The sequence below is a fragment of the Cervus elaphus genome, chromosome 9, assembly GCF_910594005.1.
Source record: "Cervus elaphus chromosome 9, mCerEla1.1, whole genome shotgun sequence".
NCBI classification, from domain to species: domain Eukaryota; kingdom Metazoa; phylum Chordata; class Mammalia; order Artiodactyla; family Cervidae; genus Cervus; species Cervus elaphus.
The window spans coordinates 94,604,739-95,603,797 of record NC_057823.1 but is presented as its reverse complement, the minus strand read 5'-3'; the positions used below and the strand labels follow the sequence as shown (position 1 = coordinate 95,603,797).

The window sequence follows — 999,059 nt, the reverse complement described above, 5'->3', positions numbered from 1 at the left end:
TGCCACGATTTCTTATCTCTAGAAGCAATCCTTGTACAAAGGGAATACAAACACAAAGCCATATGAAGGGATAATATTTGCTTGCTAAATGGTACTGGTTCATAACGATTAACTCCACGGAAAACTCTTTCAACTTTGCCATTTTTTTTCTTTTTTTGAGATCAGTTGATTTTTTCAGCCTCTGAAAAGTGGCAAAGGTGATATCAAAGATCTTTATTATTAGTGATCACATTCATAAACAAGAGACGGTATAATACCAACAGGCTTCATGCTATATATCTGTGCCTCCAGCCACTCATTCTATGCTTTGGGAATTTTCATGTCCATTAAAAATATCACTTTGGAATACATTATATTAGTGATACCCATTTATTTTAGGAAATTTGGACAACACCAAAGAGAAAAAAAAAACACTTGGAATCCTACTAGTCAATGGTAACTATTGTTATAATTCTCACATAATTCTTTCCAGATTATGTGTGTAAAAGACAAACTAGACTTGTGTATTGACAAGATTGGAATCTCACTAAACTATTTTCCCAGACTGTTTGAAACTTGTTCAATGATAGACACTTAGTCAGTGAGTAGAAAGACTCCACGGTCTGACTAAGAGAAGTTGCCTCTTTCCCACAGAAAGGTGTGCCGAGAAAACACACAGACACACACACACAGGCTGGTATCAGAACACTACCCCTTGAAGCAGCAGTGGTTATTTCCTCATTACACCTATAAATATTTGTGGCAAGCCCTAGTATAGCACATGGATAAAAGGTCCAATAATAATCCAGAAAATGTACAGAATGCTTGGGAGCAACTTAGATCTGGCCAAAATAATGTTGCTTACATTTCTCTGAAAAATTAACAAAATTATTGTGTTCTGGGAAAAACAAAACAAAACAAAACCCTAACATCTCTCTTCTTTTCTTCCAAAAAGTTATGTTAAAATAATATGAGAGGAGAAAGGAATCTGAACCTTCATGAGGCAATCAAATGTAGGAGAAAGTAGCATGGATTTGGGTTGAGACAGGTCCAGATTTAAATAATAGCAATGCCACTTTACCTCAATAAGACCTTGAGACTTTCTTTCCTATTTTGAAGGATGGGGGGCATAAATACTCCTTGGAGCGTTGCTGGGATAATTAAATGTGACTGTGAGTGTAAAGCTATTTGTCGAATGGGTGCCTCACTTAGCTGCTATTTTTACCATTACTGACTTTGGAAAGAATCAACCCAAGGGCCCCATGCTCAACCCCATGTATTTTACTATCCTATGAATTTAGCATTGTCAGTTAGCTTTAATGTTCTCTTTACTGGCTGCTATGGAATTTCTGAAAACAACCGCCATTACTACATTTTAGATTCTGTGACCTGTCAGCTAGACACAAGCACAGAAGCAGACAGTTAAGAGCATCAGGTTATAAAAATTACTGAGGTACACTGCATATGATGCAATTTGTGAAATACCAGAAATACAATCTCTTTGTGGAGGAAAACCAATTTATATCTCCTGCGTAATGAGGCATTTCACAAAGAGACACAATTGGACAATGACTGCTTGGAATTCAGCAAACAGCACTACATGCTCCTTCTCCATCAGGGCTAATGTACTCTACCTGCTAGTGCTTCTCCCTGCAGTATACCATCTCCTTCTAGAGGGTTCCACAAAAGATGAGTCAGCAAATGGCAACTGCCTGCACAATGCAAATTCTGCTTTTTCTTCCTTGAGAAAAAGGCCTTGCTTTTCAGTCTAAAATGAAGATACCTCCTAGTTTAGTTTGTTCTCAATGCTTTCTTTAAATACAGCACTTAATGATTCCTAAACTCTTTTCTAGTCAATCAAACTCACATATCTAGTGGTGTTTTCACCCTGGGTCAGAGCCATGATATTTATGAAGCCAACTCTAGCACTTACTTATTACTATTTCTAGCTTAAAGGTTGATTTAGTTCATGGACTTCACTTCTGAGATTAAACCTTAATGTTAGAGAAAACCATGTGTCCATAGAAAAAGAATTTCTTTAGCATCAGGCCCAATACTATGTGCATTGCACCCAGCTGACGTCTTTGGTAAAGTTAGCTCCAGCTTTCGCATAGCAACTGAGCTGAAATGATTTGCTCCTTCTGGGACAAGCTAGAAATTGTCTCATAAGATTTATTTCTCCACAGCAATCAGCCACCACTATATTACCAATTCTAAGTCATGAGCTGAAGGCTCATTGGTCATTTTATATTTCCTATGTGAGTCACGATCAATAAATGTTAGAGAAGAAATAGCTTCTGTTCTTAAGAGTTCCTGGCTGCTTTCAGAATTTAATTTCATTACAGAGATGAGGAACAATCAGAAGCTATATATAGAACCTAAGAGAAGACAATAATCCTTAAACCCCCAGATAAATGAAAAGCCTATACTGTAGGTTTTTAAAGTCCTGAGATCAAACATCCTTTGGAAATCTGACCCAATGATTAGTGACTGAAGCAAACTCTTGCAATAGCTTAATTCCCTTCATTCTTTCTTTTAATGATCATTGTAGAGTGATTAAATTTGGGCTGGTCACCAGAACAAGGAGACAGAGAGACCTGAAGCTATAGTGATTCTAGTCAACCGGCCTCCAGGGAAAACGACAAAAGCTTTCACTAAGAGTAGGTTCCCCATTTGGTACATTTTCTAGGTGCATGCTCCCCTTTCTTCCTTAGTATGTGAGCCCTGATTTTAGGTAAGGCTGAAATCTACCCAGAAAGAAGTCTATTTCCCAATATCTTTTGCAACTGGTGGTAATCATGTAATTAAGCTCCGGCCAATGAGATGTGAACGTAAGTGTGAACGTAAGGGAAGGCTGCTCAAATGGGACTGACTCAGTAGTCTGACTCTGAGCTCTTTACCTTTCCTCTTTCTCATGCCTTAAATGGTCTGTAACAATGGAGCTCCAGCAGCTATGGGGACTAGGAAGTGACCTTTAGGATGAAAGCCAGCTCTGAGCAGAAGGGAAAGACTGACAGTGCTTTGGTCTATGACAGCTGTAGAACTGCCAAACCTGGCCTTGCAGGAAGGAGTGGAAATGAACCTCCACCTTGCTTAACTGCTGCAATCTTAACTGTTTGCTTTTAAGAGCAGCTGAATTTCGTGGAACTAATATAGCCATCAAAGAGTCAGACTTCCCAGTGTGGGAATTTCTTTTGCGTGTATGTGACTCTGTGACCCCCACAGACTATAGCCTGCTGGGCTCCTCTGTCCACTGGATTCTCCAGGCAAGAATACCGGAGTGGGTTGCCGTTTCCCTCTCCAGGGGATTTTTCTGACCCAGGGATCGAACCTGTGTCTCCTGCACTGCAGGCAGATTCTTTACCTGTTGAGCCATCAGGGAAGCCTTGGAATTTCCTTTTACAGGGAGACAAGGCCTTGTATGTTACAAGACATTTAAAATGCCAGCCCTTTTAGGAGTTTCTTTTGAGTCACTTAAAGTACAGATGTCTGCTAGCAACTCCTGAGGGCAGAGTTTTGAAGGGAAAGGCAGAGAATCTGAGGTTCCTGTGGGAAATTTCAAGAGTTCTAAGAAGGAAGAGAAAAGAGTTTAGAAAGGGAGTTAAAGGTTGATTTAGCTGCTATCACATTTTAATCTTGGGCTTGTCCTCCTCACTCCAGATGGATGCTGGGCTTCATTACCTGCCCGAGAGGCCCTGGGAGACTTGGAGGAGGGAACTGTAGGAATTCTAGTAGCCTCTAGTAGTTCAGTTCAGTCACTCAGTCATGTCTGACACTTTGTGACCCCATGGACTGCAGCACGCCAGGCTTCTCTGTCCATCACCAACTCCTGGAGCTTGCTCAAACTCATGTCCATCGAGTCGGTGATGCCATCCAACAATCTCATCCTCTGTCATCCCCTTCTCCTCCTGCCTTCAATCCTTCCCAGCATCAGGGTCTTTGGCTAAGAATACTGTTAAGTAGGTTAGGGGTATTAAATGCATTTTCTACTTATGATACTTTCAACTTATGATGGATTTATTGGGATAAAAAGTGAAAGTCACTCAGTCATGTCTGACTCTTTGCGAACCCATGGACGATATGGTCCATGGAATTCTCCAGGCCACAGTACTGGAGTGAGGAGGAGCACCATTGTAAACTGAGAAAGGCCTGTACATGCATTTGTGTGCGTGTGCTCAGTCATATCTAACTGTTTGTGACCCTATGAACTGTAGCCTGTCAGGCTTCTCCTTTCATGGGATTCTCCAGGCAAGAATACTGGAGTGGGTTGCCATGCCCTCCTCCAGGACATCTTCCTGACCCAGGGATCAGACCTGCGTCTCCTGCATTGGTAGGTGGATTCTTTACCTCTGAGCCACCTGGGAAGCCCTGGGCATGTGTTATCACCAATCTAACATTCATAAACTCTGAAACACAGGGTTGATAGCCTTAGTTTACAGATGCACAAGCTGATGCTCAGAGAGAGTAAAGATCTTCCGAAGGTCACTGTCCAGGGCTCAAGTTGGGTGACCTACTAACTTGGTTTGCCTGAGACTAGGGTTTCCTGACATGTGAGACTTTCAGGAGAGCATCAGGCAAACCAAGATGGTTTGTCACTCTAGCAGAGTCATGGCAAAGCTCTGTTATACCATCTTTAAACCCCAAGGAGCACAGAGCCCAGACAGAGCACCTCAAGAGCTGACTCTAGCCTCCTGAGATGCTCAACTTGGCCTTGGACTCGGGAATCCACTCCCCTCTCAAGAGGTGGACTCTGGAGTAGCCCTAGCAGTACTGTGCGATGGAATCAAAGTCTCCCCTGGTCTGTCCCCCCAGCCCAGGCTAGGATCCCCCAACTCTACATGCCCAGGAGCTGACAGCCAGGGAGAGCCCTATCCTGTCCAGGGAGCAGGTCCATGTGTTCTGTGGGGCAGAGCCCAGGTCCTTGCCCCACAGTGAAGTGTCCTCCAAATCCTTCTCCCTCATTTTTCACTTGATGCAACCACTTCAGACAATGAAATTACCTTTAACATTTTCCTATGAAAAGGCTTCTTCTAGAGATTTTAAAGCACTATTATTTATGCTCACCTAGGCCACCTCATGTGAAGAGTTGACTCATTGGAAAAGACCCTGATGCTGGGAGGGATTGGGGGCAGGAGGAGAAGGGGACGACAGAGGATGAGATGGCTGGATGACATCACCAACTCAATGGGCATGAGTTTGAGTAAACTCCGGGAGTTGGTGATGGACAGGGAGGCCTGGCGTGCTGTGATTCATGGTGTCGCAAAGAGTCGGACATGACTGAGCGACTGAACTGAACTGAACTGGAAGGTGTAAAACGTATGAATTCAAGATAACCTCCAAATTCTGTCCCTTCCTATTCTACCTTATTCTTACTAAAGGGTGCCAGTGGCATTTTGTGAGTGTGCCTCAATTTAAATATCCCAACTAATGGCCATCTAAGGCAGGGGTTCCCAGCTTGAGGTTTCAGGATAGAATTCAGAGGGCATATGAGCCTTCCTGAAGTTGTGTGTCCACGTGTGTGTGTGTGTGTGTGTGTGTGTGTGTGTGTTTTACAGGGTAGGAGGTCTGTAGCTTTTTACTACATTCTCAGGAGAAGCTATGACCAAAACAGAGTTGAGAACCACTGGTAAGATAACAAGAATTAACTGAGGAGAATTTTTATTTTTTTTACAAAAGATGTCTTTGTTTTCTGAAATGATTCACAGTAGCAACTAATCCCAGTGTATAAACCTGTGACTCAGGCTATGGTCTTGACATATATCAAAGGAAGAAGGTATAAAGCCATAAGGAAGGGGTGGTCAAAGCCACAGCAGGGAAATGTGGCTGAAAGTTCCAGAGGCCAGGGCACCACGCCTCATGGGGACAGAGCCAGAATCCTCAGACCCAGAAGAAAGCCATGGGGCTCAGAGCTGATTGTCCAAGATCTTCTAAGTCTTGTTGCCACTCACCTGTCTCTAGATGATTGGTTTCTTATTTCTGGTGTTCTGTGTGTGTGTGTTGCAAAATAAATGAATTCAGTAAAACAACTATTGGGGGCTGTAGCCCAGAGTCTGAGAACTCACACATTGGAGTCCTGTGTTCACAGCTCAGGCTACACTTTGCAGCCATAGGATTTGGAGCAGTGGCCCTGACCTCTCTGAACTTCAACTTTCTGGGCCTCACTGGCATGAAAGCAGTCCCCTGAGCCCTCCTTCCCAGCAAAGGCTTGAAGCGGTGGTCCTTAACTAAAAGGGCCAGTGAGAGCCTCACCGCCATGATCCTCCGGCCAGCCCTCTTGGGCTCCCTGGCCTGCCTGGTTTCTGGAGCAGCAGACTGGGTTATATCCTCCTTCAGGGCTTGTCTCAGCCAAGCAGAGCCTCAAACAACACTTTTCGGTTTGCTTCATTCTGCATGAGCTCATGTGCCCACTGATGAAGCCATCTGAGAGATGAAGGCAGAGTGCTTGGAGAGATGCGTGCTGACTACACGTGTGGGGGCGATGGTTACTGCGGAATGAGGACCATGAGGAGGTCATCCCCAGGGACTGAGCAATACCTCCCGGTGCTCGAGCCTTCTCAGGGTACCCTGGGGCCTCCCCAGGGCCCAGGCTCAGGCTTGTGAGTCAAAGTTAGGAGTCTGTCACTCTTCTGCTTTCACCTTCCCAAGCTCAGGACGGGAACATGAGAATTCCTCTCCATAATTAATCTTCTTCAGGTTCAGAAAGTGAAAGTGAAGTCGCTCAGTCATGTCCGACTCTTTGCAACCCCACGAACTGTAGCCCACCAGGTTCCTCCATCCATGGGATTCTCCAGGCAAGAGTACTGGAGTGGGTTGCCATTTCCTTCTGCAGGGATCTTCCTGACCCAGGGATCAAACCTGGGTCTCCTGCATTGTAGGCAGACGCTTTACCGTCTGAGCCCCCAGGGAAGTCAGGTTCAGAAGAATTAAAAAAAAAAAAAGAAGAAGAAGAAGAAGAAAAGAAGAACTGAGTAAGAGGGATGGTCTGAGGACCCTTGGCAAAGCTGGGTCTGGGCTCCTACCTGAAGCTACTGGTCTGCCCATATATTCCTTGAATTCCCCCTGAATCTTTGGACTCTACTGCAGGTTTATCTGTCTGAACAGTTTTCCCTCCCCCCACCCCCGCCCCGTAACGAATGAATCATTTCCTCCTCTCATATCCTGCCAAACATTTCAAATCATGCCTCCAATTCTTGGTTAAGTGCCTAAATTGACCTTACTATGATGAAACAGTAAAGGGTAGGAAACAATTTTTCACTCTCATTTACAAGTCTCTTGAAATAAGCTTTCTGAGAGGAGCTGTGGGCATGATACCCTGTGCTTAGCTGGATGCTCTTGCTAACAACCCGTTGTCCACAGTGAAGCCCTGTGGTAGGGAGGGGATCACAGAAACGCAGGGAGAAGAGAACAGGATTCCTTTTCTTGAAGTAATCTAAGTCAGACATCTGCCAGGAGCAATCAGCAGGGAAGTGGAGTCAGTCCAATAAGTCAGTTCAGTCGCTCAGTCGTGTCCGACCGTTTGTGACCCCATGAACCACAACACGCCAGGCCTCCCTGTCCAACACCAACTCCCAGAGTTTACTCAAACTCATGTCCACTGAGTTGGGGATGCCGTCCAACCATCTCATCCTCTGTCGTCCCCTTCTCCTCCTGCCCTCAATCTTTCCCAGCATCAGGGTCTTTTCCAATGAGTCAGCTCTCCGCATCAGGTGGCCAAAGTATTGGAGTTTCATCTTCAGCATCAGTCCTTCCAATGAACACCCAGGACTGATCTTTTAGGATGGACTGGTTGGATCTCCTTCCAGTCCAGGGGACTCTCAAGAGTCTTCTCCAACACCACAGTTGGAGTTCCACAGTCTCCATAGTTCAAAAGCATCAATTTTCGGCGCTCAGCTTTCTTTATAGTCCAACAGTCCAGGTAATATAATGAGCTTCTGCTGCCATCTGGCGGAGTTCTCCCCTTTAATCGCTGTTAATTAAAGTGTCCCTTTCAGAGGAAAACTAAAGAGCCGTGCTTGTCCAAGTGAGCTCCTTGGACCAGCAGTACGGGCATTACCTGGTCCTTTACTTACTACCTACTCAACTGGTGAGTAACTTAATCTTTTCAATCTTAGTTTCCTTAGTTATAAATGTCTAACTCACAGCATTAATGAGGATTTAAACAGAAAACATAGATAATACAAGCAGGGATAAAAAAAGATGTTAAGGAGCCTAGCACTAAACCTAACAAAAAACTGGTAATTATGAAAACAGGTATAACATTTCACTAAAAGATACTTGTGGATACCTACATAAAAGAGCTCCTCAGAAAAGAACCTCAGACTCTAGACCTACTAGATCAAGAGGAACACTTAACAAGGTCTCCAGGTCATTTATATAAACATTAAGGTGTGAGAAGTACTCTTCTTGATGTTTTCCCCAGAGAGATAGATGTTTCTTCTTCTTCTTCTTCTTCCTTTGCACTTTTAAACACAAAGTTGTTTAATTTGAAAATGCTGTCACTGAAGAAACTCATCACAATACAGAGAATGGACTGAAGGTGAAGAGCCCTGGACTGGGGAGTCAGATAGCACTTACTTTGCATCCCATCCCTGTCACTTGCCATCAATGACATATGATGAGTTATTTAATCTTTTTGAACCTTACTTTCCTTAGTTATAAAATAAACAAGAAAATATCTAATTCATAGCATTGTGGAAATTTAAAATGTGAGTGAAGTGAAAGTCGCTCAGTCGTATCCGACTCTTTGTGACCCCATGGATTCGTCCACAGAATTCTCCAGGCCAGAATACTGGAGTGGGTAGCCTTTCCTTTCTCCAGGGGATCCTTCCAACCCAGGGATTGAACCCAGGTCCCCTGAATTGCAGGCGGATTTTTTTACCAGTTGAGCAACCAGGGAAGCCCAAAAGTGTAACATAAGAAAAATAGACAGTGCCTACATTAAAACTAACAAAAGATGTTCAACTGTAAAAAAGAAAAGAAAGTACAAAATTTCTTTGAAAGACATTAAAGAAAAGACTTAAAATAACGTGAGAGAGGAAACCAGGTTCAAGGATAGGAAGACCAAATATTGTAAAGCTGTCAGTCTTCTTCAAGTTCATCTCTTCTAACAAAGTTCAAATGACAACTTTAACTGGGCCTTCTGTTGAACTTTTACAAGCTCATTCCAAAGTTTATGTAAAATAAAAGGGCTGGGAATAGCTTAAACAACTTTGAAAGAGAAGACCAGATGGGAGAGTCACTCTACCAGGTACAAAAACTTGCTACACAACTATTAATATAAAAATAATTAAGGCAGTGTGGTGTGACACAGTGGTGGATGCAGTGACCAGTGGAACACGAATAGAGTTCAGAAACAGTTCTGCACATATTTGAGGATTTGGTATATGACAGTGGTGGCGTTATAAATCAATTTGGCATGACCTTGTAAAGTTAACAGCAAGACCTTATAAAGCCATCATTCCCACTCCTGTGGGTCTGTTCTGGAAACACTTTAGCACACGCTCCCAATGAGGCATTTACAAGGATTTTATAGAAGCTCTTTTCTTGTAAAAACAAAAATATTGGGAAGAACCTAGAAGCATACTAACATAGCAGAATAGATGAATACATTTTCTTGCAGTATTGACTACTATACAGCAGTTAAAAAAAAATGGATTAGAGATGCATATAACAACACATACCTCAGAAGAATAACATTGGGGGAAAAAAGGCAATTGTCAAAGATATAGGAATAAAATATCATTTGCAAAATTTCTAACCTGCAAAATATTATTGAAGTATTTCTGTGTCTATACATATGCACTAAGAAGTAATATACGCATATGAATAATAATCACCAAATTTAGGATGGTAGTGGCTTCTGGAAAGTGAAGAGGAACTAAAGAGCTTCTTGATGATGTGAGAGCTGGACCATAAAGAAGGCAGAGCACCAAAGAATTGATGCTTTGGAACTGTGGTGTTGGAGAAGACTCTTGAGAGTCTCTTGGACTGCACAGAGATCCAACCAGTCCATTCTAAAGGAGGTCAGTCCTGAATGTTCCTTGGAAGGACTGATGATGATGTTGATCCAATACTTTGGCCCCCTGATGCAAAGAGCCAGCTCATTGGAAAAGATCCTGATGCTGGGAAAGACTGAAGGCAGAAGGGGAAGAGGGCGACAGAGGATGAGATGTTTGGATGGCATCACTGATTCAGTGGACGTGAACTTGGAGAGTTCATATCTGGGAGATATCTTCAAACTCCGGGAGATAGAAAGGGACAGGGAGGCCTGCATGCTGCAACCCATGGGGTCACAAAGAGTCGGACACAACTTGATGACTGAATCACAGCAACAATGCCGCTTTTGGAGAGGGAGAGGTCTCCTTACTGGGAAATGATCTGCAACGCTGAATAATTCAGTAAGATATGTATCATTTAATAATTTAAGGTCAGTGATAGATACTCTAAAACAATATTTTCTAGAATTTTTATGTTTGTAGGGATCCCTGGTAGCTCAGGTGGTAAGCTATCTGCCTGCAATGGAGGAGATCAGGGTTTGATTCCTGGGTCGGGAAGATCCCCTGGAGAAGGGAATGGCAACCCACTTCAGTATTCTCACCTGGATAATTCCATGGGAGCCTGGCAGGCTACTGTCCATGGGATCACGAAGATTCAGCCACGACTGAGCGACTAATATATACATACATATATAGAAAGAAAGACAATACATAAAATGAATGACACATATTAAAATACAGCTGTAATCATATCTGGGAAGGAAGTTTTTAAATTTCACCTTAAAAGCTCCACCTTAAACCTATTTTGCTTTATGAACATGTTTACAGAGCATACTAATCAACAAATAACTTTTTTTCTGGGCACCTGTCAGGGGTCTAGTAGCAAGCTACTCACTATGGGGAGGCTACAAGGGAAAGAACAGCCAGCCTGTAACATATCTGAAATAAAGAAGAAAAAAAGAAAAGAAAGAAAGGGAAGGGGGAGGAGGGACAGGAAAGAGAGGAGGTGAAGAGAAGATGAAAGGAGGAGAGGAGGGAAGGAAAGGGGAGGAAGAGGAGGGAAAATATCCCAGGCAGGATGGAGTCAACTTGCACATGGCTATTTTAACAAGCAGACTATTTCACAGATAAAAACGAAGTCAGTGCAGCCCCTCGTGATGTGAGACATTTATCCTGATGATTTCACTAATAAGGCATTTCTGGAACTCTTTATAGAATTATGTTCAGAATATATACTACTCGAACTTCAGTTTCTCTAATGGGGAAGATAACTGGGAGATGCATTTGATTTGGGGAAGAGTCAAGAAGAGTGGCCAAGTCAGATAAAATGGCTTCTGGTCAATAGCTCAGCTCAGTTCAGCCTCTCAGCCATGTCTGACTCTTTGCAACCATATGAACTGCAGCACACCACTTTCCTGTCCATCACTAATTCCCAGAGTTTACTCAAACTCACGTCCATTGAGTTGGTAATGCCATCCAACCACCTCATCCTCTGTCATCCCTTCTCCTCCTGCCTTCAGTCTTTCCCAGCATCAGGGTCTTTTCCAATGAGTCAGTTCCTCGCATCAGGTGGCCAAAGTATTGGAGTTTCAGCTTCAGCATCAGTCTTTCCAATGAACACCCAGGACTGATCTCCTTTAGGATGGACTGGTTGGATCTCCTTGCTGTCCAAGGGACTCTCAAGAGTCTTCTCCAACACCACAGTTCAAATGCATCAATTCTTTGGCGCTCAGCTTTCTTTATAGTCCAACTCTCACATCCATACATGACCACTGGAAAAACCATAGCCTTGACTAGATGGACCTTTGTTGTCAAAGTAATGTCTCTGCTTTTTAATCTGCTGTCTAGGTTGGTCATAGCTAGGTATGACCAAATACAAGTGCCTTCCCTGCTCCCCACCCCATCCCCAAACCACAAAATGATATTTGCACGGCACACTAGATACAACGGATGAGGCTGTTTATGAGCAAACGTGGTAACCTGGGGAGGTTCCTCTGATGCCACAATCTCTGCTGGCCCACCCCAAGGGGGAAGGACACGGTGTCTCCACTCACCTAGCACCAAGCACTGCACTTGGCCTTGCACTGGCTGGGAAGCTCGTTGTAACACATCCTGTGAAATGACTCTGGCAGACCCTGGCAAGCACTCACCAGCACCATTTCCTTATCTGGGTGCAGAGATTTGCAGGATCCTGTGTGCAGTCATTCCGGTCCTGATCATAGTGCTCCCGCACCACTGTCCGTGCTCCCCGGGACTCCTTAGCCGGCAGCCCAGTGTTCCAACACGCCAGAAACACACACTGGAAGGACCCTTACCTCCTGAGTCAGTATTTGGAGAAGGGCCTTCAGGAAACACCCCAGACCTGCCTTTAGGCCAGGATGCCACTGAGAAATAAACTTGTATAGCATTCAGTCAATGAGGTATTAAAAATATTTTCTGTCATGTGACACAGCCTAATATGGGCTAATAGAGAGACAACTCCAAAAAAGGTAAAACAAGCTCCAAACCTGTTTGAGGCAGTGGCAGCACCATCATAAACCCATACATACATGCATGCAAGCTCAGTCATTCAGTCATGTCCAACTCTTTGTGACCCCATGGACTGGAGCCCACCAGGCTCCTCTGTCCATGGGGATTCTCCAGGCAAGAATACTGGAGCGCGTAGCCAGTTCCTTTCTCCAGGGGATCTTCCCAACCCAGGGATCCACCTGTGTCTCCTATGATTCCTGAATTTGCAGGAGGGTTCTTTACCACTAGCGCCACCTGGGAAGCTCCATAAATCCATAAGTCTCTTCAAAGGGCATGAAGGACAACACAGATTGCCAAGTGTATCAGTGCTTGTGGTTTTACTTAAAACGTGATACTGTTATTTAAGAATCACACCGTGCAAACTGGTGTGGTAAGTCACTCGTGCTGAGCAAGATTTCTCCTAAAAGAGCTGGATGTTGAAGTCAGGTTAGGATTTGCGTGGCTGAAAAAGGGAAGGGAGGGCTTTTCAGGTGAAAGGTATGACGAAGCACTTGGGTCAGCGCCTTCGATGGGTGGGAAGCAGCTCCTAACAAAGAGGAAAAATACTCTTCTTCTCCCATTTTTTAAAACACAAACAAAGCAGTTAAGAATAGCCAGATCTTGTAAACATCCCCTAGCTTTGAAAGACACAGATTTTATATAATGTCTACCTGATTAAAAATTCTGAGTTTTGAAACAAATTTTAGATTGTTATTAAAAGCACAAGACTTCTGGAAGTTCCAATACTTAAAGCTAATGCCTACTGAATATTTAACATGTCCCAGGACATAAGCCCTGTGCTTTTAACTGGGACAAGCAGCACAGATGTCCCTGGGGAGCGTGTTGGAAACACAGGAGGTCAGACCCCATCTCAGACATACCGGATCGACCCATGTCTGCCTTTTAACCAGAACCTCGGGGGATCTGTATACATGCTGAGGTTTAAAAAGCACTGTTCTGGATACTTTATTAGAAATCCCACAAAAACCCTATTATTCACTTACATCTTCTTACTTCAAAAACTGACACGTGTTTTATATCTCATTGAGAGACTTCTGGAAGTCACAATACCAACAACAGGTAGAATTTATTGATTATTTAACGTGTTGTGCAAAAATCCCATAAGGTAGGCACAGGTATTAATTATTAATCTCATTTCAATAGATAAGGAAATAAGGGTCTCAGAGATTACTACTGAGATTATTACTCAGAGAGCAATTCACCCCCAAATACAAGTTTAATGTCTCTCATAATATATATACATACATACATGTATATATAATGAAGCCCATGGTGGCTGATTCTAGACTCTAAGCTTTTACACCCTGCACTGGTGGTCTCTCCTGGTACAAAAGGCACTGTGAGTGGGAATTAGGCTCACTAGGAACAGACCAACCTGACTGGAAAAACACGCCTAATTGGGAAGTGCAGCGGAGTAACCTACAACACCTAGAGAGGTGGTTGTGAAAGGAAATCTTTGCAAAGATGAATCAATAATTAAATATATATTTGAGCATATGAAAGGACACACATTCATACACAGGGAAATATGGTAATTTGTAACTTTAAGTCTGAGAGCTTTAGCAACTGAGGTCTAAAAGACGATTTTCTGTTTCTTTCTGAAGGAAAATTAATTGGGATATTCCCCCATTTATAAAATTCATTGAGTCAAGAAGACAAGATTTAGGATACACTAGTGAATGAAATACAAATTTCTGTGGTTTTGACTTGTCGCTGTTTTCACTGCTGAGGGCACTTGCTCTAAGACTTCAGTACAGTGGGTCTCAAACTTTAGCATCAAAATCAAACTCTTGTAAAAGAGTTCACTGGGCCCCTTCCCCAATCTCTGACTCAGTAGGTCAGAGGGGAGGGGTCCCACAGTGTCACATTTCTAATAGATTACCACACAATACTGGTGCTGCTGGGCTGGGGACATCTTGAGGACCACTGGGATGGGATGACGTTCCAGAGGAAGTTTCAAACCCAAGACCAAGGTTTCAGGTTGTGCACAGGTACTGTAAACCTCCCCAGGTCAAAAAAAAAAAAAAAAGAGAAAGGTGACGGAGCACCCTGGTGTTCCACACTGTAGAGCTTCCTTGGGGGAAATTGCTCATTCTTTCTGAGCCAACCTCTTGCTTTGAACTGGATTCCAAGACAAACATGAGGAGCAGGATACATGGCTTTAAAAGGTGGAGGCAGCCTCAGTTGGCTTTGTCCCACCCTTTCCCACCTCTCCTCTCTGCTCCTCCAGCCCCTTCTTCTGTCTTAGCCCCTCAGCCAGGCTCTCAGTCATTCCATCAGCATGGTCTGCATGGGGAACTGGGCTCTCTGTATCCCTAATCCTCAGGGTTACTCCACAAAATAGCTATCTCACTTCTTGCACAGATGAAACGCTGAGACCCAGAGAAGTTAAATAATTGACAAAAAATGACAAAACCCATAGGTACTGAAGTAGAGTTCAAATTCAGGTTTCAGTTCAGTGGCTCAGTCATGTCTGACTCTGTGTGACCCCATGGACTGCAGCATGCCAGGCCTCCCTGTCCATCACCAACTCCCGGAGTTTACTCTAACTCATGTCCATCGAGTTGGTGATGCCATCCAACCATCTCATCCTCTGTCGTCCCCTTCTCCTCCTGTCTTCAATCTTTCCCAGCATCAGGGTCTTTTCCAATGAGTCAGTTCTTCCCAACAGGTAGCCTAACTATTGGAGTTTCAGCTTCAGCATCAGTCCTTCCAAAGAAATTCAGGACTGAGTTCCTTTAGGATGGACTGGTTGGATCTCCTTGCAGTCCAACAGACTCTCAAGAGTCTTCTCCAAAACCATAGTTCGAAAGCATCAATTCTTTGGTGCTCAGCTTTCTTTATAGTCCAACTCTCACATCCATACATGACTACTGGAAAAGCCATAGCCTTGACTAGATGGACCTTTGTTGTCAAAGTAATGTCTCTGCTGTTTAATATGCTGTCTAGGTTGGTCATAACTTTTCTTCCAAGAAGCAATCAGGAGAAAAGGAAAAATAAACCCACTTGAATGCAGAGTTCCAAAGAATAGCAAGGAGAGATAAGAAAGCCTTCCTCAGTGACTTTTTTCCCCCTTCAGAAATAGAGGAAAATAATAGAATGGGAAAGACTAGAGATCTCTTCAAGAAAACTAGAGATACCAAGGGAACATTTCATGCAAAGATGGGCACAATAAAGGACAGAATGGTATGGACCTAACAGAAGCAGAAGATATTAACAGGTGGCAAGAAAATGCAGAAGAACTATACAAAAAAGATCTGCATGACCCAGATAACCACGATGGTGTGATCACTCATCTAGAGCCAGACATCCTGGAATGCAAAGTCAAGTGGACCTTAGGAAGCATCACTATGAACAAAGCTACTGGAGGTGATGGAATTCCAGTTGAGCTATTTCAAACCCTAAAAGGTGATGCTGTGAAAGCACTCACTCGGTATGCTACCAAATCTGGAAAACTCAGCAGTGGCCACAGGACTGGAAAAGGTTAGTTTTCATTCTAATCTCAAAGAAAGGCAATGCCAAAGAATGTTCAAACTACCTCACAATTGCACTCATCTCACATGCTAGCAAAGTAATGCTCAAAATTCTCCAAGCCAGGCTTCAATAGTACATGAACCGTGAACTTCCAGATGTTCAAGTTGGATTTAGAAAAGGCAGAGGAACCAGAGATCAAATTGCCAACATCTGTTGGATCATTGAAAAAGCAAGAGAGTTCCAGAAAAACATCTACTTCTGCTTTATTGACTATGCCAAAGTCTTTGACTGTGTGGATCACAACAAACTGTGGAAAATTCTTCGAAGAGATGGGAATACCAGACCATGTGCCTCCTGAGAAGTCTGTATGCAGGTCAGAAAGCAACAGTTAGAACTGGACGTGGAACAACAGACTTTTTCCAAATCAGGAAAGGAGTACATCAAGGCTGTATATTGTCACCCTGCTTATTTAACTTATATGCCGAGTACATCATGAGAAATGCTGGGCTGGATGAAGCACAAGTTGGAATCAAGATTGCCGGGAGAAACATCAAAAACCTCAGATATGCAGATGACACCACCCTTATGGGAGAATGTGAAGAAGAACTAAAGAACCTCATGATGAAAGTGAAAGAGGAGAGTGAAAAAGTTGGCTTAAAGCTCAGTATTCAGAAAATGAAGATCATGGCATCCGGTCCCATCACCTCATGGCAAATAGATGGGGAAACAGCAGAAACAGTGTCAGACTTTATTTTCTTGGGTTCCAAGATCACTGCAAATGGTGACTGCGGCCATGAAATTAAATGATGTTTGCTCCTTGGAAGAAAATTCAGGTTTATCTACCTGCAAAGCACTCTCCTCGGGGCAGTGCTTGTGCATGCTGGTTAACTATCAGGGTCTACTAATGCCAGGTCCCCACCCCAGATCCATTAAATCAGAATCTCAAAGCTGGGACCAAGGGTGTTATCATTTTTTTTAAAAACTCCACAAGTGATTCAAATGTGCTGTCAGGATTGAGAACAGCTGCTTTATGGGTATCTGTTTGACTCCATTACAGATCATTACAGATATATTCGAATACACAGACACATATATACATATAGATTTTAAAGTGATACTGCCCCTTTGACAATGACCCAAAGGAATAGAAATGGTAGAATGCTCCCATATCTGTATATTTAAGGGATAATTTCAAATCTCACCAGCAGGAGCAGTTTTGTCTAAGATATCCAAAAGCTTCTTGAAAACATGTTGTCACAAGCTGTTTTACTAGGTGGGGACATTATGATATTGAAAGACTAAATTTTTACAACACAGTAACTAGATTCAACAGCAGACATAGAGCCCCAATCTCTCTATATAGAGTGTGCTGTTTAACATAAAACTAATAATGATGGTTATTCACTGTTCTAAAGTTATGGTTTCTTATTAGCACAATATCTACTTCACCTGTGGGATGGTATAGTTGTTTCTACAGCCTAAAAGGCAGAACGCAAAAAACTGGGTTCTGTTTGTTCTGTTTGCTCACCGCTCCCCTAGAAGAATTCAGTTATAAGCCTTTGAGCATGAAATATATGAAATATTCTTGTTATTTTTTTCATTTTCCCTAAATAACAATGAAGTGAATAACCTAAAACTTCTCTTTTCAGGCTATTATTTTATATACCTATTTAAACACTTAAGCTGAATTGTCCCTCAAGAAATAAGGAGGAAAATGTAAGTGCAGGAGAAAGCAAAATATGAAAAACCATGCAGATTTTAGAATCAGGCAAAACTGGATTCAAATTCTGGTTTAGGCCCCCATTAGCTGTGTGAATGTGGGAAATTTGAGTGTCTGAGCTCTCACTCTCTTTTTTTTAATCTGAAGAATGTGGCTCCTGATATCTGCTTCAGTTGTTATAAAACTTACCAGCACATGGCAGGCAGTGAATGAAAGGCAGCTATCAGCATGTTCCATAAAGTGCTGGAGACAGCTCTCAGCTGCACGGCCTCACTGAACATTTCCCTGAGGTCTCACACCTGATGTGTCAGAAACTTAAATTTACTCTTTTCTCAGTTTTCTACCTCAGTGTGTGGCCTCACCACCCCTTGACCCCCTAGACAGTGAGAGTCCTTGGAGTCAACCTCCGTGCCTCCTTCCCCTTTTCACCCCTCTTCTCTTCATCTCGGAGGTCTCCCAAAACCATCTCTCTTTTGTTTTCACAGGCACCAACAGAAGTCAGATTTTTATTTTCTGCCTGCACAAATGGCCAGCCGACAGCTAAGGGATACTTTGTCCGCCAGCCTTCTTGGCCTCTTGTCCACTGAGCTCATTCTATGAGCTGCTGACAAAGACATTGTTTTGATCACGCCTCTTTGATGGATTGCCATGGCTACAGAACAAATTCTAGGCCCTCTGCTTGGACATTGAGTGGTCTACCTCCTGCCTTCTAGGACTTTAAGCCTAATTTTCCATCAATCCCCAATTCTTTGCCCCACTACCATCCTAATGGACTCAACGATTCATTCCTGCAAGATGAGTCGATGTTCCTTGCCCTGATTCTTTAGCACGCCTCTTCAGTCCTTTAATGGGCTTCTCTAGTGGCTCAGACGGTAGAGTCTGCCTGCAGTGCGGGAGACCCGGGTTCAGTCCCTGGGTCGGGAAGATCCCCTGGAGAAGGAAGTGGCAACCCACTGCAGTATCCTTGCCTGGAAAATCCCATGGACAGAGGTCTCTTACCTGCCCTGTCCCCTGTCCCCTGTCTCCCTCCTTCACCTATTCAAGCTGTTCAAGTCCTATGAAGGCAGTTCCACCACTATGACCTCAGGGCCCACCTCCCGCAGATCTCTAATCACTGTGAATTGCTTCCTCCTGAATACATCTCTGCCGCATTGTTTAAAATTCACCATGCAGCCCTAGCATCATCATTATCTGGACACATTTATCTGTTCCAGTCCCAAATTTAAAAGGTCTTAAGGTCAGGACCCAAGTCTCATTCATCGCCTTTTCAGACATGGTGGAATCCAGATATTATTGAGAATCAAGTGATTGCAGTACATTTTGACCATAATGCGGACTGAGGTCCTGTCTTCCCCTCATATTCCCAGTACAATAAACACTAGTCATGTTGATGAGTGAATACATGGGGAAAATAAAGAGGAACTCTATGCAGTCTAGAACGGTATTTAATATTTTGCATTCAATCGTTATTGTCATTCATAGTTTTGTCCAAGATTGAACCCATGTTCAGTAGTTAAATGTTCGTTTTTATGTCAAAAGCAATGGAATATAGAACTTTCTCCCAGAAGTGGATGCTGACCATGCTGAAGACAAGGCGGTTAGCCAGAGGGACACACACACACACACACACACACACACACAACTGAACTGCAGTGTCATAAATATTGAAGGAGAAGGTATTTTCCTATCACAAGTTAACTAGCAGGAGAGCATTTTGTAGGACGCTTTAGACGGAAGTAAAGTCTTCTTAGTGCAAAGGATGCCAAATTCTATGTGAGCTAACAGAAACAGTTGATGCAGAGACTCAGATATGTTTGTTAATGATATCACAAAAGAGTAAAATCTCAAGTGAACCAGTTCAGGACATAGAAGCATATCAACAGAACCTGGGTCAAGAAAGAAGAAAGAATCTTGTTGGGAAAAGAACTAAGACTATCCCTAGCTATGTTCAAGCTAACAGAACATTTTAAATTCTTCAATGAGCATATACTTCAAATTAATATCAGAAACTCAGTGGTCATGCTGAATGAAAAGGGGATAGGAGGACAGGGGGACCAGCTCAGAGAGAGTCGCTGGCTCATCAATATACCTCACCAGAGGGGACATTAGCCAAGACTCTCTGCCCCCAGATATCATTTAGGGGAGAATCACCAGGTTTCATTTCCAGGATTTTTTTTCCTTTCTGTATTTTAATGGCTGAACAAGATTCAGAAAAAACACGTTCTTTCTTTGGGTAGTATTAATATCACTCAATCCCTCCTTGTCTTTCTTTTTTCTTTTTAATCTGAAGAGACATCTTACTGACATGCTAGCCTTCGTATGATGTGGCATATTTCTTTTCTCATTTCTGATAGACAAATCAGAGTGATATTGATATCCGAGTGGCCATGTTCCCATTCCCACATAATTCCTCTGCATTTGCCTGGCCACGGGGGTGGGCACAGGACAAAGGCTTTCTGGGCCATAAGTCCTCACTTCCCGGACCACAACCATCGGCTCGAGGAGTAAGACAAAGTCAAGGTAATCAGAGTCCATCCCTCTGTTTTTCAAACTGGGTTGGGAGGAAAAACCCTTTGTTTCTTGCTTGATTAGGATGCTGTATGAAGCTCAGAGCTACCAGCATCTATGGTTGGAGCCTAGCGCTAGGACAGACTGACTCTGCCACGCACACAGAAGCAGAGAAAGAGAGCCGGTGACATAGGACCCCCGGCTCCAGCAGCCCCAGACAGTATTCTTTCTGCTTCCATGAAAAATCGTCCAATAAAAGCCTCCCCTAGCAACTTTGTTTTCTCTTAATTTGGTTTGATTTAGATTCCTGTCTCTTAGAACCAAAGAGTCCTGATAAATATATAATCCATCATGTACTAATCTCAAAATTTAAGTCTCAGAGGACAGTTTTACGCCTTCTCCTGTCCCAAATTGGCAAAATTTCAAGAACAAACACCATTCTGTCCCCTTCACCCCACTTCAGATGTTGACACACTGTCCTTTTCTCTGGCCCTTGGACATGCCAGGCTCCTTTCTTTCTCCAGATCTTTGCACTTGCTGTTTCCTCTGCCTAGAAGGGCCCTCCCCAGCCACTTTTCCACTTGGCATGTTCTCATCATGTGAGTCTCATTCAAATGCCAGTTTCTGGCGGAGGTTTTCCCTGGCCACCTTAAACAAAGCTGTCAAGAAAGTTTACCTGCCGACCCTGTTTACTTCCTTTATATATACATCCTAATATGAACTTTTCTTGTTTGTTACCCATCTTCCTCACTTCACTTTCCAAGGGCGGGACCCTGGTCTGACACTGCCTGTCTCATTCCTCATGCCCAGCCTGTAGTCGACACATAAACATTTCTGAAATGTTAAGTGAAAACACAGTTTCACTCACTGCATATAATCATTGCTGAGGTAACCTGTCACATAGGCTGCATGCGTTTTGAACGCTTCTCATGCCATGTACGTTTTGCCCATTCTCAGCGCCCCCGGCTCCCTGTGAAGTTCTGAGTCGGCTCACTCCTCCGGATGTGAGGCTCCGGAGAGGATGTGAGGCTCACTCCTCTCCCGTGCAGACCCCGGGACCCCACCTGACGTCACAGGTGGGATTCTGCTGCTCACAGGAGAGGCTGGGCCTGGCAGCCTCTCATAAAGGGACCTGTCTGCTGCCCAGAAGAGTCTGAACTAAACCCAGAGCGTCCGACTGGGAGTTCAGGGGGAACCTGGCTGCAGGCATCACTTACTGCAGTTTTTTAATTAAGACACTAGGTGGCAGATGACTATGCTCTTGGAGACAAAAGAGCAATTAGCATTATAATGCTTAACAAACCATGGATAACTTTCTCCAGTGACATTAATGTTACCAGGAATTATAATCATTTGCCAGGACGGTAAGAATTATGACTGGGGCCGTGGCCCGAGCCTATGAAGGGTAGGATATATTCTGAAACTTTTTACTTTCAGGTCCATGAAGGAAATGTGCAGTATGGAAAAATTAAAAGACTAATCTAGCAGAAAGATTTATATCAGCTACAGGGGACCACAGAGAGAGCTAATGTCTATATAGTAACGCTAAAATTGCTAATTGCACAGTAATAAGAATTCTGTACCTTTCAAATTAATAATCTAATTTAGAAAATAATTGATCACATCTTTCTCTTTCTGTTCTCTTTTCTACTTAAACACCAGGGAGTGTTTCTTTCTTTCTTTCTCTTTTTTTTTTTAAAGTCTTTCAAATAGAAACTGATCAGAGAATCCATTGTTTCCCTGGTAACCTTCTATGCACAGTCCTGGGCTTGGAGAGCCTTTATTTTCTGCCAAGGCCACAGCGCATGGCAGAAAACAATCAGAGGGATACATGCAAAAGTGGATTGCATTGGTATTTCTTTTAATTAATCACAAATAAAATGCTCAGATCGCCTGCTATTAAATTAAGAAAACAAAACACAAAATACAGTAAGCACAAGAAACCCCAATACATATCTTTCCTTTTCCTGTGCGGTCTTTAAAGAATGGCAGCGAGGAAAGAGATGGGAGGCGAGGCAGTCAGGGAAGAAAGAGGGTGAAAGAGTGAGGGAATGAGAGGTGCAGAAGGGAGCTGGGGTGGGGGGACATTGACGCAGAAGGGAGAGACCGAAGGGAGATGGAATGGGGAGAGGCAGAGAGAAAGGAGAGTCACACAGGGAAAGATAAATCGTAGAGCGGGGGCGGGGAGCAGGAACAGAAAACTATAAGGGAAGCAGAGGAACACAGAGAGGAGGAGGAAAAATCCAGAGGAGGAGGAGCAGGGGAGATGTCTAATAGTTTTCGAGATGTTTTCATCGGCGCCTATTTCTCCAGAGCTTCTTAACCTTCAAACTTCAGAAAGAGAAAAAAAGAATCACCTGTTATTTGCTGCCCTTTGAGATGTTTATTAATCATGAATCATTGTTTACAGCTCTTTGGCTACCCTAATACTTAAGCCTTGGGATCTCGCTTCAGACAGATGTGAATGAGCCTCTCCTAGGTTGCAAGGACCAGAGCGAGGCTCGGGTTGAGTCAGGGGATTAGAGAGTGTGGAAGGGATCTGCAGAGACGGAAGGAAAACAGGAACCACGTGTAGCAAGGCACTTCAGACAAAAATCGGATCTGGAGGATCTTTTAGGTGAGAACACTCTGACAGCTCAGTTGGTAAAGAATCCGCCTGCAATGCAGGAGACCCTGGTTCGATTCCTGGGTCGGGAAGAGCCGCTGGAGAAGGGATAGGCTACCCACTCTAGTATTCTGGCCTGGAGAATTCCAGGGACTATATAGTCCATGGGGTGGCAAAGAGTCGGACACAACTGAGCGCCTTTCACTTTCACTGTTCCAGCCACCACATGCCCTGTTGCTGGGTCAGCAGCACAGATCTGTTCTTTCTTGGGTTCTTCTCCACTCCTGTCACTTCACTTTTCAGCTCTGCATCTGCAATTCTCCCCGTTATCCACCATTTTCTCTCTGTCTCTGGACTCAAACTGGGTAAGGCAGAGGATCCAGGCGTGGTCATCACCACCCACTTAGGGTGCCCTTAGGGGCAGAACTCTTTCTTGAGGCCATTTCAGAGAATGGCGGGCCTTGGGTTAGGTGTTGACACGTGGTTCAAGTAACTCTCACCAGGGTAGAAGGACTAGGAGGTACAACATGTATGTGAGAGACCTTTCTGTATTATGGAGTGGGTATGGCAGGAATCCAGAACGGGAAGGAATAAAACCAAAAGGCACATTGGTTGGTAGGACCAGTGCATTCCACACTTGCCCATCAGGAATATAATTTTTTTTAAAGTGGGGGTTGGGGGGCAGATTCGGCTTCAGTAATGCCCACATTGTACTAAACCTGATTAAACCTCACAAACCCAGGGTCAAGTGTAGCCACTACATTCAGCAGATATAACATGAATAACTTCAAACCTGCGGTCTGAAGCCAATGACCTTTGAGTGTTTTTGAAACCTAAACCCAATGAAGCAAAAATGCAGAATGTTTTGAGTAGAGGGAAAGGGAGAAATACAGGAAGGGAATAAGCTCTTTGAGAGAAAGAGGAGGGAAAGAAAAGAGATCTCCCTCTGGTGAGAGAGGGAGGGCGGTCTGTGGACCTAATTGCGCCCACACCTGTACCCAAGGGGGTGGCAATACTTCAGAGATGACGGTGGGACCCCTTGGGAGGGGGATTTCCAGCCTCTGCAAACACTTCTGTACCTCCCATGAGGCTGACTTCAAGTGTGGGGACTCTGACAGACCAGTACGGGTTTAAGCAATGCAGATGTCATGGCGTCCTTGATGGCATGAGGGATGAAGACCCCAGAAAGGCAGATAGCAAACAGATGTTACAAGCTACTGTAGGCTGCCAGGTTCTCATCAGACCTAAATAGGAAGCCAGTTCCAATATTACCTGAGGTGAATTCCCTGACAGCTTGGGAAGATGTTTGCTTAAATTTATATTTCATTTGATTTATAGAAAATAAACTAATAGAGATATTTTTGAATCTCTGAGTTTAGAGACTGAAAATTATACCACTTGAACATTTTTAAGCCTGGGGAACAGATTGGGATACTACTCTTCAATGTCCTAAATTAGGATAGGCCTTGGTCAAATCATGATTTTTCACGTATCTATTTGTTTGGTGACTTAAGATTTTTCTATAAATACAACCATACCTCTAGAAGTCTCACAAAAGTTCTGTATCAGTGATTCCTTGGTCTTCTCGGGATGCTACAGCAAACACGCCCTAGATTAGGTAGCTTGTAAACACCAGAAGACTCTTGAGAGTCCCTTGGACTGCAAGGCGATCCAACCAGTCCATCCTAAAGGAGATCAGTCCTGAATATTCATTGGAAGGACTGATGCTGAAGCTGTAACACCAATATTTTGGCCACCTAATGCAATAAACTGACTCATTTGAAAAGACCCTGATGCGGGGAAAAATTGAAGGCAGGAGGAGAAGGGGACAACGGAGGATGAGATGGTTGGCTGGCATCACTGACTCAATGGATATGAGTTTATGCATGTTTTGGGAGTTAGTGATGGACAGGGAGGCCTGGTGTACTGCAGTCCATGGGGTCGCAAAGAGTTGGACACGACTGACTGAACTGAACTGAAACACCAGAAATTTATTTCCTACTGTACTACAGGCTAGAAGTCCAAGACCAGGGTGCCAACATGCTCAGGTTCTGGTGAGAGCCCTTTTCTGGGATGCAGATAGTCAACTCACCCTTGTATCCTCTCACAGCCCAGAGCAGAAAAGGAAGCACCGCTCTCATGATTCTTATAAGGTCTCTAATCTCATTCACAGGGCTTCCCAGGTGGCGCAGTGATAAAGAATCCACCTACCAATGCAGGAGATGTGGGTTCAATCCCTGGGTCGGGAAGATCCCCTGGAGGAGGAAATGGCAACCCACTCCAGTATTCTTGCCTAGAAAAATCCCATGGACAGAAGAGTCTGGCGGGCTACAGTCTGTGGGGTCACAAAGAGTCGGACAGGACTGAGCAACTGAGCACTAATATCATTCACGAGGGTTCCACCCTCATTACCTCTCAAAGCTACCTCCTAATACCATCACCTCCTAAGACCACCACATGGTGGTAGTTTGCTGTAGATTTCCTTGTCCCAAATGAAATGAGAGAAGACCCTTTGGTAGGCTTTCAACATATGAGTTTCGGAAAGACACAAACATTCAGTTCATAATAGTGACCATCATCACTTTTTCATATAGAAAAATAGGAGCAAGACAGTATTTATTGGCTTGCTCTGTGGCACCCAGCCAACGTGGTCCAGCTGGGAGGGAAAGTAAGCAGAACCAAGCCATGGCCTGCCTTCCCAAAGATCAAGGCTGTTGTCCTAGAGAAAGCGCAGCTGGGAGGAAAGCTGGTTTCCCATTTGTTTCTCCCAGTGGTGGCACGGCTGGGACGTGACCATCCTTTTAGGTCCTGAACATGATGGAGGCGGAGTGCAGGGAATTGGCTGGCCCGTGCACAGATTTAGGGCCCTTTCTCAACTTGGGTGGGGAGAAATACATGGGACAAAGGCAAAAAAAAAAAAAAGAAAAAAAAGGGGGTCTTTTGTCATTTCACTTGGGACAAGGAAATCTACAGCAAAAACAGAGCATATTTTCCTGTAGGCTGACTGTAAGCTCTCCTTAGGCATAGAAGACAGAGCTTATTTATAGAACAGAGTTTCGCCGTGTCTGGACAGCTAGCCTAACCAATTCTCGTCAAGCCAGTTGCACAAGTTCCTGTTACAATGGATTCCCATAAAATCACTCTCTGGGCTGAGCATCTCTGGGGAATGTGAAGGACGATACTGACTCAGGGATGGCAGAGATGAGCTCAGCTGGCTGCACCGCGGCTTCCCCCACCTGCAGCTTTGCCGCCTCCTTCCTCCAGCCTTCTCTCCTGTTCCCTGCCCCTTCCATGCCTCCGGATGCCCGCTGGGATGACTCAATGCTAGTGCGGAGCCACATCACTGCCCTGCGCCTCACTTTATTCATTTGTAGAGGGATGATGTCTACTTACTCGGATTACAATGAGGCTGAATAAAATAGCACATATGAATGTCCTTGCACAGAGCGGACACTGGATAATTATTCGGTAGGAAATAACGACAAGAAAAGGCAGTAGTTTAAGTGCTACCCAGCACATAGAAAGATAAATCACTCGATGGAAGGTTCATCGGGTGGCAGGATGAGAGGAGGGTGAGTCAGGGCAAACTAATGAAGGAGGGTGATGTTGGAAGTTTCAGGCTTGTCACTGCTGCTGCTGACGTTATTTGAAAGAGAGAGAAGGCGACATCTCCAGCCGGTGTTAATTAGTGGCGCTCCCTAGGCATTTTACGTAGCTGGGATGGTAAACCCTCATGTCCTGCTTGAGACCAACTCCTGTTTGTATAATTACCTCCTGACAGCCGGCCCTCGGCTTTATGGTTTTTACAAAAAGATAGCAAGCATCTCTTCTATTGTACTCGCTGTAATTAACCTTTCACAAGGGTGATGAGGAAAAGGTGACAGGATGCAATGGGGTCCCCTTCTCTCTCTTAGGGCAGATGAGTGAATTCTTGGGCAGACTGTGGCATTAGAAAGTCTTAAGAATGCATGAATATTAAAAGGTGTTCTGAAAGTATTTTTCATATTGTTCCCTGATATGGTCTTCATCACAATAATAACTATGAGGTCATGGACCCTAGAAGTAAAAGATGGTGCTATCCTGCCTGTCAACATCTGATGCGGACTGAATTGTGCCCCCCTTGCCAACCCCCATTCATATTTTGGAGTGCTAAAAGCTATGGTTTTTCCAGTGGTCATGTATGGATGTGAGAGGTGGACTATAAAGACAGCTGAGCACCGAAGAATTGATGCTTTTGAACTGTGGTGTTGAAGAAGACTCTTGAGAGTCCCTTGGACTGCAAGGAGATCCAGCCAGTCCATCCTAAAGGAGATCAGTCCTGGGTGTTCATTGGAGGGACTGATATTGAAGCTGTAACACCAATACTTTGTCCACCTGATGCAATAAACTGACTCATTTGAAAAGACCCTGATGCTGGGAAAGATTGAAGGCAGGAGAAGAAGGGGACAACAGAGAATGAGATGGTTGGATGGCATCATCGACTCAATGGACATGAGTTTGAGTAAGCTCCGGGAGTTGGTGATGGACAGGGAGGCCTGGCGTGCTGCAGTTCATGGGGTCACAAAGAGTCGGACATGACTGAGCTACTGAACTGAACTGAATCCCCAATGTGACTGTATTTGGAGACAGGCTCTTTAAGAAGGATTAAAGCCCAGTGAGATCATAAGGGTGGGTCGGACAGGACTGGGGTTTGTAAGAAGAGACACAAGGGACATCTCTCTCCACACGCACAAAGAGGAAAAGCTCTGTGGGGTCACGGTGGCAGGGCAACTTTTGGCAAGCCAGGAAGAGAGACCTCGCCCCAAACCAAACTCCCAGCACTCTGACCTATCCCAGACCTGCTGGCACCTGAGGGCTCGGGACACTGGGCTGTGGGCTGACTGGGGTGAGGTCGAAGCCCCCGCCATGATCCGTGTGGAGCACCGAGGAGGGGAGCGGGTCTCAGCAAGTTCCATCACGCACTTGGTTGCATCTGGTTTTACTGGCATAGCCGCCGTGATTGCAAAGGGCTCTGTACCTTAGTCCATGTTCCTTAGCGCCTTTGTGAGCTTACCGTTGCTGCTGTAACAGATTGCCACACTCCAGTGGCTTAACACGACACAGATTTATTCTCTTACGGTTTCGAAGGTCAGAAAGTAAAAACTCAGTCTGACTGCTAACGTCAAGGTGGTCACAGGGGTTCCCCCTGGAGGGTCTGAGGGGTAATCTGTTTCCTTGCTTTTTGGGCTTTTGGTAGCTGCCTGCGTTCCTTGGTTTGACGTTGCTTCCTCCATCTTCAAAGCACGTCACTCCAATCTCTGCTTCCCTCTCCTCTGACCTGGCTGGCATCTGTCTTCTAAGGGCCACTGTGAATTGCTCTGAGCTCACACAGATAATCACCCTACCTCATAATCAGATCTCATCTTCTCATCTTCTGTGAGCTAACGCTCACAGGTTCTAGGACCTGGCCATGTATGGAGGAGTGTCAGCCTACACACTGACCTACACTGGGTTCTGTACTCCCAGGCAGAGATCCTTTATGGAGATCACTGCCATGGAGATCAGCTTCCTGTGGGTTCATTACAGCCCTCCTGCCCGGACTGAGTCTCTGTAACCTGGATATTCAGGTCTCGTGCCACCTCCTCCAGGAAGCCTTCACTCACTCCCCCAATCCACTTTGACATCGAAACTACTTATAACGTGAACTTTGTGATTTGGCTCTAATGTGTTATGCTGAGTTCAATCCTATTTTATTCTGCATGTGTTTGCCTTATTTCTGCAACTAAACTGTAAGTTTCCTATCTAAGTTTTGTGCATCTCCCCTGCTTTCTTCCCCTCCATTCCTTAAACAGTTTCCTTAGCCTCTAGGTCACCTTCTCAGCTGGACTCACTGATGCCCATAGGTTCTGTGTCACCCCCAACTAAGTACCCGAATGCACCATGGTACCTGATTGTTCGTTCCCCGTATTGCATCCTCAGCTTTGGGTTGTGGGTTGGTCTCCTGCTCTGGTCCTGTCTGAGATCCTATTCTGAGAACCTTCCTGAATTGTTGAACCTTCCTTGACTCCACTGGCTTCCAAGGCTGGGGTCCGGATCCTTTGGGTTGTCCTTCCTGGGACCTGCGGTTCTGCTGTTGAGTCTCTATCTTCCTGGTGACCAGGCCCCAGGTCCACACACACAAACACTCCAGACAATACCTGCTTGATAGGAATCCAGGGGCTTGGGATAGAGCCTGGCCCTGAGGCTGAGCCCAGCCCATTTACCAGGACCCTTCCACCTCACTGAGTTGCCCATGCAGGAATCACGCTTTTCTCTGTGTACATAGACACCCACTTTGGTATCTTAGGCAGGTTTCCTGGCCCCTGGTTCCTGTGATGCTGCATTTATATACATACCTCCTATGAGCATTAAACCCTCACCATTTATCCTGTTTCTGGCAGGAAGCAGCCAGACCTCACGGTGGACTCCTAGATACAATGTGACTCTTTCTTGCACACCTAACACCGAGACAGACGGTTAGTGTTCAAAACCAGCACCAACTGCCTGCGGATTTGGTTTTCTCCCCCCTACCCCATATTGGCACCCTGAAGACAAAGTGTACTTTGTTAGGCACTCCTTCAGGGCTTCCCTGGTGGCTCAGAGGGTAAAGCGTCTGCCTGCAATACAGGAGACCTGGGTTTGATCCCTGGGTCAGGAAGATCCCCTGGAGAAGGAAATGGCAGCCCACTCTGGTACTCTTGCCTGGTAAATCCCATGGATGGAGGAGCCTGGTGGGCTACAGTCCATGGGGTTGCAAAGAGTTGGACAGGACTGAGAGACTCACTTTCTTTCACTTTCATTCTGGCAAGAGAGTTGTTTATTTTGTTACCCCTTTTCTGGAAACATTAAAATTAGCCACAATTGCCTTTTAAAATTCATCATTTGAGAGTTCACTTCATGAAAGCACTAGGGATACTCAGGTGAAAAACACTCTCCCCCCTTCAGGAAACCTCTAATCTAATATGGCACACAGACAAGGAAAGCGGAGATTATGATTGGGTCAGCGACATAAACGGCAGGGTCAACTGCAGAATGAAAGTGTGACGCCTCTCATTAAAAAGTCAGAATAAAAGTTCCCATTAACACTAAACTGTAAAGCTTCTTGCCCCGCGTGTACTCTCTGCCTTTAGTTTCCTGGCGAATCAGGAAGGGCTGGAAATAGAGGGACTGTGGGCTGCCTACCTTTCCCTTTTATCTCCTATGCTATCATTTCTGGTGTGGGTGGTTGCTAACACAGGGATGTTGAGAAGAGTAGGAAGGAAGATAGGATTCCTAGCTCATTCTTCCTTCTTAGAACATCACTGGCTTCTTCCTGTCTTCAAAGCAAGTTCTAGCTGGAAAAGAAAGCATGTCCTCTTGGGCTTGTAAACACCACCGCTTACTCAGGAGTAGATGTGCACGCTCAGTAGCTGAGTCATGTCTAGTGACCCCATGGCCTGTAGCCCACCAGGCTCCTCTGTCCATGGGATCTTCCAGGCAAGAATACCAGAAAGGGTTGCCATTTCCTTTTCCAGGGGAACTTCCCGACCCAGGGATCGAACCCTTGTCTCTGACACCTCCTGCAACAGCAGGCAAATTCTTTACCACTGAGCCACCTAGGGAGTCCCAGCATTACCAATGTTTAGGTGAACGGGGCCGTTTAAAGAATGGCTGATACACACACTGCATGGGTGTCCTCTGCTTAGGGGTACGTTCCATTGTCCCATGGGACCTCATTTCAAAACACAAATTTAAAGACGAAATTATCAGGAATTTCAAAGGGGTGCTACCAGAGCGTTAGGTAAAGTACAGGGCCCTTCAGGGAGCAGGGTTCTGTGTAACTACACAGCTTGCACGCTCACAGGGCTGGTCTGAATGACAAAATCCTGTGAGAAATCCATGATCAAGACATATACAGGGCTCCAGAGGAACAACTCGGGAGAAAGGAAGAAAAGAAGAGAACTTTCTGAGAGGAATTGGCACTGGGGCTGAAGCCTCAAGGATGAGAAAGGTTTACCCAAGTGAACAAAGGAGAATAGCATTATAGCTGAAGAGACGGCAGATGCAAAGAAGGCATGAGGCATCGTAAAGTTCTGCACGTGTGGGGAACTACAGCTGGACGATGTGCCTGGAACGCTGGCGGGCGTGAGATCGTAAAGGAAGCTGAGACTTAAGAAATACCATGAGCATCACATGAAGGAGTTTCAACTCTCCGTAAAGCGAGGCAATATCACCGGAGAAGTATACACAGAAAGGTGGCATTAAAGGATTTGTATTTGCAAATTTTCTCTCCGATGGTCATGTGGGTGATGGGGTTGGAAAGAGGGCAACTGAAGCTAGAGAAGTCAATAGGAGGCCATGGCTGTGCTCTGGGAGGCCAAGACTGTGGAATTCTTTAGTTTTGTCCCTTTAAAATTAAAAGATACACGTATTAATTGAAAATGGCCGACCCATACTAAGGAATAAGAGTTAAAATATTAACCAAAAAATTTACAAAAGCACAAGGCCATTTACAGCAGTAACAATCGCGATGGAGTTGGATTGTTATATCACCATCAAAGCTGCTCTCTTCAAAGCACAGGACAAATACTTTGACAAATACAGCTTAGAGAAATGCTTTTTCTGATTTGGTCTATATCATCTTATTCAGTGATCCTTCCATTGTCATTGTCAAGGATTCACTGCTGAAAAAATGTATGCATGTTTTTGGCTCTGCTACTTTATCTTAAGAGCTATGAACGACAAATCCGCCAGGCAGGAGCTATTGTTCCAACAACACGTGATTATTGTTTAAGTTCTGCTTATTTAACTATGTGAGGAGTTGGAGAACTAAAGCAAACCTTGTCTCACCCTGGCTTCCTCACTTCTGATTTATCTGTGCCCAGGAGCATCGGTTTCCCTTGTGGCTCAGATAGTAAAGAGTCTGCCTGCAATGCGAGAGACCCAAGTTCGATCCCTAGGTGGGGAAGATCCCCTGGAGAAGGAAACGGCAATCTACCCCCAGTACTCTTGCCTGGAAAATCTCATGGACGGAGGAGCCTGGCGGGCTACAGTCCATGGGGTCGCAAAGAGTCGGACACGATTGAGTGACTTCACTTTCACTTTCTTTCTAAGAGCAGTGGTTTACTGCTTCTCTACACTTTCTGTCTCTAATCTTTCTCAGGAAAATATCCCCCCATTAAATCTAATTCATCTGAGCTGCATTCTGTTAGCTTTCCATGTAACAGCGCCCACAGCTAACGATGATATCTGTCTGACACACGGGGGTTAATGGGCAAGGTCACCTGCAGCTGTAGGGCTGCCCTCGGGGGTCCTGGCTGCACCACTCCCCACCCTCAGGCGGTTGTTACTTCCGTGCACCTGCAAACTATTTGCCTTGCCGCACCGCAGCCTGCCTCAGCACATAAACTGGGACACTCTCTGCAATAAACATTCTTTAGCCCTTCCGAGTACCCACGTTCACTAGTATGCTGCTTCTCAAACGTTAATATGCTTATGCAACACCTGGGAGACTCATTAAAGAAGAGCATCCCACAGGTCTGAGACTGCATTTCCTACAGACTCCCAGAGGACACCAGGTGGGTTCCTGGACCACACCCTGTGTAGCAAGGAGCTAGATAGCTCATTAACTCAGCTTGCTCTGGAAAAATAATGATATTTTGAAAAATTATGTGTGTGTGTTAGTCCCTCAGTCATGTCCGATTCTTTGCAATCCTGTGGACTGTAGTCCACAAAGCTCCTCTGTCCATGGAATTTTTGAGGCAAGAATACTGGAGTGGGTTGCCAAGCCCTTCTCCAGAAGATCTTGCCAATCTGGGGATCAAACCGGGGTCTCCTGAGTTCCAGGCAGGTTCTTTACCCTCTGAGCCACCAGGGAAGCCTTGAAAAATTATAAAATTTCTTGATTTTTAATATTAGCTACTAAATTAGTTACCAGAATGCCAGAAATAGTATAAAACAGCTTCTTTCAAAGTGTAGGTAAAGTCCAACACTCTTACTTGGCTAAACCTGCCTTGGTTCTGTTATACACATCTAATTAGAAACTTCAAATTATTGTTCTTGGTAACACTCTTTTAAAACCTATGTAAAGTGATTATAACTGACAGCTCCTATTATACAGAACACTTGTCTGGAGTGCAAAGGACTAAATTTGGCTTTCTTGTAATCAAAGAAAGATTCTTGTCAAAGAGAGGTGAGAGCTGGTTATTTAGCAAGACTCTTGTACTAGATTGAACATACTCAAAGAAACTCATAATTATGTTAAAAATTATTATATTGTCATGGTCCTTGATGCAGAGAAGTTCTGCCATTAAAAGAATCCCTTGACCTGAAACAAAATATCCTTTCCTCCTAAGATAGTGACTAAAACGTTTGCTCTAGAAACTGTTCCTGTTTCTTCCCAACTGTCAACAAATGCAGACTCAGATGAAATGTTCTATTTCCAAGTGGAAATAAATTTAATGGCAAATGTAAAAATGACTTTCAGACAAAGTGAAAAGTGGCATTTAATATAAACTCAATGGCTTTATAATTTCTTGAAAGAGGAAATGAATTCCCAAGACTCAAAACATTTTGAAAATGAAAACTTAAACCTCCTATTTTTACACATACCAGTTTTCAAATAATAAAAAGCACTGACACGCTATGAGACTGAAAGTGAAATATACCTCTATTCAAATTCAAATTGTGGAAAATTGGGAATTTTTACAAAAGTGTTTATTTATATAAGACCCAAACACTTTACTTCAACCTCTTTGAAAAGTTTATGGAACATTTGGCAATTTAGTACATCAATTTTTGTAATAAGAGCATTAGATGAATCTAAATTGATTCACAGGGAGTGAATTTAACATTACTTAGAAATATACTATCTTTAAAGTATTGTAACTGAACTCACTGTTTCTTGAATGAAAAGGTCATTGGGAGGAAGGGTAGTTGAAGTAATAAGCTAGAAAAGTTGGAAAAGAAAATTTTTATCTTTACAATAAACAGGGAAGAAAAAAGAATATGTGGGAAGACAACTTAGTGATTCTGGAGCCCTTAAAAAATTACTGTTTTCATTTTCAAATAAATTATGAAAGTGAAATGCAGAATTTTCTTACCATTTTTATGGAGGTCTTCCTTCTATGCAGAGCTAAAAAATGGGGGTGGGGTTTTCTCTATATGGAGTAACTAGTTGATCAATTTCACACCAATCCTTTCTCAGAAAATTGCATTAAGAAATCATGGCACAAAATACTTTGACTATGGATGAGTAGTTTTATAGTCAATAAATTGTAGTACATGGTGTTTCACATTAGAGAAAAGGGCAATCAGATTTCATGCTTCTGAGTGTAAATGGATTACTCTCTTGGGATCTGAATATAAATAATTTTTCTGGCCATTTTACTGAATTTCATCCAGTTGGTAAAAGCACCTTTTTTTCTTATCTGCATTGAAATTATTAGACTTAGACCACTACAGGTATCAAATGGAAAAACCTCCTGAACTGCTATCCTATTTTAATGAAGAAAATATAAATTTAACATGGGTTAGAACATCTAATTTAATTGTATGTATAAGTTTTGGTTAATAAAAGAAATAACAGCATTCTAGAAGCTATTGTTTCCTTTGAAGTGATTATAGTTTAGGTAATTACACCCGGATGGTGGCTGGATCGTGGAACAAAAGTCTGAACAGCTAGAGTTTCAATAAGAAGAAAGCTGAACTACACCTGTGACAAGCACTGCACTCTGTACTCTACATATAATACCACAAGAAAGATTATATGTAAGAAAGACTACTTTCCACGAGAACTGGAGCTTTTCCAAGACAGCTAAGCAAATCTTCCAGAATACTCCTCATTTAAATATCATATGTTATTAGAAACAAAGAATACCCTCATCTTAGTGGTATCAGGAATTGATCTTCAGTGTTCCTCCATCAACAGTTTCCTCCTGATTGATCACGATCTATTTCTTGAAGATATAATTTCTTTGAATATGTCCATAGAGCTGAAATTGTCAGTAGATTTACCATGCATCATGATTCATTAAGCTCAACATTCTTATTACTCATTTTCTACCCACTTTTCTGCTCAAGATACAGATTCATTTAACAAGTCAAAGCAACAGCCATTTTGTTCTGTGCCCAAACTATTCTTTACTCACAAAGAGGACACTCAAAATATTTACCAACTTATATGTGTAGCAGCCAATCCAGAAATAATATTTCCAATGGTTTCTTCTTATACTTACCAGCATGACTATCTTTTCACTAGCCAGAAGTCTTCATTGGTCTCCCCAGTCAACCACTTTCAATCCTAGGTCTTTACCCTTTGAAAGACAAAATGCATTATTATGTTGTTGCAACTCTAGGCACCTGCAATAGACCTTCTGTGCTACAGAGACAATGGCCCTGGCAGCTAATACAGGTTGCTATTAAATATAGGTTAATTTTGCTTTCTATACAAAGAGCTGCTTTACTAGCTGATGTGGTGAATTGAAAATGAGGGTCTTATTTTCTGAAAGCAAAACTCTATTGCTTAAATAACCAGAGCAATTATAGAAACAAATAACACTCCATGTTCAGTAATAGCCGAGGCAGCTTGACACAGTGAAAAGATCATAGGCTTTAAACTCTAATAAATCTGGGCTTGAAGGGAGCTTTCTACCTCAGTGATCTTAAGCGTGTTGTGTAATATGGAGATAAAAATACCTTAGGGTGTTTTGTTTGAGACTTACATGGTATACATAGCATATAGAGAGGGCTTAACACAGTGACTGGCTAACACTGTAGGTGCCTGGCCAATTGGAGTTCTTATTATTCCTCTTCTCCTCTTCCCTTTCTGAATTAATCCCAGATTAATTCCTAGTAGGTAGGCATGCTTCTAGTCCCTCTGCAGATTTTTATGGGACACTTGGAAGATGGGCCAGTTCTCTCAATGTCCTAATTGTCTTTTAACTTTTAGATCCTCTATCAGAAACAGAATGCTGAGTGGAATTCATCATAGAACTGATGGATTGTGGTAATTCCTCCATTTTATACACATTTTGCTTTTCTATAGCTCCAAACTCTAAGCCCTCACCCCTCAACTACCTTGCTATGTTTGATATTAAGACAAGGGCTCTGATCAATTTCAGCAGATGAGATCTGGCAAGACAGACAGAGGAGAAGCAGCTTGGAATTTACACACAGGAATTTGGGCATTATTCTACAGGTTATAGGAAGTGAATTAAGAGGCTTAAGCTGTGGAGTAATCGGGGTTATTCTGTGTTTGCAGTCAGGATGATCCGAAGGTAGGAAAACCAGTGGTAGGGAAATCAACTGGGAATAATCCAAATGGGACATAAGAACCTAATGCAGTGGAAATGAAGACAGATAGGGGCTGAAGAGTTGAGATAATATATAATGTAAATAGCAATAAAAACAGTTGGATATAATGGAGTCTAGAAGACATCCAGTATAAAATAATTGCTTCTTCTGTAGCACACGGTATTAGTGGGCTAGGGATACTGTAGCAAAATACTACCAACAGAGTGGATTAGACACCACCAATTTATTACCTTACCATTCTAGAGCTTAGAGGTCCAACAGCAAGGTATCAATCGGCTTAGCTTCACTCTCAGGCTGCTATCCTTGGCTTGCATATGGCTACCTCTTTTGCTGTGTCCTTCCATAGCTGTCCCATCTGTGTTGTCTGCTTCCTGATCTCTTGTAAGGACACCAGTCATGAAGGACTCGGGCCGACCCCAACCGCCCCCCTGACCTTAATTACCTCTTTAAAGGCTTATCTCCTCATACAGTTATATTCTAAGGTACTAGAAGTTGGGGTTTCAACATATCAGTTAGGAGGGACACAATTCATCCTGTAACACAGGTCTTATATATTAATCGCGCTAACCATGACATTGCATGCGTACATCAGGGCTGGTTATTAAGTGACTGCCTCTCAGCTCCAAACCAGCCTGTGAGGCTGGAGCTGGGGACTCTGCCATTTTCTGCTTTGTCATCCAGTTGCTATTGAGGCTCTGCCAATAGAGGGCGCTCGAGAGAAATGACAAGGCTTGATAAGGGAGGAGGGATCCCGCCTCCTCCTCCAAACTTCCCGGTTAATGATCCCAGATTCTGCCCTGTGTTTCTCCCGGTCCTAGCAGTGAAATCTGCTTCCTACACTGACTTTCTCTGTATTAACTCCGTGTGTCCCCATTTGCCTTTTCAGTCCTCCTGAAGTGGACTTTCAACCAATTTCCTATATAACATTTTGTCTGTTAAGGTAACTGAGGTTATTTTGTTTTCCCAACTGAAGTAACATCTTCCTTTTGTGAAATTCTTTCCTCCTCTGCTTCATGCAGTGAAGGGATTATCAACTATCTTATATTTACACAAAAATTAGTATCGGAGGAGTGAAGAATGGCCAGCATTAGTTATCATCTAGGGGGCATCAGAATTCCATACCTATGAAAAATAATGAGCAGAAAAAACCCAGCAACCTATCATTAACTTTCCCAGCTCTGTCTTGCAACTATGACAGAAGGCACACCATCGAAGAAAGGGTACCGTTATTCAGTCACTAAGTAGTGTCCAAGGCTATGCGACCCCATGTGCTGCAACACACCAGGCTCCTCTGTCCTCCACTATCTTCCCAAGTTTGGTCACCCCCTTCACGGATCACAGCCTTGTCCTGGCGAAGGAGCTGGTGTAACTCAGTGAAGCTGTGAGCCATGCCATGCAGGCGACCCAAGATGGACAGGTCATAGTGAAGAATTCTGACAAAGTATGGTCCACTGGAGAAGGAAATGGCAACCCACTCCAGTATTCTTGCCTGGGATAACTCCATGGACAGTATGAAAGAGCACTAGATTTCCATTGCTGCTGCTGCTAAGTCACTTCAGTCGTGTCCGACTCTGTGTGACCCCATAGACGGCAGCCCACCAGGCTCCACTGTCCCTGGGATTCTCCAGGCAAGAACACTGAAGTGGGTTGCCATTTCCTTCTCCAATGCATGAAAGTGAAAAGTGAAAGTGAAGTTGCTCAGTCGTGTCTGACTCTTCGCGACCCCATGGACTGCAGCCTACCAGGCTCCTCCGTCCATGGGATTTTCCAGGCAAGAACACTGGAGTGGGGTGCCATTGCCTTCTCCGAGATTTATGTTAAAAAACCTCATTTCTATCTGCTCTCTTCTACCTTCATCACTTGATGTTTGGTGTCTTCTCAGAACCTGGGTTCCTACTCACAAAGTTTTATTGAGGAATAAAATAATAGATGCAAAAGTCTTATGACAATTCTATAGCATAAATGATTGCACACAGAGTGCCTCTTAGCCTTCCCCTTTATTTTTCTTCTTGGTATCCATTGTTCTCATAGTATTTAAATTTGGGCAAAAAATGTGTAAAACAATAGTGGCATTAATATTTGTGGAATGCTTATCACATGCTAGATACCACACTAAATACTTTCTGGATATTGTCTCCTTACACAAGAACCCTGTGGTGATGGTGCTAATATTATCCCCAAATTGCTGGAAGGGAAACAGCAGCACTTAGGAAAGGTGCCCATGTTACGTTTCACCTTAAAGATGGTGGAACTAGAATTTGAACCAAAACACTCACACTCTAGATCTGTGTTGGGAAGTTTCCTAGCTCACTTAATTTCTCAAAATTTGTTTGCAATAGAAAAAGAACTGTTTCAAGAGGAACTCCTTTCTTTCAAATAGAAACTGTTGTGCAAGTCATTCACCAACATTTAACTTAACTCCAACTCCCAGTAACAACTCCCCTTTCCCCCCTAAATGACAGCGTAAAATAAGAATGAGAGAAGAATGATCAGATACTGAAAAGAACAAAACAGATGTTCTCAAGTGGGATAAAGAGCTTTTATGTTTTAAGGTGGGCCGTTCTGAAGGAAGTAAGGACCATTTAAAGATTTGAGCACTAAGGACTTCCCTGGTGGTCCAGTGGTTAAGAATGTGCCTTGTAATGCAGGGGCCATGGGTTCCATCTCTGGGAGGGGAGCTGAGATCTCACATGCTGCAGAGCAACTAAGTCAGCTGCAGTTGCTGAGCCTGCAACTCCAGAGCCCTTGTGCCATAAGTACTGAAATCCTTGAGCCCAGAGCCTGTGCATCACAACTAGAGAGTCTGTGCACTGCAACGAAAGATCCTGCATGACACAATGAAGGTCCTACGGGCTGCAGCCAAGACCCAATGCAGCCAAATGAATAAATAAATAAGAAAATGAAAGATTTGAAAAGATGCTCAACATCACTCATTATCAGAGAAATGCAAATCAAAACCACAATGAGGTACCACTACACGCCAGTCAGAATGGCAGCTATCCAAAAGTCTACAAGCAATAAATGCTGGAGAGGGTGTGGAGAAAAGGGAACCCTCTTACACTGTTGGTGGGAATGCAAACTAGTACAGCCACTATGGAGAACAGTGTGGAGATTCCTTAAAAAACTGGAAATAGAACTGTCATATGACCCAGCAATCCCACTCCTGGGCATACACAGTGAGGAAACCAGATTTGAAAGAGACAGTTGCACCCCAATGTTCATCGCAGCACTGTTTTTAATAGCCAGGACATGGAAGCAACCTAGATGCCCATCAGCAGACAAATAGATAAGGAAGCTATGGTACATATACACAATGGAGTATTACTCAGCCATTAAAAAGAATACATTTGAATCAGTTCTAATGAGATGGATGAAACTGGAGCCCATTATACAGAGTGAAGTAAACCAGAAAGATAAAGAACATTACAGCATACTAACACATATATATGGAATTTAAAAAGATGATAATGATAACCCTAAATGCAGGACAGAAAAAGAGACACAGATGCATAGAATAGACTTTTGGACTCTGTGGGAGAAGGCGAGGGTGGGATGTTCTGAGAGAACAGCATTGAAACGTATATTATCAAGTGTGAAACAGATCGCCAGCCCAGGTTGGATGCATGAGACAAGTGCTCGGGACTGGTGCGCTGGGAAGACCCAGAGGGATGCGATGGGGAGGGAGGTGGGAGGGGGGATCAGGATGGGGAACACATGTAAATCCATGGCTGATTCATGTCAATGTATGGCAAAAACCACTACAATATTGTAAAGTAATTAGCCTCCAACTAATAAAAATAAATGAAAAAAAAAGAAAATGAAAGATTTGAGAATTATGTGAAGAAACCATTCTAACAGAAATGTTTTGAGCTTCACTCATCCTACCTTTACTTTTCTGTTTTCCCTTACTTGTGATTTGGAGCAGGGATTATCAAGAGCCTTAGCAGTGAAATTTCCTATCTTGCAAATGATACTGAATCATAAAGCAAACAATAGAATTTTAATACACAACCTTATTTCATGCTTTGACATTCATGATACTTACTTGTTAAACAGCCAATCAGTGAGAATGTATATTCATATTTTGATGGTTTCCAGTGTGTTAAAATTGGATATGTATCACATTTCAATGTGTTTGCTAGCTAGTTTTTAATTACAGTCTTAAAAATAACTATTTGAACATATTTCAAACACTTGCAACGAATGCTTGCTGGGCCCCCGAAGCACCTCTGAGGAAGTATCACAGATTGCAAATCACTGATGGGGGGAAATGCAGGCGTCCGGCTGCTCACCCCCGTCCAGTACATAAGGAGATGGCTTTCTCTGCTTCCTGAGTACATTTATGCTGGCCCACGCTCCTGGAAAAGGAGCAGGCGTCAGGCTCCATCCATCTTAGACACAGAGTCACTTATCCATATGCTCAGGGTGTTTAATGCTGTGTCCCTGCGCAGTCACAAATTAGTCACTTTCTGCTAGTGACTATGAATATAAAAGAGGCATTTTTTGAAATATGGATCTTATTTCAACAATTAGGCATAGAGAACCAATAACCATTTGTTCTTCATTTATTATATATCTAAATGAAATAGCTTCAGTTTGTGGCCTGCATACATGCTAATGAAAATATTTCACCCCTTACGACTGCTCCCTAAGTCCCAATTCTAAAATAAGGAGAGGAGATAAAAATAGGGTAGAAAACTTGCCTTCCTTCCTTTCTCTCACTGAGGCCACTGTGCTGAATTTATAGAATTATAGAATTTCTGAGTCAGAAGGAAACTCAGAAATCACACAGACTAATATGTTTAGAATTATCTAAAAGAATTCCCCAGAAAGCATTTCTGACAGCCTTTGATGGAACATTCTAGTACAAGGAGCTTACTACCTCATTATTCCACCCTTGCAAGGCAAGTATTTATATAAAGTTCTCTCTTTGATTGCATATGCCACTGTTTAGCCAATCACTAGTTGATGGACATTCAGGTTGTTTCCAAGCTCTTTTCACAAAAATGTTACAGTAAATGTATTGGTGAGTATATTCCAAATTCTAGGTTTATTTCATTAGTGAAGACTGTCACAATTGGAATTGATAAGATAAAGTATATGTGCACATTTTATTTTAACAGATAATGCTGGGTTACTTTTCAAAAAGGTTGTGGTAATTCATATTCTACCCAAAAATGCCTATTTTCCCATTGGATTTTATCAAGTTTTTAAACTTTTGCCTGTCCACCAACTGAGTTTTTATTATTATCTGTGTTTGGTCTTCTGTGATTTTTTTTTTATTGTCATTATAGAATTGTTCATTAGTTTGTCTTTGGATGGTTTATATTATCAATTTGAAAGAGCTCTTACTTGATCAAAGGTTGATCTTTCTACAGATACTCATGGAACTTAGTGTCTAACTTCTTTTTCTGTCATTGAAATATTTTTATTAAACATCTACAAGGAAAGGAAATAAATCTCCTTTAGAATCACGCCAATCAGAGATGACCATCATTTCCAATTTGATCTACTTTCTTTTTTAGTGTCTAACTTATATCCAGCTTTATCTTCCCTGAACAAATTCATTTCTCAAAGATTCTCTTAAGATGTGGTACTTGCTCATAAATGAATATCTTACCCTAGAAGTGATCTATATGTTATAGGACTTTGCTCCTCAAAGTGTGGTTCCCTGATCAACAGAACCAGCATCATCTAGAGATTTTTAGATCACAGAATCTCAAGCCTTATGCAGTGTCTACAAAATCAGAATCTTCTGTACAGGATATCCAAGTAATCTGCATACACATTAAAATTTGAGAAACACTGTGATAGAGCATGAAGTTCCAGTTCCAAAATTTTTCCCCAGTTCCAAAATTTGTATTAAAATTATCATAGCTTTTTAGGTCACAGAAGCTAAGTCTTTTATTCTGGTTATCAAATAAAACTGTTGATAAATTGCTTCCTGGCCTGTATTCACTTAGTAATATTTTGTACCTAAATATATGATTTTACCTTTATTCTCATTAAGTTTTATTATATTCATGTCAAATCATAATTCTGATTTATGATACATTTGTTGAATACTGAACCTGCATTTTAATATAGAGGCTCTCATTATTCAGTTTTGGGGGAAATTAATCTAAAACCTTTAGTAAATAGGTTTGTGGTAAGACTCCAGATAAGTCTCTTTATGTTTTCCTTTGTCTTAGTGAAAGTGAAAGTGGCTCAGTCATGTCTGCCTCTTTGCGACCCCATGGTCTATACAGTCCATGGAATTCTCCAGGCCAGAATACTGGAGTGGGTAGCCATTCCTTACTCCAGGGATCGAACCCAGGTCTCCTGCATTACAGGTGGATTCTTTACTAACTGAGCTACCAGGGAAGCCCATTCCTTTGTCTTATGGACACATTAGATCCAGTTAAGATGAATTTTAAGACAAGGCTTACGGGAAAAGAGAAGGAAGGCCGTGTTCATAACATAAACATTTATTTTATTTTATTTTTTTTAGCATGATAATTTACTATTTTATTTTTTTCATTTATTTTTATTAGTTGGAGGCTAATTACTTTACAATATTGTAGTGGTTTTTGCCATATATTAACATGAATCAGCCATGGATTTACATGTGTTCCTCATCCTGATCCCCCCTCCCACCTCCTCCCCATCCCATCCCTTCGGGTCTTCCCAGTGCATTTATCCATGTGGTGGGGCTTGACTGACTTTGTTATTTGTTTTTCCCCAAACAATCACCTGTTGGCCACTCATCCTGACCAGCTGCTTCTATGACAGATCCAGGCACCAAGTCACAGAAGAAACTTGGGGATCCTGTGGCTGCTTCAAAGCAGCAATGGCTGGGAACCACAAGTGTAAAAATGACTCTGGTCCCTGGAATGATGAAGTTTCTAAACACAGATAGGAGACATTTGAGAATGAATGACAACTCCTCTTTTAAAAATATACACAACCTCTGGTCTGGACAGAGTGGTGGAGACCTCTTTCTCCTTGCTCATTCCCCTAAATATAAACTGCACTGGAAAAAACTCAAGAGACAACCAGAAGAGAGCCTGATGGATGATAAGAAGAAGGGAAACTTGTTGGGACCCCAGACAGATGAAACAACCCAACGGCAAGGCATTTTGCAGGTCCTACCCAACAGAAGAAGGTGATTCAAACTTGGCGTTTCCCTGGCCCCCAACCTAGCAATAGATGGCAGCCCAAGTCGACTCATTCATCCTCTGGGTTGAAAGGGAGTTCCTCTGAAAACATCCTTCTGAAGTCAGTCTGACACGTTGGGCAAGGGGAACAGAACTAGAGACCCTCTGAATAATACATGGCCAAGAAGTTCTCTCATTTGCTGTCAGGCTAGGGACTACCCTTCCACTCCCCCCAAGTATCAAAGCTAGTGGCAGAAACAGGCAAAAGGGACCCATTACAACATGTGCCTTGGCTGCAAAGCCTCTCTGATCCCATATACTCTGCCCAGGGTCATCATGGAGCTGGGGTGGGGGGGTACCATGAAGGGGACCCTACCACAACAAGTGCCTGATTAAGATGCCTCTCTACCTCCTCTTGAAAGAGACTCCCCTTCTGCACTGGGACAATTATCAAAATCAGGAATGAAATGGCAGATATCACTAAAAATCCTGCAATTATCAAAAAGATAATAATGGCCTAAATCAAATCCCTTACGATTATACAGTGGAAGTGACAAATGGATTCAAGTGATAGACAGAGCGCTCGAAGAACTATGGACGGAGGTTTGTGACACTGTACAGGAGACAGGGATCAAGACCATCCCCATGAAAAAGAAATGCAAAAAGGCAAAATGGTTGTCTGAGGAGGCCTTACAAATAGCTGTGAAAACAAGAGAAACAAAAAGCAAAAGAGAAAAGGAGAAATATTCCAATTTGAATGCAGAGTTCCAAAGAATAGCAAGGAGAGATAAGAAAGTCTTTCTCAGTGATCAGTGCAAAGGAATAGAGGAAAACAATAGAAAGGGGAAGACTAGAGATCTCTTCAAGAAAATTAGAGATACCAAGAGAACATTTCATGCAAAGATGGGCTCAATAAAGGACAGAAATGGTATGGGCCTAACAGAAGCAGAAGATATTAAGAAGAGGTGGCAAGAATACACAGAAGAACTGTACAAAAAAGATCTTCACGACCCAGATAACCAAGATGGTGTGATCACTCACCTAGAGCCAGACATCCTGGAATGTGAAGTCAAGTGGGCCTTAGGAAGCATCACTACAAACAAAGCTAGTGGAGGTGATGGAATTCCTGTTGAGCATTTCGAATCCTAAAAGATGATGCTGTGAAAGTGCTGCACTCAATATGTAACCAAATCTGGAAAGCTCAGCAGTAGCCACAGGACTGGAAAAAGTCAGTTTTCATTCCAATCTCAAAAAAAGGCAATCCCAAAGAATGCTCAAACTATCGCACAATTGCACTCATCTCACACACTAGCAAAGTAATACTCAAAATTCTCTAAGCCAGGCTTCAACAATACATGAACCATGAACTTCCAGATGTTCAAACTGGATTTAGAAAAGGCAGAGGAACCAGAGATCAAATTGCCAACATTCGTTGGATCATTGAAAAAGCAAGAGAGTTCCAGAAAAACGTCTACTTCTGCTTTATTGACTACGCCAAAGCCTTTGACTGTGTGGATTGCAACAAACTGTGGAAAATTCTGAAAGAAATGGGAATACCAGACCACCTGACCTGCCGCCTGAGAAATTTGTATGCAGGTCAAGAAGCAACAGTTAGAACTGGACATGGAACAACAGACTGGTTCCAAATTGGGAAAGGAGTACGTCAAGGCTGTATATTGTCACCCTGCTTATTTAACTTATATGCAGAGTACATCATGAGAAATGCTGGGCTGGATGAAGCACAAGCTGGAATCAAGATTGCCAGGAGAAATATCAATAACTTCAGATACGCAGATGATACCATCCTTATGGCAGAAAGTGAAGAAGAACAAAAGAGCCTCTTGGTGAAAGTGAAAGAGGAGAGTGAAAAAGATGCCTTAAAACTCAGCATTCAAAAAACAAAGATCATGGCATCTGGTTCCATCACTTCATGGCAAATAGGTGGGGAAACAATGAAAACAGTGATAGACTTTATTCTTTTGGCCTCCAAAATCACTGTAGATGGTGACTGCAGCCGTGAAATTAAAAGACACTTGTTCCTTAGAAGAAAAGCTATGACCAACCTAGACAGCATATTAAAAAGCAGAGAAATTACTTTGACAACAAAAGTCTGTCCAGTTAAAACTATGGTTTTTCCAGTAGTCATGTATGGAAGTGAGAGTTGGACTATAAAGAAAGCTGAGCACTGAAGAATTGATGCTTTTGAACTGTGGTATTGGAGAAGACTCTTGAGAGTTCCTTGGACAGCAAAGAGATCCAACTAGTCAATCCTAAAGGAAATCAGTCCTGAATATTCATTGGAAGAACTGATGCTGAAGCTGAAACTCCAACACTTAGGCCACCTGATGTGAAAAACTGACTCATTGGAAAAGACCCTGACGCTGGAAAAGATTGAAGGCGGGAGGAGAAGGGGACGACAGAGGATGAGGTGGTTGGATGGCATCACCGATGCGATGGACGTGAGTTTGAGTAGGCTCCAGGAGTTGGTGATGGACAGGGAAGCCTGGAGTGCTGCAGTCCATGGGGTTGCAAAGAGTTGGACATGACTGAGCAACTGAACTGAACTATGATACTTTATGATCTATGATCATAAGTTTGATAACTAGGAAGAAATTAATCAATTACTTGCAAAACCTCAAAGTACCAAAAGTCAACCAAGATGAAAAAGGTGATCCAAATAGTCCTCATAATAATTTTTAAAATTAAATTCATACAGAAAAGTTTATGAAAAATAAATCTCCAGACTCAGATGGTTTAACTGAAAAATTCTACCAAGCACTTACAGAAGAATTAACACCAATTTTACACAAACATTTTTTTAGAAAATAGAAGAGGGAATACTTTCCAAGTCATTTTATCAGTCCATTATTACCTTGATAACAACCAGACAGATATAGTACACAGAAGAAACTACAGATCAATATTTCTCATGAATTTAGTTTTTAAAAAAAGAAATCGTCTAGCAAATCAAGTATGAACATGATTTAAAAGAATTATACACTACGATCAAGTAGATTTATTCCAGGTAAGCAAGACCGATTCATCATTCCAAAATCAATCAGTGCAATTCACCATATCAACAAAGTTGTTTAAAAATCAAGAAAAATCATATAGTTGTGTCAGTTGACACAGAAAAAGCACTTAATAAAATCTAACACCCATTCATGGTAAACCTTCAGTAAGTTAAGGAACTATCTCACCTTGATAAACAGAAAATCCTACAACTGACATCATACTTAATGGTGCAGAACTGAGTGCTTTTCCTCTAAAACGAGGAACAAGGAAAGGGCATCTACTCTCAGCACTCTATTCAACATAGTACTGGAACTTCTAGCCACTAAAGTAAGTTAAAGAAAAGAATTAAAGACATTTACAGACTCAAAGGGACAAAATGAAAAAATTTCTGTTTGCAGATGACGTGACTGTCTACATACAAAATCCTAAGAAATGAATAAAAAACAATCCTAGAATTAGTGAGTTCAACAAAGTCATAGCATACAAGATCAACACACAGAGATCAATCTCATTTTTATATCCTAATAATAATCTGTGAAACTGAAATTAAGTTCAAAATACTTACGTATACACTTAACAAAACACATGTAGCATCTGTATGCTGAAAATTAATAAATGCTGATGAAAGAAATAAAAAAAGACTCAAATAAATGAGGGGATATACCCTTCATTTGGAAGACTCAACAAAGGGAAGATTGCAATTGTCCCCAAAGTAGTCTATAGGTTTAATTTAATTCCTATCAAGACCCAAGCAAAATTATTTATTTGTTTACGACATAGACAAACTTATTCTGCCATTTATTTGAAGAGCACAGGCAGAGAGATACATAAATCAGTAGAACATAACAGAGAACCTAGAGACAGACCCACACAAAGATTCTGACCTAGTTTTTGACAAAGGTGCAAAAATAAACTTATGGAGCAAACTAGCCTTTTCAACAAGTGATGCCAGCCAGAGCAACTGATCTGTAGGCAAAAGGATGAATCTTGATTTAAACTCCATACCTTATATAAAAATTAACCAGAAATGGGTCATTGACAGAAATGTAATAAAACCATTAGAAAAACAAAAAGGAGAAAATTTTGGGAATCTAGGGCTAAGCAAAGAGTTCTTAGACTTGACACAGAAAGTACAATCTGTAAAAGGAAAATTTGATACAATGGACCACATCGAAATGAAAACTATTGCTATGTGAAAACCCTTCTTAAAAGATGAAAAGAGAAGCTATACAACAGAAGAAAATATTTGCAAACCACATATTTAATGTATGACTAGTACCTAAAATATATTAAGTATCATCAACAGAACAAAACCAATCAATCCAATTAGAAAATGGGAAGTGGGATGTTCTGAGAGAATAGCATTGAAACAAGTATACTATCAAGGGTGAAACAGATCACCAGCCCAGGTTGGATGCATGAGATAAGGGCTCAGGGCTGGTGCACTGGGAAGACCCAGAGGGATGGGATGGGGAGGGAGGCGGGAGGGGGGATCGGGATGGGGAACACATGTAAATCTATGGCTGATTCATGTCAATGTATGGCAAAAACCACTACAATATTAAAAAAATAAATAAATAAAACCATTTTGTCTCCAAAAAAAAAAAAAAAAAAAAAAGAAAGAAAAGAAAATGGGAAAATACATGAAGGTTTAGATAACAAGTTATTTATAATGGAATATCATTCAGCAGTCAACTTACATTTAATGAAATACTAAGGCATATATCATAGGAAAATCTCAAAAGCATCATACTGACCAAGAGAAAATAGTACACGGTTTTACTCTAGAACAGACAGAACTAATCTATTCCGTGGACTCAGAAGTGGCCGTCTGAGGGAGCAGTCGGGGGGATTACCTGTGAAGGGGCACAAACGAACTTCCTAAAGTACTGTCACTGTTTTCTATCTTGCTTGCAGTGTAGGTTACATGGGTATGCACATCTGTCGGTATTCATCAGACTGTACATTTATGATTTGTGCTTGACATTTCATATAAATTTACTTCATTAAAAAGCACAAAAAGACAAAATAAAAAGAAGAAAAAAACAACCTTAATTACTGAAGATGCCTTGAAGTTTAATTTTTTTATCTTCCGGGGACTCCCATAAAGATCTGATAGAAAACCATCTGGCTCTTACCCAGTTGAGTCATCACACCCAGTGTACAGTCCAAGGGCATAAACCATAAAAGACAAAAAAAAAAAAAAAAACAAAACCTCTCTGTAATGGAATAGACTCAGCAACCTCAGCAGTCACCTACATCTTTGTCCTTCAATATCACTCTTCCTGTCCTTCTCCCCAGCTAGTCATCAAGTAACCTGTTCCTGTGACCACTCAATACCCTGCCTGGCTTATTTCTATTGCATCCTGAACACACTTGTTATGCATTTGACCTTTCTCCCTGCTGTTTTACCAGGTCCCGCCAGGCTGTGCATAATGCTGTGAGCCATATCCTCCAGGGCTGCAGACAGCTGGTAGACAAATACAGACTCCCTTCAGCTCTGGCAGCTGCTCTGCTGGCTGGCAAATAACTAAGGCAAGAGGAAGCCTGTCCATGGTGCAGAGACCGGCAGCAAGCAGGCTTTATTTTCAGGCAAGCGAACTACGCAAGTCTTGTTTTCACGTCCAAGTCAGATGTAGTTAGAGGGGATCGGGAAAGGGAGACCAAGAGATCCCAAGGTTCAATAACAAAGGTATTATTGAATGGTTTCTCTAAAAAAACCCTCTCCAGGATTGCAGCTTTGAAGCATATTAAACTACCTGACTTACAGCTTTTCTACAAAGTAACATGTCATAGAAATAGCACAAGTTATATAATCAGAAAGAATCAGCTTCAAATTCTTTATCTGTAACTTACTGTGTACATATTTCTGGGGCAAATTCTTTAACTCCTCTGAGCCTCAGTTTCCACACCTGTCAACTCTAGAAAGCAACACTTAGGTGACAGGGTTGGGATCGGATTTAAATGTTTAATATTTATAAAGCTATCATTGCTGGAACGTGGTAGATGTCCATTCATTTATGAACTAATTCACTAATTCCATTCAACAATTCATTCACTAATTAATCCTATATTTATATATTCAATAAAAACAGCACCTCGTACTTGCTAGGCACCATTTTAGGATACATCAGTGAACACAGCAAAGCTCCTGCCCTCAAGGAATTATATTCCATTTGGAGAGATAGGCAGTGAACAAGTAAGTAAATAAGCACATACTATAATAAGCATGAAATATAAGAGCGATTAAGGAAAGTAAAGCAGGGTAGGGTATAGAAAGTGGCACAAGATGCTATTTCTGATCAAAATCCCTCTCTGTGGAGATCACCTGGAAGAGAAGGCAGACTGGCGTGAAGGAGCAATGAACTGAAAATCTGTGACTCCTTTTCCCTGGAATGGTTACTGATATCAGAAGACTTATCAAGCATACTGACTCCATTCAACGGTCTGTTCAAGCAATTATAACCATTCCTGGGTGAATCAACCTAGACCAAAACTTAACACATTTCTTTATCAACTTCACTCTCCTACAAGCCCCATCAATAGCTATATGGAATAGTCTCAAAATTCATAGCATTGATATGTCAAATAAATCAAGAACAACGAAAAGATGACCAGAGACTACCTGTGTGAAGAAGAGAAATCAGTTTCTACTCTTTTTCTGATCAAAGTGGAAAGGCATTAATGAGAAAGGGAGCTAAGCCTCCTGAGATGTTTTTAAGTCACAAATGACAGAGTAGCTTCTTTACATGTCCTCTCTGCAGCCCTCCCTTGCCCCCAGCTTCAGTATTGAGCCCTGCAAAACATGGAGCCAGAATGAGATCCAGCTTTTAACATTTTATCTATAGCTCTGAACTTGGACCCATTACAAAGGACAGCTCTGGCTTCTGAGACCACTTCTCAGGGCTTACCATTCAAAATCGGAGGCTAAGACACTCCAGCAGTTTGACAGAATTAATCTCTGTTAGCTAACCTCTGCTTCTCCCTACATGGACTCACCCAGTATGGCATCATCACACAGAAAGACCCTAAATTCATAACACCGTTCAGAGTTCTGGGGATCACCAGATCCTGCTAACCAAAAGTCAGGAGCCATCGACACTGAGTTTTTTGGTCCCTGAGGATCATCTAAGTTCACCCCTCCACTTAACCAAGTTATTCTGTCTACAAATCAGATAAACTCGGATCATCGTGCAGTCAGTTTCAGCACTGTATGGCATTCAAAAGAAATATCAGTTTAACATTCTCCTCAAAGTTGTGAAAATGGATGTAAACCTTTACTGAAGTTGCTTAAAGAAATGCTGAAGTGGTAACTCATTGGAGGGTACCCTGCACATGCCCTAAGGATCCTCTTTACCTTCCTTGTATTTTCACTGCAACAGTACAGAATATTCATTACAGAAGGGTCTCCCCTGATATCTATATATCTATCTTTTATCTATCTATCTATCTATCTATCTATTTTCTATCCCTTCTCCAGCTCTATCTTTTTTAGCTTTTCTCCTTCATTCCCTCTCTTTTTCATCTTTATACTCAATTGTCCTTATGTGAGTTTCAGATCCATTCTAATGTGAACTAACTTAGCTTTCCCCCAGTCCTTCCAATTCAACCACTGTTCTCATTTCCCTGATCTCTGCGAAGTAATCTAGGCCACAGCTCCACAATCGGTGAAGAAAAATTCCTTCTTTCCCAGCTAGCATGATGGGAAAAAGTTGTGAATAGATAAATGCTATATTTTTATTGGTCTCAAAAGTCATTTCATAAATATTTTTGAGGACCTCCTCTGTTGGATACCTGTTCACCATGGTAAACAAGTCACAAGCATTTTTTTTCCCCAAGGATCTTAAGGCTTTCACAGTCTGGGGAGGCAGACAAACAGGTCTATAAATGTGGTTCTCAACCGCACTGCTGTTCAACATTCACGAGAGCTACCGATTTTAGATCAAGCTATAAATTTATTTTTGTTATAGCTGAGGATGCAACCCGTCACTGTGATGTCAGTCAGATGGAATTAGACTGAGAAGGTCTTAGACTGAGAGATGTGATTGAGAGACAGGTGCCACCTGCTCTAGGCGACTGAAACAGGTGAGGCATAATGTCAAACAGGAGCGATAATCAGATGTCTCGTTTACTGATTCCAAGCAGAAATGCACTCTGCCTATTACACAGAGTGAAACAAGTCAGAGAGAGGAAAAATATCATATATTAATGTGTATATATATATACACGGAATCTAGAAAGATGTACTCATGAACCTATTTACAGGGCAACAATGGAGATGCAGATGTAGAGAGCAGAGTTGTGGACACACTGGGGGAAGCAGAGAGTGGGATGAGTTGAGAGAGCAGCATGGAAACATATGCATTACCTTGGGGAAAGCAGACAGCCAGTGGGGATTTTCCGTCTGATGCAGAGAGCTCAACCCAGTGCTCTGGGACAACCTAGAGGGGCGGGACGGGGTGCGGGGTGGGAGGGAGGCTCCTGAGGGAGGGGACATATGTATACCTACAGCTGATTCATGTGGATATGGCAGGAACAACACAATATTGGGAAGCAATTATCCTCCAATTAAAAATAACTAAATGTAAACAATGCACTTTGTGCACATGTAAGAGGGTAGGCAGGAGGGAACTGCTCTCTTCAAACAGTGAAACAGCATTGAGGGGGGTACAAAGGAAAGATGCAATAACTGTGGGTGCTTCTATGGCCAGCTGGAGATATTCGACTGGAGCCGTCATTATCTTGTCACTATTGATGACTTGTTTATGATTGTTTTGAGACTTTTAGTCCCTTTGAAGGAGACACCTGCCCAAATCCGAGTATTCCTAAGTTAGCAGTGAAACAAAGCAAACAGAATCACAAAAGGGGAAACTGAAGATTCTTGTGGACCTCGGGGAGAGGGACTGTGGAGAGGCTGGTAGGTCTGGGCCAGGGTGGCAGAAGCAAGGGGATGTGACGGGCAAGGACAGCCAGAGGGGGCCGGCCTCTGGGTCTCAGAAACAGGGTGCTTATGGGTCTCCCAGGGGGTTTTCCTTCACATGCATGAGTCACAGGGAGCAAAATAATAGCTATTCCTGTTGTTCATTTATCATCAAGCAGGGCTTCCCTGACAGGTCAGTTGGTAAAGAATCTGCTGCAATGCAGGAGACCCTGGTTCGATTCCTGGGTTGGGAAGATCCACTGGAGAAGGGACAGGCTACCCACTCCAGTATTCTTGGGCTTCCCTTCTGGCTCAGCTGGTAAAGAATCCGCCTGCAATGCGGGAGACCTGGGTTGGGAAGATCCCCTGGAGAAGGGAAAGGCTACCCACTCCAGCATTCTGGCCTGGAGAATTCCATGGACTGTATAGTCCAAGGGCTCGCAAAGAGTTGGACAGGATTGAGCGACTTTCACTTTCACTTTATCATCAAGTGGCTGAACCAGAATTTGAACTCAGCTCCATCTGACCCCCAAGCATGCATACTTTCCCACTCTGACGTGACTGCCATACAGGCCACATTTTTGTGACAGAGACAGAACTCTGAGTGAGGAGGTCTCTCACTGCATCTGTTCTTTCAAGGGTTAGAACTTTGGGAGTGTTTTTTAAATGCCTATTTCAGCAAATAGGCATTCCGTAAAATGCAGTTTTATTTCTCTTGGTTTGGCATCAAGAAACCCTCAGGGAGTTTCCTCCACTCATTACCCTAAAACGTGTAACAGCAACAGCTGAGGAGGAGGCACCTTAGGCTTGTGTCCCGGGGGTGGCAGGTCCAGAGGAGAGCTGGTCTTTCTGTACGGGGTGTCGCCGCTGTGCCGTGCCAGGGCCTCTTCTATTCTGGGCTCTGACAGAACAACAAAGGCTGCTTCTGTGCTGGTTTCTCACACGTGTATTATTATTCCCTTTCCATACAATTTTCAATGTCCCTTCTGTTTGGCTTTTATGCTCATCTAGAACATTGCTACGCAGAATATTGTTCACAGTAGTCTACGTAAGTACAGACTGAGTTATGATACGTGTTGGCAGACATCCAGTCATTTTAGTTGCCTTTTACCAGCCCTTTGAAATATTCCCTTGTGCAGCACACACAGGAAGGAAACATCCCCATGAAAACGAAAGAAATATGCACAGAAAGGAAAATGAAGGAGGAAGCACCTCACTTCTCGGTACCTGAAGGCAAACCGTAATGCCGGAACACTCCCCACCCTGCTCGGTATCAGAGGGATAAACCAACCACCTCTACTTTCAGCCTCTTAATGACAAGCGAAAAGTGAAACAGCATCTGTCCGAGGTGTACCGTGGTGTGAGTCTCTGGAGGGCTAAGCCATCCACCAGCGTTCTGGTGTGGATTCATCCTTGACTCAGAGCTAGACACCTGCCCGTCCCTACCCACTCACAAACATTAAATTTTAATTTAATATTAAAATTAATATAAAATAAATATATAATAAAAACATTATATATTTTCCTACCCAGAAACAGAGGTCCCAAATCAGGTGCAGTCAAAAAGTGCTGTTTCTTCAAAAGAAATTTTGCCCCGAAGTCCAAGAAGTCTAAATCTGTAGAGTCAATAAAAGTAAACCTGCCCAGGTTAAATCAGGAAAAGGCATGTCACCTGTCTCCTCTTCTATCCCCTCCCCTTCCATGGGACTCAGAAGCTCTGCTAAAGCAGGGTTTAATGAAAAGTCCAGATCCTTAGGTGACTCTGAAACATCTGTATCATCTGATTCCAAATTATCTTGCCCATGTATATCAGGCCCTCCCCACCTTCCAGATACTGCAAAATTGAACATCAAACTCGGAGATCCCGACAGGTCTTCAGTTCCCCCCTCTGACCTTGCTCACCCATCTCTCCCACCACGGTCAACCAGTATTTGTTGAATTAATATGCTAGGGGAGCATATACACGAAAAGACGATATGAGCCAGAGCCTGTGCTCAGGGGACACTTTAGTCAAGAGACACACCAAGAGCATGTAAGGAAAACAGTGAACAGTCGAGAGCGGACGCCCCCCAGTCCCATTTCCAAAATCAACGGCCAGAGGACACCCCGTGGAGGAAGGGGAGTTTCAGTTTCCCAAAGGATGAGTGAGGATTGGGTAGGCAGAGGGAAGGTGTGGAGGTGAGAGAACTGGTAATGCCGTTTTGTGGTTAGGGAGGAGAGGATATGGTCTGGAAGGAAGGAAGGGTTAGCATTGAGAGAAACAGAGGCTCAGGATGGACAGATGTGCTGCAGCCAAACTGTGGAGGGCGTTACAAATTGGGGAGAACTAGCTGTGATTTGGTTTTCAGTGGGGAGCCATCATCTAGCCTTAACTAGGAGAGTGACATGATAAAAGTGGTAAATGAAGATCTTGAGGAGAGGAATAATGTGATTCGAGTCATAGACTAGAAAATGAGTCTAGCGGTGTTATGCTGACGAAAGACGGAGGCTAGAAGCCTGCGTTAGGAATGAATGAGTTCCCTTCTTTCCTGCTGAGAGAGAGATGTATCTGCCTACACTCAGCTTCAGAAACGCCCACGTAATCTGCAGCAAATGCTGACACCCATTCTTGTGGCCCTTCTTGTGCAGATGAAAGCAACCCAGTGTTGGGTTTAAAACAAATTCACATGTTTGCAAACAAGTCCATGTGGGGGGGAAAAACATAAACAAAGCATTCTTACTATTTCACAAACTCAATGACAGTGTCTACTTTTAAACTCTGTTTGTATATTCAATTAAAGTTGTGGCAGCTTTAAAAAAATTTTTTTATCAACTTCAATTTTCTAAACCTTCCAATTGTAAATGCATTGGTCTCCACGCCTGTCCTGGCAGGGGCAGAGGTCATGTATGGTTTGTATGTAGTTTTTAGGTTGCTAACAACTTTCCTTCCCTCTGTCAGCTCTAGACTTTAGATGACTTGAGCTATTCTTTCTTTGTTATACCCCCTTTGTGCCTGGCTCAGTGCTCTGAGAAGAGTGACCAGCACATGAACATCTGGACTGTGATGCTCTCAGCTCATATTTCCAACAGGTTCCCTCTGTCTTTGCAGAGGTTTCTAGCTTTCTTGCTTAACTGCCTGTGGTTCATCCTGTTTGAAGAAGGGGCAGATATTGCTTCTGGTTGTTTTCTCCAATTTCATGTCATCAGTGATGGATTTGCATCACCCTGTCACAACTTCTCACTCATTTTTTCCCTTCCTGTTTGGCTTTTGGGACTCATCTGCTTCATTGCGATCTTAATTTGGAAGAGAAGGGATTGCATTAAGGGAACAATGGAATCAACAAGTCTGATGTATGAATCAGACAAATTCCTAAAGTGCTTTTCTCCGAGGCAGAATTTGCACACAGAAATTCACATTCATTAAGCTAAAGGCAGAGCGTGTCAAGCTAGTTGCAGGTTTAATAGAGAGGTCAGACCCTTTTGTCTCCGTCTTTCCTACTGAAGACATCATTAGAGCTACAGTAAAATAAGAGAATGTCACAGAATGTCAGCCTAGTCATAGTGCAACTGTTCTGTTTTCATTAGTGACTCAGCTGGTTGCTATGGCAACCCCACTCTAGTATCAAGGATACTAGGGCTGATGCTTTTCCGCCTCTATTTTCAGTTAGGATAAATTGTGCTCCCACCTCATGGGCTCCAGCCATGATATTTATATTTGGGTCATGATAATGGAGCCAGTTGGAAATATGTCTGTTGAAATTCTAGCCAGGTAGAGAGCCTTCCCACTAAAAGGGAGAGTGAATATAGGATTTCTAGGTTTGATTTGAGCACCAATTATCCTGTAGGAGGGAAGGTATTCCCTTCTGCCCTGTCTCGTGGGCAGACTGCAGACCGCTCATGTACTCATTTTTAGTATATGTACTGCTGAAGCGAGTGCTCTCATGTACTCATTCTGCACTTTCTCTAAACTGGCTGACAGGCTCCGGAAAAATTAGGCAATCTATTTTCCATGCTCCCTGACTCACCCAAGGCTCCGCCCATTTAAAAGCTGCCTTCTGAGTGTGCTCAATTTCACTTCACTTATTTATTCCCTCATTTATTTATTAACTTCAGAGTAATTATAATGGGGGCTTCCCTGGTAGCTCAGTGGTAGAGAATCTGCCTGTCAATGCAGGAGACATAGGTTTGATCCCTGGGTTGGGAAGATCCCTTGGAGAAGGGAATAGCAACCCACTCCAGCATTCTTACCTGGGAAATCACATGGACAGAGAAGCCTGGTGGGCTACAGTCCAAGGGGTTGCAAAAGAGTCCAGAATGACTGAGTGACTAAACGACAACAATTACGATGGACCAAGCATCATTTTAAATAGTTTGGGGTCTAGTACTCACAACAGCTAGAGGGCAGGCCAGGGAAGGAAGCAAGAGTATAAATAAAAGCTTATCATACCATATGACACATGTTTTAGTTGAGGTCTGGGAACATTTTCAAAGGAAGAAGGAGACAGTAACTCTGCCTGGAAGTCAGTGGGCAGATACTTCGGAAAGGAGGTGATATTGAAGTTGGAGTCTTAGCGAATGTGTTCTCCAGTTGAACGTCTCACTGATTCAGAGCTGAGACGAGCCTGAAGGACTTCGGTGACCGTGTTGCCTGGTTGAAATTTAGCTTGTTCTTTAAAAGTATATGAATTCTCTTGAATCCAAAAGTATCTGCTGGCTACCAGGATGAGTGTCTGTTTTAAAAAGGAAAGACTCTGGAAAGCAAAGCCAGCTTCAGACAATAGTCTCTGGAATCAAAGTACACCCAAGTGAGAGAGTCAACGGATGCGAAGATCTTGTTGTCAGTTAACCTTTTCCCTGGAATTGATATATCATGAAGGCTTCGATTATATCTCTGAAGCAAACAAAGAAAATAAAGACTGAACAACAAAGAAAATGATACTGAACAAAAGAGTTCTATGGTCCTTAGAGCTGGCCGGCTATAAAAGGATCCTTCTTTGAACCTATTTTCTACAAAATTCAGCATTTGGGGACCCTGTGGGATAAATAAAAGCATCTCTTTCTCCTGCATATCAATCATTGTTCAGAAGTGGCGGCAACAGCCTAATGAAGCCATTGCATAGAAGACAGTGTTCTTCATGAAATGTATTGTGGACCAGGGCCTCTTGACGGAACCAACGTTATTTACCATGGACTGGAAAAGTCCTTTCCTACTGAGCCTGTATCACTATGTAGCTCAGATATTCAAGCAGCACCTTCTAAGATGAATGCTCTCAACAGCCTGCCTACAGCAAAGAGTATTGCCAACATGTTCAGAGAAAGGCAAGAAGCGTGCGTCATTGTGTCTGCAGAACAGATCAGGACACAGGTCTGTGCAAGATCAAGAGGCCTCGCCCGCATCCTCTGCCATGAACAGGGTGGGCAGACCTGGGATGGTGAGGATGGTCCTTGCCAAACTGTGCTCCTTAAAATCCAATTAACAATAGAGTCCAGCAACTGCAGCAGCAAGCATCACTGGTATATTGCAAGCATTAAAAAATAATTTACAAAAGTGACTTATATTTTTGCATAAGTAATATATGCCATATGGTACAAAATTCAAAAAGCATCTAAATGTGGACACAGTTCAAGCATGCCTTGTTCCATTCCTGACAGTTCAACATTTTACTTCCTTGGAGAAAACTGCGATTACTAGTTTCCTGTTTCCAGGGATCTCATGCTTGTAGATACATATAAATATTTATGAAGTAGTATAATATTATGCAAACTTTCTGCACTATGATTTTTTTTTCACTTAAAAATATTTCTGGACATCATTCCACATTCCAAATGAGCTGCTTCCTTTTTTTATTTTTTTTAATGAGCCACATCATATTCCACTGAATGGACATATAAGAATTTAACCAACCCCATCTTAATGGATATTGTCTTAGCCCATTTGGGCTGTTTTAACAAAATATCACAGAATGGGCAGGTGATAGACAGCAGAAATTTATTTGTCAAATTCTAGATGCTGCAAGTCCAAGGTCAGGATGCCAGCATGGTCAAATGAGGGCTCTCTTTTGGGTACATAGCCTGCACTTTCTTACTGTATCCTCACATGACGGAAGGGGAGAGGGGTGAGGGGTGAAGGATCTCTCTATTTTATAAGAAAATAATCCATTTCATGAGGGCTCCATCCTCATGACCTCAGCAACTCCAAAGCCCCCACCTCCTAATACCATCATCCTCAAGGGTAGGATTCAATGTATGAATTTTATGGCATTCAAGCCATAGAAGACATTGAAGGTCATTTCGATCTTTCACTATCATAAAAAATAGTGCCATGAGTACATCAACCGTAAAATTTGTAGAAGTGCAAAGTGCTGAGGGAAAGTGTGTGTACATGTAATTTTAATAATTTTGAACACCAGTTTTGAATAATTCATTATTCCCTGCTTACTTAAATGCTTAATTTTTCATATGCCAAATGCCAGAAATCTGTTTGGTGTTTGGGGTCCGTTCCACTGACTTGTGTGTTATTCACATGCTAATAGTGCAGAGTTTTATCATTTGTATCTCTGTCAGTTATTAGAGGCAGTTTTAAGTGAAAGTGTCAGTCACTCAGTCATGTCCGACTCTTTGTGACCCCATAGACTGTTGCCCGCCAGGCTCCTCTGTCCATGGGATTCTCCAGGCAAGAATAGTGGAGTGGGTTGCCATGCCCTTCTCCAGGGGATCTTCCTGATGGAGGGGTCGAACCCAGGTCTCCTGCATTGCAACGGGCTTACTGGTCTAACTCAACTCTTTCCATTCATCAGTCCCTATTCACCAGTGGCCCAGAAGGGGGTTCAGTCTATCCTTTATTGCCCTGCTGGTGATGTGGGAGCTGGTTCCGGTAAGTATTTCTCCCTTGCCAGGAGAGGGTGCTGGAGGGTCAGTGCAGGAAGAAGGAGCATCTTTTCCTGATTTCTTGGCTTGCTCCTGTGACAATGATGCTTACCTTCAAGCTTGTCTGGCCTGGTGTGTGGCTCCCTGTGCAGCAGTCTTAGTGAGCTAGTCCTGGTGGCGTGATTTCCTGCCTTCAGTTCCCTACCCCGCCAAAGAGTCTGTCTGCCAGCTGTGAACTAGCTCTGGCCCGGGGAGAACTCCGGGACAGAACAGGGACATATTCATGCTACATTTTTTGTTATTTATCTGAAATTCAAATTCAACTAGATATCTCTCTCTCTCTTTTTTTTTCTTCTAAATCTGGCAATCCTACTCAGAATACATACTCACTTCACTGAAGCACTGAGAAACAAATCAGAGAGTGAAGTACTGCACCCTTGAAAATGTTATAGTTGCTCCCTATGCAGGCTGTGGTCAAAGGGGATTCCTGCACAGGATCCCACAGATCTTTGGGGTGTCTTGTGCTCTAGAGGGGATGTCTACTGGAGTATTAGTTGGTCTGTATGACAGAAAACTCTAGCTATGGTTGTTAAAAAGATGACTAGCCTCACCATAGTGGAGAATCAACAGCTTCAATGACAGACTGAAGTCAATTAATAGACCCTGAATTCCTTGGTTGGAGGGTAATTTGGGTCTTGTCTTGTTGAAGAGGTACATGATGTAAATCTTTCTCTAAGGCTTCTCCAAAGGACTTGGAGGAAAGTACCCAGATATTAGGGGGATTACCACCCATTGCTCTGAACTGACTGAGTCCCAGATGCCATTGTGACCCATCAACCAGCATGGAGGCTACGATTGTAGGTAACAGATGACATCTTACATCTAACAGTGACCATGTAGGCCCAAGGACTCACCTTGTGTTCATTCCTCCAGTACTTGATGTATAATGGGGACAGACATGCTTAGCAATGGATGGAATCCCCACATTGGATTTCAGACCCTGGAATTTCTTCTACTTCCTACCAAAGTAGTGAACCAAAACATGGCATCCTCAGGGAAACTGCTGATATTAACACCATCAAAGACTTCAAGGAAGCAGGGGTCATGAACTATCATTGCCCCATTTAATTTACCTGTTGAACTTGTTCAAAAGTAGGATGGATCTTGGAGAAAGACTATGTACTATCATAAACTTAATCAGGGAATGACTTCCAATTTCAGTTCCTGTCCCAGGGGTATTATCTCTACTAGATCAAATCAGTATGGTCTCTGGCACTTGATTTCCAGCTTCACAAATTCCTTTTTCTCCATAGGAATTTGTAAAGACCACGTGGAGCAGCTTGCTTTTATCTGGTGTGTCATGGGTCAGTTTCACAGCCTTGCCCTTGGGCTGTGTCGGTCCTCCTGCTTCTTGCTGTAATACAGTTTAGAAAGACCTTGATTACCTTGACATTCCACAATGTCAGTGTAATGGAACACATTGTTCCATTACACTGATGACATGTGCTACTTGGAACTGATGTGCAGAAAATAGCAAGCACTTCAGATGACTTAGGAAGACCTCTGAGAACTTAGGAAGAGAGTAGGCGATAACCCCAAGATGATTCAGGAGCCCCCCACTTCAGTGACATTTCTGAGAGCTCAGTGGTTCTGGGAGTGTTGAAATACCTACTCCAAGATGAAAGACCAGTTTCTGCCCCTTATATCCCTGCCACTAAAAAGAGGTGTGATGTTTGATGGACTTTTTGGATTTTGGAGGCAATATATGCTGCATCTGAATCTGCTGCTTTGATCCACCTGGAGTCTAAGAGAAGGCAATCTGCTCCATGACCTGAGATCCACTAATACTCGTGGTGTGAGGCAAATGAGAGATGGCATATGGATCTCTGGCAAGCACCAATAGAGAATCACAGTGAAGCCTAGGATTTGGGAGCAAATACCTTTCTGAAAATTTTTTTTTAAATTTTGTGAAGCAACTTTTGACTTTCTAATAAGCAATGGTAAAGAGCTTGAATCCCTGGTCATGTGTCATCAGATTACCATGTGGCCTGAGCTTGCCATCATGAAACTAGCTGTTTCTGACCCACCTAGCCACAAGGTTTACTGTGCTCAGAAATAATACATCATCAGTTGGAAATGGAATATAAGAGACCAAGCTTGGGGAGATCCAAGGTAGCGGAACAGGAGGCCCAGATGTGGAACACTTAGCCACTATTGCATCATCCCCTATCTATCAGTCCATGGCTTTGGTCACCTGGGATGTTTCTAATAACCAACTATCTGAAAAATAAAGAAAAAAATTCTGATTTACAAATGGGGTCCACCGATCATATTAATATGACCCCAAAGAGGAGAGCTACAGTATTATTCTCAGAAATAACCTTGTAGGGCAGTAGTGAAGGAAAATCAGTCGTAGTGGTCAGAACTATAAGCAGTATATTTAGCTGTATATTTTGCCAGTAAGAGACAGCCAGAAAAACAGATATATTCATAGGTGGTGGCTAACGGTTTGGCTGGATTGTCAGTAACTTAGAAGGAACAAGGGTGAGAGTTTAATGACAAAGAAACCTGAGGAAGAAACATGTGGCTGGACTAAAGATGGTGAACAGTCACAAACAGTGAAGACATCTGTGAACCAAGTAAAAGGTCATCAAAGGGCCTTCACTCCAGAGGAGGCTCTTAGTCAGATGAAGAAAAGGACACGTTTTGCATGTCAGTCAGCCTCTTTCCCCCAATGCCTGCTCAGTAGGCCTCTGAGATAAGTGGCATCAGATAAGTGGCATGGTGGCATGGATGAAACCTTACATGGGCTCAACAACATGGACTTCCTCGTACTAAGACGGACCTGGCTAACTGCTGCGGACTGTTGTGATGTGTGTGACACACATTTGGCAAGTGAGCATATGAAAAGATGCTCAACTTCATTTGTCACAACTGCAAATTAAAAGAGCAGTCACATACCACCGCACACCTTTTAGAATGTTAAAATCCAGAAGCCGACAATCTCAAAGGTGGTGATGCATCAACAGGAACTCTCATTCATTGCTGGTGGGAATGCAAAATGCAGCCCACTCTGGAAGAGAGTTTGACAGTTTCTTACAAAACTAAACACAGTTTTGTCTTAACATATTATCCAGGAGTTACAGTTCAGTTCAGTCGCTCAGTTGTGTCCGACTCTTTGCGACCTCATGGGCTGCAGCATGTCAGGCCTCCCTGTCCATCACCAACTCCCGGAGTTTACTCAAACTCATGTCCATTAAGTCGGTGATGCCATCCAACCATCTCATCCCTGTCATCCCCTTCTCCTCCTGCCTTCAATCTTTCCCATCAGGGTCTTTTCAAATGAGTCAGCTCTTCGTATCAGGTGGCCAAAGTATTGGAGTTTCGGCATCAACATCAGTCCTTCTAATGAACACCCAGGACTGATCTCCTTTAGGATGGACTGGTTGGATTTTCTTGCAGTCCAAGGGACTCTCAAGAGTTTTCTCCAACACCACAGTTCAAAAGCATCAATTCTCCAGTGCTCAGCTTTCTTTATAGTCCAACTCTCACATCCATACATGACCACTGGAAAAACCATAGCCTTGACTAGATGGACCTTTGCTGGCAAAGTAATGTCTCTGCTTTTTAATATGCTCTCTAGGTTGGTCATAACTTTCCTTCCAAGGAGTAAGTGTCTTAATTTCATGGCTGCAATCACCATCTGCAGTGATTTTGGAGCCCAAAAAAATAAAGTCTGACACTGTTTGCACTGTTTCCCCATCTATTTCCCATGAAGTGATGGGACCGGATGCTATGATCTTAGTTTTCTGAATGTTAAGCTTTAAGCCAACTTTTTCCACTCTCCTCTTTCACTTTCACCGAGAGGCTCTTTAGTTCCTCTTCACTTTCTGCCATAAGGGTGGTGTCATCTGCATATCTGAGGTTATTGATACTTCTCCTGGCAATCTTGATTCCAGCTTGTGCTTCTTCCAGCCCAGCGTTCCTCATGATGTACTCTGCATATAAGTTAAAGAAGCAGGGTGACAATATACAGCCTTGACGTACTCCTTTTCCTATTTGGAACCAGTCTGTTGTTCCATGTCCAGTTCTAACTATTGCTTCCTGACCTGCATACAGGTTTCTCAAGAGGCAGGTCAGGTGGTTTGGTATTCCCATCTCTTTCAGAATTTTCCACAGTTTATTGTGATACACACAGTCGAAGGCTTTGACATAGTCAATAAAGCAGAAATAGATGTTTTTCTGGAACTCTCCTGCTTTTTTGATGATCCAGCGGATGTTGGCAATTTGATCTCTGGTTCTTCTGCCTTTTCTAAAACCAGATTGAACATCTGGAAGTTCAAGGTTCACACCTAGGTATTTACCTAATTGAGCTTAAAGCATGTCCACACATGAAGGTTATGGCAATTGCATAACCATTGCCAAAACCTTGAAGCAACCAAGATGGTCTTCAGTAGATAAACAGATAAACAGGTACATTCACACAATGGGATATTATTCAACCATATGATTCAGAAATGACCTATTAAGCCATTAAAACGTCACGGAAGAACCTTAAATAATATCGCTAAGTAAGGGAAATAAGTTTGAGATGGCTATATACTGTATGTCATCAAATTAGATGACATTCTGGAAAAAGCAGAACTATAGAGACAATTTAAAAAATCACTGGTTAGGAGTTTGGAGAAGAGAAAATTGAAAAGGTAAAACATGGAAGAAGTGAAACATAGATGAAACTGTTCTTTATGATGCTGTTAGAGTGGGTACATTGACATGTGTTTGTTAAACCTACAGAATCTTAAAATACAAAGAGCAAAACTTAATGTATACACATTAAAGAAATCATTTATTCCCCTGGTTCAGGGAATCCCAGGGAAAAATGCAGTTTATTACAAGAGAACCTAAGTGTATTACAAATGTATGAAACAACCTCAAAGAAAGGGGTCAAGGAAAAAGTGCTGACCTAAATAACTGTGGAAATGGAGTTGTTTTTGTTTTTTTAAGATTAAAGGCCAAAAGAATTGCACAGAAGTCCTGACTCTAGTTGATACAGCTTTTTCTCCCCTGTCATGGGTGTATGTATTAATAATTTTGACTCTGCTTTATGCATATACTGGAACTAAAACTTAAGTAAACAGATGGCAGATGGTGGGATCTAGGCTTTTCACTGTTTGAGGGAAAATATACAGATCAGCAAAAAGAGTGGGCTAGCATGGTCCACTTGGTAATAAAGACATCAGTAAGTACTCAATTTAATTTGCAATAGGTACTGGTGATTACATTTAGAAATGTATACAGACATGTGTAGACAGCACATGTAGATACACGTCAGTACACACACTCATATTGCTTTGTCAGCTGAGAGGATCTAAACAGAATGACACCCCTTTAGCATCAGCATATAGCACCCAGATCTGGGTTTCTAATCCATCCCCCAAGAAAAGGAAACAGGGCTCTTTGAAGAAATGCCTGTCTTTAGGACTTGGGCAGGAAAAACACAAGATGAGCTTAGAGTGGCTTGTTAGCTTGAAGTGCCAGAGATAAATAAGTGCTCAAAAACAGATAAAGGAAGACACTGATGAATGGCAAAGGGGCACAGGAGCCAGAGGAAAGAGCTCCTGCCAGCCGAAGCTGGAACACTTCAAACGACAAAGTAAAGTAGTATTGGATTATAATCCAAAATATAAAATGGACATTCATGAGCACATGCTGATACAAATGACTGAAAAATAAATAAATAAGGAAGGAGAGACAAATGTCTCATATAGAAGAATTCCAAGTAAATCACACTGCTACTCCTAAAGGGGACAGAGTAAAATGCCACCCCTTAGCTGTATTCTTAATAAGGAAGGAGAGACAAACATCTCATACAGGAGAATTCCAAGTAAATTACATAGATACTCCATCTTAAAGGGAACAGAGCATAAACCCTACCCCTGAGCCTTATGATCTATTCTCAAAGAATATAGTATGGAAAGACAGAAGGAAGAGGAATCTTACATTGGAGAATCCTGACAAACTCTACTTCAGCCAGTGATCAAGGGCAGTATTGTCAGTGATAAACCATATCAATAGTATATGCCCTTGATATCACGTAACTAAAATATTAATTTACCTCTGCTCTTTCTCCTTAAAATCCTAAAATCCATGTGTGCGTGCTAAGTCGCTTATGTCGTGTCTGACTCTTTGTGACCCTATGGTCTGTAGCCTGGCAGGCTCCTCTGTCCGCGGGGATTCTCCAGGCAAGAATACTGGAGTGGGTTGCCATGCCCTCCACCAGGGCATCTTCCCAACCCAGGGATCGAACCCACATCTCCTGGGTCTTCTGCATTGCAGGTGGATTCTTTACTGCTGAACCACCGGGGAAGCCCCCTAAAATCCATCAGTTCAGTTCAGTTCAGTTGCTCAGTCATGTCCAACTCTCTGCGACCCCATGAATCGCAGCACGCCAGGCCTCCCTCTCCATCACAAACTTTTGGAGTTTACTCAAACTCATGCCCATCGAGTCGGTGATGCCATCCAGCCATCTCATCCTCTGTCGTCCCCTTCTCCTCCTGCCCCCAATCCCTCCTAGCATCAGGGTCTTCTCCAGTGAGTCAACTCGTTGCATGAGTTGGCCAAAATACTGGAGTTTCAGCTTCAGCATCAGTCTGTCCAATGAACACCCAGGACTGATCTCCTTTAGGATGGACTGGTTGGATCTTCTTGCAGTCCAAGGGACTCTCAAGAGGCTTCTCCAACACCACAGTTCAAAAGCATCAATTTTTCAGCACTCAGCTTTTTTCATAGTCCAACTCTCACATCCATACATGACCACTGAAAAAAACATAGTCTTAACCAGATGGACCTTTGTTGGCAAAGTAATGTCTCTGTTTTTTAATATGCTGTCTAGGTTGGTCATATCTTTCCTTCCAAGGAGTAAGCGTCTTTTAATTTCATGGCTGCAGTCACCATCTGCAGTGATTTTGGAGCCCAAAAAAATAAAGTCTGACACTGTTTCACTGTCTCCCCATCTATTTCCCATGAGGTGGTGGAACCAGATGTCATGATTTAGTTTTCTGAATGTTAAGCTTTAAGCCAACTTTTTCCACTCTCCTCTTTTACTTTCATCAAGAGGCTTTTTAGTTCCTCTTCACTTTCTGCCATAAGGCTGGTGTCATCTGCATATCTGAGGTTATTGATATTTCTCCTGGCAATCTTGATTCCAGCTCGTGCTTCTTCCAGCCCAGCATTTTTCATGATGTACTCTGCATGTAAGTTAAAGAAGCAGGGTGACAATATACAACCTTGATGTACTCTTTTTCCTATTTGGAACCAGGCTGTTGTTCCATGTCCAGTTCTAACTGTTGCTTCCTGACCTGCATACAGGTTTCTCAAGAGGCAGGTCAGGTGGTCTGGTATTCCCATCTCTTTCAGAATTTTCCACAGTTTATTGTGATCTACACAGTCAAAGGCTTTGGCACAGTCAATAAAGCAGAAATAGATGTTTTTCTGGAACTCTCTTGCTTTTTTGGTGATCCATCGGATGTTGGCAATTTGATCTCTGGTTCCTCTGCCTTTTCTAAAGCCAGCTTGAACATCTGGAAGTTCACGGTTGCTGAAGCCTGGCTTGGAGAATTTTGAGCATTACTTTACTAGCGTGTGAGATGAGTGCAATTGTGTGGCAGTTTGAGCATTCTTTGGGATTGCCTTTCTTAGGGATTGGAATCCCTAAGATCCTAACCCCAGTCTAATAACGAGGGAAAACATCAGACAATTTCACACGCAGGAGCATCCTACTATTCTTCTTAGAAATTGTCAAGGTCATCGAAAACAAGGACAGTCTAAGAAACTGAGTCGGAGGAAACCTGAGAACTATAAGTATACGGTATCTTGGATGGGATCCTAAAATAGAATAAGGACATTAGGTAAAAACTAAGGAACTATGAATAAACCATGGATTTTAGTTAATAATGGCATACCAATATTGTTTTATTAGTGCAACTAATGTACCACACTAATGTAAGATATAAATAATAGGGGAAACTGTGTATAGAGAGATATATGAGAACTTTCTGTATTACTTGGTTTGTTTTTCTATAAATCTTAAATGGTTCTAAAAGTAAAGTCTATTGATAAAAAATATTGAGAGAAAAATATAAAGATGGAATAAATGTTTTTTTAGACTTACAAAACCTGAAAAAATCCATCAGCAGCAGATATGCAGCACAAGAAATGTTAGAGAAGATCCTTTAAGCGGAGGTACAATGATACCAGATGGAAACCCAGACCTGTACAAAGGAATAAAAAGCACCAGAAATGGTAACTTATGTGGGTAGAGTTTTTTCTTATTATTTAAATTTCATTTAAAAATAGGAAACTCTTTTAAACAAAGACAAAAATGATATACTGCAGAGTTTATAATATCTGTATAAATTTTATGCCAGCTTGAGGATAAAGGCAAAGAAGGGAGAAACAGGACTAAACTGTTAAAAGATTTTAACTCTATAAATATTAAAGGTACACTGTAATAAGATAAAGATACACACTATATCCTAAAACAACCATTAAAATAACAAAGTTATGTCTAATAAGCCAAAGAAAAAGATAAAATTAAATAATAAATATATTCAATTAAGCTATGACAAGGCAGAGAAAAGGAAAAGGAAAAAATGAACAAAGATAGATGGGTCAAATTAAAAAATCAAGGTGATAGATTTAAGCCCAATGATATCAATATTCACATTAAATATAAATGGTATAAAAACACCAATGAAAGGTGGAGATTGTTAGATAGCTTAAAAAAGGAAGACCAAACTTTTAATATAAAGACATGAACAAGTTAAAAGTAAATGAATGGAACACATTAACACCAAATGAAAGAAAAGTGAAATGACTATATTAATATAAAGGTAGATTTCAGAGCAAAGAATATTACTCAGGACAAAGACCATTATACTGTGATGATAAAAGTGTCAATTAATCCACACTATATTAAATTTTAAATATTTAAGAACCTAATTACAGAATATAAATTCTCATTATTCCACTTTTTCACTTTCAAAAAGTTGGCAAGATATAAGGATTGTATGGTCCATTCGAACAGAACTAAGTGTATTGTCTCAAGACTTTGACTATCAAGTTTTGCTGGTTTTCTCAGCCATTCAATATATTATTCAATTTTGAACAGTATGAGTCAATGCTGATGAATTTTTAAAAGGGTGATATTCTGACATTTGCTGTGATTGTCTTCATACATATTTTATGAGAAAATACAAATAAGGGAGAACAGGGTCTGCCTTTACTTTAACTTCAAATGTTAGTTGTTGATGGGACGAATCAAGGATTATTATAATGAAAGTTCTGTGGTATTTTTCACATAAAATTCGGAATGGTGTGGTGTCACCATATTGACCGAACATGAAGAGGTTCCTCTTAGGGTGACATGACAGCAGCAGAACTGTTAAAAATAATGCCTCTGTGAGTCATTTGACATTGATTTTTTTTTTAATCTTCACTTCCTGAGGATTTTTTTAAAGTCTTACACAGCCAGAGTGCAGTAACATGATATTTCTATCCAATGGTGTGAAACAGAGATGATATCCCAAAAGTCACTCCATTTCTGGCCAGAAGACTGTACATCTGAGGGAGGTCTGAGAAGTCTTACAAGTGACTGATGACATAATAATTCAATATTACACTTATTGTTCCTTTTGATTTCAAAAGACTCACATTACAAAACTTTTAAGACTGAGGTTAGTCTTGGACCTATTTCTAGCTATTTGAACATTTCCTGGTTTGCCTACTGATTCTACTGACAATTCAGAAATTCAAGAGATGTTACAAAGTTTAATAATATTTTCCAAGATTTTGAAGGTCATTGGTCATGGCTTTGCTGGTCCAGTGTTTATTATTCATTTACATACTTTTAAATGTTTTCCAAACCTCACTGGTTTCCAAAGGACCTCTCAACCATTTTCTATCCTAACAAATGAATACAGAAGAGGAATTTCCCTTCTACAAATAAACATGATGTAAGGTTCACGTCCACATATCCTTATATAATTTTATATCTATATCAATCACCATTAACTGACCTACTTTCCTAAATAACTTCAAATTAACTAGTGATTGTAAATTTAGCCCTAGAACCTGATAACGGCTCTCGATAACCTCTGTGGTTGAAAGGAAGCTATTCATTGGAGGGCCTAAAGGATACCACGTTACCCTGGTTTGTCTAATGAAGCATTTTTCTTTTGCAAGCTGTTGTGCTTGCCTTGTGTGTAAATCACATGAACTGAACAGGGTTTTCAGGGGGCTGAGGGAGAGAAGAGGCTGAGGAGTGAGAGATCAATGGGAGACAGGGCTGGAAGAGTGGAAGCTACTACAGGAAGATATTTTAGGGGAAGAGCTGGGATGATCTACGGACATAAAGGATGCTTTTGGTGTATGATGTGCAAACAATCCCTTCATGCCCCTCAAAAACAAACTAGCAAACATATATATTCAGTTCAGTTCAGTCACTCAGTCATGTCAGATTCTTTGCCACAGCATGCCAGGCCTTCCTGTCTATCACCAACTCCTGGACTTCACCCAAATTCATGTCCATTGAGTCGGTGATGCCATCCAACCATCTCATCCTCTGTTATCCCCTTCTCCTCCTGCCTTCAATCTTTCCCAGCATCAGGGTCTTTTCAAATGAGTCAGCTCTTTGCATCAGGTAGCCACAGTATTGGAGTTTCAGCTTCAACATCAGTCCTTCCGATGAACACCCAGGACTGATCTCCTTTAGGATGGACTGGTTGGATCTCCTTGCAGTCCAAGGGACTCTCAAGGGTCTCTCCTACATATGTATTAGACATCTCTAGTTTTATTTGGGGATGCATGCTAAGACTGGACTCAGGGAGAAAGAAGCATGGCCTGAGGGGCTGAGTGACAATCAGATTACTCCTGGAAGCAGCACCTCCAAAGCAAAGGAAAAGAAAGTTGTCCACTTTTTATGGCTGCTCTTTCATTTCTCTGCTGCTTTCAAGATGCCAGAGTTTATAGGTGAAGAAAAGAGAAATGAGAGTTTATGGAGAAATGAGATGAGCTTAACCTCTTTGGAGAGGAAATGATGAGTCATTTGCCATGAGAGTTGACTAGATAAGGATTTTTTAAAAAAATTCTTCCTGTGTTGCTCACAGAAACAGAATAACTGAAGTGTTTTAATAAGTTCTCATTTCAGTGGCTAATCATACACCGATGTGACCGCAGTAGAACAAAGTAGAGGGCTTTTTTAAACCGTAGCACAACTCAAGGGGAAGAGAGAGTGCTTGGAAAGCCTAAATGGGGGCAAGATGGCTTGCATGTTGTTCCAACGAGAGAAAAATGTGTTCAGACATTTTTACAAAATCTGCTGAGAAGAGGTAAGCTGCTTTTATATTTTTTTTGGTGAAGAAGCCAGTTCAAATTCAATTCTGAGATAAGGCTTTGGGGGAAGTGACGCATAGTGACTGAGCTGAGTTAGGGGTGCAGGGGACAGAGGTCAGCAAGGGTAGGCTTCAATCCATCCTGAAGCCTATAAGCTGGTCAACAGTCAGGGGAAATCTGACTAGCTACTATAGTGAAGCTTTTCTTCCTTGGAACCTGGCTCTATGTCTCAGTCAAATTTGTATTCCCCTAAGACTTTACATATTCAAGCACTGGGTAGATTTAAATATGAGAGCTAGACTTCCAGGTTCTCAGGGAAGAAGACAGTCTGGTTTGGTAACTTTTGTCAGTGAGAATGGGATCGTAAACTCCCATCCCAGGCTCACCTGTGACAAATATGTGGCAAATCACTATATTTAATTTTTACTCACTTCTTCCTTTCTATAAAGAACGTTCACATTGTTACAAACATTCCTCCCCCTAAAAGTTGGACCCTTGCTTACTAAGCTATTTGGGGGCAGGAGGGGTCACTTCCTGTGGCATGATCCCAAATCATTGTTAGAATTTCCTTTATAATGTGGCACAGATTTGAGATGACATCTCAGAAATGGATTACTCTAAGGTATGTGGTGGCTATACAGAAAGAAAAATGTATCAGCAATCCTATAACCAACAGATTTTCTTCAAATCTCATATCTATGCCTTCTTCAAATCTCATATCTCTGCCTTACCTTCCTCTTCTCTGATTCTATAATTACCTCTCCTTCCTCACTTTTTGCTCACTTGTGAATCTACTGAAATCCAGGCTGCAGATCCATTGCTCCACTAAAACTGTTCTTGTCAAAGACACCCTTGAGCTCCACATGGCAAAATGCAATAGACAAATCTGCCAACCTCATCTATTGAAACTTCACTGGCGCTAGATAGTACTGGCCCAGCATCTTCCTCTTTAAAGAAGAAAAAAGAAAAAACTTAAATATTTTACACATGTTGATTAACATGTGGTTTTATAAATATATTTGGTTTTCTCTGTTGTGATTTATTTATACTTAGAGTCATACTATGTATATTCTTTTTAAAAGTTTTTTATTGGAGTATAGCTGCCTTACAATGTAGTGTGAGTTGGTACTGTACAGCAAAGTGAATCAGCTATATCTGTACATACATCCCCTCTTTTTTGGATTGCCTTCCTATTTAGTTCACCACAAAGCACTGAGTGGATTCCTCTGCTACACAGCAGGGTCTCATTAGTTATCTGTGGCTATATAATTTAAATGTGCAAAAGGGCCCATCATTAAAAAAAAAGAAAAGTCCATGCAGTTTTTGATTTAAAAAATAAAAATACAGGATACCCAGTTAAACTTGAATTTCAGATAAACAATGCTTTTTTAAAATATAAGTATATCCCATTTAATATAGGAGGTATATTATGCTAAAAAAAAAGTATTTGTTGTTTATCTGAAATTCAAACTTAACTGAGGTATTTTGTATTTTTTCTGGCAACTCATGCAACCATATCCCATGCCTTATCCAACTCTCCAGAAGCAGTGAATTTTAATTTTTAAAAAGCAGTTTCTTCTGGGAATGAGCTCCTTATTTCTAAATATTTTAAAACCTCCTGATTTTTTACTTTATCCCTTTGCTTCTGTGATGATGAATGAGGATTTAGTTCCCTTGCATGATTCCCTTTCTCCTTTCCCCACTTTTTTGCAACAGAATCATACTTGCTATGTTAATTGCTGTTTCCTTAACAAGCTTTCTAAAATACCAACAGCTTCAAATTCTTATTCCATCAACTACAGGTCTTCTGACTTTTTGTAATGTGAGGGAATTAGTGCTGCTGCCCTATTCTTTATCTCTTCTTTCCACTTCCACCTCCTACTTTCTGTCTTCTGTACTCATTCTATGGATAAAGCAAGGTTGATGGTATTTACCATTGGTTCTACAACAGGAACTAGGCTTATATTTTGATTCTAAAAACTACAAGTCAATAAAGTGCTTACATTATTTTGACACCCTACCAATGCAGTTTTCATACTCTGTTACATTAAAATCTATTGATCTCATACTTTTGGGAGCTCTTTTGCTTGTGTGTGATATAATACCATGCACTGGTTATTTAGACAATGTTGATTCAGTGAGTTATGCATATCTTCCAAATGTTGACAATATCAATATTTTACAATATCAAAAAAATAACATTTGTTAATACCACCACTGATCTCATCAGGAAGGTCTTTAAGTATCGAGAATCTGTCAGGTTTGTAGTAGCGGATACAAGTTTTCCAAGATTGTCATTTCTGCTTGACAGTTTGCATTTTATCAGTGGCAATAAATACTGTCAGTCCTTTTCTTTGAAGCGATGGGCTCATTTCATTCATTTTAGGAAATGTCTGCCAAAATTCCAAGTTTGAATAATCAGAGTTTGTCTATCAATTGTTCACTCAAGTAAAAATAGTGCTTCATGGCAAAAGCATCTAATTTAGCTCACAAACAGCTGCACAAGTGCTTGTCCCCAAGAACACCTTCATGCTGTGGTTGATGGAGGGTTCTGCACGTTTGTTTTGATGTGAAGAATATTTAAAAAGACATGCTCAAGAGTCAAGATGAATAAAACTAACAATTTTTGCTGCTTTGTCTATGACATTTTAAAATAAAGGGTGGTGGGGTTTTTTTTTTCGTTTGTTTTTATTTTTGGTTGTTTTCACCAGAGTGCATGGCAGAGGAGAATTCAGTGCCTGTTAGTACTGCTTGGTAGCACCAATTCATTTATGCTAGTAAGCAGTTTTAACCATCTTGGCTTATGCAAATTTCAAAGACATGCAAAAGGCATATTTTAGCAGTATTATGAAGAGTGTCAATCTCAGATCTCCATCTCACAGAGTCCCTGAAGATGTCTCTGTGTTTCCTAGGAATCTGTGGAGCCCAGTCTGAAATCCAGTCTGGGTCTGGAGACCTCCCTCTCAGCACCCTCTAACTTCCTTCTCTTTGAGCAAAATCCCCAGACCTCCCTTCACAGGCGTGAGTTAGCAATTCTGTTATTTGGATCCCATGTCATCTTTTTGTTGTTATTTACCCCTTGATTTATTACCACAGGAAAAAGGCATAAGGGAGGCAAAGTTTTCTGAGTCCTTGTATACATAAAGTATCTTTATTCTCTCTTCACACATGATGGTTTAGCTGGGTATGGAATTACAGCTTGAAAATCATCTTCCTTTGAAACTTTCCATTGTTCTACTGTCTTCTAGCCCTTGGTCTTGCTAATTGCAAAGTCTGATGACAGGGTGATTCTTATTTCTTTATAAGTTGTTTCCTCCATATCCCATTGAGAAAGCATTTCAGATCATGTTTATATCCTTGGTGTTTCTACATTTCAACGAGATGTGCCTAGGTGTGGGTCTTTTATTTCTTTCATCCATGTAGGACTTCAGATCCTGTAAAACCCGTAGACCTTTAAATCTGTCTCTCTGAAATATCCCTGCATTATTTCTTTGATAGTTTATTACTTGTTTTCTCTTTCCAGCACTTCCATTAGTCAGTTTTTGTATCCCATGTCATCTTTTTATTGTTATTTACCCCTTGATTTATTACCACAGGAAAAAGTCATATGGGAGGCGAAGTTTTCTGAGTCTGTAGTTTTCCTTTCTTTATTATTTCTTTCTTTCATGTTCTTTAGTTTTCTTTCTATGTTGCTTATTTTTATTTGTAAATAGCATTTTCTGTCTCTGACTTTTTCTTCTACTTTCTGATATTTCCATTTTGATTTGTAATGCTTCTATTGAATGTTGTACTTTGGCAGTCATATTTTATTATTCAAAACATCTTTCTTTTGTTTTGATTATTCCTTTTTTTGCTGCAATCTTTTTGAAGATTTTTCTGTTCCATATATTAATATTTCACTTCCTCCAGTGTCATATTTACCTATTATTTATCATGATCTCTTTGTGTTGGACACTTTCTTAAAATCTAGTGATCTTTAATTGTCTATTCATATTTAAGAGTGAGGCAATAAAAAGTTAACTGGGTGCTCTGGGTACATGGAAGACCCTGTCATCTCACAGATTTAGATCAAGGTTAACACGCTTTATTAAAGCATGTTATTTCTCCATGCTTCAGGTTCCATTCTCCAGGCTCCAGGCTCCAAAATCACTGCAAATGGTGACTGCAGCCATTAAATTAAAAGACGCTTGCCTTGGAAGAAAAGCTATGACCAACCTAGATAGCAGATTAAAAAGCAGAGACATTACTTTGCCAACAAAAGTCTGTCTAGTCAAAGCTATGGTTTTCCAGTAGTCTTGTATGGTTGTGAGAGTTGGACTATAGAGAAAGCTGAGTGCCGAAGAATTGATGCTTTTGAACTGTGATGTTGGAGAAGGCTCTTGAGAGTCCCTTGGACTGCAAGAAGATCCAATCAGTCCATCCTAAAGGAGATCGGTCCTGGGTGTTCATTGGAAGGACTGATGCTGAAGCTGAAGCTCTAATACTTTGGCCACCTGATGCGAAGAGCTGACTCATTGGAAAAGATCCTGATGCTGGGAAAGACTGAGGGCAGGAGAAGAAGGGGACAGCAGAGGATGAAATGGTTGGATGGCATCACCGACTCAGTGGACATGAGTTTGAGTAAACTCCGGGAGTTGGTGATGGACAGGGAGGCCTGGTGTGCTGCGGTTCTTGGGGTCGCAAATAGTCAGAGACGACTGAGCGACTGAAGTGAACTAACATGCTTAGTAGGAAGGTAGACTTTATTTAAAGGAGGTCACTTCTAGGAACTGTAGAGTATAGGCCTTCAACTTACAGAGAGGAGGTTTTGTTTGTTTGTTTGTTTTTTCTAGCCAGAGATTCAGAATGCAGGGGTGAATGTGGTCGAAGAGCAACAGTTATGTATATTCTTCCTTTCAATGCATTCCTCTCTGTTCAACCCTTAGCCTCACTTCTGTTCTCTGTGGTACACTTCTCTAGGATTCCGCAGGGCAGGTCGGGTCTTCCTGTAACCCCATCTCTTGCACGTGTTCTCTGCGCTGTGTCTTCCTGGGTCACACTCAGTCACTCTTCCATCTCCTTTCCATCCTCCAGAAATCACCGACATGAAGCCACTGACGGTTCTTCCCCATGTCTTTACTGCAGTCACATTTATGTCTTTTCTAAAACCGTGTTACTAAGATCGTTTCCTAGGTCTCAGGATAGAAAGGGGAGTGGGAGATGTGCTCATCACCCCACCATCCTTAACCAGTAACTCTCTTCTTTTGACTCCTATGACCTCTGCTCTCCCAGTTCCACTGGGCTCACTCTTTTACTGGTTTGCTCTTCCGTATTGATGGCTTCTTGTAGGAGTTTCTCTTTTCTCCCTACTCTCTTCCAAGACAATCTTATCCACTGGATCATTTTTAAATGTTTATCTATATGCTGGTTGTTCCTCATCTGCACCTCCCTCCCAGACATGACTTCTGGACTCCAGGCTCTTTATCCAACTGCCTATTTGAAATCGTGAGCATTTCAGACCCTTCCAAGGCTAGTTTCCAACATTCCCCTCTCCAGCTTGCCCCCGTCTCAGTAAAGGGCCCTTTCCCTCTGCAGAGATTTCCACTCTTGTTTCCTCTTCCAGGAAGGCTGCCCTCTTCTCTACCTGCATGGCTACTTTCTTCTCAATCTGAGGCAAAACTTCCCTAACTATACAAAGTTTCTCCCTCCTTCCCACACTGGTCTTTTGTCTCTTGGCAGCCTGCTATCAATCTTCATAAAACTTTTTAAACTTGAAATTATGTATTAATATTATGCTTATTTTCTCCCTTTCTTACTAAATGGTAAGGCCCACTACAGGTAGGGACTGTGCTGTTATATTTGTCACTGCTCTTCTAGCACTACCATAGTGCTGGACATGTAGAAAGAATTTAACAAATACTGTAAAATCGTTAGATACAGCTTAAAACGAATGCTGAGATCTCAAATGTTTTCTTATTTATAATCATCTGAAAACTGCCCTAAAGGGCCTCAAAAATATTCTAACTCATCCCATCACTTAATTTTTAAAATTTTTACTTGCAACCTGAAGATATAATTCATTTAAAGCAGAATACTGTATTGATAGAGCCATGATGGAGAAGAGTATGGGGGTTCCTTAGAAAACTAGAAACTACCATTTGACCCAGCAATCCCACTCTTGGGCATATACCCAGAGAAAATCATAATTCAAAAATATACTTGCTCCCCAGTGTTCATTGCAGCACTGTTTCCAATAGACAGGATATGGAAGCAACCAAAATGTCCAGCACCAGAGGAATGGATAGAGATATGGTATGTATATATATACAGTGGGATATTAGCCATAAAAAGTAAAAAAAAAAAAAAAAAAGTATCATTTGCAGAGAGATGGGCAGACCTAGAGACCATCATACAGAGTGAAGTAGGTAAATCAGAAAGAGAAAAACAACGGAGGAGCCTGGTGGGCTGCCGTCTATGGGGTCGCACAGAGTCAGACACAACTGAAGCGACTTAGCAGCAGCAGCAGCAGCATAATATCACTTATATGATATGGGGACAGGGAGGAAGGGAGAATGAGGTGAATCGGGAGATTGGGATTGACATATATACACTACCATGTATAAAATAACTAAAGAGAAATTACCGTATGGCACAGGGAATTCTACTTAATGCCCTGTGGTGATTTAAATGGAAGGGAATCTGGAAAAGAGGGGATGTAGGTATACATATGACTGAGTTGCTTTGCTGTACAGAAGAAATTAATTCAACATTGCAAAGCAACTATATTTCAGTAAAAATTAATTAAAAAGACAGAATACTATAATACTTGTGAATACAGTTTAGTCCAGAGAACAATGTGAGTGACTTTTAAGGCATGTATCACTTCTTGAAGTGATATATGTCATCTTTTTTGATATATGCCATCTCTCTGCCATCTACAGGGTAAGAACTCCAAGCGAATTTTCTCTCAGCTTTTTCCTTTTGTCCTTACTTGACCCAACTTTATGAAATTGATATGGCTTGCTTGATTAGGGCCATGAATATTAAGTTCAAAATGGATTATGAATCATGACACCACCTGAGAACACAGGAATGAAAAAGCAGCAAGACTTTTCTGCTAGAGCCAGACAGCTCTCTATATTTCACTCCTTTAATTCTGCCAAATAAAATGTCATGAAATAGATCAGATAGATCTAGAGGATCTCACTGTTACAAAGAGCCATATTCATCAGATATATGTCAATTGTCCTGCTACAGATCCTTGGCTTGATTCCTGACACCTACTTCTTCAGGGAAGACACAGAAACACAAAGCTGCTTACACAGAGAACTAAGCCCTAGGAACTGACAGAGTAAGATATTATTAACGGCTCTGAATATGTATTTTGGCCAGACCAGTCATCACCACAAGATCCTTTTATTACCTCTTGGCACTAGAAAGAATCACTTGGACTAAGCTTATGAATGCTACTAGCTGTCAAAGGAAAAGAATACCTTTTATGCTGTAATTCTTGATTTTAATGGGAAACAAATTCTTGGAAACTATTCTTTAATTCAGTTTTTAAGGTACATATTTGATATAGCAATAAGAGCTGTTTTGTGTAGTAATAAGAGCTTGTCTTATCACATCTGAAGAAAACCAACTGCTAGGGAGATTCTCTTTCTGCCCCTCTTATCCTGTAAGACCCTTGAAACATGTGCCCTAGTCTCCGGCAGGCAGCTCCTATCCTGTGGGAATGAGCTTCAGAGAAAATCATTCACCTTGTAAGGCCTTCCTCTGGTCTCAGGGAAGCTATAAAGGAAACCGGGAGGGGCTGGTGGAGGGGTGGATGATTGCTTGGAGAGGTGGCTATTGACAGAACCATGATGCGGAGGAAGTTGTGCTAATTAACTGGATCTGTGTCTACATCATTGTCTCCCGAGCCCAGGACACTTGGCTTCCTCAGTGTGCTCTGGCTAAGCTCAGAGATACTTCCTTAGGAGGAGACCAAATAAATCCAGCTTTTAAAGTCAGACCACTCAGATTTGAATACCAGTTAAACCACTTTTAGGGCTTCCCTCATGGCTCAGACGGTAAAGCATCTGCCTGCAATGTGAGAGACCTGGGTTTGATCCCTGGGTCAGGAAGATCCCCTGAAGAAGGAAATGACAACCCACTCTAGTACTCTTGCCTGGAAAATTCCAAGGACTGAGGAGCCTGGTAGGCTACATATAGTCCATGGGGTCTCAAAGAGTCAGACATGACTGAGCGACTTCACTTTCTTTGTTTAAACCACTTTTTGGCTGGGTAACGTTATCAAGTAAACTCAACTTCCCTGAGTTTCAATTTTTTTTAATCTGAACATGTGCATAAAATCAGAACCTCTCTCTGTGTTTCTTTTTGTGTGTGTGTGTGAGTATTAAGTGAAAAAGTTCTCAGAACTGTGAAAATATAAATCAAGTGCTAAATACATATTGTTAGTTGCTGTGAGCATTGCTGCTATCTTTCCATCATTCATTCTCCTTCTCCTGGAAACTATCCCATTCTTGTTTGGGTTTGCATGACCAATACTATAAGATCTTTGCATTTGGGTCTTAGCTCAATATTCCTGGCTCAGGCCTTAAGTGACACAATCCCAACCTCCTGGCCATGGTTCTTGGTCCTAGGGTGGGTGTGTGATCTACTTTGGTCCAGTGTGACTTGAAATGATTGCTGGGGAATCCTGAGAAAGAAACAGTCTCGCTTTTCCAAGAGAAGTTTCCGAGGGAAGTGGCATCATCACTATTAGCTCTATTTCTTTTATTATTATTATTGCAGATGACAATTCTAGGTTTTCTGGAGGGACTTGACCTTTGTCTTCACCAACCTGCTATAGAGGGAGGAGTCAAGTTGGACACAAAAGTGGATTCAGGGAATTTACTAAACTTCGCCACTGAGCATAGGGACAGAGACAAGGTTAGAACCTCCACAAGAATCCTCACAGGTCAGACACTGAGATCATGTTAAGGAAATTAAAATGGAACTAACCTTGTTCATGCTTCAGAAGTAGGACAGCGGGCCTCTGAATGACTTCTGACCCTGCCTAAACTGCGTGCCTGCCTGCAAACACACCAGTCACTACCAGCAGGTCAAGTAGCACTTTAGGTTAAAAGAGGGAGCGGGTCTTGGATTTTCTTGAGCTCCTGGAGGCCTGGCTAGACCCCTGGGTTCAGAAAATCTTATGACTCGCAAGGTGAAACAAACAGCATTGAAAAGTTAAAGGAAAGTCAGCCGCCTTTTTGCTCACAAACTGATGATACCACCAGTTCGTAGCCTGGGGTTATATGCAGGAGCCCCCAAAACTGCAATCTGAAGTCTCACTCATGGGGTGGATGCACCGCCTGGGACCCTTTCCCCATTGGGACTCCAGATTGCGGTTAACGAGGGACTTCCCAGAGCTGTTTAAGTTTGGATGTTGGTCAGCCCAATTTGGTGATGTATGTGCTGTTACTTTTCTCTATTATTTCTGTTGCTCTTCTTTCAATGACTGTACATTGAAATTAAGTTAAATAATCCTCTATTAAATATTGAAATTGTTTATTGTGTGTGACATGTAGTTTTTTTTGATAATGAGTCCTTTGAACCTAAAACAAAAGTAAAACTTTTGGCAAAACAGATGGCAGCCAAGGTGTTGTGCAACTTGGGGCCCCATGTTATATATCAAGAGGCTTCTGAAAATGCTTCATGAATTTCTTGAGGGGAGTGAGGAGAGATAAATTAGGAATACGGGCTTAACATAAATACACTGGTATTTGTATAAATAGGTAAAGGACAAGGACCTACTGTATAACACATAAAACAATAATCAACATCTTATAATAACCTATAATGGAAAAGAATTTGAAAAGGAATATATATATATGTGTGTGTATTTATATATATATATAACTTAATTACTTCATTAACACAAATTTTAAAACACAAATTTTAAATTAACTATACTTAAAAAGAAAAACATTGCTTTATGAATTATTAGCAGCAAGACAGCAGGAAGTTATAAGACATTAACAATCCTGAAAAAGCAAGTTCTCCAAGGTCCTTGCCTTCCTTCCAATAACTTGGCCACAAAAGGGGGAAATAGTCTGATGCCATAGTAGCAAAAGCAAAGGCATCTCAGGGAATATTGCAGTTGCAAAACTTGCTATCTGAAACCCAGTAATGTGGTACAGATGTAGGCACCAGCAATCTGTGGCATGTGGGCCAATTATGAGACACAGATCAGCTCTCATTGTCAGGGGATCAATTGCCTCTCACTTTCTCCTTTCCGGTTGGAAACCAAAGTTCCCTCTGATCGAGAGAACTATCATGGGGCAGGAAAAGCAGTCACTGACAAATGTCTCTAGCCTCATTTTAGCTGTTGGTTCATCCACCTTGGGGAGACAACCCCAGCAAGCCAATTTTCAAAGCTTGCCAAGCTTTGTAGCAAAGCACAGTGAAACGAACTGATGTTTATATTTTGTTTTATTGCTTGATTCCCTGTAATGCTTATATTTTTCTTTAGCTTAACTAAATGATAACCAGATTCTTGACTCAGTGGAAACACCATATTACAACTCATAGGCAAAAGTGAAGACCTCCAAAGGCAGTGAGTCATAGAGACAATATTTAAGTTAGAAAGGGCAAGAATGTGACTGAGCCTGATTCTCAACAGCCTTTTGAAAATGCTTCATGAATTTTTAACTGCAAGAGGGCAGAAACTTGTCTTTGTGACTCAGCTGAGGGATGAATCCTCATAACCCACTGGTTTCATTTGAAGTTCAGAAAAAGAACATCATCTACTAAATCATCAATATCACTGGTTATAACACCTTGGGTTTCCCTTGGAGACTTGGCTCTGACGTATAATTCTATAACAAGCCCCAGATTAGGGGAAACATGGTGAGTGCCTAACGAATTTCACCACGATGAAGACATGAGGAAGGGTCAATGGAACAACAGACTGTGTGAGCAACATAACATGCCTTGGACCATGTCATATAGTCTAGACCGAGTACCTGCCTTCCAGGAGTTGATAGCCTAAAAAGCGACTATGTAGGATTAAATCAATGTGGGAAAACAAAAAATGATGAGCCAAGGCAGCAGGCTGAGGAGTTAGGATGAATCACTCTTCAGTGATCAATATGGTTCCCACTTCTAACCTTGGCCTTCAGAGACAGCAAAGCTGCAACAGCAGATTGCAAGGTTATTACTCAGGAGGCCTGAGTTCTATTTTTAGCCCTATCCTTACAGCAGGAATAAATATTAACTGACAATATGTGGTTTAAAAAATATTAATACTCTGTTGGGAAAAAAACATTCTCCCTAAGTTCCTACCTGCTCGTGGAGGAAAATTCACCCTTGATCTCATTTTGGGCACTGCCTCTACTTCTCCAGGGTTATAGGATAGTCTCAGTTCACTTGTAAGACCAGAATAGAGAGGGGACACCCTACTGTCTCACTTTCACTTTCACCAGACCCACTCCCATAATATACATTTTCCTGGAGAAGGAAATGGCAACCCACTCCAGTACTCTCGTCTGGAAAATTCCATGGATGGAGGAGCCTGGTAGGCTACCGTCCATAGGATCGCAAAGAGTCGGACACGACTGAGCGACTTCACTTTCACCCTACTGTCTGGATCACCCTGGTCATCTCTCTGGAAAACGGGTTCTTGAGCAGAGAAAACATTTCCAGCCTTGGGAGGTACTTTACGACTCACATCTGGGCTTCCTGAGACACACACATGGCCGCTGCTCTTAGGATGTGCTCTGAAGGCAGTGCGCAGCTCTGGTCCCTACTAGCTGCTAGACAGCCCAAACCCTGACCCCTTCTGCCTCAAGGAAGCTTCAACACCTCTCTCCAATCCACTTCTGCTTTCCCCAAACTTTGGAGCTCCTCTCCCATTACAGGGACTTTGCTATCATTGTTTCCATGAGTTCATGCCATGAAAGCAAAAGATGAGGCCGGGTTTACCTGCTGAGTACCTGTCAATGTTGGCTCTTGATCCCACAACACAAGAGCCTGTTAGACATGGGGACAACAGCTGAGCTACCTTTTCACGACAGGGAAGGGAAATGCATCAACAGCAGTGAGATGGAAGTATGAATTAAATTATCAATAGGTGATCCTCTCACATACACTGGTGTGGATGGCACAAGCAATTCAATGTGCCAGGTTGAAATCTATAAAAGGGGAGGGAAAAAAATCTTCTCTGTTTTGCAGAGACTCCCTGATCTCTTTGATTATGTATTCTTGGCCTCCTTCCTGGGAGCAGAACTGCTGATGTGGCTGGAAACCTGGACACACACAGTAAAGGGTTCATTTCCCAGCCTCTTTTGCAGCTAAATGTGGCATTGCAGCCAAGCTCTGACCCATCAGAGGTAAGTGGAAACCCAGCATGTAAATTCTGTGAGTGTAGTGTCCTTAAAGAGAAGGGGCATGTCTTTCTAGGTCCTTCCTCTTTCCTGCTGACTGGGATGCAGCTCCCGATGCTCCAGCAGCAGCCTGGGTTCTTGCAGTGGACACCGCGTGTTGAGGGCGGAGGACCAGAGCTATGGTTTAGGCCCTGGTGACCTCACAGAGCTTCACCACCAGGCCTGGACTGGCCTAGCTTCAGACTTCCTCCACCCTACAGAGAAACAACTGCCTATCTTGACAAGCCTAGCTATTATTTGGAGATATCCCAGCTGATATTCCTCAAGGTAAATGAGATAACATCAGGTTTTAGATTCTCAGAAGAATTCCACAATACCAGCAATTTCACAGTACCAGGGGGAAATAGACTAAACTCACAAACATGTGAGTTTTGCATTCTCTCTGGCAATTTCAATAAGGACATGTACCCATGTGTGCACATGTTCCTGAAGTGTGCAGAAAGAAAGCTAGCTTGAGTGTCTACAATGAATTTCTAGGCTGATCCAACAGGCATGTGTATTTGAGTGGCTGTGGAACCTCTGGGCCTGAGCCCATCCTAAGCAAGGAACAAGTCAGGTCCACAAGCTGGGTGTGGTCCCTGGACTAGAGGGAGAGTTCCAGGATGCTCCAAAGATAACACTCAGCTCGTGTCTGAACATGCTTGGATTGTACTCAGGCCACAAGGTGAGAAGCATCTGAAACGAAAATACCTATGTTCCTTAAAATATTTGGTGTGATTGGGAATTGCGTTTGGGGGCCCGCATGGTCTAACTAGGGGGCATCAGGAGGAGGCGATGCTGGTGGCGGCAGGAGGCGGTGGGTCATGGCGGATGGAGGCGGCAGGGACGGGCGGCGGTGACGGGGGCAGCAGCACTGGAGCAGCAGCGGTGCGGGGTGCAAGCGGACGAGGCGTCAGCTCACGGCATCGGTAACCCAAGGAAGAGGACGGCTCCAACGGCGGCAAGACGCGCTGCTACAGATTACAAGTCTGTGGAGAAAATGGACCCTTTAACACAGTTGGGGGGAATGCAAACCAGTGCAGCCGCTATGGAGAACAGTGTGGAGATTCCTTAAAAAACTGGAAATAGAACTCTCATAAGACCCAGCAATCTCACTGCTGGGCATACACACCAAGGAAACCAGAATTGAAAGAGACACGTGCACCCCAGTGTTCATCGCAGCACTGTTTACAATAGCTAGAACACAGAAGCAACCTAGATGTCCATCGGCAGACAAATGGATAAGAAAGCTGTGGTACATATACACAATGGAATATTACTATTAAAAAGAACGCATTTGAATCAGTTCTAATGAGGTGATTGAAACTGGAGCCTATTCTACAGAGTGAAGTAAGTCAGAAAGATAAACACCAATACAGTATACTAACGCATATATATGGAATTTAGAAAGATGGTAACAATGCCCCTATATGTGAGACAGCAAAAGAGACACAAATGTAAAGAACAGGCCTTTGGACTCTGTGGGAGAAGGCGAGGGTGGGATGATCTGAGAGAATAGCATTGAAACGTGTATATTATCATATGTGAAACAGATCGCCGGTCCAGGTTCGATGCATGAGACAGGGTGCTCGGGGCTGGTGCACTGGGATGACCCAGAGGGATGGGATGGGGAGGGAGGTGGGAGGGGGGTTCCGGATGGGGGACACATGTTCACCCATGGCTGATTCATGTCAATGTATGGCAAAAACCACCACAATATTGTAAAGTAATTAGCCTCCAATTAAAACAAGCAAATTAATTATATATAAAAAAAAGATTACAAGTCTCCAGTGGTGCTGGGAGCCATGGAACATGGCAGAGCTGCTCTGTGACAGCAGGAGCCATCAGACAACCTGGACGGCAGAAGCCGGGTACCTGCAGCAGTAGGTACCCTGGAAATGAGAAGAGAGGCCAGGAGAAACACGGTGGGGGCCACGTGGAGGCTGAGAACAGCTAACTGTTTTGACACATTTTCATCACTTCACTTAGGGCCCCTCAAACTTATCTGAGGATTGAAGAGAAGGTTTTACAAAGAGTCTGAGATCCTATGACATTAAGCAGGGGGTCAGAGCAGAGAAACACTGCTTATTACTACTAATGTTGCCTCATTTTACCCTGAGGCTCATGTGGCCTGGGGAAAACATAGGTTACATTTTTTTTTAAAGGCTCTTTATGCTGACTCTTATGATTTTTTTCACTGTGCCACATTCAGTTCACTGATAGATGGGTTTGAGACAGGCTTAAATGATCCTTTCCAGCAGCTACCTAAAGGCATTTTAAATTGGGTAAGAGAGACTTGCCTTCAAGAAACTAATATTGTCTCATGTACGTAGCATGTAGGAGGCAATAAGTGGGTGACAAGACTGACATACTATTCTGCTAGAAATGGGAAAGTGAAACACTGCAAGGACAGATTATTTCATCTTTTACATTAGAGAAGCAGCAGAAATGAAGAGCAGGTGGTCAACACTTAAAAATAAATCTTCTAATTTGGTTTGAGAATAAGACCTTGAATTGTATCTTTTGCAAAAACATTGAGTAAACTAAGGTTTAACCCTTCTTTTGTCATCCTACGTAGTACAACGAAGAGTTATAAAAATCTATTCATTAAATCAAAAATTACCTGATCAAATGCTATATTCTAAGAGCTGAGATATATACCATATGAAATTAGAGGCAAGTTAAAGATTAATAAGATACAATTCCTGTCCTTGAAAACCTCAAAGCACATGGAATAAGGAGGGGGAGAGACAGACACACAGAAATAGATGGTTACAATATAAGGTCGTAAATGAATCCAAGTGACTCTGTGGGTACAGGACTGAACATGTAACATATGAGGGTGTGTGATCTTTGAGTTGGTTATGAACAACAAACAAGGTTGTATTAAAGGCAGACTCATTGCACAGAGCATTTACTAGTAGGCCTTGAGAAATCCTAGAGAAGATTATCTGGGGAGCAGGAGACACAGTATGGTGTGGCTGGAGCAAAAGGAAATGACTGGGACCTGGGGAAGGAGAAACCAGGAGAAGACAGGGCCAGCCTGAAGGACACTGTGTGTCCATCTAAGGAGCTTGGACTTAAAATCTTTAATAGTGGTGAGTCAGCAAAGGATTTTAAGTAGCAGAAGGGCATGATCAAATTGGCTTAGGTTAGTAGCTGTTCAGTCAACACTTACTGAGTTTTTCTTAGGTGCCCCACACCATTAGACGGATAAAAGGAAGAACGCAGCTCATGGATCCTATGGTTCCATGGCAGCGGTGACAACACAAACATCCTGGGGTCGCACTCACAGGATGTGCTGGGCTCAGCCAGCCTGGGAGACGCAGAAGAGGTTCAGGAGGACCCACGCTGAGCCTCGGAGAACTCATCTGGCTGGTGTGCATCTCCAACTAGAAAGGAGTCTCTTGGACTGGAGGAGGTGCCCCTGGCACACAGTCCAAGTAACATTCAATACATTCTTAAATTGAGAGCAAAGACTTATCTGCCGTGGTCCATGTCTGGAACAAAGCCTGCATAGAGCAGGTACAACACAGATATCTGTTGAGAAACGAAGGCAGGCAGGAAGCAAGGGTGGGCCGAGGTGAGGAAAAGTATTTTAAGTAGAAGGAACAATATGCACAAAAGCATGGATGCATGAAAGAACAGAGGGGGCATAGCTGACAACAAAGTTGGAGTCTTGAGGAGGAGTGCGTATCAAGGCCAACAAGGAGTTCGGTGGCTAAACGAGGTACTCTGCTAAAGGGCTGATGTTCACCATGTAGACGCCTGGAAGCCAGAAGGATTTCTAGAAAGGTGTTATCTTTCAGACATCTCACTTTGAAAACAGCTTGGAGAATGGGCTGAAGGGATAAAACTGTATTCTGTTCAGCTATAGCAATAAAATGATGACAAGGAAGGGATAAATCTGGATATTTAGGAGGTGGAACACCTAAAAGCTTGGATATTTATCAGGGGAGAGAGCTGAGAGAGTGAGAGCAGTCAGAACACAATCTTCCATCTTCCTCGGTTATACAAGGAACACACACACACACATATATGCACACACACGTATACACACATGCACACATGCACACACATATACACACAACACATTTGGTGGGGGTGAGGTGTTTATTTCAGATGTTGTATGTTGAGGCTCCTGTAGCACGTCTGAGCGTGTGTGTTCACAGGACTGTTGGCAATACAGATCTAACTGAAGAAGGGAGGAGGGGCTACCTTGGGAAGATGACACATGAACACATTCACCAGTCTTCCTGACTCACTTCTAGAAACAGCAGAAGAGACGAGAGAGTAAAACAAACTCAAATCAGCGCTGGGAGATACGATGGGACACTCTTAGGCATTAGAAATCATGAGAAATCTTTGAGAGATGGAAGCAGATGGATTGATTGAAGATGAAAATCCCAGCTGGCCTAAAACTCAGACAAAAGTGGAATTGGTTTTGAGGGAGCCTTGAGCACAGCCAGAACAAATCTAGGGACCAGGGGTGCTTTTGAAACAACAGAAGAGAGGTTGGGGTATCACAGGAGTGCCCAAGTGGGTGGGGGGTGGGGTTACCACTTTTTTCCAAAACTGGATATAAGCATGAAAAAGTGCATGTAAAATGATGAGATGAGCTACAAATATTTTTTTTAAAGAAAGAGAAAATAGATTACAAAGATGAAATAAGGTGTGTAGTATATTAAAAGTCATGCTATGGCAAGGATGACACACAAATTCGTGAAGCGTTCCATATTTTTATAAAAGAAAAAAAAAAAGTCATGCTATGAAATCCCACACACTTGCTAGAGAGAGTGTGTCACAAATTAGGCTATAAATTTTCATTCAATGAGAAAAGGAAAACAGAATCTCTTTACATAGCTACCAGCAACCAAAGGGTTAAACACATATTAGCTGCTTTTAATTTGATTTCCACAAGTTCAGCCTGGAATCTGTTCACATTCAGAGAGGAGCCAAGGGGTTAGATGCAGTGGAAGAAATGAACTATCAGTTAAAACATGCCTGCCTGGTGCCAAACACTACCCCCATATTCTCCAATTTGATATTCAAACAACTGTTCTTAGTCCAGATCCTGTGGGCTTTCCATCGTCCTCTGCTTTCCTTCAGGAAGAAGAAGCTCCCATGTACTTTGCTGTCTGCTGGGTCCTTAGTACAAAATGCAGGTTGATTCCCATGGTATGTATCGATAATTTGTGAAGGAATCTTCCACGAGATGTAAATCAAAGGACTTTATCCAAGATGATTGATACTTGCAGCCATCTTTTAAGATTACAATACATTCTATTAATCCTTGCTGTCAGGCAAAGTGCAATACTATTCCTTCTCAGAGAGGGTTGCTTGACCCAACACAAAGCTTCCTCCTGGATCATCAGGAATGCCTTATCCACAGTTTTGTAACAGAACAGCGTGCCCATGGGATGCTGTCCACAAGTGTTCTGTGAGGTATTTGAATTTATGGGGAAAAGTTAAGTGTTTTTCCAACTGAGTCCAACCTTTGAGTCAATCCACCTGAAAGTGTAAATGTACATTTTTAAGGTAAATCTGATATAAATGCCTATTAACAGCCCAGATGTACACTGAAACAGCAGGCAGTATAATTAGGGTTCTGTAGCTTTCAAGGATGATTCTCTGATCCTCCCAGATAGCCTATGACTAAACTGATTCCCTTTAGTATATTCCTTTCTTTCAGCTACCTAATGTGGATTCTGTCCTCTGCAACGAAGAACTCCAGTAGTTGATATATATCTATCTGTAGAGGAGAAAGAGGGAAAGGAATAAGATTCACATTGTACACTAAGGGCTTCCCTGGTGGCTCAGATGGTAAAAAGCCTCCCTGCAATGCAGGAGACCACCCAGGTTCAATCCCTGCATTGGGAAGATCCCCTAGAGAAGGAAACGGCTACCCACTCCAGTGTTCTATCTGTAGAGGAGAAAGAGTTAAAGGAATAAGATTCATGTTGTACACTGAAGCTATAATTAAATACCAGGTGAAATGTGTATAGGTGCTAGTTCCCTGGTGTCTCTCTTCATTACTTCATTTCCTTAGTTATATTTGAATTGCCTCAAAGACAAGGACATCTTCTCATGAGAGTTTAGTATTTAAGAACATGAGCTCTGCCACCAGACTGCCTGATAGGAATCCTGGCTTTATCATTTTCCAGCTGTGTGACCTTGGACAGGATATTTAACTTCTCTGCACCTCAGTTTCTTCATTGGTAAAACGTTCAAAGTGATAATAATCATAAAGAGCTTGTCACCATCTTGGCAATGTTATAAGACTGAATAAAGACTGCTATCCTTATTATCTTGATTTTATCTTGTATCAGGATTGCCAGGAGAAATATCAATAACCTCAGATATGCAGATGACACCACCCTTATGGCAGAAAGCAAAGAGGAACTAAAGAGCCTCTTGATTAAGGTCAAAGGGGAGAGTGACAAAGCTGGCTTAAAACTCAACATTCAAAAAACTAAGATCACGGCATCCAGTCCCATCACTTCATGGCAAATAGCTGGGAAACAATGCAAGCACTGACAGACTTTATTTTCTTGGGCTCCAAAATCACTGCAGATGGTGACTGCAGCCATGAAATTAAAAAATACTTTCTCCTTGGGAAAAAAGCTATGACAAACCTAGATGGCATGTTAAAAAGCAGACATTACTTTGCCAATAGACGTCCATACAGTCAAAGCTATGATTTTCCAGTAGTCATGTATGGATGTGACAGAAGGACCATAAAGAAAGCTGAGTGCTGAAGAATTGATGCTTTTGAACTGTGGTGTTGGAGAAGACTCTTGAGAGTCTCTTGGACTGCAAGGAGATCCAACCAGTTCATCCTAAAGGAAATCAGTCCTGAATATTCATTGGAATGACTGATGCTGAAGCTGAAACTCCAATATTTTGGCTACCTGATGTGAAGAACTGACTCATTGGAAAAGACCCTGATGCTGGGGAAGATTGAGGGCAGGATGAGAAGTGGGTGACAGAGGATGAGATGGTTGGACAGCATCACCAACTCAATGGACTCGAGTTTGAGCAAGCTCCAGGAGTTGGTAAAGGACAGGGAAGCCTGGCGTGCTACAGTCCATGGGGTTGCAAAGAGCCAGACACAACTGAGCGACTGAACAACAACAATTCTTATTATTACATGCTAACTCCAGAGAACTTGCTATAACGACAGTGATGAATAGGCAGTGTCAAAAAAGGAGTTGTACATGAATGGGAAACAACTCAGATCCCACAGTATCTTAGAACATGAGGAAGCACACTTTTCTCACCCTCTGAACTTTGAGGCTTTCCCTCAAGTTCTTTTTCCTGCTCATTGGCAGTGGAGCAATGGTGAATGCAGAATCTGTCAACTTACTTTGACATCCCTAACCTTACACAACTCACTCCAGTCATATAGCTCCTTTTACACACCCTCCTCCCCAAATCTCTTCTACATCTGATTTCACAAGGAGATCATTACAGGCAGAGTGTTTATGCAAGTCTCCATGGTGACAATCCCTTCTCTGGTCTCCACGGTGACACTTGCAAATAACTCATAACCTCTCCAATTCATTTTGTTTATCTGAACCGTCTACTGATTGTTATCAGCCTAAGCCATGTATAACAACACAAATTTATGCCTTTCTAGGAATAAAAAGGGAGAGAATAAAGTAAAATAATATTGAGGGCATGTCTCATATGGGAATAATCCTCTAAAAAGCATATGGGGAAACCAAAACTCTAAATTTTATTTCATCCTTTAAATAGAGAATGCATAATTAGCACTTACAATTATTTACAAATTGTCTTCAGTGGTAGGACAACCATAATCTCAGTAAAAAACAAAGATGGGTGGGACAAACATCACCGAGTCAGTAATCAGAGGACCCGAAATTGAGACCTAACCTTAAACTGACCAACCATTCCAGGATCAAGGGGGCTTCCCAGCACAGGAGACTTTCATGCTAAAATCAGGCCAGTTCTAAGTGTCCTCATTTCCTTCACTGTTATGGGGGTGCTGGAGAGAACCAGTGCTGTGGTTCCTTCCAGACTGAGTGTTTTGTGATTGTACAAAAGAGAGCTGGCTACTTTTCCCCCAGGACCACCCAAGTTCACTGTGAGTGCGGTAGATCACACTTTATTTCCCAATTATAAACACATATTAGAAGTGAAAAGTGCAGTTCTCTTAGAGCTGTGTGCTTAGGTACAACAGAGGTCAAGCAACTAGTTAAGTTGTAAATTATAGCAAACTGCCTTAAATCATATGCATTCTTCTCACTTGCGCTTGTCCCCTAACATTTTCACCAAATAAGGAAAATCTGTTTTGGGGATTAACAGCGAGTAACATTTATTTTTCAAAGCAACTGTGTTTTTAACCACCAGTAAGAAAGTCACTGGTGTGCAGACTCAGCCTGAGAAATAAGAATGGATATTAAAAGGTGCTAGGTCAGTATACCTCTTTGCTTCACAGCAAGAGAGAACACATTATGTAAAAAATAGAAATAATTCAGAACCAATCTCTTTTATTTTCCCACACCTGGAAGGTTCACCATGTTATTCCAGACTGTGGAGATGGGTGAGTCAAGCAGAGATGTTTTGAACAGAAATAATGTATTGGTATGCTTCCATTTCAGTTCACAGCATTGAATGTCCCTTGCAACCATTTTTACGTGAAGAAAAATTGTTGTTTTTGTAGAAGGACTATGAGCAAGATTTTTTCATTCCCCTGAAATTCATGTTTACCATGTTAGGAGAGGCTTCTTTCTTCACAGATAATTCTTTTGCAACTTGGTGACTCTGATGTGAAGACTTGCTCACCAGCAGTTTCATAATTGATAGGCTGGGTTGCCTAGCAGGTTTATCTGTCAGTCTCTAGATGTCTATCTTGAAGAATGTTCTTTATAAAAGAACAGTTACATGGAGAAATATTAAAGGAAAAAGGACTTTTTAGTTATAAGGTTCTCTCTTAGAAATCCTTTGGACTTATCCATCTCTGTTTATTCCAATTCTATGTCCCCTAAAACTTTCTAAAATTAATTTTACTGATTTTTTCCTCATTAGTATAAAATTAATCTGTTGCTTATTCTCTTCTGCAGCAGGATGGGGTCTGCTGTCACCAACTTTTTTATTTCTCCTCACTCTTGCCCTTGAAGGGAGAGGACAAGGACGTGCAGACACTGAAGCTGCGTGATGAGAATTGATCAATATTAGCAAAAAGAGTTTTGTTTGCTTATATCAGTGCAGCTCACTAAAGGGTTTAATGCTCCAGTTTTGTCTCCTTGGGCTGGAAAGAGGGACAGGTTTTGCCGGCCGTGATCACAAGGGGCAGGGAAGATTGCAGGCAGCGGAGAGAATCCAAAGGGAAAAAGAACTTCCTAGTGTCAACAGCCAGGGAATTCTGTGTGGTTTGAAGGGCAATCTTTGTGGGAATGAGAATTGAATATTTGAACCATCCTCCAAACCCTTTGCATGTGTGCGATCACCTATGAATACATTTGAGTTCATTCTTGAATTATACCTTATGAACGTGGAAGCGGGTGGCCTTGCAGAATTATAGAACAGGGACTGGCCACGTCTGGTGAAATAAGCCAGGACCGCTCTGCTATGGTAGACAAGTGATGGGCAGATTCAGCCTGAGCTGCTGGTGCATCAGGGTATCCTTCCATGACGAGGAACGTCAAGCACTGAAATCTGCTGTGTGGATAAGGGCTTAGCAGAAATCTAGAACTGTGCTCTGATGTGAAGGCTCATCAGTATGATTCCACAGAATATTTCCTACAGAAGACGCTGGCAGAGTGGGAAATATGGAGTCTCACAGCGGCCAATGTAGATTTTAAAGAAGGTGAAATTAGTTCTTGGCAGGACAGGAAGGATACAAGTGGAATGCTGGAGTTGGTGGGAAGGCCTGTGACCATCAAATCTGGCCTCTCAGCCTCACACCCGGCAGGACAGTGGAGCAGAAAGTGGGAAAGCAAGGTGTTTGTGGAGACTGTGGATTGAATGCCAAAGGGAGGAGTATAAACCACTGCTTGCACACATTTAGGAAATACTCTAGGAAACAGACTGTCTCAAAGAGCAGATAATGCAGGAAGATCATGGTGAGACCCCAGGATTCCACTCTCTACCTGGTCCCAGGGACAAAAGCAGAGAAGCAGGGTGCACATGGGACTGTCTGCCGGCTCCAAGGAGAGTCTGTGACAGTGATGTGATTGCCGACAGCAAACACCCAGCACCACCCAGGAGAGATGAGACCTTCTAGTTTGCTCTCTCAAATTGGTTCAGAAGGTTCAGGAAAGGCTCCGATCTGGCAGGCGGAAGCCACCAGTGGCCAGGATCTGTGGGTTTAACTGCGGCATTGACAGGCTTTAGGTCTTAGAGGCTTCTTCTCTGCTGCTTCCACAAACTCTGATGGGAGATATAAGAGGCAGGCTTTGTGCTCGGCTGGGATTTCCTCTCTCCTGCAGACCTTGGTGCTGGATCATTCTGGGTCCAGTCAGAAAACAGACAGTCAAAAAGGGCATTTTATACAGGCATTTGTTACACAGATGATGAACGAGCTGAGAAGCTAAGTGGGATTCAGTGAGAAACCTACTGATTAGCAACTGGAGGAAGGCCCTCCGACCTCCAGATGCAGAGATGAGCGGGATGGTGATGCTGGGTCCCAGGAGCAGGGACCACAGGACAGAGGTGGAGCTTTCCCTGTGGAGAGAAGCTAGTCTGGAGTGAGTTAGCCCTATATCCACTGCCTCTCCTGCAGCAGAGAGAAAGGAGAAGACAGACTCAGGCTTTTCCCCTCCTCCGGCCCTCCCGGATTCAACCAGCTCTTCCTGTTAGCTGACTCTCTCTGGAAAGCAGAAGGCAAGAGAGCCTGGGAAATGTCTTTCCCTGAAATAGACAGCAGAACTTCCCAGGTGCCCGTAGTGATAAAGAACCTGCCTACCCATGAAGGAGACATAAGAGACGCAGGTTCCATCCCTGGGTCGGGAAGATCCCCTGAGGAGGGCATGGCAGCCCACTCCAGTATTCTGGCCTGGAGAATCTCTGTGGATAGGGGAGTCTGGTGGGCTATAGTCCATAGGGTCACAAAGAGTTGGACATGACTGAAGCGACTTAGCACAACAAGGGAAGGAGAAGATAGAAATATGATTTGCACTGGGGTTGAAACAAACCAGAGACTGCACTTTTCCTTTCACATGAGGGAAGTATGGATGTAAGTTGTCCGATGTTAATATGGTGACTCCAAGATATTAGCAGGAAGCCAGACTACTTCTCTTTTGCCACCACCCTCCATGTGTAGCTTTCATTATTGATACCCCTTTACGGTCCCAAATGACTGCCATTGCTCCGGTTGTCACATTCACCTTCTAGCATGAAACAGGATGGTTGAATAGGACATAAAGAGCTTTCCAGAAGCCATGCCCCAAGATTGCCACTTACATCTATTTAGCTATTCTTGCTGGTGAACAAGGCTTGAAAGTGTTGTTTTTCAGCTAGGCAAATTGCCCTCACATTCTGCCTTTAAGGGATATTAGGTAAATCACAGGCAATCTCTGTCACAGAAAAAGAAAGACTGGCATTTAAGATCGAGTGAAAAATAGAAGAGGGTGGTTGGGCAGCATCTCAGGGCAGTGTCTCAGACACAGGCCCAAGTCTCACGATCCACAGAAATCCAAGGCAGAGGAAGGAGGAGGGGAGTGCCAGGTTAGGAGCAGGGTTACTAGTCTATACAGCTCTGTCCAAATTTGAGTAGAAACCTGCAGAGAGTATTGAACGTTGAGTACAGTCTTGATCGACTGCAAGTAAAGATCAGCTGCAAGTAAAGATAGATTCTTTCTGTGCTAATAGAATAGTATTCTAGATTATCTGGTACATAAAAGAAATATCACCATTCATTCATCTACTCATTACTTCAGCAAATACTCGGCAGGCACTGCGCTATGGGTCTCAGAGACAAACAAAGAGAGCCATGTCTATCTAATCGAGCTTACAGTCCTTTCTGTAGACTTCTTAATGTTTGGCCTGAAGTTCCCAAGTGAATAAGCTGTGAGTCACCTATATGATTTATTTCTTCCAGAGTATTAACTAAGGCACTATTTTTTAAATGCATACTAATTGATAGCTATTATGAGCTAAATTTTGTCTTCCCTGCAAAATATACATTGAAGTTCAAATCCTCAATACCTTAGAATGTGACTCTATCTGAAAAGAGGGTCACTGCAGATGTGATTAGTTAAAATGAGGTCAACTGGTAGGATGGCCCTTTAATTCAATATAACCAGTTCAGTTCCGTTGCTCAGTCGTGTCCAACTCTGCGACCCCAGGGACTGCAGCACGCCAGGCCTCCCTGTCCATCACCGGCTCCCGGAGTTTACTCAGACTCATTTCATTTGAGTCAGTGATGCCATCCAACCATCTCATCTTCTGTCATCCCCTTTTCCTCCTGCCTTCAATCTTTCCCAGTATCAGGGTCTTTTCCAGTGAGTCAGTTCTTCCCATCAGGTGGCCAAAGTACTGGAGCTTCAGCTTTAGCATCAGTCCTTCCAATGGACATTCAGGACTGATCTCCTTTAGGATGGACTGGTTGAATCTCTTTGCAGTCCAAGGGACTCTCAAGTGTCTTCTCCAACACCACAGTTCAATATGAGCAGTGGTGTCCTTATATGAGGGACAGAAGAGTCACATGTGTGCTTTCCAACCCATGGAAAAGAATTCTCAAAAAAGAACATATATATATATATATATATATATATATATATATATATATAACCAAATCACCTTGCTGTGCACCTAAAACTAACACAATATTGCAAATCAATTTTAAAAAAATCAGATTTTTTATTTCTCTTGAAAGACAGCAGATCTGGCAACACTGACCCAAATCTCACATGGGTGAGTGCTGGAGCTGAGAAACCACTGTATTCTCCAGTTATATTAACTGTCTGGTTTATTTTCCACAGCTCTTAATAGGAATTTGCACTTGTACCCCACTGTCTCCAGCTTTATTCTGTGCTTTTGGTCACAGCCTTATCTGATGGACTTGACATATGAATTCTGTGTTGTCAAAGGGCAATAAGTATTTACTTAAATCTCAGTGGAGATTTCTCTGCCCATCCTATTTACTATTGCTACCCCACACTCTATTCTCTGCTTTGTATTTCTTTCTTTCTATACATCTAACTATCTGAGCTTATTTACTTTTTATGGTCGATTTTCAGTAGAACATAAGTTCCCCAGAGGAAGATATTTGTCATTTTTGTTCACTGTGGCAGCCCCAGTGCCTAGAGAAGTGTCTTGTTGTGAATAAAGAAACTATGGAATGTGAAAGCTATAATAAATCCCAAACATGAACTAACTTGATCTTAACATTTTAATTCTCAAGGAAACTAACCAGGCTGAGAGAGGACATGATTTGAGAAAGGTCATATAGCCAATTAGCAGTGAAGTGAGTCAGGATTAGGACTGAGGTTTTTCTGCCCCCAGGGCCAGTGATCATTCTGTGGTTCCGGGCTGCCTCTCTAGTGATGTAATCATAGTATTTGAATTTTAAGAGTTAAGAATTTTAATTTTACCATCAAAATGGTAATAGAGAAATGATAGCTTTAATGTATTCCATCTAACTATTTATCTGCTAAGTGTTTTCAGAACAAAACTGAAAAAATATTAATCACATTTCTGATATCTGAAAAGGTGACAGATTTACTGCTTCTTTATGATTATTCATAGTAAAGATTTAATTGTCATAGCTTAGTAAATACCATTTTGATTTCAGCCTCAGAAGAGAACCCAGCTGATTTCTTGATAGCTATGTTCTGTCTTATTAAAAAGGTAGTTAAAAAAACAAAACTACATTTCCATCCACCAGGTTGAAACACAATATGCCGGAAACTCAAGTGATGGTTTTTCAGTAATTAACCCATCTAATCTTTCTAAGGAAGTTCAGTCTGGTTGTTGAAAAGAGAATATCACATCACAAAGAGCTGGTATGTGTTCACAACTATATGTCAATCATTCATTCATTCAGGAAAAATGTAATGAGGTCTTGCCATGTGCCAGATCTCTCCAATGACTAAAACTAGATAAGGTACCTACTCGATAAAGCTTCCCTAGTGACTCAGCTGGTAAAGAATCCACCTGCAATGCGGGAGACCAGGGTTTGATCCCTGGGTTGGGAAGATCCCCTGGAGAAGCGAAAGGCTACCCACTCCAGGATTCTGGCCTGGAGAATTCCATAGACTGTAAAGAGTCAGACACAACTGAGCGACTTTCACTTTCAGGTAAATCTTATGTTCTAGAGCAGTGTTTTCCACAGCTGCCTAATCGGAGGAGGCTCCTTGGCACCTGTAAAACATGCAGATTCCTAATTTCTACTCTAGACCTACAGAATTAGAACCTCAGGGGAAGACTTGGGAATCAAGTGTTCAGCAAGCATGCAGGTTCAATTTCATCAGGAGTGCCTGGGCGCTTAGTCGCTCAGTTGTGTCCATCTCTTTTGTGACCCCATGGACTGTAGCCCACCAGGCTCCTCTGTCCATGGGATTTCCCAGGCAAGAACACTGGAGTGGGTTGCCATTTTCTCCTCTAGGCAATCTTCCCGACCCAGGGATTGAACTCATCTCCCCTGTATCCCCTCATTGGCAGGTGAGTTCTTTACCACCGAGTCACCGGGAAACCTTTCATCAGGCAAGTTTCAGCAAAACTTTTAATGGGAGCTATAGACATTAACCAAGTATTTATACTAAAGCATGTGTGGTTCCCAAAATAAGTGCTATGAAAAATTGTATACAGTGATTGTTCACTAACTGTTCATTCGATATGTATTTATTGAGCACCTAACATGTGCTAAACACTGCTTTAGATGCTGAGCATACAGCAGTAAATAAAAGAGATATGATTTCTGCCCTCACGGAGTTTTCATTTTAGTGAGGGAAACAGATCATGAGCACACATTCAAATGAGAAAGCATGGTTGTGAGCGCCATTCCCTTTGGGGAAGTCTTTCTGTGCCCGGTAATCAGGCTAGGCAGAAAAGGAAGAGAAGCCCAAGAGGCTGGCTGTGAAGGGTTTAAGGACTCAGGTGTGTCTGAGCTGATTTCAGAAAAAGTCCTGGTTTGTCCTTCTCTAGGCCCATCTGAAAAGATTGTGTGCTTCCCAGAGAAGCCCAGGAGTTAAAACTATTCACTACATCCAACAGGTAGGGGGCAGAGACTAAAATCGGCTGAGAAACGTGCTTAAAAGATTGTATGGAATATCCTCTCTGCTCCATTGATTCTCCATGGCTTTCTCCTGGAGTGTTAGGGATCTAGACATTTCTGTGTCTGGGGCGAGGGGGTGGCATGTGGAAATAACTGAACATATAAGCTGGTGAGTCAGTGATGCTGAGTAGGTGGCATCACCGACTCGATGGACACGAGTTTGAGCAAGCTCCAGGAGTTGGTGATGGACAGGGAGGCCTGGTGTGCTGCAGTCCACGGGGTCAAGGAGAGTCAGACACGACTGAGCCAGGGAACTGAACTGAACTGATGAGCTGGTGAACTCACTGGCCAGGAGGGGTCGCTGCGGACAGGCACTATGGCTCTGGAGCTGGGAGCCACAGCTTGGGTCCTCCAAGCCCCAAATCTACTGGCCTTCAGAGCCAGGCCTCCAAGCATCAGCAGCACAACCAAAAGCAAAGAAAAGAGAGGCAAGGGGGAAACCATCAGGGTTCAGCCACGACGTGCTAACCTGACTCAATTCCGAAAGTCACAGTCCTCTCAAAGGCAGGGGACCTAGAGAAGAGAATGCCCTGAGGGTCAGACTTTGCACCATCCTCTATTCCAACAGGAGACACTAGCCATATTTACAAGGCACTATCTTGAAAAAGAGGAGAGAGAGACTGCTTTGGGTTAGAAAGGATTTTTTTAAAATTATGAATATTTTGAAACTTGAAAAATAGAATAGTATAATAAATTCCATATATCTATTATTCATATTATAGTTTTTGTCATTCTTGTTTCCTTAACAACTCAATTCTTTTAAAAAAAAATGTTTTACAGCAAATCCCCATGCCATTTTGCTTCTATGGACTTCAGTAGGCATATCGAGAAATACAATTTCTAACATTACCTCAATGTCATCATCACACTTAGGCAATTAACAACTATTTTATGAATTATCTAATATGCAGTCCATTTTAAACGCCTCCGATTGTTTCAAATTGCCTTTTTCTGTTGGCTTGTTTGAATTGGGATTTAATCATGGGTGACATGTTATGTTTGGTTGTTACGTCTCTTTAAGTGTCTCTTAATTTAGAGCAACTCCCTTGAAATCATCAGAGCAAGAATTTAAGAAAACAAGATCAATTGGAAAAAGCATATCATTATCCTATTTTGCTCACACGAATCTGAGGGTGTGTATTTTGACCCCACAACAAGAAGAAGCATTAATAGTCATGTAGAATCTCAGGCAACTGGAAGGTACCTTTAGGAAATCTTTCTAGGTAAATTACGTTAAAAAGCAGCAAGAATGTACTGGAGCAAAGGCTCTTATCCAGAAAATATTTTTCTGCACTATTACAAAGGCCACTGGATGAACATGCTTCCTCAATTTCTTCCTTGCCATCCTGTAAATCCTACAATACTCATTATTAGCAGCACCTACTCTGACTCACAGACTATTAAAGCTTATTGAGAAATAACCTGGACTTCCCAGAAGACTAATTTACGTCAGCAAGCAAAAGGATAATCACAGCCATAAATCTTAAACCGATCCAAGAGTACAGCTGGTTAAAAAAAATTCCGTAGTATTTTGTTACTTTCATCCAAAAGGCTTTGGTTTTCCTTTCTTTAATAATCCATAATGTCTTAAAAGCCACCCAGTTTTATTGATGTTCCTTTCCTGCTACTGTGCAGGGTAACATCAAATGTTATGGCTGAAGGGCCAAAGTTCATTGTTAGCTTCTCTCTGTTTGGTTTTATAGGTTGTTGGGAAACCAGAGAATAAATACTTGGAAGGAAAACAGAATTTAGATGATGGTACACATAAGTATAGAGAAACCTTCACACAAGCAAGTATTACCAGTCTTCATTTGTGTGAATTCCCATTTTTAGAAATTGAAGCCATTCCCTCTTATCGGTTTATTGGTTAATTGCTTCAAAAGTGCCTCTGGGAATAATTCCTAAAAATGGTGATTAAAACAATCTCCTGAAATGCAGATGCTCCCCATCGCCAACCCAGCTCATTCCTCTCTGTGTTCACGTTAATATTTCTCTGGCCAGTGTCTGGTCAAAGACAGATTATTTATAGCAGAAACACCAGAGCTCAAAGCATCCTGCTTACCTTGTGTTGTCAAGGTAACAACTTAAGATTTTTTTTCCCCTTCTGTTGAAAGGTCAGATCTCTGATGATATGAGTCACAGAGCTCAAGGGGATTGTTAAAATTGAGATAGCACTTTGTCAAAGCCAAATTAAAAATAAGGCTTTATACACACCCAGACCATTTTAAATTGGATTGAAACCACTAGGTGGTTTATAGTACATAATTAACCCTGCCGCCTCCCTGGTTGGGCTCTGGGAGGTGTGGCTCAACCTCCTGGCCACTCGAAGAGCTTTCTTCCCAGGACGGCAGCACTCTCAGCTACTTACTGACTCTGTTAATTGCAAACAGAACTGCTAATTCTCATTTGCGTGAGACATGACAGAGACTCCTAAAGATGTTTTTTTTTTCCTTTAAATTTCATATTTAGAAACTTTGAAAACTACAGTGGGGAAGGAGATTTTGGAGCTGACTTTGAAAGGGAATCGGAGACCAATGCAATAGGAGGTAAGAGCGACTTGAAGCATTATCTGTGAACTAAATTCTCAGAACAACTGTCTAAGGTAGACAATATTCATCTCAAATCCTTTTCTTCTTCTTCTTCTTCTTTTTTTTTTTTTAATAAACACAGTCGGTGAGACGCAGATTGAGTAAGTAACTTGGCCCAGGTCATAGGAAAACTTTAGGGAGAATTTGCTCCCAACAGTTCACTTGATGTCTACATCCTCACAACTTGGCCAGAATTCCTTTTCACAAGCTCATCTCTCAAACTGAGTTACAGAAAAGCCCTAAGGTGGCGTCCCGCTCAGGAGGAACACAGGCAAACTGTACGCTTGTGCTTTCCTGGGACCCTCCAGCGCCCACACACCTCCTCCAGGATAGGGCCCCCACTTCCACCCTGCAGTGCCCAACGGGGAGCCTATTAATTTAGCAAATAATAAATCAGGGACATAAATAGTTGAGTACCTCAGTCCAACCTTGTCCAAAACAAAGTTTTGAAAATTTAGGTGCGTCATGTTAGGGGCTTTGGGCAAGGGACTGTCTCCTTTGACCTGACTGTAAGCAATGGACATGAAAGGGAGCAGACTTTTTAGAAAGATAAATAATCTTGAGCAAAAACAATATTTACAATACCTGCTAGTTGTTTTGTTCCGTGTGTACATGTTTTTTTTTTTTTTCACAATTAACTGAAGGAGCAGTTTGTTCCTGACAATAAACTTTGTGTCAGAGGTTTACAGAAGACAGGCTGAGGGGTACAGGGCATCTTCCAGAACCCTCTCAGAGGAAAATAACCACAGATCCCCTCCCTTCCTCCCTAAAGTCAGTTTAACCACTGTTTTCTGCAGCATCTCCAGGCTCTAATATTCAAAGAGAGATCGAGAGCACCAAAGAGTTTTAGCTAAATCGATTCTTCTGGCCCTCCCATATAGCTACACGACAGAGGTTTGTTCAGATTTATAAAAGATTATTTGGATCCTAGGAACATCTGACTCATGTGTGTTTGAGATCTGCATAACTACAGATAAGATTCGACTGGATGCGCCAGTTCATACATCAAAGAAATAATTGCTACCGAGCGGAGGATTATTACACAGATTCGGATGAGCCACCGCAGAAGTCACATTGCCCCTCAAGCGTAGCATCTATAATTAGTTAAAGCCTGATGGAACAGAGCGGGGGACGAATGAACATTTATTTAGCTTGTTGTGTGCTCCACCTCCCCCCACCCCTCCCCCCTGCCCTTAGTCCGGGGGGCTCCTCTCTGTCCTCAGCTCAGGCCTCCCCTCAGAGGGCGCCAGCTGGGGCACTCAGGCCAGTGTAGGAGCATCTGCTGTCCTCCCGCCCCAGACTCTGCCCCGCATCCACCCGACACTTTCAGGGCCCTCATCACAATTTGCAGTGAGGGATTTTTTTGTTTGTCTATGTTCTGCCTACTCAATAGCTTGCAGGTTTTTGTGAAGGCAGAGGCCACATCCACGCTTACAGCAGCATTCAGGAGTTTGGCTCCTGGCCAGAAGCCTATGTTGTGATTTTTTTTTTTCTTTCTAAGCCCAACCACAGGCCTTTACCAAGGCTCTGCCTGAAAGTCTGATGGAGAAAGTCTGCCTTCCCCATATCAGACTCACATCATCAGTCACAGACCCAGCTTTCCTGCCCCCTACCCCTGGCTGGTCAAGCTCTTACAGGTATTTATATTTGCAGCCAAGCAATCTTTACTTGGAGGTCTCTTTATCAAGACCCTTAAGTAGAGGCCTTGTTAGGTGCCTCTGAGAGCTGGGAGTGGGGTTGCAGGTGGCGGGAGGTGGGGTAGATGCTGGGGAAAAGAAAATCTGAAGACATTTTCTCCACGCTGCTCAGTACCCAGTGATTCTTCTCTTCTGGCTATTCCCTCTCCTCCTTTATCACTCTCCCACCCCATGGCTCTGGGGTCCTTAAGGGCAGGAGTCTTTCCACCAGGACTCTTGATACTGAGACAATTCCCCATGTCTGGGCTAGCCTATCTAACCCTCACCAGTGTCCTTCTCTGGGGAAAGTGGAATGATGGGGGAATCTGTGCTTTCTCTACTATAACCTCACGCTAACATTATCACAGTAAGTGGTTAAAGGCTAGGCCGTTTCATTTTGACTTGTCTTAATCAGCTACTCATATGTTGGTGGCTTAGTTTAGCTCTCAACAAACATACAGGAGGTACTCAATAAATATTAAACAAAAGATTCAATGAGTGAATGAATGAATAATCTCTATAGGTATCACGTATTACATTAAGTACTTTAGTCACTCTGTAAGCATTTGCTAAACATGCCCTATGTGCCTAACACTGTTCTAGGCTCCTGAGATTCACACAAAGATTTCCTGCCATCAAAGACCTTACATTATATGCATTCTATCATTATCCCAGTTAATCCTCACAGTAACCCTGTCAGGTAAAAATTGAAAATAAGCAATTTTTAAAAATTGCTTAAGGTCCTAAAATTGTAAGTAGCAGAACTGCAGTTGAAAAATCGTTTTCCTTTGTGGCTGTGGCCTTGTCTTCCCAAACCCCCTGGCTGAGGACTAACTTCTCTCCTGATCTCAGGAGTCCACAATCTACAGTCATCACCCGATTACTGTAGCAGCGTCCCCTTTGCTGGTGTCCATAGGACCAACAAGGCATGTGCACCCAGAATCCTCCGTTCCTGCTCCCTAGGAAGGCTCACTGGAGTCTTCTTAGCCAACGAAATCTGAAAGGGGCGCCTTCAGTGGTGGCCCACAGAGGCAGGGCAGGGAAAGTGGGGACCAAAGGACTGAGAGCCGCTGGTGACTGTGTACTTTTCCTTTGCCAGTAGAATTCTAAGGAGCTCTTGGATGAAGACTGAGAAGGAATGGAAGAAAACAAGACTGCTCCCTTCCCTTAGTTCTGTTACTATGACTGCCCATAATTCCAATCCTAAAAACTGCAAAATGATGCTCAGAATTTTTATTTAGTTCCTTTAGACTGGGTAATTTCATGACAAAATGCGACCTTAAAAAGATGAGAATTATTAACAAATGTCTTCAGAATCCGTTTGACAGTTTTTGAGAGAGTTAAACATACACTTCCCACATGATCTTGCAACTCTACTACTTGGAATTTACCCAAGAGAAATGAAAACACATCTACACAAAGACTTACATGCAAATGTTCATAGTAGAGGTGCCATAGTCAAAAACACGGCACAACCCCAGTGTCCGTGAGGAGGTGAATGAATCAATGAAATGTGGTATAGCCATGCAATGGAATACTATGCTGCTGTCATAAAGAATGAAACACCGATACAGGCAACAGCATGGATGGACCTCAAAAGCATAATGCTAACTGAAAGACGCTAGACACAGAGGACTGTGTACTATGAGATTTCACTTATATGAAACTTCTAGAAAAAGGCAAACCTACAGAGACAGAAAGCAGATCAGCTGTTGCCTGGGTTGGAAGTAGGAGCAGGTATCAACTCCGATTATCAAGGGGGAAGTTTGGAGGTGATGGAGCTGTTCTACAACTGGATTGTGGGGATGACTGCACAATTACTTACCAAAGTTCACTGTAACGATTAGTTACCAAAAGTTTACAAACTGCACACTTAGAATGGGTGAGTTTTTATGGATACCTGACACCTCAATACAGCTCTTAAAAGAGGGAAGGGGCAGAAACTGTTGAGGTACGGTCTTCCTTTAAGAATTAAAACAAAAGAATATTAGACTAAGAAAAGAGGAGTATCCTAAATGCAAACTCTACTCTTGGGATATGGTTTAATTTTAAAATCTGCTCATAGATTAATATTTGCTCAAACGCAGCTATCATCTGACATTTCAAGCTGGTCTCTGTGTGGGCTGAAATATGCAAGCGCCTTCATGTTACCCTGTTCTTGGAATTCTCTGGAGGACTTCCTGACAGGATCAGAGAATAAACTGCCACCACACACAGGAAACGAGGAAAGACAAACAGGAACTGTGCTGAACTGGACGTGCTGGTTCACTTCTAGAGCAGCTGATGGGGCCAGACCGAGTGGGGAGGTGGGAGGGGAGGAGACTGAGGGGCTGGGCGCGGGGCTGTGTGTGTGTGCTCAGCCGTGTCCGACTCTCTGCGACCCCGTGGACCGTAAGCCACCAGGCTCCTCCGTCCGTGGGATTCTCCAGGCAAGAATACTGGAGTGGGTTGCCATGCCCTCCTCCAGGGGATCTTCCCAACCCAGGAATCAAACCCATATCTCTTGTGTCTTCTGCATAGTAGGAGGATTCTTTACTGCTGCATCCAGCTGGTGGCAGGGTTTTAATCTCCTCCCTACAACTGACCTGTTAAGAGGGCTTAGGGACAAAAGCCGCAGAAGCATGTGTCATAAATCCTGCATGTGAATGGTAGTCAACTGGTCCTCAAAGAAATCAGACTCTGGCCCAGGTGGCATTTTAATAAAAGCAGACAGCTGCCTCCTGCCTGCGGGTCAGCCTCCCCACAGCCTCGAGACTCACTCTTCTCTCTCTGTGGGAAAGCCTGCTGGGGGCATATTGGCTGCAAGATGAGGTTTCTTTGCCTATTTTTTTTTCCCACTTTTTAAAAAACCAGCTTGAAGCTCATTAAGATTAGGAAAGTGAGTGAGACACTTGTGAAATAGGAAAAGTGGGGTGCAAGGCGGGGGAAGAAAAGACAGATGCGGACATATGTGAAAAGGTGGAATCAAAGGGTGGTCAGGGAGGGCAGGGGCCCTGTCATTTCGGCTGCGATGCTTGGGGCTTCTATTCCCTCAAGTGAGACTATCAGGAGGAGTCCACGTCTTTCAATAGACCAGCACGACATTAAGCGGATGGTTCCTGAACATTGGCACTCCAGACTGCAGGGTCTCTGCAGGTGGGTTTTATGCTGTGTTCTTTGGTTGCCAGAATATAAATCCCCCATGAAGTGTGCAGCAGCGGCAGGTTTCATGGATAGCAAAGAGGATTATGTGCTCTGGGGAAGTGCTTTTCTCCCCCTTTCTTCTCTTTCCTTTTTTTTAAAAAAATTTTTTAAATGGAAGCATTCAACTTCCCAGAGAGATGGAACCATCTCTTTACAGCCAAAGTGAAAGGGAGGTTTGAGGCAAAGCCATAAAAACTCAGGTCAAAGAGGATTGTCTTGGCCACCCCACCTCCTCCATCACTTCCATCTCACATAAAAGAATATACAGTGAACAAGTATTTCTAAGACAAAAAAGGAGAAAAACGGGCAAAGAATAGAGACAGACAGCTCACAGACAAAATTATGTAAATTACAGCTAATATATGAAAAGGCTTATTGCCCCTGGTAATTAGGGATATGCAAACTAAAGGAGCAATGAGATACTGGTCTTCACATTTCAGAGTGACAAAAATTAAAAGGTACAATAGTACACAGAAGGTAGGAAGCAGGCCCTTCAAAATATTGCCTGTAGGGATGTGAACTACAACAGGCTTTCGGTAAGACAAAAAATAACATTTCCAAAAAAAATATTTTTAATTGAAGGATAACTGCTTTACAGAATTTTGTGGTTTTCTGTCATACATCAACAAGAATCAGCCATAGGTACACCCACGTGCCCTCCTCCTGGGCCTCCCTCCCATCCCCCTCCCCAGCCTATGCTTCAGTCTGTCACGGAGCCTCTGTTTGAGTTCCCGGAGTCACACAGAAAATTCCCGCTGGCGATCTGTTTTACATATGGTATTGCAAATTTCTATGTTACTCCCTCCAAACATCTCCCCTTCTCCCTCCTCTCCTCCCACCACCTCCATAGCTAGAACATGGAAGCAACCTAGATGCCCATCGACAGATGAATGGATATGGAAGTTGTGGTACATATACACAATGGGGATACTACTCAGCCATAAAAAGGAACACATTTGAATCTGTTCTAATGAGGTGGATGAAACTAGAGTCTATTCTACAGAGTGAAGTAAGTCAGAAAGAGAAATATAAATATCATATATGGACACATGTATACTGAATCTAAAAAGATGGCACTGATGAATTTATTTTCAGGGCAGCAATGGAGAAACAGACATAGAGAACAGAACTAATTTTTAAAGTTAAAAAAGGACTCCCAAATTCCCCTCTTGTTAACTTGTCCTACAGAGAAGAAAAGGCACCATGTTAGGAGGCAGAAAAACTGGAAACCTCAAACAATCAATCAAAAAGGGATGAAGAATTATGAGGCATCTATATTATAAAGTGTCATGCAGACAAAAGGAATGAGTTGGATTCATATATATTAATCTGGGAAAAATTTTCATGATCTGTTCAATATAGAAACACTTCTAACTAATGTAATATAGTATATCTAATATTCAGTAGAAAAAATCCTTTACTTCCCCTCAAACAATATGAATAATTTTGGACAGATAAATTGGTATATAGATAGATATAATTAGGTCATCTGGACCACCTTGAAAGGGAGGGGGAGACAGAAAGCTACATTTTTTTTCATACATCTTTGGACTGCTCACTTGTAACAATGAACATGCATTACTTTTTAATTAAAACAAGGAAATTTGTTTAGTTAATCTCTGTGCTTAGTTCCTCAGTCATGTCTGACTCTTTGTGACCCCATGGACAATAGCCAGCCAGATTCCTTTGTCCATGGGAATTCTCCAGGCAAGAATAATGGAGTGGGTTGTCATGCCCTCCTCCAGGGGATCTTCCCAACCCAGGGATTGAACCCAGGTCTCCCGCATTGCATGTGGATTCTTTACCATCTGAGCCACCAGGGAAGCCCAAAAATACTGGAGTGGGTAGCCTATCCTGTCTCCAGGGGATCTTCCCAACCCAGGAATGGAACCAAGGTCTCCTGCATTGCAAGCAGATTGTTTACCATCTGAGCTACCAGGCAAGGCCTAGTCAATCTTTAATTTGCTTTAATTTTAGTAGGGTCTTTGCTGAGGCCCTACTAAATTTTAAACTGTATTTCTGCCATCAGTTTACTAAACTACTCCAAAAATATGAACAAAGAGAAAAAAAAACAGAAAAATAAATGACCATACATGTCAAGATACTCTGTCCCTTTGGAGGCTGGAGAGCTATGTGGGCCAAGGCAAGAGGGTAGAACTTTGTATTTTCTTGGGGGAACAACAGAACCAAGATCTTCAAGTATAGGATTTGTGTTATGGGTGGTGTGGGAAGAAAAAAGTTGAATATACATGGTGGGATTATTAGATTGATCTTGCTGACTGTGTTTTTCCAAATCTTCCAAAGCATTACTGACGGTTTTATCTTTAAAAATTACTAAAAGAGGTATATTAACATTTCCTACTCTGACGGTGAATTTGTTCCTTTCTTTCTATTATGTAAATTGATTGGTAGATACAAGGGTCAGTTAATTGCTTTGTTGACCTTTACACCTTGCACAACAAACATTAATTGATAATCATCTGACATATATAGAAACAAAACAAAACTTTCTTCTGGTTAAGTTTTGGCATTTTTATGACTATTATAAATTCAGTATTTTTATATCTTTCTGTCAATTTAAACCTATTATGAATTATGTGATTACTGTTTTTATTCTTAGTAACCCTTTATTACTTAAAATAAATTTTGTCAGATATTGATATTGTTAAACATGTTCTTTTGATTGGTATTAAACTGGGATGACAAGTTGATGCCTTTTCATACCTGCCTTTCATGTATGTGTCTGGTTAACTGTTTATAGATAACATTTTTAAAAATTCATATTTCTAATCTTTGTCTTTTAACTGAAAACAACGTTAGTTCATGTACATTTATCATGTTTACTGACATACCGATGCTTGTTTGTACCATATTACCTTGTTTGTATATTTGCCCCAAGGTTTCACATTTAATAACTTCTTTCTGGGTTTGATGCCTCTGGTGTCTGAACTTTGTCCTTTATCTGGATCAAGCCTCTTGGCCTAAATTTTCAGGTTGACACCTCAATTAGGCTTACATACACTACCTAACTTTTAGTTACATCTTTCTTAACTTGCTTCTACTTACACTTGGTACCACAACCTGCAGCCCACTGCACCCCACTCCATACTGCCCTGGGACCTCAGGAGGCTGATTAGATCCAATATCTGGGGCTACTGCTTCTCTGGGAGGAGCTATTAGGCATTCTTGTCACCCAGGCTCTAATTATTGGGTTTACCTTCATTTCTGTCTTTTGCAGTCCACAAAACTCTGACCATTGTTCCTTTAAAATCTATCTTTATTCCACCCCCTATTTCCATAACCACGACCCCAACCTGAGTTTAGGTTCCTAGTGCTTCCTAGTTATGCATTTAATAGCAACTACAGTGGCCCTGCTAGACACAGTATTTTCTCCTTATGTCTCACCGCCATCATGTTCATCTTCCATTATCACGATCTGGTCATATCACTCACTACTGCACTCAAAAACTTTCTGTTGCTCTCCAAACAACTTAAATCTGCCCTCATTGTAGAATTCCTAATCTACTATTTCAGCTTTATCTAATTACTCTCTAATTGATTTTCTAATGTTAGTTCTATTCCCTAACCTAGATTATAATCTTTCACTGTAGGAAATTCCATCTTGTCCGTTTTTTTAGTTTTTCTTATCTAATCACCTTGATTTCTTACTCACCAGAATCTTGATCATACCTCAAAACTATATTAGATTGTGAGATCCTTGAGGGTTGACACTGATGTCTTCATAATTGTATCTTATCATAACACAGGTAACAGGAACAGAGTAGTTACTCAAAGAAGGTTTTCTTACACACTACTATGAATTGGTTGTCCCACTGTGGGAACAGGACTGCCATTGTCATACTTAATATTTATATACCTAGTTCCAATATCTACCTGTAATAATACCTGGTAGACCCCTTAATTCAGAACTTTATGAAAGTACCTGTGGCACATGGAATCTGTTGCCATTTCAACAGGCAATATTCCCTTCTCTCATGTTAAGAGAATCCCTATTTTGTCTAGGTATTAAGAACCATGGCACATAAGGAAGGCCACCCAGCCCCAGGGGACAAATCATGATGAGTCTAGATCAGGAATGGTCTATTCTCATCAGGGATTAATTTTTCCTTTAGGCATTTGACTTTGTTCTGACCAATGAGATACAGCAGGATTGCTGAAAGATTCTCAGAAAAATTTCTAAGAAAAAAAGACACTTGAGGAGAAATGGGCTTTTCTGTCTTGGGGTGTAATTGCATATAGAAGGGATGCCTGAAACTGAAATCACCATCCTGTGACCATAAGGAGACAAGCTTCAAGAAGAAAATCAATATGCTCAAGATGAGAGCAGAAAGGTAGAAAGAGTCTGGGTTATGGATAAAATCGGTCCGGGAACCAGCTACATCCATGTTGGACAGTTTCTGCCAATTATAGGCAAGTCTTCTGGCTACAGCACAAAAACAAAATAGCTTAGACTGTGAGAGCTCTCACTATTGGTTGAATCTATTTGTAAACATATTTACTATACAGTTAACTTTAATCATATACCAGTGAAGTGACCCAGTCATGTCCGACTCTTTGCGACCCCTTGGACTGTAGCCTACCAGGCTTCTCCAATGGAATTTTCCAGGCAAGAGTGCTGGAGTGGGTTGCCATTTCCTTCTCCAGGGGATCCTTCCAACCCAGGGATCGAACCCAGGTCTCCCGTATTGCAGGCAGACGCTTTACCGTCTGAACCACCAGGGAAGCCCCCAAAGTAATTATATAAAGAAAACCATAATATCAATAAGGAGCTGGATGTTTCTTTTGATACTAATTTCACTCACACTAATTTTCCACCCTAAAAAACTTTTTTTTATTACTAGTTAAAAAGGTTTAGCAAGTATAGCTTAAGAAGACTGTTAATGGTTTCATTCTTTTCTTCTTGCTGTTCCATGCTCTCCATGCCATTATGTCCTTATGTTGGGAGTCTAATTTGCAGATAAAGACAAATCTCAGCCCCAACTCATGTGATTACTTGTATTTCATTTTAAATTCTAGACATTTTCTAAGTATGGATAAGGATGGGTCCTCAATACCTGCTGAAAACTACCCGGCACGAGCTACCATTACCTTTGTATTGTGCTTCTACAAGGGAGCTGAGTATCCTCAAAGAAACCTGAGGCTCTGTTCTTAATCTCTTAGAAATGGGTCAGCCTGTTTGCTTGGCCTTGCTGCTCTCGGACTGTCTCTGATCCCGTCCCGTTCTCCACCTCTATGCCTTGTGCTTAGCAGAAGTACAGACACCGAAGAAGAGTTAAAAAAATCGAAATGTTTTGTATTTCAGCTCTTTTCTTGGTAAATTTCAGTGAATTTCCTCACTGCAAAGAAACATGGATCCTCTGTTATTCCGCAGAACATCATTAAACCTCCTCCCTGCCGTGTTTGAAGCCCACTGTCTCTTAGTATGCACAGCACAGGGCTCGGGGTTGCTGGGAGTACGTACTGGTTTAGAATTTTCAAGGGACTGAACTACATTTGAGGTTTATTTTTGCAGCTTGCCCAACTTCTAACTGGAGACTGTAATTTAGTTGGTGAGGAAATTGAACCCACTTCCCTTTAATCTCTCTCTGGTGAAGAGGCAAGACAGGGGTAGAATTAGATTGTGAGGACAAAGGGAAATTTCACTTTGCTCCATTCCTGGGAGAGCTGAGTACCTTACCCCAACTGAAGAGGAGAAAATGAACAAATATTTAAACCTGAAGTGAGAACAGTATAAAAATGTTATGAAAAGGTATATACAAACAATAATTTCAAAGTAAAACTAAATCAGTGTTAGGGTATTTTTCCAGAGGGTTATATGACTTCTTGAATGGCAACTGTTTTCTCCTTGTTTTTACAAAATAAATCAATTTTACAGAAGCGTTGCTTCTGTTAATTCAGGAAGAATATCTTGGTATATAGAGAATAAAATTACACGTAGCTTTTATCTGCAGTTTTATTTTATTGATCTTTTAAAGCATTTCTTGATTATTTTTTGTGGTAAAAATAGGGTCAACTTCAAGCGAAATATGAATTAAAAAAATATTTTCCCACTCCAAAATCAATTGGCCTGTTGTTTTGGATTTTCAGCTGCGTCACTGCACCTCACTGAAATGTTTGCATGCATCTCTATTGTTCCACTCCCATAATTAATCACTTCCTTTTTGGTGATTCGGCATGGGACCTCGCATTAGCTTGACATTTAATCTATTCCCAGCTCATGTTCTTCAGTTTTATCTACTGTCTTACATGTTCTTCACTGAAGTTTGTATTCATCATTCGGTCATTCCTTAGGCTCTGGCACTGGGATGGAAGAGGATATAATTGGCTGGTGAGAGTTTGGTGTGAGAGGAAAAAGTGAATATCTTTAGTTGCAAGGAGAGAAAAATAGAATACATAAGGACGTACTCCAAAGATTCAAGTCACTGGAAAGGGAGCTTTCCAATGTAAGCAAAGAGCTCTGATGATGATGTTTCCTTTCAGTTCAGTTCAGTCGCTCAGTCGTGCCTGACTCTTTGCGACCCAACGGACTGCAGCATGCCAGGCTTCTCTATCCATCACCAACTCCCGGAGCTTACTCAAACTCATGTCCATCAAGTCGGTGATGCCATCCAACCATCTCATCCTCTGTCATTCCCTTCTCCATCTGTCTTCAATCTTTCTCAGCATCAAGGTCTTTTCAAGTGAGTCAGCTCTTCACATTAGGTGGCCAAAGTATTGGAGTTTCAGCTTCAACATCAGTCCTTCCAATGAATATTCAGGACTGATTTCCTTTAGGATGGACTGGTTGGATGGTTGGATCTCCTTGCAGTCCAAGGGACTCTCAAGAGTCTTTTCCAACACCACAGTTCAAAAGCATCAAAGATGTTTCCTTAGGGGGCTAACATACTAGACAGAGTAGAAAGAGACTACACTGGCTGCTGATTTGCTTTGGTACAAATCAGGTTTTATAGTCTATAGATTTTTAGAAAAAGAATTGTTTTATTATGGAAGATTAAAGACAAATACAAAGTTAGAAAGAATAACATAATGAAATCACATGCTACGCATGGTCCAATGGAAACAGTTATTACTCTCCAGAGATCTCCTTTTCCTTCTAAACAGTGTCCCCAGCAGCTTCCCTTGGCTAAGTTTGAAGAGAATCAGGCCCTCCCTCAAACAAGAATAAGTGGCAACATTGCATATTCCTTCCCCAAATACTTTCATTAAAAGTGAATTATCTTATTCAAACGTTGCATATGTAAAGTGCACAAATCAGCTGTATAGCTTGATGACTTTTATAAGCTGGGCACACCTGCATAACCAACACACCTAGGTCAAGACACAGAATATAGCCAGTGCCCCAGAACACCCTACCCCATGCTTCCTTCACTACTGCCCCCCTGGAGATGAGTATTACATGGACTCTATCCCAGTACGTTAGTTTTGCCTGTTTTAGAACATTATATAGATGGCTGAATTGTGTAGTATGTACTACTTTGGGTTTCGCTTTTTTCAACATTGTGAGATTCATACACTTTGTGTAGTTTTATAGTTTATTCATCTTCATTACTTACAGTGTTCCACTGTCTGAATACATCACGATATATTTATCCACTCAACTGTTGATAGACAATTGGGTTGTTTTCAATTTGGGGTTATTATAAATGCTGCTACTATGAATATTCTTATGTATATTTCCTATATATGTCGATACCTAGGAATGGGATTGCAGTGTCATGGGTTTTGCTTATAATCAGTTTTAAAAAATACTGCCAAAGACTTTCCAACCGGGTTGTTTCTATTTATGCTTCCACCTGCAGTACATAAAAGTTCAAATTGTGTCAATCCTCACCAGGATTCAGTATTGTCAAGCTTTTAAATTTCAGTCATTCTGATGAGTGTGCAGAGATATCATATTATATTATTTTTACATATCTCTGATGACTAATAAGGTTGAATAACTTTTCATGGTTTCTATCCTCTCTTATGTAAAACATCTTGTTGAATCCCTTACCCATTTGCTTTATCGGTTGGTGCACCTTTTTCTTATTGAAATAGAGGGGTTACCTATTTTTGATACATCTGGATCTTCTGTCAGACCATTTAAATTGCAAACATTTTACAAGTGGCTTGCCTTTTTACTATATTACTGCTGTTCTTTGATGAACAGGTTCGTTTTTTTTAATAGCTAGTACTTTTCATATCCTATTTAAAATTGTTTTGTTTATCCCAAAATAATCTCCCATGTTTTCCTCTAAAAATTTTATGGTTTCTCACTTCATATGTAGATCTATAACATTTCAAATTGGTTTTTGCATATAGTAAAAGGTGGAGGTCGAGGTCCATTTCTTTTCTGTTAGGGATGTGCAATTAATTCAGCAGCATTTGCGTAATGATGATCTTTGCCCTCCTGTCCTGCAACATGATTTTTGTCATCGTTTATATGCACATGTGTGAGTCTGTTTCTTGACTATTTATGTTCCATTAGCCTATTTGTATATGATTATGCCTACACCACACTGTCATTATCACTTCATAATATGCCTTGAGAGTGCACACTGAATCTCCTCCAGCTTTACTCTTCTTCAAGACTGACTCTGAGCTGCTATCCCTGGCTCTTTGCATTTTACATGCATTTTGGATCAGCAAGCCAAAATGACAGTTTACACACACACACACATATCCCTCTGTTGAAATTTTGGTTGAAAATTGTTGAATATTTGGATCACGTGGGTAGTGGCCTATTGTCTTCTCTATATATAGCACGTGGGAGAGTCAGAAGAGAGAAGGCTGGAAGGTTCACCGGTCCAGGTAAGGAAGGTGAAATAGATCATGTTAGGTATTTTGAGCTTTGTTCCCAGAGCAATGAAAATCCACCTCCAGGTGATCTGATAATCACTGGTGATCCTTATCAGGCCCTCTCCAGTGGTAGGCTTGGTAAGGAGGCAGTTCTGCCCTGTGGACATCTGAAGCACATACATCCAAATGTCAACTCTTACGAAGTCTTGTCTTCAGCTGCATTTCCTTTTCATTACTGTCTAAAATGACATGGAAGTGACCTCCAGAGGTCATCAAGTCCATCTCAAAGGACTAGATTCTTTCTTATTCCCTTAGCCTCAGATTCACTGTTCCTGAACTAAGTGGCACTAATAAGCTGCAGTCAGTTTAATTGCCTGTGTCTGTGTGACAGGAGTCTCGCCTCTAAGCCCAGCTGTGTGGAGAGAGCGTGGCATCTCCTAGAGGCTGAGGGCCATTATCTACGTGCTGTCACAGCCTGTCAGCAAACAGGAGGGCCTACATGTTGTTACTGACAGTCTTGGGACGGAAGAGGGGGCGAGGCTGGGAAGGGCAGGAAGGGAGAAGGATAGCACACAGCCAGAATCTTGTGTCTGACATCCCACCCAGCCAAGATTCTGCACGATTGTGTTGCTCTAACACACGATGCACCTCGGTGACCCAGGTGTATGGCTCACTTTTTACTATGGATTTGTGTACTGAGTGCATATTATTTACTATATATTATAGTATATATTATACATAACATAATTTTGGAAATGTTGTGAACTAGTCACAATCTGCATTACCAGGAGAACCACTCCCTTTGTATTAAATGAGCAGGGGATTCCCTGTGGTTGTTTATTACCCAACTTGCACATTTAAAAATGGCAGCCATCATATCCCATGAGTTTCTTTATCCATGGAAGAAGAGGGGCTTGACCTCAGAAAAACCTAACCCTTGGTACTCCCTAGTCACCATCAGGTCTGCCTCAACCTGGCTTAAAAAGCAAACTAGAAATTGTTACGCCTGTGAATCTCTGTGGAAACCTAGATTTATGTTTGCAAGGGCAGGACAAGTATTTGTAGTTATACTCTCAAAACCTCACATTCCTTTACTCAATTTGTCCAGAGAGCTTTGGATAGCTGGGCATGTGTTATATAAACTAAAGGGGGCTTCCAGGAATTTTGTGAACCCAATTATTGGGCTGAGTTAAATTCTTCCAAGGTGAACTCTGTACAGAAGTGGTGGGTCTGATATTGATCCTATTCACCATTATATGCCCCCCTTCCCTCATGCCAAACTTCTCTTTGGTATCCTTGTTTTTTTTTCTGCCTGAAAATCTCAGTTTGTGCCATGCCCAAACATTGTAGAAGCTTCAGTAGAGTTGAGCCTCAAAAGGAGACAGAGGGGACTTGTCTTGCTTCTCTCCAAAAGGACATTATACTCTAGGTAAATTTATTAAACTTTTTCTAGTGGCAGGGAGAAATCTTTGTCAGCTCACAGAAGGTTCTGCTACATCCTTCCTCCAAGATAACAGTTACCACTTACTTCTTGTATTTGAATAATAACTCCAAATAACTCTAATAAATGAAGCTTTTTCCAACAAAGATCTATTTTAAGGAACATGCTATCTTCATCTAGAAACAACTATCTGATGACTTCTCTAGATTAAAAGAAACACTACATCTCACTGAGCACTCTGCAATATGTAAATCACTTGACAAAGTGCCTTGTTCATATCCAGTCCTCAAAAAATGGCAGTCACTATTAGGCTGCTATTATATTGAGGTCTTGTATTTTTCCACATTGAAAATACATTGTTGGATGTTAACAAAAATAAGAAAATGGTTCATCAATGTTCCTTGCAAATACTCAGTTTTTTGACTGCTGCTTTTTTATTCTGGATATTATTAGATACTGTTGTACTCATGACTTCTCATCACTCAGGAAGAAATATCTGTTTGTAATAGAATACTGAATTCACAGAAAAGTGAAAGTCGCTCAGTCATGTCCGACTCTTTGTGACCCCATAGACTATACAGTCTATGGAATTCTCCAGGCCAGAATACTGAAGTGGGTTATAGCTCCCTTCTCCGGGGGTTCTTCCCAATCCAGGAATCGAACTGGGATCTCCTGCATTGCAGGTGGATTCTTTACCAGCTGAGACACCAGGGAATCCTCGAAGATTAATCACTTCAACCCTGGGTTAGACTATTGAATCAAAGGCAGTCCTTCCCATAACACATTGAATTAGCAAACAGTTTTCTCAAAGGAATTATTTTTCCTAACTCTACTTGGTTCTTTTCTGAAGCATAAAGTTGATGATTAATTACAGTAACAGGTGATATTTTTAGTCATGTGTCCAACTGTATTAAAATTTTATGAGTTAGTCATACTCTATAAGATTCTCATAAGTAAAGTTACATAAAAACAAAAAGGAAGAAGTTATTAACAATGAGTGGAATGCTAGAGAAAAATCTTGCATAAAAGTGTTTGCAGGACTTCCCTCATGGTGCAATGGATAAGAATCTGTGTGCCAATGCAGGGGACACAGGTTTGATTCCTCGTCTAGGAAGATTCCACATGCCTTAGAGAATCTAAGCTGACGCACCACAACTACTTATCCAGCACTCTAGAGCTTCTGAGCTGCAGCTACTGAGCCTGTGAGCTGCAACTACTGAAGCCCATGTGCCCTAGAGCTCATGCTTTGCAACAAGAGAAGCCACTGCCATGAGCAGCCCAAGCACCACAACTAAGAGTAGCCCCCACTCACTGCAACTAGGGAAAGCCCACACAAAGCAACAAAGACCCAGTGCAGCCAGAAATAAAATAAATAAAAACTATTTTAAAGGGGTTTGCATTTTTTGTTCCTAATGTATTATGCCATATACCTTAATCTTCTATTCAACACGATGTGTTCAGTGCCATTTCCAGATGCCATCCAGATTCATAGTGATGGCAGAATATAAATTAAGTTTCATTCACACGCTTTCAAAAGCCATACTCCAAAATTAAATCTTTAATCTGCTCTTGGCCAAGTACTTTCTACAGGAGGAATGTTTGTGTTATAGTTTGGAATAAGGTTCAGGTTAAGGCAGTGATATACAAGGAAAGGTCAGAGGCCATCCAGAGCCTTCTAAAAGTAGCTTAAACTTTGTGGTTTATTCTAGATTTGTTTCCCAGGTGGCTCAGTGGTAAAGAATCTGCCTGCAATGAAGGAGACGTAGGTTCAATCCCTGGATCAAGTAGATCTTTGATTTAGGAGTCCTTTGTTCTACAAGATCTGAAGCCTGATTCAGTGTCTAAAAATAGATCTGTCTCACAGACCAACTCACAGTGACCCAAACTGTTGAGATACTAATGGCTAAGAACCTGTTAGCTAATATATTAATTTACAATGAGACTACAATTGATGTAGGGTATGAAACAGTCAGCAGCAGATACATATGAGCCTCTAAATGATGCTCAGAAAGCACGGAATTAGGAAATAGTGATTTAATTCTATGTTTAATGACTTCCTTGTGTGTGAAGTCAAGGGGGCCTTAGGAAGCATTACTATAAACGGAACTAGTGGAGCTGATGAAATTCCAGCTGAGCTGTTTAAAATCCTAGATGACGATGCTGTGAAAGTGCTGCACTCATTATGCCTGCACATTTGGAAAACTCAGCAGTGGCCACAGGACTGGAAAAAGTCAGTTTTCATTCCAATCCCAAAGAAAGGCAATGCCAAAGAATCTTCAAACTATTGTACAATTGCACTCATTTCATATGCTAGCAAGGTAATACTCAAAATCCTTTGAGCTATGCTTCCAGAGTACGTGAACTGAAAATGTCCAGATGTTCAAGCTGGATTTAGAAAAGGCAGAGGAACCAGAGATCAAATTGCCAACACCTGCTGGATCATACAAAAAGCAAGGAGTTTCAGAAAAACATCTACCTCTGCCTTATTGACTACACCAAAGCCTTTGACTGTGTGGATCACAAAAAACTGTGTAAAATTCTTCAAGACATGGGAATACCAGACCACCTTACCTGTCTCCTGAGAAACCTGTATGCAGGTCAAGAAACAACAGTTAGAACCGCAAATGGAACAATGGACTGATTCATAATTGGGAAAGGAGTATGACAAAGCTCTATATTGTCACCCTGCTTATTTAACTTCTACACTGAGTAGATCATGCAGAGTGAAATGCTGGGCTGGATGAATCACAAGCTGGAATCAAGATTGCCAGAAGAAATATCAACATCCTTGGATATGCAGATGATAACTACTCTAATGGAAGGAAGGGAAGAGGAACTAAAGAGCCTCTTGATGAAAGTGAAAGAGAAGAGTGAAAAAGCTGGCTTAAAACTCAACATTCAAACAATGAAGATCACGGCATCTGGTCCCATCACTGCATGGCAAATAGAAGGAGAAAAAGTGGAAGCAATGACAGATTTTATTTTGGGGGGCCCCAAAATCACTGCAGACAGTGACTGTAGCCATGAAACTAAAAGACACTTGCTCTTTGGAAGGAAAACTATGACAACCCTAGACAACATATTAAAAAGCAAAGAGATTACTTTGCCAACAAAGGTCCATATAGTCAAAGCTATAGTTTTTCCAGTAGTCATGTATGGATGTGAGAACTGAACCAGAAAGAAGGCTGAGCACTGAAGAATTGATGCTTTCAAACTGTGGTGCTGGAGAAGACTCTTGTGAGTCCCTTGGACTGCAAGGAGATCAAATCAGTCAATCCTAAAGGAGATTAATCCTGATTAATCATTGGAAGGACTGTTGCTGAAGCTCTAATACTTTGGCAACCTGATGTAAAGAGCCAACTTAATGGAAAAGACCCTGATACTTGGAAAGATTGAAGGGAAAATAAAGGGGCGGCAGAGGATAAGATGGTTAGATAGCATCACTGAGTCAGACATGAATCTGAGCAAACTCCGGGAAACAGTGGAAGACAGAGGAGCCTGGGCCTACTACAGTCCACGGGGCCACAGTGAGTCGGACATGACTTAGTGACTAAACAGCAACATTAATGTTATGATGCTATGACGATATGATGTACTAATTTATATAAACAAATCTGCATTCTCTAACCTCTACGGAGAATTTTAGGAGTATTCCCCATGATTTACTATGTTAAGAGAATAGACCATTGTTATACAGTAGTTTTAAAGTATAGTATTAGCCTTCTGGTAGAGAGGCCCAATCTCATTTTACAGAACTGTCTAGCATATTACAGATGTTTAGCATTCCTGGCCCCTAATGAGATCTCAGTGATGTTCCCCAATCATTACAGCAGCCAAAAGTAGTCTCAGATACTTTCAGGGTTCCACTTTCCCTGCCTCAACTCTAGCTGAGATCCACAAGTTTAATGGAAAGAATCAAGAACTTAAAAATCTCCACCTTGTGCATGGTATGCCCACTTTTTGATTGGCTTTTTTTCTGAGATTATACGACCTGTGCTTCTCTTTTCTTAGAGAATCTCTCAGAGGCCCACATCATAGATTAGGTAAGATACCAATGTACTTCAATTGGAGGCCACCTGGGGACCGTGGAAGAGTCCTGGGGGAGGATCCAAGTTGGCTTTATCAAAGCAGTGAAGTTCTGTAAATTTTTTAGGTGCAGAAACTGTCTCCAATAGATCCTACACGGAACTGCAGTGTAATCTACAGACGAAAGTGAGCTACTCTGGTGGAAATGGTGATGGGGTAGAGGGGAGGTTCTGCTTGTTCAACTTCCCTGGCACTCCTTGAGGCAGTTCACAGGATAACTGCATGAACCCCTAGGGCCCTGAGGAACACAGTCTGAAAAATTCTGGTCGCAAAGAGTTGGACACGATTGAGTGGCTGAACTGAACTGGGAATTTTATTGACAGTACAGAATAGGGGTAGGAGGAATGTGAGAAATGGGTTGCACTAATTGGCAGAGCAGAAGTAGGAAAATCCTTGGTCTGTGGCCATAAAAACAATGATGAGTCTCTTTACTTCAGTTCAGTTCAGTCGTTCAGTCATGTCTGAGTCTTTGCAACCCCATGGACTGCAGCACGCCAGGCCTCCCTGTCCATCACCAACTCCTAGGGTTTACTCAAACTCATGTCCATTGAGTCAGTGATCCAACCAGTTCATCCTCTGTCATCCCTGTCTTCTCCTGCCTTTAATCTTTCCCAGCATCAGGGTCTTTTCAAATGAGTCAGTTCTTCACATCAGGTGTCCAAAGTATTGGAGTTTCAGCTTCAGCATCAGTCCTTCCAATGAACACCCAGGATTGATCTCCTTTAGGATGGACGAGTTGGATCTCTTTGCAGTCCAAGGGACTCTCAAGAGTCTTCTCCAACACCACAGTTCAAAAGCATCATTCTTTGACTCTCAGCTTTCTTTATAGTCCAACTCCCACATCCATATATAACTACTGGAAAAACTATAGCTTTGACTAGATGGACCTTTGTTGGCAAAGTAATATCTCTGCTTTTTAATATGCTGTCTAGGTTAGTCATAACTTTTTTTCCAAGGAGCAAGCGTCTTCTAATTTCATGGCTGCAGTCACCATCTGCAGTGATTTTGGAGCCCAAGAAAATAAAGTCAGCCACTGTTTCCCCTGTTTCCCCATCTATTTGCCATGAAGTTATGGGACCAGATGCCATGATCTGAGTTTTCTGAATATTAAGTTTTAAACCAACTTTTTCACTCTCCTCTTTCACTTTCATCAAGAGGATCTTTAGTTCCTCTTCGCTTTCTGCCATAAGGGTGGTACCATCTGCATATCTGAGGTTATTGATATTTCTTTCTGCAATCTTGACTCCAGCTTGTGCTTCATCAAGTCTGGCATTTTGTATGATGTACTCTACATTTAAGTTAAATAAGCAAGGTGACAATACACAGCCTTGATATACTCCTTTCCCAATTTGGAACCAGTCTTTTGTTCCATGTCCAGTTCTAACTGTTGCTTCTTGAGCTGCATACAGATTTCTCAAGAGGCAGGTTAGGTGATCTGGTATTCCCATCTCTTTAAGAATTTTCCAGAGTTTGTTGTGGTCCGCACAATCAAAGTCTTTGGCATAGTCAATAAGGCAGAAATAGATGTTTTTCTGGAACTCTCTTTCTTTTTTTATAATCCAACAGATGTTGGCAATTTTATCTCTGGTTCCTCTGCCTTTTCTAAATCCAGCTTGAACATCTGGAAGTTCACAGTTCACATACTGTTGAAGCCTAGCTTGGAGAATTTTGAGCATTATTTGCTAGCATATAAGATGAGTGCAATTGTACAGTAGTTTGAGCAATCTTTGGCATTGTCTTTCTTTGGGATTGGAATGAAAACTAACCTTTTCCAATCCTGTGGCCACTGCTGAGTTTTCCAAATTTGCTGGCCTATTGAGTGCAGCACTTTCACAGCATCATCTTTCAGGATTTGAAATAGCTCAACTGAAATTCCATCACCTCCACTAGCTTTGTTCATAGTGATTTTCCTAAGGCCCCGTTGACTTTGCATTCCAGAATGTCTGGCTCTAGTTTGGTGATCACACCATTGTGATTATCTGGGTCATGAAGATCTTTTTTGTACAGTTCTTCTGTGTATTCTTGCCATCTCTTCTTAATATCTTCTGCTTCCATTAGGTCCATACCATTTCTGTCTTTTACTGAGCCCATCTTTGCATGAAACGTTCCCTTGGTATCTCCAATTTTCTTGAAGAGATCTCTAGACTTTCCCATTCTATAGTTTTCCTCTCTTTTTTTCATTGATCCCGGAGGAAGGCTTTCTTATCTCTCCTTGCTATTCTTTGAAACTTTGCATTCCAAAGGTTATATCTCTCCTTTTCTCTTTTGCATTTTGCTTCTCTTCTATTCACAGCTATTCATAAGGCCTCCTCAGACAATTATTTTGCCTTTTTGCATTTCTTTTTCTTGGGGATGGTCTTGATCCCTGCCTCCTGTACAATGTCATGAACCTCCATCCACAGTTCTTCAGGCACTCTGTCTATCAGATCTAATCCCTTGAGTGTATTTGTCACTTCCACTGTATAATTGTAAGGGATTTGATTTAGATCATACCTGAATGGTCTAGTGGTTTTCCCTACTTTCTTCAATTTAAGTCTGAATTTGGCAATAAGGAGTTCATGATCTGAGCCATAGTCAGCTCTCAGTCTTGTTTATGCTGACTGTATAGAGCTACTCCATCTTTGGCTGCAAAGAATATAATCAATCTGATTTTGGTATTGACCATCTCATGATGTCCATGTGTAGAGTTGTCTCTTGTGTTGTTGGAAGAGGGTGTTTGCTATGACCAGTGCATTCTATTGGAAAAACTCTGTTAGCCTTTGCCCTGCTTCATTCTGTACTCCAAGGCCAAATTTGTCTGTTAGTCCAGGTATCACTTGACTTCCTACTTTTATATTCCAGTCCCCGATGGTGAAAAGGATATCTTTGGGGTGTTAGTTCTAGAAGGTCTTGTAGGTCTTCATAGAACTGTTCAACTTCAGCTTCTTCAGCATTGCTGGTTGGGGCAAAGACTTGGATTACTGTGATATTGAATGGTTTGCCTTGGAAATGAACAGAGATCATTCTGTCATTTTTGAGATTGCATCCAAGAACTGTACTTCAGACTCTTTTGTTGACTATATGGCTACTCCATTTCTTCTAAGGAATTCTTGCCCACAGTAGTAGATATAATGGTAATCTGAGTTAAATTCACCCATTCCAGTCCATTTTAGTTTGTGGATTCCTAAAATGTCAATGTTCACTCTTGCCATCTCCTGTTTGACCACTTCCAATTTGCCTTGATTCATGGACCTAACATTTCAGGTTCCTATGCAATATTGCTCTTTTAAGCATTGGACTTTACTTCCATCACCAGTCACATCCACAACTGGTGTTGTTTTTGCTTTGGCTCCGTCTCTTCATTCTTTCTGGAGTTATTTCTCCACTGATCTCCAATAGCATATTGGGCAACTACTGACCTGGGGTATTTATCTTTCAGTGTCATATCTTTTTGCCTTTTCATACTGTTCATGGGTTCTCAAGGCAAGAATACTGAAGTGGTTTTTCATTCCCTTCTCCAGTGGACCACAATTTGTTAGAACTCTCCACCATGAGCTGTCCATCTTGGGTGGCCACACAGGGCATGGCTCATAGTTTCACTGAGTTAGACAAGGCTGTGGTCCATGTGATCAGATTGGTTAGTTTCCTGTGATTATGGTTTTCAGTTCTGTCCTCCTTCTGATGGAGAAGGATACTAGGCTTATGGAAGCTTCCTGATGGGAGAGACTAACTGATGAGTCTGATAAGAGACTGATGAGTCTCTTAGCCCTACCTTAATATCACAGGCTCATCAGATTCATTTTTCAAGCCCCAAGTATCTTGAGGGCCAGAAATATTCTCCAATCAAGAAGAAAATTTATTCTCTTTTTCTCCTTAAATCATATGTGTTAGAAAAAGAAACTTAGAAAACTCAGTTAAACTCAAATGGTAAACCTATCAATAAAAAAATGAGAATCATGAATGGTGGAGAAGTCCAGGCTTATCATTATTTAGTATCAATTTACCATCTGTTCCAGACTGAGTAACCCATCTGGTGTCTACTGCCAACAAGTATCAACACATCTTCCAGATGCCTCTGCTGAGCATAATTATGAAAGCTTGTACTTGATTTAAAAGCAGATGTAGAAGGGCAGAGTATACATGTTTCACTACAACTGAAATTCTGATGGCTTCACTTTTCAGACAACTCTAATCTGCTCATAGAAAATCATTAGCTGGACTGAAAGTGTCTTTAAGAGTAACAACAGACATGTGTTGGGGAAACTTAACAGTTGTGAATATGAGCAAAGCTATTGGTAATGGTAACCATAGGCATATGAGATGAATATGCTCAAAGAAATTCCAGCCCTGTATGACACACAGAGAATCTTGGTAATGTAAAAAGATCGACAAGAGTCCTCAAACGCATGTAACAGGCTTATTAAACATGCATTTATGCAGATTCTTTGAAGCTTGGAGCATAAGAAGATGGACACAGCACTAACAGAATTGTCAGTAAGCTTACAGTCTGCCCCAAATAAAGTCTGGCATTGACTTCATACCAGCAGTCAAGAAGTTGCGTGGTGTAAATAGAACATAGCACTGGACTTGAGTCCACATGATGTGGGTGTGAGTTTTGACTCTGCACTTTACCAGTTGTCTGATTTTGGCAAGTTACTTGACCTCTCTAAACTTGTTTTCTCAATTTGCAAGTGTTGTCACAAGAATCCCGACAGCTGTTTGTAAACTACAAATCAAGACAGAGTTGTTTCATATCTTTTAGAACAAGTCAGATACAAAAGGATTTTGCTATCAGTAAAAAGAAATATATTTTTTAAAATAACTAAAATGTTATTTAATCAAAAGAAAAAATAGTGAAGATCAAATTTAAATCAAACAACAGATGCAAAAACAGAAAAATTTTCATGGGGAAGAAGTCAGAATAATTATTTTATAAATCCTCAAATTGATCATTTTTAATTCAACTTTTTTCTTCCTAATTAACCTCACCTTTGCAAAAATGACCAGGTTAACATACAGTAAGAGTTTAATTCAATCAATATTAATGAGCATTTACTACATATAAAGTTCAGTGCTAGACATTACAGAGGAGGTAAGACTGATAATCATGCTGTAAACACTGTCACAGTTACCTCACTTGTCGGTAGTCAGCACACATCCTTACAGCTGATGCTTGTTCCGTGCTGATTTTGAGGATATGCTCTGAATACAAATATGGACAAAACATAGTCCCTCTTAGCCTTTGTCCACATCTTAGGTCATCTCAGTTTTCCAAATGCACAGTTGGTACATAGCACTACTTAAAGTATAGATAGTTGAAGTGCTAGTTAGGTTTGACCAATGTGCTAACTGATTCATTGGCTGACAACAGGAGTTTGGCCATTTGAATCTAACTTTGTATTTTACAAACAAATCTAAGTTTGTATTTTATTGGGGAATCTGTGGCTTCTTATCTTGACCCACAGTTTCTTTAGAGATGTTTTCATTTTCTTGACTGTTTATAATAGTTTCTACTTATTGTGTGTGTTATGTGTGTGTAAGTCGCTCATTTGTGTCCGACTCTTTGCAACCCTATAGACTGTAGCTCGCCAGGGTCCTCTGTCCATGGAATTCTCCAGGCAAGAATACTGGAGCAGATTGCCATTCCCTTCTCCAGGGGATCTTCCTGGCCAGGAATTGAACCCATGTCTCCTGCATTGCAGGCAGATTCCTTACCATTTGAGCTACAGGGAAGTCCTTTTCTATTTATTATTAAACATCAAATATGTACTTATTAAACATCAAATACCAGATGATATACTAAAGTCATCCTTATTATCTATAAATCATGGCTCTGAACCCTCTAAGGGTCATCCAAACCAAAACAGATTGAAGCACAGTTCTAGAAGAGGGGTGAGGGAATGACAGGCAATTCTCATCACCCTATTCTATTATATAAGGCCCTTATTATACATGGGCACTGAATGGAGGGCTTTCATCCATTGCTTCATGTAATTTGGTGGCTTAAACGAATTTCTTATCCTCCTTATAGACAACCTTGCAACTCTGGTTCAATGACAACTAACCATGTGCTAGCCTGTGCTAACCTTTATGAGTCCTAGTTTTTCTCATTTCCTTCTCTTCCTCTCTAGTACTAGCAGGATTGTGTTTGACAGATCATATTGACAGATTGCTTCCAGGGGATATTTTTAGCACTATGGATAAGAAAATCTCCAGAAAAGGTCAGATCCTTCTGTTTTAATTAAATTGCAGTAGAGAGAGATTATATCATAAGGGTGGCCAGTCAGCTAACTCTACAGCAATATACACAAAGCCATCACAAGTCTCCTTCGTTAGCATGAGTGCGTAAGAATGACGTGGGCACCAGGGCCAGGTTTTAATTTAAAATGAGGCTCAATAATTACTTAGAGTTTTCTTCAAAATTGTTGTCAAGGGATATTTAATAAGGTTTTGCAGATCCACAGTGACTGTGATTATTACTTTTTATTGGTATGATATTTTATTACTTCCCCTTCAGACATGAGTAGGCAATTTTTAACCAGTAGGATTTTATCTTTAGTCACTGAAGGCCACTAATTTAAATCCTTTCAAAAGTATTTTTCCACTTATTTACCTTTTCATGTATTCTGCAGATGGGAAAATTGTTTGAGTTCATCTTGAAATCAAATACCAAAGAGAATATTAAAGACTGTTCCTGAAATGTTATGGCTATGAGGGGGTTGAAATATTGCTGCTTTGTAAATATATACAAACATTCTCACTTATGATACCTCTGCTTCTTATTGGACCCCAAGCAGGCCATAACCCAGCTCCATAGACAATTCAGCTCAAACTGCCTTTTAGACAGAGTGGGCAATAAAGAATTTTTACATTGGTTTCCTTGGGTTACAAATTGGGTATCAGCATATTTACTCAAAAGGCCAGAAGATATTGTCAAAACCACGTTTAATGGATGTAAAAGTAGGCTCTGATCTGATTTAGAATCACCTGTCATTTGGCTCTTGCAGATTCACAGTAAGTTTGATTTTGTGAGCAAAGAGAGAAGCCGTTGAGCAGAATATGACAAACAAGAATTGGATATTGACTGTGTGAAAACAAGACAGCTACGGTTAGTGACTCTTGGTGATTATTCCTTCTCATGAGGAGTTCCTTTTTCTCCAGAATAGAGCGTCTTCTTAAATGGAATACACAGCACATTCAGGAGAGGACTAGAAAGGGGGGCAGGGGAAGAGACAGCATGAATCAAAATGTAAATCTATTTGCCCTTTTCTACTTATTAAAGATAGTGAGGAGGATCCCAACATCCCTTCACTGCTTCCTTCGTACACATTCTTTTTTCTGGTTGAGAGCTCTCTCTCCACGTGCCAGTTCAGCTGTAGGCCTCCCTCTGGCAACGACTATGAGGGGTATCCATTAGTGCCAATGAATTCAGCTCCAGTGACTGTCTTGTTCTCTAGAAGGCTATTTGTGGTCTAAATCTGGCCCCCCTTTAACTGCCATCCTCATTGCTTCTTCCCCTTGATGTCCATAGCACTTGATAGAGCTGTTCCCACTATCTGCATGTGCTTGCCACCCTTTAATCAGCTCTCTTCTAATTTAGCTCATTCCTGTTCCATTTCGCTGAAACTGCTTTCCAAAGGTCACTGGTTGCATCTCCTTGAACCATGACCATAGAGACTCCTTGTCCTTCCTACTAGATGCTCTTCTCTTGGTTTCCATGGCACCAAACACCGGCTTTTCTTCCTGCCTCTTTAAGCACTTCCTGGGCCTTTATGAAGTTCAGTCCTCTGCCCATGTCTTGTACGGAATGGCTCAGAGTTCATTCCCAGGCTGTCTTCTCACTTTCTCTGGATGATCTTATCCAATTGCCTAACTGCACCTCCTACGACTGTAAATGTCAATATTTCCAGATCTCTAACTTCACTTCAGCCTACTGCTGGAGTAACTCAATCCACTGATGCGATGGCCTACAAGTCGGATCAACTTAGATATATTCGTAGGCACTAAAAAGTCAACCTGCCCAGAATAGGATTCATCCTGTCCCTTTCAATCCCAACCATTTCAACACATGGTGTTCTTTATCCATCATGATGTACAGCAGTTTACTAGGATAAACCTGGATTCCTCTGTACCTCATTTCTATATTCAATTCCCTTCTCCCCATTTCCATTGAACTACCTCAGTCCAGGCCACCAAATTTCCCTGCCTGGACTCCCCAGTGACTTTCCTAATTTTTCTAACTCCTGCCTTAATTCTCTGCAAACCATGCTCCACACTGCAGCCAGAGTCAACTTACTTCTCTGCATATCTGATGGTGGGTTTTTTTCTCACTTAAAACTATTAATGTCTTTCTAAAGGTCTTAGGATCAAATGCAGCTGTGTAACATGACCTACACTTGCCTGGTTGTTCCTCTGGCTTCTTAATTCTCTAGCCCCTTCTGATAAACCCAGCATCCACCCTCTCCAAAAAGTTCTCCCGCAGAGCTTGGCTGGTCCTTATCTAGGGCTAGCTGCCCCCACTGCCTGGACTGCTCCTGCCTTCCTCTTCACCTAGTAATTGGATTTTCTCCCTTTAGACCTCAGCTGTATTTGCCCTCTTATAATTTCTTGTAATTTCCCTCCCCGCTCCAAAATATCTAAGAGTGTTTGGCTCATGGTAGTTACTCAGTATATCTTATATCAATGATTGAATAAATTTCAAAGGCTAACTTCACAGCAACCTTTCCCTCAAATATTTTCACTATGCACACTTACTTTCAAAAAAGATCTGTTGAATTAGTGTTGCTAAGTTGATTGTCTGGTAGTTTAATTAAATAGACAATCAAATCCAGAAGCAGCCACTAATGATATGAGTCCTTCTAGCAACGCTGAGTTTTCAATGCACCATGTACATGAGGTCTCCAAGTCACCTGGGAAGAGACTCCACCAGGAGGATGTCAGGCTCCAGGCTCCTAAATGCAGCCTCCTCCCAGGTGACTTGGGGACCTGACCTGGGTTCTGTAGACAGGTACCCTGCTCTGTGCATCCTGCCAGTGCACACTTCTCACTTCTTCAATTTCTGCTACGGTTCAGTTGCCTCAGTTACATCCAATTGACATCACAGTTCCCTTTTCATCTCCTTTATCTCTATCACCAGCCAAGCCTTGTGTACCACTTCACGTGTTCAACTGGTTCTATCAAGGATGCTGTAAGAACTAGTCCTTACCCCTGATTTGATAAGGAAGAGACTGAAGCTTGTGATCATAAAGCTATGCAGTGGCCGAGCTGGGTTCTCACTCCAACTCATTTTATGCTTTCCGGAGAGAAGAGTCTTCTTAATACATCTTTGTCACCAGTCATGTGCAGGACATAAAGTAAGTACTCAGTAAATGCTTATTGGATAAATGTCAGTAAATAAATTAAGATGTTAGAAACAAGAAAGAGTGTTCTTTTCCACTTTATGTTAATCTGTTTAAGTGTAGTTTCTTAATGACTCTATATATGTATATTAAGCACAGTCATACTCAAATAATTAACCAGATGAAACATCAAAGACAGAAATGGTATGAAGGCTCATCTTGACCAATAGAGTAAGGCCCAAAGACCTTCCAGAAAACCAAGGACAGATTGTGACAAGATGATTAGAAACAATGGGACAATTTTCACTTTGCAGTTAAATCCTATAATTTTACCAATATACATTTGTATCAAATGTGCTTCACTTCAACTGATGTATAATATTTAAGATGTATAAATTTGATGTGGGGTAAAATGAGGCATAAAATGCACTCAGTTTTTATTCTATTAGTTTTTCATAGAGAAGAATTACACAAATATTTCATTTATTAGGGATACTATTGGTTTTCCAGTAGTCATATATGGATGTTGAGAATTAGACCATAAAGAAGGCTGAGCGCTGAAGAACTGATGCTTTTGAACTGTGGTGCTGGAGAAGACTCTTTAGAGTCCCTTGGACTGCAAGGATCAAACCAGCCAATCCTAAAGGAAATCAATCCTGAATATTCACTGGAAGGACTGATGCTGAAGCTGAAGCTCCAATACTTTGGCTACCTGATGCAAAAAGCTGACTCATTGGAAAAGACCCTGATGCTGGGAAAGACTGAAGACAGGAGGTGAAGGGGGATAAGATGGTTGTATGGCATCACCAACTCAATGGACATGAGTTTGAGTAAACTCCAGGAGATGGTGAAGGACAGGGAAACCTGGTGTGCTGCAGTCCATGGGGTTGCAGAGTCGGACATGACTTAGCCACTGAACAATAACAACAAAATTGGTTTCTACTGGGACCTTGTTAGGATAGATAATATACTCACTTACTTAGACATAAGAGCATGAGAAGGGGATTCATACTTTATTTTGATAAAGCAAATTGCAATAAGTTATAAAATGGTGAACTTTTAGAAAATACAAATGATTTAAGTTTCTTAAAAAGAAAAGTGAGATATTTGCCTAGAGTCATCAATTATCTGGAAAATATATCACTGCTTAAAAAGAAATACTTCAATTAGCAGCATGAATCAGGGGCATAAAAATGGGTGTGTGAACATTTGTGTCTCTGGGTAGCATGAGCTCTCTCGTCTCACTGCCTTAGAGTCTAGTTATCATCTCCAGCCTCTGAGCCTGAAGGTGCCTTCTTACATGGTTTGTGTGATGAGGAAAATCTACAAGCCCTCCTATCCTCCCACTTTCTCATCCTCTCTGATGCTCTCTATCCTCATTTTAGAACCCTTGATTATATGTTCAAATTTGGCATTTGCAACCTGGATAATTGAATCACATTGGGGACAGAAAATGAATATTCTCACCTGCAAAGGACTAGGAAGAGAAGACATGCAGATTTTTGTATCAGCATCTCTTAAAATAGCCCAGCGGTGGCACTGAGAGCATGTATAGCCTGTACCATCAACCCAGGAACACTGGGCACCATCGCTGGATGTTGCAGCGCTACGGGTCAAAATACAATGGTGACTACTGTCAAAATAATTGCTGATAATGTGAGTGAAAGCAAATTGTCAAGGTGGTTGTCAAAGTTTTCCAAGAAGTAACTATTTTGTAAGAAGGCGTCACAAAGGCACAACTTAACCTAGGTTGATGGATCCATTTGGAAAATAAAAAGAAGAAATGAATGGGCCACATATAGACAGAGCCAGTCTAGAGAGCCTCATACTGTGTGTATGTGTGCCTATATCTCTAGCACTCTCTCCCCATATATCTATGTATTTACTCCCTGATGTAAATTATCAAAAATCTGATTAAACTGGAAGGACAAATATCCTGCCAAGATTATGGCGATCTTGCAAATTTTCAGCAGACTTTGTACATGTTTGCCTTATGAAACATAAAAAGCAGTCTTTTGAATTTGCTAATTCTGTGAAACTTCCATTTTTTTTTTTTTTTTGCTCACTTATTGATCTACCAGTTACCAGATCAACAGCTGTGAAGGAAATAGAGATTGATGTCTAGCTGGGATATTTGGACTTAATTAAAAGAGCGCTAAGAATAGACTTTCTTTTTAGCTGTCTACATCATGACTGGTATTGATATGGCTTCTTTCTACACTAAGATCGGTCCACTTATTATTAGACAACTGTGAAGTGTATGTGCAGGAGGATGTGTTAAGAGTGTGCATGTGTGCTTGAATGAAAGAGGAAAGAAATGTATTATATTGCACAACTATCTTCCTGCTGATTGGAAGTTGGACTAATTTGCCATGAATATCAGGACTGTCCCACAGGATACTCATGTGGATAGCCTTTCAGGTTAAGCATAGAGAATGGGCTAGCCAAGGAAGTGATGTCTTTGAAATGCATTTATAACTTTCTTGGAGCTTCCATTTAAAATGTTCCAAGTGTTTGGAAAAATAAAAAAAAACAAAACAAAAAACAAGAAATAAAGAGGTAGAGTGATACTGCTCTGCCCTGGCTTTAAAAATTTCTGAGCATAGCTCTAGCTAAAACATCTTTCTGGATAATTCCTAGCATCATTTCAGAAGTGTTGCTGAGATGATGGTGAGTGGTCAACTTGGCATCAGATAACCATGACATTCTTTCAAGTGAACAATTGTTAAGAAATAAACAAGTGATGCAAGCAAGCATGAACATGGAGAAAAATGAGTTTAGTGCTATCTGAAAATAAAAACAAAAACCCTTGGCATGAAAAAGATCAATAAAAATAAATTTTAATGCAAAATGTAGTTGCATGTTAAATTTACTCATTCTAACCCTAAATGTGTACCTAAAGGACCAGCTTTCTTATTTTCTATGGTAGAAGTGATTTTCCTTATGAGGTTCCCATCAGCAGGGAGAAGACTTGCCAATAATATAGTATTTTACTTTCTTCTAAATGTTCAATCACAAGTGAAGAAGGGCTGAAATCGCCTCTTTTGGAAACTACCTTTTCCTGATCAAAATAAAGCAACGAAATTCTGGTATATGAAGGGAAACGAACCGTGACCCTATGGCAGGGGCAGCTGGACTCTTAGACCCACTGACTGTACGCTGGATCCTCAACTCTCTCTACTGTTCTGTTCTCTTCCTGCACTGCTGACATTTAAGCTGCAACTGGTTCCATCTGGTCATTCGAGAAGATGAGCTGCCCCCTACTCTTGGGAGTTGTAGTCCTAGAAACCTCCCGTTTCACAATCTTTTTAGCAGCAACCTCTTATTTCACCCCCAATCCTTGGCCCATCCATGTCCCCTCATTTGAGGGCATGGGGACTTTCAGGATCCCTCCTGCCACTCACGGACCCAGTAATTTGCCGAGTGATCTGTGTGGTCAATAGGGAACCCCCTGACCCACTACTGCCGCTCCTTGCTCACCCACAAACCCCAGGGCACTCAGCCACTCTGATCGGCTTTGCAGCGTTTGCTCATTATTTAACAAGAAAAGCAGCTGGGTCTGCTAAAGTTAGTATCCAGGTTCCTTTCTTATGCATTGGTGTGAGATGGAAAGAAGAATATCCAAAGATTTTCGTTATTTATGACTTCCTGCAACAAGAGCTGGGGCTTAATCTTAGTGGGATTTAGAGATTTCAGCTCCTCAGGGGCAGCAGGAGAAAAGCAGCATGGTGACAAATACTTTTGAATTCATTTCAGATGAAGATGCTACTGTGAGGGGTAAAGATGGGGAGGCGTGGTCCCAGCCCCTGTCCTCAGCTACTCACCCTAGTCTTCATTTCCCCAAAGGCTGAGATGAGGGTTTACTCTGGCAGACCCACCACTGGCCAGGAAGAAACATCAGATTCTGGGCAATCAGAATGACCAAGGGGCTCTGGGAGATAACAGAAAGGGTGTACAGATGTACAGGCAGTCCCAAGTGAAAGAAGACTGTAGTCAGGAAGAGGGGGGTGGAACAGCGTTTGAAAGGCGGTTCAAAGGACGAATCCCTCTCGTGGATCACAGCCTTGTCACAGCAAAGGGGCCTGCAGAACTCAAAGGAAGTTATGAGTCATGCTGTGCGGAGGCCACCCCACGTGGATGGGTCAGAGTGGAGAGTTCTATCAAAACATGGTCCACCGGAGAAGGGAACGGCAAACCACTATAGTATTCTTGCCATGAGAACCCCATGAATAGTATGAAAAGGAAAAAAGATATGACACCAGAAGATGACCTGAGCTCTTTAAAATCCTAAAAGATGATGCTGTTAAAGCGCTACACTCAGTATGTCCGCAGATTTGGAAAACTCAGCAGTGGTCACAGGACTGGAAAAGGTCAGTTTTCATTCCAGTCACAAAGAAGGGCAATGCCAAAGATTGTACAAACTACCGCACAATGGCACTCATTTGACATGCTAGCACCATTATGCTCAAAATCCTTCAAGCTAGGCTTCAGTAGTACAAGAATCAAGAACTTCCACATGTACAACTTGGATTTAGAAAAGGCAGAGGGACCAGAGATAAAATTGCCAACATTCATTGGATCATAGAGAAAGCAAGGGAATTCCAGAAAAACATCTACTTCTGCTTCATTGACTATGCAAAAGCTTTTGACTGTGTGGATCACAACAAACTGTGGAAAATTCTAAAATAGATGGGAACACCAGACCACTTTACCTGCCTCCTGAGAAACCTGTATGCAGGTCAAGAAGCAACAGTTAGAACCAGACATGGAACAATGGACCAGTTTAAAGTTGGGAAAGGAGTACATCAAGGCTGTATATTTTCATCCTGCTTATTTAACTTATACACAGAGTACATCATGCAAAATGTTGGGCTGCATGAATTACAAGCTGGAATCAAGACTGCCAGGAGAAATATCAACAACCTCAGATACACTGATGATGCCACTCTAATGGCAGAAAGTTAAGAGGAACTAAAGAGCCTCTTGATAAGGGTGAAAGAGGGGAGTGAAAAAAGCTGGCTTAAAACCCAACATTCAAAACACTAAGATCATGGCATCCAGCCCATCACTTAATGGCAAAAGGGGAAGAAGTGGAAACAGTGACAGATTTTATTTTTTTGGGCTCCAAAACCACTGTGGATGATTACTGTAGCCATGAAATTCAAAGACTCTTGCTCCTTGGAAGCAAAGCTACGACAAATCTTAGACAGCATATTAAAAATCAGAGACATCACTTTCTTGACAAAGCTATGGTTTTTCTGGTAGTCAGGTATGGATACAGTCTTCCCTATAGCTCAAACGGTAAAGAATCTGCCTGCCATGCAGGAGGCCAGGGTTCAATCCCTGGGTTTGGAAGTTCCTCTTGAGAAGGGAATGGCAATCCACTCCAGTATCCATGCCTGGAGAATTCCATGGACAGAGAAACCTGGTGGGCTACAGTCTGTGGGGTCACAAAGAGTCAGACACTAACTGACTGACAGTAACTAACACACACACACACACACACACACACACACACACACACACATTGGTATGGATGTGAGAGTTGGGCAATAGAGAAGGCTGAATGCTGAAGAATTGATGCCTTCAAATCATGGTGTTGGATAAGACTCTTGAGAGTCCCTTGGACTGCAAGGAGATCAAACCAGCCAATCCTGAATGAAATCATCTCTGAATATTTATTGGAAGGACTGCTGCTGAAGCTTCAATGCTTTGATCACCTGATGTGACGAGCCAACTTATTGGAAAAGACCCTGATGCTGGGAAAGACTGAGGGCAGGAGCAGAAGAGGGCAACGGAGGATGAGATGGTTGGATGGCATCACCAACGCAATGGTTTTGAATCTGAGCAAACTCCGGGAGAATGGAGGACAGAGGAGCCTGGCAAGCTACAGTCCATGGGGTGGCAAAGACACGGACACAATTTAACAACTGAACAACAACAAAAGGAGGAACTACCTGTGGGGTCTGTTCTCAGGGAATCAAAGCTGTATTTAGGGCTTCCTCTGGGGGCAGGGGCAGAGGTGGGCTCCTGACCATCTCCCCCACATGGGGAGTGAACGTCTGATGCCTTTGACCGAGAGCACCAGCCAAGAGGCAGAGGACTGGCAAGGCCTTGTCTCCACTTCTCGTCTTCTTGTCCAACAGCACAGTTCCTCTTGTTGCTATCGTTTTTAAAACAGGCCCAGAAGGGCGAAATATCACAGTCGTCTCATTCCACAAGGCAGTTTGGCATCATCCAGAAGACCCATGTCTGGTCTCAGTGTCTGCACTATCTCCTCATGGGGAGGCATTTCCTGAGAACAAGACCCTAACCAGACACCAGGGTGGTTCCTCTTCTGAAATTCAACCCCCACCTCCCACTTCCTGACCACAGTCCTCTTCCCTTCCCTCAGGTACTTCCTGGACATCCTTTCTGTGATCTCAGAGTCCCTTGGCCATTCTGGTTGCCCAGCATATGAAGCCTCTTCCTATGTTTGGGGGAGTTTCTTGGTAAGAATAACAGCCTCTTCTCATGTCAGAAGTTTAAAAAACAAAACAAAACATAGCCAGTTATGCAGACTTTCTTGCAAGCTCGAATTCAGGCCCATGACAGGGGCCCCAAGACATCAAGACCTCTTGCCCAGACTTTGAGTTGGGAGGTGACGCAAGTTGTAATTAGCAAGGAAGTTCAGCAGGGGAACCTCCCCAGGCCCCCAGAAGCATGGCTTACGGGGTGGCTTCTGGTGCCTGGTGGGGTCAGGGCTCAGCAGCGGTGGCAGCGGCTGCCTCACTCATCAGTTCTGCATCCTGATTTGGACCTTCTTCCCAACAATGCAGCCCTATGTGGTTCTTTAGGTCTGGAAAAGTCTGTGAGCTCGCTCAGAACATTTGAATACTTTCCTTTTCTGCTTAAAACAGCCAAAGTTGGTTTCTGATTATATCCCCAAGCCCCAAATTATATATATGTGTGTGTGTGTGTACATATATATATATATATATATATATATATATATATATATATATTAATAACTTTGTTCTTTAGTCACTAAGTCGTGTCCAACTCTTTTGCAACACCATGGACTGTAACCTGCCAGGCTCCTCTGTCCGTGGGATTTCCCAGACAAGAACACTGGGGTGGGTTGCCATTTCCTTCTCCAGACCTACAGCTTACTGGACCTTTTATGATTCAACCACTACTTTACTTCCTAGATTCATCTCGTAGTGTGACTTCCCACCGCATATGCTGCAATTTAAACATAGAGTATTTCATCTTGCTAGCTCTTTCTTACTTCCAGATCTATAGAAACACTCTTCCTTCCTTCCACCTGGAAAACCCCTCTGCGCCCTCTGCACTTACTTATCCTCTGAGTCTCAGCTTTGGCACCACCATCACGGGGACAGCTTCTATGGCAGAATCTGCTAGTTCCCCTCCTCCCTCTATGTCATTAACAGAACTGTGATCTTGTGCAGACTGGTGTGGGCCCAATTAGTGATGGTCACCTCCTTAGCCTCTCTGAAACTATGAACGGCTATGTGACTCAGTCCTTGTCAATGAGCTCCAAATAGAAGCTGGTCAGGTGGGGTCTCCAGGACATGAAGGGTCAGACCCAGTCCACAGATGCCCTTTCCCTGTTCCTTCCCCTTTTACTTGTAATGCAGACCTGATGTCCAGCTTTGAAATATTTTGAGGCCATAAGAACCATAGTAGAGGAGAAGGAACTGATTTCCTGGCATGGTTGCACCAGATGTGGACTGCCTACCTCCAATTTCCTGTTAAGTAATACAAATAAATCTCTCGTTAGGCCACTGTTGTCAGACTTCGGAGCAACTCTGAGTCCCTCAGGCACTCTGACTAGGTACTCTTTTGAGTTGTTTTCACAGCATCCTTTATTCCCCCTATGGATTTCCTATTTACTTATCTGTATCTTCACTTTCAATGGTAAGCTCCATGAGGACAATGACTAGAGTGGGTTGAGTTGTGTCCCCTCAAAGTTATATTCTAATCCTAACCTCCAGCACCGGTGGATTGGGATCTTATTTGTAGCTCAGCTGGTAAAGAATCCACCTGCAATGCAGGAGACCTGGGTTCAATCCCTGGGTTGGGAAGATCCCCTGGAGAAGGGAAAGGCTATCCACTCCAGTATTCTGGCCTGGAGAATTCCCTGGACACAGTCCATGCGGGTCGCAAAGAATCGGAAACGACTGAGTGACTTTCACTTGGAAATAGGATCTGTGTAGATGTAATCAAATTAAGAGGAATCTCACTGGCTTAGAGTCCTAAATGCAGTGACTGGGGTCTGTGCAAGAGAACAAAGAGGAAGGCTTGGCTACAAAGACACATACAGGGGAGCAGGGCAGGTGATGATGGAAGCAGAGACTGGGGTTAAGCTGCCACAAGCCAAGGAACACCCAGAGCCTCAAGAAGCTGGAAGAGATGAGAAGTCTTCCTCCTAGAGCCCTCAGAGGGAGTGTGGCACTGTGGACACGTCAGTTTTCAATTTCTAGTGCCTGGAAATGAGACAATATAAGCATCTATTGTTTTAAGCCACAGAATAGTTGGTAAATTGTTAACAGCAGTGCCAGGAATCTAACATGGTGCCCATGCCTGCAACGTTCAGATTTGCACCACGTCACCTTATGTTAGAGTCACCAACGCTAGTACTTCTCTGAGAGCAGGTCAGTCCTCAAGCCATAATGCGGGTGGATCAGAGCCAGAGGAGATACTGGGCCTGCTTTGTGAGCCAACAATTGGCTAATTCTGTATGCTATGGCCTGGCATCCTCACAACGAAGTCAGCAACTAAGAAACTACAATTCAAGGATGGCAAACGGGTCTTCACTTTGATTGCCTAGAGTACCACATAGGCAATGCAGTACATAGGATTGCATTGTACCACACTGCGGTACAATGTGTTGCACTGGATTCTGAGGCTGCATTTGAGTCACTTTATTCAACGGTTGTTTACAGAATGCCTACTATGTGAATACACCAGGAAATGTCCTGGGAATGTAAAACACACAAAAGAAAGAAATCAGCCAATCTATAAGTCCTTGTCTCCATAGAGCTGATACTGGAAAGAGTGTCCTGACTAAGTAAAGATGTCTTCCATAAACATGGGAGGCAAGAATTGAGACAGATTACCTTCCACCTACCATCCTTCCAAACCCTTAGCATTGGATTTTCAGGCAATTTCACAATTGTCTGTATCTCTTCTTTGAATCTCATTTAAACAGTTCACTTCAATTAGGTCAGATTGCAGCTCTTTCTTATTATAATGTTTAAAGAGCACCAGAGTGGAAGACCTCAGTTTGATGACCAAGTTCAATGCTTGGTGCCACATCGGACAGATTGCTAGAACCCAGGAGAAGAATTTAAAGACATTCTCTTGCCTAAATCACAATCTCAAGAAATTCAGAGTGTACCTCAGTGAAGCAAAGAATTTCATTTTCCATCAGAGAATAAAAGCTAGATGTCGGAAGGTATGTAGATAACTTTAAAATAACAGCTGTGGAGAGCTGTCCAGAACAAGCCTGGTAGGAGGTTGACCATGTCTTTAGTTGAACTTCTGAGAAATAATAGGAAAAAATGCAAGCTAAATTTAAAGACTTAATTGGTTCAGTTTGCAAATGCAAAATTCACATATACACATACAGCATACATTCAATTTGAAAAGATAACTATAAAGAAAGCTGAGCACCAAAGAATTGATGCTTTTGAACTGTGATGTTGGAGAAGACTCTTGAGAGTCCCTTGGACTGCAAGGAGATCCAACCAGTCAATACTAAAGGAAATAAACCCTGAATACCCATTGGAAGGACTGATGCTGAAGCTGAAGCTCCAATACTTTGGTCACCTGATGTGAAGAACTGAATCATTTGTAAAGACCCTGATGCTGGGAAAGATTGAAGGCAGGAGAAGATGGGGACAACAGAGGATGAGATAGTTGGATGGCATCACCGACTCAATGGACATGAGTTTGGGTAAACTCTGGGAGTTGGTGATGGACAGGGAGGCCTGGTGTGCTACAGTCCATGGGGTCGCAAAGAGTCGGACACGACTGAGTGACTGAACTGAACTGAACTTAAGGTGTTCTCTTGATCTCAATCAAGTTGGCTTTAAAATTTGATGAGAGCCAGGAATCAACTGGAAACAGATGCTCTGTAAACATATCTATTTTTCAGGTTAATAGAATATTACTGTCTGTAAGTCATAAATTCTTCAGTCTGTGTGGAGAATTTTTATATCATCATGCCAGACACCTCAATACATGATATATCACCTCCTCTTGGCTGTACCTAAGGCCTTTTTACAGTATTTGAAGAAAAGTAATTTTTTTTTTCATTATAATTTGCTTGTGAAAAGAGGAAATGGAACATAATTTTGGCTGGAGGCTGAGGAAATATGAGGATATTATGGTAGTCTCAGGGGGACACTTTGGTTCTGACACAGGAAGACAAGAGTACACCCATTATGGAAGAGGAATGGGGACTGGCCTTGACCAATACAGACCCTGCAAGCTAAAGAACAAAGACCTTGGGGGCCTGACTCCCAGAGGAAAAAAACTAGGCTTGCAGGGATAAAAGATGAACTTTATTCCTGTTATACTGATGAGTATACCTAGTTGCCATGAGTATACCTAGAGCGGGACTTCCCCAGTGGCTCAGAGGTAAAGAATCTGCCTGCAACGCAGGAGCTGCAGGAGATATGGGTTTGATCCCTGGGTCAGGAAGATACCCTGGAGGAGGGTATGGCAATCCACTCTGGTATTCTTGCCTGGAGAATCCCATGGACAGAGGAGCCTGGCAGGTTACAGTCCATGGGGTCGCAAAAGTCAGACATGACTGCAGTAAGTTAACACACAGAACACATACCTAGTGAGAGTTGGGCCATGAAGAAAGCCGAGCACTGAAGAACTGATGCTTTCAAACTGTGGTGCTGGAGGAGACTCTCGAGAGTCCCTTGGACAGCAAGGAGATCTAACCAGTCAATACTAAAGGAAATAAACCCTGAATACTCATTGGAAGGACTGTTGCTGAAGCTGAAGTTCCAATATTTTGACCACCTGATGTGAAGAGCCGACTCATTGGAAAAGATCCCGATGTTGGGAAAGATTGAAGGCAAAAGGAGAAGGGGGCGACAGAGGATGAGATGGTTAGATAGCATCACTGGCTTAACAGACATGAATTGGAGCAAACTCTAGGAGATGGTGGAAGGACAGGGAAGCATGGTGTGGTGCTCACAAACTGTCAGTCATGACCTAGCGACCAAACAACAACAACAACAACACAGTTGCCACAACACAAGAAGCTCAGCTATAAATTTCTACCTTATCTGCCCCTGTGCTTTCTTGCAGAAAAGTCTCATGCATTTCTTTCCTCTCAAAGAAGTGCTCCCTATTCCTGACTGCCACCATGGAGATGCCTGCTACTGATCAAAGAAGTTTGATCATTTCTGGAAATTATCAGTGATCAAAAGACAACCCTTCTTTTTGACATAAAAGCAACCCATCCCTTCTGCTTGGGGAGCTGGCATTTTTTGCCCCCACCTTCTTCCTTATGCACAAGCTCTTTTAATAAAAAAAGCTTTGCTTGCTAAGAGTCTTGTGGCAGCTGTATTCATTTCTATAATATTGCTATTCAGGAATCTGGAAAGGTCCTGGTAACAGATCAAGGTGAAATATGGCTTGAACTTTCTGTTGAGTATTCTGGAAAGCATTCTATTCTCTGTCAGCTGATATCTGTGGAATATGACTCTGGGAGTTACTGAGTCAATGTTCAGAAATTATGGAACTGCACAAATTTGACCTGTCTTTAATCTGGCTTGTGACCTCAGTCAAGTCACTTATAACTGCTGTAACCCTCAGGTCCTAACACAATTACAAAGACCACCACGTCTGTCTAATCTGGCTGCAGAGCTATTGGGAGGAATGTCCTCTCCCCATAGCCTCAAGGCCCTTTTCAATTTCGTAATGTGTTTTTGTGCTAAGAGGCCCTGAGGTCAGCTTAACCAATGACAACTGAGCACTGAATTTCATTAAGCTCTTAACAGTGTGAAAATCTCAGACCAAATGACATGTGACATCTGCAGACACTAATTTCTGGGTGCTTTAAAAAATATGCACTTTCCTTTTGGCCACGTAACCAATGACTCTTAAAGTAAGCTCCAAGGCTGTAAGTGAATTACTAGTATCAAACACACATCCCTGGAGGAGCCAAGATGGCGGAGGAGTAGGACGGGGAGACCACTTTCTCTCCTACAAATTCATCAAAAGAATAACTGAACGCAGAGCAAACGTCGCAAAACAACTTCGGATCGCTAGCTGAGGTCATCGGGCGCCCAGAGAAGCAGCCCATTGTCTTCGAAAGGAGGTAGGACAAAATATAAAAGATAAAAAGTGAGACAAAAGAGCTAAGGACGGAGATCCGTCCCGGGAGCTCTTAGGCGGCATTGCTTGGGGTAGGGTCCGGGCCGAGTGCCCTGAGGACAATCGGAGGGAACTTCTGTGAGTTGCCAACTTGAACTGTGGGAGACCAAAAGAGAGAGAGTAAATTAACCGGCCCGAACACACTGCCGGCCATTCGCAGAACAAGGAGACCGAGAGGGTCCAGAGAGGAGCTCCCAGGCTGCGGACCGGCCCAGCCCCGCCAGAGGCAGGAGGCAGGAGGCAGGAGGCAGGGGGGAGGGGAAGGTCGCGGCGAGACACAGGGCGCAGGCACCCGACCGGCGCGGGCGGGGACTGGGGCTGGGGACGCGGAGGGCGGAAGGCGCGCGCGCCCGACTGGCGCCAGCGGAAACTGAGACTGGGTCCGCGGAAGGGAGTGGGCGCGCCACACCTGGGTAGAGTGCGCCCACCAAGCCCCTGGCTTCCTGGACCGCTCTGACGGGGAAGGCACAGAGAGCAGGCGCAGCTTCTCCTTCCGCGCTTTTGTGGAACACCCGAGGGCTGGAGCCTCGCGCAGCGCGGGGCGCGCTCCATATAGAACAGCCGGGAGCCTGAGCAGCGCAGACGGAGAAAGCAGCGTCAGCCGCTCCCGGCAGCCCCAGCCCACCCCCGCGGCGCAGGCCTGTCCGCACGGCGCCAGCCACTCCCTGCAGCGCAAGCCCCTCCCTGCCCCGCAGAGCGACGGAGCTAGCTACCTGGGTGAGAGTCCACCTCCGCCTGCCTGTGTCAGGGCGGAAATGAGGCTCTGAAGAGACCGGCAAACAGAAGCCAAATAAACAAAGGGAACCGCTTCAGAAGGGACTGGTGCAACAGATTAAAATCCCTCTAGGAAACGCTGACTACACCGGAGGGGCCTGTAGATATCGAGAAGCGTAAGCTGGAACGAGGAGCTATCTGAAACTGAGCCGAACCCACACTGACCGCAACAGCTCCAGAGAAACTCCTAGATATAATTTTACTTTTTTCTCTTTTTTTTGTTTTTTTAATTTTTTTTCTTTTTTTGTTTTTTTTCTTTTTTCTTTCTTCTCTTTTATTTTCCTTTAAAATCCCCTATTACTCCCCCATTACTCCTTAACTTTCATTTCCACAGACTTTTACGATTTTTTAATTAGGGGGGGAAAAAAAAATTTTTTTTTTCTTTCTTTTTTTTTTCTTTTTCTTTTTTTTTTTCTTTTTTTTTCTTTCCTTTTTCTCTTCTATTTTCTATTTTTCTTTTTCTCTTATTTCTTTTAAAGTCCTCTAGTACTCCTCTACTACTCCTTAATTTTCATTTTCAATACACTATAACCTTACAAAAAAAAAAAAGAAGAAAAGCCCTATTTTTAAACCGAAGATTATTCTCTCCCAATCTTGACTCTCTGTTTTCTACCTCAGAACACCTCTATTTCCTCCTTTCCCCTTCTCTTCCCAATCCAATTCTGTGAATCCTTGTAGGTGACTGGGCTACGGAGAACACTCTGGGAACAGACAGCTGCGTAGATCTGTCTCTCTCCTCTTGAGTCCCCCCTTTTTCTCCTCCTGTTCATCTCTATCTCCCTCCTCCCTCTCCTCTTCTTCATGTAACTCTGTGAACCTCTCTGGGTGTCCCTAACGGGGGAGAATCTTTTAGCCATTAACCTAGAAGTTTTCTTATCAGGGCTGTATAGTTGGAGAAGTCCTGAGATTACAGGAAGAATAAAACTGAAATCCAGAGGCAGGAGACTTAAGCCCAAAACCTGAGAACACCAGAAAACTCCTGACTACATGGAACTTGAAGTAATAAGTGACCGTCCAAAAGCCTCCATACCTACACTGAAACCAACCACCACCCAAGAGCCAATAAGTTTTAGAGCAAGACATACCACGCAAATTCTCCAGCAACGCAGGAACATAGCCCTGAACATCAACATACAGGCTGCCCAAGGACACACCTAACACATAGACCCATCTCAAAACTCATTACTGGGCACTCCATTGCTCTCCAAAGAGAAGAAATCAAGTTCCACGCACCAGAACACTGACGCAAGCTCCCCTAACCAGGAAATCTTGACAAGCCAATTGTCTAACCCCACCCACTGGGTTAATCCTCCACAATAAAAAGGAACCACAGACCTCCAGAATACAGAAAGCCCACTCCAGATACAGCAATCTAAACAAGATGAAAAGGCAAAGAAATACCCAACAGGTAAAGGAACATGAAAAATGCCCACCAAGTCAAACAAAAGAGGAGGAGATAGGGAATCTACCTGAAAAAGAATTTAGAATAATGATAATAAAAATGATCCAAAATCTTGAAAACAAAATGGAGTTACAGATAAATAGCCTGGAAACAAAGATTGAAAAGATTCAAGAACTGTTTAATAAAGACCTAGAAGAAATAAAAAAGAGTCAATTAAAAATGAATAATGCAATGAATGAGATCAAAAACACTTTGGAGGGAACCAAGAGTAGAATAACGGAGGCAGAAGATAGGATAAGTGAGGTAGAAGATAAAATGGTGGAAATAAATGAAGCAGAGAGGAAAAAAGAAAAAAGGATCAAAAGAAATGAGGACAACCTCAGGGACCTCTGGGACACTGTGAAACGCCCCAACATTCGAATCATAGGAGTTCCAGAAGAAGAAGACAAAAAGAAAGGCCATGAGAAAATACTCGAGGAGATAATAGCTGAAAACTTCCCTAAAATGGGGAAGGAAATAGCCACCCAAATCCAAGAAACCCAGAGAGTCCCAAACAGGATAAACCCAAGGCGAAACACCCCAAGACACATATTAATCAAATTAACAAAGATCAAACACAAAGAACAAATATTAAAAGCAGCAAGGGAGAAACAACAAATAACACACAAAGGGATTCCCATAAGGATAACAGCTGATCTATCAATAGAAACCCTCCAGGCCAGAAGGGAATGGCAGGACGTACTGAAAGTAATGAAAGAGAATAACCTACAACCTAGATTACTGTATCCAGCAAGGATCTCATTCAGATATAAAGGAGAATTCAAAAGCTTTACAGATAAGCAAAAGCTGAGAGAATTCAGCACCACCAAACCAGCTCTTCAACAAATGCTAAAGGACCTTCTCTAGACAGGAAATACAGAAAGGTTGTATAAACGTGAACCCAAAACAACAAAGTAAATGGCAACGGGACCACACCTATCAATAATTACCCTAAATGTAAATGGGTTGAATGCCCCAACCAAAAGACAAAGATTGGCTGAATGGATACAAAAACAAGACCCCTATATATGCTGTCTACAAGAGACCCACCTCAAAACAAGAGACACATACAGACTAAAAGTGAAGGGCTGGAAAAAAATATTTCATGCAAACGGAGACCAAAAGAAAGCAGGAGTCGCAATACTCATATCAGATAAAATAGACTTTCAAATAAAGGATGTGAAAAGAGACAAAGAAGGACACTACATAATGATCAAAGGATCAATCCAAGAAGAAGATATAACAATTATATATGCACCCAACATAGGAGCACCACAATATGTACGGCAAACGCTAACGAGTATGAAAGAGGAAATTAATAGTAACACAATAATAGTGGGAGACTTTAATACCCCACTCACAACTATGGATAGATCAACTAAACAGAAAATTAACAAGGAAACACAAACCTTAAATGACACAATGGACCAGCTAGACCTAATTGATATCTATAGGACATTTCACCCCAAAACAATCAACTTCACCTTTTTATCAAGTGCACACGGAACATTCTCCAGAATAGATCACATCCTGGGCCATAAATCTGGTCTTGGAAAATTCAAAAAAAATGAAATCATTCCAGTCATCTTTTCTGACCACAGTGCAGTAAGATTAGATCTCAATTACAGGAAAAAAATTGTTAAAACTTCAAACATATGGAGGCTAAATAACACGCTTCTGAATAACCAACAAATCATAGAAGAAATCAAAAAAGAAATCAAAATATGTATAGAAATGAATGAAAATGAACACACAACAACCCAAAACCTATGGGACACTGTAAAAGCAGTGCTAAGGGGAAGGTTCATAGCATTACAGGCTTACATCAAGAAACAAGAAAAAAACCAAATAAATAACCTAACTCTACACCTAAAGCAATTAGAGAAGGAAGAAATGAAGAACCCCAGAGTTAGCAGAAGGAAAGAAATCTTAAAATTCAGGGCAGAAATAAATGCAAAAGAAACTAAAGAGACCATAGCAAAAATCAACAAAGCTAAAAGCTGGTTTTTTGAAAAAATAAACAAAATTGACAAACCATTAGCAAGACTCATTAAGAAACAAAGAGAGAAGAACCAAATTAACAAAATTAGAAATGAAAATGGAGAGATCACAACAGACAACACTGAAATACAAAGGATCATAAGAGACTACTACCAGCAGCTCTATGCCAATAAAATGGACAACTTGGATGAAATGGACAAATTCTTAGAAAAGTATAACTTTCCAAAACTGAACCAGGAAGAAATAGAAGATCTTAACAGACCCATCACAAGCAAGGAAATCGAAACTGTCATCAAAAATCTTCCAGCAAACAAAAGCCCAGGACCAGATGGCTTCACAGCTGAATTCTACCAAAAATTTAGAGAAGAGCTAACACCTATCTTACTCAAACTCTTCCAGAAAATTGCAGATGAAGGTAAGCTTCCAAACTCATTCTATGAGGCCACCATCACCCTAATTCCAAAACCAGACAAAGATGCCACAAAAAAAGAAAACTACAGGCCAATATCACTGATGAACATAGATGCAAAAATCCTTAACAAAATTCTAGCAAACAGAATCCAACAACATATTAAAAAAATCATACACCATGACCAAGTGGGCTTTATCCCAGGAATGCAAGGATTCTTTAATATCCGCAAATCAATCAATGTAATACACCACATTAACAAATTGAAAGATAAAAACCATATGATTATCTCAATAGATGCAGAGAAAGCCTTTGACAAAATTCAACACTCATTTATGATTAAAACTCTCCAAAAAGCAGGAATAGAAGGAACATACCTCAACATAATAAAAGCTATATATGACAAACCCACAGCAAGCATCACCCTCAATGGTGAAAAATTGAAGGCATTTCCCCTGAAATCAGGAACAAGACAAGGGTGCCCACTCTCACCACTACTATTCAACATAGTGTTGGAAGTTCTGGCCACAGCAATCAGAGCAGACAAAGAAGTAAAAGGAATCCAGATAGGAAAAGAAGAAGTAAAACTCTCACTGTTTGCAGATGACATGATCCTCTATATAGAAGACCCTAAAGACTCTACCAGAAAATTACTAGAGCTAATCAATGAATATAGTAAAGTTGCAGGATATAAAATTAACACACAGAAATCCCTTGCATTCCTATATACTAACAATGAAAAAACAGAAAGAGAAATTAAGGAAACAATACCATTCACCATTGCAACAAAAAGAATAAAATACTTAGGAGTATATCTACCTAAAGAAACAAAGGACCTATACATAGAAAACTATAAAACACTGATGAAAGAAATCAAAGAGGACACAAACAGATGGAGAAACATACCGTGTTCCTGGATTGGAAGAATCAATATTGTCAAAATGGCTATTCTACCCAAAGCAGTCTATAGATTCAATGCAATCCCTATCAAGCTACCAACGGTATTTTTCACAGAACTAGACCAAAGAATTTCACAATTTGTATGGAAATACAAAAAACCTTGAATAGCCAAAATAATCTTGAGAAAGAAGAATGGAACGGGAGGAATCAACCTGCCTGACTTCAGACTCTACTACAAAGCCACAGTCATCAAGACAGTATGGTACTGGCACAAAGACAGAAATATAGATCAATGGAACAGAATAGAAAGCCCAGAGATAAATCCATGAACCTATGGACACCTTATCTTTGACAAAGGAGGCAAGGATATACAATGGAAAAAAGACAACCTCTTTAACAAGTGGTGCTGGGAAAACTGGTCAACCACTTGTAAAAGAATGAAACTAGAACACTTTCTAACACCATACACAAAAATAAACTCAAAATGGATTAAAGATCTAAATGTAAGACCAGAAACTATAAAACTCCTAGAGGAGAACATAGGCAAAATACTCTCCGACATAAATCACAGCAAGATCCTCTATGACCCACCTCCCAGAATATTGGAAATAAAAGCAAAACTAAACAAATGGGACCTAATGAAACTTAAAAGCTTTTGCACTACAAAGGAAACTATAAGCAAGGTGAAAAGACAGCCCTCAGATTGGGAGAAAATAATAGCAAATGAAGAAACAAAGGATTAATCTCAAAAATATACAAGCAACTCCTGCAGCTCAATTCCAGAAAAATAAATGACCCAATCAAAAAATGGGCCAAAGAACTAAACAGACATTTCTCCAAAGCAGACATACAGATGGCTAACAAACACATGAAAAGATGCTCAACATCACTCATTATCAGAGAAATGCAAATCAAAACCACAATGAGGTACCATTACACGCCAGTCAGGATGGCTGCTATCCAAAAGTCTACAAGCAATAAATGCTGGAGAGGGTGTGGAGAAAAGGGAACCCTCTTACACTGTTGGTGGGAATGCAAACTAGTACAGCCGCTATGGAGAACAGTGTGGAGATTCCTTAAAAAACTGGAAATAGAACTGCCATATGACCCAGCAATCCCACTTCTGGGCATACACACTGAGGAAACCAGATCTGAAAGAGACACGTGCACCCCAATGTTCATCGCAGCACTGTTTATAATAGCCAGGACATGGAAGCAACCTAGATGCCCATCAGCAGATGAATGGATAAGGAAGCTGTGGTACATATACACCATGGAATATTACTCAGCCATTAAAAAGAATTCATTTGAACCAGTCCTAATGAGATGGATGAAGCTGGAGCCCCTTATACAGAGTGAAGTAAGCCAGAAAGATAAAGAACATTACAGCATACTAACACATATATATGGAATTTAGAAAGGTGATAACGATAACCCTATATGCAAAACAGAAAAAGAGACACAGAAATACAGAACAGACTTTTGAACTTTGTGGGAGAATGTGAGGGTGGGATATTTCAAAAGAACAGCATGTATACTATCTATGGTGAAACAGATCACCAGCCCAGGTGGGATGCATGAGACAAGTGCTCGGGCCTGGTGCACTGGGAAGACCCAGAGGAATCGGGTGGAGAGGGAGGTGGGAGGGGGGATCGGGATTGGGAATACATGTAAATCCATGGCTGATTCATATCAATGTATGACAAAACCCACTGGAAAAAAAAAAAAAAAACAAGTCAAAAAAAAAAAACTATAGTCCACCTAGAGGGATGGGATGGGGGAGGGGGAAGCTTCAGAGGCTTGGGATATATGTAGACATGTCTGATATATGTTGTACAGCCGAACTTAACATTGTAAAGCAATTATACTCCAATAAAAAAAATACTTTAAAAAAAAAACAAAACACACATCCCTTCCCAGTTCTCACGTGCAAGGGATACACAAAACCATAGACTTTTATTTTCACATAGGACTTAAGGCTGTTTATGGCTAAATTAATGGGTGAGCTATTAGAGTTATTTAAATTTGATATTTGCAAAATAAATTAACACATTAACTGGGCATATCAAGGACTTAAATTCAGTATTCTACTCTGAAGACCATGCTATGTTATCAAATGTGGCAGAGTTTGAATATTTCATGCATATACGTAATTTAATTCCAGTATTGCTGCAGCACCAGTGTTGGCTTAAAATAGATGTCATTTCAGATGCTGTTCTTTTTTGCCTTTCCATTCTAATTTATCATTATTTTAGCTCCACTATTATGTTTATTTATTGTGGTAGCTTGGTTAATCCTATAATGCATGGTGATACATATATGCATAAATAATATTTTTGGCCTATGACCCATGATTTCTATAATGACTAGATTTTATGCATCTCTGTTATGTGGTTTTGGTATGAATCATCCATTCTACCATTTCTAAAATCAGAATGCCTTCTCTTTCTCTGTTTTTCTCTCCCAGTATGTGTTTGCTTATATAGTGATACTTCCTTCTCTTCACCTCATTCTTTCTCCCTTTGCGAAGTGGGACATGGGTGTGGTGGCTGGGGTGTCAAGGCTCTTGGGTCTTGCCAAAGAAAGCCACACTGGAGAAGTCTGAGATATAATAACACAGACTTGGGTGCAATATAATAGAACAAGGTAGAGATAACAGATTTATGAAAAGCTGATACTCATGTTTTACGTTTGTAATCACACCATGTTTTTAGCAATTTTAAAGTTTTTGGAAACTTTCTATAAACACAAAATACACATCTATTTGCCCCTTTCTCCCGTTTTATTTGTGAAGGATGCTTCTTTACAGAGATACAATTTTTCCAAAAGACTGAAAATCATCATCAAACTAGAAAACAGTGTCTGATGTAAATCATATGGATACATGTATACATGTAGGGTATATTATTTGTATAGGACCTTGACAGTTATTTCCAAAGCATTCTATTGCCTCCATTAGAATGAGACAAGAGGTGGTTTGATCTCAACTTGTATTTGATTCCTCAAAGTCACCTAGCTGAGAAATCACCCAATTGGAATAAAATGACCAAGTTTTCTAAATATGCAAAGTTGGTTTCTAATCTTTAGAAATTCCTAGATAAAAGAAAAAAAAATTAACCTTGGCAGTTTAATTCTCTTTGGAAGAAGGAGGTCACTTCATATTTTACTTTTTAGTCCAGAGCCTGACTGGCATAACACCATCTCACCACAGAAAACATAATTATCTTCAACGTATTGTGACGGGTGTTTTTGAACATCTAGACTCTCAAATTAGAGTTGTACAGGCTACATGATGATTCTGAGAACAAACACTTGCTCCTGTGGGAGTGCATTTAATCACGCTGATGTACTTTACCACCTATTTAGAAATTTGAAATCACTGGGTGGTTGAGCTGCCACAAAAATTACTTTTAGACACAATACTCGTGAATGAATCATAGCTATGGTCTCCCTTTCACCTCCTGCCTGATCAGCAGTGGAGTAACAGACACAGAGACAGAATTCTTTTGTAAGGGGTTCTGAACAGTAAGTGCGCTTTTAGCATCAATCTATGAATTGAAGTCAAAAGCGGGGGAGACATTTTCTGGCATAAAATTTAAATTCGTGTATAAGTCAAGCACATATTATTTTTAGTTTAAGTGAAGTGAAAGTTGCTCACTCATCTCTTACTCTTTATGACCCCACGGACTATACAGTCCATGGAATTCTCCAGGCTAGAATACTGGAGTGGATTGCCTTTCCCTTCTCCAGGGGATCTTCCCAACCCAGGGATTGATCCCAGGTCTCCCGCATTGCAGGCGGATTTTTAGCTTAACTGGAATTTTAAAAAAATCTGTTCTAGAAGAGATCCCCTTCATTTCTGCTTTCTCTAGTTAGTTTTGGAATGCCAAAGAACAATGCATTTTCTGTCTTTCTCTTCTATTTGATGTATTCTCCTCCATTTGACATATTTGACATATTTCCTCCATTTGATACCTTTTGGTGTGGGCAATGTACTAATGTACCCAGAAGTTACTAAACATACAAACAACAGCTCCCTTTACACCCTCATTCCTACTGTTCTTTGTAATATCTCTCAAAAATTACTTGTTTCAAATAAACTCTAATTGTACTTTCATCGCAACGGCACTTCAATTTTAATTGCACTTTTAGCTTTTAAATCTTTAGTATTTTATCACATGTTGGCCTGTAACTGATGTAAAATAGCTTTATGAATATAGTGACTTATGATCCTAGCTGGTTTGTTTCTGCATGTTTGTAGTCATTATCATGGGATGGATGAGATAGGCATTCCCCATGGGATGGATGAGATAGGCGTTCCCCATGGGATGGATGAGATAGGTGTTCCCCCTAGGCTCATGCTTCCTGGGGTTTGGCTTCAAAATAACACATGGGTTTGAGTACAAGGCAGGTTCCTGAACCACACCAGACCCACTCAGCTAGAATATCTAAAGGACAGGGCCAAGGAATCTGCCTTGTAAGCAGCACACCAGGAGAGTTTCATGAACACTAGTATTTGAGAATCACTGCTCTAGACAGTGTTTCATCCAGATACACTGAGCCGACAGACAGTAACTGTTTAATAAGAAGGAAATTAGCATTTATTAAGTGGCCAGTGTAGTGTATAGGTTACATCATTTAAGTTTCACACCAGTATTTTGAGAGAGAGATTATCAACAATTTACTCAAGAGAACATAGAGTCTCAGATATTAATGCTCTTTTCTGTTATAGGATCCAATCCAGGGTAGAACACTGCTTTTAGAAAGATGGGCTTCTAAATAAATGGTGCTGAGAAAACTGAGTAGCCATTTGGAGAAATATAAAGCTAGGTCCACACACAAGAATGAACTCCAAGAAGATTAGGGACAAATACTAAAAATAGTATTATACATACATGCAAAAATAAAACCATATAAATATTAAAAGAAAAACATGAGTGAATTTCTCTTTAATCTCACTGTAGGAAAAGTTTTTCTAACTATGTTTTAAAATACAGATGGAATAAAAGAAATGACTACTAAATCTGATGACAACAATAAGAATTTTTACATGGCAAAACACACACACACACCATAACAAAGAAGAACTGGTAATCATAAGAGAAGTGAACTCAGAGAAAATATTTTCAACCTATGTCACAGACCAAGGACAAACATCCGTAATGTAAAAAAAAATTCTTAAAATTTAAGGGACAAACAAAAATGGAAAGCAAATAGGAAAATGGGGAAAAGACATGAAAGACAGTTAACAGAAAAAATAATATAAAACAGCCCTTAAGCATCTGAAAAGATGTTCAAAACTACTAATAATTAGATAAATAAAAATTAAAACACTAAGATAACATTCTTCATTTATACAATCAACAGCTATTTAAATGTATGGCCATATACTCTTTAGGCAAGGCTGTAAGGGACACCGCTGGAGCAAACATTAACTAGCACAACCATTCTAGAATTTGGCAATTTCTAATCAATCTATGTATGCATTTGCCTGTTAACCAAGTGATTCCACTTTTAGGAACTTACATTCCCAACAATACAAAAATATATGCATATGAGGTTATTTATTTTTGTACTGTTTGTACTACAAAATATTGGGGATACTGTAAGCTTCTCATAGAGTAGCTGAATAAATTATGGAGTACTATGTAGCAGTAATCACAAGGACGATGAAGAGATTTATGAACTGATATAGTGTGACTTCCAGGATAAATATACAAAAGCAAAATTTAAGAGTACCTATGATAAGATTTGGAGAAGGCAATGGTACCCCACTCCAGTACTCTTGCCTGGAAAATCCCACGGATGGAGGAGCATGGTAGGCTGTGGCCCATGGGGTCAATAAGAGTCGGACATGACTGAGCAATGTCACTTTCAGTTTTTCACTTTCACGCATTGGAGAAGGAACTGGCAATCCACTCCAGTGTTCTTGCCTGGAGAATCCCAGGGACGGGGGAGCCTGGTGGGCTGCCGTCTATGGGGTCACACAGAGTGAGACATGACTGAAGCGACTTAGGAGTAGCAGCAGCATGATAAGATTTCTTGTAAGGGAAACTGTTTGCTCATTTGTGCAAACAATAACCTCAGACATGCAGATGACACCACCCTTATGGCAGAAAGTGAAGAACTAAAGAGCCTCTTGATGAAAGTGAAAGAGGAGAGTGAAAAAGTTGGCTTAAAGCTCAACATTCAGAAAACTAAGATCATGGCATCTGGTTCCATCACTTCATGGCAAATAGATGGGGAAACAGTGGCTGACTTTATTTTTCTGAGCTCCAAAATCACTGCAGGTGGTGATTGCAGCCATGAAATTAAAAGATGCTCACTCCTTGGAAGAAAAGTTATGATCAACCTAGACAGCATATTAAAAAGCAGAGATATTACCTTGTCAATAAAGGTTCATCTAGTCAAGGCTATGGTTTTTCCAGTGGTCATGTATGGATGTGACAGCTGGACTATAAAGAAAGCCAAGAGTCAAAGAATTGATGCTTTTGAACTGTGGTGTTGGAGAAGACTCTTGAGAGTCCCTTGGACTGTAAGGAGATCCAACCAGTCCACTCTAAAGGAGATCAGTCCTTGGTGTTCATTGGAAGGACTGAGGTTGAAGCTGAAACTCCAATATTTTGGCCACCTGGTGCGAAGAGCTGACTCATTTGAAAAGACCCTGATGCTGGGAAAGAGTGAGGGCAGGAGGAGAAGGGGATGACAGAGGATGAGATGGTTGGATGGCATCACTGACTCAATGGACATGGTTTTGGGTGGACTTTGGGAGTTGGTGATGGACAGGGAGGCCTGGCATGCTGTGGTTCATGGGGTCGCAAAAAGTCGGACATGACTGAGCGACTGAACTGAACTGAACTGTGCAAACAAATACAGAAAGGGTAAAAGAGAAAATGAGATAGGTTATCTACAAAGGGTGAGTGGGAATGGGTTGGAAAGAATGGGAGAATAAAACAGAAAAGAGGAATAATCTGAGTGACACTGCTCTGAATGTACCTTTTCATACAGTTCTGGCTTTTAGAACCATGGTAATGTTTCACAACCATTAATTTAATCATTTTGTGTCAAAAATTTTAAATTAATTGACACATGAAAGCAACTCCAAACAGAATAAAAAGAGTAACCAAATGCACCTAACTATAAAACAAGTCAACAACAACAATAAAATCACATTGAAGAGGGTTGAGGGAAAAGAAGAGGAACCTAAGCAATTCTTTAAACAATATTTTCACAGTAATTCCAAGGCTAAGGACAAAAGGAACTATATGCAAATACAGTACTCTAATTAGTAAATTTGTTTTTGCTTTTTTTTTTTTAAGGGTTATGGGTTAGAAAATCTAAAATTACTTTATATTCTAGGATTGAAAAAATAAGTATATTGTGGATAATGAGATCCAGGTTTTTCCTGAAGGAAAAATTACATATAAGGCAAGGAGAAAGGCTAGAATTAACCCTGTGTATGGATTGGAATTGGATGTATCAGTTATGAACTCAAAGGTATGCAAACCCACACATACACACTCTTTCTCAGATACACACATGTCTCTCTCACGCACAGATGGATATATATACGTATATATATTCATATATACATGTGAGTGCATCTACCCATACCTGTATTGCCCAGCTCTTTTCACTAAAATGGTTTAGAAGCAATGAGACTCTAGTTAAGAGTGAGAACCTTCACACCTAGATCTTAACAAAATTCAATATCCATCATGATTTAAATACTAAATCCCATATCAAATGAAGGGAAAAAAATACCCAAAAGTCCTTATTGGACAAAGATTATCTATAAACACCCATCACATACATTATGCTTAATGATAAGAAAACTGGAAGTCTCTCTTTCCAGATAGGAATAACACTTGTATTTCATTTTATGCTGGAAGTCCTAGTTGGTGTTGTAAGGTAAGAAAAGAAAATGTATAAGGATTAAAAATGAAGATCAATAATTATTATTGATGAATGGTTTTATACATTAAAAATCTGAAGGAATCTATAGCTGAGCAAGCAGCAGGATAAAAAAATCAATACACAAAAATCTATTTTCTTTCTAAATGACAAAATATAAAAGAGAGAGATAAATAGAGATAGTATTTACAGTAGTACAAAACATCAAATGGCTAGGGGAAAAATCTTATCAGTGTCCAAGATTTCTGTGCATAAAACTGTAAAATTTTGACATAATTTTTGTAAGATCAAATACTTTGAAATAAATCTTCTAAAACATATGCCAGACTTCTATAGAGATCATTGTAAAATTACAGGAAAAAGGCTTAAATAAATAATAAATATACTCTGTTCTCCATATCAATCTATAAATCCAATGCAGTTCTAATGAAAGCCCCAGCAGGAATTTTGTTAGAACTTGAAAAACTATGTCTAAAATGTAAACAGAACAACAAATGGTGAAGAAGGAATCCACACCAGAAGGACAAGTTGGGAGGACTTGCTTTGTTGTATGTTATCTTAGTCCATTTGGGCAGCTGTTTAACAAAATACCTCAGGAGAGCTTATAAAAAAGAGAATGACTGTCCTCACAGTTCTGGAAGCTGGAAGTCTGAGTCCAGGGTTCCAGCATGGTCAGGTGAGGGTTCCCTTACATGGCAGAAGGGTAGGACCATTAATCCATTCATGACAGCTCCAGTCTCATGACTTAATGACCTTCCCAAAGCCTCACCGACCAACACCATCACCTTTGGGGCTAGGGTATGAATCTGGGAGGGAGACACAAACATTCAGACCAGAGCAGATGTCCAGATTCCTGTAAAGCTAGAGTTGGCGATGTTATACTTCTTGACCTATGTCATGACCATTCAAGTATTTACAATATAGATTAAGCTATACATTTAGCTTTACTCACTTTATTGTGGAATAGACTTCTATTGTGCTATGTTTCACAATAAAAGGGTTAGTTGACAAAGAAATATGTTTTTTTTAAGGTTTTTTTTTTCTCTTTCTGTCATTACAATCAAAATTAATTAGTGGGCTCAGGGCTGGTGCACTGGGATAACCCTGAGAGATGGGATGGGGAGGGAGGTGGGAGGGGGGTTCAGGATGGGGAATACATGTACACCCATGGCTGATTCATGTGGATGTATGGCAAAAACCACCACAATATTGTAAAGTAATTAGCTTCCAATTAAAATTTTAAACAAATAAAAATTAAAAAAAATTAATTAGTGGGTATTAAGCATTTGGACTACAAATGGCTCAAAGCAATGTAATATGTGACTCGCTCAATGGTATTTTGATTATATGCTCTTTGACCTACATGGAATAAGCTATGGAAATCTCAAGTATACTTACATTAATATGTAATAAAAGACTATGTAAAACCTAGGACTTTTACCAAAAGACACACACACACCAGGTATAGGACGTGGTGCCCGGCTCTTTGCGACTCTATGGACTGTAGTCCACCAAGTTCCTCTGTCCATGGGATTCTCCAAGCAAAAATACTGGAGTGGGTTTTCATCTCCTCCTCCAGGGGATCTTCCCGACCCAGGGATTGAACCTGTGTCTCTTATGTCTCCTGCATTGGCAAGTGGGTCCTGGAAAGCCTGGTACTTGAATTCAATTAAATAACTACCCCTTACATGAAACCTACAAATACATCAGAGACAGTATGTATATACTGTCATTTTCAGCTGAACAAAAAGAGTTCCCAAGTAACAATGGGAGAGAAATAACCCAGGAAAATACTTTGTTTATAGTTGTCTATTTCAAAGAGGAAGTGAGCTTACTAAAAAGTCAGATAGCATGTTTCTGCAGTTCTTTTGCAATGATGGGAAAAGTGTGCTGATGCCTAGCTTGGGTACTTTTTCTTTAAACACTCTAGTCTTGCCTTTCCAGAAAATGTATCATGTTTTTATAAGATAACACATTAGCAAATGTTTCTCTGAGTAGCTTGTCCTTTCACCTTATGCTCCCCAATCACAGTTATCTTTGCTTCTACATCCTCCTCCAGATTTTCCTTTTCATTCTTCTACTTTTTCCTCCCTTTTCTCACTATCATCTTCTGAGTCCTCATGTTAAAACAGAATGGTTAAAAGGTTTGAAAAAGAATAAGAGATGGAGGTGAAACAAAAGTCAAGTGATCATAGAAGGTTAAATAAAGAAAAATAAAAGAGAAGTGAGATGGAAAGTTCTGCTTTGGATAGAGGAGGTGAAAGCGGAAGGAGAAACACAAAGATTGCGGGAGTGAAATTTACCTATGAGGCTCAATTGAGGCACTATTATCTATGTTCCACTAATGCATTTATGATTGACAAAGCCATATGGATGCCCCTTTAACATAAACCAGTATCAGTATAAATGAACAGAATCAGAGTAACAGCTTTTCTCTAAGTGGAGGCTTGTTATTTTCAAGAAAATACTTCCAGAAGAGCAGGAATTAATACTGGATTTCTCTCTTGGGTAAGACCAGGGACTCAGAAAGGGCTGGTGTTCATCCTACCACATGGTTCCCCCAAGGAACAGTGTGTTCTGAAAGTCACTTTGGGACTCTGATAAAATCAATGATAATAACCTTTCCTAAATCAAAAAGTGACCAACCCACAGGATTTTGATTTCACCAGAAAGGACACTTGACATTTTCTTAAACTTTTCTCAGCTCATTCTAGTATTTCACTGTGTATCATCAACATACAAAAGGAAAATAAAGCTGAGTTTCAAATCACAAACGAATTTAGAGAAAAATATCAGTTGTCAAATGGTATTTTGTCTTCACAAATGAAACTGGGTACTTTCATTGTTATCAAGCTCCTACATACATGTGTCAACCATACCATCCTCCTCAGAAATGAAATATTCAGAACCACAATGGGTAGGGGTTATCATGCTAACAAACATACTATCAGAATATTGGCACTGGGAAGCATGTTAGGAAGATGCTCATTCAGACTTCTTAAATTTTTATTAAGAAATTGGTATCTCAGAGAGTGGGTAGTTTCTCAAAGAGTTAAACATATAGTTACCACATGATCAAATAATTCCACTTCTATGTACCCAAGATAACTGAAAATGTATATCCACACAAAAGCTTGCACATGGATGCTCAAAGTAGTACTATTCACAATAGCCAAAAAAATGGAAACAATCCAAACATCAATCAACTGATGAACAGAGAAATAAAATATGAGATATTCATATGCTAGAATATTATTTAGGCCCAAAGTAATGATTTATGCTACAACACGGAGGAATCTTGAAAACGTCATAATGGGTCAAAGAAGCTAGACACAAAAGGTTACACATTGTATGATTCCATCTCTATTAAATGTCTACAACAGGCAAATCCACAGAGACAGAAATCAGGTTAGTGGCTGAAGAGGTTGGGGGCAGAAATAGAGAGTGACTCCTACTGACATGGGATTTGGGGGGGATGAGGGATGAAATGTTCTAAAATTAGGAAGTGGTGAGAGTTGTACAGCTCTGAGAATATATGAAAAAGCTCCACTGAACTGTACACTTTCAAAGGATAAATTTTACAGTACAAATTATACCTCTATAAAACTTCTAAGAAATTATGTCTAACAACATACAGTTTATACAAAAGTCCTGAAAATAGCTTATATTTTTACATATTTCTACCCACAAAACAAAGTATAAAATTGAGGAAAATGTGAGATAATTCAAGCCTAAAAATACTTTTTACCATGAATATGCAGCTACTTTTTGCAAGCATGACTTTTTCCATCCCATTGCCCTTGTTCTCCACTTCATTTCCATTCACTGGCATAAACAAGGCGACTGGACACCACTTTTCATTCTGCTCTGGCTCTTTGGAGCCGAGTTTTATTTCTCCTCTGATCATATCCTTCTTGCAATTCTACCATCTCTATGTTCTCCATGCCCTCAAGCAACTCTTCCCCTTCTTCTGTGATTCTCAGAACATCCTTCTTCCAAGCTAGGTCATGAGAACACCCTGTCAGAGTGTAGTTAAAGTGCATGATATTGAAACTCCAAACACTTGAAACGAGTCCTCCCACTGGATCAGAGAGCCTCTTCCACTTGTCTGATGTCAGCACTCTCAGTGTTTAACCGTTGCTGTGTATTTTCCACCCCTTTTGCTTGAATGGGCCTGGAATTGTTAAGCAAACAAAAGGAGGCTGGTTGCTAAGTCTGGAGAGACCAAAGCAGTTCACGGACAGCTTCCTGTTTGCCCTGCATGATGTGGGCAGAGGGTAGCACACGGCCCCCTTATGCTTACGTCTGTGTGTACAGAAGATGAGGAAAGTTTTTTGTGCCTTGCTTACTCAGATACACTCACTCAGAGCTGCTTCCAGGACTCCTCTGTGGTCAAATCTGAAAATGTGCTATGCACAATTACACAAGCAAACACAATGTCCCAAGACAAATATGCCCTATTAGTAAGCGGGCCAGAATTGAAGTAAAAACAGGTGTTTCTTGTATTGGGTCTGATTGCCTACATGTGTGGCTACTCTGAAATTATTTCTTAATTATGTCGAAGGGTTAGCTCCAGCAGAGATGGAGAGAGAAAGCTCCGCAGGAGTCTGAGGGCTCTTTGGTCTACTGCCGAATTAAAGCTTAAGCAGCTGAATCCTGTAATTAGTTCACTTTTTTTTTTTTTTTTAAAGAGCCATCATGGCCAATTTTTCCCAAGCCAGAAATTATATATTTCAACTACTATATTAATTTTCCTCTCAATAATCACAGGCTTTATTAACTCAGTTACCCATTTTGATAGGAACCTCAATTTGTGCCATAAACATGGGTTAATATGCAGTGTCCCTTAACTTGTGATCTATATTATAGCATCTGACCATTCAGTTTCAGTTCAGTTGCTCAGTCGTGTCCAACTCTTTGCAACCCCATGGACTGCAGCATGCCAGGCCTCCCTGTCCATCACCAACTCCTGGGGCTTCCTCAACTCATGTCCATCAAGTCGGTGATGCCAACCAACCGTCTCATCCTTTGCCGTCCCCTCCACCTCCTGCCTTCAATCTTTCCCAGCATCAGGATTTTTTCCAATGAGTCCTTCCTTCACATCAGGTGGCCAAAGTATTGGAGCTTCAGCATCAGTCCTTCCAATGGATATTCAGGATTGATTTCCTTTAGGATGGACTGGTTGGATCTCCTTGCAGTCCTAGGGACTCTCAAGCATCTTCTCCAACACCACAGTTCAAAAGCATCAATTCTTTGGCTCTCAGTTTTCTTTATGGTCCAGTTCTTGCATCCATACATGGCTACTGGAAAAACCACAGTTTTGACTATATGGACCTTTGTCAGTAAAGTAATGTCTCTGCTTTTTAATATGCTATGTAGGTTAGCCATAGCTTTTCCTCCAAGGAGCAAGTGTCTTGTAATTTCTTGGCTGCAGTCATCATCTGCAGTGATTTTGGAGCCCAAGAAAATAAAGTTTGTCACTGTTTCCATTGTTTCCCCATATATATGCCATGAAGTGATGGGACTGGATGCCACAATCTTAGTTTTCTGAATGTTGAATTTTAAGCCAGCATTTTTACTCTCCTCTTTCACTTTCATCAAAAGGATCTTTAGTTCCTCTTCGCTTTCTGCCATAAGGGTGGTGCTGTCTGCATATCTGAGGTTATTGATATTTCTCCCTGCAATCTTGATTCCAGCTTGTGCTTCTTCCAGTCAGGCATTTTGTATGATGTACACTGAATATAAGTTAAATAAGCAAGGTGACAATATACAGCCTTGACAAATCCTTTCCCAATTTGGCACCTGTCCGTTGTTTCATGTCTAGTACTAACTGTAGCTTCTTGACCTGCATACAGATTTCTCAGGAGGCAGGTCAGGTGGTCTGATATTTCCATCTCTTTAAGAATTTCCCACAGTTTTTGTGACCCACACAGGCAAAGGCTTTGGCGTAGTCAATAAAGTGAAAGAATATGTTTTTCTGGAATTATCCTCATTCTTTGATGATCCAACAGAGGTTGGCAATTTGATCTCTGGTTTCTCTGCCTTTTTTAAATCCAGCTTGAACATCTGGAACTGCTCAGTTATCTGACCATAGGAGAAATGAATTATATAAAAAGAAGTAAAAGGAGGTATTCTGCCATGATTGTGTTGCTAACACTGGACCATGCTAAGCAGCCCTGGAGAACAGTCATCTATTTCTAGTAAGTAGAAAAGACTTATGACTACATTTGTTTCTCAACCTCAGTATTTTCTTTGGATAATGCAGAAGAGATGTTGAGAGCCAGGAGTCTGCTGCATCAAGGGGACTAACTGTACATGTATAGGAGCACTAACTGTATTTTTGGTATTATACTAGGCACCAAAATGGTCCAAAAATGACAAACTGTAGTCTCTGCCTTTGAGGATATTAAGACTAATTTGTTACTGGAATGTACAAATAAAGGCGATGAAAACTAAATGCCAAAACATGGGACATATCCCCATGCTACGGGAATGCTCAGTATGGTGAGATCAGAGGATGTGAGCTGAGTGAAAATAACATGATAACCTAGAAACCTTTCATTTTATTGAGATAACACTAAAAAGATTAAGTCTTGAAATTTTTATGACATCCTTTAAATTAAGGAAATTAAAGATTAAAAGGGCTAAGTAATGAGACCTATTTTCCACAGATATAGGAAACTGGACCTTGGACTCAAAGGAAACTGGACCTTGGACTCAAAGGAAACTGGACCTTGGACTCAAGCCAATTAGGTTTAATTCTAAGGCCCCATGCTCTGAAATGCACAATATTATCTTTATTCTATGAGTATGTTCATTCTCATTTCTTTGTGCTATAATACACTTCCTTTTGTTAAATTCTGGTGATAAGAGCAGCATTTGTCTGTCTTCACTTGGTAAGAAACTAAATGTTGGCAGGCCCTGTGTTTGCTTCCTCTCCTCTCCTATTCTTTAATTTTACTGATCCAGGAAATCCCAAAGTCCAGTAATTATTTCTCTAGATTTAAACTTCTGTAAAGGGTGAGATAGTAAATATTTTAGCTTTTGTAGGCCATATGGTATCTTTTGCAATTCAGTTCAATTGTTCAGTTGCGTCTGACTCTTTGAGACCCTGTGGGCCATAGCATGCCAGGCCTCCCTGTCCATCACCAACTCCCGGAGTTTACTCAAACTCACGTCCATTGAGTCAGTGATGCCATCCAACCAACTCATCCTCTGTCCTTCCCTGCTCCTCCTGCCCTCAATCTTTCCCAGCATTAGGGTCTTTTCCAATGAGTCAGTGCTTCGCATGAGGTGGCCAAAGTATTGGAGTTTCAGCTTCAGCATCAGTCCTTCCAATGAACACCCAGGACTGATCTGCTTTAGGAGGGACTGGTTGGATCTCCTTGCAGTCTTTTGCGATTACTCAACTCTGTTACTGTGGTGTAAAAGTAATCCCAGACAACACCTAATCAAGGAAGTGTAGCTGCTTGTTAATGGACACAAATATGAATTTCATAAACTTTTCATGCACCACAAAATACTATTATTTTTTTGATGTTTCAACTATTTAAAAGTGCAGTGACCATCCTTAGCTTTCAGACTGTATATGAATAGGTTACTGGACAGATTCAGCCCTTGGTCCATAATTCTGTGACAGGAGACTGGAAAAGCTGTTAGTTCATGAAAACAGGGAACATGACTTGACAATCTCCTTTCATGTAAATATATATATATATATATATATATATGATTTTAAATCTATTTTCCACGGCAAAGTCATCAATATAAGAAAGACGAAATGCATAAAGTTTCAAAGCCCAAATGAAACCTGCACCAATGAGATGTAAACCCAGCACAAAGAAGCCCGCCTTCCTGCCTAGGTGGGCTTTATCAGGTGCATGTCCCAGCAGAATAGCTTTGCTGGGAGGGGTGGCTTCCAAATGGAAGACAGTAACTGATCCACTCCGAGTTCAGGGGGAACAAGGAACCTTCTGGTCCCGTAAAGGAAACGTGAAAGATAGGAGGGTCAGGAATTCTAAGGGACCCACTTGTACAAAGTTGTGTGGGTAGGAACACATGTTGAGTTTGAAAGACAATGCATAAGTCATAGGCTGGGATTTGGGTTCAGGAAGAATTAAATATACATTTGCAAGCGTGGTTGGAGGAGAGTTTAAGGAGGGCCAGAAATATGTATGTTACTGTGGAGGGCAGAGGGTAAAAGGAATTGTCAGGAGCTATACCTGATATATGGATGTTTTATTTAGTCTCTATAGCATTTTATAAATTTGAGGCAATCTTTCAAAATCCGGTTTCTCTTGAAAAATTAGAAGATCTGCCAATAATAGCCCAACATTCCTATGATCTTATAACAGTACGAATAACCCAGTATCCCACAGTACCAATTCTTAATGACTCATTTTTGTCTCATTTCCTTCATTTTTTACTACAACCATATAGAAACTTCTCTCAGATCCTTGGAGCTATCATGCTTTCATTTGCCTCTAGGTGTTCACACACACACACACACACACACACACACACACACACACACACACACACACACACACACACACACACACAAACTCGTCATCCCTCTACAGCCCAACATCTCTTAGTTATCCTTCAGAGCTAACATTAAATATGGCCTCTTCCAAGAAGCCTTCCATGATGTTCCAAGTCCGGCTGAGATATTTCTAGATCATCCTGTATCTTCCAATCATTCATCCATTCACAGACATTTATTGAGAACCTACAGTGCCAAGTACTATTCTGGGCACTGGCAATATAAAAGTTTCCAAAATTAAGTCTCAATTCCCTTGGAGTTTAAATTCTAGTACAGGGTGACAGATATTAAGTTAATAAACAAATAAGTAGGAAGACAGTGACAAATGTTATGGGAAAAATAGAGTAGGATAAGGGGGCTGCGTGCTGCTCCTGTGAAGTGTTTAGGGCAGGCCTCACTGACAAAGTGACATCTGAGCAAAAACCAGAAGAAAGGTGAGGGAACAACTCATGTGAACATCCAGGAGAAGACTGTGCCAGGTAGGGAGAATAAGGTCAAAAGCCCTGAGGCCCACTTGGCAAGTCCATCATCATCATCAAAAGTTGCTTTCAAGAAGGGATATGGAATGTTTTCATGTTAAACTATACTCACTAGTGGGAGTTAATGTTACCTTTCTTGGTGGAGGTGTATTTATATTTTAATAGTAAACCAAACTTTTATTTGACAGAATAAATTATCTGTGGCGCACTGACATGAATCAGTAGAACTCATGGAGGCTGGAATGTGAAGACGTCGTTACCTCTGAAAGGATGCACTTGGGTAAAACAGATTCGACCTTGGGAAATCTGTCTGCAGTGCAGGAGACTTGGATTTGATCCCCTGGGTCAGGAAGATCCCCTGGAGAAGGGCATGGAAACCCACTCCAGTATTCTTGCATGGAGATTCATGGGGTCACAAAGAGTTGGAAACGACTGAGCGATTAACACTTTCACTTTCACTTTTCACCTTGGGAAATCACTTGGCACATGCTTAAATTCAAGCTGTAAAAAAATGAATGAGCTTCAAAATATTATTAGGCTGTACTTAATTTAATGTTTATACCAGCACCCTACTTGTTCAGCAGTTATTTATCTGGAAACTCCAACTAGACTGATCACAACAGGGAATGAAGAAGAAAAGAAAATGGTTCTCAGCAGCTAAAACAAATGTCACAAAGCCCACATATTAAGTTCATGCCACACTCTCCTAATCATGTCATGAAAAAGCTTTCCCCTGCTTCTCCAGAGCACTGCGGTCCAACCAGAAGTAGTATATATGTATGTATGTGTGCCTATGTGTGTGCTTATATACATATTATTGTTGTTCAGTTGCTAAGTTGTGTCCAACCCCTTGGGACCCCATGGACTGCAGCACACCAGGCTTCCCTGCCTTCACCGTCTTCCATAGCTTGCTCAAACTCATGTCCGTTGAGTCAGTGATGCCATCCAACTATCTCATTCTCTGTCATCCCCTTCTCCTCCTGCCTTCAATCTTTCCCAGCATCAGGGTCTTTTCTAATGAGTCAGCTCCTCGCATCAGGTGGCCAAAGTATTGGAGTTTCAGCATCAGTCCTTCCAATGAATATAGGGTGGATTTCCTTTAGGATTGACTGGTTTGATCTCCTGGCAGTCCAAGGGACTCTCAAGAGTCTTCTCCAACACAAAAGTTCAAAAGCAGCAATTCTTCAGTGCTCAGCCTTTTTCATGGTCCAACTCACATCAATACAGGACTACTGGTAAAACCATAGTTTTGACTATATGGACCCTTCTTGGCCAAAGGATTTCTCTTCTTTTTAATATGCCGTCTAGGTTTGTTACAGGCTTCCCTCATAGCTCAGTCGGTAAAGAATCTGCCTGCAATGAGAGAGACCTGGGTTCTATCCCTGGGTTGGGAAGATCCCCTGGAGAAGGGAAAGGCTACCCACTCCAGTATTCTGGACAATTCCATGGACTATACAGTCCATGGGGTCGCAAAGAGTCAGACACGACTGAGTGACTTTCACTTTCAGGTTTGTTATAGCTTTGTTTCCAAGGAGCAAGTGTCTTTTTTAATTTCATGACTGTGATCATTGTTTTATTTATTTATATTGAATAGTTACATATCCCAGAGTTCTAATAAGCTTAGTTATCTAGAAGCAGCCATTCTAGAAGTTTTAAAGAAAGCTGTTGAAGTCAGGTACTTTGACAGTGAAAAATAATGATACCTGACAGTCTTATAATAATGGTTCAGTTCAATCGCTCAGTCGTGTCTGACTCTTTGTGACCCCATGAATCACAGCACGCCAGTCCTCCCTGTACATCGCCAACTCCCAGAGTCCACCCAAACCCATGTCTATCAAGTCGATGATGTCATCCAACCATCTCATCCTCTGTCATCCCCTTCTCCTCCTGCCTCAATCTTTCCCAGCATCAGGGTCTTTTCCAATGAGTCAACTCTTCGCATCAGGTGGCCAAAGTATTGGAGTTTCAGCCTCTACATCAGTCCCTCCAATGAACACCCAGGACTGACCCCCTTTAGGATGGACTGGTTGGATCTCCTTGCAGTCCAAGGGACTCTCAAGAGTCCTCTCCAACACCACAGTTCAAAAGCATCAATTCTTCAGCGCTCAGCTTTCTTTATAGTCCAACTCTCACATCCATGCATGACCACTGGAAAAGCCATAGCCTTGACTAGATGGACCTTTGTTGGCAAAATAATGTCTCTGCTTTTTAATATGCTGTCTAGGTTGGTCATAACTTTTCTTCCAAGGAGTAAGCCTCTTTTAACTTCATGGCTGCAATCACCATCTGCAGTGATTTTGGAGCCCAGAAAAATAAAGTCAGCCACTGTTTCCACTGTTTCCCCATCTATCTGCCATTGATGGTAGAGAAAGAAAAATATTAAAAGGCAGTGGCAAAAGTCTGGAAGGTTTATCCACATGGGCTGGTGAGGGAACCAACTTCCTGAGGCTCACAGCACCTGAGAAGGCCAGTGTTTGTGTTGCTATGCCTTAGTTATTCAATTCTCCTAGTGACAACCCTGATACATGGAGGTAACATCATGTCGTGCTCTGGAGAGTCTATTTTAGAGACTGAGGAAGAGTGCAAAACACTGTGGGACAATTTCTTCCTGGGATGATTATAGGGAATCAGGAGCTTAAGTGGCAGCCTGCATTGATTCAGTCAGCACATATTCAGGACTGTTTACCGTACGGTCTCGCGGCAGAGAGACAGAATCTCACCCTGATGGAGCTGACACAGGAGGATCAGCACGGAGAAGGTGTTTAAAGCCAGATGACGGGATCAAACCACCAAGTTGGGATCTAGGATGTTTGCTTTACATGGCATGTACATTCTCAGCTAATGCTGGGTAGGAGGACCATCATTAAGTTCCCCATATTTGCATCCTAAGGGAGAGAATTTGTACTAAAGAAGGTCTTTAGTTCTTTAGTTACGACAACATCCTCAGTTGCTTAGTTGTGTGCGTGCTCAGTCATGTCTGACTCTTTGCAACCCCATGAACTGTAGCCTGCCAGACTCCTCTGTCCGTGGAATTTTCCAGGCAAGAGTACTGGAGTGAATAGCTATTTCCTGCTCCAGGGGATTTTCCCAACTTAAGGATCAAACCTGCACCTCCTGCATTGGCAGGCTGCTTCTTGTGACATGTATTACCTTCATATTCTGGTTTCATCCCTTCAAATGAAGCTCTTAATTAGTAGAACTTTGAAGTCAAGGTTCGTTATGTTATCTTTTTATAAACAACTTCATCTCATTTCCAGAGGTTATTTATAGTTTACCTAGAACAAAAGTCACTGATTGGTCACTCTATTTATGACAGCACCTAATTATCGCGAGCAAGGCTTACACGATTAATTTTTTTTTTAATGCACAATTTCTCTTCTGTAAAAAAGGACTTCCTACTTGTTCATCTTTGTAGAAGAAGTTGGGGACATCTTCGCCCTGCGACTGAGCTGGAGCAGAGTCTAATTCAGGACCTGCTGCAGGATGGGCTGTCTGAGACCCTGCCTATTCTCTTCAGGTTGTATTTCAGTCACTCAGGTTCTGGGTTGGCTATTTTGCCATATAACTGTACTATTTTTTTTTAACATGTATTATCACCATGTGTCTGTATTATTATTTTATAAAATATCATTACTTCATTTGACTCACTTTTTAGCCTGAATTCATTTAGAATGGACAATTTATATCACTGTCACAACATCAACTGTTCTAAATAGAAGCTACTAATAAAATAAATGCTCTATTGCTTGCCAAAGCCTCTGAATCAAATACCTGCTTTCACTTCATTGGCAAAAGAGATTAGCAGGAGTTTTAAAAAGCATGCTAGCATCAAGCTGAGCCATTCTTCTTGATGGTCCCTGGAAAGACAGAAAAGGGAATACATCTCTCTTTGAGATTCAATATTATTTAATTTAGGGGTCAGTGGCCCACCTAAAGTCATTTCAACTGCCACTGGTGAAATGCTTGGGGAACGAGGGAATTTTTCAAAGAAACAATGTCTGTTTAGCTTACCAAGGAAGAGGGCTGGATGTTTCAGTATTCTGTGTGTCCCACTAGGCCCAACACACAGGGAATTGGTCATAAACCCCATAACTGCCAACTTGACAACTACAGTTCTATCCCTGCCTCTGCCAGACATCCACAACATTGCATCTTTTGGTTGCAAAAATTTGTGCACAGTAAAATGGCTGATCTCCTGGATAATAAAATCACAGTGCTGCATCTGCTGACAGTGAACCAATAACCAACACCTCTTTTATATTATAATGACATGAATGTAGCAATATAGCATTTTAACGGGGATTAACTTTGGGCCCATGTTCCAATATTTACTTAGAAACTCACTGGTTTCATGACCTTGGCCAGATTATTTAATCTCTCTGGCTTGGGTTTCCTTGTCTGTAATATGGGTCTGATAAAATCTTTCTCTTAGAGATGTTATCAGGACTAATGAGGTATACATATATGATGGTTGTCACATAGTAGGGTTGCAACAATATGGAGCTATTTTTAGGATACCAGATGGATAGGCTTCAAAGGCTCCAAAGCCTTATATAATAGCTAAGCAAGAAAAAATTATATCTGAAGAATTAGACAAAGTCAAAAAAGCATTTCCATGGATACAAATTAGAGATAAATCTTGAAAAAATTATGTAGGCATTTCAGATAAGAAGTCCTGCTCAGCAGAACCTAAGGAAAGCCAGTTTGCATTTTGATTTTTTTTTTTTTTACTGTCTGGCTTCACCTTGATGATTTCCTGAATTCTCCCTTTGGCAGCACGGACACAGTTCTGGTGTGAGCCAACAGATGCAGTGCTCTGCCCATTTGTGTTTCAGGGATGTTTTTGCATACTTAAGAATTATTTTTAGGTTTAAGGCTTTTACTTGCTGACAAAGTCTTTCTTCTGATTAAATCAATATACCACTTTTGATTGCGTCTACTTAGCTGAAAGGTCAATGAATCACACCCCATGTACACTCTGGAAACAATTACACATTCAGACCTCAGCTCGCACTGTCATAAAGTGAAGTTGATCAGTCATGTCCAACTCTTTGCAATTCCATGGACTGTAGCCTACCAGGCTCCTCCATCCATGGCATTTTCCAGGCAAGGGTATTGGAGTGGGTTGCCATTTCCTTCTCCAGGGGATCTTCCCAACCCAGGGATCGAACCCAGTTCTCCCGCACTGCAGGCAGATTCTTTACTGTCTGAGCTAGTAGGGAAGCCTGTCATAGTCAGCAGAAAAATCACACTTGGATCTCCCGCAACAGTGCTTTATGGTGATGCCCAAAATATCTCTTGTAGCTACACTGACACAGTACTGTGACAGAGCCAGGATAGCCATTTTCTTTTTCACACTGTTCCATCCTTTATTTCATAAAGCAATTCTATTCCCTTAAATAAAATTAAAATTCACAGTTTACTTACAGTCCTCTCTAGAACTCTGTTAAGGTTTACCACACATGCTGCTGCTGCTAAGTCGCTTCAGTGGTGTCTGACTCTGTGCGACCCCATAGACGGCAGCCCACCAGGCTCCCCAGTCCCTGGGATTCTCCAGGCAAGAACAGGAGTGGGGTGCCATTTCCTTCTCCAATGCATGAAAGGGAAAAGTGAAAGTGAAGTCGCTCAGTTGTGTCCAACTCTGAGTGACCCCATGGACTGCAGCCCACCAGGCTCCTCCATCCATGGGATTTTCCAGGCGAGATTTTATATATATATATATATAACCTTACTGATTATATATTCTCCTCAAATACAATGAATAACTCTGCCTGAATCAATGCCAAATAGGATTAAAATTAGATTTATGTATATACATGATGGGGAAAAATAATTACTCAACTGGCATTTAACTTTGTTTTAATTGAAATACAGTTGGTTCACAGTGTGATATTAGTTTCAGGTGTATAGCATAGTGATTCAAAATTTTTACAGATTATATTCCATTTAAAGTTATTATAAAACAATAACTATACTTCCATATGCTGCACAATATGATCTTGTTGCTTATTTATTTTATATGTGGTAGTTATTTGTTTTATATATGGTAATTGTATCTCTTAATCCCATACCCTTATCTTGCCCCCCATGCCTTCCCTCTCCTCTCTGGTAACCAGTGGTTTGTTCTCTATATCTGTGACTCTGTTTATGTTTTGTCATATATATTCATTTATGCTATTTTTTTTAGATCTGACATAAGTGATAACCTAGAGTATTTGTCCTTATCTGCCTAACTTATTTCACCAGGCATATCTCACATGGACCTCCAGGTCCATCATCTTGTTGCAAATCACAGAATTTCATTCTCTTTCATGGTTGAATAGTATTCCGTTGTGTATATATACCACGTCTTCTTTATCCAGTCATCTGTTGATGGACACTGGGTTGCTTTTATATCTCAACATGCAGCTTTGAACATTGGGGTCCCTATATATTTTCAAAATAAGTGTTTTTAGATGTTTTTTTTAGTGTTTTTAGATGTTTTTAGATGTTTTTTTTTTTGGTCTATTAACCCAGAAGTAGAATTATTGAATCGTATGGTAGTTCTATGTTGTTTTTTTGAGGAATCTCTATAACACTTTCCATTGTGGCTGTACCAATTTACATTCCCACCAACAGCGTACAAAGGTTCCCTTTTCTCCACATTCTTTCCAACATTTGTTATTTGTAGGCTTTCTGATGTTTGGCAGGTGTGAGGTGATATCTCATTGTGGTTTTATTTTGCGTTTCTCTAATAATCAACAATATTGAGCATCTTTTCATGTGCCTGTTAGCCATTTGAATGTCCTCATTGGAAAAATATCTGTTTGGGTCCTCTGCTCATTTTTCAATTGAGTTTTTTTAGATATGAGTTGTATAAACTTATATATATATTTTTTGGATATTAACCCCTTACTGGTCATATCATTTGCAAATACTTTCTTTCATTCAGTAACTTGTCCTTCCAAATTGCTTTAATTACTGTGGCTTTGTAGTTTAGTCTAAAGTCAGGGAGCAACTTACCTCCAGCTACGTTCCTTTTTCTTAAGACTGCTTCAGCTATTCAGGGTTTTCTGGGGCTTCCCTCGTAGCTCAGTCAGTAAAGAATCTGCCTGCAATGCAGGAGACCTGGGTTCAATTCCTGGGTTGGGAAGATCCCCTGGAGAAGGAAATAGCAATCCCATGGACAGAGGAGCCTGGTGGGCTACAGTCCACGGGGTCCTAAGAGTTGGACATGACTTAGTGACTAAACCACCACCATCATGTAAATTTTAGGACTATTTATTCTAGTTCTGTGAAAAATGTAATGGGTATTTTGATAGAGATTGAATTAAATCTATAGATTTTTTTGGGTCGTATGGATATTTTAACAATACTTATTCTTCCAATCCAGGATCATCAGATATCTTTTCATTTATTTGTGTCATCTTCAATTTTCTTCATCAGTGTTTTATAGTTTTCACAGTACAGATCTTTCACCTTCTTAGCTAAGCTTTCAACTGGCTTTTTAAAATAACTGCTGCTGCTATGTTTTGAAACTCAGAAATAATAACTTTGAGGCCCTATCTTTCATCATATTTTATAGGCCTATTTTTTCTGCATTCTTTCTTGGTTGAAATTAAACAGTTTTTCTTTTTAATCTATAGCCGTTGGGGGTCATGGTTGTTCACTGGCTGAAGTCATTCCTTAGCTACCTGGAATTTCTGTGACCTGATTTATAAAATACATCATTTCATCACTTTCTTTCATTTATGTATTCACTCAACAGACATTTATTAAGAACTAGGCAGTGGTGGGCACTGAGTTAGATTTTTGAGATAATATGTGGGTAGTAGGTGGTACACAAAGATATATGACTAGGTCCCTGCCTTTCAAGAGTTTGCAATCTAAGCTCATATAGAATCCATATAAGCACTAAAACATATAACACATAGGTAAATAATAGATGCACTGAAGTACCGTGGGGAAATAGTAGAAGAATCAGGAGAGGACACAGCTCAGATCTTGGAGGAAAGGCAGAGTGACAGAATGTCAAAAATACGATACAGAAGTAGAGAAGGAGGGCATCCCAGCAGGAGAGAATTTTCTTAATATGGACTCCTTCAGTTTTGTCTGACTGAGCCATCATTTGCAGAGCAACTACTAAGGATAAGATACTTGGGACTCTGAGAGATAAAATCATGAATGGGAAATAAGCCCAGAGCATAAAAATGACCAGTCCAGGAGGTCTAGCATCCAAATAATAGACAGAAGTCCTACAAAGAGAGAACAAGAAATATTGATGGGAAGGAAATGAGTTTCTAGACTGTCCTTCAGATTTCCTGATGGGCATGAGTTTTCAGATTGAAAGATATATGTAATGCCCAGTACAATGGACACCAAAGTTCTTCACTGTGAAATTTCAGGATACTGGGGATAATTCTCAAAAGAAAATGTAAGACCTCCAGAAAGAAAAAATAACAAACAACAGGAATCATAAATAACTCTGAACTCGTCAACAAAACTTTTGCCAGTAGTATCACATTAGAGCAATGTTTACAGTTTTCCAAGGAAAATTATTTTTTCCAATGTGAAATTACACATCCAACTAAATTCTTACTGAAATGTGAGGGTAGATCTAAGGTATTTTCAGATATGTGCCCTTTTTCAGGACTATATTTTAAACAGTACTCTATAAACACAAGGGAAAATAACAAGAAGAGAGAAGAGATAGAATCCAGGAAACAGGCTCCAACTTAAGATGATGGTGAAGAGACCTTCTGATGATGAAGAAGGCTTCCCAGATGCATCAGGTACAAAGAGAGTCCTGTCCCAAGAGGATAGACCAGGAGGGCTCTGGAAGAACATCCCCAGGAAGATAAGACAGACGGATGTGTTGATGCACTTGAACATAACCAGAGGAGAGGAGATTTAGATAAATCACGGAGAATTTTGAGATGAACTGGCGATAAACATATAGGAAAGTAAGCAGAGAACACACATGACAGAGTGCAGAAGAAGGGGAAAGTAAATCATAGTAAACAATATGCCTCAGAGGTGAAAAGACTTTACATGATCGAATCATGTAAACACTGAATAGGTGTTTAAGTAGGGTTGTGATATAACTGTATAGAGAGACAGAAAGTACTGTACATGGCTGGAGTGCAGTGGTGGTTAAAGAAAATTAGAGGCTTTTAGGCTGGATAATGCATAAAGTGAAAAATCAACAAAAAGGAAAATAAGATGATTTAAAGATATGGAAATAAAATGAAGCCCAAATACTGAAAGATAAGAAGGTGGAGATGGGACAGACTCCTCATTTCATAATGAACCCAGCAGAAAATAGTCAATCTAACTATGTGTATAACTTGATACACATAAAGTGCCAGATATTTTTAAAGATACTTATGCACAATTCATCACAATTTACCCAGGAGTCTAGGTCTAGGGCATGGTTGCATTTTTAAATAGCATATGATCCAATTAATCAGCAAAGAGAAATGCTTTTGAGGGTCTCTGCTGGCCTACCTGTTTTGATCAGTGATATAATCCTTGTGTCCCTGTGTTTTTAGACCAGAATCCTTCTTTATGTGAACGTGATAACCTACACAAGCTGTAGATATTCTGAGTTTTCCGGTTTATCTTTCCAAAAGGGACTAAATGCCCTAAGAGCTTCAAGAATTTAAACACTGTTAGAAGCACATCCACTTTTCGCCTTTTCATACTGTTATGTGGTTCTTGCAGCAAGAATACTAGAGCGGTTTGCCATTCCCTTCTCCAGTCGACCACGTTTTGTCAGAACTCTCCACTATGACCCATCTTTCTCCGGTGGCCCTGCAAAGCATGGCTCATAGCTTCACTGATTTACACAAGCCTCTTTGCATGCATCACTGACTCAATGGACATGAATTTAAGCAAACTCTGGGTGACAGAGAAGGACAGAGCAGTCTGGCATGTTGCAGCCCATGGGATCGCAAAGAGTCGGACATGACTTAGCAACTGAACAACAGAAACATACCCAAACATTCTCAGCTTGTTCTGCTCTTGAAAAGGCAAAAGCACTTATAGTCCCAAGGATTCATGTAAGGATGTCATGGTCAAGAGAGCCGGGAAACTGTTTCTAAGCACTATGCCTGGTACTTGGTGAAAGCATAATCATATGTTGCATGAGTGAATGAGTACATGAATACATGAATGAGTGAAATATGGCAAGTTCTTCTGAGAGAGCTGACAGGATGGTCCGCATATGCCAGAGTAAAACTTTCACTTCTCCTTTAAATCCAGCAAGGGAAGGACTCAGGTGAAGTTATAAGCCCAAGGGACATAATTAGAAACATTCTATGCACAAATTTCCCATTCCATTTGGAATTAAACCTAGGCCTTTAAGATTGATAGCACCCCCACCCATTAATACACTCTCTGTAACATATCCAGTGGCACGGATAGAGCAATGGTTTTCAAAATTATGTTCTTTACATTCTTTATGTTCTTATTCCATGAAGATACTCCAGACAGATGCCCCGAGTTGCTTCCTGGTCCCTCTTCTCTGCTTAGTCAGGGTGATCCTGCTTTCACCATTTTTTACACATGAGAGTTCCATCCCACAGGACATCTCTACCACTTCCAATGTCTGAAACCACTGATGCAGAAATGTGCTGCTCTAGCAGAGCGGCGTCCTACTTCTTGTGTATTTTCTGGAGAGGCTGGAACAGAAATGCAGTCTCACCGCACAGTGGACAGCAAGGGAGCAGATTTAATTAGAGCTGCAAAGAGATGTGGGCCCCTCAGCTGACACCTGGGTTTTATAAACAAGTGCATAAGCACCAGCGCACACGCACACCTGATTAGGCACCCAGTGGGTAAAGTACATCCTTATTTATCAGTACATAAATGTAATGTTTATCACAAATCCACAATGCTGTCTAAATGAACAAAACCTGATCAAATACAAGTAATTTGTACTTGTTCCCAAGAACATAGTAAAACTATTGCTCAGCTATTTTAAGTCCAAACTTGGGCAATTATAAGACTCTGCCTTTCTCTATTTTCTCCCCTGAATGACGCAGAAATTTCAGAGAGGGTTTGACAGGGTGTGCGGGTGTGTGGTCAATAGGCATTCTCTATTCTCTGCTGGCATCAGCTGCTATTTAAATTGTCTTGCCTACCCTTTGGAAATTGGACGTTATGCCCATGACTTCTGCTACTGCCTGAGCTCCTAACATGGGTTCAAGCTTCTTAGAGTTCATTGGGCCTCTCAGCCACTTCTAAGCCCCCTTGGGGCTGCACACTTCCAGCTGTCACCATATGGCTGGAAGCCTGAGAGAAACCCAAAGAGGTATCTTATGCCTTCTCATGCCTTAGCTCATTTATTTTATTCCTCTCTTGACACTGTCCAGTGAAATGCATACACAAGGCTTCTGCCACCATGAATTCTCGAATGGAAATCAGGCATCACTGCATTCTGTCCAATCTGTTATTTAGCCAACACACACTCCAGAATGATCGGTTGCTCTGATTGGCTATCTCTTCTAATTGGCCAATCTTTGTGCTATTCTGGTTGTTAAACACCTAGAATGATGACTATACTCTCAAATCTCTGAAACGACAGGAAGCTCAGTCACCTCCTTTCTCTCCTAGATGTTGGGACTGGAGCTGAAGTCTCATGTCTGTATTCTGCTGTTGCTTTTTCTTCAAGGTAACTATTTCCCCTAGCCTAGATAACCTTTATCTAGTCCCTAGGATAGGGCACCGTGACTTGTTCCCCAATTTCTTTCCATTCTATTGTCTACAGCACAAACCCTATGTCCAAATTCCTTTGGGGCTTGGCCTCTTGCAGCTCAAAGGAAACTTGAATATCAAAACCCTTGTCTATATAGATTATTTTCTTTGTAGTGAGGGTGAGATTTTATTTTTAGAGATTCAAAATGAAGCACTGACTGCTTATTCTCTTTTTGTATTCTTGGTATAAAACCCCACATGTTCTCTGAAGCAATGCTTGCTACTGACTGCATAGGAGAGGAAGTCACCGGTAGGTACTTGCTCAGCTGTGTCCGACTCTTTGTGACCCCGTGGACTGTAGCCCTCCAGTCTCCTCTGTCCATGGAATTCTCCAGACAAGACTATTGGAGTGGGTAGTCATTCCCTTCTCCAGGGGATTTTCCCAACTCAAGGATCGAACCTGGGTCTCCTGCATTGCAGCCAGATTCTTTACTGTCTGAGGCACCAGGGAAGCCCCAGAGAGGAGGCTGGACCCTGGCTAATATCTCAAAATTTGATCTTGCCACACCAGTAAGAGTGATGGGCCTATCCAGTCCTTTTTTTTTTTTTTCCAAATACAGAAGAAGGCCAAGAAATCAGAGAGAAGCAATGGGCCATGGTACCCTTCAAAGTCCTGTTAAGAGTAGAGAAGTTTATAATGTGACTCGGGGTCATGAGTAAATGGTTCCTGCACCACAGTAAAGAGTCAGGGTAACGACAGAAGGATGGCTTTCTTATACAGACTCAATGAAGAGTTCCAGCAGGGAGGGAATCTGATGCTTTTTCAGACACAAAATTATTTTGCAATTCCAAATAGAATCCCAGTACCCTTTACACCATACCCTGATATCACACACAATAATGAGACTTCGGTTCAGTTTTTCTTAGAACCCAGGATGCTTCTTTTCATTTTACAAAAACTGAATCATATACTACACATTCTGCTTATTAATTTATAAAACAGGCTGTGACTAGACCGATCTATGGAGAACCACTAAATACACATAAGTGGAAGACCACTTAAAGACACATAAATACACATAAGATCACTTTTGTGATCAAGCAGATCACAAAAGTGTGTCATCGTAAGCATCTCTGTACCTCGACCCTGGACATAGCCAGGTGGTAGGACTGCTGAATACCTTACACAGTAGAACAAGTTGTTTCTGGGCAATGAAATGACCTGGAAGCATAAAAGCAAACAAGCCCGACCACTCTTTGTCCTGGGCCTCTCAGACTTGTCAGATTTCTCACCTGCTCAAGCTGCAAACCACTGGCTTCTCCCTGGAGGAAGAAGAGGAACACTAGAGGCTATGCTTGGTCAGAGGTATCCTAGTCAACACGGTTCTCATACCCTTTTGATGCTGGATACAGCTGTGAATAGAACTCAGTGGTGCCTGTGAGTTCTCTGTCATTTTTGTAAAAAAAAAAAACTGGAGTATAACTGCTTTGCAATGCGGTGCTAGCTTCTGCAGCACAACGGTGTGAGTGGGCTCTGTGTGGAACATGTGACCCCTCCCTCCGGCCTCCCTGCCCCCTCTGCATGTCGCCCTCCAGCCCAGCACAGAGCACGGAGCTGGGCTCCTTGTGCTAACAGCAGCTTCCCACGAGCGATCTATGGGGCTTCCCGCATAGCTCAGTCGGTAAAGAATCCGCCTGCAATGCCAGAGACCCGGGTGCAATTCCTGGGTCCAGAAGATCCCCTGGAGAAGGAAGTGGCAGCCCACTCCAGTATGCTTGCCTGGAGAATCCCATGGACAGAGGAGCCTCGTGGGCTACAGTCCATGGGGTCGCAAAGAGTCGGACACGACTGAGCCACTAAACCACCACCACCAATGTATATACGTGAGTGCTACTCTCTCAGCCTGGCCCAGCCTCTCCTTTTCCTGCCACACCCATGTGTATTTCTGTCACTTTTGAACCCAGTCTTCTCAAATCTGGGCCAAAGACCCTGTGATTTGGGGCAGATTGCTTCATCTCCCCAAGCCTCAATTTCATCTATGAAATGGATAATAAAGATAGCATCCTTATAAATTCTGGGAACTTAGCAAAGCGTGAGGCCAGAGAAAGTGCTTTGTTAGGTACTATTACTAATACTATTAACCTGTCATTTTCCACATGGAATTTGGTATGTGACTATGTCAATAACTATTCATTGGCATAATCCTTTAATGGCTGAATGGTCTTCCATTTTATGAGAGCCCCCCTTGGACAGAGGGGCCTGGTGGGCTACAGTTCATTAGGTTGCAAAGAGTTGACAACAACTAAAGTGACATGTGCATGGTTTATTTAACTAGTCAAATATTGGGGGTTATTGAGACTGTGTTGTCTATTATCCTTTTAGGTAAAGTTAGCTGATTAAATATATGTATCTATATGCACTCCCTCCCCAAACCTCTCAAAAACTACAGGGAAGGGATTTTTTTAAAGGCACAAACTCATTGGAATGAGAACAGGAGTGGAAGCACTAACAATAGAATTATGGAAGCAGAAAAATAAATAATTAAGCACACCCAAGAAAATGGAGTCTTAAGTCAGCAGAAGGGAAAGCTAAGAACTAAACCTTTCTACGTCTCAGAATTCCCCTAAAGCTTGGGAATCGGTGGCACCAAATAGCTATGGAAGCTGAGATGAAAAAAGATGCAAAAACAAAACGGATTACTTGAAAGTCTGTTTCAGAAGCAACCATACTCAGATCCCTTCGTCACTCTCAGAAAACCACTCATTTGCTACCTTGGCCAAAGACTGAAGGATTCTTCCCTAGAGAGAGTAAAACAGGAATTCACCAGGACACAGCACAACTAAAGGTGGGGTTTTCATATGGAACTGAGTGAGGCAAACGGATGCTAAGTTCCTCAGGATTCTTTTCCCTCTGCAGCCAGCCCTGCTCCCTCCACACTGAAGGTTGGAGGTTAGAATCTTCTCTGTGGCACCTGAACAACCCAAGAGGAAAGACTTAAAGACCTGGCATCAGAGGTTTCTCACCTCAACTATCTGCTAGGCCATCCGATGGCAAAGGTCATGGTTGCCAGTTCCCTCCACAAGGACCACAGCTTCCAACCATCCTTTCCTTGACAAATCCTTTCCTTGACAAATAAAAAGGGAAATTCATAAAACAAAAAGTATCTCTTGGAAATTAACAACATAATGGCAAAAATGAAAATGAAGAACTCAGTGGAAGAGCTGGAATATAAGAAAAAATTCCAGAACTAGTAGTAAAAAAAAAAAAAAAAAAGATTGTAAATGAGAAAGTTTTTTTTTTAAATCTATTTCAGAAAATTATTTGGTGGAAATATTTGAAAGAAAGATTTTAAACTATATAAGCCAACAGATTTCATAGTATTGGATACAAGCAAAAAAGAATTCAATTCCCAAAAGGTTTTGTACCTTTAAAATACAGAAAACAGGAAAAGTTTATTCTCAAGTACCAGAACATCTAGGTAGACAGCAAGTACTGGAACTCAATTAGTGATCTTTCTAAATTAAGTAAATTTGATGCCTAGCACCTGCAAAGTTAAAAATCTTTTACATGAGGCACATTGGCAAATCATGATTTCAAGGCACCTATTTTCAATGAGAGCTTAAAAGGCCTAAGCCAAAAATGAAGACCAGGGCAAAGAACAGCCTCTTTATGTAAATCTTTCCAGCTAATCTTCACAAACTCCAGAAAGGGTGAGGTGGAGTAAACGAACTCTCAGCTCCTGTGGCTGCTTCTAGGACTACTTGGATTCAGCCATGAGAAATTACTGACCAGCAGATGCAACTTGCCTTTTGCCTTTATTCTTTGTATTGGTAAGATTCACATGGAATGTCCTTGCGGTTCCACATACTGTTCGGTGCTCAGAGTATTTTGACAAGATCAAGTATACCCTAGCAAAATGAAACGGAAAATTGTGGCAATCAAGAAGAAATCCTAGACCAAGTATTTAACTTTCCCTAAAATATACAGGAATTGAGGGTAAAATGTTCTAAAATTATCTGCTTTAGTTTATTTCTAATCTTAATCTGTGCCTCAGCCTTGCAGAGGGAGGCAGAAAGCTGCAACTGTCAAGTAAATCTGACACAGGTATATTAATAACTACCCCTTGATACTCAGGAGAATTCTTAGTGAAACTGCTAGGTGGTATTTGGTGGGGTGGGGGGCTCCAAGGAGCTCTGGTTTGTTGTTGTTGTTGTTGTTATGTTTCAGTGCAGAAAGAATTCAGCAAGAGGCAAAGTGATAGATAAGAAGTGATTTACTAGATAGATTAGGATTCTTGTGAGGTTTACAAGCAGGCATATGAGAGGGTCCCTTGCCCTGAGAACTTAGGGGGCCACAGTTTTATAATCAAAGGAAAAATGGGGAGGGGGGAAAAGGCCATCTTCTTCCTCATTTTTGAGTGGACATCATGCTTCCATCATCAGTTCGTCTTCCACATTGGGCAGGGGGGTTTTCTTGTCCTTACATGATCAAGTTGGGACTGTCATGGTGTAATGGAAAGTGGAGGTGAAGTCACTCAGTTGTGTCCGACTTTTTGCGACCCCATGGGCTGTAGTCTACCAGGCTCCTCCGTCCATGGGATTTTCCAGGCAAGAACACTGGAGTGGGTTGCCATTATGAGCCAAAAATCCATCACACATGCTATAGATGGTAAATCAGCTCAGGTTTTAGTACACTGTCGCCTTTTGCTTATATTTTTGTTTTTAGTGCACACAAAGGAGCATGTCCTCGGAATCATTAACTTATTAAGCTCACTGGGTAGGATGTGGGTCTCATACCAGCATTGTTTTATTATTTAAGGGCGTTTGTTATATTTCCATTAAACTGTTTTGTTGCTAAGTAAGCCTTCTTGGTTTTCAGTTAAGCAAACCTGCTTTTTATTTTGAGTAATCATTAACTTACAGGGGTTTCCCATATTTTCTTTTTATTTACTATCCCCTAGTCAGATTAACTATTTAGCCACTTACTTTGTCCCTTTACTCTGTCCCTATCACTGGCATCCTCTTCACAGACCTTGCCATGACGAAGAGGCTTGCACAATTCAATGAAGCTATGAGCCATGCCATGCTCATAAGATCATAGCACCCAGCCCCATCACTTCATGGCAAATGGAAGGGAGAAAAGTGGAAGCAGTGACAGATTTTATTTTATCAGGCTCCAATATCACTGCAGACAGTGACTGTAGCCATGAAATTCAAAGATGCTTGCTCCTTGGAACGAAAGCTGTGACAAACCTAGACAGCATATTATAAAGCAGAGGTATCACTTTACCAACAAAGATGCATATAATCAAAGGTATGGTTTTTCCAATAGTCATGTATGAATGTAAGAGCTGGACTATAAAGAAGGCTGAGCACCAAAGAAATGATGTTTTCAAACTGTAGTGCTGGAGAACACTCTTCAGAGTCCCTTGGACTGCAAGGAGATCAAACCAGGCAATCCTAAAGGAAATCAACCCTGAATATTCACTGAAAGGACTGATGCTGAAGCTGAAAGTTCAATACTCTGGCCACCTGATTCGAAGAGCTGGCTCACTGGAAAAGACCCTGATGCTGGGAAAGATTGAGGGCAGGAGGAGAAGGGGACAAGAGAGGATGAGATGGTTAGATGATAGCATCACAGAGTCAATGAGCATGAATTTGAGCAGACTCTGGGAGATAACGGGGGACAGAGGAGCCTGGTATGCTTCAGTCCATGAGGCCTCAGACAGTCAGACATGACTTAGCAACTGAACAACAGCAGCGTCAGTAGCACGCTCTGTGACACATAATTCAATCACAATCTCCAGGTGTAAGGCCACGGCATTAATGCTGTCTAAAAGCTACTTAACTGACCCTAATGGACAGAAAGAACTGAAAACCGCTGACAATCACATCTATAATTTGGGCTAAAAACACTTTGAAACTCATGCTTTGGATCAGCTATTTATATTTCTTTCAAAGCTGGTAATTGCTAAATATCTACTTACTCTGAAGCTATCTAGATATAGTGTCCAAATAGGTGACCATACTTTGTTAAAGTGGTTTCATAGCTAGCACCTGGTTCTATTCTCTAGTTTCTCAGCAATAAGGTGTAATAAGCCGAGGGTTGGAATGGGGAGAGAGGAACCCAGAATATCTTTCTTGGGATGCCTGAATGATTCAAAGCAAAATAGCAAAATAAGTAAGATTTCTATTGGATTGTTTGGATAACAATCCTATACCTGTGTGGGTGTGCTTAGTCGCATCGTAATGGGAAAGACTTTAAAATTTACTGTCAGGGCATTAAATTGGGGTCTAACATTGATAAGCTCAGGAAATAAACATGTGCTATTTTACTCTTTGTGAGAGGGCCAGAGTCTTACAGTGATGTGAGAGCAAAATGATCACTTCGACTTAATGACTGTCTTCCTAATTGGATCCAGGGAAGCTATATATATATATATATATATACATATAATTTTTTCCTTTGAGTAATTACTCTGTATTTTTCCCCCAGGTTCAGTGGCATTTTCTCTAGAGAGATAATAATAGAGTTAGTGTAATAGTGGAAAATAACCTCAGGCAGTCTATTTGAAAGGTGGGGGTTGGGGGTGGAGAAGCAAGCAATGAGAAGATAGAGAAGATAAGGTGATGAAGAAGACAATGGTCATGATGGCAAAAACAAAAAAAGAGGAACAGAAGGAAAGGGAGTAGGAGAAGCAACAGCAGGACAGGAGCCAACACTAGTTGAGGGTCTTTCAGAGTTTCCTATGTCCTCCAAGGGTATTGGTTAAAGTTTGCAGATTCCTGGGCCCCATGTTATCCAAGAATCAGAGTGGGAAGGGGGACACCCAGCAATCTGCATTTTAGACAAGCAGCTGAGATGAGCTTTATGCAAAGTAAACTGTTTGAAAGTTACTGGCCTAAGATATACCTGGTACCAATGGTCAGGGATGCTGTTCGATTTAATCTATCTATTTTTTGAGCTCCCGGTCTTTCCAGAGCAACAAAGGATAATCATTTTTTTCAGGTAATATAAACCCAGGAACATAGTGTTTCTAGGATTAATCTCAAACCATGGGCAGTTCTCTTTGCTGCAACATCAAGAGAATGACCAGAGAAGACAAAGAGGTAATCGTAATAGTTAGCCTTTACTGAGCACTGACCATGTGGCAAGCCCTGTTCTAAAAGATTTACATGACTGAGTCACCTCCAGCTCTTATGAAGAGTAGCCAGTATTATTTCCCCTGGGGCACAGATAAGGAAGCTGCAGTTTCAGGTTAAGGAAACTGTGCTAAACAACAGTGCCAGTAAGGGGCAGGGGGACTCTTACCCTCAACTGCTTAAACTGCTGCTGCTGCTGCTAAGTCGCTTCAGTCGTGTCCAACTCTGAGACCCCATAGACGGCAGCCCATCAGGCTCCCCCCATTCCTGGGATTCTCCAGGCAAGAACACTGGAGTGGGTTGCCATTTCCTTCTCCAATGCATGAAAGTGAAAAGTGAAAGTGAAGTCGCTCAGTCGTGTCCGACTCTTCGAGACCCCATGGACTGTAGCCTACCAGGCTCCTCTGTCCATGGGATCTTCCAGGCAAGAGTATTCAAACTACTGAACATCAAAATATTCCATGAAATGAAGACAGAAGTACTGCACGCCTGAGTTCTCCTTTTAGCTCTATCAGATCAATTAGGCAAACTCTGGTGGACTCAGCCTGTGACTTAGGTTACAAGTCTGTAAAATGGAATTGGTGATACTGGTGTAATGAGAAGCTGGTAAACGTTAACTCCTTATGAAGAGCATACAGTACTATATAAATGCCAGTTATCATTATATTCCGGTAATCATGGTGCACATGGGCCAGATCTAAACCTTCCCAGATGAAGTAAAGAAATAGAAATGAAGTGACTGTGTTATTGTTCAATCACACAGGTAGAATCACAGGCAGGTTCTAATAGCAGGAGGGCAAAATGGAGGGGTGAAGTCAAGTTTTCTAAAAGGTGCGCTTTTGACTGTTGTCTATGCATGCCTCAAGGCCTGCCTGTCACTCTCGATACTGACTGTAGGATCCACCGGGCTCAAGCTTTCACAATACATTGCCATCACATTTCACACATCAAGTCAATATAGTACCTAACTTTTTTAAAGTGCCATTTTTAGAGACTGTGTTTGGAGGAGCAATTTTCTAGTCTTTCTAGTTCTTCCCATTAGCCTAAACTCAGCGATTATTTTCCACCATGAAATCACATGCCAAGAGCTCAAAGAGGAAGGAGCTGGTACCCTGGTCACGCCAGCTGCATGAGTCACAGGTAACTCACTTCAGTTCAGTTCAGTCGCTCAGTCGTGTCCGACTCTTTGCGACCCCATGAATAGCAGCACCCCAGGCCTCCCTGTCCATCACCAACACCCGGAGCTTACTCAAACTCATGCCCATTGAGTTGGTGATGCCATCCAACCATCTCATCCTCTGTAGTCCCCCTCTCCTCCTGCCCCCAATCCCTCCCAGCATCAGGGTCTTTTCCAATGAGTCAACTCTTTGCATGAGGTGGCCAAAGTATTGGAGTTTCAGCTTCAGCATCAGTCCTTCCAATGAACACCCAGGATTGATTTCCTTTAGGATGGACTGGTTGGATCTCCTTGCAGTCTAAGGGACTCCCAAGAGTCTTCTCCAACACCACAGTTCAAAAGCATCAATTTTTCGGTGCTCAGCTTTCCTCACAGTCCAAGTCTCACATCCATACATGACCACTGGAAAAACCATAGCCTTGACCAGACGGAGCTTTGTTGGCAAAATAATGTCTCTGCTTTTTAATATGCCATCTAGGTTGGTCATAACTTTCCTTCCAAGGAGTAAGCGTCTTTTAATTTCATGGCTGCAATCACCATCTGCAGTGATATTGGAACCCAGAAAAATAAAGTCAGCCACTGTTTGCACTGTTTCCCCATCTATTTCCCATGAAGTGATGGGACCGGATGCCATGATCTTAGTTTTCTGAATACTGAGCTTTAAGCCAACTTTTTCACTCTCCTCTTTCACTTTCATCAAGAGGCTCTTTAGTTCTTCTTCACTTTCTGCCATAAGGGTGGTGTCATCTGCATATCTGAGGTTATTGATATTTCTCCTGGCAATCTTGATTCCAGCTTGTGCTTCTTCCAGCCCAGCGTTTCTCATGATGTACTCTGCATATAAGTTAAATAAAAAGTTAACTCACTTCACTCTTCTGCATTTCAGCTTGCTGGAGCCCATCAAATCTGTCTTGTTTCTCTAAGCAGGATTACAGGAAAAATCTACTGAGAATATGCAAGACTATGATTGAAAGAAATAAGAGGAGGGGAGCATGTTGGAGTAGGAGAAGAGAAGTGAATGATATGTGAATCAGGTGCCAGAGCCAGGAAGGTTTAAGCTCAGAAATCACACAATCCATGTGCTTCCACAACCGTACCACATCCTCCCCACTGGAAAAACGTTCTGATAGCAAACTGTGGCATAACTAAGGTGCTATTTTCTCAATAAAAGTAACTCATTAACTTGCACTAGGTATATCATATAACTGCATCAGGTAAGTTACCATTACAGCCCTTTTTACATGTGAAAAAGAAAGCACACAAGGGTCAAAGCCATGACCAAACATCCCAAGGGAATAAAAGTGGCTGAACTGGGATTCTACCCCAGACGGTCTGGCCCCAGAGCCTGCTCTTGCCTCTGCACTTACTGTTTTTCAAAAGAGTGTCCACGTCGAGTTTGGGATCCGTTTGTCAAATGCTGTCAGTTTTCCAGTCAACTCTCAATTCACCTTGCAAATAAAATTAAAGGCACTGCTTCTGCTTTTTCTCGTGATAAAGCACCAGGAAAGAAGAAACTGGATCACCAGCCACTGCCCTCCACAGACCCCTTTCTCAAAGCTATTTTCCCCAAGCTTTCCCAGTGACAAGGCCGCGTATTTCCCCAAGTGTGGGTGTGGCCCCACCCCAGAATCCTGATCAACCTGAAGAGTCAGAATAACATGAAGAGCCTAAATTGACTCCTTCACCTTGCTAACATCTGTTCCATCTCCCCTACCAACACCCACGCACCCACCCACCCTCCCCTACACACACATACACACACACACAAGTCCATCTCTTTCTCAAATTTGTGGGCTGGGAAGGAACTCTTGCCACAATTATTTCTGCACCGAAATATTCTTTCTCAAATAGTAATTTTGTAGTGGAGAATAATCTGGATAATGCCACTTAACTCAAGTGATTAGAGATAGCATCTCTAGTAATTTAGAAGTGGATATCTGTACCTCCTGATACCAGCAATGAAACTGACATAACATCACTTCCTGGGATGTAACTTTCTTCCTGGGATATAACAACCTAGACCTGGCCAACACACGTGTGCTTAAGATATTGGACCTGTTGTCCTCTTCCTTGTTGAGTAAAGAGCTGTGGCTGCAGTGTGACCGGGTTTGGACAATGCAGGAAAGAGTCTGCCGGAGGCTTCAGGGAAAAGGGTACAGACACAAATGCTCAGTAGAGACAGGCAGATACCACAACTGATGGAGTAAGTCAAGCGTAAGACAAAGTTTTCTTCAATCTCTGATTCCTTCTGCTCTGCTTTGTTTTCCTACTTTTGACAGAGTATCAAGGATACCTAAACTTTATCATAAGGAAAAAAAAAGTGGAGGTAAACATAATTGCAGAAATATACACTTTGTCTCAGTGTCTGATAATGGTAGGAATTCAGACCCGTATTTCTTAGTCTTTTTTTTTTTTTTTATGTCTTTTTTAAGAAGCCAGAAAAGCAGATTTGCATTAGACAACTTCCAACTTTAAGTGTTAGAAATCAGCTCAGAATTTTAGAGTAATGTGCTGTGGACCGATTCTACTTTCACAGACTTGTTTTCTCTTTGCAGTCAGTTACTGGTGCTCAAAGAGGCCTGGGAAGGCAGCTGAGGACAGAGACATCCGTGCTAGGGTGGGACGAAATCTAAGATCCCCCAGCATCAGTTGTAGGATTGGTTATCTTCAGGTTATCTTTCTAACAGAGCCACTGAGGGATAAAGGACAGTAATAGATTGAACCTAACTTTTCCTTTGCTTCTCATCTCCTTCCAGTGAATGCTGGGATTAATCTGCCTGTTGTTTAAATAAACGTAATCCTTGAAGGACTGCACTGAAGCTGTTGTAAATAGGAAAGGAAAAGCAGGCCTCAAACAATTGTTTCTAACTGTGGTTCTAAGAGTGGACCAACCCTGATCCCAGATATGACAAGTGAGAAATACATTCAGTAAGACTGAAAAGCCATCTCCTGGCATGTGGAATAATAAATAATGAGGATCACAAGGTACAAGGGCCCATGGAAGTGAAATTATTTCCATTTTCTCAAATTGGATATTATTAATATACTTCGGTTCTTTTCATCACGGCTTCAACAATTATTTTTGCACTGAAATATTCTTTCTCAAACAGTAATTTTGTAGTGGAGAATAATCTGGATAATGCCACTTTATTCAAGTGATTAGAGATAGCATCTCTAGTAATTTAGACATGTGGATATCTGTACCTCTTGATACCAGCAGTGAAAATGACATAACATCACTTCCTACTAAAAAAAAAATGCATAATTCTATTCTAATCATGAGAAACTTGAAGAAGCTCTTTAGAATAGCTAATAATAGTATATCAATGGTAATGTCTTGGTTTAGCTAACTAGTACTATAGATATATAATATGGGAAAACTGAGTGAAAGATATATGAGCCCTATATACTGTTTTTACAACTTTTTGTAAATCTAAAATTACTTCAAGATGAAAAGCTAGAAAAGATCTTGTGTTTATAACCTCACCCTTAAGTCTTTTTTAAACAATTTAAAAGGATTTAAATCTACTACATTCTGTATTTATATTGCTTAAATTAACTAATTCAACATCGGTATTTGCTTTTAAATGTTGAATGATGCTTCAATGCATGAACCACAGGAGAGATAATACCACAGAATGGGAAAATAGGGATTGTCAATGACTATTTTTTACTTGCTTCCTGTCTGCTGAAGGGCATGGTGATTGTTTATGCTTCTAGACATTTTTTTCTTCTTTTATTATGGGAACTTCCTTTTGTTTCTAAACACTTTTCCTTTCTTTGTTATACAAACCTCCACTTCACCCTTTCTTTGGAGAATTGCTCTTTCCTTACTGAAAACGCTGAAATAATGATGTAACTACAAGTCATACTAAAGCTAATACCCTCCTTACACGTTCAAATACAGTGTTGGTCACATGGTCTACATCTAGCCAGTCAGAACACACTGACTGGCCCAGGGAGAAGGTATCAGTATCAGTCAAGCCTCGCACCCATAGTTTTGCTCTGGGACTTTCACGCTGAGGACTGAAAGGAAGTCCTCTTTTCCCCCTTATATTATGAACTCAAAAGCTGTGGTCTCAGAAGCGGCAATGGTCACATATGTCACCCTGTGGAAACGCCTGAGAAATGAGAACTATGAAGATGTAGAAGCTGAGAAATGAGAGAGGGGATGAGGAGGGCACTTGATAAAAGCTGTTTAAGTCTCTGATTCTAGTCTCTTGGGCCAGTTCTATATTTCATTTTTTTCATGCTTTAATAACATAACCCAATATATTTCCCTTCTCCTGCTTAAGCTAGTTTTAGTTAGGACACAGCTCTTTGTCTTTTGAAACCAAAATAAGTTTGATTCATCCATGATGACTTTTGTTGTATACCTCTACTACCTGGGACTAATTCAAGGGGAGGGGACAGATAATATGGGTAAATATCAATGAAGAATAAATTCATTATAAAAGGGAGACACCTGAACCAGTGTCAAATATTACTGAAGAATATTAGAAGGCAGAATAAAGATCAGTGCTGAAAGATGAGCTGGTCAAAAATTCTCAGTTCCAAGGATGAAAAGAAAGTAGGTTTTATGAACTAGATCAGTGGACGATCACCAGTTTCAGATCAAATTATTAAAGTTTTGGTTTGAATTACTCACAAAATAAATTTTGATCACTGACACCCAGCATGACACGGAGAGAGTCAATCCTATAGCAACTGTATATCTAGACTTCCACATAACACGTAACAAGGTCTTCTGCTACCCTCTTGAACAGTCACTGGTGAGGGAAAGTTGAAACTGCTTCTAAAGCATACTATTATTAAATTAACTTGTAAGAAAGTTTCTAGTAGTTCTATCTTTTCTCTTTCAATAAATTAACTAAATCTTTTTATTAATAACCTGAACAAAGCTACTAATAGAAAGCTAACTTCATCTGTATATAGCATAAAGCTCAGAACAAATCAGTGAATGATAAAATCAAGATTCCCAACATCCTGCATCCATATACACAGATAACAAGAACCCCAAAACTGCAAATCAGGGTGGAAATGTGGCTTAATAGCAGCACATGTGCCTATAAATAGAGATTATTGTAAGCTATTTGTTCAACAAAGAAAAAGTAAAGCTTAACTCAGTTTTATGCTATCGTGGCAGAGGGATAGTTTCCATAAAGAGGTGAAATGCTTGCTCTAATCAACACAGCTTTGGCCAACTGTATTATATTTAATTCTTGGTACCACATTTTTAAAAGTATGTTTAAAAGATCCTGTTCAGACAAGAGTAACCAGAATGCAAAATCATGAAAACAGATTGAGAATGTTTAACCTAAAGTAAGAGAACTTAGACAAGACATAATAAATCTGTCTTCCAAATCAGAAAAGCTGTCACACACAAAAAAGAGCTTAATACCTACCAGTGTGGTGCAGTAGGGAAAAAATAGCATGACTGGAGGAAAACAATGAGCAAAAATTTGTGTCATTATAAGGAAAGGTTTTGTAACCATTTGAGCTAACCCAAACCAAAAAACAGGCTGTTTTGGGAGAGACCCTGAATTACCTACTTGATAGAAATATTCCTTTCTAAAAATTTCTAATTTTATTGGCATATAGTTGATTTACAATGTTGTGTTAGTTTCAGATATACAGCAACGTGACTCAGTTATACATACACATTTATTTCCTGAGATTCTTTTCTCACATAGGTTATCACAGAGTATTGAGTAGAGTTCCCTGTACTACACTGCAGGTCCTTGCTGGTTCTGTGACTTACACATAGTCGTGTGTGTGCATTCATCCCAAGCTCCTGACTTACCCCCTCCATTTCCACTTTGGTAACCGTAAGTTTTTTCTCGCTATCTGTAAGTATGCTTCCGTTCTGTAAATAAGTCCATTTTTATCTTTATTTGTGTATTAGATTCCATACATGAGTAATATCACATGCATACCTTTCTCTGTCTGAGTTACTTCCCTTGTTAGGGTGATCTCTAGACTGATGGTGTTATTTTGTTTTCTATAGGTAAGTAATATTTCATCATTTATTTGCACCATGTATTTTTTATCCACTTAAATCAGTAAAATTTGAAGTCACAGCTGACACTACAGAAATTAAAAGAATCATGAGACTACTACAAATAACTACCTACCAAAAGATGGACAACCTGGAAGAAATAGACAAATTCTTTAAAAAGATAAAACCTTCCAGGACTGAACCAGGAAGAAATAGAAAATATGAACAGACCAAGCCCAAGTACTGAAATTGACACAGTGATTTAAAAACTTCCAACAAACAAAAGTCTAGGATAAGATAGCTTCACAGGTGAATTCTATTAAACATTTAGAGAAAATTTAACACCTATCCTTCTGAAACTCTTCCAAAAATCACAGAGGAAGGAATACTCAAGCTCATTCTATGAGGCCACCATTAGCTTGATACCAAAACCAAAGATAACACACAAAGAAGAAAATTATAGGCCAATATCACTGATGAACATAGATGCAAAAATACTCAACAAAACCGAATCCAACAATACACTAAAAGGATCATATACCACAATCGAGTGGCATTTATCTCAGGGATGCAAGAATTCTTTAATATCCACGAATCAATCAGTGTGAAACACCACATTAACAAACTGAAGAATGAAAACCATATGATCATCTCAACAGATGCACAAAAAGCTTTTGACAAAATTCAACACCCATTCATGATAAAAATCTCTCCAGAAAGTGAGAACAGAGGAAACTTATCCCAACACAAAAAAGGTCATATATGACAAGCCCATAGTTAATGTCGTTCTCAATGGTGAAAAGGAATATTCCTTAGGAGTTTCATATATTTAAGACGTGTTAACTAGATCAATGCTTCTCAAACTTTAATTGTATATGAATCAACATGGACTCATTAGAAAAACCAGTTCTGATTCAGTAGTGTCGGGGTGGGGGCTGATAGACCAAATAAATTTCTAAAAAGCTCCAAAGTGATGCCTATCATGTAGTATGTGAACCACACTCTGAGAAGCAAGGAACCAGATAACTGTTAAGGTTACTTTTTGATACTGACAGTCTATAATTTTCACTAAAAAAAAAATACACTTCAGGAACAGCTAAAGCAATTATATTCTGTATTTTGCATATGAAAATGGTGGTGTTTGAGAGCACAGAGGAAGCAGGAGCATTGCCTGGAAACGGAAGAAGCCATATTTCAAAACTTTCTCAGTAAATGTAAATTTTTAAGGAACCCGTTCTAAAGTAAAAAAAGAAATGTCAATGAATATTTGTATATGACTACATTTAATTATCTACTTTCACTAGGAGTGACAAGTCATGTTCAATAATGGGAATTAATAGCACTCATTTCTTCAATTTTAATAATTCAACTTTGTATTAAATTCAATATTCTGTTTGTCCAGTTCACTCACTAAGTCCTTTACTCATCCACTCTGGAGCCTTTCGGTGTACAGACTTTGCTTCATTATCCTCTTACCTTCATTCCTGTAGATTAGAAATTCCTAGCCTGTAGGATTATAGATGTGCCTCAAGATATCTGGTCTTTTCACCCTTTGGGAGGGCTCCTGGGGAGAAGACACAACCAGATCGGCAATTAGTCAATCATGATTAGTGAGTGACACCTAGCACTCTTTGGTTTGGCCTCAAGGGAGTGAGCTCAGCCAAGCTGGGTGTCTATCTTGCTATCACCTTCAGCAACTTGCTGCAAGCATGTCTGTTTTTATCTTAGGAGAAGGAACTATGGATCTGTTGGAGAAGTTCATGTCCTAAGTGCTTAATTAGCATAGCAGCCCCACCAAAATTTGGCCACAGGAGGTTAGACAATAAGAAGCTTTTGGCAGGTATATCTTTAGGGAATGGCACCAATGTCAAGTCTTCCCATGCATTAAATACCTTTATCCATTTGTGGCAAAATAGGCTCATGGTAACATTTCTAAAAGGCACATGTATTTTTCAATTTAGAAAAATGATTTTGTAATACTTTATACAATTTAGGTTAATTCTAAATTTACGGCAACTTCTTATGAAATTCCAAAGGTAAATTTAGCAAGGATCTAAAAGGAAGACTTGCTATATTTAAGATCAAATGTTGCAAATTTTTAATGATTGTAAAAGTTGTTTCAAAATTTTTATTCTCTTCTACAAAATTTTTTTTTCATTGACAGTGGCCATAAACAATTCAAAAAGATCGACACTGTAATGTTTTGATTAGAAATGATCTAGGCTTTCAAGCATAAAATCTGAGATTAAACAGTTACATTGGTGGAAGTATATTTACAGTTCTTAATGTTATCTATATTCAATTTTAATATATTGTTCCAAATATTATATTTTATTTTCTTGTCAAAACTGTATCACATTTTTTAAAATGCAAAAAATAGCTTTAGTAAGTGCTGTACAGATATTCCCAAATGTCTTCCAGCTTACCCTGTGTGTCATGCAAATATTATAATTTTCTATTTGGTAAAAAAAAATACTGCTATAGGTAGATTTCCCTCTATAATATGTTCTGTTACCAAATATCTCTAGTATAATTACAGACTAATTAATCATATACTTGTCTTAGTATATAGCTACTATTACCCAAAGAAAACATGAAGTCTACATACAACTGGAAAATGTTAGACCTAATTTATTTCCTCACTTCTTCCCCTATGCCTCTTGAAAAAAAAAACTGAAAAATTACTCTGAAGGGCTGGCAATACTCTTTTTCTTGACCTGAATGGTTATATGGTGTTCACTTTGTGATAAATCATTGGGTACATGGTTTTATACACTTTAGTATACCTACTTTATTTCACTGTAAGAAAAGGTTTGAAGTTTTTATTTTCCAATACTAAAGAGATATGGTGATCTACAGATCTCTGAACATCCTTTACCTCCTGTTCATAATACCTCACTACCCTCCAAGAAAACCTAATAAATGATTAACTGTATCACTGGGCAGTTGGGAGAAGTCATGAAAGGCATGAGACTTACTTGATAATTCATAATAGAAACAGTACTTTGCAGTTTCTGAATTATCCTGTTTCCTACATAAATTAATCAGATGAATCAAATGCTATTAAAACCAACTTAAGGGTGATAATTGGGATTTCTAATTCATGATACAAAATCTGACAGTGATGGGCCTGGAGGTTATTACTATGATCTACATAGCAGGACAGGGTTAGCTCTTGACATGACAAATTTAAGATGACTCCTACATGTATATTTGCACCTCTAGCCTTGGCAAACATTCATCCCTCCTGCATCCCAGAAACTGTGGCAATTAAGGTCCAACAGATAAAACTGAGAGAATTTCGAAATAAATTACTGATATATATATTTTTGGATGGGGATATTATCTTTCTACTGTGAGAATTTAGTTTGCCCTTTTAAGTATATCAACCAAATATTTATTCCAGGTGTTTAGGGTGCTCCATTTAAGATAAATGATTCATTAATGAGACACTGGCCTCAATGATTTACTTGAACTGCGAACTGATTTACTTGAAGAACAATAAGGGCAAACACGTTCCTGCTCTAACCATTCCTACCATTATTAAACATTTGCAACAAGTTTCTCTTGTTTTGCTAGCACACAGTTAGCATCTGTCTGCTGCAAGAATGAAATACCCTAGAGAGCTTGAGTCCACAACTCAGCTGAGATACGAAAAGACAGCTCACCTAGCCATCAATACTCACACATGTAAATTTACAGTGCCAACAGAAAAACTATCATTCTGTCCATTCTACAGCACCTCATGTGAGAGTTACATTATTGTAATAGACTTAACTGCATCACATGGTTTACTAACATTGCATTTGTTCTCATTAAGAAGCTTTATGTTTAAAGAAATTATTGATCTCCTCCACATTTCTGCAAACATGGAGGCAGAAGAAAAATCAGTCGTAGCCTTATCTTCCACCAAGCCTCCATTCAAGAGGTCATCTCTTGCTTCCTTTCTCCACAAGCGCATATGCTTTCTCCCACTCATCCCTTTTCTCTTTTCTCTAGAATAGGCTGCGCCCCCCAGCGGTTGGGAGCTTTAAAAAGAAAAACAAGAAGAAAAACCTTTATCGGGCAAGACTTTGAATCCCCTGCAATTTTGTTTTGGGACTGAGTGCATTGTGTTCCCGAGAATTCCAACGCAATTAGTCACGATCATGACCTAAGCATACTTCTCCTTTGTGGTCAAGTTCCTGTTTTTTTTGTTTTTTTTTTCCTTTTTAAAGAGGGGGATGGCACCAGTCAAAAGGAAATAGTTTGATTCTTGGGGGCACGGCGATTCTTGGAACTCAGAAGCGGAGCTCGCGCTGGCAACCCGTGCTTGTGGCGCTGTCCACTCCTTGGTGCTGAATTCAGAGAGACCCTAGCGTTTACCACCAGGCTCAAAGTCTCGGAATCAGAAAAGGTCCAGCCACAGTACACTGTACCCATTTCCCTTTTCTGGGATAGAGGACCATTTAGACATCTTATTCTATTTCCATAAGAAAACACTCTAACACCAAAAGAAACCGTGCCTCTTACGGGAAAGTAATGGCACAGTTTCAGTTCAATACCAAAGTGAAATGGTCTCCTGAAGGAAGAATGGAAATTTCAGAATTAATGAAACCTCCTCTTCCTCTCTCTGAACCAACACAATTCAACTTGGATACACTTCCTTGTTAATAAATAAAGGAACCTGTTTCTTAATTGTATGATAAAAATAAATAAAAATTTAAAATAATGTGATTAATCGTTTTTTTCTGATAAAGACTGTAAAGTGGGTGGTACTGGGCGCTGCAATATCTGAGACAGAATTTTAGATATTGTTTTACTCAGGCTAAGAAACAGAGGAGAAAAGGATGTAAACTTGTTAACTAAGGTGGTTTGAATGGCTAAAAATATGTTCTTTAAAATGTTGCTTTAACATTGTCATCCCAGAGGTGCTCATTCTCCTAGGCAAATTAGGTCAGAAGCTTCCCTTCTGGGCTCTGTCTCTCCAGCCTCTGTCCCATTTGAAAGACAGAAAGGCCCTGTTCTTCATAGCAGGTGTCGTTATAAAAATCCTCCTCTCTCCCTTCCCCCACACAGGAGATAATCAAGCAAAGATCAAGAAAATGGACAAAAGGGACAAAAGGGAAGGAAAGTGTGCTGCGCTCCAGGTCTTTGATTCTTGGTAGTTATATTCAAATGGGGGGCACTTCTCAAAGAGAAGTGAAGGTGTTTCTCGCGGCTGCAAAATTTACAGTTAGAAAGGGAGTCGACTTAACCAATACCAGCAAGTGTTTCTTCCTTTTCTTAATCCCTCGCTGCTTATTTTAGCAGCTTCTCCACCCCGCCGGGAATACCATCCAGATCTCAGTCCAGGTAGATCTGACGTCAAGAGATGGCTTTCGTAGATTTGACGTGTAAACACTCATTTCCATTCCTCCTCGGAAGGGCTGGGGCTCCACTCGGCAGGGAGACCGAAACGCTGCACTGAGCGCTCGCCACCGCCCAGCGTCTCCTGCGCGTCTCTTATCTCATCGCAGAGCAAGCCGGAGCGAAAGTGGCCCCGAGCCCCGCAGTGGAAGGGGTGCGCGTTTCTGGCTTCCCTGGCGTGCTCCCCGCTCCCCTCCCTCCCCACCTGGGTGCGAGCCGGCGTGAGAGCGATGGAGCGGAGAGCCTGGAGTCTGCAGTGCACTGCGTTCGCTCTCTTTTGCGCTTGGTGTGCAATGAATAGTGTCAAAGCGAAGAGGCAGTTTGTGAATGAATGGGCGGCGGAGATCCCCGGGGGACCTGAGGCAGCCTCGGCGATAGCCCAGGAGCTAGGCTATGACCTTTTGGGTCAGGTAAGAGTTTGCACTTTCAAGAAACTTTCTGGGGCCCGAGGGGACTGGAGGGACTGGAGCGCCATCTCCCAAGTGGGAGTCCCACGTTGCACTCTCCGGAGCCCAGTGGCAAAGAGCAGGAGCTTTTCCGGCTCTCGCCCCTGGCGCGCTTGGAGAAGCCTTGCATTATTTATTGTTTGGGCTGGGCGCAGCCAGGCAGAACCCAGCCGCTGCAGCTGGGTACAGCTTAGTCTTGGCTGTTGTCCGTTCTGGAATTGAAATCCGTTTCCCGCGCGGTTTGGAACAAAAATCCCTCCACTGTCGTTCACGCAACTTGAGATGCATGCAGGCTCGTCCCAACCGGCGCCAGGGCAGGTGAGAGGCAGTGCGCGGTGTCCCCCTGGGTCTCAGCAGGTCTGCGTCAGGAGCCGGCTGTTTCCTTCTTTTCAATATGGCAGCATCAGATCCAAGTCCTGCTGCAAGGGGCCAAGTAGGCTTGGAGATGTTCGCTGCAGCATTCTCAGATACGCTCACGGCTCGGCTCTCTCTGGAGAGGGCCAGTGGCCTCGATTCACAACCCGGGGCTCGGGGGCTGCGGAGTGGTAGATGAGGTGGGTGAGAGGCAGGGGACCAACTCTCCAGCCCTCTACTGCGAGCTCCGGACTCTCACTGGAAACTTGCAAAGTCCGAGCTTCACAACTTTGCTCGGTCAGTTCCCCTGAAGGGTCAGGCTGCCGAAGTGACGGTGGGGAAAGGATTTCTTTCTTGGTCCTCAGCCAGATGTGTTTTAGCTTCCCAGGGGTTTCCATTTGTGTGGGGGCTGGGGGTGGGGATGGCGGGGAGAAACTGTTGCCCGTTCAAGTGAGGACTGGGTTAATAGATAGCTGGGGGGTACGGGCGTCGAGCCATTATGTAGGGGGCTGTGAATTCTCATGGAAGCTTTCCTTTCCCTTGGCTCAGAATCAAGCCCTTATTTCTTGCCTTGTAACTTGTTCGTGGAAATGGGGGAGGAGGGAGTTGTAAAACATTTTGGCGCGTTTTTTCTAGAGGTGGTGGTAGAGATGCTGTTGAAGTCAGGGATGAGTAATCCGTGTGGGCGTTGCGATTCCATAGATTGAAATCCTCTGGAGAATGTGCCTTTCCTTGCCAGAGGCTTCATGCTCCAACTTTATGAGCCAAACTGCCTGAAATGCCCAGCACGAAAGTCAATGCCCATATTGACTTCTCTTCTCTGTGTACCAGTAGCAGACCAATAGTTTTGCTTTTGCCAAGTCCTTGTTCTGTGCTAGGCTCCGTGTCGGGGGCTAAGAAATAATAGGAGGAAAAGAAACCTTCAAGGAACCAAGACTCTAGAGACTGGTTTTAAAATAAATGATTGCAATTGCAAGTAATTGGTATAGCAACAGAAACTGTTGCTGCAGTCTCAATACTTGTTGATTGAAAGATTGAAGATGGAAGGGAATTGGGAAGGGGGAAAAGAAGACAATCCAAGGAGGAAACATTTGCACAGGGTTTAGTAAGAAGAGTCAAAGGTGGGAACACAATGAGACTGGGGAAGGCACCCAAGGCATAGGAAATGGCTTGTGGGGAAACAGGGAGATAGAAAGAAAGTGGCTTACTTAGAAGTCAGGAAATTGCAAGGAATTCTTGGAGTCTAAAAAGAGAGTGAGTAGTGGGTAGAATTGTACTGGTGGGTACTGTGGGCACCATGGACATCTTGTGAGTCCTGTGAAGGGAAAAAAAAAATCTGGGAACTTAATCCTTTGGACTGAAGCTAAATAGCATTGGTAACTGTGTGGAAGGAGACTGGAGGAGAGAGCAAAAAATAACTCCGTCTTCCTTTTCTCACCTATTAGCCTCAGACATTCACCCAAACCCAGACTATTCATTGTGGGAACTGCTTTTTAAAATCACAAGTCCCCCCCCCCCGCCAAAAAAATAAATAAAATAAAATAAAATAAAATCACAAGTCCCAATAAACAAATAAATAACAGTAAATCAGTACTGTTGATAGGATCTTCAAGGAAGGCATAGTCACAAGAAAGTTTAGCAGAGTGGGGAAAACCTACCTAGAGTTGCATATGACTTGCATATACATATTTCCAGTTAAATGACATTACTAATAAATGTTTTTAAAATAATAATTCCTTATAAGAGACCGATGGTGCTTTCCTGGTTCTGTTTCTTTTCTTTCTTTGTTTATACTTAGATGCATCACCATCTTGAGCTTCTTAAGGGCTTAAGATAAAGCTAGGATAGGGAGAGGGTGACAAGAGGCAAAACCACTGATAGCAGAAACAGAGCTAAGCGCTGGTGATCTTTTCTCAAGGCTGCTATTCTCTCTCCCCAACTCCACGTAAAGCTTAGAGCAGATTCACTCCCAGAGGTTCAGGCTTGGAGCAGAACCTAAGCATCTCTATGAAAAAAAACCCTCTAGGTGATGAGAAACATCACTTTAAAGAAAGCAATTCTTCTGAAATAACCCATTGTCAATTGCTGGTCTCAATTAAAAAAAAAAATATAGGGCATCTACAGAATTTAGTAGGTTCAAATTAAGTACTATTTGGAATAAAGGGAAATTATCTTAAAAGAATAATGAACTTAGCTCTGAAGGGACCATTTGTATCGACACCAAATGTATTGATAGTCATCTAGAGAAATTTACACACTCTAAGGTAGAATACCTGTCCTAAGTGTAGCATGCTGGCTTCTTCCTCAAAGCTTTGAACTACTGGAAAGTCAACTAGTCATTCCTAGTAGCTTATAACAATCATCACTATGGATTCAATCACTATGTTTTATAACAACAAATTGTTCTAACTGAGTGTGGCACTACACAAGCATAGGACCAGGGAGTTTGCCTGCTTTCTGCACATTATCATTCTGACACGATACATTTTATAGGGTGAATGTATTTTTTAGAGATGTCTAGCTACACAATAACGTCACCTAGAAAAGAAAATGCAGTTCCTCTGAAATATAAAAGACAGAAGCATCATCAGCCTTTAAGAATGCTGTGACCCCAAGGGATAATATTGGGAAGCTCATCTCACTGAACAGACTAAGAAGCAAAGGAAGGCTTCTAACAGTGCCTTCCTCATCAAGAAAAAGGTAACCTTCAAGTACAAGAAATGCACTTAATAAAAATTGCCTGTTTGCAAGTTAGCTGGGTTTCAATCTGACCCATACACACTTATTTTGGAAAGAGGATTTTTATTTTAATTTTTTCTTTTATAGATTGGATCACTTGAAAATCACTACTTATTCAAACACAGGAACCATCCTCGGAGGTCTCGAAGGAGTGCCTTTCACATCACTAAGAGATTATCCGATGATGATCGTGTAAGTGTTGTGCATTTGTCTTTTTAAACCAGTAACCTGACTTATCTGCTTTTTCTTTGTGCTTGCTAACAAGAACAAAAGAAAATATTATTCTTTTTTCTTGTTTTCACAATTATTTATCTGTTGTGTTTCTTATCATTTCCATAGGGTTATAAATGCACATAACAATAACTGAATCTAATTGGTTGACTACATTATATGTGTGTATACACACACACACACATGAACTATATAATACCAGTTCACAAATTCAGTCTAAGAGCATGAAAATGAATACTGAGAATCAAGTGGCAGCACTAATGAACTGTTTGACAATACAATCAATCAACAGCCTTTTGTTATATGCCTATCTATGTACCAAGCATTTTGATATCCAGTGTAATGATGCCAAACAAATATAATACAGAAACTCTGCTCTTAATAACATTTCAGTGTAATCTGAAAATACATTCTGCTGTTTCTATCTGGTTTGGTTATATAGGGAACTAGTGTTTCTGAGAGAGTTTTAAATCCATGTCTTCAGGAGGCAAATGTTTCCATAAGTATTGTATTATCTGACCCAGAGTATTTGATCTCCTTTTATTCTGGTTTGTATACATAGTCAATGATTAGGTACCAGCAGGAAAAGTCTAGAATGAATATAGGTAAAGTGTGGGGCCAATTTCATGTATATCTAATGTACCTTTTGATTTTTTTAAATTAATTAATTTATTTTAATGGGAGGCTAATTACCATATTGTAGTGGTTTTTGCCTTACATTGACATGAATCAGCCACGGGTGTACATGTATTCCCCATCCAGAACCCCCCTCCCACCTCCCTCCCATCCCATCCCTCAGGGTCTTTTTGAAGTCTGTTTTTGAGGTCATAAACATCAATAGAAATGCTGATATGAAATAAAAATTTGAAGTATTGTTATATACACAGTGTTGCCTTTTCTCAAGAATATGCCATACTGATGAAAATTTATCCTGGGGAGCCTGATATCTGCATACATGATTTCTGTTGTCTAGGACATTCCCAAGAATTATGAAAGTTTTGTGAGAGATAAAACATACACTTTCAACTTCCCATAAAGAAAAGTAAAAATGACAGAACAGAGCTAAAATTGTTGAAAGTTCGTGGGCATCACAATCGCTGTAAAATAATTTGCTACTTTGTTATGCATATGATAGAATTTTTAAAAGAAGAAGAAAAAGAAGACAAATTATGAGAGTAGGAAATGACTGGGCCTGGGTTACCAGTGTTCCAACATGAAAGCAGCAACCAAACCCAGACCAAGACGTTCCATCAGGACCATGGACAGCAACCCACAGCTCATAAACATCCGTTGCTGGCTTTTTTTCAAGTAAATGGCTAGAAGTGACAGACCTAAGCAGAGGCCCTTAACATCATTTTAAAAGTTTCTTGTCCAATAAAATCTTCCTTTCACTGTTCCAAGGCAGATGGCTAATTGTATATGGGCTCTGAAAGTAGGACAACTTTCAGTACTCTAGCTAGGCTTAGTCTTTGAGCAAAAAAACAAGAGAAATAGTTCCTTGTCTGCTAAATGCATCCCTGACATTAATGTACAAGGAAGTCACACTGACCTCCCTTCTCATCTTCACAGGAGAAAACTGGATAGAGTAAAGCAGATCTAACTGTTGTTATTCAAAGTATCTCACTAAAATGAACAGATGGCCCAGTTCTATTCTTTAGATAATTGATTTGTAATTCCTTAGTAATTGACTTGGGGGAGAAATCTCAAAACATAGTGAAGAAGAGCTAAGAATTTACTCTCCAGCATAACTTCATTAGAAAAGAGTCTATATAATCCTATGAAAGTTATCCCCAGAATAATTTAATTTCAGGAAAAATTCTAGAACCCATTGAAGCTTGAAGTGGAAGGTTGGACTAGATGCTTTTTAATGCCCTTTTCAAAGGGCATTAAATCCCAAAAGGATTATTTACCATTAAGTACATGATACTTACTATATATACAATAGAAGGATGCTACCAATTTGCTTTCTTCCATTTGGTCTGCTCTTACAGAGACTAATATGGGATTCAGAGTTAATGACATTAATCATAACTCTGTTTCCACCAATTGATTGTTTACCTGATCAGAGTGCCTCTTCTTTGATTCCACTTTTTAAAAAAATGCTCTTGATTTTCATTTTATTGCTCTTTTTTTGATAGGGATAATATTCTTCCAAATTAGCACTCTGAAGTGCACCAATACGCTATCTGTAAGTCTGCTAATGAAATCTGTAAGTGACTCTCTCCCTCAAAGATTAGTACTTGTTCCCTAGCAGCCAGCTTCCAAAGACCAATTCAGATGGCAGGCAGTATATTCAAAGCATTGAGGTATTTTAAGCCAAAACAATTAAGCTTGAAAATACAGGCACTTTAAAAATAAATTATAGTGACTAATTTTCAACACTCAAGTCCCTCCCAATGTTTATAATAGGTTTGCAGTATGTTTTCTAATTGGAAATTCAGGATGGTCTTGCTGGATGGTTTTATCCTTTAGTTGCAAGTTATTTTTCAGTTTTTATTTTTGGATCTGACTCATTAGTGTCCTCACATTAGCAATATCCTATCACACACTGGACTATCATCATGTGTACGAAAGAGAGGATATGTTTTGGGTAGGAAACAGTCATGTTGCTCAGCAGAATCAGAGCACGGCAGTATCTCATAATGAATATAACCACAAGGCAGCCCCTCACCTCTTGGGGCCTCAAGTATAATAGGATTACGCTATAAATGTTGGAAAGGTAATTTTTGTATTGTCAGATCTCCTTGCATAATACATGAAACGAAATTAATGATAAGTGTGCATGGTCAGTAGGGCTCATCCATCATCCCAGATCTGTTTCTCATATTAAATATTCTTAAGCAGAAGGTTGAAGCACAGGGGAGCCAGAATTTTGAATCTGCAAAGACGCAGCACCTTTTCCATCTTTTATCACATCTGCAATTTCTATTTTTGTGAATAAAGAAAGAGAAATTAAGGTGTATGAGCAACATAACAGCAGTCTCTGAGATCTCTTAGCCTGTTGACTCATTCCGTGCAAGTGGACAAATTTTCAGCTACGGAACCTTGGAACCTCGATATAAAAATGGGTATTATGGTCCATTTGCTGATGAAAGCAGGCTGAACTTCTACTTCCACTGGAATCACAGTGTCAATAATTTGAGGGAACCATCACTTCCCTGACTACTTCTCCTCCTCGTAAAGGCACACTTTACTGTAATAGAGGAAATGGTCATCTCCCCAGTGGGTAACCCCTTATTCTCACTGAGCTGCCAGGGTGATCTGCAGTCAAGTGAAAACACTGATGGAGAGAATCCTAGAGCTAGTTAGAGGGAAGATGATTACACCAGAGGTGGCTGTTTAACTGTTGATTTTCTTGCCATAAAACTCCTGGTAGGTGATATGGGCAGAACAACAGTATGAAAAAGAGAGGAGTAAACGCTCCGTTCTAAGAGACTCAGCTCTGGATCTCTTCAACGATCCAATGTGGAATCAGCAGTGGTACTTGGTAAGTACCTGCATGAGGACTGTGTAGGCCCTGGGTTACTTGTTGTCTCTGAATAGATACTTTTAAGTAACAGATAATTCAGCATGGGGCTGTGTTACCCGGAGATCAGGGTGAATGAGACCTTCCATGATCTGGATCTTCTGTTTGGCTGTGTGAGAACGTCTGAAAACACAGATCTTTAGCTTCTACAAGAGGAAGTCTCCTTACGTTTATCTGGAATAAGTACAGAAGAATTGAGTCTTGCAAGGTAGGGTTGCAAAAACAATATTCATGGCAAAAATCAGACCTGCTCAAAGTTACTTCTGAGAACTCTTTAAATCACCCAAAGAGGACAGTGAACGTGATTCAGTATATACAGCTCTGAATGACAAGTCTTACATGCTCCCAGGTGAGAATCTCTGAACTAGGCTAAAGGAAGGAACATGAGGAAAGACAAAAGGCATCCATCTGTGAATGTCTAGACTTGCAAACCAGTTCTACCTTTAAGGGGCTTCCCTGATGGCTCAGACAGTAAAGAATCTGCCTGCAATGATCCCTGGGTCGGGAAGATCCCCTGGAGAAGGAAATGGCAACCCACTCCAGTATTCTTGCCTGGAGAATCCCATGGACAGAGGGGCCTGGCAAGCTGCAGTCCATGGGGTCGCAGAGAGTTGGACATGACTGAACAACTAACACACACTTAGTCTGCCTTTAAAACAATTACCAAATCCTTACTGGAATGTGGGCTGTGAGTGGAGAAACTATACATGCTCCTGCCTGCCTACAGAGTGCTCCCCCTTCTGTTTTCACATTAAGCCTCTACTGTAGTAACACAGGTGAATAGACGTGCTTATTGTTGAGAATATTGTAAAAGATAAAATTTCATAACCATAAGCTGAGGCCTAGATATCCTTGTTGCAGAACGAATGGGAAAGATCAATTCTTGAAACTCCTCTAAGCTAAGTGATACTTGCTCACTGCAGAAGATACTCATTAACACTTGTGCATCTACCATGTGCCAAATATTAATACCATCCTAACTGTTTGACATGAATTAACTCATTTAGTTCTCACGCAACATTGTGTTGTTCATATAATAAGTATTCCCTTTTAACAGATGAAGAAACAGAGATATTGGCAAGAATCACATGATTCTTGTGGTGGGGCCATAGTTCATATCTCCAGAGGCCATACTCTTAACAGCCAGACTCCGATTGTTCCTCTCACTGACATAGAGTCCTTCTCTGGCTTTGGCCAACAATCTGTGTGCAGTTCCAGCCTCCTGGGACTCAGCTTCATGTTGGCCTAGAAAATTCTGCTTTTGCTCCTCCTCTTTCTGATGGGCATCAGCCAGGGGGCAGTGCATTCACTGATACTTTTGATTGTTGTCATTTTTAAGATTCCTGTTGATCCATTCAGCTAAAAACCCGGCTCTCTTCTAACGCATCTCTCTTGAATGCTTGGGGATGTGCTCATATCTGTATTCCTTTGCTGTCCAATTTCTCTTCCCTGCAGCCCTACATACTGTAACTCTCAGAAAAGTTACCTGAAAAAAAAAAAATCCTAAATCACCTCTCACAGATACTGACTCTCTAAATCACTCATACTTGGAAACAGGCAGTTCAATTCCAAGTCCTGGTAATACCACAGCCTTGTGGGTATCCAAGTTCTGATTTTTCTTTTAGAAAAGTTATTAAAAAAAATATCCACGAGTAACTGAACCAGACAAAATAAAGTACGTTCAGTGTGGCAGTAGAGGTTTAGGATTTGGGGGAGATGGAAACTTGGGACAGCAAATAAAGCTTCGGTAGATGAAAAGCTTGAGCATGGAATTATAAATGAAAGCAACTTAGGGATAAACTTCTTCAAAGCCACACAGCTCAAAGACAAGGGGCACAGGGTGATTCATCTTTTCGAGTGATTTTCCATTGGAACAACTGGAAAAAGAGCAGAACTACAATGATTCACTTGGTCCTCCCCTCAACTTTGTCTTTTATTTCACCTAATTGCCTGCTTCTAAAGAATAGAATGACCCCAGGAAAAAGAAAGATGGGTCTCAAGACTGGAGCTTCAGTTCTCATTGTGCAGCAAGCAAATTATGATTTTACCAATGCTTCTTTGTTCTTTTTTACCAGCAAGATACAAGGATGACTGCAACCCTGCCCAAGCTGGATCTCCATGTGATACCTGTTTGGCAAAAAGGCATCACAGGCAAAGGTGTTGTTATCACTGTACTGGATGATGGCTTGGAGTGGAATCACACAGACATCTATGCCAACTATGTGAGTCTAAGCCCTCCTATTCCTGCAGCTTAGGGTGCTGTCTATACAGACATACAGTTAGGGCTTCACTTCACTCAAGCAGGAGGTGCTCTGAGTGAGCCCTGGGGTTGATGAGCCAAGCTTTGGCTACTTCCCTCACCCCTCTGCCAGTGCACATAAATTTCTTTCTTTCTTTTTTTTTTTTTTTGTATCACTAGACATTGAAAGAATTCATTGAAGCTGAGGACTGTACAAAAGTTATGTGTGTTGGGGTTGGAGGAGGCACTTACACCAGCTAGATTATTAAAAAGCCATTCAAATTCTATGCCACTCAGTACTGGGGGACATGAAAGCAATCAGATCAAGCCTCACATCTGAGATCATTTTCATAGTCATCCTCCTCACATTCCCTGTGGGTCAATAGCTCTCACATTGTGAAGTTATATGAATGTGACTCCATCCATGCAAATCAAAGCATGTACTTCATAGTGCAAAAGTGACAATCTGAGAAAAGTTTACCAAAAATGGGAAGTAGGTAAATTACTTACTTGTTTATGAAGTTCTCCATAATATTTTAGGTCTTTAGGGGACTCCCCTGATGGTCCAGTGGATAAGACTCCATGCACCCAAAGCAGGGGTCCTGGGTTCGATCCCTAGCCAAGGAACTATTAATAGATCCCACATGCCACAACTAAGAGCTCGCATGCTACAACTGAATATTCCACAGGCCACAGTTAAAAGATCTTACATGCCGCAACAGAGATCAAAGATCCAATGAGCCACACATAAGACCCAGCACAGGCAAACTAATAAATTTAAAATGTTTCAGGTCTTGATTTAAAGATCCGTGTTTTATCTTGAATACTACCCCCTGTCTTTATCCCAGCCTTTCTACTCAACCAACGTTCCAAAGCTAAAGAGCAAAGAAAATGGGGTGGAAAAGAAGAGATGAAAAAGATTAGCAATTATTAAGACAGAGAAACATAAAGAACAGCAGGAGTGGTGACACAATTATTAAAAGGTGGTTGGATCTCCTTGCAGTCCAAGGGACTCTTAGGAGTCTTCTCCAGCACCACAATTCAAGAGCATCAATTCTTTGGCACTCAGCCTTCTTTATTGGAGGAGGGAATGGCAATCCACTCCAGTATCCTTGCCTGGAGAATCCCATGGAGAGAGGAGCCTGGCAGGCTACAGTCCATGGGGTCACAAAGAGTCGGACACGACTGAGTGACTAAGCATCGGCAGCAGAGAAATACAGAGAAGAGCAGTCTGTTTGAAGTCTATTTAGTGTAACTGGGGTGGCTGAAGGAACTCACTGTAGACCTGAGCCCCACCCCGCTGCCAGCTCTTTGCACCTGTATCCTTAGGAAAGATGAGTGTCAAAGTGTTACTAACTAGCTCTACAGCCCAGTCAAACCATTCCACTTCTCTGGACCTCAATTTTCTCATTTGGAAAATGACAAGGTTGAACTAAGTAAACTCTGACCCCTCCTGTTCTAACAGCCTATGAGATTCTGTAGGTTTGGAAACCTTCACTGAGAATTGTTGGCTCACTTCTCTGTGCATGTCATCTCTGCCTGGTTTCCGGCTCTGATGAATGATCAGCAACGGGGCCAGAAACTCTAAACTGCAGGCTCTCAAGCCAGCAGCCAGGATGGGAATAGGACAGGGGTAGAAGGACTGATGTTGAAGCTGAAACTCCAATATGTTGGCCACCTGATGCAAAGAGCTGACTCATTGGAAAAGACCCTGATGCTGGGAAAGATTGAAGGCAGGAGGAGAAGGGGACGACAGAGGATGAGATGGTTGGATGGCATCACCGACTCAATGGACATGGGTTTGGGTGGACTCCAGGAGTTGGTGATGGACAGGGAGGCCTGGCGTGCTGCATTTCCTGGGGTCACAAAGAGTCAGACACGACTGAGCGACTGAACTGAACTGAACTGAAGAAGATTTGGGAAGCACTGCCTTTTTTTTTTTTTTTTTTTTTTTGATGCTACAGTGTTATTTTTGCTTTCTCTTTAGGATCCAGAGGCCAGCTATGATTTTAACGATAATGACCATGATCCATTTCCCCGATATGATCCCACAAATGAGAACAAGTAAGTAAATGTGGATTTGGGGGTGGGGGTAAGTGCTTTAAAATGCTTTCATCTTATTTGAGAAAATTACACTATAAATATGATCCACATTTTTGCTCTCAGAAAATGCTCATGTACACCATCCATACAACAACATTTTGTTGCTTTTAAAACAGGAAACAGAAGCTTCTATTTTTATATTCCTTTTGGCTTACGGGACTATATTTCAATTAAACTTTCTTCTTATACTATGAAATGTACCCCTCCAAATGTTACTGAATAGCTATGACTTTAGAAGAAATCTTTGGGACATTTGTTGCTGCTGTTCAGTCACTAAATTGTGTTTGACTCTTTGAGATCCCATGGACTGCAGCACACCAGGCTCCCCTGTCTTTCACTGACTCCCAGAGCTTGCTAAGACTCACATCCATTGAGCTGATGATGCTATCTAACCATCTCATCCTCTGCTGCCCCTTTCTCCTTTTGCCTTCAGTCTTTATCAGCATCAGGGTCTTTTCCAACAAGTCAGCTGTCCAATAGGTGGCAAAGTATTTATTAAAGCCTCAGCTTCAGCAACAGTTCTTCCAATGAATACTCAGGGCTGTTTTCCTTTAGGATTGATTGGTTTGATTTGCTTGCAGTCCAAAGCATTAAAGAATAAAAATCTTCACTCCATCACCATTGCACCTAGTTCCTCTATGAATCGTTCACTATTAGCAACATGCTTGTTGCTATCCATGAAGAGAAATACAGATGGCCAAAATAACAAATCCCTACGACTTCTTACGGTAGCCACAACCATGCTCACTACTTCCCTCAGAAGAACATGGCAAGACACCAGACAAGAGAAATATACCATAAGGTTTGGCCCTCAAATCCAACACAGTCTCCAGGGCATTGGGCTAATTAGCCTGTTCCAGTTTTCTTCTGGGTATTTTAACTCTAAAAGGAAGAGGCAAAGGACATCTTCTGACTCCTAAGCTAACTCCCCATAGTATCCACAGGGTGATGAGAGAGGCTAAGAGCCAGACTTGGCAAAGCAATGAAGCAAATGAAGACCCAAAGGCAAGAGACATTTTAACCTTTTTGTTAGCTCCGAAGGAACTTTACCTTCTAGGCACACAGCCTCTCTCAGACTTGAAGGAGATATTTCACTCTTTCCTCTTCATTTGCTTCACCCAAAAGAAACTTACACCAAAAGAGAAGAAAGTCAAGGCAAAATGAGCACTGCTACAAGAGGGGATGGAAAGATCAATCAGGGAAAAGCTCCTGTGGCTGTCATATAATGTACTTCCCGTTCCTTTCTTCCTCCCTCTTGGATTAGTATCCAACTTGGGTCCATCAGTTCTCTCTCGTTCTCGCTTTCACCTTCCCTCCCAGTTTCTCCCTTATTATCTCAGAATTCCCATGTGGCTGGTGCGGTAATGTTGACCTAAAGCAGTTACATTGGATTGTCCTCCTCCAGAAGGCCAACAAACCCCAGGAAGGGAGTCTGGAGCTCAAGGACTTGGCTTCAACTTCTGGGTGTATATTTCTTCCCTCGGCAGGGAAGGGGAGGCTTGAGGAGGTACCATTTACTTTCCTTCAGTACCACTTATTTCTATCTTTTAAAGGGGTCAACCACAAGCAGCCCTAGAGGTAGAATATTCCAGTAACAACACAATAGGAACCATGAGGGGGGCCCCTTTGGAGGAAAGTGGGATGTCTCAGAAACTTAGAGCAGGACTCCCCCAGACAAATATTCAGCCATATTTCTGAGTGAGGGCAGTGTGGGACCAGGGGGAACATCCATCCTTTTACAGCAGGACCTTGCAATGTTAGCCTGGCCGGTAGTGAGAGCTTTGCCCAGTACCAGAAAGGAGGCTGGCTTTGAGGAAGTCACTCACCTCACTCTGTCTCTATTTTTGTTTTTATTTTGTCCCCCCAAAAGGTGACAAAGTCCCTGTTTACCTACACTCCTAAGATAAACTACCTAAGGAAATGGGCAATAAGTGCTAAGAAGAAAAGGGAGGGCACTCTTTCTAGAATGAGCTAGAAGTGACAACTCTCATTCCTTTCCCTTGGTCAAGACTAAGAGGGAAATTTGCTCCCACCCACATGGGTTCAGCTGAGGAGACTGTTAGCTGGAAGTGTCAGCCCAGCCTCCTTCCTAGGCAGTGTGCCTTGGCTCTGGTCTAGGATCCAATGTGGGTGATGATTTGTGCGGCAGACGCATGATAGGCGAATACCTGGTGAAATGATATTCTTGGAGTTTTGTACTTGTGAAAAGGGGAACTTAGGTATCCTCCTTTCCCCCTGCCAAACAAGAGGGACTTGCCACTCATGGTACTGATGATAGCCAATTCACAGAGTTTCAAAGGCCCCAAGGTAGCAGCCTATACAATTTTATTTAATTTGTGCCTAAAAACTGTGAGCTTCCAGAGCATAGCAGACCATGGACCATGCACATAGTATAGGATTTGGGTAGCATAGCCAAACACTTGGGAGCACAGACTTTGCAGTTAGATTTAGATCAAATCTAAGACCTTTCACTTAATAGCTGAGTGACCGTGAGCAAATTATTTAACTTCTTTGTGACTAGTTTTATCATCTACTGTGACAGATTTTTATTTTCTTGGGCTCCACAATCACTGCAGGTGGTGACTTCAGCCATGATAGTAAAAGACACTCACTCCTTGGAAGAAAAGTTATGACCAACCTATGCAGCATATTAAAAGGCAGGGACACTACTTTGCTGACAAAGGTCTGTATAGTCAAAACCATGGTTTTTCCAGTGGTCCTGTATGGATGTGAGAGTTGGACCATAGAGAAGGCCACACCAAAGAACTGATGCTTTTGAACTGTCATGTTGGAGAAGACTCTTGAGAGTCCCTTGGACTGCAAGGAGATCAAACCACTCACTCCTAAAGGAAATCAATCCTTAATATTCACTGGAAGGACTGATGCTGAAGCTCCAATACTTTGGGCCACCGGATGCGAAGAGCTGACACATTAGAAAAGACCCTGATGCTGGGAAAGACTAAAGGCAGGAGGAGAAGGGGATGACAGAGGACGAGATGGTTGGATGGCATCATCGACTCAACGGACTTGCGTTTGAGCAAACTCTGGGAGATGGTGAAGGACAGGGGAGCCTGGGGTGCTGCAGCCCATGGGGTCGCAAAGAGTCAGACACCACTGAGCGACCGAACAACAACCAAAGAGATAATGATGGTACCTATTTCATTGGGGATTTGTGGGGATTAAATAGGTTTATATACATAATTGACTTGGATAGTGTCTGGTACATAGAACAAGTTAAGCATGTACTATGATAATGATGATTAAGGCTTCTCATTTAGCAACTAAGGTAGAACTCCTTTCAGTGAGAAAAAAAGCATGACAAGAATAATATCATCTGATAAGAGCAGAAGCAGAGACAAGTCAATTTTCTGAGCCAATTCAGAATTTGCTGTTTGAAAATTACACAAAAAGCAACTATCTCTCAGGGTCCTTTTGATTATCAACCAAAAAACTAACATCCCCATCATTTATCAAAAGGCATAATAAAAAATAAGAGTTAGTTACCCTTCCAGCATAGTGTCAGAAATAAATCCCCTAGGTTTAGAAAATGAATTGCCCCATTTTGTCTTGGCCTTCGTAGCAGTTAGAGACCTATTATCTCCCAGTTCCAAGGGCTTTATCTCTCCAAATTATCTGTGTTGCTGCTGTTCTTTATTACTATGTAAATGAAGTTAATAAAAGCTGCATTTGAATTCTCCTCTGCAAATCAAGAGAGGCATCACTAAATAACAAAATCTTCAAAGTGCAGGTAACTCTTACTAGTAATCTAGCATGAATTTGTAATCAATATTTCAACAAAAATTTCAGACTATTTTTCTAGCTATATAACATGTATGGCAAGGATATTTTAACAAGTGCCATGGTAGTCTTTAAATTATTTTCTGAAATAATTTTTTAAAAATCAATTTGTTTAAATGCCAGTTACAGCCATTATTCTAAGATAACAGAGGGTGCTTTTACCCCAGAGGCTGATTTAAGGGAAGAAAGCCATAGGTCTAAAAAGAATGACATTGAAGCGCTTTGATAAAGTCTTCTTTTTTCTCAAGGTACAGAGGTGAGAAGTGAGGATAAGAGGAGGAAAAGATATCAATTCCTATTTGTACATGATCCTACGTTTTTTAAAGAAAATAGTCCTTAGTATGTAAAGAGAGATAAATAATAGGTAGTGTCACGGTGCATCATTTTTAGGACAGAGGTATAGTGCTGGAGATGTCTGCTCACAGGTTGATTCCGTAAGCTCTATCTATCCACCTGGAGACTTTGCTATCTTGGGCCCAGTCTTCCATTTTGTATGAACAGAAATTCAGGTGGTGGTGACTTCTGGTAGCATATTTCTCAGAGGATGGCAACTGAATTTTCCCTTCTACAAAGGCAGAGAGGGCTAAGCCCCCAAAGAAGCATAAGATGCCTTCTTCATGTTCAATATGCACGAATTTTGCAGAGAATGGATGTATTGGTCGGAACAGCTTCAGTTGCAAGTGAGAGAATCCTAACTTGAAAATTAAGTAAAATGGAGATTTTAAAAATATTTTTTACCCAAGAGATGATCAGCTGCAGGCATGGTAAGATCCAGAAACTCAAATAATATGCCTTCGGACAGCAATTACTCCATCTCCATCTCCTAGTGCTGCTCACCTCCACTTAGCTTCATTCTCAACAGAGAACGCCTCATAGCAAGATCCATAAGGCTCACATGGAACTTAAAGCATCAGATTTTGAAAGCTGTCTGGGAGGACAAGTCTCATGATAGAGACTCACAAGGAGTGGCCAAGGGTTACTTCTCCAAATGGGAAAATGCTAGAAGACCAAAAAGAAGTCAGTGCCTACTACATCAGGGAAGACTGTGAATTGCATTGTTCTGACTTAGGACTCCTATCCAGTATTAACATAAAGGAGGCCATCATTCAGTGGAAAGAGACAAGGAAATCATCTTTGGTATTTTAGGTAAAAAAAGAAAAGTGAAATAGGTTTATTTTAAAAGACCAGTCAATTAAGAATTTTTATATTTCATCTGGCCTAAATTAATAGATGTCCAGTAGAGCAGTAATCAGAAGGAGCTGACTTACATTTGCTCAGACCTAACCCTTGCTCTTTTTCCCTCTGTGTCAGCATATGTGGTCAGCGGCTCCTCCAAAGGCGTCCACAGCCTTCATGCTGCTCCTGGGAGTTTTCACAATGGAATAAAGTCATGAAGCAACCAAGTTCACATTAAAGTGCCCTCAACTTATTTACCTTCCTGAGGTCAGGAAGGTGACAGGAAAACATAATCACTCTCTCTAGAATTTCAGAAATGACACTTTAACAGTAGACTTTGGTCTGTTTAAGAGATGGATTTTCTTTTCCCCCCAAATGCTCTGAAGTCGTAAATTACCCTCATTGTCTGGTTGCAAGACTAGTCTTGTTCAGGCTTCTGGTCCCAATTAGAGTTGCAGGAGCACCCTGGCATCCCAAATAGCCTTGGAGTGCCTTGTTAAAAATTTCGAAATCCTCTTGGGACCAGGAAACCTTCGGATGTTTTAGTCTGGTATATGGTTAGAGGAGGAGAGGAGAGCTTGAGAGGGGACTCTGTTCTACATATCCCCCTAAGACTGGTCCAGATTAACCTAATCCAAGGAAGCCACAAGTGAGGGGGAAGGGAAGGGGTCACTTCAACACCAAAAAGCATGGGATCAAAACCATTTCTTTCAGGTGGTTTCTGAAAGTGTCAGAGATGCTCATAGCAAGTATTAATAGCTAACACTTCCTGGTTCTTTCTGCATCCCAGCCACTGTTCTAAGTGTTCTGCATACTTAGTGTTTCATGGGATGCCACAGCTTTTGGAGGACCAGTCACTTATCCAAGGTCATATCACTAGTTAGTGGCAGAAGCTAGAATTTAAACTCATATACTTGGGCTCTGGTACTTGTTCCCTTCACTTATCTACACGTCACCTAACACTGATGGGATAAAAACTGGCAACGAGGCTGACAAGAAGTTAGTTAATATATCCATGGACCGTCGATTTGTATGCAAAACCAATGTTTGCCCTCATTTACATTTTACAAATTCTATTTTCTCATCCTCAGACATGGGACCAGATGTGCAGGAGAAATTGCAATGCAAGCAAATAATCACAAGTGTGGGGTCGGAGTTGCATACAATTCCAAAGTTGGAGGTAAAGCAGAGGGTTGTTCCCATAGATTCGAGCTTTGAGTCTTGTGTTAACTGGTGTAAATGGGGTGGGCTGAGGGAAACTTTTTAACAACCAGAGGAAGAAGTGAACCCCATGCAAAATTTATCTCTCCAAATTATCTACAGAACTTGAGTGTGATTTGAAATGTGCAAATCAATGGATCTGGGTTCTCAGATAATGATACCTGAATAAAGCCCATACATCTCTGTTGGGGGGAGGGGGCAGGGATGGAAATGTTGAATAGGTTTCAAAGCAAATCTAATTTTCTCTGTGTTCTGATTTAGAAGGGCTTGTTATTGAGTGCTCGCTAAGAGAACAGAAGGAAAAGGTAAATTTAGGCAAAGATTTTCCCTGCCTCTCAGTTCTATAGTCCTTCAGTTCACAATGAAGAACAGTCAAAAAATAAATAAAAAGAATGCATATGAATTACAGAAAGAAGACAAAGGTTATCTGTAGCAGCAAGAATTTAGAAACTCTGCTTGTTTCAATGTTTTTATGGGTAAGCATATGGCAAGTTCCATCAGCACAATTTGATAAAAGAACTATTTACAAGAGTTCAAGGGAACCAACAAGTGACTGTTGTAAGCAGATGTTTCCACCTTCAGACCTAGTGGAGCAAGGGGAGGAAGTAGTCATGGAAACTGGGAAGAGAAAGCTGTGGCCACACGAGACAGCCCCAGGACAAGAGCTGGGGCCGGGAGTACAATACCAGAGCTGCTTCGAGGCAGGGAGGATCCTGAAATGAGCACTTCATTCTCCCCTCACCCCAAAACCTCCTGCCACTGTGTCAGTCGGCTGACACCAACGCAAAGATGAGAGAACCCACTGCTGCCATCCATGGTCCTGTGGATCTGCAGGGGATGAGAGAGAATAAAGCACTTGCCTCTCCTCTTCACACTAGCCAGTCCTCAGGAGCTCGTGGTTACACTATTAGTTTTGCATTTAATTTATTTCCTAAAACCACAACAAAAAAGATTCGTTGTAGAACATGGCCATGTCAGTGAGACTCCTTCAAGCTCTACATGAGCATACCTTGAATGTGGTTTTGTAATCCTTTTCAGAAATCAGATAAATACACATCCTGGCATACAGAATGCATCTCTCACTAACACAGCACATACTCCCAGGTTTTAGGGGTCATTCCTCATTCCTTTGATGCCAGTGTTGTCAGAGATGCGTTAATCTACAGAAAATGAAGGCAGGAGCACAAATTACATAATCACCTAGAAAAAGAAAGCATGCTCTAAGGAAAGATGAACAAAGTAGCTATAGTCTGTGAGAGAATCATCTCACCCTTTCATTTTACAGAGGAGGAATCAGAAGCAAGATCCTCAAGGAAACTAAAACACACCTACTGCGTGTCCATCATCTAACTCCCAAGACAGGACCCACATCCTGGAAGTTAACAGGATGGATCTGAGTGCCAGATTTCTGGGCTTCAAGTCCCAGCTTCCCAGTTGCAAGCCATGTGGCCTTGGGCAAGTCCCTGTCCCTCTCTGACCTCAGTCTCTCTCCCTGGGAAAAATTACAGCATCCACCTCAAATGGTTGTCACATGGATAGATAAGTTCACACATTTAAGGCCTGTGTAATGGCAGCTGCATACGGTATATCCTCAATGCACCTGAGCTGTGATCAAACCCATTTTACAGTTGAAAAAACTGAGGCACAGAGAAGTGGCTTGCTCAAGATCACAGAGCTAGCAAATAGTAAAGCTGGGATTTTTTTTTTCCCCAAATGCATTTTAAACAATTTTCTTAAAAAAAATAAATACGAGTTCTACTAGTCAGGTCAGCTCCACGTTCCTTTACCCATGCTCCATGGTAAACAGTAGTGTGAAAACCTAAGGCTATGCGTTCCATCGCATCATTAGCCTGAAGCCAGCAATAACCAGGTAGCTGCCGATATGTCTAAACCGCTTTTGCCTTCCTGGCTCTTGCGTCCATGAGTCTGATGATGGGTGACAGCCTGTTGGGAAGCACAATGAGCCACTGCATCTGCCTTCTCCTGATGAAAAATGATTCCCCCTCAGGAGTGAAATCCATGGCAATGATTTCATCCTTGATGTTATTTAGGAGAAAAGGAAGCATGTTCCTTTGCAAATGTTTCTTAGCAAACACATAAAAGAAGGGCCTCTGGGTTATTTTTAATCAGTGCTTAGAAACAGGAGTTCTTTCCCTATTTGTTAGTCTCCTTTTGTAGGTAGGTCTTCTCAAGCTGCACGGTTTCTCACATGGAGCCCTTTGTAAAGCTCTGGCTGGGCCATAGCCGTTCATGGTACAGTCATGAGCAGGCATGTTGACACAGGGTTGTTTGATGCCTCTTTCTGAAAACTATCCCGTCTTTTTCAGGTTATTAGGTCAGCAGGGGGAGGGGAGACATTTTTTTCCAGTGGAAAAATAAGCCTTTATTCTTACTGATTATATTTTAGCTTTTTATAAAAGTTTTCATTTTGTATTGGGGTATAGCCAATTAACAAACAATGTTGTGATCATTTCAGATGAACAGCGAAGGGACTCAGCCATACATACACATGTATCCGTTCTCCCCCAAACCCCCCTCCCATCCAGACTGCCACACAATACTGGGCAGAGTTCCCTGTGCTACACAGGAGGTCCTTGTTGGTTACCCATTTTAAATACAGCAGTGTCTGCACACCCATGACATTTTTATAATCGACAACAACCGTGCCCACTGCATAGCACAAATAGTTACCTCAAGGGCAGATGAAGAAGGCTTCTGGAGGCAGTGACTGGGATCTTCCCGTGGCGCTGTTTGCAGCTGGGTCACAGGCATTTGGGACATACAATGGTTATGCTCTCTTTGACTCTTTGGAGAGTCCTTTGAAACATAAAATAATAAGAGCCTTGTGCCATCCTGCATGCACACAGTGACATCAACATATTTTGTATTTGTCTGTTTTGCTGTTCAGGCATAAGAATGCTAGATGGCATTGTGACCGATGCTATTGAAGCCAGCTCAATTGGATTTAATCCTGGGCATGTGGATATTTACAGTGCGAGCTGGGGCCCCAACGATGATGGGAAAACTGTGGAGGGGCCTGGCCGACTGGCCCAGAAGGCTTTTGAATATGGTGTCAAACAGGTGAGATGCTTAACGCAGACCCAGTTGAAATGAAACCTGACCACTGGAATAAGAAGAGAAGGGAAGAACACTTGGCTTATGTGCAAAGAAATGGTTGTGAATTTCTCATTGCTGTTAATGATTTGAACTGCATTTAGAGAACCAAATCATTCTTCAGAGGGATGGAAGTTAATGTCTTCCCCATTTGGGCCTGATGTTCAACAGATATTCATTCCTCTTAGAATATTTACTTTAAAAAAATAGTCTGGCTAGGTCCTCATTTTCCTGCTGCTTCTGAATGTATACACTAGGTACACTACTCCCCGGACTTCTTTCAGATACTCTGAAAAGGCACCCTTCAATTCAGCAATGTGCCGCCTCCCTCTCTTCACGTGCAGGACGGACACTTTTGCCTTGATTGTGTTGCTCTGACACTGGGGTTGACGGCATCCTTGCCAAGATTCTAAGGCCCAGTTCTGCACAGGATGAAACAAAAGTAGAAACTTTGGAGAGCACAAATTGAAAAACCATAGAAAGAGTAGCCTTGACGAGTTCCATTCAATTGATGAGTCCCTTTTAACGCAGCTGCAAAGCAGATCTGAATAATGCCTGATTTTGTCACACTATCAGTCAGCCAGAAGATTCAAGCAGAAAGGAAGAGAGGAAGTTCAAAGACTCAAATGGAGTGACATAAGCCAAGGGAGTGGCCAAAAAAAAAAAAAATGAGTGAGTGCTAAAGGCCAGAATCCACATAATAAAGGAAAAAAAAAAAAAGAAAAGAAAAGTCCTCACCCTGTGCCATCCCAGAGAGAAGGATGGAGGAGGACCAGCAGGCCAGAGCCCACCAGGGGCTTGTAACACACAGTCTCGGGAGAGTCCTCCTACTGGAGGACCTGGAGATGAAACTGATCAAATTCCTGTCTCTGAGAACTTCATGCATGCATTTATATTCTTGTTGGGGGCTTTATTGGGAGATGACAGCGACCTCAGCAGATGATAACAGACGTGGTAAATTTTGGCTTTTCCTTTAGGGGAGACAAGGAAAGGGTTCTATCTTCGTCTGGGCCTCCGGGAACGGGGGGCGTCAGGGCGACAACTGTGACTGCGACGGCTACACGGACAGCATTTACACCATCTCCATCAGCAGTGCCTCGCAGCAAGGCCTCTCCCCCTGGTACGCAGAGAAGTGCTCCTCCACGCTGGCCACCTCTTACAGCAGCGGCGACTACACCGACCAGCGAATCGTAAGCTGCTTCTGTCTGCCTCTCTCTGCTTAGGTAGGAGAGCGCAGTTCGCCTTCCAAAGGATCCTTGGGTCAGATGGATTTGCTTAAGCTTCCTGTCTCAGTTGGGGAGACTTGCACGTTACTGACCTGAAGGGTGGGTATGTATTGGGAAGGCTTCTCTCTCAGGGATAGCGATACATCTGCCAAGATGCTCTTGCCTCTCGGTCATGTCTAAACTCAGCCCTGAGAAGCCACCAACTTGTCATTCAACTACCGAGACTCCAAATGTCTCTTCGGCTTGTGCGATGCCTCTCTGAAAACGGCCTTAAAGGAGATTTCAGAGTTGTGGGGGCTTTATCACCCTGGTACTTGTTGATCCTGTAATAGCAGGGAGAATGTCTGACTTGCCCTTTAGCAGATGATAAAAGTACAGAGCATGCACCAGCTATGTCTCCTAAGAATGGACAACCTACAGGAAAATAACAGCCTAAGTTTCCCCTGAGGTGAACTTAGCATCCGAATAAGCAGCTTTAGGAAGGTTATATGCTCAGAGAGCATCTCCAGCCCACGCTTGGCTGTGCCTTCTCTTCCATGAGTCAGACTGCCAAGGGCAATTATTGGATTTCCCTTCAAGGGCATGATGATGAAGGGCCATTTGGGGGCTTTGAGAACAAAGAGAGGCACTTTTAATTTAAAATGTAAAGCCTCAAACTTAACTGCTGACACAGAGAAGAACCAACTAGCTAAAGCATGCAGATCTTAATCTCAAAGTAATAGGTCAAGATCCAATTAGATTGTGGGTCAACCCCCTAATAATTGGCCTTTGGAATGTGTGTAAAATTCATATTAATGGCATCTCAACACAGTTGTCAGAACTGAGATCTTCATGCAGGATCCCTCTGCTAGAACTCTGTCTCTGCAACCTACTCTAGTTAAGTAAAACTGGGGTCTCAATCGGAAGCCCTGGCCTGCCTCTCATTCTGGTATTTTCAATTACTCAGAGACGGTGACATTCTACCCAGGGGCTCTTGACAGCAGAGATAACTTAGAGCCTTTGAAAGAAGCCTATGAGACATGTGTCCTGCTTGCATGCACAGCCTCTGGCTCTTAATGATCCCATGGATGTCCAGAGTAGCTTTTCAAAAAAAAAAAAAATGGCCTGTTGTCCATTTCAGAGTCACCATTTCATAGACAGACCCTCATCTGAGCCACTGTGCTCTGAAGCAAGAGGAAGAATTTGTATCTTTGTAACGATCCCTCTTTAGGTACACCAGCCATAGAAGAGACAGCTGGTGGCTTCTATTTGAGACAGTTGCAGTAACACAGCCTTTATCTTACGCAAACCTCTTCCTCAGCACAGTCATCTCTGGGGGCTTACTTGCGTCAACAGGTAAAAAGGGCAAACTTGCTTCCGCAGGCCTCGGAGGAACAGAGCCACTATCACTTGAGATATTCAGCGACTCCAAGCGGGAAGCCAAAGGAGGTGATAATGGAACAAATTATTTTTTTACACTTCCCTCCCACACATTGAAATCTCTAGCTAAAAATCACAGTGCAAGAGCCTGGGTGGGTGTCTTGCTAGCAATCCTTTGGCCCAGCTTCTGGTTCAAACAACACTGTGGTCCTTAAGGAAGACTAATTGGAAGTCTTTTTGGTTTTTTCCCTTCGTTTCAGCAACCTCTTCAGTAAGCTAAAATTAGCCTGGGTAATTCCTTACGTGTAATATCACTGTGTGAAAATTTGCCTTCACAGACAGGATCTCATTTCAGTTTCAGAAATCTGAGTCAAGAAATATCAACCTCACCTGACAGACAGAAAACCAAGTGACTTGCCCATGGGACGCATCTACTGAGTGGCAGGTTTAGAATTTGAGCCCAGATCTGTGTCTAGCACACTTGCATTTGAAAAACTCACCATTTTCAAAGTACCAATATGACACTAACTCCTGGCCATCAGAAGACATCAACAGTGCGTGCAAGCGAAACACACTCAACACGTTTTGCGCAAGTAGTCCAAGTGGCCAAAATCAGCACATCTTCCTTTTGCTGAAGAGGCAGTCAAATGTCAATCTGAAGGCAATGGGGAATTGGGCGTGAGGCAAAATTTCTAAATATGTCAGGCCAAACACAATGGACCTGATGATTAATGGGCCAGCATGATTCACAGTGATTCTGAAACAGTCCCTTTTTTACAGACAGCATTTCATTTGGGAATCTCAGTAGAGAAAAAAAAAAAAAATTCACAGTGGGAGGACTTCATCCCCAGAAAAGGCATTCTGATGCCAGAATTATAGACAAGTTGCATATAGAGGAGAGGGAGCTAAAATATCAGCAGATGGCAAACATCCGCCTGTGGTTCAGAGGAGGAAGTAGGGAATCGAATCAGCTGGGCTTCCTGATCAGAGCGGATGCAGCCCTCGGTAGGGTTAGCCCCCGGGGACAGGATCACACACCTCACATGTTCTCCCACGTTTCTTTCTCTCCTGATGCCCCCTAGACGAGCGCTGACCTGCACAATGACTGCACGGAGACCCACACGGGCACCTCGGCCTCTGCACCCCTGGCCGCCGGCATCTTCGCTCTGGCCCTGGAAGCAAAGTAAGGCCCAGAAAGCATCTAATCACCTGTAAAAAGCTGCTTCTCCTTCTTTTTAAATAGCATACATTCTTTTCTGAATATACGGCTATAGTAGAAAACTACCAAAAATAGTAAGTTCTCTTCCAGTTAACATCTCGAGGTAGGTTTCATGCACACACTTGTCTTGCAAAATTGGGATCTTAATTCACACACTAGTCTGTAAATTTTTTAGTGTGTCTCTATTAAGAGTACTTTCTCACATCCAAATCAATCTTCCCTGACCTTTAAAAACCCATGCCTTCCTCCCACTCAGCTCTAAGGCCTTCTCACTTCTGGTTATTCCCACCGAGGCAGACTTTGTCCAGATAGTTTCCTGTGGGTAGTATTAGGAATAACATGTTTTTAAAAATATCCTTTTTCTTTATAGGTTGTATAAGCCCAGTCCTAGAGCTGACATAACACATCAGGGGACATAAGAATTAAAAACAGGACTTTTATCTTTTTTGTAGTATACCATTATATAAATGCAAATCTTACTAAAGCCATTCATGCTTAAACACCCTTGTCCATATCAGTTACTGTTTCTGATAATTTCCTTGAGATAGACAATTACAACTGAAATTTTGGCATCAAAGGGAATGCATGCTTTAGTGATCTTGATACATATTGTCAAGTTAGTCTCAAAAGACTGTACCATTTTATATTCCCATCAGCAATATATGTGTGAAAGTGCCAGTTTCCTAAACCCTTATCAAACCTGTATTTATTATCTTTTAAAATGTTTGCTACTTTGATAGGTGAAAATGGCATCTCATCTTTACATGCTTTTATTTCATTACTAATGAACATCAATATTTTATATTCTTTTGCCATTTATCATCTATGATTGCTGTTTATGACCTTGATTTTATTTTATGGTCTTAGTTAGAAAAGCTACTAATGCTTGGTTAGTTGACATTTACCTCTTAATTTTATTTACATGTAATTTTTAATTTAATGAAGTTACTATGTATACAGTTACCTTTATCAGTCTCTAAGTTCTTTTTTTTCCCTTTTTTTATGCTCAGGAAAATCCTCACAACCCCAAATTATATAAATATACATTTATGTATCTTTTATTAATGTTTCTTTATGATATTTATTTTCTAAATCCCCCTGGAATTTATTTTAGTGTATGCTACCAAAAAGGGATCTAGCAACATTTCCCCTTCAAAATAGTTATTCAATAGTCTAATACTTAATACGGAGGGGGAAAAAAGTCTGTCTCACACTGTATGTCCACACCTTTTTATTCATCCTTATTTCTGCTTTCTGATGTGTGTGGTGAGAAATCTTTAAATGTTAAGTCAGGTGCTATGGTTGAGTGCTAGAGGAAGTGTTTAAACTTATAGATTACTATTATCCTTCCTATTAGGAAGGTTATCCTAGAACATCATCCATATTCTCTACAGAAAAGACAAAGCAGTCCCCTCATGTCATGTTCAGTAGATAAGTTTCACGGTAGAGGAAGAACAGAGCACCTTGGCCTGGGCCATAGCTGGAAAAGATGTGCAGTGGCTAGAGAGCCCAGCATCACTCCAGGATCCCTGTGGCCACCTGTGGAGTTGTGGTTTAGTCTCTGGTATCTCAGTTATGATGGCCACGGCAGCTAAGCAAGACAGGCCGAGTGAGGCTCGTACCAAAGCCTACCTACTTGGAGGAGTTGGAAAGATATCTGATTAGGGAAGAGCAAATCCAGATACTCAATCAGAAACAAGCAAATCTGAAGCTCTTGGGTCCAGCAGAAAAGCCGTGCTCAGAATCTGAGTTCAGTTTTAACAGGTGGACAGAAAGCAGTTTTAACAGATGGACAGAGTGAAGTCTACAGGCCCAAAGTAAGACTAGCATTGGCAGTCCCAAACCAAATTTAAGGAAAGATAATCTAAGCAGTGAAAAGGGCAAGGAACACCTGGCTTCAAGTCCCAGGCATACCACTAGCTATGTGACCTTAGGCAAATTAATCTCCAACTGAGTGCTCAATTTATCATCTATAAATCATCTATAGGGGTCAGATCAGATCTTTTTTTTTCTAGCCTTTTCCTTTTAAAAGGATCCTCCAATTTGAAATTGAAGGTGTTATATAGATCATCTCACATGAATGGCTGAGATTGATGGGAAGAGGTACAGAGTGGAAGAAGTAAGGTCCTATGAAGGCAAATAGTTACACAGGTGGTGAAAAAAGAGCATGTTATTTATGATTTTAGGATATAAGCTTTAGCTCCAGGGAGCTTTTAGAAGAAAACTATCCTTAAAAATCTTGTCTTCCCTATCCAACACCTATCAGATGCATGCAAATATAAGCAGCCAGACCTAACCATCTTGTCTAGTGACCAGAATAGTAGAAACGTTCATCTAACTGAACAGATGTAATGTTATTTTGACTAAGAACTGAAATTTTAAAATTTTCATCTCTGATTTCTAAAATTTCAAACTTCTTTCAGTATAAAGAGAAAATTATCTAAGGATGATCTAGCCTCATTAATCTCAGTCAATTCCTAATGGATTACTTTATAAAGCAGGGGCTCCACAGATTGTTAGAAAACATATGGGATCCACGAACTTCTTTGCAACTAGATGCAGAAATGTTTAAGAGTGTATGTCTGGCATTTTGGGGAGAATGGTTTGAGGTTCCATCAGATTCTCATGCTGCTCATGATTTAAGAGACATTAAGAGTCTATGATCTCCCTGGTGCACATAGTAAGAATTTAATTCCTTTCATTTTGATTCAGTCATCAGTAAAATGGACATAATCTATCTTAACATTTATAAACTTCCTTCCAAAGTACATACAAATTATTGAGATGTCTGTTCTCAGATGGACAGTTTGCTTTGCTCTATTCAGTTGTCTATACCAAGATGATTATTTCAGAAAGTCTGAATGCCAGAATTTCTAGAAGAGTCTGTAGACAAACATGATTGGGAGAATCATTTAACCATGTGTTCCTCCTTAAGTAACAACCATGGAGGATGAAAAACAACTCTGGGTTAAATTTATCATGAATAACAGCATTCAGCATTTATCAGGCTACTACTATGGGCCATAACCTGTGCTAATCTCTTTATATACAATGCTAACTCTAATTCTTACAACATCCTTGTGACATATAAATCATTAGTGGCATTTTATTAAGGATGAAACTGAGACTTAGAGAGGTTGGGAAATGTAACCAAGAAATGACTAAAATCTTTAACGTCCAGGCTTACCTAGTTGTGATTACAGGCTAAACCAGGTAGACTCAGACTTTTTCATCTTAGAATTTTGTCTCCAGATTACTTTACCTACACTCTCCTAATTAGAAGCAATGCTTAATTTCAATGTTTAATTGCAAAGCCCTTATTTTCTGTAAACATATCCTTGATTAGCAAACCAATGCAGATTTTAAAAAATTTAATTATTGTGGATGCCATTGATGAACGAGATGCTAATTAACAGAGGAAGGCTGTCAGGAATGAGATGCACTACTGTTAGAAGGTCCTTTTCACATTATGAAATGCAATCACTCAAATGAAAAATAACTCTGTTAGAGAAATAGCCTTAATTTTCCTAACTGCCTGACAATGAAGCCTCTTTGGATATTTTTCAAAGAATAGGTAAAAGAAAATAATCAAAAATAAAACAAAACCTGCAACTGAATAAAAAACCAATGCCCTAACTATAGAAATCTGCTTCGTGTTTGATTAGCATGATTATCATGCTAAGACCATGACTTATACCTCCTTAGTACCTATCCTCATCCCAACACACACACACACACACGCACACACACAGACACACACACATCCCACACCCACTGAGAGTCCAAGGGGTAAACGGGCATGTGGCCCATAGACAACCTTGATGAGACTACCTTTGGTAAGAGGCTTTTACCTAAAACTCCTTTTAAAGAACTAGAAGGAAGCAAGAATTTCAATAACATGCTACATAGGTCAGAATTAGTTTCCACATGGAGAAAACAGCCATTTCTGCTCAGCTAGTTAATTATTCCTCAACGTGGGATGGCCAATGTGGATATGAGATCTACAATGAAGTATAATATATGTGATATTGGGCAGATTGGAGGTCAGACTGTCATACTTGACCTCTTATCTTAGAAGTAAGTCCACTCAGGCCCAGGGAGATGAAGTGGCTTGCTTAAGGTCACACAGGTCCTTAGTAACAGAATATAATTTAATGTGCTTTTTACTACTCCCCATTCTGATGCCATGATTCTGACCCCAATGACTTCTAATTACCTTAATTAGACATGTACTTGTATTCTTTCTTTCAACTCCTATTATTGTAGCTGTAATGCAGAACTGGCTAGACAGCTTTTTCCAATATGAAATCACTCCCTACCCTCAGACATTTTGGCTCAGCAGGTTCAGGGTGGGACTCAAGAATTTTCATTACTTACAAGTGTACCAGGTGATTATGATGCAAGCAGCCTCGAACCTTGGAGAATCACTGAACTAGAGTCTTTCCAAGGGCTCTATCAGTCACTCCCTGGGTTGAAGCATTACATTTGTCAGGAGCTCAGCTGAGCAGAGAGAGGGAATATTAAGCTGCTAGGTGTCAGAGCAGCTTTAAAGTAACACACCAAAAATGAAAGAGTTAAGCCTTCAGTCACTTACCGTGAAGGTATAAGCCAGAGTCTAAAACCAGAGAAAACACCAACTTTCCCTGTTCCATTGCCCCCCACCCTCTCCCATGGAAAGGGCATCAGCTGAAGGTCAGGTTAAAAGTTTGGACATGGGGGCTTGTTGTCTCACTGTTGAGGGAGCCAACGCAAGCCTCTGGTTTTATGGACTCTGGGATAGGGTGGGGGTGAGGGGGAAGGCTGGAAGTGGAGAAGTCCTGGGCACTGAGTCAGAGTGGGGAGAGGAGTTTTCAAGGTTTCCCCCTCTGTCGCCCATCAGGAGGCCTTGGCCGAGGTGCCCAAGACCTCAGATAAGAAGGCCCAGGAATGTAAATATGCTAAGAGCTTGCTGGGAGAGGAGGACCAGAGGCCTTGAGTACAGCTCCCTTCAGAGAGGGTGATGCGTGGTCTTGGCACCCAGGCTGGAATGCAGAGGGCAGCGTGCCCCCGAGGCCACCAGATGCAGACTTTGTAGAGCTTGTTGTGAGGACTGGGATTTTAACCAGGAGCAGACTCCTCCCTGGAATGTGCACTGCCCCCTGTTGTCCCCAGCGGATTGTTAAACCAGTCCATGACCAGCTCTGGGGAGAAAACAGCAAATTGAGCCAGATTCCCCTGTTGGCTGTTTCACAACCTAGTGGTAAGACAGAACCCTGGAGGACTCAATGCTTAGGCATTTATTTATCTAAATAAGGCTTGCAGGTCTCAAAGCTAAGGGAAGGCCTGAGATCATGAAAGATTTCTAATGACTAGTGGCAGTAAGTTTTAAAATTGTATTTAAGGCTAGTTAACACTTAGACACGTTCAACCATACAACCAGCTAATATTTACCCAGCACATACCCTGTGCCTGGCATTCTTCTGACTGGTTGGTGCATGTCAGAGAACAAGAAGGATAAAAATCTCAGCCCTTTTCATTGCTGATTCTAGAAGGGGAGACAGACGCTAATAACACACAAAACAAATGAGTTGCTCAGTATGTTAGAAGATGATAAGCACTATAAAAGAAAAAAAAAGTACAGCAAGATAAGAGAGCATAGGAGTATTTGGGGGGAGTTGAAATCTTAAATAAGGTGATCAGGGAAGGCTTCGTCTTCATTATTAACAGGCCCAACACTCCCATGCACCTCTGATTTATCCTTATGTTGCTATTAAATTAATTTTACCAAGACTTCTGATTATACCATTTCATTGCACAAAAATCCTCGATGGCGCCCCCTTGCCCAAAGGATAGAGTATAAGCTCCTTTTCCTGGCATTCAAGGTCCTCACCACATGGCTCAGTGATCCTCCTCGCCTCTTCCCTGCTCCAGTAAACCAGACTGTTACTGTACTCTGGGCATATCCTATACATCCCCTGCTCTGAGGTTTTGTTCCATTGCCTCATCTCTCTCCACTTCTTAACGTTCTGCTGCTGCTAAGTCACTTCAGTCATGTCCGACTCTGTGCGACCCCACAGACGGCAGCCCACCAGGCTCCCCCGTCCCTGGGATTCTCCAGGCAAGAACACTGGAGTGGGTTGCCATTTCCTTCCCCAATGCATGAAAGTGAAAAACGAAAGTGAAGTTGCTCAGTCGTGTCCGACTCTCAGCGACCCCATGGACTGTAGCCTACCAGGCTCCTCCGTCCATGGGATTTTCCAGGCAAGAGTACTGCAGTGGGCTGCCATTGCCTTCTCCGACTCTTAACGTTCTACCCATCCTTTAAAGTTCATCTCAAAATATTTCCTCCTAGAAGAGCCTTGCTAGAACCCTTCCATCCCCAAAGAATTATTTCTCCTTCAAAGTCCAACAATGCATTATGCTATGAATACAGGATTCAGTAGATATAGTTACTAAAAAGACTTAATTCTTTTACTGGATTAGAAGCCTGGCATCCTGCAGTCCACGGGTTCACAAAAAGTCAGGCATGACTGAGCGACTGAACTGACTGAAGCTTCTTAAAGCCATGAACTACTTCCTTGCATATTCCTGCTGCGTTCAGCATGGTGCCTTGTAAGAATGATCTCAAGTCGCTAAGAGCTTCTTGACACTTTTGCCATATTAAAAAAAGAGAGAGACAAAAAAATATTTAGGAGTGGGTAACCAGTCTATGTCTAAATCTGAGTCTTCCTAAGAAGGAAGTCAAGACCTCGACTGTGGGTTCATAATGTTGAAAATTCTAAGGTCGTTAACAGATAGCATAAGACTGGAGGACACAAAGAAGTGTCATCATTTTTAATTTTTGCTCCAGTCAAGTGTAAGTCATTAGAACTTGGTCCTACATTTCTACAGTACTGAAAACCAAAATTTAATAATTTCTAAGACTGTATTTTTAATTCTGAATGAGAGATATGCCAATAGTGATACACACTAAAATTACAGAGGTACAGTTGCAAAGGACACCTTACCATCTGGATGGAGATGCTTGCTTTTAACACTCGCATTTGCAAGGAAAATCCTTTTTGTCCCTGAACATTCTTTCGGTCACTCCTCCTCTAGTCCAAATCTCACCTGGCGAGATATGCAGCACTTGGTTGTATGGACCTCTGAGTATGACCCATTGGCCAATAACCCTGGGTGGAAAAAGAACGGAGCAGGCTTGATGGTGAACAGTAGATTTGGATTCGGGCTGCTAAATGCCAAAGCTCTGGTGGATCTGGCTGATCCCAGGACCTGGAGCAGTGTGCCTGAGAAGAAGGAATGTGTTGTCAAGGACAATGACTTTGAGCCCAGGTAAGTGTCTCCAGGAATTTTAAACAATTGTGTGCCATAGCACTGTTGCTATGATGCTTGTCACTCTGCCTAATTTTTTTCACCTACACTTCTGAAGTAGATGGGGATGGCATTTGCCAGCGTTTCCTGTGGCTCCATGAGAGGTCACAGAGACCAAAGATGTGCAAATCATGTTAACACAGTTGTATTTTTCTTTCATAGCCCACCTCTAACAATATAGCAGTAAGCTAATGTGTACCGGCTCAGTGGATATGAGTTTGAGCAAGCTCCAGGAGTTGGTGATGGACAGGGAAGCCTGGCGTGCTGCAGTCCATGGGGTTGCAAAGAGTCAGACATGACTGAGTGACTGAACTGAATGTGCTGCACTGTCCTATAGACCACTAAGAAAAATCATTGCCAATTAAACTATTACAAATCATCAATTTATTAAAATTCATCCCCAATTCAAAGATGTTAAAATGTGGGGTTTTTTTTAGTGCACCTTAGAATTGATGAGATGCAGTAATTGCCAACCAGTGTTACCCAAAACCTACTTCCAAAAGAACCTGGCTTTATGCCCCAAGGCTTTCGTTTAGAATATACTTGTCTATATTTCATTTAGAATATACATCTAGGTGCAGAAGCAGAATCTGGTATCAAGACAACCACAGTTACACTGAAGGTACACTCATACAAAATACCCAAGGGTGGGAGGCTTGGAGGGCATGCATTAGGGGGGTAAAATCATTTCTGAAAAAGGTATGTTTCAGTAATGGACCATTTTTGGATTAATATAAGACAAACCTGCTTGAATTTGATGCCATAACAAATAGTTTATTGCATTCAAGTATCTGTGTTTGTGTTCCTTACCATTTACTTTTCTTCTCTTATGTTCAGAACTCAACATGAGATCTACCTCCTTAAATTGTTAAGTGTACAATACATAACTGTTAACTATCGGTATAATGCACAGCTGATCTTTAGAACTTACTCATCTTGCTTAACTGAAACTTGATGCCCACTGATTAGTAACTCTCCATCCCTCACCCCAACAAACCCAAGGTAACCAACATTCCACTCTCTGATTCTACGAATTCAACTATTTTAGACATCTCATATGAATAGAATTACACAATATTTATCTACCTGTGACTGGTTCATTCGCTCAGCATAATGTCCTCACGTTGTATCCATACTGTCACATATAGCAGAATTTCCTTTTTTTAAAGCTAATGTGCCATTGTATATAAATGTCATATTTTCTTTATCCATTCATCTATTGAGGAATATCTAGGTTGTCCCCACATCTTGGCTATTAAGAATAATACTGCAATGAACATGGGAATGCTAGTAACTCTTTGAGACCCTGATTTCAATTATTTTGAGTAAATATCCAGAAGTGAGATTGGCTGGATCATATGGTAGTTTTCTTTTTTAAGGAAGTTTTATAGTGTTTTACATACTGGCTGCACCATTTTGCATTCCCACCAACTATGCAAGAGCTCCAATTTCTCCACAACCTCACCAACACTTGTCTTTTCTTGTTTATTTATTTTTTTAAGTAATAGTTGTCCTGATCTTGATGGGTATCTTGATTTGGGTCTTGATTTGAATTTCCCTGATGATTAATTATGGTGAACTTTGCCCCCCACCCCCCACATATCTATTGACCATTTGTATGTCTTCTTTGGAGAAATGTCTATTTAGGTCCTCAGCTCATTGTTTTGAATCAGATTGTTAGGATTTTTGCTATTAAGTTACAGGAGTTCTTATGTATTTTAGAGAATAATCATTTATCACATATTGTCTACTGTTCTTAAGTTGCCTTTTCAGTTTGTTTCCTTTACTGTGCAGAGGTTTTTAGTTTGATGTGGTCCTACTTGTTTATTTTTATTTATCTTTTGCTGCCTGTGCTTTTTTTTTTTTAATTTTTTTATTAGTTGGAGGCTAATTACTTCACAACATTTCAGTGGGTTTTGTCATACATTGATATGAATCAGCCATAGATTTACACTTATTCCCCATCCCGATCCCCCCTCCCATCTCCCTCTCCACCCGATTCCTCTGGGTCTTCCCAGTGCACCAGGCCGGAGCACTTGTCTCATGCATCCCACCTGGGCTGGTGATCTGTTTCACCATAGATAGTATACATGCTGTTCTTTTGAAACATCCCACCCTCACCTTCTCCCACAGAGTTCAAAAGTCTGTTCTGTATTTCTGTGTCTCTTTTTCTGTTTTGCATATAGGGTTATCGTTACCATCTTTCTAAATTCCATATATATGTGTTAGTATGCTGTAATGTTCTTTATCTTTCTGGCTTACTTCACTCTGTATAAGGGGCTCCAGTTTCATCCATCTCATTAGGACTGGTTCAAATGAATTCTTTTTGACGGCTGAGTAAAATTCCATGGTGTATATGTACCACAGCTTCCTTATCCATTCATCTGCTGATGGGCATCTAGGTTGCTTCCATGTCCTGGCTATTATAAACAGTGCTGCGATGAACATTGGGGTGCACGTGTCTCTTTCAGATCTGGTTTCCTCAGTGTGTATGCCCAGAAGTGGTATTGCTGGGTCATATGGCAGTTCTATTTCCAGTTTTTTAAGGAATCTCCACACTGTTTTCCATAGTGGCTGTACTAGTTTGCATTCCCCCCAACAGTGTAAGAGGGTTCCCTTTTCTCCACAGCCTCTCCAGCATTTATTTCTTGTAGACTTTTGGATAGCAGCCATCCTGACTGGTGTGTAATGGTACCTCATTGTGGTTTTGATTTGCATTTCTCTGATAATGAGTGATGTTGAGCACCTTTTCATGTGTTTGTTAGCCATCTGTATGTCTTCTTTGGAGAAATGTCTGTTTAGTTCTCTGGCCCATTTTTTGATTGGGTCATTTATTTTTCTGGAATTGAGCTGCAGGAGTTGCTTGTATATTTTTGAGATTAATCCTTTGTCTGTTTCTTCATTTGCTATTATTTTCTCCCAATCTGAGGGCTGTCTTTTCACCTTACTTATAGTTTCTTTTGTAGTGCAAAAGCTTTTAAGTTTCATTAGATCCCATTTGTTTAGTTTTGCTTTTATTTCCAATATTCTGGGAGGTGGGTCATAGAGGATCTTGCTGTGATTTATGTCGGAGAGTGTTTTGCCTATGTTCTCCTCTAGGAGTTTTATAGTTTCTGGTCTTACATTTAGATCTTTAATCCATTTTGAGTTTATTTTTGTGTATGGTGTTAGAAAGTGTTCTAGTTTCATTCTTTTGCAAGTGGTTGACCAGTTTTCCCAGCACCACTTGTTAAAGAGGTTGTCTTTTTTCCATTGTATATCCTTGCCTCCTTTGTCAAAGATAAGGTGTCCATAGGTTCGTGGATTTATCTCTGGGCTTTCTATTCTGTTCCATTGGTCTATATTTCTGTCTTTGTGCCAGTACCACACTGTCTTGATGACTGTGGCTTTGTAGTAGAGTCTGAAGTCAGGCAGGTTGATTCCTCCAGTTCCATTCTTCTTTCTCAAGATTACTTTGGCTATTCGAGGTTTTTTGTATTTCCATACAAATTGTGAAATTCTTTGGTCTAGTTCTGTGAAAAATACCGTTGGTAGCTTGATAGGGATTGCATTGAATCTATAGACTGCTTTGGGTAGAATAGCCATTTTGACAATATTGATTCTTCCAATCCATGAACACGGTATGTTTCTCCATCTGTTTGTGTCCTCTTTGATTTCTTTCATCAGTGTTTTATAGTTTTCTATGTATAGGTCCTTTGTTTCTTTAGGTAGATATACTCCTAAGTATTTTATTCTTTTTGTTGCAATGGTGAATGGTATTGTTTCCTTAATTTCTCTTTCTGTTTTTTCATTGTTAGTATATAGGAATGCAAGGGATTTCTGTGTGTTAATTTTATATCCTGCAACTTTACTATATTCATTGATTAGTTCTAGTAATTTTCTGGTAGAGTCTTTAGGGTTTTCTATATAGAGGATCATGTCATCTGCAAACAGTGAGAGTTTCACTTCTTCTTTTCCTATCTGGATTCCTTTTACTTCTTTTTCTGCTCTGATTGCTGTGGCCAAAACTTCCAACACTATGTTGAACAGTAGTGGTGAGAGTGGGCACCCTTGTCTTGTTCCTGATTTCAGGGGAAATGCTTTCAATTTTTCACCATTGAGGGTGATGCTGCCTGTGCTTTTATTGTCAGATCCATTAAATCACTGCCAAGACCAATGTCATGAAACTTTTTCCCTATGTTTTCTTCTAGAAGTTTTACAGTTTCAGGTCTAATTGGTGGGTTTATTTCTGGGGTTTCTACTCTGTTCTATTTATCTGTATGTATGCGTGCTTGCATGCTCAGTCCTGACTCTTTGAGACCCTATGGACTGTAGTTTGCCAGGCTCCTCTGTCCTTGGAATTTTCCAGGCAATATTACTGGAATGGGTTGTCATTTCCTCCTCCAGCGATTTATCTGTCTGTCTTCATGGGGTTCTACTCATAACAGAGATAACAAGCCTAGCTGAGTATCTACTTTAGAGTGCTGTGTATACATTTCCATAAAATGTAAGGAAGAGATACAACTTTGTTCACTGATGATTCTTTAATGTATTTAGAGCCCTGAAAGCTAATGGAGAAGTCATCATAGAAATTCCAACAAGAGCTTGTGAAGGTCAAGAAAATGCTATCAAGTCACTGGAACATGTGCAGTTTGAAGCAACAATTGAATATTCCCGCAGAGGAGACCTTCATGTCACCCTCACTTCAGCCGCTGGTAAGTTTAAAAAAAAAAATTCAATTTATTCTAAACTATGTGTTTAAATTTTTAAGCATATATTAAATGATTTCAAATCAATGATTGATTTTTGCTTATATATAGGCCTAAGTCTTTCAATAAATACTTTCAGGTCTTAAAAAATATGCTTTGTGTTTTTTGGCATCAGAACTCTACCCTGTTCATTTCAACTGATCCTTACATAAGAAAAGAATGATGTTTACTCAAATAATACCAATTTATAAATGCTCTGAGTTATGCATTTTCAAACTGTGTGCATTTTCCCAAGTCACTGATCTATATCATTCATTTCTCTCATTAGTGAAAGTTAGTGTAATAATTAAACTGACAGATACATCAGACACATCCAAGAAATTAATTAAACAACTGAGAATTCTGATCTACAAGAGTTGAGAAGACTAAAGAATCTTCCACAATTACATAATTAAGGGCATATGATATGATATATTGACATTTGTCTTTTCCTGAAAGATTACTAAATCAAACAAGATCATGGGTGGTAAAGAGTTTGTGAAATATAAGCTACAATCCAACCAGGAGAAGCTATCCCAATCCTTTTTTATACTTCAGCAGGATTCAACTGACTAAATTCAATTACTTAAGTGATGTATGAAAAAGATGAGCTATCTCTATAACATCCTTCTGGAATATGAACTTACTAGAGGTTTGGAGCTGGCTCTGTTAATTTTGGAAATATGCTTTCTTAATATCTGGGAACTGGCCCCAAATATTGGTAGAATGCTTTTTCATAGACATTTTCTCTTGAAAATATTATTTACTGATCTATAGAGAACTTGGATGTGAAAATTTACAGTAACTCTTACTAGGAATTTTTATATCAAAAGAGATTAGTAAATTATACATGGTTTTATTATGTCTATGCTACATTATAGACCCAGGAACCTATTAAATTTTAAAATTTTTATCTTAAACTTCAAAATGATAGTTCCATTAATATGTATGTTAGGTCTCTGACTCTCTTCTTTAATGTAGTTTATAAACATAGTTCTCTGAGTTCTCCTTATTCAAATAAACCTTACTCAATATATCCATCCATTATTTATTTTTCTAGGATATTTACTGAGAACTTATTATATGCCAGGCAATGCACTAAGTACTGTGAATAAACTTTTTTTCCCTTGGGAATGTTGCCATCCTGGCATTATATCCAAAGGGAAAATTAAGAAGGCTTATCTCTCCCACTTTCATTTTTAGTTATCAAATGCTGGAGTGTGTCCTACTATCAATTCTGTCATTACACTCATTAACTTGTGTTTCTTGCATGAAAACAGGAACCAGCACTGTACTGTTGGCTGAAAGAGAGCGGGACACATCTCCCAATGGCTTTAAGAACTGGGACTTCATGTCTGTTCACACATGGGGAGAGAATCCCATAGGCACTTGGACTTTGCGAATTACAGACATGGTAAGTGTGAATGAAAGGATACTGAACCACAAGCTCACTTTTAAACACTCCAAAGCACTTTTAAAGTTAGTGCATCAGTAAGGACCCAAAGGAACTTTGATCCTCTTTAGAGAGGCCAAGGAGAAGGTATATATATTTTAAGCTCTGCCCACTTGGCTATAAAGATAATATTTTTTTAAAAAATTAGGCACCAGCCATCTAATAAGGAAGAAAAAATATTTTGATACACATCGTGACAGTCTGTGAGACAAAAGTTTCCATGTCAGAACACAGCCAGCCACAAGAGCTACTCAGACACCAGAATCAGCTGTATTCACAAGCATGGCTGTGGATGCTTCACCAGCTTTACTATGACAGTCTGCAGGGGGCAAGGCTTCCCAGGTGGTGCTAGTGGTAAAGAATCTGCCTAGCAATGCAGGAGATGCAAGAGATGGGGGTTCAATCCCTGGGTCAGGAGCATCCCCTGGAGTAGGAAGTGGCAACCCACTCCAGTATTCTTGCCTGGAAAATCCCATGGACAGAGGAGCCTGGCAGGCTACAGGTTCATGCAGGGAGTTCTCCTTTTTAAATTAAAAACAACCAGTTTGTAAACCTCTGAACCTGTCAGCTATTTGTTTTCATAGCAAGAATGAGTCTAGTGATTTACGTCTTTGCACACAGAGCCCTACACACAGAATGCACAGAATTTGAAAATTAGGTTTTCACTATAAAATCTCTCAGCTGTTTTGAAGCCGTTTATTTATACTGCTCAGAACACACACTAACATTATGTATGCTTATTCGTTAGTCTGGAAGAATGCAAAATGAAGGAAGAATCGTGAACTGGAAGCTGATCCTGCACGGGACCTCTTCCCAGCCAGAGCATATGAAACAGCCCCGGGTGTACACGTCCTACAACACTGTTCAGAACGACCGAAGAGGGGTGGAGAAGATGGTGGATTCCAGGGAGGTCTGTGTGGCTCTGTTCTTCCTGGCATGTTCTTTTTGGAACTGGGCTTCCCAGGTGGTGCTAGTGGTAAAGAACCTGCCTGCCAACGCGGGAGACATAAGAGATGTGGGTTCAATCCCTTGATCAGGAAGATCCCCTGGAGAAGGGCATGGCAACCCACTCCAGGATTCTTGCCTGGAGAATCACATGGACAGAGAAGCCTGGTGGTCCATAGGGTCACAAAGACTTGGACATGACTGAAGAGACTTAGCACGCACACACAATCAAGAGTGGGTGAACCTACCCTAACTTTTAGGCAGTAAGTGAGTTAAAACATGGGTTGGGAGGAAAGGGAGAAGAAGTGAACTTTATTTTCAATAGGAAATTGTTTCACATATTCTTTTATCCAAAATTTAGAAACTAAAATGAATGAATTCAGTATTATTCAATTCTCGAACATGAATTTTCTCCATTTATACCAGTATCAAATTTTAAAGAAAGCTATCTTTTTGTATGCTCACATATACCTAATGTTTGTATTGCACCTAGTTTTGAAGGATTTTCCACACTGTCTCATTTAACTTAAAACCCTTGTAACCTAAAAAGGATAGATCTCAGTATGTCCATTTTACAGAAAGAAGACCAAGGGTCAAGTGACCAAATCATGCACGCTTCTCTTTACTAATTCCTTAAACTGATGCTTCTTGGCAATTCCAAGGGGAGCTACAGAATCACAGTCTTTCTTAGAAAATTGCTGAGGAAAACTGAAGTCAGTCAGTTACATTCCCAGGTCTCAGCCAGAAGCCACTGGCTTCTCCCTTATCAGATGGGGGGGGGGGGGCAGAAAACACATTTTCTTTATCTGTGTATCCCCCAGGCCTCTAGCACTGTGCATCAGATCGTAGCAGGTAGGTTATCAGAATTTCCAGGACAACCTTCCCTGAACAGGACTGGCTCTATGACGGGTGTTTTGGAAGATACAAAGACATTCTTTATTCAAGAAATGTATAAACTAGCTGTGTGAAGGCCTCAGCTCACATTTTGGCCACGTTTACATTCTGCAAAACAGCTTCTGCTGGGGCCCTATCCCGGAGGCCTCCTCGTCACAGTCCTGGAGGCAGGGGGCACCGTGGGGGAACTTCTTCCTCCAAGATTCCCTAAGGGGTAATAACAGAACCCTTTGATTGTTAAGGACTTCCCTGGTGGCTCAGACGGTAAAGAGTCTGCCTACAATGCAGGAGACTGGGGTTCAATCCCTGGGTCGGGAAGATCTCCTGGAGAAGGAAATGGCAACCCACTCCAGTATTCCTGCCCGGAAAATCCCATGGATGGAAGAATTGATAGATTACAGTGTTGGACACGACTGAGCGACTTCACTTTCACTTTTCTTTTGAGTGTTAAAATAGTGAAATGCTTCCACAACAGGTGACCAAGAGATGCTTCTCTGGTCTCTCCAGCGTCCCCCCTTTCCTGGACCACTGCCCGAGTCTCTTCCCAGACCCTTTCTGACAACTCAGTGGCTGAAAGGGCAGCTCCGAACAGAAAGGGCAGCTCCAGAGAGCTGCCACACGACAGCGTTACTGGTGCCTCTGCAAGAGTTCCTGCCTGTCTTAGCAGCAGCTCCTTCCCAAAACACGATGGGAGGAAAGGGACTGGTAAACTGTTGATTTTCCATGGGATAAGAGCGTACTATCTTTTACAATTAACTTTTCCATCCAGAACTTAAGACATTAAAATGAATGAATTCAATGTTACTAAACCCCCTAACATGCATTCTACTATAGCAGGCTGACAAGCGAAGGAAACCAACAGGTATGCACATTCACCTACATCATCCCATTCAGGCTTCAAAACCTACAAGAAACAGAGGAACTCTTACTGCCATATGATGGGGGAAGTTCAGGGAGATTAAAAAGGTGCCAAATCCCCTGGAGAAGGGAAAGGGTCCCCACTCCAGTATTCTGGGCTGGAGAATTCCATAGACTGGATAGTCCATGGGGTCGCAGAGTCGGACACGACTGAGCGACTTCCACTTCACTTCACTTCAAAGATGCACTAATGAATGGGAATATGCAGGCGGAAACCCCAGTTAGTGTGAGTGCAAGCTTTGCACTCCTCTGCTCCCCAGACGGCCTCGCGAGGGACCAGCAGTAGGTGTGTGCTGTGGCTGCCTTGCTGGCTCCTAAATAACGAGCTTTCTCCCCTTGGCCGGTGGCTTTCTGTGTTTCAGGAGCAGCCTACACAAGAGGACCTGAACGGGTACGCTCAGGCATCCCAAAGCCCCAGCAGCGGTGCAGTCGGGGGCAGAAGGGATGAGTTGGCAGAGGGCGCCCCTTCTGAGGCCATGCTGAGACTCCTGCAAAGCGCTTTCAGCAAAAACTCACCCTCAAAGCAATCACCAAAGAAGTCCCCAAGTGCGAAGCTCAACATCCCCTACGAAAATTTCTACGAAGCCCTGGAAAGGCTGAACAAACCCTCCCAGCTTAAAGACTCTGAGGACAGTCTGTATAACGACTATGTCGATGGCTTCTACAACATGAAACCTTACAAGCACAGGGACGACCGGCTGCTCCAAGCTCTGGTGGACCTTCTGAGGGAGGAAAATTAAAATGTGTGCTGGTCTGAAGCTGGAGATAGTCACGCTTCTTCCTTCCCCCTTAGATTTTGCCTGTGTCTGAAGTGGGTGTTTTGTCATTGATTCTTCTGCTTCTAATATCCTTTGCGGTACTTTTTCTTTTTCTCCCTAAACTGGATATTTGAAAGCTAGGAGCTCAAGCAGTAAATCCAACTTCCTGAACTGATTACACAAAGCACGTCTTCCCTGCTTGCACAAGTCAAATGTTTTGTTCTTTCTGGGGCCACAGTTCACACCTGGCCCTTGTGCCACGCGAGAACGCCTTCTCTGGCCTCCCATTTCATGTCTCAAAATAGAAGGTACACAGGGCAATAGATTACTTTGAAAAAGCAACCTGCAAAAAAATGAAAGGAAGGAAGACAGGTTCTAATAGCTTGTCCCCTGTCTTTGTCATATGGTTCTTCAAATTTTGATGCCAAAGAAGGGCTTGGAAAGTTTCTCATGAAGGAGCTCTTAATTAGATTCATATCCCGGGCTTTTCTGCTCCAAAGTGCTGCTCATTCAGGAAGAGGCTGTTAGGTCATTTTGGGGAAAGGCTGGGTTACTTAGATCCAGAAAAAGGCCTCAAACCCTGCACTGGCTGTGTGAGCAGTTTCAGAATATTCTTTGCTTGATGTACCATGGAGAGGCCTCCATGGATCTGAAGGTGATCACGACTCAGGCTGTGAGCACCCGCCTTCCTCTCCTCCCCCTTACCTTCTCCTTTCTCAGCCACAAACTAAATACTGAGGGAGCTATTGATACCACTTTCTTAGAACAAATTTGTATTAGGGACTTGGCCAATTCCTAGTCATAATTTTCTTTTTTTAAATAGTCATAACAGGAAACCACCACTCATAACATGGAAAAGCAATGTAATAACAGGAAAATGTTCATCATAGGGAGAGGCAATGGGAGGTTTTGTTGTGTTTTAAATTACATTCATTAGAGCAGATTTTTCTGGATCTTTGAGTTTTCATTCCTTGATACCGAAGGCGCTTCTCCAGTCTTACGGATGATAGTCTCCAAATTCTCAAATTGTTTCCAAGCTTCAACTCAGAGGACACAAGCTGGCCGCCCACAGGCAGCGTCTGACCCTCAGCTAGATTTTGCTTGGCACGTTAAATGTTTTAAAAATGGGAGTGATTATTGAAACTATGAGATTTCACATAAAGCCTGACTGTCAGATGCATCTTCCCTCATAGCAGGAGCTGACTGGAGCTGAGTAGCAGCTGCCTAGAAGTTACAGACTTGGATACACGTCCCCATGGTACCCTGTTCACCCTTGCTGCTTATCACAGCCACCTGACTGGTCTGCATTCAATAGGCATTTGATTTTGCCTATTCCTGCACTAAACGAACATGCACAGTGTAAAGGCATTAGGAAAAAAAAATCCCCAACTTCTTTCAGGTAGGAACTATATGATAATCAATAATTACAAGAATTTGTCATGATCTAATTTACTGGCCAAAAAAAAGAAAAGGTATTTTAGACCCTTGAAAATACCTCTGAAATCTTGTTTGACTTACATGTTTTATCTCACCTCACCCAGATGCTCACTTATTCTTTTTCATGAATTGCCAAGCCCCTAGGTTCCCGCTCTCCCAAAGGCTCCGGTCACTGACAACACTGGCATTCTCCCCCTCAGTCCGCTGTCTGCAGTTCTTCCGTGAGGTCTGAACTTCATTAGGCCACTGGACCCAGAAGAGAACTCCACTGAACTAGATCAGGAGAACCCAAGTCTGTCACTTGCTTTAAAGTGAATTTGGTAAGACAGATGTTCACCCCCAATTGTGCAGAATGAGGGTATTTCTAGAGCAATACGCACGATGTATTGAGGATGTCCCCCTGAAAGAATTGCAGTATGCTCTCTATCATGGAAATATCACATGTTGCATGATTCACAGTGTTAAACAGAATTTTGGAAAATTGCAGCACATCAAAAAGTATTACCTAAAGCTGAAAAGTACCAGAGTTATTATGAGAAAAATAACTAAGTTTTCAATGAGTTAAAAATAAATCAATGAAAAAATAAAGCTAAGTCCCAGAGAGGCCAATAAAAAATAACAGATGAAAACTTCTCCTGACCCCATTCCCAAACTAATGCTAATTTGTATGAAGCTTTCTTTTTCATCCTTCTAACAGTATCTTTTTCTGGTTAAAACCCCCACCAACCATTGGACCGTAGACCAAGGTTCAATCAAGAGAAGCTTTAATAGTTAAACAAAGTCATGTTTGAATGTTTCCAACCTGGAACATATTGTTCAGACTTGAAATATTTTTGTCAGTCTTTCTTAGTGCCTGTGTGGATTTTTGTGAAAATGTAAAAAGAGGACACTTATATATTTCCCTCAGAATTTTAAACTATATTTTCTTTACAGGTATTTGTAATGCTTTACCAAATGCTTTTATCAAACAGAATTTTAAAAGGCATAATAAATTATATTAAAAACCAAAATTTTCCTGAGAGTAAGAACATTTCATCCAATAAAATATTTTTGAAAGGCATGTTCCTCTGTCAGTGAGAAAAAAAAGTGTAATATGTATATGTTGTGGTATTAAAAGTGACATTTGTCTCATAATAATATAATGTGTAGCTGAGTTTAACATGTGTGGTCTTAGCATTTTTAAAGGAACTCCCACATTATACGCTTGATGTATTAACCAGAATATGTACAATATGCTTATAAATCTGAAGAATAAATGGTTTCTCACTAAGTTAAAAAGAAAATAGAAGCTTATGTTTCCAACAAAAACAGGATCTCCTTCTCTTATTATATTTCCTAAATGAATTGTAAAAACTAAAAGGTAAAGATTTACATTAAGTTCAATGGGCTTTCTTAAAAGCAATTTAAGAATCTAATAGGTATATTTCATCTTGCTTTATAGCCCAGTCTTTCACTTTTTTTTTCTGACAGCGTACTAAGTTGTATGACTGAGCATTAACTGAAATGCTGAGAAAAAAAAAAAACTACAGGGACAGCATGTGAAAGCAGTCATTTGTAACAGTTTAATAATTGTGACTTTGTTTACCAGCCAGATTATAGCAACTCAGCATTAAATTCTTCCCAGGGGGCCCCTCATCAGAAGCACCCCAATTTCTAATTCTGACCTCCTATTTTCAGCCCATTTTCTCTCCTGCTCCAAACCCTTATTCCAGGATTTTCTACCCACCATTTCAGAATCTGACGCCTTCCTACACAGAGGTTGGTTTCCCCCCAAACTCCATTCCCCCTTCCTAAGTCATAAATACTCAGTAAAACCAAAATGATTTCTCAAGAATTCTAGAAGGACTGTTCAACTGGCTTTTGTTCTCCACATCTAGCCATCTTCAAAGTCTTCCCACCTGGGGGATTAAAGATAGTTTGATTTCTTTGGAATGTCCACTTAGTAAGTCCTGGAAAAACCAAGTGTAGGCTGCAAGTACAAACACAAATACACACACATGTCCCAAGGACAGGCATTAATTCCTAAATATAAATTTAAACCCAGAAGAAGGAAGAGGAATGTTTTCCTAACTGCCTCATAATTTTGCAAGGCAAAATAATACCATTATTATTTTGGTGGTAAAATAATACCAAATGCTTTTATCAAACAGAATTTTAAAAGGCATAGTAAATTATATTAAAAACCATTTAGTGGTAAAATAATACCACTAATACACATGATGGTGATTATTATTTATGCTACTCTCTCTGCCCTGGTGGACAGTGTACTTGTCTGGCCTATGGATGCTAAGCTTGATCCGCTTTGGTCAGTGAAATATTAGCAGACAGGAGGCGATCAGGGATCTTAAATCAGCTCCCACACTTTGGTTTGGCTCCTGCTTTCCAGTGCGCCAGTGCTATGAGAAGAGCATGTTTCTGGGAGCTACAGCCCCTTCAGCCTGTTTCCAGAACAAATGTGTACGAGGCAGATTCACATTCTAGAACTAAATCCAGGCAACTCACAGTCTGAAGCAGAGCTGTCCAGATGAATGCAGCCTAAATAAACTGAACTTGTCACCTTGACAACTGAGTCTTCGAGTAGTTGGTTACATAGCCTTACTGTATCGCAAAAATAATGAAAGAAAAAGTTCCACATGTCCATTCCACTACCAATTCTATCCCTTTCGCACTGTGCCTTCCTGAGCCTAGAGTACAAAAAGAGAGCTAGTATTAAGCCATAAACCTGTTAATACTGATCCCAAGGATAAACAAAGACCCTGCCCAAGCTCTGAAATTTTCATCTTTAAAGATCTTAGTTCAGCTCCTACTAAAAGGAGAGCTTCAGACAATGAATGACTGGGTACAGGTAGTTTATTTAGGAGGTAAATAAAAGCAGAGAGAAAAAATGACTCTCACGTATCTGCAAGGAATAACACAATGGAGTAACACAACAGAGCCACACTGACCAGCACGAGACTGCCCAAAGACTAGAATGGATGTTTCAGCTGACAATGGCTTCAGTAGAAGGTAGCTCAGAGCAGACATCTATGCTCCCCTCTCTCCCTCATCCAACACTGTCACAGTCCACCAGCCTCTCTCAGAAGCTAGATGAAACCCCAGGGTAAGGGAAGAAAATGTGATTGGCTGAGATCAGGTTCATACCACTTATTAGAAAAGCAGCTTTTAACAGAAATAAAGTTATGTTACAAAATAATGAAGACGCCTTTGCTCACTTCCGTTTTAGCCTGCAGTTTGCACATTTGTATAATTTGTACTGCTTGTATATTGCTACACAGAGACATTAGGTGAGCCCTACTCACGGCTTCCCTAGGGGCTCCGATAGTAAAGAACCTGTCCACGATGCAGGAGACCTGGGTTCCATCCCTGGATCAGGAAGATCCCCTGGAGCAGGAAATGGCAATCCACTCCAGTATTCCTGCCTGGGAAATCCCATGGACGGAGGAGCCTGGCGGTCTACAGTCCACGGGATCACCAAGAGTCAGACACACCTGAGTGACTAACACATACACTCTTATCACCAGTTCGTGACAAAGAGGTGACTATGGCCATTATGTGTCCACCATTCCCAGGGCATGTGCAAAGGAGGCAAAAATCACTTCCTGGTTTCTAAAACAGGCCTCCACTGTATTCCAAACAGTTAGCCTGGGACGCCACAAAGCACTTTCACTCTCATCCACAGCCACACACCCTCCACCTCCATAGAAGCCCATGTTGTAGGTATCTTCATTGAACATTTACCTACCTGGGGACGGGCCCACAGGCTCAGAAAGGGTTCTTGTTCATAGGAGAAGGTAGGGGAAACCATCTCAGGTGTTTCTCCAAGGCTGTCATGACTGTTCCCGTCTACCGTTAGCTCCGTCTCTTGCAGCCCCAGCAGCAGATGACTTACAAATCTAGATGATGTTTTGATGTGAGGAGAGTAGCCTCTCTGCCTGGTCCTGCCTTATATCCTTGACAGTTACTTCTTGCATCATTATTATTAAAGGGCAAAAAGAAAGTCTGAAAATGCAACAGCAACACAAAGCGGCTAAAGGTGTAGGTTCTTCCATCAGCCGCAAGTGAATGTGAATTCCAACTCTACCGTATTCTAGCTGTGTGCCCTTGAGAAGGTTACTTCACCTTTCTGAGTCCTGCTTCTTCATTTATGACAATGAAGTCTACCGCTCATAGGTTTGCTATTAGGATTAAATAAGATAATGCGGATAAATTATTTAGTATGTTTCCTACGCCTAATAAATATTCAATAAATGTTAGTTTTTATTATTAGTGAAACTACTGCTCTAATTATTATTGCGGTGCTGTGAAAAGAAAATGGACATGAGAGTCAAATAGATGTGAATTTGCAGTTCTTATCTACATATTTAAGAAAGAAAAAAAATTAGAATCAATAAAGAAGATGAAAATACCGTAAATTATTGCTGATCAAGGTGATGGTGCCTTGGGAATTGTCATTCCAATGGGAAATTTCTCCTAGGGTCACAATGGAAACCATTTGATTGTAGCCAATGAAGACTGGACCACAATGAGAAGGGAGTGTCAGAGAACAGCTACCCAAAGCCAGAGAAAGCTAGAGGTGACAACTGAAAAGAAAGGAGATGAAGAAAAAAGGAAATCATGAGCTAAATTTGTCTCATGGCCAATCACTTTTTGTGTGTGCAATGAGTTGGGAATTTTCAAACGCAAGCATTTTATAAAATATTGAGAAATGTTTACGTTAGAAACAATGAGTCCTTAATTGTATCAGCAGCACAGTGCCTTGCTTAGCTGAAGGCACCCAGGAATTGCAAAAGAAATAGGAGATAAATAATATGTGTCCCTATTTTTAGATTAGAGAATTGAGGCAGAGAGAGGTGCTGTGGTTTGTTCAAGGTCACATAGACAACAAGCAGTAGAAATGAGATTTTTAACCTGGCAGAAATTTTAGGCTACTGCCTTAAATTAGCAGGGCAAAAGGAGGACATGCATTTTAGAAAATATTTATAGCATGGGAATCAAATGAATACTGTGTCTTATACTATCAGTTCTTTTCTGCTATTAGAATGAATAGAAATAGCTTTTTATTAAGTGAACATTTACTGCATATTAAGCATATGGGTTCTATATTTTGTCAATAATGAGATAATTCATGAGAGTGGATGTATTATTTCTAATGCTTGCATTATGCTACAAGGGAAATGTTTTTACAGATACTGAAAATGAGATTCAGAGAGGTGAGGTCACTGGCCCAACATCACAGAGCCAAGCCAGAATTTTGAGACTGGTCTATCTGACCCTAACTCTTCACTACGTCATCCTCTTTGACTTTTCAGTTGTAGCTCCAAATTTTTCAAACTGATGCCTTAATAGAAAATCTTATACTTCCAGGAACAACTAGATTTATGCTGCTTCTTTACTCACAATTTCAAATCTCAATATATTGAAAAGTGAGAGAGGCAGTTGTCCTTGTCAATAATCACTTTGACCTATTCTGAAATGAACCAAAGCCCTTTTCTTAAAGGACCAAGAGACCAACCCACTAGCTCAGGTATCCTTTGGATCACGAATCAGCTCCACGTGAATTTATGTGTAGTCCAGCCCAAGAGCTACCAAAAGATATTGAAAACCAGGATGTTGCTAGTCTGGACATGAACTCTAGGAGTTTTCTACTATGGTCGGCCATTTTATTTCTCTCCCCATTCCTTGCCCTTCCTGCCTTGGTGCTAATGTATCTTTTTATCCCCCAAAGTATTCTTAATCTGTGGTGTGTGTGTGTGGGAGGGGGGGTTGTCTTAAAAAAGGACTCGCCGGTCATGTGCAGCAGTGAAAAAGTGAATGAAAAAGTGAGTTTTTGTATTCCTTTACTGTATAGGAGTTCTAAGAAATCCTCTCAAAACAATGCTTTGCATCCTAACTCTTCAAGAGGGATATTCATTTCTCCAGACATAATCCTTGTTTCCTGGACCATCTTCCAGGATTAGGGTTCTCTCAGCTCACTTGGGGAGATGTGATCTTCCAGGAAACCATCTCCAGTTCATACTTTCCCAGCATGATTCTGAGTTCTATCACAAATAAGGCTTACAACCACCACATGCCTGATTATTTCTGAGCATGTACAGCTCGGGCCTCCTCCTTGCCTCAGAATAAAATGCTGCAGCACACATTAGCTGACAGAAAACAGGTGCCAACCGTTACCAATGAGGGGATGAGTCAGAGTCCACCCACAGTGATCCCAGAAGAGCTGGAACTCATCTTCATGAGGGGTGACAACTGAGAAGTCAGAGAAAAGAGGGTACCCACCCAGTCATTCATGTCCATAATAGACAGAGTGGTCGTCGTCCCAGTTTGTTGAGTACCACTCAGTTCATCTCTGTTGTCCAAGCATAAATTATTCTTTCAAAAGTATCTTGTTAAATAATTGTATTTTGCTACCAGAGCATGGGTTTGGATTGCCTTCTTGTCTCACAGATAATGCACCTGCCTAAATTGTTTTCTACCCGCCACAGTCAGAGAAGTCTTAAAATTGAAATGGATCATCTATTTTTCTATCCAACCTCCTACACTTGAGAGAAATGCTGCAAAAGATTCTGGGGAAAGGGTTGTCCCTCGATAAAATGAGCTGCAGGAAAAGAAGCCCCTTCTCTTCATCATCTCAACCTCATTGAGTTCTGCATGCAAGGTCTCGGGACCTTCCTTTACACAGAAAATCAATTTCTGGAGGAGCTTCCCAGTTCCATAAGCTTCAGGTCCCACAAAATAGGATCGGCCTCCTGCTCATCTACTTGATCTATGTTACCGAGTCTATAAAATCTATCCCACAGGTATATCTTTCAAATCTACCCAATTTTCTCCACCTCCAATTCATTATCCTGGTCTACACTGCCATCTTTCAGCAGAGTACACCTGTGTGTTCTTTCACACTCTGATTTTTCTAAACCGTGTATCTTATCACAACACTCTTTTCTGTAAACTCGACTGGAGTTAGGGGAAGACCAAAATGCTTAACCTGGTTCTGAAGTTCGGATAACCTGGCCCTATCCTGTCTCAGCTTCATGTACCTCACTGCCTATCTCACCCACTGCGTGTAGTACACTGGCCTTCTTCCTTTTACTGCAGTGTCCCGAGTCTGTGGTGGGTACAACTATTCTGTCAGAAAGGTTCTCAATTTATTGTGTAGTTAATTATTTTCTATTTGCCCTTCAGAGCTCAATTAAAAAATCCCTCCACTGGGATAGACTTTCTGACCACTCGATCAGATTAAGTTAGAACTTCTGATAAATGCTTGCATACAGCATTCATCACAAAGGCAAATCACATTAATTTAATTAGCAGCTGTCCCCCTGGATGGGGTGTTAAGTTTCAATAACATCTCTCATGTCAACTGATACATCTGCAAACATTAGTACAGTGTCCTATTCACAAAGGTGAATACTCAGTAAATACTTAGGACATGTTTTGTGGAACAGCTGGATTACCTGCAGTGTGATGACACTCTTTAGAAACTAGAAATTAAGGATCCCAATGCATACCTCTCAAGCATCATGACAGCTAGTGTTAGCCTTCCTAGAGACACAGCATACCAACTCCAAGCTGAGTCAAGTTGAGGTGGTTTCAATTCTGATTGTCACTTACTAGCTAGGTGACATGGAATAAATGAATCTTCCAACCTTTTAGTTTACCTGAAAAATGGTAAGAGTAATTATAGTTACCTCATAGGCTGATTATTTGATTTTGGCACACATTTAAAAATATCTACTCTACATCAGACACCTGGATAGAGGCTAGGATTAAAATAATATGCTACCTGGACAAGGCATCTGCCCTTCTGGACACTGTTTTCATTCATCTTGAATCTCCTAACTCGAGCACAATGCCTGGTATATATTAATTTAATATGCACTTGTGGAAGTATCTAACATAGTTCTTTGTTTTTCCTACTCATTTAAAGTACAGTTGAGATAAAAGCACCAATGAGGAAAAGCAGGGCACAAGAGTCATGGCTGATATCCATGGTGGACTCACTGGTAGCAGGCAGGATGCTAAGCGTGGTACATGGATTGTTTCACTAAATCTTCATTCAGTGATGTAGACTCACTCATTATTATCTCCAGCATAGAGAAAGGGAACTAAAGCACAGACAGGTGAAGTTGCTTGATCAAGGTCACATAGCTAATAAGCAGCAAGGACACATTTGAGCACAGGTGACTTCACTGTACCGACGGCACGCTTTAAGTTATATCAAACTCTAGCTGAGAAGCCAGAGTCCCAGGGAGAGAGGAAATGAAGAGATACATTCAAAGCTCAGAAAAAAAGTGCTGACATCAGAAAAGCAGCAGGAAAACATCTTTCTTTTCTTTCTCTGGCTATTTTCACCCAGCTGCTTTCTCTCTTCTGTTTTTATGCTCTGTATCAGGTAATAATACAGTTGACTATGTTGAACTGTATAGTTTTATTCAACTCTGTATTATATGCCATCAGTAAAAGCACTGAATCCTAAGAATGTCATATAATGCTATGTATTTTTGATAAGGAAACCCACTTAAAACAGAACTGTAGTCTGCTGATGATTCCACATACTAGTCTCAAAGCTCCCAGTGAAATGACGTTATGAAAGGTAGACAGAGAAACAAGCCGTATGTCGGAGGTACTAACACAAGGAAAGCAGACAGAAGACCAGTATCGGAGATCAAAAAAGCATGTATGTGACGTGGCAAAGCAAAGAGCTTCCCTAGGAGACCAAGAGCGGCACTTACCATCTCGTGTCAGTAACCAAGCTCATCGGTGTTTAGTGCACGTGAACAAAGTGTCAGGCTTTTTAAAGCTTTGTTTTGCTTTTGGACTTAATTACTTATGTGACTGACACTGATTGTTATTTCCAGTTTCATATCCAAATTGGGAGGTCATTCTAATCTACTGCTGACTATAGAACTTGCTTGGTATAGCCTCATAATAGTGAAATGCAAAATTACCCAAGAATGATTTATTAAGGTAGCATTTAAAAATTCTTTTGGAACCAAGTCTGTTTTATACTCAGTATTACTAAGGACCTCAAAGAGCTTTTGTTAATGTGAGTTATATCCACTGAAACTTTTTTAAATTAAAAAATGTTTAAGCTATTAATTCCAGAATTACAATAATAATATCATTGTATACTAACATAAATGACATAATTTTTAAAAATAATAACTATTTCCAAAACAAAAAGTTAGTGAGAAGAATGCCATTGTTTTATACTTTTGCAAATCTCTTTACTGTCTGTCTTAGTAGAAGAAGGTTGGATTCTGTTACCTACTTCAGCGTTCTGCCTGCTACAAAATTATGTTTTGGTTGAAGTATATAAAGAAAATGTAGTCTAACAAAAATATACATGAAAAAGGAAGAAAGGAAGAAGTATACTTATGGATATTCTTCTTTGATGATGCATCAAAACTCAACAAGCAGCTTCTTGGAGTAGAAGCAAGTAGACTCTGAAACTGTATCAAACTTTTTGCATTCTCTAAGACTAAAATCCATTGGTCTATATTAAACTTTAAATAGAATTTTCACCCACACATACTTTTCTAACACTATGCACTGTTATTTGGAAAATACTGATTCAGTGAGTCATATACACATTCCAGCTATTGACACATTTTTATCATACAATATTTTTTAAAAGCACATTAGCTATTATGATTACAATCTCATAAAATTCTTTAAGTATTAAGAAGTTGTCAAGCTCATGATGGTAGATACAAATTTTCCAAAATTTTAATTTCACCAAAGAGCTAAAATTGTATCATTTGCCACAAATACTGCCAGGTGTTTGCCATGAAGTAACAGGCTCCCTTTATTCATTTTCAATAAATCTCTGCCAAATATCCAATTCAGAATAACTAGCTTGTCTTCCAGTCACTCTTTTTTAAGTAAAGATGGTATGTCATGAAAAACAAACAAACAGCTCATTCAACATGCAACTCAAACAACTACACAAATGCTCTTCCTCAAGAAACCATGATCATTAGGTAGACATCAAAGTGCTCCACCAAGGGTGTTCTTAAGTGTCATGGGATTTAGGGGATATTCTTAACCATGAGTTCATCATGGTGAAGAACATAATGACTAGTGATGTAGTTGGTGCCACTGATGATCATTATTATTCATGCTGCTCTCTCCGCCTCAGTGGACAGTGTACTTTCATGGCCTATGGATGCTAAGCTTGATCTGCTTTGGTCTATCAGTAGACATGACACAATCAAGGTCTTAAATCTTTCCCCACAGTTTGGCTTGGCTCTTGCTTGTCAGTATGTCAGTGCCATGAGAAGAGTATGCTCCTGGGAGCTATAGCCCCTTCAGCCTGTTTCCAAAACAAATGTATACGGAGCAGATTCACATTCTGGAGCCAAATCTAGTCAACTCACAGTTTAAAGCAGGGATGTCCAGATGAGTGTAGCCTAAATAAACTAAATTATTTAGCAATAATAAGCAATTATTATTCATTGCTTTTGCACCATTAATGCAAATGTTAAGGGAAAAAAGGCAAACAATGTTAGGATTATTAGGAAAATGGTTTTGTCTTTGCAGACACCCTCATAGGGTTTCAAGGGTTTGGGAACCTCCAAAGATCTGTGGACTATACTTTGAAAAGACCTCTAGGCCTTCCAGCACTATGACAAATAGGTGCTGTGAGAGTGAGAACCTGACCTTAGAGGAAAAGCTTTAAAACTTTCACCACTGAGTGTCATGTTAGATGTGGACTTGTCATACACAGTCTTTATGATGTTGAAATACACTGCCCTCTACACCAAATTTGTTGAGAGCTTTTATCATGAAAGGATGTTGATTTTATCAAATGCTTTTTCTGCATGTACTGAGATGATCATATAATTTTGATCTTTGATTGTCCATCTATTAATGTGATGCTTCATATATTTATTGATTTGCATATGTTTAACCACCCTTGGATCCCCAGGAATGAATTCCACTTGATCAGAGTGTATGATCATTTTAATGCACTGTTGAATTTAGCTTGCTAGTATTTTACTGAAATTCTGCAGTATCACACTTCCTGAGTTCAAACTATACTACAAAACTGGCAATATCATAGTTTCTGATTTCAAACTATATTCAAAACTATAATACACAAAACAGTATGATACTGGCATCAAAACATTTACACAGACCAACAGAACAGAATTGAGAGCTCAGAAATAAACCCACACATATACAGTCAACTAATATTTGACAAGAGGACCAAAAACACTCCACGCAGAAAAGACTGCCTCTTCAAAAACTGATTCTGGAAACGGAATGTTGACATGCAACAGAATGAGACTGGACTATCGTGCACCACTCACAAACATTAAAAAAAAAAATGGATTCAAGACTTAAAATGTAAGACTTGAAGCTATAAAATTCCCCAAAAAACATGGGGGAAAATCTCCTTGTTATTGGTCTTCACAATAAATTATTGGGTATGACACCAAAACATAAGCAACAAAAGTAAAAAAAAAAAAAAATGTCCAGTGAGACTATGTCAAACTAAAAACTTCTGCATTGGAAAAGAAATGACCAAGAAAATGAAAAGGCAAACTATGGAATGGGAGAAAACATTTACAGATCCTATACCTGATAAGAGGTCCATATCCAAAATATGTAAGAAACTCACACAACTCAATAGCAAAAATAAACAAACAAAAAACAAATAATCCAGTTAAGAAATGGACAAAGTAACTGAATAGACATTTTTCCAAAGATATACAAATGGTCAACAGGTCCATGATAAGGTGCTCAACATCACTAATCTCAGGGAATTGCAAATCAATGCCACTGTTAGATATCATCTCATTCCTATTAAAATGGCAGTGGTTATTATCAGAAAGACAAATAATAACAAGTGCTGTTGAGGATGTGGAGGAAAGGAAACACTTGTGCATTGTTGGTACAAATGTAAATTGGTATAGGCACTATGGAAAACAGTATGGCGGTCCCTAAAAAAATTAAGAATAGAATTATAATATAATCTGGTATTTCTACTTCTGGGTATATATCTGAAGGAAACAAAAACACTGTCTCAAAAAGACATCTGTATCCTCACATTCACTGCAGGATTATTTACAATAACCAAGAAGAAGTTACCTGAGTGTCCACTGACAAATGAATAGAGAAAAGGTGAGATAAATAGATAATAGAGATATAAGACAGAATATTATTCACCCATAAAAAAGGAAATTCTGCCATTTGTGACAATATGAATGAACTTTGAGAGCACTGTGTTAACTGAAATAAGTTAGAGGCAGGGGGAGGGCAGCAGGGAATGGATAAAAGTGGTCAAATAGCACAAATTTCCACTTATAAGATGAATAAGTTCTGAGGATCTAATGTACAACATGGCAACTACAATTAGCAATACTGTATTTTTGTACGTGAAAGTTGCTAAGACAGTAGATCTTAAAAGTTCTCACTGTACGTATACACACACACACACAAAAGATACCTATGAAGTGATGGATATGTTAACTAACTGTATTGTGGGAATCATTTCATAATACAAACATGTGTCAGATCATCATGCTGTTCACTTTAAACTTATACAACATTATAAGTCAACTGTATCTCAATAAACCTGGAGCATAAAAAAAGCTAATAATAAATTGTCCCAAATGATGAATTTAGACAATTTTTATTTCCTTCATACTATTTTACAAGCCCTTGAAAATACTCAAGATTTTTTTCCCTAGTGCCTTTTCTTGTACAGCTATGGGAAAAGTTAAAGGGGAGAATCTCACATTTAATTAAGAAAAGAACCTTCAAATTTGAAGGCAGATGAAATCTATCAGGTTTTTTAATTCTATGGACACTTTGACTCTTCCTTTTCTGAAGCACTTCTAGTCTATTTCTGCTGAAGTGAAACTACATCTCCGTTACCATGTTTTGTGTTGAGAACCTCAAGGAGAAGCAGAGAATTAGTCTTACAAGGAGAATCAGTGAGTAATCAAGTGCTCAAGGACAATAGCCATCCACCGATGGGGAAGCATCCTGATGAAAATAGCACTGCTGCAGCCGCCCAGGGCTCACACTGAGCGAGCCGGGACCGGGCGTCAGATGAACAAGAGCCCATCTGCCACCACGCTTGCCAGGAAATGAACCCAGGTGGGAGCACATCCCAGCCTTGTTCCTTCCTCATCCGTCTCCGGTGCAGGTGTGTCCAAATGAGGAAATCTAGGTCATGAGCTCTTTTTGTACCTTAGGCAGCAAGGGATTCTGGTGCAGACATCTGCATTATGTCTCAACAGGCAGAACAAAAAAAACGGGGACATGATCAAGACAAACGACAGTGTTATCAAAACACATTAAACAGCCATAGGTGCCTACTGTAGCCACAGACACATAATTATCCAGATTGAAACTGATAATATGCTGAGCCACAAAGAAGACTCGGGATGGTATTCGCATTGTCTAGCATTCCCAGCCCCCACAACCTGAGCCTGGAGAATGGAAATCAAATTATTTCAGTCTACAATGTTTTCTATTACACCTTCTCTATGTCCAAAGTATTTAATCTATTCTGAAACTTACTATGGGCATACAAAGGATTTTTTTCTAGAATGTTCTTTCCTAAAGGACTGACCTGTTTTCTGGAAATGGATCTGTGTTATGTGGTCCTAAACATTTCCTGCTGTCTTCTACTTTGTCATAACAGCAAAATTCCAATAAAGAATGAGAACATTCTGAATTTAAAAAAAAAAACACCTTGTATTTGTATTGGAAAACATATGGTTCAGGCAGACATTGCTTCGGTGCCATGGAAACATCTGTTCTCCACCAAGTGTATCTAAATAGCCGGCAATTATCCAATTTTCAGTGGTGCAAAAGAGGTTCTCTACACAAGGTACCCAATCTTAATGTTTTTACGCATGTTTTATATCAACATCATATGCTAAATGAACAGCAAGTCCTACTGCCCACATTCATAATAGGCAAAATGTCAACTCTTTTCAGCAAAAACAACCAGTTTAAGATAGCATGCAAAGCTATCCTCTGTCCATGGGATTCTCCATGCAAGAACACTGGAGTGGGTTGCCATGCCCCTCCGCCCAGGGGATCTTCCCAACTCAGGGATCGAACCCTGGTCTCCTGCATTGCAGGCAGATTCTTTACTGTCTGAGCCACCAGGGAAACCCAGAGATTTTTGGAATCCTGGGAGGCTGAAAAATCTCAATCAGGTTTCTTCCCACCACTCAAATTGGTCAATAATTTGTCAAGGTGCTTCTGCCAGTGACTCAAAGAATGACAAGACTTTGCATTGCTCCAACAACTCAGGTTCTACCGACAGGAAATCACATGCTCCATATCCAGAAAAACCAGCCTCACCAATGACAAAACTGCTCACGCTGTGCCTTTGAACATTACAGTTCCACTCTTAGATGTGAAGCTATTCACAAGTCTTCAAAGCAGTGACTGCTTTTATTCCCTAGGGAAGCTTCTACAAGGCTGTAAATCTTCTGGGATAATAAGCAATTTTCTGAAAGCCCTACACCTTAGTAAGAGAGGAAAACTTGGTGTTCCTGGGAGCAGCGGGGAAGTGGCTACACTCTCTGTAGAATATTTTGGCAACATAGTGAGGATTAAGTTGATCTGCCAGCATCTGAGAGTTCAGGTGCATTTGTCCACCTACTTTAGCAGGAAAAAAACAACTCTCTGTTACAGAAGCTACCTTACCCAGAGAAGTTATTACTCATTATGAAGAGTCCCTTGGCGCTCTCTGCCATCTCATTGGCAGGTAGAAATGATCCTGAAGCCTTAATTGCTTTCCATAGGTCATCATCACTGTCATCCAATGCTCTTTAAGGAACAAAATTTTAAAGGCATCTAACATTATCAGCTGTCGGAGGGTTCAGCTCTGCCTTGTAAGACAGTCCTGCCTGTCAAATGGAGAGCAAGCATCACAGTGGAAAGATAGGCCTGCCTGCATTCAAGCAGATGCTATGGATTCTCTCATAGGAAGAAAGCAAAGAAAATGGAGGACCTGTCTCAGAAGAAAGAGGGCTGCATGTCCTAATTCACAAACAACTTCTGCACTAAAAAAATTACGAAGCCAATGAGAAAAGAACTGCTGCAGTCCAGCTTGGGAGCCTGATCAGGAAGAACAAAGAGGGGGACAGGCTGAAAGCAAGGTGTCAGTGATGTGAGGAACAGAAAGCAGCCCTGCCTTCCAGAAACGTTGGTGTGGCTCCATTCCTGTTCCAAAAGCTTGGCAGAGATAGACTGTCAGGAAGTCAGTGAAACTCTGTTTCTTTGGGCTAGAGTATAAATTGATGAAAATGGCATCTAGGAGCTAACCTTCTAAGACAATGAAGGTGCTCTCTTCAGCGTGCCCTGATGGGGCCCGGGGCTGAGGGCATCCATGAAGCAAGGGAGAAAGACCCCAGCAGAGAGAGGAGATGAGAGCGTGGTTCCCAAAGAACAGCCCAGGGAGAGGCAGAGAGATGGCAGACTTCAGCCAGGATGGTGTGAAGGAAGCCCCAGCAGAGTGTGTTGCTTTTGTAGAGACAACAACAACATTTAAATCTGGAAATAAGACCTCCTGGTTAACCCTTCACCTTGGCATCTGACTGGCTCATCGTCTACCCAAGCCCATGATATCCACATTTGTGACCAATGCCACGCTCCCTGGTGTGTCTTTGAGCAAGTGGAGTTAATCTTCCCCCAAGGGCTGGTTTCTCATGGCTTCTGAAGGGCAGCTACCACAGTGCTCATTGGCTGTAAGATCCAACTCTACCCCAGGTCGGGTCAAATTCTAAAGGTCGTGGGTGCAACTTCAGGGTCATCAAATTCATGGGTCAAAGAAAAAAAATGCAAGACTGAAGAACAAAGCTCTCAGGAAATTCTATCCTACGTAGAATTCAAGAGGATGAGGTATGTCTAGGGAGCACTAAAGTGGTCTTCTGATGTTTGAGAGACAGTGAGATATAGCAGTCAAGCAAGCCTGGGTTCAAATCTTAGCCATTCTATTTACTACCTATGGGAAGAATTACTTAAACTCTCAGAGCCTCAATTTCTTTATCTCCAAAATAGTGATGGATTCTGCTTCCTGTAATTTACAGGGGAAAACAAAGATGAAGCATCTTGGCAGAGTATCTGTAATTAATAAATGTAAACTTCAAGAAAAGAATCTTAATCGAAGGCAGTTTATTAGAAGGAAAACTAGAAAGTGAGTTAGGGAATTTCTATCAGTGATAACAAAGGCAGCCAGATATATTTCCTAAGTGTTAGATTATCAAGTGCCATTTACCTCTATATTAACTACAAATCCTGTTGTGTTTAGGGGTTTTTCCTGCTTGTCTTTATTTTTTATTCCATTTTCAGCCTATATCTATATGTCTAGTGTGCTATTTAAAGACTTCTACAGACTGACTATCTAGGCTCATGACCAAAAGTCCTCCCAGTGTACGTACACAGTTCATCCATACTTCCAGCCAGTGGGTATTACTGAGCACCTACTCTGTGTTAGACACTACAGCAGGCAATGAGGATCCGATCCTCAGAATGGTTCCTTCCTTCCTGGAAAGTATATTTCAACAGGTAAAAGAGACACAGAGATACCTATTGTAAGATAAGTGAAGAAAAGTGCTATCTCACCCCTTGAGAGTCCGTTTACCTTATAAAACACTTCATCCCCACATCACTGGCAAGAATGTTCCTGAAAGAAGGAAGGGAAAAGGAAGGGAGAGAGAGGAGGAAGTGCGCCATCGAAAAATAACATAAACATGGATGTGCTAAGCTCCTGGCTCATACTTCACTGACATTTGACAGCAGTCCAAGCAGACTTCCCCTCCCCCACTGGCTGCCATGGGATTAGTAAAGTACCTCCAGGTGGTGGGGAGTTTATTGAATAGCCTTGTTAATGACAACCTTCCTGGAAACTCTGCCAGAATCTCTGAGCAGGTTTTTACCCTCCTCTGAAGCAATCATGCTTTATCAGTTTTCCTATATAATGACCTATGGCAATAAGACGATCATGGCAATATGACTCCATTTACTTCGCTCTGAGCTACAAATGGCCCGGCCGACAAGGTGAGCTAATGGAAAACTAACACACGGTGGCCCAGGTTAACAGCTGTTTCCATTGTAACTGTGGCCTGCGACACACAGGTATACTTCACAGGCCCTGATGCAGACTGCCATCTGCTCACTGAATGTTTTTCATTTCCCCAACATGAAGACAGATACCAAGAATTGGAAGTGTCATGGGCATCAACCCTTGCTTCTTTTAGGCCCAGGTGTCTGGAGAGCCCTCCTACTCGATTTACGTCGTGAACAGGGGAGTCTTTAACTTAGCACCCCAAGATTTCCCATTGATCTTCTGTGGGAGAAATAGGAAGGTTATGTACTTTATTCTGTCATTTTGCTTGAACATTTAGTATTTATGTACACTCATAATTTCACCACATTAAATCTCTCTGGAGTCATAATTGCACCAAGTTGTAGAAGCATTCAGGATGGGCACTTACAATCCAAACTCCTTGAACCATATCCCCAGTCTGAATAGAGAGAGAGTGCGGATAAGGCCACAGTGCTTTTGATTCCGAGAACTATCCTTTACCGTGATCCGGGGCCCTCTCCCTGTGAACTTCTGTAGTCTGAGTGCCCAGGCTGGTTGCAGCTGTCAGGGTGAGCGCTGAAGGACCAGTCTGACCCTGGAGGGGCATCTGACAGCTCCACATTGCTCTCATTAGTTTATGAGGGCTCACGTGGCCTACTGTCTGAGGCCTTTAGCTGAAACTGCAAGATACTGAGAACAATTCCACTCAATGTCCTCGTATGCTTGTGTGCTTGGTATTTGCGTCTCTCACTCCCAGAAACACCCAGCAGGGCCCGTGTCATACTTCAGGCAGGGGCTTGTCCCCAGAGCCTCCAACAGGGCCTGGTACATAGAAGACTCTGGTCTTGGTTCCACACTGCCTAATACAACCTGGTCTAGAGCCAGTCATTTAACTTTTCTGGGCTTGAGTTTCCTCATTTACTATTTACTAATTACTTTCATACAATACACTATAAAAGATATTCAATATCTCCTACAATTACTTCCCAGTCACTAAGAACTCTTAGCCATGAGGATGCTCTTTTATTTCATTTGAACTATATGAAGTTGCATGTTGAAGGTCAAAAACAGCTGAAGAGCAGAAATTTCATGTGATTTAACCTATCTCATTACATGCATTTTTACTGAGCCCCTCCTACATAAAACATTTTATTGTCAGATATTGGGTATTCAGTAATGAACAAAATGAGACACTGGCCTTACATTCTACTTGGAGAAGACAAAGAATAAAAAAACAAATGAATATATCATGAGTCATGCAGAGAAGGGCACCAAGAAGGAAAACAAAGCAGGATAAAGAGGCAGAGAATTACTTAAGAGCACGGGTACATACTGAAACTGGAGAGACTGAGAGAAATTTACCTACTGAATGTGAAGAACCTCAGCATCTTTCCTTACTGTGATCCAGATTTCTGGCAGGAAGGTGACAGATATCAGAAAAGCAACTATTAGGATACTGTTCTCTGAGCAATATGATTATCCCAAGAGAAAAGATCTAAAGACACTAATGTTGGATGTTAATATTAGTGGCTAATGTTTGTTAACAAAGTGGCTGACCCAAATCATGTTAAAGTGACGCCTAGTATACAGCTTCCAAAAGAGTTTTTTTGGTGTCTAATACTTACATATGTCTTTTTAAAATGCAGTTCATGAGGTTCTCACAGCAAGTGTACTGGGGTGGTTGGCCATCCCCTCCTCCAGTGAATCACATTTTGTCAGAACTCTCCAGTATGACCCACCCATCTTAGGTGGCCTGATGCAGCATGGTTCATAGCTTCATTGAGTCATGCAAGCCCCTTCACTATGACAAGGCAGTGATCCATGAAGGGTGAAGTCAAGTGGGCCTCAGGAAGCACCACTGTTAATAAAGCTAGTGGATGCAATGGAATTCTAGTAGAGCTATTCAAGACCCTAAAAGATGATGCTATCCAAGTGTTGCACTCAATATGTCAGCAAATCTGGAAGACCCAGCAGTGTCCACAGGACTGGAAAAGGTCAATCCTCAACCCTTCACAAGAAGGGTAATGCTAAAGAATGTTCAAACCACAGGACAATTGCACTCATCTCCCATGCTAGTAAGGTCATGCTTAAAATCTTGCATGCTAGGCTTCAGCATTATGGAACCAAGAACTGCCAGACATCCAAGCTGGGTTTAAAAAAGGCAGAGGAACCAGAGATCAAATTGCTGACATTCTCTAGATCATAGAGAAAGCAAGGGAATTCCAGATAAACATCTACTTCTGTTTCATAAACTACACTAAAGCCTTTGACTGTGTGGATCATAACAAACTGTGGAAAGCTCTTAAAGAGATGGGAATACCAGACCATCTTACCTGTCTCCTGAGAAACCTGTATCCGAGTCAAGAAGCAACAGTTAGAACCCTGTATGGAACAACTGGTTTGTTTAGGATTGAGAAAGGAGTATGGCAGGTCTGTCTGTTCTCACTCTGTCTATTTAACCTATACGCTGAACACATCATCAGAAATGCTGAGCTGGATAAGTTACAAGCTGGAATCAGGATAGATGGGAGAAATGCCAACAACCTCGGACATGTGGATACCACTTTAATGGCAGAAAGTGAAGAGGAGCTAAAGAATCTCTTGATGAGGGTGAAGGAAGAGAGTGAAAAAGCTGGCTTAAAACTAAATACTGAAAAAACTAAGATCATGGCATCCAGTCCCATTATTTCATGGCAAACAGAAGGAGAAAACGTAGAAGTAGTGACAAAGTTCCTTTTCTTGAGCTCTAAAATCACTGCAGATAGTGACTGCAGCCATGAAATCAGAAGATGATTGCTTCTTGGCAGGAAAGCTATGACAAACCTAGACAGTGTGTTGAAAAGCAGAGACATTACTCTGCTGACAAAGGTCCATATAGTCAAGACTATGGTCTTCCCAGTGGTCACATATGGTTTGGATAGCTGGACTGTAAAGAAGGCAGAGCATCAAAGAATTGATGCCTTTGAACTGTGGTGCTGGAGAAGACTCCTGAGAGTCCCTTGGACAGCAAGGAAATCAAACCAGTAAGTCTTAAAGGAAATCAACCCTGAATACTCATTGGAAGGACTGATGCTATAGCTGAAACTCCAGTATTTTGGTCACCTGATGTGAACAGCTGACTCATTGGAAAAGACCCTGACTCTGGGAAAGATTGAGGGCAGAGAAGAAGGGGATGACAGAAGATGAGATGGCTGGATGGCATCAGTGATGCAAAAGACATGAACTTGGGCAAACTTCAGGAGATGGTGAGGGACAGGGAAGCCTGGCATGCTGCAATACACAGGGTTGCAAAGAGTCAGAAACGACTGAGTGACTGAACAACTCTTAAATATAAACAGGCATCCAGGACTGACAGGTGTTTGAGGATAGCTGCTCATCTTAAGGTCAGGAGAAAAAGCCAATAAACAGTAACTTAGAGGAAACAAAACTTCACACACAAAAAAAAGGTCAAAGTTCTTTGATGTCTTCAGAGAGAGGAAAGAAGAAATGGATACTTAACTGTTTAAAGAAAAATTTGGAAAATAAAATAATTCTAAGAAATAAACAAATCTATACTGGAGATGAAGGAAAAAAACTCAGTGAGATGGTTTTGCAAATCTCCTAGAAAATAACTAAAAATTATGGAAAATAGAGGAATGTAAACAAAGATGAAAAATCAAAAATAGAAAAATATATATAGGTTAAAAAAAGACAATCATCCACAAGGTCAATATTCAAATAATGAAAGTTTTAAAATGGAAGAGAATATTGGGGAGGAGGGAATGAAATTTTCAGTTAAATAATTCAAGGAGTAACCGAAATCATTGTGAAGTTTCAGAACTCTGGGCACAAAGAAACGAGCGTTTTCAGAAAGAGGAGAAGACAGGTTTCACACAACAATCCTGGACTATACTGGAGGAAATGAAACAATACTTTCTCCAGACTGGGAGAAATTCTTTCCAGCTTGAAATTTCTTACCCAGGCAATTAAACGCAGAAGTCAAATAAAATTATTTTTAGACATGCAAGGTTTCAAAACATTACTTTAAAACTTACTCAGAAAAGTAATACAATAGACGTTCCATACAAAGGAGCAAAACAAGAAAGATTACAAAGGATACAAGGAACAGGAGCTTGTTGACAGAGGGAACAAGAATCCCAGGGAGATGGTGAAAAGAAATGCCAAGCTCACAACTCTGCAACCTGGCTAGAGAACTCAGAAGACTCTAGGATGAAGACCTGGATATGCCTGAGATTTATACACAGGAGAGTGAGTTTGAGCATAATTACACAGAAATATAAGTAAATATAATAGCTCAGTTGGTAAAGAATTCACCTGAAATGCAGGAGACCCAAGTTTGACTGGTTGGGAAAATCCCATGGAGAATGGATAGGCTGCCCATTCCAGTATTCTGCAGCTTTCCTTGTGGCTCAGCTGGTAAAGAATCTGCCTGCAGTGCAGGAGACCTGGGTTCTATCCCTGGGTTGGGAAGATCCCCTGCAGAAGGAAAAGGCTACCCACTCCAGTATTCTGGCCTAGAGAATTCCATGGACTGTATACTATATGGGGTCACAAAGAGTTGGACATGACTGAGCAACTTTAGAAGAAATGAAACATATTTATACATCCCCATATTATTCAAAGAAATAAAGGTACCAAATTTCTTCAACTCTGAGACAACTTTTTTTGCATTTCAACATGTCCATAATCAGGATATGTCTCAACCCATGGTGTAACACAGTGTAACTGGCAGCTTTTATAGTATCATATAATCATAGACATTAGTGACTGAATGAAATGTGGCCAGTATTAAAGGAATCAAAGGCGGGCTGCCTGCCTCTGGGAAGCAGTAATTGGGAGGGAGGATGAAAGGGACTACTGTTTAAGTAACACACTTTTGAAATGGACTCTTTAAATTATGTCCAGGTATACATTATTTTCTCTGTTGGCTTAGATGGTAAAGAATCTGCCTGCAGTGCAGGAGACCTGGGTTCAATCCCTGTGGCAAGAAGATTCCCTGGAGGAGGAAATGGCAAACCACTCCAGCATTCTTGCCCAGAGAATCCCATGGACAGAGGAGCCTGGCAGGCCACAGTCCACGGGGTAACAAAGAGCCAGATAGGACTGAGGGAAAAAACACTTTCACTTTTTTCATACATTATTTTAAAAGACATATGTTTAAAAAAATTCCTTCAACTGCCTTGTGGAGAAGTGTCCCTAAGAGGACAAGACTGGGAAGAAGGAGATGAGTAGGAGCTTGTTCTCAGTTCAGAAGGGGACTGGGGATGGCTTGGACTAGACTGAGAACAATGGAGGTGGTGATAAGTGGCCAGATACAGAATATATATTTAAAATAAAGCTGCTCAAATCTTCCCATGCATTCAGCGTGAAAGAGGAGAGTCAAACGTAACTAACCCCAAAGTGTTCGGCCTGAGCAGACAGAAAAATGAAGTTTCAGTTTCCAGCAATGGAAAGTCTGCAAGGAAAGCAGGTTAAAGGAGGAAAACATCAGGAGTGCAGGCAGGACATGGACGTCAGGATCCCATTAGATGCCCAAGCGGACGTGGCTGGCAGGAAGACTGCCTAAATCCGGAGCTCTGTTCTAGCTACACTGAAGGTCAAGTTTGGCCTTGTTTCTTCATGTTCCTACAACCCCCCTTTAACAGGATGGTAATTTTTTGCTTGCTTTTATAGATAGTAATAAAGTAAGCCTTAGTTTTTGTTTGAGCACATACTCAAACAAAAGTAGTTTTCTTTTTTATCAACTGCTTCAGCTCAGTTGCTCAGTCGTACCCGACTCTTTGCGACCCCATGAACCACAGCACGCCAGGCCTCCCTGTCCATCACCAACTCCCGGAGTCCACCCAAACCCATGTCCATTGAGTCAGTGATGCCATCCAACCATCTCATCCTGTGTTGTCCCCTTCTCCTCCTGCCCTCAATCTTTCCCAGCATCAGGGTCTTTTCAAATGAGTCAGCTCTTCGCATCAGATGGCCAAAGTATTGGAGTTTCAGCTTCAACCTCAGTCCTTCCAAAGGACACCCAGGACTAATCTCCTTTAGGATGGACTGGCTGGATCTCCTTGCAGTCCAAGGGACTCTCAAGAGTCTTCTCCAACACCACAGTTCAAAAGCATCAATTCTTCGGTGCTCAGCTTTCCTTATAGTCCAACTCTCACATCCATACATGACCACTAGAAAAACCTTGATGAGACGGACCTTTGTTGACAAAGTAATGTCTCTGCTTTTTAATATGCTGTCTAGGTTGGTGTTGGTCATAAATTTCCTTCCAAGGAGTAAATGTCTTTTAATTTCATGGCTGCAATCACCATCTGCAGTGATTTTGGAGCCCAGAAAAATAAAGTCTGACACTGTTTCCCCATTTATTTGCCATGAAGTGATGGGACCAAATACCATGATCTTAGTTTTCTGAATGTTGAATTTTGAGCCAACTTTCTTACTCTCCTCTTTCCCTTTCATCAAGAGGCTCTTTAGTTCTTCTTCACTTTCTGCCATAAGGGTGGTGTTACCTGCATATCTGAGTTTATTGATATTTCTCCCAGCAATCTTGATTCCAGCTTGTGCTTCCTCCAGCCCAGCATTTCTCACGATGTACTCTGCATATAAGTTAAATAGGCAGGGTGACAATATACAGCCTTGACGTACTCCTTTTCCTATTTGGAACCAGTTTGTTGGTCCATGTCCAGTTCTAATTGTTGCTTCCTGACTTGCATATAGGTTTCTCAAGAGGCAGGTCAGGTGGTCTGGTATTCCTATGTCTTTCAGAATTTCCCACAGTTTATTGTGATCCACACAGTCAAAGGTTCTGGCATAGTCAATAAAGCAGAAATAGATGTTTTTCTGGAACTCTCTTGCTTTTTCAATGATCCAGCGGATGTTGGCAATTTGATCTCTGGTTCCTCTGCCTTTTGAAAACCAGCTTGAACATCTGGAAGTTCACGGTTCATGTATTGCTGAAGCCTGGCTTGGAGAATTTTGAGCATTACTTTACTAGCATGTGAGATAAGTGCAATTGTGCAGTAGTTTGAACATTCTTTGGCATTGCCTTTCTTAGGGACTGGAATGAAAACTGACCTTTTCCAGTCCTGTGGCCACTGCTGAGTTTTCCAAATTTGCTGGCATATTGAGTATAGCACTTTCACAGCATCATCTCTTAGGATTTGAAATAGCTCAACTGGAATTCCATCACCTCCACTAGCTTTGTTCATAGTGATGCTTCCTAAGGTCCACTTGACTTCACATTCCAGGATGTCTGGCTCTAGGTGAGTGATCATACATTGTGATTATCTGGGTCATGAAAATCTTTTTTGTACAGTGCTTCTGTGTATTCTTGTCACCTCTTCTTAATATCTTCGATTTCTGTTAGGTCCCTACCATTTCTGCCCTTTATTGAGCCCATCTTTGCATGAAATGTTCCCTTGGTATCTCTAATTTTCTTGAAGAGTCTTTCCCATTCTATTTTTTCCTCTATTTCTTTGCACTGATCACTGGAGAAGGCTTTCTTATCTCTCCTTGCTATTCTTTGGAACACTGCATTCAAGTGGGTATATCTTTCCTTTTCTCCTTTGCTTTTCACTTCCCTTCTTTTCACAGCTATTTGTAAGACCTCCTCAGACAGCTGTTTTGCTTTTTTGCATTTCTTTTTCTTGGGAATGGTCTTGATTACTGTCTCCTGTGCAATGTGACGAACCTCCGTCCATAGTTCATCAGGCACTCTGTCTATCAGATCTAGTCCCTTAAATCTGTTTCTCACTTCCACTGTATAGTCATGTATGGCCTAAATCAAATATGAATGGTCTAGTGATTTTTTTCCACTTTCTTCAATTTCAGTCTGATTTTGGCAATAAGGAGTTCATGATCTGAGCCATAGTCAGCTCCCAGTCTTGTTTTTGCTGACTGTGTAGAGCTTCTCCATCTTTGGCTGCAAAGAATATAATTAATCTGATTTCAGTGTGGACTATCTGGTGATGTCCATATGTAGAATCTTCTCTTGTGTTGTTGGAAGAGGGTGTTTGCTATGACCAATGTGCTCTCTTGGCAGAACTCTATTAGCTTTTGCCCTACTTCATTCTGTACCCCAAGGCCAAATTTGCCTATTACTCCAGGTGTTTCTTGACTTCCTACTTTTGCATTCCAGTCCCCTATAATGAAAAGGACATCTTTTTTGGGTGTTAGTTCTAGAAGGTCTTGTAGGTCTTCACAGAACTGTTCAGCTTCTTCAGCGTTACTGGTCGGGGCATAGACTTGGATTACCATTACAGTGAATGGTTTGCCTTGGAAACGAACAGAGATCATTCTGTCATTTTTGAGATTGCATCCAAGTACTACATTTCAGACTCTTTTGTTGACTATGATGGCTACTCCATTTCTTCTAAGGGATTCCTGCCCACAGTAGTAGATATAATGGTCATCTGAGTTGAATTCACCCATTTCAGTCCATCTTAGTTCGCTGATTCTTAGAATGCTGATGTTCACTCTTGTCATCTCCTGTTTGACCACTTCCAATTTGCCTTGATTCATGGACCTAACATTCCAGGTTCCTATGCAATATTGCTCTTTACAGCTTCAAATCTTGCTTCTATCACCAGTCCCATCCACAATTGGGTATTATTTTTGCTTTAGCTCCATCCCTTCATTCTTTCTGGAGTTATTTCTCCACTGATCTCTAGTAGCATATGGGGCACGTACTGACCTGAGAAGTTCATCTTTCAGTGTCCTATCTATTTCTTTTTCATACTGTTCATGGGATTCTCAAGGAAAGAATACTGAAGTGGTTTGCCATTCCCTTCTCCAGTGGACCACATTCTCTTAGACCTCTCCACCATGACCTGTCCATCTTGGGTGGCCCCACACAGTATGGTTTAGTTTCATTGAGTTAGGCAGGGCTGTGGTCTGTGTGATCAACTGGCTAGTTGTCTGTAATTGTGGTTTCAGTCTGTCTGTCCTGATGCCTTCTCTCAACGCCTACCATCTTACTTGGGTTTCTCTTACCTTGGACCTGGGGTATCTCTTCACTGCTGCTCCAGCAAAGCACAGCCACTTCCCCTGACCTTGGGAGTGAGGTAGCTCCTCTCGGCCGTACTTGCGCGCCGCTGCCGCAGCCAAACATCGTCAGCAAATGTACATTGTGGCCAAGTAAGACAGCATACTTGTCCAGTAAACATAAGCATGTTTCACTTAGACTTTGGTTCTTTTAGGCAGAATCATTCTACTCTAGGTATTGTGTTGAAAGGGATGCTGTAAACCCTGTTTGTGAAAGTGAATACTTCCTGCTTAGAGAAAAATCTAAAACCAGGTCTTCTTACTGCATTGAATGATGGATGCCACATCTCTTAATTAACCCACTGGAAGCTCTTGCAAACAGCTGACTGGTCAATAACATCATGTCTAATTTCTTGGCACTCCCTCCACACACACACATACACACTCTGCAAAGCAATTAAAGATAACTACATTCAAGTCAGATGAAGCAACTCAAGGTTACTGTCTCCAAAGATCACTATAGTCAGGTCCTGCTTTTACCTTTTCAGACCTTTTTTGAGCTATAATTGACATGTGCAACATGTTGATTTGATACATTCATATATGATTACAGTCAACAATACTATACCATAAACTTCAGAATTGCTAAGAGATAATACCTTAACTGTTCTCCATATTTTATTTTGTTTACCACACACACACAAAAAAAAACTACATGATATAACAGAAGTCTTAGCTAATGCTATGGTGGTGAGTGAAAGTCGCTCAGTCATGTCTGACTCTTTGCAACCCCTTGGGTATATATAGTCCATGGAATTCTCTAGGCTAGAATACTGGAGTGGGTAGCCTATCCCTTCTCCAGTGGATCTTCCCAACCCAGGAATCGAAGTGGGGTCTCCTGCATTGCAGGCAGATTCTTTACCAACTGAGCTATGAGGGAAGCCCTGCTATGATGGGCTGTAATACTGTAATACCTCAACACATCTCATCTGACTTTTCAATTCACATTTCACTCTGAGGAACACTCTAAGAGACATAAAGAAATCCTTTTGAACCAAGAAAACATGTTGACCTGATAAGGTCTTAAGCAATTACAGAAAGGCTCTTTGAAGACTTTTCTTGAGTTCTAACTAGTTTTTTGGCTGTCATAACTGACCTACCTCATGTGTTAGGGGCAGATCTGATAGATCCCTTCATTATTCCAAGCATTAGAATGATCCTCTAAGATGAGCCAAGTAAAGTGGGTTGACATTCACAGGCTAATTCTAGATGAGGAGTCAGAAAAACACCCAGCCAACAGTTTTTTTTTGGCTCTCTGCGGTTACAGACATCTCTATTAGTTCACACTTCTTTGATCCTTTTAGAAAATCCAGAGAACTTTCCATTTCTTTGTACATTTATTATTTTCAAGTTCCAACTCCTCCACCTCCTTCTCTACCCCTAAGCACTTGAAACAAAATATTTGATCATTTTTATAGCAGTATATAGTTAAACATGAAAGAACAAGTAGGCTATTTTCACCAATTTCTAGTGACAATTTAAAGACTATTTTCTACCAAATTTTCCTGTTACACCCACACTGCCTACCCCCCCAATGTTTCTTTCTTATAAAAATTACTCCATATATATAATAGAGGTGTGCAGTAGAAATATACACCTTTTATCAGTCAAGATAGGTTGACTACGTTGTGGTAACAAACAACTCCAAATCCCAGTGGCTTAAAGCAGCAGAGGTTTCTCTCTCGCTCATAATACATTTATGAGGACACTGGGTGTCCTCACCCAGTGATCCAGCCGGAGACGATACAACTGTCAGTTGCCAAGGCAGAAGAGAAGGGCAGCCCTGAAAAAATGCACTGGTTCTTAAACGTCCACTTGGAAAGGACATGCACATCACTGCTATCACATTTCTTCGAACAAAGCAAGCCATGTGACCAAACCTCATTTCAAAGGGTCAGAGAAGCATTAACATTTTTGCAAAAGGGGCACTGAATGTGAGTAAGGAGTTATACACCCTATTATTCACACCCTACACCCGAGTTACAGTGCATCTGATCTTAAATCGCAATCCCTAGTAATAGAGGAGGACATTTCTGTTCATTTTTGCCCAGATGTTTTTCAGAAAAACGTCTAAATTCTGAGTTTCAAATCATCATCTCAACCTCACTCTGTGTGTTTGGCTAACACACTCTGTGTGTTTGGCTAATGGTGTCACATTCTGTAGATAAATAAAGGTCATCATCTCATTAAATGAGTATGTTTCAGACCACAGGAAAATGTGTGACACGGTTACCAAGGTTCTTCACTTATAATGAAGGTCTGAAATGTCAGCAGGGGAGACCAGGAGCCAATTTCAGGCTGGCAGAATCCTTTCCAATTGCAATTGTGCAACAGTAATCATGCAACTGTTTTCCCTCCCTTCTCCCTAATGTTATGGGTGTCAGGAAACATGCTGTTCTTTCTGACACAGAGTCTACATGGCCCAGGGAGATATTTGGGCGCATGTGGAGAAGGATTTAATTGAAGTGGGAGCAGTGAAGTTCAGGAATCATGACCTTTCTAGTATAATTTGACAAATCAGGCAGTTTACCCAGTTGCCAATCAAGTGTGGGTTGTACATCCATAGCTTACTCCATCCTCATCTGTGATATTGTGATACGGTAAGAAATATTTTGCTCTTGTCTCCAGTTCCTGGCACAGCACTCCTAAAACCCTTGAAATTTCTTAAGTGGCAGGGGTAAGAGGAGCAGCTTTTGTTGTTCATGAGAGGCCCCTTTCAACCATACCTGTGTTGATGCTAATGTGGTGACTCCTGGATGGCTGGGCTGGGCGCAAGATGGCTGAACCTTGAGAGGTTTGAAATTTTCAGTCCTTCCCCTTGAGCTGGCTGGAAGTTGAGTTAATCACCAGTGACCAATGATCTGATCAATCGTGCCAATGTAACACAGCCTGCGTGAAAATCCTAACAACTAAAGGGGCTCAGAGAACTTCCTGGCTGGTGAATGCATGGAGGTACTTGGAAGGCTGTGCCCCTGGAGAGGACATGGAAGCTCCCCTCCTTTCCCCCATACCTTGCCTTGTGCCTTCTTGCATCTGAGTTGTATCCTTTTATAATAAAAGGATATAGTAAATATATAGTATATAAATATATAAGTAACAATAATAATATTATATATTAATATATAGTGAATAAATAGTATATATAGTAGATATACATATAGATATATAGTAAGTAAATTGTTGTTTCTGAGGCCTGTCCTGTGAGCCATCCCAGCAAATTGTCAAACTGAAGGGGAGTGGGGATCACAGAAGCCTCTGATTCATAGCTGGTCAGCCAGAGCACAGATGACGGCATGGAGCTGTGACTGATGTCTGACGCTCTGTGGGGGGTGTGGGGCAGCCTTTGGGGACTGAGCTCTTAACTTGTGGGGTCTAAGCTGACTCCAGACAGTGTTATAACTGAATTGTAGGGCACCTACCTAATCGGTGTCCAGGAAGTTGGAAAATTGGTGTGGGAAAAAAAAAATAGACACTTGGTGTCAGAAATGTTTAAAGTAGAGGAGAAACAAAAGCATTTTGTTCTTTTACCATCTTTGTATGGTATCTTTCCAGGTGGCACTAGTGGTGAAAAACTCGCCTACCACCCATCTTTGTACAGTGGTCATTTATATAGACTCAATTCGATATTTCTTACCTAGACTATGTCACTTTTCTTTTGCCTCGAGTTTCTCTGTCTTTCCCTTTTCACTCCAACTTCCACAAAGCAGCCAAGAGTTATCCTACTGAAGTTCAGTTCTGATGGTGAAAGTCACCATCAGCAAGGAGTTTAGCGGCACCTTTTTGCTTACAGGATGCAACACAGAATCATTTACAGAGACCCTAAGCACAACATTCTATCAACAATTCCGATCCAACCTACTTTTCATTCTTTATTTTTCAAAACACTCAGGTTTCATGCAGTATGAAATTGACAATAGTGAATGCTTCTCAGCTGCAAACATTCCCTGAATTTGAAAGATAAAGGTATAGCTGCTCTTCTGCATAAACTTGTATGTCTCTCTGGGTTCAATCCAGGGTTGAGAAGATCCCCTGAAGAAGGAAAGGCAACACACTCCAGTATTCTTGCCTGGAGAACTCCATGGACAGAGGATCACATGCAGCTGCAGCCCAGAGGATCACAAAGAGTCAGACTCAACTGAGTGACTTTCACTTTTCACTGACCCAAATGGTCTTTGAAAGACTTGTGATAACAGGCCTCCAGACAGAAATGGAATATCTGCAGCCAGTTTTTGATGAACAGTTATATATGTTGCATTTAAAAATAAAAAGTAGATCACTTAAAAATTATAGCAAAACAGTCATATCAGAGTCAAGTCAAGGAGAGAAAAAAGAAATGATCATATTTAGTTATCATCACAGCAAAAATGGTATATTTTAATACCCAAACATGAATGTAGCCTTAAAACCAATAGCTTAGTTTAGACCTGAGCAACTAATAAACTTCAGTTCCTGGTAAGATTTATTTTAATTTTTCAAGTAATCCCAATGGGCTACACTGGCTAACGAACAGTTTATACTGTGGAGTAGAAAACAGTGGTGTCTTCACTGGTTAAAAGAGACCAGAAAAAAATTTTAGAGTGTTTTTGTTTGTTAGCTTATTTGTATAATGCTCTGTTTTCTTCTCTCTGTTCTTGGGTATTAGTGGCTCAGTCATGTCTGACTCTCTGTGACCCCATGGACTGTAGCCCACCAGGCTCTTCTGTCCATGGGATTTTCTAGGCAAGAATACTGGAGTGGATTGCTGTTCCCTTCTCCAGGGGATCTTTCTGACCCAGGGATCGAACCGGGGTCTCCTGCACCGCAGGCAGATTCTTTACCTTCTGAGCCACCAGGGAAGCCTTCCCCCTCACCTTATATGTGCTCTAATCTTTGCTCCCTTTGGGTTTTCCCTCTAGGAGGCCCAGCTCTATGACAAACAACTCCACAACGTCAAACTTAGTGCTCTTCTACTTTCTGCAATAACTAAACCCAGCCTCTTCTAACCTAACCTCTAATCTTCCTCTAACTAAACCTAATACCACTTCCTTTCTAATAAAAGTTGCATATTTTCTAGTTTCCCAAGTACCCCAGGGTTGGCAGCATGGCCATGCTTCAGACAAGTATTGTCTACCCTCTGCCAACCCTGGACCTGCTGAGCTGCGTGTTACCTGGCATGACCACTCTCTAACCCTCATTGCTGATGTCATCTGCCCACCTTCTGCACACCAGCTGAGCTTCCTTTCAGACACTGTCCACCATCCTCACACCTCCTACTTCCTCTGACCCTTAGACTCTTCTCAAATGGCCTTAACTCCTACTCAAGGAGAATAAGCCATCAGATTGAAATTATATAATTTCAGCTTCTCACACCAAATCCCTAAACTATCCCATCCTCCCCCCTCCTGTTTCAAAGCAGAGGTTGCCTCTTCCCATCAAAATCAAACCATCCATCCAGGCTTAAATTCTCCTCTAGACTTTTCTTCTCCAAAATTATGCACAAAAGAATCTCAGTTTGCCTCTCTCTCTCCCCCCTACCCTGCCATTCCCCCCACCCCCATGTCTCCTAGCTCCTTCCCACTAGCTTTTAGCCATGCTCATGTCTCTGCAAACTTTTTTCTTTAAAAATCAAATACAAAATAAAACCCTAGATAACCCCATAGTCTTTCCATCCACCACCCTAGTTCCTTCCTTCTGGTGTTATTTTTTTTTTTTTTTTAATTTGGCTTCATTTTCTTCTCTTCCCCTCTTCATTTTAAATCTGGCTCCTGGGCTCACTATCCCACTGACATTGCTCTCACCAAGGTCATCACTTGACACTACATCCATTGAAGATGTCTGAGATCTCAGCTAACTTAACGACTTCAGTTCAGTTCAGTTGCTCAGTCGTGTCCGACTCTTTGCGACCCTATGAATTGCAGCACACCAGGCCTCCCTGTCCATCACCAGCTCCCAGAGTTTACTCAAACCCATGTCCATCGAGTCGGTGATGCCATCCAGCCAGACTTAGCACCTGCCAATCCAATGGAATAATCCCTTTTTTCCCCACCTGAGCATCATCTCTTATGCAACTTTATTCTTGTCTCATTTGTTGGTAGTCTCTTCTCCTTAACCATTGACTGTTGGGGTCATGTTGGGAGGGCTTTATCTGAAATCCTTGCTCTTCTCTGTCTGCACTCTCCTCACATCATCCGCCCCTATGACCCTGTAGTAGACATCATGGGGGATCTGCTGGTCCCCTCAAATCGCTTTGACCAGCCTGTGTGCCTCTCCCTTGGTTTGGGGTCTTTTATCTTTCAGTGGCACATCCAGTTTCCTTCCAGCTTTGGAGCTGGTTCTAATGCATTTCTGAGCTGACTCTTGGGACATAAGTGTCAAAGACACTGCTTCATATGTTAAATGAGGTGAAGCTACCAGGACAGTCTCATTAGAGTTCCAAAGAGAAGACCTGAAGGCCCCAAGATGTGGGCATTTTGGAATGGCCCTGTTATGTAATACCCGAGAACCCATCTAATGATGGAGGAAGAAAGTAGCTAGGTCTGGGTCATAGGTGGGTCAGCTTGGTACAAACTAAACACAGACGTCTGCTCGTCTCTCACATACTGCATAACCCAGACATTGCTGTCCTGAAGCAGGCTGGAATAGCTTCATGAAGGGACAACTAAGATTACAGCCTGGAGATGACACCCAGTGAGGTCAGGCTGTTGCTTTCAGGAGGTAACATGTACCTTCTGTAACATGTACCTTATGCCAGTGTTCATTATGTGTTATTCTGTCTCCAATATGTAAAATGGATGAATTCAGGAACCAGGGTAGAATTAGACTGTACTCACCCCATTCCCAGTGACCTCTTCTCTCTTGGGAAATGTGCACTTCCAGGGACCCAGACAGACTTTAATTACCATCCCCATGCTGACAAATGCAAGCTCTATCATCTGAATCAAGGTCACTGGGAGAAATATCAACAACCTCAAATATGCAGAGGATACCACTCTAATGGTAGAAAGAGAAGAGGAACCAAAGAGCCTCTTCATGAGGGTAAAAGAGGAGAGTGGAAACATTGGCTTAAAACTCAACATTCAAAAATTCATGGCATTCAGTCCTATCACTCCATGGCAAACAGATGGGGAAAAGGTGGAAACAATGACAGATTTTATTTTCTTGGGCTCCAATCACTGTGGATGGTGACTGAAGCTATGAAATTAAAAGACACTTCCTCCTTGGAAGAAAGCTATGACAAATGTAGACAGCATATTAAAAAGCAGAGACATCATTTTGCGATAAAGGTCCATATAGTCACAGCTATGATCTTTCCAGTAGTCATGTATGGATGTGAGAGTTGGACTATAAAGAAGGCTGAGCACTGAAGAATTGACGCTTTCACACTGTGGTGTTGGAGAAGACTCTTGAGAGGCCCTTGGACAGCAAGGAGATCAAACCAGTCAATCCTAAAGGTAATCAACCCTGAATATTCACTGGAAGGACTGGTGCTAAAACTGAAGTTCCAATACTTTGGCCACCTGATGTGAAGAGCTGACTCACTGAAAAAGACCGTGATGCTGGGAAAGGCTGCAGACAGGAGGAGAAGGGGATGACAGAGGATGAGATGGCTGGATGGCATCAGTAACTCAATGGACATGAGTTTGAGTAAACTCCAGGAGACAGTGAAGGACAGGGAAGCCTGGTGTGCTGCAGTCTGTAGGGTCACAAAGAGTTGGACACGACTGAGCAACTAAACAACAATCATCTGACCCATAGCTTTCTTATGAGCTCCAAATCTGAACAGAGGACCACCTGTCTGACTTTCAAATTAGACACTGCAGAGTCACCTGAAACCTAATACGTCCAGAACTGAACTCATCTCCCTGCTCCTGCAGCATGTCACTGTAAGTGAGCAGTGCTGGCGTCAGCTCAGGTGCTCAGGCCTGAAATCTGCAGTCTTTAAAATCTCTCGTTTCTTTATCCACCATATCCAAAGCAACTATCAAGTTTTGCCAATTCTGCCTTCTACCCCCCAAGGTCAAACTGCATCATTTCTGAGTCAGATCACCGGAACAGCCACATGGTGGCAGCCGCTACGACGGTCCCCAGGGACTCCCTCCCTCTGGTGTTCACACTGTGGCGTGGCCCTCTCGCCCTCCACCTCTAATAGAACACAGCGACATGATGGGATGCCACCGCTGAGAGGGCGACAAGATTACTCGAGCTTTCATTTCCTTCTCATTCTCTCACTTGCTGGCTCGGGAGGAATCCAGCTGCTGCTGTGCTGAGAGCTGCCCCGGGGAGACCCAGATGGCACAGAACCGAACGGAAGCCTCCAACAACAGCAATCATACAAGGATCAGAGGCCCCCAGTCCAATAGTCCCAGAGGAACTGATTCTGGTCAACAGCCACATGAGTGAGCGTGGATGAGGGGTCCCCCCTCCCGTGGGCCTGAGATGTGACATCGTCCTGGCACACACCTGGGCTGTAGCCCTGTGAGGCCTGAACCAGTGTCTCTAGGCAAGCTGGGCCAGGATCCTGACCCACGAACTATGAGGGTGTTTGCTGTAAGCTGCTAAGCTTTGGAGGGATTTGTGATGCAGCAACAGTAGCTCAGTTGGTAAAGAATCCGCCTACAATGCAGGAGACCCTGGTTCGATTCCTGGGTTGGGAAGATCCGCTGGAGACGGGATATGCTACCCACTCCAGTATTTTTGGGCTTCCCTTGTGGCTCAACTGGTAAAGAATCTGCCTGCAATGCCAGAGACCTGGGTTCGATGCCTGGGTTGGGAAGATCCCCTGGAGAAGGGAAAGGCTACCCACTCCAGTATTCTGGCCTGGAGAATTCCATGGACTGGGTTGCAAAGAGTCTGACACGACTGAGTGACTTTCAACAGGTTGAACACAGTCACCTTACTGGTCTATGCATTCATTCTTACCTTCTCTAATCAATCTCCCCACTGAAGCTGAAGTCTCACTTTACAAGTGAAAAAATTACAATTGTGTTGCTTTCTTTATTAAAAAAAATATATATAAACCTTCAAATTGCCTATTGCTGTTGGGATTAAGGCCAAAAATCTTTACTCTGCTCTTTGAGGCCCCTGCGATCTGGCTCTAGCTGGTTTTTTTTTTTTTTTTTTGTCTCATTTCACATCCATTTTCCCATCCACTCACCCTGATCCAACCCCTCAGGCCTTCTTCCAGATTGTTGGGGTTGTTGCTGTTTTGTCTTTAACAAGCAATGCTTCTTCCTCTCTTCTGTACACTGTTCCCTCCGTCTGAAACACGCACCCCCTGTTCTCCGCCTGCTCACTGCCACCCTGCTCTCAGATTGCCTCAGACGTCGCCTCCCCCAGAAGGCTTTACTGCGTCCATCTCAGGCTAAGTCGAGCGTTGCCCGTGACACATTCCCATAACACATCACACTAACATGACAAGGGACATTTGTCATTATTTGTTCTGTCTGCCTCTCCTGCCAAACTGCAAACGCCCTGAGGGCAGAGAAGATAACTCCCTGGTTCACATCTTCGTCACCAGGGATCACACAAGCTCTGGTACACGGCAACAACCTCATAAATCGATTAATCATGAAGGGAAGCCACGGACAAACAAATTGAGAAAAATATATCATCTTACAGCATGACAAAATATGGTCGATTATTTCAAACCACCTTACACATGAGGAAGCACACCAAAAAGCATCCTGTGCTTCACATGCCAAATGTCTGAGATTGATTGTTCACGCGAAAGCCTTTACAACCTATGATGTGAAAGCAGTGAGAATCAATCAGAGTTTAGACATTCAAGTGCATATGTTTGTCCAAGTGCTCTTTCTCTCCACAAATGTTTATTGAATGTCTGCTCTGTGACGGGAAATTTTCTAAGCTGAGAACAGAGATGATAATTAAGTTTCTTGCCTGAGTAACCAGATGAATAGTGGTATTGGTAACCAAGACGGGAAAGTCTAGGGAGAGACAGGTTATGACAAAAGTAAAAATTCTTTTAATGAATTAAAAGCATTATAAAAGCTTACATTGTTAATAATTATTTTTCTTACTTCAATTTGGGGGTCAATATAATTACTTACCAAACTATAAGAAATTTGAATTGAAATGATTACCAAATGACCAGAGACCCAGGTGTGGCTGGTTAGCTAAGTAGCCTAAAATTCCTTTCTTTCTATTGTATACAATTACTTGTTTGTAAAACAACTCTGAATGTTGCCTAAGATCTCTTGTGGCTTAAAAATGCTATTACTGTTTCATTCTAAACTTTACAAAAGCATGAACATTCTCAGAACACACGAATCTAGATTCTATATGTGTATTCAATTCTCAGGAGAATCATTAAGCAATTGAAAATACAGTATCCTTGACCCAATACCTCCACTCCTAGGTACTTCCAACAGCAATGCTTAGCAAGTTATAGACCACCTCATGTGTGTATCTCAGTAACAAAATAAAACAGCTTCCTGTACTCATGGGGAACCTCCTGTGCAGTCCCCATAAACCATATGGCTTTTAAAAAGGAAGTGTGGAAGAGGGGAAAAAAAACCTGTTAACATATTAACCTTATTATTTTGAAACTAAAAGATATTTTAACTCATTACTCCACTCTCGAGAAATGAAAACTTACATTCACAGAAAAACTTGTATGTAAATGTTTATAATAGTTTTACTCACAGTCACCAAAAACCAGAAACTACCCAAGTGCCCTTCAACTGGTAAATCGATAGACTATGGTACAACCACATGATGGAATACTAGCAAGCAATTATAACAATAAAACAACAAAATTATCGGTGCATGCAACATGGATAAGTCTCAAATGCATTGTGTTAAATGAAAGAATATAGACTCAAAGGTTGTGTATATCATGTAATTCTATTTAAATAATGTCTGCAAGAGGCAAAATTATGAGGATAGTGAACAGAGCAGTAGCTGACAAGGATCCAGATGGAAGCAGAGGTTGACTCAAAGGTGAAGCAAAAAAACACGTTTCAGGGTGACAGAATTTTCCCTCACTGTGGTGGTTTTACATGACTATTTACTTGTCAAAATTAATAGAAATTTTCACCAAACAGAGTGAATTCTCCTGTATTTTTTTTTAATTATGAGGAACATACAGCATGCCCCAAGACATACTGTAGCATGCACTTGCACTGAGTTAGGAATGGCAGTGACAGGGCAGATCCAAAAGCAATGACCATCCAAGGAACAAGCCCATCTAAAGAGACAAAAGAGCTGTACTCTGAAAACTATGAAGACAATGATGAAAGAAACTGAAGATAACATAAAGAGATGGAAAGATATACCACATCCTTGGACTGGAAGAATCAATGTTGTTAAAATGACTATGCTACCCAAGGCAATCTACAGATTCAATGCAATGTCTGTCAAACTATCAACACTATTTTTCACATAACTAGAATAATTTTAAAATTTGTATGGATGGGACTTCCCTGGTGGTCTAGAGGCTAAGACTCTGTGCTCCCAATGCAGGGGGCCAGGGTTCAATCCCTGGTCAGGGAACTTGATCCCACATGCTGCAGCTAAGGCTGGGAACAGCCAAATAAATAAATAAAATAAATAAATATTTAAAAAAAAAAAAATTTGTATGGAACCACAGAACACCGCAAATAGCCAAACAATCTTGAAAAAGAACAGGGCTGGAGGAATCATACTCCATGACTTCATAACGGATTACAAAGTTTGACTTGATTACTATATAGTAATCAAACATTATGGTGCTGGCACACACACACACACACACACACACACACACACAAACCAGATACATAGACCAATGGAACAGGATAGAAAGCCTGGAAATAAACTCACACCCTTGTGAGTTTACAACTAAGGAGGCTAGATCTACAACTGATCTACAACCAAGGAGGCTAGAATATACAAGAGAGAAGAGACCATCTTTTCAATAAAATGGTGTTGGGAAAACTGGACACCACATGTAAAAGAAAGAAATTAGAACACTCTAAAACTATACACAAAAATAAACTTAAATTGGACCAAAGCCCTAAATGTAAGCCTGGATACTATAAAACTCCTAGAGGAAAACATAGGCAAATACTCTTTAACATAAATTGCAGCAATATTTTTGAATACATCTCCTAGAGTAATGGAAATAAAAACAAATGGGATCTAGTTAAACTTAAAAGCTTTTGCATAAAGGAAATCATAAACAAAATTAAAGACAATCTAAGGAATGGGAGAAAATATTTGCAAATGGTGTGACCAAAAAGGGATTAATTTCCAAAATCTATAAGCAGGTCATACAGCTCTATATTAAAAAAAAAGAACCCAGTCCAAAAAAAATGGACAAAAGCCCTAAATAGACATTTTTCCAAAGAAGACATACAGTTGCCCTTTCAGGTACATGAAAAGATGCTCAAATTGCTATTTAAAAAATGCAAATCAAAACTACAATGAGGTATCACTTCACCTCATCAGAATGGTCATCATCAAAAAGTCTACAAATAATAAATGTTAGAGAGGGTATGGAGAAATCCCCTACACCATACATCCCCTACAATCCTACACCATTGGTGGAAATGTAAATTGGTGCATCCACTGTGCACAATAGTCTGAAAGTTTCTTTAAAAACTAAAAATAGAGTTATCACAAGATCCAGCAATCCCACTCCTGGGCATATATATAGAAAAAAATGAAAACTCTAATTTGAAAAGATACATGCACCCCAACATTCATAGCAGCACTATCTATAATAGCCAAGGCAGAAAAGCAACCTAACTGTCCATCGACAGGTGAATGGACAAAGAAGATGCGGTGTACATACACACATATATATGTGAAAGTTGCTCAGTCGTGTCTGACTCTTTGTGACCCTATAGACTGCAGCCTGCCAGGCTCCTCTGTTCATGGAATTCTCTAGATCAGAATACTGGAGTGGGTAGCTGTTCCCGTCTCCAGGGGAACTTCCTGACCCAGGAATCGAACCAGCATCTCCTGCATTGCAGGAGGATTCTTCACCAGCTGAGCTACCCGGGAAGCGTGCACACACACGCGCGCACTCACACACATGCATGTGCACACACACACACATGCACAGACACACACACACACGCAAAATGGAATATTGCTGCTGCTGCTGCTACTTAGTCACTAAGTTGTGTCAACTCTTTGCAGCCCCTTCCTGCCAGGCTCCTCTGCTCACAGGATTTCCCAGGCAAGAATACAAGAGTGGGTTGCATTTCCTCCTCCAGGGGATCTTCCTGACCCAGGGATTGAACTCAAGTCTGCTGCTTGAAAGGTGGATTCTTTACTACCAAGTTACCTGGGAAGCCCACAATGGAATATTACTCAGCCATAAAAAGAATGCAATAGTGCCATTTGCAGCAACATGGATGGACCTAGAGATTATCATACTAAGTGAAGTAACTGGAACAACGACAGATGTCATATGGTATCACCTATAAGCGGAATCTTAAAAAATGATACAAATGAACTTATTCGCAAAGCAGAAATAGACTTAAAGACATAGAAAACAAACATGGTTACCAAAGGGGAAAGGCCAAGAGGGATAAATTAGGAGTTAAACATTAACAGATATACACTACTATATATAAAATATATAATCAATAGGGATCTACTGTATAGCACAAGGAACTATATTTAATATCTAATAATAACCTGTAATGGAAAAGAATCTGAAAAAGTAAATACACACACATTTATAACTTAATTATTTTGTGGTACACTTGAAACACAATGCTGTAAACCAACTGTACTTCAACTATAAAAAAGAGCCATGATCATGAAACCCAATGCTAAGTCAAAAGTCTGAAATAAACCCAGAATCAATATACAGTCTCATTCATCCCACGGCCCTTTTTCTTGGCAAATTGGCATCAATAAAATAGTGCAGTCTAGGAAATCATCCAAGACATTTATTAAGCAAGCACAGATTAAAGACTTCTCAGTTTAAGAACCTCTTTTAGCGAAAGGAAAATTAATATAAATCAAGAGGTGACTGAAGCTTTCTGAAACCATGGCAGGGGCGGGGGGCAGTAATACTGGGAAGACTCACTGTCAGACACCATTTCCCACAGCACTAGCAGACTGATTAAGTCTAAAAGGGAGCCGTCTACATTCTAAACTGGAAATGAAAGCGGTGTGCAAAATACAAATTACACCCTCTCACACATAAGCACAGCAAGCCCGTGAAAAGCAGCAGAACTGAAGGCAAACCCTCACCCCATTCATCTGTGTTGAAATGCTGACCTCTTGTGTCGAAGAGACGTTGCAGCCTGTGATTCCACGCTTAACCACTTGATGTGGTTTTTCAGAGGTTTGTGTTAAGAGAAAATGAAAGAACCAGTGCAAACAAATCTCAAATATAATCCAGCCTGAGAAACTGTGCTTGACACAGAAATTATGTCTGCTCTACTTCTCACTTCAGCGTGCCTGCCATCCACTTTCCAGGTATTAGTCACTTATTCCAGTCCCAAGAAAAATACACTCAACAAAAGCAAATTAAGCCACATATCCCCACAAACCCCAACAAAAATAAATGAGGACATAAAGGAAAAGGAGATTATGTTTAATTTCTCATTAGATCATGGTCCAATTGTCAGAATATTAATTCTGTCTACCTGATTCTCATTCATTCTAATCTGAATTCTCTTCATGGCATATGAGTAACTGCTTGCTTTTGTAGTTAATAAGTGATTTCCTTCTCACACCGTTTGGTTGATACTCATGTTTGGCCCTGGATGAATAATGAGATTAATACTCAACAAAGGTAACTATTAGCTAATGAGAAAAAAATTCGTATTGGGGGAAATTTTCAACTGTTCCACATTGCTCATATATTCAACACATTTTAGCACTAACTATATACCAGGCTATACAAGAAGAGGAGCTTCCCAGGTGCCTCAAGTGGTAAAGAATCCACCTGCCAATGCAGGAGACGTGGGTTTGATCCCTGGGTTGGGAAGAGCCCCTGGAGGAGGAAAGGGTGACTGAACAATATTAGTTCTATCAAGTTCACAAGGGTAAATATAAAGTGATAGTCCATGTAGGAGTTTTAATCCAAGTTCTTCAGCGATCAATTCATTCAGCACATATGTATTGAACCTGGGTTCATCCAGGTGCTGGGATGACTGATCAAACCTAAAGCATCATCGCCTGTATGCCACACCACTACTGAACCACTAAGAAAGGTAATGTCAGTTGAACTGTGCTGCAATGCCTGAAACAATCATCTAGTGACGCTGACATTTATCCCATGTATTCTCAGGGATTTCGAAGTTTTTTCTGCTTTCAACTGCAACACTTTTCAGGCTATGGTCATACTTGCCTATCACAGTAGCAAAATGAAATCTTGTTTTATTCATATAGTCTCTTCATATAGGCTCTATGAAGCCCATGGTTGTTGCTTTAAAAGGAAATACGGAAAAGGGGGGAGCTGTTCTGTATTAACATCATTATTTTGAAACTAAAGAATATAACTCTCTCTAATCCAAAAAATGTAGAAAGGACCTGATTCAGAATTCAGAACTTTTAACTGAAAAGTTTATTCATAAAAAAAAAAAACTGTCCTTACTTTCACATTTTTCCATGGATCAAGAATTCATTTTGGCCAGATGTCGGTTCTGTGAGGACCATTTGGAGAACTGCAATGTAGAACTAAGGTCTTCAATTTTTTCACTTCTGTATTCCCCTAAAGGAATTTTTAAATTTCTATGTATGCCTTATTTTTGAAAGTAACATTTTCACCATCATTTAAATGGCTGTATTATAAATGTTACTATTTTAAGTTAAAAGTATCTTAATGTCATAGCTTTTTAGAAGTACAGAATTGCTATCACTCTTCTTGTGACAAAATATTTGCTTCAATACCAACTGTAAGACCCAGTGTCCTGTTCCCACGCTTTTCTTCATACACTATCACTTTTTGTTTAGGTGCTCAGTCACAGGACCATCATTTTAAAAACATTTTAAGCCACAAGGAAATCCACTCGGGCAGTACCAAAAGACGCGCAAATAACTTGAACAACTAAGACCGGATTTGCACTATGACCGACAACGCCTGTGAAATACACATCAGTTTCAGAAATGCAAAAATGAGGGAAACGCGCACCTTAGGATTGAGAAACACGGTGGCCTGACCTCAGTGCAAGGGAGCCGTCCAGGTAGCCACGAGGGAAGAGCTGTTCTAGCTTAAGATAGAGAATTAAATTCAAACTCATTTATGAGATAGGCTGCCTCTCCACTTTGGAACTAGGATCCACGCCCACATAACCTCCAACAGGCACCTGGGGTGAAGGCAGGCAGATACCGCTCCTCTCCTCTGGACAGGGGTTCATCCCAGTGCAATCGCCAGACCTGCAGCCTCGGGCTCTGGTGGGCGTCTCACGTCCCAGCACAGACCTACTGAATCAGAAGACGTTGGGGTGGGCTCCGCACGCTGTTGGTTCAACAAGCCCTCCAGGTGATTTCCATGCAAGTGAAAGTTTGAGAACCACTGCCTCGGGGTAACTCCAAAGATAAAAAGGCAAAGGAAGTTATCCTGCTTATTTCCTTTCTGTTATCCCATGGGTTTATAATTTTATGTAAATGTCCAGTCTCTTCCCAGATGTCCCCAGAGGAGTGAAGAAGAAAGACTCTGTTCCTACCTGAACCAAGATGTCCAGGGGACACATCCCGAGGCCACCCTGGTGGCAAGGGCAGCAGCAGTGAGAATCCCCAAAAGGAAGGAGACTTCTGGAGAACAAGAGCCATAGGTTCAACGTGCTCTCACTTGGAGAGTTGTACACCACCAATGCTGGGAAAGACTGAACGCGGGAGGAGAAGGGGACGACAGAGGATGAGATGGTTGGATGGCATCACCGACTCAATGGACATAAATTTGAGTAAACTCCCGGAGTTGGTGATGGACAGGGAGGCCTGGTGTGCTGTGGTCCATGGGGTCACAAAGAGTCAAACATGACTGAGAGACTGAACTGAACTGAACCCCCAGTTTTCAAACATAGTGGTTTTAATAGGGTTTAATTCATGTTTTTTTCAAATCCATACTTTTATTTATTTTCAAGAAGTTTAAATCCTCAAAGGGTACAGCAAAAATATGGAACAGGTTTAATTCATTTAACAAGGTATTGTTTTCTAAGCTGAAGGTGACTTGGGGCTAGGGGAAGGTATTGTTGTTATTCCACCATTGCTCAGTCGTGTCCGACTTTGTGACCCCACGGACTGCAGCACGCCAGGCTTCCCTGTCCTTCCCTATCTCCCAGAGTTTGCTCAAACGCATGTCCGTTGAGTCAGTGATGCCTTCCAACCATCTCATCCTCTGCAGCCCCCTTCTCTTCCTGCCTTCAATCCTTCCCGGCATCGGGGTCTTTTCCAATGAGTCGGCTATTCCCACCAGGTGGCCAAAGTATTGGAGCTTCAGCATTAGCACCACTCAAGCACATTGTGAGAATGTTTTCTTACACTCTTTTCAGTTGTTCTATACTCTTCATTACATCTAAAGAAAGCCTCCATTTAGTGTCTTTAACTCTCTACAAAAAAGAGAGAGACCAAAAGATAGAAATCCTTAGGCTCAAGTGCCTTGGTAGGCTCCTGTTTCTAGCTGGAATTCAATAATATTTTCTTGTTTTCACCATTATTTCTTTTCATGGTTACCTTCTATTGTGGCAGGGAATTCTGGTTTTTCATCTGAGGTCATTATCTAAAATTTCCACTTAAGGAAAGTTTATTTAAGTGAGAGATGCATCATTTTAAAGAACAACATTAAGAAAGTTATAGTAGAGGTAGTCTGAGGATACGGTATGTAAATGGAACCACTATATTAAGGAAGACTGTGGGTTGTTATTCTGGCACTTACACTAATGAGAACTCAAATTCAGCTCCTCTCCTCAAAGTGCAAGTTGTTATCCCTAATTCAACCTTCGGGCTGGCTTACAGAGAAGCTACGTTGAGCTTAATCAACTGTTACGACAGTTGATTTAAACAAACAAAACAAAACAGAGTCAGACAAAAAGTCATTCTACAAAAGGAGATTGTAACCAAAATTTTTAGAATAACATTTTTATGATAAAAATGTGAATTATGGTAATGTATCCTTTTTAATGAGAAGGGGACAAATAAGATACAAACTCTTCATTACTAGTGACAATTAAAATGCAAATAATTCTCACAGGGAATCATGATTATTTCAATGCTATGAACAAATTATCCTTCTGCAAGTAATCATTTAGGCAGTTGGGTTTAACAAAGTAGGGTTTTATTAATCCTAGGGCCAGAATTTCTCTACTACACTGTTTTGATTTTTCCCATTTTAATACATCTCAAGTACACTCACTAATGCTTCCCTCAGCATACATGGTGATGGTAACGCTTAGGTATAAATTACTGACTACTCAGTTAATTTCCATTATTCTGCATAAGGCTCAGCACATAGAGTTACAGCAGTTATATAAGTTAATTTCTAATCAGAAAATCATCATAGCATTTTCTTTGTAGAGCTTGGAACCAAATCTGGTATGGTTACTGGTTGGGAGGATATGACAGTTTCCTGTAAAATAAAGTAAGTGATAAGAAAAGAGGACAGTCGCATCCTCCTTGGAAGGGAGAATGCTTCCATGAGGGCAGAGCTTATGCAATCAGAACTCTCTTGGCAACCAAAGATGCTTTGACTGGATTCTACTCTTTGGCCATTTCTCCTTCTGGGATCCAGTAGCCACCTGAGTAAATAAACACATCATGACTGTTACTGGATTTCAGAGTCTATTAGGAGCCAGCAGGCTGATTCAATCCTTACTGACAATCCACATTCAAGAGATTCAGAGCCAGGATCACTGAGTTACTAAGCCATTAAAAATTAACAGAAATAAAAATTGAACCAGACTGGTATAACTTGGAACAAAGATGAAAAACAAGGTAACCACCAGGGGGAGGTGAGGGCAAAAGGAACCAGTGGTTTTCGGCATCACGCTCCTTCCACAAAGAGACCTGGGTTGAAAGGGAACTGTTAGCCAGAGGGCCCTCGAGATAAAAGTGGGCTCCTGCAGGACGTGTTCCAGGTCCTGGGAGACAGCAGCACAAATTAGATAATATTGTGTCCTTGTTTAATTGTTGTCATTATGTGTTGCAAAAAATAACCTTGGGGCAAACAGTAAAGACAAGACTTGGCTGAATTTCCTTCTTTCTCTTCATACTGAAGGCTCACAAAGTCTTGCCCAGCCATCTTTTCCATTCCACAACCTGCTGTCATAAGGTCTTTCTGTAATTCTTCTCTGGTTGAAAGGTTTTAAGTTCAAGCCAGACTTCAAGTGTCTGGGGGGATGAAGTTTAGAATCCCACCATGCAAAGCTCAAGGCATCTGTCCCTTTCTACCTGCAGCCTCTCCCCCCAGTCTTCATCAGGAACCTGGGGGGAGTTCCCCAAGGTCACCTGCTCCCTGCACCCACAAATCAATCATGGAAAAGTCTCATCCTGAGCAAGTCCCACCTCCCGTCTCCTCCGAAGAAAAGGACTGTGGGGATTCCATGTGCATTGCACCAGTTTAACTATACTATTTGTCTACATGTCTGTGAATTCAGGGTCTATGTTAAGGGTCCTTGTCACTTTAAACTCCGGGGCTTTGCCCAGATACAGCTGCGTTTCTTGATGAAACAAATATACCTCTTTGCTTTTAGGGGTTTTCCCCAGCTCATTGTGTGGCTTTAGCTTCATCACTTAACTCATCCACTCTTTCATTTCCCATTTACAGTGTGCAATGTCATGGCAAAGAATGAGTGACAGCAATAACTTGAGTTTAAAATGGGCCCTCCTTCCAGGAGACTTAAAATAATTCATGAGGACTACCTGGCATCCTTCTCAAAGTCCTAGTGAGGAAGGTTTTGTTATTCATACTGCTTTTACATTTTGATTCCATTTTACTGATACAAATACCAAGCGCCAAGCTGTTGGAAAGATTTTTCTTGGGATCATTAAGCTATTATCCTCACTTTGCACTATGTTATCAAAAGCCTCTGATGGTGCTTTCCTGGTATATATTATTCAAGTTACACAGCTAAAAGTATTCCTCGTCAGTATCTGACAATAGGCAGAAACTTTAAAAATCGCCATTAAAGCCGGAAACCTATCCCCTCGTTCTTTAGGCAAGAATTAGGAAAGAAGCTTTGTTACTTTTTTGCTCAAGTAACAGTTTCTATTTCTGAGTAAAATGCAGGTTCTGTTGCTACTTCGGAAACAGCAGAGAGAGTCCAAGCCATCTCCACTGCCGCACCACGCACATAACCAGAGCCAGGCGAGCACACGCATCGAGACAGAAACACAGGTGGCCTTGCCAAGGTCCAAAGGTCTGCGCAGAAAAACACCAGAAGCCAAGTCTCCAGAGCACAAACAACCAGGCAGAAGGTCTCCCAGGAACAGGATGTTCTCCTGCATTTCCCATTACCCTGGCCTCTGGGCACGGTGTCCATTTCCTGCTCACCACACGCCCCCTCTGCCAGGAAAAGAAATGGGATCTCCCTTGGAAGAGCTGCTGGACCATCCACCAAACCAGGGTCCTGACATTGGAGATGCAGTCTCTTTAGACCGGATCTTATGGGATTGCCCTGGTGGTCTGGGGGTTAAGACTCTGCCCTTCCAACACAGGGAGCATGGGTTCGATCTGTGATCGGGGATCTAGGATTCCACATGCTGCACGTGTGAAGTGACTCCCCCCACCCCTACCACCACCAGAAATATAGACTGAATCTCAGAGAAGTAAGTTTTTGTGGGAGAAGTGATACAAATAACTTTTCCTCCTCCAGACTTAGCATTCCATATTATCCAGTATCTAAATATACTTAGGTCTTACAAGCAACCTATACTGTGACCTCACTCCATCAAACTTAAACTTCTATTAATAGGGTAAATCAGCACTACGAAGAAAAAAGAAAGGAAAGAGGAGGATAATAAGTAGCACAAAACATGACAAGGGCGGAGGTAACGGCCTACGGTGATTGTCAGAAATCAGAACGATGGAACAGCAAGCAAAGACTCTTACCTTCACAGTTACTTGGAACCAAACTTTGAAATGCATTTGAAATATGAGAGCAGGATAAAATTCAGTTCTTGTATTTTGGTTTCTGTTTCTTTGTTTTGGTGTTTTCAGCCTGACACGTGGAAGATGACACGGAGCATTTCTCAATGACCGTGGTCTAGCCAACTGTTGTGCCACGATTTTCTGGAAGGAAAATTTAGGCACCATTAGTCAAGTCTATTCACTCTCTTCACTTCTCATTCCAAGACCTACTTCCCAGTTGTGCCTCCAGAAAGGAATTCTGAGTAGAGTAGGTCAAGGCCCCCGAAAGATTTTTAAATTTTTAAATTCCTTAGCTACGGAATTGTAAGAGATAATTTTAAGTAACCGTGCCTTGTATGTGTTCAAAATGTTTGGGATACTCTCTTAGGTACATCTCTCCAATACTGTCCCCAGGACTTTGGCAGTTTACAGAGAGTGAAACTGATGAAGAGAGGTAAAATGATGGGCTTGATGTGAGAAATCACGTCCAAAGATGCCTAGACACGTAACTGAGAAGAAGATTCCACCCAGTCAGTCTGCCGAACCGGTCTCCTGGCACAGCAGGCCAGCCTTGACCTTGGCAGCATCTTCCATCTAAAGAGGCAGATGCCAAAGGGAGCATTAGCATTACACAACACAGAAGCAGCATTGTAAGCACAGCATATAGATGTGGCCCCCTGCAATACAGAAGATTTCCCTGGTATCCCCAAACCCCCAGCGGACTCACAAGAACACAGACCTCTCGTCTCCCAGCTACTGTGTTCTGGGCTTTGTGGCTTCTTCCTTACAATCTGACTATGAACACAAATGGTACTTTAATCATTTTTCCCTTTCTCAGGGAAAATTCAAAGAAATTCTCAGGAGTTCACTGCCATTGTAAGGTAATAAGTATAATTTTACCTGTCATCACTCATCGTTACACAGATACAGAGAAATCACAGTTGGCTCAGTCATTCAATGAAAGACTTCCTTTATCTTCTTTTGGTTGAAAACAGAGGAGGGAAGATCAGGCTAAAGGTGGTTTATACCAGAGCTTACTGACAAATTAAAGTGTGTATGCGTGTGTTTGTGCGTGTGTGTGTGGTTGTATGATTAACTTCTGCTTTCATATTGTAATAGACTCTTGTAAACCTCAGAGTAAGTTTTAATTTGTTGTAGTTCTGTTTCATTTTCAAGGTCAGGGTTAAACTCATCCATTTAAATTGAAACCTTGAATGTCTTCCAGATTCTGTTCAAATATTTTTCATTTAACTGTCTAAAGATCAAATGTAAATATATCACCTCTGCAAAACAGCTCTTAGCCTAGTGCCTTGTATATGCTTAGTGTATAACAAGTATTTATTGGTAAGTCTGTTCCCAGTTTTACTGCCAAAATATAATTTCAGATGATTCAGTTTTCTGGATGGGGTCTTGAACTCCTTGTTTAACAGGTCAGAGATCTAAGTTCGGAGACTTTAGCCGAACAACTTGAACTGTAACTTGAGTTCTCTAAGTCCATATTGAGTTCCCCTGGAGGTACACTGTGTGCTTTATCCCCAAACCCTATTATGGAAGCACATAAAAATTCTGTGAATCAAAATGATGCAAGGGGAAAGCGTATTTTGGACAGATAGCAATAATAGTCAGGTCTTACTATGAAGTCCTTTCACAGGACAAACTGCAGAATGTGTTCGTTGTGTGGATATCGTTTGTCTCCGAAAGCCACCTCTAGAGGGTAGCACACCCCTCGTAACAAACAAGAGTCTCCTCGGTTTGGAATAAGCCTGGAGTGAAAACCGAGCGGTGTTTGAAACACTTAACAGCTTTAAATAAGGAGAACCCACATATCTATCAAGCCCAGTATACTTTTCGTCTGTGTGGGGGAGAAAGGGGGCTGAAATGAGAGTGTAACTGTGAGCCTTTTCTCTTTCCTCCCTCCCAAGCACAGAGCTTCTAATAGTTAATAGCAGATGAACTTGAAACTTCCCTTATAATACCAGCCTGACACTTAATTTTAAAAGCAGAAGCAAAGAACAGAGGGAAAATGAGATGTGTACAAGGAACTACCACCGACTGAGTGTTGCTGGAATCCAAGTGGTAGGAGCCGAGGGCGGAGAATTAGGCAAGAGACGGCCACAGCGGGCCATGTGTGCCCGGAAGGGAAGCGGAACTTGCTCATGTAGATTCCAGGAAGCAGTGGAACAGCTTAGCAGAGAAGGATGGGGTCAGAGCTGTGTTTCATGTGGATCATTGAGGTAGCTCTGAACTGAGCAGAATTGAGGGCAGCAAGTCTAGAAACCAGGAAGCCAGTTTAGGTGGCTGGGCCAGTCCAGGAAGAGAAGGCACATTTGATGACGGGAGCAGTGACAGATGGGAGGATGGATTTTAAGGAATCCATGGGAGGGAGAACCAGCAGAATGTAATGATCAGTTGGATGAAGAGAGTGAGGAAGAGAAATGTTAAGGCTATTATTTTATAACTTGGATCATCGGGTAAAGCGGAGGTGATACAACAGAGAGAGACCGAGTTTGGAGGGACGTGTACCTGGTTTTTGAAAAATCCAATCTGAAATGTCTGATGAATCCCCAGGGAAGGTACCTGACAGGTAATGGAATTGGTGAGTCTGAAGCTTGGGGAAGGAATCTGAGTAGGAGATCGAATTAGAGAGTCATTAGCATACAGGTGGTAGTTGAACTCCAGAGAGGAGATAAATTCACCAAGAAGAGTAGCTATAATGAGAAGCAGTGAGCTGGAAACAGACACCTAGGGAACATAAGCATGTGAGTGGTGGGTGCAGAGAGAGGAGTCTGTGGTTAAGAAGAAACAGAAATGAATGAGACAAACTGGGAAAGATACCGTTACCTCGGGGGAGCAGCAGTGCACATAATCCACGTTGCCAAATGCCCCAGAAATGTATCGCAAAACAAAGATTGGAAAACATCCATTGAATTTTGCTATTAGAAGAATACTGGGGGCCTTAACAAGGGCACAAGCCAGATTGCAGGGGGTGCAGAGTGAATGAATGGCACCTCGAGTGGTCACACTGAGTATGTACAGTTACTCCTCTAAGAAGTTTGGATAAGGGAGAAGGGGACAGGGGATATTTTCCAGGGAACATGAGGTCACAGATAGATTTCCTTTTTAATGAATGGCAGGGAAACGAAGAAGCTTACCGTCTGAAGGGAACACACACCTACAAGAGGCAAAGATGGAGTTTCAAGACAGAGAATGGCTTTGGAGCCTGATCCTGGCAAGTCTGACCGGCTGGGCCCAGAATGAAAGGGGGCAACCCCTCTTAGGAAACTGGAGGAAGAGTCTGAGAGCTGTTAGTGCAGCTCCATGTCCGGGTCTAGAGGAGGCGAGAGATTGAGGGAATTCATGCCCCACTGCTTCTGTGGCAGGGAAATCCATTGAGATATCACTTTGGATATTGCTCACGTTACTGTAGTAATCTCTAGTGAATGAACAAGTCAGCCTTTGTGTTGTGTTTCCTGGTCCCGCCTCGAAGCACTGGGATGACTTTTGTGCTTCTGGGGCTGTAAGCGAGTCTCTGGGATACCAGGGTGGCAACTCCCTCCCAGCCTTTCCTTTTAAGTGTTTATTTAATTCAGTTCAGTCGCTCAGTCGTGTCCAACTCTTTGTGACCCCATGGACTGCAGCACGCCAGGCCTCCCTGTCCATCACCAACTCCTGGAGCTTGCTTATATTCATGTCCATCGAGTCAGTGATGCCATTCAATCATCTCATCCTCTGTCATCCCCTTCTCCTCCCGCCTTCAATCTTTCCCAGCATCAGGGTCTTTTCCACTGAGTCAGTTCTTCGCATCAGGTGGCCAGAGTATTGGAGTTGCAGCTTCAGCAGCAGTCCTTCCAATGAATATTCAGGACTGATCTCCTTTAGGATGGACTGGTTGGATCTCCTTGCTGTCCAAGGGACTCTCAAGAGTCTTCTCCAACACCACAGTTCAAAAGCATCAATTCTTTGGTGCTCAGCTTTCTTTATAGTCCAACACTCACATCCATACGTGACTACTGGAAAAAATAGATTGGGCTTCTCCAAATGGTCATTAGGAGTGAAGAACCCTATGGTGTGACTGGGCTCACAGCTGAGGTCAGAGGAGAGAGTTGGTGTACTACAGTTGAAGAAGGTAAGTGTGAGACCCTGGGGGTGGCTTCCCTGGAATGAAGAAAGGGGCCAGACGAGGTAGCAAGTTGTGCAAGAGGCTGAAAGCCACGCAGTTCCCTGAAGCAGTTCCTTGAAGACAGCAGGCTCTCTAGAGAGGTAGTGGGTAGCTGTGAGCGGTCCTGAGTTCCCCAGCCACGAGAACCTGGCCACCTTGCCTGCATTGAGCAGAGGTGGAGTATGGGAGTAGGCTTGGGGAACGAAGCCTCCAGCCTTACCAGGGACCATTCTGCCCAGATAATAAATGAACAGCAGTAAGTGACCCTGATAAGCTGGAGGAGGACGGACTCTCTCTCTGAATTTCCTGGGCTGAACCATCCTCCAGGGAGGCCTGACTGTCCCTAAAGAGAAGGCACTCCGTTAATGACTCCTACTGAGCATTACCACTCTTGAGGGACAATTTGTAACTTCAATTAAAAAAAAAATTGCAATATGACCATTCTTGCACCTGAGCATCATGGAGAAACTTCATCCCCAACACATCGCTATTTTCTTGACAAAGCGGACAGAAAGTTTGCTCAAAGTGAGGAGAACATGGAATGGATGTTGAATGAAGGGTCTGAGTCACATAAAATCAGTTTCTAAATATACAGTCTGTAGACTCATGGGATCAAAGAACGCTGATATTGGAAGAGATCTGCTGAACTCAGTCTAGGTTTTGCTGCGTCTTTTGAAGACATAATATTTTACCAATGAGAATAGAGTTCAGAGAGGCTCAGGAGTCTATCTAAGGCCACCCAGCATCACAGCGCTTCAGCCGGTTTAGTCTCATCCAGTCTATCCTCAGAGAAGCCGCCCCTTCCAGTACCCACCTCCTGGCACCAGCATGCAACCCTTCACCCACCACGGTCCCCCTGAACAAGGGTGCCCTGACCTCAGGGCTCACCACGCAAAGTGACACCAGCTTGGGCTGTCCGGCTGCCTTCCCACAGCTGCCCTCCAGCCGCAGGACAAAGCCATCCCAGCTTTGGACCTGGTTTCTGGCCCCGCCCGACAGCCCCGGGCAGCCCCCGCCAGTCTCAGCTGCATGCTGAGGAAAGGATGCTGAGGAAGGATGATGCTGAGGAAAGGAAGCAAGGCGACCACCGCAGCGCCAGGCTGAGTCCTCGGCCTCCCGGGGCTTTCACTTCACACCAGAGGCAACGGAGGCCTCTGAGCAGCGCAGGGGCTTGCCCACACACCTAGGGAGCCTTAAATCAACAGGAAAAGTCCGCTCATTCCGGCTTTTCTCTTTCCAAGCTTCTTTTCCAAACACGCAGCTCCTCAACAGACTGTGCAGAGGACAGCAGAAGCCGCCCCGGGTTAAACTCCCCACCGAGAACACACTCTCCAGGTCACCCTAACTCAGGCCCATGCTGAGTCCTGGGAGAGCTAGCAGGGCCTCCAGTTAACTGGGTCAGGCTCCACGCTGAGAGAGGACTGGGGAAAGCGGCCTTCTTTGCTCAGCTGCTGGCATGTGAATGGAATCAAGGAACGGCAAGGAAAGAAGCTATAAAAAGACTAGGGCTTCCCCTATAAAATGAGCACCCCAAGCCCTGGGTCCTTCAGGAGAGAAAGGCCAAACAGCAAGGACCAAAGCAGAAATCTACACTGTGAGTGCTGGTGGCCAAAAGGAAACTCAGCAGCTGAAGCTCAAGGCATAGATGGGGCCCAAACCTGGAGACTGAGCTGGGTGGGAAGGGAGAAAGGCTGGGCAGGGCTGGCATGGACTCATGTCAGTTTGCTGTATGAGGCAAGACAGCTTGTTTTTTGTTTTTTTTGATTACCCTCTCCCTGATTGGCAGCTAGAAATAAAACCACTCCAGTGCAGTCATTCCTAGAGATTCCCTGCCATTGCTCCATCCCCAGGTGGGACCTACACCTCGGTTTCTAGGATCTCCATGACCAGGGTATCTCATGGGAGGGTCAACATGCTCTATATGCAAAATGATCTTAAGGGTACACAACGATTTTCATTTTAATAGTTACATGTCTATAAGTTCAGTTCAGTTCAGTTGCTCAGTCGTGTCTGACTCTGCGACCCCATGGACTGCAGCACGCCAGGCCTCCCTGTCCATCACCAACTCCCAGAGCTTGCTCAAACTCATGTCCATCAAGTCGGTGATGCCATCCAATCATCTCATCCTCTGTCACCACCTTTTCCTCCCGCCTTCAATCTTCCCCAGCATCAGGGTCTTTTCCACTGAGTCAGTTCTTCACATCAGGTGGCCAGAGTATTGGAGTTTCAGCTTCAGCAGTAGTCCTTCCAATGAATATTCAGGACTGATTTCCTTTACGATGGACTGGTTGGATCTCCTTGCAGTCCATTAACTATGACGATCAATACTAAATTTTCTGTTTATCAGGGGGAAAGTTACTCAAAAGAAAAAAACTCTGAGGCAACGAAGACAGCATTATTCTGACAAAAAGAAATGAAGGTGATATACAACAGCCCTGAATCTGGGAAACACTGCCCAGGATCTGCCCAAGCAGGGACCAGCGTTAGCTACAGTCTGCTGTGGAAGAGTGCCAGAGAAACGCAAGGTTTGAAATAGCATAAAATAACACGTGGCGTGAATTCTCCCACTCGGCGTGGACACCCCGGAGGTTCGTTTCTGTTGTGTGTGCTTGTGGGGGGCTCTTTATTGATCTCTTGTTTAACTTTCCAGATAGCAACATTTTATTTTCCCATATTACAGTGGCGGGGTGGGGGGGGGGGGCGGCGCTCTGGAGCCTCCTTCATCCCAAATCACTTAACAGAACCAATTATAGAAGAGCCATGAAGGGCTTCTGATTCCAAAGGCCTCTCTCTTTCAAGAGGAATAGCCAAGTATGAGGATTAACTTCGCCATCTTCTTCCAATGACATGCTGAATGCCAAATGGGGAGGCTACGTTAATTTTCACATGTGACATAAGACAAACATTGGCCCATGAATGGTTATACCCCCGCCTTTCCTTGCCATCTCTTCATCATTTAAGGATGGAAAAGCAAAACCAGTTAGACAAGGATTGGTCTCTAGTAACCTCCGCATCGTAAAGCCTTCCAAATCAGTGACATTTAAGTCTACATACCCACCAGGCAGAGATAGTAACTCGGTTCAGTGCTGGGATAACATTGAAATGTAGTAAATGTTGAATGTTGTCAAGGAAATAATTTCCTTAAACTCTGACCTCTGTTTCAGCTGGTTTCTTCCAAGAGAAGATAAATAAAAGCAAGAAGAGCTAGAACCATATTAGTGCTGATGAATATGCAGAAATAAGGAAAAGCGGCTACAATAGAGCACAAGTTGGTTGATCCAGCTGAGAAAAAAACATGAATAATTTGATATTTTGGCTAAAAGAACTGAATTTTTTTCAACAAATTGACCAAGTTCTTTACCACTTTTGGTGTAGACTCTGCCTGCATCTCCTAGTTTGGATGTGGAAGATCCCACAAAACTCCCCGTTTGTCAGTTTTTCCTCCCTCCCCCTCCAGTTTGGTTTTATCAGGCTCTGCCTGTAAGGAAAGGAAGGAGTTGTTGTGGTTTTAGTTGCTGTCGTGTCTGAGTCTGTGTGACCCCATGGACTGTAGCCCACCAGGCTCCTCTGTCCATGGGGATTCTCCGGGCAAGAATACTGGAGTGGGTTGCCAGTTCCTTCTCCAGGGGATCTTCCCAACCCAGGGGTCAAATCCACATTTCCTGCATTGGCAGGTGGATTCTTTACCACTGAGCCACCTGGGAAACCCAAGGAAAGGAGAACGAGACATATAACCTGACACTCAAGGAAAAAGAAGAGAAATAGAGGTGGAGAAGACAGAACAGAGCTTGAGCCTCTCTCCACTGTGTGAGTGAAAGTTTTCTACTCTAGGGAAAGCTCCTGCGTCTGCCGGGCACTCGGCTTTCCCACACGTAAATAAAGTAGTAGGCTTCCTTCATCGCAGATTCTTAATATAGAATTCACAGATTCTGTAAGAGCGACATAAATGTTCTTAAAACAAGTTCAAAGTATAGTGAATATATAATTTAATTTTTGTGGGTAGAGAAGAATCCATAGTTTTTTTGTCTGAAAAAAAAAAAAAAACAACTCTTAACAACCACTGTCCTAGATGACTTATATGGTCACTTTCTGATCTTGTATCTTATTACTGCCATAGGCAGAGAATCAGAGGAAGCAGTAAACAGCCATGGGTCAGAATGACAGAAAACACAGAAGGCAGAGAAATTATTGTTTTCCTTCTTCTACCACCAATACTGAGCACCTAAGGCTTGTTCACCTTTCCCTAAAGTCACTCCAGGGTCTACATATCCATAAGTCATGGGCTATCTCCTCAAAAGAAAGGAATCTTGAGTGCAGAATACAAGGTGTACTAGTTTTATGTCAATAATTCATAAAAGAATTCTTGGACCTTCACAAACTAGATTTGCACAATTCCTAACACACATTATTTTCATTAGCTTTGACAGAAAAGAAAATCCTCATGACAGCTTCAAGTCAAACTTCAGAATGACTCAAGCCACAATGCTGATGGTTGACGCTTCTTGCAAACCATTTTGATCACCATCTCAAACTGCAGAGGTTGTTAATCTGAACAGGAATTGAGGCGGACAGGGGTGGGAAGAAGCAATAATAAAATAATGAGCTGCTGAAAAGATACCGTAATTAAAAACCCCAAACTGGCACAATTGCCTAAAAAATGAAGCCCCTTGGAGACACTACCATAGTCACTCTGTCCTTAATAAGCTAATGAGAAAGCTAGCTGGCATCACCCCTCCCCCGCTTCCTGTTGGCACAGAGACATAATTGGGAGGAAGCCAGCTGAAGCGTCTCTTTTGTGTCCACCTCTGAGGGGCCAGCTAACACTCACCAGACACAGAGGGAAAGGATATCCTAGGGTGAAACATATAAACCACTATTTTTGTAAATAAACGCTGGTCAAATATTGGCAATATCATATGGCTCAACTAGTATGCAGAATACCTCCAAAGAGGACATTCTAGCCAATTTGGCATTAGCAAGGTGCTCCTGACTCATCTTTCATTGGCAAAAATAATTGAGACTCTGGAGAAAAAGACAAGAGATGGTTAACTCACTGTGAAATCAAGTCGGTCCATCCTCAATGATCATAACAAAGTGTAAAAAGAAATGTTCAAACACCAAAACATCTCTGAAGCCAACTCAGAAATAGTTACGTGTCTTGTAGTATTCAACTGAACAAACCTCTGTGCAGAACCTACTGTACAAAGCACAGGCTGCTGGCTATATAACCACTTGGGATTAATCTTAGAGGAAAGGAGAAAGAAACCCTTCCATGAACGGGGAAGAGCTAATACCTCAGGAATTATTTGCTAACAAAGAAAGTTTTCTGGATTATCACCATCATCTTCAACATTATTAGATTTTTTAAAAAGTAATCTTTTGTGCATGTAAGCACAACAGTCATCAGTCTGGATATATTAATATCATAATTTAACCAATTCCCAATTGCTGGATATTTATTTCTAATCTTTTTATATTATTAATTTTTCTGTAAATAATACTCTTGTATATTAAAAATAGTACAGTTTGGCAAAGGCTATTTTATGTCAAGGAAGTTTGACAACCACTGGAGTTTAAATGTTAAAGTTTAAAATTTCCTATGAGTTTAGGAGTGGAAGGAAGAAGCATTCAGGTCAGCTGCTCAGCCTCTCACAAGGACAGAATCTAGTGGTTCCTCTCAAGTGAATTTCAACCAAGACTGTGAGACTAAGGATGGTCCTTATCCCCACAAACCCAAGGGAAACTCTGATTTCACCAGCTTTATAACATTTTTATTTAAATTATTTTTCAATTCAAAGTTCCCAGTCTTTTCCTGGAGAATATACCAATTTAAAAGATCATTTTCCCTATAAGAACCTACTGGCTATCACAGGGAATCCTATTCAACACGCTGTGATGACCTATATGGGAACAGAGTCTAGAAAAGAGTGGATAATGTGTATGTATTACTGACTCACTCTGCTCTACAGCAGAAGCAAACACAACATTGTAAATCAACCATACACCAAAGAAAAAATTCATTAGAATAAAAAAGAAAAATTAAAACAAAATGTAAGCATATTGAAGCCACTGAAAGCAATTGGTTATAACTAGAGTAACAGGTAGAGACAGGAATTTGGGTAAGGATGGTATTTAACATATTTTTTAGTATTAGATAATGGAGGTTCCAGTATGCCATACTTGTAATTTGAATTTACCTTGAATAAGCTAGCAACCTAATCAGCAATTTATGTTTTACCAATGACCTGTTAGGCTACAGTCCATGGGGTTGCAAAGAGTCAGACACGACTGAGTACATACAATGTTTTGATATAATTATTTTCAACAGTGTTGATAACAGGGTTAAGAATTAATACTAGGTATATTATATAGATGAGGAAGCAAACAATATGAATGGAGTTTCTCAAAAAAGCAAAACTTTTAGTGTGGCAGCTCTAAGTAATTTGTCTCTGACTTCAGATCTAATATTCTTTCAACGAAATATCTTGCATTTAACAGGTACTCAATTAATGTACTATGAGCTGATATTTTACTAACAGCAAGAACCAAGTAATTCAAGAGACCCAAAAGTAAATAAATAAAAAGGTCATTTTTCTAACAGCTAATTTAAAGCATTGGGTATGTCTGTTTTGCCAGTTTTACTGATATATATAACTGACTCATAGCATTGTTTAAGTGTATGGCATACAACATAATGATTTTACATATATATTAAAAAAACCTCATATAGGTATAACTTTTTTCCTGTATGAGAACTTTTAAGATCTACTTCCCTTAGCACCTTTCAAATACACAATATATTACTGTTAGCTACAGTCACTATGCTGTATGTTATATTTGCAGAACTTCTTCATCTTACAACTAGAAGTTTGTACCTTTTCATCACCTTCATCCACTTCCCTCAGCCACTACTCCCTGCCTCTGGCAACCAGCAATTACTCTTTGTATTCATAAGTTTGATATTTTAGATTATACATATAAGTGAGATCACAGAGTATTTGTCTTTCTCTGACTTATTTCATTCAGCCTAATGTCCTCCAAGTGTGAGGTGATACCTCACTGTGGTCTTGATTTGCATTTTCCTAACGATTAGTACCTTTTCATTTGCCTGCTAGTCATCCGTGTGTCTTTTTTTGAAAAACTGTCTATTCAGTTTTTCTGCCCACTTTTTAAATTGGAGTGTGGGGGTTTTTTGTTGTCGTTACCGAGTTGGATGAGTTCCTTGTCTATTCATATATCTTTTATATGTATTAATATATTTTAGATGTTAACCCCTTATCAGATATAAAAGTTGCACATATTTTCTCCCGTGCTGTGGGTTGCATTTTCATTTTGTTGATGGTTTTTATTGCTGCACAGAAACTTTTTAGCGTAGTGTGGCTGACATGGTTAGATCATGACAGTAACCATTAAGGCCATGTTAGGAGGAGAAAATTTTAGGAGCATGGAGAGTAGACCTGAACTTACTGTGCTAGTGTTACTGGTTATTGGGCATCCCAAAGACAGGTAACAAAGCCAGACTTCGACTTTATTATTTCTAAATATAGGAACATAGGGAAACTGGGTAGTGGAGCCTATATTCTAGAGGGGTCACCAGTAAAATTTACAACCTCTGCCAGCAGGGGCAGGGCTCTTCTCCAAGGAAGGCCCATTTGTTTGTTCAGCATTATCCTGAGGGAGCCAGAAAGGGACAGCTTATTAGAGAGTTTAACAGTTTCATATGTTAAACTCTCTAATAAGAGCAAGCTTGGTGGTTGAGTCAAAACATTAAAACAGATAATATGCTGACATGCATACAATTTTTAAATTCACAACTTATACTGATTTAAAAGTACACACATTGTCACATTGTTTTCCAAACATTTCTTTCCTTAATGCAATAGTGAAGCCAACTGCAGCCCCACATATACATATGTGTGTATGTATACATATACACATGCATATGCATATACATATATCCATATCCATATATAGAGTCTTCACTAGATCCTCAGTAACAGTGAATCCACAAGTATTGATAATAATGATAGTAATAGTATACAGTATTAATTATTTTATAATAAACTACTATAATAATACAAGACCAGCTAGAATTCTATACTGAGAAATAAAATTTAAGATATGACTCTTGCCATGTAAGTTAGAGAAAAAGAACTCATAAAATTATTTTAAAAGTTACCAGATGAGCTATTGATGGGACTTAGAGCAATAATTCCTGAAGTGTATAACAGGGCCAATGAACAGTATAGGGGGAAGAGAAATTCAAATGGGGGCTGGAGGAGTCAAGAAGCACTGATGAGGTAGAGCATTAATCGTCGGCTTCACATTGACTTTCATTTTTCCATGGTGAGAGAGGAAATGTAGAGGTTACCAAGTGGAGAGCCAAGACAAGCAAAAATAAAAAAGCAGGAAATGGCATCTCTGGAAGTTGGTGAGTATAGAATAGTTTGGCTGGAATAAAGGGCCAGATTTTTTCTGAGAGTAGGTAAGACCTAAGCCTGGTGGGCTGCCGCCTATGGGGTCGCACAGAGTCGGACACGACTGAAGCGACTAAGCAGCAGCAGCAACTCTAGTTGAAATACTAGAATTTGAAATACTCTTTTAAGTCATAAGTCAGAGTTTGAAATACTTACAGGCAATACAACTTTTGTCCCAGTAATGGGTTAGTACCAAATACTCAGTTTTGTAAAGCAGTTCAGCTCACATCCACAAAAGGAAATAATACTAATTTCACTCATGTTTCTAACCTGCAAAGACAAAGGAAAAGATAGCTCCATTCAGCACATTTAAAAGACTCATCTGGGCCTCCTGGGGTATCCCCTTTGGTCTTGTAGCTTGGTACTGCTCTGGCAGAGTGGACAGATGCTTTGAGTTTTTAATATTTTTCAGAAAAGCTCTTAGAAATAGTAACTGGGATCACATGAATAAATCTTCAGCAGTTAATGAAAAGACCTTGGGAAACCCCAAAGCACAAGAACAGAAGACAGAAAGAGAACAGATAAGTGTTGGGCAGTTCTAACCAGAGCCACTCAGTTCCTCATTTCTGAACCAGCTGTACTGCTGGTAGACATCTGGGCTGAGGAGTGCCATCTGGTGAAGGAAGTAGGATCGCAGTAGAGCAGAAAAACCATCATCAAAACAACTAGGATCTGTATGTCACTTATAAATTGTCAAACACTTTCAAGACACATGATGTGATTTAAAACTCTCCAGAACTGGCGAGGTCAACGGGATGGTTCTTATCCCCATTCTAGAGATAGGGACGCTCTCAGTGCCTGTGTAAGTAACCATCCTAAGCTATTCCCAGAGTTATTCATTAACCTGGTCTTCCAACTTCTAGTCCAATGGTTTCTTTGACTACAGAATTGTTTTCCTCTACCTTAGAGGCACAAAATAGCAAAAGAATGAATATAAAGAGAATTTTGTCTTTTATTTTGCTTAATCAAAGATGTTCTTAAGTGTCTTGAAGACTTTATTACTGATTCTAAAAAACATATTCCCAGCCTAATAGCCAGGTCATTAGAAAAGACCCTGATGCTGGGAAAGATTGAAGGCAGGAGGAAAAGGGGATGACAGAGGATGAGATGGTTTGATGGCACCACCGACTCAATGGACATGAGTTTGAGCAAACTCCAGGAGATGGTGATGGACAGGGAAGCCTGGCGTGCTGCAGCCCATGGGGTCGCAAAGAGTTGACACGACTCAGTCGACACGACTGAGCAACTAAACAACAATAACAGCAAGCCTAATATCCTGCCAAGTTTAGGCCAGTTTGTGGGGGTCACCCTGCCTTTTTTAAAGGGGATAGAATTAACACCTAAAGGCACTCTTTATACATAATGGATTAACTAACATCTCCCCTATGCAAAGAATGGCACTGGTCATCCTTAGGAGAGCTGACAAAACTGCTTCTCAACTATTCCTGTTGTTCCATGGATTGGATGAGGATCCTGGCAGTACACTTATTTTTGAAAAGGAACCCCTAGGCGACCAGAAGGAAGTATTGCACTTCGACCTGCCTATGTGCTATAGAGTCTTTTATAGTAAAGGTGATGGGAACAATAACAACTGTCATTTACTAAGAATTTACTATACGCCAAGGACTGGCACACATGCTGTCCACATATCTTATTTCATCTTCAGAAGAAAATTGGGAAGCAGGTGTTATTACCATCTTACAGATAACAAATTTGAAGCTCAGAGCAGTCAATTAACCTTGTCCAAAGTTACACATGGAACAAGGGGCAGAAATGAAATTTAAGCTGAGATCAATTTTACTCCAAAGCCATCCCCTGACCCCGTACACTACACTGCATCGGAAGGTACATTCTTCCGTTCTCATTGCATGAGTTGACTGCTTCTCCTCCTGCCCACCCTCAACCGTTTCAGAGAAAGAACAGACTTGCAAGCAAGCTAACAAAAACAAACGGCTGGGCAACAAGTTGGGCCCTGACATCTGAATCAATGTTGAAACCAAAAATAAGTACAAAGTCATGAATAATATAAGAGTGGAACTTGAAGGAATCTCAAGAAATTAGAGACTCATTCATTCCAATAATATTCACTGGGAATCTACCATGTGCTCTATAATGCACTAGAAGCTGAAGATGGAAAAGAGAAAAGTCATCCCTCCTGCCTTGAGAACTTACATTCTAAAAGGAAATACAGGCACACAAATGGTTGCCATATAGCTAATAAGTATGTACAAATTAAAGAGGGGGCTCAAAGATGAGAACGATCCACTCTGTTTGGGGCCCCAGTCCCAGTCTGGATGCTTGAACTGGGTCTCGAAGTATGAGTATAAGTCTGACAGATAAAACTTTGTGGGAATGATATTCCAAGATAAGAGAAAGAAAAGATTCAAAGGGATGGGATATAAAAATCACACTGGAGTTTGGGGGACATGCGAATAGTTCAACATGGCTAAAGTGTTGGCATAGAAATAGAAGACTAGGGAGGCTTGTCACGGAAAGCTTTGTAAGCAAGTCACCCAGTGGGAGTGAGATGCTGGAAGAGAGACTATTGCAATAAATCGGGAAAGAGAGGATGAGGGGCTAGGCAGAGGCAGCAGGACCAGAAGAAACCAGTTAAGGAAGAAAAGTAATAAGGAAGACAAATCAACAGAGCTGAACTTAATGACTGATCAGAAGAAAGAGTTTGTCAGGTGATAGGGAGAGGGGAAGGGTCAGAAGGAAGACACTCAGGTTCTGCATTTGGGTTGGATGAATGAATGGGTAAGGCAGGAAAAAGGTGAGGAATTCAATGGGGAGTAATTTGAGATAGTGGTATCCATAGAATCACTTTCAGTGTCCTATCTTTTTGCCTTTTCACACTGTTCATGGGGTTCTCAAGGCAACCATTCTCTTCTCCAATGGACCACGTTTTATAAGAACTCTCCACCATGACCATGTCCATCTTGGGTGGCCCTACACAACATGGCTCACAGTTTCACTGAGTTAGACAAGGCTGCCTCCTAGAAATCTGTATGCAGGTCAAGAAGCAACAGTTAGAACCGGACCTGGAACAATGGACTGGTTCCAAATTGGGAAAGGTGTACATCAAGCCTGTATATTGTCACCCTGCTTATTTAACTTACATGCAGAATACATCATGAGAAACATTGGGCTGGATGAAGCACAAGCTGGAATCAAGATTGCCAAGAGAAATATCAATAATCTCAGATATGCAGATGATACCACCCTTATTGCAGAAAGCTAAAAGGAACTAACGAGTCTCTTGATGAAAGTGAAAGAGGAGGGTGAAAAAGGTGGCTTTAAACATTCAGAGAACGAAGATATGGAGCAGAAACTGGCAACCCACTCCAGTATTCCTGCCTGGAGAATTTCATGAACAGAGGAGCCTGGCGGGCTACAGTCCATGGGGTCGCAAAGAGTCGGACATTACTGAGCGACTAACACACACACCTTTGTTTCATAGCACTGTGGACCCATGAGTAGCATGTGTCTTTATGAGAAATATGAAGGCTTGACTTACGATACACTTTCACATATAAGGAGACAAAGATATAAATGTATGAATGAACCCAATTTACTGAAATAACAGTTATTTTTGAAACATCATGTGTCATGTGTCTTTAACCAGCCAACATTCATACTTAATCTACTTACTTTTTTATTTGTCTGTCAGGTGAGGAGGACAGTGTAACTGTGCAACCTTCCCAGATGAATCCCAGTTCTTCCCTCTGATTCCTCCTTAGAGAGGCTTCCGGAACACATCAGAGATTTTCTCAAGGTTGAATTGCAGCCACAACAAAACAAAACAAACAGCTAAATTAAGCTAAATGATAACAATACCTTCAGAGAAGGAATCTCATTTTTAATCTTACAAAAGATTGCATGACGATTCCCTGTCAAGTAAAGTGACTAGAATTTTAACGGCTGAAATAAGCATGTGTCAGTAAGGGTACAGGTAAGTTCCACAAGTGTCGCCATTGGCTTAGTTCCAGTATAAGGACTAATGACTAATATCGTTTGCCCGGGTATTTTGAGATTCCTTCCTTTTATTTTTTTAAGCAACATGTGATAGTATTACCTCACGTTAAGAAATATACTGTACAGAAAGACATAAAAATAATCATGTATTCACTCTGAACCCTTTTCAAGGCCTTTCAAATGACTACGTGTCTAGTTTTTGTATGGCCATTGTAGGCCATGTCGTTTCTGTTGTGTTAATTGATGGCATTATTGTGAAGGCCCCTCTTCATGTTTTTTCACGTCTTGTCTAAGAAGTCTTCAGCAAGCTCTGGGTTCTTAAATCTCTGATACATGTTGAGTTACTTTTTGTACTAACCATGTGCAGTTTAGGTAGTGGGTTTTTTTTTTTTTTCCCCCTAAGGATGTTCAGTTGTTCTGGCACCAGTTGAATAATTGAAAAGACTATCCTGCCTCTACTAAACTGAACTTAGTTAAAAACAAAAAAATCTGCTGGGCATATTAATTTTTGGTCTGGTTCTGAGTTCTTTATGTTATCCTATTGATCTGTGTATTTAAGCCTCTGCTAATACCACATTATCTTGAATACTGTAGCTATCATTAAATCTCAAAATTGGATAAAGTACTTCTATTTTCTTAATATTTTTTAAAATTGATTTAGCTTCACATGTCAATTTTTCTTTTGGTTTTCTGTATAAGTTTTAACATGTGCTTGTCTATAAATTAAAAACATCTTGGGGGCTTTTCATAGGAAAGAAAAAAAAAACAAAGATTGTGGCATCCAGTCCCATCACTTCATGGGGAACAATGAAAATAGTGACAGACTTTATTTTCTTGGGCCCCAAAACCACTGCAGATTGTTATTGTAGCCATGAAATTAAAAGATGCTTGCTCCTTGGAAGAAAAGCTATGACAAATCTAGACAGCATATTAAAAAGTTAAGACATTACTTTGCTGACAAAGGTCCATATATTCAAAGCTATGGTTTTTCCAGCTGTCATGTATGGATGTGAGAGTTGGACCATAAAGAAAGCTGAGTGCTGAAGAATTGATGCTTTTGAACTGTGGTGTTGGAGAAGATTCTTGAGAGTCCCTTGGACAGCAAGGAGAGCAAACCGGTCAATCCTAAAGGAAATCAGTCCTAAATATTCGTTGGAAGGACTGATGCTGAAGCTGAAGCTCCAACACTTTGGCCACCTGATGTGGAGAACTGACTCATTTGAAAAGATCCTGATGCTGGGAAAGGTTGAAGGCAGAAGGAGAAGGGGGCAACAGAGGATGAGATGGTTGGATGGCATCACCGATTCGATGGACATGAGTTTGAGTAAACTCCAGGAGTTGGTGATGGACAGGGAGGCCTGGTGTGCTGCAGTCCACGGGGTCACAAAGAGTCAGACACGACTGAGCGGCTGAACTGAGAGAATCTCTGGTGAATGTTCTGCAGTGCGTAGATACATGGAGAGACTCATTCATGTAGACTATTCAATTGGATCCTTGAATCCCCAGCCAAAATAAAATCTGTCCATTTATGGCATCCAGGTGACCCATTTTTCTCACCATGAAAAATACTGGCATTTTAAATTTATATTATCCTTCCTTCTAAGATTTTGGAGCTGACTTTTCCCACAACTGCAAATAAACATGCACAGGAATTCTCTAACTCCTTTCCATCGGTTTGTTTTTTTCATGGAGATTCTCGTGTTCAGTTCTAAATTCCTGCCAGTCAAGCATTTCTAATACAAATACCCAAGGAACTGTATGGAATAATGACCAACTTTTACATAAGGACCTGTTTACTCTTATCACTTCATAGAAGTTAAATGGCACCAGGGCCAAAGGGTGGGGTTAACAGTAATGTACCCGATCATGAAGAAAAAAAATGAGTTCTCAAGTAGCACACATTAAGAGACTATCTTTATATATCAAAACTTGACTTAAAAATTGTTTTTAAATGTTTAATTGGCATCAGGCCTTTAGGGTGCAGTGTTACAGTAAAAACCCAAGAGCTAAAACACATTCATGTTTACTCTCCTATAATTGCCTTGAATTGCAAATAAAGGATTACTGCAAGGTAATATGAGAGAGGAAATTCCTTCTTTGTTAAAGATTTAAGAGTGCAGGTAGGGTGGAAATGAACTGATAAGTCTCATGTATATCTGAATGAGCAAGAAAGGTGTGCAAGAGAGAAATGTTAAAGGACATTCTAATTATGATTAGGATAAAGGCCCGTTCAGCAAAGCAGTCTCATCTGGCTTCTAGTGATATCAGTCTGCATAATGGAAATAATAAGTTAAGGTCATGAGATTGTTGGAGTCTCTTGTGAATATTAGGCTTATTTCCTCAGTGAGTCAGAGTTAGAATGTCAGAGAGATCAATTTATGTGAATACAATTAATAAGGTAATTAAGAAGTAGAGACAACTCAAGAGGATATTGCCTGATAATTAATAACCAGCTGGAAAGGATGAAGATCCTAGGAAACAGTGAATTAAATAAAGATTGGCATGGAGAATTTCCATCAATAAGATATGGGCTATTGTTTAAGGCAGCTGGGGTTAGTATCTGCTGCCATCTGCTTAAAAAAATAAAACTCAGATTAAACAGGGCTTCTTGGAATTTTATGGCTTCTAATTTTATGTCCAATAATTTTACATTCTAGAGAGCCCAAAGAAAGGGGCCCAGAAATAAGGAGAAGGAAAGGGGGTCACAATGTCCTACATGAAAATAGCACCTGGTCTAGAGTGAGGGTCTGGGTTCTACTCTCATCTCTAGAGATTAGTTGCACAATCTGAAACAAAGCACTTCACGTTCAGGTCTCCACTTCTTCATTAGCCAAACAGGGTGACTGAACTCTGTGACCTCGACAATTTCTTGCAGCTCTGAAATCTGAATTATAAACACAGCTCCTTAACAATGACAACCACAAAAAGTTGAAATATGAACACTCAGACCAGAGCCTGGGGTGGTAATTGTTGGCTGAGGGTGTTGAATAGGCACCAAGAGGTACTGAAGACCCAGATTTTAAAGAAAAAGGAAAAAATTTGAAAAATACAAAAGAAATAGTCCCATTTTCTTAAGTCACGTGTTTGAAAATAAGCATGAGAAATAAAAGTGTGGGGCTGTGGTTTATTTCTCTTTGCAACTTCTGAAACTTGTAAGCAGATGATTTACTGATGTAAGGGGTCTAGCTACAAACGAAATGCCCCTTGTTATAAAAAATAACATAAACCATTCACCTCAAAGTTCAACCCACTCCGTGACAAGGTTCTCTGGAAACCAAAGTTTAAAAATCCAGGAACTTATTCAACTACAGAGTCTTTGCTACAGATACTCCTTGGTTAAGCGAACACTTCTTTGAAGATGGATATAAAACATCTCTTGGATTCAGAGGAAGCAAGAAAGCAGACAGCTGCCTGTCTGCCTGGACCTCAGTATATCTCCTGTGCATGCGTGCTAAGTCCCTTGTTATCCCCCAGGCTGGAGGCTGCTGCACATTTGGGGAGATGGGAAGAAATGAAACGCCTCAATGCCAGACCCTTCCCCAGGGTCTCCAATGGCATGTTTGCTCTTCTCGGAAAGCACCCAGGCACCAGTAGAACTTGGTAAGGATGAGTAGCAAGGCCAGTTTTCTTAGGGGAAATGAGTCACTTTGCAGATGGCACCAGGCACCTTGCAAAGCACGTGTATGCAAAGAAAGGCCCAGGTTAGGGTTGAGAGGGATGAGGGACAGGCTGTGAGGTGGGGGAAAGCTGACTGTTCACACCCATGCAAATGACCGTGGGAGTTTCGGGTACCATCTGTCAAGGCTGCCTCCTCTCTCAGACTAACCGCACAGCCTGCCTGCCTCTGTAGCACCCTAGAGGTCAAACGGGGGCTTCTCAAAGATGCCACTGAAGAATCCTAACCCAACTCCAAAGTCCTACTTGCATCTTTCTTTTCCAAGCAGAGCCCGGGGCCTGCTTTGTGTGGTGATGTACATTCCAAGAGCAGACACCCAAATAAAACAGGGCAGAAAAGCCCCCTCTGACTTCCTTCTAAGGGGCCTGCACTCCAAAGGGGAGCCTATTCTTTCAGGTCCCCAAGCAATGAAAAGGTCACTTTGGCAGTTTATTTGGAGAGGTGAGGCAGCATGTCACAGCAGCACACAGAAATAATTATAATCGACCTGAAGTCACTGAGAAAAGCAGCCAAGATAAATGTAGCTAAATTCAGTCAGCAGGACATCTCTATCTCATGCGTAGATTTTTCCTTTATGGCTCAAGTGTTTGATGTTGTGGAGAGAATAGTTAAGCTGGGGGTTTGGATCTAGATTGTGTTCAAGCCATTAGCCAGTTGTACGAGCGGGGCAATTCATCTCCTTGGGACTCACTTTTCTTACCTGTAAAGTGAGGACATTGTGATCTTTAAAATTCCTTCTAGTGTCAATTAATGGTCCAATAATATTGGACTGTGATTTTTAAGAGGGCTGGAGGGCTGGATGTCCCAGCCTGGTCAGGAATTTCAAAACAAGCACACAGTCTGAGCAGTCTCTGCAAATTACTCCCCATTGTGACATTTTGAGCATAAGAAAGGAACAAGGCTAATGTGTAAGAACTTACAACACTGTTTCATTAGCTTGCAGAAGCTAACGTCCTTGGCTGCTATCTACTGAAGCCATAGGCATTGGACAATGTCTGGGGACATTTTTGATGGTCTCCTCTAGGGTGAGCTGAGTGGTGAGGGATGGGGGATGCTGCTGACAGGACAACCCCCACCCCAAAAAAGGATGATCTGGCCCCAAATGCACGAATACTGAGGTGGGGCTCTGTGTGTACAATTTGGAGCAGGTAGCTGAGGTGGGAGACTGGGAGGTAACCGGGAGAGGCAGGCTGTGACCTCTCACCTCGTCCAGGTTGTAGCCATGTAGGGATGAGGGCCTCCTATTGTCAAGCCTTCCAATTCCTCCAACGTCATAAATCTAGACTTTTACTGAACTCATCTGGTTTTCAACACTGGCAATGACTAATTGCCAGTTCTTTCAAAATACCAGAACTCCAAAATACCAGGGCTCCAAAATCACTGCAGATGGTGACTGCAGCCATGAAATTAAAAGACGCTTGCTCCTTGGAAGAAAAGCTATGACCAACCTAGACAGCATGTTAAAAACCAGAGATACTACTTTGCCAACAAAGGTCAGCCTAGTCAAGGCTGTGGTTTTTCCAGTGGTCATGTATGGATGTGAGAGTTGGACCATAAAGAAAGCTGAGTGCCAAAGAATTGATGCTTTTGAACTGTGGTGTTTGAGAGGACTCTTGGGAGTCCCTTGGACTGCAAAGAGATCCAACCAGTCAATCCTAAAGGAGTCAGTCTTAAATATTCATTGGAAGGACTGATACTAAAGCTGAAACTCCAATACTTCGGCCACCTGATGTGAAGAACTAACTCATTGGAAAAGACCCTGATGCTGAGAAAGATGGAAGGCAAGAGGAGAAGAGGACGACAGAGGATGAGATGGTTGGATGGCATCACCGACTCAGTGGACATGAGCTTGAGTAAACTCTGGGAGTTGGTGATGGACAGGGAGGCCTGGCATGCTGTGGTCCATGGGGTTGCAAAGAGTTGGACACGACTGAGTGACTGAACTGAACTGAACTGAAAATACCAGACTTCCCTAGGCCGGGGGCAAGGCCAGATCAGATTCCCTAGGCAGGGGGCAAGGCCAGATCAGATTCCGGCTGCAGGCTGCTAGTCTGCCACTCCCTCATCTCACAGGACTTCCCTGGTGGCTCAGATGGTAAAGTATCTGCCTGCAGTGAGGAGACCCGGGTTTGATCCCTGGGTCAGGAAGAGCCCCTGGAGAAGGAAATGGCAACCCACTCTAGTACTCTTGACTGGAAAATTCCATGGACTGAGGAGCCTGGTAGGCTACAGTCCATGGGGTCACAAAGAGTCGGACACAACTGAGCAACTTCGCTTTTTCTTTCGTCTTACATGGCAAAAACTAACTTCCAGCATTCCCTTAGCCTTAAAGAAAAAGTGTTCAAAAGAAATGCAGCCACCTGAGCTGTTGTACAACACTACAAGATCGGTTTAGATAGAAGTTGAGGAGGGGGGCAGGAAACGATCTAATTGCATCACTAGGAGAAACACACAGCAAATGACGGGTAGCTGCAACGGAATGCTCTATCTTGAACTCAGCCCACAGTCAGGTTTGGCTTGGTTTTGATGCACATTTGGTTTGCTCTTTCTTCAAGTCCCATTCAACCCGGGAGCACCAAGCTCAGGAGATCAGATGATGAGGCAAAAGCCTTCCCAAACCTGGCCATGCCCTTTACTGAGTGACCCTGGGCCTCAGGTTCACAGATTCTCTGGCTTGCTCAGGAGGAGAGGTACAGGCTAACCCTTCCTGCTTCACCAGGACTTGAAACCTGGAGATTCCAGAAGCTTTTTCAGCTGGATGAGCCCCAAAGGATCTCTGACACATCTAGTACAGAAGAAAGGTGTGGACACCCCTTCATACCTGAGAAGGCTCTTCATCTGTATCACAAATCAAAACCCACCAGGCTGGCCACAGGCATTTCACAGCATGTGAGGGGAACTTCATCTGGCCTTCTCTGGCTTCAGTCATATACCAGATATTTGCACTTTGGAGCACCTAATGTTTACTTTCTTGAGTGACTTAATACTGATGCAGTGATTCACCTTTCTAGCACGTACATCATCTGATAAGTTCTGGAACCCAAAGGTGACGGCTGTTTACTAACAACACTGCATGTATGGTAACACTGTACTATTTTTTTTAAAGCACTTTAAGCATCTCTCATGTTGTCATCACATCTGTTGGGACTGTGATACACAGAACATCCTGTGAAGACAGTAGGTGTGGTCTTATTACACCCATTTCACAGATAGACTAGCCAAACTGTGATCCCTGTAACACCCTCTAGGGCAGGTAGTGGGGCATGGGCTCTGGAGCCAGACTGCCTGGGTTTAAACCCTCACATTGACTCATCAGCTGTATAAGCTTGCATAAATCACTTTATTTCCCTGTGCCTCAAATTTCCATATTTGAAAAATAAGAATAGTAGTATCAGACTCTACCTCAGAGTTGTCATGAGAATTAAATGAGTTGATAAACACGTAAAGCACTTTGGGAATGGCCTGGGACAAAGTAAGCACTGTAGTGTTAGCTGTTACTGCCATCATCTTCCAGATGAAGTGACCGAAGCACAGTAACCCAAGTGATCTGAGTCCAGGGTTTGCAGTCATTTCACTGCGGCTCAATGAAGACACCGGGAAAGGAGGTGCTGAATGATATGTCAGCCTTTCATCACACAAGGATATGGAATCCAGGCCTCTTGACTCCAGTTCTAGCATCTTTTCCACCTCACCCTGTAACCCGTGGGTATCACAGCATGTGGGAGAGAACAGGCGATGAAAGTGAAAAGATGTGGACCACACAGCAGCTGGTCCCCTCTCACAGAGCTGAGTGTCTTGAAGGACTGAGGTAGCAGAAGGGCACAGCCCTCTGCAACCAAGCCCAGTAGGAGGAGGAGGAGAGTCCATCAGTCCAGAAGCACAGCTCCCTGTAAACTCATCAAGCTATTACCACTGTGAGCTGGGATACGTGTGTTCTGACATGAGCAAAGAAGGGCTCACCCCCCACAGGAAGTTCTTTCAGTTCAGCCAAACACACTAAGTATGTTTTAAGTCAGAATAATTGCCCACTCCTGCCCTGGAGAGTTTCAAAGACACAGTGACTTGCTAGATGTCCTGAAATTGATCACTTCATCATCAAACAAGCCAGCCAGGGGAATAAACGCTTTGGCAGGAAGGCTAACAGGCAAACAAAAAAAAATGAATCATCTTATGGTTACTAATGTTTTTGCTGCTATGACTAAAGATTGCTGTGATTTTTTTTTTTTTTTTTTTTTGAGGGGGGTAGTTAAGATGCCTGGATATTTTACTGCTGAAAATGTCAAGCCACTGAGCTATTGCGATGATAACTGAGCATGCCATGAGAGCATTTCAGGACTGCTTTTCTGTTGTTATGCAGTCAGCATTATAGATTCAGAATAAATTTGAGCGACTGCTGATCTGCCTTCCAACATGCAGCAGGACTGGCTCTGAAGGAAGCATTAGCTCTGCAGGCTGTAAATGTATATCATGAATGACGCCAGGGCACGGGTGTCACCAAACCTCTGGGCGTGCTTTCTATGTGCTCTTTGTCCCCTGACAAAACTCTTTAAGGCGCCCCCCTGCCCCCGCAAGGGGCCCACCTTAGCTGACCCAGGAATTCACTCCACCTATTAAGTTAATATAGCAACCTGCGCAGTCAGAGCTTCCTGAGTGCTGCTGCATGCAATGGAGCGATGGGATGTGATGGTTTTTAGAAGTGGCTTATTTAAAAGGCTTTGCACTTCCTTGGAAGAGGGTTTCATGTAATAGGACTAAATAATTATTATAATCATCATCATACATATTCATTAAATGAGATTATTTTTTTCAAGTACATACAGAATAAAGTATGCTAGATTTTAATTGTAAAATTCTAATGCAGTGCTCCTCAGTTAAAACAAACCAGTGGTTTTTCTGAACAGCTGAATGTGTGAAAAGTTTACCTGGCAATGCCCAACTCTCCGTGTGTGTGTGTGTGTGTGTGTGTGTGTGTGTGTGTGTGTGCATGCTCAGTCACTTCAGTCGTGTCTGACTCTGTGCAACCCCTTGGACTGTAACCCGCCAGGCTCCTCTGTCCATGGAATTCTCCAGGCAAGAATACTGGAGTGGGTTGCCAGGCTCTCCTCCAGGGGATCTTCCCAACCCAGGGATCAAACCCCCATCTGTTACATATCCTGCACTGGAGACGAGTTCTTTACCACCAGCCCCACCTGGGAAGCCCCAAGCCTCTCCTTCTGCTGCTGCTGCTACGTCACTTCAGTCGTGTCCCTCTGTGTGACCCCATAGACAGCAGTCCACCAGGCTCCCCCGTCCCTGGGATTCTCCAGGCAAGAATACTGGAGTGGCTTGCCATTTCCTTCTCCAATGCATGAAAGTGAAAAGTGAAAGTGAAGTCGCTCAGTCGTGTCTTAGCCACTCTTAGCGACTCTTAGCGACCCCATGGACTGTAGCCTACCAGGCTCCTCTGTCCATGGGATTTTCCAGGCAAGGGTACTGGAGTGGAGTGCCATTGCCTTCTCCAAAGCCTCTCCATAGGCATCTGTTATTCAGGGCCCTTAATGATTCAAACATAGTCTCTCCCTTGGTACCAAGAACATAACTAGGTAATCTTTTGAGACCACCCAAGTTTGTGTACTTCTCATTCAACCATATCTAAAACAGAGACCTTATGTGTAATAGCAAACAAACAACCTTACTTAAAAAGAGCCTTAGTAAAACTAGAAACAGATTTACTTGACAATTCCATTAGATGCATATCACATACATATTACAGCATCTATAACCCAGGTGTGGTCTTATTTCCACTCTCCTCACTAAGGAATTAGTAAAGTCTTCTGGCCCTGGGTGGCTTGGATCGGAGCGTCAGTTCCCTTCTTGCATCATTCGCCTTTGGGATTCCCATTGCACCTCCCGTGGGGAGTTTTCAGACTCTCTGCATTTTCTCAGCCTTCCCCTCTACCTGCAGAAAGTCTCCTGGAGACAGCAAGTGTAGCTGTCGGTGATTTCCGCTGGAGTCTTGTTACCCACTGCACACTGATGCTTCGCTTTCTCTCTCACTGACAGTTCTGCTCCCCTGCCTGCTCTTCTCTGCGTCTCATCCCAGGTTTGTACATTTTCTTGTCGTTAACCTGACTCTTGGGTTAGCTCTCAGACATATGTTAGCTGGAAACATATTCTCAGCTGGACTACAGAAGGTCTCGGGGCCTCTGGGGAGTTGGGAACAAGAGAAGGACAGAGAAGATATCACTCTGGACTCCTAGCTATGACTCAGTTTTGAGCTCTAGCACATGTAATGCTATTGGTTACTGCAAGTATGATTTCCTTGGCAAACAAGCAAACGGAGAGGTTTGAATACTCCGGTGATCAAAGGCACTCCTTTCTTAACTACGTCACTCCCGGGTCAGGAAACTTACTATTTATGTTCACTGTTCTGATTATCTACAGCTGGGTTACAAAAGCTTCTAAGATGCAGCAGCTTAAAAAGACACCCTATTGTCAAATCTCCAGATGTCATGGGTCAGAAATTCAGACAAGGTTCAACTGGGTGATTCTTTTGTTCCAAGTGCCATTGAAGGATTTGCTTGGTGACACTCAACTCTCAAGGTCTGGAGGGTCCACAACAGCTCACTCATGTTACTTGATAGGGATGGCAAAAAGGGTGAGCTTAGCGGGATCTGTCAACAAAAGTTTCCACTCAAGGCCTCTCTAGGATGGCAGTGTCAGAGAAGATGGACTTCTTGTATAAAGACTCTCAGCTCCCAGAAGAGGATTCTAAGAGACAGGAAGGAGAAACCTAGAGACAAGTAGGATTCTAAGCTCAGAAACTGAAACAGCGTTATTTCTATTATCCTATTAGTTAAAGCCGCCTACCTTCAAAAGGAAGGCAATAGGCCTCTCCTCTCAATGAGAAAAACAGCATGGAATATGTGACTTCTCTCATCTACTGTAGATACAGACCTTTGCATGACCCGAAGGGCCTTGGGTCAGTGACTTCACTGATTTCTGATCTCAGTTTTCTTTCTGGTCTTGCATCCTATACTGGCTAGGATGATCAATCCAATTAAGTTTTCTTTACTGGCAAACCTGGGTCAATAATAGTATTGTCCACTATATATTTCAGAACTAACTTCCAAGAGCACTATTTCCTACTATTCATTACACTGTGTAAAGAGATTTGTGTTGGCTAGGGTTGTCAGATAGTATACAGGACACCTAATTAAATTTAAATTTCAGATAAACAGAAAACTGTTTTTCAGTATAAGTATGTTCCAAATATTACATGGGATATACTCATACTAAACAATTGTTTGTTTAGTCCCAAGGCCTAACATTTTGCTGACATGGGTAAAGCAATTATATACATATCATAATCTGATAATGGAGATAGGAATCAAAGAATTCTTTTAATGCTTTGATTTTTCTTTCCTATTAGAAGAGGTTTATAACTACATCTATTAGATGAGAGTGAAAGGAATCTAGTGCTAACTGAAATCAATTGAATCTTAGAACTACCATTTTGCCAAATTATTGATATATGTGAATGGCTTTTACGCAACAAAAATATCTATTAAGCAGATGCTTCTATCATTCCTTTTCTAAGATGAAGAAATCTCTGCATTTGTCAAAAATTATTTATTGAGTGTGTATTATGCGTTAAGCCCACGACAATTAACACGTGGCTCTTGCCTGAAAGGAGTTCAGAGTCTAGGAGAGATACAGAAATGTTAACAAATAATCACAAGGCAATGTGATAAGTCTTCAAACAAAACAAGCTCAAAGTTCAGTGGATGTGGCTAACAGGACTCAGGGGATTTGGCATCATAGAGGAGGTGACATTTTATCTGATCTTGAAAGACAAGTAGGATTTTGCAGGCAGAGAAGGAGAACAAAAACATTTTAAACAGTGTGTAGGTGTGTGTGGACAAGGGGTGGAGGGGAAGCAAAGGACCCGTCATGCTTATGTAACAGAGAAGGTTCTGATCTAGTCAAATCTGGAAAGAAAGGACCAGAGTTCTATTCACTCCATCTCACTCATATCACAAGTACACACAGGAAGGGTGAGGGGGGACCTCTATCCAAGTCAAAGCTTAGTATCAGTTGGAGGAAGAGAAATAAGAGCAAGTGAACACAGGGCCGAACAAAGAACCAAAATAGAGACCAGAGGAAAGACGCACAACTCCTGTAAGAATGAACAGTTAAGTGCTATGGTAGCTCCAGCAACTTTTATTTCATTCCCCTCTCATTGTGGCAAGAGCCAATTTTCTATGTGAGGCTAGCTTGGAGAGCTGCAGAAAAGAATTGGCTGCTTTTCCGTTTTGGAGATGATGAGCAGAAATATTCCCCTGGTAGGCATTTCCCTGATACACTATGTGGAAAAAAAAAAAAGGAGTAAAAAGCTTCTGGCGATTCTGTTATAAATCCTCTGATACAAGGATCCCAAACTGGCTAGAAAGTAAAGACACTGTGCCTGCTGAATCTATTAATATGTATGCTAGGGTACTGAATAGCTATAATTTATGATTAGTGATAGCCCAGAGGTTGCAGCACTGGTTGAAGAAGATGGTGAACAGCCAGTGTCCAAGGCTAACAGAATCTGTCTTTCTGATGTCTGACATGCCTTCAATTACTTAGTCTGTAATTCAAAGCCTATCTTATAAACTTAACTATGAAAACTTGAAAGACACAATGAGATACCATTGCACACCTATTACAGTGGCTCAAATTAAAAAACGCTGATAAGGATGAAAAGTAGCTAGAACATTTAAATTTTGCTGGTGGGAATTCTACTTTGGAAAAAAAACTTGGCAGTTTCTTTAAAAGTTAAACTTATAGGTAGGTATTTTTCCTAAAGACATGAAAATCTATATCCACAAACAAATCTGCATATGAGTGTTTATAGTAACTTAATTAAGCACTAAAAACTAAAACAAACGAAATGTCCATCAACTGATAAGTAGATAAAGTATGTTATCTGTTGATACATAGCAATTTTTTAAAAAGATCTAAAGATATACAAAACAATATGGATGAGTCTCAAAAGCATTATGCTAAGAGCGAAAAAAGTCAGACTCAGGTAACTACATATGGGACTTCCGTGGTGATTCAGTGGAAAAGAATGCCTGCCAAACCTGGGGACATGGGTTCAATCCCTGGTCCAGGAAGATTCCTCATGTCTCGCAGCAACTAAAGCCCGAGTGCCACAACTACTGAGCCTGTGAGCTGCAACCACTGAAGTTCACATGCCTACAGCCTGCGCTCTGCAACAAGGGAGCCACTTAAGGGAGCAGCCCGTGCACTGCAATGGACAGAGGGCCGGTTCACTGCAACCAGAGAAAGTGAAAGTGAAGTCGCTCAGCCATGTCCGACTCTCTGCGACCCCATGGACTGTAGCCTACCAGGCTCCTCAGTCCATGGAATTTTCCAGGCAAGAGTACTGGAGGGGGTTGCCATTTCCTTCTCCAGGGGATCTTCCCAACCCAGGGATTGAAGCCAGGTCTCCCTCATTGCAGGCAGATGCTTTACCGTCTGAGCCACCAGGAAAGACTCTAGAGAAAACCCACACAAAGTGACAAAGATCTAGCACAGCCAATTTAAATAATCTTTAAAAAATAAAAATAAAAAAGAAAGTACACAGTGAATGATTCAATTTATGTGACATTATAGAAGAGGAAAAAACTAGAAAAAAATCAGACCGGTGGTTGCTGATAGCTGGAGGTGAGGGAAGGGAATTTACTATAAAGGATTATGAGGAATTATCCTTTATCTTGATTTTGGTGGTAGTTACATGATTGCAACCGGCTTTCCTGGTGGCTCAGTGGTAAAGAATCTGCCTGCAATGCAGAGACACAGGTTTTATTTCTGGGTTGGGAAGATCCCCTGGAGAAGGAAATGGCAACCCACTACAGTGTTCTTGCTTAGAGAATTCCATGGACAGAGGAGCTGGAGGGCTACAGATCATGGGGTTGCAAAGCGTCAAACACAGCTCAGCAACTAAGCATGCACATGATTGCATAACTTTGTCAAAATTCCTCAAACTTTACACCTAAAAAAATGTGAATTTTACCATCTGTAATAAACAGCAACCAAATTAACTTGTATATCTAAAACAAACAAATAACAACAACAAAAAAAAAAAACCTCTGAGAGTTGACGGAGGCATTATCTTGAATTTTTGTTTGACTATTTTCAGCTCTGAAGGCTTTTGATCTTTAGTCTTTTATTGACCGTAACTTGTACCCTATAGTTCTTATCCAACATTCAAGTAGACTTGAATGTCTCTTAGTGATATTTAGACAATTTTGAGAGAATTAAGCCCTACTGGCTATGGTACCCACTGTATATAATGAACAAACTTCTCTCCAATGCATCTTTGAAGGGATTGAGGATATAGTCATTCACATCATTTTCTGTTTTATGGTTAAGAGGAGGAACTCCAACTGAACCTATAGCTTAGAGAGATTATAGCAGCAAAAAAGAGACTACTTGGGGATATTCATACAGTGGTAGCCCAAGTAAGTCATGTATTTTAAGCACGTCTTCATTTCATGAAGTAGTTCTGAGTACCATAGAGGGGAAACATGGAAAGAATTATTTTACTACTTTTTCTCTGCTCCAGTCCTTTTGCTTTCTTAGTAAGAACATTGATGAAAACAAGTCTAAAGCACAAAACCAAAACTAATTCACCAGGGCAGCCAACCTTGCCTTTCCAAAACAGGTTTCTTATCTCCTTTGTTTTGCTCGTGCTGGTGGGGGAATGTACAATTCCTGGGGTGTTCCTCCAGTGGACTGGGCTGTGCTTCTTTTATGAATAGCTAATCTAAACCCATAAAATGCTCATCAAAGGAGCAGAAAAAAACTAATCAGTCTTGACAAATACAACGAAGGAGTAACCTTTAGACTAATTTCCTCCGGCAACATCTGAGGCAGGTCAGGAGGCATCTGGCAGTAGGTTTACAACCATGTACTCATCAAATGAGAGGCAGGGAGAAAATTAACCTTAAAATCCAGGTAGCACGGAAGTTATCAAGCGGAATCTTATTGAGGCAAAATTTTGACTTGTGGTGCTGTGGATGTGTTTGTGAGCCGCTGGTTATAAATATTGCTTTGCATCATATATCATTTATATTATACTGGTCTGCTACCCAGCGACTTTCCTGGTGGTTCAGACGGTAAAGCGTCCGCCTGCAATGTGGGAGACCCTGGTTCGATCCCTGGGTCAGGAAGATCCTCTGGAGAAGGAAACGGCAACCCACTCCAGTATTCTTGCCTGGGAAATCCCATGGATGGAGGAGCCTGGCGGGCTACAGTCCATGGGGTGGCAAAGAGTCGGACAGGACTGAGCGACTTCACTTTCACTTTCTTTTTCCACCCAGTGACTCTGGCAGCAGGGCTCTTAGGAGTTGTGCAAGCTCCAACAGAGCAGAAGGCAGTGTGTGGTGGAGCAGGCAAGGGGGTCACAGCCAACATGAGGCGTGGAACACAACTTTGCCAAAGAGTAGAACATTTTGATGTCTCCTAGCACTGTGATTTGCTCTCCCAACCATTTCAATTAGCTAATGGAAGCCACCATCTCAAAGTGAATTTGCTAGAATATTTCAGTCTTTTTACCCTGCCTTCTCTTTTGGTGCCCTGCTGATTTTGATCCCAGGTGCTGAATCAATTGACAAATGAATAGCCCTTCCTATAAAGAGAGAATCCCTCTGCTCTATCTTAATCTTTGACATACACACACATGCATGCACCTCACTTAAGGTCCTGAGAGTTTTGTAGTTTTCATCAATCTTCCCCCTTACTGAAACTGCTTAAAGAAGTTAATATCTGAACCCATTATTTAAAACTTTGGCATTATAACTTTTGTATTAATTTTAATTTTTCAAGTCCTAAACATTTATTTACAGACTAAAGACCCTCATCATTCAATTCATAGCCAGTAGTTTCCAGAAGTCTGTTTGGATTTGTCCTCAGATACTGGAAAGTGACATTAATATTCCTAAATTATAAAATTAATTAATAATAATAGCTAACCACATGTCAGACTCTGTCCTAAGCACTGACTTATACTAACTTCTGTGGTCTTCATAACAGTCCACTGAAGTTGGTACAATTACTTTGGGATGGGATGGGAATGGAAGTCACACATCCTTGTGCATAAATGTGTCTCTGCCATCTAGGTGAAAAGTTACACTTATTCCATGTTAGACAATGAGAAACAAAAGCTGCCAAATAGCAATTTGAAACAAAGACGAATGGACTGCAGTGCCTGGAAAGAAGAGCCTGCATTACTTTGATGCAATCAGTTCTCAGCAAGCAGCAAGTAGATGGACTGGATTTAGAGCCAAAGTAGAGAAAGGCATCACTCTGAGGCCAGGCCCCAACACTGCGGATTGCTTCCATCCTTTCTTCGCAAATGTCACTTGCAGGTTTTATGTCAAGGGTAATACAGAGAATCCTGCTTCCAAAAATATCTAAAGAAGAAGTGTAAAAAGATTTCCACAGGCCTAGGGTCAGCCAGCAAATGTAATTCTAAAGTGTAGTCAGGTTTCCATTGCCTGTCCAGCAGATAGCACGGGCCAGCATGACAGCTGCATGTTGTGGTCAGACAGGAGTCTGCTGGAGTAAGATGTACGTGAGTCAGATGCCTCTACCTCTTTCTGTTCTCTGAAGGCACAAGCACACTCGCTGCAGAAAGGCCCATAGGCGATAAGCTCCAGGCATTGTTAACTTGCTCGTGAGCTTTATATTTGAAAACTGTTCCCAGTGCTGTCAATGACATGAGAGATACAGTGAGCTGAGAAGAAACATCTTCCTGTGGCTACTAGGACTTTGAGACCTTGGCAGACAGGCATGGCCGTATCAATACCCAGGAAAAAGGGAAGACAGAATAAAACGAAACAGAAACAAGACAGCTATTTCAGACCACCTAAGCCTGGTCCATCCTTGGCTCCTCTGTCACAAGCAAAGCATACCTTTCCAATTCCCACTGCTCCAGATTATCTTCCTGCTTAGTCAACTGCAGGATGTGAACAGACGGTAAGAAATTCGTCGCCAGCTGATTCAGCTCCTGCAAACTGCCACCCCAAGAACCATGTTTCACGTCAAATGCCTCCGCTGGGTCAGGGACACGCAGGCATTACACTGGAGCTCCCTGACCACCAGCAGAATGCCATGGGGGCACCACACCCATGAGACACGAACATGCATACATCTGGCTTGAAGCGGAGAAAAACCTTAATCAGGGTAGAAATAAGAAATTATCTATTAGGTAACTTCCCTCCCTAACCCCCATTTTTCCCCCTCAGATTATTCTTTTGTACAGAGCAACTGCTACCTGAATTTCTCTTTCAAAACTAACATCCCAGGAGAGGACAAGCACCCAGCACCATATTAACTCACTGCTGAAAACTCTCTGGCTGACGCTGACCCTTTGCAAATGCCACATTTCAGTGAGTAAAGGATCTATTAAAAAGAGAGAGCTTCTTAAATATTAGTTAAAAAAAAAAAAAAAAAGAACCAACTTCCAACCTATGCATTACAAAGCCTTTCTAAGAGACCATAAGTCATTGTTCACAGTGAAAATATCCTCTAACCCTATGACTCTGAGTCTACAATCAACATGGAAAGACATAAAAATAATTCAAAAGAGCACAATATCCAATCACAAAATACTATCTAATATAGAGGAGCAATAGAAAATTATTAATTAGGGTGTGAGAACCCTAAGAAGGTGGTCAGCAAGCCATTATGACATCTGAAGTTGGACCAGTGTTCTAGGTTCCTCTCTCTGCAAACCAGTCAGTCTGTGATGAAAAATGAGAAGCAGATAGCCAATATATCATGTCCTCCAAACCCACAGTATTGCAGTAGTTTGGATGTAATCAACACAACTGAGGAAACATTGGCAGGAAAGACTTGATTCATCCAACAGCCAAGAGTTTAGAAGCTGACCAAAATACCTTTGCTCAGTATTTCTCACAGGATTCTCAGTTCATCTGTTACTACATATTTTCAGCCACTTAATTAGTATGAATTCACTCTTACAGTTGCTTAGTAGGAAACAAAAATGACGAAACCCTGGCCTATGTACTCTGAGAAATTATCCGCCAGATACAGAATGACACTTCAGTAGAAAATCATATGAAAAGATGATACAGCAATAAATAAAGAGGATAAAGAATTATAAAACAACAACCAGGAAGTTACCTTTAAAATTAAACACACAAGAGCCAAAGATTTGCATAAAAAAGCAATCAAACCGAGACAGGTTGAATCAGAAAAGAACTGCTAAAGGAAGGGAGTTTTTGGACACATTTTAAAGGGACTCAAAGACAGAAATTTTCAGAGAGAAGAGTGGAAAGCACCAGCAAAAGCAAAGATACTCTATTTTTTTCTAGTGGAAAACTTGGATGTGGAGCAATAAAAGAGGATTTACCCAAACCAGAAAATGTAGCAAACCCTATAGAAGGAAATAGTGTAATGAAGAATCTGTAATCCAACTTGAGTTTTCTATGTTGGGTGATTATACCCTTAAAACAATATAGTTCTTATGTAAAAAATACTATTTAAAAAATTTGTATAAAACTTTAGCTATTTTATAGCATTTACTTTCCCTCTAGTTGTAAAAGTAACAACTACTCATGGCAGAAAACCCTATACAAAAAAGAGATTTAAAATCCTCCATAATATCATTATTTAGACATAACTACTGTTAGGGCTTCCCAGGGAGCTCCATGGTAAAGAATTCACCTGCCAATGCAGGAGACATGGGTTTGATCCCTGGGTCAGGAAGATCCCCTGGAGGAGGCAATGGCAACCCACTCCAGTATTCTTGCCTGGAAAAGTCCATGGACAGAGAGCCTGGTGGGCTACAGTCCATGGGGTCACAAAGAGTTGGACATGACTGAGCACGCACACACTGTTAACACTTATAGCCTTTCCATAATTTTACTGTGTATGTGTCTCAGTAATATGTCTTATGATAACATAAAATTGGATATCTCACTGCACATATTGTTGTATATTTTTCCACTTTCAATATTTTAAAACTAACATCTGCTTTATAGGACTTTTTCTGTTGGTCTGATTTCATTAATGGCTTTTTTCCCCCCAATTCCCATTATGTTTGGCAAGTAAGAGCAATTACAAAATAAAATTCCTAGTTTTATAGTCTGAAAGTAATAACCCTTAGCTGAATTAATCGCTTATCTTCATATTGGCACATTTTGGTTTCCAAGACTAAGATATTCAGAAATAAATTTTTATAGATGGTTGGATGGCATCACCGACTCGATGGACAGGAGTTTGAATAAACTCCAGGAGTTGATGGTGGACAGGGAGGCCTGGTGTGCTGCAGTCCATGGGGTCGCAGGGTCGGACATGACTGAGCAACTAAACTAAACTGAAATAGTTAATACATCCTGATCTGAGGAGCAACGAAGGACTAACCCTTTATTACTTGTTCCAAATTTCTTCTGGGCTTCTATAGTGTTCCTGTTTCACTTTGGAAACTAGAAGTCTTGTCTTTAAATTAATGAGAAGATAATTTTCTTTCCCATTGTCAATGTCATTATCAAATCTCATATGAATGAGCTGAATCACACCAAAGGCATAAAGTCCCCAGTGAGCCCACTGATTCAAAATGCTGCACTGGGCCACTATTCCATTGCTCCCTAAGTACTCTGACATAGACTAAAGTCTAGCATGCCCCTTCCAAAACCAGCTTATCCTGCTCACACACAAAAGCAGTAGTTCAGTTTTACTACAGTACCATGGGTGGTAGGGGGCATACAACTCAAAAGAGAGATTTAAAAAGCACCACTATGTTCAATCTGGCTATTCAAGATGACAATTCTTTTTCTACCTGAAAAGGAAGTTCTATCCATTTGTGCAGTTGAGTCTCTTATTCGAAAGTTCTATCTATAGCTTGCTTACTTCAGTATTCACCATAGAAACAGACTTAGAGAACTACCTTATCATTTTGTAGTGAGTGTTTCACAAATTAAAAAAGGTAGTATTGATGAATGTTTCCCTATTAACTGATGAAGCTTTCCTCTAGAGATGCTCATGTGTCCAACAGCCTTTGGCAAAATGTCATGAGCAGACAAATATTTTATACCTGGGTCTCCTGTTTCTGGAAACTTAAGGCAATGTTAAGGAGATTGAGCATTGCAATGAAGATTAAGTCCAGGAGAGATGTATCTATGCTGGCCACAAGGCAGAAGTGGGTACCTTCCTCTACCGTGTAGAGTAGAATGACCTTTACAAAACTTGGTGACTAGAAATGTTCAGTGAAAAGCTAACAATCTTGGCTGATGACTTAGATTTTTCATTGTAAAATGTACAGAACATATTGGTTATACAGGCCACTTGCAAAAGTATTACAAGATGAAGTATTTTCAGACCCCACAAAAATTGCTTACCTGGATTACTCCATTAGACACCACAAAGGGAAATTTTCAGACTGGCAATTTCCTCTTGTGCATAGCAATATGTGCTCATTCTCTGTAAATAGGGAAAAAGAAATCATCTTTTTCAACTTCCTGGGCACTGGGATGAGAACTGGTTCAACTGGATCAATACCAGTCAAACAAAAGCATTCACTTTAAAGCCAAAAGTAACAGGGTTTGCAGAATTCCAGAAAACTTCTGAAGTGAGTTATGTTGAGGAAGAATACTGCTAAATTTTAAAACTGTAATAAGAGGCCAGTTTTCTTCTCTCAGATTTCTTCCCTGTGTCTCTTCAAACCACTCAGTAAGTACACAAAGGAGCAAGATACAGAAATGAAACAAAACCGAACAACCCCTCCAAAACAGAAAAGACTTAACCCAAGTCAAGCATGGATACAAAGCAAGAATTCCCTAATTTTTTTAAGTTGTAGCCAGTTGAACATTTCAGGAAACAGTACAGTATGAATCCTGAGTCACTATGAATTGATTCAGTAAAAAGTATTTTAATAGAATGAAACTTAAAATAAAAATAATCTGACATTTACTTAAATTTTGCATCAAGTAGGTGGTAATGATGCCTAAGCTTAAGAAATACACATATTCTAAATACTATTTCAGTTCAGTTGCTCAGTCGTGTCCAACTCTTTCAACCCCATGGACTGCAGCACACCAGGCCTCCCTATCCACCACCAACTCCCAGAGTTTACTCAAACTCATATCCATTGAGTCAGTGACCCCATCCAACCATCTCATCCTCTGTCATCCCCTTCTCCTCCCAACTTCAATCTTCCCCAGCTTCAGGGTCTTTTCTAAGGAGTCAGCTCTTCACATCAGGTGGTCAAAATATTGGACTTTCAGCTTCAGCATCAGTCCTTCCAATGAATATTCAGGACTGATTTCCTTTAGGATGGACTGTTTGGATATCCTTGCAGTCCAAGGGACTCCCAAGAGTCTTCTCCAACACCACAGCCCAAAAACATCAATTCTTTGGCGTTCAGCTTTGTTTATAATCCCACTCTCACATCCATACATGACTACTGGAAAAACCATAGCTTTGATTAGACAGACCTTTGTTGGCAAAGTAATGTCTCTGCTTTTTAATATGCTATCTAGGTTGGTCATAACAGCATAGCCAAATTATATGCTTCTGGAGTTTTCTGGAAGAAGAAGAAACAACTGAATGGAATCACTGAAGAGGAATCTACAGAACTGGGCCTGCTCATTTTGGGAAAATGTGACCACAGGGACTACATGTTTAAGAACTAAGAACCACAGATGCTCTCTCCTATCCCACAGTCACCTTCCCTCAAGGCTACTTTTCTGCCCACCTCTGGGGAGCAACATTCATGTAACAGGCATACCTTGAAGAGGTTCGATTCCAGACCACTGCAGTAAAATGAATATTGCCATAAAGCAAGTCACATGAATATTTTGGGGTGTCCTGATGCATACAAAAGTTATGTTTACACTGTACTTCAGTCTATTAAGTGTGCAACAGCATTATATCTTTTAAAAAATATGCACACCTTAATTTAAATAACATGTGTGTGAGCTCAGATGTCTGACTCCTGGCGACCCCATGGACTATAACCTGCCAAGTTCCTCTATGAGATTTTCCAAGCAAGAATATTGAAATGGATTGCCATTTCCTCCTCCAGAGGGTCTTCCCAACCTAGGGATTGAATCCACATCTCTTGTGTCTCTTGCACTGGCACTACAACTTTATTGCTTAAAAAAAAAAAAATTGCTAACCATCAACTGACAATGCAGGCTTGCCACAAACCTTGAGTTTGCAAGAAGCATGGTATCTGTGAAGTGCAATAAAGGGAAGAATAATAAATTGAGATGGCATGCCTATACAGTCCACGTGGCCAGTGGCCACTGGGACTGGGCAGCATGGCAGAGATGTCTCCCAGACAAAGGAAAAAGTCAGGAGGAGTTGGCTACTGTTTGCTCGCCTCCCTCCACGCACACTTGAATCTTTCACTCCAGCATTAATTCAACAACCATTTGTACAGAATTGTATCCATCAGTTCTCAGTAAGAGATGTCAGACAACCTGACTCAATCTGGCTTAGTCAAAAAAAGAAAATCACCTTTTCCTGTGATGGACAGTCCAGGAGTACACTGGCTTTGGGTGAACTGCTTGTGTCCTCAGAATCCTGTGTGCCTCCCACCCCCTGACTTTGCTTCCTCTGCGTTGACTTATGACAGTACTTTGTGAATTATTTAGTGCTATGCAAAGATGGGCTCAATAAAGGACACAAATGGTAGGGACCTAACAGAAGCAGAAGATATTAAGAAGAGGTGGCAAGAATACACAGAAGGACTGTACAAGAAAGATCTCCATGACCCAGTTAATCACGATGGTGGGATCACTCACCTGGAGCCAGACATTCTGGAATGTGAAGTCAAGTGGGCCTTAGAAAGCATCACTATGAACAAAGCTAGTGGAGGTGATGGAATTCCAGTTGAGCTATTTCAAATCCTGAAAGATGATGCTGTGAAAGTGCTGCACTCAATATACCGGCAAATTTGGAAAACTCAGCAGTGGCCACAGGACTGGAAAAGGTCAGTTTTCATTCCAATCCCAAAGAAAGGCAATGCCAAAGAATGCTCAAACTACTGCACAATTGCACTCATCTCACACGCTAGTAAAGTAATGTTCAAAATTCTCCAAGCCAGACTTCAGCAATACATGAACCATGAACTTCCAGATGTTCAAGCTGGTTTTAGAAAAGGCAGAGGAACCAGGGATCAAATTGCCAACATCCACTGGATCATTGAAAAAGCAAGAGAGTTCCAGAAAAACATCTATTTCTGCTTTATTGACTATGCCAAAGCCTTCGACTGTGTGGATCACAATAAACTGTGGAAAATTCTGAAAGAGATGGGAATACCAGACTACCTGATCTGCCTCTTGAGAAACCTATATGCAGGTCAGGAAGCAACAGTTAGAACTGGACATGGAACAACAGACTGGTTCCAAATAGGAAAAGGAGTACGTCAAGGCTGTATATTGTCACCCTGCTTATTTAACTTACATGCAGAGTACATCATGAGAAACACTGGGCTGGAAGAAACACAAGCTGGAATCAAGATTGCCGGGAGAAATATCAATAACCTCAGATATGCAGATGACACCACCCTTATGGCAGAAAGTAAAGAAGAACTAAAGAGCGTTTTGATGAAAGGGAAAGAGGAGAGTGAAAAAGTTGGCTTAAAGTTCAACATTCAGAAAACTAAGATCATGGTATCCGGTCCCATCACTTCATGGCAAATAGATGGGGAAACAGTAGAAACAGTGGAAACAGTGGCTGACTTTATTTTTCTGGGCTCCAAAATCACTGCAGATGGTGATTGCAGCCATGAAATTAAAAGATGCTTACTCCTTGGAAGGAAGATTATGACCAACCTAGACAGCATATTAAAAAGCAGAGACATTACTTTGTCAACAAAGGTCTGTCTAGTCAAGGCTATGGTTTTTCCAGTGGTCATGTATGGATGTGAGAGTTGGACTATAAAGAAAGCTGAGCACCGAAGAATTGATGCTTTTGAACTGTGGTGTTGGAGAAGACTCTTGAGAGTCCCTTGGACTGCAAGGAGATCCAGCCAGTCCATCCTAAAGGAGATTAGTCCTGAGTGTTCTTTGGAAAGACTGAGGTTGAAGCTGAAACTCCAATACTTTGGCCACCTGATGCGAAGAGCTGACTCATTCGAAAAGAACCTGATTCTGAGAAAGGTTGACGGCAGGAGGAGAAGGGGACAACAGAAGATGAGATGGTTGAATGGCATCACTGACTCAATGGACATGGGTTTGGGTGGACTCCGGGAGTTGGTAATGGACAGAGAGGCCTGGCATGCTGCCGTTCACGGGGTTGCAAAGAGTTAGACACGACTGAGTGACTGAACTAAACTGAACTGAGACAAACTACCAAAAGGTAAAATTCTCCCAGTTAATAGTCATCATTTTCTCCTACCTTTGTTATTAATTCTAAACACAATCATCTTGTGAGAACATTAACCTATTAGTCAATACATAAATAAGTACCTTGAAGAACAAAAATGACCACACCCTTAAGTGAAATGGAGGCAATTTAGTCTGAATCAGAATCACTGGGGTGGAGCTTGAGCATTTTTAGCAGCTCTCTAGATGATACTTCTGAGTAAGATCACTAGTCTGTATAGTCAACAAATAGCACTGAGAACTAACTTGCCTGAAGTTGTGGAATGTTTAAAAGAATTCAATAGTTATTGTGATATTAAAAATGTATCTAAATTATACTATTGTAAAAGTTTTATTTGAAGAGTCCTTAGAATAGATATTTCAAGTTTTCAAAAACACCTAGGACCCTCAGAACTCTGTAAGCTTTCCTTAAATTTCACTCTTAATGTCTATTCCCACCTTCAGATAACTTTTATTCACATATAATTTTAGGGTAATATCCAGAGCAAACTTGAAACTCCTGCTTTATTTTAAATATGTTGGGATATTTTTGAAATGTTAAGATGTTTCTTTTTTTCTCCCAGTGTTCCCGTCTTTCCTTCACTTCATTCAAAGAAAGAGGATGCCTAAGAGGGGTAGTGAAATAAAGGCAAAAAGCAGAAAAAAAATCTAAGAGTCTTTCTGACTTTTCAAATGTTTAAAAATTTAAATAGAAAACATTTGGGATAGAGAAAAAAATTTGAAAGAAACAGGAAGATGTAACACTTATCACCTCCATTCACCCCCACCACACACACACACATAAATACACACACACACATAAATACACACACAGATAAAAACAGAAATGAGTCCCCTAGGTGATGATAATAGTAGAGATTTTGGAAGGTCCTATAAGGATAACACTATCACATGACTCTTGGTGGACCTAAGTCGACAAGAACATAGAAAGTTCAGAATCTCCCATACTTATTCCCACCCCCACACAGAAACAGTTAAAATTCTCCTGAGTCCCACTTCCCCACTTCCACCAAAAGTGGTACTTGGAGGAATTGAGAGAGACATGTGGATACCAACACGATAATTTTGGACTATCTTGCTTCAGCTGACTAAAACTTTTAGTCATTTGCCATGCGCTCTCTTCTGGGGAAAAAGAAAAAAGACTTGATAAATACGGACTACTGTTTGGAGAGTGCAGAACCACAAAACTTGAGCCATTCATTTGCAAAAGATAATGTATATATTTTATAAAGGGACAGGAAAGAATTCAGGGACTATCAACAAAGTCTTCCTATCCACTCAGATACAAAGTATGTCAGTATACTAACACGCTGTGTGTATTGGTTGTCCATCGCTGAGTAACAAATTACTCCAAAACTTACTGGCTTAAATTACAATGACTCTGTATTATCTCATACAGCTTCTGTTGGTCACAAATTTGAGAGTGACTCAACTGTGTCATTTTTGGCTCAGGCTCTCTCCTGAATCAAAATGTCAGCGGCAACTTCATCTGACAGCTGAACTGAGTCTGAAAGATCTACTTCCAAACAGCTCACTCACAAGACTAGCAAGGTCACCTTGGCTCTTAGCAGGAGGGCCTAACTAGTCCCCACGGAGTTGCTTGAGGATTCTTCCAAAGTGAGGAAACTGGCTTCCCTCAGGAGAGAGACCTGAGAGAAGGCAAGGTAGAAACCACAATGTGGCTTTTACGACCAAGCTTCAGAAGTTGCACACTTGTCATTTACTCTAGGATTCCATCGGTTACACAGGTCAAGCCTACTGATTGCAGCAGAGGATTAGCCAAGCTGAAAAATATTACGACATGGCTCATTAGGAACCATCTTGGAGGCTGGCTACTACAGCTTGCTACTTTGTAATATTTCCACTAGGGAATAAAAGAGGCTTGCCTCAAATGAAAAAGAAAACATTCTAATTAAATGTCATCCCTGTCAGTCAGCTCAGATATAAAAAAAGGTAGGCAGTTCACTTCATTTTCAAAAGCAAACAATGAGTTATGTTGCACTCTTTGAACTGGACTCTGAATAAACTTCTTCTGGTCTGTCTTCCAAATAGAAGGCATCAGGTGCATATGGGAAGCTTCACCTTTGTGGCTGAGACCAAAGAAATAAAAATGAAACCGCATGAGTAAAGCAATGAGAAACTGGCATGGATAATATCTGATTTTTATTTAATATTATTTTGAATGGAAAATAAAAGGGGCATTGCTATAAAAACCCTTCAGATTAATGTCTGTTTCTTAAAACCCTGAAACTTTCACTTATTGCTCTATGAAAACATCCAACTAACTAAGGACTTGGCAAGGAGAAGGGCGTTTTTCCCGATCTTTGTCCAAGAATTTCCAGCAGTGACTGGTGTGTACTAAAAACTAAGGGAAAATCTGTCCACCCCCATCCCTGTGCCCTGGTATTGTATAAGCCCCCCAGACCTGTATGTAACCCTGGAAAGGTGGGCAGAAGCTCAAACACCACAATGAAGGCATAGCTAAAATTAAGTTGCAGAAAAAATGTAGGTTATATTTCTTTCACACATGTCTAAAATACCAAGTATTCTGATAAAAATTAAACCAATGCTTGAGAGGTGAAAAAAATCCCTAATGCTATCTACATTAAAAAAAAAAAAATGGGTAGCTTAACCCATTTTGATCATGCCATTTAGTCAACTCAATTTTTCAAAAAATTTTCAAAGAAAGTTTTAAATGAAAGTAGATAGCAGAGTTTTGCCTCTATTAAAAACAGAAATTATAAAATAAATCATTTGTATGCCAAGAACCACATTAGGCATCTTTTTTCATCTCATTTGTCTCCCGACAAAACTGAGAATTTTGCATTTTTATTTCCAATTTTCAGATGAGAAATCTGAGAGTCAGGAAGTTTAAATAACTTATCCAAGGATATTTATTAAAGCCAGGTTGGAATTCCTGACTCTAAAACCTATTTTCATTCCACTAAGCATACTGTCTCTGGTACCGTGGCCTCCTTCTCTGAACAGAAGCAAATTTCAAATACACTGAGGAAAATATTTACCACAGAAACACCATGAAAATATCATATGTACAACACAGAAGGGGAAAAAAACATTATCAATCCTAACTAGTACCCACTAGGCCCGACACACTCTAAGATTAAGATATTATATATGTATTTATTTATATGCATTTGTATATAAATATAAATACATGAAATACTATAGATCTCCAAAATTAAGCAACGAGGCATGGCAGCAGCAAGAATAGAACGTGACACTTGGCCACATGCTGCAGCTCCTGCCACAGCTAGAGAGACGCCCTCAGGCTGCCGTGAAGAGCCTGCTTGCTGCAACTAAGATCTGACCTGACACAAGCAAATAAATAAAAATGAATGAATAAGAACATGACACTTGAAATGAAAAATTCCTTACCACACATGGGCTTTGCAGTCCCAGGTACGGACTGCAAGACCGCTCAGACCACATGTGAGGGAAACGGTCTGCTCGTCAACCAGGTCACCCAAAAGAAAACCTCAGCAGCCTTCACTCTACACTGTACTCCTTACCTCCCAGACTTCCTCATTCTCATTGAGTTGCAAATTCAGAAGGAAAGCTCAACTCTGAGAACTTTGAACGTTGGTCTTTAACAGCCAATCACCTCTTTATCCGTGTTTTTAATAGAGAAACCAAGGCACGGGAATCCAACTCTTCCTAAGCCACACAAATGGAATTTGCCAAAGAATTTTCTTTCTTGACTCCATGTACTTATAGGACTTTACTTGTCCTTGTAATTAGTCATATACCCAAAGTTTCCCAGGTTTTTGGAAAACGAGGCAGCTCACACACATACGCACACACAAATATTTTAAGGTTCTAAAACAATGCAGAAGTTTATTATTTTATTACATTGACTTTGGAGTTATAAATATATAATTACTATTTTACCAGATCATTCTGTGCAGCTGTGTCACTACTCAGAAAATTTTGAAATAGCTTTCTCAAAGCAGAGAGAAGGCTGCAGGAAATATTTTTTAAGTGGCTAGAATTCAGTTCTCAGATGAACTCTTTTAAGTACTGTTGTACTTTACCAGTAGCATGCTGGCATTGGTAAGAAAACAAAAATAATTATGCAATTATTATGAAACTCCATGTTCAACAGTACTTTTTACTTCCCAAAAAGGGAAGAGAAAAAAAAAAAAAAAAACAATCCTTTGTCTCCTGTAGATTTCTCCAAAATATTTGAAGATATATAAGAAAATTTATAGCATTAGGACAACATGCTTCCAAGATTTGCTTGCCCTTGACAGATATGCTGTGCAATTTAAAAGCCAAAACCTTTCCCACAAAATAGGAAAGACTGAAATCCCATCTGAAACTCAAAACAGCTTTTTAAAAAGAGAAAAAATTTTAAGTTTAATATATTTATTTTTCATTTTATTATCTTCAGTATTTTGAAAAGTATTAAAACCAGAATTATTACTCAAAAACCCCACCATAAAAAACGTCTTCTGCTTCTAGCACTATAGAAAATATTTTTAAAAATATTTTAAGATTATAAAACAATGCAGAAATAGAATGAATTTTAAGGAGACAACAGAAATTATTGCTCTTTAAATACTAATCTAGCAAATTCCCTAGTTATTTGAATTTTTAAAATTTCTTAGAAAAGTGCCACTGTCTATACAAAAAATGTGTTTTTATTTTATTAGATGTGTCTGAGCTTTCATTAGAATCTAGAACAGAAGTATATAAAGTTTCAGTTTCCTTATCTAAATTGCTTTCTATAATTCCTATATTCAACAAATATAGCTTAGGTTACATGGAATCCCTTAACATCCAGGAAAGAACTCCAGGGCCTGCTTTTTGGTTCTTCCCAACCACTTTCTTCATGGGTTCATTTCACATCGATCTCACACCTTGGATAAATACAGGTCTAAAGGGTCACTCGAAGGAGAGATTTTCCTGTTTATAATAAGGAATGGAAATTGAGTACTTTGATACTGCCATAGAAATGACTCTTTGTAAATACTGGGCCTATTCCAAGCCAGAATGAACTGGAACAACGTTTTCTTTTTTCTTTTCAAATTATGAGATTGGAATATGGACAGAGAGAAGATCTGGTCAAGATGGTGGGAAATAGAAAAAGAGTGTGTCTGAGAGAATTCCCCACACTTCTGCCAGCAAGCTCCCACTTCTGGGACTTCTCTAGTGGCTCAGACGGTAAAGCCTCTGCCTGCAATGCGGGAGACCTGGGTTCAATTCCTGGGTCGGGAAGATCCCCTGGAGAAGGAAATGGCAACCCACTCCAGTACCCTTGCCTGGAAAATCCCATGGACAGAGGAGCCTGGTGGGCTGCCGTCTATGGGGTCGCACAGAGTTGGGCATGACTAAAGCGACTTAGCAGCAGCAGCAGGGAACTAGAGCCATATGCGGCAACTAAGAGCTCACACACAACAACTAAAATATCCCACATAGCGACTACAAGACACCACATGCCACAGCTAAGACCTGGCACATCCAAATAAATAAATATTTTTTAAAAATGCAAGAGCCTTTCCCACTTTAGACAAATCAGAAATTTTCAGAGAAACAAACTTAGGAAAAATCCCTGGATTTACGCTCTGAGGACTGTAAAGCTAACGATATTGGTTACCAGGGCGAAACATGGCGTTTTCAAAGTCACAACACAGTCCATATCCTGCCTGTAACTTTAGGGGCTCATTCTTCTATAAAATACTCTATTGATTCTTTTAATATTTGTTCTTTGAGTCCAGAGGGGAAGTGAAGGAAGATTACTCTATAGGAGTTATCCACAGCATCCATCCATTGACCCTTCCTGACCTTTGAGACAAAGCTACTATCTTGTCATTGCTTAAAAGGCCTAGAAAATATTTCTGTAGGCCAGCTTCCCATGGTAACTAAAAACTGTCTAGAGAGTTTTTAAAGCATCTTAGAACAAGAAAGAATGAGCTGTTACTACTGAATGTTAACATAGAGAGTTCCATTTTAAAGTAGCCCAGCTTAATGCAATGAGTATTAAATTAATTTTAATTCTACTACTTTGTCCACTCACAACCAGGAAGCTGCAGATCTATCAGGCTTCCAAGCCTGGCTTCTTTCCACTCTACCACACTGCCTCCCATGAAAGGCTTGGCTTCTTGGAAGCAATCCTTGGGAGCCCCAGGACAGAGCCACCTGCCCCCTCAACAGGGGAAGTCAGCAAAAGATTAACTCAGGTGGCGCCATGGTGAAGAACCTGCCGGCCAAATGCAGGAGACAGAGGAGATGTGGGTTTGATCCCTGGTTTGGGAAGATCCCCTGGACGAGGGCATGGCAACCCACTCCAGTATTCTTGCCTGGAGAATCCCACAGACAGAGGAGCCTGGTGGGCTACAGTCCATAGGGTCGCAAAGAGTCAGATATGATGGAAACAACTTAGAATGCATGCATGGATACACGTAGGAGTGTGGTGTTGTAGGAGTGCTATGTGGGCAACAAGAGACCTGAATGGGCTTCTCAGGTGGTGCTAGTGGTAAAGAACCCACCTGCCAATGCAGGAGATGTAAGAGATGAGGGTTCGATCCCTGGGTCGGTACGTTCCCCTGGAGGAGGGAGGGCATGGCAACCCACTCCAGTATCCTTGCCTGGAGACTTCCATGGATAGAGGAGCCTGGTGGGCTACAGTCCATGGGGTCTCACAGAGTTGGACACGACTGAGGCACCTAAGCACACATGCACGCAGAGACCTGACTATTAGCACCTTAGAGTTTGTAAAAGGCTTGGGGTGCTTGAATATCCCTGAGGATTCAATTTAGGATTAGAATGAGAAGGGAGGTAATGATCCAGGCAATAATCATTCTGGGAGGACACAGTCCCTGGGGGTAATGAGTGGATTAACTTTATCTTTCCTCCCTTCATCCACTACACCAAAACAATTCTGTAAGGATACTGTGCTTTCCTTTATTTCCACCCCCTGCTTGTTCTCTCCATTTCTTCTTAGTGAGACACTAAGTTCATGCCTTTTAGAACTAGTAGTGATCAGCTGCAGAAAGTGACCCTTCACGACTCATATCCCTCCCCACAGGCAGTGCAAATTCTACCTCTAAACTGGTGCATCACATCTCATTAGAGGAAAAACGGCACCTCCTAAACAATGGCTGAAGAGAAGGGCTAGGGGACACACATATTTTGACAATCAGGTTTCTGTAACTGAAACCGCTGATCTGACCATGAAAATAAACTATGCAACTGACCATCTGTGAAGTTATTTGAGACAGGAACTGAGTTAAATTGACACAGGTTCACTGTGGGTTTATGACACTGGACAAGCAAGATACACTTGCCTGGGAGAAGGCTAATTCTGCACATTTAAGACTGGCAGCGTCCATGGAGTGTCCTAGGACAGGGCTGAGCCCAATAGATTTCATTCAATTGTTAAACAGTGTAAGCTGAAGTCTGGACAAGATGAACATGACACTAAGACTGTTCCGCAGCAAAGATGAACCGCAGGATTCAAACAGCAGCCTAAGTCCTGCCAGCTAAAATGTCAGGGAGGTGGGAAGGACAGGGAGCTTGGGCTCCTCTTGGGAGTGTGTCCAAGTATCCATGACTAAGGAGATGCACAGAGTTTTGCATTTTCAGACAACAAAGATAACTGAGAAAACCTGTCTTATGTGTACCTGTATATAACGCAAAAAAACACACCACTTCATATTTGAGTCTTTATGAAATTTCTCACACTCTGTGTTTGACTATTTTTTAAATAGAAGATCAATTAGCCAACAAAGACCTTAATCAATGCTAATTTTAATTGCTTGCAGAGGTCAATCTGATGAAACTTACATTTTTTTTAAAAAGGACAGAGATCAAGCCCTACTTCTTAGATAGTCTGATAAATCAATAGACAAGGAGACCTTGCAATCCTTTTTCTTCTTTAAGATCCTTCAGGTGATTCTAAGGGGCAACAGCCAAGGTTGGAAAGCACTAATCTGGTAAAATCAGTGGTTTTTAAAAGAACAGATTTAGCAAATATTCCTAAGGTCATGATAACCTCACAGTGACAAGTGTTGGGTTTCACTTAAGCATTGATGGGTGGCTATTTAAAAAGAATTTTAAAAAATACAATGTATGGTTAGGTTGCAGTGACTGTGAATATTCACCTACAAGAGTCACAGAAAATTAAAACTCTTCCTAGTATTACACCAATGGTTGATTGATACTTGGGGTAATATTTCCACTGATAGCATCTAGGGATGCCTGATAAGGCTGTTCAAGTTATACACTGCACAACTCCAAGGGGTTACATTCATACATTTGCATCTCACTGGGGAAATAGGAGTGTAGCTTAATATTCAGACTTCTGTCATATTTAGACATACATCACAAAATGTTACCCTGACTATATTTTACAGAACTTATAGTACAGGAGATTTTTCTCTCTCAGTGTAGAAAATGTGTTTTGCTTCTCAGCTGACAAAGAATAAAATAAAATATTCTGGTGCTGACGTTAGAGACAGAGAAGCTAAGGTGAACATCTGCTCTTCATATCCATCCAGAACCCTTTCTTCTTTTCTATGATATTAGACATCCTCCTTGTATTAGGCAATATTCTCCAGAGAAACAGAGCCAATAGGATGTATACATGGAGATTTAGTATAGGAATTGTCTCATATGATTGTGAAGGCTGAACAGGTCCATGGTCTGCCATCTGCAAACAGGAGAACTCAGAATGCTAGTGGTGTAATTCAGTCTGAGTCCAAAGGCCTACAGACCAGAAATGTTTCTTCAAAAGTGGAAAACGTGGATGTCTCAGCTCAAGCCAAAAGGGTTTCATATTCATGCCCTCTTCTGAACAGTGACATGGGCTAAAAGACAGAATGTCATCCTGAGACGCACCATCTTTTCTCTGCAGGATTGGAACCAAGGCGTGTGTGTGTGTGGATCACGGATGACAGAGGAGCTGCCAGCAACAAAAAAATCTCACCTTTGGGTCTCTTAAAAGGGATTTACATTACTTTTTCAAATTTTCCCTGTGCTCAGTACCTCCTCCAATGTGAGATCACCTCTCATTCACTATCATACCAGCAGCCTGATCATTTTAATAATTCACCGTTTCAAGGAGCCATGGAAAGAGAAAGGAAATTGCTTTTAGACACTGTCTTATTCAAGCAAAAGGAAATGGTTTCTGAACCACAGAAAACAAATAAACATGCCTCTACCTGGAACTTCACTAGTATTTGCCTGTTGTCTGGCACTAAAAGATGTGCTTTAACATAATGGTGCAGTGTGTGGCTGGAGATTCTGAATGCTAGCAGGGATATCTAAACTCTGTAAGACGATGTTAACCGTCTAGGACCACTGAACTTGGATGAACTCCCAAATGCTGGGTGTCAAACCACGTGCTAAATGTCTTTCCATATAGCAAAATGAAATGCCAAATTCTGAATGGCAGCCCAGCTTTTACAGCTTCCAAAGAAGTATATTCTATCACCGCTCAAAACGTAACGCAAGCACACTTACATACACATATGTATATGGCCATGGTGAATGACAACGCTCAAAATATGGACGCTTGGCACTATGGTGACATTGTTAAGCCTTCTAAAGAATTATACATTTTCTATTCTCATGTCATGGATATATCGTTCATCCTTTGCCTGTGAATTGAAAAAATGCATACTTTGGAACTCTGTGGGATCCTGCCGAATTCCTCAGGACCATGGTCAAACATAGTTAAATGGTTATCCTTTTCCATAATGTTATTCTTGGGCATGGAAAGGAGTATCTTTTTAATAAAGGAAAATTGGCAAGGAGATCTCTTGCAACGCAGTCCTGGTTTGGCACAAAATGGGAGGCGCCAGGGATGCAAACATCTCATCTTCAGATCCTTACCTGGCCAAGACACAAGAGGACACGCTGCCCTGGCAACACATAGCAGTTGGCTGCACCACGGTGGGTCCCGGGCCTTTGGACTGACCCTCGCTCAGATGGTAGAAATCCAAAGTAAAGCAATGTGACCTGGCAAACACAGGATCCTGGAGCAGAGCGTGTGATTTCTTCCATTCCTATGGAGATCCTCATTTGGCTGGAAGTCCGCTCCAGGGACAAAGTGTTTCCAGATCTTTGGCAGAAAAAGAAATGCCCTCTTTTCAACTTTCTCTGTTTCAAAGAAGTAGAATGCTGACAAGAAAATATGAGTATCATCTGTACTATTGCTATAGAAATAATAGCCACATATATTTTAGTGTTGTACAATAGTGATGTTAACAGTGGCTACTTTCAAGATCTTTGAAAGAATGTAATATTCTTCTCTGAGCTATAAAACAAGAGATAGTAGGTGAAAGATATAGGTGTGCATATGTGTTGTATGTATGATATGAAATATGATAAAATACATAAACATATGCATATATGCATGATATATGTGTGTATACACACATGTGGCCTACTGAGCATGTAGGACTCATGAAGTATAGTCATAAAAATTCATTTTGCTTCTGTATTCTGTACTCCTCTGTCCTTTTGAGTCTGGGGACATCTTCCTCTGCTCCAGATGGAAATGCAATCTCACGCTTTTTCTGAGCACACTTAGGATACAGAAAAATATTACAATCACTTGAAGTATAAAACAGGATCATGATTCAGAAACTAGAATTTCTAGTCTGAGATATAAATCAGTGTGGCAGAAGTTAGGTGTTGCCCCCAACCCTGTTCCATCTCATTTACTGGGCTTGCACATCCGTCTCTCAGCCGTTGTGCAGGTGGTCGATGAATGGCTCCCAGAATATTCTCAAGAGCCTCTGAGAGAGGATTACAGGTTACACGGCAGACGTCTCCCTCATATATCGTACTAAGGCTAGACTTTTACCCGAAATCACATCCTTGTTCTGCTTTTCCACCTTCCTTATCCTTAAACTTACTGACTTCTTCTGAAGAGCATTCCTCGAAAGGTTGTTTGCCCCTGAACCCTACACTCAGTTTCTGCTTCTAGAGAACATGATCTAAGACAAAACAAAGAATCTCTACGTTCATTTAAAGTGATGATTCTCTACTGCTCACTCGAGAGTTGTCTATAGGAAGGCCATCAACCATCAGAGAAGTAGGTACTTTGTTACGACATTTGCAGCTCACCACTATACTCACTCCACTCACTGACTGCTATTATCAAATACTTTTCCTACATCTCTTGATGTAAATATATGGTTTTTATTTTTAATATTACCAGTAATTCACTGAAATTTTCTGATATTAAAATATACTTCTGGTGGTTAAACAAAAAAAGCCTTACTTAGTCATGATGCTCTGCAGGTTTTGAGGCTATATTAAGGCACATTTACATCCCTTTCATCTTTATTTCTCTTCTCTATCCTAATAATATCTAGAATTGTAGTTCTAGAATGTTAGAAAGCTTTCTTGTTTTGTTTTCTTCCCTTTCACCTCCTGATAAATTTTTGGACAAATAAAATTTAGTACATCTATTTACTCATCTTTATTTCTTATATCTTTGGCTGTATCTCCTAGAGTTTTTTGTTATTTGTTTTTTTTTTTTTGTCTTATTTGAGTATTTCCTCCAGGAGTATTTACAAAGTGGTTCTTTGTGTGGCAAACTCGTTATGACTGTGAACATCTCCAATGGACCCTCCATGGTGTTGTTGAAATCTGACCATGGGTGTCTTGTGGGTGGTGGGCACTCACAAGTAAGCATCAGAGTCATCTGAGGGGCCGCCGGCTACCTTGGAGCCTCCACATGGCAAAAATTCACTCTACAGTTGATTTCTTGTATACCTCTCATATCTTGACCCTCAAAGCACACCCATCCTCTCCTGTCACTGGGGGCTCCTTGCCTAGAAGGAAGCTCCTGAGAAAGTCTGCCTGGAAGGCAATGCAAGCCTGGCTACCTTCACCTGGTTCACAGGAAATGTGTGTATCCTTGGTCTTCCGAATTATCAGCTCCTCCCACTTACTGACCTCTCTCCTCACTAATGCCTTCTGAGTGCCTCCAGCCCAGCTCTCCCAGGCAAGAAAAAGATGGCAAACACACATCAGGTGCTTCCAAATACTCTTTCACTCTCTATAAACTTAAGAACAAATTTATCTCTTAATAAAATGCTTGTGTTCAGGCATTATTCTTTAGCTTCAAGCTTTGGAAGATGAGGGTGCCTTTCTGTTTTTACTCTCCTGACATAGTATTATTGTAATTTTGGTTTAATAAATACTCCATTAGCAAACAAGAAAAAAAATTGCAACTATGTGTTGCAACAGATGTATACTGGCCTTATTGTGGTGACCATTTAGTAATATATACAAATATAAAGTTAGCATGTTATATTTGAAACTAATAAAATGTAATGTGAATTATATCTCAATAAAAAAATTTAAGATGATACTGTCAGAAAATGTAAGTGTTTAAACATGAGAGGAGATTTATATAAATTAGAGAAAAGTTGAGTAGAATTATGATAAGAACGTAGGAAAAAATATGAATAAGACACTAATTCCAGGAAAAACATACCAAAAATATGCAGAAAAGGAAAAGTAATTCTTGCAGTACATAGTTCATTTATACACAGAGTTTACATGTTAAAATAATTTAAATCTGGAATAGAACAATAATACAATTCAATTACACTACTTTACAAGAATAGAAACAGGGAAGAACCCTCACCTTCCAAAATTAAAAAATTAATTCCCAAAATGAAAAATTAGGAATTGAAAACACAAGCATATTATTAAGAGATAAAATGGGTTTTGTTAATTTTATAAAGAGTAAAATAGTGTTTGTATCTAAGGGCAGGGAAGTGGTAAGAAGTGTAATAGCAAGGAACTTTCATTTTTTAAAAAGACTGTAGATTTCTTGAATACCTATACTTTGTACATATACAAATTTGATAGAAAATAAAAAGCAAATTCTTAAAAATCAAAGGTTTAAATATGGATTATTTTGTAGGTGGCACTGGGAAAACTGGTTTCCATAAGGAAAAGATAAAAATAAATCTCTATATTTCTCATCATCCACAAAAGTAAGTTCAAATGAATATAAGAGCTGTCTGTGAAATGCAAAGCTTTAAGTTTTTAGAAAAATATATGGGTGAATATATTTATGATATCAGTCTAGGGCAGAATTCTTGAAAGGCAGATCACTATAAAATGTAAGGGAAAATACTGATAAATCATCTTGCACATTACAATCAAAATCTTCTGTATCAAAAAAGTCACCATAAGCAAGGCTGAGGCAAGAGACATTATGGGAGAAGATATTTGCAAAGTATACAATTGCTAAAGTATCTATAATATACATGGAATTTCTATAAACAATAAGAAAAATGCAAAAAAGTTTAATAGAAAAAACAAATCAAGCAAACAATATAATCAGTTAATTTGTGGAAGAAGATATCTCAATGATCAATAAATACCAGAAAAGATAAGCAAACTTACCAGGATTAAACTAAAACAAGGAGAAATCATTACATACCAGTGGTATAGGATATGGAGAAGAACAATACAAAAGTTGATAATACCAATAGTTGGAAAGTTTGTGGAAAAAGAGAATTTATGTATTGCTTATGAAAGAAAAAATTGGTACAATTAACTTGGAGAAAAATTATGATAATACCTAGAAAAGCTGAAAATGTACACAAGACATTAATTAAACATCTAGGTATAACCTTCAGACCTAGAGAAATTACCATACTTGTGGCCAAGGAGAACTATACAAAGATGTTTTTTCTTGCATTGTTTGAAACAGGGAAAAATGGACAATAATCTAAATGTCCATAAATAAGAACTAGATGAAATAGACAGTGGCTTATTCATAGAATGGAATACTATATGCAACTGCTGAAAAGAATGAATTGGAGGTACATGGGAAAATTTCAGAAACGTTACCAAAGAGACAGGACCAATGTGAAACTGGAAATGGTACATATAATTCTACATATGTGAAATTTAAAAAAACAACAATTCTATTTATGTTCATAGACATAGATATATAGAGTAATACCCTCAAAATATTTATGGGAATACTTCCCAACCAGGAGCAACAGGCAAGTTTGACCTTAGAGTACAACATGAAGCAGGGAAAAAGCTAACAGTTTTGCCAAGAGAATGCACTGGTCATAGCAAACAACCTCTTCAAACAACACAAAAGATGATTCTACACATGGACATAGCCAGATGGTCAATACCAAAATCAGACTGATTGCACTATTTGCAGCCAAGGATGGAGAAGCTCAATACAGTCAGCAAAAACAAGACTGGGATCTGACAGTGGCTCAGATCATGAGCTTCTTATTGCAAAACTCAGACTCAAATTGAAGAAAGTAGGGAAAACCACTAGACCATTCAGGTATGACCTAAATCAAATCCCTTATGATTATATAGTGGAAATAACAAAGGGATTCAAGGGATCAGCTGTGATAGACAGAGAGCCTGAAGAACTAGGGATGGAGGTTTGTAATACTGCACAGGAGGCAGTGATCAAAACCATGCCCAAGAAAAAGAAATGCAAAAAGCAAAAATGGTTGTTTGAGGAGGAATAAGAAACAGCTGAGAAAAGGAGAGAAGCTAAAGGCAATGGAGAAAAAGAAAGATAGAGTGATCTGAATGCAGAGTTCCAAAGAATAGCAAGGAGAGATAAGAAAGCCTTCTTCAGTGATCAATGCAAAGAAATACAGGAAAACAATAGAATGGGAAAGACTAGAGATCTCTTCAAGAAAATTAGAAATACCAAGGGAACATTCCATGCAAAGATGGGCACAATAAAGGACAGAAACAGCAACAACCTAACAGAAGCAGAAGAGGTTAAGAGGTGGTAAGAATACACTGAAGAAGTATACAAAAAAGGTCTTAAAGACCAAGATAACCAGAAAGGCATGGTCATTCATCTAGAGCCAGACATCCTGAGTCTGAAGTCAAGTGGGCTTTAGAAGGCATTACTACAAACAAAACCAGTGGAGGTGATGGAATTCCAGCTGAGCTATTTTAAATCCTAAGAAATGATGCTGTGAAAGTGCTGCACTCAATATGCCAGAAAATTTGGAAAACTGAGCAGTTGCCAAAGGACTGGAAAAGGTCAGTTTTCATTCCAAACCCAAAGGAAGGCAATGACAAAGGATGTTCAAAATACCACACAATTGCACTCATCTCATATATAAGCAAGGTAGTGTGCAAAATCCTTCAAGCTAAGCATCAATAGTACATGAATGGAGAACTTCCAAATGTACAAGCTTGATTTAGAAAAGGCACAGGAACCAGAGATCAAACTGCCAACACATGCTGCATCATAGAAAAAGCAAAGGAATTTCAGAAAAACATCTACTTCTGCTTCATTGACTGTGCTGAAACCTTTGACTGTGTGGATCACAACAAGCTGTGGAAAATTCTTCAAGACATGGGAATACTAGACCACCTGACCTGCCTCCTGAGAAACCTGTATTCAGGACAAGAAGCAACAATTAGAACTAGACATGGAACAACAAACTGGTACAAAATTAAGAAAGGAGTACATCAAGGCTGTATACTGTCACCCTGCTGTTTTAACTTGCATGCAGAATACATCATGAAAAATGCTAAGTTGGATGAATCACAAGCTGGAATTAAGACTGCTGGGAGAAATATCAATATCTTCAGATATGCAGGGAATTTCAGAAAAGCATCTAAAGACACCATCGTTATGACAGAAAGTAAAGAGGAACTAAAAAGCCTCTTGATGAAGGTGAAAGAGGACAGTGAAAATGCTGGCTTAAGACCCAACATTCAAAACACTAAGATCATGGCATCTAATCCCATCACTTTGTGGCAAATAGATGGGGAAAAGAAGGAAACAGAGATGGACTTTATTTTCTTAGGCCCCAAATACTGCAGATGGTGACTGCAGCTATGAAATTAAAAGATGTTTTCTCCATGGAAGAAAAGCTATGACAAACTTAGACAGTGAATGAAAAAGCAGAGACATCACTTTGCCAACAAAGGTCTGTAGAGTCAAAGCTATGGTTTTTCCAGTAGTCATGTACACATGTGAGAGTTGGACCATAAAGAAGACTGAGTGCCGAAGAACTGATGCTTTCAAACTGTGGTGCTGGAGAAGACTCTTGAGAGTCCCTTGGACATCAATGAGATCAAACCAGTCAATCCTAAAGGAAATATCAGCCCTTCTTATTCATTGGAAGGACTGGTGCTGAAGCTGAAGCTCCAATACTTTGGCCACTGATGCAAAGAGCCTACTCCTTGGAAAAGACTGAAGGAAGGAGAAGAAGGAGATGACAGAGGATGAGATGGTTGGATGGCATCATTGATTCAATGAACGTGAGTTTGAGCAAATTCCAAGAGATACTGAAGGACAGGGAAGCTTGGCATGCTGCAGTCCATGCGGTCACAAAGAGTTGAACATGGCTGAGCAACTGAACAACAACAAAAAGGGAGGGTAAGAGGGATAGAAAAAAGATGGAGAAAGGATATCAGGTGCATTGGCAATGCTTGGTTCAGTTCAGTGCAGTTCAGTCACTCAGTCGTGTCCTACTCTTTGCGACCCCATGAACTGCATCACGCCAGGCCTCCCTGTCCATCACCAACTCCCAGAGTCCACCCAAACCCATGTCCATCGAGTCAGTGATGCCATCCAACCATCTCATCCTCTGTCATCCCCTCCTCCTCCTGCCCTCAATCTTTCCCAGCATCAGGGTCTTTTCCAGTGAGTCAGCTCTTCACATCAGGTGGCCAAAGTATTGGAGTTTCAGCTTCAGCATCAGTCTTTCCAGTGAACACCCAGGACTGATCTCCTTTAGGATGGACTGGTTGGATCTCCTTGCAGTCCCAGGGACTCTCCAGTGTCTTCTCCAACACGACAGTTCAAAAGCATCAATTATTCAGCGCTCAGCTTTCTTTATAGTCCAACTCTCACATCCATACATGACTACTGGAAAAACCTTAGCCTTGACTAGATGGTCCTTTTTTGACAAAGTAATGTCTCTGCTTTTTAATATGCTGTCTCGGTTACAAACCCCCAAACAAAAATGACCTGAAGCAAACAAACAGAAGGCTAACATTTGTTGAACCTATGGAAGTAGAAACATGGGTATCTGAAACAATAGTTTTCTGTATGTTTAAAAATCTTGGCAGTTGAGTAGAAGAGTATGCACCATCTAACCATCAGCTATCCAGTCCTGTTTCTGGTTTCCTCTGAAGGCAGTTTTATGCTTTTAGCCAAATCCCTTGGCATCTTTTCATCTCAGTTCCTTTATTTGTAAATGGAAGGAAATAGCATTTTGCCTAGTCTGTTTCAGTGTTTGAGAGATGACTAAATGAAAAAAAAAAAAATAGCCCCTTTGAAAACTATTAAGAGCTAAATAATTAAATAATTGTTACTGTTTGTGTGTTGACATGTAAAAAAACCAGATATCCATAAAAAATACTAACACTAGATTGGGAAACTAATATCAACATACTGTGTATATTTTTTTTTCATACTGTGTATATTTTAACTATGGATTTTGTACTGCTATTTTGACTGCAAAATTATACTAGTCATCTCATCCTACTCTGGAGGCTTGACAAGGGGGGTGGGGAGAAAATTGAGTCCCATCCTTCTTCCATCTCTGTCCCCTAAACACTCTAAGGATTTGAAAGATTTTAAAGCACAAAAGTCAGCCAGGAACCACTGGGAGAAAAAAAAACAAACATGTAAAGATAGTGATTTAGGATATGTCAGTTTAGTCAAAAAGGCTACTGGCAAAGGAACACAATGCTTGTTTATATTTGGAACTTTAAAAAATATTTTTTAAAATAATCAGTTCAGTTCAGTCATTCAGTCATGTCTGACTCTTTGCAACCCCATGGACTAGAGCACGCCAGGCCTCCTTCTCCATCACCAACTCCTGGAGTTTACTCAAACTCATGTCCATTGAGTCAGTGATGCCATCCAACCATCTCATCCTCTGTCATCCCCTTCTTCTCCTGCCTCAATCTTGCCAGCATCAGGGTCTTTTCAAATGAGTCAGTTCTTTGCATCATGTAACCAAAGTATTGGAGCTTCAGCTTCAGAATCAGTCCTTCCAATGACTATTCAGAACTGATTTCTTTTAGGATTGATCTCTTTGCAGTCCAAGGGACTCTCAAGAGTCTTCTCCAACACCACAGTTAAAAAGCACCAATTCTTTTCTCCACACCCTCTCCAGCATTTATTGCTTGTAGACTTTTGGATAGCAGCCATCCTGACTGGCGTGTAATGGTACCTCATTGTGGTTTTGATTTGCATTTCTCTAATAATGAGTGATGTTGAGCATCTTTTCATGTGTTTGTTAGCCATCTGTATGTCTTCTTTGGAGAAATGTCTGTTTAGTTCTTTGGCCCATTTTTTGATTGGGTCATTTATTTTTCTGGAATTGAGCTGCAGGAGTTGCTTGTATATTTTTGAGATTAATCCTTTGTCTGTTTCTTCATTTGCTATTATTTTCTCCCAATCTGACGGCTGTCTTTTCACCTTGCTTATAGTTTCCTTTGTAGTGCAAAAGCTTTTAAGTTTCATTAGGTCCCATTTGTTTAGTTTTGCTTTTATTTCCAATATTCTGGGAGGTGGGTCATAGAGGATCTTGCTGTGATTTATGTCGGAGAGTGTTTTGCCTATGTTCTCCTCTAGGAGTTTTATAGTTTCTGGTCTTACATTTAGATCTTTGATCCATTTTGAGTTTATTTTTGTGTATGGTGTTAGAAAGTGTTCTAGTTTCATTCTTTTACAACTGGTTGACCAGTTTTCCCAGCACCACTTGTTAAAGAGGTTGTCTTTTTTCCATTGTATATCCTTGCCTCCTTTGTCAAAGATAAGGTGTCCATAGGTTCGTGGATTTATCTCTGGGCTTTCTATTCTGTTCCATTGATCTATATTTCTGTCTTTGTGCCAGTGCCATACTGTCTTGATGACTGTGGCTTTGTAGTAGAGTCTGAAGTCAGGCAGGTTGATTCCTCCAGTTCCATTCTTCTTTCTCAAGATTATTTTGGCTATTCGAGGTTTTTTGTATTTCCATACAAATTGTGAAATTCTTTGGTCTAGTTCTGTGAAAAATACCGTTGGTAGCTTGATAGGGATTGCATTGAATCTATAGACTGCTTTGGGTAGAATAGCCATTTTGACAATATTGATTCTTCCAATCCATGAACACGGTATGTTTCTCCATCTGTTTGTGTCCTCTTTGATTTCTTTCATCAGTGTTTTATAGTTTTCTATGTATAGGTCCTTTGTTTCTTTAGGTAGATATACTCCTAAGTATTTTATTCTTTTTGTTGCAATGGTGAATGGTATTGTTTCCTTAATTTCTCTTTCTGTTTTTTCTTGGTGGGAATGCAAACTAGTATAGCCGCTATGGAAAACAGTGTGGAGATTCCTTAAAAAACTGGAAATAGAACTGCCATATGACCCAGCAATACCACTTCTGGGCATACACACTGAGGAAACCAGATCTGAAAGAGACACGTGCACCCCAATGTTCATCGCAGCACTGTTTATAATAGCCAGGACATGGAAGCAACCTAGATGCCCATCAGCAGATGAATGGATAAGGAAGCTGTGGTACATATACACCATGGAATATTACTCAGCCATTAAAAAGAATTCATTTGAACCAGTCCTAATGAGATGGATGAAGCTGGAGCCCATTATACAGAGTGAAGTAAGCCAGAAAGATAAAGAACATTACAGCATACTAACACATATATATGGAATTTAGAAAGGTGATAACGATAACCCTATATGCGAAACAGAAAAAGAGACACAGAAATACAGAACAGACTTTTGAACTTTGTGGGAGAATGTGAGGGTGGGATATTTCAAAAGAACAGCATGTATACTATCTATGGTGAAACAGATCACCAACCCAGGTGGGATGCATGAGACAAGTGCTCCGGCCTGGTGCACTGGGAAGACCCAGAGGAATCGGGTGGAGAGGGAGGTGGGAGGGGGGATCGGGATTGGGAATACATGTAAATCCATGGCTGATTCATATCAATGTATGACAAAACCCACTGGAAAAAAAAAATAATAATAAAAAAAATAAATTAAAAAAAAAAAAAGCACCAATTCTTCTGCACTCAGCTTTCTTTATACTCCAACTCTCACATCCATACATGACAACTAGAAAAACCATAGCTTTGACTAGATGGATATTTGTCAGCAAAGTAATGTCTCTGCTTTTTAATACGCTGTCTAGGTTAGTCATAGCTTTTCTTCCAAGGAGCAAGCATCTTTTAATTTCATGGCTGCTGTCACTATCTGCAGTGATTTTGGAGCCCAAAAAAATAAAGACTCTCACTGTTTCTATTATTTCCGTATCTATTTGCCATGAAGTGATGGGACCAGATGCTATGATCTTAGTTTCCTGAATGTTGACTTTTAGGCCAACTGCTTCACTCTCCTGTTTCACTTTCATCAAGAGGCTCTTCAGTTCCTCTTCACTTTATGCTGTAAAAGTGGTGTCATCTGTATATCTGAGGTTATTGATATTTCTCCTGGCAATCATGATTCCAGCTTCTGCTTCATCCAGCCTGGCATTTTGCATCATGTCCTCTGCATAGAAGTTAAATAAGCATGACAGTATACAACCTGTACATACTCCTTTCCCAATTTGGAAGCAGTCCATTGTTCCATGTCTGGCTCTAACTGTTGCTTCTTGACCTGCATACAGATTTCTCGAGAAGCAGGTCAGGTGGTCTGGTATTCAAATCTCTTGAAGAATTTTCCACAGTTTATTGTGATCCACATAGTCAAAGGCTTTGACATAGTCAATACAGCAGAAGTCGATATTTTCCTGTAACTCTCTTTCTATGATCCAGTGGGTGTTGGTAATATGATCTCTGGTTCCTATGCCTTTCCTAATCCAGCTTGACCATCTGGAAGTTCTCGAATCACTTAATGTTGAAGCCTTGCTTGAAGAATTTTGAGTGTTACTTTGCTAGTGTGTGAGATGAGTGCAATTGTGCGGTAGTTTGAACATTCTTTGGCATTGCCTTTCTTTGGGATTGAAATGAAAACCAACCTTTACCAGTCCTGTGGCCACTGCTAAGTTTTCCAAATCTGCTGGCATATTGAAGGCAGTACTTTAACAGCATCATCTTTTAAGACTTGAAATAACTCAACTGGAATTCTATCACCTCTACTAGCTTTGTTCATAATGATGCTTCCTAAGGCCCACTTGACTTCAGACTCTAGGATGTCTTCCTCTAGTTGGATGATCACACCATTGTGGTTATCTGGGTCATTAAGATCTGTTTTGTATAGTTCTTGTGTATTCTTGCCACCTCTTCTTAATATCTTCTGCTTCTGTTAGGTTGTTGCTGTTTCTGTCCTTTATTGTGCCCATCTTTGCATGAAATGTTCCCTTGGTATCTCTAGTTTTCTTGAAGAGATCTCTAGTCTTTCCCATTCTGTTGTTTTCCTCTATTTCTTTGCATTGATTACTGAGGAAGGCTTTCTATTCTCTCCTTGCTATTCTTTGGAACTCTGTATTCAGATAGCTCTATCTTTCCTTTTCTCCTTTGCCTTTAGCTTCTCTTCTTTTCCCAGCTACTTGTAAGGCCTCCTCAGACAACCATTTTGCCTTTTTTCACTTCTTTTTCTTGGGATGGTCTTGATCACTGCCTCCTATACAATATCATAAACCTCCATCCTTAGTTCTTCAGGCACTCTGTCTATCAGATCTAATTCCTTGAATCTATTTGTCACTTCCACTGTATAAATATAAGAGGCTTGATTTAGGTCATACTTGAATGGTCTAGTGGATTTCCCTACTTTCTTCAATTTAAGTCTGAATTTGGCAATAAGGAGTTCATGATCTGAGCCACAGTCAGCTCCCCAACTTGTCTTGCTGACTGTATAGAGCTTCTCCACCTTCAGCTGCGAAGAATACACTCAGTCTGATTTCGGTGTTCACCATCTGGTGATGTCCATGTGTAGAGTTGTCTCTTGTGTTGTTAGAAGAGGTGGTATGCTATGACCAGTGCATTCTCTTGGCAAAACTCTGTTAGCCTTTTCCCTGCTTCATTTTGTACTCCAAGGCCAAACTTGCCTGTTACTCCAGGTATCTCTTGATTTCCTACTTTCGTATTCCAGTCCCCTACGACAAAAAGGACACCTTTTCTTTGGCGTTAGTTCTAGATGACATTGGAAAAGAATGCAAAGTGAAGGGAGAATATAAGGAGCATCTTGCATATGTACTCTTTCCAGTTGTTCTCTTCTTAATAAATTAACTCTCTTCGAAAATATTTGTTAGATAGAAGCAATTAATGCTGAGGCTCTATCCTTGCTCCACTAATTAATTACAGCAAATGAGCCTGTAATGTGCATCATAACAACTTAATAAGCTGGCCCAAACTACTTTAGATTCTGCTATGCTAGTATTTCATCATGGCTGGGCTATTTAAAATAGTTAAGTAATATCTGAACACAAATATCTTTTGAATGAGCTGTGTCCTTCAAAAGAAACTCTGTCTTAAGCAGACGTGCTGTTTACCTGGATGGAATGACAGCAAAGAATGTGGTAGTAGAAGTGAAGACAAGGAGAGGAGGCTGAAATGGCCAACACGAGAGTTTACTCAAATTATCATCTTCAGTAATGTAACATCCCTCCCCCCGCAGCCGTCACCCTGGCCAACCAGATGCCATTCCAACAGGTCCTTCACATTTTCCATGCTTGTTGGACATGTAGAGTTGAGAATCCAACAGCTGCACTAGCCTCTCTTTTTTGACACTGGTTACATTGTCCACTCTTCCCTCAAATGTCTAAGTGAACCTGGATCAACGTGTGACTAATACAAGCTCTTCAGTGATGTCTATGCTTTTAATGAAACCTTAAAGACAATTAGTGACTCACTGAGTCAAACAGACTTTGTGCATCTAGGGATGAGTTAAAATATGGCTTACTGTCAATGAAAGAGCCAAAGGCCCTGGATTAGCTATGAATTATCTAAGACAAGATTATCTGAAATGAAAGCCCTGATTTCTTTCAAACCAAATGTCAATATATCTTCCAGGTAATAACATCTGCTATTACCCTTCAGCAAAAGTCAAGCATATCCTAGTCTTTCCCTCCTTGAAACACAAACAGTTTACCATCCATAAAGGTATAATTCAGGCATTTCCAGAAAGGAAGGAGAAAAAGGGGTGTCAGAGAGCCAATCTGAGCTCAAGGTGAGCTCTATAAGGTGGTCTTTTTGGCGGACTCTTTTTTCCTGTTTATTATTTGTATCAAATTTCTCTAGAACATATAACCAGGGACCTTCAAGACAGAATGGAAAAAGCCTTGAAACAATGCTGTCAAAATATTTTTTAAACATGAGGTGTTTAGAGGCACAGTGAATTTGCCAGTTTGACGAGCCAGAAGAAATTTTAGAAGCAAAGGCCAGTAACAAAGAGAAATAATTAATTGCCTCCCTTCCAATTTGTTGTCAAACCCATTATCTCTAGGAGGGAAATGGAAAAAAAAAAAAAATGGAGACACACACACACACACAAAAAAAAACCTATGTTTGACCTGAGGGCCAATTTAATAATGGTAGAAACTATATTTGATCACATTTCTTGATGTCCATCCCAAAATAGATTCTACCCCCAAATCTGTGATGCTTCTTGGATGAGAACTGTATGTACGTATACTTTTAGAAGTATTTTTTGGTAAATTTTGTGGACATAGTCACGACTGGACTGTAAAACTGGCTCTCTCATCCATTTACTCTCTCATACCTTCCCTCTCATCTCCTCCTTTTTCCTCTGCAGGATTTATTTTAGCAAAATCTTACTAAGATGTGAAATGAGAACTATTTCAAGAGGGTCCTCTCTCAAGTTTACATGTATTTTTAAAAGTTCTTTCCAAAACCCCAAAGCCTCTAAAACTCAAAGGAGTACAGCACTTCTAGAATGACAGGGACAAGGATGAGAGGGTCGGTGGTCGGGCCTCAGGGCCCTCTCAGGACAGCACTGATTCATTTACTGCTTATCCAGCCCTGAACACACAGGAGCAAGAACCAACATGTGAAGAGAGAGATCTGCGCTGTGTGTACTCTTCCCCAGGGAGGAGAGGTCAAAGGAATAAAAGTTAGGAGAAGGCTGTCCTTGATTTAGACATTTTCTTAAGAATGTTCCCTGTCTAGAAAAATGCCCCAACAAGCCATTTGGAAAGATTTAGGATCATTTTAAATCCCACTGATGCTTCAAATGATAAAGTGGTTCAGTCAGCAATATATGACTAACTAAGATGTTTTTCTCCCACAAGTAGAGCCAGTCCTTCCTATATTCTGTTGTCACTAACTGGCAGGCAATAAATCCGTCTGGCATTTTCTTAGAACAGAAAAATGAAGATAGGGCCAGATAATCTTGCTTGTTAGATTTCTGTGACTCTTGCTATCCTCCAGCTTTTCTATTCTCGACCGTCACACTGCCCATGTGGTCTTCAGCAAAGCCCCAAATGATTGAATCTGTTGGCTTAATGAGTTTACCCAACTCACCTAACTGTGGAAGCCTTCTCTGAAGTTCCATCACTGCACTTCACAGAATAGCTTGGCAGCCTTGATTTCCAGTAACAGAAAAGGCCTCTAAAACAATAGCTCATTTGATTTGAATCAGATTTTACCAATGGCATATCAACTATAGAACAGTAATTTCATTCAGAAAGCAAACTTCATCAGGATAAGGTCTCTCTAGCTTGTTCTTTCTCTCAGCACTAAGGCTGACCATCTTTTGAGGAAGTTATAAATGATGCAAAATATCTAAAGACATATCAATCATACATTCCAAAATAACTGCGTAATTTTCCTTCAATCTGTTCACATTTATTATATATTAAGTCATTCAATTTCAGTGAAATCCTCTTTACTTTGAGTTATTCCTTTTATGACCAGGTAACTGAACAATTTAAGAAAACGATTGTATTAGGTTAGCCTAAGAAAAAGGAATTTGATTTCTCCATGACATTAAGCAGCAAAAATGTTACGAAAACTGCTAGTGAAAAAGTAGGATACAAAATTTGTCTCTGTGTTATTAAAATAACCATAATAAAACAAGCAACAGAAATTATTTATAGATGGAAATTATAGAAATTATTTACATATTTATAAACACGTGTGCGCATGCTCAGTCACTTAGTTGTATCTGACTCTTTGTGACCACCTGGACTGTAGCCCACCAGGCTCCTCTATCCATGGAATTTTCTGGGCTAGAATATTGGAGTGAGTTGCCATTTCCTACTCCAGGAGATCTTTCCAACCCAGGGATCAAACTCATGTCTCTTGCATCTCTTGCATTGCAGATTTTTTACCACTGGGACACACGGAAAGCCCCCAATAAACATGACAGATGATCAACTTCAATAGTCACCAAGAAATTGAAAATTAAAATCACAGTGTGATCCTACACACATACCAGGCTGCCTAAAATGAAAAGACAGGAAAGGCCAAGTGGAAGTATCAGAGTTCTCATACACTGCTGGTGGACAGGAAAATTAGTACAGCCAGTTTGGAAATTTGTTTGGCAGTACCCATTTAAACTGAATATACACATTCCCTATTGCCTGACAACTCCAATTTTAGGTATACTCCCAACTGAAATTTGTATATACATTCACTGGATTACTTTTACCAGATTGTTCATAGCAGCAATTGCAATAACCTCAAATTGAAAACAATCCCAAATACACATCAGCGGTTGAGTGGATAAATATTCACAAAGTGGAAAACTCTACCACGATGATGGTAAATGATCTACAACCACACACAACAACATCACAAGCAGAGTTAAACGAGAGAAGCCAGACACAAAAGGGTACATAATGCATGATCCCATTTACATAAAATACAAAGACAGATGAAACTAACTGATGCCTTGTTTGTGTTTATGAAGGTGCAAAGAGGGAGGAAGAAAAGTGCCCAGAGGATAGGAGGACTCATCAGCTTCCAAGATCCCACCTTCTCCTGTGCAGGGCCCCCACCCCGAGCACTACACTCATGATAAAATGAAGACAGCTTTTCAAGTGAATACTGACGCTGAAGCACATGGCAAGCAGGCACAGAGCCACAGAGACACGCTTGATGTAGCCTCCAGGGCAGATGAGGACATTGTGCTGCTCGTCCAAACACAGACTCCTGAGACCAACAGGGAACTTTTTCTTTAATTCTCCAATGTACAGCCCCATCAAAGCACAGAAAATACTTTGATTTAGGCTCTGGTTAGAAGTGGAAACTTGTTAATCGTGATGTGGTAGAGGGAATGAGTTGGCAAGGGGGTGTCAAAGAAGAGGAGTGGACTTAACTAACGCATTTCCAAAAACCATTATAGGCTTTTACTTCACACACAATCCTTTTAAGAGAAGCTGCAGGTGGACAAGGCACTAAGGTTCCTTTCAGTGTGGTTAAACTGTGCACAAACAGACCACATGAAGGCTAAGAAGATATAAACAAGAGGATACTGCTGCAACTGAACACAACTACAGCAAAGAGAATCTGACACACGATGTGTCTGGGAGCTGGTTGTGTTGGGAATACATGGCAAATGTACACAAACAGAGTTAAACAAAGGTTATTCTTACTTGGTCAAAGGAGGGTTTTTTTTTGTTTTTCCCTAATTTTTCTCTTCTTTTTGTTGATTCCAGACCTGACGACCTTCTCCATGAAAGGGCCCTTCTGATCTATCTTTGTGCCCCTACAGCAGGAGCTGGTACAGAATATTCTCAACAAATGATGTCAAATGGAAGAAACGTCACTATTGATAAATCATCCTGAAGCTCTCTTTTTTATCAGGGATTCCTGCTTTCCATCCATCTAATGATTTGTGACAGATGCACCCTGAAGGACCCCTCCACATCTCTTTTCTTGTCTTCCTCACCTGCAGGGTCCTTCAGAGGCACTTTTCAACCACTTGTTTCTTACCACCTGCAACACTCACCCTTTCCACCCACAGCCTTCACCTACCAAGCGCCCTAGGTTCAAAACATTTGAGAGCAGTGCAACTCCGGGAGACACGCAGATGGCTCATAGGCAAGGACTATGCTTCCCAGCCCTGCCTTCACATCAGAGTCACTCAGGAAACTAGCAGAACATACTGATGATGGGACTCCACTCCTAGAAATTCAAACTTTGTTTGGGCAGATCCCTGGCAGCTGGACTTTTTAAAGTGCAACAGTTTTTTTCTGATGTAGCCAGGTCTTGAGAACCACAGCCTTGAGGATAAATGCATATTCCCTAGATGTGGGGAACAGCTGTGAATGAAGCAGGACACACAGGACAGTAAATAATGGACTCTGGACATCTTAAGAAACACAGAAAGGAAGTGGGAGTGAGGAGAGAACTGAGGTCCTGCCCTTGGCAGGGTTTAGGCTCCAGTGAAAAGAAGCTGGCAACTCCCAGATCCACTTCTACTCAGTCCTAAGCAGCCGCCAACCAGTCAGCCTCTGACAGTTCTATTTGGAGCACTAAAGCCCGATTTTAATCTGATGGAGAAAGGGAAGAGTAGGGACGGAGTATGTGATTCTGCGTATGACAAATCGAGGAGGCCGTGCTGAGGAGAACTTCCAGCGGCACAGTGCCTTTGGCCCCTTCTCTTCCTGGCATTGCCCGGCTCCAACACCACCCTCCTGTCCACTGCTCGTGTTGTGTCTGTGTGGCTGTTGTGTCTGTGTGTCTGTGTCCATGGCACACACTCCCTTCTCACTCTCTCTGGACAATTCCTTTTATCACACAGTGACAACTGAAGGGAGTGTTTTGATGGTGGCCATTACTGCTTTAATTTTAAACTTAGATTCTATAATAACTCTTCACAGGGAAGACCCCCTCCCCAAGTAAACTTCAAGCACAGGCTTTAGAACCAAAGAGACCAAAGTTTGAATGCTGATTTGATCATTTATCAGTCTTACAACATGAACCATTGCTTCCCTGAGCTGCAGTTATTTTCAGTCTATGAGATGGAGACAATACCTACCTTGCAAGGTTTCCTGAGGATTAAAGAAGATCATAAAAAAAAAAAAAAAAACATTGCTGACAATGGGAAGGTGCATAGTAAGCAAGAGTTTTCTCGCTGTCTAGAGAAGATATCTCTCTCAGACTTTCACTGTCCAGTATGGTTGCCACTAGCCACCTGTAGCTATTTAAATTTTAAATGAAATTAATTAAAAGCATTTAAAATTAGAAGTTCAATTCCTAGTTTCTCTAGTCACATTTCAAGTGCTCTATAGCCACACACAGTTAATGATGTACACACACATACATACACATACACATCCATATTTTACTGGATAGCACAGATTACAGATCATCTCTGTCACCACAGAAAGTTCTAGTGGACAGCACAATTATACCATCAGGCCTGCCTAACTGCAACTACAGTGAAGGCAGGGACCATCCATGGAACCCACTGGCCAGCAGTGAGGTTCATAGCTAAATCCTTCTGTCAGAATATTCTATTCATTGTGTGTTATGAAAGTTGCTCAGTTGTGTCTGACTCTTTGCAACCCCATGGGTTATATAGTCCATGGAATTCTCCAGGCCAGAATACTGGAGTGGGTAGCCTTTCCCTTCTCCAGGGGATCTTCCCAACCCAGGGATTGAACTGGGGTCTCCTGCATTGCAGGCAGATTCTTTACCAACTGAGCTTAGAGGGAAGCTATTCCATTCATAGCATAGCTGATACAGAGGCTAGATTGGTAGTTACCAGAGGTGGAATGGTGGGGAGTGGGAGAAATGGGTGAACTGTTTTTGGTTTGTTTTTTTTCAATTTAAATAAATTGAATAAAAATTAATTAATTAAACTAAAAGTATCAGCATGCTAAAAAAAATTAAGTAAAAAAGAAGATGCTGAGGAACCTGAAAAGAAGTATGCCTTACTCAGCAATTTTGCCAAGGCTGGGCAGGTTATCTTAGTGTTCAACTCTGGGTAAGCAAATAAATCCATCCAAGGTTGTCAAGCAGAGGGTATATTTACCATGAATTTTACTTATTTTTCACACACAGCTTCTAGACACTGCCTTGGTCAATTTTGAATTCATTTCCCTAGCAACCTGGGCTAAATTAAGCAATATGACAGAGCCATGAGGCAGGGAGCCTTTCAAGAACATCTTAACCCATTATCTCAGACTTTAAATTTGCCTTTTATCTTAGTTGCTATGCCAACAATTGTCTGCATCCCCAAGTCACTAGTTCTGGTCATGACTTGTTTAAACAAAAACACAAGAATGTGATGGGTCACAGGGTGTGGTTGTACAGGCTGTGCACTGCACAACTCCATGGGGTACCATTTACAAAGTCATCATAAATTTGTATACTTATTCCAACAGTTTCAGAAAACAGCAAAGTGCCTTAAATAAGGAGTAGCTTTTTCTGTCTTCTTAAAGGTACTGTATATGTTAGCTGCAAGGGTGACTACATGGGCCACTCTATAGCTAGTGGCCAGAAACAAATAACTCAGAATCCTTAATTTAGGGATAATTCAGCATTAGGGCCCAAGAATGTTCTGGATATCTACAGCAATTCTTTGTTTCAATAGCTGCCAGAGAAATTCTGCCTCATGACTTACTAAACTGGACCAGCCTTGACCTCAGATCTAGAGGCTTTCACTGGTTCTGACCAGGTTTCAAGACTAACACAGTGTTTCACAAATCTGGTTCTACAATTCCTTGAGGAGTTTTAAAGAATCCTTTAGATAAAGAAAGTAGATTGGTAGTTTCCAGTGGCAGATGGTGAGGAGTGGGCAAAAAGGATAAGGTGGTCAAAAGATACAAACTTCCAGTTGTAAAATAAATAAATCATGAAGGTGTAATGCACAGCATGGTGACTATAGTTTATAATGCCATATTGTATATTTAAAAGCTGCTAAAGGTAAATCCTGGGCTTCCCAGGTAGCTCAGCTGGTAAAGAATCCACCTACAATGCAGGAGACCTCAGTTCCATTTCTGGGTCGGCATTTCCCCTGGAGGAGGGCATGGCAACCCACTCCAGTATTCTGGCCTGGGGAATCCCATGGACAGAGGGGCCTGGCGGACTACAGCCCATGGGGTCGCAAAGAGCTGGACGCGACTGAGCGAGTAAGGACAGCACAGCGTCACAGAGTAAATCTTAAAAGATCTCACCACACACACAAAATGTGTAACTACGCGTGATGACAGATGTTAACTAGACTCATTGTGGTGAACACTTCACAATGTATATAAATATCAGATCATTATGTCATTCATCTGAAACCACCATAACGTTATATATTATGTATGCCTCAATTTAAAGAATTCTGATTCTGAACCACATCTTGGACCAATAAATTAAAATCACTCTGGATAGGGCCTGGAGACCAGTATTTTATAACAGTATCTAGAGTCCAGCATGGTGGATAACTGCTCCTCCAGCAGATAGAAAGAATGGGACAGACAGATGGATAGAAGAGGAACCTGATGCCCCAAGTCTGGGGAAAAATTGTCAAAATGGAAGCAAACTTTTAAAATGTGTTGCATGGGCCTTTTAATCACTAGACCCAAAGGTAAACAAAAATGTTAAGCAACATGATCTGGTATTCACGAGAGCAGAGTGGGTCTTCATCATTTGTTTTTAAAGTTTAGAATTATACTAAAAATATAAACACGTAACATCAAACTTTATCAATAAAATTGTTCTGGAGTGCTCAAATTGAGCTTTAAAGTGTTAAAAGAAGCAAGGAAGGAAGGAAATGACTGAAAAGGGAAGGGGGAAGTCGGACCCATTTAATAATAGAAATAAGCCTTCAGCTAAGCCCAGAAGGTAACATGGCATTTCACAGTTTGAGGGCAGGAAGAAGGGGCTCACGGTGATGAAAGATAAGTGGCATAACCACAAGGGAAGCCGACACTATCTTCCCAAATTGTGGCTTGTTTATTGAGAAGACCTTGTGATTTCCTGCTAAATAATCCAAGTGTGGCCTAGTCCATCTCGTTTCAGATGAGATGGCTTAGTCATTTTACCCATTTCAAGAGTTTTCTGTGAGTCATGGGTTATACTCATTTCACACTCAGGTCTAAGATAGCCAGGCCCCCTTGAAACCTCTCTGGAATTAAGTCTGCCCAGCTAATCCTTTCTGCACTATCTCAGAGATGAGTCAGTGCTTTGCTGTCTTCCTCTGCCACCCGGAGTTAGTAAAAAATATTCAAAATTCCCAGAAAAGCAGAAGTATTCTAATTGGTTCTTAGAAAAACAGTCAATTTCATAAATGTATGCTATATTTTCAAGTGCATGATCAGAGCCTAAAAATATGCATTCACTTTGAATTCCTCTACCGGAGATACATGTGTAAAAAAATTTAGGGAAAGAACATAATTTCCCTCATCCCCATTTCTTCTTATCCAAATCCTTTACTGCTTTCAAAAGCCAGTTTACTTCTCATATCTTCCATTAACTGTTCCCAACCCCAAAATAGCCTCTTCCTGCTCAGGATTTATATTGATTAACTGATCCTTCATTTGGTTTTATCCATATACTGTATTCCTACACCTCTCCATAGTCATTTAGCTTATCATATGGGAGTACCTTTTCCACCTGTTATATTTTTCAAATACGTCCATGTGTATAGCAGAAAAATATATATTTTGCAGCATTCACTGAAGGTTAGATGCAGTCTCTATGCTGTTTGTTGTTTTTATTAATAGTCGCTGAGTTGTGCTCAACTCTTTGTGACTCCATGGACTGTAGCCTGTAGTCAGGCTCCTCTGTCTATGGGATATTCCAGGCAAGAATGCTGGAGTGGTTTGCCATTTCCTTTACCAGGGTATCTTCCCGACCCAGAAATTGAACTTGCATTGGCAGTGGGTTCCTTACCACTGAGCTACCAGGGAAGCCTGTGAGATAGTCTAAATTCATGAATCGATTTTATCCCATATCTAAATATGTCATTGTTCCCTCTCTCAAAAGGGAGACACAATAATATGTCAGGACATAAGATAAGGAGCCCTGGTTTTCTTACAACTATTGGACCCAAGCAGCATGAATGCCTGAATTCCTTTAGTATGCCAGGTACCAGAAACATAAGCGGGGTGAAGGGCCTCCAATGTGTCCCTAGTTGAGACATGTGTCTTGAAAGAAGATTTTTAATGAATAGGGAGGTATATTGGTAACTAGATGATGACATACCATTGGTTGTAAACCACATCCTGTTAAAAACTATTAAAATACAAAAAAAAAAGTGGTTTTAATATCAATGATATATGGTAAATAAATATGAACTTTTAAATGAAGCAACATGTAATAAAAGTTAGAAAGCACCTTCAGTAAATATTATCACAAATCAGAGAAAAATCTATGTTAAAGAAAGATGTATCATAGACTTGCTCCTGAAACAATGAGCACCGGACAAGACCATCAGCCATGCTGGAGGCTGGTGACAGCCTACAATATACCAAGTATGCACTTATGTTCCCAGAAGGTGAATGCGTCCAAAAGGAACAAGAGCTATGGTGTCCCGTTGCTTCAAGAGTGCACAGAAGTCGCAAAAGGTAGTTCTGAAAGAACATAAGAACATGAATTCCATGTTTATACAAAAGGAGGTTGCTGTTTTGTCACTTGGAGTCCTTAAGCAGCATCAGGTCAGCTCAGTTCAGTCGTTCAGTTGTGTCTGACTCTTTGCAACCCCAGGAACCACAGCACGCCAGGCCTCCCTGTCCGTCACCAACTCCTGGAGTCCACACAAACTCATGTCCATTGAGTCAATGATGCCATCCAACCATCTCATCCTCTGTCGTCCCCTTCTCCTCCCACCTTCAATCTTTCCCAGCATCAGGGTCTTTTCAAATGAGTCAACTCTTCCCATCAGGTGGCCAAAGTATTGAAGTTTCAGCTTCAACATCATTGGTGTTCCTTCCAGTGAATACCCAGGATTGATCCCGTTTAGGATGGACTGGTTGGATCTCTGTACAGTCCAAGGGACTCTCAAGAGTCTTCTCCAACACCACAGTTCAAAAGCATCAATTCTTTGGCACTCAGCTTTCTTTATAGTCCAACTCTCACATCTATACATGACCACTGGAAAAACCATAGACTTGAATAGATGGACCTTTGTTGGCAAAGTAATGTCTCTGTTTTTTAATATGCTGTCTAGGTTGGTCATAACTTTCCTTCTAAGGAGTAAGCGTCATTTAATTTCATGACTGCAATCACCATCTGCAATGATTTTGGAGCCCCCCAAAAATAAAGTCAGCCACTTTTTTTCACTGTTTCCCCTTCTATTTGCCATGAAGTGATGGGACTGGATGCCATGATCTTAGTTTTCTGAATGTTGAGCTTTAAACCAACTTTTTCATTCTCCTCTTTCCCTTTCATCAAGAGGCTCTTTAGTTCTTCTTCACTTTCTGCCATAAGGGTGGTGTCATCTGCATATCTGAGGTTATTGATATTGATAATTCTTCTGGCAATCTTGATTCCAGCTTGTGCTTCTTCCTGCCCAGTGTTTCTCATGATGTACTCTGCATATAAGTTAAATAAGCAGGGTGACAATATACAGCCTTGACGTACTCCTTTTCCTATTTGGAACCAGTCTGTTGGTCCATGTCCAGTTCTAACTCTTGCTTCCTGACCTGCATACAGATTTATCAAGAGGCTTGTCAGGAGGTCTGGGATGCCCATCTCTTTCAGAACTTTCCACAGTTTATTGTGATCCACAGAGTCAAAGGCTTTGGCATAGTCAATAAGGTAGAAATAGATGTTTTTCTGAAACTCTCTTGCTTTTTCTGTGATCCAATGGATGTTGGCAGTTTGATCTCTGGTTCCTCTGCCTTTCCTAAAACCAGCTTGAACATCTGGAAGTTCACGGTTCATGTATTGCTGAAGCCTGGCTTGTAGAATTTTGAGTATTACGTTACTAGTGTGTGAGATGAGTGCAATTGTGTGGTAGTTTGAGCAGCATATTCACACCACTAGTCCACACCCTCCATCAGTGGCTAGAATCTGCCTGCGTGTGTGTGTAGGTAGGGAGTTTGTCTTGTGCACTGCTGTATTTTCCCAAGGGCCTTGCACAAGTATCTGCTGCATGGTGAGAACCTCAGAGGACTGTGAAAAACACGTGTGCAAAGAACTATTGAAGGAAAAACTTAGTTCTGTGGTCAGTAGCTACCTAAGTGAGAAAGTGAAAGTGAAAGTCACTCAGTCGTGTCTAACTCTTTGCAACCCCATGGACCAAACAGTCCATGGAATTCTCCAGGCCAGAATACTGGAGCGGGTAGCCTTTCCGTTCTCCAGGGGATCTTCCCAACCCAGGGATCGGACCCAGGTCTCCTGCATCGTGGTTGTATTCTTTACCAGCTGAGTCACAGGGGAAGCCCCAATGAACCCATAAAGAATAAAGCCTGAGATTGCTGCTTTGCTATACAGAATATTCAAAAAGAAGGGTGAGTGATGGGGTTCTGAGGAGAAGGCCCAGGAAGAGTACCTTTCCCCATTCACTATCTCTCAGGCTATGAATGAAAAGTAATCCAAAACAATCTTTTTAGCAACTGGTATCAACATCAATAGTAAATTCAGTCATTTTTGCCTTGTTACCTTTCTATCCCAAGATATCCCAACTTTTTCTTTAACTGTGAAGTATATATATATATATATGTATATATGTATATATATATATATATATATATATATATATATATATAAACTTCTCAGGTGGAAATCTTTCCTTTTTTAAACCCAAGTAGACCTTTAACCTGCTGATGCTCTGGCATGTAATTTACAACATATTTAATCAGAGCGCAATGGTGCAGGGATCCCTCTACACTGCAGTGTTTGAATCTGAAGCCCAAGAAGCCTTGAGCACAGGATCCTTCTAAACTCAGATAAGAGAACAAATTAATTTTTCTCTTGCCCTGGACTTCTGTTCCTCGTCAAGGCCTGCACTGAAGCACAGGGATGAAGAGCTCCCAGGCAGCAAAGATCCACACAACTGCTATCAAAAGGTTCCTTCTGGCTGTGCTGTGGGTGCTACTGCCCTGTTCCTTTCTGGTCCTACAGTCAGGTGCCGTCTGGGCTGCCTGGCCTGAGAATGCACAGGGGAAAAAAGATGGCATCATACAGATTTCACCACGTCTCCTGCAGGGGGAAGAGAACATAATACACCTTCGTTATCAATTAAACACCCACCAAGTAGTGCATTCCTGGTCACCCTTACCTGGGCTGGCACTGCCTGGAGCTGGTCTCTGTAGGGGAATGCTGCAGAAAATTTAGACTTCACATCAGTCTGCCCCCTCCTGATGCCTATGTCAGCAGCTTCCTCTGTCTCTCTTATACTTTAATAAAACTTTATTACACAAAAGCTCTGAGCGATCAAGCCTCACCTCTGGCCCCGGATTAAATTCTTGTCCTCTGGAGGCCAGGAATCCCGGCGTCTTTCATGGTTCAGCAGCAACCTTTCATCTTGGGAGCTGGACCGGGATTCTTCAGGACAAGGTAAGGATGCTTGGAGCTCTAGTTCTTTGTTCTTCTAGAGAACATGTTTTCTGCTGTACTTTACTAACTCTACTGTGTGCTTGTGTGAAAGAATGACATGCCCTGTGCAAAGCAAGTGAGGAGCCCTGCTCTGAGGTTCAGCAGTGACCTCATATGGCTTATGGCAGAAATCCTGTGGGGGGTTTATACTGACCTGCCAATGGAGTTCCCGGTGGCTCAGACGGTAAAGCGTCTGCCTACAATGCGGGAGACCCGGGTTGGAAAGATCCCCTGGAGAAGGAAATGGCAATCCACTCCAGTATTCTCGCCTGGAAAATCCCATGGATGGAGGAGCCTGGTAGGCTACAGTCCATGGGGTTGCAAAGAGTCAGACACAACTAAGCGACTTCACTTTCTTTCTTCCTTTTCAGACCAAATTTAACAGTCATGGGAAAATCATGTATATATATTTCAATCATCTATACTGACTTTCAAAAATGAAGTGGCCGATTGTATATCCAAATAAGATCTTAAGAAGCAAGCAAGACCAACCGTTATATAAATGGCTTAAATCACCCATATATTGCTTGAGAACCAGGAAGGTGTCTTATTCATATTTGCCTCCCCATAGCCTAACGTGGTATCCAATACATAATAGGTATCTTATACTACTGAAAGAATGATTGAATGAATATCTTACATGAAGATGGATGCTACCTGAACAGAACAGTCCTTAATGCTTATACCTTAATGCTACCTGTCCTTAGTTCAGTCCAGTCGCTCAGTCATGTCTGACTCTTTGCAACCCGATGGACTGCAGCACGCCAGGTCTCCCTGTCCATCACCAACTCCCAGAGTTTACTCAAACTCATGTCCATTGAGTCAGTGATGCCATCCAACCGTCTCCATCTAAGGAAAAACAGTGCCAAAATTCTGTGGTTTGGGTCTTTTTATATTACTAGCTTGAGCACTGCTAGCTGGTCCACAAATTCATGCTAAGGCCAAAAGACTATGTATAAAGGCCAAAGTACTCTGGAGCACCATGGTTAAAGACAGATCAAAAGGAATGCACCATATAGAATGATGATTTCCCAGGTGATGCTAGTGGTAAAGAATCTGCCTGTCAATACAGGAGATGTAAGAGATGTGAGTTTGATTCCTGGGTTGGGAAGATCCCCTGGAGGAGGGCATGGCAACCCATTCCAGTGTTTTTGCCTGGAGAATCCCATGGACAGAGGAGCCTGGCGGGCTGCAGTCCATAGGGTCGCACAGAGTCGGACAGCGCTGAAGCAACTTAGCACGCACATATTGGATAGTGGCCAGTAGACTCCGCTGGATGCGCTCTCTCAGAAAGGACAAATACAAGTAGCACAGAGAAGAGACTCCCAAGCCCTGCTCTTGAATCAGGCGCGCCAGTGACCATCTGAAAGACAACGACCCGGAGTGGCTCATTGCCAGCTATGTACTTACAAGGAACCCTATCGCTCCTGGCAGATTTCCCCTAACTATGTTCTGAGAAACAGAGTTCTAAGAGATGAGAATAGATACTTCTTGATAACAGTCTGGGAAATGCCGAATGCCATGTCCTTTCCTGATTATTCGCAATGTCCATTTGCATGTTAAAGTCTCTTAGAAATCTTGCTCCAGAGAAAAAAAAAAAAAAGCCTTTTTCACAGAGGGACCTACACTCTATTTTGAGGCACACATAACTTCCAAAGTGTAGCACAGGACACCTGATTTGAGAAATAGTGACCTCTGTGTATCTCTTTCTCACAACTTAAATAACTTGAAGTAAAAATTTGCCTTAATTATGGGACTTAGAATCATCATTCTCAGCAAATGAGCCTCCAACTTAAGATAATGAAGCCACGGGATCAAAATTAGACCAGGCCCTTTTCTATAAAGCAGTTACTCAAATTGTAACATGAGTCAAAATTTTGGGTTCCAAAATTCTTAAGACTTCATGACTTCATTCAGGAATCCTAAAAACAACTGTGGTCATCATCCATTAAAAATGCAACTTTCACAGTGTTCCACAGACAGGGAGATAAAAGTCCTTTGGGCTGATTTATTTTCATTAGTGCCTTGCCAGTAAATATGTAAACAATTTTAAACCAGGGCAATGCACATGCTGAGCATAACAAAACCCATCTTAATTGCTGCTCTACCAAGGAAAAGAACTCTGAGTACCTTCTCAAATAAATAAATGATCTATGTCTTTTCTTGTCACTTCTCTTTTCGTCAGTAAGTTTAATAAATAAAATTGATGGTTTTGGAAAGAGTTTTAGGTCAGTTCTTCCAATTGTAACATTCCTTGACTTAAATATCAGTTACCACAGCATTCCAAACTTTGAAGCAAAAGCTGTTTCCTGCATTTATTTTGACACATATCATAAAGCAGCATCAATAATGCTCAGCCCATCAGCCCTGCTGGAGTTTTTCCTGATACATGCCTGCTTTTAGTTTATACTTTTCTTCACTTCACTCCTTCCTCCTGCCAATCCCCACTTTGTCCCAGAGCATGACTCATTAAGCTCATGGTAGAATACTTTGTTGTTGTTGTTGTTGTTTTAAATCATTTGATGTCTGCAACATAATCTAAAAGGAAACGCATTTTATTTCACCTAAAAATTTGAATTAGGATCATGAATAACCGAAAAGGTGTAGCAATGAGCAAACACACCTAATATATACACTTTTTTTTTTTCTTTTTTGGCCGCACCACACTAGAGGCATGTGGAACTCCCTGGCCAGGGATCGAACCTACGCCAGGGTCTTAACCCCTGGACCACGAGGGAAGTCCCAAACCAAACATGCCTAATATAGAAGAGGAAAGGTTAGAATAAACTCCAATAGTTATAGGAATAGAAAAATCATAGTCTGTAAAGATATATGTAGGTATGTGCTAAGTTAATTCAGTTGTGTCTGATTCTTCGCAACCCTATGAACTGTAGCGTGCCAGGCGCCTCTGTCCATGGGATTCTCCAGGCAAGAATACTGGAGTGGGTTGCCATGCCCTCCTGCAGGGGATCTTCCTGACCCAGGGATTGAACCCACGTCACCTGCGGCTCCTGCACTGCAGGCAGATTCTATACCACTGAGCCACCAGGGAAGCCCCATAAAGATATATACTAGTGATTTGATGGTGAATTTATCGAGATGTAAAACAAAAGCAAAAAGTAATTAAAACAAAAACAAAACAAAAACCTTAATTCTCACCTGTTCCCAAAATAAAATATTCCTGAAATTAGACACTCTTCTCCTATCACACATCAGTCAATGCCTACTTTTGTAACTATCAGAATAACTGAGTAAGATTCCAACCACAGATCTATACATGGAAACATGATTGGCTTTTACCCTCAAGAGCTACAGGAGTAATGATTCTCGAATTTGGAAACTGCTAAGAGAGGAACACAGTAAAGATAGGCACAAGTTGCAATAACCTATTAGTATCAGTGACAAGAGAGAAAGAAAAGAGACCCCAAGGGAAAGAAAATTCAAAGACAACAGAAAAAATGTGGGGAATTTAGTTTCCATCTGGCTCTTTGTGAATTGCTTTCATCTTTAGATTAAGCCCCTTGTTGTGTCTGTTTGTATTTTGTTTCTGAAATGATTGATAACATAAAGTCACTTAAATAATATCACTTAAAACATACTGAAAGAGGAGGAAAATATACAGTAGTTTTGTGCTCTGGAGAAGGTGACCAGAAGGGTCAGTGAACACATCTGTGTAAAGTGACTGGAAGACCAGTGACTAATTTTACATTCTGTTCCCAAAGTTTTGTCTCTCACCCAGAATTAGTTCAGAGATAAATCAATCTATTAGCATTCAAATAAGACTGGAAGCTGTGTTTTTTTAAAAAAAAATTAGAATTTATAGCAGCGCTTTCCTGATTTGATCACATCCCACCCCACCCCGTCCCATCCCAATCCCAAGGAATTCCTGTGACTTGCCAGAAGTAAACTGCATTTCTCTCCTTCTTTCTAACAGGTGTATATTTCCTAGCCACTCCCATAAAATGTTAGAGGTAGGCAAAATGACTTTGATAAAGTTTATACCAAAAAAATGAAATTTTACAGCATTCCTTTGAAATACATTGTCAAAGCCTGATTTTAGATTTTAGACATTCAAATTATTACAGTTCAAATACTTGCAAGGGGATAAATGCAATCTTTTCCATTGAAAAATCCTTAAGTAAAGTTGCTCAGTCGTGTCCGACTCTTTGCGACCCCATGGACTGTAGCCTACCAGGCTTCTCCCATGGGATTTTCCAGGCAAGAGTACTAGAGTGGGTTGCCATTTCCTTCTCCAGAAGATCTTCCCCACCCAGGGATCGAACCCAGGTCTCCCGCATTGTAGGCAGACGCTTTACCGTCTGAGCCACCAGGGAAGTCTTTGAAAAATCCTTAATCCAAAGCAATTATTCATTTTCCCTCAACCTTTTTTTCCAAATAATTGAATTACACTAGAAGCAATAATGATAATTTTTAGCTCTTATGTATTAGGCATAGTGCTATGTGCTTTACATGCATTATCTTTTTTAAACTCCATGACAAGTTCAAGAGACAGGAACTTTTATCATTCCCATTTTACAGATAAGGAAACTGAGGCTTGGAGAGATCGCTAATTTGCCTAAGTTCACACAGCTTTATCCACAAGAAAGCTAAACCAGGATGTAAATTCTGCTCTGTCATACCCCACTGCCCATACCCTTATACTGAAGAATTTTACAAAAGTAATAGGTATTACCACCTGCCCATAAAAGAAGAGTATAAGCATTCTAATCTGAATGTATAAATGCTAAGCTAAGGTTAATGCACAGGAAAATGTAATAAATAGGTGAATACACTTTAGGTGACTATAAGATCTGAGAAATGCTTCGATAATTTGAATCCCACAACCGTCCTTATTGACTAAAATACCTTTTTTAAAAAAAAAAGCAAATGAGATTTCAAATACGCTTCTATCCCACTGACTATTTCAGGGTGTCCATTTTACTTTCCCTATACAGATGGAGCTGTAATGATAAAGGGATAAAGCAGGTGGACAACAAGGATCTGGGCATTCAACCTATTTGTGTGCGTGTGTGCTAAGTCGCTCCAGTCGTGTCCAACAGTTAGTGACTGTATGAACTATAGTCTGACAGGCTCCCTTATCCATGGAGTTCTTCCTATAATTTCAGTTTTAAGAAAAATCTACTCAAATCTGGGCATCAGATAAGTGTTTTAACACATTTGGTTTTAGGAAGCGAAAGCTAAATTCAAAGCCAGGGCCACACAGGGAAAGCACTTGTCTAACTAAGATGGGATAACCATTGCACTGGTGAAATTCAAAACATACAAAAGGGTCTCCTGCTTGAAACATTTTCTGCCCTTGCCTGGATATTGTCATTACAGTTCATCACACTGACCAAAATATCCACTAGATACTGATTTCAGAAATTCAAATGACACTAAAAGCTGTTTGCTCTTTAGTATAAACTAGCTTGATTTGATTTCTTTCCTTTTCAACAGAAATGGGAGCTTCTAGCTATTCTGAACCCTGGCTGCATGCTTAGAATCATCCACAAATATCTGAAAATAATGCAAATGCCTGGGCCCCACCCCCAGAGATTGTGTGGTTCTGGGTAAACTAGGACCTAGGCAGCAGTCATTTTACAAGCACCCCAGCTGGCCCTGGTATGTGCCAGGCTTGAGAATCACTGGTTCAGACACTCTCTGCCTCCTGTACAAAGAAGTAATAACATTTGCTGACCATGTCCGTATTTTCTGTGGTTTCCATCCTGGAAAGATTAAACTTTCTCACAGTAGGCTACATTAAGGGAGAGAGAAACCATCACAAAATCTACTCTGAAATAAGAAACGAAAGTTGTGTGGAAAGAAGGTTCAAGGGGGAAAGTCTGTTTTTGGTGATTTAAAAAGAAAAAAAAAAACATGCTATCTGATTTCTTTGGGATACAGGAGACATGATTCCATTTTCTTAAGTAATCCTTTAAATATGATTCACTTTGAACTACATACTTCTTAACTGCCTCTGTGTCTTTATCAAGTTTACCGCAGCTGCCACATGATAAGAGTCAAACCCTAACCGGCAGACTCCAGTCATTCTGAGACCACTAGAATTTTGACTACAAAGTAGGCTCAACAACCAACAAATTCAATTGCTATTTCTTTGCATGACATTTTATCAATTGTACAGATCTGCAATATGTGAGTCAACCTGGATGCAATACCTATATTTCAGGAATCTAGGTCAGAACATTATTATTACTGTAAGAGGTTAAAAACAGACATCCAACGTCACCTAAGGTTCTTACAGGAAAATTTCACATATAAAATAACTCTTTCCATTAAAAGGTGAAACTTAGAAGAATTAACAATTAACATTCTCTGCTACGAACTTTCTGGTAAGCTGTCAGTAGCCACTTAATCGTAAGTTTTATGAGGGCAGAAACAATTTCTCACAGGTTTCTGCATGCTCCAAACCTAGCACAATACCAAGCATATAGTAGGTACAAAGTAAATGAGTAATATTCATTAAATAAATGAATGTGTGCCTTCTGACTCGCTTCAGTGGCATCCGACTCTTTGTGACCCTATGGACTGTAGCTTACCAGGCTCCTCTGTCCTTGGAATTCTCCAGGCAAGAATACTTCAGTGGGTTGCCATGCTCTCCTCCAGGAGATCTTCCTGAACCAGGGGTAGAACTCATGTCTCTTACATCTCCTGCACTGGAAACAGGTTCTTTATCACAAGTGCCTGCTGGGAAGCACTGTAAAATATATGATAGTACTGGAACTCACAGAAAACACAGGCTAATGATCATAAGTAAAATGCACTCTTGGGCTTTTTTCCCTCTACCACAAAAGCTACCATTGCCTTTATGAAATCAGTAACCATATATTTAACCTTTTTTTTTTTGCCACTTTTTCCTATGAACTAATGGAAAAACTGCTGAAGAGAAGCTTTCAGTGAATGTCAGATAAAATTCCCCCAGAATCAAGTAAGGGTGTGTGGAGACCAGACACAATCTGCATTCATCCACCTATTCTTGGACTGTAAGCTTACATTCCACTCCTATCTCTAACACAGAAATGAAGTAGAAAACAACATGAAAAAGAGTATACTCTTCAACTTGGCCTCATAAGTGATATTAAATGCCAGCGTTCTTAGTGCTGAAATCAATCTTTGTCTAATGAGCCAGAGAACAAACCAACTGAGGCATTTTTCAGGTTCTTTTGGAATGAAGTTACTCATCACATACTTATATTCATTAGACTTAGGCAAGAGGAAGACCCTTATTATACCACATCCACTTACCTCTGAACCATAGTTGAGCTAGCTAGGTCTGGGTTTCTCTCTAGAGAGAATGATGACTGGTTGATGTCAGTGACACACCAATTCATCTTATCTCATCTTTTACTTTCAGAGACCAGGAATAAGTTTCCAAGACTCCTTGTATAGTAAGTATGCATTTTCTTTAGTTTTATTTAGAGTGTTTCTGAAAGGTTACAACTATGCTTCCTCCTTCTCATCCCCCTTCCAGTGAATCTGGGATTCTTGGACAGAAAAAAAGCTATCAAAAATGTGACTGGATGAATTTTCTAGGTGCCATCCATCCCAACAGGACTGTAATTTGGAGTAATTTATTAAAATATCATTGGTACTAACACATATGCCATAAAGAACTTTATTAAGTAACTTACCTTTCTAAAATGACTTTACAATTATGCCATTTATTGATAAGCTTTTAATAAGTTATGCCTTTAGGAAGAAATTAGCACAACTGGAAACTGGTTTATGGTCCTGCTATATTTGTGCACTGATGATAGTGTAGAGCAGAAAACAGTCCAACAAAGAGCAGGTGTTCAACTTTCAACAGGTAGGAAGCCTTAGTAAGCAGTTAGATTACTGGCTCTGAGCTCAGATCAGTTGGATAAACAAAGATCCACCCAAGTAAGGAAGGACTGCTCTGCAGTTTTTCTCTGATCTTCCATTAATCAGTACCATATTCTAGAAGTTGGGTTTCCAAAGACAGACATAGTCCCATTCTTCTCCTCAGGGTCATCCCATATCTACATTGTTGTTGAAGCAGGGGAGCCACAATTCAGAAGAGGACATTTTAAGAGGACATCCTGATGCAGACTATCCACTACCTATCTTATATTTAACCTACTCTTTTATTATTATTATTATTTTTTACCAAAAGAGCCCTGCTTTTATCCAGGGTAGCAACAAAACCTTGTTTAAAAACTACATTTCTTTGCCTCTCTTGCATTAGAATTGAGCACGTGATACCATTTGGCCAGTGAGAAATAGAAGTTGCTATTAAAGAGTCCTAAAGAGCTCCTTAAAAGGGGAGGCAGACTCAGGAGGCTTGCACTCTTGTTCCTTTTGGCTTTTCCCATTTTTCATGCCTGCAATGGGAACTCTGGTGGCTGTAGCCACAGTGGCCACCTCCAGAACCTGAAAATGAGGATCACGCCTTCAGGCAGAGGAGACACCTGGAAGGTCCTGGGTCCCTGATGAATCCGCTGAGTCACCACTGAGCTGTCTACTGCAGGGTCTCTTCTATGTGAGAGAAAAATAAACCCCTTTCTGTTTTAAGCCTTTAGTTTGGTGGTTCCTATTGGTTCATAGCAAAATATAATTTCTGACTGAAATAAGTCCAGTTCCAAAGTTTATCAATCATAACATAAGAGGACTTGAAATCATGTCATTTGAGAAAGGTTGAAGGAACCGGTGGTCATGGAATGGATGTGACAGTTGGACTATGAAGAAAGCTGAGCACCGACGAATTGATGCTTTTGAACTGTGATGTTGGAGAAGACTCTTGAGAGTCCCTTGGACTACAAGGAGATCCAACCAGTCCATCCTAAAGGAGATCAGTCCTGGGTGTTCATTGGAAGGACTGATGTTGAAGCTGAAACTCCAATACTTTGGCCACCTCATGCGAAGAGCTGACTCATTTGAAAAGACCCTGAAGCTGGGAAAGATTGAGGGCAGGAGAAGAAAGGGACGACAGAGGATGAGATGGTTGGATGGCATCATCGACTCGATGGACATGGGTTTGGGTGAACTCCGGGAGATGGTGATGGACAGGGAGGCCTGGCGTGCTGCGGTTCGCGGGGTTGCAAAGAGTCAGACACGACTGAGTGACTGAACTGAACTGAACTGAAGGAACCGGGGATTTACATCCGGAAAGAAGGAAGTGGAAAATATAGAAAATAAGTATATTCAAAGTTGTGAGTCACTGATGTATGAAGAGCCACAGAAGCCAAATTAGAAAGGATGAGTGAGAACAAGAGGAGCAGACTTCAGCCCAAAGTAAAAGATTTTTCACATAATAAGATCATGGATGGGGTTCCATCAGTGGAAGCGTTCAAGTATTAGGATGAATGTCTATTCCACGGGAATACAGTAAGGAGAAGAAAACACTAAATGGGGTAGTTGGGAAGGGTGATATTTACTTACATTTCCACACTCAATCCAGAGAGTTTATAAATCTGTGAGTTCCTAATACCTAATCATCAATTCTCTCTAATATAACAAACAATTTTCTGAATGCCTGTGAAGGGGATTTTATTGCTTTCCTCTGTTTATTGTGTTTAATTCACCTAACGTATGCCATCCGTAGGCCTCTTTCAAGGACAACTGCCTTTTCTCCTAATTTTGGAAGTGTCTTTTGCTTGTCAGAATTTGAAAAGAAATTCATTTGCAGCTAGAATGGACTAAGCAGAAGTTAGACATTCGTTGCATCTTAACTGCACGCCAAGCACTGAGCCATGTGCTTCAGATTCATGACCTATAATTTCACAACAATCCTATGAGGAAAACGGTTTCATTGCTTTCATTTTTAAAGGAGAAAAATAAGACCCAGGGAGTTTAAATAATTTTTCAAGATCACATAACTAAGGGTGATGCCAGAATAGAACTTGGCTATCAGACTCTAGAATCCCATACTCCTGACACCTATTCTATATCTGGCTTCAAAAAGACATATGTACATCTAAGGATCATAGTAAAACCAAAAGTGAATTACAGGGACCATAAAATCAAAGTATGAAGTCAAATACACTTTGTTTTTTTAGTATTTATTTTTGTAAATTTATTTATTTTTAATTGAAGGATAATTGCTTTACAGTATTATGTTGGGATACTGAACCAGGGTTAGAACTACCAAACATCAACATGAATCAGTCACAGGTTTATCCTTGTCCCCTTTCACTTGAACACACCTCCTTGAATATTTCTTGACCTATACTTTCTTCTTTTACATTCAATGTCACTTTATCCTTGTCTCTAAATATCACCTGGTAAAAAACAAATCTGAAATAATGCACATTAAAAAGGCATATGGCAGCTATATGACAAAGGGCAATACTTAGTCTCTGGATAAATTGGTGAGGGGTTATAAGGTCAGCCTTTCTCCACAAACAGCTACACTTACCTTTGTAAGCCAAAGCAGCTCCAGCCGGAATCTTCTCCCATCAACGACTGAGTGGAAGCCCACAGATTAAAAAACCTTGAAAGTATAAAAACACAGTAATTTTTCACAACAAATCTGACAACAAAATTTAAAAGCCAATATTTGAAATTAACTCAATATTTGAAAAACAAAACACCTCTTTTGCAAAGGGACTAAACTTTTCTCTCACAGCATCGTTAACACAAGAATAAGAATGTGTATGAGCTGGCACAGTATTTCATCATGAATCCTTGTTAGGACTTAAAACCTGTCCCTTAAAAGCTGAAGTAACTGCTTAATTGTTTTTTTTTTAAAAATAGCCACTGATATTACAGCTGAAAGAATTAAACATCACTTTATTAATTTTATTTTAACCTATTTTTTTCTGGTTTTATTTTCAAGTCGTTTTGAAGCTCTATCCCATTTTGCCACTTGTTCGGATACACTCTGATTCTGCCTTGCATGCTGATCAGTCAAGATAAACTCAGGATCATAACTCTGAAACGGCGGACTTCAAATATGTCCAGACATATGCCGTGCGTTTCATCTCACAAAAGCCTGGCACATTCTGCCCCGCCTCACCATGGAGACCATCCCATTTAGGGCAGCCTGTACCATCCTGATTACAGACACGGAGACCCCGATGGTCATAAATACGATTTTCCCACTCTTTACATTCAATGTGCATCAAGTAGTCAAATAAAATATACTTTGGGATTAGGTCCAAAAGGAATAAGGAGCAAAGAAGAGAGAGGCAGGAAGAAAGAGAGAAAGAGAGGAAGTAAGATTTGTAGAGATAAAAAAAAAATAAACCAAGGTGAAGCCAAGAAAGTTTGGTGATGGCTCTCATTTTTTGGCAGGTGGATTTATGGTGTTAATGGCAAAGAGCAGAAAGCCAGGAGGAAGTCCTCACTGACCTCAAAGATACATGCATCAATTACTGACTTTGGTAACTATGTCTCCTATAAGCAGTGGCCCTACCTGTCACCACCAAGGGGTCTACTGTGACTGAGCCTGTAAGTTAGGAACGTCCTTCCTCCCGTCCCCCAGCCGTGTGTCTCACTTGGCCGCTCTGAGGGCACAATCGCCTTGCTCAGAACAGCCAGGGTAGTGGTAGTTTTCTCTGCACATTGCGCCTTGGCCCTTTGCTCTCATAAGATAACCCTGCAGGTGCTGTTCTTTGCTTAGACTATCAGCATATTTAAAGGAGGTGCATTTTCCTAAACGACCAAGCATGCGAGGGGCTGTGAAGTTATGACAGTTGCCAAGCGGTTTTTCTGGGGGCAAAATAATAGGAAGGAGAGGAGTCAGGTCTCCTTCTTGCTGCAGCCCAGGACCCAGCACGGCTGCCATCCTGAGAGGGAAAGAAAAATCACTGACCGAACTGTGTCTGCTCTGCGTGCCAGCTGGACATTGCATCCTTTCTCTCCATCCTGAGCGTGTGAGACAGGAACATGCTGACACACGTGGACAAATGCTCGTTCCAAGTTCTACATTATAAACAATAACTCCTCGGCGATTCAGAACTAACCACTGCAACAACACAGGGTCCTCCAAGATGCAATCATGCAATCAAAGCAAGCAAGTAAACAAAACCTTCTGGGCAGCCAGAATACAAGTCACAATATTCCTCTTCCAGAGCTGGACAGTGTCTCTCAGGAAAGATTGCCAGAGCTTTGCCCAGAATCCAGCTCATTCTAATTAAGACCTAGTTCTCAGCAGCTTGGCTATGTGGTACTACAGCCCACAGAGATCAGAAACAGAGAGATGAAAGCACGTGCACCGCCCAGGCAAACGTCCTGACGGTGGGACAGAGGCAGCCGGCTTTCAAGGAAAAGGCAGAGCTAACAGCAGCACACAAGCAAACCAAAACCAGTAACAACATAAGACAAAAATGCAGGAGAAAATTATCTGCTTCAATGACTTCCCTAATATACTGCATAGCACAGTAAAATAAGTCATATTTTAACGACAATTCTCAATCATCAGGAAACATACAAAGGTTCAATACTTGGTGGAAGCTGAGGAGTTTTAACATTTTTTAAAAAAAAGTTATGGCACTTCAACAGGTAAAGGTCCATTTTCTGGAACTCCCAAGTAATTTTACTGAAATGGTTATACACCAGTATTTATCTTTAAGGTACTTAGTTATTAGCCACCTAATAACCAGTCAGGGCAAAGCCAAGCCAGAAAAAGGGAAAACTGGATGAAAATATCAAATTCAGATTACCACGTAGCAAAGCTGTCCATGTGAGAGAGGTGGGTGGAGGCTTAAAAGAGGCGGATGTACTGAGAAGCTTGCCCTGAAGGCAAGTCTCTCTTCCAGAGCATGGTGGTGGTTATTCATGTGCCCTACATGGCCGCGACCATGCAAGTGGAGCAAAGAGGGAGGGTCATTCCTTCTACACAAAGAGCTGAAATAGTAGCATGGAATTCTAGCTGATCTCCAGGTTAGGAAGGCAGATTTCCAGGATCCACTCTTGGATATGCTAGTTTGGAATGTCTGTCTGGATCCCTGGAGTCTGCATCTTTTAAACCTTGGCCAAGCTTGGTCCCACTGACCTGGGATGCTGCGGTCTGGGGAGGGGCTCTGAGCGCCTGAACCTCTCAGTTCTGCGCCTCCCAACTGTGGGATCGCTGACCCAAAAGGCACGCGGTGCTGCCTCAGGGACATACACTCTGTTCAGCCTGCCTCCCATGTGAACTCACAGAGCCCGCCGTCTCCCAGGAGAGCCCAGTGAGACTCCGAGCTAGCACCCTCAGATTAAGACAGAATAAGAAACATAAAACTAGCCACAACTTGTTTTTTTTCATTATTATTATAAGGTAATTGATCCCCACCCTCCACCACCAATGAAAAATATCTGAAAAAAAATTAAAAGGAGATTGAATATTTTACTGCATCAAAAGCAGTTATAAGAAAAATACAGCTTTGGGTTTTTTTTTTTAAGTTTCTTCAGGAAACTGACACTGGTGATCAGAATGTTCCAATTCTAACCACTTTGTAGCCTTCCAGCAATCTGTTTAATAAGAATAAAAGCTCACACTTAGGTACTGCTTAGCCTGTTTATCCCTCAATCATTTATTCAGGTGTTTGTACTCTCTATTTGGCTTCATTCTTTAATGAATCTCTTTCATTTTATTTTATCAATTTAATTTCTCCACAGAAATATCACAATCTCCTCAACTGCACAGATTTTTCAAATACAATCACACATAGACCAAGTCTTTAAAATAAAATGAAGCAGTAGTAATGAATTTGAATATACATACAAAGCCTTCCAGAATGGATAGAACCAAAGCCTGGCTATGCTTCTTTGGCATTTCAGCCATACTCATTACCTTTATGGTCTTTTTCCATTACATAGAAAGCAAACATTGATATCTCTGAGCACACAGAAAATTTCTTCTGCACAAACTAAGTAAACTTTACTGTCAATGAGGGCAGCTTGTTTAACCTCTTCCCTTCTATTGCTAAACAGGTATACTACGTAGTGTGAGACTGAAGGGAAGGAAAAGATTAAAGTTTACAGTATTCTGTACCTTTCTGCAAGATCCTCATGATGAGTGCTAGAAAAGGCAAGAATAAAGTGCTTGCTTGATTTGTCCAGAGATGCTATGAAAGTTTCTGCACAATCATTAGATTCTAGCTCCTTGGAGGCTGGGATGGTGGCTTTTCATCTCCGATGTGTTTAAAACTGTAACAGCAGGATTGGTAAATTTGGGATTCTATCCAGTTTCTAGAAGTTTCCAGCTCTCTTCATTAAATAACACTCTTTACATCATTACTGCATAGAAATACCCTGAAATTAAGTGAACTAAAATTCTCTAGACCTTAGTATGGCTTCTAAACACACTACTATGTGAATATACGTTTGATGAGTAGGCTAGGTTGGGCTCAGGGGAACAATGAAAAATATTTCTCTGGAGTCAACTGAAATAAATCTTGAGTGGATTATCTGAATAAAAATGAAAATCAGCTGTTATCCTTTCCCTTGATTAGTAGATATATTTTACATTTATTCTAAATAATCTACAAAGTTCCTTCTTCTACATATTGCCATCCCCACTTCCTAAAACATATCCTCTGAGGCTATATTTACTACATTCATAGAGGCCTTACCCACACAGTCACTCAGTACATATTTAATCAAGGAATGAATACACACCATTTAAAAAACTCAACTGCACATCTCAAGTATCGAAACAGAAAGATTTTTACAATTTAAGAAAACCACCTTGTGTCATTGTAGGAGAGACTGCAGGTTTTGCAGTGATTAGAACTGGGTTAGAAGTCTCGGTAGAGGCTAACTAATGTACAAGCCTCAAACATTCAGCTTTCCCATCCGTCAAATGAGTTAATACTATTTGCAGAGTTTCTAGAAAGATTAGAAATAATATCTGGAAATCTCTAAGCACAGTGTCTGCATACATCATTTTAATGACGATGACAATGAGTTTTTCTTTAAAAAATAATACTAAGAGCACATTATTTCCATCATTTTGCATGTCCCAACTTTTTCTATGCCAGGTAATCCTACTAATATTTTATTTTGTTTGACATAATTTCCCAGAACAGTAGAGTAGCATATTCAGAAGAAATAAGAAAACACACTCCAAAGTAAATATAAATAATTTTTAAATCTTAGAATATTACTGAAGTCCAGTGTTTGGAACTGTACTGAGAGTTTTTCTTTATCCATCAGGATTTTTGGATTGCGAGAAGAGAAAGTTGAGTCAAAATGAATTTATCAGAAGGATACAGGGTAGTTCACAGAATTGGAGGAAATGCTTTATAATCTGGCCTTGGAGGAACTGACAGAACGAGGTCATTCTGGAGATCAGGGTAGAGGAGCTAGGAGTGTGCTTTAGGGCAGCCAGGCGGATTGTTCCAACTCTAACCACTTTCTAATCTTCTGTCACTCTGCTTAATAATAAAGTTCACACTTGTATACTGCTTACCCTGTGCCAATAATGCTTTTAAGTACTATGCATGCATTAAGTCAATCCTCACTTAATGAGGATTTATGAGCCAGGGTAATTCTCAGGAAAAAAGCAAAGTCTCATCAGTGTAGCTTGAGTCATGTTCATCATGTAGTTGAGTCATGCATCGGGTAAGGACGTATCTCACCTGATAGTCTCACCAAGGTGAGATGGAATAGCCAACGCCATGGTAATTTTAGCAAAAGAAAGGTTAAGTGAGGCCAGGCAGATAAAATCCACAAATATCTACTACATTTGATAGAACCCATATGCCTGGCTCTGAAAGATTCTATGTCTCTGTTTCTAGTTGGCAAAATATTTTCTATTAGTGATATGCACTGACGAGCATTTGGAAAGTTCAAAAATAAAATGCCTATCTTCCAGAAGTGGAAGTTATGTTTTGTCTTCTATTGTATATGTGGATAGAAATACAGAAATACTCAAAATGAGTATATGATTGCACACTGATTCCAGTGATTAATAAAATTTTAAAAAATATGTATTTAACAACAACAAAAAGAAACTGTAGATTCAGTCAAGTTTAGCATTCCTGACTTCATTGGGTCTAAGAACCATAGAAGAGAGAAGAAAATTCTCTCTCCATTACCCCAGGATTAGCGAGATAAACATTCTCCCAATCTCTTGTAAGCCCCTGGTAAAACAATCCCTTCACTGAGTTACTCAAATAAACGAGACTCCCATTGCCAGAGAAAAAAAAGACATTCTATTATCCCGAGAACTTTCATTTTGAAAAATCAGTTCTGATGTTTGACCTGAAAAAGGAGGGAAAAAAGCAGTTGCTGCCGATAAACTATATGTGAGGTTCCTGCAGGACAGTAGGAACAAAATCAAAAGTTATGTTATAAGTGAAAAGAATAAACAGTTGAATTTATTTCAAGAGTAGTCCCCATTTGTTTCTAATCAGAACCTGATTATCATTACTACCATTTGAAGAATCTTAGAAACATGAAGAAACCTTAAAGTTTTCAACATATGAAGAATAACACAAAAGTTGTACAATGATAATTAGTATCCTTTAAGTTCAAGAGGATATTCATTCTTTGTTTAGTCATTACATGTTCTATGAAAGCCTGTGACATTCAAGTCAATAGGATAATGTTAAAAGAACTAAAGAACTAGATATGTGAATCAAAGTGTAAGTGCCTCACATCCCCTATTCTTAGATTTCCACTGATGTTCAAAGGGTTATCAAAGATGAGAAAGTCACTTTCAAATTAGAAACCACGGCAATAATCATCCACAAAGCAGAAACTTAGAGGAGTTTCAGTTATACATAAAGTAGATAAGATATAAAGCAAATAAGAACAGTCAAGGAATAACTCTCAAATTCTCCAGCACCTAGTCACTTATTTGTAAGGATAAGATCTAATAGCTGGGTGTTCTAAGACAGCAGAGAGTAAAAACACATCCCTTCAATTGGTATCTCAAAAATTTGAATAAGCACCATTTGAAGCCCTCAAATTATTACAGAGGCCATATCAAGTTGTAAGTTTGCAGTTGGACATAGCTGCAGTTTACATAAAGCATGAGGCAAGCTGGCTAAGACACAGGCAGTCAAGAAGCCTGGACCCAGAAATCTGACACCTGCATAGCACCTTCACCAAATATGGAGAGAAAACACTGCCCAATCAACCCTCCTCTCCTGGACTGCACAGGTGTCCCTCTCCCTTCCTTCTCTCTGCAGTCTACAGGAGAGGAATCTGCTAATCAACAAAATAACTAATATCAAGCTTAAGAAAGCTAAAATCTAACCTACTGGCATGTGGAGAGACAACAAACATGAATAGCCCACTGCTCACAGAAAAATGAGAAACAGGGAGAGAAAAATACTGTGATTGGTTTATAAAGACATTCTATGGCATAATGAATTGAAGACAACATTCAAGATTTTTTAAAAATCAAACTTAAATACCTTCTATAGAGGGAAATACAAGTAAATGTTAGAAAACATGACCTTCATGTCCCCAGTAAGATTAAGAATACATGAACTATAAAAGGTGAAATGGGGTTAGATTATAAATTAGATGGAAGTTTACTTGGTTAAAAGGCAGCAAAAAGAAAAGGGGGAGGTAATATCATAAGGAGAACAAAAGATGCAATATCATAACTTTAACCTATGTTGACACTGCAGAAAATAAAATTAGAAATAACAAGGTAGCTGCACAAAGAGATATGTATGATCAGTTTCAATGCAGTATTTTTATTGGTTCCTCCCTTATTACTTTTTTAGCCCTTATTAAATAGTGACCCTATTAACATAGGAAACAGGAAACAACTTCAGTGGTGGATAGTTTAAATAAATTATACTATATCCAAACTGTGGAAAACTATGCAACTATCAAAAATGATGGATACATTTTAATTTTATGACATTAAAACTTATCTAAAAATTGAAGAAAGTAAAACTGTATATAATATGATGCCATTGAAAAATATGTACAGAGAAAATGAGAGCAGAGGAAAGAAAACAATCCAAAATGATATGCCCCCATTTGTTAAACCAGGTTATGCAGATTACACATTTTTTTCTTGTTTTCACTTTTCTCAAAATGATTTGAAAAAAGTAACATTGTATTTAATTTGTTCTTAGTTAGGGGAGATGGTTTAAACTTTTTGGTTATAGTTAGATGATCTTCCATTATTAAACCAAGAAATAATGAAAATGAAAGAATTAAGTATACAATTTCAATAAGTTAGAAGGTAAAGCAAACCTAAAGAACAAAAAGAGGGACTTCCGTGGTGGTCCAGTGGGTAAGACTCCACACTCCTAATGCAGGTGGCACAGTTCCATCCCCAAGGGGGAAACTAGATCCCTTCTGCCTGCATGCTGCAACCAAGAGTCTACAGGCTGCAACTAAGAGTATACATGCTGCAACTAAGAAGCCTGAATGCTGCAACTAACGATCCTGAATGCCTCATTAAGATCCAGTGCAGCCAAAATAAATACAATATTTTTTGAAAAGAACAAAAAAGAAATATAAAGGTAAAAATATATCTTAATAAATTCAAAAAATGGAAAAATAAAATAAAAAACAAATCCATGAACAAATCCTTTGGAAAAAAATAAGCTTTAGTAAAAGTTAAGAATGAGTAAGGAGACAAATCAACAGATACAGGGAGATTTTTTTTTCCCATTGCTAAAATATGTACATGCAATTTTATGAAAAATAAACTTGAAGTGTGAATAAAAATGATATGCTTAAAGAGAAACACACCAACTTCCAAAATTCAATCAAGAAGATAGAGGCAACCTCAACAGATCAATGATTATGAAAAGAATTTAAGACTTTGTCAAAGATCATTTCCAGAATGTGGTTCCCAGTCCCTTTTATTTTTATGTACAAATTATAGAAAATGTCCAAGGAATTGATGATTTTTCAAACTACCAGTGATTGCTTCCACAGGCTGAAAAAGAATATAAAACATCTGGACAACATTTTAAGAAACCAATTTACCCCTAACTCCCACATTAGGCAAAATTAGAAAACAGATATACCAAAAAAATTTTTAAACACATATTTGAAAAAGATTCATATCAATAAAATTCTAGCAGAGACAAACCAAGGATACTCACCCCTGTAGGAAGGTTCTGAGGTGGCTCATTATGCCAGCCCTCTTCTCAGGACTGTATTTTTTCCTCCCTGCAGAATGAACCTCTTGAGAGTCACCACAGCCCATGGTGCGGATTCAGTGTGGACAGACCTCACACAGTGTTAGTTCCTGTTGCGCATCAATGAATTTGAATTGCTAGAAGGCCAGAGAACTGAATTCAATGACTAGAAGCACCTGGGTCTCAGCTTCTTTCTGAGAAATGCTTCTATCACTATATGTTAAACACACAAAGAAAACTAGAGGTGGGCTAAAGGATTCAATGGAAGAAGATTTACTTCTGATTGGAAGGATGAGGAATCAGGAAAGAGATGGTGGCATCTGAGTTGGTATTTCAAAGATAGAGTTCGGACATGTTTGCATTATCACACATGGGGAGGAACACAACAGTCAAGGAAGAACAAGAACCCAGGTCCTGCCAATCACAAGATATTATCCAACGTAGGACCGCCAGATGAGATACATGCCACTCAGTTAAATTTGAATTTCAGATAAGCAGATAATTTTTAGCATGTGCACGGTAAGTCGTTTCAGTTGTGTCCAACTCTTTGAGACCCTATGGACTGTAGTCTGCCAGGCTCCTCTGTCCATGGGATCCTCTAGGCAAGAATAATGGAGTGGGGTACCATGCCCTCCTCCAGGGGGTCTTCCCCACCCAGGGATGAAACCCACATCTCTTGCTGCTCTGGCATTACAGGAGGCTTCTTTACTGCTGAGCCACTGGGGAAGCCCAGTTTTTAGTATAAGTATGTCCAACACTTGGGTAGAAACCCAAGTGTTGGGTACAACCTTGGGTAGAAACCACCACAGAGCTAGGAATGGAATACCAGAAAGTTCAGCAGGAATGCCTTTGACTTGCTCTTTGGACATTCAGAGCATGATTTTGTTTTGCCTTTCCCCCATTCCTTAGCCCTCAACTCACAACAATTCAGAGAGAGACACTGGAAGTACCATCCAAGCACATAACTCTGGGCTAAGAAAAGGGAAGGAGTCCAGAGTCCCTTCAGAAGGCAGTCCTGGAGAAGCACATATGTAGTGAGTCCAGCTCCGGTCACCACCAGGACACTGTGCACCAAGCTCTCAGAACTGGCAACTGCCCACTGGGCCGGGCAAGTGAGCAAAGAGCCAGGCTGAAGGCAGAGAACCCCGGAGCCTGGCAACGACAGTCGCTTTTCCTGGACATATCACTGAATTGTGAGTTTTAAAAGGGAAAGAGAGCTAACCATTATGGTATTTGGGATTTCCACAAAACTGTGTCCAAAGACATCTGTGATAAATATTTCACAAGAATAGGTAATTCCAAAAACAGCCACATTACAGCATAGTGGTTTAAAAAATGCGGTCTGAAGTCAGAGCTGGGTGTTAATCCCAACCCCACCCACTGTGAGTCAAGTGACCTTGGACAGAGTGTAAGTCATCTCTGCAGACTCAGTTTCCTTTCTGTAAAATGGGAAAAATCACAAGGTTATTAAATGAGATAATATTTTAAAAGGTACCTAGATCATGGGCTTCCCAAGTGGCTCAGTGGGTAAAGAATCCACCTGCAACACAGAAGTTTGTGGGTTCAATCCCTGGGCCAGGAAGATCCCTTGGAGAAGGGACTGGCTACCCACTCCAGCACTCTTGCCTGGAGAATCCCATGGACAGAGGAGCCTGGTGGGCTACAGTCCATGGGGTCGCAAAGAGACACGACTGAAGTGATTCAGCACACACACACATACACACACACCTAGCTCATAGAAGTTACTTAGTAAGAGGTAATCACGATAATATTCCAGTATGTTCTAAATGTAACCAAAGGCAAAAGAAATGACAAGGAAAGTGACAACTGTTGCTCTTCTCGGTATTTCCTTAGACCACTGAGAGAACTCAGGAATCATGTGGTCCAGAGTCAAAGGGCCATCATCTAGGACCCATTCCAACATCCCTAGGCATCCAATGTCTCTAGAGTGCTCGGAGTGTTCTCAGGTTCCTGCTGTTAGGAGAGGAAACCAGAGTTACCCACAGAGCAGCGACGGGTGGGGAAATACGTTCCAGTCCCTCAGCGACTTCAAAATAGAAGAATTTTCAGAAGCAGGGAATTTCTGAGATTCCAAGAAGATATTTGAGAACGTTCTTCCCCCAGAGGGAAGAAACTAGGTCATGTGCTCTTAACCCAATGAGGTTTAGGGTCACAGTGGAGAGAGAGAGAGAAGATAGTTGGCCTTAATTAGCTCCCAAAAAAGCCCAGGACTCCTGGGATTAATCCAAAAGTAAGCAGAACGTCTACTGGAGAGATCCAAGCTCCCAAATTGTAAGTACTAGTTTCGGTAGGATGAAACCAAATCTAGGACAGCTTCTGAACAATTACCATTTTAACTAGCATTTCCATGCTATAAGAACTAAATTTACCCTTACCACAACTCCTGTTTATAGAAAAGGCTCAGTTGCCACCCGAAAGTACACTCTATGAAGGGACGGACTGTGTCTGCCCTTTTCACTGCATGTGCCCAAGGAATGGCAGCGTGCCTGGCACATAGCTGGTACTTAATAAATATTCATTGAACTGAATCATTCAAAGCCACACAGCGAGTTAGTGGAAGGAGCTAGGATTTGAACCCTAGTCTGACGCTCAGAACCACACTCGCCCCTGTGCCATACTGCCAGGCAAGGCACACAGGCCAGAAGCTATCGCAAAGTAAGCTTTTGCCCTGGCTGTCTGCCCCCAAGCTCTCCTGGGGTCCACCAAGGTTTTCTACCAACTGGGAAAGCCACTTGGCAGGGCACCCTGAGGAGAATCTATGAAGCAAAACATTGGGGCAGATACTGCTGGTGACCTCTCAAGTATCTTATTTTTCCCTTGCTAAAAGAACTTTGATCTATTCATTCACCTATGAGAAATGTTTCCTAGCTTAACTGTCGTGAAGATTTCCTCAGTGTACATAAATCTACTAGATGGGGCTTCCATTAAAGCTATCGTGATACTGTTCAGTTTGAATATTAATAACACAAAATTCCACTCAATCATTTTAATAACAGGGCCTTCCTCTGCTCTACAGTGAGGTCCTCAGTGTGGATTAGAAAATGTGTCTGCAAAACTAAATGGAATCATGAATTGACCACAGCCGCTGACAATAGCAGAGCTTTTGCTGTCTACATATTGCTTCCCTGATGGCTCAGATGGATGAACTTTTGCCTTTGAGTTTGCCTTTTCTTCCTGTCTAGAGGTGAAACAGCTGTCCTGAGAGAATAAGGACAGAAGCCTCAAGCTAAGGCTAGTGAAACAGGAAGCTACAAGGAACCTGATCACTAGTCCCTGGTAACTATCTGGAGAGGCTGCACCTGCCTTGGCCTGGCTACCTTCTGATTTCTTGCTTTGTGAGAAAAATAAATCTCTATTTGGTTGACCTGACATTGCATGGTTTCTTCGGATGCTGCTTGCAATTGCTGAGTGACAGTATTCCAAGCAAAGCATAAAGAAGAGAACACTGCACATTCCTCAAAAAATCTTCAGTTTTAAGATCCAAGCCTCCCTAGTCTTATCTCCTCCTACGGCCTTTCATAAACACGTCCTTCCAACCCCAGCACACTCTTTCCCTTATTCCAAATAAACAATGTATTTTAAGATTAATGCTGTTTTCCTAACCTGATATGTCTGTCTTCTATAATCATTTACAGGCCTTGGAAGATTCAAAGAATTTATGTCGATCACAGTGGCCAGTGGAAGACGAGAAGAAAATTTGTCTTCTAAATATAAGCCAGATGCTTTTGCCTTAAATACCCATTTCTGGAGTAGGAAAATCAAATGCTCTGGTAAGGGACCTGATTTACTCTTGGCTTTTTTTTTTTAATATGAAAGACTATCACCTTTAAAAAATGATTAATAAGTTATGTATTTGGAATGTTAGAATGGAAAAGCTCATTTACAACAGTGGTTATGAGAAAAATCAAACTTTTAAGAATATTTTTCCTATTCTACCATATCTGATTATACACAAAGATATAAAGTCTTATATATGTAACAGAACATATAAGTAAATATGTTATGTGGTCTCATAGTAGAAACTATAAAGGCTTAGCACTGTGATCTAACATTCTGTGTGGTGGCCAAACCCACAAATTATTGACCAAAATATTTCGTTTCCAGAGCTACTTATTATGTAACTAGGAGAAACTAATTAAACCTCCCAGTTCACCCATCTGTCAAAGAGAAATATTATTACATTTGCCATCTGTGCAGCCTTCAGGTATGGCAAATATTGATGAGAGGATTTTAACTAAGTATAGGGCTTTGTGTCAGCTCATTTCAAAGACTTGATCAGTACTGAAAACTCCAGAAATCAATTTTTGTATATTGATTTTATTTATTTGCTCTTTAAATAAAGTATTCCAGATACAGCTAAAGCGCTAATCCCACCCCAGGCTTTCTCTCTCTTCTTTCTCCAGGGGTATCCTAAATTTAGGGGGAATCAATTCCATGCAAGACTGTATAATTTTACCACATCCATATGCAGGAATTAATATATATTATTATTTTTGTTTTTAAATTTAACTTGCATGTATTTTGTTATGTAAGTCTATTCATACTGATATAGGAAGATTGATGCAAGTACTTTAACTGTTAGCTAGTAATAATCTACAGTTAACTTATCCATTCCCTGATTAGTGGAGAGTTAGGCTGTTCCTCATTTTTTACTATACCCAGCAATGCTTTAAAAAAGAAAATTTGTGTACATATATGTAAGTGTTTCACTAAAATATGTGACTGTATTTTAAAGTAGAATTGCTGTGCACTTCTGTGCATTTTTACCAAAAGCCCTATAGGAATTTTTATTGGAATGGCATTCAATTTTTAGATAAATTTAAGGATACTTAATATTTTTAGGAATATACTTATCTGTGAATATGGTATGTCTCTGAAAATTCTAAGATCATCTACTTTATGTCTGTAAATAAAGTTTCATAATTTCATGCATAAAGAAAGGAAAAGTTTCTGTGCGATTTTTTTTTCCCTAGATAATGTATATTTTCTCTTTCCACATTGTTCCCCATGCTTTTTTAATTTATTGCATTTTTGAGTTACACTTTACCATTTTTCATATTGCATTCTTACGAGGTTGTGCTGTTATACACATACTCTACTGAGTTGCTTTTTTTTTTTTTACATTGAATTTCTGTTGTTAATTCTGTATTCAGCAAACTTGGTGAACACTATAAATTCTAAAGATTCTTTTATCTACCTCGGGATGTTTCTGGATTTTCCAAAAGCTTTGTCTGCAGATTCCCATGGGTTGTCTTTCAGAAACACATTATTTGTGGATGCAGAGAGTGGGACACGACTGAGCGACTGAATTGAACTGAACTGAATGCTGTCACTTCTTTTCAGTCATCGCACATTGTCTTTCCTATCTTAATTTGTTAGCTAGAACTTACAGTATCATATAGAATAAAAGTTTGAAAATAAAAAGCATCTCTGTCTTCTTTTTTTTTTTTTCTCTGTCTTCTTTTTGCCTTTAAAAAATACATCTAATGATTCTAGGTCAAATGATCCTAGTTTGTTATCAATTACTATCATTAATCAGTGGGTCATTTTATAACAGTTTCCAAGTTTCAATATCAATGTCCAGAAATAGGGTGTTTAGATAAACAGATAACAGATGACCATAATGAAAAATTTCTTTAAATCTGATTGTTCTAAATAAACATGGGTAACAATTTTTCTATACATCAGGTCATATCTTGAAGCCCCAGTCCAAAATTCCTTCAAAAAGTCTGGGGAACTTTGAGAACTAAATAGTTTAAAAATGAATTTCAAATATTAACAGGAATGTTTAAAGTCATCTCACTTGATGAAACACATAATTAATACCTTCCATCTATTGATACAATTAACTCTTTTGATAGGACACTGGCAAATAATCAAAATTAACTCTAAACACTTAAAGCAACTTTTTAAAAGTCCAGGTTGGTAGGAAGATTAAGTTGGTGAAGCCACTATGGAAAACAGTATGAAGGTTCCTCAGAAAACTAAAATTAGAACTACCATATGATCCAGCAATCCCACTCCTAGGAATACCAGGACAAAAGTATAATTCAAAAAGATACATGCACCCTTATGTTCATAGCAGCACTGTTCACAACAGCCAAGACATGGAAACAACCTAAACAATCTCTTGGCAGATGAATGGAAAACGAAGATGTAGTGCATATATACAATGGGACACTACTTGGCCATAAACAAGAATGAAATAATGCCATTTGCAGCAACATGGATGCAACTAGAGATTATCATATTAAAAGTGAAGAAAGAAAGAAAAAGGTAAATACCACATGATATCACTTATATGTGGAGTGTAAAATATGTCACAAATGAAAGCAGAAACAGACTCACAGACATGGAGATCAGACTTGTGGCTGACAAGGGGGCGATAGGATGGGGAGGGCGAAGGGACAGAGAGGGATGGACTGGACGTTTCAGGTTAGCAGCTGCAAACCATTCCATCTAGAATGAATAAACAGCAAGGTCCTACTCTGTATCACCAGGAACTATATTCAGTCTCCTAGGATAAACCACAATGGAAAAGAATATAAATATGTGTGTAATTTCTGTGTAGCACAATATTGTAAATCAACTATACTTCAATTTAAAAATATAGAGGATAAAAATGCAAAACATGGTAATATTCTACTTTACTGTTATTATTGCCTTGTCTAATCTGTTTGGGGCCGTTTTTGCTAAAGATGGGGGCAACTTCTTGACTGCTCTTTCCCCAAAAGATAATCTACTTGTGGGGAGCAAATAATCTTAAAATTAATTAGTTAAGCAGATTATCATGCACATGCAAAGTATTTTCTAATGGAAACATTAAAAATAGTTAAATTCTCACACTGACTCATAAAAATCTATTTATTCCATGATATACCAGAAACAAGTACAAAATATGCTCTTTCAACTACACCAAGCCATCACTTATACTTCTATAATGGTAATTTATAAGAAGGTCACTTTTAAGATCTTCATCAAATGCATAAGGAGTTATGCATTTGTTGGGAAGGAAAGGTGAATGACCAAAAAAAAAAATTAAAAAAAAATAAAAAAGAAAGGTGAATGACCTTGAGTGACAACAGTTTGTCTTCCTTAAATCAGATCTTTTAACTTAAACTGTTAAACTATCTATTTTCATTTAGAATTACAATAAAAGCCTTGATTCAAGACTCTAAGATTCTCAGGCTTACCTAGCCCAGTGTTACTTGCTCAATTGCATCCAACCCTTTTCAACCTCATGGACTGTACCTCTGTCCATGGGATTCTCCAGGCAAGAATACTGGAGTGGGTTACCATTCCCTTCTCCAGGGGATCTTTCTGACACAGGGATCGAACCTAGGTCTCCTGCATTGCAGATGGATTCTTTACCATCTGAGCCACCACAGATGCTTCACATCAAGCTTTGTTACATTCTGGGACTTTGTAGAACAGAAATCATAAATCCAATCAACGGGACCTTCCTGCTTCATATCAGTGTTCTCAAATTTAGTTGCATAAGAATTACCTAGTTAACTATGTGAGGTGATGGATATGTTAATTGGCTTGTTGTGGCAATTATTCCACAGTGTATATGTATACCAAAATATCAAGTCCAGGTCATTCTCTTTAAATATGTACACTGTTTATTTGTCCATTGAGTTATAATAACTCAATAAAGATGGAAATAAAAAAGAATCAACTAGCAACATGATTAAAATTCTTTCAATTTTTTTTATCACCCTACCCTGCAAAGATATTGACTCATAGGTCTAGGGTGGGATTGATAAATTTTCATTTTTGATAAGTATTCTCTGTCAAAATACTGATGGGAATTGACCCCAATTCAGAGAGAAACACTTGTGTAGATAAAGTATATACCCACAGCTGTGGTCAATACCAAATCTCTGATTTCTAGTCCTTTTACCATCAACATATACCATATTCTTTAAAGCACAATGGCCTTATTGGCATCGCAACTCTCCCCATTCAATCCTGATTAGTAAAAAAACTAGGTTAAGCATCCACTTAATTGAGGTTTGCACCCTGCACTAAGGTCTTGGGGCTTCCCTGGTGGCTCAGTCAGTAAAGAAGCTGCCTGCGGTGCAGGAGACCCGGCTTCAGTCCCTGGGTCGAGAAGACCCCCTGGAGAAGGAAATGGCAAACCACTCCACTATTCCTGCCTGGAAAATCCCACGGACAGAGGAGCCTGGAGGGCTACAGACCATGGGATCCCAAGAGTCGGACATGACTTAGCGACTAAACCACCACCAAGTTCTCATTTTACATAACCTTCTGGCTATCACTTCTGCTCTGACATGCAGTGCTTTACTGAATAGCATCGAAATACCTAGGTCACTGCCAAAATTCAATATGCATGTTTTTGCCTTTCTTTTTTAATGTTTTGATTTACAGTCTAATCATTTTGCCCCACAATGAAAACAATAAATCATAAAGTATTGTCATTGTTTTCATGTTATTTACCATAACTATTTTTAACAGCTTTATTAGGATATAACTTATACCATAAATTTCACCAGTTTAAGTACATGTAAGTATATAATTCAATGGTATTTAAAATATTTACAGAATTGTGAAACTGTTACTTTATTCTAATTTTAAAACACTGTCATTGCTCCAAAAAGCCCCAGTCACTTCTTATCCTTTCCCCTCTCTTTCCCACTAACTCCGGTCAACCATTAATCTACTTTCTGTTGTTACAGATTTGCTTCTTCTGTGTTCTTCATACAAATGGAATCACACAATATGTGGTCTTTTATGACTGGCTTCTTTCACTTGGAGTAATGTTTTTGTGGTTCATCCATGTTGTAGCACATATCATTATTTCATTTCTTTTCATGGTCAAATAATATTCCATTGTATGACAATATAACATTTTGTCTATCCATTCATCTGTTGATGGACATTTAGAATGTTTCCACTGCTTGGCTATTATGAATAATACTGTTATATGTGTTCAGGTACAAGTTATTATTTAGACGCTGTTTTCAATTCTCATAGGTATATACCTAGTAGTAGAATTTCTGTGTCACAGTAACTCTGTGTTTAATATTTTGATGAGCTGCCAAATTGTTTTGCAGAGTGACTGTATCATTTTACATTCCCATCAGCAAGGTATGAGAGTTGCAATTTCTCCGCATCCTTGACAGTACTTGCTATTATACACTGTCTTTTTTATTAAACTATGCTAGTGAATGTGAAGTAGTATTTCATTGTGACTATTATTTGCATTTCCCTAATGGCTAATGATGTTGAGCATCTTTTCATATGCTTGTTGGTAATTTGTATATATATTTTTTGGAGAAATGTCTATTCTTATCCTTCACATATTTAAAAAATATATTGTCATTTTCTTATGGAGTTGTAAGAGTTCTTTATCTAGTATGGATATATGTTTAAATATATGATTTGCAAATATTTTCCCTCGGTCCATAGACTGTCTTTTTGCTTCCTGATCATGTTCTTTAAAGCACAAAAGTTGTTAATTTAATGAAGTCCAAGTTAACAGCCTTCTCTTCTATTGCTTATGCTTTTGCTGTTGTGTTTAAGAAATCATTGCCTAATCCAAGATGAAGAGTTACTTCTGTGTTTTCTTCCATGATTTTTATTACCGTGACTACTTTTATAGATGTGAATGAATGGGAAGTGAAATTTAAAGTGGTATAATCAAAGAACTATCCAGGGAGAATATTTCATTTACTTAATTTTACAGATAATAATTACTAGGATTATGGGATGGTTCCTGGGCATTAACTCCAACTACAGATAAGTTGATAGAAGAAGTATCAATAAAGAGAGAACTGCAAAGTCATAGTGAACCTAAAAACACTTAAGGAATAGGTAGGAACCTGGATTGGTGAGAAATCAGAGGACTTTGTCTCTATGCCCAGGGCATCTCTGGGGGACACTCCAAAGCAGTTCTGATGGCCGCCTATCATAAAGAAGTCGGGAACCCTAACTCCTGCCCTCACACTGTAGGATATCAGCTAGAGGGCATGGACTCACTTCCAGGCTATTCAACCAAGTTCAGGCTTGATACCATACAGGCTTGGTCAGTCATTTGTCACCATGAGAATGAGAGGTTTCTTTCTTCAACTGGTTAAGAGGTATATCTGAGCACAAGAAAGTATCAGCTTTGTCACCATCCCTGGATGGTGACACCAAGGATGTCATCGTGGATCACACCAGGGTCACCATCCGTCCATAGATGCTACCTTTTAGGTCCAACAGCCAACTACCAAGAGTCACTGGTCAACTGTTCTCCTTGGTCCATATGGGAAGAAGAACCAGGAAGATACTATTATTTTATAACAGAAAGAACACAGGTGAGGATAAGACAAGAATTTACTGATGACCTGTCAAAATAACTTCATCAAAGAAATGAGTATCATGGGCATTTTGAATCTAGTTTCCCCTTCACGTTTCCAGTACTATGTGAAGAGTAAATGTCTCCTAATTCAATGAATGGATCACAGGAGTGAAAAACAGCACACACTATGTAGAAACCTTATTCCTTCCCTTCAAAACACAAAAGGAACACAAGGTTCACTGTGAACTATTTGACACAACTAAGTCACTATACCCTGAAAGCATTCGAGAAGGCATCATTTGTGAAAAACAAACCCAATCACAGCACAATGGTGAAATGTGAAAGGTCATTTGCCAGCCTGGTGGAAAACAAAATGTCTTCTAAGGACCTGATAGGGAAAAGAGCAAAGTGTCGTCTGTCTGGCATCCTTCATATGATAATATAGAACTACTTAACACATGATTTGATACATCTTCATAACACAGGATCACTTTCTATTCTGTAGAGAAATAGCATTTAGAAGAGAATCTATCCTCACCAAAGTTTTCAGTCTTTCCAACCCTAGGATTCTGTGGAGTCACAAAATGGTTGTTTTAAAGAGACAGCAAACCAAGCAGGCAAGGTTTTTTTTTGTTGTTTTTTTTTTTTTGTATTTACACAAAAAGGATAGCTACAGGAACAGAACTTAATATTCAGGTAATTTTCATCTAAAATTCCCTATATTTTCAGATATTGTCTCTTACATATTTTATTCTTACTTTCAAATTTTTCATAAAATATTTGCTCATAGTTTTCTATTTTTGTATAATGCCATCTACTTGTTCCTTAAAACAATCTCCAGGATAGAAATTCAAGGTTTTGAAATACAATCAACTTTGCAAGCATGCTGACACATTAAATTCTCTCAGAGTATTACTGTGACTCAGAATAGTTATATCTTCTTTTCAAATCAAGGCTTTCAATATGTAAATGAATCATGCAATAATCCAGAGCTTACTTTGTCAAGGCTTTCTGTGCAGAGATAGATTATAAACTTTACATAAGTTTCTTTGGATAAATGGATTGCAAATGCAGACACTAATCTACAGGACAAATAAAATTTACTGGAGTCCCACACTTAAAAACTGGTTTAATCAAGACAACAATTCATTCATTCATGTAAAGAATAATCCAGTGATGGAACAGGGTAGAAGAAGTGAGGAAAACATATGAAATAAGAAATTAGAAGGCTGGAGTCCCACACTTAAAAGCAGGTTTAATCAAGACAACAACCCATTTATTCATGCAAAGAATAATCTAGTAATGCAACAGGGTAGAAGAAGTGAGGAAAGCATATGAAACAAGAATTAGAAGGCTAATCAAATAGTCCAATCAAGACTATGTTACCATGTTCTCTTATGAACTTGAGCAGATTAGTTTCTCAAGATGTATTCATTAGAAATGTGCAGAGATATGAGTAATAGAAAAACTGATGAAAAGTGGCTTAAGAAGGAAAGACATTTAATTGTCTCACAAAGAAGACCCAGAGATAAGACGTTCCAGATGTGGTGCAGGGGCTCGCTGCAGTCACCAAAGATCCAAGCTTTCCATCCTTCTGCTCCGTGGTCACCCCACCCTAGTCTTGCCACCTCACAGTCCCCAGATGGCTGCCGACCTCTGAGTATTACACTCCTATTCAAAAACATAAAGCCAGGGAGGCTGAGAAAGATTTTTATCTTCCATCTAGCTACTTCCTCTTAACAATGAAAAGATTGTTTTTCCCCCGAAACAATCCAGCAGATTGTTCCTTTTATACTGTTGGCCAAAAGTTGGTCACATGGCCACCTCTATATACAAGAGAGTCTGGCAAAGTGAGGATCTGGCTTATCCAGTCTCTTAAAGAAGGTGACAGACGAGGAAGAAGGGGGCCTCATGGCTCTGTCTAAAAAATGTGGGAGTTGGATCAACTGATCTCTCAGGCATAGCTCTAGACTAATGAATGAAAAACAAGTGATCTGACTTTTACTTTATATGTTTTTAAGAGGCTTCAGTTTTTATTTCAAGCTTCCTGTGATGGAACTTTTCCTCCATCTAAAAACAAAACCAAACAAACTTCCTCCATCCATGAATGTGAGGTTCTAAAGTGAAAAGTGTTTCCCCTTTCCTAACTAGGGAGAAAAAAAAAAAGCTTCTGAGTGGTCCAGACACTGAGTCATTCAATTTAACTTTGATGGGGCTACATCTATTTTTGAGGTCTTGCCATCACAGTTTAAGAGCACTGACTGTCTACAGATACTTCAGATGATTTTCCCAGCACCTCTCTGAGTTTACCCTGCACTAAATTTGAAATGGAAAATTGATGATGTAAAAGGTTGAGTAAATAATTCTATTGGAAAAACACAAGTAATCTTTTTCTTTAAAAAAATCCGAAGAATTCAAAATGTATTGAATTTGTCCAACTGACATTCCATTTATGGTATCTCATACACCCATGAAATATTACAATGTACCACTACTTCATTTTTTTTTTTTTACAGAAAATTACACAGCGGCCTTTTCTCATTAAAAGCATCCCAATACCAAATATACGTTCACACTAAAATTAAAACAAGGAACTAAATGGGAAAAGCTTGGAAGCTAGAATATCGCCAGCTGTGTACATGAGGTATGATTTAAAGTGACAGCAAGCAATGCTCCAATCAGCCTGTTGGTTAGTTAGAAACTGTGGACACCCAGACGAGATTCCGCCTAAATACACACCCAATGGTGTACTCAAAACTACCGTGCAAAAATGCTTGTTTTACCCAGGTACCCTATGAGAATATTTAGCTGTTACATTGTAAATGCTGTTATTTTGGTTTCTAAAAATGTCATGACAGGAAATGATTCGTGGTGTAGTTGCCAAGATGGCTGTTGAGCAGAATCGGGGGCGTGGGGGGCGGGGGGAGTTAAACTTAGACAACAAGAAACTGGAAAAGGTGAAAATACTACCTACTTTTTGCAATAAAATAATTCTTATAATCCAAAATAAAGTTGATTTTGTTTCCCTGTAATTGTCATCACCCAGAAGGTTGTTTATGCTTAAAGAGTCCCTACTGCTCTTTGTCCCAATGGTTATAAAATCTGCCGTCACCTTTGGATCAATTGCCTGGTTGACAAATGACTAAAGAAAGACATCCAGTTTGTACAGAGACAAGAAATGAGTCCTTCTTGCCCTTATTTCCCAGCTGCTACAGCCAATGGGAAGTTGAGGTCTTTTGGTAAGAATTTCTGCAGGTTCAGAAAGGCCCATGCTTGTACTAGTTCTTATTCTCGCCCTATCTGAGAAGTACAAGGTGAAAACAGGTAAAGATAGAGGCTGTTCAGGAAATAACGATAGTTATTGTATAACTATAGTTATAGTTAATGCCATATTAGGAGTTTGACCTTACTCAGAGGGATGCTAAGTTAGGTAGTTTAGTAATTGAAGAGCTGTAGACATTCAAAAACATAGAAAGGGGAAGAGATGGGAGGATGAAGGAGAGTTATTAATAACTAAATTGGTTTTTCTTCCTCAATAGATTCATGTTATAGAACAGTTCTAAGTATAAAGTTCCTGGTTTAGCCAACTTACTTCCCATTAATAATATTTATCAGTCATAGTGGCTCAGTTGGTGAAGAATCTGCCTGCAATGAAGGAGACCCAGCTTTGATCCTTGGGTCAGGAAGATCCCCTGGAGAAGGACATGGCAAACCACTCCAGTACTCTTGCTTGGAGAATTCCATGGAGGAAGGAACAGAGGAGCCGGGAAGGCTACAGTCCATGGGATCACAACAAGTCAGACATGACAGCAACTAACTTTCTTTAAGTTATCTTTGCACTTATCTTTAAGCAATAATTTGTCTTTATTACTCTTTCTGTTAGATCTACAAATATTAAAAAATCACAACAAAAAAACACCCAAGAGAGATAAATAGCTATCTACATTCTTAAGGAGGTAGTAATAGTTTGTAAGCAACATTTTTCCAGAAAACTTCCAACATATAATATAGTTTTACTTTCACTGCTTTCAAGTAAACTCAACACTCTCCCCTCTTCTACAGCAACATGAATGAGCTTCTTCCACCCTTTATTTTTGGACTCCCATTAACTGTTTACTATTTAGTAGGTTCCCTGTGTGTTTTACAGTATAAGTTGCATGTAATTTTATTACTTGTATTGTTATATCCCTTTATCCTCCCTTTCAATTTTTTTTAATAATTATTTTAAAATATAAGACTATTACCAGTATTGATTACTTGAATGTGTGAAAGAAAATTCACCTTTTACATTCTGTATTACAATGGATGAAAGAATATAATTCAAATAGATCTGAAACTTGATTTTTCATTTCTTCACTGGGTTACTAATGATTTTTTTATTCTTCCTAAGTCATTTGGATTCATCTGGTGTTGGTCTACTTCACAGATCTGAGGCATCCCTTATGAAAATGCATGTCCAGATTACCAGCGAACAGTATAGATAAATACCAAGTTCATACACCTAAGGAGAAGAAGACAGTAACAATCTTTCCTTCTGTCCTCACTGAGGACAGAATATGTTGTCATTTAATGCTACTGCTACTGCTGAGTCACTTCAGTCGTGTCCGTCTCTGTGCGACCCCATCCCTGGGATTCTCCAGGCAAGAACACTGGAGTGGGTTGCCATTTCTTCAATGCATAAAAGTGAAAAGTGAAAGTGAAGTCACTCAGTCGTGTCTGACTCTTCACGACCCCATGGACTGCAGCCTACCAGGCTCCTCCGTCCATGGGATTTTCCAGGCAAATGCTAGGTGGCACATATACTATTGCCTCAGAAATGCAGAAACATACATTTCTGTTTCTTGAGGCACTCATAACACAAACATTAAAGGCCAAAAACAAAGCATTAAGGACCATACATGTCTGCTTGCCACTATTGTTTAAAAATGATAAATTTCATGGCATGAAGAACAGAAGCTACTGATGCCCTGGCCGAATGAAATCTGAAAAGAGCAAGCAAATGACAGAGACCCTTTAAAAAAAGCAGGTATATCTGCTCCTTCAGTCTTCAAAGTTGCTCTTACAACACTTGATCTAGTGATTGCCTCAAAGCCCTACCTGCTGATCAACATGAATTTCTTGACAAACAAAACTTCCATATATATGAAATATATTTTAATGAAATGATTATATATTGGACATTGTAGGCTTTGCTATAGTGATGAAATAAAACATTGATTATGTTTACATCATTAAAAAATGAGGTGTGGTGGGTAAATAAAAAGGTAATTTGATGGAAAAAGTAAAAGAAAAGACATGTATACTGAGTTGGTATATCTTAATAACATATAATATATCTTAATAACAGATAAGATATAGAATTGAAGTCATACTGTACCAAATTAATCTGAATGTATTCTAGATGTATTCCTGGCTAATTTTTCTATTACAGTAAGACATTTAGCACTATAACACTAAATTTACTGTTAAGTATCCCTTTAATATTAAATTCAACAACACCAACAAGAAAATATTATGTACAATTTGGGCCACCAACTAAAAATAAACATTTCACTAACCTCCAGGAATTTACAGGAATGTTTCTCCTTAAAAAGAAGAGAAGCCAGATAAATACAAAACAAACCAGAGTGTAGTACTTTAAATGATCCTTAAAGCAAACTAATAAGGACTGGGAAGAGGATAGCATCAAGACATGAAGGAATTCTGGTAGGGGTCATATGGTAGATACTTGTTGGCTCGGAGCTAGTTGGTAAACTTCCTTTGAGAAATCAGTGCACGTGGATGGGTGGGCCTTCACCCTTGAACCCAGGGAGCTGAGTACACAACTCAGATGCGGCCAAACAGAACAGCTAATTACCAATTGATTCAGGGGTGGGCAGGTGACCCAAGTTGGCCACCTCAAATTCTACTACTTGTGAATTCTCCTACTTGTGTGGAAGCCATTAACAACAAATGCTGTCTTTTTCAACTGACCTGAAACCTGAGGAGAGCTCTGACAAACAACTTGCCACCGTGTGTCATCTGAGAAGATGAATTAGTATTCTGTGGCTGTCATAACAAATTACCACAAATTTGGTATCTTAAAACAACAGATACTTATTTTCTCACAGTTCTGGAGGGTAGAAGTATGAAGTTCAAAACTGAAGTATCCTCCGGGCCATGCTCCTTCTGAAGACTCCAGGAAAGACCCTTCTTTGCCTCTTCCTAGTTGCTGGCAGTTGCCAGCCATCTTGGTGTTCCTTGGCGTGTAGACACATTAGTACCACCTCAGCCTCCTAGGGACTCTTCTAGTGCCTCCTCTGTGTCTGTGTCCAAATCCCTGTTTCCTCATAAGAACATCAGTCATTGGATTTGGGGCACACCCGAATCAAGTAGAACCTCATTTCACTTCATCATATCTATGAAGATCCTATTTCCAAATAAGGCTATATTCACAAGCATCAGATGTTAGCACATCAGCATATCTTCTTAAAGGACACAAATGAACCCAGAGGACAAAGTGACCTTCAGGTCATTCATAATGACCTGACACTGCTTAATTTAGCACTGAAAATATATCCTGTAAATGAAATTAACTATAATTTCCTTCAGTAAAGTATAAACTTTATGTATAATGGTACCAGAAAGTGATACAGCTTTTCTTTCTCTGATAAATGACACTGGGCAAGGTCATCAGAGAAAATATATTAGGTCTATTTTCTGCAGAATAAGTGAAATCATGGTACTTTAATTTCAAATAACTGATTAAACTCAAGGGAGACTGTCATAAGAAAAGAATGTCAGATAATATCACTAAATAGCCAACTAAGTTCAGAACTATTTAGAAACAAAAGTGAACCAAACAAGCTGAATCATTTCAGATAGTCAACTTACTAGTCACAAATATTTTCAATGGCATAGCTACATGTGAGTGATGTCTTATTCATCAAGGAATGTCTTCTGGAACTAACACTGAATATAGTCAGAAGACCCATGTTCTAGTACAGAATCTAGCCAGGTCTGTAACTTTGGGAATGACTGTTAATTGCTCTGGGTTTCTTTTCTCAGTAAAATGAAGAGTTGATAATCAAGATAATCTCAAATATCTCTTTCTCCTCAAAAAATATTTGCATAAAATTATATTTTTTACTATAGTCACTTTATTTACATAGCTTGTGCTTCACAGATCAATAAAAGAGATTAATTATAGTTAAGTTCCAGTGTGTCTGACAGTATATTTTACCATGTGAAAATAAAAAACATGAGGAAGAAATTCTCTGGCAGTCTAGTGGTTAGAATTCTGGGTTTTCACAGCCAAATGCCTGGGTTCAGTCCCTGGTCACGGAACTAAGATCCCACAAACCATACAGCATGGCAGGAAAAAAAGTATAAGGAAATTTTATGGTCACAAAATGGCTGCTACAGCTCCAAACATCACATCTTCACAAATCAATGTCCAAAGCAGGAAGGATAGGAGAGGTAGAGAGCCTTCTTATGTATCTTTGTAATAAGAGGTAAACCTTTCTCAGAAGTCTCTAAGCAAACTTCTCCTCAGGTTCCATTAGCCAGGACTGAGTCACAGGCCCACCCCATAACAACGAAGGAGGAAGAGAAAACCAGTATTTAGCATTTTCTGCCTCTACCATGACAGACAACAAGGAAGAAAGGGAAGAGAAAATTGTTTATTAGGCAGCAAATAGGGCCAGTCAGAGGCCCCCAAAGAAAGTGACTTTAGAACCTTAACAGGCTCTGACAGCCTCCTAGCAAGAGATAGAGCAGGGTCTTCAGTGGATTCAGTGAGAGAGAAGAGTTTCAGGGATATCAGTTTTGTCAGTCATGCCAACAACTTTGGCATGGCCTATATAATATCATTTATTAGCTTTATGACCTTGGATTAATTACTTAGAATCCTTACAGGGCTCAGTTTCCTCATCTATAAAATAGGTATAATACGTCAGAGGTATATTCTGAGGATTAAGTGAGAGAATACATGTAAAGTGCCTAAATATTGCCTGAAATACAGTAGATCTGCAATAAATGTTACTTTCCCCTCTACTCCTCTTTCTTAGAAATCCCTTAACATAATTAATTTATATTAATTACATATACTCTGTCTCACTTTCTCTTCATTTCCTAACTACACACTGCATGGCAAGGAGCTGTGGGCAAACAACCCTTAAGAGTAGGTTGTTAATGGCCTGGCAGAGTATACACCATGATTCCTAGCTCCAGTCTCTCGGGAATAAACTGAGAAGACCTTTCCCTGATGAGATTCCTCAAGAAAGGCATCTGGGGACATGGTCACTTAAACCCATGAGTACTGCTTTTAATATTCTGTGTGATATAAAGTATGCAGAGAGGACCTCTGCTGCATCCCAGTGTACAATCAATGACAAGAAGTCATGCATGTGTGCTCAGTCGTGTCCAGCTCTTTGTAATCCCATGAACAGTAGCCTGCCGGACTCCTCAGTTCATGGAATTTTCTAAGCAAGAATACGGGAGCAGGTTGCCATTTCCTTCTCCAGAGGATCTTCCTGACCCTGGGATCAAACCCACGCAGCCTGCCTTGGCAGGCAGATTCGGAGAAGCCCCAAAGAGCTCATGAGGCAAAGCTATTTTTTTGAGGTGCAAACTAAACTAGTCACTTTTGTCACAGAACACTATTAATACTTAAAAGAATTATTGCCAGGAAAACTGTGGTTATTAAGAACTGGACTTGGCAAACATTTTCTCAAAAGTAAAGGAAATGAGCCTGTAACTTCGAGGAAAATGACAAGCAGTATTTGATGACAATGACAAAATTTGAGCTTTCAAACCAAAATTTGAATTTTGGAAAACATGTCTACCACCATATACTTGACATCTTCCCAATATTTAATTACTTTACATGATCTTTTTTTAAAAACTATATGAGGAAATATATAAACATTTGAAGGATCTGTGTAACTAAGTGTACCAATATTTTTCAAATAAGTAATGCATGATACAAAATCATGCACGAGTAAAAGATCCACTCAAAGTTCATGATAGACCAATAGATTTTTAACAAAATATAAAAAGTTATTGCTGTGAGTTCAGAATCCACATTACAACTAACCTTTAAAATACTACCACCTGCCAAGTTTCAGTGTAGTGTCAAAGAATATCCTCATTTATCTAAAAAAGAAACAACGAATTTACCTATATGAGGCTGGGATTTCTTCACATGCTTTAAATAAGACATATATCAATAGATCACTGGAGAAGCAGAGGTGATAAGCCAGCTACTTTCTCATAACCAACAGTCAAAGAGATCACAAAATGTAAAACAATTCTCAATAATTTTTTGTTTGGGGAAAATAGATTTTTAAATAAAAATATGCTATTTGCACTAGCATGCAATGAGTTTAGCATTATTTTTTAATGTTCAAATATTTTTTATATTTCTCAGTTTTGTATAAGAATACAGTAAATATGAATAGCTATAATCTACATAGTCAAAAGCTCTTTAGAGTCCTCAGTAATATTTAAGGGCATAAAGGTCCTCAGACCAAACAGTTTGAGAACCTTTGCTGTACAGTATTTCATTGTGAGCAAGGATTTAATTTTAACAGTAACTTCTGGGAATATCCTTGAGATAGTATATATTTAGCTTAATTTCCTCATCTGGCCTTTCTGCTTGTGGTTTCTTCTGCCCTCCAACCCTTCCTGCACCGGGCCAATCAGATCATCCTACAGTTCAGTCCTTACAGTGGCTGTTACATCAGGTGCACTTTCTTCCTCCTGGCAGGAATATCCCAGAAAGCTTTACCAAGAATGTGGGACTGTGCTGTGGCTTAAGGATTTGGCCAGAAAGAGGTCAGAGGAGGACAGAGCAAACTAGAGCAATGTAAGCACAAGACTTTTTCTTGGATTATGGATATGATTTCCTGGGCTTCTCCGTTTAACAGCATCTCCTAACACCAACTCTAAAACATTCTCCCTGTGTCTCTGTAACACATAACTCCCATTTTGTTCTCCCCAAAATGCCGAACACTACCTGTTTTTTTTTCCCTTGATTTTTATTCCTTTATTTTCATTCTTTCTCACTACCTTCCCCAGAATATGAGCTCTAAGACTGCAGAAACCTTGTATGTCTTGTTTATTGACTGGAACTGTGTCAGGGATGCAGTAGGTACCTAATATATTTTTGTTTAATAGATTAAACATCTCCTCTTCATAAATCTGTTTATTTTGCAATTCATAAAAGGCAAATGAAAATTCCAAGATCTAAAATTGTCTTTTAGTTCATGGGATATTAGGCTTTTCCTATCTATGTAAGAAATAAGAGCATAAAGGATTCTACAAAGTTTCCAGGAGCTGTATTTTGACTTACAATATAGCCTTTCCTTTTCTTGGTTTCTTTCCATTATTCTTAGCCATGTATATATTGATGCTCAATAACTTCACAACTCCCTGGAAATTTATGACTTATAAATAGATTCCCATAATGTTTCTTATAAATTATTTCTTATTCAAGCTATATACATTTAGCAATTTACATATTCCATGATAAATTATATTCTCCATTCTGTTCCTTAAATGTCTTCAATTCATGTAGATTTTCAGATTTAATCTTTTTGTGTAGAACAGCACACTTTCCAAGACTGGCTTTTTTTTTGTGTGTGTGTGTGTGTAGCAGAGTTTTATTAAAGTAAGAAAAGGGACATAGAAGGCTTCTGATCAGACATCAGAAGGGGGATGGAGAGTGCCCCCTGAGACTGGCTTTTAAGACTTTTGAAGCTGGAAGAAAATACTTTTGTTTACATGTTACCAGCATGCTCTATATGTACCAACATAGAAAGATCTCTAAGATATGGTATTAAGTATATGGAAAGAAGGCTTCTCCAGTGACTCAGCAGTGAAGGATCCATCTGTAATGCAGGAGATCTGGGTTTGATCCCTGGGTTGGGAAGATCCCCTGGAGGAGGGCACGGCAACCCATTCCAATATTCTTGTCTGGAGAACTCCACGGACAGAGGAGCGTGGCAGGCTACATTCCATAGCGTCACAAAGAGTTAGACATGACTGAAGCAACTTAGCACTCACACACACATACAGACAGACATAGGACAGTATATATACTTTGGTCTTGTTTGTATTTTCTTTTTAAAGAAAAGATATACAGTCCTAAAAATATTTACATGTACGTAGATTGGCTCTGACTTGGAGAAGAAAATGGCAACACACTCCAGGATTCTTGCCTGGAGAATCCCAGGGACGGAGGAGCCTGGTGGGCTGCCGTCTATGGGGTCACACAGAGTCGGACACGACTGAAGCGACTTAGCAGCAGCAGCAGCAGCAGAAAGGCTCTGAAGGATGATAGAAGGCTGAAGAGGACAGTTGCTTAGAGGAGAAGACTGGGAGAAAGAGCAGAAGGAGCCTGACTTTTAATATGTTCTCTTTGATATCTTTTGAACTTTGTACGCTGTGTGTATGACTTAAGGTTTAGAAAATAAATTTCATACATAAAAGTATGTTTATATGCACCAATCAAAGACAGAGATTAGCAGTGGGATTTAAAAAACATGACCCAACTATATGCTGCCTATAAGAATCTCACTTCAAATATAATATATATAAGATGAAAGTAGAAAGATAGAAGAAATTAATCATACAAACATTATTCAAAAGAAAGCGGGAGTGCGGCTTCCCTGGTGGCTCAGAGGTAAAGAATCCGCCTGCCAAGGCAGAAGACACAGGTTCAGTTCCTGGTCTGGGAAGATCTCACATGTCACAGAGCAGCTAAGCCCCTGCACCACAACTATTGGGCCTGTGCTCCGGAGCCTGGGAACTGCAGCTACTGAGCGCTCACGCCTACAGACTGCGCTCTGCAGCCAATGAGAAGCACACACGCTGCACTGAACGGTCCTCCCCTCTCCCCCCAAGGAAACGCCTGCTCATCAGCAAAGACCCAGCACAGACAAAAATAAATAAATAAAGTCTTTAAAAAAAAGAAGAAGAAGAAAGTGAGTGTTAATATCAGATAAATTAAGGAGCAAAGATTTAGCAGAGACAGAGAGTGACATGACAAAATGATAAAAGAGTCAAACCACCAGTAAGACATGGCAATCCTGGGTATGTAAACAACAAAGCTACAAAATATCTAAGCAAAAACCAGTGAAATTGAAAGACGAAACAGAAAAATCTACAACTATAATTGAGACTTCAACATCCCTCTTTCGATGACCGGTAGAACAACTACATGGAAAATCAGCAAGAATATAAAAATAACTCAAAACACCATCAACCAACCGAATTGAATCAACATTTATGGAACAGTCTCCTCAACAACAGCAGAACTCACATTCTTTTACAAAACTATGGAACATGTACCCAGGTAAACCACATCACAGGCTATAAAACAAACCTCAACAAATTAAAAAAATTTAAATCATACAGTTTGTTTTCTGACCAGAGTGGAAGTAAAATAGAAATCAATAACAGAAACAAGAACAATACATTTCTAAATAATCCATGAGTCAAAGGGGAAGTCTCAAGAGAAATTAAAAATAACACTGAACCTAATGAAGATGCAAGTAGAACATATGAAAACTTGGGAGTCACAAATAAAGCAATGCTGACAGGGAAATTTATAGAACTAAATGTTTACATTAGAAAATAAGAAAAGTCTCAAATCAATAATCTAAGCTCCTACCAGAAAAACCTAGAAAAAAGTATATCCAAAATAAATAATAAAGATGAACAAGAAAAAAAAAAAAAGAGAATCCACAAATTAGCAAAATTAGGAATTAAACAAGGGATATCACATAGGCCATGGGTAATACAGGAGTACTGTGAAAAATTTTATACACGTAAGTCAACTTAAATGAAATGACCAACTCTGAAAAGCACAAAGTACAAGAAATACAGTATTAAATAAATACTTTGTATAGTCCAATAACTATAAAGGAAATTAAATTAACAATTTAAAATAAAAAAAGAAATCTCCAGGTCCAGATGATTTCACTGGAGAATTCTTCCAAATATTTACAGAAAAATTAGCATCAATTGTACACAATCTCTTCCAGAAATAAAAGAGGAGCGAACACTTCCAATTCATTTTATGAAGCTAGTATTACCCTGACACCAGACAAAGTGAATGCAAGAAAAGTAAACTACAGGCCAACATCACTCTTGTAAAAATCCATAAAGGAAACACTACATAAAATCTAGCAATAAATAAAAGAAATTATATACCACAAACACATACAGTTTATTCCAGGGACACAAAGAGAGTTCAATATTTGAAAATTACTCAATATAATCTAGAAGGGGAAAAAGCAGAAGCAGTGACAGATTTTATTTTCTTGGGCTCCAAAATCACTGTGGAAGGTGACTGCAGCCATGAAATTAAAAGATGCTTGCTCCTCGGAAGGAAAGCTATGATAAACCTAGACAGCATATTAAAAAACAAAGACATCCCTTTGTGGACAAAAGTCTGTATAGGCAAAGACATGGTTTTTCCAGCAGTCATGTACAGATGTGAGAGTTGGACCATAAAGAAGGCTGAGCACTAAAGAACTAATGCCCCTGAACTGCTGTGCTGGATAAGACTCTTGAGAGTCCCTTGGACTGCAAGGAGATCAAACCAGTCAAACCTAAAGGAAATCAACCCTAAATATTCAGAGGAAGGACTGATGTTAAAGCTCTAATACTTTGGCCACCTGATGCAAAGAGCTGACTCATTGGAAAAAGCCCTGATGCTGGGAAAGATTGAGGGCAGGAGGAGAAGGGGGCAGCAGAGGAGATGGTTGGAGGGCATCACTGACACAGTGGACATGAATCTGACCAAACTTTAGGAGACAGTGAAGGACAGGGAAGCCTGGCGTGCTGCAGTCCATAGGGTCACAAAGCAGTCGACATGACTTAGTGACTGAAAAACAACAATGTAATATACCAACAATTCAGTTCAGTTCAGTCGCTCAGTCGTGTCTGACTCTTTGCAACCCCATGGACTTCAGCACACCAGGCCTCCCTGTCTATCACCAACTCCTGGAGCTTGCTCAAACTCGTGTCCGTTGAGTCAGGGATGCCATCCAACCATCTCGTCCTCTGTCGTCCCCTTCTCCTCCTGCCTTCAGTCTTTCCCAGCATCATGGTCTTTTCTAAAGAGTCAGTTCTTCACATCAGGTGGCCAAAGTATTGGAGATTCAGCATCAGTCCTTCAATGAATATTCAGGACTGATTTCCTACAGGCTAATAAAAATATCATGATAATATCACTTGATACAAAAAAAACATTTCACAAAATCCCATACCCATTCATAATAAAAACTCTCAGAAAACTAGAAATAGAGGGGAACTTCCTCAAGTTGATAAGGCTAATATTATAGTTAATAATGAAAGACAAAATGTTTTTCCCCAAGATCAGAAACAAGGCAAAGACACCCATACTCTTATTCAACATACTACTGGAAGTTCTAGATAATACAGTAAAGCAAGGGAAGGAAATAAAAGGCATACTGATCAGAAAGAAAGAAATAGGACTACCAACTTACAGATGACATGACTGTCTACATAGAAAATCCCAAGGAATCTACAAGAAAGCTTCTAGTAATACTATGTCAGTTAGCAAGGGCATAAGATACAAAATAAACTGATTATACAAAAATCAATTCCACTTCTATATACTAGAAGTAAATATCAAAATATAAAAATATAATACTAGTTATAATCATTAAAGAAAACCCAAATACTTAAGTGTAAATCTAACAAGATTTGTATATGCTGACTACTACAAAATGCTAATAAAAGAAATAAAAATAAAAAAGATTGAAATAAATGTAGAGACATACTGTGTCTTGTCAAGCCTTCATATTGTCACCCTGCTTACTTAACTTATATGCAGAGGACAACATGCAAAATGCTGGGCTGGATGAAGCACAAGTTGGAATCAAGATTACCAGGAAAAATATCAATAACCTCAGATACGCAGATGATACCACCCTAATGGCAGAAAGCAAAGAGGAACTTAAGAGCCTCTAGATAAGGGTGAAAGAGGAGAGTGAAAAAGCTGGCTTAAAACTCAATGTTCAAAAAACTAAGATTATGGCATCTGGCCCCATAACTTCATGGCTAATAGATGGGGAAAAAATGAAACTCAGTGGACATGAGTTTGAGCAAACTCCGGGAGACAGTGGAAGATAGGAAAGCCTGGCATACTGCAGTCCATGGGGTTGCAGAGTCGGATACATCTGAGCAACTGAACTGAACTGAACTCACCATGTCTCTGGACAGGAAGAGTCAACATAGTAATGATGTTAGTTCTCCTTAAATGAATATATAGATTTAATTCAGTTCTCATCAAAACTCTAACCAGAATTTTTGTAGATGCATTGCTGTTGTTCAGTTGCCAAGTCATGTTTAACTCTTCACGACCGCATGAACCGCAGCACACCAGGCTTCTCTGTCCCTCACCATCCCCTGGTATTTGCCCAAGTTCATGTCTATTCAATCGGTGATGCCATCCAACCATCTCACCCTCTGTTGCTCTCTTCTCCTTCCCTCAATCTTTCCCAGCATCAGGGTCTTTTCTAATGAGTCAGCTCTTCGTATCAGGTGGCCAAGTATTGGAGCTTCAGCTTCAGCATCAGTCCTTCCAAAGATATAGGCAAGATTAATCTTTCTAAAATGTATGTGGAAAGGCAAAAGAATTAGAATAGTTTTTAAAAATTTTTTGGGAAAAATAATGGAGGAGAAATCAGTCTAGCCAATTATTATATATCTACAGTAATCAAAATTGTGGGGTGATGGGAGGACAGACATACAGATCAATGGAACAGAATAGAAAACCTAGAAATACACCCACACCCGACTGACTTTTGACAAAGGTGCAAAAGAAATATAATGTAGGAAGAATAGACTTTTCGATCAGTGCTTCTGGAACAATTGGATAAGGAAAGAAGGAAGGGAGGAAAGGACGGGGGAGGGAGAAAGAAAATAAATAGGTAGAAACCTCAACCTAAATGTCTTATACAAAAATTAATACAAAATGGATCATGACCTTAAATGTAAAATGTGAAACTATATTACCTTCTAACTAGTAGGAAAAAAACAGGAGAAAATCTTTGGGTTTGAGATCCAAGCAAAGAGTTCTTAGACTTGACACAACCCATAAAAAGGAAAATCAATAAACTGTCCTTTCATCAAAAGGAAAACTCTGCAAAAGACCAAAAAAAAAAAAACAGACTGGAAGAAAATATTTGCAAACCACATATTCGACAAAAGCCTGTTGCATAGGAACTTTCAAGGCCAAACCGTAAAAAAACAAATCATCCAATTAGAAAATGGGCAAAGGACATGAAGATGTGTTTGTCACAGCAGTTGTTGCCAGAAAACTTAAAGACATAAAAAATACATGCAGGTATGAACTTCGCTGAATGTTAGAAGAGAAACTGAAAAAAGAAATAGACTAGACTTTGGCATTTCTACTCAAGATGTTATTTTGTACTAAATAATCCAGAATATACAGATGATTAACTAATAAATTACAGGCTGATCTCTGTGGGTATAGCTCGGGTCTTCCCCATACGGTATTTTCACAGTTGATCCCAGGAAGGGTCGAAAATGTAGACTATGAGGAGCAGGGCTTTCACTGAGAGGAGAGAAATTCTCTTCTGTCTGGGGACTTTGGGGGAGTATTTAACAACACTCCCAAACTGAGCCAGAGAGTGAGAAATCCCTTTAGCCGCCCTGAGGAAGGCTGGTCCTGGATGTAAGTTGTTATACTCTGGGCAGTACTTCCCAACATTACCTGGCCCGCATCCCACAATGGGTGAAGTTTTGTGGGAACTTGCAGCCTGGTCTCGGCTGTGTGGAATTAGGAGAACTGGCCTGTGCTTGGAACTGAGTAGCTAAGGGCACAGAGAAGACTCCTGCATGCTTGCCCCCCTGCACCAAGTCCGAGAGGTAGAACGGACATCTTTGCATCAGCCTCATATGGGTGACTGAAACAGAGGCAATGCAAGGTGGCTCTGCAGAAAGCCCAGCTGGAAAAATGCAAGGATCTGCTCTATCCTGAGCATCCTCAGAACAGCATCCTTGGGGAAGGGAAGGAAACTTAGAGGAAACCTTGTGGGAGGGGCCAATTTCAGGCAGGCAGGCTGGTCTGTGAGACTGGAGCTTGTATCACCTCGGTATTTAGAGGAAATAAGATAATATTTCATAGGGCTTCCCTTATAGCTCAGTTGGTAAAGAATCCGCCTGCAACACAAGACACCCCGGCTCGATTCCTGGGTCGGGAAGATCTGCTGGAGAAGGAACAGGCTACCCACTCCAGTATTCTTGGGCTTCCCTTGTGGTTCAGCTGGTAAAGAATCTGCCTGCAATGCAGGAGACCTGGGTTCAATCCCTGGGTTGGGAGGATCCCCTGGAGAAGGAAAAGGCTACCTACTCCAGTATTCTGGCCTGGATAATTCCATGGGGTCGCAAAGAGTCAGACACGACTGGGCAACTTTCACTTCACTTAAGATAATATTTCTTGACTATGAAATATTGGTTGTTGAAGCAGGGACATTTGGTTTCTCGAAGCTAAGAGAAAAGTTCACTCTCCCCTTTTCAATAACCCGTTGTCTTTTCATTAGAAGCCTTAAATAGCAGGGTTTTTCTCTGCTCTTCCATTCCTTTGAAACCCTACTCATAATTAGCTTCCCACAACTCTCCTAGGTTTCTTCCACCATTACTCATCATCCTGGTCTATTTGTGTTACAGATTATGATTCTCAACCTCCATTGGTTTCACCAAGTTTAGTACCATTTTGTTATTTTAAGTCCATTTGGCTAATCTTTGGGGAACATACAATACTTCTCCCTGACTACTAGTTTGAATGCTTTCAGGTTAATCTAATAAATTCAGTAAGGTTCTTAATCTGAGGCCTGTGGCTGTGAAATTTCAGATGTAAAATTCAAGCTATCTGTGAGTCTGGAAGGGACACATTTCACATCTTTATTTTTATTAACCTCTCACTGAAATTGAGTGTTTCCTTCTATCACTAAGATAAGCAACAGATTACAATGAAGTAAATGGGACATAGCAGCTACTATTACTCTACTTGCTTTAGGTATCTCAAAATCCATTTATGTTTATCATTAGTTAAAATTATTGTCATTATTAGATGTGCCACTAGATCTTGTTACTTAATAAGAGGCACATTTTTTGTATGACAAAACCCACTGAAATGTTGTGAAGTAATTAGCCTCCAACTAATAAAAGAAGAAAAAAAAAAATAATAAGAGGCACATTTTTAAATCACAAATTTTACAAAATATTTTTATAATCCTTTCAATATAATTGGTTTCTTCTGTTATTCTATATTTTTATGCAAAAAAAATTATTCTGAGAAGGGATTCACAGGTTTAACTAAACTGTCCAAGGTAATAATAGCACAAAAAATGATTTTAAATTCTTGGAATGGCCACAAGTGTCTATAACATAACAGTTAAAAGATTAAAAGCAACCTAAATGTCCAATAGCAGAAGATTACTGAAATGAATTATGATATATACAGACAGCAGAATATTATGCAGTCACTAAACAAAATTCTATAGAACACTAATGGGTTACATGGATATATATCACAATATATTGTCTAAAAGAAAAAAGTGCATATGATCATTTTTTTGTAAATCATACATACATACACATATATACATATTTATAGTACACATGTACAGAAAATGTGTATCAAGACACACAAAAACGCTAATGGTGGTTGCTTACAGTTGGTGGGAACTGTAGATAACCACCTTTTTATCTCATTTGTAAAAAGTTTCTACACATTTGTAATCATTTTTGCAAGAAAATTTTAAAAAAATATTATTTTTAAATAAAGTCCTAAGAAAATATCCATAAAGATATGCTATTCTTACCTCTGATCAGTTCTCTGTATATTCATTCAACAAATAAACCTCAATGGTCAACATTATAGAATGAATTGATGCTATCTATAAAATCTGCCATCATTATGGGAAAAAAATCTACTGATTTTCACACAATGATTTAGCAGCCAAACTAGTAGAAGTGTTCATTAAGCACTATTGATCAACTTTATAGGCTATGAGACCTAAAGTAAATTGCCATCGGCACAACTATCATACTCATCCCTTTCAAAACTGTGTCCCACCAACCATTAAATAATTTTTATCTTCACAAAGTCTTTTTTGTTTTATTTTGTTTTGCCGATTGGCAGCTTTGTCTTTTGAGTGTCATTTAACAAAGTAAATATAAATTTAGATCCTCTCATATCAATTCTCCTCTTAAAAATCAGCACATTTTATAACAATACATGTTTCTGAATTCACATTCCTGGAAACAAAAGTTTTTACTTTCTCTATGATTGTGCCACGCCATGCAATTTTGATTGATTGTGGATTTCATTGTCATTGGAAAAAAATTCACTGTTATTTTATTTTTATATCTGGGTATTAGGAATTCCAAAATGCATATCATATCCCTTTATGCTAACATTTTGTTAGCTGGAAAAAATATGCTAGGTTTTAATAATGCTCCTAAGTGAGGTTTATGACTTTTTTTAAATACAACTTTTCTAAAAGGAGACATTCATCTTTTATGCAAGATGTGACTTTAAGGAACTGGCCATATATAATTCTTTTTGTTCATAAAAGCACCAGACTTTACATAGGAAATGCATGTCATCTCCTCTAAGCAGTCACCTTGGGAAACCTCAGACAAACCTTGATGAGGTTCGCCTTTGTTCAGAACAATCTTAGGACCTCTCTTTTGGACTTGATTTTACTCTGATCCTTTTTAAAAAAACAAATGTCTTTAAAGATGGCCTAGCATTGCCCTTTAAAGTCAGGTAAAGGTAAGCTAGAGTAGGAGATGGGGTCCCAGGTGCACCAGGTTAAAAACATAAAAACAGTGAATGTGACAGGATTGCATGCATGCTCAGTTGCTTCAGTCATTTATGACTTTCTGCGACCCTATGGACTGTAGCCCACCAGGCTCCTCTGTCCATGGGATTCTCCAGCCAGGAAAAATGGGGTGAGTTGCCATGCCCTCCTCCAACAGATCTTCCCAACCCAGGGATCGAACCGGTGTCTCATGTGGCCCCTGCATTGCAGGCAGATTCTTTACCCACTGAGCACCTGGATTAGGGGGAATGCAATGTGACCCTAAATGTAATGTGACACTAAGGGCTTCCTGGGTAGCTCAAATGGTGAAGAATCCACCTGTAATGCGGGAGATCTGGGTTCAATCCCTGGGTCGGGAGGATCCCCTGGAGAAGGAAATGACTACCCACTCCAGTAGTCTTGCCTGGGGAATTCCATGGACAGAGGAGACTGGCAGGCTGCAGTCCGTGGGGTTGCAAAGAGTCAGACACAGCTGAGTGACTACCACTTTCACTTTTAATGTGACACTAAATTAGGGGTGATATATTAGATACTCAGCAACAGGTATGGCAGGGCACATATCAATCAGAACAGATATCACTAAGCAAGGTACTGGAGGACTTTGACCAAGATCCAAATACTAACTCTTTAGTGGCGGAACTGTGAGTCCTTCTAGAGGGTCCAATAGGGGAAACTGTAGTGGTGGGGATGAATGGGCACCTGGGGATTTCTGAACTGTGGCAATAATCAACCAACAAAGGAGATTTGGGATATTTTAATGTCAGTTGAATATTGGTCCTTCCAAAAGCAGAGACCACTGCTGTTTTTGTGGAACTTGGGCCTTGCCCAAAAGTTGTTTGAAGGTGTTGAGAGCAACAGCAGCAATATTGGAACAAATGTATAGGATCTCAGGATAATGACTTGGAAGGGCATTGATTATATGAATATTTCTCTAAACTTATTAAGAACAAGCACCATACTTTTTTTTTTTTTTTTTTACTTTTTTCTCACTAACACCTAATACAATGCTTGAGGTACAGTAGTTGTTTAGTAAGTATTTGCTGAATGAATGACATATTTGTTAACGAAAAGTAACTTCTAAACAAGATCTCATCTTTAAGGTTTTTAAATGTTATCTTTTTAGACCCATAAACTCTCTTTATTTTATTGGAAATAATTCTAAAAATCTCTTTGAAGAAAGAAATCCACCAATATTTATTCCTGACTCAAAATCTTTTGATAGCAGCCTACTTCTATCTTGAAAGCAATCCTTTACAATGATCTTTTAATTATTATCTACCTTGAAAAGTCATGGTAGCTGTCAATCTGTCTTTAAACCCCTGGGAGCTCCTATTATTTCTAGTCAAAAAGAGTTTTCCTTTTAGGCCATAGGGCTTGAGCTCTCCTGGGCCTAGGGCTACCATACTGTAGGCTGCTGGCCAATATTTATCAGGCAGTGGGGGTCTGGGCTTCGCTGGTGGCTCAGTCAGTAAAGAATCCATCTGCAATGTGGGAGACATGGGTTGGGAAGATCCCCAGAGGAAGGCATGGCAACCCACTCCAGTGTTCTTGCCTGGAGAATCCCCATGGACAGAGGAGCCTGGTGGACTGCAGTCGGTGGGGTCACAAAGAGTTGGACACGACTGAGCACCTAAGCACAGTGGGTATCTAGTGCTGTGTACTTAATACATCCATTCCCTCTCCTAACCGCCCCTTTTGCAGCTGAGGAAATTCAGTTCTAAAGCAGCTCTGCAATTTCCCCATATTTACACAGCTAGACAGTGGTGAAGGTACCAGTTGAATCCAAGTAACTTGATTTCAGAGCTGAGCACCCTTGACCTACACAGTATAATGAGTCAGTGCTGGCTCATCTTCAGCCGATCAGCAGGGTAGGAATTGAACGATTTCTCGTACCTGGAAAGTACCTCAGAGCTCCTATTACATTGATATTCAGAAACAAGGTTTCAGAAGGAAGATTTCATTACACATTCTCAAGTACCTACTGAACATATACATAGGGGGGCACTGTTCCAGGTTCCGGGAGGAATGGCAAGGGAACCACAATCTCTTTCTGCTTGGTACAGGCAGCACTTTTAACTCAAGTTTCCAGGGCTCTGTTTTCCTCTACTTTTAAAAAGGGAGGAAAAAACTAAACCCCTGTATTGAGTTTCAATTCTGGACCCTAAGCAATCCTCCTCCTCGATGAATTGCAAAATAGACATACCTCTAGAAAGGAGGAGATCTACCACTTTCTTCTTTCTGGATCCCTCTAGGGGAGTGTTTGATCTCCTTTGACATCCTGTCCTTGTAAGGAGCGCACAGCGGTAGGAGGAGGCAGTGGGAGTTAGGATTGAAGCACACAGACAGTACGGAACACAGACGATTTATCTGTATCAACATTTCATTGACATGGCAGCATTTTCCTGTGAGTGCAGGATTACCCTGCCTAATGCTGATATCCAGAGTCAGGCTAATTGTTTGAAGTATGAATTTTTTGTTTTAGGAGGCATTTTTAGTTATACAGTGGTCTTATATGCTATCATAATTAGGAACAATAGAAACATTAACTGAACTTTGTACCTTCCTTGGAAGATTAAGTTGTTTAAAGGGAAGTTAAACAATAACCAATGAGAAGACTATCAAAGAACTGACCTTAGAATAGTAAACCATACTAAATGCCCCAAGCAAGCTAAGAGTTTAAGAAACACTAACTTTTCACCAAAAATTATCCTAAACGTGCTGAAAAGCTGATCTGTTATAAGGGAGTTAATAAATTCACCCCACTCCCTGCCCCAGTAAGATTTCAAGATAAAATAAGAATTTCTAACAATTCTTGGAGAAGGAAATGGCAACCCACTCCAGTATTCTTGCCTGGAGAATTCCATGGACAGAGGAGCCTAGCCGATTGTAGTCCATGGGGTCGCAAAGAGTCAGACATGGCCAAGTAACTAACACTCAACAACTCTAACAAAACAAAATGTCCTTTCCATGTCTCCCTAAAGCACCAAATTCTCAATATTAGAGTCATCCTAATATTCTCAATTATTTATTTTTAATGTTTTTAATCATATGAGGCATGGTCTTAAATCTCCCTTTTAGAACAAAGTACAAAATAAATTTTTAGAAAGAAGTAAACAGACAAATACATAAATTAATAATTGGGAGGATTTCCCACTCTTTCACCTAAATATTTGATCCTTGTGAAACTATATCATTCTTCGGGAGAGAGAGATGGTGTTTTAAGCAGTGTTCATCATTTTCACTTTAGTATAAACAAGTACTTGAGGCTTTCTTAAGAACAGATTTTGCTAGAAGATAAAAAGTGAGACTTTCTTCCTCTTTTCTTAGAGGCAGAGAAGCCAGAAAGTTCCTTGTTCTGATTTTGGCCCAAGAACAGGGATGCTCTGCCTTTAAGACTAAAATGACAAAATCTCTCTCTCAAAAGTAAAATATTGAGGTACACCCATCTTCTATTTCATGGAATGGAAATCATACTTATATCTCAAATTTAAAAGAAACTTCTCCCTCACACTCCTTTCTTATATTCAAAAGCAAATAATCAAGTTAACTTGTCCTGTAGTCACATCACCTATAAGAATAAACTGTTAAAGCACTTTTGTCAAAGAGATTACAGAAAATCAGTCCCTTTATCTCATGAAGTGTTTCTGAATTTTCTGGTCCTTTAAGCTTTCCCCTCTCCTGTGTTAAAGTCAAAACATCGGATCAATAATACATGATGCTCAAGCCTTGCAATTTCAGACTCACGACTGATATAGAGCATGCAAAACGGACATTACAGCACACAATTGTGCTCTGTGGAAACTATGGCGTAATGCCCTGAAAAATAGCTTCAAGTCATAAAAATGCAGTGCACCGACCCCCCGGAAAGAATTGTGTCCACGGTCCCAGAATGATGTCTGTTGTCCAACACCCTCACTCCACGTCTGAGCCCTTTTGCTCCATGTGGTTTTTCCCTTAGGGATCATTATTGGGTTTCATAATGATTAGTTTGTGTATGAAAAAGGAAAGCTCAAGACTATAATTTTATACATACTTAAAAAAAAACATATAAAGAAAATTCAGTAGCGAGACAAGTAATCTCCTGGAGCCTGCTGTGAGCAGGAGTATACCTGTGAGAGTGACAAGCTGATACATGAATGTCCCAACACCCAAGAGGACAAACCACAGAGAGGAAACGTTGTGTCCCCACAGCTTAGGGCGCTCTGCTCTCCTGCTCCCCGCTTCAGACATAATGAGAGCACCCACTGGGAAGCAGACGGCAGCTGGTAAAGCAAATGAGTATGGGACCATCTGAGTCGGAAATTCAGTGATAAGGAGAGGGGGAATGTTTCTTTTCATTTTGGCAGCCAGATGATGAAAGAGATACTTATCAATAAAGACCCAAAGGAAGGATAGGTAGAGGCAAAGTGAGGCTGAAACAAGGCCCAGAGGTGACCGCATAGAGACTGAAGGAGGAGACAGGGCCACACTGGAAGTCAGGCAGACGGGACACCTACCTGGTAAATGGGTCTTCAGCACCACACCTGCCAAGGCTCCTTTCTCTGCAGATCCCCAAGTCCTCTCGCCTGGAGAGGCAGCATAGCCTAGAGAAGAGAAAATCCTGGGTGGCCCCTCAGTCTGAGGCCGGGTTCCCAACCTCCAGGATCTAATGCCTGATGATCTGAGGTGGAGCTGATGGAATAACAGAATAAATAAAGAAATGTAATGTCCTTGAATCATCCCCAAACCATTCCCCTACCCCAGTCAGTGGAAAAATTGTCTTCCACAAAACTGGTCCCTGATGCCAAAAAGGTTGGTGACTGCTGCTCTATGGGGCCTTGAACCAATCTCTTAACAGTTCTGAAACTCAGTTTCCTCATCTGTGAAGAGGGCTAACAATAAGAGAATCAATCCAAGAAACCCTGGGCAACAATGGTTGCCACATAACAATCACTCAATAAACACTAGATTTTACTATATTGTTATCAACTGTCACATCAACATATTACTTTTCTTTTGTTTAAAAAAAAAAAAAAAGCGTTAAAAATGTGTCCCCACCCCCTTCAGCTCTACCTATGGTTTAATGAAAAGGAAAGGTAACTTGTTCATCCTCCCTTCCTCTAGTGGAATAAATTAAGGTGTTTCCTGCATTTTTATTTCTATTCATCTCTGTGTTCCTCCATATATAAAAGGTAAATCCCTCAAAATGACAGAATCGAAATTAAGATCCATGTGTCTTTTAGAGTAGGCAGATGAGAAGGGGAGCGGCTGGGCAGCTGTGATCCTCTGGGGACAGAAATTAAGCGGTAGAAACTAAGGGGAAGGAGCCTGTGGGGAGAGAAAGGGAAATGGCAGAAAAAATTGAGTGTTGGTCTCTGGGTTTTAACTGGGATACACATATTTGGACTATAAAGACCAAGTTTTCTTGTTCAGTCATCTAACCCAGTGATTCTCAACTGAAGGCAGTAGTAAGCTAAGAGCAGGGAGAAATGAACCGATGATAATTGCTAGACATGTGAACACCAAGGCTGAAAAATGCAAACTCAAGAATCAAGTTGTATAAGTCACGTAGGTGGCCTTATTGATTGAGAATGTCTATTGAAAGGGGCATATATATAATTTTCACACACATTCCCTCAGTCAAAAGCTTTATTCCAACAAGCAGGCATCATCTCTAAACTGAACTAATGCAATAGCCTTCAAGCTGGTCTTCATTCCACTCTTAACTGACTGTGGTCCCTTCTCTACACAGAGCTGGAGTTATCTCTGTAAATACAAAAGTAAAAAAAAAACCATGATACCGGGAAAGATGGAAGGCAGGAGGAGAAGGGGACAACAGAGGATGAGATGGTTCGATGGCATTGCCGACTCAACGGACATGAGTTTGAGCAGGCTCCGGGAGATAGTGAAGGACAGGCATGCTGTAGTCTTACATAAGACTGCAGTGAGTCAGACACAACTGAGCAACTGAACAACAAAGCAACAACACCACCACTGCCTAATTAGAACCTATCATGTTTAGAATATATTCAAACTCCTATCATGGCCTGTGGGATTCTGCATTATCTAGCCCTTGCCTTTTTTTTTAACTTCCTTTTGTCCCATCCCCGCAAAGTTTTCATTACAATGGTACTACACTAACCTCTTGATTCTTCAACTTACTCTGACCTCAGGACCTTTGAACTGGATACAGTCTCTCCTAGAAGCTTTTCTCTCACAACTGCTCAGGTCTTGGCTCAAATATCACCTCCTTTTCTAAACCACTTCATCTAAAGAAGAGTCCCCCAACAGGTCTCTGATCCATTTGATTTGCCTTATAACATTTGTCACTAGCCAAAATTTTTACATATTTATCCACAAGCTTATTATCTCTTTCCTTTTATCAGAACATAGCTTCCTAAGAGCAGGGGTCTTGTTTACCCAATACTTAGCCTTGTGCCTGACATAAAGTTAGCTTCCACTAGGTTTCTGCTGAATATGTATATGAATAATATTCAAGTAGACTCTAGATGCTAAGAGAAGGAAAATATGTTTATGACAAACATTTCTAAGGCATTGAACAGCTCAAAAGATATTAGAAAAATTTTTCTCAAGGGTTAGACTTTCAAAAAAATTTGAGCAATGTTTATATATTCAATTGATTGATAGCATCTGTCTAGTTTCTTTTTTTTTTTTCATTTATTTTTATTAGTTGGAGGCTAATTACTTTACAGTATTGTAGTGGTTTTTGCCATACATTGACATGAATCAGCCATGGATTTACATGTATTCCCCATCCCGATCCCCCCTCCCACCTCCCTCTCCACCCGATTCCTCTGAGTCTTCCCAGTGCACCAGGCCCAAGCACTTGTCTCATGCATCCAACCTGGGCTGGTGATCTGTTTCACTATAGATAATATACATGTTTCAATGCTGTTCTCTCGAAACATCCCACCCTCACCTTCTCCCACAGAGTCCAAAAGTCTGTTCTGTACATCTGTGTCTCTCTTTCTGTTTTGCATATAGGGTTATCATTACCATCTTTCTAAATTCCATATATATGTGTTAGTATGCTGTAATGTTCTTTATCTTTCTGGCTTACTTCACTCTGTATAATAGGCTCCATTTTCATCCATCTCATTAGAACTGATTCAAATGAATTCTTTTTAACGGCTGAGTAATATTCCATGGTGTATATGTACCACAGCTTCCTTATCCATTCGTCTGCTGATGGGCATCTAGGTTGCTTCCATGTCCTGGCTATTATAAACAGTGCTGCGATGAACATTGGGGTGCACGTGTCTCTTTCAGATCTGGTTTCCTCGGTGTGTATGCCCAGAAGTGGGATTGCTGGGTCATATGGCAGTTCTATTTCCAGTTTTTTAAGGAATCTCCACACTGTTCTCCATAGCGGCTGTACTAGTTTGCATTCCCCTCAACAGTGTAAGAGGGTTCCCTTTTCTCCACACCCTCTCCAGCATTTATTGCTTGTAGACTTTTGGATAGCAGCCATCCTGACTGGCGTGTAATGGTACCTCATTGTGGTTTTGATTTGCATTTCTCTGATGATGAGTGATGTTGAGCATCTTTTCATGTGTTTGTTATCCATCTGTATGTCTTCTTTGGAGAAATGTCTGTGTAGTTCTTTGGCCCATTTTTTGATTGGATCATTTATTTTTCTGGAATTGAGCTGCAGGAGTTGCTTGTATATTTTTGAGATTAGTCCTTTGTCTGTTTCTTCATTTGCTATTATTTTCTCCCAATCTGAGGGCTGTCTTTTCACCTTGCTTATTGTTTCCTTTGTTGTGCAAAAGCTTTTAAGTTTCATTAGGTCCCATTTGTTTATTTTTGCTTTTATTTCCAATATTCTGGGAGGTGGGTCGTAGAGGATCCTGCTGTGATTTATGTCGGAGAGGGTTTTGCCTATGTTCTCTTCTAGGAGTTTTATAGTTTCTGGTCTTACATTTAGATCTTTAATCCATTTTAAGTTTATTTTGTGTATGGTATTAGAGAGTGTTCTAGTTTCATTCTTTTACAAGTGGTTGACCAGTTTTCCCAGCACCACTTGTTAAAGAGGTTGTCTTTTTTCCATTGTATATCCTTGCCTCCTTTGTCGAAGATAAGGTGTCCATAGGTTCGTGGATTTATCTCTGGGCTTTCAATTCTGTTCCATTGATCTATATTTCTGTCTTTGTGCCAGTACCATACTGTCTTGATGACTGTGGCTTTGTAGTCTAGCTTCTTATACCTGTAATTTAAGGCCTAGCCTCTTGTCAACAGTTGAAAGCCTTTTAGATCATCTATACAGAGAAGACTGGAATAGAAACTCAATAGAAAAAAAAAAAAACCCTCAAAAGAGATAACAGTCCAGATCAGACTAGACTCTAAAAACTAGTCAGAGGACCTTTGGGCTACTCTCCCAATCTGCCTTCATAATGTTATCACTGAGACAGTCACTCAAGCTATAATAAAGTGAAATACTCACAAAAAGGAAAAATTATTTCACAATAATAAAAGTCCGAATTAAAGTCCCCTTCCCCAAAAATAAACATATATTTACTACCATTTTAAACCAATAGGTTATTTGAAATTGGAAAGAATGAATCACTAATCCCTATACATTAAAAATTTTGGCACAAACATTTTATCTGTTTGACATTTTTACATATCCATATTTCATAATCGGGTCCATAACTCTCTTTCCTCATGTGAAGCTAATTCCTCTTTCAAGCCCAAATCAAACCATGTTTTAAAAACAGTTCAGTGCTTTTATTTTGTGTTGATGTTCAGATGACCAGTTGTTTCAGATATAACTTCTAAATAACTAATAATAAAACGTGATATTAAGTCAATATTCAAATGTTAATGCCATTAAAAAATGCTCTTTTTATGAATTTTGTAAAATCTTTCATCACAGATGCTTCAAGATATTGGAAGTTCACTTCATATAATTGTTTTCCACAGCAACAGGCAATTTAATTTACAGTCTCCTGGAGTACCTATTAAACATACAGATTCCTTAGTCCCATTCAGAGAGTTTCTGTTTTTATGGATTTAAGCAGAGATCCAGAAGTCTCTATTTGTTTAAAAGGCTTCCCAAGTTGTTACTAAGGCCTTCCAGGCTTCACAAACAGTGATTTTCATCCAACTTAGACCAGAACACTTTTATTCACATTTTTTTTTTATTTGAAGTATAGTTAATTTATAAGTGTTAGTTTCAAGTGTATAGAAAATTATTCAAGTATATGCATATATATATATAATACATTCTTTTTCAGATTGATCTCCATTATAGGTTATTATAAGATACTATTTTATAATACCACTGTGCTACAGAGTAGGTCCTTGTTGTTTACCTATTTTATATATAGTAATGTGTATATGTTAATCTGAAACTCCTAATTTATCACATTTCTAACAAATTGTTACTCAGACGTGTTCTGAGCTCTTCCAGCAGAGATAATCCCATCTTCATGTAGTTTGTTAACATCTACCGGAAAGGTCTGATTGTCAGAAAACTTTTGTTTACTTTAAACTGAAATCGATCTGCCGGTGGCTTCCTCCCACAGGTCTGCCCTGTGGCACAACAAGGGTTATTATATATAAACGCTGCTCATGCATTTCAATGCAGTATTCGGGGACCCACAAGCTTTTCTGCTATAGCTGGAGAGCCAGTTTCCCAAACAACTGCTCACAGATCCTGTATCACCCAAGGTATCTCTGCACCCTACCGCACCAACCACATTCCCTTTTCAGAGCCTCTCCTCCACCAGTCAGAAGTAGCGTCCCTAACCCAGCTATGAGCCTTTTGACCACATCCAGCAGTGGAGCAGCATGTTGGGAGATCATATGGAACTGTACACGCCCTACACTGTTGCCTCTCAAAGGCTGACATGCCAAATGATGCCACAAGCTGAGGAAAAATGGTGAAAGGAGAAAAACGGCTAAGTTCATTCCATCTAAAAGATTCTAGCACTTTCTTCCTATATCGTGATCTGCCCAGGTCCTTCTGAAATTTTTGTTTTAAATAAACTAGAAAGATACTAGTTTGCCTGGTTGGCTGGTTGGTTTTACTAGAAAGTTAGCCATCCTATGTTGATGAATTCCATTTCTTGAAGAGCTGTAATGGTCCATAAAGATCAAACTCTAGGAACCACTGCCCTGGACTTGCCTCTTGTGATGATGTACCACTGTTCTCTAATCCAGCTCTTGCCTCTGGAACACCTATCACCTAACAAGACACGGTGGCTCACAAATCATTAGCTCATTAGAATCAATGGAGTTTTACGAAAATACAGATTCCCCCCAGGGCCCTCCACCAGAAATTATGGTTCAGTAGGTCTGATGTGAGGCTTGGTGTCTGCATTTTTAAAAGCCCCCCAAAGATCCTAATGTTCATCCAGAATTAGAAAGCACTGAAAAAACCATACCTTTGGCTTTTTATCATAAATGATACACATATATTCCGTGACTCTTCTATGTATTTATAGTTTAGTATCACCAGGGAGTGGAGTTGATTAGGAAAGCAGGAGTCTGACCAAGTGTTAGTACAGCCAAGCAGGTCTTGATACATGAATGCATAGTCAGCTTCCTCCCTTAGATATGGACATATCTGCAATTGGTATCCTTTCCTCGTCCTCTAGCCTTCTCTTAACAGACCAAGTGTTCTCTCTTCAGATTTAGACACACTTGCTCTATCTGTCCAATTCTACCCAATAAACTGACCTCAACATGCTTGGGTTTTATCCATATTCCTATTAAAGGATAATACTCAAACAAGACATAATATAAATACATCAGTTCAGTTCAGTTCAGTCGCTCAGTAGTGTCCGACTCTTTGCGACACCATGAATCGCAGCACGCCAGGCCTCCCTGTCCATCACCAACTCCCAGAGTTTACTCAAACCCATGTCCCTCAAGTCAGTGATGCCATCCAACCATCTCATCCTCTGTTGTCCCCTTCTCCTCCTGCCCCCAATCCGTCCCAGCATCAGGGTCTTTTCCAGTGAGTCAACTCTTCACATCTGGTGGCCAAAGTACTGGAATTTCAGCTTCAGCATCAGTCCTTCCAATGAACACCCAGGACTGATCTCCTTTAGGATGGACTGGTTGGATCTCCTTGCAGTCCATAATCACCCCTTAATAAACTGGATGTTAAATATCTACTATTAATATACCTTCAGATCACCTTCATTTTTATAGAGGCACCAGCAAACTGATGCTATCTGAGGTCTGGACCAATCCATACTATTTGGCTTTACTTGAATTTCAACAAGCAGTTTTCCTTCATCCAATATAACTGATGTTTACAAATACAACTTCAAGTTACACATTTATTCAAGTTACACATGAAGTTATTTATAACTTCAAGTTTTAAAATCTATCACATATTTTCAGTATCTTTTCAACAGATTATAGCATTTTCAATGCTAACTTTTCCATCCAACAGATTGAATCTCTTCTCCAGAGAATTATCTTATGCAAATGGTCTAATGTTAAATAAACTTGAGAAATACAATTTCTATACAGTCATTCAAATAATTGATAACATATGTTTTAACAGGGATAGCAGAAAACACAGAGATTCTTAAAGATTTTGCTTGAAAGTAGCTAATGTCGCTTTTCACATTCCACTGGCCATAGCAAGATACATGGTGAAGTCTGATGTTGATGGGGTGGGAAGTAGACTCTACACAAAAGGGCCTAAATGAAAGGTTCTTGCAGGAAAGGGGAGTAAATATTTAAAACACACAATATAACTGATCATCTCTCCTTTTTTGAAATTGGGGTCTTACATACCTTCCTCTAATCTTTTGAATTCTGGTCCCTCTTTTCCAAAATTCCTCAAACAATATGACAGTACTATGATCATATCAATAAGATTGTTTATTGCCTAAAATGTAATTGGTCTGGGCCTGGAATTTGAGCTCATCTAAAATATTTAAGTTGTCAAAAGTTTCTCTTACCCTGGATGTCAATGACCTCTAAACACAATGATTTCTCAGTGTTGCCAGCTTAAAGGTCATCTTTCTCAGTATAGACAGAAAAAAACCCCAAAAAAACGGAAGTACTGTGTTTTCTTTTAACATGATACCCTCATTCTCAAGCAATGGACCTATAATTTTGATCTATCTATTGTTCTGAAAATAGCTCTAAAAATTGCTGCTGCTGTCTTTAGTGGTTTTTGTGAGCCTCAGCTAATCCTTGGCTTTAACTCTCTTGAAATCCTTGTCCCATTCTTTTCTATTCTCCTTAGTTATGTATTCTCCTAGCCACACGTTACACAGGTATCTTCCAGCCTTACCAGTTTTCCGTGCAAATATGCCAGCTTCTCTTCAGGCCTCCCATTTTCTTTCCACTGAGGGTATGTTTAATTGTGTAGCCAGAATTCCATAATTCAGTATTACCTGGGAGCTTCCCTGATGGCTCAGATAGTAAAGAATCTGCCTGCAATGTGGGAGACCTGGGTTCAATCTCTGGGTTGGGAAGATCCCTTGGAAATGAAATGGCAACCCACTCCAGTATTCCTTATCACCACAGAATTATATTGATCTTTTATCTCTTTTTGAAAGTGACTGTATTTTTTAAAGAAAATATTTTATCAATTATTATTCACAACTCCACCCATATTCTATCTTCATGGCTTTTTTTTTTTTTAGTGATGTGATTATGAGAGGCAATATGGCGTAAAGGTTAAAAGCTCAGTCTCAGGCGATGAAATCTGAATCTTGGCTTGTTTTACTCACGAGTTGTGTGACCTTAAACAAGTGAGTCAACCTTTCTGTGCCTCAGTTTTCTCATCTATAAAATGGGGACAATTACAGTATTTCCCTATACTGTTACTGTAAGAATTGAATAACATACATAAAGTACCTGGAAGACTGCCTGTCACATAAGTGGCTCTATGTGCCTGTTATTATTGGGTTGAACAGTTAAAGTGCCTCAGGCATGGTATTTCTCCTTCTGCTGGATACATAAGTCATAATTTCTCACAATCTTATAGAGTAGTACTCTTCTTTAAAATAATTCCCTTAAAAGATTGCTTAAGTATGCATCAAACTGGGAACTAGCACCTATAGCAAGCGTATCGGAAAGGAGTTCCAGTCTTATCTTTTTTCTGAGACCATGAAAAAGATAATAAAGAAATTGACAAGAGAATGAAGGCTTCACAGCAAAGGCAACACGAGAGATGAATCAGTAAATTCCGAGGAACAGAAAACAAAAGGAACTCTATGGGTGCAGGAAATGGAGCATAGGAACCGGCAGCGCAGGACGGCAGAAGAGGCCACAGCGAAGGGTGGGGCTTCATCCCCAGAAGAACTCTGGAGAGACTCACAGCCCGGTGAGCAGAGTGCGGCAGTGAAAACGGGGGTCAACAAATGTCCTTCAATAAAACAGGTGCACTGGCTCACTCATACACACAGACACACACACACATCTAACACACTCAGGATCTCTGCCTGTAAAAGGCAGTTCAGTGTTCACTTCTATGAGAGAAAAATAGTGCAAGCACCTAAAGGAACTGAGCAAGTTGCAGGGGGAAAGCACAGGTGGCTAGTATGATTTCTGCCCTGGTTTCTCAGTCTCTCATCCACTCACCCTTGTGAGAATTCTGCAGATAATAAGCCCTACCTACCCAGAAAGAGCCTTCCCTTCAGGGGAAGAGGCATCCTGGAGAAAGAAAGGACCTACAGAGTAGTCAAGGAAGCCTGCACCCCAGCCTGGAATAATCAACCTAAACATTTAGTCTAAAATAGGAACTGATGATCAAGGACCACCAGCATATGAGGAAGATTAACAGCATAAAAAAGAGAGATCAAGATCCAATGAGAGCCATAGTTCCAGGAGAACATAACGGAAATGCAAGGAACAGAAGAAATTTTTTTCTTAAATTCTAATTAGACGCCTAATGAGTTTTTAAATGATATTATAACCTTAAAAACAAGATCTACAAAAAATGGGGTAGATCACAGTAAGAACTAATTCCTCAATTTTTTAAATGCAAAATTCAAAAATTCATAAAAGGGTAGTAAGATATCAATAAAAATATATCAGAACATAGAATGGAAAAATTAAAATATGAAACAAATCAAGAGATGATAAAAGTCATAAAATATCAACATACAAATTTCAATGTTCAACCAACCGGGGTTCCAGAAAAAGAACAGAGAGAGCAGAGAAAAGTAAAGTTTTTCAAAAAATGAAAAAAATATAGAAAGATACAGCATCATAATGAAATATTTATGAATATTATTACCATCTAACTTAGTACTGATTCAAGAAGTACATCTAAAGCTGAGGGAACAAAAAATGAAACATACTATTCATATTATTGCAGGCATGGACAAGTAACAACAGAAAACCAAAAATTAATAATATAATACCAAACACTAGAAGAAGAAATGAAAGAAAATTCAAGTAGTTCTTCAAGAAGTTAAATCCACAGGATATAGAGCAGGAAAATGTCAATAGTTAAAGTTTATTTGATCAAGAAATAGCTATAAATATACTACCATATTTATGGAAGAAACTATTGAAAAAGTTAGGAGTGATTTTAACTGAGAAGAATGCAATCTCTAAAAAGGACAGACAGTAGTATATTTTATTACTAAATCTTTCTACACTAGATAATTTTTTTACTTGGCATCTCAGTCTCTGTTCAGGCTAGTACTTTTTTGGTGCAACATAAACGTTCAGGCCTATAGAGTTAGCATGTAATGAACATGTAAGGAAATAGTAGTATGTTCTACAGCCAGACTCTATAGGAGAATGCAGACAGCCCCATATGGGAGAGTGGACCAGTGACTGGCTAACCAAAGTGAGCCAGTCATTCCATGGGTGACTACAAAGGCATTTGAGTCTCCTTCCAAAACCCCAGGCCAGGCAAGAATTTGTTTGCATCTTGACTGAGCTGCCAAGATTCCCATACCTTAGTAAGATGATGCTCGTTACTGGACATCATTCTGTCACTATCAAGCCCAAGTTTCAGTACTTCGAGTAAGCTCTAACTTTGCTCTAGAATTTAAAAGAGATGAAACACAAGACTTTTGTAGTTGGTTTTAACTTCAGTAATCTCAGCAGCTGAGTTGAACTATTCAACAAAACTGACTGAGTGCCTACTTTGCACAAGGCACCATTGGAAACACACAGATAAACAAAACAGATATGTTCTCTCAGGGAGCTTAGGAAACACTGAGCAAGAGAGAATTGAACACAGCTAATTTTAATACAAGATTGAATGCAAGTGGATTGGAGCATAAGGAAGAAAGTGTTTCCAGCTTAGAAAGGGATCAGGAAAGACTAAGTCAGAAGTGAGGTGGGACCCTGGGCCTTCAGTCAACAGGATGCCTGCAGGCTAGTGCCATGATGCCGCTGTGACTTGGAATATAATCTGAAAGCATTATATTATTATAAATATAATATAAAATATAAAGCTTTATATTATCTGAGCTGTACCTGCCCTGGTCAAAGACAATGTTGGGATCTCCACTTTGGGGTGCTCTGAATTTCTATGATTAAGTGGTACATTCATTTCAAATGCCTCTCTTACCCACATACATGCATTTTCCTTGGAAAGTACGAATTGGTAAAGTATAAATCTAGCACAGACAAGTCTGTGCTGTGGTATAAGCAAACCAGAAGTCACTCGTAACTCCAACTAAATCCAAATTCTGGGTAGTTTCTATTTTGAATGCTGTATCTCAACATGTGTTTGTGGCCATGTGTCTCCATTGTTCTCTCAAGTCCCGAAGATTGAAGAACCAGAGACCACTAAAATTGGAAAGGACCTCGACTATTATTCAACATAATCCTATCATTTTACAAATGAAGAAACTAGGCCAAGATACAATAAATGTGACTTTCCAAGGTTATGCAACCACAAAGAGAAAGCCTGGACTTAAAGCAAGTTTTCAAGTGCAGGTCTGGAAGCTCTTTTTCCTGGATACCATACTGAAAAGAAAATGAAAAGTTAGGGGAAAAAAATCAAACATAATAAAGAAATTAAAGTAATGCTTAATTAAGTCATTGGCAATAGATGTAGAAACATCAGTGTTTCTGAAATAAATTTCAAAAAGCTTTTAAGGGATCCATATTTCTTAATATGTTTTTCTATTTGGACAAAATAAACACATACTGGTTACCAAAATACAAAATATTTCTTTTCAAATTATTTTAACTAATTTTTAAATAATTATTAAAAGCATAAATTTTTATTCTGTTAAAGTAGCCAGGGAAATGGTAATTAGCTAAACATCCACATATATAAAAATTTTTGCTTTCTAAAAGCTAAAACAGGAAATATTTTAAAATAGGTACTCTCAATATTTTAAATAAGTACTCTCAATAATAAATAGATATTCTCAATATCTCAGAGCCAACTCATTGGAAAAGACCCTGATGCTGGGAAAGATTGAGGGCAGGAGGAGAAGGGGGTGACAGGATGAGATGGTTGGATGAGATGGTTGGATGGTTTGAGCAAATTCCAGGAGATAATTGGATGGCATCACCAACTCAATGGATATGAATTTGAGCAAATTCCAGGAGATAGTGAAGGACGGGAAGCCTAATGAGCTGAAGTCCATGGGGCTGCAAAGTGTCAGACATGACTTAGCAACTGAACAGCAACAATAACTCAATATTTACTTAATATTTATATCTAAAGACATTGTATTTTAAAAATAGACTGTATTAGAACAGAGTCTGTGCTGTATCTGCTTATGACTATCATCTACCAGCTTCTATCATAGCAACTGCATAGGAACCTGTAATGTTAGGTCCATGTATCAATGCAAATTTGAAGTGGTCAAACAGGAGATGCCAAGAGTAAACATCGACATTTTAGGAATCAGTGAACTAAAACAGACTGGAATGGGTGAATTTAACTCAGATGACCATTATATCTACTACTGTGGGCAGGAATCCCTTAGAAGGAATGGAATAGCCATCATAGTCAATAAAAGAGACCAAAATGCAGTACTTGGATGCAATCTCAAAAATGACAGAATGATCTCTGTTCATTTCCAAGGCAAATCATTCAATATCACAGTAATCCAAGTCTATACACCGACCAGTAATGCTGAGGAAGCTGAAGTTGAACGGTTCTATGAAGACCTACAAGACCTTTTAAGAACTAGCACCAAAAAAAGATGTCCTTTTCATTATACTTGCCTGGAATACAAAAGTAGGAAGTCAAGAAATACCTTGAGTAACAGGCAAATTTGGCCTTGGAGTACAGAATGAAGCAGGGCAAAGGCTAACAGAGTTCTGCCAAGAGAACACACTGATCACAGCAAACACCCTCTTCCAAAAACACAAGAGAAGACTCTATATATGGACATCACCAGATGGTCAATACCTAAATCAGATTGATTATATTCTTTGCAGCCAAAGATGGAGAAGTTCTATAAAGTCAGCAAAAAATAAGACCGGGAGCTGACTGTGGCTCAGACCATGAACTCCTTATTGCCAAATTCACACTTAAATTGAAGAAAGTAGGGAAAACCACTAGACCATTCAGGTATGACCTAAATCAAATCCCTTACAATTAAACAGTGGAAGTGAGAAATAGATTCAAGGGTTTAGATCTGATAGAGTGCCTGAAGAAATATGAACGGAGGTCTGTGACATTGTACGGGAGGTAGTGATCAAGACCATCCCCAAGGAAAAGAAATGCAAAAAGGCAAAATGGTTGTCTGAGGAGGCCTTACAAATAGCTGTGAAAAGAAGAGAAGTGAAAGGCAAAGGAAAAAAGGAAAGATATACCCATTTGAATGCAGAGTTCCAAAGAATAGCAAGGAGAGATAAGAAAGCCTTCCTCAGTGATCAGCGCAAAGAAATAGAGGAAAACAATAGAATGCAAAAGACTAGAGATCTCTTCAAGAAAATTAGAGATACCAAGGGAATATTTCATGCAAAGATGAGTTCGATAAAGGAGAGAAATGGTATGGACCTAACAGAAGTAGAAGATATTAAGAAGAGGTGACAAAAATACACAGAAGAACTATACAAAAAAGATCTTCACAACCCAGAAAATCACGATGGTGTGATCACCATGGTGTGACCTAGAGCCAGACATCCTGGAATGTGAAGTCAAGTGGGCCTTAGAAAGCATCACTATGAACAAAGCTAGTGGAAATGAAGCAATTCCAGTTGAGCTATTTCAAATCCTAAAAGCTGAGGCTGTGAATGTACTGCACTCATTATGCGAGCAAATTTAGAAAACTCAGCAGTGGCCACAGACTGGAAAAAGTTAGTTTTCATTCCAATCCCAAAGAAAGGCAATGCAAAAGAATGCTCAAACTACCACACAATTGCACTCATCTCACACACTAGTAAAGTAATACTCAAAATTCTCCAAGCCAGGCTTCAACAGTATGTGAACCATGAACTTCCAGATGTTCAAGCTGGATTTAGAAAAGGCAGAGGAACCAGAGATCAAATTGCCAACATCTGTTAGATAATAGCAAAAGCAAGAGAATTCCAGAGAAACATTTACTTCTGCTTTATTGACTATGCCAAAGCCTTTGACTGTGTGGACCACAACAAACTCTGGAAAATTCTTCAAGAGATGGGAATACCAGACCACCTGACCTGTCTCTTGAGAAACCTGTATGCAGGTCAGGAAGCAACAGTTAGAACTGGACATGGAACAACAGACTGGATCCAAAATCAGGAAAGGAGTACATCAAGGTTGTATATTGTCACCCTGCTTATTTAACTTATATGTAGGGTACATCATGAGAAACACTGGACTGGATGAAGCACAAGCTGGAATCAAGATTGCCAAGAGAAATATCAATAACCTCAGATATGCAGATGACACCACCCTTATGGCAGAAAGTGAAAAAAAACTAAAGAGCCTCTGGATGAAAGTGAAAGAGGAAAGTGAAAAGGTTGGCTTAAAACTCAACATTCAGGGACTTCCCTGGTGGTCTAGGGGCTAAGACTCTGTGCTCCCAATGCAGGGGGCCAGGGTTCAATCCCTGGTCAGGGAACTTGATCCCACATGCTGCAGCTAAGGCTGGGAACAGCCAAATAAATAAATAAAATAAATAAATAAAAAAAAAAAAAAAAAAAAAAAACTCAACATTCAGAAAACTAAGATCATGGCATCCAGTCCCATCACTTCATGGCAAAGAGATGGGGAAACAGTGAGAGACTTTATTTTGGGGGGCTTTTCCAAAATCACTGCAGATGGTGACTGCAGTGATGAAATTAAAAGATGCTTGCTCCTTGGAAGAAAAGTTATGACCAACCTAGACAGCATATTAAAAAGCAGAGACATTACTTTGCCAACAAAGGTCCGTCTGGTCAAGGCTATGGTTTTTCCAGTGGTCATGTATGGATGTGAGAGTTGGACCATAAAGAAAGCTGAGTGCCAAAGAATTGATGCTTTTGAACTGTGGTATTGGAGAAGACTCTTGAGAGTCCCTTGGACTGAAAGGAGATCCAACCAGTCCATCCTAAAGGAACTCAGTTCTGACTATTCATTGGAAGGACTGGTGCTGAAGCTGAAACTCCAATACTTTGGCAACCTGATGTGAAGAACTGACTCATTGGAAAAGACTCTGATGCTGGGAAAGATTGAAGGCGGGAGGAGAAGAGGATGACAGAGTATGAGATGGTTGGATGGTATCACTGCCTCAATGGACTTGAGTTTGAGTAAACTCCAGGAGTTGGTGATGGACAGGGAAGCCTGGCATGCTGGAGTTCAGTTCAGTTCAGTGCAGTTCAGTGGCTCAAGTCGTGTCCGACTCTTTGCGACCCCATGAGCTGCAGCATGCCAGGCCTCCCTGTCCATCACCATCTCCCGGAGTTCACCTAAACCCATGTCCATCAAGTCAATGATGCCATCCAACCATCTCATCCTCTGTTGTCCCCTTCTCCTCCTGCCCTCAATCTTTCCCAGCATCAGGGTCTTTTCCAATGAGTCAGCTCCTCACATCAGGTGGCCAAAGTATTGGAGTTTCAGCTTCAACATCAGTCCTTCCAATGAACACCCAGGACTGAACTCCTTTAGGATGGACTGGTTGGATCTCCTTGTAGTCCAAGGGACTCTCAAGAGTCTTCTCCAACACCACAGTTAAACATCAATTGTTTGGTGCTCAGCTTTCTTTATAGTCCAACTCTCACATCCATACACGACCACTGGAAAAAACCATAGCCTTGACTAGATGGACCTTTGTTGGCAAAGAAATGTCTCTGCTTTTTAATATGCTATTTAGGTTGGTCATAACTTTCCCTCCAAGGAGTAAGTGTCTTTTAATTTCATTGCTGCAGTCACCATCTGCAGTGATTTTGGAGCCTAGAAAAATAAAATCAGCCACTGTTTCCACTGTTTCCCCTTAGAAGAAATGGAGTAGCCATCATAGTCAACAAAAGAGTCTGAAATGCAGTACTTGGATGCAATCTCAAAAACTACAGAATGATCTCTGTTCACTTCTAAGGCAAACCATTCAATATGACGGTAATTCAAGTCTATGCCCTGACCAGTAATGCTGAAGAAGCTGAAGTTGAACAGTTCTATGAAGACCTACAAGACCTTCTAGAACTAACACCCAAAAAAGATGTCCTTTTCATTATAGGGGACTGGAATGCAAAAGTAGGAAGTCAAGAAACACCTGGAGTAACAGGCAAATTTGGCCTTGGAGTACGGAATGAAGCAGGGCAAAGGCTAATAGAGTTCTGCCAGGAGAACGCACTGGACATAGCAAACACCCTCTTTCAACAACACAAGAGAAGACTCTACACATGGACATCACCAGATGGTCAACACCAAAATCAGATTGATTATATTATTTGCAGCCAAAGATGGAGAATCTCTACACATTCAGCAAAAACAAGACTGGGAGGTGACTGTGGCTCCGATTATGAACTCCTTATTGCCAAATTCAGACTTAAGTTGAAGAAAGTAGGGAAAACCACTAGACCATTCAGGTATGACCTAAATCAAATCCCTTATGACTATACAGTGGAAATGAGAAATAGATTTAAGGGACTAGATCTGATAGAGTGCCTGATGAACTATAGATGGAGGTTCGTGACATTGTACAGGAGACAGGAATCAAGACCATCCCCAAGAAAAAGAAATGCAAAAAAGCAAAATGGTTCTCTGAGGAGGCCTTACAAATAGCTGTGCTATTTGTTCATGGGGTCGCAAAGTGTTGGACATGACTGAGCAACCGAACTGACTGAAGAAACTTACTGAGGAAGTTAAGGATGGAAACTAAATACGAAAGGCTTTTTTAAATCACAAGGACTTTATTTAAGTGTTATGCATTTATATAAGAAGTTAACACTTCCTATTATTATCTTCCTCTTCTATTTTATAGAAATGAGAAAAATGTTGCATTTTGTCACTGAGGTTTTCTAATTGCTTAAAAAAAAAAACAGGGGCAGGGGAAAGGATATATTGGGAGGCTAGTATTGACATACACATACTACTGTATATAAAATAACTAATAAGGACCTTGTATAGCACAAGGAACTCTACTCAATACTCAGTAATGACATCTTTAGGAAAAGAATCTAAAAACAGAGTGAGTATATGTATAACTGACTCACTTTGCTGTACACCTAAACTAATACAACATTGTAAATCAACTACAATCCAATAAAAAATTTAAAAAAACAAACAAACAAAAAATTAAAAAACATAACACTGCCATTTCTAATCTTGCTTTGAATGTTTTATATAGCAAAAATGAATGTTATAACCTCTGATTTTCCTATTTTAATGTCTGTGTACTTATGCAATTAACTACAAATGAAATATTGCAAGTTTGACTCTTTTTCCAGTTACCTATACATAAAGTCATTTAAGTATTAAACCATATTTCCCCTACTCCTCTAGTAAAGAAAAATCACTGAGAAATACTGAGAAAAATAAAAGTCAAAACACAGGAGCAAGAGTTAGGGAAAGTGAAAGTGTGAAAGGTTTAATCACTCAGTCATGTCTGACTCTTTGTGACCCCATGGACTGTAGCCCACCAGGCTCCTCTGTCCATAGAATTCTCCAAGCAACAATACTGGATTGAGTAGCCATTCCCTTCTCCAGGGGATCTTCTTCTCCAGGGGATCTTCCCAACTGAGAGATCAAACCTGGGTCTCCTGCATTGTAGGCAGATTCTTTACCACTTAGCCACAAGGTATTATGCAGAATTAGGGAAGCTGGTGGTTAAGCGGTAAAAAAAAATTTGCCTGCAACACAGGAGACATGGCAGGAGCCATGGCTTTGAAATTGGGTCGAGACGATCTCGTGGAGAAGGAAATGGAAACCCACTCCAGTATTCTTGTCTGGAAAATCCCATAGACAGAGGAACTTAGTAGGCTACCATCTGTGGGTTTGCAATGAGTTGGATACAACTGAGCAACTAAATAACAGCAACAATTCTTCCTAAACTAGCTTCTACTACTACATCACCAGTGATACTCCAACTGTCTGCACCTCACTTTTCTCCTTCCAAGAAACAAAGACCAGAGTCACAGTTACATCATAGGAGAAATGAGAAAAAAATAGCAAATGGTGGCTTGCAAGTCTTGCCAACCCTCTTGGGAGGTTAATTGTGGATCCTCAAGACCATATGATGCCCGATGTCCCAAGTCCACCTCAGAAGGTAACAGCAGCCCTAGGAAGGAGGCAAAGGACAAAAGCAGACCCTGATACACAGAATCTGGAAACTCATCAGGATTTGCCCACATTTTCATTTGAAAAAAATTTTTGCACTGACTCCAGAGGGAGAAAAATCTTGATGTATAAATTTTGAATTTTTCTAATGAAGCTGCATCAGGTACTGAAAGTAATCTGGAAATTTTCACCCCAGATGAAGAGTTTAAGAAATTCTGTCGGAGAATGAAGACATAACAGCTTCATCATTTAAAAAATGTAAGTATGTTTCCTGTTGTGAATATTCTCAGAGATGCCCATGCACTCTTTGTCTGATGGCAAGAAGAGAAAATAGGTACGTTAACAGTGTAAAAAAGAAAAAGAAAAAATAGGATTCCATATGCTATTGTGTGTTTATATGCAAAAACTTTGCATGTGTGTGCTGAGTCACTTCAGTCATGTCCAACTCTTTGCAACCCTGTGGACTGTGGACTGTAGCCCGCCAGGCTCCTCTGTCCATGGGATTCTCCAGGCAAGAATACTGGAGTGGGTTGCCATGCCAACCTCCAGGAGACCTTCTCAACCCAGGGACTGAACCCAAGTCTCCTGTGGTTCCTGCATTGCAGGCAGGTTCTTTCTCACTGAGCCACACACAACTGCATACAGAACAATTATCTTTAATAAACAGATTTGCTTGGCAGCTTGGTTCTAGGTGCAGTTCACACATTCCCAGAACTTTGGAGGATGGACAGCTGAACCTGCTGGCCAGGTCAGGGAGGTCTGTCTGCTCACTAGCTTGATCCAAGCTAGATTTACTTGTTCCTGTATCCATTGTTTGCATGAAGAAATTACACTTGGCCCATTTTCTTCAATGACAGTAATTAAATATTTCTACTGAGTTGGCAACCTATTTTACTCGAAATTGTGAATTTGTTTTATTTTTCTAAATAAATATGGCTTTATTTTTCTATTTTTATTACTTATTTACCTCAAATTTTAATCATTTTTTTCCTTAACATTTTCATTAATGTGTCTTTCCTTTTCTATTCTCATTTTTCAAATGTTTCCTTTTCTCATTGTAACTTTTTTTTTCCTTTTGCCACTTTCTAAGCAGTCAAAAGCAGGAAAAAATGGAAATAAACTGAGAAAGCTCCCAGGAGTAAATGCATTCAACCTGACTTTTCCATGAAGCATTTCATAGACAGGATCCGCAGGAAGGGGATAACAGACTGAGAGTTATGAAGGACTATTTGGCTCCCAGATCAAATTTTCAAAGTTAGACTTTTGATATAACCTCCCAAGGAGGCCCTACTTACAGCCCTAGAGACATGCAACAATAGTAACAAGAGACATTTATCTCACCAATTTTAATCTGTAGTCCATTACCTGATCACACCTCTTATAGTTTACAAAAAAAAAGTCATTCACATATATATATGTGTGTGTGTGTGCTATATACATATTTATGTACTATATTTCTCACATATGTATCCAATTACTTTTCATTAATAATAACATTAAACTGTATTGTACTACGTCAAAAGGGCTAATTTGTGAAATGTAAGTATATAAGAATATTACCTTGTATAATGCTGTTCAGACGCTGCTTCAGTTTTAACTGTACTTAGAGCTTCAAGAAAAGCAACAGGAAGCATTTCCAACCCTTGAGAGAAGCTGGACACAGATGATGACAAATGTGTCGTAACTACGAGTATGGCTCATGCCACAGAATTCTCTATGTCACCTTTGATTCTTTAGAAGCTCTAAACCATTTGTAGTTTCTCTAAACATGGCAAGTTCTCACATGTACCTGCACATGTTATCCTGTCTGCCTCAAATACGTTGCCTTATTTCTCCCTCAAGAGTGAGTCAGTTCATGACTTTAATAAACAAACACTGATGAGTCTTATGAATATATTATACGGAACTTTGGAGAAATTAATTTTGATTAGGAATTAGTCATTGAAATGATGTAAAACATTCCCACTGTTATTACTTTAATTTTAAAAGTTTTCATTAAAAACAACACTACTTTTCAAATGCATGTACCCTGTTTATGGCAAACCAAATCCTAATATTATCTATTGCCTAAAATAAACAAAAGGAAAATTAAAAAAAAAAAATGAGTCAGTTCAGCTCCACCTTCTCTGTGACTTTCTCTGATTACTGCTTGTGTTCATTCGCCTGCAACTTGCCAGGTACTATGCTAGATGCTGAGTAAGTAACACGAAAACAGTACACTTGCCCTCACGATGTGTGATGCACAGCGGTCAAAAGAGGCAAGGTGGGAAATTTTGTGATGGGGCCGGGAAGAGGGTCAAGGAAAGGTTTCCTGGAGGAGGTAATAGCTGGATCAAAATTTGAAAGCTGGGCAAGAATTATCCAAGAGAAGAAAGGATGAGGGGTGGGCATTCAAGAAAGAAACTAGGAGGAAGCAAGGGAGGAGAGAAAGAATGCTGACTGAGAGGTCAATATGTCCTTCAAGGGAGTTTCAATTTTACTTTTTTTTCCTAGAAGGCAATGAGGATCCTTTTAAGCAGAAGAATGAGATGATCAGATGTATTTTTTTTAGAAAGGGTGGAGATTAGATAGTATGAGACCGGGGCAGTTAGGAGACTTATTTGTAAAGAAAATAACATGTGTGCTTAGTATGGGAATTAACATGGGAGAGAATTTGAGAGAGATGAATGAATGAGAAGGGAAAGGACTTAGTCATGGATGGGCCGTGGTGCACAAGGCACAGAAAGACAAGAGGGAAACCCAGGCTTCTCTGCCTTCTTGCCAAAGTGGACATGAGACTCTCACTGATATCGGGAACTCAGGAGGAGGAGGAAGAGGTGACAGGTTGAGTTTTGAATCTGTGTAAATAGGAGAGACCTGTGGGACACATACAATGAGAGGTCAGTGATCATGCTTACCACCCTGTTGCATTACCTTGTGTTTCCATTGTTGGGCTTGTCTGTCTTCTACCTCTGACTTCCTCCAGACAGGAAGGACCGTTCAATCCCAAAACCTCCCCTTCAAGGTGCCCTCAACTAGCCCAAGAAAAACAAGGCTCTCTCATTTTTCCCGTCTCTCATTCGATTCAGTTCAGTTGCTCAGGCATGTCTGACTCTCTGCGACCCCGTGGAGCACAGCACGCCAGGCCTCCCCATCCATCACCAAGTCCTGGAGTTGACTCAAACTCATGTCCATTGAGTCGGTGATGCCATCCAAACATCTCATACTCTGTCTCTCATCAGAGCATTGCTAACTTGGAAGAAATATCCTACAAGGGCTGAAGTTCATCACCCCTTCTAGAGAGAGCAGAAACATGGACTGAGAAAAGAGAAATGCTATTTTTCCTTTATTTTAATATCACCCATTTTCAAAGAGACCATTGTTTCAGAAGAACTGAATACTTTCTAAGGTAAATAGAGTGAATATGAATAACAATCTTGTTTAAGATTCCAACTTGTTAACAGAAAACATGTGCAGACTTAAGAATTAAAAATAAACATGCCTTTAAAGATGACCCGGAAGGTTTCTTACCTGCCAAGAATAGAGTTCAAGACCTCAGAAGGCCTACGTTTTCCCAGAAATGGTAGATTATATTGCTAATGATGGGTGAAGGCATTAAACCATAAGGGGTTCCCCCCTATAATTTTGATACTATTTAGGTGAGTTTTGTAATCAACTGAAATAAGAGAAGAAATCTGAAGACTGATCTTAGGTTGTGGATATTGAGTCTATGATTTTATCATTTGGAAAAATGTTTCTATTACAGTTCCTGATTATAGTTCTTGCTTTTTATCCAGTTATATACATATATAATATACGGGATGAGCCCCTCTCATAATTCAAATTACATTTTAGTGATCTTGGTTGTCCTGGCATATACAAATATAAATTCATTTTTAGAGTTTCTCATCATATATCTTTTAGTTCAATTGAACATTACTAATGAGTATTGGTTCTTCTTTCAATATTCTTATTCATTCCAAATTAGAGAAGGATTTCTGAGGGTTGTTATGAATCAACACAGCAACTGCCAACAGCAGAATGTCTCCTAATGGACCACAGCAAGGGGCAGGCCCAGAGGCAAGTCCTCTCACGGAAGAGAAATTGATGTTGTCCTCCACATTCACTGACTCGTCTGGTTTTCATATGACAAACAGATGAGTCAGTTTCTCCTTTTTCTAAGGGACTCTACGTGATTAGGGGCAAAGACTCAGCAAAGGAAAAAAAATCTTCTGCAGTTTTATAAGAGTGGAGCTGATGAGATGCCAAGGTGATTCACTTCAAAGGTGCTGGCTATTTTTAAAAGACAGCTGAGAAACCCTGCTGTTCTCTGAACTTGGGAGGCTGGTTCCAGCACATGCACAAATTCGGCTTGCCATATGAGCAAAAGTGAGATCATACGGTTGATGCTGGCAGAGTCTCTGAGAGTGCAGTAATTCATGCTGTCAGTTACTATCAGCAGCAATTTGCTTCTGGATTGGTTCCTGTGAGCACTCATGTGAGCATTCTGCACAAAGGACCAGAGTGCAATATTCTTTTGGATTTCAGGGATTTAGTGCAGTTTCAACATATAATCAAAAGTGCCACGTAGTTCACCACCTCGCATTTTGTGTTAAAGAGACAGGGCTTAAAGTTGGTTTCCTTTCTGCTCTCCAAAAATAGGAAGTTGATGGCAATTGGGAACTTATCTTTAGAGCAATCGGTTGGTGCTTCAGTGGAATCTACTCTGTTGGTTAAGTGTAGTTTTTTGTTCTTTTTTTTTTTTAAACTAAATGTAATTTCACTGTCTCCATAATAATAATAATAATCAAAAATTTGCTTTAACCACAAAACTTCACTTCTTAAATTCAACTTACACATGTGACCAACTCTTAATTATGATAGAGCAAATGCACTGGAAAATAAGAAGTTCCCTTGAATTGGTATGTATTATAATAGCATATTCCTCCAAATTTAGTACAGTTTTTGAAAAGTTCTGTAACAGAGAAGCTTGAACACTGCAGCTGTAAGCTTAAAGGCACATTACTACAGAATCGCTGAGAAATAATACAATTTCAGTGAGCTCCAAATAACTTTAAGATATCAATAGTACTCTTGCTACCAGTCTATCCACCAATTTCTTTCTATTTAATTAATAGTTACTATTGAGGATTCAAGAGATTCAGGCTTTCGGAGCAGTCCTGATCAGAAGGGGTCCTTGTGTCTGCGAAATGGTAGTTTAGTTTCACTCAGAAAAGTGAAAAGTATGTCAAAACCTCAAGTGCCATTGTCAACAATATATATATTCTGTGGTGTTGACTTGCAATTTCTTGAGTGTTCTCAGATGAAAAGTTGTTTTCATATTGCAACAAGCTCAAAAATCTTCCAAACCTTGGCATCCTACTTGATTAAAAAATATTCTATGTTTGCTATCAATCTTTCTCCGCCACTAGAATATAGACTGAATGAGGCTGGGGGCTTCTGTCTGTTTCTTGATATACTCTCTGTGTTAGGACAGTGCCTGGTGCACAGGAAGCACTTAATAAAAATGTGTTGAATGAGCATTGTCCTTTTCTTCACCTAACGTCTTACTTTCTTACCAAGACTCACTAGTCTCTCTTAATTCACTCCTGCTGGTGTCATCTCTCTTTTCCTCTTGAGCTGTATCCTGCAGTCAAATTCAGGTTATTTGTCTTTCCCTAAATGCATCACGTTCTCTCTCCCTGGAGGCCTTTGCACCTGTTCCTTTGTATGCAAGACTTCTCTCTCCTACTCCCCCGCTCCTTTGCCTGGGAAACTCTTCTTTCTCCTTCAGGTATCAGTTTAGAGGTCTCTTATCTCAAAAAAGTTTTACTTGGCCTCCAAAATGGAGCTAGACAAGCTCCTAACCCCCTGTGATTTCCACTGTGGCAACACTACTTGGACTATCATTGCTGCAAAGCAGTGACGTAACTAGAAACATAATGGTATTTGTAAAATTACCTCTCAGTAGTTACGCTTCAATTGGGAGCTCAAAAGGAAATTAACTATATATTCTTGGTACTGGCATAAAAGTTTTTAAATTAGTCAGGATATATCAGAAGAAAGTCACAAAGGTGTGAGAGAGCTAACACATCTCTGAACTTATTGCTCCCACTCAAAGCGTGCATCCCCCCCAGTCTAACCTTTAAAGGGTAAACAAGAAAGACAGATGCATGGAATGCTAACAGATTGCTCCATGGTCTCAGCAACAATGTCACCTCCTCAGAGGGCATCACTGACCACCCCTGGGTAAAGTTACCCCAATCCCTTTCTATCCCACTGCTCTGCTTGGTACCTTCATTAAATGTCTATCTCTTTGAGACTGCCTCAATCATTTGTGTGTTAACTACTTTATTTTTACTTCTCCCCCTCCAGATGATAGTCTCCACAAGAGCGGAGAGACCTTGTATGTCTAGTTCAGTGCTTTACATTCCCAGAACCTAGATGATTGCTTGGCACTCAGCAGACGTGCAATGGTTTGTTTTTTGTTTTTTTAAATAAATGTATAACAAGAAATCTCAGGATTAAAGTAATTTCCCTCTTGGCCACGAGGATGGCTTCAGTGTCACTGGTTGCCCAGAAAAAAGAACTGGACACCCACTGAGTATTACCAAACGTTCATATGTACCAACAGGCTCTTCTTATCAACTGAGTCCCGACCAATGAAAAACCACCGTTGTGTACTGTACTGCCTTCACTCACTCAAGTGTAATATTTCATAATTAGGTTACACTACACTTTCTGAGTATTACAGTTGGGTATAAAAGTAAGAAACGTTTATGTCTTAGAAAGTTAACAAGTTTATGTTGATCTTCTGTTTTGATACATAAAAAGATATATATGAGGCTAAGTATTTTTTCACATACATTGAAACGTCCAGTCAAAATGTGTTATCTTCCTATTGACTTGATTGCAAACTACTAATCTCAGTTTGCCTAGATAAATCTGAAATTAATAGAAAAAAACTGATTGAGGAGGAAAGTTTTTAACTTGTTTTTAAAAGCCAAAAAAATTAAATATATACTTTGGTGAAATGTTAGGATACCATATATCCAATCTGGGGGATGAATTACAGGGATTGTGTATGGTCAGATCCCATTAATTCTATGGCAACAATATGGAATCAATATTCTACTCATTTTTACTGGTTAGAAAAGAGAAGATTAACAAGAGTACAAATCACGAGTTAGAGGCTACACAAAAGGAGAGAGAGGAAGGGAGTAAGGGAGAGAAGGAAGAAGAAAAAGAGGGAAGGGCGGGGAGAGACAGAAATTGCATTTCCTCTAAAAACTCGTTAACAAATTAGAGGCCCCCAAAAAAGTGTACCTATATTAAACTACTGACTCTGACTAGAGAGGGAAACTTCTCTAGTTTACACTAAAATTATAACCTGTGTCCAAACATTAAACCTTTATAATCCAATGAGTAGTAGACTTGCCACACGATGAGACTGACACAGCTCTTCTTCCCCTCATAATGGAGAAGGGAACAGCAAACCACTCCAGTATTCTTACCTGGGAAACCCCACCGACAGAGGAGCCTGGCGGGCTATAGTCCATGGGGTTGCAAAGAGTGGGACACGACTGAGCTACGAACACTTTCATTCTTTCACTTCCCCCTCATAAGCAAGAGGAAGAGTGACCTGGCAGAAGCGTAGAAGTGTAGGAAGTGTAGGAGTGGCACCCAGCACAAGACCTTATTCACAGCTTCCAACAAACACTTGTGAATTGATTGTTTAACAGACTATGCAAATTGGAGGATATCCTTCAGAGCAATAACTTGACCTAGTGGTGTATGGTCTAGAAAGAAGCAGAACTGAAATTTTTTTGGTGGCATAGAAGCAAATGCCCAGAACAGAGCAAATTGCTAAGTTTATGTAGCCCAAAGAGGTCCCTGGGTATCTCAAAATCTCTCCGCATGACTTTCTCTGTGTCATATTTGATAGGAAGCCCTTTATCCAGATTCTCTGGAGTGACTATCTTCATAAGATTTGAAGTACAAAGAAGTCTGCATTAAAAATGAATCACCTAGTAGGTGCAGGACTTAAATTTTATTTTTTTACTTCTCTGAGACTTAGGTTCCTAAACTATCAATGAAATGGTAGCTCATTCTGGCCCAAGGGAGCTGACCATTTTAGTTTTAGGAATTTTTTAGCTATTTGTTAAACACCACCATCATTAACAATTAAATTATAGAAACTTACAACTAAATTTATTATATTAAAATTAAGTTAATAAATTCTCAAAATGTATTAAAAGGCCATAAATATACAAAATTAATCATTTCCTAATTATTTTGCTACATTTACTGCTATCAGTTCTCTTGTGGTGATTTATATCTTTTGTATCTGAACTGGAGGAAATGGGCCATATGTTGCGGTATGTCACTGCTCTTTGCTTGCCAACTGCATGTTTAGTTGACACCACGTTATTTACACTATGGAAACTGCCAAAAACTACCAATCAGGGATTGATTTATTGTTTTGTTAATTGTTTAGATTTAAGAAAGTGATGAAAATGTTAATGATAAATAATGAAAGTGAGAAAATGTTAATAATGCAGATTAAATTCAAAAGTTGGTCCTATTTGTAGCTATCAACTTATGAATAAAACAAAAGCAAAAGCCAACAATCAAAAGCTCTTCAGGAATTATTCTTCTGGTGTTAGCAGGTTCAGAAGTAATCATAACATTGACAAACCAGTGAAGTTCTGACAGTTGTCATCATTGATCTACCTTTGTTCTACTTGTTAACTTAAATGAAAATGAAACCGACATTCACGTCAGAGCTATGCTCTTTAATCAGTTGCAACCACAGGTTGGCTAAGAATATAGGAATTCAGCAAAAAGTCAGTAAAAGCACTCAGTGAGAATCAGTTGGTTATATGAAATTTACAATACAGAGTATTGTGTATTTCATTACGTGAAAATTGTGTGCTATATATCCTTCATATCAAAAAAGTGCATAATAAATGTGTGTACATAAATATATTTGGTTGTTTTTTTTTTAACTAGCATACCACTAGGCATATGGGAAGTCACCCACCAGGGGAAAAAAGAAGAAATTATACGTCCTAATACATTGGTCACCTAATGTGAACTGCCAACTCACTGGAAAAGACACTGATGCTGGGAAAGATTGAAGGCAGAAGAAGAGGCCGATAGAAGATGAAATGGGTGGATGACTTCACCGATGCAAAGGACATGAACTTGGGCAGACTTTGGGAGCTGATGTGGGACAGGAAAGCCTCGTGTGCTGCAGTCCATGGGGTTGCAGAGTCAGATACTACTTGATGACTAAACAACAATAACAACAACAATTAGTAGTTAAAAAGGATGGGGGGAGGGAATGAAAGGAAGGGAGAGAAACAGGAAGAGAAGGCAGACTTACGACATAAATGAAAATGGTGAATACAATTGATTCTTACATTATGCAACTCTTTAAAGTTTTTAAGACATTTTCACATAAACGTTCTTGATTTAAAATCTGTCCTCAGTCAACCTCTACCCCTCTCCATATATATATCCTCCCCAGAGAAGGGCACTCAGCCCAACTGTGGCTCAGGTTTCTCCTCTGTCTTCCTTCTCTATTCATCTTCTCTCATCACCAACCCAGACACTATCTCTTTAGCTAATGAGGAAAAAAGAGGGAGGAATTTGCTGAGTTGTCGGCTTCCACTGCGGCTTTCTCCTCGCCTATCACCCATTTGCCTGATTCCTCTCAGAGCTCTCACTTTCTCCTCAGCCACTTCTGATCTGCTCAAAATCAAAATACTTATAAATATAACCATAAATGGCAGCATCTTCAGTCTAGAATCATGCATACATCTCTTTCCAGAATTCCTATTCTTCATGTCCCTCCACACTACCAAGGCTGCCCACCAATTTTCTTCCCCTTCCCTCGACCTACCTCATGCTAGGTTCTGGACCATTCCAGAATCTAATTGCCGCCACAGCTCCTCGTACTTCTGCCTAATTCACAGACAGATTCAATGTAAAGAGAAAAAACAGGAAAATATTAGATCCAGACTTATGTATTCATATTCTGGGCCAACCCAAATCGTAACAGTGACAGGTAAAGTTACATTTTTTTCCAGTTTATTCTCTCTGCACGATCTCCTGCTTTCTGGTTGACCGTGTTCTTCACAAAAACAACCTCCAGAGTGTTGGAAGGCAGAGATCACATCTGTCTTGTTCTCTTCCATTGCCTCATTGTTCAGTACAAAGCGGAAAGTCAGTAAAGATTTACAGATAGATGGTTAACAATCAGCCAACCATCTTCCTGATCTGATTTTGCAAAGCCTCCTCCAGCAAATCTTACTCCTCACGGCTTCTATTGTTTCAGATTCTACGAGATGAGTGGCTAGCCAGACAAGTCATCTAGACTGAAACCATAATGAGACTGCACCCAGAATGTACCGTCATTTAACCCAAAGGAAACAGCACTTCAGTTCCTTCCCCTAATGGTACCTGACACTTTCTACTTTATATTTATAGGTGACTACGTCTCATTTTCCACACATCTCTGGAAGCAAAAGGATTCACTGATAATTGTTTTCCTGTCTTCTATATTCCACTTATCTTGTACATAAATGTACTTAGTGCATTTTATCAAGTGAGTAAATTACATATATTCATATATGTCTATACATATATATACACATATATATGTATATATATATATCATAGAAAGATTAAAAGGAGAAATTAATAGGGAAGAAAACAGTATTTTAAGAGAGCCACCTACTGACTATCCCCACAGTTAAGACTAGCCCTACCCACACTGGCCCTCCCAGGCAGGGAGGGCAGAAGGCACAAAGAAAGGGTGCTGACTCAGAGAATCTCCCAAATATCCAAACTATAAAATATAAGCATGGTCTGCATCCTCTCTGCTTATTTAACCCTGAACATGCTATAGGGATTTCAGTAGCATCTGAAAAAAAAAAGAAAAAACTACACTAGAGTATATTTACCACAATGGAATATCATGATTTAAATTTTTTCTTTTTAAATCTAAAGGAAAGTTTATATCAGACTTCAGTTGACTAAAAAACTTTGCCTTTCTCCCCAGTTTGAGCACATCTGGTGAGCAAAACAGTTGGCTTGAGCGACTGAGGTCACAAAATTCAAAGTTGTTAATGCTACTGAATCAATCCAAGTATTTAAGTCATATACACAGAGAACTAACTGGACTTTTAAGACACAAAACCTAAGCATGAAATAAAAACAACAAGCGTTTCCTTTACATTCTTCTCACTAAAGGCCAGAGTATCTACTTAAAGTGCTGACAATCACTTTCATGTAAAACATGTTTGTCCACTTTCATAGGAAATCTCCTCCTGTGTTTAACCACAGCATCTACATCTGCTTACAATTAGATGCCCATGCTAACTGCACATTCATATTTTCTATATGACAAAAATAAAGGCATCTCTTACACAAAATGTCAAATGTGTTATCATCAGTGTTATAACAATAATCCCATGGAAAAGAGAACTGCTGTGACACTATAATTTATGGTCCTTGCCTGGGACAGAAATTTAAGATTCTTGATTTTTCATTTCCTGTATAATTACTGCCAACCTTCCTTAATCATATTATAACAGATCCTTAAATATAATGTGAGTAGAGACCTCTGGTCCTGAAAACAAATGAAATGATGGTGAGGGTGGCATAGAGATGCAGTTATTAAAAACTGGTTAAACCAGGATCCTCCTAGCATTTCAGATTGGCTAAAGAAGCAATCAAAGGCTGTTGCTGACAGACACAGATTGTTTGATAAAACGCAGTAAGAGGCATTGGAATAAAATTCGCTGTAAGTCTTCCTGGATCAGTCTGTGCTTACAAATTAAAAATCCATGACTGATTCTTTTCATGGCCTCTCCTCTCTTCGCTTAGTCATAAGCCTTTCCAGGATACAGACTGCATATGGGTGGCTGCCTAGGTGTGGCAGGATCTTATTTAAGTTTGAGCTTGCATTGTTAGGCCAGTTTTTGTCTTGAGGTTCTGTTTGCTTTGAGGGGGTTTTTATTTGTTTTCATGTGCGCTTTTTCTTTTGTTTCATTTTACTAGTATTATATAGCAGGAGATGTCGTCTGTTTCTTTTGTGCAAGTTTTGCCCTAGGAAAACCAACAGAATAAAGATTATATATATAACCAGTGGGAGACTTCCTTGATCAAAATCTGCTCTTTAGATGAATGTTTATTATTACTATCATGTCCTAAATCCACCTGCTTGAGTAAAGAAAACATTTAAAATAATCAGCTTGAGATATGTTTACAGGATGTGACGTTTTGATTTGTATTTTTTATGCATCTATTTCTCTAAACACCACAGCTCACACACAAAGGATTAGAAAATAAAATAAGGATTTTCAACACAATACAACCAATAAAAGTGAAGAGGCCGACTGCTGGCATGTTCAGCTAAAAATTATTGAACTCACTCTCAGCTGAAGTTCCCTTTATGAATATTGCCGTTGCTGACAGTTTTCATGAATCACATGTGCAACCAGCCTCCTGCTGCTGTGATGCTTTAGTTGTGGCATTGCACAGAGGCACCCCTCAAACTACTATCTGAGCCACGCAGCAGAAAGATGGTTTAGGACACCAAGCCTCTAGAACGTTTGTCTTTGGGGAGTTTTCTCAAAAAGTTTTTCTAAATTCGTAACATCCATGGTCAAATTAGGACACCCTTCTCAAACTCAGAGACCGTCTGGGAGATTTGCCAAATCAAATCCTATCATCCAAATTATAAAGTTGGAGGGATGCTAGAAATCATCTAGTCCAAGCCCTTCCTTTACAGATGAGATAAGCAGGGCCAGTGCAAGTAAAGTGTCTTGCTGCTTGTCACATGAATGGGGCAAAACCAGACACGACTCCAGTTAAGCAAAGTTTCCGTTGTAGAGAATAACTTAAAAAAAAAAAAAAAAAAGTTCTTGACCTTAGTTCTATAAATCTAATGAGAGAAAAAGAAAACATAGACCAATGAAAATGTAGATCATGACTGACTATTTAAAAAATACTTCAAGATACAATAGAAGATTTTCACAAAGCAGTGCACGAGAAATTTCCAAGTGAACTATGTAAAGAGTTTTATGAAATACATAATGTATTATTTTGGTAGTAAATATATAAAGTGTATTGTAAGACTTAAGAAGTCAAATAACTTTTATGGATAGAGGTTTGACAAAAAAGTTGACAGACTTTTGCTATAGGCAATTAAATCCAATGACATGTGGTTTAAAGACACCACAGAAAGCAGGCTTGAGGGGACTGTGCCCCCAGGCAAGCCTTTGAAAAGAAGGTCTCTGAGAAACACCAGCCAGTTCAGCAAGTGGCATAACCAGATGGTGAATAATAAACTTATTTATCTAGTCCTTCATTATGTTTAATTTTTGGACTTTGAAAAAGAGACATGACCAAGATCAGAGAGTGGTTTGAAATATTTTATTTCTTCAATGCCAACATGCTTAATTATTTCTCCCTAATTGGAGCTCGAATTCAGGCAACTATTTGAAGATTATTCATCATCTAAATTATCTATACTTCTTTTTCCTCAGAAGTTCAGACCATTTTCAAGACATCTGCATTATTTCTCTAAATTAGGTGGAAGAGATTGGATCACCCAGAGTATACTGAAGAGATGTGGGCAATGAAGTCATAGGTTGGAGATGGGTTAAGTGAAATTAATAGAAGAGAAATTTCCTGACCTGCGCTCCTTTGAAGACTGAAATAGGAAAAACTTCACTGAGGATATATTCCTGTCATCCCATCTAAAACAATTCTGCTGCTCATACCAACTAGGGAATTAGCCCTAAGATCATTATGATATTGGCTATTAGGCTTTAGAGGCAAGTTTGGACAGTTAACATGTCAATATTAGGTCACACTGTGGCCCTGATTACAATGGATGCCTTCTTGAGGCATCAGTGAGCAACTCCAAAAGCTAGAAAGACAACCTTGAGACTGTGTAAGCATTATGTTAGTAATCAGTAAGTGGAGGCTAGAGCTTAATACTGGAAGGCTCCTATGATCAATATGATACAAAATGTACTTAACAATATTTACTTTCTCTGCACATTAAATATCAAGACTCCTCTTCAGGTTGGTAAGTTGCAGCTGCTTTCAGCCATTGCCATGTCCCTTTACACATTCTTCAGTGACCGCCCTCCCACTGGACCCTCTGTACCTAAAGACAGAGTGCCCGGCACACAACGACACAGCTGCAGCCCCAGGGCATAGGTTGTCACACATTTCGAATACTATCCCTGGGGAGAAGGAAGCTTCAGAAGCCACACAGAGACCACAGGGGAGCTAGGACTGGATGATAAAAATCCTAACAGGGTCTCATCTAGCTGGGAGGGAAGGTAAGTGAGAAGAGTTGAGGAGAAAAGACTTAGCCTGGGACTGTGTGGCACAAATGGGGCATCTCAGCGGAAAGTGGGGATGTAGGAGGGTGGAGCAGGTCCCTGGTGACTATGTGAGGTGACTCTGAGACACAGAGCAAGAACCACTTACACTTCTTTCTATATACACCTCTCCTAGTAAGTAAAAGTAAAAAAAAAAAAAAATTATTCCAATTTAAGAGTTTCTATGAAAATGCGTGTTTAAAAAGGTCTAACAAATACACAAAGAGGAAAATCTGTCTTGTTTTTAAAAACTTACACTCAACTCGGTTATCATCATATCTCCCAGTATTTCCCTTCAAGATAAATTTGTTAAAAAGGTATGGAAACAACCAAATGTACTTCTTATTTAGGAATGGAAAGCTAAGCCATGTATGATGGGAGGGGGCCATCCAATGCTCTTGGAAACGGGCCACCAATCCTTTCCTACTAGTCCCTTTCATTCTTTCTTCTGATAAGGAACCACAAATCAGTCTCTTCTGTCACCAGGGGGTACAGTGAGCAAGCATGTTGTAAGACTTTCTCAATTTAGATACAATACTGGTTCTGGTCCATAATCCTTTATCCACAATACCAAAGATGTTAAAAAAAGAAAAAAAAAAAAAGATTTCTTAACCCATTTGGCAGCAAAATCTGATTTATGGAAAGAGGAGACCAATCTCCTGCGCAGATGAATTCCGAACAATCTACAGATACTGCCCCCTCTAGGAGGAGGGCCTTAATTTCCTGAAGTATGGGTCATGCAGAGTGACTTCCAACAAGTACAGAATGAAAAGGCATGAAAAAATAGAAGAGCAACTTTTCAGTGGGAAAACCTGACAGAACACTATCACAACCAGGTGATAAGGTTGTGACTTAACATCAACAGTGATGAGTCATGCTGATAGTATGTACGCTACAAATGTGAGGAGAAGGGCATTTTTGTGGTCTTCCTGCCCAAAACCGTGACGCCAGTCTAATCATGAGAAAACTGTCGGACAAATCTCAGTTGAAGGACATTCTAGAAAATATCTGACCAGTACTCCTCAAACTGCCAAGGTAATGAAAAACAAGAAAAGTTTTAGCAACTGTCATAGCCAATAGGAGTTTATGGAATCATAACAACTAGAAATGTCATGGAGTGTCTTGGATGGAATCCAGGAAGAGAAAAGGAAATCGGATAAAAATAAAGGACATTTGAATAAAGTATGGACTCTAGTTCATAATAGTATATCACTACTGGTTCATTAGTTGTGACAAATACACCACAGGAAAGTAAGCTGCTAACCATATGGAAAACTGGACACCAGAATATGGGAACTCTCTGCATCATCTTCACAATCTTTCTATAAGTATGAAACTGTCCTAAATTTTTAAAAGTTATTTTTAAAACAAACCAGCCTGAATTGACAGAAGGCCATGTGTAGTCTTTATTTACCACACATATTCACTCAATAGGTTTCACTATAAAAATACTAATGTATTTGATAACACGAAACTGCCTCAAATACTCCAAGCACAAAGTAATATATAATTTACGTACATAGCTCTAACATCCAAAAATTTCTGAATTCTGAAAATATCTGGCCCCAAAGGTTTTAGATAAGAGACCATATATACCTGAAATACTGTTGGTGCTAATAATACAATTAGCAATGCGTATCAGTTGTAATAATGTGATTCAGCAGACATTTTGAATTCAGCCTGAAAGTCTCACCATGATTGGTAGCAGTGATAAGAATTTATCGTTTACAATGTTCCATACAATTACGTTTATTTAATAATCTGACTGGATCCCTAACATCAGTAAGATAGGAATTCTTATGCACATTTTCAAAGGAGAAAAATGAGCTTCAGGAAGGTCAAATCGCTTGCAAGCAATGTGACCCAGGCTCAGATGCGAAGGCCCCACCCCTGACACTTTCAGGACTCAATACAGAGGACAAGTGGAAGTCCCCAGCCCACCGCCCCATCCTCCTCTTCCTCACCCCACACCCGCCCTGTTCAGGCCCCATCCTCCAAAGGGTGGATAGCCCAGCCAGCCTGTCCCAGTTGCCTGGCCAGGGAATTCAAGTCCTGAATGCACACCGACAGAGGGTTCCGGTAGGCGTGTGTGCTCAGCCCTTTGGCCTTCTCTCTCTGTGAGAAGGACTGCAACTGTCACAGGGGCAGAGAGGACCCTCCGAAGGGGGAGGCTGGAGCAGGGACCCAGACTCCAGACCTACGAGCTGGAAGGCTGATGTTGAATCACATGTTTGCTTGACTCAAACGCTCACATGCTTTCTCTCCTATTGTGTGTTGCCAAGAGAAAAGTACACCCAAGGACCGCAATATCAACTTGAAAACTGGTGTTTGAAATACACTGTATTGTAAATTAAAGAGTATCAACACAGCTTAGGGTCTGATATTCTTGTATAATACTGACAAGACAGACTAGCCACGAAGCACTCTAATTCAAAAGGAATTTTAATTTAAATTCTTAGATCCCTAAATCCATCAACTTTGATTTTTAAATATATCTGTTGAGGACTTTTTGAGAACCAGGCAGCCTGTTTGGAGACTGACTCCTCTCTAAGGCACAGGTTCTCATGGGACAGATTCCTTCTCCCCACCATGGGGAAAAGAGGACAGACATAGCACAAACTCTCGCCTCCAAAATTCAGAAGTGTTTTCTCTATTTACAAAACATTCTTGTAAAATGAACATAACTGACTTTGCACTCTGAATGCACTTGCTCGTTTCTCTGTTGAGGATGTGTTATCAGGAAAGTGAACAGACAAAAGCTAGTGACATGGAAGACTCTGGTCACTGAGATTGAACTGTCTTTTCTTGTATTCACAGGAAGTACATTTCACCTCTTTTTTCATCTCCTTGAGTTGGCTCTGCACCTGTGCCCACCAGATGTGTTGAGAATGGCCATTCTATCTCCCAACCGGGGCGTTCCTTGGAAGCCGTGGATGTCCGTCCTTGTCTCCCCAGCCTCCCTGCCCTGAGATGCTCCGTCTCTGGGTGGAGACTGAGGGCCAGCTGGAACCCCAGCGAGACTGGGAAAGTGCCACCTATACCCGCACTGTCTGAGGTCTGCCCGGGATCTGAGCTTTAAGTGGATGAGTCCACATTCCGACAGAAACTCTCCCCAGGCCTTGGCCAGGCCACCAATTCAGCTTTCTGTTCTTTTTATTCCCTAAGTGAACAAACTTACGCCAGAGAAGGCAAGTCACTTTTCCAATCACTGTGTCAATGAGAGGAGTTGTATCTGACCCAACCGACAGAAATGCTGACATCTCACCTCTGTTATTTTGGATGGCACGCTTACAGCAAGTAGTCTTTTCTGAATCTCACACATAAACAAAGCCCGAGAACATGTTCAGAGGTTTTCCCTCCCTCCTGGGACTGCCAGGGAGCTCTGTGCTTCTTCACCCTGTGCCCCTACACGCCATAAAAGGTCACCAGTGCGCTAGGAGAGGCTGTTTACGATGGCAGTTCTCCGAAAAGAGAAGAACCTTATCTGGGGCCATCAGGAGCTGCAGGGCAGAGGGCAAGAGCTTCTCTGCTCTTCACAGCCTTTAGATCTCAACCTCTTATCGTAATTCGTTTTTCATTTTGTTCTCAGTATTGAGCAGTTAAGCTTTAAACCTCCGAGAAGGAGGTATTTATCCTGTTTGTAGTCATGGCATTCAGCTCAGTGCCCTGTGCAAAGAATGAACGTGGCCTTGGTTGACGCCACTTAAATGTTTGCTGGATGCCGATCATATGACTCCACATGAACGTTAACAAACGTTGTTCCTCAGTCTGGACCTTACGGGCACCTCTTTCCCCGCCAGCTCACACCACACACAGCATTACCCAGTTGTTAAAGGAACCAGGATCAGTATGGCGCGAACTGGAAGCCATTTACCCTCTCCTCCTTCTGCTACTTCATGTCTGCCCCCTCCGTGTGTCCTTCCCTGTGGTTTAGACGGACATTTCCCACCGGTCCCAGAGTCATTCTAGTCACTTTCTGATCGTAAACAAGCAGTCCCTTTTCCGGAGTCATTTTAATATCAAAACCCCAAACCTAAGTTAACCTGTTGTTTCTCCCCTCTGCCAGCTCAGACTCTTCAGGCTTGGAGGATTGTTCAGTGGGGCAAACTTCTCCTCACACTCCCTCCTCTCACCTCGCTGTGTGGATTCAGGCCCTTCAGGTTGGGGCAGGGGGTAGACTAGAGTAGGGGAGATAGATCACACTTGTCAGGCATGGCTGTAATCTGGGGCCGGTGCCACTGAACTTGGTGGGCAACCAAGCTTCTCAAGCCCATTCTTCGTGGGGTTTCAGCCACTCCCATCAGGCCAAATGTCTCATCTGCAGCAGCTTTGCTGGGCAAAGCCCTTTGCAGTTGGTCCATTAAAAATTTCCCCTTCATTCCCACTCAGCTGCCCCAGTCTAGTTGGTTGGTTTAGTCGCTAAGTCGTGTCTGACTCTTGCAACCCCATGGACTGTAGCCCAGCAGGCTCCTCTGTCCATGGGACTTTCCAGGCAAGAATACTAAAGTGGATTGCCATTTCATTTTCCAGGCAATCTTCCCAACCCAGGAATCAAACCCGGGTCTCCTGCATTGTAGGCAGATTCTTTACTGACTGAGCTATGAGGGAAGCCCCATCTTTTTTTTTCTTTTTTCTAAAGTCACCTAGCCTCTCCCTATGGTCCTCCTTGTTGAGTTACTTTCAAGATGACTCAACCTGTTCCTCCTTCAGAGTCTGTTCTTGTCCAGTCAACTGCCAAAGTGCTGGCATTCCCAATGCAGCACCTCTTCTCTGCTGCGACCCTCGCCATCACCAGGTCCCACCCTCCTCCACTTTGGCCTCTGCCTAGAGATGCTGCAGATGTTAGATACCACGTTCCCAAACTCCGGGGAACACAGAACAGTACTCTCAGTGATCCCTCGACTCTTTCTTCCAAAGGGGTCTGAATGAGGGGACACATAGCCCCTCCCCAAGGTGAGGAAAACCACCACAGTACACAGTGACAGCTCTCTTCAAAGGCACTCTTCCTACCAGCGCTGGAACCTCCAAGAACACTAAGCCTTCTCATCAGTGCCCTGGAGGTGGGTAATGGGGCAGGCTGGCAGAACCAGTTCTGAGGTACCCTTTCTGCAAATCCTGCAGAGGTAGTCTAGCACCTCAAATTAGAAAGCCAAGGAACTCGACACCTATTGCTTTGTTCTTTGGTGCCTCAGTCGAAACTGAGACAGAAACATCCTGTTACTCTTGTTCGTGCTCAGACTCTGCATTAAGCTACAAACTCCAGACAGACAGGGACTTTAGCTGATCTATTCACCACTGTGTGAGCAGAACCTAGCAGAATGTCCTGCATCAGTTTCAAGAGATTGCTTAATAAATATTTTCTAAGATAATGAACAATAATACAATGAAGATAGTGATGTCACAGGCATCATTTTACTGAAGAAGGAAAAAAACACAAAGAGGAGACTTCTATATTACTCAATAAAATATCTGATCTTGAAATAAGGTACTTTGTGATTCCTTCCCTTGAAAGAACCTCTGGAAAGACCTAAGTCTAAATATTAGAATCACAGTTTTCATTTTAAGCCCAAAAAAAAAAAAAAAAAAAATGCCTGGGGCACAGACAGCAAATGCTTACACAAGAGTTAACAGATTGGATGCTGGCTGATGATGCTAATATCAATTCTTTGTCTAGACATGCAATGCCAGTTCTGCTGACACATTCTCTCAGAAGCTTTTTTGCAGGATGTGAAACTGGCCTCTGGGTGAATTGATATTCAGAAATAAGCCTGGACCTCTGTAGAGAATACTCTTCAAAGGGACTCCAACCCCCATGTTCTGCCCTTGATGAGGGTCACCAAGCTCCCTTCCACAGGGGCAGATGGAGAAGTAGGGAGGTACCACTGTATTGCAATGAGGTTGACACCACATTCTTCTTCTCACTTGGCACAAGGATGGTAGAAGAGGAAAAAGGTGAAAAAGCAAATTCCCCGAGGCTCTTGCCATGGCAAAACAACCAAGCACAGGGGGTGAGGTACCAGAGCTGCTACCAAAATAACCTGGCAAACACTCTCCCCATGCCAAGATTTCTTCTGTCCATCAGTTAGTTACCATGGGTAGCAGGAGGTGGTTTAGAGTTTAGCCTCCAACTCTGGGAAGAATGGAAAGCAGGGCTGTGAAGAGAGCCTGGCCTTACAAGTCTGTGCTTGCTCTGCACACTCAGCCTCCATAGAGCCAAGCTTCACTCCCCAATTCCCTTCTGTGCTTTTCAGCAGAGTTGATGACAGAGAGAAGATTCCAGATGCCAAGCCAGAGCCAAGGAAACTCTCTCTCATAGCAATTGCACTTAAAAATAAATCTTTAAAAGAAGGGGAATTTTGGTTGGATTAAGATTCACCTGTGGAGGATACTTCCTAACACAAACATAAGAGTTTTGAAAATCTGCAATAGAAATTTAGACCTTAGGGAACATCTACCCTGATGCCTCACATTTTACAAGTGAAGACACTGAGGTTCTTGGGAACTCAGGTGACATGGCCAAGGTCACACAGCTCTCACTGGAACATGCTTCTTCCAGCTGTAGTGCCTCACTCTTTCCACCACATCAGGCAGTCTTCTGTCTGTTCTTAAGTCTTTCTTCGCCCATTGGGGTAGACAAATATAGCCATGCTTCTCAAATGAATCACATAACTTGATTTAAATAGTCTCTAATTTTTTTTAACTGCATATCATCTTATTGTTCTCAGTTCAGTTCAGTTCAGTCTTCAGTCGCTCAGTCGTGTCCGACTCTTTGTGACCCCATAAATCGCAGCACTCCAGGCCTCCCTGTCCATCACCAACTCCCGGAGTTTACTCAAACTCATGTCCATCAACTCGGGGATGCCATCCAGCCATCTCATCCTCTGTTGTCCCCTTCTCCTCCTGCCCCCAATCCCTCCTAACATCAGTGTCTTTTCCAATGAGTCAACTCTTCGCATGAGGTGGCCAAAGTATTGGAGTTTCAGCTTCAGCATCAGTCCTTCTGATAAACACCCAGGACTGATCTCCTTTAGGATGGACTGGTTGGATCTCCTTGCAGTCCAGGGGACTCTCAAGAGTCTTCTCAAATACCACAGTTCAAAAGCATCAATTCTTCGGTGCTCAGCTTTCTTCACAGTCCAGCTCTCACATCCATACATGACCACTGGAAAAACCATAGCCTTGACTAGACGGACCTTTGTTGGCAAAGTAATGTCTCTGTTTTTTAATATGCTATCTAGGTTGGTCATAACTTTCCTTCCAAGGAGTAAGCTTGTTGTTCTAGTAAACATTAAAATGAGAGTATCTTTTTCTCCAGAAATTTAACATCAGAGTTACACAACATGCTTCGCCCTAAGCACATGAACTAAAGTTTAATACTAAATCTGCCCCTGACTCACCAGGATACTTTGGGCTAGTCATGAAATTGTCTCAGTTTCTTCATCTGTTCAGTGAGAAGAGTTATGCTGATCTGTCACTTGTTAATTTAAAGAGGCTGTCCATCTGGTAGCTACTAAATAATTGCGGGGGGTGGAACTCTATAAAGATTCTAAGTATAAACTATATATAGAGACCATATAACTAAAGCATCAAAGAACATAACTCAGATGCTTTCTAACAATTGTGATATACATTATTTTAGTTTACCAAACAAAGACAGGTGACTACCAGTCGAGCACGTTTCTACAGAAATCATCTCATCATCATACTGTTTGAATATACCAGAGGTGTTAATTAAGCCTGCAGAATTTAAGAGACAAAACTGAAATGGAAATTTGCCTCAAAGCTACTGAGACTGGTTGTGTAGCACATTACTAAACAAGCTTATCTGCCAACTAAAATCTTCCCACCAGCAGAGGAAAATAGGAATTGCTTTCCTGTGACCAAATAATCTCTGTGTGGCTGCAGTCCTGATCACCAATATCAATTTTTGTGGAGGCACCGTAAAAAAAAAAAAGGTAGGCAATGGCAGTAAAAAGGGAAGCTGATGAAGAAACTAAACCCAATCTGTGCTTTGTTTTTCTCATTGACAACACTCTGTACCAAATTATCTTATACTTGGCTAACAGTGGGATTTGTATGGATAGGACAAAAATAAATTCCACTCCTTTGTTTTCAAAAATGCCCACAAGATGGTTTTAAAGTCCTGCTAATGCCCTGTTGCCAATCAGCACAAGCTGTCCAGGCTTCAGCAGCATAAAGTAATCACCCGATAATTACCTCAAGAATCATGTGCCTGGGAAAATCAGTGACGAAAAAGAGATAGCATTCACTACTCTTTAACAGAATAACTAAAATGGCCCTGGAACAAAGGCTTACCAAGTTACTGGTAATACTGGAGTTGTTACAACAGATTTTTCTTTTGAGATAAGGATGTCACTAGGCTTCCTGTTTATTTCCACACAGAAAATTAGGAATAAAACCAGAAATTACCCATAGATGAGAACAAGTATCTTAAAGTCATGATAATAATTTTTAAATAATTGTAAGCAGAGGTGTACGTATGGTTCTGAAGGCCCGTGGGAGTCTTTCCACTTCCAGACCTGCCTAATCACAGGATATGGGACATTACAGTTAGTTGCAGAGCTACTTTAGCAGAGATGGTCAGGGTTTGCTAATTACCCATGTGCTCCCAACATCTCTCAGCTTCTTTTGCATTTAGGTGGAGGTCATGTGACTAGCTCTGGCCAATCACCTCTGGGAGAACGTAACTTGGGTCCCTTTCAAGTTGAGGCATTTCAGAGCCGATGTGCCTTGTCCATCTCTCTTTCCTCTTCCCCTCCTCAGCAATACTGAGGGCTGCATGTCCCACATGCTGTAGGGCCACACAGAGGAAAGCTACTACTGACTCACACTGGACTCAACATGAGTAAGGATACGCCTTTGTTGTGTTAAGCTAATGAGATTTCAGGGGTTGATGGTGCAGCCCCAGGATCAATGACCATGACAAACATAAAAGCCCCATGTTAACGTGTTCACGGTGGCCTGCAACTTAAATCTATACTCCTGGCTTTTAAAGATACTGCTAGAGGGCAAGAATATATCTCCTTCTTTTCTCTTTTTTTGTTCTCTTTTTCTGGCCCTCCAGGTGTCTAAGGTAGTGGTTCCCAAAGCGTGGTTCCTAAGACCAGTAGCATCAGCATTCATTTGATGGTTAGTTAAAAATGCAAATTTCCAGGCTCCACCCCAGGCTGCTTAATCAGAAACTCTAGGGGTGGAGTCCAGCAGTATGTGTTTTCATATGCCCTTCTAGAAATTCTGAACACTCAAGTTTGAGAATGAATGATCTAAAGTAAACTTTTTAAAATCCAACCAAATGTGATCATTTGTAGCTAAGTTCCCCCTTTATATCACCTGCATTCCAGAGATACCTAGTCTTTTTTATACTCCTTTCTTTTTTTCAAACACTAGCTTTTATATTAGTTAGTTACACATAAATTTACTATAGTTGATTAAAGTTAACTGCTATTTCTTTGTCATTTCCCCACCCTCACCATGAGAAGTGAAGTCTGTTTCTTCACCCCTTTGAATATAAGTTGGGCCTGTGATTGCTTTGACCTGTAGAATATAGGGGAAGGGAAGCTGCGTCACTTCAGGGCTAGCCTTTAAGAAGACTGGCAGCCTCCACTTTCTGCCTCTTGAAATCCAACCACCATGCTACACAGAAGCCTAAACAGTCATAAGGACCCGCTCAGGAAGTCTTGAGCAAAATCAAGACCCTCAGCTGACGGTCCTAGCTGAGCTACCAGCTGATGGACAGCATCTCTATTACCTAAGTATGCCATCTTGGGTGCTCTGATCCAGTTGAGATCCAAAGTAGCTGCACCCCCAGATGACTTCACATGAAGCAGAAAGAACCACTCAACTGAACCCAGTCAGTCCACAGAATTAGGGGACTAATGGCAGTTGTTTTAAGCCACCAAGTTTTGGGGAAGCAGAGAGTTATGAAGCAATAAAGAATTAAAGCATTCTTTGGCTCAAAGAAACTGACTCCTATGGTTTCTTATAATGGCCTTTCGCTATTATTTCCCTCTTCGTCAGCTTAGCTACAATAATAACTTTAAGTCGTTTCTCCATCCTCAAATTTGGAAGCTTGTAATAATTTTTCTACTAACTACCTCACAAGTTTCAAACAGAAATCCAAGCATTTTGTCTCCTATATCCATAACTATTAGGAGAAAGAACAAAAAAACTGGAAGCAGAAAGTTTATAACTTCAGTAGAGGCTTTCAATAAAGTGTAATGGAGGATTCAGATTTCGTAACTTAAGTAAAAATTTTCTTTCAACATCCACCCTCAAATTTAGTAACCAATAAGATTAGAACCTTGGAGAAGGAAATGGCAACCCACCCCAGTATTCTTGCCTGGAGAATCCCAGGGACAGAGGAGCCTGGTGAGCTGCCGTCTATGGGGTTGCACAGTTGGACACGACTGAATCGACTTAGCAGCAGCAGCAGCAGCAAGATTAGAACCCAGTTATCAGAAAGCTTAAAGCTATATTAAAAAAAAAAAAAAAAAAGCGTTATCCTGGTTTTGAAATTCTCACTGAAAAAGAGACATGTGCAAAATGAAAGAATACTAATATTAGGTGGCCATATATTTTTTTAACTGATGGCTAAAGACAGTTTTGGCTGATTGACTTTCACAGATACTTAACAGAATTTAGGAATCAATTATTTAAAGCTAAGAATCAAAAGCTAAGCATTCAAAGTTTAAGTACATGCCCAATGGTTATAAATAACAAAGGACCAATCTTGCAAAGAAGTTGCACCCAAAAAAAATGATACTGTGCAATAAGCTCTTAGATGGTGGGAAGTGTATCTGCATATCTTTAGCTTTCTGTTCTCATGACCCAACAAGGTGTTTGGTATAGGAAGTGTCCAGTATATGCTTATGAGTGAAAAAATGGAGAGTCATGATGAAGAAAGAAAAAGAGACCAAAATGAAGAGGAAAGAGTAGCAAGCAAGAATTTCAACTAAAAATCCCTCCTGGAACAGGCATCACTGACTTTTTCAAAGCTGCTTTCTCAACCTAAGCAACCGGAATATAAACCTTGTTCAGCACAGGGAAATAGCAGCAGCTAAACAGGCCCTGCAGCTTTGAGCTGCCCCAGGCAAGTCAGGCCTGGACAGAGGAGAAAAAACTTTTAGCACCTTAAAAGGACCTAAAGAAAGGAAAGGTCTCACACTCTCTCCTGGCTAGTCCCTCACATCTATAAGAAAAGGTAATCGGTAGTCATGTCATAAGAGGTTCACCTGGATTTAAGTCAAAGTCAACTCCATATATATAGAAGCCTCCCTCTACGGGGAATTTTTAATATACCTAAACTCTTAATGAAAAAACTTTCAAACATTAAGATATCCACTAAATGGGACAAATTTTCACTTAGAAAAAGTACTTGAGCTGAATAATACAAAATTTTCTTGATTCAATTTTTAAATAGTCATATGCTAACAGTCATGGTTGATGTTTGCTGGCCATTAAGATACTAAATTATGTCTTATTGTTTTAATTTATTTTCACTATTTGCTGTCTATAAGTATATTATTTAAGTCATTGTTCATTTTTTACTACAATTTTTAATGGCTAATCCATTAAGTATATGTATATAAACAAAGAGTCCCCCAAACATTTGGTCACCTAATTATTTTGTAATGCTTTCGGAAATACAAACGAGCATAAATAAACCAATGAATTAAAATTAAACAATAATACTTCAATAAATCAAACTCAAAATCTTTCTGTTTTCCTGCATCATTCATACCAGGGCCTCAGAAACACTTTAGATTATGTATATTTGCCATGCAATACAATACATAAAATCACAGAGTTAAATTTTGGAGCTGTAAGGAAACTTCTTTTTACTAGCTAGTCCAAATCTTCATTTCACAGATAGAAAAGTCTGAGGTCTACTGAGTTGCAGTAACTTAACCTTGTTAGAGTAAATGGTTATTGTAGCACTACTGTTAATGGATAGATTCATCTGTTCAATAATCATACATTGAGCAGACAGCTAGAGACCAGACACTCTACCTGTCCTAGGGGATACAAAGGTGGAGAAGCTGTGTCCCACCCTCAAGGCACTCTCTTTAGGAACAGACCCCAGCAAAAGTGAAAGATGCAATTCTGGGTCACAACTTCTGTAAAAAAAAAAAGTGGTATTACCTATAAGAGAGCAAATCCAGCTGGGTCAGGAGCTAAGATTGAGGAGATTACTTGGAGAAGACTTATAGAAGGAGATTTTAGCCAGATATCAAAAGTGCATACCTGAGGGAAACTATCACCATCTCAGTGGAGTTTAAGTTAACCTATCAAGCCCATTTCACAGATCAGACAAGAAGTAAAGAGTGTTTGTGTAGAGCTACTGCTTATATAAGAAAGATGGTGCATGTGGTTGAGTCATGTGGGGATGAAAATTAAGTTACCCTGTTATCATATCCCCTAACATACATATTGTCTACACACACATAATTATTTCTTATCACATTCATCGAATTGCATTATTTTCTTTTACGGCAATTTACCTTGAACTCATTATAATATCTTTATGCGGGAGGTGGGGAAAGAAAACCATTATGCTCCTTATGAAACTCAGATATTGTAATGTTGACCCATATTCCTAAGAGTCTGGCAAGTAAGTCAGCAGCACCAGAGTATTAAGCTTCAGGGCTTGTACTTAATCCACTGAATCACACTGTCGCTTGTAAATGGGCCTCCTTTTGGACATCTGAATGGATAAGATTAGGTGATAACACAATAAGCAGCAAGCAGCAAGAGTCCATTAGTACGTGCCTCGTGAAGGTGTTCTGGATGTGCTTCCTTCTGAAAGAGGAATGAGAGGTTGCCAGATCTTACACAAGTCATGTTTGTTCCTGTACTTGAGCTGAATAATACTAAATTTTCTTGATTAAATTTTTAAATATTTTCCCAGCTGCAACTCTACCTCATCTCTTCCCACAGCACTGCACCAAAGGATATACGGTTGAAAGTTTGCTTTGGGCTTCAAAGGAAGAAAATAAATTCAATGACAAGTAAAAGCAGGAAGTGCCAACTGAGGATCATTTAACATTCACAGGTTTCAAAGTCTGATAAGAAACTCAAATTCCCACACTCTGCTCAGAGAAAAATACTATCTCTTTGTTTAATCTGGGCCTTTAGGCGGTCTCTGTAAAATATGGAGTAAAGTGACCTGCTAATTTTATGCTCAATTTAGTCAGTGTAAAAAAAGTGCACAATTCAAGTTTCAAAACAGAATATGATATAGTCAACTGGCATGCCTACATTAAATTAACTAGATTATTGCTAAATCATATCCCTTTGATCTTTGTGGGTATTCTACTAACCATGAGAATTTATGGGATGTACTTATAGCCATGAGAGATGATATTTAATTATTCAAGTGATCAAAATTTGAAGGTTCAGTTCAGTTCAGTCTCTCAGTCGTGTCCGACTCTTTGTGACCCCATGAATCGCAGCACGCCAGGCCTCCCTGTCCATCACCAACTCCTGGAGTTTACTCAAACTCATGTCCATGGAGTTGGTGATGCATCCAGCCATCTCATCCTCTGTCGTCCCCTTCTCCTCCTGCCCCCAATCCCTCCCAGCATCAGGGTATTTTCCAATGAGTCAACTCTTCACATGAGGTGGCCAAAGTATTGGAGTGTCAGCTTCAGCATCAGTCCTTCCAATGAATACCCAGGACTGATCTCCTTTAGGATGGACTGGTTGGATCTCCTTGCAGTCCAAGGGACTCTCAAGAGTCTCCTCCAACATCACAGTTCAAAAGCATCCATTCTTTGGCACTCAGCTTTCTTCACAGTCCAGCTCTCACATCCATACATGACCACTGGAAAAACCATAGCCTTGACTAGGCAGACCTTTGTTGACAAAGTAATGTCTCTGTTTTTTAATATGCTATCTAGGTTGGTCATAACTTTCCTTCCAAGGAGTAAGTGTCTTTTAATTTCATGGCTGCAATCACCATCTGCAGTGATTTTGGAGCCCAAAAAACAAACTCTGACACTGCTTCCACTGTTTCCCCATCTATTTCCCATGAAGTGATGGGACCACATGCCATGATCTTAGTTTTCTGAATGTTGAGCTTTAAGCCAACTTTTTCACTCTCCTCTTTCATGCTCATCAAGAGGCTTTTTAGTTCCTCTTAACTTTCTGCCATAAGGGTGGTGTCATCTGCATATCTGAGGTTATTGATATTTCTCCCAGCAAGGCTTCAGCAATACATGAACCATAAACTTCCAGATGTTCAAGCTGGATTTAGAAAAGGCAGAGGAACCAGAGATCAAATTGCCAGCATCCGCTGAATCATCGAAAAAGCAACAGAGTTCCAGAAAAACATCTATTTCTGTTTTATTGACTATGCCAAAGCCTTTGACTGTGTGGATCACAATAAACTGTGGAAAATTCTGAAAGAGATGGGAATATCAGACCACCTGACCCACCTCTTGAGAAACCTACATGCAGGTCAGGAAGCAAGAGTTAGAACTGGACATGGACCAACAGACTGGTTCCAAATAGGAAAAGGAGTACGTCAAGGCTGTATATTGTCACCCTGCTTATTTAACTTATATGCAGAGTACATCATGAGAAACACTGGGCTGGAAGAAGCACAAGCTGGAATCAAGATTGCCGGGAGAAATTTGAAGGTATACCCCCTCAAAAACCTCAACTTGTAAACTGGCCTAATGCCCAGGTCAAATGCTTCTACACAGCCTCCTAACAGAACTGCATGGGACCCCCGGAGCCTGTCACCACCTGCTACTGTCATAGAACTGCAGGAGAACTGGGTTCATCAAAACAAGTCATCTCTATAAATAACTCAAACATCCTTACACACTGTAGGACTTCTCAGAAGAAACAACAATAGCAATTTCAATGGATTATCAGCAGCAAAATTATACACATATAAAAATATGGGCTTTACCAAGATCAAACATTTTAAAGAATATTTAGTTAGGCAAACTGGGATGTCCATCCCAAAGGAAATCAGTCCTGAATATTCACTGGAAGGATTGATGCTGAAGCTGAAACCCCAATATTTTTGCCACCTGATGTGTAGAACTGATTCATTTGAAAAGACCCTGATGCTGGGAAAGATTGAAGGCAGGAGGAGAAGGGGATGACAAAGGATGAGAGGATGAGGTTGGATGGCATCACTGACTAAATGGACATGAGTTTGAGTAAGCTCCGGGAGTTGGTGATGGACAGGGGAGCCTGGTGTGCTGCAGTCCATGGGGTCACAAAAAGTCAGACACGACTGAGTGACTGAACTGAACTGAACTGAAACTGGGATGTGGTGTGGGGTGGCTGCTGTTGCTTCTTCAGGTAGATCAGTTATGCCCTATTTATCTGGGAATGAAAAAGGAGCAGTATTCGTCCCTATTTTGCATTAAACAAAGTATTTTTTCTGGAGGAGAATACGAACTCTCTACTGATAGTCAAACAAAGAGTGTCTATTGTGAAGTGTCTATACTGCTCATCACCTGAGTGAAGAGTGAGCCTAACAGGAGAACCCCAACCATTTCTACGCAGCAATGGAGGTTCAATTTCTATATCTCCAATCTTTTCAAGAGAAGCCTGAAATTCAGACTCTTGCTGTCAATTCTTCTGATTTATCTTAACATCACAAGAGACCAAACAAAACAACCCCATATAGCGAGTTTGGCCCATTGACCACTAGTTTAAGATGTTTCATATACACAGGGATTTTTATTTACTTTATTGTTAATGCACTGAATATATACTTATCTGACCAATTATTATATATTTATGATTATCCCTGTGTTAGCCAAATTCTGCACAGTTTTCTTAAGTAAACTGGCTACCATCTTATGTTAACTAATGAGTATTCAACTATGACAAGGCTAACATTTCTGACATCAAAGAGAAACTGTCTAATGATAGAGGAAAGTCAGGAGATAAGTTGGGTGTGCTATAACAGAAAAATAGGCTCAGCATAAACATGGGGGTAAATTTAGGGAGTCAGTGATGGAAAATGAGGTTCAAAAGACCAGCCAGCAATACATCATATGACAAGGTGATGCGAAAATCAGCAGCCACCATTTACTGCATACATAAAATGTACCAAACACCGTGCTTCTCTTGCACAGACAATACCCAATTTAATTCTCACACCAACCCCTATGAGGGGAAAAATAATTACTATCTCTATTTTATAGATGAGGAAGCTGAAGCTTAGAAAGGTCAAGTAAAGTGTCCAAGAACATGACTGTGTGTGGCAGTCAGAATCTGGGCTCATGATATCTATCTGACTCCAAAACCTGTGTTTTCAGCCACTATGATATTGCTGAGGAATTTGGATTACAGCCTATAAGAAATGGAAAACAAATGAAGAATCTTATTCCTGTTCTGTTCTTATAACACTCTGTGAGCTAAATAATGGAAAGTATGATTACTATTTTATATCTGGAGAAATCAAGAAAGGTTAAGTAATTTAAAGCGAGACAAATAATGAGCTCCTAGCACCCAAATGGCTTAATTTCTAGCCCAGGATTCATGCTGGTTTTAGACGGTTGGCAAGTATTACTTTCCAAACACTTGGTGTGCTTTCAACGATCATACTTCTTCAAATCCAGAAATTCCAAGAGCACATTCCTAATTAAAGCCTTTTCCCAGGAGAACCTTAGCTATTTCTAGTCAAGTTATTCCTAATTAGTTATGTCAATCTGAGAAATACAAAATCAGCACTGTGATAAAGAAATACAGCCGTCACCAACTTCATCCCTGCTCCCAACTGGGAGCACAGGTTCCACAAATCCCATCTGAGTGGCCATAATGAAGTAATAGTCTACTAAGGATTCTCTTTTGTGTATTAGCAATTTGTTAATAGTGTTCTTTGCATTGATTTATAATTTCTATAAAGCATTTAAACAATCAATTTTCCAGGTTATAGCCACCACATTTTATACACATCCATGAAAGACTGTCCCCATCAAGTTTCCCCACAACAAAAATTTACTACCATTTCTATTACCCAAGTTAAGGCTAGTAATTAGAAGAAGATTACTTACTTATAATAGTGATACATAGCATGGATGGATCTAGAATTTGACCAAGATATTTCTCTGTTCACAGAAGAAAACAGTTGCGTAAATGCAGCTCAAATCTGGTCATTTTCATTGCCTAGAAATATCATACAACTGGATAATCTTAATGTTTTCCAGAATGAAAAAAAATACATTTACTTTCTCCATAAAAGCAGCCACTTATTGAGCACTTATGTTACAAAGATGCTTTGAGAAAGGTGTAATATACCAACTTTTTCAGCGGAGAAAATGAAGGCTCAGAGAGGTAAAATAATTTTTCCCAAGGTCCGACAAGTAGTACAGGGAAATCTAGGAACTGAACCAAGGAAAATCTGATCCCTGTGCCCATATGCTTGACCACTAAGAACTCTTAGGCACCAGAGACAGAAATAAAGGGAGAATGAAAGTGATCCAAAGAAACTCAAAGTTTATCTGAGAGCTGGAATTCTTTGGTGGCTCAGACAGTGAAGAATTCACCTGCAGTGCAGGGGACCTGGCTTTGATCCCTGGGTTGGGAAGATCCTCTGAAGGAGGCAATGGCATCCCACTCCAGTATTCTTGCCTGGAGAATCCCATGGACAGAGCAGCCTGGCAGGCTACAGTCCACAGGGTCGCAAGAGTCAGACATGACTGAATGACTTTCACTTTCACTATACATAATAATCTTGGGAAACAAGTGTAAGATGTATATATGACAACAAAAGATAGAACAAAATATAAATACAAATTATAGATTAGGGATAATATTTGCAAAATCTTTGACAAACAGCAAACTAAGAAGTTAAGGAGAACATTCTCAAATTGATAAAGAACATCCACAAAAGACCTACAACTATTAGGTTGGTGCAAATGTAATTGCGGTTTTTGCATTGTTGAAATTTGCCATTTGATATTGGAATACATTCTTAATAAATGTGGTTATGTTATACATCATTTTAACGTGCATTTCTCGCTTTATGCTTTTTGCAAATTATTTATTACTTGCTGTGTATTTTATATTTATTTATATTTAATTTATGTTTATTTAGTCTAATTAATTATATTTAATTTAGACTAGGGAAATGATGTCAGACAAAAAGTGAATTCCAGCAATTTTCTTATTCGAGTTCAAAGAGCAGAGGAAAGAACTCACAACATCAACAACGCATTTGGCTCAGGAACTGCTAACGAGCATATAGCACAGTGGTGGTTCAAGAAATTTTGCAAAGGAGATGAGAGCCATGAAGATGAGGCATATAGTGGCTGGCCTTCGGAAGTTGACAACGACCAACTGAGAGCCATCATTGGAACTGATCCTCTTACAACTACATGAGAAGGTGCTGTAGAACTCAACATCAACCATTCCATGGTAGGTCATTTGGCATTTGAAGCAAACTGGAAAGGCGAAAAAACTGGATAAGTGGGTGCCTCGTGAGCTGACTGCAAATCAAAAAAACCCATCATTTTGAGTGTCATCTTCTTTTATTCTATGCAACATCAATGAACCATTTCTCAACTTGATTGACGTGTGCCAAAAAGTGGATTTTATATGACAACTGGCGACAACCAGCTTAGCAGCTGGAACAAGAAGTTCCAGAGCACTTCCCAAAGCCACACTTGCACCAGAAAAAAGGTCCTGGTCACTGTTTGGTGGTCTGCTGCCAGTCTGATCCACTGTAGCTTTCTGAATCCCAGTGAGACCACTGCATCTAAGAAGTACACTCAGCAAATGGATCAGAGGCACCAAAGAAAACTGCAACACCTGCAGCCAGCAATGGCAACAGAAAGGCCCCAATTCCTCCCCACAACAATGCCTGATTGCATATCACACAAGAACCAACCGGGCTACGAAGTTTTGCCTCATTTGCCATATTCACCTGATCTCTCACCAATTGACTGCCCTTTATTCAAGCACCTTCACAACTTTTTGCAGAGAAAATGCTTCCACAACCAGCAGGATGCAGAAAAGGCTTTCCAAGAGTTCGTAGAATCCTGAAGCACAGATTTTTATGCCACGGGAATAAGCAAACTTACTTCTTGCTGGCAAAAATGTGTTGATTGTAATGATTTCTATTTTGACTCATTAATAAAGCTTGTTAGAATGATTTAAAATTCACGGTCCAAAACCACAATTATTTTGTACCACCTAATAACACCATGCTTACTGAAAAGAAACTGGCTGTTTTTTCCCTTAGATCCAGAACAAGGATAACCTCCCTCACTCTACCCAATTTCAAGTGTTACTATAAAGCCACAGTAATCAAGATAGTGTGGTATTGGAAAAATAATAGACAATGGACAGAACAGAGAGTGCACAAATAGGTCCCCACAAATATAACCACCTAATCTTTGATGAAGGAGCAAAGACATTTTAATTTAAAAACGATATTGTTTTCAACAAATGATGATGGAACAAGCAGATGTTCATATGTGGAAAAATAAATTATTAAACACCCTAGGCATAGACTTTACACTTTTCACAATAGTAAGCTCAAAATAGATCACAGACCAAAATGTAAAATTCAAATCTATAAAAGTTACAAGAAAGCATAAGCAAACACTGTGTCCCTGGATTTAGTAGTAAATTTTATTCACAATACCAAAAGCACAACTCACTAAAGAAGAAATGGATAAGTTGGAAGTTCATTAAAGTGAAAAACTCTGCTCTGCAAAGACATTGTTAAGCGTACAAAAAGATACGCTACAGGCTAGGAGAAAATAGTTGCAAAACACACATCTGATAAAGGACTTACATCCAAAATACACAAACACTTAAAAATCAACACGAGGAAAACAAACAGCCCAAATAAAATACCGACAAAAGATGTGGCAGATTACCAAAGACGGCAAATACATGTATGAAAAGATGCTCAACATCATTTGTCACTAGGGTACGACAAATAAAACAGAAATGAGATACACCCTACATACCTATTAAAACAGGTATCATGCGGAAAAACAAAAACAAAATCAGAAAACCTTGCGGGAAGCAATCACATGAATAAAACCCTACGAATATTTGTTTCAGTCCCTGAACCTGACACAGTAGCAGCTGAGAGCTAGAGTGCAAACCAGCAAGAACTCTCGCTCTCGCTGGTTCTCACAGTTACTTCCGAAGGCTCTTTGGCAACTTCTTACCCGATTAAACATCGCTTTATCATATGACCCAGTATTGCTCTCCTGGTCATTTACCTAACTAAAAACTTATGTCCACACAGAAACCTGCACGTGAATGTTTACAGCAGCTGTATTCACAATAACCCAAAACTGGAAGCAACCAAGGAATTCTCCAAACAGTGAATGGATAAGTAAAATATGATACAATGGAGTTTTTTGGTGATTTTAAAAAGGTATAATCTAGAAAAATATGAAAAGACATGCTAATCTTAAATAGATATTGCTAAGTGGAAGAAATCAGTGTGAAAGGGCACCTGATGTGGTGATTCCAATTGTATCACATTCCAGAAACAGCAGACCTACTGAAATGGTAAAAAGATCAATGCTATGGAAGGAGAAAGAGGTGAATAAGTGAGTCACCAGGAATAGTTTGGGCACTGAATCTATTCTGTATCTTATAGTAAAGATGGATAAATGACACTATGAATTTGCCAAAATCCATAGCCTTTTACAGCAAAAAGAGTGAACCTTAATGCATACAAATTTTAAAAACACAATTTAGTAGGTCAGGCAACCTCAGAAAGGAATGTACAACGTGAAAAAACATTCTAACAGCATTACAAATGCCTAAAACAGCCCCACAGAAGGGAACCAAGGCAAAAGGTGCGGACCTAAACAAATGGAAACAAGTAGAATCTACAAGACTAAAAGCAAAAAACTTGACTTGACTGAACTCTTGCTGACAAAGTCTTCCCCCCTAGAAATAAGTGTAGGTTAACAACTTACACACAGTGGTACAAGTAAGGAAATGGAGAGTCAGTTGGGGAGTGGGGGGGGGGGGGGGCGGCTAGGCTTCTTGTTGTTCAGTCAGTCACTTCAGTGGCTCAGTTGTGTCTGACTCTTTGTGACCCCATAGACTGCAGCACGTCAGGCCTCCCTGTCCATCGCCAATTCCCAGAGTTTACTCAAACTCATGTCCATTGAGTCAGTGATGCCATCCAGCCATCTCAGCCTCTGTCATCCCCTTATCCTCCTGCCTTCAATCTTTCCCAGCATCAGGGTCTTTTCCAAGAAGTCAGTTCTTCGCATCAGGTGGCCAAAGTATTGGAGTTTCCGCTTCAGCATCAGTCCTTCCAATGAATATTCAGGACTGATTTCCTTTAGGATGGACTGGTTGGATCTCCTTGCAGTCCAAGGGGCTCTCAAGAGTCTTCTCCAATACCACAGTTCAAAAGTATCAATTCTTCAACACTCTAGCTTTCTTTATAGTCCAACTCTCACATCCATACATGACTACTGGAAAAATCATAGCTTTGACTTGATGGTCCTTTGTTGGCAAAGGAATGTCTCTGCTTTTTAATATGCTATCTAGGCTGGTCATAACTTTTCTTCCAAGGAGCAAGCGTCTTTTAATTTCATGGCTGCAATCACCATCTGCAGTGATTTTGGAGCCCAAAAAAATAAAGTCTGACACTACTTCCACTGTTTCCCCATCTATTTCCCATGAAGTGATGGGACCAGATGCCATAATCTTAGTTTTCGGAATGTTGAGCCTCAAGCCAACTTTTTCACCCTCCTCTTTCACTTTCATCAAGAGACTCTTTAGTTCTTCTTTGCTTTCTGCCATAAGGGTGGTGTCATCTGCATATCTGAGGTTATTGATATTTCTCCCGGCCATCTGCATATCTGAGGTTATTGATATTTCATCCCAGCTTGTGCTTCTTCCAACCCAGTGTTTCTCATGATGTACTCTGCATGTAAGTTAAATAAGCAGGGTGACGATATACAGCCTTGACACTCCTTTCCCTATTTGGAACCAGTCTGTTGTTCTATGTCCAGTTCTAACTGTTGCTTCCTGACCTGCATATGGATTTCTCCAGAGGCAGGTCAGGTAGTCTGGTATTCCCATCTCTTTTGGAGGTTACAAATAAATGAGAGGAGGAGACTAGAATGATCCAGTGGTAATGGATGAGAGTTGGAGAGATCGGTATGAACTTATTAGTGTAATATAGATGGAGAAAGTTACATATAAAAGGATATACTGATTTCTATAGAAACATATACACATACATTTCCTTGCCTTGTCTGCTGAATTTGTCATCTTAGGTATAGCCAGATTATTTTCTAATATTGTCTAGTAAAAGAATCATGGTCCCTTGGAGAAATGGCTGATTCTAGGAAATACAGTAGATGAACCTGGAGCATCTTGTAGAAACTGTAAGGAAGTACTCTGGCTAAAACAAACAAACAATGATAGGAGTATTAACAAATAAAAAAAGTAGGGAGAAAGATTCAAATCTCCCTTGCAGAATTACAAATAATTTACATAAATACTGCACCCTCAAAGCAGGTTGATCATAACTCCCCATTCCTTACATGTTTGGACTGAACATAGTTACTTCTCTCCAGAGTGCAGTTAGTACAGAAAGTGGGGAGGCCAGGGAAGAATAACTGGATGATGAGGAAACACAACAGACACTACATCAGCCAAGCAATCAAGGTGATCACCAACAAAAATAACTCCTGTTAATGGAATGTAAGCTTGATGTGATTCAATGTCAATGGCATTTTACTTCTGTGATTGTGCTTCCAAATACCCATAAACTCAGTCTAATCATGAGAAAAACAGACACAAATCTCAACTGTGGAGGCATTTGACAAACACCTGCATAGTACTCCCTAAAACTGAGAAGGTTATCAAAAACTAGGAGATTTTGAGAAACTTTCACAGCACAGAGAAACCTAAAGAAATATGACAATTTAAAGCAATGTGGTCCCCCAGATGGTATCCCAGAACAGAAAAAGGATATTAGGGAAAATAACTAAAGCTACTCAGACAGTAAGGAGATCCAACCAGTCAATCCTAAAGGAAATCAACCCTGAATATTCATTGGAAGGACTGATGCTGAAGCTGAAGCTCCAATACTTTGGCCACTTGAATCAAAGAGTGAACTCCTTGGAAAAGACCCTGATGCCAAAGACTGAGGGCAGGAGGAGGAGGGGGCAAAAGAGGATGAGATGGTTGGATGGCATCAGCAACTTTATGGACATGAGTTTGAGCAAACTCTAGGAGACAGTGAAGGACAAGGAAGTCTGGTGTGCTGTAGTTCATGGAGCCACAAAGAGTCAGACGTGACTTAGCGACTGAACAACAACAACAACTTGAATAAAGTATGATCTTTATTTAATAATGATGTATTTTATGGGTTCATTAACTGTGGTAAGCATTAAGATGTTACTAATATGTATTTCATAGGCTCATTAATTGTGGGAAATGTTAAGATGTTACTAATGTGGGAACTAGGAGCAGGGAGGATGAAGGAAACACAGAAACTCTGGATTATCTTCACAATTGTTCTACAAATCTAACACTGTCCTAAAATTAAAAGTTTATTTTTAAAAACTTACAAATATAAAATTACTAGTTCTGAAATATAAAGAACTACAAATTGACCAGAAGAAAATAAACAACTCAAAATAAGACTGAGCAAAGGTTATGCACAGGATACTCACAGGAAAGCCAAATGGCCATAAAACTTAAACAAACAAACCAAAAACAAACAAACAAAAAAAACAAAAAACATTGACCTTATCAGTGGACAATGGGAAACAGAAAATAAAACATGATACTGTTTCTAAACCATCAGTTTTTGGCCTATGTTTAAGAGAGTAAAAATATCCAGTGTTTAGAAAGATACAGAAAAATACACACTCCTACATCGCTGATGGAAGCATGAACCGCTACAGCCTTTTGCAAAGTAATGTGGCAATATTTATTGCAGTAAGAAACATATATACCTTGACTTACCAACTATACTTTGGGGACTCTTTCCTATAGCAGTAAAAGCATCATAATAAAAACATATATATGCATAAGGGTTATCACTGTAACATTTTAATGTTGTTACACAATATTTTGAGTGTGTGGCAAAAAAATTAGAAATAATCTTAATGTCTATCAATAGGGTAAGTGTTAGTCGCTCAGTCATGCCCAACTCTTTGCGACCCCATGGACTGAAACCCACCAGGTTCCTCTGTCCATGAGATTTTCCAGGCAAGGACACTGGAACAGGTTGCCATTTCCTTCTCCAGGGGATCTTCCCAACCCAGGGATCGAACCCGGGTCTCCTGCACTGCAGGCATAATCTTTACCAACTGAGCTACAAGGAAAGCCCATCAATAGGGTAATGGCTTTAAATTATAGTATATCTGTATTATAGAATATTATGCAGCTATAGGGAAAGTATAATGCATATCTATTAATCTGGAGAAATACTATAATGTTATTTTAAGTGGTAAAAGAAAACTACAGTAAAGTATGCATGGTGTGAAACTGTTTTTAAAAACCCTCTGAATGTGCCTTTATGTTGAAATATTTTTGGCAAACTACGCACCTAGCTGATGACATGCTGCCACAAAAGAGTCAGATGGAGCTTTAGATTTAATCTCCTTACTCTTAATACACATATTATAAAGTAAAATAAAACAAAACTTCAAGCATGACTGTCTTATGTTACTTCTAACTGGGGAATATAAAGAAGTAAATGAATACCAGAACAACTCACACGATCACAAGCAACATTGTAACACAGTAAAATAAGATGTTTTCTATGGGCCCACAGTAACCTACTTCCTGCATCAAGAGAAAAAGCACCAAATTATTAATTTTTATCAGTGACCTACATGAGAGAAAGGAGCACAGTCAACTGGTATTAGTCTTCACTGGGGTACAATTGTTAAGTTTCTAGGAGTTGAAATAGGGTTCAGATTGGCTGTGAAGATTCAGAGAAACAGCATTTTCAAAAATAAAATGAAGCCCAGTATATGAAAGTAGGAAATCACACAGCAGAAAATCAAAAACAATAAATTCAATTCAGGAGACATCAACAAACATGGGTAATCTTTGAAATCAGAAGTCCAATCAGCAAGAGTCACGGGGTATAATGAATAAACAAACACAACTGGGTAGATCTAGAGGGGAGGAAAAACCAAAAAAGAGAAAAGCTAGCAGATACTTGAGAACCAACGGCTCCATTTCCTCCATACTCAACACAATCAAAACTTCATTCAGCAACACAGATGAAAGATGGCATGTGGAGCTGCTCAATCTAATTATTAAACTTTTGGCTATCGTTATAATTGTACACTCTCTGATACAAAGCAGTGTCAACAACTGTGTTTTAAGGAAGGAGGGGAGGGAAGAAGAGAGGGAAAGAGAAAGGAAATTACTTAGGAATTAAGTAAAGAGAATAATGAAAATGTTCAATAGAAAAATATGCTGTGTTTAGTCACTCAGTCATGTCTGACTCTTTGCGACCCGATGAACTGTAGCCCGCCAGGCTCCTCTGTCCATGAGAATTCTCCAGGCAAGAATACTGGAGTGGGTTGCCATGCCCTCTTCCCAACCCAGGGATCGAACCCAGGTCTCCTGTGTTGCAGGCAGATTCTTTACCATCTGAGCTACTAGGGACATCCAAGAATACTGGAGTGAGTAGCCTATCCCTTCTCCAGGGGAACTTCCCGCCCCAGGAATCGAACCAGGGTCTCCTACATTGCAGGTGGATTCTTTACCAGCTGAGCTACCCAATAAGTAAGGAGAATAATGTAAATGTTCAATAGAAAAATAGCTAATCTGAAATTTGAAGACATGAACATTAAAAGAAGGAACTTCTAGAGTTTCTGTAGACTAAAAGAACAAATAGAAATAACACTACAGTTTTATAGCCAACTTGGCTAGCACCAATCTTGCAAATAGAAGAAAAACATGTTCCAGTCATAGTAAACTTCCAGAATGTGAATTTTATGAGTAAGCTTGAAGCCTACCCATTGGACTTCAGTTTTCTAGACAAGTGGACCAAAGACGACATGCTACAAGGGGCAGGGTAAAGAGCAGTCTACATACCAAATAAGAATACCAGTGTATTTCAGATTAGAGCATCCAAGATACTAAGAAGTTGACAGGCAAGAATCAGGCCCCAGGGACAGTAAAACTATAGTGCTTTCTTTTTCAACCATGCCTATATATCTTCACTCCAAAATATCTCACAAATGAACAGAAAATGTCTAAAAACCCTTACTTATACCTAAATGGGCTTCCCTGGTAGCTTAGATGGTAAAGAATCTGCCTGAAATGCAGGAGACCTGGATTCAGTCCCTGGGTCGGGAAGATCCCCTGAAGAAGGGAATGGCTACCCACTCCAGTATTCTTGCCTGGAGAATCTCATGGACAGAGGAGCCTGGCGGGCTACAGTCCAAAGCCTTATACGTACTAAGGCATTTGCTGCAGCAAAAAGAAGGGAGGATAGAAAAGAGCAAGCTGTTACCAGACAGAAACTTAAGAGATTTGCAAATGTATTCACTCTGGTTCAAAGGACACTTTCAGTCCTTATGTCTAAAGACACTCATGAGAAAAGCTTAATTTTCCCTAGAACTTTTTAGTGAAGTAGTTTTGAGAGAGAAGAGTATGAGAAAGAGGCAGAATAATGGAAAAAATGCTAGAACAGGACTAGTCTGGTTCTAGTCTTGGCTCTGCCTCTGATTCACTGAGGGGTCCTGAAGTTGTCTACAAAATTCTCTTTAACATGAGAGACATGAAGTATCCCACTCCAATGCTTCATGTTACTGAAATATTCTGTTTTGTTTTAAATGGAAACTTACTTGCATTTATACTTCTGAGTTTCCCATATTTTGCTTCTGAAAATAAGGTTATGGTCAAATTTTAGCCAATTGTTTTTTTATTACAAATTCCTATAATATTTTAAATTCTCTCCTGAAGCTGCAATCGTCTAGGCCAGTGGTTTAAAAAAACTTGTTTTGAGAGCATGAAACCATTGGTCAACAGACTTGTCATAAACAAGACTGATACACAAAATAGAGAAAGAAAGCCACTTTGCTGAGGGGGATAGAAGGGCATAGGAGGGCTTCCCAGGTGACTCAGTGGTGGAGATTCCACCTGCCAGCACAGGAGACACGGGCTTGATCCCTGGGTCAGGAAGATCTCCTGGAGGAGGAAATGGCAACCCACTTCAGTATTCTTGTCTGGGAAATTCCATGGACAGAGGAGCCTGGCAGGCTATAGCCCGTGGGGTCACAAAGACTGAAGTGACTGAGCAGGCACGCAAGCATGCAGGGGGATAGGAGGGGTGGATACAGGGGAGAGAGAGTAGAGTTCTGCTCACCCCACTCCCCCACTGTGCTTTTCCAGGGGTCCCTGAGGACTGCCACTGCAACCTTGAGAAAATCAACATTCTGTGACAGCTTATCACACAGGGGTAATGTAGGCATACGTATTTGGAAACAAAGGTCAAGGAACACAACTCTATTTAAACTATTGCAAAACTTCTCTTCTTCAGTGGAACTAATATCAGTTGGCCTTCACTTGGTATAAATTAATCACAAACAGAAATGCAAATGAGCGCACTGCAAGGCTGCTACAGTCCACGGTTACAAAGTAGGTTTCTGGGTCATTCAAAATATGCTCATGTAAAATTTCTTTCAGAATGCCATCAAAATGAAAATATAATTAAACATAAAACCAAAGCTGTATTAGAAACTACTGGTAACAGGAACTAGTAACTAGTAGTTAGCTAACTAGTAACAGGAAAACATGAAACCATATAACTCACTGGTAAAGGCATATAGTTAAACTCAGAATAGTCTAATATTGTAATGGTTGTGGTAATACAGTTCTGCTATAAAGTTAAAATACAAAAGTATTAAAAATATCTACAACTGCAGTATTTGTTAATGCAAATCATTAAATGAGGGGGGGATAAAAATTTAGAGTTACTGAGTGCATTTGAAATTAGGTTGTTGTTAGCTTCAAACAAACTGTTATTAATATTTTTTTTTTATATAAGCCTCACGGTAACCACAAAGTAAAAACCTATAGCACATACATAAAAGAAAAAAGGAATCAAAGTACACCACTACAAAAATAATCAAATCACAAAGGAAGAGAATAAAAGAGTAAGAGACAGAGAATTACAAAACAGGCAGAAAAACATGAACAAAATTGGAAGAGTAAGTTCATGCTTATAAAATAACTATTTTAAATGTAAATCAACTAAATTTTCCAATCAAAAAGAATGACTGAATGCCTAAAAATACAAGATTCAGTGATTTGCTGTCTACGAGAGACCTATCTCAGCTTTCAAGTTTAAAGTGATATAATTGAAAAATTAGACTTTAAGTCAAAGTCTAGACACACACACAAAAGCCATTATGTAATGATAAAAGAATTTATTCATCAAAAGAATAAAGCATTCATATATATTTATGCATCTAACATTGGAGCACCTAAATATACAAAAGTGTTCATCGCTCAGTCGTGTCCAACTCTTTGCAACCCCAAAGACTGTATCTGCCAGGCTCCTCTGTCCATGGAATTTCCCAGGCAAGACTACTGGAGTGGATTGCCATTGCCTTCTCCAGGGGATCTTCCCAGCCCAGGAATTGAATCTGGGTGTTCCGCACCGCAGGCAAATTTGTTACCGTTTTAGCCACCACGGGGGTGACCTAAACGCACAAAGCAAATATTAACAGATCTGAAAGGAGGAACAGATAGCCATATAACAACAGTAGGAGACGTCCGTAACTCACTGCAACATTGGAGAGACATCCTGGATAGACAGAAGTATCAACCAGCAAACGCTGTTTTTAAACGCTATGTTAGACTAGACAGACCTAACATTCATCTACAGAACATACCATCCAACAACAGCAGAAAACATTATTCTCAAGTGCACATGAAACGTTCTCCAGGAGACATCATATGTTAGCTAGGTCAGTCACTCAGTCGTGTCTGACTCTTTGCGACCCCATGAATCGCAGCACGCCAGGCCTCCCTGTTCATCACCAACTCCCGGAGTTTACTCAAACTCATGCCCATCAAGTTAGTGATGCCATCCAGCCATCTCATCCTCTGTCGTCCCCTTCTCTTCCTGCCCCCAGTCCCTCCCAGCATCAGGGTTTTTTCCAGTGAGTCAACTCTTCGCATGAGGTAGCCAAAGTACTATGTTAGGCCTTAGTAAATTAATTTATTAATAAATTTAGTTAAGCCTTAATAAACAAGTTTTAATAAGTTTAAGTGACTGAAATCATATGAAGCATCTTTTCCAGTCACACTAGTATGAAACTAGAAATCAATCACAAAAAAGAAAACTAGAAAATTCACAAATATATGAAGATTAAACAACATGCTATTGAATAATCAGTGGGTAAAGAAATCAAAAGAGAGATTTTTTTTTTTAAATCTTGGGAAAAATGAAAATGTAAACATAACATATCAAGACTTATGTGATGCTTAACTTCTTAAAAGATAAACAAAATAGATAAACCTTTAGCTAGAGTTACCAAAAAAAAAACTAAAAAGAAAACTCAATAAATAAATTTTTTTAAAAATGAAAGAGGAACTATTACAACTGATACTACAGAAATATAAAGGTTTATTGGGATTTTGGGATTAGCAGATGCAAACTATTACATATAGAATGAATAAACAACAAGGTCCTACTTTACAGCACAGAGAACTATGTTCAATATCTATGTTCAAACCATAATGGAAAATAATATGAAAAAGAATATATATATACATACATAAAGCAATCATTTTGCTGTACAGTAGAAATTAACATAAGATTGTAAATTAACTATACTTCAATAAAATAATTTTTTTTAAAAAGTGAGGCCCAGTTCCAGCCCAATCTGTGCCCCTACTGGGTGGGACTCAGCCATGGCTGGGTCGTTTTGATGACCAGAAGGGTTGCTGCCCACCTTGCACTGGAGTGGGCAATGAATCGATTGGAAGGAGGTTCGCTTGATGAGGCGAACAGAAAAGAGGGGTGTGAAAGGTGAAATACAAGATATCAAGTCTCGAAGACTCTCTTAGTCATACGGAAAGAGAACATCTGAATAAAGAATTCTTTCACTCAACCAGTATTTATGGAGTGCTTACTAAACAATGGCAATGGGAATATAGAAGTTGTGAAAAAGCCACAGGTTCCTGCCTCTGGTAGGAAGAGAAACAAGAACATAAATTCTAGATCTTAGCAAGTGCTGTGAAAGAAATAAAGCAATGTAGTAAATGGGGACAATTTTCAGGAGAATGGAACAGGACAATCTCCCCAAGGAGGGATATTTGAACCAATATAGAAGGATGAGAAACTGGGGGCAGGACAAGAAGGGAAACGATGTGTGCAGGAGGGAAGAATAAGAGCCCTAAGGCAGGAGGAAGCTTGGACCCAAAACACAGGCAGCTAGTGCAACTGGAGCCGTGGAGAGTGGGTGGCACAGGGTGAGGGATCGGCTTCCCCCAGCACTGCAGGGGTTTGAATCATCCTCAGGGTTAAGGGGACCCACTGGTGCATTTTTAACAAACGGGAACTTTGATTTTCTTTCAGTTCAGTTCAGTTCATTCACTCAGTCGTGTCCGACTCTTTGAAACCCCATGAACTGCAGCACGTCAGGCCTCCCTGTCCATCACCAACTCCCAGAGTTTACCCAAACTCATGTCCATTGAGTCGGTGATGCCATCCAGCCATCTCATCCTCTGTCATCCCCTTCTCCCGCCTTCAATCTTTCCCAGCATCAGGGTCTTTTGCAATGAGTCAGCTCTTTGCATCAGGTGGCCAAAGTATTGGAGTTTCAGCTTCAGCATCAATCCTTCCAATGAATATTCAGGACTGATTTCCTTTAGGATGGACTGGTTGGATCTCCTTGCTGCCCAAGGGACTCTCAAGAGTTTTCTCCAACACCACAGTTCAAAAGCATCAATTCTTTGGCACTCAGCTTTCTTTATAACTCAACTCTGACATCCATACATGACTACTGGAAAAACCATAGCTTTCACTAGATGGACCTTTGTTGGCAAAGTAATGTTTCTACTTTTTAATATGCTGTCTAGGTTGGTCATAACTTTTCTTCCAAGGAGCAAGCATCTTTTAATTTCATGGCTGCAGTCACCATCTGCAGTGATTTTGGAGACCCCAAAAATAAAGTCTACCACTGTTTCCACTGACTCTCCATCTATATGCCATGAAGTGATGGGACCAGATGCTTTGTTCTTAGTTTTCTGAGTGTTGAGTTTAAAGCCAACTTTTTCACTATCCTCTTTCACTTTCATCAAGAGGCTCTTTAGTTCTTCTTTGCTTTCTGCCATAAGGTTGGTGTCATCTACATATCTGAAGTTACTGTTATTTCTCCCAGCAGTCTTGATACCAGCTTGTGCTTCATCCAGCCCAGTGTTTCTCATGATATACTCTGCATGTAAGTTAAATAAGCAGGGTATATATATATACCCAGGGTATACATATATATATACAATATATAGCCTTGACATACTCCTTTCCCGATTTTGAACCAGCCTGTTGTTCCATGTCCAATTCTAACTGTTGCTTCCTGACCTGCATACAGATTTCTCAGGAGGCAGGTCAAGTGGTCTGGTATCCCCATCTCTTGAAGAATTTTCCACAGTTTGTAGTGATTTTCTTTAGTTTCTTATATCTCTCTGCTGTGGAAGGAAGGAGCATGGACAGCAAGAGTGAGAAAAGAGTAGTTTGAATGGAGATCAGGATTCTCTGGCAGTCGTCCAGGAAAGAAATGATAGTGTTCTAGGACCAGGACTGGCAGTGGAATCAGAGACGAGTAAATAGTTTCAAAGTTTATTTTGGAAATAGAACCTCAGAATTTGCTGATAAGTTGGTTGTGGGAGGTAAGGAAAAAGCAGTCAAGGTTTTGGCATTAAACTCCTAGGTTTTGGCATTAAGTGGTGGGCTGTATGATGATGGTTTGGATAGGGAGTGGGGAGACATCGCTGCAATATTGGGAGAATAACAAGAGGCTGACTAATGTTACCCATACATAAGCAAAGATTCCCTAATTCTTGATATCTAGGTATGACATCCTTTAACCCTCAGTTCTATGACCTGGGGAGAACTAGATCTCTCCAAGATTTCTATTTTTTTTTCTCAAAGACTTAGGATTTCATCATTATCTTATGTTACTGACTCTTCTGTCCTAATCTCCTACCTCCACTAATTCTATCAATCCTTCAACCATTTTACTTTTTCCTCCTTTCATTTTTGAAATAGATGTTTATTTCCTTATTTGGTACAAACTAATAGCACTGTGTTACTGTTACAAGATTGGCATACTGAACTCAACAAAGCACAAATAATTCTAAGGAATACCTTACAAGGCCACACTCTGGGGAAAAAGACAAAGACAATGACATAATCAAGACAATACTATAACAATGACTACTTTTCAGAAACAGCTTCAGAGTTTTTGAACTTGTTTAAAGGTTTATACTTGTCAAAGCCTTGCTACATTTTATAAATGATTTCATGTTTTCACCAGAGTCCCTGTCACCGAAGTCAGATTGTTTTTAGTACATATAATGTAGAAAAACATCTCTGATGTCATTCTAAACCTAATTATTTTCAAAAGGGTGTAGAAATGGTACCAAGATCTTTATTTCATGTATTCCTGTGCCAGGGATGGTCACCTCTTGTGTCAAGGTCTTCATATTACCATGAACAATTTCTTCCCAATAAAAGCAGTGATTCCTGACAGCCCCTGATGGGGAGCATGTCCTGCTATAATCTCTGCTTTGTCTCAGCTGGTGCAGCATCAGACAGAGGATTGGGAATGAGGATATCCCAGCTTCTCGCAATAGACTTCTGGTGAAAAATATGTGCTTCTGTTGAGAGTTGCCTCTCTCAACCACAAGCTCACAAAACAAATCCACTCACACTCAGCATTCTCTGAATCTTTATTCACTCTGATAAAGATCAGGGGTTTATTCCCAGGTGGCTCAGACGGTAAAGGATCTGCCTAAAATGCAGGAGACCTGAGTTCAATCCCTGGGTTGGGGAGATCCTTTGGAGAAAGGAATAGCAACCCACTCCGGTATTCTTGCCTAGACAATCCCATAGACAGAGGAGCCTGGTGGGCTTACAGTTTAGTTCAGTTCAGTTCAGTCGCTCAGTCGTGTCCGACTCTTTGTGACCCCATGAACTGTAGCACACCAGGCCTCCCTGTCCAACACTAACTCCCGGAGTCCACCCAAACCCATGTCCATTGAGTTGGTGATGCCATCCAACCATCTCATCCTCTGTCGTCCCCTTCTCCTCCTGCCTTCAATCTTTCCCAGCATCAGGGTCTTTTCAAATGAGTCAGCTCTTCACACCAGGTGGCCAAATTATTGGAGTTTCAGCTTCAACATCACTCCTTCCAATGAGCAGGACTGATCTCCTTTAGGATGGACTGGTTGGATCTCCTTGCAGTCCACGGGACTCTCAAGAGTCTTCTCCAACACCACAGTTCAAAAGCATCAATTCTTCGGCGCTCAGCTTTCTTTGTAGTCCAACTCTCACATCCATACATGACCACTGCTCACGGGGCTGCAAAGAGTCAGATGTGACTGACAGACTGATATTTCAGTGAAGATGAGAGGGTTCAAGGAGACCATAACCATACTCATAACCTCTACAAATGTAAAATAAAAGCATGTAGAACTATCTTAGAGGAGATTAAGAATAAATGTGTGCAGTATGTCTGGTCTAGATTACATCTTATTTTTTTTGAAAAGTTTTTACTGGACACCTGTAATAGGCTAGAAGCTCCAGGTGATAAGGATGGAGAAGAGCCCAAATGGACACAGTTCCTACTATCAGGCAGGTCAAGAGCCTCTGGATCTTTGTTTTATTATTTTTGCTCCAAGAGGAACCAAACATACTCAGTGTAGCCTGGGTCTTCTGTAAGCCTTAAAAAGAAATCAGGAAAGGTCTAATAGAAGAACTATCAGTGGCCCTGATTAATTTCACAGCTCTTCAAGAAAACTCTAACATTTAATGAGATAATACGTTGACGGTCCCCATGCATTACCCCAAGGCAATGTAGCCACTGAGGGACTGACAGTCACCTTGCCCCTTCCTTTGTTGGATGAACATTCAAAGCAAGTCTTACTGTCCTTCTAAATTGGGGTTCTGCAGGGAGCTAAGTCCTTACGCCCAAAGGCATACACTGGATGAAATGAATGAATTCCTTTCCAATGCATTCAGTCTCTTGGGAGACTTGAAAAAATGACCACTCAAATCAATTTCAGTAGAGCTTAGTTCTCTCACACAAAGTCAGCTCAAGTCAAGAAAGACTGGAGGACAGTATCAGTTTCAACTTCTATTTTAAAAAGCAAGGTCAAATCGGGGGAAAGATCAAATTTGGTAAAGGCAGAGACCCTAAAACAACAATAACAAATAAGCCAGAAGCCAGAAAGTCTCTAGAGAACTAAGGATTCAAAGAGAAAAGTTAGACTCACTGAAGGTGAGTGCTCTAAGGAAAACAGAACTCTGCAGAGGCCAGGGTGGAAGAAACACCAGCTAGACTAAAATCAAATACGGGTGCAGCTGAAACCAAAACACATGCTCTCATTCAAAAAAAGAGACAGACCAGAAAAAGCTTAGAAAATATTATGCTTTTCTGTCCTCCTCGAGGGGCCCCAAAACATTTGAAATAAACTGCTACACACTCACATATCCTACAATGTCCTAATCTCACAAAGACAATACGGCATGCTACAAAGACTCTCAAGGCCTAGAAGTCACCCAGATGAGAAAGGTTTATGTCAGAAGTTAATTTAAAATTCTAAAAAGGGCTTAAAATCATTTATTCTAATTGCTCAGTGTCTCTTTCCCAGAGCGGAAATGACCTAACTCAAGGACATAAAAACTGATCATGGCCTTTTGCAAAGCTGACAGAGGCATAACAAAAATTAAGCTGTAGAAATGCATTAATACTTCTGAAATAAACATGTAATTGCTTACCTCCATATAGTTTAAGTGCATGGACTAAACATGCAATAACTCATCATACATATCTATCATTACCAGTAAAGGTATATCACAAATCAACTTTAAGCAAGTGATGTAAAAATGAGATTTATATTTAATGCACTATTGTAAATTGTACCAACTGCCAGTGTTAACACTGGCAGCATAAGATGCCAAAAAAGCTTTTAAATGCCTGGAAGGAGGATGCTTTCAAAACTGTTAGGAAAAAAATAAATAAAAGGAATTGAGAAGAGAGGGGGCAGGGAAGCTTCTTCTTGTCATTTAATATTCTGGAGTAAGACCATAAAGGGTACTCTGAAATAAAGAAAACAGAGCTTTGGACTTCTCAATCAAGGGCTGAAGAAAACAGCCCTTCCTTTCTCTTCTTTGCAATTCATCAGTACAACCCAGAGGTGTGCCTGAGATAAATCACTCCAGCTTTCAGGCACTGCAAGTGGCAACCTCAAGTACATTAGCTCATTCTCAGATGATATTACAGTTTACTTTTAAAACAACAACAATGAAAGTTGATCCCTAAGAGTACCTGTCTTCATGTGAGCAATTATTGAATTTCACAGTCTCATAAAAAAATATCATCTGTAGTAATGTATCTAACGATCTCCAGTGACCTACCACCCTCTACAAATTTTAAAGCAGCTCAAGTAAAATAATCTTGGACGTGACTACAAATAAAAATGCTATTGTGTGAGTGCTAAGTCGTTTCAGTCATGTCTGACTCTTTGTGACCCCATGGACTGAAGCCCGCCAGGCTCCTCTGTCCATGGGATTTCCCAAGTAAGAACACTGGAATGAGTTGCCATTTCCTTCTCCAGAGGATCTTCCTGACCCAGGGATCGAACTCATGTCTCTTAAGTCTCCTACATTGGTAGGCAGGTTCTTTACCACTAGCGCCACCTGGGAAGTCCAAAAATGTCTATTATGCCCTCTTTAACTTGTAATTTGATATTTGATAACATTGTTAAATTATTTCAACATATTTTAAAGGCCTAGGACATTGAATTGTTCAAATGTCATTGCCAATGTAGACTTTGAATAGCCAACATATTGAGTCTTCTAGCATGCAAAAAGCTAAAACTCAATAAGCCTTCAAAACATGGAAGACCAACTCATCTTTTTCAGGTAATTAAAAATAATAAAAACTAGGGTTCAAATTTCAGTCTGGCTGAGTTCAAAATCTGGCCTTTTAATTTACTAATTTTATGACCCTAACCTCTCTACACTTTAGTTTTCTCACCTATAAAAAGGAAAAAAAAAAAAATCCTCTGCATAATGCTGTCTTGCGGATTCAGAGAGATAATTTACAAAGTGTTTTGCACGATTTGTGACACAAAGAGATGAACAAATGATTACTGTAATTCTGAGGAGATGAAAGATGCTTAGAATACCATAATTTGAATACCTATAAACATGACAGATTTATATACTACCTTGGTCTCAGGAAACATTTAAGGTCGCTTACAAAGATATTTGAAACAAAGTCACTAAATCAAAATGTAAACACAAAAAGAAAGAGTAAAAAAGATGAGATTAATTTTAAAGGGGCAAAATGTCAGAAAAGATGAGCTTCATCAATTTTATACAGTATGATTCCTAAGATCAAACAATGACTTAGGAAAATAAATCAATAATTAGCTGACACTAAAACAAAACAGGAATTTTTTTCAAGAGTCTTCCAAAAGAGGACAAGAAAGAGTGAAAACCATCTTCAACAATATCCTTACAAAAGATAAATTTCACAGATGTTCTCAGTACAGACTCCCCACCAAACTTCAGCGGCACATTTTTAAAATAAAATCAGAAATCCCGTACTAAGCAACCGGAAGTACTTTTTGAATATGATAAATTAATTACATAATAGACTTTGTGCTTGGTTTGCAAAGAATTCCCCCACAGCACTATTCCTACATAAAACAGAGTAATGAATCTCACCTCATACACAAGCCCACCACTCCCTGTACTTATCTTTCTGGAAGAGGGGGCACTCATGGAGAAAGGAGAAAGCAGGTGCTTTTGCCATTAAATAGTTCAAGTGAGAGGAGATATCTCTGTGAGGGAAGCAAATATTAGGCCAGGGGTCATGGTTGTAAGAACTCTGTTGAATTTAAGCTTTGTCACTTCACCATGGTTGTTAAACTCTGCTTTCTCTTAGGAAGTAATATCAAAACTCTGAAAGTGAAAGGGGCAACAAATTAGGAAGACTGCCTTCCCCAGCACTGCCAGTCTGGAAAGGAAGAAAGAAGAGAAGGGGAAGAAAGGGGGACTCCTCAGGAGTAGATACTGAAATAGTTAGTCCTCAAGGTCGGGTAATTCCTAGCCAAAAGCATGCCAATGCCAAAGTAAAAAGAAAAGAAAAGTAGAGCTACTTCACACACAGAGAATAATATCTGACCTTTACTGAGGGCTAATTGAGCACTTTAAGCTAAGTGTACCATTTCAGCTCATAACAACCTTATGAAAGTGTGAAAGTGAAAGTGTTAGTCACTCAGTCGTGTCTGACTCTTTGCGACCCCCATGGACTGTAGCCCACCAGGCTCCTCTGTCCATAGAATTCTCCACGCAAGAATACTGGAGCAGTTTGCCATTCCCTTCTCCAGGGGATCTTCCCAATCCATGGATAGAACCTGGGTCTCCTGCACTGCAGGCAGATTCTTTACCATCTGAGCCACCAGGGAAACCCAACAAACTTATGAAGGAAGTACTATTATTATTACCACCTTTCTGCTTTTGACACGAAAGTCAAATCTTTTGCTAGCACTTCCACACAGCTTGCAAATGGCAAAACCAAGAGTCAACACCAGACTAGTCAGTCTAACCCCAAAGCTCTCTCATAAAACTTCCTATCAGATGAAAACTCCACTCACACACGTGACCCAGTACCTCACCATCTAAGTTAGCTTTGAACTTTAAAGAGCTAACCTTTACATGCCTGCCCCACCACTGAGGGAAATCATTGAGGTCACTGTAAATAAGAAACTGCAATTATTCATATCCATCCATAAAATATGACATTTTATAAAGCTTTTAATCACTGGGCTAGCGACTAAAAACTCCATTCTTTAAATTTAAGGGCACTTAAGATATCATGTAAAATGTTAAGCAAAAGCCAAACATCATCTTAAAGGCTGCAAAATCTTCCTAGTTAACTAACGGTCTCAGAATAATCTACATAGAATCAGAGCCTGATTTGGTAAGATACGGACAGTTGCAATGCCCATAAACTGTCACATCTTTGTGGCATTTTGTTCTAAGAATGGGGATAGTCCTTTACAAATTAATCAAGGGAGAGAAGAACATAACTATGTAAGACTAGTCACTAAAGTCAGTTGATGTCCCATTCAAACATCAAAGCGCAGGGTAAGCAAGGGGATAGGATATAAAATAAAATGAGACTGAGATAACTTTACCGATATCTTCAGTACATATAATCATGCATTAATAGCTGCCGTAACTGTCAGTTCTGTGAAACAATTTGCATTGTTTTGTTACCACTCTTATAACTTGTCTAACATTTATATGAGATCAACGTGCAAAGGGCTTATTGTTGATATTAAGAAATATAAATATGAACTACTATCAATTTGCTCATTAAGCAAATAACCATGCATGATGCTCCTTGTCTAAAGGTACCGGGCACTTCCTATAGGAAAAGAATGTAAAGTGGAATATGGGACAAGAAACGTCTCTGTGGTCTCTATCCTTAAAGGGTTTACACATTTAGATGAAAAAAATTTGAAGGTTATAATGAATTAAGGTTAAATTTGAGTCAGCCCTATAGTTGGGTATATACTTGAAAATTTAAAATTAAAGAGTATAAAAAAGGAAAAGGAATAAAAAATGTTTAAAGATTTGGGATTAGGTCATTTAGAGCAAAACAAAAGACTATGGTCTCCTTTAAGTTAATAATAAGCTTTTTTAAAAAAAATAATAAGTTTTTATGGCAATAATAAGCTTTATATTAATAAAAAATTTTAGGAAATGGGGAGAGTTTGGTCTGAACACACATAAGGACAACCTTGTTAATCAGGATGAGTACATTGTGGGGGAAGACATAATACTTTTCCAGATACAAGATTCTGAGACATCAATCAACCAACCAAATAAATATTTCTTGTATTATTGAAAGTACCAACTAGAAAAATTACTCACCAAAAGAGGAGGCAGCTGAATAGAACCAGAGGCCTTCATACTCTGACAAAAGGAGAATAAAAAAGAGCTTGAAACAGGTAAAGTGGTTGGGGGCGGGGGGTGGAAATTAAGCAAACAATTTTAAGAAAGAAACAGCCCATTTTTTTTAACGTTTACAAACCTTAAATAAGATTTTTAACGTACAAGGATTCACAAAATCACCTCTCAATTCCCCCTATTGGGGAGTTAAATGGGTACATCAGCCTAATAATCAGAAGACATTTCCATTATGTTGAATTTTCTATTTAAACTACTTTGTAATCTGGGAGCACATATCAGCCTTCAGGGACCCCCAGTGTGAATACAAACTTGGAATAAGCCAACAACTGTCTAATCTACCAAGTAAACAATTCTCAAGGTAGCCCACAGTTGATTTTTCCATCATGCTGAACTTCAATTTTGGAAAATAGCTACTTAAAAAAACAAAAACAAAAACAAAAAACCTTAAATTCATGCCAAAAATGTAAAGGTGTCAGAAGCTTGATTTCTGAATTCCCCGTCAGTATTTTTTTAAGAGCTATTGCTTTTTTTAATTAACTAGCTAATTTGGCTACCTGGGGTCTTAGTCACAGTATGGGGGACCTCTGTTGCGGCAAATGAACTCTCCAGCTGTGATGCAGGCTCCGGAATTGTGGCTTGGTTGCTCCATGACATGTGGGATCTTAGTTTCCTGACCGAGGATCAAACCCACATCCCCTGCGTGGCAAGGCAGATTCTTAACCACTGGAGCACCAGGGAAGTCCCCCTGCATCAGGATTTAACAGTATAGACCAACAAGCTTTTAGAAAGGAAGGCTTTCATTAGAAGTTAATAATGTGTTCATTATGCCCACCACATGGCTAGTAAAACATAGGAAAACTGGCCTAAGGGTCAGAATAAAGAATGATGACTAGTCTCTTAATCTCCAGGCTTCTCTGCCTCCTGACTTCATAGAGATGCAGTAAGAACATACTAAAATAATCAATAAGTGTTTCTTATAAAGTTATTCGAATTCAAGTATCTATTACTATAAGCGTAATATATGTATCCTGCTGCTGCCGCTGCTAACTCGCTTCAGTCGTGTCCGACTCTGTGTGACCTCATAGACGGCAGCCCACCAGGCTCCCCCGTCCCTGGGATTCTCCAGGCAAGAACACTGGAGTGGGTTGCCATTTCCTTCTCCAATGCATGAAAGTGAAAAGTGAAAGGGAAGTCACTCAGTCGTGTCCGACTCTTAGTGACCCCATGGACTGTAGCCTACCAGGTTCCTCTGTCCATGGGATTTTCCAGGCAAGGGTACTGGAGTGGGGTACCATTGCCTTCTCTGAATATATGTATCCTAAGAACTTCCAAATGGCATCTTGAGAACAGAGTATCAACGAGATAATAGATGCCATTTCTATAGGTCAAAAAGATAAGATTATAGTAACAAACCACTCCTTTAGTTCAGTCAATTCATAGTAAGCAGGTATAGAGCACCTACTATGTGCTGGGCATTATGTTAGGCTCTGAGGATGGAAAAATGAATAAGAATGGGCCCTGCAATCTGGAACTTACAACTGCACCACTGACTACAAATGCACATTATCTTATAAATAATGAAAAAATAACACCATCTGGATAGTTACTTTATTTGACCTCACACGTACAAGAACATTTACTGAAGCCGACACAAAATAAAAGTGGAAAATTGATGCTGCATCTGAACATCCGTTAAAAACCCGCAAAACAAATTCCACTTTCATAAATGTGTAAACTTGACTAAAACAAAAAAGGAAACAATGCTCCCCTTTCTCTGCCTCCCCCGCCCAAAAAAAACCCAGTAAAGTCTTGCTTCAAGGTTTGTACAGTGGCCTTATTTCTTCAGCTGATATGTGGAGATGAAGGTTGAGAGTCAACTATCTACCCTCCATTAATGGGGCTCCATACTTATTTTCTTGGATACGCAGGAACAACAGAGCCATCCCTGGCCCCAGCTGGTTTTGATTTGAATAGCAAGTTTCAAACAAGGTGGACTTGACCCTAACTGAAATATTGCCAGGACCATTTTATTATTTTATTAGAAAGAAATTTAGAAATTAAAAATGCTCTTGAGGTCTGGGAATTCACAGTCTAAGGAAGAACTCTGAACTCCAGAGCTGAGTTATAAAGGAAGAATGAAAGTATCTCAGCATTTCAAAATTGCTGAAACTCAGAAAGGAAAAGTTCTCATCATCTTATAAGGAAGTTATTAGGCAGTATTCTCCCAAGTTTGCAGCAAAACCTTTCCTCTACTTCTGACAAGAAAAACAAGGTCTAGTGGTCGTCCGAAACTAAAAAGGGTAGCTTCTCAAAACTTATACTTCTGCTTTTGTGATTTTTTTCCTAACTAACTTGAACTGACCAATGAGATTTTGAAAGAATCCATTATTCAACAGTATCCTATAATCACAGAAGTTCTCTTCAATCACTGAAATAAATACTTAGAAATTATGATCAAAACCATTTGAAGCCCTGACAACCTAAAAAGACACAATTCTGCAGTAGGAAAAGAAAATTAGAATGCTTAATTGCAAAGGGAAGAAAATATTCTGACTGAAAGAATAGACTAAATTTAGATTAGAATTATATTTATCTTTTTGTCACAATACTAAAACCATTTGGTCTAATTGGTGTGTGCTGGGAAGGGGGCGTGTGAAGAGGATGGAGGGATCAAACATCTAGCTAAGAATAGTCCCTTCTTATGTCCTTGCCGCCACTCCAAGGAGTGTTCCTGGGAACACTGTGTTGACAGTCCATGTCTGCCTCACCAGGCAAGCACACACACATATTTCCCAATCCTGGAAATCTGTGCCTCTAAGAGAACTAATAACATGATCCCATTCTACTTACACTTCGGTTGAACTTGCAAATGAAATTTGCAGACTAGGAGGATCAATTGTATTTCTTGGCTTGATTCAATCTTAGAGCTTCACCTCCACAATGCTGACTATGTCAACTTGCTGAAACTAATCTGAGCTTTTCTTTAAGCAAGTTCCATCCTGATCAGGTTGCCATTAATGTTTTGTTTTATTTTTCACCAAAATGAATATAAGCTCAATACTAGGTGGAGTTAGTCCCCATGATTGTTACAAACCAATACTTTCAACAAGAGTGAAATCATGAAAGGATTAGATTCTGATGACTCTGTCCTTTCTAATAGTTAAAACAGCTAGGCTCAACAACAAAAACACATATTTACTACGTGCCTATTCTGTGCCATGCACCATGCTACATACTAAGTATTCAAGTCAAATAAAACATAACTGCTTTCCCAAGGGGCACATCATTTATTCAACAAATTAATATGCCAAGGATTATTCTATATGGCACATGGAAGGCTATGTGCCTTTGTGAAGCCTATATTCCATCAAGCATTTTGGCCTTAACCTGGAGTGAAGTGGAAGGTTCTGAGTAGAGAAATGACCTGATTTGACTTAGAAATGTTTTAGCAGATGCATATAAAGCAGATACATATAAAGCAGATGCATATAAAGCAGATCTGCCTTAATTGGTGAAGGGGCTACTTGAGCATTTCAGGCAAGAAGAGATGGTATGGAATGTGGAACAGACTAGGGCAAAATAGCCAGGGAAGTGGTGAGACAGGGTCCATCAGTTAGAGCTCTCCAATTGTATGCAAGAGAGAAACACGCAACCAAAATCAGAGCGAAAGAAAAGAAAATGAAACAGAATATTGGGGAATTTCCTGAAACTGACACGGAGCCTGGGAGAACCAGACTTAGGAACTGGACGGTATAAAGCTAGAAACTCCTGGAGTACGTGAGCTTTGACTGTTGCTTCTGACCTTGTACCACTCTGCTCAAGATTCAAATAATCAGGCGACTTCAGCTTTCCAAATTTTAGTCACATGCCCATTTATTGGCATATACCCAGCAATAGAGACTAAGAACCAAGCTTTGTTTACCACCATCAGACCCAGACTCCCAAGACTGCATTACACAGGAGAGAGACAATAGGCTGATAGGAAATCAGGGTGCTATTAGGAAGGAAGAATGAACACCAGGAAACCTAGTCTACAAGGCAATTTATGTCTGATGGATAAAAGCAGAATTACAGACAAAAGATAGCTCAGAATAAAAGTGGTCTCATAAATTGACACATACTTTTCAATAAAAAGGTATTTTCAGTAAAATTGTCATTTTACTCTTTCTAGATATAAAGATAACCCTGGTACTCAACAGACTACAGTGGAGATTATTTAGCTGTCAAGTGGTCACATGAAGGTTTTTGCTTAAAAAGTCCTAAATGTCTAGATAAAAAAATTTTGAAAGAAATTTAATTTTTTTAAACCAAACAATACATAACACATATGTAGCTTTCTCTCAGAAGAATCAAAGGATGCATATTTAAACCAGTATATTTGAATTTGAATTATGGGGTAACCTTGTGAATTGCTGACTGTAAATAGCTGAATAAAGGTCCACATAATTTTAAATGATTCTTTTCACTCTTTCCAGGTAACTCCTACTCTTAGAACAGGAAACAGACATGGGAAAGCATGCTAACGTCATTCATTCTCTTATCTTACTTTCTCATGTCTATTTCCTGTTCAAAAGAAAAGAACTTGTCTAGAGAGTGAAAAGAACGATTTTAAAATAATATGTTTGGATCTGAATATGTAAAACCTTACAGATCATGTCTCCAGAGAACAGGCTGGTGATATGAAACTTTAAACATCCCAAGGGGGGCAGCCGATGCTCCCATCTAGTCAATCTTGCCATGTCAGAATGCAGATCCAGAGATGCCAGACTTTCTGATTTTTCAAAAGAAGCTGAGATTCTAGACTTTTACATGAAACCTCTAGATTTTTAAACGCTGGAAGTTTTAGTTTGGGTTTTGTTGTTGTTGCCGTTGTTACTGTGGTTTTCTGTTTGTTTGTTTTTCAGTTTTTGAATACTCCAGAGGTGAAATAAAAACCTAAGTGTGACCTCTGTTCTTCATTGCATCAAGGTATGGTCAAACCTTAACAGAGATGGGCAGACGCCTGCATTTCTTTTCTTTCTGTTTCCAAAATTAACAACCACAGTCCTTTCTTCCCTTCATGGGAACCAGATGTGGACTTGGCAAAGACATGGATTCCCCGAGAACTCCCTGCATACTCCAGCTGCAACCAAAATGATCAATGCATTTAGAACAATTTCGGGATGACATGTTTGATGAAGATTTGGAAGCACCAACTCACTGCTCCCTGGATAATGTCCAGAACCACAAAGGGAGTGTTGTTGAACGGCTTCAGGGTGAGGTAGCCATGTTGACTGGGACACGTGCAGAGAAACACAGGTCATCTAAAAGAGGAACTCGAGAAATGAAGCAACTGAACCTAAGGAAAAAAATATGCTGAAATAGGACCTGGGTGGGTGGGTGGGGCTGTGAGGAAGGCCACAGTAGAAAGGAGGCCCTTCTTAATTTCTCAACCCCCACCTTCTTCCTTAGCCCATCTCCCTAGGTCTTTTAGCTGCATGCATTGGCTTCTTTAGTCAATTGAGCACCATAAACGGTCTCGTGCAAGACACAAGGGACAAAATATGTGTGAATTTCTTTTTTTTTTTTTTAATGTGTGAATTTCTAACAGAAATTCCTTGAGAAGAAACTTTTATGGAATGTGCTCAGAGAATTGGTTAGTCAGTAGAGATTTATGTAAATATTTTAAAAAGTATTCATAAGTGACTTAATCCACACAAACAGACTTCCTTTTGCATTTTTCTCTCAGAACAGTGGAAGCTTTATTCACCAACTCCATGTGAAAGAAACATATTTTTTTTCATCTCGTGGTTAAGGATCTGTAGAATCATTTCCTTTCTACAATGCACACTTGGTACATGACTTACCCACTTACTTCAGGTGGATGACAAACCACAATCATGAGAGGGAACGATAGGGCACTGCTCTGAGAAAGTGCTTTTCATCCTCTCAAAACATTCACAAGCATTAACCAATTAATGGGTGGGTGAAGTCAGCCTTTTTTTAAAAAACAAATGAGAAAACTGAAGATATTTAAAAGCTTTCCCTACAAAGAGATTCAGTGTCTGAGTCTGAATTAGAACTTGGACCTTCCTAACATTAGCAGTTCAGAGATTCAACTCATGTAAACATTTGAAAGGTCAGCTGTTCATCAAATACTTTTCCAACTACAGCAAATGTATCCTTATTAAGTTTCTTTTGCAAAAGTTCCAAGGTGCTGAACACTCTTCCATTGCCACCAATAATTAACAATCCAAAACAACCTAAACACAGAGAATTTTTTGTTGGCATTTTGAAACTTCAGACTATCTTAGGAACAGAGTGTGTGGGAGTGGTTTTGGGCAAAAGGCAGGCTAGGAAAAAAGACATCAGCTGAAAAGTTTTCCTGAGACTGGTCCTTCCCTGTTTCAAATAGGTTTGCAGCAAGAAGAAAAGTGTTTGTTCTCTTCAAATAAAAACTTTGTGCTTCCTGGAAATGGGCAGAAAAGGAAAAACCAAGCAAAACAATATCACTTGGCCTAATATTTAGAAAATTCGACAAATCTTGAGTCCTAAGTACAGCCATCCTTATTGTAGCTAGTTAACTTTTATTCAAATGTATCTATCCACTCAAAGTTTAAAGATTTTAAAAAATTACTTAACTACCATATCTACTGTGAGCTATTTTCTTCTCATTTTTTCTACACTACTCAGTGGTAAAGAAACTACCTGCCAATGCAGGAGACACAAGTTAAACCCCTAGTCCGGGAAAATCCTACATGCCACAGAGCAACTAAACATGTGCACGAAAGCTATTGAGATTGTGCTCTTGAGCCCACAAGCCGCAGCTACGAAAGCCTATGCACCCCAGAGCCTGTGCTCAGCAAGGAGAGAAGCCACTGCAACGAGAAGCCTGCACGCCGCAACTGGAGAGTAGCCTGTGCAGCAACGGAGACCCAGCGCAGCCAAATAAATATATTAAATTTTTTTAATTAAAAAATAAAGAAAAGAGGGCCCCAGTGAAAACATTTCTATTGAGAGGGTTTCAATCACTATGTTAGACTCAAGATTAACATGAAATGACAGTAGACCTAAGTGCAAAAAAAATTAGCCTTCTTGAAGAAAATCCTTGTGTCACTGAGTTAGAAAGATATTTTTTAAAACAAGACAAAAAAGTACAAAAGAGAAAAAAAAAAAGAAAAGGATAACATGACATGAATCAAAATGTGAAATGTTTGCTCTTCAAAGGGCACAACTAGGAAAATGAAAATGCAAGCCACAGATTATGAGAAAATATTTGCAAACCGTGTATTTAACAAAAGATTATATTAACAGTATTTTTTCTTTTGAAAAGATATATATATATAAATCAATAAGAGAAAGATACTCTAAATTTTTTAAATGAACAAAAGATGTGAACAATCACAGAAAATATTCAAATGGCCAACAGACTCAGAAAAGATGTTCAACACCACTAGTCATCAAGAAAATGCAAATTAAAGCCACAATGAGCTACCATTAAACAGCCACTAGAACAAGCTAAAGTTAATACGACTTACAATGTGAAATCATGTCAAGACAGAATCAACCAGAACTCTAGTACATTGCAGCAGGGGATACAAAAGAGTATTCAAGTACAGCCACTTGGAAAACAGTGTGGCGGGATAGTATAAAGGTAAACACAGATTTACCATGCGGACCAGCACCCCTGTTCCTACGTATTTAATCAAGAGAAATGAAAGCATATTTCCACAAAGACTTGCACATGAATATTCATGGAAGCACTATTCATCATAATCAAAACTGGAAACAACACAAATGTTCATCAACTACTGAACGGATACATAAGCATGGTATATCTATAATATGAAGCACTCCATATCAATAAGAAAGAAAAGTCACTGATAATTCTCAAAGGCTTTAGGCTAAGCAAAGCTATCCAGATACAACAGGCTACCATATCATATGATCCCAAATATGACATTCTGGAAGAGGTAAAACTACAGGACAGAAACTAGATCAATGGTTGCCTGAACCCAGGGGACAGAGAAGAAGATCAGCTACAAAGAGGCACAAGGGTCCTTTCTAGGGTGATGGAATTTTTCTATATCTTGACAGTGTGAGGATTTTGCAACTACACATAATTACCAAAACTCATCCAACTGTACACTCAAATAAGCAAGTTTATTATATGTTAGTTATATCCCAATAAAGCTAAAAAATGAAACCTCAGTGTTAGGAAGTCTTTATTTATTCCTGCTATTTGACAAAATCTTGTCCTTAGAAACAATCTGAATACTGATCATCACATTCATAGTACTTAGATTTGAGGTTTCCTTTCAGAAGGCACTCACTAGCCATTTCATGTCTATGACTTGTTTTGATATTGTTTTGAGATAACAAGGTACATCAGAAACTGAGCAATGATTTGACTTGCTTATTTTTCATCTTCAGAACATCATTTTCTGAAGGAGTAAGACCTTACCTAAAGTCAATGTATTCACAGTATAACGAAATTCAGCAAGCATTTGTTTAGCGTCTGCTAAGTTTTGAATTCTGGAACCATACTGCCTAGGTCCAAATTATAGGTCTATGGCTTAGCAGCGTGACCTTGGACGTTACTTAACCCTCTGTGTTTCAGTACCTCATCTATAGAATGGAGATAATAGCAGCATCTACCTCATAGGCTTGTTCTGAGGATTAAATGAGTTAACCCATTAAAAGTGCTTACAACAGTATGGAGCACATAAACAAACACCCTGCCTTCATAATTATTATATGCAAGGTGCTCAAACTACAACAAGGGTAACAAAGAGTTTGCTTTCACGGTTGCTGTTTGTCTTGATGAGTTCACAGTTCAGTGAAAAGACAGAGAACAAATTAATAATATATAATAAAAAGGAACACAAAGAAAGACATCTTTAAGTACTATGAGAATGTGGATGTGTGAGCAATCCATGATGGAATTAAGGGAAGCTCTTGAAGGACTGCTACAAGCAGCAAGCTTTGGAAGAAAAAAGGGGGTTCTCCAGATATCCCCCCCTACAAAGTAGTACAAACAGTAGTCGTGGTCAAGCCCTGAGGTCTGCTAAATGCTGCACGCTGTGCTGTAAATCTACCACAGGCCATTTCTCTTGTAATTGTTGCAATAACTCCATAAGCCAGATACTACAGTACCCATTTTACACTTGAGGAAACAGATTATGATCACTTCTCCAAGGTTACCAAACTAGTACATGCCTTAAGCTAAAATCCAAACACAGCCTTTTAGACTCTGAAACCTGCTCAGAGAGGGAAAAAAAAAAAACTGCAGCAAAGACTCAGGTGTCAAAGCTCACAGAATCTTAGGAAAGAGCAAAGAGCTTGCTGTGACACAGAGAACACGGATCAAACAAGGAAGCCGAGCGCTTGGAGGTACTGCAGCTGGTTATCGTGTCTCAGACAAGGAAATCCATTACCACTCCCAGACAGGATGCTTTCAGGGCCTACTTGCAAGGCTCAGATGGTAAAGAATCTGCCTGCAATGTGGGAGGTGGGGGTTCAACCCCTGGGTCGGAAAGATCCCCTGGAGATGGAATTGGCAATCCACTCCAGTATTCTGGCCTGGAGAATCCCAGGGACAGAGTAGCCTGGTGGGCTAGAGTCCAAGGGGTCACAAAGAGTCAGACACGACTGAGCAAATAAGACGCACACTGCTTCAATAGACTTAGTAAGCATTTACTTTGCCATATCTTGATATCAGTGGCAAAGGTTTCTTAAAGTACGTTCCAGTGACGATCTGTGCCAACCCCCCCTGGGAAATGTATTAGAAATACAGCTTTGCTAAGTACCACGGAAGCCTACGGAATCAGAACCTGTTTGGTCTGGGCCCTGAACTTGCCTGTTTAACAATTTCCCCAGGTGTTTCTCGTGCATACCAAAGTTTGAGAAGCCCTAGTAACTGTAGATTTACTGCTCAGAACCCAACCTCTCAGTTCTCCCAGAGCCAAGCTCTCAAACTTCAGCACGTGCATGCAAATCACCTGGGAATCCTTCTGGGAAACAAATGTTTCTGGGAAACATTCAGGTGACTGGAGGGGCGACAAGGGGCCCCACGACTCCGCCAGTTGTTGCAGATGTCACTGGTCCCCAGAGCATGGTGGAGTCACAGGATTGTAGAACTACCATCAGGATTTCTCTTCCCTTTCCACCCTCCCTCCTGCTCTTGCATTCATCTCCAGGCTACTTTTCCTTGCCTAGGTTTACTGCACCTTAAAACAACGTTCTGTTTATTGACCGTCTAAAAATGTTGTACCTTTGCCGAGAGGTCACAGTCGAACTGTTTTTATTTTCATATGGTATTTACTGAAAAACAGTACCTTTAATTTTTTAAAAAAATTGTTTCTTCTAGGTCTGGAATTGTTCACTGACATTCTAGGAGGACCTATGGAGTCTAGCTTGTAGTACATCAAAGAGATTTCACGATGACAAAGGGTGTGGAAAACTGACCTTATCTTGTGTTACAATGCAGGTACAATAGTTAGTCATGGGGTCCTATTAACATTTTTCATATGTTCTTTTAAATAAAATAATGAAACATGAAGGGCTGCCGTCTCCGCAGTCATTAAGGATTGACTCAGGAAGAATCTTAGTCAGAATGAATCTCCTTATTCAGACCTTCAGGAACCTGAGCCCTCTGGTCTCCTGTGCAGACATGCTCTGGAAGCCTCTCCTTCCTGGCACTCCTGTGGGTAAGGAGCCGTGTGAAGCTGCCTGCCAATGCTGCAGCGCCCTGGCACCAGCAATGGCAAAAGCCGCTCTGGCTGAAAGGCGTCTTTTGCACTCGGGGTGAGACGGCTGTTTTAGAAAATGGCTTTTTTCAGTTCCTAATGCTATTTTTCTATGTGTTATCGTATTTTCAGAGCACTAATCCTTAATCATTATGGAGAAGATCCTTTGTAAGACCTCACTTTGTATTTTTGCAGTGCCTTGTCTAATGGGCTCTCCTAAGTCTTTCCTGGTGTGCATTAACTTGGACTCGTTCTTGGCTTTGTAACTCAGGTGGTCACTGTATCTCTGTGGTTAAAACTCTCCTGTTTGTTGTTCCCACTTAATTTGGATGAATTAAATAGGCACTTTCATAAAGGTGCTACATTACCAGCTCCCTATAAAATAGACAGGCCTGCATGCTGAGCATTCTCTGGAGACAGTTGTCTTATTCAATTTGGTGTATGGAAAATAAGTTTTGGTCTGAAATCTCATATCTTTGCCCTGAATTCTTAGTTCTAAGACTACAAAGAAACTAGAAATCAAATTACTAACACAGATATTAAAAAACATGCTGTCAGTAGAGACAAATCAATACTTTGAAAACTAAAATAAAGACTCTTTTTAGTACTAGACAAGCCCTTCTAGATGGAGTTAAACATCTAGGCTCATGGGAAAAGACAAAGGGGATTCTAGGCAAATTTGGGAAATAAATATAGTTCAGCATTGAGGCCTTCCTATCTCCTTTTTCTCCTTCTCTCCTTACCCTTCATCCTAGTGTCTCATTTATTTAATAACTTTTCTCAAATACAAACTATGCATCATATACTGTTAGGCTCTAGAGATGTAACTTTAAATAAATCAAATACAATTCCTGCTCTCATAAAACTTATCACCCAATGGGAAATACAGGGAAAAGTAATGCAATATGGATTGGAGAAGGAAATGACAACCCACTCCAGGGTTCTTGCCTGGAGAATCCCAGGGACGGGGTAGCCTGGTGGGCTTCCGTCTATGGGGTCGCACAGAGTCGGACATGACTGAAGCGACTTAGCAGCAGCAGCAACAATGCAATATGGGCTTCTCAGTTGGCTCACTGGTAAAGAATCCACCCGCCTGTGAAGGAGACACAGGTTTGATCCCTGGTTAAGGAAGATTCCCTTGAATAGGAAATGGCAACCTACTCCAGTATTCTTGCTGGGAAAATCCCATGGACAGAGGAGCCTGGCAGGTTACAGTCCACAGGGTCCCAAAGAGTCAGACACAACTGGGCAATTGAGCGCGCACACACACAATGACAATGTAGCAAGCTCCATTCTTGATTTAAAGTGGTCATCAATCAAGCCCTGCCATGATTTGCTGTTTCCTGTCACTAGTAGGTTTGGATTTGCAAGGCTAGTATTAATACTTCTTCCTGGGCAGGATTCCTATGCCTTCAATTTGTGTTGTTGACAGTAGGGGAGACAATAGAGTCTGATCATGTCATGTATTCCAGCTGGCTTTCCCTCAGTCAAGTTTCTCAGAATATTTAGCACACAACTGAGTCAATTTTTGTATAAAAGAAGCTTTCACTAAACTAAAAACATAAATAAGAAGCTACTCATTAACACTGCTAATTATAAACAATATAAAATATTCTTAAAACTACATAAAATAAGGTCACACAAATAAGTTGGTACCTTCCATTACATGACTCTTTGATTGCTGTCACTACTTGTTTAATTTAATACAGTGTTGCCTCTCACACCCAAAATTTCTCCCTGTCTTAATTTTTAGAATTGGAAACACTTAGGCTATACTCATCTGATTGGACTTCCCTGGCAGCTCAGATGGTAAAGAAAACACCTCCAGTGCAGAAGACCTGGGTTCCATCCCTGGGTTGGGAAGATCCCCTGGAGGAGAGCATGGCAACACACTCCAGTATTCTTCCCTGGAGAATCCCCATGGACAGAGGAGCCTGGCGGGCTACAGCCCATGGGGTCCCAAACAGTCAGACACAACTGAGTGACTAAGCACTTCTGATTGTGCTTTGGGGATATTAAGTGAAATCTTAACTTCTCAACGTGCTTTCCGAGATCAGACATAGATAGGATCTAACTTTTTAAACATCTTCTTCCTAATTACCTAGATAGAAACCCCATTTTCTCTCTCCTATCATCCCCCAAAACTATCTTTCTTTTCCCCCCCATCAGCTTTCCCACCTGAAGAATCCTCCTCCTTCACAGTTGCCCTCTCTTCCCAATTCTGGCCAGATTCATTGTGCCTCAGCTACAGTAAAAAGAACAGGAGGCTGATATTATATGAATGCAAGGAAATTACCTAGTGAGAATCTCTTCGAATCAGGAAAAACCATGACCTTGGATAAATCCTCCAGGTAATTCATTCTGCAATTCTTTCTGAACAGCCTATTTGTTTGAAGGGTGTTTTTATATAATAGCTTAAGATTAATATAATTTGTGTATTCACATTTTACTTTATCAAAGGATTATCTTTATTGATTGACTGTTAAAGGACATTTCCTACTTAAAAGAACTTGAGATGAATTGCACAAAAAGCCACATACACAATCAAACCATAAGACTAAAAAAAAAAAAAAAAGTAAAAAGAGAGAGAAAACTTGATACTATGACTCCCAGAACCAGCCCATCCTCCATCCCACTGTAATTTGAGGCAATCTAGACCATCTACAACATTGGATAGTATTTATCTGGTGTTGTATCACCCTCACCCTTTACCATACTATGAGTTCTTTGAGAATCAGAGATGTGTCTTAGCCAACTTTTGAATTCACAGAGCCTTGGCAAAATGCTGGATACAGGCTGGATTTTTAATAACAGTTTGTTGAATTTGCTCTGAATTTCTAAATTTCCACTCTACTTCTTTTAAGAGCTGTGCTTTTTTTTTTCTATTTAATATTTTAATATGTAAATATACTAAAATATCAGAACCATTTCAAAACACAGTTTTATGTGGTTTTGTTTCCTATAACATTAAGATGTTAGTATAAAAAGAATTAAGATATGATTCTTCCTTCAAGCAATTTGTATTTTTAAAGGCTGGAAGGGACTACTCTCTCTTTTCTGTATCCTCTGTCAGTTTTGCTGCCCCCTGAGTGTCCTGAAATAACCCCTACATCCACCAGACAACCTAAAAACATAGATGTGAGAAGAAATCATCTTTAAACCGCTCTCACACCTGCCCTCCCCCGACTCTTGCCGCCATCATCCTTAACTCTTCTTAGATAGGAATGCTGCCACCTTTGCTACTACTCAGAAAATCATAATAAAGAATTTCTGATTTTTTAAGTCCAAAACACTTGCAGTCCCTCGTAGAGGATGGCTGACCACTGTCAAATAGTATTTGTAAATTTTACCACATACAATTTACCTTAGAGCCTTATCAACATTTTCTAGAAGATTCCAGATCACCAGAATAAAGTTATGTACCTTTAATTATACAGTTTCACTTTTGAAATGTAAAAAAAAAAAAAACTCAAGCTAATTGCATAATTACTACTTATTATATTTATTGTTTACTAATTCAAACATCACTAGCATCTGTATTTTGCCAAGTATGTTATAAAATTTCTTAATTCCCAATCCCTGATGATCTGTTTAAACTTTAAAACATCTTAAAATATTTCTATCCACCAAATCTTTATATTTTCTATTAAAACACTATTATTTATTTTGTGTCCATTTTTGATAGTGAATTTCCATGACATGGATCTTTGTCTGTTTTATGCTTTCATATCCTTCTAAGCTCCTAGACCAATGCCTGGCACAAAATGGTACTAATTAAATATTTCCTAAGAGAGGGCAACTGTGAAGAACCAGGATTCTTCAGGTGGGAAGGCTGGTGAAAAAAAAAAAAAAAAGGTAGTTTTGGGGGATTACAGGAGAGAGAAAATGGGGTTTCTACCTAGGTAATTAGGAAGGAAATATTTTAAAAGTTGGATCCTATGTCTCCTATGTCCTTAGTTCAGTTCAGTTCAGTCACTCAGTTGTGTTCAACTCTTTGCGACCCCATGGACTGCAGCACGCCAGGCCTCCCTGTCCATCACCAACTCCCAAAGCTTGCTCAAACTCATGTCCTTCGAGTCAGTGATGCCATCCAACCGTCTCATCCTCTGTCATTCCCTCTCCTCCCGCCTTCAATCGTTCCAACCATCAGGGTCTTTTCCAAGGAGTCAGTTCTTCGCATCAGGTGGCCAAAGTATTGGAGCTTCAACTTCAGCATCAGCATCAGTCCTTCCAATGAATATTCAGGACTGATTTCCTTTAGGATTGGCTGGTTAGATCTCCTTGCAGTTTAAGGGACTCTCAAGAGTCTTCTCCAACACCACAGTTCAAAAGCATCAATTTTTCTGGACTCAGCTTTCTTTATAGTCCAACTCTCACATCCATACATAACTACTGGAAAAACCATAGCTTTGACTAGACAGACCTTTGTTGGCAAAGTAATATCTCTGCCTTTTAATATGCTGCCTATGTTGGTCATAGCTTTTCTTTCAAGGAGCAAGCATCTTTTAATTTCATGGCTGTAGTCACCATCTACAGTGATTTTGGAGCCCCAAAAATAAAGTCACTGTTTCCATTGTTTCCCCACCTATTTGCCATGAAGTGATGGGACCAGATGCCATAATCTTCATTTTTTGAAACTTGAGTCTTTTTAAGCCAGCTTTTTCACTCTCCTTTTTCACTTTCATCAAGAGGCTCTTTAGTTCTTCTTCGCTTTCTGCCATAAGGGTGGTGTTATCTGGGTATCTGAGGTTATTGATATTTCTCCTGGCAATCTTTTTCCAGCTTGCACTTCATCCAGCCTGGCATTTCACATGATATACTCTGCATATAAGTTAAATAAGCAGGGTGACAACATACAGCCTTGACGTACTCCTTTCCCAATTTGGAACCAGCCTGTTGTTCCATGTCCTGTTCTAACTGTTGTTTTTGACCTACATACAGATTTCTCAGAAGGCAGGACAGGTGGTCTGGTGTTCCCATCTCTAAGAATGTTCAGTGTCTTATGTCCTACTCTTCCTCCTCTCATCACTATTTTCTTATCCTCAGCACTGGCTGGGGGGAAAAAAGGCAGCATCCTACCACTAAGCCTCCCATGGGCAGTTTCTTGAGGAGATCTAATTTATTTTTGTAAAATAATGAAACAAAACACAGAAAATTCTTGGTTATGAGTGAGAACACATAAGCAGCTGCATTCTGAGGTTCATCGTGTTAGCATGTTCCTGAAGGGAGAATCAGGCGAAGTAAGTAGAAACCCCAAGATAGACTTTCCGTTGCCCTCCGTCTAGTGTGTAGCCTTTTAAAATGACATTTGGTTGAAGAAACTAAATGAGAAAAGAATTTGGAAAAGGTTGAAGTAGAGGCAGAAGCATGATTGAGTGACCAGAAATTAAAACCTATGAAGTTGGAAGAACTTGGTCAGTTCAGTCAGGAAAAAGAGCACAACTGAAGAGAACAAATTGTTATAAATGAGGCTGGTTGGGCGAGATATTTGCAGGGTCCCCTGAAACCCAGTTCACATTGCTGGGGGATGGGGGAGGAGGATAAGCAGCTGGGAACTCATGTGCTGGGCAGAGCAATGGCCAAAGGATGTGGTGAACTCAACTTCATAGAGCAGACAAAATCTGTAATTGAGCAGGCAATGGTTTTATGATTCCAAGTAAGCCAATAACAAGAAGATGAGAGCAGCTTACACTTGAGCACTTTTAAAGTATTTTACGTGCGTTGTCTTATTTAATTCTTACAATTCTGTGAGGTAGATACTATAATTTCTCCACTTAACAAATAAAGAGACCAAGATGAAGAAACTAAATGGTTAGGTGACTTCCCCAAGCTCTTCCAGCTAGAAGGTGCTCAAGCCAAGCTCCCAATGCAGGTAGTTTAAGTCTGGAGATGTAGTCAGCCTCACAGGACACTCCACTCCATGCACAGTAGGATCAGTCAGCAGGGAATCTGGAGAGCGGGCCACAGGAGGGAAGAGGCAAGAGCTAGGCAGTAAGGTAGGGCACTGGGCCAGTGGATAAGGCTCAAGGTAGGCTGAAGACCCACAGAAGAACTGGAGAGTTAGGCCGGTAAACTGAGGCAGAAGCCAGCATGTTAGAGGAAGGACAGGCTCCAACAGAGAGGTCACACAGCACTCACATCTGGCACATGAGATACAACGTGCATGTGGTAGAACTCAATCCAGGCCCAGGAAATTAAGGCTAAGGCTACTTCCAGCCCTGGGCAAGACTGTGACAACGAAGAGGTTGATGCTGCAGCGGGGGCCTGGGGACATGGGCTGACCAGACACTGCTACCCCTCATGCAGTCCACCTGCCCATGCCTCAGAAACTGAAGATGACTTAAGAAGGGCCTGTCCTACCTTGAAATCCCAATGAAGACCTTGGTGATGCCATGAACTTTGTAGAAGGCACAATGAATTCAGTAAGGGCTAATCACAGAATTAAAGCAGAGCCCTGCACAGCTCCCCCCCACTCCAATATAAAACATTATATTTGTAGATAGGTGAGTGAATTGTTAAAGCTCAAAGAGCTTCCCCATTCATTCAGGATGAATCATCCCTTTGGAAAAACTCAATTACTTAGATCAAAGGCCCCTAGGATCATCTATAAAGCTTCTAGAATTTTCCCCTGGGCCCTGTCCCAAACTTAAAGGATCAGAATATCAAGTGGTAGGGCACAGGAAACTGTGGTTTCCTTAAGTGTCTTGGATAATTTTGGTGATCTGTGTGACTCATCTACATGAACCCATGCAAAACGCTGCCAACAGGAGTCCATTGATGGGAATATTCTCCAAGAGCTGCATCCTTCTGCCCTCTCTGATAGAAGTGCATGACACTGTCCTGCTCAGAGCATGGGTGTGAGGTTCTCATCCAATATTACCTGATCAGGTACTTTAGGGATCGGTTGGACGGAAGCAGGAACAGCCCTTCACTCAGGTGACAGGCCATCTTGCTTCAGACACTTCAGATGAAATGGAATAGGTGCAGATGGTAATGGAATAGGGTCTTAAGGCCAGAATCTTCAAACAAGAGGACTTGAGAATGACAAGATCAACCATGGATAAATAGGAAACAGATTACTAAGTGGTTAAAGGAAATGGAAGCAACGCCACAGTACTTCTCAGAGGCGTGTTTGGGCAGTGAGTGAGAGTGCCTCTTCCCTGAAGTTATGACACTTGTTCAGAGGAAATTATTAGGCCAATGGCTTGGTTCTCTTCCTAACACCTTCAACTTGTTCTGTCACCTTCCTTTGTACTCATCTGTGTGGAGGGCTCATTTTAAGCTCTGGTTTCTTTAAAGAATAATAGCTAATTTTTGCCAAACCTATAAACTGTTGGACTTTGTGCTAACCTGTTTATAAGCAATTTTATTTAATGAGCAACTTTAGGTTCCTAGGATGATTTGAGCTACAAAGAGGTCTCTGATGATTTTACTCTAAGAATGCAAAAGCTTCTTTATCTTATCTTCCAGTACCTATGGAGGTTTTCTATACAGTAGTTGGCAGGAAGGTATTCCCATCTCCATTTAGGGCAGCTTCACAGGAGATTTATTTAAATAACATACCCCCCAAATTAAGAGAAGGTAAAAGATGAATTTACTGACACTAAGGTTAGGTCTTTCTTGGTGACCTGAGTGTCACGTACGCCAATTTTTTTCTATGTGAATAGCTGCTGTTTACATAATCAACTCAACTGGCTGTGTAGAGGCCAAAACAAACAGGAAGATGGCCACAAAGTCGGTGAGCTTTGTCATCGTCTGCTTTTCTTCTGTTATTTAAACACAGTCTAAATGCTAAACAGTAGAATGAATAATAAAAAGAAGTTGGACTTTCTTTAGGGGTTTAGTACAATGTGATTCTTTCCCCAAAGATGTTTTTAATGGATCCATGTCAAGAAGATAGGGGCAAGGTAGAAAGCATGAGCATAAGCTGGCCTTCTCAAGGTCTCCTCCAGTCAAGGAATGCAGTGATTATATCACATGCAGAAAAAAATCCAAGCTAATTTTTCCTTGGTGCCTAGGATATCTTCTTGGAATTTAAAAGGAGTGATATTGATGATTTGCACATATTCAAGGAAAGGACATGCCACTTTTCATGGAACTCTATTTTTGAGTAATGCATGGCCAAAAGACAAGCTGATCAAGATAAGCCTAATGAGGTGAGAAAAAAAAAAAATGAGTAAAATCATAGAAAACCACATCAAGCATATTTCCAAACCAGCATTTCCTTCAGCCATGTGGTGACATTTTTCTCAGAATGCTGCCCTTGTAAAAATGGCTGACCCAAGATATAGCCTAAACTAGCCACTTCACCCTTCCCATGCCCAAACACCTTGGCTTTGAGCCAGACCCCCAAAGAGCAGGTAGAACTTACCATTCCAGACAGCTAAATATACTGAGAGAAATGGAATACCCAGTTTTTCCCAAGTCAAGCAGGACCTCAAAAAAAGCAAAACAAGACTTTGGATTTGTTGGATAATTTAGACAGCTGTAAGGATGACTCTTGCAGCATAATTAGTTCCCAGGAGCTAATAGCCGGTGGAAAGAAATATACAACCCTCTGAATTACTTGTTGTAATAGACAAGTCCAAACAATCCATAAAGAACCAGTGTCACATAATTGAAAAATAAAACATGTAAACAAGCTGGCAGCTTCTGTGAGCCTGACTTCCTGCCCATGCTCTCCACAGCAGCGTGAAAAATCTTGGATTTAAAGTCAGAGAGCCGGTTTAACACCCATCTCATTTTCGTTCTCTCAGTATCATTTCTCAGCCTTTCTCAGTATCGTTATCTGTAAAATGAGAATGATAACTACAGTGAGGATTAAGTAATAGTAAGAATAAATATGTGTACTATGTAAATGTTTGCTGGCATTAGGAAAACCTGCAGCCCTGTCCTCTTTTGCACCTACTTTTCAATCTCGCTCAGGATGAAGAAGATATGGTAGTGATAGAAAGAGATGTCTTTTGGACCAGGAAAAAAGTATCACTCTGTTATGTAAGATCTTCAGGCCTCTGTGCACTACATATTTCTTTTAACTTCATCAGTCTCCTAGTGAGTATATCCAAGATCCCTCAACTGACTCCATAGTTATATACGTAAATTAAACCATTTCTTATGCCCCCTCCAATACCAAATCCTTTGGGAACTCGTTGGGCATAAAGGGTGGATCAATGTGACTAAATTATTAGTCAGAGAACAAACATTCCAGGTAAGTAATGTTGTTTTCTCCCATAGATTAAATACATCCTCACCTGCAGCGAACTAATGGGCTCCAGGGATCTTTCTGTATATATTTAACCATGAGATACCTAAGTGGCAAAGTCAACAATAATCAGAGGGCAGGTACAAGGAACCAAGAACCTTTTTACAAATATTATTTTTCCTTAAGGGAAATGAGACACACCTTTAACATAACAGTTCTGTAACCTGAAACAAGAAGCAAAGAGATGTGGGGAGAGAAAGACTGGCCAGTAGGAATAGGATCTGTTAGAGCAAATCAGCTCAAACTCTAATCTTGGCAAGAAAAGAAATTCAGGAACACAGACAAATTTTTTTGAGCTTGGTGACCCAGGATAAAACCCTTGGACCCAACTTTGAACAATTTCTTCTCTCAGCCTACCAAATCTATACCCCAGTGGTTATTCCTTTGAGAGTCTATATATTTACTTCTTATTTTCCACTTCTACTTGTCTCTGCCATCTTACCGTCTCCTGACTTTATACTCAAGTGCCTGGTAACTAGCGTTTCAGAGTCTTCAAACCAAACTGCCCAAGTGACCGTTTTTGAACAGGTCTATATAGTCAGACTTTGGAACAAAATGCAAGGTGAGCTTTCTGTGGTCTACAGGTCTGAGCTCTTCTGCATGATAAGCAGTCCTTTATAATCTGACTCCACCCTACCAACCTGTCCTTACTTTCCAGTTAGACTGGCTTCCTCACCAATCTCCCATGAACACAGGCCACACACCCACACTGCTACATTGTGCCTTCCACTGCTACACACATGCCGCTCACTCTTGCATAAAACGCCCTGCTTCTCCAACTGCGTAATCCTAACCCTTCTCATTCTTCAGGACTTGGGTTTAGTTTCACATCCTCCACGAGGCCTTCTTTCACTCCTACAATACTCATTTAACATCTTCTCTGTACCACATAATCTATCATCTCACAAACCATCTGCTTATTGTTCACCACTTATTACATGAGCACTAGACTCATCTCGATAATTAGATAATAAATTAGGTCACAAAATGCTGGTCTTCATATCCGATATGACCCCAAGCACATTTTGTTTGACCCCTCACCTTTGCCTTTTCCCATTTTAATATTTTGGCACACCCTCACCACTATCTGTGGAATTTCCTCAGTGAAATCAATCTTCTGCCATCAGTCCCCAAATTATTGAACTTAGGAACAACAATATCAGAATATGAATTATTAGAGCTTCTAAATCTTGAGTGTAGGAGAACAGGCACTGCATGAATTAGGAAAAAAATCACTGAACAATGGTTTAAGAGATCCGGCTTCTAGGCATCACCCTGTCCCCAGCTCTGTGATCCTGGCTGAGCCACAGCGTTTTTGTAAAATGAAGGGGTTGCACTGGGTGACCTCTATGATCTCTTCCAGCTCTTTCCTTCTGTGATTACAAAGCTGCCAACAAGGTCTCAGAGCCCTATTTGGCCATGTCTGAAAGGCAGAAGGAAAGAGGTTCCTCTCCAGGAAATAGAAAAAACTCCAGTGCCTTCTCTTTATAATCAAAATATTAACATGTGGGGGAAATTTCATATCAAATTATTTCCATTTATTAGGTAGTATGGGGCTTCCCTGGTGACGCAGTGGTTAGGAATCTGCCTGCAGTGTAGGAAAGTGTCTGCAATATAGGAGACGCAGGTTCCATCCCTGGGTCAGGAAGATCCTCTGGAGAAGGACATGGCAAACCACTCCAGTGTTCTTGCCTGGGAAACCCCATGGACAGAGGAGCCTGGTGGGCTACAGTCCATGGGGTCGCAAGAGTCAGACACGACTTAGTGACTAAACCACCACCACCATTAGGTCGTATAAGAATTTTCAGGTCAAATACAAAACAGGTAACTGGTTGGTTTCCACTATTTGAAAGTTATAATGTATAGCTTGAATCAACTCAGTAATGGTGACTCTTGAATTTGGGTAATGATGAGGCTACATCAGGAAGCTACATGAAAATTTAACAGATACCCAGTTCAAGTTTGGAGAGGAAAGACTCTAAGGATACATGTTGAATGCCACAGAGTAGACCTACATAAAATCCTGAAAAACAAATATTTCTCCTATATTCTAGCCAAATGTATATTTTAAGAAATACTGACAAAATCTGCTATAAATCTTTGAGATCTTTTTTCTTTCCATTTCATCTTGAAAATGAGAGTTTTTAAGACAAAATAAAGAGAAAACAAACTATCATAAGGTACCTGTGAAAGATAATTTATAGAAAAATGCATAGAAGCAGGAGAGTTTTCCAAGGGGAGAGGAGTAGTCAAGAAGGAAATGAAGTTAAAAGGAGTTCTTCCATGGATGCTCGTAAAGTAAGACTGGCAAATGTCTCACAAAATCAGTCATAGTATGATTCAGCTTCAGAGAGCGAGTGCATGCGTTCGTTTTTCATTCATTCACCTACCAAGGGCTTAGGTAATATGCGGGGCACTTGGAATATAATAAAGAGAAAGACACAGTGTCTGCCCCGAGAGTGGCATCATCAAGTGGAGAGACAACCAGGGTCTGCATCAGCTCTGTCTGTACCGAGGCTCACGGTGTGCTGGGCACTGTGCTGAGCGCACTGGCCCCAAGAGGCAGCTACCATTATTATCCCTCTAACACGGATGAAGAGACTAAGACTTGGGGAGTTTCCATTGCTTACCCCAGTGCTATGATCTGAACATTTCTGTCCCCCCACAAATTGATATGTTGAAATGGTAACCTCCATTACAATGGTATTAGAAGGCAGGGCCTGTGATTAGAATCCGATTGGTCCCCTTACAAAAGACCACAGAGAAACCCCTTACTTCTTCTCTGCCATATGAGGTTACGTGCAGGAAGGAACAATCTACGAGGAAATGGACCCTCACAGCATATCTGCCAATGCCTGAATTTTGGACTTCTCGGCCTTCAGAATTGTAAGAAAAATTCCTGTTGTTTATAAGCCACCCAGTTTATGGTATTCTATTAGAACAGCTGAAATGAACTAAGACAGCAAAAGCTACCCAGCTAGGAAGTAGCAAGTTGGGCTTTCAAACCCAGGTCAATCTACCTCCAAAGCCAGCACACTCCACCCCAGCCCCACACTGATGCGATGTGTGGGAACAGAGACAGGTGCAAACACTCTGGCCTCTGCTACTCACAGACATAGCCGTCCTCACCAAGGCATACCTCTGAACCTGCAACCAGCACAAATTCCAAAAGCTGGAATAAATGGTTGGGGATCGGATCTCTCACCAGAGCTCAAAAGAACTAGGTCTTTTTCTGTGGATTCACGGCCTCTGGCTTCAGCAGCATATGAAGCTGGTGTGTGTAAAGCTACCCAGGATGTGGTAAACTACAACTAGACCAAGGCCACAGCGGGACCAACACAAAACACTTCCCCTGCTTCAGATTCTCTGCTGATCTTTGAAAGACACACACACACTCCATTGCCACAGCAGTTCCCCCAGAGAGTAGTTTATTCAAAAAGTACCTTCTTCTTCCTACCAAAACAGAAATAATATTTTAAACATGTTTGAAAACTAAAAATAAATAGAATGCAAAAAAAAAAAAAGAAAAAAAAACACAAAACCTCTTCCTGAAAGTTAAGACCCCAGGAGACTAGGGAAAAAAGACTCTGAATAGCTCAGTGGCTGTTTGGTCCTCCTAGGCTGACAGAGCAGCTGCCAAACTAAGAGGACCCAAGAGGAGCCTCTAAGGGTCACAGCCGCAAAGAACCGTAAAGCTCTGGGGGCCCTGGGGAGGATGCTTCAGGCTTAGTGGGACCATGGCCCCACCTGCTCTAACGCCAGCCTAAGGCCCTCATGGGAGACCTGTTTTGAATCATAACACAAGTGGAGAAGGGGTTTTGCTTATTTACCTTACGGTATCTTCTCCTCTTTTTTTTTTTTTTTTTTGGTTGGTTTTAATGTAGTATGCCATAAAATGTTCAGTGTCCTGTGAGAAGACTTGCTTCACACAAAGGCAAAGGAAAGATTTTTGCCTGCAGTAAGGTGCTAGAAATACCTGACCCACCAGCATTGCCTCCTTTTCTCCAGGCCCCATTAAGGATGGAGTCCTAGATATGATGCAAGAGAACTTATGTAAGCCTCACAAGTCTTGAGATATTATTCATCATTTTTGGAGGAGGAAACAAAGTGGTGAGGCTCTGGACAATACCAAATAGTTTGCTGAGTTATCACACAACTAGTCAGTGGGGGCCAGAGCTAAAGGTCTCTCTGACCTCCGTGACCAGCAAGAGGATCCTTTCTGTGGAAAGCAAGCGGTGAGAAGAAATCATAAAGAGAAGAGTTTTAAAAATGGACATCTTAGCATTGAAACATGTATATTACCATATGGGAAACAGATCACCAGTCCAGGTTCGATGCATGAGACAGGGTGCTCGGGGCTGGTGCACTGGGATGACCCTGAGGGATGGGATGGGGAGGGAGGTGGGAGGGGGGTTCAGGATGGGGGACACATGTACACCCGTGGCTGATTCATGTCAATGTATGGCAAAAACCACTACAATATTGTAAAGTAATTAGCCTCCAATTAAAATAAATAATTTTTTTAAAAAGGACATCTTTATTGCTTGTTTAATTACCTGCTTATTTGAGTAGCAATTACATGTACGAAGAAAACATTTAAAGCTTTATAAAAAGGCATACAGTGAAATATAAGACTCCTTTTCAGTTCTCTCTCAGCTCCCCAGTTCCTTCAACAGAGTCAACTGCTGATAATCAAAATAGGTTGCACATACACAAATATACACATGTGTACATACGGCCTTTTTTTTTTAACATAAATAACATCATTGTCTATCCCTTCTTAGATACTCAGTATATCTTGGAAATTTTCCACAATGGTACATATAGACTTGCCTCATTTTTTTTAACAATTGGCAAAAGAATCTGCTGTATGGATGTGCGATCATTTAACTAGTTCCCCATTAAGTGGACATGTAGATGACTTCGAATCTTTTGCTATTGTAAACAATACTGTATAAATATATATTCACCCTTGAACACACGCCAGTATACTTTGGGGATACACGGTAAGAAGTAAAATCCCTCAGTCAAGAGTATCTGCATTTTAAATCCTGGTAGATGCAGAATCAAATTATAGCCTCCAAAAAAGTGAGCACCAATTGACAATCCTTAAAGTGTACACTTACACCTGCTGCCCACTGTCTCCAAAACACCGCTCCATCCCGTGCTGAAAAGAAGAGAGCACCCATATGTTCACCTGCTCCCTTTAAAAGTCACATACTTCCCTCAGAGAGAAGAGGGGAAACCGATTTGTTCAGGCCTGAGCATTAGATTCCCAGAGTAAAGGCAGATTTTTTTTTTTTTTTTTTTTTGGAGATTCTTAAACTGCAGAAGATGCTGACTAAAAGCGTCTGGTCCTCAACTAGATGATGCTGGCAAAGTAGGAACATCCCTGAAAATAAGCAATTGGCTGTGACTCATCAGCTCGATCCACCAGGGGACCGTCAGAGCCACACAAATCACCCCTGGGTATCCAGGTAACCCCACCAGCCTGCTACCTAAAATGGCCAGGTGAACTGGCAGCCAGGAAGAGAATGCCTGCCACAAGCGGGAGCTCTCAAAACCTACCTTCAGTCCCTGTTTCTTGGGGGAAAAGAGCATGAGGGAGGGACAATACACCAGAAACTTAAAAGTAAAGAGACACTGCTAGTACTGAACAACTTCCTAACTACTGAAATGAGGGGGAAATGGATATAAGTAGAAAATGGAACAAGCTATAGTTTATTTTCCAATATAAAGATCTTCTAGAGTGTATAAACCCCTAATGGATTTGCAACACTAATCTCTCCATCCAGTGAGGCAATGCAATCCAAGCTATAGGATCTGGGCCAGAACCCTGGGCTTCAAAGGCTAAGAGGATATGAGCCACACACTTTGTCTTCATTTTACTTATTTGAACCTGCTAAAAGTCTGGGTTTGACATCCTTTCAGGATGCATTACAAAATGTTCCTCTGCTACTCGGCAATCACCTTGCTGAAGTGTTGATTATCAATACCTGGGGAAAAGATCCTGATGGCACCATGGCCTGCAGAGGAAAGAGAGGAAGCGCAGCGGCTTAGAAGATCTTTGAGGGTGAACTGACATGGAAGGAAGTTTATCTCTGGAGGAAGTGATGAGGTCCCAAGAGTGGTCATATTAATGATTGTTCAAAGCTGGTCTTGATTTTTGAGCTTTTGCACAGATATGACGTAAACAAGTAAATATGCATTGCTAACACCACCTGTCAAAGATTTTTAAACCAGGTGGTTGCCCAATAGAGCTGAATATGTTAATCATTGAGGGAAGAAGCCGCCCCCGACACACACCCCCAGCAAGCAATGAATGCCTTCTAAATATTATTTGTGATTTTTCCCATTTAGCAATTAACAGCACATTGTCATGGAGGCATTGTTGGGAGTTGTTTGCCTCCTGCAGATGTATTCAGATACTTAAATGTAGGTTTCTAGGCTAGATACATATTATTATAAAAATTACAAGGCTGAAAAAAAACTATTTCAGATGGACTTGTTTCAGTTCATCGGATGTGGAGTAGTCTCCAGGTCAGCTTCACAGGCAATTGGAGGCTGCTGGATAAAATTTTCTGTTGCCCAGACCACATCCTGTCAGCAATAGATATAAGTTAACCTGATTTGCCACTGTTAGCTGTACTCCTCTGAAATCTCTCCAAATCAGTCACTAATTCACTTTCAAGTACCATCCATCACTATTCAGATGAGCTTCACTCTGTTCTCATTGATTGAGCCTGATTGACTGATTGATGGATTTCTTTATTAGTCTGTCAACTAGACAGACAAAAAATAATTTGGAACATTCATCTTCAAATTGCATTCCAGGGATCATTTAGCTCAATGTGGGTTTCTATGATTATCTCTCTTCCTCCATTCTGCTGAGCCTTTTCTCTATTAGGTACCTCTGATATAGAGAGAGTTTCCATGAGCAAGAATGAGCAAGAATCTAAGAAAAAATAGAAAGATGAAGAAAATTTAGAATCCTGACCAAAGGAAATAAGTAAGTTGAAGATCAAATTTCACCTAAGAAGACTGGTCTTCAAAGTTTCAGGTGGAATACATCTTTTTTTTAAATGCACATATACTCTTAGTTCTCTTATGTGATATACCTTGAGATGACTCTTGGAAAATGTAAGTAAAACCTCTGATAATAAAGCAATTCAATACCAAAATTGAATCTATCAACATGTTATGCTAAAGGATTTCTGCCCACTAAACTCAGAGAAAACTATCAATTATAGTAGTTATATGAGAGCTAAGCATATAACTGCTGAGCAAGTTGTCCTACAAATGGGAAATCCACAGGTCACCTAGAAGCTTTCCCTGCCCAACAACAGCCTTTAGAGATGCTATTTTTGCCTGCATGTCCTTTAAATTAAATTTTATCTCAGAGAGGTTTTAACCAAAACGGATGGTAGGAATGTTTACTAAAATGAAAGCAGACCTCAATCAAATACGTCTGGACTAAACCACACAAATTATGTGAATTCAGTTGATTTAAGTAGTGGTGAGACTTGAGGTAATTGATAAGTGACTTAAAGAGATTACAAAAGGGTAGGGCTAACCATCTCATGTAGAACCTTCCCCAGAGGTCAATTCATCCATCAGGGTCCTCCTAGTATTTCACCTAAACTCACACAGGTAGGTAGGTATAGAACCAAGACAAAACTCAGGTATTCTAACTTCTTGTTAACATTTTGCAAATGAATGAGACTAAAGGAACCATTTTATAGGACTCTGAACAGTTTTCATTTTATAGGACTCTGAACAGTTTTCATTAACTCACATTAGATAATTAATGCAATTTTTAATAGACTTTATTTTTGGAGCTTATTTATTCCTACATTCATTTATTTCCTCTTTATTCTTCCACCTTGGTCTGAAAAGTGATCTGAGGTAGTTTATAGAGACACTTGTGATGCAGCAAGGTAAAGCATGCACATCAGTATAGCAGAAAAAAAATTTTCCAACACTTTAGGAATATTCATTTAGCACAGGAAAACACAGTTCCATTATAAGAAATTCTGACAATAGTTTTACTATTTAAGAATAATCTGCTAGCGCTATTCACAATAGCCAAGACACAGAAACAACCTAAATGTCCATCTACAGACAAATGGATAAAGATGTGTTGCATATATACAGTGGAATACTACTTAATCACAAAAAAAAGAACTAAATAATGCCATTTGCAGTAACATGAATGCATCTGAAGATTATCATATTAAGTGAAATAAGTCAGAAAGAGAAAGACAAATACCATATGATATCACCTACATGTGGAATCTAAAATATGACACAAATGGATCTATCTATGAAACAGAAACAGATTCACAGACATAGAGACAGACTTGTAATTGTTCTGGGGTTGGGAGAGGGATGGAGTGGGAGGTTGGGGTAAGCAGATGTAAACTTTTGTAAATAGAATGGATAAACAGCAAGGTCCTACTGTATAGCACAGAGAACTGTATTCAGTGTCCTCTGATAAACCATAATAGAAGGGAATGTAAAAGCAAAAAATAAAATAATCTGCTAGTTTATGAGGCTTTATTACTCTATTTTGTGATAAGACTCTTCTTATCCATGTGCATTTTCAGTTTTTTTAACCATTATATCCCTGAATGTCATTTCAGTTGCTACAGAAGCTTGAAATCCCCGACACATCGCTAACCCAAAAGCATACTCTAGATGAGTTCCAGCCAAGATATGAATGTTAAATGCATAAGTAGCTCCTCTACTAAAAAGTCAGTAGCTGACCCAAGGCCCCTGCCTCATGCAGGATGGGCTCTGACCTTCAAGTTGAGCAAAGAGTGACAGCTGCTGAGGGCTTCCAGAAGCCCTGGAGGGACCTGGCACGTTTTACATCTGGTTAAGTTCATGAAACTACGGTGATTAGCAGTAGGGCTTTGTTTAAAAATTGTTATAATTTAAGAATGCAACAGCGTATTTTTTTCCTCAGTCTTTGACTTTCTTTTGATGAGCTTACTTCTTAACCTTAGAAGACCAGAGAACAATATTTTTGCTGCCAGTAGATGGAATTGGTGCCATTGACAGCAATGTGAATAGTGTTTACAATCTGGGGTCATAATTTTGTCTTTATACTAAGTGCCTCAATTTAAAATTATAAATGATCATTCAGTTTTCAAGACCAAGTTCTAATACCACCTCTACTGAAGCCCCTAGACAGATTAGGCTCTGTGGTTTTTTGTTTCTGTGTTATACTATTCTCCACACCACATTGTAATCATGTAATTTGTGTGTCTTGTTTCCCTGACTATAAATTTCTAAAAGGCAAGAGACAGGGCTATTTGCCTTTTTTGATAGATAGTAGACATCCAATATGTGCTTAATGGGAAAGCAACTAAAACCACTTTGATAAAAGTCCATATGATGTTTTAAGCTGTTTTCTTTCAATCAGACTGCAGTAGGATCAGGAGATAATTCCATCAGAATCAGAGACTATCTTCTGGTGTAAGTCCAGGCTTTGGAGACAAGCTTCAAGGTCAGAGGAGAAGGCAGCTGGAATAGGTGAGAAAGACTAAAAATCAGTGTCTCCTTATTTCCTTATGACTTTTGTCTTCCTTATCAGCTGCTTGAAGCAATACAGAGTAATGTGGTAGACATCTGCTGTTTTTGTCCACACTGCTGCCTTTCCTCCTTCTTCTGGAAATACCATCCTGATTTTTCTTCGGAGGAACTGTTGAGATACAAGCAAGTGTGACTGCCAGTTTAGACGCCCTGCCCTCCAGCCAAGGGTGGGTACCTGGTTGGAGCAAAGCTGATCAGATTCCCATCTCCAGAATATGAATAAGGGACAAGAGCAGCAGCCCCTGCTTTCCAGACCCCCAGTGGCCACATTTTCTGGCCCTTCTAAGCCTCTTGCCTTGACTTTCCTCTTGCTTGTTTGAGCTTCCCTGCTTGCAATAAGCTACTTCTCTACTTCAATTCTGCTTACGTGATAGCAGCCAACAAATGGTAACTGACAGAAGCAGTAAATCGAAGATTCAAATTCTATCTGATTTACCCGAAAATCTAGCAAGAAAGAATAACCCTGGATATCTCCAATCTATCCCCAGATTCAGTCTACCTCACCCAGTCCAGGTAAATAATCTGAGAAATGCAAATCCTTCTTTCAAATATGCATCCTGTTCCTAAAGTAACCCAGCTCTTCCATTTACTCCCCAGGGCAGCCCCAACATACCATGTTCAGTGAAGCAACCCAGTCGGCTTGAAGACCCCTGCAGTACCCAACCTGAGCCTGCCAGGTGCTTGCTTAAATACCCACCTACTTTGCCACAAAAACATGGGCACTTTTTCATTATTATGAGATTCCCAAGTCAGCCATATGTCATTAGCATACTCCCAGTTTGTTGGTTCACCAGCAATCACAAATGGGGAGCCTGATTATATTACTTCTTATTTAACAAGTTTAGAATTCTTACTCTGTTCCAGGCATTTTCCAAAGTGTTTTAACTCATTTAATCCTTATAAACCACCCCTGTGAGATAAGAACAAACAGGATGAGGCATAAAGGTCTCTATCAGATTGCCCCAAGTGTCAAAGCCCATAAAGAGCAAAATTAGGATTCCAACCCTGTTCTAAGTCTGTGCTCTGAACCACCAAGCCATGCTTTGAGGATGATGAGTCTATTACATGGCCAATTAAACGGAAGGGCTAATCATATTTTAATCTGCAGCAGCTGACAGGGTCCATTGACATGGAAATAAGATTAGTCCCCACATGTCAAAAACCTAAAAACATCAAGTCAATTTAGCTTGCCCTCCAGGCCTCCTTCTTTCTTAAACTCCATGGACACAAGCCAAAACAATCCTATAGCATTTTCCATTCATGCTGAGAAAATTCTGACGCCTTGAGTGGAAGGTACCTTGCTTCTTTAACTGGCCTGAAACAGACATGTTAATTTTTCAGAAAGCTTGAAATGTAAATCTAGTCCTAAACTTTTACTCCCTGGTGTAATCCAGTGTTTCACCAGCTCTGGAGTGGAGGGAGATGTTACTGCACTTGTTCAATCACGCTTGCGTCCTCTTGTGACATGGGGCCCCTCCTCTCTCCCACAGGACTATTAAACCACTTTTAAACCAGGTAAGTAGGTGGTTTTTATCTTCTTGGTTATCAAATTGCAATTAAAGCTTATTACAAGCACGATAGTCTTATTGAATTATATATATATATTATATATATATAATATAATATATGATATATATATATCTTCCCTGGTGGCTCAGAGGGTAAAGTGTCTGCCTGCAAGGTGGGAGACCTGGGTTCAATCCCTGGGTCGGGAAGATCCCCTAGAGAAGGAAACAGCAACCCACTCTGGTACTATTGCCTGGAGAATCCCATGAATGGAGAAGCCTGGTGCAGGCTACAGTCCATGGGGTCTCAAAGAGTCGGACACGACTGAGTGACTTCACTTTCACTTTCACATATATACATATGTATGTATATATTTATTTTTTTACTTTCCTTGAAATTTTAAGTTTTTCAGAAGCATATATAAAGCAAGAATTTGTATATTGAATATTTCAATTTACCTGTGAAGCCATAACTAATAACTTCTCCCACTGATCACTATAGTCCAAATAGATTTGGTTCCATGAACATTAAATACTCCATGCTATGCAGAACATTCTTGATATAACGACATAAAGTGTCAGCATCAATTTTTTTAATTTTTCTTCAATCAGGGTGAAATATAACTAAAGGTTAGTAGTGGGTATCTGTAGGAAGTAAAATCATAAGTGAATTCTAACTCCTTGTACTTTTCTAATTTTACATATCATCTATGAAAACATGTATTTCTTTTATAAATAAACAAAGCAGTGTTAGCAAGAATATTAAGCTTTAGGGGCTTAGCCAGTCAAGAATCAGCCTGCAATGCAGGAGACCCAGGTTCAATCCCTGGGTCAGGAAGATCCCCTGGAAAAGGGAATGGCAACCCACTCCAGTATCCTTGCCTGGGAATCCCATGGACAGAGGAGCCTGACAGGCTACAGTTCCTACGGTCACAAAGAGTCAGACACGACTGAGAGACGAAGCGCACACATACCTTTATTATGCTTATAGTATCATATAGTATCACAGTTATACTGTGATAGGTACTTTTTTCTAATGTGTAATCAATAAGAAAAGTAAAATGAGCAGAACACCCTGCTATTTATTTTCAAAGTAATCGAGAAATAGGTAAAAAACTTTACTACAGTAAGTGAAAATTTTCATCCTAATTCCATAGGTATATTCAGACCCTAAAAGAATCCCTTTTCACCTAGGAAAGCAGTCGAGTGCCAGAGGGCCTAGAGATCTGCCTCCCAGCTGCCCAGGGATGGTTACATCACTTCCTGTGCCTCACTTAGTGTTCTCAGTTGTGAAATGGAGATAATAACGTCTAGTTCACAGGGCTCTGAAGGCACCTAGGACAGGTTGCGGCACAGAAGAGCCATCCATTACAGGTCCATTTACTCACTCAACAAAAGCTTACTACAGGCCTTCTCTGTGTCAGCATTTGCAAAGAATAGGGAAAAGTAAAATAGAGGACAAAGACGGTGTGTTTGAGCTTAGTCCTGTTCAACTCTTTGAGATCCCATGGACTGTGGCCGCCCTCCCTCCCCCGACCCCCGCCCCCCACCGCCCCAGGCTCTCCTGTCCATGAAATTTTCCAGGCAGGAATACTGGAGTGGGTTGCCATTTCTTACTCCAGGGGATCTACCTGACTCAGGGATTGAACCCACGTCTCTTGCATCTCCTGCACTGGCAGGCCGATTCTTTATCACCTGGGAAGCCCAAAGACTTAGTGACTTCCCTCAAAGAGTTCATGATCCAGAAATGCAGATAAGGAATCAAACATTTATGAGACAATAGGGAAGAATTAGAAATCCTTGGAATCTTTATCAAACATTTTTAATTTCTCAGTTCAGTTCAGTCACTCAGTCGTGTCTGACTCTGTGGAACCCCATGGACTACAGCATGCCAGGCTTCCCTGTCCATCACCAACTCCCGGAGCTTGCTCAAACTCATGTCCATCGAGCCGGTGATGCCATCCAACCAGGTCATCCTCTGTCGTCCCCTTCTCCTCCTGCCATCAATATTTTTCCAGCATCAGGGTTTTTTCTAATGAGTCAGTTGTTTGCATCAAGTGGCCCAAGTATTGGAGCTGCAGCTTCATCATCTGTCCTTCCAATGAATATTCAGGGTTGATTTCTTTTAGGGTTGACAGGTTTGATCTCCTAGCTGTCCAAGGGACTCTCAATAGTCTTCTCCAGCACTACAGTTCAAAAGCATCAATTTCTACCAAACTTCAGTTCTACCATGGAGTTCCTATTTCTCCAGGTTGTGGAAACTGAATTTCAGTTGAATTGGGATTCTTCCATTTCTCAGGGGCAGGTTGGGAGTGGGTGAATAACAAGTCCAGGTATTTACTGAACTGTTCTCCATCTGGTCTTCAGGAGTTGGGCCATGTAGGTCAAACTGTTGATTCTGTCCACGTTCCCGGTCTAAAGTACCTTGGGGCCCAGCCCTGTTTAATCCCCTTGCCCCTTTACAGTACACAAGGCCATTCGGTGGCTCCCACACCACGCCGGGCCCCCAAGAGCTGCAGCAGAGCCAGGCTCAGCCCTTCCCCACCCATGCCCCTCTCTGATGGAGCACAGGGTGCCACCCTCCGCTCCCACACTTGGCCACACTGCTGAGCCTCTGCGAGCCCCCTCAGGCCTGGGCACCTGGGTCCTGTGCACGGCCAGGTCCACTCTGGGTTCTTCCCACCTCACTGGGCACTCTTGAGGGAAAGAAACGTGGTTTCCCTCTGGGCTCAGATTCTTCACGCCTCTGGGGCACTTCTGTCAGTCTCCCTAGTCCCGTGCTGAGCTCCGGGAGAGGGCCAGGCAGAGGGCTGCACCCCTGTGTCGGAGGCCACGGTGTGTCCTCACCCCTGGCATCCTCCTGTCCAGAGTGCTTTCTCCCTCCCTTCTGGAGCATGGGTGCTTTAGGTGCTCAGCATGTGTTCTCCTGGTGGTGGGTTTATTTATGTACACGTACCCTCTCACTCTCTGAAGGGCTCAGACTTTTGATTGACAGTTAAAATCCAAGAAAAGACTGTGTCATCTCATCCTTGATGCATCAAAGATGCAATACCAAGACTGAGTCTGGGATGACAAATAAAAGCTATCAGGTAATAATTAAAAACTCTTCAGTTCAGTTCAGTCGTGTCTGACTCTTTGCGACCCCATGGACTGCAGCACACCTGGCCTCCCTGTCCATCACCAACTCCCGGAGCTTATTCAAACTCATGTCCATTGAGTCAGTGATGCTATCCAACCACCTCATCCTCTGTCATCCCCTTCTCCTCCTGCCTTCAATTTTTCCCAGCATCGGGGTCTTTTCCAATGAGTCAGTTCTTCACATCAGGTGGCCAAAGCATTGGAGTTTCACCTTTGGCATCAGTCCTTCCAATGAATATTCAGGACTGATTTCCTTTAGGATGGACTGGTTGGATCTCCTTACCCCACCACATAATGCAGAGGCCAAGATAGTTCAAAGGGAGAGAGAGCCTAACTGAACTGGGGCACCCAGGGAGGGCTTCACAGTGAAAACCCAGCCGGAGCTAAGTCCAAGAGGGTGAGTCAGGGCTCAGCTACATAGTCAGATGGGGGAAGGCCATTCCACACAGAGGGAACAACATGTGCGAAGTGACACTGTTTATGAGTCAGGTTTTAAACTTCTATCTCATAATTGCCTAAGTCACATAAATCATATCTCATTTTAAGACTGGAATAAGCACAGACAAAATTGTTTGAGCTGGAAGTTACTTTAGGAATCATTTGTCTAATCCCTGCATATAACTGGCAAGGACACTGGGGCCCAAAATGATGACTTTCAACCCAACGTTCAAAAACAAATGAGACTAAATTCAACCTCCTGCGTCTACCTGAGAGTAAGCAGGAACCCTTACTCTCAATTTACCTTCCCAACCATCTTCTTTGAGCCAAAGTTAAGCATCAATTATGTCAATACTTATGACAAGCTTAGAAGTGAGTTCTTCTTTATCAAAGTTGAGGGGAATAAAGGTATTCTCCAGTTCTAAAAGATAAGGTTCTGGCTTCCAAGAAATGATCCCAACAAGAAAATTTATAGAGAACATTTTTTATGCTGATGTCAGAATGCTGCACTTGTATTAGCACCCTTAACATGTATATCTCCAATATCTCTTTATTTACACCAATTTTACAGATGAGGAAACTAAGGTACAGATAGTTAAGTAACTTGTCCCTAGGTTAGTAAGTGGTAGGCAGGTAGTGGATAGTAAAAGTCTAGAATTCATGCTTTAATCACTACAATATCACATTTATCTTCATGTGATTATTCAGCATGCAAATATATTTACAAACATACGTGCACAAACACACAAGTCTTTACAATGCATTAGGGTTTGTTTTTTAAAAGACTAGAAATAACCTAAGCACCTATTAGTAGGGGGCTAATTTAATAAATCACAACACATCCTCATCATACAGCCAGTAAAAAGAATGGGATAAAACTATGTGTGCCGACACACAGCAGTTTCCAAGAAGCAAAACATATAGTTAAGTTAAAGGTAAAAAAATAAGAGTAAACACAAGGTGTATACAGTATTTCCTATTTGGGTTTTTAAGGGGAACTATACAAATAATATTTAAGTTTGATTATATAGAGAGTGTTTCTGTAGGGCACAAGCAAGAAATTAGTAATGGTCGCTTCTGAGAAAAGGAGAGACAAAGGAACTGGGGTTGTAGAATGGGAAGGAAATTTGTTTTTGACTGTACACCTTTTTCTAATGCTTGCATTTTTACCATGTACAAATAAGATTTATTCAGATCCTACAAGCTAATTGAATTTTTTTTAATGATCAATGGGATTCCTTAAATCCTAAAATAACTATTCAAGTTTAAGTTTTCAAACACTCAAATTATCGTGTTTGTATTTATCCACAAAACAGCGCTTTGAAAAGACTAGCCTTTTTAACTCCTTGCCAGGATATTGATTCATTTCTGACTCATAAAAGAAAACAAAGAAATAGCCAGATGTGTAACTAGCCTGATGCCAGTTGGTATGTGGGAGCTTAGGGCAAGGGACGTGGGTAGGGAATGAAGGGAAGGGGAGGGGAGGAGGGGAAGCACCCAAGGGGTAATTACTAGTGCTGTTGAGATGTCTGCATCAGGAAGCTCCGTTCCTATCATTCATGACTGAGACTCACACTTCAGAATGCACGAGTTACAAGACATAAAAATGCTCTTCTTAAGTGGACTCTTAAAACCACATGCTGCCATCAATACCCACAAGGCAAATCATGCTTCAAGACTGGCCCTGATATGAAATGCCCCATCTCCTCCCACACTGTTCTTTTGCTTGTTTATTTCATTTTGTTCTATATCTACTGATTAGATTTTTATAAGCTCAATCAAGTGTTCCTGAAATTTTATTAATACCTCTGTATTTAACACACATCAAGTTCCCCTTAGTTAAGAGGATATGTATTTGGGTAGAGGTTGGAGTGACCTGAGGGAGAAAGAGAGTGTAGGGACTGAACGTTTACATCCCCTCAAAATTCGTGGGTTGAAGCCATAACCTTCGATGTGGTAATACTGGAAATGGAGCCTGTGGGAGGTACCTAGGGTGGGATGAGGTCATAAGGGTGGAGCTCTATGATGGGATTAATGCCTGTATAAGAAGAGTCACCAGAGGTGTCTCTCTCAGAGGACACAGTGAGCAAGTGGAATAGTTTCTCATGGTACAAACAGTTACTGCAGTTAACATGCAGGGCGATGGTTTCAGATAAATCTCACCTAAGAAAAAAGTGTTCTAATGTTCCTGGCCTGAAGATCACTTTAGAATAGACAGTCAAGTGTCCAGAGATCAAACTGTACTGTTCCTTAGAAAAGGTATTAAACAGGAAAAAATAAGCTGTTGAACTGTCATAGACAGTGCACATTCAAATAAATACAACAGGCAAAAGCTATAAAAGAAAATCCACAAAGGAAAATGTTCATTCCAGTAATAATCAAAGAAATGCAAATTAAAACAAAGAAATGATAATAATATCCAACATACGTAACACTGTCGAGGATGTCATATAGTCATGTTACATAAACAATTCAGAAAACAACATGTTATGTTATACAGCAAGAACCATAAAGATGTTTATAATCGCAATCATTTGTGGGAATTTAATTATGAGAAAAAAATTGAACACTAATAAAATAAATACCTACAAACAAGAAGATTCTCAATGCAATGTTATCTATAACACACATCTAATTGCCAAAATATAAGCTATCTAAAGGTAGAACAGTAGAAGTTAGCAAATTAAGATAGATAATATGAAATATTATGCAATCATTTAAAATAGTAACTGTTAATATGATTAAAAAAACAAAATTTTAATAGTGAGAGACAGAATATTATATTTAGAAAGCATAATATAAAGTAGTGTGGTTAAAAATATAAAACATATAGGCCTATGAAAAGAACTATAGAAACTATTAAGCAAAAATATGTATCATTAAATGGGGAAATGTGATTATGAACTGTCTTTAAATGTGTGTTTGTATTATTGGTGACCTTTATTAAAAATCACAGGGATTTATGATTCAAAAGTTTCTAAGTGTAATCTAAATACAAAGGAAAAAACAGCCTACTTTCCAAAACACAAGCTTCAATTACTGAATTTGATATTTATTTCTTTCTTTTTCCTTTGTCTTAAAGAATTCATTGAATATTTTTATGGTACAGTAAATTCTCATGACATGGCATATGCTTTCAACCACAGAGACTGACTTCCTAAAACCCTGCTCTAAACTCTGTAGCTACTAATTACTTAACTTCAGCAACCCATTATGGTAAGGATGGCTCCAAAGTTGTTTTCCTCACCAAAATGTTGGCTTTGATCGCTGTCTTTTAATTACACAACGAAGGACTTGAGGGTCCAACCCCAGAGCCCAAACCCTTCGTCTTATCAAGAAATGCCTTTTTATTCAGAAGAAAGAGTATAAATTCCAACCATTCTACTCCTTCTTAATATTTGCTTTTGTTGCCTACGGGAAAGGAAAGGGACGTGTGTTTTCACTTTATACTTATGACTTTTCATCATCTGATCTTTAGAGCAATATGTTTATAGCAGGGATGCTGAATAACACTAAAGACAGGCTCAGCTCTGAACAGAAAGGTGACAGTCTGACACAAACTTCTTTGACATTTTTCTTTACATTTTTATTCTCAGCGTTTTGCCTCAGGGTTCAAATTTGTGGTTTCCAACTCTGAAAAAGTAATCCTGGAACAGCTGGCCCTATAGTGAAAACAAACCATCCTGACCTAGGGCGTGGTTCCCCAGAAAGAGACGAGCTACCCAGCGCACAGTGGACGTTCAGTCTCGAGCTGGGGAAGGAACAGGGCGCCCAGACAGCGTCACTTCTTGCAAGACAGGAAGGCGAGAAGCCAGTGAGAGAAATAAGATGAAGTTCCAGTCCCTCTTAGCCTGTTTTCAACATAGATGTTCAAACCAAGCAGATTTAATGTGACAAACTCCTAAGAGGAAAAAAAATTCTTTTTAAAAGTTTTGTTCACACAGAAGTGAGACAGTGTTTCATTCACTCACCTTGAAGGGATCCTTTAACCCATGAAATAAACATTCAGGCACTTGCCCAGAGGATAAAGCAATCTGGTAGTGGGTTTAAAAGCAATCCTTCCAAAAACCAATAGCTCTCTGCCTCTTCCACATGGCTCAAAATCTTCCCCTTTGCCTAGTAAAACTCGATACTTTGAAAATTTATTTCTTCTTCTTTTCCATATTTTTTTCTTTAGGTTGAATGGTAATTGCTTTTATTCTCTTGGCTTGGTCAATTAGTTAGCTGCTCGTGGAAGTAGAATGCATGCAGAACTGGAAATCTGAAAAACTGTGTTCAAGTCCCTATTCAGTCACTAAGTATGTAATTATTGACAAGCCAAATACTTCTTTAGGCTTTTATTTCCTCTTCTGTAAGATAAGAAGGGTGGATTGCATGATTGCTAGGATACCATCAAACTTAAAATGTTCTGTAACTAAGAGGAAAAAATATAGATGATGCCAAGAAATCCTGGAGGAAATTTAAGACTTTAAATTTTGTCAACTTTAAAAGCAGACAAAAAGTATAGCAGAGGTGAGGCAAACCTTACATTTCATCTTCTCCTGACTTGATTTCTCAGAATTGAATTATCTCATGGAAGGTACTACTCAGACCTAAAAGACATATAGATCCAAACAAAGCTCTAAAAATAAAAGATTAACTTATGTTAAGAAGAGGTGACTAGGAGCCAGTGAAGAAATTCCTGCAGTAAGAATTTCTTACATTCTTTAAGACCAAAGCAAACAAGTAGAAAGGAAAAATTCAGGTGCCCATTTCAGTGCAGTTTTTCTTCCTGGCAGATCACTTTTTAGGGATTAGTGTTCATTTCCCCAATTCTGCAGCCTAAAGGAAAAACTACCCTAAGCCAATTTATTTTCTAACTCTGCACTGGTTTATCACCATGGAGGGCTAAATCACAGTCAAGTTAGAACTGAGGAATATGCAACCGATATAAAGTGAGAGTAAGCATAGCATAATCCAGAAATAATTTCCAAATCCTACACTATTAAACAGTTTCAACTCCCATCTTATTCACAAAACTTTTCCTCCTAGAAATAATAGTAAGTCATTAAGTTTGCTGGTGTGATCCCTGTGCTTTTTTCTCTTTCATCTCAGAACCACGGTACTGAGAGTTAAACCTATGTCCTCTCACTGGCCATTTTATATAGTCGTCAATTCGTTGGTAGCAAGCAACAGAAAATATCCATATATAACCCCATGGAATATAGCCTGCCAGTCTCCTCTGTCCATGGGATTGCCCAGGCTCCTACTGGAGTGGGTTGCCATTTCCTTCTCCTGGGGATCTTCCCAACTCAGGGATCGAACCCAAGTCTCCTGCACCAGGACCGGATGGCTTAAACAATAGGAATTTACTTTTCAGAGTCTGGAGTCTGAGAAGTCCAAGATCTTCATTTCCTAGGTGAAGGCTCTCTTCCTGGCCTGCAGACAGTCACCACCTCACTATGTCCTCACAGGGCAGGGAGAGAAGAAAGCAAGCTCTCTGGTGTTTCTTCTTATGAAGACACTAATCTCATCATGGAAGTCTCGCCTTTATGACGTGTGTTTTCTTAGAGTGTGCCAGGAGCGGTTTCAGATGTTTTTATGCATGATCTTGCATGTATACATGCGTGTTCAGTCATGTCTGACTCTCTGCAACCCCACAGCTGTAGCCCACCAGGCTCCTCTGTCCATAGGATTGCCCCAGCAAGAATACTGGAGTGAGCATTATCAGAGAAATGCAAATCAAAACCACAGTGAGGTACCATCTCACGCCCATCAGAATGGCTGCCATCAAAATCTACAAACAATAAATGCTGGAGAGGGTGTGGAGAAAAGGGAACCCTCTTACACTGTTGGTGGGAATGCAAACTAGTACAGCCACTATGGAGAATAGTGTGGTGTTTCCTTAAAAAACTGGAAATAGAACTGCCATATGGCCCAGCAATCCCACCCCTGGGCATACACACCGAGGAAACCAGAACTGAAAGAGACACGTGCACCCCAGTGTTCATCACAGCACTGTTTACAACAGCTAGGACAGGGAAGCAGCCTAGATGTCCATCAGCAGATAAATGGATAAGGAAGTTGTGGTACATATACATATACAATGGAATATTATTCACCTATAAAAAAGAATGCATTTGAGTCAGTTCTAATGAGGTGGATGAAACTGGAGCCTATTATACAGAGTGAAGTAAGTCAGAAAGAGAACAACAATATAGTACATTAATGCACATATATGGAATTTAGAAAGATGGTAACAACGACCCTATATGCAAGATAGCAAAAGAGACACAGATGTAAAGAACAGACTTTTGGACTATGTGGGAGAAGGTGAGGGTGGGATGATTTGAGAGAATAGCATTGAAACATGTATATTACCATATGTGAAATAGATGACCAGTGCATGAATTTGATGCATGAAACAGGCACTCAAAGCTGGTGCCCTGGGACAACCCAGAGAGATGGGGTGAGGAAGGAGATGGGAGGGGGGTTCAGGATGGAGGACACATGCGCACCCATGGCAAAAACCACCACAATATTGTAAAGTAATTAGCCTCCAATTAAAATAAATAAATTAACTAAAAAAAAAAAAGAATACTGGAGTGACTTGCCATTTCCTCCTCCAGGGGATCTTCCCGACCCAGGGATTGAACCCATGTCTCCTACATTGCAGGTGGATTCTTTACCACTGAGCTGTCAAGGAAGCCTTTTATGACTTTACTGAAACTTAATTATCTCCCAAAGGCCCCACCTCCCAACTCAATCACACCAGAGGTCAGAGCATCAATATACGAATTTGAGGAGCACAATTCAGCCCAGAGAACTACACAACCTATGGAAGAAATAAGTTTATTAAAAGACACTGGATAGCTCACAGAAACGAAAACAATTCTAAAGAACCAGCAAGGTAGCTCAGGGTGGGTAGGCAACAGGGGTCAACAGTTAGTTCATTCATGGTGTTAATACCAGAAAGAATTAGTTCTAACAAAGTTTTCAGTCTTCCAGTCTCTCCATGCAAGATTCAAAGAAATCAAAGAGGATGTGATTATCCTAGCTTTAGTCCTGAGGCAGGGTAACTTGATTAATACCTATGAGGACACATCATAGAATAGACTGGGGCAGCAGATAGGAAGAGGAGAACTAATTCTCCAGAAAAGAGAGAAATGAATACAAGTAGCCGAAGAGCAACAAATATCCAGTGCTCTCTGTTAAGTAAAGACTTACAAGAAACCTGGGTTTCAATGCTGGCTCATTAACTGGTCATTTTAGGCAAATTTATTAGACATATCAAACCTCAGGTTTTGCATCATGCAAAGGGAAAAAGTAATATCTGTCTAATGGCAACACTGTGTTGACTAAGTTATTCACAGAGCAACTAACGTGTCAAATCCTCAGTAAATGTTCGATCCCTTCCTTCTCATTCTTAAACATGGCAGGAGAGCTGCTGATTCAGTTTCAGTCTGTACACACACGTTGCTGCTGCTGCTTAATCACTCAGTTGTGTCCAACTCGTTGTGACCCCATGAACTATAGCCCCCCAGACTCCTCTGTCCATGGCATTTTTCAGGCAAGGATACTGGAGTGAGTTGCCATTTCCTTCTCCAGGAGATCTTCCCAACCCAGGGATCAAACTTGGGTCTCCGGCTTGGCAGGTAGATTCTTCACCACTGAGCCACCTGGGAAGCCAGGTTATTTTTTAAATTACAAAATAAAATACAACTTGTACTATGTGGACATGTTACACTGTTGCAAGTGTTTTGCATATTAGCCAATTGTGTGACATCAAAGGGATAACAGGCTGAGTCAGACTTAAATGAATAACTTTTGGTAAATCTCGGATTAAGGTAAGAAGGTCAAGCTTTGACCTCTGAGGCATGGAGAATAAACATTCTCAGTGACAATATTGCTCATCATTTCTGAGTCAAAAATGAGCCTTCTGTTTGCTAAACACAACAGACATGTTCCCTATTAAAGCTTCCAGCCAAGTGGCTCAGATCCAGGATTTTAACTGGGATTTCTGATCTTTGAATTCTTGAAATTATATGCGAAATTGAGTGTGTGTCCGCATGTGCTCATGCATACATGTAGGTTGAAAACCACTGCTTCAATCAAAGAGAGAGCAAATAAACCCCTATGAGCCACTCCAAAGAGCAACAGCCACTTGCAAATTCTCTTCCCTTAAAAGAGTGGATATATGTAAAAGTATGACTGTGGTATAGCAAGAAATGAACATAACATTGTAAAGCAACTATACTCTAATAAAACATCACTTAAAATTGGAAATTTAAATTTTAAACCAATATAAATTAATTAATTAAAAATTATAAAAAAAAATTTTTCTTCCCTTTCAGGTGGACTCAAATATTCATGATCCTACAATGTATCCCACTAACATCTACAACAAAAGGAGCAACAAGTGCCTAATACACCAGAAAGTAAACATTTATGTCAGAGACAATGCTTATTAACTTCAACATTTAGCAGTGGAACTTGTTGCAATAAATGTCTTCCCTGAAACTCAGTATGTAAAACAGATTTTCTAGACAAATAGGTTCTACAGGCAGTTTATGTCTTCACAGAAAAGACTTCTCTTGTTTCTCGGAAAACCTGAAGCATCCACTGTTGTTGTTCAGTCACTAAGTGGTGTCTGACTCTTTGCAACCCCATGGACTGCAGCACACCAGGCTTCCTTGTCCTTCACTATCTCCTGGAGTTTGCTCAAACCTGTGTCCATTGAGTCGGCGATACCATCCAACCATCTCATCCTCTGTTGTCCCCTTCTCCTCCTGCCCTCAATCTTTCCCAGCATCAGGGTCTCTTCCAATGAGTCAGCTGTTTACATCAGGTGGCCAAAGTATTTGAGCTTCAACGACAGCATCAGTCCTTCCAATGAATATTTAGGGTTGATTTCCTTTAGTATTGATTGGTTGGATCTCCTTGCAGTTCAAGGGACTCTCAAGAGTCTTCTCCAGCACCACAATTTGAAAGCATCAGTTCTTCAGCACTCAGACTTCTTTATAGTCCAACTCTCACATCCATACATGACTACTGGAAAAACCATAGCTTTGACTATACAGACCTTTGTTTGCAAAGTAATGTCTCTGCTTTTATTATGCTGTCTAGGTTTGTCATAGCTTTCCTTCCAAGGAGCAAGAATCTTAATTTCGTGACTGCAGTCACCTTCCACAGTGATTTTGGAGCCCAAGAAAATAAAATCTCTCACTCTTTACACTTTTTCCCTTTCTATTTGCCATGAAGTGATAGGACCAGATGCCATGATCTTAGTTTTTTGAATGTTGAATTAAGTCAGCTTTTTCACTCTCCTCTTTCACCCTCATCAAGAAGTTCTTCAGTTCCTCTTCGTGAAGCACCCGTGAGGGTCCCTAGAGTCACTAAGAAGACTTTAGATTGCTAAGATACTTGTGAGTGGCCCTTTGCAGAAGCACATTCTCTAACCTCAGCTGCAGTGTATCTCTAGCTGGCTCCTTTCACTTCCCTGCAAAGGCTGTCTCAAAATTTCTCACTCAAGTTTTATGAACTTCCCCACCCCTGCATTCCCTGGAGAGTGTATGGACCCCTTCACCAAGAGGGTCAAGCCCCAATGATGCAATTGCTGAGATTTCTTTCCTCAAGTGCTCTATATCCCCACTCATTCTAAGCTCATTGTCTGTTATCTTAGTGTTTTCCCCACTTCAGGCAATCAAATATCACCTTCATAATTTTTGCCAAATCATATTTTTGCCATATCTATAAATAGTATTACTTAACAGTGTTTTTTATATCAATTCATTTTATTTCCTTACATACTCTTACTCATAAACATTTAAGCTTTTTGCATTAAAGCATTTTAATGGAAATTTTCAAACATATACAAAAATAGAGAATAACATAAGGAGCCCCTTGGTACTCTTCAGCTTCAACAATTATCACTCCATAACCAGTCATTTCTCCATTTATACCAAACCCCATCCCAAATATTTTTAATCAAATTCCAGTCATCATATCATTGTACCAATAAATACACCAGTGTTGGCCTCTGAACGGTGAGGAACTTCTTTAGGTATACTTCTTTGTAAAATTAGCAGATCAGAGAAAAGGGCAGGTACAAAGTACAAAAGTACATAGTCTGGAGAGAAAAAAAAAAAATTGCATCCAAAGTGAGAGAAGGGATAGAAATGAGAGAGAGAGGCAGAGAAAAGTAGGGCAAAGGCTGGCCAGGAAAGTCTCCAAACACTGAGACCAACTCCAGTGCCAAGAAAATGGTGCGTGTAGGTGAAGGCTCCAGTACGTGAAGTGCTGGCAGAATCTGGGGCAAACGGGAGTCCCACCAGTGGATGGGAAGCACACTCAGAGTGAATTAGGGGACCAGGTCGGGCCTAGGGACCAATATGGGGTGCTAGATGAGTGACCCTGCAACTGAAGAAACACTAAAGGGAAACAGGACGGACTGGAGACACAGAGGAACAAAGTAGGAGCTGACAGAACAGTGAGGCTGGGAAAGGCATAGCTGGGGGCTGAGATTCAAATGGGATCCTGGTTGAGGGGAGGTTCTGTTAGTAGGAAAAGTACGGTTAGCTGGTCTTGAAAGGGGACACTGGAAGGATTAAGAGAAGGAAATTTGAGGACCAGATGGGGACAAAGGGATGAAAGCTGTATATTGGATAGCTAAAGAAAGGTATAGGATATATGAGTGTTCGCCTTTAAACTCATTATGGTCTTGGCCCAAAGTAAAAGAACTTCTACATACCACCAATGAATTCCTAACTGAGAGACCCAGTGACTCTTAACCCTCACTCTATTCATTTCTCTGATCAAGCATTTCACTCTCTTGAGCACCGTCTTCTTCCTGTGCACCTTTGAGCTCTATGACCCAGTAATTTTCTGTCTTTAGATTCTCATTCTACCTCTCAAAATCTTTGAGTTGGGTCTTCCTTCTCCCTTATCTGCCCTTCAGAGGCAACATTCACCAGGGTTATGCACCTCCCAATCAACCCTGTCCATTCCCACATCTGTATGCTCACATGCATGCTCAGTTGTGTATGAATTTCTGACCCCAGGGGCTATAGCCCCCCGACCCCCGGTTTCCCTGTCCATGGAGTTTCCCAAGCAAGAATGCTGGAGTGGGTTGCCATTTCCTACTCCAGGGGATCTTCCCAACCCAGGGACTGACCCCGCATCTCTTGAATCTCCTGCACTCACAGGTGCCCCCACATCTGTATACTGGTTCCCAGATACACATCTCTAGCTGTACTGATGATTTTGAGCCTGGGACCCAAGTTTCTAACTGCTTTGTGTATAACTGTCATCACACTGTTATGCTGCACATATCTTAAATTCAATCTGTTTGAAGACAAACTAAGTTTTGTAGCTCTCCAAACATATTCCTCCTTCCAGTCCCCTGATCTTAGTCACAGTATCTCTAATCACTAAGTGAGAAACCCTGGAATCAGTTCTGAGTCCTCCCTCTCCTTTTCCACCTGGAGTAGGCACGTTGGTGACCACCAGCATCTTTTGATCATCCATTCCAAATTTGAGAAACTCCTCAAATCCTCAAAAGTAGAAAAGGCTGAATGCCCATTTCCCTGTCTCCCTTGTAACCAGGATACAAGCTTCTGACCAGTGAGGAAGGAGGCCAGAGCTGCACAGTGTCTGCTTTCATGAGGTTGAAGGTAGAGCTATGCAGTTCGGAGCAGGCGGCGGTGGAGGTTCTGGAATCCCGTGCCCAGGATCAGTGATCATCTGTGGTGTGACACATAGTGGACTCTTCACTGGAGCAACCCCACGGTGCGGTGCAAGCATGGTTCCTGGCTGCATGGCTCCCAATGCTGACTCTCTGGACCTCTTGGAAATCTCATGACCTAGGAACCATATCGTCATAATTCTTTTTCTACTTCAATTAGCTGAGGGTATACCTTTGCATGCAACTAATACCTAAGTTGCTCCACTTTCCCAAAATCAGTTACTAACCAGTCTCCTAGACTTACTGAATGCTAATCTAATGTGAAGCCCCTCCTTCCTCTTCCCAGCGCCTCTACCTTGGTTCTGGCTTTATCACCTGCATAGACTCCTGGCCCCCTTGCTTCAGCACACGTTGCAATGTATATACACTTGTTCACATCTCCATCATCTGAGCCTTAAAGATACCTCCATGATAGCACTGACCCCACTCCTTTGGAGTCATTGTTTGAATCATTTGTCCTGGTCTATCAGGTTGCTATTAAAAAACATACCACAGATTGGACAGCTTACAAACAATAGACATTTATTCATCCTAGTTCTGGAGACTTCTAGTCCGAGATCAAGGGACCAGCATGGTTGGGTGAGGGCCCTCTTCTGAGCTGCAGGCTTTTCATTGTATCCACACATGATCTATGGATCTCTTTTATCAGAGCACTAACCTCGTTTAGAGGTTCTACTGTCATAACCTGATCACCTCCCACAGGCCCCACCTCCTAATATTGTCACACTGGGCATTAGAATTTCATCATATGAATTTGGATGTGGGGAAATACAAAAATTCAGATTATAACAATTACTGTTTTTCCCATTAGACTGGGTGTTAAGGCATTATGGCTTAGTGGAAACAGCACAGGTTTTGATGTCAGGCAGTCAGTGGCTGAACCTCAACTTACTAGCTGTGAAATTCTGAGAAATTCATTTAATCTCTCTAATGTTCAGTTTCCTTACATAACAAGAGTGATCGCTTTTGTTGTTGTTGCTATTCATTCACTAAAACATGTGTGACTCTTTGCAACCCCATGGAGTACAGCATACCAGGCCCTTCTGTCCTCCACTATCTCCCAGAGTTTACTCAAATTCATGTCCATTGAGTCAGTGATGCCATCTAACCATCTCATCCTCCGTCGTCCCCTTCTCCTCCCGCCTTCAATCTTTCCCAGCATCAGGGCCTTTTCCAGTGAGTCGGCCCTTCTCATCAGGTGGCCAAAGTATTGGGGCTTCAGCATCAGTCCTTCCAGTGAATATTCAGGATTGATTTACTTTAAGATTCACTGATTTGATGTCCTCACTGTCCAAGGGAGTCTCAAGAGTCTTCTCCAGCACCACAGTTTGGAAGGCATCAACTCTTCCATGCTTAGCCTCATTTGTTGTCCAGCTCTCACATCTGTACATGGCTACTGGAAAAACTATAACTTTGACTATATGAACCTCTGATGGCAAGGTGGTGTCTCTGCTTTTTAATACACTGCCTACATTGTCATAGCTTTCCTTCCATGGAGTAAGTGTCTTTTAATTTTGTGGCTCCAGCTACTGTCCCCAGTGATTTTGGAGCCCAAGAAAAGAAAATGTGCCACTGTTTCCACTTTTTCCCCTTCTATTTGCCATGAAGTGATAGGACCAGATATCATGATCTTAGTTCTTTGAATGTTGAGTTTTAAGTCAACTTTTTCACTCTCCTCTTTCATACTCATCAAGAGGCTCTTTAGTTCCTCTTCACTTTATGCAATTAAAGGGGTATCACCTGCATATCTGAGGTTGATGGTATTTCTCCTAGAAACCTTGACTTCAACTTGTGATTCATCCAACCTAACATTTCATATGATGTACTCTATGTATAAGTTAAATAAACAGGGTGATAATATACAGTCTGTTGTACTCCTTCCCCAATTTGGAATCAGTTCATTATTCTATGTCCAGTTCTAACTGCTGCTTCTTAACCTGCATACAGGTTTTGCAGGAGGCAGGTAAGGTGGTCTGGGTATTCCCATCTCTTTAAGAATTTTCCACAGTTTGCTGTGATCCACACAGTCAAAGGCTTTAGTGTAGTCAAGGAAGCAGAAGTAGATATTTTTCTGTAATCTCTTGTTTTCTCTATGATCCAGTGAATGTTGGCAATTTGATCTCTGGTTCCTCTGCCTTTTCTAAACCCAGCTTGCAGATCTTGGAAGTTCTCGGTTCACATACTGCTGAAGCCTAGTTTGGAGTTTTTTTGAGCATGACCTTGCTAGCATGCGAAATGAGCACAATTGTACAGTAGTTTGAACATTCTTTGGCATTGCCCTTCTTTGGAGTTGGAGTGAAAACTAACCTTAGAGGAAGCAAAAGTCACAGAGAATCAAAGACAAGATTTTTAATAGGTTCCATTCCCCTGGATACTGTCACAGAAGCTTCCAGCTATTCTAGAACACCTGTAGAGTCACCTAGGGTGTGAGGTAAAGCTGGGCTTAAGACTTGCCTGTTTCGCGATCTGCCTGGCAATGAAAAGGCTATGCCTTTCAGCCCAAGCCTCCCAGGCTGGCAACTCCTTGTCCTCCTAGTCCCAGGAGTATATTCAGTAGACCCTTCCCAGTCCACAGACACCATACTCTACTAGTTGAGCTTCACCACGAGAACCATTCCCACAGGTGGCAGGACAGTAATTGAGATAATACATATAAACAAAGCATTCAACAAATAGTGACCATTATCATTATTCATTCTGAGCAGAGATGCTTCTTCTTTGCTGTATACCGTAAGTACCTAAACAAAAGGCATGGAAATTGTGCTTGATGAATTTTTAGAGAATATATGAATTCATGGACAAATTCTGTTTTTACTGGACTTAGACTGTTTTCCCCTCACTTGTCCTTACCTTTTTTCATTTAGCAAACTCCTACCTAGCTTTCAACATCCACCGCAAATCGCACCCCTTTTATAAAGCCTTTCTGATGACCCCCAGTCAAAATAGATTATCCTTTGCTCTAGATTCCCAAAGTTCTTTTTTGAGAGCCGACAGAGAACTCATCACAAAGATCATGGCTTGATTTATAGCTATTTACTTACTTAAGTGAGCATCTCTCTTATGAAACATATTTTCATTGCAGACAAGGGCCTATATTACTTTCCTTTGTAAGATACATAGGACTCATGATGGTTAATCTTATGTGTCAACTTGTCTGGGCTATGGTACACACATATTTGATCAAACATTAATCTAGATGTTGCTGTGAAAGTATTTTTGTAAATGAGCAAATTTTGAGAAAAGCAAATTACTTTCCACAATTTAGATCTATCTCATCTAATCAGTTGAAAATGTTGATGGGAAAAAAAAAAAAAAAAAGACTGACTTTCCCCAATGAAGAGGAAAGGCAGTCTCTGGAATGCTTTCAGACTTGAGCTACCATATCAGCTCTTTTCTGGGTCTCCAGCCTGTCAGCTTTACCCTGAATACTTTGATCCTGCCATTCTCCATAATCCAATTTCTTAAATCTAAATTGATGATGGTCAGATAAACAGATGGAAAAACAGATTGATCAATCCTATTAATGTGTGTGTGAGAGAGAGAGAGATCTTGAACAGCAGTGTGAACTGTGTGAACAAAGTGTGAACTGTGCAGATCCATTTATACATGGAGTTTTTTCCAATAAATCCAGACTACACTACTACACTATCTGCAGTTGGTTGAGTGTGGAACCCTGGATACGAAGCGCCAACTGCAAAGTTATACACGGACTTTCAAATGTGCAGGGGTCTGTGCTCCTAACATGCCTCCCATCATGTTGTTCAAGAGTCATCTATAGAGACAGATGGATAGATAGATAGATTGACAGGGATACACACACACACAGAGATATGTATCTACCTATATCTATATCTAAATGCTATATCATACATAGGATATCCTGTTAATTCTGTTTCTCTGAGAACCCTGGTGAATACAATATTTCTCCAGTGTCTGTCTTCTCATGGTACGTACTCAGCAATTGCTTCATGAAGAGGTGAGCTGGAAGTGAACAGATGAGTGGACAGGAGAAGATGAAAACTGCTGAAGAATGTGAGGCAGCGGAGCCTGGGGACAAGGACAGTGGGAGAAGTCCAGGTGGGTAGAACACCATCTTGCTGGTGAGGCCTCACAAATCCCATCTCTTCTCCAGTTTTCCTAGACAAGGCCCAGGGCAGACACCGCCTGCTCAATAATAAAAGCATCACGAGGCCAGAGATTCTTTTGGCTGAATCTCTAAGAGACCAGGGTTCAGACAGGGTAACAGAGAAGAAACTCCCCAGCAGTGAGCCAGTGCCCAGTAAATGCTGCTGCCTGACGAAAACAATGACGTGACTCTTATCTCGGTGTGCATTTCAGTTCAGAGGTGGAGCCCAGCCATGACCCTCTGTCCTTCCCGAACACTGCTTCCCCTTTCGGCTCATCAACTGATGATGCCTACACCTCCCCTCATGCTCTCCCTGACTTTATTCCCAGAGCCCCTTATCTCTCAGCACTTTGCACCAGCTAGAGTGGCCCTTCAGCTGCTTTGAGTTCCCAGCACAGCCCAGCCAGGGCTGCATTTAAAAGTCATCTAACTCTCTAGTTTCTGCAAATACAGGAACTGTGTAAGCAGGTTTTTTAAAGGGAAAACTATAAAATGTGGACAGTAAATTATATCGCTGTTTTCCCCTCCCATTGAAAAATGGCAGGCTGCTAAGTGGTTTGGAGCTCAGTCAGTGTTTCAGATTAAAGGGAGTCGAATCTAAACCTCACATTACTTCTAGAGCATGAAAAAGAAAGAACCTTAAATAGTCCCCATAACTGACAGGCGAAAAGGGGGGTGACTGTCAGTCATTATTGCTATTTTTGTATTTGTAAATGGATGGAAGGTCTCTGGGGCTTTTTTAAGCTTAAGTATGCCCATTTTAAAGCAAGCCAATTTAAGAAAACCCAGTCCAGCAAAACAGATGAATGAGAAAGTATTTCTTCATTTTATAAAAGAATCCTTCACTCCAAAAGCAATTAAGACAATCTTTATGATTATTAATGCCTTAAAAGTCTACCACAAATGTGCTTCTAATGATCTGTCTGAAAAGTATTTCCCTACTGAAGGGTCCAGGTAATTACTTAGAGACTAAAATGAGCCATATCCATGTTGCATTATTTAAAATTTGTGTTTACTGGAAGTCTAAATTTGGCAAAGGATTTCCTACACACACAAATAGTCTCTCTTGTCAGATTGATTTGCAAAAGGAAAATTAAAAGAAAATAAAGAATGCAACCTTAAGAATGAGATTACTTGAGATTCAAAATAATGTCCTCACGGACTCATTTTTACACAGCATTAACTAAACAAAAGATTGAGTACCTAATATTACAGAAATTATGAATACATTATTTGCCCATTCCACATATATAAATTGGACACGGTCAAGCAGAAGATGGCAAGAATGAACATTGACATTTTAGGAATCAGAACTAAAATGAACAGAAATAGGAGAATTTAATTCAAATGACCACTAGTATCTACTACTGTGGGCAAGAATCTCTTAGAAGAAATGGAGTAGCCCTCATAGTCAACAAAAGAGTCCAAAATACAGTACTTGGGTGCAATCTCAAAAACAACAGCATGATCTCGGTTTGTTTCTAAGGCAAACCATTCAACATCACAGTAATCCAAGTTTATGCACCAACCACAAATGCTGAAGAAGCTGAAGTCAAACCATTCCATGAAGCCAAATTTGGCCCTGGAATACAAAATGAAGCAGGGCAAAGGCTAACAGCTTTGCCAAGAGAATGCACTGGTCATAGCAAATACCCTCTTCCAACAACACAAGAGAAGACTCTACACATGGACATCACCAGATGGTCAATAACGAAATCAGACTGATTATATTCTTTGCAGTCAAAGACAGAGAAGCTGTTCTCCATCTTCAGCAAAAGCAAGACCTGGAGCTGACTGTGGCTCAGATCATCAGTTCCTTATTGCAAAATTCAGGCTTAATTTGAAGAAAGTATGGGAAAGCACTAGACCATTCAGCTATGACCTAAGTCAAACCCTTTATGATTATACAGTGGAAGTGACAAATAGGTCCAAGGGAGTAGGTCTGGTAGACAGAGTGCCTAAATAACTATGGACGGAGGTTCATGACATTGTACAGGAGGCAGTGACCAAAATCATCCCTAAGAAAAAGAAATGCAAGAAGGCAACGTGGTTGTCTGAGAAGATCTTACAAAAAGTTGAGGAGAGACATGAAAGGCATGGGAGAAAGGGAAAGCTATACCCAGCTGAATGCAGGGTTCCAGGGAATAGTAAGGAAGGATAAGAAAGTGATCAATGCAAAGAAATAGAGGAAACCAACAGAATGGGAAAGACTAGAGGTCTCTTCAAGAAAATTAGAGATACCAAGGAACATTTCATCCAAAGATGGGCACAATAAAGTATACACAAATAGCAAGGACTTAACAGAAGCAGAAGAGATCAAGAAGAGATGACAAGAATACACAGAAGAAGTATACAAAAAAGGTCTTAATGACCCAGATAACCACAATGGTGTGATCACTCATCTAGAGCCAGACTCCTGGAGTGTGAAGTCAAGTGGGCCTTAGGAAGCATTACTACAAACAAAACTAGTGGAGGTGATGAAATTCCAGCTGAGCTACTTCAAATCCTAAAAGATGATGCTATTAAACTGTTGTACTCTATAGGCCAGAAAATTTAGAAAACTCAGCAGTGGCCACAGGACTGGAAGAGATCAGTTTTCATTCCAGTCCCAAAGAAGGACAATGCCAAAGAATGTTCAAACTACCATACAATTGCACTCATTTCACATGCTAGGAAGATAATGCTCAAAATTCTCCAAGCTAGGCTTCAACAGCATGTGAACTGAGAACTTTCAGATGTAGAAATTGAATTGAGAAAGGCAGAGGAACCAGAGATCAAATTGCCAACATCCGTCAGATCACAGAAAAAGGAAGGAAATTCCAGAAAAACATTAACTTCTGCTTTATTAACTACACTAAAGCCCGTGACTGTGTGGACCACAAGAAACTGGGAAATAAAGAAATGGGAATATCAGACCACCTGACCTGCCTCCTGGAAAACCTATATGCAGGTCAAGAAGCAACAATTAGAAGCAGACATGGAACAATGGATTGATTCAAAATTGGGAAAGGAGTGCATCAAACTGCATACTGTCATCCTGCTTATTTCACTTTTGTGTAGAATACATCATGTGAAATGTTGATCTGGGTAGATCACAAGCTAGAATCAAGATTTCTGGGAGAAATATCAATAACCTCAGATATGCAGATGACACCACTCTAACAGTAGAAAGCAAAGAGTAAATAAAAGCCTCTTGATAAGGGTGAAAGAGAAAAGTGAAAGAGCTGGCTTAAAACTCAACTTTAAAAATACAAAGGTCATGGCATCTGGTTCCATCACTTCAAGGTAAACAGAAGGGGTAGATGGGGAAACAATGGAAACAGTGACAGACTTTATCTTTTTGGGCTCCAAAATCACTGCAGATGGTGACTGCAGCCATGAAATTAAAAGACACTTGCTCCTTGGAAGAAAAGCTATGACCAACCTAGACAGCATATTAACAAGCAGAGACATCACTTCACTGGCAAAGGTCTGTGTAGTCAAAGCTATGGTTTTTCCAGTAGTCATGTAAGGGTGTGAGAGTTGGATCATAAAGAAGGATGAGTTCAAAAGAATTGGTATTTTCAAAATGTGGTGCTGGATAAGACCCCTGAAAGTCCCTTGGACTGAAAGGAGATCAAACCAGTCAATCCTAAAGGTAATCAACCCTGAATATTCATTGGAAGGACTGATGCTCAAGCTGAAGCTCCAATACTCTGGCCACCTGATGCAAAGAGCACCACCTCATTGGAAATCCAAGACCCTGATGCTGGGAAACATTGAGGGCAGGAGGAGAAGGGGGTGACAGGGGTTGAGATGTTTGTATGACATCACCAATTCAATGGACATGAATTTTAGCAAACTCCAATAGATAGCGAAGGACAAGGAAGCCTGGTATGCTGCAGTAAATGGGTTGCAAAGACTCAGACATGACTCAGCAACTGAACGACAACAGATATATCTTAATTACTTAATACTGCTAAAGTAATGTGCTATCCCCTGAAGTGGATACAAAATAAAGGTGATGTTTTCCCTCCAAGGAAGTTGAAGAAGTAAGTCATTCTTCTTCATAAGTCACATGAACCACTTGTGAAATAAGGCCAGAAATTATAGTGTGCCACGTGGAAAAAAAAAAAAAAACAGATCGTAAGCAAAACAAGAAAAGGGAAACCAATAGCAGCTGAAGTGGTGAGAGAGATGAAACTTGAGCTGGCTGCTGAACCAAGAATTTGTACCCAAGTTGCTTTAAAAAATGTCCACGATGGGACTCAAAAACAGAAGGGAAAAGGTAGAAAGTGAAGTGTAAAAAGAGAAACAGATGTCAGGAGAGAAACTATGATCACATAGTAAGCTATGGGAAGTAACAGAACACTATAGAGTCATAGGGGGAAACAGAGTCCCAAATCCTAAGAGAAGGTCCAGAACAGACAAACACAACCAGGCTGGCTCTCGGGCCCTGCTGCTGAGGCTCCTTCTCGCCACAGGATTCACGCTCAGAGGGTGCACAAACTCCACAGTGTCCCAGTGACATTCAAATCTCTTCTAATGATGGACCTAGCCTAGAACTCACAGAACTGCTTTCCTCCTCTCTTCCTGATTCTGCCAGCACTAGCAGTTTTCTGCCACAAATGCTTAATAAAGTGTTAATAGGAATGGAAGTGCTCCAGCCTGTTCTCATCCTCATTACAACTCATGACGCTTCCTGTCTTTATAACAGATATCCTTAATGCCACCCCTGACTTCACTGAATTCCCCTCCGACTGTTGGCAACTTTGTGCACGACCATCCCAGAGACAATATGTGCTCTTTCATTACATTGTAGTAAGATCACAGACTTGGAGAAAGAGCTGCAGATTAATTGCCCTAGAGTTAACCCTTTAAATCCCACAGCAGGGGCCAGACGTAAGAACCATCTGGCACAAAGAGAACTCCCTCTCTGGCACCAGGCCAAGGGGCTGAAACAGAGTCTAAAAACTTCAGGACAGTGTATGTGTGTGTGTATATATATATATATTTGTTTTTGCTGTTTAGTCACTAGGTCATGTCCAACTCTTTTGCGACCCCGTGGACTGTAGTCCACCAGGCTCCTCTGGTCATGGGATTATCCAGGCAAGAATACTGAGGTGGGTTGCCATTTCCTTCTACAGGGGATCTTCCTGACCCAGGGATTAAACCCGTGTCTCCTGCTTTGGCAGGAGGATTCTTTACCACTGAGATATCAGGGCAGCGTGTATGTATGTGTATCACTTTGTTGTACACCTGAAACTACACAACGTTGTAAATCAACTATTGTTCAACAAAAAATACAAAGATCTAGGGCTGGAAAGTAGAGGGCTACCAACTCTGCATAACAAACATTGCTAGTTATAGTTCTAGAACATGGTATTTTTTAGTTCCACAGTGTTTTATACTTTAAAATCTTCTTTCCCTTACTTTATTTCATGTCTTAAATGCTTTCAAATAAAAGACTCTTCAAAAATAGGAAATGTCAGTTTGCTTTATTTAAGAATAATATATGTACAAGGTAGAGCCCAGCTCTCATGCACACGGCTCAGTGAATATAACCACCACTCAGGGTCAGGATATATAGCATTTCGAGCCCAAAAGACTCTCCTGTGCTCCTCTCAATAGTTTGTTTTTTTTTTCTTCATTCCACTGACTTTTTTTTTTAAATAAAAATTAAAGTTAGAAACAATAACACTCAACTATGCTCAATCCACTGACATTTGGGAAAGCTGATTCACTGATGTGCTTTCAAAGTTCCAAGAAACAGTGATGGAAAAGAGCAAAAATATTACTGTGTTCCTGGTTTACACCAGGAAAAATTGTCCTATCCCTCACTTCAAACCCCAGCTTTTTGAATGCACTCATTAGGGATTAGAAAATACATTTTTAGAAAAATGTCATATCTAAGAAATATTGACAATAGGAAAAACAAGTACCAGGAGACAATTATTAGCCTTTAAAAAATTTAAGGCAGAAATATACCCCAGTATACAGCCATTACCAACATGTGCAGTCAGTGCAAAGAAGACAAAGGGGTCTGAGCAAAGGGGTCATCTGGCCTGGCTACATATATATATATACATATATATGTATATATATATATTTTTGGGGGGAGGGGGGATCAGTATGAGGGATCTTAGTTCCCTGATCAGGGATCGAACCCATGCCCCCTGCAGTGGAAGCACACAGAGTCATTCACTGGACCTCCAGGGAAGTCCCCTGGGTATATTTTTGTGGAGTCTTTTGTGAATTTTTATGCTTTAACTTTACCTTACTTAGCATGGAAATAAAATACCAGCATAGATGTCACTGAGGGCAAGAATCAGAAGCAAAAAACAATTCCCAGAAAAGGGAATTTCACACCTTTCTAAGAAAGTTAGACTGGGTTATTTCAGGAAACTATAGACTTATGACTATTTAAATAGTTAAGCAGGTGGTTTTTTCCCCCTAGGCCACATAACACAAACCACAGTTGAGAAATATCACTGGTAAAAATCAGGCAAAATGAAGAAAAGTTTCACAAATGCAATAAGCTATAGGCAGACAGCACAGAGAGACTTCACCACAATATCTACCCCCAAGGTCAGTGTTTGAAGCACATTCTGCAATTAGTAAAGGTTTAGTTCAGTTCAGTTCAGTCACTCAGTCGTGTCTGACTCTTTGCAACCCCATGGACAGCAGTACGCCAGGCCTCTCTGTCCATCACCAACTCCCAGAGTTTAGTCAAACTCATGTCCATTGAGTTGGTGATGCCATCCAACCATCTCTTCCTCTGTCATCCCCTTCTCCTCCTGCCTTCAATCTTTCCCAGCATCAGGGTCTTTTCCAAGGAGTCAGCTCTTCGCATGAGGTGGGCAAAGTATTGGACTTTCAGCTTCAGCAGCAGTCCTTCCAATGAATACTCAGGACTGATTTTCTTTAGGATGGACTGGTTGGATCTCCTTGCAGTCCAAGGGACTCTCAAGAGTCTTCTCCAACACCGCAGTTCAAAAGCATCAATTCTTCGGCACTTAGCTTTCTTTACAGTCCAACTCTCACATCCATATGTGACTACTGGAAAAACCATAGCTTTGACTGGACAGATCTTTGTTGGCAAAGTAATGTCTCTGCTTTTTAGTATGCTGTTTAGGTTGGTCATACCTTTTCTTCCAAGGAGCAGTTTTTCAATTTAATCATTATCAACTTCTGAAAGTACAAGACTGAAATCTTTATAAGAGCTGAAATTACATTCTCTGGCCCACCACTCAACAGCTGTCTGCAGCATTCTAACGCCAACTTTATTTGCAACATAATATAACCAAAATTAGCTTTGAATAAGAAAAAACTTAGATACAAGCTTGAGATCCTCCCTGGGTTTATGAGGGTCTGTAACTTTCTGCACTCTCTGACACAATCTCTGCTGGACATTTACTGCTGTTCACGGCAACAAAACACCAAGCCTGGCTTCCAATTACTATCTAGTCAATGGTATCAACAAACACTGGGGTCAAAGCAGAAAAAACTATTGTTCCTTGGCTGCCATTTTCTTTTTCATTCTCACGGCCCATAGGAGACACAAATCTAGGTATCCACTCTGAAGAACTTACCAAGTTTAATTACTCCCTTCTCCCCATCAGAGAACAAACCACAGGGACCACTAGACTACCTTTCCTACAGGTGCACTTATGGATGGATGATGGACTGCTTGGGAGACCTTACCGACAGTCTTACATAATCAGTTCAAACTAAGGGTGGATGAGAAGCCTTCAGAAAAACAGGCACATGTTGTGTTCTGAAAGCCTTGATGACAGCATAGTATAGTAAGAGGCAGAATGATGAACCGCCAATCCGAATGTCAATGCTAATACTTGTACGAATGCAACAACACACCCCACTTTCTCTTGCATCAGTTTGTCCTACGTAACTTGGGAATGACACGTAGCTACCTCTCAGGGTTAAATTAAATAAAAGAATTTTAAAAAAATAAGGCATATGAGTGCCTGCTACAGTCCACAACTAAGTAAGACCACACAACAGGGCTGTCTATTGCAGTATATTTGGGACCCACACCTTTGAGTAAGTCAAAGAGGTAGGTGTGAACAGAGGAAGGGTTGAATTTCAGTGCCTTCACAATAAAGGATTCAGCTGTCAAACTGGGAATCTCTGGGATGGCTCTTCCCCAAAGCAAAGAAACTGAGTCTTTATTCTCCTGCCTGATCAGTCACTGTATGTAGGCAGCCCCTGGGAAGGTGGCATGATTTATGTGAGATAAACCTTTGCCTGAGGGCAACGTCCAGAGAGGACCCTTTCCCAGTTACTAGTTACTTGGTTCTAAAGGGGAAGTCTGGGTAACACACCATAGTTTTCACTATGTAGTATAAACCCTATACTATACATACACACCTTTTTTTTTTTTTTTAATGTTAAAATCAAGTAACAATGCTTCTTTTGCTAGGTATCACAAAGAAAAATAAGCACCCCTCCCTTCAAAATACTGAAAACTATTCTTTTACTGCAAAGAAAGTACACAAATAATGTAAATCAAGGACAAGGTCAAGAATTGAGATGTTCTTACTCCAATGAAACCATAATATAACCTCTAACATAGATTAACGTCACAAACATAGACTAGAACGAACTGATATGATAACATTTCATGCAGAAAATATCCAAGGGAGTTCATTGTTTCCAAGCCTAATATGTGTCAAGAGTACAAAGGAAACTACCAAGAAAGCAAATGCATTTAGTCTCTATTAATAGAAATGTAGTTGCTAGCAGATGTTATGGTTCTGCCATACATTCCATAATGGAGAGACAACCACATCTGGAGAGATACTCAGTTCTCAACCTCACATTTTAAAAGACACAATTCAAAACCAGACTGAGCCCTAAGAATAGCAATCAGAGGTCTGAAAATAATGCCCTATGGGGAAAAGCTGAAGGGTGTGGGAGTGGTCACTCCAGAGACAAGAGGCCTCCATGAGGAGGAAGGAAGTCAACTGAATATATTGGGTCTGAGTTTTTCCAGGAAGGACTAGGATTTGTGGGTAGAAATTACAGGGACTATTTCAACACAATATAATGAAAAATTTTCAAACAATTAGAGCTGTTCAACAACAGAGGCGGAATGGCCCTGCCCTGAAAGTGCCTCAGCCAAGGCGCCTCTAAGGGATGCTGGGGTCCTCCTCCCCAGACATACCCTTTTAAATCTCATTTTTCTAAGGTCAGGAATTAACAAAGACCATACAAGGCCAGAGAAGTAAATTTCAAAAAAATAGGCTAACTCTCCTTCACTCCTCCTTGAACATCTATCTAACCAGCTATTTATCTATATACCTACCTATCTATAACTTCCAAGCTCAGCCACAGGGCAGAAAGCCTGCTTCTGTTATTCCCCTTACCAAAAGAATGGAAGAATGGCTAAACAACATCTGAAAGATAAAATGGCCAACAGCTCATGAGCAAACCAATACAACTCAGATGTTTTTATCTCTTATACAGATACGCCTATCCATGCTCTTTCTTGAGAACTCCCCAATAAAACGAGTCATCACATGAACTCAATTAAACTGTCACCTCCTTAGAGCCCAGTTCCCCTTCTGGTAATAAATATGAGAGTCGGGGCTAAATAAGCGCTCAATCTCTTTCAGCCCAAGCAGTCTCACAGCCCAAGGGAAGGAGGCATTGCTTTTATCAAGAATGACTTAAAAGTTATTAGTTATCTAGAAGCAAATTTGTGTGTGTGTTTATGTGGCTATACAAAGTAGTTGTAGAAGATTTATTTGTTGTTAAAATTTATGACTTAGTAAAACACCTAGAAGAAAGCAAAAGATAAAGAACTCCCAAGAAGAAAAATCTCTAGAGTAATCAGAGTGTTTGGCTTGGTTTTTACTCATTTTTACCTTTTCCTGTGAGTTCACAGATAAGTTTCAAAAACCAATTGCTCTGCGTTAGGTATACATGACTAGGGGAAGTCAGCTGACTTTAGGAACTCTGTGCTAAAAAAAAATCCACCTAAAAATGATGACTTTTTTCAAAAAAGGAGACATTGGGAAACTCTGGGGGTGGTGGAAACATTGTAAAATACAAATACTATTAAGACAGGAACAGAACTGACTGGAACATTTTTTTAAGGACTGGTATGTTATGTTACACATATGTTTCAGGGGATTTGTATAATATTTTAAAAGTTTATCATCCATTTGAATCAAAGTTCAACAAAAGAATTAAAATATATATTATTATATGATGTTAAAATTATTTAAAATATAATCAAGGTATTATTAAATAACTTTTCATCTGAATCCAAAAAAGGAAAAAAGGCAATTCCTGGAGATCCAGTGGTTAGGACTCTGCGCTTTCACTGCCTAAGACCTGGGTTTGATCCCTAGTTGGAGAACTAAGATTCCACAAGCGGCTCAGTGAGGCCAAAAAAAGGAGGGGGGAGGTGGGGTGCTGGATTTTTTTTCCATCTCGGAGCAGCACTCTAGTTAGAGTGCTGACTATAAGGAGTACCTTGGATGGTAACAAAAAGGCACATTCCTAAACATGTAGTCAGATCTAGCACAGATCTGAAATATTTATATTCGTCATTACTGTGGGTTCTGATACTCTGGTCACTGCTAAAATACAGTATACACTCTGAAAGAACAACATAATTTAGTAGCATTTATTTTGGGATAATCAACAGATTAGTCATCTAAAACACTAGCCACAAGCAGCAGTAAATCAGCTGTCAAAAAGTAAGTGTAATCTTAATCTTTATTAAAAGAAGTGTAATTTTGTAATGAAGAAAGGAAATCTAGGGAACGAAAGTGCCAATATAACGTGGGAGAGGGATGGGAGTAACAAAGGTCAAAGAAGGAAAGGGCGAGAGGTGGAGGTGCCCTGATGCAAGGACCTAGTGAAGCAGCAGTAAGGTGGGAGAGAGATGGGAATTCTGGAGGTAACACTGAGATTCTGGGCCGTGGTGCAGAGGAAGAAGATACATGACTTGAAGGATGGGTCATGCACCCAAATTTAAACGAGGAATTAGCTGATGCTTGTGAAGTGCTTTGCCCTTGACAAAGTACTTTCATCCTGATGATAGTATTTAATCCATCTACCACCTGAGACAGCATCTATCTACTGTTCTCATCTTAAAGACAGAAACTAAGGCTGAGACTAAATGACTTGCCCTGATTCACACCAGGTCCTTTAATTCCAATGTTACACACTCATCACACACCAGAGAGCAGCTTCAAGAACAGCTTATTTTACAGATACTAGAAGGAAAGTGGACTATTTAAAAATAAATAGTACTGAACTATCTCATATAGTGCTTTCACATACCGTCTATTATTTACTTCTCGGGAACTGTTATTTCCATTTTATAGATACAGGAAATTATGATATAGCATAGCTTACAGTTCTGTAGGAAATCACTGATGTGGAACTAAAAGTAAAGTCCACCAAGTCTGGCTTGGCCTATGCTACCATGCTGGGTCCCTTTTCCTGGTGTGTGGTCTTTGCAAAGTTGATCTCAAGACAAAGCCATGATGAGTGAGACTTATAGAAAAGAAGACCAGAGGAGAAGGAAAAAAAAAATCACAAGACATGCAGAAATCAGAGTTACATGAAAAAACCTACAAGTTAATATATTAACAGCAACAACCATAATAAGTGCTTTGGAAAGGGAAAAAACAAGGTCTCTGCTAAAGTTTCCACACAGTCCTCCTATAACTGTAGCCCACATCACCAAGAAAATCAGTATCAAAGATCAACGTATATTAAGAATAAACCACAACAACTGAATAGGTAAGAAGCATGATTATTCCCATTTAAGCTGCCAAAATAATTATGTCTGCTGCTGCTAAGTCACTTCAGTCGTGTCCGACTCTGTCCAACCCCATAGACGGCAGCCCACCAGGCTCCTCCCTCCCTGGGATACTCCAGGCAAGAATACTGGAGTGGGTTGCGATTTCCTTCTCCAATGCAGGAAAGTGAAAAGTGAAAGTGAAGTCAGTCAGTCGTGTCCGACTTTTAGTGACCCCATGGACTGCAGCCTACCAGGCTCCTCCGTCCATGGGATTTTCCAGGCAAGAGTACTGGAGTGGGGTGCCATTGCCTTCTCCCATAATTATGTTTAGTTTTTCTAAAGATGTACTATAGGTGGGGGGAGCATCTTGATGTCACAGATGGGAGAAATGATTTTACTTCTAAGCTCATCATATATGGGGTAGACAATCAGTAGGTATTTTACTTTCATACGGAGAAGGAAATGGCAACCCACTCCTGTATTCTTGCCTAGAGAATCCCATGGACAGGGGAGCCTGGTGGGCTACTGTCCATGAGGTCGCACAGAGTCGGACATGACTGAAGTGACTTAGCAGCAGCAGTTACCTTCATGGGGCAGCGGGTAAATATTCCCAGTAAAACTGAATAATATTTGAATGAGATTTCATTTATTGTAGTTGACATATTTCCTTTCTTGAGCTCTGTTCTGTGCTATTTTATCTTCAGTAACAGATGAAAATGTATTCATGGAAAAGTTGTGATACTAATATTTTGCTGATACTCTTCTTCAAGATGAGACTGCTTATGTCATGCTGCAGTTGGTTTGCTGATTTTTAAAAACTGCAAAATAAAGACCTGAGAAATAATTTGTTCAGCAATTCCCAACCCCAATTTAGTAATGCAGTCTTTCTACCCATCTCACAACAGGATATCTGCAGTTATTCCAAAGCCTATTATGGAATTTTTCCAAAAGTCTCAAGCCAAAAAAAAAAAAAAAAAAAACTTGAAAAACTTTTAGGAGATAAGGTGGCACAAGAGTATCACAAAATTGCATTATAGGTAAAGAATACAAATCTAAAAAGAGATCATAGAATTAGACCAGTGGCTTTCAACCTTGGCTGAACAGTAATTTTTTTTTTTTAATTGTAATATCCAGGGTACACCTCAGATGAATTACATCAGAATCTTTGGGAGTAAAACACAGGTGTGAGTATTCTTTCAGGTTCCCCAGGAGATTTCAATATATAGCCAAGGTTGGAAACAATTGGAATAGAACCATTAAAAGACTAAATCCTTAAAATAATGCTATCTTCTGTAAGGTTTAAGGGGGTGGGGTGGAGTGGGGAGTATGTGCAATGAAGTGAGAGCTAGCTGAAACACTTCCTAACTCCATGACTAAGGCAAGTCTTCAATTCTGAGTCTCCCAAATTCCTCAAAGGGCTGCCATGAAGCAGAAAGTAAAAGAGAGAACATGTGAAAGTACCTAAAAGCATTAATGCCACAGAAAAATGCCACATAAAAGCATTGAATAAATCTCTCTTCTCTCCCCTTCCATCCCTCCGAGTGTTTTAGAGAAACACTGCTGCTGCTGCTGCTGCTAAGTCGCCTTAGTCGTGTCCAACTCTGTGCAACCCCATAGACGGCAGCCCACCAGGCTCCTCTGTCTCTGGGATTCTCCAGGCAAGAACTACTTCTGACCAAATGGATTCGAGAGTAATAGCTCTAAACACAGGGCGTAACTGTTCCCCAAAAAATTTTAGGCAAATACAACTACAGCCCTTGGACAGCAAGGAGGTCCAACCAGTCCATCCTAAAGGAAATCAGTCCTGAATATTTATGGAAGAACTGATGCTGAAGCTGAAACTCCAATACTTTGGCCACCTGATGCGAAGAGCTGACCCATTTGAAAAGACCCTGATGCTGGGAAAGGTGAGATGGTTGGATGGCATCCCCGACTCAATGGACATGAGTTTGAGTAGGCTTCAGGAATTGGTGATGGACAAGGAAACCTGGCGTGCTGCAGTCCATGGGGTCGTAAAGAGTCGGACACAACTGAGCAACTGACTGAACTGACTGACAAATATGGCCATTATTTCACCAATAATGGAAAAGAATATGCAGAGTCTTCAATTCACTAATGACTCTCCTGCCAAAAGCTCATCTAAAAATTGGTTGTTTGAAGCAAAAATAAGATGCCATATTTTGCCAGTTGGCTAAACAAAAAGACTGATAATCATTGATAATCACCAGTGTTGGCAAGAATGTGGGAAAAGAAGGTTGTAGAAATATAAATGAGTACAACCTTTTTTGGCAAGCAATTTGGCAGTACTTATCAAAAATTTAAATGTACAGACTCTTTCCATCCAACTAATCCATTTCTGGGTGCCTAGCCTAGAGATATACCCGCACATACCCGCATATACCGCACATACACAAAGAGACATTATTATGCTTTTGGTTTTACTTTTCTCTCAAAGAACTTATTACTTTCTCAAATTCTTTGTTTGCAGACTATCTTCATACTAGAAGGTAAAGCCCTGTGGGCAGAGGCTCTTCAGTCTTGTTCACCAGTGAGAAGGGCTGGGCTTGTCAGCAGGGCCCAAGTTATGGTCATACTTGCTGCCCACAATGACATTCTGCTGGATACATACAATTCTTTGGTTTCTGATGCGCTTCCTCCATCAATCCACTCATGTTTCTCTTTCTTTTATTTATTTTAGATAATGTATAAACACACATACACCATGTAACGCAGTGATACTAACAACTAATTTCTATGTGCGTGCTCTCCCCATGCCATCCTCCGTGTGTCCTCCACCCTCACCACTTCAGGGGTAGACACTATCCTGAGCTTTCTGTTTATTTAGTCCTTTGCTTGTTTTTAAATGTTACAAAAGTAGTATTGTACTAGAAATAGTTTTTTGGGATTTTCTTTTTTCACCAACATTTTGTGACAGATTCATCCGAGAGTCGTGTCTATCTGTACTTTCTTTCGTGGCCAGTAATTATTTCATTGTGAGGATTAATCATAATGTATTTATCTATTCTCCTATCATCAGCATTTTCGTGTTTCCATTTTGGGCTGCTGAGAACAGAGGTACTATGCACCCTCTTCCTGATATCTTATAGCACCGAGTCGACTTCTGGCAGGAAATGTAACTGCCATCACACTAACCCCATCACCCACAAGAATCACTGATGGGCTCCCCTAGAAGGTTTAATTTCTCTCCCCACTCCCTCCTGCAACCAGACCAGTTCAAGGGAGGGAACTCATGAAAGGGGAAAGCACTCCTTTTAAAAGACAGCTCTTGGCAGCAAACACTTACTGTGATAACTTGCCCTTTCCAGAACTATTCTGCTACCTCCAACCTCAGGCTGGCTGCTTACTTTGCCCACCTGCCAGATTTTAAAGATATTTTTATTTGAAAGATAAATTCCTGAACAGTTTGATTTCAATACTTTATTCCTATTATTTTAAAAAGTCAACAGCAAAGAGAGTTTTAGCTACTGATATTAACTCCAATAGATATTCTTGTTTAGCACTAATATTTGACATTGAGTGCCCAAAAAATGCACAGATGGACTCCTTGATGGGTAAACACACACATACACACACAGTAGCCTGAATTTAAAAAATCCAGTTTCAGTAGCTACATGTAACCCATTTTATTTCCTCTTACTAAGATATGACGTAAAAGATTTAAAGCAATTTAGGGAAAGAAGAGCTTTCTTTCCCTGAAAGAAAGGGGCTTCCCTGGTGGCTCAGAGGGTAAAGAGTCTGCCTGGAATGTGGGAGTCCTGGGTTCAATCCCTGGGTTGGGAAGATCCCCTGGAGAAGGAAATGGCAACCCACTCCAGTATTCTTGCCTGGAGAATCCCCATGAACAGAGGAGCCTGGTGGGCTATAGTCCATAGGGTCTCAAAGAGTTGGACCCGACTGAGCGACTTCACTTTCAGGGAAATAAGAAAGAATAACCAATGCATTGTCTTGAAATGATTTTTGTTTATTTAATTTAGAATACAGTGCAAGCTGTTTGTAATGCCTGTATAAGTACTGCTTTGGTCTCATCAGTATTTTACAATCTTTTCTGCTGTTACCATTGTTCAAAGACCTCAAATTACAGAAATCATTTCTTTTTAATTAGGTTTTTTTTAAAGTTGCTGCCTCCACTTGGGAAAGAGAAAAATAGGACCACCAGCTAGGGACCATCTAACTAAAACCAGCCATGTACATAACCACAGGCCCCCCATCCTATACCCTTCTGTTCAGTCTACAGGTGTTAATTCTTTAGGGCATGTGTTTTGCTAAAACCATGGCCTCAAATTCCTAAACACACAGTCTCCAGTCCTCACCACGCTCCACCATGGACCGCATTCTCTGGATCCAGGAGCATCCGTCCACCTTGCCTCCCAGTCACCTCTCATATGCACTCAGCCTTACGCTCCCATCCCCGCTCAGCCCCTTTGTTTCTGAAACCCCTTTCCTCAAGGCGGCGATGAGGACCATTGGCAGAGGACACCCAGGCAGCAGGAACTGCAGGGCCACTCAACGGTGCCTGTGGAGCCCCGCAGAGCCAGAGCCGGACAGGAGAGTGTTTATGCTCAGTTGCTCAGTCCCATCTGACTATTTCAGACCCCAAGAGACTAGCCTGCCAGGCTCCTCGGTCCATGGGATTCTCCTGGCAAAAATACTGGACTGGGTTGCCACTTCCTATTTCACGGGATCTTTCTAACCCAGGGATTGAACCTACATCTCCTGCATCTCCCCTGCTGCTGCTGCTGCTGCTGCTAAGTCGCTTCAGTCATGTCTGACTCTGTGCGACCCCACAGACAGTAGCCCACCAAGCTCCCCCATCCCTGGGATTCTCCAGGCAAGAACACTGGAGTGGGTTGCCATTTCCTTCTCCAATGCATGAAAGTGAAAAGTGACAGTGAAGTCGCTCAGTCCTGTCTGACCCTTCTCGACCCCATGGACTGCAGCCCACCAGGCTCCTCCATCCATGGGATTTTCCAGGCAAGAGCACTGGAGTGGGGTGCCATTGCCTTCTCCGTGCATCTCCTCTATTGCAGGCAAATTCTTTACCGCTGAGCAACCAACTGCTCATGGCCCCACAAACAGCTCAGTAGAACCAAGATCCTACCCTTTTTTGCCCTGTGGCCAATGCCATTCTCTTCACAAAGACTACTGAGATCATCAGCATGAACTTCCTCAACATCTCACACCTCTCCAGCCCACGCGTTTATCTATTTTTATCTGTATCCGGCCATGCCGGCTCTCCTCTCATTCCAGAGGAAGTGATCTCCCTTTTCTGGTTTCTGGCTAATTCCTTCACCTGTGCCGGCAAAGTCCACCCCTCCCACATAGTGCAGAATCACCCTTATTCTTTCTCTCCCTAGCGTAGCTACTTCCCCACACACCCCAGTACTCATTCTTAAAACCAACAAACAAAACTGTACCATCCCTATTTTTCTCTTTCTCCTCACAAAAAGACAATTCCAGCCCAGATCCACTTCTTACCTCCTGTCTATTCTTCCACAGACTGCAATCTGGATTCCAACCCTAACACTCTACTCAAGGGGCTCTGGCAAAACTGGAACACCACCCTCACACTCCACCCCCAAGTTGCTAAATCAAATGCTTTTTTTCCTTTCCTTTCCATGAAAACCTTAGCTGACCTATTTGTGGCAGTTGGTAGTATTAACCACTCCCTTCCTCCTGAAATTTTCTTCTCTCTTGACTTATAATTCTTGCTCCTCCTCTTCATATCTCTGACTATTTTGCCTTTTCTCATCCATCTATTTTCTGCTTCCTGTTCTGCTGCTATCCTCTTAAAATGCTCATGCTCCCTATGACCCTAACCTTGGCCTTCTACTCATCACTCTGAGCATATCTTCCTTAGAAAGTTCCACCTCCCTAATATCCATTCTGAAGCCCCACCTCCTCATAGAGGAATAGACCCACACAGCCAACTGTCTTCAGGGCATCTCAAGTGTACCAAGGCTCACACTGAGCTCATAATCCCCCTCATTCCCAACCTACTCCCACCAAAACCAATAACCTGGCCCTCCTGATTTCTCTTTCAAAGAGACTGGAATCACCATTTGCCTAATTCTATCCAAGTGGGATCCCTGGGAGGTATAATGGCAGTTCCCCATCATTCATTCAATCAGTCCCTGAGGCTTATACAATCAACCTCCCTAACACCATTGTCATCTCTCCTCCCCGTCTCCATTCCCATTGCTTCTGCCTTCATTCAGACTCTTTTCATCATTAAAATAAGAACTATGTTTACAGAGAATACCAGATATTGAGAACTTAATATACACAATTCACAAAATGGAAAATAAGGTACAGATGTACTGTTACCAATATTTTTACAGATGAAAAAAACTGAGACCCAGAGAAGAAAACCAACAGCCCAAGCTCACACAGTGGAGAAGTGGCAGAGGCAGGGTCTATCCAAATGCAAGTCTTCCTGGAGGCTCCAGAGTTCACAGCCTCTGCTCCACTTTAGCAACCTCCTGTTGCAAGAGCTTTCTAACAGGCTTCCTTCTATCTTGTCTCACATTCCGAGTCTAATCTAGTCTATATAGCAGACAAAAATCAGCTCTCCTTTTTTAAAAATCATTTTTATTGTGAAAATAACACTCGATCAGAAAAAAGTTCATAAAATAAGGACAGCTTAAATTATTATTAAGTCATCTTTCTAAAATGCAAATCTAATTGTACTCCTGACATTTTCCTAACCTTTTCAAAGTCTCCCCACTGCCCTTCGGGTAAAGTCAAACCTCAGTAAAGTGCAGAGGGTCTTCTAGGATGCCACCTCCGCCTGCACTTCTGGCTCATCTCCTGCCACATGCCCCGACCTAGGCTCCTGCTGTACAGACCATGTCTCCACGCTCTGGGCTTTGAGCTGACCTGGCTCCCAACTAAGAATCCGGGGGTGGGGGGGGTTCTTCTCCACTCCTTGCTTTACCTCTCCATTGGATACTTTCTTTGCTTTTAGGAAATCATATCTTACTGCTCTTTTCAGAAGATGCTGTGTCTAAAGAGAAAAGGACTCTTGGCAACACTGCATGGCCAAAGCAGCGCAGCTCATGTGAGATTCCACTATTCATATGGATTACCAGTGAAGTCCTAACATACTTAGAACGTATCTACTCCATCCAGAAAAAAAGAAAGTGGAGATTTGAGGCAATTGCTATTGGTCACTGATGGTGAGTTGGAGAGAGGACTCCACTTTGACTAAAGACTGCACCTCAGTAATTTTCACCCACAGCCCCTCACCATCCCAAAACTCAGATCAGAGAGGTTAGTAATGCTGATCATTGTTATTGCCACTATCTTATGCAACCCATCTAGCTATACCAGTAGAACCCGCAGACATATCCTTGACATTTCCCTTTCTGCCTGCCTCAGTCTATCACAATGCACTATTTTGCTTCCTAAACTATGTTTCGAAACTGTCCACACCCAATGATGCCGGTCATCTCCAGCACCATTTTCCTCATGCAAGCTACCCTGGGGTTCTGGGAGAGCCTCTTAGAATACTCTCTGGCCTCTTCTCATGCATTCTCCATTTTGGAGCTAGTTTACTTTGCAAAACACAAATATGATCACGTCACCACTTCGCCTCCATCCCTGCATGATTACTTTTTAATGTCTTGTCTTTCTTTATATGACAAACTAAAAGCTCTTCAATATTTCCAACCTGTAGAACAAGATTTGGCACACAGCAGTTACTTTATACATTTTAATTAAATGAATGAATGAATATAACCTTCTATACTCTCCCTTTCTCTAATTAAGAATTCCAGAACTGACTTTCAGTTCTGTTCCCTCTAATCACTAGGGTTTTCCCTCTATTTTTCCCTCTCTTCCTTTCCTCCATTTCCAGGTTAAAATTCCTACGCTCTCCCTTCAGATCAGAAGGTAACCATCATGTCTGCAGAGCAGCCTTCCCTAACCACCCTGACTAGTTCAGAGTCCTCTGTACAGGCTTTCATTGCATCATGAGCTTCCTCTCCACAGTGCGCGTCTCACTTGCAGTTTTATATGTGCTTGTGTAACTAACGTCTGCTGTCCTACTAGCCTTTAGCACTATGAAGGCAGCCCTGTGTCTGTTTTCCCTCATCAATATACCCAGGTACTTAGCACACTGTTTGATATTCAGGAGACATTCAATAAATAGTGAACAGATTAATAAACATATTATAAATTAACATGCAGAGTCCCCACCCCTTTTACAATTAGATTTTAATATAGCTAAGAAATCTAGAAGCTCATTTGAGAGTCAAATCACAGAAGATGTGTGATTTGACTACCTTTTTTTCTTTGGAAGTCCTTGAAAAAGTAAAAACTTCAACTTTTGAACTCCCAGGATGCAATGTTTTTAAATATTATTTCATCAGAATAGTTACAGGACAATTGTCCTTTTTTAAAAGATACTCTTCTGGGTTTTGAGATCTCCAAAATAAAGAGGGAGGCAGAATTTGCAATAATATGCCTAATTAAAAATCTCTCTAACCTAAAGCAAGATCTTTCATATTACCAATAAAAGTATAAACTTTTTTTCTGGACAAAAATAACCTATTTAAGTTTAAATATAAATAATGAGTCTTGATCCTTCTTGGGGTTTACTGGTGTGCATGCAGGATGTTTGTTTTGAAGAAATCACAATGTTTTAGGCATCAATTCATGTAGTTTATCAATATACCTGACATTTCCAGGAAAAAATTAAGCCACTAAATCATATAGTTTTGAAAAGATTAATGTTAATATGTTTGTAGAAACTATGTCTTATTACTCTTTTGGTAAGATGCTTTGTCAAAAGGAAAAAGAGGTATTTTGCACATTGCTGGCCAAAGGCAGTATCGGCCATTATAAATATTGCCGCCTGTATGGGAATGAATCATCAGAAATGGAAAAGTCTTAACACACCGAGGGCATATCTCTCTTCTCTGAAGTAGAGGTTTGGTGCCAGCATTTTAATTTTTGGATAATTTATGGTGATGTAGAGATGGAATATAGAGTTCTTTCTGGTTAAAAGCTACAACAACCTACACCTCTGCCCTACGACTCAGGTGTAGAACTGAGTTAATAATACTCATGATACTCTGGTCTAATAGACTGGTGCTATGTCCCTCCCTTGTATCTATTTCTTTTGGTCAAGACTCCTTCAGCCACTCCTCTCCCAAAGGTACACACTGACTCTAACATGTTTACTATATAAATGATTGGCTACGCTTCCCCTTATAAATACAAACACTGGCCCCAAAGGAACCCGCGATCTGGTGTCTGCTGGCTCTGGCTTTATCTTTCCCTCTCCCCGTCTCGTCCGACTTTAGCCACTCTGGCCTCCTAGCCGGTTCTTGAACTTACTGTGCATGCCTCTGGGCATCTGGTCTCGCTGTTTTTTTCTGCCTGACACTCGCGTTGCTCCCATGTCCATTTGACTCACTCATTGCCTTCATGTCTTCATCCAAACATCGCTTTATTTTTGACAAGCATGAGGGAGAAAAATTTCCCTAGCCCTCCTATTCTAAATAGCAATTCCTTCTTATCACCTTCCACCTCTGTGTTTTGCTTTCACTCAGTTGCAGTTATCGCCACCCGAGAAGAGCTGACTCATTTGAAAAGACCTCATTTGATGCTGGGAAGGATTGAGGGCAGGAGGAGAAGGGGATGATAGGGGATGAGATGGTTGGATGGCATCACCAACTCAACGGACATGAGTTTGAGCAAGCTCCAGGAGTTGGTGATGGACAGGGAGGCCTGGCGTGCTGCGGTTCATGGGGTCGCAAAGAGTCAGAGACGACTGACTGAACTGAGTGACTGAACTGAACTGAACTGAACTGATATATTTTTGTACCTATCATTGTTTTTGGCTTTCTCCTTTACTAGCATGAGTGGCATTAGGGCATCCTGGTTGAAAGCTAGACTGTAGGGACAGGGTTACAAGGCTTGCATTCTCACTCTACCACTGACAGTGTGATCTTCAGTAGGCAGCCCTATGTCTCAATTTCCTAAGCTCTAAAATGGGGATGATAAGAGTATCTATTTTATATGCTTACAATCTGACCTGGAACACAATCTACACTATTTAAGTGTTACTTGCTGCTGCTATTATTACTTTTACTTTTATTATTAGAATTAAGTTTCATGAAGGCAGGGACTGAGTTTTCTTTGTATCCTCATTTACGCATTAAATAAATGCTACTTTGCATGCATCATGAGAAGCACTGGGCTGGAAGAAGCACAAGCTGGAATCAAGATTGCCAGGAGAAATATCAATAACCTCAGATATGCAGATGACACCACCACCCTTATGGCAGAAAGTGAAGAGGAACTAAAAAGCCTCTTGATGAAAGTGAAAGAGGAGAGTGAAAAAGTTGGCTTAAAGCTCAACATTCAGGAAACTAAGATCATGGCATCTGGTCCCATCACCTCATGGGAAATAGATGGAGAGACAGTGGAAACAGGGTCAGACTTCATTTTTTTGGGCTCCAAAATCACTGCGGATGGTGACTGCAGACATGAAATTAAAAGACGCTTACTCCTTGGAAGGAAAGTTATGACCAACCTAGATAGCATATTAAAAAGCAGAGACATTACTTTGCCAACAAAGGTCCTTCTGGTCAAGGCTATGGTTTTTCCAGTGGTCATGTATGGATGTGAGAGTTGGACTGTGAAGAAAGCTGAGTGCCAAAAAATTGATGCTTTTGAACTGTGGTGTTGGAGAAGACTCCTGAGAGTCCCTTGGACTGCAAGGAGATCCAACCAGTCCATCCTAAAGGAGATCAGTCCTGGGTGTTCATTGGAAGGACTGATGTTGAAGCTGAAACTCCAGTACTTTGGTCACCTCATGCAAAGAGTTGACTCATTGGAAAAGAACCTGATGCTGGGAGGGATTGGGGGCAGGAGGAGAAAGGGGCGACAGAGGATGAGATGGCTGGATGGCATCACCGACTCGATGGGCATGAGTTTGGGTAAACTCCGGGAGTTGGTGATGGACAGGGTGGCCTGGTGTGCTGTGATTCATGGGGTCACAAAGAGTCGGACACGACTGAGCGACTGAACTGAACTGAACTGAACTGACTTTGCATGCATGTAGTTTTTTAAAGAAAAAATTTTAAATATAACATGCATACATTAACAGAAAATGAGCATCATAAATATACAGTTCAGTGAATTTTCACAATAAAATCCATGAAACTACCAGCCCTATTAAGAAATGAAATATGAACAGTTTACCAGAAGTCCATCCCAATAACTCTGACATTCCCTGAAGCTACTATCTTGACTCCTATCATTATAGATTAATTTTTTCTATTTTAAAAATCTATGTAATTAGAATCATATAGTTAGTACTCTATTATAACAGACTTCTTTCATTAGTTGCAGCATGAAGCAGTCATTTATTCATTCTCATGACTGTATAGTATTCCAGTGAATACTGTATTCAGTTAGTCTTCCAACATGGAACTACACCATCATTTATTTACCCATTCTTCTAGCTGATGGACACTTGGGTGACTGGTTTCTAGTTTGGGACTATTATGAATGGTGTTGCTCTAAAAACTCTCAGACATGTCTGGAGCACATAGGCATGTGTGTATATATACCTAGAAGATGAATTTATTGGGAAGTAAGGCATGCTTTTGTTTAGCTTTAATAGATTCTGTCCAAAAGTTTTCCCAAATGGTTGTACCAGCTTACACTCCTTATAGCAGCAGGTCAAAGCTCCAGTGTTCATTTATTTTTAAGCAACATAAATAACTGTATTATTCAATAGATTGTGTTCTCTTTCCCACTGTTTTCAAGAATACTATGCTTTTAAGACTTACATACGTTGCACTTATTCCCTCTAACTACTGCATAATATTTTAGTATTATGTCTTCATCAATTGAATCATTTTTTCTGATTATTTGAAATAGTGCTTGTCAGTGTAGCAGGTTTTTGTTTGCTTGCTCGGCACCCATTCTACTCTTCTTCCATCCCAACAACTAACTGTGCTCATCTACATGGACAAGTGCTCCAACCCCAGTCCCCAGAGGTGACTCTTAGGTCACCCAAACAAATCTGGTACTTTATTTCCCTTTTGACCCTGTTCTGGCCAATGAGACTTGAAGAGAAGTCTGTACAGGCTGGAACAGTGGAAAGGTGCTTCTTCTGACAAGCTTTCTTACTAAAGTCTTCCAAGACACACAAGGAAGATGTACTCTTTTCTTACCTGGACACTTGTGTGAGATCGTGTTAGCTGGAACTTGTGCAGCCATCTCCTGACCATGGAAGAAGCTGGTTGAAAGATGAAAAAACACTGAGTCAATCATTATAGCACTAAGCCAGGAGCTACCCTACCTCCAGACCTGTTGGATAAGAAAACTATTTTAATTAGATTTTCTTACTTGCAAGCAAAATGGTCCTATTACAATTAAAACATTAGCATCGGCTTGTTCTTTAAAAGCTATTTTATATTAAAGTGGATTCATAGAACACTGGGCTTCCCCAGTGACTCAGTCAGTAAAGAATCTGTCTGCAATGTGGGAGACCCAGGCTCAATCCCTAGGTTGGGAATATTCCTTGGAGAAGGAACTAGAAACCCACTCCAGTATTGTTGCCTGGAGAATCCCATGGACAGAGAAGCCTGGTGGGCTACAGTCCATGGGGTCTCAAAGAGTCAGATACAACTGAGTGATTAAGCACAGCACAGCACAGTAAGGAGATTCTGGTGAGGAAGATAAAACTCACTGGTTGCCTTAGGCCACAGTCGCTGGCTCGACCTTTAGCACCAGAGTGAGGCTTCAGCCACATGAACTGAAATTAGATGTAGAGAGGTGGATCCTCAGAGGAAAATCAGTGAAATGAATGCCAGTGCCAATGAACCACACCTCCTGTTTTTCACACCTTTTGTGGTCCCCTCCTTCAAATCTGGGGCCACTGGCTAGCTTTTTTATAAACAGACCTTTGTATGTTGTCACCCTGCTTATTTAACTTATATGCAGAGCACTTCATGTGAAATGCTGGGCTGGATGAATGACAAGCTGGAGTTAATTGCCATGAAAAATATCAACAACCTTAGACAGGAAAATCATACCACTCTAATGGCAGAAAATGAAGGGGGATTAAAGAGCTTTTTGATGAGGGTGAGAGAGGAGAGTAGAAAAGCTGGCTTAAAACTCAACATTCAAAAAACTAAGTTCACAGCATCCAGTCCCATCACTTCAAGGCAAATAAAAAGGGAAAAAGTTGAAGAAGTAACATTTTATTTTCTTGGGCTCCAAAATCATTACCAGTGATGACTGCAGTCATGAAATTAAAAGACACTTGCTCCTTGGAAGAAAAGCTATGACAAACCTAGATAGCATATTAAAAAGCACTGACATCACTTTGCCAACAAAGATCTGTATAGTCAAAGCTATGATTTTTCCAGTAGTCATGTACAGATGTGAAAGTTAGACCATAAAGAAGACTGAGAGCCAAAGAATTGATGTTTTCAAATTGTGGCACTGGAGAAGACTCGAGAGTCCCTTGGACTGCGCGGAGATCAAACCAGTCAATCCTAAAGGAAATCAACCCTGAATATTCACTAGAAGGGCTGATGCTGAAACTGAAGCTCCAATACTTTGGCCACCTGATGCAAAGAGCTGACTCATTGGAAAAGATCCTGATTCTGGGAAAGATTAAGGGAAGGAGGATAAAGGGGCAAAAGAGAGTGAGATAGTTGGATAACATCACCAACTCAACGGACATGAATTTGAACAAATTCTGGGAGATAGTAGAGGACTGAGGGGCCTGGTGTGCTGCAGTCCATGCAGTTGCAAAGAATTGGACACGACTTAGTGACTGAATGGCAACAACAACAATTTTTAAGAAAAGTTTTAGATCTATCGGAAAAACAAGGCCACAGTGCACACAATTCTCACATTCCCCCTCGCTGAATTTCTCCTATTAATAATAACATCTTATATTTGCATGGTATATTTGTTACAATTAATGAAAACTTATTAACTCATTATTATTAACTAAAGTCCATAGTACTTTATCCAGAGTTTCTTCAGTTCAGTTCAGTCGCTCAGTCATGTCTGACTCTTTGTGACCCCATGAACTGCAGCGCTCCAGGCCTCCCTGTCCATCACCAACTCCCGGAGCTTGCTCAAACTCATGTCCATCGAGTGGGTGATAACATCCAACCATCTCATCCTCTGTCATCCCCTTCTCCTCCTGCCTTCAATCTTTCCCAGCATCAGGGTCTCTTCAAACGAGTCAACTCTTCCCATCAGGTGGCCAAAATACTGGAGTTTCAGCTTCAACATCAGTCCTTCCAATGAACACCCAGGACTGATCTCATTTAGGATGGACTGGTTGGATCTCCTTGCAGTCCAAGGGACTCTCAAGAGTCTTCTCCAACACCACAGTTCAAAAGCATCAATTCTTCAGTTCTCAGCTTTCTTTATAGTCCAATTCTCACATCCATACATGACCACTGGAAAAACCATAGCCTTGACTAGATGGACCTTTGTTGACAAAGTAATATCTCTGCTTTTTAATATGCTGTCTAGGTTGGTCATAACTTTCCTTCCAAGGAGTAAGTGTCTTTTAATTTCATGGCTGCAATCACCATATGCAGTGATTTTGGAGCCCAAAAAAACAAAGTCTCTCACTGTTTCCATTGTCTCCCTATCTATTTGCTATGAAGTGATGGGACCAGATGCCATGATCTTAGTTTTCTGAATGTTGAGCTTTAGGCCAACTTTTTCACTCTTCTCTTTCATTTTCATCAGGAGGCTCTTTAGTTCTTCTTCACTTTCTGCCATAAGGGTGGTGTCATCTGCATATCTGAGGTTATTAATATTTCACCTGGCAATCTTGATTCCAGCTTGTGCTTCATCCAGCCCAGTGTTTCTCATGATGTATTCTGCATGTAAGTTAAATAAGCAGGGTGACAATATACAGCCTTGCCGTACTCCTTTTCCTATTTGGAGCCAGTCTGTTGTTCCATGTCCAGTTCTAACTGTTGCTTCCTGATCTGCACACAGGTTTCTCAAGAGGCAGGTCAGAGTTCCTTAGTTTCCACCTAACATCTTTTTCAGCTCCAGGGTCTAATCCAGAATACCACATAACATTTACTTGTCATTATCTCCTTTGGTTCATCTTGGTTGTAACAGTTTTTCAAAATTTACTTTTGATGACCTTAACAGTTTTGAGGAATATAAATCAATTATTTTGTGGGATTTCCTTCTATTGAAACTTATCTGATGTTTTTCTCATAATTAGACTGGGGTTATGGGTTTTTGTGACACTCGTGGTAAACAACCCGCCTGCCAGTGCAGCAAACGTAAGAGATGCAGGTTCGATCCCTGGATCAAGAAGACCCCCTGGAGAAAGGAATGGCAACGCACTCCTGTATTATTGCCAGGACAATCCCATGGACAGAGGAGCCTGGTGGGCTACAGCCCATGGGGTTGCACAGAGTTGGACATGACTGACTACTAACACTTTCATTTTCATGGCTTTTGGAAGGAAGAGCATAGAAGTGCCATTTTTATCACAACATATCAAGGATAAATATTGCTAACATGAATTATCATTGTTGATAATGACCTTGATCATAAGGCTGAGATACTCTTTCTTTACCCTGTTCTATTCTGTGCTATTTGGAAGGAAGTCAGAATGAACAAATCAAGGATTCATGCTTTCCCTTCTTGCAGTGAAATATCTACACACGTACATTATCTGGAGTTCTTCAAGGGAGATTTGCCTCTTCTCTCACATTTATTTATTAATTTAATTATTTATTTCTATCAGTATGGATCCACTGGATCCCTATCTTATACTTTGGTGATAATCCAGTATTATGTATTTGTTTTATTGCTCAAATCATTTTTGCTTTGGCAGTTGGGAGTTCTATTGGTTGATACCTGTGTATGACTTGCATGCTAAGTTGCTCCATTGTATTTGACTCTTTGCAACCCCACGGACTATAGCCTGCCAGGCTCCTCTGTCCATGGAAATTTCTAGGCAAGAATACTGGAGTGGGTTACCATTTCCTCCACCAGGGTATCATTCCAACCCAGGGATCTAACCCACATCTCCTGCATTGGCAGTGAGATTCTTTACCATTGCAACACAGGGGAAGCCCCTATCTTTCTACTAATTGAATAAAATAAATGATGCCATATGACTTCCAAAGCTTTGTTATCAAAAGCTTTGTGGCTTCTGCAAGAGTCTCTTGAACTTTTACTCTGGGAGAAACAACCACCATGTAAAAATTCTAACTGTAATGAGACTGTAATACTGTGAGGAATCCCAAACTAGCCATATGAAGAGGTCATGTGTTAACAGAAAGAGAGAGACCACCTTCTAGCTCTTCCAGCCATTCTAGCTAAGGAGCCAAATATGTGAATCAAGAAGCCATCTTAGATGTCTAACCCACTCAAGGCTTCAGATTACTCTAGTTCTGCCACCATCTGAATGCAACTATATGAGAGGCTCCAAGCAAGAATTCCAAGTTCAGCAGAGTCCAGGCAATCTACAGAACCATCTATGGTAACAATGAACTGCTATTTTAAGTCACTAAATTTGGGGGCAGGGGGTGTGATGCAGTAAAAGATAACTGAAACAGATGCAAAAATCTACCAGTTGCAGTATTAACTCTCAAATTAGAATGAGTTTTAGTAAACAGCATATGGTAATGATTTTCTTGTTTTATCACTCAGAAGAAATCATTTATCTAGACATATGTGACAAAACTGTTAATGAATCTTTTTCTTCTCCAATAAAGTTATTTAACTTCTGGGGCTCTTGAGGTAACATTTTGATCAGAAACATTGCTCCATAGAGACAGTGAGCTTTCTCAAAATAATAGTCTCAGTTCAAAACCAGCAGTATTTGTCTTGAATAACTCTGTTGCCTGCCTAACAATGAGTCATGGCAAAGTAGACTTTGGAATAGAATTTTCAGGCAGCAGAATCTTTAAGAATTCAGAAACCTGAAATGTTTCCTAGTGTCATGGTGGGAAATAAATTTCTACAATTGAGACAATCTAAACTTCTACTGGCACTTTTATGGAGATGTGGGGAACGCAGGTCTCCATTCTACCAGAGGGCAGAAACTGCTGCCTTTCTAACTGAACTATACATTTCTGGGAGTTACAGGGGGTGGGGCTGAGGGAGATGAGGACACAGTGAGGAAAGAAGCCAAAATACACTTCCAGAAGAGATAAGTGTCCAGATTAGATTACCAGATTCAAGAAAGCTGTGACATCGATTTTTTTTCTTCAAGAGAAGATAATTTGGATTTCTATTTTATTCCCAGTTCCCCTCCTCTCTTTACTCTTATTTCCCATCTCTCGTTGAGAGCAGTTAGCTCTCGTTTTATTTACAAATATACTTAAGTTTCATTACTATGTACTCATTCTATCTAAATTTGAAATAATTTGACTTGGCTTGGCTTTAAGTTTAGCTTGAGATAATGAACAAAGTATTTGTCTAACAAAGTAATAGAATAAACAAGGCTAAGAAGAGTTTGTTTCAAGTAGTTAAGGTCAGAAGATTTTGGGTCTTAAATATTAACTGTGTCTATAAATATATATTGCTAATCTGCAAGCTTCCCTGGTGGCTCAGTGGTAAAGAATCCGCCTGCCAATGTAGGAGATGCAGATTCAATTCCTGGATCGGGAAGATCCCCTGGAGAAGAAAACGGCAACCCACTCCAGTGTTCTTGCCTGGAGAATCCCATGGACAGAGGAGCCTGGCGGGCTACAGTCCATGGGGTCACAGAAGAGTCAGACACGACTGAGTGACAAAACAACAGCAACAACAGCACACATCAATTAAAGTTGCCAACACAATAAAAAGATACTTCTTTTTAAATAGTCACCAAGAAGGGCCACTAGAGTCTAGAGAAAGAAGATTCCCTAGACAGTGTATTAGAAAGCAAAGACATCATTTTGCCAACAAAGGTCCATCTAGTTAAGGCTACTGTCTTTCCAGTAGTCATGTATGGATGTGAGAGTTTGACCTTAAAGAAAGCTGGGCACCGAAGAATTGATGCTTTCAAACTATGGTGCTGGACAAAAGACTCTTGAGAGTCCCTTGGACAGCAAGGAGATCAAACCAATCAATCCTAAAGAAAATCAGTCCTGAATGTTCATTGGAAGGACTGATGCTGAAGCTGAAGCTCTAATAGTTTGGCCACCTGATGCAAAGGGCCAACTACTTGGAAAACATCCTGGTGCTGGGAAAGATTGAAGGCAGGAGGAGAAGGGGGTGACAGAGGATGAGATAGTTGGATGGCATCACCGATTCAATGGATGTGAACTTGGGAAACCTCTGGGAGATGGTGTGGGACAGGGAGGCCTGGCGTGCTGCAGTCCATGAGGTCACAAAGAGTCAAACATGACTTGGCAACTGAACAACAACAAACTTATACATGTTGCTTTTTTCTTGCTTTTTTTCACTGAATTTAGACTTAGAGATCTTTTTATCCATCATGCTAAACTAGGCAATTTCATTCACATTTCCTTCCCAGCCATGGTAGGTATGAGTTAAGTGTACTTGCTAAGTCGCTTCAGTTGTGTCTAACTCTTTATGACTCTGTGGACCATGGCCTCCCAGGATCCTCTGTCCATGGGATTCTACAGACAAGGATACTAAAATCGGTTGCCATACCATCCTCCAGAGGATCTTCCAGTCCCAGGGATCAAACCCATATCTGTTATTCTCCTGCATTAGCAGGCAGGTTCTTCACCACTAGTGCCACCTGGGAAGCCCATTTGAGTTACAGTGAGAGTAATACTATCAAAGGCAGAGTGGGAGAGGAAACTTATTTTGCCCAATTTATCACATCAGAGTAGCTAAGCAGGGGTGGGGAGGTCATTACATAGTAAGATGTCTTAAACATCAGAAGTCATCATCCTACACATGAGTTGCAATTAATGGATGTAAATACAGCATCCACAGATTGTTAGCTGCCCCACTCCCCCTGTTTACACACACACACACATACACACACAGACATGGAAACACTAAATCAGTGACCATGCTAGAATTCCTAAGCAAGAAAATTTCAACACTTCTCTTTAAGTACCCAACCCCTCTATGCCAGCTCTCCACATTACACTTTCCAGAGGTGAATTCACCAGATGTAGTGTTTCCTAGATGGCAAGCCATTCCAGTATTCTTGTCTGGGAAATCCAAAGGACAGAGAAGCCTGATGGCCTACACTCCAAGGAGTCACAAAAGAGTCAGATATGACTTAGCAACTAAACAGAAGCAGTTTCCTAGACTCAAGAATTTTAGGAGTCTTGTGAAAACTTCGGATTCCCACCTCCATCCCTTGGATATTCTTATTTAGATTTGAATCTTTACTTTTAGGGAAAAATGTTTTAAGATGCTAAATACATTCTCATGTGTATGTTGAAACAACTCTCTAAGGGACTAGTCATTATAATAGATTCTGAATATCTTACTAGGTGTTTTTCTCTAATGCCTATTTTAAAGGAATCTTTCAGAGAAGAGCTTCCCAAAGTTTTTCATGATGATAAATATATTAAAAGTTAATACTTGTTTGGCACACTGGAGGAGGCCACTGTCAGCCAGAAGCAACAGATCCAGGAGTTTTAGAAGGATGGCAAGATGAAAAGTGGCATTTCAAAGTGCAATGGTTGGGAAATTTTGCTTTAGAGTACCTTGGGGGGAAGGAGAAAAGAAAGTGGCATTTGTTTAGCTCTTGTATGTGTGGTGCTATATTTTAAGGCTTTATCGTGCCTACAATCTATTAAGAATAGACAAATGTGTATTACTTCCTCCATTTTAAAGAAAAACTAACAGAGTCGGTTTTAGATCAAACCTCTTCCAGAGATTGAGTCAAAGACTAGAATTTGAACTGACATTTCTGGCTCCTATGTCCAAAATTTTTTTAGCATTGCCTCAAATGGTAACCAATACATAGCTCAAAGATTAGGGAATGTTCAAGAAAAACTCAAATGACACAGCCTCTCCTGGATGTATTTTGTCTTCAACTCTAGTTGCTGACGCCAGAACACAATTCTCTTTGTGGTCACTAGTCTCCAAGATGACCCCAGTGACCTTGCCTCTTGGTATTCATGCTCTGGTATTCCTTCTCCAAAATTATATCAGGATTGGTCTGTATAAACAAGAAAATATAGAAGTCACACTGATATGTAACTTTCAAGGTAGGTTAGCGAGAATCTAGCTCCCATGAGGTGAGGAGACTTGAACAGTCTGATGGAGAGGCCCACATAGGTAGGGAGTGCCAACAGGCTTGGAAATGCACTATCTTGGAAGCAGTTCCTTCTGCACCAGTCAAGTCTTCAGATGACTGCAGTCCCAGCTGATCTCCTAATTGCAACTTCATAAGCCACCCTGAGTCAGAGCCCCCCAGCAAATCTTCTCCCAGATTCCTGACTTACAGAAACTGTAAGATCATAACAAACTTAATGTTTTATGCCTCTAATTGTTGTAGTAATTTATTATACAACAATATGTAACTAGTACCGGTTTCTAAAACATGGATTGAAGAGCAAAACACAGTAGGCATTTGATTCTATTATATTGATATATTCCACAGTCACTTGAGATAAGAAAAAAAAAGTAAGTTTTTTTTTTCTGAAAATAAATAAATAAATGAAGTATTTTTAAAAGACTTTTGTTACACTTTTCAAACACTGTTAACTTTTTGTTTTGCTTTATCAAGGACTGGTATGGAAAACAGAACAAAAGCAGCAGAGCAAGGTCACTTCAACTAAATAGTGAGGGTAAATATCTACACTTGATGTTTGAACCAGTATGAATGAAAAATAAAATAACCTACCAAGTGGGCAGGAGAAGTGGTTTGTAAACCCAACTCAGTGCTGTGCCAAACTGACATATGGCCTCTGATGACAAACTATGTCTTCAGGCTAAAGCTGAAGCACATGTTTGCTTATTGGTTTGTCAACTAGAAAACAAAGTAATTCTGTTAATTACCACCAGAAGACCTAGAGAGAGAAAAATAAACAGAACTGAATTTTCCTCAGTCCAAGATGGAGTTTTTTTTTTTTTTTAAGTCATGCTCTGGGAAAAGAAACCTATAATTAGGTCTAAAGACAGTTCATTTAAATCTGTGATAATTTATTAATCATCCATATAAAAATATTTCCAAGAAAGGAATGAATACCTAAGGGAAGTATAGCTAACAGGTCATAACGACATGATATTATAGGAAGACCAATATTACCAGGGCACATTCATTCGGGCATTCTTTTTGCCAAGTATATTTTTCATTATTTTTACCTACTACCCATCAAAGCAATATGGTATAATAGGTTAATACTCTAACTCACAATTTCTAAACGAGGGAACTCAGATAGGCTAGATAAGTACAAAAGTGGTTTCTGTAAACATTGAGAACTAAACCTGGGTAATGTTATCTAGCTTGTGGGCACTTGCCTTTCATATGGCAAGTCCCAGAATGGGGGCAGGAGATGAAGGGGAGAAGAGGTGGTGAAGCAAACCACTTAAAAGTAACCTCTTCCTCCATACCCTCATCCCCAGGCCTCTGGTATTCCTAAGATCTTTTCATCCTGCTCTAAATCTGTCAAGGGACTGCAAATACTGTTGCATGCTGCACATCCTTATGACCTAAACCCAATCTGTCCACAATGCCATCCTACCAATCATTAACCTAAATGAGGCTGACCCAGCATGGGCCTCCAGGTTACCGTTAAGGGGCAGGTCCATTGCCCTCTATCGAGTCAACCTCAGGCCCATGAGAGAAGCAGTTTACCCAGGTCTACCTCTAACATCTGTAGGACTGGAACAGGAACACAAATGGAGATCCATATTTAAAAGTTAAAAATCAGGCTAACAGAATTGTTAGCTAAAATGTCTTAGTGTCCTATCTTGACATTCTCATAACAACAAAATCTTTTTTCAAATATGTGCAAGAGCTTTGGGTTTTATATGACTGAAAATCAGCAAAATAATAAAAACTGCTAAAGGGAACAATTGCACCTGTCTGAGTGATATTTGGATGAGTAATAAAGACATCTGTCATTTATAAAGTATATGTTTATTCTATAAAATACATTTTTCTTGCCTTTGGCTCAGCAAAGTTATTAATTATGTTGTTAAATCAAGATTTTCAGGGAATTCCCTGACGGTCCATTGGTTAGGACGTCACGCTTTCATTGCCGAGGGACCAGGGTCAATCCCTGGTCTGGGAACTAAGATTCAAGCTAGCTGTGTGGCACAGCCAAAAAAAAAAAAAAACAAACTTTTCACATAATTTGAATTCTGACAGCAAATACCAAATAGATGACCTTTCTTGGATTGAAATTATTGCAGAGTTTTTTTTATTAATTTCCTTTGGAAAAACTTAGCTCTGCTGAGATAGTAGCAAATGGAACTGTCAATAAAATTTTCAAAGCAACATTCAGTTCAGAAGTGAACATTCATGTCACATTTCAGACTCAAACACTGTAAAGGGCTTGCATGTGATGAATTATCATCTCAGAAAATATTATAAAGTATTTTAAGTTCATCACACAGGTTGCTATCACAGTGTGATTCTTCAGGATCTCTTAAGACAATATTCAGATTCATACAATAATTCTCAATTCTTCTGCTTTCACATTTTTCAATTTCAGAATATTATAAAAAATTTAAAATTGCAGTGCTCTTCATCTGTTCAAATCTTTCTTTGGTTTCTAATGGTCAGAAAATAGCCTTTATAGAAGTGAGTTTGGGTGTTTGTTTTTTTGTATGTGAATTTGCTCCTTTGGAGTCATATGAGCATTTTTATTTCTTCATTTTAATTTTCTAACTTTTTTGGTTTGTCATTTTTGCTTCTTATTGCACATGTAGTTTCTTTCTATTTATAAAAACCACTTTAAATTCTAAGAGTTTTTCAATCCTTTTAAAAGTAGCCAAATTTAGATTTTTTTCCCTAAGCTTTTGCTAATATTATTAATAGAAAATAAATATGTGACTAGACATACTCAAAATTAATTTCATTTTCTGCCAAAAACCACAATTTACTATTTGAGAAACTTTCTGTTATTTTACTTGACTGTCCTAAGACATTTTGAATCTTGTTTAAATCTAACTGCTTTAGCAGCATTTGATCAGCATTCCCATTGTTTATCTTTGACTATTTATTAGGTCAAATTCTATGTTTTTCTCAAGATGTTCCACCTTTGGACAGACCCTGAAAATACTATATATAATGTTTAAACTGTTCCAAAGAATGACAACAATATCAGAGGTATCGGGACTATGTCTCTTCGTAGAAAATTCAAACCATGCAGTGTAAATGGCATGAAGAGTCCTTCTGGACTTTTCACCAAAATCACCTTTGTTGTTATCAACCATGTTACTATCAGTAACACAGTTTTGCTCTCAACAATCTTTTAAATTAAAGTCTAAAATTGAAGTTGTTTTTTTGACTCTTCCCTCAGTCAAAAACTTGTACTTTTTACAACAGTTTAGAAACCAGTGAGAGATTCATTCATTTAAACTTCCTTCCTTTATTCTCCTGGTCACCAGTGTATAAATAAATAAATGTTACTTATGTAGCAATACTTTGGATTCTGGGGTTTCCCAATGGCTCAGCAGGTAAAGAATACACCTGCAATGCAGGTGACACAGAAGACATGGGTTCAATCCGGGGTTGGTAAGATCCCCTGGAGTGGGAAATGGCAACCCACTCCAGTATTCTTGCCAGGATAATCCCAATGACAGAGGAGCCTGGGGGGCTACAGTCCATGGAGTCACGGAGTTGGATATGAGTTAGTGACTGAGCACATGGCACTTAGACTTTGGATACTGGTACAACAAAGCTGAACTGAATACTCTTTCCTTTTTAAAATTTGGGAGATGATTTTTTGTCTCATTTTAATATCTCTTAAATTAATAATTTCATTTTTATTTCTCCTTACTAGAGAATTACCATTTGCTTCATTATTTCTTACTCATCTTAAGTTTTTGGTCATTCTTTCATCAAATTTAAAAACCACTTCTACAAATCTTAAACACTTACCATTACATTCTGTCAATATTTTGCTGTTCTGCCATGAAAGGCATCACTAAACTTGGCTGAATGTCAGACACACAATTATTCTTTAAAGAAGATTATGCCCAGGTACTAGCTGACATTTACTTTTATTTGTGAAATATTATTAGTCTGCTATTTGCTTGTCTCCTTTTTCAATTCTAGTCATTACTGTATTTTTTGTGTGCAAACGACATTTGTGGCATTTTAATTGAGAATTTAAGTGCTTTTTATTACAAATACATTCATTGGCTGAAATATATCATGAAGATGGACTGTGAAATATGTTAACAGTGATAACAAAACAGTTTCTAAAGAGAGAATATAAAAGCCAGTTTCTAAAATCACCTTCTATTTGAAAGAAATTTAGAATAAAATGAAATACAAAAATTGTGCCATGTTCATGCAATGGAAAATCATAATCATTAATTTGAAACTAAATGCGTTTTACTAGCAACATTCAAACTGTCAAAAGGACATGGTGTCACCATTTCCAAGAACTTCCAGTCAAATTGGATTTCTTCCTGTATTTGCTGATTTTAAGACGATTTGTTTCTCCATCTTCTAAAGGATAGGCCAGAGTTACATTTGTTGTTTCTGAGTTATGAAAGTGATACAAAGTTGATTCTTCTTCATTCTCATTGTTTTAATTAGTCACTAAATCTTCATTTAATAGAGTGTATAAAATTGCAAGGTTTTTTTTTATCTGACCCACTTAAGTTGTAGGTTTGATGAGAATAATGTTCATGTTAATTTGCATTGTTTTGGTTAGTAGTTAAATCCTCATTAAATAAGAACTTGTAATCTCTTATTTGCAAATTCTATTAGGATCATACTCAACAGAAGTCTGCTCACTTCCGTTGTTCCAATATTTTTATTTTAAATTAAGTAGACTCTTCTTGGACTTCCCTGTTGGCTCAGACAGTGAAGAATCTGCCTGCAATGCAGAAAACCGGGGTTCGATTCCTGGGTCAGGAAGATTCCCTGGAGGAGGGAAAGGCAACCCACTCCAGTATTCTTGCCTGGAGAATTCCATGAACAGAGGAGCCTAGTAGGCTATAGTCTAGGGGGTCACAACGAGTCAGACACAATTGAGCGACTAACACTTTCACTTCCCAGAATTCTTCTTTGAAATTTTTCTATTTCTTTTTTCTCCCCAGCTTTATTTCTATCATAATTATTCTTTACCTGCCCTCATTCTCAAGGATCTAAAAGACTTAAAAGTAAATGTTAACATTTAAATGGTATAAAATTTGGATTATTTTAATCAAAAATGTAGGGCTTCCCTGGTGGTCCAGGGCCACAACTACCAAACCCATGCGCCAGACCTACTGAAATCCAAGCACCCAAGAGCCTGTTTCTGCAGCAAGAAAGGCCGCTGCAATGAGAAGCCCTCACACCACAACCAGAGAGTAACCCCTGCATGCCACAAATAGAGAAAGCCCACACACAGCAACAAGGACTCAGTACAGTCAAAAATAAATAAATATTTTTAAAAAACAAAAATTTTTTAAAGTAAATTTAAAATGCACACAAATTAAAACTTTTCATGTGTTAACAGTTATTTTTCTTTTAAAATATATACAAGCATTAAACTTAAAAGGTAAAATACAAACTGTAATGAATATCAAATTATAAAATGAAATTAAATAATGCTGGAATTTTTATTTTAATGTTTGAAATTTTAATTAATCTTATTAAACATTTTTACAAAAATAAAACTGTTTGCATCTCTCACATTCAACGTCCATCTAGTTGCCAGGTAGCATAACCAATAATACTTCATAGCATTTGGATGCAATTGCTAACGAGTGTCAGTCGCAAGCATGAATGTGTGGTGCCAGAAGGGCCTGCTGGCACTTAAAAACTTGTTAAGTATCGTCTATATTTGTGATTTGAGGGTCCTCTGCCACACCGAGCCCAGAGCCTTGTTTGCCCAGATCTAAGTAGGATACTGAACTCATCTTTCTATCCTTCCTCTCCTCCTTTCTTAGTCCACTGCCTTAGTGCACCTCAAAATCAGGGCTCCTACCCCTCAGCTCAGCTAAGGCCTTGATTTATTGATTTACTCATTCGGCTACTCCATGATGTATTGAGAATTTGAGCTGAACAAGTTCTTCAGACTCTCACGAGTTCTACAACGTTCTTTGTGAGAAGAGCACAAGTCCCTCTAGTGAGGACGGGCCATCACACTTCTGTACATGCTGTTCCCGTGTCTGAAACACTGCGCTCTCCCCTTCTCAGACTCACTTAGATCTCAGCTCAGTTGTAACTTCCACGGAAAAGCCTTCCTTGGCAGCCCCAATTAGTTCAAATCCCCTTTGGATGTGTCCCCTTAGCATCTAGTCCTATTTAACAGAGCGAGGATCTTATATTCATTTCATAACTTGGTGAGCGTTTGTCTCCTCCATAGAGAACTGACAGAAGGATCATGTCTGAGTGTGTCTTAGCACACTGTCACATTCCCCAGAGCTTAGCCCCCGTTGCACACATAGAAGACACTCAAGATTTAATTAACTGGGAGCCACTCAGCTGTATCTTACATTCTGTTTTCTTTCTTGCCTTTAGACGTTGGTCGATCATGCAGCTAAAAAAAAAAAAAAATCTATTTGCCTTTTATCTCAGCTTAATAATATCACGTCAGGAAAGCTTTCCCACACTAACTACTTCAAATACCCATGGTTTTTGGTTTTTTTTTTTATGTTGGAAAAAAAGTGTAAACTCCAGTTGGCCTCCCGACATGATTTCACATCATGTGTTTACACCTAAGCACCTGTGCTCCAGTGAACTCTCCCCAAAGCTGTGAAAAAATACTGCACTAAAAAGACTGGCTTTGTGGTGGGCAGACTGCATTACAATAATCTTCGGAATATTTTCACTGGTTTAGCAAATCTTAAGTTTGGACACAGAGCATGGCTAATTTTAGCAATAGGTATATTTTCCCTAAATCAAGTATTTAGAACACTGACTGACATAGGAACTAGAAAATACATTTTCTAATATGATCACATTTCTTTAGATAGCTTAGGATTTATCCTCAGCATTCCATTTTTACCTAGACACCAAGCAGCCAGGGAAACACAAACAAATATTTCCAGAAAGTTACTTGACTCTTTTTTTTTTATATTTTGCAAAATTTAACTTCATTACCATGAAATCATTTGTTTATTATAGAATGACTTTCATCCTGGTTCTGCTGAGAACTTGAAAAATTAGATGAACCAAAAATGATGGTAAAGTGTCTTTCTCCATTTTCTCACCACTCCCAATATTTAGTGAATACAGACCAAACTTTAATATAGATTCCTACGTCTTCTGCTTTCTGATACACGTCTGTAGGATATTTGGTCCCTGTCTCTTTACACAATTTTCCTTGCACAAAAGAAAAAAAAAGAAAGAACAAAATTGGACTGTAATAATTGAACACTGACATCACAATCCACAAAATAACCATTGTTGAGTTGAATCAGCAGTGAAAGTTTTTTAGTAGATAGATTTTTTTTTTCTCATTTTAAGTCTTGGCATATTTTAAGCAATGGCATAATGGAACTGTCAAGATGAACCCAGTCAAATGGGGTATCTCATTCTCAGGAGTTACTGAGTGTCCATGTAGCCTGGGAGGACAGACCAGTTTGTCTCAAACAACTAAACTTTCTACCCAAAGGGGCTGAAGGGCAAAGAAGGATTTTATTAAACTTAGTTGATGGGAAAACATCAGACTCTGCTCAAACTCAAATGAGCAAGCTCTGGTTCACTGGCCCAATCAGAAGCTTTACTAAATGAGACTCAGGAGGAAAGAAATGTGTTAAGAAATAAATTAGCAAAAATATATCATGCCAGAAGGCCTGACCTCCATTTGTAATCAATGAACTTATTCTGACAACAATAGTGTACCATCAAGTTCTGAGAAAGCATGCATTGCACACCCTAACTGTGTGGCTTTAGAAACAGAAGGGGGAAAATCTACACTTTTTTTTTTTTTTTTTACTCATACAAAAACAAGATCAAAATTGCTTTGAGGTCTTTACTTCATGAGAAATAGCATTAACATTTCCTTAATCAAGTAATATGTTGGAAGTAGAGAGTCTAGTTCATCTGTTTTCATCAGGTAGTACAATGGAAATAGAGGGACTAGTAAGTGACTATTGCCTTGCCTCTAGCTGTAAGAGGCACACCTCAATAGTTTCATCTGCTGTAAAACAGCAGATGTTTCTCCTGAGATTCTAAGTTCTCTTTAGACCAAACAAAGCACTCCTCTGTGGTTGAGACGAGCCAAGGAACACATCCTATTGAAGCCTTGTCCAATCCCCAGGAATCCCAAATAGGACTACCATATTGTTTCCCACATGGCTTCAACTTCCTGGGAAGTGAAAGATTATTAAAATGTTTTAATCATTTCAAGTTCTTTGGAATGTCTTAACTTTTTGCCTTTTCAAAAGCATCATGGAATTATGCTTTTCTTTCCTTTCCGCACCACCTCCTTCTTTGGATTGTTTTTTCAGTTACTTTTTAACCATAATAAATAAAGAAATGACTGAACTTGTTAAGTGCTGGTTCTGATATGAATAGCAAATTGAAATCCTTTCCTTTAAAATAATAAAATAAACTTTGATTGTATTCTAGAGGTATAGACTGCTAAAAAAGTCACTTGGGGCAAATACTGGACAACCTTTCTGCAGTATTTTCAGTTAGTGTTAATTTTAGGGATTATGGTTTTAGTATATACTTTGCCTCCAGTGGGTGATAATAATTCTGTGGTTTTTGTTAGCTATTTCATTTCTTGGCTGAAATTACCCTGAAGTAAAGGAAAGTCTGTGTTTATTTTGTAACTATTTCATTAGCAGGTTATACATTGCATTTTCTCATTGATCAGCTTTATTAGGGGGAGCCAGGAAAGTAACTTCCAAGGGATTTTATTAAATATCCATGTTTCTGAAGATAAAGTTGGAAGAAAAATTTCTTCTCCTTATCATGTTGCTTAAGTCTTATTTTTTCTTCCTACCTTTCATTATTTAACTGGCCTGTTATACATAATAGGGTTGTAAGATTGTCTCATAACATTGCTATGTCCTTAAAAATTTCCATGACCCATATTTTGGATTATACCTTCAAGACTTTTAAATAGAGAATAATTTCATGCTTATTCGGGACCCAATCTTTCCATTACTGTTCCTATTTTCTGTGTCCCAGTTCACAGATTTTTAGCATAAATCAGCCCAAAGCAAAAAACACGTTTCAGAGGTTCTGAAAGCAAGAGAGATTTGGAAACCTCAAATCGCCCCACTAGTCTTGAGCTTAACCTCAGATATGCAGATGATAACACTCTAATGGCAGAAAGTGAAGAGTTACGAAAGAGTCTCTTGAAGAGGCTGAAAGAGGAGAGTGAAAAAGCTGGCTTGAAATACAACATTATAAAAATTAAGATCTTAGCATCCAGTCCCATCATTTCATGGCAAATAAAAGGGAAAAGTAGAAGCAGTGACAGACTTTATTTTCTTGAGCTCCAAAATCACCATGGAAGGTGACTGACTGCAGCCACAAAATTAAAAGATGCTTGCTGCTAGGAAGGAAAGCTATGACAAACCTAGACAGCATATTAAAAAGGTGAGACATCACTTTGTTGACAATGGTCTGTATAGTTATAGCTATGATTTTTCCAGTAGTCATGTATGTATGTGAGAGTTGGACCATAAAAAAGGCTGAGTGCCAAAAAATTGATGCTTTCAAATTATGGTTCTGGAGAAGACTTTTGAGAGTCCCCTGGACTGAAAAGAGATCAAACCAGTCAATCCTAAAGGAAATAAACCCTGAATATTCATTGGAAGGACTGATGTTGAAGCTGAAGCTCCAATACTTTGGCCACCTGATGCAGAGCCGACTCACTGGAAAAGACCCTAATGCTGAGAAAGATTGAAAGCAAAAGGAGAAGGGGGCAACAGAAGATGAGATGGTTAGATAACATCACCGACTCAATGGACATGAATTTAAGCAAACTCCAGGAGATATTGGAGCACAGAGGAGAATGGCATGCTGCAGTTCATGGGGTAGCAAAGAGTTAGACATGACTTAGCGACTGAACAACAAATTAATTTATTACTGGGCCAGGGTGAGAAGGGAGGCCCAAACAGCTTCCACAAGTGGCATTTCAAGGTAAAAACTTATTTAGACTCTCATCAGTAAAATGAAACCAAGGACATCATTTTCACCAAAAAAATAATGCCTTTCATCCTGACCCCATAAGAGCTATTTGTCAAGAGCCATTGTAAAATCATCTCGATACTGACCCAGTACACCTAGGTTTCACAAAAGTGACTAAAACATCATTTCCTAGTATATTTAGAGCACATCCTCCCCTTTGCTTACTGTCATGACCACACAGTCACTAGGAAAGTAGTGTGAGGAATGCCTGGAGGGAAGAATAGGCAAGAGATGACACCTGTTCTCCCTACTTTCCCCAGCTACCCTTGTACAGGTTGGGCTACATCTGAAAAATTTCCAGAGACTTCCTTCTACCATCATGACTGCCACATAGAGACTTGGTGATGGTTGATCTACCTGTCAACTAGCTATGCTATAGTTAGTTCAAAGTTATCTAATCAAATGCTAATCTAGGTGTTGCTATAAAAGTATTTTTGTAAATCTGGTTAACATCTACAATCAGTTGACTTTAAGTAAAGGAGATTATCCTCAATAATGTGAGTGGGTCTTGTCAATGAGTTGGAAAGCCTAAGAGCAAAAATTGAAGTTTCCAGAAGAAAGAAGACTGACCTATCAACTTCTGACCCAGTTTCCAACTGGCCTATATCTCCTGCATTGCAGGTGGATCCTTTATCACTGAGCAACCAGGGAAGGCCCTTTTCGCCCACCACACACCCACGTGTAAAACAGACATATTGGTTCTGTTTCTCTGAAGAACCCTGACTGGTACAGAACCTTATTTCATTCCTGCTCCTTCCTTATTGGGCTGTATATTGTGAGTTAAGAGGAGTCATGAACAGAAAAGCATATTCAGGTTGGATAACTACAGTTCTAAGAACTATGCTTAATACTTGGGAGGATTCCTGGGGGAAACCAGAACACAGATTTAGCCCATATTTGACTATGTATATGTGGAGCACTACTGCATTAGATAGATGCCTTTCCTATGCCTTTTTCGCCTTGCTTTAAATATGTAATTGTATTTGCACTACCAGCAAGGTCTCATAAATATGCCTCAATATTTAGACAAATATTTATAACACAAATTAGATATTTTTGTTATATAAACCCATAATTCTTGACAGTATGACATATATTTTAGCATGTAAATATTTCATTTTAATAGTGTTTAGGTATAGGTGTATTTCATATAATTATATTGAATTGGATCATTAAAGTTAACTGAAAATCAGCCATTCCTTTAATATGCAAAGCTGTTTCCTAGAAAATTTTGCACAAGCTTGAAAAACTACCTGAATTGTAAAAGTGGAAAATACTAATCAACAGGGATCTTTTAAGTAATACTAGATTTAAACAGCTGAAAAATTGAACTTTTATGCATAAAGCTGGTTTTCTGTGCATGCTTCTAGAACTCTAAATACATGGAGGCAGCTATAATCTTTAATTATTCTTTTGTGTGAAAAATGTCATGTCTGCTAATTTTCCATCATAAAATGTTTAGGAACTTCAGAAAGTACTCACTTTTTCTGACAGAATTCTCTCCACTGATTCCATGATACTGAAGTTATTAATGATTCTTAGTTGAACAAACTCACTTGCTTCCCTGCTTTCTATTGCATCATGCACATTCTAAATTTGCAATCATTTATAAAGAAACAGGAAAAAATACCACACCCTAACAAAATAGGAAGTGAAATTCTAATTCAATTAAAATGTAAAGAAAATTTTAAATATAAAGTTCTGACTAGTCTTAAAATCATCTAGGGTAAATGAATTAAAGCATCTCTCTTTTGAAAACAAATTGTGAAGCAAATGTAATAACATACAAGACTAGAGGACTGATCTATTTACAACCATTTTAACTTTTAAGATGTGTTATAAATCTGCTGCTCGTTTTTTATTAGCATCTAGTCTTCTTTGCTCTCAGCCCTGTTTTAAAAAGAGAGAGAAGATATATCTAATTTCTGGGCAGTTATTGACTTATAATTGAATCCAAAAAGTCACACTATTTCTAATATCAGAGGCAATATATCATGGTGGTTGAGGCAATATATCATGGTGGTTAAGGCAATGAGATCTAGCTCCATCACTTTCCAGCTATGTGACTTTGCCAAATTAACCTCTCTAGGGTCCAGTTCCTTCATATGTAAACTGGGGAGAGTAATATCCTACTCACTGAGTCATTGTAATGGTAAATAAAGCTTTATACATATATTTAAAAACAAGCAACTATACACATTTACTCATTAGATACATAAAGCATTGAGCACAGTTTTGGCAAATATTGTATTCTCAATAAATGGTAGATATCCTCCCAATTAAGAAATTGTCTTTACCCCAAGTCATTAAACTTCTATTCTAAGAAAATAGATCTTCTTGTTCAATATATTTTCAAAAACAAATAACATATAAATGTCTGTTTAGGCTAATCACCACTGTGAAACATAAAACACAAAACTTGTTATAAGCGACAGAAATGGACTAAAATGGAAAGTGAACTCCTGGAAAGGTGTGATACCCTCAGAAGCCACAGGAAAGATCAGGAATCAAGCAGTTGTAGAGCTCTAGAGAGACTTGCCTGTTCTTCTTCAGGATTTTGCTGATTCCATTCCAACTGCTTCAGTCGTTTTGGCACTCACGTTTCAAATTCCAAGTGATAATAACATCTAAGCAGTCCAGACTGGCTGAAGGAAAGTAGAACTTCCAGTCATGTTTGCTCTCTCCCCGACAAACAAAGTCCAAGGGCTGTTATACAGAAAGGAGAAAGGGGTGAAAATGAGAAAACAAATGCCCTATATGAATAAAAGTACTGCCTTTTACTGTTTTTCAGAAATCATATGCCCTGATAATTCACAATAATCACACATATTAGATAGAAAATAAGGGTCAGAAATTATGTGATTTCTTTAACGCTCAATATACACAATACACTAACAATGATAGTAGAAAACCTAGGATTCTGGGTGACTGTGCAATACTCCCAAATAAGCTGTTATCACCCAGAAGGGGTAATGATAGATTTCCATTTCCACTCGTTCATTAACAGTGCACTGGGAAAATCTGCTCACCCTTAGTTCAGTTCGGTTCAGTCACTCAGTGGTGTCTGACTCTGCGACCCCATGGACTACAGCACACCAGGCTTCCCCTGTCCATCACCAACTCCCGGAGCTTGTTCAAACTTATGTTCATCAAGTTGGTGATGCCATCCAACCATCTCATCCTCTGTCACTCCCTTCTCCTCCTGCCTTCAGTCTTTCCAAGCATCAGGGTCTTTTCCAATGAGTCAGTTCTTCGCATCAGGTGGTCCAAGTATTGGAGTTTCAGCTTCAGCATCAGTCCTTCTAATGAATATTCAGTACTGATTTCCTTTAGGATTGACTGTTTTGATCTTGCAGTCCAAGGGACTCTCCATAGTCTTCTCCAACACCACAGTTCAAAACCATCTATTTTCAGCGCTCACCTTTCTTTATAGTCCAACACTCACATCCACACATGACTACTGGAAAAACCATAGCTTTTACTAGACGGACCTTTGTCAGCAAAGTTATGTCTCTGCTTTTTAATACACTGTCTAGGTTGGTCATAACTTTTCTTCCATGGAGCAAGCACCTTTTAATTTCATAGCTGCAGTCACCATCCTCAGCATTTTGGGCCTAAGAAAATAAAGTCTGCCACTATTTCCACTTTTCTCCCCATCTATTTGCCATGAAGTGATGGGACTGGAGGCCATGATCTTAGTTTTTTGAATGTGTGTCTAAAGCCAGCATTTTCACTCTCCTCTTTCACCTTCATCAAGAGGCTCTTTAGTTCCTCTTCTTTTTCTGCCATAACGGTGGTACCCACCCTGTTTTCTCCTCTTTACTGGTCCTTGCCACCCTGGCTTCTAAAAGTGGCAGGAATGGTGGCACTATCTTCCAGTTATAACTTTCAGTTTGGACGGGCTTGAGAGGCAGGGAATAATGGCAGTTCCTTGAACCTCCACAAACACTCAAGCTTATTTGTTTACACTGGAGGTCTTCTAGTGATGCTGATCTTATACCTCTGATAGATGGGGAAACTGGTGTAGTATATGCATGCTTGCATGCTAAGTTGCTTCAGTTATGAACCATTCTTTGCAACCCTATGGACTGTAGCCCGCCAGTCTCCTCTGTCCATGGGATTCTCCAGGCAAGAATACTGTAGTGTGTTGCCATGCCCTCCTCCAAGGGATCTTCCCCACCCAGGGATCGAACCCATGTCTCCTATGGCTCCTGCATTGCAGGCGGATTCTTTACTGCTGAGCTACCAGGGAAGCCCCTGATATAATGTGAACACTATCCAATTTAGATTCTGTTTAGTTTCCCAACTACAGTAAAGTGGATACCTTCCCAACAGTAGCAGAGGATTAGATAGGATTCTTTCTTTAAAAAAAAAAGTATCAGTGAGCCACTGCAAGGAATTACAGTAACACATACTCAACAAGTGAGTTCCTTCAGCCTAATTTCTTTTCAGTTCAGTTCAGTTCAATTCAGTCGCTCAGTCGTGTCCAACTCTTTGCGACCCCATGAATCGCAGCACGCCAGGCCTCCCTGTCCATCACCAACTCCTGAAGTTTACTCAAACTCACGCCCATTGAGTCGGTGATGCCATCCAGCCATCTCATCTTCTGTCGTCCCCTTCTCCTTCTGCCCCCAATCACTCCCAGCATCAGGGTCTTTTCCAACGAGTCAACTCTTTGCATGAGGTGGCCAAAGTACTAGAGTTTCAGCTCCAGCAGCAGCCCTTCCAATGAACAGCCAGGACTGATCTCCTTTAGGATGGACTGGTTGGATTTTGGTGCAGTCCAAGGGACTCTCAAGAGTCTTCTCCAACACCACAGTTCAAAAGCATCAATTTTTCTGCACTCAGCTTTCTTCACAGTCCAACTCTCATATCCATACATGACCATTGGAAAAACCATAGCCTTGACTAGATGGACCTTTGTTGACGAAGTAATGTCTCTGCTTTTTAATATGCTATCTAGGTTGGTCATAACTTTCCTTCCAAGGAGTAAGCATCTTTTGATTTCATGGCTGCAATCACCATTTGCAGTGATTTTGGAGTCCCAAAAAACAAACTCTGATACTGTTTCCACTGTCTCCCCATCTATTTCCCATGAAGTGATGGGACCAGATGCCATGATCTTAGTTTTCTGAATGTTGAGCTTTAAGCCAACTTTTTCACTCTCCTCTTTCATCAAGAGGCTTTTTAGTTCCTCTTCACTTTCTGCCATAAGGGTGGTGTCATCTGCATATCTGAGGTTATTGATATTTCTCCCGGAAATCTTGATTCCAGCTTGTGCTTCTTCCAGCCCAGCGTTTCTCATGATGTACTCTGCATATAAATTAAATAAGCAGGGTGACAAGATACAGCCTTGATGTACTCCTTTTCCTATTTGGAACCAGTCTGTTGTTCATGTCCAGTTCTAACTGTTGCTTCCTGACCTGCATACAGATTTCTTAACAGGCAGGTCAGGTGGTCTGGTATTCCCATCCCTTCAGAATTTCCCACAGTTTATTGTGATCCACACAGTCAAAGGCTTTGGCACAGTCAATAAAGCAGAAATAGATGTTTTCCTGGAACTCTCTTGCTCTTTCGATGATCCAGCGGATGTTGGCAATTTGATCTCTGGTTCCTCTGCCTTTTCTAAAACCAACTTGAACATCTGGAAGTTCACAGTTCAAGTATTGCTGAAGCCTGGCTTGGAGAATTTTGAGCATTACTTTACTAGCGTGTGAGATGAGTGCAATTGTGTGGTAGTTTGAGCATTCTTTGGCATTGCCTTTCTTTGGGATTGGAATGAAAACTGACCTTTTCCAGTCCTGTGGCCACTGCTGAGTTTTCCATATTTGCTGGCATATTGAGTGCAGCACTTTCACAGCATCATCTTTCAGGATTTGAAATAGCTCAACTGGAATTCCATCACCTCCACTAGCTTTGTTCGTAATGATGCTTCCTAAGGCCCACCTGACTTCACATTCCAGGATGTCTGGCTCTAGGGGAGCGACCACACCATCGTGCTTATTTAACTTGAACAAGCATCCTTATTACGCAATTTGCGCATGCTCTATCACTCAGTTGTGTCCAACTATTTGTGACCCCATGGACTGTAGCCCACCGGGCTCCTCTCTCCATGGAATTTTCCAAGCAAGAATACTGGAATGGGTTGCCTTTTCCTTCTCCAGGGGATCTTCCCAACTCAGGGATTGAACCCTCGTCTCCTGAGTCTTCTGAATTGGCAGGCAGATTCTTTATCACTGCACCACCTGGGAAGCCCTAAATTACTTGAAAATAAACAAATGAGGTTTGATTCCTTCTTGGTTCTTTTGATAGTTTGCATTGGATCTTATTGGTTTAGATCTCAAAATACTTTTTTTCTGCACGTTTTCCTTGGTAGCTTCTACTGGGAGGAGTGGAACATTCCCAGCTTTATAGTTCACAGATTTGTAGAAGTGTGTTGGATGTTTACATATCTTCTGCATGACTCCAATGCAGGGTAATGTTCCTTACAAAATTCTTGCAGAAGAAAAGCAAGATTAGCAAGAGGTCTAAGTGCATAGATACCTACTTTTTCCATAGGGCAAAGTAAGGAATGCCACACAATACCAGCAACTAACTTACCTGGAGTAAACTTAAATAATTACCTTGGTTTTTATACTGATGTCAGGATTTTTCAAAACAACATGTATATGGTTTTACTTTCTATCTAAAATAGAAATGTATCCTAAGTAAAATTTAATATAAATTTCTGTACACCTAGGAAAGTGAGATACATTCCACAGTTTGTGGCTCAGCCTGTTATCCACCTAAATGAATAAAATTAATACAGTCTCTAATCAGAATCAAAAATTTAAGCTCTAGTCTTAATTCTATTATGACTGAAGTAAATGCTACATACTATTTTTATATTTTGTTTTCTTAATCTTTACAATAGTAACAAATATACAGATCTTTTTACCTAGAGTCCTGAAGAAAAGCTTTATTGATTCATGATAATAACACCAAGTGTATGTAACTGCAAATTATCAATTTTAATATCAGAAATATCTTTAATAACTATGAAAAATATGACTATAAAACATAAAAATTAAGGAACTTATTACCACTGAAAATGGGCTGGCTAAGTTATAAGAAGGTCTGAGGAAGACCTCTTAATACTCTTAGCAAAGGATTTACTTTGAGCCTAATTGACAGGAGATGAGAAAATGTTAAAGAAGGATTTTTTTTTTAACTTTTTATTTTGTACTGGGGTATAGGCAATTCACAATATTGTGATAGTTTCAGGTGAACAGCCAAAGGACTCAGTCGTATATCTACATGTATCCATTCTCCCCCTAAACTCCCCTCCCGTCCAGGCTGCCACATAACATTGATGAGAGTTCCATGTTACTTAAATAAAATGCAAATAGATAAGAAGAAAAACAGAAAAGTGTTATCTTTTGGGATCTATCACTTAACCAACCCTTAGGATCTGCTCTTTGATAACATTTTGATCGTGGAATCAGTGCTTATCTATAGTAAGGAAGATATTCCTCCCATCCAACTAAACTCATTAAGGAATGAAAAGTTTTGAATTTGACTTATCAATATTTGTCAGAAGTCTGGCCCAGGAGAAAGTGTAGCATAGGTTTAAACAGCTAAATCAAGTCATCACTCAACTCAGAGAATATCACATCTTGCTCCCTTAAAGTTTTATATTATCTAATAATTGATAAGACAGGGCACAGCAATATTGACTAAAAGCTTATAAGCTACAAATTAAAAGAGAAAAGTGAAAGAAAAGATAGAAAAGGGAAAATAACACTGGCCTCCAAATTTGAGAGTGGACAAAAGCAAGAAGGCAAATGACAAATGGCTGTGTGCAGATGTGACAGAAATCATTTTGACAGCAGAGCTGTGGGTCTCGTGTGCAAGGAGATAAGTAAAATCTAGTGTCTGCCTTCATTCAATATGCTTGTCATGATTGTGGGTGTTGGTGTTGTTCAGTCATTCAGTCGTGTCCACCTCTTTAAGACCCCAGAGACCCCATGACTGAGGGAACAAAATATAAAAGCTAACAGTCTGAGGCAGGGTGTGATAAGCGTAATGTGTGGTTCAGACGCACAGCAGCACAAGCTCGAGACCTGGGTTCACTAGCATTCTGGTTAGTGCTTGAGCTTTGGATCCAGACAAATGGATCAGTCAGGGTTCAACCAGAGAAACAGATCCAGGAGGAGACTTATATTAAGAGATTTATTGCAAAGAACTGGGGAATGGCTAGGCAAGTCTGAGGTCCATAGGGCAAACCATTAGGAGGGGCAGTCTGGACTCGCAGACAGCTGAAGCTGCAGTCCACAGGCAGAATGTCTTGTTTGGGAAAGCTTCAGCTCTGCTTGTTAGACCTTTCAACTGGTTGAGTCAGACCCACACAGATTATCTGGGATCTCCCTTACCTAAAGTCACATGATGATGGACTTTAATCACCTCTACTCTTCATAGCAACACCTAGACTAGTGTTTAACTGAGTATTACTGTGGGGACCATAGCCCAGCTAAACAGACACGTTAAAAGGACCATCAAAACAAACCTAGATTAAGTGCCTAACTACCACTTCCTAGCTACCACGTGGCCTTGAGAAAGCTTCCAAATTTCTTTAAATCCTTATCTTATCATCTGTAAAATGAAAGGAGTAAGAATAACTACTCTTGAAATTGTTGTGAAGATTAAATAGCTCCTATAAACTGGACCTAGTAACATGATTGGCACAGAGTAAATACTCAGTAAACATTACCCAGCATCAGTAGCGTCTCACTAACTGGGCAAATCAACCCTTGTCTCTGAGCTTCAGTTTTCTCATCTGTACAATCAGAATATTAACACCTACAATTCACAGAAGTGATATGAATATTAAACAAATATATAGCAGGTGATTTTTTTAAACTGTGCCAAAGGCAAGTTAGCTACTTAGAAAATTGTAGAAACTTATACTCATTTTCCAAAACATTTTAGTATCAATAATTACAATCACAGACTTTTAAAAATGAGTTCAGCTCTTAACAGCTTCTAATATATCTTAATATACCTTCAGTTTTACAAGTGGAATTTCCCCCAGAGTCCTATAGAAACAGTCAAATAACATCCAAATTCACACACACACACACAATTTATGGATCACTTTTTGAAAGCTATTATTAAAACAGGACATGTGAGAAAAAATATTTTAGGATACAATAGTGATATTAGTTTAATTATGCTTTTGTCTTAAAAGCAATTTTAGAGAATTAATGGCTTAGCTGTCTTACCCTAGAGTAAGTCTACTTAAGTTAGAATCCCAGCTTTATTACTTTCTAGCTGAGTGAACTCAAGCAGGTCACTCAGCTTCCTTCCACAGAAATCTCCTCATCTTTAAGATGAGGGGAGTAATAGTACCTCTTCAGAGGATGTTTTGAGGATTTAAAAAGCTGATACCTGTAAAGTGCTGAGAACTTTCTGGTATTTGGTGTCAGCTCTCTGAAAAGATAATTTCATGTCCTCCTGGAAGGTCAACGGGATGGTTTCCTGTATGAAATATTACATTCTTCCCCCAGGTTAAAGAAAAAGGCTATTTTTTAGATATCTATTTACAAATAGATATATATTTACATACATGGATATCTATTTACAGTATCTTTTACAAATTAAATTTTTATTTGTTCCACTATGAAGGACAATTGGTAGTAACTGTCAAAATTCCATTTGCATATATCTTTTTTCCTGAGAATTTATAATATACATATACTTGCACTGCAGTCAAAGACAGAAAACAAAGCAAGGGACCAACAAGAGGATTCTCTTTACTATGGTATACAGGCACACCTCTCCCTTGTTTTATTTTATTGAAGTATAGTTGATTTACAATGTTGTATTTAATTTCTAAGTGCAGCAAAGTGACTTAGTTATATGTATATATATATATATATATATTATTTTCCATTACGGTTTATCACGGGATACAGAATATAGTTCCCTGTGTTATACAGTAGGACCTTCTTGTTTATCCATCCTATAAATAAGGCACACCTCTTTGTACTGTGCTTCACAGGTATTACCTTTTTTAAAAATTGAAGGTTTGTGGCAACCTCGCATAAGGCAAGTCTATTGGCACCATTTTTCCAACAAGCATTTGCTCATTCATGCTTCAGTGTCACATTTTAGTAATTTTTGCAATATTCCAAACTTCTAAATTATTGTTTTATTATTTATGGTGATTTGTGATCAGTGATCTTTGATGTTACTTCTATAAATTGAGGGGAGGAGTGGGGTGCCACAGACCACACCCATATAAGACAGCAAATTTAATGGACAAATGTGTGTGCTCTGATTGTTCCACCAACAGGCAGGTCTCACTCTCCTCTGGCCTCCTTATTCCCCGAGACACAATGATACTGAAATTAGGCTAATTAATAACCATACAACGGCCTCCAAGTGTTCAAGAGAAAGGAAGAGTCACACTAGAGTCTCACTTTAAATCAAAAGCTAGAAATGATTAAGCTTAGTAAAGAAAGCATGTTTTGAAAGCGGAGATAAGCTGAAATCTAGGCCTGTTGTACCAAAGGACTAAGCTGTGAATGCAAAGGAAAAGGTCTTGAAGGAAATGACAAGTGCTACTTCAGTGAACACACAAACGATAAAGAGAGCAAAACAGACTTATTGCTGATATGGAGACAGCTTTAGTGGTCGGGACAGAAGATCAAACCGGCCACAACCTTCACTTAAGCCAAGCCATAATTCAAAGTGAGGCCTTTACTCACTTCAATTCTATGAAGGCTGTAAGAGGTGAGAAAGCTGCTGAAGAAAAGTTTCAAGCTAGCAGGGGCTGGCTCAGGAGGTTTAAAAAAAGAAGCTTTCTCCATAACATCAAAGTGCAAGGTGAAGCAGCAAATGCTGATGTGGAAGTTGCAGCAAGTTATCCAGAATATTTAGCTAAGAACATTAAGGATGGTGACTACACTACACAACAGATTTTCAGTGTAGACAAAACAACCTTCTATTGGAAAAAGATGGGACTTTCATAGAGAGGAAAAGTCAAAGCCTGGCTTTAAGGTTTCCGAGGACTCTCCTGTTAGGGGCTGAGGCAGCTGGTGACTTGAAGTTGAAGCCAGTATTCACTGACCTTTCCAAAAATTCTAGGGCCTTTAGGAATTATGCTAAATCTGCTTTCTATAAATGGAACAATAAAGCTTGGATGAAAGTACATCTGTTGACAACATGTTTTACTGAATATTTTATGCCTATTGATGAGAACTACTACTCAGAAAAAAAAAATCTCTTTCAAAATATCACTGCTCATTGGCATCTGGTCATTCAAGAACTGTGATAGAGATGTACAATGAAATTAATGTTGTCTTCATGCCTACTAATACAACATCCATTCTGTAGCCCATAGTTCAAGAAGTCATTTTGACTTTCGAGTCTTATTTTTAAGAGCATTTTATAAAGCTTCAGTTACCATAGACAGTGATGCCTCTGATGAATCTGGGCAAAGTAAACTGAAACCCTTATGGAAAGCATTTACCATTCTAGATGCCATTAAGAACACTTGTAATTCATGGGAAAAGTCAAAACATGAACACTAATAGGAGTCTGGAAGAGTAGATTGATTGATTGATTCCATGAATGATTTTGAGGGGCTCAAGACTTCAGTGGAGGAAGTAACTACAGATGTGGTGAAAATAATACGAAAACTAGGATTAGGAGTAGATCCTAATGATGTGACTGAAAATCTCATGAAAAAAACAAACAAATGAGGAGTTGATTCTTATTAATGAGCAAAGAAAGTGGTTTCTTGAGATGGATTCTACTCCTGGTAGAAGATGTTGTGAAAATTGTTGCAATGACAACAAAGGTTTTGGAATATTATATGAATCTTGTTGATAAAGGAGCAGCAGAGTTTGAGAGGACTGACTCTAATTTGGAAAAAGTTCTACTGTGGGTAAAATGCTATCAAACAGCAATTGCTCATGAAACAGCATCAGTCAACGTGGTGAACTTCTCTTATTATATATGATCTTCTCTTATTATTATATAGTCTTATTTTAAGAAATTGTCACAGACACTCCAACCTTCGGCAATTACCACCCTGATCAGTCAGCAATCATCAATATCCAGGGAAGACTCCACCAGCAAAAATATTGTAACTCACTAAAGGCTCAGATGCTGGTTAGCATTTTTTTTTTAGCAATATAGTGTTTTTAAATTAAGGTATATGCCTTGTTTTGTTAGACATGGAACAGTTAATAGACTATAATACAGTGTAAACAGAAATTTTATATGCTCTGGGAACCAAAAAGTTCATGTGATTCACTTTATTGCAATATCTGATTTATTGTAGTGCTCTGGAATTAAACATACAGCATGCTCAAGATATGTACAATGTAGCTATAAAAAGGAATATGGAAGCTCTCTGTATATTGATAGGTAAATATATTGAAAGTATATTAATGAAAAAAGAAAAGCATAAAACAATGTAAAAAAGATGAGGATGGGGGCCAAGACTATAAATTCATGTCTATTTGTATTTAGATAAAGAAACTTTAGAAGGATACAAAAGAAACAAATAAAATGGGCAATTTGCGGTGACAGGACATTGATGGGACCCAGGGGGGTGAAGAACAGGGCTTGGAGCAAACATTTTACTGTATACCTTTTTATATTTTTACTTTTGAATTGTGTGGATGTGTTTCCTATTTTAAAAATACATTTTGGAACATCCCTCGTGATCCAGTGGTTGGGAGTCCACCTGCCAAAGGGACACAAACGTGATCCCTGATCCGGGAAGATCCCATACACTATGGGGAAGCTAGGCCTGTGTGCTGCAACTACTGAAGCATTGGAGCCCTAGGGCTCGGGCTCCGCAACAAGAGAAACGACTGCAATGAGAAGCCTGCCCACCACAACTACAGACTAGTCCGCTTCCTGCAACTAGAGAAAGCCGGCCCAGAAGACCCAGCACAGCTAAAAGTAGACAAACTAATTAATCAAATTTTAAAAATAAATAAAATAAAAATACATGTTTATAGAAGTAATTCAATGTTGCCTCTGTTGTATCAGTTGTCATAAAAATGCTATCACAGATCATGCCAAGACATAATAGTTATTTACTCTTGAAGATTTACAGGTCAGCTGGGACTCAGCTGATCCAACCTAGGCTCATCTGAGAGATTCCTCTTCAGGCTTCAGTGCCTAGGGTAGCCCTGCTTCTCACTCGGACCGGTGAGTCTGCTCCCCCGTGACTCTCATTTTCCTTGAATCAGCAGAAATAGAAGCATAAGATGACTGCTGGAAGTGTGTAAGACCTCTTAAGTCCAACGCTGAAAAATGGCACAACTGCTGATCCCATGCCATTAGACAAGCAAGCCAAGGGTTGAGGACGTGCCCTCCAGCCACATCGAAGTCAGGACAGGAGTGTGGCTGCAGGGAGGGGCCATGGTTCAATACACCACACCCGCTGGGAACTACGAACATCCTGATCATTCTAAAGCTAGAACTGTGAAACACAGGCCTGAGGAGTAGCAAAGAGTGTCCTAACTTCTCTCAAGTTTGAACTCTGTGAAATTTAGTGACATTTTGTCTTGAAGATTCTGTCATTGCTGTCTATCTGGATCACAAATGGAATGGAATGAAACGGAAGGCAGACTTAGAAACTCACAGGAAGAGAAGGAACTTTGGACCACACTTCACCCAACACTTTTCACGGATGAGGCAGCTGATGCCAGGATAAATAAAAGTTAGAATACACAATAAACTGTAAGATAAGCTGAACAGCAACAGGAAGTACCTAAAAAGACCTGTAAGCCCTAAAGCATAACTGTTTATTGGGAATAAAGAACAGTCATAATAAGCTTAGGAGGTACATCAAAGATACATAAGAGACTGATTGAGTCAAGTTTCCTTAAAGTCGAGATGACTGGCTGACTGAGGGAATAAAGAGGGCAAACACCAAGGACATAGTTACACACAGCACCCACAGTCACAATATGGACAGACTCCAGGCATACAAAGGAATTCTGACTTAGAGATAAATCTCAAACATACATGAGTAATAATGTATATTATATATTTATTTTGAAATTTATTAATTTTTTTAATTTAAAAGATTTCAAAGGTATACAAAAGATGCTTTTTTTTTTTTACCAGATACCAATTCTACCATCCCCCTGCACCAGAGCAAAACCCTGTTAGCAGTATCTTACATTACTCCATAAATATAACATGCATTCTAGGTTTATAAAGACCTGGACTATTTCAATACTTATTTTCCCATTGTACTCTTAAAAAATAACAGATTTTTTTTTAACCAACCAAAGTGTCAAATGGCATTTAAAAAACAATTCATAATTCCAAGACCCATCAGCTCTAAAACTTATGCAACTCTTACAAAATTCATTTTAAGTTAAGGAAACTCACAATATTTCATTTATATCAAAATGCAAAAGACATGTGTTTCCCAGGTGGCTCAGAGGGTAAAGAATCTGCCCACAATGCAAGAGACATGGGTTCGATCTCCAGGTCGGGAGGATCCCCTAGAGGAGGGCAAGGCAACTCACTCCAGAATTTTTGCCTGAAGAATCCCATGGACGGAGGAACCTCGCGGGCTACAGTCCACAGGGTCACTACAGTCCATAGGGTCGCAAAGAGTCAGATACAACTGAAGCGACTGAGCACGCACACACGCATGCAAAGGACATAGAAGAGCCAACAATTTAGAAGAACAAACTTGGGAGGGATACAGCTGATTTTTGAGACTCACCACACAGCTACGGTAATCAAGACAGTACGGTACAGCACGGCATGGACACAGGATAGATAAACAGGTTAATGGAAGAGAAGGCAACGTGTTCTTGGCAGATTCATCACATTAATAATTGTGATTGACCTGAGAGTTCACTAAAATCAATAATTTTTTTTATAAAGGTAACTATATCCATGTTCAGCCTCATCCTTGTTTTGCCCAGTTGATGAGTTGAAGTATGGGACTTTACATTTATCACTATTACACTTTAGTTTTATGAGTTGCTACTCTTCCTTTTAGCCAAGATCTTTCTGGATTTTGACTCTGTCATCTATCTCTATTCTCTATCTCTGTCTCTATTTCTCTATTTCTTCATGTTCTTACTGTTTGTGAACTTAGTAATCATGCTACTTAGCACTGTTTCAGTTATAATTAATAAAGATCCAGTTAAAACAGACCTAAGACAAGAGAGGAAATGTATTGGCTCACATGATCAAAAAGTCCAGCGTAGACTCAGATACACGTGGCTCCAAGTAAACAAACAATTACCTCTGAGGGCTCTCCCTCTGCATACCTCTGAGCATTGTTTTCCTCTGTATGGACTTGAACCTCTGACCCAGTGATTTTAGAGAAAGACTTGGACCTATCTTTCATTGCTCTCTGCCTGAAATAAATCACAAGTTCAAAAGTCAAGGAATGACCAACAGGATGAAATATAGTTACTAGTCACACAATAAAAATCAACAGAACAGTCAATTCAGTTTTGCACCCAGAAATAGCATTATTCTTAAGGAAGCTTAATGTGCATACACAATGAGAAAAACATTCTTTGTAGCACCTCTAAGATTTCTCACTTGGACCAAGAACTAGTATACAAGTAAACAAACCAAAGAAAAAAGCCTGAAAGGGAACTAACTAAATAAACTATGTCCCACAGGCAGGAAGCTGAAGTAACAACATATTACAGAAAATGGAAGCAAACTGGTCAATTAATTGAAGAATATGACACCAAAACCACCTTTTACAATCCACAAGAATATCTGATAATTATGTGATTGAGGGAAAGTGGAAGTACAAGATATAAAATGGGTAATGCCAAAATAGAGAAGAAAATTACAGGTTATTATGCCAATTAGGGCTTTTAAAATGTTTTTAAAGCTTAGATATTTAGCTATTGCAGGGCTGTCATTTTCATTTGCTAGATCTACAGAGAGAAAACAATGCACGAGAGGAGTTTCCTGCGATGTCGAGTTCTCAACATATAAAAAGGGATTTTAAAAATATAGAAAATTATAATAAAGAAAAAGTAAACCTGCCTTTAAACTTGCTAGAAGGCTCAACCCCAGCACTGCATGCTCACCATGGTTTCGCTTCAAAGTCAGTCTCCCTGTCCTAGAGTTCAGGCCTCCAAGTTTAGTGCCTGTCTTGATGACAGCAACAGTGAACACCACATATCTTTGTTGCCCCGGGACACTCCTGCTCCTGGCATCAGAAGGCTTGATTTCTAAGCCCCATTCTACTGATAGATGAGCAAATAAACTGATTAATTTCTATAGAATCAGTCTACCATTTAGCCAAAAAGATGGAAATGAACAGGGGAGCAAAATGCTCAACAAAAGCACAATATTTTGAAGATGTGGTCTAGCCCATGGGGAAGATGGGAAAATGGGGAAGATGTGGTCTTCCCCATTTCCATTACACTCACTGACCACTCCACCCTCAGCTAGTCCTACATAACTTCCAAAGTGGTCTGTTCTTAGTGACTTAGGATGATTAAATAGGAGAGAAGTGAACTTAAATAATTGTAATCCAAATCTATAGCAATCCACTGATGTAAAAATGCTAGTCTAAACACAGATATTCATTCATTATTTAAAATATATGTTTCCACGTAGAAGAATAGACTGGTGATATTGGATAACTCAAAATATAAGACATTCATAAACAAGCAATATTTATTAAAAAAGAATGCAATATTTTATCTCAATTGTTTATTCTGAAAAATCAATCATAAAATTAATTTTATTTTCTCTATACCTGGATACTCACTAATTTTATTATACTATATATAATATGTGACATAGTACATATTATCTTGTACTCTTTTCTCTCTTTCATCTTTCTTGTTTCTCCAATTAAATTTATTGAGACTTTATTTTTCAAAATAGATTGAGATAGAAAAAATGTGAAGACAGAGTTCCCATATATCCCACATCCAGTTTCCACGATTAACATCTTTCAATGGTTTATTTTAGTTTGAACTACTTTTATTTCCACTTGATTCTTAATCAATATAACTGATATACATGATAACATAATCAAATGGTACTAAAAAGCAGATAATCAGATTTATCAGCAGTTACTCTATTCTTCCCCATGAATAATACTTTCATCTATATTGCTATTTCTTCTAGATTTTTAACCTTTGAGCTTCTAAGTAACCTATTCATACTAAAATTCCTTAGCTCATCAATATTAGAAATTCTGATTTTTTTTTCCAAATGCTTCATCAGATTTATCACAGACCTATCAACATTATTTTCTGAGCAATCTAGGGTTACCAGATAATCCATCCATTTCATCTCTTCCCCATTTCCACTAAGGAACTCCTACCATCTTGCTCCAGTCTGCAATTGGTGACTCTAGGTCTGATGCCAGAGTTGAGACTTCCTTCACCAGTCTCCTGTGTAGGAATCCCCTGTTCCTTGGACCTTGAGACTTTATCTTTCTTGGGTTGTGCCCTTATTTTTGCTGGAATAGATCTTCCTAAGAAAAGGCTCAAGGGAGATTTTTTTTAAAAAAAAACTTATCTAAAATTGTCTTTCAGAGAAGGCAATGGCACCCCACTCCAGTACTCTTGCCTGGAAAATCCCATGGATGGAGGAGCCTGGTGGGCTGCGGTCCATGGGGTCACTAAGAGTCGGACATGACTGAGCAACTTCACTTTCACACATTGGAGAAGGAAATGGCAACCTACTCCAGTGTTCTTGCCTGGAGAATCCCAGGGATCGGGGAGCCTGGTGGGCTGCCGTCTGTGGGATCACACAGAGTCGGACACGACTGAAGTGACTTAGCAGCAGCAGCAGCAGCAAAATTGTCTTTACTCTCACAACTGATTGCTTAACTAAGCACAGAATTCTAAGGTGAAAACCAATTTTTCTCAGACTTCTAGTGACAAGTTTTCTATCTTCCAAAATTTTTGCTAAGATGTAATATGCCATTTTATTTCCTATAATACATGCTGTGGTCTTCCAGCATTTTCTCTTTAATCCTAGGGTGCTAGGGAGAGGAGCCAAGATGGTGGAGGAATAGGACGGGGAGACCACCTTCTCCCCCACAAATTCATCGAAAGAACATTTGAACGCAGAGCAAACTACACAAAACAACTTCTGATCGCTAGCAGAGGACATCAGGCACCCAGAAAAGCAGCCCATTGTCTTCGAAAGGAGGTAGGACAAAATATAAAAGACAATCCTAGGGTGCTAAAATTTTATGAGGACTTTCTTTATAAGGGACTATTTTCATTCACTGTGCTAGGCACCCAGTGGACCTTTTGAAATGGAAGATTCATATTCCAGCATCTTGATCTCTGCTTTCTATCTTATAAAATTGTGTTGAAATCTCTTTTCTGTTAATGACACCATCCCCATATTTTATCAGAAGTCATTTGAGGTAGTATTTTAAGTGCATAGTCAAATCAATTATTCACTCTAATAGCATGTATATTGTCTTTGGAAGATGGTCTAAAATTTCATAATGTATAGTATTTCAAGTCAAATATTAGAGCTATTTGAAGAAAACCCAGTCACCGGAGCTGAAGTTATCCAGCTTTCTCATTCACCTTCACATGTAATTAGCCACAGAATGGGAAAGACTAGAAATCTCTTCAAGAAAATTGGAGAAAACAAGGGAACATTTCATGCAAGAATGGGTAAAATAAAGGACAGAAACAGCAAGGACATAACAGAAGCAGAAGAGATTAAGAAGCAGTGGCAAGAATACACAGAAGAACTATTTAATAAGGTATTAATGATGGGGATAACCACAATGATGTGGTCATTCACCGAGAGCCAAACATCCAGGACTGTGAACTCAAGTGGGCCTTTGGAACCATTACCATAAACAAAGTTAGTGGAGGTGATGGAATTCTGGCTGATCTATTTCAAATCCTAAAAGACAATGCTGTTAAAGCGTTGCACTCAATATGCCAGCAAATTTGGAAAACTCAGCAGTGGTCACAGAACAGGAAAAGGTCAGTTTTTATTCCAATCCCAAGGAAAAGCAATACCAAAGAATGTTCAAACTACTGCACAATTGCACTCATTTCACACGCTAGCAAGGTAATGCTCAAAATTCTTCAAGCTAGGCTTCAGCAGTATGTGAACTGAGAACTTCCAGATGTACAAGCTGGATTGAGAAAAGGCAGAGGAACCAGAGATCAAATTGCCAACATCATAGAGAAAGCAAGGGAATTCCAGAAAAACATCTAATTCTGCTTCCTTGACTAGGCTAAAGCCTTTGACTATGTGAATCACAACAAACTGTGGAAAATTCTGAAAGAGATGGGAATATCAGACCACCTTACCTGTCTCCTGAGAAACCTGTATGCAGGTTAAGAAGCAACAGTTACAACTGGACATGGAACAATGGACTGGTTCAAAATTGGGAAAGGAGTATATCAAGGCTGTATATTGTCACCGTGCTTATTTAATTTTATGCAGAGTACATCATGAAAAATGTTGGACTGGATGAATCACAAGCTGGAGTCAAGATTGCCAGGAGAAATATCAATAACCTCAGATATGCAGATGATACCACTCTAATGGCTGAGAGTGAAGAGGAAATAAAGAGCCTCTTGATGAGGATGAAAGAGGAGAGTGAAAAAGCTGGTTTAAAACTCAACATGCAAGAAAATAAGATCATGGCATCTGATCCCATCACTTCAGGGCAAATAAATGGGAAAAAAGTGGAAACAATGACAGATTTTACTTTCGTAGGCTCCAAAAATTACTGCGGAAGGTGACTGCAGCCACAAAATTAAAAGATGCTTGCTCCCTGAAAGAAAAGCTATGACAAACCTAGACAGCATATTAAAAAGTAGACACATCACTTTGCTGACAAAGGTCTGTATAGAGAAAGTTATGGTTTTTCCAGTAATCATGTACAGAAGTGAGAGTTGGACCATAAAGAAGGCTGAGCAACAAAAAATTGATGCTTTCAAACTGTGGTGCTGGAGAAGACTCTTGAGAGTCCCTTGGACAGCAAAGAGACCAAACCAGTCAATTTTAAAGAAATCAGTCCTGAATATTCATTGGAGGGAGCAATGCTAAAGCTGAAGCACCAATACTTTGGCCACTTGATGCGAAGAGCTGACTCATTGAAAAAGACCTGGATTCTGGGAAACATTGAGGGCAGGAGGAGAAGGGGATGACAGAGGATGAGAAGGTTAGGTGGCATCACTGATTCAATGGACATGAGTTTGAGCAAACGCTGGGAGATAGTGAAGAATAGCGAAGCCTGGCATGCTGCAGTCTGTGGGGCTGCAGAGAGTCAGACATGACTTACAGACTGAACAACAACAAGGACTGATTAAATAAATTATTAAACATTTAGCTAGTAGAACATCATGTTATTATTGTTATAAACCATTTGAGAGCAAGCTGGGGACATCATGCCCTTCACTACTAAATATTTTAGCATGTATTTCCTAAGAACAAGCCCCTCTATCACATAATGCTTCTAATTTTATGACCAGTAGATTGAGGGAACAAGATATGTTCTTGCTAAAATTAACCACGTGCATAGGAATCCTGTATATAATCTATCTACACTGGAAATAGTCCAACGAGATTTAATGATAACAATATAGCAGGGTCTTTTTGTAATGATCTCATCTCTTCTTTCTTCCTATGACACAGACCCCATGCCAAGCTCTAGAAGACAGCAACTTGGCATAACCAGCCAACATCCATCATGTTTTTTAAAGCCAAAACCAACTTACATTTCATTACTTGTCTTTGATATGCAAAGAATTTTAAATGTGCTATATTTAAATGCTGGTTTGTTCTGTGCGTATGCCACCCTTTCTTCTTACTCTATTTTAAAAGCTGGAGCTGTCCTAATTTACGAGTATGAAAAAAAATTACTGTATTTGGACTTGCTATTTAAAACGCCTGAATGTAATTCTCTTCTTCATATGTGTTTTGGAATTTTCCCCTATCAGAAAGTCTATCAAGACCAAGATCTGAGAATTAAAAATGTTCTATACAAGGAAAATATGGTTTACGTGAAGCTTAAAACTGTGATCACTTAAAAACTGTCTTCTAGTCTTCAGCAAGAATTTGAGACAAATTTCATAAAAAAATTATAACTCTACATAAACAAACACCATCAACACACTTAGGTTATCAAAGAGGAACTACTTTTTAAATGATCTCTCTTAACTAGGACACTTGTCATTTTTATCGTGAAATAAATAGTCTGTGCAAGCAATCACAATGAGAATATTTATAAAATCTTGATAAAATTCAAAAAGTGATATTGAGAATTGACACTGAATGTTAATTCAGGGAAAAGGTATTACATTACCATAAGAAAGATAAAGAAGGAAGAAGTTAAATAGATCCCTAGAATATCTGAGATGCTTTCAAAGATAAATAAATGCAACAACATTATTAACAGCAGCTTTGCATTTTTGTAGCAAATAAAACCCAGTGCTCCTTTCACTTAAAAGTGTTTAATAACACCTTACCAAATGCCGTGGACATCTGTTGTTTGTGTCTGCCTGGCATCCATTAGGCACTTGCTCCTCCTCTTTTACCCCATGTGGATCTGGAGAGTTTGTCTATCAGAGGGTCTTACTCGGCTCTGGCTTCATGAGCTGGGACAGCTCCTGGGCCAGGAAATCTTTAAACCATCTTCTGCTGTTCGCAGAGATTAGTGCAAAGGGTGAACATAGGACTCAAACAGGAGCAATCAGAGTCCCCTGATGAAATCCCAGCACACGAGATGTCTCTCCCTCTGATCTCAGCTTATACAGACCAAGTACGTCTGGCGGTGCCAATGGCCGTCTTTAACAACCGCACACACAGAACCTGTCTGAGACTAATGCTGGGGATTCTGCTGAGGCCTTACACGGAGCTGTGCTGCGGTCAGTTCTACACCTGGACTTTCTGGTTAAAGTGCTCAGTCGCTCAGTCACGTCCAACTCTTTGCAGCCCCACGAAGCAGCCCACCAGGCTCCTTGGTCCATGGAATCTTCCAGGCAAGAATACTGGAGTGGATTGCCATTTCCTCCTCCACAGGATCTTCCCGACCCAGGGACTGAACACACATCTCTTGTGTCTCCTGCATTGGCAAGTGAGTTCTTTATCATTAGTGCCACCTGAGAAGCCCCTTCTGGTTAAAAGAGGCAATGAATTCTCTTTTTGCTTGAGTTCATTTGAGTTGGATTTCTGTCACTCATAACAAAGCAACCTGACTAACAGACCAAGGCAAGGCCTTTTCCAAATGCAGTGCATAACTAAAGTATATATAAGTACTTTAGTTGAACACACTTGCTTCTAAATGGTACATCCGCCAAATAAAGATTATAAAGTTACATGAATGTAATGTTAGCTTAATTTTCTTATAACCTTGCAAAGACTTCTACTACTCACATATAGCAGCCCCACACTGTCTGTTTTCAAGAAGAGAAAATGAAGTGTGTGGAGATAAAGAGGGGGAAATCAGGCAGAGAACTCAAAACAAAGAAGGACAGGCTCCCCCAGTCTGAAAAGCTTCAGAAGTCATAGACTCGGTGTCTGTACGCTACATGAAAGACTATTAGGTTATTTAGGTTCAAGTCTGAAAGCGCCACATTAAAAAAGAAAGCCCATAAAATGTATTAGAGCATGTGACTCAGAATCTGAAAGACAATCTGTCTTTTTCTTGCAATGTGGGGGGAAAAAAATGTCATTATCCAAAGTCTGGTTGCAACTGTATAGGCAGGAATTCCTGTCACTCATCTGATGCGTGAATTCTGTCCTGCAGAGCGCATTCTATAAGCTGATCCTTGGGTCATTTTCCCTCTTGCTTCATTCTCCTCAGTTAATCCCTCAATCAAAAGAGGTATGCAGTTCTAGACCCAGGGAATCACAGAACTAGCAATAAATGTGCAACATAATCATTTAATGACTTGTTCTCACATCCCTGTCCATCTGACATCTTTGTCTTACCTTTGTGGGATATGGCCTCATAGACTCTAGCACAGGGTGTCTTCAGTAAGTGTTGGCTGAATGAACAAGTACAGCATTCAAGGAAAAGGCGCTAGAAATAAGCTGCTGTCTTATAATGGAAGAAGAACTGAGGGTCTGGGATGTCAAGCAACGTTCCAAGAACACAAAGCCAATAATGGGAACCCCAGATCCGTAATGTTCATCCACTAAAGGAGAGTTTTCAGCTATTTTTAAATAATGTGTACCTAGGAGAGATGTTCTCAGGGCATAGACTGATGTGTGGTCAATTCTAAGATATCACTATGGCCCCGACTCGAGCATGTCAAGTGCTTTGTTTTGTTTTGTTTTAATGATCATTAGCAAACATCAGTATGTGAATTTTTATTAATTATAAGATTTTATAGATATACCTTAAAACACATGGTGACAAATGAGCATGTTAAGACACCAAACAAGTTGAAACTATTACACTAGACTAAACTAATATGTATAGGTCTTTTTCCTGAGGATACCAAAACCACCCACTTGATTTTACCTCAGAGTCATTATTCTTGAAGTCACCAAATCTTGAGTTGGTGTCCCCTCTGTTTTATGTACTTTGGTTACGGAGATATACCTCTCAAGGCTATACCTGAAGTTGGAAATCGTATCATTCATTTTTGTATCACCAGTGCCTACCCCAAAGCTACGCATTCATAGATGTCAGTTTCTAAGCCAAGTGAGAACAACTGAATATCACATGAAAGGTGATGAACTTAGACCCTCACCTCACACCATAAATGAAAAATTAACTCAAATGGATCATAGACAAATATAAGAGCTAAATAGGAAAAAAATATATAGGAGAAAATCTCTGAGGTATTAAATTATGCAAAGATTTTTTTCAGACAGGCACCAAAAGCACTGATAAATTGGACCTCATCAAACTTAAAAAGTTTTGCATTACAAAAGACATTATTAAGAAAATATAAAGAATAGCTACAGACTGTGAGAAAATCCTTGTGAAAACATATATGATGAAGGATTTACACCCAAAATATATAAAGAATTCCTACAACTCAATAATAAAAAGACAAATGACCCCCTTAAAAATTTGCAAAATGCATGAGCTGATATTTCATGAAAGAAGATATGAAAATAGATAATGGTTAATAAAGATATGAAAAGAAGTTTAACATCTTTAGTCATTGGGGAAATGCAAATTAAAACAAGTATGAGATCTCATTTCACACTCACTAGAATAGTTGTAATAAATAAGGCAGACAATAACAAATGTTGGTGAGGTGTGGAAAAATGAGACCCCCCCTCATACATTGTTACTGGGAATATAAAATCAGGTAGCTACTATAAAAAACAGTTTAGCAGTCTGTTAAAGCTAAGCAGAAGAACAAGCAATTCTACTCCTAGATATCTACACAACAACAACAACAACAAAAATATATCTATACCAAGCCTAGCAGAGAAAAGCTCACAGGAGAATTATTCATAGGAGCCCTAAACTGAAAACAAGCTGAAGGTCAATCAACAGGTGACTAAATATACAAAATGTGTGTATCCATATGATGGAATCCTAGTCAACATGATAAACGAAGGAACTACCAACACAAGATACCTTACAGAGAAACTCAAAAACATTAGGCAGAGAGAAAGAAGCCAGATACAAGAAATCATATATTGTTGTAGGATTCTATTGATATGAAATGTCTGGAAAAATCAACCTTGTAGACATAAAACAGATTAGTAGTTGCCTGGGCCTAGGGATGGAGATAATTGTAAATGAGCATAATGGATCTTGTTGGAAGGATGAAACAGTTTTAAAATGGATTTATTGCAATGGTTATGCCATTTGCTAAAGTTATTAATAATCATTGAATTGTACACTTGAAATGGACAAATTTTATGATATATAAAATGTATTTCACTATGTTGTCTTTGAAAAATACAAATGATTGGATCACTGGTCCATTTATACCCACTGGAAAGATTCTTCTCTTTATTGTCATTTAGTATTCCATTAAATGGATACAGCACCAATTATAGAAGCTCTCTATTCTCCTGATCTTTAAGATTCTCACCTTTCCCCAAGCCCCACCAAAACTCTCTCAAAACCTCTTAATACATGTTAACACACTTATATTTTAACACACTTGTCCCAGTCCTTCAATTCACAGAGAAACAAGTACCCTTTACCAATGGCTCATTTACATTTTTATAGAGCCCTTATTCAGTACAGGTTCCTGGCCCTCAGAATGCTAACAGTTCTACAGGAAAAAAAAAAAAAAAACAGGATTCACACAAACAACCATGAGATAGAGGTTCAGAGCATGGGAAGATCCTTCTGGATGCAGATGGGAGAAAAGTGAGAAAATCTTTCTGCAAGAGATGTCATCATAACAAGACTCTGCGTGGAAGTCAGAACTTCCACATCTGGAGGTGAGCAGTACCAGCCCTCCTTGGCCAGCCCAGTGGCTCAGTACACCTCCTCTGAGTGCTGTGAGCAACAGATCTTTGCTCCTGATCCTTCTCTTTTCTTGCCAAACCATGTTCACTTGCTGTTGGCTCTGTTCCATGCTAACTACTCAAACTCAGGCAAAAAGCAAATAACTGGGCTTTCGTTTGAGCCCTATGGTTGTTATCTCATCTTCAATACATAATTGTGTCTTAGAAGGTACTATTTCAAAAATAATGTTCTTTGCAAACTTCAGCTCTCCTGTCACCAAGAGATGGTGTCAGAAAGGGGAGGGCTAGAAGGGGAAGTCCTGCCAGAAGACAAACACTAATGCTCTGGAAAAAGACACCTTCGTTAGTGTGATAAACAGGCCAGAAGGGTACACTTTCCCCCAATAAATGTGAATCAAAAGTCAGTATGTAGTATCTTATGTTTGATCATGCATGGAAAATGAATCCTAGTTTTCATAGGAAACCCACCAAAACAGAAGTTTGACCCTTACGAAGCTGCTGAATCACTGTATGGAAGAATATTATTTGCTTCCTTGGTTCCAAATTATTCTCAGCTTTTTGAAGAAAATAGCTAAAGTGTCACTGTTTTTAATATTTCTGTCCTTTACCATTTATCATGCAATGAACAAATTCAGTCATTAAGCAAATACTTATAGTACATACTTATAATATGTACCTTGATGTTGGAGATATCAAGGGTACATTTCCTGCAAAGATGGACACAATAAAGGATAGAAATGGTATGGACCTAACAGAGGCAGAAGAGATTAAGAAGAGGTGGCATGAATACACTGAACTATACAAATAAGGTCTTAATGATCCAGATAACCATGATGGTGTGGTCACTCACTTAGAGCAGACATCTTGGCAGGTGAAGTCAAGTGGGGCTTAGGAAGTAATACTACAAACAAAGTTAGTGGAGGTGATGGAATTCTAGCTGATTTATTTCAAATCCTAAAAGATAATGCTGTGAAAGTGCCGCACTGAATATGGCAGCAAATTTGGAAAAATCAGCAGTGGCTACAGGACTGGAAAAAGTCAGTTTTCATTCCAATCCCAAAGAAGGGCAACACCAAAGAATGTTGATACTACCACACAATTGCACTCATTTTGCATACTAGTAGTTATGTTCAAAATCCTTCAAGTTATGCTTCAGCAGTATGTGAACTGAGAGCTTCCAGATGTACAAGCTGGATATAGAAAAGGCAGAGGAACCAGAGATCAAATCACCAATATTTGTTGGGTCATAAAGAAAGCAAGAGAATTCCAGAAAAACATCTACTTTTTCTCCATTGACTACACAAAAGCCTTCGACTGTGTGAATTACAACAAACTGGAAAATTCTTAAAGAGATGGGAATACCAGACCATCTTACTTGTCTCCTGAGAAATCTGTATGCAGGTGAAGAAGCAAGTTAGAACCTTACATGGAACAATGGACCAGTTCAAAATTGGGAAAGGAGTACATCAAAGCTGTATATTGTCAACCTGCTTATTTAACTTATATGCAGAGTACATCATGCAAAATGCCAGGCTGGGTGAATCACAAACTGGAATCAAGATTGTCAGGAGAAATATCAACAACCTCAGATATGCAGATAATACCACTTTAATGGCAGAAAGTGAAGAGGAACCAAAGAGATTCTTGATGAAGGTGAAAGAAGAGAGTGAAAAGCTGACTTAAAACTCAACATTCAAGAAACTAAGGTCATGGCATCTGGTTCCATCCTTTCATGGCAAAGGGGGGGGAAAGTAGAAACAGTGACAGAGTTTATTTTCTTGGGCTCCAAAATCACTGAGAACATTGACTGCAGCCATAAAATTTAAAGATGCTTGCTTCTTGGAAGGAAAACTATGACAAACCTAGACAGTATCTTTAAAAGCAATGACATTGCTTTGCCAACAAAGGTCCATGTAGTCAAAGCTATGATTTTTCCAGTAGTCATGTACGAAAGTGAGAGTTGGACCATAAAGAAGGGCGAACACCAAAGAATTGATGCTTTTGAATTGTGATGCTGGAGAAGGTTCTCGAGAGTCCCTTGGACAGCAAGGAGATCAAACCAGTCAATCCTAAAGGAAGTCAACACTGAATATTCATTGGAAGGACTGATGCTAAAGCTGAAGCTCCAATACTTTGGCCACCTGATGCGAAGAGGCAACTCATCGGAAAAGACCATGATGATGGGAAAGACTGAAGGCAAAAGGAGAAGAGGATGGCAGAGGATGAGGTGGTTAGATTGCATCATCAACTCAAGGCACACGAATCTGAGCAAACTCCAGGAGACAGTGAAGGTCAGGGAAGCCTGGAGTGCTGTAGTCAGTCCGTGGGGTTACAAAGAGACAGATACAACTTAGCAACTGAACAATGAAAATGTAGTACATACCATATACCAGGCACTGACTGATGTTGAAGCTGAAACTCCAATACTTTGGCCACCTGATGCAAAAAGCTGACTTCACAGGAAAAGACCCTGATGCTGGGAAAGGTTGAGGGCAGGAGGAGAAGGGGATGACCGAGGATGAGATGGTTGGATGGCCTCACCGACTCAATGGACATGGGTTTGGGTAGACTCTGGCTATTGGTGTTGGACAGGGAGGTCTGGCGTGCTGTGGTTCATGGGGTCGCAAAGAGTCAGACACGACTAAGTGACTGAAGTGAACTGAACTGGGCTAACAATGATGAGTGAAATAAATAAGGATGAAAGATGTGTAAGAAGTTCAAGTATAGTTCAGTGTTTATTAGAGTATGGCCAGTGGACCACTTGCACTCAGAATAACCTGAAGGGCTATTTAAATGCAGATTCCTGGGCCCCCCTCAGCCAAAATGAATCAGAATCTCTGTGAGAAAGGTCCAGGAATATACACTATAACAAGTTCTACTGGGAATTTTTACATACATTGACGTTTGTGCTCCTAGAGAGATCTGCATCATAAACAAATACAACATAGCAGAATAAAAGACGTCTCCATTAGATTTATTGCCAATTATGTGTCAGAGTCCCTTGTATATAATATTCTCAGTGCTGATAAGGTTTACATATAAGCTTCTAGAATAAAGAGTCTCCAAAGAAGACCAGTATAAAATTATCAATATCATGAAAATAATGATCACCGTTAAAAGAGGACACAAAGGAGGATGACATTGATCCACTAGAGTCAGGAAAAGTATCATAGAGGAAACACCTGAGTTAGGTCTTACAGCCAGACCTTTAAGCTGGGTCAGCCACTTTTGAAGCTTTGTCTGAGTCATGACTTTCTAAGCATCACACTCAAGAACTGGATAAATCAAGCTGTTGTTGCCACTGCTGATCCTAAAAACGGTTGGCTTCTGCCGTTCACTCTGGAACCAGCAGAAAGATACTTTGGAACTAGCCTGTATCCTCCTTTAGCTCACTTCTGAGTCAAGGTCTTCCTGGATGCAGCAAACTGGTATCCTTCAAGCCATGTATCTAGACACTAGCTACAGGAGAGAACATGAAATGTAGCTTTATGGTTTTGTTTTTATGCTACCTTGGGAAAGTGAAATTCATAATGAAGGGAACTATCATCATGGAGTGGATGGATGGTAACGAGATTTAAGCTGCTCTGAATACCATATGCCTAACTCCAGAACCTAAGGTCTTAGCCACTCTGCTATACTGTTTCTTACTGTCACCAGGGGTATGCCGTACTCTTATTGTCCAGTTCTGGGTCCTGCATAGAATGTAAGAGGTTGTCTTCATCTGTTCTGATTGCTATAATGAAAATATAAACTGGGTGATTTACTGCCAACAGATACACTGTATTTTTCACAGCTCTGGATGCTATGCCCAACAGGAAGGGCCCAGCAGATTTGGCATCTAGTGAGGGCCCACTTCTTGGTTCCTAGATTGTCTTTTCCCTGCATCCTCACACAGCTGAGGGATCTCTCTGTGGTCTCTGTCATAAGGGCAACAATCCCATTCAAGTGGACTCCACCCTCATCATCTGCCACAAGCCTCACCTGGCAACACTATCATCTTGGGGATTAGGATTTCAACGTATGAATTTTGGAGACATAAACACTCAGTCCATTGCAGAAGTGTTTGCAGTAGGAAGGGATGAGCACTTCATAGAAGATATTCTAGCCCCCAAAGGGACTTAATATAGCTATTGCCAAAGCCCCTTCTCCCTTAATCATACCTAAGCCAACTGAACTGGCACAGTAAAAAGTAATGCAAAAATCCTCCCCTCTGTTAACAGTCTAAGATCACAAGACATAATTGAGTCTGTTGATCAGTTACTTCAGAAATTAATAATCCAATATGCATACCAAGACTGAAATATTCATATTCCACTTACAAATTTTAGCAGCATTCAGATGGAAAATACCAAATCATTCAACAGGTCAACTAATATAATTATCTGAGGTTATAACTTGAAGATAACTTGGTAGGCTGATCAGGCTGCAGATCAGCTCAAATTAAAACATTGTACATGATTCATATTACAGTTCTATAGAAGCAGCTGGTAACTACTGATACTTATCAATGGAACTTGTTTTTTTCTGCTTGTGATATAAAATTTAAGGAATTCAACACAATGCTTGTCCAAACATTTAAGCATATAAAAACCTATGTGGGATGGGATGAGTTCCACCGGGGTGGGTGTTCTATTCTTAAAAAATCATCAACACCTACAAGGCTTCATTTTTAGCCCCTACCTCACTCCTTCTCCATGCACTTAAACCACACCTCCTTTGTTCTTGAGCTCATCTCAATTGTCTCGGTCAGGTTACTGACAACCAAAAAGCTGGTCCGAGGGGTAGAACAATGGGAAGCTATGTACTTTATTTCTGTTTCCAGAAAAAGAAAGAAAAAAAAAATGGTTTCTTCATGGTCGTTATAAAAGTCAACCACATGAAGAATATTTCTAACTTTTTAAAAGCCTTTAGAAAATATTACCCATTGTGGTACTTAACCTTCTTAAGTAAAGATTCTCACAGAAAATTACTCTCCTACTTGTAAAAATGTGTTGTCTTCTGAAGGCAAGTACCCTTCCATTTATGACATATAATGAAAAGTATATAGCACATGCAGTTTTTATTTTTTTATTATCTACCAGGAACCTTGAAGCTAAATTTACTGCTCAACTGCAGTAATTACCGTTAGCTGCTTTTTTGATACAATTAAATTTTTCCTTTATTATTTGGTTGATAGTCTCTTAATAGTGTTATTGTCTAAAGTCTCAAGTTATCTTTTGTCAATTTATATTTCCATAGGTTAAATTTAATCTAAAATTCAGTCCCTTTAAATGTACAGTTTGATCAGTTTTCACAATTGTATATAATCAGTTATGGATTGTCACCACAATCAAATTGTAGAATATTTCTGATACTGATCAGGGTTCTTGGCCTTCCCCAATCAATATAAATTGATAAGAGGCCAGACAAGAAATTCAGGAACGGCTTTATTGGGGCCCCTACTGTTGCAGTGGGGAGTAAAAACAAGTAACAGTTTCCCTTGTTTGCTTCCTGAGGCGCATGCAAGCTGATTCCTTATGTGGGGTGTGTCTGGGTGCTTAGCTAGAGGGGTGGCTTAGGTGGTTTACCCATCCCTTTGCTGGCGTTGAGCACAGACGGCATGTGTTTTTGCTCTTGACAGTTTGTTTTTGCTCCTGACTCTTCAGAAGTGGCATTTGGATTGTTTTGGTCTTTTTGTATCCTGTTGTCCATAATTTGCCCCAACTGTGCATGCACACAGTTTTCATTTTGTTTTGTTTTTTGTTTGTTTTCTTTTTTAGGTTCCTTATACTTTCTTTGTATTTTGTTGTTCCAGCAGACATCCATCCAGGTACAAGCAGTGCAGCAAGGAGTCCCAGGTCCCAAGCCCAGCCTGTCTCATTTCCAGCACTCTAAAAAATTTCCTCTCTGCAACTGATCGCTTCCCTTGACACCAACCCTCAGGCAACTACTGATCTACTTTCTGTCATTATAGTTTTTATCCCTTCTAGAATTTCAAATGAGTGGGATCACACAGAAGGTAATTATGTGACTTCTTTTACTTAGCATAAGATTTTTGAAATGCATTCATGTTGTTGTGTATCAATATTTCATTACATTTTTAATTGCCAAATAGAATTTCATGGTATGGTTATACCACAACTTGTTTATCCATTAACCAGTTGATGGACAAGTGGATTGTTTCATTTGAGACTATCACGAATACCGTGGTGACAAACACTCATATACAAGTTTTTGTATGGATATGTGTTCTCATTTCTCATGGGTAAACACTCAGGAGGTAGCACTGCTGAGTCCTATGGTAAGTTCACACGCGTTGTATAAGACAAGTCAAGTTCTTTTCCAAAGCAGGTGAGCCATTTTGCAATCCCACCAGCAATGTATGAAAGAGTTCTAGTTACTCCACATCTTTATCAACGCTTCATGTTGGCAGGCTATTAAATTTTAGCCATTCCACCAAGTTTGTAGTAATATGCATTTCCCTGCTGACCAGTGATGCTGAGTATCTTTTCAGGGGCTTATTGGTCATACTCTTAAATTCTTTTTTGAAGTATCTATTCAAATTCTTTGCCTATTTCTATAATAAGTTGCTTGTTTTCTTATTATTGATTATAAGAGTTTTTTATATCTTCTAAACTCAAGCATTTTGTCAGATATATATTTTGCAAATACCTCCAACCAGTCTGTGATGCCTTTTCACTTTCTTAACTGTGTCATTCATGGAACAAAAGTCTTCAATTTTCACAAAGTCAACTTTGTAAAATGCTTCCTCTCATGATTCAGATTTTTTTGTGATTTGAGAACTCTTTGATTAATCCAAGCTTTTCCCACCTCTGTACTACTGACATTTTGGACCAGATAATTCTTTGTTGCATAGGTGGTCTTGTACACCGTAGGACATTTATTAACAGGTCTGACCTCTTCTCATTAAATACCAATAGCAGGATCCCCCACCAATTGTGACAATCAAAAATGTCTCTAGACTTTGCCAAATGTCCCTTGAAGGACAAGTTGCCCGTGGTTGGGAACCACTGGCTTAACCCAACGTCACAACTATTTTTTTTTTTAGAAGTCTTACAGCTTTAGTTCCTACACTTAGGTTTACAATTCATGTCAATTCCTGTGTAAGGTTGATGTAAGAATCAAAATTCCTTTTTTCCAGACAGATATTCAATTGTTCTAGCCATTGGGTTGCCATTTCTTCCTCCTCCAGGGGATCTTCCCAACCCAGAGACTGAACCTTTGTCTCTTTCGTCTCCTGCACTGGCAGGAAGATTCTTTATCATTGCTGCCACCTGGGAAGCCCCACTGTTTTAGCACCATTTGTTAAAAAGACTATCCTTACCCCCATCGCACTATTTTGGGACATTATTCAAAAATCATTTGATCTTATAAATGGAGATCTATTACTGAGCTCTCTATTACATTCTATTTCCATATTTCTAGGCTTATACCAATAACACACAGTCTTGAGTATGCAGTTTTTAAAATAAATCACGAAATTAGGTAGTCTAATTACCTCATTCTTCTTTTTCAAAATTGTTTCAGCTAGGTCCTTTACCTTTCCACACATCTTAGAACAAGCTTGTCCATTTCTTTTTTTCCTTAATAAACCTTCTGTTTTTGAATAATTACAGATTTGCAAAAAGTTGCAAGGATATTATGGAGTGCTTCCATTTATCCCTCACTCAGTTTCTGTTTCCAGATGTTGTTGTTCAGTCAGTCATGTCTGAATCTTTGCCACGCCATGGACTGCAGCATGCCAGGCTTCCTTGTCCTTCACCACCTCCCAGAGCTTTCTCAAACTCATGTCCATTGAGTCGATGATGCCATCCAACTATCTCATCCTCTGTTGCCCACTTCTCCTCCTGCCCTCAGTCTTTCCCAGAATCAGGGTCTTTGCCAGTGAGTTGGCTCTTCACATCAAGTGACCAAATTATTGGAGCTTCAGCATCAGTCCTTCCAATGAACATTCAGGGTTGATTGCGGTACGTCTGTTAAAGCTAAAAAACCAACACTGGTACATTGCTATTAACTAAAGACTTTAATTTCATTGGTTTTTTAATGAATATCCTCTTTCTGTCTCAGGATCCAATCTAGAATACCACATTGCTTTTAGTCATCATGTTTCCCCTCTCCTTCCCAGACTTTCTTTGTTTTTCACATATGATCTTAACAGTCTTGAGGAGTACTGGTCAGGTATTCTGTAAAATGTCCCCCAAATTTGGTTTATTTAATGTTTTTCTCATAATTAGACTGGGATCATGCCAGACTAATGCCTGGCATCACACTTCTCATCACATAATATCAGGGGAGACCTACTATCTACACGGCATCGTTAATGATGTTAACCTTGAAGTCAAGTTTGTTTTCAAAAGCCTGTTTGACACTGATTGGGATTCCGATGATTCCACATGTCAATATGGGGAAAATTGCAATGTTAATAACATGGAGTTTTTCAACCCATAAACATTGTTTATCTCTTTACTTATTTAGGTCTTCTTTAATTTCCCTCACCTCCTCTAAGCGTGTATTTCAGTTCACTGCCCTGTGCCTTCAAGGAGTGACATTATTATTATTGTTATTATCATTATTCACATGTTCAGTTGTGTACAGTTGTGTATGCATTGTGCACTCGTAAGCTGTGTACTCACATTCAGAGTGTACAGTTGTTATCTGGGTAACGTCACTTCAGTAAGTTCTAACTCAGCCATTACTGAAAACAGAACCTAATACTGCCTCAATACTTTTAAAGGTGGTCAGGGAAAAGTAGACAGACAAATTTATATTATTATCCTTAAAATACCCTTAAAATAGAATCATAACTACTATCTGTGCTGAGCCAACCTGCAATCTTAAAATTCATCAACAATGAATACACAGTTTGAATGGAAACAGACTTTTTCTGTGAGTCAGTGAATTTGACTACATGAAATTGATGACTTTATATATGGTTAAAATTTCAAATCCTAAAAGATCAAACATGGGAGAATTACATTCAAATCTTGACAAAATTGTTCAATGTTGTCCACATTGTGGCAAAATGGGCATAAGTCTGTAGAGTAATAGATTTTAAATGGGAATACATTCTGTTAACACTTTTGGAACACAAATGCACAAGTGAAAGTGAAAGTGAAGTTGCTCAGTCATGTCCGACTCTTTGCGACCGCATGGACTGTAGCCTACAAGGCTCCTCCGCCCATGGGATTTTTCCAGGCAAGAATACTGGAGTGGGTTGCCATTTCCTTCTCCGGGAGATCTTCCCAACCCAGGGATTGAACCCGGGTCTCCAGTACTGTAGGCAGACGCTTTACAGTCTGAGCCACCAGCGAAGAGCATTAAAATTATTATCTTGACCTATTAATTCCACTTCTGACACTCTATCCAATGAAAACAATGCTAAATAGAGTCAGAGGGAAGAATTACCCTTTAATCAAATATTTTTACTATGGCACTTTTTTATAATGTAAAGAAAATACTACTTAAATGTGCAAAAGGAAAAGAATTCTATTCACACAGCCATTTAAAAAGGATGTTTATGCATGTATACTATCTATGGTGAAACAGATCACCAGCCCAGGTGGGATGCATGAGACAGGTGCTCGGGCCTGGTGCACTGGGAAGACCCAGGGGAATCGGGTGGAGAGGGAGGTGGGAGGGGGGATCGGGATGGGGAATAAGTGTAAATCTATGGCTGATTCATATCAATGTATGACAAAACCCACTGAAATGTTGTGAAGTAATTAGCCTCCAACTAATAAAAAAATTAAGAAAATAAAAAAATAAATAAATAAAAATAAAAAGGATGTTTATGCAATTATTCTACAACAAAGGAGGAAAAAATATACAATAGAGAAAAGATGTGGTACATAAACAAACAATGGAATATTAGTCATAAAAAAGAATGAAATTTTGCCATTTGTCTCAGTGTGGATTGACCTAGAGAACACTATGCTTAAGAAAATAAGTCAGACAGAGAAAGACAGATAGTATATAATACAACTTCTATGTGGAATCTAAATGATAATCAATGTATATGCAGAACAAAACCAGAGTAAGAGGCATGGAGAACAAATAAGTGGCTACAGTAGAGAGAGAAAGGGGCTGGTGCAAATTAGGGGTATGGAATTAAAGCATAAAAAGTAATATGTGTAAAATAGATTAAAAAACAGGATATATTAGATAGCACAGGCAATGATAACCATTATCTTGTAATAACATTTAATGGAGTGTAATGTGTTAAAAATACTGAATCACTAGTCTATACACTTGACATTAATACAATATTGTAAATCAACTATCAGGCTTCCCTGGTGGTTCAGCGGTAAAGAATCCACCTGCAATGCAGAAGACACGGGTTTGATTCCTGGGTCCAGAATATCCCTTGGAGAAGGAAATGGTAACCCATTCCAGTATTCTCGCCTGGGAAATCCCATGGACAGAGGACTCTGACAGGCTACAGTCCATGGGGTCACAGGAGAGTAGGACTTAGCAACTAACAACAACAACAAATCAACTATACTTCAAAAATAAATATATTAATTAAATAAATAAACATGATTTTATGAAAAGCTTTTAGTATTATAATATTGCTGTTGGTGGTGGGGTTGTTTAGTCGCTAAGTTGTGTCCGACTCTTCTCAACCCCATGGACTGTAGTCTGCCAAGTTCCTGCATCCATGGGATTTTCCAGGCATGAATACTGGAGTGGGTTGCCATTTTCTTATCCAGGGGATCTTCCCCACCCAAGAATCAAACCCGATGTCGCCTGTGTCTCCCGAGTTGGCAGGTGGATTCTTTACCACTGAGCCACCTGGGAAGCCCAATTATAATATTAAGTATTTGTATATGATGTACGAGTTCAACTTTAAGTACAGAAGACTAGAAGTTAATATGCCATCATCTTATTGGTGGCTAGTGAGACTAGAGTTGTTTACTTCTTCATTTTCCTACCTGCTATTGTTTAATAGTGAGGCAAGAAAACAATAAAACCATTTTAATTTTATAAAAATTTACCTTATTATTAAATTTCTGGGCTGGAAAGAACTTTAGAAAATTAACTGACCCCCTGGACTTCATTGATAAGAAAATTTCCTTATCCATAGATGTCACAGAGAGTTAAAATATTTGTCTAAGTACACAAAGTATGTTGTTAGCACTCTATTGTATAGTCAGATTGTATTCTGACTCGTTGGATATGATACTACATACTGGTCATTTTTGTTGTGTCCCAGACTCCATTTCTATGGTTAAGGGAATGGCATAGTTCACATGAACAATATTTACATAAAACAGTTTAAAAGTTATAATATAAAACACCTCAAGCAAGGTTAATTTTAATATAGACGCCCTAGAAGCTGGGAAATGGAAGAAATTTTAGTAGGTTTTTTTTTTTGCAATGATTATATTAAATGCTGAATAAAAGTGGAGTTTTACCCTAAAAAGCTTTTTAGTTTTGAGATTTTAAGGTGCCTAAAAAAGAGCATGCACTACATTTTATTTATTAAAAACTTTATTATTGTATTTATTTATTATTGTATTTATTTATTATTTATTTGTTTATTATTTATTTTTTATTTATTTTATTTATTTATTATTAAAAGCCTTATTTTTTTATTTATTAAAAGCTTTATTTATTATTCCCTTGTTCAAGTTACTCCTGTTTGTTTGTAGTGGCCCTAATAGAAATGATAGGGCATAATGCGATTTTATAAATGAGGACTTTCTGTTATGAACTGGTTCACTTTTACTGTTAAAATAAACTCTCATGAACTAAATGATATAAGGCCAAAATTACCAATAATTATCTATTAATTTGGATATAACAACCTTTAACTTGGTTTCAAATACCCCAAATAATTTTTCCTAAAGTCTTTCTCAATATAAAAAAACATTTTTAGTGTAACACTTCATACCATTGGAAGATAATCCAAAGGGAATGTATAAGGTTAGCAGCGTGTTCATCTTATCAAAAGTCTGGTCTCTTGGGTTTACTGTTTGGATTCTAGCTAATCAAGCTTAGTTTAAGAACTTTAAGCAATTAACAGTATTCAAATAGCACCAATCTGCAATATTATTTCAGCTGGGAAAGCAGCTATAAGAACCAATACAGCTTCCTTACTAAAAATAAATGATAACACTTTCCACTTCCTGGGGAGTTAGTTTTTAAAGTATGTCACACTGCATAACAAAACCAAAGAGTGTGAAATATCTAAGTAATAAAAAACCCAAAAGACATGCCATGTTTTCAGATTTAAAAAAATAATAAAGTAACTTTGCCAACAAAAACATCATTGCAGGAAGACAAAACAAATACAAAGTGAATTTAAGAGATAGATTGTGGTCCCTTTTTCTTCAAGAACCACTACTTCCCTTGTTTGTAAGACTGCTTGGTTTTATTAGCACAGAAGCTCAAATCAACAACTCATTTGCTCTTCAGACTTTGACACTCCCCAAGCTGCTAGGCCTGTGCTTAACTAAACAAGTACAGTGTATGGTGTTAGAAAGTGTTCTAGTTTCATTCTTTTACAAGTGGTTGACCAGTTTTCCCAGCACCACTTGTTAAAGAGATTGTCTTTTATCCATTGTATATTCTTGCCTCCTTTGTCGAAGATAAGGTGTCCATAGGTTCGTGGATTTATCTCTGGGCTTTCTATTCTGTTCCATTGATCTATATTTCTGTCTTTGTGCCAGTGGAACAAGTAGAACATTTATGTAACACAGAAACTATAAATGTTCTTTGAGAAACAAAGAGGCCTACTCATTCTAGAAGATAAGACTAAGGGCTGAGAGCATCACCTTTTAAAACTCCTGTTGAGAAAGATACATTTTAAACTCGTTGAAGTTAAAAGCATCATATCATTTGCTTACTGACAATAAAATATCCTTCTTTTCTCTAAATAATTTTTTTAATTCATTGAGCATCTATCCTGGAGAAGGCAATGACAACCCATTCCAGTGTTCTTGCCTGGAGAATCCCAGGGCCGGCGGAGCCTGGTGGGCTGCCGTCTATGGGGTCGCACAGAGTCGGACACGGCTGAAGTGACGCAGCAGCAGCAGCAGCATCTATCCAGTGTTAGACACTGGATACTAAGAATTTTACACGTATTCTTTCCTTTAATCCTTGAAATAATCCTATGACGTGCAGATGAATTTATATTCATTTTGTAAATGGAGAAACTGAGATTTGAGGTCATTCAATGGTTAAATACCGGAGCATGGTTTGGACTCATGAGGTCTGCCTTCAGAGTCTGTGACTCTTATCCATGTGGGCAAATCAAAATGACACCACAGAATTTTTAGAATGGAAGAGATAACAAAATACCTGAAAGAAACATTGTTATTGTTATTTAGTTGCTAAATCAGGTCAGACTCTTGCTGCACCATGGACTGTAGTCCTCCCAGTTCCTTGTGTCTGTGGGATTTTCCAGGCAGCAATATGGGAATGGGTTGCCATATCCTTCTCCAGGGGATCTTCCTGATCCAGGGATCCAATCTGTGTCTCTTGAATTGGCAGGCAGATTCTTCACCACTGAGCCACGAGGGAAGCCCGAAATAAACATGACTGATAATAAAATCATAAAACACATCCTATCTGTGGCCTTTCTTTTCCCACTGACCGATATTTAGTGACATCTCTTACCAGTGCTAACTCTTCCCCCTTGGTCCCTTTCTCTTCCGTAACACACATGTATGAATGCGTGCGCACACACACACACACACACAGCTTCACTAATAGTATCCGTGGTGCTTAAAAATAGGGGAGGAAAAAGTAATATTCTAATTCAAAAAATGGACTAAATGCTAAATGTGGCCTCAGAGCCTTTGGGGTAGGGAGGAAAGAGAGATTCTTATTTGACAATTGATTAGATCTTCTCCCACTTGTTTGTTCACTTCTAGGTAAACTCATATACAGGTATATAGGAATAAGAGAAAAAGTCTTCACAGAAGAGCTGGCTCATGGATTTCCCTCACATCTCTGCTCAAGCCAAAAGGCCTGCTGCTTACCCAACAGAAACAAATGTAGTGGGTTTTCCAGAACAGAATTAAAAATGAATTCTCTCAAGTAAACATAGCTCTTAGTGAAGCAGACCCTGTAGGCTATCATCTTCCATCTAAGGGACTTTCAGGGATGAAGGACAGGACATTAAACATCCTAGTCTGATACAGCAACCACTAGCCACAGGTGTCTGCTGAGCACTTGAAATGTGGCTACTGCGACTTGGGAACAAACTTTTTAACTTTCTCATTTTAAACCATCACATACAGCTAATGACTATCATTTGGACAGAATAGCTCTAGACTCATCTCAGTAACTACCATTCACTGAGTATCTACTATGTGCTACAAAACTACATTGAGGGAGGTCCAATTTTGTCCCCATTTTTCAGAAAGGAAATTGAAGCTAAGAGAGAAAAAAATGACTCGCTCATGGCTTTACAACTAGTAAGTGGTAAATTCTGGATTTTATACCCATGTCTGTCCCTCTCAATGCTTGATGCTTTCACTACCAATGGTTCCCAACACTGGCTATCTATCAGCTGGTGTGCTTTTCAGAAATACTCACCCCCAAGTTCCATGACAGCACCCTTATGGCAGAAAGCGAAGAGGAACTGAGGAGCCTCTTGATGAAGGTGAAAGAGGACGGTGAAAAAGCTGAGATCAACATTCAAAGATCATGGCATCTGGTCCCATCACTTCATGGCAAATAGATGAGGAAACAATGGAAACAGTGAGAGAATTTCTTTTCTTGGGTTCCAAAATCACAGGAGATGGTGACTGCAGCCATGAAATTAAAAGACACTTGCTCCTTGAAAGAAAAGCTATGACCAACCTAGACAGCACATTAAAAAGCAGAGACATTACTTTGTCAACAAAGGTCCATCTAGTCAAAGCTATGGTTTTTCCAGTGGTCACATATGGATGTGAGAGTTGGACCATAAAGAAAGCTGAGCACTAAAGAATTGATACGTCTGAATTGTGGTGTTGGAGGAGACGCTTGAGAGTCCCCTGGACTGCAAGGAGATCCAACCAGTCAATCCTAAAGGAAATCAGCCCTGGGTGTTCATTGGAAGGACTGATGCTGAAGCTGAAGCTCTAATACTTTGGCTACCTGATGCGAAGAGCTGACTTATTGAAAAAGACCCTGATGCTGGTAAAGATTGAAGGTGGGAGGAGAAGGGGAAAACAGAGGATGAGATGGTTGGATGGTATCAGCGACTTGATGGACTTGAGTTTGAGCAGGCTCCGGGAGTTGGTAATGGACAGGGAAGACTGGCATGCTGCAGTCCACGGGGTTGCGAAGAGTTGGACACGACTGAGCGACTGAACTGACTGAACTGAAGTTCCATAACGCAGTAATTGTTATTTAATTAGAGGCAGGGTTCAGGCACATGGATACCTCTGAAATTTCCACTATGCAACACCACCAGTGTGACCAAGGCCTCCTAGTAGGAGACAACCATTTCCAAAAGGAAGCTGCGATGAAATTCTACCTCTATCTCTTCTCTTAAACATGGTCAACAGTTTAATGCTAAAAAGAGTCCCACTCCTTCCTTCTGCAGGTCAAAGTAAATGACTAAGAGCAGTTGCTCTGAGCTAGGGTGAGGTCACATAGCTGGTGTTTTGATGGAGCTGAGACAAGGACCCAAGTATGAGTTTATATGTAAATGGTTCTCTGGGGACAGCAAATAAGCAAAGGACAGGAAAGCTCAACTAAGGGATTTAAAAATCCTAAGCAGCAACTGAGAAGCCCAAGGCAGCAAAGGCTAGGAGTGTGTGACATTTGACTATTTCTAGTGGTGGGAATGTCTGGCTCTTCCAGATTCGTCAGCGTCACCTTCTCTTATCCCCTCTTTCCACTGATCCAAAGTCCTCAGGAGTGATCCAAGGGCTTCTATGCAGTATTTTTCACTCTCTCAGATACTTTTTGTGTTGTTGTATTGAGGTAAAATTGACAAAGAACATTATAACGTGATTTAATATTTGCATATATTACAAAATGACCACCAAACATATTAATAGCTACAAAAATCTTTTCCTCGCCATGTGATGAAAGTCAATGTTATGTTTAACAGACATAATTTTACCTTTGGCCCATAGTATGTGCTTAAAATTACAACTATGAAATGAATGAAGCAGGCTTTGCAATTCAAGAGACAGATTACTCCGCTTCTGGATGGGTTCAGATATCCGAATATGTGTTTGGTAAATAACTTTTTAAAAAAGGAAATTAAAAAGTCCCTTCAGAACCTTTACACGTGACTCACAAAAGTAGGTGGAGAAGATGACGTCAGTCTCCAGGGCAGGGTTACAGGCATTTCTCCTCTTATGGTAGTATGCAGGCAACTGTATTTTATAGAAATCGGAGGATTGTGGTAACTGTGTCACACAAGTATATTGGCAAACATTTTCCCAACATCATGTAATCACTCTACGTCTCTGTCACATTTTGGTAATTCTCACAATATTTCAAACCTTTTCACTACTATTGCAATTGTTTTGGTGACCTATAATCAGTGCTCTTTGATGTTACTACTGTAATTGTTTGGGGGCATCATAAACCATGCCTATTCAAAAAGGCAAACCTAACTGATAATGCTGTGTGTGTTCTGACTTCTCCACTGACCCAAAGTTCCCCAACCTCTCTCCCTGTCCTCAAGCCTCTCAACTTCCTGAGACACAACAATATTGAAATGAGGCCGATTAATAACCATACAATGGCCTCTGAGTGTTCAAAGGAAAGGAAGAGATGAATATTTCTCACTTTAAATCAAAAGCTAGAAATGATTAAGCTCAGGGAGGAAGGCATGTTGAAAGCTGTGATAGGTTGAAAGTTAGGCCTCTTGCATAAAACAGTCAGCCAAGTTGTAAATGAAAAGGAAAAGTTCTTGAAGGAAATTAAAAATGCTACTCCAATGAACACACAAGTGATAAGAGAGCAAAACACACTTATTGCTGATATGGAGACAGCTTTAGTGGTCTGGATAGAAGATCAAGCCAGACACAACATTCCCTTAAGTCAAACTAATCCACAGCAAAGCCCCAACTCTCTTCAATTCTGTGAAGGCTGTGAGAGGTGAGGAAGCTGTTGGAGAAAATTTTCAGGCTAGAGAGGTTGGTTCATGAGGTTTAAAAGAAGAGAAGCCGTCTCCATGACATCAAAGTGCAAGGTGAAACAGCAAGTGCTAATGCAGATGCTCTAGCAAATTATCCAGAAAAACTAGCTAAAAACATTAATGGATTCACATTCTAGATGCCATTAAGAACATTTGTAACTCATAGCTAAAGTCAAAATATCAACTTAACAGGAGTTTGGAAGAAGTTGACTCCAACCTCCATAAATGATTTTGAGGGGTTCAAGACTTCAATGTAGAAAGTAACTGTATGCTATGCTAAGTCACTTCAGTCGTGTCCGACTCTGTGCGACCCCATAGACGGCAGCCCACCAAGCTCCCCCGTCCCTGGGATTCTCCAGGCAAGAACACTGGAATGGATTGCTATTTCCTTCTCCAATACCTGAAAGTGAAAAGTGAAAGTGAAGTCGCTCAGTCATGTCCGACTCTTCACAACCCCATCGACTGCAGCCCACCAGGCTCCTCCGTCCATGGGATTTTCCAAGCAAGAGTACTGGAGTGGGTTGCCATTTCCTTCTCCAGAAGAAAGTAACTGTAGAGGTGGTGAAAACAGTAAGAAATTAAGATTACAATTGGAGACTGAATATATGACTGAACTGTTGCAATCTCAGGAAAAAACTTGAACAAATGAGGAGTTGCTTTTTCTGGATGAGCAAGGAAAGTGCTTACTTTCTCTCTCTCTTCTTTTTCTACTTTGGCCACACTGTGCAGCACGTGGGATGGTTCCCCCACCATGGATGGAATGAGGCTTCTATAGTTAAAGCACTGAATCCTAACCACTAGGCCACCAGGGAACTTCCCCAAGAAAGTGGCTTCTTGAGACGTATTCTACTCTGATAGAGGTAGATTCTGCGGTAGAAGTAAGTCCTGTAGTAGAAGGACTAAGTAAGTAAGTAGTAAGTAAGTAAGAAGTAAGTAAGTAGAAGAAGATGTCAAGAAAACTGTTGAAAGGACAGCAAAGAATTTAGAATATTACCTAAACTTAGCTCATAAAAAAACAGGCATGGTTTAAGAGGATTAACTCCAGGAGCGCACGCCGCCGGCCGGCATGAGCAATGGCCTCGGTCAAGGTGGCCATGAGGGTCCGGCCCATGAATCGCAGGGAAAAGGACTTGGAAGCCAAATTCATTATTCAAATGGAGAAAAGCAAAACGACCATCACAAACTTAAAGATACCAGAAGGAGGGACTGGGGACTCAGGAAGAGAACGGACCAAGACCTTCACCTATGACTTTTCTTTTTATTCTGCTTATAAAGAAGTCCAGATTATGTTTCTCAAGAAATGGTTTTCAAAACCCTTGGCACAGATGTCATGAAGTCTGCGTTCGAAGGTTATAATGCTTGTGTCTTTGCATACGGGCAAACCGGATCAGGAAAGTCATACACTATGATGGGAGACTCTGGCGATTCTGGCTTAATACCCCGGATTTGCGAAGGGCTCTTCAGTCAGATAAACGAAACCACCATATGGGATGAGGCGTCTTTTCGAAATGAAGTCAGCTACTTAGAAATTTATAATGAACGTGTGAGAGATCTACTTAGACGGAAGTCAACCAAAACCTTCAATCTAAGAGTCTGTGAGCATCCAAAAGAGGGGCCTTATGTGGAAGGCATCTCCCTTTTGTATTTAATCTAAAGAAGAAGGATCTCGGGCAGTTTGCGGTTTGGTTTTGGCTTCGTTTCTAAATTTTTTTCCTCTTCGTTGACTTTGGGGTTCGGATATTCCTACCGCGTCGGACTCCCAAGGACCTTTTGGGTCCCCACGTTAATGAGCCACCTGGCGAGTCCGATGTGGCCGTCAGCGAGGCACCGCTCGCGTTCCTCCCCACGTTCGCGTCCGGCCCGGCGGGAAGGACGAGGTGCTCCGAATGACCGCTGGCAGAAGGAGCTCCCCTACATGAAGCAGCTTCCCCGGTGCTTCCCGGCCACCCCGGCCGCGGCCACCGACCTGGAGAGTGGTGGAGTCTGCAGCCGCAGCTCGGCCCTCCTACCCCGAGGGAGGCGGGGGAGTTCAGTGGTCTCCTGGACCTGGACCTTATCCTCTCTAGCTCGCTGTCGCATCAGGAGCCCGTGACCGCCACGGCGTCCTTGTAGGCATCAGCCTCATCCTTGCTCTCCCCGTGGAGTAGCGGCCCCGCCAGCGCAGCCTCAGCGACCCATCCGGGCCGGGGGCGACCCGGGCGCAGCCGTGCCAGGCGGCGTGGGCGGCAGCTTCCTCAGCAGCCGGGAGTTTGCACCCCCTCCGACGGCTCCCGTCAACCTGGAGGACATCAGTGACGTGAGCCCCTCCAGCAGCTTCCTGGCCGAGCTTCGGTGGCCCGAATTGGACCCGGTGTGCATTCCGCCACCGCCAGGTGGTGGACTGGTGGGCACGTTCGTGTTGAAGGCGCCTGAGTGCCCCTGGCAGCCAGTACGGCAGCCCGTCGGTCATCGGTGTTCGCACAGGCGGCCCGGACGGCAGCCACTCGGTGGTGGTGGGCCCTACAGCGGTGGGCCGCCGCGCGTGTGCCAGGAGATCAAGCCGGAGGCTGTCTCCTCGTGCACCGTCGGTCGGCCCCTCGAGCCCCGCTTGGGCACTGGACCTCCGCTCAGCAGTGACCACCGGCTGCCTGCGCACGACTTTCCCCTGGGGCGGCAGCTCCCCAGCAGGGCTACCCCGACCCTGGTCCCGAGGAACTGTCACCCTGCCCTGCCGCTCCCCCCGGGCTTCCATCCCCACCCTGGGCCCAGCCACCCTCCCTGCCTGCCTGACCAGATGCAGACACACGTCCCACCGCGCCATAACCAAGCGCTGGTGCCAGCCGGTTCGCGCAGGCCGGAGGAGCCCAAGCCGAAGAGGAGGAGGAGGTCGTGGCCTGGGAAAGGACGGCCTCTCACGCTTGTGATTACGCAGGCTGCGGCTAAACCTGCAGGGAGAGTTCTCATCTCAAGGCACACCTGCGCACCCCACACAGGTGCACACAGGTGCGAAACCTTCCCACTGTGACTGGGATGGCCGAGGGTGGAAGTTTGCCCGCTCAGATGAACTGACCAGGCATTATGACAGACACCCCGGGCAGTGCCGGAAGCGCGACTGGGCATTCTGCAGGTTGGACCACCTCCCTTACACACGAAGAGGCACTTTTAAATCCCCAAACAGTGGATGTGACCCGCACTGCCAGAAGAGAATTCAGTCTTTTTTACCTTTCACACTGTCTTCCTGGTGAGGGGAGGAACCCAGCTAGAAAGCACTACAGTCATGGTGAAGTTCCCAAGGAGTAAACTTGTGAATGGATAATCAGGACACAGGAAACCAAAAGACAAACTCAAAAAAACAAAACAAAAAAACAGATGGGGTCTGTGACTGGATCTTCTAGCGTTCCAGTTCTAAATCCAACTTGTATATATATATTTTGGACTTACAAAACCTCAAGGGGGTGACTGGAAGTTGTGGATATCAGGGTATAAATTAGATCTGAAAGTTGGGGGGAGGGAAGACTAGAACCCCTTGAATTGTTTTGATGCAATATAAGCATAAAGATCACATTGTATTCTGTTTGCCTTCTAAAAGTCATTATGACGATCTTAGAAGAAGAGGAAGAAATTCAGGTACAGAAAATGGTGTTTAATAGCCTAAACGATGGTTCTTGGTAAGTCTTGTTTCGAAAGGTACCAAATGAGGCCCCAAGTTCTCAAACTGCTGCTTACTTTGACAAGGAAAATCTGTTTTTGTCTTCCGATCTACATTTATGACCTAAGTCAGATAAATACACCTGGTTTACTTTAATCTTTTATATAGTCTGTTATGTATTGTGGTTTCAGATGTGCAATAATTTGTACAATGGTTTATTCCCAAGTATGCCTTAAGCAAAACAAATGTTTTTTTCTATATAGCTCCTTGCCTTAATAAATATGTAATATAAATTTAAGCAAACTTCTATTTTGTATATTTGTAAACTACAAAGTAAAAAAATGAACATTTTGTGGAGTTTGTATTTTGCATACTCAAGGTGAGAATTAAGTTTTAAATAAACCTATAATATTTTATCTGAAAAAGAAAAGAGGATTAACTCCAATTTTGAAAAAGTTGTACTTTTCAAAGGGTAAAGTGGTGGGTAAAAAGCTATCAAACAGCATTGCATGCTATCGAGAACTCATTCGTGAAAAGAAGTCAATCAATGTGGCAAAATTCAGCACTGTCTTATTTTAAGACTGACATCATCTTCCCAGATGGCTCAGTGGTAAAGAATCTGCCTGCCAATGAAGGAGATGCAGGAGACCTGTTTGTTTGATCCCTGGGTTGGGAAGATCCCCTGGAGAAGGAAATGGCAACCTACTCCAGTATTCTTGCCTGGAGAATCCCATGGACAGAGGACCCTGGTGGGCAACAGTCCATAGGGTCTCAAAGAGTCAGGACATGATTAAGCTAGTGAACAACAATCAACCTCAAGGCAAGATCCTCCACCAGCAAAAAGATTACAACTTGCTGAAGGCTCAGATGATAGCTAGTATTTTTTTTTTTTAGTGATACAGAATTTTAAAATTTAAAGTATCTACCTTGTTTTTTGTTTTTGTTTTGTTTTTTTAGATATAATGCTACTGTATACTTAACCTACAATATAGTGTAAACATAGTGTTTATATGCTCTGGGAAACCAAAAAATTCATGTGACTCCCTCTATTGCATTGTGGTCGTACATGCATGCTAAGTCACTTGAGTCATGTCCAACTCTTTGCAGCCCTATGGACTACAGCCCACCAGGCTCCTCTGTCTGTGGGGTTCTCCAGCCAAGAATACTGGAGTGGGTAGCCATGCCCTCCCCCAGGGGATCTTCCCCACCCAGGGATCAAACTTATGACTCTTATATCTCCTGCATTGGCAGGCCAGTTCTTCACCACTAGAGCTACTGGGAAGCCTCTCATTGCTGTCATCTGGAAACAAACCTGTGCTATCTCTTAGGTATGCTTGTATTTTTTGTTTCAGGAGTTGTAAAGGCTTGAATATGATAAAATAAGAAGAAAAAATGAGAATACTGACCAAAAGTTAAGCAGAGGAATTTATACCATACTCATGTATTCCAAGAGTCCAGATAAGCACTGGAAACCTGTATTTATCCTTATCCTAGGTTGGGAGACCACTAACTAAATCAAGCTCTGGGGGTTGAAGAGAAAGTCAACAATGAGAAGGAAATTGCCACAAAATTAGAAAATGCTGCTGTCAACATTACCTTTCAGACCAGCCAAGTATGCCTCTCTCTCTTACAATAAATAAATACCAATAAAAATAATTTGTGATTTAGATTATCCTCAGCAGTGGTATGTGCTATAAAATGCACTATGGAAATCATCTCTCTATTTAGGAACTCAGCACAGCTGCGCCAATAAGGAGGCTGGGTATATTCTGCAGCTAAATGAACTTGTGTTCTAAGAATCTGCCTTTAGAAGTAACAGCCCTGAAAGCCAGAAGCAAAAAATCTCAAGGATTATTGTAGCAAATGGCTTCAAATAGAAACATCTAGACTGTTGGCAAGTGCCTTTTAGAAAGCAGGACTTGAATTCTCTTGAAGCAAAATTACCAACCATTCTTGTGGCCTGCTGCTTACAAAAATAAAGAAAACAGGGCTTTTTGAGCTACAGCTGCAGATTCAAAAATTAGGACCAGTAGATTTTGCTTTAGTAATGTAAAAAGCAAAACACCCCAAAGAGAGCAGAAAGAATTAGCTAAGGATGTTAGAGATGTGAAAGAAGATAATGATAGGAAAAAGTCATTTCAAACATCTCCAGACTGTAATTACAAGCCAAGGTTTTTTTTTAATCTTATCTGTCTACTTCACTCCCTGTCCTCACCCCAGGCCTTCCCCCACAACCCCCCGCCATTTCTTATAATAGTAATATATGCCCAAGGCTTAAAAAGAACACAGAGGTATATAAAATAAAATGTTAAAATCTTCTAACCTTTTTCTGTTCTTAATCCTATTAAAAATCCCTGAAAGTGAAAGTCGCTCAGTTGTGACTCTTTGCAACCCCATGGATATACAGTCCATGGAATTCTCCAGACCAGAATACTGGAATGGGTAGCCTTTCCCTTCTCCAGTGGATCTTCCTAACTCAGAGACTGAACCCAGGTCTTCCACAATGCAGGCAGATTCTTTACCAGCTGAGCCACAAGAGAAGCATTAAAAATTCCTAAAATTTTTTAAAAAATCATTGTCTAGCTCTTAAAATGTTAAAGAAACACTGTGTCCAGTGTGCATAACTTTGCTTCCCTGGCCTCATATTTTCTATTAGGGGCTGGTTGTGTAAGCTAGAAAACAGGAGACAGAGAATCAAAAGATGGAAGCCCTGCTGCTCACTTCTTCCAACCATTTTTGTGCCTTTCAGCAAAGTTTTTCCTTGTCTGAAAAGTAAGGAAGGTGAGAATGCTGGTTCTTGGTTCACTCTGAATTCAAATCTTCCTGTACTAGTGCTGTCTAATAAAAAAACACAACTGATCTACAAATGTGAGCCACATTCATAATTTTAAACTTTTTAATAACCATATTTAAAAAATAAAAAAAGAAGGTGAAGGCAATTATAATATTTTCATCCCAACATAGTCAAAATATTATCATCTCAACATGCAATCAACATTTGTTTTGTTGTTGTTTGTTGTTTAGTCACTAAGTCATGTCCCACTCTTTTGCAACGCCATGGACTTTAGCTCGCCAGGCACCTATGTGCGTGGGATTTTCCAGGCAAGAAAACTGGAGTGGGTTGCCATTTCCTTCTCCAGGTGATCTTCCAGACCCAGGGACTGAACCCAGGTGTCTTGCACTGGCAAGAGGATTCTTTACCACTGAGCCACCAGGCTTCCTGTAATCAACATTAAACATTAAAATTTAACATTAATAGTTTATATTCTATTTTTCAAACTAAGTCTTCAAAATCTAGTGTGTATTTGATAAAAAAAAATCTTCATTCAGATTAGCTACATTTCAAGTGTTCAGGAGCCACATGTGAATAATTGCTAGTGTTTTAAGCAGCAAAGTTTTGTATCAGTGCCAGACATTATCTGAAGAAAAGCTCTACTTCAGTGTGTAGCTCACTTCTGCATCTCTATACTTGATTGACTCTGTTGTCAACAAAACATTATTGTTGATTATCATTTATTAGCAATATCTAAGTACCAACAACTAAGTGCTGAATCTATTTAGACTACTCATAGAGTTTCAGTATCAGAGTTTTGATTAATATCAGTGCTGTTTTCCTATAACACATTTAGTATTCAAGTGAATTTTTCTTGTCTCACTGAGTCATTCCTATTGAATTTTAGATCATTTATCCCGAGCTACATAGAATGATTAGGATATAATATCATTGTTAATTAACCATTTGAAAAGTATCCCAAGCTTTTAAAAGCAGATTAAAACACTCACTTGTATCCTATCAATAATGTTCTCCACCTCTCAATCTGCTCACACAAAAAAAAAATCTAACATATTACAAAGCATATAGCATTACCAAGCAATGAAAGTTTAGTAAGTGAAATATCACTTAATCATTGTACTGTTTTTTAATAAACTCAACAAATAACTCTTGATTACCTTTCATAGGCCAGGACCTGTGCTTGGTTTTGAGGATTCCTATCATGGTGGTTTAATTTCAAAGATTCCATCAGAGTAACCCACTATTAGAGGCTCTGGAATTTATGTATTGGGGTAACGGTATAATTTTGTATCCCTGGGTATCTTTTGCTACTGACAAGCCTTTCCCCACTCCCACCCCAAATCAGACACATTTTTAAACAGAATCCTTCTTATCTCTCCAAGTCTATTCTGCCTATAAAACAAAATATGCTGAAATACACTGTATTACAACTTTGAGTGTGTGCTATAAATTTAAAAATAGTACATATCCATTGTAAAAGAAGATATTCAAGTCAGAAGTATAGAAAGTAAAAGATGAAAGTTCTACTCTCTCTTGATGCATTATTCCCAGGTGGACCACTCACAGGTAACCACTTACAGAATTTTATGCCAGAATTCTCCAAGCATATATAAACACGTTTACAAAGATGTATACACATTTGCAAATTTTGAGAAAGTATTTTAAATTAACACATGATTATGAGGAAAATTCAAATAACACAGAAGCATATAAAACTAGAATAATCATATTCACATAGAATATTTGAGGGAGGATCTTAAAACAAAGTAACACATGATTCTGGAGAAAATGAAAATTATGGTAAAAAGCAAACCATAAAATGCAAAGTGAAATTTTCCCTATTCCACATTCCCTCTACCCAAAGGTAATAAAACGTGCCCTCAGTACTTTTTGTGTGTGTGCTCTCTTTGTGAAATTTTCTATGACTACACAAGAATACAGATACATATATACCCACACACACATACATATGCCCAACATTCATATGAATATATATAGAATATATATATATGTTTAATGTATTTATATATATATATATATAAAATAGGGTACTTATTTGTGAAATCAATATATATATATAGATAAGTATCCAAAATGACAAAGGGAATCCCCTTGAGATTACCACCCAGACTGAAAAGTAAAACATTGCCAGCTTCTTAGAAGCCCTCTTTACCAACTTCTAATCACTACCCTCTCTCACCATCCATTTCAAAGCCTTCCACTATCCAGACTTGTAGAGTAATCAATTCCTTGCTTTTCTTTTTCATTTTACCACCCAAGCACACATCATTAAGGAACTATAACTTTTATTTTTCGATTTTTAAGCAAATGAAGTCATACCATATGTATTCTTTTCTGTCTTGCTTCTTTTATTTGCAATATTTATTTATTTTTAGCTTAATATATTTGGGGAATCTTAGTCAATATATAGAGAATTACTTCATCCTTTTAATTCCATGATATAGAATTGAACAAATGGCCTAATATAAAATTATTTTCATTCTTTTTGGCCATTATGAATAACATTATAAAGAACATCTTGGGCATTCGTTTTCATAAATCAATTACTTTCACTCAAAAAGTAATCATACTGTTAATGTAAAATGAAATGAAGTGCCATGTTAATTATTTCAGAATTCTTGAACAAATTCAGTTGCAATACAATAAAATTTTAACAAGGAATGATCCTATCTTCTAAATCCTAGATTGCCTCTCAAAACAGATTTTGCTTAGAAGCAAAGAGACATCTTTTGAGCACACTGGCATAGAGTTTTTCAAAGTATAGTCCTAAATTGCTAGTATCACAGTTACTGGAGGATCTTATTAAAATGCACATTTCCTAGCATTCAGCATCTTTGGAGATGGTCTTGATAAATTAATTAGGATATAGTCTAAACTACTGTAACCAAGACTACAAAACATAGTGGCACCAACAAGACAGGCATTTACTTCCTTCTCATTTAACTGTTCAGAACGGCACGGGCTGGCCAACGTAGAGAAGGCAGCTCTACGCCAAAACAAATCAATGCTGTCTTGTTGCTCTGCTAGTCTATGAGGCATGGCAGAAGCTGGTCCCTGACCATGTCCATGGGCTATCACATCTTCAGCAAAGGGAAGGGAAAGACAAGTAGAGGGAAAGCCATTTGTCAGGAAGTGCACAAGTGGTGCACATTCCATTGCCAGAAGAAATATGGCCGCAGCTAGTTACAAAGCATGCTGGGAATACATGGCTTTGGTTCTACTGGCCATGTGTCCTCTTCACTGGCAAGTGGTAGGGTTCAATTACTAACAGGAAGAAGAGGATGGAGATGTGTGGGGTGGCAATTCGTAGTTTCTGCAGCACCTGGGAATCTACACCGTTAGGTGCTTGCTCCAAATCCTCTGTCCTCAGATGTGACTGGTCACTGGGCTGGAGAAGTGCTCTTTTATACTTGGTTCAATGTCCCTTCTCCCAAGTACCCCTGGAACTTCATGAGCTATTACTGACTGATGCTGAAGCTGAAGTTCCAATCCTTTGGCCACCCGATTCGAACAGCCAACTCACTGGAAAAGACCCTGATGCTGGGAAAAATTGAAGGCAGGAGGAGAAGGGGACAACAGAGGACAAGATGGTTGGATGGCATCACCGACTCAATGGACATGAGTTCGAGCAAGCTCTGGGAGATGGTGAAGGACACGGAAGCCTGGCATGCTGCAGTCCAAGGAGTCACAAAGAGTCAGACATGACTGAGTGACTGAACAACGGCAAAATCAGCTAATAGCAATAAAGTGCTAATTATGTGCCAAGAACCTCACATGAATTATTTCATTTAACCATTACAACAAGTTTAAGGTACTATTTACTAACCCCCTGACTACAGATAAGGAAACTATGACTTAGGGAATTTCCTTGCCCAAGCTGTACAATTAGTCTGTAATTAGTAAGGGTTGGGTCTTGAACCCAGAGCCTATGTGCTTAACATTAGTCTGCACAGTGAATGGTTTTATTTAAAAGAACATCTGTCCTTAAAAATCTATGTATGTTCAATGTAAAAGTTACTGATATTAAGAGTTTTGATATAAAGAAGCAAAATTTAGGGGCAATTACTGGGAAATGGCATTTAAGGTTAGCCCAGTCCTAATAATGATAAAATATTAATTGAAACTGAGCATTTACACTCTGTAAGGCACTGTTCTAAGGGCTTCACCCTTGCAACAACCCTGAGTTAGGCCCTCTAATCAATCACCTTCAGTTTACAGAAAAGGAAACTGGGGCACAGAAATGTTAAGTCAATTAGCCAAGGTCACACAGCAGGTAAGAGTAATATGCTTAGCCATTAGCCTATACCACCAACATACAAAGAGAAGCAGGCATAGTCTCTCGGGATGGCTGATAATTATGAGTCATATTTACCAAAGTTCTGACATATATGGCCTTTTTACAGGGTATTTCTTGGGTGACAAGCTTTATCTTTTGTGTAAAATTGGAAGTTGTCTGATGCACAGATAAGGCAATTAGCAAGTCCTCTGAACATTATGATAACAAACGTCTTACTTCATCATTATCAATTGATATTTGTCAATTTCTATACTTCAACTTCTATACTAAGTCCTGGAGCTCTACAGGGTGTCGGGTTCTTATTTTCATCATGGCTCCTTTAAGTAAAACAATTCTCCCAAATTTGCATTTGACTTTGGTCCAGATTGAGTGGATGGTATTAACACTAGCACAAGGGATGCTGTATTTCTCTCCAATGGCCAGTGTTATGTTTTCACCCTTAGTTTCATCTTACCTCATTGCTCCAGTGCACTTGGAACTGCCACCTCATGGTCTGCTGCATTCTAGAGACAATTCTCACCGTAAGAAAAGAATAGGCATCATTATTATATGAGTTATTGAGAATCTCCAGTGTACTGTATACATCTTTGGGGGCATGATTTAAGGGGTAGCATGAAGAAGTTTCTCTCTCTTGTGAGAACAGTTCCATATCTTGATTACAGTGGCAGGTACACAAACATATGCATGGAATGAAACTGCATCTCATACACACATGCACACACACTCTCAAATGTATGCCAGTAAAAAATGATGAAAATGGAATCAAGTTTGTAGTATAGTGAATACTATTATACAATATCAACTACCTGGTTTTGATATTGTATTACAATCTTATTACCTATTGTATTACTTACAAGCTGTCATCATTAGAAGTTGAGTGACGGTTACATAGGAGCCTATGAGTGATTTTTGCAACTTCTTGTGAGTCTATAGTACTTTTCAGATAAAATGTTTTAATGGTGGGGGTGGGGAGGGTGAAAGAGTGGTTCTCAGACCAGCTTTGGCATCAGCTGGGATCTTGGTAGAAATACAGAATCTCAGGCCCTACCCTAGACCTACTAAATTAGAATCTGCATTTTAACAAGAACCTCAGATGATTTCTTTGGACACTAAAGTTTAAAAGCACTGCCGTACAAGAAACAAAAGTAATATTCAAGTATTTCTCACTCTTTCAAAAAAGTTTCTTCCTTTCAATGTCAGATAGGTTATTTCAGAGGCCTGGGTCTGCTTCACTGGTGTGCAGCCAGTTTAGTCACATAGGGTACTGACTCAGAAGACCCTCCTACCCCATGAGATTTAATACTCTGTCTTGAAATTCTTAATAATTTTACCTTCGCCTTTGTCTTTTGTTAGTGAAGTCCTGTGAGACCACAGCACACGCACTAGGAGCTTGGAGCCTCAGCTTACCAACAAGCCCATTGCCCTGCCTCACTGGGACGGGCTCTCAGCTGCCCTGGCACTTCAGAACCCCTCACCCTGACCCCCCAGGACTCCCCCAGCTATTGCTACTGGCCTCCAGACCCAGCAGGGGTCCAAACACAGATGGAAGGCTTGCATAGCTCCTGAGACATCTCAGGGCGAGGCGTGTGGTAGGCATGCCTGTCCCAGATCAGCAGAGCTTTCACTAAAAATAAACTTAAGTCCTCGCCTTTTTCAACTCTTACCCATACTCTATTAATATTTATGAATAAAAAAGTGATATTCAGAAATAACACACATTTATTCTTCATTGTCTTGTAGCAAGTTCTTAGAAATGGTTGTTTTAGGGTATGGAAAACAGGTGATTTTAGTTTTCTTCTTACTGTTTCCTCTGTATTTTCCCAGTTTGTCTGCAGTGAATATTATAGGGGACATTGGCAACATTACATGGTAGGGCCCCAATGCCTCTGATACTCATTATTCTTTGATAGGAACAACTTGGATTTCTTTTTTTTCAGAGAGGTACTTCGGTCTTTTGGATACAGCCACCAGTTCACTAACAGGAGTGATAAAGCTAAGTGTGAATTTCTCACATTTAAGGGGTGCTAATTCATTCAACAGCCCAATTAAGTCACCACCTGATAACCCAATTCATTACAACTTATCAGACTCCAAACACTCAATTAATTAACTCCTCTACTCTACATGAGCATACATATCCTGACTTTGTTAACCAAATCATCAAGCTTGTTTTTTTAAACCAGTGATTTCCATATTATATTGGAGGAGAGTGAGTTGAGGCAGCCTGAAAACTCCTTATTATATTTTCAATTGAAAAACTGCTTGTTTTAGAATTATCGGGAACCTACCACAATTCAGTATGTACATACTAAATCATTGTAACTATTAATTTGTCCCACTTTCAACAGCTTTCAAATAACTTCTGTCTTTCCACAGTATTTTCTAGATAGGACTTAATAAAATGGAAGGATGAGAAGCATAAGCATTTAAGGTGGTAACACTGCTAATGAAGACTTTGAGAAAAAGCCAATTCGGTGGTTCTCAGTACTCATTTAGAATCACCTAGAGTTTTTTTTAAATATACAGACACCTGAATCTAAACTCAGATCAATTAAATCAGACTCTTGGAGTGGCGCTTAGCCACAGTGATCTATATACTAATCACCATTCTGAGTGCTTTTACATAATCATTTAACACTATACCTCATAACATAGGTACTATTTCTCATCATCTCCATTTTACTTCTGAGGAATTGAGGTTTAATGAGGTAAACTGAAGTAAGCATCCAGGACATTGGCAGACTGCACCACAGCCTGCCTTATGCTATGCAGTTTCACAACCCTTCAAGCTATCTTCCCAGAGACTGGAGGACTGCCATGTCATTCTTACCCAGAATATATATACCCAGAAGATACAGTCAGAAATGAATAAGTGTGGAAAATGCAGACTGATTTGAGGGAGAGCTAAAAGAACCAGTAAAATCAAGGTGATGACAGAAATCTCATAAAAGACACCCTAAAACAGTAAAAATTAAGGGAGCTAGTCTGGCTGGTGGTGACCAGGATAATGCTGTCATTTATTGAATGCAATTTTAGAGAAAGGAAAACTGAAGCAGAGAGAGGTTAAGTAACTTGCCCAGGATCAAACAACTAGTAAGTGACAGGCCAGGGATCCGAACTGAAGAAACGCAGCGGTCAAATCTATGCAACTGGAAAACAGGGAAGGAGAAAAAGAGGCCAACCCAGTGATCAAACTCAAAAATATTTACTTAGGCCAACTGTGCCGAATGAAGCCTTCTTCAAGAAGCTAAACTGGATTATTCATATAATCTCATAGTGGATAAAAAACTAAGATCATGGCATCCAAGGGCCATCACTTCAGGGCAAATAGATGAGGAAACAATGGAAACAGTGACAGACTTTCTTTTCTTGGGCTCCAAAATCACTGCAGATGATGACTACAGCCATGAAATTAAAAGATGCTTGCTCCTTGGAAGAAAAGCTGACCAACATAGACAGCATATTAAAAAGCAGAGAGGTTACTTTGTTGACAAAGGTCTGTCTAGTCAAAGCTATGGTTTTTCCAGTAGTCCAGTATGGATGTGAGAGTTGGACCATAAAGAAGGCTGAGGGCTGAAGAATTGATGCTTTTGAACTGTGGTGTTGGAGAAGACTCTTGAGAGTCCCTTGGACTGCAAGGAGATCAAACCAGTCAATCCTAAAGGAGATCAGTCCTGAATATTCATTGGAAGGACTGATTCTGAGGCTGAAGCTCTAATCCTTTGGCCACCTCATGCAAAGAGCCAACTCATTGGTAAAGACCCTGATGATGGGAAGGATTGAAGGCAAGAGGGAGGAGAAGGGGATGACAGAGGACAAGATGGTTGGATGGCATCACCAGCTCAATGGACATGAGTTTCAGCAAGCTCTGGGAGATGGTAAAGGACAGGGAAGCCTGGTGTGCTGCAGTCCGTGGGATCACAAACAGTCGGACACGACTGAGCAACTGAACAACAAAATAGAAACTTCTCCCTTAAGAAACTGCCAGTTAAGTGGGAGAGTTAAAGTAGAAGCAAGATGAGATTCAAAGATTAGAGATGGGATTGGATGTTCTCTAAAATATCTTTCAAATTTGGAACATTCTATGCATCTGTTTGCCTTATCAAAGTTTTGTTTGCCAAAGTTAGAAAAATTTCTTAATATACTACATAAACCACAAGCACATAGCTTCCAAGGAAGGAGAAAGAACCTCTGGCTTGGGTGTTCTAATTCTATTTCAGAACTTTGTCTGAATTTGAACACCGAGTCAGCCAATCTGATTCCTTTCCCTTTGTTACATATGGGAAGAATCAATTTACATCACATCATACTCATTTGTGCAGTTGCTTTGAATCCAGAAACTAGAAATTCTCCACATTACCTAAATGTCAAAAAAGAGGGGAAAACTCTAAACAAAATATATTCAGGCTGTTGGTGTAAGCAGATGGATAAAGGAGGCAGTGCTAGGTCTACAGAATACCTGGTGGAGAATCTCAATTTTGATTGCTTGTGTTTGATGGGATTTTCAAACTACTTTTAAAAGTAGGTCATAAGCCTGCATTTAAAGGAAGACTCTCTAGGGACTCCTGGTGCGTTTTAAGAAATCTTCTGTGAAGCACAGGCAGTCCTGTCCCCAGAAAGGATTATAGGCAACAATTTCTATCTTGTCTCCAACATGACCAGAATGGGGTGGATTTAACACCCTCTGGCTATTGTCCAGGGACCAATTACTACATTCACAGCTAACTTAATGGGATCCTGAGTAAGATCATTGAGGGCACAGTAGGCAATAAATGATTATAAAGAACCTAGTGAAATTCCCTAAGTATCTATGCCTGGTCTATCTCTCTTATCTAATACCATTTGTGGATGGACAGATGACCTAGAAATGGAAATTGTGTAACTAATAACTTCTAATTGAAAGAAATCTAACTTAAGCTTCTGTATGCTTCTCATGGCATGTTACATCTTAGTTCACATGTAGGGAATCTAAACTAGTTATCGTTAACAGCTTTGGAACTCTAAAGCTCAATCATTAGGTTTCATAACACCTATCTGTTCTAAGTGAAAAAGTATTTTAAAAATTCAGTTGAGGGACAGTAGTCTTTGTTAGGAGAATTTTTTTTTTTCTTTTTCTTTTATTTCTTTTGTTTTTGTTAGGAGAATTTTGTAACTTCTTCAGAGATGACTCAGGGTGCCAAACAAAGTAAGGCTGTGGTTAAAATGCAGATTCTTGGCCACTCCTCATGCCTACTAAATTCAACCCTTCAGGGCTGGAGTCTAGGGACCTATATTTTAACAAGCTCCCCAGGGGATCCTTATATACCTCAAAGTTTGAGAACTTCTGCCTTGGTTTGGGTATCACCAAACCAAAGCTAAAATATCACTTGTTACTACCGTATGTTATAAAATGTTGAACGTTTAGCACAACTTTAATAAGCTACAGGAAATCAGCATTGCTAGTGTTAGAAAAATTCCAGTCACAATTTGACTTTCTCATATTTAGAGGCATGATTCAGCATGTGGCTGAGATGCCACCAGCATCGCTATAGAAATCTGGCCCATCCTGTGAAAGGCTGTTGCAAACAGGCTCCCTCCCCACCTCTAGACTGGTATCATGATTGCTATGACCCAAACTGCATCAGTTTTTCTCCTTCACCATCACACTCTCTCCATTTCTCTAAAGTAAGGACGTGTTAATTTGAGCTGTCATATAAAAACCTGTGCAATTTTCCCTTGATGATATTTTTAATTTGTTTATTGTATTGTTCTTTTCACCGTATTCACTGACTGAATGGCACAAAAGTTTGTCCCTATGGCAGCAAAACTCTTTGACCTCCCAACAAATATTCTGCTTTTGAATAATATCAATAAGTCCTGAATATTCATTGGAAGAACTGATGCTGAAGCTGAAGCTCCAATACTTTGGCCACCTGATGCGAAGAACTGACTCATTGGAAAAGACCCTGTTGTTGGGAAAGAGTGAAGGTGGGAGGAGAAGGGGACAATGGAGGATGAGATGGTTGGATGGCATCACCAACTCGATGGACATGAGTTTGAGTAAGCTCCAGGAGTTGGTGACGGGCAGGGAGGCCTGGCGTGCTGCAGTCCATGGGGTCACAAAGAGTCGGACACGACAGAGCGACTGAACTGAACTGAACTGCAATATGTCTGCTGCCGTGCTAAGTTGCTAAGTCGTGTCCAACTCTGTGTGACCCTATGGACTGTAGCCCACCAGGCTCCTTGGTCTATGGAATTCTCCAGGCAAGAATACTGGAGTGGGTAGCCATTCCCTTCTCCAGGGGATCTTCCTGACCCAGGGATCCAACTGCCGTGTCTAACATGTGACCTGTACTGTCAGGCGGGTTCTTTACCACTAGCACACACCTGGGAAGCCCCATTAATAAGTCTAACTGAGCTAACAAAATGACAAAAATTTGAACAAAGGAACCAAGAAACTCAGGAAGAAACTGGCTTCAGGAGCCTAAAAGAAAGACTGTGCCTTCAAGATACATGACACTATCCCCTCAGGCATAAGAGAATTATTTCACCAAATCCAAAATGTAATCCTGTCTATCATAGGCAGAGAATTTTTTGCCTTTTGGAAAATATCAGAAACCTGAAAAATAAAACTATTAAAGACTCAGTAACAGGAAAGAACCTTTTTTACAGAAGTTTCCATGCTTGTTTGTTTTTCAGGGAGAAATAACAGCAAGTACAAACACTTGATGAAAACATTTATCTAGCTGAGCTCACACAGAAACTAGAAATTGAAATGTACCTGGCCAAAAAAAAAAGAAGTTCTACTGCTTAGGCACTGGAAATCAAGCCCCGTTCATAGAGCAGATTCTCCCAATCAGACACCATTCAGCATGGCTCTATCAGCGTCACTTCGCAAAAGGCAGAAATCTTAAATGGTATGAATCATAACAGCTGGCTTCCACTCCACCAGACAGGAAGCTGGTTCAAGGGGTGGGAAGGTGTCACTGTCCAGGCAACTCAGCCTGGGTGGTGGGGGGGCCTGTGAGAGGAGGGGAAGCCCACCTAGGGAACTTTTGTAAGTAGTAACTTAGTAATGGGTTTTTTTTGTTAGCTTGTTTTGCAAATTTTTGCATTTGGACTGATGCAGAGGTCTTCCCTTTTGGCTCAGATGGTAAAGAATCTGCCTGCAATATGGGAGACGGGGGTGGGGGGGGCGGTTTGATTCCCTGGGTCGGGAAGATCCCCTGGAGGAAGGCATGGCAACCCACTCCAGTATTCTTGCCTGGAGAGTCCCATGGACAGAGGAACCTGGCAGGATATAGGTCATGGGGTCACAAAGAGTCAGACATGACTGGGCAATTAACAATTGTGATGCAGAGAAAACTTGAGTTAAATGTCACAGTCCATGGAGACCTTTTTCTATCCAGGTATGGGATATAAGAAGTATGGCTACGGCCCGTTCTGAATTTATATCAATATATAAACTGAATAAAGATAGAAGACATTGAAATTGTTGAGAAATAATTCATTTGCTTAATAATAAGAGTTTAAAGGAAATTGACCAGAATGCTATAATTTGTTTCTTCCTAGCAGAGATGTCTAAAGTTAATTCTATAAATCTACAATAATCATGACAATATATGGTACTGGTGAAAGGATGGACACATAGATCAGTAAAGAAAGGAGTCCAGAAATAGACCCACATAAATTCTGTGGCCAACTGATTTCTGACATAGGTGCAAAGGCAATGCAGTGGAGAAAAGACCATCTATTTAACAAATGGTGTATTATGTGGAAAAAAAATAAATCGAGACACTTATCTCACATCTTTTACAAAAATTAAGTCAAAATGGGCCACAGACTTAAATGTAGGGGAAACATATGGAGAATTTTTGTGACTTTGAGATAGGCAGAGTTATTAGATTTAACACCAAAAACACTATATCTTTTTTAAAAACTGATAAATTGGACCTCATCAAAATTAAAAACCTTTGCTCTACAAAATGATGCTTTTTGCTCTGCAAAGGATACTTTAATAAGAGAATTAAAAAACAAGCTAGAGACTAGGGGGAAATATTTGCAAATCACATACCTGACAAAGAATTTGTATCCAGATTACACAAAGAATTTTCAAACCTTAACAATATGAAGACAAATAATCCAATTTTAAAAACTGACAAAAGATCTGAAAAGATCCTTCAAAGAAGAATATATGAGAATAACAAATATGAAAAGGCACCCTACATCATTAGTCATTCAGGAAATTCAAATTAAAACCATAAGAAGACACTACTATTCATCCTCTAGAATGACTAAAATGAAAAACAAGAAACAAAGTTGACAATACAAGGTGTTGGTAAGTACATAGAGAAACCCAAACTCTCAAAAAAGAGAAATGGAAATGAGATAGCTACTTTGGAAACTAGTTTAACAGTTTAAAGTTATTAATAAATATATACTTACTATACGCAGTTAATCTCACTCTTAGGTACTTGTCAAAGAGAGATAAAACTCATGTTCACAAAAATACCACTTACGAATGCTTATAGCAGTTTTCTTCAGAATTACCAAAAATTAGAATGCAAATATCCTTCAACTGATAACCAAACTATGATGCTTCCCTAATGAAACACTATTCAGCAACAAAAAAGATCTAACTATAGATACATTCAACAACATGGATGAATCTCAAATGCATTATTATGCTAAGTGAAAGAAGCCTGACCAAAAAGGCAACATACTTCATGATTCCATTTATGTGACATTCTGAAAAAGCAAAACTGTAGGGACAGAGAACTAACCAGCAGTTGCCAGGGCTTAAGAGGGAAGGGAAAAGAGTCTGACTACAAAGGAACAGCATGAGCGAGTTTGTTGGAAGTGATAGAACTATTCTGTTTGTCAAATGTATAAAACTAAAAGTAAATTTTACTGTATGTAAATTAAAAATCAACTTTAAAGAGCTTGTTTTGAGCTGACACGAATAGTTTACAGTAAATCTTCTGTAATCATGGTTGCAAACCAAAAAAATGCCTTCAAATTTTCTATTTTTAAAGTAAACTTCCAATGTTATGTTCTGTTTTGGAAAACAGTCGAAAATAAAATTCAATTAATCTATTCAAACTGATATGCTTAGAGTTAGTATGTTAAAAATAGGTTATTTTTAAAACCACAAGACAGAAACATATATTCTTTTTAAGATTCCATAAACTAAAAATGAAGCAAAGATACTCATCAATTAAAATCTACATAGGACAGACCTCTTGCTCCATGCAGAATACAAAAAATGCCAACATTGTCAAAGCTAAATCATACGGCTTGGTTTTTGATACTACTGAAGTTTTAATACAATTTGCTGACTCCAGGACAAATTTTTCACCATGGGTCAGAATTATAATTGATCATTAACATTCCGGATTGTTGTTGTTGTTGAGAAATGTGAATATCCCTATTAGAAACTAATAATTTTTTAAACTGAGATATAAATGATATACAAAATTGTGTGAGCTTAAGGTGTAAAACATATGGATTTTGATACATTTATATTGCAATATGAGGCTAATACTCTTTCGCAAGTAAATCAAATCATACTTTATGCTTTTAATATTTTTTATGTTGGCTCAGTCAAGAAATATGGAAGAGAACTATCACAATTGAAATAACTGGAGTATTTAAATTACCTAAAACAATTTTACACGAGAAGTAATTTATTCAAGGCAAAGATAAAAGAATCAAGAGGTAAATAGTCAGAAGCAGACAGCAAGTTTCCTTATTCTCAGTGATGGCCCTGCCTCCAAAGTCAGGCTACACATTACAGACACATTTCTGTTCATTAGTCACTGTTAAAATTAATGTGCTATAACAATTTAAGGAGGGCATTACCACTTTAAGTACTGTACAACAATATCAGTCCTTGGAGACAAATGTATTCCTTTCCTTTTCCTTGTGTACATTATTTCCTACAATTGAACTGAAATTTTGATCTATTCAGGATGGACAATAATCAATGCACAGCTGGGAAGCTTTATTCGGTAAATATGTGACTACTAGTAGTACGACAATCTCTTCTTCTTACATGCTTTTTACTTTTTTTTTTTTTTAACAAATAATCACTTAAGCTTCACAGTATTTATTATTGCCACAGATAGTTGTTTAGTCACTTAGTTGTGTTCGACCCTTTTGAGACCCCATGGACTGTAACCCACCGGGCTCCTCTGTCCATGGGATTTCCCAGGCAAGAATCCCAGGGATCGAACCTGTGTCTCCTGCGTTAGCAGGCAGATTCTTTACCACAGAGCCACCAGGGAGGCCTCCACTGACACTGACAGTACCCTATTCTGAACTCCCATATCACATAGAGCCTCCTCTGATCCTTGGGCTTCCTGCTCCCTTTCTCCCCAGTAATCTCTTGTTCCCTCTTCGCTTCTGATCAGAGTGCCTACAGGCTCCCGCATTATAGCCTTTAATACCTACTTTCTGTCATAACATACCCAATGGATGAGGTATACAGTGAATAAGTGCAATGCCCAAGAGGCAGCTGTTAATTCTACCCTTTTTCTCCATTTCAAAACAGATATTTGTATGCAAGTGGCTGAGCATGATGTTACTCTTTGGGAAATCTTGGAAACATACAGAAGGACGCACACACACACACACCTCAGACATAAGATGCCCCTGTCAATAGTGTGACCCACCATTGCCATGCTTCTAAATGAAGGAGGTTTGCAGCCCTTACAGTGGGGCATGGTTTGCGAATATTTCCTGATCTTCCCTTTCTCCTCTTTCCTCATAATCTCTCTCACAAAACTCATCCAATTCCATGACTTCTACTATTATCTCAACGGAATTGACTCTGAGGCCTTAGACCCACATTTGCAAATTACTGCCAAACATTCACACACACACATCCTACCACTATTTCTAACCTAAACCAGCTTCTTCTGATTTTCTTATTTATTTTCATATCAATACTATCATATAGTAAGCCAAACCTGAAGCTAGTAGTTATTTGTGGCTCCTCATGCTTACTTACCTCTCTTAGCCAAATAAAACTGTCAAATCAGTCAACTCTACCTTGCAGAGCCTTTCATAGCCTCCTCCTTTTCTCTATTCACATTATCAATACCCTGACACAGGCTCTCATTTTTATTTATTTTTAATTAATTTTTATTAGAGTAGAGATGCTTTACAAGGTTGTTAGTTTCCACTGTACAGCAGAAGTGCATCGGTTATGCATATACATACATCCCCCCTTTCTTAGACTTCCTTCCCGTTTAGGTCACCACAGAGCGTTGAGTGGGGCTCTCTGAGCTGTGTGGCAGGTTCTCATTAGCTATCTATTTATACAGAGTAGTGTATATATGTCAATCTCAACCTCCCAATTCACCCCACTGCCCCAGGCTTATTATTTTTGTCTCTTAATTCGACTTCCTTTTTCCAGTATCCCTTCACTCCAATTCATTACTCATACTGCTATCACCTGAAGAGTCCTAACTTGTGATTTGATTATGCCACTTCCTGGTCAGAAGCCTCCAAAGGTTCCCTATTGCTCACAGATAAAAGTCCAAACTCCTTAACCCATTACTGAAAGCTCTCTTAATAATCTGTCCCCAGCTCGTCTTTTTGGCTCTGTCACAAGCATCTTCATGTGTCCCATATAGCAGTTAAACCAGATTACTCTCTTTTCCCCCAAACACACTGTGATAGCAAACCGCTGCTTATAAGATACCTAAATTTAGAATATTTCAATATGCCCATTATCACAGCTCCAAGCCTTTGATGTTTCAATGCTAACTTTTCCATGAAGCTTTTCGCAACACCCTGAGCTGAATATGTTCCAACAATCTACAACTCCTACACCACTGAATTAGTGCCTGAATGGTGCTTCTCATCTAAAATCCCTTATACTCGTATCTTACATCTTACTAAACTACCCTGTTTCTAATTCTATAAATATTCTATCCTGTAAGGGTCACGTTGGTTCTTAAGTTTCCAAAATTCAAAGCAACAGCAAAAGCTCCCAAATAGTAGGCCATAACAGATCAAAACATGATAAACATGATACTTGAATAAATTGATGACTGAAAAAAAAATGGGATCAGGGCAATTACAATTCTAATTCTCTAAGCAGAAACAGAAAAGCTTCTATGTTCATATGAGTGATACATATTTTTTCTACTTTTTGCCATAATATGTTCTGAAAACCATGTTATAAAGAGAGTGGTATTTTGCCTTTGGGGATTGTGCTTTTGACCAGAGACTCGTGATCAAATAAATCACTTATCAAATAAATAAATAAATCTCTTATCAAATAAATCATTTATTACATGTTGGATATGAACAACACGCAATAAAAGCAAAGATATGACAACTGTAAATCCTTATAAATTAAAAGTATGAGATGAGCATTTTCTTCTTTCCTTTTTTTTTCCTTTTTGGCCTTGTTGTACAGCTTGCAGGATCTTCTTAGTTCCCTGACCAGGGACTGAATCTACACCCTTGGCAGTGAAAGCCCACAGTCCTAATAACTGGACCACTAGGGAACTCCCAAGATGAGCACCTTCATATGGGCACTTGGGCACATATTTGATATACCAAGAGTTCTAATATATCACAAATTATGCCATACATAAAAAATACAATTATTACTACCTTTCATAAATCTCACTAAAGTCAGTATGCTAGCTATAATAAACCAAAGCTGAGTGGATCATTTTATTTACCTTCTAACTATTTAATAGACTATTTGGTGCTTGTGTGGAACAGGTAATTCAAATGACTTAAGTCTTTCTTTCAAGATCAACAAAACCAACTCCCAAGCTGCCCCCTAAAGTAGAACCATTTCATTTTAGTGAAATTACTGTGAAAACCTGACACATTCAGTATAATTCCTCAGACATTAGAGGCATGTTCAAAGAAGTACTAGATTTGTAAAAGGAAATCTTACGTTCTGGCCAAGGTCTATCACTTACCAATTGAGTGACACACAGCCTCTCTGTGTATCACTTAAAGGTAAAATGCATATAAAACAATGACTACCTCAAAGAGTACAGAGAGAAAATTCAAAGAGATAATAGAACTTAACTGATTTTAAAATGCAAAGTCCCATCAGGAATTCAGCTATTATTAACTATCAATACCGTTCTTGATGTTGATGGCATTTGGTCCACTATTACCATGTTTTAAAGTGAAAAGCTGAACTGGCATTTTGCCCCCTCTAGTCTTCCTGTTTCTTCAGAAATACATGTGCTCCTTTTCAGTACAAAATAGCAAGGAAACAGAGTTGTGAGGTCAATCTTAACCACCTTTCTCATTCTCAAGCTCATCTGACACCTTTCAGGGCACTTTGCACTATGCTAAAAAGCCACAGAACCAACTATCATGTGGGAGAAAGGGAAATTTTGGTCACTATATTGTGCAATTCTGTGGACATTTCTTTCAGTCAATACAGAAGGAAAAGGTCTTCTTCGTGTGCAGGAGAATTAAACCATTTTGCTTTCAAAGTACATACAACTTCCTAGAGACCACTCTTCAAGTGAGGAATGGCAAGGGACAAAGAGGGAGAGAAGCCAGAAAGGTGTCCATCAGGACTGGTATCCCTGTCTTAGGAAGCTAGAGTAGTGTTTCCCTTGTACCTGAGAGAATGAGAGAGAGTACCCACCCACCTCACCTTCTACACAGCACCACTGAGAGGAAGAAAGTATCTGAACTGGAGGGAAGAAGGCTGGAAGGGGTTGGGGAGAGGGGTATACTTTTCTTACTCCCAGATTACAATTTTTTAAAAGAACCAGAGGGTCCAAGGAGGAGGAAAGAATTCTGGAGACTAAGAGACTGTATTGATAGTAGTCTAGAGCTGGAATTTGCTTTGTTGTTTAGTTCTAAGTCCTGCCGAGTCTTTTGCGACCCCATGGACTATAGTCTGCCAGGCTCCTCTGTCCGTGGAATTTTCTAATCAAGAATACTGGAGTGAATTGCCATTTCCTTCTCCAGGGTTCTTTCTGACCCAGGGATGGAACCCACGTCTTCTGCATTAGCAGGTGGATTCTTCACTGCTGAGCCATCAGGGAAGCCCCAGAGCTGGGATAGCTTCTTATCAATGCTACCTTCAATGCAAACAGTCATATAAACACACAATCTAAAGAAAAAACAGTATTCTTGCTATGTAAACCCAGTTTTAATTTGTAGCCCCTGGTTCCTCCCATCCAGATTGTACCCAAACTCAAACCCATCCTAAAGGGAAATTCTTGAGCTTCTAATGGATTATACAAGCATCAATGGACATAGACCAAAGAGCCCTCCCCATATACTCTGGGACCTTTATAAGACCTGTAGATTTATTGTTCTATTACATGGTGAGATGGGGGGGGAAGGGGGGCTTAGAGCCAGATTTAGCAATAATGATGATGATGATAAATAACGCCTTGTGATATTTCTTACACTTGACTAAGTGTTAGTCGCTCAGTCCGACTCTTTGTGACCCTATGGACTATAGCGTCTGTCCATGGAATTCTCTAGGCAATAATACTGGAGTGGGTTGCCATTTCCTTCTCCAGGTACACTTGAATAAGATGGAGTAAAAAATAATCACACACGACCAAACAACTGTTCAGTTTAAAATCTGTGTTTCAGTTCAGTTCAGTTGCTCAGTCGTGTCCGACTCTGTGACCCCATGAATCGCAGCACGCCAGGCCTCCCTGTCCATCACCAACTCCCAGAGTTTACTCAAACTCATGTCCATCAAGTCGGTGATGCCATCCAGCCATCTCATCCTCTGTCGTCCCCTTCTTCTCCTGCCCCCAATTCCTCCCAGGATCAGGGTCTTTTCCAGTGAGTCAACTCTTCGCAGGAGGTGGCCAAAGTATTGGAGTTTCAGCTTCACCATCAGTCCTTCCAATGAACACCCAGGACTGATCTCCTCTAGGATGGACTGGCTGGATCTCCTTGCAGTCCAAGGGACTCTCAAGAGTCACCACAGTTCAAAAGCATCAATTTTTCAGCACTCAGCTTTCTTCACAGTCCAACTCTCACATCCATACATGACCACTGGAAAAACCATAGCCTTGACTAGACAGACTTTGTTGGCAAAGTAATGTCTCTGCTTTTTAATATGCTATCTAGGTTGGTCATAACTTTCCTTCCAAGGAGTAAGCGCCTTTTAATTTCATGGCTGCAATCACCATCTGCAGTGATTTTGGAGCCCAAAGAAATGAAGTCTGACACTATTTCCACTGTTTTCCATCTATTTCCCATGAAGTGATGGGACCACATGCCATGATCTTAGTTTTCTGAATGTTGAGCTTTAAGCCAACTGTTTCACTCTCCTCTTTCATTTTCATCAAGAGGCTTTTTAGTTCCTCTTCACTTTCTGCCATAAGGGTGGTGTCATCTGCATATCTGAGGTTATTGATATTTCTCCCGGAAATCTTGATTCCAGCTTGTGCTTCTTCCAGCCCAGCGTTTCTCATGGTGTATTCTGCATATAAGTTAAATAAGCAGGGTGACAAGATACAGCCTTGACGTACTCCTTTTCCTATTTGGAACCAGTCTGTTGTTCGATGTCCAGTTCTAACTGTTGCTTCCTGACCTGCATATAGGTTTCTCAAGAGGCAGGTCAGGTGGTCTGGGATGCCCATCTCTTTCAGAATTTTCCACAGTTTATTGTGATCTACACAGTCAAAGGTTTTGGCACAGTCAATAAAGCAGAAATAGATGTTTTTCTGGAACTCTCTTGCTCTTTCGATGATCCAGTGAACGTTGGCAATTTGATCTCTTGTTCCTCTGCCCTTTCTAAAACCAGCTTGAACATCTGGAAGTTCACAGTTCACGTATTGCTGAAGCATGTCTTGGAGAATTTTGAGCATTACTTTACTAGTGTATGAGATGAATGCAATTGTGTGGTAGTTTGAGCATTCTTTGGGATTGCCTCTCTTTGGGATTGGAATGAAAACTGACCTTTTCCAGTCCTGTGGCCACTGCTGAGTTTTCCAAATTTGCTGGCATATTGAGTGTAGCACTATCACAGCATCATCTTTCAGGATTTGAAATAGCTCAACTGGAATTCCATCACCTCCACTAGCTTTGTTCGTAGCGATGCTTTCTAAGGCCCACTTGACTTCCCAATCCAGGAAGTCTGACTCTAGGTGAGCGATCACACCACCGTGATTATCTGGGTCGTGAAGATCTTTTTCGTACAGTTCTTCTGTGTATTCTTGCCACCTCTTCTTAATATCTTCTGCTTCTGTTAGGTCCATACCATTTCTGTCCTTTATCGAACTCATCTTTGCATGAAATGTTCCCTTGGTATCTCTAATTTTCTTGAAGAGATCTCTAGTCTTTCCCATTCTGTTGTTTTCTTCTATTTCTTTGCATTGATTGCTGAGGAAGGCTTTCTTATCTCTCCTTGCTATTCTTTGGAACTCTGCATTCAAATGGGAATATCTTTCCCTTTCTCCTATGCTTTTCGCTTCTCTTCTTTTCACAGCTATTTGCAAGTCCTCCTCAGACAACCATTTTGCCTTTTTGCATTTCTTTTCCATAGGGATGATCTTGATCCCTGTCTCCTGTACAATGTCATGAACCTCTGTCCACAGTTCATCAGGCACTCTGTCCCTTAAATCTATTTCTCACATCCACTGTATAGTCATCAGGGATATGATTTAGGTCATTCCTGAATGGTCTAGTGGTTTTCCCTACTTTCTTCAGTTTAAGTCTGAATTTGGCAATAAGGAGTTCATGATCTGAGCCACAGTCAGCTCCTGGTCTTGTTTTTGCTGACTGTACAGAGCTTCTCCATCTTTGGCTGCAAAGAATATAATCAATCTGATTTCGGTGTTGACCATCTGGTGATGTCCATGCGTAGAGTCTTCTCTCGTGTTGTTGGAAGAGGGTGTTTGCTATGACCAGTGCATTCTCTTGGCAAAACTCTATTAGCCTTTTCCCTGCTTCATTCCGTACTCCAAGGCCAAATTTGCCTTGAGCTTTGCTGGAGCAGCCGTAAAGAGATACCCCTCATCCAAGGTAAGAGAAAATCTGTGTTTAGGCAACAAATATTTATGTGCCTCCTGTAGGTACTGCACCCTTATTCGCTACGAACATTTGGTGAAGTTCCTGTACAACCATAAAACCACTACTTCAGTTCTGTCCAAGGAAAGGAGGAGATTTTTGCACAGGACTGGGTAAAGTCTTGAAGGAAGAGCAGTGCAATGCTCTGGGATCAAACCCAATGGGAGGCAAAGAGGCATACGGAAGAGAGAATTCCAAGGGGAAAGAATTCCCATCTGGATAGTCCTCCAGAGAGCTCAGCTATAACTCTGTAAGGTTCTGTGTTCTCTTTTCATAATAGAAATTACTGCCTTGTATTAAGATACTGTTGTTGTTCAGTCGCTCAGTCATGTGCAACTCTTTTAGACCCCAAGGATTGCAGCATGCCCGGCTTCCCTGTCCTTCACCATCTCCCAGAGCTTGCTGAAACTCACGTCCATTGAATCAGTGATGTCATCCAACCATCTCATCCTCTATTGTCCCCTTCTCCTCCTGCCTTCAATCTTTCCCAGCATCAAGGTTTCTAATGAGCTGGCTCTTCATATCAGGTGACCAAAGTATTGAAGCTTCAGTTTCAGCATCAGTCCTTCCAATGAATATTCAGGACCGATTTCCTTTAGGATTGACTGGTTTGATCTCCTTGCAGTCCAAGGGACTCTCAAGAGTTATTTCCAACACCACAGCTCAAAAGCATCAATTCTTTGGCCCTCAGCCTTCTTTACGGTCCAACTCTCACATCCATACTGGACTACTGGAAAAACCATAGCTTTGACTAGACGACCTTTGTCAACAATGTCTCTGCTTTTTAATACGCTATCTGGGTTAGTCACAGCTTTTCTTCCAAAGAGCAAGCGTCTTTTAATTTCATGGCTACAGTCACCATCTGCACTGACTTAGGAGCCCATTTTTGAATAGTTCCTACTAATGTCTTCAAATTGGATTAACACATTAGTAGGAACTATTCTATAAGTGGCTTTAAGAAATAACTCTCAAAAGTACTAAGACATGTATCAATACAAGACAGAAAGGCCTTTCCGCACTGAAAAGCATTACAGCAGAGATTGAAAACTAGAAAGCTGTGAGCTAACTCAGGTCAAGCGGCTTTAATGTCCACAAAACGTTAGGTGCCAATAAATAAACTTAGAAAGCTCATGTAAAAATGATTGATTTACAGCTTTTCTTGAAAAATTACCACATCAGACAACATTGGGCCCCTGCAGGCCCCTAGCAGCAAACAGCTAGACCAGAAAGTCACTGAGCCTTTTAATCACCTATAACTCACCACGGTCCAGCACCTTCAGTACCTATGGCATACTGTCTGGCTTATTTGGGTACCTAATGGTCCCTGAAGGCACCTGAATTGGTGACTTCAGTTTCAAAGGAGAAGTGAGAAACTGTCATTAAATACATGGCAACTCAGAAAGAGGGGTGACCCAGCACTTGAAGGCCAGTGGTGGCCTTAATGTTCACACAACCTCTGCCTGCAATGCACACTAGACATGAGAGAGAGAGCAGGTCCAGAACCAGGTCACTTCCTTTTAGCCTTTTTTCTGCACTGAATTATCATATAAGAGGTTTCTTCTCAGTTATTAAGTCTAAACAATAGCTACCTCAGTGTAAATAGTGACTAGAACAACACTAAAAGAGTTGATGCAGACTCTGCCTCTCCTGGTTGTAATAGATTAGGCAGCTTGCTTTTAAATTAATGGTGTCTCAGCCTCCTCATTCATAAAAGGAATGAGTTTAGCTAGAATCATCATTAAGATCACTTTTAGCTGGCCCCTCCCCATCTATACCAGCTCTACTTATCTAGAATCTACTAAAACCACAAAAAATGTTCAAGGTCTACACCTCTACAAAACTTCTCCAGACTCTTTGAAGTTTAAGTTCATAAACTCTACCACCCAAATTTAGCACTTACTAATTCTCTAATCTTTTTGCTTTGAGTTTGTTGGTTCCTTCCCCATATTCAAACAGAAAATCCCTTTAAATAAGAGACTATCCTGTTTAATTTTTAAATATTCCACAGCATTTTACATTTATTTACCATTCAGTAATTGTTTGTCAATGAAACTAATAACTAAAAACTGAGAATAACTATAAAATGGCAAACTTCCCAAAGAGCTACTTTCATCAGCCCCCTGAGAAATAATTACCCTTATCAGCATCACAACTTGCCCAACTGATTCAGGCAGGCATAATGTGTACTTTGCAGTGAAGAAACACATAACTGGATTACCCTATTACTTTGTATTAACACATGGTCATTGCTTCCTTCCACAGTTGAAATGCTCCAAAGGGAGAAAATACAAACATTAACTCACTACAATAATATACTGTAGTACTTGCTTAAAGATTAGGTTACTCACTAAAATACAGCATGAAAAATTTTTTCTTATCACAACTAAGAAAAAAAAAATCAATTTCTATTAAGTGCCTGCAGGTCAGACATTTAAAAACTACAGTGAAAACCACCCTAGCTCCTTCCCCACCCTATGGATGTCATCAGAAGTTCTGAGTAAGAGGAGGCCAAGTTAAGATGCCATGTGGGCGGGGATTTACCCACCTTCACCAAAAAAGGAATGGTATACAGGTTTTACTTGTTCTGGTCAGTCTCCCCCACCCCCACCCCCAAATAATTAAAGCTTTGGATATGTGGTCAGTCCTTCCCTATTAAAGTAAAGCCAACAGGAGAAAAGAATAATTCAAGTATGAAATTACTTTTTAAATTATTTTGTGATTGCCTGGCTTATTTAATGAATTTAAGATAGTTAAACACTAGTAAACTAGATTAACAAGTGTTAATCATGTCTTAACAGCTAGCAGAATCTAGTGGATTGAAATTAAGTCCATTTCAAAAATGCTTTCCTGGTAACAACACTTAATACAGGCGTTTCCACTTAACCCATATTCTATGGAAGAAGGATTCGTTCAGTAATTTGTTTACAGGACGAATCTGTAATCTGTTCTGTCATCTGTAAGGCTCAAGGGTCTGAAACAAGAGGTAGTGTGCATGAACGGTAGAGGATTGATTAAAAGCGGGAGGTGAATCATGGAAAACTCCCCCTTGGGCCTGTCTGGAAAAAAATAATGGCACTATCCAATTTTAAAGTATGGGAAACACTGATTAAATGCCTATACATTTTTTTTTCTGGGGAAATCCCTGTCAAACGCAACGGAGTTTTATAATCTGAGGGAAACAAAAAAGAGTCTCAAAATTTTTTTAAGTAATTAAAAAAAAAAAGACCTTGCAGTAGTTTCAAGCCTTTGACTAGCTTGCTTTTTTAATATCTGGCGTCGCTGATCCCCGGTTAACTCATCGTCTGACGGGAAGCCTGTCCAGTCGATCCACACGCAGCGCTGAAGAGCGCTCGGGATAAGGCGTCTTCCCTTAGCCACGCCCACACACGGAGCGTCGCGAGGAACGGAAAGGGCGCCCAGCCTCCTCACCCCCTCACACGCCAGTCTCCTCCACTTAACAGCAACAGCTCAAACACCTCCCTGTCAAATGAAACGCACAGAACCCAGACTAAACCGGGGCATGATGTCGCTGTGTCTCTTAATATAAGTGAAGGCCACTTAAACTCTCCTACTGCCCTTCGAAAGGAAAACCCTAACTGCCGCCCCAAGTCCCATGCGTGCATGCATAATTTATACGTAACCCTGCGCCTATTTTGGAGAACTCCAAAGGAACGGAATACATTTCTCTCTCCGGGATGGCAACCGGGCACGGCGTGGGAAAACCCTTCAATTTCCGTTTTCTGCTGTGCCCACAGCACCAAAGCGTCAGGCACCGGTTCCTAAGCTAGTTTCACGTTCGTTAAGAGGCTTCACACAATCTAGCAGAATTCTTCAAAGCCGGGGGCCAACTCGCTAATTTCAAATTTCGGGCGAAATGATGAAGAAGAGCGTCCTTCTCCCCAGTTCCAGCCGCTCATCAAAGCGACGAGTTCTGAGGAGCGACTCTCCACAAGTGACTGCGACCTTCCCTCATACGCACACATCCTACTCCACAGGCTAAAGCAGCCGTCGGGGAACGAAGTCCTTACTTGGCCACCAATTTGGGGTTGGGAATCTCCCTCTCCAAGGACCACCAGCACAGGAAGAGAGTCTCCCCCCCTACACTCCCAGCTCTCTGTACCCCTCAAGGGGCGGGGCTCGGACTCCAGGGAATCAAACCAGGCAACCTGGACACCCTAAACTAGCAGGAGACTCCCCCACAAACACCCCCAAACCAGCCTGGCCAATGGCCGCCAGTGAGGCAAGCCCACCAGGCGTGACGTCAGGTGTGATTAAGTTGGCGCGTCACCTCGACGTCAGCCTCTCACCTCTCGGACGTCCCGTCCCGGGAGCAAAACTCCGGCGACTTTGAGCTCCGCCCCCGTGAGAGTGGGAGGCGGCCAATAAGGGCGGTCCTAAGGAGCCCCGGGGGCCAATGAGACGAGCTCGGGGCGGGGCGCGAGGCCGGGGGGCGGGGCGGGCGGCGGCCGTGGCCGCCGGAGGTCTGGCCTGCGCGCAGTATATGACAGTACGTCAGCAGCGGGATGGCCGTAGCTGTGGCGGCGGCTGCAGACGCCCGAGCAGCCGCGGCCGCAGTGGAGGCTGAAGCCCGAGCGGCGTCGGCGGCGGCACCCCGGGGAGTTTAAGATGGCGGCGGGGGGGGCGGCGGCAGCGGCGGCGGGCCTGCGGGAGGAGCAGCGTTACGGGCTGTCGTGCGGGCGGCTGGGACAGGACCACATCACCGTACTGCATGTGAAGCTCACCGAGACGGCGATCCGCGCGCTCGAGACCTACCAGAGCCACAAGGTGAGGCCGGGCGGCTGAGCCGGCCCGGGCTCGGACAGAGGGGAGAGGGCGTCCCCGGCCGCGCCGCCCCGTGTCCGACCTGGCGGCACCTGGCTCAGGGCCGGCGGAGCGGTGACTCGCCTCGGCTGCCGTCCGCGCGCGCCGCGGTGGGGCCGGGCAGGGCCGGGCGAGGGTGGCTGACGGCCGCCACCGTCCGGGGCCGGCCGGGCGCCGGGGCGTGTGGCCGGGGAAGGCGAGCGGGCGGGCGGGCGGCCCCTGGCGGCGGGGCCGAGGCCGCCGCAGCCCCTGAGCCGCGGGGACTTTCCGACGGCGCCCGCGGGGCTTTTCTAGCCTTTTCGGTCCCGCTGAGGGAGAGAGGCAACCAGGGAAGAGACGAGTGAAATGGCTCCTCTGCCCCCACGACGTTTGGGGGTGGATGGGGGAGGGCAGCGTCCAGATACAGAACGGAGAGGAGCGGCTGGCACTAGCCGTCCGCTTTTGGTGGGGTGAGGGGGGGAGTCCTAACCGTAGAGCCGCGGAGAGACCGGGACCCAGGCGCTCCGCGTGTGAAGGTGGGACACACACTTACCCGCAGGGACTTGGGGGCACACGGGCGGTCGCGTACGGGGCGTGGAGGGGTGGGTGGGGTGGGTGCCCACCGTGTACTCGCAGAGGCTGACACGGGCGCTCCGCGTCTGCGGGCGGAGGGGGGCACACCTTACACTTCGAGGGACTCGGGCACAGGGGCGCTTCGCGTTCCCAGAGAACCGGGGAGTCACACACACACACACACACACACACAGCTCACCCGGGAGCAAGGACCTCGGTCCCCGAGAGAGGAGGATTCTCTGTGGCTCCTCATCCCCCAAAGACGCGTCGCTCGCGGCTGGGGCGGACTCATTGACCTAGAGAGAGACCGGGATCGGGGTGCGGGGCTTGGGGAGGTGGTTACACTGCATTCTGGGCAGACTCGGGTGTCGCACCCCGCTCCGCCTTCCGGAGAGAGACCCGTGGACACAGACACACACACACAACTAGAGCACAGCGAAGGCTCACAGATTCGGCGATTGGAGGACAAACCAAGGAACGCGTTTGCAGGTTTAAAAAAAAAAGTGAGAGAGAGGGTGGAAGGCACTGCCAAGGGACGCAGCAAGCGGAGTGCCTGGGGACGCCGTTTATGGCCATGCAGTACCGTGTGTGGGTGAGGGAGGCAGAGTGGACACATCGTGAAAGGGAAGGCATAGATCATCTGAGAGACCGGTTAACAGTCGCTCCGAGAAGAGAGACATCCGTGGAGGAGAGAACCCGCAGGGCATCCCGACGAAGAGCCGAGCCCATGCCAAGGAAACGCGCACCGATTAACTGATCTCATAAAGCAGGCGCAGAGGCCGGGAGGACACCCGGACACACACAGTTGTTCAGATAAAAGTGGAGAAAGGAATTAACATCTGTTGAGCTCCCACTAGTGCCAGGCACTTTAAATGCTTCGAAGGAAGGCCCAGAGCCGTAAGCAAAACGTCAGGAGAGGTGTGAACCTGGGCCAAGGGAGACTTAACCTTCAGAGGCGCCCCCATACCTAAGGCTGCACGCAGGGGGAGGCACGCGGCTGTGCACCGCTTGAGAAGTGCCTGAACTCCCCTAACAGTGTACGTGTAAACAGCAGGAGACACTCAGGGACATGCCTGCAGATGGTACTCACAGATTGAGTAGGCGCATGAATGTACATTCCAGGGCATGTGTGTTACCCACCAGAGACTACAGGTGAAAAAACCCTTAGACCGGGGAGTGGAGGGCGGAGGGCGTGCACAAGGAGAAGCCTTGCACACACCTGTGAAATCTCAGGGGGGAAAAAGGTCTCAGGTATAACTGGGAAGTCAGTGTATACTCAGCAGTAGGAAGGGGAGGAAATAAAGAAAAACTGCTTGTGTCAGTAGCTACTCGCAGACAGGTGCATCTGCAGGGGAGAGAGCAGCGCCAGCATGGAGTGTGAGGCCCCGAGTGCGGGAAGCCAGATAGGCGGGCAGACAGTGGAGAGAAACTCAGCCCTGCAAGATGGAGAGATAAGTCTGTCTCTGTTCCTAGGGGAGGGCGTGGAAGGAATGACAAGAGGGAAGAAGGTAGGTCAGGGTATGTAAAGAGGAGAAAACGCTCAGAAACCGGAGAGGAAGGAGTCAGCCGGAGGAGGCCAACCTGCAGTCAGAAACAGACCCAGGGAGCAGATAACTGACACACAGGGGTGGGGAGGCATCTCTGGGGGCAGTGGTTCAGCCAGCCATCTTGGAGGACAACTGGCAAACCGTACAGCTGAATACAGCAAGACTGACAGACGCTGGATCAGAGGGAAGAAGCGGGTGGGTGAGGAGGCCACCCAGGGAAGGGGTGCTCCCCAGGGAGGCTGAGGCGACAGGAGCCCCCAGCGTGCCGTGACCTGCATGGCTGCTGGCACCCAAGAAGAGAGTGCTATTTGTTTTCCTCCCCTGGTTTCTGCCTCCCACACCTTAGCGCTTCGTGCTTGGGATTAAAGTTTAGAATGCTTTGAGTCCAAAAGCCCCCACATTTATATGCCATTGTCTTAAGAAATAGCAGATCAAAAATTCTTCCAGCCCACTGCTTAGTTCTTGATTATTTATGTTCACTTTATAGGCAAAGGTACCAAAGTCAATGGCTTTCCTTACTCCTGACTACTTCTGTTGCCTATGAATAGCATTACTGTCTGTTTCCATCTCTGTGTATGCAAATTAAGAGGTCTGGTCAGTCTGTACAGAGGCAGAGAAGGGAACCGGAGAAGACTTTTCCAAGCCCTTCTACCTTTCTGAGTGTAGTCCTTGGGTGCGTTTTCTTCTGGAAGGCTGGTAGTAAAAGTGGTAATATGCAGGGAGAGGAGGAAGAAGTAAGCTGATCTGACGGTTACGGTTGGTCCCAGCCTCGTTTCTGACTTAACCAGTTCCGTCCCCAGGCCTCACTGTCACTCTGGCCACGGAAACACTTTAAGGGTCTTGGAAAAGCAGGAATCGGGGTAAGACTGGGAACTTCTGACAGCTGAAAAATGGTGTGTTTAGCCAAACCTCCCACAGGGCCCCTCCTCCTGACTCAGGCAGACGGGGGCTCCCCCATCACAGTAAAGTTGCCAGCAGTAGGCAGATGGCCCAGCTTTTATCCTCCAGGAGAATGATACATACTTGGTCTGTTACACTTTCCACCCTTATCAAAGTAGGGCTCCTTACTTTAAATTGTAGCTGCATTTGGAATTCTGTTCTCTCCTGGGGAGGAGGGGCAGGATAGCTTTAACCTCTCATGTGAAACTTTCCCTACCATTCCTGTACTTGATAGGAAGGTGCTTGATGCTTGACAAGTGGCCTCCCAAGTGTTGGCCTATGCAAGGTTATGACTGTTATTCCTCCTCTTGTGATGACTTTCTAAGACCCAGAAACTTCAAGAGGTTAATTTCCTAAATTAAGCATCAGAGTTATTTTTATCCAGATTATTTTGTCCATTGGATTTTCCTAAATTAACCTACTTGACCTAAGACTTCAGGGAGGTACATTTAGGAATTTTAGGAAACTATGACTTAGGCTAAATACAGAAGTTCTCTAGATGTAATTGGGCAAGTATCTGAAATTATTAGAGTCCATGGAAACAGAATCTTTAATTGGAAACAATTCCTCACTGTTTCAAGACAAACAAACCTAATTGACCTTCATTACTCAAGTTTTCTATTTTTAGAGAAGAAATGAAAAATGCTATTTGGGAACCTTTTAAACAGAGATTAGGGTGGGGGATAGAGACATTGTGAGTTCAGGAATAGGAGTTATAGTTGGAGTAAATAGCTCCTAGAAATTGTTTTTCACTCAGTTTGCATACAGAAACAGTTTCCAGTTGATTATATACAAAAAAGTATTAATTGGAAAGTTATTTTCATGGTTTGCAGAATGAACTCAAAATACTGATACAGATATTCAGTATATATTGCAAAGCTACTTTTTCCCCCCATAGTTATTTTGAATGAAGTTACAAGTTACTAAACAAAATCACATATTACAACTTTATAGGCATTCTAATTCATGTCTGAATTTATGGTCTATATAATCCCTATACATTTTAAATGATTTAATTTAAATCCCTATACATTTAAATACATTTTATATGTTACTATAATTACATATTTCTCCCAGATATATCTTAAAAGTGTTTTAAATCAAACCCTAAAATTCTAAAGCTTATTTTAGCCAATTCCTTCAGTAATGTGTAGCTGGCTTTATTTTGACATTTGAGTAAGTCATTTTGCAGTAACAAAAACCTTATCAAAATATTGTTTTCAGAATCTGCCATTGCTGAGCCTGTTGATTTTTTTTTTTTTTTTAATGTTTACTCAAAGTTTCAAAGGTGGTCGCTCAAATAATACTATCATGTTTGTCCAACTGTTACGCAAAAGTCTTGCATAGATGCATCTCTAGGCAGGAGCCATTCATTCTCTGTGCCTGAGCATGAGAAAGGAGATGCTTTAAGGGTTCTGTTAATGCATTCTCTTGTCAAATCCAGTTATTGGCTTTAAATAAATTTTCCTGCTTTGATGAGTGTCTTCTAGGAAAATGATAGTGTTTCGAAAATGTGTACAAATACACTTACATTTAGTTTTGTATGAGGAATTCAGTCTCATTCAGTTTTATCAGATTCTGTTATTTCTAGTCAAAGCATAAAGTCTTATTTAAACCTCTGAAGTTACTGTCCTTCATCACAGTTCCCTTTAATGTGCTCCGTGATCTTATGAAATCGCTCACCCCACAGGTCATGGGGCAGGAGACATCCTCTCCTCTCCTTTCTTTTCACCAAGTAAAGGTATTGGCGTTTGATCCATCGTGGTTTAAGGCACAAAAAGACACACGCCTTACTTTTTCCTGTCTCTTCCTTTTTTGTGCCTGCCCTCAAACAATTCTGGATGTGTACGTATGTGTTCAATAATCTGCTGTTAATAAATACAGAAGGACCTGTTCTTAAGGGTACCACTCAAGCATCCAGACCTGCCAGCACAGAGCTGCCACTGTGCTGACATGTTTACTAAGTGAAACAATGAGGTTTGCCTTAGCAGAGTCCTTCTGTTGCAGTTTTTTCATATAGCCAGTTTTAATTTAAATAGGTTAATCTTACTGACTTTAACTTAAACCCATCTTGAGGCTGAACTTGATCTGAAAAAGCTTTGTATCAAGTAAAGTCAAATCTGTGCCCCATTTTGCAATATGTGAAAAGTTTATTCAGATGATCAGGTGTTCAGTGCAGAAAAGGGTGCTCCTCCTAGTGAAAAGCAGTGGCCAGATTGCCTGAAGGGATAGACAGGGAACCTTGGCACCAGAATTGAGAAAGAAAGAACATATGTGAAGGATTGGAATGTGTTCAAGAAGAGAATTTAAAAGGAAAGGGGTATAAAATTCTTGGAATGATTTACAGGAAAGCTTATCAAGGACAATCACCAGATCCAACTTTTCTATTTGCACTTGTTTAAAAAAAAAAAAAAAAACTATGGAAGCTGTGCTGGGTCATTTTTAACAATTTGCAGTGACTACAGAGAGGATCAGGAGCCTAGCATCAGAGTTCAGGCCAAGTATTTGCCAGTTTGGGTCAAATGTATTTGGAGTATTGAAGAAGATGTCCCTAAAATGTGATGAAATGGGCATTTCTTTGTGTAAGATGAGTAGAGTTTTAGAATAGAGAGGACAGCATGTGTATGCTCGCAGCACATTTGACTTGCCTGCATATCTCAGCTCCATAGGATGTTTCCCATGAGTTAATGCAGAAATCTAGAAAAGCAGGTATGGAGTAGGATACAGTAAATTAATGACTGTCTCTACAGCTAAATTTAAACTGGAAAAACATGGCATAAATCAGGTCAGATTTACCATGAAAATTGCTTTCTTTTCTTTCCCTCTCTCCCTTCCCCTCCTTTCGGTTTATCTGCCTATCTACAATTTTGGTTGTGGCCTTATGGCTCTTGATAGCCGTGTTAAATCTTTAGGAAAAACTGGTTTAAGGGCCTCCACTAATACTTTGCCTGCAAAGGCCAAACCTGGGATTTCACAGCTAGCAGTTTAATATAGGATATAAGAAGAGGGAATCTCATTAATTAGACTGTATGCCCCTTAAGGGTTTCCCAGGTGGTGCTAGTGATAAAGAACCCACCTGCCAATGCAGGAGACATAATAGATGCGCATTCGATCCCTGGGTCAGGAAGATCCCCTGGAGGAGGGCATGGCAGTCCACCCCAGGATTGTTACCTGGAGAATCCCATGGACAGAGGAGCCTGGTGGGCTACAATCCATAGGGTTGCACAGAGTTGGACACGACTGAAGCAACTTAGCACACACGTATGTGCTCCTTAAAGATTCATGAATCAAATTAGCACCTTGAATGGAACTCAGTAGTCAGAGCATTTGGCTACTAGTTTAATAACTAGGTTGTTAGACAGATAACATAAGTTTCTTTCTTGTTGGGGTTCCTATATGTTATTGGTCTAAACAGCAGCTTTGGACCTTAAAGGGCTTTAACAGGCAGAGACTAGATGAGGGAATCACATCTTCAGAAGGACAGGCAAGGAAGGGGCAGAAGTGGAAAAGCTAAATCAGGCTTTGAGAATTGCAAGGAAGACCCTGGTCCTTTACCCTCATGTTCGGCAGAAAATATAACTGGATTTAAGAGAGGAAAGGGAGACTGGAGCAGATTGGAGTTTACTCTGTCAAAACTGGGGAGACACTGATTAGAAAGTTGAGGTGATTGAGCTAATGCTTTAGGATTATTCTGGACTCTGTGCATGGTTAATGTAAGATGCATCTGGAAGGAGGTAGACAAGTTAGGAAGAAGTACATGGTCAAGATCAGAGGAGTGGAATGTAAACTAGGAATACAGTGGGAGACAAGATACTATAGAGGAATAGAATCTATGGAATGTAACACCAGGTTTTATAAGAACAGGGTTGAATTGAAATTTCTAGCCATCAGCACTAGGAGGGTACCCTTAGTAGAGAAATTGGAAGCAGTGGGAGGGTAGGATAGGGTGGGGGAGAGAAAGTACCATATTCTTCACTCAGTCCTTTGTTTGGTGATGAGGAGACTTAGGTTTGATTAGCTGTTCTATATCTGAGAAGTATATTTGGGTCTAAGTCGAGACTAGAACAATGCCATACTATTTACACGTTTCAAACTTTTCCATTTGGGTGGAAATTTTGGGGATTGGTGATGTTTTGGGGGAAGTTGAAATTACTAGGTAGAAGAAATTTTGGTTCTGAACAGGTATTTAAAATTTTTGTTTGTATTTTTGTAGGCTCCCTTTATTCAATAACCTTCTCTATAAATTTCACTCAAGACTGTCATAGAGTACAGATAATATGAAAATTGAATTTGATTTTTACATGAAGATCAGACCTTCCGTGGTTTCTGTCCCAAGTAATTATTGAAACATTAAGTAACTCTATAATGTTCCTGGATTTACATTTCAAACATCATTTTAAAATGATTCCTAAAGGCCTTGAAAGGGGATTACTTTCATTTCTGTTTCAATGTTTTTGATTCTTTTTGTTTGACAGTTTGTGAAAAACAAACTAAAAAATAATCATGAGTACATGAAGCCTTTGTTATACATATACATTGTCATAGACTAGTTATGATCATTTGGTTCATGGTCCATAGAGATAACCTTGGCTAGAAGACTTTTCTCATGAACAGTGAGCTGGTACAAGGAAGGAACTAGGCTTGAACTTTCTAATAAGATTCTCTGAGATACTTTAGGATCTAAATATGCTTACCTGTAAACTTAAGTGTTAGCATATTTTTTAAAAAGACATTTACTTAGTATCATGGCTTTTGGTTTTCATTGCTGAAACTATGATGCCTCAGATAACCAGAAAACACATCCATGTGGTTAAAACTCAGTTGAAAAAAATGTTTTTCTTTAATAAAAGACTAAGAGGTAGGAGTAGGGATTATTTCTAGAACTATCAAATATTCATTTAGCCAATGTTTATCTTCTGACATGTGCAGGCATAGAACTAGGCACTGGATAAGTCAGTAATGGTCCCTGCCTTAAGAAAGTACTCATGTCTTAGTAGTCACAAGCAGACATTAAAATTAAATTAAAAAGTGCAATAAAGTCTGTGTGCAAGGGGACACCTAAAGAGAGAAAGAGTAGTTGTGAATGGATCTGAGAAGTAGTGTTGCCTTTCTCATCTCCTGTCCCCTGCCCAGCCCACTCCACTTGGGTTGTGTCCGTCACATCCCTGAGGTTGCACCTGACTAGGTCCTCTGTTGGCAAATCCAGTGTCAATCTCCCCGTCCCTTATCACGCCACCCAGTTGACTGCTCTTTCCTGTTAGAAACACTTTCCTGGTTTTTCTCCCACTGCCCTGCCCATTCTCAGTCTCCTCTGCTGACAAGCCTCTGCTGGACTGGCCTGTGGAAGTTGGAGATCCTAGTTCCTTCCTCTCTTCACTTCCCTAGGGGAGCTTGTCTAGTCCTGAGGATTTAAATGTCATCTGTATGTTAATGACCTCCAAATGTTTATCTCCAGCTCCAACCTTCCTCTGTTTCCAGGCACCAATTTTCAACATCTCATCTCTTTATCAAAGTGTAAGAGGTTATCTCAAACGGAACAGTCCCAGACACAGTTCTTGATTTCATTCCTCAGACCTACATCTTTGTGACTGTTCCCCATTTCAGTACATGGCAGCACTTATTCCCAGTTGCCTAGTAATTGACTGGTTTACCTTGATTTATCTCCTCTTTTCTTGACTTAATTGATCCTTACAGTAAGTTCTGTCATTCTTCAAATGAAATCTAACCTCATCCATCACCACCACTCTACACCCAGCCAACCTCATCTCTCTTGAGGACCAGTGCCATGGACTTCCAGCTAGCCTCCAAGCTTCCACTCTTCCTCCAGGAGTCCATTCTCTGTGCAGCAGCCAGAGTGACCTTTTTAAAACACTTAAGTGTGATCATGTCGTCTCCAAGTTTCAAGGTTTCTAATAGCTCCCTTTGTTGTAGATGCTTCATTTTATAAATTTCTAGTATTTTAAAAATAATACCCATCTTCTAATACAAGTTTATTTTACTGTTTCTCCTTATACCTTACTAGAGATCAGGATCACAAGGAACAAATCTTTATTTGTATTTATAGTCAGATTTGATGTATAAGTTTATTTACACAGTTATAAAGTCTACATTAAGTTCTCTCTTTGAAAAAAGATGGTATATTATGCTTCAAATATTGTTATAAGGTCTGGTTCACAGTAACTAACTTTTCAGGCAGTTGTTCAGTTTGGATTTTTGCTTTCCATGTTCCTTTAAATAGTTGTATGAAATAGTAACATTTTAGACAATTTTTTTTTTTTCACTTTGGCCTACATCAGAGAACTACAGTTTTCCAGAAACTCTTTAAAAACAAGGATTGTGTTAAATAGATCAGGGTTTTTTACTTCTCATTGCCCTTTTGATACTCTCCTTTATGTTTCATTCTTTTCCATGCTGTAATGGCTAGAAAAAAATTATTCTTTATTCCATATGCTCTTTAATATGGTTCTTCTAAAACTGCAGAGAACGAGTTTCTCCTATGTGTAAAGTTGGGTTGACTGGGAAAGCAAAATACCAGCTTTTGTGAAACTTTCTGATTCTCTCTTTCTCTTTGGGTCCAGGGTGGTGGTGGGGGCATTTAGTAAAAGATAGCTTTGGATTACCCTGAAATTTCACATTCATACTATCATTCTAAACATATTACCACCTTTGACAAGAGCTGAATATATTTTATTTCAGGATTAACTGTCTGATTTCCTGTGCTATATTCTGCTTTTGTTAGCCACTAAGTCATGTCCGACTCTTTGCACCCATGTACTGCAGCCTACCAGCCTCCTCTGTGCATGGAACTTTTCCAGGCAAGAATACTGGAGTGGGTTGCCATTTTCCTCTCCAGGGATTTTCTGCTTTAGCTCCATCTTTTTTTTTTTTTTTTTTCCCTTCCTCTTCTTTCCCTACCTAGAATTTTTCTTTTTTATTACCACGGTTAAAAATATAATTATTGAATAGTCTTTGGTTATTCTATCAGGTGACGATTTGAAGAGCAGAATTAAATGACTTCTTAAATTAAAGGATTATAACCGCAAGTTCTTGAAATAGTATAGTACCTCTTTAGGAATGAAAGAAAGATGTATCTTAAACAAATCATATCCCAGGATAAGTCATAAATACTTTTTACTATTTACCTGCATAAGTGAAAACAAATTCAGGTGCCACCAGATATTTTCCTTAAGCTGTAGTGCAAAACCAAAACAGTGCTTCCCCCCAAAAGCTATTTATTCCTATCAGTTCTTAATTCTCTAGCTTTCAGCTATTTCACGTTTTATGTAACTGTTGTTAAGGAGGAGTTGGAGAACCTAACTTGTCTAGAGCAGTGGGCAAGAGCACAGTTCTTAAAGTGACACAGGCCAGAGTCTGAGCTCCAAGTCACTTTTTAAAGCTGTGCAACCTTATGCGATTTCACAGGGTTTTCTTGAGAAGTGCAGATAATAGTATCTACCCAACAAGGGTATTCTGAGAACTCCCAGAGGTAATAGTAAAAATGATTACACTGGCCTGACACATTTTAAGCACTCAATAAATAGTAACTAGGTAGCTATAATCATTTCCTAAAACAATCTCACTTAAAGCAGTCACCTGGTGCATGACCGTTTATAGAAAGTTTTCTGGTTTTGACAAAGTTCCAAAGTTATATTTGACTTTGGAATTTTTTCTTTTTGCACTGTCTCTACCATGACTTACAATATGGCTTAGGTACTCAGATAAAAAGCAAAGTATTTAATAAATACCTATTGGTTAATTTTAAATAATTCAAGAAGTAACTTGAGTCAAAGCTCCATGATGGGTGCAGAAGGGAAACTGAAGGTATTTCAAGTATATCTCTAACCTTAGAGAATAAAGTTAGACCTCTATAATGTGTTTCTTAGAGAAATCACTCTTTTCTAGGCCAGAAGTCTATTTCTTATGGTTGTATGTTGACAAAACCAAAAGTGGTTGATAAAGTAAAAGTAACCATAGATTTAATTTGTCCTGAGGGATGAGCAATATGTAAATAATCAAGAGATGTTTGTAACAACTTTTATAGAATAACTCTCTTCTTGTGGTGGTGGTTTAATCACTAAGTTGGTCTGACTCTTGCAACTCCATGGACTGTAGCCCACCAGGCTCCTCTGTCCCTGGGATTTCCCAGGCAAAAATACTGGGATAGGTTGCCATTTTCTTCTCCAGGGGATCTTCTGGACCCAGGGATCAAACCCATGTCTCCTGCATCTCAGGTGGATTCTTTACCACTGAGCCACCAGGGATTCCCTCCTCTCTTTTTATTTAATCCCCAAAGAAACCAGAGCCTTGCCCCTTCTCTTCTTCTCTGAAAGAATCCTATCAGGAATTTAAATTACTGGGACTGCCCTGGTGGTCCACTGATTAAGATCCACCTGCCAATACAGGGGACATGGGTTCAATCCCTGGTCTGGGAAGATCCTACAGGCCCAGAGGAACTAGGGCCTTGCACCACAACTAGAGAAGAGCCCCTACTCACCACAACCTGCATGTGACAACAAAGACCCAGCACAGCCAAAAATAAATTAAAATTTTAAAGAAGAAATTAAAATTACTCAGTACAATTAAGATTGCATAGTAAAATTACTTAGTAAATTATGTATTACTTTTACAGTCCTGATATATTGCAAGGAATAGTCCCTGGGAATAAGTGGACATAGATTTCTTTAGTCATAGAGCAGTTTTTGTTGCAGTAGTTGGCTTATTATAATGGCAGTTTTCAAGAACATAACTAAACTTTTGAGCATTTTAGTATTGTCTACACTTTTATTCTAAGCTTAAGAATGCCCTGCATTCCCTGAGAAATAAATAAGAGGGTTAATTCAAGGAACTCTAAAAGCAGTGAACCAAATAAGAGTTGAACAGAATCTTTTGACTACAAAGCATCACCTTTATCAGGTGGTTGAAGCATTTATTTATCAAAAGGGGTTACCCTAGTCAGTACCAGTCTGCATTGTGTTTCTTGGCTGGACGAAGAGACCAGATCACTATCTTATTTATAACTCAACTACTATTCAGTTAAACTATAGAGTTACTTGATTTTCAAAAGAGCTACTTGCTGCAAATATTTAATTAAAGCTAAAAATCAAAAGTTGAAGTCCTGCTGAAATTCCATTTGTAATGGAAATGTACTTAGTAAGTTAAACATTACTGTAAAACATGCCATATCATATTTGGCCACCTGTAATTTATCTTTTAAAACTGGATTGCATTTTAAAATATACAGTGAGTTGAGGTTATGCTTGTGTAGTTAAAATTAGGCTAAAAAGATTTAGATGAAAAAGGAATGTGCTTGAGACATATAATGGTATTGACTTTTAGAACTTATTCCTGGTCCCTTTGCTATTAACACGGTAGTCAGATGCATAAAAAGTGGTATAGCATTCTAGCTGTCTCTTGTTGCTTTAAAAAAAAAAAAAGAAAAAATTCAAGAACTATAGTACCTAACATCTTCTTGTCTAAAATTGGGATTAAAATTAATAATGGATTTAAGGCTCTCATATATTTTTCTCTTCTAGCTTGTTAGATATCTTAAAAGAGTTTATCAGTAACAGTAATCCCAGTTTATTGTGTTTAGATAAACACCCACAACTACTCCATGGATGAGGGTTTTATTTTTTCAATAAAAAATGTTAACACAATATTTATATATGTTCCTTTACTATGCATGGTCCTTACAGGGGAGAAAAAAGAAAAAACTATTTTTTTTTTTAAGTTTTTATTTAGTTAGAAATGGAGCCTTGAAAATTGCAGTGATTTTATGAAATTCATTTTCCTTGGAAACAAAGCGCCAGAAGAGCTGAATGAGCATTTAAGTGCCTTTACATGTTCAGGGCAGGGAGAGAACCTATTACAGAGGCAAGAGAAGGAAAGGGTTCTGTATTTGAGATTCAGAAAGCAGGATTTGAGGTCCAGCTCTGCTAACCAGTGGCTGGGTGATCTCAAGCAATGAACTCTGCCTGTTGGAGACTCACTTATCTCCCTCTGAAACAGGAGGTGATGATGCCTTCCTCCCGCCCACAGCTGGTTTTAGAAGGCCTCAGTTGAGGCTATGGGTATAAAAATGCTCTGTACATTACAAAAGTATGTAAACAAGAACAAGTTGTCATTTTTGTTGAGGCTTCAAGTAATACAGCTAGAACTCTAAGCATATCAGGAGGTAAGGTTCTGAATGCAAGTCATCAGGCAAAAGGTTGGGTAATGTCAAGATTACTCTTGAAAGTTCAAAGTTGATGTCCAGCATAGTGGTGGTGTTTGTGCTATACAACCCCAAGTAGTAAAGTAAATGATGTGTATAGTTGGATACTGCACATATAAAGAGACCATAGCCAACATGATGTTATAATACATTTTTTAGCATAATGCATATAAGTACTTGTAAGTTAAATATGTGTTAGACTCTTCTGTAACATAACAACCAGGAGTAAGACAACTTATGCAAAAATACCCCTCAGTGTCGTGGTACCACAGACACAAGCATCTGGAGAAACAATAGCTAGTGGTAGTTAAAGTGGGCGTAGTTCAGCGTGAGTAAAATGGTGGCAGTAGTATTTTGTTTGGTGAGGAAATGTTTAACATTTTAAAATGTGAGTCCTTTCTCAGTTGGGCATTCATCCCCCAGGTATTCACCATTCCTTGTTGCTTTACATCCTGTCTCTTTCACACTTACCTGAGTCTTTGATTCCTGATTCAGGCAAAGGAAAGCCTAGCTGAGGAAATTAATCTTAAACTTGAATGTTAAGTGATTAATGTGGATTGGCAAAGTAGTGTTAGGGGAGTTATGCCAGGTTGAAGGAACAGTTAGGAAGTAGAAATAGAGAGGAAATTGTTTACAAAACAAAGAGACTGAAAAATGTTAACAGTGCTGAGCCACATTTGGGAAATGAAAGATGAGACTGGTTTGTCCTGTAGTTGGAGCATCTGCTTTCTGTGTGAAGAGTTTGTTTTGCTTTGATAGAACGCACTGCAAACTGGTATCTGAGAAAGCTTCTGCTAGCTATTTGAGTGAGGAGCATTTGGAAGGAATTGAAGGAAGGGAAGAATTGATGCTTTTGAACTGTGGTGTTGGAGAAGACTCATGAGAGTCCCTTGGACTGCAAGGAGATCCAACCAGTCCATCCTAAAGGAAATCAGTCCTGAATGTTGATTGGAAGGACTGATGCTGAAGCTGAAACTCCAACACTTCGGTCACCTGATGGGAAGAACTGACCCATTGGAAAAGACCTTGATGCTGGAAAAGATTGAAGACAGGAGGGGAAGGGGACGACAGAGGATGAGATGGTTGGATGGCATCACTGACTCGTACATGGATTTGAGTAAACTCTGGAAGTTGGTGATGGACAGGGAGGCCTCGCGTGCTGCAGTGCATGGGGTCGCAAAGAGTCGGACACGACTGACGACTGAACCGACTGACTGGAGGGGAGGAAGGCCTTTGTTTAGGTACTGGGTAATAGGGGCCTGGAAGCAGCCTAGGAACTTTCAAAGTAGAAACTGAGCTTAATTTGAGGGTGTCTGGGGCATGCGTGTGTATGCATGCTCGGTTGCTTAGCCGTGTCTGACTCTTTGCCACCCCATGGACTGCTGCCTTCCAGGTTCCTCTGTCCATGGGATTCTTCAGGCGAGAATACTGGAGTGTCATTTCCTCCTCCAGAGCCTGGGGCAGGTTGGCCCCAAATGATGATTGAGAGCCCTGAGCCACCTTTACTTTGTGTGTGTGTGTGTGTGTGTGTGTGTGTGTGTGTGTGTGTGTGTGTGTGTGTGTGTGTGTGTGTGTGTGTGTGTGTGTGTGTGTGTGTGTGTGTGTGTGTGTGTGTGTGTGTGTGTGTGTGTGTGAGAGAGAGAGAGAGAGAGATACTCAGACCTTCAGCACAATTTTATCCTTTCTTGGGAATGTCTGCTCATTCCACCATCTCCTGTTGGCTCCAAATGAAGTCATACTAATTTAAGCCTTTATCACCAGAGTGTTCCTAAATAAAACATCCCCTGGAGCTGATATCTAATCCTTTTCCCTAGCGATTCATCCCTGTCTATCTTTCTTATACATGACTGAAAGAGCTGCTTTCCCTGAAGCAATTTCTTTTAGGAACTCACTTTCTTATTCCAAAAATCAGAAGAGCCTCCAATCATTTATCCTGTCAAAGGCAAGACTTAAAGGCCATCCCTAAAGGAGTAATGGAGGGGATTAGGGTAGGGCTAGTTCACAGGGTGATAAACCTTTTGAAATTCTGAGGTTGGAAATTTAAATTACTGTCCTATTTATGCAGTAGTGGATAGAAGTTAAAACTGAAGACACATTTTGAGGTCAAGAAGAGATTAGCCAGGGATCACTAGGTCCAGTTCTCGTCCTTATGTCCTGTTTCACATGTGAAAGGACGCTGCACACACCCAGAGACCTGCCCTCCATCCGCACACCACCCATTCCTGTCTCCTTGCTCTTTTGCTTAGGCCACTCCTTTTCCTTGGAGTTTGTTTTTTCAGAATTGCTAAAAAAAAAAAAAAAAAGATCCATCTTTTCCATGAGCCTTTTCTCTTTTCTAGTATCTCTTCTAACCCATGTTTTTCTCCTTTTGGAGAATCCTTACTGCACCTCCCAGCAGCACTTAACCTAATATTTAATTATTTTCAAATGTTCTTTAACTAAAAAGTGAATTCTATGCATAAAGGAGCAAGCCCCCAAACTTTTGGATCTACCATAGCAGATGTGTGTGGAGCCCAAGATAGTAGGAAAAAAATAGTATGGCAAAACAGGAAGATTGAGTCCTAGATTATGGTCCCAGCTTAGTTATTAATGGGACACATGGCCCATTGTGGTTATATAGCGGGAGGTAGGTGGGTAGCAACTGGATTATCTCTGGATTTGGAATTCTGGGATTCTAGTAGTGTGTGAATGCCTAAGTAACTGTGGTGAGAGGAGAAGGAAAAGAGACTCTTAGGTTAAATTTACGGTTGTGAGTCTGGAGAACCACAAAGAAGCACCCTGGCCGGGAAGTAGGAAAGAGGTGCCAGTTTGGTGAGGGGCAGCGGCAGTTTGTTGTAGTTTAGTCACTCAGTCTGTCCAACTCTCTTGCAACCTTGCAGACTGTAGCCCACCAGGCTCCTCTGTCCATTGGATTTCCCAGGCAAGAATACTGGAGTGGGTTGCCATCTTCTCCTCCAGGGGATCTTCCTGTCCCAGGGACCCAACCAGCATCTCCTGGACGGCTTGGCAGGCAGATTCTTTACACTGAGCCACCAGGGAAGCCCTAGGGGTAGTTTGCTGCTGCTGCTGCTAAGTCACTTCAGTCGTGTCCGACTCTGTGCGACCCCTTAGACGGCAGCCCACCAGGCTCTGCTGTTCCTGGGATTCTCCAGGCAAGAACACTGGAGTGGGCTGCCATTTCCTTCTCCATAGGGGTAGTTTAGTGTTTGCCAGTTTTACTGTCTGAGAGTTTGTGGTGCAAATATCCTAGGCAAGTGCTAAGTTGCAAGTTTTGGAGGAATGCCAAGTTGAGGAATCCTGAAGAGATTCAGAGTCATCACCAGACAGACAGGGTGAGCCTCCAGGACAGAGTAGATGTAGCAAGAGGAAAGTAAGTGAGGGCCCTAGCTTTTGAAATAAAAGGCATGATCAGAGAGCTAGGAGGACAGGCGTCTCCAAGTGTAAGGTAGCTGTGATATCCAGTGGAGAAGTGAGCAGTTTGAAAGCTGAGGAAAGTTAGCATTTGTTTGACCAAGAAGAATTGATGAACTTGATAAAGAAGTTCAAATTCAAGTGGTGAGCTGAAGATAACCTTCCTTCAAGGAGTCAGGGAGGAAAGTGTCTTCAGCCTCAGAAGAGATGTTTAGGGTTTGGGATTTGAAGAGAGAGCAGGAGGTGGGGCTGATTGAAGTATTCTGAAATCTAGAACCGGGACCTCTGTTGCCTAAACTGGAGGACCACCTACTTCCCCACTTGAAGGGAGCCTCCCCAGGGCTTCTGCAGGCAAGCTGCCATTACTTGTGGTAGAGGATTAGCTGTGGAATGTACGTTTGGGTGAGGCTTTCTCCCTCTAAGGAAATTCAAATTAGCATTAATCTGTATTTTATATTTTCATAAAAGGCCATGAATTGGAATGAATCACTACAAAAAATTATCTCCCACACCAAGAAATAAACTTGGTCAACCAGTAGTACTTTGATCCTACTAATAAGTCTAAAGTTAAATTATCTTTATGGTGGTAGAACAGTGGTAATAGTGTCTATTATGTTTTCTCCAAGATGTTTATCTATTTTTATAAATAATAACAGGATGGTTAATGCTACCACTTGATTTTATATTCCGATGATCTATCTTTTAAAGTACTTATCCTTTCCTTATTTCTCTCTGGTTTACTGTGATACTGATCACTAAACTTCAATCTGCAGTTTGCGGACGTAACTGATAGCAGTGGTTAATGTGGAGTGGCAAGGGAGGGGCACATGGGTGCCTCTGTATTCTTCTTTAAGGTAGAGTTGAGACCAGAAACCACTGCTTTTGTTTTTGTGCATTGAATTTGGATATGAGGGTATGAAAAATAGCTGATGTGTTACTATTAAAATGTTATCCAAATCTGATTTCCCCATGAATTTCTGTTACCAGTTTGGGAGAGCATTCCCGTAGTAGTAAACCAGTCCCATACTGGTGATTTTGGGTACAGAAAATTATACCTGAGACTATGGTAGATATTTACAATTACAGCTTTTCTTTTAAATACATAGCTCTAAGAGAAAATATAAAAAGTTAGGAAGAGGACAAAGCTCATAATAAAACATTGTTCTAGAAATTATATTCGCCTGATGAAAAGCTTATGATGGAACTGGTTACTTGTTTGACCCTCAACTAAACACTCATCTCTGGTAAAGTGTGAGAAAATGAAGGAAGGAGAGGGTGGGATACATGGACAGAGTAACTGAAAACCTACATTACCATGTGGAAAGTAGACAATAGGAATTTGCTGTATGAACTCAAACCAGAGCTCTGTAACAAACAGCCCAGAGGGTGGGATGGGGAGGGAGCTGGGAGGGTGGGGACAGAGGTGTGCCTATGGCTGATTCGTGTCGGTGTCTGGCAGAAACCAACACAACACTGTAAAGCAATTATCCTTCAATTTTAAATAAATTTAATTTTTTTAAAATGTGAGAAAATGGAAACCACAGTTCATCCTCAAATGTTTTAATTTTATACTAGCATCCTGTTAAGGTTTTGCAAGGTTCCTTTAATTATCTCTAGCTTTCCTCCACCTCTTTAAAAAAATATATCAAGAAACTAAGCAAGAATATTTTTTTAATGTAAAATTGAATTAGTACACTAATCATTTTTTGCCAAATCATGTTAGTCATTTTCAAAGACCTGATTAGCTACACTGCCAAAGATCCCTCGGTTGTGCTGTCAATGGTAGTGCGGTGTCATTTATCAAGACATCTTAATATAATGACATATAAACCCAAGTATGTAATGGAAGGATTTTCACAGACTATGGCACTGATCAGGTGCATAGACTTAAAGTTTAAACGTTTAGTTATGTGTCCAGTAACCAAGTTTGATCTGTTTGTTTCTTATGTTTCTTTTAATAGAATTTAATTCCTTTTCGACCTTCAATTCAATTCCAAGGGCTCCAAGGGGTGAGTACTCTTATTTAGCAAAAAATCTAATCTTACACAGTATTATATTTAAGTCTTAAAATTTGTTTTCACCTGTGCCTCTTAATATATTAATGTCGATCATATTTTGTGAACTTTGTGACTAAATGAAAATTTATGATACTTTTAAGACTTGAGTTATCTTCTTGATTTATTTCAAAAGTAATTCAGATACAGATATTGAGAGTTGTTATTTCCAAGTCATAGCTATTTGATCTTTTAACCTTTTTTTGAACTGTAACATACATCATAGTGTTAAGAGATTATATTTTATTTACCACAATTAAGCAACTGAAAAGAATCATTAATTTTAGGCAAGTTATGACTATGTGATTATTGTTAATATGAACAAACTTTTGTTGTCTATGGACTTTATTTCTTTGATTGTACATACTAAGAAATATTTCCAGTACACAGAATAAACAAAGTATTGTCTGTTCCATCGCTGCACTTGAAAGTGTAATAAGTGATAACCCCTAATAAAATGGACCTATGAATTTTGTATTTGTAATAGATGATAAACTTCACAGGAGTAGTGTCAATATTATTTCATAATTACTATTATTACTATTTAATATTAATAAAATGGTAGACTCAATCATTCCTTCACTTAAATTAACATGCATTTCTAAATTTGTCTCTAATACTATCCATAGTGTGGAGATTTGGACTATCTGTAAATGGATTTTAGAGCTGTAGTGAAAAGGCAACCTGAGGGGGGAAGATCCTATTCCTGCTTATTATAAATCTATATGCTTGAGAATTTTTATGTCACAAAATGCAGAAATTCAATGTGTATAAGTACAATCTTTTTAAACTTCATAACTTGAAAACACTTCAGGAATCAAGAGATTAATTGTATCATTCAGCACCAACTAAGAGTACTTCTAAATCTTGTGAAATGCTAACTTGAAGGAGATGTTTGTGTGTGGATGTTAGAGGTTTGCTTCAGCTTTATAATGAAGTCCTCTTTTTTTCTCCCCCAGTAACTGAGTGTTCATGAATGGGATCCTAATGGGAACAATTGTTCTTCTGAATTTTGTTTTATAGCTTTTTAGATGATCTTTACTGCATGCTGATTCTATCTTGAGGTATTAGTTTTGGTTGTTCACTTAAGGCTTCTTGAATTTTCTTACAAATTTCAGTGGCATCAATAACATCTGAGTGGATGTTCTAGAGGCAGGGATTCCTGAGCTCAGCCGGGCTGCCCATTTCAGAGAAGGGTTACCTGGGTAGAGAGGACAGTACTCAGGGGAGAAGAGGAGGGTTTGAAGAGGAGGTCTTTCCCTCCCTAGCAGCTGACAGCTTGTTTGGTGTCTGCTTCTTCCCTCTTCCCATAATTCTCCCACTTGGGAAGTGGAGGCCAGGGAAATGCAAGTGAAGGATATTTTCTTAGGAGGGACTAGGTTAAATTGAATAATGAGGAACCAATATGTGCAGGCTTCCAAGCTCTTGATTCAGAAATGTAGGTTTTAGAAGTCTCAGAAGGAATATGGCTTGTATGGCATACCTGTTACCTCCAGGCCCTAGGCACCATTACAAAGCAGGCAGTTTCTATTTGAAACTTCGGCCCTCCTTTTCTGAAATCTGTTACCCACCTCCCCCAAACTTTCCTAGTATTCTAGGCTTCCCCAGTTTATCTTTGCAAGCTCCCTTCTCTCTTCCTACCCTATTGTCTGAGAGGAGTTCACTGATAAAAGTAATTTAGGTATAAATAACTGATGGGTTTAAATCTTAATGGGCATTTGAATTTTAACAGATAAGCTTTTAACCAAATGAATGGTTGTTGGAGTTGGGAGGCTGGGAGCGTGGGGAGAGGGAGTGCCGCAGAAGGCGAGCTGGAGGACACTGGGTCCTACCTTGGCATCCTGGGCTCTGTCTTCTCCGTCCCCCACCCCCCACCGCAGTCCCCTTTTTATTATTCTAACTGGGAACAAAATATATGGACTCAGCATTGTTTCAGAGCCTGCAGCTGCATTCCAGCCTCCCCTCCCCCCTTCTCTTTGCAGAGCCCTCCCCATCCCTTTGGGACTGGGTAAAAACAAAGAGTCATTGCAGGGGAGGGAGTGGGTTGGCACAGCCCACAGGGAGGACGCAGAGCCACAAATGTGAGGGTCTTCTGTACAGCGTTCCTCTGTTTTTCTTGAGAGCCATGGTAATTTAACATTGCCGGTGCTGATTGCTTTAAAAACTCTCTAAAGTATCCTTAGAGAGTTTTCCTATGTGGAAAATGTTTAGGACTCAAAATTAGAAGGTTTTAACTTAGATTGCCCACAAAAGGGTTTTTCTTAATGAAAAATTTTAGTTGTCTTCTAATACAGGGTTTCAGACGCTTTGAAAGTTTTCCTAGAAAGAATGGGGCAAATTTAACAAATGTACAGTCTTTACATCAAATGTGATTGAAAATGTAAATTAACTATCATGACAGTGTCCTGTGTAGACATATTTGAAATAGAAATGAAATGTTGCCAATGCATCATTTTAAAAGTGAACATTTAGTGTCAAGATTATGTCCTCTTTCCCTGATACTAAGCACTGCATGGTTATGCCCTTTCTTGTTACTAATTATAGGATTTTCCGCCTTCTGTTAGAAAGTCAGAATTTGGGTCTTGGCAGGTTGCTTTTAAGCATATTTACTTTTGTGCCTGAACATGTTCTCTTAGAGTGAAGTTTTCTTCTAAAAAAAAAGAAAATGCAGACTGGACCATTAAACAAAGTATAGCAATATGCTCTTAAAGAGGAAAATTCTGAGAATCATTGATTACCTGGATTTTTATCATCATAGTTGGGCAGCATAAAAAATGTTACTTGTGTCTTTCACACTTCATCTCACCCTTTCCCCTCTGTGGAAGAGAGTACTCAGGAAATTGAATGGTCATTGAAGGCATTTTATGAATTCTGAAGAGACAAAATAACTGTTAGGAGCAGTTGACTGTTTTTAAAACTCATGAATATCAGGAGCTGAATAAATCAGCCTGAAATACCTTGTTGATTTTTAAGAGTATGGCTCAACCAATTATCCTCACGGTTCTAATCCATACCTAGGATTCTCATAACTAAAGGTTTACTGTTGCCTAGTAAATGCATAGAATTATGCATTTTTGTAGAAAAGACAGAAAAGATAGCTTTTCTAATTGATAGAAAAAGAAGCTGGTAAGATTCACTACAGTACTGAAGTGTTCAAGTTGCGACATTCAGAGGAGTGTATTGGTATAACGCACAGTTTCCAAAAGCTGCATCCTTATTGTTGAGCAAGCTTTATCCAAATCAGGTAGTTCTATCTCACATTTTAACTAGATACTGAAAATGTGGTAGATGAAAATTTTCCAAAACTGTGTGTTCCAGTAAAGTTTAAAAACTAATTACTGTGTATTTTTATGTTTGTTAAAAATTTCTTATCTAAAGACACACAGCTGAAGGAGACAGCTGTACTGCCTAGGTCTTTACATTGCCAGGGGGAATTCTCCCTACACTGCACAGCTCTCAAAGGAGAGGTGCTGGAAGCAAGTTAACTCAGTATTTTCAAGTAATGGCAGTTGTTACTGATGTAATTATCTACTAACATAATTATTCAATAAACTATAAACAGGTGCCGAGTCAGTGGGTGTACTAATAACTTTATTGTTCCATTTGTCTCTTGCTCATTGCACACACATTCTTTTAGTCCTTAGTGGTGCCAAGTACTTTGCTTAAGTGCTTAGTGTGCAGAGATACAGGGATGGGTAAGACACAGGCCTTGCCCTCAGGGAACCCGTGACAAACACATACAGACTAATACTCAGGAAAGAATTAATAATGTAGGACTTAATCCAGAACCTCCTCTCAGACCTCTGTAGAAACAAGGGACTCTCAGGAACAAGGCTTATGTATTTCTGATTGGTATGAACCAGCACCTTAAAGCAAAGGTTTCAGAAAAAACAAAATACTGTACCCTGAAAATAGGTTTGTAAAATTCCAGGTCTATTAAAATCTGTGTACACCCTCATACACAAAGAGGTATGTTTATAATTCAGATAGAATCTGAAATGGTAAGGTTTTCCACAGCAAATAATGGCCACATCTGCTGGCCTGAGGCAGCCTTGCAGAGTGGGCTTGCGTGTGGCACAGGGACGCCTGTGCAGGGAATGATTGTCCCAGGGCGGTGAGAAAAATGTTAACTTTGTCACAGTAAAGAGGATTCCAGACTTCAGTTTTAACTCAGTATTTGTTATGAGAATGTTGTTCCAAACTTCTCTCTAATTTAATTGCTTGCTTCAGACTCAGCAGTCCCAGAGGCTTTAGAAAGTAGAAGCTGCATGTGTAATTTAGAAATTAACCTTAAGATGACTGAAAATTTTAAAAATATTTTCTGTACGTACCACCATGTCATGTTTCCTATAAAATACTGAGTCACACACACTTTATCAAGAAGGAGCAACAAAAAGCCAGCCAAACAGGTTTTAAATGTGTGCCTTCCAAAAAGGCACAGTGACCTTTGGTGGATGAAATCTGCGTTGAACTGCTAATTTAAAAGGCTTGAATGGTGTTAGAATTTTTGCAGTAGAGCCATTAACTCTAAAGAACAGAGTTGGATTTTTTTTTTTTTCTTCCAAACTTAGCAAAGCATTCAGAAATACTTTGTTAATTACTTGTTTTCCTTTTGGGGGGCTGGAGAGAAGATTGGTTTTGAAAAACTAAATTATACAGTATTTGAAATTAGTAGGCAGTTTCAACCCACCTGCAAATACTTCCCGCAGACTACCCTTCTCTAATCTACTTGATACCCGGGAAGCAAAGATAACTATCTGCTTGAAACAGCAGCAAAGATAAAAATAAATCCCCAGCACTGCCATTCCTTCTTCGATGATATGCCTGCAGTCTGCTTTCCCTTGCTGTTTTTGGTTTGGCTATTCCACTGGTTTTGCCAACAGTTGTGTTTAGTCAGTCTGCTCAAAGGTTGCTGACTAACAGCTTACCCTTACACATTCAGCTCTGAATGTAATTAATACTACAAAGATTTGATTTTAACATTAAAATTAAATCCTTTTGTAATGGCAGTTCTGGTTTAATTTTTTTTTTTTAATATTACAGTGGTTAAATGTGTAGATAACATTTTGATGTCTGTATTGAATTATACCTCATTAACCACACTTTGGGCTTCCCGGGTGGCTCAGTGGTAAAGAATCCTAATGCAAGAGACACAGGAAATTTGGGTTCTGTCCCTGAATCTGGAAGATCCACTGGAGTAGGAAATGGCAACCCACTCCAGTATTCTTGCCTGGAAAATTCCATGGACAGAGGAGCCTGGGGTTGCAGAGTCAGACATGACTGAGCACACACACTGCAACCATATGTTAATTTACTAAGGTGTTAATACAGTAATAAATTGCCCAATTCGAAAGAAATATTCACTTTGGTATATATCAAAGATCACAAAGGAGCTGAAAACTAAGTCACACAGCTCTGTCCTTCATCAAATTGAAGTCACTTTGGAAAGCAGCTATTGGAACTATGATTGAAATCTGAACTTGCAACCAATACCATAAATGGCATTCTTAGCAGTTAGTTAAGCTTCCAGTCTTCATTCAGCAAGCTTTTGTGAATATTTGCTGTGTACCAGGCACCACGCTAGACGGTGTGGACCTTGAAGTGCCAGCTCTTGTTACTGACACCCCGTTTGTCAATAAAATCTGCCACTGATGGCTTTGCCTTTTTGTTTCGTTTCCCACCAAAAACTGAAACTTGTGAAATTCAGTTGTCTATGTTACAGACATAGTCACTTTAACAGCACTCACTTATTTAAGCTTGAAAAGTAATCTTTAACCATCCTCTAACACCTACAGTTCTTATAGCTAATCCACTCCTAAATTTGAATCACAAGCAGTATTTAAATCTCTTTTGACCTCTTACTATGTGCAAGGCCTTATCCTTATAAGAACTTGCTCTATTAAAAAGAAAAGCCAAATTTTAAGCAGGAAAAACAATTTAGCAGAATATGCGGAAGCCGTAGATCTTATTTCAAACAATATTTAACACAGCAACAAAATTACTATATATCACTGATTGCAAGGCATTCTTAACCTTTAATATCTTTGGAATTAAAAAATGCATCTCATTATCAACAGCATCTTAGTGGTGTGTCCTAATTTGTCAGCATTTTATATTATGCAGGGGTACATAAAATCATGGAGAGTCGTCCAGTTGGACTGGTATCTTAGATCCAATTAACCGCAGCAATGCAGTAGAAGTATTTAGAGAGTTGCTGTATTCTGCAATAAGGTTTAACTAACTAGAATCTTTTCGAAAGTTTTCTTTCCTGACCTCACCCTTGACAAGTTTGCTTATTAGCTCCGTATGTTAGATAATCTGGAGAATTTATAGGAAAGGTAAATATTTATAACCATTCTTGAATTGTGATTTAAACTGGAAGGAACAAGAGTATGAAATTAAAATGTTCTCAAACTTATTTTTAGGCTAAAATTTTTAACTTATAAAAGTAATTTGCTTTGAGAACAAGTTTAGAAGAAAAGAATTTTACTGATTTAAAGACATATATAAATGCTTTGAGGCTAATGAATTTGCCCTTACCAGACTAGGAATTTTCAAAATCTCTCTTAACTACTCTTATAATTTGTAGTATATTTAGCATAAATGCATAGTCATCCATTATTTTGCTTATAGACTCCAGGGTTTTTTTTTTTTTTTTTTCAGTAGTTTTATAACTAAAATTTATTGAATATTTATTATGTGCTAAGACCCCTATTCTAAGCACTTTACACGTGTTATTTTCATTTAGTCCTGGCTAGAATGCCGTGAAGCACATACGCGTATCCTGCAGGTGTGTTAACTCTGGCTCTAAATTTAAACCGCTTGGTAAAGCTCACACCATTAGTGAGTGAGGGAACCTACACACAGTCTAAGCATCTGATTCCAGAGCCTGTTTTCATCACTAAACTGCCTTGCCTGCCTATAATAAATGTTCAGTGAGCATTTTACTCTCACATTCAGAGAAACATTTGTTGAGTATCTCCCCAACCAGGAAGAGAGTCAGGGAGGGCTCAGAGAGGTAGGGAGGTGTGGCAAATATTCCCACCGTCTTAAGGAGCTTGAATTTCACCTTGGATATCAGTGCTTCTTACCTATAAAATCTCTCTAAGGGTCAATGATGTGGTCTGGAAATTTGGCTTTTAAAAATATCCCCCCTAAGATTTCTTAAAAAACTGGAAATAGAACTGCCATATGACCCAGCAATCTCACTTCTGGGCATACACACTGAGGAAACCAGATCTGAAAGAGACACGTGCACCCCAATGTTCATCGCAGCACTGTTTATAATAGCCAGGACATGGAAGCAACCTAGATGCCCATCAGCAGATGAATGGATAAGGAAGCTGTGGTACATATACACCATAGAATATTACTCAGCCATTAAAAAGAATTCATTTGAACCAGTCCTAATGAGATGGATGAAACTGGAGCCCCTTATACAGAGTGAAATAAGCCAGAAAGATAAAGAACATTACAGCATACTAACACATGTATATGGAATTTAGAAAGATGGTAACGATAACCCTATACGCAAAACAGAAAAAGAGACACAGAAATACAGAACAGACTTTTGAACTCTGTGGGAGAATGTGAGGGTGGGATATTTCAGAAGAACAGCATGTATACTATCTATGGTGAAACAGATCACCAGCCCAGGTGGGATGCATGAGACAAGTGCTCGGGCCTGGTGCACTGGGAAGACCCAGAGGGATCGGGTGGAGAGGGAGGTGGGAGGGGGGATCGGGATGGGGAATACGTGTAAATCTATGGCTGATTCATATCAATGTACGACAAAACCCACTGAAATGTTGTGAAGTAATTAGCCTCCAACTAATAAAAAAAAAAAAAAAAAGAAAAGAAAAAAAAATATCCCCCCTAGATTTCCTTATAATAGCTAGGTTCACTGTGATTAATAATAGGAAAAGAATATGCACATACGTAGGTATGCGTACATTCTCTTTTTTGGACAAGGTTCATAACTTTCATCATTTTCTGAAGGGGACCACCAATCTCCCCAATAGGAGAAAACTACTATAGTAGATGCTTTCAGCACATTTAGTAACAAGTCACAGTAAGGAAAAACATTTTGCTTTGTGATCCTTTACAGATATAGGTGCACACATTCAAACAGCTAAAAAAAGTTTCACAGCACGTTATTTATCCTTTACCAATATATTCTGACATGTTCTATTCGATTTCAATTTAAAAGAATCCTGGTCACAGATTACTAAAATTATGTCATAACTTTCCAATGGGTCACAGTCTATAGTTTAAAAAACACTACAAGAAATTATTATTTCCTTTTTTTAATTTTTTAATTTTAGAAATTTTAGCCAGGGAGTCATGTGATCAGATATGCATTTTAGTTTGTTTATCGAGTAGCTACCTTAACTTATATTGCTTATATATGGCAAGGAAGGAAAGGGAGGCGTCAAGGATGATGTCATATTTATGATGAGCATTTGTTTGAATGGTGAGGCTATTATTCAAGATCTAAAATAGATGAAAGAACAGACTGAGGCAGGAGTCATGGAGTATTTGGTTCAGGACGTGCTGTCCATGAGGTGTTCAGATAATAACTCTGTACCTCATTCTGTCGAGATGGATTTGTCCAGAAGACATTGGTATTGAGGGATTTGGAAGAAACGGGTTTTTAGAGAAACAGTTCCAAAAGACGTTTTTATAGAGCTTAATTATACTTGACAGTCCAGTAGTGAGAAGGAAAAAAAGATGTATTAATAGGTGGAATTCTGTTATTAAGGTCTATTAAAAGAGTTACTTTTTTTTCAATTGTTAGGCAAACTGATTTAGTTATGAACACTTACGAGTGTTGATACTTTTAACATTTATGAAATTTGAAGCTCCTTTTGCCAAATTTTGTTCACACCAGTTACGAACAATGACAGGATAATAGAAACCGTGGCGTGCTGATGGTAGAAGAGTACACAAGGGAGAAGCAGTGGCTGAGAGCTCTGTGCAGTACGGCCGAGAACATTCTCTAAGTGGGCAGAAGAACTACATGTGGTGTGACACCACATGTATAGAGTTTAATAACAGGCAAATCAAACTGTATTGTGTAGGTACACATGTGATCAAATCATTAAAAACAGGAAAGGAATGGTAATCACGAAAGTTAAAATAGTTGTTACCTCTGATAGAGAAAAACAGGCAGAAGGGATAGGAGAGGAGCACATGGGTAGATACATTATTGCTAATGTTCTCTTATGTTGGGCAGTGAATCCATGGGTTTTATTGTGTCGTCAAGCTTCATAACTATCAAGCTGTATTGATTCTGTAGAAACAAATGTTACATAAAGTTCTCATTATCATTAACTTTAAATATAGTAATGTAAATACATATCTTTGATTTTATAATCTGTCATCTGCATGGATTAAAAGAGAAAAACCAGAACATATTTCAGTAGATGCCAAGGTGGCATTTGATAAGAATTCAATATTAAATCTAGGTTAAAACTTTAAGTGGGAATAGAAGAATTCTTTCTTAACATGATGAAAACTATCAAGCTAATAACCAGCACGTTACTGAACAACAACAATAAAATACACATGGCCACTCTCATCTCTAGAACTTAACATATTTTGAAGAATGCTCATTAATATAATGGAAAAGAAAATTAACTATTTAATTAAAAGCTATGGATAATAGATAAAAGGGAACAAATTTGCATCTGCAGATAAACCAAGTGAAAAACTATAAAAACTTATACAGGATTTCCTTTAGTAACATGGTCAGTTCAGAAATAACTTTAAAAGCCACTGGCTTAAACATAGTAGAGTGGAGTAAAGAGAAGTTTCTTTTAAAATGGGAGAAATAGCGGAATATTTGTAAACTGATGGGCCTCACCCAATAGAAAGCAAAAGTTGATACACAAAAGAGGAAGACTTGCTGGAGCAGTGCCCTTGAGTAGTTGGAGAGATAGTGTCTACTTGCTCAGAGGAGAGATTGGTTTTAGATAGGAGCAAAGAAGGCTCATGTATGATAGCTAGTGGGAAGGTATGTATATGAGTGCAGATTTTGAAATTCTTATTGTTTGTTACACCATTTCTTTAGCCATGTCTCCAAACTAAAGTCAAAACACATAGGTCAAAGTCTTATAATGTTCATACTTAGCAAAGTTTTTGGCACATGGAAAATGCCCACTAAGTGATAAATACAATTTTTAAACATCACTAGCCTCTCTAAGCACTAACAATTAGGAATTTCAGTATAAAAATGATCTTGTTAACAGTAGCAAGAAAAAATTATTAAGTAGCAAAGGTTAAAGGTTAAATGTAGTCATGTTATTCTATCTAAAGAGCTGTAATACTTTCCTGATGGGTATAAGAGAATATATAACTGATAAATGGCAAGGCTGTCTGTCCATGAATTTAGGTTAGAAGCTTTTGAAGTTATCATTTCTTCTTCCTAATTAGTAATAAGATGTCATATATATCATTATACTAACTTAAAAAATAAATGTGCTATGTGTGTGCTCAGTTTTATCCCACTCTTTGTGACCCTCTGGACTATAGCCCACCAGGCTCCTCTGTCCATGGGATTCTCCAGGCAAGAATATTGGAGTGGATTGCCATTCCCTTCTCCAGGGGATCTTCCTGACCCAAGGATCGAACCCGCGTCTCCTGCCTCTTCTGCATTGGCAGGCAGATTCTTTACTGCTCAGCCACCTAGGAAGGTTTAAAAAAAGTACACAAACACAAATATAAAGCTACAAAAAATATGAAATGCTGTACACCAAAATGTCATTGCTTTACAAATTCCTTTTCTAATGAGATAGATGTGTTTATCTATATTTCCTAATTTTTCTATAAGCATAAAATAAATGTTTAGAGATGCTGAGCTTAAATATGTCAGGAATCTAGGAGAAAGCCTGAATATTCAAGGTTTAAAAAAAAGTTGACAAGGAAAAGAGAAAGCATGTTTGGAAGTTATCTGTACCTAGACACCAGCTAAATATCTTTCTAGTCAACTACTTAACAAGCTGCTTTGTCATCTATCAGCTGAGAAAGAAAGTTTTCTCCCTTCTGTGATCTTTCTCCCCAGGGGAAGGAAGGTAAAGGCGGGGGGTGACTGGTGTTATCAAGAGCATGGGACAGAGGCCACTCTCCTTTCTGAATTAACAGCAGACATTTTGGAACAGTGGTGTTGTGAAGAGTCCTGGCAATGACTCCAGTCTAGAAAGAATAGATTATGGGGATGAAAAGCAGTAGTCAGCTGAATTTCAAAAGATAAGATTCTTAGGGAACTTCAGGCACTAAAACTCAGAATGCAATAGAGAACCTATTAAAGATAACTAAATTGGGCCCACAATATTAAAGGGTTAGTACTTAATTAAGCAGCCATAGGAAAGGGGCAATCTTTTATAGAACTTAAAAAGTTTACAGTGTCTAATAATCACTAAGTTATTTTAAGAGTGAGAATATAAGGTATAGCCATATTTATGAATGTAGTAGTACTCTACTAATCAACACTAAGAAATTCTTCCTTAATAATAACCAGAATGCTTTTTTAGTTTTCTCTTAATCTGTTTATATTGGTAATTCATTAAAATCAGTTTTCACAGATTTGGAAGGAGGAACAGAACTTGAGGTGTTCCATCTCCACCAAACAATAGGATGATGCTGACATATTTCCATAGCTGTTTAAATGTTTTGTATTTGGCTGTTAAGAGAAGTTTCTACCAGGGATGCTTGGTGTTTTGTTTTACTTTTCCAGGAAGATAGTGTTCTGTTCCTTCCTTTGAGAATTTGAAAAATAAGATAACTGTGAATCCATGATTAATTTTGGATAAAGTCTTAAACTTTACAATTTCAGATTCTGTTAAAAAAAAAAATCTATTTTTTTCCAAAAATGTATAAGGCAATTGAGTCATAAGAAGCCAAATGTCTCCTGAAGCCTACTGATATGGTTATCTTTTTTAAGGGGCAATGCAATGAATTATTGTCAAGAGGATAAAATGTTTTGCTACCTCATATAATTTCTTTATTCTAGAGGGACCTATGTTGTCTCAATCAAATAACCATCTAGAATATAACCAACAGTTTTATGATATGAATTGCTAAAATACAGTAATTACCTTAGTTGCCCATATGTAAAATATCTTAGGTCTTTCTTTGCCAACATATCTTTCTCTATTTGAAGGGATAGCTTTGATGGCTTTACCAACGGCTCAGGCATACCATCCTTAGAAATGAATCATTTTAGTCCTGTATTTCTTATAATAATAATAAATCAATTGATCTAAGAGACTTGACAGGCCCTCATATTTACATGACCTTCCAAGTCTCTCAGAAATCAGAATTGCAGTTTTTAATTTAGTTCTTGATGCACTGTGCATATCAGTAGCTTTATACATGTAAAATCAGAAATAGTTTTACTTCTTGAAGGCTTGAAAGAAATTTTAGCAAGTGAATTTGATTTATGAAAACTGAATAGAAATAAATTTTATGAAATGGACGGTACCTTAGGACTATATTTTCAAGGTAGATGTTTAGAAAGAGACCTTTAAAAATTAAAATAAATTTTATTCATTTTTTAAGACTACCTATATAGTTTTGACACACCAAAAAAAAACCCCACTTAATTCGGTTTCGTTTCTTCAGTGCCCTGTAGCTAGTATCTGGGGTTCTGAAGGCAGCTTTTTATTTTATTTTTTAATGGATAGGGCACTTGGGAAGCAGTGTTTGCTACCCTTCTAGAATAATACCCTTCTAGAGTAATTGCAGGCATTTGTAATTTTTCAGCCTTTCATGGACACCTGTTGTGGCTGATTCATTCTTATACCTTATCTCTGTGTATGTTGAGTTTGGAACAGTTAGAAATATTGCTAGTCTTTTGGGTTGTTTGTTTTCCCAGATAGCTTCTTTGGCTTTTATTTAAGCTAACACTTAAATTTTGACCCTGAAGGTTTCTAGCCCCTTACTTTTGCAAATACCAAGAATTCAGAATAAGTATTATCAACTTTTGATTATCCACAGGGTACCTGTTATCAGTCCATTACCATTTTTTAATTACTTTAAAAATCAAACACATCACTGTTGCTGAAGGAGACGTGTGTGCACATGAATTGAACAGGCCAAAATCAGAGTGGGAGCTCTCCAATACTGTCTTTACGTCCTCAGAACACTCTGGGGCATATGCTGTGTGTTGGACATTTTACCAAGCCCCTTAGATAAGTTATCTCTTTAAACTCCAACAGCCTTATGAGGTGAATAATATCATTACCCAGAGGAAACTGAGAATTCATGAGGTTAAGTTGCTTGCCCAAGTTAACACAGATGGTAGATTCCAGAGGCACATTGGAAACTGGGCATCGTTGCACCAGATTCTAGCATATGTAATCTAGCGTACTAGATGTGGTCTGCTTGCCCTGTTCCCTTGTCATCTGTGTGTGAAGGAGAAGTGCTCAGGTTTCCTCTTCTCAAACCATTGAATTGTATCCATCTTAGAACTGGAAATACAAAGAGACCCAATAGTAAAGAAAGCATTTTAAAAAGGAAAGGGAATAAGGCAGAAGGACACTATTTCTTACCTCTGGTATCCTTCAAATGTTTGCCTCTAATTCCCATCGAGAAATGGCATATAAGAGATCATACTTGCACACAGTCTTTTGTAACTGTCATTTAAGATGTGACTAAAGTGTAATTAATAAAATATCCCCCAAGTATTACACATCTTGTTGCTGTTTCTCTTCCCTTAGCAGAGAGCCTGGATTTGTGTCCTTGGTCCCCAGAGCCCGCCTGGGTTCTGTGATATTACCAACGTGGCTGCCTCAGCAGTCCCAGTTCGTCACCCTTTCCTCAATCAGAGTGGCTCTATTTGTAGTACATGGTGGGTTTCCTCACAAGATTTCTTTTGAAAAAAGCATTCTGTAGCTTAAATTTGTTTTTACATATGTTGATGTTGAAAAACAGAAAATTAAGAATTGAATTTCTTTTAAAATCTATATGGAAATATTTTTCAGACTTAAATACCATTTATGTTATTGAACTGATAAGTTTTCACAGCAACATTGAGTGAGCTGGAAAGAAACCATGTATTTTGCAAAATCTAGAGCCTGGGCCACTTTTAGCGACTTGTTTTAATCTCAAGTGTTCACATCTGTCAAGTACCCGTCTCCCCCCAGATTTACACAACCATTGCTGACTGCCATACATGACTTCTGTTCCACCCACGTTTTACCAGCAGTGCCTCCTGGCATATTACAGAAAGCTTTCTTCAAGACTTCAGGAGAACAAGGAGAGAAGATTAGCAATGAATTTGGAAAATGACATTCATATCAAAGATTGTTTTTCCTTGTAGAAATCAGGTTTGGCCTTTGTTTCTGAGAAACAAGCCACTTTTTTTAAAAACACAATTCTGCTTCCTACTTGACCAGGAGAATTGCTACGTTTAGAATTATTTAGTGTGGTTTCCCTAAGTCCTTTAAAATGCAAAGTGGCCTTAAGGATGCTAGATCATATTTTCAAATGGAATTTCATAAGGCCAGAGTATCATGTGAATATTTTAATAAAGATGAAGATAATTTTTTTAAAAAAGAAAAATGTATATTATAAATTTAAGTTCCACAAACTCAGGCAACCACTTGACCTCAGCTTGGGGGCTAAACATAGCACAAAGAGGTAAGAAACTTTTTCATCCTGACATTTGTACCACACAGTGCCTGCTGTTTGCTGTCTGTTTTGTTTCTTCCTTTCATTCTGCTATTTATTTTTGCCTGCTCTGGTTTTCCACTGACTCTTTTAAGTCATCTATTTCAGATATAGATCTTATTTTTTAGTATTCCTGGCAAAAGTCTTCTTCAGAGTGCATTTAATCTAGTTCTAAGTTTCTTCAGATGGATCCAACAAATATTTATTAGGTATCTATTATGTTCCAGTATGTGTGAAAGTAAGACCATGGTCCTTGCCCCCCAAAAGACTCTTGGTCTAATAGGAAGGAAGACATGAAGAAGTGCTCAGCACGCACTACAGTGAGGGCAGAAGGAGAGGTGAGCCCGAGAGGCTGTGGGGACAGAAAAGGGAACCTGTTTCACTGGGGAAGGAAAGGCTTCTGGGCTGAGGGTTAAATAAAGGGTAAGTTAGCACAGGTCAAGACAGAAATGGGGACATCAAGTACAAGGTGGAGAGTGAGGCCCAGGTCTGTTGGGAAGGAACCACAAGTGTCCTTCCTGTTCAGGAGTTTACATTCTACATAGATCAGTAGTAGAAACCATACAGAAATTATGATGCTTAGGATTGACATGGTCACGCTGGCATTTTATGAAACTAATTTTGGCAGCCGAATCATTAGAGGATGGGATCAAGAGAAGACAAAAAGTGGAGGCCACGTTACAAGATGTCCAAGCAGGTGATATTGAGCCAAAACAGAGGAAGGACACAAGAACATACATTTGAGAGAGAATTTGGGAAGTAAAAGCAGTAAGCCTTGTGTATCTGGATGCTGAGGGATGTAGGGTGGTATGGGAGAAAGAAGAGTCAAAGTTGACTCCCCAAGATGCCAATAACCTCAGTAAAATAGATAAATGGTAGTTTATTAATAGGAGATAGATAATGTGACAGGGTGGGCGGACTTAGGAATAGGATAATTCTTTTCTAAAGAAGCATTGATGCTGTGGAATATATTTAAATTTCAGAAGGGAATGGTTAATAAAATGAAAAGCAATTTTAGAATAATGATTATGGAACTGAACACAAAGTTTTAGTTTTTGCCACCAAAGAGAGACATATGGATTAGCCCAGCTATGAAATTTGAACAAACTTAGATTCTCTTGGTGGTTCTGTCACTTTTCTTCTAAAAGCTATTATGGCATTTAGCAATTTTGCAGTCATTTTTAAATACAGCTTTTCTGTTCCCTCACACTCCATAGTCTGTATCCTTTTCCCTGGTTCTCTAATATCTGCTATTTGCATCTTACCCCTGCCACTAACTGACCTTCCCCCTTTTTCCTGGAAATACCCAGCTACCAACCAACTACACCCAACCACCTGGGCCTTTCTCAATAATTTTTGGCCATGAAGCTACAAAATGAGTCATAACAAAACCCATTTTGAAGCCCCTTTTTAGCTGGTGAAACCAGCATTGGTCAACTGTATTTTCATGTGCTTAGCTGATTTACATTAAGGTACTCATCATCATATGCAAGAATAAATATACAAGCATAAATATATACATATACATATGAGTATATATACACATACGTGTATATATGTATATGTGTGTACACACACACATTCTCTCAAACAACTCCATTCTTCCAGGGGAAAATGCCTTGGCATCAACCTTGATATTCCTTTCTTTCTTTCTTCACGGTATGTCTAGGAATCCTGCCATCTCTACCTACAAATTATATCTTGAATCCCTCTACTTCTCCCCATCTCCTAGTCGAAGTCCTCATTATCTCTTCTGAATTTCTGTACATAGGTGCCACAATGGCAGGGATGGTTGTGGTTTTATTCATTAATATGTCACGGAAACCTAGAGTAGTGCCTAACACAGTAGGCCGTCAGTTAATACTTGTGGAATAAGTGAAATAAATGAACAAATCAGTCAGTGTCATCTTACTGGGTAGACCAACATTTAGAAGGCTGGTTTCATATTAAAGAGAAACCTTATTAAGAGAGCTAAAAATTACTCAAGGTAATTTTTTTTCAGTTTCAGTGATACAGCAACTTGGGTGTATTTGACTGTCAAAAATTAGCACTTTACTCTTGTAGATGGTATTGCTTACTTGTAACCAATTGAAATTAATTTTTGATATGTTGTCATCAATGATGTTTTCCCCCAAAACAGCCATAAATTTAAAATAATATATTAGGGGTGAGAATATAGTTTCAAAGGAATGGTTTTTTTATTTAAAGACTATATTCCATGGAAGTAATAGCACTAAGAAAATTAGTACTGACCTACTGTACCCTTCCATCGAGATTTTTTTAAGTCCTAATACTGGATTTAAGGAACTATATGAAGGAGAATAGAAAAGGCTATTATACTTTTACTTTTTCTTTAATACTGTACATCTTGCTACAGAGGAAGAATGCAAGGAAATAAATGGGCTTACTTTGTCCTGAATTATTCATATTAATTGGTATATGGCCTGAGTTTTTTTTGAATAACTGCCAACATTTCCCTTTGTGCAGATAAATTTAGCATTTTGTACTACTCTCAGTAAAACCTCAATCATGTGGACATTTCAGATGTTTATAATATGTGTGGGATCCACTCCACTCCCTGTCATTCCTTGTCAGTGGGAACATTCATCTCTTACTGATTTCTCTAATACCTAAACTTTTTCTACTGCCAGTGAAAGATCCCCTCCCTACTCCCCCACCCCCACCTCAGCATTGGTTTCTACATCTGGACTGATCTGAGAAGCCTTTTTTTCTTCCCTAAATGCATAATGTTAGGCCTAAAGTTATAACTGCAGCTCTAGTTTGAAAAATAGGACTTTGTGGCTTTCAGGTTGAGGTTTCTATTTTCTGTTCTGATTCTAGGTTTATTCTGCCCCTAAACTCTGGAACCTTACTGGTACCATGCAAATACATTTCTCTAGCTAAACTGAATTTTCCAGATTATTAGGAAATTACGGAATCATTAAAAGTCAGGAAAGGAGTTGAGAACAACAGAGAATTCTAATGTTTAAATGTTTGTAGCATTTTTTGTATCCAAACTAAGATATATAGTTTATATGTAGTAAAATAATAGCTATTTTAGTCCAATAATATTAAGAGACAAGCTGACCTCCTAAGATACTATAGGGATGGAGGGAAGTGGGTTCTGAAGTCATAAAAACTGGGAAATTGCTATTCAGAGTGAAAGGACCTAGTTTAAAGTAAATGATTTTGTTTAAGCTGGCATTTCCCAAACTTATTTCAGGATAGAACCTTTTTAATGCAAGGAAATTTCAGCATCCTTTATAATATTGGTGGGAAGAAAGCAGATAGTTCAGTTCTCGCCATGGCTGAGGCTTTAATCACCATTTTTATTCATCTAGCAAATACATATGGAGTGACTGCTTTTTGCTACATACTATTCAAGATGCTGGCAATACCTGGAACAAACCAGACAAAAGCCGGTGACCTTCTAAGGATTAGAAGGCCTAGCCAGGGGAGAAAGACAATAAGCAAAATTAAGTAGTGCAGGTACTAAGTACTTTAGACAAACATCGAGCCAGGGTCAGGCAGTCAGGGGTACAGGGGTTACAATTTTAAATAGAGATGTAACCTTGAGCAAGTCACTTAGCTTCTCTCTGCTCCAGATCTGTAAGATGAAGCCATTCAACTAAATCATCTTCGAGGCCCTGCCAGCAGGTCTGCTTTAAGGACCAAGAGTTGTCATAATCAAGCTGTGGTATTGCTGGGTCATGAACATCTCTCTGAGCGTTTGCAGCTACCTTAGTAGAAAAGGCTGATAAAAGTTATAGAATTGCTGCCAAATAAAAGCTTATGTAAACCTAAATAATTTGTAATACCCACAACAGAACAAAGCATTTGTATTAAATAAATGGGGGGAAGAAACACCTTGCTGGTTCTATTTTTAATCTAGTGTGTACCTCAGTCCAGTGAAAAACCTCTGCAATAAAAGTACCAGTGGTTTTTAAGCAGATACTAGCATGCCCGTATGAGAAATTTGCAGCAGTACACATACTGAGCTTCTGCCCTTATATCCTTATGTAAAACGGAGGTCTGTGACTTGATGTCGAAATGACCTTTCAGACAGTATTCCAGTGCCACATGCCTGAACTTGTGTCTCAGAGTAATTAGAAGCTTTGACTTACACATCTTGGTATACAGTGTTTATGTTAATTATAAATGTCTGAAAGTTTCCTGAAACTTTGTCTTCATAGCTTTTTATCAAAGACAGCCTGGAGTTTGGGAGGAGGGTTGTGGATTGTGGTCCTAAGCCTTTGATTTTCAGCCTCTCATATTTGGAATGAAAATTAAAATCTACTTTTCAGCTTGCCCAGAACACGGTAGTGTATTTTTATATTCTTCATTGTGAATAAGAAACTGTTTGGAATCATAGTCTTTGATACTTTTAAAATAACATTTCACTCTTAAGGCATTAGCTAAAAATTTTCAAGTAGACCATGGGTCCCTAAAGTTCTAAAAGTATTCCCACTGACTTGTAGGAAAAGCTCAAAATAATATAATTAAAATTGAGAAGTCCCTATCATACAAAGGGATGCTCTTCCAAAATTGTTTCTAAACAGACCTTGGAATTTCTTTTCCCATGGTGATTAGCCCTGTCTTCAAAAGCCAATCCTAGGCCCAACAATAACAGTCATTTTCATCTCCCCCTAGTCATAGTCCATAACCCAAAGGCCAGTTTATAAGAAAATGCTTCATAATCATTCTGGAAGAAAAGACCGACTCCTACTTCACTATCTAGACAAGCTATGGAGTAGGTTCCGTATATTAGAGACAGAAGTGATGAGTATCCCCAAGTTCCTCTGAAGTCTAGTCTCTGAAATGGCCCTGGATCAGACAAGGACTCTGATCCCATTTTAGCTGGACCAGTCCCACAGGCTCTGGTCCACTCTGAGGCCCCCATAGTTTAGTTCTGACGCACCCCACTCTGTCGCCCCTCCTGCCTGCTCTAATTGTCATACACAACCTGCTCTTTCCATTAAGCCTTTGCCCAAGAAGCCAAACTGTTAGGCACATTTACCAGGTATAAACATAAGTACTCTTTGTACATACATTTCATTCCTAATATATTCAGATATTGATGCACAGAAAATTTATATCTGATGTGTACCATCTCCTTCAGGAAATAAGATATACTAAATCTATAGACTGTACAGTGTAGACTTGAAAATTTTAAAGATAAGAAGATTGCATGGTTGACATCTTGCTCTCAGATATTTTTATAAGAAAAGCCTGAGATTAGGTCAGGCTGTGCCATCTTGCCAGGCCCTTGGAGAAGATCATAGCAACCCATTCCAGAGGGTTCTCCAGATTGCCTGGAGAATCCCATGGACAGAGGAGCCTGGCACACTACAGTTCATGGGGTCACACAGAGTCAGACATGACTGAGCAACTTAGCACGCATGTACCATCTGCATTCTTCTGCTCTGAAAGCCACCAGGGAAAAGGGATGTAGAAACTCAGTTGTGGGAACTCTGTGGTACTCATCATTCCTTAACCTCCAGCTCCACCCCAGCTCCTCAGCTGGAGAAAAATAGCATGACATGTACCCAGGATGCCCATGAGAAACATGATCTGCCCTGACACCTGCCTCTGCCCCTGTGTGCACACTGCTCCCGTACACACCATAGGCGGGGGCAGCAGGTAGGAGGGAGCTTCGAGAAGTCCTGCTGTCATTCTCCATGGTGTTACCTCCTTTTTTTTTTAAAATGGGTACTTTTATTTCTTTAAAGATACCATTTTCCCCTTTAATTCCTCATTAATTATCAAAAGTCAATGAAGTCAAGAATTCTTTTCTTTTCTAAGAGACTAACCTACCTCTGTCTGTGATCCATAACTTCTCAACTTCAGCCTTACTAACGTATTAGAGACTGCATAATTCATTGTTGTGGGGGCCATCCTGCGCACTGTAACGTGTTGGGCGATGTCCCTGGCATCCAAAAGATGCCAGTAGCAACCTCCCACACCCAGTGCCCCCTGGGGTGGTGGGGGGGCGGTGGCGAAACTGCCCCTTGGCAAAAACTGCTCTCCTGATCCCTGTGGCAGACAAGCTTCCAAAAACTTTAATGGGTTCATAACATGGGTTGCGTATTTTTTTAACTTTGTTTCTTTTAAACCTGATCCTTTCCTATTCTATTATTATCATATTTTTGTAATGACAATAGCTATTTTTTTTTCTATTTGATATTCTTTTAAAGAATAAGAAAGCTTTCTATGCCCACCATCAGGCCAGACCCTAATGCTTTGAGTGGTGTGCACAGCAATTAATTCATTCAAGGTATTTCTGTTATTAAACCCTCCAAGTTTACACAAAGACTTTCTGTGTATATGTGTGCTTAAAAATGGGGAAGAAAATGTATAGGAAGATAATTTTTCACCTTAAGAAGTATAAATGTTACTTAAGAATCACAGTTAAGATGATAAGAAAGGAAAAGCCATGCTCTGTTTAGTAGATGTATGAGCTTAAGGACGCCAGTAATTAAAAGTTTTCTGTGAAAGAATACTGAACATTTGTACAATTTGAGTACAAACTCTAGAATTTGAGTACAAACTCTAATCACTCCTGCAAAATAGAAAAAAAAAAAAAAAAACTGTATGATTCTGCTTTTTAAAAATGCAATTTAGAATCTCCCAAAAGGGAGAATCTTCCATACTCTGATGGGTAAAGTACTTCTGCAGTCCCAGACCAGAACCCTATAGGAAGGAAGACCTTAGGCCTAAACTGAAGCCAGAACCTGGCCTGGAAATCAGTTCGCCACCGCTGTGGAAAATCTCCCCAACCAGGTTCTGCAGATCTGCACGGAGGGTTGAGGGGGACGGTGAGTGGAAGTTAAGTGAGTCATGGCTGAGGAAGGGATGTCATTCAAGCGTTCACACCTTCATTCCCTGTCTACCTGCTGTCCTAGACCTTAATGAGGACATATACATAGCAGCCAGTTAGCTCAGAGTCTTATTCTTCCCTTGATGGAAAGGGAAGATTTGGGGGAGAAGAAAGAATTAGAAAACACTTTCTCCCTCCTTGCTTGTCTACTAAATTGCCAAGAGTAGGTATATGGAGTCTGGAGAGCAGGAAGTCACATTTTACATTCTTTCCAACAAAACCCATTTGTAAGCACCACCTAACACCATGGTGGCCCCTGTACACCCAAGGGAAGAAAGGCCTTGGGAGCTGGGAAGAGTGGTATAGTTGAAAGACAGAAATCTCCAGTTCCTGTATTCACGGGTATTTATTAAGCCCTCACTATGTGCCAGGAAAACACGCCAGGTACAGGGGCTCAATAATCGAGAGCAGTCCTGTCCCTTTGCTTCTGGGACCGCTCTCTAGGAAAGGAGCCAGGCCTTGAGCCAAGAGCATAGGAGACATCCACTTGTTCCAGAGTGTTGCCTAGGGCTCGGCCTTGGGGGGCCTGCAGAGTCACCTCTGTGGGCTGCTGACCTTGTTCTGTAAACACGAGGGGGGAGAAACACCCAGCTGCGTTGTGCTGTGAATGTAATTACGGTATTCACCTTATTTATGCTGCTAGTTACTCTTCAAAAGTAGTACTCCAAGAAGTAAGAATTAAAATGAAATGTGTATGTAATAAGACAGCAAAGGATTCAGATATAGACTCTGTCTCAGAGACCATCTAAATATCTAGAAGCTATTTAGCAGGGGGTCACAAAGACACAGGCAGAACCTTTGCGTCTCAGAAGAGGAAGAGCTTTTCAGCAAGTTCACTGATAACTCTTCCATGTGAGATGTAAGCAATTTCTACTGTGAAAAGAAGAGGGTTCCTCTTATAGACTAATTACTGAGCCAACACAATTACTGACACTTTAGAGCAGAAAATTGAAATCAGAGTGTGGTAAGTTATAGGCATGCTTGTCAGATTCCTTGAATGATTCAGTAATTTAAATGGTATAAATGTAAGTGCTCAAGAGGGCTTGGGTAAAAAATGAATGTCATTTGAAAAACAGTAAGGTCAGTCATCAGATCATTCTATAGCACATTTATAATTTGAGGTGTTTCTCTCTTTGTCCCCCTTTTAGCTTGTCAAAATCCCTAAAAATGATCCCCTCAACGAAGTGCATACCTTTAACTTCTATTTGTCAAATGTGGGTAAAGACAACCCTCAGGGCAGCTTTGACTGCATCCAGCAAACTTTCTCCAGGTAAGTGTGTTTCAAGGTATGCTGAAGGGAAAGTAATTTTTCTTTGAGGGTTTTTTTTGTTTCTTAAATTAAACAATAAAACACATAGTAGTCATTCTTTAAATATTTATTGACTTGAATTGCAGAGCTCGCTTATTTATTTGAGAAATAGTGAGCACATACTATGTGGTAGAAATTATATTTGTCACTGTGGGATGCAATCACAAAAAATTTAAGATTCTTGCCTTTGAGGAATTTTTAAGGTATAGATTTTTTACCTATAAAACATGGTTTATTTTATTTTAAATTAAAGACAAGTTTCAGGGGTTTTTAAGTTCTTAATCACTGAATATAAGTAAGAGTACTTTATAGTTACAGGGGTCCTCAACCTCCAGGCCACGACCGGGTACCTCTGGTCAGATCAGCCAGTGGCATTAGATTAGAAATAAAATGCACAATAAGTGTAATGTGCTTGAATCATCACAAAGCCATCCCCACACCCACTCCCAACCCCCACCCCCGGTCTGTGGGAAAACTCTTCACGAAACTGGTCCCTGGTGCCAGACAGCTTAGGGACCACCGTGGTGGTAACCTCAAGGCTCACACTCATGGATAAAAGAGGAAAATACACGTGTCTTATATATGCCCTTCCTCCTTCCCTGTGCAAGGCGTGTTGTAAGATAGATTTTTAAAAATCTTTATTCTGCAGCAGAATGGAAACTAGAAATTAACCCCAGGAGACAGTCCCTTTTGATTTTAAGGGGAAAATAAAGGAGAGAGGAAGACAAGAACACACACCCATAGCCCAGGGTACCCGTGGAACTCTTATCTGCTTAGGTCCTCTGTAAACAATGAGCTGCTTGTTTCACTCTTCTTTGCTGTGGTTGTTTCTGATTAAAGAATGGGCCCCTTGAGTAGGGGGAGTTTGTTCTGCTGTGGATAAAGACAAGTCCTTAGAGCCCCCAGCCCCCTGAGAAACACTGACATTGGCCCAAGGTTCCCCAGGGCTGTCCATCCCTGTATCTCCCCTGTAGCACTTGAAGCCGTGCGTGCGCGCTGTGTGGGGAAGAGGGGAAGAGAGAGCTGTGTTCCCAGTGGGCTCAGGAGGCAGAGACACAAAAAAGACACTGCACTGAAAGCGCTCTGAGTTTCTCCGCCCAATTAAGGCGACTAAATAACTTTTTGCTTTATCTTAACCTGCCATTTTCCCTGAGTATATGTTAATTTTGCTTTCTAAAAATTGCCTTCCCCCAAACTTACTCCTTTTGGTATAAGTTGCATGTGTTCCAGGTTATATAGACTTTTCTGCACTGTTTTACTGTGGTAGCCACTGGCTACCTGTGGCTATTTACATTTCAGATGACAAAAGTGAAATAAAAGTTAGTCCTTCACTCATACTAACCACATATTACAGGCTAAATAACCACATGGCTAATGGCTCTCATGGTGGACAGCACATACACAGAACGTTTGAAATTGCAGAAAGGTCTGCGGATCAGGACTGTGTTAGATTATAGCATCCCCAAGTAAAAGGGTCCTTGGTGACTGTGTACTTCCACCCTGTCACTTCAGAGGTGACTTATCCATGTTACATAGCTGGTTAGTTAGTGACTGGGCTGAATGAGAACTGAGTTCTCCTAACTCCCACCCCAGCATTCTTTACAGACCACAGGGCACACCAGTTTCTAATTGTGCCATCACCTTTAATACTTGTCTTCAGCAAATTATTTTTTTCTAGAGAACATTTCAACATCAAATTGAACTGTGTCCAAAATTAGAATTTCACTGAGGAACTTAGTTCCCTCTTCAAAACCAGGCCTGTCATCATAGGTAATATGGTTTCTCCCTAACCTCATAAATACCCTGTGTGTTTATTTCTACCTTGCTTGTTTGGAGAAGGATTTAAGGTCACTTTACAAAACTATCCATGATGGGCCAAACAGAAAAGAAACTGTTACTGTGAGAAAATTGTCACAACTCCATTAGTATGATCCAAGTGTGGTAAGAATATACATTGAAATTTGCCATTATAAAGACAAGCACTCAAACTTTCAGTTCACAGCCTGGCAAGGATAACTTTGCATGATCTGGCTGCACCTTTTGTATTCAATTTGATTTTTGTTTTCCATGGATCTTGTCTCTCCTACAGCTGTGCAAGTTCTTCAAGGGCAGGGGTTCTCTTATACCCATTTCCCCGTCTTAAAAGGGTTGGCTGACTCCACAAATAGATCTTCCAAGAATACATATTAACTAGTCTCCTTTCTTATCTTTCTTTTAAAATCTCCTTGGGCCTTACTTTTCTTATATGTAAGATGCAAGAACTCTCCCAGTCAAAAATTACCTTTTAAAAATTTCTTAACTCTGCCCATTCAGTGTCCTAGTGAAAATATATAATACAGCTCTATCAGTAATGCGTATTCAAGTGTGGAAAACAGCAAGCTAGGCTAGAGAAAGACTATAGGAACATTTGTACACATGTGTCACAGTATTTCAACTTTTAAGGCAACTGAGTTCAAAAGGGATGAGTAGAGAATGTGGGGAATGTCTTCTTGCCCACAGTGTTGACAGCCCTATTCTGTTTTCATGTAAACATCTGTTTCTTGACCTTGGATGGTGTAAACTGTAATTTCATCATGATTGGCAATAGGTTCAGCTTATTCTCACTATGGAAATTGCTTAGTAATTAATAAGGGGAGATGCTGAAATTCAAGCTTCCTGCCACCAGACCTTTATACTGCAGTCTTCTCTATTGCAATCTTTTCTTCCTTCTCATCCTCTCTCTTTTCCCCACTTCCTTACCCTCCTTTCATTGGTTTTTCAGCTCAAGTCGGCCTCATTAAAAAAGAAAATAAAAACAAAAAACCCACCTTCCTTGCATTTTGGGGCCCAAAGTCTAGTTGTCCCCACCATTCCACTGGATTATGCTCCCCAAAGCGAGCCTTTACCTCCTTGCCCATGAACCCAGCGGCTGCTTATTGATTATTCTGGACTTGGTGCCGGCATTTCACCCTGTGGACCACCCTGATTCTTCAAGCATATTCCCATGACTTCCATGACACACTGCTCTTCTGATGCCCCTCCACCTCTCTGGCTGTACCTTTGCAGTCTCTCGTGGTCTTCTTTTCGTCTTCCTATTGATTATTTTAAATATTAGTGCTATTCACAGTCCATTCCCTCCTGAGACTGCTCCTTACTTCAAGTCACCATGTCCTGCACTGAACTTATTTTTCTCTCTCCCAGTATTCCAGTAACACCCAGTAACCTGGGCACACTCTTGAACACCCCCACTCCACCCCACCAACCCCCCGTGGCTAATCACTGACTAAATCCCGCCAATGCTGCCTCCTGCCTCTCTGAAATCTATTTACTGTTCTGCATTCACACTGCCCTTACCCTGGCTCAAGCCATCTCTTCTTGTCTGTAATCCTTCAGTAGCCTCCTGACTGGTTTCCAGCTTTCACAAGAGTGCCCCCTTCCTTTCAATCTGTTGTTCATCCTGATCGACTTTTCTACAGTATAAATGAGATGTTTTCTCTCCCTTGTTTTCAGTCTCCTATTGGGATAAAGTCCAAAATCCATACTGTGACCTCCAGAGCCCTGTGTCATGTACTTCTTGTACCTTTTTCAGTCTCGTCTCGTTAATTGTCCTTGCCACCTCTCTTTGGTCAAACTGAAAACCTTCTCCTAGCTTCCCCTAGGAGAGGTGGCACACGTTGGTTATCCCTCTAGAACACTTCTGTCCCCACCTTTCTCTAGTCATCCCTCTAGATCAGCTTGGGCACCACTTCCTTTAGGAAGCCTTCGCCTTGTGCACAAGTCCACGTGAAGTACCTTCCTGGGGGTCCCTGCCCCCTGTCATTTGTCACTCTGCCTCCTAATTTCCAGTGTGTTCATCCTTGTCACTCATTAGAGAACTCCTCAAAGGAGGGACCACTTCTGTCAGTCTTGGTCATAGCCTGTGTACCTCACACACTGCCTAGCATGCAGTCTCTGTTCAATAAATATTCATGAGATGAATGAACTGATTTTTTAAAAATAGAATTTGTATAGACAGTTATTAGCAATTTACAAAAATTTTGTCAACCCTTATTTCGTAGCATCATAACAAAGCTACTTCCAGTTTAGAAATAGAATATCAGGGCTATAGTGACATTTTCATTATTTCTATATTCTAGTCTAAGGCCATAGTAATTTCTTTTTAAAATACTAGCATAACTGTTACCATGATCCCCTAATACAGCATGATACTTTGAATACAGAGCTGTCTTCCTGGCCAGCATTAGTATTTGTGATTATTTAACCAAAAGGTTTCTTTTTTTAAAGTATTTCTGCAAAAATCTGTTGTCTGGTTTGTTTTTTTTTTTTCATATTTGCTATATCAACAGATTATCTTACAGACATTTAACAACATAAAAAATAAATGTAAATACAAAGTTACAAATGTTTAGGTTATTTTGGTGAATAGTAACAAACTATGATATTTGGCAGTATTCTTGCCTTGAAATTAATCTTATTAAAAATAAAAGGAATTATTATGGTGGATCTGTTTCAGCTAGTCAGTGCTGAAGCATACACATTATGGTTCCATTAAAAGTAAGCTTTTAACATTGCTCACATCAGTAGTAGATAATACTTTCACAAATGAAAGTAGAACTTCAGTGCCCATCAGGACCCTGGTCTTCACTCCAGATACTGTTTTGTTTCATTTTGTTTTTTTCCAAAATTTCATAGATTTAGTCTCTGAAAGTTCATGTCACCCATTCTATCCAGGAAAGAAAAAAAACAAAAACAAAAAAAAAAACATGATATGAAATGAAGAAAAGAAACTTAAAAGTTTAATAAGCTTTACATTTTAAAATGATTAATATTAGTTATTTTGAATTTTAAAGTTATTATTAAAGCTGCTGATTATAGGATTATACAATTCCTGCTTGCCTTTATTGTGCAAAATGTGGGACATCTCTAACAAGCCACCATCTTACCTGACAGCTCTGGAGCCTCCCAGCTCAATTGCCTGGGATTTATACAAGATAAAATTACAGTGTGTGCAACAAATGACTCGTATCAGATGACCCGAGAAAGAATGACCCAGGCAGAGGAGGAGTCCCGCAACCGAAGCACAAAAGTTATCAAACCCGGTGGACCGTATGTAGGTTGGTATAGATATATTTCTCCTTCTCGCTGATCGATTGGAATAATTCAAGATCACTATAGGTAAATATTGGTAATATTAACTTAATGAAAACACAGAAATTAGTACTGAGAATATTTTGAAAAACATGGTCAAAAGTCATTTGTCCTCTTCATACTGCTGATGGAATAGATGGAAGTTTTACTTCTTTTATAAATCCCAAATCTTCTATTGGCTATTTATTATTGCTTTACAATACTGGGGATCTGGTCAAGTTACTTAATTATGTGAGATTGTGATAGTGGTACCGCTGTGTTTGTCACTGGATGATGTAATTTCAGTGGTGGACAGTATGGTTCTTATTTTGCACTTGTGTGGAGTGATTTTTTTGTAGTAAATTCTATTAGTAGAACTTAAGAGTTTTCTATTAGAGTCAAAGGATCTTTGCACAGGAATTTTTATTACAAAAGTATAAAATGTGTTTATAATAAAGCATTAGTTAGTATAATACTTCTTTGGTACCTCAGTTGTGATTATCATCTCAATTATGAATCCTCATCTCTTCATTAATTAAGAGACTGCCCCACTCCTATCATTTTTATCATCAGCTCACTCAAGTATCCCTCAGGTCAAAGGGAAGACCAGACCAGCCTATTGAGTCTCTCCTTTACGAGACTATTAACAATAGTAATAGAATTACCCAGAGTGAGGATAAGCTCTACGAGGCCTTGGCTAGTTTAATAACACAAGCCACTGTATGGTAAATGATGAAAGGATAATCGTTTGAAAACATAAATGCTCACAAAAAGTCTCTTGAATAACCAAATCCCTTAATCAACATCTTTCTACGGTTTGGTATAATTCTACTTCTGTATTTGCCCATTGCTGCCCCAGTTAGAATGCATTCAGCTTTGAGAAGCTCCACTAGTATCTGTAATAAGTATTTCTTTGGAACAGAGCCAGTGCTCCTGGGACTTGGTGCTTAGCTTAGATACATTTAGTTTGGTTTAACAACAATTCATGGCTTCCCCAGGTATTTGTACCCACAGGGCCCAGTTCCCTGCCCAGTAAGTTACAAGCAATGAGATTTTTCATCTTCTCTTTCCTACCTGATAAGGTAACAACTTCCAACCTCCTTTCTTTTTTCTCACAAGTAACCTAATTAACTTTAGTAAGCTAAATCTTGTTGTTTCTAAAATGTGCAGGATCTGCTACACTTAAATTTAAGTGCAAGCTATGAATTTACTGCCCCTATTGCTTTGAGAGTGTTTTTTAACTCTGTCCAACACTACCAATTTATAAAACATGAGGTAAACTGGTGTATTTAACAAAGGAATAGAAGACTGAAGCCATCAGAATGATTATTTTTTCTTCCCAGGATAACTAGTTGAAAACCTTCACCTTGATTTACTCTAAAACTTGAAAATTGGCAGTGATCACTGTACTTTTCCAGTGAAAGATCCTTGGGTGTACCCTGTGTTCATGTGTTTTTGTTTGTTTTGTAGGGTTGGTACAGTTCATTCACAGCTTACACAACAGACTTTTCAACACCCAGAATCACCCAGACCATGCTTGCCCCAATGGTGTGGGACTTTTGAAACTTGCAGGTTTCTTATTGGCACTACCAATAATTTATATACATTTTTTAGAGTGACCACATGGAATTTGAGGTTATCTAAACTTCTGAACGGGATTTCATCTCTGCCCTGTGAAGATGAGAACACATACGTCCCCCCGGCGGTGATCTCTGCCAACCCAGTGCTCTGTTAGCCTTCTCCTCAGCGCCCTGGGCTACCCCATCACAGCACAGTCTTCTCTGGTCTTCAGTCTTGTCATTAACCTCCTCAGCCCTTCATTCTCTGGGTCAAATAACCCCGGCTCCTTTTAACTTTTCTTAATATGGCCTGCATCCCAACCCTTTAATTATTCTTATTGCTCTCCTCTGGACTGCTTCCAGTCCTTCACCTCAGAACTCAAAACTGCACACGCTACCCTTAAGAAAAGACTGATCCAGAAAAAATGACTGATCAGTTCTTTGTACAGTAGAGCAGAAGACTCCAGCTTGGCTATGCTGTATTTGTTTTATTATGGCGTGTTTTCATCTTTTTCTTTTAATTCTATCCAGTACCAGGCCCTTAGCATGTGCCTTTCCTTCCAGGCAGCGTGGTTTGTATCCTCCTGCTTTTTCCAGTATCTCAAAACTGACTCACTCAGCTCTTTAAAATGCTTGTCCGTCACCCTTCAGTACTAACATTACTCAGCACTTAATGAGTGCTTCTGATGCACAAGGGACTGGTTAGCACTGTACACGTAGTCATCTAAAGCTCACAGTCACCCTGTGAGGTGGGTAATCATTGCCTCTCCATTTCACATATGAAGCTGTTGGTATCAGCAAACAGCAAAAACCAGGAGTTTGGCCTCATTAACAAGTTGCGGTTTTTTCCATAAGACAATAGGAGATAACCTCTTTAGTTCATAATTGAATTTGTCTTATGAGATGATAACAGAAGTTGACCTCTGCCAGCTCAGAAGCCCCTGTAGAACAAGGTTTGTTTTAATAGTGTCAGCCGGGTAGAAGACAAATAGAAATAACGCTGGTGTCACTGTGGGTTGTGATGGCATCATGCCAGGCCTCTGACAGTTGACTTAGGGCACAAGCCCAGCTTCAGGAAAGGAAGGCTGAGTTCCTAGGGTTCAGCTGGCCTCGGCAACCAGGAACATGAGCTTCTATGACCCTCCAATGGGTTGGAGAGAAAAAAGAAAAGTCTATTTGCCTAGAAAGGAACAGGAGAAACTTTAACCTAGAAAACATGGTTATCATGTCATCAGTAATATGTCCAGTTGTAGTCATGCCATTTATATCAATGATGAGCACTGTTGTATTGTTATGATCCTTCCCCTTTGTTTAAAACAAAACACTTATTACCTCTCTTTTACCTGGATTTTATGTCGGCTCACTGACTCCTATCTAAATTCTGGAAATTTATTGAATCATAAATTTGTAAGCATGCTGTTTATTTAGGAATATTAAATAACCCAACCAATGTAATTTCTAAGATCCTTTTTCCAGTCTTTCCAACTTCTGCCCCCATCCTCCTTGTTTTTGATGTTAGTACCGGTTTGAGTGACCTTGGACAAAATCATTTAACATGGAGACCTTAATTTTCTCAAATACTAAATAAAGGGTTTTGAACTTAGGTTAGCGTTTAAGGTCCTTTGTCATTCCAGCATTCTGTGACTGATGTTTACTTATGTTTTAATAGTAAACCTTTTGAAGAAGTGATCCCAAATGCCAAGTAGTGGAAATGGTTTCCACGGCAGAAGATTATGTATTTAACCATGACAGTGTCACACCACTGTCAAGGTCCTGCCAGTGTTTTTATTAAAGCCTCAGGTCAGTGTTGCCAGGGTTTCTGGTTAGGTTCCACAGAACAGGAAAACAACTGCAGAAGACAGCTGCCATCCCTGCTCTCCTTCCTGCGGTCTGTTTTAACACCTTCCTTTCAGATTGTTTACTCAAAGTCATTAAAGGGATAAGTACTATCACCAGCGTATTAAATGGAGAAGCTCAAAGTGGACTCCTTGTTAGGAAACAAAATGGTTCAGATTTAGTCCCAGATTACCCAACTCTGTCGGACCTGCTGCTGCTGTTTATATAAGGAGCCCAGGGAATTGATTAGCAGTTGGGTTTGGGAAGAGAATTAGTTTCTCCCTTGGGCTTTATTAAAAGGGCTTTTCTGAGGCAAATGTAAGAAAATAAAAATAAAGCCTTTCTTCCGCCCACTTTGAACCTGACCTTTTCCTGCTCTATTTTATTTTATTTTTTTTTTCTTTTTTAACTTCAGCATCTCAATTCTATAACTGCTTACATACAATACTGATGTTTTCTTCATCTGTAGCCTGTCTTCCCTCAAATCAGAGGACTTCTTCCTGGTTGAATTGGCACAAATTGATGGGGAGGCGGGGAACCAGTGACTTTTGTGTAAAACCCATGACCCAGTGTGGCTCCATTCTTCTTTCATCATTTGAAAGAAATGGGTTACCCTGCAACTGGCTATTTAAAATGAGGTAAAGGTGAAGTGGGTGTTCTAAGCGTAGGAGACTCACGGACTATGATAGTCTACCATCCCATCCCAGCTGAGACTCCAAGGCAGTCGTATCCCTAACCAGATCCTAATTTCTTGCCAGACATCATACTTAGACTCCTCTTAAGGGCAGAGTGAGCCTGCCTTATTTGGCTGCCCTCTGTCCATGCCAGGGAGGGTGGGGTGAACTCAGGAGACCTTGGGGGCTCTCCTGAGACCGGGAACCAGGGGTTGGTCAGACCTACAGAAGAGGTCGGGCAGCCTGCGACACAGTGATAGTCCTGTTTTTGTTTTTATTTGTATTTACCTTCCTTGCCGGCCTGAATTCATTCTAAATCACCAGTCATGGTATGTGTGAGTTAGCTAAAAACCATTCTCTGCCCTCCCCCTCCCCAGAGAGTGTGGGAAAGGGATCCACAGTCAGCTTGGTTTGGGGAAGTGGAAGTTCAGCAGGTTTCAAGGGGGAGGGGAGTGTGGAATTTATATCATTTCCTAAACTTTCATGACCTTTATTCTTTCTTTCCACAAATTCCTATTAAAATTTCAAGGAATAGTGCTATTTGCTAAGACTGTTGCAACTGAGAAGTGGTGGATTGGAAGGTTTGCAGTTGCCATATTAGATATTTCAATGTATCTGCAGACGCTGGCAGCCTGGTCATGTGGGAAAACACAGGACAGGCCCCCTCGGTTCTGCTCTCCTGCCATCTGCTTGTTCTCTTGCTGTCGTTCACTGTGATACTCTGCTGGTCAGTTCACTTTGTGAGCCATCAAAATCTGATTGACAAAGCAGCCATAGCTTTGTCTACAGGCAGCTGGCAGCCCAACATGAATCAAGAACAGACATTGGGCATTTGTTCATAAAACCTTTTCAATAAAAGAAGTACAAGTAGGAAACCTTGGGTATTAATCACAGAAACTTCCAAATACTAAATGAGCACTGTACTCTTTGAGCTTATCCCATTGAAACTCTACTTCTCTCATCTGTGAAATGGGACCAAGGCCTACCTCATCAGGTTAACTGTGACACTATATTATATGTCTTAGCACAGTGCCCCACCCTCGTCCTGAAATTGGTGCAAGGTAAATATTAGTTCCCTTCACATCTGACACTGATCTAACAATCTCTGAAGAAAAATACAGAAAACAGATCTAAATCCACCTCTAAAACTCTAATTGTACCTTAATTTAATAGCTTCTCTTATCACTGGGCTGCTGCTGCTGCTGCTGCTAAGTTGCTTCAGTTGTGTCCGACTTCCCAACCCCATGGACTGTGCAGCCCCCCAGGCTCCTCCGTCCATGGGATTTTCCAGGCAAGAACACTGGAGTGGGGTGCCATTGCCTTCTCCTTATCACTGGGCAGTGCCCCTTTAATGTTGGTTCCTTTGTTGGTCAGTATTTTGATCTGATATTTACAATTGGTTATGTCCAGATTATAAAGAAATGTAAGAGCCAATGAGATCGTTCTTTCTCCGTTAGGTAGGATTACATCCAATAAACAGCCCCTTTGGCCAGGCCTTGAGGACGCAGCATGGCCAGGACTCCTGTTCAGTGACGTGCCTGCCCTACAAAGCTCACAGCACAGCAGAGACTGCCCTCACTCCCCGGCGTCTCTAACTGCTAGTGTTGTGCCTGGTGCGGCTGCTCCACGTTGTGTCGTTACCGGTTCTTCCTTCTCCTTAACCCAAGGGCACAGAGTTGGAAGCTTTTGTAATGAACTCTGAGATTTCACCTCAGAAATCGTAAAATGAGGGTCAGTCCAGTTTCATTTTCATTTCTGTTTCTTCTGCAAGGAATGGTCACCAACTATTGTCAGTGACCAGCCACATCCTGATGGCTTCACCCACACATAGAATCCACATAGCCCACAGTATTTTCTAGAAGCAGCCGCTTGCCAAACACTTGTCACTGTCAAGTTTAAGCAAACAGTGAGTTGATTGTGTGCATAGCGCTGGCCTGTGCAGACCTGGGGTGAGGGCCTTCTCTTACCGCTTCCACTCCTCTAACCACCTGGGTAGTCTCAGCACCACAGAGGAGGGATCTCATTGTCTGGCCTGCTGAGACTGAGTGGGTTGGTTGGTGGGTTTTGTTTGTTTTTTGACTCAGAGTTTGTTGTGGTCTGTTGAAAAGCAATATCACTCGTGAATACACTGGTGAAGGTTGACCCCAAATTATGACTGCCTCTCCTCTTCGTGGCTTCTGAATCTGTGAAATTAAGCTAATGACTGAGCTCAGTTGAGAGTATGTCGTTAGTGAGACAGATATTTTCCACATTTAACATGTTCATTGTATTCATAACTGTCAAAGAAACAACATACAATATGTAGGTTTGAGTTCTGTAAGTAGCACAGGTGAGCGTGGAAATTATTTCCACCTAATATCAAATGCCTACAGCCTTAAAATGTCCAGTGTGTCACTAGTTATTATCCATGTGTAGCTAAGTGGCCAAAATGTTTCTATAAGTTTTATTTATTCCAGTGAATGATTCTATCAGAAAATTCCAAGTCCATATTTTAGGCCATTTATTCAGAATGCTTTCAGTTCGCATATCTTTCTATAAAACAAAAGCTGAAATATGAAGTCTTCCAGAAATGAAAAGGTACCTAAATCAGAGTTGTGGAAATTGAGATGCTCATGATATTACTACCCGCAAATGTGTTAACAATGTCATTTCTGCTGGACTTTAGGGAAAAGAGTGCAAATTCGGAAAGCTCCTCAAGCTGTTTCAGATGCAGTGCCTGAGAGGAAAAGGTCAACACCCATGAACCCTGCAAATACGATTCGCAAGACACACGGCAGCAACAGTGTCTCTCAACGGCCGTATCGGGACAGGGTGATTCACTTGCTGGCACTGAAGGCCTATAAGAAACCTGAGCTGCTGGCCCGGCTGCAGAAAGACGGTGTCAATCAGAAAGACAAGAACTCCCTCGGAGCCGTTCTGCAGCAGGTGGGGAGGGCCGGAGAGAGCTTGGTCTGCCCGCCGTCGTGCTGGGGAGTTCATTTAAGAAGGCTGGTTATTGTTGTTATCATTGCTACTGAGTTAGAGAAATTTCAGGATCGTTTTGGTCAATGGTATATGAACATTAACTTAAATTCATCTTGGTTTAAACATTTAATGAAAAACTAACTGAAATGTGGAAAGTTACACTAGGTTTTATAAGTTAGAGGCTTCTGAATGATTAAAAAAAGTTTCAAGTCATTATCTTCATTTTGGATTAAACAAATTTTGCTTGAAAGTCCATTAAAAAAAAAAGAAGTTTTTGCCGTCTGCTTTTAGTACTGAATGTACTAAACTGTTGTCATAATTTTTACTGGTTTCTGTAGATGAAGTTATACAGTGTGTTTTATTGGTCTTTGGTTGCTATAAGCTAGAATATTTTTACCCTCTAAATAATTTTGAATGTCCTACCCTGCATGCTCTTTCTGTCTGTAATACTCTGCCTTTTTCTACCATTGGATATGCTGAAATCAGTCACCTATCTTCATTAAAGGATATGAATGTGTTAAGTATTAGCTCTGATCAGTTACCATAAAATAACAAGCTTACGTATAAATGTAGGTCATTACTTTTGTTAAATAGTAACTTCAGGCTGTAACTTCAGGCTGAAACAACAGTTCTTCAGGCTGTAACTTCCTGTATTTTTCAGAATGACCTTGGGTCACAAATGTTGGTTAGCATTCAAATTCACTATAAATCACAGTCTGCTTTCTTTTTTTCTAAAGCAGTAACATTTTTTAAAGTTCTTAAATTTCATCTTTAAAAAATAAACTCTCAGGTTTCCATCTATTATTCAAGGAATAACATTTTTAAGTCTACTTTTTTCATCTATTTTCTCTTATATTCATGTCATGATACTAAATGTCATGAAAGAGTAAAATCATAGTCTTCAGTTCTGGGTTAACCAGTCCCCAAGATATATTGAGCAATCTCAACCATCTTATAAGTCATTTGAGTGCTTTTTGAAAACACTTAATTTAAGTCCATCTGTCGCATAGCAGTTTTAAGAGCTCAAGAGACAGAATGAAAGAATGAATGAGGATGAAGGTATAGTTACGTGTGTTCAGTTTTTTATTTGGAGAAGGAGGGAGGTTCATGTTATAAGTCACCAAATAATTTGTGACTGAACTACAGAACGGTTGTAAATTACCTCCTAGGTTAGAGGATGAGAGGGCAAAAAGATGGCAGAGACAGTTCACACAGAGGCTGCTACTGATGTGTGTCAGTGGTCTTGTGATCATGCTTATGGATATGATTTTTAAATGTAGGTGTACTTCCTGAGCAAGTGAGACATGAGTGCCATTACTGCTGACTATGATAGAATCTAGAGCATAGTCTCATCCTAGCTGCAGATTAGAATCCCTTAGGGAGCTTTTTTAAAAATGCCAGTTCCTGGACTTTGCCCCAGAGCAACAAAATGGGGCAACTGAATGGATATTGAGCCACTGATTAAGATGGGGAGCGAAGGAAAAGGAACACCTGTATGCAGAGGAATCAGGAATCCTGTCTTACATGCCCTCTCTTTGGAAGATGTCTGTTAGACATACCCAAATGGAGATGGATATTCAGTAGGTAGTTACATGTAAGGTTCTGGGCCAGAGGGCAGTTGAAGCTAGAGTTATAAATTAGGACCTAGCAGAATGTAGATTGTAAGATCGTTGTATTTATTTCACTTTGAGAAATCTGGTTGTATCTCATTTTAATTTATTTTTAAATTTTAAGAGAAACCTATTTTCTACTGTATATCAACATTGTTAGTATTCAGCTGAGCTGTGAGAAAAGCATAAAGTATCTATTATAATTTATAGCACTTGTAAAAGACACAGAAGGAAGTAAAGTTATTAAAAAAGATCATTCCAATAGAAAAATAAAAGAATACCTCTCTGCCAACCTTGGAAATGACTTGGTTCAGCCCCTGAATCCATACTTTTATGTTGTTAATGGAGCCTGGGCCTGGACACACAAGGAACTGTAGTTAAGGGATAAGAAGAGATTACACTTGCAAATAAGCTGGCTGACTAATAACAGTAATTTGGGGGTTGTTTTGGTTTCTGTTTCCATTTATTGGGTTTTGGGGAATTTCAAGGACTTTGAAAAAGTGGTTCTTCAGGAGAACTGGCAGCTATAAGGAGCAAGCTTAGCAAGCCAAGAAGATGGCACACAAGATCATCAGAACTGATACTATTTATGAAGATAATTTCTGTTGATTACTGAAGGGAAAGTTTTGTAAACCAGCATATGGGCACTGTTTGATTTCTACTTAATACAAGTAGTCAAGGACTTGTATGGTGACTCAAAAGTAATGGAGTTAATGTTGTATGGTTGCTAAGTCCTAAGTCTTTTGCAACCCCACAGACTATAGCCTGCCAGGCTCCTCTGTCCATGGGATTTCCAGGCAAGAATTCTGGAGTGGGTTGCCATTCCCTTCTCCCGGGGATTTTTCCAACCTAGGGATGAAACTGCATCTCCTGCATTGGCAGGTGGATTCTTTACCACTGAGCCACCTGGAAAGCCCCAATGGAGTTATAGCCAGAAGTAAATAATGAAGTTGTTAAGAAAACTGTTTTGGATTCCTTTGACTAGGAAAAAAAAATTATTTAAAAAAAAACCTTCCTCCCACTTTTGCATAATGGTATAATTACTATTTAACAAAAACAGTAGCCATCCAGGAAAAAAACAAAATTTAAATATGCATATAAAGTTTTATTTAATTACCCAAATGAAGTCAAATAGTATTTATTGAGATCTGGTATATGCAAAGCTAGCAGTCCCTTTGGAGCCATTTGGTATAGTTATTTTCAGTATAAATCCAAAAGATTGCCTTAGGCTAGGAAATCGCAAAAAGATCTCATGTTCTGTTTTCACACCATGTTCCAGGTAGCCAATCTGAATCCTAAGGACCTCTCATACACCTTAAAGGATTATGTTTTTAAAGAGCTTCAAAGAGACTGGCCTGGATACAATGAAATAGACAGACGGTCATTAGAGTCAGTGCTCTCAAGGTAAGTTCTTTTTTTTTTTTTTTTTCCCTGCCTTTAAAAATGATGCAAATAAGTAATTATTTTAGTCATTGTTAGTTTAGGGTTGAGATGGAAAAAAAGAAGCAAGGGTAGGCTTTCTATCATAAGCATTTGAAAACTATCTCCCTAACTGGGACATGTGTGTGCTTTACAGAAAATTAAACCCATCTCAGAATGCTGCCAGCACCAGCCGTTCAGAATCTCCTGTATGTTCTAGTAGAGACACTGCATCTTCTCCTCAGGTATTGCATAAACTTATATAATCATAGCCCTGAAATGGACTTTAGGTACCATTTTTTTCAGGTTGTCTGATTTACACGTAAGAGAAATGAGACCCAGAAAAGCTATATAGCCTCCCTACCCAAAGTCACATAGCTAGTTGTGACTAGCTCAGACAGAGCTCACTCTCGAATTCAGATCCCAGCTCCCAAACCAGAACTCTTCGCCACTAGATAGCACTACTTGTCATCAAGGTACTTAATGTCTACCTTGCTATTTGGTTCTTAAAGTTTACATTTTGAGATTATCTACTTGTCCATTTAATCACTAACTAGAAGACAATATTTATTCAGTCCCATACCCAGTCTTAGATTATAGAGAAAATTGAATATATTTAAATTTATCTGAAGCATATTCTAGCAAAATATTCCCAGGGAAAAATGTTTTTAAAACAAGCAAATAAAAAGTTCTGCCATTTCCATATATGTTTTCTTAAAGCACTTTTTGACTAGATCCCAATCAGACTATTCCAGTTAGACTCCATTCAAGCTTAGAGTTTCCCCCAAAAGATTCAGTTGGAAGAAGGTGTGGAGATCCTGAGCAGCGTAAGAGTTCAAGCCCGCCTGCTTCTCAGACCACCTTGAACCCACTCAGGTCTCTGGGACTAGAGGTGAGACCAGCCTGTCTCCCCCAGTGCTGCAGACAGTGCTCCTGTCCCTGGACCCCCTCCCCAGGCTTAGGGAGATGGGACAGATGTGCGGATCAACTCTCTACTTCCCTTTTCATTTTAAACACTGTTATTGTTGTTGCTGGATTAGGCTGATATTAGCATGATTTTTTTTTTGTAATTTTTTGAAACAGAAATTCCATATTATTTTTATGGACCAGTTGTTAAGATTTGTCTTCTAATCCAGTGAAGAGATATGTTTAAGAGGGGGGGCCGGGGAGGAAGTGGATAGTATTTCAGCAATGATAGAGATTTATAGAGAAACTATTTTGAAGGTGCTGGTTGTTCCCATCTTAAGACGGGGGAAATAATAAGTAACAGCCAAAATACTCATAACTGGAGCATCTTAGCACATTCAAAGAGATCAAGTAAGTGTAGGCTTGTTGCCCAGTTCCTACCCCTGTTGATTCTGACAACCAATAACGGTTGGTTATATTCAGAGGAGGTTCTCACTGAATATAAGTAGGTCAGCCATGGCCAGCAGGAGGAGGAGGCCACCTCTATTTAATACACTTCCTGAGTGATATAACCCACATAAATTGGCCTAGTCTCTCAAGTGGAGAAGGAAATGGCAACCCACTCCAGTACTCTTGCCTGGAAAATCCCAGGACGGAGGAGCCTGGTAGGCTACAGTCCACGGGGTCTCGAAGAGTCGGACACGACTGAGCAACTTCACTTTCACTTTTCATTCTCATGCATTGGAGAAGGAAATGGCAATCCACTCCAGTATTCTTGCCTGGAGAATCCCAGGGAGAGAGGAGTCTGGTGGGCTGCCGTCTATGGGGTCACATAGGGTTGGACACGACTGAAGCGACTTAGCAGCAGCAGCAGCAGCAGTCTCTCAAGGAACTGAGGGTGGGGTTGCATGATCAGAAAGTATAATCTGATTTATTTCTTCAAGAAACATGTTAGGGGGCCTTCCCTGGTGTTCCAGTGCTAAGTCTCCATGCTCCCAATGCAAGGGGTCCAGGTTTGATCGCTAGTCAGGGAACTAGATCCCACATGCCCCAACTAAGACCTAGTGCAGCCAAAAAAATGAATATATTAAAAAAAAAAAAAAAAAAGAACCATATTTTCCAGATTCTGGTTTTTTTACACTAGACATGAAAACTTATTATAGGTTGTGGCTTAAGCTCAGAATAGTTAACACGATGCTGGTGATAAATTTAAATTGGTTATAAATTTAAGTATGAATAAAATTACTCAGTTCATATGGTAACGAGTGACATATGTATTACATTTTAGTGCAAATTGGCTCATTTACTTTTTTTTCTTCTCTGTTCCCCCTCACCACCACCACTAGAAACGGCTTTTGGATTCAGATTTCATTGATCCTTTAATGAATAAAAAGGCTCGAATATCTCACCTGACAAATAGAGTGCCGCCAACATTAAATGGCCATTTGAATCCCACCAGTGAAAAATCCGCTGCAGGCCTCCCGCCGCCCCCTGCAGCCGCTGCCATCCCTACTCCTCCACCGCTGCCTTCAACCCACCTGCCTGTCTCCAACCCGCCTCAGACTGTAAATTCTAACTCCAATTCCCCTAGCACTCCAGAAGGCCGGGGAACTCAAGACCTACCTGTTGACAGTTTTAGTCAAGATGGTAGTATCTATGAGGACCAGCAAGACAAATATACCTCTAGGACTTCTCTGGAAACCTTACCCCCTGGTTCAGTTCTACTAAAGTGTCCAAAGCCTATGGAAGAAAACCATTCGTCTCACAAAAAGTCCAAGAAGAAGTCTAAAAAACACAAGGAAAAGGACCAAATAAAAAATCACGACGTTGAGATGATTGAGGAAAAGGAAGAGGACCTTAAAAGAGAAGAGGAAATTGCCAAGCTGAACGACTCCAATCCGGATTCCAATGAAGGTATTTTGCATTTGTAAAAACCCAACTCAGTGGGTTAAATGAACAGGAAGAGGGGGCTATGCTGAGTGTGAGAGGGTGCTGTTTAGAATTAGTAATGCTTTTTTTATCAAATGACCTGCTGTTTAGTTATTAATCTTAGTATTGTCCTTTGGAGCAAGTTTCTTTCTCTTCCATTTTACAGTAGTCACTTTCTGTCTCTTCTTAGCCAACTATTAGCCGTGGTTTTCTGTATTTGTTAATAAGATGGTGACATCTGAAAATGGCCTTTGGTCCTCCAGGGACCCCCTTTGAGAAGGAGGTGGACTCTGTTGCTCTTCTCCAGAGCTGTCACAGTGTTGTGCAACCTCAACATGACCTATTATATGCCATTCTTGAACTGATTTAACCAGACACACAATTAGCAATAAAAATACTCATTTCCTTCTTTGCCAAAAAAACAGGGTCAACCCTGCTTTAATTAATAATAGCACAGGGGAAATGTCAAATTCTTTATAAAACAGATGAGGTAAAATTACATATGCAGATCTGTAGCATCATCTTCATTCAGAGTGAAAGCAATTTGTCTTGTGCAAGGCTGTTGGTGACTAGCTTGATAGATTTGGGGGTTTTGGGGTTTTTTTTTCCTTTTTTTTCCCACCCTAATTTTGAGAATATTGTTTGAGTAAACTAACATCAGTTGTTATTAATAAATTTAACCATTTCAAGTTTCTGGAAGCTGTAAAAGTCAAATATCTAGAGACCAAAGAAGCCTAATGCTTTATTTCTGAAGAACAGCTAGTCGGTAGAAAGACTGCTTATCTAAGGTGTAGCGATCTTTAAAACCTAACGACACAATTAGATTTCTCTTACTCCGTATATTTAAAATGTAATGTCTCACATACCAGCATAGAAAAGATCCATGCTTATCATTTAGGACTACTACTAGTTTTAAACCCAGCATAACTAAGGTAAAATTCCCCAGAAAATTACAACGTTAGAAAATGTCCTTCAGTGATTAGACTTTAAGGAATTTTATCTTTATGTGATTCATCCATAATACTGAAAGCATATGGTACTTAGATTTAACTGACAGTTTTAACAATAGGAGAAAAGCTTTGATTATGGGGATAGTATGATTCAGTGCCTTTACTGACGTGGGTTGAGTATATTGCTCATCAAAGCATAGCTGTTGAAATATTTAGATCAGCATGGTAGTATATAGCAGCCCAAGAGTCAGCTGTAAGCTTTTTCCCTCAAACACTATCATACTTGAATTTGCTGGATCAAGAAAAGAGAGAATAGTGAAACTTTGTGCTCAGTCAGCCAGATTCCTGGGTATGCTCCACTCCATACTTCCACCATCAGAAGGTAATCCTGAGTCAGAGGCGTCTGCTGGGAGGACTGGATCCCAGAACATTGAGTCCTACAGCAGGGTTTGACTATTTTCCCACTTGGAAGCCAAGAGCAGCAGACCTGGTCTCTAAATCCTTCACTGAGGATGGCCTAGCCAGTCGAGATTATCATAAACTGAGGACCGATTCAGACCCACATGTTCTGCACCCATTGGAATTTATCTGGTGTCTGTGGCAAAGGAGAAGCCAGGTGGCAAGCACTCAATGCCTTTTCCTTTAAGACTCGGGCTGTTGTAAAAACAAGCTTTTACCTAAGCCTGAATCAGATACGCACACACAGTAAGTCCACAAAGTCTGCATAATTTGTTTAGTGTGCTTTGTCCTTTAAAATATTAAACCAAGAAATTATTAAATACTCACTCTTGTTTAATATTGAACATGTATGTTTTGCCAGCAGGCAGGCCTTGGGTTTGAGTTACTAGTTTAATTCTACTTTGAATGATAAAAAAATTACCTAATAAAAAGTCTAAACATACCCTCTGGAAGTGGTACATTCAAACAAATGGAATACTGAGGGATTCACAGCATAGTTCTGAGTGACTGGCACTTTATTTATCTATCTATTTTGGCCTTTTAAGAAAAAAGCAATGTATGACTATGAGGGTTAGAGATTAGAGGAGTGTAAATTGTTCACTAATAACATTTTAAATTACTTAAAACTGATGGGGAGACTTCCTGCCCAATTGTGCTGTCTGCATACAAAAAGAATAGCAGCAAAAATACAGTGATTGAAGCAGTCTGCTACCTGACTTCATTATCTCATCTGCCTTGTTTGAATCCTACGAAAAATAGATGTTGATATAAAGTTTGTATCTCCCATTGTCTCGCTGCATCTGCCACCACAGTCTTTGAATTGCTGGGCAGATGCCACAACTGTTGTTGAAAGCATAGAAGATTGACCTTGGGTTAAGATGGAATTCCTCTATTGTGCAGACACTGCAGTAGCCAGGGTGCTTTCAATGCCTGGCGTCGGTTCTGCTGGCGCTGGTCACAGGGCCTCTACTGTTCGTGCTCAATTGTATTCCTTGCTCGCTGTTGCTTATTGAGATGGAAGAATAGAATTTGAGGAAAAGTGTTCCAGATGTTTCTGATCTATTTTAGAATTATAGGCATTTTGTAACCATACTGTTTGGTGAACGCTTGAAAAAATATATATATATTTTTTTTTTTCTTTGCAGGAGTTAAAGAGGATTGTACTGCCTCCACGGAGCCTTCTTCAACAATTGAACTCCCAGATTATTTGATGTAAGTTCAGATGTCTGCCGATGGGGGAGAACTGTTTAATTTTAGAAAGTATGCAAATTCTTTTCCCATAATTTGCAAATCAGAAAAGTAAGCCGTTCCAGAAATAGAGTCCTGGAGCCACCCCTGCAATTGAAAGGCTGCCAATAAGCCTGCTTGTCCCCAGTCCACTCCTGTCAGCTTCAACAGGTTGTGCCTGCCCCTACCCTGAGCTCTGCTCGGTGGCCTTTAAGTATAGAGAAGCCTGTCCTTTGTTCTGAGGCCAGGCCAAGCATTTGATTATGGAAGATTTCAGGGATCTCACTCTTCAAAGCTGACAGTCTGTCAGTACACAGTCATTCATTTGGGACCCCCGCCCAAAGGGACAGTTTATTACTGATAAAGTGCTTAAGCCTCTGCAGTTAATACAAAGTAGAGATAGATGGCTTTTGATTTAAATAAAGCTATGCCATCAAATTAAGAGGAGAGAGCAGTAAAATTTTTCTTGTTGTGACAACAAGTTGCTAAATGCTAAGCTGGTGACTTTCTTACAACTGGTCATCACAGAAATTATAACTTGGACACATAATTCTAGCTTTTTTTTTTTTACAGACTCAAAGGCTTTTGTAAGAAGAAAATAATTAAGTTGCAAGAGCCTAGAAAAATGGAGAGTGAAAGGACACACAGATTTACCCACCAGTAGCTTAGAAAATTAACAGATAGCTTACATGTAGACTGGAAAATGGAACCTGGGCTGTACGAACATTTTTTCTTTATCAGTAGCATCTCATGGTGTAACAAAGTTAAACTATGCGGTTTAGTGCTCCGTGTCCCATGAAATGTTCATTTCCAGAGTAGAAAACATTTTACACTAAAAATGTGTTACTTTGCTTAACAGTAGTGGTGAAAGCTATACTTATTTGGGAATGATACAGCATGGAATGATAATGCCGGTTATCATCTCTTAACTAAAAGGAATCCAAGAAACCATGCTGAGTACTCTCTCATCTTAAAAGTCTGTGTTGGACATGAAAAGATGCTCAACATCACTCATTATTAGAGAAATGCAAATCAAAACCACAATGAGGTACCATTACACGCCAGTCAGGATGGCTGCTATCCAAAAGTCTACAAGCAATAAATGCTGGAGAGGGTGTGGAGAAAAGGGAACCCTCTTACACTGTTGGTGGCAATGCAAGCTAGTACAGCCGCTATGGAAAACAGTGTGGAGATTTCTTAAAAAACTGGAAATAGAACTGCCATATGACCCAGCAATCCCACTTCTGGGCATACACACTGAGGAAACCAGATCTGAAAGAGACACATGCACCCCAATGTTCATTGCAGCACTGTTTATAATAGCCAGGACATGGAAGCAACCTAGATGCCCATCAGCAGACGAATGGATAAGGAAGTTGTGGTACATATACACCATGGAATATTACTCAGCCGTTAAAAAGAATTCATTTGAACCAGTCCTAATGAGATGGATGAAACTGGAGCCCCTTATACAGAGTGAAGTAAGCCAGAAAGATAAAGAACATTACAGCATACTAACGCATATATATGGAATTTAGAAAGATGGTAACGATAACCCTATATGCAAAACAGAAAAAGAGACACAGAAATACAGAACAGACTATTGAACTCTGTGGGAGAAGGTGAGGGTGGGATATTTCAAAAGAACAGCATGTATACTATCTATGGTGAAACAGATCCCCAGCCCAGGTGGGATGCATAAGACAAGTGCTCGGGCCTGGTGCACTGGGAAGACCCAGAGGAATCGGGTGGAGAGGGAGGTGGGAGGGGGGATCGGGATGGGGAATACGTGTAAATCTATGGCTGATTTCATATCAATGTATGACAAAACCCACTGAAATGTTGTGAAGTAATTAGCCTCCAACTAATAAAAAATTTAAAATAAATAAATAAATAAATAAAAATTAAAATGGGCCATAAACTTTAAAAAAAAAAAAAAAAAAGTCTGTGTTGGCAAGAGCTGGTGGTGGTGGTGGCTGGAAAAGCTGCTGCCGCTGTTAGCCAGGTCAGGGATGGATGGGGGACAGTGCCTGGTTCCACTGATGTGGGTCACCTCTCCAAAAGGTGGCCCCCTCAAATAACACCTGCAGTCCTGTGCTCTCATTCTCTTTCCATGGATTTTGAATTCCTCTTATATAATAGTAATACTGCCGTATATTTGTTACATAGGACAAAATCATGCGGAGAGACTCAAAAGTAATTCTCACCTTTCCCTCATGTATTCAGAGTGTTGCTATGTTTTGTCAACTTAACAATTAATTCTGTACTTAATAACTTGTTTTTAATTTACTGATCTACAGATGGTTGCTGCATCTGCCTCAATGCATTTCTGTATGTTTGTCATTTTCTAGCTCTTAAAAATCATGAAAATACATAACCTCCATGACTGCTTAATTTACTTAAGCAAAAGCAGTTTATTTTAACAAAAGCTATCTTATATAAATATTGCAGATTTTCTTAAAATAGTGATAAAGCATGAAATATCAGAAAAATCACTAAAAATATAGAACTTAAACCTGTTTCTTAAGAAAACCAAAAGGACATCCTATAAAACCTGTAATGACCAGCCTCTGAATAATTCATACTGAACCACAACAGTCCTAATTTTTTAATAATATGAACACTTCTTAATAAGATTGTGGTTGTGACTTATCCAAAGTATTTAACATTTTATTCCATCACTACATTAAGAACCAACTGCAGAATCATAACAGTATTTATTAAAAATATCAAAATACTTTTCATTAAAATGTCAGTATAACCAAATAATCTTCTATAATAGCAACACAACTGTTGGCCACTTTGGTACTCTCTTCCCTGAGGGAGTAATTAAATTAAATAAGGAGGGTGTGGCCTCAGGTGTGATTTTGAAGAAAGTGGGATAAATGTTTTATATAACAAATGGAACCTGAGATTCAGCTAAGCCGTTTTGCTTGTGAATGCTTATCCCCAGGAACCTTTCTAGAGAGGACAGCTTCCCTGCTTGGCTGGTGAGGTTCCTTTTATAGCAAGTACACTAGCAGGGCTAGCTTTAAATCAGCGTACTACCACTGTCTCAATTACACTTAGAAAATTAAACCTCCACACGGTCTAACTCAGCATAAATAAAAATATTAATGAGGACATTAAGGTTGCTCACTGCATCACTTTTCTCATGTTTGCAAATAGACATCTGTGCTATTTTGCATTTTCAACAAAACTGGTAAGATTGTGTAAAACCATTCTGGAGAGGACTGAACTCCCAAAATCTTCTTCAATAAAGAATAGATGTGTACCCCCAGGGCACCCTGAAGCTCCTGCCTGAAACTGCTTCAAAATCTCAGTTTTTATCTCAAAAAATCAAGGGAATTTTGCATCCCATGACAGGAGCACAGATTGCAAAGACCCAGATCCACAAATGATATTAACTTTAATATTAAAATTCTGTTGGATTTACTTACCACCACTGACAGACTGACACTGGGAAGATGACCTTCACTGTCTAGGTCCCTAGAGATACTCACACCCTGAGGTAAAACATTTGTAGCCTTTCTATTAAGAAAATAAACTAACAGTATAAAACTGGCTTTCTGTTACAGTAATGTTTGTTATGTTACAGTATGACAGTAAATGTTTGAAAAGAGCTAGAGAATTATTCCTTTTTTCCCCCTTTTTATCTTTCCTAGTCTCTCATTTTTTTTAATGGTAAAACAATCCCCCTTTTGTATTTTATGTTTGCCTTGTCAGAAATGGGAGGAGAGGCAGGGGAACAGCCTGAGGCACCTTGCTGGCAGCAGGTGTGAGAGGCCGAAAGACAGAGACTCCCTCTCGTAAAGCAGCAGGTCTAGAGAGAGCTCTGCCTTCAGCCCTTGGTGACTGTGTGACATTCTCCTGGTCTCACAGTGCCCCACCAGCCCTCCTGTCTCCGCGTGACTCTTAACAGACGGGCTGGCCCCTGCCGCTAATGTGGCAGTCAGTTATTTCAGGTACAGAAAGGTGGGGAATCTACCTCTGTGTAAGTGCTGACTTCTAGTTGCACTTTCATTCCATTGCCACCATGGTTTTCCTCTTCCCCCCCCCCCCCCCCACATTTATTCTCCTTCACCGAGGTTTTAAAACTCTGCTGTGGGATAATTTCACCTGGAAGGTCTTTGAAGGAATGGCAGGCCGCAAGCAGTGGTAGAGTGGGACTCAACCTAGGGAAACAACGCACAGATGTGGTTTCCAAATATTTGGCTTAAATATTGTGCATCGTATTTGTTCTACAGCTCCTCTCCATTTACCTTTTGTCTTATTAGAAAATATATTGCCATCGTCTCCTACGAGCAACGCCAGAATTACAAGGATGACTTCAACGCTGAGTATGATGAATATAGGGCCTTGCATGCCAGGATGGAGACTGTGGCTAGAAGATTTATCAAACTGGATGCACAGCGAAAGCGCCTTTCTCCAGGCTCAAAAGAGTATCAGGTAAACACATGTGCTCCTAGATGGACTGACTTTCATATTTTACCTTCTTCCTCTCTACCCTGCCCATCCCCAGACATCCTACTAGCCTTTAGAACAGGTCCTTTCACAGACCAACCTCTCTGCAGCTTTTGGCCTTGACTTAGAATTAGCTAAGAAAATAAATATTTGAAATAGTTCTTAAAAATAAGTAACATGATGAGCCTCTATTTCCGCCAATGTAAAAAAAAAAAAAATCACTATTTTTACATAATATGTATAAAATGTGTAATATATACTTATATACTTCCTGTGACATAACATGTAGTGTACTAAGAAAAATACAGATGACTAAATAGGAAAAAACGAAAGGCTGGATTTGGGATTCATCAAAATATTTGACTGCGTTACCTACTCAACTCAGACTATAGTTCTTATCTGATGCTATTTCCCAAAATTACTATTTTGAGTAAATTTATTTATTTTAAACCTCAGCCTGGCATAGAATATTAAAGGGAGCCTAAGACCACTCTGGTTTGGGGTTTAAGTGAAGAAAAGCGTGGTGCTCCCAGCTACTGCAGCTACTGACGTCTGTTAGCAGGTGTTAATCCGCTCTCACGCGTCTGCCTTAAGTGGTATGTTACTACAGCTGACACACAGCAGGAGAAGCCTGACCTGTCTCCACAGTGTTCTTAGAGCTCTCAGCCAAAGCACTGGTATAAATGGGAGTTCCCCTCCTTGTATAGGATAGATAACTTTGTCACATTTCACGGCCACAAATGGTGTCTCCATCGTAGTCCACTGTTGTTCCGGCAGGAACCTACATGAGAAAAAGCATCTATGCCCTGAAAGCGAAAGTCACTCAGTTGTGTCCAACTCTTTGCAACCCCGTGGACTCTATAGTCTATGGAATTCTCCAGGCCAGAATACTGGAGTGGGTATCCTTTCCCTTCTTCAGGGGATCTTTCCAACCCAGGGATCGAACCCAGGTCTCCCGCAGGCAGATTCTTTACCAGCTGAGCCACCAAGGAAGCCCTAGAGATTCACTGTGTCTTCTATTAGTGGGCCTTCATCTTTTAAACAAGCTGCCTAAAGTTATGGAAGACTTTGCCAGAGGAGTAGGTGGTTGGGAGTGCAAGAAGTTAGTGATATAGTGGTTAGGAGGAGTTTTTTTTTTTTCCTCTATAGTTATTTACTAGGGTACCACAATTATATTTAAAGTAAAATGTAATTCTAAGAATTGCTTAGTGGTTAGGAGCAAGCTCCAGAGCCAGGCGGCTTGCATTTGGTTCCTACCTCTACTCTATTTGTGTGACCTTGGGAAGGTTACTTACTTGCCTGAAAATACTCAAAATCCCATCCATAGAGTGAGATGATTAGAGCTGTGCAGAACAAACGTAAGCATTTGGAAACTGGTCAGATCCATAGTATATCAGGTCATATGGTACAGAAGGGTTAGCTCTTCCCTTGCAACTCGGTTCTCCTCCCTGGGGGAAATCAGTGTTACCAGTTCCCAGTGTATTCTTTGAGAAGGCTGTGTGATTGTAAGATATACACAAGTAAGTTCACAAATATACCATGTTTAATTGAACCTAAGATGTCATCATCCATAAGATGCACCATTGTCTTATGTTCCAGTAAGTTGAGGTATTTTATTACATTATCTGATTTCATTAAAAATTCTCAGAATATAATATTATGTTTCTCCGTTATAAACAATTGATACCAAACTACATAAAACTGTTCGTCCTTTGCTCTTTTCACTAAACAACATATATCTTAGAGAATTTTTTTATGTAAGCGCATACAGCACTTACCTCATTTTTAATGGCCTCTTAGTATTCCTTTGTTTGGACTAGTGGATGTTTAGACTGTGTTTGCTTTCTTCTGCTTTACAAACAGCACTGCAGCAAGTAGCACTGAACATGTGTCATTTCATTCAGGTACAAGTAATCTCAAAGAAGTATAAGTACTGAGTCAGCTTTGCATTTGCAATCTTAATGGCAATTGCTAAACTGCCTTCCTTTAAGACTGTACCAAATTACCTTCCATCATTAATATTTCCCACACCCTTGCCAACTGTGAGTTATCTGTTTATACCACAAATAAAAAAGTTCTCTTCTGATTTCTAATTGTTAATTTTCTAGAATGTTCATGAAGAAGTCTTACAAGAATATCAGAAGATAAAGCAGGTAGGTATCATCACTTAGTTTTCTGACCTCATTGAGAAAGTGTTATGAATTCCATAGTCTTATTCCTGTGTTGTTTTTTTTCCATCCACAGTCTAGTCCCAATTACCACGAAGAAAAATACAGATGCGAGTATCTTCATAACAAGCTAGCTCACATCAAGAGACTAATAGGTGAATTTGACCAACAGCAAGCAGAGTCATGGCACTAGAGCTCTGCTTGGACCAGAAGATGTGAATAAACTTAAGCTTATTTATTTAAAATTCCAAATGAGTTGCTCTCAAAATTCTAAAAAATGAAACTTTGCCTGTTGAAAGTTTCAGTATTAGTAAACTTGAGTTATCTTTTTTTTTTTTTTTTTCTTGTTTTCCCATTTACTTTGCTTCCTTGCATTTTTGAAGCTGCTTTTTCTGGTCCTTTCTTCCCCTTTAAGACTTGTGTTTGTCAATAGAAATAATTTTTTTTAGATATTGGGGATCCAGTGTCTGTACTTCAAATCAAACTTTTTTCCTTAAAAACTGTGTTTGTCATTAGAAATGATTTTTTTTTTAATTTAAGATATTGGGGATCCAGTGTCCACACTTCAAAGTTACGTATGTTTAAAAAAAAAAAAAAAAGCAGTAACATGCAAGGTGAAATGCTTTTGGATAAACATAAGCCTATTTTCTGACCTTTCTTAATGCGAACTCTTTGCCTTAAATGGTAGAACATTTAGAAATTTGCACAAAATACAAAAAAAAAAGTTAAAACATTGTTTTGGAGGGTTAAGAAATAGAAAGGTGTGTGAGTACGTGTATAGATCTATACACACACTTGTAATACAGGCTGACTTGATCTAGAGCAGTAAATTCGCCCTGCAAGTTAACCCCCCATTGCAATGGTTGCCTTAAGGTGTTTGCTAGTTGTGTATCTAGTGTGGTTACTCATCAGCTACACTGCCTCCCATCTGATTAGAGCAGTGGGAAGCACACTGTGGCCTACCAGCGTCTGAACGCGTGTGCTCGACCTGTGTGCGTGCAGAGGTGGTGTGGATGTGAGCGTGCGTGGAGGAAAAAGCTGCTACCCTCAGTAGGCCAAACGCTCAGGTGAAACAACTGACGAGTGTTACTGTAGGTTTTTTTTTCTCTGTCAAATCGCTACTTCTATCATGGAAGACAAAAAGCATTTCCATTTCAACAGTTTGTCAGCTTTATTAATGTTGGGCAAAATTGATGTTATGAAAATGAAACAGATCTATAGTTTTGGGGCAAAATTATAACATGAAACGTGTAGGTAACCTATTTATATACTGCTATAAAGTATTTTTTGAAGAGAGATATGCAAAGAAGCTATTACCTACATGAAATGTATATTTAAAGATTTTTTTTTTTTCATCCTGGATGCCAGGAATATAAAACAGAGCAGATATATTTAACCATAACATACTGTGATTCATCAAACAGCACAAACTTTCATTTCATGGAGTTTATCTGTTGACGTTGATTTAAACTATCATTTGTTTTATCATGTGGGAACATAAGTTATGTGGTCAAAAATATAAGGATTTTGAACTAATGTTGATACAAGTTGTGTTGTCTTATCGTATTGTTTTTCAAAGTGCTGCCAGTTTAAAAGGGAAGCATTATGTTTACAAATATGTTTTGAAATGTTTGCCAAAATATTGGTGGTATCTTTAATAAAGATGTTTGTCTCCAGCATCCAAAAAAATAAATATATAACTTCGTTGTGTATCGTTGTAAACCAGAAAATGCTGGTATCCAAAAAAACCTGAGAGAGCATGTAGATGGAATTTTGTCTTCGGAGTTCCAAAACATTAACAGGAAAGAGTAAATAATACGGTAAAAGTACACTATACAAAGACTGAAACAAGGCCCTGTGCACTATAACTCTAATACATTACCACAGAAATTTGATTTCTACATAGCATGGACCTCCTAGGGAATTTGATTTTTTTTTTTTTTTTTTAAAAGCATTGAGATCCCTGGTGCTCTTCCTTTTACCTCAGAATTGGTACAATCATTGTGTTCATTGATATCAAACTTTCAGTTGGAAAAAAAAAATAGGAAAAGAAACTTAACTGGGGATAAACTTGGTTCTCACATCATTGTGGTGGAGTCTCCTGAGGGATTCTTCCATAGGTAATGACCTCATAGGAGTCATTTCTTAGACACCGTGGCCTTTTAATCAAAGACCATGTGCTGCTACTTGCTATGAGTGGTGTTTCTCAAAAGCAAGGTGCTCGGGCCACTTGCATCCCCCAAATTAGAATCTCCAAAGATGGGGAGATAGCCACATTTTCATAAGTATCCTCCAAGTGACTTCTGCAAGCCCAAGTGTGAGAACCTTTGGCTTGGAAGCGACTCTAAACATTTAGGTCTCTAAATCTCAAGATCTTGAACTGAAATTCAACTGTTTGTTTGTTTTTTAAGCCCATCTCTCAGCAGGTGCAAATCATTTTTCCTCTCAACATCATTTGAGGCACCCTCAATTGTTTCACTGCCAGCTCTTACTTTAGAACTTGTTTACAAATAAGGCAAACCTTCCGGTTGGCTAATTGTTGGCCCTTGGAGCTCCTACCCACCTCCATCAGCACGTCTTCTGGTTTACAAATTGGGTAACAATGGAAGCTGGAGATGCTTTCTGAAAATCCAGGATTGCACGCCCACAGACTTGACCACCTACCTATAAAAGCCTTAATTTAGATGTTTGTTGTGTACATTGGGCAGATCCTTGCAAAATGTGTATCTGTCTGTCTGTTGCAAATTTGAGAGTTGTAAATCTCTGAATCTGCTGTTACCTGAGACTGCATCTCTTTTAAAGATAGGCATGGGCCTATTAAAATATTTATATTTATAATCATCCTTCATCTCCTACTGCAAGATTTTTAGATTCTCTCAAATAATTGCTGCAGGAATGGGTGGCCACGTAGTTACTCTGGTAGAATTTATTTAGGTTTAGTTTTGGTTCAATTTTGTTTTGTTTTTAGAGAAATAGTTAAGTGTAAAATAGCATTGTCAAGATGAGACAATGAGTTATTATTTGTTCATCACATTTCACCTAAAATAATTTGAAGCACTCTTGCAGATTTTTACCAACACCCAGAAATTAACTCCAGAATGAATGAGCAGCTGATTTAATACAAACCAAAAATAGCATCAACTAGATGTGGTTTTTTTGTTTTATGTGAGGATTTCACTTCCTGCCTTGTTGGTTATTTATTTCCCGTGGAATACTTGAGGGGTTAACTTTCAACTCTCAGTAGAGATGAATGTTCAGAACTTGCTCTCACAGAAGTAATTGGTGTCGTCAGTTGATATCATTGCTGCGTGCATTGATTATAAAAATCCAGTATTAACCTTCCTTCGTCTCTGACTGATCTTTTAACCTTTATAGGAGTTTTCTTTTCCCTTAAAATATTTCACCTTACTCTGTCAAACAAGTGCATATTTTCATGTTTGAAACAAGGTGTTGAAATGAGGTTTAGACACAAACGGTCCATCAGTTCCCACCCTCTGCTTGGTTGCCTTGCCCCTCCCACTAGCGCGTTCTTTGCTTCTGGAACTTGACTGAAACTCTCCAGCCAGTTTCCTGGTCTTGCTGGCCCCGTGAGTGTGAGTCACGTATGTGTGGTTTTTGCCTTTACTACTTTTAAGGCTCTTAGAGTGTATCCCTTGCCTAAGTGTTACTAAATCCTTCTCTTGTGGACCTGATGGGGAAAAAATCAACAGCCAGCTTTGAGACGAACCTCTTGGGAAAAGATATTAACTGACACAACTAAGTGAAGGCAATAGAAGATGTTATCCGTGTCCTCTGTAACCTGAAAACTGAACAAGGCTATGAGGCTCATTTCAATATGTTGAAGTGTTAAAAAATATATACATATATATCTACGCTGTTTTCGGTTGTTCCACCCAAACCGTTTTAGGAAGGTAAGATGTCACAGGGACTCTTCCGTTGTTCTGAGCTCAGCAGCTGTGGTGGCCCCTGTTGTTCTACACCAATTTCAGTTCAATAAAAATGTCAACTTTGCAATTCTGGTGCTCGTTTTCCCTTTGTCTCATTTCAAAGCTCTTAATTCTGTCTTTAAAAAAATAAAAAAGAAAAGGTAATTGATCTTCCTGGGACAAAGGCATTACTTGTTGGTGACTCTAGGGAGTGGGAACACAGGGTATTTGGTTCAGGAGCCCCTGCCGCCTGTTTTACAAGTGGAGGACATGCCCTCCAAAGGCAGCATCTACTAGGGGGGCAATATTAACAGTTACCTTTTATGGAGGATCTTCCGTTGCTTATTCACTTTGTATGTATTGTCCCAGTTCTCCTCCCCACAACCCTGCTATCCCTATTTTACAGGCAAGGAAACCGAGGCTTTGGGTTTCCCAGGTGGCTCAGTGGTAAAGAATCCGCCTGCAATGCAGGAGACAGCGGGCTTCCATCCCTGGGTCAGGAAGATCCCCTGGAGGAGGACAGGGCAATCCACTCCAGTATTCTTGCCTGGAGAGTCCCATGGACAGAGGAGCCTGGCGGGCTACAGTCCATGGGGTCGCAAAAGAGTCAGACAGGACTTAGCAACTAAGCAGCAAGAACAAACCGAGGCTTAAAGAGAAGTTAAGACACTTGCCTGTAAGCGTCTTGAGAGACACAGCTAGTAAACCACGGTGCCTGACTCCAGAATCTGTGTTCTTACCCATGTTTCCATACTGGCCCCGTATGTCAATACCTAGTTAGGGTAGGGTCACTGTCAGAAAGTGACAATTCCAGCAACACCTCCAGGCTAGACTCTTAACTCAAAGGAGACTAGAATGTGCATGTTGGATTGATACCTAATGGGTGATTCTCAAGGAGTTAATTCTGTCAGAAATGATAAATTTGAAAGAAGGCCAAATACTTTTTGAGGAAACGTGTTTTCTTTATTTTCGGATGTGAACCATCTTCACAGTGGGCTCTCGGAAAGAGACTGGGGGCAGTGCAGGCAGAAGGAACAAACAGGGCTACCATCTTAGAATCACATCATTTTCTCTTCGTATTAAAAGGCTCTCTCAGAGACATAACAGGCTCCAGCTCCAAGGGGAATCCAGGGTGAATCAGACATAAGAACCTTCTAGTTGTAGCCTTAACGTGCAGTTTCTACAGGTTTTCTGAAGGAGATGGAGGAGGAAGGCAAGCAAGCGTCCACTGAGCACTAATGTTAAACACCCAGAATGGTCCCTGCCAGCCATGATTCTGGTTGGTTTACGAGGAGCCTCAGGGAGGAATGAGGTTCCCATTGTTATAATTACTTCAACAGCCCTGCCTCCCCACTGGACATTGGACATTGTACTTGTCTTGGAGTTCAACTTCTTTCCTCAGCTATAGAGTGAAAATATGCCTTCTTACCAGGGTATGGAAGAGGCTCAGTTATCGTTTGCAAAGCACTTGGGAGTTCTGAAAACCAGCAGTCTGCCGAATGCAACAGGGGAGAGTTTAAGTATTATTTTTCTAGACTAGGTGAGTCTGTTCTGATTGCAAAGGGGACAAAGGTTGAGAGACGCTTAAGGTTTCAAGGTGGAGCGTTTGAGGTTTTAGTAAATGACGACCTCCATGGACCTGTCCCACTGGTTTTACCTTCCTGAGACTGGGGCGGGAGGCGGGCCGCGGCACCAGGCGGCTCTGATATTTTGTGATTGCCTAATTCTCAAGTTGGGGTCAGGTGAACCTGCCGTGCGATGGGGGAGATGTTATTATTGACACCTCTTGCCTAGTTAATTCCGTGGGAGCGTCCACGCTGGTTTGTCTTACTGTAAATTAGATACTTGGGACAATTTGGGCATCTGGAGATGAGTGGTAAGAATTCCTTATCTGTTCTGTGAAATAAAGGAGAGTTCTTGCTAAAGATTGAGCCCACGTAATTGGTCACCAGGTTTGAACTGGAAAGTTGGGGCTTTTAAAAAAAAAAAAGGCTGACCACTTTCCTATACTTCATGGACTCCAGGAAAGAATCCACTGTGGTGTAAAGAGGCCACGTGACCTAGCAGTCTCATCTGCTCTATGCCAGGCACACTGGCCTGCCTTCAGTTCTCCAGGAACCCCTGACACCCGCATCCGAGCCTTTACTTAGTACTTGGGGTCCATTATGCACTCCCACCTCCACCCCCGCTCCCTCACTTAGCTATGTCCTCCTCACCCTTAAGTGCATACGTGTGCATGCGCACAGTCGCTCCGTCGTGTCCGACTCTTCGAGACCCCGTGGACTGCAGCCCACCAGGCTCCTCCGTCCATGGGTCACCCCTTAAACATCACTTCCTCCAGGATGCAGTCTCTGACTTCTCAGACTAACTTGGGTCACCCTGGTATATGTTCTCTTTCATCTTATACTTCTCCTTTGTAACATTTATCACAATTATGAAACAGAGACTTGATTTTGGGGGGCTCCAAAATCACTGCAGATGGTGACTGCAGCCATGAAATTAAAAGATGCTTGCTCCTTGGAAGAAGAGCTATGACCAACCTAGACAGCGTATTAATAAGCAGAGACATTACTTTGCCAACAAAGGTCCGCCTAGTGAAAGCTATAGTTTTTCCAGTAGTCATATATGGATGGGAGAGTTGAACTATAAAGAAAGCTGAGTGCTGATGAATTGATGCTTTTGAACTGTGGTGTTGGAGAAGACTCTTGAGAGTCCTTTGGACTGCAAGGAGATCCAGCCAGTCCATCCTAAAGGAAATCAGTCCTGAATATTCATTGGAAAGACTGATGCTGAAGCTGAAACCAATACTTTGGCCACCTGATGTGAAGAACTGACTCATTGGAAAAGACCCTGATGCTGGGAAAGATTGAAGGTGGGAGGAGAAGGGGACGACAGAGGATGAGATGGTTGAATGGCATCACCGACGTGATGGACAAGAGTTTTGAGTTAGCTCTGGGAGTTGGTGATGGACAGGGAGGCCTGGCATGCTGCAGTCCATGGGGTCACAAATAGACATGACTGAGCAACTGAGCTGAACTAAACTGTGTTATTAATTAAACAAGTTCCATGAGTAGAGACTGCCTTGTTCACGGGTGTGTCTCCAGCTCCCAGCCTGGTGCCTGGCATGTAGAAGGTGCTCAACAGAAATTAACTGCAAGAATGAATGAGGCAGGCTATTCATATATGTCATTTAAAATTCATGTGGCCAGGGGACTTGGATTGCGGCAAAAGCCTGCTGTATCATTCAGGTTTGTGTGCCTTGCCACTATATCGTCCCAAAGTCATGATTTAGGAATGAGTTGCTGATGGCAGACTGATTTTAGTTTGGGAAACCCTTTGCCATGATTAATGAACTGGATGCCTTCAAAGGGTAGAGCTGTTTCCAACACTTGCATTCATACCTCTGGTCATCTCTGGAATAAGAACATCTCAATGGCCTATACTGGTTTGGAACATAAAATGAAATGGTTTAGAAAGTTACCTTTACTGTTTATCATAACTGGCAGGTTCTGGCTTCACTTCCAAATTTCAATAGCTTTTCTCCCACTCCTCAGGGAGAGGGCGGCAGTCTGAGCATCTCTAGACTGATGTTTCCTGAAATTTGACATGTGCTTTTTATTAGCCTTTTTAATGCCTGGCACTAACATAACTTTCCAAGCAGTAGACATTTTGAGGATCATGAAAGGACTTTGGGATTCCTGTAAGGACAGAGCTAACCGAGCCTGCCAACAGCATCTAACAAACAACCATCTTCATTTTGAAGATGATGATTTTAACTGGCAGCCGCCAGAGCAGGAGACCCTGGGAGCTCACAGTCTTCCTGGGGAGGAGCCGAGAACAGCCCAGCATCCAGTGCTGGGGAAGTGACGGGAAGACAGGGAGGAAGGGAAAGTGCCAAACAAGAGCCCACAGAACCGGCCGTCCAGGGCTTGGGGTCCAGCAGAGCACGGGCCAGCCTGCAAAGCCGGCCAGCCTCAGCTTCCCGCCCTGAGCGGAACAGTACCTGCCTCAGAGGGTTGTGATGACTTATATCTAGAGCTGTGCTCAACCGCTAATAAGTTTTCTGTATTTTTTTTTCTTCTTTGCTGTTTATTTTCTAATTGCTTCCCTGGTGACTCAGACAGTAAAGAACCTGCCTGGCAATGCTGGAGACGCAGGAGATGCGGGTTCGAGCCCTGGGTCAGGAAGATCCCCTGGAGAAGGGAGTGGCAACCCAGTCCAGTATTCTTGCTGGGAAAATGACATGGGCAGAGAAGCCTGGCGGGCTACAGTCCACGGAGTCGCAAAGAGTCAGACACGACTGAAGCGACTAACACTTATTTTCTAATTATTTCTTTCCATCTTTTATTTCGACCTGGGGTGGGTGGGTGGGGCCTTATAGCAATGTGCCTGACAAACCAGTAGCCAGCCAGAACTGAAAACCCTCTTAGACTTTTGCGTAACAGTGACTAAGCCCCTGTGGTAGAGAAACACAACCTAGAGCATGTCAAAGTCTCTGCTCCTGAGTGCCCTGCAAAATAAGCTTTCTCGGTGAACCTTTCCAAAGCACCACATTAGCTTCTCTTCACATCCTGACTACCAGTCACTCAGATGCGGTGTGGATGCGTGTATTCCAAACTAAAGCTTCACTTTTAACACCCTCTCTATTGATTTTCTTTTCCACGTGTTTTCATCGGGGAGAGTTTTTAAAAAGAGCCTTGTGTACAAGTCTAAGTGCTTCTCATCAGCTAGTTACCAGAGGGGGTTGACATGGTTCATTTCAGTTACGAGGCTTTGGGGAAAAGGCTCCTGCGAAAATGACTCTCTCAGGCCTGCAGACTTGCCCTTCCCCTCTCAAGGAACAGAGTTCAATTTAAGGCAGACTTGTCAAAGGGGTTGCCAAGAGGGTCTCCAGGGCTCTCTCAGCCACCTGAGCTACCGACTCTGCAGCTAAGAACAGAGTAAGGGGCCACTGGGGACCGCTGGCAAAGTGCCTCCCCTCTCCCCCCACTTTCCCTTCCCCTCCTGCCCCTGTTGACAGGCTTTATGCCGCCGCAGCCAATTATCACCACCCACCTGCTCTTCCCTAACTCACTGCTCTCATCCCAGTGATCTAGCGTGGCTCCTCCTTTCTGCCAACCTGCACGTCCTATCTCTTTGATGAAAGAACGTCTCGGCTTACCGATACAAGTTCCAAACCGACGAGCAAGATGCAGAGACTCTGGAAGTTCAAGTTCCTTGTGGTATAGACAGCAGCGTGGCACGTGGAGTCCCTATCTGCCAGGGCCAAGGCCTGGTTCTTGACATTTACCCATCTCGCCCAGGGCAACCCGCCTACAGTCCTGCATATTCCTTCTGTCATCCCCGGTGAGTTAGGACAGCATCTACCTTGGTTAGATACCCTGGTTATGTAAGGCTGAAATGGTTACGTAAGGATGGTTATATAAGGTTATGTACCATGGTGTATTCAGGATGGCGTAAGAGATTGTTGCCTCCAGCTAGAGGGACTGGTGGGCCGGTCCCATGTACCCACTTTCACGGTTGTTTCTCCGTCCCCAGAGATGAAAGCTCTGGCAGATCTAAGTCCTCTAGCACAGCGCATCTTAGACGAGACGCCCTGGGGTCACCTTCAGCGAGGGTTTCATGTTGGTAACTAGAAAGTCCAGTCTGCTATCACAGCCAAAATTCTGCAATGCATTTAACATGAACACTTCTCCCTCTGCTAGCTCATGCCTGCTTTAGGGGGGAAGCCAAATGCTTCTCGCCATCCTTCCCCCCTCCTCCCACCTCTCAGTTCCCGCCCCCCGCCCAGGGTTGAAGAAGCAGAGGGCAGGGAGGAGGTCTAAGGGCAAAACCTATTTGTCCTTGGCTTGTTCTAGGCACTGTCAGAGCCAGGCCCAGGGGACTGGGACAGCACCCCGCAAGGCCCTCCAGCCTCGCCGGGTGCTCTCGGAGCATCTCCTCCGCCAGCCCTCCAGGAGCACAGCCCCTGCCCACACCTTCAGGCAGGAAGTTAGCAGCTTAGAGCCCCTTTCGGAAGAGCCACACCGACATGCCACCTAGAGGTGCTGTTTGGCCTCTCATCACCCTCCCAGCCCAGCCACACACACAGATCAGCACTTCGGGCCCTGCAACCCTCACAAGGGCAGGGACTTCCAAACGCATAGCTCCCCTCTGCTGTAGGTCCGGGGGGGTTTTCAGACATACATCCACCCCCCTGTGTGCCCTAGGCTTGCAGAGTCACAAATCAAGTTTTCTTTTTAACTTTACTGGAGTGCAATTACATGTAAAAAGCTGTATATATTTAATGTGTACAACTCTGCAAGTTTGAGGATAAGTGTAAACACTGGTGAGGCCATCAAGGCCGCAAACACGTCCATCACCTCCCAAAGTCTCCTCTTGCCCCCTTTATTATAGTCATTTGTGTGTGTGCATGCATGGAATAGGAATACCTAACATGGTATCTGCCCTCTTGGCAAAATTTAAGAATATAATACAGTGCCGTTAGCAATAGGCACTATGCTGTGTATTGGATCTCAGAACTTTTCTTGCATTGCCAAAGCCATGTTGCCTCTGACCATCACCTCTCCACCTCCACCCCCATCCCAGGCCCTGGTAACCACCATTCTGCTCTGCCTCTATGAGTCTGACTGTCGTAGATTCTACATACAAGTGAGAAAACAAAGGATCTGTCTTCCTCTGTCTGACTGATTTCATTTAGCATGTCTTCCAGGTCCATTCACATTCTCACAAATGGAAAGACTTCCTTTTTAAGGCCGACTAATATTCCACTGTGTGTGTACACCACATTTTCCTTACCCATTCATTCATCTGTGAACATTCGGGTTGTTTCCCTATCTCAACTGTCACGAATGTGCTGCAATGAACATGGGCGTGCAGGTATCTCGGTGAACTGTTTAATAATTTCCATCCCTTTGGGCAAACATCCAGAAGTGGGATTGCTAGGTCATATGGTAGTTCTATTCATAATTTTTTAAGGAACTTCCACACTGTTTTCCATAGTGGCGACACTAATTTGCATTCCCACCAACAGTGTACCAGGTTCCCTTTTCTCTGTATCGTTGCCAACATCTAAGTGGTCTCCACGAAGCCACTCTCAGCCCGTAGGGAGGGGAAGCACACTCTCAACTCTTCACAAAAAGCCTCTGATTTCCCATGTCAACCGACTTCTCAGCATCAACCCTTTCTGCCAGTGAGGGGCCAGGAGCTATGGGGAACAAAACTGGGTTTTCTGATAACCTCCTCTGCAAGCCCAGCACCTTTCTTTATGCCATGGGGTTAGATGCCATCTATCATCTTGTGACTTCATCCCACGCTGTCAGAACTAGTCCTGTGTTAACCCCTGTTATATACACACAGGAGCTCCTCCACCACAGAACTCATGCATTCATCCAACAGACAGTTATGTGCACCTGGGCACTGTGCAAGGGGGTGGGAAGGTACCACTGAACAGGACAAATGCAAACTACACAAATTATTTCATTCCAATTGTGGTAAAGGCTGCAAAATAAAAGGGTATCTCTGAGAGTGAGGAATAAGGGGACATGGGGCAGTGAGGGAAGGGGGCAAGGCCTTCTGGGGAACTGGCGTTAAGGATGAGGAAGAGAATGTACCAGGAAGAGAGAACATATCCAAAAGGCCCTGGATTGCATGTTCATGCAAACTGCTTCTTATAAACAAGCACCGCCATTTAGGGTCTTGCTTTCCTGCTGCCGAATGTTGAGTTTTAAGCCAACTATTTCACCCTCCTCTTTCACTTTCAACAACAGGCTCTTTAGTTCTTCACTTTCTGCCATAAGGGTGGTGTCATATGCATATCTGAGGTTACTGAAAGTTATTGTTTTAAGCCAACATTTTCTGAATGTTAGCTTAAATTTCAACATTCAGAAAACTAAGATCATGGCATCTGGTCCCATCACTTCATGGCAAATAGATGGGGAAACAGTGGAAACAGTGACAGACTTTATTTTGGGGGGCTCCAAAATCACTGCAGATGGTGACTGCAGCCATGAAATTAAAAGACTCTTGCTCCTTGGAAGAAAAGCTATGACCAACCTAGACAGCATATTAAAAAGCAAAGCATTATTTTGCCAACAAAGGTCCATCTAGTCAAGGCTATGGTTTTTCCAGTAGTCACGTATAGATATGAGAGCTGGACTATAAAGAAAGCTGAGTGCCAAAGAATTGATGCTTTTGAACTGTGGTGTTGGAAAAGACTCTTGAGAGTCCCTTGGACTGCAAGGAGATCCAACCTGTCCATCCTAAAGGAGATCAATCCTGGGTGTTCATTGGAAGGACTGATGTGGAAGCTGAAACTCCAATACTTTGGCCACCTGATGCAAAGACCTGACTCATCTGAAAAGACCCTGGTGCTGGGAAAGATTGAAGGCAGGAGAAGGGGACGACAGAGGATGAGATGGCTGGATGGCATCACTGACTCAATGGACATGAGTTTGAGCAAGCTCCAGGAGTTGGTGGTGGACAGGGAAGCCTGGTGTGCTGCAGTCCATGGGGTCACAAAGAGTCGGACACGACTGAGCAACTGAACTGAACTGAGCTTTCTGTTGCTGAACTTGGTTCTCTCCATTGCAGCTTTGCCAGTGCTAAGTGCTTCTGGGGAGATGACACCCAGAGAGGCCGGGACATGGTTACCCCCTGAGGTGCAGCCACTGGAGGTTATTGCCTCTCAGAGGCATCTGAGGTGGCCTCCTCCCGCTTCTACTAAGTTCTGAGAAAAGTTTCCAAAGTTGAGAGACATCGGTTGAGTGGCCAGTGGCTCCCCAACCGGTCCATGAGCTTTCATAGGGGAAGGTGTGGGCTGGGAAGGAACAGTGACTGCCTTTCCCAGGAATCGGGGGGCCCACTGTCTCCCCTGAGGCTGGAGGCTGGTGCAGAACAAGCATACATGGAGCCAAGGCTGGCAGGTGCCGCCTCTGGGGGAGGTTTCTGGGGTAACGGCAAGAAGTCTTGGCCATGATGACAGAGCCCGATCAGCCAGAGGCAGTTTCTCTGTGGAAAAAAAGAAATTACATCCGTACTACCAAAACTGCCAGGCCATTCTCTCTGTTGTCAGTAGTCAGGGAAAGCATCTGTGGTGTGACTCTAACAAGGCAATTGGTGGGCAAGCAGGGTACTAAACAAGAGTGGAGAGAGAGATCCCAAAAGGTCAGGGAAGCTGAAAAAGGCACTTCTGGAAATGAAATGAGGTAAAGCCGGGAGGCGAGGGGGCTATTTGCTTAAAGCCCACTTTACAACAGACAACGCTCTGTGCCTTGTCCAGGATCTTTCGCAGGTGTCCTCGATGGGTCCTCCCCTTAAACCCTTTAAAGCATAAAGTGGGACATCCCACTAAGAACAGGCCAGAGGGCCAGGTGGCATCATGTCTAGGACAAGAACTCAACTCTTGCCTTTCCCAGCTGATACCCCTACTGCCCCCCGCTTCCTGCCAGTGTTCCTTGCCCTCCCAGACTTGGTGCTGACCCCCCAAATTGACCTGGTGACACAGGAGCCCCAGGTCTCCTTGGAATTGTTTTTCCTCTAAGAGCACTGGAGTAAACCTCTTTTTACAGGAGGTAAGATATCCATTTCCCTAGCTGAGCTCTGGCCATCTATTTTTCCATTGCCTGGGCCCCTTCAACCAGGCAAATGCCTCAGTCTGCTCTCTGAAACCCAGCCTTCTGTTCTGTTACCACCACCCTTGAGTTCAGGCCATTCCATAATCACTGATGGTGCCCCCCAGCTTCCTCCACTATCTCAACCATCCCCTCCACCTGTATTCTGCCCAGAGGTGGAGGTATGCTCCATCAGACCAAGTGCCCACCTAAGTGGAAACAGAATCTTAAGGGACACTTCCAAGCAAATCAGTTTCACCAGATAGCTTTCTAACTCACTGACCATGATTGGTCATTCAACAAAAAATCAATTTGTCCTTCATCTTTTCTTTTGTTGAGGGAAAAAAAAAGTTATTTATACTCTTGCAAAAATTTCAAACAGCACCTAATAAATAAAGTACAAAATAGAAGACCCCTGTTCTCCCTGCCCTACTTAAAGCCCCGAAAGGAGCTGCAAATTCATGCACCGTTTTTACTTCTGTTCAAATAGGATATCAAACTGTAGGCCTGCAACTTAATTTTTTTTTTCACTTAACAACATAACTTGAACATCATTCCATGTTAGTTAGTCCCTGTTGAAGTCTTTCATTCTTTTTAACAGTTGCATGGTATTCCACTGTTTTATCATAATTTTATAATTTAATCACTCCTGGTTGAGATTCAGATTATTCCTTGTAGTGAAAAACTAAAACCATCACCAACAATAGCCAGGTAAATTCTCTTTTCAACTGGTCAGTATCCCTCCTGACAAAACTCGACTTTGCCCCCTTCACTAAATCCTCTTAAAGCATGAGAAAGCCATAAAGTACAAAGACTGTTTATAGGATGTTCAGAAATAATTTACAAATGTAAAACTTTTAAATATTGTGCATCAATTTCTAAAAATGATCAAGGGTGTTTTGTTTCTCAATTTCAGCAACCTTGGATGCTGTGAATAAAGAGAGAAGAAAAATGCTAATTTCCCTACTGACAATTTTGGGCTATTACATCATATAATATACTGCATTGTATGTTTATTTTATATGTTTAGCATTTAAAATAGTTATTAAATTCTGTTCTTCAGCCATAATTTTGCATGCATCTGGTTTAGCTCTACTAAATGGATTTAAGACTCGATCTCAGTCCTCTAACACTACACCTTCCTGGGACTTAATTTTGATTCCATCTTGTGGCTAACCAGACTGTGTGGTCCACTTTTCTCTATCATTGAGTATCTCTGTTGATAAATCTGAGGTCAGCCTACTCTTTCCCTCCTTGTAGGAAATTTGATTTTTCTGCCTAGATGCCTAGGAATTCTTACCTTGTCCTTAGATTTCAGTAGCTTGACTCACTCTGTCATTATGCTGATTATTTTGTTGTCAGCTTTTTTCCCCTCTGAAATCTCTTCATTGGCAGAATCAGATCATACTTTGTATCAATGGAGTTGTCTTTATTTTTGGCATTTTTGTTTCCTGCTGCATTTGTTCTGTTCTCTACTTCAGGGATACCACTACCCCAGATGCTGACTGGCTGTTGGCTATCTTTAATAACTGCCATCTTCCTTCTACTTAATTTCATTTATTTGGGTGTTTTTTCTTTTTAATCCTGTAAAAGCTATTTTATTCTCTCTAGTCTGACCTCTGCACTGCTGAATGTTTTCAACATCTGTTCTAATGTGGCTCTCATTTCTAGGATGTTTTTATTATCTTCAATTTCTTTCATAACTCTTAACTTACTTTCAATTCAGTTTAGTTGCTCAGTCGTGTCTGACTCTTTGCAACCCCATGGACTGCAGCACACCAGGCCTCCCTGTCCATCACCAACTCCTGGAGTTTACTCAAACTCATGTCTATCGAGTCCGTGATGCCATCCAACCATCTCATCCTCTGTCATCCCTTTCTTCTCCTGCCTTCAATCTTTCTCAGCATCAGGGTCTTTTCAAATGAGTCAGTTCTTCACATCAGGTGGCCAAAGTATTGGAGTTTTAGCTTCAGCATCAGTCCTTCCAATGAACATTCAGGACTGATTTCCTTTAGGATGGACTGGTTGGATCTCCTTGATGTCCAAGGGACTCTCAAGAGTCTTCTCCAACACCACAGTTCAAAACCATCAATTCTTTGGTGCTCAGCTTTCTTTATAGTCCAACTCCATACAAGACCACTAGAAAAACCACAACTTTGACTAGACGGACCTTTGTTGGCAAAGTAATGTCTCTGCTTTTTAATATGCTGCCTAGGTTGGTCATAGCTTTTCTTCCAAGGAGCAAGCATCTTTTAATTTCATGGTTGCAGTCACCATCTGCAGTAACTTTGGAGCCCCCCAAAAATAAAGTCTGTCACTGTTTCCACTGTTTCCCCATATATTTGCCATGAAGTGATGGGACCAGATGCCATGATCTTAGTTTTCTGAACTTACTTCTGCTTATTCTTCTTTGATCTCTTTTTTATTCTCGAATTGTTTTTGAAAGACGTATTTTTCTTTTATTTCTTTTGGAGTAGAGATAAATATGCACCTGAGATTCTGTGGTTCACTGGGATAATTCTCGTGAACAGCAGCCTTCATCTGCATTCTGATCGTTGAGTTTCTTTCCTCCTTTTTGCTTCCTTTTAAATTCGCTCTTGGTCTTACTAGTATGCCTCAGTCTGCATGGAAACACGGACTTTGCTCTGAAGGGAATGCTGTTCTGTCATGCCTGGAGAGGAGGGTGAATATGGAGAGGAGTCGTGGATTACCTAGGGCAGCTGCAGGTTTCACACTGGGTCTGATTCAACAGACTCAAGAGCAGTTTGGCCACAGTCACCGTATTCTGTGACCTCCCTCGTAAGGGGGTCACCTAAGCCCAGTGTCAGGAAGGACCATGAGAGACTGTGGCCCTTGAATCTTTTGTTTGGTTGTTTACATCTATTTGTAGTTCCTTGCTGGGCTCTCATCAACCACTGCAAAACTGGCTGACATTACCACTGATTCATCCTCTTTTCTTCGCCTCCTAAATAGGAATTCTATTGAGGGGGAAAGAAATATGTCTTGCCCAATAGCTCTTTCCATCTGCCTCACCATCCTCTTTTCTGTACTATGAAGAACAACTCCCACCCCACCCCCCCCCACCCCCCCCACCCCCCCCCGCCACCAAGGGTATATTTTTCTTGTATCCCAACCCCACCTTCAGTCCTTGCTCTGAGGAAAAGAGCAGCACCTGGATCCCTTCCAGCTCTGAGAGGAATCTGAATCCTGACTGGAGCCCAGAAGGTGCGTCTCCGCTCTCTACAGCCTCCCTTGACTCAGTCCTGACTCACTAATTTTGGCAGATAATGTGAGTTTGAGATTTTGGCTATATCCCAGTTTCATTGCAAATGGACTTTTTCTATCAAAATTTCATCCTTTTACATTTCATCCCTTTTGTAGGTTTCATGGAAGGGGGTAAAGAATATATAACTTTACCATTCTTTAGCTAGAACATTATTTTTTTCAAACTCTTAACTTTGTCTTCCAGGATCATGAGCATTTTGCATTAGTTCCATTCAAAAATTTTCATTGAGTAGATATAAGATGCAGAACAGTATGTAACAGGCTGCTTAAGATATAAAAATGAGCAAGACTCCAGGTCAACTTTCAAGAAACATATAGTATAACATGGGTAAGATGAGATATCGCTAAGCAACAACAGTATTAATTAAGGGCATTAAATGGGGTCAGTGAATGGTCACCATTATTATGATGGTGATAATGATGATGAAAGCCACTACGGAGGGACTCCCCTGATGGTCCGGTGGCTAAGACTCCACACTCCCAATGCAGGGGGCCTGGGTTTGACCCTTGGTCAGGGAATCAAGTCCCACATGCCACAACTAAGAGTTCGCACACCACAACTAAAAAAATCCTGCGTGCTACAACTAAGACCCAGCACACCCAAATAGATGAATTTTTTTTTTTAAAGGCACTATGGAGAGTGTGACCATGCCCTCTGAAGCCATGATAAAAGTTAAAAGGAAAGAGAAGAAATGATGAACCACATTTATCCTACGTAACCTGAGGTACGGGGTTAGGATGACAAGACAGCGGGCTCTTTAGTACAGATATGGGCTCACCTCTCCAATGGTACAGTTACTTTATACCCTCAATGAAATCACTCCTCTCTGACCATCTGTATTCTGTTTGTTCAAATACTTAATATTTCCGGTCTGTTGTCAGAATTAAGTGGAATAATGCAGGCCAAAGTCCCTACACAGTGCCCAGCTTGTAGTAGCTATTTCATAAATGTTTCTTTCTGAATTAACTCTACTTGTTTATCATGCTTCATCCTTTGATTGCCATATTTGTTCTGTTGTATTAACTATTTAACACAAAGGAACATTTTTTTTTAAAGATAAGTGTCCTTATCAACCTGTGTTTATTACAGCTGTTATGTAATTGTATAACTATATCACTGCTCTATGAACCTTACCTCTAAAAGTGTTAGTCACTCAGTCATGTCTGACTCTTTGCAACCCAATGGACTATAGCCCACCAGGCTCCTCTGTCTATGGAATTCTCCAGGCAGGAATACTGGAGTGGGTAGCCCTTCCCTTTTCCAGGGGATCTTCCTGCCCCAGGGATCCAACCCGGATTTCCTGCATTTCAGGCAGATTCTTTACCTGGTCTGAGCCACCAGCTGTCAAGTAATATAAAGCTGGTATAAGGAAATGGTATTAGCATAATGTACACTTTATCTTATATCCTGTCTTTTAAACAGAAATCCTAACCCCTCCTTTGAGAGGGAGATGCCTGTAACAGATTTGAACTGGGTTTACCCTGGTGTGTACTTAGACAATTTCTCTACCACTTCAAGGTCATCTCTCTGAGAATATTTAGCATCTGCTTGAGGCTGGCTTAGAACCTTGCCAGTGTTTTCCACAGAGGTACAATATTATACACATAAAAAGAAAATAGGTCAGAATCTTCTGTAGTTGTGCTGCCTGGTTCCTCAGCTAAAGGTCACTCTTAATCCTCCTGCAGCTCCCAGAACGCGGTGTGCAATGTTTTGTTTTGGTTTAAAAAAAAAAAAAAAAAATTCCGGGAAGGAAATGGCTTCTATAAAGAAAAGCAGGGAACACATTTTTTTTTTTTTTCTTGAGCACAAAGGACCCCCAAGTGTTTCACAATTCCATTTAAAACCCTGCAAAGACGAGTTCTGGGGAAAATTCAAGGTGGTATTTTTCCTATAGTTAAATTCTGAGATCACATCCCTGGATAGAACCATGGCTGGGACTTCCACCATCATTCTTCTGGGAAAGGGGATGGAAAATGGAGAGGACTCTGTGGGCCAGGTCACCACACACGAGTGCAGAGAACGGCACTAGCGTGGCCTGAGAATTTCTGAGCTGGGGCCGAAGGGAGACGACGCTGCTGCTCAGAAAACACAGAAACCAAAAGGAAGTCTGTGGACGCACCGGGGCAGCTTCAGGCTGCCGTGAAGGATGTGCCCCCGAGCAAAGGGAACAGATACCTGTGAGGCTAGGCTGGAAAGCTGCCCCTTGCCCCCCTCAGCGTTCCCACTGCTTACAAGGAGCAGCAGCTGCTCCCAGATCTCCACCTTCAGCCAACCCGGCCCATCTGCCAGATATACCGGCAGCTCCTCCGTCAGCCTGAGGACTGTCCACCGGTCAGACGACATGCGCTTCAGAAATGTGGGTATTGTCATAAGTCAATCTGTTGTTCTCTGAGTGGCCTGAGACATGAGTGGCCTGTTCTCTGAGTCATGGCCCATGTCTTCATTTCTTAATCGAACATACTGCTTGAAGTCCCTTTTTCCTATTTGTAGCAGTTCCCTCATCCAGTTTTGATGCAACCTTTATCAGGGCAGGCATCACTCCCTCGGACATTTATTTGGAAATACTGTGCCTGTGACTCAGGAACAAAGAAGTAAGTAAATGAGCATGCAGGTAAAATATCGGCCCTTTGATTCACTCTCCCTCTATTTTCAAAATGCTTCTTTATCCAGGTAACAGACAACAACATGTACAAAAATAAAACTAGACTTACCTACATACAAACACACATACACACCTAACACATTTATGTGTATAAAATCTGGCTCATGCCAATACAATTTACTGCAAACGTTGTACACATTAAAAGAAAAACACTGTAGCAACATCCTCTCCTTTAAAAAAAAAAGAAAAGATGCCAAAATAAAAATCTATGTCACTGAAAGGTTAAAGCATATTACTTCTAAGCTCTTTTAATCCTCTTGCTTCCTGGAGTGCATTCTATATCAAGATAGGTGTGGACATTAGTACATTCTTTGCTTCTTTAAGCCTCTAAAATAAAACTTGTTCCCCCCAAACCAAAATAGTGCGTTTTGTTTCTGTTTCTACTCAAATTGGGGAGTGACTGAAAAATGTGTTCACTGTGAAACTGGTAAAAAAAACACCTTGTTTGGCCCACACTCTGCAGCTACCCCAGCTCCCGGGCCTGAAACTGTACTAAACTCTGCCCAGCCTGGGCTTATTCCAACATCCGAGCCCAAACACTCCTTGCCTCTTCCTGCTCCCACTCACGTCACACCAGTGTGGGCCTGAGCTTTTCTTGATCTTGCTGTTAAGCCCACTTTTGTACGCGCCTTCTTGGATCCTCTGAAGGCCCTGGAAACCCTCACCTAAAGTCAAGATGATTCCAGAAGTTTATTTTGACACGTATGCTAAAATCCTGACTACCTGTTGTAGGGATACCTGCTCACTTGAGCAAAAGCACAAAGCAAGTACACGTTGCCTCTCGTTTCCAAATGCATTTTATGCTTCCTTCTTGCCATTAAACAGATGAATGCCATTTGGAGAAGAGCTGTGAAAGCTGGGTTTATACACAGATACACCAAGAAGATACAAGCAATGCTATTCATCTTAGTCCACGGGCCTGTCCTTTGGGCCAGAGGTAAAGAGGCCACTCCAGTGGGAGTGCTTACCTTGGGTCCACAGACATCCAATGGGGCGTCTATATGCTATTCCAGGGATCTATATATTTGGATCAGGAAAAGACTCATTTATTCTCACTAACCTGTCACTGAAATTTAGTATTTCTTTCAATTATGAAGATAGGTAACAAACCATAAGAGTTACAGTCACCAACCACTGTTGTCAATATCTTGAAATATCATTAACGTTCATCACTACTTTGAAAGTACAACACTTACTAAACTCACCAATACATCTTACTTCATGTACTAAGCATCTGTGTTACTTTATCACTTCTTCAATATAATTAGTTTCCTTAGGATCCTATGTATTCTGTTTTATACTTTTAAGAATCATTCTGAGAAGTGACCCAGAGGCCCTACCAGACTTCCAAAGGGGCTCTGGCTTAAAATCAAAGATTGAGCCTGTGCACTAGAGTTTCACAGACAAACTTGAATTGCTGACTTATAAATACATCAATCACAACTGGAACATGGTGGGTGATAATAACCAGTGCTTAAGGAATCTGATTTAGGCATGGGCTCCTACCAGGTGTTCAGCCCTCTTGGGTCAAGAAACTTCAATGAAAGGGTGGAGAGAAAGAGAACCTATTGTCAGCAAGCTTTGGAACTGCAAGGCAAGCCATTGCATAACTACAGCCTTGATTCACTGGTTGGACGCCTTTATTCAGCTTGCTGAGATGATGATATTCCTGTCTTCAAGGATGATTATAGGTTACTAGGCCTACAGGTTCAAAACTGCCCTCTGCAGTTTTTCAATTCCTCTGACTCTTTATTCATTGCCTATTGAGCTCCCCAGTTCTTTGCCCTAGAAGCTCTAGCTTATTACTCTGACTTGTGGTTTCACTTAGAACTTAACAATGAAAGACAGTTCTCTGTCTTCAACAGAAGTTGACTCTGTAGTGTTAGGTCCTACTGGACTTGAGATGACTCTTCCCTTAATTTCAGCTGATTCATATTCTCAACGCCTGACTCAGCGTCATGACTCAATAATGGTGACATCATTTTTAGCTCATTAAATTTGAAGAGAACCAGGGACAGGAATAGAAGAGGAAAACATGTAAAATGAGGGACAGGAATAAAAGAAATACCAAATGAATGACTACCACCGTTCCTGTGTCTTGGAATAAAATAGAAACTTTACTAATAATACATAATTTGCATCTGAGTAGAGCTTTTGTAGTCATTATTTTGTTCGATGTCCAAAACAACTTTGTAAACAGTTACAAAAGATAAATCTCAGAAAATCTGAAGGATCAGCCATAGGCCCCAGACTAGAAAGCAGGACCCCAGCCAGCAGAGGAACCTAACCTTTCTGCCCTTGGGGCGTGGGCTTCTCGTAACACAAAATCTGAAGAGCCCAGAGCCCTTGAGGGTGCAGATCTAGGAAAACTAAATAAACAAAATAAACAAGAACTGTGTGCTGGATGAAAACTAAATGATACTGTGGGGGAGGAGGGTAAAACTGTAAATAGAGGCACAAATATCAGATCTTCTTGAGAGAGAAGGTTCCTAATGTTTATAATACTCCTTGAAGACAGAAAAGGACAGAGAAGAATTCTTGACCATGCTAAGCAAAAGAAAGAAACAGTAATATACATAGAAGATAGGATCTAACAAAAGAAACTAGTGGTCAAAAGCAATTGAGACTCTACTTTCTGTTATATTTCAATTTTTTAACAAGTTTATTGCTAATCTATTCCTAGGTTTGGTTTATTTCAATATATAGGCTGAAACATATGGCATTACCCACTAAACAGTCTGATTTATGACACAAATAATAATAATGTCTCATGTTTGTAAAATATACTTCCTATAGAGTTTTCTGAATAAGCGCTAACAAAAATATTGTGACAGTCTTTGATTTTATTCGAAACTAAGGGAATAACTTCAGCTTTGGGTGATTTTTAATCTGGTTTGTGTGTGTGTGTGTGTGATCTCTTTCCCAACGACAGGAAGATCTTAGGGCTCAGAAAAAGAAAAGGGTGGGGTTGGGGAATGAAAAAGGATGGTAGGCCCTGGACTGGTTTCTAAGCGTCGTGCATACAAGCGGTTGCTACACAGCTTTCCAGATCTTTATTTGGTTCTCAGGGGCCAGAGCTGTGTGTGTTCCACAAAAGGCCCTTTGAAAAAACTCTTTTCCCTTCCCGGTCTGACAAAGCCCTCGATGACTGACCTTTGAGGGGCGGACACGTTGGTCTCTGCTCTGCCATGAAGGACGGTGAGCCACGCTCATCTGTCTGGGACCCGCTGCCTACTTCCTCCATTATATTTAGCTCTGCGGTTATTTTCCTAATGAGCTGTCTGTTTGCCTCCAGCCTCCCAGCCAGAAAATGAATGTGTGCAGATCACACACCGAGTTCCCAGGACTCGGGATCTTCAAGGACCTGATCTATACATTTTGAAACCCACCCACTCCAGAGCCACGCCGGGTCTTCTCTTTCCTCTGTTTGCCCTGGACTGGACCGGGACCCTGCTCTCTCCACGCACCTATGTTCTCTCAAATGACCATCTCCATAGCTGCCTCTTCCCACCTTGCCAGGTATGCTAAGGTAGCTTAACAGGAAGACTGAACATGTGCTTGGGATGGGAGCGATCCAAAGAGCAAGTAAAAATTCAAAATATTTTAATCAATCAGGAAGTTACCATAGGAGACTCTTCTATATTTATGTTGTAGCTTTGCACAGGCTTTGCTTTGAATTATATATGCTAGGGGAGAATGAATCTTAATATCTTTGGTTTGTGGGAACTCCACAGTCATCATCATGCCCTGCTCTCTAACGTCTGACAGACTGGTTTTCACCCCCCAGTGAATCTTCCACCCAAAGATGATGTGACCCAGGGAGTTGATCCTGCTGGAGACAGGGACTTGTTGAGCCTCAATCTGCCTTAAGATGAACTATTTAGCTCCTCTGGTTCCACCTTTCCATGCCAACAACCCAAGGAAACTGCAGTACATTCAGTCTTTAAAGTCAAATGATTTTTTAGCGGTGGTGGTTTGCAATTTATTTTCAAGGAGTTGATGAACAGCAACATAAACCAGGCTATCTCTTCACACATGTAAACCAGTACACGACTCTTACCTCTCCTGTCTCCTGAAAGACTTATGGGCATATTTTAATTAGGTCCCCCAAGACCCAATACATAAAATGGACATTGATTTTTTCTTTTTAATTTTAAGACCTAGGAGATGCTATGTAACCAAGCTCTCTCAAAACCTTGAAAAGCAGTTCACACACCAAAGTGGAAAAACCCACCACCTCTGTATCCATGAGCGTGAACTTGATGCCCAGCAGCTGCTGTTCTTAAGTAGTTCTCTGCTCAAGGCAACACCAAAGGATGAAATAAATCTGGAGATTTGGGCTTGATTTAGCAGCTATTAGATATTGTCAAATACTTGTGAGCATTTGATTTTAGAACGCTTGGATATGGTATGTCAATATATAAGTTTGCACAGAAAATAAACCAGGTGGAGACTGTACCTCTTTGAGAGGACTCAGAACAGCACTTCCCAAACAACAACAAAAAAATCCACTACATTGTCCAGAGCATTTAAAAACTAGTGTAGGTTTTTAATTTGAATTAAAAAATAGTTCGGGCTTCCCCGTGGCTCAGACGGTAAAGTGTCTGCCTGCAATGCAGGAGACCCGGGTTCGATCCGTGGGTTGGGAAGATCCCCTGGAGAAGGAAATGGCAGCCCACTCCAGTATTCTTGCCTGGAGAATTGCATGGACTGAGGAGGCTAGTGGGCTACAGTCCATAGAGTTGAAAAGAGTCGGACAGGACTGAGTGACTTCACTTTCATTTTTCCCTTTCTTTCACTTTTGAAAAAAAATAAAAACTACATACAGAAAATCTAATGATGTGATTTGCAGTGAGGATTTCCAGATGGTATTTTCAGAGCTCACACGACCAATCCATCCCCTCACCCCTGACAACCCACCTTTACCTAGCCTCCCCCTGGTAACTTCATGCTGGGCAGAGAGGAAGGGACGGAAGTTGCAAGTCGAGTTGATATGATGTGCCTACTTCTCCTCCCCCGGCCCTGATGGGAGGAAACCACGAGGCTAGGATTTGGTAAACATGAGAGTCTTGCTCAAGGCTCTAGGGACGGGAAACTCAAGCCCCGGCAGAGGCCAAAACGCCTCCCAGTTTCCAAAAGTGGACATTCAGGCCATGTTTGAGCCACGGGACCAGCCGCACCACAGTAAGCCTGCATGGCCACATGGCGGCCACATCAAAGCAAAACACCAAGCCATTTTGGGGACGTCTCCCCTGCAAGTTTCGGATGGAAATGCGAGTGGGAGGAGCAGCGACGACGGCCCCAGCCTCTTACCCTCCGGGTCCCGGTTGTCTCAGCCTCTCCAGGACAAACTGCCCCTCTCTGTGGTTTGGGGTTGGCTTATGGACACAAAGAGCGTGTTCAGCCTCACACGGCAGACGGAGAGGCAAATCACTGACCACCGCTTCCCTAAAGACTCCCCTCCCACGCCCCTCATGGAAAAGCCCTCCAGAGAAAAATCAATCCCCCGGCCTTTAAATCTGCCTTCTGTCCAAGTCGGAGGTTGCCAAGCAGAGAGCCTTACAGGGGCTCCTATCACACAGCAAACAGGGCCCAGGCGGCCGGAAGGAGAGAGCTGCTCTTTAAAAGCTTTTAAATGCTGTTATATTTTGAAAGCCACTTACTGGAGAGGTGAGTTATTTTCTACTCCTCCTTCCCCAGAAGCACAGCCATTAGGGTTACCTGGAAACCTGTCCAGGAAGCATGTGGCAAAATAGCAACCAGGCAACAGAAACATCCGGATCGGTCGTCTAATAGGAGATGGTATCGGCAAGGTCACATTTGGGCAGAGCAGGAAGAGGAAACGTCACTAGTTGGCAGGCCCTGGCCATACTGGGGGATGGTTCACATGTGGGAAGGGGGCCTTGTTCTTAGCTTGGCTGGGAGGGCACCTGGTTGATTTAAGTTGGAAACGATGGAGATCTGAGATCAGATCATACTGAAGACTGCCCCGTGGAAGGAAGAACCACAAGGAGAATAAAAAGGTACTTCACTGGTGCCGCTGGTGGTAAAGAATCTGCCTTCCAGTGCAGGAGATACAAGAGACACAGGTTCCATCCCTGGATTGGGAAGGTCCCCTGGAGGAGGGCAAGGCAACCCACTCCAGTATTCTTGCCTAGACAATCCCCATGAACAGAGGAGCCTGGGGGGCTACAGTCCATGGGGTCACAAAGAGTCAAACACGACTCAGCGACTAAACAACGACGACAAACCTTTTGGAGATGTGATGAACTCAGAGAAGTGTCCAAGGACAGTGCTTTTTAAGTTCCTAGAGCAAAATAATACAGTGTGAAGGAGTATCTACTTGGGGGGGACAAGAAGATTTCATAGTGAAGGTGATCTTGAAGAGTCTTGAGTGACAGGACAGCAAAGAAGAAGGGAGAAGAGATGGGGGGTGGGTGGCGGCTGGTATGGTGTGTTAGCTGGACCCGTGTGCTAAGGACATGAAGCAAAATAACCAGGAGATGAGTTGGTAGAATGGAAAAAGTACGGCGTTATTGATTTTAATGTTCTGGGCCCCATGATTGTAGGGGTAGGAAGGGGAGATGACTCCTCTGTCTCATCATAACCTTAGCTCCAGACTCTTAAAAAAATAGCCTTCATATTATGAAAGGCTTTTTTTTTTTCTGCTGTTTCTAAACAGCTTATTCCTAATGTGTATTTCATTTCCAACCAACACCCTTTCTATGTCAGATGAGGTGATAAAATTTGTAATTATAGAGAAGCAGCAAAGCTGTGACTCAGCTGTTTCCCCAGGCAGCCTTGCCCACAGATGCAAAGCTTGGGGAAGTCCAGCCGGCATGAAAAAAAAAAAAGACAGGGAGAGGGGACCACGGCAAAAAATGGTGTGTGAATGTTCGCTGCATCCATCCCCTTTGCTTTACCCCAAAATATATCCTTTTTTTTTTTTTTTTTCTGATTCAGCCTGAAGATGGGTAGCTAATGAAACCCTGTAATTCTGGAAGGTCAGTTATCAGAAAACTTGGGATAACTCAGCTGAAAGCAATAGGGCGAGCTGTCGGACAGTTCCTGGGCTTTCCACTCAGCAGTCATCAGTTCTGTCAGGTGCATCTGTGCAAGTTGCTAAACCATGGCCCCAGACACCTGAGCAACCATAGCGGCTCAGACACTAAAAATACCGCCAGGAAATCTCCAATAACCCTCAGGAAGAGAAGAGGGGTGCATGATAAAAGCTGAGCTGACATGCTACACTCCTCTCAAATTACAGAAAACCAAAGCTGTCAACCTGAGAAGATTGAGCAATACAGCGTCCCACATACTTCACAAATGCCAGGTTTCTCAGGCGCCATCTTCCTGAGAGGAATACTCACCAGCACGCTGGGGAATGGTGGTCCTCGAAAGCCTTCTCGAATTGTCAGTTCAGTTCAGTCGCTCAGTCATGTCTGACTCTTCGCGATCCCATGAACTGCAGCACCGCCAGGCCTCCCTGTCCATCACCAACTCCCGGAGCTTACTCAAACTCATGTCCATTGAGTCGGTGACGCCATCTTCCAACCATCTCATCCTCTGTCGTCCCCTTCTCCTCCTGCCCTCAATCTTTCCCAGCATCAGGGTCTTTTCAAATGAGTCAGTTATTCGCATCAGGTGGCCAAAGTATTGGAGCTTCAGCTTCAGCATCAGTCCTTCCAGTGAATATTCAGGACTGATTTCCTTTAGGATGGACTGGTAGGGGGCACCTGTCAGCTCCTCTGAAAACAGAACGCGGCACGAATCAGACAGGCACCTGGTCATCCCCAGGCACCTCACAAAGGACAAAAGACAGAAGTTTAAAGGCACGAACTGGAAGACTCAGTTGCACCTCTGACATGCTACAGTCTCGAGAGGTTCACTTAAGTTCTCTAGGAATTTCCGTTTCCCCATTTCCAAAATTACTCAGAATAGACAACCTGTGTGTGTGCATGTACATATGTGTGTGTGGCCTTACTGTTCTCTACTGCCCTGATGTACTGGGATCAATTACAACCTATTATTTAGCCAAGTGTCAGTCGGCATTATTTCCCCCTCTCACATAAAATACATATATAAAATTCACATACACACACACTCAGAAAGAATGCAAATCCTTTCATTTTCTTCAATCCCAGTATGCTTCTCTGAGCAAAGAAGAAAAGGGTAGAATTCATATTACAAGCCAAGAATTGCTCATAAGGTTGCATACATTCATGAGAATATATTACACACAGGAGCATCACTCTTCCCGTGTGCCTCGAGTGATGGGTTTGGGGGTGAGTTTAGTTGGTTGAGGCTAAACTCTGCTGGACTTGGTTTTCTAATTATCTGGGGTTATTTCTTTGTTTGCTCACTTACCGGACACGTCCAGATCCTTGTGTCTAAAGATGCTCCGCGTGTGTCCTCACGTCCCTCCCATCAGCCCCCTCCCACCAAAGCAAGAGGTCAGCAGCGCAGCTGGAGACCCCACCACCGTGAGGCCTGGAAGGAACAGGGAGCTTAGGAAAGACCACAAACTGTTTCCTACCTTCTCTGGTCCCCAAAGATCCTTTATCTCAATAAAACCATAAAAGGATTTTAAAAATAATAATAATAGTACATACAAAAACAAAAAAAAAGCACAAAAATTTCACCAGGCACAGAGATTTCTGTAGGAGAACTCTCAGGAGACAATCAGATTTGAGATTTCACGAGGTGAGAAAGGGGATTGGATATCAATAGAAAAAAGTCCGGGGAGGTGGGATGGGCAGCAATTAGCTAAAAGTTAGGAATGAGGGTGCAGGGAACTTCTTGGGGATATGTGTGCTTAGTCACATCCAACTCTCTGCAGCCGTATGGACTGCAGCCTGCCAGGCTCCCCTGTCCGTGGAATTATCCAGGCAAGAATACCGGAGTGGGTTGCCATTTCCTCCTCCAGAGGATCTTCCAGACCAAAGGATCGAACCCACATCTCCTGCATTGGCAAGCAGATTCTTAATCACTAGCGCCACCTCATACTCTCTTGGGGACGTATTTCCCCCTAAATGTGGTAAAGAGGAGGCTGGCAAGGGAAACACGTGTGCAGGGCCCAGGGACGCTCCCCGATGTACAGTGGATTCCAGGCCAGAGGCCAATGAAAAGCTTTCCCCGAGCCTCCAACGCCTTCCAAGTTAATCCTCTTCAGGTGCTCCACTTGATGGTATTATTCAGGCTCCTTGTTCACTGGCTCAAACCCTTCCGAACCCTCCCAGGCCTCTTGCTTGTCTCTTTACTTTTAATCCCATCTTGTCTGTTTCCCAGAATATCAAAATTTGCCCATAATCCTCAGAACAGATCAACTCCATGTGTCTACATTTTTTTTTCTAGGTGTAAAAAAAAAAAAGCAGCAGCAGCTCTGGGCCGGTTTCCTCACCTACGAGTCTTGCTCCCACGCCTGATCCAGTCATCCTTATCTCCCTGAATAACCTCTCCTGGGCCTCCTGCCAGAAAACATTTTGCAACTTTCCCTTGAATTTTTACATGGCACACTTCTGAAACACGTAAATAACATATAAGGCCAACCTATTTGGGGAGCTAAGAGCGACCAAAACTCTCCAACTGCAAATCTGCCCCCCAAGTTGGTTTTGCCTTTAAAAAAAAAAAAAGACTTACGAAATATTCGAGTCTCTTGTTAACGCCAACAGCACCCGGTGACCTAAAACTTCAAGCAATGGCCCAAAGTGAGGGGAAGTGTGCTGTTGACTCGGATTTACAGAAAGTGAGTGACTCATGGCAAGGTCCTGTGGTCTCGCACGAACTCATTCTGCCTGCAAACGCCCGGGGGTTAGAGGGTGAGCCAATGTCAACCCCGGCCAGGCAGGCAGAAGCCCTTTGTTTTTCCCGTCGTGCGGAAACGCCAGGTCCCCGCGGCTTCTGACAAAGGGCCTCGTCCAGCCGGCGTGTCACCGTGCGCGTTGGCCACGGCGGCCGCCCGAGGACGTGCGCGCGCGGACCCGCGGCCCGACTGGCCGGCGTCGCGGCGGCCTCGGCGGGGGAGAGAGGGCCGGCGGGCCGGGGTGCAGCGCCCCCTGCTGGACGCCGGCGACGGCGCGGCGGGCTCGGGTTGACCGCGGCCCCCAGAGCCTCCTTCCCGGGACCGCCGAGGTGGCCCAGCAGCCCGCTCCAGTGTTCTTCCCGGGAGAGTCCCAGGGACGGAGAAGCCTGGCAGGCTACGGTCTATTCTGAAAAGAGAACAAAAACGGAAATATGCACCCTTTATCCAAACCATGCTCAAGACCACACGACCCCCTCTTTCCTCACCAACTCGTTATTCTTGCCTGGAGAATCCAATGGGCAGAGGAGCCTGGCCGGATCCAGTCCACTCTGCAAAAAGAACAAAAACACTAGCAGAAATATGCATCCTTTATCCAAACCAATCCTCAAGGTCACACGACCCCCTCTTTCCTTACCAACTCCAGTTATTCTTGCCTGGAGAATCCCATGGGCAGAGGAGCCTGGCGGGATACAGTCCAGTCTGCAAAAAGAACAAAAACATTAGCAGAAATATGCATCCTTTATCCAAACCAATCCTCAAGGCCACATGACACCCCCCCAACCCTTTCCTCACCAACTCCAGTTATTCTTGCCTGGAGAATCCCATGGACGGAGAAGCCTGGCGGGCTACAGTCCACTCAGCAAAGAGAAAAGAAACACTAGCAGGAATGGGCACCCTTTATCCAAACCAATCCTTGAGGCCTCGCACCCCCCTTTCCTCACCATAGCATGCAGCTGGGGTGTGTGTGTGTGTGTGTGTGTGTGTGTGTGTGTGCGCGCGTGCATGTGTGTGCAGGAATACAGCGAGGCTGCAACTTCAGGAGTGTCTGCACTGACCTCCCAGAGTGGACATCATCATATGCCTTGCTGGGTTGGTAAGCAGCTCCCCAGCTGACAGAGGCTTTTGCATCAAGTATCCCCGTTCCTCTCCCACTATTCTGGACAATTGGTAACAGTCTCAACCTAAGAACTGCCAGCTCCCTGGCTCTGCTACTAGAATTACTCATAACCTAACCACGTCTGAGGATGAAGGCTCACCAAGGAGCTTTCCCCTTTTCCAGAGACTTCGCCCACATGGAAACAAAGGCTTGTCCCAATCCCCAAGCGGGTCAGGACGGGCTGTCAGCGGGGAGCAGATCAAGGGCTGACTTCGAGATGAAGTCAACCGCCGCCGGCTGCGGGAGGGAGCAGTCTGCAGTCACAGCTCAGCGGCTTCCAGGTGGCGGGTGCTGGGAAACTCACAGGAAACTTACAGACTGTGCCGGGTTTTGCCAGAAGCTTCCTGGCTCTTTGGGGTTCTGCTCATATATGTGACACTCATAGGAATCTTTTCTTGCCTAAGAGGTTACGGAACTAAATCCGGGGAGGTTTTGTGGAAGCAGGAGGCCTGAAAAACAAGGCAAAGATGTCGGATAAAGGGTGCTGCTGCTTTGGCAGCAGCGTTCACAGACTGTGTAAGGGACACCAGTGACCCAACATACTGATGCTTCGGGATTTTCCTCGTGATTGAATAATAAAAATTACAGTATCTTAAGAGCTTACTTTAGAATAATAGAACAATAGAATGGGAAAGACTAGAGATCTCTTCAAGAAAATTAGACATACCAAGAGAACATTCCATGCAAAGATGGGCTCAATAAAGGACAGAAATGGTATGGACCTAACAGAAGCAGAAGATATTAAGAAGAGGTGGCAAGAATACATAGAAAACTGTACAAAAAAAAACTTTACGACCCAGATAATCATGATGGTGTGATCACTCACCTAGAGCCAGACATCCTGGAGTGTGAAGTCAAGTGGGCCTTAGGAAACATCACTATGAACAAAGCTAGTGGAGGTGAGGGAATTCCAGTTGAGCTATTTCAAATTCAAAAGATGACGCTGTGAAAGTGCTGCACTCAATATGCCAACAAATTTGGAAAACTCAGCAGTGGCCACAGGACTGGAAAAGGTCAGTTTTCATTCCAATCCCTAAGAAAGGCAATCCCAAAGAATGCTCAAACTACTGCACAATTGCACTCATCTCACACACTAGTAAAATAATGCTCAAAATTCTCCAAGCCAGGCTTCAGCAATACATGAACCGTGAAATTCCAGATGTTCAAGCTGGTTTTAGAAAAGGCAGAGGAACCAGAGATCAAATTGCTAACATCCGTTGGATCATTGAAAAAGCAAGAGAGTTCCAGAAAAACATCTATTTCTGCTTTATTGACTATGCCAAAGCCTTTGACTATTTGGATCACAATAAACTGTGGGAAATTGTGAAAGAGATGGAAATATCAGAACACCTGACCTGCCTGTTAAGAAATCTGTATGCAGGTCAGGAAGCAACAGTTAGAACTAGACATGGAACAACAGACTGGTTCCAAATAGGAAAAGGAGTATGTCAAGGCTGTAGATTGTCACCCTGCCTATTTAACTTATATGCAGAGTACATCGTGAGAAATGCTGGGCTGGAAGAAGCACAAGCTGGAATCAAGATTGCCGGGAGAAATATCAATAACCTCAGATATGCAGATGACACCACCCTTATGGCAGAAAGTGAAGAAGAACTAAAGAGCCTCGTGATGAAAGTGAAAGAGGAGAGTGAAATAGTTGGCTTAAAGCTCAACATTCAGAAAACTAAGATCATGGCATCTGGTCCCATCACTTCATGGGAAATAGATGGGAAAACAGTGGAAACAGTGACAGCCTTTATTTTTTTGGGCTCCAAAGATGGTGCAGATGGTGACTGCAGCCTTGATATAAAAAGACACTTACTCCTTGGAAGAAAAGTTATGACCAACCTAGACAGAATATTAAAAAGCAGAGACATTACTTTGCCAACAAAGGTCCATCTAGTCAAGGCTATGGTTTTTCCAGTAGTCATGTATGGATGTGAGAATTGGACTCTAAAGAAAGCTGAGCATTGAAGAACTGATGCTTTTGAACTGTGGTGTTGGAGAAGACTCTTGAGAGTCCCTTGGACTGCAAGGAGATCCAACCAGTCCATCCTAAAGGAAATCAGTCCTGAATGTTCATTGGAAGGACTGATATTGAAGCTGAAACTCCAATATCTTGGCCACCTGATGTGAAGAACTGACTCATTTGAAAAGACCCTGATGCTGGGAAAGTTGAGGGCAGGAGGAGAAGAGGATGACAGAGGATGGTTGGATGGCATCACCGACTCAATGGACATGGGTTTGAGTAAACTCCAGGAGTTGGTGATGGACAGGGAGGCCTGGGGTGCTGCAGTCCATGGGGTTGCAAAGAGTCAGACACGACTGAGCGACTGAACTAAACTGAACTGAACTGAAGAGTTTACCTGGGCTTCCCAGGTGGCACTAGTGGTGAAGAACCTGCCTGAGATGCAGGTTTGATCCCTGTGTTGCGAAGATGCCCTGGAGGAGGGCACAGCAACCCTCTCCAGTATTCTTGCCTGGAGAATCCCATGGACACAGAAGCCTGGAGGGCTATATAGTCCATAGGATCGCAAAGAGCTGGACGTGACTGAGACGACTTAGCATGCATGCAAGAGCTTACTGAGGCCAGGCAGCAGCTAAGTACTTTACCTTTGTGGGGTTTGTTGTTGTTTGTTTGTTTTCATGTAATCCTCACCACCGCTGTATAAGATATGCACTATCATCAGCCCTGTTTGGGACTTCCCAGGTGGCTCCGTGGTAAAGAATCCACCTGCAACGCAGGAGATGCGGGTTTGATCCCTGGGTCGGGAAGATCCTCAGGAGGAGGAAATGGCAACTCACTCCAGTATCCTTGCCTGAAAAATCCCATGGACAGAGGAGGCTGGCGGGCTACAGTCCACGGGGTCACAAAGAGTCAGACACGACTCAGCGACTAAACAGCAAACTAAGGCCCAGAGAGGTTGAGGGGTCTGCCTAAGTTTACACAGCTCAGAGGAGTCAAAACCAGACTCAAACCTACGTGTCTCTGGCCCAAAGACTACATTTCTAACGTCTGCTGCCTCTCAGCTCTCAAAGCCCTCCTAGGCCCTGCACTGGAGTCTATTTTAGTGTTTGTTTCAGGGGCAAAAATGACTCACCAACCACATGACCACAGCACTCATTTTCTCTGACCCGCCCTGAGCAGGCCTCGAGGGCTTCAGCTAACCTTTCGTTTGCTTTGTTTTGAGCAGGGGCAACAGGCTAGGAATGGTTGGAATAAATAGTTCTGGGCCAGAGGTCAGGGGACAGACTGGACTCTGAACGGAAAATCAGACAAGGCCTCTCAGTGGGGCTCTTGGTTCCCATGAGGCGACCCCCAGACAAGGGATCAGGCTCGCAGAGGCATCTCTGAAAGGGGTCTACTCGGGCTGAAGGGCTGCCTGGCCTGTTCTTAAAGAGGCTTCAGCATACCTGCATGGGGGATGTGGACACCGCTGGCCTGGATGCAGCGTCCGGTTCTACCACAAACCAGCTGTGGTACCTGGAACAGACGCCAGGAACCACCTCTGGCAATGCCAGCTCTGAAGACTTCAGAGATTCCCCCTCGGCCCTGTGTTGTGGCCACAGCGACCCTGACGTGCTGAGCTCCAAGCTAACACGACCCATGCAGAAGGCCAGGCTCTGCAGATGCAGAGTTTTACGGTTCTAACAATTCCACCACCACCACAACAACAAAGTGCTATTCTTCTCGTTAATTCTGATGTGCACTTACATGCAAACAGGCAAAGAGATGTTGCCAGTCTTCACCTTCGGGTGAAAACTTTCTGGACAGCGTTCCATCAGTTCAGTTCAGTTCAGTCGCTCAGTTGTGTCCGACTTTGTGACCCCATGGACTGCAGCACACCAGGCCTCCCTGTCCATCACCAACTCCCAGAGCTTACTCAAACTCATGTCCATTGATTTGGTGATGCCATCCAACCATCTCATCCTCTGTCGTCCCCTTCTCCTCCTGCCTTCAATCTTTCCCAGCATCAGGGTCTTTTCCAAAGAGTCAGTTCTTCCCATCAGGTGGCCAAAGTATTGGAATGTCAGCTTCAACATCAGTCTTTCCAATGAATATTCAGGACTGATTTCCTTTAGGATGGACTGGTTGGATCTCCTTGCAATCCAAGGGACTCTCAAGAGTCTTCAACATCACAGTCGGAAAGCGTCAAAAGCGCTCGTAGTTTGCGGTTTCCGGAAGGTAGTCTGGCGTGGCCGGGTGAGCTGGGTGACGAGTGCCTTAAAGCCATCCACACGGCCCTAGTCCACTTCCACCAAGGCCAGTGCTCACTGCCCCAGGAGGCCAACCAGTCCGAAAAGCAAAAGAAAACAGTGCCGGGTTTCCGTCTAAAGGCTCCGAGGGGCGGGAATGGATGGGAGTGAGAGGGCAGTGATGCTGAAGCGCGGTCCTCCCTGGAGGAGCAAGGAAGCTGGGACTCGGGGAGGGGGGGTCCCCCCTCCTCCCCCCGGACTCCAGGGAGGCCCATCCCCCGCTGCGGAGCAGGTGGCCACGCAGAGACTGGCACTCAGCACCGGCCTCAAGCCCTCAGACCAAAAAAGAAAACCCCACCTTTTCCAGGGAGGTGCTGGGGGACGCCACACGGCGCTGCGTCTTCCTCAACTGTTCCTGGATGTTATCGCGATCATGGAAAGCTGTTGCCACGAACTGATTTTTAAATATTCCATATAAGGGCGAAAACCATCCACAATATGAACGCAGGGGATTGGCTAAGTATAGGCTAATACGTCCTGCAGTGTCTATGAGTTTATCGACAAGGAGAGGCAGAGGGCAAATAAGGTCAAGGGGTCTTGTTAGACTCCGGCACAAAAAGCAGAGAGCAGCAGCTGCTTGCTGAAGCATGTGCTGCTTGGATCTGACAAGATAGAGGGAAGTGGGGAGCCTGATCAGTGTAGGCTGTCTGGGCGGATGCATGATCCAGGCACGCGTCAAAACCCATGGAGCTGGACCTCAGGAGAGTGAACCTTGGTGCACCTGCTGGACTTTAGTTAATAATAATATTGCTTCATCAATGGCAACAACTGTGCCAACTAATGCAGATGTTAGTAACAGGGGGAGTTGAGGGCAGGAAAGGAGGACATATGGAAAATATTTTTACTATCAGCTCAATTTATTTAAGATTTTTTTGGATGTGGCCCATTTTTAAAGTCTTTATTGAATTTGTTACAATATTACCTTTTTTTTTTTTTTTTAATGTTTCAGGGGTTTTTTTTTGTTTGTTTTTTTGTTTTTTTCCAAGAGGCATGTGGGATCTTAGCTTCCCCACCAGGGATCGAACCTGTACCCTCTGCATTGAAAGGTGATGTCATCACCGCTGGACCAGCAGGGAAGTCCCTGCTCAATTTTGCTGTAAACCTAAAACTATCCTTTAAGAAATGAAACCTGTTGCTTTTGTTAAGTGAAAATAAATACTCAGAAGGAAATAAAATGTTAATAGTACTATCTTTGGATGATGAGATTATGTCTAACTGCTTTTCTGTTCTTACTTTTCAAATTTCCCACATTCTCATTTTGTCTGTATTTATGCGTCATTTTGTCAATCAGGTAAAACAAAGGTACAGTTTAAAAATCTTGTCTGAGTGACTGTTCTCTGAGGCAGAGACTGTGTCTGCACAAAATGGTCTGTTGTGTAGCTCTCTTTTCCCAGTAGAAACTTAATCCATTTTGCACCTTTAGATAAGGCCTTCGATTCTTTCAGCCTTGTAGGCTGAATATTTGCTGTCTCATGGTTCAGTAGAAGGCAGCAGATTAAAGCAACAACTATGAGAGAAAAGAATCCAAGCCTTCAAGGAATAACTGGGTGGGTGACTGTAAACTGAAATCTCTTCTTAAGTAGCCTGGGTGGGTATCTTGAGAAGCATCTATTAAATACCTTCAATGAGCAGAAAGGAATGGGTGCTGATATAAAGCAAGATCCCAGGATGCTGTGAAATTTAACAAGAAGCACTGACTCTACCGTGTAGAAGTTGCAGCATTAGAGTTGGTTTGAGAATTGGAGATGGTTATGCCAGGAAAACTCTTTAGCTGAGTTCCTAATTCTTGGCAAACTAGTCCATAAATGACTTCTGACATCTGAGAGTATTAGAAGAGTTTGATACAACCTGGTTTTGTAACCAGGAAGAGCCAGTCCTTCCTGAACTAGGGGGATGCCTTGGGGGCAGTGGCTCTGTGTGTGTGTGTGTGTGTGTATGTGTATGCACCAAAGAGATGTTAAGAAAAAGCTGTGACACCAGGAATGGGCTGGGGTGAAGGGCCTTCCCTCCCACGCATACAGCACTAACAGCTACTGGTGGACCAGTCACGGGCCCCTCTCAGGAGAGTGTGCACCCCACGCCTCCACCACCACAACACGGGCAGGGCCTGTGTGCACCTCCTGGCATGACCCATAAGGCCCCAGAGCAGCACGGATGGGGCTCACCAGAAAGCAAGTGGACCAGGGGCCTTTGGGGTCCCTTGGAGGCATCACAGGCGGGAAGGAAAGGACACTCGAACATCCTCTTGACGGTACCATGAGAGTTCAAGGCACTGCTCTCCGGAAGCAGCACACTTGGGGAGAGTGGTCTGCTGTTATCATCTAGAACCCACGCTTCCTTCCTGCTTCTGTGGGCTCTTCAGGGTTGGTCTGGGGAGAGGAGCTGCGGCTACGCCAGCTGGACAACTGGCACAAGTAGAGATTGCAAGTGAATAATTCATTCCAGTGAAAGGGATGATCGGAAGAGGAGCCCACACGTGAAGCAGAGCTGGTTCCCAGCTTGTGATGGCTTGGACTGCGGCCTCTGTCCGAGTGCCCCTACTGTCAACTCTGTCCCCAGTGGTCCCCCCCGCACCACACCTGCAGAAGCAGGGAAGTGGTATCTAGGGTCCTGACCTCAGAGGTTCCCCACCCCCCATTTTTCTGTGGTTAAACTTTCTGTAGCACTTGGCAGCTGGTTCAAATTGCCCATGACCTTCCTTCACTGGCCGGTTCAAATGTGAGCCACGACAGCCCAGGCAAGCAGGAGGGAGAACGGGGTGAGCTCTGGGCTGGCCTTCACCAGGAAGCCCTGGACTGCCCGCTACCGCTGCAGCACTGACAGACGAGGGCATCAGAGGCAGGCCAAAGCTTCTGGGGACACAGATCGGCAGGTCCAAGGGAAAACAGGCCTGTTCTGTGCAACTTACTGAGGAGTGTTCTCAGATCTCTTTGCTCTGAGACACACAGTCATTTCCTTGGTACCAAGGGCCCACCCTTGTGTCCTGTGCTGGGGTCTACGGTGTAAGATCAAGGCTGTGGGCATGTGGGCATGTGTGCACACAGGCTGAGCTGTAGAAACAGGCCTTCCAGATACGCGTACACCAACATACTACCTTTTAACCTGTTTTCTTAAAGAGTTCAGAGTTACAATTTTTGAAAGTCCCTTAAGTTAGAATCACAGTGGGTAGTCTTTCAAACATCAGTGTTTGACCCGGAATTTGGATCTGAATCTATCAGCCCCTCTCCCACTGAAAAGGCTCAGAATATTCCCAGGCTTCTTTCTAGACACCAGATGAGGCATTCCTGAACACCACATGGTCACTTACAAACTTGGGTTCGAAACCTCCTGTCACCTGAGGTCAAGGACTCTCATTCATGTATACTTCCAAAGACATAGAACTAAAATGTTTCAATGACATGCTATTCTTATATACACAAGATACTAGTGAGTGAAAAAGATAATAATAGCTATCACTTATCAGTGCTTTACATATACTAATTTATTTATGCCTGTCAGCAAACAAAATGAAGACCACCAGAGCTAAAAAAGAAATAATAAGCAAAGAGATGGATGGAAAATGCATGAAGGAGTGGATAGATGAATAGATGAAAATAAAAAGCTAAGTCTACTGACTTGTCAAACAAAGGAACACAAGCTGGTGAGGAAGTAGCTCACTGAGAGGGGAAAAGTGCTGGCCAGGAGCAGGTTTCATGAGGTTATTGCTAACGAAGGATTGAGATCCAGTACTCTGGATCTCTCTGGAGAGGACAGAATGAATCCACAGGCCTAAACACAGTTGGCTAAAGACACAGAAACAACCTAAATGTCCATCGACAGAGGAATGCCTAAAGAAGATACGGGACATGTATACAATGGAATACTACTCAGCCATAAAAAAAGAACGATCATGCCATTTGCAGCAACGTGGACGCAACTAGAGATTATACTAAGTGATGTAAGTCAGACAGAGAAAGATAAATATCATATGATATCCCTTATCTGTGGAATCTAAAGCATGACGTAAATGTATCTGAAACAGAATGAGAGACAAAGAGCAGAGACTGTAGTTGCCAAGGGGAGGGAATCGGGGAGGGCTGGAGTGGGAGGTTGGGGTTAGCAGATGTAAACCATTATAAACAGAAGGGATAAACGGTAAAGTCCTACTGTATAACACAGGGGACTACATTCAATATCCTGTGACAAATCATAATATAGAAGAATATATTGTAAGAAGAATGTATGTGTATGTATAGGGGCTTCCCTGGTAGCTAAGTCTGTAAAGAATCTGCCTACATTGCAGGAGACCAGGGTCCAATCCCTGGGTCAGGAGGATCCCCCGGAGAAGGACATGGCAACCCACTCCAGTATTCCTGCCTGGAAAATCCCATGGGCGGAGAAGCCTGGAGAGTTTACAGTCCATGGGGTCGCAAGAGTTGGACATGACTTTGGTGACTAAACCAACACACGTATGTATAACTGAATCCCGTTGCTGAATAGAAGTGATTAACACAACATTGTAAATCAGCTAGACTGCAATAAAAAAGGAAACAAACATAAACACAGTTGGCTGAAACAAACCTCATGCCTCACTGCTAAGGAAGACTCTTCAGTTAGGACCGGTGAGAGTCTGGTGGGGCAGGGTCTCCCCGAGTTCATGGTCCTTGATCAGCTTCAACTGGTCAGGGCCAACAGTGAGAAACACATCCTCGGTTGTTATCTCTCCCGGGCAAGGGCCGCTGTTCCAGAAAGCTTTCCTTTACATTTCTGCCCTCAGCCTTGCCTTACTTCCTCCCTTTAAAATTCCACACAAGGAACATTTTCTAAATGGAAATGAAGTGTTTGCCATCGAGCCCTTTCCAGTATCTTCAAACCCTTTGGAGGCTGTCTCCCTCGCCCCTTCGAAAGTGAATGGTGCCCTGCAGTCAAGGAGGAACAGTGGCATAGCTGTGATCACGCATAATCTTCTGGTTGCAGTCACGGGGCATCTAATCATCCCCCAAAGATAGGATTATTGTGTTCAGCTTCAGAAACAAACTTTATAATAATGTAACAGAGCAACAAGGAGCTGTCTGAGAAATGAATCTAAGGCAGTAAACACACACACCAAAAAAAAAAACCTCTCAAAAAACAATAACACTGCAACTTAATGTCCACTGAATATAATTTCCCCCTCTAGAATAAAGCTAATTTCTAACAAATATAGCCAAGTTAAGACTAATTTATTTGCAAAATAAGTCCAGTTTCAATAAACTTGGCCTGATCATTTACATAAGTGTAATTGATCATACAGGCTCTTTGAAGTTGGCTATGCTAGAACTTTTTATACAGAATCTCAAACTGAACTTTTAAAATGCCTCTCAAGCCAGGAAAGCCACAACAAGGACTTGCCATCAGAGTCACTTGCAGTATCTCTCAGCTTAGGGTGGATTCCTCTCTTCTTGAGGTCTCACTGAGTTCCATCTGCTAGGAGGCAGCCTTTCTCATTTACCTTCCTGATGAGACTGCTGGAAACCTAAGGGTTTCCAATTTCTGGAAGGATCCAGTCTAGAGAAAAGAGAAGTAGTTCCATTTTACTTACAAAGTTACAATTTACCAAACTGCTGTCAGTCATAGTGAGCTTGAGGAGAAAGGTGTCCTTACATCTGTAAAACACAGATTAAAACCACTAATACTGCAGACAAAACCCAAAGTTGGTGCTAGTGGTAAAGAACCTGCCTGTCAATGCAGGAGACGCAAGAGATACAGGTTTGATCCCTGGGTGGGGAAGAGCCCCTGGGCATGGCAACCCACTCCAGTATTCTTGCCTGAAAAACCCCACAGGGGAGCCTGGTGGGCTACCTTCCATAGGGTTGCAAAGAATCAGACACAACTTAGCAACTAAAAAGCAACAAAATAACAACAACAAGTATCACACTTAATGCTGATGACTCTATTGACCTTTCTCAATATTTAAAGGCCTTTCAAGATAAACAGGGAAGGTTTGGGGAGTGGTAAAAGGATTGGTAGGCTTCCAACTGTTTTCCAGTCACACTTCTAGTTCTGAAAAGACAAGAGTTGTAAAGCAAGGACAGCTGTTTTTAATTCCTCAAAAAACTGGGTGGCCACCTTAATGATATCAAAGGACTGACATACTAATTCAACTATGTTGGAATGTTTTTCTTTTCCTCATTTAGCTCAGGAGGAGAAGGCAAAAAAAAAAAAAAAAATTCTATCAGACTCAGAATATCAGCTAAATTTATGAGTTCAGTTAGCCTCTCATCTGGGTAATCCATTTACAAAAACTTTTGAGGATCCTCCCTGGGTTTAAAAAATTCTTTAATTATGGCCCTCAGCTTGGCCTTTGATCTGAAGGGTTCTGCCTGTAGCCTCAAGCAGCCCCGTTTCTAAAGCAATCATTTAATAGTCTGTCCAGGGTGGACAGGCAACTCAGAGAATTACTAGAATGAGCACTCAAATGAAGGATAGAGAGGAATAGATAGATAGTTATGAGGCAGGAGATAGATGGGGCCCCAGGGCAGACAGCAGGGCGGCTGAGCCCTGCGCAGACTGAAGATAAGCCACTCCATAGTTCTCCTTCTCAAAGTCAGGAAATCTCCCTGACTACAGGTGCTTCTTGGAGGTCAAAAGGGGAGTGATGCTCAGCATGCTAACCACCCACACCTCTTCAGGAGAACCCATCTTGACGAAGGGACGCATGCCCACATGGGAGACTCTGGAGACATACCAGATACGGACTCTGAACCAGGCAAATCAAAATGACAGGCCAAAGGAGACCTGGAAGAAATGCCCCGTAGAAGTGATTTAAACTACCATGAGGGCACAGCTGTCTTTCTCTGAGTTGGCTTGTGTTCTACCCACACATACTGTAGTTTTTCCTCCCAATAATCACTTCACCTGTTTCACTACTTTTGTCTTTGTAGGAATTCGTTTTCTGCAAAACCAAAGGGCCAGGGCCTTGTCCCTGACCCCACCCTGGTCTAGCGGCTCAGATTTGATGCTCTCACTGACTAACTTCAATCTCTGGCAGGGAACTGAAAGCCTGCTTCAAGCAGGCCATCCGAGATCAGTACATCAGTCTTAAGCTTTTGTTTGTTTTAGGTACTTTTCATATCATTAATCTTTCATTAGCCTTCTAGAACAGATCTTTTGATAAGGCTAATTTGGAATTTTGAAGACTTTAGGGTCTTCTGCATTCCAGTTAAAATAGGTACAGTATTTTAAGACGAGAGTTTTATCCACCTGCAGGAGACAGCAAGAGATGCAGGTTTGATCCCTGTGTCGAGAAGATCCCCTGGAGAAGGGAATGGCACCCCACTCCAGTATTCTTGCCTGGAGAACCCCATGGACAGAGGAGTCTGGTGGACTAAGAGGTCAGAAAGAGTCGGACACGGCTGAGTGACTGAGCACAGAAGACTTTTCAAGCCCAAGGATCCAAAGGAACTAAGCTCTACAAATACTTTCTCTGGCTTATCTAATTTTAGAAAAGAGAAAAATTCTTACCACTCTTGCTTCCAGCAGACCCTGCAGGCAGAGATCCAGGAGGCTGACTGACAGACTCGATAAGAAATTGCTCTCAGCTGACTTTGTGCACACAAAAGTCAGCTTTGCGGGGTCAAAAGAACCCCATCGTGGCCATTTCAGGGCAGGATTTCCTTTAATTCCTGATTAAGTACTTGAAGCCAGCTGCTATCCCCACAGGTGGCTGTCCGTCCAGGAGCTGCTTGGCCTTTGAGGCATAAAAGTTTCCCATTATCAATACAGTGGTTGACCTCAGATATGAGATTTGATCTCGACTGCTTTCAGAGGATAGTGTGATGGAGCGAATGTGCGCTGCCCTTGGGTCACCGTTGGGTCAGTTAGACTCTTCTAATGCCTTGGTGTCTCTCTGCGACAGTCTTAAAAACACCATGGGTTCTCATAGCACTAAGATTGGTCCTTAGACTGTGGGTCCCTGGAAGAGCAGCATTTACTTACTGGTTTCAGTGGGGTCCCCGAAAGGACTCCTGCACGTTAACAAGGACGGATCCTCAGACACTTTGCTAGGTTCTAAGTCACCTGAGAACATCTTGTGGCTGGAAAAAGCAAGTATCCCTTGCTCTATGGGGATGAATGATTCAGTCTCTCCCTTTGCTAATAAAAGTCCTGTGCAGACCAAGTTTATATGCATATTTTCTAACGTGTTTCTCAGAAAAATTGCAGCATTCTTTTGATACTGTTCTATAACCTACCTCTTTCTTTTAATATCTCTTCAGTTCAGTTCAGTTCATTCGCTCAGTCATGTCCAACTCTTTGTGACCCCATGAATCACAGCACGCCAGGCCTCCCTGTCCATCACCAATTCCCGGAGTTTACTCAAACTCATGTCCATCGAGTCAGTGATGCCATCCAGCCATCTCATCCTCTGTCGTCCCCTTCTCCTCCTGCCCTCAATCCCTCCCAGCATCAGGGTCTTTTCCAATGAGTCAACTCTTCACATCAGGTGGCCAAAGTATTGGAGTTTCAGCTTCAGCATCAGTCCTTCCAATGAACACCCAGGACTGATCTCCTCTAGGATGGACTGGTTGGATCTCCTTGCAGTCCAAGGGACTCTCAAGAGTCACCACAGTTCAAAAGCATCAATTTTTCAGCGCTCAGCTTTCTTCACAGTCCAACTCTCACATCCATACATGACCACTGGAAAAACCATAGCCTTGACTGGATGGACATTGTTGGCAAAGTAATGTCTCTGCTTTTTGATATGCTATCTAGGTTGGTCATAACTTTCCTTCCAAGGAGTAAGCGTCTTTTAATTTCATGGATGCAATCACCATCTGCAGTGATTTTGGGAGCCAAAAAAAAAAAAGTCTGACACTGTTTCCACTGTTTCCCATCTATTTCCCATGAAGTGATGGGACCAGATGCCATGATCTTAGTTTTCTGAATGTTGAGCTTTTAAGCCAACTTTTTCACTCTCCTCTTTCACTTTCATCAAGAGGCTTTTTAGTTCCTCTTCACTTTCTGCCATAAGAGTGGTGTCATCTGCATATCTGAGGTTATTGATATTTCTCTCAGCAATCGTGATTCCAGCTTGTGCTTCTTCCAGCCTAGTGTTTCTCATGATGTACTCTGCATAACATCTCTTAGCCAGTTCCTATATAGCAACCTACTTTTTTAATCGTTACATGGTATATTATTTCTGTATGTACCAAATATTTTTAAATAGGAACTTAATGGGATGTTAAACTTCACACAGATTTTTCATAGTCTCGTATATTTATAGTACTCTACCTATAAATCTCCGACTCGATGGACATGGGTTTGAGTAAACTCCGGGAGTTGGTGATGGACGGGGAGGCCTGGCGTGCTGCGATTCATGGGGTCGCAAAGAGCCGGACACGACTGAGTGACTGAACTGAACTGAACAGAACCTATAATAATAAGTACCACTAGTGCCTGGTGGCTCAGCTGGTAAAGAATCCGCCTGCAGTGTGGGAGACCTGGGTTCAATCCCTGGGTTGGGAAGATCCCCTGGAGAAGGGAAAGGCTACCCACTCCAGTATTCTGGCCTAGAGAATTCCATAGACTGTATAGTCCATGGGGTCGCAAAGAGTCGGACACCACTGAGCGACTTTCACGTAAGTATTCATTATGGTGATGCAGACATGTCTTTGGAATCATTTTAAAAAGGCTAAAAATTACATTCAGGGTAATTTTGCCTTAAGGCATATTTTCAATTAAATTGTTTGTGGAGATCAAATAAAGAGTGCTCTTTAATCTCCCCACCCACTCTTTCGGAGGACTCCTCACAAGCACTATGCTTTGCGGCCACTAGGTGGTGCTCCAACCACAATGTCTCTATGAGCCTCGGAAAACGGTTTCAACGGCCCCGTCCTAGGTTAGGCAAGATACAGGGCAAGGCCATAGGAAATGAAGTCACATTGCATGAAGGATGTTGCTCAGGTTACACAGAACCCCAGAGTGAGGCTGACAACCGCCAACCGCTCTATTCGGGAAAGCAGTAATAAGGAAATGGCCACGCCAACACGGGGTGGGCGTCGGGGGTGGGAAGTGACTTATGGTCCTACTTCAGGGGCCCAGTGATGCTGAAGGGTGAGGCCACGACCCAGCCCACACAGATCTCCTCCAGACCTTCCGACCAGCACAGCCAGCCGATGCGTGCACTGGGGCGAGGTCTAGAGACGGAGGACCCGTATGTGGGCCTTGTGCGTGTGTGTGCATTGTCGCTCAGTCGTGTCCGACTCTTTGCAACCCTGTGGACCATAGTCGCCAGGCTCCTCCATCCATGGGATTCTCCAGGCAAGGATTCTGGAGTGGGGTTGCCATTCCCTTCTCCAGGGGAACTTCATGACCCAGCGATCGAACCCGGGTCTCCTGCATTGCAGGCAGATGCTCTTACCGACTGAGCTATGAGGGAATCCCTTTGGGGGGGGGGGGGGCGGGAATTAGGTCTGCTGAAGCTCTGCTCTGCCCAGGCATGCGCCCTGTGATGAGGGCAGACTGCCACAGTCTAGGAGCAAAGCTTCTGTCCCCATGTCCTTGAGTTCTTTCAGTGACATTCAGCTTCCCAAGAAAGTGCTTAGTCCCTTCCCAAAAGCAAGACAGAGACACACCAGCCTCAAAGGAAAACAGATCTCCATACCTAGGCCAGTTTAAAAACACAGGCCAGAGTGTGTGATATACCCACAAATGTGACGGGGCTGCAAAACAAGAAGCAATGTGTGTGGGCCAGGGTGCTGAAAAGGTTTCATGACAGAGGTGGCACTTGGAATGAAGAGAGCTGAAATGTCTGCAGGGGATCAGGCCTTGGTGAGGAGGAGGGCATGGCAACCCACTCCAGTATTTTTGCCTGGAAAATTCCCGTGGACAGAGGAGCCTGGTGGGCTGCAATCCACGGGGTCGCAAGAGTCAGACACGACTGAGCAACTAAGCACAGCGCATACAGGGCCTTAGTGGACACGTGAGCATGTTATTGGCCCCTTAGAGTCCTGGGCTTCCCTGGTGGCCCAGACAGTAAAGAATCTGCCTGCAATGCAGGAGACCCGGGTTTCATCCCTGGGTTGGGAAGATCCCTGGAGAAGGAAATGGCAACCCACTCCAGTATTCCTGCCTGGAGAATCCCATGGACGGAGAAGCTTGGTGGGCTACAGTCCATGGGGTCGCGAGTCAGACATGACTGAGACTTCACTTTCACTTTCTTTCAGAGCCCTAGGGGCTGGCGGAGGCACCCCGAGAGCCACCCCGGAGGCCAGGAAAGGAGGAGCCCCAGGACCCCACTCCCACCCCAGCCCCAGCAGCTCCAGCTGGTGGGGTTCTGTACAAGCTTTGAACAAAGCAACCCCCTGCTTTTTTCTCTAGCTTGGAACTGCTGATCTAGTCCAAGCTGCTCGTTCTACATGTGAGGGCACTGAAGCTCACTGGGGACCTTCCCAGAGCCACAGGCGGTGGGGGACACTCCAGACACTGCAGAAGGGAAGACAGAGTGTCCGTGCGGGAACCAGAAAGGACCGCAACGCATCTGACCCACAGGTTAGAAAAGCACGTTTGTCAAACCTCGGAAAACTAAAGACAGTTTGTATTTTGCCTCTCGGGATCAAGTAGGAGATAAGTTTTTTCTCTTCCCAGAAACAAAGACATGGAACCTCAGATGCAATGCACAATACCAACTAAACCCCAAAACACATCCCTAGAACCAGCAAAGTAACTGAATCATCAGTTAAAGGAAATGGCAACCCCCTGGAAAATCCTATGAACAGAAGAGCCTGGCGGGCTACAGTTCACAGGGTCCCAAACAGTCGGACACATTTGAGCAACTGAGCATGCACCACACATAATAGTTTCAGGACAGCAAAGGGCCCACTTTATTCTGACCAACTCCATCTTCACTTGGGCTCTCCCAGGGGGAAGGCAAAATGCCAACAGTTGCAGGCATACAGACTTACAGCCTTCTAGGAAAAGAGAACCTGTGTCCCAATACACCAGGTACCAGGAGTTGCATCTCTTTGTCTTGGATTGGATCATGTGTCCCTCCTTGAATGTAATGGCTTGGTTCTGATTGGTTAGTTGTGTCACGTGACCATCCCGCACTGGGATGAAGGATTTAGCAGAGGTCACCTCCTGCTAGAACTGAGTCTTAAAGGATGAAACCCAAATCAAGAGTAGGGAGTAGGGTGGTTCCCCAAAATGAGAAGACAGAATGTTTGCTGGAAGAAGGGATGTTGCTCTGGCAGAAACCACAGCTGTGTACTCTCTTCATCGGCCCAGCTCTCCTCTGCCGCTGTCTGTGTTCATCAGATAGTGCACACAGGATGCTTCTGGTGGGCTGGAGAGCAGTTAAATAACAGAGACTGCTCGCGAAGCTAGCTTGCCTGTTCACTGATATGTTCATGAAGTAAATGTTTATTTCGAGTAAGCCACAAACTTGGACCCAGCACAGGCAGGGAGTGTTCCTGGGTAAACTGGCTTCTAGGAGCCACTGTATCAGGAAGCACCACAGTCCGGCCAAGCCCCTAGGGCCATATTTTGAGTCTTGTCTGGTTATCAGCTATTTTTTCTGCATTCCTGCAGCCCCTGGGATACCAGCCTTTTCATTTTCCTGTCTTTTTCCTGAAAGTTTCTTTGCTCCCAAGTTTGGCGCAGCCTAGGACAGAGGGCAGACTTGTCTTTCTAGCTACCTCTGACGTTCTTGAAAACCAGGAAAAGATTCTATTCTTCATTAGAACTGAGGACTGGGAAAACTTCAAAATTCGGAAGTCTTACAGTTTTCTTACGGTCTTTATTCCTGGTCACCACCCTTTCCCAGTTCCAAAAGGTCATCCCCTTTTCCTGAGCCTTCCTGACATTTCTTGCCTCCTCTTTCCGGCTTGAAGTCAGACTTGTAGTATCTCTCCCGCTCCTGTGTATTAGCAGTAGCAGCTACCACTTACCATGAGAACACTTATCTGGGTCAGGCATCGTGGAAAATACTGCGGGATAAACATCTCATGTGATCCTCATCTCCCTTCTGAGGGTGATTCCAACACCACCCCATCTAACACCATCCGGCAGAGAGGAAACTTGGAGCTGCAGACGTGAAGTCACTTGCCTGAATCCACCTGGTCTCAGCGGCTGCTGACAGATTTGGAAGTAGGTCGTCCTGACCCTGAACCGCTGCTTTCAACCTCTACACACTGGTGCCCGTGGACCTCTGCTTCAGGAAGTCCTTTCCCAGCATGGAGGCCCAAAGGCAGAGAATGACAAGAACAAACAGAGGCATACTGGAAGAATACTCAGGCCCCCACAGGGACACAGGCAGCCACTGGCCTTCCAATGACCACAGGCCTGAGTGCCTTCAGGCTTGATGCCTAATGATGCATGCTCGCAGCCAGCATATACAGGGGAGGCTATAATAGATTTTCTTCATGCATTACCCCAACTGGTACCTAACCCGAATTACCTCCATCACCTCTATTTTATGAAGTTGAATGTTTCTCAAACGTTTCCTCATCCATGTGCTCTTCAGACAAGTAGAAAATTCTCACGACCACTGCCCCAAGTTCTGGTTTGGTCCCCGCTGGTCCCTTCCCTCCGTTCCACCTTTTGCATTTTCCCATGTTGCCCACCAAAGGATCTTGCCAAAAGTCAGTTCCTGTCGTTTGACTCACAAAAGAAATCCTCCCTTTTTCATTTTTCATATATAAAATTATTGTGTAATATTGAATAGGGTTTTCAGAATACATGCCCAGACCTATTTAAAATATTTAACATCTCAGATGGCACGAGCTCCGACCAATCAGAGTGCCTTCTGGTCCTTATGGCATGCTGGAAAATTCCAGCAGGACACAACCGAACCGGGTCCTGGTGTCTCTGCTGGTTTGCCACAGAACTCCACTGGGTGAGAAGGAAAGATTGCATAATTCTCTTTCTCCTTTCTTTGAGGTAAACCTTTCTTCCTAACTAATTTTTTTCCCCTGCACAATGGATGGAATTATCAAGGATGAGTAACAATAGCTAGGTGCATTACTGTGTCAGATTGAGGCCCTTCCAGCCCATTGAGTTGCATCATCCATTAAGTCCATTAAGGTGGTGTCAGCTGACTGCTCCCCTTAATGTTCAACTATTAAGAGACTCGGCAGGTGTCTACACAACAGCCACCCGTACTTCTTCCTCCCAGGGGAATTTCCATTTGCTTTTTTAGGTCATGAAGGGATGAGGTACCGGGTTTCATAATCCTTGAACATGGAGCCAGTTGTGGAAGATGAGGCCGCACCCAAACATGAACAATTCCTGCACCTGCCTGTGTAGGAGCGTGGTGACATGGCAGGGACTCACAGCCCACGAGCAAGGCTCACAGCACAGAGCCGGCAGAAGTAATGTCAGAAGTAATGTCCAAAGTACGGAACCCCGCTCAGCCCAGCGAAACAGCAGCGGGACCCAAAAGAGATAGAGCCAGCGTCAGGAGGAAGGTGAAAAGTACCAGGGACATCAAGCAGCTGCTGAAAGGGCTTATTACTAAGTGCACGTGAAACACCCTCTGTTGATCCCTAGAAATAAATGGAAGGTATCTGCCAGGACTGCAGCTCTCCGCTGGAAGATTCAGGGGAAGAAAAACAGCAACAGTGAAGGAGATGTAATACTTTTGTTCCCCAATAATAATAAGAGATTCAATGAAATCAGACTTTCTGGAGGGCCTATGAATAAGTGGTAGGGGGACTGTAAAGGTGAGCTTTCCTTTTCAAGACCCCACTGCAGGCACGTTATACAGCAGGGCAGTCAAGGGATCCCTGGGATTCAGAGAAGGGAGAAACTGGATGATCAGCCCTCAGATCTTTGTAGGCGTGTGTGCTAACTTGCTCAGTCATATGACTCTTTGTGATCCTAGGGACTGTAGCCCACCAAGTTCCTTTGTCCACGAGATTCTCCAGACAAGAATACTGAAGTGGGTTGCTGTGCCCTCCTCCAGGGAATCTTCCTGACCCAGGGATCGAACCTACATCTCTTATGCCTTCTGCATTGGCGGGTGCGTTCTTTACCACTAGCGTCACCAGGGAATTCCCGGAGATCTCTTCAGGATCCCTTGAATCTCCAATTCCCAGCGGGGAAAAGCCCCAAGGTTCTCCAATATTAACATTCCCTGGCACTTAATTTTTCTTGGTCCTCTGACTTCTCTCCTCTGAGTCCCCTGTGGCTGTCTATGCAACACTGTGGGCTCTGGATCACTCTGAGTGCCCTGAGTTCTCTGAAAGAATGCACTCATGGGACAAAAAGACTCATGGTAGCAGTCCTGCTAGACTGAACCAACCCCAAACCCCAAACCCAGGAAACTGGTTAAATGTATCACAGTCCACTCATAAAATGGAATACAAAGTAGCATTATAAAGATGCCTTGGAGCACCATACACTCTGGATAAATGGTTCTGTGACCACAACAAGGGCAGAATGTCCAGAGAAGATATGCTACTGTTTCAGAGAAAATACATATACAACCATCTCCACCAACTAGAACCCGGGAACCAGGGAACTGTGGCTGCATTCAGAGAGAGGAACTTGAGGCCAGGAACAAGAGGAAGTGTCTCTTTGTAAGACCTTCGGGAACAGTGACCCAGAGTTACTTTAAAACATTTCTAATGGCTTCCCTGGTGGCTCAGTGGTAAAGGATCTGCCTGCCAACGCAGGAGACACGGGTTCGATCCTGGTCAGGGAAGAATCCCACAAGCTGCAGAGCAACAAAGCCCATGAGCAACAACTATTGAGCCTGTGCTCTGGAGAGCCGGGGAGCCACAACCACTGACGCCCAGGAGATCTCAGGCCGCGGGCTGCAGCAAGAGAAGCCGCCACGAGGACAAGCCCACACACTGCAACGACAGAGCAACCCCCACTTTGCGAAACTAGAGAACAAGCCCACACAGTAATGAAAACCCAGCAGGGCCAAAAGAAATAAATAACACATCTAAGAGGAAGGAGGGGGAGGAGAAGGCAGCCTCCCAGAAGCATCAGGAACCAGCTGCGGCTTCACTCAAGGTGTTCTGGAGGCGGCGGCGGAGGACTCCGAATCCACACCCCACAGCAAACCGGAGGTTTCCGGCCCCCACGTCCCTCTTTAACCCGCTGCCAGGTGCTCCTCTGCTGGCCTCCCCATCGCACCTCCAGCTCTGCTGGACCTGCTCAGGAACCGTTCTTCTTTACCCATGCACCAAACGTCAATCCTACCCCCTCCTTTAAAGCCATTGGGTGAAACACCCTTCCTCAATAATCTACCAACAAAGCTGTGTGTGGTGGGAATCACTCCATCACCCTATAGCGCAAGGATCCCACAAATCTGCACACTGCTATATCTAAAGTGGATAACCAACAAGGGCCTTCTGTATAGCCCAGGGGACTCTGCTCAATGTTATGTGGCAACCTGGATGGGAGGGGAGTTTGGGCGAGAATTCAGTTCAGTTCAGTTCTGTCGCTCAGTTGTGTCCGACTCTGCAACCCCACGGACTGCAGCACGCCAGGTTTCCCGGTCCATCACCAACTCCCAGAGTTTACTCAGACTCATGTCCATTGAGTCGGTGATGCCATCCAACCATTTCATCCTCTGTCATCCCCTTCTCCTGCCCTCAATCTTTCCCAGCATCAGGGTCTTTTCCAATGAGTCAGTTCTTTGCATCAGGTGGCCAAAGTGTTGGAGTTTCCACATCAGTCCTTCCAATGAATATTCAGGACTGACTTCCTTTAGGATGGACTAGTTGGATCTCCTGGCAGTCCAAGGGACTCTCAAGAGTCCATGGATACATGTGCATGGATAGGCTGAGTTCCTTCACTCTTCACCTGAAACGATCACCGCACTGTTAATCGGCTAAACCCTAATATAAAAGAAAAAGTTTAAAAGCCAGGAGCCGGGCCCCCAGGTCCTCACCCCCAGGTGTCCACAGCCCCCTTCACCTGACTCAGCTGGGGTGTGTCACAGCTCAGATGCTGAGGGCAAGAGGCAACAGGGGTCCCTACTACTGAGGCCCCACCCCACCCGGCCAGGGGGCCAGGCCACGCCCACTTCCTGCCTTCAAAGCCCAGTCCCAGCTGTCACTCTCTCCAATGCCTCCTTCTATTTCAAAGCTAACGTCTGCATTCTAAAACAGAAACCAGCTGGACACCGGCCACTTCTCCACGCGAGGCAAGGGGGTCTGGGGACTCAGAACACAACAGCCTGAGCGTTGTTCCCGAGAGGGGGGCAGGGGAAAACACCACACAGGAATCATCAACCTGCAAGTCTGCTACACCCTCCTCTCAACACATCTCTAAGCTTTTTCAAAAAGCTTGATATTATATTTTATTTGGTTTGGCTTCTCTGAAGCAAAACATGAAGGAAAAGTGGGCTACAAAAGAAGCTAAAAAAAATACCTAATGCTTCACAAATTTGCCTGTCATCCTTGAGCAGGGGCTATGCTAATCTTCCCTGTCTTGTTCCAATTTTAGTACATATGCATTGCTGAAGTAAGCACAATCTTTGTGCTTTTTAAGGGAAAATAGTTCCTAAGTGTACATGGGAATATTTCCAAAGGGAGGCAAGGGCACTTCTTAGCCAGCATAACGGAGACCCGGTTTCATGGATTTAATGTCATAGGACAGTACTTTTCAGTAGAATAGCCCCTCACAGGAGAGGTAAGCTTCCCCAGAAAGACTCCAGGGCATTCCGTTCTTCTTAACAAGGTCTGTTCTCAAGAGTTAACTATCTAACTAGGGCCTAACATGCTGGGGTTTTATCAGAGCCTACCTTTCCCGGGGGGTGGGGGTGGGGTGGGGGAGAGAAAAACCCAACTCCAAATCCCTCCAGCGTTCCACAAGAAAAAGGACAAAGGAAGGAATGTCTTTGGTGGGAGCATGAACCCCAGGGATTCTGATTCAGCAGGTCTGGGGGCTGGAATTCAGACATATATTTTTAAAGCTGCCAGGTACATCTCCTGTGCAGACAGGTTGAAAACTCATCACATACAAACCCAGGCTTTACATGCCCCACCCCCAGGGCCATGAGGTGGTTTCCCAGCCCCAATCTCCATCTCTCCATCGTGGGTCCTCAGATGAACCGCTCTGTATGTTGTCGGAGTCTTCATGCTCCACACAGTCTCCCAACCAACACACAGAGATGCAAAGGCCCCCTTCTTGTGTTGGCAGCCTTCCTCCTCCTGAGTCTCCCTTGTGGCATCCTGGATGTTGGAGGTAGAGCTCCCAGTCACCCTTCATTGGGCATTAGAAAGGGGGTCAGCTGGCACTACCAGTAACCGCTGAGGCCCTTTGCCCAGGTAACCAGAGGCAATACAGGAGAACAAGGCCACAGCAGGCTTTGGGGAAGCTGCAGGTTAGGGGTCCAGAGTTTCCATGGCCTCGCTGTAAGCTCCTATCCCTAGCGGGCAGGGCCTGGATGTACATCCTTCATCCACAGACGGAGACAAGCCCCTCATCTCTCTGCCCTTCCATCGCCCGTCTCACTAGCTAGGAGCTCAACACCACTTTCCTGACCCCAAGAAAACGGGCAGGTGACTCCCAGAGCCCTGAAGCCCTAGCAAGGGCTCCAGGCGAGTCAGCTCGCTTGAGAACAGAGATATCACTCACGGTGGCCCTGTCACTCCTATCGTAAATGGACAGGCTTGGTCCTGAAGTTAGGTGCCCCTCTGGCCTCCTTAATGGGCATCTTCTGCATCAGTTATTTCTAACATTCGTGCTAGGGAAAACACCTTTTCCCTGAAATTTGGTGGGAGGGTGGGGTTCAGATGACTGAGGTGCCATGAGGTGCCTCGTGAGGTGCCCCTGTTCTCAGCATGCTGGGTGCCTGAGGGTCTCAGGAATCCCGTTACCATCAGGCAATGCTCCCATGAGCAAAAGGAGGGCCTCGAAGTCTGGTCCCTGAGCTGAGATTCCCACGCGCCTTCCTTCAGGGTGACAGCTTCGTTCTCAGAAAATCCCCTCGGTTTCTGATCACCCACTGTTTCTATCATAAGGAGACCGCCTGTCCCTATGCGTTGGCCCACATCGCAGTCACGGGGCCGCCTCCGGCCGGAGCACCCAGACATGGCCAGTCGCAGGGGGATGATCCGTCTTCTCCACAGACACTTCTGTGTTTTAGTAACTCGAAGGCCAAAGGGGAAGCCGTACAATTGCATCTTCTGAGAAGGGTTGAGAGATTACTCCCCAGCGACCTTAAAAAGGCCTCTCCCCTTCCCGCCGCCCTGGAGCTGCTGACAGGTCATGCCCTTTGAAATGAAGCTTCAAGCTCAGTCTGCCCTCAGCCCTCTGGTGGCCCCCAGGCCTGCAGAAGTGGGGGGCCTGGGCCTGCCAGGCTCTGTCCCCTCTGTCTCTCATGTCCGTCTGTCGGGCAGCTCCCAGCGAAGCTGTGCTTGGTCACGGGGATGTGTCACGTCTGGGTCACCACCCTCTGATTCTCTCATTTCCCAGCAGAGCATCAAGAGTTGATGACATCATTTTCATTGTTGGCCTTTTTGGTTTTTTTAAAAATATATATTTATTTTTGTTTATTTATTTGGTCATGCCGGCTCTCTCAGTTGTGGCATGTGGGATCTAGTTCCCTGACCAGGAATGGAGCCCAGACAGGCCCCCTCATTGGGAGCATGGAGTCTCAGCCACTGGACCACCAGGGAAGTCCCTCTTTTTTTTTTCTTCTTACATGAATACATCCTTACTGTACCAGTTTCCAACAATACAGAAGTCTACAGAGCAAAGCTGAAAACCAACACGGTTCCCTCAACTCTCCTGCTCAGAGGCCACACCACCCACAGCTTGCTGTAGTTTTCCAGCCTTCTTTCTGGATAGTTACACCACAAACAGGATATGGGTCCATGCACACGTGGACTTAGATTTAGATATTAAGATTTAAGATTTAGGTATTACTTTGTAACTTTTAAAATTTGAAGTGTTTTTCATTGGGAAATCACTCGTGTTAGGATATAAAGATCTATCTCATTCATATGCAGATATATAATATAAATACACACATATAGCAGAATCTCATACCCTACATTTTTGTTTTCATACAAAGGAGACTTGCCCCCTGACAACCTTGGAAGGCAGAGTAAGTGGCTCATGGTTTCGGATATCACTGTGGAAGTTTGAGTGACATCCAAGCATGCTGCTGAAACTGATGCCTTTGAAAGAGCTGTAGAAATGATGCAAAACTTTGGTTTCATACCCTGGAGAAGGAAATGGCAACGCACTCCAATATTCTTGCCTGGAGAATTCCACAGACAGCGGAGCCTGGCAGGCTATACAGTCCACGGGGTCACAGAGTCGGACACGACTGGACAACTGACACAGTGCCTAAGAACAGTGCCTGCACACGCATGAAAATATAACCATTGCTGCCACAGAGGCTACTGGAGCTGTCTGCAAACATCCCTCTTGGTCAGCATAATGTGTTCATATGTATTCACTACATGAAACATCTCATTCATGTCTTACAGGTGGGACAGATCAATCGAAAGTTGGGTGTCAGTTTGCTAGTGTTAATGTTTGGTTTCATAAAAAAATCTACTCATGTTTTTAAAGCATTTAAATCTATAGAGCCACCATTATGGAAAGCTCAGTAATGCTAACAATAATTATAAAATATACCTTCAGTGCAGTGCAATATGTTCCTATTTACTGTAAGAGGCAGTAGAGGAATCATGGTTATACTTTGGGGTGGGGTGGGGGGACACTCCCACCCGCTTAAGGAATAGTAAGGTCTAAGGCTTCAGTGAAAACAGTTGTATTATATCACATTCCTGATGTAATCTTTCTGCCAGGCTAGGTTATCAATAGCTTAAACATAATAATAAATAAAACACCACAGGGAAAGGGTTCCCAGGTGGCTCAGACGGTAAAGAATCCGCCTGCAATGCAGGAGACCTGGGTTTGATCCCTGGGTCAGGAAGATCCCCTGGAGGAAGGCATGGCAATCCACTCCACTATTCTTGCCTGGAGAATCCCATGGACAGAGGAGCCTGGTGGGCTACAGTCCACGGGGTCGCAAAGAGTCAGACAGGACTGAGGTGAGTTAGCATAGCACAGCACCACAGGTGAAAAGAAAAACAAAGGAGATTGTCCTAGTAGACATGGTTGTGCACTTTGATTTTTAACAAGTTTTACTCATTTGTTTTCATTTTTGGCCACATCGTGTGGCATGTGTGATCTTTGTTCTCCAACCAAGGATTGAACTCACACCCCATGTGTTGGAAGGCAGAGTCTTAGCCACTGGAGCACCAGGGAAGTTCTTGCACTTTAATTTTTAGACCCTAGAAACCTTAGCACAGAGGGGTAGACAGATATAATTTTATTATGAACAACGGCATCCTCTTCCAGCATTTGGATGGAAATTTATTAATCAGAAGTCCATTGAAGAACATTTTTCTATCTTGAAAGGAACTCCATACCTATGGAGGAATCATGAAAGGAGGCTGCATAGAAAGAAATGGAAAGGAAGCTTCCAGAACGAGGAATGGCTAAGATGCTGGCATCTCACAGTTCATCTCCTGACACTCTGGGAATGCTGTCCAATAGTTTCTGTCAGCTTACGTCTTTGTCTTCCAGTTTCAGCTTCTTTTAGTCTTACCTTAAGCACTTTGGACAAGTCATTTCAAATTGACAGGTCCATATACATGTGCCCAGCGCCTGTCTCCAGGTGGGACAAGCTGCCTTTTCCCATTCAAGGTGCCACATCCCTGAGTGATTCATTTCCTTTGGCATCTCAGCTCACGTGTAAGGAATTTTCCTCAGAGCCAGCTGTGCATAAATAGAGCTCCCACCTCTGTGAGAGGCAGGCGTCGCACACCTGGTGATCTGAAGAGATGAATGTGCTGATGCATTGGCAGCTAACTGGCTTCTGATGGTTTTCTTCTAGTGCTGCCTCCCTGGCCAAACAGACCGAGGTTACCTGTAGTGTGATATTAACCAGAGGAAAGCTGTGTTTCCCAAGAAAAGGCTTGAAACTGCTTTTTTCAAGCTTTTATAGCTCGGTTCAGTATTTCTGACATTGCTGCTCCCATTTAGTCATGCAGTCAAGCATCCATAATACTTGCTGATGAGCCTGACTTTCCTGTTACTGAGCATAACTTAAAAAAAAAAAAAATTACTGTTTTTCGATCCCTGCCACTGAACCAGTTCTTCATCTCCATTTTGACATCAACCCCTCCCCACTCTGTTCTTTCACCATCTTCTCCTGGCGTCACTTGCCTCCTCTCCAGCCTGGAGCCCACGGTCTGCTGTTCCAGCCGTGTGTCGGCTGGAGCCTGGAGTCTCCCTTGGGCTTCTCACAGCTGCCCCCTGTCTTGCCCCCGCCCCCCAGCCTCAGAACCACCCCCCGGACTTGGCCCCCAGGACCAGCGCTCCCCGAAAGATGTGCCCTTCCCCCTGGTTCTCTGTGCCCCACCCTCAGCTCTGTCTGCTCTCTCACTATATTCTCCTCCTTCAATCGGCGACTTCCTGTGCAAAAAAAAAGTACTCAACGCTCCATCATAAAAGATACTTTTTCTCATTAAAGATACTTTTTCTCTCCCCTGAAGTTTCCTTAAGCTATTGCCCTGTCTTCCTCACTTCCCTCTGTGCTGCCAAAGCTCTTTAAACTTATTCTATACTGCTTTTCTCCACTCCCTAATGCCCAATACTACTTTAAATAAGTAAAAAATTAAACATAAAAATGATACTTTTATGCAGATACTTTTGTGCAGATGGTGACTGCAGCCATGAAATTAAAAGATGCTTACTCTTTGGAAGAAAACTTATGACCAACCTAGACAGCATATTAAAAAGCAGACACATTACTTTGCCAACAAAGGTCCATCTAGTCAAGGCTATGGTTTTTCCAGCAGTCATATATGGATGTGAGAGTTGGACTCTAAAGAAAGCTGAGCACTGAAGAATGGATGCTTTTGAACTGTGGTGTTGGAGAAGACTCTTGAGAGTCCCTTGGACTGCAAGGAGATCCAACCAGTCCATCCTAAAGGAAATCAGTCCTGAGTGTTCATTGGAAGGACTGCTGCTGAAGCTGAAACTCCAATACTTTGGCCACCTGATGCGAAGAGCTAACTCATTGGAAAAGACCCTGATGCTGGGAAAGATTGAAGGCAGGAGGAGAAGGGGATGACAGAGGATGAGATGGTTGGATGGCATCACCGACTCGATGGACATGAGCTTGAGTAAACTCTGGAAGTTGATGATGGGCAGGGAGGCCTGGCGTGCTGCAGTCCATGGGGTCACAGAGTCAGGCACAACTGAGCAACTGAACTGAACTGAAACAGAAGTGATACATGCAGACAGTAAAGATTCAGGGAAGAAGGCATAACATGGAATAAACAGCTCCTACTTGGGAGAGAGGAATGAAGAAGCAGAGCACTGAGGATTCTGAGAGCAGTGAGACGACTCTGAAGGATAGATACATGTCATTCTACATTTGTTCAACCTTGTAGAATGTATAACCCAAGAATACTGGGCTGGGTAGCCTGTCTCTTCTCCAGAGGATCTTCCCGACCCAGGAATGGAACCGGGGTCCCGCATTGCAGACAGATTCTTTACCAGCTGAGCTACCCAGGGAAGCCCACAACACCAAGAGAGAACCCTAATGTTAACTACGAGCTTTGGGGTGATAATCATGTGTCAGTGTAGGTACATTGGTTGTAACAAACATAACAAACTTTGGGGGGGCATGGTGATAATGGAGGAGGCTCTGTATGTGCGGGAGCAGGGGTTATATGGTAAATCTCTGCACTTTCCTCTCAATTTTTTTTGGTAAACTTAAAACTATGTTTAAAAAGAAATCTATTAAGAAAAAAAAAAAAACTGAAAAGATCTCATAACTAAAGTAGGATTCATAGTCACACTGGGGGCAAAGTGCATAGACATCAGGCTCTTGTTTTCCTTTGTGGAAGGCATAAGGGGTCAATGCTGATTAACATACCTGAATATTGTACACACACAAACACACACACATACATGCCCCAAACCACCCCACCCCTTCCCACAAGTCAGCTCTGAAGACCTTTAGGCTGAAAGCTGATCACACCTTACGTTGACCCCATTGACCCTGAGGGAGCCCGTGAGCAGAAGGCCTACCCCCACCTTCAAACAGTGCCGGAGAAGCCATCAAGTCCCCCTGCTGCCTGCGGGATGAGCCCTGGGTGCCTCGGCCTGCTTACCAGATCTCCATCGCAGCACAGCAAATTGCCCCCAAACGTATCTGCCTGCAACCGCAGGCATTTATTATATTATTTCAATGCAGCGTGTGAGGGTGAGGAGTCCACGGACAGTTGGCTGGCCCAGGCCTTCATGAGGCTGCAGCCGAGGTGCTGGCTGAGGCCGCGGCTACCTGAAGCTGGGCTGCAGGACGCGCCCCCCAGACGGCTCAGTCCACGGCTGCGGACTGGACCACCAGGTCTATGCCTCCCGGACTGGTACGCGGAACGGCCTGAGCGGGGCTCACAGCGCAGCTGTAGGCACAGCGACGGATCCAGGAGAAAGCAAGGCAGAAGCGCAGTGTCCTGGAAGTCCTAACTCCGAAGTCATGCCCATCATTCCCACTCTAGCCTGTTCATAGAGGTCAGCCCCGTGCAGCGTGAGACCGAACTGCACCCCAGGAGGCCCGTGCCGCCGGGGCAGCTTAGACACCCCCTCCCGCGGCTTTACCACGGCACTTCTGCCCGGGGCCTCGAGTGCCACCAGCCCTTGCCGGTTCTTGGCCGGCATCCTACTTTTTCTGCCGGGTCGGCCTCAGACGGCCACCTGAATAGTGATCACTGTGACTTCAGATAATTTTATATTGTTTGAAACTCTTACAGGGAGAATGTGTCTTATAATTTAAAATGTTTTCAAAATAAAATACTACCGACTTGATCAGGTTACCAAACCCTCATCTGACTGCTGGTCATGTCACTAAAGATGACTGTAGAAATTAATTGATTGATTGATTAATAGGGTCCTGAGTTGCTTTTCAGAAAAACAATATATATTGCTTTTACACTGTATTGTGTGTGTGTGTGTGTGTTAGTCACTTAGTCATGCCTGACTCTTTGTGACCCCATGGACTGTAGCCCACCAGGCTCCTCTGTCCATGGGATTCTCCAGGCAAGAATACTGGAGTGGGTTGCCATTTCCTTCTCCAGTGTGTATGTATATATATACATATTATACATTACATATATGATATATTTTATATACATACATACACACACACACACACACACACATATATATATATACTTTAAAATTTTATGCAAATAGAATCACATGCTGTTCTGACCTTAGTTTTTTAAAAAGTTCATTAAGATAACCAGGCACAAGTATCTGGGAACAGTGGCTGCTCCCAGTGAGAGGATCTTAGCAGCTGGGACATCAGGGTGAAGGAACAACTTTCCTTTTACTGTATACTAACACCAATCTGTATTATTAGAATTTTGCAATATGTTGTCTTATTGCCTATATAAATCACTTAAAATTATATATCTTGAAGACCTTTTTTAGGAACACATATATAACTTGCTATTTTTAAGGCTTTCAAGTCAGTTATGTAGATTATCATGATTTGTGTAATTACTTCCTTATTTATGTGTTTGGGTCATTCTCAAAGTTCTCCCGGTGGCTCAGTGGTAAAGAATCCACCTGCAATGCAGGAGATGCAGGTTTGATCCCTGGGTTGGGAAGATCCCCTGGAGAAGGAAATTCGAAACCCATTCCAGTATTCTTTTTTTTTTTTTTTAACTCCAGTATTCTTGCCTGGAGAATCCCATGCACAGAGGGGTCTGGTGGGCTATAGTCCAGGGGGTCACAAAGAGTTGCACATGATTGAGTGACTAACACTTTCACTTTCTTTCCAGTATTCCTGCTGGGACACCCCATGGGCAGAGGAGCCTGGCTACATACAGTCCATGAGGTTGCAATGAGTCAGAGACGACTTAGCAACTCAACAACAGCTCATGAGTGTTTGGGTTGTTCTCAGGATTTAGGGTGGTGGTTGATGCTTTCACCAACAATATCATGAGCAGAATCCTCATACGTACTCTTCGTAATGTTGTGGACACTGCCTCTCTTCCGGCTTCCAGGCTTCTCCTCTTGCATTGTCTGTACACAGATCTCATGCTGGCTCCTTCTCATTGACTCATCATTGCACGTGGTGAGATTTTCTGGACAAGCACTTGCAGGAGATCCATTTAAGTAGGAGACCGAGGTCAGGTTCCAAGCCTTCGGGAATGTCCTCATGATCCAGGGTGTGGGTGAGAAATTGCTCCAGGTGCAGGACGCGCAGATGGAGGGCTTGAGCCCTGCAGTCCCTCTTCTGTCCCCGGCTTCCAGCACGTGGCTTGTGGGTGAGCATGCAGGCTCATCCTCACCCCTTCTGCTTCTCAGGAACAAGCTGGGTGCAGAGTAGCCTCCACCAGCCCTGCACCCTGTCCCTGCTAGGGCAGAAAGGAATTTGGCGTTTGCACCTCTGTGAACCTGATCCCTTAAAGAGGCGAAACAGGCCAACTTTTTCTGAGATCTAAGGGTCCCATTGCCACTTCTTCCACCACTCTTCTCTGACTGCTTCGGGCGTGCCTTCTGCCAATTCTGTGTAATATACTCACACAGTAACAAGCAGACCAAAAAAAAAACACTGCAAAGGGTACACAGGAAGCAGGTTTCCTCTCATCCCTGACCCGCATTCAGTCCCAAGTCCACTTCCCCCCAAAGTCAGGCTCTGCTCCCCATTTCTGGTGCATACCTCTAGAGACACTCTGTGCACGCCAGCTCAGTCACACCTGGCTCTGTGACCCTGTGGACTGCAGCCCACCAGGCTCCCCTGTCCGTGGGATTCTCCAGCTGAGAATACTGGAGTGGGTTGCCATTTCTTTCTCTAGGGGATCTTCCCATCCCAAGGATTGAACCCACATCTCCTGCTTCATTAGCAGGCTGATTCTTTACCATCCTGCTACCTGAGAAGCCCAGAGACAGTCTGGAGGAGGAAATGGCAACCCACTCCAGTATTCTGGCCTGGAAAAGCCCCATGGACAGAGGAGCCTGGTGGGCTACAGTCCATGGGGGTCACAAAGAGTCAGACACGACTGAGAGATAGTCTCTATATATTTAAATATACGAAGCTGCAGGAAGCTAACCTGGAGTGTTTTTTCCACTGATTATGAGTTATTACGGTGCTCTGTCCAATCTCCCTTCTCTACAGGGTGGGAAGAAGATGAACAGATTCCAGAGCTTTCTGTTCACCTTTAGTTACTCTAGTTTATAATTCCAATCTCATATCAGCTCCAAGCCCACCACACAAGCCCAGCACTGCTGGCTGGGAGGGACCTCCATATCTGCTCCTTCGCTCTGCCCTTGGAGAGGACACATGATCACCTCAATGGTATCTCTCTCCTCCCGCCTTTTTCAAGACTGGGGACTGGGAGGGGCAACAAAATGTCTCTTAGCTGCTCACATTGTGGATAAGAGGGCAGTATTTGCCCTTCCTCATCCCCAGCTCTGGCTTTCCACAGTGGCCTGCTGCAGGGTCGGGGGCACTGAGGGTAGCACAGACTGCATGGACCTTTCGAAGGAGGTCACCATCATCTTCACTACCTCCACCATAATTTGGCCTCGGGTCAAGCAACAGGGAGGGAACCTGCCTCGCCCATCAACAGAAAATTGGATTAAAGGTTTACTGAACATGGCCCCGCCCATCAGAACAAGACCTAGTTTTCCCCTCAGTCAGTCTCTCCCATCAGGAAGCTTCTGTAAGCTTCTTATCCTTCTCCATCAGAGGGCAGACAGAATGAAAATCACAATCACAGAAAACTAACCAAACTGATCACATGGACCACAGCCTTGTCTAACTCAGTGAAACTATAAGCCATGCCATGTAGGGCCACCCAAGATGGACGGGTCATGGTGGAGAGTTCTGACAAAATGTGCTCCACTGGAGAAGGGAATAGCAGACCACTTCAGTATCCTTGCCTTGAGAACCCCATGAACAGTATGAAAAGGACCACAGTAAGAGACAGCCAGAATCCTCTGTGGTCAAATGGGAGTAAGGGTGTACAATGAGAGTCACACTGGTCCTCTGCGGTCAGATCTTGAGAGATCCAGAGAGAAAGAGCATCAGACAAGATCAGACTCTGAAAATGGGCACAGCCACCAACCGGGATCTTCACAAGTCTGAGGTTGGAAAGCGCTGCTGGCAACGTGGCTCATTCAGCCGAACCCTTAGAGCTGCAGACAGACAGACAGACAGGGCCAAGTGCAGCCGTGATGAGTCTAGGAAGTCTTGAGGGCAGCTCAGAACACTGACAGCTCATCACCTGCTGAGCTGCCCCCTGCAAACTCCAAGCCTTGTGGAAGCCAGGACGGGTCCCAGGGTGAGCCTTGAAGGATTCTAAAGGTTTGTCTGCTTCAAAGCAGCCCTACCACTCCTTCTGTGGTCAAAGTTTCGCCACTCAGTGTGTTACGAGAGAGATATCACAATGCGCTGATCTCATCGAACACTGAACTGCAAATCTACTTTGCTTGAAATACATCCGTTAGGCTCCTCACTCCTCTATGTAAAGTCCTCACTCTTCAGCTTGGTAAAAGACACCCAACGATCCGCACGCTCTCCAGCTGTCTCTCTCCCCACTCCCCACCTCAAACCCCTAATGCTCTATCCACATGTGACTATACTCAACATCAAGAGCCCTCTGTGTCGTCCTGGTGTTTCCTGTTCCCTCTGCCAGAAGTGCACGTCCCTACCCTGAAGACTCAAAAGCATCTCTCTCGAGATTCAGCCTAACTCATCTTCATCAACCTTTCCCTAAGCACCCTCCAGGCAAGAATAACCACTCTCTTTTGGTTACCCTGATGCCCATACAGACTTCTATTATACCATGTAGAATACTCTTAACACTGGGTTTATTTGCAATGTCTGTATCCCTGCCCTCCCCTCCACCACAAGGCTAAAAGTCCTAAGGGCTTGGGCTGCATGGGATCTTTGTGTCTGGCCCAGAGCAGCTGATTAATAAATGTTTGTAGGAGAGTGAAAAAGCTGGTTTAAAACTCAACATTCAAAAAACTAACATCACGGCATCCGGTGCCATCATTTCATGGCAAATAGATGGGGAAACAAGGGAAACAGTACAGACTTTATTTTCCTAGGCTCCAAAATCACTGCAGACAGTGATTGCAGCCATGAAATAAAAACATGCTTGCTCCTTGGAAGAAAAGCTATGACAAACCTAGATAGCATACTAGAAAGTAGAGACATAATTTTGCTGATAAAGGTCAGGACAGTCAAAGTTATGGTTTTTCCAGTAGTCACGTACGGATGTAAGAGTTGAACCATAAAGAAGGCTGAGGGCCAAAGAATGGATGCTTTTGAACTGTGGTGTTGAAGAAGACTCTTGAGAGTCCCTTGGACTGCAAGGAGATCCAACCAGTCCATCCTAAAGGAAATCAGTTCTGAATATTTATTGGAAGGACTGATGTTGAAGCTGAAGCTTCAATACTTTGGCCACCTGATGCGAGGAGCTGACTCCTTGGAAAAGACCCTGATGCTGGGAAAGAGTGAAGGCAGGAGGAGAAGGGGACGAGAGAGGATGAGGTGGTTGGATGGCATCACCGACTCAATGGACATGAGCTTGAACAAACTCTGAGAGATAGTGAAGGACAGGGAGGCCTGGCGTGCTGCAGTCCATGGGATCGCAAAGAGTCGGACACGACTGAGTGACGAAACAACAGCAGGGTGGATGCCCTGGTGGATGGATAAGAACCAGTGTGCATCTGGGCTCTGGTAACATGGGGATGAAAGCTCCTTCCCTGATCTCAGGAAGCTCACTGTAGACGACAGAAAAGGAGTAAAAAAAAGAACAATGATGTGGGATGAGTCAGGGTATGGGAAGTTGTGTGAACTCAGCCAAGGGGCACTCAACCCAGTGGGGAAAAGAGCGCTGTGTCCAGGGGTCTTCCCAGAGGGCTCTACACATGATCTGGATAGTGCTGGACCAGAGAAGTCAGCCGCGCAGAAAGAAAGGCGGGTCAGGGTCACTCTGGACCGAGAGAGGAGCAAGTTCAAAGCAATGAAAGTGTGAGCAGTGGAAGCGTGGCAACGGCTCAGATTCAGCTTCGCTGTTAGAGTTTGGTGACTCTGCAAAACAAAAAGCAGGGGACAGGTGAAGAAGCCACAGTCAAGATGCCTCCCAGGTTTCTGCCCTGCAGGCAGATGACGGTACCCTGGGAGGATGAGCAGGTATTTGGAAGAGGGAAGGGTGGCTTCCATCTTGGTCACACTGAGGCTGAGATGCTGAGGAACCCCAGGTGGGTCTTCTCGGCAGGCAATGAACGATCCATTCCTGAGGCTCAGGAAAGAGTTCCCGACAAGAAAAGTAAACGTGGAACTCGTCAACAAAAAGGTGATAGCTGGAGCCATGCATGCAGATGAAATCTTCCACAGAGGGTATACACAGAGTGAAAAGCAGTGCAAGCCCCAGGATATACCGCACGTGTAGGCAAAATTCCTGAGGCAGAAGCTGAGACAGAATACCCAGGGATACAGGAAGAAAAGAGAGATCAAGTTGCATGTGATATTAGGAAGAAGGGAGCTGGCGGGGAAGGGAGACAGGCGTGACAGGGAGTGATCTACAGAGTCAAATCCTGCAAAGTGGCAAGTAAGCAAAAGAGCCTGAGAAACGCTCATTTGTGGGCCAAACTGTCCCCACCCTTGTCAGCCTGCGGTACAAATGAGATCACATTAATAGTAGCAGCCCGTATTTCATATTTCACATGTATCACTAGCTCACTGCCAACTATCTGCAGAGCAGCATCTCCACTCCCTTGAAAGAAGTCCAAGCTTCTCAGCGTTTCTGGGAGTGCCTAGGTATGTCGCGCACAAGCCCACCGAGAGTCCTCGTGTCTGGTCCCCACACACCCCATCTTGATGTCCACGGCACTTGGGGATGGCAGCTCCCGTGGTGGCTCCCTGCCCTGAACTGTTCCCAATATCCATGGGTTCCATCTCCCCATGTGCCAAAGCTACAAACTCTCATGACAAGGCAATAGAGTATGCTATGCTCTGAATTCCTCCCTGAGGCGAAGCCACAGCACTGTCTGCCAAGTGGAGAAGCCCCTTCTGTGCCATCTGTGTTCCACGTCTCATGAAAAGGCCTTTTTCGTCTGTGTCCTGTGGCTATCCGTCCTGGGCCTGAGCTCTAGGGCAGACAACACAGGCCCACCACCACCTCCCTGCACCCTGATTTCTGCCCCAGGGACCCAACACCCCCAGGGACCCTACACAAACAGATCCTTTGGGAGTTTCACTCCACCAGTTTACCAAAAAACTCGACACCCACACTTCTGGGATGGTCCCAGGCAGGACACCTGGCTACAAGGTGATTCAGCAACTTGGCGGTCAGGATCGATGTTGGCCAAAGGCGTTTCAGCAGAACGGTTGATAAGGAGGTCAGATTGCATCGAGGAGAGGAGAGGGTGGCACGTGGGTGAAGTCCAGATGGCAAACATAACAGCAAGTACTACAATAGCTGGCTGTTAGGGGAGAGGGCAGGAAGGTTTAAAGAGACAGAAGGTGGTGGTTTGAAACAAGGGAGCAACTTGCCCAGAGTCACAGGCTGAGGAGACGGAGCCAGCAGGACAGAGAGAGGTGACCCCAGACGCGGAGAGGAGAGCGGGTCTGAGGGAAACACGGGGTGCAAGGTGAGCTGAGGACCCTCGGGCAGGTGAGCCCTGAGGAGACCCTGGGCTTCAGCCAGGGGCCTGGCCGCAGGAGTCCAAGTGAAAAGAAGGAGATGGAGGCAGATGACAAGGACTCTGCCGGGAGCTTACTCCAGAGAGAACGAAGCTGTGGGCTGGGAAGTCCCAAGCCTGACGAGAACCAGTCGCCTCAGCCCGCATGCCTGTAGCACATTCTTTCCAGTGACAGAGACGTCACTTAGAGTCCCTCTCTGTGACTCAGAGTCTGGGTTTCTGTTTGGCCACGTAATTTTAGGTATAATGAGAGCTGCTTCCAGGAGTCAGTTTTCTTTCCTTCTCTTAGTCACGCTCCGTGACAATCACTGAGTGGACAGGGCTGACCTGCAGCCCGAGTTTCCGTGTAAAACTTCATGGGGGAAAAGGAGAGTCCACTTCTAGAGGAGGTGGTTGTCCCTGTTTTGTTTATTTAACTTACCGCACACAGAGGGGTCAGGACTGGCCCTAGAACAAAGGGCATTACTCACCCCACTCGGGAGCGTGGGCCCCACAGGACAGAGCAGCAGGTCCTCAGGTGAATGTGAAACAAGGGAGTTATTACACCACCCAGGCTCGCAGTGACAATAGCTGGCATCTGGTCCCACCACTTCATGGCAAGTAGATGGGGAAACAATGGAAACAGTGACAGACTTTACTTTTGGGGGCTTCAAAATCACTGCAGATGGTGATTGCAGCCATGAAATTAAAAGACACTTCCTCCTTGGCAGAAAAGTTATGACCAACCTAGATAGCATATTAAAAAGCAGACACATTACTTTGCCAACAAACGTCCGTCTAGTCAAGGCTATGGTTTTTCCAGTACTCATGTATGGATGTGAGAGTTGGACTCTAAAGATAGCTGAGCACCAAAGAATGGATGCTTTTGAACTGTGGTGTTGGAGAAGAGTCTTGAGAGTCCCTTGGACTGCAAGGAGATCCAACCAGTCCATCCTAAAGGAACTCAGTTCTGACTAATCATTGGAAGGACTGCTGCTGAAGCTGAAACTCCAATACTTTTGCAACCTGATGTGGAGAGCTGACTCATTGGAAAAGACCCTGATGCTGGGAAAGATTGAAGGCAGGAGGAGAAGGGGACGACAGAAGATGAGATGGTTGGATGGCATCACTGACTTGATGGACATGAGTTCAAGTAAACTCCGGGACTTGGTGATGGACAGGGAGGCCTGGCATGCTGCAGTCCATGTGGTCACAAAGAGTCAGACATGACTGAGCGACTGAACTGAACACCACTCAGACTCACAAACAGTGACAACAAAGGGATCAAACAGAGAAAAAGACCCTCACTGGATCTGCAGTTTGAAATTAGGGTTTGTGCTAGAATTCACTTCCACACCAAACTGCTGTTCGAGGATCACAGACTCAAAAGCTTATGGATGAAGAATGTGAGCCAGCTGGGAGCCAGCTTCTGCCCCCTCCAAGGACAACCTCGCCCCAGCTCCAGCTGCTGCCTCTCTTGAAGGTGACCTGACTTTTCAGGGAGAGGCCACAGGGCCAGATTCTTCTGTGCAATCTCCAGATGTTTGAAGCTGGGGGAGCAATTCCATCAAACAGTGCCAACAAACAGGGCAGGCAAGACTAGACGCAAAGTCATAATCTGATTTTCACTTCTAAATAGATTTCAGTGCATTCTGCTTCTTGAATAATGCTGTTTGTGTGTATTTTTAGAAACTGTGTCTCTGAGAGACAATAAGTGACGTGAAAGCGGCTCAGTCCTGTCCGACTCTTTGTGACCCCATAGAGTATGCAGGTGATAGAATTCTCCAGGGCAGAATACTAGAGTGGGTAGCCTTTCCCTTCATTTTTCCCTTCTCCAGGGTATCTTCCCAACCCAGGGATAGAACCCAGGTCTCCCGCATTGCGAGCAGATTCTTTACCGACTGAGCTACAGGGAAGCCCTGAGAGACAATAAGAACTGACTCTAAGAGGTGCCTGCCTGCCTGCCTGCTCGGGCTCCCTCCCTGGAGCTGGTCTGCACGCTTCAAACTCTCCAGAGAGTGAGCTGGCTCTGTTTTCTTCTCCAGAGTGGTGCCCCTGAAAGAGCTGGGGACAATGACACCCCGTGATGTAGCAGTTCATGCTCCAAAGCTCTAGCTGGTGGATTGCTCCAAACTGAAATGACTTTCAGGGCTGGCCCTTTAAATATGGAGCACGCCGTGGGGGCAAACTCCTCCTCCAGGGAGGTTCCTTTAAATGAGAGCCAGCTGGTCGGCCACGGCTTTTACTCCCGAGCCCTACCTGCAGTCGAGGTGTCCTTCCCGGAGGGAGGCAGCATGGCTCAAGCTTTCGTCGACAGCAAGATCCAGCCTGGGAAGGTGGTCGTGTTCATCAAGCCCACCTGCCCCTACTGCAGAAAGACTCAGGAGCTTCTCAGCCAACTGCCCTTCAAACAAGGGCTTTTGGAATTTGTCGATATCACAGCCGCCGGTGACACCAGTGAGATTCAAGATTACTTGCAGCAGCTCACCGGAGCCAGAACGGTAAGCCTGGGGTCTCCTGCTCAAAGGCTGGGGGGACCGGGGGCGGGGGGGGGGGGGAAGGCTCCCAGATGCCTTTGTCTGTGACTGGGGTGGCCCGTGCCTTCCTCGGGGACACCGCTAGGGCTCCGTCGCTCTGAGCGGGTGTGGGGGAGGGCGCCTGAGACAAGAACCGCTTCCTTGAATGGGCAGCGGACCTCGGCCCATGGGACGGGACAAGGGCGCGCAGCTGACCCGTGCTGGGCGTCAGGGCGGGCGGGCCGGCCGGCAGCTGTGTCCCGGAATCGCCGCCGCCGAGGATCTCTCTGCAGTCTTTGTTTTCGGCACGGACAGCCTGAGCGTGCAGGGCTGGGCGGTGGAAGGACGGGTGGAGGGGCCACGGGTGAGCCCTCCGTGTCTGCTGTTGTGCAAGAACCCAGAGCACTCTTTCCTCTGGGTTCACAGGGCCCAGTGGCATTTGCTGTCTTTCAGTCTTTTCCTCTGGGCTCTCTTTAACCTTAAATTTGCTCCTTCTTCCGTATCTTATCTCATTCCTCCCACTGGGGGAAAAAAAAAACCTAATGGCTCCTTGTGGCTCCTTGACCTAAATGACGGGATATTTCCAGGCCTGTCGAGTTATGGAGGTCAGAGGCCAGAGTTCCGGACAGGCTCTCACAGTGGCTTGCTGTGTGATCCTGGCAAGTCACCCCACCTGTGACCCTCAGGATACCCCTTGGCTGCAACACCAGACCAGAGGAGGTGACCTCCACAGCCCTTTTGCTTTGAGTAGACAGGGGGGCCCCTAACGCCCTCTCTCCTCTGTGTGAAAGGACTTCCTCTTTCTTAGCGCCCAGGGCTTCTGGTGTAATGGCCAGCCAGCCAGGCCACCAGATCAGCGCAGGTGCTGGGGTGGGAGCGTGGGGGCAGATCATGTCCCACCAGCTCCCTTTCGGGATGCACATTCTAGGATACAGTGTTTGCAGACACACATGTCCTAGTTGAGGTTTAGTTTGAATTTGATGGTATTTTTTCCTGGGTTCTCAAGGGGAAGCCTGGGAGGCCATTTATCCCCACTGCTCCAATCAGAAATCAGCATTCTGGTACAGAGGGAGGCAAAACCCTACTGCTTCCAGGGCCCCCACTGGGAGCTGAGGACCCTTGGTCTTAGGGAGATCCTAGAGCAGAGAACGAGAGGGCCTCTTGTTGCCTGGCTGGACCACCAGCTACACAGGCTGCCTGGGTCCTAAGGGGGAAAGGGCAGTGTGGGCACAGCTTTGGCCCCCGCTGTGAGGGACCCCGTGGGGCCGGCAGTTCCCAAGTGTTGCTGCACATTAGAATCACCTGTGGTGGTGGTTCAGTTGCTAAGTCGTGTCAGACTGCTGCGACCCCATGGACTGTAGCCCGCCAGGCTCCTCTGTCCATGGGATTCTCCAGGCCAGAATACTGGAGTGGGTTGCCATTCCTTTCTCCAGGGGATCTTCCTGTCCCAGGGATCAAACCCAGGTCTCTTGCATTGCAGGCAGATTCTTTACCAACTGTGTGTGCTACAAGGGAAGTCAGAATCACCTGGGGAACTTAGAAAAAAACAAAACTCCCAATGCCCCAGTCAGACCCCATGCCAATTAAATCCCACAGGAGAGGGGGCAGAAGGGCATCAGTAGTTTTAAAGATCCCTAGGACATGAATACAAACGTGGAGCTGTAAGAGGAGTAAGTGCTGGGGGTGAAATGTAGGCTTGCAATTTGCTATGATTACAACTTAAGTGTTCTCACGACACACACGTGCAGATAGTAGCTGTGAGGTGATGGCTATGTAAATTAACTTGACTGCAATAATCTTTTCAGTGTATCTGTGTATCAGACCCTGACATTGTACACCTTAAATACACACAGATTTGTCAGTTACACCTCAAAATATCTGGAAGTCAAAATAGAATGTATCTCCCCTCAAAAAACCAAAAAGGTAATTCCAATTTGCAACAAGGTTTGGGAGCCACACCTTTCAACCAGCAGCACCTATCCTCTAGCAGGAAAAACAAACCTCTTCACACAACCATTCAACAACTTTTTTTCACCCCCAATGCATTGTAAAGCTAACACTTTTTCTTCTAGTGATCTTTCAAAGTTTGTTTTTGAATTTTTCAAGATACCTTTCAAAGGTTCTCAAGTCCTGACATTCCTCCAAGGGGAGAACAAATCTTTTAAAGACATATAACTTCACCATCCTTACCAGTGAAGGCTTTCTATTCAGAGACTGGAAACCTTAAGAACGGTCGCTATCTTGCTGTGCTGAGGTGCTCTGCAAACAGCAGCAGCCCAGGGGGACTTGATTGATGGCAGAAACACAAGACTTCAATCAGGCCACCAACTTGGAGACACTGGTTTTGGTTTCACTGCAGCCACAGTTCCCAGATCAGTGCTTTCACTTATTCTTCCCAAAATACGTTCTTTCTTTATGTAAATCCAAGTTTCCTGACCTCTGTCATTTTCCTTCTCTCTGAAGGGTGCCTTTGAACATTCCTCACAAGGCAGAACTTTGGGCAACAAATTTGCTTCATTTTTGTGTGCGAACGTTTTTCACCTTTGCTTTTGAAGTATACTTTTGCTGAATACAACAAATATTTTTAAGCACCTACTGTTCTAGGCACTTTTCTGAACACTGGAAATACTGCCATGAACAGAGCAAACAAAAATCCCTGCCTTTGTGGAACTTACATTCTAGTAAATGCCATAGATAAAGTAGTATGTTAGAAGGTGGTAAGTGATGCGTGGTATGGAGAAGCCAGGTAGGAAACGGAGGTAGGCAGTAGGCAGCAAGGTACAGTTTTAAATGGAGCCCGCAGGGTCTCACTGGTTTTGCAGAGGTCTCTAAAGGGACTGAGGGAGCAAGGCATGCAGAAGTGCAGGTGTAGGACATTCCAGGCAGTGGGAACAGCAAGTGCTAAGGTCCTGGGGTAGAAGTCTGCCTGGCAAGGAGGCCTGAGTGGGTGGAACATTGTGAGTTAGGAGCGGGTGTGTTCTGAGATCATGAGGAATAGGTAGGCAGGGCCTTTCAAGCCATCACACACGGACCAGGCATGTAGATGAGATGCCGCTGAAGGGTTTGGAGCAGAGGAGTAATCCTGCCTGACTTGATTTTGAAAGGGTCAGTCCAGTGGCTGTGGGGAGAGAGGCTGTGGGAAGGCCAGGATGAGGACCGAAGCTGGGGACCTCTGGGGGTTACAGCACCAGTTCCGGTGAGAAAGGAACCGTACCCGGGAGCAGCCCAGGAGGTGCAGAGGGCTGGCAATCAGCTGAGTAGCAGCCTCTGAACAACACGGTGGCACTAGTGGTCAAGAACCCGCCTGCCAATGCAGGACACGTAAGAGACGCGAGTTCGAGCCCCGGGTCCGGAAGGTCCCCTGGAGAAGGAAATGGCAACCCACTCCAGCACTCTTGCCTGGAGAATCCCACGGACAGAGGAGCCTGGCGGGCTACAGTCCACGGGGTCGCACAGAGTCGGACACGACTGAAGCGACTTAGTAGAGAGAACAGAAGATGCCACCTCAGCTGAGGCTGGGGCTGGAGCAAACTCCCGCAGAAGGAGGGCCCCAGAACTCCCAGGCCTGCTTTTCTGGTGGCAGTCCCCTGCTTCTTTAATGTAACAGACTCAGTTCCCCCGCAGAAGGGGGTGGGCCAGGAGGGGAGGGCACAGAGCGCGAGCCTTCTCTTCCTTCTCAGCTGCATCAACAGCTTCCTGTTTTGTCACCACAGCCGCCCACACTGTCTAGTGGAGCCTGCAAGTTCAGCTTCCTTTGAGGGAGCTGGTAACCGATGGGCTTTCAGTTCAGTTCAGTCGCTCAGTCATGTCCGACTCTTTGTGACCCCATGGACTGCAGCACGCCAGGCCTCCCTGTCCATCACCAACTCCCGGATATTACTCAAACTCATGTCCATTGAGTTGGTGATGCCATCCAACCATATCACCCTCTGTCATCCCCTTCACCTCCCGCCTTCAATCTTTCCAGCATCAGGGTCTTTTAAAATGAGTCAGTTTTTCACATCAGGTGGCCAAAGTATTGGAGTTTGAGCTTCAACATCAGTCCTTCCAATGAACATTCAGGACTGATCTCCTTTAGGATGGACTGGTTGGATCTCCTTGCAGTCCAAGGGACTCTCAAGAGTCTTCTCCAACACCACAGTTCAAAAGCGTTCTTTATAGTCGAACTCTCACATCCATACATGACCATTGGAAAAACCATAGCCTTGACTAGACGGACCTTTGCTGGACCTTTGCTGGGCTTTACCGTGGTCGTCACTGTTTCCCAGCCCCGAGGAGGGGGTGTAAGGGCAATGGGGCCTCCAGCTCTCAGCTCTCACACGCAGCTTGCGTGCCAGGTGGCAGGCAGAGAACTCCGCCCTGGGGACAGCCCGGATGATCTGATCTGATCGCGTTTCAGGGACTGCCTTCGCAGCTGCGGGCTGCCGTAGAGCTGTGGGTTTCCAAAGCCTCAGTTAGTTACCCCAGGAGGAAGGAACCACTCTTGGTGCCAACCTGTGGTTTGCAAACATGCTCCTTGAGAGTCACCTGGGAACTTGTCAGAATGCACATTCTTGAGCCCTTGCCCAGATCTCCTGTATCATAAATGTGGGGTGGGGAGGAGTAAGAAATCTATGTTTTAACAAGCCCACCACAGTTCTGATGCATGGTTCAGGTCTGAGGACTGCTGTCTAAGGGGAGGACTCCTTCCTCCTCAGGGGCTTCTGTCCAAATAACATAACCCAGACCCCCTGGTCTAAGGTGGAGATGGGGCAGGCAACAGGAGTGACAATCACTCAGTTCTTTTTGAAAGTAACAGAAGTTCAAGAATGAACACATCCCTTCCATGGCACTTCCCTGGTAGTCCAATGGTTGGGACTTTGCCTTTCAATGTAGGGGGTGTGGGTTCGATGCTTGGTAGAGTAGCTAAGATCTCAGGTGCCTAGATCCCACATGCTTCCTCTCCAAAAAACCAAAACATAAAACAGAAGCAATATTGTAACAAACTCAAAAAAGACTTTAAAGACAGTTCACATAAAAAAAAAAAAAAAAAAGCCCTTAAAAAAATAAAAAAAGAATGAAAGCTTCCTTATTTGAAGCTCAGATGAGTTTACTCCTCTAGGCAATGCTTTCCACAGAAGGAGCCCTGTGTTATAATTATATTAGAATTCCATTAGGATTCTTTACCATTGCAACTGACCACAGCCAACTGTTCCTGGGGAGACAGAAGCCAAAAGGCCCCCAACAATCTGGAAGAGCTATATTTTCTCTAAAATAATGGCCAAGATCCAGGGGGAAAACTTTAGGTTTCTGAGCTCATCTTTCTGCAAATTCTTTCAGCTTGTTAAGATTAAAAAAAAAAAAAAAAGTGTGGCCTTGATGGTGCTTCCACATGCAAAGCTCCCACACAGGCGTGCAGGGCGGAGGGCGGGGGGCGGACGGCCAGGCTTTCTCACTGGACGCAGGAAGTAGCCATGGCAATGCAATGCAGGATTCTTTCAACCGGGGGCCTTAATTTGTAAAGCTTACTTCCGCCCAGATCCCCTTTTTAATAGAAATATAGTAAGGACTTATCTGAAATATTTCAGCCCTTTTTTCTCAACTTTCTTCCTTTAAAAAAAAAAAAAAATCATCTGAACATGCACCCCAGTGTTCATAGCAGCATTATTTACCATTTCCAAGATACGGAAGTCACCTGTGTCCATGAACAGATGAATGGATAAAGAAGACAGGGTGTGTGTATACCAGTGGAATACCACTCAGTCATAACAAAGAATGAAAGTGTGCCCTTCACAACAATGTGGATGGACTCAGGGCATTATGCCGAGTGAAACAAGTCAGAGACAGACAAGTACTGCATGATATCACTTATATGTGGAATCTAATAAAACCACCACAAACGAGTGAATATAGCAAAAAAGAAACAAACTCACAGATACAGAGAACAAATTAGTGGTTATTAATGAGGAGAGAGATGGAGAGGCAATGCATGGGTAGGAGATTAAGAGGTCCAAACTATTATGTACAAAGTAAGCTACAGGGATATATTCTACCATATAGAGAGTACAGCCAGTATTATATAGTAACTGTAAGTGGAAAATAATCTATAAAAATTGTGAATCACCATATTGTATACCTAAAACTTGTACTGGACATCAACTATACCTCAATAAAAAAATGTACCTGAGTAACTGCCTTCAGAGGAAAAGCAAAAGCTCTGAAAATATTCTTAACCTCTCCTGCCCCTTCCAGTATGTTCCTAGTGTTCTAGGGGAGGACCCGCTTGCTCCTGACCCCTCAGGGAGTCTGTACTGCGCTTGTTTCTTCACTGCCAGTCAGCCTTTCTGCAACACCCTTGGCCTGGAACTTGTCGGAGCCACAGTGAAAGGACTCCAGGAACCCCCTAGAATCCTGGAATGCACCTTACCTAGCAGCAGGGAGGCAGCCTGAGCTTGACTCGAGATGAATGCACTCAGCGGGAAGAGTGACTATGTCAGTTCGATGGGCCTTGGGTGACCCACCCATGCCAGCTGCAAAACTAAAGCAGATGCATGCCTTTGCTCCCAGAGCTATGGCACTTCAACAGCCTATGATGGGCCAGGCATTTCAAAGAAGGCGATTCTGACACCATCATCTCTTCCCTAGCTGGGGGCAGAGCTCCCAAGAGAGAGAGATGACTCTGATAAACTTTGAGCCTAAAAGTCAGGGACAGAACTGATGGAAATACTTGTCCAGCTGCATTTAACAAACTCCTTCCCGTTGCCATGGTTCAGTTTAAGGGCGCATGTGTGGTCCCAGCTGCAGAGAAACCAGAGTTCAGTCAGGGTGGTCTGGCTGCAGCCAACCAAAACCCGTTCCTGGAAAGGTGTTCCTGCAGAGTGAAATTTTTAAATCACTTTGACAAGTTAGACAATCTCACAGACACAGAACATTCCATTTGAAAAGCATCTTGGTTTAAAAGCCTTCTTGAGTGAACTTTGTTATGCTTCTCATAAAGTTCTGACTTGAAAGAGTATACACGAGAAGGTTGTAAAGTGATTTGAAAAGCTTTAGACCATGGGGAATATTCAGAGAATGATAAAAGCGTCTAACCTAATGATGAAGTTCCCTAAAAGTCCTGGTTGGTTTGCTTTCTTAGGTACCTCGGGTCTTCATCGGTCAAGAGTGCATAGGTGGATGCACTGATCTAGTAAATATGCATGAGAGAGGGGAACTGTTGACACGGCTAAAGCAAATTGGAGCTCTGCAATAATTAGAGGTGAGTGACAGGTGAGACTCTGGGCCAGGACACTGAGAGATGGTGGAATTCTACTACCATGTTTTATTACAATCTAGGAAGGCACCCAAGATAGGCAAAGAGTAATTTGGGGGTGATTTGGGGAACTGTGATCTCATGTACCAGTTTCCCTTTTACAAACAGATTAAGTGCATCAATGGGAGGAAAGCTTTTCACTCAACCTTCGTTTAACAAATATTTATTTAGCACTTACTATGGGCCAGACACTGTACCAGACATTGGAAATACAGAGGTGAACAAAAGATAACATGGAACTTATATTCTAGAGAGGGAGACGGATCAAAAACAAGTTAAATAATGCCTGAAACAAGTGAATAATCTGATAGAACATGGCAGGGGGGTAGGGGGCAACCTGAGCTAACGTGGGGAGGAAAGGCCTTTTTCCGAGGGGCTGGCTGAGCCAAGACCTGATTGACAAGAAGGAGACAACCATATAATGCTAGGCAGAAGAGCTTTTCAGGCAGAAGGAATAGAAAGTAGAAAGGTCCTGAGGTGACAAGTATGGAATATTCAAGGAACCCAAAGCAAGCAAGAGCAGACTGAGTGAAGGGCAGTGAGAAGGGAAGGTATTAACAGCAGCAAATGTGGGCAGCGGCCGGAGCTCACAGGCCATGGGAAACAGCCTGAAACCTCCTAAGCGCAACGTGAAACCAAGGTAATTTCTGCTGTACCTGTGTTTACCCTGCAAAGCCAATGCAATTCTATTGGCTTCCGAAATGACTAACCAGTTTTCTTAAGTTGTAACCTAAAGGAGATCTTTGACTGGATGGAAAACCACAGGGTGATGGATTCTTCAGAAAGGAATCAAGATCCCTTTGGGATCTGACGGGTTCCCCTCCCTGCAGCTCTTGTTGGAGCAAGAGGACTTCGAACCAGGCCAATTCCACTGACTCATCTGTGGAAAGACTGTTTGTTTTTTAAGCCAAAGGAGAAACTTCAGGTGTTCAAATTAAAATGTTCTTTGAAGGGTATTTATTGCCCACTAATTAATAATTAACCCCTGAGCAATGAGTACAGAGTTTGCAGGGATTACTCAGAATAGCCACAGAAGTGAAAACACAAGGTCTGAAAAGCACAACCGAATCCCTTTCAAAGCAAACAGTCAGCTTTACAAATCTTGAATTACAGTTCTACAACTTTATCCCAGCAAGTAAACAGACTCTGTCTGTCTGGGTTAGCTTTCTGGCCTCACCCTGTGTGGTGCCAAATGTCTCCTATTTGATACACTTTTTAGCAATTCAGGTTTAGATTAAGAATGAAAGAAAACTTGTGCCTTTCTGGGGAAGGTGGGAAATACCATCCCCCCCCACCCTCTAGGCTGTGGTGGGTATTAGAGTCCCCCATATTCGCCATATCTCTTTAGCTGCACTGCCCTTCAGCATATTATGCTCTTAGTATTCCACTGGCAACTTGCACTTCAAGACCATCTGTAACCGATTGTGTTTAAATAGCAAGAGTCAGTGTTCTAATAATGAAAGAGAAATGAGGGGAATTGTTCTTTCTAAGGAGATCCAAATCTTTGTATTTTTTTCTTCCTAGCAGAGCAGACCCAGGCTGATATCCCCCTTGGGGACAGGATGGCATTGCAGATAATGACAGTTCCTGGAGGATGGACCTGGGGCGACTGTACCCAGTTACAGCACCTGTTTACTTAAAATTCTGAAATATGTTAACCTCAATAAAAGGGGAGGGAAGTCAACAGCTTCTTTTGACTCAGTATTAAAAAGGGACCAAGTTGCCCAAAATAACAGGTCTGAGCAGTCTGATGGATGTCTCGGGTTTCTTGTGGACTGGCCCTTTGGGTTCCCAGGGACCATGATAAGATATGCTTAGGATTCACTCACTGACCCAAAAGATGGTCCTTCTCTTTGGCACATGTTCTTACCAAGTGTTCTCCTCAAGCTGGGATGCCTCTACCTCTAACGCCAGTGTTTCTCAACCAAGTGTATCTCAGGTGCCCAAGCATGAAGCTACAGTTGGTTTTCTACTACTGCCTGAAAATTATTTTCTTGAGTCTGACTTTCTAGAATTTGTATTATGAAATCAACAGGCATTCTGAATGTGCTTTTTCAAAAGGTGTCTTCCCAGGCCACCATCTCCACCCCACCCCACCCCACCCCTTTCGGCTTCGAGAGTCACTGCTGTGAACCTCTGCCCCGAACCCTGACAACTCACAGATCTCACAGGAAATGTTTGACAGTTCTCTCTGTTCTGTCTCTCAATCTGAGAGAAACCACGTAAAAAGTTAAGCACGGTTGGCCTTCACTTTCTGCTACAGGGATCAGAGGTCTAAATGTAGGTGCGGTGATCATACGGCAACACTGTTAGGTCAGATGGTGTCCAGGGAATCCTGAACAAGCGTGTATTGTTTAGATGACACACAGAGGAAAACAAACATTTAAATGTTACATAGAAAACCTGTATGCCCCTCCCCACAAAAAGTATGTCTGTGAAAATAGCCAAATTTGGGAAACACTGTTCTAGATGATTTTCTGTCTCTCCCCTTTTTCCCCCTCCATGAGAATTTAAGATTTCCTTATTGTGAAGGATTTTAGAATTGCAATATTAAGTTAATCTCTTTCTGTAGATGAAAGTATGAATGGTTAATTTCTTCTCTATTAAAGAAGTACCCATGGATCACACAGTGATTTTTGACCAATTCTTTGTTCTCAAGACTTTAAGGAGTGTCATAAATGCAAAATAAAGCAATTTCAGGTGTTTTTTTTCACATCCACCCCCCCTGCCATTATAAATAAAGGCACGTTATTGTCTTTCACTGAGTATACACTGTTGGTGTGATTTTTGTAAATTTCATGATTTTCATGTTAACACAAGCCTACTGAATAATGTTTAGGATTCAATAATAATCTTTTTCATACCACATTCCATTTTCCCATTTCTCTCCTAATACTCTTGCACCCTGGGCTTCCTCTCCCTTCCCTTAGGGACCATAACCCCTCCCTTCAACCAGGTGGCTGTGGATGACCCGCAGGTCACACACCACACTACGAATGCACCCCCCGAGGCTGTGCAGTGTGCAAAGAGCAGGGTGCAAACTTAGTCCCGGGTCACGTCCCGACCCCTTGCCTGCTCTTCCTTTCCCATCTCTGTGCCCCTGCTCATCATGTCCCTCCCGGGATTCCCTTCCTTCTCCTTTGCTTGTCTTTCAAACCCTGCCTTCAAGGCTCGATTTACAGACTCTCCCCTCTAGACCTACCCTCTCACCTCACTGCCTCTTGACTTTAAAAAAAGTCACTGCGCCCCCTTCTGTAATCCTAAAGTGCCCTGCATATGTTGCAACTCTCATCAGGCTACATTGTAATCATCTCTATTGGCCTCCCGCCAGATTCAGAAATAATCGAAGGCAAGAGCCTCCACGTAAACATCTTCATATGCCCAGGCTCTAGCACAGAGGGTCTGTTTTATCAAAGCAACACACGTATGTGGTGTAAAATGTCAAACAACACTAAAACACTACTCCACCCCTCCCAAGCCCCAATCCTGCACACACATTTTTCATTTTCATAGGTATTTAAGCTATTTAGAAATATCACAAAATGTATTAGATATATAAGAATATATACAATGCATGTGTGTGTGCACAGTCATATCCGACTCTTTGTGACCCTGCAGACTAACCCACCAGGCTCCTCTGTCCATGGGATTTTCCAGGCAAGAATACTGGAATGGGTTGCCATTTCCCCCTCCAGGGGGGTCTTCCCGAGCCAGGGATCAAACTCAAATCTCCTGTGTCTTCTGCATTGGCAGGCAGATTCTTTACCACTGCACCACCTGGGAAGCGCTAGGTAAATAAACACCCATGTGTCTGCCTCCTAAGTTAAGAAATAGAGCACCTATATCACAGCGTGCTTCCAAGGTACTGATAAATTACAAGACCCATGTGCCCCTTCCCAAAGTGGCCCCTTCCTCCCCTCACTGAGATGATCTCTAGTTATTTTTTAGACTTATTTGGCTGCCCTGGGTCTTAGTTGCAGCACGAGGTGTCTTCTTCCTGGTTTATCTTCTTTATCCACAACTGGGGGGGTCACTGTTTGTGGCTCCCCATCTCAGTAGCTCCGTGGCATGTGGCCTCTTAGTTCCCTGACCAGGGATCGAATATGCGTCTCCTGCATTGCAAGGCAGATTCTCAGCCACTGGACCATCAGGGAAGTCCCCTCTAGTTCATTTTTGTTGTAGTCATTCTACGCAGGAGACGGATGGGCCCCAGACCAGGCATTTACAACTGGCCTCCAGCTGACACTTCTGGGGGAGTGAGAAAAAGATGGCTTCAGGCTGGACACCTATAACTAGACTCCAACCTGCATCTCTTGAGATAGGAGACAGGTGGGCTCCAGGTTAGATATTTACACCTAGCCTCCTGTTTGTACTTTGAGATAGGAATAACAACAGAAACAGGGTAAATAGCCAAGCTTTGGCCCCTGAGGACGCTTAAAGGTAGCAGTGATGGCAGAAACAGAGAGGGGCTAAACTCTGTTTGAGTAAAAGATCCAGAGGTCATATTTTTCCCATCCTTGGGACAAGAGAGACAATGAACACACACAGAAAGGACCTCTGGGGGTCAAAAAGGAGGGGGCACCACCCAGAAGAGGTGATGTCAAGGCTTCCCATAGGCCTCTGGGCTGGGATCCCTCTTGGAAAAAAGCTGCACACGCATGTGGGGGAGGGTTCTAGAGCAGGTCAGGCGTGGAAAAAGAAACCAGACAACAGGCCAGAAGTAAAGAAAGACCCAGAAGAACTGCCCCACATGGGTGATTTACCTGCCTCTTTACTGTGCTTCTCCTCACTGGGGAGACGCTCACACTCTTTCTCTCCAGGCTGGTGTCTTTGTCTTTCTTCTGTCTAAACAAGCTGTTTCTCTATGTGCCCTCCCACTTGCTGTACTGTGACTCTAATAATAAACCCTGGATCTGTTTTTACAGTTTTTGCCCTCTTGAGAAATGTGGGCAAGGAGCCAGGGAATTCTGCTTCTAGCCCCCAGCCCCCGGTGGACTAGCAGGTAGGATTCCTGGTTTTCATCTAGGTTCCCTAAGGTTCAATTCCTGGGCAGGGAACTAAGATCTCAGTTCAAACTACTGCTCACTACTGCTTCTCTGAGAGCAATTCTGATTCGTCATGGTTGTACTCTGCAGAATACCCCTCAGCAACACAATTAAGTTTTGAAAAGCAGTTAGCGAACACCAACCTTGCTGGGTAAGGAACGGGGTATCAGATGAAGGGCCCCAGGAGAAGATAAGCTGAACAGAGGCTCTGAGTCATAGGCTGGCTTCTGTTTCCTGGGAGCTTGCCAGAGGGGTGGTCCCAAATGAGTCCTTGGAAACCCCAGGCACCCCGTGGTCAGGGATTATGTACAGTACCGGGCATCCCCCAGAAATCTGTCATGGAAATGGGGGGTTCTGCACCTTCTGCTTCCAGGGCCCACCTCCAGCTTCCAGGAGCAGTTCCGAGCTCACCACATCCACAGGCGTGTGGCAAGCCCACACCCCCTCCACTAGCCAAGGGTGTGGCCTGGAGGACAGAAATGTCAGCACAAGGCAAATTTCAGATAAGGATGTACTCAGGCTCATTTAAGCACTCTGTCCTCAAGTAAAAAAAAAAAAAAAAAGACAACAGCAAAGCTCTCAACACGGGAACTTCCAGTGCTCCAGTTCGGACTGGTTGCCATCCAAGTCCAAACAGAGCTCTCCTGGGATCTCCCTTCACTGTCATCCTGGGATTCCACTGCTCTCCACCCGGAGCTGGAGCTCCTGTTTGCTGCACCCCACAGATATCTGTCGCAGCTAAACTGCCTAACAAAGATATCACGTTCCGACAGAAGCTTATTTTCTCTCCTAACAGTTCAGAGGCAGGCAGGTGGCTTTGCTCTGTGAAGTCAGGATCCACCCGGCACGCATGCAGCACCTTTCTCACATCCCATTACTCAGCACTTAGTCTCCGGCCCCACTTAGCTGTGGGTGACGCGAGGCAATGGTGTCCCCACTGGGAAGCCCCTCGCCCAGCTAAAACTCAGGGAGGTCTACGCTCCAACAAAATTAGGAGTTTAAGTTTAACAGATACACTCTACTATGCACACAATACATAAACAACAAGGAACTACTGTATAGCAGAAGAAACTGTATGCAATATCTTATAATAACCTAGAATGGAAAAGAATCTGAAAAAGAATATATATATTATGTATATAAATGAATCACTTTGCAATACACTTAAAACTAACACAATGCTGTAAATCAACTAAACTCCGATAAAAAAAAGTTGTTCTGAATAAATAAACGCTTAAAAAAAAAAAAAATGAAAGAAGGTGGAGAATGAATATGAAGGGAAATTACTGAATTGTATCTTTCTCTTTTTCATAGTGAGAGAGACAAGTCCTAGGTAGTTTGATAAGAAGTCTGGGGTTCCCAAGGAGGAGAAGGGTCTGGGACTCTCAAGGAGGAGATAGGGGTCTGGAATTCTCAAGGAGGAGGAAAGGACAAACCTTTTTTCTTTAAGCCCAGAGCTGATGACTGTACAACAAAACAACTCATCTTGCTCAAGGATATATTTTCTCTTAAACTCTGTACTAATGATTATATGATAACAATGTATCCTGCTTGAGGACAAGTTTTTCCTTCTTGAGAACCTTCTGACTAATCCTGTCACCTTAAAATATATATTATGGGAGAGGGACTGGAAAGACCTTTACAACCTTAAGACATTCTTTTGATTTACTGTAATAACCAACTGAAAAAGTACATAACTCCCTTTCTAAGACTAGCAAGGGGGGCACTCTCCATTCCCCTTCTGATGTCCATGTCAGAAACTTTCTCTGTCACCTTTTCACTTTAATAAAACTCTGCTACACAAAAGCTCTTGAGTGATCAAGCCTGGTTCCTGGTCCCAAAGCTAAAGCTTCTTCTTTGGAGATAACGAATCCAACATCATTCACTGTAAGCTATCAATATTCTTTTTCATTTTGGAGGACCATATATCCTTCTTTGGTCTTAAAAAAGAGAGGATGGGAAGTAAACTTTTTGAAACCTTGCTTGTCTGAAAGTGTTTTTATTTGATTGATATTCCCTGGTGGCTCAGATGATAAAGACTCTGCCTACAATGTAGGAGGAAAAAAAGGAAAGTGAAGTTGCTCAGTCGTGTCTGACTCTTTTGTGACCCCATGGACTGTAGCCTACCAGGTTCCTCTGTCCGTGGGATTTTCCAGGCAAGGGTACTGGAGTGGGTTGCCATTTCCTTCTCCAGGGGATCTTCCTGACCCAGGGATTAAACCTGGGTCTCCCACATTGCAGGCAGACGCTTTACTGTCTGAGCCACCCGGGAAGCTCCAGTACGACCAGGGTTCAATCCCTGGATCAGGATGATCCGCTGGAGAAGGAAAAGGCAACTCACTCCAGTGTTCTTGCCTGGAGAATCCCATGGACAGAGGAGTCTGGTGGGCTACAGTCCAAGGGGTCGCAAAGAGTCGGACACGACAGCAGCTAACACTTTCACTGACTAATAGTTCACCTGGATGGAGCTTCTGGTTGGAAGTCGTCTTCTGGAAGTCTAAAGACACTGCTCATGGTCTTTTGCTTTCAGTGATGCTGTTAAGAAGTCTGAAGCCGTCCTGATCCTTGATCCTTTGTGGTTAACCTGTTTGGTCTCCGTGTTTTACATTCTGGAAACTTGCAAAATCCTCCCTTTCAAATATCACGGTGATGTGTCTTGGGAGGGCCTCTTTTCATACATTTTAGGGGCTATTTGGAGGTTTGAAGGGCCTTTGGGACTATTATTGGGCTATTTTATGGATGCTTTCCTTCTGTCCATTTTATTTGTGTCCTTTCTGGAATGCCTAGCAATCGGATACTGGTGTTCCTAGACTTGTCCTCTAATTTCTGCTATATTTTCTCTCCTATTTTCTACTTTTTTGTTTTGAAGGACTTACTCATTTTTATCTCATTTCCCTACCAAATTTTTCATTTCTGATAATGCTTTTAACTTTCAATAGCTCTTCAATATTGCCTGAGTGTTCCATTTTTTCCCTTCTAGAATTTTTTTTTGCTTTGTAAATGCCCAGTACTTGCTGAGTTTATTGAGAGTTCTAAAAATACTTACACTGAATTTTTTTTCCAACTGTGATTTTTTCCCTTATTTCACAAGAGAAGATTTTTTTTTCCTTGTTCTCAGTTGTTTCCTTTATAACTGTTTTTCTTATTCTTGTTCTCTGGATGCAGTCTTTTCTCTCGCATAGAATATTAATTCTAGTTAGGGCCTTTTAAAAAGTGGTCTTCCAATTCCAGCATTTGCTATGAGTTCCTGGGTTCTGTTTCTGCTGACACTGGAAGACCTTCCAATGTTCTGCACTGAACATCTGTGACTGAGCTGTGTGTAAACACTTAAGTATGAGGCCAAAACCAGGCTGGCAGATTTGTTGCAGGAACTGGGCTTGTCATCTGGTAGGTTTCACCACAGAGCCATTTAAATGTCACCTTCTCAGCACGTCCTCCCCATCACCCTATTTAAAATTTCACTTGGCATTCTCTATCCCACTTCTGTGTTGTTTTTTTTTTTTTTTTCCTATAGCATTCATCACCTAACATGTCATATGATTTGGCTATTTTACTTACTGTCTGTCTTTACTGCTAACCTGCAAGCCGCTTACTTGTGTCTAATTATTCGCTGCTGTAGCTACAGCATCTAAGACTGTGTGCATGTGGCAGGCACTTGGTAAGTATGTTAGGCGGTTGAATGAATGAATGAGTGACTGATGAGATGCAGGTGACCCCACGGTCAGCTCCTGGACGTTTCTCTTTTCAGCTGTTCAATTTCTCCAGTTTCTCAGCTGGGGGGTGGGCCTTGCCACCAGGTTCCCACTGCCAAGCAGGGAAAAGGGAATTGGCAGCCCCCAACCAGTGTACAGACTCTCACGTAACCATCTATTTTCTGTCTGTTCCTTGTGGAGTAATTCTGAGTGATACGCAGGAAGAGAAAGAACTATCATCCAAAAAGCATCAAGAAGTTGGCACAAGGGGTTGGCAGGGAAAACAAGAGTATCCAGGCAAAATATCCACAACCAAAGCTCTACAACTTTGGTTTCCTTTGAAAATCAAGTGATTCAATCTCCTTCACGTGTCTCACTTTAATAACTGCCTTCAGCCTGCCCCTTCCAGCCTGGCCCCTGGGCTGGGACACCCAACAGACATTCTTCCCAATTCAGGGTTGTCCAAAGACGGTCCTGATGGACAAACAACAGCCAGGGGGAATCGGTGTGGCCCAGCTCACACTATTTATATCCCCAGTGGGTATGACTAGGCCACCATCATGACATTTGTTTGTAAGAGAAAGCCACGCTCCCTAAATCACTGTACCATAACAATTTTTCCTGGGTCCTGGGAAATATTTTAAAGACTTGGTGCTCATGAGATATTTTAATTCAAATCTTTTTGTCACATTAATAGTGATTTTTTTTCTTATTAAGTACATTGGACATTTGAAGGGGCAGAATTTAATCTTCCTAATTCGTGAAAGAGAATTCTGGCCTGGTCCCTTTAAGCACAGTGATATTTAAACATGGGTCTATATTTACACACCATTTGTAGTTCCTGTCCCCAGGTGACTTTTCTGGCCAGCTGTGCAGAGTCGAAGGGGGCAGCGGGCTGAAGGGGTAAAGGAGAGCCGGTGAAAGCAGAACTTTGTGGGATCCGTCTGGAGCCTCACCTGCTGCACCTGGGGTCTTAGTCCTTGTGGTTCTTCCTGCTCCTTTGGGGTCTTCCTTCCCACTCGCTGGGCTGGAGCCTTTGGGCCCTGCAGCTGAGCTATCTCAGGAGACAGCAGAGTAGCTGCTTCTGACTTTTCTCTTGCGTGCCTGTGAAACTTGGAATAATCGGTACCGAAACTACAAGTTGTCTTTAGGGTGGGATGGTGTGGATTCTGCACTGCCTTTTCTGATGATTCTTCCAAGGCATCCTGAGGGCTGAGGCTGGATGATCTCGACTCCAATCTGCCCTGGGTTCTAACCCTGGTCAGACCACAGGGACCCAAAGACCCACTCTAGGAATGGAGGACCTACAACTCCAGGGAAGACCAAACGGGAGAGCTCAGCTGAAGCCCAGACTGGAGGCTGCCCCCCAGCACCTAGAACGAACCCCCGTGTATGGCAAGAGTGGGTGTAAAGCTGACTCTGAGCGCCCCGAGCTCACTGCCTGGAGGAGCCCAGTCACAAACACAGTCGTTGGATGTCTGGGGAGCACCAGAGGGGGTAGGGGAGGAAAGGATGGATCTCAGGCTGCCTCCAGAAAGAGGGGAACGTGGGTGGTCCCAGACGGATAACCCCCAGGCTAACCAGCGAGGAGCCCTGCTTCTCCTCTTCATCCAGGAAGCCCGAGGCAGGCAGCAATGTGGTTTCAGGCCACTGTTGTTGTTTTTTTTAATAGTCTGATTCTATTCCTTTTTTACATGTATATACATATTCTTTTTCATATTCTTTTCCATTCTGATTTTTCACAGGATTATTGAATATGGTTCCCTGTGCTATTACACAGCGGACCTTGCTATTTATCCACCCAATATACATACATACGGGGTGCATCTGTTACTCCTAAGCTCCCAATCCATCCCTCTCTCACCTCTCTTCTTAGTCCACTTTTGAGGCCAATTTACCCCAAACCCCTTGCATTCAGGTGCAGCCCCATGGCTAAAAACTGTTCTTAACCTGGGAAATTCCTGTCGTCCAAATGAGGGATGGGTCAACAGATGTGAAGCGCTCCCTTACACATCCGGAGCTGGCGGGAGACAGAACATCCCTCCTTTATAAGAATCTGGGGACTGGGGGATAAGCGTTTCTCACTAACATGACGGTCTTTAGTAAAAGGAACCTTTTCTCCACTGACTGTGTTTTGACTACAGGAAAGTGGACCCTGCAGAACCTGGGGCGGGAGCTCAGGGTTACTGAGAAGTTCAGAGAAGACACACAGATATTCTGATTTACTGTGGAGATACATAAAGAGGTGCCGCGGTGTGTTTCACCGCACCTATATTTTCTAATATTTTAACAAAGAGGAACAATGTATTTACCCAGTTCAACGGTTTTCCTGGTCTATTTCCTCAGATGCCAGCAGCAGCAGGGATAAAATGTAAATTCATTTGAAGAATCACTGCATGTACATACAATTATCTATTCAAAACATTTTAAAAAAAGCACCCTAACATTCACAGCAGCTTTTGATTATTACTGTTGTCTCAGTCGATGGTTAAAGTACAATGACCACATCTGACTACATCTGGAGAGGCTGTGGCCCATCCCATGTTTTTAATGTAAAAAAAAAGAGGGGGTACAATTTTGGCAATGTTGGAAACTACTTCCTTGTACCAAAGAGAGGGCTGACAGTGGTCCTTCTCTGTCTTTCTACTTGTACAGATCAAAACGTAGAGAATAGCTAGTGTAGAGGTGGTGGTGGGTGGTGGTTTAGTCACTAAGTCATTTCTGACTCTTGCAACCCCACGGACTGTAGCCCACCAGGCCCCTCTCTCCATGGGATTCTCCAGGCAAGAATACTGGAGTGGGTTGCCATGCCCTTCCCCAGGGGGTCTTCCCAACCCAGGAATTGAACCCAGGTCTCCTGCATTGCAGGCAGATTCTTTACTGACTGAGCTACTTTTAGAAACAACTTTCAGTGTAGAGGTAGTATCACATAATGGTTAAAACCTAGGCATGGGTTTTATCCCACGATTCCTAGACATTTTTAAAGAGGCCATGTAGTGTCCCCACTGGTTGAAACAGGTGAATGTGGGAGTCTGCGGGGTACACTCATGGAAGGACCTTGGAAAGACCCGGCTGCACACACACTGGGTGCCGAGCACTTTCGAAGTTTCGAGCGTGTTTTCATTCACGTGAGCCTCAGAGCAGCCCAATAAGCCAACTATTATCAGCGTCACTTCCATCCTACAGACGGGAAAACTAAAGCACAGAGAAGCTAAGCTGCCCAGGGACCCTCAGCAGAGCCAGGACTCGAGCCCAGCAGGCATTGGGGACCCACTCCCACTGATCTGCCTTTCGCTGCGAAGGAGACTGTGTTTCCTGGTTTCATGGAAGGACCGAGGGAGGGCCTCCCTGGGGTCTGGGCGCTGAGCCACAGCCTCGAGAAACGGCTTGCTGTTTCTCCAGCAAGGACTGCATCTGAGCTCGGTGTTCCTCCAAGCAGGCTCCTCAGAACACCGGTTCCAGGGCAGGCTGATAAACAGTACATGAAGAAAGGGCCTTTATGGTCAAATGCGTTTGGCAAATGCTGGGCTACACAGTGTTCTGACCTGCAGGTCGTGCACTCGTGTTGAGAGTCCCAGCTGTTTATCTGATCGACTTTTAAAATGTATGTTCCTGAGGACTGCCAGTTTCCGATCTGGAATCTAAGAAGCTTGGAAGTTGCTCCTCCATCCTATCAAAAAGTGGCAAATTGAATAACTGAGAAATCAATAACTCTTCTTAGACCCCTAAGAGAAGCAAGGTGCCCCCACACTGGAGAGACCGATAGGCAGATACAGAGAATCTCAACTGACATGAGAATTGGCGCTGCAGGCGGGGAGCCTGAGCCATGCTCAACGGCTGGCTTGAGGCTCCGCGTGGACGACGCTCACAGCTAAAAACTCCGGGGGAACCCAGTCATCGGGGGCCCACACTTGTGAGTTTTACCACGTGGAGTTCTAACCAGGTTCTCACAGTGAATGCTGGAGGAAAAAACCCCCATGCTTTACACTGGGGGAGGGGAGAGAGAGTTATTTGGAAACACACCAGGGCATTCTGTGTTTCTTAACAAGGTCTGTTCTCAAGAGTTAACTATCTAACTAGGGCCTAACAGGCTGGGGCTTTATCAGAGCCTAACTGACCCGGGGGAAGAGAAAAACCCCAACTCCAAACCCCTCTGGCCTCCCACAGGAAAAGGAAAATTCCCAACTCCACCACGCCATCCTACTCAGCTTAGACAGGCCCCCACGGAGGGCGTGGGCTCGGGAAGCACATGTGACACCCACAGGCTCACTAACAAGAGGCCTAATCGCAGGAATACAAGAGGCTCCTGGCCCTCCACACATCTGACCTCCACGTGACTAAATTGCCTATTTAGAGCTGTTATCCAGTACATCATCTCTGGCTATCAGGAAAAAAAAATGACAAATGGGATTTCTCTGGGGGTACAGTGGTTAGCATTCTGAGTTCCCAATGCAAGGGGCACAGGTCCAATCCCTGGTCAGAGAAACTAAGATCCCGTACACCAGGCAACATGGTCAAAGGGAAATCAAACACTGGGGCTTCCCAGGTGGTCCAGGGGTTAAGAATCTGCCTTGCAATGCCAGGGACAGCAGTGTGATCCCTGGTCGAGGAAACATCCCACGTGCCGTGGAGCAACGAAGCCCCTGGGCCACAACACCTCTCCAGAGCCTGGGCGCTGCAACAGATGAGCCACGAGTCACAGTTACTGAAGCCCCCTGCCTACAGCCTGTGCTCCGCAACAAGGGAAGCCCCCACAATGAGGAGCCCGCGCACCTCAACCAGAGCAATCCTGCACACAGTCATGAAGACCCATTGAGGCCAAAAACAGATAAATAAATCTTCTTGTAAAAAAGAAAAAAATATATAGGTATATTAAAAGGCAAACACCACAGCTGGATGAGACAGAGAGGCAATAGGCAGGGCTGTTGCAAGGATCAGACTGGGAATTTAAAACAGCCATGAGGAACATGCTAAAGACTCCTGCGGATAAAGTAAACTGCATGAAAGAACAAATGGGCAATGTAAGCGAAGAGATGGAAATTCTAAAAAGAACCAAAAAAGAAGTGCTAGAGACCAAAACCACCGCGACAGAAATGAAGAATGCCTCTGACGGGCTCATTAGTTTATGAGACAATGGGCTATGTGTGGTCTGGGTGTTTGTGTCCCCCACAAATTCACGTTAGAATCCGTATACCCAACATGACAGGGTTAGAAGGCGGGGCCTGTGAGAGGTAATTATGTCATGAGGGTGAGTTAGTGAATTAGGGGGTCAGGCTCCTATAAAAGTGGTCCCACAGGACTCCCTTCCATCACGTTGAGGACACAGTGAGAAGCTGCTGGTGATGAACCAGGAAGAGGCTCCTCACGCAACCAAGCCGACATCTTGATCTTGAATGTTCCAGACGCCATGGGAGATAAATGTCTGTTTTTATAAGCTACCTGTGTGCACGCTCAATTACTCAGTCATATCCAACTCTTTGCAACCCCGTGGACTGACGCCTGCCAGACTCCTCTGTCCATGGGATTCTCCAGGCAAGAATACTGGAGTGGGTTGCCATTTCCTCCTCCAGGGGATCTTTTGACCCAGGGATCAAACTCAAGTCTCCTGCACTGGCCCATGAATTCTTCACCACTACACCACCTGGAAGCCCCTTATAAGCTACCTCGTCTGTGGTATTCTGTTACAGCAGCCAAAACCAATCAAGACTGAGGAAAGACTCTCTAAGCTTGAGGATGTCTCAAAAGAAACCTCCAAAACTTAAAAGCAAAGAGAAAAAAAATTACTGAAAAACCCAGAATAGAATATCCAAGAACTACAGGACAACAACAAAAGGTGTAAGACATGCAGAATAGGAACACCTGAAGAAGAAAGACAGAAAGGAACAGAAAAAATATTTAAAGCAACAGTGACTAAGCATTTCCCCAGATACCAAACTACAGATCTAGGAAGCTCAGAGAAAACCAAGAAGAAGAAAAAAAAGCCAAAAAAACCCCATCACACCTAGACTGCTTAAGTGCTAAGTCACTTCAGTAGCGTCCGATTCTGTGTGAGCCCGTGGACTGTAGCCCGCCAGGCTCCTCCGTCCATGGGATTCTCCAGGCAAGAACACTGGAGTGGGTCGCCATGCCCTCCTCCAGGGGATCTTCCCAACCCAGGGATCGAACCCACATCTCACGTCTCCTGCATTAACAGGGGGTTCTTTATCACTAGTGTCACCTGGAAAGTGCCCACACCTAGACTAGTCATTTTCAAATTACAGAAAATAAAAGATAAAGAATCTTAATGGAGCTACAGGAAAAAAATAAATACCCTACTTATAGAAGAGCAAAAATAAAAATTACATCTGACTTCTCCTCAGAAACCATGCCGGTAAGAAGTGAGTAGACTGAAATAGTTACAGTGTTGAGAGAAAATCCTCACCAAGCTAGAATTCTGTACACTGGGAAATTACCCTTCAAAAGTGAGGGAGAAATGAAGACTTTCTCAGGCAAACAAAAACCGAAGGAATTTGTTGTCAGCATACCTACTTGCAAGAAATGTTAAAAGTTCTTCAGTTCAGTTCAGTCGCTCAGTCGTGTCTGACTCTTTGCGACCCCATGAACCGCAGCACGTCAGGTCTCCCTGTCCATCACCAACTCCCGGAGTCCACCCAAGCCCATGTCCATTGAGTTGGTGATACCATCCAACCATTTCATCCTCTGTCATCCCCTTCTCCCCCTGCCCTCAATCTTTCCCAGCATCAGGGTCTTTTCCAATGAGTCAGCTCTTCACATCAGGTGGCCAAAGTATTGGAGTTTCAGCTTCAGCATCAGTCCTACCAATGAACACCCAGGACTGATCTTCAGTTCTTCAGAGGGAAGAAAAACAATAAATGAGCTATTAAGCCCTGGAAGACATGGAGGCACCTTCAAAACATAATACTAAGTAAAAGAACCCAATCTGAAAAGGCTACATACTGTGTGATTCCAGCTCTGACATTCCAGAAAAAGGAAAACTATGGAGACAGTAGAAATACCAGCGGTTGCCAGAGGGTAGGAATAGGCAGGATGAACCGGCAGAGCACAGAAGATTTTTAGGAAAGTGAAACTATTCTGTAGGATACATGTTGTTATACATTTATCCAAACCCCTAGAGTGCACAACACCAAGAGGGACCCCTAGAGTAAACTGCCAACTCTGGGTGACTGATGCAACCATGTAGGTTCATCAATTGATGATGAACAGTGTATTATTCTGTAGAGGCGATAGATGTTAATATTGGGGGAGGTTACATACGTGTGGAGGCAGCAGGTATATGAGAAATCTCTGTACCTTCCTCTCAATTTTGTTGTGAAGCTAACACGACTCTAAAGAAAAGTCTATCAGAACAACAACAACTCTGCTCTTAAACTCACCAAACCTCACACACACACAAACTTTCATGTCTCTCCCTTTGCTCAGATACAGGGAGAGGAAGACAAAGGATGGATAGCAGGGAAACAGCCTCCTGGAGGGGCGCCTCCAGCTTTAAGGGATGACGGGGAAATTGGTTACACCTGGTGGGAAGGTGAGTGTGACCAGGCCCTTGGCCCAGTCTAACTCTTTAGCCATTCCAGAGGTGCTAGAGCAGCATCTGTGTTGTGCTAGTAAACTACACAGCCCTGGGCATCAGCAACTGTGCGAATGGCATCCTTAACAGAGCACTCTTTCAGACAGTCCTCCGACTGTACAACTCTGTAGGCTGCAGCAAGCATGCCTTTACCAAAAGCAAACATACACACAAAAGTGTTTATATTTGTTCATCACGTATCGTCACAGGGCTGGGCTGTGGGTATAAGTGGCGGTGGGGGTGGGGAGGGAGCAGGGGACATGGGTCACAAGACGTTCATGAGGGCCAAGCATGGTCCCATCACTTCATGGCAAATAGATGGGGAAACAGTGGAAACAGTGACAGATTTTATATTTTGGGACTCCAAAATCACTGCAGATGGTGCCTGCAGCCAGGAATTTAAAAGATGCTTACTCCTTGGAAAAAAAGCTATGACCAACCTAGACAGCATATTAAAAAGCAGAGACATTACTTTGTCAACAAAGGTCCGTCTAGTCAAGGCTATGGTTTTTCTAGTGGTCATGTATGGATGTGACAGTTGGACTGTGAAGAAAGCTGAGTGCCGAAGAATGGATGCTTTTGAACTGTGGTGTTGGAGAAGACTCTTGAGAGTCTCTTGGACTGCAAGGAGATCCAACCAGTCCATCCTAAAGGAAATCAGTCCTGGGTGTTCATTGGAAGGACTGATGTTGATGCTGAAACTCCAATACTTAGGCCACCTGATGCGAAGAGCTGACTCATTGGAAAAGACCCTGATGCTGGGAAAGATTGAGAGCAGGAGGAGAAGGGGACGACAGAGGATGAGATGGTTGGATGGCATCACCGACTCAATGGACATGAGTTTGAACAAACTCTGAGAGAAAGTGAAGGACAGGGAGGCCTGACGTGCTGCAGTCCATGGGGTCACAAAGAGTCGGACAGGACTGAGCAACTGAACTGATGCATTTACTCAGAAACAAACTTTTCCCGTTTTCATCCAGTTCTGCTGACTTTCACTGAACCCATATCACTGGTTTACAGTGGTTATTGAACCAGTTAGAAAACATTTTTCCAGCTGCTCATGTTTTTTCCTTCCTCCTTCCCTCCATCCCTTCCTTCTTCTATTCCTTTTTCCGGTCTCTCGTTCCTTCTTTCTTTGAAAAATAACTTAGGCATACTTTACAGCTTATGTAATTCACCCATTTGAGTTGTACTATTTAACAAGAGATTGTTCAGTTCCTACAGGAACTGGCCCAAGACCAGTCGGGTACTTGCTGCTCTAAGTATACATCTGCCTGATGTAGAAGCCACAAGGATGGAATTAAAATCCTGGTTAGGCTATTTCCTGGCTGTGTGCCTGTGGCTAAGCAAAGCTCTGCAGCTTGGGTTCTTCCTATAAGAATTAAAAATAACTAAATTAACTAATTAATTTAAAATCGATTAAAAAAAAGAGAGAACTATCAAAGAAATCTCATTCCCCAGCTATTGGGGCTGACTGAACCCTCAAACCAGCTACCTTTCTTTCTGACACCTCATATCATCAGGATATGCTGCTTGCTTTCCAGTCATCCATCTCAGGGGGTGAGTATTAGTTGCTCAGTCGTGTCTGACTCTCTGTGACCCCATGGACTGTAGCCCGCGGGGCTCCTCTGTCCATGGGATTCTCCAGGCAAGAATACTGGAGTGGGTGGCCATGCCCTTCTCCAGGGGATCTTCCTGACCCAGAGATCAAACCCAGGTCTACTGTATTGCACGCAGATTTTTTACTTGCTTCAAATATTAACCCTAAGTGTGGTGTATTAATTCATCATAACCTTTGAAGAATCATGATCAGATTAGACCTTGGAAAAGTTTCCTAGGAGGAGGGTGGAGATGCAGGTGGGGGAGGAGGGATGACCTTGATGACTCCTTGGCCTTGGAGCCGGGGACATGTGCAGTCTCCATTTGCCTTCACATATCACACAGAGCCAGCAGTGTTATTTAAAGGGAGCACCAATTCCTGCCTTAGCTGGATGATTTGACATTTTTCTTAGGATGCTTATGGAGGCTGTTTGCTACTTGGTAGAGCATGTAGGCTTTGCAGTCAGGTGTGAGTTCAGCCAGTTCGGTCACTTATTAACTGCGTGGCCTTAGGCCATCCCTCCCTGTGCTCCTGTTAGAGCTGGAGATCCTGGCAGCACTGGGCCCCCAGGATCTGGGTCAGCATGACAGTGCCAATCACTAGAGGGTGCTAGCCCGCGCAAGACTCCAGTTTCCGCACCATACATGCGTGACCTCATTTGCTCCTCCCAATGAAACCACGAGGTCGCCACATCCCTTAGCTCCACTTTATAAATGAGCAGACAAAATCCAGAGAAATCCCCCAGCTCACCTGTCCGAGGTCACAGAGCAGGAGGTGGAGCTGCGATCCGGGCCTGCTTGGGCATTCTGGCTCTGTCCCTCATGTGTAGTCACCTCGCCAGACGACTTTTCCGGGCTACATTATTTTCTCCTCTAAAAGGAAATGACATATGCAAAATGCCCGGCACTTAGCAAAAGGGCAATAAACAGTAATGATGAAATAACAACACTTCAATTTCCCCAGGCCTCACCAGCTTACGGCATTCACACAAACAGTGGTAACAGAAATTGCACTCAATTATACCTCTGCCTGCAGAACACGAGCCCCAAAGTCTCCCAAGGTTACTTCTGGGGTGTCTCCCATCCTTCTACCCTTGCCCCTCCCTGGAGGCCCTGCGCTTCAAGTTGCTTGAGGCTGGAGCCTCATTCTGCTTTTCTGAGTGACCTCTGTGTCCCCCACTGGGGTCAAACCTCTGGTCCCTAAGCAGAAATGGGCCATAGCAGTCAATGCTGTCAGCCTGGAGACCAGTAACTGCCGGGTTCTCCATCAACTGTGTCCCATTACATTCAACACACACTTCTGAAACAACCATTATGTTTTGGAAATGGTGCTAAAAGACACATAAATATGAAGTAAGATATAAGCAGTCAGATGCCTACTAATGTCCTATACCAGATCAGCCTTTCTGACCATATCCATTAAAAAGTAAGGAATATAAGAGAAAGTGTTGGTGGTAGTGGATGAGTGTGCAGCTTTGGAAAATGCCCAGGCAATGCTCGATAGTACCTACTTTAAGTGATCTCTTTAAATCTGAGTCTTGCCAAGGAAATTATCCCAGCATTTTCTTTCCATCTAGTCAAGGAAAGCATTTAAACTTCACCTGAGCATTGCAGCATTGGACTCTGCCTTGCTACCCCATTACCAGGGGTTTTATCCATGGCCATTTGAGGATTTTGGTACATAGTTATTATAGACCAAAATGTCCTAATTTAATATGAGGCGATTCATTCCTCAGAGAAAGTCACTATCAATTCAGAAAAACAACCCTACTCCTCTTCCAACCCAGGGGACGTAAGACCCAAGAAAAATGATGCATTTGGGAACCCAGATGACCCTGGGGAGAGAATCAGACATGAGATTTCTAGGAAAAGAGAGTCTACATAAACTCTAAAAAAGAGTCTACAAAAACCGCAACTGAGGAATTCGTAGTTATTTTTTGATAGCCTGAAACTTACTAAAATTACAGGCAAAAACAAGACACTTGCTTCCAGGGGAAAGGATTGAAAAGCACTCAGAAGTTGGAAGCAAGCCTATGCAAGGAGACAGTGGTTATCTGCTACCTATAAAAGGAATGCTCTGGACTCACAAAACTGGTTTAACCAAACTTTGTCCTACAAGTGTCTCCAGTTTAAAAATGATTACTTACGATGTGTTCCAATATTGTTTCCAGTTTTTAATAGGGAAGCTGAATAAATTTTTTCAAATCAGAAGAAAACAAAAAGGTAGGAGATTTTCAGGAAAAAAAGTATATTTTGAGAAAGTAGGAAAATCTGTCATTATTAACAGAAAAGATTGATGAACTCAGATTTTCTGTTTAAAAGTGCATATAACGCTGTTTTCTAAGTCTTTCAGAATTTAATTTTACATTAATTCATTGAGGATTCACAGCTTTGTGTCATCTGTTGGATAATAAGGTAAATGACCAGCACTCAGGATAAGCCTGCCAATGGAGATGTAAGAGATGTGGGTTCGATCCCTGGGCTGGGAAGATTCCCTGGAAGAGGAAACTGCTCCAGCATTCTTGCCTGGGAAATTCCATAGATAGACAAGTCTGGCAGGCTATGTAGTCCGTGGGGTCGCAAGAGTCAGACACGACTGAGCGTCTGAGCAAGCAAGCCTCCCAGGTGGCTGAGTGGTAAAGAATCCATATGTCAATGCAGGAGCCGCCAGAGACTTTGGTTCGATCACTTGGTCAGGAAGATGCCCTGGAGGAGGGCATGGCAACCCACTCCAGTATTCTTGCCTGGGAAATTCCATGGACAGAGGAGCCTGGAGGACTATAGTCCACGGGGTCACAAAGAGTCAGACACGACTGAGCAACTCAGCACACACGCAGGATAAACCTAAAGAAACCCTGAGCATGACAGGAGATTGGGAGGTCAATGGCCGTGCGAGGTGAGGACCGTAGGCTTACTGTCTGAGTCCAGCCCACACCTCCTGAACCCTCTCCTCCCATCATCGCTCCCCCAAGCAGAAATCATCCTGGGAGACAGGTCCAAGCCTCAGGGGGAACTCTGCTCTTTTGGTCAAACTCTTGTGAAGCCAGAGATCAAATTGCCAACATCCGCTGGATCATCGAAAAAGCAAGAGAGTTCCAGAAAAACATCTACTCTGCTTTACTGACTGTGCCAAAGCCTTTGACTGTGTGGATCACAGCAAACTGTGGAAAATTCTTAAAGAGATGGGAATACCAGACCATCTGACCTGTCTCCTGAGAAATCTATATGCAGGTCAAGAAGCAACAGTTAGAACTGGACATGGAACAACAGACTGGTTCCAAATAGGAAAAGGAGTATGTCAAGGCTGCATATTGTCACCATGCTTATTTAACTTATATGCAGAGTACATCATGAGAAATGTCAGGCTGGATGAAGCACAAGCTAGAATCAAGATTGCCGGGAAAAATATCAATAACCTCAGATATGCAGATGACACCACCCTTATGGCAGAAAAGCGAAGAACTAAAAAGCCTCTTGATGGAAGTCAAAGAGGAGAGTGAAAAAGTTGGCTTAAAACTCAACATGCAGAAAACTGAGATCATGGCATCCGGTCCCATTACTTCATGGGAAATAGATGGGGAAACAGTGGAAACAGTGGCTGACTTTATTTTTCTGGGCTCCAAAATCACTGCAGATGGTGGCTGCAGCCAAGAAATTAAAAGATGCTTGCTCCTTGGAAGAAATGCTATGACCAACCTAGACCGCATATTAAAAAGCATAGACATTTTGTTACTTTACCAACAAAATTCCATCTAGTCAAAGCTATGGTTTTTCCAGTAGTCATGTATGGATGTGAGAGTTGGACTATAAAGAAAGCTAAGCACCTTAGAATGGATGCTTTTGAACTGTGGTGTTGGAGAAGACTCTTGAGAGTCCCCTGGACTGCAAAGAGATCCAACCAGTCCATCCTAAAGGAAATCAGTCCTGAATATTCATTGGAAGGACTGATATTGAAGCTGAAGCTCGAAATACTTTGGCCACCTGATGCAAAGAACTGACTCACAGGAAAAGACCCTGATGCTGGGAAAGATTGAAGGCAGGAGGAGAAGGGGATGACAGAGGATGAGATGGTTGGATGGTATCACGAACTCAATGGACATAAGTTTGAGCAAGTTCCAGGAGTTGGTGATGGACAGGGAGGCCTGGCATGCTGCAGTCCATGGGGTCGTAAAGAGTCAGACACGACTGAGCGACTGAACTGAACTGAACTTGTAAAGCAGAATTATCAAAGTAAAGGGAAGGCAGAAAAGCCAGAAGAACTTTCAAGAAGACAGAGGACTGACATCGGTCTAGAAGTCAAGTCAAACTAATGGAGGAGGGAAGGGGGAGCCCTGGAGAAGCTGGATGCTTCAGACCCAAGAGATACAGAACTGTACAGTGGGTTCTCAAAGCCTGTTCTATGGATCAGTAGCATCAGAATCAACCAGGCACTTGTTTTAAATGTAAATTCTCAGGGCCCAAACAAAATCTACAAGATCAGAACTGCAGAACTGGGGCCCAGAATTCCAACAGTCTTTTAGGGGACGTCCCTGGCAGTCCAGTGCTTAAGACCCCACCTTCCAATGTAAGGGGTGTAGGTTTGATCCCTGGTCAGCGAACTAAGGTCCCATGTGCTGCAGGGTGTGGCCAGCTTTTTTTTAACTCTTAAAAAATTGAAAAAAGAAAAGCTTTTCAGGTGACTTGATGATAGCTCCAACTTGACAACAACTGGTTTAATGAATTACTACATTAAAGGCATTAAGACCCACTCAATCCTCGTTAAATGGATTGAGAGCAAGGAATATATAATAATTCATGTCATCTTTATATGAGTAATGGGTATATTTGTTTCCTTTTACTGTTTTAACAATGATCATAAAATAAACTTCATGGTGTTAAAACAATACAAATTTATTGTCTTACAGTTTGGGGTAAGAAGTCTAAAATCAGTCTGACCGGGCTAAAGTTAGGATGTCAGCAGGGATGGTTCATTCTGTAGGCTCTGAAGGGAGAATCTGGCTCTGAAACCAAGCAGGAACCATGTGGGGCTCCAGGGCACAAAGTCTATCTATGTCCCCCATTTCTTGTTTGCAGGAAACAGGCTTCATTCAGCCTCCATGACCTTTGCGCAGGCTCGGTCACTAAGTGATATGAGATTTCTCAGGCAAGAATACTGAAGTGGGTTGCCATTTCCTCCTCTAAGGGATCATCCCTACCTAAGGATCAAACTCCAGTCTCCTACATTGGGAGGCAGATTCTTTACCACTGAGCCACCAGGGAAGCCCCTCCAAGACCTTCAGTTCAGTTCAGTTGCTCAGTCGTGTCCGACTCTTTGCAACCCCATGGACTGCAGCACCCCAGGCCTCCCTGTCCATCACCAACTCCTGGAGCTTACTCAAACTCATGTCCATTGAATCAGTGATGCCATCCAACCATCTCATCCTCTGTCATCCCCTTCACCTCCCGCCTTCAATCTTTCCCATCATCAGGGTCTTTTCCAATGAGTCAGCTCTTCAAATCCGGTGGCCAAATACTGGAGTTTCAGCTTCAACATCAGTCCTTTCAATGAACATTCAGGACTGATTTCCATTAGGATGGACTGGTTGGATCTCCTTGCAGTCCAGAAGACTCTCAAGAGTCTTCTCCAACACCACAGTTCAAAAGCATTAATTTTTCGGTGCTCAGCATTGTCTACAGTCCAACTCTCACATCCATACATAACCACTGGAAAAACCATAGCCTTGACTAGACAGACCTTTGTTGGCAAAGTAATGTCTCTGCTTTTTAATATGCTGTCTAGGTTGGTCATAACTTTTCTTCCAAGGAGTAAGCATCCTTTAATTTCATGGCTGCAGTCACCATCTGGAGTGATTTTGGAGCCCCAAAATATAAAGTCTGCCACTGTTTCTACTGTTTCTCCATCTATTTGCCATGAAGTGATGGGACCAGATGGCATGATCTTAGTTTTCTGAATGTTGAGCTTTAAGCCAACTTTTCCACTCTCCTCTTTCACTTTCATCAAGAGGCTCTTTATTTCTTGTTCACTTCCTGCCATAAGGGTGGTGTCATCTGCTTATCTGAGGTTATTGATATTTCTGCTGGCAATCTTGAGTCCACCTTGTGCTTCAAGGCCAAGACCTTACCTGAATTCTAAAGGGCAAGTTCAAACGGGAGGGGGTGAAGAGACAGAGAGGAATAGACAAGAAACAACAGTGCAGCTCCGGGGCAGGGTCCTGGTTCTCCCTCAAGGAATATACATGAACCAATCTGAGCTCCAGTGCAGAACTAAAACCCCCGACAAATGGAAGACGTTAACTTCTAGGTGAAGCATTCTTCATTCCAGGAGGAAGATCCCAGTTCAGTAACCTCCAGAACCACAGACCAAGAGAGCATCTGATGCCAGATGATCTCTGGACTGAAGGAATGTAGGCCCTTCAAGCACCTTGATCCTTAAAAGAAACCCTGCCCTTGATTTTAAGACTTGGTTGATAACGATCCACCTGCAATGCAGGAGACCCCGGTTCAATTCCTGGGTCGGGAAGATCCCCTGGAGAAGGGACAGGCTGCCCACTCCAGTATTCTTGGGCTTCCCTGGTAGCTCAGCTGGTAAAGAATCTGCCTGCAATGTGGGAGACCTGGGTTCGATCCCAGGGTTGGGAAGATCCCCTGGAGAAGGGAAGGTGACCCACTCCAGTATTCTGGCCTGGAGCCATGCATGGACTGGATAGTTCATGGGGTCGCAGAGTTAGACATGACTGAGCGACTTAAACTTTTCACTTTCACAACACCCACACTTTCAGGTTGGGACACACATATTCAAGGATATAGCCTGCTGTGTGCCCCTTTGGCTGGCAAAGTAATATGAGAACTCTGTCTCCAAGATTTAACTCAGTGCCAATGCACAGAAGTAGGGTTTTCATCCGTTCCTTGCTTTTTTCCAGCTTTAGAGGCAGTTCTTCTCCTTTGACTAATGACCCCTTCCCTCTGTCTTCAAAGAGTGGTCAGTCACTGTCGTGTCTGACTCTTTGCGACCCCACAGACTATAGCCCACCAGGCTCTTCTGTCCAGGGGGATTCTCCAGGCAAGAATACTGGAGTGGGTTGCCATGCCCTCTTCCAGGTGCTACTTCCTCCAAAATGCTACCCTCCAAAGACAGGGATGAGAGCATCCCCACATTGCCTCCTCTCCTCTTACCGTACTGCCTCCCTCTTATAAGAGTCCTTGGGATCACAATGGACCATTCAGGATAACCTTTCCCGAACTAGAACCTTACCTCAATCATACCTGCAAAATCCCTTTTGCCATGAAAGGTAACATTCACAGGTTTTGGGGATTAGGATGTGGATGTTGGTGGGAAAGCATTATTCTGTTGACCACAGGGAGAAAGATGAGAACACGCATTCTCATTTGTTTGTATTCACATAAATAAACCCAATGTGCCTTGCAGCACTATTTATAACAGCTAGGACGCAGAAGCAACCTAGATGCCTATTGACAGACGGATAGATAAAGAAGTTGTGGTACATATATACAATGAAATATTACTGAGCCAAGAAAAGGAACAAATTTGAGTCAGTGCTAGTGAGGTGGATGAACCTAGGGCCTGTTAAACAGAGTGAAGTCAGAAAAATGAATTCATATATTAACACATACATATGGAATCTAGAAAAATGGTACTGATGAAACTATTTGCAGGGGAGGAAGAGAGATGCAGCCATGGAGAATGGACTTGTGGACACAATGGGGGAAGGAGTAGGTAGGATGAACTGAGATCGTTGAAACATATATATCATCAAATGTAAAACAGAAAGCCAGTAGGAAGCGGCTATGTAACACAGGAAGAGCAGCCAGTGCTCTGTGACAAGCCTCAGGGGTAGGAGGAAGGTTTACGAGGGAGAGGACATACGCACACTCACGGCTGATTTGCACTCTTGTACGGCAGAAACCCAGAGCTTCCCTGGTGGCTCAGTGGTAAAGAATCCGCCTGCAAAGCTGGAGATGAGGACAGAGGAGCAGCAAAGAGTCGGACATGATGGAAGCGACTTAGCATGCACGCATGGCAGAAACCAACACAACACTCTAAAGCAATTATCCTCCAATTAAAAATAAATTCAAAAAGAATTTTAAAAGAAGATTCCAGATCTAAAATTCATTAACGAACTTTTCAAATCAAGGAAGTCATTTTAGCTTACTGAATGGAGCTGAGAGATACAGCTAGTTTCTATTTACCTTCCATACTATCAGTGCCAGAAAATATGCAGAAAACTTATCTGCTTATGTCATGCAGAGTAAGAACAGCATGGACCTTGAAAAAAACAGAATATAATTCTTTAGGAATTTCAGCAAAAAGGTCAAATAACTTATAAGGGAGAAATATCAGGCTGGCTTTAAGGTTCACAACTATATATATATATATATATATATATATATATCTTTAGAAAGCAGTGGAGGGATAAAGACATAACCCTTCAGGAAATAAAAGTGTGAGCAAAATGTTATACCCAGACAGACTGTTGAACTAGAAAGGCAATGAAGTGAAAGTCGCTCAGTAGTATCCGACTCTTTGCGACCCCATGGACTATACAGTCCACGGAATTCTCCAGGCCAGAAAACTGGAGTGGATAGCCTTTCCCTTCTCCAGGGGATCTTCCCAACTCAGGCACTGAACCCAGGTCTCCCGCATTGCAGGCGGATTCCTTACCAGCTGAGCCACCAGGGAAGCCCAGAAAGGCAATAGTGGGTACTTATGACCATACAAGGATTACAAAAATGTATTTCCTATATATGCACCTTGAAGAAACTGTTAAAAGATAAACCTCAGTTGCACACAAGTTGAACAGAGACACTGTAATGGAAGGAAAGAAGTGAGTCTAAAATTGGTTTAACTTGAAAACTATGGAAGAAACAACTCTTGGAATCACATTTCTGGTCTATAATATGAATCAATGACAACAAAGAAACAATAAAACTAATCAAAGTCGGGAAAAGAGCTAGATGGTTGTGTAAGAATATTGGTTATTTTAGCTTTTATGATCAGAACTCTAAAAGTCTCATTTATATTCTGATAATTCAAACAGTTGGGACTGAATATAGTTTAAGGTGTAAAGTAAGCATTAGAAGAAATAATACTTACACCAGTACCTACTAAGCTGGTGTTGGAGAAAAGGAATCAGAGCTATTAAATCATCATTGTCCCTAGTGTTTCCAAAATAAAATATCAAGCATTAAAAATCTTATATGTGTAAAATAAAACACTAATATATTCCAAAACAGGATAGAAAGCTTCCAAGATATAGTCAGCTACCCAACCCACATAAAACAAATATGTATACAGAACTTTAGAGAAAAAATAAAGCAATGAGAAAAAGCATAATGTGAAGCTAGAATCACACATTTTTAATATAAATGGCATATACTTATTGAAAGAGAAGAGTTTCAGTCTCTATTACAAAGCAAAAGCCAAGCAGGGCTGAGTATACATGATAAATCTAAATCAGAAAGATTAAAACGATTGTAACACCATACTGGCTTACACATATGCAAAAGTTTACACCCTCAATACAGACGAGGATAAATCAGGGCAAAAAGCATTGACTGTGCTAGAGAAGGTGTGGAAGTTGAGTCGTGCCCACCAAGAAGCTATATGCAAGTCTTAATCCTCTCCCTGAGAATGTGATCGTACTTGGAAACAGGGTCTTACAGATGTAATCAAGTTAAGATGAGGTCCTCCTGTTAGGGTGGCTCTGACCCAATGACTTTGGTGTTCTTCTACAAGAGATACTTGGACAAAGACACCCATGGAGGGAGACGGATGTGTGAAGCTGGAGGAACAGTCTGACGCTGTTCTACCAATAAGCCAAGGAACACCCGCGACTGCCAGCAGCTGTCCGAAATCAGGAAGGAGCACGGAAGAAGCCTCCCTAGAGTCTTCAGAGAGAACACGGCCTTGTGGACACCTTAAATTTGGATTTCTAGCCTCCTATACTGAAAGACAAATTAATTTTGTTCTTTAAAAAAAAAAAGTCTCCTGCTGATCTTTCAGTCCAAGTTTCCAACAGAGGAAGAGGGGTTGAGTTCCCATCTCCTTTTCACTTTCTTAAAGTAGGGAATATATTGTGTCCACTAAATTGCATGCTATTTTCTTAAAAAGGAGTAAATAAGAGAGCTCCTTGCTCTGAACGTGTAAGAGGATTTCATACACTCTCATACTAATCTGATCATAACTCAACAGTAAGCTGCAATAGTAGAGCAGGACAACAAAGACTTTTAGAACATGGTCAGCATGTGCCAGGAAATTATTTGCATGCAGTTAAAGGAGCATTTCAGACAAACATTATGTGTAACACTGGAGCTGTTTCTCCTTCAGTATGCACAATAGGAACCTTTCTGTCCCCACAGCCCGACTCACTGCTAACCTCCAGTGGGGACTCCCAGGCAGAGATGTTTCCAAGGGTCACTTTGCACAGGTTCTGTATCCCCTCAATGATCTATCCCTTACCACTCTTCCATTTTATCTGTTCATCGCCTCCCCATAAACCAAGACATGGTCCCAGCTCTCAAGCTGTAGCCAAATGCAGACCACTAATATGTTAATACCTAAAACGCAGTAACTGCCAGAGTGAAGTGGAGTGAAAGTTGCTCATTTGTGTCCAACTCTTTGCGATCTCATGGACTATACAGTCCATGGAATTCTCCAGGCCAAAATACTGGAGTGGGTAGCATATCCCTTCTCCAACAGATCTTCCCAACCTAGGAATTGAACTGGGGTCTCCTGCATTGCAGGTGGATTCTTTACCAACTGAGATATCAGGGAAGCTCAACTGCCATAAGAAAGGCATAAATAAAGAACTAAGAAAAGATACATGAAGATGGAATTACTTCTTCCTGGAAGAGGCATGGAAAGTAAGGGAGAGATATCATTTACGTGGGACTCTACAGGATATAGGGGCTTCTGATTCTGGAAAAGCAAGAGATACAGTTTCAATCCCTGGGTCAGGAAGATCCCCTGGTGTAGGAAAAGGCAACCCACTGCAGTATTCTTGCCTGGAAAATTCCATGGATATAGGAGCCTGACGGGCTATGGTCCATGGGGTCGCAAAGAGTCAGACATGACTGAGCATGATGACCTCCACTACAGGATATGCTGGAGCTTGCAAAGTAGATAGGAAATGGTAACCCAATCCAAGCCAAGGGAGAGTATGAGGTGTGCAAGTAAGCACACAGACAGTCTGGATGGAAGTTCTACTTGTCAAGGCAGAAAAGCTGGGGCTAGGTTATGAAAGACCCTGCTGGCGGTGAGGATTGTGGAGGTTCTTCAACAGGCACTGGGAGTCTTCTAGAAGGGTTTGTTCCCAGGTTAGATTTGAGTTAGGAATATAATTCTAATGGAACTGTGGGAGATCTTTATGGGTTCAGGAGACTTAACTGGCAGCTTGGGAACATTCTAGGGAGGGGCTGTAATATATACTGCACATTCCATCTCATGTCATGGCTGCCTGGTCTCTCGCCTCCTCCTACCTGTGCTCCTCAACCCTGGAAACTTCCAATTTTTAAAAACTGAGATATAATTGACATACAACATTATATTCATTTTAGGTATACAACATCATGATTTGATATTTGCATATATTGCAAACTGATCACCACAATGAGTAGTTAACATCCATCACCACTTAGTTACAAATTTTTTTCCCTGTGATGAAAACTTTTAGTATTATTCTCTTAGCAAGTTTCAAACACACAACATGGTACTATTAACTATAGATGCCATGCAGTACATTATAGTCTCACCACCTATTTTATAACTGGAAGTTTATAACTTTTGACTTCTTCACCCATTTCACACTTCCCTTACCCCCTGCCTCTGGCAACTACGAATATATTCTCTAAATCTATATGCTCAGTTTTTGAGGCCTTTTTAGTTTAATATTTCATATACATATACAATTGCGCTCATTGCACATGCAAGCAAGGTAATACTCAAAACCCTTCAAGGTAGACTTCAACAGCATGTGAACTCAGAACTCTCAGATGTACAAGCTGGATTTAGAAAAAGCAGAAAAAATGAGAGATCAAATTTCCAACATCTGTTGGAACATAGAAAAAGCTAGAGAATTAAAAAACATTTATTTCTGCTTTACTGACTACGCCAAAGCCTTTGACTGTGTGGATCACGACAAATTATGGAAAATTCTTAAAGAGACTGGAATACCAGACTACCTTACCTGTCTCCTGAGAAACCTGTATGCAGGACAAGAAGCAACAGTTAGAACCAGACATGGAACAATAGACTGGTTCAAAATTGGGAAAGGAGTACATCAAGGCTGCATATGGTCACCCTGCTTACTGACATTTTATGCAGAGTACATCATGTGAAATGCCAGGCTGGATGAATCACAAGCTGGAATCGAGACTGACAGGAGAAATACCAATAACCTCAGATATGCAGATGATACCATTCTAATGGCAGAAAGTGAAGAGGAACTAAAGAGCTTCTTGCTGAAAGTGAAAGAGGAGAGTGAAAAGCCTGGCTTAAAACTCAACATTCAAAAAACTAAGATCATGGCATCTGGTCCCATCACTTCATGGCAAATAGATGGGGAAAAAGTGGAAACGCTGACAGATTTTCTTTTCTTGGGCTCTAAAATCCCTGCAGATAGTGACTACAGCTGTTAAAACACTTGCTTCTTGGAAGAAAAGCTATGACAAACTTAGCATATTAAAAAGCACAGACATCACTTTGCCAACAAATGTCAGGACAGTCAAAGCTATGGTTTTTCCAGTAGTCATGTATGGATGTGAGAGCTGGACAATAGAAAAGGCTGAGAACTGAAGAATTGATGCTTTCAAACAGTGGTGCTGGAGAAGGCTCCTGAGAGTTCCTTGGACTGCAAGGAGATCAAACCAGTTGATTCTAAAGGAAATCAACCCTGAATATTCATTGGAAGGACTGATGTTGAAGCTGAAACTCCAATACTTTGGCCACCTGATGCGAAGAGCTGACTCGTTAGAAAAGACCCTGATGCTGGGAAAGATTGAAGGCAGGAGGAGAAGGGGACGACAGAGGATGAGATGGTTGGATGGCATCACCAACTCAGTGGGCATGAGTTTAAGCAAACTCTAGGGGATAGTGAAGGACCGGGAAGCCTGGTGTGCTGTAGTTCATGGGTCACAAAGAGTAGAACACGGCTTAGCAACTGAACAACAGCAATACATATGTGAGATCATATGGCATTTGTCTTTCTCTGACTTATTTCACTCAGCACAATGTCCTCAAGGTCCATTCATGTTGTCACAAATAGTAAGATTTTATATTTCATGGCCAAATCATATTCCATTGTATGTGCATACACATATATATGGCATGTTTTCTTTATCCATTCACCCACTGATGGATACTGAGGTTATTCCCATATCCTGAATATTGCAATGCTGCGATGAACACAGGAGTGCAGATATCCTCTTGTGTTAGTATTTTCATTTTCTTCAGATAAACACCCAGAAGTGGAAACGCTGGATCACATGGTAGTTCATTTTTAGTTTTTGTGAAGCCTCCACACTGTTCCCCATAGTAGCTGTATCAGTTTACATCTCTACCAACAGTGCTCAATGTTTCCCCACATCCTCACCGACAGTTATTTCCTGTCCTTTTGATGATAGCCATTCTGACAGGTGTGAGGTGATACCTCATTGTGATTCTGATTGGCATTTCTTTGAAAATTAATGATCCTGAGCATCTCTTCATGTACCTGCCTGCTTTCTGTATGTCTTCTTTGAAAAAAGGTCTATTCAGATCCTCTGCATACTTTTTAATTGGCTTATTTTGTTTTGTTGTTGTTTTTTTTTTTTGCTATTGAGTTATATGAGTTCCTCACATATTTTGGATGCTAACCCTTTATCAGATATAGAACTTGCAAATATTTTCTCCCAGTCAGCAGGGTGCCTTTTCATTTTGCTGGAAAGACCCAAATTCTTAACCTGCTATTATGTGCAGTTGCCTCTGTTTCTCAAAAGTCTTGCCCCCAAAATAACACACAAGTGCTCATTTCTATGCTACATAATTATCAAAGCATTTTTTAAAAAGAAATAAGATATTCTTAAGAGAAATTCTACCAGTTGTTAAAGATAATATAAATTTCTTTATCTCATCACAGCTAACATATCAACATTCTAAATATTTTGCACATAATGGTTTTCAAAAACAATTATGCTTGAGAAATACAAGGCAGGATTCCCAAATTTACTTCGGCAATTCACATCCAAAGTGAAAATAACTACACAACACTGTGTGAAGCTTGTTTTAAAAAAAAGGTTTATTTGTTACAAAAGTGTTAAATACTAAAACTAAAAACATATAAATTCAGGTCAGGCTATATTAAAATACACACATACCCTTCTTTGCAAAATTATTCAAGACAGAATTAAACAGATTATTTAAATTAAATAAAATACATGAGGACATCTTTGTCTGATTAGCTGTATCAGTGTAGTGTAGTTTTTAAAATTACAGTTGAGAAGTTCAGCTGTCCAGAAAGTCAAATTTACCTAGTTCTTCAGTTTTCTGCTTCGGCCCAACAGGAAACCACCGTGCTGGATTAGACAGGGTGAATTTCAGGTAGGTTACCGAAACCTTCTACATTATACGCCTACTCTCCTACAATGTGAACACAGAGTGGTCAGAAGTATATAAAGGGTTATATAAGGTGAGAATCTGGCCCCGAAAGAAAAGGCCTTAAGTCTATTGATACAATACAGTATCTTCTCTAAATAAAATGACTGATAAATATATTGAAGCAGAGATCAGCAGAAAGCATACGTTCACCTAGAAATAATCTTTCAATTAGAAAAACTCTAAAAGAGCACTCATTTTCCAAGAGAGTTTGTACATTTTTTGTTTTTGTTTTTTTAAAAACCTCTTGTTATTTTAAATTGAGTTAATCCAAAGGTGTTGCAGAGTCTAGGTTTAAACACTAACTTGATTGCTGTTCTGACTAGCAGAGGAGAGCTGTGACATCTGTGTGTCTGAGTCACTCGCAGGAGGCAAAGAACTTTCATAATAAAAACTACATGCTCAATGCCAACGGAGCTGCAGCTCCCAAAGCCAACCTCCACTTAGGGCCAACAACCTAGAAACTATCTACAGTCTACTGAAGTGTTAAATAGTATTTTCAAGGAAATATTTTACTTTAGCACTTATATTTTTCAATGTCCTAGCTTAAAAGTTACTTAGACATAATGCTGTAATTAATGTAGGGGTAAGGATATGCTTATGAAAAGCAAAAGGCTATCATTACATTTCAAAAGGCCTTAAATGTGAATGAATTACTAAAAAATCTACTTCAGTATTTATTCTTTACAATGCTAATTAATCCTTGTCAAGTGGGAGAGTTGATTAATTCAAATGAATTAAATACAAAAATTAAAAATGCATTCCAGTAATCTGTTATCAACACAATCCAATTAAAATCAGGCTTCTTGTAAGATATTTGTAGGGAATTTTTACTGTTTTATTCTGACAGTTGTTGGCAAACATTCAAGGACTAACTGTATAGTATTGTTTCTAATCTATGGCATAAAACTGTTTAAACAAACCTTAGAATAGGTGGGCAAAAACTATGCATATTCTTAAGTCACTGGAAATTAAAATAAAAATATATTCCAATACCTTATTACAGATGAAAAGGATGCTAACAATAAATAGTAATCTGGTTTTCCATCTCTCAGCTTCTAAACTTCTGATGTAATTGTTTCTGCTGACATGTGATTCAAAAGAAACTATAATTCTGTCCTCTTAGCACCTTTTTCTTTCCATGCAACAAGTCTTGATTTATATCCTTTCTTTGAACTTACTAGATAAAATCCTGAAGGACAAGATTCATGTTATTCTTCATTAAATACCCTTTCAGTTCACAGACAGAATTCACACAGTTCAAGCCATTGACATCTTAATGTTAGTAAATATACTAAAAGAAAGAAAATTCTTGAGCCTTTGATTGCAGATTCTCTAGAAAGCATCTTTTCCTACGAGCATTTTCATAAATGCATATTAAAGTCACACCGGCCAGTCACTTTTACCAACATCCTGGTCTTACAGAGTGATCAGGAAAGTATTTATCTGTGTGAAGCCAGGACTCTGAGTGTCTCAAAGTGAAACCAACACGACGCATTTCTCACTTGCCAGTTGAGGCGGCAGAGAGCGAGGCCCTGGGTGGTACAGACTTCCTAGTGGGAGAAACCCCACGCGATCTCTTTCCTCGGCAAGCTTCCTTCTTTTTGCTTGATGTCAGTGCCTCTTTTCTGCTTTCAGAGAAGATAACATTCTGAGCAAGACAACATACCCTGCAAGGAGATATGCATAATCTGGGGGGCCCAGTAGAGAGTGAAAATGCAGGGCCCTCCTTCAAACATCATGAATTTTAAGACGGTGATCGCAGGGCAGTGGATCAAGCATGGTGCCCTTCTAAGCACGGGGCCCTGTGTGAGCACAGAGGCTACATGGCCACAAAGCCAGCCCTATACAGATTTCCTGGCTAATAAGAACCATGGAGGAGAGGCAAGGTGGATCAGGTGGGTTGTTCAGATTAAAAAACAGATTTTTTTTTTCATTATGGTTCGATCATTGTCACTTGATTGGGAATGAAGTGGCATTTCATGTTTAAAATCCCAGGAAAATTTCTAAGATCTCAGTTTGATCAGTCTTCTAGATTTCTCATTATAGAAACAGTCACACTGGGTCTTTAAATGGCCCTTATTTTAATAGAGCAATTAATCAGATGATGAAATTTCTGCATTAATACTACATGATTTTTTAAAAATTTGAGCATTTCTTAAATGGAAGGGATATTCATATCACTAAACCAATAAGGAATCTTAAAGGAAAAAGTAGCTGTACACAGCTTTATGTGCTAGGGTGAAGTCTTCATTTTAACTTATAGTATATTTTGTTCCCTTTTAAGATCACAATGATAGTTTTTTCCAACAAGATCTAATAAGCACGTTAAGCTGAATGGTGATCTTTTCAAACTCCCATATTGGTTTCAGTCGCAAGAATTTTCCTGGAACCCAGAAGTACCCCATTCTTCATAATAACAAGAAAAAAATGCATGGATATAGAAACTCCAGGTTACATTACTAAGCAACGACACTTCCGGGAGTGAATATACTTCCTGTATTCCGCAAGCTGCTTCAAGTACATAGTCGATGGCCATCTGTGCTTTTCAACAAAACTGCGTTCTTCCACTAAAAGTTTTAGAAAAACAGTATTAATTGAATATATTTTATTTGGGATCAACTTTCAATATTAAGTATTGGTTTCCTGTGTAACAGATGAGACCCAAGTTCTGCTGTATACTTCCTCCCCTCCTCTCAATCACTCATCAGGATTCACGCTGTCCTGTGACTTACAATTATATACATCATGTCACTGCTTCATCAAGTAGTATTTGATTACGTCCTTTTTTTTTTTTCCCCCCAAGTAAGACTTCTTTTTCCCGGAGATAAAGGACTTTGTGGTTTTCATTTAATTAGTTTTCTTTGTTGCTAACTCAGCCTTCCAAACTCTAAAGTCCTCCCATTCTTTTTCTCTCTGCTCCTAGACTTCAAATGTTTCACTCTGTTTTCTCTAGTTTTGGTGAAGCACAACTTTTATTAGCTTCCTGAAAGGGGGGCAAGCATAAGAAGTATTTCTGAGAACTTGTTTGTGATGAGGCATCTTACACTGAACAGATCATCTGGTCTGGTATGAAATCTTCCCTCAGTATGTTGAAGACAGTACCCCGTTGCTTCCTACTACCATTCAGATTCACAGTCGCTGATAAGTCATCTGTGGGGTTTTTTTATTCTACAAATATTTACATTTTCCTATTTATAAGTAGGTGTTCCTGCATATCCAATGATGGACCTTGTTCATTAATTAAGCTGAGCACTTGGCAGAGCCTTTTAATATGCTGATTCAGTTCCTTCAGTACTGGGGTAACTTCTTGTATTATGTCTTTGATAATTTCCTCCTCAGTGTTTTTTTCTTTCTTCCTGTATTAACTTCTATCACTCAGATACTGCACTCCTGCACTGAGCCTCCAACTTTTTTTTTTAAACTTTTCCTCTTTTTGTCCTACTTTCTAGGAGATTTCCTTACCTTGATCTTTCTACTCGTTTATTTATTGTTTGGTTGTTCTGTTACAGTTTTTTTTTTTTGCTATCCTAATTTTCAAGAGCAACTTCTTATTCTTTTATCGTTTTATGCTAAAATACATGTAATATAAAATTTACCATCTTAACTATTTTAAAGTGTACAGTTCAGTCATGTTATGTACATTCACATGGTTGTCAACCAATCTCCAGAACTCTTCATCCTGCAAAACTAAAACTCTACACCCATCAAACATCCATCGCCTTGTCTCCCCTCCCCCACATCCCAGCAACCATTATTCTACACTTGGTCTCTATGAATGCTGTTTCCCTTTTATAACATTCTATCTTTACAAACATGTATCTCTTATTAATTACAGGGTGTTTTTTGTTTTTTTTTTTTAAGATTTCCTTCTACTCTTTGTTCCTATAAATTCCTTGTCTTCCATTTTTCTTCATTTGTTTTGGTATTCATCTTTCCCATTGGACAGTGCCTTAAATACCAGTTGATCCTCGGTTAATCTCTTCATATTTAAAAGTGAAATGCTAGAGAGCTGTTTGGAACTCTTTGGGGCATGGGCAGGACTTGCTGCCTGGTGAAGAGTCAAGGCGGGAGTCAAACGCCTGGCTGCCAAAACTCTAGAAGCTGGAGACGGGCAGGAGGCTGGAGGCTTCCTGCATAGTATGTGCACTTTCACACCATCCCTGTGTTTTCAGTCCAGCTCCTTGCCCCAATCTCAGCTATACTCTGAGCTTATGATTCTCTAGCTTTTGTGGCTTAACTTTTCCAGGAATACACCCCCAATTCTTGTGATGGAGAGGGAGCAGCTCCCTGCCTGGGTGGGACAGAGTGCAGCAGAAGCATTCAACTAGCTCTGTGGCTTTCAGCCCCAAATCTCATTCTGCTTTCTGAAATACCAGGTCCCACGAATTTTTAAGGCTTTACAGTATTCTGCCGGCCGGATCAGCTTGTTTCTCATTAGTATTCCCTTCTGTGGGCATTGAGGTTTCCTTCTGCTGTGCCAGTTTCCACTTCTCCATCTACTGTTTGATCCCATCTATTGTAATTTGGATTAGCAAGGTCCTGATCCAGGCTGCGGGGCCTAGCTGCTCAGGGAAATCAATTGTACATTTAAGACTGCTCCCCCAGTTAACATTAAAGAAAAGAGAGAAAAAATTTATTGTAGATGAGCTCTGGTAGCCAGCAAAAATCAAAACAAGACCAAAAAACCTGTTACAATATAAAACATAATACTGAGATAAATTAAACAGAATAATGAATCCATAAGTGCCAAGAGCAACATATTCCTGTGCATTGCTGTTTGCTTTCATATGAATCTGGTATGTAAAATACACCTAGTATTTAACGAGCTCTTTCACTGAGTTATGATGTATCGGCGGCAGCATTAACACAAGGTCTTTTCCAGTCTCACTTTTCAATTTCTAAACACCTCTAATGAAGAAAAATCCCCAGTTAAGGGAAAACTTTTCTTATAATTCCAAAAATAATCTGATAATTTTTGAGGCTGAAAATGAGCCATTCTTTAAGTAAGCTGTAAAGGGACTGTGACATGAAGGCTTTCAGTCTCAAGGGCCCACGTGAAATAGGCCGAGAGTCAGGCATCCGGGAAGAGGAGACTGTGGCACTGTGTCGGGCACATGTGCGGTAATGCTCCGTTTCAGGGTGTTGCCAGCTCGGAAGATGGGCCCAGAAGCACCAGATCTTCCAACTTTTCAAAAGAAGCCAGAAATTTCAATTCTTAAAAATGTGACACGTTACAATGTTTAAATGTTGACACTAAAAGAATTTATAATACCATGTGATCGAAATAAGATCCCTGGGCAAGTTATATTCAACCCACAGACTTGTCAATTTGTGACTGCTGATATTAGCCATCAACTTCTCCCTTATACACAGGGGCTTTTTTTTTTTTTCTCTGCCCAAGAGGACATATCACAACAGGTCCTGGATGTGAACAGGCACCATTGAATCAGAGCACTCAGGATACTATTTTTATTTCCACCAAAGGAACATGAGATAGTCACTGACATAGTCTCATTTTCTTACCCTGCCTTCTCAAATTACACCCTGGAGTCCTGCTTCTCACTATGCCAGGTGGTCATAACATGCTTAATAGGCAATTGCATAAGTAATAAAATGAAATAAAAATGAATAACTCAAAGGACTCAGAGAACATCTTTCTCCCTAGGTTGCAACAGTACTCCATGGGTAGCCTATGCGTGCATGCTCAGTCAGTTGTGTCCAACTCTTTGTGACCCATGGACTGTAGCCTGCCAGGCTCCTCTGTCCATGGGATTCTCCAGGCAAGAATACTGGAGTGGGTTGCCATGCCCTCCTCCAGGGGATCTTCCTGACCCAGGGATTGAACCCACATCTCTTATTAAGTCTCCTGCTTTGGCAGGCATGTTCTTTACTGCTAGCGCCACCTAGGAAGCACACTTGTATCACACATCTACACAGAACAGTAATTGGAAAATTATCTTGTCTTTCACGAATGAAGGTGACTTAAGGTGGCATAATGAAGGCGGCCCTAAAATCAAAATGTCCATTTATTTCATTTTTAATTGCCTGATTAAAGAATAACTGTGTAAGAATGCCCCCTACTAACAGTAAGGGGATGTATGCCTCATGTTCAAGAATGAATTCTGGTTCTTGCACATTCTATGGAAAGAGACTCCCAACAGGCACCCAATGTGTGCTGACTGGCTAAAGACATCTGCCCAAAACTGACTGTGTGTTTCTTGGTTTCCCTAACTATGCAATGAATAGGTGAATGAAAACAAGAGAGGTCCACCTCCTCTAGCATCAGATGCTCTCTTACAAGCCAATTTTTACATAGAATTCTAAGATTTCCGCAGGTAAAAGGGAAGTACTCTGGATGAAGGTGACTGGCAGGAGCTCAACAAGCTCTGGCCCCGCCCCCTCCCTCCCTCCCCTCTGCCGCCCACCCCACTCCCGCCCACCTCCCAAGACCTTTGGCCACTGCCGGGGAGTTTTCTCTGCTTAGCCTTTGAAACTACTTGACTGGGAGATCTTTACCTTCTCCTTTTTATCAATAACTTGATTGTTCCTTGACTCTCTTTTAGGCAATAACATGAGCGAACCACTGTGTCTAAACTGACTACCTTGATGACTCTTCTATTTTCATTTTCTTTGCTCTTATGCAGCACTCAGAAGCTCACCGTTTGATTGTTTTTCATCTCTATAATTGACCTTAAAAGATCACATTAAGTATACTCTTTGCTCAGTAAATTTTGCAACGCTCTTTGATCAGTAAAAAATTGTTATTGCCAAATAATATGATGGACGAATACAAAGACGGGAGATAACCAGTACAAGTCGGGAGGAATTTTTCTTTATAAGAAGAGAACTTAAAAAGCTGAACTATTCAAATGTTGCTTCTGACTTAGATGGTTAAAACCAAATCTCATTTATCACAAGCAAATATCATGGGAGGCCACTTTATCTAATTCACACACACACAAAAAAAGCACTTAAAAATGGATGGGAGCTATGAAACCAGCATTAGAAAATGTCTTATGCAACACAGGTCTAGCTTTTTATGAAACACAGGTTACTGTAAGTATCCTCAATTACCACACTGCATACTTAAAAGGAATGTCTCACACTGACTTATTTTTTAAAAACTACTATTCCTACAAATTATGTCTCAAATCTAAGAAAACAGAGTATCATTTTTCCCCAAAAAACATTAATTAGCACTCTACCTGAAAGATCCTGAAATTCAGGCTTTTGACTGAAGATGAGGTAGTTAGTGGCGATGAAATGAAGCAGCCAGGTTGAGAGGCAATCAGAGTGGTGAAACTGCAAGAAAAATGCAAAGTGAAACAATACTGTACATAATGACCATCAACATGATGATAGTGGAGGAGAACTCACAGAGGGCCCAATTCCATGTTTAATGTGTCTGTACATGATGCAGCCTTCAGCCCATCTGACAGCAGGCAGGAAAAGGGAGCCTTATTAACAAATCATAATAAAATCACATCAACGAAGAAACCAAATCAAATGAAGAAACAGTCACGGTGGCCACAGGAGCTTAAAGGCTTTTAAGCAGATACATGACTACATCTGTGGGTAACAAAGTCTACTGGAGATTCTTGAGGATTTTCATTTAAGCTTTTCATCTAAGGTTAAGGCCTTCACGAACTAATATCTGTGTAGCAGAGAGATGATTAGGGTTAACAAAGGCATACACTTGGCCATATCTCAACAAATTTACCTGCAGAGAAAACCGAAGAATATTCTGAGGAGGAGATGTCATTGATCTAAGGGTATGGGTTTCAACATGTAAGTACTTCTGTGAGGTTATGGATGAATAGCTGCTTATAACTTGCATGTACGTTGCACTAAGCAGGATTTCCAGCACATTTATCATCCTGAGTTCCAACAGCTGATAAAAGGGCAACTCAGAAACTTGGCCATGACATCATCACCTTGACACCTCCAACCCATGACTAATCCATCCAACCATGCAATTCAGATTACAGTATAACCTGCTGACAGGCAACTTTGGAACATGAGTCTAGTTCTTTGTATTACTGTGGTAAAATATACGTCACATGAAACTTACCATTTTAACCACCTTTAAGTGTACAATTTGTTGGCATTACGTATATTCACATCACTGTGCAACCATCACCACTATCTATTTTCAGAAATTTTTTCTCATCCCAAACGGAAACTCTGTACTCGTTAAACAATAACTCTCCTTTTCTCCTTCCCCTAGTCTCTGGTAATCACTATTCTATTTTCTATGAGTTTGGCTATTCCAGGTAGCTCATATAGGTTATACAAAATTATGTACTGTTTGTCTTTTTTCTGCCTGATTTACTCTACTTAGCATAAGGTCCCCAAGGTTCATCCACATTGCAGCATGCATTAAAACTTCATTACTTTTTAAGGAACAAAACTGGGTCATTGGCAATGACATGGATGAATCTAGTCTGTCATACACAGTGAAGTAAGTTAGAGAAAAAATCAAACATCATACATTAATGCATATATATGGAATCTAGAAAAATGGTACTGATGAAACTGATGAAGCTATTTGCATGGCAGGAATAAAGTCGAAGATGTGGAGAACAGACATGGACACGTGGGGGAAGAGGAGGTTGAGATGAATTGGGAGATTAGGACTGACATAGACACGCTACCATGTGTAAAATAGATAGCTGGTGGGAAGCTGCTATGTACCACGGGAAGCTCAGCTCGGTGCTCTGTGATGACCTAGGTGGGGTGGGGTGTGGGTGGGACGGAGGCTCAAGAGGGAAAGAGAGATATATACACATATAGCTGATTCACACTGTCGTATAGCAGAAACTAGCACATCACTGCAAAGCAACTATACTCCAATTCACACACACATACACACACACATACACACACACGGGTTTCCCAGGTGACACTACTGGCCTGTCAGTACAGGAGATGCAAGAGACCCAGGTTTGAATCCTGGGTTGGGAAGATCCCCTAGAGGAGGAAATGGCAACCCACTGTAGTATTCTTGACTGGAAAATTCCATCGACAGAGGAGCCTGGTGGGCTACCGTCCATGAGATCGCAAAGAGTCAGACATGACTGAGTGACTGAGCGTGCACACACACACATATGTCACAATATATACAAACTTCACTCCTTTTTAAGGCTGAGTAATATTTCACTGCATGTATCACATCTGCTTAATTCATTTACCTGTTGATAAACATTTAGGTTGTTTCTACCTTTAGGCTAGAAACTCCTTCAGTTTGCAAGGAGATCCAACCAGTCCATCCTAAAGGAGATCAGTCCTGAATGTTCATTGGAAGGACTGATGCTGAAGCTGAAACTCCAATACTTTGGCCACCTGATGCAAAGAACTGACTCATTTGAAAAGACCCTGATGCTGGCGAAGATTGAAGGCAGGCGGAGAAGGGGACGAAAAGAGGATGAGATGGTTGGATGGCATCACTGATTCAATGGGCATGAGTTTGAGTAAACTCCAGGAGCTGGTGATGGACAGGGAGGCCTGGTGTACTGCAGTCTGTAGGGTCACAAAGAGTCGGACATGACTGAGTGACTGAACTGACTGACTTAGGCAAAATATATTAATAGCTCTCTTAAGTGAAATTTGCTGTTGTGTCTGACTCTTTGCGACCCTATGGACTGTAGTCCATGGAATTGTCCAGGTGAGAATTCAGGAGTGGGTAGCCTTTCCCTTCTCCAGGGGATCTTCCCAACCCAGGGATCAAACCCAGGTCTCCCACGTTGCAGGCAGATTCTTTACCAGCTGAGGCACAAGGGAAGCCCAAGAATACTGCAGTGGGTAGCCTATCCCTTCTCCAGCGGATCTTCCCAAGCCAGGAATCAACCCAGGGTACCCTGAACTGGAGGTGAATTCTTTTACCAACTGAGCTATCACGGAAGCCCTAACTTTCTTAAAGAGAAGAGAATGGCTACCCACTCCAGTATTCCTGTTTATATACTATTTTTGAGTGTCCTGACATGGGTTTGGGTAGACTCGGGCAGTTGGTGATGGACAGGGAGGCCTGGCGTGCTGCGGTTCATGGGGTCACAAAGAGTTGGACACGACTGAGCAACTGCACTGAACTGAACTGAAGGGAGCTTCTCTTTTCTAGGAGATCTTTCCAACCCAGAGATCAAACCTGGGTCTCCTGCATTGCAGGCAGACTCCTTACTGTCTGAGCCATCAGGGAAGCCCATGTAAGCAATAAGTAATACTACACTGAAAACAGATTTGTAATCTCAAATCTTAAGGAAGAAACACAAGTATCGCTCTTTTTAAGTCATAATGTGGGAATATTTTAACATGTAAATTCAAACGTCCATCTGATTTTAATTATTTTGTTCAGTTGCTAAGTTGAGTCCAACTCTTTGCGATCCCATGGACTATAGCCTGCTAGGCTCCTCTACCCATGGGATTTTCTGGGCAAGAATACTGGAACGGGTTGCCATTTTTTCCTCCAGGAGATCATCCTGACCCAGATATTGAATCCGTGTCTCCTGCATTGACAGGTGGAATCTTTACTGCAGAGCCACCTGGGAAGCCCTGATTTTAATTATACAAAATTGGAATTTTTGAGTTATAAGAGACTTTATAGTTCATCTAATACTATATCACATTTTAACAATCTTTTTTCACTTTATGTTTTTGCTGATTAGAACACTGTCTATAGGCTGTGACTTCAAGAGAGGGAGATCACAGAAATGAATAGCTGGCTATAAAAAACATGGTTCAAGGGCAGAATTTTATATTTGAATAAGATTTAAGATTTTATAGTTATGGGCTCTTGGCAAGAAATAAAATGCATCCCACTGGAAAAACTACATTTGGGGAAGAATATGTGCTGACTCAAGATGACAGTTTAAACTGAAATAAATAATGGAATTTTTAAAGACATTTAAAAAAATACCATAAAGCAAATGTTACCGCATTTAACAGCCCTGTGAAGAATAGTAATGATGGAGAAAGTACCCCACTCACCCTACCCCAAATATACAAGGAAATTGTCAGAAACAAAACTGGTGGCTTGAAGAAGTCAAATATCAATGCACAGATCATAAGTAAGAATTAAACTTAACACTTTAATGTGAGAGTAAATAGGACTTCATAGGAATCACCAAAGTCAGTCAAGATAAGGGTTAAAGGGGAGGAGGAATAGAGCATTTCTACCTCGATCCAAAGGAACTGATCTGATTAAGGCGGGGGAGGAAAGCCTTTGTTGCATGTTAAGATTCCAAATTGATGGAAATACATGAATCTAAAGGTAGAATCATGGTAAAGAGCTAAGACAGGTTAGAGGAAAGTTCCAGCAGAAGTGAGAGAATACCAAAACTTCTTATCTGTACCAAAACTGTGAATGATGTGGGACTTCCCTGGTGGTCCAGTGGCTAAGACTCCATGTTCCCAATACATGGGGCCCGGATTCAATCCCTGGTCAGAGAACTAGACCCCACAAGCTGCAACTGAGACCCGATGCAGACAAGATAAACAAATACGTTTTAAAAATAAGTAATCATCTCCTGCCTAAAACTCTTTGTGACCCCTTCCTCTATTAAAATTTTTTTAAATGTGAATGACACTTTCCTGATATACAATACAAAACCAGCAGAGATGATAGAGGGATTGGAAATTTCAATTATTCAGAGAGCCACTAGAAGTCTAATTGTGCCAAAAGACAGAAGTCAAAGAAGCAATGAGGGAAAGGTCAACCAAAGTCTGACCAACAGATGAACTGGCTGGCAAAGCTGAACTTCAACCTACGAACTTCAAAGAGAACTAGGAAGAAAATTGATCCTGTTTCTGAGATTCATATTGGCAAATTAGGGACTGCCAGGAACAGACTAAAGGAAAACGAGCAAATGCAGGCTTAATGCTAGCAAACAGAAAAGTCTTCAGAAACAGTAAAATTAAAGAAGAGCTGGTGTCTTAGACTTTAAAAATTCAAGGGGAAAAATAAGGATACTACTCACACAGTCAGAAACTTCACATTCAGGGAAACCAGGTCAGGAAGAATTTCTGACAATACAGTCATAAATGATTCTCATAAGGAACCGTGTGTGTGTGGGGGGGGGGCGGGGGGGGGCACTTAAAGAAATCAGTGCAACCAAGCAGAAAGTTCTCTTTTGCATGAACTATGTAAAAGGATACTACAAGATAAGAAAAACAAAGCTTGTGCACATTTTCTTAAAAGTATGAAGAACTTGTTAGAATGTATGAAAATGATACATCAAAAATGAATGTGAAAATGCTAGAAAGAATAAAAAAGAATTTTTAACCGAAATCTAGAGAACAGATATTAATCCCAAGCTCAATGTAATTATATTTCAAAGAGAGATAAAGGTTACTCTCTTTTTTAAAATTTGTTTTTTCTCTAATATTAAACACATCTGATCTGAAGACCTGATTATGACAGAAATGAAAAATAGCTATGGAGATAATAAAGAGAAGACCTAGATGCTTTAACTGAATTTCCCTTCCATTCCCAGAAATGGACACAGGGATTAATGAATTCATCTCAGCATGGAGGTTGGAGAAGGAATGGCAACCCACTCCAGTGTCCTTGCCTGGGGAAATCCACAGACAGAAGAGCCTGGTGGACTGTGGTCCATGGGGTCACAAAGAGTTGGACACAACTGAGTGACTAAGACACAGAGCATGGAGGTAAGCTTTTAGCTGTCACAGAGTCAGTCCTTTGCCCCCTTATGTGGCTCTATCTTAGCAACTTGGATGAAGACAAACTTGTCATATTTTCCTAATTCTAGATGTCAAAGATGATAGGGACAACCAATATGCTATAGGCCAGATTACATTTCAGAGTCCTGATCAGCTGTAATGATGGACCAAATACATTCTTTTGAGAAAAACACTTAGAAGGTTCACCTTGATGTGAGTTCAGAATCAATCACTGTGCCCTGATGGCTGTCTTAGGGCAGGCAATGGAATACTACAGTAACTCCTCATACACTGAGACATTTCAACAAAAGATATTTGAAGGAACCAATGAAGTTCATCAACACCACCGACAAACAACTAGAACTTTAAAGCGTGCTCATGAAGTGAATGGTTGTATGAAAGAATGAATGAACGAATGAATAAATAAATGAGTTCCGCCTAACCATCTCATCAGTATGTATGACTCTTCTCAGTATACATGAATCACCCAGTGTCAAAGAGAATGCCTAGAAAGAGCCTTGAAGGAGTGAGTGAGCAATCTAAACGACGACTCAATTTTTCTCTCAGGAATCCTAAGATGGGATCATTTGAGGGAAATTCAAGGTAAGTTCTATTTTCTCTACTGCCTATACGGAACAATACAACATCACACACAACTGACGCTAACAAGGACCACCATTCAGTCGGGAAAATTCCATATTGGCCACTATCTCCTTAGAAAAGGATTGCTCAAAAAACACTATGCTCCAAAATTATCTGCAGATGTGTTGTCAGGGCACATTTAATTCATGCAGCCAAATTTCCAAACTAATTTTCATTAGTGCAAAGGTGAAAGTGAAGTCGCTCAGTTGTGTCCAACTCTTTACGACCCCATGGACTGCAGCCTACCAGGCTCCTCCATCCATGGGATTTTCCAGGCAAGAGTACTGGAGTGGGTTGCCATTTCCTTCTCCAAATTTTTTTTTCATTAATTTTCATTAGTTCTTAAGGGTAATGCAACTCTTGAGAAACAAAAAAAATGTTTGAAGTAATATAATTTTTCTAATTTTTTTTTTTAAATCAACCAACCAGAAACGTAGGGGCCAATTACCTTGGCTTTTTTGAGCAGGTCGACTATGTCGAGGTTCATGGACGCCAGCTCCCGGCTCGGCATGCTCTGCAGCTGGGTGATGATGAAGAGCTCACATATGTGCTGCAGTCGGGACACCTGGTACATCTCCGCGCAGATCAGGAGGCACATGGCCTGGAAAATGCCGGCTGAGGCCAGGCAGGGAGAGAGTGAGTGGGCAGTGACACCGCCTCCTCTCCGACCCAGCCCCAGAGCAGCAGCAAAAGCCAGAAAGTGCTGACGGTACCATCCAGTGTCGGAGAGAATGCCTAGAAAAAGCCTTGAAGGGCGAGTCAGCAATCCAAAGGATGGCTCCATTTTAAAGGGAATTCTTTCGAGCCTTCAGACCCAGAAGTGACTCTGTTGTTTTTAATTCTCCAGAGAATTAATAATTGCCCTTAATAATCAACTCCAGGGCTACTGGGTAACTCTGTCTGTTAGCTGTACTAAATCCTTGCAGTTTTTCTTCTGGCTTAAGTCCCCAGGTTTGTTTGGTTTTTATTGTGGTAAAATAAACGTAACAAAAAGTTTTAAGTGTAAACAGAACGTTAAATTTTAAGTGCAAAGTTTAGTGGCATGAAGTGTATTCACACTGGTGAGTAACCACCGCCACTCCCTTCTCCAAAACTTCTTTCTTCTTCCTCAACTGATACTCTGTACCCATTAAGCACTAAAATTTCCCCCTTCCCTAAACCCCTGGCAGTCACCCAGGTTTTTTTATTAGTTTTTTTTTTTTTTAAAAAAAACCGCTTCTCTTTAAGTCGAATGATTTTTCTCATGTAATTCTTTCTTGTCCTTCTTTAAATGCAGCAAGGAACCAAGAATAGTATGTATGATAAATATTTATCAAAATAAATAGATTATTTTTCTTTCTGCAGTTTCCTAGTGCAAATATTCCAGTATCCAGGTTAACTTTCTGTTTATTCATTTTTACTCATTTGTCCCCCACACTTCACCTTTTACCATTTTTAAAGTATTTTGTCTTAGTTATTGCTGCTTTTCTGAACATTTTTTTTACTAGTAAGATAAAACTTAAAATCCAAAGCTTCAATTACTCTAGTGAGAGGGTGACTGAGAAAACAAATTTCCTTATTATTCCAAATCCAGTCAAATATATAATATACAATTTTTCCAATACCAAAATAATAAAATACCCATAACAGACATTCTGATGAGAATCAATGCTTTCATTTTTACTAAACAGCAATGATAAGCCAGTCTCTAACACTAATAGTAATAACTGTAACTGGCTCCAAAACATTCTATAGACAGCTGCCAAGACCAGAACTGAGTCAATTAAAAAAAGAATTTTCTGTCCTGGAATTTCTAAAACTTTTCACTAGAGGGCTCAAGACTTATTTAAAACTTAGGACATTTCAATAATAAATATTTCTGAATGTAAAATTAAAGCAGTAAGCCTGAAGAGAGGTATGGTCTGAAAGGTGTATCTTCTTTTTATATTGGCAGGGGTGCCTGGCCTGGTCCTTGTAACCAAGGTCTCAGGCTCCTGGACTACACCAGCAGGGCTTATTCTGGTTGAATCTGCAGTGGGAGCCACCTGGCGGTCAAAGGATAAAAACTAGTTAAAAGGGGCTCCTATGCCTGCATCCCAAGGCTCCGGGGCTGTGGCAAGGATTCTGCAGTTTCTCCAAAGTGCCTCCAGGTCCAGGGTACCTGCAAAATCTGGTCCACTCTGCAGCTGCCACGGACAGTTCTCAGTCACCAGCCGGTGAAGAGGGAAATAAATCCTACAGTCCACTGGACATTCTAAACCACTGAAGAAAAGTTTGTGGATAAGTCAGCTTTAGAAGAGTATGATTCTAGAAGTCAGAAAAAAGTCAGACTTCTTAGTATTAAAAGTTGGAAAAAGGCCATCCTCTGGGCTAGAGTGATAACCACAGGAATCTCAGAATATTGAAATTTCTTAAAAGGGCCTCAATTAGAAGTCAGAGCCATAAAAGCGGCTGCCCAACCCTATTTTCCTCATGAAAGGACAGTGTTCTAGGGAGCTCTCCGCCCTAACCTGCGGCAGTGGAGTGGCCCCTGAGTACTATGAGACACCTCCACTTCAGGAGGCTTGCAGTGATCAGCTGCTGGTGCTGCAGAGACACGTGAACTTATCCCTGGGCCTGAGGGCCCACAAGAGGCACCCAATCACCACTCTTCCACTTGAACTGACTATAAAAATTCTCTGTTGCTCCAACATCACCTCCACCTACTTGGCACATTCCACGATGTCAGCTCCCACAAACCTTAAATGAAAAGAGGTTTCATAGAAAGCAATGTCTCAAAATGGATTATCAGGAAAGAAAGAATTATGAGATTCTATTTAACATGTTTTTGTTGTTTAGTTCTTGCGTCTGACTCTTTTGCGACCCCATGGAGTGTAGCCCCCCAACCCCAACCCCCTGCTCCTCTGTCCATGGGATTCTCCAGGCAAGAATACTAGAGTGGGTTGCCAATTTTCTTCTCCAGGGGATCTTCCCGACCCAGGGATGGAACCCATGTCTCCTGCATTGTCAGGAAGATTATTTACCACTGGGCCACGATGGAAGCCCAACACTGATGGTGGGAAAGATTGAAGGCAAAAGGAGAAAAGGGCGGTAGAGGATGAGTTGGTTAGATAGTATCATTGACTCAATGGGCATGAATCTGAGCAAAGGCTGGGAGATAGTGGAGGACAGAGGAGCCTGGCATGCTACAGTCCACGAAGTCGCAAAGAGTCGGACATGACTTAGCGACTGAACAACATCATCATCTAACATGTGTACAACGGCTCACCTGGGCAACAGGAGTCTGTGTACAGATATTCCAAGAATGACAAGAAAGTCTCTTTGGAAACACCATAAACTGGAATCAGAACACTCTTTGCTTCCATGTAATTCCCGTTAAACATGGCTGCCATCACGTCACACCGGGCCACCAGGATGGCCCTGTGGGCCGGCACCGTCGTACCTGTGAGGTCCAACAGGGAGACAAGGCTAAGAGAGATAAGCCTGCCGAGTTCCTCTTCTAGCAATTGTCCTCCCAATCAGAATTGTACTTCATTAGGCACAGCGAAGCTGACATTCAAAAACCAGATCTGGGGGTGATAACCAGCATTAAAGTTCAGAGACTTTTTAGTTTTTTAAATAAATTGAAAAATTCAGAGAGTTCAAAAGTTGACTTTGAAACCAACAATTTGCAAGTCAGGCAATTATTTGGTACTTAGTTTTTATTTCCTGAAGCTAGAAACACTGAAATGAAATATTTTGCTACATGTTTTTATAAGAAACATCCATTCCTCTACAATTGGCTTGAAATACCACTACCCACCCCTGCCCATGTGCCCTCCCAAGGAAACACAGCCATTATTCACAGTACAGTCTTGGCCAGGCTTCTGTGTATCAGAAACAGGAAAATAAATCATGCTTAGCCTCAGGAGTTCATAGATCATAGCAAGAATGGCAAGGGAAATTCTTGTGGGGCCAAAGGCAACATTTCAGACTTCATGGAAAATTCAGAGGACGATGGATGACCTAGTCCCCTGCTTCCTCCCTGTCACAGTACCTCCACAGGGAACCTCCCCTTCCCAGATGAATAATACCTGCTTGTGGGAGGGCCAGGGCTGCTTTACATTTTAAAGGCCCCTCAGCCTATATCTTCCCTGGTGGCTCAGAGGGTAAAGCGTCTGCCTGCAAGGTGGGAGACCTAGGTTTGATTCCTGGGTCGGGAAGATCCCCTGGAGAAGGAAATGGCAACCCACTCCGGTACTCTTGCTAGAAAATCCCATGGATGGAGAAGCCTGGTGCAGGCTACAGGCCATGGGGTCGCAAAGAGTCGGACACAGCTGAGCAACTTCACTTTCACTTTTCAGCCTATATCCCTCACTGAAGCACATGAAACTGATCAGACTCTCCAGTGGAACTTGCTAAGCCCTCCAACTACCAAGCCAAGGGACCATGGCTGTGGCAGATGGGACTCAGGTAGCCTGGGGCTCACCATTCCCACCTCCTACAGCCAGCCTTCAGCTCAGTCTAGATCAGATTAACAGATCACCAGCAAGCATCTGCCACGGGACAGCCACCACGTTTGGTATTGAATGTACAAAGATGAGAAACACGGAGCTACCTTGCTTTGGAGACGCCAAACTTTTATTATTTTTTGTTTGTTTGCATGATTAAATTAATTAATTTATTTTAATTGGAGGCTGATTACTTTATAATATTGTGGTGGTTTTTGCCATGCATTGACATGAATCAGCCATGGGTGAACATGTTTCCCCCATTCCGAACCCCCCTCCCACCTCCCTCCCCATCCCATCCCTCTGGGTCATCCCAGTGCACCGGCCCTGTCTCATGCATCGAACTTGGACTGGTCATCTGTTTCACATATGATAATATACACGTTTCAGTACTATTCTCTCAAATCATCCCACCCTCGCCTTCTCTCACAGAGTCCAAAAGTCTGTTCTTTACATCTGTGTGGAGACGCCAAACCTCTCCCCTTCCAGAAAGTAACTCTATGAGCCAGACCACTCTGCCCTGCCCACAAGCCTGCATCCGGCAGCCCCCAAATCTCATACTTCTCAGGGGCATATATTCTTCTCCAAAATATTTACAATTACTGGGTTCTTCATGCTCTTTAATATCCAAGCACAACATCTTCTGGCTCAGAAAAAAAGAGGAAAAAAGTTTCATAAGCTTAGTGACTTTCTCCGAAGCCAGTAACCCCTCAGGATCCACACGCAACGTACAACAGCCTCAGTTCTGCACTCACTGCCTGACACCGTCACCCACACAGACCCACCTCCTGTGGGTGCAGGGAGAAGTCTCAGGAGTTCTCCTGCCAGGTCCTCACACCTACCAGCAGGCAGCCTCCCTTCCTGACCCCCTCTCTGCCTCTCTGCCTTTCGGTCGCCTGCCCTCAATGTTACAGTGTCCATCGGTGGGGGGTGACCAGTTTCCACAACCAAAGTGTGCTGGATGTATTTGTACACAGCAATTAACAAAGAATTCAAATAGGCAATGCGATTTGACTTCCAACTTGAAGATCCTAAAATCTTAAATAAGGAACCATGAAAAAAGAACAAAAAAATAGGAGTACAGCTTAAACAAACTACCATTTGGGCTAAGCAGAGGAATTTAAGATTGGAAAAAAAAAATACCTAGTAGATAGTAGTAGATGGGAAAGAAACTGGATGGGTAACCTTGAAACTTGAACAGAAATTTCCTGTTGATGCTGTGATTACAATGGAATTACAAAACCAAGAACGGAACATTCAGTGCCTTCAAGCATTTTTAAGGCCTACTTCAATAGAACACCTCCAATCAAGAAAATACCCATTTGTTTCTCACCCTTTCAAACTACTGTCCTGGTGTTATAAACTGTTCTACTGTGAGACTGTAACACAATACCTCAGTTCAGCCACATTTCTAAACACTGTATATGTATATATATATATACACACACACACACATATATAAGCAAAGTATAAAACACGCTAAATGAAAATAACATAGTGATTATTTACACAACAGCAAGAGGATAGAGCTGAAGAATCACTAGGGGGAAAAAATCAGTTTTCTAAAAAAAAAAAAAAAATCAGTTTTCTAGTTAACAGATGACTATGTCCTTTGAAAACATCAAGACCTAAAGTAACTTTCCTTTGTCGTATTACATTGTTGTTACTATTTTTTTTTTTAAAGAAAAGAGTTTTAAGAGTGAAACAATATTTGAAAGCCCAGTTTCTAGTACCTTTGCACAGATTATCAGGGATCCTTGTTTTCATTACATACTAAAATACTACATTTTTCATATGTTCTTCACACTACTCGCCAAGTTTCGAAAATGAAATTTTTAGAATCATTCTTTTGTTTTATTCTGAAAACAGGAAACTTGTCTAGCTCAAGAGAGGTTCAGAATATGTACTAAGTAAACAAGACAGAATGTAGCTTATTTTTCATAAGGCACAGATTCAAATGTCAAAAGAAAACATATCTTTCTACATCAGATCCAAAAGTTTACCGTAACTAGTTTTATTCAATGGATAAAGATACAAACTTATATACACATTGTATACATTTATATATTTGTATAAGTGTACATTTGATGACTATTTCAATCGTAGTTTTTTATCTTATGTCAACTCCAGTCAGTTGTCAGTGATATCTGAATATTTTTTAAAAACGATCTGCTGCAGCCCTGGATTCAGCACAGAAAAACGCAGTGTGGTTTGCCCATCAGGCCTCTAAATATACCTTTCTACGCATCATCATCTCCATCCTCATGACCACTCACCCCTCTCCCAGGTAGAAACTAGTATCCCCATTTTACAGGTGAGGAAACAGAGGATCCGAAAAAGCAAAGTAACACAGCCAAACCTATTAAATAGTAAAAATGCTTCCAAGCAAAACCCTGACCTGGTCTGTCACTACCGTCTCATCAAGCTTATCACCAGAAAGGACCTTTTAGAATCGACATGACTCACGGTCTTCACTCTGCAAATGAGGAGACTCCGGGCAGACGTGTGGAGGACCAGCCCAAGGACACACACTGGCTGGGAAGCAAAGCCAAGGCTGGAGCTGGGGCTGCAGACCCTCCCCCAGCAGCGACCGTGGCTCTGGAAGCTGCCCGCCCCACACTCCTCAGAGCTAGGCGGCCTCTCGGCCAGCGGGTGGCAGCGGTGCTGCTGGACCCTGCTTTCACCCATTCCTGCTCCTCTCCGTGGAGGAGAGGCCTTGGGTGCTGAGCCGAGGAGGCTACAAAGGGCATTGGAGCAGCTGCCACGCGGTATCCCCACAGGCATTACAGGGGGCTCTTGCAGGTCCAGCCGCTGCCACGGTGGGGATGCGAGAGGCGCCTGCCAACGGCAGGTAGGTGGGAGCACCGAAGAAAGGCCGGAGCCTGAGAGGGTTCTCTAAATCCCTGCTCTCTTTGTCCTCTCAATGTAACAATATTTTCATGCATTGCATATTCCCCATGAAACTCTTTTCAACAGGTTACACTAAAATATTATTTTAATATTTTACACTATTATTTAATATTTAAAAATATTGTTTTAAAATAATATTGCAAAGTAATATACAATATTATTAAAATAATATTGCAAAGTAATAGTGTAAAATAATTGGTATCAGTGCCTCCTATGCAAATTATAAGGAAATTTGGTCAACTGTTGGCCTTCTTTTCTCTGAATCCCATTTTACATAATTTCAAGGTCACTGACTGTCCCATTCTCAGTAGCCCACACTCACACTGCAGCTACTAACAGCCGCTTACCCAAAGGCACCTTGGAAAGTTCCCAATTCATTGTTTGTCTTGGCAAGTGACCAGAGTAAAAAGCAAAACAAATCTTTCTGGTAAACATTTTTAAAAAGTAAGGTACTATTAGCTGCCATACATTTCTACCATAAAATTAAATTAAATCTTCCTTTTAGTAACAGCTCACTTAAAGGTGTACTTCATTCATTTGAAACAACTCCTTCTATCCTTCTTGCCTAATTAAAGGTATTTCACAATTCACTTTTAAGACTATGCTTTCAATCTACTAAAGTGACAAAGTATCCAAGCAACAACAATAATGGGCATTAAAAGAGCTCATCTTTATTAAAATTAGGTAGCATTCCTTTCCAACAGAGCTAAAAACCAGCAATAGCACTGAGTGTCATTAAGAAGTAAATGTAGTGATAACTACAGACGCCTGATGTAAGCCAGGCATGACCCTCAGCGAGAGTAGTTCCTTTTGCTCAATTAAAAAGGAAAGGAGCTGAAAACATAAACTAGACGTAATGTAAAATGTTGAGGGGGCTAGTTTCAGATGATTCAAAAACTATAATCTTAAAGAAATACACAAACAAAATATACAAGTGGGTGATTTGTAACATCACTCTATCCCCTGCTAGTCCCTAAAGGTTAACAAAGCACTGGGTAACAATAACAACAAACTAAGGAAAATATAAATTTTCTTATTTTAATAAAATATTTCATTTCCTAGAAAATGAAATTTTCTAGAAATTGTAGAAATTCAAGTACTATTAATCTACATCCTACAATAGAGAATAGTCATTTCTTCACCCAAAATACTCGAAGCTGAAATAGAAAGTTAAAACAAGAAATTAACATGAATGATGAACTTTGTAAAAACTGAACTATACCTTGTATTTCGAAGACAACATCAGCAAGCATTGGTTTATTAAGGAAAAACTTGAGGGAAGTGTTATAAAACCACAGAGGTTTTCTGGCTTGATAGGTTTTGCAGTTCCTTAGGCAATTAAACTATAAGGAGAAATAAAAACACGAGAGGAAAAATTATACAATATGTTTTGATAATTTGCCTAGAGAACGCGGAAATCTCTGCTGTCTAAAGGAGCAATGATTACCTCCTCTATGGCATCTCCGGTCACAGCTTTCATGGAAACCTACCCTGGAGAACTGCATCTGCTACCTGTCAATGAGCAATACTGCATAAAGCAGCGCTCACAGCAGTGAAGGATCCGGCTAAATGAAAACTCTACGACTGAGATGCTGTGGGTCCTGAACCCCCCTGGACCTTCGTTACCTGGGAAACAGACAACAGTAGTGCAACCTCATGTCAACGCCTAGTAAAACATGCTTGCGTATGCAACCTGCTTGTCTATTCGCGAGTTAAGAAAATATATACACAAAATTTAATTTGCAATTAAGAAAACACATATTTTTCACCTATCACATCAAGTTCTACTGCTCACTAGATGCAACGTTAATACACCTGGGAGTGAGGGACTAATGCATCTTGATCTACAACCTTATAATCCTAAATAGCTCTCCTGCCCACAGTCGTGATGGCTGGAATCTATCAAAGACTGCCTGCATCTCTCATCTGGAGCTCTAGAAACCCGGTCCCATGACCACACCAATCTGTCCTCTCCGAACTCCTAGCTGGAGCCTCCAGTTAACAGTGAAGAAGGCTGGGGGTCTCCAGCCTTTCTCTGCTCCCCACTCAGGATCTGGTGCTCTGTGCATCCCTTCTGTGATCCTTCAGACAACCCTTTCTGAAAGAAAGAACCCCAGGAAATGAGGGCCAGCCCCTCTCCCTTCCTCCATCACCCAGTTCCCTGGCTGACTCTCAGAACCTCTGGCCGGGTCAGAACTCTTGACCCTCTGCTCAGCCAGACAGGAAATTCAGAAAGCTTTATCTCCAAGAAATAACCAGGCGTACAACGTTAGCAATAAGAATAAAAGACACCTACTCCCCACTCTGAGTTAATCTACTAGGATGGGAAGTTAAAAGGTTTGGCGAGAAGGGAAAAAAACTTATCCTTCCTCTCAAAGAACAACATACACTCCAGGATAATATCCATGAGCAAAACAGATGATCAAAGTAGGATTATACAAACCCTGCTCCTATAATCTAAGTTCTTATACACAATATACTTTCATACACATTGAAGGAGCCAGAGGTGAGGACTTGGGGGACAGAAAGGAGAGGACCAGTCAAAAATCATCGTCAGAATCTGAGGGCTTCAGAAATCAGTCTAGAGATAAACTAGGCATAGATGGAAGTTCTTCGTGGCCGAATGGTTAGGATTCGGTAAATCCTATAAACCACGCCTGATAAACTGATTAAATGATGCCTAGTTTATCCCTCATTTTAGAGAAAGCCCTGAGAAGACTTACTCAAAGCCACAGGTAATTTGCGGCAGACACAATTTAAATGGCTATTTCCTAAATCCCAATACTCAAAGAAGAGAGACCCCCAGGAAAGCACATGAAGAAAGCATAGAACTCTTGTGTTCTCCCATCCCACAGAATAACACAGGACCCAGCTTTCCCTTCCCCAAGAAAAAGTTGCTTTATTCTTGCCACTCAAAGGAATGACTGTTCAGAATCCAACCCTAGGAAAAGCTCAGGTTTAGAACAACAGGCAACACTTCTGTCCTAACCATTTAGGTAAAGGTTATGAATTTGTACACCATGAATACATGTAGACGTATTCTAGGTATCAATAGATAAAGATTATGAATCTGTATAACAGATTTCCTTATCACCTATGCCTTGATTTTTTTCCCCCCTTTGGGCCATACCACATGGCTTACAGGATCTTAATTCCCTGACCAGGGATTGAACTCAGGCCACAGCAATGAAAGGCCAGAATTCTAACTATTAGGCCACCAAGCCAACTATGCCTTGAATTTGGGGGAAAAAAAAATGCGAGGGCAGAAGTTTGGAGAGAATATGTATATTTTCATTGGTCTGTGAGCAAGTTCATCTAGAGAACTTTTGAAAAGCAGAGTGCAAGTCTACAATGCACATTTCTACAAAAGCATTATTTAGCTAATTAGACTGTAAGAGCTACCACCCTGCCATACACCGGCACAAGTGGCCAGCTTCTGTATACCTGCTTCAATGTGCTATTAAAACAAGAAAAGGATGGCCTTATCCCTTAATCCCATATTTTGTTTAAAAAGAATTCATTTTTTAATTTAAAGAATAGTTGGGAATCTTTATAAAAACTTAGTGCAGTTTTGAAACATTAACTTAAAATGTTAATAAACTTAGGTTATAGCATTGGCAGTCATCTGTATAAAAAATTAAAGAAATAATCATTTTTCTTACATTTAACATAAACCTCTATTCTGCTAAGCAGTGCACACAACTTATCTTTTTATCTAATGTAGTCGATTTGCTTATCACAGAATCTGAAATAAGATTCTGGCTAAATTGTATAATGTAGTCATCTTGAAAGTGAACAAATTTACTCTTAAGGCTCTCATAGACTCTGCAAAATCTCAGTTACTAGAGTTTTCATGTGCAGTAGTTTATGACCATAATCTTTGAATCTAACATATGCATTTAACTCTATACTGGATGAGAAACAAATCCTCAGCTGTCCACCTAGCCAAGGAGATTTCTCCGAACTCTTGAAAAAGACATACACTGAAACTGCCATGCCCCTGAAAACTGTTTGGAATGAAACTGCGAGCAGTGAGAAAGCATTGTCTCCAATAAGCCTGACTATAACCAGGCAAATTCAACAGCCTTCATTCTTAACATAGACTGCATATTCCCAGTGTCCCAGGGGAATGTCTCAGGGAACAGAATTCACAAATCAACATTTTAAAGACATGACTCATACATATTTGAATTCTTACATGAATTAAAATCAGAGATAGCAAGAAATCATGTGTTTATATTTAAAACATTTAAACAGCAAAAAGTATACTTAAGGAAAAAAAATACATTATCGACTTTCCTCATGACTCCCTAGTATATTCACTTCAGTATAGCAGTTAAAATTCAGAGAAAGTTAAAGTAACTTACAATAAACTAATTTACCTTTCCTGGTGTTTTTAAAATGCATTTAACTTTCTCAATTACATTTGAAACATCTCCAGAATCTTTCAATTTCTTCCTGATATCTTCTTCTAACTCTTCCCACTGGAAGGCACCTGTAAACAAATCAATATATATTGAATTTTTTGTTAAAGCAAGAAGAAAGATAAATATTTTACTGGGTATCAATGTTCCTTTTTTTAAATTTTCTTTTACTTTTTATTCATCAAACATATATTCCTGTAATTATACTAAAACATTTAAACAGCCTTCACATAAAAAAAAAAAAGTCTGCCTTCACCTAAGTTATTGCTCAAAAGCTAGAGTCTTCTTTCTGAACAGCTGCCATCTCTTTTATAACAGGCGATCAGCTAATGATAACAGCAGCGGCTAGGACACGAGCTCCCATCAAAGGGGTCCAACACTCGACTTATTTACTTGCTCTGAGTAAGAGGCGGATTTGGTCCCTTCTAAGGCTGGATTCCATGATGCCAGTCATGAAGGGCAGTGACTACCATCAGCAAAGGAACAGAATGCATTCAGAAGGTTTCACGCACTGTCAGGGTCAGACGAGGATGTTCCATAGCCAGTGCTTACAGAACCAACCGAAGACAAGAGCTGGATAATATTCTGGAGAACTACACAACTGTGACATTTGAAAAAAAAAAAAAAATCACCCCATCCAGTCCCTCTCTCCCTTTTCACACCAACCCACTTTTAAGCCATCTCTTCCTCGGTTCACTTCACTCCTATCAGCCCCCTTTCCTCTGTGTCTTACAAGTCTCCTATTCCAGGATCAGCAAAACGTCTCCCCTTCCCCCAAACACTTCTCTCTTTAGCCTACAGCAGTCTCCTACCCAGCCTTCCTACTCCCTATTGGCCTTTTCTGCATCAAGTGAATCTTACTATCAATGCTGCTAAGTTTCCAAAGTACATTTCTATAGAGACTATCCCCATCCATCCCATCCCTTATGCTGCTAAGTCGATTCAGTTGTGTCCAACTGTATGCAACCCTATAGACGGCAGCCCACCAGGCTCCCCCGTCCCTGGGATTCTCCAGGCAAGAACACTGGAGTGGGTGCCATTTCCTTCTCCAATGCATCAAAGTGAAAAGTGAAAGTGAAGTCGCTCAGTCGTGTCCAACTCTTAGCAACCCCATGGACTGCAGCCTACCAGGCTCGTCCGTCCATGGGATTTTCCAGGCAAGAGTACTGGAGTGGGGTGCCACTGCCTTCTCCGTTATAGACAGTCCTAAATCCTAAAAATACAACTCAAAAAGATACAGAGTGGGTGGGTACAGCTGGGAGACCCAGGTTCCAGTTCTACCTTCGCCATTAACGACTGGTATGAATTGAATTGAGCTGATTTATTCCTCTGGGTAACGTGAGATCCTTTTCTGTTTGCTCTTGATCTTTCTCTTCTGGTATTTCCCTTCAGGTAGCCAGAACTCTGCCAGGTGCCTTCATGAATACTGGGGAGTGGACAGGGCACAGAATGAACATTTACTGAACCAGTGAGATTAGGCAATTGCCGCCAGGCTGTACCAAGGAGATCCAAAACTAATCTTTTAGAATCAGATTGGCAGTCCAGTTGCTCTCAGGCCTCGTTACAGCTAAGCCCTGCAGCACTTGGCATCCCTGCCAGTCTTCAACTTCTCCTTACCTGCCCTTCATGACTACTACAGTGTATCCAGGGAGAGGGGTCGGGGAAGGACAGTCCTCATTTGAGGCATTTGCTACTCTGTGGGGTACATGCTCCCACCATGGCCAAGTTCAATACAACAACACAGAACACACCCTTGCTGCTGCTGCTAAGTCGCTTCAGTCGTGTCCGACTCTGTGCAACCCCATAGATGGCAGCCCTCCAGGCTCTGCCATCCCTGGGATTCTCCAGGCAAGAACACTGGAGTGGGTTGCCATTTCCTTCTCCAATGCATGAAAGTGAAAAGTGAAAGTGAAGTCGCTCAGTCGTGTCCGACTCTTAGCGACCCCATGGACTGCAGCCTACCAGGCTCCTCTGTCCATGGGACTTTCCAGGCAAGTGTACTGGAGTGGGCTGCCACTGCCTTCTCTGGAACACATCCCTAGGAATAGGTAAATACCACTGTCTCTCACACGTCTCACACTGTCTCTCTTACGTCGGCGCTAGCTAGCTCCAGGGCACCCCTGCCTCTTCTTACCTTTCACCACTCTTTCTTTGACTTCACTGTTAGCTCTTCTCCCTCCTCAAATTCCCCAAGGCGTACAGTCTAGAACAAGCCCATGCTTTTTGTTTTCCTCTTCCTTAACGAGTGATTTTTAACTTCAAGTCACGTACTCTTTTCACAATCTGATGAATTCTCTGGATCACTGCTCCAGAAAATTTCCCATGCACGCATAGCCGTTGAAGTCTACATAAAAGAGAAGGATCCCTTAGAAGCCAAGGGACCTCAGTTCAAGAAAATTCACTCTATGCCAGTGATTCTCACCCCTAGCTATGTATTACATTTACCTGGAAGATCTTTTATAAAATACCAGTGGAGAAGGTCCCATCCCCAGACAGAGATGGGGCCCAGACATCAATTTTAAAAGCCTCCAGGAAATTCTAGTGTCCGCTGAGTACTGATGACTATTGCACTTCCTTTAGATATTTCATCCACTATCAAAACCCAGGGTCGGTGACATGCAGCAAACAGCACATCGAAGTAGTTGTGACCGATACTCACGCATGTTAAAGGAGAGCACAGGGATTGTTTCTTAAAAGTAAAGTTACACTAACTAAAGAACACCTACATGGTATCTCCATTCAGAAGAGTATCAGAAAGAAAACATGCATCAAATCTAAGTGTATTAAGATCAGCAACAGGTAAATCGCTACAGGATATCAATCTATTGGAGAACAGACACAGAAAGATCCAATAACTGAAAAGAAGAGCAAGCTTAAGTTATAAGGACACTCTAATGACTGACTTCTTTTCATAATTAGAAATGCTAATCAAATCATCTTTGACACTTAGGTCCTCATAAAGCAATAATCAGACTGAGATTTTTCTTTTCTTCTTTTGTGGTAATAACATTTAGTATTAGGCGCTAAACTATGTCTGAATCTTTTGTGACCCCATGGACTGTAGCCCACCAGTCTCCTCTGCCCATGGGATTCTCCAGGCAAGAATACTGGAGTGGGTAGCCATTCCCTTCTCCAGAGGATCTTTCCGATCCAGAGATCAAACCCAGGTCTTCCTCATTCAGGCAGATTCTTTACAGTCTGAGCAACCAGGGAAGCCCCAATAACATTTAACATGTGTTCCATTTTCTCAACATACTTTTAAGTGCTCAATACACTGCTGCTAACAATAGGCATGGTACTGTATGTTCCAGCAGAGCTCTAGATGTCATCCTACGTAACTGATTGTGATCTTTAACTTCTTAGAGCACTTATTTACTTAGTCTTAGAGAGCATGATCTACTCATGTGCATTCAACTGTTCTTTTATGCATTGCAGAAAAGAGCATATCACAGAATAATTTCAAGAGCTGGAGAATACTATGCTCATTTCCACATATTCATTTATCCTGGCAGCATTTCAATAAGTGATGTGAAATTCTAAGGGCCATCTGTGGCAGGAAGAGCTCAAAGTTAAATTCTTGATGCTCTTACAAAGATTTCAATTGCTATCCATCTGAGATCCTGTGACTCAGCAATTTGCCAGCATAAAGGCTGTACAGAGTATTGTAAGAATGTTACAATTGTATGCCATTTAAGGATTACTCCTCAAGACCTGGAAACTGCTGGCCTCACTTTTCAGATTATTCCTCTTTCAGTGGTAAAGAATCCACCTGCCAATGAAGAAAACCCAAGAGACGTGGGTTTGATCCCTGGGTAGGGAAGATCCCCTGGGGAAAGAAATGGCAGCCCACTCCAGTATTCTTGCCTGGAAAATCCCATGGAGAGAGGAGCCTGGCGGGCTCCAGTTCATGGGGTCGCAAAGAGTCGGACACCACTGAACATGCACACGCAATGTCAGTGGTGGTCATGAAGTACTCAGACATTATGCAATGTTAGCAGCTATCCAAGAGGAGATTAACATATGCACTTTCACTGTGTCTGTTTGCTCAGAAATTTGAATATGAAAATGAACAGAGGCCTTCATTACAGGGGTAAAGTGTTAACCAGAGTATTAAAAGGCCTTTTCTAAATACGAAACTCAAATGTCCATGGTAGACACGATATCTACAACATTTCAAATTCCTAAAGGTTAAAAGAAAATTATAAAAAAATTTTTTTTTAATTTTAAAAAGAATGGAGACATTTTCTGTCATTTGGTTCATTTTTTTTTTTTTTTTTAAAGGAGGAGACAGGTTTAATAGGGTTTTTCAGCCCGTGTTTGCTCAGGGCAAACATTCCAGGGAACACCCTGTCACGGGTTCTACCTCTACCTCCCGGTCCAAATGACGTGAGCACAACCAGCTTCTGTCTTCCACGGTTCCCAACATGACCCGCAGCAAGGCCTGGGCTGCAAGGAGGAAACCAGTGCGAAACTGGGTCTTAAGACTTGTGCTCTGTTCAAAAGTTGTTAGATGTTTGACAACAATAAGACAAACAAACAGAAAATACACAAGCCCAGCCTCTTTAAGTTTCTGAGGAAAAAAAAAAATTAGGTTTCAAATTTTAGTTTGCTTTAATTAAAAAATATTTTTTTAAATAAGCAACCTATGCACCAGGAAAAGATCAAAGGGCAAAAACAAAACATCAGAAAACGTTTATAGACATTTGAGATCGGGAATCTGGTTGATTTTTCTTCTCAATTAATTGTATTTTGCTGAGATGGTAGTCTTTTTAAACACAGTGAACAGTATCACTTTTGCCTGAGTCTGAGGTTATACCGAGTAAATAATTAAAGAATAATTATTAGGCACCTGCTGCAGCATTTATTTTCCTTTTACCTCAACCCACATCCAGGTCTCCCTGCAGCCCCAGGTCAGTGGCCTGTGGCCAGTGTGTACCTGGCTCTACCTCTTGACTGAGTCACATGCAAACAAAGTTCAGAGCAGAAAGGTAAGAGCTAAGTGTCAGACTAGGAAGTCCAAGCCCTGAACTGGTGGGGGGTTTGCAGCTCAGCAAGCTCCCCCTGTCACCACGCACCTCTGGCTTCTAGTCACTGTTGCCAGGCTCACTTGGTTTCCACCCAACCACGAAGCATCGACTTTCCTCAACTTCAGGCAGGGGGTGCAAGAACGCATGGACAGCCCCCGCTCCAGAGAGCGCTGTGCTGTATCAGTCAGCCTGGCAGGCGTCCCACTCTGATCCCGTGCCCTCACACCAATCACTGGGCTCCTCTTCAGGGCCTCGGGGAGGAATTCCGGGCCCTCAGCCCCTGGCTGTGGCTGGTGGTCCCACTCCTTCCCAGAGCAGGTGCTGCAGCAGCCTGTGGTACAAAGCATCGGCACTGCCTGGAGACCACCGGCAGTGCAGACCCTCACGCATTCAGGGGATCAGAGCTGACAGACAGAGCGCCACCAAGAACGATGGACGGACGCTTGTTACACTGTCCAGGAGGCGGTGATCAAAACCATCCCCAAGAAGAAGAAATGCAAAAAAGGCAAAATGGCTGTCTGAGGAGGCCTTACAAAAGCTGAGAAAAGAAGAGAAGCGAAAGGCAAAGGAGAAAAGGAAAGATATATCCACCTGAATGCAGAGTTCCAAAGAACAGCAAGGAGAGATAAGAAAGCCTTCCTCAGTGATCAATGCAAAGAAATAGAGGAAAATAGTAGAATGGGAAAGACTAGAGATCTCTTCAAGAAAATTAGACATACCAAGAGAACATTCCATGCAAAGATGGGCTCAATAAAGGACAGAAATGGTATGGACCTAACAGAAGCAGAAGATATTAAGAAGAGGTGGCAAGAACACACAGAAGAAAAAATAAAAAAATAAAAAAAAAAAAAGAACACACAGAAGAACTATATAGAAAAGATCTTACCAGATAACCATGATGGTGTGATCACTCACCTACAGCCAGACATCCTGGAATGCAAAGTCAAGTGGGCCTTAGGAAACATCACTACAAACAGAGCTAGTGGAGGTGATGGAATTCCAGTTGAGCTATTTCAAATCCTAAATGATGAGGCTGTGATACTGCTGCACTCAATATGCCAGCAAATTTGGAAAACTTAGCAGTGGCCACAGGACTGGAAAAGGTCAGTTTTCATTCCAATCCCAAAGAAAGGCAATGCCTAAGAATGTTCAAACTACCACACAACTGCACTCATTGCACACGCTAGCAAAGTAATGCTCAAAATTCTCCAAGCCAGGCTTCAACAGTACATGAACCAAGAACTTCCAGATGTTCAGGCTGGATTTAGAACAGGCAGAGGTACCAGAGATCAAACTGCCAACATCTGTTGGATCATCGAAAAAGCAAGAGAGTTCCAGAAAAACATCTACTTCTGCTTCACTGACTACACTAAAGCCTTTGACTGTGTGGATTACAACAAACTGTGGAAAATTCTTAAAGAGACGGAAATACTAGACCACCTGACCTGCCTCCTGAGAAATCTCTATGCAGGTCAAGAAGAAACAGTTAGAACCAGACATGGAACAGCTGGTTCTAAACAGGGAAAGGAGTATGTCAAGGCTGTATATTGTCACCCTGCTTATTTGACTTATATGCAGAGTACATCATGCGAAATGCTGGGCTGGAGGAAGCACTAGATGGAAGCAAAACTGCAGGGAGAAATATCAATAACCTCAGATGTGCAGATGACACCACCCTTATGGCAGAAAGTGAAGAAAAATTAAAGAGCCTCTGGATGAAAGTGAAAGAGAAGAGTGAAAAACTTGGCCTAAAACTCAACATTCAAAAAACTAAGATCATGGCATCTGGTCCCAGATGGCAAATAGATGGGGAAAAAGTGGAAACAGTGACAGACTTTATTTTCTTGGGCTCCACAATCACGGTGGATGGTTACTGCAGTCATGAAATTCAGCTTGCTCCCTGGAATAAAAGCTATGACCAACCTAGCCAGCATATTAAAAAGCAGAGACATTACTTCACCGACAAAGATCCATCCAGTCAAAGCTGTGGTTTTCCTAGTAGTCACGTACAGATGTGAGAGTTGGACCATAAAGAAAGCTCAGCGCCAAAGAATTGATTCTTTTGAACTGTGGTGTTGGAGAAGGCTCTTGAGAGTCCCTTGGACAGCAAGGAGATCAAACCAGTCAACCCTAAAAGAAATCAGTTCTAAATGTTCATTGGAAGGACTGATGCTGAAGCTGAAGCTCCAATACTTTGGGCACCTGATTTGAAGAACTGACTCACTGGAAAAGACCCCAGTGCTGGGAAAAATTGAAGGCAGGAGGAGAAGGGGACCACAGAGGATGAGATAGTTGGACAGCATGATCGACTCAATGGACATGAGTTTGAGCAAGGTCCAGGAGTTGGTGATGGACAGGGAGGCCTGGTGTGCTGCAGTCCATGGGGTCGCAAAGAGTCGGACGCGACTGAGCAACTGAACTGAACTGATGCCCCACCAGGGCCCACCAAATCAGAATCTGCATATTAACAAGGTCACCAGGTGACTGGCAGGTACTTTAAGGTTTGAAGAGTACTGGTACAGGTGATAGAGAGGCTGCAAGACCAACCACCTATTTTTAGGATGTTGGCCGTCCTTAGGCTGAGCTCCAGAATAACAGTGCCTCCTGACTGCATTCCTGTCTTGCCTGCTCTTCCACCTTCCCACCATCACTAGAGAGGATCTTTCCAAAGCCCAGTCTGATCGTGCATAAAGCTCTAGAACAGCTTCTCAGGACCGCAGGAGCAGCTCCCACGGGCCCTGCCAGCCTCATCTCCTTCCAGCCATCACCTCCCACTCCATGCTCCACCCATGGAAACTACCTGTGGTTCCCAGAAAAAAAGCAGTCACCAAAGGTTACATGTGCATTAGTGCAAGTTTCTCAACATATTCATTTCTCTCAGAAAGCATTAGAGTGTGAATACATGAACGACTTATAATAGGTAGTCAACTCTGGGGAAGGGTCCTAGGGAGTGAGAACTTTCTTCTTTTCTCTCCCCCCTTTTTCCATCTGCATGTATGAATTTTGCAGTTTAAAAAAAAGTTACTCCCTAGGAGAAAAATAAGCAGGTTCTGTCACTGGACATACATTTAGTTATTTTATTGCTACCATATTAAAGAGGACAGAACTGACCTTAAAGTGTTCATGTGCTTTTGAAAGTATTTAATGGATACTGTGGGAAACACGCTGAATAATTCATGACTTCAACAGCAGACTCATTGAAAAAAAAAAAAAAACCAAACACTTCCATCATGGTTCTCTGACATATCATTAAAGACATTTTTTTTCTTTGAACGTGTAAACATTTTGGCTTTTCAAAATTAGTCCTAATTCTGAGCTGTGAGATTCTAAGTTTAAACATAAAAATCTGTTGTACTAAATGAAGTCTCTAGCTTATCTGATTTGTTCACATAATGATTCACAGCTCCTAGAGTCTACTCATTAGTTCAGCCTACCCTTACAGACAGGCTGCCATGCCGAAGGCACTGACTATGCTGGTATGCTCTGTAGGGGTGCAATAGTCCAAGCAAATATTCACTTAATGGATTTAAGATTTATACCACCACATTCAACTCCAATACATGTATTTTCAATCCACTTAAATCTGCATGCTACAACTGTATTTTTCACAACCATTAACTTCTTAACTTGCAAAACTAAACACAGCTCCAATGAGAAAAAGAAAAATCTTATCATCAATCATTTGAACGGAAGGCTATGCAAATCTCTGATGCTAAGTCATACTTTTTCTCTACTTGCAAACATTTCATCAGTCTGCAATTCTAAAGTCGAAAAACAGATTATAAATGTTTCTCCAGACACGTTCCAGAGAATTAGCAATCTTAACCTAATAATTCATCAGCACATGGTTCCAGGCAGAAAAAGAAAATTAAAGAAGAGAGAAATCTTCAGAAAATGTGTACTTAGATGCTTACTTTAAAAATCACTTTACATCCATTCTTTTCTGTTCTTAAATAGGACACTTAAATGTGAGTATCCAATTTATCTGCTAAAATGCTGTGCTCAGGTACTCAGTCGTGTCCGATTATTTGTGACCCCATGGACTGCAGCCCGCCAGGCTCCTCTGTCCATAGGGATTCTCCAGGCAAGAATACTGGAGTGGGTGGCCATGCCCTCCTCCAGCGAATCTTCCCAACCTAGGGATTGAACCCAGGACTCCTGCATTACAGGTGGATTCTTTACCAGTTGAGTTACCCAGGAAGTCACCCTGTTAAAATAACTCAAATTAAAAAGTCTGATCTTTAGAATATATGTGCTATACTGAGCTTTTAAAAGGATAAGAAGAAACGCAATTGATAAGCTGAATCTTACAAAGATAAGGGCACAGAAGTAAATAAAGTAGTTTGAAATAGTCACAAAGTTAATTAGATATCAGTCTGAACTAACTTTAGATACTGTTTCTAGATGCTAAACTGAATGCAATGATCATGGTAATTTCTCCCTTCAATTTCCTCCAAAATCTGAGTCAAATAAGAATAAGTAAGTAAAGACACTTATTTTCATATATATTTGAAGATTTTTATTTCTTTAAAGTTGAACCAATGAATTCTTGAATACTGAATATTCAAAATGAATTTTGAATATTCTTTTAAATATAACGGCTTCCCTAGTGGCTCAGACGGTAAGGAATCAATGCGGAAGACCCAGGTTCGATCCCTAGGTCAGGAAGATCCTCTGGAGAAGGGAATGGCTACCCCCTGCATTATTCTTGCCTGGAGAATTCCATGGACAGAGAAGCCTGGAGGGCTACAGTCCATGAAATCGCAAAGAGTTGGACACAACTGAGTGACTAACACTTAAATACTAACATACTCGCTCAATAGGAAAAGAGGTTATTCTTTCTACAGGCAGATGTAAAACCAAGGCAAGACTTGTAAGGAGAGAGGAAGCTTGGACCAATTCCTGTGGATAAAGCAAATATTATTTCATTTACAATCATCACCTCAGATAGTATGAAGAAGAGAAGGATAAAACCAACCAGTACACATGAAGACCACGGGCATACTTCATTTCAGAAGCGTTATGAGGCTGCACCAGAACCATCTGACAAGATACCTGAATAAATGAAGCGCAGGATGTCCGCTAAGCAAGAACAGAAGAAGGCGTCTTTCACGATGACTCGTAAGGGTGGGTTGCCCGGAGACTCCTGGCTAGCACCTGGGAACGCAGGGTCTCTGTTTATAGTGAAGAGATCCTGGGTGGTCTGGATGATGCTGGAATCCTGGATGTCGGCGGGGCTCTTCACGCTGAAGAGCAGCATGAAGACGTGGCTGACGGCGCAGAGGACGATCTTGTGGGCCTCAGCCACCGCCTCCAGGTCTGGGCCGTGAAACACCACGTCCACACACTGGCAGCAGAGCAGCAGGTTGTTCAAGTCGGCGTTATAATGCGACGCTTCAGCCTTCAGGACGGGCATTTTCTCTGTTCCAGGACAGAAAATAAGAACAAACCGCTCTTTAGGTCTACAGACCCCCGTCCCTTCAGGTTTAAACACAATAAGACAATATTTTTTTTTAACATTATTAGGTTGAACCATAGGAAGTTGCCAATATTTGGCCTTTTTGCACCCAGAAAAACAGCACCTTTTCTATAGCTTACTCTCATATAAACTAAGTATCCAGAAATGACACAGATACACAGAAATACTGTATTTACTTTTTATGGTACAAATGAAACATGTACCAATGCCATAAAGAGCGTTTCTTGCTATGTGCGCCCCCACATGAAACATTTCTCCAAATACTGGATTTTAAGTATGTTGGCTGTCATCATTCTTCACCTGATAAAAAACACAAAGAAATTTCTAAGTAAGTTCTGAAGAGTCCAACCTCACATCTAAGGTTGTTTTCCTCCCGGAATGACTGGAGACAAGAGGAATGAATTGTTAAAACTGCAGCCTCTCAAAAGCCAGGGTTCAGTCTTGGACTCGATGGTTTAAAACCATCTTGACCATTTCATTCTGATGCTAAAATTTTGTCTTTCCCTTCTAGTAAAACACTATGCCGCCCCACCACCAGCTTCTTCCTCTCGGCACACGTCAGGGAGATTGCTGGCCAGGCTCCATGATTTCCACAAGGGGATGCAACCTTCCATTCTCTAGTTTGATCACTAACAAAATTAGAGTAGCCTCCATCAATTTAGAACATCGGCCCAGAGAACCACAGCCCAGGTCCTCATCATAGACTCTAAATGTAAATGGTCTGCTAACTTTCATCTAAAGCTATGCCCAGGAAAACGTGACCTGTGAAGGTTTGTCTGAAGGATATACAATCACCCAAACCAGTACAATTCAGCCTTCTTCAGGAATAAAGATAATTCTTTATTCTAAAGCAAAACTCCAGTCTACAAACTGGACAACAAGATAAGCTGGGGGCCAGGCTCCTTCTGCCCTGTACCCTATCCATCCTCTTCTCTCCATCACCAGAGGCACCCTACAGACCCGGAGAGTCTGAGAACAGTTTATAGAAACCGTGTGCCCCAAAGCCCGGGATCAGTCTTCAGAAGTCAGCGCCAGAACAAACGTGCTTGTGTGGACCCTGAGTTACGATCAGCAGTATGCCACAGCTCTGCCATGGGAGGAGCGCACCTGCCCACCATCTCACCTGGTGGCCCCAAATGAAGACCTGCAGGTTGTAGTGCTAAACGACCTGAAGAATTTTGCCTTGTCTGAGCAACTGGTATGTTTTCTCTTCTTGGTTAACAAGAACTAAGAACTTATGCATGGTATCATTGACTTGGCTATTCACCACTCATCTTTGCATCCAGGAAGTAATTAAGGCCCCAGGGTTTGCTACATAACAGACCACCTCACCCCTTTCACCCTGCACATTACAAAGCTCAAAGCCAATTTTACAGTCTGTGTTGCCACATTTTTGGAACTGACTTCCCATACAAAATTACACTCTCTTGGCTTGTTCATGTACATTCATTCATTCACCAAATGCTTATCAAGTACAAACAATATCCATAATTACTTGATCTGAACAGAGTACTATTTTACCACTGCTATTACAAAATTATCCAATAAATTCTGGTAAGTTGATATAATTTATTTTTAATTTTTTTCTTCTAACCCTATATCATGAACATTTTCAAACAGCTAAAACGTTCAAAGAATGATACAATAAGCACACATATATCTTGCCCTTAAATTCTCTAATTATTAACACTTTCCTTCTTGGTCTTATCTCTAAATTTTCTCTCTCCCTTTCTCCTTCACTCACAAACCATTTAAAAGTAAGTTGTAATCATCAGGATACTTTAGTTCTAAATATTTTCATGTTTACTCATAACTCGTATTTATCTCCTAAGAATAAGGACTTTCTTCTACTAAACACAATACTATTATCATATGTAAGAAAATCAACAGTAATTCCATAGTATCATCTAATTTCTCATCCATAGTGAAATTTTACCCAATTGTCCCAAGAACATCTTTTAGATGTTTTTACGGAGCCCGTATCCACGCAAGGTTCATGCATCGTATCTGGTTATTTCTCACTGGCCTGTAATTTAGAGCAGCAGGCTACCAAAGACACCATTCTTACAAGAATCTGTAGGTTCAAGTTTTCAAGACAATAGTCCTCAAAATGTGATCCAGGTGCCACCTGCTTCAGAATCATCTGGAAGGCTTATTTAAAAATCAGATTCAGACTCCATCTCAGATTCACTGAAGGATGCCAGGTGAGTCCTGAACACACTCAAATGTGAGAACAATTGCCCCCAGGCTTTTGAAATGATCTACAATAAATATCAACGGAATGTTCAGACACGGGCTAATAAATGCACCTGGCTGTTCAAGCTGAGGTGGTCTAATTCCATGAAACGAGTTGCTCATCTTCCTTCTCTTCATTTTTTCACTCGTCTTCTGATTTAAGGCTTGGATCATGAAATATTCCAACTAAAACAAGAATCAAATGTTAATTAAAGCTCTGACAAAATTATGTATCTGACATGATTATTTGGACCCCAAATCACAGCTGCCAGGACCATCTACATGTATGCCTTAGCCAGTGCTTTTCAATTTTTTTTATTTTTTAAAAAAATCTATCAGGTAGAACAGTCTGTGTCTTGTCTAAACATAAACTATCATTCAAGGAAAAAACTGTACTTTCTCTTGAATAATCAAGAATGCCAAGCAGTACATCCATGTGACTATCAATAACCATCTCACGGGCAACTATAACAACTAACACTAGAAAAATTCAAACCAAGAGCAGATCTCTAGCTTTGGGTCACATATGCTCACAACAATTCCATAAGTTCACATATGCTCTACTTTTTTTCCTGAACAAATTACTTTGAAATGCAGCCATCATTTCATAAATTAAAAATCTTAACCACAGGCACTTACACAGCTCTGGGCATGTGACGCCTGGGGCAGAAGTACAAAAGGAGGTCCACATACCACCTACCTAAATATTTAAATGCTGCAAATCAAGAAAATAAACTGCTACATAAAATATGTTCTATCCTCCTGCTTTGCCTAGTATGTCATCATTTAAACTGGAAGGCCTGGTTCAGATTTAAATTCTGAGACTCCTCAGAGTTTCCTGCAGCAGAGAGAGCTGGCCCCTGACTCCTGGGACCCAAGACCACCCTTCTCCTCTCTGCCTGCCCACCTCCCACTCCCCTACCTGCGGGCGCCGGTGCATGCAGGCAGACATCCACACCTACACAACTGAGGTCCAGCCACTCTGCCCTTCCCTACTCATATCCAGCCACGCCTCGGTCACCTCTCAGGCCTCGGGGTATGCATTATCAGAGCTGTGAACCACCTTCAGGTAGATGGACCCAGGGAAGAGGCTGGAACCCACTGGGCAAACAGACTCAGCGCCAGCTGGTCAGAGGACTCGGGACGCTGGGTTTTGGAGCGTGGTCAAGGCACAGAACGCAGTGCTCTATGTTAACTATGTAGTAATAGTTACACAATCACAATAGTAAAATTGGTTTATCAGTTTTCACAGTCAATAACCAGACAAAGAATAGAAGACAATTACAATTGCACGCCATGGGGAGCATGATTAAACTATCAATATCAAATAATTACATACAACCTGGGGGGTCAAGGAGAGTGATGTGGTAAGTGGAAGTGCATACATGCACTGCTCAGCTGGTCTATGTCTTTTGGTTGATGCATTTAATCCATTTACATTTAAGCTAATTATTAATATTTATGATTCTATTACTGCTTTCTTAATTGTCCTGGATTTATTTTCTATAGGTAAGGATTTTCCTGGGCTTCCCTCGTGGCTCAGATAGTTAAGAATCCGCCTGCAACTCAGGAGACCTGGGTTTGATCCCTGGGTTGGGAAGATTCCCTGTAGGAGGGCATGGCAACCCACTCCGGTATTCTGGCCTGGAGAATCCCATGGACAGAGGAGCCTGGTGGGCCACAGTCCACGGGGTCGCAAAGAGTCGGACACGACTGAGCAACTTCACTTTCTAACCCAGCACTACAGGCTGGTCTACAGACTCCATGGTCTGGTTAATGGTGACCTCCAAGGGTGTTTACACCAAAGGGGGCCTTCCCAGACAGCTGCTGCCAGTCCCCCCACCCCCATGATGAGCCCCTGCTGGCCCACGCCTCCATAGGAGACCCTCCAACACTAGCAGGTCATTTTGGTTTAGTTTCCTGTGGAGTCACTGCTCCTTTCCTCTGAGTCTTGATTGGTGCATGCAAGGTTTTGTTTGTGCCCTCCAAGTCTGGAGTCTCCATCTCCCCCAGCCCTGTGGAAGCCTTGTAATCCAATCCCACTGGGCTTCAGGGTCAGATTCCCTGGGGATTCCCAGTCCCTTTGTTAGGTCCGTAGGCTGAGAAGCCCAACACAGGGTTCCAAACCTTCACAGCAGTTGGAGAACTTCTTTGGTATTAACTGTTCTCTGGTTTGTGGGTCACCCACCCAGCAGGTATGGGATTTGACTTCATGATGACTGTGCCCCTCCTACCATCTCGCTGCGACTTCTTCTTTGTCTCTGGACGTGGGGCATCACTTTCTGGTAGGTTCCAACGTCCACCTGTCGATGGTCGTTCAGCAGCTAGTGCTCTCATGAGAGGAGTTGACAGCATGTCCTTCTACTCTGCCATCTTGAACTGGAAGTCTCCTGCATTATTTCTAAATCAGTTTAAATATAAATAGCCACATGTGGCTAGAGGCTACCACACGGATGGTGCAGGTCAGGAGGGGAGCTACGAGCTGCAGTGGGCACCTCCCCGTGCCCTGTGGGGAGGGGTGCAACCAAAGGAGGCTTTCCAGAGCTCAAGGGCACAGGCTGCCCTTGGCCAGGTCTGAGGGTAACACTGCACTGCTCTTCCTCCCTGACTGCTAAACACAAGATATTAATAGTGAAATGCACCTTTCACTCTGACATTAACACTCCATCCATAATCTTGCAAATACCACTGTTTCTTACACTCAAGTCCCAGTTATATTTTACTATTCAAGGGTCTAAAGGAGACCATTCTGACCTTATTTTCATATTCTCATTGAGTCTTGAGTTAAGGCAAAAGGAAACCACAAAGCTTTTCTCCGGACTCTGACCACTTCTTTGATTGTCATCATGCCTCCAACACTAGGTGTTAGGAACACAGAGAAACAATGAGGGAAAAGAAGAGAATGTGGGAGCTGGGAAATGGGAAGAGTGATCCTGAAAACCTCAGGGTCAGGAACCTGGAAAGGGAACCATGAGCCCAAAGACGCCAAGCGCTCCATCTTCTCCAACAAAAAAAACCAAACTATCCTTTTCCCTTTCAGTTCAGTTAGGCACTCAGTCATGTCTGACTCTTTGCAAACCCATGGACTGCAGCACACCAGGCTCCCCTGTCCTCCAGTATCCCCCAGAGTTTGATCAAGCACATGTCCATTAAGTCAGTGATGCTATCCAACCATCTCATCCTCTGCCACCCCCCTTCTCCTCTTGCCTTCAACCTTTCCCAGCATTAGGGTCTTCTCCAATGAGTTGGCTCTTCACATCAGGTGGCCAAAGGGGTGGAGCTTCAGCATCAGTCCTTCCAATGAATATTCAGAGTTGATTTCCTTCAGGATTGATTCATTTGATTGCCTTGCAGTTCAAGGGACTCTCAAGAGTTTTCTCCAGCACCAGAGTTTGAAAGCACCAATTCTTCAGCACGCTGCCTTCTTTTGGTCCAAGTCTCACACCCATACATGACTACTGGAAAAGCCACAGCTTTGACTATACAGACCTTTGTTGACAAAGTGATGTCTCCATTTTTTAATACACTGTCTAGGTTTGTCATAGCTTTTCTTATAATAACCAAGTGAAGTGAAAATTGTTCAGTCACATCCAACTCTTTGTGACCCCATGGACTATAATCCATGGAATTCTCCAGGCCAGAATACCAGAGTGGATAGCCTTTCCCTTCTCCAGGGGATCTTCCCAACTCAGGGGTCGAATCCAGGTCTTCGCATTGCAGGTGGATTCTTTACCAGCTGAGCCACAAGGGAAGCCCAACAGTACTGGAGTGGGTAGCCTTTCCCTTCTCCAGGGGATCTTCCCGACCCAGGAATTGAACCGGGGTCTCCTGCATTGCAGGCGGATTCTTTACCAACTGAGCTATCAAGGAAGTCCACCCAAGAACCAAGCATCTTTGAATTTCGTGGCTGTAGTCACTGTCCACAGTGATTCTGGGGCCCAAGAAAACAAAGTCTGTCACTGTTTCCACTTCACGGCAAACAGAAGGGGGGAAAGTGGAAGCAGGGACAACCACCACCACCATTTCACAAGATTAAAACTATTCTTGATTTTAAAACTCAAGTTCTAATTGTGGTTCTAAGAAACAGCTGAAGAACCAACCTGACAGATGACTGATTTCCGTGACTGGGATTCCCACTTACCACTCCTCCGAAGTACTTTCCTATGTAGAAGTCATCGAGGCTGTGCAGCTCAAGGTAGGTGGCCCCCAGCTCTTTAGCGAGTTGGATCCCTTCCGTCGTACTGACGCAGCTCCCTCTGTCTGAGGTGCACAGGGGGCATGTGCAGGGTAATTCTTCTGAGAAAACGAACATGACGAACACGGGGTTTTGAAACTAAACACACACACAAAAATGTGCACAGACAACCTGGACATTAAACACCACATTAAGAGCTCACACCAGAATCACAGTTCGGGGCCACTTCATATAGCCACTATCCACTAGACTCTGAATGAAAAGTGTCAATGATAACAGCAAGGTCCCTAATATAAATAAGCTTTAAATGGAAGAACAACGAATAAGATCTAATAAAATAGATGAATTTTTAAATAAGTGAATGAATACTACCAAGGCTATTATAGTAATTAAAATGCCAGGCCTGCTTCCTTTTACACAACTTCAACCATGAAAAACAATGGGCTGGCATTTTTTGTTGTTGTTGTAACAAACTTTAAATATATTCACTAAGTTTGAATGCATCTTTTACTTAAACAGAATGCTCAATTTGACCTCAATCTCCAAAGCTGCAAAATTGTCAGTCATTGCAAATTTCATATGAAGTACATTCCTATTAATCCAGACATTTCAATGACTGAACTCTATTCAACTGCAGTGACCAAATTCAATCACTTTTCATCTTTTGCTCCAAGATCAAAAAAGTAAAAACTGAAAGCATAAAAAGTAATTACTCACAATGTGAACTGCGCCAAGAATCACAGACAGACCTATGGCTGGGAAGGTGGTAAACCAACCTGTCTGTAAGACCCTGCCTTGATAAGGCTAAACGTGTACGTTCAACTCCATATTTGCCGGCCAGCTTTGCTCTGTTTCACGCTACACTTCAGATACATCATTGTTCAAAAAGCAGCCAAGCCCATTTCCAGGAAATCACGTTGTTGTAGGCTGGCTTCCCCGGGAAACAGACTCTGACATGGAGACAGTCTGTGAGGAGGCGGCTTTCTGGGGGGTGATCTTGGAAGCAGATCTTCCCAGGGGAGCAGGAAGCTGCGCCCCGAGAGAAAGAACTTGAACTGCACTGTTGTTGCAACAGACGCTTCAGTTCCCGGGTAGGAGACTCTGGAGCTTAGACGGCCCTAGAGAGGGGTTCCCCACACAAACCTGGGTTTCTGTACCCCTAAATCAGCCAGTAAGTAGAGGAGGGCTGCCCTGTGGAGGAAGCAAAACCTCGGGCAAGCAGCTTGTATCAGCAGAGGGTAATGCCTGGAAAGGGACTCAGCTGTGACCCCCAGGGGCAAAAGACCTGGTAACTCAAAGTACAGTGGCCCTGTCAGGGCATTTAGGCTGCTCCCCCATCCCCAGAGCATACACAACAAAAGTCCAACAATGAACCATGCAGAGATGGAGCATCTATATAAATACATGGCATGCATACCAAGCATATTCAGCACCATGTGCATATGTAATACCCATGTGCACACATACACCTAAGAATTAGATAATTTCAATTCACTGAAAGCATTCTGAGCTCAGAAACCATGCATTCACATCCTCATTTTGCAGAGGAGGAAACTGAAGCTCAGAGAGGTTGTGACATGTCTAAGCCTTCTTGGGTCTTAGAGATAGAGAAACAATAATAAAACTGTTACTTGCTACACCTGATAAAGAGCCATCAAAAGATAAGATAAAAATTTAGTTTGCATAAAAATGCCATGATTTAGAAATGAAGCTTGGTTTCGCTAAAGTACACAATAAATAATAAGTCTAGTCTGAGTTTTTGCATTTATTTTTTTTCTAAGATCATATTAGCTTCAGAGCAAATAAAGTTATCATACACAAGTTAGCCTATCTTGAAAAAGAACACACTGGCATTTCACATTCTTTACAAAGCCGTCATAAACAGGGCCTTTGACTCTGAAGACAGAGATCTTCTCATGCCTACAAAGCTCTCCTTATGTTGATGGAATGGGGTGGGTAGGCAGATCATCTTATTAAACATTATTTTGGGACAAAAATAAAATCAGTACCATTTTGAGTGAAAAATTAGCAAGCAAAATGTAAAATAATTGCAAGGAAACAATCTTGGTTTGAGGGAAAAATCCAGCTAGTGTCAGGTCTAACCCAGTTGAGCGGGGTTTTCCGTCATGTGTAGCCACAAGCATCTTACTAACCTAGAAAGTGTCTCCTTATGTCCAATCATTATATCTCCTCTATGCCAGGGAAGACACTGCTTTTTGTTCACTTGCACCCAAAAGGAAAAAATGTCTAACCATTACATATTAGGTAGGAGAATCCACAGAATGCTTATGAATTAAATAAACCAACATTTAGCATTTCATCAGCAACAATCAGGAGACCCCAAATAATTTTAAATTTCAGTGCCTTCTTCAGGACTCACTCCTACTGAGCCTTCCTCAAGAGTCCTAGAACTCTGGGAATCCGTGTTACATTTCCAGTTAACGCTGTAGTCTTTTTTCTCCCCTTATATATTATCTTTCAAGGTATGATCACAAAATGTCTAATTTTTTTTCAAAGTAAACACAATGTAACTCTGGAATTAAGATGAATGGCGTCTCTTTCAAAAGAGTCGCTCTGAGAACCGATAGGCATGCTTGGAGAAGGCAACGGCAGCCCACTCCAGTACTCTTGCCTGGAAAATCCCATGGACGGAGGAACCTGGTAGGCTGCAATCCATGGGGTCACTAAGAGTCGGACATGACTGAGCGACTTCACTTTCACTTTTCACTTTCATGCACTGGAGAAGGAAATGGCAACCCACTCCAGTGTTCTTGCCTGGAGAATCCCAGGGACAGAGGAGCCTGTTGGGCCGCCATCTATGGGGTCGCACAGAGTCGGACGTGACTTAGCAGCAGCAGCAGGATGATGCTTACAATGTTGTCAGTGCTTGAGAGCATTAGACATCCCTTTAGGTATTCCAGCCTCACAATGTGTTAGGCTCTGTCAGAGCTTCAAAAAGACAAGACAGGATGCCTGCTTTCAGGAGCTTAAGGCTATGAATACACCTTTGCCAAGTTTGGAAAAAAATTTTCTACTTTAAAGACAAATTCAATATTTAATAAAAGCCAAAAATTTATTCAGAGCCAAGTACGACAAAGACACACACACAGTCAAGCTTGTCAAAACACGTATAACAAAGCAAAGAGATGAGACTGACTGTGCTTGCTGAACTTGTTCTTAAAGCAGCTGGAGAGAGGAGTTACAGAACACCCAGCACTGTTTCACTGGACTGCAAGGGATTCCAGGAGGGAGAAATACTCCAGGAAGGAGGAACTATCTGTGTCCTTGAGCTGAAGAGCCAGATTTAGCTTTGCAATTACCTTGCGATCGCATCTCACATGGTAAATTAATTTCACCCTGTTAGTGAGAATGATTTTTCACGTCTGTATACATCATTCATAACGCCGTTTATTCACATGTTGAACAAATGCTTTTTGGCCACCACCCCTCAAATAGCAGGGTAATACAGATACACAGATAACTGAACCTCATCGTCAACCGAGCCCAGGCAGACACAACTGCGGACCATTATAATAAGTACCGAAATAAAGGTGTATGAAGCCACCATAGGAACAGAGGAGAAATTAACTCTGCCTGGAGGACTGGGCAGGGGAGGCGCGGAGGGGCTTGAAGAAGAGGGAACGGTTTCCAGGCTAAGGACAAATTCAGCATGCAGACAAGACAGGAGCTGAGCAGAGGGGTACTCTATGGGGTACAACACGGTGCACGCGGAGGCCTGAGTGTGAGAAAAGGAACCCGCCACTTCCACTTTCAAGAGGACAAGCTAAGCCCACACTGCAATCTCTTCTTCCTGCCAAACCACAGAAATCATGAAATAGGGAGTGGGATGGAAGGGAAGAAGGGGGGTGGGGAGAGAAGAGAAGAAGGGAGGTGAATCTATGGCAACACTGAAAAATTAAAGGAGAGACTCTTATAGGACCATAAACTAGGGGTCCCTGAGAGGATGCAGGTAGCAATCACAGGACCCAAGAGGAACCTAGAGGCTCCGAGGACGGGGGCGCCTCACACCCTGCAGCGACATGGAAATGCTCACTGTTTCACGAAGCGGGGTGAGGAGCATCCCAAGGGCACCCGAGTGGCCTGGGGCAGGTCAGGTCCAAGATGAGCCTGCACATCCTTCTATACCAGGAGGAGGAAGGACCCAAGAATAAACCACAGTGAGCATGAAGATGCAAATGTGGGGTACCTGGAGTATCAGAAAGCATAATGAGAAGAACAGATTCTGAAACATTGAATTTAAATAACCAACCCATGAAGTTTTCACAATGATTTCAAAGAAAGATGCAGAAGCAGAGAAAAGGGAGAGCTCTACCCACAGTAGTGATAATGATAGTGAAAGCCACTCACTCGTGTTCGACTCTTTGCGACCGCGTGGACTATACAGTCCATGGAATTCTCCAGGCCAGAATACTGGAGTGTAGGTAGCCTTTCCCTTCTCCAGGGGATCTTCCCAACCCAGCGATTGACCCAGGTCTCCCACATTGTGGGCAGATTTTTTTTTTTACCAGCTGAGCCACAAGGGAAGCCCCACTCTACTTACAGTGGCGTGCCAACTAATAAATGAAGAAGGAATGATAGGAAATCACTATTTTGCAACCCCAGTGATCACAACTGAAGGGATCCTGCAAAATAATAGGTTTGGATTCTTATTAATAATGTCAGCATCATGAAAGATACCCCTCCCGCCCCCCTCCAAAAAAAACAGCTAGGAAACTGGGAACTGTTCTGAATTAAGAGACCAGGGAGACATAACTAAATGCAACACACAGTCCTTAATTTCATACTGAATTTTAAAAAAAAGAAAAAGAGCTTTAGAATACATGGAAAAATGTGAATATGGGTTATACTTTAAATAATAATGTAAACAAGTAATAGCATGTTATTTGAGTGATGATTGTACTATGCTTAATAGGAAAATGGTTCTGTTCTTAGATGAGACATCCTTAATTAATCAGGACTGAAGAAATTCCATAATATTTACAATTTACCATCAAATGGTTCAAACAAACAAAAAAAGTATATGTTTATAATTTCTGGAGCTTACTGTCCTATTTTTGTCAAGTTCTTAGGTTTGAAATTTTGCAAATAGAAAAAAAAAAGATGAAAGTTTCTAGAAGATTGAAAGAGTTGAGTATTATGATCTGACATATTCTAGGATGGTTATTCTGAGAGAATCTATTTCAGAAAAAAGCCAAGCAGGAAAAATTGACCAGAGGCTGATTAACCAGCAAGCCTAAGCTTCAAAGCCCTTCCTTATGGCTTGTTTCCAAAGTCATGGAAGAAACCTGGGCCTTGGGTTCTTTCACATGACATACACTTTTGTAAAATACGCAAAATGAGACAGTCTGACTATGCCTGGTGAAGACACCAGCCTCTTTGCAATCTAACTCACTTCACCTTGCATCAGGCAGCTTTGGAATAGCTGTGGACATTTTTAGGATGCCGCTAAAGAGGAATTTAAATTTAGGTTTAGTGAGATACTATTTGCGGTCTGTAGTCACTTCCTTGTAAGTGTTTGCGAGCTGTCTCGGTACGTGAACGGACTCCAGGAATGCTTCTTCCACCCCCAGTGCAGACTAGTCCAGCATCAGGACACAAAGAGGCAGAGCTGAGAGACAAACACAACACAAACTGTTGTGCCAACACCAAAAAAAAGCCCAATTATCATTCTTTTTGCTCTACAGAAAATCTCAGAAAGTGGCCATCATGTGAAGACTTGATCAAAGACGCTGCAGCCAAAAAAATATAAGGAAAGTTAGAGAAGTGTCAGGTTTTTAAACAAATTTTTTTTTAATGTCTGGGGTATTTGATAGTTCTTTTGGAGTTATAATTTATTTTGCTTTCTTTTCACATTCTAAGTAAAGATTCATTTGTATACATGTATGTCTGCTATTTTGTAGTTTTTTCTTTCTTACAAAGAACCTCTACAAAATTGTACAGATCTCAAATCCTACAAAATTTGGAACTGCCCGTCTAGCCCAAAAAGAAAGTCACTCTGACAGATAATTAAATCACTAGGATCTGAAATTCAGTAAAGATGATGAGTTTGAGGTTTATTTAAAATATAAATCAAAACAGCTTCCGAGTCAACTGGATGTGCAGAACAGGAAAGAAAGACTGCTTGGATGATTCTAGTGTGGGTGAACAGATAGGTTTGGCATCATTTATCAAGATTGGGGAATTCAGAATGAAATTAGAACACTTCTTAACAGTTATCTTAACACAAAGATAAACTCAAAATGGATCAAAGACCTAAATGTGAGATCAGAAACTATAAAACTCTCAGAGGAAAACATAGGCAGAACACTCGATGACATAAATCAAAGCAAGATCCTCTATGACTCACCTCCTAGAGTAATGGAAATAAAAACAAAAGTAAACAAGTGGGACCTGATTTAACCTAAAATCTTTTGCACAACAAATGAAACTATAAGCAAGGTGAAAAGACAATCCTCAGAATGGGGGAAAATAATAGCAAATGAAACAACTGACAAAAGATTAATTTCCAAAATATACAAGCAGCTCATACGACTCAATGCCAGAAAAACAAACAATCCAATCAAAACGTGGGGAAAAGACCTAAACAGACATTTCTCCAAAGAAGACATACAGATGGCTAATAAACACATGAAAAGATGCTCAACATTGCTCATTATTAGAGAAATGCAAATCACAACTACAATGAGGTATCACCTCACACCGGTCAGAACTGCCACCAACAAAGTCTACAAACAATAAATGCTGCAGAGGGTGTGGATAAAAGGGAATGCTCTTGCACTGTTGGTGGGAATGTAAATTGATATAGCCACTATGGAAGATGGTATGCAGATTCCTTAAAAAACTAGGAATAAAACCACCATATGACCCAGCAATCCCACTCCTAGGTATATACCGTGAGGAAACCAAAATTGAAAAACACACAGGTATCCCTTTGTTCACCGCAGCACTATTTACAATAGTTAGAACATGGAAGCAACCTAGATGTCCATCAACAGACGAATGGATAAAGAAGTTGTGGTATATATACACAATGGAATATTACTCAGCCATAGAAAGGAACACATCTGAGTCACTTCTGATGAGGTGGATGAAACTGGAACCTATTATACAGAGTGAAGTGAGTCAGAAAGAGAAACATAAATACCGTATTATAACACATTTATATGGAATCTAGAAAAATGGTACTGAAGAATTTACTTACAGGGCAACAATGGAGAAACAGACATAGAGGATAGATTTATGGACATGGGGAGAGGGGAGGAGAGGGTGAGATGTATGGAAAGAGTAACATGGGAACTTACACTACCCTATGTAAAATAGATAACCAATGGGAATTTGCTGTCTGGCTCAGGAAATTCAAACAGAGACTCTGTATCAACCTAGAGGCGTGGGGTGGGGAGGGAGAGGGGAGGGAGGGGACATATGTATCCCTATGGCTGATTCATGTTGAGGTTTGACAGGGAACAGAAAAATTCTGTAAAGCAATTATCCTTCAATTTAAAAAATAAATTAAAAAAAAAAAAGATTGGGGAACTCAGTAGAAAGAGGAAGGTATTTGTGGAGACATGGGTCAGGAGAGAGACTGGAGCCAGAGAAAGAGACTGGGTAATCATCGTGTTGCTGCAGGGGAAGTGAGGACAACAGATTAGCAGGTTCAGGTCAGAGGAAACAGCAAGAAGAGGTGAAGAAAAAGGATGGGACCCTGGGCAACAGCTACAGGATGTACTGACTCGGTGCACGTGTGTGAGGGAGGCTCAGGGAGCCAGGAAATAAGACAGAGAATTACAACAACCAGGAAAAGAAAAAGTAGCTTTTGCTGAGTGGAGAGAGAGATGTGTTTGAATAACTTCAAAGGGAAGATTGTTATTAAAATGCCAATTAAATTGGGCGACAGGCATGTAATTGGCAGCCCTGAGTGAAAACAAACCCAGCGTCATTGCAAAAGTCAAGTCAGACTATAGTGGACTCAAGAATGAATGGGAAGTCAGGAAGCAGACTCAGGAAGTGTGGATGACTCGTTTAAGAACTGTGACCAGCAATAAAAAGAAAGTTAGGGAAGTAGAGGGGACATGGGGTCAAAGAAGGGTCAAGCCTGCTTTATTCACGTCTACTAATGCTAAACAAACATCTACCGTGTGACCCCAAAATCCTGCTAGAAATCTACCTAAGCATCATCAAAAGAATGCAGAGATAAACCCTGGTGTACTCATACAATGGGACAATACACAGCAATAAAAGGAACAAATTACAGATAAGTTTTGCATGCATGAATCTCAAAAGTATCACACTAACTGAAATCAGTCAAACAAAAGACACTGCATATTGCATAATTCCATTTGTATGAGGGTCAGGAACAGGTAAAACTAACTTATGATGTTAGAAGTCAGAATAGCAGCTACCTCTGGGGAGGAGTGTTATTAAGTGGGTAGGGGCATGAGAGGCTTCTGGAATGAGGAGAAGTTCTATATATCTTGATCTGTAGGAGATGGCTGCATAGAGGCGCACACATGTAAAAATGTATTGAACTGTGCTCTAAAATTAGTGAAGTCTAATGTCCTTTATTTTGCTATACTTCAATAAAAAGGAAGGAAAAAACGAATAAAAACAGAATTTTAAAGACAGTTTTACTGAGGAAATAATCCTTACGAGCTAGAAAACACCATCAATTCAAAGAGAATTCTGAGTTGACCCTGAGATAATCTGACAACAGTATGCAGAGCAGCAACTACTGAAACCGACTGAACCAAAACCACCCACCAGCTGTGGAGTCAACAATACTCTCGAGGTGGGGCTGTCAAAGCATTCAGCTCATTCACTGCACACCTACCTAAGAACTCAGCTCTCAACCCCACATCCTTATGGGGACAATTTATCTTTCCCAACTGATAGTCCCTTAGATTGTCAAAAACAGTTTTCCAGGGCTCAGCATCAGCCCAATAACTCTCCCATATCAAAAAGAACACAATGACTGACTTCCTTCACTTCAGAAAACTAAGATCATGTCATCTGGTCCCATCACTTCACAGCAAGTAGATGGGGAAACAGGGGAAACAGTGACTGTCTTTATTTTTGGGGGGCTCCAAAGTCACTGTAGATGGTGACTGCAGCCATGAAATTAAAAGAAGCTTGCTCCTTGGAAGAAAAGCTATGACCAACCTAGACAGCATATTAAAAAGCAGAGACATTACTTTGCCAACAAAGGTCTGTCTAGTCAAGGCTATGGTTTTTCCAGTAGTCATGTATCGTGGTGAGAGTTGGACTATAAAGAAAGCTGAGTGCAGAAGAATTGATGGTTTTGAACTGTGGTGTTGGAGAAGACTCTTGAGAGTCCCTTGGACTGCAAGGAGATCTAACCAGTCCACCTTAAAGGAGATCAGTCCTGGGTGTTCATTGGAAGGACAGATGTTGAAGCTGAAACTCCAATACTTTGGCCACCTCATGCGAAGAACTGACTCATTGGAAAAGACCCTGATGCTGGGAGGGATTGGGGGCAGGAGGAGAAGGGGACACCAGAGGATGAGATGGTTGGATGGTATCACTGACTCGATGGACATGAGTTTGAGTAAGCTCCGGGAGTTGGTGATGGACAGGGAGGCCTGGCGTGCTGCAGTCCATGGGGTCACAAGAGTCGGACAGGACTGAGCGACTGAACTGATACTGATACTTCACTTCTGTAGAAGAACAGCTTAAAAGAAAACCTTGTACCCATGAGAATCACAGTAGTTTGTGACACTTATGTTTGACGTCTCATAATCATAGCCAATGATGAAGAGATGACAGCTGGCAATTTGAACCCAATCATTTTGCTTTCAAAAAAAAAAAATATTACCAATCGTCAATAAACGTAATGCTTTTCAAAACTATCATGGTACCTGCACTCATATAAAAGAAAACGACTTACCATTTTGCCTTGTACCAACAGCAGCAATGATTACTGGAACTGAATTTAATGCTCTTTTTATCACTGGAATATAATTATCCTTCACTTCATGGAATGAAAACTTGTCGTTTACATTGTATTTGATCACAATGATGTCCGCACCTCCAATTAGATTTCGAGAGGTATACCAATCACTGTCAAAAATGTCCTAAACCAAAATGTAAAGAGCAATCTTTAGTCTGCCTAGCTTCAAATTCATCATGAAATAAGCTGTAATATATTAGTTTAATTTTTTTGCTACATTTTATTTTTTGAATTCATTAAAAAAAATTATCAACAAAAAGAACAAAAATGAAAGATAGATAAAAATTTATCTTTTAAAAAGTAACTACAAGAAATTTAAAATGTTTGAAGTCAATCAACTCTTCAAATTTTTTTATATTCATTTAGCCTGGAGAGCTTTGTAGTGGTAAAACAGAACCTAGAGGATCCCTGAGACTCTGATGAAATAAGAAACCTCTTTCAACACCTGGACTCAAAAATAAGCACTTTGTTTTAAAATTATGCCATAGCTTTATCACCTATAGTTTCAAAAATGTAACACTGCATTTTAGATACAAGCACATCAGTGTGAATAAGGAAGATTCAGAGGATTTTCTGTGACCCAGTTAGTGCAGGATTGTTCAGTGTTTTGGATTATAATTACTGTGAATGCCGTGGAGCTCTATGTATTTTTTATATATATGCAAATTTCATATATATCTTTCGACTTAATCCATTCTTTGGACCGTTCTACATATATATAGTGGTTTAAGGGAGGAGAATGGGGCAGGGAGAGGGTATGCTTTCTTAAAAGATGGTGTGTATTTTAAGATGTTAACATGGTAAGGAATGTACTTGCAATTCATGTATTTTCCTCCTATCAATTAAAAATTCAGGTTAAACCTGGTGGTGTGTATTTTAAGATGTTAACATGGTAAGGAATATACTTGCAATTCATGTATTTTCCTCCTATCAATTAAAAATTCAGGTTAAACCTTTCCAGTTTTGAAATCTTTATTCTGGACTACAGTTAATAATATTTAGGCTTCCCAGGTGGCACAGTGGTAAAAAGTCTGCCAGCCAACACAGGAGACATCAGTTTGATTCCTGGGTTGGAAAGATGCCCTGGGGGAGGAAATGGCAACTTGCTCCAGTATTCTTGTCTGGGAAATCTGATGGACAGAGCCTGGTGGGCTTCAGTCCATGGGGTCCCAAAGACTGAGGGACGGAGCATGCACATTAATAACATTTATATTTAGAATAAAGGTCAAAAGTAATTTATAAAGTTTTTAAGGATAAAACTTTGCACTCTGATATTTTAAAAATAATTTTTCAAAGTTATTGCGTGAACAGTGGTATAAGAAAAATACTTGTATGTACCTTAAAACCATTGCTAAATATGCATAAGTGGCCTCCTTCTTCCATTCTGGTTAACTATTAATCATTATTTGTCCTTTCCTGTGGCCTTTGGCATGTATTCTTAGGATGTAATAAAGCTAGATTAAGAAAATAGCTAGATGGGGCTCACAAGTCCAAAAAACTGTTGGCCTATGAAAGTTTGCACTTCGAAGTATGAGTGTTCAAAACAGGGTTTCAATCAATTGTGACAGAGCTTTTATTCTGATAGAAAATTCTGGAGAAGGGTCACGGCAATGCCCTTTTGCAGAGTTTCTTCTAATCAGTACACCCCCATGCCCTGGCCAAGCCTCTCCCAATTCCCTACACCCTCACAACCTGCCCATTTCCAAAAGTATACTCTAAGTAATATGAATGACAGGATTTTTAGATATGAATACCTTACTCAAAGTGGGACGGACACAGCGTTTTTACAGGAAGATTTTAAAACAAAACAGAAAAAAAGAAAAGAAAAAAACAAAACAGAAAAAAAGGCCAACTATGGGGCTACAAACAGCAAAGGCAAAACCTTGAACATAGTGGAAGATGTCAGAAGAGGGAAAAGCGGAATGGGACACAGATCAAGAAAATGTGAAAGCTTCCCAGCAGATCGCTATGCTAATTTCCAAATCCCAAACCACAAAACCCCTTCAGTTCCAACTGTATCTGGTATAGTATTCAAGCTCAAAGTGTGTAAGTACAACAGGGTATGTAAATACAGTAAAGAAAGAGGACAAAGTCAGATGAGTGTGACGAACAAACGAAAGAAGTGGGAGCAAAATCAAGCAGCCACTTAACTCTGAGAGAACAAATCAAAAGTAACTGCTCTTTGCATTCCAAATGGTTCCAAATTCCAGAATGCTGGAGAGGTGCAGAAGGAAAAAGGAGACATTTAAGGGAAAGTATTATGAGGAAATGGGTTTTGGCTTCATTAACTCTGTGATATTGAGGATATAAAGACTATAACTAATTTTATTTTTTAATACAAATCAGAGCTTCAAACCCTGCACAAGGAATGTGTGCATATATTACCTCATTGCTTTTTATGGAATATTCCTGGTAAACAGGAAAAGATCTAGAAATGAAATAATAAAATTGTTTTAAAAATGTGGACTTGAGAGACATATTATTAATAATAAGCTACATAAAATGAATTTGAAGCTCATTTATTTAGAGTGCCAAGTATAAATGGCAAAGATCCAGAGTAGTGCAGCAGACCTACAGAAGAAAACTAGGAAAGAGGAGCACAACTATGTCATTCTAACTCCAAGGAAACAACGCCACATTTCTTCAAATTATCTCAAAGAGAAAATGTCCCACTGATTTCTAGAAATATGAAGGAAATCAAGTTCTCCTAGTCTACTAACATAAATAAATCAGTTCCAGGATTTCCTCAGGGTAGTTATGCAACACGAGGCTTGGAGCCACATTTGGGGAATGGAACTCATCTTTTAAAAAGAATCTGAATTTTCACAGTGAAACAACAGTTTCATTCTACTTGGTTGTGGGGCTGCGACACAGCATCTATTAACGCTAAGGACTAACAGGCTGCCTGTGTGTATTTGTGTGTAGATCTCCAATGATACGTAGGAAAACTTTACTTTTGCTTAGTGTAAGCAATACATGCCTATTAAAGTCGTGATACTTTATTATTATCATAGCTACCACTTATTAAGTATTTACTACATGCCAGTCTGGATGCTAAGAACTTTACACTATTCTCTCATTTACTCTTTGGCATAGCTCCGTGTTGGGGGGGGGCGGGCGGTGGAGGGGTGATTATTATGTTTATTTTACACACAGGGAAAATAAGGACAAAAGATGATGAGTGACTTTACCCAGGAACACAGCCACTAAGTACCAAGGTGCGGATCTGAAACCAGCTCCTTTTGATAGCAAAACTTGTGCTCTACCTGCTTTGCTGTGTTTAATATTCTGATTCAGTACATGTCAAATACCAGCTGATGAATACAATCAACTATCATACCTCCAATGGGCTTTTACTTACCACCTAGAGAAGGAAAGCATCTTATAAACAGTAGCTCTACAAACACATTCTACGATGCCTGAAGACCATAATAACCCAGAAAACTGTGCCTGGTTACATACAAACTCAATGCCTTAAAAAGGGCCAGAGTCTAACCAAACAAAAGTGATCAGAATAATAAAACATAATAATCAAAAATCTAGACGACAAAGGTTAATTTTAACTGATTTGGAAGATTTCATTCACTACAATCCATGGGATCACAAGTACTGCTTTTTGTTAAATTATTAATAATAACATCAACAGGAGTTAACTGCTCAAAAAACAAAAAATAAACAGGAAAGGTTATCCTAACATCCTAATTCAGCTTATTTTATTTCCCCTACATTTATTTACTCTATTCACTCAATATTTGTTCAGCTGAGTGTAGACTCAGTAAGTTTTTGGATTGTAAGATTTTTCACAATGAAATGATCAAAGGGGAAGAAGGGTTTCATTCGCTTGCATGGACTCCAGCCAGTTCTCTGCCCATGCTTCTTATGATCAGTATCATCAATGTTGTAATTAGGAGTTTAATAGCCTCCCTGTTAGACTGAAAAAGCCTGTTTTTCACTTATTTTAGTCTACTAACATAAATTTACTTTTTAGCTGAAAATTTATTTGGACAAGTGATCTTTTCTTTCTGTAACATGGAAATCCACATAAGAAATGTTTTTACGGACATTTTATACATTTCTTTGGAAAGGTGTATCAGTAGCTTATAGTCCCCAATTCACTTTTCTTAAACTGTGGTTTAAATGTATATCTCACATAAAGATAACTTGTATTCTTTTCAGACCTTAAACTTTCTTGTTATAAAATATAACACTTAGCTGCAATGTAGATTCTATACTAGTAAAGACTCAGAAACTTTGAAATACGGTTACATGAAAACATTCTTGATGCTACTGTGTACTCAAAAACATTTATATACCATCAGGGTGTAGATTTCTTTCTTATTTTACCACTCCAGAATTAGACTAGCATTTATCAACTTCATTACAATTTCTTCTAATCATCGCAAATTTTAAAGCTTTTTTCAAGTCCCAAGATAGTATCAGCAATATTTCTGATTTAGGGGTCATAAAAAAGAAATGGCTAAATATATCAAGAACATCTGCACTATTAAATTAAAAACTAATTAAAAAATTTTTTTCAAAGTGCTATAAACGAGTCGTTTAAAATTAATTCTCAGTCTCTAACTTTCCCCCTCCTTTCCAGGGGGTCCTATTTCTGAGCTGGCCCCCAGTGAAATGTATCTTGGCTCTGTCGAGCTTTCACAGATCTTTATTTTTAGAACACTCATATTACTATATCACCCACACAGGGTAAGCATGAAAAAAAAAAAAAAAAAAAACACACTGCTCTCTGCTGGTGAAACTTAGTGACCCCTGTCCCTTGGGGTTGGGACATTTAAGGGTCAGCTGTCTTAAACAGGAGACAACCCACAATCGTGAAACGCACGCCTAAGTGCTTCACATCCTCACTGGGGCTTTTTTTTTTGCCTTCTAAGAGTGTTCTTTGATTAGGCTGGCCCCTGCCCCCTGAAACGAAGGATCAAAGACTTTCCCCAAAATGTTTTTTAAAAAAAGAAAACTCTCCCCAGGTGACCTGGACGTTGACAGTCATGAAAGTGGTGGGGGAGGGGGGGGCGGGGGAGAAAGGAAAGGAAAGCTCCGTCAGCCCCCTTACCCAGACGGGACAGTCGTGGACCACCAGCTTGACGTTCCCAAACGCGCTGGCCTGATACTCGGTGAAGACGGGCCGCGCGGCCGCGCCGCTCGCGCTCAGCAACAAGCTGCTCTCGTCCCCGGAGACCAGCGGGCTTCTCCCCAGGTAGGCGCGGATGAGCCCCGACGGCCGGCTGTCCTGGTGGAACGCGTCCCCCTCGTTCCCCAGCGCCACGATGTGAATGGACCTAAGGCGGCCGAGACCGGGGGGGAGAAGAGGCGCGTGGTGAGCGCGGGGCGCGCCTTCGTGGGCGCGGGGGGCAGCGCGCGGCGAGGACGGGCGCGCGAGAGCCCCCCGGGCCCGGGGTGGGGCGCACGGCACGCGCCGGGGCTGGAGACCAGAGCGGGCCCGCGACGCGTACGTACATGGTCTCCAGTCCCCCGGGGCCGGGCGGCGACGCGGAGAAAGGTCGGCTCTTCGCGGCCTCCGGGGGCCAGGCGGCAGCGTGGGTTCCGCCCTCCCACCACCACGCGCGCCCCCCAGCAATCAGCTCATCCCGGGCCGCGTCTCCCCCTCCTCGCGCGCCTCCAGCGCCGCGCCGCCGACGCAGAGCGGGCGGGCGAGCGAGCTCCGGGGGCCGCGTGCGCGCCGCCAGCCAGTCAGGAAGTGGCGGGGCGCATCCCGGGGCGGGGGGGACCCGCCGCTCCCGCTCCGGGGCCCCCGCCGCCGCCGCGGAGACTCGCCCGGCGCCGCGCTCCCCCGGCCGGGCGGCCCGCCGCCGCGCCTGCTGCTTCTGGCTCGGCGGCGAGTGGGGGAGAAGCCGGGCCTCCGCCCCCCTGTGCGGGCCGGGCGGCAGCCGCACGTGCCGGCCTTGGAGAGGGGGGTGTCCTCGGGCGGACGCGGGGGCCTCGCTCCCCGCTGAGGCTCCCCCCCGAGCCCGGGCGGCGGCGGCGGCGGGCCGGATACAAAGGAACGGCCAGCGCGGGGCGCCGCGGAATATAAATTAATAAATACGACGCCCCGGCCCGAGAGCTCCTGGTCACCAATCCGCCTGCAGCAAGTTTGCTCAACTCGAAAGGCTGTAACCGGAGCCGAGCCGGGGAAAGGGGCGGGGGGTGGTGATGGGGCGGTTGCGGCCCCTGCTCCCTAAAGACTAGGGGAAAAAAAAAAGAAAAAAAGGTAAGGGAAGCCAGGGAATCCAGCCCCCTGGCCGCTCCAGCAGCCCGATTTTTTTTTTTTTTTTTCTCCCCCCCTTCTTGGCCTTGACCAAAAGTGTTTTTACCAAGTCTGCCGCTTGGTCATTTGTCAGCATGTAGTACAGCTGTTTTCTACAATCATACTTGGGAGGAAAAAAAGAAAGGCAACATTCATCGTGGTGCAGAAAGGGTTCTTTGTTCACGCACCAATTAATTCGCGAACGTCGCTTCTCGGGAGGATTATTTACTACTTCAAGCTATATTTGGCATCTTTTTTGACCAAAAGCCGGAGGATTCTTGTTGTTGTTGTTAAGTGTTGAGGTTCTGATTGTGATGACTGTAGGAAGTCGTTACGCGTGATGTTGCTTAACGTGTTTACAGATCAAATGCGAGCTTACGTGGAGAGGTTTTCGGTACGCGTTATGGCTACGTGGTTAATAATAGCTCCTCAGACCAGCTGAAAAAATAACGATCATGCTAATGCAAGGATACTTTAGATTCTTTCATGATAACGCCCTGAACTAAAGGCTGTGAGTGTCCCCAAAGGGCCTCAAACCGCCTCGATGCAAGTGAACTCTGGAATCCACTGGATTCGAAGAGGAGCTAGAGTTTACTCTGGGGCTCTGCCTCTCCATAAACATGAAAATTCTTGCAAGTGCTCCGTGTTGAAAGAGTTCTTGTTTATCCCTTTATTTATTTTGCCCTACTTTAAAATGTTGCTGTTTCTTTTCTCAACAGAGCTATTTTGAGGCTACGAAACAGGCGGTGCTGAGTAGGGCAGTGAAAAAACCCCAGGGTGAGAGGCGTTTGGAATGTGAGCAGCTTTTTATTGTGGGCCCCGGCTGCTCAGCTGAAAGGAGTTTAATAGTTTCTCGTGCTCAGATAGGGTATAATCGGGGGCATTCTTTATGTGAGTCACTGATGTTTAAAAATCTTATTTCCTTTGCACTCAGTGTAGTTTCTGTTTTAGCCTCTAGAAGCACCCCGAAATAGTACAAGATCACCTTTTCTCATGGGTCATCAATCACCACCAGTCCAAAAACAAAGACACTGGAATGGTTGAATGGATATGGAAAAGGTGGTATATACATAGAAAGAAATATTCTATCTAAGAAAAGAGGGAAATCCTGTCACATGTTACAACATGAATGAATCTTGAGGGCAATAAGCTAGTCATAGAAAGACAAAGACTGCATTATTCCACTTACATGAGATATCTCAGGTAGTCAGACTCTTAGAAAGCAGAATGCTAGTTTTAAAGGGGCTTTTGGGAGAGGAAAATTTGGAGTTCAATGAGTATAGAGTTTCTGTTTTGTAAGATGAAAATGTGAAAAGAACTGTTGCAAACAAGTTGCATAGTACTGTGCATTTTTAAATGGTGGCAATGGTCAATGTTGTGTTTAATGCATTTTAACTCGAGACAGAAAGAGAGTTAGAGTTGCTGGAAAGTGGCAGGAAGGGTTGGGAAGCTGGGAAGTTGCTGGGGAGTGGCAGACACCGTTCAGTTTTTCCTCAGGTATTGAGTATGTAAGCCAGGCCAGCACTGGTACGCACGGGAGATATTAAGATACATAAGACCCAGTCCTTATCCTTGAGAAGCTAAATCTATTATTAATGGTCACTATGTTGTGAATATTGATGCATCTGATCCTTTTGAAAATGTACTTGTTCATTAAAAACTATCATGCAGGCTTATGCATTCAGTAATAGAGGTGGGAACAAAGTACAAGGATAAAGTTCAGTGAACATTAAGAAGAGACCTGTACCTTCTCTGTCATCAGAGAGAAGTGCATGGAGGAAGTAACCGCTGTCTTAGGTCTTAGAAGAGGAGGAGAAGCCTGTTAGCTTGGCAGGAAGGGGAGGTAAGAAATACTGGAAACAACGGACAGACCTTATTTGAAAATCACATGCAAAGATGGAGAGATGTGGATGATCATGGCTTATTCAGGGAACAGCAAGAGCTAAAATTAGTGCTGGTCTTCTGACGCCTTCATTACAGCAGGCAGAAGTGAGAGTGGTAGAGGCTTCCCAAGAGATTTCCAAAGTCAGACTTGGTGATACTCAAGTTATAACCTTGGAATCTCTAGACCAACTCTGTTTATTTGACAAAGACTAGCTGGATGCTCACCAAACCCATTTTCTCTTCCAGGCCCCATAGATAAAGGACATTTCCCAGAGTTTTTGCATGTAGATATGGCCATGAGATTAGTTCTCACTAGTGGAAGGAATATGATCCCTCCTGAGCGGTTAAGAAGTTGTACAATCTCCATTTTTTTTTCATCTGGCCATCTACCAACTGGATGAAGCAAGGTCAACCTTGAAGCCATGTGTTTGAATGTGTTTGATCTGCAGCTTGGAAGCAACCTGCGTCTGTGAATGATTAGTTACAGCAGAGCCTCCTCACCGCATGCAGTGTACTGATATGAGTGAGAAAACAGACCTTTATTGAATTAAACCAGACATTTTGGGGTCAATTATTACAGGAGCTAGGCACACAATATCACTAATGGTCCATTTCCTGATATCGTAAAGATTTTTTTTTCATAACTATCTTAAAGACTACCTTTTAAATAATCATTTCTCTTTTATGTACAATTTTTATTTGTTTTATATATTTGTAGTTTCCCTCATTAGTAGCATTAAGGGTTTGTTTGTTTTTACTTTTCCCAGGGTGTAACAAATTGGACTATCGTATGTCCTCCAACCTCAAGGTCACTGCATAACACACAAGGAAGGATCTACAGCCTTAACAGTATGTTTTTGTTTCCTGGCTGGCATGCCATCATTTCATATTCATTCAGATAGATGTTCTTATCCTGAGATAACATATAACCGCATATGAATGTAAGATGCATCTCCAAAGTGGGCAGCCGACATCAACCCCTGAAATTCCTGAAAAGGTATTTGAATTTTTATCTTCAGACATTTATTTTTTACTCTCCTCTCCCCCCAAAAAAAGGAAAGAAATTAAGCTCTGCTGATACTTAATCAGGACTGCTGGTGGCACCCCGATTTGATCCCAAGGTGGGCAGGAATTCCGGGTGTTCTGGGGAGAGGGTGGGAGCATCACAGCACACAGTGAGAGGGGGAGGACTCTCTCCTTTCCTCACTTTTTTAAAATTGTTTTTTAGTTGAAGGATAAATGCTTTACAGAACTGTGTTGGTTTCTGCCAAACATCAATATGAATCAGCCCTAGATATACATATGTATAGGTAACATATTGCCACATGTTGCAGTTTCTGTATCTGACTAAATGGATTTATAGATGATATTTAAGTAAACCATTACAGCATGGATCAATGGAGACAATGTTAATAATGCAAGAACAGGCAAACACAATGGACTGAGCTGACATTTCGGGCACTCTTTGGGAGTCACACTGCAAGGTGAAAAACTAATGACTAATCAGACTGACATTCGGTTGGCAGTAATCGTTAACAACTGTTTTAACAGACTTAGAGAATGGACTTGTGGACACAGCAGAGGAAGAAGAGGGTAAGAGAACTGAGAGAGTAGCCTTGACATAGATACGCTATCCTGTGTGAAATAGACAGGCAGTGGGGAGCTGCTGTTTATCACAGGGAGCTCGGCCCGGTGCTCTGACAACCTGGGGGTGGGTTGGAGGGAGGGGGCATATGTTTGCTGATTCACATTGTACAGCAGAAGCCAACACAGCACTATAGAGGAATTATTCTCCAATTAAAAGTAAATTAAAAAAAACTGTTTTAGGTATGGATTTATAGTTACTTTGGCTAACATCTTCACCTGGAGGATGCATTACAGTTAATAGATAATGTTCTGAGTGAAAGTGAAAGTCACTCAGTCATGTCTGACTCTTTGTGACCCCATGGACTGTAGCCATGGGGTCCTCTGTCCATGGAATTCTCCAGGCCAGAATACTGGAGTGGGTAGCCATTCCCTTCTCAGGAGATCTTCCCAGCCCAAGGATCGCACCCAGGTCTCCCCGTTGTAGGATTCTTTACTGCCTGATCCACCAGGGAAGCCCAAGAATACTGGAGTGGGTAGCCTATTCCTTCTCCAGCGGATCTTCCCGACCCAGGAATCCAACTGGGGTCTCCTGCATTGCAGGCAGATTCTTTGCCAGCTGAGCCAACAGGGAAGCCCTATCACAATTAGCTAATCACTTAAAAACTGGACATTCAAACTTGAAGATAAAGCTCAATGATATTTCTAAAATGTTTAAGGAATGAACAATTCAAGCAATACTTTAAAGAAAATTCACCAATTATAAATGCTATGAAGTCTTTTCTGAGCTTCCTTAAAAATAAAAAGTCAAAAAGCAACATACCGTTGGGAAAATAGTTTTCTTTTTGTGAAGATAAGTGTTATTCCCAGAAACACATGGAACACAAATGGGGGGAAAAACTGCGTTCCTTTGATAGCAAATACCTTGAGAATATGAATATAAAACATTGCTAAAGACCTAAAGACACAAGTATTGGAGCATGTTACGCAATGTGGGAAGTTTACTATAGTGTTAAACAAAAAGAACAGATGTTTTCAATATGTCTCATGTTGTGGTGTTGAATAGATTCTGTTTCAGTGTGGTATTTACTAGGTTGTGTTTCAGTAATGAAATACATTTTAAAATGACAATTCTGTGAGCCACTAAAGGAAAGCTACAGTAGAGAAGATATTCTTTCTCTAATACAACTTACGATGTTATTTTCAACAATTGACTTTAAGAAAACAAACTTTATTTTATGCACAACTTCTGTAAGTGAATGAGTTACTTAGACTTTAAAAAAAAAAAATGTTTAAAGGAAGGAAGGATTCCAAGCTGACAGTGAGAGCAACCACATGGAATTCATTTGAGGTATTTCTCATAAGCAGTTTTCCCAGCAAAGAAGCTGGAGCCGGGAACTAAGGTTAATTTTGTGAAAACAAAACTTGTATAGCAGTTTTTAAAAATACTTCTTCACTGTGAAATATAACACACACAGAAAAGTGCATAATACTGATGCATGTAGTTAATAAATAATTATAAAGTAAGCATTCCTGAGCAATCTCCCGGTCCAGAAAATGGAGCGTTATCAGCAGTTATGCAAGGGTGCACACACACACACACTGCCCCCCACTCACAGCTGCCCCTACTCAGTTACAGTTCTTTATCTTAGAATCGTGAGCCTGATTTTTGTGATGACTATTTGTTTATTTTTCCTTATAGTTTTACTATCTATATGGGCATTCCTAAGCTGATATTCTGTTTTTTCTTGTCTATGAATTTTATATAAGTTGAGTCTTATATATACACTCTATATACTCTATACACTGTATATATTCTATACACTATACACTCTATATACTTTTTTGTGTCTTGGTTCTTGTGCTCATCTTCATTTGTAAGATTTATTTATGTTGTTGTAGCTGTGGTTTGTCCCTATTATTCCTTTTTATTGCTGAATAGCATCCAGTGGATATATGAATTACTATTTACCTATCCATTCCATTTTAGATGCACGTGTGGGTTATTTCTAGTTTTGACCTATTCCAATCAAAGCCTGATGCGAAGAACTGACTCCTTGGAAAAGACCCTGGTGCTGGGAAAGATTGAAGGCAGGAGGAGAAGGGGACGACAGAGGATGAGATGGTTAGATGGCATCACCAACTCGATGGACATGAGTTTGAGCAAACTCCGGAAGTTGGTGATGGACAGGGAGGCCTGGCGTGCCTGCAGTTTGTGGGGCTGCAAAGAGTCAGACACGACTGAGCGACTGAACTGAGCTGAACTGTCAAGCAAAGCCACCAAAGACTACTCTTGTTTTAAAATGTAGTATCTTGGTGGATATGCTAGATCACAGGGTAAGTGTATGTCTAATTTTGGTAGATAGTGCCCAACTGATTTTAAAAGTGGTTTTAAGTATTACACTCCCATGGACGGAGGAGCCTGGTGGGCTGCAGTCTGTGGGGTCGCCAGGACTCGGACGCGACTGAGCAACTTCATTTTCACTTTTCACGTTCATGCGTTGGAGAAGGAAATGGCAACCCACTCCAGTGTTTTTGCCTGGAGAATCCCAGGGACAGGGGAGCCTGGTGGGCTGCCGTCTATGGGGTCGCACAGAGTCGGACACAATTGAAGTGACTTAGCAGCAGCTGCAGGTCATGAGAATTCTCCCTGTATTTCTTAATATGCTTAAGTAACACTTAGGATATGCCAGACAGGGGGGCTTCCCCGGTGGCTCAGTGGCAAAAGATTCCCCTGCCAATGCAGAAGATACAGGAGATGTGGGTTCGATCCCTGGGTAGGCAAGATCGCCTGGAGGAGGAAATAGCAACCGACTCCAGTTATTCTTGCCTGAAAAATTCCATGGACAGAGGAGCCTGGTGGGCTGCAGCCCATTGGGTTGCAAAGAGTCGGACATGACTAAGTACACACACATGTCACGTCATATGCCAGATATATTAAGTGCTTTATAAATACTGACTTTTTAAATTTTTGAATAACCCTATCGAGTAGGTTCTATTACTATTACTATCCTAATTTACAGGAGAGAAAACTGTAGCTTAGAGAGGCTAATTTACTTGCCTCTCAAGTAAAATAGTGAGAATCCAGGAGCTGTGATTCAAACTTAGATAACTAGCTCCAGTCAGCAATCCCTCACCCACTCTGTGTTTTGTGATTGAAAATGCATGTAACCTATAAAAACTCTGGTCATCTTATAGGTTTTTTAAAACCATTTGAATAACATTAGGTAAGATGGAAATGTATCCATCAGATTTAACCAAAATCTTTGCATAATAAATGATAAGACTGAAAAATAAATTGGTGTTGTTGTTCAATTGCTAAGTCATGTCCAACTCTTTGGACCCCATGAACTACAGCACGAAAGGCTTCCCTGTCCTTCACTATCTCTTGGAGTATATGACTTAGCAACCCAGCTAATGGAGCACTTCTTCCATTTAAATTCCCATATCTTGTTGAGCTCTTTTCAGAGAGCCTTTAAATAAACTGAACATAAAAGCAGACATCTATGTTGCTGTATCACAAAATGTTGAACCAAGATTTAAAAGATAATGTTGTTGTTCAGTCGCTAAGTTGTGTCCGACTGTTACTAACCTCATGGACTGCAGCACGCCAGGCTCCTCTGTCCTCTTCTGACTCCCAGAGTTTGCTCAAATTCTTGTCCATTGAGTCAGTGATGCTATCTAACCATCTCATCCTCTGTTGGTCTCTTTTCCTTTTGCTTTCAATCTTTCCCAGCATCAGGGTCTTTTCCAATGTATCGGGTCTTTGCATCAGATGGCCAGAATATTGGAGCTTCAGCATCAGTCCTTCCAATGAATATTCAGGGTTGATTTCCTTTAGGATGGGCTGGTTTGATCTCCTTGCAGTCCACAGGACTCTCGAGAGTCTTCTCCAATACCACAGTTCAAAAGCATCAATTCTGCAGTGTTCAGCCTTCTTTATGGTCCAACTCTCACATCCATACATGACTACTAGAAAAACCAGAGCTTTGACTTCCCTGCCCTTTGTTGGCAAAGTGATGTCTCTGCTTTTTAATATGCTGTCTAGGTTTGCCATGGCTTTCCTTCCAAGGAGCAAGCATCTTTGAATTTCATGGCTGCAGTCACTATCCGCAGTGATTTTGGAGCCCAAGAAAATATAACCTGTCACTTTTTCCCCTTCCAGCTGCCATCAAGTGATGGGAACAGATGTCATGATCTTAGTTTTTTCATGAAGCATATTCAGTTGTTATTCTCCATAAAAGATTTGTTGGCAGTAACATTCTAGAGAAAAGTATATTTTGTATTATTAGTAATACATTAAAAAGATTTTTTTATGTGATTTACTTCATCGTTATCTATTGAAAATTTTCTATTTCAATGTGTTTTACTGTGGTCACGATATATTAACAGTAACATGCTTGTCATTTATAAAGATACTGGGGGTGTACTCAAAATTCTTACGATAGGGTGCTCAGTCAAAAAATTTGTAGACTACTGGTCTGGCGTCTGAGGCTGTGTCTTAGAGGGGAAGCTTAGGATATCACAGTGGAGTCCTGGTCTGCCAGGAAGCAGACCAGGACGCTGGGCTAGCTGCTGCTGCAAGGGCGGCTGTGAGAGAGGAAGTAAGGGGGAGATAGGAGAAGGTAACACAGATAAACCGCAGAGCTACTTGCCTAGAAATCAGCCCAGTGAAAAATGTATTTGTATTGTGCTAACTAATCTAATGAAAGATAAACGTTTGCAAATTTACAGAAAAATCACAGAATTCAAGATTAGCTTTTTCTTTTTTTTTTTTAAACCAGAGCCTGCAGTACTTCACATAAGTAATGCAAGCAAAGTCAGGTAGCAGAGTCAGTAACCATACACTCAGTCTTGAGAAAAGTTGATGTTCCTCTTTTTATTACCTGGGAAACTCTTCTTAGAGAAACAGTCAGCAGTTTTCTTCTAAATTTGTGGATCTCTTCTAAACTACACGGCTGCAATATCATTCATTCTGTTTGCAGAAGCTGAAGTGAGAATCCGTATCATGTACGGAGCCAACTACTGTAAGCTCTTTCAGAAAAGGTCTAAGATGTTCATTTGTGTGTTTGTTTGAACATATCTATTCACCTGTGTTATTGTGCCCAATTATGTTTTTCAAACAATTGTTCCATTTTTCAGTTAAAATGTTGCTTTAAAAATGCCAGAACATATATTCCTTGGAATCAGGATTGCCTCTTTGTTACCAGCACTTTTCAAAGGTTTGAACTTCAAAGAAACCTGGGTTTTTGGGCTTTACTATGCCTGCTGTTATTTGGCCCTGGGAAAAAATATTTGTAAATATCATAATCAAGCATATTAATTGTGTAATTTATTTATGCATAATATCTTGTGAAGTTTTCCATGTGTAGACCTACATATATAGGATATTAAATTTGAATGGTATAATATTTTGTTGCTAGCCCTCCTTTTTGCAGAACTGAAATATATTTAAAAAATAGATTGTTTTCAATATTCCTATCATCTGTTTCCAGTTTTAACTGTAATAGAAGTTACGCAGTTTCCAGTGGTAAACCCCTAAGCCTTCCGCATCTCTTATATGCCTTTTATTTGACCAGTTCAGGTACGTGCATCCCTGCCAAGGCCGTCCACTAGGCATCGTCCTGATGGGAGCACTTCACAAGCATGCTTTCACGTGTTCTCCTATTTCATTCAACAGCTATCACAAGCTGCTTAACATGACTTCTACCTTCATGCAGTACTGCTGATCCTTATTTTTCTAGAAACTTGCTTTTTACTTTCCACTTTTGCGTCTGTGACCCTGTCTACAGTTAAACGCTTTTTACAGTGAACAACTATTGAAATTTTCTTAGTGATTTTTTTTTTCTGAGGCAAGCCCTACTGATACCATTAACTACTAAGTCACCAACTTGTATTCTTGGGGAATAGTCCTTTTGGCATTATAACAGATCATTCAGCTTATCTGAACGGTGTTGTTTTCTCTTCCTTTTTGTCCTGCTTCTGTCACTTTTTCCAGAGATCCCTGTGGACACATTTTTACTAGCATTGCTCTCCACACTTGTTTTTTAGAGCCCTTTCCATTTAAAAAGTCTAAATCTGGGACTGGAGAATTATTGTCGATGGGTATTGTCTCCTCTCACTTTTAAAGTAAAACGTCTGGGCTTGTGTGATTATTATCGTCTCTCCAGCTGTAGTACCGGTTTGGCCCGCACCCCACCCCCGCTGTAGCCAGATCCAACCCCCTTTTCAACCAATAAGTGCCCAACTCCTACAGGGCAAATACAGTTTCTGCTAATGAAGGGGCTTGTTTCATGTGCTTCCTCAAGATGTTCTAGTTATAAGCTCCTTCCCAGTTAAGACTAGAGTGAGGCCAGGCAATTCAATCTACATTAAATGGCATTCAAACCCTCCTCCGTGAAGTGATAAATCGGGGAAGCTAAAAGCAAAGTCAGTTCTGGATGAATCCCAGTGGCAAGCAGAGCCTCTCAAATTTTCCAATGAATATCCCCAAAATGAGAGGTAGAGTAAAGCCCTAACATTCCCAATGCCTAATGTGCCACCCAGGTAACGGCATAAGTTGCCCACCATAAGCTTTTTTTTTTGGTCTTCTCAAACGGTGTCCTTAAACCATAGTATATTGTTGTTGATTTAATATAAAGGTAATAGTTAAATTACTTGGCACCAGGTAAAATGAAAGGATAGGCCTTTTACATTATGACTTAAGGAGAATTTATGAAATTTAAAGAGAATTTATGAAATTCTGAGGGGCAAGAAAACTCTAGTGAAATCTAGAAAGCAGTTCAATTTTTTTGAACTGATTAGTTAAGAAACTATATTTTTGTGGGTCAATAGAAACAAAAGAATAATCAGTAGTTGTAATTGGAATGTTTACCACATTGGAAAAGATCTTGTTTTTATGGGTCATTATGTTGAACTCTTCAGAATTGTGAGAAAGGTCAATGGCTCTATGAACAAAAAGAATGAGACACTCAGAAATGTGCAACCCTGGCATAATGCAAGAAGCAGTGAAGTATCACATAATACAAAAAATACAAAACAGACACAAAAGCAGAGTTTGTTTTGTTTCATTACAGGTGTTTTAGTACTCACTAGCTGTAGCCTTGAAATGGAACAGTCTGTTACTAGGTCGCTACCCATGAACAGTCACAAACTGTACACAATTCGTAACTCCCCGGGCTGGACTCTAGAATTAGGAGGCATATTTCAGCCAGTGCTTTTTATTAACTCACTGTGATTTCTAATAAATTACTCAGTCCTCTTGCATTAACGATGATTACAACAATGTTTTGCTAATGACTCCACCATGATCTCAAAGATTTTTTTATGGTAGGAGGACAGATTGATTTAAATAGAGTCACTGTTCTAAACCACCATGCTAGAAATGTCACAGGGAGAGGGCAGCTGGGCTGCTCAAGCTGGTCTCAGGATGACATTGCCTCAGTCGAGTCACATTTTCCAGGGCTCATTCCTTGGTTTTTGCAAGCCCAGAACTTTTATTTTGTCAGGGTGTCCAGAGTTGATCATACGCAAGGGCTGAAGGTTGTGCTAACCCAGTGCACAAGAGGCCAGTGTGTAAACTATTTATTCATTTACAGTCACAAGGTTAACTCTCAACGGGCCTGGAAATCTAGGATATGTGGCCAGCATTTTCTTTTCCCTTTAGGTAAGTCTACAAGGGAAGCCCTTCGTCACCTTCTCAGTTCAACAGACATTTATAAAGCACCTAAGGTATAGGACCTTTTGATTCCAAGGAGTTTACATTTTAATTAGAATTATGGCAGCATTAAATTGTGTATGGAGACATTATTTTCCAGAGCAAACTTCAGTAAGTGAATGTATGCCTTGATCAGTTCCCTAAAGTTTTATCTTCTGGTTGACAGGTTCAGCCCTTTGAAAGTAAAAGTGTTAGTTGCTCAGTCATGTCTGACTCTGTGACCCCATGGACTGTAGCCTGCCAGGCTCCTCTGTCCATGGGATTCTCCAGGCAAGAATTCTGGAGTGGGTTGCCATGCCCTCCTCCAGGGGATCTTCCCAACCCAGGGGTTGAATTCAGGTCTCCTGCATTGCAGGCAGATTCTTTACCTTCTGAGCCAGCAGGGAAGCCCAAAGGGCTGATAGCTGTCTGCATGATGGGATTAGCTGCGAAGATTATCCAGTAGCCATTCACAATTTTGTTGTTGTTCAGTCGCTCAGTCGTGTCCAACTCTTTGTGACCCCGTGGGTGCAGCACACCAGGCTGCCCTGTCCCTCACCATCTCAGAGTTTGCCCAACTTCATGTCCACTGAGTCGGTGATGCCATCTAACCATCTCATTCTCTGTCCCCTTCCTCTCCTCCTACTTTCAATCTCTCCCAGCATCAAGGTCTTTCCAGTGAGTCAGCTCTTGAGAATCATGGATTTCTCAAAGGCACCACATTCACAGGCACCTTCTAAGTATGCTTCTTAAGAAATACTTCAAAGGAACTTGATAACCTGCTAAACAGGTATGCAGACAACTGTGTATAATGCACCTGTATTTTCTACTTCTAGATTCTCACATCAAGGAGTGACCTAAAAACATGGAGTCTTCTAGAGCCAGTCTGGACCCCATCACCACCCACTACTCAATAGAAGGGCATTTCTCAGGCAAATTCTTCTTAAAAACTTTATAGCCAGTTTAACCCAACATGCCCCGTTTCCTGATATTCTTACTACTGGCCCAACTATACCTTATCCCAATCATCTAGGTTTGCCCATACTTAGCTTTGTACTGAAAGTTTTCGGTTTACCTTGTGGAATTCCAGTCTGAGTGGAGGAGGAGAACCAGACCATTACTTCTCCATCCTCCTGAAGAATTTCTGTTCTCTGAGACCCAAGAGAAACTGAACTCCCACTTCTCTCTTTTTCCTGTTGCTATCTCTGGGTTGCTAAATTTTACTATAGAAAACCACAAAACTTTGCAGATTAATGGTGCTACCAATTCATGGTCTGCATTCTTCAATCGGCATTCGGTACCGCCTGGCAAACGTAGTTGATGCTGCTGTTTTCCAAAGTGGTCCAAGCCTTCTCACTGCCCACCACCTCTTCATCAGGGAGAAGAAGGAGGCATCAGGTGGGGAACTGTCTCAGCTTCCCACTGCTAAGCTGACAAACTCACTTGCAACCACATATATCCTCTTCTTTTTCCTTCAGTCCCAGTGCAGTAAATATCCTTCATCTTACTCAAGGCTAGTTGCTCTGGTGGTGCCCGATGGGCTTCCCCTTTTGACCCTGCAGGGAGCTGCTCTCTCTCTGCATCCCTTTCTTCTCCTGTCTTCACCATTTACCTCTCTACTGTTCTTTACTCTCAGCACGTGTGAATAAACATGTCCAAGTCTCCAGGTACTATTCTTTCCTCCCCCTCTGGCTGGAAGCAACTTTTTAAAAAAATGTTTTGAGTTCTGAGATACTTAGTTCTCTAACTTGTCAGGACTTGTATACTGTCTGTAATAAATTTTCTGGTATTTTAAAGAGACTCGTTTTAAGTGCTACGAACTTGCTCACCTGGAAAATGACTGTGACTATTAGAATTCATATGTTATAAAAGTTCTTATGGCTAAATGTTGTTTTCTTCTTTAAACTTTTAAATTATGAAATATATAAAAAGTACAAAGCATAGATGTATAGTTTAATGGATAACTATAAGACAAACACTCATTTAGTCAACATTCTAATAAGGAAATACCCCCAACCCATGTATCCCTTCTGGATCCTTACCTTCTCATGCTTCAGAAGGTGACTACTTTTCTGAATTTTATGGTAAAGCTTTCTAAACCTTTTTTTTTTAATGAGTTTAACTCTTTCTTTGCCCAAGGCCTGCTTGTCTCTCATCTCTACCCTGCTCTGTATGCTGGAAACCTAGCTTGTGTAAACTGTACCCATAGGCTCCTTTTCCTTTCTGCCTTTTAGTTGCATATAGTCAGTGGGGAGATCAGAGGGAGCAGGATGAGAAAGGATATATTCCTTCCCTGGCTTCTCCTACAGCATCTCTCCAAGGGCTCCCTGGGCTGGTTTCAGTCACTGGGGTTAGCCAGAGAAAGAGAGACAATGGGCTATGTAAGTGTGTGTGTGTACATACAAAAAATACTATATATAAAAGAGAGGTTTAAGGAATTGGATCATGTAATTGTGGCGGTTTGATAAATACAAAACCTGCAGGTTAGGCCAGCAGACTAGAGACCTAGGGAAGAGTGTATATCAAGTCTAAAGGTCGTTTGCCAGCAGACTTCCTTCTTAGGGGAAGCCCGTCTTTGTTCTATTAAGGCCTTCGATTCATTGGATGAGGCTCACCAATATTATGGAGGGTGATCAGATGATACCACCCTTATGACAGAAAGGAAAGAGGAACTAAAGAGCCTCTTGATGAAGGTGAAAGAGGAGATTGAAAAAGCTGGCTTAAAACTCAACATTCAAAAACCTAAGATCGTGGCATCCCATCACTTCATGGCAAATTGATGGGGAAACAATGGAAACTGTGACAGACTTTATTTTCTTGGGCTCCAGAATCACTGCAGATGGTGACTACAGCCATGAAATTCAAAGACGCTTGCTCCTTGGAAGAAAAGCTATGACAAATGTAGGACAGCATATTAAAAAGTAGAGACATCACTTTATTGACATAGGTCAGTATAGTCAGTCAAAGCTCTGGTTTTTCCAGTAGTCGTGTATGGATGTGAGAGTTGGACTATAAAGAAAGCTAAGCACCAGAGAACTGATGCTTTTGAACTGTGGTGTTGGAGAAGACTCTTGAGAGTCCCATGGGCTGCAAGGAGATCAAACCAGTCCATCGTAAAGGAAATCAACACTGAATATTCATTGGAAGGACTGAAGCTAAAGCTCCAATACTTTGGCCACTTGATACCAAGAGCTGACTCACTGGAAAAGACCCTGATGCTGGGAAAGATTGAAGGTGGGAGGAGAAGGGGGCAACGGAGGATGAGATGGTTGGATGGGATCACTGACCCAATGGACATGAGTTTGAGCAAACTCTGGGAGGTAGCGAAGGACGGGGAGGTCTCAGTCAGTTCAGTCGCTCAGTCGTGTCCTACTCTTTGCAACCCTGTGGACTGCAGCACGCCTGATTTCCCTGCACCAAGTGCCTTAATTTTTGGCTTTGATCCTGGGGCAATTACAGTTACCAAAATATGTAATGACTATCAGTGATAATGTAGGACAGTTGCTAAGGTCAGACACAAAGTTTTGAAGATCTCTATTTCAACTCCCTCACTTTGCTGATTAATAAATTTGAGCTGAGGGATTAAGTGACGGTAGTTCCTACAGGTGGTCAGATCAGCCCCGACACTAATATCCCAGGGTCTCTTGCCTTTTAATCGTAGGATTTCCATATTCACATCACGTCATAGCACATTATTTTTTGTGATTTTTCCAAAGTTGCTATTGGTGTGATTTAACAAAAAACTCGATACTTTAGGTGGGGGAATGAATTGAGGGTAAAGAAATCTCTGAAAAATAAAGGTTTTACTGAGTTGACAAAATTTGAAAAGGTGTTAGCTTTGGGGATTAACTTTCTTCTGATACTGTTGCTAGGCTTCCTCCCTAAAAACCATCCTCCCTTTTCTTCGAAATGATGTCTGTCTGGCAGGACCCCTATCCGTTGGGCCTGCAGTTTTCATCACAAGTGAAACCAAGCACATTCAGCACCATTTGCTCTTCTTGACCGGTAGGTCCGAACACCTACCTGGACCTGAGTGTCTGGGATTTTAGGCAGAAGAGCAGTCCTCTGGGATGCCTCCAAGGGCATGCAAAGTTGGGGGAGGAATAAGGTCTTGGAGGAGAGGCCAAGACAACCTCTGCTAGATGCCTGTGCCATATCTGGCCGTGGGCAGGCTACCTTTGCACAGGCCCTGAGGACTGGAACTCCCAACTCCAGGGGTTCTAGAACCTCCTGGAGGCTGGCGACTGGACTCTGTCCCAGGTTTCCTCATCACAGGCCTGGCTTTGCTCCAATGCATGGACATCACACGTTGCGGCACGTGCTGCGGGAACCAGCCCTCGGGTCTCCCATCACTTACGTGTGGAAGGGGGCGCAGGCAGGTATTGGGCTGCCCCTTTGCAGCCGGGCTGTGGTGGAAGCGAAGGCTGTGGCCAGGAGGCCAATGAGGGCTCCAAAGGGCTGCCATGGTAGTGTCTGCACGCCCAGGTGGGTGGGCGGCCTCCACCGCGCTCCTGACCTGCAGGTGGTCGAGGGGCACCCGGAGCCACGCAGCCCCATGTGGGGCCTGCCCTTCCGGGGGAGCTGGTCCAGGTGAGGACAGCGCTCAGCACGATGGGCGCAGGCCCGCGACTCGCCGAGAGCGGTCATGTCGATGATGAAGAGAGAAAGGGATCTTTCTTCCTCATACTGGGCAAGGATGGAAACTGAACCAAGACAGTGTGAGTTACGGAGAATTACACCGTGAGCCTGAAGGTAAACTCTCTGCAGAATAAAGGTTAAAGTGAAAAAGTTGCTCAGGCGTGTCCAACTCTTTGCGACCCCATGAACTGTACAGTCCATGGAATTCTCCAGGCCAGAATACTGGAGTGGGTAGCCTTTCCCTTCTGCAGGAGATCTTCCCAACCCAGGGATCGAACCCAAGTCTCCCTCATTGCAGGCAGATTCTTTCCCAGCTGAGCCACCAGGGAAGCCCAAGAATACTGGAGTGGGTAGCCTATCCCTTCTCCAGGGGATCTTCCAGACCCAGAGACTGACCTGGAGTCTCCTGCATTGCAGGCTGATTCTTTACCAACTGAGCTATCAGGGAAGCCTTACAGAATAAAGGTGCTGAGTTTAAAAAAATAAAAAACAACTAACTGATTTTGCCCCAGAGATGAAGCAATAACTATATGAAGGGGCATATGCCCTTGACTTAGTTGTTCTTCACTGTCTCACAGGCATGCTTCCTTGACATTCCATAAAGTAATGGCCTAGTCTTCTCAGTTTATACATGGTTCAGTTTCACTTGCTATAGTACAGTATAGTATATTATTACTACATGGGATGACATTCATTTGCTGTGTCTTCTCCTACTGTAATACAAGCTCTGTGAGAGCAGCGATCCCACCTGTTTTACTTAGCACTGCCCCCAGTTTCTTGCACAGCGTCTGATGTGTTTACCAAACAAAAGGTTTTCAGACTTTGGCCTCTCAGAGTTGACACCCTTTCTCTTGCTTGCATAGAGCACTTTGTGTTACTGCTTTTATAATATTTTATTGTAATTGTCTTTGAAACTGTTTTATATTACCTGCAACAAGGACTTTTCATGTTCATTTTTGTGTCCCAGGTCCCCGGTGTACAGTGGGCACTCAGATTTTGATTGAAAAGGTAAAAGCTGTCCATAATAGAATTTCCGATCATGTGAATCTTTTTCTAAACTTCTTAGACCATCTTGGACTTCCCTGGTGGCTCAGACGGTAAAGCGTCTGCCAGCAATGCGGGAGACCCAGGTTCGATCCCTGGGTTGGGAAGATCCTCTGAAGAAGGAAATGGCAACCCACTCCAGTATTCTTGCCTGGAAAATCCCACGGACAGAGGAACCTGGTAGGCTACAGTCCATGGGGTCACAAAGAGTCGGACATGATTGAGCGACTTCACTTTCACTTTTCACTTTAGACCATCTTAGAGTATTTCTCCTATTGTTATTGTCTCCTTTTTCTTTCTGCTCTTGAAAGTCACTCACTCCAACTAAGAGAGGCAGTATGTTGGACGAGAGAATTCAAAATATTGAAAACAGAATTTAGACAAGGGTCTTTGCTCTGCCACTTCCTTGGTGGGGATACTTTTTTAAATTCCTCAGAGCTTGATTCATCAAGGTGCTACAGAATCCACCTGCCAAATGCAGGAGATGTCAGAGATGCAGGTTCAATTTTGGCTTGGGAAGATTCCCTGGAGTAGGAAATGGCAACCCACTCCAGTGTCCTTGCCTGAAAAATTCCATGGACATTATATGGGGTTACATTATATGGGGTCGCAAAGAGTCTGACGAAAATGAGCAGTTGAGCGCACACACAGATAGACATAGTAGAACTTATGCATGGCCCACAAAATCATCCTGTTTTCTATCTTTAAATAGAATCTGAAAAAATAATCTGGCTTTACTACATCCTTTGAAAGAAAAACAAAGCTTGCTTTTCCAATCTTTTAACTGCCTAGATAATGCATTTTAGATATGTTTAGTTTGGGGTTTTATCAACTTGTTTGTGTGAAAATTGAGTACTAACTACAAACTGATGGTGATGGTTTAGTCACTAAGTCACGTCTGACTCTTGTGACCCCATGGGCTGTAGCCCACCAGACTCCTTTGTCCAAGGGATTCTCCAGGCAAGAATACCACAATGGGTTGCCATTTCCTTCTCCAGGGGATCTTCCCAACCCAGGGATCAAACCCAGGCCTCCCGCATTGCAGACAGATTTTTTTCCCAGCTGAGCCACAAGGAAAGGCCAAGAATACTGGAGTGGGTAGCCTATCCCTTCTCCAGCGGATCTTCCCAACTGAGGAATCAAACCCGGGTCTCCTGCATTGCAGGCAGATCCTTTATCAGCTGAGCTATCAGGGAAGCCACCAACTACAAACTGGGCAGATGCAATTTAAGTCATTGGTTGAGGGGACTTCATTTTAAAATAAAGGGTATTGTTATTATAATTATTGTCTATAGCCTTCATAGTTTAGGATTATAGGCAATTTATTATACTTTTAACTTACTTAAGAGGATTAGTTGGTGCTGACTGGACACCAGTGTTGTCTCGTAGCAAATTCAGATAAATTTGCACATGGTGAATTATATCTTGTCTGGGCTCAGCTCTAAACAAATGTCATCAACTTGCTGTAGATGTGTTGGGTCAAAGAAAGAGTGGAATGTATCCTTTAGTGTTTAATTTTTAATGCAGAACAGTTTTCTTTTTTATACCTATGTCGAATTACATGGAATGACCAATTTTTTCTTTTTTATCTTGTTTGAATATTATTGCTTTGACCAGGGAGATCTGCTTAAGCATCTAGGCAATTAAGCTATACATTCTGTGACTGCAGGGGAAGGGACCAAAATACAAAATCTGTATTTTTAGTCATGCCTGGCAGACATTACAACTTGAAGTAGATGAATCTGAGACTCTAACCGAAGGCTGTAAAAATATGTGGACTGTGGATACTCAAATGTGTTTAATATTGCTTTTCCTGAAAGGTTTCAATTTTAGGTTGCCTATTTCCAAGGTGAAGATGTCTATCAGAAGATGCATAGCTGCTCAAAAACTCTTATTTGCAATTATGTCTACAGATTTGATGAGGGAGCTGTAAGAAGATTTCAGTCTAAAACATAGATTTATAACATAACTTTTCTCAGGTTAAAATAAGATCTTTTCAATCAGAAGAATATTTTATCTCATATGTAGTTAGTTTTTTCAAGTGTTATATAGAATACAGTTGTGAAACATTCACTTCAAAATCGGAGCAAGTTACTAATGAAAGAAATGGCTTTTTTTGGTCCATAGAAAATAGCAAATTGTTTGATTCTGTTCCACTGGATGTGAGTTCCAGTAGAGCAACTGTTTTCACCTATTTTATTCACTACGCCATCACATAATAGTTGTTTATTTAATATTTAATGACTGAAAGACATACCCTTACCATTGTTACTGGAATAACCTTAATGATAATTTTTTCCCAAAGTTGTTACAGCAATTTGTTCATCAGGTTATTTTCTTTCATTGTTTTTATTAAATATTGAGAAGATACATTTACAAATTGCTGCAAGAGATAAAGATTGCAATACTTTGATACCTGCACACGTGATTAAGTTTTAGAAAAAATACACTGTCATTACCTTCAAAGTCCTTGTATGCCCTTGTGCAATCCCATCTCTTCATTCCCTCCTCAGAGGTCGTAAGCACTGTCCTGAATTTTATGTTTATGCTTCCCTTGGTCTTTTCTCTATAGTTTTACCATGCATATGTGTACTCCTAATACATTGCTTGGTTTTGAGTGGTTTTGAACTTCATATAAATGGAATCATGCCTTCGTAGTTCCTTCAAGCTGGCTTCTGTGTCCTCCTCGTAGGGCCCCATTAATCTTCAAAAAGCTTTCTTCCTTTCTGGCCTGAGATCTCCCTGCTTCATCCTATATTCCTGTTGCTACAGACTGCTATCAGCTATTTCTTCAAGGAGTCCTGGTTCCTAGTAGAAGGGGGGGTGGTATTTTAAAGCCTAGGACCTGGGTGTTAGATGTGCTCTTTTCTACTGAGGGGGCAGTGTTTCTAACTGTACTGCTAGAAAAAAGGTATTTTTAAAAATCATGAGTTTATGATGATCTTGTCGATTCTGTTTAACATTATGGTGTTTTACTTTGCTCTTTTTTTTTTAATTTCAGAGTTTTACTGTACTGCACTGAAGGAGCAGCAGGATGGTTATACAGTGTTCTCTCCCATTCTGCTTTGAAAATCTAAACTACTTGCAAATTCTTAAGAATACCTTTACCACCAGATTAGAGCATTAAGTATAATAACCAATTTCCTAATAAGTAAAGTCTCACAAATTAAAATACATTTAAAATAGCTTTAAATGCATTCTTCACAAGTAAGTCAGCATATATTTTTGTATCATGTTCACTCATGCTTAAGAATTAAAGCAAGTATATTACTCTGATGGAAATATGGGGAAATCTCTCATTCATGCAATATACAGGGATAATATTTCAAGTTGAAGGGAAAAAAAAATCCCAGTCTTATTTTTTTTAATGTATCCATATATAATCACCTACATGATAGATAAAGAAACCTGTGAAGTTTCCCAAAAGTCAGATTTTCAGTTCATCAGAAGCACCTGATGTCTACAACTAATTTATAACTACATGGCATTTCAAGAAAACAAAAATGAGCCCTATGAATTCCTATAAACAAAAGCTTCCAATGGACTGAGGACAGGAAGTCATTAATGCAATCATTTCAAGGATTATGGTTGTTCCTAAGGAGTACAAGTTCAAACCTGTCAATACCAGAGGTATCATTTTATATTAATTTATATATAAGTCCATTTAAGTTCTTTATCAGAGTATAATATATGAAAAGGGCTTCCCTGGTGGCTCAGATGGTAAAGAATCTACCTGCAGTGCAACAGAGGCAAGAGACTCAGGTTCAATCCCTGGGTTGGAAAGATCCCTTGGAGGAGGGAATGGCAGCCCACTCCAATATGAAAACAGTCTTTCCACAAGCAAAAAAAAGGGATATTTCTCAGCCATCAAAAAGAATGAAATGATGCCATTTGAAACAACATGGAGGGACCTAGAGATTATCATACTAAGTGAAGTAAATCAGACAGACATATTGCGATAACACATATATGGAATCTTAAAATATGATATTAATACAAATGAACTTATTTAGAAATAGATTCATGGACATAAAAAACAAACTTAACGGTTACCAAAGAGGAAAGGAAGGGGAGGGATGAATTAGGAATTTAGGATTAACAAATACACACTACTATATATAAAATATGGGGCTGGTTAGAAAGTTCGTTCAGGCTTTTCTGTACCAGTATGATCTTTCTGGTCAACCCAATAAATAAAAACAAGGGCCTACTGTATAGCACAGGGAGCTATATTCAATATCTTGTAATAGCCTATAATGGAAAATAATCTGAAAAAAGAACATGGACACACACATACGCACGTATGAATCACTTTGCTGTATAACTGCAGTACTGAAAATCAACTCTACTTCAATTAAAAATATAAAGCCACTCAAATCATTTGTAGGTCTTGTAACCAATTTGATATGCAACTAATTTTTTCCAATTTGTTTTCAATTTTTAGTTGGGGCTTACTTTTTAGAAGTAAATATTTGAAAAAACTTACATATATAGTCTTTCGACCTTTACTGCATTGTATGTTTTCACTTACATAATTTTTTATCAGTACTAAATCCATGAACTTGTACACTTTTATTTTCTATTCTCATATATATAGAATAATAGACTGCTGTTAATCTATTCAGTATTATTTAGCAAAAAAAGTGTAAAGGAAAATCAAAGACAAGCATTCTCAGTGTACCTATTTCCTTATAGAGCTCATCTTGAATTAATTCAGTTAATTATTTAGGTTATGTCACTATCAAGGGAAACTCAGTTAAAATGTAGTACTTTGTACGTGGAGAAAACACATTTTCTTCCCATGGTGTTTAATAAACATTATTGTTTGTATGTAATGTATCTTAAGTGTTTTGCATTGACATTTTAGTTAATTGACTCTATGAAGACTTTGGTAGGGCTTCCTGGTGGCTCAGAGGGTAAGGAATCCACCTAAAGTGCAGGAGACCCGGGTTCAGTCCCTGGATTGGGAAGATCCCCTGGAGAAGGGAACGGCAACCCACCTCAGTATACGTGCCTGGAGAATTCCATGGGCAGAGGAGCCTTGCAGACTATTATAGTCCCTGGGGTTGCAAAGAGTCAGACACAACTGAGTGACTCACACAGACATACACAGACTTTTTTTTTTTCCAGTTTCATAATTTATTATACAAATGGAGTATCACATGGTGAGTTCACATTAGCTTCTTCAAGCGTGGGAACTTAACAGATAATGGACTGTTCACAATCTGTTCATGTTGCTTCTGCAGCTGGAGTTTTTTTAGAGCTTAACTTGAAGTCTAAGAATATCAAAGCAATACCTCTGTATGTGGCCAGCACACAATTCATTCTCCCTGTGAGAATGTAAGAGTTGAAATATTTTTTGACACCAGTGAAATGGAACTAGGCATCAGTTTCTGGACCCCATGATTTCAGTCTTCCAAAAGGCTCAAACTCCACGGCCTGCGTCCTTCACAGTAAGCCACTGCCCCTCAGTCCCTCTGGAAGATTCCACCTCCCCCTCACGCAATCAATCATTAACACAGACTTTGTTAATGATTAAAATTTTCATCCTGCCCAAGACATGTTACAAATTGCAGGAGGATTCTTTACCTGCTAAGCCATCAGAGAAGCCCCATTAAGGACATATTTGTGTAAAACTGTAAAAGCATTATCTAAGTATTGGGAATATAACCTTGAGCCAACCAAAGACCCTGGGCTCATGAAGTTTATATTGTGATGTAGGAAACAGACAACAGGAAATCTGGCCTTCCCAGTTTCCTATCATCTAACCAACCTCAGAAGTTCCTAAGCTGTATGGCAATACTATTGTTGCTAATTCTGTCCTCTGTGTGGTCTATCATTTTACTGTAACTATCTGAAGACTTCCTTCAGGCTCTCAGGTCTACTTCATATTAATGGTACTCAACTGGAGTTGTAGAATATAGTTATTAAACCATCTTAAAGGAGAAGCAAAATGTGTGTGTGTGTGTGTATATATATATATAGAGAGAGAGAGAGAGAGAGAAATACCTTTGAAAATCTGTACTTACAAGATATTAGCAGGTATTTATTTTTCATGTTAAAAAGATGATTACTGGTGGGGATGTAAACTGACAGTCATAGCCAACATGGAGAACAATATGGAAGTTCCTTTAAAAAGTAGAACTAGAACTACCATGTGATCCAGAAATCCCACGACTGGCATATACCCAGAGAAAACCATAATTCAAAACAATACCTGAGTTCCAGTGTTTGCTGCAGCACTGTTTATAATAGCCAGGACATGGACGCAACCTAAATGTCCATCGACAGAGGAATCAATCAAGAAGATGTGGTACAGATATACAATGGCATATTAAATTACTCAGCCATAAAAAGGAATGAAACTGTCTCATTTACAGAGATGTGGATGGGCCTAGAGACTGTCTTACAGAGTGAAGTAAGTCAGAGAGATAAAAACAGATATCATAATATTAACACATACATGTAGAATCTAGAAAAATGGTATAGATGGTCTTATTTGCAAAGCAGAAATAGAGACACAGAGATAAAGACACAGACATTGTATGAGGGAAGGGGGTGGTGATGGGATGATTTGGGAGACCAAGATTGACATATATATACTACTATGTGTAAAATAATTAATTAGAGCCCACTGTATAGCACAGAGAAATATACTCGGTGTTCTGTGGTGACCTAAATGGAAAGGAAATCCAAAAACAAGGGATATATACACATACATATAGCTGATTCAATTTGTTGTATAGCAGAAACTGACACAGCAGTGTAAAGCAACTATATTCCAATAAAAAAGAGGATATTGTTAGACTAAAAGTTAAACATTTGCAGTCACTCTAAAAAAAGATGATTCTTTACCTTACAGGAGGATTTATCTAGGGTGAGTTATTATATTTTAAAAGTTCCCTTAGTACATTTCAAATAATTCAATTTACAAGCATCCTGTTTACATACAAGCTACCTCAAAATTGTAATTCAAATTTTTAAGTATGGAATACTCAATCATGAGTTATAAATAACAACAAATAACTAAACATAGCCACTGACATTATTTCATCTAATACTGTCTATAATAATGTAGTATATGTAAGGATACAGGCATAAAATATTAAATAAAGCCCCAAATAATAAATATTATCAGGTATGGTCACAAATGTAAGTAAAGGAAGATGGGATTTTTTTTTTTTAACTTATCACCCTGTCTTTTTCCATCACTTCCTTTGCAGGGAGAAGGCCATTAAGAGAGAAAAGATGAAAAGAATTTCATTAGCATAACTAACAACAGAGTCAGGTAAGCTTGGAGTATGGGAAATATTAACATGATATGTTTTCCTATAGATTTTTTAAAATTGTACAGGATGCCTAGGAGGGGAGAATGGATGAAAAGAAAACTAGGTGAAACAACTGGGGGCTCGGACATTGAGGATGGTAGATGGAAAAAAGAATTTGGGAGTTGATGGGCGTGGAGAACACAGATGACCAAGAGAGAGGTCCCAACGGGTGTTACTCTGGTAACTCTGATAGCCAGGTATCTTAGTAGTACAAATAAAGGGTTTCATTTTCGTGTAGACTCCCAGTTCGTGTGTTCATCACTGTCTAATAATATTTTCTTTCTGGCAGTAGATTTCACTTTCCAAGTGGTAAGGGTATAGTTCTCTTTACATCAGCTTTATGATGGAGGGAAGCAGGTGCTGTTCAAGGGCAGAGAGGTGGTTTCGCTATGATGGAGAGTGTTCTCAGGCAGGTGAGGACTGAGGACTGGGTGAAACCTGGGGATCTGGCAGGCATCACAAGCTAGAAGGATCCTATGATGATCATTTCTCTTTTCCTGGTAGTTCCCTTACACAGACCTCCAGCAGCCAGTTTTATGCTTGCTGAAGAAATACATCTAGCTACAGTTAAATATAAAGGCTTCAAATTAAAATGGATTTGAGTTGACCAACTAGCTTATTCATACTAAAATGTAACCTCTTTGCGACCCTGTGGACTGTAACCTGCCAGGTTTCTCTGTCCCTGGGATTCTCCAGGCAAGAATCCCCGAGTGGGTCGCCATGCCCTCCTCCAGGGGATCTTCCCAACTCAGGGATCGAACCCGTGTCTCTTTAAGTCGACCTTCAGTGGCAGGCAGGTTCTTTACCACTGGTTCCCTCTGGGAAGCCCACAATATAATCAAGTGAGCATGACATGCAGTTCTTTCCAGCTTTGACAAGGGGAAAATAATGGTCGTCTGAAGTGAGAAAGTACTCAAGGGACAAGGATGAAGAAAACAAAAAGGTGAGATTTTAAAGAAGGCAAACCAAAGACTTCATGATTTTGCCTTGGCCTGACCTAGTGATCCTCATTTGGGTGAAGGAAAAACAGCTTGGGCATAAGTCTCTTTCTGAGTTAACTGCTGGTGTTTCTTTTCCGCTTGGCATCAAAGGTAAAGCATTTCTTTTAAAGCGTACGCCAACTCTTTCCAAAGGGTCTCAGATGATCCAATAACTGAAGTATCACTACAGAAGTTGAGACAAAATTCAATTCCTATTGCAGAACTCCTTAGTGTGCTTCATTTTTTAATCTCATTTCTCCTCCCCTTGTGGCTCCAAACACACTCTTCCTCCTCTTAGGCCCAGAGTGATTTCAGAGGATTCTATAGCAAGTTCCTAGAGACCCATTGTGCAGTAACAAAGAATTCTCTGGAACTGCAGGTTCTGCCCTCGCTTGCTTCCCTGAGTGGAAAGGTTACTCTCACCCCTCACAAATGGTAGAGGAGGACGGGCAGTGCCCAGGCCTGCAAGCTTGCCATGAACTAGGAACTCAACATGCCAGTCAAACCTGTTGGGTGGATATGTGGGCAGGTGTTGAAGAACTTTTCTGGAAGAAGTATGCACACTATTCTTGTGAAGGGGATGGGGGTATGGAAACTGGGAGTTAAATCCCCAAGGTGGACCCAGCGTTCCGTCTTCTTTTGAATTTGTCTAGGACATTTTTAGTTAAGCATATTTTTACCCCCTAACTTCTTTTTGTCTTAGTTGAGGGGATCCAGAAAGTAATCATGGACCTTATAGATGAGTTTAAAGATGAATTCCCTACCATCCTCAGAGTATCACAGTCTAATCAGGTAATGTGATTTTATAACTTTGAAAAGAACTGTAAAATGTATATTGTATTTTTAGTATCATACCAACTATTGAATTTGCGATTATGAGATCAGTATTTGAAACTCAGAAAAACATTCCTTTCACCTCAGAAAAACACCACTTCAACTCTGACTCATTGGGAGGAGTCTATGTAAAGCAGAAAGATTGTGGGTAAGGAAGTGAGGTAGGTAGATGAATTAAGTTTAAGGACAATCACTATACCATTAGATTGGAAATCTAGAACATTTTCATAGCTACAGCTGCAACCTAGTTTACTTAAGATTTGCTTAATGTAAAAATCAGAAAAATACCTAGATATACTTTGACTAAAGTCTGTGATAATTAAGTAAGTGAAGAAATATGACTGATAAAAATTATATCACTGGAGAGGTAACTATGGCATGAGTGTGTGTTCTAATGTGGCAAGAAAATAGTGATATCAATTTCAACAAAGTATGTATGTATATGTTTTAAACATCTGTTCCAAAAAAGGTTTAAGATAAGATATGAGAGTGGAAGGAGCTAGGTAGAGAATCATAAAGACATTTGGTCAGGAAAAGGTAACATTTGTTTAGGGGACACATGTAACCTAATTTACTCAAAAGTACACAACTCTTACTGGACGAATGGTTTCAGTCATTTGGCCACAGTCAGAATAGAATATGTTGTAAAGTTATATGGTCCAGTAACAACCTGCTTATCCAGAAATCAGGCTTTTGGCAATGTCAACATGAGGAACGTAACTCCTGGAAGTAAACAAAAGAGTTCTGTGAGTAACACAGTAATCACAAAGTCTGTATATATCATTCCAAAGGAGAGGTGTTAGAGCTACATTTAACCATTCATTCAGACAGCTGGCATTAGACATTTAATAAATACTTTGCCTGGATCTGGAAGAAGGAATACCGAGATACACAAGACAGCATTCCTTCAGTCAGTGAGCTTAGTCTAATGGATACAGAATTATAAACAAGTAGTTGCAATGAAATATGGTATGAGGTGTATACAATTTAGAGGAAGGAATGACTGCATACTGCAGTCAGAGAAGACTTCATGGAGGAAAGATGCTTAAACTGGGTCTCAAAGGATGAATAGGAGTTTTCAAGGTGAAGAAAGGGATAAGGTAAGTGCGTAGGAAGAGGGGAAAATATCCCAATGGAAGTACTGTCATGCCAAAAATGTTATAGCATATTTCCAGAATGTCAAGTAAATTTGAATAAATGGCATCACCCTTAGGTCTTAACTTTTGGAAGGAGTGATACTGAAATATAAGTTATCTGGATGCACAGTGGTAAGACAGCATCTAGATGGTGGTTGGCTAAGTAGGGTAGAATAAGTCTTAAGGCTCTAGTGGGCAAATCAGACTTTGTAATTCTATATTTTAGTCCAAGGAACGAATTGCTTCCTTTTATTTGTATTCCCGTAGTCTTGGTATAAATTATTTTTAAACATGAGAGACTTTTCTTGGCCATGCTCTGGATTATTGAGGAAAGAGCTGCTTGGTCTAGGAGATAAAATGGTTATGGTCAGCACAGTAGTGGCAGTAATTATTGAGAAAACTTCAAGGTAAAGTCAAGGACGCCTAGGCCTGGAAAATCCTATTGTCCTTCCAAAGTGTGCTTCTCCCACAATTACCAACATTAGAGAAACTGGGTTTTATTTAATTAACGCTGCAACTTTCTTTAAAGTTTCCTTCATTTCTTCCTACACTCTGCATAGCCTCATTACCATTGGAGCCATAAATATGCTTTATGGTGAAATAGATTGATATTCTGATCCCCAAAGAACTCGAAGTTCCTATTTCCAACTCACTGAACCACATCCCACCTTTGCAAAGAAGAATATGAACATAGTTAAAGTTATTTTATTTCTGATTTTCAAAGCACATTATTCTTTTTCCACCATTTTTCTTTTACCATTTTCTTTTACCGTTTTTCTACCATTTCTTTTTACCATTTTTCTACCATTATTCTTTTTCTACCTAACTACCTGAGTAGTTAGGGGATATTGTAGCACATTGAAGTTATTTGCTCTTCAAAAATAAATTGTCCAGGAAGCAAGGCTAATATTATGTCCTTAACTAGATTATTGTTAAAAGTCAGATTGTAAGTGTTGCAGATTTTATTTCTAGCATTGTCTGTAGTTCCCAAACATCCTGAAAGGACTGATTTTAGGACTGCTTAGAGGGCTTTAGTAATTGGACTGTATTTTAAATCTCTAAGTTTTGTGATTAATATTTAAATCTTTTTTTTTTTTTTTTTTTAATTTTAGGCACCTATTTAGGAAAAAGTCATGTTGCTGGCCTGGGGTAAAAAAAAAAAAAAAAAAAGATTTGATGAAAGTGATGGTAGAGTTTTTATAGAAGAATATACCCAGAATAATGGTTATTAAATAGTCCTTCATGACAAAAGATTTTTAAGGACATTGTTTCCACCCCCCTCTGGCCAGGACTGGGGAAAGTTAATTTTAGAATTCTGGCTTGAGGTTCTGGCCTCTGAGGTTTTGTATTGTCCACTCCCTCCCTTCCAACTAGCCCAGACCCCAAAACCTTCAGTATCCACATCTTTTAGTAAAAAGTAAGTTTTTAAGGTTTACACTTGGAAATTGCAAGTGATTTCTATATGAGGACTTTAAAATACTAAACTTTTAAGTTTGAACAAATAAAAAATGCAGCTATAATTAGGGAATTAAAATTTTTTAGTTCAAATAATCTTTACTTGGATAAATTTTTTATGGTAAATAAGGTCAAATTTACTTATGAAAAGTAGTTACATAACCACATTTTTTGTGATTATCTTGCACTTAACTGTGTACTACAAAATTGAGGATTGTAGACAGAGCACATAAGAATCCATGCAAAAACTGGATTTTTACATCTGTAGATACATTTTTCTGAACTCCATGCTTACTTTTTTTTTTTAAACATGTGGTGCAAAAAGTGCTGATGTGACGAAACCAGTTTTCTTTGCCCATTGTGCAGCAAGCCTAATGCTGAGATGCTGAAATTTGCAGCAGAGAATGGGTTTATTCATAAGACAGCCAAGTGAGGAGACAGAACACATCTCAGATCCATCTCCCCAAAGCCAAGGGGCTTGGGATGTATTTGGTGAAGAATATAGGGTAGTCAGAGGTGCAGGTGAGGGTGTTTGGAGGCAGGAAAAAGGTGAGGTAATGTCTGCTCTCTGTAGGCATATCAGAATTACATGCTTCTTCATGGGATGCCTGTTGAGAAAATGTTGGTGTTAGCCTGATCTGAGGGTGCAGCTTGTGGCCCCCTGATGTCAAAAAGTTACCCATTGCATACTCGAGCAGGCCTAGTTGAATGGCCATGTGATCTTGACTAGTTTGAACTGGGAGAGATTAGCTATGTTCCTGAAGCAGTCATTACTAGCAAGCCATATGTCAGAGGTGTTATCTCTAGGGGTCAGTTAAAGGAGTCTTGTGATATATTTGTCTAAGCCATGTGACACTTGGAAGGTACACAATTTGCAGAAACAGTTAAGGCAAGCTTGGTCAGTGAAGGCAGATCAATGAAGCAGAGGGTGTTTTGTTTTGTTTTGTCTTTTAAAAAAAAAAAAAAAAGTACTTCCCTGCTCTTCTGTAAGACTAGCTCAGGAATTGTTAGTCACCAGTTTCTGTCAACCCTATGGGGTACATCTTCAGAGTGGGCTTTTTAACCCCGTGGGGCACAGTTATACCGGGGATATACCAGTGATGTCTGGAAATTGCTTGTATTGGTATATACTGGGGTTTCTAAGTATAATGAGAGTAGAACTGTAGCTAGAGTGTTCTGTAATTCAGTTGTATTTTTGTACTTGATGAAGTTTTTTTTTTTTTTTTGGTTGGGCACTATCATTATTGGGAAAGTTGCAAGGCACATTGTGTACTGAAAAATTCCTAGATGGTTTCTTACTTAATATTTGCTTTATTTTCCCAATGTTTCTCAACATTAACGTGTTATATTTTTCATTCATTCATTTGAATAAATATATTTACAGAGCATCTACTGTTTGACAGTCACTATTCCAGGTACTGGGGAAGGATCAGAGAGCCAAACGGATATAAAACACTCCTGCCATAAAACTTACATCCTAAAATAATACACCCCTAAACTTACATCCTAGTCAAGTATAAGAATAGTAAACAAGGAAAATAAACTACATACTATGTTAATAGTAGATCTTAAGGAGAAGAAAGCATAGCCAAGAAGGGGTATGAAGTGTAAGGGTGGGATGGGAGAGCAGTTGATGGGTAAGGTAGGGTGACCAAGGGGGTCTTAGTGAAAAAGTGATTCTTGAATTGAGACTTGAAGGAAGTGAGGGAGCAAACCTTGGTGTCCCTAAGGAGTAGAATGGCATCGTTAGTTCACAGTCCCTGAGATGGGGTCTACTTAACAAGTTCAACAAGTAATGAAAGAGGGCAAGGGAGAGAAAAAGACGATGAGGCCAGGGAGGTGAAGGAAAGGCAGTCTTTGTAGACCATTGTAGGTACTTGGGCGCGTGCACTGAGTGTATCAGGCCACTGAAATGCTTGGATAGAAAAGCATGTAGATGTAAGTTTTAATTGTGTCTCTCTGGCTGATGTGTTGAGGAACAGAAAGAAAGTAGGTGAGGGTGGAAGCAGGGAGTCCATTGAGGAGGCTAATTTTCAAGTCTGGAGAAAAGATGATAGTGGCATGTGAACATTAATGAAATGCGTTGTTGGTACTGGGGCTGGTGAGAAGTGGTCAAATTCTGGGACTATTCAGAGAAAGAATTGAATAAGATTTGCTGACAGACTGGTTTCAGAGATGTAGGGTAGTAAAAAGTGGGTGTTACTGGAAATTGGAGTTCAGCATTAAAACTGCTGATGACAGAAAAATGGGTACCACTCTGGAAAAAAAGAAAAGAGGAAAGCAGGGTGTGTATTCAAAGAATGGAGCTCAAAAAGTGCAATCTGGAGCAGGATTCTTAAATCAATCTAACTGATGCTGAGTTTCTTTGGTAAAGGGTCTTTAAGTCCCTTTGTTTATCTCTGAGGATGTTGGTGGTGGTTGGGAGTTGGACTTTCTTTTCTGACATTTGGTGGTATGCTCAGACGATGATGACAAGAACAATCATCTGAATGTGCATACTTTGCAACAGATTCCAGGATGTTTAGGCCGAGGGTCAAAAAATTTTAAAAAGAAAAGAACAGAAATGAGGACTTCTTAATTTGGGTTCAACATTTAAATTTATACATGTGGTTTGGTAAAAAAAATACATAGCATAAAAGTGAAAAGAAAGTGAAGTCGTTCAGTCATATCCGACTCTTTGCGACCCCATGGACTGTAGCCTACCAGGCTCCTCTGTCCATGGGATTTTCCAGGCAAGAGTACTGGAATGGGGTGCCATTTCCTTGATAGCAAACAAAAAGGAAAAGTTGGTACTTCAATGAGGAAGAACCTTTTATTTAAAATTTTCTGCTAGAGCTAATTTAAAAAGTAACTCACTGAAAGTAAGAGTGAATTGGAACCATCAGCATAAACTGGTGACTTTTTTTTTTTTTTTAAAGAATGTCTCCTTCTGCATTTTAAGAAATATAAGTAGCCTTTTCTCTGCTGTCAACTTTGTATTCTCAGAGCCATGAAGAACCACTCAACATGCATTCCTGTGCCCAGATTTGGTTTCTAATACTGTTCTTAAAAGCAATGATGGTCTTCTTGGGAACTAATTGATTCCATGTTTTGTGGCAGGGAAAATAAAAGGGATCAGAAACATTTTGTTGTTAAAAGTAATAATTCTTTCAGTTATCTAGGAAAGTATCAAAATGCCTTCCTTAGGCATTTTAAAATGGAAGCGGAGTCATCAAATTGTAACCATTTAAGCATTAAAGGAAACAAAGATGGTATTAATTGGGAAGAGACTGAGTCTATTGGAAAATGCTATAAACTCAGGAGGAGACTAAAATGAGAAAGATAACCAAAAGTGCAATAAAGCTTTACTATAATGCACTTAAATTTTTAAAAATATTGTTTGTAATAAATGCTGTATTTTTGGTCAACACAAAGTTTATGAACCTTGCAGGAGAGTTTTGATTAGTAGATTATCAATTACAAACAGGCTTATTTTTCTACAGAGATAAAAACTTAGACAATCTTGTAAAAGAGGAGAAAGTTGAATGGATCAATCTAGTGTGATGTTTGGAAGAATGCATCAAGATTGGTTAATCAAAATACACATGCAAAGTCGGTGAATCCAGGCCAATACAGATCACCAAGATTTTGTAAAGGAACTGACAAAATAAGGACAGGGAAACTACAGAATGTTAATATTTTGCAGCTGAAAAAATGAAGATCCCTAAAACACTAATGACCACATAGACAAGGTTTCAGTAATGGTGGGACTGCACATGTCCCATTTCTGTTTGACCTGGCAATATGGCCCTCACCCTCTGATTATAAATTATAAAGAGAGAAAACAGTACAGTCAGCTCTCAGTGCCAGGGATTCAACAAACCTCTGATTGAAAATATTCAGGAAAAAAAATTCCAGTAAGTTCCAAGAAGCAAAACTTAAGTTTGCTGATTGCAGACAACTATTTACATAACACATTGCATGAGGTTTTATAAGTAATCTAGAGATGATTTAAAGTATAAAGGAGGATGTGCCTAGGTTATATGCAAATACTGTGCCATTTTATATAAAGGACTTAAGCATCCACGGATTTTGAGATGCTTGGGGGTCCTAGAACTAACTAGTCCACATGGGATGCCGAGAGACAACTGTAAATTGTAATTGGAAGTAAAACCAAACTTTTTCCAGCTGCTCTGCCTCAAGGAGGAGTTGGAAGGAAGAGTCAGTGCAGCAGAGCGTAAGGTCACAAGAGATTGAATCTGTGCAGGAACTTTGAATGCTGCAGACCATGTGGTTTCTGTGCAAGGTGTGCTTGCAGCCAGCTTAGATAATACCAAGTGATTGCACCTGTGTATTCGTTGCGCTTGTTCTCCCTACCATCTAACTGCTTGTCAGGATTGCTGCGCTCTGAAGAGGCTTGGAATTATAGCAGCTGTAGCAGCCCACAGCTTAGCCCGTCCTCTACTGTTCTGTTGACTAGGAGGATTGAGACCACAGGTGGGCTAATGGGACTTTTCGGCAAAGTTAATAGGCTAAGCCACAGTAGGACACCAGATGTCGCAGAAATACATCTCCATTAACAGGCTAGAACAGCTTTTGGTTATCTCCAATGGCAAATGCTGAAGAGTAAGAGAAGTACTGAAATTTGATGACAAAAGCAGCACCAATAAAATTATGACTGCAGGATAAAAGTTGAGGCATTTAAAATAAAGATACATCATGTTAGCCCTGAAACAAACATGATGTTTATTGTAGGTCAAAAAATCCAAAAGATGTTTTGAACTTAGATATTTGGACTCAACAAATAAATGAGATTCAAAGTCGCTTCTTTTTGTTATTAACCAACTCTTTCCCCCAAGTTATATACTGAAAAGCCAGAATAGCTCATAAAATTACTTAAATGAATAATGGAAATTATACTTGTCTGTTGCCTGGAATGCAGTCTAACCACACTGTAAGTAATTTCCCTGTGGTTCACTTTCTGCTAGAACAGAGAGCTACATGTCATGTGTTTTAGAAATGCCAGAAGTGTTTTCTGTCAGAATGTTCATAGAAGATTTGAGGTTTTCAGAAGAGAACTGAAAGTATTGTGAGTTTGTTTAGTACATAGGGCTTTTGTTTTATTTTTTTTTAACTGTGCAATGCATAGTATATGTGTACTATATTTTAACATTAAAATTCAAATCATACATTTTGTATTATGTATGTATGCTGTATATTATATACAAGGATGTCCATCGACTCTCACCACCCTAGCCACAGGTATCAGAGAAGAAAAAAAAAAATTAAAGGAATCCAAATTGGAAAGGAAGAAGTAAAGCTGTCACTGTTTGCAGTTGACGTGATATTAAACACAGAGAATCCTAAAGATGCTACCAGAAAACTACTCGAGCTCATCAATGAGTTCAGTAAAGCTGCAGGATACAAAATTAATATTTAAAAATCTGCTGCATTTCCATACACTAACAATAGACCATCAGAAACAGAAGTTAAAGAAACAATCCCAGTTACCATTGCATCAAAAAGAATAAAATACCTAGGAATAAACCTACCTATGGAAGTAAAAGACCTGTACTTGGAAAACTATAAGACACTAATGAAAGAAATTGAACACACAGACAAATGGAGAGATATACCATATTCTTGGATTGGAAGAATTAATATTATTAAAAATGATCACACTACTAAGGCAACACACAGATTCAACATAATCCCTATCAAAATACCAATGGAATTTTTTTTTCACAGAACTAGAACAAATAATTTTAAAACATATGGAAACACAAAAGACCCCAAATAGCCACAACACTCCTGAGAAAGAAGAACAAACAGGAGGAATCATGCTATCTGGCTTCAGACTGGACTACAAAGCTGTAATAGTCAAAACTGTATGGTCCTGGCACAAAAACAGACACACAGGTCAATGGAACACATAGGTCAGTGGGACACGTAGGTCAATGGGACACGTAGGTCAGTGGGACACATAGGTCAGTGGGACACGTAGGTCAGTGGGACACAATGGGACACATAGGTCAATGGGACAGAATAGAGAGCCTAGAAATAAACCCACACACTTAAGGTTAACTAATCTATGACAAAGGAGGCAAGAATATACAGTGGAGAAAAGATAGTCTCTTCAATAAGCAGTGCTAGGAAAACTGGACAGCTACTTATATAAGAATGAAATTAGTGTTCTCTAACACCATGTATAAAAATAAACTCAAAATGGATTAGATACCCATGCAAGAGTGCTTTTGGGTATCTATGCACTATAAAATTCCTGGAGGAAAACATAGGCAGAACATGCTGACATAATTTACAGCAATAGTTTTTTGGATCCATCTCCTAAAGCAAAGGGAACAAAAGCAAAAATAAACAAATGGGACCTAATTAAACTTAAAAGCTTTTGCACAGCAAAGGAAACTATTGATAAAAGGAAAAGACAACCTACTGAATGGGAAAAGATACTTGTAGATGATGTGACTGATAAGGGGTAATATCCAACATAGATAAATAGTTCATGAAATTTAACATTTAAAAAGTCAACAATCTGATTTTAAAAATTGGCAGAAGAACTGAACAGACATTTTCCTAAAGAGGAAATGCAGATTGCTATCAGGCACATGAAAAGATGTTCATCGTTGCTAATCATCAGGGAAATACAAATTAAAACAACAGTGAAATATCACCTCACACCTGTCAGGATGGCTGTCATCAAAAAGAACACAAATAATGTTGCTGAGGGTGTGGAGAAATAGGAACCCTCCTACACTGTTGGGAATGTAAACTGGTGCAGCCATTGTGGAAAACAATCTAGCAATTTCTCAAAAACTAAAAATAGAACTACCATATGACCCAGCAATTAAACTCCTGAGTATATATCCAAAAAGTAAAAAACACTAATTCAAAAAGATGCCTGTACCTCAGTGTTGATAGTGGCATTATTTACAATTGCCAAGATATGGAAGCAACCTAAGTGTCCATCAATTGATGAATGGATAAAGGAGATGTGTTACACAATGGAATACTATTTGGCCATTAAAAAAGAATGAAATTTTGCCATTTGCAGTAATAGGGATGGACTTGGAGGGCCTTTGACTAAGTGAAATAAGTCAGACAGAGACAAATACTGTTCTTATCACTTATATGTGAAATCTAAAAAAATATAACAAACTAGTGGATAAAACAAGAAAGAAGCAGATTCACAGATATAGGGAGCAAACTAGTGGTTACCAGTGGGGAGAAGGAAAGGGGAGGGGCAACATAAGGTTAACGGATTGAAAAGGAGTTACTATGGGATTATATGATACCATAAGTTGTAAATCACTGTAGAATTAAAGATCTTTTCATTTAACTTAAAAACAAGGAAAACCAGACATCTCAAGTTAACAAATTTAGTGCTTTACTGTGTATGGGAAGATGGAAGAACCTGGGCTCATTAACATCATTCCTTTGCTCTGCACCTTAACTAGTAAAAAAAATTTTTCAAGTAAATTGTGCATTATGTATATATGCTATATTTTATCATTTGAAATTTTAAAGTAAGCTGGGAAAATATTTGTAAGAGTTTTGAATAAGGGTTGTTTGAAAAATTCAAACATTGAATGATATTTGAATAAGAATTGTTTACTTTTGAAAGAGCTCTTTTTAAAAAATGCAAAAACAGATAAATCCAGAGACAAAATGAAAAGTTTTTGTCTTTAGGCTCATAAGTTAATTCTGGAAATGGCAACCCACTCCAGTATTCTTGCCTGGAGAATCCCATGGACAGAGGAGCCTGGAGGGCTACAGTCCATGGGGTCCCAACATAGGACATGACAGTTACTTTCACTTTCACATCCTAAGGAAAAAAATCATATATCCATAAAAATATTTAAATACATGGATGGGATCCATGAGTTGTATGGAGGGTAGGAGATGATTACTGGACTCTTAGTATCAGGCACAATGTACAGTTATATGGCACTTGTCTCTACCTAAAGATGATTTTTAAAATGTACTGGAAACAAGTGGGTGGTTGTGGGGGGTTTGGGGTGGAATGAAGGAAGGGAGCAGTGTTACTGAAATTAATGAAGGTGATTAAGAGGTACAGATCTCCAGTTATACAGTAAATAGTGAGGATGCAATATACAGCACAAGGAATATGATCAATAATATTGTAATAACTTTGTATGGGGACAGATGGTTACTAGACTTATTGTGGTGTTTGTTTCATACTGTTTGCAAATGTCAAATTATGTAGCACACCCAAGACTACCATACTATTGTACATCAACTATATTTCAAATTTAAACATTTTTTTAATGAATAAATAATGTACTGGAGAATCACACATCAGTCACTTTTCAAAGACTTCTTTTCCAGAAAAGAGAACCCATGCAAAAACCATCCAAAATCAGAATGGCTATTGCTTTAGCCAAGATCAACCGAGGAACATTAATTCAAGGATTAAACAGCATTTCCAGATCCTCCAAATCAGTTGCCAAGCTTCTGCAACCTCAGCTTGCTTGCCGACTTTTAGAGTTAAGGGCCATATCTCATCGTTTGCTCAAGGAAGTTAATGCACCAAGACAACCCCTGTATAACATACAGGTAAGGAAACATTGCATTTGCTCAGGATGTGGGTCTTTTTGTAGGAAATATCCTGAAATTGGACAGTATGAAAAATGAAAATGTAGCACATTTGACTATCCTAGATGTAAAACAGTTGGCTAAGAGAAATGAATGTATGGGCCTTTTTTTCAGTGTGGTATATTCTCTGGTTTAAATAAATCTGAAATAGGAAGTAATGCAGACTTTTTTCTCCCTTGTTATTCGATTGAACTAAATGAAACTTTTGATTTCAAATGGTTCAACCTAAATCAGTTCAGTTCATTTCAGTCGCTCGGTCGTGTCCGACTCTTTGTGACCCCATGGACCAGAGCACACCAGGCCTCCCTGTCCATCACCAACTCCTGGAGTTTACTCAAACTCATGTCCATTGTGGGCTGCTGTCTATGGGGTCGCACAGAGTCAGACACGACTGAAGCGACTTAGCAGCAGCAGCAGCATGTCCATTGAGTCAGTGATGCCATCCAACCATCTCATCCTCTGTCGTCCCCTATAAGCATGCAAATTACCACTTACATCAAAACCTAAAAGAAATTCTACAACAAGCCTTAAAAATGACAGTGCCGCGATGAACATTGGGGTGCACGTGTCTCTTTCAAATCTGGTTTCCTCAGTGTGTATGCCCAGCAGTGGGATTGCTGGGTCGTATGGCAGTTCTATTTCCAGTTTTTTAAGAAATCTCCACACTGTTCTCCATAGCGGCTGTACTAGTTTGCATTCCCACCAGCAGTGTAAGAGGGTTCCCTTTTCTCCACACCCTCTGCAGCATTTATTGCTTGTAGACTTTTGGATAGCAGCCATCCTGACTGGTGTGTAATGGTACCTCATTGTGGTTTTGATTTGCATTTCTCTAATAATGAGTGATGTTGAGCATCTTTTCATGTGTTTGTTAGCCATCTGTATGTCTTCTTTGGAGAAATGTCTGTTTAGTTCTTTGGCCCATTTTTTGATTGGGTCATTTATTTTTCTGGAATTGAGCTGCAGGAGTTGCTTGTATATTTTTGAGATTAATCCTTTGTCTGTTGCTTCATTTGCTATTATTTTCTCCCAGTCTGAGGGCTGTCTTTTCACCTTACTTATAGTTTCCTTTGTAGTGCAAAAGCTTTTAAGTTCCATTAGGTCCCATTTGTTTAGTTTTGCTTTTATTTCCAATATTCTGGGAGGTGGGTCATAGAGGATCTTGCTGTGATTTATGTCGGAGAGTGTTTTGCCTATGTTCTCCTCTAGGAGTTTTAAATCTATGGCTGATTCATATCAATGTATGACAAACCCCCCCCCCCAAAAAAAGTACTGCTAGTTCTTCAAGATTTATAAAAAGACTTTTCTAAGATTAAAAAAAAAAAAAAATGACAGTGCCTTGTGTCCTTGTCCCTATAACTTTATTATGTCTCCAATATAATCTTGGTTTGATATAATGAGTATATTTAGCTATAAATTCATTTTGATAGACGTGTCAATGTTCAGGTCTGTTTCAAATTCCATGTTCTGTGTTGTTTATTGAGGCTCTATTATATTAAGGCGGAGAAGGCAATGGCACCCCACTCCAGTACTCTTGCCTCAAAAATCCCACGGACGGAGGAGCCTGGTAGGCTGCAGTCCATGGGGTCGCGAAGAGTCAGACATGACTGAGCGACTTCACTTTCACGTTTCACTTTTATGCATTGGAGAAGGAAATGGCAACCCACTCCAGTGTTCTTGCCTGGAGAATCCCAGGGACGGGGGAGCCTGGTGGGCTGCCGTCTATGGGGTCACACAGAGTCAGACATGACTGAAGTGACTTAGCAGCAGTATTATATTAAGGACAAAAAAGCTCTAAGTTTTTCTAGACCAGCTTCTTTTTTTCTAAACTTTATGGCACACAACTCTGAGTTTTTCAATCTGGGCATTATTCAAAACATTCCTTTGTTAAAATGCGAGTTAAGCCAGAAAGGATATGTATTAGTTCTTGGAGTCAAACAACCCAGAGTTGAGAAGCTTTCAGGCATAGCTGGATATAGTACACAATACCTTCAGGATCCTCTTTCTTTCTTTGACTCATCTCTTGGTTCAGGTCTCTCTATGTTGACTCCATTCTTAGACTGACTTTCTCCTCATGGTCACAAGATGATTTGCAGTTGTTCTCAGGGGCTACATCCTTCCAGGTTCAATTACAGCAGAAAAGAATAAGAGTCCTTGATCCAACATTCCTGGCTAAGTCCTGAGGTGCACTTTTAGAGACTGACTTTCCTCTAAACCAAGGAAATGGGGTGCATTGACTGGTCTAGGAATTGACTACTGCTTCATTCCTAGAGTAGGGGTTGTGGCCCCATTCAGACAATGCCACTTAGGGATGGGGAAAGAATGAACCCTCAAACAAAAATGCGTTGTTTTGAGATGAGAAAATGGATGATGAGTGGCTAAAATAAACAAAATATTATATAGGAATCTCTTTAATCAAAGATTTTTGACATTTCCAGAAAGCATCAGATATTTCAACTATGAATTGCCTGAAACAGCATTTATAAAAGGCTCCTTTATAATATCAGAAGTTTGAGAAAGTAAAAAATGGTTTCTGTTTTGTTAACCATTAGATTTCTAAGCACTATAAGGCTTATTCCTGTGTCTTTAGATCCTCGGAAAAAAACATAGCTGAACTGTATTAAATTCCCACTGAAATATCTTTCTGAATCTAATGTTTTGCCTTGCTCTTTGCTTGCATTGCTAGACCCACAGTTCCTACAGAGTTTATATAAGAACTGTTCTTTGCAGAATATTTCTGTATTTATTATGAAATAATGTTTAAAGACACTGTCCATTATTGTTATTCAGAGTCTTTTCTCCTCCTCTTTGCTAAGTTAAACTATGAAGAAGCTGAGATTTTACTCTATTTACTAGGTAATGAGTTAGTCTGCCATATCTCCATCATGGAGAGGAACCTTGAAATCAAGAGACTCATCTTTTTATAGGAATGCTGGCTCATCTGCTGAGAGAGAGAGAGAGAGAGAGAGAGAAGCATATGTCTCTGGAGCAGAAGGAAAAGGCTTTCTCTTTAGTGCCCTGCATCATGTCTTGAGAAGTACATCTCTAGATCTTTCCAAAGGAACATACCTTCTCTAGCTGCCAAAGTTGTTTGCTATTCAACCATATCCTTTGCCCAGAAGGCCCAATCTGTACAGGAATGAGAGACATTCATGAAGAATTGTCTCCCAATACTCATGAGAATTCAATGACAGAAAAATAATTTCTGTTTCCAGTGGAATTGAGGCTTCCTTCTATCCAGTAAAGAGAACGACATGGAATGGATGCTTTACCACTGAGCCACCTGGAGAGACCAAAGAACTGAGTGTGTGTGAGCTCGGTCGCTCAGTCATGTCTGACTCTTTACAGCCCCGTGGACTGTATGTAGCCTGCCAGGCTCCTCTGTCTATGGAATTTTTCAGGCAAGAATATTGGAGGAGGTTGCCATTTCCTCCTCTTCCCCACCTAGGAATTTAACTTGCGTCTCCTGCATCTCCTGCATTGGCAGGTGCTACCACTAGAACTACCTAGGAAGCCCATAGCTATGGTACTATGGCTTATTATTGTAACCTCTTTGTGGTATTCCATCACAAGAAAAAAGAATCCACAGTTTATCTATTACTGGACAGATGGACAATTTAGTTTCCAAATTTTTTACATTGCGAACAGTGCTTCAGTGAACACTCTTGTAACTGAGTCCATGCCCGTATGTTGAGATGTTTTTCCAGGACTGCTGCATCATGAGGGATGAACAGCTTCAGTTTTATTAGCTGTTATCAAAATGTTTCCCAGGTGGCGCTAGTGGTAAAGAACCCGCCTGCCAGTGTAGGAGACATGCATTCGGTCCCTTGGTTGGGAAGAGCCCCTGGAGGAGGGCATGGCAACCCCCTCCAGTATTCTTGCCTGGAGAATCCCATGGACAGAAGAGCCTGATGGGCTACAGTCCACGGGGTCACAAAGAGCCAGACACAACTGAAGCAACTTAGCACGTGCCCACACAGTCTTGGAAGCCTTTGTGATTCTTTAGTTTGAGGATAATTTCTTCAATTCTGGAAAACTTTCAGCCATTATGTCTTCAAATATTGCCGCCTCATTTTCTCTAGTCTCATTCCAGAACGCCTACTAAACACACTTTTGAATCTTCTCATTTTAGTCTTTATGTCCATTTACCTTTCTTGTATTATCCTTTATCTCTTTTTGATACATCTGAATAATTTCTTCTGATTTGTCTTCCAGTTAACCAACTCTCTCCAGCTCTAATATGCTCTTTTACTTATTAAATGTATTTTTAAGTTTCAAACATTATATTTATCATTTCTAGAAGTTCTATAATATTTGGTGTCTCCCCCAAATTTCTACTTTTTAAAAAGCATCCTTTTATAGAATGATTTCTTTTTAATAACCACTTTAATTTAAACATATTATTTATGATCTTTTTAAAGATTATTCTTTGAGATTTAGGGGGATTGCTAATCTTTCTGTCTATTGTGATCTATGTTGTGTCTACTCATCATTTTGTTTCAATTGAAAATTTTTCTTCAGTAAGACTTTTTTAAAAATAGAAATACCTTCTGGCCTTGGGGATACAACAGTTTCTCTAGAGAATTTTGCTTGTGCTCTGGAGGGGTCAGTCCCTGGTGGGGACCTGCTTTCTCACCTTTTTGGTCTGGCGGGTGCAGTTTTTCTAGTCCCCCATTGCAGCTCTACAAAGGCCTGACCTCACCTCATGTGCATCCAAGTCTCATCTTCATTCTGTTTATTAAAACTCAAGCCCTCAGTCCTTATTTCAGGATCCAGTAACATCCCCATTCCTGAGACATAAGATCACACACTTACTGCTTGGCTTTTAGTTCCTGACATGGGAAGATTTATCCCTTCCTTCCTCCTCCTCTTTCATGTTCTGTAAACTCGGTCTGGTATTACATTTTTGGATTTTTATTTATATAGAATTTATAGGATTTTTGTTTTGTTTTGTTTTTTGTTTTTGTTTTTGTTTTTTTTTTTTGGTGAGAGGTTCCCCACTGGCTCAGTCTGCCACATTGCTGGAACCAGATGTCCTTCAGGTTTACTTCTTAATATCTTTTACAGATTATAAGATGGTTAACTTTCTTTTTGGAAGTGAAATGTAATTCTACCCTTTTTCACTCACTTAATGCAAATTTACTGAAACCATGGCATGTAAAATCACGAATGTGGGTACTCAGTTCTGTTCAGTTCAGTTCAGTAGCTCAGCCAGCCGTGTCCGACTCTGCGACCCCATGGACTGTGGCATGCCAGGCCTCCCTGTCCATCACCAACTCCTGGAGTTTACCCAAACTCATGTGCATTGAGTCAGTGATGCCATCTAACCATCTCATCCTCTGTCATCCCCTTCTTCTCCTGCCCTCAATCTTTCCCAGCATCAGGGTCTTTTCAAGTGAGTCAGTTCTTCACATGAGGTGGCCAAAGTATTGGAGTTTTAGCTTCAACCTCAGTCCTTCCAATGAACACCCAGGACTGATCTCCTTTAGGATGGACTGGTTGGATCTCCTTGCAGTCCAAGGGACTCTCAAGAGTCTTCTCCAACACCACAGTTCGAAAGCATCATTTCTTCGGCACTCAGCTTTCTTTACAGTCCAACTCTCACATCCATACATGACCACTGGAAAAACCATAGCCTTGACTAGACGGACCTTTGTTGGCAAAGTAATGTCTCTGCTTTTTAACATGGATTCATAAATGTCCTGTGGACTATAGGGATGATGGGCAAGTAAGCCGTGACTACTGGGTGTACTGAGTGCATGATGAAAGTGTGCGAAGTGGACTATGGAAGCAACAACAAGGGGGAAATACTTCCTAAGAGTAGTTGGTGTAGTCTCCCTAGAAGATGATACTGGATCTGAGCCTAGGAAGGGAAATTATCTCAGTGAAGAAGTAGGAGAATCGTCTGCAAAAGAGGACAATGTACATTAAGAAGCTAAGGCAAGAGCATGACTTATGTAGAAACTGTAAGTAGTTCCACGTGGCTGAAGGGAGACAAGTGGGAACAGTCCCAGGTCAGAGCTGCTGGGGTCCTTGAGGGTTAGGAGTGAGGAGGAAGCTTTTCTAGGGTAATGTGTATTAGCTAGGGCGGAAATTCAGAATTGCCACTGAAAGGAACCGAAGTTGTAGCAAGGAAGAAAACATACATCAAATCTGAAAGTCTCAGTGAGGATAGACGTAGAAGCGTGAGTAGTGAAGTTTAGTGGCCTGGAGAATCCAAGGAGCAGCAGAGTAACGTGTGAGGTGTGGTGGAGGTCAGCGAGTGGCCTGGAGAATCCAAGGAGCAGCAGAGTAACGTGTGAGGTGTGGTGGAGGTCAGCGAGTGGCCTGGAGAATCCAAGGAGCAGCAGATAACGTGTGAGGTGTGGTGGAGGTCAGCGGGTTGGTCTGTGAGTGGAATGTATCCATGGAACCAGACCGTGCTGAGAGGTCAATGGCATATCACAGAGTTCAGCTTACCCAGAGTGGACTCCAGCCTGAGTTCCTTCAAGAATGGTCAGGCTGCCTGTGTCAAGATGGAACTCTGTGGTGTGTGAAAATAAAAGGAGTGAAATGTGGAGAGCTGGGGTCCGGCCTGCCCAGCTGGCCGTCTTGTTGAGAGACTTCCTTGGCACCTGGCTCTGTGGGTCCCCGAACCGTTCCCTGTTGTGCAGGGCTGAGGTTAGTGATACACCTGCTTCTTCTACAGGGGGCCTTAGGAACGGAAAACTGAGAATTTCTTGGGGATTTTCAGTATCCCCAGCAGCAATACTTATAGAACGCTGTATCTGCTTAGCCTTGGAAGCTGCCTGCCCGAGTGAAGCCTGCGCCTGCTCTAGGCTGCAGTGACCTATATAGTCAGCTTGGATGATGACTTCAGCCAAGACACGTCAGCTCCCAGACACAGTTGCTGACTTTGGCATCCCAGCGCAGGGCCACAGGACCAGAAGCTCTGTCTATGATAGAATCTTCTGTATAGTGACTTTAGAGGTGTTTGCTTCTACTTTGGACACATTCTCTGGAGTGGTGTAGTCAAGAGATGGGTAAACTAAACTCTTAGCCTCAGGAGTGCCTGTGGCATAAGTGGACCCCAGGGGAGTTTTCAAGATGAAGAATCACAGAGGCTTACTTAAGTAAAGTTTCTTCCTCGCCCTCAGCCCTCCAAGGTAGACTCCAGTTTGGGGTCTGTAAACCTCACAAATAGCGGGAACTTCTTTACTTCCTTGAAGGGCTTGCCATGAGTCTATCTTGGGTGGTGTAATTCAAGACTCGGCGGGGGGAAAAGGACAATTCCTAGAAAGCAGAAGTATTGGAATCTTGAAGACATACTTTGGCAGGTTGACCAAGAGGGTGAGACATTTGAACTTTTATAGGACCACCCAAATTAAGAGCTCATTCAAGGGTAATGCTCCACAGGCTGTTAATACTGGCGCGCTGTTGTTTAATCATTAAGTCGTGTTCCATTCTTTCACAACCCCATGGACTGTAGCCCACCAGTCTCCTCTGTCCATGGGATTTTCCAGGCAAGAATACTGGAGTGGGTTGCCATTTCCTTCTCCAGGGGATCTTCCTAATCCAGAGACTGGCTCCATCTCTTACATTGCAGGTAGATTCTTTACCACTGAGCTATCTGGGAAGCCCCAATACTGGGATAAACAAAGTCAGAAAGCTTTCTTTCCTGTGGATTGCTAGGAGTCTTCCCTGCATTCATGAGTATTGTGGGTTGCTAAGCAAATTCATGATCAAGTAGCTTTTCCAAACTTAAAAAGGAAACATTTTTTTCTGGACCTGTAAAAGCAGTATTTCTTCCAACACTTATTTGTGAATCACTGAGAGTTTCCCCTATAACTCCTTTGATATTTTATCAAGATGGTTTTGGACAATATAGATTAAGTTGGACCTGGTAATTCTCCAACCTTCAGGTTATCTGTAAGTATATCTCTATTTTCTAAGCTGCTTATAGTCTGCTTTTTTGTGTGATTTATCTCATTGTTCGTGAAAATAAGATGAATATAGATACTTCTTCCATGAGACAAGGCAGTCAAAATTATATGGGAGAAGTAGAACAGGAAATTATGTGGTAGAAATTTAAAACTGAAATGTTTTTACTTGTTGAAATATCCATGTATCTTATATGTTAATATTACCAAATTCAAAAAGGAAATATATGGATATAATAGTGATATCACAATACTTTTAAATGCAAATGAAATAAAAATCATGTAACAAGGTTAAGATAAAATTTTTGAAACCAGCCAAGACAGTCTAGACAAAGCCTCCCTTTTCCCAAATTTCTCCAGTTTGTTTATCTCAGTCTTTGCCATATACTATTCCTGCCCATAGCAAACCAAAAATGAAACAGTGTGGTTTATAATATGAAAAACATGTATTGCAAGTGAGTCATAAAATGGAAAAATGGCTACTTAGCCAGTAGCCACATAAATTTTGTAGGATATGTATTTTTACAGGGGTGATTTATTATAGTAACAGCAAATATTTATTAAAAGCATTAAAATGGTGAAAAAGTTACCCCCAGCCAATATACAGATTCATCATTCAGAAGCATAACATATATCAAATACATATTTATTTCTAAACTAATCCATTTTAATTACTTTAAGGTGAAGGACAAAAATCTGAAAAAGAAAGATGCAGTGAAACAGAAACAGTAATTTTCCTTGCATGCACACCCCATTTTTATTTTTATTGTATATGACCTACCAATTATTGGACCTTCCATTACATCCATATATTCACAAACTCATGAATATTTTACTCTACTACGAGGCATTCTGTTGACGTGTATCTGATTTCCTTCCTGACATCTGCTCCCTACTTACAGAGTTTGTCTCCTTTAGCCTGATAGTGGGATTCAAAGGCATGCTATCAATCTGAGTCTTTCAGTAAGAGTGAAAGGGTAGCAGCAGCTTCATTTCCTGGAAGCGCTTTCCAGAAGCCAGGAAGTCTGGGAAGTTTTCCAGACTGACATATGGAGAGAGTGGGCTAAAACTGCCCACTGTGTGTAGGAGCTCCTACAGCCTGACGGGTGGGGGTAAGAAGGAAAACCCCCCTCCCTTGTCCCTCTTCACTCCACCATCTCTCAGCTACTATGCTAGATAGTATTATTGGCTTCAGCTTTCCGTACATCGCTTGAGAGGAGAAGGGAAATTGTGATGGACACCTTTGTCCTTCCGTAGGGACAGCAGTAAGCCAAACCTGAGTACAGTAAGCACTTAGAGCAGGACCTGGTATACAGCGCCATAAAGTGTCCGCTCAATGAAATGCTGCCACGTGCTCTTCAGAGGCACCATTTAAAAGGCTGCAGCGCTACTGCTGGGTGGATATGCGTAATTCACCTAGCCGTTCTGCTACCATTGTTTCAGTTTTTCAGTGTTGTAACCTTTTAATCCAACCAGTCCATCTAAAGGAGATCAGTCCTGAATGTTCACTGGAAGGACTGATGTTGAAGCTGAAACTCCCATACTTGGGCCACCTGATGCGAAGAACCAACTCATTGGAAAAGACCCTGATGCTGGGAAAGATTGAAGGCGGGAGGAGAAGGGGACGACAGAGGATGAGATGGTTGGATGGCATCACTGACTCAATGGACATGACTTTGAGTCAACTCCAGGAGTTGGTGATGGACAGGGAGGCCTGGCGTGCTGCAGTCCATGGGGTCGCAAAGAGTCAGACACGACTGAGCAACTGAAGTGAACTGAACCTTTTAATGATCATATATATATATACCATTCTCATTTGTGTGCAATTTTATGGTATTCTTGCCTGGAAAATGCCATGGGCGGAGGAGCCTGGCAGGCTACATACAGTTCGTGGGGTTGCAAAGAGTTGAACATGACTGAGCCACTTCACTTCATTGCGCATTTACATGATTTTATATTTACATCCTATACCTTTTGAGAGTTTTTGAAGCCTCTGAGTGACTTGGCTCTTCAGAGAAGTATGACTAACTGCCCCTTCACTGCTAAAGGGGAAGGGAATGTTCTTCCTACTGTCATTTCATATCCTTATAGCTCAAAGCCACAGAGGTGGCCTAGTATAAGAGTTACAGTTCCCTTAAACTGAATATATTGTGGTGAGGCAGGGACACATTCTAGAAGCAAGAAAAATCTGAGAGACAAATTCTTTATTAGTGTAAACATGTACATTTCAAAAAGCATGCTGGATATGAGTGCAAAGTATTTGCTGAAGCTTAATGATCATCTAAGATTAATGCTGGCCTTCAGCAGTCTCATGATTAACATTTCCAGGCAGGTCATTAATCTCCAGGAAATGCCCAGTATTTTCATTGCTGTTTGCTTAATTGAAGAGGTGAATAATTTAGTAAAGGATGACTCCATGAATTTCAACAAAGACCGTTTTTCTAATAAGCACAGCAGCACCCCCTAGTGAGCACACTTGTAAATGTCAAAAGCTAAAAATCAGATTTTGGAAATGGGAGATTTTTTTTTTAATAGATTTGTCATAGGTTTTAATTAGCAAAAGAAAGTGTCTTTTTGTAAAGGAGGAAGACATTATATTTTCAAGATGTGAGAAAACTCAGATCTAAAGTAGATGACTATCAATATTTGAATTCTCATTTTACAATAACATTATAAGATTTAACATTGTAACATTGAAAGTTTTTTAATAAGAAAACTCATTTGTTTTTTCAGGTCAGAAAGGGATCTTTGTTTGAAATCATTTCTTTCCCAGCAAAGACTGCTTTAACTAGCATAATGTGCGCTTCATATGCGGCACTCATTTATTTGGTAAGTTAAGAAAATAATTAGAATCTGGAAATATAATTATTTTATGTAAAGAAATGCTGTATAGTCTATTCTTAAACCAAGATATTATTCTCTTATTACACAAAATAATTTTACATTAAAAATTACATTTCTAAGGAGCCAGGTCAATCCACCAAAAACTAAGTTGCTTAAGTAATAAAACTTATTTACCTTTTTAAAAAATTTATTACTATTTGGTCAAAACATTTTGGTTTTGCTTTCATTAGGTTACAGGTGTTTTGTTTCTGCCATTGTGCCGTGGTTGGTTAAAGTTCAGCTTTTGTTTTTTGAATTACAAAAAGTATGACAAAAATATACAGACTTTTATAAATTATAAAGTTATTTTCTTTTAATTCATTGCCATTTATATTTACCTTTAATTGAAAAAAATTACAACATACAAAAAGAAAAGTACACAGCTTGATGAGTTATCAGAAAATCTATTAATTGATGTATCATATGGATCAAGAAACAAAACATTATACTATCATTCTAGAAGCCTCTTTCTTGCCTCCTTATGATCACTAACCTCTGCTGTAAAGGCAAGCACTATTTTGACTTCTAATGGCATAGTCAGTTTTGACTTGCATATAAATGAAATCATATACTTTGTTCTTTTGTAGGTCTTGTATTGCTCAACATTATCATTGTGAGATTCATTTGTTGCCTATAGCAGGAGCCTGTTGACGGTCACTGCTGTATAGTATTCCATTGATTAAATATACAACTATCTATTCTATTGTTGAATATTTAGATGAGTTAGAACTTTAGCTATTGTGAATAGGTTGCTGTGAATGTTCTTGTACATATGTTTGGGTGAAATGTCTGGACGGTAAAACTTTGCATATGTTCGTCTCTAGTAAATATTGCCAAAGTTTTCCAAAATGTTTTAACAGTTCATTCTAGCAGATTATGAATCCCAGTTGCTCTGTATCATCACTAACATTTGGTATTATCAATCTTTTCTGGTATAGCCATTTTTGTGGGTATGTAGTACTATCATATTGTGTTTTTAATTTGCATTTTATTGATTATTAAGACTGAATACCATTTTTATACATTAATGGATATACTCTTTTGTTAATTTCTGTTAGTCTCTTCTCATTTTCCTACTTGGAGTTGTCCATTGGTTTATTATCAATTTGTACTTTTAACTGTATTATTGGAACAAGCCCTTTTTTCAGTTGAATCTGGGCAGATTTATTTTACTCTGTGACTAGCCTTTCATTTTTAGGAGTGTCTTTTAAAACAGAAGTTCTTAATTTTAATGCAGTCTCATTTATTAATCTTCTTTATATTAAGTGCTTTTTATGTCTTAATTAGGGAATCTTGACTTACATCCTAGTCATGAAACTACTCACTCTGATATATCCTAGGAGCTTTGTTATTTTGCCTTTCACTTTTAGAGTTATAACACATCTGGAGTTGGTATGAGGCAAGGGTCAGATTTTCCCTCTGTGGGCATCTCATTGTGCTGTGCTGTGCTCACTTGCTCAGTTGTGTCTGACTCTCTGCAACCTCATGGACTGCAGCCCGCTAGGCTCCTCTGTCCATGGGGATTCTCCAGGCAAGAATTCCTGGAGTGGGTTGCCACGCCCTCCTCCAGGGTATCCTCCCAACCCAGGGATTGAACCCAGGTCTCCTGCATTGCAGGTGGATTCTTTACCAACTGAGCTATCAGGGACGCCCAGCTGATCCAACTCAATTTATCAGGGAAAAAAGTAAACCTCTTTCCTATTGCCCCAGAACACCTTTTCTAAGATAAATTAAATGTCCTTATATATGTAGGTCTGTTTACATTCTCTTTGTTCTAGTCAACTGATCTGTCTATTCTTATACCAGTTCAACACTGTATTATTTACTGGTGCTTTACATTAAATCTTCATAACTGGTAAAATAGGTTCTCCTTCCAATCTATGAACGTGGTATATTTCTCTATTTAGATTTCTTTCTGTTAATAAATTTATGGCTTTTTGTTAGAGATCTTTTACCTATTTATTTTTTTGATTCATATTGAAAGAGACAAGAATAAAGGTTAAATTTTCCTAATAATCCACAGATTCAGTGCAATCCCAATTAAAATTTGAGCAGGTGTGTATTTGTATATTGACTAGTTTATTCTAAAATTTACAAGGAAATGCCAAAAGTAAAGAATAGCCAAGACAACTTAGGGAAAAAGAGTGTAAAAGAACTCATTTTAAACATATTTACAATTTTTAAAAACTTTGAATTTATCAAATATTTTGCAAATGTTTTAAAATTTTGAGAAATGTTCAGTATCTTAAATGTGAATCTCATACAAGATTGATGCAAATATACTGCAGAAAATGAGTGGGATGAAATGGCTATGGTGAAACTAAAACAAACTAGATTAAAACCACAATTACTTGAATTTTTCAAAGGCTTTTGAAATCATCCTATATGACTTATGCTATAAACTAAGAAACAATTTTTTTGGTGACCTCTGATAATTGGTGATATATTCATCCAAGTCCTAGGAGAGGTCAGGGCTAGAATTATGGTTTTAAAAGCAAATAACATCTATGTTGGAAGTTAATGCCCTGAGGGTAGAACCATGCCAAGTGAAAAGAGTAGAAAGTTGGCAGAAATGTGAAGAACACTTTCTGTTTAAGATAAGCTAAGAAGAAATCCATGAAGGAGACAGAGGACCAATAATAGGAAAAGCAGGAAGAGAATCAGGAGAAACGCTGTCAAGGAATTAGAGTCTCAGGAAGTTGTGAGTGGTTAAGAGTCACATACAAGCAGAAAAACTCAAGTAAAATGAAGATCTGAAAAGTGTCCATTAGATCTAGTAGTAAAGATGTTGGAATTAATCATCTTGAGAACTACTTTAGCAGAGGCCCTGGGTTCTGAGTTTTCCTGAGTGAAAAGGAGATGATAAAATGGAAACCATGGATGTATGTCCTGGTTTGATCAAGAAAAGAGTGTGTAGTAGTCAAGAGGGAAACAGGGCCACAGGGATTTTAAATTCTTAAATTTCAGGATAGAAGATACTTTAGTATGTTACAGGTTGCAGGGGAGGAGCTAGTCAAGAATGAGAGGTTGAAGAGGCAGGCAATAATTGATAGACAAATTGATAGGTAGGGTATAGGTTACAAGCAAAGATGGAGAAATACTGACCTTGATCAAGATCTTTCATTTTCTGAGACTTGGACAGAATTGGTTAGGGTGGGCACAGATAAAATGTTATAAGTGAGGGAAGAAGAAATCCATCAAATAGGATAGGGCTTCCCAACCTTCTTTTTGTAGCATGGCGTACATAGAAAATGATCATAGTTGTGATAAATGGTTAAAGCTGTCTGTAGCTGGAAGTGATGGACTTCAAGATTTATAACTCTAGACTTGGGTGTACTCAGATACAAGTAACAAAAAAAATACCCGATAGTACCTTAATCAATACAGATATTTAACTATCTCACTTAATTAGAAGTCCAGAGTCAGGCAGTTCCTGGGTTTGTATAGTGGATCTAGAGTGTCATCACGAACCCAGGGCCTCTCCATCTTTCTCTCCCACTATCCTGTTGGTTGGTTTTGGTTCTTAGGTTTGCTACCTTATGCTCATACCTTACATCCGTATCAGTGTCCAAAGCAAGGAGGAGAAAGTAGAGGCAAAAGACAGAGTCTTTCTTCTATATAAAAAGGAGGAAACACTTTCCTCCAAATCCTTCCCATCTTCCTCCCCAGCAGACAAATTTTATTACGTTGGCCAGAGGGGTCACATTGCCAGACAGTAACACCGGGAAGTGAAGGGAAGCATCTGGTGTCCCCATTCTGAGGTGGAAGACAGGCAAAGAAAAGAGGAGGCAGGAGGTCAGGAGGAAAGGGCTGTTCAAGCCGAGGCCTGCCCTCCTTCCTGTTCCTCTCTTTAGGAACATTGAGCATTTGCCGCCTATTATGTCACCTTGAAGGCATCATTGCTTTGGTAAAAGAAGCTAGTTTAGGTGGTCTTGTATTTATAGATTTTATTATTCTTGTTGCTTGCCTTAAATGCTTGGCATCATCATCTCCATCAGTAAACTTATAGGTTTAACAGATACAGCTCTTGGTGATTCTCAATTTTTGAAGTTATATTTTTAAATCTGTGTTTTGTTTTGACACCCTTAAAGTAGCGAATGGCATTTTTGAGGGAAAGTGGATCATAAGTTTGTTTAAAAATTGTTGATTCATTAATTTACTAAATTCTTACCAAAATATTTATGCCCTTCCAATGGAAGATAATTGGTATAAGCAAAGTCTATATGGGAAAAAAGTAAAAACAGAAAACCTACTTTGAGATATTAACATGTTTGAGGATAAATTCCATCTCTCAGAAAATGTTTAAGTCAGGAGAATAAAGGAATGTTTCATTTAATTAGAGAATAAAGATGTAAAACATGAATTAGAGATATGAAGCATATTTTTATTAAAGCATACTATGTTTTAATTTTCCTTCTAGATTATGGTATATTTATAATTAGGAATCAGCCTCTTCACGTTTATCATGTACCAGAGGAAGCTGAAGGAAAGCACCTCTTTGTTAGAATATACAGATCAATGATTTTATGTTAAATGTTTTATTGCATTATTGGATTTTATCTATTAAGTTTAGTAGTATAAAGCAATTATACTCCAATAATAAAGAAACCTTACCTTTTTTAAAATTATTAGACAGTCTGTGTTAATGCCGTGCTGGAGAAGATAATGAAAATTTTCCAAGAAGAAGAATCCATAAGGCAAAACAGAGAGGAGAGTGAAAATTTTAGAAATGCCTTTTCGGAGCCTGTGCTTTCTGAGCCTCTGTTTCCCGAAGGTGAAATCAAAGCAAAACCTTACAGGTCATTACCAGAGAAGCCAGACAGTATTTCTGATCGCCCCAAACTTCCTGCTAATAAGTTGAGTAATAAGATTCAGGTTTTACATTCTGTGTTTGACCAATCAACTGGAATGAATGAATGAACAAATCTGAACTTAAATATCACTGAACAGAGCTTAAGCATTATCTAATGACATAACTAGGAAACTAGTTTTTATGTTCTGACTGCTCTGCTTTGAAACAAAATGGGGGTGGGGGACGGACTATTGCTAAAATGTCATTCTCAAGTATGTATATGGTAGAGAAAATAAAATGAATCAATGTTGACTGTGATATTTTTTAATGAACAAGAAAACGTACCCTTTGGTGAGTTAGACTCTATGCGATGGTTTATAATATGGACATGTTTATAATACATTTATGTTTGTACTAAAGTCTTGTTTAGAGTATCCGTCCAATTATTTATCTGGGAGGGAAAAAAACCCTCCCTATTAAAATGCTACATATCTGTTTCAGAGATAATAAAAGGATATATATATTTTCTATCTACAGGCTGCATAGTTTGAGTTTTCCTATTATTGGTTATTTTAAAACTCATCTATAAAGTTATGAAGAACCTGAAATTCATAGATGTAAATTTATATTGTTTACAAATCTGATGAGATGTCTGTATTTGAGAATGACATGACATTTTTATTTCCCCATCTAGAGGAACAAATTAAAATCCAAGTTCCCATTACTCATTGTTGCCACTGGATCCTCAGGAAAAAAAATGCTTCTGTGATTGGTCCCACAGACCAGGGTCATGGTTTTTGCCTGCTGGAGGTACTTTGGTTTCTCCCATGCATTTTAAATTCTGGACATGTGTTAAGTCATTGGAGGATCAGCGCCTGATATAATAGACGGGGAGGTACCCATTCCAGAGATGGTACATTTTCTGTACCTCGTGGGTAACTGCTGCTGTTAACAGTGTTTATAAAAAACACAGGCCTGGCTCAGTAGTAGTCTAAGGAAAGCAAGTGTTGGAATATGGGTAGCATGGAGCAATATATCAGAAAAAATATAATATATAGCAAAAGGCTCTGTAAGCACAGCCTTAATGATACCTATTTTATTCACTTATTATTTTTACAATAGCCAAGAGAAAGGATCCAACTGTTAGAATACTAAGCCTTAATTCAGCCCTGTGTCACTAAGAAGATTACTGTGGTTTGAGACTAAGTTCCACTGTTGACAAAAAGCTTTTTTCGTTCTGAATTCATAGTCTGTTCCTCATAGTTCTTTCTGGTCCCACTTATCCTTATATTCTACTATGTGCTACTGAGTTTTTGATGATCAGTACCCAGAGATTTATAGTACAGCGTGGGCACGAGGCAACCAGAAAAGTGATGGCCATAAATAACTGGCATGGAAAAAGCAGGGTGAACTAACTTAATATCTACCTACGAACTCAGAAGAAAAGACTCTGAAGAACAACCCTGTATCTCTTCTCTCTGTGACATTTATATGACACTTGGTTGTACATACATGTGCAAAGTTCTATACAAATAAAAATTCTTTAAAAAATGTTATTTAGAAATTTCATTTGGCATTCAGAGCCCTTTGGCTCACTGAGCAGATGTCACATCTCTCATGGCTAGCAGCAACTGTCTCTTCCTTACTTTCAAACTGTGTACCATGACCTGAGAGAAACTGAGCTAAAGTTTATTGGTTTCAATGTCAGGCAAGTTGTTTCCTATTTTTAAATTCAGCATGTACACTGATCCCATTCTGGGAAGTATTTTTCAAGTGTAAAAGGTCTGCTATTAATTTGGAAAAACTGAATAGTTAAAACTTAAGTATTTCAATGTGTTTACATTTTACCTTAAAAAAATTGTAATAACCATCAATAGGTGGGGTGGTGAACGCATGCAGAAATGAAACAAGAGTGGAAGAATGCTGGTAACTGTTGAAGGTGGGTGCTGGGAGTTTATTATTCTCTTCACTTCGTATACATTAAAATTTTTCCATGATAAAGTCTACTATATCAAGTAGGGATTTTCCCCCTAAATTTTTCTTAGTAGATCTAATCTTTTTTTTTTTAACCTTTTCTTCACTCTGGTTACTCCAAATTATTTTTATCCTTCTTCAAATGCACATTTCAAACCTATAACCTTAAGGTTCCAATCAATCCAGAGGATTGGCTGAAACGTATTCTATAGATCCCGATGATGATCCTTACATCATACTAAGTACATGTGCTTTTGAACCTTTCATAAATATGACTGTTAAAGATGATAAATGTGCTTGTGTTGGAAAAAGTTAGTCATCTTTGGTACTCAGCAAGGTTATTCTAAAAATACTTTCAAAATATACACAACATTTTTCATTGCCATGAAATTTTATCAGAAGGAACTTGGAATTACTTTGAAGATTCCAGTGGCATAAAAGTCAGAGTCACACTTAAAAGGCTCATTAGAAAGAGTCACATAAATATTCCCATTGTCCACTGTCACTGTGTGAATCCTTTGCTTTATTCCTTTGGAGCACCACATGGGTTTTGCTGATGGGTCTTTAGGATTTATAGACTGATACAGTCCTTCTCCTGTTTCCAAAGTAATTTTGTACTTATGCCAGGGGCAAACTATACATGCTCGTCCATCAAATTCCTGGGGAAAGAAATAATTGATTTTATAATATGACATTTCCAATGTTGACAATAAATCTCAGACTCAGAACAGAATTTACTGCAGAAGAACCAGGCTGCAAAACAGGCTTCTCTTTTTTCCTCCCATTTACAAATTATTCAGTATAAGGCAGAACATAATCTTAGCAGTCATCAAGTTCTTCTGCAGTTGATAAGAAACCCAGTGTGTTAGAGCTCTATCAGAAGATAACCAGCCCAGGCAGCTATCCCATGTGACCCCAGTATGCTGTTATCTGTTAGATATTAATGTCACTTCCATGACAGAAATGGGGCAAGGGCTTCAAGTGCTTCTAAATGAATCTTCACTAGCTGGTGGAAGAATGGTTAAGTGTCAGATATAATTTCAAGAGAGGTTACTAAAGGCATAAGTGTATATGTTAACTAAAGAGCAATTTATGATCCAAAGTAGTTCATTTCAAACTTTTAGCTGTCCTAAAGCAGTGCTTCTAAAATTTTAAAGGACATGGGCTTTACTCATGATCTTGTTTAAGTGGAGCTCTTGTTTAAGTTCAGTAGTCCCAGAACAGGATGCAATATTTGCATTTCCAAGACACTCCCAGGTGTCACCAATGTTGTTGGTCTGTGAACCACACTTTGAGCAGCAAGGTTTTATAGCTCTCACGATGGTCTGAAACTGAGGGAAGTTCTTCCACTCTATCATCCAGATGCTGACATTTTTATCTCCACACGAGAAGTGCAGAAGTGCTGTTCTATACCATCTCCCCGGCCAGAACTGTCAGCAAACATTTTCATGATTCATAAGTTCATGTTCATAATTTAAACACACATCTTTTAACATGAGGACAGGTGTGGAAATAGGTAGATATGAGTTGTATAGAGAGTAGAACACTGAATTTAAGCATGTACTTTGTGCTAGTCAGAGACAGACACAGGGAAGGGAGAGAGAGATCAGTTTCATGAGGCAGAAAAGAAATCAGGCAGCTAGTTTGGGAATGCAAGGAAGTAAAACAGTGCCCCCATCCTGCCTCAGTTAAGCCTTCAAAGTGTTCTTTCTTTCTTAAAATATATATATGGATATTTTTATTATATCATAAAAGTAATATATACACATTGGAAAAATTCAAATTATGCAGAATTATAAAAAGTAAATATAATTTTTTTAAAAATGGGACCTCTTTAGACCTATGATTCTTTGACTTGCTTTTTTCCATTCAAAAATATACCGTTGACATTCATGCCTCATTAACTTACTGGCTGTATACTATTCCACAGGCTTCCCTGGTGGCTCAGACGGTAAAGAATCTGCCTACAATGTGGGAGAGCCTGGTTCAATCCTTGGGTCGGGAAGATCCCCTGGAGGAGGGCATAGTAGCCCACTCCAGTATTCGTGCGTGGAGAATCCCCATGGACAGAGGAGCCTGGTGGGCTACAGCCCATGGGCTCACAAACAGTCGGACATGACCGAGCACACTATTCCACAGCGTGGGGAGTCCTAATTTAAACTGTTTCCTCTTGTTACACATTTAAATTTCCTTCACTTTTTCATTACAATGAATAATACCACAATGAACTTCTTAAGTATGTACTTAACAAATGTTTAAGTGTATATATAGTTACATATGTGCATATACTTAGGAAGTATATGCACATATGTAAGCGTATATATATATATACTTTTGTACAATAATATGCAGGGTATATCTTTCAAAGTATATTTGCTAGGTCAGAAGACATGTATATTTCTCATCTTTACCTGTAAAATGGTTTTCTTTACGTTGTTAGTGTTGTGAATTCCTAGAATATTGGTAATTATACTCAAAGCATGAAAATATAGTTCAGACCCAAATATAAATTATTTGTGAATAGAGACAGTAAATATAGTAGGAATATAAATAGGAAACATCTGAACCTGTTGAAAACAGATTTACATACCTCTATTTCTCCCAAATGTAAAGGTCCTCCTGAGTCTGCAAAGAAATTGAACATACATCTGGTCACTAAAAAACTGAACTTTTAATAGCTTTCTGGACAGTAAGTAAATACAAGGTTTACAAATGAAAAATAAAATCTTACGGTAACAGCGAATATCCATGGCATGAAATTCTCCTTTGTGGTAGAAAATGACCACTTCTCTGTCATGGACAACAGCTGTTATTCTTTCAGATCTTTTAATGTCTTCTTCTCTACCCACATAGACAGAAGCATATTGCTCCTTTGTTTCAGGATCTTGTTCAGAGTCATCAGGATCCATGCTAGTGGAACAACAAAACCACAAACAAAAACAAGAAAGAAAAAAAATTGCAAGTGGTCTTCACTAGTTTCATTGCACTTAACTCATAGAGATAATCATAAGAGAAGTTTGATTTCCCTGAGACTGATGGAGGCACTTTTAAAAATAATGGATTATAGTCAGTCATGATTGTAAGTTAGAATTCTTAAAGCTTGCCAAAATTAGGGAGGACTGACCACTTTTAGCGGAGAAGGCAATGGCACCCCACTCCAGTACTCTTGCCTGGAAAATCCCATGGATGGAGGAGCCTGGTAGGTTGCGGACTAAGAGTCGGACACGACTGAGCGACTTCACTTTCACTTTTCACTTTCACGCATTGGAGAAGGAAATGGCAACCCACTCCAGTGTTCTTGCCTGGAGAATCCCAGGGACGGGGGAGCCTGGTGGGCTGCCGTCTATGGGATCACACAGAGTTGGACACGACTGAAGTGACTTAGCAGCAGCAGCAGCAGCAGACCACTTTTAGACTGGACTTGTATTTGATTCACTTCATTGCCTAAGGTAGACATTTCAGAACTCCTGACAGATACTAAAGTCTCACTATCCTTTTATTCCCTCTCAAATTCAATGCTAAACAACACCTGCATATTATCAGTGTTGTTTTTAGCTTTTGTTGAAGGTAGGATTCTTCAGCAAGGGTCTAACAGAAGCAGAAGAGATTAAGAAGAGGTGGCAAGAATACAAAAGAACTGTACAAAAAAGCTCTTAATGACCCAGATAACCACGATGATGTGGTCACTCCCCTAGAGCCAGACATTCTGAACACTGAAGTCAAGTGGGCCTTAGGAAGCATTACTACAAACAAAGCTAGTGGAGGTGACAAAATTCCAGCTAAGCTACTTCAAATCTTAAACCATAATGCTGTTAAAGTGCTGCACTCATTATGCCAGCAAATTTGGAAAACTCAGCAGTGGCCACAGAACTGAAAAAGGTCAGTTTTCATTCTAATCACAAAGAAAAGCAGTGCCAAAGAATGTTCAAATTACCATACAATGACACTCATTTCCACGCCAGCAAGATTTTGGTCAAAATCCTTCAAGCTAGGCTTTAGCAGTACATGAACTGAGAATTTCCAGATGTACAAGATGGATTTAGAAAAGGCAGAGGAACCAGAGATCAAAAGCTAGGGAATTCCAAAAAACATCTGCTTCATTTACTATGCTAAAGCCTTTGACTGTGTGGATCACAACAAACTGTGGAATATTCTTAAAGAGGTGGGAATATCAGACCACCTGACCTGCCTCCTAAGGAACCTGTATGCAGGACAAGAAGCAACAGTAAGAACCAGACATGGAACAATGGACTGGTTACAAATTGGGAAAGGGATACGTCAAGGCTGTATATTGTCACCCTGCTTATTTAACTTATATGCAGAGTGAAGTGAAGTGAAGTCGCTCGGTTGTGTCCAACTCTTTGCAACTCCATGGACTGTAGCCTACCACACTCCTCCATCCATGGGATTTTCCAGGCAAGAGTCCTGGAGTGGGCTGCCATTTCCTTCTCCAGGGGATCCTCCCGACCCAGGGATCGAACCCAGGTCTTCTGCGTTGTAGACAGACGCTTTTACCGTCTGAGCCACCGGGGGAGTCCCCCTTCCCTGGGCATACATATACATGATGTATATGCACAGTACATCATGTGAAATGCCGGGCTAGATGAAGCACAAGCTGGAATCAAGATTACAGGAAGAAATAACAATAACCTCAGATAGGCAAATGATACCACTTTAATGGCAGAAAGTGAAGAGGAACTAAACAGCTTCTTGATGAAGGTGAAAGAGGAAAGTAAAAAAGCTGGCTTAAAACTCAACATTCAAAAAACTAAGATCGTGGTATCTGGTCCTATCACTTCATGGCAAATAGATGGGGAAAATGTGGAAACAGTGTCAGATTTCATTTACTTGGGCTCCAAAATCAATGTGGATCGTGACTGCAACCACAAAATGAAAAGACACTTGCTCCTTGGAAGAAAAGCTATGTCAAGCCTAGACTGTTTTAAAGCAGAGACATCACTTTGCTAACAAAGGTCCATATAGTCAAAGCTATGGTCTTTCCAGAAGTCTTGTATCGATGTGAGAGTTGGCCCATAAAGAAGGCTGAGCACCAAAGAATTGATGCTTTTGAACTGTGGTGCTGGAGAAGACTCTTGAGAATCCCTTGGACAGCAAGGAAAACAGTCAGTCCTAAAGGAAATACCCTGAATATTCACTGGAAGGACAGATGCTGAAGATGAAGCTCCAATACTTTGGCCACCTGATGTGAAGAGCTGACTCACTGGTAAAGACCCTGATACTGGGGGAAATTGAGGGCAAAAGGAGAAGGGGGCGACAGAGGATGAAATGGTTGGATGTTATCACTGACTCAATGGACATGAGTTGCACAAACTCTGGGAGATAGTGGTGGACAGAGAAGCCTGGCATGCCTGGTCACAGAGTCGGACATGACTTAACGAATGAACAACAGGATTCTTTGACAGTCTGAATAGTCTTGAACCTCTTGGTTAAAAGGTGGCTAAGTTGGTTTTGCCTGGTGTAGACAGCCAGCTCGTACAGATCAATCAGATAACCATATTCTAGTAGAATGGAGAAGTGTGAATGGATGCCTTTAATTTTCTTAATTCACATATTGTCATTACTTTCTTCTGTCTTGGGCATTCAAAGCAGTGATTTTCTCTTCAATTTATAGAAGTATATAAATTTTAGAGAATCTGTAAGTTATTCTAAATTTTTTTTCTTAGCACAGATATTCAGCCTATTTCTTTGAAAGCAACCCTTTCAAAGGGACCTCTGTATACTTCAAGAACATAGCCATGGTCTTTTAATTTCATATAAGAAAGAAACATCAAGATATATCATTGTCAGGGGTTCAGGCCGCATGTAGAGGGTTTTCCTGAGGGCCTCCCTTATGTTGGTATTTTTATTTTTTCTATGATAGTTTCTAAGTAAAACTATATATCCTGCTTTGCCAAGAATTTCTATATTTGTTTCCTTTATCTCCTAATAATAAGAGCAACGGCTAACAATGCAAACTTCAGGGTACAAATCTGACATCTCTGTAATTTCCTAAACTCGATTAGGGTAGTGCTTTCCTTTATACATTGAATTCAAAGTTCCTGCCTCGCCCCAGTAAGAAGATTGAGTGAGGCACAAACTCAATTTGGGCTGATGAACTGGAATGAAGGAGCTACAGAAAAGAAATAAAGAAGGATGTTCCAAGTCGCTTCAGTCATTTCCAACTCTTTGTGACCCCATGGACCGCAGCCTGCCGGGTTCCTCGGTCCATGGGATTCTCAGGGCAAAAATACTGGAGTGGGTTGCCATTTAGCTCCCAGGTTTTAGGTTTGTGCAACTATGTGGTTTGTGATTGTGATTGGGCAGACTGAGAAAGGAATGATATTTTGAAAGAAAGGAAAAATCAGGAACTAGTTACATTCTGTACAGAGTGAGTCTGAGGCACTCAAGAGATATCAAGTCAAAAGTCAGATATATGAGATGAGTTGAGACTCACTACAGAGATAAATTTGGAAGGTTTCAAACTACAGAATTCAACAGAATCACTTGGAGTGGGAGTGTCAATAGGGAATGACGTCTAATACGATTTCTGAAGAACATCCAATATTTAGACTTTCTGGATTAGCCATGCTTGACCAGAGGCTGGATTGCAACATTTCTAAACAATTCTCTGGTTTTACTTGATTTTGGCAGGTGCCCAAAGTATACAAACTGCTCAGATGGTAACATTTACCTCTGCTGCATGTGCAGTTATTATCACATTTTGTGACAGAACAGAAGGGCAATAATGATAAGAAAAATGGGGACAGACAGATGAATTGAAAAGAGAAGGGGGGGGAATAAGCTGAAGAAAAAGAAAAATATGGACTATGCAACACATATAACTAACAAAGGATTGATTCCTAAAACATGAAGTATTCCTATAAACAAGTAAGAAAAGGCAAATGACCATTATAAAAATGGGCAAAAGACACAAACATTTCAACATTTCACAGATGAAGAAGTCTGAATAGCCAGAAATCACATGTAAAGATGCTCAACCTAATTAGTAGGAAAATGTAAAAGAAATATAAAGCAAAGTCAAAATAGGATACTATTTTCCATCCACCAGACTGGCAAAAAGTAACAAGTATTGGCAAGGATATGGAGCAACGGTTAGTGATGACATTAATTAGAGGTACAACAATCTAGCATTACCTAGCAAAGCTGAACACATTCATGACCCAATAATCTCACTTCAGATATATTCCATAGAAGTGTGCACAGGTACACCAGGAAAAATGTACAAGAATGGTTATAACAGCAAAAGATAGGAAACAAGTCAAATCTATCAACAGTAGACCAGATGATTTTTATACTCATTCAATGATGCTGTGTAGCAGTGAAAAATGCATGGCTATGTCAGGTTGGATTATTCAAAAATGTAACTTTAAACAAGGTTTTAAGAATTCAGAGTATGGTTCTATTTTTATAAAGTGTCAAAAGAGGCAAAACAAAACAATGTATTATTCATGGATAAATGTACATAGGGAAAATTTACAAAGAAAAGCAAGGGGATAATAAACACAAATTTTAAGTGTTTATCAATGTATTACATTTACTCATATTTAAAATTATTTTTCCCCCAAATTTAAGCGGTATCCTACTTTATGTAACAAATGATCCTAAATCCAAGAAAAGGGATAAAATGGTACTTTCTGTTCTCAGAGAATGTATATGTAAACAGATCATGAATGGACTATTTGAAATTTTTGTACAGCTTATTTCAAGACTTGCCATAGAGGAAGAAATAAACCTACAGTCCTCTTACTTTTCTTTTTCCAGGCAACAAATAGAAAAGAAATACATAACTCAAGCAAGTACCAAAACACATGAGATATGGATTAGCATCAGAAGTTAATTAAATTCTATTGAACTTCCAAATAAATGAGAACCAAACACTATCCTTTCTCATTTTAGTCTCTTAGAGACTTTGCAGGGTTTCCCCCTCAACCAAGGAAAATTGTAGGGAACTTTGCATGGGCTGATAAGAAATGAGCAGAGAAAGCTGGGGCTAAATGATAAAGGTTTCAGAGAAATATGATCAGTTTTGCATTTTGCTTAGAAAAGTATTATCTCATACTTTAAATAATTATTCCCTCTAAGCATCATAGGTGGTACTATTTATGATATCTGGTGACTATAATTAACACCCATATTATTCTTAATTACATAATGTGAATATCACGGTCCATTCAGACAGCAATACAAGTCACTGTGTTCACCTTAATTACTGTTACTTTGATGCACTATTCATATACTCCTACACATTTCCTCTGTGTTGAGTCAACTTTAAGATAGTAGACTCTTAAAATAAGAAAATGAAAAATTAAACTGCATTTCTCAGTATGGGAGCTAGAAGAAAACTGCTTAAAGAAATGTTGAGCCATTTTGTTCCACAGTTCTCTTCAAGAAATATTTTTTGGACTGTACCTAAAATTAGGTTTCTAAAGGTGCTAACACCACATAAAATTACTAATTAGCTAAATGAATCCTCTGTCTCTATTAGATACCTTTCCAGCATAGGGAATCTTTTCAGCATAACTTAAGTTTCTATAAGACGGTGGGGACAAAAGAAACATGAAATTAAAGGAATTTCTTCTTATTCTTGAGCACAAAATTACAAAGTTGCTTTTACTGAGTCTGGGGACTTGGCCTATGCTTATCAGAATGCAAAGCTCCAAGGTGACACCTTTGCTTTAGGTTCAGAGATGAGAAATGCCATAGCTTTAGATTTCTTTGTCTGGCAGAATAATAATAGATAAAACTAGCTACCCTTCAGTGAGTGCCAACTGCTTGAAATCTGTATATATGAATTCATTAATCCTCAGAAAAAATGCCTCTTTTCCAGATGAGGAAACTAAGGGTAAAAGACTTTAACAAAAGCTTGCCCAAACTCACCAAATCACAGTGAAGATTCAAACTGAGATCTTATGTCTAAACTTTGTGAACACTGATATATAAATCTTACCATTTTATCTAAGTAGCATCCATGGATTTATCAAAATAGGTGGCATGCATATAAACTATCTTGAAGGTACAAAACCTTTTAGCAAAGATGTCTGTGTGTATATGCCACATATACATATCCTTAGATGATGGTCCTGATTTTTTTTAAATTTAGGAAAGCCAATGTGCAAGACTTGTGTCAACGAATGTTTAAAACAGAATCAGTTCAGTTCAGTCGCTCAGTCATGTCCGACTCTGCAACCCCATGGACTGCAGCATGCCAGGCCTCCCTGTACATCACCAACTCCTGGAGTTGACTCAAACTCATGCCCACCGCTTTGGTGATGCCATCCAACCATCTCATCCTCTGTCCTCCCCTTCTCTTCCTGCCTTCAATCTTTCCCAGCATCAGGGTCTTTTCAAATGAGTCAGTTCTTTGCATCAGATGGCCAGAGTATTGGAGTTTCAGCTTCAGCATCACTCCTTCCAATGAATATTCAGGACTGATTTCCTTTAGGATGGACTGGTTGGATGTCCTTGCAGTCCAAGGGACTCTCAAGAGTCTTCTCCAACACCACAGTTCAAGATCATCAATTCTTTGGCGCTCAGCTTTCTTTATATTCCAATTCTCACATCCATACATGACTACTGAAAAAACCAATAGCCTTGACTAGATGGACCTTTGTTGGCAAAGTAATATCTCTGCTTTTTAATATGCTGTCTAGGTTGGTCATAGCTTTTCTTCCAAGGAGCAAGAGTCTTAATTTCAGGGCTGCAGTCACCATCTTCCCTAACAATTTAAAAGTTGAGCAGCCAGTCCTGGAATCCACAACTGTCATCTGTGACATTATAGGCCTTAGAGTAGCAAGTGTGCTCACCTGGGTTTGAACCCCGGCTCTATGTGACTTGTAAGAAGTCACCTAATTTCACTGCGCTGCAGTGTGTGTGGCTATAACAAAGTCCTGCATGAGGGTGGTGGTGAGGGACAGAAGTCTCAGGATAGTCAAGTGTCCAGGGTGGGTCCTGGGCGTGGTAAACTCCGCAATCATTGTGGCGGTCCTCTCTGAAGGGTCCCCCCCCAGCTCTGATAGCTTGTGAGCAAGGACTTCAAGCTGTGTTAAACGTTTGAGTCAAGACAACCTGCAGTTGTCAACACCAAGCTCAAGAACCAGAGACAACCAGAACATGGCTGTCAAGACGTGGGTGATCATTCTGCCTGCAGACTTCAGGAGACGGATACCCAAGACGGCTATCCACAGCTGGGGCTGTGGCAACTCTGGGGCAGGTTTTATACGTTTCAAAGCAATAATGCTAAGAAGAGTAAAAGTAGCTCAGTCCTGTCCAACGTTTTGGAATTCTTCAGGCCAGAATACTAGAGTGCATAGTCTTTCCCTTCTCCAGGGGATCTTCCCAACCCAGGGATCGAACCCAGGTTTCCAGCATTGTGGACGGATTCTTTACCCACTGAACCACCAGGGAAGCCCAAGAATACTGGAGTGGGTAGCCTATCCCTTCTCCAGGGGATCTTCCCAACCCAGAAATAGGAACCAGGGTCTCCTGCATTGCACGCGGATTCTTTACCAACTGAGCTATGAGGGAAGCCCAGTGCCAGGAAAACTTGTTAAAAAACGGCCCAGGGAGGCAGCTGTTAAAATGCAGAGACATTACTTTGCCAACAAAGATCCGTCTAGTCAAGGCTATGGTTTTTCCTGTAGTCATGTATGGATGCCAGAGCTGAACTATAAAGAAAGCTGAGCACAGAATTGATGCTTTTGAACTGTGGTGTTGGAGAAGACTCTTGAGAGTCCCTTTGACTGCAAGGACATCCAACCAGTCCATCCTAAAGGAAATCAGTCCTGAATATTCATTGGAAGGAGTGATACTGAAGCTGAAACTCCAATACTTTGGCCACCTGATGCAAAGAACTGACTCATTTGAAAAGACCCTGATGCTGGAAAGATTGAAGGCGGGAGAAGCGGATGCCAGAGGATGAGATGGTTGGACGGCATCACCCACTCAGTGGACATGAGTTTGAGTAAACTCTGGGAGTTGGTGATGTACAGGGAGGCCTGGCATGCTGCAGTCCATGGGGTCGCAAAGAGTCGGACACGACTGAGCAACTGAACTGAACTGAACGGAAGCTGCAGGTCCGGAGTGAGGACCAGCCTTGACGGTGAACAAGCTCGATGGGCTCACAGCGCCCGGGCGGAAGCCTGCGCTGGGGGTTCACGGATAAGGAGAGCAGCGTCTAGGGCGGCGGGGCCGCAGCGCTCACAAGAGCCGGGAGGAGAGTCAGCAGGGCAACCGCGAACCCACTCCCGGTCTCCGCCGCCGCCGGAAGCCCGAGCCCCGGGCCCGCCGCCCGGCCGGAAGCGGCGAGTCTCGCGAGCCCCGCCCCGCGCGCGGCCGCCCAACCCCGCGGCGGGAATAGAACTTACCTTCCCCGACTCCCAGCCCCACCTCCGCGAGACCCGGCCGCAGCGCCCCCGCGTGAGGATACTGAGCCGGCCAGGGAAACCGGTGGCCGCGTGGCGCTTCGCGTGACGGGGCGGGGCGGGGCGCCACCGCCCACGTGACCCAGCGCGCCCGCCCCCGGGGCGGCCTCTGAGGCGTCGCCGGCTGCCGACCCCGCGTGACTGCGACCGCCGTCTCGCAGCGCTCCGCCGGGACCTCTGAAGTGACCATCTCAGTCGTGTGTTTTACAGACACGTAGGCTTCCCCAGTTCATTTTAAAACGTTTGTTGAGCCCACCACATTTATCTAGATTTTGAACTCACCCAGGGGTCTTTCTTCTAGAAATTTACCTCAGAAAAATATTTAGAGTTCGTCACGATGCATATAATCTATGTATAATGGTGTTCATTGAACTCACCCGGAGTCTGTCTTCTAGAAATTTACCTCATAAAAATGCTTACTAGAGTTCGTCACGATGCGTATGATCTGTGTATAATGGTGTTTATTGAACTTACTCAGGGGTCTGTCTTCTAGAAATTTACCTCATAAAAATATTTACTAGAGTTCCTCACGATGCATATAATGTATAATGGTGTTTATTGCCAGGCAAGTGACAATAGCTCAAATGAGCAACAGCTGGGAAGTGGTTAAATACAGTGTAGACATGTGAATTACTTTCTAACCGCATACTCAACAGCACGATTCATGATGTAATGAATGAATTTGTTACAAAGTGTGGAATACTGTGCAGTATGCTTTGTTTGGTGTAAATGAAAGTTATTTCTCTAGATACAAATAATGGAGACATATGCACATAAGCTTAAAAAATTGGGTCTTCACCTCCCAGAATATTGGAAATAAAAGCAAAACTAAACAAATGGGACCTAATGAAACTTAAAAGCTTTTGCACAACAAAGGAAACTATAAGTAAGGTGAAAAGACAGCCCTCAGATTGGGAGAAAATAATAGCAAATGAAGAAACAGACAAAGGATTAATCTCAAAAATATACAAGCAACTCTTGAAGCTCAATTCCAGAAAAATAAATGACCCAATCAAAAAATGGGCCAAAGAACTAAACAGACATTTCTCCAAAGAAGACATACAGATGGCTAACAAACACATGAAAAGATGCTCAACATTATTCATTATTAGAGAAATGCAAATCAAAACCACAATGAGGTACCATTACACACCAGTTAGGATGGCCGCAATCCAAAAGTCTACAAGCAATAAATGCTGGAGAGGGTGTGGAGAAAAGGGAACCCTCTTACACTGTTGGTGGGAATGCAAACTAGTACAGCCGCTATGGAGAACAGTGTGGAGATTTCTTAAAAAACTGGAAATAGGACTGCCATATGACCCAGCAATCCCACTTCTGGGCATACACACTGAGGAAACCAGATCTGAAAGAGACACGTGCACCCCAGTGTTCATCGCAGCACTGTTTATAATAGCCAGGACATGGAAGCAACCTAGATGCCCATCAGCAGATGAATGGATAAGGAAGCTGTGGTACATATACACCATGGAATATTACTCAGCCGTTAAAAAGAATTCATTTGAACCAGTTCTAATGAGATGGATGAAACTGGAGCCCATTATACAGAGTGAAGTAAGCCAGAAAGATAAAGAACATTACAGCATACTAACACATATATATGGAATTTAGAAAGATGGTAACGATAACCCTATATGCAAAACAGAAAAAGAGACACAGAAGTATAGAACAGACTTTTGAACTCTGTGGGAGAAGGTGAGGATGGGATGTTGCGAAAGAACAGCATGTATATTATCTATGGTGAAACAGGTCACCAGCCCAGGTGGGATGCATGAGACAAGTGCTCGAGCCTGGTGCACTGGGAAGACCCAGAGGAATCGGGTGGAGAGGGAGGTGGGAGGGGGGATCGGGATGGGGAATACGTGTAAATCTATTGCTGATTCATGTCAATGTATGACAAAACCCACTGAAAAAATAAATTAATTAATTAATTTAAAAAAATTGGGTCTTTAAACTTGGGGGAAGATGGGTTTCACTTTCATGTTTTGAACTTTGTGACTTTGTTTTTTTCTATTTATATTTCTGTGAGGAAAAAAAACCCCCAAAACCCCGGCACACACACATGTGTTCAAGTTGGAAGCTAGCTGAGTCTGATAGGTTTTTATTTTTTTAACTGGAGGAAAATTGCTTTATAAAAATCAGCCATATTATACATATATCCTGACCTTGAGCATCCCACCCATCCCCACTTCCCACCCCTCTAGGTCTTCACAGAGCGTCAAGCCGGGCTCCCTGTGTAATATAGCAATTTTTCACCAGTTATCTTTTTTACATGTGGTAGTGCATATGTCAGTGTAACTTTCTCCTTTTGTCCCAGTCTTTCCTTCCACTGTGTCCGTAAGTCCCTTCTGTATACCTGTGTCTCCATTCCTTCCCTGTGAATAGGTTCATCAGTATCATGTATGCGTTAATAGGCTATATTTGTTTTTCTGAATTACCTCACTCTGTATGACAGGCTCTAGGTTCATCCCCCTTACTAGAACTGTCTCAAATTTGTTCTTTTTTATTGCTAATATTCCATTGTATATGTGTTCCACATCTTCTTTATCCATTCATCTGTTGATGGACTTCTAGGTTGCTTCCATGTCCTCAGTTCAGTCGCTTAGTTGTGTCTGACTCTGCAACCCCATGGACTACTGCACGCCTGGCCTCCCTGTCCATCACCAACTCATGGAGCTTGCTCAAACTCACATCCACTGAGTCAGTGATGCCATCCAACTATCTCATCTTCTGTTGTCCCCTTCTTCTCCCGCCTTCAGTCTTTCCCAGCATCAGTGTCTTTTCAAATGAGTCAGCTCTTCAGATCAGGTGGCCAAAGTATTGGAGTTTCAGCTTCAACATCAGTCCTTCCAATGAACATTCAGGACTGATTTCCTTTAGGATGGACTGGTTGGATGTCCTTGCAGTCCAAGGGACTCTCAAGAGTCTTCTCCAACACCACAGCTCAAAAGCATCAATTCTTCAGTGCTCGGTTTTCTTTATAGTCCAACTCTCACATTAATACTTGGAGAAGGCAATGGCACCCCCACTCCAGTACTCTTGCTTGGAAAATCCCATGGACGGAGGAGCCTGGTAGGCTGCAGTCCATGGGGTCGCTAAGAATCGGACATGACTGAGCAACTTCACTTTCACTTTTCACTTTCATGCATTGGAGAAGGAAATGGCAACCCACTCTAGTGTTCTTGCCTGGAGAATCCCAGGGACGGGGGAGCCTGGTGGGCTGCTGTTTGTGGGGTCTCACAGAGTCGGACATGACTGAAGCAACTTAGCAGCAGCAGCACATTAATACTGCTGTGAATATTGGAGTACATGTGTGAGTCTGATAGGTTTTTAAAGTTTCCTTGGCTATCTTCTAATGTAGTGGTTCCTTGGTCACACTTTAGTCACCTGGGAGTCATGATTCTAGACCAATGAAATAAATCTCTAGGGGTCATGGGAGAAGAGGGAATCAACATATTTTTTTTCTAAGTTCCTCAGTGATTCCAGTGCAACTTTCAAGGTTGAAAGCCACAGTCTGCATTTAACATGCTGACATACTGATCTCAGATCCTAGAGAGGTCAGGGGCAGCTGAAACCCTGGGACCTCATTCATTGACCCCAGTATGCCATATAAATGCCTTTTTTCCCCTCTCTATAAGCCAAAACATGTAAAAGATTGAGAAGCTCAGAATAATGAATTTGTGTACCTAGCTATTTTTTTAGCGGGCCACACCCTGAAGCACTGGGAAACTAGTTCCCTGACCAGAGATCAAACAAGGTCCCCCTGCTTTGGGAATGCAAAGTTTTAGCTACTGGACCACTAGGGAACTTCCTAACCATCTAATTTTGATGAATCATCTTACCAAAGTGATAATAAAATATATTTGGATTTATTATAATTTAAACTATCTGTTAACTGTCTAAAATTATTTTACCAGCACATGGAGTGTGTTAGCAATACTCATCTTGTGTCATTGAAGAACTATATAAGAACTTTTATTGAAAAGTTCTTTCTTGCTTTGTTATAATTTGGCATTAAGGAGCTTCCCAGGTGGCTCTAGTGGTAAAGAACCCACCTGCCAATGCAGGAGACGTAAGAACCACGGGTTTGATTCCTGAGTTTGAAAGATCCTCTGGTGAAGGGAATGGCTACCCACTCCAGTATTCTTGCCTGGAGAATTCCATGGACCTCAAGAGGAGCCTGGAGGACTACCATCCATGGAGTTGCAAAGAGTTGCACGTGACTGAAGCAACTTAGCATGCATGCATGCACGCAGGGGCATTAAAATAAGACACATCTTAGATCCACTGATCTTAAATCTGATTTTGAATTAATTGAAGATCTCACAGATACGTGGTCAGGTTGGTATCACAGCAGATATGTACTCATGGCTACACAAGAAAAGACTTGAAAGACTTGAAAAAGTTTCTTATACCTTTACCTAAAGTATTAATATGGTTGGTCACATGAAAATATTAAATGCTTAGAAAACTGTAGTGGGTGGCAGAATAAACTACCTCTCTCAGCTTCTGAGACACACACAAAGGTACGTGCCCAGCCTACCTGGCACAGGGCGTGAGCTAACAGCGGGAACCCATAAAGCCCATTTGAAAGTCATTAGGAAAATGTGTCAGTCTCTGAGTTGTGTCTCTTTGTGACTCCACGGACTGTAACGCACCAGGCATCTCTGTCCATGGAATTCTCCAGGCAAGAATGCTGGAGTGGATTGCCATTCCCTTCTCCAGGGGATCTTCCCGACCCAGGGATTGAACCTGAGTCTCCTGCATTGCAGGCAGATACTTTACCATCTGAGCCACCAGGGAAGCCCCAGAGTCATTACATGCAGAATAAAATTCATGATTCCTACCGTCATCTTCCTTTTCTTTTCCTCACTCCCTCCTTTCCTTCCTTTCTCCTTCTCTTTCTCCCTCTCCCCTTCCTCCCCCCCCCGCCCCCCCTTTGGTTGCAGTAGAACAGTTCCAGTCAGTGTAGGCAACACTTCCACAAAATTCTACCTGAGGACATTTGGGGGTAGTTTCTACTTCTCTCCTTGGAACTAATTTTTATGTCTGTGCCTTCCTCCATTTGTTCTTTAAGCCTTCCCTTTCCTACTAGTGACACCTAGTGGTAACCCTGGCAAGGAGTTTTGTTCCCAATCACCAAAAACACCTATTCATCTGTGATCTTGCCCTTCAATATCTTTGTCTATAAACACTTACAAATGTCCCTTCCTGCCTTTGTGAACCCCCTGCTCTTTTTTTAAAATTAATTTACTTATTTGGCTGTGCTGGGTCTTATTTGTGGTACATTGGGTCTTGCATCTTCACTGTGGCATGTCAGTTCAGTCACTCAGTCGTGTCCGACTCTTTGCGACCCTATGGACTGCATCACACCAGGCCTCCCTGTCCATCACCAACTCCCAGAGTTTACTCAAACTCATGTCCATTGAGTCGGCGATGCCATCCAGCCATCTCGTCCTCTGCCATCCCCTTCTCCTCCCACCTTCAATCTTTCCCAGCATTGTGGCATGTAGGATATTTTTTTTTCTCAGTTGGGCCATGCAGGCTCTTGGTTGTGACACATGGAATCCAGTTCCCTGACCAGGGATTGAACCTGGTGCCCCTTGCCCCTCACCTTGTATTGGAAACAGGACCACCAGGGAACTCATCTCCTACTCTACTCCTAGGATCAAGCTGTTATTAGGCAGGTTTTTCTGAGACCAAACCTTTCCTTCTGAGAGGTTCAAAAACTGCCTTCAGTACTAAGCCAAAGTTCGTCTTGTGAGCTAGTGAGAACCTTTGTATGTTGCTAGTATCACTACAGGAAAGTTTGAAGAGTATCCACCAATCTGGATTTGCTACTTCTTCAAACCAGAAAAGGGTGATAACACAGCCTGTATTTGGCCATTGGGATTACGATCATGAGAAAGTGACGATGACTTTATATACCATCTATCTGCTTACAACTCCAAAATGAAAGTGTACACAACATTCACTTCTGTGGGTGTCTGCACACTTTTCCCACCTGGATATTGTGCCAGAAACAGTGGTGTCCCTCAAACATCCCATCTCCTAGCCCGCATTGCCCAGCCCCTCTTACAGTCAGTTGAGGCTGTGTGTCTAGTTTCAGCCAGGGTGCTGTGGGTGAAAATGCAGAGTGTCAGTCCCAGACCAAAGCATAGGTAAGCAGTTGTGTCTTTTTCTATAACAACTGAATTTCTAGATGGTGGAGCCTCCATCAGTCACTACCCCCACACACTCTCATCAAGCCATAAAAGACATGTAACTTATGTGAGAGGTGAACTTTTGTTAAGCCACTGAAATTTTAAGGTTGTTTACGATTGCAAAAGCATAGTTTGACCTGATATCCCATATACAGTGGTCTTCAATTTTATATGCTCAAAATTGAAATATTAAAATTCTCCCATAAATCTGTGCTTCCTTCATCCATCTCTGTAAGTGACAACACTGTATATTGACATGCTTAAGGTAGAATACCATACTTGAGATCTCCCTTCTCCTCACTTCTCCTGTGCAGAACAGTTAACACATCTGACCTGAGACGACTATCCTTAAAAAGCTCTGCTTGCAAGATTGGTCCTTGGCTGGTGTCTGGGAACTTGGCTGGTAAATATCCCTACACTGATGTAAAAATTTCCCTAAGAAATAAAGGTGACTCACCATGCCTAAACTGTACAGACAATATGCTTTATGCTAACCATGACCTGGGCTTTGCTGGTAGCTCAGCTGGTAATAAATCTGCCTGCAATGCAGGAGACCCTGGTTCAATCCCTGGCTTGGGAAGATCCCCTGGGAAAGGGATAGGTTATCCATTCCAGTATTCTTGGGCTTCTGTGGTAGGTCAATCAGTTAAGAATCTGCCTGCAATGCAGGAGACCTGAGTTTGATCCCTGGGTTGGGAAGATCCACTGGAGAAGGGAATGGCAACCCACTCCAGTATTCTTGCCTGGGAAATCCCAGGGACAGAGAAGCCTGGAGGGCTACCATCCATGAGGTCACAAAGAGTCAGACATGTGACTTACCATGCAGATTGGAGTGACTTAAACATGCAGCCAAATGGACTTGCTCACAGTCTTCTGGATTTAATTTACATACCCAAACTGCTGCCTTCTGCCTTCAAGGTGCCTCCTTGAGAGGACAGATGAGATTGTACTCTGCAGACACACAGATCTGTAGAAAGGAGGAGGGGGCTGAGCTGAGCATACCAAAAAGGGAGTGAAGGGTGGCGATTTTAAGAAAAAATTAGAAGGTTTCTTGTTCACTTCTGACTTCTGTCTTCCAGGTAGAACGCCAAGTCCTGGGCATGAAGCAAATAATATATAAGATGGCTATAAGTGGTGTGTGGAGAAAGGAGTTTGGTCACCGAGTATCAGATAGTCTGCCCTGAGCCTCAAGCAAAACACTGGCCGTAAGTACCAAGCCAGGCTTGGCAAATGTGTGAAGCATCCCATATTTTTTTAAGAGGCTTCCCTGGTGACTCAGATGTTAAAGAGACTGCCTGCAGTGCAGGAGATCCGGGTTCGATCCCTAGGTTGGGAAGATCCCCTGGAGAAGGGAATGGTAACCCACTCCAGTATTCTTACCTGGAGAATTTCATGGTTAGGGGAGCCTCATGGTCTATAGTCCATGGGGTCTAAAGAGTCTGGCATGACTGAGTGACTAACACACACATGATGGGCTTAGCAAATATACATAGAGCTCTGTGGGCCCAGCAAAGGCACAACCCAGAGGGTCTTAGATCATTTGGGCCAGAGTACAGACTGTTGCTCCTTGACTTTGAACCTTATTCAGAACATATTCATCCTACCACATTGGGTCTCAGCAGAGGTAGGGAGGCCTCAGAGACCTCAAAAATCCTTACCTAAGATAAGGACTAAATTATAGGAAAGCTATCTTTTGCTGTGTTGGCTTTTCAGACAACACTGGATAGAATATTGCCTGCAGTTAAAGAGGCAGTGAAGTTAATGAAACTTAACCTTCAGATAACCTCACATTTGTGGGCCCTTGCCAAGGTCCTAAGGGACCCTGGTAATGTGTTCACATGGTCATCTTTTGTATCATTTTAATGTAATTTGGAAACATACAAAGTTACAGGAAAGTAATACACGGAATTATGTCCCCCAACATCCACTGAGGTTATATTGCCAATCTGATGCTCCATCAGCTCCTAGTGCTTTAGTGTGTGTTTCTTCCAAAAGAGGATATTTTTCTACAGAACCACAGCACAGCCCTCAAAATCAGGAAGTAAACACTATCTAAGTAAAACTACTGAGAGAGTCCTTTCCTAGGCAGGTTGATAGGAAGTCTAGGGGTCCCCAGGGAGAGAGGGGTCTGGAATTCTCAAGGAGGAAGAAAGGACAAACTTTTTTTCCCTCTACATTCCTTAGGATTATATAACAATAATGTATCCTGCTTGAGGACAGTCTCTGGAAAAAACCTTCTGGCTAATTCTGTTATCTCAAAATGTAAGTTATGGGAATAGGTCTGGTGAGGTCTTTACAACCTCCAGACATTCTTCTGATCCACTGTAATAACTAATTTGAGAGTATATAACTCCATTGCTAATACTAGCAAGGGGGTACTCTTTCTGCCCCCTTCTGATGTCTATGTCAGAAGCTTTCTCTATCCCGTTTATACTTTAATGAACTCTATTGCACAAAAGCTCTGCGCGATCAAGCCTTGTCTTTGGCCCTGGATTGAATTCTCCTCCGGAGGCCAAGAATCCCAGCGTCTTTTTGTGGGTGTTCAGCAACAGCCTTACACTGCTAACCTTCAAATCTCCTGTCTAACCCACAAATCTAGTTCAGACTCAAGTTGGCTTTAATTGTCACATGTCTGTTTTTTTTTTTTTATTTTTATTGGAGTGTAGTTGCTTTACAATGTTGTGTTTAGTTGTCTCTTTCGCTTCTTTGTCTGGGGTAGTTCCTCAGGCTTCCCTTAATGTTCATGACATTGACATTTATTCTGTGGAATGTCTCTCCATTGAGGTTTGTCTGGTGTTTCCTCGTGATTAGATTCAGATTATGTGTTTGTGGCAGGAACGTCAGAGAGACTGAGCTCTAAGCCACTGTAGGGCCGCCCATCCACTCCCTTCTCCCTCAGCACAGGCGAGACTCACTCCACCACCATGTTGCTGTCTACACCGCTCTGAGCCACCAAGCATCACCCCACTCCTCCAGCCAGCCAGCATGTCTCTACATGGTCCTACTTGCTGGCTTTAGGAATAAGCTTTTCAGGAAGGAAAGAGAAGAGGTAAAGGAATAGTGGTCATGTGCTTCTGTAAAACGTACGAAAGTAAGGTGATTTCAGTGGGTTGAGGCCATTGTCTCTTTCCCTTCAATCACTCAGGCATTTCAGGGATTTGTCTAAGAGGTAGTTGAGTTGGAAATATGTGGGTTTTGTGGGATCTATTTATATGATTTGCACCCAATTCTGTGTATAGCTGTGTTTTTGCTGGTTGTCCTAGTGTAGAAATGGCTCCCCAAAATGGCTCTCAAAGTCCACTGTGATGACTCTTCTCATTTGCTGACATGGAGGTCAGGGCTAGGGTTCTATCAAAATGTGAGTATGTGCTGTGCTGTCTGGCTCAGAAAGCATGGGAGTCCTGGAGGAAAAAACTAGATTTGAAATGATAGAGCCAAAAACTACGAAAAATTCTGTCATCAGCACAGGGTTCTGTTCTCACAGACAGAGTACACATGGGATATGCTCGGTAATACAGCATTTAAATTGTAAATTTTCACTATATACCTTTCTTGATGGGAATCATAGGAAACAGAATTTATCAGAATTTCTATGAATATACAAACCTGCATTAGCACTACAAACTGTTTTATGCTTCCTGTCAATTGAAAAATGCTTAATGCAAATCAGAACTGCAGTGTACCGTCACCTTATACCTGTCAGAATGGCTATCATCAGAAAGTTTACAAGTAACAAATGTTGGCGAAGATGTGAACCCTTGTGCACTGTTGGTAGAAATACAAACTGGTGCAGCCATTATGGAAAACAGCATGGAGGTTCCTCAAAAAGCTAGAAATAGAATTACTATATGATCTAGCAGTTCCACTCCTGGGTATATATCTGAAGAAAAATGAAAACACTAATTTGAATAGATATATGCATCCCAGTATTCATAATTGTGTTATCTACAATAGCCAAAACATGGAAGCAACGAGTGTCCCATTGACAAATGAAAGGATAAAGAATGGTATACCCCACACACAGTGGTATACTACTCAGCCGTAAAAAAGAATGAAATTTTGTCTTGCAACAACATGGATGAACCTAGAGGGCATTAGGCTTAGTGAAATGGGAGAGGAAGACAAATACTGTATGTTATCTCTTATATGTGGAAGAAAACAATGAATGAATATAACAAAACAGAAACAGGTTCACAGATATAACAAACTAGTGGTTACTAGTGAAGAGAGGGAAGGGAAGAGAGCCAAGTTGGTGGTAGGGGATTAGGAAGCACAAATAACTATGTATAAAATAAATAAGCTACAAGGATAAGTTGTACAGCACAGGAAATACAGCCAATGTTTTGTAATGATTTTTTTTTTTATTAGTTGTAGGCTAATTACTTCACAACATTTCAGTGGGTTTTGTCATACATTGATATGAATCAGCCATAGATTTATACGTATTCCCCATCCCGATCCCCCCTCCCAGCTCCCTCTCCACCCTATTCCTCTGGGTCTTCCCAGTGCACCAGGCCTGAGCACTTGTCTCATGCATCCCACCTGGGCTGGTGATCTGTTTCACCATAGATACTATACATGCTGTTCTTTTGAAATATCCCACCCTCACATTCTCCCACAGAGTTCAAAAGTCTGTTCTGTATTTCTGTGTCTCTTTTTCTGTTTTGCATATAGGGTTATTGTTACCATCTTTCTAAATTCCATATATATGTGTTAGTATGCTGTAATGTTCTTTATCTTTCTGGCTTACTTCACTCTGTATAAGGGGCTCCAGTTTCATCCATCTCATTAGGACTGATTCAAATGAATTCTTTTTAATGGCTGAGTAATATTCCATGGTGTATATGTACCACAGCTTCCTTATCCATTCATCTGCTGATGGGCATCTAGGTTGCTTCCATGTCCTGGCTATTATAAACAGTGCTGCGATGAACATTGGGGTGCACGTGTCTCTTTCAGATCTGGTTTCCTCGGTGTGTATACCCAGAAGTGGGATTGCTGGGTCATATGGCAGTTCTATTTCCAGTTTTTTAAGAAATCTCCACACTGTTTTCCATAGCGGCTGTACTAGTTTGCATTCCCACCAACAGTGTAAGAGGGTTCCCTTTTCTCCACACCCTCTCCAGCATTTATTGCTTGTAGACTTTTGGATTGCGGCCATCCTGACTGGCGTGTAATGATACCTCCTTGTGGTTTTGATTTGCATTTCTCTAATAATGAATAATGTTGAGCATCTTTTCATGTGTTTGTTAGCCATCTGTATGTCTTCTTTGGAGAAATGTCTGTTTAGTTCTTTGGCCCATTTTTTGATTGGGTCATTTATTTTTCTGGAATTGAGCTTCAGGAGTTGCTTGTATATTTTTGAGATTAATCCTTTGTCTGTTTCTTCATTTGCTATTATTTTCTCCCAATCTGAGGGCTGTCTTTTCACCTTACTTATAGTTTCCTTTGTAGTGCAAAAGCTTTTAAGTTTCATTAGGTCCCATTTGTTTATTTTTGCTTTTATTTCCAATATTCTGGGAGGTGGGTCATAGAGGATCTTGCTGTGATTTATGTCGGAGAGTGTTTTGCCTATGTTCTCCTCTAGGAGTTTTATAGTTTCTGGTCTTACATTTAGATCTTTAATCCATTTTGAGTTTATTTTTGTGTACGGTGTTAGAAAGTGTTCTAGTTTCATTCTTTTACAACTGGTTGACCAGTTTTCCCAGCACCACTTGTTAAAGAGGTTGTCTTTTTTCCATTGTATATCCTTGCCTCCTTTGTCAAAGATAAGGTGTCCATAGGTTCGTGGATTTATCTCTGGGCTTTCTATTCTGTTCCATTGATCTATATTTCTGTCTTTGTGCCAGTACCATACTGTCTTGATGACTGTGGCTTTGTAGTAGAGTCTGAAGTCAGGCAGGTTGATTCCTCCAGTTCCATTCTTCTTTCTCAAGATTACTTTGGCTATTCGAGGTTTTTTTGTATTTCCATACAAACTGTGAAATTCTTTGGTCTAGTTCTGTGAAAAATACCCTTGGTAGCTTGATAGGGATTGCATTGAATCTATAGATTGCTTTGGGTAGAATAGCCATTTTGACAATACTGATTCGTCCAATCCATGAACACGGTATGTTTCTCCATCTGTTTGTGTCCTCTTTGATTTCTTTCATCAGTGTTTTATAGTTTTCTATGTATAGATCTTTTGTTTCTTTAGGTAGATATACTCCTAAGTATTTTATTACTTTTGTTGCAATGGTGAATGGTATTGTTTCCTTAATTTCTCTTTCTGTTTTTTCATTGTTAGTATATAGGAATTCAAGGGATTTCTGTGTGTTAATTTTATATCCTGCAACTTTACTATATTCATTGATTAGCTCTAGTAATTTTCTGGTAGAGTCTTTAGGGTTTTCTATGTAGAGGATCATGTCATCTGCAAACAGTGAGAGTTTCACTTCTTCTTTTCCTATCTGGATTCCTTTTACTTCTTTTTCTGCTCTGATTGCTGTGGCCAAAACTTCCAACACTATGTTGAAGAGTAGTGGTGAGAGTGGGCACCCTTGTCTTGTTCCTGATTTCAGGGGAAATGCTTTCAATTTTTCACCATTGAGGGTGATGCTTGCTGTGGGTTTGTCATATATAGCTTTTATTATGTTGAGGTATGTTCCTTCTATTCCTGCTTTCTGGAGAGTTTTAATCATAAATGAGTATTGAATTTTGTCAAAGGCTTTCTCTGCATCTATTGAGATAATCATATGGTTTTTATCTTTCAATTTGTTAATGTGGTGTATTGCATTGATTGATTTGCAGATATTAAAGAATCCTTGCATTCCTGGGATAAAGCCCACTTGGTCATGGTGTATGATTTTTTTAATATGTTGTTGGATTCTGTTTGCTAGAATTTTGTTAAGGATTTTTGCATCTATGTTCATCAGTGATATTGGCCTGTAGTTTTCTTTTTTTGTGGCATCTTTGTCTGGTTTTGGAATTAGGGTGATGGTGGCCTCATAGAATGAGTTTGGAAGCTTACCTTCATCTGCAATTTTCTGGAAGAGTTTGAGTAAGATAGGTGTTAGCTCTTCTCTAAATTTTTGGTAGAATTCAGCTGTGAAGCCATCTGGTCCTGGGCTTTTGTTTGCTGGAAGATTTTTGATTACAGTTTCGATTTCCTTGCCTGTGATGGGTCTGTTAAGATCTTCTATTTCTTCCTGGTTCAGTTTTGGAAAGTTATACTTTTCTAAGAATTTGTCCATTTCATCCAAGTTGTCCATTTTATTGGCATAGAGCTGCTGGTGGTAGTCTCTTATGATCCTTTGTATTTCAGTGTTGTCTGTTGTGATCTCTCCATTTTCATTTCTAATTTTGTTAATTTGGTTCTTCTCTCTTTGTTTCTTAATGAGTCTTGCTAATGGTTTGTCAATTTTGTTTATTTTTTCAAAAAACCAGCTTTTAGCTTTGTTGATTTTTGCTATGGTCTCTTTAGTTTCTATTGCATTTATTTCTGCCCTGATTTTTAAGATTTCTTTCCTTCTGCTAACCCTGGGGTTCTTCATTTCTTCCTTCTCTAATTGCTTTAGGTGTAGAGTTAGGTTATTTATTTGGCTTTCTTCTTGTTTCTTGATGTAAGCCTGTAATGCTATGAACCTTCCCGTTAGCACTGCTTTTACAGTGTCCCATAGGTTTTGGGTTGTTGTGTTTTCATTTTCATTCATTTCTATACATATTTTGATTTCTTTTTTGATTTCTTCTATGATTTGTTGGTTATTCAGAAGTGTGTTATTTAGCCTCCATATGTTTGAATTTTTAACAATTTTTTTCCTGTAATTGAGATCTAATCTTACTGCACTGTGGTCAGAAAAGATGACTGGAATGATTTCAATTTTTTTGAATTTTCCAAGACCAGATTTATGGCCCAGGATGTGATCTATTCTGGAGAAGGTTCCGTGTGCACTTGAGAAAAAGGTGAAGTTGATTGTTTTGGGGTGAAATGTCCTATAGATATCAATTAGGTCTAGCTGGTCCATTGTGTCATTTAAGGTTTGTGTTTCCTTGTTAATTTTCTGTTTAGTTGATCTATCCATAGTTGTGAGTGGGGTATTAAAGTCTCCCACTATTATTGTGTTACTATTAATTTCCTCTTTCATACTCGTTAGTGTTTGCCGTACATATTGCGGTGCTCCTATGTTGGGTGCATATGTATTTATAATTGTTATATGTTCTTCTTGGATTGATCCTTTGATCATTATGTAGTGTCCTTCTTTGTCTCTTTTCACATCCTTTATTTGAAAGTCTATTTTATCTGATATGAGTATTGTGACTCCTGCTTTCTTTTGGTCTCCATTTGCATGAAATATTTTTTTCCAGCCCTTCACTTTTAGTCTGTATGTGTCTCTTGTTTTGAGATGGGTCTCTTGTAGACAGCATATATGGGGGTCTTGTTTTTGTATCCATTCAGCCAATCTTTGTCTTTTGGTTGGGGCATTCAACCCATTTACATTTAGGGTAATTATTGATAGGTGTGGTCCCGTTGCCATTTACTTTGTTGTTTTGGGTTCACGTTTATACAACCTTTCTGCATTTCCTGTCTAGAGAATATCCTTTAGCATTTGTTGAAGAGCTGGTTTGGTGGTGCTGAATTCTCTCAGCTTTTGCTTATCTGTAAAGCTTTTGAATTCTCCTTCATATCTGAATGAGATCCTTGCTGGATACAGTAATCTAGGTTGTAGGTTATTCTCTTTCATTACTTTCAGGACGTCCTGCCATTCCCTTCTGGCCTGGAGGGTTTCTATTGATAGATCAGCTGTTATCCTTATGGGAATCCCTTTGTGTGTTATTTGTTGTTTCTCCCTTGCTGCTTTTAGTATTTGTTCTTTGTGTTTGATCTTTGTTAATTTGATTAATATGTGTCTTGGGGTGTTTCGCCTTGGATTTATCCTGTTTGGGACTCTCTGGGTTTCTTGGACTTGGGTGGCTATTTCCTTCCCCATTTTAGGGAAGTTTTCAGCTATTATCTCCTCGAGTATTTTCTCATGGTCTTTCTTTTTGTCTTCTTCTTCTGGAACTCCTATGATTCGAATGTTGGGGCATTTCACATTGTCCCAGAGGTCCCTGAGGTTGTCCTCATTTCTTTTGATCCTTTTTTCTTTTTTCCTCTCTGCTTCATTTATTTCCACCATTTTATCTTCTACCTCACTTATCCTATCTTCTGCCTCCGTTATTCTACTCTTGGTTCCCTCCAAAGTGTTTTTGATCTCATTCATTGCATTATTCATTTTAATTGACTCTTTTTTATTTCTTCTAGGTCTTTATTAAACATTTCTTGTATCTTTTCAATCTTTGTTTCCAGGCTATTTATCTGTAACTCCATTTTGTTTTCAAGATTTTGGATCATTTTTGTTATCATTATTCTAAATTCTTTTTCAGGTAGATTCCCTATCTCCTCCTCTTTTGTTTGACTTGGTGGTCATTTTTCATGTTCCTTTACCTGTTGGGTATTTCTCTGCCTTTTCATCTTGTTTAGATTGCTGTGTCTGGAGTGGACTTTCTGTATTCTGGAGGTCTGTGGTTCCTTTTTATTGTGGAGGATTTACCCAGTGGGTGGGGTTAGACGATTGGCTTGTCAAGGTTTCCTGGTTAGGGAAGCTTGCGTCAGTGTTCTGGTGCATGGAACTTGATTTCTTCTCTTTGGAGAGCAATGGAGTGCCCAGTAATGAGTTTTGAGATGGGTCTATGTGTTAGGTGTGACCTTGGGCAGCCTGTATGTTGATGTTCAGGGCTATGTTCCTGCGTTGCTGGAGAATTTGCGTGGTATGTCTTGCTCTAAAACTTATTGGCTCTTGGGTGGTGGTTGGTTTCAGTGTAGGTATGGAGGCTTTTGGACGGTCACTTATTCCTTAAAGTTCCATGTAGTCAGGAGTTTTCTGGTGTTCTCAGGTTTTGGGCTTAAGTCTCCTGCCTCTGGATTTCAGTTTTATTCTTCCTGTAGTCTGAGGACTTCTCCAACTATACAGCACTGATAATAAAACTTCTAGGTTAATGGCGAAAAGATTCTCCCCCGTTAGGGACACCCAGAGAGGTTCACAGAGTTACATGAAGAAGAGGAGAAGGAGCAGGGAGATAGAGATGGGCAGGAGGAGAAAAAGGGGGACTCAAGAGGAGAGAGACAGATCTACCCAGCTGTCTGTTCCCAAAGTGTTCTCCGTAGCCCAGTCACCTACAAAGATTCACAGAATTGGATTGGGAAGAGAAGGGGAAAGGAGGAAACAGAGGTGTTCTGAGGTAGAAAACAGAGAGTCAAGATTGGGAGAGAATAATCTTCAGTTTAAAAATAGGGCTTCTCTGCTTTTTTTTTCTTTTTTAAGGTTATAGTGTATTGAAAAGGAAAATTAAGGAGTAGTAGAGGAGTACTAGAGGACTTTAAAAGAAATAAGAGAAAAAGAAAAATAGAAAATAGAAGAGAAAAAGGAAAGAAAAAAAAGAAGAAAAAAGAAAGAGAAAAAAAGAAAAAGAAAAAAAAGAAAAAAAAAAAGAAAGAGAAAAAAAAATTTTTTTTTTCCCTAATTAAAAAAATCATAAAAATCTATGAAAATGAAAGTTAAGGAGTAATGGGGGAGTAATAGGAAATTTTAAAGGAAAATAAAAGAGAGAAAAGAAAAAAGAAAAAAAAAAAGTAAAAATATATCTAGGAGTTTCTCTGGAGCTGTTGTGGTCAGTGTGGGTTCGGCTCAGTTTCAGATAGCTCCTCGTTCCAGCTTACACTTCTCGATATCTACAGGCCCCTTCCGGTGTAGTCGGTGTTTTCTACAGGGATTTTAATCTGTTGCACCAGTCCCTTCTGAAGCGGTTCCCTTTGTTTATTTGGCTTCTGTTTGCCGGTCTCTTCAGAGCCTCATTTCCGCCCTCTGTAATGATTTTAAATGGAGTATAATCTATAAAAATTTTGAATTACTATGTTGTACACCTGAAACTAATATAATATTTTAAGTCAACTATACTTCAACTAAAACAATTTTTGAAGATTACACTATAAGAAAGATTTAGTTATCCTTTTTTATAGAAAATACTATCATAAAATGTGAAGCAATGGCTAAAGAATACGTAGACAGAAAATGTAGGATAAAAGTATTATAGAGGTATGTCTGGCAATTGATTAATGAATGCTATTTTTGTGTTTTAATTTTATATTTTTATGATTATCTGCCAACTCTAAATAAATATTCACTTTCATACCTAATTTTTAATTATTTTGTGTACCCAATTATGATGTGGATCTCTCCTTAACTGCATTTAATCTAGAAGGCAGCTGGCCCTTCACCTGCTGAAGACCACCAAAGAGCTTTTAACAGGAAATTGGCCATGACAGTCATGCATAAGGTGGCACTGTGTGGGCTGCTCCAAATGCCATTTTGCATTCTGGCCCAGAGAGGGAAGCATGAAGGGATTTCTTGGGTTCCTCTAGGATGTCACAAGCTCAGTCACTCTGCACCATGCAGAGTCAAGGTGCCTTTGGAAAAAGCCTGCCTAGAAGCAGATTGCTTTGCCAAAGTCACTGAAAACAGCTGCTGAGGCAAAGGATTGAAAACATATGTTCTAAGAGGGCCGAATGACATGATGGAGGCCCTGCTCAATCCGGTAGGAGGGCTCAGAGTGGAAATGGCCTTGAAGAGATCTTTACTCGCTATGAGGGAGACTGAGGCCTCTACAGTACTTTTGTACATTTCTAAACTTGCAGGAAGGCAGGAGTGATTCAGTTCCCTCTGTCTCAGATAACTGTATAAATGCATAGATGGATCTTCCTCTCATCTGAGGTTTTTTAAACATGATGCCAAGTAAACCTCTAATGAAAAGATTTCTCCCAATTGAGTTTACCTCTACAGTTGAACCATCTGCATTGACAAACTGACAGCCAGTCTGGGAAGCTGAGGCCAAGATCTTTCCTTTTCTCGATCCTAAGTCTCTGCTGGAAATCTCTGAGGACACCAAGTACTTGACTCTGGGAAAATCATTTTGTTTAGCTATTATTCTACGGGTGGGAAGTGCTTTGTTTCCTAATGTTGATAGGTACGTGAGGGACCATGCTGCAATCATCTTCTTCCTCTTAACACTTCAAACTCTTTAAAAGAATGAGACTCATCAAAATATGGGAACTGAACAGATGGAACCAAAGAGGTCCTAAAGAACTGACTTATTCCAAGGAGAGAGGAGCTGCAGCTGACTCTGCTGAGGGACATACAGCTCTCCCTGGCTCGGTAACACCCCTAGAAGAGACTACACGGAGTTGACATTCAAGAACATCTTTAATTTTTTTCAAAAAAGGGCAGGGCATTTTGACATATGCACTTACAATTCTTTGGATTTTATTATCTTTGGGCTTTACCTTGCAAGAGGGTTTCATCTCTGAACTTCATTTCTCCCAAAATATTGGTTTAGAACACAGATGTGGAAAAGGTTTTTGGTTTGTTTGCTATCAATTGGGCCCCTCTAACCCCAGCAGGCTTCCCATGTGGCACTAGTGGTAAAGAATTCGCCTGCCAGTGTAGAAGATGCAAGAGATGTGGGTTCTATCCCTGGGTCAAGAAGATTCCCTGGAGAAGGAAATGGCAACCCACTCCGATATTCTTTCCTGGAAAATTCCATGGACACAGGAGCCTGGTGGGCTACAGTCCATGGGGTTGCAAAGAGTCAGACGTGAACTGAATGTGCGTGCACACACACACACACACACACACACACTCACACAACTCCAACAGGGGAGAGAGTCCGAGAGTGTTAGTCTAATTGAAATCCCTTCACATGAGACGCATAGCTTAGGGGCTGTGTGTTCCCTACTAACACCCCATCAAGCCCACAGTTCCTGTCATGCATGTGCTGCTTGGGGAGGGTGGGGGCTCTGTATAGTGTCACAGTCTCCACATCACTTGTGAGCAACGTTTTAAGTCTTGAACACAGTGGCTGACTTCACCCTTTCTTGTTAGGGAATTGGTTAGGTTTATGCAACTTGCTACTAGGAATGATAACCCAGTATTGCTCACCTTCTTTCCACTTGGAATATGTGATATTCCATGTTTCTGACTCTGCTGTTGCTTCTGAACGTGGCTTCCTCAGGTCTTTGGGAGCCATACTGCCTCTGCCATCTGCTTTTCAAGACACTGCCATCCTCAGGTGTGCAGGGTCCTGGGCTTTGCATGATGGGATATGCCTTCAGTGCTTCAGTCCCCTCTGCTGTGTCCTATTCCTTCAAGGAAGGCTTGACTGACTTTCTGGCAGTTTAGCTTACTTCTTACATTTACCTCTTTCTCTTTGCCACCTGTGTGCCAAACTGAGTGCCTTCCTTGCTTCCTTTTACTTTCTTCTGTTTTCTAGCCCAGACTGTTTTTTTTTGAGTCCATACAAATAGTGATCCTCTGTGCGAAAACAAACTTTTCTATAGTTGACTGATACCAACGAGAAATAACTTTCCATCAGATCAACATATAAGCCAGACCTATACTTGCCCTGCTGTGTTCAGCCTGGCTTTATCTTTGTTTGTGTCATCTTGGCCGTGTCTTCTCTAGGGCTCTAACTCAACACATTTCTCTTACCTGTTTCCTTAAGGTGTGGGCATTACCAATATCTACAGATACAACTGGACCACAGCCTTGTCTAACTCAATGAAACTATGAGCCATGCTGTGTAGGGTCACCCAAGATGGACGGGTCATGGTGGAGAGTTCTAACAAAATGTGGTCCACTGGTGAAGGGAATGGCAAACCACTTCAGTATTCTTGCCTTGAGAACCCCATAAACAGTATGAAAGGGCAAAAAGATAGGACACTGAAAGATGAACTCCCCAGGTTGGTAGGTGCCCAATATGCTCCGGGAGATCAGTGGAGAAATAACTCCAGAAAGAATGAAGAGATGGAGCCAAAGCAAAAAAACACCCCATTGTGGATAAGACTGGTGATAGAAACAAGGTCCAATGCTGAAAGAGCAATATTGCATAGGAACCTGGAATGTTAGGTCCATGAATCAAGGCAAGTTGGAAGTGGTCAAACTGGAGATGGCAAGAGTGAACATCAACATTTTAGGAATCAGCGAACTAAAATGGACTGGAAAGGGTGAATTTAACTCAGATGACCATTATATGTACTACTGTGGCAGGAATCCTTTAGAAGAAATGGAGTAGCCATCATAGTCAACAGAAGAGTCTGGAATGCAGTACTTGGATGCAATCTCAAAAATGACAGAATGAGCTCTGTTCATTTCCAAGGCAAACCATTCAGTATCACAGTAATCCAAGTCTATGCCCTGATCAGTAATGCTGAAGAAGCTGAAGTTGAATGGTTCTATGAAGACCTACAAGACATTCTAGAACTGATAACCAAAAAAGGATGTCCTTTTCATTATAGGGGACTGCAATGCAAAAGTAGGAAGTCAAGATACACCTGGATTAACAGGCAAATTTGGCCTTGGAGTACAGAATGAAGCAGGGAAAAAAGGCTAATAGAGTTTTGCCAATAGAACGCACTGGTCATAGCAAACAGCCTCTTCCAGCAACACAAGAGAAGATTCTACACATGGACATCACCAGATGGTCAACACCGAAATCACATTGATTATATTCTTTGCTGCCAAAGATGGAGAAGCTCTATACAGTCAGCAAAAGCAAGACTAGGAGCTGACTGTGGCTCAGATCATGAACTCCTTATTGCCAAATTCAGACTTAAATTGAAGAAAGTAGGGAAAACCACTAGACCATTCAGGGATGACCTAAATCAAATCCCTTACTATTATACAGTGGAAGTGAGAAATAGATTCAAGGGATTAGATCTGATAGAATGACTGAAGAACTATGGATGGGGGTTCGTGTCCTTGTACATAAATCAGGGATCAAGAGACAGGGAGACAGGGGTCAAGATCATCCCCAACAAAAAGAAATGAAAAACAGCAAACTGACTGTTTGAGGAGGCCTTACAAATAGCTGTGAAAAGAAGAGAAGCGAAAAGCAAAGGAGAATAGGAAATATATACCCATTTGAATGCAGAGTTCCAAAGAATAGCAAGGAGAGATAAGAAAGCCTTTCTCAGCAATCAGTGCAAAGTAATAAAGGAAAACAATAGAATGGGAAAGACCAGAGATCTCTTCAAGAAAATTAGAGATACCAAGGGAACATATCATACAAAGATGGGCACAATAAAGGAAAGAAATGGTATGGACCTAACAGAAGCAGAAGATATTAAGAAAAGGTGGCAAGAATACACAGAAGAACTGTACAAAAAAGATCTTCTCGACCCAGATGATCACAATGGTATGATCACTCACCTAGAGCCAGACATCCTGGAATGCAAAGTCAAGTGGGCCTTAGGAAGCATCACTATGAACAAAGATAGTGGAGGTGATGGAATTCCAGTTGAGCTATTTCAAATCCTAAATGATGAGGCTGTGATACTGCTGCACTCAATATGCCAGCAAATTTGGAAAACACAGCAGTGGCCACAGGACTGGAAAAGGTCAGTTTTCATTACAAATCCCTAAGAAAGGCAATGCCAAAGAATGTTCAAACTACTGCACAATTGCACTCATCTCACATGCTAGTAAAGTAATGCTCAAAATTCTCCAAGCCAAGCTTCAATAATACATGAAGCATGAACTTCCAAATGTTCAAGCCTCATTTAGAAAAGGCAGAGGAACCAGAAATCAAATTGCCAACATCCGCTGGATCATTGAAAAAGCAAGAGAGTTCCAGAAAAGCATCTATTTCTGCTTTATTGACTATACCAAAGCCTTTGTGTGGATCACAACAAACTGGAAAATTCTGAAAGAGATGGGAATACCAGACCACCTGACCTGCCTCTTGAGAAATCTGTATGCAGGTCAGGAAGCAACAATTAGAACCAGACGTGGAACAACAGACTGGTTCCAAATAGGGAAAGGAGTACGTCAAGACTGTATATTGTTACCCTGCTTATTTAACTTATATGCAGAGTACATCATGAGAAACACTGGGCTGGAAGAAGCACAAGCTGGAATCAAGATTGCCGGGAGAAATATCAATAACCTCAGATATGCAGATGACACCACCCTTATGGCAGAAAGCAAAGAACAACTAAAGACTCTCTTGATGAAAGTGAAAGAGGAGGGTGAAAAAGTTGACTTAAAACTCATCATTCAGAAAACTAAGATCATGGTATCTGGTCCCATTACTTCATGGTAAATAGATGGGGAAACTGTGGAAACAGTAAGATACTTTATTTTGGGGGGCTCCAAAAGGCCTTGTGTGCAGATGGTGACTGCAGCCATGAAATTAAAAGACGCTTGCTCCTTGGAAGAAAAGTTATGACCAACCTAGACAGCATATTAAAATACAGAGACATTGCTTTGCCAACAAAAGTCTGTCTAGTCAAGGCTATGGTTTTTCCAGTAGTCATGTATGGATGTGAGAGTTGGACTGTGAAGATAACTGAGCACCGAAGAATTGATGCTTTTGAACTGTGGTGTTGGAGAAGACTCTTGAGAGTCCCTTGGACTGCAAGGACATCCAACCAGTCCATCCTAAAGAAAATCAGTCCTGAATATTCATTGGAGGGACTGATGCTGAAGCTGAAAGTCCAGTACTTTGGCCACCTGATGTGAAGAGCTGACTCATTTGAAAAGACCCTGATGCTGGGAAAGATTGAAGGCAGGAGGAGAAGGGGATGACAGAGGATGAGATAGTTGGATGCCCTTACCAACTCAATGGACGTAAGTTTGAGTAAGCTCTGGGAGCTCGTGATGGACAGGGAGGCCTTGTGTGCTGCAGTCCATGCGGTTGCAGAGTCGGACACTACTGAGTGAACTGAACTGCTACAACAACTATAATTCTTTCAAACTCACCCTTAATGCACCCTAATTTTCCTAGTTTTCCCCTCCTTAAATCTGTCAGAATTTCTGTAACTTCTTGTCATACCTTCCCTAGTCTTTCAGGAGGTGATTCTGATGGAGTAGCCCTGAAGATGGAATTATGAAGTTCCTATGTGACTGCTGAAGGCCTTAGTGTGTGTGTGTGTGTGTGTGTGTGTGTGTGTGTGTGTGTTGGAGGTGGGGCCATTTCCCAGACAAAGAGATATTGTGATGACAGAGGCTCAGAAAAGGTGCCCACTGAGGGAGTCATTTTGCCCATTGATATGTTGAGGACTCTGAAAGGTACCACTGTAAAGAAACCTGGTTGGGAAGAGAGGAATGTATTAGAAGGTATTGTGAGGAAATACTCAGAAAAATTAAGAATGCGTGATATCTTGTGAGTCAACTGGCTTGGTCTCTTCAAAAACACAGTATCTTTTTTCTTTTTTACAGGTCAGTGAGAATATTTTAGAATAAAAGAGACTAAAGAAACATAATGATCAAATATAATTATATTTTGCTTCAAAAGAAAAAAAATCTGTTCAAGTATATTGAGGACAACAAAAGGGAAATTTTGAATCTGGACTGAATATTAGGTGATACTAGGGAATTATGGTTAATTTTTTGATGATGCTTTTGTGGTTATACAAGAATGTCTTAGGAGGTGCACACAAGTATTCAAAGGTGAGGTGTAATGATATCATAATGTCTGTAACTAAGTCTCAAGTTATTCAAAATCAACAACAAAAAGTATGTATCAAAGCAAAGAAGGCAAAATGTTAACAACTATTGAATCTCAGTGGTGCATATGTGGGTGTTCTTTTGTGTTATTTTTCAAGTTTTCTATTTTATAATAAAAAAAAAGAAAAAAAAAAAAGAAAAGAAGAAGAGGGAAACCTATTTAACCTAGTGTTCCAAACGTTTAACTAGGAAACTCTTTTCCTTTAAAATAGATTAATATGGAAGCATCTGGTGCTTCACAAAGTACACTTGGACACGTTGGCCTAAGGCAGGCTCTCATTTTAAAAATATACTCTGATAAATGCTCAGTAAAGAGTAAAAATCTTTTAAAAATTTCAAAATGTGTTAAAAGCTCCATCCAGCTAGCTGAGGAAATGCTTGCTATATCACTTACAATGGGGCCATTCCAATGCTCTCAGCAGTGGTATGACTTCATTAGCCAGAGGAATGAGGGTTACAACTTGCACAGTGATTCTTTTTTTTTTTTTTTTTGAGTGATTCTTTAACATCCAGTATGTGTTACTCAAATCCTTTGTCTTAGGGTAACTTCACTGATGATAGCACAGGCTAGATTGTCAATCGTCTGTTTTCTTCTGTGCTTAAAGAATTATATGAAGTGATAGATCTATTAGAGCACCTTAAGGAAGAAGAACAAATTTGCAAGCATAATTGATGATTCTTAGTAGGGATTAAGTTATAAGGAGACCCCATAGTTTCTTGTGACTGCCCAGATATTTGGTTAAACATTATTCCTTTGTGTACCTATGAGGACATTTCTGGATGAAATTATCATTTGAATTGGTAGAGTATAGCAGATGATCCAGTAGCCCCCAGAAGCTTTTACCTCTAGTTTCATTGTCCAAAACCAATCAACTAGCAGGAGGACTGCAATTACCATGGTTCTCTTGGATATATATCCCAGAGCTAGGGATAACATTATCTTGGTGGATGGTGTGGCAGTTTTAAAATATGACTGAAAATTTTTTGACACCTCATTCCTTAGAAGGCAGGGTTTATGTTCTCTGCCTTTGAATCTGGGCAGATTTGGGGCTGCTTTGACTAGTAGAGTACAGATGATATGCTTCTGTGACACTTTTGAGACAAGAGTGTACAGAGCCATGTGGCTTATTCACTAGAACACTTGCTCTTGGAAACTTGACCTGCCTTAGAAGAAGTTTGACTACTCTATGGCCATCATGCAATGGGAAAGCCAAAGCCACATGGGGAGCAGTATGCAGGCACTTTGGGTGATGTTCCTGATGAGTCCAATTTTGAATATCCCAGCCAAGGCATCAGACATATAAGTAAAGAGGAAGCACCCAGATGATTTCCAGCCTTGTGAACACAATCAAGATTCTTCTAGCAATGAAAGAGAAAAAGAAGTGTTAACATGGGCAAACAGAAGGCCTGCTACATTGTGAATTCCTGCTTCTAGACTGATGTCCATAGAAATGAGGTTTCTCTAACACTTTCAACTTTTAGATTAGAAAAACAGAAGTGTTGCCTGAGGTTAAGGACTTCTTTTGGGGAAAATATAAGATGTATCCCACAGGCATGATTTGGCTCAGATGTCTTAGATTTCTGAGGATTTCACATTCTAGACTTGGCCCCGCTTAAATTCACACCAAACTCCCCTGGAAACACAGGGCCTAGGGAACAGAAAACTGACGAGCAAAACCATCTCCTAGCTTCATTTGTACAAGCTCAAAATATTAGTTGCTGTCTAATTTAGTACAAGCTCAAAACATTAGTTGCCATAATAAACAGTTCAGTGGCTTAAAGAAGACAGAAATGTATCTCTCACATAATCTGCTGGCCAGTTTAGGTTGTGTGTGCCCCACAAGATCCTGAAGGAATCTCTAGGATGTTGTTCTTATCCAAATGGATGAACCTGATCATTGTCACTTCATGTGACTGTCACCTCGTCTTCTAGCCAATAGGAAGAGGGAAGAGAGCATGGAGGAGCACAAGCCCTATGTCCTAAGGCCCAAGGCTGGAAGTCACACACGTCACTTTTGCTCACGTTTCATTGCCGACAGCATGTCACATAGCTGTACCTAGATGCAAGGGAGACTGGGAAATGGAATCTCTGGAAGGATAGCCACTTAAGAAGGGGAGAATAGATTTTAGTGAAGAGCTGGCAGTCTCCTCCACACCTAGCAAGTGAGTTCTTCACTTGGATAGTTCAAAGGCTGAAATGATGAAACTCTTTGAAATAATCATATACTGTTTTTTCTAAAATGCATTTCAGTCTTCTGGTAGCCCTTTTTTTATATCCTACATCCCTCACCCCTGTTCCCCACTTGTATATATCTAGGCTGTGTCTCTAACAGACACCTAAGTCTGTAAAGCAAGACCTGTGTCTGAGGCTCAGATAAACTTCTTGGCTATTACCCGTTTATATGATGAGGGAAAAAACCTGAAACAAACAAACAAACCCCCACAGCTCTGCCACTTACTAGCTCTTTGATCCTGCGCAAGTTATCCTTTTTAGCCCCGATTTCCTTATCTGTAAATTGAAGGTGGTTATGATACTTTCCTTTTAGTTGTTATGAGGATTAAATGAATTGATGCTTGTAACATGCCAAGCTTCATGGAAGCTTTAATAAACTTTAGCTGTTATTATTGTTGCAGTCCCCATTATTTATCTATGAGCATTTTGAAGGCAGACAATAGTCCCTTGCTTAGTAAAACCATACCCAGAACTGCCAGGGTTTGACCAGAGAAGATTTCACCTTTTGGAAAAGGGATTAGAGCTGGGGCTCTAATTCTGTTCCCTGAGCTTCATGTTCTCTCACTTCAAGCTTGTGTGAGGCCTCATCAGATTATATGGTAAGCAGTTAAATATCCTAGTTTGACACATGGTAGGAGACTAGAACCCAGGTCTTATGATATCTGGGTCTTTTGACTTTCATTTTTAATGCATTCAACACCACTTGACTACTCCACTCGGGTTTCAGTTATCAGTTGCTGCGAAGCACACCACCCTAACGGTATGATTTGTTATTTCTCACAAGTCTGTGGGTTAGCACACCAACTCTCCCTTTGCTGTCCCCTGGGCTTACTAACATGAGTGCAGTTAGCTGGAACTGGGCCCCGTTAGAGTGGCTGAATAGCTGGCTTCTGCTCTCCCTGTGACGCTTCATTCCGGGCTGTTTCATGGCAGGGCTGTCTCAATGCAGCTTTTCTGAGAAGGCAAGCCCTATGCATAAATGCTTATCAAGAGCTTGTCTGTGAAACATCTGCTGACGTCCATTGCCAAAGCAGGACACATGGCCAAACGCAGGCTCTGTGGGAGAAGATTACACAAGGGATGGATATCAAGAAGAGTGACTCTCCAGGGGCGAGTGTACAGTAATGTGTGTCTGTGTGTGTGCACGCTCAGTCACTCAGTCGTGTCTGACTCTTTGAGACCCCATGGACTATAGCCCTCCAGGCTCCTCTGTTCATGCAATTTTTCAGGCAAGAATACTGGACCAGGGTCTTACTCCGGGGGATCTTCTGGACCCAGGAATTGAACCCACATCTCCTGCATTGGCAGGTGGCTTCTTTATCACTTGAGTCACCTGGGAAGCCCTACCTCAGCACATTTTAGGGTCATCACTTCCAGATCTGGTCAAAGAAAATATAGTAACAGTTGACCTAAGTTCCCACCCAAAACTTAAACTTTAAATAACATATATGTCTGTCATAAGTGATATAGTACCTTGCACAAGATACATCTTTAATTAGTAAATACAAAAATGAATGAATGAACAAATAAATCAGTAAAATTACCAATGGCAAGAATTGGAAAATAATGTTCTATAACATTAATAGTTACATGTTGAGATGTCTCAATAAAGTTCTTAACATAAAGATTATAGTTCTTCATAGAATATAAATTTTTAAAATACAAGAGTTACATCTTTGATTTTCTTCCATCTGTCTCACTATGCCCAATACAAGCCCCTCAATACCTACTGGCTAATGAACTAAATAAAATTACACTTGGAATGTTCCTATTTCTTTGATAAAGAACATGCAGTAAGAGAATCAAATAAGATACTTTTTCTTGCCAGACTTCACTTAGAGGCTGCCTGCTGCTACAAATAACAGAAAATTTAGTTTAACTGCCTTGAGCAATAAGAAAATGTATAGGTTTATTTAACAGGACCTCCAGCATGCCTCAATGGTGTTTAACATGACAACTCAGTGAAGTCATTAAGAATCTTAAGTTCTTTTCATCTCGTCACCCTGCTGTATCCAGTATTGGCTTCATCTTATGGCTGGTGCCCCTCATGGCGAGAGGTGGACTGCCAGCTGCCAGCCACACATCATGCTCCCTCATTTAATGTCAGTGGGAGAGAGATGGAGAAGCTTATTGGCTTCCATGGCTCTCTCAGAAGAGTTAAGGACCCCCTTCCTAGATGTCCCTCAACCTTTCCCCTAAGTCTTGTTGATCTTAACTGGGTCACATGACCATTTCTGAGCAGGACATGGTGGTAAGTGGGGGTGGACTAATTTTGATGTGCTTAGACTCATTAAGGCCAAGTCTTGGGGTGGGAGAGGAATCAGTTTCCCTCAAAACATGACTGTTCATAAGAGGCATAGATAATAAGAATCTGAAAACTGCTAGAAAAGAAAAAATGGATTCAAGGAAGGCAACTGACAATTACTATGAGCACACTACCTGCTGAAAGGCCTGATTTCTCTATTACCATGTAGCACCACTGAGTGCATTCATCTTACATAGATTCTCCAAGATCTCTTGCTTCCTTTCAGGTAATATTACTTGGCTGGCTTCTATTCCTCCAGTTATCGTATACTGAATACTAGGGTGAATCTAAGGAGACAAGCTGACAGGACAATCCCCCTACCCACTGATCAAGTATTTTACATACATGAGTCCTAAGAAGTAAGGTAATGAAAATATCATTGTATTGATGGGAAAATGAAGACTCAAAAAGATTCAACAAACAGACCAAAGTCACAAGCTACTATGTCGTAGAGATGAAACAAGTCCAAATCTTTAGGCTCCAAAGACTCTGCTCTTTTCATTATGTTACATTGCCTCTCAAATTTGCAAAACATGTTTCACTTAATTAAACTATTCATTTGTATTAGTATTTTATTAATATCTTCCTTTTGATTGAGTCAGAACATTTTAGGAATGAGAGAGAAACTCCTCAAATTTTCTATTTCCTTTAGTGTTTCCTAGGAAGTGGCTTAGATAAAAACATGTTTTAAATCTATCTTCTCTTTCACAAATGAGCTAGACTGTTGTATTTTTAGTAAATGATTTATAGCCAGTTGTGGTTTTAGTTATACTTCTGGCTGTTTGCTACATACTTTCTGCTTCAAATTATGTAATACGTCTTGTTTACTTATTTTAGCTGTATGTTTACTGTGTGGCTAGCTCTTTTTAACTGCATAGAATACCTTTCCCTATTCCCCAGTGGCTCAGTGATAAAGAATCTGCCTGCAATGCAGGGGCCGCAGGAAATGATCCCTGGGTTGAGCAGATCCCCTGGAGGAGGGCATGGCGTCCCACTCCAGTATTCTTGCCTGGAGAATCCCATGTTCAGAGGATCCTGGTGGGCTGTAGTCCATAGGGTCACAAAGACTCAGACAGGACTGAAGCAACTTAGCATGCACGTCTGATGGGCCACCCCCCTCAAAGTAGTCCGATGTTCTTCAGTGCCCTGACACCCTGCCTGGAACCCCTGTTAAATCTCATCTGACTGTACTTGTGCTGTACTTGTCAGATTGTCTCCTACATATGATTACAAAGTCTTTGAGGGAAAGATGTGTCTTATTCACCTTAGCATCTCCACACAAAATAAGCGAGTAGTAAGTGTTTATTAATGAATAAAAGCAATGCTATAACCCAGATTTAGGTTCATGAAGACAATTGTGTTCTTTTCTCTTTAGGTGTCTTATTCTTGGTATATTGCATGCCTCAGCAGGATAAGAAGGATTAAAGAGAGGAAGGAAACTCTGTAACTCTCTAACAATTTTGGACAAGATTTTGGAGGGAGGTAAGCCAAGTTTAATGAAGATATCTTTTTGTAAATCTTTTATTCCAGTCTATCTTTGCTTGACTCATATGATGATTAATCAACAAATGTGTTTTGGGTGCCTACTATGTATCAAACATTGTCTAAGAGTGTGAGATACATCAGTGATCAAAACAAAGAAGGACCTCAAAGAGCATTAGCTCCGCCAGTGAACTTTACCAGTCATTTCCTCTTTCTGAATCTTAGTCCTGCATTTGTGCAGGAACCCAAAACACTGTAATGGAAAGCTTGCAGATTCTCAGATGAAAGACATTGGTAAACACACGGATATTTGTTCATCAGTGCTGCTGCTTCTCTCTAGAACCAAGGACAGTTAGGAGGAGGAGGTCACTGACTAAATCTGCTCCTTGACTTTGTTCTCAGCAGCCCACATTAGTAGACACCGCCTACTAATGTTTTATATATCCGTGCAGCTTTGGGAGGTTGCAGCTTTCTTCCTAGCTGCCAGTCTCCCTAAGGCTTCACCTTGTACTGAGCCTCTCCCCTATGCAGCACCCAGGTACTTCCCTTCTTTAGTCTGCTGGGGCTTTTGTGCTGAGAGGCTCCACCTGTTCACAGCATCGCAGCTGTAGAGGCTGGTCTGGACACAGCAACCATTTCCTATGAATACTGGGCATTTATGAAAGGTTCCTAGGGAAGCTTTTATGTATCCCTCCTACAATCCCAGCTTCTCCTGAAGTGGAAGCTAGACTGAAAATAAAGACCACACTGATTTTTTTTTTTTTTTCTGAGAAAACACAGTACCATATATATATTTTTAAAGTCCTAATTTCTCTGTGGGAAATGTTTTTATTTCACAAATACTCTGTGGCTCTGAAGTGACAGCAAGATTACATTTCTGATAGAATCACCGGTACAGTTTCAGGCTCCCCAGGGAGAACAATGTGAGGCTATTCCTCCCGGAACGAGAGGCGCCTTCTCTGGTCCGAAGGTACAGTTAAACACTATCCCAAATAAGTGAAAACGGGGTTGCACATAAAAGAATAAGAGCTCGGCACTTCAGCTAAAACCAATGATCTTAGCCAGAAGACTATGGGAGCAAAAAAGAACTGCAAAAATAACTCTAACTTCAATTTTCCAAATTCCCAACGGGTCACTCTCTCGTCTCCAAATGGGGGACATGTGACAAGGAAAGGAGAAAACCGGGAAGAGTGTAAAATGTAAACATTATAAAGAAATTACCATAGGGGAGTGGAGGGCAGGGGCAGCTTCAGGGTGAGGCTCTCAGAGACCCTCCTGGTGGCTGTGAGCTAGAAAGACCCCGGCCGGCCTCGTGTTGCGCGGAGGTAGCGCCGCAGCGACATGACCTGTCCCCGGCCATCGAAGTCGCAAAGCCTAGAAGACGCTTTCGCAGGAGCAGGGCGGCGGCCGGGGGCGCGGCGGGGGTGGGCGCAGGTAACCCTGCTCGGGCTGCTCCCGCCGGGCGTGGTGATAATGCGGGTGGGGCCAGCGGTGGCGGTGGAGCGCCTGGTGGCCCCGCGCCCTCTCCTCGTCCTCCGCGGCCCCCTCTGGCGGGCAGCACAGCGGGCCCAGGCGCCTCCGCAGGCGCTGCCGGAGCCGACAGCCGCCGGCCTGGAAGAATAGGTAGACGAAGGGATCGAGGGCGCTGTTGGCCACCCCCACGAGGCGCAGCGCCACCGCCAGGTCGTCGGTCTCCCAGTCCCCCACTGGTCCAGACGACCACGTGGCCGCCAACCGGGCTGCGAAGTAGGGCAGCTCGCACCCCACGAACAGCAGCGCCAGCACCAGGCTCATCTTGAGGCTCTGCACCTTGGCACGGGGCAGCACGTTGGGCGCGGGGCCCTGGCCGGGACTGGCTGACCTGGGTGCCGCCGCCGCCGCCGATGGGGCTTGGGGCGGGCGCAGTCGCCAGGCGCGGAGCAGGCGGCCGCCCGCGACGCTCATGACCGCGGCCGGCGCCGCGAAGCCCGCCAAGGCCTCGTAGAGCGCGTAGAGCATCAGGTGCCAGCGCGGCAGCGGCGCGAAGATGTCTTGGCAGCGGCGCTCCCCCGGCCAGGCGCGGGCGGGCGGGGGCGCCGCGGGCGGCGGCGGGGAGGGGGCGCCCCCGCGCACCACGAAGGCGGCGGGCAGCGCCAGCAGCAGCGCCAGCAGCCAGCCCAGGGCGGCGAGGGCGCGCGCGGGCAGTGGCGGGCCCTGCGGGCGGCGCACGGCGCGCTGGCGCTCGAGGGCGATGAGCGCCACGAGGTGGGCCGAGGCGGCGCGGCCGGACGCCCGCAGGAGGTGCACGCAGCGGCACGCCAGGTCGCCTGCGGCCCGGCGCGGCTCGCCCAGCAGTTCCCAAGCCAGCTGCGACAGCGCGGTGCCCCCGCCCGCGTACAGGTCGGCCAGGGCCAGCTGCACCAGCAGGAAGTCCATCTTGCGACGCTTGGGACCCGCCCAGGCCCCACCGCCGCCGCCGCACAGGCGACACAGCACTGTGGCGTTGCCAGCCACCGTCACCACCAGGATGACCCCCAGGCAGACCAGGCGTACGCGGCGGCTGGGCGGCCCGGACGGCGGCGGAGGCGGGGGCCCCGGGACTGGGGCTCCCTGTCCGGAAGTCAGGTTGAGACCCCAGCCCAGCGAGATGGGTACGGAGAGGTTGGGCGCCGGCGACGGAGTTGAGGGGCTGAAGGGAGCCTCCATCCTTTGCCTGGAGGAAGAGGAGGTACCGAAAAGGGAAGGCAGGGCGCGGGAAACCGAGGTAGAGGCGAGGCTGCGCGGAGTTCCCAAAGTTAGTTGAAAACGCACACGCGCGAAGAGGGAGATGGATGCGGGTAGCTTTGCGCTTAGTTTTTATAGGTTGTCCTCGTCATTTGTCACTCAAATGGGGGGTTGTACACTGGAGGAACACACATGATCCCTCTTCTCCACCTTCCTCTGCGCGTCTCCCCTCCCAATCCGGGTAGATCTCCTTCCAGTCTCTGCCGCAGCCCCGCGCTGCCCTCGCAGGAGTCGCAAACCCCTGGGCTCTAGGAGCCTCTCCCGTTGGCTGTTTACATAGAACTCAGCCAGACACGACTTAGAGACCGAACAACGAACAGCCAGACAGAAGGGCGCTTTGCCCGGCCATCGTTAACCCGGACCAGCACACTGGGGAGGAAGGTCCTGAGGTCCTGATTGAGGCTGTGCCCCTCAAAATGGTATCGGGATGGCAGTAGGAAAAAAAAAATAGAAAAGGCACTGGTTTTGATTAAAATGAAAAGAGAAAGATTTGAAATGCAATGGATCTGCACTAGCGTGGGAAAAACAGGAACACAAGAAACCGAACAGTGTTTTGAGGGAGGAGCCCAACAGATAAATCTTCCTCTGGCCAACAACCAGAGTGTTTTATTTGGAGAGAGCTCAAGTCGAGGGTATTGGCTGGCAATTAGGAGTAGCAGTGGTTTGCAGATTGTTTCAAATACTCCCCATTACTAGAAACAGCAGATCACAGTTGTTCTCCTTGATGTAAAATTCATGTCATTAGTCTGAAGAGGGCGTTAATAGGTTTTATGCAAATGGGGTAGTACATTTATTGCTTTTCTCCTAATATTTTCACTCAGTGCTGGATGTATCATCATGGCTCTTCATTCTCTTGATTCTATTTTTCAGCAGATGGGAGGTTGCTAGGAGTGACTACGCCTCCAATAAGCCTAGAGAAAAGGTGACTAAGAAAATGATAAGGCGGCCAATTTTTAAAAAAGACATCCAACTCACAGGAAATGGTTTAGATTAAATGCTATCTCTTTTTATTTCAGCCCTACCTCCTCACAAATTTTAGTTTTCCTGTTGGAAGCATCAATTTGTCTTTTATGAACTCTCCATATTAATAATGGTGAAAGGAGACTTCTTGTGCTTCCTGGTCTGGGTGTCTGTTGGGGTTCACGTTCCCAGACTGAGATGTGCAGGATAGGTGGGTTTGGTGGGTGCAGCAGATGTCTCTGCCAGTTGCAGTGGGAATCTCATTTCCCAAGCCGTTGTCCTTTGACCAGAGAACTTTGCCATTTTTATTATATCCCCAGTGCCTATCACTGGACCTGATACATAGTAGGTATCAGTAAATTTTTTTTTTGAGTTGATGAATTAATGGATATGTGATGCATTTCAGAAAATTTTGAGCAATGTTTCTACCTTGATTATAAATCCATCAACCTAAGGGGAAAAAATGCCTTTTATTCCTATGCCAGTATGATCCAGAAGCTCTCAGGGAAGCTCTGGGGAGGTATAGGAATAGCCATTATTGTTGGAACATTTAAGAGGTAGGGTGATAGCCTTGGGAAATGAAACTCCTGGTTTAATTTTCACATTCTCCCCTCAGAGGATTTTGCCCATGGCCTTTCTCTGTATCACATACATCATTTTGGCTTATGAGCCACTTCTTCCAGGGAGCTATCTCTGAGCAATACTCATAACTCAGTGATTCTTCTAGCCAATATCACCTTAATCTTTCTCAAGATAATTCTATAGTTTGTCTCAAATTTGTTGAAATGCTTTCATACAGCAAAACAAGACTCTACCAGCAAAATTACATTTTATAGAACTTTGCTAAGACCTGATAAAACATTGATATGAAAAAAACCAATTCTTCAGGAAATTCTTCAGGGAATTCCCTGGTGGTCCAGTGGTTAGGACTTTGTGCTTTCACTGCTGAGGGCCAGGGTTCGATCCCTGGTCAGGAAAGTAAGATCCTGCAAGCCATGTGGCATGGCCAAAAGCTTTTAAAGAAAAATTAAAAACATAGATTCTCCTTAAAGTAATACCTGCACATAGTTGGAAAATCAGCTAGAACTAGATGGCTGGTAACAATGTGAGGTTTCCCATCCACACATCCTCATGTTTCCTTCCCCTCTTCTAGAGAGGAGCCAATTTAGTTCTATTTCTCTTCTGGCATTTACTTAATTTCATAATTCTAAATAGTAAATGTATAATACTATTTATTGCTTCATTGATTTTAGATATTATCTGTTGGTTTCTCATTAGGTAAGGATTTAGCTCTCACACCCTTTTCCCATGTTTTCTCTTTTCCTGTACTGTTAATACAGTAATATTGTAATTTTGGGTTAGATCTATATTCAGTTTTCACGTTATTTTGAAATGAAAATAATGAATGTTGTAATGTACTATGAGTATCATCATTTTCCCTTTACATTAATTACTACTTTTTCTTAAATTTATTACAATAGGTAGGTCTTCCTGTGCCTTAAGGATTCCCTCACAAGCTAGTCCCTTGTGTATAATTTCCACAAGGTGAGTTCATAACATAATATAGCACCTCCCCGTTGTTTTTTGGAAACCTTCTTACCAAAGACCTCCGTTTCCTCCCAGCATGGGCTGGGTTCTCTCTAGGCCTGCTGCCTGATGAGCATCCCAGAAATGTCCCTCTATTGTCATCAGAGAAACTCTCTGCCTTTCTCTTCAGTTGGAATTCCTGTTTCTTGGATCTCCTTTCTTTTTCCTTGATTTCTTGCCCTTTGGTAGAACACAGCATCCAATGTGTCATAACGTTAAAAGACTGGACAGAGGCTGAGGAGAGAGCCCTCAATGTACCTGTTACTGGTACAGTCACGTGGATTCAATCTAGACAGGTTGCCTTCTGGTCCAGATGCATCTGGGCACCTCCTTAACCATCACCCTAGAGACTCCTTTCACTTAGCTTTGGTTAGTTCTCCTGCTTTCTAATTTCATGTGTTTTCTTCTTTATTGGTTTATTTCTTTGCTTGGGTAGAAAGCATCCCTCAGTGGCTTCCTGAAAAAGGGTAACTTTTTGGGACCTCGCATGTCTGAAAATTTCTGTCTTTAACCTTCATGCTTCCCTGATGACTTGGCTGTGTTTGCAATTTTATACGGGAAATATTTTCCTTCTAAATTTTGATGGCATTTCTCAATTGCCTTCTGTCTCCTAAGTGTTTGTGTGTAAAAGCCTAAAGTCATTCTGAGTCTTGGTTTGGATGTGATTGCTTTTTCCATTCTAGAAGCTTCTTGATTCTTCTCTTTGTCACTGATGAAATTCACAAAGATGTGGTTTGCAGTGAGTTTATTTTCATTCTCTGTGCTTGACACAGCCAAAAATCATGAATTGTATTTGATTGTAATATTGCTCTAGTGGCCGTTTATCCAGAACAGTTTCCCAGACTTTCTTTTTCATTTTATGACACACAGGGGTCTGAAGGGCTCATGACACATGTTTTGCAGAATGTCTGTAAAGTTGTGTTTGTTTCCATAAAGTTGAATTTTGGTTAGACTTTTGGGGCTGAAACGTGTACATGTGTAGTGCTGTGTCATCACTGCATTATTTTGGGGGCACGTGGTGTTGGCTTGTCTTAATATTGGTGATGTTAAACTTGACATAATCTGTTTTTAAAATATTTTTATTATACAAATAGCACATATTGCATAAAAATTAGACAATAACAATCACTAAACATCACCCACATATAATACTTAGTTATATATCCTTCAGACTATAGTGGCCAGGTCTGTTTATTTACAGAAATATTTCATACTATATACAGTATTTTATATCATGCTTCTTTTTCCAGTTAACATTGTATTTGGACAGTTTTCCATGGCAGTCAGTAAAAAATGTGATATAACTATCTGTTTAACATGAAGTGAATTACAATTATTTAAATAACCCCTTATTTTGGGACAAAGGTTTTCCAATTTTCACTTTATAAATAATTCTGTGAAGAATATCTCTTCACATACATCCTTGCACACATATTCAATTATTCTTTAAGGTAAAATCCTAGGATTGGAATTGCTAAGGCAAAGCACGTGCATTTTTGAAGCATTTTAATACATGGTGCTGAAATGCCCTTGACAGAGGGCACAAGCAATGGATAATGCCTAAGACTTCTTCCCCATAGTCTTTGCAATAATGAGCCTAATTATTGTTTTAAGTTTTTGTCATGCTCTTGGATGAAAAAATAATGTTTCATAGTTAGTTAATCATTTTAAACTTCAGATACAATTCACAAACCATAAAATTTAGCTTTTAAAAGTGTACAGTTTGGTGCATTTCAGTATTACATACTCAGAACTTTGTGTAACCATAGTGCTATCTAATTCTAGAACATTTTCGCCACTCCCGGAAGAAACCCTCCACACAGTCCCTTCATCCCAGATCTCCTGGCAATCACTAATCTACTTGCTGTCTCTATGGAGTTGTCTATTCTAGACATCTCATATAAATGCAGTAATAATAGTATGTGGTCCTTGTGTCTGGCTTTTTTCACTTACCAACATGTTTTTAAGGTTCATCTATATTGTAGCATGTAACAGTACTTCATTCCTCTTTATGGCTAAATACTATCCCATTGTACAGATGATACATTTTGAATTACACAAAAGCATTTATCTCTTAGCAGCTGTTGGACTGTTTCCACTTGTTGAATATTGTGCACAATGCTAGTGTGAATATTTGTGTACAGCTTTTTCTGTGAACATCTCACTTCCATTTTCCAGGATAAAAACCCAGGGGTGGAATTGCTGGGTAATATGGTAATTCTGTGTTTAACTTTTTGAGGAAATTCCAAACCATTTTCCAGAGTATACCACTTTACATTCCCACCAGTAATATATGAGTGTTTCTATTTCTTGCTTTGTGTAGATACAGATTTCCAATTGATGCCATATTCCTTCTGCTTAAACAAGGTCCTTTAATGTTTCTAAATAGTTCAGATCTGCTGGCAACAAATTCTCTCAGCTTCATTTTTGAAAAATTTTTACTAGGTATACAAAATTCTAGGATGACAGTTTGTCTTTGAAGAAGCTGCACCATTGTCTACTGGTTTGCACAGTTTTTGATGAGAAATCTGCTTTAATTCTTATCTTTGTTCCCTCGTACAGAATGTGTTTTTTTCCTCTGGTTGCCTCCAAGATTTTTCTCCTTGTCTGTTTTTCAGCAGTTTGAGTAGGATGTGCTTATGTGTATTTTTGTCTATATTCTTTTTGGGCTTCTGTAAACATTTAGGTTGATTTGTTATCTTCCATTACCTTCAGAAAATTCTCAGAAATTATCTTTTCTATTTCTTGTGACATTTTTCCTCTATTCGCCTTCTATTATTTCAATTGCACTCATATCTTTTCATATTGTCCCACAGTTCTTGGATGCTCTGCTCTATTTTCCCTCATTTTTTCTTTCTTTTTTTCATTCTTTTCTTTTTTTCCTATCCCATGTCTCCTCAGAGGAGTTTGTTATCCTATGAAATTCAGAAATTTATTCTGAACAATTTATTTTGGCCTGTATTTAAGTTTACTAATTCTTTTTTTCAAGTTTACGAATTTTTTGTTTTGTGTTTAGGTGGTTGCTAAGTTATTTGAAGGACTTCTTCATCCATGAAAGCATGTTTTTCATTCCTGGTAAATCAATTTTATTCCTTTCTAAAAAAAAAAAAAATAGTTTCCACTTCGCTGCTGAAATTCCCTATCTGTTCATGCATGTTACCCACATTTCTCCCCAGATCCTTCAATAGCTTAATCATGGAATTTTTGAGTCATTTTTCTCATAGATCCAATTTCTGGGCCATCTCTCAGTCTGGTTCTGACTTATTTCTTCAAAATGGGTCTTTTCTTGCTTCTTTGCCATGTCAGTCTGACCACATGCCAGACATAAGTGACTGATGTAAATAGTATTTACGCCTGAAAATGGGCATGCCTCTTCAGCTGTCAGGCTTAGGGTGAGGGTTGACTAAATGTAGGCAGTAGCTGAGCTAAGTTTGGGTTTTGATGTTGCTGAAGTTATCATTATTCTACTACAGACTTCAGACCCCTCCATCCTGCTGCTGTTCTGCTTTAGTGAGAGGTCTGGAATGCTGGAAGGTTTTTCTCAGTGTTCCTGCTCCACCCTCATGGCCATATGGGGCAGGATGGGAGGTTTCTGTCTCCGTGCCTCTTACCCTTCTCTTAGAAGTAGTGACATCTAGACAGCACATTAAAAAGCAGAGACATTACTTTGCCAATAAGGGTCCATCTAGTCAAAGCTATGGTTTATCCAGTAGTCATGTGTATGTGAGAGTTGGACTATAAAGAAAGCTGAGTGCCAAAGAATTGATGCTTTTGAACTGTGGTGTTGGAGAAGACTTTTGAGAGTCCCTTGGACTGCAAGGAGATCAAACCAGTCCATCCTAAAGGAAATCAGTCCTGAATATTCATTGGAAGGACTGATGCTGAAGCTGAAACTCCCAATACTTTGGCCACCTGATGCAAAGAATTGACTCATTGGAAAAGACCCTGATGCTGGGAAGGATTGAAGGCAGGAGCAGAAGGGGACGACAGAGGATGAGATGGTTGGATAGCATCACCGACTCAATGGACATGAGCTTGAGTAAGCTCCGGGAGTTGGTGATGGACAGGGAGGCCTGGTGTCCTGCAGTCCATGGGGTCACAAAGAGTCGGACACGACAGAGCGACTGAACTGAACTGAACAGAAGTAGTGTGCTGTTGTTCATTGTGGGGGCAGGCTGATTTTTTAAAGAAATTCCCTTATTCTAGCTTCAGTCTATGTAGGCCCTGGGGGCCTGAGCCTCAAGAGTAGGGCACATTTCTGTCACTTTCCCCTCTGGCAGCTGAACTTTGTCTTATAATGTGCAAAAGAGCCAGTTTCTCGTCTGTACCCCTGTCGCAAGAGATCTTTGGTTTCTCTCAGTGCAGGATCCTGGACATGACTGGGGCTCTGCGTCCCCTCAGTGGCACAGATCTTTTGCTACAATCTGTCCCTTCCCAGTGATAGCTGACCTTTTGCAGAGGACTGGGGCTGAGAGTCTTTCCTCTTCTGCCTCAGTGGCAGATGAGTTCTGCTTTGTATGAGAGAAGGTTCTGGGTTTTATGCTTCTCCTCCAGAGGCAGCCCCTCCCCATCTGTATGTCTGTCCCACTGAAGAGGCTCCGTCTAGTCCCTGCCCTGCTCCCCGTCTTTCTCATGAGTGCCGGTGGAGGTCTGTGGAAAGAAATCTCATTACTGGGGGTGGTCTCCCTTGTATGTGCAGCTCTTAGTTCTTGCTGTTATTTTCAGACGTATTTGGCTCCGATGAGTTTGTCAAAATAGTTTTGTTTTCTTACCTGTTCTTTCGGCTGGTGGTTTTTTGTCCTGTCTTCTGCGAAATGTAGGACAGTTTGGGTGTCTCATCTCTTCTCAGAAGGGCTTGCTTCCCTTTTCAGTTCAGTTCCCATGTCCTATGAGAGACTCAGAATTAATTAATTTTGCAGATTATCTAGCTTTTTTCTTTTCTCTTTGATTTCTGTTACTGTGGGAGCAATATTCCCCATCCTATGTGGAAGCAATATTCCCCATCCTATGTGGAAGCAGACATTATTTAAGGACACCAATCTTTTACCATCAATGTTACAACATTTATGATTGTTTTGTTTTCTAGTGTCTTGAATATTTATTTTTATTTCCTCTTAATAATAAAAAGTTTAGGGCTGAGTATAGCTGTGGTGTGTCATGTTCTTCTAAGTTGTCTCATTTTCATTATTTAAAAAGTAGCCTATAACTTTAATATTTTTGACCCAGGAATTTAGATTCTGTTTTTTAACTTTAAAATTAAGAGAAGAAAGGGGGCTAAAAATCTTTACTGAGAGTTTAATGTATATAATTGTAAGCATCACATACACAAACCCAGAATATCTAACCAGAATCAGTTCAGTTCAGTTCAGTCGCTCAGTCGTGTCCGACTCTTTGCGACCTCATGAATCGCAGGAATCCAGGCCTCCCTGTCCATCACCAACTCCCAGAGTTTACTCAAACTCATGCCCATCAAGTCGGTGATGCCATCCAGCCATCTCATCCTCTGTTGTCCCCTTCTCCTCCTGCCCCCAATCCCTCCCAGCATCAGGGTCTTTTCCAATGAGTCAACTCTTCGCGTGAGGTGGCCAAAGTACTGGACTTTCAGCTTCAGCATCAGTCCTTCCAATGAACACCCAGGACTTACCTCCTTCAGGATGGACTGGCTGGATCTCCTTGCAGTCCAAGGGACTCTCAAGAGTCTTCTCCAACACCACAGTTCAAAAGCATCAATTTTTTGGCACTCAGCTTTCTTCACAGTCCAACTCACATCCACACATGACCACTGGAAAAACCAAAGTCTTGACCAGACGGACCTTTGTTGGCAAAGTAATGTCTCTGCTTTTTAATATGCTATCTAGGTTGGTCATAACTTTCCTTCCAAGGAGTAAGTGCCTTTTAATTTCATGGCTGCAGTCACCATCTGCAATGATTTTGGAGCCCCAAAAAATAAAGTCTGACACTGTTTCCACTGTCTCCCCATCTGTTTCCCATGAGGTGATGGGACCAGATGCCATGATCTTAGTTTTCTGAATGTTAAGCTTTAAGCCAACTTTTTCACTCTCCTCTTTCACTTTCATCAAGAGGCTTTTTAGTTCCTCTTCACTTTCTGCCATAAGGGTGGTGTCATCTGCATATCTGAGGTTATTGATATTTCTCCCGGCAGTCTTGATTCCAGCTTGATTCCAGCCCAGTGTTTCTCATGATGTACTCTGCATATAAATTAAATAAGCAGGGTGACAAGATACAGCCTTGATGTACTCCTTTTCCTATTTGGAACCAGTCTGTTATTCCATGTCCAGTTCTAACTGTTGCTTCCTGACCTACATACAGGTTTCTCAAGAGGCAGGTCAGGTGGTCTGGTATTCCCATCTCTTTCAGAATTTTCCACAGTTTATTGTGATCCACACAGTCAAAGGCTTTGGCGTAGTCAATAAGCAGAAATAGATGTTTTTCTGGAACTCTCTTGCTTTTTCGATGATCCAGCGGATATTGGCAATTTGATCTCTGGTTCCTCTGCCTTTTCTAAAACCAGCTCAAACATCTGGAAGTTCTCAGTTCACGTATTGCTGAAGCCTGGCTTGGAGAATTTTGAGCATTACTTTACTAGTGTGTGAGATGAGTGCAATTGTGTGGTAGTTTGAGCATTCTTTGGGATTGCCTTTCTTAGGGATTGGAATGAAAACTGACCTTTTCCAGTCCTGTGGCCACTGCTGAGTTTTCCAAATTTGCTGGCATATTGAGTGTAGCACTTTCACAGCATCATCTTTCAGGATTTGAAATAGCTCAACTGGAATTCCATCACCTCCACTAGCTTTGTTCTTAGCGATGCTTTCTAAGGCCCACTTGACTTCACATTCCAGGACGTCTGGCTCTAGGTGAGTGATCACACCATTGTGATTATCAACCAGTATAGAAGGGATCAATCTGTTTTCCACATTGAGCTTCTTTCACCTACTTTGTAATTATCTCTCTTTTTGCTCATGGCCCCTCATCACCAAATTCTAGTTTGATTCAGTGATTTACAATATGCTTTAATAGCCAGTAAGGATTGTC

General features: G+C 41.1%; 8 protein-coding genes, 4 long non-coding RNA genes, 1 other non-coding gene and 2 pseudogenes across 46 annotated transcripts in view; 6 read left to right on the top strand and 9 right to left on the bottom strand.

The window, feature by feature from the left end:
• Positions 1-34,997: 34,997 nt before the first annotated feature.
• LOC122700630 lies at positions 34,998-561,770 on the bottom strand. Of its 14 annotated transcripts, none has more exons than XR_006342832.1 (10): positions 561,703-561,768; positions 487,176-487,217; positions 415,549-415,635; positions 372,220-372,294; positions 322,425-322,506; positions 302,031-302,189; positions 298,536-298,649; positions 285,726-285,905; positions 191,488-191,575; positions 80,393-83,807 (listed from the first exon to the last, which is right to left on the bottom strand). It is a non-coding gene; the product is annotated as an uncharacterized LOC122700630 (long non-coding RNA). The 14 variants fall into 14 exon arrangements; XR_006342830.1 differs by lacking the exon at positions 561,703-561,768 and adding an exon at positions 510,343-510,478; XR_006342835.1 differs by lacking the exon at positions 415,549-415,635 and having other exon boundaries at positions 561,703-561,770.
• Positions 72,410-83,980, top strand: LOC122700632. The gene is made up of 3 exons (XR_006342840.1): positions 72,410-72,424; positions 76,297-76,306; positions 83,807-83,980. It is a non-coding gene; the product is annotated as an uncharacterized LOC122700632 (long non-coding RNA).
• Positions 195,427-238,030, top strand: PCSK1 (proprotein convertase subtilisin/kexin type 1). Of its 3 annotated transcripts, none has more exons than XM_043913675.1 (14): positions 195,427-195,809; positions 199,026-199,130; positions 202,546-202,656; positions 204,771-204,917; positions 206,922-206,998; positions 213,103-213,191; positions 216,141-216,313; positions 217,324-217,536; positions 220,014-220,114; positions 227,228-227,461; positions 232,037-232,194; positions 233,508-233,641; positions 234,429-234,590; positions 236,800-238,030. In XM_043913675.1, exons 1-14 carry the CDS (start codon positions 195,630-195,632, stop codon positions 237,175-237,177), a joined length of 2,262 nt encoding a protein of 753 aa, XP_043769610.1. In that variant the 5' UTR covers positions 195,427-195,629; the 3' UTR covers positions 237,178-238,030. The 3 variants fall into 3 exon arrangements, with proteins under 3 accessions (XP_043769610.1, XP_043769611.1, XP_043769612.1); XM_043913677.1 differs by lacking the exon at positions 195,427-195,809 and adding an exon at positions 196,030-196,163; XM_043913676.1 differs by lacking the exon at positions 202,546-202,656.
• Positions 204,083-214,859, bottom strand: LOC122700634. The gene is made up of 3 exons (XR_006342842.1): positions 214,242-214,859; positions 212,104-212,197; positions 204,083-204,181 (listed from the first exon to the last, which is right to left on the bottom strand). It is a non-coding gene; the product is annotated as an uncharacterized LOC122700634 (long non-coding RNA).
• A 62,158-nt stretch (positions 561,771-623,928) lies between the features above and the next one.
• On the top strand, positions 623,929-625,602 carry LOC122700827 (annotated as a pseudogene).
• Positions 625,603-654,257: 28,655 nt separating this feature from the next.
• Positions 654,258-724,357, top strand: ELL2 (elongation factor for RNA polymerase II 2). Its single transcript, XM_043913678.1, has 12 exons — positions 654,258-654,765; positions 673,425-673,472; positions 696,213-696,334; positions 701,303-701,466; positions 708,214-708,473; positions 711,402-711,526; positions 711,699-711,786; positions 713,794-714,361; positions 716,931-716,997; positions 721,290-721,461; positions 723,585-723,629; positions 723,721-724,357. The coding sequence occupies exons 1-12, from the start codon at positions 654,607-654,609 to the stop codon at positions 723,835-723,837; spliced, it is 1,935 nt and encodes a 644-aa protein (XP_043769613.1). The 5' UTR covers positions 654,258-654,606; the 3' UTR covers positions 723,838-724,357.
• A 26,392-nt stretch (positions 724,358-750,749) lies between these two features.
• Positions 750,750-754,171, bottom strand: LOC122701027. Of its 2 annotated transcripts, XR_006342897.1 has the most exons (4): positions 753,724-754,171; positions 753,417-753,479; positions 752,769-753,337; positions 750,750-750,877 (listed from the first exon to the last, which is right to left on the bottom strand). It is a non-coding gene; the product is annotated as an uncharacterized LOC122701027 (long non-coding RNA). The 2 variants fall into 2 exon arrangements; XR_006342898.1 differs by lacking the exon at positions 750,750-750,877 and having other exon boundaries at positions 750,896-753,337.
• Positions 754,172-775,679: 21,508 nt separating this feature from the next.
• Positions 775,680-775,788, bottom strand: LOC122701113. Its single transcript, XR_006342961.1, has one exon. It is a non-coding gene; the product is annotated as a U6 spliceosomal RNA (small nuclear RNA).
• A 16,424-nt stretch (positions 775,789-792,212) lies between these two features.
• GLRX (glutaredoxin) lies at positions 792,213-802,573 on the top strand. 2 transcript variants are annotated; one of them, XM_043913657.1, is made up of 3 exons: positions 792,213-792,501; positions 799,634-799,753; positions 801,332-802,573. In XM_043913657.1, the coding sequence occupies exons 1-2, from the start codon at positions 792,295-792,297 to the stop codon at positions 799,745-799,747; spliced, it is 321 nt and encodes a 106-aa protein (XP_043769592.1). In that variant the 5' UTR covers positions 792,213-792,294; the 3' UTR covers positions 799,748-799,753; positions 801,332-802,573. The 2 variants fall into 2 exon arrangements, with proteins under 2 accessions (XP_043769592.1, XP_043769590.1); XM_043913655.1 differs by having other exon boundaries at positions 792,215-792,501; positions 801,335-802,573.
• Positions 802,574-832,008: 29,435 nt separating this feature from the next.
• On the bottom strand, positions 832,009-890,150 carry RHOBTB3 (Rho related BTB domain containing 3). Its single transcript, XM_043913636.1, has 12 exons — positions 889,895-890,150; positions 889,491-889,716; positions 884,357-884,543; positions 874,381-874,535; positions 870,314-870,425; positions 867,581-867,946; positions 857,457-857,569; positions 854,297-854,417; positions 848,943-849,116; positions 846,144-846,310; positions 839,587-839,683; positions 832,009-834,948 (listed from the first exon to the last, which is right to left on the bottom strand). Coding segments are annotated over exons 1-12 (1,836 nt in total). The 5' UTR covers positions 889,897-890,150; the 3' UTR covers positions 832,009-834,832.
• Positions 889,620-943,776, top strand: SPATA9 (spermatogenesis associated 9). Of its 16 annotated transcripts, none has more exons than XM_043913639.1 (11): positions 890,510-890,648; positions 893,336-893,565; positions 896,143-896,489; positions 902,511-902,638; positions 910,532-911,160; positions 914,754-914,818; positions 915,728-915,801; positions 916,542-916,630; positions 927,607-927,834; positions 938,523-938,618; positions 943,305-943,776. In XM_043913639.1, exons 8-11 carry the CDS (start codon positions 916,565-916,567, stop codon positions 943,590-943,592), a joined length of 678 nt encoding a protein of 225 aa, XP_043769574.1. In that variant the 5' UTR covers positions 890,510-890,648; positions 893,336-893,565; positions 896,143-896,489; positions 902,511-902,638; positions 910,532-911,160; positions 914,754-914,818; positions 915,728-915,801; positions 916,542-916,564; the 3' UTR covers positions 943,593-943,776. The 16 variants fall into 16 exon arrangements, with proteins under 16 accessions (XP_043769583.1, XP_043769586.1, XP_043769587.1 ...); XM_043913646.1 differs by lacking the exons at positions 890,510-890,648; positions 915,728-915,801 and adding exons at positions 890,720-891,479; positions 892,447-892,527; XM_043913648.1 differs by lacking the exons at positions 890,510-890,648; positions 915,728-915,801 and adding an exon at positions 889,620-889,754.
• LOC122700826 lies at positions 912,760-915,415 on the bottom strand (annotated as a pseudogene).
• A 2,034-nt stretch (positions 943,777-945,810) lies between the features above and the next one.
• Positions 945,811-956,976, bottom strand: RFESD (Rieske Fe-S domain containing). The gene is made up of 4 exons (XM_043913654.1): positions 956,823-956,976; positions 948,170-948,348; positions 948,029-948,063; positions 945,811-946,097 (listed from the first exon to the last, which is right to left on the bottom strand). Exons 2-4 carry the CDS (start codon positions 948,345-948,347, stop codon positions 945,834-945,836), a joined length of 477 nt encoding a protein of 158 aa, XP_043769589.1. The 5' UTR covers position 948,348; positions 956,823-956,976; the 3' UTR covers positions 945,811-945,833.
• A 30,959-nt stretch (positions 956,977-987,935) lies between these two features.
• GPR150 (G protein-coupled receptor 150) lies at positions 987,936-989,840 on the bottom strand. Its single transcript, XM_043913635.1, has one exon. The coding sequence runs from the start codon at positions 989,379-989,381 to the stop codon at positions 988,071-988,073; it is 1,311 nt and encodes a 436-aa protein (XP_043769570.1). The 5' UTR covers positions 989,382-989,840; the 3' UTR covers positions 987,936-988,070.
• Positions 989,841-991,702: 1,862 nt separating this feature from the next.
• Positions 991,703-999,059, bottom strand: part of ARSK (arylsulfatase family member K) — a 67,860-nt gene continuing 60,503 nt past the window's right edge. Inside the window, exons 8-9 of one of the 2 annotated variants that reach the window (XR_006342825.1) lie at positions 996,779-996,892; positions 991,703-992,240 (exon numbers count right to left, since the gene is read on the bottom strand). Coding sequence is in view for 1 of the 2 variants with exons in the window: in XM_043913634.1 (XP_043769569.1) it covers positions 996,879-996,892 (14 nt within the window). In the remaining variant the exon portion in view is untranslated. Of the gene's footprint in view, positions 992,241-996,048; positions 996,893-999,059 lie in introns of those variants that run through there. The other variant, XM_043913634.1, reaches the window with a different exon arrangement.

Coding starts and splice junctions, on each gene's coding strand:
- PCSK1 (XM_043913675.1), top strand. CDS start 195,630: ATGGAGCGGAGAGCCTGGAGTCTGCAGTGCACTGCGTTCGCTCTCTTT. Junction 216,314..217,323: donor TTGAATATGGTGTCAAACAG/GTGAGATGCTTA, acceptor CTTTTCCTTTAG/GGGAGACAAGGAAAGGGTTC. Junction 233,642..234,428: donor CTTTGCGAATTACAGACATG/GTAAGTGTGAAT, acceptor CTTATTCGTTAG/TCTGGAAGAATGCAAAATGA.
- GLRX (XM_043913657.1), top strand. CDS start 792,295: ATGGCTCAAGCTTTCGTCGACAGCAAGATCCAGCCTGGGAAGGTGGTC. Junction 792,502..799,633: donor AGCTCACCGGAGCCAGAACG/GTAAGCCTGGGG, acceptor TTGCTTTCTTAG/GTACCTCGGGTCTTCATCGG.
- GPR150 (XM_043913635.1), bottom strand. CDS start 989,381: ATGGAGGCTCCCTTCAGCCCCTCAACTCCGTCGCCGGCGCCCAACCTC.
- RFESD (XM_043913654.1), bottom strand. CDS start 948,347: ATGGATCCTGATGACTCTGAACAAGATCCTGAAACAAAGGAGCAATAT. Junction 948,064..948,169: donor CATGGATATTCGCTGTTACC/GTAAGATTTTAT, acceptor ATTTCTTTGCAG/ACTCAGGAGGACCTTTACAT. Junction 946,098..948,028: donor TACATTTGGGAGAAATAGAG/GTATGTAAATCT, acceptor TTCTTTCCCCAG/GAATTTGATGGACGAGCATG.
- SPATA9 (XM_043913637.1), top strand. CDS start 916,332: ATGCCAGTCAAACCTGTTGGGTGGATATGTGGGCAGGTGTTGAAGAAC. Junction 916,393..916,541: donor GAAGAACTTTTCTGGAAGAA/GTATGCACACTA, acceptor TTTTTGTCTTAG/TTGAGGGGATCCAGAAAGTA. Junction 938,619..943,304: donor ATGCGGCACTCATTTATTTG/GTAAGTTAAGAA, acceptor TAAAATTATTAG/ACAGTCTGTGTTAATGCCGT.
- ELL2 (XM_043913678.1), top strand. CDS start 654,607: ATGGCGGCGGGGGGGGCGGCGGCAGCGGCGGCGGGCCTGCGGGAGGAG. Junction 654,766..673,424: donor AGACCTACCAGAGCCACAAG/GTGAGGCCGGGC, acceptor TTCTTTTAATAG/AATTTAATTCCTTTTCGACC. Junction 714,362..716,930: donor CAATCCGGATTCCAATGAAG/GTATTTTGCATT, acceptor TTTTCTTTGCAG/GAGTTAAAGAGGATTGTACT.
- RHOBTB3 (XM_043913636.1), bottom strand. Junction 846,311..848,942: donor CACAGACTCCTGTTGCCCAG/GTGAGCCGTTGT, acceptor GCCTGGCCTCAG/CCGGCATTTTCCAGGCCATG. Junction 834,949..839,586: donor TGAATTTCAGGATCTTTCAG/GTAGAGTGCTAA, acceptor TAAAACTTTTAG/TGGAAGAACGCAGTTTTGTT.